We start from the raw sequence: 1,088,423 nt of genomic DNA, 5'->3' as shown, positions 1-1,088,423 counted from the left end.
CTTCAGAGACGCAAACACGGCGGTGCTGACTTGGTGGCAGCATCTCTTGAGAAGGCTGCTGGACTCTACTGGACTCCCCTGGCTGCAGCTTCCACGTGAACTCATCTCCTGCCCAAAACAGGAGGGAGCGCCCATACCAAGTCCAGTACGGGTCAGAATTACGAACGGTTGGCAATTAGTCACCTCTTAGAAAGATAACCTGCTCTGATAGCTTTTTTTTTTTTGCCCCCCCCCCCCCCCCCCCCCCCCCCCCGCGGAAATAATAAAAAGTTTCACTTTGTTTCATATTGCAATGTGCAAAATGAGGAAAAAAAAATCTTAAGGGAAGCCTTGTCATCTGAAGCATAACTTCTCCTTAGTACATATTTTATTCTAAAAGGCAATGGCAATAGAATAAATAGCATTCACAGACTTCTCAGACACATACAACCCTGTAAATCCCAGTGAAATTCTACAAACTGGTCTAGAATTTGCTTTAAAACTTAGCTTTTTACCCAAGAACTGCACCCCGTATTTGCTGATTTTTATTAATGCCAAACAGCAGATTTAATAATAGCTTTTGGTAACAAAGGCTATCTCGTGGTCAATACTGCCGTTCTAAAAGACGAAAGCATCACTTGCCTTTTAATCTAAGTCTTAGAAGGAAAAACAAGTCAGCGTTAACTCTGACTGCTACAAATTCACTCAAGAAAAATGCCAAAAGCCATCGTAATTTTTGGCCACCCAGCAGATTAAACTGGAAACATTACCTATTCTTAGCTCTGCATCAATATCTCAATTGTGTGATTAAAATAAGACAAAACACTTACTTTCAAGGGATTCAGTCTTCTTTATGGCAGACTATTGATTTAGAACTACACAGAAACAACACTAAAGTAGTAAATACATCTATATCCTTGGGAGCTGGCAGCAGGTATTTAAAAAGCAGTTTAAAAATAAATTTGCCTCAAATTCCTAACTTCTACCTAAACACACACATTACAAGGAAACCGTAGTGTGAGACAAGGCCCAGATAAAGTAAGAATCTCCCAACTACTACTCCAAAAGACAAATTCTGATTCTATCAAGTTGTCAAAAAACAGGTTGCAGGAAAACAACAAAATCCAGATGTGGATAAATATTGTGTGCATCTCTAAAAACCATTCTGCACAGCTAGCATACCTACATTCCAGACTGCCTCGCACAGAGGACCACTTCCCCAGAGGCTCTAATAGGCACTGCTGCTCCAATGTACTTGGAGGAATAAAGATTCAGAGCTTAACTAGCAGGAGAAACCAAGGACCGCTGTTGAGCCCCATCACTGATTTCTGTCACAATAGTAGTAATTAGTTTTCTTAAGTAGATATTAGCCTACTTTTACAGAAAAATGGCTGAAAGATGTGTATACTTATCAACTGACAAGAGAATATTTTAACTATGTGCTCTTGACCTAGAAATACGAACTATGTATACTTTCAGATTCTTCTCCATGATAAAAGTAGCACAATTAACTGAAAACAGCGTGACACTGTTTGAATTCATTTTATAGGAATGCTCAAGATCTGAGCTTTTGAATAATATAGATAATGTGCAATGAAACTCATTCTCTATTCATTAGAGAATAAGCATGATAAGAAATGAAAACAAATGACTGCTTACTCAAGAGCCTGAGTTTGTTCTTTTGCTGTTATTCCTTTCCCACTAATAAAGTTCAAAGTGGTGGTGTGGAACCAATTCAGCAGTAGTTTGTATTCAATAGTTGAAGCTTTTCAACATGAGAAAGCAGTAAATATCAGGGTACAATAGAGAAGACAAGTGCCAGTACTTTTCCAAATCATTTGTGGGAATTAATTTCTCACAGCAGATGAAATTCTAACCTCTTAAAAACCACATACACACATTCAGCATGTGATTTATGGGTAAAGACCTGTTAGTTTTTAAAATGCACTATCAGAAACCATAGCTAATAAACCATGTAGAACTACAGATGATTATTTTCTTCCCACAGTTTGCATACAAGATGATCTAGCATAATATGATGGAGCAGCATATCCAAACAAGCCTATGAAATTCAGGCACCTGGTTTTCCCTGAATGTTCCAAAGCATTTAGGAAGTAGAACAATTGACCTTCTTCAGCACTTCTAAAAAACCCTACTTCGATTTGTCAGGAATATAGATCATCGATAGAAGTGTACTGTCACACTTACTTTTACACCTTTTAACTAGGCTCAGAATGGGTAAGAAGTCCAATAGTTGTGACTAGATAACTTTTCAAGCCTCCAGGCAGCCATCGTCTTGTAATCCCCAAACACGGATGGCTATCCTGTTACCTGCCAAAAGGTTTAACACATTCTTACACTCGTGTTTAAACGCATACCTTAATCATGTGATTGCTTATACACATCTAGCCATGCAGACATCATCAGCCGTGGGATGATGAGCACCAAACCATACACAGCATACAAACCTAAGCATATTTTCCATCTTATTGTAGGACTGTAGACAGCCACGCCCCTGAATGGCATGCGCTTCTGAAGCTCCTTTGTAAAAGGCCAGATATGAGGAATGGTTATCAGGCACCACTACTAAGATGTTCTCTGAACACTAGTATGGTTTTAAAACAGGAGCTTCCAGTAATCCATGGATTAACAAAATACATTATCTAGATTAATCCAATTTGATTTACTCACTTGCTTTGGGCTCACTTTGTCAGAGAACTGCTTTAATTTTAGCTGTTCCCAAAATACTACAAAATACACCACAGCATCTTCTCAAAAGTAGAAAAAGCAGCAATCTTCACAGCCAGCCACATTTTAAAACCGCACAGTCCATTTGCAAATACAGACTATACCATTTTCTGCTTTTATTAAAATAAATGTTCTCTAAAAGGTGAGCTTTTAGTTATTTCTGAGCTGTTTAATGGCTCACTTGGTAAAGGAGATGGCCTCAAACACCCAGTTTTGGCATTTCAGTTTTCTAATGCATTGCTTCTTCCACCTTTGTTCTACTGGTCTAGAAATGTGGTATACTAGCCAGTCAGGCAAGATGCATGTGCTGACGGGCCAAAATAATCACCGTGTCCCAAATATAGCTGGCTATTGCCTCAGCTGCTGTACAAGCCAAACAGTTTTTTCTACGATTGAACGCTCTCTGAATCTGCTACAGGTTTGTGGAAGCACTCAATCATCCTCTGCTCAACTACCACACCTGTCCCCTTCTCCTTGCGCTTCATCTTCAGCCTAGAGAGCAGAAAAAATGTTGGGAAAAAGTAAGCATTGTTTTAATTTCACACATCAACATGGGAATAGAAGAAAATCCATAATACTCGTAACAGGTATACCACCTTAAATGAAGTCCAACATGTCCCCACCATCCAACAACATGATGCACAACTGTTTAAAGTTGGTCCATATATGACTGAATGCTTTTTAGAGAAATAGAATACAAGACACATCACATCAAAAAAATCTGAAAGCTTAGGAAAACAACATTACTTCTTTACAATGAGACTGTAAATCACTTTTGCCTGCACAGCTAACAACTGAAGTACGACCAACCAGCCTAAAGGTTTCTTGGAAGCACTCTCAAAATACCAAAAGGGCAGAAAAGCAAACAACAGCTATAGCAGCCCAGAATTGTTCCAGGCAAATCCACAGTGCTCATTAGATTCCACCTCTGCAAACATTATCTGTCTAGGACTCCAAGAAGCCAAGACTTAGCTCAGGACAGCTGTCAAAGACAAGTGAAAAAACATGCAACCTTTATGGCATTAGCTGACTACATGAAAAGACCTCTATTAACGTCACTTTGGGCTGCAGTTTCCTGCATAAACACCATAATATAATACAATGCACTGTTAATCCAGTCTACTCAGCCATATTCAGGTTATTTACTATATGCAAACACTTATTAATACATCGAAGCAACAGTAGAAGAAAATGGATGCTGTTTTTTGTTTTATGATGATATTAAAGAGACAGAGGAGCATCAATTAGATTAAAAAAATTTATTGAAAGTTGTCCAAAATCCAGCCAAGCACACATTTTATCCATTCCACTAGGACTTTGCATTCTGTATGGCATCAAAAAAATGCATCTCACCAACAAGTTGAAATGTCAAACAACTAAATTAGCAAAGTTAAGGCACTTGAGCACTGTGTTAATTTAGCAAAATTGCATAAGAAAAACATTCTACTCTGAACAATATAGTCCTTTTTGAGCTTAAATCTAAAGTGGCCAAATCCTATAACCCCTTGAGACAGGAGAGAGGCAGAAGCAGAAGACATTTTCCTCTGACTAGAAACCTCCAAGGCCACCATAGTCTACAAGAGGGAGTATTACTGATATAGGCCACAGATTTCCTGTAGTACAGATGCTGAATTACACAACAGTGGGGGCTGAGGCACAAGGTCTTCTATTCGAGAATCCTTAAGACAAAGCACCTTTGTGAGATGAGAGCGCAAAAAGCACATCCGTTCAACTGTAAGGCTAACAAATCTTTCCTGGAGTAACAATATTTATCCTGGAATTGGATAGCTCTGCCCAGTCCCACGTCCTCCCAAGTACATAAGGCTGAAACAAAACGTGGAGAAAACAGAGACCGTGAGAGCTTAAATAGTGACCAAAATCTGACACCAGGTGGTTTGAGCAGTAACTTTAAAGCCAGTTAGCAACCTGTAATTCACATGACAGATAATCAGTTAACTTTGAAATCAGCCTTTCAGTTTTGTTTTTTGGTTTTTTTTTTTTTGGGGGGGGGGGGGGGGGGGAAGCGTGGATTGCTATGTGAATATTTTTTCAGCTCTAAGCCAGTGCTTACAAGCTAATTCATGTAGTTTCACTATTTGGCAAAGAAAGTTTTTAATTAATAATTAAACAAGTTGCTCTATAACAAGTAGGGACTTCAAACAAATCAAGAACAGCAGAGTTTATCATATTTTCATAATTTAGTGGGGGGAAAACAAACAAATGCACCTAGTTGTTTGTTTTTTTTTTTCCAGTCCTGAATATCAACTATAAAACTCATTAGTAGAACACCCTGTGAAATGTTAATTTAAGTTTTTATGAGTCATTTCTACATGAAGAATTCTTCCTTCATCTGTGAAGCGATCTCTTGCGTCATACAGCAGTTCAGTGCTCTTCTCAACATTCAGATCCAGCTCTAGGACACGCACATACCATAACGGAATCTGAAGTATGCTCAGAGGGTCACACACAGACAGAAGGAAGAGATATGCAGGTACGTGAGGAGGTTTCATCAACCATGAAAAGGCGTTACAGAAAAGCTACCGTCACCTGTTACGTGTGAATAAGTAGTAAGTATTTGAGGGGAACAAAACCATGAAAAACAGATTATCCAACTGAATTTAAAGTACTGTTTCTGGTTAGTCTAAGGAAACATAGTAGTTCTAAACACAAAGTTCTGAACTTCGTTAGATTCAAAGTTGTTTCAGAAGATGTAAAGCTTATGAGAGAGATTGCATTCTTAATACTCTGTCCTTCAGAGCACATTGCTTGTTTTATTTAAGGCACTACACGTTGTCTTTGGTTCAGTGTTTAACTATCTCATTCAGTGTAAAGAGAGGTAGCATGAACCATACATATTGAGCTCTTCCGTTCCATCCCACTCAATTTCAGAGCCACCGCCTTTCTGATGTTACATTCTGGAATCCTTTAACTCATTAGGAAACTGCAAGGAAAAAAAGAATGCTTATTAATTCTATAAGAAACAAAGTTGTACAACATTCTATTTAGCTTTCACATATACCTAGAAAATCAGAACGAGAAACTGGGCCTGCTGCAGCTAAGATATAAATAGCTGTGGAGAAAACCACTTAAAAGCAAGCCTTCTAGTACGTCTAAAGCCAGAGCAACCACATTGTGCCTTCTACAAACTTAGAAGTAGTATGTAAGACCACAGCATAGAACAGAATAAAGGCCAATCAGTTATTCAACAAGGAAGAAACTCAGCTCTCTTCTGGTCTTACAGATGTCCTAGTGACTAACACATTTTATTAATGAGATATTCACAAACGCAAATGATCTGACTTCTGCCTAAGCAGTTACCCAGCCTGTGGATATAAAGAGATTGCAACAGTGGATTCATAGGATTCCTTAATACACATCATGGATGCTTTTGAGGAGTCAACAGAAGAACATCGAGAAGTACAAAAGGCTTTTTGAGCAGAATTTCAGTATTGACATGAAAATATTGGGCTGGCATCACACACTGCAACCGTATGCACTTTGCTAAGGGCTGTTAGACAAGAGCACGAGATGTTTCACAGTGAGTTAGAGCAGCTGCCCTTGAACCTCACAGTTATGATAACAGCCAATAATTTCAGGAATTATAAACTAACTTCAGACCTCTGGCTTCACCACGGCTACAGCCGAAACGTACACTCCCAGTCTCAGAAAGCAAGATCACTGAAGAAATACTGGAACTGAAAATAAATAGTGAGGAGAATGATTTTAATTTTAGCAACCGGCCTTCTGCCTGAACCTCACTGCTTGAATCTAATCCAGATGAGATTGCTCGTGGTGATTGGCGTTAATCTGTAATAAGTAGAAATCTTGTGAAAATACATCTTCCATGTCCTTGTGTTATTACAAACTCACATGAACCCACCGATGTTCTCTGCATATACCCGCAAGGTAACCTGTCATGACAACTTCTCCGAGAAACAGGACCATGTTTGCCTCTGGAAACTAGGATCAGCTTTCCAGACACATTAAACTCTTGGCAGAAGCTGAGATGGTTAGAAGCTGGCCCCTCAAATGTACTGATTCCTTCAAAAAAAACTAAACCCGGTAAAAACACCCAAGACACCTGCACCTATCAATAAATAAATAAACAAACCACTCAATGAAGAGTGCTAGACTCCTTACAGAAGCAGTTGTGGAATATAGGCAGCTTTAAATATCAGTATGAGAATAGAAATATTTTGTATGCATAATGGCATGAAAAGGAATGTACTGCAATCCTGGCTCTGGCCAGACTGAAAACAGTGTTATCCACCAAATGCTGTGTTTCTGGTCATTGTATCAGCCAATATTGCTACTCTTTGAGAAGCAAGGGAGCATTTTTTAAAGAGTATTTCCCACCAAACTAGATGGCAGGAAAAAAAAAGTGCTTTGCTTCTTTCTCCCTTCTGACTTACATTAACATTACCAGACAAGGAAATACCAGCCTACAGGAACAGATTCATTCATAAATCCAGGTAAAAACTTCTATTATTTTTTCTCAATCTTTATGCCAGTATTTTTATTTTCTCCATTCTCTACAAAGCAGACTGCAGTGATGTATAGCTGCACTGCAATGCACACGAGAACAACAACCAAAGCAGCAGCAAAGCTGTACCTGTACGGGTATCCGTGGTATTTTGATCTGAAGACGGAGAGCAGCCAACTGAAGAACAACACCACCAAGCCAATACCAGCTATACACATGACTGCAAGAGACGCAGAGTAAGATTATGGCAGTGATAGCTCTCTCCAAAAACACCATGGCAACTGGGGTTTTTAAAAGCTTTCTGCAATATTTACAAGTTTGGTTAGATGAAACCTTTATTATAATCCCTTAGAAGAAGTCAGAAGGCCAACAGTCCTGGCTCGTATCAGAAATAGAGTGGCCAGCAGGACTAGGGAAGCGATTTTCCCTCTGTACTGGGCTCTGGTGAGGCTGCACCTCAAATACTGTGTTCTGTTTGGAGTTCCTCACTACAAGAAGGACATCAAGGCGCTGGAGCATGTCCAAAGGACAAAGAAGCTGGTGAAGGGTTTAGAAAAAAAGTCTTATGAGGAGCAGCTGATGGAACTAGGGTTGTTTAGCTTGGAGAAGAGAAGGCTCAGGGAAGACCTTACTGTACTTTACAATTACCTAAAAGGAGGTTGCAGCGAGGTGGGGATTGGGCTCTTCTCTCAAGCACCAAGTGATAAAGACACAGGGAAATGGCTTCAATTTACACCGGGGAGGTTTATGTTGGATATTAGGAGGAACTTCTTTACTTAAAGGCTTGTAGGGCATTAGAATAGAATAGGGAAGAGGTCGAGTCACCATCCCTAGAGGTTTTCAAGAAACATGTAGATGTAGAACTTAGTATGATTTAGTGGTGGATTTGAATACTAGGCTAAAAGGCTGAACTAGATGATCTTAGAGGTCTTTTCCAACCTGAATGATTCTATGAAATATATCAACATTAATTTTCTTTCAAATTCCTACTGTAAGTCAATTTTATACCATCAGTTTAAGAGGAAAAAAAAAATCAGTCCCTTCTTCCCTCCCTTACTAACAAAATGGTGTGAGGCATCTTTACATCTTCCTTTCTCCCCAGACTGCTTTGAATTCTGCTGAGTAACTCCAAATGCTGGTGAAATAACCAAGGATTCACTTGTACTTAAAGGTGGAAAGTATATGCACACATGCATGCTATGGTACGCATTCCTGGAGTAAAGCAGAAGTGTTTCACTTCTCTCCCACCAGAAGTCCAAGTGTACCAATGAAATATGAGAAGAACTCAAACTACTGCTGCTGCTTCTGCTGCGAACAGCAGCAAAAGAAAAAAAAAGTTATTGAGCCTCAGATATACAACTCGTGTGGGACCTGCCTGCACTTTCGGATTACATACCCCTAATTAATAGCAGTGGAAAAGAAAAAAGATAGATCCACGTACTCCAAACTGGAAATAATTCCTGTTCTGACAACTGCAAGGTTGAAGGACCCCGAATAACATTATTTGCTGGAAACTAACAGGAAAATATAAAAAAAATCAAAAAAATCAGCTGATATTCACAATAAAAACCCCAAAGTGTAAAGGCATTTTTATTAAATATCATATCAAAAATCTTTATGGAATCTAACAACTCTTGATAGAAAGACAAGTATTAGTACTCACTTTTTCTTTTCCCCACATCCAGGTCAGAAGTAGCAGCTTCATGGAGGAGAACCATTCCTAAAGTAACACCACCATCTACAGACACTGTTTAAGGCTAAATCAACAAAACACACTAGCCTTAATACAACACACTCACTCCTCCTTTCTTATGTTAACTCCCACCCCATAGCTGGGAAATTAACACTCACTGGAAAAATTAATGGCTTTCTGGACAACAACAGGTCGGGGGGAAGAAGCAAGTTGAAAGTTACTCAATAATTGACAACATCTAAGAGAAAATAGACAAAGTTTCAAGTACAAACCAGAAGACACAGTGATACATCCTCTGCTATCTTTACTCAGCTAATAGAATAAATAAAATGCATGCAATATTTGATCTAATGTGGTGACTTTCAAGTAGAAATATTTCAGTCTTTTCTAATTCTTCAATTAAAGGAAACTTAAGTCCCCTTCTAAATGGAGTTTTCCAGTATTAATCATTAAAAAAAATCTTTGATAAAGAATACAGAGTTGAAAACTCCCCCCCGCACACACCAGTGTACTTAAACATCAATTGCTTACTTTATATTGATGAATTAAAAAGGAAAAACAACAAAAATGCATCTCTTGCTGAAATTTAGATATTAAGATCTAAGAGAAAACGAAGAAAGCAGCTGAAGTCACTCAGTTAAAGAACCTTGCTCTTGCAACAGAAGGAACTCGTTAACCACAGCAGAGCACTGAAGAGGACAGGTACTTTGAAAGAAGTTTTGAAATGAGACAGTTTAAGTGAGAAGCTGGTTGATGCGTCTGTAGTAAGTCTGCAGATATGTATGCTTGGGTACCATAAAATGTAGACAATTTGGGACACTGGAGCCGCAAGGCCAAAAAACAGGATTAAATAAAAGAGAGATAAAATAAGGCACAGGCTGATACAGGTGGCAAGACAAGGAAGAAGGGCTTGATTCAGAGATGACTCTAGGTACAGATGATTTCAGAGTACTACTGACACTCAAAAGAAACACTTTTATACAATTGAGAAATGAAAAAACTCAGCCAGCAAGATTCTGCTTGCCTCTCTTAATGGCTTAATACCAGCATGGAAAAATCCTGACTTGTTAGCATTAAAAAGAGCTAAAATTAAAAACAGAGAAGGTAAGCAAAGAAATTAAAGAAGAAACACCAGTAACAAAGGAAAGAATTCAACACCAAAGCAAGAATTAAGTGAGACTGAAGAGACAAGACATGTAGAAAAGAACAGGGACTGTCCTGAAGAACCTTACAATGCCACTAGGATCCACATTTTTAATGTTATCCAGTTCGGTCACTGAGCAAGGCAGAAGTTAGAGAGAAAGCAGTAAATGTTTTTCTGTTCAGCTTAAAGATCACTGTCATTAGAAAGGCATAGCTGTCAACACAGAAAGGCTCTACAAGCTTCTGCTCAGCATTAGGTGACAGATACGAGCCTTGACAAAATGCTCTCAATAAAAGAGGCAGCAGCATAAGCTAACAGAAAAATTGTCACCACCAACTTGCATCTCAGGAAGAAGGATACTAAACAGAAGAACAATGTGCGTTTCTGCAACAAATTGGGCTTGGCTGCTTCCATGGATATAGCTCTGTAAGAGACAAAGAGCAATTGAATTTTAGAAAGACTGGAGTCAACTTTGAAACAATTAACAACAGCTATTGAGCTGGGAACTGGGTTTTGCAGTGTCTCTTTCAGGAGACAGAAAAGAAGTTGTAGTGTGAATCTGTTGTATATCAATTTACGTTATTGGTTGTGCAGCAATTTATTTTGCAGCAGCATCAGAAATCCTTCTCCTACTGCATGTAAACAGCCCAAAGTACCGTACAGATTATAATAACAGAAGTGCAGCTACAACCTTCGTGATCCAGATTGCCTGTTTGACAGAGCAAAATACCACATTAATACACGCTGCCTTCCAAGTCTGAGCCATACCCTGACTTGGATCCTTATTCTACATATATCGCTTCTCAGTTCTGGGACTGTCTCTTCAACTTGCACATGAACCCTACTCACTTGGCTCCAGTGCCCAACATTTGAAATCTTTTTCATGGCATCACAGTAAAAGGAACACCACTACCAACATCCTTTAAGCTTTACTCTTCGGCCTTTGTATTAAGATCAAAAAGGGTTAGGAATAAGTTAAACAGAAGTTTAATACAAAACAAAAAGAAGAAATGCTTCCAAGAAAACATTTCAAAGATGAGAACTTCTACTCTAAGCTGGCTCAGACAGGTTTGTTTCTTCTTTGTTACAAGTCTACCAACTGACTTAACAGAAAGTTCAAAATTTGTGAAAGTTAAAGACTACTGTTGTTCAGTCCCTTACGGGAAGCTCTACTTCACTATGATTGCGATGTAATATCCAAGTAGAAAAACACATTTCATAAGCAGATTGACTTTTAGTGGAAGAATACAGAGGGCCTGACCCACCTAACCAGGCGTGAAAGGCCATCTCACTAAATTAATTCCTAGCAAACTGCACAAGAAGAGCCAATACACTGTGTGTACCTCAAGAGATGCAATGCTCTTGGCACATACAGACTACTCTTACAGTGCATCTCCTTCTGTATTATGTGCAGGGCAGTGTATCAAGACATGCTAAAACTGATTTTTCCCCAATAACAAGATTTTATGGGTCTAAGATCAGTAGACATTAGTTTACCTTGAGAATCTCAAAGCAAGGTGTTTTGTATGAAGTCGTTACACAGGTGTATGAGCTAGAGAAGACCATGAAATATATGAAATCGCCAAGTTCAACAATAGCACTGTTGAGCATGTAAGACCTAACAGACACCTTCATTTTGCATTTAGTAATTTAGAATGATTTTTCTTCAGCACTAGAGGTACTATACATATATACACATACATATATGTATATAAAATACATATATATATGTATTATGTTCAAGACAGGGGAGAGCAGTATCACAGGTAAATAAATGCTGCAAAGAAAACACGAAAACAAATAGGAATGGTAAGAGATGGCAGAGATCAACTCACTTAAAATAACCTACCTTCAGAAACTAAGAAAAAGCATTCTCATCATCCTGCTTCCAAAACCTACTACTTTTTTGTTAAATATATATACACCTTTATACTTCGGGGGAAGATAGAGAAAAACAGGAAAGATGAAATAAATGCTTACCTTAGGTTCTGAAGCGGGGGGAAACCCCTATCCCAAACATCTTGTTAGCAAACAGTTTTGGTGACTCTGTATGCTATCCTCTTTACCCTAGAGCATTATTTAAGGATCTTCTTAGCTTTCTGCAATCACTAGAATAATCAATGTCTCCACAAAAAGTCCCCAAACTCTCTGGGTATTAAAACAGCAAAAATATACTCCAAGGCAACACTTCCAAACCAGGCTGTCCTGTTTTCTGCAGAGTACCATCCATATGATGACTAATGCTTTACGGCATGGAAACCACTTCAAGCTGTTTCCAACATGAAGCGGAGCATATTGCTAGATAGTAAATTAATCATCATATTTCCAATCTGATTAAGAATTGCTTATTCTTAATCTGGCTCCCAAACTGCTTATTGCTGAACGCAGAAAGCAATATAGCTAAAAAAAACCCTAGACAGTGTTTGTCCTTACCCTTCAAACATCACAGAGCTAACAACATCAGTCTTATAGAATTAATCAATCACTGAACTAAAAATCGTAGCAATCACCTTCCTCTCAAGATGGAATTGGAGATAACCATTATCATACAGCAATGACACAACAGATTATTCGATTTTGGATTAAGATCGGTATTCTGTGATTGCTTAGTAGCAAAATAACTTGAGCTGCAAATTACCTACAAAACCCCTCTCTCGTGGGTATATTTTAAGAGGAGGCAGATCCTCTCTGAACCAAAACTGAAGCTAAGTTGCCTTGCTCACGGCAGGACAGGTTAGCCTCATTGACTTAGTAACAGTGCAGATTCTATTCTTGGCTTCTTTCTGACTTGCCTCTTTTAGTATCGAATTTTAATCAGTAGAAATATAATAAAAATGTAGAAAAGTAGATAAAAAGAGACTTACCACTTGTCCTGTATGGGGATTCTTATGAGCATAGGGTGGCCCTCTAATGTGGTTCCACATCTGGCCTGACGTCATTGCTAATACAAAACACTGAAAAGGAAAAAAGAAACAATAATCCATAAGGATTTTTTCCACCCGATTTCCTTTTCCTTTCATAGTAAGAAGTACTTAAGCTAAGCACCATCCTATCTTTCACTAGTAATAAAAGTAGGTAACCAAGCATCAACTGAGCTGAAAAGACAGAGATCAAATTATAGTATCAGACTACTAAAAAGAGAAGCTAAGTGCACCTCATTTTCTTCTAGCATGTTTAAGCTTCTTTAAATACAATAGCTTTGAAAGATTTGAATTGCTATGAAACTCATATGACAACAGGCAGACAAGAGCTAGAATTACTCACCAAAGCAGCAAATGCCCAGCCAGTTTTGTTGTACAGAAAATCCAGATTGCTTCCACGCAAATACACAAGGCCTCCAATGACAGCCAGCAGCAGTCCTAACATCAACGGTCCAGCGTAGTTTGGTGGCCTTATCACACGAATCTACACAAAGAAGATCCGTTATTTTACCTTAACAGCATTATATATTATATCCTTACTCCTAACACAAAAACACATTAGAGTGGAAAAAATATAAACACAAAGAACATCCCCACAACTTTGTGTATAATAATTCTGACTAAAGAAGTAGGTAAAGCTTCTTCTCCCTTTACTGGTTTATGCACCATCACCTTACCTACTACTTGAAAGACTGTTTTCCTTTAACAGGAGAAGAAAAAGGAGGAAGTAAGGAGATGAGTTTTACCATGTTATTAAACAGAGAATTACACAAAATATTGGAATATGGGGTAAGGAAGATTTAAGATGTAGCATCACAGAATCAGAGTGGTTGGAAGGGACCTTAAAGACCACCTAGTTCCAACATCCTTGCCACATGCAGTGACAACTTCCACTAGACCAAGCTGCCCAAAGCCCCACCCAACCTGGCCTCGCATGCTTACAGGGATAGATTATATAGACAAAAGCCAGTTGGAGTATCTAAGAGTAGGCTTATCAACAAAACACAATTACTTCATATTTTGGGTATTTTGTAGCCAGAACATGTAGTGAGTGCTGCAGAGCTGCTGGTGGGTAAAGTCTTAGTATACATGTATAACTACACACACTTACATTGACATCAGTCCTGTCAGCCACCCAACGAGCAAGCTGCTCAGCTGCAAAGCCGCGCACCTGAAGTTCATACGTGTCACCCCGTTTAGGCTTCCCTTTAGCAGGAAAATTAATGAAGGTTGGAGCAGAATTCATGTTTAGCTGTATTTAGAAAATTCACAGAAGACACAGCACCATGAAAGGTCTACTTCACAACACGCTTCCATTTCATCTGCATGGTGCAACAGTCACCAAGTCAATCAGAAAGAACAACTATTCAATTAACATATTTCACAATGACTTTAAAAAAGTATACAGCACACAGTAACTCGCACTTCCATACCTCATAAAAACAGAACAGACAAGAATTTGATCTAAGACAGTAATCAATAAGCTCCTGTAAATTCCCTCATATGTTCCATGCCGTTTCCTCTCTTAAGCATCAGAAACAACTTTTTTGATCTCTACCACTAGGTGTCCTGGATGCCTCTGGGGAAAACAAGACATTACTACTTTTTTTTTTTTTTTTTTAAATTGAGCATACTTTCTAAAGTGATCGACATTTCTTCATTAGTACTCAGATCTGTAGCTACCATTTCAAAAGATCCAATCCAGTTAGTAGGAGACAAGAGTAAAAAAACAGAAATAGTTTTTAAAATGAAGTTCCGTCATCTTTTCCTAATGAAGATACTTCCCCAACACTGTTTTGCCCATAGCATTTCAGTTTTTACTTTAATCTGTTTGTTCTATAAATACTACTATTTAGAGAGGAACCTACAAAATAAGAATACATACAATAATATGTGAAGGCCATAGCTTAGTGTTCCATCAAAAATTAATTCATTCTGGGAAAAAAAATCTAACAAGAATGTTAAAAAATTCCATGTCTCCTTTCTAAAACTTCCATTTAACAAAGTACCATCACCTAAATTAGGTGACTTTTAAATACTGAGGCAAGCATCTCCTTAAAAAAAAAGTTACAATTTGCAAAACTGTGATTAATTATTAATTCTATCATTCCATGCACATTTGCAATTGTTGTTCTAGATTTTTTTTTAATCTTGTTATATAGTCTTAGTAGAAGAGCAAAAGAAGTCTCCAATTCTGAAAGCCTAATCGACCACCCCCTAGTTATACAAAACTTTTATATCCAGTCCTAAGGAGTTCAGTGTTTTCTATCTTACTTCTTCCTGTATTTTGAGCAATTCTATTAAAAATGACACTGCAAGTTATTACAGGAGACAGATCCAGAGAAAAGTCAGACAAGCTAATACACTCCTTAAACCTATTCCACATTTGTCAGTGCTGTTAATACTACTACCAAAATGCTGCTGCTCTCTGCTCTTCAATTTTCTTCTGTATCAGTGGTAGCTTTTAACTTTTCAATTTAGTCACTGTGATACTATACAACTTAAGTCATTGTAATACATTTTGTATGGTTTGTATGGTTTTTGTATGGTTTTACCCTCCAACGCATGAGCTAAAAATAACATTAAGAGATAAAAAAAAAAAAGAACTTTACCATCTGAAACACATCTGAGCCTTCATCAAAATCAACCATAGCAAAAAAGATCTTATTGGTAAATGCACTGGAGTATCGCCAGGAGTTTGCCAGAATCTGGTATTCCTCATCAGCCTGCCTGTAAAAACACGCAAAGTGAGAGGCTCTATCATGTGTGAGCTCAAAACACAAACTACAGAACAGTTTTAAGACCTGTAGCCATCCACCCCCTTAACAGGAGCATCTCACCCACTCCTCCATGTTTATTTTCTCATGTTTAACAAAAGAAAAATTGAGGTCAGGTATTCGCCTAACAATCAAAGCATATGCACTTTTTTTTTAACGTAAATATAAAGTGCAAGTTTCGTTGTGTCCATAACAAGAAGCAGTGCTAACCATGGAAAACAGACACGCAATCCAGTAGATCACAATTTGCTAAACCTTGGAACACTGAAACAAACACAAGCACACCCACTTTTCTGTGTCAGAAGATAGCAAACTAATTAGTATGGTAAAAAAGTTATCTTCTGATATCTATTTGAACCTTATCACCCCCAGATTAATACATGAAGGCCTTAATATATTTAAGGATCCAGCATATTATCAGTGTAAACAAACATCAGTCAACATTAATTAACAGCAACTTTTAGCCTGCAAGGCCAGCAGTAATTCTGCAAACATTTCCTCAGCAGCTCACGCCAGGAAAGCTGCGTTTCCACCCTCTCTCCAGAAGCCTACCAACAAAAGTATTTTCTCTGCATAACGTCAGTTATTTCAAGAGGAGAATAAATAATTAAGGACTATGCTGTTTTCCCACATACATATCACACACATTCCCACCAACAACTTCAAAGATAACCCTCGTATAATGGGCGTTAGTATCTTCCTCCTGTGCACATGAAAGTTTCACCCTCTTGTTAAATTTAATGTCCTACAAAGCATATGATGACTTTCAAAACCAAGATTACGAATTAAGCCCATACTTGCACACGACACATTGTCTGTGAGGCTGAAGAGCGGTGAACATCACAATCACAGAGTAATTTCTGGGTGGTGCCTTCACAAAGCGTCGAAACTTGTCTCCGTTCATTCGAATTACAGATCTTTTACTAGCCCACTCCATCAGCTGGTTCACTTTTTCTGATAATACCATCTGAAAACAAAGCCAGAGAAATATTGCTGAGGTTTTGGTGTGTTTTATTTCCTCCAATCTCTTACAGCACAGACTTGAAGGTCTGTATTTTTACTGTAACAAACTGCTGCACACTATTCATTAAGAATAACGACAGCGTGATGGGATGCTTCATAAAGAGTCTCAAAGGCATTCACAGAGCCTCCTGACAATCACATTAATGATGCTCATTTACTTCAAGCACTAATGTGGCTGTCAGCTCAGAAGTACTTTCTCACAGTGCTAACGATAAGATTTATTTTAGCCACACAAAGCACCCCAAACCTAGTCTTGTTAGTATTTATTTGATATGAAGCATCACACTTGGGGGAGATTTCAAAACTCAAGAAGTGGAGCAAGTGCTAGTGCTGGAAGCACTACGAAAAGGAGCTCAACATTTAATTTTCAGGATAGATATAAGAAAAAAAAATGATTCTGTACATGCTTGCAAAACTCATGAGTGCACAATACGTTCTCCTTTAAAAAAAGAAAAAAGCAAAGAGTGTTATAATGTCATACAAGAAGCATAATTAACAGAAACTCAGCATTTACCACAAGCTACGTTTGTACTTCTTGTGAGCACTCTCAGGAACAAACATGTTTTGGTAAATAACCAACTACCCTTCACTGGCTTGAAACATATACATACATACAGGAAACCTTTAAACCCTGAGAAGGAAGCATGGAGAAATAAGTGGTATCTTCGCGACTACAACCAGAAACAGCTATCTAAAGCCCTCAGTAAACCCTGAACCCCTCAGGGCTCCCCTCAGGGCTCCCCTCAGGGCTCCCCTCAGGGCTCCCCTCAGGGCTCCCCTCAGGGCTCCCCTCAGGGCTCCCCTCAGGGCTCCCCTCAGGGCTCCCCCCCTCCCCCCGCCCCTCACCTCCTTCCGCTTCTGCCCCGCCGCGCGCGGCCCGCCGCAGGCCGCCAGCAGCAGCAGCGCCAGCACCCCCAGTGCCGCCATCGCTGCCCCTCGCTCCCACCGGCGGCTCGGCCCCGCCCGGCCGCTTCCTATTGGCTACAGCGCCTGCCCGTGCCTGGCTGCCGGGTTTCGATTCCCTGACGCCGCTGTCAGTAGGGCTGCTGTTGGCCAATGGGAAGGAAGCAAGCTGGAGGCGTGTGATTGGCGGGCGGGCGGGCGAGGAGCGCTGAGGGGAGGGAGGGCGTCGCGACATGGCGGCGGCGGTCCCTCCGGGGTATCGTCGTGTCTTGTCGTGAGGCTGCCGTCAGACCCCGCGTCTCCTGCGTTAAACACCACAAAGCGTCGCCCTGCTACAGCGTGCTCGGGCTGCGTGGTGTGGGGTTTGTGTTCCGCCCGTAACTGTCCACCTCTCCCTCAAAAACCCCACAAAAGAAACACAGAATAAAACCACGAGGAGCTGGTTAGTGTATGAAAAATGGGGGGTAAAATTATTAAGTCGCTTGGCAAAACGGTCGGTGGGGTCTCAAACGCCTCCGGTATTCACGCTCTGTGTGTGTGTGCTCGGGGGCGTCTGCGGAACAGAACGCCGCTCTGGCGCAGCGAGCCAAATCTTTTTTTTTTTTTTTTTTTTTTTTTTTTTTTTTGCGCTAAAAACCTTCTCCCTTAGCTTTTTAGGTCTTCTAGGGATTCAAATTTGTGGAGGTAGACCGAAAAAAAGTTAGAAAAAAGTTGTGTCAGAAGTGGGATTCGAACCCACGCCTCCATACGGAGACCAGAATACCCAGCGTCGCGGGAAGGCGGGGATGCCTTGAGTCTGGCGCCTTAGACCACTCGGCCATCCTGACACTGCGACAGCAGCTGCCGCGCCGAGCCACTTAGTCCTTTCGTCACGGCTGCGCCTGCTCACTACCAACTCTCTTTCCTCTGTCTTTTCTTGAAAAAGCGTTTCTGAATCCGTACAGCGGAGAAGAAGAACCTCTGCCGTGGCTACAGCGCTCTCAACGCTGCGGCTCCGTGACAGCCAGGACGAGCTTTTCCCCCGCCTCCCCATGCCACACGGGGAGAACTACATTACCCAGCGTGCTCCGCTCGGCGGCGTTGCGCAGCTGCGGCACTTCCGGCGCGGCCATTTTGTTTTTCAGGGCTCACCAAGGGTAGCGGCGTCCCGCCAGCCGCGCTCCCCGGCACCATGTTCCCCGTGGCCAGGGCCGCTCTGAGCCTCGCCGGTAAGCAGGGGGCGGCTCTCCGGGGTGTAGCAGCGCTTGGGGACGGCCGGTTCCTCAGGTGTCTCTGTTGTTTCCTGCTGTCCCTGTCAGGGGTGGTCCTGAGCTGTCCCCGGGCTTGCTCTTCCCTGAAGGAAGGTTCCTGAGGGCAGGTGAGGGGCTACAGGCAGCTGTCAGCCCTTTGTCCTCTGCTGCTTTTATTTTTTTCCTTTCTTCCTCTCTTTTCTACCTCGTGGGTGTTTACTAGAACTGACCTTGGGTTCCCTTTCTCGCTGTTTTTCCTCCTTAATAATAACTAAAGGCACATAAAGGTCTTGTAATCTGCGTAGTGAGGTAGCAAAGCCCTGTCAGTGCTAAATGCTTAAACTCAAGGGCTAAGTAACCTCTTCGGTAGGGAATCACTAGTGTTACACCCAGTCCCCTTAAATGTGGGCCTGGTTCATCAGTACGTATGATGTGCTCAGTCCAAACAAATGTGCTTAGGGGTGTTTCTCTATGTTTAAGATTCTTTTGTCAGTTTAAAAAAAAAAACAAACAAAAAACCTTGTGTGGGCTCACTTCTTTTAATCTGGTGGTTTGATGCTTAAGTTTGTCTTCTCCTAAATAGGAGTGCCTTTTATACTGTACACTTGTATCCACCCGTCCTGTCACATGGAGAGATTCTCTTGTATTTAATCCTCTATTATTTACATCACGCAAAGGCCCCCAGGTATTTCCACTTCCTTCTTCACCTCCCTTCAAAAATCTTAAAGAGAATGAGAAAGGTGTTACCATTTCTGACACTTCATTTGATGGTGGGATTCATCCTGAAAATGCTTATATGAAGTACATGTACTAAAAATATGAACATAAATCTCAAACATATATACTGAAAATAAACGTCTAAGTACTAAAATTATGCCCTTAAAGAAATAGTCAAAACTGTAGTTGAACTTCTGCACTGAAGGTCTAGAGAAAATGTAAACGAAAAAGCTAACTTAAAGGATTTACTACCAGAAGCAGACTTCAGGAATACTTTTCTACAGAGAAACTGGGAGAGCTGAAATGAAATGCAAGAGTTTCTGTACATCCCATACGTTGCAGTCATTGCAAAGCTCTAAAGATTATTTCCTTGTTTTTTTTTGCCTTTCTGTTGGTGGGAGACAGTGATTGTAAATGGTTTGTATGCATATTTTTGTTGACTCATGTATTTTTAATTTAATTTTCCTTAGCTCGCCGCGTTCAGCATACTGCAGTAAGGCAAGCTCATCACAAACATGAGCCAAACTTCCATGACAAGTATGGAAACCTGGTACTGCTTGGTGGAGCTGCAGTTTTTGCTACTGTCTGGGGTTATGTAAGTTTTTTTTTTCACCATTGGGTTGTGATGTAGCTGTAAACTTGCAAGCTATTTTCAGAAGGGCTTACTTGTTACAAATATCGTAAGTGATCATAATTTTGGAGGTTTTTTTTTTTTTAAGTGAGCAGTAATGTGACGTGAAAGTTTTACTATTTCATCTTTTGATTTTGAATTCTTACACAAATTTCAATATCAGGCTATTCAATGATTTTTCAAACATAGAAACAAGTGTTCGTTATGTTGGTTGTCTAAGCTATTCAGGCAGAATTTTTAGCAGAACTTGCAGGTTATGGTGAAAATACAGTATGGATTATGTGCAAGAAATCCATTTTAGTGATGTGTTTTGACATCCCGGATTATTGGTTATATAGCTAGATATTTTGAAATAGAAAACTGAACCATTTAAGTAATGCTCAATATAAATATATTCCACTTGCTTTACTGAAAGGTGAATGAGATGTTCTGATACAAGAAATCTAAACGGAAAACAACAGAAATAGGCCCGTATCGGAACGTTTCTTTGCTTTCAGAGCTAATAGTCTGGATTTTTGTCCTCCTGCAGGTGTTTACACAAGCTGGAGTCGAGTGGGGCTTGTCGCCTGTTGGCAGAATCACTCCAAAGGAATGGAGGGAGTGACAGCCCCTGCTCGTAACGAACCGGTCCGAGCTTTCACTGAAATCCTGGCGGCATTTGTTCCCCAAGCACCACCTGTACCGTGGCATTCCTGCTCTAATAAACATACCTAGAAACCTGTGTGGCTCTCCGGGCTTCCCTTTGCGTTCGGTGTCGCTTTCCCGGAGCGGCAGCCCCCGCCCAGCGGCCGTGAGGCGGCGCGGCGCGGCCGTTACCGCCCCTCCTCGCTCGCTGCGCGCAGCGCGCGCTCAGCACCACGACCCCCCCGCCCCGGCAGCAGGGCAGCCACGTGACAGCGGCGCCTCTCCCGTCGCGTGACGCGGGTGGGAGGGGCGGGGCGGGGCCCCGAGCGGGGACGGGCGGAGCGCGCCCGCGCGTCGGGAGGCGGCGGGGGAGAGGCGGCTCCGCCGTTCTCCGTGAGGACGCTGAGGCGGGCGGCGGCTGGCGGCTGGCCCCGAACCGTGAGTAACCGCGTCCTCGGAGCCCCCGCGGCCTTCAGGATTTCTTCCCCGCTCCCTTTTTTCTCTTTTTTTTTCCCCCTTCTAAGTGGAGGCGCGCAGCCGGGTGTTGTGCCTTGTCACGTCGGCGCTGTCGGTGCCCAGCGACGGTTTTTCCGCTGTTTTCCCCGTTTTTTGCCATTAAAAACGCGGTGTAAATAGCCCAGGGGAGGGCAGAGCGTCGCCTGTGGGCCTTTGGAGTGAAATACCGCTGAGGTAAAGGGAGCGCAGCTTACCCGCAGCCACTCTGCGTTGCCTTCTGGAAGTCCCACCTAAATCCTGTCAGTGCAAGGCTGTAATGTTTGAAAATATTTCCTACAGCTGCTAAAGTGTACCTGACTGCTTGCTGCGTTGTGTCTGTGGGTGTAAATAGACCAATAAATACCGTACAAGTTAGGCGTGTGCATGAAGATGTGCTCTAAGCACCACCACCATTCAGTTAGAAGTTCAGAAATAGGTTGTATTTACCTCTGGAGAAGAGACACGGACCTTTCTTCCTTCCCAGGTGGTGAGCAGGGAGCGTAAAAGCCAGCATAACGTGTCATTTACAGGTTTTATTCTTACTTTCGCTTGCACGGTGTGTTCCGCATTCTTCTGCCTTGCGTTTTGAGACAGGAATGAGGAGCCTCAGCTGACCTCGTACAATGAGGGGGGCAAAATTATATTTTCTTCCTAATGCTTGTTACAATTCTTCCAGGGGGATTCCTGTGTTCTCTGGAAATCTGCTCTGAAGAGTTAGTGCAAGGACAGGAAGAAGTGAAAGGATTTGCGAAGAGTTTGTCTCAAGTATTATAAAATTCTCGTTAGAACCTAATGGAATGTTTTTTAATTTATGCTCTGTTTGTCTTTTTTTCATCTGTCTTGTATAGAAAAAAAGTTCCTTAGGGCAATTTCCATAGTCTGCTGACACAGCAGGAGTTGCTAAAGTCTTAAGCAGCACAAATTGCAACCTGCTTAGAGCCTCACGTCGCTGTCTGTGCGGGATGTTTATTACAGGCGTGCAGTTTCCCCTCTGATAAAGCATCACGTATATGGCCATACTTTCAAAAGTGACTATTTGCCTGTGAAAGTAGCAGAACCCCATTCTTGTCTGTCAGACCAGACCACCTGTAACCAGTATTTTCATAAGCTCGGCAGGGTCATAAACCTTTGTCTCTTTATGCTGTCCTTTGTTCTTTTTTTTCATGTTTTTGGAGACCTTTAGGGATGGGTACCTGTCTTCTGCTAAATGTGATTAGGACTCTTTCTTTTTGCTGTCAAAAAGAAAGCTATAAAGTAGGACTTAGCCATTTGGAAATTTAGTACAGTCCTAAATTAAATTTGACAGATTCTGTTCCTGGCATTTGTTTGTCTTTACCTAGCTTTTGCTGACATCTTCCAGCAGCAGCTATAAATTCAAAATATGTATGGAAAACTTTGGTGAAAACTAAGGTTGTACACTTGGAGAAGCACACAGTATTTCTGTTACTTATCCGTACTGATCCGTACTTCACGTACATGACGTGAAGCATGCTTGTGGTGCATGGTGAGTGCAGTGTTAGACTGAGATGCCTGGGTTAGCTCAGATAATAGAAGCTCGTAAGCATTTTTGGGGGTATAAGATGAGTGTCTGGGGTTTTACCAGTGCGGTAGCTGTACCACTTACCTTTTTTTTGGTAGCATGATGTTGTGACCGTCAACTTTGACTTTACCTAGACTTACTATGCTTCGAGATGCTTTACTTACAAAGACTGCTGTCAGCACGTCCAAGCAAATGATTTGTTGATGTGAATCCAAGTTTCTCAGTTGCCCTGTGTCTAATCACTGTTTAATTTTCCTTTCCCTTGGAAGAAGTTGTTATTAAAAATAGAAATTGTTTCTGTTGCCTCTTTCACTTAATAAAAACACTAAATGACTTTCTTGAAGAAAGTGGAATGCTTGGATTTTAACACAGGCAACCCCAGCGTTAAGCCTCAAATTGTCCCTGCAAGCACTTAGGTCCATTTCCAAAGATCCTTTCGGTTTTAGCTATCCTTGTGCACCGCCTGTTCTGTCGCTGGGTGCTGCAGCTCCGGGGTAACGTACGGTACTTGGTTCTGTGCTACTGCAGAGCCCGATTATTTCTAGGGCTCTGCTGCTTCATTGATGGTGTTAATACACGTGCAAGGAAGTACTATTGGTTTGTGTACTGCAAAACACAGGTGAAAGAGTACTGAAAGGATTAAAACAGCTAAAAGGGGAGTTTCTAAAGGTGTTAAGCTGTAAATAGTGCACTAGAGAATACAGTAAGCTGACAGATGCTTTCACAAAGTGTGTTCAAAGCCAAGGCTGAGATGAACTTCAGATGGTATTCCAGAAGAGCAGTAGTTGAAGCCTTGTGTTTTCTTGTGTTCTGAATATGTAGCTGTTAGACTAAGTGTGTGCAGAGGGGTCTTTGTGCTGCTTGTCTGCACTGCCAAATCCCTAACCGGTGATCAAGATGCTCTACAGGTGGAGCAATGCCCTGGTCTAGAATACAGCTGTCACTTCTCTCTAAACCAGGGGTGATCTATGACTTAGCATCTCACCCCAAAAATGTGTCTGTAACTGTCACGACCGAAAGGGTTACCTGGCCTGTGGGTCTGCAGGGATCTCAGAAGCGGGCTTATAGGATTTTGTGATGTACAAAGGCACAGGTTTATTTTCTCAAGGTTTCTGCTTATTACAGATTAGCACCAATCAGCACTAGCAAATACAATGATCAGTAAGGTGAATATATGGACAGATAATAAGCAATTACAGATATTACCACGATGCAAATAGATGTGTAGTAGATATTAAGAATATAACACTAATTAATAGCAGCAGCAATTAGAGGTAGTAGAAAGGCAATTAGGGGTAGTAAAAGTTCAGCGATATAATACCTACAGATACAGATTGGCTTTGTAGGTTCAACTAGCTTACCAGTTCTGTGACAATGAATACACTTAGGGGTTACAAAATTAGCAACACTATACTGATGACAGATTATGTACATACGTTACAAGACTCCTTACAAGACTTACAAGACTCCTGGTACCAAGAGCATCAAACCAGTCCCAGAAGTGGGGGAAGGAGGGGGGGGATAAAACTGACCTCAAAAAGGAATAATTAAGAAAAATGATAACAGAAGAGATGGTCCACAAGGAGTGGGAGCAAACAAATACTGGATGGAGTCCCGCATGGAAGTTGATCTGTGCCACAGAGCTGGGATCAGCCAGGGGTCCCCAGTGAAGGTGCAAGTTGTACAGGACGTCCTCTAGGAGAGACAAGTCTGTGCAGTAAGGAGAGGTCCCAGGGAGAGAGAGGCTCTGTTTTGGGTAGAAAGCAAGTCATTTTTACATTGCAGGGACGTAGGAGGTCATAGGCCACCTCCTAGAGCAGCCAGTAGATGCTTCTAACTTTTTTGTTGGTTTTGCCCTCATCGATGGTTCCTTGGGGATGCCATCTGCCTTGCTGTCGGGTAGTTATGAGGATCTTCAATATCAGCATATAAGATAGATATAGTCACCTAGAAGGCTTTTTAGAAAGCTTTTGATTTGTTGGTTGTTTCACCTACGAGCTACCAGAACCATAATTGTCCCTTCTACGTTGAATTTCTTTTGAGTGAGTGTGTGTGTGTGTATGTATATATACATATATATATATATATACACACACACACTGTAGCAAGAGTAAGGAAATGGGAAGTTCTATGTTCACCGTACTGCTGTAGCTCACAAAGAGTGCTGCATGCTGTCACGAGATCGTTTGACTTCTGCATCCATTTTCTTGTTGACTTGGTAAATATTAACGCATTTGAGGAGAAGGAGGTTTATATTGTCAATATTTATGTTGCTTGTCTGCAGATAGCCATAACTTAATGGTGTAGCAAAGTTTTCAGGCTGTTTAGTTGTGAATTTATCTCGAGTTAATGTTGTCAGAAGGAGGGAATCGTGACAAAAATACTTCTTTTAAGTTTCAGCCAAAGTATTTCTACAGGAAACACTCAAAGGGGAGATAGAATATTAGAAATGAATATAACCAAGTGGAATATTAGCACAGGGAAGAATGTGTTAGCTTGTCAATTTAACTTGTTATTGTCCTGGGGATTTTTGTACTTGCAACAAAGCGAATCAAAATCCCTGTTTGTCTGATATGCCTTTTTTTCCCCCCAGTAGAGAGCTTACGCATATGTCTTATAGCTCCAGTAGTGTTTCTTAATGAAAAGCTGGAGAACAAAAAGAAGAGAGAGAGTTTGATCCAACAGATAAATTCTGTGACGGAAGTTTTGGATTCAGTCCTAGCACTTTGGGGTCTTGAGGGGGGAAAAATGATTTTCCTCTTAAGCCTTTAAGCCTTGTGCATGTTTGAGTCACGGTTCTCTCCAGGAGTGGGTTTTCTCTGCCATGTTTATGCAGTGCTTAATGCCATGAGGCCCTGATCATCGGTCCTGGGAGAGCAGACTTGAAAAAGCCCAACCAAACACGCAGAAAACTCTCCCTGGGGCAGTGAAGGGAATGAAGCTCGGTTGGTTTTGATTTATTATTTAAATTCAAACGCAAGCAGATTGTGTTTTATTTTAAAGGAAAGATTGTGTCTATACAAAACATGCATATGAAATTTTATTGACATAATAGGATTTTAACATGCTTTATGGGCCTAACATGCTTATTCAGGTCCTGAATTACCACAATCAAATTATTTTCTTTCACTTCCGTAAATACCATCCATCATATTTGAAGTCGTGTTTCAAAATTTATTTGGTTAGATTAGGCCAGGGAGGCAGAAGGACTCTTTATTTCCCTTTCCACGTGCTGTCTTTTCAATGGGAAAACATGAGGCTGTGTAAAAACTGGTGGAGCTGACTGTATGTAACATGTCACATCCGTGGCAGATGATGGACTGGGGTGTCTCAGTTCTCTGGTTGCTGTGCTCACAAAACACTCTGCAAGTCAAGTACTTCTGGACACTTTACCTGTACTTTAGCCTTTTGGGAAGATTCATTACTGCCTGGAATTACAATTACGCCCTTGTTTGCCCTGTGGACTGAACCTTCCTTGTGGAAGAGCTGAAGTGTCAGTGAGGGCCATGTGATGAAATGAAAGCACATCTTTTAGTTAGCTTTACAGTCTTCTTAAAAAATATCTTGTGCCTCAGAGTATGCAGATGAGCCTGAGAAAGGGCTGGTCACATGAAGCTCTTAAACCACACTGCTCTCCCGATTCCCAGCTCCCTTGTGTGCTGTGTGACCCTGCTGCATTTCTGTAGGTGTGTAAATAATTATGGATAAATATTCCTGTGTTGCTAAGAATCCAGCTCTGGTAAGTTAGGCAAGAATTGAGATCTGTACCACCTCCTTGGGTAGGGATATCCCATTAGTGCTTCTCGTAGCACGAGTTACTGCTTTCTGCTGACTATGACATGATGGGGTGCCTCTAATGCAGTAACTTGCTGTCGCTGTTTTACCTTCTGAGGCAGCAGAACCCGATTAGCACCATCAGTGCAAGCGTTAATACAATGCTTTGGACCCATTTTAGCATTAATCAAGGCCCTCGTTGCCTGAGAGCTCTCTGGGTGCTCTTGGCAGCAGGACCACCGTGTGTGGAGCGTGTCCCCTGCGCTCCACGCGTGTGTCCGGAGGCAGGGCTGCAGTGGGAAGCAGCTTTGGGATGCTCATCCCCAGCTGCCCTCGGTCTCCAGTTCCACGTGCAGCCCTTGTGCTTCCCGACTTCCCCGTGCTGTGGCTGGAAGGGTGGAGTGTTAGTGTTGTAGGATGCGTCCAGAGCAGGTACTTCAATTATAAAGCAGCTCACCGAGGTGTGCAGAGTCCTGTGACTGCGAGGTTTTCTTCGTGCTTGCCAAACCTTCCTGCCTGCTAGCTGCTCTTACCAGGTTGGACATGGTGCTTAGGGACATGGTCTAGTGGGTGATGGTGGTGGTAGGGGGATGGTTGGACCAGATGATCTTGGAGGGCTTTTTCAACCTTAATGATTCTCTGATTAATGTATGCTAATTCCTATTTTCTCGTGCTTTACTGTGTAGTTCTTGAGCAAAGCTCCTGTTGCCCAACAGGACACGAGGGGTCATACTGGAGTTCAGGTCCCTTACCTGGTCGTTTGAGAGTTTTAGGGGATGCATCAGGGGGAAAAAATCAAGTGCTCAGACTATCTTTTACAACGTTTACATAATTAATTTATTTTTTTGACCTAGTAATTATGGTTAAGTTTTCCCACATGGTGGCTGACAATTTTGCAATGTGTTGCTGGCACTTTGCATAGAATGCATTTAAAGAAAAAAACAAACAAACATATTTCACCTGTTGGAAAATTCGCTGTAATTCAGAGGGTTGTGCTGTCTTCTTTATAAAGCTTCAGCATTTAGTTTTTGAGGTTTTAAGCATCAGTGAGGTCAACCTGGTTCTATAATGAAACATTGCAGTATTCATGTATGGTTTTCTAGTGTCTTAGAGCAAAACCAGAAACTTTCAGACCTTCTATAGCAGGGAGCAGTCGTGAAATGCCACCAGGGAGAGAGCAAATTAATTTTATTAAATGCTGCTCATACTTAGGGTAATCTAGTTTCCCAGACAAGTCCGCAGGGTAATAAACCAGTTAAGCGCGTGTTCAACTTTGGCTGTTGGGTTAGTCATCAGAATTTGGTATTGCTTTCACTGCAGTCAAACACTAAGCAGCTGACTGATTATTTTCCTAGTCATAAACCTCCCATGCAATGGAAAAAATAATGCAAAATTTCAAAGATGGAAAAAAATCTTAATCTCTTCTTTGTCCTCCTTCCTTCTCTGTTACTTAATTTATGCATTGGACAAACAAACTCACTTGCAGCAGCCATTATTTCTGCAGATTAATTTCATTTAGATTTAGTCATTTTTCCGCGCTTGTTTTTACAAGATAGAATAAGCGTGATAATCTGCAGAGGAGCAGAAATTAGACTTTCCTGAATGAGATTTGGAAAAAGTTGGATTTACTCCCTAGGACCAATTCCAGCATTCCTTGTTCTCACTAGCACAGGGTGATAACGAAGAGATACAGACGTGGACAAACACAGCAGGCGTCTGTCACTGTGCTTTCCGTGCCCTCCTCGATCGTTCTGACGTTCCAAGGCCTGGTGTCTCCTCCTTGCTTGCTTCTCCCAGCAGTTGGGTCACACACCACTGAGTCACAGCTTGCTGCATGTGATTAAAGGATCTTGATTGTAATACAAAGTGAATTATGAATGTCTGAATAATTTTCTCTTTGAGGATACACGGGAGCAAGTAGCTAAGTGCCTCCTTCCTGTTCAGTTGTGCTCAGCATCAGATTTTGATCAGGTTTTGGTATCTACTAGAGTACATCATCTGTTAAATTCCTGCATATTGTTTTGATTTTTACCTTTGAAATTATTTGGAGGGGGAAAAAAAGTCCTAATTCTTTTTTGGCCAACAGAAATGAGAAGACTTGAGTAGAATTTCACAATGGAGGCAAGATCCATAGTCATCGGCGTGGAGGGAATGACGTGCCATTCCTGTGTTCAGGCCATTGAACAGCACCTCGGGAAGAGGAATGGTGTCCATAACGTTAAAGTAAGTGGCACTACCCACTTGTTTTAAAGTATTGTTCTTGTACGCGAAGCCATGGTAAAGTGTGTACCAAGGGGGGAAAGTATGTGGGAATACTATATCCTGTACATTTCATGGGGAAGTGATCTTTGAGGTGTTTTACTGTATTTCTAGTACAAGCAAGAGAAAAACAAGTGCTTACTGTACTTCAGTGGGAGCTGAGTTGTCACCTGTTACTCCTTAAGTCACTTTCTGCCTCAGTTTAATACTATGAATTTCTATGCTTGATTCAGTGTTACAAAGTAATGAGAAAAGTAAAATAAAAATAAAATAATAATAATCAGGGCAGGATTATCTTAAATAAGATGAAGCGAATGCCCTAGAATTTACACTCATTTTAAAAAACAAGTTGTATTTGCCCCTTAAATTCAATAAGTATCAGTATTTTGCTCTCAAACCTCCAGGCCTTTTCTTCTACGCTGACAGTATACACAAGTCACTTGCACAGGTTCAAAGGCCTGAGGTGTCCAATTCATGATGAGTTGGTTGGCCACCATGAAGAATGCTGCTGTTTTGTGGTAGTAATGGAATAAAGGTAGTAGTAGTCCAGGGCTATCCCCTTCAGGCATGAGAAGTTCCCTTCCTTTTGTGTTGTCCGTTTAAGGAATGAGAGAGCAGCAGAGCCATAGTCTTGAACTTTTGACAGAGCTACTTGTTTTGCCCTTAATTCAGACTTCCTTAATCTGAGTTGATTTTAACCTCCTTTTTTTTAATGCTTTCTTGATGCAGAGGAGATATCAATGTCATTAATCTTTTTTTCTATCATGAGCAAAATGGTGGATTTTAGAATATTCCAGGGTGAGCCAACTGGTCCTAAAAAATACATCAGTCTATGGCAGTTTTCATAATGAAAACAATTTATAATCTGGGAGATTCCTTTTAGTCTTATGACCTAATTTGTGTAAGAAGGAGTAGTCCTAACAATTATGGCTGCAGAAAATTGCCATGTTTAATTACTGGGTATATAGATTATGAAATCCTGCTGTATCATTCTGTAGTAGTTGATTTTTACTCTACAGAAAATAATATTTTCCTGGTCTCTTCAAAAGTTGTTTCCATTTTAGTAGACATGTCAGAGATGAAATCTGTGCTTCCCAGAATCAGCTACGCTATCTTATTTGGGGGGCATGTGATTGTTGCCCGGAGCTCACTTCAGAGGGCTCATTGTGGTTAACCATTCTGCACAAAGACAAAGGTACACCACTTAGTAGAGTTACCTTTGCATGAAGTAGGAGTTCGTGTATGCTCACAGAAACTTTGGTGAACGACAGCAGTACTGACACGTTGTTTTTCATCTTCAAGTTTAATGGAGCTTTAATAAGACACGGGGCTGTTCTCTGACACCAGACACTTGGATCACTGAACGGGCTCTTAGAAACAGGGATTCCACTGTAACGACTTCTGTCATATGGGAATGTCACACAAATCCCTAGGTATTGGCAAACACGAGGTGAAACAAAGATTAAAATTGGCTTGTAAAGTAATACCCTCAAATAACCTGGCTTCAGAAGTCTTCTTTCCTTCCTTCCCAAAATTACTCTAGCAAAAGATGTAATTTCTACAAAGTTGCATTTTTGTTTCAGCTGATTTCTGAAGATGCGCAGATATGACTTGAGACAGTAAGAGGAGAGACTCTTAATTTAACATGTAGAAGTACATCCCATCGTGCTTTTTACATAAGGAGTGAAACAGTTTTGTAAATATAAAACCCTCAATAGTTTCTTTTTATGTTCTAAGGTAAATAACATCCCAAAACTGAATAATATTTCTAAAACTACTATTGGCAAGAAAATACATTAGAAAATCTTAGTCTGAGTAAAATAGCACAATAATACATTTCAAGAGATTATATTAGTAATTATCCACGTTGCAACATCAGAACTTCAACTTAGGGTTTTGTTTAGTTATTATGAATTAGGTCAGCAGGAGAGATGAATGTTGGATGGCCAATACAGACAAACAGCTGCATTTAGGTTATTTTGCTGCCAACGGTAATGAAACCAGTAAATGTCCATGTTCCTAATTCTGCTGAGGCCCATAATTGGGACAAAAATGAAGAAAGGTGGTTCTTAAAGTCATTTAACTGGTGTAATTTAATCACAGCTCTGGTCTTTAGGTTGTAGCTTTGCCCAAAGTAAAGATAAAATTGAATGATAATGTGTAGGGCCTCTGGCAGGCATTGGCTTTTGCTTTTGGACACTGCAGTAATTGTGTTTGATGTATCATCAGTTGGGAGCAAATTAAATTGAGGATATTTGTACCGTCAAATGTGAAAGGTTAGTACTAAATCAGGAAGTCTGTGGGTCACGAAAACGTACAGAGAGGAAAAACAGTTTTCATTGATGTTTGTCATGTATCTAATTTCAAAACTGAATCTTGCTCTGTTCAGTCTGCTGCGCTTTATTCCTCATAGCAAGGTAATAGCCTGTGCCTAAGACGCCAAGAATTATTGGACTCCTTTCACTGCTACTTAAATATGTGGGATTTTTCAAAGAGTGTTTTCCATCCTTGCAGCCTAAGGGTGATTACTTCTAACTGCAAAATTGTACAAGTGATTAGATTTTTTTTCTGTGGGCTCTTTTGCTTTTGATTGAATTACACTGACTAACTAAATTCAAGAGAGTTTGGCTCTGGAAGGTTCTTTTTTTTTTTTTTTCCCCATAAAATGCATTGATGCTGTCTGGATATCATAAGTTAAAAAAAAAAAAAAAGACCAGAGAGACTCTTTGTAAAGGATTCTGAAACTTTTTTGGGGAAAAACAATTCTGCGTTGTGTCTAGCCATGTTGTTTCACAGATGAGATGAAGTTACTGTATGGTGGCCATTGGTATGGCCTTACTCTTCAAGGTAGGTAGTCATGGATAAAATGCTACAAACAATACTGGAAAAGTACTCCTAATGTCTGCAAATAAAAGCTATTCATAATCCCATGCAGGGTTTTACTTCCTATGTCTTAATATTGCAGTTTGCTAAATTGGTTGGTTCTTTTTTTTTTTTTTTCCTTTGCAAGGTATCTCTAGAGGATAAAAATGCCATCATTATTTATGACTCAAAGCTACAGACTCCAGCAACACTACAGGAAGCAATATGTGACATGGGGTTTGATGCTACATCAGCTGGTTCAGACCCACAACCTGTTTTACCTGACACTATTTTTCTTACTATTCCTGCTCAGTCAGCTCTAACATCTAAAGAGATTCGTAGTACACTACTGAAGAACAAAGGTATCCTGGATGTTAAAATGTCCTCTGACCAAAAATCTGCAGTGGTGACTTTCCTTTCTTCCATTATAAATGGCAAGCAGATTATCCAGATGGTCCCAGGAGTAGACTTAAATATTTCAGCACCAGAAGTGACTCCAGGAACATGTGAAGATTCCAGCTGGTCTCAAGCAAGTAGCGTTTTGTTGCGCCTGAAAGTGGAGGGGATGACCTGTCATTCCTGCACCAGCACTATTGAAGGGAAGGTTGGCAAATTGCAAGGAATTCAGCGGATTAAAGGTAAAAACTTACATATCTCCTCTCATGGCAATGTGGAGGTGCTTTGGATTTATATTAGTTTAATACAACAATTACTCTTTGTGGTACCTGATATGTATCTAAATGTTAATTTGGGCTAGCAGTAAAGAAGGAGGCGTAAACTGTGGTGAGGCTCTTGCTGTTACATGTGTGACAGCATTCAGTGATTGCTTTTTTTTTTTTTTTTTTGGTATTTTGGTAGGGAGGTTGGAGTAGTAGAGTTCCATAACTTCATTTTTCAGTTTTAGAAATCTCTAATACCAGGTCTCTCTTTGTATTGTAATTAATGTTAGTTTATATTTTCTTTTCAATTAAAAATTAATATTTTTATGTATGTGATTGTATCCAAAAGGTAAGATGCAATAGGCCCTGGATAAAAGGATGTATTTAGTAAGAAACAGTAATGTTGTTTGTGAAAGTCCTGGGAAAAGAGCAAAAATTGAGAAAAAAAGGTATTTGAGAACTGTTTTATTGTCTAGACAATAAATGGTTGCACTAAATTACACTGAGATTTTCCCAAGCCACTTAAACCTCTGTTACATTGCAGTTAAGTTTCTGAGCGTTTGAAGCGTTCTCGGAAGTCTTTGACAAGATCTGTTGCTCTTAGGGCAACATGCTTGTTATACTTAGGGCAGTAATGCACGCTTATTTTTGCTGTTTAATTTTCAGTGTCCTTGGACAATCAGGAAGCTGTTGTCGTGTATCAGCCTCATCTAATTACAGCAGAAGAGATAAAATGTCAAATTGAAGCTGTGGGCTTCACAGCATCTTTCAAAAAGCAGCCTAGGCCCCTCAAACTCAGTGCTATTGACCTGGAAAGGTTGAAGAATACTCAGACCAAAGGCTCTGAGACAACATCACTGAAAGAAAACTCCAAGAATGTGAACGATACGAAGACCGTTGTCTTCAAAATTGATGGCATGCACTGCAACTCGTGTGTCTTCAATATTCAGAGTACCATATCAGCACTCCCGTCAGTAACAAATATAGTTGTTTCATTAGAGAAGAAATCTGCCATTGTAAGCTATAACCCAAACTTAATTAGTGTAGAGGTACTGAGAAAAGCCGTAGAGGCAGTGTCTCCAGAGACGTTTAAAGTCAGTCTTCCTGACCAATATGAACATGCAGCGCTTCTTTCTGCGCTGGCATCTCCACTGAAGTCTCCTCACACAGCTTTGAAGGATGCTACCCAGCCACTTACTCAAGTTGTTGTGATAAATATTGAGGGAATGACTTGTAATTCTTGCGTGCAGTCTATTGAGGGAGTCATATCCCAAAAGGCAGGTGTAAAATCTATTAATGTCTCTCTGGCAAATAGTAATGGGACTATAGAATATGACCCTCTGCAAACAAGCCCAGAAGACTTGAGATCCTCAATAGAGGATATGGGATTTGATGCATCTTTATCAGGTAAAACGTTTAAGCTTAAAAAGATTATGCAATTCTGTTTGAGATTTGGTACCACCCAAGATGAGATTTATCAGTTTACACATTATACTTCCTGCATGTCAAGAGAAGCTTTATATTTTCACTGTCAATGAGATAGTTAAGTAAATCTGTAGCACTTCCTTTAAGACATTAGATTAATTAAAAAGTACTGAGATATATGGAAATATAAATACATCCTGTAAGTATTGATATTCAAATGGTGCTTCAATTTGCCACTGTTTAATGTTTATGGAATGAATGTAGAAAGTAAATGGAGCTTTGATAGCTGCTAAGAATGATAATTCGCTGCTAAAGAAACTTCGTGGCAGCAATCTACTAGAGATTTAACTTGTGTGAAGTAACTGAGAGGTTGTTTAACCAGACTCAGGCATGGCTGAGGAGTGACAAGAATCTGTAGAGTGTGGATATCACCGAGGAAGTTAAAATTATGCTTACCATGATGTCTGGTACACTGAAAGTAATTGTGCAATGGGAACAGATGGCTAGGTAGTGGTGTCCAGAATATTTACAGAGAACACAGATCAACATTAATGGGAAGAGGCTTCTCAAGGGAATGCGGAGGCTCCATTTCTTATTTGCTAAGATTAAATTTAATACAGCAGGTGAAATATTTTATGTCAATAACTGAAGCAGTGAAGTCAGGTGCTCATATTTAATCCCTTTTATACTGCTCCTGCCTAAACATAGCTTGTCCTGAATTGCTGGAAGAAGCAGCGATCTGTGGCTTGAGGTCCCTTCTCAAAGGTCAAAAACATTGACTTTGCTTGCAAAACATTCATTTGTTTTGTACCCCAGGTAAAGTCAACAAATTTGCATGTAAAACTAAGGTTGTAAGGCAGAGGCTTAGCTTCCGACCTGCCAAAGAGGACAGAGGATGTACAACAGGACAGATGAATATAATGAGGAAAAGGAAAAGAAAAATTGTAACAAAACAATCAGATAGAAAGTTTATCAGAGGCCTAACCATTGTTGCTTCAGTAAGCAAAAGAAAGCAGACTTATTCCTGTGCTCGAGAGCCTTAATAAGGCACGTACAATTACTGCTTCTTGGTCTGCAAATTTACAGCAACGTGTATTAATGCCAGGTCATAGCTCATTGCAGTGTCTATTCGTGGTGTCATGAATTTCAATCTCTTCCTCAGCAAAGACAGAACTCCCTGTGGGGATAACTCAACCCTCACCTGAAGAGCAGCTGGCATCTCACAGAACTGAGCCTACCTCCAAATTGTCACCAAACCATGCTGCTAAACAAGAGGCAAAGAGCGTATCCAAGTGCTATGTCCAAGTCACAGGAATGACATGTGCTTCATGTGTAGCCAACATTGAGAGGAATTTGAGAAGAGAAGATGGTAAGATATATATCAGTGTAACCTGTTAAATTTCTGAGCTTTTCTTTTAGAGAATCCATCTAGCTTATGTGTACTGTTTTTAATTAGTGGGTTGTTAAGAGAAGTACCGTTGCTGGTACTTCATGAGGGAGAACATAAGTTGACTTACAGTTGGTTTGTAGGATGAAAAGAGAATGTAATTCTTGCTGCTTTGTTGGCGTGCTGGCTGGAGACTGCCCTTGCAAAAGCAGGAGTTGAGGTTCTCTGAAGAGAATATATAGAGATCAAATATGGATCCTCATGAAACTAAACTAAATCTCTTCAACTGGAGTGATTTACCCAGGTCTGCAACTTAAAGGCAGAAGTGTACACATCTGTATCAGAAACAGAGCTATTGGAGAATGACAGTATTAGTATGGATTAAAGAGATGTAAGGTAACTTTAGCTCCGCAAGTCAGGACAATGATGTCTATATTTCTGTCAGAGTGATGATTTTATTTGCAGGAACAAATAGTTGCATAACTATAATGAAGGGTTATTATTATAGACTGTGTTTAATTATTATAATGAAGATGGACATATTCCAAGTTAACTTGGAATTTTATTTCTTCATTCTAAAAGCTTTTTGTACTTTCCTTTTAACTCAGTGTACAGTAGGATTGCATATTGTTAGATCTACCCTTTCTGAAACATGTTCACTCAAGTTCTTAAAGAAAGGGTTTTTAGAAATTCTAGAATTAGATCAAAATAATATGCCAGAGTCTATTTTAGAAGTGGTTTTTGAAGTCAAAATGGTCATCTTTTCATACAAAGTAAATTGAATGTTTGTAATGAGACAGATGGTAAACATGAATTGCATGTTTTTCTCCTGGAGTAATATATTAATTCTTCATGCTTGCACTCCCAAGCTTTTGTTACACTGCTTATACATCTTCCAAAAATGCTTGTTTTTGTTTTTATGTGCCTATAATGTGGTAGGTTTCTCAGTTTCATTGCACTGCTATTGTGCTGTCACATTGTCATTAAGTGTTTTTCTTAAACATGAACTGCTATTTGTACATTTTGTTTTCTAGGAATACATTCAATACTTGTTGCCCTAATGGCAGGAAAGGCAGAAGTGAGGTATAATCCTGCTGTCATACACCCTTCGGCTATTGCAGAGCTCATACGAGAACTGGGATTTGGAGCTACTGTGATGGAAAACTCTGGTGAAGGAGATGGAATTCTGGATCTTGTTGTAAGCTAGTAATTAAAAACAACCACCCCTGTCTTTATTTTATCTATTGTACTTGCTTTTGGGGGATTATTTTGCATATGGCAGGATTTTCTGTGATTTTTTCTTTATTTTTTTTGGAGCGGAGTCTAGCTTAGTGTTCCAGCTCTCAGCATGAAGAGACAGCAGAGGTTCATCAGAGCTTAAAACGTTGTGTTCTGCGCCATGCTTCCCCTGTAGGGCTTTCATCCTTCACAAGTGAGCTCCATCTCACTGCTTCAGACCCCAACCATAGGCAATAAATAGTTCGGGATGGTCATAACAACACTTTCTTTTCCCATTTCGTATGATACATTAACCTTTGGTTTCGATAACCATAGGGAACCTTTATTTTACAGGTGAGAGGAATGGCATCTGCTTCTTGTGTGCACAAAATAGAATCTACCCTCATGAAGACTAATGGTGTTTTATACTGCTCAGTAGCTCTTGCAACCAACAAAGCACACATCAAATACGATCCTGAGATTATAGGTCCTCGAGATGTGATACAAGTGATAAAGGTAAGTTTCATGAAGGCAACAAGTCTAATAAAATATGAAGTGTCCTTTGAAGCATTACATACCCCACAGCAGAAGGGAAGAAGGCTATTAAAGGAAAAAAAATTGTCTCATCCATCATTATCTTGCTCTCAGGTTTCTGCAGATAATGTGTGTGTTCTGGCTGAAAAGCAATGATCTGTAGTGACTTTGTCCAAGTGTTTAAAGAGAGACTGGGAAAGCTAGGCTATGGTAGAATTGAAGATAAGTCAATAGGTTGCCAAAAAGTAAAGCCCATCCTTGAGTACTGTAGCAAAGGAAAGATTACATAACTTTCTTGGTATTCTCCCTAAATTTTTATACTTCTGTGCTTCAGGATTAACCATTTTGGAAAGCCACATTTTAGAGTACCTTTTGAACGTTCTAGAAAAGTTGATTTCTACATCAGACTATTACTTTTTGGGTTAACTTGTGCAGAGAGAAAAGCAATTGTATCAGAAATGTTAACAAAACAAATCAATTGCAAGGCTGGCAAAATCAGTAATCGGTCCATAAATTTATAGGAGTGCAAGTTGTCTTTACAAATCAACTGTTCTCTTTTAATTTTTGTTCTTTTTTTTTTCCCTGTAGGATTTAGGTTTCACGACTACTTTAGTCAGAAAAGATAGATCTGCTAGTCACCTAGATCATAAACGTGAAATAAGGCAGTAAGTATTCCTGGACATATTTAGATTCTATATAAGCATCTTGTAAACGTCTTTGATTACTCTTTTTAATGTTTTGTCTTTTAATCAATAGTAAAATTTATGGATTTTTTTATTAGTTTGTGCAGACTTGCTAGCTAAAATGTTACTCAGCACTCGCCTGCAAAACAAATAATTTTTTTTTAAATTTGAGGTGGAGAAGGGCTTTTTTTGTGAGCCTGGCTTTCTGTATTCCTGTCATGGTGATGATGATTTACATGATGGTTAAGGACAGTCAACTCTCGGATGCTCGCGCACATCACAACATGAGTGATGAGGAAATGGAGGCCATTCACTCCTCTATGTTCCTGGAACGCCAGCTCCTGCCAGGATTGTCTGTTATGAATTTTCTGTCATTTTTACTCTGTGTCCCTGTACAGGTAAGTGAGAACGTGGCAGCTCTGAGTTTGGTGGGGTGAGACAATCAAAGTGGAAGACAACAAAGAAATTAAATTTGGCAAGTGACCGTAAATCTGCTGCTTCAAATTGTTTTTGAGGCTGTTAGATGCTAACACTGCCGCTAAAATATGCGGTGCTAGGTACTGTTTTGGGCAGGGCAGTCAATGTGTAGGTGCTGTGCAGTCAGAGCATCAGAGGCAGCTTGCCTAGCTCTAGCTGGTGGGCATGGTGAGATGACCTAAGAATACTGAGGTGAAGATACAGCTCTCACCTAATGCTAGGACTTCAGTAGGTGATGGAGAAAGCAAATGACAAAAAAAAAAAAAAAAAGGATGTCTTCCTCTCAGGGAAAAACTGCTGCTGTCTGTTGGAAGCGCACAGAATATAACTGGTACTGTTACTGTTACAGATGTTTGGAGGCTGGCACTTCTATATACAGGCATACAAAGCACTGAAGCACAAAACTGCAAACATGGATGTGCTCATTGTTCTGGCAACCTCCATTGCGTTCGTCTACTCATTTGTTATTCTTCTAGTTGCAATGGCTGAGAAAGCAAAAGTAAACCCCGTGACTTTCTTTGACACGCCTCCCATGCTGCTTGCGTTCATCTCGTTGGGCCGGTGGCTAGAGCACGTCGCAAAGGTAAGGAAAATAAAAATACTTGTGATGTGTTGGTCAAAATGAATGTAGCGGTGGAAATTTTATTTCAGACAGGTTGCACTAGTAAAATATAGTAAAATAGGTTTAGTAAACTAGGTATGTTCTTGACATCTTCACTGAATGGAAAGCATCATATTTGCAAACTATAAGACACTGAGTATCATTTCTGAATGTTTTATACTTTAAAAATCAGATGAAAAAGCTTTCCTAGATTCTTCTGACCTTATTTGTTATAAAATCATCTACAATAACTGAAGTAGTAAAAATATGAAATGATTTAATATAAATCTGTTTGCAGGAAGTATTTTCTTAACAAAGTACATCACAACATATCCGGTTGTCATTTACCCTGTGATTTTTTTCCAATACCATAGTCAGAAAAATAAGGAATTTCTTATTCTAGGGTAAAACATCAGAAGCACTGGCTAGACTAATTTCATTACAAGCTACTGAAGCAACTATTGTTACCTTGGGCCCTGATAACGTTCTCTTAAGGTATCTTACTTTGTCATTTGCTTTTTCTGATGTTCCTTTTCTGTTGTTAATATTAGTAATTCACATACAAATGTTATCAGTCTGTAGAACTATGAAGAAAATAACTTCAGATTTTGCTGGCAGATACGTAAGATGTAAATGTTAAAATTAAGAAAAATTAATCCTATTCCAATTTGTTTTATTGGAATCGTGCTAATTTTTGCTAAGATAAGGAATGTAGTGGATTTTCTCATCTGGGAAGTAAATAAAAATATGATAAGCTTAGTGCTCTATAAAATGGCCTTTGTATAAGTTAACAATGTTAACTGGTGGGATTATGCTTTGTGTATAGTGACAACTGCTTTTGCCTGGATAACTTCGGTTAACAGTCTCTTGTTTAAAAACTCTAGTGAAGAGCAAGTTGACGTTGAACTGGTTCAGCGAGGTGATATTGTCAAAGTGGTGCCAGGAGGCAAATTCCCAGTGGACGGTCGTGTTATTGAAGGACACTCAATGGTAGATGAATCTCTTATCACAGGTGAGCCTGCATTTTTTTTTTTCAAGTATGAACATGTTCTTCTTTGCTTTTAAATAAATCTGAAGAGAAGTTGAAACTGATGTTCTTTCATTTTTTTTACCTGTATGTTAGGAGTTGGTAGTTGTTAAAAACATCAGCAAAAAAGCTCCTCCAGCATCTGTTGTTGACTTTTCCTTAGGTGAAGCGATGCCTGTGACTAAAAAACCTGGCAATACAGTTATTGCAGGTTCTATTAATCAGAATGGATCACTGCTGATTTCAGCAACCCATGTCGGAGCTGATACAACTCTTTCACAGATTGTTAAACTCGTGGAGGAGGCGCAGACCTCAAAGGTAGAGTAGTATCAACTTAAGCATTTGAGTCTCGTCTTACTTAGGCATCAGTGTACCAAATAATTTGCAAAGTGGTTAAGATTGCAGCTGCAATTCAAATCTCAACATAATGAAGTTCTTTTGCTGAACAAGGACTTCGATATGGTCCACTGTTCCAAATCTCGTCATCTTATTGAGTAAAATGTAATTATAAAGTGTGGTATGCCAAATGTGCTGAAAACAGAAGGTGTGATTATATCTATGTCTGAAGGCATAGAAGAGAATAAGCGTGATGTTGCTGAAGCTAACACTCATTTCTTCTTCCTAGGCTCCTATTCAGCAATTTGCAGACAAACTTAGTGGCTACTTCGTGCCTTTTATTGTGGCTGTTTCTGTGGTTACCCTTTTTGCCTGGATTATAATTGGATTTGTGGATTTTGAAATAGTAGAAAAATACTTCATGGTAAGTAAATCTCGTTAAACACCTTCTGAAATATTTCAAAAGTAATTAGTCTGCAAATGTATTAGGTTGCAACAGCTCCATTTTTGGATTATCCTTGGAGGCAGTTCCTGGGGGGGAGAACAACCCATATGAAATGATTATATTTTTCAGCTATATATTACACTGCAGAACCATTCTTACATTTCTACTTAAAGAGAGTTTGTAGTAATTAATCAACTCCTGAAAGTTAGTTTTAAAAAGGAAGAACAGAAAAAAGCACAAATACTAACCCTTGAAATTTCCCAATTTCCATTCCTTTTCTGTTGGGAAAAGAAATGCTTTGTGTCACAAGTTTCAATTCTTATTCTATTTTTCTTAGTATATCTTTGTGTAAATTCACCTTTGAAATCAGTGAAATTCATATACCTTACAGATGCCAGAGGAGGATCAAAATCTTAATTTGTACTTTGTGGTTGCTTAGATCTCAGGTTTCTTGGTGGACTAGTATTTCTCGTTAGAATTTATGAGTTGCAGGAGAGCAATCTTCATATCTTTGCTATTGCATATGACATAGAGTGTAGTACCCTATATAAGGAAAAGTCCTATAATAAAACAAACCATGGGTATATGCAGTATAGAGCACAATTTATTCACTGGTCATTAATTTTGTCATTAATCATAGCTTTGGCATATTTTTCCTGTGCTTTACTTTTTAATTCTAATTCTTTAATTTGCATGTTTGCATTTCTTTTTTTTACATCAAAGGCAATGTGTAGTTGAATTCCTTGTTTTCCTTGTTTTATTTTGTCACTAAAATGAATTTCTGTCACTAGGGTTACAATAAGAGCATTTCTGCAGCAGAGGTGATAATCCGCTTTGCTTTCCAAGCCTCTATCACAGTCCTGTGTATCGCGTGCCCCTGTTCCCTGGGATTAGCCACCCCAACAGCTGTGATGGTTGGTACTGGTGTAGGAGCCCAGAATGGCATACTGATTAAAGGAGGAGAACCATTAGAGATGGCCCATAAGGTAAGAAATGTGGGTTAATTTTACAAGAACTCCAAGGGCGGGTATCAGGAGCATTTTGCTAATTCCTGTCTGAGCAGATCATTGCATGTTTGTGAGTGGCATATTAGTAAGCTGGGTTAAAAGTGGGGTACTCTGAGGAAAATATACATTAAAGCTTTGTTCATTGAATGAAATCTTCCTGTTTTACTGCAGGTAAAGGTGGTTGTATTTGACAAAACGGGTACGATTACTCATGGGACTCCCGAAGTGACGCGTGTGAAATACCTAGTAGAGAGTAACTGGATGCCACATAATAAAATGCTGGCCATCGTGGGAACTGCAGAGAGTAACAGCGAACATCCTCTTGGAGTAGCAATAACAAAGTACTGCAAAAAGGTAAATTGTGTAGGAAAAGACATTTGTATTACAGAAGAACTTCTGCGTTACTTAATGTGTCTGAATAGACTGGCATCATTTAGAAAGTAATCGATGTATTCAAATGGAAAGCTGGAAAATTTTGAGGCCACTTCAGTCTTCTTTTTGCTACCACTTTCTTTAGGAACTGGACTCAGAAACCCTTGGGACATGTACAGATTTTCAGGTAGTTCCAGGCTGTGGCATTAGCTGTAAAGTCACCAATATTGAAGCACTGCTCTACAGGAAAAATAAAATGGTTGAAGAAAACAATGTTAAAAACGTGACACTTGTGAAGCTTGAGGAGAATGTGGAGGAATCAATGCAGCCTGCTTTGATTATCGATGCTGATTTACCAAGTAAGCTAACTCCACTTTATAGAATAAAATGGATAGCAAGATGGACTTACGTTTTTGGTCTTAGTCAGGAGCCTTAAGAATGAGAGCATTTTTTTCAGCCCTGTAGAACTGGGCTTGCATCAAGGCACATATGAAATAGAGGCGGTAATTTATTTATTTCATGCTCACGCATCACCTGGAACATTTGGATAAAAACATTTATGTTGGTATAAATACAACTGGAAGTTGTTAAATGTGGAGCTGAAAAACCATATAGGAGTTTTCTCTTAGCTGTCTATTTTGCTTCATCCCAAGTCACTATTTGCTAGCCAAAATCACGTATGTTTACACATTTCACTGGTTTTCAATCAAGAGCAGTTCACTGTTAGATCTTTCAACTATATTAGGATGTTAAATTAAAGGCACTGATAAAGGGACTTTGTCTTTTATTGTCTCTTGATCTGTGATTCTTGGTCTACTGAAGTGGTAACTACCTATTACTGAAGAAATGTCAGTACTGTTCTTTTCATGAACACATGAAAAGATTGGCTTGGCAAAAAAGAAAATCTCTCTCAATATTGATTAGACTCCTTAATGATATTTCAGTGCATACCGAGAGAGCTGGATAGGATTAGCTGGAGGGAAACTTGCTAGTTATCTATATGATGACAAGACTTGTTCTTCCTTCAGCTACAGTGACGTCTCAAAAATATTCCGTTCTCATTGGGAACCGGGAATGGATGAACAGAAATGGACTTCTTGTTAAAAACGAAGTTGATAAAGCCATGATTGAGCATGAGAGGAAAGGTCGCACAGCAGTTCTTACAGCTATTGATGGTAAGTTCATTGCTGTCTCTTCATTCAGAGGTGACTTGTCACCACTTAAATAGAAACTGGTAAGTACCAATGCCTTAGCAGTTACACCTGAAGTAGACTGATGGGGTGGAGAGACATGAAGTACTAAAGCTTTGTTACACTGTCTTACAGGAGAAAATGTCACTTTCTTCTTCCCCCAAAAGAAATGAACAGTATTTATTACTAACTCCTGCTTTGTGTTTTTAGGAGTGCTTTGTGGCTTGATAGCTATTGCTGATACTGTGAAACCAGAAGCTGAGCTGGCAGTCTACACTTTGAAGAGTATGGGATTAGAAGTTGTTCTAATGACTGGTGACAACAGCAAGACAGCACGATCTATTGCCTCTCAGGTAAGCTGTTCTGCGTGTGTTTGGGTTTGAAGCTTGCCACAACACATTCACAGAAAGGATGTTGTCATGCTGATAATGCTTGTGGCTAGTATAGAACTGGTCTATGGTGAAAAATGCTAACATAAAGCTCAGAATAAGAGGGTAACTAAAGAAGCCTTTTTGAGTAGGTGCAGTGTCAACTTTGAAATCAGAGCTGTTTTCATATTAGGGTTTGGTCTTTAGACTCAAGAGCATAATGTGGGTTTTGGCTTTCATAATTGCATTATTAGAAGCAGAAACTTTGATAGCTAGTAGGAAAGCTACTCCTGTGTTCTCTCTCTCTCTACCCCTCCGCATAGGTTGGCATCTCCAAAGTGTTTGCAGAGGTTCTTCCCTCCCACAAAGTAGCCAAAGTGAAACAGCTACAAGATGAAGGAAAGCGGGTGGCCATGGTTGGAGATGGTATCAATGACTCCCCTGCACTTGCTATGGCTAATGTGGGAATTGCTATTGGCACGGGTACTGATGTAGCCATCGAGGCAGCTGATGTGGTTCTAATTAAGGTAAGAAAGAAGAATGTTTCTTGAAAATGAGATGATGTCTTGAGTGATTCAGACCATTGCTGAGGTGTAGTACCTTCATAAGCCAGTACAACTGGAGATTGTCTTTGTCTTGCTTGTTTAGTAGTGGTACGTGACCTGTAAAGGAAGCTTTTCCCATTTTCTTGCTCCTACAAATTCAGGGGTAATTCAAATTTGAGAGTTGGCAAAGGAGGAAAAAAATGGGGTGACCTTTGGTAAACGTAAATCATATTTAAGGAACATATCAGAATATCTGTAAGGTTACAGTCACTTCTTCGTGTGTATCAACAATACCTTGACAGGAACTGTGTTGTCTAGACCTGTGCCCTACGGATAGCGCTGTATACATTGTTTGGGTTATGGTGGCATCTGAAATAAGGCTGGTGCTCATTGTATGGGCTCTATGCAGATGAAATAGAGCAACTTACAGAATACTTATTACATGTAGTCTGTTGTGTCCGGTGTATGGTAGTTAGCTTTAAAAGGGGGGTATGTTGACATTATGTGTATGCTTTTTATCTCTGACTTCTCCTATAAACATTAATTTCCAGGATGACTTAATGGATGTGGTAGCAAGTATAGATTTGTCAAGGAAGACTGTCAAAAGGATCCGGATCAACTTTGTCTTTGCTCTAATTTATAATCTCATTGGAGTTCCCATAGCTGCTGGTACGTGAATGTTTTCCTGTGGTAATAAAACTGTGCTTAGCCAATAGCTTACATGGATTTACTATTGTATGGAAGAGTATCCATTTTCTTTATTTCTGATAGACGTTAAGAGCAGAGCTCTTATACCACTGCAACCTCTGCAGGCAATTTGTGCACTGTCATCTGCCACATTACAGCTGCTGTGGATATGCTCAGCACATCAAAATGACTGTAAGATAAACTGTTTATTAAATGAACTTGATCCCACAAACAAGCAGTTTACTGCAAGGCTGGCAAGACATGCCTACCTATGAATTTTCAGATTATATGTGACATGGTCAGCTGTATTCACATGTGGGTTCTGCGCGAGAGGGGACATAAATATTTGCATTGAATATTTGTTATTTAATACTAGACTAAAATCATTTAGTAACATAATAGAAATGGAACGAAATTAGAAAGTCCTCATGAAGTTTTGTGTTTTTACATAAGGCGTTGGATTCATATATGAAGAATGCTGTGTTCCTGCTCTAAACTCATTATTTTCTTTTTCTAGGTGTGTTCCTGCCCATTGGTCTGGTTTTGCAACCTTGGATGGGATCTGCAGCAATGGCTGCCTCCTCTGTCTCTGTTGTGCTTTCTTCTTTGCTGTTGAAGATGTGAGTATGAAAAACTTATTTGTTATTTGTAACTTGGATTTGAAGCTCAGGTCTTTTCCTTTAAGTGGCAGAAAATGAGTGTGAGGCTGTGACAGATTTTGAAACTTTTTGGAGAACAATTTGGGCAAGTCTGTGCTTGGCAGTGGTTGATTCTTGCTTGAGAAGAGGAGTCAGCCCATAATACTTCAGAAGGTAGTATTTAAAAATTAAGAGAAACGTAGAACTCAAAAGTGTGTTCAAAATTTCAAATTCCTTAGTGCCCTTTGTATATTTCTGAGAAATCTTGTCTGAACATGCTGACTGCTGAAAAGTGAGGCTTCTAAGACAACGCAGCTGTACACTCTGCACAAGCACTGAGGACCAGTGATAAACCAAGCTGCACTTGTCAATGAAGAATTTGTTTCCTTACTTCACAGTTAGGAGCAGTGTAGCACTGAGGTAGGAATGGTATCTTTTGCTGTCCAGTTAACACACTTGGTTTCAGAGGAAGCAGAGCAGAATACCTGGTAAATGTTAGCAGATACACTTTGCTGTTACATGTTTTGCAGATGCTCAGTACCACTAAAGCAGTTAAATGCTGGGTGATACTTGTCTGCTTTACCTATTCTTCTGCATCCTGGCCCAAAAGCACAGAATCAGCTTCTGGTTGTATGGTAGACTCACAAAGTCTGAGACTTCAGTCACTGTATAATGGATCATGTTATAAATGTCTCTGGCTTCCGCGTGATTATAGCACATAAAGGCTAGCTTCTTTCCATATTTTAGTGTACTTCATCCTGAGACACATTGTCCTCTTTTTTTTTTTTTTTTTTCCCCCTTCCTATAGGTACCAGAAACCAAGTTCTGAGAAACTCGAGTTCCGGGCCCGTGGCCAAATGAAGCACAAGAGCCCATCAGAAATCAGTGTCCATATCGGAATTGATGAGACCGGCACAAACTGTCGTAAACTGAGCTTAATGGATCGCATCATCAATTACAGTAGAGCCTCCATAAATTCTCTCTTTTCAGACAAGCGTTCAGTGAATAGCATAGTTCTTAATGAACCAGATAAGCATTCATTGTTGGTGGGAGATTTTGGAGAAGATGATGACACAACATTATGAAAGACTTACACACATGCCCTCAAAAGAAGGCAGAAGAAAGAAAATGGAAAAATAACCAAAACAACCTTAGCAACTGTCTACAAGTCTGTGCAAGCAATGATCACTTCTGGAGGTCGTTACAGATGCTTTTCTACCTTTATGGGGTTTGATCTATACAGGTGTTTCTTCCTTAATGTAGAAAATGAGTTTATTAGTGACCTCCCAGTATCCTTTTCTATTTTTTTTAGTTAGACTTAACAAAAAAAAAAAAGGAGTAGAAGCCGTTAATGCTTGTGAACAGAGCTGTGTTACCATTCCATGAAGTTTGCTTTTTTTGGTGGAATATCAAGATACAATTAAGGAGACTAAGGAACCAGAAATGCATTTCCCAGCCTTGTAACAGGCTTCTTTATGCATAGTCAAGTTTAGTACTGTGTTTAAAAAATTATAAACTCCCAGATCTGTGAAATACTCAAAGTTCTGTGTTTGCAGATAGATGTGCCTTAAAAACTTCAAGGACTGCTCTTGTATTTATAGCCTGCCTTGTGCCAGGAATGGTTCCTCTTGAATGCCAGTCTTCTTGTAAATGTCTGGGTCCAGCTTTTCACACTCCTAGCATCGTAACATCTCACTGTCCGTGATCTGGATTTCTGTTAGACAGATGACTGAGAGATCTGGGGTTTCAATCTTAACATTGTACCCATGTTTAACTCCTATACATCCCTTTTCCAGTACACTCCTCCTAAGATTGTGTGCTTGAAGGTTGAATGGGTTGATGCTTGCTCTTTCTCAACTTCTAAGCCAAAAACTCTGTCATCATCTGAGTATAGGAACGTGATGTGCTATTAGCTGAAATATTTAGCTTTTAAAAAAGCAGCGATGTAGTTAGTGCTTGCTTCCAGTATCAACTAGCACTCCCCAAATGAGCCAGAAGAGCTTGGTGTCACACAGACAACCCTTAAAATACTTACAATTCAATCTCTGCAGATATCTACCATCATCAAAGAGTTCATTATCTGTCAGATACTGCACTGACACCAGTTGCCTGTAGAGATAAGTGGGCCAGGAGTGGTCCCCAGCCCACTCTATAGATCCAAACCTCCTTAGTTTGGGATGTTCAGATTCAGGCTTTGTAAATTAAGACCAACTTCATTTGTTACAGAACTGAAATCTCAAAATGCAGGTTTTGATCATTAAATCTTGAATATTAAAAAATTCTCAATGAGAAATAGAGTTGGTGTTCATCACCCAGTAGCTAGCTACCTGTTTGTTACTTAATAAACCTTGTTCTTTAAATCCTGTGCTTAGACAGCGATCTAAAACAATTACCAGGTTCCATAATGTTGAACTAAATAATAAAATACAATTAATGGTGTAAAAATGTAATTCCCAATAGTGCTATTAGAGAAGAAATACCCAGTGCAGAATGACAGATCTCTGTAATAGTCTAGTTTTTTTAACTTGAAGTCTGTTATCAATGCATAGATCGTGCATGTAGGAAGTCATAAGTAGGGGGTTTTTACTATTTTTTTTAACTACCAGGAAAAGTACCAGTGTATGAAAGCAGCAAAGTTGTACTGTGGATTATGTTGTTAGTGAATCAGTATACTTCTTAAATTGCAGTGAGAACAACATAATTTGTAATTGTTGCTGCCACTGGTTTAAGAAACAAAGTATTTCTGTTGCAGAATTAGGTTCTTAGTATCTCTAAGTGAATGTTTTAATTTTAATTAGATTCTATGTATATATTGTGTTAAGAAGTGCTGAGATGCATTACTTGAAAGCCATTCCATGAGATGTTTTTCTCAGTTTTCAGCAAGAAAGCAGTTTCTCACAAAGCTGTTTCTTATGAAGTGCATAATTACCTGAAAACCAGCAGAATGCTGTCAAACAGCTTTTAGTGCTTCAAGACCATGTAAACTGTTCCCAAAGATTTTGGTTTTCTCGTTAATCCATGCTCACTCAGTGTTGTTCTTGGCAAGATTCTGCAGATGAAACAAAAGAAGTGATTTGCATTTTTTTTTTTTGTCTGGGTTTTGCTGATAATTGGTCATCTTAACCATACAGTGGAGACACAAGGCAGATCTAGACATGCTCTCAGCTGGGAGTTTCACTACTGCAGGAGCTGGTCCAGCCCCTGGCTATGGTACATGTGGAATATAAGTGACAGAAATCATGTTCTTATTGCAGGAAACAGAGTAGTAATATAAGGTTATATTCCTGCTTGATAGGTAAAGCAGCATGAAGAGTTTACTAAATTCTTTCCAAATTAATTTTTAGAGATAGTATGAGTGGAAACCAAATTGCTCTGGAGTTTCTGAAAGGCTTGTATGAAGTCATACCTACAGCAGCACTGGTCAGGACTTACTGGCCCAGGAAGTCCCTTTCAATCCAGTTTTTCTCTTTAGGAAAATCTGTCTGGAAATGTCTTTTGAACCTGAATTTAGTACACAGTACATTTGAGTGTTGTATAGGTGATTAAGGAATTCAGAGTCTAAGTTTTGAAAACAGGTTCTGTCCAGTCCTGCCCCTCTTCCCCCAAGCGTATAGTATTGACTTAAAGAATGTTTGTCATGTGATTAAAATATTTTATAAGGTGCTTTACAGTGAAGAACCAAAGTAATTTTCAGTTTGAATGTACAGTACAAGTAAAATCATGCGAAAGGTAAATGTTTTCCTAAATATAAATGTTTTAATATGTAAGTATCTTATTCCTGTTGGAGACTGTTTGGATTCGAGAATTGAAAATATCACTTGGAAGCATAGTTACAAATGAAATTATGTATTACTTGTCTATGTTATCGTTTTCTATAACTAGCTATTTATAAAACCTGTACTTTATTTAAAAAGGGAGAAACAGTACATATGCTCAAGGCTTTAAAAATTGCTCTTTGAATCTTGCCAATAAACTTTTAAAAGTGTAGACACTTGAAATTTTAAATGAAGAATGTGAAGCTGACAAAACACAATGAAAGCAAGTAAACAATTTTATTTATTACAAGTATTGTTTAAAACAGAAGTTCCATCCGAATGCTTTAAACTTAAGATTTTTAATTCATTTTTTTTGGTATGAAAAATGGAGAAATGAATGTTGTTATAGAATGTTAATTTAGTGCTGTTACATTTCTTTATACCTGGAAAAAAAAATGTAGTCTTGCACTTTCTATTAACTGTGCCTCTATCATCATAATGACAATTATAAACTATGTAATAAAAATGTAGCATCCAAAGACTTTTTAAATCATGTTCTATGATTTCTTCAAAATATTTTTTGTGCTGACTTTATAGATTCTACTGCTAGCTGTGCAGAATTTCTTCCCGTTCCTTACACCCTGTTCAATTTAAAAGGCAACACATGGCACCTCTGGGGCATGATGATGCTGGATTGCCCTTCAGCAGGTTGAAATGGGCATGTACAGGATCAGGATTTCAAAAGCAGCCTTTGCATGTTGCATGCATTTCATCTTCACCCAGTAAGAGCTCCCTCTGAAACTGGAAAGGTGAAACAATGTCTTTTTTTGCTTATTTGGCAAAAAGGTGAGGATCGGTGTTTCCTATGTATGTTTCCAGCTCTAGTAAACTGCATGACCTTGAGCAAAATGCCCAGCCTACATGAAAGAGTAGGGCTGTTGGCAAGTGGTATTAGTGAAAGTTGGGAAATTGTGGAATAATCCTCTCATAAAGAGTGTCGCCTTATTACAGAATCAGAGTGGTTGAGGTTGGAAGACTGCTGGAGGTCATGAAGTCCAAATCCATCCAAGCAGGCCAGCTACAGCAGATTCCCCAGTACTGTGTCCAGTCAGATGTTAGTATCTCCACCATCCCTCTGGGTAAATTGTTCCTGTGGTCAGTCACCCTCAGTGTTTTATTGTTTGTGTTTTTAAATATATATATTTTTTCTTATGTTTAGATGAAATTTCCTTTATTTCAGTTTGTACCTGTTACCTCTTGGCCTTTCATTGGGCCTTACTGAGAAGAGTCTGGCTAAAGCACAATCATTTATGCAGTCACTGCATGTCCCAAAGCAAAGTGTCACGCAAGCAGTGATGAGAAAAGTTCAGTGTGAGTACTCCCCTGTTCCTGTCATGGAGATGGCCAAGCTCCCATCCCAAAAAGGATCACTTGAATGGGCCTCACCTAGCACAAATCCCCTGCCACAGCATAGGTGCTATCCTGAGCAGTGAGGAGCAGCAAGCAAAGGAGAAGACACCCTTCTCAGCTCCTCGGCCCAACTGCCCTTTTTATCCTGACTGGTCCTCAGGCTGTGGTTGCTGACTGACATTTTTCTGGAAAGCTTTCTACCTTCAGCTTATGTCAGGATAGGAAAAAAAAAGTGCAAAGCCTGAAGAAGACTCGTATATTTATGAGCTTTCTCAAAGCATCTCTCCAGCATTGGAAGTAAACAGGTTGAACAACTAAAAAAACAGAAAACCTGCTCTGTCGAAAACACTGTGTTCCCTGTTTGCCAAGGCCTCTGCCTGCTCCCCCACCATGCCATCTTGAGCGTATCCCTTATGCCTGTCTGCAGGTAGATGGGCTGGAATGGTTTCTCCTGGAGTTTTGTGGTGCTGTTTTTATTGTATTACTGGCAGGGGAGTTCTTTTTTGGTTTTCTGGATCACTCAGGCCAGAGTCCCATAAAAATCACTCTTCATGGGACCCCAATTCATCTTTGCTTCGCATTGAGCTGGTCTCACATGGAGATGAGGAGTTTTGGTGGGCAGATCCTGCTGCATTGGGGAACAGAGTGGGAAGGGGCCGTAAAATGGTACTTCTAGCCTTGTTCTAAAGGAGCAAGGTGTGAGAGATCCCTTGTGCTGTACAGACAAGTCTAGTGACTACTAAATTTAGGCATAATGAGTCTTTGTCTCTGCTAGGTCTGCTGTCATGTAGAAAGCTAAGTTTGGATCCAAGTCTTTCCAAGACTGAAAATTTTGCTTTCAGTTAAGACACAACACTGTAATTTAGTCATCTTGGACTGGCTCTTGTTGGCCTAATATGCTCCGGCAGGTGTGGAAACCTCCAGGTTTTTAGCCCCTGTGGTTTTGAAAATACATGCTTGTTGCACAGAAATAATAACCAAAACATTTAGGTCTGTTTTATTTACATCTTCAGTTATTTTGGGTTAAGAGAGCATGTGAACTTTCTTGTTTCAATTTGAACAGCCTTTTTTAGCTATGACTGAATTTATTTATGCATTTTAAGAAAAGATTAACTAGGCCACTTTCTTTGGCACTTATGTCCAGCTACCGTTTTGCAGCAAATTGTTTAGTGGATCAAAAGCACCTCAGTCTGCAGCCTCAGGCTTCTGTCTCTGTGCACAAGATGGATACAATACCACATCACTCGTGTAGGAGAGTTTGACTAAAGCCACAACCAGTCTCCCAAGGTATAAAACACATCTCAACTGCATTTAGGGTAAGATCAAACATTTTTCTACCAGTTTTTGTCATTCAGGAGGTTTTATAGACAAAGCCAAAATGGAATAACATAAGCTGTATTGGTGAAATTGTGTCTTGAAGTCGGGAAAACCTTAATCTTTCCATTCCCACTGAAAAAATCTCATTCTCATGAGCTAGTCCAGCTTCACTACACTGGCCAACCTAGCTAGAGTATCACCATAAGAGGATCACATCAGTAAAAACAGCTTTTATACCTGCTGCAAAATTTGAACTCTTCTTACAGCCATATATCCACATTGCCCCATGTCTCTGTAAGTATTAAATATCTTAGACAACTAAGTTTTAAATTAGCTCATACAGCTGTTTACTACAGCAGCTTCTTACCTGCCTCACATCTGCAGGTGCTTGCTGCCACCGTGGGGAGCGAGTGGTAAGGAAAATCCTGATATTCAGTATTACTGCTTTATTGAAAAAAGTCAATTTACTTGGATCAAATATTGTTTTGTTTTACCCTGTATGAAATCAGTGGAACAAATATCAGCTTGTAGAGCTCTGATGGGAAAAAATATTGTAAATAACACTAGGAGTAATATTATTCTAAAGCTTTGTTGTTTGGCATTACAGAGATACGCAGAAATACTGTACTTCAGCAGCCTGCCATAGTCAGGTAGTCCATTGGTAAATTCTGGATCCTATGCAGCTGCTGCCTGAAACATCACATTTTCAGGTTTGATGGAGTCCATCTTATCAGGACACAGTTCCTGCATAGATTTTTGTATTAACCCCTGCCTAGGTACTTTCATTTCAATCTGGATAAATTTTCTTTAAATATGTTCTTCCCACCCCCCCTTTTTTTAATTAATGTTTTTAGAAAGCATCTCTATAGAACAGTCTGAGAAGCCCTAAAAGTCAGGCTTTGATTCAAAAACACATACGTTTCTCTCATCAAAAAGTGCTCACAACGGAAGCCTTTGGGTACACCTGAACTCCCTTGGGGAGCCTTTACACAACCCCACACCGAACAGGACTCTGCACCTTCTGTCTTTCCTCACTGAGAGGCAGAAAAAGCTTGTCATTGTTCCATGCAGGAACGCGGAAATCCTGGCGAAGTTATTGGTAGATCATTTCCCAGTGAGCTCTCACCCACCTTCCCCTAGAGGGCCCTGTTTCTTAAAAAGTCAGGAAACTGCATCTGCTTCATAAAAAGTATGGGTGCTCGGACCACTTCCTGGGCTTGTGCAAGAGCCTGGGAGGCTCATGCTGCTGCTGGTTTATTCTGTCTGCTTAACTGTTCACTGGGTTTGATTATGTTCGTTTACTGTGGTCAATGACAAGCCTGTTGGGAAGGATGTAACTGGGGATTTGTCTTTTTATTTAGTTGCTGACTGTTAAGTTAAACTAATTTGTTACACACACGCACACATTTTTTTTTTTTTGGTTTAGTTAGGCAGTAGTAATGGCCTAGAGCAAAAGATAACAGCTGGTTGAATTAAAATAGATAAATGTGTAGTTAAGATTGATGAGGGCGGTATGGCTGTTATTTAGACTGTACATAAAAATACATGCCCAGACTCCATCAGCATTGAGAATCCAAGAAAATCTGTTGTACGTCAGTTAAAGAGGTTTTAAAACTTAAAATAAATAAATAAATATTACACTGGTATTGGAGGTTAAAACCACAAAGTAAGCTACATGTTACTTGTGTAAAAGCCTTTTAGTATAAGTGATCTTACTTCACATCTCTTCTGTGATGCTTCATGTCTAAAATCTAGGCTGAAACCAAGCTTAATGTTTGAAAGCTGGTATTTGGAAAGGAAGGCTTTTCTTTTTTTCCTGTCTCCTTCCATCTTCCGTTTCAAGGACAGAGAGATAGAGAAAAACAAAAATACCATCATAACATTCTTTTAAAATACATATGCTTTTGTATATTGCACTACTGCAAGCAGGGGAAAAAAAAAAAAAAAACTTGTAGACTGTGCTGAAGCCTGTTTTTAAGTAGAAACTTAGAATGCAGACAGTAGTTATAAAAGCAGGAAGTTTTTGAAGACTGGATCATGTGATACAGATGAAAATGCAGATTATTGGTCTCCAAACCACAACCCTTTAGTTTATTTAATATAAATATGTAGGCCAGTGTACCAAAGCCCGTGATCTGTGATCTGTCTAAACTTGCCACAGTCTCATTCCTTTTTGCTAGGCAAAGCAGGCAGGATCATGCAGATGATGGCTGTGTCAGTCTAAAGTACAGCTTCTGTTTTGTATTTCTAGAAATTAGTTCCTTGGTGGTCACAGTCTAATACCAGATTTTTTTCTTCATTTATCAGTCCTCTGCCCTCCTGTCTTTGTTGTATTGGTTAATTTAAAAGTGCGGGTTTTGAACTGTTTGCATGGGCTTTTTTCTTTAAATATTTGCAGTATATTCTAGATATTTCACAACAGGTAGGAAGGACAGAAAGGTGACTCAAACATGGAAATGAGCTTCAAGTCTCGAACACGTGTCTGCAGTACTTTTCCTTTCTTTATTTTTTTTAATTATATTCTGTCACCCCCACATTCTCGTTTGACTTTCTTCTCCTACCTTCATAAAAAATGGAGAAAGAACAAGCAAACATAAAACCTGAGTACACCTTACAAACTAAGGCTGCCATTATGCCCCAAATAATAGATCCTTAAAGCTGTACTAAGCTTCAAATTTTTGATTATTAAAGACATAATACAGTACTAGCCTGTTATATGTATATATTTTCTGTGGAGTTAGTCCTATTGAGTGGCATGTTCCTGGTTATTTTTAAAAATAAACCCTTTGGGGCTTTGATTATGCCCGACCTCGTAGGACTGGAAGTATATGGGCAGTACTCCACAAATTCCTGTATCTCAGGTATTTTTACCATTTGATTATTTTTGAATTCATTCAAAATGACTTGTGTAGTCCTGAGCACCCTCTACTAACTGAGGATTAGCGCGTGTCCCCCTGTCCCCTTCTCCTCGATCAGCCCTCCTGTGTAAGTGCCCTGCTTCTTATGTTACTGTGGGTGCTCGGGTTACCGTGTGCCTGCCGTGCTCCGTGACATTTCTCCTCCAGCCTTTTTTACCTCGAGGAGATGGCACGCAAGCTCTTGAAAAGAAAGTCTTGTACTACTGAATGACTCCATTTACTGGGGAAAGCAACTCCAGGCTTTGAGAAGGCTGTGTTCAGGACCAGTTTAGGATTTGATGCTAATATCTTTTTATTCAGGCAGTGGGAGAAGGCCAACGGCATCCTGGCTTGTATCAGAAATAGTGATAGGATCAGCAACTAGCGATAGGACTAGAGGGAATGGCCTCAAGGTGTGCCAGGGGAGGTTCAGGTTGGAAATGAGGAGAAATTTCTGTCAGAAATTGTGGTTAGGTATAGGGACGGGTTGCCCAGGGAGGTGGTGGCATCACTGGCCCTGGGGGTGTTCGAGGAAAGGCTGGACGTGGTGCTTGGGGACATGGGTTAGTGGGTGACATTGGTGGTAGGGGATGGCTGGACCAGATGATCTCGGAGGTCTTTTCCAACCTTAATGATTCTGTGATTCCAGCTTTACTTTCAGCAAATATCAAGACCATCACCAGACCTATTTAATTTAAACCCTGACCATAGGATTTACAGCCACAGACAAAACACGCAGCCACATGCTGACAAACGGAGGCGACGTGCGTGCCTGCCCTTCTCCATCCTAAGGGGGGATTTTAGGATCTAGCTTTTTACAGCCCCACGGATGGCAGCGAGAGCTGTGAAGCTGAGGAGAGCGCGGGCAGACCGACCCCACAACCCAACGGCCCCGCGGCCCCACTGCGGCGGCCTGGGCTGCCCTCACGCGGCCCCGCCCCCGCCGGCTCCGTGCGGGACGTGACCAGGCCCGGCCGCAACCAGGCCTGACGGCGGGGCTGGGCGGCTCGGCTGACGGGCGGGCGGCTCGCCCAATGGGAGCGCGCGGCGGGCAGCGCGGCCCAATGGGCCGCGTGTAGGGGCGGGCCGAGCGTGAGGCCGGCGGGGCGGGCCGGGCAGCGCCTCAGAAGGCGGGTGGCAGCCGGAGGGTGCGGATCGCAGCGGAAGCAGCCATGTCTCTCTCCAACAAACTCACCCTTGATAAGGTGGACGTGAAGGGCAAGCGGGTTGTTATGAGGTGAGGAGCTGGGCGGTGGGGAGCGGCTCTCCCCAGGCCCTGCCCGTGGCTCTCAGCGCCGTCGGGGCCCCGTGAGGGGGCTGTGGGGAGGGGGCTGGGTGCCCCAGCAGCCTGTGCAGCCCGCTGGGTTGGGTTGTGGGCTCGTTTTTATGGGAGGGCGCTCCAAAAAAGGTCCTTCCAGAAGAATCTCTTCCCCAGCTCCCCTTCCCTTAGCGCAAAGCTGAAATGAGTGACGATAAGGTGAGAATACAGCTCTGCCCCACTGGGAATGGTTCTGCTTCTTGGGCCGGGAGCTGAGCTGTAGGCACCCCGTGCTTCCTAATGCAGAGCCCTGAAACAGGAGTTGACCGTACAACATCGGGGGCTGCGGAAAGCCTGGCGTGGGAAGGGCTGCTAGGTGCTGGCAGATAAGGGCACCCAGGTACACCGCCCTAAATTCCTGTAACCGTGGGTTTCTTTGTCCAAGGTCACCTTACTGCGACCCGTTTGTATCAGCCGCCCTGTGTGGTGAGGAGACGGACATAACAAAGCTGCAGCTTCTCTCCCACGTCTCTTTATTTGGCCTCTCTTGTCTTATTTTGATGTAGTTCCCTCAAAATTAGATGGCCAAAAATCAGCTCTCATAATGAGAAGCTAGCTTGGGATTTGCACGTGTTTCCTAAATCTGGTACCAAAAAAAGACCTTTATCTCTTTAACAACATACTTTTTTTTTTTTTTTTTACTCTCTGACTGGTCCGGGGTTTTTTAGCGAGCTTGTGGGCTCAGATAATGGGCATAGCCCGCCTGCAGTCCTGTGCCTGGCTGCAAAGGCTGAGTGAAGCAGCAGTTGGTGCTAATTTGTGAGTTTCCTGTCTGCATCTCGTTTCCTCCAAAAGTCGCCACGTGCTCTTAGTACTACTAAAATCGATACCCTTCTTTTTTCTCTTAATGTTCATTGTAATTTTGGTACGTTCATAATGTTGTCTTCCAGGCCTAATGCCAAAGGCAGAACCTGGGGAAGATGTTAGGACTGGGGAAGAGAAAGGGTTCAAGGAGAGCTCAGATTTCATTGGTCATAGCTGTGGTGGGGAGAAAGGGTGAACCTGGTCTTTCGTAGCTCTGATGGCTCTGTAAAGCAAACTGTTCTCTTATTGCCCCTGTTTCAGAAAAGCAGCATGATGATGGTGCTTTTCTGTCCCCTTTATGGAATTAGTCCGCTGTACCATGGGCTGCCAGTTCAATTTTTTCCGCTCAGCTACTCCTGCTTTGCTGGCAGCTTTTGTCATCCTTCCCATATGGTTCTAGTGCTGAGCAGGCTACAAGAAAACTCGAGCAACTTCCAGAATTTCAGCGTTCTGTATATAGATGTGGAGTGATGAAGGATAAACTTGAACAGAGCACTTCACTTTCCTCATTCTGATGCGCTGTTACAGTCAGTTAGACGTTCCCTTCCTCCCCGGAAGAAAAAGATCTTGCTCATAAGTGGTCACGCCGTGGCCACGCTTTCTCTGAGTGAGACAGGGAGGAGGAAAGCGGCTTGGTGAGTAATTTCTGCCCTTGGCTGTTACGAAACAGCCTCCTGCTGCAGCTGGTCACCACGTGGGCACAAGGTGTGCTAGAGAGAAACTGGTAGAACTCCTCCCTGCCATCCCTTCCTCTGGTGTGTGTAGGGAGGGAAGCGACCCCTGGATCTAGTCAGGTCTTCCCACAGGAGCGTGGTAGCTGCAGTACTCGGCTCTGGACAGATCAGATCTGCTGAGAGCAGAAACTCAGAGCTGTAAGCAATAATTGGGCTGCTTCTGTGAGCTTGCTTGCTGGCCATAGTAGTCCAGCTGGGTATTTCAGAAGCCTCTTTGAAGAGCACGATGTCGCCTTTCATTATTTGCTTCCTTTCCCTTGGAACCTGCTCGTCAGTGATCTGAGAGCATGGCTTTTAAAAATGAAAAAGCAAGCAGGAGCTTGTTCAATCTCAGTTTTATTTTCTGTTTCAGCATCATCACTACTGCGGCCATGAGAGTTGGGTTGGATTGATGGTGTAGCTTCACGAAGTCACACAACCTGATGCTTTTTCTCCATTTGTATTCATTACAAGCACAAATGGCTGATAAGATACTGATCTGGAAAGCACAAGGCAGCTAAAAATCTTACCCTAACCTTAACTGCAACATTGCTTTTCTAGGCAGCTCCCTTCCTGGCAGGTTACCTTGCTCTTTGTAAAAACAAGTTTTAAGTATTTAATTTTTTTTTTCTGCTTTTTTTTAGGGTTGACTTCAATGTTCCAATGAAGGATCACAAAATAACCAATAACCAAAGGTGAGCCTTTGATTTCTGGTTTCTGATTTGAAGCCTGGTTCTGTTAGCAGTACCTGCAGTGCTGCTGTGGTTAAGCTGTCACCGCCTAATCACTGAGTATTAGGTGTCTCAGAGAAGGTCTGACAGCTGTTATTTAAAACTCCTGCAGCTATTTGCAAACTGTAGTTACTACGAGACTTACTCTCACTGTAGCTGCTGCGGAAAGCACATAGAAAACATCACTGAACTGTACAGATCCTAAAACTTCATTCCTTAAACATGGTTGCAGCATTATGGCCATGTCACAACCACGTGTCTGTTCAGCTCTGTTTGCCATTTTTGATGGTAGTACCAGAAAACGTCCTGGCTCCTTACCCTGGGGTTGTGTTCACTTGTTGTCTAACGTTAGTGTACTTGAGCAGCACACAGAGACACACAGTTTAGGAGCAGCGATAGCAAATGTCCCGTTTAGCTTCTCCAGCATTTGTGGGCAGGTGCCAGTTCTGTTCACCACTGGTCAGCATCCCCGTCATTCCTTTTTTTGGCTCAGGATCACTAAATAAGGAAGCCTGGTTATGTTCAGATGTTTCCTGACGTTTCATAGCTACAAACAATCAGCAGAATTTGGATGACGAGATAAATTTTACTTCTCTCTCCTACATCTCGCAGAACATAACAGTAGAACATGTGAAAACGTGCCGGGACAGAGAACTTAGCTGATGCATGATGTGTGATGGCTGTGCTTCGGGGATTGTCACAGTCCTTAGGAAAGGAATAGGCTGGGTTAGCTCCGCAGGGAAAGATGTGCTCTGTAGGGTGTGATTAGGCTCCGAGATGTTTATCCTAGAGTAAGTTTTGGAGCCCGCTGTCCCTTTTAGGGGGTCCTGGTGACAGTGCCCTGCTGTCTTCGAGGGGGAGGCTGAGCTGTGTGAAACTGTTAACAGCAGTTAACCTGTTAACCGTTAACAGCGGTTAAACAATCATTGTGCCCAGCTCTTGTGCTTTCTCTTGCCCTTTTTGAGAGACAACTTCCAGGGCTCTTGTGTAAGTGCTCAGTAAGTCTGCTTCTACAGCAAACACTCCTTGAATCCTTCTTCACTTGCTTTTCCCTGCCACTACAGAATCAAGGCGGCCGTCCCTACCATCAAGCACTGCCTGGACCATGGAGCCAAGTCCGTGGTTTTGATGAGTCACCTGGGTCGCCCTGATGGTGTCCCCATGCCCGACAAGTTCTCCTTGGCCCCGGTCGCTGTGGAGCTTAAAGCGCTCATGGGCAGGTGAAGTAGAAGAGCAGCTCAGCACGCGTCAGGCCCACCCTGTGCGTGGCCCTGGATGCTTTCCTTTCAGAAAGGAAGAGTCGCTTGTAGGATGACGGGGCGTGTCTTCTGTTTGCAGAGAGGTCACTTTCCTGAAGGATTGTGTTGGTCCCGAGGTGGAGAAGGCCTGCGCTAATCCTGCAACTGGCTCCATCATCCTGCTGGAGAACCTCCGGTTCCACGTAGAAGAAGAAGGGAAGGGGAAGGATGCTTCAGGGAACAAGGTGAAACAGCAAGTCTAGTGTTGTGCGTGCCTAATGTGTTAAACTGATGCTTAAATGTTCTGCAATACAGAGATTGTCAAACCCATTAGAAGCCTGCCTGCTCCCAGAGCAGCCATCGAGAGCCAGGCTGCCTTGCACCTCTGACATTTTCTTGAAGGTCAGGGAGAACGCTTGCTCCAGACAGCTGCTTTTCTTAGCGATGGTGACCCGGTGACTTTACGCAGGCCTTGGCTCCTCGCAGATTTGGTGCGTGCAGGGGAATGCTGACATCGTGCGGTGCCCTTTAGGGGCTGACACAGGACTCCTGGCACTTAGGAAAATGGCCCAGAGAACTAGTGAGCCTCTGCAGCTCCAGATGGCAATGGGAAATTGAGCCAGTCTGGAATTACCACAACCTTGTGCCACTGAAAGCTGATGTGGTGGCTGGGGGAAGAGGGGGACAAGAATTAAATTGGCTTTGGGAAACTGATTTTATGCACTTGTATGTGCACAGAAGCGTGCAAAGCAGTTGGGCACGACAGGAGAGCTACAGCTGGCAGACCAGCTTTGCGTTTTAACAGGTGAAAGTCAGTGCTGTGGAAATAGTGACACAGTGCAAGACTGTGGGTTGCTAGCTGGTGCTTGAGAGTTGTCTTTCCAAGGCAAATCAGGTTGTAGGGGGTTCCTTCATTCAGAGCCTCTGCGTTCTGCTTACAGATGTTCAGGAATTTAATCGGAGCATTTCATCTCTTTGTGTAAAGTCAGGAAATTTAGCAAGTGAAGGAGCAGTTGACAGCATTATTTCAGAATCTGTATAGTCCCTTTGGCTAGGCTGTGTGAATAAAAGGGCCCCCAAAGCTGTGTTGAACCTGTCTGGCATGTCTTAGAGTGCCTTGCTGCCATTGTCCCCGAGTTGGAATTAGAGCTGTGTGCTAGCAGAGGCAGCAGGAGAAGAGCCCTCGCTCGGGGGGGGGGGGGGGTGAGCTGATAAAGCAGTAAGGCAGTCAGGGACTGCCTAACTGCCAGTCCAGGAGGTTCTTTAACAGCAAGTGGCAGTGAACTCGCTCTGAGCAGTCACTGTTAGAGAGCTCTGCTGTTTTTCTCAAGGTGGGAAGGAAAATTGAACTACTTGAGCCATCCCATGAGGACTTGGAGGGTGGAGAAGGTCTCTCAGCAGAAATGCCTCTGGTTTTGCCCACTGCCCACTCAACCCGTCTCCTGCTTTCCTTTGTTGGCTGTTACAGCTGTGGCCTGTCATAGCCTGCGGGCTATTTATAAGTTAATCCTCAGAGCAGACACTAAATGAATCCCTCAGGAGCTTAGATACCACGCTTTCTCTGGTCAGTAGGTGGGCACGAGTGAGTTTGTTTTCATCTTGGTAGCGCCTCGTCTCTGCACACCCTTCCTGTGTTACCTGGGATCGCCACGCAACTGGAGATCTGTTAGGAGACCAAGAGGTTGGTTGTGATGCAGCTCGTTCCTACCTTGTTGGTGTACGAAGATCCTGAAATGGGAACAGTCCTCAGGGATGTAGGAGCAGGCTCGGGGAGATGAAAGTGGAGTTTAAACCACTTAAACGTTTTTGTGGCTTCTGCTGGACTGGAAAAGAGCATATGAAATGCAGCGAGCCCCAGGATGAACAGATGAATTTCTCCAGCTGATTTTTCTTTGCTTTGGGGTTACGAGTCAATTGCTTGTTAATTGCTGAATTTGACTTCAATTTCAGTATCTACTCTGTGACTTGAATAGCACAAACTTGTCATTCTTTCCCTTTAGATCAAGGCTGATTCTGCTAAAGTGGATGCTTTCAGAGCCTCTCTTTCTAAACTGGGAGATGTTTATGTCAATGATGCTTTCGGAACTGCCCACCGAGCTCACAGGTACATATCCCTTTTCCATCCACAGGCAGAACTGCAGAATGATGCCTGAGGTTTGCCCCCAGTTAAAATTACACACAGAGCTTTGCCCCCGGTTAAAATTAACTTATTTTGGAGCTTATCCCATTATCGTTCTGCTGTGTTTGTTCCTGTGTGACATATTTAGTGAAGACAGTTCTCTATAGTGTATGCTATCTAAAGTTTTCCTCTGAGAACAGTCAACAGCTGAAACTCCTAAGACTTGAATGAACTTCTTAGGCTTTGAAGATAGAAAATTACTTGTATTAATTGTCCTGCGATTCCAGCAGACCTGTTTTCCTAAAGATAACTCCAGGTGGGTTATTCTCATGGAATGTGGTTAGATATGTGTTTGAAACTCTGCAGTGCTCATCTTGGAGCTTGATTTCCTAATCAGTGTTACTGGAGGAAGACACATCTGTGCCTCCTATTCTTTTGTCCCTCATCATTTTGGATTACTAATTAATGCTATAAATGTATCACATATCAAAATGACTGTGCAAAAGCAATGCTGGAAAGTCAACTTTACAGCTGGCTTATCAAACTAGGAGAAGAAAATCCCCGTGTTTGTTTTCATGCAGGTAGGAGCTGCTCTCCTTGCTGTAGCTGACTAAAGAATTGGCTTTAGAGTGCTGTGAGACACGTGGATGTTTGAACCTTCACTAATAGAACGTTTTTCCTTTCCTTGCTCTTATCTTCATTCTACAGTTCCATGGTAGGTGTCAATCTTCCTCAGAAGGCTGCAGGCTTCCTGATGAAGAAAGAACTGGATTATTTTGCTAAGGCCCTCGAGAGCCCAGAGAGACCCTTCTTAGCAATTCTGGGAGGGTAAGACTCAAGAGCGTACCAACTTTTTATTTCTCTTCAACACCTCTGTCAGGGTTGTTTTGGCTTGCTTCAAACAAGTGCTTTCCTTTGAGCTGTACCTGCAGTTCAGATTTGTAGATAATTCTTGAGATCTCTGTAAGATGCGGGTTACATGGGAGCTAGCTTACCCCGTGCAGCCCTGTGGTGGTACTGTCAGGGCCTGCTCATGCCTTGTGGCCTCTCGCATCCTCCTGAGACAGCCCACAGCAGCTCGCCGGACGGCTGACCCAGAACTGACACACGTGCTGGCCCTGAAATATTGTCAGTGACCTTTCCTCCATGGTTCAGAGTACAAGCATCCTGCAAGCTCAGCGCCGTGTAAGTTGACACGGTCTGTCATTATGCAACCGTGGCCTACTGTAGCTGCCCGGGCCTCTGTTCTTTAGCAGCAGCTGGTGCGCAAAGAGAATCGAAGGTGCAAAACCAAATGACTGCTTGTGTGTAGAAATAAATTATCATTGCTGCCAGTTTTTGTCACATGCACATTTTTATGGAAGTGTTTCAGTTCGTCAGGTGAATTAAAATACTTTGTAAAATACAGTAACACAGAGCTTGGACACCGTAACGTCCCCATGATGATAAAATTATGTGGCTTATTCCTGTTCTTTGCACCCAAAAACATGCTCTGCAAGAAGTAGTACTCAGTTCTCATTCTATACTTTTCCTGTGATCTTGGTTATAATGAGCAGTGCTTTCTTTTTATTAGTACCCTTCCAAGATTTAGAGCTGCAGGTGACCCACACTTGCAGGCTGTGTGTGGTTCAGCTGCAGGCTGGCTATTGCTTATACATAACAAAACTGGACCCAGAATCTGTACTGAGAACAACTGTACTAATGAGGTGGAAATAAAATGTGTTGGCAAAGAAAGACCACGTGCAGGAAAGTAATTTCAGTGTCAGGAGCAGGATGTGCACAAAAGAAAGAAACAAAAATCTAATTTACCTTGAGGCTGGTGGCTGGTTTGCACCAGAGCTCTCTGCAGTCACTGAGGCTGGAATTGTAGAGGCACCTGTTTATTCTGATGAGGTCTGAAAGCATTTCATTAATGAAATCTGTATCATTATCACTGTTTTAGAGATGAGGTAACTAAAGGAAGAAAAGGAAAGGGTCTTGTCTAATGTCATCAAGCAGGGCATAGCCATACAGGTATCAATGCAAGGCTCTTGAGTGTCAGCCTAGGTAATTTTCTAGGGTCTTTATGAAGCTTTCTTTAGGTAACAATGACATGGGGCATAAAGGGGGAGGGTAAAAGACTTGTCTATTTACTGTTGCTTCCTGCCATTCCCATATGAAGTAATTTTGGCATTGTTATTCCAAATGATGGAATGTTTGGGCTATGAGTGTGATGGGGTGCTGGGCCCGGACTGGTTACAGGAGCTGGGCACATGGCAGCTGGTACAGTGGATCTGGGGTCGGGCCACAGTTGTGAATGGTGGAGATCTGATCTCTGCTCTGCGTGGATGGACAGTCAGGGGAAACCAGCCTGTAAAGTGCCGAATTAATTTTATATTTAAATAGGAGAAAAACAGAGGGCTAATAATGCTCTTGTAAGTTGCTGTTTAATACTGACCTGCTGATTTGCCAAATTCCCTTTCTGCCCATTCCCCGTAACTTTTCTGTTGGACCATTCTCTCAGAAAAACCTTGAGGTATCAGAGAATTGCCCGTACTGACTAGCAGTTGGATAATTCTGCCTCAAACTCTTATCCAAGAAGTCCTTGGTGAGGCTTCCTGCTTAGTTCAAGATAGAATAAAGTCTGTCTGAGAATTTTGGGCAGTGACTGCACTGTTCATTCTCTTTCCTTCTCTCCTTCACCAGAGCGAAAGTTCAGGATAAGATCCAGCTAATCAATAACATGTTGGATAAGGTCAATGAGATGATCATCGGTGGTGGAATGGCATTCACCTTTCTTAAAGTGCTCAACAACATGCAGGTATGAAAAGAGCAATTCTGGGTCTGCTCCTAGGAAAAAAATATGGTCAGTATATATGGTGGGATCGGAAACTAGGCGTGTCAACTCTGCAAGAGCAGGGAGCGCTCAGAAGTTATTTGACAATCAGGTTGCAAAAATTGGATTGCAGTATGTGTCTTAGTGCTCTAAGAAAACTTCCCAGAATTGCTGAATGGTGTGGCTTCACTGCTGCTGTTCTTTTCTGTACCAACCAGTAGCTAAACAAATGCCTTTCTTTTTTTCCAAATAACTTCTGTAGATTGGCAACTCTTTGTTTGATGAAGAGGGATCAAAAATTGTCAAGGACCTGATGGCCAAGGCAGAGAAGAATGGTGTGAAGATTACTCTGCCTGTTGACTTCATCACTGCGGACAAATTCGATGAGCATGCACAGACTGGGGAAGCCACGGTGGCTTCGGGCATTCCTGCTGGCTGGATGGTATGTTTCAATGGACTAGAGAAAATAACGGGGAGCACTGGGGTGGGAAAGGCATGTCTTAAAGGAATAAAAAGAGTAATTGAGATCCTTTGCTAATGTTTCTGAAGGCAGCCTAGCTGCATGGAGTTCTCAGGCTTAATAAAAAGAAAGCCCTGTGGCTTGTCCTGATTTTTTAAGTGTAAAATAGCTTTTGTAGAGATTTGGATTAAAACAGCAAAAATCCTCTAAAACCTTCAGATCTGAATGCAGTAGGAGTCCCTTTTATTTGACTCGAATTTAATTAGTTGGCAAAAGCTTCTAACTAAGACTTTATGCTTCTGACATTGATTTTAAAATGACTTCTTCATACTAGGAATACAAATACCACTCCAGACTCCATCCTACAGCAGCAGCTGCTGGCAAGTTGCTTTGTTACTTAGCATTCGGTGCATACAGAGAAACTCTTGCTTCGTGTCTGGTCTGCTATATCTAAGTCAGTGGCAAGTTTGATGCTATGAAAAATGGCACCATCCAAGTCCTACAAGGCCTGTGGCTATAGGCTGCTTTCTTTGGACTTAGCAGGTGTTTGACAACGTGGGGTGAATAGCAGGGTTGTTAGCTTGGACCTTTAATGAAAGGGGGGGGGAGGAGCTTTTGAGGATCCCACCAAAAAGGCATTGGTGATTTAAGCTGTGGCTTGGCAGGAGGTATATCTCTGAATTCTCTTGCTTGTCTTAGGGCTTGGACTGTGGCCCTGAAAGCGTTAAGAAGTTTGTTGAAGTTGTGGGAAGGGCCAAGCAAATAGTGTGGAACGGTCCAGTGGGTGTCTTCGAGTGGGACAAGTTTTCCAAAGGAACCAAAGCTCTGATGGACAAAGTGGTGGAAGTCACTGGCAAGGGCTGCATCACCATTATTGGTAAGTAGTTGCACGTGTTCTTGCTTTTCTAAATGCAACAAGGAAGCTTCTGTCTACTAGCACCACATTAAAAATGTGGTCAAATTGTTTTTCTTCATAATGCTTTCAGTTTTCCTTCAGCATGCAGACGTGACTTTAAAAACTGCCGTATGTACTGAGGATCTGGGAACAGAACCAACCTGCAGCAAGGCTTTGTGCCTTAAGCTGAACAAAATCTTTATTTCTTCTGTCTCATTTCATTTTCTTGTGCTACAGGTGGTGGAGATACAGCTACTTGCTGTGCGAAGTGGAATACTGAGGATAAAGTTAGCCATGTCAGCACTGGAGGTGGTGCCAGCCTGGAACTGCTAGAGGGTAACTGTTCTTTTCTCTGGTTTGAGCAAATTGGGCAGTTCTGGGTGCTCTGCCTTGCTTTGATAGTCAGGAAAGCACAACAACAGGGTGAATGTCTTCTCTGTTTCACCAAGCGGAGTTGCAGGTAGCTTTTGAACAATAAGAGCAATGAGATCCTCATTGCTCTTTTTTTCTTCCTCCTAGAGGAAGAGGAAAGAAAATGGAGTATTCTTGCAAATAGCATAGACTGCCACTCCCAGGCAGCAAAAAAGCTGGAATAGAAAGTAAAACAGCCTTGACAGCGGGCTCTTTATTTATAGATGATTCCCTGAGACATGTTAACCAGGCTGTTTATAGTTCCAGTTTCGGTTAGGGAAATCTCATCAGAATAGTCTGGAATTTTGGTTTACAAGCTTCCTTTTGGGAGCATTGTTTAAAATCCCCTGGTTTTGGGGAGCCCTCTAGTGATCACTTAACAAATCTGCACAGGAATACTCGGAATCCAAAATGGTGAGAATTTACAGGATTCTTCTAATGAGTTGCATTGTACTCTAAATGAGTTTTTATTTCCTCTGGTAATTAGCTGTTTCCCAATATGTGTAAATTATCTAATGCTGTCAACTTCTCTGTAGAAGAGAAACTGCAATAAACTGCATTGCAGCTGTTGGTTTCCAGCAGTTATATGTGAGACAGAGCTTTTGTTTCTGTTGCCTAGGGAGTGATGGTAAAGGGAAAGAATGCAGATGGCTAGAATGAAACTGTGCAACTGATTTATTCGCAAGGACAAAGTTGTCTAAGTTTTGGCCCAAAATGTGTGTGTGTGTGTGTGATCTTTTAAATGTAACGGAAGTCTAGCTAATTAGAAAAGCCTCTGAAGATTATTTGAATAAGAAAAAATAGTTGGTTGTGAACAGTGTTAAAATTCAGTGCTGCCGCACAGCTTGTGCATTTGAAGGTAGGTTGGGGGGGAGCAGAAAGTTCTCCCTTCATTATTAAAGTAGGACAATAAGCTAAGAAGATGCTTTAGAAAGCATTGCACTTTAAAAAAAAAAAAAAAAGCGGGGCCCCCATGCCCAAAGAGGAGCGTATTCCTTACTCCCCTCTGTTGGAATGAGGTGTGCAAATATCTGGACCTGGGTGTTTCAGTCCCAGGAAAAGACTCAAGTCTTAAGCAGGCTCTGTTCCTTTTTCTGAATTCATTCTTAAAATTTCCACCACACGCTCCAAAATACTATTTACATGCCACTAGGGATTGAAGAAGGTATGCAGCAACTCCCTAGGTCCAATCAAAAAATCTGTTTGCCATCAAGCTTCATGGAAAAATATCTTAGGTGTTTGGATCTGACCCTAGCAGGAACTTGGATAGAAACTTGGCATTATTGTTAATTGAGCATTGACAACTGTGGGCCGTTAATCTGCTGCTGACACGAGTGCAGCTGTGCTCTGGATCCTCACCACAGCCCCAAAATGTATTTGCTGTGTGCAGCAGCTTAAATGTAACCCATATGCCTTCATAGCCACAGATGTCAACGGGAGTGCACGTAGAGCCATCTTTAACCTATAGTTTCTGTTTCTTATCTGTGTAAATGTTGCAGCTGTAAGCATAAAGCTAAGTACACTTGGAGGGTCCTTAACTTTACTGGAATTTTTTTTACCTAACAGGTAAAGTTCTTCCTGGCGTGGATGCCTTGAGCAACGTGTAGAGAACGGTGTATCACCCCAGTTCCTGGTCCCGTGCACAGCCCCTGAGATTCAACACTTCAGCGCTTCTGTATTTCATCTCTGCGATAGGCAGATCACAGAATGTAAACCGAAACTGGACAGGGTTGGAGGAGAAGACAGGAGAGAGATGATATGACTGCAGTTTACATGATGTGGATTTGTCCACTCTTATCCCACTTGAATTAATGTAGTGCGTTTAAACCGTTGTTGTGGATTTAGAGTGTATATATTTATATTTTGCCTTTTCAAAGAGATTAATCCCTAGTAGACATGTCTGTTTCTCAGAAAGGAGTGCACCGTGTAGCTTCTTCAATGTTCCTAGCAGGCATTTTCATCACTTGCCACAGTTCAGAAACAAGAGGGGACTCCAATTTTTTGGAGGCTGATTGTAATAGCTGCTGAATAAACATATTTAAAATGCCAACAACTTGTATGTGGTCCTTCTTTCACATTTTTGGAACAGGTTATGTTACAATACCTTTGTCCTAAGCATCAGGAGTCAGATCTTTTTTCTTTTTGTGCTAATTGCAGTATTTGTAAATATCCTTTTGTTTTTATCCATGGATTTGTAAGCATCCAGTCATCAACAAAGTGAACTTTGTTGGTAAGGAAGTTGTTGCAGATATACTGTTATGTCAAAACTTCCATACCATCAAGTAATAAGATGAATTTTTGAATGTGCAAGAATACTTTAAAAAAAAAAAAAGTGCGAATTTAAAAGCATGGTTTTCTCTAGAGAACTTGCTGTATAGTAGGTATCTAATGTATCTAATCTAAGTACTGGAACCTTTGAAGACACAGGTGAAAACTTGAAGATTCTTACCTCTCCTCTCCTTTATATGCAAAGAGAACTGCAGTGCTCCTTTCCCCGAAGATGTGATCCAAAAAAGCACTAGAACTAGCATAGCAAAGCACCCACTTTGGACAATCGGGTTTGTGTTTGGGGACTAAGCACACTGCAGACCCACGAGGACTGTTAGTGGAGGACCACCAGCGCGGTGCGCGCGGTGCAAATGTATGCAGTTGGAATTCCCATTTTGGCCATCGGGTTGGCTCCTATCCTTGCTGTAGGACCCAAATGCAAGCACAGGGTGGCTCTAAACCAAAACCAGGACTGTGCCAAACTTCAGATCGGTTTGAAATCAGCCAAAAGTGTGGTTTGGATTTAGTCATAGCTCCACTCAAGAACTGCAAGAGAACTCAGTGGTCCAGCTGAACTGCCTGTGCATCTTCTAGCTGGATCAGAGAACAGAAACTGCTGTAAAGCAGCGACTGACTGCTTTGTCAGGGTGCCATCTGGGGTGTTTTGCATGGTCCGAGTTGAATAAAACAGCTGGGATGAACCAGGGAGAGAGTCTTTGAGGTAAGCAGCAAGCCACAACACAAGAGTATGCTTTTCACTTAATTGGTACATATATACATACACAGTATTACCAAGACAAAATGAAGGTATGTGCTGGAAACAGACACGGCCTATCTGCCAAATTTTGCTGGGTCTCAGTGGGATGTGAATTAAAACCCAATAAAGTTAAAGTGCACATAAAGTTGCATATGAAACTTATACTTCATGCATTTTAAACCTAAAAGTGACTCTTGCAAAGAAACTAGAAATAATGCAAATGTCTGCAGCACTGTGGTTTTCTCCTCCTCCCTTCCTTTGTAACTCTCCCAAGCATTGTCTGATTACGCATGAATGATGCAGATTTTTGCTAGGATTGCTTTCTAGCTGTTACTCATGTTTTCCAGGCAGGGGTGCAGACCTCCGACAGCTGCAGTAACGAGGCAAAGAAAAGAGTGAGCTTGTCGGCCACAAAAAGACTATGGATTTTGGAAATCCAGTACTACAAAAACAAACATTCCACCATGTTTTATAACAGACCATTCTTGTCTGGCTCTGGCAAACAAGGCCTCATAACAGCACAGCCCATTTTAGTGTCACTCTTACACCCGTGTTGCTGGATTCCCATGGAGCAAAAACAAGACTTTCCCTCCATAGTTCCTTTCTTGGTGTTTACAGTGAAAGGTCGGTGTGTGGCCACTACCTCACTTTTTTTTTCCCTCCCTCCCCTTCATCACAAGCAACAAAACAAAGCTGTGTGTAATCAAATATAGCAAGGAGTCACAAGGCTCCATGAACACAGATGTCTGCACTTAAAAACATTTTTGCACCTGACTTTGGATGCTTGCTATTCCATCTTTAAAACGTTGGGGGTGGTGGTGGTGTTTTTGTGTGTTTATTTTAACTATTACAACTTTCAGGTCTGTGTGCTCACCCTGACAGATGCTTGGTTTTAAGGGTTTTAAAGTGAAGGGGATGAAGTGTAGACTGCAGGAGCTGTATACTTGATGACCAGCAGTTGATTATAGACAATTTCCAGTTATTTAAGCTTTACCTATTAAGTTTTTGTTTTAGTAACCGCTACTGAAGCGATAATTTTTTGAGGCATCTAGAGCACACTGTTCTTTCTAGATTATTTTTGTGTATGTTTGGAGATAATTCTAGACACACATCTTCAACAGTTCTGCCTTTGGGCGCCTTTTGTTGAGAGCGGTTTGGGGGCAATGATGCTAGTTAGAAATGTGGAAGAGAGGTTAAAAGATGAAGCAGTTGCAGAAAGCTTGCAATGTGCAGATAGCAGATTTAGCCCATTCAGCAATGGGCTGATAACCAAGTGAGATGAAGAAAGAAAAATACGAAGAACTTAGGTCCTCATAGCTGAGATCATTAAAAAAATGTTGATGCGAAAGACTAAATTTGCAGTCAGGAAATTAAAATAAGCTTCTCTTAGGCAGAAATATATGGGCTTTTTTAGGAGTGTCTCCCTGTATAAATTACAGTCTACTGTAAACGGCACGAGGTAGAGAAAGTGTTTCCGCATAGTAAAAAGCGTAATTGATGGCAGTTTTTCAAGTTACTCAGTACTGAAAATTGCAGTCACAGGTAGCACTGGTGACTCAAGGCCACAGGCAGAGCCATCAGCCCTGGTGTGCCAGAGGCAGGGCAAAATATCTTTAATAATTGCAGATCTGGCCAGCCAGGAGGCCAGCTGCGTGGCAAATGTACCTTTGTACATCAGAAACATCAAAACTTTGCGCTCCAGCGCTGCCTTTCCACAGAGGGGTCCTCGGGTGGGCAGCAGCCATTTTGTGAGGCAAGCCACCCCGTGGGGCGCATCCCGCTCCCTCGGCGGTAAAACCACCTCCGTCTTTTTATTTTATTTTTGGACACCGGGCTCTGCTGCGTATCTCACAGCCTGGAGAGTGTTTCTGAAAACGACTTAAACACTTTTAACCCCTCAGTTGCCTGCTGGCGAGGAGCTGCGGTGGGACCCAACAGAGCCTGACAGGGCGGCTCCGTCCCGCCCTTAGCCGCCTCCCCTCGGCCGGGCGAGGCGGAGCTGGCCGTGAGGAGGAGGAAGAGGAGGGCGGACTACGCCTCCCGGCAGTCTCCACAGCGCCCGGCCCAACGAAGGATGCCGGGTGCCGTAGTCGGGGCCGCCTGGTGAAAGTTAATAACCGAAGGCGCCTCCCCGAGCTCCGCGGCGCCTCTCGTTGCCATGCCGGCTTTGTCGCCTCGGCGGGGGCAGCGGCACGATGGATGAACGGGCGGCCGCCGGGGCAGGCGCCCGCCGGGTAAGAAGCGGGAGGGGAGGAGAAGGGGAGGCTCTGGCCGCCGCTGTGAGGCCGGCTCCGGGAGGGGAAGGCGGCTTCGTGGTGCCCCGGGTAGGGCCCTGCCAGCCGGGCTGCCGGGCTCGGAGGCAGGTGCAGCGGAGAGTGGGGGGACGCGGCCCCGGCCCTTTCCTTGGAGCCCCCCGACCGCTCGCCCAGCCTGAGGGAAACGCCGGCCTCGTACGCATACCCCAGCTGGCCCCCCTGGCTCCCCGCTGCCCTCCCAGAGAGGGAAAAGTCCTCTCGTGGGAGGGGAGAGGGCTGCGAGGGTTTGCTGTGGGTATCCGTTGCGGGGACCTGGCTGAGTCCGTGCAGAGGAGAGAGTGGAGCTGTCCTGACCCTTCCCAGGTCCATTTTCAAGTCCAGGGGATGTTCTGCTGCCCATAGTCCTGCAGAAGGGGTCCCTGGCCTGCCTGGTGCCTCCCGACCCTGCTCGCCCCCAGCACCTGCAGCAGCCCAAACCCCGAATCAAGTGGAGGTGACTCCAAGTCCTCCCGCTTCCATCTCTGAGAGGAGAAGGCGTCAGCATGTGGGTGATAATCTCACAAGTGCTGAAAAGCTCTGCTTTTGTGTCCTTGCCCTTTACAGAATGGGGTCCCACTTAGCCCCTTCGGGTCTGGGTTTAGCTGTCCCTGCTGCCGCTTCACAGTCTGCCCTCAGGTGCAAAGATTGTGCCTTTTGTTAGCAGACTGATTCAGGTAGGTCTATAAATAAATATCCACCATCAGACTTAACATATGGTTGAGGCAGAACCACAGTTCCATCTGTCTCAATACCAGGATATCTTTTTGATAAAGGTAAGGGCTGGAAGGCTGAATCTTTAGTCCCACAGGAACCTGGTGGGTGACCTTAAACATCCACTGCTTTTGCTTGGTGCTGTAAATAGCCCCAAATCAACTGAACCACCAGCATATGGTAGGATGCCCCAGCATTTCCATGGAACAGGCTCCTGGGGGGGTTGTTCTCACTTTTCACAATATTTGGGTGCAGGTTCCTTGCCTGGAATCCTCCATTGTGCAAAGCATCAAGAAGATCCCCATTCGATATTCAGGTTAAAAGTTTCTGCGTGTCACCTCTAATAAATGATCCTCAGTTCAGCCCTAATGCGATAGAAAATAACAAATTCCATTTTAATTCACTCCTCATCTTTATTCCACTTTTTAATAATAATTTTTCATTAAGCTGCTAATCCTGTCCTAGCACTTCTAATCAGTAAGGCTCAAGGTGCTTTACAAAAGAAGTAAGAATATAATTATTCCAATTATCCTCATTAAGGCCGATATTCTTAACTTTTCAGCAGCTTCTACAGATAATATAGGTCATAAATAATTAAGAGTATAATCTAATTAAAATAAATCCCCAGTCATAAACCAGAGTGCTGCACTGAAGTAGCCAGCCTTCAAAGGCATGGCCTTGTAACCTAACCTCCCTAATCAGAACAGTATCTCATTAACCTGTGACTCCTCACTCTCCTGACCTCACTGCCCCCGCAGCAGGTACTTCCAGGTGCCTGTGCAGGACCCCAGAGAGGGAGAGGGCCAGGGTGGTTGTGACAAAAGGCATTCTTGAGAGTGTTCTCCTATAGAAGCCCCTTATCTGGTCATTTGAATAAAGGTCTGGTGTTTGGAGGGTTATCAAAACCTACAGTCGGAACTGAGCAAAGGTAGGCACGGAACTAGTTCAGTTTTTTAGCAGAAGAGAACTAGTTATTGCAAATTAGAACTGTTGCTCAAACTGGATTCCAGAAGATACAAAGAAGGTTGTGTCCTGGGTCAAGTTCATATGTGACCTAAATAGAATTCTGACCCACAAAACTCATTGCACGCCAACTTCATCAAAGTCAACGCGAACTTTCATGTCTGGGAGTTCAGGCTCTAAACTGCTCCTACTGAAGTGGATCTCTGTTTTCTAACACCTGGCTGTCCCCACTGGAAGCTGACTATCTCAGGACTGCTGGTTGTCTACAGAATTCACCAGCAGGGCTACACGGGTGAAATCCTTGTTCTCATTCCAAGTACCTGCTGTCACATATTAGTTATTCTGTGGGAATGTTTGTGCTCTGATTTGTGGTTACGCAGTGTTTGGTGATGACCTAATTGCAGTATTCTCATTAGGCAGAGAAATTTGAGTTTGGCTTTATAGTTCACCTCAGTAAGTCAGTCATTGCTCTAGAATACGTCTACATCAGTACTGCCACTTTAGCCCAATGTTTTATGGGGGATCATAAGGCTGATGGATGCGTTTTGAAATGTGTGCATCTATAACAGCAACTCATACTACCATTGTAGCGTGTAACAGCAAGCATAGACCATCTTGTAGGTAGAAATGGCTGAATCTGATGAGCTTCAGCAGCTTTCTTACCACTGAGGAAACCACCTGTGTTAGTGTGGTGTTGAGTAATTTCCTTGAAAGTTGGCGATACAAGAAAAGAGCTATGAACAAAGCTGGAAAAGGCCAGCCTGCCTTTCTGAGCCTCTCGTGAAGAGGCTTAGTCTTGGCCATGGGGATGATGGTGTAATTTTCAGAGGCAACTCAAAGGGATGCTGACTGCATGTTGTATTAAAATGAGTCCCTGAGACCCATAGGGTCTGGTAGAGGCCTGATTTTGATCCATCTGTGCTGTAATTTCTTCATTTGTAAAACTCAAATGCATTGTGTTAAACTGTAATTGTCTGGTATGCTGGGGTATTTGAATAGCAAGGCATGACTGGAGCTCCAAGAAATGCTGGTGGTACTGGAAATGTGCTGCAAATGACTGGGGAACCCATGGAAGTGAGGCGGCAGGGAGTGCAGACACCTTGAGCTGCAGAAAGAGGGTGAGAACAGGAGAAAGGGCCAAAGAACTTAAAACAGAAAAGAAGAAAGTGTGTGTGGGGCAGATGGCGTACAGAGGAGCGTGGAAGAGCAGATCCGGAAGGACATGGGAACGAAAGTAAACCACCGGTGTTCAAAAGCAAATTGGTGTGGTGTAGACAAGGCTTTGCATCTGTGTATTGTAATGGTCTCAGGGAAATGTGGTGCCACTTCTGGGAGGGAGGAGGGAAGAGGATTCCTGGAAAAGTGCATATACACACAAAGAAGCCTTTGGTTTCTTCCCTTTAACATTTGTAGAGAGCTCACGTCTTTCCCTTACCCCCAGAGACATTCCCATTTCCTTTCATTTGCCGGTGTTTGGAAGACGGAAGGAGATCAGGCACTGTTGGGTTCCCTTATTAACTTAATCTGTGGGAAGCCTTACATAAATCACTGAATTTCCTAGTCTTGATAGGATGAGATATTTGTACAGTGAAGTCAAACAGAAGATCGAGGTTCCTGCACAGGGAGGCTTTGACGCTGTTCCAGTCCTGTGCCTGTGACTCTTACGCGTGTGTTTCTTTGAAGTCTGAAGCTTAGGAGTCTGCATTAATGATCAAGGGACCGAGCTGAATATGGAATTTGAATGGTACGAAGGTAAAGGTGTGGGCATGAATGTGGGAAGAGAATGTTTAAGAGTAGTTTGGCATCTATAGTTAATAATAATATTATAAAAAAAGAAGTCAGCATGTTAATTTCCTACGGTTACTCAAGTCCTCAAGGCTTTCGGCATCTTCATATTTCATGTAGATCAGTGATCTCCTGCTGGGTCCTGTCATGTCCGAAATTCTAACTTCCTTAACCAGTGGAAAACTAAAGGTTTGAAACCTTTTGCCGTTTTGTGCGATGGGAAACTCGCTCTGATCCCTTAGGCAGGAATTTCTGTTCCCCACACAGTGTTTTAGAGCCCTGTGCTTGGCACTTGGCTGTCGCTCTCCATCCCGCTCTGCCAAGTGTCAGTGATCCCTGAATGCTTACAGAGTTCCTTAGGACTCCCAGCAGATGCGAAGCACTTCTGAAGTTGAGATTTGTCAGGAACAGAATGCATTAGAACATTTATTTCTGACTTTGACTTATGACTAGGGTAAAACTTACCTATTTTTACCACTGTGTTTTTTCTCTTTAGGGTTCTAAGCTGTTTCTCTAATTCAGGAGCTCTTCTTCCTATTTTTTTTACTTCATAAAGTAAAATAGTTAAAGGAAAATGCGGCATGTCTTGCTAAATTTAATATACAACCATCTCCCGACTGAAACAGTGAGATAGACCCTTGGTTTCAAATTCTGACCCCCCAATTTTAACTTGACTTTTCCAGAACTCCACCCTAACTGCTGCTTTTACTTAATTGCAAATAATTCCCCTATAAGGATCACTTGAATTCGGCTTTCTTGGAGAGCCTGAGCACAGATTTCCGGGCTAGATTTTCGATTCTCATGTTACGTAGGGACCTTATCAGGCAGATTGCAAGGTGAGGTGGTATTGATGTCCTTCGGGACATGGAGCAGCTCCCTGGGGGACCTGCAGAGCAGGGCAGCTCGGAGCTTGGCAGCCACTCTCCAAAAATGGCTTTACTGTGACAGGACTGCATTATAAATCCTCATGTATTTTTTTTATGCACGAGATTTCTTTATGTGGATATTTCATACCATAAATGAATATTTATGGCGGTGCTCGAGGTCTTTGGATCAGGTATGTCATACAAAGCTCTGACCCAAAGCCTGCTGTCACCCAGCAGAAAACCCCATCTCTCACACTGCGCTCCCCTCTCGCCCCCAGGGATTTAAAAATACAAATTATTTTAAGCAGTTCAACATGTACTGAGCCTTAGTTTGTTAGCTAGAGCATAATGTCTTTCCAGAGCGATGTTCAAAATGAAAGAACAAAAAGCTACCTTGAAAAATAGCCATTGGGAAGCAGAGCAGCAAAAGCCAAGAAACTTGAGCCCTTTGCTAATGAATACTCTGTCCTTAACTCACATTGTCTCTTTTGTTTCCCACACTTTCATGAGCTGCACATGGATTCAATTTGCCAGTCTTTAACCCTTCTCGCCGATGCCTGATCTGTGTGTAGTTTGGAAACTGGGACAGCTGTCACTTAGGTACTCGGCTTTGGTTTTATTTTATTTCGCTGCTGATCTGTTTGTCCCTGCTCTGTCTGTGGTGTGGATGCAGTGAAATAATCCGCAGGGGTGTGGACGAGGCTCGGGTACACGCTGGACAGAAGGAGACGAGGCTTTGGCAGCCTCCTGGGAAAGGGTGTAACAGAGAGGGCTGCGAGCAGGTTGGCTTTGATGAAAGCATAGCAGCATTTCCACTGCGACTGCCGTCGGGGAAGATGTTGGTGCTGCACTCAGACTTTTTTACGAAGAGCTGTTTTTCTTGGCGTAGCTCTAAAATTGATGGAAAGTCAGAGTGGAGCCAAGGGATTTGGCATCACGGGAACTTCTCACACCAGCTTGCCTTTGTGCTGCAGCACAGCAGAAGTGCTTTCTGCAGAGCGAAGCATTAAACATCAGATGTTTATTTGCACCAGTGAAATTTATTCCAGCGAATGATGATTGCCTGTAGTAAATACACTTCTTAGCAATGACTGTATTGTTTCCAAAAACATAACTAGCTCTTAGTTGCTGTTTGCTAAATTGATAGGGTTCTAATTAATCACCCTTTTAAAACAAAAATGGCATTTCACATTAAGCATTTTCTTTTTTCCTCTAGATAACTCCTGAACAAAGATCACCAGCAGAGAGTGCTGGTGCTCTTCCAGAGTCTGCAGCAGATTCTGAAGTAGATTGTAAAATCAAATCAGACTTTGTTCTGTAATTCTATTTTTAGTTTTTCTTTTTTTTAAAATAAAATGTTAATCAGCTATCTGTTACATGATTATCTTGCTGTCTCTAATTATCAATCTTTGTAGCTCACTACAGGAGAAAGACAGCTTTTAGGAGAACAACTATGTACACAGAAAATCTCTAATTGCCACTTTTTCAAGCAATTATAACAGAATTTCAAATATCTTGTTCTAATGCATTTGCTCTTTTTTATGCATAACATCTCTCCTTTCATTCCTCCTCTTTAATTTCATGTTAATGAAATTAAGTAATCTGTTTACTATTCAGCACAGCTTCTCTCTAGTGGGAGAAGGTGGCCGTGCTCCTGCAGTTTGTAGAGCTCTAGCATCTGTGTGGTGCTCACTCTATCACCAAGATCATTTTTTGACCTGCCAAGGCAGTGGGAGATTGTTTTTGGTTGGGCCTCTCCCAGATCTCAGGCTGATTCTGACATCAGTACCAAAAAAGAGTTGCAAAAGCTTTACATCAAAAAGGAGCACTGGCCCTGTCCCCATGGTGTTTATCAGTGTGTTGGCACCGTTATTAGTCCTGGAGATAGGAAAGTGGTGAAGCTTTTTGGTGTTAAATCAGACATGTTTTTCCCCTCATAATATTTGTGGTCAGGTCAGGATTGTTAAATCTGTTTTTGCTGCAGAACCTGCTGTAATCTCACTCTCATGTGATTTCATACATTCTTTAGTCATCGAGAGCAAACAAAGGCCGTGTTGAAGTGTAGGGCCTCTGTGCCTTGCTCTTACACTTCACTCTGATCCAGACTTGTTGGGAGCTTAGGGAATCTCTTAGTTCATTTCAGAAATATCTGAAGTGAGATCTCCTTAGGAAAAAGAGGCATGAGATGCAAAGAGTGCAGAGAGATGAGGGAAATGGTCAACTTTCACACATTAGGGACCTTACTATACGGTAGACATCAGGCTTACAGCACTTCTGAGGGAGACAAGCATCTTGTAAGGAAATCTCTGTCCAAACTAACCCTGCTGGCCTTATTTTGCCCAAACTGCATTTAAGTCTACAGGACTGGGCTGTGAATTCATGTAGAGCAAAGCTGAAACATTTTGTTTGTTTTTTACAAAGTTGGCAGTTGTTTACCACTCTTCTAGTGACACCACCTGCTTTCAAAATGCTCCATAAAAAGGGGGCAAGGTTCACCAGTTAGAATAATTCTCTTTACAGGTGGTACCTGATCAATCAGCTCATGGGTGACACGTCTCTGCTGACCTCTGCATTGCATCTCTCTGCAGTAAGCTGTCCCTTTTCTCCCCCTTCCTGCGCAGGCCCTTTCTTCACCCAAGGAACCATGCTGAACTTGAGTTACACTCCGTTAGAGGTACCGGCAGGACTGACATAATTTTAAGAAATCTTCACACGCAGGAGCCATGGTATGGTGCAAAGCTCAGCAGAGACATGAGGTTGTCCATGCAAAAGCCTCTGTATCAGCTGCTTCCCTCCCATGAGTTATGTGGTCGTTACAGTTTCATTATATAGAATTGGTAGAATAATTAACTTATATAGAAGGACACAGTAAGTGCTTAGAGAAGGACAGAAGAATAGGTAGTAAGTAACTATTCCTGCTGCTCTTGTGTTTTGAAGAGTATTTTTCTAGCATTTTTTCAGATTTTTTTCTAGCATTTTTTCTATTTTTTTCTAGCAATTCTACGAACGTTGTTTTATGGTGGTAATTTCTAGTTTGGTTGGCATATGAATATTTGTCATTGCCATCTGTTGGTGAACGTTAACTGGTTTTACATATAATTCATGCCTCAGTCTCATCTCTGCCAGATTGATTTCTTTATTTCTTCCTCTTCAGAAGACATAGCTGGTCTCCAGCTGCACCCAGTGGCAGGACCTGAGGGAATTTTTCAGGGTTAGTTATAGCTCAGGCCTGACAGCAGCAACGTCAGATCCTCTGAACATGACTTAAAGCTGGCCATGCCTGCCCTGGTGGTGGTTAAATGGCAGCAAAAGCTGCGATGCTGCAGCAGAGCTGTATGTCCGAGGTCACTGCATGTGCAGGTCCAGTGGCCTCCAAAAACTCTCCACATCTAGACTGAACGCCCAGGCAAACCACTTCACCCTCCTCTTCCTTGGTGCCTTCTCCACGTGTTTCTTGTGATTATGTGGTTTTGGAGTCTTCTGATCTTACTTTAATCTGTATGCCCTGGCATATTTGTTCACTTTTTTCATATTGGTTCATTTACCTGCTTTTCTTCTTCCTTATCTGCCAAACTATTTGATTTCTGTGGCAGGAGAGAGAAAGAAATCTCCCTTGTCACAGTTAACCGTTCTTAGCTCCTGCTCACCTAATAAACCTCATCTCCTCTTCTGAGTCTTTTTTACTGTTGCTTGCATTGCTGTTTGTTTACTGTGAGGCCATTATTTCACTTAACAGTGTATTTACAGACTAGACAAAGAATTCCCAGCCTGGAGGGGTGTGGGGGGAGTCCTGTCTGGCCCCACGAGCTAAATGGCACTTCTGAGCCCTGTGAACGGCTTATTTTTTTACATGCCAGAAGAAAAGCGCTGTTAAACTGGCGCGGGATCAGAGATGCACAGAAATTAATTTCCCCCCCTCTCAGCCGCGCTGAATGGAAGCAGGAGCGAGCGGCGATTCCTCCCCGTACATGAGGGATAATATCAGCAGCTTCCTGAGCTCCAGCTGCTGAGGACAAAGGACGGCAGAGCTGCAGCGATTCCTGGAGGGAGGAACTTTAAGATGGAGGAATTTTAAAGAATGCCAAGGACAACCTCTTAAAAAAAAAAAATTGTAGGTGGAGCAATTCCAGGTCATCCGAATGCTTTGTAAGCTCAAGATTTATTTTCCTCCTTTGAAATAGTTGCCGTTGTGGCATTTATCTTTTGCGCTTTTTAACACACCGCCTGTGACCTTTGTATGATTGCATAAATTGGCCCGAGGACGCTGGAACAGTTATTAGGAACCCCTTTCTTATGTTGTTTCCTGAATTCCCACATTGTGGCGTGATGTGTGTATGGAAACTGCTCGCTTCCTCCCCTGGCAGCCGTTCAGACAGCCCTTGTGTGCTGGAGCTCCTGAGCGCTGGGCTGGGCGCGAGCTGGGTGCAGGGGGGAGAGTATTTGAAGGGAGAGAATTTGGTTTTTGTGCATCTTTGTTCTTTTCCAATTGTGATAAAGCTGTTATCTCAATTGTGTGGGTTAAACACGAGCAGCGCTAGTGTTCTGTAGAATAAACAGCAGCAGATGACTTGAGGTTAACATGCCTCGGGCACGGCTAGCTGCTTTTCAGTGTATGAATGAAGCAATATTTTCACTTTCCGTATGAGTCTACCTTCTCTCTTTACTCCCCACTCTATTTTCTTACAGCATGTGGGAGGGAGACGGGATGTGTGATTGAAGCTTACTTTCTAACTCTTTAATTCACTGTAGCTATATATTTCCCTTACAACTCCACCCCACAGCATCTAGGAAATATGTGCTTCATTAACTTGTTCTGTCGTCTTTTTTTTTTTTTGCATTTGCAAACTGTAAGGTTATGGGATGTTAATGAATTGTTTACATGTGCTTCTACATTTGTTCCACTGAGTAGTTCCAATGCATGAATATCAATTACAGGGGGAAAAAATAGATGTTTATATACGCTGCGTTTGGGATTTCTGAAGTTTGACTTCCTGAAATCTTTTCCAGATCCTTCTTTTAAATGGGAAGAGTTGCAAGTGTTGGAAAGGAGTCATTTCCTTAGAGCAGCTGAAGGGGTAGATGGCTGAATCAAATTCTCTCATCTCGCACGAAGAGCCCAAATGAACTCAAGTCAGTGGGCCAGGTCCTGCTGTGCAAGGATTTGATGTGTGGCCAGTTGTGGCACTTTTCATTCTTTCGGAAATAGATGTTGAACCTTCCCAAGCGTGTACTACTTAATGGGCTTAATATTTAGGTGGTCAGGCCATAGTACTGTACTCAGCCTGCTGGTGACTGCTTCTTGTTCACTCCTCTGTTCTTTCTCGAAGCCGCCCTTCGGTGCTCGTCCTGCAGCATGGACAGCAGTGGCCTCACCGGGAGGGCTCAGGCACATTGTATGAAAATGTGGCGGTGAATTGTGAGCAAGGCAGGGTACCGTGGTTTGTACACAAATTCTCCCCTGTTGAAGGACCAGTTTGTTACCTGGGGCCTTGTTTAGACTGGAGATTTGCCCTCGTTGCGGTGTGGGTCTCGGAGAAGTTAGAGTCACTTACCCCATCTCGAAAGCAGAGTGCTGCCCCTGCTAAGTGGAGGTTTGCAGCCTGCTGGTGTCCCGTTTGCTGCCGTTACCCCGTTTGTTGCATGTTCCGAAGCAGGGGGACTGGACCGAGGCTCTTTTATGAACACAGCATTTTGGGATCCTTTGTGGGGAGATGGGCACAGAGGACATGCGTGTTTTTTTTTTTGTTTGTTTTTTGTGGAGTTGTTACATGTTTAATGCCAAACTACTTTTAAAGTTGAAATTCTGTGGTAGCTGCGTGACCCCAGGCGCTGAATCCTTCATCAAAAACCCCTCTGAGTGCAGTTAGTGCCTTTTAGCAAGCGACAAAGTGCTAAAAAAAAAAAAAAAAAACAACCAGCAAAACCTTGGGGAGCACTTGGGGAGCGTGCTGAAGTCTCTTCTCTTCCCACAGCCCCCTGGACCCACGCGTGTCGGGGCAGCAGAGGTCCGAGCACCTCGGAAGGCGTCAGGCTGGCTGTTCTAGGAGCTCGGTTTTGAATTTTTATGAAATAGGAGCGGCGGGGAGGCAGCTCCGCGGCGCTGTGCCCACACGCCGGCAGGCAGCGCCCGCTCTCCCTGACAGGGCGGTGGGACCCGCTCCTCAGGGGCGCGTAATGGCGGGGCCGGGGGGTTGTGGGGTTGGGGCTGGGCTTGGGGTTGGGGTGGTTGGGGTTGGGGTTGTCGGGGTTGGGGTTGGGGCTGGCGCTGGGGTTGGAGCCGGGGGCGGGGGCGCTTCCTGCCCGCCCTGGCGGAGCCCCGGCCCGCGGGGCGCCTCAGAGGGAGGCGGAAGGAGGCGGAGGAGCGGAGCAGCGCGGCCCCGGCTCTCTGTGTGTCCGGCCGGCCGTCTGTGCGCGCCTCGCCGGCCCCGCGGCTCCTCCGTGCTCAGGTAACGGCGGGGAAGGAGGCGAGGAGCGGCCGGAGCGCGGCTGCCAGCCCCGGCCGCGATGCTGAGGGCTGCTGCCTGCTGCTGACAGCGCCAGGCTTCGCTGCCTGCCATTCCCCTTCCCCTTTCTTCCCCGTCTCGGATTTCCACCCAGCCGAAGGCGTATTTTTAATAAAAGTCGAGCCACTCATCCAGCCCGGAGCACGGCCCCCCGTCAGAGCGCGGCTTGGTTCTGCAGTTAAAAAAGTTTGTGCCCTCCCCTCCGGTCGTGTTGACACTGAGGATGAAGAAGGATTTGCAAGTGAAAGCGCCCTGAAACGCAACATCTTCTGGAGGGAGCGTTGCTGCTCGCTTCTCGGGTCGCCAGTTCCACCCTTTGCCCCTGCTGCATCCACCACGCTGCCCTTTACTCCCGGGGGTAAAAACCCAAACGGCAACACCAAAAAACCCGAGGAGAATAACTACCTTCGGCAGCGGGGAAGCTTTGTGTGACCGACCCAACGAGCTGCCCGTGTCCAGTTGCTGAAAAGAAAACCCTTTTGTCTCCAGCGGATCTGTAGGTAAGAGCCGTGCTCATGGCGCAAGGGACTCGGCGTTCGTTCCTGCAGCCCAGAGCTGGGAGGCACCCTGGCGTTTGGCCGTCCTTGCTCGCTCCTTCCTGCAAAGATTGCTCTCCACCTTGCAAAACTGACACAGGAAAAATACGCTCGCCCACCCGTTTCACCACCGGCAGTGAATATTAGCTAAAATTGATACTTGTGTGCTTATGTGTAATCAGAGTAAAATTCGGTGCAAGTCAGGGAAGTGGGTTTGTGTCGGGCTGTGTTTGAAAGCAGAAGTGTTTCTTGCGATGCTCTTTTCAGAAAATAATCGCAGGCATTGTGCTTGTAATCCACGTGTCAAGATTGTCTTTGCTCGTCATGCTTCACGGAGAAGTATGTATGTGTGTTTACGTATGCATGCGTGCACATAGGGCTTCCACGATCAGCTGAGATTCCTTGTTTCAGACTGGAGTTTGTTTTACATTAAGTGCTTTATTCCTTGTGTCACAAGGTGTAGAAGTGTTGAGCCCGTAATTAAGGTGTATACACATCTTAGCAGATTATCGAACGTGGCTGGTAACGTGCTTGGTGCTGTGCAGTGAATGTGAAGATATGTTTTCTTTGGGTTTTGTGTTTTTTAAGTAAGGCTGGGAATGCAGCAAGGACATGTGCACATAATAATTGGATGGAGGCCCAAGCTCTGTGCAGGGAAACACATTTTGTAGCTTACTCCTTTCTCTGGGGGCCAAGTGCTGGATGTGTTCTGGTTTATAAATGATAATACCGCTGTGAATTTCTGATTTTTTTTCCTTCTCCTCCAGCTCTGTGTTCATACCCACTTCCTCTAGGCCAAAATTTCATCACTACCAGGCTTTTGTGCAAGCGAAGGACCTGTGGAATTTCGTGTGGCTTGTAGCCGGACTCCTCCTTTGCAGGGAGGATTACATTGTTCCCTGTGGAAACACACAGCATCCATCCCCCAGCGGGAGGATCTGGCTGTTTGTGTAGTGGAACCAGCCTTGACATCACGCTCTTCCCCACTGCGTGGGTTTTTCCTGTGGATGATACAGGAAATGCTAAATACCGCTCTGTCGCACTCCCTGTTCCTCTTTTTTTTTCCCCCTCCTCTTCCTCTCCCCTTGGAGGGATTTCTGTGGGGAAGATGAAGCGGAAAAGACGTTCCGTTCCCCCTGCGGAGGGAGGGCAGAAAGTCAGCAGGTGCTCAGCTGAGGGACCCCCGGAGAGCTGTAATAGCCAGCAGGGCAGCTGTGAAGGTCCGAGCAGGATCTGGCAGAGGACATGATACAGGTATTGGCTGCTCTCTCACCACCTTTGGCTGCCTGTGACTGTCTCAGGTGACAAGGTCTCTCCACCAAATCAAGGGTGGGGATGCAAGAACCATCTTCTTGAGCTTGTGCTGCAGCTGTGGAGTGATGGCAACACTGCATTGGTTGTTCAGGACTGATCCAGAACTATGAACCCTATCGTCAAGACCATGACTCTGTTAACTCTTTGGGTCAGATTTTCTCCAGGGCTGCCTCACTGCCTTCTCTTCCTAGCAGTAGGGTCATGAGCTGACCCTGGAGAAATCTGTCCCCTGGGAGAAGTCTCAGTTGCAGGTTCATTTGGGGCACTTGGTCTTCCCTCTCTTTTTCTCCAGGACACTTGTTTGCAGCATAAACTCAGTCCTTAAAACATTCCTGGGAGCCATAAGCACAAGGCAGAATGATTTGTTTCCCCTTTATTGAGGAAAGGGGAGGATTTTCAGGAGGGAAAGGGGTGCCTGCTCTCCCCACGAGCTCTCTGTTTCTGATTCTGGAGATGCTCTGCAGGCAGCACTGCCTGCCCTGTTGAGCTGGGCAGTGCAGGTAGGCAGAATGGGCCATACGGGGGGACATGGGGTTGTAGGTCCCTCGGTGGTGCCGGCACCTCATAATTTTGGACTTGTTTGACCCGACACATATTTGAGTTTTGATGGCTGGGCAATATACTGATAGCAGGGCTCATTATTCTACCTGCTTACGGTGACGCATGGCATCGGCTTGTGCTGTAAACATTGCAGAATCAGTATTGCTCTTCTGTAAGGCAGGCTCGAGCGACTCTGGACTAATGTATGGTCCGCTTTGTATTGCAGAGTGCCGCAGCTGGGCCACAAGGTTTTCATATGCCTGCAATAAGAATGTATAAAAAATCCCTGCAGTCTGTAATACAGCTCAAAGGGCAGCTGATTTAGATGTGCTTGAGTGTTAAGGTCAGGAGATCACATTCCACAGGTTGCTAGATGAAAGTTCTTGAAGAGGGTATAGCATAAATATTTGATTCGTATAGAAGGGATTGGTGCAAATCCGTTTGTCCCTGCTCCAAAGATATTTTATAGGCAAAGCACAGGGCAAAAAAAAGAACCAAGAAAAACTTACAGCTGCTTTGTGCTAGAGGAAGTGGAATGGTAACACAGAGAATTGTTGTTGAATTCCACTAAAATTCCTCTTGGATACCCCATCTTCAATAACAGCTAAGAGAACTGATGTTTTTAAACGTAAAATGACTCATAATGCATGGGCTCTCAAAGTTGGGTTTAACATTGTATGCAAACATTGCCAGCTGGTGGGGATCTTTCTGGATAAATAAGAACTATATTTGTACAAGAAGGCTTGAAGGATATGTTTCAGATGCATCCTGATTAGCATAAGCCATTCACTTTGTAAAAGAATAGCGAGAATCTCAGAAGTGGAGATAATTTAATAGTCCCCTTGTTCTCTTTATCCTGTCCTTCATCGGCAAACTGACTGATCTTTTTATTTGGAAATAAGGTTTGATTGCTTAACTGCCACATTTTCCCAATTGTGATGGTGAAACTGAGCACTTGCAACCCCCAAGTTCTCAAAACACAAACCCTTCTCCCTCTTTTATCCCTTCCTTTCATCTCCAGTTGAGTATAATGTAGGGTTGTTTTTGTGTGTGGTTGGTTTTATTTTGGAAGGAACAACATGCACTATTTAACTCTGTACAGCATCCAGCACAATGGTGTCTTGGTCCATGGCTTGGACTCACTGTCACTGTAATGAATGACAAGCTGAAGTGAAATTTCAGCTCATTAAAGGCTTTCTGTTATTAACGTAGAGCAAAATCTGGCGTAAGCTGTAGGTTGTTGCCCTATCAGTGTATATACAGAGATGAGTCTTTAATTCCAGAATTATCAACAGTCCAAGTGTATGTTAATGTGAAATCCTTTTAGCTGTGAATGAATCTATCTGCTCGTACCTCTCCTGGGGCAGGACTCCAGTCTGCAGTTCCTGCTTCATTCATACTGACAGCTCCTAAAGAGCTGCAGAGCGGTAACCCAGCGGAAAGACAAAGCCCACGACAAGGAAGTCCCTACGTGGTAAGATTTCACATTAAACTAACTAAAGCCTGGCTCCAAACACCTGTACGTTATGAGACTCTATGCGCAGGGCAAAATAGGGTGTACGTTAGGCTCTGTGCTGAATTAGAAAACTGACCTTGTTCTTGGCAAATGCTTCTTGGCTTATTAGACGTTCCCACGTTGGGGTGAAGTGCAAACGCTTTCTGAATTCAGGAAGATGCCTGTCTTTCCCCCATCTAACTTTTGTTGCACAGTCCCATATTTCAAGGTATTTCCAGACACTTGCTTTTGAAGAAGTCTCCTGAAAGGTTTCCGAACTGCGACAGCCTTGTGGATTTTTTTTCCCCTCGCTATTGTGGACGATACAGTGGAGTGGAATGTCCTTGGTTGCCAATGTTTGCTGCTAGGTATCCCCCTTCCATGGAGACCAAATGTTTATAATAGGGTGAGAACAGCCATTTGTGGGGATTGGCAATAAGGCTGAAGGCTCTCTTTCTCCTCTTCTCTTCACTGAAACACGAGGGAGGACTTGGATCTCTCGGTCCTTCAGAGAAGTGTTACAAATGCCCATTGCCGGGGCTGTAAAGGTTCAGGAAGCACCCGAGGATTTGTCAAAATGATTTAGTCCGTTGTGTTGAATCTGGGCCACAGCCGAATTCTGTAAGCTCATTTTCTGCTTTCAGGAACCCTTTGCTCGTCTTGCTTTTTGATGTGTGGTTGTTTTCTAGATTTGACTTTTGTCTATCTCTTCTGCTCAATCTTCTCTCCGTACGTGCCCCATGTATCACATCGTAGGCTTTAAATCATTGTCTTTATGAACGAGCAGGCACACAGCTGCCTTCGGAGTCCAGGTTGGCTGCAGGAGCTTCTCAGTCGTTAAACCCTGTTGGACAGGAGAGCATATTCCCAAAAACTGGAAGGCAGTGCCAGCCACAGGAAGAGTTGCCGTACCGCCACCTCCACGCCGTGGCTGCGTCTTCAGCTTCTGCAAAAGTTTTTGGCTCATGCTTGGAAGAGATCTGACGCTGAAGTTGTGTCCATGTGAAAACATTGTACTGCATGGTAGGAGAGCTGAAAGTCAGCAAATATCCAGGTCTTGCACGTTGCTTGGCTCTTCTGAGTAGTCTTGAAATGTAATCTTCAAGGCAAAAGGAAATAAATCTCAACAGCTTTGGAGAATACTAGTGTGAAGGAGGCCCTAGGAGCAACGCATTTCTAAATATGCAGCATAATATTTGTCTGACTTGCCTATTACGCCTTCAGGTGAAAGGAGTTTTTCAGGATTGCTGTAATTTGTGTTTACCTAGACACTCAGACGTAATTTTCTAGCTAATGATATATTTGAAACTTATCTGTGTATAAATGGGCATTCGGGGCAAACCAGACACCTGATTTCAGTGGGAGATGGAATGAGGAATGAATGGGCGAGTGAATAGGAATAGGAGAATGAAAAGAAAGTCCTGAACAAAACAGAAAACTGAGACCAAAATAAAAAAGACCCATGGAAGTTCTCAAAGCAGTCCAATCTTGTCCTAGGAGAGCAGTGGTTACATGCGAGTGCTTAACTTAAGCAAAGGAAGGACGTGTGTTGGAGCCTCCTGCGAGGCTCAGGGGTCCTGGGTTGTGCTCGTGGATTTTAATGGTTGTCTGATGTGTTGTGCCTTATTGGGGGCAGCTCCTCTGTTGCTGGCCTAGCGCTGGAAAACCAGGGGCTCTCTTCTCTCCCCACGAGCTGAAGCCTTAGCTTAAATGAAGAAAAGCGCCCTGATCTAATAAAACTGGCCTTTGATACAAATAATAGCAAGGCCTTTAGTATAGCACTTAGAATATCTGGTTGTAGACCAAGATTTTGCTGAGCAATTCTATTATATGAATGCCTATGAATTAAGCCAATTTAAGTTTTAGTTTAATTTGTTAGCTTTTGTATCACAGGAACTGTTGTTTGCTTTAAAATGCTTTGTTTTTCTACACAACTTGTTTTTTTAATAGATTGCTTAACCTTTTAGGATTATTTATTGCAACCCCCAAGTAAAGTAATTCCACATTTCAATGACTTTGCTCTCTTCAGGGTTTGGTGAACATTTCTTCCTCTTTTAATTTGGGCAGTTCTGTGTCCAGCTGAAGCAAATTGTACAGCTCCATACTAGGACGAGCCCGTCCTGTCGTAGGGCTTGGGAAAAACAGGGTGGGAAAACATCTCCCTGGTTTGGCAATTTTTTTCTTAAAAAAAAAAAAAATGACACAAAACTAAAACCTCTTGCATATTTCTGGAGACACAGGACATGAAAACAATGCGAGATGGCTCACGGCGCTGTACAAGGATTTGGTAATCTGTAGTTTACCGAAATCATCACAGCCAGATGCTCACATTGGCTGCGCGTAATCTCTATTAGGTTTAAAAAACCCCACTCTTTTATTGCAGAATGACAAAGGTTTAAGAGACCAAGTGCAATCACATAGTCTGTTCCACCCTTCCCTTGGGTAGGATCAGGGGACTGTGGAGAGCAGGTGGAAAAACCCTCCCAAAGTGCCTGAAAATACCTGGCTTTTCCTGGTGGTGGCTGCGGATTGGGCATGGAGCACTCGGATCTTGTTTAAAAATAATAAAAAATGTTGGCATCCATGGGGAGGAGAATGTTCTCCAGGTGGTAAATCCAATCAGTGCGTTTCTGATTTGGAAAGCAGGAGACAAGAGAACATCTGATGTGGGAAGCCCCGGACCCCATCCCATCCCGCTCCGATGGCATTTTGGAGGGATGGTGCCTTGGAGAATTGCAGAAGGCTGAAGTGGCGACCCAAGGGTCACGAGACATCGCTTGTGGAAGGCAGCCAGCCCCGAGGCAGCACCCCAACTTCACCTTGTCTCAAGAGGTCAAGGTGCCAGGTTTTCCAGCCCCAATAAGGCCCTACGTCACATCCCCTGCCCGTGAAAACAGGAGAGCTCCGCGTGCGTCCTGCTGCTGCCATTGCCTGCAGCCTGGAGTGGCAGCAGGGACACCCTGAGTTGTTTTGGGGTGGCTTCTGCACCTTCAGCAAGGTTCATTTCAGCACATTTCTGCTTCCGTGGCGTAAGATCCTGGTGTGCCATTCGTTCCTAACCCTGCACCATCAAAACCCAAACGTGCAGATGCCCTTCAGCAGGGGAATATGACATAGCTCCAACTTCTTGTTTCCCCAGCTGCTAGGGATACCTCGCAGGAGTATCTTCTCCAGCTGCACAAGATATTTAGAAAACTCCCCTGCCTCCTGCTTGCAGAGGTTCTAGGATGCCTACATCCTCAGTCAAAGCCGTTTTGGCAGAATCTGTGCTTAAAATACTTGCTGCTTCAGTCATTATGGAAACTCCTCCTAGTCGTGATGAAGTTTATATTAGTAAGGACATAGTTTTGCTGGTATGGTTTACACAAGGCTTCCCGAGTAATATACCTAAAACCAATTATTTCCTGGTGTAGCTGCTTTAGAGTGGTTGCTGGAATAGTTGCAGTGAAAAAATTCAATTCCCTGAGTGACATAGTTGTGCCAGCAGAAACATAGATGGAGCTGTGCTGAAAGGAGCATCGTAATATCTTCCTCCCAGTGTGGGGCTGAGGCTTAGTTAATCATCTTACAAGTAATTACAGGTTTTTTACAAGGTGCACATGAAAAACCCAGGTGGTTATGATAAAGAACGACACCAAAGCCACTTGGAAAACATCCTTGCTTTCTAAAAATTTGGTGGTCTGGATCTCCTCTTGGGTTTTACTTAAAAAAGAAATAATGCAGATCCATCTTTTTAACCCGTGCTGCCCCGTTTGGATCACGAAATGGGCTCGGGTTGTCTGAGCCCTGCGGTAGGGTTTGTTCCTTTTCTTGGGCTGTGGCATCTCAGAAAGAGCATCGCCTGGTCTGCTGGGATGAGCAGCAGCTGATAAGTTAGCTGTGTTTTAGCTGGTTCCCTTTATAAAGGAAAGAAAAAAGAGCAGCCTTGTGGAAAAGGAGGGCCCATGCCCGACTGCTTGCCCAGCTTTGTGACTAGTCCCATTGAATTCTGTACGACTGCTCTGTGAAACGAGAAGAGCTCCTCCTTATGAAAAAAGGGCTTAAAATAGTTTAGATTGTGGTAATGCTGGAAAAAGCCAGAAAATTCCATGCTAGCGTTAGGCCGTGGTGATTTCTTCCCTACACCCTTCTCTGCCTGCAAGTTTTATTTGTATCAACTTCTTACGCACATTTTCAGGATGTCTGGGCTGGCGGCGTGCTACCTTAAGGTTGCACCAGACCCCTACAGCTGCTTGGGGAGTGTATCTCCGTTGTTTTCAGGACTTAAAGTCAAAATCCAAGCCCAAAAGCTTATTTTTAATGCAGATGCCGATTGTAATCTTCTTTTTTAATCTCCTCAGCAATTAAAAGAGCCCGATGCTATCAGTAGGGACAAATGATGCACTGTCAACGTTTTGCTCCCTTCTGATAATGCACATGAAACTGGTTTGCATGTTTGAAGATTACATTTTCCTCTCACATGGTTTTCATTATCTGAGAGCCCCGAGGAGAGGCCTGGATTAAATCAGTGGAGGAATGGCGAAACCACACAATGCAATGAAAATGGTGCTGAGGCATACTTGGGATAGTTGTGGGACAGGGGCTGCTGACGACAGAAGCAGGGCGCTGCCTGAGTGCTAGCAGCAGCAAGAAGCGGAGCTCTCTGAAAAGACAAAACAAAGCCTGATGCCGAATTCACATTGCGGCTTGGGCTTACAACAATTCCTAAATTCTGCAAGGATAATTACTGGAAAACTGTGAAGCTCGAAGCAGATGAATTTCGCTCGGTACGCGCTGGGAGGCAGACCTCCGAAATGAGACGTGGGGTGACTCAAAGCAGATCGAGCTCACGCGGGTTTATCGAGACGGTGTCTGAGAGGTGAGATCTCGGCCTTTGTTAGCGCAGAGCTCCTCTTGCTTGTGTTGGAACTGGAGCTCCGTGAAACGTGCAGAAATCGCAGCACAGGCCCCTACAGATGTGTGTGTGTGCCTGGTAGTGCTGCCTCACAGTTTGAGTAAGTGAATGGTGCGGTGTGTTCACTCAGAAGTGTTCCCGGGACAGACAGCTGGGTGAATGCACCCAGACCAGTTTTCCTGTTAGAGCAGTATGTTTGGAAAAATGTCCCTCAGAGTAACGCTTTGGAGTTCAGTTCTGAAATGTTGTGGAGGAGCTTGAAATTCCAAAGCTTTCTTCCCAAAATGCCTGAAGTCCTGAAGTGTTCCTATTTATACCAGCCTCTGTAGGGCTTCCTTCTTTTTCTTTTTTCTTTTTTTTAATGCACAATCTAAATTATGTTGGTTAAGATTATAGGTACCTCCGTGGGAAGAAATTGGCACTTAGCAGTGAGGGAGCAGTAATTTTGAGGTCTTCTGAGCTTTCCCTCTGAGATGTTATTTAGAGGGGTGGGTTCTTCCCGTGTTGCTGTCTTGACTTCTTGTTCGAAGCTGAGCAACTTGCTGCTTTTTCGTGAAACCTGCCAGGCTTTCTCGGGCTTCTCTGTGCCCCATTCCTGGTACTGGGAGCACTGGAGGACGGTCGGTGGCTCCTGGCACAGCTCTCTGCTTCTTGACCAAGGTGGGCTCGGAGTCGTCAGAGCCGCGATCGATCCGCGGGTGTTCTGCTGGCCTCTCACTCTAATTGCCAGGTGATCTAATCTCAGGGGTATGCGTATTATTTGCACCCCTCCGGGTGACATTGTTCTTGTTTTTAGTGAAAAGGAGGAAGTTTTTCTTGTTTGCCCGGTGACTCTGTCCCTCTGGTATGAAGATGAGTAATGCTGGCGCCGCTCCATGCACCTGCTCGGTGCCACCCTCCAAGATCACCTGAGCCAGTCAGCAGATCCAGGCAAGCAGGGACGGGATGCTTGAGTGGAAGCTGGGGAAGTGCTTATGGCTGGAGTCTGAAACCCACTTTGGTTGGGAGCAGGTGCCAGAGTGCTGTCAGGATGCCGGTACGCCTCGTGTGCCGCCTTGTGGCTTTGGGTGTTGGCACAATACCTTGGGAACCTTTATCCTCGAGGGCTGTCATAGCACGTACTTCTCCTTCCCTCCTCCTTGGGTAGGGCTGGAACAAAATGGAGAGCGTTCAGTGATAGCCTGCACTATGCATTAAAGAATTTTTGGACCGCACCCTCGTGAGTCCAGTGCTCGCAGCCACTTCAAAGCGAGCGTGTGTGCAGAACAGCTGTGTTTCCAGCGGTCTCACCGGCACTCACGTTGAGCCAATTGTGCAGGATCAGGCAGAGTGCACGCTGGGCTTTGCACAGGCCGTGTAGCAAAGGCATATTTCCATGAAGCTCCGGGTGACTCAGCATGTGAGCTGGGCACTGCGATTGCCCCGGGGGTTTCCCAGCCCGTCCTTGCTGTGCTATCTCTGTTCTGCGTTCCCCGGCTCTACTCCAGCGCGCAGGTATGTCTGAAGATAACTCCACACCTAAAAACCAACCTGAGACTTCATCCAGCTGATAATCATCCCATCACCTGTTGCCAACCAGGCTAAGTAGTAATACATGCGTGTGTTTTACAAAAAAACCCACAGAATTACTTAGCACGACCTTCAGGCCACTCAGAAACCCAGTGCCTGAAGAAGCTGTGTTTACCAAGCTTTGGCAATCTGTCACTGGATCGCTCTGCATAAGAATGGCCCAAAACTTGGTAGTAAAACTGAAAGTGCTTAACTGTACTCCAGCCCTTTGGAGGTGGTGAACCTGTTCCCATCCCACCTGATGTGTAAGCTAATTAGCTTCTTGACTAAGCACTCATCCTGGGCAAGTATGCACAGGCTGCCCTCACAGGGACTCTTGCATTCCTCCCGGTTTCACAAGCTAAAGAAAGATGCTTCTCTTCACTTGTGAAGTAGTTATTGCTCCACGCAGGTTAATTGAGCCCTGGCGTTATAGCCACTCATCAAGCAGTGGTGAGTAGCTCACTTGTCTAAGCTTGTTTATTTTTATAATGCTGCAAAATATTTGCATGCTGTACAGAAATGTGCTGCTTTGGTTCCTTGCAGCCTGGCGGTATTATCATTTTAAATTCTTCATTAATCTCTTTCCCTCATGAGGGACTGGCAAGGCTCCAGTGCATAATTGCATGATGTTTGAGACAGAAGCCTTGGTTACTGCAGTTTTACACAATGCCCTGTGAACACGGGCCTTGTCTTCCTTACGTAGCGCTGATGCTCCCGCCCCTTTACGTCCACCTGTGATCTCAGCATGGCTGCGTGCAGCACCTTGCAGTTCCTGGGTTAGTTCTGCCAGCTCTGGACTCAAGAACGTACAGGTACGATCTTACGAGAGACAATTTCAGGCTGGAGATTAGAATAAGGTGGTGAGATGATAGAGCTGTGATGCCTGGGAACAATCTGCTGAATCTGTTCAGCCTGGGAAATGTACCTCACGGTGCTTCCTTGGGGCAGAATTGTTCTGAAGCTGAATTTTCCACTCGGAAAGCAGGGGTTTTTGCTAAGCTTTGTGGTTACGAAGAATGCACTGTGCAGTGCAAAAGCCAAGACAGTTTCACAGAGTTTTTGGTAGTCTGAAATGAACTAAGTGTAGTTAACTATCCATCTTAATAGATTTAGGCTAAACCCCAAAAGATGTCTGTTTAAAATGTTTACAGAACCTGTTCCAATTTCCTTCCAGCTCTATCATAACAACTTTTCCAGTGCACCTCACTAATTTCAATCTTTGGCACGCTGGAAACTGAAATTGCTGGAAGAGCCTAATACAAACAGAATTTGGTGTCCAAATAAATAACACATGGGCTACAGTACCGATTGTACTGTTCATTTTTTTGTGTTTCATTACATAAAATAGTTTGACTAACTGGTTCTGCCATGAGTTTCCAGCTTGCCCAGAAAGCAGATTCCAGGAATGCTGCCACCCAAGTTAGTTGCACAAGATTTTCTTTGTTAATTAAAAAAAAAAAAAAAAAACCCAAAAAAACCCAGGCTTAATTCTAACAGATTTCCAGTTGGGACAAAAGTCATTTTTGGGTGGAAAGGCAGCATTGTACTGAATATTTAAAGAAACTGCATTCGTTGCACAGACTTATCTCCATGTTGTACCTCCATCCACCTCTTGTTCTGGATTTCCAAGCTGATTCCTAGTTTGCACCCACACTAAAATGAGTTTATTCAGCCCCAGCAGATCCTTTCAGTGTGCTCTCCCGTCTTTAGATCAGCAGCATGAGCTTGTAGGGCTGCGCAGTGAAGCTGGGTGTGTGAAATGGTTGCATGCAGCGTTGCCTCCTTGAACGTTTCAAGGAGTCAGGCGTGCACAGATTGAATTTGTCTGCGGAGAAAATCTTCGAGGCAGTGAGGCAGGATCTCAAGCTGGGTTGTATCTTTGTATTAAAAAAAAATAAACACACACACACCCCTTACATTTTTCCAGTCGAGACAAAAGAAATCTTTGGGTGGAAAAGCAGCACCATATTGCATAATAAAAGCCTTTTTATGCTCTAATAAAAAGGGTTGCTTAGGGCAACTTTGTTTAAAAAAGAAAAGAAAAAGCAGAGTCGATGATAGTGGTGTGAGGGGTACAAGGAATCCTCCTCTGCTGTTGTGCAACAGTGGGAAAAGAAGCTAGAAACTGCTCGAGTTATCTGCTATCTTAATGCCTGGTTTAAAGGTTCTTTGCTGCATATTTGCTGGCAGCTGTTTTCAATATATCCCGCTCGAGCTAAGTCACCAGTTAAGAATTTGACATTAGATGTTTTTTTCAACCACCATCTTGAAGTACCATACCACACAACACAGCCTTGTTCCCTGCTCAGATATTGTTCATGTGCCTTGAAATTGCTGTTGACACCTCCAGTATTTAACGTACAGATCTGAGATAATTTTTGTTGGGTGTGGATATGTGCCATAATGAGGCAGAGACAGGCATCCACGGCTGCGTTCCTTCGCTACATCTGCTCGTTTTGTTTTCTGCTACATTCCAGGAAAGTAAGTTAAATGATACATCCCAATGACTGTTTGTAATTTCACTATTTTTGTTCTTTTTACCCTTAAAACACAAGCGCACCATGTGCACACACAAGTACGTTCCCCTTCTTTTGCGTCGTTTGCCTTTTTATTTAGGACACCTTTAGCAGTAGATTTAACTTCTTGAATAACACACCGAGCTGCACGTTTTCCTTTGTTCTCCTCATTCTCCCCTCAATGGTTAAAGTTTCTTTAGTGCTTTATATTCTGAAAGGGAAAAGTAACGTAATTAAAGAATGTTTGGGGAATTGGAGCTGGGCTCTGCAGTATGTTTCTGGCATATACTTTGGCAGTGTCCTTTTCTTTCCCTCGCTTTCCCAGTCAGTAAAATAAAGCTAATGCTCATATACTGATCATTCTCACAGTCATTTCTGAGGCATGATTCGTGGAAGTTAATAAAGTACTTAACCACAGCACCTTTCGTCAAAGGATTTCTGCTGATACAATTTGCAATATACAGTACCACTGAAAAGGGAGCTGTAAGCACAGGGTATCATCATCTGTGCTGCAGCTTTCATTCTTAGCAAAAACAACCCCCAAAAAAAAATCAACAAAAAAAACCAACAATGGAGTTAAAGAATTAGAATTAGCGGGTTTTAATCACTGTTTCACTTGGAGGCACAGATGGGACAGAGCATTACTTGGCAACATTTAATCTTGGAGCAGAAATTGTCATGATTAAAGCAGCAGCTGGAGTAGATTGTTAGGGACAGGGGGGTTCATTCATCCTAAAGGGATCAGAATTGCTGGGCTCTGGGAGAAAACAAGAAGCTACAAAAGGAATATATGAAATATGGGCCAAGGTTTGTTATTTCTAGGGTCTCATCAGCCAATTAAAACGATGTTTTCAATGCTTTCCTCAGAATTATTTTGGAAGCGAGGAGAGTATCAAGTGATCTGGCCTGCTGAAGAGGATACTGAAGCCGTCTCTGAGTGGAGATTTTGGACTTGCAGGAGGAAGGCTGTGTCCCCCCATGTGCCAGAACTGCTCCTCCTTACCAAGGAAGTCAAAGTGAAGGACATAGGTACGTGCCACTTCACGTAGGGGTTCAGAAGAATCACATTCCAGGTCGTTTAGCAGGGCCTGAATTCCAGGTTTGGTGAGGCAGCCTGGAAAGAGGGGGATTTTGACTTTCTCTTCGTTAACATTTGCAGAAGGGTTTTGTCTGCCTGACACATCAAGGCCTTGTGTTATAGGGGTAGGCTCGTGGGGTAGGTTATCCTGATGGAGGAAACGGGGTGGTTGTGGAGACATGGAACAAAGCAGACCCTCCAGGTCTCCAGACGCCAGCAGTCCGTCCCTGGTTCTGCCACAGAACAAGCTTGTGTGAGCAAGCTGCCTCTTCCTAAGAGACAGAAAAATGGTGTCAGAATAAAGTGCTGGAATACCAGCATGAGTTTGTAAAGCATACTCTCTATTCTGTGCTGTTCTAGCTCTAAAGTAGCTCTGCTTTTACTTAAGTGTCTCAGAGGTGTCATTCACTTTGAATATTTTGGCTCATGCAAGGCCAACGGGTTATGAGTTTCCTCATCAAATTCCTGCCTCCACTGGGAGACGGAGTGAGGTATAATTGCTGTTGGTCACTGGTTGTTGAATCTTTTCATAAGATGTGCTTGGCACTGGCTCTTTGTATTTCTCTGGTTGGTACACGGTGTTTTTTCCTGTCACTTACAAGTCTTTGCCTTAGATCAGACAACTCTTTTTCCTCCTCTCACATTTGCATGCATTCAGATGATGACATATGTGTGAGGATTTGGTTGCCTTTGTGTAGTAGGAAGTCAGGCGTCCTCACTTGCACCAGTACGTGGTATTTTCTGCAGCGGGGAGACTAGGAACTAATCTCTTCCTGGGTATTTATTAACTCTAAAAATCTGCTGGCTAACCAGGTATTCATACTTGCTTTAAACGTTCTAAACTAAGATTTCTTTACTTCTGTGAACCGTATACTATCTCAGTGTAACTCTTTTTTTCCCTGTTCTTCCTTAAAGCTGACAAATTGCTGATTTCACCCTTTTATCCTTGTCTGCCTTTAAATATGGGAAACATATTTCACTGTTGGTAGCCCTAAGTGTAAAACAAATAGGGCTCAGGCATTTTTACCATCACGCTGTGAATTATAGGTCTCCTTTCTGCCTGAAAGCAGCCTTGCTGTCTGAGGTATTCATCATGTATCTCTACAGCTTGCAGTCGATTGATATTCCTATAAACTTGCAAGTCACCTTTCATCACCTTTTGAGGCTTTGGCCCCTAGCATGCAAGTCCTTCTTAGGTAGAAGGGCCTTAACGACCCCCATTGTTATGGGAACCTTTGGTAATCTAACCTGCCTTTTTTCTGTATTTCCAGCTATTGCTCTTGAACGTCTTCTGCTTGATCCACTCAGGCGCTAATAGCCGTGTCTCCTTTCCTTAGGTCAAGGGCAGCTTTTACATTCCACCCAAAAGGCACCACGGTTTGAGATGAGGAATTCAGAAGAGCAAGCAGCTACGACAGTTTTACAGCGCCTGCTGCAGGAGCAGCTCAGATACGGAAACCCAAATGACAACCGTAACCTCCTCGCCTTACACCAGCAAGCCACGGGAAATGCCCCCCCTTTCAACAGCACCGGGAACCCAGCGCCGCAGAACGAAGGGCTGAGCTCCCAGGACCACCAGCTCGTGACTCATGCTGCCCGTCAGGAGCCCCAGGGCCAGGAGATCCAGGTGGACAACAGCATCATGGAGAAGCAGCTCTCCCCGCGGCTCCAAAACAGCGAAGACCTCCCAACCTACGAGGAAGCCAAAGTCCAGTCGCAGTATTTCAGGGGCCAGCCGCACGCCAGCGTCGGGGCAGCGTTTTACGTAACGGGGGTAACCAACCAAAAGATGAGGACTGAAGGGCGGCCCACGGTTCAGCGGGTGAGCCCGGGGAAGGTCCACCAGGACGAAGGACTTAAGGACCTCAAGCAAGGCCACGTCCGCTCCTTGAGCGAGAGGCTGATGCAGCTGTCCTTGGCCACCAGCGGTGTCAAGGCGCACGCGCCAGTCACAAGCGCGCCTCTCTCCCCCCTCTCCCCGCTTTCCCCTCAGCAGTCGAGCGACCCTTACAAAAATTCTGGCTCCAATGAGTTCTACAAGAACTCGGTGCAGCCCCCTTCCCAGCCCAGCATGAAAGGGATGGAGCAGCGGGGTCCTCCTCCAGAGTATCCTTACAAAAACGTGTCCACCCCATCCATGAACTGCAAACCTCAGGACTCGGGGCATTTCTATAGCGATCATCGCGTGAGCCAGCAGGGAAGATCCGATGGGCCTATGATGAGGTATCAGCATCCCCCTGAGTATGGGTCAGTCAGGTAAGCACGATCCTAAAATGACAGCCCAGTAAGGAAAGAACCTATAAAACAGTCCACTGGCACTCCCGAGGCAGGTTATCTTTCAGCAAAAATCCCATCTCTATTGCATGAGACTACATATTGTGTTCAGCTGCAGACGGTGTCTGGAAGGACTGTGAGCTGTTTCATTAGCTTACCTAGAGAGGCCTGACATGTTTCGGAGAAGAAAAAAACACACACAAAACCAAAACGGAAAAAAGGCCAGTTCGATTTTCTGGCTCAAGGAAGTTTAGTGCAGCTCCAGAGCCTTGCAGAAGGTTTGTAAAGAAAAAAAAAAATAGAAGCCAAAGTTGCAGTGCAATTCATTTTAGGAACTTGCAGTTACTTATTGCAATACTTGTGCTTTAATTACATCTGCCAAGAAAAAAGATATTTTTTTTAGGTTTAAGCTGCACCTGAATGCCATGTGGGAAAGGAGAAAGTGAACGAAAGCAATAATGGTGAGGGAAATAAAAATAACCTGAGCTTCCTTTAGGGCTTTCCAGAGTTTTCAGTGGACCGAAGCATGGGAGCAGAGAGTGGTGTGTGCTTTGTGCCTCATCCCAGGCTTGCTGGCTTAGCTTTTGTTAATTTTCCTTGCATCATTTGAAATCCCAGCCTGTTCTGGTTTCCTCCAGATTAGAAGCTAGATTTGGCTAGAGCCAATGTCCACGTGGGTGAAGATAAAGTTTTATCCAGGTGGGCTGAAAATCTTGGCTCTACCTTCCTTATTTCCTTATCTCAGCCCTGTCCTAGCCCCGGGGGGGGGGGGGGGGTGGGGGGTGGGCTTTGGTGTGATGATTTTGGCCTGGCTTTGAAGCTGAAAGGGTAATACGGGGGAGCAACAGGAGGGCATTGCTGCATAAGTAAATGGTGAGGTCTCTGTGCGCTTGTGTTTGCGCATACTGCTCTGTGTTTTGAGGGGAGCGGGAGGAAGAAACCAGCCTGTAGTTGGGAACGGAGTCTGAGCTGTGGGGAATTCGAGTCTGCTCAGAGCCTTCTTAGTCCTATGGGGAGCTATTTTCAGAGTTTGTCCACCATTGTTTGTGATCTGAAATGACTTCAGCAGCATACAAGCCTGATGAAAAGGCCCTTTGATCTGGCTAAATAAATAATAAAGAGGCCAGGAAGAGGGGAAGTAAAGGGTTTGTGGGGGGGTGGCAATGATTGTCGAGGCTCGTTGCAAATCTTTTTGAAAATTCAAAGGCCTCAAATCTTCTGCATGCAGGAAAGGAAACAGATCCGTAATGGTGCTGCTGCATCAGAAATACTTGGGGCATTAAATATAGTGAGGCTGAGACACAGCCTGCTTGCTGTGTAAGGGAGAGGTATTTGAAAACATGCCAGCAGCCAGCTCCTCTAGACAGGGTGATTTTTGTCTGTATGGGATGGATCCTGGCTGCCTCGAAAGAAAAGCGGGGGGAGGAGGAGAAAGGTTCAGCTGGCAAGGTTTCCAGTAGGGGAAGCAACCGAAATTTGTCTTCAAAGCACTGGGAATCTAATGAGGTTACTTTTTAACCTAAATAGCTGCGCCGAGAAGAGGTTTCCTTTGCAAGCAAATGCTGAAGCAGTGGAACAATTGCAAGGCTAATCCATAAATTACAGAGCAGCGGAGCAAGGGAAAGCAGCGAGTCCTCTATTCCCCTTCCCTCTCCTACAGGCTTGGAGAGGAGCTGTCATTTGGACAAGAAACCTTCTGTGTTACTAAAGGTGCAGCTGGGTAATGGGGCAGGAGTTTAAAGCCATCCAGCTTCTAGGAGGGCATTTGCCCCGCACCGGGCCGTGCAAGCGAGCGTCTTTGCAGCCTCTCCGGGGTGATGAAGTATTTTCAGGCACTCCAAGCTGCCCTGCGCTGCAGCCCTGCGTTTATCGGGATTAATTTGGATTGGGAAACGTGTGTGCATTTTTCCAAGCGTGTGTCAAGGAAACAAAGCCCCTTCTTTCTGCTGGGGAAGCCCCACCCTTTTCTGCGGGTTTTTCCCCTCATTGTTCGGGGGAATTTGAGGGTGACCTAACTATGCGGTTAAATAAAAACTCGTTGAGCAAGATAAACATTGGGGAATTCACAGCATTCTCATGCTTCACCCTCCCCAGTCTGGGAAAGGAATGGGCCGTGTGGTAAGTCTAAACCAGTCGGCAAACATTTTGCCTCACCTGCTCCTGGGCGGTGTAAGTTTGGGAACACATACATGTTCCTAACCAGGTTGGTTTAATGTAAATACCAGGCACGCCGGAGGCGTCTGCGCTCTTGTTTGGAAATTTTACAGTTCAGAAGAGGGCTGGCTGCATGCGAAGCTCCAAAACCCCTGCTCTCTTCTTAAAATCTGCCCTGCAGCACCGGCGATTGAAGCAAACCTTCAGGTGGAAGAGAAAGAGCTGGGGAGAAGGGGCTGCCACGGCACAGAGAGAGCTGCCGGTGTCCGATCCCAGCACCATCCTCTGTTCAGAGCCTAAATCACCAAGCGCTTGCTGCAGGGATAAATCCCATTTTCGAGAGGGAGGCCTGCAGAATGTGTCCCGTAATTAGTAAATCGCCCCCGTGCCTCCGGGCTCCTGATGGCTGGGTTTGCTCGCGGAGCTGCCCTTACACCATATCCCCGTCTTAAAAGCTAACGTGACCCTTGGAGTTGCAGAGCCATAAATCCACGTTTGTGCTTGGCCCCGGTGCTGCGTTTCTGCGATGCGTGCCAGGGGCTGTAAGGGAAGCGGAGATTCTTGTGTGATAGTCTTCAGAATGAAGTGGCCCTTAAGTTGTGTTTTCAAGCTTAAACATTTCTAGGAATTATTGCAGGGTTGTGTTGTTTTTTTTTTTTTCTGTATTTGAGGTTTTTAAGTCTTTACGGTGCTGAGGCAAATTGAAAGATATTGAGTAATTTTGTCTTCCACGTATTTTAAGAGTCTGTCTGCGTTCTTGCCTGAAGTGGTTAGTTGGAAATAATTGTAATTAGTGCTGCAGGGTTACCTGAGGACTGATCCTCGCAGGGAGGAAAGCTCATATAACCATTCTATCAACAGTTCTGTTAGGTGACCCCAACATACCTTAAAATTTCAGAGCTTTAAAAACCTCATATAGTACAGTTGGGTTTCTCTACCTTTCTAAAACCTCTGGGTCCCAAATTGTGTTACCAGAGAAATAAACTCCACGATTCTCATGTTAATCTGAGGGATCTCAGAGCCAGCTCATGTGAGCCCACAAAATACATGTAGGTATTTTGGGAGACAAAACTGAAAGTAGTGGGGATGCTGAAAAGTTCTTTGAACATGCACGTGGAAGTTTGCATACAGGATCTTAAAAGGTTTAGATGGCACCGAGGTTACTAGGAAATACCTGTATATTATTTTTATTATATTTTTGTTATTTTACTTTCTATTACATTTATTTTCCAGCAAAACACGATCCCCAGTTGGATGATCTTGCGTCGCGGGGAATGCAAAAGCATTTGTGACGCTTGGGAAGCTGCAGCGCAGCAGAAGGAGAGGCTCCCAGCCTCGTGTTGTAGCCTGAACCCCCCAAACTGGTGTATTTTCAAGATGTGCGAGGCTTTGGATGTGCATGCCAAAATGCTGGGAATCTTGGAAATGGATCTTGGTTAGAAATACTCGGCCATGATTTCCTAGAGTGCTTCTTTACAATGAGGTTTAAAAAATGTTAATATCGGGCATCTGTTGCTTTCTTCGCCCATTTTTGCATTCTTTTCACTGGGGCTCGAGTCCTGGGGAAACGGCAAGGTTCTGCCCGTGGGTCTCTGATAATAACGGGATGCCTTGAGTCAAATAGCTCGAGTTGTTAATGTTGGCACCCAAATAGGCCTTGTGAGGCTTATAATATTAGCACACGGCTCATCAGTGGAGTTGGTTCTCCCTGAATCACTGCTTCAGGTTGTTTTCAGACTCGGAGGGGGTATTTTGCGAGTTCGGGATCGGGAAGGTTTGGGGTGATGTTTTTTTCAGCTAGGAGGCAGACTGGCAGCGTAACTATTTTGGTCTAACCTCTGCAGGTCATCGGAAATTAATTGTCACAGCAGACTTGTTCCTTAATTGATTACAACATCCAACAGAGGAGCATGACATCGTGTAAAGAAAAAGCTTGAGGAGCTGGGGGGGTTCTTAAGATGCAGAGTTTCAACTTTGCGTGTACCCTGGGTGAGCTGAGAAGGTTTATTTCAGGTAGTTTCCAGCCCCTAGGTGATGCTGAGCATGTGCTGTGGTGCTTTTGCCTTCACTGTGAGAAATGGCAAATAAAAGTAAGGAGCTAAGTGCAGTGATAAGTAGAGCTGACCTCCCAGGGAAGGAAGAACCAGGCTGCTAAGCTGAACGTTCCTGAGGAAATTAATTGCACGTCTCTCTTCTGCATGACCCTCGGGATCCCCACATTGCATACAGTCGTTCCTGTGGAAATACAGCTCCTGAAATGCTGCTGCTGACAGGGACCGTAGTAATTAGCTGTTTTTCCCCTGAGTGAGAAAGGCTAGATTTGTTTCCCCATTGAGGAACCCGAGCGTCAGCTGGGAGGTTTCCATGCACCTTCCCTGCTGGAAAGCAGGGAAGATGAGACATGGGATGCACAGCGCTGAAATAGTGAACCCCGCGCCGGCCTGGGAACCTACAGCCTCCTGCAGGCGCTGGCAGCCAGATGTGAGTAGTGCAGGCGTTTCCTCTTTGGATGGCTCTGAGGAGTTGATGCGTTCGTTCTGCACAGCACAGGAAGGACAATGCCGAGTGTTTGCACATCGGCCCAGGAGCCCTTTGTGTAACCCTTCGGCTCCCAGTTCAGCTCCACGCTCGCTGTTATCGATCTGACATGCTGCTAACCCTCCTGGTGTGGTGGCAGAGCTGTGCCGGGGGCTCTTTTGTACACCCAGCACCCCCAGATCACAGCAGAGCGATCCCGTAGGGTCCCTCCTGGGAATGCAGACGACCGTGGGGCTGTTGGAGGTTGAATGTCTTTGGAGGAGGAAGCAAAGCCTGCCTCCTGAGGTCATCCAAGTACGATAAATCCACGCAATCTTCTAAGAAAAGTCTGCTCCTTGGCTAGCACAGCGGAGTTTAAGCTGGGGATCTCCAGAGCTTGGGAAACGTGAGCCAGGGTAGCTTGGGGTTGGTTCTGTGAGTAGGTACAAGCGCGTTGCAGATGGCTCGATCCGGGTTCGATATCCTGCAGAGGTTATTGTTAGGAGCAGTGAACACATCCACATCACGGGGCTACGGGAAGTTCTGAGTCGGGAGGCTGCTCCTGACTCTTGGGCTGGCTTTCACGTCCTGTAACTCGCTCGTTTGACCAGGCTGCAGCCTGTCAGTTGATAGTTAGGAGAACTTGTACCAGTGGTGCTGGCGTAGTAACAGAGAGCTTAGCTGATTCCTTTAACTTTGTATCCTAATTGCAGAAGATTCATTGTTTTCTCCACGAGAGATTGCACGTTTCAGCGTGGAACAAAAGAACTCATTTCCAGCAGTCCTCAGTCGAGCTGTTTTATCCACAAAGTGTGAAAAAAAATGTAAAAAATAATTTTGGTCAGTGGTTATTGATGTAGTTTCTCTTGGTGTTTCTGTACAAAGTAGACTCATGAGGATGACCGTCATGTACTTAGTATTTATTTTCTGGTAACTCTTTGATTTTAAAACATTTTTTAAACAAATGTTAAAAAAATAAACATGAGTTTTTTGTGTAGGAATAGCTGTGGCTAGGAGCTACACGCATCATCTCCTGCCGTGTTGGTTGGTTGACACATCGCCTTCTGCATGACTTTGACAGAGCCTCTTCTCTTTGTTTTCCAGGCAGAACCCCGACGTGCAGCTGCAGCTACAACAGAGACCACCTCACCACCACAGTCCGACGTCGTCCTTGACGTCCTTGGGATCTTTGACCCTGCTCCAGTCTCCACCGCCATCCAGGCTGTCCCCTTCCCAGCACCAGCAGCCCCTGACTCCGAGCCAGGGAGATCCTGGCCTCCTGCCACGGACCCAGCAGCCCTTCTTGTCAAACCAAGTGCATCAGGGAGATCTGTACCGACTATGCCAGCCTTTTCTGGGCCCGCAGCAGCAAGGCGATTCCTATTCCGTAATGTCCAGGGCTCAGCAGATACCTTCCCCGTACCAACAGATGCAAGTAGATCCTTTTTCCATAGTTTCCAGGGCCCAGCAAATGGTGGAAATCCTGTCAGAAGAGAACAGGTCTCTACGACAGGAGCTAGATGGGTGTTACGAGAAGGTGGCCCGGTTGCAGAAGGTGGGTGTTCTCCAATTTCAGGCACTCTCCTGTGTCTGGTGTCATCCATAATTGAGTGATCTCATCTGCAGTTGTTACATTGCTTGCTTAAGGGTTTGATTTGTCTACTTTAGAGTCTTTTTTTATGCAGATTGATTAGTTGTATCCTGTCCCTTTGGGGGCAGCAGCTTAACTTCATCAGAAGATAGAATCAAATCCTTCGGTTTAATTCTAACAGCTAATTGACCATGCTTAAAAGAGCGTCCTCATCAGCTGTCTCAAAAAGGCTGGCTGTTTGGCTTGCTTGATTAAAGCCAGTGTTCCTGTTTCCAGGATAGCAGCAGGCTTCCTTTTCCCATCAGTCTGAAAGAGTTTAGAGACCGTGGGCAGGGCTCATCTGAATCAGCATGAGGACATGGTCACTCAAGTAGGCAACAGGGGGCATGGCTGCCAAACTGGCTGGCAGGACAGAGTGCAAGCAAGTACTGCTGCTATGGCTGCGTTAGAGACATTTGGACTGCAGGACTGAGACTAACAATTTTGTCACTGAAGTCACGTAAGAAGACCTCCCTTGATACCACACAACTTCCATGAAAACTTACTGTCCTCTTTTGGATCAAGCTGTTTGCCACCTTTGGCTTTATAAAAAGAGAAAAAAACGAACGAGTGATGATAAAGCCCTTCTCCCACACATTTAAAAAAATAAAAAAAAAATCCAGTGAGAGCCGTCAGTAATAGGCATGTGTGCAGATATTTTCACTACAGCCTCATAGAAATAACTTCTTGATGACCAGTGGCTTAAAGTTGTGCAGCAGGTCAGCCTTGCTTTGCCGTGCAGCTATGAAAAGGCTCATGCTGCTTGCAGTTCAGGACTTCGTGGGCCTTCCAGTGCTCTTTGCACTGAGCAGTCTCCTGGGACAGAAGAATGTGTGGCTGATTAAAACACTGGAGTTCAGATGACCAGTGTGGCTTCCCACGCTGATTTATTTCCTACGTTACCTCTTTCCAGGGACATATGTTCATTGTGTTGTATTTTTTTTGGAAGGTTCCTGGCCAGGAAATGCTTCAGAGAAATGTTTGACAGCTTCCTGATAATGAAAGAAGGATAAAAATGAACTCCCCTCTGTCCCTCAGTTGATCGTTTACCGATGGGGTTTGCCATTACGTGCATCCACGCTTCCGCAGCAGTGCAAAACCCTGCCTGGCAAGGAGAGTCAGAAGTGAATCTCCTCCTGCCTGGGTGATCAGCTGCTTGCCTAAGCTCAAACCAAGAAGCTTTGCACTGAAGGCTAGCAGGAAGGAGAAAAAATCTTTTACTACAAATGTTCCCCCCACTGAAGTAAATTGAATATTTAAAAATACAACCAAATTGTGGGAGTGCAAGCAAAGAACATCAGGAGGTTTTGTGAATTTTGGACCATAACAGTGACATAGCTACAGGGTTCAGCAGCAGTGCAGGGGCTGACACTTGCATTTTTTAGCATAGTTTTGTTCACCTTTCTTATTTAATTTTACTGACCCAACTCAGTATCACATTAGCTGCTTATCTCATTGTTTTTTGCCCAACTTGACCAAAGTAGTGCCCAGTTTAGTAAGGAACAGATGGCATTTGCCTCCTTCAGTTCACTCTCTCTGTGCTCTGATCGAATTGGAGAAATAGCGCTGGAGTCTAGAAGGAGAGCCCAGATCTTTGTTTCAGCAGTTCTCGTTCCTAATGTAAAAAGATCCCTCAGAAAATGAGATTCTGACATTTTATTTGATATATAGGTGGATTTTATCTCAACAAAGAAAACAAGAGAAAGTAATCTCCTTTCTGAGGCTAAGTGAAAAGAATTGTTAGTGATAAAATAGTAAGTGCTTGTTTTCACTTTCACCGCAGCTGGAAACAGAAATTCAACAAGTTTCAGAGGCATACAAAAACCTGGAGAAGTCATCCTCGAAGCGGGATGCCCTGGAAAAGGCCATGAGAAACAAGCTGGAAGGAGAAATTCGTCGGCTTCATGATTTCAACAGGGATCTGAGAGGTGAATGAAACAAAACTTCTTTTCTTCAATGTGATCTTTTTACTGCTGTGCTTACTCACCAGTCCAGCGTGGTGCTGCAGGAGTGTGTGTTGTGACAATTGGGATATATTCAGTGTATTCAGGTATATTCAGTAGTCTGGGATTTTAAGTGCTTGCTGGGAGCGTGGAAAAGCCATGTTTAGAAGCGTGCTGTTGTCTCTCATTCCCAGCCTGTTTCTCATTGAGGAGAAACATGTGATAAGCCAAATACCATAAACCAGATGCAAGCCTGGAATTTTCTTGTCTTATATCCTAGATGCAATTTGTACAATTTGTTCAGTTTATACAAATGGAGAGACCTTTTGCTGACTGCCTAATCCCACACCAGGCATGTTCACTTTATTTCCTGTCCAGTGACCCCTCTGCACTGACATACAAACTGCAGGCTGTCTGTTCTTCCTGAAGGTCTTGTCATTCCTTATCAGTGCAGGCATCTGGTTTTTTGGATCCCCCTTTCTCTTGCAGAGTGAGATGTTGTTAGTGTCTGCTTCTTGCTAGGAGGCTGCGGGAGTACGACGGCTGGCGAGGGAGAACGGTGTCGAATAGTATTTGACCTTAACGTGGGTCAAAGTTTAGGCATTAGTTTGAAAGGCAAAAACCATCTGCAATGCTGGATGTGTAAAAGTGTATAATCAGTCTTTTAAAATGTAAGTTTAATTTTTTATGAAAGCTGTCTGATTGTCCTGCGAGTCATATGCTTTCTCTGCCCTTAGTCTCGTACTGTGTTCCCAGAAGCTGTTTTGCATCCAAGAAGTAAGGCCGTGCAGTGCCCAGTGCTGTCGAGAAGGACAGCACACAAAGGCCTGCATTAAGTAATCTTATTCATAATAAAACACAGCAAAAACATTTCATTTTTATTTTTATAGACTGATATAAATTTCTAGTAGCCTGCAGCAGCAGAACATTTAAGCTATCCCTGGAATTGTATGTTTTTCCCTGAAGTCAGGTCATTAGACAAGAGTGATTTAATCTTCTAGCTATTAAGATTTAGTGGAGGATTATAAGGGAATCTTTTAATTGCATGGTGAGATTTATTTGGGTGGGAAAAATAAGTTTATGTGGAGAGGTTTCTGAAACCATTCTTAATAAAACTTGTGACACAAAGACTGAAATGTATCTGCTTCTTATACTGAAGTCTATGAGGAGTCTTAACGCTTACAAAAACAGAAAAAAATAAATTTATAAATTGTTGTAATTGTTTAAAGTAATTTCTTTGGAACTCCAATCTGTTCTGTCTCCTTGAGAATATTTTCTCAAGGACATAATTAGAAACGTTTCAAAAGTGAGTGACAGCTGCTGGTAGGCTTTTGACTTTGGGCTGTGTAGAAATAGGAGATCCATTCCCCTAGCTTGCATGTCCTGTGCAGATGCGAGTTTAATGCTTGAAAGTTTTTGATTCTTCAGCATTTCTTTTCTTGAACAATTCTGCAGAACGTATGGAGACAGCCAACAAGCAGCTTGCAGAGAAGGAATTTGAGGGTTCTGAAGACAATCGGAAAACCATCTCTCAACTCTTTGCACAAAGTGAGTTACGCAGTCATTATGGGTCAGGAGAAGCGCTCCGGTCATCCTGGATAGGGTAAAAATGAGCAGGGTGGCGTAGTTCAGATCTGTCAGTTTTCTACTGGGACAGAAATCAGGGCAGTGGCAGTCCAAAACTGGCAGTGGAGGAAGGAGGACACATTCAGTAATTCTTTTTGTATGCATGTATGGTCCATCTGACAGCGTTTACTAGGGATTTTGGAGCAAACAGAGCGTGTAGTTGCATTATAAAATTAGTGTTTGCTCCATAATGTGTAGGATAATTTGAGCAACTGTTTTGCTCCCTGAGAGCTTTGGAATTAAACCTTTCCAGGCTGGCAAGAGTCCTGGCATGAGTTAGGGCCGGTGGGACTGCAACACTGTAGGTCTTGCATCTCTTTCCTCTTTAATCTGCTGCTGCACTATCCAGCACAAATAAGGGGGATTAATCCTGCCTGCAGTATGCTGTTCTGTGTAAGGCCATGAATTTTGTCTGCAGCCGTGGATTTATCACAGGACAAACCAAAATGACAGATGTGAAATGCTGCTTTTCCTTTGTGCTAAAATGTCTTGAGGCTGACAGCAGCGAGCCAACTTTCCTCTCATCCCATAGCGTGCTCCGCCCTTCTGACAATGCTCGCTTTTCTCCAATTGTTATATAAAAAGGTAATGCAATAAAATTGCAAAAGAGAGATTTTTCTGTGATGTAACACGTACTGCTGCTGCTCTGACAAATGCTGGTATCCCTCTCTTGTGTTGCCTTCAGCTTATTCCTCGTGGCTTACACTGCAAGCAGATGGCTGCCAGGGGGTGAATTCAGCTCGCCTGGTGGCAGTGGGCAGTCTGTGAGTTTAGTCTGGCTTTTGAGTTCCGTAGGTCTGCCCAGGGAGGTGGGGAGGCCAAAGCTCAGAAGCTTTAGGTGCCATTCCTACTTTTGGATGAACGTGGAAACCTTAGAGCTGTGTTTTGGCAGTCCCAGCATTTCCAGGGGTGCTGCAGGTGCTTGTCGGTGCAGCGGTACTCGTTTGGGGGAAAGTCTGGAGCAGAACCTCCAAAAGCCTTGCTGCAAGCAGTGACATTAACAAACAGCCTGCTGGTGCTGATTGATACCTTCTGGCTTAATGCCACCCTGCATCAGCTCTGCCCATCTTCTCCTGCAATGCATTGTAACATGCTGACGCTGTCAGCAGCTCATTTCCTGGGTGGAGGAGAAATGCTGGGACAGGAGAGATGGGGAAAAGAACAGGCTGAGAGTGCCTCAAGCCTTTATCCCTGTGTCTTCTGTCAAAGGTTAGCTCGTGGCAGTAGGGGTTTGCCCTGCAGAGTTCAGAGGTGCTGTTGGTGGACGGGTTTCTTCTGCAACCTGTGTGTGGGCTGCACTGATTCCCTAGCAGAAGGGAATCTTTAGCTGCTCCACGTTGCTAAAGCTTTGCTCTTGGCTCTCTGCTGGCAGAAGAAAGGGAATAATTGTGGTCCTGTAAATATAGCTATGCACATGCTTGCACAAACGGGCCTGTGTACTCCATATGCAGTCTGTCCTAACACCCAGGATCTAGTTCCTGTTTTTCAAGCCTTCCACTCCTTGTCCTCATTCCTTTGTCGTGGGATATTAGTTTCTGGAATGCAGTTTCTCTGGTGTCATCAGTGCTGGGTGTAGATCACTTGAGGGAGTATTCTGTGGTTATGTATATGCAGTGAGTGTGTTAATGTTATCATTGTAGCTGGTTGGCTCGAGCTGGGAATGACAACATATGCAGAGGACACCAGCTCTGTGTTGTGGCTTTGCTTTACGCCCTTCTGTGATAATTTCTCCAGTCCCCAGTTACTTTATCCTGTTCACATTTTTTTTTTATTTTTTTTTTTACAAAGGCAGTTAACCTGTTCCTTGAACACAGAGCATAGCTGCTCCCACTAGGTCCGGCTCTTTCTGGAGAGCAGGAGGAAAGGACCAGAAGTTGTGCTTGGAGAGACTTTAAAGCACTGGGCATGAGCTCTGCACTGGGCAAAAAGCTTTCCTGAACTGCAGGTTTGCTTTGAGCAGTTGCAGAACAGATACAGGTGCCCAGGTCCTGGCCCAGAGGGTCGTTTTTAAGGGCAGCAGAGGAAGACCAAGGAACTTTATTGCTCCATCCTTTGGTGAAACTGCCAGCCAAGTGGGACAAATGGGTGTTACTTTGAGCAGGAGGGCAGCTGTCCCAGGCAGAACAGCCTTCCTGTTTGGAGGGTCAGCGTGAAGAAAAGGAGCACAAGTTTTTCAGGCACAAAAGCTTGCTACCTCCCTTCCCCAACCTGGGACATTAAAATCACCCAGTTTGTTTTCCAGTGCTGAAAGCTCAGAGGTGAAGAGGTGCCTACCTTTGCTAACCATCTGTATAATCAGAGCAAATTACCTAACTGTACTGAGTGATGCACCTTCTATTCCTCCTCGTTTAGCACTGTGGCATATTGTTACGTGAAGGTGCCGTGCTTGTTTTTCAGGGCTATAAATCCTTCTCTTCCTTGAAAGCCACATGCTTTTTTTCCCTATAGCTACAGATTTGCATTCTCTGTCTTGTGAGAAGTCCTAGCATGAGGTGCCCCATCTTTTCCCCACCTCTGGAGGGAAGGACTCCTAAAAGCTGGGTAAAGAAGGGTGCTGTCCGTTGCTAACTCTCACCTCATTTTGATAGACAAGGAAACGCAGCGGGAAAAGGAGAAACTGGAAATAGAACTGGCTGCTGCACGCTCCACCAACGAAGACCAGCGGAGACACATTGAGATCCGAGACCAGGCCTTGAACAACGCTCAGGCCAAGGTGGTGAAACTGGAGGAGGAGGTAAGGCAGCTGGGAGGGAGAAACTGGGGTAGCTTGCATTCCAGCGAAAGTGACTGTGGGAATAAGTTCGTCTTGTGCAAATTACAAGGAAATCTGCTTGCTTCAAAGCTGTTTATATCATCTTAGCTTTGTGTTGGTTAGCTAAGCCACTGAACAGCGCACAGATAAGCCACAAATCTGTATTTCCTTGCAAGTGCTTTCGTCTAGGCAGCCATGTTTCATTTTCTTTTTGTTTTAACTGATAAAAGTGGGCTGGGACTGAAATCCCAGCCCTAGCAATTTCCTGAACTTGGCAGAAATTCAGATCTGAATGGACTTTTTTACTAATAGCAAATGAATGCAGCTTGTCCCCTTGCCAGGTGTTCCACTCACACCAGGTTATCGTGGTACACAGTGCAGATCACTGCGTGTGCCCGGCCTTCATAATAAGCTGGGCATGACAATGACCTTGCTTGTTTTCTGTCCCTTTCCTCCCAGGAGAGGATAATGAATTTGAGCTGCTTAGCTGGGCAGCTTTCACAGCAGTTTCTTTTGTAGCCTTGTCCCTGCCATTCGCACATGGCTCTCACCTTGCTGCCCTTCTGCGTCATAGTGGCCGTCCTCTTTCCTCCCGCCTACTCCTTTCCTCTCCAGGGCTCCATTTCCCACTCCCAGACCCTGCTTCCTTTACTCCTACTCTTCCTCCATAGAGAGCCCCTGGAGGAAATCTCATGGCCAAGCAGACTTCCTCCAGGGCAGGTTTGTTCTCTCCTTCAGTTCTGCCATCTTCCTGCCTACTGGTGCTCATCATCCCCCTCAGCTGAGCACTGTGCCTACACCCACCTGCATCTTGCATTTTGGAGACATTCTTTAAACCTTCCCTTTGTCATAAACCCTCCCTTTGTCAGCTTCTACTCTTTCTGCTTAGGATCCCGGTGTGCCAGCAGAGGAGGGATGGTCAAATACAAAGTGAGCATCCTACTGTCTTATCTTGCCTGCCTTCTTTCTCTCCCAGGTACAGATGCAGCTGCCTTCTTAATTTTAGTCTGCTCTTTTCTGAGCTTTTACTTGCTTCAGTAGCTCCTCTGTGCTTTCTCCTGGAGCACCCTCATGGTCACTGCAAACACTGGTGACGCCATCTGAAGCATCCACTGGCCGTGGTTCATCACTGGGGAGCCAGCTTCCCTGCAATACAAATTATAACAATGAAGAAAGAAGAGCAGATTCAAAGGAACTTTCAAGTATCACTGTCCCCATTCAGCCCCGCACACAGCTGACAAGTCCATTGATTTCACGAGGACTGCAGCATTTCCTGGCAGGGCTGACTTGCACCTTGGCTGCTTTGGGGGACAGGGAGCATTAGGTATAGGGGAACTTTAACAGAACCACGATCAGATCTCCTGTTTGGCTCTCTCTCAAACTGTTCTGTCTTTTGATTCTGTAATGTATGGCAGCTCCTTGCCTCTCATTCAGATTTTTCAGTGCCTTAATGATTCTAGAAGTCTCACGTGTGACCAGCTTTAAGTACACAGGACATCCTGGTGGCTTCCCTGGGGTCATTCACATGCTTGGAGCTGGCTTTATAAAGATGCTGTGGTCAGCCGGGGCCAGCACGCACAGCACTTGGCTAGGACAAGCTTCTGTGCAAAGTTGAAGCCTTCAGAGGCAATAATAATTGTATGTTTTCTTTTCGAAAGACCTCTCATTTTACTAGAAGAATTGTTTTCAGTGCTGTTGCAAAGTATTTCTGCTTAGGTAGAACAGGAAAATGGGTAAGTAAATGTGGCCAGATTTGCATCACCCAAACACACCTATGCCGATAGAGAGTGAAATGCCCTGCTCTAGATTGCACGAAGGTTTCTGGTCATTTGCATCCAACCTTTGCTTGAATCCGAGGGCGTGCAGGAAGTGCCACCCTTCCTGTTGTAGATAAATATGGAAGCGTCTCAGTGAGGGAGCAGGAATTAACTCTGCTTTTTCCTAGAGGTGAGGGGGAACAAGGGAAAAAAAAAAAAGAAGGGGTGAAGAGTCACTTTTGCATGTTTCCCAAATCACTTTTTAATGAAATGCTTAGGATTATGAAGCATTTGTTGCCTCATTAGCATTAAGTTGTGGGAACTTCAGAAATCCCCAAGCTGTTTGGTAACTTTCCGAAAGACAGCCACACGAGCTGCTTGGTGCTCAGGGCACCGTTCAGAAGCGAGTCTAAATGTCAGCCTGAGTTTCTGACATTCAGTGACCAAGATATATGAACAATTTGTCAATTACTTCTTTTATTCCTGCCAGCCTCATCTGGGTTGCTAGTCCCTGTAATTGTCAGGAATTTCCAAACTAGTCCTGCAGAAGAGGGTGGAGTTTCTTATGTTAAGGTTTGGCAGCCTCTCTGGCTCAAGGCCTGAGGGGGGTGTGCATATTTCAGTTGTTGCATCCTGTAATGTGAGTTTTCAGCTTTTTTTTCCCCTTCCGTTTTGACTTCCTATTGAGCAGAGCTACCCTGCCTTGTATTCACCAGATCCTTTATAAAAAGAATATTTTATTTCTGTTTTAATGAGACCTGTAAGCCATATGTCACCATGGCTGGATTTACATGTTGCGTTGGAACTGGAACGTACACATTCTTTTTAAAATCCTTGGCCTGAATTGCCAGTTTGGGCAAAACCACCCATCTGTAAAATGTAGGTACTTGTCTCCTCCTCTGGAGCTTGGGGAGTTCTATACGTACTGGATTTTAGCATCCAAGTTAGAGGGAAGGAAGAGATAAAGGCATGCTAAATGTGATAGAGAAAGGAATGATCTTAGGTACCTTTGCTTTTGGAAGCAAAAGGAGGTATTCAGAATATTTCCCCTGCTCTGTCAGAAGTGGTGAAATGACTCCTCAGGTTTAGAACAAGCTGCCGTTAAAATTAGATAGTGTGGAGTTTATTTTTGCAAAGTGCTAAAAAGAGTGAGTGACAGTGGGTATTTAAAACAAACTTAAATATGCTCTTAAACAGGCTTGCAGAGTATGTGTATGTTCTACGTGTAATATTTAAACTTTACTATTTTTCTACTAGACATAAAGATACCCAGTAATTAACCCCTGTTTTTATGTCTCTATTTTCATCCTTCCCTTTAATAGATGTTGCACAGGAATGCTTAAGTCAACAGCTTATTAAAATAATTTCTAGTGAAGTATATTTATTTTTTTTTAAATCAAAACTTCAGATTATTTTCATTACATGCAATAATTTTGAGATAAATTGTGTATCTTTGAGGTAAAATGCACGTTGGCTTAAACCCACATATCCCAGAAATGGACAGTGACAATATTTGCAGCGGGAGTATCCAGAGTTCCTCACGTTGAAGCACGGATTGCCACGAGGGTCTCAGCTGCAGGCATCCGAGTGGCAGCGGCATGCAGCAGGTGTGCAGCTGGTAGATGGTTACAGCTGGCCTGGATCTGTGAGCTTAAAGCAGTCACAGTACCGCACTTTAACCATCATCTGCTAGCAAACACCTCGAGAGCAAGCAGGACAGATGGTTAAACTTCACTTTGCTCTGGGCCAAAGGCAGAACTGCAGGGGGACACGGCAAGGTCCGTCCTGACCAGCCGGGTAAGGGCTGCCCTCTGTGAGTCCTTACGAGGCTCGTGGTACTGCACCAGGGGGCTCCATGCCAAGTCGTTGGCCCAACCACAACTACTAGACAGAAAGGCTACAAGTGCTACTGCTTTTAAGCTCTTCGTAAACTGGATTTTTTAAAGTTTTAATGAACTTGGTCATTTCTGCTTGCTCTGGTTAATTTGTACCGTGTAAGACCACAGTTCAAGAAAAAAAAAAGTAGTAATTTTTTTTGGTCGTGGTTTAACTTGTACTCCTTTGCTTCACTGCTTTACAAAGCCACCGTTTTAACAAGTGCCTGAAGGAGACAGCTTTGAAAAATAGTGACTACCATTAAGCAGATATAATTATCTGCTCTGCCATCCTCGTGTGCACACCTTGCAATAGAAAGAAAAGCCTGACAGCCTGTCTGGTGGGTGTGAATTAGGGGCTGGGGGAAGGGAAGGAGTTTGGGTGAAATATCTCTTCTACAGGCGGCTTGTATTTAGGGGCTATAAGATCTTCCAGCCATCAGAGTTCAACACAAACCAGATACCAGAGCTAAGATATTATATTCATTTCCCACTCAGCTATTGTGGGGAGAAATTGTGCGCTATTTCTGATAACACTGGGGGTTCTGTCTGGGGGGAAATGTAGAAACATTCGTTTCCAAATGACTTCTATTGTACTTCACATACTGTATCCGAGATGATTTCAGAACAGAGCTCTGGCTTGTAGGGAAGAGACCCAAAGGAGAGTTTGTGCGCTTGAAGGCTTGTCTGTTTTTTTCCAATCACTTCTGGGTCTATAAAAAGATATTCCTAGTCTCCACCAGCTTTCCCTCTCGTGTGCTTGGGCTCTGAGCTACATAACTGCTCCTTTCAGGACAGAGCTGTTCGTGGATGGGCAGGGTAGGCAGGAGACAAAACTCCCCCTCTTACCTCTTTTAATGACCCGTGTTCTTGTAATGCTGCAGAACTGGCTTTTTATTGCTTTGTCTCTATCCTGTATTCTGCCTGTTAGTGTTTTTCCAGAGGTGGCTTCAAGAGTTTTAACTTATTTGAAGGCAAACAAACAGCGAGACGACATTATGACATTCCCATGCAGCAAGCACTGCTCCCTAGCAGGAGGATAGCGTTACCAAATTGCTTCAGCATGCGTTCTTGCTGAAGCCAGTCACGCCTTCTTAGGGCCTGGATTCAAACAAACTGAGGGTTCAAAAGCATCCTAGAGGAATACATCCCTGCTGCAAGAGGCAGAGGTGGTTTAAACGTGCTTGCTGTCCTCTTTCTTTACTACATTTCTGCCATAGCAGGCACATTCTTGTGGGGAAGCACATTTTCAGCTGCATATGAATGGATTCAGCTTTAGGAGAAGCCCAGAATGTAATGAAAACACCCTGAATATATTAAACAAAGGACTTTGAAGCCATCAGAAATAGTGGGTGGGAGACAGGCAGATGCTGACGAGTGTTACCAATTTGCTGAAATAGGAGCTGTCCAGGATGAAGAGGGTAATCGCTGGGTTTGTCAAAATGCCTGGAAGGGTTTCTGAATCATTGCTAGCTAGGCAGGAAGTCCTCTCTTCTTCCCCAGAAAAACTCTTTGCTGAGTAACCCATCTGGAAGCGATGAATCTCCACAAAAGAAGAGCCTTTCTTCCCCCTCACCTGCTATGCCAGGACCACGTTTCTCCTGCAGAAGTAGCTCTGGTCCTGAGGATATTAGAGCCTCTAGTCTCCATGCATCTAGCAGCTTTACATGGGAAGCTCCTCATCTCTGTTTGCCCCTGCTCCCTGCACTGTGTGCATGAAACCTCCGTGCCTTCTTCTCAGCCTTTCACCTGCAGGGACTGAGATCCCTGACAGAAGTTGCATGGTTTGTCAAAGATGTGCCTGAGAAACCTAAATCAAACGAAGTGACACGATTTGTTTGGTTTCTAGAATATTAATCCCTTTTCTGCTGGGCAGTTAGGGTAATAATGAACTGTCCCTATCCTGGCAGGAACGCTTTGTCCTTGGCCATTGTTTTTAGACCACACAAAGCTCTCCGTAGCAGAGGAACCTTCAGGTTACCTGCTGCCAGGCATTACGTTGTCTTAGGGAGTCTTACCAAAATCGTTTCACTGAAGAAAAGTTTCAGTTTTCTAGGGTTAGTGCGTGCATTTGTTTAATCATTTTGTTCTTGTCTGTTAAGGGTGGTTAATCGTTTTCCATTGCTGGAAGCCCTGCAGTTGGGGGATGTGGGTGTGCAGGCATCATCAGAATATAAATCTGTCTGGCTAACTTGGAAACAGCTCGCTCTTCGGGTCAGCTGGACTCTGAGCAGGGAAGCCTCCGAGTCCCAAGTGTATCTGCTTCGCTCAGCTGGCTCTCAACTGCAGAAAGCAATCCTGACACGGGAAAGAGGAAAGGAAGACTGAAATTCTTGTTCAGGAGGCCAGGGAATCTTTTTAGGGGTATTACCTGCAGCAATTCATGCTTTTGTGTGCTAGATTTCTACAGAGCCTGTCCTTGCCTTGCCTATTTTGCTCAGTTCTGTTGCAGAGTTTTTGTAAATATCATAGGGAATGTGAATGGGAGAATGACTGCTCTTGTTTTAAATGGTTTAATTAGAAAATCTTGCTGATGAAGCCTGACCTCTGACACCTGGCTAGGACGTTTTCTGATGCAGTCAGGGATGACCTGGAGAAGTTGTGTGTGTTTATTGAAGCTGTGCCATGTGCTGTAGGAAATGCAGAGGAGGAAGGTAGCCATGCTGAAGCGCTCTGCTCTGCTTCCAGACGTGCACCACGGCTAGCTGAGATCGTACGGTCTTACAGAGGTGTTATAATACAGATATTAATGTAAGTCGAAGTCTCTGTGTTTTCAGAGCACCCTTCAAGGCAAAATAGTTACATTACGTGAGCATGAGCTTAGTGAAATGCAGCACCATCAAAAGGAAAATTACTATCTTGTCAAATTTATGTAAACTCACAGACAGAAGGGCGTGACTGCATCCTTGTAAAGCTTCAGGAATGAGCTCTTATCTGGAGCACGTGTTCCCTGCAAGGCCTCTTGCAGAGGAAGGAGTTCCAGCATCCTTTGATGCCATCTCCCCTGTGGTAGATGTTGCTGCAGCCCTTGGCACGGAGCAGCCAGGTTTGGTTCTTTGCTGGGCGAGAGAGGGTGGGGAATCCATGGCAGCCACCCAAGAACAAGCCTCAGCATGCTGCCTTTTTTCCTTCCTCCCATCTCACTGAGGTCTGCAGCACACTGGCAACACTCAGGAAACTGCTTCCAATTCCTGTCTTAGGAAAACGTAATCATATTCTCAATTTATGGTAAAGAAGTCCCTCTGTGCTTGGGAGAATTATTTCTGGGCGTCTTTACATCTAGAGGTCAGAAAAAGTCAGAAATCTTACCTATATATGTAATAATAATAAAATCAGCCTTCACTAGTACCTCTCCTGCAGAGAATCCTGGTTCACAGAAGGTAAATTGTTCCTCACAAGTCCTCACTGTGGCAGAGCTGGCAATGAATGGCACTGCCAGAATAAGCAGTGGACTGAGTCAGTGCAGCAAGTACATAAAATAAAACAATTTCCTATGTAAAGGATAATTATGGCAAGATACCTTAGGAAAGCTGAGTTGTCTGGAGCACATACATGCCTTTAAAGCTCGCTGAACATCTGGGTACTGCAAAATTGAAGATGATTTGAAGGATTTCTGAATTAATTCTGTTTAAACCCTAAGTTTTTAAAAGTAGATATTTTTTACTGATGCAGGAAAATGAAGTGTATTTTGTGAAGAGAAAAAACAAAACTCCGTGTGAAAAGCCACTGAGCAAGCCATGCCTGTGCTTTAGGTCTGGTGCATGCGTTAGGCATGTGCAGGCAGTGCTGGGAAGTTGGGCAACAGCTCGTGTTGCAATGTTTCACCTGCAGGTTGGGCTGATGGGAGCGCTTTCAAAGTGAACATTTCAGCGGAATTTCTCTGTCCTAATTCTCTTTCGGCTGGGCACTTGGTATTCTTTGTGTGCAGGCCAAAAAGTTAATCCACACATACACATTCTCAGATTTATTAATTATGAAACTAGTAAAACATTGTTGTCGGTTGCCTTTTGGAAGAAGAGCTTTACCTGCCTTAGAAAACTTTTCAGAGATTTCAGTGCTTTGCAGTAGGTAATGAGAAACCAAAGGTCTGTCCTTCCTCCCTTAATTCTGCATACAGAAGAGGGGGAGAGATCTGATTTTCAGGAGGTTATTTTTCAGCTTGATGCACGATATTTCTCAGCCTATTAGGTTGTTTCTTGTTCACACGCAGGTAAGTAAGGTCCTGTGCAGAACCAAGGTACTGGGCACTCTCCGTGTCCAGGTTCTGCTGCTGACTTGTAGTTTATCATTTCTGGCTAGTTGGAGCTACTGTTAATCAAACTGTAAAACTGGTGTATTAAATGCACGTTTTGGAGTCTGACAAAGCTTAAATCAGTGCTATTGAGCACTATAACCCAGAATAAAAAGATCTATTAATTACAACATTTTTTTTCCTGCAGAGTAGCAGCTGAATATTAAGTTGTTTTAAAATGTTCTTGTCCCTCCCATTCCAAACAAGTTGGAAATCTTGAGCAATCAAAGCATTAAAATACCTTTCTGCTGTACATGCACTGGTGGGAAGGCCTTTGGCTGGATTACTCACTCGTTACTGTAACTTTTATTATAAAATACTTGTTTGGGGAAAATCCTCTAGGGCAGTGACATTCACGCTGTGAGGTTAGGTGCCTGCTGACTTTATGAAGAGAAGAAAGGGATGCCACGTCTGGGATTAATAGTGTTTGGAGACTTCTCTCTGGTGCTCACATTGCAGTCTCTGGGTTGCCTCAAGGAACAGGAATATGAAAAGGGAAAAGTTTGAAGCATCACGTGGCGAGACCTTTTGGGAAGGATGGCGTGGCATAAGGATGGCTCGTTTCATTCAGAGCCAAGTCCTGCAGGCCTGCTCTCCTGTCTCCCCCGTAACTACGAGCAGATTCCCAGGGAGCGCTGGAAGAATAGGACCACCAAACAGTGGTGTGGTACTTTCCCAGAATACTTTCCGCTTCCGAGAAGGACTTCCTGAGCCCAAACAGCGTCTTTTGTCTTCGATATCCCTCAATGGACTTCTCTTCCATGAAGCTCTAGAGCAGCTCTTTGAACTCTCATAAGGGAGCCTGTGTTTTGCGTTGTGGTGCTTCTCTAGGCTTTGGCTCTGACTTGGGAAAAGTTGCCTCCTTCCTGCTATTTTGTATTTCAGAGTTTACAACAATCACAGCTAAAAAAGCAGTGCCCCGGATTTGCTGTACGAGGCCAGCTAGTTGTGATTGTTACGGACAGTTACGTCTGAGTGTGCAGCATTCTGTATATTAGAATAGGGTTGTGCTTTATTCTGACATTTTTAATTTCATATTTTAGTTTGATTTTATTCTGCCTGAAGTGTGCTAAGGTGGTTACTGGGAGGAGAGCTCAGGCTGTGTCTAGTGTACACCTTGAGCCTGTTCATAATTTTGCAGTGGGACTGGAATGGGATCCTGCGAGCAGCTTTCAATATTGTACTGAAAAAAAACCTGTTCTTAGCTCGTGGGCTGGATCTAATCCTTGTCTTTGCTACAGTTACCTCAATAACAGGCACCAAGTCAGGTAAACGCCCTCTGGTACCAACTCAACTTAGCCAATCTCAGTCATTTGCAACAAATACTTGCCTCAGTTTCCCTGTCCCTACCATGCAGATGCTGAGGACGGCAAGAACAAACACACCTAGCAGGAAAGTGGGGATGGGGAAGAGCTGTAACCTCCAGAGTGTCTGGAGCCCAGGATGGAGTCTGAGGCACCCTGACAGCTCCAACTGAATGCTTTCCTCCTGGCTGCCGTTGCAGCCTTCTGCAATGCGTACGAAGCCAGAAGTTGACTCTCTTGTTCTCCTTACTTAACTTTAGTTATATTTTCCCTTTTGTTTCAGCTCAAAAAGAAGCAGGTCTACGTTGAGAAGGTGGAGAAGATGCAGCAGGCCCTGGTTCAGCTGCAGGCAGCGTGTGAGAAACGGGAGCAGCTGGAACACAGGCTGCGGACGCGGCTGGAGCGAGAGCTGGAATCTCTCCGGATGCAGCAGGTATCCTTTCTCCCTGCCTTGCCAGGCTTCTTATCGGATTGTGCGCTACACCATGCACGAAAGAAGGGCAGTGGTTTTTCTCCATCGTGCAAAGTGAGCACATTTTTCTTTTGTTAGCTATTTTCTTCCTGGCCATGTAAAATGAGCAAATTTTTCTTTTGGTAGTTATTATCACATTGGCCTCTCTGTTGGTTTTTACTTGATGTAATTATTCCATTCTAACCAGAAAACGTAGATAAGGTAGCAATAGGGGATCCATCCCGTGACAATATTCAGACATAGACATATAGCTACATGGTGTTCTATCTTTAAGTAACCTGGTTATATTTACTTTTGTATTATTTTAAAAATATTACAATAGAAATTTTATGTAAAATTCATTAACAGCTGGTCTGAAAGAGAGGCCCTTCAAAAAACTTTTGTATTGAGAAAAAAAAAAAGCTACCAAAACCATAAAACCAATTCCATAAAGGTAGCTGACGGAAACAAGCAGAAGTTTCACATAGAATATATTAGAATTGTAATTCGAGTCTTTTCCAGCGGAATGAATGAGTGAGAAGTAGATTGTGCGGGGTGTTATGGTGATGTGAGGTTTCAGGTGGTGTTACAGTGTGATGCATTTCAACATGCATCAAATACAGGCCTGCATCCTTTTTCCAGAAAAATTTACAAACCTGACAGTTTACCTGTTTGCTAAATCACATTTAGTTCCAGGTTATGTTTAGTCCTCGACTGCCACATCTGTGTAGGATCAGATACTTAAATATTAATTGTATTTTGTATTGGTTTGATAGGAGTTACAGTAATTTGATAAGCTTTCTTCTGTGTTACCATGCAAGATTATTTGCCCTGAACCCCACAGCTTTTAACTGTGAAGCTGATACAAAGCAAAAACATAATTTCTTGTCATGGTTTAAGAATTCTGAGCTGGACATGAAACACTTTGCCTGCCCAATTTCCTTCTTTTCTTTTAAAGTAACTTTTTTATTTTTAAGTCAAATATCATGCCAATCGCAGATGAGACTTCCATATAAAACTATGCAGTTTACACTTTGAAATTTTAGCACAGCAAATCTCCACTCTTTCTTGATTTGAGAGAAGAGGAGCAGTCTGTCTTCAAGTCTTCCTTTAGAACTAAAGTATTTTTAACTCCCAGCTACTTAATCCTCAAGTGTACACTGATCATAGTGATTTAGTAATCGAATACTAATATATCCTAATATATACTATATATCCTAGTATATTATATATCCTAAGATTTTGGATTTCTTTTTAAATCTGTGATAATTCTTGTGTTTTGTTGGAACAGTGTTGGAAATAAGTTTGGGTTACTTCAGGCAGTATGGATGAGCTGTAGGCATCAGAGCTGAGTAGCATGATCCAGCTCTCCGGCACTCACTTGGGGCTTTGCATGTGGATAAAAGTTTTAAGGAGTGTTTTCCATCGCAGATATTTGCCTGTTAGTACTCACCAACTGTGGAGTGGCATGAGGAAGCACTCTAGCATGAGTAAAGGTGTCTTTCTGAGGAGTGGTTCTTGGCATATTATGACTTTTGAGCTTCACCGTTTGGAAAATAGAAGCCTGGCTTTGCCAGGTTTGGACAGAGCGAGGCTGAAAATGTGCCTGCGGGCATTTCAGGTTAAGCTCTAAAGGAGACTGTGACCATCACCTGGTGTGCCCAGCACAGCACAGGCTGCTGTGTTTCCCTCTGGGGGGGCTCTTGCATCGAGCCAGTGCTGCTCCCGCCCAGCCTCTGTCTTTCAGACCAAAGCAAACAAACCAACCCTGAGTCTTACAGGTGCATCCTGCGACTTGTTTTTGTTTTGTTTTTGGGAATCAGCGTCAGGGTACATCTCAGGCTGCCAACGTATCGGAGTACAATGCCACGGCGCTTATGGAGCTCCTGCGCGAGAAGGAAGAAAGGATTCTTGCTTTGGAAGCCGACATGACCAAGTGGGAGCAGAAATACCTGGAGGAGAGTGTGATGAGACAGTTTGCTTTGGATGCAGCTGCGACTGTGGCTGCTCAGAGGTAAATGAGACTATTCATAGCACAGGGATTATTTTCTTTTTCCAGTTGAATGTTGAATTTCCCACCGAGGAATGTTGTCATACCACCCTCCCATGATACCTTTCCTTGTGGTCTGAACGGCTTCACAAACTTCTGCGTGCAAGTGGAGCTTGGCAGCTTTTTCCTGGGAGCTGTGCGATTGCCAACAATTAAAAACTTTTTTCCAGGGGAAGATTCCCCCAAAAGCAAGAACCATTTTCCAGACTAGAATTGTTCTGAGCCATTCCTCGAAGCTGTTGCTTCAAAAATAGATGTATGAGGAGGGTTGTTGTTGTTTTTTGTTGTTTGTTTTCTAAACAGGAGTCAGTCCTTGCTGAAGTCATGTGGGATGGGGTAAGCTTGGTGAATCACATCGCTCACCCTGAATGGCTTGCTTGTTCTCCAGAATGTTTTTGCAAATTACTTTGTGGTATTGTCCTCAACATGGTTACTAACCAGAAAAGTCTACTAGGAAATTCTGCTCAAAACCTTCTGCTGTGTGTAGAGAGTAGTGCTTGTGGGGGTGCAAAGGAAAAGGTGTCTGAAATTTGGTAACAAGGTCACATTCCAAGACAGCTCTCCAGGAGCACGTAATAAATACGGTTGCAAATAGGCCCAAGTGCTTCGGCTAGTTGGCAAGCAAGAGCTGTTATTGGAGTGCAATTCTTTAATGTCAGGTAGTGCTTACATGTAATTTCATTGATCACTGGTTTCTGCTTCTTGACAGCAGATTTTATGTTAGATTGTTTCAGGAACCAGATTCAAATAGGGATGTTATCGCAGCTGGCTTCCTAGCACATAAGATCATACTAGAATTACCGGGGGAAGTCACAGATCTGCTGTGTTAGCATTTAAAGGCTTATCTTATCTTGCTCCAAAAGCTGGCTGTTATTTTGGGGTATTGATGTTTCTTGTGCACTGTTCTCTGCCTCCCCAGAGATTCTCTAAAGGCTCTCGCTACTGCTTGTCCCGAGAGGCTGTGTTATATTTTCAGCACGTGCTGATAAACAGGAGTCTGGTCTATTGTTTGTCATGGAATGAGAGAGGATGTGTTAGGCCTGTTCGGGTTTGTTAAATGAACAAGAACGCTTTCCAGTCAGGAAAGAGCCAACCCCTGGTTTTCCATTTCCTTCTAGCACCCTCAAAAGAGGCTGTTCTATCAGCATCAGTGCTTCTGCAAGTTTCTATGCAGTTGGTACCTACAGTGTAGCCTTCTCAAAAACAGGCTGTGAGGGATTTCATTCATTTCAGTGGTAACCTCATCTGTGCTGTGCACAACTTTGCTTTCCTTTTTCTTTGGTAGTGGAAAACAGCACCCCTTAGGAAGCTGAGGTTGCAGGAAGGCTGCTTTACAGCACAGGCTGTACCTGGGTCAGTTTAGGTTTCTTTGACGATGAGCTTCTCGTGCCCGTCACGTTGGTGCTTTGCCATTCCTGATCTGAACTTTTGTAGGGTTAAATGCACATTTCCAGACAGTTCTTAGGCCTTGTTCTTGTTTGAGGGAACAAATTTCTTATCACAATGAATTGGAGCTATTGGTAACTAACTTTTTTTAAAAAAATATTACTGTATTAATGCATAGCTATGTCAGTAACGTGCTCTTAATGCTATAAGTCATGCAGTGACATAAAGCATTGCACAGTGACTTCGTTCTGACTACAGCAACAAGTAGGCTGAAATACTCATTATATTTTGGTTAATGGACTGAACAACCATCACAGTGTTAACATCAGGCACTGTGTGGAGTCAATCTAAAGCTGTTTTCAGTTCATTCCAAGTATTTTGGACCAAGCTGCTTAAATTGCTTTAAAATTTTCGTGACTATCTCCCTTCAGTACATACTTAGATACCCTGTTGTTGGAGGGAGAAGGGAAAAAACTGCATTTGAAGTGCAGTTATCATTCTTTCAGTTGAAACAGTGGATTCACAGTGAATCCATTAGATCACAGCCTGGCCTGGGATGGACAGAAGATTGACTATTGTTACAATTATTTGGATATGTTTATAATCCTTCCTTCATTAGGACTGGGAGATGGAATTTTGGAAGACACTGAGATAGCTTAAACTCAAAAAAGAAGTGACTGCTCTTGTTTGTTACTTTTGAGCAATCATTTTGTGCTGCTAGGAGGAAAGGAGCATATTCAGCTGGTCTTTCATCTGCTCTGCTGCTTGTTCCCAGGGACACGACGGTGATCAGCCACTCACCTAACCCGAGCTATGACACCTCATTGGAAGCTCGCATTCAGAAGGAGGAGGAAGAGATCCTGCTTGCCAACAGGAGGTGTCTGGACATGGAGGGAAGGTAAAATGTAGTTTTGATCCCATCCGTCTTTAGGATGGGGATTTTAAATGAATTATCTGGGTAGATGCCTCAGAACCAGAAATTCGTAGGTTTTCACCAGTGGCAACAACATAGGATGCCAGATGCTCATTTAGCCAAGGAAGTAACTGCACAGCAATCCAAAACCCATCTTAGATTTTTGTATCTAGCTTATTCCTCTTCTCTCGTCACGGCATCTTCATCAGAACTCAAGCCACCTGTTAACACTTTCACAGACCTGTTTTCCCCAACATTTTTGCAGTGCAAACTCCCCGGTCTATAAATACTTTTTTTTTTTTTTTCCTGTTGGTCTCATGTCCAGCCCATAACTCTCAGCCTTGCCTCAAAGCCTCTTCCATGCCTGATGAGAGCAGCTTCCAGCACCCAGAGGCGGGTGGGTATCTCAGGGGAGCTCTGTTCATGTATGTACAGGAAGTCTGAGGCATCATCTGCTGTGGTGGGGCTGTGAGCAGCCAGTGCTCGGGGTGATAAGCTCACCGGCGTCCTCTCTGTACCTCTCTGAATGCCATGGGGAGTTCAAGTCATAGCCATGGGGAGCTGAGGTCTCAGTCTGAGGACATAGGAGTTCAAAAATGTTGTTATTTGTTCTTCTCAACAAGGATCAAGACTCTGCATGCTCAGATCATTGAGAAGGACGCCATGATCAAAGTGCTGCAGCAGCGCTCCCGCAAGGAGCCCGGGAAGACCGACCAGCTCTCCTCAATGAGGCCTGCCAAGTCGCTCATGTCCATCTCAAACGCGGGCTCAGGCTTGCTGTCCCATTCATCCACGCTGAGCAGCACTCCCATCCTGGAGGAGAAGAGGGAGGACAAAAGCTGGAAAGGCAGTCTAGGTACTTTTTAAATAACTGTGGCACTTCAGATAGGCGAGTCACTGCTTAGAGGGGAGGCAGGAGCAACAGAAGGAAGAAAGTGTCTGACAGACAGATTGACTGGCCTAGCACGCAGTAAAACTGACTGCAAGCAAGGTGGAACATACTTGGCACAACTCTTGTTTGAATCACGTTTGGGGAAACGGTAACTTGTAGTGTTCAGGCTCTGTCATTAAAATATTTCAGCCTTAATTCTCACTCGGTTTGGTGCCTGACCTTAGGGATAGTTGGGATCTCGTTTTCAGAGTTCCAAAGCACGTGCTTTCAGGTGGGTTGTTACAGCTGTCTGAAGGTGTAAAGTCTCCTTCAGTAAGCAGCCAGCACAGATAGAAATCGGGATTGCTATCCTCTGGTGTTGTGCCTGCACCAACATGACTTCTGTCTGGAATGGCTCAGCACCATTGTTTAGAGAAAACGAGTCGTATCAAAGCAAATCTTAGATTATGTCTTTCTTCCTGGAAAGAAATTAGGCCCACAGGTCCTCCCTGCGAGACCAAATGGCCCTGACAGGTGAATGCAATCTCCTTCAGCTGATTTCAGGGTGTGCAGATTTACCCAGGCATAGCTGGGCAAGTGTTTAGAGTCAGGGAAGCCTGGTGTTAGGGCTGACTTATGTATCCTTGCATGCAGCAGCATGATGCTGCTTTTCTTCAGGTACTTCAGCACCCACTGGTGAAAGGCACTCTAGAAAGGTAAATTAGAGCTGGTTGCTGAAGCACAGAGTGCTTTCCAGACCCTAGAGAAACTGCTACAGAGAGGGGCAGAACTGATTCCAGTTGGTTTTCTGAGACTGTGAAATTTCCTTCCCTTTTTCCACAAAGGTGTTCTGCTGGGAACAGAATATCGCTCAGAATCCATCCCCTCCACACCCTCTCCTGTCCTTCCTTCCACCCCGTTGCTGTCAGCCCACTCGAAAACAGGCAGCAGAGACTGCAGCACCCAGACTGACCGGGGGAGCGATCAAAGCAAAGCTGCTCCTCCTGCTGCAGCTCCCACACCAGGACGACTCCCCAGTACCGGCCTGGCGTACAGTGCGGACAAAACAGGTGAGGAACCTCAGCTGCCCACCCGGAGGGGCCCTGCCACTCACTCAGCGTCAGCTCTGCTCCATGGGGCAGGCTCCTGAGCTTTATCTGTTCAGGAAAACTGGGTTTACTTTTGGTGAGGACAGATGGTTCTCAGAGACAGGCTTTTGGTCTGAGGAGTCTCGAAATTGAAAAAGAAAAAAGCTTTAGGAGTGGTAGGATAAGCATGGGCACACCGGGCAGGGAGGTATAGCAAGACTGCAGAACTGGAGCAGGTATATGCAAATCCTGGGACAGTCTCTGAGTCAATCTACTCTGAAATAAGTTGTGAGCAGCACGTGGGGTTGAAGCAGGTTACGAAAATGGGCTGTAGAAACTGGCCGTTGTGTTTTAGTGGGTATTCAAAGCAAAGTGGACTTCGGTAAGGAGGACGGAGAAGAAGGGAAGGTAGCTACCATGACAAAACTGTCTCATTCATGCCCTGTCCCAGCCGTGGGACCGACTTCAGCCTTGCCGTAAGTAGATCTGCCTGACAGTGGCTATCCCAGGGGCTGGATTTGCTTCCCATAGAGCTCCGAGCTGGCAGGAGCTGCTCATTTTCCAGCTCGCTCTGCCAAATCGATGCAGATTACACAACCTTGCCTCTTCTACTTACAGACACATTACAGTTATATTGTTCTTTATGGAAGAGTGAATTTGGCTGGTCTGCTGCGCATCTTGCCCATGCTATACTGTTTAATGGGTATTGAGGGAGACGGGAACAGGTTTTGTGGTGAAAGCCTACACTGACTGCATTGGTTTAAATGTAGTTGTGCCATTTTTGTAGGCCGTTGTCTATCAACAGGAGATACCGAGGGGGAATTTGAGAAGATATCTTCATTTGTCTGGCTACATACATGCAGAATTGCTTTTTTTTTTTTTTTTTTATACTATTTAATAATAAGTTGTTAACTGTTTTTTGGCCAATGACAGAAGGTGTCTTTTAAAATGTTAACCTCGTTTTTCTAATCCTGTGCTCATGGTTGTTGCCTGTGATTGAAGTTACAGCTTTGATTGTCTGTCTCTTGTTTTTCCTCATTGCATAGATGGGCCACTCTTCCACTCCAGCACCCTTGAAAGAAAAGCCCCTGTTCAGACCATGGGTCAGGACCTCCCAGATGGAGAGATGGTAGAATACCTCATCTGAAAGGCTGTGCCAGGATCTGAGCTGGGATACAATAGCAAGAATTTTTTTTAAAAGACATTTTTATTGGGAAAAAAATTGTAGTACCTGAGTAATAAAAGAAAACTCAGCTGTTTGCTCTTGTATATTATGTCTCAAAAGTATGAACAGGTTAATTTATAATTTGTTCTAAATTATAAAAAAAAAAAAAGTCCATAACGCTTGTTCTTTGAAAGTTTCCCCCTTTATTTTTTAATTACTGGATCTGGTAATGTCTGGATAAAAAAAACAAGAACTTAGGCGCACTACATCTTGTATTTCATTTCAGTATTTTGGAAGTCTTAAACAGAAGTACCTGCTCTCACAGCTCTTGGCTAATTGTCTACTTTTAACACAGTACGATGGGCATGAAGGCCTTATAATGATCAGAGCCAGGGACTTAGTTATCAGCACCACTTAATGGTTTCAGATCACAGGTGTTCAGAAGAAGCTGAGATGAGGTATGATCAAGGGAGATTTCTCTTTGCAGTCAGAGTAAGAACTCAAAATAGGTATTTCACAGTCATAGGCTGGAAAGATTTGCATTTTCAGTAGGGTATTTTTTTTTCCCAAGTCGTGTTATTTCTATTAAAAAAAAGGAAAAGACAAGACTCCGGTGATTAATGTCACATTTCATGTTTTCAGTTGCATCGAAAGATTTGCCATGCTTTTATACTTTTTCAATAATTTATACAGTGGATAGTAATTAATATATTGCATTCATGTTTTACGTAAATTAAAAAGGACATTTTCCAGGCTAGGTCCTGATCTGTTAGGTCAGATTTGTGCCATTGTAATTCCATTGGCTTTAGTGGAACTACTCCCACTTCATAGTAGTGCAAGTGGCGAGCGCTGTTGCTTTTCAGTGTTAGCAACTTCATCTGTGGAGAACTTTCTCTTTACAGGTTTCTCTATATTTCACATGCCTTCCTTTGTATGTCCTGCATTCTGGGAGATAGCAGATGCTTTTTTGTATAGCAAAACCTCAGAGGCAGAGGTTTAAAGGGGAGCTCTGTGTAAAGTTTCAGATGGCAAATTCTGTCCTTTCAAATTATTTTTTTCTTTATCTAACTGGAGAGAGCAGCTTAAATAACCCCCCTGAGGCATTATGGAAGGAAGTTACGCGTTCTAGATGTCAGGTTCTCTTTCAGATCCTTGGAAACTGCCACAAATGCAGCAATGCTTCAGTCGCAGGTGCTGTAAGGAGATACTAAGACCAATAGAAGTAAATGTTTGAGTATTTTTTGTTACTGTCTTTGCATTTTATTAAAACAGTTCAATATTAATTTCTGTTAAAAACTTTTTTTTTACTTGAATGTTTAAATGTTTAATTAGCTCGTAGTCATGTGTCAGGAACCTGGCTAGCCTCAGCTTTCTGTGCAACATTAGAGTAGCCAGATTTTAATTTCAGATCACTCCAGAAATTAGAAAAATTAGCCATTAATCATCCAACAGCTAGTGAATGTCCTCAATTCTTACTTGGTTGACACTGGTGATAAGGTGTCCTCTTGAAATGGCCTTACCGGATCAACAAATATAATGTGAAGTTTGCAATGGAGGGTTGGGAGATGGAAGGAGGTGCCTTCTCTCACCGCACGGGTGTCTTAGCAGTGCCTAAAGATCAGCTCCAAGTTGGATTCTGCTCGTCTTCTAGTGGTCATCGCTTAAAAAAACAAGGCAAGCAGTTCCCATCATACCTGGCAAATTTACTGCTTGTTAGTACTCTCCAGCCAATATTCCTGGACCCAGAGAAGTCCAAGATGGTAGAATGTGTATGTTGTAAGATCGGGACTGAGCCTAAATAGCCTGACCTTACTGCAAGATACGACCAAGTCTAAATAGCCTGACTTTGCCCAGTGACCTCTCTAACAGGCTGCACAACCTTCCTTCATCACACTGCATCAGACACTCCAGAGCTGCACTTTACGGCTTGGACAGTCTCTGCCATATGGGACAATGTTCTGGAGTACAGCAGACCTTTTCTAAGGGTATTCTAAGAATTTGATTTAGTTCTCCACCCTTTTCTAGACAAACTGTTCACAGCCTCTTTGTTCTCACCCCTTGCATTTATTTCTGTTGACTTAATTCCATCCTGTTACGTGAAGTTATGCCCACTCTGGGTGATTTTAAGTGGTTTCCCTTCCTCTTCCCCAGTTGCTGGAAATGCAGAAGAAGCTTTTCTCATTAGGTCACTATGTCCATTCTTCTGCCCTTTCAGCTTCATTTTCTGTATTGGATTTTGTGGTTTGGGCTTAGAGTGAACCATAAGGGAGATCAAACGCCACTGGGGTGTGTGAGAGAGAGGAGAGAGGTCTGAGTACTTTTCTGCTCTTCTAAAGTCAGAAAAAAAATGATATTCCATCTTTACAAGTGCTTCTCAGCAGTAGGAAAGAAGTTTTGCAGCTGTAGGGCTCTGGATAAACAGTTCCAACTCACTTGATTCACTTTAATTCTGAAGTGCCTAGGACATTTTTGATCTTTTACAGATAAAATCTGTTTCAGAAAACTGATTTTCCCCAGTTGGTATTGGCTGTTAGCTGGACTAGGTAAAAACAATTTGTTTATCCTCCTTGCAGCTCATTGTTTTCAAACTGAGCTCCACTGCAATCTATTTTTGTATACTTTGTAGAGAAAAGGACATAATAGTCTTATGTGAATGTAATGCAGATGATGCATAGCAGCTGCCTTCTCAAAAAGTGGCAGCCAGGTGGTCTCTGACAGAGCAAGCCGTCAGGATCGCGGTAGCCTTCCTGTTTCTGTGCCAGTAGAAGTGAATTTGGAAGCCAGTGATGCATTTTCACAGTCCTTAGGTCAAGTTCTTTGCCCTGTTTTACAGTTTTGATTTCTCCCAAAAGCAAAGCCCCTGAAATTTTTTGACAGGGAAGTTTGAGGTAATCTTCCTGTGCTGATAAACTAGGAACCGTGAGGAATGTAGTCTTCCCCTCGAGCTTCCTCAGAGCCATCCTGATGTGAATGTAAACGAGCTGCTTGCTTTGAGGAAGGTGCGTACTATAGTCTTCAGTCTCCCTGTACAGATTTTTATTTTGTTCTTAAACAAACTGCTTTAAGGAGACAAACTGCACACCTAGTTCCTTCTGTAGAGCTTATTACTAGTAGAACGTGATTTTTAACAGGTTGATTGCAATGACCTTCTTTGCAAACCAAAATTTTAGACTAAGAGTTTTTCTTAAACTCGGGTATTAGAAGCAGAATTGTAGCTTTTATTAAAAATAAAAAAAAAAAGCCACATATTCTTCTTTGTAGAGCAAAACAAGAAAATCAAGTGTAGTTACTTCTCTCTTTCCTTTCACTGCGTACAGATTGGCCAAATGCCCAAGCCCTTTCCGTGGGCAATTCCTTTGGGATCTGAAGGCTCAGGGCACTGCCTGAGATCTGGAGGTTTTTGTTCCTATCCGACCCGGTGTCGTCATTAACTGAACAGCTCCTGCCTGGCAGCTCCTGTGGGGTCTACAGCTGTAATTCTCTGGTCTGAGTACCCCTGGGGATCTGAGTTGCTCCTCAGAGTCTGCCAAGTGTGGCTAAGGTAAGCAAATGCAGTCAGGGAGCTTAAATTCTTTCCCTTTTGTAGCAACCACAAAATGTGAGGCACAAAGCTGGTATTAGCTTTGCTTCGTTTCTTTGGCTGCCTGAGAGAGGGGACTTGCAGGGCTTTTGGCCAGGACCATTTCCAAGGATGCCTCCTGCTCCACGAGCCCGCGCCAGCGAGCAGCGGTGTGTTAAGGTGTGTGACGGCCGCATCCCGTGAGCCAGCCATGATGCCGGCTGCAGGAGCTGCGCTTTTCCACCTGTAAAGTGACCACATAAACTTGGAGCAGCAAGGACAGCGACACCCCGGGGGTATTTGGGCTCCTCTGCCTTCCCCGGAGGCTGGCGGCTCTGCTCCGTGCCAGGGCCGGGGGCTGTGGGCAGGGGTTCTCTTTCCATGTATTTGTATAGGAACTTTTTTTTTTAAAAAAAAAAGCTAGCGTTTTCATGTCTAGAATGTAAAAAGACATTGTAAAATGTAATTGTACTGTATTTATGAAGAAAATACATTTCTTTTCAAAAAGATCTTATTCTAAGTTTGTTTTAGAGTCCGACTTCCAACAGCATCATCTCTTAGGCTTTCAGAAGCACTGAGACCCGTCCGTTTTGCACCATTGTGTCCGACACTGTTAGGGCCACGCTAAACTTGAGATCCAAGAAAAAGAAGCCCACCTGCCCTCCAAACTCAAGCAGAAGCCGTGTTACCCCAAATTCAGAGGTATTTGAACACTCGCTTTCACTCAGCGTGGTCTCTGCTCAGGCTCAGCAGTGGAGATGCTGAAATACCTGGAGACCAGCGTGGAGCAGGGCAGCTTCCACACCCTGCCCCTGGAGAGAGCCAGAAAGCGGCTGCCTGTTTGCTCTCTGAGCCAGCAGCACAGCTCCTGCTGCCTGCAGAGCAGGATTGGTTCCCGAGAGAGGTGTGGTCAGCACTCCTGCCTCCTTATTCAGGTCTCTTCCAGCTGCAGAGTCACAGCTTTGTGGGGCACGTGGCTTAAACCCAGTTTCCCTTTCAGCACGCTCGTGGTCCAAAGCGCCAGAAATGAGTGAGCTGCGTGCTGCTTCACTCTGCGATCCAAACCATCCAAGCACAGGTTGAAATACTAAAAGTTTGCCGTTTCACGACCTTAGAAAATGTATCAAGAGAATGACCTTCTCTATATAAATCTATATTAAAGTGAACCTTGTGGATTATTTTCTCCTCCTTATTTAAACTAAGTTTATTTTGTAATTTGTGAATTAGCTCTTTTGTAATTCAGCTGTTGAAACAGCCCTAAAGTCTTTGAAGGTTATGGCAGCTTTAATTCTAGGAAAGAAAACAAAAAGTAAGTGTAAATATGCACTAAGATACCTTGTAAATGTCTATTGTTATGTTTGTAGCTAGATATAAAAGTATTTTGTGTGTTTTTAAAGATCGAATCCTGTCTTTTCATTTTTTTTCCACCAATCTGCTGGTTTTGTGATAATTTTTCCAAGTATGAAAACCTTATTGAACATAAAACAAAAATAATCTTGATCTCGTCTAACCCTTGCTGCCGTTTGGCCTCCGTCTTTAAGCTTCCAACCCCCTGATCGGAGGTTTTGCAGGACAGAGGAGTAGTTCATCCCGGTCTCTTCCCTTACCCATTGCCGTTGGATTGTTCTCTGAGTGTCCTGCAGCTGCACGTGAGGCTGCAGCTTCCCTTTTGTAATGAGTAGACCAACAGCACCTGCTTGCTGCCGCTTCCAGCTGCGGGGATGTTGCTGGTCGTCTCTTCTCTGATGGCGGGACTCTTTGAGGCTGCCTCAAAGTCCAGCTGCACATGAGCAGCCTGAAGTCAGGTGAGTATTTCTACACCGCAGCCTTCAGCAGCCCAACGCACTTTCTGTTCATGTAATCTTGCTGTGTTTCGTTGCCTCCGGTTTATTTTTCTTCTCTCTTTGTGCTGTCAGAGGGAAGGAGCAGGGACTGTGCTCACTGGAACTGGTCAGACTTGCTGCAGTTTTCACTGCTGGCTTTTGGAATTGATCTTAACATAGTTATAACCTCCCCTGGTAGCCAGTGCTTTAATAAATACCAGCTTGACAAATTTGGAGGCTGCTGGTCAGTTTAGCACAGACATCCCCTACACTTTCAGGGCTTTTGATGTTGATTCTATAAATCTCTCTGGCATGCCAGAGCAGAAACAACAAGACTGGGGGAAAAAAAAAAAAAGAAGAGAAAAAACAGCTACAGAAGCTTGCTAATAGCTGTCTTAGTTAACAAACCACCTGCAGCCGATCTGCAGATGGGTGTGAGCAGAGTTGGGACATTGAGCAGCGCCCTGGTAGCATGCCGGGCCGCTCGGCACGGATCCGACCCAGGAGGCTGCAGCGAAATGCCTGCTGACAGCGAGCCGAGGTCTGACCCTGGCTCCACGCAGGGGTGGTTTGGGTTTTCATGTCCCCTTGGCTATTGGAAACACATTGGCCAGCCCACTTGGACATCACCACCATCTACCAGAGCTGTCTCAGATTTGGTAAAGACATCTCCCTCTGTATGCTAAGATTTGGGGCTTAAAAGGGAGAAAAAAGATTAAAAGGTCGGTTGGTTGGTTGGCAGAACCTTTAAAAGGAAAAAAAAGACATTGCTCCAACCCCTCACTCCTTACAACCCTGGTGCTGCGCTGCTAGTTGCAGTGTTTTATTCATCTCTTTGCCTCCAATTGCTTTAAAATGCCTGTGAAGAAAAGCAAAATGCGAGAATAACACAAGACCTCTGCAGAGGCAGCTCTTTGCCTTCCCATCCTGCTCCCCAGGAAAACCAAAATGCGAGCAAGTTGTGTTGTGGAGCACTGCTCTGAATTTTCCAGGAAGGAAAAGGAGATGGCAGCAGCGGCCTTGTGAAGGCTGCTTTAAGGTGCATTTGGATCCAGTGACATGTTTGTGATAATCTTCACTTCGTGTTTTGGAGGAAAACTTTAGAGGAAAATCTTCACTGATCGTTTGCCAGGAAGAGTACTAACCTTTTAAATATAAGGCCTTTATATATGCCTATGTATACATACACACACAGACCCACACAAATACAATATCTGAAAGCTGGTAAATTTGAGAGCCCTACTGTACTACCTGAACTTTTTTCTCCCCGGTCATTTTTTAAAGCACAAAAGTGGGCAGTTCTGCAACTTAGTTATTTTTTTCTACTCTCCTATTTTCTGTGGCTGCATTTTAGAACCAGAAAATAACGATAAGCCCTCTGGTCTGCAGCATTTCAGCTCTTAATTTTGTATCTTGGGGAGGTGCTTTGGTTGCTCTTTGTGCTGATGCCCAAGAGGCCAGGACAGGGATTTGGATGGTGCTGGAGAGGTGAGAGCAGGCCGAGCTGCTGCGGCTGCTCATGTGCTGAGCAGGGCCTGGGGCTTGTCTGCACTGAGGCGCAGCGCCCAGAGCAAAGGGGCTTCGTGGTGTGCAGCTTCTGTCCTCGTTAGGTTTCAGAGTTAACAGGGCGCCCCCAGGCTGCACTTTTGCTCTGCTTTCAACCTCACATGGCATCGCTGCGAGCACCCAGCATGGGCTGTAGGGGTGAAACGCTTCCATTTTACTCATTTTGAAAGGCATCGCATTCAGACCGTGAGAGCTAGCAATGATTTTTGTTAAATTACCGTTTTTGGAGGTTGGCAGGAAGGTGCTGCACATCGGGGTGCCTGGGGCTGTGAGACAGCCCTGTGAGCCGGTGTTCCACAGGGCAGAGAGGGCAGCAACCCCAAAGGGACCCAGCCCAAGTCACTGAGCTTTTTTGTTTCCTTTGTCAGAAAGTTTGGGGCTTTTGTGAACACCACGCACCGAGAGCTGTTCCCAGTTTGGGGAGAGGAACATTTTGCCCATCTCCCAGCTTTGCAAAAGCTCCGCGTGTGGCCCTGAGCAGCTCCCCGGCCGCATGTCTGCTCGCTGCTCTCCTGCTCGGCCCTCCCTGCCCTGAGCCCGGCTCCAGAAGCAAGAAGCAGCCGCTGATGTCCTCCTCCTGGAGCAAACACCCGCAGCCAGGCAGCCTCCAGCCTCCTCTGGGACTTCAAACTGCATCGGAGCTTTCCCTGCGGGAAGCGTTCCTCCCTTCAGCTCAGCAGGACACTGGAGCCTGTCAGAAGCATGGTTATGGCTTGCACTGGCTTTTTCTTTTTTTTTAAAAAAAAAAAAAAAAAAACACTGAATGGCTCCAGGAATGTCACTTCTTGGGGGAAAAAAGCTGTTCCCTGGGCCTGCCCTGCCCTGCTGCCAGCCCCATCCCCAAGGCAGCAACAGCTGAGGGGGCACCGGGGGCTTTGAGAGAACCAGAGAAAACAGAAGGATTGGGAATTGCTTAATTAGAAACAGTTTTCTCCTTTAATGTTCTGCAATTACTTTGAGGTCAGCAGAATTATTAGTATTATTAATCACCGAATTTCCCGAGAACTGAAGTTAATAGTACCATAATTGGGCCGTGCCGTACAGCAGTAATTGCTGCGTGCCAGCAGCCAGCTAATTAAGTCTTCCAGCCCTTCTCTCAAGGCAGATCTCTTATTTCTTCCAATTCTGCATCACGAATAACCCAGCCGTGGAGGGTTAAAATTTGGGGAGGGATCGGGGCAGCCACGACCTGAGGTCCACTTGTCCCCATGCCCAGGGTCTGTGGGGCATGAGGGGGGCCAGGGACTGAGATGCGGCCGCGCTCTGAGGACGATACAAGTGACAGGGAGGGAAGCAGCATGTGCTGTAATGGGGGATTGCAGTCCTTCGTGGAGCTCCTGGTGGACGTGATGATCCTTGGCAAGGTGGACGACCCCCAGCTTCAGCCCCTTGCTGGTGCACCGCAGGATCGCTCCGCGCTGAAGCAGCAGCCTGGTGCGCCGTGAGTAGAAGAAGAGATGAGCAGGGATAGAAGGAAATAGGTAGGTTTCCTGGTCCTGCTCCCTGAGCCTTGCTTCCAGGGAGCTCAGGGTTTGGATGAAGGGTGAGCCTGCCCAGCACCGGTCTCCTAGATCGCCTTCCTCCTCCTCCTCCTCCTCCGACCTGCTCTGCAGACCCCAACCACACCAAACCCTTGCACTGCCTCTAGAAATCATTCCAAGGTAATTGCTTGAGCGCCAGCTGCAAATTACCTGCAAGTGGAAGACCTCGGCGGAGGCTGCAGCCAAGCGAGCAGTCCCAATTGAAGACGTGCAGACCCGACAGCCAGCAGAGCTACGAGCAGGTGCTCGCGCTGCAGCTCGGTGCCTTCCAGCGCAGAAGCACGGCTCAGCCCAGCGCACTGCTGGGGATGCGCGGCTGCAGCCGATTTGCCTTTTTCTGCCTTTTTTTTTTTGTGTGCGTGTGAAGGAAGGAAGAAACAAAACCATATGTCTGGGGAGGCCGGGGACAGACTCCAGGAAGGTTTTATTCTTGGGTAATGTTAAACATTCCGCTGGCACTTTTTTCCCCGTACGTGTGCACGGTGTTGGCCTTTGTTTCAAGCAGGCCATCGTAGCCGTCCCCCGGTGCCCAGAGCAAATAAGCCCCAAACAAAGCATTTCAGCAGCTCTCAGAGCTCCACTCAGCCTCCTACTACTTTTTTTTTCTTTGCACAGTGGCCACTGGGGAAAGAAAGCAATGTTTATCTTTGAGGCACAGAGCAGGGCTGGAATCATCTGTATTTTTTTAATTATGGGTTTCCAGCCGGATCCCAAATGTCGCCGGAGAGCTGGAGTTCCTCTTGCCACCTTTCCTGTGGCCACTAGCACAGAGCTCGGAAGCCCTGGAGCTGCGGCATCCCCAGGGACACACCAGAGCAGGGGGCCCGTCCCCAGCACACTCTGCACAAAATGCCACCTGGTTCCCCTCCTGGTCGTCACAGAAGAGCCTCGTTTAGAAGGATAAAGCTCCAGCCTGGCACGAGGTGATGGAAAAAGTGGCAAAAAAAAACCACTGCGGGGCACCGAGCTTCGTCCACACCCACCCGGGGCACGGGTGCAGAGAAACCTCAGTGGTTTGAAAAAAAGCCTCTGCTTCCCTGCAGGTTTTTGGCAAGCAAGGTCTGTTCCAGAGAGGTTCTCCCAAAGCTCTGAATTAATTCTGCAGCACCATTTGGTTTTGCAAGGGCGTCTCCACCTGGAGCTCAGCAGAACTGCTCCCCACCCGGAGCTGGGAGCAGACAGGACCCGGCTGCTGACTTTCCTGAATATCGGTGCTTTACAGAATGAGTATTTCGTGCTTCATAAAGATGCTGAACAAGGGGCGCATCCCATTGGTCACCCAAACGACGCTCCTGGTGCCTGCTCGGTGCTGCAGGCTGGTTCTGGCGCAGTGATGGATGGCGCTCTCAGCGGCGGCGATAAACAGATCGATAGTGAAGCATGCCCGGGGGCCGGAGGTGCGACAAGTCAACTGTGGCCTCAAAGTCTTGCTGGGACCCTTATTAAATTCATTTGTAGTTCTGAAAACAATTGGAGCCTTGCTGGTAGCTGAGAAACACTGGGCTGAACAAGGTGCAAGAGGTGCCCAGGGGAGCATGCTGCTCGGGAGCAGCCGGTGCTCCTTGGGAAGAGCAGGAAGCAGGGAAGCCTCAAACACAATTAACTTCTGACCCTAATGAAGCACGCCATCTCAGCAAGCACACCAAGCCCGGAGAACAGGGGGCAGGACCGGATGGAGGAGGACGGATGCAGGCTTGCCCTGGTGTTGCCCGAGCACCCCCGAGGGTGGGTGCCACAGAGGCACCAGAGGATCACTGAGGACGAGTCCCCGCTCGCCAGCTCCGGCAGCCAGGTAACAACTTTTCTGTGAGTCCAGGGCCAGGTTTCTTAAGCAGAGGGCCAGGGCTTTTTCTGCACCCCAGCTCCATCCACTCTTCACCCCGCAGAAACCACTTGCAGGTGCAGGTTTGGGATTCCCTGATGTGCAAGAGCTGTTTGCCCCCAGGGCTTGAAGGCTATTCCGCACCGAGGACAAAGGAATGATAAACAGCGCAGTCGGCAGTAATTAATTACCTGCATTCACACTGTGCAGCCTGCTTATTGAGTTCCATGTGCCCTCAGCCTAAGCAGCCCTGGCTCCCTCGGGATCTGCCTGGTTTCCCACCTTCCCCTTGCCAAACCCGCACAGGGACCTGTCCCACCTGGCACCGGCAGTGCATCGTGCAGCTCGGGCTGTGGGATAGGAAAACAACCCACAGGTGAGCCCTGGGAGCAAGGCACTGACATGGCCGTGTCCCTTGCTGGTGCAGTGATGTCAGAGACACCAGATGTCTCGGTTACTGCCCAATTTAACAGCGCCTAAATGAGGTCACTTCCATAAAAGAGGCAATTATTTCCTGGGAGCCATTTGCTAACGTGATTAAGCCAGCTTTCCTGCCTGGTTTTAGCGACTGGCTGAGAGCAGCACTCTTGGAAAAAGCAAAGCAAGGAGGGAATGGTGCAGGGCCCACCATTGAAATGTGCCAATCCACCCAAGTCAGCAGCTTTTTGGCTTGACTGTACCAGGAATGGGTCGGTTTGTCTCCAGGAGCGCCAGCACAAGGAATTGGGAGCAGAGACGTGGAGCATCGCGGCATGCGGTACCTGCGAGCCCTTGCTCAGCTTGGCCAACTCACATTTGTCCGTGGCTGCAGGTGCTGCGGCTCTCTGATTTTTATTTCCCACCATATTTCACTCCAGAAGTGACAGAAAGGCCGTTCTGGAGTTACACCACGTGCCTTGTAATTTGTAAGCAGAAAAGATGGGACTTAATGACTTGTCAGATCTGGTGTGTTTGAGGCAGTGGAGCCTGGGGGAATTTCTTTGCTGCCTTTTTTATTTTTTTAGAAAATTGTCTTATTATAGATGTCACTCTGAGTATTTTCATTGCAGTAAATAAGTAAATGCCACCACAACGGGCTGTGCCCCAGGGGCCACCCCACCACCCCGCTCCCCCTTCCCAGCCTGGGGGTGATACGACCATGACCATGAGCAGATGCCACAGCCCTTCCCCTTCCAGCTCCAGCACAATCTTAATTAAAAAATAAACTGTGAGACACCATAAAAAATTAACACTTAAATATGCTCCTGGGGAAGACTTTGTGCAGGGCATCAGGCAAAACCCTGCCAGCTGTGGCCAGAGGAAAGGCATGGGACACGATTTGCCAAAATGTTGTGCTGCTTCCCTGCCAGGCTGCTGCTACATTATTTAAGCTCTTCTGAAAACTCAGCCCGCTGGGTGTCATGCAGGGAGCCCCCCGAGCTCTGCCTGCAGCCTCAGGCTCTGCTTTTACAGCACTTTTTTGCATTCAGCAGCATTTTGCTACTGCTGCTCTTGGGCAAAGGCAGACGTCCCCTCGCCCAGCACACCAGGGCTGATAAAACTCACCCAGCTCCCAAGTGTGCTGCTGCTCACGTGTGATGATTCCTGTTAATAACAGCTCTCACAGAAGCCAGATGCCAAGCCACAGGCTCTGGGCACCGCTCGGTGCTCGCCCTGCCGCCCGCAGGGATGTTCCCCGTGGCAAAGCCCAGCCCCACTAAGTGCCTCACTGCCGGCCCCGGTCCATGAGCAGAGCTGGCTGGAACCCCCTAATATTTCTGGAGAAGAGGGCTGGGCTCTCCCAAATGCCTCCAGGCTCTTTGGAAAGCATCATCTTAGTGCCATCGCAGAAGCAGGGAACGTTATCCCTAAATATTCCACTTCCGACCGGTGTTCTGGGTGTTTGGGTGTCAGAGAGCAGGGATGTGTGGGCTGGAGGATGTGTTGGTTGGAGGATGGAGGAGCAGCGGTGATGGCTGGTACCAAACCCATCACACCAATCCCAAAATGTTTTGTTGTTGTTGTTGTTTTCTGGGGAAAAGGCAGGCTTTTGTGTAAGAGTACCGCAGTCCGACACGACCGGGGCAGAGGTGGGGTGCCCGCAGCTTCTCCTGGGACCCTGCTGCTGCTGCATTGAGATTTCCTTCATCAGGCTCGTGGCGGAGGCTCAGCCTCCCCGTCCTCCTCCACGCCGGGTGCAGAGGGGTCAAACACGGCTCCTGCTCCCGGGTTGGCTTCGCGGCACCGCTCCCCCCGCCTTGCGCTGCCCCCCCGGCGCTGCGGTACGCGCAGCCTGTTACCGCGTTAATTATTGCACGTGGAAGGCTAAGACATAAATTACAGCCCGATGGGTTCTAATTGCATGTTCTTAACACACGGGCCTCGTTGCTAATTATCCCCATTCTCCCAAGCAGCTTAAAAAAAAAAATCAGAAGCCTTGAACTGTGGCTTCCAAGAGGCATGGCTGCCGAGGCAGGACCACAGGCGAGAATTAGGGAATAAAATCATTGACCCGCGGAACCACAGAGTCATCTGGGCTGGAAAAGACCTTCAAGACCATCAGTCCAACCATCAGCCTGACCTTCTGAGTCCCACCACTAACCATGCATGTCCCTCAGTGCCATGTCCACACGCCTCCTGAATACCTGCAGGGACGGGGACTCCACCACCTCCCTGGCACCCCGGCCCAATGCCTGACCACCCTTTCCATGAAGAAACTCCTCCTGACGTCTGCTCTCAGCCCCCCCAGTGCACCTTGAGGCCGTTGCCTCACGTCCTCCACTGGGGCACTCAGGGAGGGCAGCGCTCCCCCAGGGCTGAGCACTCAGCAGCATTTTCAACCAAACACACAGATTTCTCCCCAGGTTTTCACTCGTGACACGGACAACAGCTTCATCAAACTGAGCCTCACATCCGTCTGTAAAAACACCTGCAGGTGTTAATTGCACATGGCCACAGCTCCGCGCGGTCCTGCCGAAACCTCAGATGAACCTGGGACCGAGCAGGTAACCACAATCATCGCACGGCTTGCTGGAGGATTTGATGCTCTTGACAGTATTTTTAGGACAGAGTCCACAATTTGCCAAAAGCATCACTGAGCTGCTTGGATTTTCTGCACGTGGGGTGCAAGGATTTAATGTAAAAACGATTGTTTTTGTTACTAGTTGACTGGAGAAAACATTTCTGACGACACAGCTTTTGCTGAGCCTTGTCAGGGCATTTTTTCCCCCTTTTATCTGAATTTCTGCAGGGGAGCCGCCGTCCCCGAGGTCTGAGCACCAACTACTGTCCTTTGGACGCCAGGGGCCGGTGGTGAGCTTGCACCAGACTCGTTCCTGCTGCCAGAGCGATGCTAACGGTGTGCGCAGCCCATAGCAGCAGTGATGGATGGCCCCAAGTCCGCTGTTTAACTGCTGGAACTGCCCCAGAAGAGAGGTTAACTAATCCGCGTGTGATTTATACGCGCTGGAGGTACCTCGGCAAAACAAACGCAGGTTTTATGTGGCTTTTTTCCTCTCGAAAGGAACGTGAGATCCATTTCTCACAGGCTGGTAATTTAATCAAGCGACTTTGCCTTTTAGAAAGTGCCGAGGAGGGCAGTGCTGCTGGCAGGGTTGTTGCCACCGCGTGCTTTGATCCGTTGCTGCTCCGCGATGGCTGCCAATCCTTCCCTTTGCCCTCGGCTCCCAGCGTGTCTCAGCGAGTTGGTTTCATTCAGCTTAACACCTTCATAGCAGCTAGCAGGATGTTTGGAAGGACGTCTGCATCCCCACAACTTGTCCAGGACTTGCGATGGTCGGGCATCAGGCTGGGCTGCCCAGGGAGGTGGTGGAGCTCCCGTCCCTGGAGGTGTTCAAGAGGCGTGGGGACGTGGCACCAAGGGACACGGTTAGTGGTGGGACTCAGAAGGTCAGGCTGATGGCTGGGCTTGATGGTCTTGAAGGTCTTTTCCAGCCCAGGTGGTGCTTTGGTTCTATGCCACGGATTCTGCTCCATGGGCATCGCCTCATGTCCCTGGGAAAGGAAACACAAAGTGCTGCATCTGAGCAGCTGGGGCAGAGCTAAGACTCAAAATTACTGGGAAAATGAGAACACCACCCCCTCCCAGCCTGGGCCAACAGCCCCAAGCAACTCCAGCCCTTCCCTTTCTCGTCCAGGTGAAACCCAGGCTCCAAAATGCCTCTTTGAAAGAATTTTTGAGAGCGTGAACCTGGAATGAAAACTGCAGTGGGGCTTGGTTTTGTGCATACACAAACTAAAACAGCTTTTTTAGTGGGATTTCTTAACTCCAAATACCGATTTGTTTAGGAGAAGCCCAAACCGTGGTGTGGTTCTCAGAGACCATGGCGCCTCACCTGCGGTGTGGGCAGGGCTCCTCAGGAGCGAGCTTCGTTAAGCTGCCTAATTAATTTTCCTTGTTAACAACCTTTTCTCCGCAGCGCATGGCGGCTCATCAAGGCAGTGAAGGCACCTTCCTGCGGTGGCAGCACTGGCACTGCCCATGGCGCCTTGCAGCAGTTATAGACGTGGAGGCGATTTTCCCCGCGTTATCGCTCTGCCCTGCAATCTAGGGAAGGCGACATTTTCCACCGCACAACGTGGGTTCGGCTTTTGCTCCGACAATGTTTCCTTTGCCAATAGGTTTTTTCCCAGTGGCATATGGCAGGCAGCATTACATCTGCTCCGATTTCCAAGAGATACGCTACCCTTTGTTGAATTTTTACAAATGCTATCAGTCTAAATAATCCAGAAGGCTGCTATGGCAACAAAACGAGAACTTGCTTTCTCTCTCTCCCTTTTTTTTGTGTGTGTGTGTTTAACCCTGGAGCACAAGGGAGAGGGATGCTGGCTGGGCTTCCAGCAGCACTGCAGTGATGCTCTTCATGCCTCGCTGGGGCTTGGGCACGGGGCAGACCACAGGAGCAGCTTTGGCTAATTTGGGGAAGGGCTGAGCTTGTCTAGAAGAGTTCACCAAGCATGTCCAAAGCCTGGAAAGTCCCTTGGCCGGCTTTTCCTTTCCTGCTTCCCTGATGCTCTGACAAATTCTCTTAATTTCTGCTAGGAAAAGCAGCCAGAGCTCCAATTCCCAGCTAGGGCCCATTTTGAAGCAGTCCCAACCTGTCCATGGCACTGCCTTGAAACTCCCGGTGCCACGTCCCAAAAGCTCCTGAGAGTTTGCCCTTGCTTGTGGGCTCTGCAGCTTTTGAAATCCCAGCTGTGAGGGACAATCAGGGCACGTGGAACTGGCCAAGAGTCAGCTCCGGCACTGAGGCAGGTTTCTGTGTTAATTATTTACCACCAATGCTGTTAACTGCTATTTTTTTAATCTATTTTTTTTTCTTGTGAATGCAGGCAAATGAGCCTGGGACGACAAGTGAGGGATGACGCTTGTCTTTGCTGGGAGCTCCTGATGGGACCGATGCTGCTGTCTTTCATCCCTTACCCCGTTCTTGTTAGCGAAACTCCAGCAGATGCTACAACCAGGAGCGTGGAGGACCCATCTCACCACCCAGCCACTCTAAAGCAGGCTGTCCTGAAACAGCCCCGCAGAGGTTAATTTGGGTGATTGTAAAGATGTCTCTGCACAAGGCATGGGTTTCATTTAAAAGACTGAAAATACACCAAATATCCTCGATTTCCCAGGTTTCTGCATCAGTTTGGGCAACTGTCTCCCTTGCACCATCCCAGCCAACCATCTCTGAAATGTCCCCATGCAAGTGCATTTTGGGCAGCAGAAGATGGGCTACAAGCCCAAGATGCCTCTGCACATACGTATGTGTATGCACACACACACACAAGGCACAACTCCTCCCTCAGAGGCTGCCAGGCTCCCCTGCACTGACTCAGCCCCTTCAGCCCCAGGGCACCAACTGGCTGCTGCAGACGGATGTGGTCTGCTCGGAAGGGATGGCGATTAATCACTTTTTGCAATCAAAAAGCAGTTTTTCTTGAAGGGCATGGTGCAATCTAATCGCAGGTCTTCTCCGTTCAGAAAGGGGCATTTGATAGGAGGTGGCAGCACTGGGTTTGCAGTGACCTCCCCGTAGCTGTGTGCAGCATGTGAAGGAAAAAGAGCAAGTGCCCGATTCCTGGCCCAGCGAGCTCAGATCCAAACACCCCAGAAATCCAAGAGACGTGGGGCAGAGCCTCACTGATTTCCTGCATCCAAATCCTGCTGCCCTCCTCCAAATTTTCACCCGTTGCGAGATCTAAAAATATTACTATCCCACTGTGAATTTTTGCATCCAGTGTTTGAAAACCTGCTAATCATAGGTGAAAGCTGAGCTGATAACACACTTTTTAACTACAAGGATGCCTGCACCATTGGGGTTGTTTTGCTGAAATCAGTGACGGCTGCAAACTCAAACCAGAGATAATTAAAAACTAGTGGACAAGCTGGCTCATGGCTGGTGATGCTGAAGGACCATCACGGCGGTCAGCAGGTGGGCAGTCACGGGGAAGATGCCATTCTGTGCTAAAAACGGCATCCCAGTGGACGCCATCACTTTATGTTCGATTTTTACTCAAACTTATGGGAAGGGTCTGGCTGAGTCTGTTCCTAGACAGAAGGCGGCTCGACCTCTGTGAGCACTGGTGTGGTACAAGTGATAGCCCTGCGACTGCTATGCCTGCATGCATTGACTTCTCTGCGGAGTAAAGATCTGCTTGTAGATAAGATAGTGAAGTTTGTAAAGCAGATAACCCGCTACATTACTGCCTTACCATCCCTCCTGCCAGCCTGGAACGGGCCCAAATAAACAGCAATTGCTCAAGAAAATAACATGGAAATATGGCTCCAGCGTTGTAAAAGTGCTAATGCCTTTTACAAAGTTCAGAGTTATTTGGCAATTCCAAGTGACTTGGTGATGTGAGTTACTTGTGTTCCTTCAAATAACGATGCGTGGTCGTCTGCTTGAGCAGGTACAGTTTTGCTGATAACTTCTGCAGTTTGTGTGCAGGGAAGTGATGACCCAGATGGAATGCTCCTAATTCTGTGTCCAGTTTAACAGATTATTTCAGTCAATTCCCCTTCTGTTTCTAGCAGGCAACCAACATTTTTTTTGGTCTTGTGTTCTCCTAAAGCAATGTCTTGATTTGGGGCAAAGCAGCCCCAAAGGTGCTGTGGTGATCCCCCAGCAAAGTGAGCATCTCACATCTCTTAAAAGAGAAGAAATGAATCTTTAAAATAAATTCCAGAGCAGTGGTACCTTCCGGGTAAGATGAGGGAGCAATAGCCAGCGTCAGTTCTCAGCACGGAGAACAAAGCGGCGTTTTATTTTCGCTGCAGCTATGAGTAAGAACATTGATGCAATTACCTGCAACACAGGACGGAAAACAAGGAGGAGGCAGCAAGTGTAATGAGACCTCGGGCAAGGAAGAAAATCTGATTTTGAAGAATGAGGCTCCAGGGGATGCTGCGTTTTCTGGTAAAATGCTTGTCCAGAGCTGGGAGCGCAGCCTGAAGCTATTCAGCCCCGCCTGCTGGGGAACAGCAGGCAACAGAAGGCAAAGTCTCGTCTGGAGTTCACTGGGGAGGAAAAAGATGTGAGGAACAGAACGCAGGGGCACGGGGTGGGGTGCTGGGGTTTCATCCAGGGTTCCCCATCCCTGTGTTTGCGCCCGTGGGCTCCAGCTGGCACCCACGGGTGGCAGAAGGGGACAGCACGGAGAAGGCAGCATCCAGGAGGAGATGGCCCCAACGCCCTTGTCACTCAGCAGTTATTGACAAGACTAATTCCTTCCTAAGTGCTGTAATAAAGCGATTCCCAGAATAGTGCAGCTGTATGATTAGGGAGAAAGTAATAATTAGACCGTATTTGTTGGTGTTCGTATATACGCATGCGGATGTGCGTGCCATGTTAAGCGTTGTTGAGCAGGAAGGTGAAGCACCTGGAGGCCTCGCACACCATGGTCAGGCCCCGTGTGGAGTCGCTGTTCTCAGCACCGGGGGCTGGATCCGGTTCTGGATGAGGCCTCCTGCAACGCTGGCATCTCCAAGAGCTTTACCAACGTCCCCACACCTGTCCTTAGAAATGTCTCACCGTCAGGTGGGTATTTTGGGTGACCACAGCATGGGCCCATCGGGGGTTACCTGTTCCAAGACCCTAGTCTCATTTTCTATGATTTGTCAAGTAACCGCGGGGTTCAGGCCTCCATAATTCCTTGCTCCATCCCACATCCCTCCATCCCTAGAAAAACGTGAAACAAAAGCCTTGGGTGTTGTTGTTTTCTGACCCAGAATAAATGATAGCTCAGAATAAACGCTGTAATGCTTCATGACTTATTGTTCTTTAAAAAATCATTAAGTCAACAACTGTTAGTGCTGCCTCCTGGGAGCAAACTCGGGAATGCCATTAATATTAAAGTCCAGGACATCTGTCAGTGCAGGATATGTCTTTCCAGCTCCTTATATGCAGGTTGAAAATCATTTCTGCCACCAATACATATTTGAGTCACACTCGTAGAAGGGTGGAAAATTCTCCTGGTCTGTCAGTGTCAGATTCTCTGCTGGAGATCTGTGCCGATGTAAGGAATATTTAACTTTGAGGGAAAATTAAATTCCATTCACTGTGCCCTATAGGCAGCTATTTTTAAAGAAAGTAGGGTACCAATTTAGTGTCTCTCATGTGCCTAATAAAGCACAGTGAAAAATAAGAGGTGCTCCAGCCTGCTCAATGCCTGCAGAAAACGCAGTGTGAATTATTCAGGGGTGGTTGTCTCATCGCCGCTGTGCGCCGAGCGCCTCCATCAATCCTCAGTCCTTGGCGTGGGCTCTGAGCACCCCCAGCACTGCCCCCCGGGTGCCTAATTGGGATTTCGGGGATCACACTACCGGGTGGCCACTCTACTTCTCTCCCTGTGCCACCCAGCAAAGAAATTCCTGCTTGGATTTAGCCTTGGGAGCATGTTATCTAGGGCCTCAGGCTGCGCTCCAGCCCCACCGGCCTCCAGGAAGGAGGAAAGAAGTCTGAAAATCATTGCATTAATGTCAGGCTTCATATTTTTGGATGCAGAGGGAAAAAGTGCAGTGCTGCTGCTGTGGCAGGGATGGAACATCCGAGCTGGGCACTGCCTGCAAGGACATGTCCTCCAGCATCCCTTGATCCTGTCCCTGCACCGACCCCAACAATGCTGGTTGTTCAGAGGCTGAGAAGAAGTCCATAAATACTCTCCTCCTGATGAAATCTGCTTGATTGGCTTGACGAGGGAGTGTGGTGGTGTGCTCCATCTCCTCTCTGGGCATTTTTCAGGCTATGTACAGTTGTTGTAAAGCCAGGTTTTATGATCCTCCCTTGGTGAAATAATGAAATTACATCCCTGACATCCTATGTACCAGGCACTGTAATTCATAGGTGAAACAAGAGCTTGTGCTTGGGGCACAGAGCAGGATAGAAGGCAGATTTTATTTAGGATTTAGAGGTTTGGTTATTTTTTTTTTTTGCTGCCGCACTTTATTTTATCATGTAGCCTCTCACACTACATTCAACACTAATTCGTAGGGCATTATTTGAAATTTATAATATAAAGCCAGTGAACTGTGTAGAGGATGAATGTTTTATGTGTGTGTACAATTACTCTTCTGAATCTGTTTTATCTGCTTTCAAGTGCCTCTTTTTCCTATAGCCCAATGTTTTAAACCACATTTTTATTTGAGTGTTTAGAGTTTAAGTAGATCAAACTATTGTGAGTGATGCTTTGTGGGGATCTCTGGCATTTAAGAAGCTAAAGCAGTGTGTCTGAGCTGGCTTAGCTCTTTCTGCTCTAAACGCTGCACGTTGCCTGGCTGGGCTGCTGTGGGTTTGCCCCATCCTCAGCAATTATTTCCCAAACGAGCTGTGCATGGGACGCGCTCAGCACTTCTCTTGTGCTCCCTGCACCATCAGATGCCTCTACCCCTTGTATTTCACATCAGTGGCTTGCAAATAAGCTTCCTGGAATAGGGTTTGCTCTTGCTTTACATGTTATTAGTTTTTTCTGCTGTTTCACGGTGTCTGCCACAATATGCGTAAGCCCCTAATGCTCTGGGAATTGCCATATATTAATAACATATTCCGGATTTCCTGCATCTTCATCTGTACAGATTAGAGATGCTGCAGCTCAGCAGTGACAGAGTAATTTTAAAGATGAATAAAGAAAATATGTGGGAAATATTACGCGCGCAGGAGCTTCAAACAGAAATTATTCTTATGGTGTGTATTATTTTAGCTCCATGAAATAGATCAGTGCAGAAAACTGTAGCTTTCTAGTTGGTGGTATACACACAAATCTTGCTCCCAGACAGAGACACGAACGAGGCTGAGGAAGGACAATTGTGTTTCGGTAATCGTGCTAAGGAGGCATTGACCAGCTTGGCCAGATGGGGACAAATGTGACACTTGGTGACGGAGAGATGATGGTTGTTATGTGTGTTTTCAGATCCCCCAAACTTTGCCAGGCTTCTTCTGTTCTGGGGGAACACAAACACAAGCATCTTGTGAGCCAGAAAATCTTCTTAAAGACACGGTTTGGCAAAGGCTGTAAGCTTGTGAGATACTTCAGCCCTGCTCACTGCAGCACTTAAGCCACTTTGGAGACGTATTTAACTATAAGCTTGGCCATAAATCCCGGAGATGAGGAGATGGGATCCATGTTCATACAGCTAAGCAGGTGCTTATGTGCTTTGCTGAACAAGACACTCAGGAGCTGGAATAGATGTGCACCTTTGATGCTAAGAGCAGGATCAGGGCTTCCACCTGTATTGACTAATCTGACTTTAAAATGCGGCAAACCCACTCCTCCTGTAACACCTGGGAGTCCTCCTGTTGCCATCAGATTTTTCAGCTGTGGCAACAAACCCAAAAGGATGCCTGGGGTTTGTAGGCTGAATGTCTGCCTATTAAAAGCATGCCTGCAAGAAGAGCACGGTGGTGGTCTGTGCTGCTCAGGACAACACATGTCCATGGGATTTTGGGTTTTGAAGCAAGTTGTCTCTGGGGTGCAGCTGGGAGCCCCAGCCTTGGGGACATGCTGTGGCACTGTCCCCACCTGCAGGTACATGGGCTCGGAGCCCACCAGAGACGTACCCCAACCAGAGCTGCATCATCTGCACGACAATTCGAGGTAGATTAAGGTCTGCTATGTAAACAGGGGGTGTCTTTCTCTCCAAACAAATCATCTGAACTTCCGTGCTTGTGCCCATCCGTGATACAATGCTTTGAAGACAGGAAAATAAAAAAATGATAGATGCATGTGGTTGCAGAGGACAAATGTCAGACTGTGAAGTTTTGATAGGTACTGAAAGCCCATTTTGGTTTTCAGCCAGCTGTAACTTCATTTTGTGGCAGACAGAATATTAGAAGATGAGAAAGGAAAAAATAATCCAACCCCCTTTTCTGGAGCAGGTGGGGCAATTTCTCACATCACCTGGAAACTCCCAGGAATGGTTTGGGTTGTTTCACATGGTCACTTAGGTTTCCAATGCATGAGATGTAGAGAAGATGTGCTTCCTTTAGCAAACACGTGCAGCACAGTGGCCAAGTCCCATTAATCCTTATTTAATCTGCTAACTGTATTGTCAAATCATATTACACCACTGATAACTGTTAATGTCATACTTCACATTGGGCCCTTCCTCCACCTTGGCATTGCTGGAGCCACATTTATCACCATGCCAGCTGAGCTAAACAAAAGCTGGTGCTGAGGAGCCGCTGAAGGATGCTCCTCATTGAGGGACCCTGATGCTAAGGAGCAGAAGGAGGCAGCTAATGAAGAAGGCTCAGTAATTGAACTCCTAAATAGTCCTGAGGAGAAGGAGAGTCACAGATCCCATGGCCCTCATCCCCCCTGGCTGAAAAGCTCACCACGTTCTTCCAGCAGCATGGGTTGGGCTCCCTGCGTCTGGAGGCGTGCAATGCCCTTACACACCGTGCTGTCAGGTCCTTAACAAATATACCACCCCCAAGACAGACATACTGCCAGGTCTGCTACTCTGAATCCATAGTGCTTCGATCAAAATGCAGTGATACAGCATTTATCCTCCCCTTGTTTATTATTTCTGAGTTGTCTTTAAGCATATATCTCATTTAGGGCAAACCAAGTCACAGCTAGATTAGATTACAGCAAGGAAATCGGATTATTTTAAGTAGATAATATAAAACATGTCTATGGAAACTCCATGATAATTGCATTATCTTTGGTACATTGTGAGAGAATTATCTGTATTGTATTAGGTGGGGGAAGCATGCCAAAATGCTATTTAAAATGTGAGTGGGTTATGACAACGAGCCAGCCATTGGTCACAAGTAAATTAAAAGGCAGGAGATGTTTATGTCCATCATTTCTGGCCTTCAGCTTGCCCCTCCCGCCCCGGTGGCCATAGCAAGCAACCACATACTGACATCCAAAACACAGGGTGAAGCTCCTGAAGTTGTGTCTGCTGTCAGACAACCCTTGGACTCAGAGGGGAGGGGAAGGATCACCTCTCTCAGCCTGCTGGTGATACGTTGCCTCATGCAGCCAAAAACACTGTTAGCCTCCTTGGTGTCAAGGGCACATTGCTGACTCATGTTCAGCTTGGTGTCCACCAGGACTCCTCGGTCCTTTTCTGCAACTTTTCTCCTCTCCATGCTGTTTGGAAAACCTCTGGTATGGCTATAATGAGCACAGAAAGCAAGCGCCAGCAAAAGCCACTTGTAGCCAACACTTCTGTTTTCATGAAACATTAAAGTTTCCATCCTAATTTGCCCAATCTGGTCTGAATGACAGTGACAAAATCTGTAATGATTTTTTTCTCCTGCTGACAACTGGCTGGGAATAACACAGGCAGCAGTCAGCAGCACCATGGTGTGTTGGGAGCTGGAGCACAACCAAGCATCATCAGCGGGATGGGAGACAATTTATGTGACAGGCTACTAATGGACCTAAATATGACAACAACAATTGCTTTCTAACCTGCCCGAGAGTTTAGAAACTGAAGAATCTGCTTGGCCTCAGTCTGGGGGAGTCATGCTACCCTTGCCCCCCCCCCAGTCATCATCACTGAAGATTCAGAAGAAAATTTTAAAAATTACTGAATCACCAGCAATTTGGCTGAGACAGCTGGGAGTCAGGCTGTGGCACTGGCAGCCCAGCTCCCTCATCTGGTGCCATCTCTGCCAAGTCTCACCGTGCAGCCCTGGACAATTGACCTCCATTTTCTCCTGAAGGTGGATAAAAGCAATTTCTTCCTAAATAAAGCCTCATTTGAACAAAAAGTCATGTTATCATTACAGCAGGAGACTACACATTGCAGTAGTGGTGGGGAGTGAAGGTCGTACCTGGGTCTTGCAGGTAATGACGTCTTGCTCAAAAGGCACATTGTTTTTTCTCACTCACTCTTTCCTTCACTGTCATAATTGTCCAGTTCCTCAGAAAAGGAGCCTCAAATATTCAGCCTTTCTCTGCGTTTTGACGACCATCTGAAACAGTACATGCGGAGCGGTTAGAGGATGTTATGACAAGCTGGTGTCATCTAGGAATACTGGTAACAGTCACTTCTTGAATTCAAGCAGAGCAGAAGCTCCTGACTCACTTGGGACATCGCCTGCAGGCTGGTCACTTCACTGCTGAATTTTGTGTCCTCTCTGGATGCGTCTGCCTTCAGGTTACCATCGCACCAGGTGTCCCCGAGCCCAGTTGTCACTGTGGTATCCCAAACTGGAGCACTGGGTTGGTATTTATGGACTGCAACTGAGCTGGAGGGAGCTTCCCACTGATGCTACGGCATCACACCAGCCAGAAAAACCACAGGAGTAGAGGAAACTGCTGCCCACAGTGCCCCCCACCAGCAGCTCACGTGCCAGAGCCACTGCCAAATTTACAACACTGCTCATGTCTAGCCACTGCTTCAGCCGCAGATGACAGCTAAAACTCAGCACTAGTAACTTAAAAGCTCTTCTGCTGTTGGTAAATCTGGCCACCTGCTGGGAATGTACTTGGGACTATTTACTCTTAAAATTTTTTTTGGGTGTTGATTTCTGTTCCAGTGTGGCTCTGGAGAGCTTATGAAACACAGGGACTGAAGCCTGTGCAAAGAGCCTTCCCCTGCACCTGATGAGATGAAAAGAAATGCAGTTTTCTCTATTGTACTGGGTCTGGCTGGGATGTTAACTTTCCCTGCAGCAGCCCATACAGTGCTGTGTTCTGCACTTGTAGCTAGAACAGCACTGGTATCACACCAGTGTTGTGTCTGCTGCTGAGCAGTGCTGGCACAGCATCAGGACTCTCTCTAACCCTCCTAGGGGGTGGGCAAAAAAAGGGAGAAAGAAACATCACCAGGGCAGCTGACCTAAACCAACCAAAGGGATATTCCATACCATATGATGTCACACTCAGCCATAAAAGGTGGAGAAAGGAAGAAGGGGGGAGGGGTGGGCTCTCGTTGCAAAAACCTCTGTCCTCCCAAACACCAGCTATGTGCGTTGAGGCCCTGCTTCAAGGACGTGGTCAAGCATCGCTCATTTGTGGGAAGTAGAGAGTAATTTCTTTCCTCTGCACTTCCACATAGCCTTCACTTGTTTTGTTTTGTTTTCTTTTCTTTCCTCCTCCCTTTTCCCCTTTCCCTTTTTTTCCCTTTAGTTAAATTGTTTAATTAATAATAATCTTTCCCTAATAATTATTTTTTCCCTTTAATTAAATTATCCTTATCTCAACCCGTGAGTTGTTGTTTCCTTTACTTCTTCCCCTCCTCTTCTAAGGAGGGGGAGTGAGAGAGCGGTTGTGGTGTTCAGCTGCCTAGCATGGTAAAACCACCACATCTATCTAACACAATACTCACACCCTCCTTCTGTGATTCAAATGCTCCAGAGACCCCCAGCATTGGCAGGGCAATGGGACACCTCAATAGCCCAAAAAGCATGGTACTGGCAGGGCAGCACTGCTGAGTAAAGGGTGATCTTCAAGTCTTTAGTGTTCTTAATAAGGATGGGGATAGTGTTCACGAGCAGTTATTTTAACGCACTGTGGTGTAAATGATGGTGTAACTACCAGAAGCAATTGGTTTCTGCTTGTCTGATTCCTTGCTTTGGTCTCACCTAGAGCCAGGAGAAACTCAGTGGTAAATTTGTTCGTCATAAAGAATAGATCAGAGGACTGACATTGGTGGATCTCATTCAGTGCATATAATAACTCTGGCTTGGAGGAAGGGAGATGGGGAACTTCATTTTTTTTGAAGGAGGTCAAAACCTTCAAGATTTTCATTAACAAAATGACATTGTTTTACAGTCTCAAGTTGTGTCAGGGGAAGTTTAGATTGGACATGAGGAAGAAATTCATTATGGAGAGGCGGTCAAGCATTGGACTGGCCTGCCCAGGGAAGTGGTGGAGTCCCCATCTCTCGAAGTATTGCAGAGACGTGTGTACATGGTACTAAGGGACGTAGTTTAATGATGGGGCTCGGTAAGTCAGGTTGATGGTTGGACTTGATGATCTTGAAGGTCTTTTCCAAGCCAGATAATTCTTTGATTCTACAGAAAACTGTCCCTCTTATTTTTCATAAAGACCAAAGAAAGCTGTATCAGCTTACCTCTTTAACCCTGTGGAAATACCTCAGGTCATTCTGTTCTTCATCCTCCAAAGCTCTCTGCAGGTCTGAGCTCCGCAGCGATGTTTCCCTGCCTCACCCCCATTTTCACCATGGCCAAGAGCTGGGAGCCCCTGGGGGCCCCCCTCAGGGCCGGGACAATCTCAAAACATCAAAGCAGCTCAGCAAGCTGGCTCCTTGTCCCCACAAGGTGTCCGAGCTGCCATGCTTTGCTGGGAGATGGCTGGCAGGCACAATTAAACCGGGCTTCCCAGGAAGTCTTTGCCAGTGCTGCCCAGGCTGCTCCCAGGCCTCATGTATTAATTATTCCTCTTTCCATGCTCTTCAGAGGGCCTGTTACAAAAAGATGCAAAATTAAAAGCACATTTCCCTGATGAAATCCCTGTTTTAGTCCGATTTGTGGCAGTTGTTCTGTGGAGTTTTCCACTGAGGCCTAGGCCGGGTGGGGAAGGCCAGGCCGTGCCGGCAGCGGGGCCTGCTCTGAGGCACCTGTGGGGCCCTGCAGGGATATATGGAATGTTCCAGCACCTTCCAGAGGTGTACTTGGGCACATGGGGTGTTTGCTGGGTGCACAGGGGAAATCTGCTGTGGGGAAACAGTTTTGGAAATGTTTGTGCGAAGTTACACAATTTTTTTTTTTTTTTTGGCAAGCTTTTACAAACTGCCACCTATGAGTCTCAGGGAGCAGCAAATTCCTGGTTATGAGCCCATGAAAATTTCATCTGGTTTTGGTTGATGATGAAATACGAGATTTGATAATGATGACGTTGCGTGACAGGTGTTTGTGGAACTTTTCTGGTCTTTAATGTTAATCTGCATCTCTTGTCCGTGCTTTAATCAGCAGAGTTTGTTGCAATGCCCTCGCCTTCTAGGAGAAATGATGAGAGAAATAGCCCTAACTCAGCAAAGCATTTCTAAGAGATTTTAGCAGGATAGCCGGCTGCAAATTAGCTTTTTTTTTTTTTTTTTTTTTTTTTGGTGTGAAAAGCTTGTTGTTTTGAAGATAAACTTCCAAAGAAAATTTTCCATTTGAAAACCTGCATGGAAGAATGTCTCCATTTTCTAGTTTGTTATAAATAACACAGTGCTATGGATCTAAGATAGTCATCAAATGCCTTAATATCTGTATATCAAATATCTAGTTTCAAATGTAGAAATTACTCTTTCAAAACTTTGGTTTTCAATAGGAACATGTCATTCCTGGTAAATGAGAATAAAGTCCATTATTTTCCTTTAGCTGTACATGTGGTGTAAAACATTAAAAGCATTTTTAAAATGTTATCGATTTCTCCATAAATGTGAAAATTCCAATAAATGGCACTTTCAGAATATACGATGTGTCATTACAGCCTTTTCCGGGTAGTGACCCTATTAAAGATATCTGCTGCCAGAATGCACATCAAGCACCATCAAGCCAATATTCCCCCCTACAAATACTCTGCAGGCCAGGGATACACATTTGCTGAGCCAGAAAGCCCCTGGCCTTGTTAACAAAGTGACAGGAACACCACAGCATTATCTGCTGGTGCAAGCGCTGGTCTGCAGCACCCAGGAGCTCTAACACTAACACCTTCTAGTAACCATGCCCCAGGGCTGCCCCTGTTCCCTTAGACAGGCCTGTCCATCTGAAGCCTCCAGCTCGTTAGAAATTGCCACATGGCTGCATGAAGCTGTGTGGCAGACGTCTTCTAGTTGTCCGCCCCAGCTCTTCTGTTATCCTCAGGATGTTCTGGTGAGGATTAATGCACAGCAGGAGCAGCTGGAAAGCCTCGGATGAAGCAGATTGTAGTAACTGGATTGCTTTTGTAAGTGATAGCAAAAGTGCTATTTAGTCCCTCATGAAGACATTTTGCCCACACTGGCCAAGTGCAAGGGTTGCTTTTGTTCCAGATTTTTGGGGCTTTCAGAGGACACCACTGCAGATGTGTCCTGTCCTCTTGCCTTCTGTCTGGAGATCCTTGGACGCAAAACAGTGGAGCCATCTCTTTTCTCCACCTTCTTCCCCCTGAACTGTTTTCCTGCAATTCCTTGGGCTGCAGCTGGGCTCGTCCCCATGGAGCAGGTGGTCTGGGAGAGTACAGATAAAGGATGTGCTTTCTATTCAGTTCTTGGGCAAGGATGATAGCTCTGTGCATTTCAAAGGTTGTCTACCAAGACGTTGGCCTGTTATATGAGTTTAATTAATTTGAAAAGTGGGCTTTTGCTTTTCTGTGTTATTATTCTCTTAAAACCATTCTGCCTTTTCCCAGTTAAATATATTTCAAGAGCTGCAGCTATTTTCTTGGAGCAAAAAACCTGTTCCCTTCCCTGTTTCTGTTCTTGTTCTCTGTACAACATTGAGACTGTAAGAACATCACAAAGATACAGCTCTGTGACAGTGTTTTCTCTCTACATGCTAATAGACCTAAGCATACGTACATATATATATACACACACTAGTATGTATATATATACACATACATGCAGTGCTCTGACATTGGAGATGGGTGGTTTTTTACCACAGACACCCCAGAGACCTTCTGGAGCTCTCAGAGGGATGCTTCCCAATTCCTGTACAAGGAAGCCAGCAGTCTCCAAGCAGAGGGAAGGAAGAAGCCAGAAACAGCTAGTGACATCATTTTTCTCCACCACAGCCTCCTTTTTTTTTGTTACTGCAAACTGTGCACAAGAGGTTGGATTCCCACCAGAGAAGCTGGCCACTGCCACGTCCTGAGCCAGGTCTCAAAACACTGTAAGCCTCATCCCTCTTCTTCCAACAGCCTCGTGAGTGTGCATCCTCTCTTGATTGCTCAAAATAATGCACACATATGGTCTTCCTGGTATCATTTACATTTTACCTTCATCAACATCATCCAGAATTTAAAATGAATGAAATCAGAAATCAATCCTTTCTTTTCACCAGTAAACCAACTTTTTCCTTCACTTTACACCTCCACAGTCCACTGTCCTGATACTTATAATCCCACAGAGTACTCTCAGCTGCAGCCTGTATTACCTGCGCCATACAAATGAGAGCTGAGGTGCAGCAGTAGATTCCTAACGGCACAAACACTGTTTCTGTGGGTACACCAGGGATGGCAAAGACTGCCAAGATGCAAAACCGTGTGTTTTGCTCTAAATATGGGCTAGAGACACATTGTTCTCTAGTCTCGTAGTAGGGAAGAGCAACAATTACAGGATGAATGTGTGTATATATATAAATATATATATGCACATATATTTACAAATATTCACACAGAGCAATGAAGAATTTTTTTATCATGCAGGACGTTTGACATGAAATTGCAGATGAGGGATCCTGCACTTAGGAGATGTGTGTAATAGCAACACCCGCTGCGCTGCCCAGTGTCTTGGGAATGTGCCAGGCCTGGAGAAATCCAGAGAGTACTGCTCAGAGATAGGATGTCAGTTTGCAATTTTTCCTGTTTCTTTCTGCTACGAGTTTACTACATAGGAAATCATCCTCCAAACCATAGCAAAAATCACTGATCTGACTGTCAAAATGTCTTCATTGCCATCGTAACATGGGAAACCAGGAATGGCACTAATATGATAATAACTCATTTACATCCCTGTTAACGAGGTGAGGGACTGATGACTCCTGTATCACTGGGAATTTCTTTCTCCTCTCCTCCTCTCCCCACTCCTGCCCCATGCCTAGCTCTGGGACGTTGCTCACCCACCTCCCCAGGGGCTAAGGCAAAATATTTCTTATTCTTCTATAGCACCTGCTGGTAAATGCAAAGTGGCAGTAATATATTGTAGAGCTTATAATAAATCAGTGAGAGTTTTTGGATCATGAGGCAGTTCTGAAGCTCACTGTCAGTTTACACAGGCATAGGAGAAAGAAATTAAGATTTTTTTTAACTGATTGTTGCTATTAAGAGACTGAAAAAAAGAGAAACAGGGGGTGTCCAGAATTCCAGCAGCTAATGCGGAGTCAAACACGTGATGAACCATCATACTGTTATATGTCAAAGTGAACTTACTTTCAAAAAGAGGTGAAACTTCTCTTAAAAGCTAAAAAATATATGGGTGGCATTCATCTTCAGTGCACTCCTGTGAAAAGATTGGGCTCTGTGTGTCTGCTTGTCTTTTGACTTCACATCCACACATGAAACATTTCCTCAAACTGATCTCTGAGAATTGTTAGCAATGCATATCCATTATGGATTATTTTCCAACGTGTTTTAAAGTCAATGGGCAGAATATTTTCCTCGAGGGTTGAAAGCCTTTAACATGCCACTGAAAGAAGAGCTGCACCTTGGAAAAAGAGAACTTGACCTGTGGGCATGAGACAGCACTTCTTTGCCAGCAGCATCCGAACTTCAGGCTTGTTTTCTCCTTCTCCACCCCTGAGCTGCAGAGAAACCTTCTGCCTGGTCTGAGACTAGGAAAATTCCAGGCTGGGGAATTATTCACCAGTGTGTTCCTGGCTCATTTTAAGTGGCTCTGCAGCAGGGCCGACACAGGGAGGGTAAACGCTCTTGGCAGGGGTCGGCAGGACCCTGCAGCTTGCCCAGGCTTATCCCAGGACAGGAACCACTTGGTTTCAGCAGACGTTTGCTGAGGCACCGAGGACTGCAAGAAGCATTGCAAGCAGACACTGAGCTCCTCCCTGGCTGAAGCAGCCTCAGCAGGGCAGAGCTGCAGCTGCTTCCCCATTGCTGCCCTGGACCCTGTAACAGGAGCACTGCAATTAGCAAACAACAGAATGAATTCATTCTTGATTCAGCCTTTAATTTCAATGTCCTCCAAGGGGAAACTTTCTGAGATTTAAGACTTGAAAGCAGAGCACAATGCAAGAAAACGAAAACATGTTCAGGATAACTAACAACACAGACGACTTCCTCCCGCAGAAATTATATTATATACAGGAGCTTATTTCATCTTTTGCTCTGAGGGAACGTATTATAAATTCTGTTTACTAGAGCAGCCTGACACAAAGTGCTCGCCTCTCCTGACATGGAGGAGCCTGGCGGGTTCCCGCGTGCTGCTCGCAGCCCTCGCTGTGCCCGCTCACCCCCTGCTTTACCGCTGGAAGCGCCACGAGAGTGAGACATGCCGAAGGAAAAGCAAAGCTGGAAGCTCAAATGGATTGGTTAATTATTGTTAATAACTAATTTATTGGCATGAGGAAAACATGCCTTTCCAGGGCTCCCTGGATAGTAACATCTAAGAGGTGGGAAACACGCCGGAGAATTGCGTGTAGTGGTTGAGTGAGAAAAATCGTCTCTAAATGGTAACCTTGATTTGGGCCAGGAGAGGTCTTTGCAGCTACTTTCAGGCTTTGAGAAACAGAGCAGGCTTTTGCTTTTGCTAGCTGTTCAAGCATGGTGGATTGACAGCACTGGAGCAATTTCTGTGTCACAACAAGTTCAGTGCTTGAGGATTAAGGCGAATCACCTCCCATGGACCTCTGCACTGTGACCCTCAAGGGTGCTGAAAATGCTCCTCGAGCAGCAGCTGTGTCCTGGACCACTGCAGAGATCCGGAGGCCATCAAGTGCTTTTGGTGCTCCGGGAGAGAGGAGCTTGGATCTGCACAAGATGGTTAAAGCTGTCTTCTGCTTCTTCCCCAGAACTAGCTTCAGAAAACAACAAAAACAGAAGGGGAAAAAAAATGGAAGGAAAAAACTCACCAACAACCAGTCTAATTACTTTGTCTGCCGTGGGCAAATTGGCTGAAGCTGTGGTTGTCTGGGATGTGGTGAGAGCCCTGCACGTGTTCCCCCTGTTGGGCAGGAAAACAACCCAAAATTTCCCAAAGGGTCCTGGAGGGCCTATTCCCACCCAGCCTTCAGGGAGCATCGCCACGCTGTCCTCTGCTTGGGCACAACGCTGAGCCTCTCCCCTGGCACGGAGGAGTCTGGGAAGTGTTTAAAGCCCTGGCTGCCTCTAATTGTATTTTCAGCTTAAATTGGTTTTGTACCACATGAGGTATGAGAGTCTGTGCTGGTAGGGAAGGCTGGTGCTACTCCGCAGGAAGAGTCTCATCGCCGTACATCCCTCATGCTCATCTTTCAGTCTGGTGACTGCAGAGTCAGACCCCACAGAGAATACATCTTCAGAGAAAACGGCTGCAGCTGCAGCTTTATGAAAGCTTTCTGCACGGATTGAGGCAAACAGAGGGAAATAAGTCACAGGGAGAAGGGAGATGGGGAGGTGGGCTATCCCCGAGGCTCACCAGCAGCAGGATTTCGACTGCTCCCTGCACAGCTGGGTTTTTTTGTTTGTTTGTTTTTTGTTTTGTATAATATTATTTTTACTTGGGTTGGTGGAACTGGTTGTGCTGTACACACGAGATGTGTTTGCTGGGGCTGTGTGTCCAGCTGGCGCGTGTCGCTGCGGGTCCTACGGCAGAGCTGTGTGCTCACTGGTGCAGGGACACTTCTCCATCTCACCTGAGACTGCAGAAAAGAGAGCCCAGCTACTGTGTGCATACAGGCATAGTGTGTTCTAAATACATGCTATAAGCAACACACATCTGATCCATTAAAAATGCCAGGACAGGCACAACGTGGTGCCTTGCAAAGGTCCAGCTTGCTAAGGGCTCATCCCACCTCTGCCATCCCAAAGCCCTTCAGCTGCAGGCGGGCACTGTGAAACAGGAATAATGACTTTTAGCCCCAATATATGAGGCTGTAAGGGTTTGGTTCTCATGGCACAGATGCCTGAGGTTTCTGAAGGTGCTGTGCTGTTTGTTTTCTCCAAGCTTGGTGCCCCGGGGTGTGCTCAGCTGGGTTTGCTCCTCGGGGAGCTCTCCGGCAGACACACAGGGTTGCTCCATCTCCCGGGTTATCGGAGCGGCTGTGTCAATACTGGTCAAACTATACTAAACTGTCTCCTTGTTTCCATAGTGACATTTCTGCCTATATGAGTAATTTTGGGCTCTTCCTTGTCACACTCGAAAACACGGAGCAAAAAGGAGAAAAAAACAGGCAACGTTACTAGCATGCATCATGAGGATGGCCCAGCTGGGACCGACAGCTCCATCCGTAGGGGACCACACCGTGCAGACACCTTCCCGGGGCAGTGCAGCCACACAGATTTCTGCTCCCTGCTTTCTGGTGTATAAATACCCCAAGGAAACAATGCTCTTCTGCTTTTCACGCCAGCAGGATAATGGGATCTGCCCAAAGGACTGGCAGTGTCCTATGTTGAGAGCATTGATACTGAAAATGTGACTCCCAGGTCCTTTGATGGGAAGACCTTCCAGTACCACACAGCTTTTTGGAGAAAACCAAGCCGCTCACCAACTACAGCTCTTCTGAGCTCTGATTTCTCTGCTTTTGGGGTTAAGTCCTTACTACTAAGCTTATCCACGAGTTTACTGCTACTGGTGGTTCAGCCTCCAGCTCTGCTCCATGCAGTGCTTTATATCTATGGTGTGGTCAACGCTTTGCTCCTCTGCTCTTCCCAGCTCAGTGAGATCTGTAGCTATACCCTACACCCTTGCTTTATCCTTGAGTAAGTGAAAAACCAACACCTTGTGGTTAGATGTGGGCTGCCAAATCCATGTCCTCTAATTGCAAAAGAGACTGCAGCGTACGGAGTGAAAGATCAGGGTCTGGTGAGCAACATGATAAATTTGGCCATGTGTGCTCTGTTTGTTCAGTAGAGTACAGTTGTCAAATAATATGCTTCTAGGCTGTGTGGAGCAAATTAATTTTGTATCCTTTAATAAAAAAAAAAAACTTATATTTTTCAAAACAATACCCTCTTTTCCTTCCCTGAGGGCCCTGCAGAGCATAAAGCAATGCACAGAAAGGAAAGAAATAGATGGAGAAAATAAACATAGTGACAACATGACAAATCTTTATAATCTGGTAGAATTTTTTTTTTTTTTTTTGCTGCATGAATCTGAGCCTGGAGTTCTGTTATCTGCTGTGGTAAATAAGGATGAATTAATGTGGAAAAAAAAGTGTATTTATAGCATAAATATACTGCTGAGTAATATACTGGGTTTTGCTGCTTGGGAACACAGAGACCAAGTCTTATCCCACAGAAACACTTCTGTAACCCTTCCAGCTGCATCCTGCTGGCACGTCCTAAGTCCATGAACAACCAGGGCCATAGGATTTCCTATGGGGGAGTCAACCAATGAACTAGGAATGGATAGCAAGTAGATGGTCAGTTCAAAAAAAAAAAAAAAAAAAAAAAAAAGGTTGTTGTGTGCTTTTTTTTATTTTTCCCAGAGAATATCTGAATTGGCAGTGGAACACCTTGCCCAAGGATGCTGTGGGTGCTAGAAGAGTTCAAAAGGAAGCAGCAGAAAATAAAGAAAGAAAAAATCATAGTGGTAGCTGAAAGAGAAAGCATCTCTCTCACCTGAAAACCTTGGCCCCAGAACTTCAGTGTTTAACACAGGACAAGCCCAGCTTTTACCAAGCCCATCTTTCCCCAGAGTTTTTCATGTGAGCTGTACTGTAGGTGTTTTTTTTATTTATTCTCTGTGATGAAGCTTTCCTAAGTCTCAGCCAGGTACAATTTTATTGTTAATAGTCTTGCTGCCTCAGCAGTCTCATCTGGATGAAAAAGAAGATGGAACACATCTCTCCTTTTCTCTTATTTCGTCCTGGAGTGTCAGGAGGGAATGGAAATGAGCTGAATTGCCTTTCTACCTATTCCAAACAAATTGCTGTTTTCTCAGGTAAGCGTGGTTGAAACGAGCTCTTGTTCAGGCTCCCAAGGAACTGCTTAACAGGTAGAGCAAGGGGAAGTGAGCAAAAATGATTACAAACTGTCATTTTCAAATTGCTGGCTTTGTATATTGCCAGTGCATAAAAGGGGCTGGCAAATCTCCCTCTAACCCCAATGGGAGCAGAATCATCGCTGGGTTACACTGCTGTCTGTGTCATTACTCATCCCAACCACTCATCTCATGGCTAAGTAAAGAGAAGGCACGTCTACACGGGGGAATCACGGCAACATTTTGGCTTCACTGTTTCCGCAGACCTTAAATCTGATCCACGTTAGGGGATGCGCTTTGGTAAATACCCGGTTGTCTGCAAGTGAGGTGACTCCAGCGGGACTTTCCATGTGCTGAGGATCAGGCACGCACCTCAAGGTCTGCACTTTTCTCGTTCTGAAGCAAACACATGCACGGCAATGAAACACGTGCTGCTAACAAAGCTTTGAATTAGTGATCAGCATCTTCAGCTATCTCTGCACACTACCTGAAAGGAATATATTTGGCAGCAGAATTTGTAAACCTAGATCTCAAGTGCTGCACAAATATGCGAGGTACTCCAAGGCTTTTTAACACCTCATCCGTTGCCACCAAGGAGCACTTAATAAAAAGCAGCGCGAATGATTCTTGCAGAAGCACGGGCGCTGATGACAAATGCTTGGAGGTGCCTCCCTGGGCCCTTGCCAAAGGTTGGAAGGGTGCTGGCTGAGACACCTCGGATCAGGTCTGCCACCCGCCAGCATCACGGGGGGAAGGACTGCAACTCACTGCAAACACGTTTATGCTCAAAATTACGGATTTAATTACAGATTAAAGCCTATCCACGATGTCTGCAAAGAATAACAGATAAATTCTGTCTATGCTCCGCTTTATTTTTTTTCAGATGGATGTTTCTTTTTATACTAAGCATATGGCGCACTAGATTTCAAGTCCCATTGATAAAGACTGTAATCTCCGTAGTCTCTTTATTATATTTTTCCCGTTTCTGCTGAGTTGGAAAAAGGCATTGCATGCCATCTGTCAGCCTGATCACAGTGCAATTTGCAGAAGTTTCAGACCAGCACAGCGTCGGCAGCAGCTCGCAGTTCTCCTCCAGACTTGGGTTCTCGTGGAAGCAATATAGCCCCATTAAACACTTACTTCACAAACAAAAACTCATTTGTGCAGCATGCTAATGACAATAATGCAAATGAATCTGTCATGTTCGTAGCTACTATCCCTAACCGCTGTATTCATGAATATATGGTAATTAAGCTATTACTGCTAATGTAACTGTGTCAGCACTACTAAATTAAGGGCTGTACTGTAAATAAAAATGGGGTCATAAAAAGAAAAGAAGGCAGTAAAAGATAATGGGTAGAAATGCTAAGGGGAAGTAGGACAGGCTTTGCACAAGCAAAGGAATTTATTTTAAAGGCTCCTACTAAAGGATCTATTTTGATGTCATGGCTTGAAATTGCAACTACAAGCTGATACATGAAACAAGCGGTTCCTTTTGTCCTCAGTGCCGTACTAAATCCTATGACATTGGCAGGTTTGTGATAAAACTGTCATAAGAAATCATCAATTTATTACCCCTCCATTGTGGCTCCATCTCTGAGCTCGTTAATAAGTGTGCAAGGTATGGAAAGATGGCATAACAGACCCCTTCCATAAAAGCTCACAAAAGAAGTATGAGAGGTTCCTATTCCCAAGGAGTAATTTGTAGTCTGAAGTATGCAAAATTGGGATTTTTTTTCTTATTTGGTAAATTCCCTCTCACTGTATACTTTCTGCTCTCTTGTACTGTCCCCAGCGCAGCTAGTTTTAGCAGCAGAACAAAATTACTCCCACTTGAAGAGCCCTATTTCCATTAAACAAGAGATGAAAGATTGGATATTTGTAGCACATGCAATTTTGTTACACAAATGAAAATCTCGAGAAGCACCAATGAAATCAATATTTTGCTTAGGCTCAGCCTGCATGTAAATGAAATTAGAGTCTGGCTGCAGGTGACCAAGCCCTGGGGTACTTGTGGGCCCTGGGCCACCACTGTCTTGCTTCAGCTCAAAAGGCTGAAGGTTTGAAGATTTGGAAGGAAAATGTCCTGAATTAAAACACATGTCCTTGCTGGGACAGGGAGAGGGGAAGGATAGGGAGGGTTCAGTTTGGGTGAGAAACACGCAGACCAAGAGATAGGAAGAGGCATAGATATTCATGAACCGTGTACTTCATGTTCTGTATTTGCAGCTTTTCCTGATTTTGTGATTTAACAGAATACAAAGCACAATGATCAAAACTGCAAGACGCTGCCCTTAAGACAGACAAAGGCAGGCAAAGAAAACCACTGTCCGTAAGTGGTCTGAGATCACAGCAGATAGGTAGCCCTGAAGATGGCACACAGTGAGATTTATCTGTTAAGTGAGAGTTTCCTCTACTGTATCAGGTAGACGCTATCTGTATTTTTCTGGGGGGTATAATCCCTTGTGCTTCAGCACAGAAGCCGATTGCAAGCAGAGACTGGAAGATGCCTCTTCTCCAGGCTGTTTATTCCGTTTGCATCCACAATGTGGCTTCCTGCCTTTTTCTCTAACTCAGCTCGAGCAGAGCGCTGACAAGGAGAGGGCACTGGATTCGGTGTCCCCAGTATACAATTCCTAATTAAACACGGACAGGGATATGCTGCATCAATTTGCTGGTAGGCTCCCCGGAGATTGATTTATATAGGGACAGGCACAGTACACAGCTATGCGGTTCAGCAGCATTTTGAGGTATTGTCTGGGAAGATGCGAGCTGGCTGAACCCTTAAATCCACATCAGCTGGCAGCCACCACCCGTAGCTGATCCCCTTCACAAACTCTCTGCTGTGACATGCCGAGCGTCTGAACCGGAGCCAAGCGTGGATTTTGCAAATGGGCCCTCTATTTCTAAAGCGATGCACATAAAGTGTCCAGTGCCGAATGGGTCACCTTCCAGCTTCATATCTCACCCCAAATCCTGGCTCCTTTCTCACCTCTGGGGTCCCCCCGGGGCTCTCCCTGAGGCTGTGGACAGGGAGCTGCAGGTCGAGCTGCCGGCAAACCCTCCCGCTGCCCTCTCAATCAGGCATTTGACAGTGCTCTCTTTTGCCCAGCTGGCATGGGATGAAAAAAATGACTTTGCCAATTAGTTTCCAATTCTATCTAGAGATTCAGTGTCTTTCTTGAAATGCAGGGTTGCTCGGGGCAGCTGGAGAAAGGAAGCTTGTGAGCCAAGGACAAAACGTAATGATAACAATGCGAGGCAGTGTGGGAATGTAAAATAGTTCCAGTCACTTAATCCAAAGTAAACCGTGACTGACTTAGGAGTAATCATTTATTTTTAAAACTTTCTTTCTAAAAAATTAAGAATGACATACTAAGGAAAGGAACAGGTTCAAAGGCAGATATCCAGACCAGAGCAAGAGAGCATACAGGCAGATTTTCATCCTAAAGGCTAATATCAGAGCGGTGCAAAATCTGCCAGGGGGTGCAGGGAAGCTGTGCCAGAGCCGGCATGCCCCGCAGAGCTGTGTGTGCATGGCGAGGGGCAGGGGAGCTCAGCAAACACCTTGCACCCTATGCTTGTGGCAAGAACAAACACACACACAAGGAGCAAATTAAGCTAATGAGCAGCGATCTGTGAAACGGCGGTGTGTCTGTGGCTCATGGTCATCTGGCTCCTGCTGGCTCCTGCAGCAAGCAGCACTTGTGCAGCTATGCAAGGGGATGGGTATAATGGAATCAAAGCTGGCATGGCTTGTGCTGAAGGGTTGGAGAAAAAGTTAAAGCAGAAACGACTTCTTTTAAAGGCTGGCTTTCTAAGGGGTAATTTTGGTCATTTCACCCGCTGTACAGCTCAGTGTCAGCATTGCCAGCAAATAACTGCTCTGAGGGGAGCAGCCAAACAGTGTGGTGTGTCTGTGTGCAAGCAGCAAACCAAAATGCATATTCTTATGTTTAAAAAATGTGAAGTATATAAAAATGTATTAGGAAAAGGGAAGAAAGAGCCATGAGTTTTACAAGTGCTTTCAGATGAAGTGCCCTTGGGCAAACACATCCACTGCAGGATGGAAGCAATATTGCAACAACAGGATGTAAACTTGTGTTTCCGTGCAGATTGGTGGGGGCAGCAGGTGTACATCCTGGGGTATGATCTTCCCCTGACGTGAATCGCTGCTCTGCTGATAAAATGAACCAAGCTGTCCCTGCCATGCACCAGCCTGGAGTTCTTGCTCCGCGTGCATTCACTGGAATGAAAAAGGTGGACTCCAAAATAATAAAAATAATACAGGTAATCCAGAGAAAAACTAAAAGTGCTGGAGTGGAGGCAGAGAAATCTCCTGCTCACATCTGTATCACCAGCTGTAGCCCTCAGCATCATGCCAATCTGTATTTCATCACTTCTTGTGAACACAAGTAAAATGGCAGCCCCGCAGGGATTACCCAGTGCCCAGTTAACAGCAAAAAGATTTTGAAGTGCAGAAAGTTAAAAAGGTTTCCAGTTTCCTAGTTTGATTTCCATGTTCTGATGACCTGAAGTCATCTAAGGCAGTGATATTAAAAAAAAAAAAAAAGGGAAAAAAAATCCATGGCATTTTCTTAAGGGACAAATTATTTTTAGCCGTGGAGATTTAAAGCTCTCTCCAGGTTCCTGAACTTTGAGAACTTTTCTTCACTAAGAAGCTTGACAGCTAAGCAGGTTCTCTCTTTTCCCAACCTTTCAACTGATCTAATTAAAATATGCAAAATCTCCCTTTCTGCATGATGAAGGAATATGCTTTTTTTTTTTTTTTTTTTCCAGCGAGATAAAAGGCAATTTCTAGAGACTCTATTTTTAAGAATAACTACTTCCCTCTTTGTTTTGAGTGCTCAGCCACTTGTCCCATTTCAATTTATGGGAGAAAAATGGGAAATAAACAAGCTCACCCACTTTCCTTGTTTTTGGCCTTGAGATTACTGGCACCAGACAGCTTTTGAGAGACAGAAAATTGGTTGTAAATGAGTGACCAGGCCTGACTCTGGCTGACACCAGTACCACTGCACGCTGCCAGAGGAGAATGCTGGAGTTGGGCATACGTTGACACCTGGCTCTGTGTGCTTTAACTTGGTTCAGGTCCCTCCAGAGGAATGACTTCCCAAGCAGAATATAGTTACAGCTTTTTATTTAATTTTGGGTTAGTATCACTTTTCAAAAACCACACTGCTTTTTAGTCACCCACATTTATTTATGATACACAGTCCAAATATTGCTGGAGAAAGCTCTCTTGATGAACAGACTACCCGAAAGGCACGAAAAAGCCAACAAACCTCCCCAACATCTGGGACACTGGGATTCTGGGGATTGTATTGCACTACTGTTTCAAGTGAAGCTGCCCTCCGCCCAGCAGGGCACCAGCTGCAGCCTTGTCCTGCTTGCCAGTGACCTCAGTTGCCAGTGTCTGGAGCATGCAGAGCTCCACCAGCTTCTCCTATCGTCTCCCAGGCAGCATCGCACCCTTTCTACCATGCACAGATCAACCCTTCCTTTCTCCAGGCACTGCTTGCCTTGTAGTGGGCCCTGACTGGGCAGGACCCAGGGCCAGGGGCTGCTGTGAAATGCAGGCCAAAAAAATCCTAAGGATCATATACAAAGGGGAATTAATTAAACAAATCAGAAGGTATGGCTAGAAGAGCCCTTACTGCCACTATACAGTGGCCGGAGGCTTTTGCTTCATAATTACAACTATATTTTTTCCTTTCACACTAAGCTATCCTCTGTCCATAATCTTGGAACCTAATCTTGGCGGCTAGAGGGCCTCTCTCCTTGGGCTCAGGGCCATTCCCTGGCAGTGAATTCAGTTCATCCCGCTAGAAGAGACACACCGATGTTATTTACAAAGCCAGTGCACCCACTCAATTATCACATACACACATATACGGTACAGCGAAACCCGTTCAGCAACGCATCGCACGTCCGAGGCCTGGGATTTAAAACCAAGCTCTTAAACACGGGTTGACTGAATCCAAGCAGGAAGAAAATCGTTTTGTGTTCTTGGACTGACAGAAAATGTAGGCTGAAGTTTTGAATAAATGATTTGCTCTGAATCATTTACTCAGCACTACTCGGTACCTCAGAGGACAAGAATGGTTCCTAAACATTTTCTGTGATAAAATATTGAATTGACGCTAATACTGCTTTGCAGGGGAAGCAGTGTGAGGCCGATGCCCTCGGTAACATGGCCTGCATGCCCTTGGCATGGCTGCTGGCAAGCTCAGGAGCCCAGTGCTGCCTGGTGGCATGGCTGTGTCCTCAGTGCCGGTGCTGCACCTCAACTCACAGGTGGGTGCCTCTGACAAAGTGGTCCCTCTGCACAGGCTGCTGCTGGCAAAGTGCTTTCCTGTGAAAAAGCATTGAGTCAGAGTGTTAGTGTGCATTATTTATCTTTTAATAATGCCGTGGCAAAGTTTAGAGGAGTATGGCAATAACTGTGATCACTGAAAGGCACAGGATGTGGGCTTGACAGGCCTATAAGGCCAGTTAAAAACTCCTCTTGAGCGTCAAGCCTTGGTTTCAAGCATGAGGTAAAAAAGGCTCCTCATAACCATGACTGTGATTACAGAGGAAAAACAAGCAAAAGCCAGGATCTTGTGCCTGTGACAGAACTGTGGTGGATTCGTGTCAGAGATCAGTGGAATAATATCAACATGCTCCTGTATGCATGCCGCCAGGACAACATGAGGAAAGCGTTTCTGGACATGGAAATGGTGAAAACTGGATTTCACTGGACTCAGTCTGTCAGTCAGTGAGCAGTAAGATTTTCCCCATTGTCTGGTAGAATTAGACACTTGTATATCACAATATCTGGGAAACAAGTAGGAGGTATGTACCCCCAGCCCTGGGATGGCTGGCAAGTTCAAGTTGAGAGCTGGTGATAACTGGGTGTCATGCTGGTGAGGGGCATGCTGGAACACAAGTCCTGTGAGGAGCGGCTGAGGGAACTGGGGTTGGAGAAGAGGAGGCTCAATGGAGACCTTATTGCTCTCTACAACTACCTGAAAGGAAGCTGTTGGGAAGCTGGGGGTTGGCCTCTTTTCACAGTGATAGGGCTAGAGGGAATGGCCTCAAGTTGCACCAGGGGAGGTTTAGGTGGGAAATGAGGAGACATTTCTCCTCAGAAAGAGCAGCCAAGCATTGGAATGGGTTGCCCAGGGAAGTGGTGGCGTCACTGTCCCTGGGGGTGTTCAAGGAAAGGTTGGACGTGGTGCTTAGGGACATGGTTTAGTGGGTGACATTGGTGGTAGGGGCACGGTTGGACCAGATGATCTTGGAGGGCTTTTCCAGCCTTAATAATTCTATAATATGATGGTGCACCGCAGTGTGACAGAACATTTGGCAACCCCCCCCTCCCCTCATGGCAGGGGCGTGGAACTAGGTGATCCTTGAGGTCCCTTCCAACCCAAGCCACCGTATATGTTTTGGCTGGATGAGGCCGGGCCGGACGACCACGTTTATCTGTGCCAGGGGTGATCGGTCCTGATTCTGGAGGGACAAGGACGGTTGCTGGGCCGGGTCGGGTCTCCAGCCTCCACCATCTCCCTGCGAGGGGCGCCTGAGGAGCCGGCCGCGAGGGGATGGCGGCGGGCGGGTGTGCCCGCGTGTGCGTGTGTGAGGGGCGGGTGTCTCGGCGTGCGAGGGGCGGCGTGTGCCCGCCGGCGAGTGCGAGGGGCGCTGCGTGTGCCCGCGCTCGCTCCTGCTCCCGCTCCGGCCCGCCGAGGGGCGGCGGGGAGCACCGCGGGCACCCGGGGCTTTCATTTCGGGGAGGAGGGTCGGAGCCCTGCCCGGCGCCTCCCTCCTCCCCGCCGCCGGGGCGATGCCGCGCCCTCCGTGCCCTGCCTGCCGGCGGCCCCGCGGCTCCGCGCCGCGGCCAGCGGCGTAGCGAGCCCGGCTGGGCAGGGGGGCGGCCATGGGGGCTGCCGCCCCCGCGGCTCTCGGCTTCGAGCGGATTACGAACGAGCGGCTCGGGGCGGCCCAAGGGCGTCCCGGCATGTAGAGCCTGACGGAGCGGCGCGGAGGTGAGCGGCACCCCGGGGTGCGGGAGGAGGAGGTGAGGGTGGGTGGCTGGGTGGGTGGCCGGCTGCCCCCTCCGGGGGCTGCTCCGCCCGAACTTGCAGCCACGGAGCCACCTGTCCGGGTACCCCCCCTGGGATTTTGGCCGCCCTGCAGCAGCCGGCACGGCAGGGACCCTGCGAGTTTATTGATTAATTAAATTAATGCATTAATTGGGGTGTCCTCCGTCTTAATTGTGAGACATCGGGCTGACCTGCCGGCCTGAAACCTCGGGGGTCGTGAGGTGTCTTGTCCCCTGCTGCCGTGCTGCCATAAAATATGTACCTCGTTTGCTACCCCCTCAGTCCCCAGCCCGTCAGGTGTCTGGTATAGTTGATATTAAATTCCCTATCCTTAAAGAAAAAAACAGTGCTGATTTTCAGACTCCTCCTAAGTTCATTTGTTTACTACGGAGCTGTGACTTCAGTGGTCTCTTTGGTATAAAAACATTCTGCTGGTGCGATATTTTTGGTGGCTCTGACAACGGGTTTGTTAGTCATGGTTATGAATATGGTAATACGCCAGGCTGCCATTAAACTCCACGTCCTTTAAGTAACATGGTTGAACGGGCACGGACGAAGCCTCGCGTTTCCTAGCCGGCAACTTCCAGCAGATCTCCCCCTCGCAACTTTCCTGTGGTACAGTAAAAATGCTTTGCCCGGCAGCTGGCTGGGCAGAGGCGAACCCTAAGTTTGGTGTGAGGTGCACCTCCTCGCAAGCAGGCTTATGCAACGCGGCGCCCGGTGCAGAGAGGTGAAGGGAAGGTTTGGGGAAGGAGGGTGGTCAGGTGGTGACAGTGCCTGCCTGTGCCTGTAAACCCGAGGAGCGTTGTTTTCTTGTTCTGTGGGCATCCTGGCTGATCCTGGGCAAGTCTCCGAAGCTTCTTGGTGTTGCTTGCTTTCTCCGTAAAATAACGGCCTGTCCTCTGCTGCTGCTTCTCAGGGCTGCGAAGCTGCTCGGAAGCCCATGGAAACACTTTTCAGCCAGGAGGTACTGTGTAAATGCAAATTACTACAGCATTACTATTTCAAAAATGCTTTTCAGAAGTTAGAGCAGGATCCTTAGGCAGTTTATTGAACCTATGTGGCCAAATACATTTTCAGACAGCTCCAAAGCAGACTAAAGTATTAATCCCCTGTAAAGAAATCTAGTATCCTATCTAGTAGGAGTTGCGGGCAGAGGGAGCTGCCGCTGGGGGAGAAGACTGTAGGCACTGGAAATCTTTCTCAAGAAAAAAAATTAAAAATATCACCCTTGGGTGTCACCAGAGGCGTCACTCTTTGTTTGGGCCGTGAATATTTGCCCCCCGGTTTCTCTGCGTGTAACTTGGTGGTCATTATCAGCTGAAGAAATGCTTCAGTTTTAGACTGCTGAAGCTGCAAGTGGTGGCTGAAGACATGAAAGAGCTCACCCTGACCACGACATCAGCTGGCCCAGCGTGAGCCTCTGGTCTCCGTGGTGGGGCTTTGCTCTTGCATTTGGCTGTACTTTTATCCTGAGAGATTGCAATGATCTCTACGCTGTCAGCTAAGGGCAAGTCTTCCGAGGCAAGAACTGTGTCTCAGGTTCTACTAGGGCACATTTCTAGCATTTAAACAAAACAAAAGAAAAAAAGGACAGGTACTGGCTTTTTTTTTTTTTTTTAAGCTGTGAAAAGAAACTAGATGGAAAAGGACTTGAGTTTAAAGCTGACCTCTGATCAGTTTTAATTTGTCTTGCAAGCATATAGAACATTAACAGGATTTCTTGTTACTGGGATTTTGAGAGAATTCCGTATCATTTGAGGTGCATTGCTTTCGCATGCTGAAATCTCATTGTTTTTGTAACATGTTTTTTAAAAGGCATTCTTATTTTTCTTAGTCACCTTCAGCTTTTGTAGGGTCCCTGAGTAGCTTCTAATCAGAATTGCGCTTGAGGTAATGCAAAATTCTTTGACTAGTTTGCTTTTTGCAAAGATTTATTTTCAGGCAACCTTAAAAAAATCTTAGAATGTTGATTCTGAGGTCTTTTCATGTTGTGGTTTTAATAGACAAGGCACTGTCAGCTGAGTTATGAGTCTTCCTAATAATACGATTAGTCTGTTTTTTTTGAGGGATGTCGTTCTTGAAAACATACCTCAGAGGAAAAAAAAATCGCAAAAGCTATGTGCAAATAATTTTTTCCTACAACAGATGGAAGAGCTTGATAATCACCACTTAAGGGTGGCTAAAATTAGTTTGAAACAGAAAAGATTATTCCTAAAAGTACAGTAGTATAATTTGTACGAAATGAGCCAAATTCTACTAATTGTTCCACTGGTGTAAATATAGAGTAATATCTTTGCCTGGAGTTTCTCCTTTTTTATAAAGTAACGTAGAATACAGGGGATTGTAATCTGTTGACTTTTTAAGTGTTTGTCACAAAGGTGAGTTCTTCCTGAAGCCTGGTGGCAGAACGTGACCCAGGATTTAGCCCCCTGTTCTCGTATTTGGACAGTGTAATGTTCTCTTATAGAGCCTCCAATTCAAAATTTGCTGTAATACGATTGTGGGGAGAGGGTTGCTGAATGACTCAGATGAATGTAGCTCGGAGTAAACAAACATGTAAATCATTTCTGGCTAGAGAGAGAGAGAAAGGGAAACATGGAAGAGCAGAGAAAAGCCAGCCTCAAGGATGAGACATTTATCGAGACGCGCTCAGCAAGGACCACCAAGTTCAGCAGGATTCAGCTGTCAAAAATTCAGGACTGGATGTGCAGCAGTCTTTTTATTTATTTTTTTTGACCTTCAGTAATGAGAGGAACCTGTAGGAAGTGAGTGCAACTGTTAGAGCCACGCAGAGGTTTCCAGCTGTTTGGTTGGGCTGATAAGTCTGGCACAAAGCTGAGCAATGGGCACGCTTACATGGCCCTCACGAGAGCAGGGTGCCATGAACGTTGCCTCTCAGAGGGGGAGGATGCCACCACACAGATTGGCAGACTCCACAACATCCAGTTTGGGAAAAACACAAGCAAACGAGTGGTTCCTGGAAGTTTCTGAACCCCAAAGGCTGGGTAATAATGTTGTGGGTAACCACAGAAGGATCCAGACGCAGCTTGTGGTTCAGATTAAGAAGTACCAGCTTTAAATCAACTTTAGGTTTCTTTGTAACTAGGTGAGTCCCCAGAACAAAATCGGAGCACGGCAAAGGCTATTCTCATTTGTCTTCCCTGCCGAGGGAGATGACCCGCAGGCACAAATCAATTCGACAGAGCATCTTGCCAGCCAGGTCCTCTTCTGAACGCCCAGGGGAGAGCGATACCGCAGGTAGGAGTTGTGGGCAGAGGGAGCTGCCACTGGGGGAGAAGACCGTAGGCACTGGAAAGCTGGGGTAGGATTTTTATCCCTCTCAGCTGCCTGAGCTGTTACGCTTCAGTGTGTTTTCAGGGTAAGTCAGGTTAATGCTCGTGGGGAAGCGTGAAATGTACTGGCATCCAGGGGTGAAATGAGGAGAACTGGGGCTGGTCCCCTTTTGCGTGAGGATCAGTGCTCCAGAGCTCTGCCTCCTGCTTTGGGCACTTCTGCCATCATCTCACAGAGAGGATGCTGTGTTGCCATGTGCGGTTGTTCCAGGTAAAACCTGTGCTCTTCCCGAGGTACAGGCCTGCCTCGGAGAGCAGTGAGGAGTCTTCAGGGTGAAGCGTGGCTGGAGGAATGGCATCTCTTGCAGTGTTTTCTGAAAGATGATGGCTGTGAAGGGGAGGAGCTGGAGGGACAAGGTGTATTTCTGTGTCTGCGTAGCAGACCTCAGTCCTCCTTTCTCCATCTTCTTGTTTTCTTTAGAGTACATCTGGTTTTACACGGCGCTGGTCACAGTGGCCACAATGGGAAACTTGGCTTTAGGCAGCAGGACCGAGTGACAAGGCTCCCAGATCAAATTTTTGCTGGTAGGAATTATGGGTGTTTCTGTTAGATCGTTGGACGTGTATTATTATTTATTCTCGGCGCAGTCTCTGGATTCAAGCCAGGAAGCTATTTTGTCCTGATTCCCTTCTCCCTCCACTCAGTCTCTCCCTCTCTTCATGCGCAGTGAACGTGTTCCAGTCAGAACTGAAGCCATTTCCTGGCCCCTTTCATGTGTCCTGCAGCCCGTTTGCATCCGTAGCGAGAAAGCTGACCCACTGTTTGGGAAACACTGACTTCAGCACCCGAACAGGATGGGTTATGTTTCCCATCATGCCCACTAATTAAATTGTAGCGCGCATTACCACAGGATGCTGCGGAGAGCGAAAGCGTAAGCAGGTTGAAAAAGATGAGACAAGTTCACAAGGAGCAGGGGGTGGACGGAGGAGGCACGGTGGGCTGGGGGCAACCTCTGGCTGCCTGCACTGCGACTCATCGGAGGCACGGAGGGAAGAGCTACGGAGGATGCAGCGGGCACAAACTGCTTTCCACCACCAGAGAGAGCATCCAGGGATGAAAGGACCACGGGGCTGATGTGTGTCCCTGCTCTCCTGGCACTGACACGCGCAGCTCGCTAAAACACAGCAATGCACTTTCTTCTCAATAAAGCAGGGAGGAAGCAGAGCTGAGGAAATAGTGTTTATTGGGCATTTTGGTACCAGAAGGATGGCCGGAGTGGAGATTTCAGCTTGCTCTCACAGGTATTAATGGATTAACGTAGGAAGCTGCTAGAATTTCATTGTGAAGCCTTACTGGCACAGTACAAAGCCACTTGGGGCTCAGGGCTCTGTTTGGGACGAGAGGATGAAATAATTCTATTTTCTCATTCAGTCTTTGTGTCCTGCTCAGTCTGCTTTGTTCTGTGCTGTGAAATGGAGGTGCCGATCTCTTCCTTAGCCTGGAGCTGCAGTTAATGGAAGTATCTGTAATGTATCACAGTATCACAGATTTCTAGGTTGGAAGAGACCTCAAGATCATCGAGTCCAACCTCCGACCTAACACTAAGTACTCCACTAAACCATATCGCTAAGCTCTACATCTAAACGTCTTTTAAAGACCTCCAGGGATGGTGACTCCACCACCTCCCTGGGCAGCCCGTTCCAATGCTTAATAACCCTTTCGGTAAAGAAGTACTTCCTAACATCCAACCTAAAACTCCCCTGTCGCAACTTTCGCCCATTCCCCCTCGTCCTGTCACCAGGCACGTAGGAGAACAGACCAACCCCCACCTCTCTACAGCCTCCTTTAAGGTAACTGTAGAGAGCGATAAGGTTGCCCCTGAGCCTCCTCTTCTCCAGGCTGAACAAGCCCAGCTCCCTCAGCCGCTCCTCGTAAGACTTGTTCTCCAGACCCCTCACCAGCTTGGTCGCCCTTTTCTGGACTCGCTCGAGCACGTCCATGTCCTTCCTGTAGTGAGGGGCGAATGTGTACTGGAGTACTTGAAAGTTTCCAGGTGTGGAGACCTCCACGTTTGTAAAATTTCCCTAATGCCCTAAAATCATTATTCGTATTGGGAACGAGAGGAATAAAGATTCCCAGGACATCAGCTCCTCCTCGCGGACCCTTCATGCCGTTCCCCTAGGAGATCAGGTCAGCTGCAGGGATGTGGGCACTGCACAAATGGGGCTGTGAGGCAGGTCCCCATGGCACAGGCTGCTTCAATGAGAAGCATCTGCTGCATCAGAGGGATCTTTTAACAGGAGAGGAACGATTTCATTGGTGAGGAAAGTAGGGCCTGATCTGGGGAGGAGGACGAGGGCAGGAGAGCACAGAGAATCTGTGAACACAAGGTGCGAAGTCCCTGCAGTGTATTTAAGGCTGTGGTGAAAATCCTTTACCCAGATCTTTCTTTCCTGTGTGAGACCATCAGGGAATCCTCGTTTGGGAAAAGTAGATGGAGACTCTGGAGAATCCTAAAAATCTTCCCAAGTCTGCTTCTCCTGCAATACCCTTTTTCTTCAGCAAGAAGGCAAAGACTCACCTCCCTTTTGGGAAAGTCCCGAGGGCCAAACTGGGAGCTCGCTGTGCCCAGCTGCTCTGCAAGAGAGAACAGGGCTGCCCCATTCCCCAGCGGGTTCCTCGGTGGGGAGAGCAGCTCCTGTGAGGCCCCAGCCCACTGCCAGCTCCTGCTCTCAGCCAGATGCACAACGGGAGATGGACACAATGTGGCCATGTCGCTGTCCTGACAGGCACCGAGTCCCTGCTCTGCGCTGGAGATACTGGGGTACAGCACGGGCCCGGAGCAGAGGATTGCTGGATGGCTGGGAAAAGGGCTTCAGGCTGCTCCGCCTCGAGGTCTGAAACAAGTGTTTGCCTTCAAGTGCACATCTTTGTTGAAAGGCAGAGTGGAATTCCAGCCTGGAGCTGTGTGTTTATAGTGTTAGGGCAAATGTTCTGACACTCGTCTGTGGGTTTCTGTCGATCCTGAAGGCAAGTTTGAGATGATGACTCTCCAGCTCTCCTTATTTCTCCACCGTGGGCAGGGACCGATGCCAGTGTGCGTGCTACTAAGGTCACCTGAAGGCTCGATGGCAGGAGCGAGGTGTTGTGGTTTTACATGCCCAAAATGGCTTCGCTTCCACAGCATCTCCTGCAGTTTTCCCTGCACCCTGTCGGTAACCTAATCAAACAGGCTGAGCAGCTGGTGAGTGGGCGCCTTGCCTGTCAGAGACATGGGTATGAATATCAGCAGTCAACAAGCCATCACAGCAGCTATTGGCACAAAATGGAAGGAGGGAGGGTGGGCACCCCTCCTAAAAATAAACCCGTTGCTGTCCACAGAAGCCACATGAACCCCTGGGCATCTCAGTTTTGGAAGAGAGAGAAGTCGAAGAGTGGCTTGGCTGAAAGTCATGTAGGTAGGGTGCTACAAGGGAGGAGAGGAAGCCGTGTTTTAGAAAGTCTTCCAGCTCTCCTTGCAAGGCTTTGTGCCCGATCTCCGGCCAAAAATAGTTCATCTGCACTGACCAGAGCTCCATGGAGTGGGTCAGGTAGTAGGTGTACTGTATCTTTTTGGGTTGTCTTCTGATGCTGCCAGAGGTTTGCATGTGCTTGCGAATGGAACAAAATGGGGGGTTTCTTCCTTCAAAAACCTTACAGATTCCAAAAATCTCACTCCTGTTCAGCCTGCAAACGTAACAGACATCAAGCCCGGAAAGTATGTAATTATCTGCATAGTACTGAACGTCTAGAGAAGCCAAGACCCTGGTATTTAAATCCCTCATCAGAGAGCTGGGGAAAGAAAAGGAGAGGCTGGGATTCAGGCCACCGAGACAAGGGTGGGCCTGGCCTGAAGTCTGCTAGGTCGTATATGACAGAAAGATGGGATTTGTCAGAGCCATTAACTCTGTTTGGTCCCCGCTCAGACAATGTTTTATTTCAGATGTCCTCTGAACGGCTCGTTTTCGTTCTTTTTTAAGATAGCTGATGGCACCAGAGTTCAGCGTGAAGTATTTGGGATGTAAAGCAGCAGTAGGGCTGCTGTGACCTTCCCGTCCACGCTCGGATTCATCTTTTTCTCTTACAAAAATCACCTGGAAACAAAGCTCCCTCCCCTGTGACACTGACCTGTGCAGAGCGGGCCAGTTTGGGGCTGTTCTCTTTGCTTTTTCGGGATCAGAGCATTTCTTTTTGTCCTTGCTTTTGCATTCAGAGCTTCCCCTCCGTGACCAGAGGCGCGTACACGGAGCAGGGACATCTGCCTTCACCAGCGTGGCCGGCAGCCGGGGAAGGTGACCTCTTCAGAGCATCTTCTGTCCCTCCCAGACGGGGGGTGCCACAGCACGAGGGTCCAGGCTGGTCCCTGGCTCTGCCCTCAGGGGATATGGAGCTGCAGGTGGCTGGGTAAAAGCTTGGCTTTGCACTGTGACAGGCAGGCACGGAGGGATCCGAGTTGTTCCTCCAGACATTGTCACAGCCGTGCGATTCCTGCAGTCCTGCGACATTGCCCCTTTCGTGGCAGTGCTCCTTTAGAGTCCTTCGTCTGGTTATTCTGCTCGGCTGAAGTCCTTTAGCCCTCAAAGCTGCAGGGCTGTGATGCTGTCAGAGGATCCTGAGCCTGATGGTTCCTACATTTGAACCAGGATAAGACCACAGACACCTCTCAGATCTCCGCTGCCATCAGGTGGTTCGTGGCAAGTACATTATTAGATGGATTTTGTGGTTGTCTTTTATGGATAGTTCAGAATCTGATCCCGTCTCCACAAATGGGACCTGTGTTCCTGGCCCCCACTCACATTTTTACCAGCAGTGGCTTGCAGACTGGTCTCTTGCTTTCTGTGGGTGCCTGAAGGAAAAATTTGGGCAGCCCCAGGATGTGGCTGTTCTTGATCCAGCCGCAGATCACAACAGCCACATCGTGGGGCTCAAACACCCGGCAGTAGTGCTGCAAAGGGGGTGTGGCGTTCCTCCCTTTTTGGGTGGAAGCCGGGTGTGAGTGCGTGCACGCCGAGGTGTACGGTGTGCTGGTACAGAGCCATGCGGGCTGGGCTGTAGCATGCTCCTGTGCTTAAACGTTGAAGAGTTACGAAGGGAATGCAGAGTTCAATGGAAATGAAATTAGGCTTTTAGTTTGCGTTCGTTCCTTTAAAACCTAAAGTGTGTTAAATTACGTTAACACTGTGCCCGTATCGCAGTTGCTGTTTAAATCTAAGTCTGCTTTATGGGTTGAGCCTCTCGGCATGGGGTTAGGGGAGATCAGCAGCAGTGTCACCACAGCCACAGAAACTGAAGCTCAGCAGCATCCATGGTCATGCAAGATCCAGAAGCAGAAGCTGCATCTTGTTGGTTTCTTGATGCTGCGCCACACAAAGCTGTCACTGAGCTCGGTTTATTAATTCAGAAGCAAAAGCACAGTTTGCTACCACTAGTGTGGTTACACGAGGGAGAAACCAACACGCTGCATAGATTTTGTAATGGATGGATTCCCGTTTTAATCATCTTTTATAGCCCCAACATATACAGCACGCCTTTGAGTGCTGAGCGGGGACTCAAGTCGTAAAGAATGCCAACTTCAGACGGGAAGCGCAAAGCTCAGCCCACTTCCCACAAAGACCCTTGGCGGCCGTGCAGTTGTATGTGCCTGTGTCATGGTGATATGAACAGCTTAAACTCAATATTCAACGTGTGGCCGGAGCTAAAATGGGACTGGCAGCCGGGAAGGTAGGAACACGCAGTAGGATGTTAACAAGATGGTTACAAAGCCCTCTTAGATGGAGAATTCGAGCAAGAGATTTTGGAGAAGAAGCTCTCCACCTCTATCTTGCTGGCTGGTGTGGAATGGATCAAGCTGGGGGCCAAGCTTTTTTCTCCATTACATAGATGTTGGTCTTATTGCTGCTAAGGTCAGCCCAAAGCAGGGGTAAATGGCTCTGAATTCTAATCTGTAAGTATGGAAAGCGAAAATAATATCAGCAGGTCTTCTCTTCAGTGGAAGTAAAGCCTTTTATAGGAAAGATCATTTATAAATATCATGGGAAACTGATGATATTCAAAAGTACTGGTTTGTTTCCAAATTAACCAACACATAAGTAGACCTACTCTTTTCTCATTTAAATTCATTCATTTTTTTATCTTGGTTTGGATCCAGAGGCCTCATCTACTGTTCTTCATCCAACACTCCTGCTGAATCCATATGGATCAATTATCATTAGCAAGAGCATCAGGTGAGGCCTAAGCAGAACCTCTTGTGCCTGAAAAATGAACCCTGGAAACAGCCTCCGCAGGCTGCAGAGTGCTTCCTGCCTGCACAGGCTGCCTCTGTGCACCTGGGATGCTGGAGGCACTGGCGGGGGTTTGAAAACCAAAAGATTTTGAATTTGACCATCTCCGTTCTCACAAATGTCTGGAGAAAGACTGCACTTTGCATGAGTCTGTGGGAAGTGGTGAGTTCTACAAAGAAAGGGACTGTTCTGGTGGGAACCCCGTCATCTATTCATGTTACACCAGCCCAGTGTGTATTTGTAGCACTGCTCGCAGTGCCTTTCATGTCTGGGCAGCTGCTCAAACCTTATGAGACAGAACAGCGTAGACTTAGCCTGTAGGAGATGCTAGAACTTGATGCCATTAGGTTGCTTACAGAATCCTGTTTGTATTTATTACAGCCCAGGGATATACAGCATGGCCTGAACAGCCTTCTTCACCCTCCTGGGTAGGGTCAGTGTTGGCAGAGCACCCTCCAATGCTTCCTGTCACCAACACGCCCTATTTCTGGACACACGTATGTAACGTGCCAGGAGACTGTGCTGCAGACTTGTGCCTTTTGTGGTCCTAAAGCTGCACACATCCAAGCCCAGCAGAGCACCGGTGACATATGCATAGAGACGTACTCCTCAGCTGGCGCTTGTTCTCTTCTCCTTTTCTCTTGCTTTTTTTTTCGGGGGTTGCTGAGCCCAGAAGTGAGAGTGACAATAGACTGACTCAAAACGTAGCAGGCTTTGGGGCTGGGAGCTGGAGAAGTTATATAACAGCATGTGACAGACGACGCCGGTGGTACATGAAACAAGAAGCAAAGTGTGGAGATACTTTGATGTGCTACCAAAGCTTCGCAGCACCTTCCCTGCTGAGTTAGAGCAGAGCTTTAATTTGGTGAGTCTAGTCAATGGCATCGGCCCAGTGTAACGGAGCAGGAAGGAGTCCAGAACAGTGGCTTTTCTTCTCGGTTTTACTTGTGCAATTAGGAATTATGTCACTGAAATCAGCAAGGCAAGTGAATCTGCCTAAGCAGAATGAGATCCAGAGTGCGTAAGAGGCATTTGAAACAATTTAGCCCTGCGTTGGCTGAAGTAATGTGAAGAAAGAGCATAGTAAATGAATAACTAACACCAGAAAGGGGAAAAGAAAGGGAAGTTAAAAGACGGGAGAGCTCTAAGTGTTTCACTGCTCTAGGATGATATATATTTGTATACACAGACTGTTAATTAGGAGAAGGTTACTTGAAATCTCAAAGCCAGCTATCAGCTTCTCACTTTCTCGCAGTACTTTGTTATAGCCCAATATCAAAAAGGCATTCTGTTAAACCACATTTATTCAGCCAGTCACGCAGGAGCTACAATGCGATGCTGCTTCCAGAACTCGGGTCTTTTTGTTCAACTTAATGAAAAGTAATAACGGAGGAGATACCATTTCTATGGTATTAATAATCTATATTCATCTGCTGTACCTTAATACTGGTTTGTTGTCTTTGTACTGATGCTAGCAGACTGCCAGCAGGCCGTGAGGTTTTGTCCCGCATTTTGTGTGTGATTTTTCCCAAGGGGAGTATTTTTGCCGGGACGTTTTCGGTTGCAGTGCTGCAGTTGCTTATATTGCTTACTTAGACTTTACCGTGCACCCTAAGGATTTGCAGTCCTATGCTAATGTAATACATAAAGTAGAGTCACCTTGACTTCACATTTGTCAGCTTATGCAAGTGCTAACCTTTTACTGCACTGCAACAGAAATGTCATTGCCGTTCAGCCTCGAGATGACAAACAAACAGCTTCCTTGTCAGTAATGGATTTAGGAGGCTGCCTGGCTCGCTGCTGGTGCAGTGGGTTTGGGAGCATAGCTCGTGTCAAATACTACACAAACCGGAGTGTGTGATCTTGGCTTTTTCCCTAGGGGGAGATGGTGTTTGTTTGTTGGAGTGCTTTCACCTTTTTCAAGCTTTAAGGAGGGTGTATTTGCAGTATGCTGAACGTTTCGTGCCAGCTTTCAACTCACTGCCTGTGCGTGGCGTTACCTGGTGCAGCGTTGGAGCTTGTTTTGGGGCAGCTTGAACTGTAGCATCCCCGGCAGGGAGGCAGCATCCCTAGGGCTGTCGTCGCCCTGCCTTTTCTTTTAGAGAAAGTTGAAGTCCAGAGCGCAAGTGGAGAAACATACGGATAGCAATTAACTTTTTCAACGTGAAATGTCAGCCAAGCAGCGTTTTTGGAAGCGGTACAGCCAGCGATAGGCACTCGGTAGCCTGGGCTGTCCTGCTAAGGGTCTATGAGGAGACTCAGCAGCTTAGCCTGCCTGAGATGCAGGGGAATTACCAGAGGAATCCAGCTTCTTCCACCCAGACCACACGCTGCTGTCGCTCCTCCTGATGGCAGTGCAAGGTATCTGGGTAAAATCAGCAGGGATTGGGGCTGGGGTGAATGTTAGCAGGGCACTTGGGGCAGGTTTGATGGCTTCAGAGGGCGTTGCACTAGCAACTCAAAGCACAGGTAAAGGGAAACTGGGCAATAATCCTCACAGAAAACAACAACAACAAAAAAAACACACGACGTCAAGGCCCAGATATGCCTTTAGTAAAATATTTGATTTTGCCCAGGAAAATAAGTCATTCGTGACTGAGTGAGGGTGGACTGTTCTGTGACACCTCAGGGATGAAAGAAAATCCAGCGGACTAGAAGGAAGAAGGGTTAGAAAATCATCTGCAACTTGGAATCCCTCCAAATTGCAGGCTCCATTAAAAAACAAACAAACAAAAAAAAATGGAGTCTCAAGGCCTGGTCTTGGGGAAAGGTACAGGAGTGTACGGGCAGGAGGCAAGTAGGGATTGTGGGGGCAAAGGGAGCGAAGCACGGCTTTGTGCTGGGGACAGCAACAAGCGGTGCTTTGAATTATTTTATTTTTGGAGCACAAGCAGGGCAGAGGGAGGAGCTGCAGTCACCGTGATGGTCGAGTAGAGCCCAGGGCTCACAACCCCTTCCTTTGTCCTTCCTGTGGAAATATAGGGGCAACCAGAAGGGAAGAAACAGTCTGTGTATGCAGGTAGCTCATTTCTAAGAACCCCAGAAGGGCTTGTTTTCATAGGAGGGGACACTTACTGAGCCGACGTGGAGTGCGTGAACCCCAGAAGAATCTGAGCATGTCTTTCAGGAGACAGGAGAATCCCTGGGTGGACGGGATCAAGCAGATGTTTAAGAGATGCACCAGTTCTCCCTCCAGCTGAAACATCCCCCTCGCGAGGAAAGAAGCTCACCAAGAAGCGTTATTGCCCTCAGAGCTGTACAGGGACCGTTTTCTGTGCTTGAAAGGCCATTTGGCTCAGTTTCTGCAGGCATCTGTTCTGTCTGGAGACACTGGCTGCGGTTCTCAGAGGTGCTTGCTTGCTGGTGGTAAGGTCTACGCTACGGTATTCTCAGCAGAATTCATTCTGAGCGTGGAAAATAAGCCTGGAAGGAAGGAGCCAGACCTGCTGGGCCAAAGGTACACAAACAAGAAAGCAAATAGCAAGTAACTGGCCTCAAGCACTTTAGACAAAATTGGGAAGAACTCCTCACTGACAGCAAAATCCAGCTAAAAAAAGAACGCGAGAGCTCCTCAGAGTGCTGGAGGGCATAGGAAAATCAGCGCTCAGTCTGGCTTCCCACCCGAGAGCTGTGCTTTGCAAACGTATTTGGTGGGCAGGGGTGAAAATCTCAGGAACAGGGACTGAAGAAGCTGAGGAAGGATGCCCAGGCTAGACATACCGTAACGTTAAACAAAACGATTCTGGCCCATCGTGGCGTCTCAGGACACAGGGCTTAGGAAACGTGTAACCTTGGTATGTTGCAAGGAATTTGGCATTGGTTTATCGACGTAAAAATTTCATACTTTTATTTATTTTTGCGTGCTTGCGCTGGCTGAAACTAGCTCCTAAACACAAAATTGTCCCTTTATTATAGTTACAAAAGTGGACCTGAATAATGAAAAGGTATTGAGAAAATTGTGGACCTGAATACTTTTGGTGAAGCCGTATTAAGTTCTGTGTGTAACGAAGCCAAGAGGGATGCACAGTCATTCTAAAGAGTAGATTAAGATTGAGATTTTTGTCATTGTCATCGAGCAAAATACCAATCAGACAGTCCATCTAGGAACAATTCAGAATTTGAGGAAAGTCTGAATTTTCCCAGAATGGTGCATGTAACATATCATGTCTTGCATAGATACACCTTTTTTCGGTCATTTTTGCTCTACTGTTACAAAAATTTGATTGTGGGTGATAAAATTTAATGGATGGTGTTCAAGAATGCTAACAGCCAGTAGATGAACAAAAAAAAAGTGCAAAATAGGATTGTTACTAACCATAAAGCTTGAAATTAGAGAACTGTATGTGGTCATTATGCCCATGCCCATTGAAAATGCAAGTGAAAAAATCCCCAGGTCTTCATTTAATATCTTTGCCGGTTGTTTGTTAGACAAGCTGGGTTTAGCCTTTTGGATCTGTTTTTTAATCAGACGCTTTATCTGCTTTATGTGTCTGGAAAGAACAGTGCTGACAGTATCTTGAAAATGAGAGCAGTGCAGTGAGAAAGTTACTGAAGGTGGGAGGAAGGGGAAAAATTGAATTTTAGAAACAAAATGCATTCCTGTTACAGCAAGCGAGACCAGGGCCTCGTAGTGTCCTTGTTTGTAGCCCCCAGTGACGCCATTTGCTCTAAAACCAAATGAGAGAAGCAGACAGAAGCGCAGATCTGAAAAATTATTTGCCCAAAGGTGCCAGCAAGGCAGTGGAAAAATCCCCAGCTTCCCATGTCACCGGGATGTGGCTGTCTGATAGATCAAATTCTGCAGCTAAAACTCCCTGCTAGAATCCTGATTTTGTTTCAGCCCTGAGAAGCTGTCACCTCAAGGATTTTACCCGTCCCTTTTGTTGCCGCACTCGATAGAGTAGGCTTTGTGACAGACAGACCTGATTGTGGTGGAAACTGCCAGACCCTTCGCATAACTGACAGGAGAAGTAAAAGTCGGAGCAGAGCCGGGGACTAATCTCATTTCCCCCACGTTAATTCTGCTTGTTTTGCCTTAGACCTGATGATCAGTGAGAAACTCGGCTGGCGTGGTTGTGCTGATGCTGCAGATCCCAGAGGTCGTCCCCAGCCCTCCTGACAGCTTTGAAGGTTTGCAGAAAGCCAGGGCGCAGGTAGCAAGGCAGTGGGGATCTTAGCCTGATGCTCACTCTCCAGTGAGTGTCAGAAGAGCGGCTCCTCTGGAAATAGCTCTCCGAGGTGAGGATTACATTTTGAATGCTGGTTTCACAGCAGGAGGTAGTTCGGTGTCCTGGACTGGGGTCAGGCTGAGCAAGCAGAAGGTGGAAGCGCCTCACCAGTCTCTGTTCATAAAACTAACACATTACATGAAATGGCATCTGAGTGACATCTGACAGCTGCAGCGTGTGCATCTCCAGCAGTTTGCAGTTATTTGCATTCTCTGGGTGTGGGTTTTCTCTGTTTCAGTGAGCACCTTGGGCCTGGTGCCCTTTCTGTATGGTTCACGTATGCCCAAGGCTCAGTCTTGCAGCCTCATCTCGGTGGGGCAAAATACGTGAGGGTGTCTTCAAACACCACCCTAGCACAGAAATAGAAAGGGCAAATAATGAAAAGCTGGGGCTTTCCATCCTGTCTCTTGTATAAGGAGAGAAATTGCAATCAGCATTGATACCTTGACGGCTGTGCCCCAGAATTAACTTCTCGCTGAATTCAGTGGGGCCTCTCTGAGCCCTTTGTTCCTCTCCCAGGCGCTCTGCTAACTCATGTAGCTGTCTAAGCATGAGACACCCGCATTTTCTGGGTGTCTTCACAAGCATCATAGATGGAAACTTTCAGATAAGAAATCAAGAAAGGAAAAAAGCAAGAGGAAGCCAAAAGAAAGTGAGGACTCGAGAGAACAGTGCCTGTCAGAAGGGACTAGCAGAGCATCGTCACCATATATCTGCTGCTCCAGTGCCTTGTTCTAGTGAAAACATCAGCAGGGAAAACAGCTGTGCTACCCTGGAGCCTTCCTCTGCTCTGCAGTCTTCCTCATGCGTTTCAGCTGTCAGTCAGTGGTTAAGGTGAGCCTGAACTGAGGTTCTTCGCTGGCCCCAGGCTTGCTGTTGAAAGTCGGTAGCATCTCCTGGCCTTTCTTTGCTTAGAAAATGGGGGTGATGATAATTTATGTTTTGCAGGGAGCCCCAGCCAGAACTGCGAGTAAGCGAGGATTTGCAGGATGAGGGCCCTTACACTGAGGGCTGTAAAGAAAAAGGGAAAAAAATTTGAAAACAGTGCTGGCTGCTAATATAGGTACTGTTTGCATTTCTGTCTGTAGCTGAAGTTATGGCTGTGCTTAAATAAAGTTGCCTAGGGTGTAACACGCTTTTCCAGGTGATTTTCAGCTCTGAGTGGCAGTAAGAGAGGTGTCTTGAGGTAGAGAAGCTTCAGCAGGCCTTGGCTCTAAGTGGGCATGTATGGAAATGCCTATCTCCTCTGCCAGAAGTGGTGTTAAATTGGGGTTGTTTTATCTGCTCCAGTCAAAGGGATCCTCTCAGGCTACGTGTGAACAAGGGTGTATGGGATCTAGCCGGCATGATTTGATGGACTTACAAAGCAGTTCTCATGGAGAGCACCCAGTAATTGCTTCTGCGCTCTGTTGACTGAATGATAACACCCTGTTAGGTTTATAAATAGCAGAGCAGGCAATCCCTAAAGTGTGGGGGTGTGAGCCAGCGTGCAGAACACCACCGCTGCCCTGACCTGCCTGGTGCCACAGCAGAGCACAAAGACGTCCCTTGCTGCCCAGGCCGTGCTGTTTGCCTCCAGCTAGGAAAGGGCTTACAGAAAAGGTGGTGCCAGGGCCTGCAGAGGAGGTCTGGCTTGCCCAAATCAAGCAGCCTGTGGGCTCCAAAGCCCCAGGTCTCCCCTCTCTGCCCCACACCTCAGATCTAATGGTAACGAGATTTTTAAACCTGGAATTTGGGACACTTTCTGTCTGGTTTCTGCATCAATGAAGTTCACTCAGTGACTCACACTCTTTACTTCACACCCTACAGGCTAGAAACTTTTTTTTTCTTCTTTCTTTTTTTTTAAAGACGACGACATTCTCTTGTAATTATTGAACTCCCAAAGCTCAGGGCTGAAAATAAACCCCAGAAAATGTGGCTAGACTCCCAAGGAAGTGACAAGCATGGCATGACTGTAATCTAGTGTAGTCTAGTCGTGTAGACTGCGAACAGTTAGGAAGATCACACAACCCTGGGGAAACCTGCTCTCTTAGGGTGGAATAACTCCTTGATACGCTGGTAGGAGTGATACTGTTTACGTGGCCTTCTCGAGGCCTGCTTGGCCCTGACTGCATGCTCTGGTTTATCCTCAATCTCAATCTTACTGCCAAAACACTTCCTTTCAGAGTCAGTTTACAGAAAGTGCATTGCTGCTCCATTGGCAGAGATCAGTATCTTGAAAGCCATCTGTACTGTAAGAAACAATACTATCTTGTCAGGGAGATGGTGAGAACGATAGCCTACGTGTTGTATGTCTGTGATTTAGCAGCTCTGTGTAGACATCCAGGAAAGGCAGGCACATGAAGAGCACAGTAAAAGGTGCATCAGGAATGCACATACAGGAAGATAAACCAAGAAGCCACGAACAAAGGTATTCTGCAACCAGATGTCGCTTGGGTAAATTAAGCAATTAGTCACCTTTCTTCTTTGCAGGTTCAGTGCTCGCTGTTCCTTTCATGTACAATAAATCACAATTTTGATGTATGTCTACCATGACTCTGACCTACATTTTATGTGGAAGCCAGGAAAACATAAAACAGTTCTGCAAAGCAGTGTTCAGAGAAAGTAGAGGAGCAGTGCATCGAAATCATAGGTGCATGGGGAGGAGAGACCACAGCTACTGCCTCGTAGGGCCCATGCAGTGTTTATTCTCCAGAAGTAGAACTCTCTTTGCCAGTATGACCTGGCGGAGTGATCTGAGAGGTAGGTGCCCAAAGGACGGGAAGGGGACAGAGGACTGTGGTACCCCGGTAACTCCCAGCAGGTTCCGGACGCCAGTTACAAGCACTAGCTGGAAGAGAGTGGAAGCAAGGAGCCTTTACAGAGCCTTGGAGGGGAGAGGAGATCAATATCGAGAGAGGAAAAGAAAACTGGTAGAGGCAGTTGTGGTAATTACCACTTCAGGGATGATTTTCATTAACCTCCAAGATCTTCCTCTCAGCAGAGATCAGACAGAAAAGGGGGAAGTAAAGCCGTGTCAGATGGGATGCAGGAGGGAGGGGGAAGAAGAAAGAGGACAGGACATCCTCTCGAGAGCCTGGGAGAAAAAAAGTAACACCCTGGACCAGTCTGTAAATCCAACAGTGAAGACAGACCCAGGGGCAAGGTATTTGTTCACTGTTTTCTTTTTTAAGTTTGCAAAACATTAATATTTTAAATACTTTATTCTTCATTTGCATAATTAAGAATACACAAGCCTAAACTCACTGAAAACAGAATTAACAAATTAGCAGGTGCAGGGATTTGGAAGCAAGAGGTTTGGGAAAACAGAGCTTGCAAATGTCGGCATTAAGTAGAGCAGTGAAATCGTGCCAAGCCTTATTTATGGATTTGTGCATTTCCTTTGCATAGCCCCACTCCTGCAGCCAGAGGAATACAGCTCAATTTAAACATGAACCCCCTGCAGTTATACTGTAGCTGAGCCTAAAACTGAGAGCATACAAAATAAATCTCTTCTGAAGAAAAACTGACGAGCCTCACCTCAGATGTCTTTTGAAAGCCGAGATATCTTGGATGAACACTTAACTGAAAAGGGAAGCAAACTGCAAAATGAAATCCAAGAGAAATGGGAGAAAATTTTAGAATAGTATCTCGAAGAAAGAAAATACAAAAGAAGCAGCAGCAGCCTTAAGTTACACTGCAGACGAGAACCTGGAGAGGAAGCAAAAGACATCCTATGCCCGTATGAGAAGTTCCCCTTAGGAAGACCAGAGGCTGATTTCCAAGCTAATGCCCTACAGATTTTGCAGCATGTGACACAGCCGCCCTGTGGAATATTTAAAATATGGTATTTCTCCAGCAAGGTGAGAAGTTTCCAGTTTTTATCATCGCCTCTTGTGCAGCCTTTCAGGGAGACAGAACTGTCCCCAGGAGGGCATGAGCCACGGGAGTGAGAAGTCCCTGCCATCGGGCTTCTGAGTGACTGGACAGAGACTGGAAAAGGCTGCGGGAAGCCTTCCAACAGCAAGATCATGGGTCAGGAATCATCTGCACCTCAGGCTAGTGCCCAAGGAAGGGAGACTGCAGTATTCCTGTTAAGCAGAGCCTCTGCTTGTAAGGTGAGGAGCAGGTGTGGGCAGAGGGCAACAACAGGGCATGGGGAGAGCATTTCACATCCCTCTAAAGGGGATCAGTGACTCAGCTCTCCTGGAGGCATTCAGACTCCAGGTTGCTCTGACATTGTGCTGTGTCTTGGTAGATGCTGAAGGATCTGTTGCACATCTAAAGCTACACATGTGTACGCGTGTGTATGTGTATTTCTGGGCAGTTCTGGCCAATTGTGTCTTGTTTTCATGGATGATGCAAGTCCCTTGATTTCATTTTTCTGCAGATTTCTCATCCGTATAATGAAAGGATGAGTTCTTTCTGTCCTTCGGAAAGTACTTTCAGATCTGTGCCTGAAAAGCCATGTAAGAACTGTGTGTTGTTCTTATTGGTAGCCAAAGGGCACAGAGTAAGTATGCAAAGATTAAGAAATAACGTGGTTACTCCTGCAAATCTCTGACCCAAATCTCTGACTTTATAAGAATGGTCTGGCGGTTGAATAGGCAAGTTTTATGCTGGAGATGTTATTCAGGAACTTTATTAGGGCATTAATAGAAGCAAATCTCCGTGTCCTATGCATTTCTTTACTTAGAAGCAGTATAGCAGCGTTACTCCTCTTCCGTGCTGGTTTACATCTGTGCAGCATTTATTTGTGTCTTTTAAATTCTCATGCTTGATTCTCTTGAGAACAACATTTCTCCATTTTCCTTTTCTTGGAACTGGGCAACACTGATGTGAGAAAGGAGCGCCTGATGCTTCTGTGGAAGCCTCTTCCTTCCGAGAAGCTCCGGTCTGCATTGAACAACAAAATTAGGAACAAAACTAAACCAGAACCAGAGCCAGTTACCACTGCCCAGTGAGGCAGGAGACTGTCAGCAGAGGGGGCTGCAGGGGACGGCTGCTGTATGCAGTGGGTGCTGGCTGAATTTTTACACGGGTGCCAATGCAAACGCTTCCAGCAGGGCTTCTTCAGAAATGGTAGCTGATAACTGCTAATAAATCCACCCATTACTGAGACGAGAAACAGAGCCTACCCAGCTGTCACTGTTAGTTGTTTATAGCTTGCTGCAACTGCCCTTTCCTTGTCCCGACAACTGTGCCATAATCTTGTATTTTCCTTCAGCGAGTGGGTGGTTTACTTGCACTTCCAGCTAGGCTGAGGCAGGTCTAACAGTCCATGCTGCCATCAGCTCTCCTAGAGACGATGCTTAGAGATTATCTTGTTGATTGAAGAAATGATTACAGTGCTCATTGAGCAAGAGTGTGAACGGGGAGGGGGGGGGGGGGGGGAGTCTCTTCCTCAATAGCTGCAGCAGCTAGAGATTACAAGCAGCAGGCGCAGAAACGGTGGACACAGAGCACGGAGATGATAATGATGCCATGCCACATTAGTGCTGCATTAGCAGATAAGACAACAGGACGGCTTGCTTGACAGTATTTCTCAGTTCACTTGACATCTCTTTTCTGTTTTTAAATGGTGGAAAATGGCCGATCTCAAAAGAGTAGGGGAGAGAGCAGTGACGTCAGGCAAAATAAGCTTTGCATTTTGTCTGCATTTGCAAAGATACACACTATGAATATATTCCAGGGCATTTGTTTTGTAGTGCCTCACAGTACACGTGTATGTATTCGCACCTGTGTCGTGGCTGTGTGGAAAGATGTGGGAGAACTACAAATTGTAAGTACTTCATTGCAATCGTAGCTGAAAGCACGTACAGGAGCCATTCCATCCCCAGGATGTCATTTTAGTAGCCCAGACTGATTTTTGTTTAGGAAACACTGAAATACTGCAGGGATGGGTCAGCACTCTCCCACTTCCTCTGCCTCACAGATAGGAGCTTTGCAGCTGGGCTTCACACAAGGGCTGTTCCGTCATCCTTTCCATTACACTGTGCTGGAAGCTGTGGCTTGCTTTCAGGACAGATGTAACCAAGTCTGGGCTACCAAGACCCTGCAAAGATCGTGCTGGCGGAGCTGGAGGTGGGTAGGATGCTGCTTGTCCTGAGCCTGGGGATGACTGCTGCTCCTTGTTCTACATAACTGCTTAGGCTATGTGCTGACCAACCGGGCAAGGAGTAGATGTCCTGTTTATTATTGTCCTGAGACCACTGAAAGTGGCTTGCTCCCATGCTGTGATGGATCCTGGTCAAGCCAACATACCTAGGGCTTGTCCAGGTTAATGTGAAATGCTGCAACAGCTGGGTGCAACTAGACTGAAACAGGCATGAATGCGGGCACTAATGTAGCTACTGGAGGCTGTAACACAAACTGGGGGCTTCCCAATAGCATTTCTCTGGTGACTTTCACCCTTAAATAACACCAGTATCTCCTGCTCAGGCGAGAGGCCTTGAGAGTCCTGCGCAAACAGAGGAGTAGGAACAGAAATACGCTGAGCTGAGCCAGGCAAGTGCAAAGCATTTTCCTCCATGGCAAAGCAGAGAGAAGTGTTTTTCCCAGGCACTGTTAAAACTCAGGGCGTTACTCATTTGGATGAATTAAGCAGCCTGCCCACAAAATGTAGGGAGTGTGTATGTTCTGAATCGCTGTTACTCCATGTAGTTTAAAATGCAGTTAAAATACACTGAAATACACATTTAAGAAGCTTCCCGTTGAGGAAATACAAGCTTTTTTTAAGTCACCAAGGTACAAAACTTAAGTCTCTGAGCGATGCTGCTTTGAAATAGGGTTGTGCTGAAGAGAACATCCAGCTCAGCGGGCAGCGTGGAGAACAGAGAACCTTTGGGGCCAGAGGAAGAAGAGCAGCTCTTCTGGGTTGCTGCATGTGATCATCGCTAGCAGTGAATCAGTGGTGGCCTGCTGCCACACCCCAGAAAAAAGCTTTATTTTCTTGTCCCCAGCATTATGAAGTACTGAAGCAGTAGGCTCAGCAGAGGAACCCAGCAAGAACAGCAATATGTGCAATTGCCTTGAAGAGAAAGGCAATGAGAATCAGAATCTTCGGCTTTCCAAATGTGAGGGTTTGTCATGAACTTCTCTGTGGTCAGGTGAATTCAGATGTGAAAAAGGGCTATCACGCTGGCAAACCTGTCGGTTTTGTTTCCAGCCACAGCAGTTAGACAGAACAAATGCAGAAGTCTTTTCCTACACATTTTCCATATGTACTTCTGCAGACGTGTATAGTAATGGCACTCTTCCTTCTCTCAAAAATTAAATCTTCCTTCTCCACCCTGTTACAGGGTTTAGGACTTAGGGTTTAAGCGCGTGTGGTAGAGTGTCTTGGTTTGTTATTTTCCTTTGAAATACATATATAGAGCTGTGCTTCTCTGCTTGAGAAGGCAAAGTCAAACCAAGTGCTTTGCACATGGAAGATTTAGCAATGCTCCTTACTTTCTGGGCTAGTTTGTCTTGAAGGGTTGTGCTGGCTCTCAGAAAGGCTGTGTACGGCAGGGAGAGCTTTTCATCCGGTAGAGAATTCAGCCGTGCCAAGATTCCCATCCTCCAGCAGGAGGTAGCCTTGTAGATGTCCTGGATTGACCTGATTTAGCACCCTATTGCCAGAAGATTGAGAATTGAGTTTGATTCCTAAGTTTTAGTTAAGACCACTGACTGCTTAAAGAAGAGCAGGTGCTTTCATGAGCCCAACGGTATCTCCAAGCATACTACGTGCACGGTATCTTTTGTGCTGATATTTTTATGCATACACACATATATATATATATATACACGTATCTACACATACCCATATGCGGTTGGTCGTGACTCATTGATTGGTTATGCAGCGGAAGAGAATTATACCAAGAGGTTGGCCTTTCCAAATCAAACATATATATCTTCGATAATTGTCACCCTCCCCAGGAAGATCAGAATCGCAGCTGGGACTTGAGTCAAATTACGACATTTTGAGTTACTGGCAAAGAATTTTCTTTTGGCTTCTGTAAGTCTATAATCTGAAGTTTGAGGTTGTCTTCTTCTACAAACGCTTCTCAGATTAGAAGGTTACATGCAGTACCTCAGTGACTGAATTTATTCTTAACTACGCCTTAAGTGATGATGAGCGAAAAATGTTCTACGAAGGATTTTTCTACTCATCTTCTAAGGACATAGCCACCAATGTGAATCATGAACAACTGCAGCCTTGCATTTTTATCACTTACTCTATTAGTGCTCTCCCTTTCACTCAGCTTGGGCAGTGAAACTAGATTACTCATCTTGAATTTTATTAGCTGTCAGTTTCTCATTTTCATGTTGTACTGCAATGCTGCAAGATTTGGAAAGCACTTATTCCAGGAGAATGATATATCTTATGTAACTTATGAGCTGAATATAAACTTTCTGAGATCATAGAGCTTTTGCTGAAGGAAACTTACGCTACTGTATTCACCAGAAGGTCACTGCATTTTTATAATTTTCAAAATCTTCTGAAGTTGTACATTTATGTGTTCAGCAGTGGCTCTTTTTGCATTTAGCAGCATCAGGAAAAATTCCTTGCTTCTGACCGGAGAGGTGTTGATGTGATACAGAGATGTCATGAGAGGCAGCGAGATTTAGACCTGCAATCTGGTCCCCACTGAACTCCATGGAAAAAGCTAATTTTCTGGGAGAAGAGGGTATCTTTGCAGAAGAAAAGGAATTGCAGAATGTTATAAAGTAAGTTTTATTTCCTCAGACTGTGGGAGGTATAAGCTCAGTCAGGCATTGTTAGTAAATAAGATCTAGAGCACTTAAAAGAAGGATTCAATCACAAATTCAATTGGTCCATTAACTAAATGTAATATTATTTACCTAAGTGGCCCTCCTGGACTATTTCATAACTCAGGTTTATAACCTTTTTTAAAAAAGATCAATATTACTGAGTGCACAGTCCCCTGAGCATGATGGAAGAGTCAGGCCATTTTAGCAGCTATGGTCCATGATTTCCAGAGCTGAAGGTCCAGATGAGAAATACAAAATGAGGAAAATACTCTCCTAGAAATAGTAAAAAGAAGAAATAGCCTCGGAGAGAAGGATGGAGAGAAGCAGCGAGGTCTGAGATGTGTTGCACGAGATCAGCTCTTTTATTGGGCTCATGCAGCTAGAACATAGAGGCAGGCTTTCCAGCGCACAAAAACCCTTCTGCAAATCTGAGAGAGAAGCTGTAGTGACATTTAAAGCCACACACACAGGTTTGCCAACATGTGTCAGAGCGAATCTCCAGTGGGAGGGAACAACCAACCGCTCTATTTGCAACTTGGCAGATGGGGTGTTTTGTTGTCTGCTCTAATGTGTGATGTGAGCTGGCTGCTCACACTGAGCCCCATCAAGTGGGAAAGGTAGCTCTCTTCTATCGATCCCGCGTTCATGATCCACTGTTTGATTTGCTCATATCAGCTGGGAGCGACGAGCTCCTGCATCTAAATTCAGTGCCCTGACAAATCGCTGCTGGGGGCTCAGCAATCAGGAGCGGTGGCACTTTTCCACTTCTTTAATCAGCATCATGAAAAGTCAAATGATAAAAGCAAATAAAAGCCAGGAAGGACCTATTTTATGGCTACACTGCCATTAACTGGTGGGGCACTGGCTCCCACCATTTCAGTTCTTCTCCTCCTGTTTCATACAGGTCATCCCCATCGCTGCGAGACTGGGAGGCATGTGGGTGTGTTTTGTGTCAAGTGGGGAAGAAAGGAGGGCTCCTGACAAGTCCTAAAAAAAAATCATACTGAAACCTCATGAAATTTTCAGTGGCAAAAGGCAATGCTGCTGAGAGACCTTTGCCTGTCTGTCCTCATTAAGCACGTCTCTCTAACTAATGGCTACTGTTCGGTGCTGCTCCCCAGCCTTTCTTTCCCCCTGCTTCTCACACAGTGCTCAGGCTGCTCTTCCCTGTGCTGCCACACATCACTCCGAACCGTATGCAATTTTCATGATGTGCTCTCCTACAAGAAGTATCAGAGAGGAAAAGCAATTTTTGTTCTTTCCAGTGCCTTCCCCCTTGGTGCCGATGCGATCTCTGGTTCACCTGGGCATGACACATCCATTTGATGAATTAAATTGATCGGTTGGTGTTGAGTTGTGATCTGGGGCAGGAGGCATGCGGGGACGTGGAGGACAGCGCAGTGTTGACAGAAGGTTTTGTATAGATGGTGACATGTGAAGCTGCTTTTAGTTTTCAGCAAAAGCCACTGTTTTCAGCCCTTGACTGCAGTGAAACGGTTCCCTTGTGATCATAACATGACCATTCTGAGGGTGCGGTCCAAAAGCAGGTGGCAGGCAATCCCTCAAGCTCCAGTGCTGCAGCCCTGATGCCATTTCTCTCTTCCAAGAGAGAAACGTGTCCCCGTTGATACAGGGTATAGCTGCGTCTGACCTGAGTCTTTGACAATGCAGAGCAATTTTTGCAGGGACAGGAAACCCATTTTGTGTTATTAGACAAAAACGGCTGGAAACCTTCCTTCTCCAAACCAGACGGGGTGTTTTGCCAGGTATGGCAACTTTTCAAGTGGCTAAAGCTCTCATTTCTCTGCCAGGCAACATACAAGTGGTGTCAGACTGAAACGGCTTCAAGATTTGGACTAATAGTTCAGGGGGAAGAGAGACCCAACTGCAGAGAGATGATAGTCTAAACTGGGTGATAAGACATCTGCTTATCTTGTATAGCTTGCTTTGTGGTGTTCTTGGTTTTCTGCACCTGTTTGTGCTGCACATAGCACCACTGCAATAGCCAGTCTGTGGATATTCTCTGCTGCATCTGTAGTCATGCGTAAACTAGAAAAAAAACAGACCTTTCCTTGCCCCAAATATTAACTCAGGTAGCAGAAAATGCCTCTCTGTAAAGAGAAGTCATGGAACGTGTGTGCTTTCAGGCTTTCTTGCATGGATTCCATAATTTTAATGTGACTATGTTTCTATTTTTGCTACCTTACCAGTATGTCGTAGTTTCTTTTCTCTAGGCACCTCAGAATTGCAACCCCCTTTTCTTACCTGGACTTCATCAACATTTCTGTCATTTCTCAGCCGTTAAGCAGGTGACAGTACCACTCTGGAACAAACAAGCAGTGCAGAATGTACTAGTGTTGGCTGTTTTTCCCCTGAGTGATGCTGCTTCCAGGAGACCCATGGTATGGGGAAGTGGCTGCTAGAGAGCAGCAATCCTTGGGGTCATTTGTTCCATGTCAGAGCATATGCACGTGTTTGGCTGATGTTCTTTTCTCTGGTTTTGGAAGAGAAAGACATCAAGTTTGGAAGGTGAGCCTGTAATTTTGCTGGATCTCACCCGGGTGGCTGCTCAGCAGCTAAACATTTTGCTGAAGTTGTCCATATAATCCAGGCAGAAATATATGAGTTTTGACACTCGTGTGATATCGTTTCCAAACCTGGTCGACAGCCTGTGTTCGTTGGGCTATACAGATGATTGCATGAGAAGAATTCAGGGCAAATCATTCATCAGAGCCTTTCCTGTTTGGCTTTATTGCAGCTTCTTATGTGCCTGAAGTATTAAAGAAATGCTCCGTTGGACTGAGGTTGTACTGGGAGATGGGATCTCACTGAGAAGTTAAGATATCTGAAGGGTTTTTTTTCCCCTTTCTACAAAGCGGTTGGAAAGGAAAGGGATCCAATTCTGGCATGATGTTTCAGAAGGTGACATTTGTTATAACTCACTGCAAATGTTACTCACCATCTACAAAACATTCAATTAAACTCAAGAGCAGTGAAAAATACCCAGCTCCACTGCAGCAGCTGCACTTGGCGTCAGAATCCCTCGGGTTCCTTGGGAGCCAACAGATCCCTGCTGGAGACCTTCACGCCGTGGCTGCTGTCCCACCTGTCCCTGTTCCCTGGGAGCCAGGTTGTCACAAGAGATTTCCCTTCTTGGGGCTCATCCTCACTTTCCCAAAGATTGTTGTGACCAAGCAGGGAAGTGGCTTTCTGTGCTGGCAGTCCTCCTAGAACACTGATTTCCCTGATTAAATCACATTCTCGCAGAACACAAATCCCCCAGTCGATGATTAAACAAAGACCCCCATAAGCTGCTGGTTTGGAAGTCAAAAAATAGGAAAAGTTGTCCAATACGTTTACGATCATTTGTATGCAGATCGTAGGTCTGTTTGCCTCTGACGCCTTTGTGTGTGCCTTCAGATTACAGCACCGAGCTGTAATTCCTGAAACGCAACAAACAAAAACTTTTGTCCTGCTTGCAGGAAACCAGGACACCGAGAGCGCACATTTTTGGTATGCCAAACCCGTTGTTACAGATCTCTGGCACCCCAGGAAATTCTCAGATGTAACTTTGCTGTGTGCTACAGCCACCCACTATTTTGCAGTGTCAGCTGGGCTGGAGCTCAGATCCACCCACTCCCGCCGCACCAGGCCCGCTACGCTGGAGCTGAAGGCAAAATGCAAATGGACTGTGCTGAGCACGGCTGCCTTATGGCACGGTGCAGGGGGGTGCTGGAAGCAGAACCCGGAGCATCTCATTCCTGGTTCAGCACCTGCACCACAAGATCCTGCCTCTCATTACCTCTTTATCAAAACTCCTCGTTCCCCTGCGTAGCGGACTGAAATGGAACAAAACTCCAGCTAATTTTCTGCATAAGCCATTGAGTTTTGGGCAAGGAGATGGAAAGAGCCATCCAATTAGTTATTGCTGCTGGCATCCCCTGGTCCTGATTTGGTGTGGTTTATTGATGCCAAGCAGAGGTAGATAACCATAGCTCCCTTTTTCCTTTGGCGTGAAAACCTTTCCAGCCCGTATTTCCTATGAGTTCAGTCACCTGCTAGGCTCTTTGAGCTGTGTGAAGGAGCAGTAATTCCTTCAGTTTGCTACACTTGTTCCAGGGCAGGCTTTACTTCTCATTTTCCTAGATTATAAACAACATCACTGCCTCTGGAGAGCAAGGGTGGTGGCTTTCTTCGTCAGCCTGTCTGGGTCCTATTTATAAACAAGGAGAGTGAGAAATTATGTTAAAAACTTGGAAGCTTTAAAAATAAAACTGTGACCTAGTCAAAGAGTAAACATTAGAGAAAAATAAAAACCTATTTTAAGAGATGGAAATGGAGAGAAATCAGGAAAAGTAATTCAAAGAGATTTTTAACTGTAAATAGGAGGGTGTAAATCCTCTGATCACTGGCAGTTCAGGTGCTGAGGAACTGGCTCAATGGTGAAAAAGGAGGGAAGAAAAAAGACATTAAACAGGGAAAAAGAGAAAGGTGAGAAATCCACCTCATTGTACATGATAGATTATCCAGAAACAACCCGATCACGTTTCTTTCCAGACAAAAGAAACCAGTGTTTAAATTGGATTTAAAAGTATACCAAGTGCCTGTCATGTATACATCTTTTGAGCGGTAGTGGAATCTTAATTTTTTTAGGTAGTGGTTTAATGTTTGGTTGGTCAGGGAGTGTTGAGGTTGTACAGAGAATGAAAGATTTAAAAAAGGAATCAGAAGCTTTTACTGCAATGGATCTTTGGAAATTTGTCCCCAGGAGGAACAGATAGGGGTTGGTTGTCCATTTTATCACTTACATCTGCTTATTTTTCCCCAACAGGTTGCCTGGTCACTATGAACAATGGCCCAGCTATACTACAAAAAGGTAAACTATTCACCGTACAGAGATCGGATCCCACTGCAGATTGTGCGAGCAGAGGCAGAGCTCTCGGTGGAAGAGAAGGCCTACCTCAGCGCCGTGGAGAAGGGGGACTATGCCAGTGTGAAACATGCCTTACAAGAGGCGGAGATCTACTACAACATCAACATTAACTGTATGGATCCTCTCGGTCGCAGTGCCCTTTTAATAGCCATAGAGAACGAAAATCTGGAGATCATGGAGTTACTTCTGAGCCACAGCGTGTACGTGGGAGATGCTCTGCTGTACGCGATACGGAAAGAGGTGGTGGGAGCTGTGGAGCTGCTGCTGAATTACAGGAAGCCAAGTGGAGAAAAGCAGGTTAGTCAAGTGTTCCCGTTCAGCTTTTACCTTAATAAAATCCTGTGTTAGGAAAGTGGTGCTCCACAGAGGAGGGGCTATTCAAGAGTCATAAACCAGAGTCCTTAATGCAGAGCCATTGCTCTGAATGCCCACAGTGGACGCGGGCAGCTCTGCTTGGATGATAACTTTGCAGTTTGAGCAGACATGCTCAGCCTGACTTAACTCAGCATTCTCAGTTTCACTTGGTGTTCTTTTCAGTCTTACAGGGTTTGTGGACATACTGATTTATAGGTTGATTTACAGACACACGCTTTGTAAAGGAATTTGGGGCTGTCTGAAGTTATATTACAATATATAAATATGAACTATTGCCATGCTGTTGCACTGGTATTAATAAGTGGAATTGCTTTTCATAAGTAAATCCTGAAAACACCCAAGCTTATAAATTACTGTAAGCAAGGAAGCAATCTGCTAGCTTTCAGTACTTAGCCATTGTAGAGGCATCTTGGTCTCCATCTCTGGAGAGCCCTAGTTCAGAAATGCTGAGGCAGTACACAACATTACAGCACGAACTGAGGTGCTATATATCTGAGCGATGAACAGCTATGACCTGCAGGAAGGATCCTTAGCTGCAAAGCTATCAGTTACATAAGGATCTTCGTGAAAAACCACCAAATCTGAATCCTGTCATTTCAAGTGTCACATGTCACACTGTCCCTAGCTTTTTTTTTTCATCTACAAGCGATAGTGCTGGTAACTGGGACAGTTTGTATGCATTACTGACCACTGCCAATTTTCACAAGATCAGTGCTTAGAAAGGAACTTGCAAACCTGATGATCCTTATTTCTCAGGTTTTCTTTTGAAATCTGCTTGGACAGCCCTTTGTGTGTGAAAGAAGAAAAAGATTAATATCAGTCAACCAGAAAAGAAAACTTTTTCGATAGGTAGGGCCTTAGTATATAGTTTTTAAATAGTGATTTTATGTAGTCAAAGCAAATAATAAGGAAACACTCCGGGTCAATGATCAAGAATTCTCAGCTTAGTGCTCAGAAACAGCAACACTCTGCATACCACAGCAATGCTGTTCTAATGTGTGGTTTAAGTGCTAGAGAGATGGAAAATCTCTGCTATCAGACCGGAAAGTTGGGATGTCATTCGTAGTTTTAATGTGTCAAAACGTAAGTAGCAAAATAAGAGCCATAAGTGGAGAATGAGCCATTTTTTTTCCAAGAAAGTTGGACCATTCTATGCCCAACATAACTGAAAGTAGAATAGAAGAAAAGGATAGATCACATTACTGGAAGTTTTCTTAAGTAGCACGAGGAACTGCTAATAATTATTGCAGATTAATGACATATTTCTTCTAAAATACCTTGAAAAGCAAGTGATGGGGTTGATGTGTACTTCTGTAAGATCTCTTGATTACCAAAACTTGGCCACTCAAATTCAAAGCCCTGATGGCTTAACTGGTTAGAGGTCCATGAAATAAGAAGGATTTATTACAGCTGAAACTCAGCTCCGACATCTCTAGGCAGTGATACTTTTCATACTAGGCCTGTTTCGTTTTTCTTTCTCTCTGCTGGTGTGCAGCCATCTTTCTGTAGCTAGGCTTGTATCTGCTGCAAAGTTTACAACTTGAAGGGGAATGTGTGTGGGAGAAAAGATGCGGTGCCAGTTTCAGCTTTATTTACAAGGTTGTTACAAGACCAGATTTCATTGGTATGTTTTAATCTAGTGCTGGCTTGATGCAAGATCCTATGCAGAAATCGGGGATAACTTCCCTGGTTTGTGGTTCAGGCTCTTCTGCGAACTGCAGGAAGCGTTTGCCAGTAGAGGGCTGCAGGACTGGCCTTCCCCTTCTGTGGTTACACTGATTGCTCATGTGGCGACGGTAATTAACATTTATTTCATGTACAGTGATATTATGGTAAATGGAAAGACCTGCTTAGTTAAGCAAAGTCGAGACACACAGGTTAGCTTGTCAAATCACAAAGCTAATATAGGAGGGCTTTTTGAACACGAGTTCCTGAGTCTGATTCGAGAGCGGTATCGACATACGTTCAGTAATTATCTTCACTGGACCCTTTCTCAGAAGGTCCTTTGGGAATCCAGTACTTAATTAATTCACAAAAAGCACTTGCTTTGTCCTAATTAATTAAATATATGTTCAAAAAACCTACTGAAAATCTGCTGTTTTGGTTGTGTAGTTACCCAAGCTCACACCTCATGGAATGGTTTCTGTCTTGACGAGAAATTTGTAAGCTTACATCACTTTTGTATGTCAGGTTTAGCTTAATCTGTTCCTGAATTGTACACAAGGTCCAGTTTCCCTGAACAAATGTGTGGGAAGGCAGCTCCTTGACTCAGGCGTAGCAGCCTGTTTCCACTTCGGGGCTGTCTGTTTGTCTTTGCTGCACTCGAGGCAGAAGTGGAGGAGAAGCATCTTGTGATTGCTCTCTTAAATGCTTCGTGCACCACCTTCACCCGACAGAGTCTGGGGTCTGTGAAAGCCTGCTAGTTCCCATCTCCGGCCCTCTGCCCCCAAGAAGAGGTTGCTGGATGCTGTATCAAAGCCTTGCCAGGCATGAAGAGCTGTTCCTGTTTGTGTCAGTTCAGGTAATTGTTCTCTGCATCTCAAAAGCATCGCTCAGCAGCATCACACTCAGCACAAGCCGTTTTACAGGCACGGATTTTGCTCATTCGTACCCCCTTATCCCCATACTGCTGCCCCAACCAAAAACATCACAGGCTGCATGATGCCAGCCTTTTGTGGGGTTACAGCGACTGTATCTAGATAGCAAAAGAGGCACCCAAATGAGGAAGGGCAGGGGGTGGAAGACACCACGTTCCCATTCAGACGTGCCCTGCTCCCCAGCCACAGAGGCTGTGAAGGGTGATGTGTCCTGGGCGCTGCCTACCTGTTCCTTGAGAGCAGAGCTCTTCCCCGTGTGCTGACCTTTCCAGGGAGCAGAAAGCAAAATAAAAATCAAATAAGGAGTGATGTTTGTTGTGTGCCTCATGTAAGAGATCCAGGGTCTCATTCAGGATGGAAGGGCCAGGTGGAAATGGCTGAAAAGAGCAGGCAGCAGAGCTGCTCGCATCCTGTTATTAAGTGACCATGGGCAGTCATTATTCTGCAAACCTTTGCTAGGCTCCTGTTTAAGTGCCATTTACTGAGAATACCGTGCCAGTGGCAGGGGTAAGTCATAGCCAGTAACTATAACAACACAAATCTCCCGGACTGCGGCCGTGCGGATGGGGTGTCTCGGGGGGGAAGAGATGACTCTGTGCATGCGGAGCGTACAGGAGCCAGGAGCACAAACCAACCCTCTCTAAAGGCCACTACAAAGCGCACGATAAATGAGTGTCCTGAACAGTGATGCGTTCAGATAGACCTATTTCCTTTTAGGTTTACCTCCAAGCAAGGTTCATGGGCTATTTTAAGAACTTAACATTTCTCTTTGAACCCGTTCTGCCTGGTCCTGACAACTTCGGACTGTGCTGAGAGTCTCTCGATAGAGCTGGGGAGACTTCACCAGCTATAGCCAGAACTATTGCTACTACGGTAGCTCTGCGGCTAACGTAAGCAAGTTATTGCTGTTGTGAAAGATGCTGGCACCTCTGGAGATTTGGGGTTCAGTGAGAGAGCCATCAGAGTGCAAGCATCTTTCTTCTGCTACCTTGGGAAGACCATGCAGACATGCTGATGTGTGTCATTGGAGTTAACAGGAACTCGAAGCGACTTCAAGTTTGAGTTCAGCACTACCATAGGAGCAAGAGAATGCTTTTGAATGCCATTGAACAATTTCTCCTTCCCAGTAAAGTCTTCTGCCTCCACACCTGTTTGATCTTGAGATTTAGGTGGTTTCGGGTGTGTGTTTTGTTTGGTTGTTTTTTGTTGTTGCTGTATGTGTTTTCCCCCAGAAGTCATTTTAGAAATGTTTTTGCCACACAGACATCAATACAGTGGGTTACGTTTTCAGCCAGGCTGGAGTTTGCAGCTAACCTGCACTTGCAAACAAGAGGAAATACAAGTCTGAAAATCCACATTTTCCCACATAACCAAATCATTTTCAATTTATCATTAGTAGTGGTTGTATTTCCATAAATTTTGAATCCTGCTGAAATCAGTACAAATCTTCCCTGTGACTTCAGATGAGGTCTTAGGAACATCGAGGTATTTTTTAATAGCCTCTCGTGTGAGTTCTGCCAGGCAGCTCCAGCTCTCTGTTAAGCATGCATCACAGCTCGCAGCTTGCACACATCTCGCATTGTTTTTTGCCTTGTTACGGTGGATGTTGGCAATGCAACAGGCGCAGGCTGTGCTGGCTGCCGAGCCACTTGCATTCTTTAAGAAGCTGCAAGCAGCCAGCTGAATTACTACACGTTCATGGTATAGCCGTGAGCACCTTTACGGGTAGCTGTTTTCTTCACAACAATCAGAGCTGACATCAAATGTTTACATAAGGATGGTACTGGCATCTCTCTGGTATCTGCCAAAATTAGCAATTTGTTCATGGCAGATGGCTCCGAATTAATCTGGTTCACAGATGGGACTACAAATGCAATTCCTCAATAATGAGAATAAAAAGAAAAGGGATCTCAGTATTTATGACCATGATTCAATTTGTTTCGACGGTCTAAAGGCCTTATGAGTCAATGAGATCTCAACAGATACCTATCCATATGTCTTCCAAAAGAAGAATCTGAACAAGAAATAAAGCCCTGGAAGAATATGGTTGTGGAGTGGAAACTATGGAGAAAAAACGGCAAGCTTTTAAGTCTTAGCTGCTAATCCTCAGATACCTGCTGGTGGAAGGTTGCTACACTTGATAGTATTTGCAAACTTAACATTTGACCTCAAAAATCCTCTTTTAAATGAACTGATGAGTGAAAAATCTGTTGTCATGAGTGTAAATATCATAGATCAGCAGCCAAGAAACAATCGTTTGTGAACCAGAAATTATATGGTGCATTAAACCATTTTATCCTTGCCCAAATCCAGTAACTTTCTTGATGCAGCGTGATTTAACTGATTTTTCCTACTCACTTAGGGTTCTTCTTCCTCTATGCACAGTCCAGTGCAAAGCTGCATTCTTACTTCCAACAGCCCTTGATACTTTCTGGATGGACAGACTCATTGCTAGCATTGTCAGACCGATGCAGTCACTGGCAGGAGCAGGTCAGTTCTCAGGGATCTCATGGCATAAAAGTTGGATTCTACAGACAATCAAGAGTTCTAGAAATTGCTGGTATTCCTCATGTCCTGGCTGAGCAGTTACTATGGATCTGTGTCACTTGCAGAGGTGCCTGGGGTAGGACCAAAGGACCTGGGTTTTGTAGCTGCGAGAAATGTTACCCCATCTCCTTCAGTAAAAGGTTTGTTTCCTTGATATTTAGTAAGGTTAAAGGCAAAGGAGAGACTTGTGGACTTACCAGCTAAAATTGCTGAGCCTCATAGCACCAGCTCCCAACCCATGAGCTGAGGATGGATGCAGGGAGGGCATTCAGATACAGATAAATATGCCTTCCTTCTGCAGCGGTAACATATTTTGGGTGCTCACACTGCTTCTGGGACATCATGGACTAGGTGGATGCCAACAGCTATGAGATATTACAGAGGCATGAAGGACTGCAAAGGGATCAAAGCCCAGAGTGCCCTTCTGCAGCGCTAGCCGTAGTTTGCAAGCAGTATTTGTGTTCTTACATCAGTTTAAAAAGCAGTTCAGCTGATTACGGAGGGCTGAGACGTTGGGTTGCTGAAACCTGGGCACCCGTGTCACGGAAGTCTGTAGGTCTGACCTGGTCTTACAGTGCTCCACTGCAAGAACTCAGCAGCAGAGAGGCTAGCAGGCTGGTTGGTATGACTCCGTACAGATACCGTGCCCTTTGGTGTGACTCAAACCAGCTGTTTCCATGTTGATACAAGAGGTCCAAAGTGAAAAGGGGAGGCTGGACCTGGTTGGGTGCACTTGGAGCCAGAGCTGAAGCAGTAGAGAAAAACCAGCCACGGGTTCTCAATATGAAAATATTTGAAAGGCACAATAAGGAAGAAAGATTGTGTCTGAAAACAGCAAACTAGCTGTTACTGCTCCAAAGCCTAATGGCTCTGCCAGCATCTAGGCTTTTCATTATTTTTATTGATGCAGTAATAATTCACAGCTATAGTTAACGTGCCTTTGACATTGGCGGCTGCCTTCAGAATGAATTCCATCTAATTAAACAGCGAAATCAAAGATCACTTCAGTTAATGATTACATCTAACTGGGAGACTTTCCTCCCTCCCCACCGCCTTCCTCCCCAGGTGATCTTAAATCCACGAGAAGGTGCGAGGCAAAACCAGGAACTCGGCAACTTATCACGGAGCTAATGAGCAGCAGCGGGGCTGAGGCTCGCAGGCTGCAGTGCCGGCTTCCAGCCCCTGACGGTGGCAAATAAGTCACTGGCTCCTTCTCCAGGGCCAGCAGCAAGGCTGTTGTTACTTCCTAGGAGGGCTGGTGGGTCAGGGTAAGAACCACATCGCAGCATGCACAAACATGTCACGCTTGTGAGCTAGCATGTGGACAGGTAGGAAAGGCAGGGACATGCTGTTAGAGGAGATGCTTCCCGGGGAATTTTCTTTATTCGTATGTGGGAGTGATCTGAGCACTTGCCTGCGTCAGCTGCTAACAGCACGGCTCAGGAAAGCTGAAGTGCAGCGTGATGGAGTAGATACTGGAGGTCTGAGCTCCTGTGAGCAGCAGGAAGCATTCTGCACACCCAACAGGGCATGTTTGGGGCCAGCAGTGATAAGGGTCTCAGCTGCGTGGACTGCCTGTAGCAAACTAGTTGTAGGAAAAAAGTCCTGTTCGTGTTCCTACACAAGTAAGCTTTTGATCTCTATAGATCTGCCCATTAAGGTGTTAAATTCGATAAAACATATTTGCTCACCTACCCAGCATCCACGAATGGGCCTAGTTCACTCACAAGCCCCGATTACAGCATTAGCTGCTCCCTTAGATCAGCCCCACAACATCAGGTAACAGCATTTTTGCCTCTGGTTTGTGATTTCTGACACCCAGAAAGGGCACTTGACATGGCTGTCTAAACGGGAAGATGCTGGCAAGTCTGCCTGCTGAAATAGTTGCGATACATGGTCAAAGGGAAGCTTGTTTGTAGGGGGAAATTGAACTTACATTACAGGCTGCCATGAAATGAAGCTCTGGGATTTAGGAGGAGCCCCCTAGCTCTGATCAGGCTGTTGAATGTAGCTGTGTGCATTTGCAAATTAGAACAGCACCTTTATGGCTCGTTCATCCCCGTGATGGGGCAGTGATCAGAGTGCGATGGGCAGAGCCTTCTGGTGGCTCCAAGAGTGGGGAAAACCAAAAAGGCATCAGCTGAGCACAAGAGCACTCTCCCTGATCAGCCCTGCTTTGCTGGTGCTTAGTTTGTGGAAGAGGGAGGACTCACGTGCTCCACTTAAATACTCTTCAGGCAGATCGATGATGAGTTAGACCCAGTCTCTGCAGCGAGGGGTACATTTGCTGGGTGTTTTCAACTGCTTAGGGTTAGAAATAAAGGAACTCAGTGCCCCAGTGGTAATAGAGAAAGATACAACCACGGAGTTTATTCCTGTGCGAGACCATGCCACCTCTCTGGGTTGCCATTTCTTTGCTAGCACAAACTCTGGGGTCTTTTCAGAATCCATACAGTCTTAGAGAGCAGAAAAACAATGCCAAAAAGCAGAACCTAATAGTCAAAATGGGAAGAAACGCAGCCACCTGCTTTGTGAGCATTGAGATGTGTTTTGTGCAATGTCAGACAGCACTGGGCTGGCACCAGGTGCGCTCACTCACTGTGCTTTGTGATGTTGTCTTGTGATGAAAGCTGATTTTTTTTTTTTTTAAGGTATACGATCAAAAAGGAACATAGCCCCCTTCCCCAAGCAGAAAGCTTTCCCTTTCCAAGCCCTGTTAGCAACATATTACCTCACCTAAACCCAGTGAAACATCTCTCTCTGCACACAGTAATAAATTATTGGAAATAGGGACATTTGTGTACAAAGACGATGACATGGAAGGTTATAGACAATATGATTATTGGACTGTTTTAGTACATCTTGTCCTTGTTACCACTAAGTCAGAACAGAAAATACAGAGATCAGATAAAATTAAAAAGCTGGGTAACTCTTCCTTCCCAAAGTAAACCCTGGAAAATATTTGAAAAATAGCCATAATAAAGCAAAGATGACTTTGAAGGCACAGGCTGCAAATTTCCAGCTCACCGTGGACTGTCTTTATTTCAGCATGTTTGAGGTCAGGCAAGAACTTACCCATAAAATAAAATAAAATAATGTAAGGGGCAGGGACATTCCAAGGCCTTTAATGTAGTCAAGAAATTAGCAGGACTGGATTAAGTAACTCTTTAGCAAAACAAATTTCCAAATGTAAAATCAAAATTAAAAATCATCAGGGTTGTCTTTTTTTTTTTTAACCCCCAACAGCAGCTCTTGTCGCAGAGTAACCCTTTAAATGGTAACAAAGAAAAGTGAAAAATGCATAAACAGTTTTATGTTTTCAAATGGGGAAAAAACAGCTTCAGGCATACTATCTAGTCTGGCTGTCTGAACTTTGGGAGAGAACTCAATTTACCCACGTGAGCAATATTAGACTCACATCTGAGTTCGTATCAGAGGATCTCAGGAAAAAGATCTGGCAAGGAGCTGGGAACTTCTGAATTTTGAGAAGGTTTTAATAGAGCCATAGCAGTCTGTGATCCAGGTTCTGATTTCTGTTATGCCATATTTTCTCTAGCAGCTTCATTAAGGTCTGGATTTGTGATACTCCAGAACTTCTGTCCCTTTTTAATTGGACAAGTGTCTTTATTCAGCTAGCCCCAGGCTACCTGAGCATAGTAGAAAACCAAGATTAGTTTGATAGTTGGTCCTCTCAGAGATAATGTGACATAATATATAAACTGGAACTACAATCAACTTCTCAGCCATTCTTACACTGATGAGGAAGTGACAGCCAGAAGAGGGTGCAATTGCTCGTGGCACAACACTGGTCGTCCTCCTCTAAGCAAGATCAAGCGCTTTAGACACGAGCCAAGACTGGATTTGGTTCTTAGCTGGAGCAAGGCACAGGAATTCAGGGCCAAGCAGACCTCAAGACTGCACTTAAATACAAGAGGTTCAAGCACAAACTGTCCAACTCTTCAGCAGCATCCCTGTGGTCTGGAGAATAGAGTCCACACTGTGCACTCTTCATTTAGTCATCAGCCGCCTTATCTCATTTCCTCCACCCCATCAGGACGGGAGAGTGGCTCAGAGGAGAGAGTGCTCTGTCTGGGATGAGTTGCCATAGGCCATTTAAATGCATATTTGCAAAATCCTTTCCTTCTGAAGGCTTCTCTCTGCCTTCCTCTTTTTTAATCCGCAAATAAAAAGAGAAATAACGTAGCATCAGCCATAAGCGGGGACATCTTTTGACAGTCTCTGTGCTGCATTTCTCGAACACGTGGCTGAACACAGCGAGCTCGGATGCAGCTCTGCCACAGCCAAACACGGGGGTTTAGCTCTGATAACCAAACCCTTGCGTCTACCTCCATTTTCTAGCACGTGGATGAGAAGCCAAATTACAACTTGAAGTGTCTAGAGCTAACATGTCTGAATTAATGTACTTTGTTTACTGGTTGCAGAGAAGAAAGTTCAGTTACATAAGAATCAAATTAATTTATTTTTTGCATTATTTCAATAATAGTGCATTATATCTAGTGATTTTTTATTCAATGATACATATTTCGATGTTAATATGCATCATCGAGTAACCTTGGATCAGTGTTTGGCTTGCTACAAGGTGCCCAAAAGGTATCTATGTAAATTCTCGATTTTGCTTTATCAGTCTGAGGGGCAGAGACTTGACTTGGCTTTCCAGACATACCAGTCACTGAGCAGGCTTTAGAACCTGCTCCAGGAGGAGACTTTTCTTCAAGTGGATGTACTTTTTTTTGAAATTACCAGAAGAGTCCAGTAACAACAGAGCTTGTTCAAAATTATGTCTACAACCAAGCATGCTTTATGCTGGCATTAAGAACTTGTTCACAACCAATACAAAAGCCCTTAAAGTACATTACTTTGTTATCAGTTGGTGATGTTCATTATTCTTCATTAACTAAATGACATTTCATTCAATGAATTGCTCTTTAGTTAAAAAATAACCTCCTTTTTAATATAGATGCTGTCATCACTCTCAGAAATACAAGATGTCTCCCAAGGCATGCCTGATTAAGACATTCAGTTATTGAAATCAGCACCGCTGCATCACCTAAAATGAAAGCTTACATTTGTAGGAGCATGTAACATTTTCCCCAGAGTCCCGTACAATGAAAGAAATGCCCGTGGGGTCCTACCAGTGAAATCAGTTGTTGATGGGTTTAGGCAAGGAGCAGGATTCAGATGGCCACACCGGCCACACCATACATTTTTTTCAAGACCCTGTTGCTAGTAACACAGCTGATCCACAGTCTGGCTACCCTGACTCTGTCTCTCCTCCTCTCTTTGCGGAGCTGTATCTCCAAGCACCACAAGACTGTGATCCTGAATAAAATCAGTCCCTGCTAAAGCTCCTGCTGACCACGGAGCCTCACGCTGAATTGACAGGGTACAAAATCTTTTTTGTATGACAAAAATTGGCCGTGCCTGTTACAATGCTTTTGGATGGCACACGCACTTCCCCCATAGAGCTGCACATAGAAAAACAACCTAGAAATAGGAAATCCTTGCTCAGTAAATTAACCAAGCTTCCATTTCTGCTAGCATTTTATTTAAAGTCTTCCATGAAATTGCCTGAGTCTGTTTTTAATAGAACATTGTTTGGCAATTAGAAAATCTTCAATATATAGCTCAATCAAAAGGTTATACTAGCTGAAAATAATGACAGTATATTTACAGTTTGTCATGGTTATACATGCAGTTTATTATGCTAGTCCAGGTGAAGTGCTAGTTTAGGGAATGGAGATGGCCTGAAAATGTGGCGATTCCATCTGGAACAAGTGAAAGTGTTATTAGCTATTTTCAAGCAAAGCTGGTGGTGTTCCTGATGAACATTTTCAATGCATCTCCGAACAAGATGTGTATTTAAACAGCCTCTGGCCCGAGAAGCTTACCGTTAGAGGAACAAAAGCTGGGAGGAAGGGGTTTCATGCTTAGGCTTCGCTTTCTGAATACACTCTGTTCACTTCATGCCTGGAGCACCAAGGTTTTCTCTGGGGAGGTGGCAGCTGTGAGCACTAGGAACACCAAGGAGCCCTGAACATGACGGGTGACTGCCTGGTAGCCTTACCAGACCCTTATCAGGAGGACTGTCAATACTGAGGGGCACAAAGTATTAAGCAAAACAGAAAACCATCCCCAAATAGCAGACAGAGCCAGGCTCCTTCAAAGATAAGATTTTGAACCTGACCAGCAATTTCTCTCCTGCAGAATAGCCTTTTCACCTAGTTGTCTTTATTTATTTGCAGAGATGGATGGCAGATGCCGTATAAACATTGTAACTTGCTTGGAAGCCTTTCAGTGTTTAAACCTGGGTATTTACTTCTCTTCTACTCCTCATTCTCCCTGTTTACCATGCTTTGGTTCACATCACCCAGCAGTCTTGGGGACTCAAGCTGGATTGCTGTCCACCACCAACCCAGACTACATGCTCTGGGGACACTCAGAGTGGATCAACTCCAAGCCCAAACCCCCAGAAGACGTATAACATAGCCATCAGGTCTTCAGTGCTAGTTTTTTTTTTTCCCTTCACTTTGTATTTCTGCTCCTTTTACACCACACTAGTTACTAACATGAGCAAAGATTCCTGTTCTTCCTATCTGCAGATTCTTTCCAGCAGCATGTTGTTTACTAGAAAACTTCTGTTTTCCTGCTCAGAGGAGAGCTCAGCTGTACCAAATGGTGCTTTTATGTCAGCTATTCCTCCATTTTCTTCTCCAAGGAGCTAAGCTGGTTTCACACACACCCTCCATTTTAAATAAAGGTGATATTTCACTCACTGCAACATCATTCAGAGAAGCGGTGGTACACTGGTGAGTGGCCTCCATTTATGAGGCTTAATTCAAGAAAGATGGTACCAAGCATTCGATCACTCGCTGTTAGCGGTAGCATCAATATCTTAAGCGAACATTACCAGGATAAAATGCAAACAAGGCACACACCCCTGTGCAAGTGCTGGCAATAAGGTTCTGAAGGACTCAGCTTAACAGCTTGTGTCAGGTGATGAGGTTAATGGAAAAGAATTTGTTATTCAGGTCACTTAATGAGAATAACCTTGGGAGAGCTTAGCAGGGACCTTGGGGTAAAATAATTTATTCCTTTTCTGCTTCCATCACTGCAAGTTAACCCAAGACAGAGAAAAAGCTGATCTAAACATGAACTCAACCTGTCAGAGCTGTTGCGGAGAAACATCAGCAACACAAGGCGTGGTTGTAGTATCTGCTGCCCCTCCAGTGGTAACAGGCAGCATGTAGCCTTAAGAGCAAAGGCTTTGCATAGCCCCATCTTTAAAACAAGACAGCTTGGTCGGTAAGATGCAACTTATCAAAGCACCGCACAAGACAGGAACAAAAATAATCACTGCAAGCCATGTAATTTTGAGCCAGTGCCTACTCTTTGGATCAGCTGGGCACAGGGAAGAGGCACAGCAGCCATCCTTTGCACTGCTCCTATTTGTGTTCTGCTGATTTGTTTTGCTGCTCAGCTATAATCAGCAATAAGCTTCAGTTCCTGTGATTCGAGGCATTAGAGCGATCTGCTTCCAGACCCCAGAGAGCCCCTGTTTCTCTGCACTGCCATTGCCCTTCGTGTCCTTTTAATTAAAGCGCTGCAAGCTGCCCAGGAAAACACATCTTCCACAGAGCGGCTGCCTCATCTAACAAAGCAGAGCTCTTGGGGGGAGGGCTTGTGATAGGAACCAGAATAAGGGGTGAGAAATCACTTGACATACCCTCAGTCTAATTCCAGGCCTTAAGACAACTATTTTGTGAGCCCTACATCCAGACATAGAAAGCGTCAGGAGCAGGACAGCAGCAGACGAGACCAGCTCCATCCCCACCTGTAACATAGCCTTGTCTGCACAGGCCTGTTCCCTGTTGTGAGCAGCAAGGAAACTTCTGTGTAAAGCTGAAATTCCTTTCTACAGCTGTGGGTACAGTAACTTCCATGTAGGAAAACAACATTAAACTTGACAGTGAGGGATAGGGGGGAAGCGTTCTTCCTTGGAGGCAGGGACTCTGAATCCAGCAGCCAGCAACTGACTGAAAAAGGTGGGGAGGAAAGATAAATAGAGTTATACAAGCACCAGGGCTTAAAAAAGTGCTTCTAAGAGAGAAAGAAGAGAGGAATCTGCACCTTTCTCTTGACATTTAACAAACTACCTAACCCAGCTAAGCAAAGGAAAAGAAAGGAAGTCAAAGACCTTACAAAGAGAGCTGCTCTCAGCTGTTTGTTACCACAGATCTTAAAATACCTTCATCCAACCTTGCACAGAGACACCAAGCCCTGCATGACCCTCAGCAAATCCTCTCTGCCAGTCTCTGCTTTCCCCCAGCAGGTGTATTTATGGGCTCCCTCCTGACCCTGCAGGGACCAGCCCTGCTAGCAGAGGCTCTGTACACCTGTGTGGCAGTGGGCTGCTGGCGATTTCACTCCTCATTTCACAGATTTCACAGCTGGGTTGCAAAGGGGTTTATCAGCCCAGGAGTCTTCATCCCCTTGGTGCTACAGGGGCACTTAGCTCCTAGGGAAATGGGTTCGGTGCTTCGACCTTCGCTGTCTCACTGCCAGTCTTGCATCTAGCCTACCGAAGGATTTCTAGCTGGTTGCCTCGTACTAGTTTGTCATCGCTTTACTTTTGTTTCTTTGCAGACTGAGTAATGTTTCCTGTCATTAGAACTCTTTGACAGTCGTTTCTCTGAAACGCCTTTGACATTTGCGAGGGGAAGCAGGCCTACTGTTCACCAAAACCAGCAATCGCCCCCCGAACAGCAGGATGCCAGCTGCCAGGGCAGGAGCGGTGGGCACACTCTGTACAGTATGCCTGAGTAATGATTAACGCACAACAAAGAGAGCTGCCTGCGCTGCAAATGGAAGCACACTGCGTGCTTGGGATGTAAGAGCATTTCGGTCTAATTTTGCACTCTGCATATAGTAATAAGACACAACAGGGTGTGCATTAAGCTCATCTTTTGAGAAGTGCAACAGTAGCTGAATAATGCACACCCTGGAGTGTCTTATTTGTAGTGGACTATGGCTCATTAATTTTACATTTAAATTTTTTCAAATCCATTAAAATAAAAACAAATCTATTCCGAGGGCAGTTATGTAATGTATCCTTCCACTGAAAAGTAATTTCAAATAAAAACAGTAGGGAAAAGGTGAGGAAGAGCTTTGCTCAACTGTGTTCGGTTCGGTTTGTACAGGGCATTCTATGAGTAGGTCCTTGGCCTGCTAATGCACATATGTAATGGAAATAATGATAGTTATGGAAATCTATTCAGTGTACACTTTTTTTCTTTCTTTCTGTGTAATTACCTATGCCTTTTGTCTTCCTTTTTCTTACAAAAGTCCACTTTTCGGTATGTGAACCAGTAGCCATTTCAGAACAAGTTCATGTATAGAGCATTCAAATGGGATTGTAACTGATTTTCCACCAAACCGATCCTGCTCTGGAGGCAGAGTCATGAAAATGGTTTTGCCATAACAGAAGCATGTACATATACATGGACACAATAGGATTTAAGGGACATAGGGTGTTATTACTTTGTTTTGTTATGAGGTCACTTTGAAAGTCTGATGGAGAAACGTCTGCTTTCTGCTGTCCCACATGAAACATGACTGTGCTTTATCCCTTTCTATAGGTTCCAACCTTGATGATGGACACCCAGTTTTCAGAATTCACTCCAGATATCACCCCAATAATGCTGGCGGCTCACACCAACAACTATGAAATCATCAAACTGCTTGTCCAAAGACGGGTAACGATTCCACGCCCACACCAGATCAGATGCAACTGCGTGGAGTGTGTCTCCAGTTCGGAGGTGGACAGCCTGAGGCATTCCAGGTCAAGGCTGAACATCTACAAAGCCTTAGCCAGCCCTTCGCTGATTGCCTTATCGAGCGAGGACCCAATCCTGACGGCTTTCCGACTGGGCTGGGAGCTGAAGGAGCTCAGCAAAGTGGAAAATGAGTTCAAGGCTGAATATGAAGAGCTTTCCCAGCAGTGCAAGCGTTTTGCTAAGGACCTTTTGGACCAAGCGCGGAGTTCCCGAGAACTGGAGATCATTCTCAATCACAGAGATGATCAGAGTGAAGAGTTGGACCCCCAAAAATGTCATGATTTGGCAAAGCTAAAGGTAGCAATAAAGTATCACCAGAAAGAGGTAAGAGTCATCCGAATGCAAAGGTGTGTGAGGGGTATGGGTGGTGGATAAAATGACGCATTTCTCTAGTTTCCATGGGTTTGTTCAGGAGAGCTGAGTTGGACTGAGTGGAGAACCATGTGCACATGGGTTTGTCATGGCCCAGGAGGTTCAGCATGCCACAGTGACGGCGTGAGGCTGCTGACAATCAAGGGCAACAGGACCTGGACTGCGGCGGCGGGTTGTGGGTTCTATGGCATCGACATTTTCTGTTTCAAAGATATTCGAATCCCATTTCATTGTAACCCAGCCCCTTACAAAGAACAGCCTTCGGAGATTTCCAGGTTTGTTAGCTCTGAAAGCTTTTCCCACTAACTGCCTTTATACGTGAAACAAAGGCTAGAGGGTATCGTCTGGCTCATGGAGTTCTTGACTGCAGGAAATAATATAATATCATCCTAGTTTCCTCCAGCCACAAGACCCTCCCTGGCACCCATTCGGCACTAACTCATAAGAGCCACAGAAACTACAGCAGCACAACAGAGCAGAAGAGAACAAGGGCATGCTCAGCATCCCAGGTTTTCACATTACCAGCAATTTTCTTAAGTGAAAATGCTTGTGTGATGCTAGGAAGTGGATCCCAGTCATGCAAATACTTCACAACTGAAGCACCTCCAGTTGATTCTTCCTTCTTCATTTATCCATGTTTTAGGGACTCAGAAGCAATTCCCAGAACTTCAAACTTCTGCCCACATTACCAGAAAGGAAAGACATAATTCAGGTGAAGGGCACAGAGCCTTTCAAAAGCCCTGCAGATCCAGAGATTTATAAGTTGATTCAATAAAGGCCATGAACCCAGGGAGAATGCTGACAACAATTTCATTAGTTGGCTCTGGATTTGCCTTCTCTTTCCAAACCTGGACAGAGTTTCGTAGATGATATATTGCTGTTGGCCAGTGATGTTCTCAGGTTATCTGAAAGAGGAATTTACTTTGCTTGGTTGAGGGACTTAATTTCAATGTATATTACATTTTTCTATATCCAGAGGGTGACAGGAATGGTGGAAAAGCTCACCACATTATTCTTTTCACTGTCTTCCTTACTTTGTTTTATGCATTGACCCAGATGTGGACAGCCTGATAAGATAACATTCCACCTCCCATAAAGGCTGCTCTTGTCACCTGAGCTAAAACAGTCAAGAAGGGAAAGATGCAGATTTGCCTTTCTTCCCTTTGCTCTGTTTTGCCTCCTGAACACCAACCTCTTGCTGCAACAAGCTGGAGCTGAAGCCTCAAGCTTTCTGGGATTTAGCACGTGGTCAACTTAGTGTTCTTGCTGTGCTGCTCCAGTGAAGAATCAGCAAGGCTCACTGGCCTCCATGTCAATTTTGTTTCTTAACTCTAGCTGACAGTGCTGTGTAACACCATAGATTCATTAGGGGCATGAACAAGTAGTGAAGAATTAATCTACAGAAGTGTAATACAGTTTCACAGTTCAGATGTTCCTTGAATCTGAAAAGGTCCGGAAACTCTGCTTCATTTTTCTGCAGTCCTGATAGCTGCAGACACTGCCCCTGCACGCACCCTTCTGCAGCCAGGGCACCCCCAGCGCTGCTGCCTGGCGATCACTGCAGAGCTCGGTGTCTTGTCGCTGCTCAGGCTCACTCGTGACACCCGAGCACCAATCTGTGACTTCCCCTTGTCTTGCGTTCGTATTAGGAGACCCTAAGTCTGAAGAGGCTTCCTACATTTGAAATGCAGTGCCGAACAGTCCCGAAGCTCTTTTATTTTCAAATAACAAATTTTTAATCTTTGCTTGCTTGCTTGACAGCTTTCATATCTTTTTTGGGGGGGAGGGAGGGCATATTTTCCTGAAGTCCAAACATATGGGCAAGTTCCATGTTTTGTGGCATATTAATGACAGTTCCAGCACAGAAATGATAGTGAATTAGCACAAGCTCCATGTTGCCAGCTAATGTCAGCGCTGTTTCAAGGTGGAATACTGGTGGGCAGGGACAGAACGAATGAGTTGGGGAAGCCAGCACTACTGAACCAGATCGTCCTACCTGGTTATTCACACACGATGCAGCTGGTGGCATGGTGTTTGCATGTAGCAGTAGTTCTTTAATCCTGATAATTAGTCCAATACAAAACACCAAGCAAGATACAAATGTCATTGCCAGCTTCTGAAAAAAATGAGTAGGAGCATTTGGTGGGAGACACTGAAAAATGCCTTTTAATCATGATTGAAAAGTATCAGACTGAAAAAAAAATTGTGGGGGACAAGAAGGAAAATAGAAACAAGTTCAGTTTCATGAAAGACAGTTCTGCAGAGAGGAGCAGCAAACTTTTTAAAAGTAGATCATCTTGTTCCACTGAAGCATTTTATGTCGTAGCTTTGACAAACTTACAAGTCAGATCTCCAGTAGCATAAGATGAAAATACAGAGTGGATGTTAGCTTTTTCCTGGGGCTGTAAATTATTACTGCAGTTGGTAATTCTTTATATTCAGAGTAAGGAATGTGTGATCTCACATAGATTTTAGACTAATTGCTAGAGAAAATTTCCTTCAGCTTCTTTTTGAGTGAAGTAGACCTCAAAAATTCCCCCCAAATATTAATTGATTTTATTTCAGCTTAATCAGGCAGTTATGTTCAACTTCTAGATTCTTTCTAAAGAAGTTGTTTAGAGGGAGTTGGTAAAAAGATCATTGCTTTTGGACAGAGGTTCTTTGCTGTGTGTTTTTGGTAGGGAACAGATCTTAGAGTTGCTCTTGCTTTGTACCAACACAAGGAGGCTGGAAATTCAGAGTAGTCTTTTACGAGACATGTTTTTCAGTGTTTTTTCTCGAAGGCATTTCGTATGAACTCACTGTGCTTTTTTTTTATTTTCCATTGCACTCTGCTACTGAAGAGTAGGTGCTGGTTTTGCTCTAGATGCAGAAAAATAACAGCATTCAAGTTCCTAGTGCAGGTTGATGATTTCTGGCAGTGAACATACAGGACTGGAAAAAATCCTGATGGGAAAACCTGGACAGCAATGGACAGTTTGTGCTCCAAAGAGCCCTGGAGGAAAGGGCTCTGAACCCTTGGAGAAAAGGTTTTCAAAGCTAGTTAGGCTGCTAAATATGCAGGTAAGCAGGCAATAAGATTTTAAACAGAGTATAATTTGGTTAAGTGCCTAAATCCTGTTGGAGATCAGACACTTATCTTGCTGACGCATTTTGAAACTCCACTGCTAAATTATCGGCATGTTTTGGCAGTTTCTCCTAACTACTGGAGAAAAATCTGGTCTTGTATGTTAATTTTAGCAAACAATTAGCAATCTGCCCCACCATGAACACAACTCCCTGTTCCCTGGACTGAATCCAGTAAACATCGTCGGGGTATATGCAACTCCACCTTTAGATCTGGCCTGAGCCCCTCAGTCTTTGCAGTGAGCAGCCTGAAGGAGGGCTGATGAGTGAGTGGAACCACATCAGCTCCTTCGGCCTTACCTTCTGAGAGATCCTGGCATCATCACAACGGGTCCATCTCAGCCTGTATCCCCAGGTAAATCCCTCTGCCCTGTAAGCACGGCCCAGGGCAGGCTGTGAAGACCTGAATCACTCATCATCCAGGCTGCAGGTGCATGTATGCCTCGTGGCACAGGTACGGGTTTCATCTTCAGAAGGGTAGACAATTCTCCCAGTTTTTTTCGACAAAAAAAGGTACAAACTTGGATTCCCCCAAATGTTACATGTGCTAAGTGTTTTATAAACTGACAAAGATGTTGCTTACAAGGAAGGAAACCCTTTTCCTTTGGGAGAGGACCAAAAATTGGGAAAAAAAAATCCTGTTTTTCATGTTTGTTTTCAATAAGCCCCTAGATCCTAGAAGGTAAATTACTGTTCACACAGAAGGAAAAAAAATCAGTTATACAGGAAAGATTAAAGTGTGCCTTAATGTAGCTTTGTATACGTTGCATATACACAATATATATTAACATACAACACTGCATATATTTGATATTAGTACATTGTACATGCTGTGCAATGTTCCCAGGCTCCCTCTCCACCTCATCTCAAGTGTGGAATGGTTGTGTCGTCAGGGTCAGATTACAGAGGAGCCCTGATAGTTTCTTTGGAAGATAGGAAAGATTTAATATTTGTGATTGCTGTTTGCATGGCAGTCACAAAATATTAGGAAAAAAAAATGAGGGCATCTGTAGTACATCGTGAAACATGATGAGCTAGATCCAGCACTGACACATCAGTCTTCTCTGGGTCCACTTTCAGAAGAAATAATCTTTGTAGGATCGTGGGAGTTCATGTGCTTAGAGACAAGTAGGCTTTCCCATAAATGCTCTGTAGTATATGGCATTTATCTTCATATTACTGCTTTCCATATTCTTTTATTCATGACTAATTTGGAAGAAGAAAGGTGCTGAAGACTTATCACAAAAAGGCTTCAGTCTTCACTGTGCTGTTTCTGGCACCAAGTTAGCTCTGCATTTGTTAATTTGTTTGTATTTCTAAGAAAAGATGGGGAGAAGTCATCTCTTAGGATCTCAACAGGCACTTACACACGGTTGTATGTACAGTGTACCGTCACTGTATTAAAGAATAAGAACATAGGCTGAATTTAGATATAATTTCTGCATCCTTTAATGTTTTTACATTGCCAAAATAATGTAAAGCAACTGTATTGTAGCAGCTAATCTGGTCTAAAAGAGCAGGTGACTCCTTGCAGAGTAATTTGAAGTTCTGCAAAGCAGATACAACATTCTGCTAAGCTGCAGTACCCATAGTACCAATATACACTCAGCCCGTTCCAGCTGTCCTGCTCTCCATCACAGGTCATTCACGTCTTCAAAATGAAGTAGAACATCACAGTAGTGGGTTTTTAATACTTTGTATTTTTCCTGTGCTGGTAGTTGCAGATGGCTTTGCAGGTTCAATTGAGATGTCTGGAAGAAACACACACAATGCAAAGCACTCAGAAAAGATGTATTTTATCTAAGACTGTTTTGCTTAGCACTTTCACTGAGTTAGATCAAAGGGCGGCATGAAATTCCCTTTCAGAACCTGTAACCTTAGTCTCTCTTACTCACTGTACTCTAAATCAATGACAGGGAAGGAGAGAAATGGAATTGTTTGTTTTTCTAATTCAGAAATGGTGCTCTTTGCTGTTTGCTCTTCAGGATGCAGCTTCAAAAGTTCCAGTTCATTTTTCCAAGTCATTTACATAGACAAGTACCTCCTGAGATACAGTACCGGAGTGAATGAATAATCATTCCTGCCATGCCACATATTTTTCAGCTGTGTCTTGACTCCGTCAACTGCGTGGCTGCGGTTAGAAGCACAGCATCCTTCCCCGGGGAGCGTGCATAAACTTGGTGAATTTCTAAGGGCCCTTCAGTTAGCGTATAACAAGAGCTTTTAAAAATATCAGAAGTGCATGAAAAATGAAGTGCGAGGTCTGTGAAAATCAGAGCTCATCTACTGCACCTTGTTTACCTGTTTTGAAAGCCACTCAGGTATTTTGATGGATAGTCGCAGATCCTTCTTTGCTTGCAGCCAGGGCTAAGTTGTTCTCCCCTGGTTTTGTCTGTTTTCTTGCCACACTGCCTGGAGGCATAATGATACAAGGCTGAGTATTTGTATTGTGCTCCTTAAAGGCACAATAAAAAGCTAGCTCTTCAGTGCACTTGCACAGCTCAGATTAATAAACAGGGTTGTGCTTTCAGGTTTCTAGAAGGAAATCATTCCGTGTCATGAAAAGATCTTTATTAGGACTAGATGGGGGGAGGCAGAGCTGCTGCCTGTGGGAGCTTTTTTCTTTTCTCATGACTTGGCACATCCATATCCCCCAGGGTATTAGGTAGTGGAGATGGTGTGGTTACACCACTTCCCGGTCCATCCTGCACCGCAAACCTGGACATAAGGTGAGGGATTTCTAACCCAGTGCCCGACTGTCACCATTCATTTTCCATCGGCATTTGTTTGGTATCGTACGCAGCAAAGTTGCCATCTGATGTGTGAACAGCGGCCTGTGCTAAAGGAAGCTGTTCTGTCTCAGACTCAGTCCCAGCAGGCAGACGACTGCATTGCAAAATCTTCCGTGCATGTGGCACCAATGGAGCTGTTATCAGCAGTGTCAGGACTTTGGGGTGACAGGTGGGGACACTTGTCCACATTTGCACTCCTAACACAGGTTTTTTTTCCTGCTGATTGCTGCCGGGGCAGTGGGGTGAGTGGTACGTACCCCTCCTGTAAGGGTTGTGCCGTTGCCAGATTTATTCATTCAGTTCTGGAAATGAGCGTGGAAATCTAACCCCTACAGCTGCATTGTGTTACAGAAATTAAGAGAAGTGGCATCTTAGTGTAATGTCTCCCCAGACTGGAAAGAAGAAGAAGAAATATTCAGAGGACTGATGGTTCATCAGTTTGACAAAGTGGACTTGAATGTTTATTTGAGGAAACAGTATTATTTGGTATATTATTCATGTAATACCAAAATGTTCTAACTTGATGAAGGTTAGGCACATATTGCAGCTGTCGCAGAACAGAACTGCAGAAGACTCTCTTTTGACGGCAAAATCATCTCTGACTAATCTTGCCATGCACAGATTTGAAAAAAACAACATAAGACTGTTATGTCAGTCAGGGACAAGGACTCTGCTTGAATTAGGGTAACATGTATCAGGCAGTAAATGCCTGGATCATTCGTTAAGTCATTTTTGGTGCTGGTGCTTCTAACTTAAATGGTCTCTTGGACAAAGACAGGAAATATGTTGAAAGCTAAAGGGATTGTAACAGTTTTAAGAGTGATTTAGTGAGTTTGTCAGTTCCCTTTACTTCATCTATCCCATCAGTCTTGTTGCTAGTAGGAGAGGAGGGAAGCCAAAAGCGGGACATGATTGATTGGCTTTCCACAGACAACAGAAACTGGAAAGGAGAAGTGACACCTTGGATATTGTGTGAGCAGCGTTCAGTCTTATCTTGTTTGAAGGTCTAGAGTATCTTTCAGAATCAACTGTACATCAGTCTAGAAGAGTATATCGTATTATTTCATACTTCGCTTTGAATGATACCCCAAAATAATGAACTCTGGGAAGAATATTGCTGTGTACTCTCCCTTTTGGATATAGAAATTATCATTATTAATTATCTGATTTCTGTGAATTTCAGCTTCATTTTTGTCTCTTAGTGAAGAGTGTTACAAAACTCCATAGACAAAGGAACTGAGATTCCACTCCCCTTCCGCCTCTCGCGCATACTTCAGATCCATCATCATCCAGACGAGCCATGTAGATGCCTCATGATTGAAAACATGGTTACGTCGCACTTCTTCACTCCGAGACAAGTGAGACGGATAGATGGGTTATTTATCATCCCCCCCTAGCTGAGATCTTGTGCAGAATGGCATTTAAAAGCTGGGACTACAGTTTTTGTGTCCTTATTCTTTCTTTCCAACCCCTGGCCAGTTGAGCAAACATCCTGCAGCGAGGAATATGTCCTCCTCACCCTACAACAGTGATATTACTCAGAGGTAGCCGTCAGAGGTTCCCAGGGATGTGAGAAGTGTTTGCAGCATGCTGGTCTGTTCTTTTGTGGATATTGGAGAAAATTTACTCAAGAGAAGGTAAGGTAGAAGGAAAAAGGGAACCAAAATTAAATAGTTTCAAAATAGACATTTCTCAGGCATAGAAAGGAAACAAATGAGAAATGTTTTAGAAGTTTTTATTAACACTAATAGGATAAAGTAGGTATGTATTTAAAGATACTTGTGAATGACTTTTAAAATTCTCATGTTTTCTTTACTTGTCACTTATTTAATGTAAATGTTAAAAATTCACTCGGGAGAATAAACCCAGCCTTTTAAAAGTCAGTACCTGCTCCACTTCCTCTGAAGCCTGAGAGAGCTCCCGGTACTCACTTGCAAGACCTGTAACTCTTGAAGTGCTGTCTGCAAGAGGACTTAGGAAAGATTGCAAGGTTTGTCTCTAAGCGGTTTTTAGCCTGAGTGGTTTTTCGGTGCTTCTGTGCAATGTGTCTGATAGCCTCTGCTCGGCTCTTGGAAATCGCTTAGTGCCGTGTGGATTAACTGACCCTCATCGCTTGGGCTCAGCACCTCCTTGTGCTGCACCTTTGGGAACTGAATCTGTGCCTAGGTAATCTTTGTAACAGAACTGGAATATTTTCTGGAATTGGTTCTGCAGGAATTTATTTATCAACTCTGTTCTGCTCTCTGCTAAAATGCATGCTCTAAATTTTTGCTTCTCCTGCTGCAAGGCTCCTTTCTTTTACCTGGCCTCTCGCTCAGGCTCTGACCCAGCAGAGCTGGGCTGTGGGCTGTTGGCTAGCAGGGTGGCCTCCACGAGCACTGTTCAGCAGCTTGCCTTTATTCAGGGCAGGATTTATGCCCATGTTTACATCCCGCTGGCATGGGCTATAAATAAAAATCTATAGCTAAACACACATTTAAACACTCTGAATAGAGGTGGAGGTAATCTCAAGCTTAAATACTTTGTTAATTGCTTCTTCCATGAGTAGGCACTCAGGATTTACAAGCTTCTACCTTTGTCCTAGAACATGCGGGACATCTTTTATTTAAATATTTAAACCAATCCAGCATAAATTCATGAAAACTGTGATCTTGATGGAACTGTGGCAGGATTTTAGCAGTTATTCGATCTTGCTTTTTGTCAGCATTCACATCACTAGTGACTTTCCAGTTGCTATAACTTAAACTGAGTTCGTGTCTGCTACCGTCAAGAAATGTGTTAGGGATAGGAGACCTATAGTTGAGATTAATGTGTCATCACCACTTAAAATATTTTAAGAACAGATTAGACAAAATTCTGTGTAATTTAAGGCCATATGTTCATCTGTGGAGGATCTGGAGTTTGTTTTATCCACCAGCAGAGGATCTGAGCAATTTGTGTAGCACCAGGTTTCCCTGAAGGACTCTTCCAGCTGAGCTAGTGATCTTAATGGCAGGAATAACTGCCATTTGGATGTGCATCAGTGCTTCGCTGTGAGGAGTAATATACATGTGAGTAGCAGCTGTTTTCGGTAGGATATTCATCCTGTACTTCCCTGAAGAAAAAAAAAAAAGAATAAAAAAAAAGAAAATAGATTATCTCTTGGAAATGCCTGATGAAGAATGTTGAGCTGTAGTCTCTTCTCTCTGAGTTACCCAGCCTCTCCTCCAACTTCTTTGTTTCATTTCTTCCCTTCTCTCCCTGTTGCAGAAAGTACTTAATTAACAGGATGAACAGCCATTAGGTGTTTACCCTCTGCAGTTCATGCTTCAGCAGCAGAATGTAAATAACTTTGCAGTCATTAACAAGGTTGAACTTAAAAAAGAAATGTGCTACAAAAGAGGATTTTCTTATTCATCTCACTGTTTGCAACACTGCAAACTTGAGGAGGCTGCTATTTCTTATGTAGAATATCTGATCTCATAGGGCTTACTGGCTCTCTGCAGCAGACATCAAATTAGGCCTCAGATAGTTACTTTCTTCTGTTTCTGGGCTAATTTAGAGATGTAGCTCTTTGAGTATTGCCCACTGGAATTTCCTTTAAGAGCATTCAAACTGATAAAACAATCTCATTTCCTTTCTTGTCTTTGGTTACAAAACGGAGGCAGAATGGTTCTTCTGTCGCGCTAGAAGTGCCTTGTGCTCCTTGGTTCTGAGCAGGCACATCTGGAGGATTTGGGAGTGCAGGAAAAAGGCTATTTTAAAAGTGTGTGGGTTTTGTACACCAGTTCATGTTTCTGAAGTCCAAGTTAGGGTAAGGAGCTTCTGCGTCTTCACAGAAGGAAAGAAATTCTAATCAACTGATGCTGGAAGTTCGAGTTTGGAAGGCTGAGCTCCCACAGCCCACCTGCAGAGCTGTATCGATGTGCGTGGGGTGAGAGGGGCACAGAGCTGCTGCTCCCCGCCCTGCCTGGCCACACCACACTCACCAGCACTGGGTGCTTGGGTGTCCTCAGAGACATCTCCCTTCAACCTGGGGACTGCCAGGGAGAGAGTGCAGGGAGTAACCCGGCAGGATGCACAGTGAGTGGAGAATGGCAATGGCATCTATCCTTCTCATGGCAGGATTGGATTCACAGGAAACCTTCGTTCCTTGCAGCAGTAGCTGAAGTACATACTTACGCTACTGCATCAGACACTGCAGCTACCTGACTGTCACACAGACTGCAAAACGGAGCTCAGTTTGCCTGGAAATCTGAAATAAAGCCAGAATAGCTTTAATTGTAAAGGGCAGCAACAAATAATCATACCCCCAAACGCAGTAACCTTACAGCTATTCAATTGCTATGTTTTGGATAATTGCTATGGAATATAGTCGTTATATAATATTATAATATAGTGTAATGTAATATAATGCTTATAATAAGTAATATATAGCATATAAAATAATAATAACCCGAAATGCAGTAACACTGCAGAAAGTGCTGCATTCAGCTACCAGGTTTCGGATAGCTGCTGTGGGATATGGAGCTGTTGGTGAGGTCTAACCTGTCAAAATGAGTGCCAGACAGGGAAAGCAAACTTAATTTCATGGCTCCCATGCCACATTTGGCTCTCAGTGGTAATCTCCCTGGGAGCTGCTGTAGCTGACTAACAGAAGAAGGCAGTCCGGCTTACTAACACAGGGCTCTGTAGTTATAAATTAGTGCTTATTCATCTATGAAGAGCATTCACTATCACTGTCTGCAGCAAGGGTACAGAAAAGAACTCCAACAAACTCCAAACAGAAGAGCCTGTTGGCAGCCGTCACGATAATCAGAATAAACGTAGAGAGATACTGTGCTCAGCCCCTGTGATGTCTATCAGGGAGCTATTTCAGTTGCTCCCTGAGGCATTCACATCTCAGCCCATCTGTGTCTGATCCTAAATTACTTATGACTGTGAGAGATAAGGGATTTCCCCATAGATAAGGGGAGGGGGGGTGGAATATAATTTTTGTGTTTGATATTTATATTAATGGCACAGCATGCAGAAAGCATTTAATTCCCAAGAAATAGAATCTAGGTGACATAAAAACATCAGTAAAGATTAGATATTAAGAAAAAGACACTCCATCCAGCAGCTGCTGTCTTCCCTTAAAAACATTCCCCTTGGTAGGGGATCAGGTGACAATGAGTATGATGAGCATCGAGAATGAAATTCTCTAATAGCACAAACCAGCTGCAAGCCAAATGTTACACAAACACCCTGGCAAGACTGAAAGAAGAAAGAGAAAACATAAAAGACTTGGTGTAGCAGCAGTTTCTGCCCTCAAAGTGTTTCCCAGCCGTGTCTGAAGCTGCAGATCTCACTTCTTGGAAAGGTGAAGACACTTATCCCCGTTTTCAGAGGCCAAATGAAGCGTCTTGCCTGATGCTGGCACAATGGTGCTGACCTCAGAAGAAAGTACGCTGAGTTGCATCTTACTAGTCATGAAGTGAATCTCACCTTCAGCTAGGGACAGGTTCTGCTCACAGATAATGCAGAAGGAGCTTGCTCTTCAGATTTCCTCCCAAAGAAACGCATCAGTGGCTTCGTCTACAGGAAGTCACCAGCCCAGGCAACGTTATGCCACAGGCATTGTAGCACAGAATGTTTATTTCATGCATTAGTTGAATTGCATATAAATGCCACCTTTTAGAAGCCTTTCTTTTCGTTAACACAGCTGTCAGAGCGTTGTCCATCATGTCTCTGGGATGATGACACCTGTAACAGACATGGGAGGCTCCTACAATGCAGCAGTATCGATACGGTGCCCGTTCCATACTGGAGAAGCACGCCGCAAGTCATATGCTCATCTTCCCAAACACAGCGCCCGCTACAGTACATCTGCCACTGATTCTGGGCCACCTACAAAACTGGGACAATATGCAGTTTTTGAAATGATCAAGCTCTCGGCTTCTCACGGTGCAGAAACTTTAACTGGTACCAAATCCTGTCGCATACAGTATGTTCATGTGAAATGATAAAAGGCTGTGATATACACACGCGCTATTTCTAACTGCAGCAAATGGAAAGGCTTTGAAAAAAAGATGAAAAAATGTCTTTGGGACCCTACCTACATGGAAATGGAGCTTGTGCTCAGGAAAGGCCTTTGCATAACCGATGTCGGAAAAGTCAATTTGCTTTTCCAGCTCTCAGTTTTGCCTATTCACAAAGTAGAAGATTGTTTCCTTAACTTTATAAAGAAATTGCAAATTACGGATGAAAAGTTCCACAACACTGTTACAGTTTTGGGTTACTTCACACCTCAAAAGGGCTAAAGCTGAGCTTTTTCCTGGTTTGGTATTTCATGTATAATGATTTAGCCCTAGATGATCTTTAATGAGTTGAGCATTTGATGGTTTAGTCAGCGAGTTCTGGTGACAACGCCTAGAAACAAAGATGAGACTGCCATTCACAGCAATACCTAGGGAAGTAGCTGTTAGCCATATTCTCTCAAGTTAACGTGAAATTACTGACAATTGGTTCTGTAGTCAGCACACCAAAAGCTTCTTTGACTTTTTCATTATAATTCAGATTTCCGGTGTTTATGCACACCAGAAAAACTGCATTTCAGCCAGCCGTAGTCTTTGCACCACGTAAGATCTAAGCCGTAGTAGCTACTAATTTTAAATCTGTGATTAATGAGTTGGGCTAAGATGAGTTAGCAGAAACGTGCATTAGTTATGTGCATTGGTATTTTCTTTTTAAGAAAAGCAGCATTTGACGGTTTGTGACATTAGGGAGGTTTTCCTGTGTGTGTGGTGTGCTTAAAATTTCCCTCAGGCCATTTTTAGTGAGGTTGGGATGGACTTGATTGGAAAATTTAATGGCTTTTTCCGTTTCTGTTCCCTTTTGCTAAGCTGATCTTTAAAGCTGGCCTTTCATGATGTGTGAATTTCTCTCCATTTGAAGAACGAGCATCAGAGACGGCATGGAAAGCAGATTTTATAAATGAGCTATTAGGCAGAGAGGAGGCACTTCTGAGATGCTCGCAAGTTGCACAGCAACCAGAGGAACATATAGTCATTTGATTTCTCAAATGACTCTGACTTTGACTCAAGGGAAAAACAGATTTGTTCTCCCCTTAAAGCTTTCTATCGTATGTGATAAAAAAAAAAAGTGTTTATACATTTTCCCCCTCAAAAAAAAAGTTATACCTCATCTCTGAGAAATAGCAGTGTCTATTACCATGTAAATTACTGCAGAACATGTCCGGTCACAGCTCCTCTTTGTGATCTTAAATGAAAAAATCCAGCAGCATAACCCTCCCTATCTTCTAGCTTTTAAACATAACACGTTGACCCTTCTGAAACAACAGATTAAAAACCAATGAACCAAGCAAAAATCAATGCTTGGTGGTTTTTTCAGTTTCTGGAGAATCGTTTCTTTCATCTCTGTCCCCAGATTTGGGATTTTACAATACCATTTTCTGGTAGTTATGGGCAACAGGTCTTTGCTTTTTCTGGAGATCATTGCCATATCAACTGTTGTCCAGTTCCTGCTGTGTGTGCTTGTGAAGTTAGTTCCAAATCAAAGGTGCTTCTGATTTTCTTTTCTGATACCCTCTGGACTGCTGTGTCACTCATATGTCAGATGCAGCAGTCGTGTTTACTGCAGTAATAACACGTAAACATCCAGCTTCATAACTGCCTGCTGCGCCTCTTGGAGATTTTAGTTTCAGTACTAATTTTGGTCAGTCCATGTCTTTGAATTGCCCAGTCCAAAACCGGTCTGATTCTGATATAACCAACCAGTTACAAAATAGAAAATACATTCACAAAACTCAAAAAGAACTGCAGAAATGACTTTGCTTAACTTCTGTGACATGTTACTTTGCTTTCTACAACACCGTTCACACCAAAAATCCATATTCAGAAGAAACTAGGTAAGATGTAAGAGCTGGAGAGAAAGGAGATTGTTATTTGATTTTTTTCCCTCTTGCTGTACGTTGTTCCTGGTCTTCTGGCACTGTGGGAGCTCTGCAGGGTGTTTCCAAATACCACTTGCCATCAGAATGGGGGCTTGCGATGCCACCGCTGCCTCGTGCTGTGGGATCAGGGACTGAGGAGACCCCAGCATCGCCTCCTCCCACTGCCTTCGCTTGTCTGCTACTGCTAGCTCATTGCTCCCTTTTATTTTGCGTTGGTTTGGCTGTTTTGAACGTGGCAGGATCGTGCTCTGCTTGTGTAGAGCACTCTGAGAATTGCACGTGAAAAGTCCTTGTGTACACTAAATAACTTTGGGCAGTTCTGGCAGGGCTTGGGTGTTTAAAAGATACAGGCGTGTGCTGAAACTTGCATTAAGAAATCGTCTCTTTCACACCAGATGTGATCTCCTGGTGGCAAACTCTAGGTACAAACGTTTTAGATGTGACGAGGAGAGCCTTGTAAGTAAGTGTCTCATAAATGCACACGAGGTGGCTGATGTGTTCTTAGCCCTGGCTGCATCTGCACTGGGTGGACTAGTGTCTGCACAGGAGTTTCTGCTGGGGCTGAAGGTGCAGAAGGAAACCCTTGCATTCAGAAGCCAGTCCCTTTGCCGCCACCATGGCATCTTTCTTCCAAGAGCTGTTTTAAGTTATAGTGGGAAAAGAGTGCTTTGCCTGATAAAATCAAGCTTCCCTGACGGGGATAGAAGAGAGCACTACACGAAGATAGCACGTTAGCATGCCATCCCTCCCAGAGCTCCCTGTTAAATAGAGATGAGCCAGGTGTAATGAACAGCAGTGTCGTCTTAGTTGAGGTTCACTTTGGAACTCGCAGAGCCCAGTGACAAACCTGAGTTCAGCAGATCAGGAGGGGTAACTTCACAGGCTGCTGGAGGCTGGCAGGGACCTCTGTGCCCATCTGCTCCAGCCCCTGCTCCAGCAGGGCCACCCCGAGCAGGGTGCCCAGGACCACGTCCAGACCCGTCTGAAGATCTCCAAGGAGGAGACTCCACAGCCTCTCTGGGCAGCCTCTGCCAGCGCTCAACTTCCTTACGATGGGTTAGAAATCAAATACACAAACACAGTTGTCTTGATCTTGCAGACATCTCTAATTAGCTCTGGGTCTGAAAAGTTCTGAAAATCATGGGGCTGCCCAGGTATAATCAAGAACATGAAGTCTTCTGGCACAGGCCAGAAATATCTTGGCTTGAGTTTCTGATTCCAAAGGCTGTTAGGTATTAAAATTGTCAGAAGTAGTTGCAACCTGAGCATTTGTGGTATGGAGTCCCTGAGATGCAATAAATCGCTATCACAAAGCTGGTTCTCACAGAGTGAAAGTCAACTTTCAAGCATCTTTTTTTTTTTTGCCAGTGTGATCAAAGGTTTCTTTTTGCCTCTGCTTAATCTCTTACCTTCTACAAGCACTCTCTTAGTAACGAGGCACGTTTACAAACGTGCTGTCCTGCTCCCCAGCAGATGTCACCTGGCTGAACTTTACATTACTGCAGGCTGTCTCATGCCCAGCCCGGCCCACACGCACATATGCGGGCATCCTTACACAAATCATGTGTAGCACCCCACACGCTTCTGGAGACGTCCTCTCTCCCTCTCTCTGACACACGCACACACACAAACACAGAGCTTTACATCTTTTCCCTCCTGCCTTGTCTTGTAGTTACTTCTTAAGATGCTGACAGTGATTCGTTTGACACAGTTGAAACCTGAAATGTGCTGAAAAAGCAGGGGAAGAGAAAAAGCTAATAGGAATTTTAGTTGTAGCACCTTTGCACGAGGCTTTATGTGTGGTGGGTGACTGATAGGATGTTTCAAATGGAAAAGACCTCATAGAAGAAATCTTAAATCCTGTGAAGAAAAACAGAGGGAAGTCTCCCTCCTTTTTTCTGTCTGTCCCTAAAATATGTTCTCCTGCCCCATACAAGCCCCAGGTTGTACATGTGGATCTGTGTGGGCCCTGACACATATCACAAGGGGCAGCACGCATGAAGTACCAGCCTGTAATAATCTTTCTCTTCTCTTCCTCAGTTTGTTGCTCAGCCAAACTGCCAGCAGCTACTAGCAACGCTTTGGTACGACGGTTTTCCAGGATGGAGGCGGAAACACTGGGCAGTAAAACTCTTGACCTGTGTCACCATCGGACTGCTGTTCCCTGTGCTATCTGTGGCATACCTGATTGCACCGAAGAGCAGGCTGGGACTGTTCATTAAAAAGCCATTTATCAAGTTTATCTGCCACACCGGCTCGTACCTAACCTTTCTCTTCATGCTCCTGCTGGCATCGCAGCACATCGTCAGGACCGACCTTCACATGCAGGGCCCGCCTCCCACCATTGTGGAGTGGCTGATCCTGCCCTGGGTTCTAGGTAAATGAGAAACCCCAAAAAATCCTGAGCCACAGTCTCCTGACTCGCGCCCATGGCAACTGTGTGGAGACTCATTCCTGAGCTCAGCATCAGCAGCGTGTAAAGAGATTTGGCAGCCAACTTCAGTCACTGCAGGAAACAGCTGGGCTCCTTCTGGAACAACAGATCCTGTTGGCCTAGGGCTGTTCTGCTGTTCGTGGTGCCATCTGACATGCCTTTATAGATGACCCTGAGTAAACCTCAGCAGGCAGAGCTCCCTCCCTGCTTCCCACATGCACTGTGCAAGGAGCGGGTATAGGAATTAGCTTCTGGGTCATGCTAGTGACAAATAATGTCACTTGAATGCCGGCTTCCTTCTGCTGGTACGTGGCAGGAGGCAGAGCTGAGGACTTGCCTCTGCTTTTGCCTTCTCGCTGATCTGCACCAGGACTCAGCATGCAGGTACCTGGGCTCCCAAACAGCCTGCAGGAAAGCAGAAAAGGGAAGATAAATCTCATGCTGCTTTATGCCCATGTGCTGATAAACACTGACCAAATCAATATTGATTTGCCCTAATATAAGCAGAAGAAGAAGGGGCTGTCTATTATGAGCAGGTTAAAGCTGAGGCTGTTATTCTGGTCTGGCTTGGGCAAGCATAACTGAAGAACAGGGGTGTCCGGGTCCCCCAAGGGTAGGAGGTACAGGTGAGGTGGTGAGGTGGGATGGGAGGAAGTGGATAGAGCCACTGAAGAAGAAGGGACACCTCTCTCAGCAAACCTCAATCTCCAGAGCTCTCCCTGGGGCTCCTCGCTGCTCCTCATGGGTCCACCTCTGCATCCCCGTGCCTGCTGGCTCCTCTCCTGGGGTAACACCAGGACCCGGCTCCTCCTTTCTGTGGTGGCTCAGGATCAGGCTGGTTCTGTGCCAAGCACGCCTAGCTGCTCTCTGTGCCAAAACTAAAATTGCTGATGGAAAATGCAGAAAGAAAATTAGAGTTGCAAACGTGCTTACAAATCACTTTCCATCCCGACCCAGGGCATTTTGCTCTTTGTGTAGCTCCATCACAACTTCCAAATGGTAACTCAAGCCTCGTTACCTTCCTAGCCTGGCTTATGGCACTGAGGTGTACGTGTTGGTAGAAACTTAAGCTGAGAAGGTTAAATGTCTTTTCTGATCTTAGGTGATCTCTGCACTTTATCCTTCACTTCACAGTTTAAATTGAAGGAAATGGTGGGCACTTCAGCAAAATTGATGTGCAGATGAAAGGATAATCCATAGAAAAAGAACTTTCAAAATAGCCTGTCACCGTTCTCTCTTCTTATTTTTTAGTTCCTTTGTTTCAGATACATAGGGATGTTTGGGGATTGTTGATTAAATGGGAGAAATTAGAGCAGTTTCACGAGATTAAAGGTTATTATTTATGAAATATCTTCCACTATAAAAGGAGAGAGAGAACAGGCACACACAGCATTGCTGTAACTATAGTAACCAGCAATGATAACTCACTATAAATACAGCATATGAGTTCTTCAACAGGCTCCACTCCATTGATTTATTTTGTGTTTTTGTGTGCATGCAAAGATTTGGCAGCTGTTAGAAAATTACCTTATTGGCCTTGACATTATGCTTGCCTGACCATTGACTTGCTGGCTGGCAGCTGAAGAGCTAAGATTGATACCTGGATGTTTGCAGCAGTTCATTTCAACATTATCTGCTCTTCAGGTTGAACTTTCAGGTCCTAAAATTGAGCTGCAAGTGGCATTTCAGTGACCACTGTGGTATCCTGTGGTTGGGTATGGGCAGCCATTTGGGTAACTGTAGCAGTAATATACTTTGAGGTATATATTTTTTTTCTTTTCACACATATTTCGGGTCTTCAATGCGAGGATATTGTAAACTGGCTAGTTCAAAATACCAGGGGCTCTGAGGACATGCTGAGAAGCATGGTGATGTAGGAGCCTAGCTGCCATTTGCTTTTTAATTGGACTTAGGCTCTCAAAAGTACTTAAACAGGTCTTAAGTAAAGGACATACGAGTTGCTTAAAATGAAAATTTTATGCCAGATAATGAACTACAGAAGCTCACCCTTACCCCTCTAGCAGCAGGGAGGAATAGTGAAGGTTAGCAAGTGCCAGATTATTATTCAAATTATTACCAGAAGGCATTTCAGAGTTGAGATGATGGGCTCTGGCCATATCCTTGAGAACAAATTTTCACCTCGCAAAACCCACAGCCATATTTGACATTAGGTGAGTCATTGCTGAGAGATGTGATGCCAGGCTGCAGTGCCCTTTTCCATGCTGAGTCGTACCTTTTTTTTTTTTTTTCACAAATACTCCCAATGGGCTTTCAGTGCAGCAAGATGTATAAATGCAGTAACTGAGCATAGAGAATGAATTCACTTCTTCCTTCTCTGGTGTGATATTTCCAGGTCAGGGAGGAAATATACTGGTATGCAGAAGCTGGTACCAGTGTCGCATGTTCTGCAGAGAAAGAAAAAAATCAGTACTGTCCAACTGAGCAATGAATTACTGTGGGAGCAGACAATCTATGGGAAAAACATAACAAATACAGTTACTTAAATAGTTTATTCATATAAAACAAATTTCGTCTGAGCCAATCCACTCATACTGGTTACAATTAACATATGTTTCAGGCAGCCTCCTTGTCTTTGTATCTGGAGCCCTGCATAGGAAGCCTAGGTCTTTCTCAGATCTCTCTAGACTGCATTCCTAATGGAGTTGTAAAATGCCTCGTAATCAGCATGATTTTACTTGTACAAGACAGGAGGGATGAGGCATTTTTTCCAAACTGTTAATTTATAATTGTCTTTTCACATCACATATGCACAGTAGTTTAACGGCAAATAATACCTTCTCGTGACAGTGAACTCTCTTTCTTTCTGCAGGTTTTATCTGGGGAGAAATCAAGGAAATGTGGGATGGTGGATTCAATGAGTACGTACATGACTGGTGGAATCTGATGGACTTTGCGATGAACTCCCTCTACCTTGCAACTATCTCCCTTAAAATTGTTGCCTATGTCAAGGTACAGTAACCTGGGCAAGAGAATTTGTAACTTGTTTCTGAGAACTGCAGTATATGGGATAGAAGCTATCAGACACAAAATTACAGATCAAAGAGAAAAGCTACTTTTCAAGCAATCCAGTTTTGAAAATTCACCTGGAAAGTTTATTAACTTGTGTGGAGAATGATCTTCCTTCCCATCTCTACTCTTTGGTTAATACTGACATAGATTGTGTGGGCATTGCATAGAAGTTTCCAGACTTCTGTGCATTTTGTAGCTACTCAGTTGCCAAAGATATGTTTTGTTTTCCGTGTTGACATCTTTCAACAATGCTAAACTTCACAAAAGCATGATTTTTAAATAAAACAGTAAGGAACAATAAGAATAGGGTTATCTGAAAACATCTCGCGCCAAGATTTATAATATGTAGTCTGTGAGCCCCAACAGATCTGTAGATTACTTATCAGGAGTCTGTGAAAAGCCTACCAAGAAAAGCACACCTGCCGGTAGGGGGCTTCCATCTGATGTAAAGGAGTCAACTTCTCTTCTTGAATATATTGGTTTAAACTGTAGGCAAGGAGATGACAAAGGGGCACGCTGGAGCTTTAGAACTATGGATTCCTCACTGTCATGTTACATTTGTGGTGAGAGTGCACATCAGAGCTCATCCTCAAAAGCACCTTCCACATCTATAAATTTCTGATGCTCCAAGTTAGCATATGCACAGGTTTTGAAGCCAGAGGATCGCCTGAAGCGCTTTCTCTCTGTCTCTGTTTTTCAAAGACACAGACAACACACAAAGGGCCTCCTGCAAAGCTCCTTATGCAGTGGCTGTCTTTGACTTCAGTTGGAGCTGCGTGCTTGGATGGCATCCATCTCCTGAGCCTGATTCTTTTCTTGATGTGAATCAGCTATAAATTCACTGCAGTTAGTGGAATTACACAGGTGTAAATCAAGTAACTATAGTCTGCTCCTTAGCCTTATGCACTTCGTAGTTCTGCTGTGCTACTGTGTAGGTCTTGCCCAGGCAGAAGGGAACTACTTCTTGTAGCCCACTCCTAGAAACCAGGATAAGCACATCCCCAAAAGCAACCCTGTGTAGTCCCCCACCCCGAAGCTTGTATGCAGGCAGAGGGGAAAAGAGTTGAAAATTTCACAGAGCTCATTGACTCCAAGATGGGAATGCTCTTACATAAACCCTTCTGCAAGCAGTCCTGCTACGGAGCCTTTTTAAAATCCAGAAGGCTGCATAGTGGTGAGTTGGGTTTTCAAAGGAAAAAGCTTCAAGACAGTTGCTATTCCCTGAACAGGCAGCTCTGTGACAGCATCAAAGCAGAAACAGATTACGTCTTTTTTCTCCTAACATTCAGAACCAGTGAGGAAATTAGAGACTTGAAAGGTTGGTCTTTAAACTGTGAGCAATACAGAAAATACTGGAAATTGTAACATTCATGAACAAATCCTAAAATGTTAACAATCTCTTTCTTTCTCTCTCTCACACACAAATTACTAAAAGAGCCATGCATCCACAGATTTACATGGTCACACACTGAGATTTAAGCTCACAGCCAAACTACACATAAAAAGGAAGTACAGCTTTGTTTATATACTTTGCAAGAACTACAGAAACACACAGGCTAACTACAGAGACCTATATGCCAGCACAAAAAAGAATGCTTACAGGAATGTATCCATTTGAGTACAGATCAAACCCATTTGGATTAAACCTGGCTAATCTGAGGTCTGGTCCTGCCAAGGACCAATGTCAGACCATTCCAAGAAGTGCAGAAAATCTTACATAGCAGTAGCTCTGAAACAGCATGCCCCCTGAAGTTCCCTTCTGACCTACGTTGCTTAAAGGTTGCAGTACACTCTGAAACATGAGGATTTAAAACATAATGGTTTCAAAATCTTTTGCAACATGACTTAGAAAGGTTTTTGTTATTTATAGAACAGCCCAGGGCTGGAAAAGGCTGGTATACATGCCAGTATACTATAGTCTAATGTTTCTTGGAACTTCAAAAGATTACATGGACGTTTAGCTTTCTGCCAAATATCAGAAAAATAAATTGCATACCGACACTAATGTTTTCCATCCTTGTTTTTAACTGGAGACTTTTTATCCCCCGATTTGACTGGTTCCAAGACCTGGCCTCAATATTATCTAGTAACAATGAAATCTTCAGCCTAATTATAGGGCAAAAATGCTTTCTTAATCAGTTTTCATTTGCTGCATTGAATTATGTAATGAGGAAGGGTAAATGTGACTGTCTGTTGTAACTTACTTGTACTACTCTGTATACATTTCTGCTCTTTTTCATCTTCCAATGCCTAACCTGAACAACTCCAGTCTTTTCAGCTTCATTAGATACTGCTGAAATCTCCGATTTCTCTGTTACCTGTGGTGCTGAGCTGTTCAAAAGTGACTACGGTTTTCCAAGCAAGGATATACCATCACTTTATAAAGGGCCAAAATATGACCCTAACAAGTTGCTTTAAAAATAGATGTGAGATGAAGAAGAGCTTTTCACATTCCTTCACGTGCTCCTACCCTGGCAGAGAGCCCCAGGGCTGCTGCGTCCAGCCAGCATGCAGAAGAGAATCGCGAACAAATGTGCAAATCTGCTCCCTAGGCGGGGAGGCTTGCTGTTCACAACCACCCACCCCTACTGTTGGTTATCGGCAAAAAGTTCTAAACGTCTGCTTGTTTGTAAACATTTTAAGACCCGTCTTCAAGTCAAGTTAACAAAGTCAGGCCTGATGTTCATGGAATAGGCAACGGTTCGGAAATGTCAGAAGCAATCAGAGGTCGCATTGAAATGCCTTTGTATTGTGTCTCAGCTCCTTCATACGGAGGAATAGTTGGAAACATCTACTTGCTTTAGCTGCGTCCTTGAAAAAAAGTGAATTAATTTATTGGACCGTCAGATTTATATGTAAAGTCCCTACAAACTCATCTGCCAATGTGATATTGATACCATTTCCTTTTGAAACATACAAAAAAAGATATTAAAGAGTCCTAAACACTCTTAGCGATACTATTAGCAATATAATTCTAAGTGCATATTTTGCCTTTTTATACATGTTAAATGAGCAGAAACAAATGCTAAAAGGATAAATTATTCCTTGATGTTAAAATGTCTTTGACTCCATTCTGCTGTGGCAGTGTAGCTAAGCCAGAGAAGTTACATTTGTATAACCAGCTCTTTCATGGTACCTATTTGCATCTGGCTGTACCTGGCTCAGATAATGCTTCTGCTTTTACAGTTACATTACAAACCAAGTTAATTTTATAATTGAGGTGCTCAAATGTATCCATTATTTTGGCTGTAATTAGGACTTCTGCTTTAGGTACTTTCCGAAAATTGCCATGACAAATTAACTAATAAGGAAATTAATACGAAGACAGCATTTTGGTTCTGGGCTGTTGGCACCTTTTTGAGATTACATTGGAGGGAAAGCATCCACTTCTGGTGTTCCATCGTTCATTGCTTTCCTTATTCCCTTCTTTCATTCTCATTCTTCCTGGAATTAGCAGTGTTTTGAAGGTGCAGTAATATTTAGGGGGAAAAAGAGAAAAAAGATAATTGGAAATGACCTGAACCTGCTATGGGGCAGTCCAAACCCTTTTAAGTGTTTAAAGAGAAGAAGATCACATGTGAACCCAAGGACCTGCATTACCCACAGTGAATTCGAAATTCAGAAGGCCTGTTATCTAAATTTAGGCTAAGTACAGTCCATATACCAGAAACCCCTAGAAAAAAGCTGGTCCCACTAAGCTATTCATATTGGGGGGGTCTAAATCTGTAGGAAGTTCATAAGAAGGCTTCATTAAACCTAAATCTCTGCCCTGATCAACTCAGCTTTGGTCCTGATTCCTGAATTCAGTGACTCCTGAACTGACACTTGGGAGTTGAAAAGCACTTCTTGTGTCACCAGTACCTGGTTAGTATTTATTTACAGGTAAAGCATTAGTATTAGCAGGTGTGAGTGTTCGAGTTGTCTGAAAATCATGACAACATAATTCACTTTTATACCCTTGTTATTTCTTTCAGTATAATGGTTCTCGTCCAAGGGAGGAATGGGAAATGTGGCACCCGACTCTCATCGCAGAAGCCCTCTTTGCAATATCCAACATTTTAAGTTCCTTGCGTCTCATATCCCTGTTTACAGCAAATTCACACCTGGGACCCTTGCAGATTTCTCTGGGACGCATGCTGCTAGACATCCTTAAATTCCTTTTTATCTACTGTCTGGTGCTTCTGGCTTTCGCCAATGGACTGAACCAGCTTTATTTTTATTATGAGACCAGTGCCTCGGAGGAACCCAACAACTGCAAGGGGATCCGATGTGAGAAACAGAACAATGCCTTCTCCACGTAAGATGTTCTTTCCTTTATGATTTTAAGGGTGACTTACACTGTCTCCTCTCTTACCTGCCCTTGCGTGTTGTCTATCATTGTGCCGAAAGTGTCTTTATTTATTCATTTGCAAATATCAGGTGAGCTGCTCAACTGTGCAGGAAAAGTGTGAGTTAACTGGGGCAGAGAATTCTGCTGAGCTTTGCTGTCACAGAAGGGCTTTTAGGTCTGGAAGTGAGAGACGATCATTTTAGTTCTGGACCAAAAAGCTTTTCTATGTGATCCTGCAACTGAAATTTTATGATGGCTACGTACAATTTCAGGATATTTGAGAAAGCAGGTATCATGTTGTAGTATTTGTTTTGTCTTATTCTGGAGGAAAGGGGGAAAAGCTAAACAAAATGTAGAAAACAAGGGATAAACATATGAAAAAAAACGTATTAACAAATAACATGACAGAGCAACAACAGTCTCACCTAGGCCATTTTTATACACACGAGGTTACAGGCTTCTCTGATTCTCTTGCAGTGGGGTGAGACTAAAATCACATCAAAATCCATTTTGCTGGAAATGCTGGTACTGAGAGGTTGGCATGGAAATTGCTGTGCTGACAGCTGGCAGGGCTGAAAGACAAAGCACATGCTGAAAAATAACATGAATTGTCTTTCTGATCTATTTGTTTTAATTACTAATAGTGGAAATAATTATAATAATCAGCCCCCATCCGATTGTTCTTGCTGGTTGCACGGTACTTAAAACACAAAGGGAAGAGAAATAAATAAAGCACCGTCTAGAAAAGGGCCTACGCCCTGCAAGCAAGCAAAACAAAACTGTTGTCCACCACGTCAGGCAAAATTAAATACAACTTAGCGTAATGCCCAATAATTCTCCACCCTTCTTCAGCTGAAGGCTGGAGGTTAAAAAAGGATTCGTGTCATTTTTGCACTGTTATCAAAAGCAAATGATGGCTGACACCACATTGGAAGAGGGAAGACTCCAACATTGTCTCTGTCATTGGCCCTCCTTACAAGAAGGGGGAGATTTTCCTGGGATAAAGTCCAGCCTTACAAGAGCCTCATAACCAGAGAGTCCTGGTAGACCATATGTGCTGCCGTTTCCACTGCAGAGCAGGAACACCATAGGCTTGATTAATTTTCTCATTAAACCCATATATATCTGGAGGAAGTGAATGGAACTGCACTGTGCTAATGAAAAACAGAATTAAAGACTCCAGTCTTTTTTCTGTTTTAATTGTTTGGAATGCCCCAGAAATGTGTTGTGCTGCCCTTGCGAAGGAATTAAATAACAAATGCTATTCCTTGATCTGCATCCATATTGACGGAGCAGCCAGAGGGAGAAATGTTTGGCAAGCACAATGTTTGTTAAGTGGCAACTTCTAGCTCGGGAAGGGTCAAAACCACAAAGTTCAGGACTGGAGTGTGCCTTTCCCTAGAGCTACACTGAACAGATGTATTCCAGTTCTGCGTTCTGGTTCGAACCTGTCTCCACTGCCAACCAGTTGTTTTACAGACTTCACTGTTGGCAGATTAGTGGAGCAAGCAAAAACAAGATTTGACTAAAGAAAAAGATGAGCAGGAAGAAAAAAAACCCAAGAACAATAACAAAAACAACAACAAAAAGATTCTCAAGTAAGTAAGAAGGTACAACATCTTGAGAACTAGAAAGGATACAGAACCACTTAACAGAAAGTGTGTGGATCAGCTTAAATGCAAACCACAATTTCTCCCACCCTAACATGCAGTTTGAGCCCCCCTGCCAAGGAGAATGTAGCACAGGAAGGAAACTGAGGGGGCTCAGCCTTTATGACAGAGGTTTGTTTAAAACAAAATCGCAGTGGGAGGGGATCCATTAGGACTGAGGTCTCCTGGCAGGGGACAGAATGCTCTGCAGTTACTTTTTTGTTTGAGCCTTGCTTAAGAAATTTATTTAACATGTTCTTAAAAGTTTAAATAGTTGTTATTAACACCCCCAGTACAAGCTGACATTTGGCCCTTGAGCAGACGCACAGCATGGGTGAATGGCTAAGAACGAGCAACCTGCAAAACAGAAAATTACATTGTTGGGCTGGGGAGAGCAAGCATGACTAGAGTGAATTCAAATCAGAGCTGGTGTTACCTCAACTTTGCTCGTAGTTCATCCCTAATGGAAGAATAAATATGAAAAGCTTTCAATCAGTCCCCTTTGATTCCTACCAGCATTTCTAGGCAGACACACAATAAGATCTAATTTTGTAAGGGAAGGAAAAGCAGGACACTGTTCGCGTTTGTGCAGCTTGTTTAAAATGTGACGACTATTTACTGGTGCATTATTTCCTATTACTCCCAAAGGAAGGGTTTCATATTTTTTTGGTGAGGAAATTTTCTGCATCGCAAACACAGATCACGGAAAAGTAATATTCCTTTGTGACAGCAATGAGGTGAAGACATGAATAATTTAAGTTTTTATGGTGTGGCTTAAGCATCCCTGAGAAAGCAGCGTGTCTCCTGCCTAGGCAGGCAGTTTGAAAGTATGTTTAGCACTGTGCTTCTGGCAACTGCAGAAGAGAGAAGAGAGAGAGGAAGAGGAGGAAGGGGAGGACGAAACCACTTGCACCTTGCTGTCTGCAGAGAGCTCACTGGAGAGTTGGGCTGGCAGCTGGGCTGAGCCCCACCTGAACAGTGAAAAAAGATTGTAGTTCTTGCCTGTCATTAAACAAGGAAGAAAGACTTAAGTCTTACTTCTGTGCAAAGCTGCAGAAACCATTTGCTGTATTTCTCAGCTGTGACTACATGCCCACATGTTAATATATTGGCCTTAATCTGGGCACAGTTACACTCCTGGCTGTAAAACTGGGAGTTCAAGGCAATGCACTAAGCACTTCTGAGACTGATTTCAGTTTCATGTAAGCATGACAAGGACCTCCATTTCTCCTGAGGCTACACCCTAATCAGTACTTTCACCATTAATAGTTAAAATAAGTTAAAAGATAGCAAGCACTCCGCTATTTTTAATAGCAAAATGCTTAGCATTCTTTGCTTAATCCTTATTTTACCATTACCTCACTTATTTAATAACCCTAACAGCCTGACTTCTGGGAGAAAGGATGTTTGCTTTAGAGCCTTCGTAATTTTGGCCAGTGAAAAACGATGTCCACAAAGCACAAAGAAACTAAATCCCCATATAAAGCATGGGGCTATGTGAGGAACAGATGCCTGGAGAAGCCAGGAGAACAGATTCCTGGTATGTTAAGTAAGGTATCCGAATTTATTTTTATTGATTTTTCTAGTAAGAGCATTTGAAAATATCTACTGACCCCAGGCCAAAATGGAAACTCTTAAACAGGCATATAAATGTCATTTTTTGATGATATAAATGCCATATTTTGGAAAGCCAAAACAAAGAAGCCCAAATAGAGCAATTATTTAGATTGCTGATTATGTATTTGACGTGATTGCAAAAGGTCACTTGTCTCTGGCTGAAGCAAACGGAGACCTGGGATGATCTCATCAGCTGTAAAGCACAGGGGGGTCAGGTCTAGTTCATCTCTGGATGGAAGACTTCAAAAGAAGAAAACCTCTCAAGCTGAATTAATGCGATGACTCCCTTTCATCTGAGTCATTACTGATCAATTGTTGCAGCATGATACTGAGGGCACTGCTCTGCGGTGGGTGGGAGCTGCTGCACAAACAAGAGCAGCATTTTCAGCCACGTGCAGTGCTGTCAGGCAGGGTGCTAGCAAGCTGGCCTGGCTCACTTGCAGTCCGAGTAATTGCAAGCTGTTAGCCTACATCAGTGCAGAAGGTTCAAGAGGCTGTGATTTCTTGCATCTCCTCCCTCGTGATGCCTTGTTGTGGCACGCAATTTGGTCGTGCTGTACTTGAGCATGGGCTCCGTGAGCATTTAGTTTGCAGACATGTTAATGATGCAGGCACTGGTTAAACAGGAGAGGTTATATCTCTATGTAACAGCAGTGTCACTCCATGCCAGTTTTAATTAGAGTGAATATACCGGGGTTCTTTTTGCATGTGTGAACATTGGGAAAGGGATTTGTCATTTTTTTTCACAGCAGTTAGGCTCATTGCATCTCACAAGGATGTGATTCTCAGCCAGGTAGTGGATGTTGTTGATGTGATGCAACTCTTCCAACGGGTCACTGTAGCTGGAGTGCAGACTGCCTCCCGGGGAGAGTAAAAGGCTGTGCTGAGCAGTTGCTCCGTGGCATCCCAAGCTCCCGATGTTGATCCATTCCCACCTGAGTGCTCCCAGTGCTGGAGTGCTTCCAGTGCCACCAACAGAGCTCTCACATGGGGTGACACCCAACCTCAGCACATCCAGAGCTCCTAAAGGCATTGATTTCCATCTCCCAGAGCCAAGTAAAAATCTGTGTTTGTTTTTCCTTCAGACTTTTCGAGACTCTCCAGTCACTCTTCTGGTCTGTGTTCGGTCTGCTGAATCTCTATGTCACCAACGTGAAAGCCAGACATGAGTTCACAGAATTCGTTGGAGCCACTATGTTTGGAACCTACAACGTCATTTCTCTCGTCGTGCTGCTGAACATGCTCATAGCCATGATGAACAACTCCTACCAGCTCATTGCTGTAAGTTATCTTATTCTCTATCTTTTCGCGTTCGTTTTTCCCCGCCGTGCCTCATCTGTTTGCCTTGTAGCAAGTGTGTGTCTTCTGGGACACTGGAGACTGCTGCCCCCACTCTTTGACAGCAGATAGTTGGGATTTCTACTCACTAGCTTGAATCATGCTTGTGGAGGAGGTTTTGCTCTGTTGTAATGTTTCGTATCTGGAAAAAGCTTATTACCTCTGAATTGCCCTTGTCTTCTCCTGTAGACTAACCTTACTTATCACTTTGTCATTAGCAGCTGATTTGCTATGTAGCAGAGAGGGCATATAAAGGGAAGCCTTTCTGCTGCATTTTAGTCCATTTGTTTTTAACTTGCTTTTTTTTTTATTTGTATATTTTTCCCCCCTCTCCTATTACTGCTTTCTCATTTGAAACTGTGTGTATGGGGCACCCAATCTGCAATTTCTTATTCCATACTCTTCCCACTGAAATTAGATCATTTCCATCTGGAACTGCAACTAGTCTCTTGGCAGCTGACTCCCTAAACCTGTAATCTGAGATTCCTGGGTAGCCTCAGCGCAGGATGAATCTGAGCTGAGGCAGCTCCAGGCTGCCAGTTGGCTGTAGAGCCAGTTTCAAACTTAACTTTATCTTCATACAAATGTTCAAAACTGGTCTCTCTACTGTAATCTCATTCCATGCGCCTAAAAGCCAATCTGTACATTTATAATTACATTTTGTCAACAGATTGAAAACTAAAGCAGCATGGCTGTGCATTTTAAGGGTCTTTAGGTAAACTACTCAGAAACAGTAAGGAACAAAGCTCAATTCTGTGTGCAGAGCACTTAAGGTAAACCAGTGGGCACTTTCTAAAGAAGAGCTGATAAAAAGTGACATCAACTATGAACAGAAACAGGAGTTACAAAGTCATTTGTGTCCTCAGTTGGTCACTCAGAAGTACAGGCAGAGCAGAGACTTTCCTTTGCATTGTATGACTGCTGGATTTACTCTAGACTAAGGTGGAGGAGACATCCATCTTTTTCTCAAAACAGAGAAAAAGAACCTGCACCAGCTCTGCTACTGCTTCTATTCCCAACTTCCTGGGGAAACCTATGGGTGAACTCCTTTGCTGACTGAAGCACACAGAGAAGACCATTGAGTTGTCTGCTTGAACGGTTTCCACAGCTGCTGTTGATTACCTGCTGATTCAAGCGGCTCCTAAATTCAGTTATCTAGTCAAACTGAGCAGAAACCCAGCCAAATCGGTGATACTTTAGAACATCTGATCTTTATCACGTTAAAAAGTATGAGAAAAACTGGACCATTGACCTTCCAAAGGAGCAGGAAAGCAGCTTATCACAAAGGCAACGCTCCTTTATCAGTCTGTTTCAATGCTTTAAGTGCTTTCTCTTTGTTCACTGCTACTCCTCACATTCCAGGGAGACTGGAATGAGGGGCAGAAAACAAAGATGTTCTCTTCAGACATTTTCTCCCAGTCCCCTTGCTTTATTGTCATCAAACAGGCTTGTCACTGACACAATGCCCAAACTTAAGACTAGCTGAAGAATGGAAGTATTTGTTATTCACTGGGATATAAACCACTCATCCTTCTTTTCTCAGAATAATTTGAGTGTTGCAATGACACATTAGAAACAATCCCACATCTTAGAGAGACCCATCATAACAATTAACTGAAGTGACTGGTCCAGAGCATGGAAGTCTGTTTTTTTGGAAGTTTTTGTATACACAGCATTTGGGAATAGTGAATTCCTTCATCAGAAAGTACTGCTTATGAGAGACCTGGAGGTAAAGGGCTGGAATCACCAGGCATAGCCTAGGCATAACAAGCAACTCGGCGTGCAGCGTGAGGCCCCTGCTCAGAGTAACAACAATGAAAATGCTCTGGGATACTTCTTTGTCACTTAAGCTGTCATACTGCAATTGCTACTGAGAGCAGTGACATTTCTCGGGAAGACAAGAGACAGTCACTTCCAGCCTCGGCTGGGGCACTGCATGCTGCTTTGTTTTTTGAAGCTAACATTTCTGCGTGCTCATAACATTCTCCCAGGGACAGGTTTTCTTCATGTGTCTTCTAAGGGCAAACATCAATTAATTTCTTCCCTGAAGAAAACAGCTCATTAATAAATGTTGAGCTTTACAACTGTGGGTCATTTTTTAACCTCCTGCAATCAGCTCTCCCCTTTCTGAATCACAGTAGACAGGTTGCTAAACAGGGCATTTCCTCCTCCTGATGTTTATATTACATTGAATACACATTGAATGACAGCATCCCACCAGGGAGGGAGGAGGAGAAAGGGCAAGATACCCTTGGAGTGGGGTCTTCTTCCCAAATACAGCAGTAGAAAATCTTTTGCCCTGTGCAGGACCACAGAGAAATAAAATGAGCTAAACATCAGGAATGACAGCACACCATTGCTTGTTGATTTCCCAGCAGCTGAGTGGTAAGAACATCTCAATTAATTCAACTTGCTAATGAGCCAGTGGCACTGCTGCAATGCAAGCATTCTTTCTTCCCTCCTTTCTTCCATCTCTCACTTCATAGCTGTTCTATCGCTGACACAAAGCCTTCAGGCTTGCTGTTCTCTGTTGTCTCATATACACACAAATTTCTGCTGTGAAGTCAGAGGAAGGAGAAGGCAAAGCTGTTCCTGCCCTTGGTCATGTCTCCCTGGTATGGGATTTGGGCTCGGTAGTTCGTTAAGTACCACAGGCACGTGGTATGAAACCACTGCATATCTGTGGAAGGCAAAGCAAGGCAAGCAAAGAGTAAAACATGCACAGAGCTTTGAGGGATTCCTGACTCACAGAAGAATTTTTCTGAAATAATTTTGTTGTGTGGTTTTTGTTTAGTTGGTATTTTTTGTCACTAAGCTATTTCAGACTTCAATACACATATTTTATAGGGGTACCCTGAAGCCATTTTGATACTGATTTTTTTCATGCCATACCGTTGTCAGTAGCGGATTATGGGAGCCACTATGTTTTACTGAAAATGCAAACAAAATCCTAAGGCACAATGAAATGTCCACGCATTGTGGGCTGTTTCAATTTGGGAAGATCAGAATGTTCTATACAAGCAGCACAGAATGCAATTGGATGTTATGCACTGCTGGGTCTCTCATCTAAATACCTTCCCAGACGTGACAGAAATACCATCCCCTGATGAATGCAAGAGGAATGTGTCCTGATGACAAGAGGAAGGACAATGGGACTTATCTGAGAGTGGCCAGGTGGCTCCATCACTCATAAGTAGCATAAAGTAACAGAGTGGGTAATGAGCACATTTTATGTGATAGGCTGTTTCTTATAGGGCTGCCACTTGGCTGTGTCTGAAGTTATACAATCCTCCTGCCAGTCTTTTTTTTTTTTTTTTTAAATGTGCTGTTTTTTCAAAACACTGTGACAGTGGGTATTGTGACACCCAAGCACGCATGTCTTCTAGAGCCTGAAGGTGCAGGTGCATTTTTGGAGTTCTGTGATGCAAGTGCATTTTGCAGGAAACTACCAATCGATATGTATTTTCTGAAAGCATGTTCCTCACGCACACATCCACCAGAGTCTGGAAAGCCACACAGGAATTTACTCACTGGGACCGTACAAACAGTTTTGACTGTGCAGCTGCAGGAGCAAGGGGAAGCAAGATCAATGGAAGAACAGGAACTAAGACTCCTTCAGGAGGGAAACCGTAGGGCTGTGATTTGGATTCCAGGTGGGTTAGAGCGACAAGTGACACACAACAGCAGTGCAGCACCAGGCATCCCACTGACATTAGGGAAAGCCGTAAGCCCTTGCAGTTTCCAGAAGTTTTAGAGAAGAACAAAGATGCTTAATGCCTCAGGAATAGCACTACACCAAAGCAGGTCTGGGAAAAATGGCCCTTAACTACTGCTACCATGCAGGAAAGTGAAGGTGTTACTTCTGCATGCTTAATTTTTTCTAGTGCGTCTCTGAAGGTAGTGTGTGACCAAACTGAGAGCTACCAGTGTTGATATTGGAGAAATGAGGACTTTGGACACCAAACGAGGAGTACAGGTTTAAATGATAGAATGAAACAGAGTGAATTAGCACATGTTGTGGAGAAGAAGAATGAAAAAGATAAGTATGGTGTATAGCAAAACAAAAGCTGTATAGTAAACAGAAACAGTTGGTATGTACAGCTAAAAATAAGCGATCAGTTTTAGGAAATTGATTTTCAGTGTAGGGGTGCTGTACATGGAATTTTCTTCATTTTTTTTCAGAGTAGAGAGCTTAAAAATGAAAACACAGAAGAGTATAAAAAAAATCCAGTTCCCTGTGCCATTGTTTCCAGCATGACTTTGGATTTTCCCCAGGAAGGAGTATCGAACTTCTCTTGATCTACAATGAGAAATAAATTCCTCTGGTTCTCTACACCAGCTGAAGTCCTTCACCACCGTGGCAGTAACTGGTAGCCAGTTTACTTCATGACAGCTGCAGAAATTCCCTTCCTCACAGTGATCTGTGATCCTTCGAGCTGTCCAAAACTATTGCACCTCCTCTGCTGACGTGAACTGCACAATTACTACTTGGTGTTTCTGCTAAGGAAGAATTTTACAAATCACAAAATTTAATTCAAGATGCAGAGCTGGACAGTCCCTGCACATGGCAAGGTTTGGGATGGTGGATTGTCCCCCTGTAGAGGTGAGGCCAGCTCCAAAGCCCAGACTAATATCCAAGCTCTGCTAAAGCATCAGGAAGTGTTAGTCTCACAAGAGCCATTCAAGAACCATTAATTCGAATTTCTTAAGAGAAATTGAGATGTGTTTGGTTTTGAACTCTGTCATACAGCAGGAAATGAAATTATGTGCTTGTTGTCAATATGAGCTGGGATTAATAATTCATCTTGAAGCTTTTTACAGAGTAACAAAGCAACTAGGCTCTAGAAAGGGAGTTAAATGACTCTCCTTTGGTTTGCCAGCTGAATGAAGTATCGGCATTTGTTCCCCAGTTTTATGGTCCTCAGGTGCGCCAGCTGGCTGCTGCACACATGCTGCTGTCACTGCTCACCTACAGACCCCATGTCCTGGGTGCAGGCAGTATGCTCAAGCCCTTCCTTCAATCTGGTGTAACTGTAGTCATCCAAATCTCAGTTACCGCGCCCTCAAAATTCACCCATCTCATCAGTAACAATTAATTAAATCACAAATCCTATTGAACTGCTTCAGTGCCTTCTGCGACCTCTGGACAGGCAGATTTCCATTGCTCTCCAGTTCCCTCTTTGGGAGCTCATATGGCTTTTGAGGAGTGGGATTGATGCCCAAGGCTGGGTGCTCTCTGGAACTGATGACGGGGTGCGGAGGACTCCCAGTAGATTTCTGTTTGAAAAGAAGGGAAATAGATCTCAGCGATGATGTGCTGCAATACCGCCATACAGTGAGAGACCAGTGTTTGGAATTAGCCCCGGAGCCTTGCTGTCGACTGGCAGGCAGCTTAATTGCTTTTTGTTAGCAAGCTAAAGTATTCATTTGAAGGTGTAGAACTGTTTGTCTTTTTGCTGGCTTTGGCCTAATTACATATAACCCATGGACTTGAATCAAGTTGTTAATATTCATCTGGTGTTTGCAGAGCCTCTAAATGGGAGCACTCTCTATGCTCTGACTTCATATTCTGCATCTTTCTTCTGTTGTTAGAGCAGACAAAGCTAATTTGCCATCCTAGGGCCCGATCCTTGCAAGCCCTTGCTCATGTAAGTGTTGTTAGCAGGATCAAAAAGATAAAGCTTTCTGGTGCTTTTAATCTTTTTTTTTTTTTAAAAAATATATTTATCTGACCCCGTGTGCCGCCAGGGCCAAATCACCTGGGCGTTATTCAGAGGAGTGGAAACATGACATTTAAGTAAAGACCAAGATCTTCAAGTTTTGGGGTGACCCCAGGGTAATTTACGATATTATAGGGAATTTGCTGGCCCTGGCGTGGCTGGGTTTTGTTTCCCCTGATGTACTTACCACGCCAGTGCCCCACATGACAGGTCAATAACGCTCTGCCCATTACATCGAAGCAGCGCAGCGAGGTTCGCTCCTGCTACATGACAGAAGCCGAAGTATCCAGATGGACCCACACAGGTTGCAGCTCCCTGCATTAGCCCATCTTTTATTTAGACCTGACAAGCTCAATTAGCATTATCTCGTGCTTCTGCACCAAGGGGACTTCTGTTAAGACGGCAGAGGAAAAGGGAAGAAGTGGAAGATAAAGGAAAAATGTTTTTGAGGAAAAAGCAGTCAAAAAAGAAAAGGGATTTGTCTGTGGAGAACTGTCACCTGATGGTAAGCAATGGGAACAGCTATATTAAGACTCCCCTGAAATATGACTTTTTAGATTCTAGTCACAGAATCACAGAATCATCTAGGTTGGAAGAGACCTCCAAGATCACCGAGTCCAACCTCTGACCTAACACTAACAAGTCCTCCAATAAACCATATCACTAAGCTCTACATCTAAATGTCTTTTAAAGACCTCCAGGGATCGTGACTCAACCACTTCCCTGGGCAGCCCATTCCAATGCCTAACAACCCTTTCAGTAAAGAAGTTCTTCCTAATATCCAACCTAAACCTCCCCTGCCGCAACTTTAGCCCGTTCCCCCTCATCCTGTCACCAGGCACGTGGGAGAATAGGCCAACCCCCACCTCGCTACAGCCTCCTTTGAGGTACCTGGAGAGTGTGATAAGGTCGCCCCTGAGCCTCTTCTCCAGGCTAAACAACCCCAGCTCCTTCAGCCGCTCCTCGTAAGACTTGTTCTCCAGACCCCTCACCAGCTTCATTGCCCTTCTCTGGACTCGCTCGAGCACCTCCATGTCCTTCTTGCAGCGAGGGGCCCAAAACTGAACACAGTACTCGAGGTGTGGCCTCACCAGAGCTGACTACAGGGGGACAATCACCTCCCTAGCCCTGCTGGCCACACTGCTTCTTATGCAAGCCAGGATGCTGTTGGCCTTCTTGGCCACCTGAGCACACTGCTGGCTCATATTCAGCTATCAACCAGTACTCCCAGGTCCTTCTCGGCCAGGCAGCTTTCCAACCACTCATCTCCCAGCCTGTAGCTCTGCTTGGGGTTGTTGCGCCCCAGGTGCAGGACCCGGCCTTGGCCTTGTTGAACTTCATACAGTTGGCCTCAGCCCATCGGTCCAGCCTAACCAGATCCTCCTGCAGAGCCTTCCTGCCCTCGAGCAGATCGACACACGCACCTAACTTGGTGTCATCTGCAAACTTACTGAGGGTGCACTCGATCCCCTCATCCAGATCATCGATAAAGATATTGAAGAGGACTGGCCCCAGTACTGAGCCCTGGGGGACTCCACTAGTGACCGGCCTCCAACTGGATTTGGCTCCATTCACCACAACTCTTTGGGCCCGGCTATCCAGCCAGTTTTTAACCCAATGAAGCGTGATGTTAGTGCTTCATGGATTTCCTCTTCAGCACACTGCAATATAGCAAGTAAGTTCACGCTAATTATATAGGTGAAACAGGATACATACAACTCCATCCAATTAAACAGAAAGATTTTTAAGAACCTGGGTGCTGTGCTGCAGGACCTCAGTTGCAGTTCTGTACTTACGGAGTCACAGTGTTGTCTGGTGCAGTTCCCCACAGCTCCTCAGCTGCACACCCAGCTCCAGAATCTGGGGGAGAAATAGGGACTTCATCTCTTAAATCAGTGCTCTGTGCATGGCTCGAGATTCAGTTACGGGACTTGAGCGATCTCATACCTTCATAATGGTTTCCTTTCTTTTGCCTCAAGGATATGTTTAAACAACCAGAATATTTAGCTACAATTTTTCATTTTTGAGCAATTTTTCAAGTTTTGGCAGCTCAGCTCGTGCGCTGCATTTAAGTGACTGTGCAAGCAGGCTGCTGTCTGGAGGCGTCAGACACCGGCTTCTCCCACCGGTGCTGTGACCTTTACAGACTCAAGAACAGACACAGTCCATCTCCACTCCTCTGCTGAGGGTGGGCAGTTCACAACCAATGATAAAAGCAAAAAATACCTGAACAGCTGTGCGTGGTTTCACTGATTAACTATAAAAGTTTGGGAATTATTATTTTATTCTTCATGTTACTTAAGGAAGGATTATGAAGGCTATATATATATATTTATATAAAGAGGTTGTAAAGTCTAACAAGATACTGAGCCTTGATCCCTGAGGCCTGATTCAGGGCAATTCCTGCAGAACATGAAAACAGCTCCCAAAGTCAGACCAGTGATGAATTTACTGTTGTTGCTGCCTTTCTGGCCAGCTGGATGTGGCCAGATATCCTGGTACACATTTGTATAGCATAGAAGCCAGTAGCAAAGAACATAAAATGTACTTTGTGAATATTCATAATCAGAGCTCAGATCTGAAAGTTACAAGTGGCCTTATCTAAATAATACGTTAAATAAACTGCTAGAGCTGTAAATACCTTTGGGAATAACTGACATCGCGTTTCCCGGTTGAAATCACACCCTCTTAATGGCGCAGGCTGGATCCTGAGATCTGAAACTCACAGGTGGACCCTAACTGGGATTTTGCTTCTTGGGACTACTTTCTCTTAAAAAGAAAAAAAAAAAGGAAAAGAAACAAAAAAACTAATGAAGACAGCTACAGAGAATTATGTGATTCTCCTTGATATCTGGCTCTCACCAGTCTAGCAATAAAATTCAAGACATTTCTTCATCCTTGGAAGACTCTAATCCCAGGTTGCTTTGCTATGCAGAAAAAATAAGCTGTGATATTTTGGAAATAGCAGGAGTAGAGATCAGGCTTTCTAATTTGCCACAGTACTAAAAGTCACCAGTGCTCAAACACTTGGGGTTAGACATCCTTTTTCAGCCCCCCATTTCTCCATGGGCATGTGCGAATTACTTGATTGTGACCTGGCTGGAGGTCGTTAACATTATCAGCACAGATATCCGCCTTATCTCTCTGACTGCCAACTTGAAAAGAGGCTCTTATCAGCTGGAGATAAGGGAGAGAGAATGGATGGCAGGAAGAACAAAGCCTTGGTGATATCTCTCTCATTGTTTCTTCTTGCTGAGTTTTTTTTAGAGCACTATTTGTCTACACGACCTTCATACAGCTCTGATTTATTTGACTGTTAAAATAAAAGCTGAACTTTGCTGGAATATGACTGAAGAACAAAAAGGAGTCAATTCAAATAATTTAACTATACTAAAACCAGCACAATGCACAGCTCTCTGCGTTTCCTCAGATATAATATTCCCTGGCCTTCTCATTAGCCATCGCTGTTTCCATCCAATGTGCTGGTGGGAGATGAAAGGTAATTGATACATATAACCTACATACGTGGTGGAATGGCGTGCACTGCAAGCTGTAATAACAATGTTAATTATGAGTATCTTCTGCACCCAGCCGATATAAAGAGCCGAGCTGCTAAGGCATGCATTTTCCAGGTACAAGCAAACTGATTCCCTGGAGCTGGGCAAACCAGCCACACTGCGGCATGGAGGGACGTCAGAGGAAGTCGTGGTCAGCGCATCAGCAACGTTGCTGGGCCTTTTCTAACAGCTCCAGAGCGTTTCTGGGGCAATTCCCAAGCACAGAGGGAAAGTTCCCAAGAGGACTTCCCATAAACATCTGTAACTGGGAGCCATGAAACTTTGCAGAGTGACAGTTACCTTGCTGGGAAGTAACATGTGCCTGGGGAAAGCAAGTAGCTAATACTACGAGGCAGTAAGATTTATATGCTAAATCCTTGACAGAAGATTTAATAGCCCCTAAAGCAGGAGATGTGAAGATAGATAGCTTACATTCGATGTTCCTTAACAGCAATTTAAAACATTAGGACTACCATTTCTGTGAACCTGGGGCTTCCAGGCTTCCTCCTGAGATGGAGCTGCCACGATGCGCTGCAGCCGCAGCATGCGCTGTCCTGCTTCTGCCTGACCTTGACAGCTGGACCCAGGAGGCTGGGGGACGTTATTTTGGATCTGATGCCACTTTTTTGTAAGATCTGGCCAGAGCAACTGGTGTGCTTGGACACAGATGGCATTTTGCTGCCCTTCAGTGCACGGCTGCCCTACCCGCTTCTGGTGAGTGCTGCCCGTTAGCTTTGTGCTGTGCTCACTAAGGCGTCTTGAGCTTGGGCACTGCAAAACTAAATCTTTCCCCAGTTTCTCTTGTTAGCATCTTGTTCTATGGACTGTACCATGACTGGGCTCCTCATCTAGCTTGCAAATTTTAAAGGCTTGCAGTCCCATTGATGGCTTGTCTGGTATGTCAAAATTTATTTATTTTTTCCTCCCGTGTGCTGTGTTTGATTTCCCCACCCAAGGGCCTCGCTGCCTCCTGCATTTTACCAGATAAGGCTTGTTCTTTTCTGAAACCAAGCCTTTACCTGTATCCTGGCCCAAGAGTTCATTTTTCTTGTACCCCAGAGTCCGTATTTATGTGCATTTCTTCGAGACGTGCACACGTTTCATGAACATGCTTTTCCTTTCCTGTGCTGGCAACAGGATGTGCGCAGCAGACCCAGCTCCCACGCATACCGAGCACCCTGTGCTTTCCTGCTTGCTGTGGTTTGCTCAACAGCTCCCTGGCCACGCAGCTCCCCACCCCAGAGGTCTTTCACGCCTTAGGTGCTGGGCTCTGTCAGCCACAGACCCGTTCCCCCATTGCAAATGTCCTGTGGCTGCTCAGGACCCTGCTGTTCTGCCTGGTGCACTGTGATTTCGCACTAGAGAGTAGTTTCATCTCTTCTTTGGCTGTCTCATTCCCTGTTCTAATTGCTTTTTCTAATGCTAGATAGTCCTCCTTTAGCAATTTTTCTTGTATTATTTTTGAGATTGATCCCATTAAGTTCTTATCCTTCAGCATGTCATCCCCAGCTTTGAAAGCAAAGTCATTTGTTGTCAGCTGCAGCTGAATTACCTGTGCATTAATTGCCTTTGTAGGTCCCAGATTTCGCTCACAGATGATTTTTTTTCTCTGTATGAAATATTCTTATTTGAAAAATATTCAGCGCCATTTACCTCAAATAGCCTGCTTGGGTTTTTGCTGCTTGCTTCTCTGAGCTTGCCATTAAGCCCCCAAGCTCTGCCGATGTTATTACCAGCTTGCACAACACGTATTACAAAATTAACAGTCTTGAAACTGCAGAAAAGTTGTCTGTGTTGGGTTCTGCAAAGATTAACGTTCTCCTGGCTCTCTTTCTGCACTGCTTTCTGTTCAAGACACACAAGGGCATATTTTTTTTGTGCTAGCCTGCTTGAAAGCCATTACTGATATATTTCCTGTGCTGTTACCTGCTCTGGGTTTAGCCTGCAAAGAGCAATAAAGAGGCACACGAGATAGAAATATACTAAACATAGTTTAATGACTTTCTCCTGCACTTAGCAGCTCAGCTAATTATACGGCAAAAAAGCACCTCTGACGTTCCCGTGCCTCTCAGGGAATGGCCCCCCCCCTTACCCAACTTGTGCTGCAAACAAGGTGTGTCCACGAGAACCTCTTAAAGGTGGATGATGTGCCTCCTCCTTCCTCCCTGGAGGGAAGTCCAACAGCTTGGGCACTTCTTAACCTGTGGGGCTGCTGCTGGCACCTCCTGGGACAGCAGCAAAGAGCAGTCCTTGCAGAAATCACGCTGGCTACTGCCAGTGCTCCCTGCACACCAGGAGCTGCCTGCGCCTCCTTCCGAGGCACTCAGCCACGGCCAGACAGCCTGCTCCCCAGGGCATTGTCACAGCCCTCTATATCTGCATCTGACAGGCAGCAGCCTGATTTCCAGCTTAGCCCACTGACTGTTGTATAATAAAATACAAGAAAGGCACACGCAGCCCTTTTTGTGCCAGCTCGAAAGATGCTAGACATCTTTATACATTATTCTGCACAAAGGGGCGCAGGGAGGATTTGTATCCTAGGGACACACTTCTTTCCTCTCGTTCAAGGGAAGAAGCTCTCATGCACCTCCTTGTAGCATAAAGGAGCTGAAGTAGCTGATTATCCTGTGATTGTCTTATTGTGGGTAAGTTTGGAGGTATCAGAGCGCCTGGCTGCTGAGCTTCGTCATCAGCTCTGTGCTGTTTTCGCTGAGGGTTTGCAACATGGCTCTGCACCAGCCTGCAGCAGCAGGGAGCTGCCGTAAGCCCTCGGAGCCCATCAGCCCTGAGCTAACGTATGCTCAGGACCCTCAGCCTCATCCCTGTGCTTTCAGGGATGCCAATTCAAGAGGCACAAGATCGGTCTCCTGTGCCCTGATGTGCCCCAGGCTTGTGCTCCAGCTCCTGGGGGCTACGGTAAAAGTAACAGCTTTTTCCTCCGCCAGCTTTTCAGCCGCCAGGGAGCTGAGATACTAAATCCACGAACAGGTTGCAAGGAACCTAGATGCAGAGGTAGTCACCTAATACAGAGAGATGAAAGTCTTCCATTGATGGGGCTGTGCTGGCTGGGCCAGGACCAGCTGAGAAGCTGGATGTTTTTTTGGCAAAGCGTGATCTAAACCATATGGCCCAGCAAGGAGATGGTGATGGAAGTCTTTATAAAAAGCATTTTACAAAATGTAAACAACAGATTTTTCTGCACAGAGATAAAGATGGAGATTAATGCTTGAATTATCCTGGATAATTAGTGTAGCAGGTAATTATTTAAAATCTGGCACATCTGTGAATACATCACTTTGACTGAATTAGAAAATCCTCAGTACTGCTACAGTAAGATGGCTCCAGCAGTCCCACAGGGAAATCTTTATGGGAGATTAATTCTCGCTTCAAATGGCAGAGATTTGCAAGAGGATTAGGTGGCCAGTATGACACATTCGCATTGTGACAGTAAGTGATCCAGGTTTTTTGTTCTCACAGAAAAGCCGAGTGGTGCTCTCTTTGAGTTCACATGTTCTTTGAGCTTGAGGGCTCGGCCCTCAGAAGTAGTGTTTTATAGCTGAAAAGATGAGCAGTGCTTGAAGGAAAGTGGTGACAAGAACAAGGGCAAGAGCAACAACAGCTTGAAGAGAGGACAGCGAAATCCAAACTTGGATTTAAAGTCCTAAAGCAGCAAGGTCACGCTTGCAGAGCTAGTGGATATGGTTTTCAGCTTACTATAAACGATACAAAAAAATTGGCACCTAACATTATATGAGACAGCGCAGGTCTGGGAGGACTGGGTGAGGAGCTGTGAGGACAGCATCTCCTGTGACCCATCTCAGCAGCTGCTGCAGGAGCTCCACGTTTGACCATCACTGCACAGCTTCGCTCGTGGTGGCCAGGCCCAGGCTGAGCAAGGGAACAGCCAGCTTGGGTTGGGTTTTTGCTGTATTCAGGAGCTCATGGTGAGCGTTCACTCCCATGCAGTCTTCAACAACTTAGACACAAAGCAGGCTGAGGCTCGGGCAGCTCTCAGAAACGTGAGTCCTGCTTTGTGGCCTGCTGGGGAGATGCACCAAAAAGCTGGAGCACATCTGGTAGGCTACCAGGCCACACTCACAGCCAACGCAGCGTCTGGATGTACCAGCAAATGCTTCAGGTTTGAATGATTGGGTATCAAACGATTGCTGAAGCATGGTACTCCCTGTACTCAGCCCAAGTGAGTTCAGAAAGCTGTTTTGTGTGCAGATCTCACTGCTTACAGCACTAAAGAGAGCTCTAACCAAGAAAATGGTGGTTTCCTGGCACACAAAAACATCCTCAGTAAAATTGAAATTGCTCCTTGCTGCATGATTCCAACACAGAACTGGTGCCAGGAGTTCTGATCAGGTTTGCTCAGGTTCTCAAAACATCAAGGAGAATAATTGAGACAGGCTGAGTTTGTAAACCCTGGGGAATTCACAGCAGCAGAAGAGAGAGGAAAAAAAAAAGGAGATACTTTGGGCAGTGTACAGGGGGTCTGTCTTTTAAAAAAGGTTATATTGCACTCCTGGACTAAGACTGCACAAGAACAAGTACCAGTGAAGCTGAAGCTGGCCTCCACCAGCCTCACCTGCAGGTGTATTTACATCAACAGGGCTTTGTTCAGACCAACCACAAAACTTCCTCAGTGAGAAACTACCACCAGGTTTCATGGTGCTGCCCTACGTCTGCAATCAGCCCCTATTCAAGCCCATATAGTACCATTAAATACCTTATTTTAAAGTAAAATAGCAAAACGTACTCTCTACAGGAAGTTTATTATCCTTTTTCCTTCATTTCCCCCAAGCTAATTTGCAATCCCTGAGCTAGAGATTTGCCTTATCCTTCCCTACAAACAACATCCAACATCTACTGCTAAGTCACCTCCTCCCCCAAGACAAAAAAAAAAAAAATACATTTCTATCCAAAATAACAGTCTTGCACTCTCCCTCAGCTACTGTTTTACCTTAAAACTCAGTGTTTCCAGGTGTCTGCAGTTCCTGCACACCCTGAGAAAGCCTTGCAGCAGGGCTGAGTAACTCAGCACCACCCTCACACTGCCACACTTAACGTGGATATTCCCCTGCAGCTGCTTGATCCAGCCACTGCTGGATTTTCCCCTTGGGCTAGTAGTGAGCATGTCCATGGGGAGCTGCAGCTCAAGCCCTGGTATTTTGGTGCGATTCAGACCACCAGGATGTGCTCCCGGGCCACCGAGGCAGTTGTGTTAAACTGAGAGCTGCACGTAATTTGAAAATGCCATTAAAATGGAGCTGAGCTGCACTTCTCTGTCAAAATGTGAGCATATTTTAACCATGTCAGAGCACTGGAGCATAGCCAGAATACCAGTGTAATAATTTTTTGGGCATGACGTTCAGCCGTATTTTATTAAACTTCCTGTCCTACACTTCACTGCGTGGGTCTGAGGGCTGCTGCCTGCAGCCCAGCATCCCTTGTCCAGGAGGGCTGCTCCTTCCAGCCTGGTTTAAATCTACTCAGAAACTTAAAATCATCACCATGTTTTTGGTTAGATCTCATGTCAGATACCGCAGACAAAAACACTAAACAGCTAAAACACCATAACTATCAGCACTAAATTCCACGAAGGTAAGAGCACACATCCTTACCACTTAAATTCAGGGTGCTATTGCAGACTGCATTCAGCGCTGCTTGAAGGACTCAGTTAGGGGCATTTTTTTTTAAACTTCAAAACCAGCACAAAGCAGCATGACATCCATTCTGAATATGGCTTTCATATTCATATGGACTTCATATGCAGCAAGAGCTGCATCAGCTCTCTGAATCCAGGCTGTAGGTTGATCTCTTTGCCCTGACGCTGAAGGGAGCATGCAGTTTGTTAACAGACAGCATGGCATGTTGGCTCCACAGACTAGACTGCAAATACCTCGATTTGGGGAGCTCCATTTTGCAGTCTGTAAGATCAGTGTCTTGCACAAGCTCAGTATTTCTTGGTGATGCTATGGACATGCTGCACATCTGCGTAGCTGTGAAGTGATGCTAATAACTTTCCACCTTTACTTTGTTAGGATGAAGAACACTAGAGCGAGCATGGTGTTGCAGTGATAATATAAATAAAATAAATAACATCAAAATGTCTTCATTTTGTGTAATGATAACGCAGAGGCGAGATTTAAAATATAGCACCCAGTAAAATTTATCACTTGTTTATAAACAAGAGCTGAATGAATAGATGCTATAAAACAAATCAACAAAGACCACGAGAGATTTTTTTCAGGGACGAGTGTGAGAATTCATTGGATTTTGACATGAAAAACAAGGGTCTGTGATAATATAAAAGCAGTAGCAAAAAAGAAAAAAAAAAGTTTTCCTGCTTCTTTTACGGGTGAACTAATGTGCACGACCTCTAAATGATGAAGCATGTGAAATTTCTTTTTGCTATCATTACATTTCTCAGAGGTTGGTATTTTTATTCTCAGCTACATTTCACACTGATTTTTTAAGTACACCCCCAGTGCGGGAGATGGAAGAATTGACACTGCTTTGCCTGCAGCCAGAGAAATGCTTTCTTGCTCGCGTCACCTCCTTAGTCGCTGACATTTGCTTCAGTAAAGCGTGCCTAAAGCTGTTGATATTCTCTCTCCTCCTCTCACAGGACCATGCAGACATAGAGTGGAAGTTTGCACGGACAAAGCTCTGGATGAGTTACTTTGATGAAGGTGCCACTCTGCCCCCTCCTTTTAACATCATCCCAAGTCCCAAGTCTTTCTGGTACCTTTGCAAGTGGATTCACAATCAGCTGTGCCCAGGCAATGACTCTGACAATGAACAGAAGAGGCATGAAAACCTCAAAACATTCACAGTAAGGAGCTGCATGGTTTTAAACTTATTTTTTTGGGGGTGCTTTTGCATGTTCAAGGTCACAAGGGATGGTACTGTGCTGGTGCAGTAGAACGTTGCTGCTGGATTGGGACTCGCCAAGAGCCATCAGGACTCTAAAGACAGGATTACATGTTGGGTAACGTCCCTCTGCCTTTCTCTTTGCAGGAAAGGCATGCTGACAACCTCATTCAGAATCAACATTACCAGGTAAACGCTCCTGCAGATCAAGTTTTTACTTACAGTTTCTTCTTCCTGCTTATTTTCTACTATCTCACTTCTTGCTTTCTTATAGAATACATATACAAGTGTAGGAGCTCCAAGAGGATCTTGCTTGTCATGGATTAAAACATTTCCTCGATAGAGGTGGGGTGTTTTAGTAAATCACTCCTAGCCTTTCACCTGCTCTGAAAACAGCAACTTTGCCAGGTATCTCTCCGGTTGCCGAAGTCAAGGCAACATCACCATTGACTTCAGAGGGATCAGACTGCCATATCGTCCTGATTAAAACTGTTTTTGCAGCATTTTTACATACTCTCAAATTGCTTCTCTACTGCTTTTTTTCTGCAAGACATCACTAATCCTAACTCAAACAGCAGTTGAGATTTCCTTCAGTTTTGGACAGCTCAGGAAGGAGGAATTGTTCCTTTGTTGAATTTTGCTGTTTCTGTTCATTCTCAGCTTGCTTGTCATCAAGTGTTCATTAAATTCAACCTACAAAAGGATGAAGCGGTATTAAAAACACCAGCTTCAGTATTTGAATTCAATGTGATTATGCCAGCGTGCTGGAAGGACAAAAAAATATCTCCTGAATGTTAGGTGGTACGTCAGACAATACTGTCAAAAGCCATAAATAATTTGTCTTACGTAGGACATCTTCTGTTTTCTGAAGAGTCTTTGTACGTGGAGTTGACACTTAACATACTTAGTCACTTTTGATAACAGACATTTGGTACCTTCTGACTTTACAGCACAGCTCACAGGTACCGAGAGTGGGATCTCTTAAAGCACCTCCCAGTAAAACCTTGGTGAGGAGCACAGGTTAAAGCTTTGGGTTATTCAGACTTCTTGTCTCCATTTATGGGGGAAAATGCAGGGAAGGTTTGGGGTAGTCTTTTCTGTATACAGAGGTCAACCTCTGTGTGTCAGATAACAGGTAACAGTCCAAGCCTGCTTATGCAAAGCCAGCAAGGAGGTACACCAATGCAGAGCAAAATGGATCTCATCTAAGTTGTAACAAACAGCCCAGGTAATGCTGGGGAACAGTCACCAAAGGCGTGACTGTACTTCCAGCGCTGTCCACAGATGCTGCAGCAGCTCTGCAAGGAGTTTTTAACCTCCCATTATAGAACACCCAGGCAGCTGGCAGATGTGGGCTAACGTGAACGTGCATTGCCCTGGCTGTTTGTTCTTCAGGTTATTTGTTGGTAACACACCATCATGGACTTTCCAATATTTAAAGAAAAAAATCTTAAAGTGACAAGCTTAGCCCATCAAGATACACAGCGTATACAGGTGAGACTGGTAATCTTGAAGGGCTTTCAGCATCTGAGATTAAAAAATGCATGAAGAGGTTTAAACGGCTTGAAGACATTTAAGATAATCTAAATTTTTTTTCTGGACAACTTTTACGTATGCAAAGCAAGTACAACAAATCAGCTCACTATACTTAATAGCTGAGCTTTCAAGACGAAACGTAAATAAGCCTCTGCAAAGGTTTGTTCTATTTGAAAGAAAGTTCTGTTTCTAACAGTGTTTTTTTTTTTTTTTTTTTTTTTTTTTAAAAGAGAGCAGAGTCAGGAGAGCCATCAGTAAGAACTCAGTAAAGTACAGCAAGAACACAATTTGGTCTGAGCCAGCAGCTGAATCACTTCTGTTGTTTTATATTTCAGGAAGTGATCAGAAATCTTGTGAAAAGATATGTTGCAGCAATGATCAGAACTTCCAAAACCAATGAAGGTTTAACTGAAGAAAATTTCAAGGTAACTTCCTACTCTTTTAACAATCGTGTTACACTAATTCCAGTAGCCACTTGCAGAGTTCCCGCTAACTTAGGAATATATTTTGTGACCAACAGTGGAAATATGACTGTTACTGGAGCTGGGAAGGTATGTGATGTGCATGCAGTCTTCTTTTGAGCAAAGAACATTCCTTATACGGGTGTCTTCTCATAATGTCTCAACATGTCTTAATGCATAATATTTTACGTAGACAATGGCTTCGAAAAACGGTAAGAATGAAGTATCTGCTTTGAGTCAGCATTACATTCCTAATCCTAAGCCGAGTCTAGGTTAATGGATACAGAGAATGTTTAAATTTGGCCCTATCAACTGAAAGATTCCTGCAACATTTCTAAATTCCAACAGTTTCACTTCTATAAATGTCTTATTTAGGCTTCCCCCAACCCCAAGCAGGAAGAAGAGGGGATAAGGGGGTGGTCACAAAGGCTGGTCTCACAGCCCTTGAAGACGAAGATCTTGTAAGCTCTCCGACTCTCAGGCTTACCAATAAATTTTTTCATGTCACCAAATCATAAAGATTTACGTAGCATTCTTGTAAGTGTGATTTGGTGTCAGCCATTTGCATAACTCTTAACATTTCTCCCAAGAGAACATGATCGTTCTTTCATGTCACAGGTAATGCTGCTGAGTGGCATCATTTTCCCTCTTGCCCTAGGAATTAAAACAGGACATCTCAAGTTTTCGCTACGAAGTCCTTGATCTCCTGGGAAACAGGAAGCCCCAGAGGAGAAGTTACTCTACCAGCAGCACAGAGGTGTCCCAAAAGGATGAAACAAACGAGGATAGTGCTGGGGAAAAATCCAAAGCCAAGAGCGTGTCTTTCAATGTAGCCAACAAAAAGAAGGACTTCAATGTATCTGCTCTAATTAAAACCATGTCTGGGATTGATATGGTGGAAGAGAAGCCAAAAAGCAATGGGATCAGTAAGCGCTCCTTCATCCGAAATGGAAATAGAGTTCAGAGGCTTTCCAGCTCCAAGAAGGAGTCCTTTAAGAGACTGGGCCTGCTGTTCTCCAAAATGAATGGGCACGTCCCTGAAGCAAATTCAGAGCCCATGTACACTATTTCAGATGGAATTATTCAGCCACACTACATGTGGAAAGACATTAAATATTCTCAGATTGATAAAGAGAGAGAAGAGAATTGTTCCAAAAGTGAAATTAACCTCAATGAGGTAGACTACAGTGGGAACACAAGACTTACAGGACAGAGCAAGGAGTGCCCTGTGGTTTGTACCAGCTCCCTTCACTGTGCTTCCAGTATTTGTTCCTCTAACTCCAAACTTTTAGACTCATCAGAGGATGTGTTTGATTCATGGGGAGAGGCTTGTGACTTGTTTATAAACCAGTGGAAAGACGGGCAGGAGGATCATGTAACAACTCGGCTATAAGTAAGGCTACCTTAACACCTGCTAGAAAACTTAGCTAATTATTTGTAATTGTTTGCTCTCACCTGATTCAGCATTATGAATTCCTTTCTGTCCACAGGAGAGAAAAAATGTAAAACTACTTATGTTAACCTATTTTATAGCCATCTGCACCTTTTTTAATTTACTTTTTTACACTCACAAATACTGAAGGTTTCACTATTTATAAGGTCACTGTAAACTATGGGGCTCCTTCGGATGCAGGCTTAGTCTTTAAATCCCACATAATTCAGACACGCTGGTGGCGGAGTAGAGGATTTCTCCAGTGCACTCATCATCATCCCAGCACCGCTGGGTTATCATCGCTGCTATCCAACGCCATCAGTTCCGCATCCTGCTCATACCCCTCGGCATCACAACCAGCTGGTGAGCAGTGGCTTAGCATGAGGCTGAGAATCATATTTGCAATCTTTTTAGAAAGTGTTTCAGGTTATAACTGGCTTTTTGTTTTCTTTAAGCAATACCACCTCTGATTCTTTCACGCTGTGTGTTTTTTTCAGGTCATTATATCCATATTGTAAATTGTTACTGAATAAGAGACACCTTTGATCATCCAGGTAGAACATGTGATGATTTGCTTATTTACTTAATTGCTATTAAGAAATTCCCCTCCTAGGGAGCAGAATGACCTCCCACTTCGGCTGGCAGTGGAAGCCAGCACCTGGCCTTGCTACCAACTTCTACATAGATGAATGGACACAAAGCCAGCTGTGGCTGCTTGAAAGAGAAACTTCAGAGTGGTTCTCCTATCACTAACAGGGTGCACCAAAACCCAGCCCTAAGCCTTCCCCTTACACCCACCCCCCTGAGCATTTGGGTTTTGAAATCCCTGGTTTTATTTCCACTGCTGCATTCCTTTTTCGCTGCCTCTCTGGTCAATGTCACGCTGTTAGGTAGAAAACCATCCTCCTGGCGTACAGCAGTCACTTCCCTGGGTCTGTGAGCTGCATTTCTGAAAAGCAAGCTCAGCAGTAGCAGCTCAGACTGCAGCTGGCACCCTGGAAAGTTGCTGCAGTTCCTTTTCTAAGGTGCACCAAAAAGCAGTGCAGCAGTAGATGCTACCCTTCTGTATCTTTTTATGTTTTTTTCACCCCTACAACATTCATGCTAGGCCCTGTCCAGATATTACCCATGTCCCTGCATTTTTGTCCTAAGGAGCATGAGACGGGAGAAGACAATAAGAGCAAAACGGTTGACACTGCTTTTTAACAACATGATACCTGAACTTTCTTCAGTGTTGTTGCTAAGAAATGCAGATGACTGGCACCTGATGCTGCTTCAGAGCTGTTAGCAGTCAGCTTTCTTGGAAGAAAGAAGTCCTGAGCTCAGAGATGGCCCTGCCTTACCCCAAAGCTTCCTTACGAGTCCGTGCAGCCAGGCTAAAGGCTCTGTTCCCAGGACAGGTCACACGAGCTGGAGCATAGCCCAGGGGCAGGTGCCAAAAGATCACCTCTTGTGCGCAGTACACTGGGAACTGCATTTGAAAAAAGCATTTATGAAGGCTGGAAAATCTACACCAACACCCCTGGCTCATGAGAAGCTCTGAACGCAGAGCTCGAGATGGAGGCTATGGCCAGCCACAGTGTCAAGAAAAAAGAGCAACTAGAAGCAGAGACTCAAATGTGTTTCTGTTCTCCTTGCTCATGAACGACGCCAGCCTTGTTACCAGCATGCAGTACAAAGCCCAAAATATTTAAGCCCCTAGACATGCTAGTTAAGACAGAGTGAAAAGCATTCTTGTATCAACAGATTTCAGGCTTTGATACTAATTGCAGGGTTAGAGCAGCCTTTGAAAATTGCATCTCCTCTTCCTGTAAGTAAGGCTGAGCAAACTGACTTTGGCACTACACAGAGAGACTTGCAGAATCGTAGGGTCAGAAGCAATTTGCTGATCTTTCAAGAAGAAATCCAGCAACCCTCTCTTTTACGATGCAAATCCATCCATATGTGAGAGCTGCAGTTAGAACCAACTGAAGGCAATTCTCAAAGCAGCCCACAATAAAAGCCTGCAGTTTAATAAACCAGCCTCTGTACATTTCTGGGAACACAAACATTAGCAAGAGCTGCTACAGGGGGATGAAGGGAAGGGTTTGAATCATTTTATGCCTCACCTAAGCACGTTGCAGTTCAGGACTCTGCTTGACACGGGGCAGCACATCTTTGTTACCTTCTAGCACATAGGAGTGAAAACAACTCCAGTATGGTTATGCAGATTACATCAGCTGGGTTTAAAGCAGGCATAGAAGCAGGGTTCATATCCTTGGACAGTGGAAGTACTTTTAATTTTTCCATGAGAGCAAGCACGCTGCTACTGGCTATGACTAAATTGTGCCATTCAACTGCAGCCCTATGGTAACGGGTACAAATCTCAAAATGAAATGCAATTAACTCTGCAGCAGTGCCCCCCAAAAATGTAAAAATTACACTGGGCAATGCAAATCCCTTCTGTACGAACTGCGTGAGTCATGTTCCCCTGCCGTGCCCAGAAAGGGCAGGGGTAGGAACTGCCACATTGTAATGGCACAATGAACCAAGCAGTCTGCAATAATTCCTTGATAATGTTATGTTGAACGCGAGAGGTACATCATGGGGCTGCTTGGCTGGGGCTCCTGCAGGATTTGTTTCATGATTCAGATGCTTCCTAGCTCCCAGCTATGAGCCAGCCTCAGCTGACTTTTGGATTTAATGCAAATATTTGTGTTAGTAAGTGATTTATGCATGTGTCCAGGAGTTTCCAAAACTGTCAGACTGATCCCCAAAAAGCCAAGTCTGTTTGACTGCACCTATGCACCCCCTTTGGTAGCAACAGACTTTACAGCAACTAGTCAATTATTATTGTTGTTATTACTACTCTTAAACAGGAGATTCAGGTGAAGGAAATTGAAATATTTTGTGAAAATACATTTGATAAGCTTCAAGGATAGTCATACACATGCTAGGAATTTGGGATCATACCAGGCTTGATCACTTGTCCTATCTTTAGGTTTCCCGCTCTTGAAGTAGGTTTATTTCTCACCTCCCATCCCTGGTGTCGTTTTCACCTGTTTTTTTAAAGCATCACACCTAAAAACCATCACCAATAGAAAGTTAAGACCAACATCCAGGTACAGAGCACCACACAGAGCTAGGTGTTTGTACTGAGGTCAGGGATCAAAAAAGTTCTTTCAGAAGTAAGGAATCAAGCGACATCTCTCTGCAGATTATTTGGGTAATTGTATATTAATCACGTACTAGTGTATATGTAAATACTCAGCTATTTGTATAGTGGTCCCTACAGAAGCAGCATGCGCAGTGGTTAGAGCGCAGGATCAGAAAAGAAGACTTCTGAGGTCTGTTCCCAGCTCTCCCACTGCCTCACCTGTGACCTTGGGCAAGTCACTTATCCTCTCTAATGCCTCAGTTTCCCCATCTGTAAAATAGGGACAATAATACTTACCTACCTCGCGGGGGGGTTAGTTCATTATTTATAAGCACTTTCAGATCTTCAATTTAAAGGCGCTATATACAGTCAGTAGTTAATACTCGTAGCAGTGGTATGTACTTTTGTTTTCTTATGACTAATTCAGGTTAGGATTTAGCTATGTACGTTACGATAGTTTTCCATGTAGAAAACTAGCATGATTTCCCACGAGGGGAATTTTGGGGACTTCTGCAGTAGACAGAGAGCAGGAGCAGCATACTTTGTAAGCCTAAACTCTGACATCCTCGCTTGTGTGATTTGTGTCGCACCTCACCTTACTGCATTTGTGTTTCATCCTTTTTCTAACGGCACGTGTAAATTTTTAACAGAAACAGTCACTGTAAGTATTATTTAAATAAATACGTTCATATATAAATGTAAAACCTTACCTTTTGAGTAGGCTAAGATTGGTTAACCCAGCAAACTTCTAAGCACGGGGAGGTTCCACAGCCAGCCCAGCACTAACGCACACGCACACAAAAGGATACCAGAGTTGGGCTATAGGAAAATTTCATTCTTTCTTCAGTGTTTGCGTCTCATCCCATCGCTGGCAATGGCAGCAAGTCACGCAGGTGACGAGGTGTCACAGGAAGGCGTGTGGCACGCAGGGTGAGGGAGGCCATGGCTGGGGTGCAACCAGCGCCTGCCCACTTCGCCCTGTGGCACGGGATAAGGCAGCTCCCAGACACTCACCCGGGCAACCAAGAAGCCTCCCTGGGCAGCCAGGAGGCTCTTGTGCCTCTGTGAGGGCTTCACCCTCATTTCTCCTTGGGTATGGTTGCTTTTTCTTTAGTGCTTGCTTAGATAAGAGTCTTTCCTTTGAGTTAAAGGAGCTCTAAGACTTGCATGGTGAGGGCATGACCTGCATTTTGAGCTCTCTTCCAGGAACAGGAGCAGTTGCAGGGTACCTCCAGCAGACATTTGGAGAAGTACAAGTACTGTAAGCAGAGACCTGACTTACTCCTGGGCTATCCTGCAGAGTCAGAAAGCTACAGGAGCACCAGCTGCTCTGTGCCAGTAACTGCAGGTCCCACTTCCATTGGGACTTCTCAGCCTTGCTTTGAAGTTTCCATTTTCCTTTCCCAAAGGCCAAAATCTCACACACTTAAGTCTACCAGGAAGAGGTTCAATTTTGGTTTAGTTTTCGGCTGACTTCTCCCTTAACCAGTCTGTCTGCTGCGTGCTAACACAGAGATGTCCACGAGAAAGCTGCGTGCAGCCTCAGAGGCCCCTTTCCAAAGGAACAGCATCGCCCTCCCACCTGTGGTACAACTCCACAAAAACCAGAACGGAGAAGGAAAAAAAAGCAAAGCCACCGAAATCACGAAGGCTGCCTAGAATTAAGGAAAGCTGTCACCCTACTAAAAGCTCTCTGGGGCTGTCTTTGGGGTGGGTGCACCCCAAGGGCCCCTTCCTCTCCCAGCAGCACAGGTGGCTGCAGCCAGCAGCAGCAGCAACTTCCATTCACACAAAGACAAAATTAATTGGAATCGGTGAGACTGCAGTGAATAACAAATCAACTTGCTGGAGTAGCATCTGAAATAAACTGTTACCAAAATAATCTGCAGTTTTCAGCGAATGTGTAATTTGAAGCCCAACAAGTATAAAATCAATCCCTCACTGGATTTTTTGGGGGTGCGGTGGGGCAGTCTGGGCTGGCCACCTAAATGTATTTTCAAACCCTTTGTAATTCAACTGAATTGAGTTTTCACAGTACCACTTTCCCTGTTTCAGACCATTACACTTGTACAAACAAGTCATTTATACAATTTTCACATAATTCCCTCCACCCAAACTAACTACTGCTCTAGAGTAAGTTGATGATAAAGAATGATGCTTAAAATGAAGAACATGCTTTATCTAAAAAAAAAAGTACATGTAAAAGGCAAAAGCATTTGATCCTTAACTTCCAAATGTTTGATAGTGTGCTATGTTTCAGGGAAACACTTTTGCTTGCTCTGCTTTTTTAAGGTGTGCAAAAAAAAAAAAAAAGCCAACACTAACTCCCAACCTAGCTCAAACCACCCGCAATTTTGAAAGCCAAGTTGATCGTGCAGTTCTTTCTTCATACACAGACCCTACTCAGTCGATGGCTCACCAACTATGGAAAACAGCACCGCCCATTCCTGCTGGCCAGCATGTCCTCCTTCAGCATGGTTTCTTTTGTTTCTTTCGGGGATTTCCTTCCCCTCCCATTTACAGCATTTCCATCAGCAGTAACTCCTAAGCCAGAAGAAACGATGTGCTTAGACCGAGAGGTGATCAATCCAGGAGCTGGCCTTTCGGCACACGAGCTTAACAGAACACTGTGATACCTTTAGCCAACAGAATGAAATGCCTTTTGACTATAAATAGTTGTTTTTGAGCAAGGGGGGCACTTTTTGGTGTAGCTATTTTTTGGGGTGTTGTACAGTTTTATTTAAAAACTACTGAATGTGTTTATAAGGTGGGTCTGGGAACTAGAGGGCTAGGGATCTTTGAGAAGCAAAAGGATGGTAGCAGATGCTTAACTACTCTATTTTCTATATGGCAAGCCCTAGAGAATTGGGCTTACACTGCAAACAGGCTTTTTTTAGCAATCCAGTTTTAATATTAAAGTAAATCTTCATAGAAAAGCTATCACAGAAACAGCTTCACACCGGATCATATTCTAAAACGCCATTTCATGGGATAAAAAAAAAGTGAGGCTTTTTTTCTCTTATTTTCCGTCAAAAACTTAATGGCCTTTTCCAGGCAACAGAGCTTTCAGATGTTTGGAGAATTTTGCTTATGTAAAGACAGAGTGGGGACCTCAGCATTTGCCCATTGAGCAGTAGTAGCCACCCCTAGAGGAAGGGGAGGACGAAAAGGGGGAAGAGCAAAAAGCAAAAACAAACGCTTAGTTTTATGTACTTTTCTACTTGCATCTTTTCTGTCTGTAGTGCAGATTCCACGTCATTCCCTCACATAACATGTAAAAATGAAATGTATATAAATAAATAAAAATATTTATTTTATGTGTATTTTTAGCTTAACTGTAAACTGAAAAAAATAAAGCATTTAATTTTTTTCCCAAAAATGTAAGCCTATTGAAATTCAAGGTGTTTCTACCTTTTCAGATGTAACATTTCCAGCTGCCTATTGATAATAAACATTTATGAACAGTAAAGCACGTGACATCTTATAATTTTTACCACGTTCCGCACAGCATCCTCAAGGGCTTTCAGTGGTCATAGGAGCACTTAAGGGCTCCAATTCTATACAAATTTATATCAGTGTTTACATGAAAAAGATGTGGTGTAGTCCTACTTACCTGCAACGAAGTTGGCTAGCCACATGCGAGCAAGTGTTTGTGGGCAAGAGTTGAGCAGCACCGGCCTGTGCAAAATAAAAATAAAAAAATAGTAATTTGAAAATCCCTTTCATTATATCCTCTCTGTAACAGGAATAGCAAACCCACTTTAAGTGCTGGTAAATAAAATGCACCACATGAACGCAATTACTCCTGTGCAAAGGAGTCCAAGTATGCGTAATTTCATTTTAATTCGCTCCCCAAAGATATCCTTCGACCAGCAGAACTATATCATCCACATTGGACTATACAGCAAAATAGCTAATAGCGTGAGATAGTCATTAAGCAACAACACATAACTACATTAACATAATTTGCTCGTGTTAAGCTGTCCTCCAAATCTCATTAAAGTAACTGTAGGCATACAGTTAAATTTCAGGTTTCCAGCAGCTACCAGAAGCTCTCAGTCAAGTCCCCAGGAAAGCAAGAGCTTTCCCAAGTTATACAACACTCAAAGGATGTCAGAAGGCTTTTTTTAGAAGATAAAAAAAATGGGAAAAGGATATTTCAAAGTTAGATTCACATTCACCCCTCTTATCAGAAAGCCTGGTAGTTCAAAGTTAAGGCACCCGGAATCCCCAGTTGTGTTTTCTACTCCAGAAATTGGGACCAAACTGAACCTGAAAATGACCTCCATGTGTACAGCCGTCAGTGCAGAGGCAAAAATCCTGGATTTGATCAGGGAGATAGGGAGGCAGATGCAGGAGTTTTGCAGAATATCCTCTCCCCCCTTACTTGCACTTCCTGAAAAAGTAATACAAACCACACACTCACATAATCACTGCAAATATTAAACATTTTTGCTTTCAACTTTGGCAAATATAAATAAACGATGTAAAGAGTCAGAAACCAGTCTGAGATTCGGATGAAAAATGGAAATTGGCAGGGTGGGGAACAGGAAAGATATATGAAGGAGAGGGTAGGTGGATTTAGAGGGTCCACTACTTTTGTTGTTATAGGATGTGTCACTTCTTGAAGGACTGTTTTCTGTAACATAATGCTGTCAGGCAGCTGTCACAGCCACGAGGGAAGGCAATTACCATCAGGTAAACCTCAGCACCCCAAAGCTGGTGGCAGAACTTGTACCTCCTCCAGTGAAGGCAAGGTTTAGCAACAGAAATAAGCATATTGCCATAAATGATCCCAACATGTGAAAACATCCCATCAGGACCCAGGTGCGTGCTGCCGTTACTGCAGATCACCACGCTTGCAGTGACGACTGAAATGCAAAAAGCGCCTGCCCATAGCCTGTAGCTAACACTGGAATATTTTGTACTTGCCTCAGCGCAGCTGACTGCAAAGCGGTAAGCAGCAGTGACTTGAAGATCTGTAGGAGCTTCTAGATACTGGCCTGCCCTGCAAAATATAAACTCTGATCTCATTTCAAAGCCATAAGGTTCTAGTTCAGGAGTTTTACCTTCCTCCCTTGTGATAAAAGAGGTTACTTAGAAGTATTTTACGTTTGAATATTTCCCATCCGTAATGCTGTGTGATTTTATAAATGAGTAGGATATCCAGCACCACTCCAGAGAGAACGGGAGACTAAAGCCAAACAACTGAGCCAGAAAAGCACCACACTGTGGGTCTTTGCTTGGTCCTACCAACCACAGAGCAGTAGCCAGCAACATCCCTGCAGGCTAATGCTGCTGGCAGGCAGAATCAGCGTGATTTGCCTCTACAGCACTTATAATAATTAACCTTCAGTAACAGATGGATTTCACAATTCAAAAGACTTCAGAAAGACTCACGCCCCTAGTACGCAGCAGAGATGTGAGGAATGTCAATGTGCACGGGCTGAGCCAGGACCAGCACTGCCCCTCCTAAGTGCAGGAAGGTGTGCAGCAGCTCAGAAGAGGGTGAAATACTTACAGACAAAAGCCCACACCCCAAAACACAGAACTGTGGTTGATCACTGCTGGTTTCATCCCGTACTCTCAAAAGAGGCTTGGCTCGGAGGCTGCTGGTGTCTAGATGATCAGAAGTGCCCACCTCTGACAGGAGCACTGCTCGGTGGTGCTACCTGCTCACGGACCTCTCCTGTACAGCCTTCAGGTGATAATGTACGTGGAGCCTCTGCCTTTTACATAGGAAAACGTTGTGTGGAAAAGGAGGCGGCAAGCACGACTAGCACAGACTGAGCAGCGTGAGTCTTCTGTTCTCCCTTTTGAAGGCTGAAAACCTATCCACAAAAAAATATCTAAAAAACAACAGATTTCAGGATCAAGTCTGTTTGCTTTAAAATTATGCAACATACTTAAAGAAGCTGAACAAAGAGGACAAAAAAAAATTCAATCTGAAGGAAAATTGTTGTTCCCTGCAGTAATCAACGCTCACATTTTTCTGTGCTTCTACTCAAAGGTAAAATATGCTTACGGCTGGGAGCAACACCCTACTCCCCCTGTTCAGGGCAATTCTGCCGAGCGTGAAGCACAGAGCACTGGTCTGGTACCAAATTGTAACTGAGCCAAAGATGACAAGTTTTGATAACCACAAGGCTGATGTTGGGCTCCCCACAAAAAAATAAATCCAGAGCCCACACCTTGGTGTCCGTGGCAGACATCCCTCCCTTCCCCCTAAACCATCACCCCCAACAAGAGAAACCTTCAACCCCTCCTGAAGTTCTGTGTGTTTTTAACATGAGTTATCGTACAGCCTCTGAAAAGGGAACTGGTTTGTAGCAGTTAGCCACTGGAACACTAAACCACAAGACCAGCAATATTATTAGTGCAAGGACGATGTAGCCAGGTCCAGCTATCTCTGGATCACAAAATGGTTGAAGCATGAAGGTGGCTAACTGTGTTTTAGGTAGAGCACTGGCTTTTTTTTTTTTTTTTTTTTTTTTTTTTACTGTGAACAGCCCTGACAAAAACACATGCATCAAGTCACAACTGAGGTGCCTTTGTGTGTACATATATAATATCCATAAGCAAGTTAACTGTACATACATTAATGAAAATTGTGCTTAACTGATACAAATACATATGTCAAAGTGGTTAACATGGCCACAAGAGCCAGTGCTAACACTGAAAAATCCACCTGCTAGAAAGATAAGCAAAAAGATAAAAATCTTGACTCCCTACCACAATTATTGATCTGTGTTTCTAACAGCAGAAAAAAAAGTTGACTCTTGTAGACAAAAAATTGCCAGGAGATAAACATCAATTCTTAGTTATGATAATCATTTGCATAAAAAAGCAAGGCTGTCTCCCTGACAGTGTAAGAAAGGAGGAATTATTATTCACAGCCGAAGCCTGAAAATGGGGAGATTCACTTCAGTGAGTAATAGCAACTGCTTGGGATATGACAGATGGCACTCGTGACTGAGGTGGAAAGGCACTCAATGACTCCATGATGGAGATTGTACTTCTTAAATCTGTTCCATTTCTGAGTGCCTAAGTCAGTCACATGGTTCACAGATTCCTTTCAGAGGCTAGCCTAGTGAATTCTTTTTCAGAGAGGAAAAAACCCTGTGGTATCTTCTCCCCAGTCTAAGAGAGGCCTGTGCAAGTCCCATGCTCTTTGAAAGAGACAAATACTAAAGGCCAAAATCCTAATGGTCTCCCATTACTTTGTAGAACCGTATTTTGTGTGTGTTTTTTAAAACTTGTACAGCAGCTCGTAATCAAGTTAGCTCATCAGGGATCGTTTTTATCATGCTTTGACTTTTCATCTGACTCCTCCATCTTGAAAAACCTTATTAAACTACCAAGTTAAATGCACAGCAATTAGATTTGAAGAGACAAACCAGAAGCCAAGCTTACAACCCCCAGACAAGAGGATTATATCACCACCTTTATTAAAGGAGAAGGAAAAAAAAGCCTTAAGAGTTTTAAGGAAATAAGATCAACACCAGAAGTGCCAGATGAATTTTAAAATAAAGGTGTAAGGAGTCACTTTTTCCTGCTGTTTTTGCTCCTGTGTTTACTTAAAAGACAGCCTAATGTAAAGGCACGCCTCCCACCCCATTCTGCAGTTGGTTCTCTTTATCCCTACTCAGCTATATAAAAAAAGTCACTACAAAGTACAGAACACAGTTTATTTCAGCTTTATCAAGTAGCAATTTTGCCACTTTGCAAAATTACAACTTAATTTCTTTACCTAGCCTACATGGGGGACGTCAGGCTTGTTTGAATTATGATGGCCCAGATCTTTACAAGACCTGGCAGACATTACTTTCAAAAGCATGGTATTTGAGCTTGAATTCAGCATTTCAGTCAAGTTAAGATTTGGTAAATAGAGGTCTTTACTAGTTTTTAGGGCCCTCAGCACCAAGGTGCTCTAAACCTGCAGTTGTGCCCTTGTTTGTTACCCCAGGACAGGGCTATGCCACCATGGTGCCCAGGCTAAAGGCAGGGCCACCACCTGACAATTTTGCACATCCGCTGCAAGTTTCTATCAGGGACAGAGCCTGTGCAGTCATTGGAAAGAATTAAGTTTGTAGGCAGAGAATATTCAACATTTTAATCCTAAACTCAACAAAAACACAGCTAGAGCTGCACTCTCTCATGTTAAAAGCTACTGCTTTCTCATAGGAGGTTGGAGCAACCTTACCCCACACAATTACATTTCTTCAGTTGTTGGATCACTAATCATTAGGAACATAACCTGCCAGTGATAAATGACCACTCGCTTCCTTGTGTTAGATGCTTTTATTTTGTGCTGTCAGTGCAAATTGAACACCAAGACTACCACCATTTGTGCAACAGCTTTCACAAAACAAAGCTCACAAATACATACCAACGTACAGCAGAACAGATCACAACAGTACTCTTACACTTTCAAGAGACATGAAGCCTACGTAGAATGAAATCAGAGGAGATACAGCTATTACAAATACATGACCACTAATTGCAAAGGTGAAATCTGAGAACACCAACTTGTTTCTAACAATTGTCCTAACAACTCCGCACCCAGTTTTTAGCTGTGGTTGTAATGGCAGTCATGCTTAAATAAGAACCATGTGTTTAAGTGTTCCAGTGTAACCCCTCAGAGGTATATGGTGCCGTTTTCCTTTAGTGATAGCTTGTTTTTATACATTTTGTGTAGTCAAATACATGCTTTGTGTTCCCCTACACTATAGTGTATGTATACTCTTTTCCTATGCTTTCCTCTATGAACTACCAAAACACCATCCTGTCAAGCTTATCATTAGCATAAGCCTGGAAAGAAACATGAAACTTGAATGCAGCTTAAATCAATCAACCCAGCCCACTGAGAGAGGATAACACTTATGAAACAACATTAATATGTAATTGACAAAAAAGAAACGAGAAACCAAGTGCAAGAAGTGAGCTTACACCTCCCAGATTTACATTCCTTGAGGCACGTAGTGTGGTGCAGGGTTAGGTGAGGCAATATAGCTGACTTGGTGTAGCGGTCCAGAACTTACAGCATTGGGAATTCGTGGGGAATTTCCATACGGTGGATTTACTGGATGCCAGGAACTAAGGTAGTGATAGGCAGGTACTACAGAGATGCAAGAGTCATACCCTGGGAGAGATGGCTGGCTGTAGGGATCTGACACCACTGGGTAGTATACTGTGCCGTGGGATGGGGGTGGAGGCTCTGCATTTTGAAAGTTACCTAAAAAAGAACAAAACACTTGTCATATACTCTTACTATATTTGTGACCTTTTTATATAGACTTTCATCACAATGAACATAGCATTATTTTGGTGGCCAGAAGGGAAAAATCTATTTAGGTGATAACAACTTTATACCCCTATATTTTCTTCCCAAAGGCAGGGTGAAAGTCACCTTAGGACCTAAGTTGGTGAGTTATCCTCAAGTTAGACTCGTCACTAAAACCCATTAGAGAATTACTTAACAGCATTCTGCAGAAGTAAAAACTTAAAGAGAAACTTGGGTAAAGGGCTAATGTGTTATTTGGCTATTTAATCCTTGAGATGATGCTATTCTATGCAGGAGAACTACCCCAGCTAACAGGCTGAAGCATTATCAGAGCATTAAGCCTGTCTGCATCCAAGCAACAGATTTGTCACGATGTGCTCTTTCCAACATTGACCATTTGCCACATTCCACAGACTTTCACGAGCCAGGCATCTGACCTTCTTGACGTCTTTTTCCTTATTTAATACAAACCTTTTATTTACTGCCAAGTCTATCTACCAGCTTTTTACAAAGCTGCTGTAGGAAGCTAAGTTTTGCTGTAATTTTTCCACACAGTAGTTGACACAGCTAGCAATGAGGCCTATTCAGAAGATAACAGCTCAGCTTGCAGAGCCTAAAACTACGGGCTGCAATATCTCTTTTAAAAATACTTGTGAAAGTAGCAATGCTCGACGCTTGCCAAAACTTAATTGTCTCCTTTATTTTAAGAACAGGCATTGTTTTGATACCATGACTATTTGCTTATCAATGAGCGAAAGAAATGCCTTCAACGCAATTTCAGAGTAAGTTCTTCCAAGTTAAAATTAGCATGCTGAATACAAACCTAAAAAGGATTACTTTTCTTTTTTACAGCTTTAAAAAGCCTTTGGCATTGGTGGCTACACCAGTAAGTCTAACAACTTTAAGCAGTAACAAAGATGGCAGAGGAACTTGTGGTAACCCATTACAATGCTTACTTTACATCTTCCCAACCTCATCCTTCCTATAATGGTGCAAGCAAGCAGCTGCACTCTGAAAATCATTCCCTTACTTTTCACAGTCTCTGTATGTGGTCTTATCCTCAAATACTAACCATTTGCAGGTGCTTCCAAGGGAACCTGATGCACTTCAGCTCGCCCAGCATCAGCATAGAGCTGAGGTACTGACTGATCTAGGACGTGAGCAGGCTCAGCATATGCTGGATAAGCTTCCACTGGTGACGCTGGTGGTACTGGCTGTACGTACACCATGGAATGCCAATAGCTCTGGTGGTAATACTTTTTGGGGAAAAAACAAAACAGAGTCATGCATATAACCACACTCCCCATCCTTCTTCCCAATCACTGCTGGTTTCAGATCTAAAAGTAGGAAGAAGTGCATTTTTCTCTACTGTCACTAAGATAGTTATACACAAAGGAGGAAAAAAAGACAGACTGCCAGGAGAGTTGCTGGAATAGCTGCAACTACCTCAGTTCTACACTGCAGTTCTAATTCTTAAGGAATTTTGAGTCTTTGTAATAAACTTGGTCATATTCAAGATTTTTTCCCCCCCTACTTCTTTAGTTGAAAAAGCTAATGTACTACTTTTACTCCCCAGAGTTCCAGCACTGACACTGCCCACAGCTGCTGGTGCAGGGGCAATGGCTGCAGGCAACTGCAGAGCAATGGTTCCCAGAACACAAAAAATGGTCTGAACACAGCTGTGCATGTCCTAGAGGATTCAAAGCACACATCTCTAAATGGTCTTTGATCTCATCTAAGCAGTTTTTTTTTTTTTAAGAATGGCTCAGGTTCCTTCCCTTTATCTTAAAAGAAAGAATATTTATCCACCATCCTCCACAAAAATCCAAGTAAACAACTGGATGTACTAATATGCTTTACAGTTTGAGTTAGAGCTTCACTTCCTGAGCTACACTTTAATCTCCTCCAAGCAAGCCCATATGTATTAATAGTCAACTACACATTTAGCACACTTGGAAGTCTTAAATACATCAGTACATCTGTCAAGAAAAGCAGCAGTTTTTACAGGCAATTTACTGTACTCGTTTTAAAAGCACTTACTTGCAGTCCCAGATTAAAATAATACTGCAAGACCTTTGTATCTGAAATTAAAGGACATGACATTAAAGAGCAAGTTAGTATAAACTGATGAGGAAAATAAGTTTACATATTAGAACATTTAGAATCACTTAAATGATTAAGTAACTACTTTAGCATTATTTTTTTTAATGTTTTGAGGGTGATGAATATGTCTTGAATATGAAGAGATGCTATAGTTACAATGACCCTTTAAGTTAATCCAGTTAGGTATTTGTACAATAGTTGTGCTTGACTAATGTCAAATCAAACTTCAACATTACAGAATCACAGAATCATTTAGGTCGGAAGAGACCTCCAAGAGCGCCTAGTCCAACCTCTGACCCAACACTAACAAGTCATTACATTGCTTTAAGTCCGGTCTTGATTCCTCAAGTGATATTTGTCAGATCTGTTGTAAGTCTCCATTGTCTAAGCACCCACCTAGAAACTTTTTCATCATCAAATAAGAATTTGATTATGAGGTCCTGAACTAAGGTGTCTGCTAAGAGCACTCCCTCTTTTCCTCACTATAGAAATAGGGAAGTGTCTGGAAGCAGAGACAAGGCAGGAGCCACCTTCTCATATGCCAGTGGTCACTGACCCCCAATGTACACACACTGTATACACAGTCTGTATACACATTGTGAACACCCGTGTACACGTGAGACTAGGGCCCAACTCCATTGAGACCCCAGCTTCACACTGCTTCTGCCCAGAGAGATGTCAATAGGGACAACATATACAGCAACCCTAAAACCTTCAGAACTAGGTTTTGAGGTCCCCCAAACTGTTATAAACATGTCAGAATACAGGGGGGGATAAGGACTGTTCCTTCCTTCTCCTTCCTCACTAGGGTTAAAGGGAATTCAGTTCCTGCCTTCTTGCAGCTAGTCTTTTACTTCTGTCTTCCATGTACTGGATCATTTGACTCAGGGCAAACACATGAATCACTAAGGAGCAATCCCAGAAGCACAGAGGAAGTTTAAAACCACTTGCCAATAATAACAAGGTTTATAAAGTCCAACTGCCCAAAACAGTGGGGCTGTTTAAAACCTTTTAAGTTCAAGCATGTTTTAATCCTATGACAGTTCCAGAACTGTGCATGAACTGATTTCTCAGTCATAAAACTGAGATTTGTTTTAAAGGCTCAAAAAGGTAAGTCACCTATTCCACAGCAACAGGTTTGCATGCAAGTACAAACAGACACACATCATTTAGTGCTGCTGGGACCTCAAAAAAAAAAATCAAACCAGTAAAGCAGAGAAAACAACTCAACATGAACAAATCACTACAGGCTTCAACTTGGGGAAGCATGGCAGCTCTAGAGGTGTTGCTGTCTTCTTACCACCTATCCACTCCTCCCTAGACCATGACCTTGGCTCCACATAGCTTTCCTGTCCATCCAGCTACTACATGTGCTTCCTTTCACAGCCCTGCTCTTCTATAGTACTGTCAGTTTGCTGTAGACAGGAATAGCATCAGAAATGCAAGCCCCAATCCTGAAATGAACAAGGATTTATTCCTCTGTTGCCAATTCTCAACTGTTTTACTGTTCAGCATATTTGATCAGGGCAACAATCCACTTAGATGTGAAGAAGGAACTGTATGCATTTCCTAAGTTAGCTAAGAGCTCTAAGCTTACTCCTGAAAAGGCTGGTGCTTTGGTTGTGACATTGCCCAGTCAAATACTGAAAATAACCTGAAGACTTACCTAAATGCCAACTTTTTAGTATCTAACTGAAACTGCACCTACATTGAAAGAAGGCTTTTTTAAACCTGATTTTGTTCTTCAGCTGTTTATGCAAAACAAGTGTAAGAACTGAGTGAAACATCTGCTTCATAGCAGCGATAACAGTACAAAGGAGGAGCCGGGAGACCGAAGTGAAACTGATACAGGAAATACTGATGTCTGTGGTATGCTAGAACAGAAGCCGGTACAGTAGGAGATCAGTCTGTTTATATTCTTCTTTTAGATGCCTAGAAATCCAGTTACTCTTTAGTAAAAGAAAAAATAACTTATTAAGCAACAGCTAAGCCAGAAGAAGTTAACCACCCTGACAAGAAAATATGAAGACCACATTTACTACTGATAAAAATCTCATAAGGCATCGAGACAGAGTTCACTGCACTGAGTGACTCTCAGATCAATCCTGAATGCCGCTGCAGGAAAGGAATGGTCTCTGGAACACAGCAGTAGCAAGCAGTCTATCAGCAGCTGCTTCAAATGGAAGGGAGCAGATGAGGCTGACACCTAAGGTCATTGTATTAATAAATAAGTTTCACAAGCCCTAAACTCTATAAAAAAGATTCAAGAGTCTCTGAGAATTGGAACAAATGCAGAAGTACCAATTAATACTACGGCACAAGGCCTGTCTTACTCTCCAGTCCAGAACTTCAGCCTGTTAACAACTCAGACTCCCAAACACCAGTCATGCAGGTAGTTTTTTTTTTTTTAAAGGAAACTGCACAGAACTTTAAGTCAAGTATATCCAAATACCTTACCACACACTACTCCAAAGCTTCTGTGTAGTGACACTGATGATAGTCTCAATGTAGACAGCAATAATACATGGAATTACATGTACCATTTGTGTCATTAACTACCAAATTTAAACTTCTAAAAAAAATTTGGAGTTTATCCCCAGAAGGACATGGCCAGTACTACGAGGAGTGACTCACTTGAAGAACTGCGGGCAGGGCCTGAAGAGGTTATTAATCCACACCCACTCCAGATTTTTTCAGTACACTTCACACCCAGTTATCCTGAGTGCTGAAAGCCTCAGTTAAGGGCATTTAATGAAAGCTGAAGATGATTAACTCTGACAGGTACTCAGGATCACCTACAGTGATACTACTGCAGTAGGAAAGTAGAAAATTCAAGATCAAAACCAGGAATCAAGAGCACCTGCAATAGAGTAAAGATATCGCTAATGTGTTTGGCACTACCTATTAGAGCAGCAGACCTTTGAGAAGCCATGCCATGATGTTTTTGCATCCTGCTTTTTCTCTCCAGATCAACTTCTGGCAAAAAATAAATAAATCTCAAAATTCACAGCATTCTGGCCCAAAGTTGCTTTGAAATCTACCAGATGCAGCTACCTGAACTGTAGATATCAATAGCAACTCTTATTATCTGAAATAGGCCCTCTAGGATTAGTACTTTGATGCAAGCTCCACACAGGGACAATGAAGCTACTTTAGATGGAAATATATTGAATCAAGCATGAAAACAATCTGCATTACTGAAGTACTTTATGCTACATCTTTAAATAACAGATTTTGGATTAAGAGCCACAAGCTTTACATTCTAATGCACTACAACTCAGAGCTACCATACATCTGAAATGCAGTCACAGTTACGAGGCTGTGGCATGTTTTTTTTCCCCCCTCCCTCCCAGGGTGGCTGTGGGGAGAAATTCATGTTAGATACTTAGAGTGAAAGCATACCAATCCAAACAATGCAAAAAAGTGGCTGGATTTTACACACCCTACATTTATGCAGCCAGTTTTTACTCACTCAACCCTGAATAAAAGGCTACTCTCCACACCAGCAGAGAAAATTCTTGAGTCAGGAGCTTCAGCAAAAGGTAAGGCTTTGATAAAAGTCACATTTGTTCTACCTGTAGGTGGCTATCAAGCAAGCCAACCACCATGCACTGACTTTCAACATATCTACTCCATGAAGGGGTGAGAATACCTAAAGACCAGGTGTATTTCAGACAGCAGGCAGAGATGAACCCACTGCAAGAACAAATGTATAAGCAGACATCCAGTTTTCCTGCCTACTGCTCTCCAGATCAAGCTACAGCTTACCTCTAGCTTGGCCTCACTACTCCCCAAACCAGCCTCCCCCAAGCTGTCTGCCAGAGAAGGCAGCAACACCTGAAGCTGTTTACTTGATGCAGTGTCCATATAGGTAGCCAGAAGTAAACACCAACACCTACCCAGAGCATTTGCACTACACATTAGGACAAGAGAAATGCTGCTATCAGGACAAGCAGGCTGAGTAACTGCTTTTACAACCTTTTTAAGGTCTCTAATCCTCAGAGTAAGTTGAGCCATTGGCAATGCACAGAGAAGAGCGGATGTTCTACAACTGCACAAATTACACATAAACAAGCAATCCTTCATCAGTGAAGACAGACACTATCACAATAGTTTTATCTTCCTTTTGAGATGTGTGCCTCTATCACGTCACTGCACACTAGGCAGGAACGCTTTGAGGCCCAAGAGAAAAGCAAGATACACAGCATAGTAATAAGCAGGACTCTTATTCCTGTAGCTGAGAAGTACTCAGCTCATGGTAGGGACAGCAGACAGCTTGATCTTTGGCTTACTTAATGAAACAAAGCTCTGCAAGTTACAGACCCTATTTGTGTCTCAAGAGACACAAGCATTATAGAATAAGGGGATATATTAATGACCCCAAAATCAAGTATGTATATGCCTGTCGCACTGTTAGCCAAGCCTTGCAACTTTGCACTGTATACAGGTATTCTTAAATTGGAGCAAGTTGATTAAAGTCTACCACTTCAGAAGTGAAGCCCAAGCTCAGCTGACAAGGCTGAAAGCCAATTTTGAGCTGTTATGCTAGTAGTTATTGTACTGGTCTTCCCGTGCTTGGTGCTTGACAGACAAAAAGCTACCTTAAAAGATGCTGTTATGACAGCACACAAGAAATATGTGCACTCAATGAACAGAAACCTATACACTCCATCATCTATTTCTAATACTATAGAATGACATCTCAAAGCCATACAGGACAACAGCTCAATATCCACCGAACTGTGTAACACCAGAACTTTATAAGCGCATAACTGGTTTAAAAAAAAAATAAATCAAAAATGATTATTCCACCCAGAGGTGGTAGGATACAGATACAAGCACACTCTCCACTGATACTTGTTTCTTTAGGATGCTGTCTAAAGCTACAGTAAGTCACATGTTTGAGTCTGACACGTACTTGTTATTCAGAACTATGAATTTTTACTGTAAGCATCCAAACCATTGCAGCTCAAATGGAATAAGAAGTAAAGAGCCACTTCTTCTCACTACAGGTATTCTGTTAAGTTTCCAAGGAGAAGACAAGTCAGAACTATGCCAGTAGTAAAAACACAATACCTTCATTACCTCGAGGCAGATCACTGCCACTGGGATCACAAGAGTAAGGCGGAGGAACGGCACCAGCTTCTCCCACCTCACTGACTGGAGGAAGAGGAGCTGAGTAAATTGGGAATGGCACTGATGAAACTGCTACTATTAGAAGGAAACAAAAGTAAAGTCAGATTTACAATAGCATCTTCCTCAACTGAGAAAGATATGAAGTTACACAATTAGGTGTATACTTCCTATCATCTCAGTACCCATAAGTAAGCTTTAATGTTAAGTTCTCTTTAGTAATCACTTCCCCCTGACTTCAAAAGTCCAGAAGTTTTAAAACCAGATGGGAAAGGTTCCAATTCCACATCTTAATTGTGTATCTATTTACATGCTTCATATTCCAGTTAAGAACAAATGCCTCTTTCAATCAGTTGTTCATACTAGAGGGTAGGTCAGGCTTTCCTTATATAATTGTCTGTCCTAGAACAACAGGGAAAAGACTCCTCACTTAAATCACCAGTTTTTTGTTGACAAAACCACACAAAAATAAGGGAAGGCTTAAAACATACCAGGCGAAAGTTTTTAGACAAATTTATCTTGAACACATATTAGGGGGCCCACATTTGTAGAACAGCAGCTTCTTTTTAATTGCATCACCAGTTAACTTACAGAGAACAGTGCTGACTGATCTCTCAACTAGAGTACAAAATAACCCAAACAAGTAAAAAGAAACAGGTAAAGGGGACAGCATTAAGGAGAACTGAATGACAATGGGGTTTTACAATGGGGTTTTGTGGGGATTTATTTTTTTTTTTTGGATGCTAAATGAAGTGAAGAGTTACAGAAGACATGAGAAATATTCTTTGTAAGGAGGGAAAGTCATTTTCTTAAGGCAGACATTTCACAATAACAAAGGAAAGACAATTCCAGGTGGTTAGCGTGTGGCAAGTCACAAATTTGATCTTGCCATAGAAGTAGCAAGTAGCTAGGGACAGGAGCTAAGTAAGGACCACAAAAATGAATTTGATTCACTTTTGCAGCCCTTGAGCTATCACAGCCAGCAACTCTTCTGGAAGAGGTAGTAAAACCTAGGACTTACACCAGTCTCTCAAGACAAAGAAAACTGTAAAAACACAAGGAAGCAGCCATGAACTTCCGTCTTTTAAAAAGGAACCCAGTAGTAAAAAACTTTACATTGATGGCTAAAGGCAGGCAACGGTGGGGGGGAACAACTCCAAAGCAGAGACTTCCAATTCCCATGCAAATTCAGCAGCAACTGTTCCCTTCAAAGCATAGGAACATGAAAGTCAGCAGTGGAGTTACAACTACTGATAAGTCATTTAAGCCAAAGCAAGTGGTATTTTCATAAACCTCTCGATATCTGTTTTGGATACGTAGAACTAGGAAAAAATGGGAGGTAAGAACGCAACTGAAAGGTTAGACATCCAAGTTCACAGCCTTAGCATGCACACTACCTGGTGTCCCTACTGAAGGGGGAGACACTAGGACTGGCTGAACCCCTGCTTGTGGGGGAACAGCTGTTGTGATGCTGGCTTGAGTGGAGGCAGCAGAATTTGAGAATACTGTAGCTGGAGCAACATTAACACCTGTGGAGTTTGAGATCACTGCAGAGTTCACCATCACCTGCAAAAGAATCAGTGTTCATTACACTACCTCTATAGTTGGCTTGGACAAGAGCTACAGAAATATCACAGTTTAAAAGTTCACGCTTTACAACTAGAACTTCCAAAGTGCACTTCTGTGAAGGCAAATAGTTATCCAAGTTCTCTAAAACTTGACTTGAAAAATATTGACCTAAAAATACCCATTCAAATTGCAGACACCTGCCAATGCATCTTTCCACCCTTCCATTATGCGCTATAGGGAATTATGTTCTTTGCAACAAGACTAAGAGGGGAAGAACAAAACCCCCCACAGTGGCTAAGCACAGTGGTCATCTATCTGCAGGGCTGCCACAACAGAATACTAGATACTACCTTCTGGGGATAGCTGTAGGAAGCCACTCCATCTTGAGACGACACAGAGACTGTCCCTTCTTCCTGAAGGGGTTCCAAAGCAGAGCATGGTCCATTTAAAAGGCATAGAAGTGAAAGCTACACACCAGAGCCCTAAAAATTCTTATCATGAACTACACACAAACACGCTGAAGTTTTTCATAACTCATGTAAAACCAATTTTATTCTGATGTGCACAGGTCTTTCACACCACTGCAGGCCAACAGGTGACTTGAGAAAGGAAGAGAGCTAGCCCCTGACTAATTTCAGATTTTAAAAAAAAAATCAAAGTCAATTGTATCAAAAGTGAGATCTCTCCATTTACACATCAGAGGGATAAGGCTAACTAGTTTAGAACTTGAAGGGTAGCATAATAAAAGTAAATGCTACTTGGAGCAGAAAGGGGAAAAAAGTAAACAGTCCCTGAAATAGAGGCTTTGCAGAGGGAGAAGGTGGAAAGTCTTAATGTATCTAGCACAATTCAGATGTGCTTGCAGACTCTGATAAAATCCTCACCAGTGTAGGGGGCAAATAAGTGAAGTGATCTACCTTCTCTTCCAAAGAAAATATTCTGACCTCCTACATTAAGCTTTCTTCCAAAGACAGTTTCCATGAAGAACACTACGCGCTTCAAGGATTCCCAATCTGGGCAGGCAGCAACTAAACCTTACCAAGTTTGCTGTAGGCTCTGCTGAACTAAATACTGCTGCAGTTTCACAGTCTGGATCTGGAAGGCACAGGCATGATTAATTGAAGCTGTAACATTAGATCTCATTGTTCAGGAATGTCTAAAAAAGGTTGTAATAAGTGCATTACAGTCACCAAATATATCAGTTAAAGACAGAAGTTTTACTTACCTGTGGGTGCATAGAGAAAATCATGAAACTTCCCTAGAAGGGAGAGAATAGAAAGCTTTGATTTAGGAAAAAATAAATGCTTAAAGCCAGAGTTACCAACATTTTACTTCAGTGCGTTCGTTAACTGAGCTGCTTTCATTATCACCTTGTTTTCTGCAGACACCACTCCCTCCCTCCCTCATTTTGTTATCCATCAATATCAAGTTTTGCTATTTCCAAACACTATGCAGCAGCTTGGCTTGCTACAGACCTATGCCATCAAAAGGGTGATGTCCTAGCAAGCTTGAATAGAACAGCGACACATTTTTATCAGACAATGAATAAAGACAATCACGCATGCATGTTCAAAGCTCATAATTAACAGATCTTTAGGAGGCCTAAGGAACCCAGTCTGATAATCAAAAGCACACCACAGATTATCTGAACCAGTCTTTTCCCTCTTCCCAAGAATTCTTTAAGAACTAACCATTTTCACTTGTTTCTTCTACATCTTCCTCTGACGAATTCAGGGTTTGCTTGCTGGCTGGAACAGAGTTTGGGCCTCTCCTTGCTACCCAAAACCCTGCAGGACTGTGGACAATGGGAGTAGGGCTACCCTGGCTCTAAAAAGAGAAGTCAGAAGTGTGCATTTACAAATAGTTTAAGCCTTGACATGTTCCACACACACCCACAAAAAAAAAACCAGCAGAAACAGAAACAGGCTGGCAGACCAAAGCTTACTACAATCACATCTTACTAGAGTTACAGTCCCTGTGTACCCTGCATGTAGCAAAACAGTTGTGTGACATTTCACTTTTTGTTCTGCCTAGCATACTTTGGGTAATTTATCTTTGAAGACCTACAGCTGTCCTATACAATACGGTCAAGTTGCTCTCACCTAGAGTTTAGCCAGCTTTGCATCAGGTTCAAACAACACTGAAAAGAAGGGAACAGACACCAGCCAGCAGCCAGGACCCCCAGCCTCCAGCACATACTCCTGCATTCCTCATCCTAGGCATGCCCACCAACAAATCAGTTCACCAGATACCACACAGCTGGAAGTTGCCCCATGGTCTCTACACTAGCCAGACTGATGCACACATGCCTGACTTCCAGGCAGCAGTGCCAGTCAGGTTTCCCCCAAGACTCTTGTAAAGCTTTATATGCCACTTGTTTTTGCATGGAAGTCAGTCCTTAGCTGGACATGTTAAAATCTAGAGTTCTCTGAAGCAGGAACACAGGATTATGAGAAGCATGAGTAAAAGGAGGTGATTCACTCTTGTGATGGCTAAGGTAACACTCAAAACTCTCCTCGGAAGACATGATGACTCTGAGATCGACAGAGTGCTCAGAGAGGCTTGCAAGATCTCCAAAGGTGAAGTACAGGTGGTAAGTCAGAAGGTTCTCCCACCAGCCTCTAGCACGATGGCCAAGTCCAAGTTTTCTGCAAGATGCATTTTTCCCCAGGACATATTAAATTCCTTTGGTAAAGGAGACAAGGAAGAGAGAGAAAATACTTTGGCATTGACAGTAACAGAGTTGCTGAAAGAACATGAAAACTATTCACTGGCTGCTGCAAGAATATAGTATAGCAATAGGGAGGAAAAGCAAGCTAGTAAGCTACATTGATTTCAGGGGCTGGGGCAGGAGCAGTATTGCAAGATAATCTGTCCTAACTCCTTGACATACTTGGAGGAAAATAAATCAGAGCAAAGACCACAGATCTTGTAAAGGCAGATGAATAGAAAAGGCCCCTGAAACAATCATGAGTAAGTTCTCATTTAGTTAAAAATAAAAAGTCTTCAAATTTGTGAAGTTCACTGCTTCAACATAAAGTTTCAAACTTTTTTTCAGAAAAACTGTCTTCTTGTTCAGATAGCTAAAATAAACTGATTTTTGTAGTGCACCCAGCTTTGTACTAAGCTTAGATAACATAGCTAAAAATAAGAAAATTGTTAAAAGTTCAAGACTATATTGTGCTACTTTTATCTACAGCCTAATAACATAATAACAAACGCTGTTTTAAAAGAGGCTAGATTTGGATTTTTCTATTTCTGTAGAAAGTTTCACTAACATGTTAGCCCAAAACATCACAACTATAAATTCATAGGATCAATCCAGGCCATCACTATACAGTTTTTGAATCTAGTTACACAAATCCTAAATTACGGTGTGGCAAACTGAAGCACTTACTCCCACAGTATTTACAGCTAGACAGACATCCAGAATAGGAAGGCATTTTTCCCCAAACCTTGTTTTCAAACTGCAGTAGAAGGAAGAAATATGACCCTACCTTTATCAAAGTGTGCTAAAAGAGAAAACGCTGCTGGGGGAAGAAGGGGTGTAAGTGAAGAAGAATGGGAAAGTCTAGAAAAATTCGTGTTTTAACCAGGTTTTTACAGGATCTAGATCCATTTCAGCCTTCCCTACCCCAAACGTGTTTACTGCTAAAGCTTATTCCAAGAAAAATAATTAAGTAAACACTGTGAAATTAGGTGAAGAAATACTGTGCATTTGTTTGGCCTTTTTTTTTTTTTTGCTTTGAGCTTTAACATACACATTGTTCATAACTTACTGGTAAGGCAGAAAAAGCACTTTCATCCCCTTCTTCAATTTCATAGAAAGTTATCGTTTCTTCTGATCCTTGAGGCTCCTCTCCATTCTCCGGTACAAACCCATACTGACATTCTTTATTCACACACTGCATCTGACGGCGGCTACGGCTGTATGAACTTTAAAAGTGAGAAAGGTGGTTAAGAACCACCACTACTGGAGCTTCACCTTGGTTTCACTGCTCAATTTTAACTCTCTTTTTGGAAAGGCACAGTAATCCCAGTGTTCACCATTGTGCCATTAACAACCAACTCAGCCCTCCATGGCCCTCTCCCACCACCCTCCCCAACTCTTGTAGAGCAATTTTTTGTAAAGAGATTTATATTCACTTACCGCGACCTGCAGGAGAAATTGTCATAGCTCTGATAGCATCTCTTTCCTGGACTGGGGTAGAATGCTATTTGAGGGCCAACCATGTTGTGCCTGTTTATAAATCGGGCAGATCCCCTAAGTTTAAAGGGTAAAAGGTGCAATTACCAGGAAGTGCCTCTCAGATGGAACTCATTTGTAGTTTTACCTATTAAATAGCACAAGCTCTCTCCTAACTAATCCACAGCAAGAACAAACAGAACAAGTAGTGACCTCAGACGGGTTTCCAGTGCTTCATACCTTGGCATCCCAAATCCACGGTTATGTCTCTGAGGAGGATTCTGAGGATTATAGAGGTCATAAGGTGCCAAGTTTCCACCACCCTGCGAGCAGTGAACTGGAGGAGAGCGCTCTGAAGGAACACCATGCTGTAGCCGAGGTGGAAGAATGGGCTGACCCCTGCTATAAGCCACAGTCATAAAGACTTCCTTTCCACGAACTTTCTTGAGCAATCTCTTCCGTGTTTTCATATCCATTTCTGCAGTTTCAGTTGAGGACAGAAAAGACAGGCTTACATCTTAAACAAGGCAACTTACATCTTAAATAAGGCATGCTTTCTAGTTCATAGACCTCTACGCATGGTTCTCAAATGCCAGATTTTTTTCTTGGCAATTTTGACCAATATTAATCCCATTGTATATTTTCAATAGACTTGCTATTTTACAAAGCAAAAAAACTTATCCTTCTGTCTGATGGATCACTTTACACAAAACCCCTGTTACAACTAGATTTTGTATCACAGGCTCACTTAAGTCACTTTCAATATCCAGAAACTGCTACTGCTAAAATTGGTCAACCCCTACCCCACCTCTTTCCAAAGAGAAAGAATGCCCATGGAGAACTTATACAAACCTATTCCTGAGAAGTATCCACCTATTTTCTGATAGCTTCCTCCCTTTCGGCTGGGAACCACATTCCAAGCAAGGACAGGTGCCACTTGTGTCACTGGCTTTAAGTTTGCCAAAGGAACAGTATGCCTGCGTGAAAAACATTCACGTTAGCAGTACTGCAAGGAAAAAAAAACACAAGAACTTTAAGTTCAGGGAGCATGTCAGAATAATAAAAGTTTTGTTCTCCAGAACAAAGCACGAATTACTGTTACTTGTCTATTTTGCATATCAAAAAATGTTAGCTAAGATTCAATCTCAACACTTAATTCACAGGTCAACTCTTTCCTCCCTACATTTGTATGCCTTCAGAGGTACACCTGAAAGCATATGACAAGACAGAATTTCTGCAATATGTAGATAAACAGAATCGTAGATCTGGAGAAGGGTGAATGCTTTGAATAACAGAGTGGAGAAACTGATGGGATTCATTAGAAGTGCCAATTGGTTTTGGGGGTACAAAAAAATTCTAGAAAAACTGGAAGCAGAGGGTAATTTGCTACCCATGAGTTACACCCAACCTGTAAAGATCACTTTCACATTCTAGAGAAGAGTAAGACTTCACAAAAAGCATCACAGAAACAATTTTGGCCATTCAAAACACATAAAAGGTTCCCTACAATATTCCAGTTGAAAAGTCATCACCACCAAGGAAGTAAATCTCTCTCTGGTAGCCACACTTGGTATTTAAAAGCATCATTTCTCCTTTCTTCTTGAATTATCTTAACAACCCTATTTTAAGCATCTGTGAATCCACATTCAACTAAAAAGAGTTCAGACATGAAGTTGTCACCATATTGCTTACTTTTCTGCCAACTCCTCAATGAATACAGTCACCGTGTTGCCATCCTGCCCAACTTCCTGGATATGAGCATTGTAATACTTACCTCCGGGCTCCAGACGCACCTGGAGAGAGAACAAGGGAAGCTTGAAAAAAGGCTAAAGAGCATCAAGGTGCTAAATACTGTCTACAAACCACTAACAGCAAAGGCTGCTCCTAGCTGATAGTATGTGGAGAGCAATGTACTAACTGAAGGGATGAAGGACGGAAAAGAAACAGTCCTGCAAGTAACTTTTAAACTCTCATGACTCTTGTAAATCAGATTTTGAGTTAAGATAGATTTCTGCCTTCTAACTTGTTATACACTGTGCCAAGCAGGTAAGTAACAAGGAAGACTTGTATAATAACTTAGGCAGAACTGAAAATAAAAAGCTCTAGTCAGCTAGAAGAAAAAGTCACTGAATGAGTCACCAGCACTTTTCTTTAAATATCACGTTGAGGTAAGTCTTCGCTACGTACAACATGGAAACAAAGAAAGTTGGCCTTGCTTTCATCATCTCCTGGCTGCTCTTCGCTTTCTCTCCCCTCTCGTGTACATAGAAAATAACTTAAAAAAATCTTTTATGTTACTCTTGAGAGATGGAAGACCAGCCAGACTTGCTGGTGACCCCCAGTGAAAAAATCTAGACAACTACCTCAGATGTACACCCTCTACATTTTGAGCTCTCAGTCTGGAACACCCAGACTCATAGAAAATTATATCACTGGTTTGCAGTGAGTTTCCAAGTAGCTTTTCTTTCATACCTTATGTCTAAATGAAGATTTTAGGCAGAAATGTAATTAAAAAAGAAAGTCAGATTAATAGCTACAAGGAAGAGAATGAGAAAAGCCTTGGAAAATTCTATGAAGTGACTTCATAGCTTACCATACTCCACTTGAAGCAGTTTTAATAATTTATCATAACTGAATCTCCTTTGAGTACTAACCTGACACTTGTCTCCTAAATAGTACTGTCTCCCAGCAAACACCATGTAGTCAGTTTTTTGAAGCTCTAAAAATAAATGAATAAATAAATAAAAAGGAAAAAGCCTATAAAATACTGTTCTTTCTTCATGTATTCTATAAGTACTTCACAATGGCACCCAACTACTAGGTATAGGCCAATTGAGTTAATACTTCCTATGCATATCTAAACATTCCCCTTAGTAACACTAAAGTAACTGTAGATATTCTGAGACCACAACCAGACTAAGTCACAGGAAATTAATAATATCCAGCTGATGCATACATAACTGGCACTACTACTTCAATACTACAGTGTCCTTTGTGATAGTACCAAGTTAATCCTGCATTTAATACCAATCCTAGTATTAAGAATGCTGCACTTGTCTTGCTGGAGTACTGGTGACACTTGGCATAAATGAGGTATTATTAACACTCCTGAAGTCTCCTTTCCTACTAGATTTCAATAGGTTTTTCCACATTCCTTTCTCAGATTCTCTGCACCTCAGTGTTCACCACACATAGTTAATATACTACGTTTCAATAATTTTAATGACCCTCATTATTGCTTATGCAATTGTAAAATGCTGGAGGTCTTCCACATGCAAATCACTTCAGGTCAGACATCCATCAAACATGACTTCAAAACTTATCTTTCTTGATAACTTCTTTATGTATCAGCCACAGTGTACTGCCAAAAAGCAGCAACCTATCCCAAAGTCACAAAGACCATGAAGTCTCTCCTGGATGCTCATGCCCAGGAAAGCTGGGAACCAAAAAAAAAAAAAAAAAAACAAAAAGCCACTCATCTCATTTAACATATCTCACTGCTAAATTTGAGATTTTTGTGACTATAGAACTCTGAAGCCAGAATAGAGTTTAAAAAACCGTAAGTCCTCACATACACACTGTTTAAAAACAATGACCATCCAAACTGAACTTTGGATGACTCCCAACGGTGATAATACAGAGTTCTGTTCCATATTCTGCTCAGTTCCTTTATTTCCTATTTTATAGCTAGTAAGTATCACGTGTCATATTTTTAGCAACCTTACACAGTGTCAGAAGCAGTGTATTCAATGGTTCAAAATGAAGCCAAGAAACTGGTGAGAAGATGCATTACCTAGATATATCTACTGGCTTAACCAGTATCCTGCATATTTCATCTGTGCTGAAACAGGTGGCATACATCTCAGATCCATCAATTTAAACACTGAGCCTATTACAGAAAGGTTTAGTTTTTTGTTTGTTTTAAAGGTACCTTTTCTGCTGTCCAGCCAAACATCAAACTCCACATTTCGATAGATCTCAGGGTCCAGCGCCTTTAGCACTTTATAGGGGAAAGGCATCTTTGAGGAATTTTCTGAAGGCTAGAAAGAGTCGAAATGGACAAGCATTAACAAGCACATTTAAAGCACTCAGCATAGTCTCTATCCTACAAGCATCAGTGGACCATTTTAAGCTGTATACATATAATTTCCCCAAGTTTTTCACATCTACTGTATTTGCCTTGAGAATAACGCCCAAGACTATCAACAAACATTTAAGCATTAGAGATTGTTACTCTTGAAGAGATTGTTACTCTTGAGCCTGGTTTTGATCTCTTTGTAGTTTGTCTGCTCAGCTTCTGAACTAAACATTCAGCATGCTCTTCACTCAAAAAGAATTGAAGGAAACTAGGTAGACAAATGAAGTCATGGCTTCCAAGCTGGTGGGAGTTTCACTTGTTATATCTGAAACCAGGCCTCTGGAGAGTTTTTAAAACCTGTTCCAGAAAAACTATTTATACTGTATTCACAATGAAAGTGAAATGATTTAAACCACTTCTGGGACAAGCAAACTGCAGACCAGGAAATGCCTGCTAAGCTCCATCTTTGGAGGGAAAAAAGATCAGCTGAAATAGTACAAGAGAATCTCAGGAAGGTGTAAAACTTATCCAGTTTAAGAAAAAACTCAATGGCAAAAGCAAAAGATGGACGGAAGGAAGAAAAAACATTTTCCAAAGTCACCTTTTAAAAGTAGAACTTAAGGTTTACCCCTAACAAAGGGGTAACATCCTACAACAAAACGAGGAAAAAAATCCCCCTTTTCCCCTCCCCCCAGGGAATTCTTCCCTAATTGCCAAACCTTTGATTCTTCAGTGCCTTGTCTGAACTTATCTTCCACTGGATTGTCAGCATAGTTGCCTTCCCAGTCGCCACCTCTAAGCAATTTAAAATAAGATTACAAAAGATGCAAAACATCATTTCTAACAAGGATTAACTAACTGTTCACACAACCCAAAAAAAGCACCATGGTGCCATCAAGTGGTAGATTTTGCCCAAAAACAAAGTCTTCAGTGGAGTATAGGAACAAGACTTTTCCTAGTTTCAAGAACGTGACCTTCACCTGTTCAACACCTACCCCCTAACAGTGGCTACTGCTTGAATTTTGGAAGGGTTGAAGATGATCCCACTGAATGCAACTGAACTCTTGCTCTGTTGAGTACCACAACACCCTGTTGCATGTGCTATAAAACCAATGCCATCTGCATGCATTCACTAATGGTCACTGCCACCCTTTAAGACGTTCTGGTGACTTCATCAACAAAGGATACCAGGGTTTCAGTAGGTATATTATTTCCCTCAACCCAGTCATCCAATAGACTTGAATAATGCCACCATTTGATTGTCTACACAGGGATATAATTCCATCTAAAAAAGGGAAAAAAAAAGTTTGCTCTCTCAATACTATTTTTCAAGCCTTTATAGCTCTGTAGAGGCAATAGTGTAAGTTTCTCACCAAGAGAGTACTCTGATGATATACAGAACTACTTTATTTACAAATAAGCCATAATTTTAGAGTCACGTGCAACTGTAGCACTGCCAGCAGCAAGGGATATTCAATTTCAGGACACTTTCAAGCTCCAAGGAAAGCATACTGTTTCTTCTACCACATTACACCTCAGCTTTGTGTTGGCATGAGATAGGAAAAAACTTGAGTACCCTGTGCACATACAAAGAAACTTGGGGAAGTGAGAGACTTAACTCACTGCTATTTGCAATTTTTGCACATTTCCCTTTGACCACATACCCTCCCCAAATACTACCTCTTTTCTGATGGATTTCTGGGTACTTTTTCATGAAGACAATCAAAGTTTACATCCTCGCTTCCTACAGAGCCACTGTTTCTGTTCTTCTTGGATCCGCTCCGAAACATCTCGATTGCAGACCTTAATTCTTCCTCATCCATGGCAAACACATCTTTGTACAGAATCTCATATAATACAGCTGAACAAATTAACACAAAGCTCAAAAATAAAGATAACACCAAAAGCACAACAGCTGCAGCGTTCAATGTAAGCACATCCTCAGATATCATCTACTGTTAACAAGGCACTACTTAAATTAAATTCAATTAAGGAGAAGATCATAAAATAATTCAAGTGGGAAGAGACCTCTGGAGGTCATTTGGTCCAATATCCCTCTTAACAGATAGTATACATTAAAGGAGCTTCCCCATCTCTCTCCTCCCCACCCCTGGAAACCAGAATAAACACTGCCTATAAGTGTATGAAAATAATTCTCTTTCATAAGGAGAAAAAAAAATAATCAAGTTTACCCTGGCAAATAGCAGCATTTGCCTGGAATTGTTTTGTATACACAGAGTCATAATGGCCATTGCCGGAACAGCACAGTAATATCTGGGAAAATAATTAAAAAAACTCTTTAAGAATATAGTGACATAAAGCCTAACTATTTATTTGATATTCTAGCTCGAGAGCATTAATCTTTTATTCTAAAGGCAACGCAAACCCACCAAGAAAACTGTAAGTATTCTAAACAGAAAAATGAAAGAGCTGCAGATTTGCTTAAAAGTGAAGCCTACACAAAATCAGTAAATAAGTTCATCTGTTATATAAACAAAACCCATTGTTTTGTTTATCATGTTGAATTAAACATGAAAGAGTTGGTTTCAGAGTTAAGCTCAAAACAGTCAATTGCTCAAGAGGTAGTATTACCATTTAAAGTTCCCATAAATTAAATAACCATTTGGAACTACCATTAAATTTGTATTAAAATACAAGCAATTAAATGCAGAATCCCTGAAGTACAATGACCAAGTACCAAAGGCACACTTCCATACCTGAGGGACTAGAAGTGCATCTACTACTCTAGCCCCCAGTAAAGCTTTGATCCTGTTAAACACTATTATGCTGCCTTTTAAATAGGTGCATGCTTTCCACAACAGATGTGTTGATACACACAGTAGATGTGCACCATCAAACCTTATCTCAACATGTGACTATAGCCACCTGTAACAGGCAGACCTCCTTAGGCAGCTGTGAGCACAGGGCCAGCAAGGGTGCCTCCCAGTGACCCATTTTGAAAATACTGCTTGATTTTTAAAGGTTATGAATTTTGAAATTAGATTAAGCTATGCTGGAAACTACAAGAAAAAAAATCTCCCTCCCTGGAATAATTGAGTAGATAAGCTGTTCCATTAGCTCCCACTCTCAATGGGCTCAATTTGAGCACCAGAAAAATGGAACAATTTGTCAGATTAATCCATTTCTGTTAACATCTCCTATTGAGGAAGAAAAACTGCACACCTCAACTTCCAGAGAAAAGGCAACGTGGATAGGGGAGAACACTTTCTCCTCACCAGTATGCTAAATCTATCTTGTTCTGCTCTTCAGCAACTCAATCCAGATATCTCATTCTACCAAGTCATATCAGTCTAATTTCCACTGTGAAGTGTTCTTACTCAGCAAAGTTTGAGAAACACTAAAGAACGTTCTGGAATTCACCTCCTCCATTCCAAGTTAAACTCATTTCCAACAATAAGCTGGAATAATAAAAAGATTGGCAAGGGAACAGCACACAACCCATCCCCGGTAGCAAACCTACTGTAACTTGATTAACTGTCATACAAATACTGTGCTGTCTCCATGAGCTGAAGTCAGCTCTGTGGGGGGCGTTGTTCTGGTATGCCAGAACTCTTTGCTGGAGTTAGAGCACAATTCCAGTGACAAACTTCCACAACTACATGGGTCTGGAGGTATCTGGGAGTCAGGGGTAGGGGTAGGAAATTGCCTCGCTTCTCCTCACCTTGTCTTCAAAGCCATTGTCTGTAGCATAAGTGGGTGGCTTTCCAGGGTACCGGTACAGAATAAAGTCTCGACTGGGTAAGCAGAGGAAAAAGAAGACTTGAAAGAGCACACTTTTAGAACCTTGTTATGAAAAAGGCTGAAGGGAGCTGTCTGGAGAATCGACTGTAGGTTTACAGAGGAAAAACTCAAACAGAAAACCTTCCCTGATAAATGAATGCCATCATAAAGCAATAGCTGTGGGGGGAAGTAATACTCATCTTGAGGAAAAGCATCTGGGAAAGGCAGTTACATATAATCACTGATTAAGACATGTATCATATTAGGTCAAGTTCTTGTGCCAGTGGCAGGGTGCCCAGCCAGCAAGACAATTAAGTCCAGGTGATTCAGTCACACTTCAGCATTACAGGCTCAGCATAGGAAACTGGTAATGCTTGCAGAAGTTCTGTTTGCTCTTTTAGTACTGGAACAGAACCAGTTTGCAAAAGGGTTCTTCTTTTTAATCAGCAGATACTTGTTCAGTACTTGCTCCTCACTACCAGAGCCTTCAAGAACATCTACATGAGTTTTAAGAAGCTACCACAGTGTTTCCACCACACACAGCTCCTACTTCTTTAATATGCTCTCCATTCTTCAGCCATTAGAAGGAAACACTTGACTAAGTTTAATATTAGCGAAAAGAAACCAAATAAACATCCCTGGAAACTGACCTGCCTCTTAATCCATACTATTAAAACAGGAATTGTGATAGCACCCATTTACACACTAGTTTAAGTAACTTCAGCAGGATGGCATTCTTACCATATTTCACAAAATGAGTTTCAGCAACAAACATATAAAAGGTTCTGGAGAAAGAGGCCAGAACCCAAATACTTTTAAGACTGAAACAAAATGAAACCTAAGAAAAAGACACTTACTTGTAGATCACTGATAAAGCACTTATTTCCAGCTGGCCAGCACTTTCCTATGCAAAATTAGGAAATTACATGAGGGGTAGCAGGGACATTTTCAACACTAGGAACTCTACACTAGCCCTCCATAATATTATAACAACAAACTGACAACTAACAGACAATGACTTTATTGAGAGTAGAGACATAAGGATCTGGAGGGAAAAAAATAAAGATGTCTGCAATATAATATGGCCACAATAACCAAGCTGACAGCTAGAGATGGAACTAGCTCTGGCAGGTACTCAAGGACATCACTTGATTGTTTTTATTTATTTTTCAATAGCCATTGTTTCAGAGCCTGCAGCAAGTCACCACATTTACTAGTTAAAAAGTCTAGAAAAATAAGACTTTTAACCTCAGGCTTGAAAACTAGCATTCAAAGGAAAAAAAAAGGAGCTGCAAAGCCCAATAAATATTTGAGGTACAGTTCATGTTTTCCATGGTTTTTTTTTTTCCTTCTAAAAAAAGAAATGACAACTACAAATAAGGCCTGCAAGAAAGGCCTCATCTTTACTGCGCAACCTGCATAGATAGCTCCTTCAAGAAGTTGAAGCCATCACCCAATTACTTCCCTGTTTTAGCTACCTCAAATTTTAATACCTCCACAAGTAGTAATAGATGACTCTTACCTTTGGATCTCCCAGACGTTCAAGGTATTTCTCAAATGACCCTTCCACATACTTTCAAAAGCAAAACAGATACAAAAAACTTAGCTAAATGAAAACAATCATATTTAAACCTAAACTGGCCTGCCAACTCCAATCACTTTGGGGTTCTAAAGGCTGTGGTCTGACCAAGGGCAGACCTCAGCTACTGCCATGGGGTATGCGGGGTGATTTGGGGTACCAGTGTGCAAATACCAAGTGTTTTGGGATCCCTTAGGAATATGAGTCTGAATAATACTCAGCAACTTACTTCCCTCATAGACTAGCTTAAGTACTTAACTGATTACAGGGAAAGAGAAACAAAACAAGCACACAACCCAGGAAAACATATCTCAGCTGCTGTACTTCAAGTCCAAACGGCCTTTCAACATCAGAAATGTGGAATCCCAAGCCAAAAAGACCTCTTATTCTAAGCAACTGCCTCAGATGCAGGCACATGCCTCCCATTAGCTCAAGGGTGGCTAGCTGCAAGTAAGCCAGGTGCAAGACATACAGAGTGGTGTAAAACTCAGTCAATATAGAAGCATTAAGATTCATAAAGTCTCATAAAATCCAAAGCTACTCTACTGGGCCGTTTTCAAGTTGTGTTTCAAAGGGTCACTGGAACGCTTGACTCCTCTTCCAGCAGAGTTGTTTCAAAGCACTAGTGGGGGTTTTGAGCAACAAGTTTCTCTGCTGGTGACACCCTGGGATCTGCTTAGAGAATTCCTATCCATGACTACAAATAGCAAAAGCACCGCAGCACTAATAGAAAAATCAAGAGAGAACGTGACTATACTTAAAAAAAAGTCCCACTGTTGCAAACAGGAACTGAACCCTGCCTAACACCAGAAAAATCCCTGGCTTTTATCAGCTAAACTGGAGCCCTCACATAGCACCTCTGATACTCCCTAGGTCACCTGCAGGGAACCAAAGCAATACAACTAGGATTTTGTGCCATGATTAAACACCCTCAGGAGCACTCTACCTTGTTTTAGCGTTCCTTTCTTTCTCGAAAGTCCTAAAGGTTTCTCACATAACTCTAAACTGGCTGTGCCACAGAGAATACGCTGCACAGCTGACTGGTATCCTACTGACTGCTTAATGGGAAATCTGGGAATTAGCAAGTGGACTGATTTCAGGGCTTTCCGAGATACCAGGTCTAATAAAACGCGTCAGGACTGTGGCTCAGGGAGGGCAGACAGCCACCGCCATTTCACACATCCAGCGGGCTGATATGGAGAACCCCCTTCCCCGGTATTTACTAAATGCCCATCCAAAAAATACCCAGCAAACCCACCATTTACTTACAGATTCAAAGTTACGCTGGTTTTGCCTCATAAACGAGACACAAGCTTTCCTAACTTCCATATGATGGATTTGACATGAAAAAAGCTGAAAAAAAAAAAAATAACATTACGGGTAAGAACGAAGGGGAAAGTTGGCAGGGTTGAATTCCCGGTGGGCTTTGTTACTCGGAGCCTCAAAGGCTACCTCCGGGAGGAGGCTGGGAGCTACTCCAGGGCTCGGGGATGAAAGGTGCAGCCTCGTGGGGTAGAGACCGAGCCCCAGAGGGTCCCCAGGGGCTCCCTGCCGGCCATACCTGCTCCGAGATGGCTCTGAAGAGGCAGGAGGCGTCCTTGGCCGTCAGCTTGCGGTACAGCCCCAGGCTACCCAGGTACTCGTCCATGGTCACCTCGCTGAGGGACTTCTGCCCGAAGTACTTCTTCCAGCCCTTCTGCATCGTCCCCGGGAGGCGGCGGAGGCAGTGGGGGGAGGCCGGGGCTCGTACCGGGGGGAACGGGTGGAGGCGCTAATGAGGGGGGGGGGAGGGTGGCGGAGCTAATGAGGGGGGGTGCGCTAATGAGGGGCTGCGCCCAGGTGCTCTCGCGCCTGGTAGGGGCCGCTGCGCTCCCCCCAAGCGAAATGTTCTCGAAATGCTCCAAATATTTGGCTTGTTTAATGGGGGGGGGGGGCTCCTTGGTCTCCCTGGGGGACAGGGGGGCGCGCTAAGTTGCTGCCTGCGCCATGTGCCCGTCCGGCGGAGTGTGTGCACCGGGGGAAATCGGCCAGGGCTTATCCCGAGCCTCCTGCCCCGTTCCTGCCTCCTGCCTGGGCTGGAAATGAGGTGCTGGTGGTGAAGTTGAAATAACTGCACTAAAACTGGTGTGAAGGAACCGAAAATCTCAACTGCTAATGAAATAGGTGGGGAGAACTTCGGGGATCGGTAAAAAAAAATACTCGCAGATATGTGCGCCACAATTTATTCCAATTATTTTATATATATTCCAATTATTTTTATATATTCCAATTATTTTATATATTTACTTATTCCAAATACATATTTATTTTATTTATTCCAATTATTTCATAATTATTTATTAGTAGCCCTTGTGCCTGATCCAATTAGGAGAATTGTGCATCGGGCTCCAGAAGCACCCATGAGTTTATTTTGCTTGTTTTAAGCAACAAAAAATACCAGATAATGTACTCACAGAATGGGCAATTGGCATCGACCACACCTGCATAAACATTTTTAAGTGTAAATCCTCTTTGTTTTTAAAAATATTTACCCAACTACATTGGTAGTACACTTCTGTACTTGAAATGCAGAACTCCATTCAGTGTAGGTCAAGAAAGGTGTTTCACGTTACAGGAGTCCAGTGGAAGTAATAATGGGATAAAATTGTGTAAATGGATTGTTTTCAACCCCACCCCTCTCCTATAGGCCACATTTTACTTTAAGAGTGGGTTAATTGCCCCAAACCAGGCAAGTCACTTAGCAGCTTGGCAGCAGGTTTTCAGCTTGGCTTCTCCCACTCAGACTCACTGTCTTCCCCTTTCCTTTAAGAGGGGCTTAAATCTCTCACTTTTTAAATTCTCTTTTTGAACTACATGAGGCGAGAGCTGAAGACATCTGCTTATTTGCAGAACGCAGCAGGGACGTTAACGAGAACAACTTATTTCCACTAGTGCTAGGCAAATATAGTCAAGAAACCATTACATGTGTGCCGTCTGTTAAGAAGTTATTTAGCTTGTCCTCCTCACTGGAACTGCCAACTCGGAAGATTTTGTGAGGTAAATTTCTGTCTGCCACAGGAATTAGACGGTTCACTGGCTTAGAACAGAGCAAACCTCTGTACTAGCATGAAAGACTGACCTAGACATTTTACCTACTCCATTTGCCTGCCTGAGTGGTCAGATTTTGGTTTAGGAAGTGCTTAAAAGGAAAAAGTTTTTTTCATATTTTTTCATTTTCTCCAATACAAGGGAATGCAAAATGGTTTGCAAGATGCAAACTTGTATTCTTTTAGTCTCCGTAAATGCTTTTTATGAGTCATGCCAACAGGAACACCTTACGCTAGAAACTATTGAGAAGTCTCATTTCTTAGTAAACTCGGCTCATGTGGATGCAATGTCAGCACGTCTGTTTGTCTACACTCCACTCGCTAAATTCTGAACTCTGGTAAAGTTGGGTAGGATGCCCAACGTTGGATTCTGACTGAGCAGTCAACTGGACAGTTGCTTATCTAAATGAAAAAGAAACACAGAGCCCTGGTTTTCTTTCCACAGATATAAACCAACTAATTCCTGACCAGCAGAGATCCCCAGTTTCTCCTCCCTTCCCTCAACTGTTCTGTAAGCTGTGTCCATGCTCATAGTACACAGGCTGCTGAAGTTCTATTTCACTGTTGGGAGTGCATCTGTGCCCATTCTTTTTCACTTCTCAGAAGACAATTTTCTTAATTTTATAGGAATATCCTTTCTCTTCTCAATCTAGTACAATTACCTCTAGTTTTCCACTTCAGTCTGTATTAGTCCAAAAGACAAATGTTACTTAATAAGTAATTGCGATCTGTATTCTCAGAAACATGTAGGTCAGTACTACAGTAGCAAAACTGGTCAGAGCTACTAACTGCAGTCAGTCCATGGGAGCAGACTTGGGTCTGAGGCCATCCAACGTTATGAGGGAGAGGTCTTGCTTTAACACTGTGCACTTAAGTTAAAAATAGCTAACAATAGTGTAAGGGTTTCTGGAATGTACATGTTCCAAAATATCATTAAAGCATATATATATATATACACGAAATGAAGAAGAAATTGCATTTATGAATTAGTATTGTATGCTTTTAGTGAGCTTATTCACAGAAATACATTATTTGCATTTGGGTAAAAGAAAATAGTTTCTGAACCAGTCACAGAACACATACAAAATCAGTTACAAATATCATTTATTTAATAAAAACATCATGTTTTTGATAAAAATACCCTTCAATCCTTCAAAATAAACATTTGCATTGATTGCTTTCACATATTTGTTGCACATTCAAAGTAACCCAAGGAAACTGGAAAAAGATCAAACCTGACCAGTCATAAATGGGTAGCACTGTCTTTTTCTATATGTATGCATCAACTTTTGTCCACAGTTATAGCCATTACTGAATTAAACTGGAAGCACTGGTAGAACTACAGCTGTGTAAAGAATCACTCAAAGGAAAAATTTACAAACACTACTTCTGCAGCAAAATCTTAAAACTGTGAATTACCCTTTCAATGTGAACAATGAAAACAATGGTTCTTCCTTTTGCAAGTTTGTTGCAAAGAATGATTCCTTTCTTACACCAGGGTTTGATCTAGCTTTAGCCTTAACTGTAGTAAAAAACAGTGGGACTGAATGCTAGGTATGCTGTCCAGTGTTCAGCACTTGAATTGTCAGCATTTACCTTCACAGAGCTCCAGCTGAACTAAACATTACATCACATTCTGCATTTATGGTATCTCCTTAGGTCAGGTATTTCCTTGTTTCTTCTGCAGCATCTCTTTCTTGCCTTATTAGCAACTCTTCTAGAATGGACGCGTTTATATTAGCAAATGAAGAAAGTAATCCAGAAGTCCACATTTGCTGCTTCTTCTAACACGCTTTCAGTTATTTCAAGCAAAAGGTTTAACAACACCTCCTCCTTCCATCACGCTAGCTGCTTTCTCTGTAGGACCTTGTTTGTCACAGGTCGTGCCGTTCATGACTCATTTCAATAAAGCTGAAACTAAAGTCAACTTGGAGTTCATACTTACCCCGCTTGTTTGCATTGTGCTCTTTTATGCATAAAGCTAGATTACTTTGAACTGGAACTAAACAGGAAACCATCTGTTGATATTAACAGGCATTTTCTTTGAGTAAATATAAAGAGTTTGTCCCAGTTGGTGGAATCTTTAAGCATGGAAGATCTCACTAGGAGAGCAGAAAGGTTTTATTCTGGTATTTTTATTCCTCAGAGTTGTTTATTCAAACCCAACAACTTTATCCAAAAACAAAGCAAACTTTTCTGGTTGTCCAGGAGGAAAAGGTTTCAAAGTTGACAAATCCATTGACTGTAATGTTTCCACAAGAGTGCTGTAAAAACAGACCAAAACAAAATACAAAAATTATTAATCCCAAAGGAGATTTTTTCTTCACACAATTTTCTTTCTATTCATGCATACTTTAAGACTGACACAAAAATAAGGACATATTCTGAAATGAGAAAGAGGCCCCACAATCCAACGGGCTCCAACCTTTACTCTCTTCTAGGCAGCACTGCTGAGAAAAGAAAGAATTTCAACCTATATCACAGCTTTTACAGGCCAGCTCAAGCTCTAACATTTTAGTCTTTTGTAGCTGTAGTGCTGGGAGGCTGAACAAGGCCTGAGAATCTTCACCATAAACCATATCAGAAAATTCACCCTATCTGAACACATGGCGTAGTTCTCCGCTCAGCACATAGCCAGAAATAACAGCTAAATTGATCTGTTAGCTTTCTATTATCACACTGCAAGTAAGGCTCAAATGCCAGGTACTGTTCAACAAAAAATAAAATCCCTTACTGTTGCTGAAGTTGTCAAAAGCACTAAGATAAGTTTAAGAAACTTGCCCAATATAAATGTATGTCAGGCCTATTCTTTTCAGAAGGCTCTCCTGAAACATGCAAAATCCTATTTGCATGGCAAAGGAACAACATACAGGCTAAATAGTGTGAGTTGCATTTCCTCTGCCTTCAGTTAATCTTCAGGTCATCTGTTATTTAGAGAGCACAATGAATCATAAGTAACCATAAAAAAAGAGAAAACAGCAAGATATAGTCAAAACAAGGATAGCAAATGAAACTAATAGGAGCCAGGATAAATAAAAACAAAAGGAGCTGTATTTTTTTTTCCTGAAGTGACAGACAGTAGGTCTGTGAAACTCCATGTCAAAGGATGTAATGGATTCAGAAAGTTGGGTTAAAAGGATAACCCAAGTAAGTACTTGGAATACAGATGCATTTAGAGTTACTAACCATACAGCATCTTAGCATCTACAGCATTTTAGGGATATAGTTTAGTGGTAGGCTTTACAGTTCTATGTTAATGTTGGACTTGATGAGCTTAGAGGACTTTTCCAACCTGAATGATTTTATGATTCAGGTCCTCCCCAAATCAAAGTACTTAACAGTGTTAGAGGGAATGTAATATAAGGAAGTACCACGTTCTTGACCTGCATGTGATTAATGCAGACAGGATATTAAAACTACATGGTCTCCTCATCCTTATCAGCAATGACACTTATGTTTTTGTTTTCCCCCCTAAAGACCCCAGATATTTACATTTTTCTTATGTCAGTGCATCTATGCAGTCAGCTTTCAGACAAGGAAAGTCTACATGGTGAACAATGAAATGGAGCACTAAGTCCGTAGGGAGCAAGTTACTTCATATGGCTTATGGTTTTGAACTGATGGCCTAGTTTGTAGTATTTCTAAACTTTTAAAAGTAATTAAACAACAGATAAGAAAAGGCAGAGAAAACAAGTTATTAAGTTCTTCTAGGGTGGACCTGACACTTCCAAATTCAACCACTTCTATTTGGTTTAAACTGCTCTTTGTCCAATCTGAAAACATGTGCTCTCAAAACAAATTAAAAAGACTCAACAAAATTCTCAAAAAATTTGAGAAGTTTGGTAGATAAGCCACCAAACATTAACCTGTCCACTATGGAAAATCTACCCTGAAGATAAATGGAAGAGCAGCTCTCCAAGATCTCTGCCCAGTCCTCATTGCCCAGTGAAGAAACTTAGCGTGGTACTTAGTGTATGTGATTTTGTTACAGAAAAGGATGCAAGTTTTCATGTTACAGTCTCAATACTGTAATAACAGTGTTATGGTGTTGAGCACTGCTTGTTCAGTCTGGACAGCTGCAATGGCTCCATACCTGCAGTTACAGTAGAGGACGTGTCCATCTCTGTGAAGCTGCTTTGCCAGCTCAAGCTGATGGTTGTCCATCAGCTTTTCATTTATTACCACCAGGAGTGGTTTTCCTTCTTCTAGAGTCTCCAAACAGCTACCTGCACCTACAGGAGAAGCAGAAAACACTACGAGCATTCTCACCGATGAAATATTATCCTACCCGCTCCTAAAACACAAGACACTCCTGAACGTGAACGTTTTACCCGCACAGCTCTAGCTGGGGACCTTAACATCCCACACCAGCTCAGACCAGCACCTCAGGGAGACAGGCACACATCACTCACACACCGCCTTCCTCCCCCGAGAGAACAAGCCCGGCAGACCGAGGGCTTGCAGGTCTACCTGCGTGGCTTATGACCAGGTCGGCCCTCCGCAGGTCCTCGGCCAGCGACTCCTTGAAGCGGAACACGTCCAGCGCGAAGGCCGGGGCGCGCCGCGGGGCCGGCTCCAGCGCTCCCCGCCCGATCTGCAGCACCAGCTGCTCGCAGCCGCGGCTCCGCAGCGCCTGCAGGGGGACGGCCGGGAGGCCTCAGGTCGCACACCAGGGCCCCCAGTGGCTCCCAGTTGCTCCCAGTCGGGCACGGGGATGCCGCCCCCTCCCCACCCAGTCAGTACTGGCGGGCGGGCCCGCAGTGCGCGCGCCGCGCTGAGGCGCTGCAGGCCGGCCGTGAGGGGACAGGCCCTTGCCGCCCACCCGGGCTTTCCCCCGCCTCACCCGCACGGCCGGCGGGGAGGAGACGGCTGCGATCAGCTCGTCGAAGCTGGTGGTGCCCACGGTGACGAAGACGGACTTCATGGCCACCCGCGGGGGACCTCAGCGGGACCTTAGCGGCGGGCAGGAGGCCGCCAGAGAGCGCTGCAGAGCCTGCCGCGGCGCTCCTAAAATGGCCGCCGGCCTGAGGGGCGGCTCCGCGCCGCTCGGCCCGCCCGCGCCCCATTCGCTTCCAGAGGAGTGAAGGGCACGGGTAGGTGCGACTTACAAAGGAGAAAAAAAATCTAAGTTTTTAAAAAGGATTCAGTTCTGTAAGTTTTTTTTCCCTCCATGTGTTGTTTTAGCGATAGCGGGGCCGAGACACTGTAACTGACTGGTTCATTCACTGTCACATCCTGACTGGTGTTGGGTGTGCTCACAAGCTGCCGTTCCCGTGCCACAACCACAGCTACCTTTTCTTTAAAGGCTGTAACTGATGTGAACTAGGATTACCGAGGTTTATCCAGCTTTCCCACAACACTGCCTTGTTTCAAGGACAGCTGCCTTTGTACTTTGCTACTGTCCCTTTTCTCTTGCTACTGTTTCAGTCAGTTTCCTTCCCAGATTTCCCTCTGTGGTAAGAAGGAAAGTGTCTCTTACAATGGAAAACAAATCACCAGAAGGAGCTAGATTTAAAGAGCCATTTAGTTCATAAAAAGGTGTGATTATACACACACACATACATATATGTATTTGAGAAAATACCAAAATGGCCTTTTCTTAAATGGCTTTTCCTCACAAAAACTAATTAACCCAGGAAGCTTGGTTAATGCAGCTGTACAGCTTCTGGAATTTGAACTGTACCTGCTATTGACGGTTTGTGCTTTCTTAGCTCCCTTAGTAAGTTTGCTACTGCTTTGGAAGAAAAGAAGTTTGATAGTTTGATTCTCAAAGTTGCCTGCTAAGAAAGCATTTCTAGAACAACCACACTAACGCAAATATTGCTGCACAGTGGCTGGTGTAAGTGAGGTCTGGAACCTGACAGCACACACTGCAGTGACAGGCTGCCTTCCCAGCTGGAGAGCTGAGGCACCATGGGGAGTCCTGGGTGTCAGACACTGGTGAAAAAAACAGCGTGAAGTCCCAGGAAAGAAAACACAACAAAATGCTCTCAGGGGAACCATTTCTGAGCTTGCTATTAATGAAGAAAACATGAGGTATTTAGGACAGACAGACGAACAGACACAAGGAAAACAGGAAACTACAGACTCAGAAGCAAACAAACAAAAACAACAAAGTTTCTATCACTAGTTTTCACTGACATTTTACCTGTCTGAGGTGAGCAGTTCAGTAGGTTTTTGCTGAACTGGTCACCTCAGCCTGTTAAGCAGGGTCATATCATATAGTCATATCACAGATCAAATGCATGGCATGCAAGCCTACCTTCAAATGACTGAAGGCAGGAACAAATTGCACACATCTCAGTGAGTGAGCTTGGGTAATTTTTGCCATGTGGAGACCCTTCCACTGATACCACAGTGACTGGGCAAGATGGGAAACAAGGAAAAAGAAGCACATGTGGTTTGAATGCTGCAATTTATGTTCTGCTTTAATAGAGCAGACCTTTAATAATTTTGGCTATGTGCACTGCCCCCCAAAAATCACAGACAAATCTGTCAGGGGAGCTGAAAATGTATATTATGTCCTGATTGCAACTCAGGGAAAAAAATAGAAGCAAGATTGAAATCAGGGCTAGGAGCTGTATACTCCTGGTTTCTTTTTCTCACTTTGCCACTTACCAATAGTAACACCTTTGGGAGGTGATCTTTTCTGTTTATCCACCTGCAAGGCAGTGTTTAGCAATTTATCTCCTCTAAAGAATCCTGTGAAGGTGATTATATTAATGTGTAGAGAATTAAGTCATTTAAAAATCTTCACTCACATTTGAAGCCATTGAATTTTTTTTCCCTCCTACCCTCCTTTACTTGACCTTTTGAAAGGTCATCATTGAATACAGGTAGGTTTTCCCTACTCCATATTGCCTTTTCTCTAAGCACACATCTTTCTATTTCAGGCTGGTCTTATTACTATCTTAAGAAGACTGATGAAAAACACTCCCTTGAACAAATGCATGTCAGCTCCCTATGGGACATAATCCCAGGAGCTAGGGAATCAGGCAGGAGCTGAGATGAAAGCCTCTTCTGAAAACAATGCTGTTCATTGCTAAACTGCATTAAGTCAGTTGTGAAGATGAAGTCACCGGTAGATTTATTACTTCAGGTACATTTTCCCTTTGTGATGAACATCCTGTTGGGGAGGGGGAAGGGGGAGAAATAGTGTTTTAGATTCAATAACACCACCATTAAATCTGTTAAAATAGTCTTTTCCACTGAAGGCTAGGATAATCCCTCAGCAGTTACACAAAACTGAACTGACAGTTTTCTCAAGTGTAACACATTGTGTAATTCTACAGAAAGAAGCTACTCGAGTTAAACATCTAAATCTATTTATTCCCTGAATTAAGCTTAATAGATGAGGTCACAGTTGTATACACTGCTGAGTGTTCCAAGAAAGATGCAGAAAGATCTAGCTATCCTGAGGATACTTCTGATTGCCATGTTAATGGATCATTCACAATGCTCATTAGCCCCCTGTTGCTTTCATTTAGCATAATGAGCCACACTAAAATTTATTTATTTTTTGATTAAAGCAAATGGTGCTGACAGTAGACACGGGGGGGGGGGGGGGGGGGGGCGGGGGGCGGGGGGCGGGGAATGGGTTCTTTATCTTGAGAAACATGTTGTTAAGCAAAACAATAATCAGCCCAGAGTGCACAGGGCCTTGGTGGCACCAATCGGCCTCACCCTGCTCTTACTGCTCTCCCCCAGGCAAAGAAAGTCCAGCACCAGGTGTGGTCTGTGTGATTCAAGCCAGGCAACGACCTCACCAACAGGACACAGCCCAACAGCTCCAGAAAAAGGCAGGTAGAGCAGTGATGGGAACAGGTCCTATCAACAGTCTAGTGACCATCAGGAAAGAACAAGATAACAAGACACTTATAAGGTCAAGCCAGGAAACCCAAACTGTGATTCAGGAGCAAAACTACCTCCACCTCCCTGTTTTTACTTAAAGCTTCAGCTTAAAGGAAGCCCCTTGCACACGCACATACACACACTGCCCCCCAGCAGAGGGCAGGTGATAGAAGCCCCAGGTGATGCAGGTCAGGGCAAGTAAGACCTAATTAGTGCAACTAGGGTCCTGGCAACTGCTGAATAAGTCAGACTTGGGGTGAAAGTAAGAATGGTAAACTAGCAGGTGGTTCAGAGATGAGTGTCAACACATCTGTAAACCTTTCTGATAAAAGGTTTAGGATATTTGAGTTATTATTTTTAATAAGGTTAGAATTTAAATATATTGGAGTGTTTTCCTGTCTATATATATATATATTTTTTTTTTTAATATTAGGCTAGGTTACTGTAGTTCAGCATATTACCTCTTGTTTGTAATTAAGGCTATGTAGCTCACCAGGTGCATGCTCTTGCCCTGCCCAAATGAAAAATAAGCCTCATCATGGTGAGGTAAGTCAACGCATTCATTCTGCAGTTGTAACAGGTTTAGAGTTATTGTCACTGTTCCTCACCTGTGATCTCACTTTCAGCCATCCACTAGTAACTTAAAGTTCCTTTAAAGCAAGGCCCTTTCAAGAAAATATTGTATGCTATAAGCAGCAAATTGTTCATGCTTTTACTATTTGCACCTTCAAACTCCAACAGTAGAAAATGCATATTTAGTAAATTGAAAACATTTTGAGTAGTATTAGTCTTTCTAATCCTCAAGTGAGAGAGAAACTGGAATGCAGACTGCACAGTACTGTGAGTTACATTCCTATATCTAGGTTTGCTCTACTTATTAATGTTTGGATACAGAAAACTTACTTTTCTAGCTAATGGTGGTATATTCTAAATTCTGCTCAATTATTCCTGACAGTGCTTTAGGGTATATTCACAAATTAAATGAAACTATGGACATTTTAGGAGAATAACCTGTTAGGTAAGAATAAACCCGTGCATCTCAAGAAACTGAAAAAATAAAACCAAACCAAAACAAATCACTCATCGTTTCTTAATCCTAAGAAATTCAGAATAATTTCTGTCCTCAAAGCGCTGCTCTTCACCTTCCAAATGTAGAAGACCTGATTGCATAAGAGCACAGTGCTTCAAGGACAGCTGACCATACTCAGCAGTTTGCAGAAACAGGCCTAATGTCACCAGCCTGTCAAATAGCATCTGTCTTCCAGTTTTCTCAGTCAAAAATGTCCAAGAGTGAGTGCCTGTAAGGACAGGGAGTCCTTATGCTGAATCACTTTTGAATTACCTTGTAGAAGATGTTATATGCAGTTTTGTTCAAGATAAGGGTTAAAACCGCTACTTTTAAAATGCAGCATGTTTAGGATAATGGTGCATCAGGTTTTGCATTTGCTTCTTTTGCTTTTTGTTGCACAAGTGCTGAATTTCACTTTTATGGGACTTTGTTTTGCTCATTTGCTTTCTAGAATGAAGATAATTCAGAAATTGCTGAAAGGATTTCTGAAGTATAGAGTACGTCTGTGTGATTCCAGCCTGGTATTTTCAATGTGTCCCTGAAAAGTTAGTGTCTTCTGCAGTTTGTACTCCCAGCATCATGCTGTCTAGGGACTAGAAGGAAAAATACTATTCCCAGATAACATTGCAGTGACTTTGCTTTGGAGCTTTCAGTTGAGCGATGGAGGATACATTCCTCTTGCACGTTGAATTAGGCTTGTTAGGGTAGTCTTAAACTAAAAAGGAAAAGGAAAGATATCCATTATGGGATTCAACCCCATCCTCATTTGTACCTGCTGAACATGCGTAGGGCATATGTAGAAGTGCTTATTTTCTGGTCCATGAGAACCACAGATCATTCACACAATGAGGTATTTGGAGATGATCCCTGCAGTTCTAAGGCAGTTAAAGATCATGTAATCCAGAGTGGGTGTTATGCTTTGTTCCTGGCTATTCATTCCCACCCTGCCTTCGTGCTTTTACAGGTACTCATACAACTACACAGTCATCCAGCTCAGAGAGTTGGTCTGACAGAAAAGTCATTTGTTTGCAGTTACATCAGTTGTCTGAGTTGCACAAACACCAGTACAAACACAAGAAAAAAGGCATGATTGTGTCACCTTGGACTTAGATAGGTACAATTCCCCAATATTTAAGCTGTTGTCCACCTCTTCCTTGCCATTAGTAGTAGCTGGGATTGCATTCTGCAAGCCACATGGTTCAGGCAGTGAGTGACCATTGCCTTTGGGACAGAGCTTGTGTGAACCAGTCCCCAGGTTGGGCTGGAGAGTCTCTGTGGAGCTAGTTGTTTCTCTCCAGGATATGTGTGTGTACTGAGGGGGTGCAGGGTCTTTATTCAAGAAATATGGGCTCAAACTGACATAATGTAGTCAAAGACCCACGAGACAAGTTATGAGAAGGCTAAAATGGAAAATAAGTTCCTCTGAGAGCTTGCACCCATCTGTGCTTTATATGGCATAATTTATGTTCTGGTATTGTCTTCCCATGACGACATCTGGGCAAAAAAATGAAGATGGCCTGAGTGCAAGCTGGTTTTTGTTAAGCGAGAAATTATGTATGCTTTCTTTGAAATGTTTCTCAGTTTCTTTTGATGGCTCAGTTTTGAGCACTGTCTCTTTGTGTTCAACTCAACTTGCCACAGTTTGCCCTGAAAGCTCCATAATTATATTATTCAGGAGTAAGAAAATGCATGAAAATAGTCAATTCACTTCTTGGTTTTTGGAAACTGCATACTGCCCTCAGTTTGCTCTTGAAGGCTAAAGACTAGTCACAACTGCCGCAATTAAATTTTGCCAACTCCCAAAATGCATGGGCTGAAGACACTGTATTAAATAATGAAGAAATCATTTGAAAAAAAAAAATACACCAACAGAAAAGTAAATAAACCTGTAAGTCTGAAAAGTCTGATTTTCTTTGAGGGGAAAAAATACCAATGATTGGCTAATTAAAACCACAAACCTGCCTTTCCTTTCCTTTGTATTTTGTGCACATGTTGGTTCTCCTTTTGGCAGCACTGCAGTGGATCACATGAGGCACAAGAGAGCAATTGGATTTCTCCCCACTAAATTTACATGTTCAGTTGGTAGTACATTATGTTTCATTCCTTTTTACATATTTATGAATTTGCAAAATGAGTAAAGATGGCTTTACTCCTGTTTCTAGTTGGCTTTATATGCATTTGAACTGAAAAAATGTCCACTTCCTTTTCCTCTCTCATTTAGATATAGTGCTGTCCCTGTGAGGAATGGTATTTCTGTTACTGAGGGAACCATCAAAATTAGATGGAGAATATTTTAGGGAATGATTCCTTCATATTAATGTGATTCAGAGATGCTTGGTCTGGGAAAATGACAGAGGAACATTTGTCAGGCAAGTTTAAATGGTATACTTTGAAATATTTCATCACAACATTTCTACATCATTTGAATTGTCTCTTTGTGGATTTCTTATTTCACAGTGGGGTTTGTCAGCCTATGTATACACAAAGGCTTAAACTGACTGGCAACAGTAAAGGGGATGTTAGATCACCTCTTCCTCAGGGCTGACTAGCAGAAGGCAGGCACTGGAGTGGCACAGAAGAGCTGTGTCCACTTGCCAAATATCTCACATTTGAGGTGGGATGCTATGGCTTAGCTAGAATGTTATATCAGTCCATGATCTGACTACTCTTGCAGATTTTTTCTGAATTTTGCACTATTTGATAGCATACTTTAAAAGCCCAGGTTCTGGATTTTTGAATGATTTTTAAGGCCTTATGCTTCTGGAGAGGAGACTGAAAAAATGACTCAGCTAAATCTTAAGGTCCTGAAGACTAGCACATATATAATATTTGTTATATATCTATAACTATGTATCCTCTTATTACTCCCATTCTACTTTGTTTTTAAAAATGTCATGATTCTTTGAGACCTGAATTTTGGAAGCTCAGGGCTTACTAATTCATGAAAGTAAAGTGCTGCTGGCCTCTGCCCTGCACATGAAGCAGGAGGTTACCTTTGTACTTGGATATAGCACAGACTCTGTTTCAATCCTTGTTATATGAAGTGTGGCTCAGCTGATTTGTACCAGCTGTGGAGCTGGATCTTTACTGACACTTGATGCCTCTGCTAGGTTTCTGTCAAGGATAAAATACTTGCATTATAGAAACAGAAAGTGGACTTCATATCAAATAAAATTTCTCAAAGCTGGTAATTTCCAATGAGCGCTGGGGACATTTGGGAATTTGTAAAGGAAATAATTTGAAGAATGGTTCCAACACAGGCTGGTGTGCAGACATAGGAGGGAGCCTGAGGTCTGTTGCAAGGAGCATTATCCTGGCTGTGAAGGCTCGATATGGTGATGTCTCTTGGCAACCGGTCTCTTCAGCTTCGCAGGGAACCTCCACTAGTGACAGCCTGGCACTACTCCTTGCTGTCTGTGGAAAACACACCCTGCTATTTCTGCCCCCTAGCTACCAGCAAACACCTCCATAGCAATCCACTGTGTGAATGCTTTGCTATTTCATGTTCCTGGATAATCCCTCTGACAACCAAATCTATTAAAATTAATTTTCATCCAGGCAAATCAGACTCAAATCAATTGAGCTTTGTTCTCTGAAGGCAGATTGCTCTGGTGCACATGCAATCAAATCCTGAGGTGGCCTTGCATGTATTTTTACAAGTACCGAGATATACTTTGTGTTTCAATTATTCTTTTTGATGCACAGTTTTGAAGGGAATTTAAATGTTATGCTCAAGTAAACAGTTTCAGATCTTTGGGAAGGATCTCCAAGTGAATGGAGTTCCTCCCTTTTCCCAGCCAGTCCCAACTGTATAGGTACATAAAAATGTCTGTCCTCACCATGCAGCATAAAAATAGGAAAGGAGGTGGCCTGTGAACCCAGTTTAAATTTCACCTCCCTTGTGCTTATTGTTTTCAAATAGCTGGCTCTCAGCAGCAGTACTTTCTGTAGGCATTTTGAATTGCGCTTCAGAATTCTTCAGGGATGCCTGATTCACTCTACTGAATAAGTAAAAGGAAGGATGGAGACTAGCTGAATATACCGTACAACGACTAAAAAGCTATTTGAATTCTGCCTAAAATGAAAATAGAAAAGCACGGTTGTAGGGCAAACATGACCAGCAGCGTTCATGCCACTAGAGGGCTGCCTGCATACGCTGCATCAAGGAAATAAAAAGGCATCAAGCACGCAGGCTCATTTTCGCTTAGTCTTTCCAGCGCATTGTATGAGCACCTTTGCATTGCAATGACTGTTTTTATCTCCTCAAACTGGCTATAAAAAACAAAGTGAAATACTGAAAGCATATGACATGCGCTTCCCAGCCCAGCCACAGAGGTAGCCAACACAGCTCTGCATAAGGCCTCAAGGATCAGATTATGCCTTGTGCACCGAGTCTGCCTATTTTCAGCAAATATTTTTCAAAGGAACTGTACCCTCTGCATCATTCCCAAGCCTTTGCAACAGACGCAGGGGTGCTAGCAGCAGCAACAGTCATGATTCATTAACCTGTCATTTTTGTACTAATAAGATAATAGCTTATTATTTACAGGCTGTCTAGTTGCCATGAGACATTTGGTATCAAAGTGGCCACTAGATATTTGCCAAAACCATTGAGTTCAACTTGGAGATTCTTAAAAAGCTCAGTCTGGGCCACCATTTTTTTGTTTGCATGTTTATATAGCAGTGAATCATACTGAGAAGAATCAATACCAGAAACATCTTTCTTTGCACGCATTTCCTGTTTATGGCCTTCTTTTTACCACCAGAAATGCTACAAATATTTTATGCAGAGGCAAATCAGAAGGTTAATATTTTACAGTAAATTTCACAAAGATATGAAGATAAAAAATTTTGGTTTTTATTTTTTAATGTCCTAAGGACATCATGTATGCAGAGAGAGGCATAACAGGGATGTCTATTAATGTTTTCAACTGGCAAACTGCTTTGAGTTTGTGTGCCTATGTGATTTACAAATATATATTCTTCCTTAGATACCAACATATGGTGAAAGCTTCCTTCAGGATTTCTTGCATCATAATTCCAGGATAACATTCATCTGTTAAGAATAAATAATCTTGCTAGAACTCACTCAGAAATACTGGACCAGATTCATCCCAGGTGTAATTTAACTGACTTAGATCTAAAACAGAGCTCAGTGTTACATTTGGGAGAGTCATTATTGCTGCATGCACTAATGTCAAAACAAGGCTGTTTTGCATTATCTTGTCCCTGGAGAAAACATTACTGGACTCAGGATAGTCCTGTTTGCTTCACCCGTTAGCATACTTACGCATGGCCACCTGTACTTCCATTTACATGTAAAATTGCCTTTTCCCTTTTCCTGATAAAACTAAGAGATGTTCAAATACAAAATGTGACTGTTCATTTACATAAGGCTTTGTGTACCAATGTTTCCTGTTAGTGGCACACTACAAAGCGCTGTTCTTGTCACTGTGCCATATTAAAACAGTGATTCATCGTTAAAAAAATCGCTCCAAATGAAAGGCCTTGGTTTTGGTTTGTCTGATATTTAAGTATATCACAGATTGGGTTGACAGCTGAGAGTAGGCTAAGGTCTTTAATCAATCCAAAAGTGAGGTACAACACGCTTGGCAGAAGTACATATCGGTCAACTTTTCTCTGCCTTGCTTGGAAGATATAACTATGAGGTTAAGAAAATTCTTCATGCTTCACATCACGGCCCATTTCTAATCCTTTTGGTAATGGCTCTGAGCTTTGGAGATATAGGCAATTGGCCATCAGAAATTGGACTGAGGGTGCTTGCAGGCAGCTGGGCAACCATTATATAGAACTGCATCAGGTTGCTGTGTGACTGTGTTGAACTTGAGCCAATGCCTTTGCCATGAAGCAAATAAAGTTCCTTTTCTGTCCCTTATCAAATGGATATAATTGCCTGACAGCACCCACAGTTGATAGAATTACACTTCTGGCATAACTAGTAAAATAAGTTAATTTTTCTGAATGTAAGGAGCTTTGATGTTGAAGAAATGATTCATATCTATGATCAAAAGGAAACATTTTCTGAAGCAGTGTCCCATTTGCCTCCACGGCCTTAGATTTCTGTCATGATGGGCAAAATTGCTCGGTTTGGGTTCTCAGAACCTGGAATTTTATTTTTTACTTTTGAGGCAGTGACTTGGTGAGGATTCAAGTGAAATCTTCGTTGAGTCTGAGACTAGTATTACACAAGGTACTTCTGGGATATATTGCAAGTCCCTTAATGTTTTCTGTTTATGAACAGCCTACCCCAAGGTACTAATTAGCTAGTGGAATTGCATATACACAGAATACTATTTTGTTCTTCCATAAAAATAAATTCATGATTGAGGCAAATTTAACTGCTTGGCTAAATTGTGAGCATCCTGAATTTCTGAAAACAGCAAAGTAATGACAAATATTTCTGAGATTAGTATTTTTCATCTAAAAATCTAGTTATACATATTTGGTTATTTTTAATAACACTAGTCCCCATTAATGATTTGTTAGATGGAATAAAACAATCTGAATATTGTTATTTGTTTTCTACAAAGTCTGGCCTCAGCAACATCTGACTTTGGTGGTTAGTACCTTTGTTCTATAGTTGTAATCAACTATTTTCTTTGCCTATGTACTGTGTAGGCTGGAACACCTTATTTTGTGCATCTTACTTTGACATACAGATATGATTTGTGCCAGGTGAAGTGTTTCTTTTCTTACTTGAGCTCAAGGATGCCTGAACAAGGAACAGGGGGCAAAGCATGTCTGGCTGAAATCTGTTGCTTCTGAACTTAAGCAATACAAATGCAACTTGTTTTAAATTTTCTTTGGGGCATTCTATTTTTTCTTCAGATGATGAGAACATCAGACTTCTCGGACAGATCAAGTCTTGAGGATACTTGTGGGTACTAAGTAATAATGACATATCAGTTTTAAATTAAACACCGTGCTTCAGAAGTGGCTGCAATAGGAGGAACCAGCACGATCTCCCTGGGTTTATATAACAAAAATGAACACCAATTACAGTGTAGTTTTTCCACTGGGACTTAGCCCATCATTTTGTCTAATTATAGCTTGAATCCCACAATGGAGAAAGCCCTTCTTCTGTAAAGAACTAATTCCCTTTAGATATGCTAAAAATCTTAAGGAACTCTAATTATAATACATTTCTCAATAGATAGAGAGAGCCAGAGAGAGTCTGTGCCAGCCACTTACCACAGGGAAAAAAGAAAAAAACAAAACAAAACAGAAAAAAGATAAAGGACTACCCCGGGAAACAAGGTGGGAATATGAAGTAGTTTGTATATACTCCTCTCCTCCTTTATCTATGCTCTTAAGAAATATAATGACTTCTCTATACCTAAAAGAATTACTGTCAACTGAAAGTTGATAGATTTAGTGACATATACTCAAGCAATAATGTTGAACTAGAGACTTGGGAAGCAAATGGCCAAAACCAAGTTTTACTGTAATCCTAAGAAATGTTGGGACACTCCAAACTAGCTTGGGTACAGAGACTGCCCAATCAGCTTTGTGTTTTAACTTCTGTCACCAGACATGTTATATCACGCAATGGGTTGCCTGAGATAGAAAAGGGAAAAACCTCTGATTTCCTCACTCCCACTCCTATTTTTCAGACCAAGTTTCAGTACAGATTTGGATGGGTTTCTCTAAACCTGAGATAGTTCATTAAACTGCATTAAGCTCAAAGGAAGGTTACTCTAAAGACTGCTGAACAGCAGAAAGTCATCATAAAGAAGAGCTGCAAAGCTTCTTCAGCACAACAGAAGATGGTTAGAGATGAGAATGACAAAGAATAGGCTATAGTCACTCAGGGATGAGATAACCACACGTATGCATGTCACAAGGCATCAGTTTATTTTCCTGATGTTCTGTTCTGAGTTTTTAAATCTGCAACATTTAATAAAGACGCAGTGTTCAACATTGAAAATGCCTAAAATATGCCTTCCCCAGCTGTCTGGTGAAATTGAGTCCAAACTCTTATTTTCGTTCAACAGAAGGGTCTCACGTCCTTACTAACACTGAATGAAAGATCTTCCAGACTCACTTATGAGAAAGAACAAACAGACTTCCCAGGAGGAGGAGGACTGCATGTTGTGTTTATTTACAGGTTGGTCTACTAAAAAAAAAGAGAAAGATGATTACTGTTGAAAGATGATACCTGGGGAAGTGAAAACCCTGTATAGCTGGAACTAATCACCTGAGAGACAGACAACAGCTCTCACTGCTTCCTGGCCTTGGAGACATTTGTTTGCCATGTTTGTCTTTCCTTGAGGGAAACAATTGAGATGATTTATACATGCACAAAGGCAAAATCTCCAGAAAGCAAAGTTTAGCAACTCAGAGGTCTTCCCGTCTCAATAACCCCAAAGTCAGAGCATGCAATAACAGTCCAGGGAAAGCTGGTTGGCTTCTCATTTTACCTTTAAATTACATTCAAAGAGCACAAAACTTTATTTAGATAACTTTTCGCTGACAATTTCCTGTGTTCTTTCTTAAGTGGTTGACACAGTGATATCCAAAGATAAATGGAAGGAAAAGCACATGGAGCAATCACAGACAAACCATGGACAGCTGAGTTGCATTTGCTGTACCTGGCCTAAATGCAAGGAACTGCTTGTTGAAAGAGAATTTTTCAAAGCAGGTTGTACTTATAAAAATAATCTCATAGTCAGTCTGCATTCCAAAGTCTTTGGCTGGCAGTGTAACATAGACTCTTTCGTTTGGTTTGGCTATTGCTGTTTTCTCAGAGTCTATTGCCTACTGTGAGAGAGGTCACATTGCTCTAACAAATAAGAAATTACTACCCTCTGCAATCACACCATCCATTCCCAGCTGGTATGATTCTGTTTTATCCCCATAGAGGAGACGTATGAAGGTTTGTGCAGTTACTTGTGGTGACTGATATGTCAAGATTAGCTAAAATCTAAGCTACCACAGGCAGTGTACCAGAAAGATCATCTGTGCCAGTAAGAGAGTAATTGATTCCGCAGTTGTCTTTGTTTCTGAGAGTGCCACTGTGTGGCTCTTCTGCCTGTTCTTGAATTCAGAGCTGAATCATGAGTAAAACATACAGTGGGAGAAAGCTAAAGCCACACATCTGTGAACACATCTACCCATAACAGACCTTCCTTTGCTTTGCATGTCTATTTCAAGGATTGCTGTTTGTGTTACGGATACTTGTGTGTCTGCATAAAATGGACACTCTGAGCTAAAGTTTTAATTGTAAGTATTTAGTGTGTATCTTACTCTGTTGGCTGCTCGTGAGGTGTGAGCCATTTCCGTGATCTTGAGTTTCCTCAGCAGAAGAAAAAAAGAGGCAATGATGCTGAACTAATCAGTATTCATAAAATGGAGAGGCTTATTCAAGCCTTTAATTGACAGGAGTGACACCAACTGTAACGGTGTTGTCTACAAGCATTATGCCTGAACTGTGACTTGCTCATGGATAAGGAAGGCAGCTTTTTAGAGAAGGGCCTTCAAGAGGACATCTGGTCCAACCCACTACCTCAAAGCCAAATCAGCTCTTCCTAATCTCTTTGTTATTTCTATTGTCCAGCATGGGCACTGAAAACACTGAATTTCCACTAAAGTGGTATTCATTTGGAGGTATTTTAACAATTCTAAACCAGGCAAAGTATACACTCTGTCAGGATATCTTTCCCAAATTGCTTTGCTGCGAGTTATTATTCAGCCTGATGCCAGCTGAGCTTGTCATGAGTGCTGTGTGGTACCTCCTGCTAATGGAGATGCTAATCCTTACTGAGCAGTTTGAGTGTGGAGGTTAGTAGAGCAGTGGGGCAATGGTGTATCTGGTAGTGAATTGATGCATAGTTACAAACAAAAGTCAAACAAAGGAAAAGAAGCCTCAGTATTCTGATCACAGTGGCTCCTTCCAGAGTAGCTTGCAGTTGCGCATATGGCAAATATTGCTGTGCTGTATTTATTTGTCAGCTGTCCCTTCAGTGTTGGTTATGTTGTACAATAAACAGCTTTGAAATTCGGGGTGTAACATGGCACAACCTTAGGCAAAATGAAGGGCATTTGGAATGCTTCTCTTTCCTTTCTCTGTTTTGCTGGATGCTTTCAGCAACAGCAAGTCACATTTCTTTCCCACTAGCTGCCAACATGAAGTAAGTGCAAACTGATACACTGTTATCACCTGGACTCCATATGCTGACAAAGTCAGCACCAAAATGGTTGTTCTGAGATTTTCCAAGCTGTGGAAGCATGAAAAAAAATTGTGAACAACAGCAAACCCACATCAGTTTGATTCTGTTGTGACAAGCTGTAAGATTTGTCAGTGAGCAGACTGGCTCAGATGCGAGCTTCCTGGGCCATTACCTGCTAGTCATGGCACGGCTATTTGGACAGGTTCCTGGTAACCTAAAGATTACGGAGTAACATTATAAAAAGTGCTGCACATTAACTGCAGTGAGCATGAATTAGGTTGAATTAGGGTTGAATTAGTTGAATTAGTTTGAATTAAGGCAAAAGGAGTAAAGTGGAGATCTTTCTTGTAAATTTTGCTTCAGCATTTGGCACCGAGGTCTGTGTTTTTCAAACTAGTATTACAGGTTCACATAGTCTAGAAAAGTCATTCCACTGCTACCATAGTACTGGAAACACCTACCCATGAGTTCTGAGACAAAGACAGGATTCTGATATGTGTATGATGTGTAAGGGACACGGGACAAATAGTGGGAAGGTGGTGCAAAATGTCAAAAAGCCTGTGATACATTCAAATCCAGCTCGTGGCTTTACGTTTTCCTGTAAGTAGAGCCCCACCTCCACACTCACTTGTCTACACAGTTCAAAGTCCCATTTGCTTCTGAATGTTCCCTGCCTTTTAAAGAAGAACTTGTCCATCTAAAGTCAGCTCATAGAGGTGCCTAGGGTACATAGGAATATCCCAGATAGGTGCTAGCTACGTGATCCTTCTGTAATGCTGGTAGGTACGTGTGTTCTTCATAAAACCGTGAGTAAACATTATCCAGTAGCTATTGAGGTGCAAGTGTTTCAGGACTAGAAGAGGAAAGAGCTTCAGGACAACAGCCAAGATTAAATAAGAGAAATTTCTTGCTAGCAGAGAACAGATTTTAAGTAACAAAGAATGTTGCTGAGGTCTCATTTGACTTGCAGGTGCCTCTATGTTGTATCTTAATCGATTGCTGTTAAATGGGACTCTGTGAGTAGGACTTTAATCTTGAAGACAGGATTAATGTAGAGAGAGTCAGTTTTGGAAGTCTGTGGCTATTAGCTTGATCAAATTATACTTTGAAAATGGGTTAATAAATCTAGAGGAGAAGGAAGGGAGGGAAAGGTCTTCTGAATTATTCATAATTTGTTTCTCTGTTGACAAGTTTACATAGAAATGAAATTCAGGTGGGAGAATAGAGAGTGTAATTTATTAATTACATATGAATTGGACAGACCTCTCCCTGTTACATCAAGATCTGCTTTCACAACTTAGCATTGCATATGTCTGGACAACTTACTTCTGCTATCTGATAAATCCAAGCTATCAAAATTCAAAATCAGTATAGGATTGTTTTTCACACATAACATCAACTGTCCCCCATTCTCTGTTATCAAGGGACTGAGGGGAAATTTGCATATAGAGAATTTTAGAGATCAAGCATGCAAGGAACCAATTTATCAGTAGTTTTTTTTTTTTTTTTTTTTTTCCAGGCTTTGTTCTTATATCTATGCTCACAGAATGAACTTCAGTAATTTTTCTGGTGTAGGCAAGACATACAAGTAAGTTTTCAACATGGCTGACAGTTAAATGGATGTGTAACTTCACATCAATTTTGGGTTTCAATACTTTTTTATCTTATTTCAAGTAAAAGCAAAAAAATGTCCTTTGGGGGGCCCAAAGGTCATAACTCTGCTGAATTATGCTGTTAGTAAAATTATATCCTTCTCTGCAGCCCTGTGAGGATATGATAATATATGTTTATGTTTATATATTCTGACAGAAAATGAATATATTCTAAATACCATCCCTGTCTGCTCAATATTCAAGGATTTGTTAATGCAGGATAGTCATGAACATGGATAGAAGTCATGTGGATGGGATTACCTGAGCATAAATCCTGCGGAATATATATGGTCTGGGGAGTTACACCGTAGTCAAAAAGTGTGGGAGGAGTCTTGATACCTCCTGGACGAAATGCCCTGGGAGATTTGGGAGCGGTGGTGGTTTTCTGGTGCTTGTAGGTTTACTCTGACCTCACAGTCCCACCCCCAAGGAACAGGAATGCATATTTGCTGCTCCTTCAGAACAACAAGTGGCTGTCTTCCCCCACAGGTGCAGGATGGAGGAGGTGATGAATTTACTAAATAGTCATATTTGTTTCCTATGTCTAAATTGTAGCAAAGATGGGAGCAAACTGTCTTTGTTCAAGTAATACGTACAAACACTGATGGGGGTCTTCTTACAGAGATGCCCCCTGAGGCCAACAATTAATTTGAAATCCATGGCACCACCTGAGCCAATTTCTGCACATAAGCTTGTCACTCAGATCCACACATTGAGTGCATTCTGGAAGTAGTACAGAGCGGTCAATGACTCACCATTGATTGTAGTACAACTCCTTATTTTTGTAAAAAAAAAAAAAAAAATTACTGTCTCTAGCAGATGGGTAAGTGGGAAGGAAACAAATCGGTGGAGGGAAATGGTATAGATGTCACATCTACAGACCCAGAAAAATCCATGCAGAAGTTACAGTTACCATTCTTTGTAGCCAAAGAAAGCCAAAGCCCCCTAAAGCCCACTCAGCAAACACAGAGCAAAACACCCCAAGTCTTTTCTCAGAGGCATCATGTCTTCAACTTTATGAATGAGAATGAAAAGGGGGGAAAGGCACACTTCTGTTTTTAAATGGGAAATGTAGGCTTTAAAATTTGCTAGCATTGTGCAGACGATGCACTCTGGGACTGTAGGTGTATCAAGTTGGACTGTTACTTTGTTTGAAATGGAGCTTTATGAAGGAAAACTTGCAATTTTTGTCTTAGAAGATAGGACTGCCTCCTTTAGTAGTATTGTATAGAAATACAGTTTGCCTAATATATGATGTGGTACAGTGTAATGATAGATAAAAATGATTGCTATTTTATTTACAATACATTTATTGAATGAGTTTTAAACAGTTACAGGTGTCTTCTGAATTAACAGAAGGCAAAAACCCAGTCCTGACACCTACTTTTAGGGCCTTTTCAGCTGAGACCAGAGCAATCAGAATGTGGATCCCAGCTCAGTTTCTGATAGTATCATTTTCCATTAGTGGGCCTGATATTTTTTGTTAATATTTGAATCTGTCCTGCAGCTTCTTGGAAATAAAGCTTTTCTACAGATAGTTGTGCTGAAAGGTTAATGTGTTTTAGATGCTGATTTGATATGATAGTTCATTTATGATTCAAGTAAGCTATAGCTTTCTAATTGTGCATCAAGAAAATTGAGAGGTTGTACAAGGCAAGCCAGATGTTGAGCCTGAGCTAGTCTGCACCCTGATGGCTGAATGCATGATACGTACCAGGCCATATGATCTGCATATGTTTTTATTACACTTAAATGTCATTGACTAACTTAGTAGCCATCTGTCTTAGCTGGATTAATATTCAAATCATCATCACACAGAATTTGGGCTCTTGTACAGTGCTGAGAGTAGCGTGAAGCCACCAGCACGGTTGTGAAGCCACAAGCGTTCTGTATTTCCCTTGCACAGTCAACATGCTATTTTACAGATTAAACCTTATGTGGGGGTTAATGGTGCTATTCAATATGAGGACGCAGTTTTAAAATATCTTCATACTAAACACATCATTGTGAAAAAAACTAGTCCTCCTCCCCATGGACCAACTATATGCAGTACGGACGTTACTTGCCGTTCTGTTCTCCCCACAGAACCAGCTAAAGAAGCCATGTTTCTAGTCCAAACAGCTTACCCAGACACAGACTTTTAAAGGTAAGCAAAGATCCAGGTGTACACAAAGCATCTGAAAAACCAGTTTTTGTTACTATCACAAGTCCATGGAGTCAGTGTCATCTCTAATTTTAGCACTGTTTTTTTTTTTTTTTTGTGGGGAGTGTACATTTCCCAGGCTTTTGGAGAGAAGGGAATTGGCAAAACAGTATATAGAAATGTGGAAAGTACCAGAGGTATAGCAGAAACAATCTAATTTGAAGTTTTTCTGTAAGAGGTAGCGGCTCTACCAGAAGAGATATGCCATATTTGATTCCATCTTTCCTATCCACAGAAATAAAGTCTATCTCTGTACATCTTTCATGGATGAGATGGATGAGAGCATTGGGTCAGACTGTTGTTTCATAAATTTAAGTAATCATTTTTTTTCCTCTTCCTCTCACAGAAGAACTGATATGTGTTTTGAGAGAGAAAACCCAACATGAATATGAGAGGAAATGTTATTCTGAATTTGTGTCTGTTAGGAGAACAATGCCCGTTTGATTCACAAACTTTACACTGCATTTTAATTACTGAGTGATACTGGGAAGGCTGAAAGATATGAATGTGTCTGTAGTCAGCTCAGTGAATATAAAGGAGAGCAAGAAAAGAGAGGTAGAGTGTCTTTTAATATTTTTTCTCTCCTGCTGCTCATTTCCTGCTGATGCTTTCTTTTTATTTTATACCTTTGGTAAAGTTTACTTTTATTTTCTTCCTTCTTTCAAAAGCGACATCTCTTTCTGATATCTGGAATGCAACTGCTCAATGTATGGTGTTTAATGTCAGAAACCAATAGCTCCAGCAGGTGATGAACCATTCGTATACTTCTGAAACTCCATTGTGCAAATCTGCCATTCAAGTGGAAAAAAAAAAAAGCAGTTAAGCAGTTTAAGATTTTCCTTCCTGAATGGGAGAAATGTCTGAGAATTTCTGAACCACTGATCATTTCTTTATGTGCTCTTCATTTGAATAGGCTTTTTGCAGTTACATCACTTAACTTTGTTGAGTCATCTCTTTTCACAGCCAAGGAATTTAAGGGCAGAGAGATAGGTCAGCAAATACAGGGTCCAGCACACATTCTGGTATGAATCTCTCTGTTTTCTATTTGTATTTTTATTTGTTGCTGTCATTCTTGTGACTTTTACCATTTTCTCCAAGGACTTTTAGAAGGATATGAGTCTGTTGACAGCAGTAGGTTTCCATAATGTAAATTTTATTGAGGGTGTTGCACACATGTTGCCTGTAGTGTCAACAGCCAGTGTGTCCCAGCCAGTCAGTGTCTGAGTTGCATGACATTCACCAGCTGCTCTGTGCTGCTGTTGATGGTTGTGCAATAAGTTGTAGGGCTCAACAGGCACACGGAGATTCTTCCCACCACAATTTTGCTGAACAAAATATGTTTCACAAACACAGAGCCTTCTTTGCATTGGGGTCTCTAAGTTGTAGGAATCCTGCTGCGCATTTCCACATCTGTGAACTGCTGAGCATTCTCAGTGCTCTCTGGAGATGTGGTGATTGGAGAAACAACATGCTTTAGGCGCAAAAGCATGGTGAAAAGCAAAATGAGAAGGATAGCCAGAAGTGTTAAGAACAATCCCACGTAAATGTACAGGCTGGAATATTTATCTGCTGTTGTGTCTACTTCTGTAGCCAGAGTTGGAAAGTGGACACGGCCAGTCAGGTTTGCACGGAATTTGAAATAAATCTCAGTCATCGCTCTCTGTCAGCTTTGGTCCATTTTCCCTATTTATTGTCAAATTTCATGTCTTACCTCACCAGACTAAAAGCAGGTCAAGAGAGGAGACTTAGAACAGATGGCAGGATGTCTTCTTAGAATTCAGCAAGGAATGCGCCATTGTGTTGGTCTCACGACTCTGTTTCACAGAGTTAAGCAGACTGCATGAGACAGGGCTTTTTAAATCATTTTTCAAGTTGCTCGTACAATGATAACAAGCACAAAACTTGTGTTTTACACTGCCACCAAGCTTCTCTTTTGTCCTGAAAATGCTCAGGTCCTTCTTTCAGTAGGTCATCTCCAGAGTGAGCTTTCTGCAGCTTCTCCCACAGCAGGTGGTTTATCCCTGTATGAGCCAAGGAAGGTTGCAATCTTTTCTCTCCTAATCCACTTTAGGTTGCTGACACTTGCTTAAAATACATAGTTTTGAGCTTCTCATTAGGAATAGTCAACAAGTTGTCTTTCTAGAAGGAAAAAGGAGAGAGAGAGAGAGAGAAATGAAACTATGTACCAAAATAGCCTAGCCTATATGTGGTATCTTTGGGTAAGAAATGAGTTTAATCCCATGTTATGCTCCTGTGAGCTGCCCAGAAGCACTCAGCCTTTAATTTTAGAGAAAGACCATGCAAATTTAAATATTAAAGTCTCCTCTGGTAACACTTACTTCTTACTTATGGGTAAAAAGGAGGCCCCACAGTCTATGGAATTAGATGTCACAGAAGAAGAGAAGACATGAATCCATCCAGGGTCTTCCACCATGTGTTCCTTACTACTTAACAGGACCCCCTGTTTCTGTTCCAGGGTGCACTCAGCAGGCAGCCAGAGCCCCCCATGGCTCACTGAGGCATCTCTGCCCCAGGATACAACACTTCAGTCACCCCCTGGCAGCAGAACATAACAGAAATCTTATTTTGTCAGCACTGTGTTTTCTTCCAGCTGGAAAGAGAAAACCTAAATGCTGAAATTTCACTGTAAACAAAAAGCATCATGTTCTGCTTTGATAAGACCAGAATTCCATTCTTAAATGAAGCAAAAATGATAGCACTAAAACAAAGTGATGCAGTCATTTGTAATGCTCACTATGTACACACCTACATGAGATATAAATAGAATAATATTAATGTGGTAACATATTGTGGCAGTCAGATTAAAATGAAACATTAGGTCAAAATGACAAAAGCTCAGATGCTTTTATTTCACCCAAAAGACATATTGCTGCAAACCATTTTTACTTTGATGGGCCCTCAGTTTCTAAAATATAGATGTTTTATTGACAAAGCTTGGTTCAGTTCTTCCCATGCACCAATGTCTTGCTGTTCTTCAGGTGGTTGAAATCTGGAGGCCTGAGTCATCAGGGAGCTGATTTTCAGGCTTTCATTACAAGCAAGACAGACTGACTTTGGTTCACGTGATAGGGAAACATCTGTTGTGTTGAGTTTTGGAGGAGGGATGCTGGGAATTGTCTACTCTGTTTTTACCTCCCAACTTACCTTCTTCAGTATCAAAACATTTGAGAGGACAACAATCCTATTTAGGGAATATCGGGCCAATTTAGGGAATACCGCTTGGTAATAGGCTTGCTAGGCTGGGCCAAATTGCTGATGGAAAACATTGCCTGGGGATTTGACTTCTGCATGGGTAGTGGATTTTGTGCTGTACTTTCTGTAGGAGGGTGTGAGCAAGCACAGCAGAAGAGGGGTGCTTAGTATTTTTCTGGGGCCTGACCCAACACTTTTGGAACCTTAAAAAGTGGGGAATGGAAAAGAAGAATCTGTGGTTTAGGCAGGGCTCTGGGGTGTTTGTGCAAGTCAGAGTGAGTAGTCATCTCGACTAAAAGGGCATATTGCTTGCAGTAGCATCATTTCTCTTTGACTGTCACAAATATTCTAAACCTTCACAGACCCACAAGCAACAATAATACATAAGTAATATGCTTTCTTCTTGCTCTTAACTTAGACAGAAGAGCTGGGAATCTTGAAGAATCTTTAGCATGTCTTCTACCAAAGTCAATGCTTGTATACTTCCAGCCTATCAACCTGGGCCATGACGTCTAAACTATTTGACCAGGATCGATCAGGTGCTGTCTCCAGCAGACATCAATCATGCAGGACTGGAATGAGAAAGGGGAGCAATGGAAATGAGAGGTTGATTTTCAAGAAGCATTCAGGCACCATCAATGTGATTTGCACTTCCAGTAGCCCCTAGCTATGTTTGGAAAATCTCCCCTTAAACTCTCTTGGGCAAATAACAGTCAGGTTGTCAGGGTGCCTATATTCAGCAACACCTGTTTTTGCTAGAAAAACTGAAGTAAACCATTTGCATTGCATGTTTGCAGCAAGTGCTGCAAACCAAGCCAAAGTATGTTTTTATGTACAGATCATAAACTTCTCCAGAAAATAAGGTTTACAGTATACACAGAGAAATCCTTACAAACAAGTACAGTACTGTTAAAAAAACAAACAAACAAACAAACAAACATTTTTTTTTTTGTGGAGGGGAGGTTACTAGTAAGAAATTGCCAGCCCATCCAAGTCTCGAGTATGCACAGAAAGGTTTGTTTCAAAATGCTCAGCTTGATGCTGAACAACATGGAAGGTTTTTAGGTTTGAAAGCTTCAGTCAGGATGTACTGGGGTTTAGTTTGGGGTTTCCCTCCTGTACACACTTCAAACATCTCCTGGTGATTTCTCCAAACAACTGTTTTCAGGATAAAGGGCAAACAAATTAATAACCTAGCCACAGCTCTATCAGACTGAGCCAAATAAGAACATCCTCAGATTTCAGTGATTCCTTACTGCAGGTGACTTTGGGTGCTTTAAAATAAAATACTTCAGGTATATTAGATGTATTCAGTTTACAATTGAATATTCCTAGTCTTTCAAGATGTTTATTTTCTTAGATTTGCAACCCCAAACATGAAGTAACCAGTCACCTGTGACTCAGAAACATTATCGTGTAAGCCTTTCTGTGATAATACTAAGTTATAAACAAGAAAGGTGTCCACAAAAATGTTGTAATTAGTTAGTAATACAGCTATTAAGAACTTGGTGGCCATTTTAATATCTTTAGCTGATCAGAGGAGACATGTGCAACGCGTTCCTAATGTAAAAAATAGAAGGCGGAGGCAGTTGGTCGTGCAAGTGAATTCACAGCTGGGATGAAGAGAGAGGTAGCATGAAGTGTACTTTGGGGGTGAATGGAAGCATGAGGGCTCTGACCTTTGTGCCTGTGTGGATGCCTCCCCTTCCATGTGTCTAGAGGTCCCAGAGGGTATGTCTGTGCTGAACCCAGAGAATGGGCTTGTGAACAGAAGGTGCAGCTTGGGCCCCCACAGCCCTCTGCCTCTTGGTGACACAGGTGGGTGCTGTATTACACTGCCCTGCAGTGTGCCAGTGACAGAGCAAGTGGTAAGTGTGCTTGAGCATTCAGAGATACAGGCTTGTAGAGGTTTTGTAGTCTCTTTGTCTGGTCTCAAGATCTCCGGCAGTGAGCAAAATGAAAAGTAAGGGATCCATGTCTGCAAAACTCTTGCAACCTTGTTACATAGTCTGGGGCATTGACTCCAGCAGCAGGTTTAGTGCTGAGGCAGAAGTGGGGGGACATGAAGGTGAAGGTCAAGCACTTTGGCTCTCAATTACAGAGCAATACATCTTAACTCTGTGATTTTCCCACTTTGCATATCTAAATGGAGATTGTTCCCTCACGAGGACTATTCTTGTGTTATACAGAATGTGGAAATTAGAGGGTATGAAGGTTGCTGGCCATATTAAAGCTGTGTTCTTACAGTATGATTTCTCTATTGATAATGAAATGCAGCCAGTCTGGAATCTGACATATGCATGAGTTAAAGTACAGAGCAAAGTCCTTGCCCATCTCATCTGCCATCTCACTGAGAGCAAAAGCCAGAGCTCGTTTCACTCCTTAAGGAGCAGAGAGCCTAATGGCTTTACTTCATAACATTAGACTGCAGAATGCTAAGGACATTAATCATAAGTTCAATAATTAACTACAAACCAAGACCTTGAATTAACAAAGCTCTACTGGGCTCTTATTAATAAAGGGCGCAGATTAATAGTAGAAAGTATGAGCAATGGGGAGTTGGCACAGCTTTCATTTTTTGTAGTCTCAACTGTAGAATTGTCAGGAGCAATTAACTATTCAGGCTATTGAAAGCTGTGAAATTAACTACATCATTTCCAGAAATAATTCAGTAGCTCCAGGCAACCCCAAAGATTTTTGCTTTTCAGTCTACCAATTATCTCAGCGAGTGTATCTTTTTGGATATTAGTAGATTCAAATTCGCACACTCCCCATTAAGGAATATAAGCTTGAAGACCATAGAGACCAATGGCATGTGAACATAAGTGGGTACACAAAGACTCTGAAAAACCTGTGTATAAAGCAGGTTGGCATTATAACTTTGTATGACTCAGAATACTGGAGGCAAAACCTCCCTGGGTACCCCGAGAAGCCCCCTAGTCCGTGGCCAGAGGTAATAAGTAAAGGTTTATTATAGAGCAGAGCAGCATAACTAGAGCCCAAATTCCCTGTGATCCAAGTTGTTGATCAAGGCTTAGTCATTCTTCTCTGGCTGGACAATACATCCATTTCTAAGAAATGCCAAGCACCACTGGTGCTCAGTAATGCTCAGCAGATACAGACCGATTCCAAGCAACACTTATTTAGCAGTTTGTACTCATTTTTAAGCAGGGATTAAAAAACAACAACGCAACAAGAACACACAACGTATTTCATTTAATAAAAAGACAGTAATGAAAATAGAAGCCCCAAACAAAAAAAAAATATAAGTTTTTGCTAGTGTGTGTCTCACTGAGACAGCAAATTTGTGAGCCAAAACTTCAGGTCATTGAATTACCATCCTCCCTCTGCAGCTACCAGGGTTTGGGGAACATCAGGAGCTCTCAAGATCTGGCCTGTTCTTAGGAAGCCTGCACGGCCCCTCTGCACCTTTTGGGTCACAGAGGAGCAGAGAGAAAGGAAGATTTTCCCCAGAACTGTGCAGACAGCACAAATCGATTTTGCAACTGCAGTAAATGTCTTGTCTCGCCTACTCCCTTCCTTTTACTCCTGTATTCAGTTTGTGTCACTTGCTAGCAAGGCATCTTTGAAAGTACAAGCAACTTTTCCGAGTTCTCTTTTGCATTTCCACCCAATACTAAAACTACTACAAAGAAGAAAGTGGGACAGAATAGCACGATTACTCCAAGGCTGTTAGTTTAAACTGCTCTATGCTGACAAGTGCAGAAAGGTTTATTTCTGAACACAGACACTACCAGGTGTGTTATGTCTAGGTGACCTTTAAATTAAAAATAGCGTTGAAGAAATGCAAACAAAGCATTAAAGTATCAATTCTGTTCATGGCTTGCATTTTCTCCAGGGAGGATCTGAGGGAGAGGAAAGAGAGGGGTGTCTCTTCTTTCAGTGGCGGGCGGTGTTTTTTGTTCTCATGCTGAAGTGCAAGGTAGTATGTCAGGGTCTCAGCTGTGAGAGTGCATAGGAAGAGAACAGAATAAAGCATAGTTACCTTTCAGAGCAGGCAGGGGTGTTGGGACTAGGCACTAGAGCAGCTGTTTCAGACCATGAGCTTGCTGGTGATTTATCTAGGAACATCTCCTCCCAAGTAGTGGGATTTGTGCAGGAAAGGTTTGTTGTCTTACTGCTGGAGTCAGGATATTGTCTTTTTAGCAACAGGCATGCCAAATGCACTTTCTTCTCTGCTCCTGAATTCACATGGTTTGCTGGCAGGGATGGCTCTTACTCCAGGTCTTGAGATGGCAACTGACTGACCCAACAGCACCAGTGCTGATGCCCTTCCTTCACAGGCAGTAGGAGAAGGGGCAAGGAGACTTCTCTTTGCGTGCTTCACTGCTTGGATGGAAACAGCGTGCAGCAGCCAGTCCCCTCCCTCAGCAGCGGTAGGCAACAGTCAGAGCAGCGAGGATCGGATCGGTAGAGCTCCGGCGCTGCTGCATCTCGGCAGCAGGCGAGGAGGGAAGGGAGGGAGGCTGCGAGCTCAGCTTGCAGCAAAGTTTGTGCAAGGTTCTCCTTAACCCTTTCATGCTTGCAAGTGGTAAACAAGGCTGAGCTGTCTGCTAATTGCAGAGTAAGACATGAGCCAGGAGGAAAGGGTATTGGTTTCTCTCTCTGATTTTCTGGAAGTTGCAGAGGCTTTTGTTTTGTGCCTCTCGGAAGAGGTTAGCTGGGGAGGGTTCCCAGCTGGACTCCTGTCTGGAACCGTGGACAGGTGTTACTTCTTACCTGAACCATCAGGATAGTCCCCAAGCATTGCTCTTTGGCGTTGGTGCCTTTGGTGTATTTTTGCCCTTGTGTTTAGTGTCTGGGGAGGGCTCTGCAGCTGGTTTAGTTGCAGAGTTGCAGTTGCAGTTTCAAACTCCCTTGAGGAGTGTGTGAGTAAACATAATCCCCGCTTTGCTGTGTTGTGGATAAAAATGGTTTTCAGCAACTTATGAATGCATGAAGCACAATCTACATACAAGGCCCCATAGAAATGAGGCAGGAGTAGTCAAGGTTGGTGTGAGAGCCCAAACTATTCTGATCCCTCTCCTTACCAAACCTTTTGGCCTGCATTTCTTAGCCCCCTGCACAAGTAAGGATGTTTTGTGTCTCTGTCCCAGTTCCTACACAAATTAATCTCTATCAATGAAAATTATAATTTGTCATGTGCACATTCCAGGAGGGTGGCAGGGGAACAAGATTTCCTTTGCTTTATTTGCTTTATGCGTGGTGGCTCAGTGTGCGGGGGACAGATGTCAGTTTGGGCTGCGTTGCAGCAGGCTGCTGGGTTTCACCAGCTGGAGGTGACCAGCACGCAGACAGGGTAGCCATGGTTTGCAGCTGCAAAGCACCGAGCTGCCTGCAGCTGCAGACAGCCGGGTTTCACGCAGCCTGAGCAGCCACGCTCCATGTCCCTTGTGCCCCAGCAGGTGGGGTTGCTGGGGGCACTCACAGGGTGAACCTGACCCACAGGCCCATGCTGGTTTGTGGTAGTGTCTAGTGCCCGGAGGTTGTTTTTCACAGCGTGTGCTTGGGGCACTGGCAGCAAGGTTCCCTTCTGGTAAACGGGTCCCACACGGCTTTAGGAAAGGGAATTTCATTCTCTCAGAATAGCTCTCCCTCTCTGCTTCCCTATGACCACACTCTGAGGAAGGGGGTCAAAGGGTAATGAAACACAGAGCTGCTCAACTCTTTCATCCTCCTGGGATGGAGGGGTGTCTTATAAACCCATCTTTCTATGGGCTTCAGTCTCCGGAGCTGACAAGCACAGTGTATTATTGCAGTGTTGCACTATTTAGATAAATAACAGATAGTCTCTATAAAAACCCTGATTCCTCCACACTTCTGCACCGGGTGGAACCTTCTGAAAACCAGGACTTTATACAGCAGCTTTGATTGCTGATTTATTTCACAATTCCTTTGTTGTAATATCATGTGCATTGCCCTATCTTGCAGCCTGTGTCATGATTCCCTGCTAGGTACATAGGAATGAAAATACAATGATAAATCAGAAGGAATACTGTGTGTATTTTTCACTGGAATCTGTGCAATTACTCCTTTACAAACAACCTACCTGACAGCACCTCCAAACCCTGGACATGGGTCCTTTTATTTAAGAAGAAATAAGTGAGAGCTCTATTTAACCAGGAATTATGTTGCTGGATGATTTATGAGACCCAGAAGAGGCAGGCACGTGTTGAAATCCTGCAACCCAGCTTTCTATACAATGCTAATGAGCAGTCCTGAAATGAAAGCCTCTCCCTCCCTGTCCATGCAACACAGCTTCTCTGCTCAGCTCTTTTTCCCTTTGTTGATTTTGCAGTAAATTATCTCTCTCTTTTGTGGGACCAAGCTGCTGTTTGCTGGATGGGCACACTTAGATTTCTTCTTTCCTTTGTAGCAGGGTATAATAAAGACAGATGAATTTTAGATAATGCCACAATTTATACCAGCTGAAGCTGATGAATGCTTGACTGACTGATTGCTGAATTCCTGAATTGTTGAGAAGCGTGTAAGGCTTTCTCCCTATGTAAATTTTTGGGCCAGTCAATGACAAATTTGTGTGACATAAATGAAGGTGTACAAATTGCCTTGGAAATACCCAGAGATATGAACCCAGTGAACATAATTTTTCAAGCAGCCATTAAGAATTCAGGGGTGAAGAGTAGCGAGCTCATTAGGCTCCTTCCTTTGAATTATTTGACCTGTGCACCAAGCTTTGCATCTGCTCATTTTACACATCTTTCTCGTAATAGTCCCACAGCAATCTTCGAGTGAAATTTGGTTTTAACAAGGAACAAGTAAGATATCTGAATGATTGTTAGTGGCTATAATCTGTATGTTTCTTTAGGGATTCTTCTGTTATCCAAATTCATGAATCCTGTGAACAAACTAAAGTATACTTTGGGTCTTTAAACATGTATTTCAGTGCAGCTGCAGTGAATGGGGAGAGCTGGACTCTCCTCTCCCCCACATTGCTTTTGCAGCAGACACATCCCAGAGTGGTTTATTCATGTCCTCAGCTGCAAAGATCTTCCATCATTCGTGTCTGTGTGGGGGAGGGCCACGGCCAACCACAGGGCTCTTTTGCTGATGAAAATGATGTTTTTTGAACCCTGGAAAGAGCCATGATTTGGTAGGTGCCTGTGCACATGTCAAAGATGACAGAGAAAACAGAAACTGTGGTCTGAGTTTGTAGTATTAAGGGCAGAAAGTGTGTTAAATTAGAGCAGACTGAACTCAGAGCTGAGTCCGAAATGCATTGTGTGATTGGACATGCTTTCCACCTCTTGTTTAGAGGTCACAGTTAATACCAGCTCACCAGTTATCTATTTATTACCATCCTTACCTTTTCTCCTGTTAAAACAACTTCTCTCCTCTGCCTACATGATTAATCCCTGCCTGGATGCGAGTTTGGCTGACAGAGCTGTTGTGCTGGCCCGAGGCAGCTTGGCTTGTTGTGAGTTTCTTTAGCCTTCAGAGGGGTTTGGGGAAGTTCACCCACTTCGCCCTGTGGAGGACTGCTAGAAATCTGTACCAGGTGGCTTAGAAATCAACTCAGCACCGTCAGCTTCTAGTAGCATTCAATACATTTGGCAGTAATAATCATACTTAGCACTTCTGTATTTTCAAGACACTTCCCACTTAGTCAGTCCCTCGGTGAGGTGCAGTCAGACGGCATTGAAGAGGACTGCCAAACATCCCATTTTCTAGTAACTTTTTCTGCAGTGCAGCTACTCACAGGATACCTCCTCGAACAGGTGCCCAGGCCCTCTCCAACCTCAGAAGCCACAAAGTCCAATTCCCCAGGTGCCCAGCTGGTATTAGACCTTCCACATGGAAAAAGACCTGTTCTTTACCCTTCCTGCCTTCCTCATCCCCTGCCCCAGCCATCTAGAGGTGCTAGGAGGAGGCCCCTTGCTGCCATGAGGAGAGCTAGGTAACTGGAACTGCCTGTGGTGGTTGCTCAGGGAGTTGTTCCTCCAAAGACTGGGATGGTTCCTGGTTTCCAGCTAGAACCGTACAAATGCTAGGAAAAAGAGGGTAAGAGATACTTACCCTCTTGGAGGAGATACTGAAACAAGAGACAGCACTTGGTGCTGTTTGTCTTGGCAGAGTGGAATCTGCTGTTTTTGTTTGAATGTGTTTTGTTTTTATAGCCACAGCAGACGATCTATACCACAAACAGGCATGTGGAAAACATAAAAAAAAATAAAATCATGTTTCAGTAGGTTTTGGAACTGCAGTCTAGTGGATGTTTGGACTTTTAGATATTTATTGCTCATTCAGATTTGCATGAAATAGGTCTAGCTGCCATCAGCTTTAAAGGAGAAAACCTATAGTCCATTGGATGGCAACCTTAAAAGCAAAGGAAGTTTCCCGGAGCTTGTTTCTTGCTTAGGCCACTAAGGGTCCCAAGCAAATATACTGACTTGTGTCTGCATCATTTCTATTTCAGGGAAAGGGAAAAATCGTTACTACCACTCCCCCACAAACAATCTGTCAATACAAAGTGCTACGCAAATGCACGCGGTCACGAGCCCACTGCTTCAGCAGGGCTGGCTGCCTTTCCCCCTCTGCATTCCCACGCAATATTGTTTTGTCCAGTACAGCGTGCCTCAAAATGCTCCTGTGTTTGGACTGAAAGAGTTGTGTTGTTTTGAAAGGCTTTGGGCTATTTTGACAATTTGGCTTTGTTTTGAACTTCCTTCTTCAAAAATTCTGCAATGCTTTCGTTTATTTAGAAAAACTCATTCTCCCACAGACAACTGAAGAAATTCAGCCTAGTCTGATGTTACTGCTAATTTTTAGGAACATTTCTGATTTGTCTTACTGTTGTCAGTGAACAGCTGTATTGTCCTGCAGAGAATTCTGTCTGAAGCAGTCCTAAACTTTATTTTCATGAGTGAGCTTGTGAAGAAGGTCGTTGCAGATCCCCCAAATGGTTAAACACCACTCACAGAAGAGACTTGCAGTGCTCTAGTTAAGTTGCTGAGATCCAGCTCAGGTAGGGCCAGATGGCAGAGTGCGGGGTCATATAGAGACCCCTAGCAGGGAGGTTTATCTAAAAAGCAGGTTCCACCTGGATTCAGGCTTAAAGTACAAGGCAGCCACCCTCCACCAAGGTCCCACACACATCCTTGTGGACCTTGACAAAAATCAGCTGAGAAATGAGTTAGGGATAGAACTTAAAAGAGAGCCTGCTCTCCAGCCCATGGTCTAGATATTATGATTATTTCCTCATAAGTAGAACAGCTCTTGCAGCAATGCCTATTTTTAGGGAGTTCAGCACAATTCCAAGACCCAGAAGCTTCAGGTAAGTCTGGAGAAGCTTTCAGACGTGCTGATCATCTGTTTTTGGCTGGCCAGTTGCTAAGAGACAACCTGGGAGGTGCTCACATGGTGGTGAGCCACTCCGTTTTAGTCACTTAAAGCAGACACTTGTTTTAGCACTAAGAATCAAACTTGTCTTACAGCCCATCTGCACTGCTTACCGGATGATCTTAGCATGACTGATGACAATGCATAGTAATTGCTAATAACTGGGCCTTATTTTATCAACAAGATAACAAGGAGACTAGGTTGTTTCTCTGCATGATGGACAAATAACCCATGTGGACAGATCAGCTTTTGCTGAGAACAGAATTTTGTTCTTTCCTGCATAGCAGGGCTGTTTCCTCAGGGGACACTCAGCATGGACCTCAGTATCAAAACCAACACCTGAACTGTGTGCACGCATGAAATGTGCATGTTTTGTACTTTGGTGCTCTGTCTGGTTCTCCTGAAACTCGGGATATTCTTGATGGAGCCTGAAAATCTACTTGTTCATTTTTTATTCCCACGTTTCTCCACAGTCTGGCTCCATGCTCTGGCTGTGGACAACTTAGCATTGCCTTCAGTGCCACTTAACAAGGGTCTACGGGCAAGTGGGTGAGTCACACAAGATACTGGACATGCTGTCGCCACAAAGCCCATCTCAGCCCACACAGAGCTGGCCCTCTCTGTGCAGAGAACCCTTTGACTCCTGTGGGCTTCACAAAGATTTCTGCCTGCAGGAATAGCTTGCAGCATTGAGGCTTAGATGGGATTCCCTGAAAGACGCTTCACAGCACAGATGATGCTGAGGAGAGTCTTAGACACAGTCACACATGTTAAAACGTGTGCCTTTCCTCCTTTTACAGCTTAAGGTACCACCTGAACTTGCCAGGCAGCACCGTGATTACAAAGCTGATCAGTAAAAAGCTTTTTCTTCAGGGCTCATCCTGAGCAGAACTTTTCTAAAGCTGGAGGTCGTTGTTATGCAGGGTGGTATTTTGGTCTGGGCCCAGAGCTAACACTCAGGTATTCACTAACTCACTCTTGGCAGGGACCCATGAGGCATTACTTTCATAATCTTTAAAGCATGAACAGATACTACCTGAATTCTAACCAAGTCCTCCCAGGCAGACCATAAAGCTGAATGTACAGTGGGTAGAGTATTGGGAGTGCTAGCTGCAAAACAGTTAAACCCTTCTCTGAAGTCTTGGATGTCACATTATTTGCATGATTCACAGTTAACAGATGGGCTTTTGCCTATATTCAGGGGGACCATTCTTCAATTGCAATCATTAAATAATAATTATGACAGTTTATACTGAAAGGAAAACAATTTTGTGATGACCCCATTACATCATTTTTTATTTCTTTCGTTTGTTTGTTTTAGTTCCAGTCTTAAAGAAGAAAATCCCTTTTCTCAGTTCTCATTTGCAAAATATGCAACTAAGAGGACTTTGCCCACCCACACGCTTCAACATTTCAGATATCAGTATTTCCATCCAGGGCTGGATGAACTCTTTCTAAACCCATCTGGAGGAAACATAGTTGAAATCTTTGCAGCAAGAGAGTGAAAAGCAGTAGTAGATGCAAACACTGCCATCTCTGCTCTGCCACCATTTTTCACTGCAGTTTTGAATAAACTGTTCAAATAATCTGTTCTATACAGGAAAGCACAGCACAGAAATCCTCACCCACTGCCAAGAGTTAGCAGAGTTATCAAGCTAAAAAAATTCTTCAAATGATAGAAAAGTCCTTGCTGCTTGGCATTGGATTAAAAGGCATTGGATTAAAACTTCCAAGAGTTCAGATTATCTCACATACATCTGCTTCAGAGCTTCTGACACCTTCATCTGGAGACACTCAATCTGGCCTTGCTCAAGCACGGTACTTGATGAACTGTACCATGGGTCTGAAAAAGTGTGTGGTATCTGTGCTGCTCCTCCACATTGTCTCTGCGTGCCTGCCTGTGGCTACCCGTACAACACAGAAAAGTTCACCTTACAACTAAGATGTTCCTGATGGCCTCTGTCTGCCTGAGGATTCTGCTGCAGAGGGATATGATGTGTATCCTGGGACAAATTTCAACATCGCAGATCTGTCTGGGAATAAGGCCTCAATTACATGCAGATTTAACCTGCAGGTGGGCATGGGAGTCCCCTTGGTGCTTATCATGGAAAACAGTCAAGGTCATCAGAGTGGGAACTTTACTCCTTTACTGTATTTTACTCCTTTGTTTCATAAAACAGCCATTCAGGTATTTCTTTTTAATCCACTTCCCAGGAGTGACCCTTCCCAATAGCAGAATCCCTTCTCTTGCCTCAAGTCTCTAAGTTGTGCTCCTGCCTCTGCCTCAAAGCACCTGTACCCTAACATCTGCTGTTTATGGCCAAAGAGCCTCAGAGCTCTTGTGCTGTGGCATAGTCCCCATGCATTGCTCTGCCCCTGTGCAACCATATCCCAATTTATGCTACTACACTGACGGAGCAGGAAAAGAGTTATGTCACAAACAATTTTGAAATCTGTGATTCATTGGATGAAAAGACAATACACTATTGTTTGTCAGCTTAGGTACAACAGTAGGAACCTAACATTACCAGTGAATTCAGCTTAGAGATGGATCTCGAGCCCTAGTTCCAAAGTTAAAACTCTTAGAGTACTGAAGAGGAGCAGAGAAGGCAGCATAAAGACAAACAAAGAACAACTGCACAGTGTGACTGTGTATGTTCCCACTGTTTCACTGGAGGCCTCTTCATACGACAGCATGTACTACTTTCCAACAACACTGGAGACAGGATGTCAGCCGAGACAGACTCTCAGTCTGAGCTGTGACGGCTGTTGCTATATATTTATGGTACAGCCAGGGGTGTTTCCATTTAATGCCTGTCTGATAGCAGTCACAAGTTCCCTCTTCCCCAGCCTCTGGGTCAGTAACAGAACAAGCTCACCAGCCAGTTCCACTTAATTACTGTTCGTTTTTGGTGAAACAAAGAATAAATGTTGCTGTGTGACTGTGTGCTTAACTAATGTGCCTGATTATTAATAGCCAGTTTTGGTTCCCCTCCCAGCCTGTGTGCCACAAAATACATTTCCCTTCTGTCTCCAGGATCAAGCTGTCTGGGAAGTCACTGTTCCGTGAGGAGACTGGACAAAGACCTTATTGAACTTCCCTTCCATTTGAACAGAAGACTGATCTCCCTCTTTATTTTTAGCATGTTATCAACAAAAGTTGCTTTATTGCTTCACTGTTCATAGATGAGGACATAGTTTTGATACAGACAAACAGCTCTACCCAGAAAAATTCACCACATTGTTCTCCCACATGGCACACATGAAGTGCACTGCTTGGTTGTCTGGTTCTTCTCCTCTCAGGCCTCAAATGCCCACCACTCCACACAACCTCTCAGTTCCTGCTGAAAGCAGGAGGTTTTATCCATGCCCCAAATCCACATTCCCAGCCTCTCCCAGCTTCTTAAAACCCAGGCTTCTCTAGTGCCCAGGCATCAATTCCAAACACATTTGCAGATCTTGTACTGCACTCAGGTGATGCTCTTGAAGAGGCATCTTGTCCTGGGCAGCTGTAGGAAGCCTCCTTGCTGGGCATCAGTGGCCGAAGAAGATGTGCATTGCACAGGGGAGAAGACTGAAAAGAGAGACCTTATGGATGCCATGTTACTGCTGAAAACTAGCCTTTTCTCTGGCGGGTCCCTCTTATTATTTCAATAGCTATTCCATGTATTTACTTTAAAGGACTTGAAAATTCATACATCCATTCTCCATACATCCGCGTGACTGCCACTGGAGACACAAAGGCATTAAACCCTTTCCCTGACAACAGCTGTAGGAAATACTAAGTTGTGTCAATGCTTCATTTCTACTTCTTGAAGAGAGAGCCTTTTGCTACCTTACCCGCTAATGCCAACAGAATCCTTGTTTCCACTTCCTAGGATTTTAGGCTTGTGCAATAGGTAGAAGGCACAGTATCTGCTTCTCCATACAATTTATTATTAATATTTCTTCCTGCTTCAACTCTTCTAATGACTAGTTCAAAACAATTAAGGAAAAGAGTAAATGTAGGAATAATTCAACAAGCTGCTGGTCTCAGGCTGTAACAGGAGCATGTACAGTGTGTATGATGTGCTGGGACTCTAGCAGGGGTCAGTCCTGCAAAGATTATCCTGGGAATAAATGTGTGCACTTAAATGAAATTACAGTGTAAGAGATTAGACCTCTGAGGTCCACTGCTTTAAAATGAGGAAATCTCAACTTCCATGATCTTGGAGCAGACCCAAAATCAACAGCTATAAGATTTTTTTACGCCACTCTGTAGACATCTCTTTATGTGGACCCCGCCAGACTGCAGTGAGTGCTCTGCCTAGCCTAGGGCAAGTGACTGAGTTAATCAGCTGGGTAACTGAAGAGGTCATTCACATATTGGTCAGATTCAAAGCCTCTGTATTGATGACCAAAGCTTGTGATAGCAATGCTTTGCTGGGCTGCACCACAGTCACTCCTTGGTGGAGCCTCGGTTTCCTCAGCTGGGCACTTTTCCACCATCTCTGTGCTTGGCTCCCAGAACTGGGCTTCTTGAAGGAGCTGTTTGTGAATGTGATGCTGCTGACTTCATCATTGACACTGCAGCTAGCTCCATACCTGGCCTGCGCACTGAGAGTGCAGTCCTGAGTACCAAAGGGAACTTTGCTGCACTTTAACATCACCACCAGGGGCTGTAGCTACCCTTCTTCAGCATCCCCTGCACAGCTAGGCTGACGTTAGTATAAGGACTGGTTCTTTGACCATTAGCCTAGCCACCAATGCTTGATGTACTCCTGGTTCCATGACTGTTTGCAAAAGCTGAGTTGCAGAGTTCTGGACGCTAACAGACAGCTTGCAGCACCTAAAGGTGCCGTTTCCTTGGGGTTGCATTAGCCTGCCAAACATCATTAGGTGGCAGACCTGCAGGAATTCACCATATCAGTGTTGGATGTTAGCACTGCCAAAGCACTGAGCCTGCAGCCAGGTGTGGGCTGTTGTAGCCCACTGGCAAGTTCTTGTCACTCAGCACCGAGCAGAGTTTGGCCTGTTAGCCATGCCTCACAGGCTTTGTAGCTTACAATATAGCAGCTCGTGCTTGTGACACTGGAGAAGCCTTGTTCAAAACCCGCTGGCAGTCAAGATAAACACTTTTACAAAGATGGAAGGGGGCTGGTCTACAGTTTGGTTAGTTCCTCAAGTCTGAACTATCCCTTCTTACTTTAGCACCATTTGTGTCTGCAATCCGCAGCCCCCACTCCTGCCCCGCTTATATTTCTTTCTTTTTCCTTATATCACTGTACAGAAAGCTGTGCATTGTCCATCCTTCTTCTTTCCAAACCATCATTCCCCACCCCCAGCCCACCTCAGGCTCACACAAAGTTCACAGGAGCAGAGCCAATTCACCGCAATATTCATATTTCAGCGAGTGGGTCATATTGGACAGCGCTGCAGTGGAAATGCAGCAGTGGGCAGCTGTTTTCCATTTATTCACATGTAACCTTCACAGCACTGTCAGCAGAATATTAAACAAGGTTTTAGCATCTGCTTTTTTGGTTGGTTGGGTATCAGCCAACTGCTCCTGAATTCCAAGATTGACTAAGTGTCTGCATATCTCATTAGCAGGGTTAGCAAATGTTTATCACTCAGTGCCGCAGCAAAACCTCAGCCACCCTTAGCTCCTCTGCAAAACATTATTGTTGGTTGCAAGTATCTGATTCTTGTGGCTTCTTTTACCGAGGCCCAGCATGAGCTCTCCTCTGTTTCCTAGGGACTGTAGGAAAGCTCCAGGCCATACCAGACTGAAAAGAGATGGCCACTCTTACCAAAATGAATGTACCTTTTCTTGGTCAAAAAACAAACCAACCAACCAAACAAGAAGCTTTAGCCTGCCCCTCAGCTGTTTTAAATCACAGTACAGAATTAACTGGGGACAGTGCAGAAAATTACTGTCTGATTCACTCTTGCTGGCCCCAAGTGACATCCAGGAATTCATATCTGTGTTCCAGGTATAACCCCAAGGACATTCTGGAAAGTCACCATCTGTGGTGGTGGGCTGCAGCTCCTTGAAGCTTCCTTGCACCAGTCAATTCACACCCAGCTTTCTCACCCACTCTATGTTCAGGTAAGCAGTGGATACTCCAAGCATTCAACTGTCATTAAGGAAAAGCAGGTGGAAAAAACATGCCAGAAGGGACAGATGCAATCCTACAAGTCCCCAAATTAGATTTACACCTACTCTCTGCACCTGGTTGTGTGTCCACCCAGCACTGAGTTGGGTGAACATATTCCCATCTTTCTTTACTGCTCTTTGTCACAGAAAAGCAGGGTCTCAGACCTAATTGTAAGGTCCACAAGTGAATTACTCCTGTCAAAGGAGTTAATAAAACTTGGCACATCTGGCTCTACATTCACACATTCCAGTATTCAGCAGTCAGGACTGCCACTTCTGGAGACGCATCCTATTTTTTCTGGTAGTGGGACACAGGTCTTTCTCAACTCTACTGACATTTAATGATTCTCTTTGTTGCCCTGCTTGTTACTGTCAGGGCACATCGGATTCACTGCCATCTGAGGTAAGACTTGTTTTATGAGTCTGACAAGAAATGTTGAAGTGTCTGAGGTACTTTGGATAATTCATCTGAGAAAGATAGTGAGCTCCTTGCACAGGAAACATGCTAACCTGTCTGAAAGAACTACAGAGAAGCAACTGAAGAGAGTGTACATGAACAGAAAAATTCCAGTGCCATTCATTCAAGCAGCAACAACAGCATTTCACTTACCCCAGCCTGATCTTTCTCAGGTCTCCATGCACTGAAATACCTCCCAACATTCCTGATGACTTGAGCACCATTTTTATTTTCCCATGTTGAAGCTTCTTTGCCTCCTGCTGCAGTCTTCAACTCACTGGGGTAAAATGGGGTAAACTGGGGTTATATTTAAGTAGTATGCCAATTATTGCTAACTTAAAGCTAATGATGGGAGAGGTGGTTTACTTTGTTTGAATGGTACGTGAATCTGAACTGAGCTGGGTTCCTGATTAAGATTTGGATACCAGGCCTGGAGCTAGTGCCATGAGCAAGTAAGAACAATGGTAACGAACTCAGACAATAAGCACTGAAGGTGCGTGGGAACTGTAACCATGTCTTACTAGGTTTCTATGCAGCATATCAAATACAATGCTGAAAAGCTCTAGTTATGGGTGAAATAATGTGACTGTCCCCAAAAGCACTGTAGATGTGGTCAGTGCATATCAAAGGGCTGACTGATGATTCATGATCCATTTGCCTTCAACGTCAGGAAGGAGGCTGGGATGTGGAAGTAATATCCTAAGAGAACAGATAATGTTGGGTTACCCATTATTTCCATCTTTTTTCTACTTAGCATTGCTTTTTTCTTTTTTTTTCTTTTTTTTTTTTTTCCCAGAAATCCATGCCATACTGCCAATTTTCATGCAGTTACGCTTAAAAGGCTTGAATGTATTTTTTTGATCCCACTGTTTTAGGATTCTGTATTGCTACTAGGCTGGTGCAGAGCAGCTTGTCTACAGTAGTCTTCTGTGCTCTTCATCTTCCCATGATGCTTTAAACTGGAAGTTTGGACACTTTCTAGGTAATCCTACAAATGTCCACTAATAGCATAACACTTTTTCCTAGAAATGATTCGTACCGGGTGGTATGTTGAAGATCAGGCATGTTTTTGGTTACAGCTCTGAGCTTTGTCCTAGATTTCTCTTCTAGGTCCATCCCAGGATTTAGTTTTCTGTGCCTCAGTTCACCACTTAAACTGGCTTAATTCTGTGCTCTCCCATCTTTCTGTCTGATGTGCTTTTAAAACACATGATGGTGGCTGACTGTCTCTCTTCTGGTGACAAAAATGGCCTTCCGTGCTCTGTTGTCTCTTGAGTTCTTTGATTTACACATTGATTTCTACATGGCTATAGATATGTCACATTAAGGAAAAGCTGGTGCTTGGCAACACAAATGATCGCAACACATCACCTTCCCTTAATGATCTTGGCCAGACATCCACAGGTAAGGGGTGTAACTGCCAAACTGACATTTCCCTCAGGAAATGCTCTGTCCCTCCTCTGGTTCCCCCCTCCCCTTCATTTGGAAAATCTTTGATAATTAAATCACTGCAAAGGCAAGTGATCTGTTGTTATAATCCATTCGATAATTCAGCCTAAACCCCAGGTTTCTCTTTGCACAAATGGAATTTGCTCTGTTCACAAAAGATTGACTCCCAAGCTACCTGCTTACTCACACAACCCCTTTCTTAATTAGATGGCTGAAACTAGCAAAGCATGGCCTTCTTCCCAGCACAGATGACCTTAGGGAAACAAAAAGGCTTTTCATTAAAGAGGTCCTGGAGACTCTGCCATAAAGAAGAGAGATATATTCATTTCTGGAAGAAGATACAAAGATACAATTGCTGCTTGGTCACTTACTGTAGGCAGCATCTCCTGTTCTCAGGCAGCAGAGAGAGATGATGGGTTCAGCTGTCACACTGGGGACCCCTTATTCTGGCTTCTTACTTTTTTTTTTTTTTTCCATTATTCAGCTATGTTTCTCTTTACTTTAGTAGGTTTTGCTTGAAAGAACTGGATAAAGTTTTAAGAAGTGTTGTCTTGGACATGAAGAACAGCAAGACTTGGTCTGGAAAGCACAATCTTTTTCCTCTGTAGCTGAATGAGCTGCTCTGTAAGTGCCAGCAGACACTTTTTGCACTGCATAGTCCAACTACTCAAATGTGATGCAGCACCTGCAGGCAAGTTGCCACTTGAAAAATGAACCATGGCCATGATGATTTCTATTGCTGATGTCTTCAGATTAAGCTTGGATATTTTTCCATTAGAAATCATAGTGGTGCACTGGCTATTAGCTCCACATCCATATTGAAATGTTACACTAAGGATCCAGCTAAGGACTTGAGGATCTAACCATTCTTTTTGGCTTTCATAAACTACCAATCTATCTGAAAATAAATTTCACATATCCAGGGTATCAGGTCTGTGTTACCAGAGGACTGTACCTGGACTGAAGCAGGCTTTGAATTGCCTGGTGGGGAAGCAGTGTAGCTCCAAACCACCCTCAACCACTGTAACAGTGCCTGGTGCTCAGCCATGCCATGGAAGTTGTGCCAGTTGGAGAGCTGAAAGCAGGAGCAGAAGAAGAAGGAAATCATATGTAACAGGTTCAGAGAGAAAAGCTGCCATACCCTTTGTTTACTGCAACAGACATTTCTTTACCAGCCTTCATGCCTTGGGGACAACTAGAAAAATCTCTGTTCAATTGCCCCTGTGACCTGTAAAATGGACTATAACAACTTTCTGAAGATTTCACTTCTGCATCTGTAAGGGCTGGAGATCAAACTGCTGCATTTAGTTAACACTCCCTGCAAACCAGCTTGTTCTGAGCCACCCATTGCCTCTGAACTCAAAGCACATTTGGATTCCTAATAGAAACAGCTGTGAGTTTTCACTGAAAGTTTCCCTTTGCTGTATCCAGAAGATTCCCTGTTTCTTAGATGACACGATGGGGATTCCTTAGCAAGCCTTTTGAATGCCAGGGCTCTTTTTTCCTTGCCACCCATTTCTTGTTCAGAGCAGCTGTTGAGGTACAGAGGGTAGAACCATATTCTGTTTCCATTTATGTGTGAAATCCCTGCAGTGATAAAAGGTTGGTTCATCTCTCACCAAGTACAGGATCTGGCTGATATTTAAACTCACAGCAATAACAATTTCATTACCTTTGAGATTTCTGTCACTGAAAAAGAATGGATTGACATGCTAGAAGCCAAAAATATCACCCACATCTTCACTGCATATCCCATCACATTCTTTTATTTGGTGTCAATACTCATTTGCAAACAGCAGTAAGCATCAATAGGCAGTAATAAACAGGAATATCCAGTGACAACCACTTTGTATAGTAGATGCTAGCTGGAAGTTTCTAAATAACATCTAGGATTCATTGTTTCTGGATATTGTCAAGTATCCCAGGGCTCCAAAACATTTAGGAAGTTATTTAGACAATAAATACTACACAAGAAGTATTTATAAATTTATAATAGAGTAGAAGGAGCCCCAAAACTTTACAGCATGGAGCAACCACTAACCATCTGGAGTTGGCAAACAACCCAGGGGTAGGTTAGTGCCCAAGTGTTACTACTGAGGTTTTACAACAGCTTCAGAAAGCATCTGTCTTGCTGTGTCTAGGGGACACAGAACTGGATGAACCCTGACCTGACCTAGCTTTCTAGTTGTGGCCAGCCAAATCAGTGTTACCTGCTGGCCTTCTGATTGTCTGGTGATATAACTTTTCCTCCATAGAATCATCCCAAGCTAGCACATTTTCATTTTGGGGAAAAGGGCAAAAGTCTTTGTCATGTTTCATCTAAAAGACAGCTTGCCTCTTCCTTACAGAGAAAGCTTTGTTCTCATCTGCTTCCAGAGAAAGCATCCCAGCCCTACAGCACAGCAATATTGCATTAGCTTTCTGCAGGCATGACTCTCACATGCAGTTTCATAAACAGTAATTTTCTTTAGGGAGCCTGAGGGAAAGAGAAGGGAAAAATAGGGGAGAGTAGTGGGAAGACACTCACTAGACAACTTGACTTTTCAGGAAGATAGAGCCATAGGCTGATTTATATCCTTTTGCCAAGGAAAGGCAAATGTAGTTGTCCTGACTTCTATATTTATTAGACTCGAAATGCCATTCCTTGCAGCACAAAGATCTCAGCTTTTAAGAGCCCACAATAGCAGGAAAGTAAACCAGCATTCTTGCGTAGCAAGCTGTTGTAAAATTTAAACAGTATTCAAGTATTACAATTTATCTACCCTAGCCTAATGCTGGTAAACAGCAAGGAAATCAACCCACCCCATTTCCATTAAGTACTCTGAACAGCTCCACCTGGCCTCTGCTCTGAACCAATCCTTGCCAGCAAGCCTCTATTTAGCAGGTATGTAAAGCTTTACCAGGGGCTGTTACTTGTTATGTTCTACAGGTCAATTTTTGCTCTATTAGCATCAGGAGTCACTAAGAATTTGGACTTTAGATCCTATTTCTGTATATAATAAATAGCATTCTTTTAGCCTATGTTCCTGAAAAAAGTGTGTGTTGTCAGACAGTGGCTGTTCTTGTGCTGATGAGCTAGTCACAATACAGAGTTCAAATGTGAAAATATATTTTGGGCTGTGAAAAAGACCTAGCTTCACCTGTGTGCTTTTCGTACTGCAGCATCAGAATACCAGGTAAGGAAAACCTCTGTGATGGCTTGAGCCACTTTGGCTGAAGACAACAAGCAGAGTCTTCAGGAGGGCTGTATGCCAAATATTATGACTCTGGGCTCAATCAGTGAGAGAAACAAACTCTGCATGCAAATATGGCAGAAAATTATGCTGTGATGGCCCTGCTGTGCTTCTGGTGCTTGGGTCAGGGCATTTACAGTGTTCTGGAGTTTCCCAACTCAGTATAGGGGGATAAATACTTTCCAGAATGGTTCTTCAGCTTCTATACTTTCTTTCTTTTTTTTTTCTTATCCTCCTCTCTGGTAAGGTCACCTCTTTATTTATCTTATGCTAGCAAACAGACTGGAAATCAGCTTGTTTCCAGCATCTGCTCCTCTTAGGCATCACTTACAGCTTCTTTAAGAGTACTTCTCTCTTCCTTATTTTTTCTTATATGTCCTTTCCTTTCCTCTCCCTTCATTCTCTCCTATACTTGTGCTGATTGCTCTAACTCACCCCTGCTCTCTACCTCTTCCAAAGCATCACAGCTCTTCTGGCAGTGGGCCATCTAGCACTCCAGATGGCTGGCATTTGCTGCTTCTGCCACAGGCTGGGGTAACGAGCTAGCTATTTCAGTAACAAATCCAATGCAATTTGCTTCAGGGAATAGCTATACCAGAATGAGTTATTGCCCGCTTCATTTCTGAAGGATGTGTTCCCTGCTAGCAAAGACCCGTTTCATTAAGGTCCCTCTGAATCTACTCCATAACTCCCTGGCTGAGGTGTGGAGCAGCCTGGTTTCTCATGAAGGTATAGTAGTGCCTCTCCTCCGCTTTGGGACTGCTCACCCTTAGCATTATACCGCCCCTTGGCTGTTTTTTTTTCCAGCTGGTGTGTAGAACAGAAAGGAATCAAAAGCTCTTTTGCCAGCCTGCGCCATGATGCAGCCTATTCCAACTTGTGAATTCGTGTTGTGTGCTAGGTTTCAGTGCTCTAGAAATCTCTTATTTTCTTAGAATCAGGGTGTTAGGTCTTGTATATGACTAACTCTCCTCATGAATCCCATTTTGTAACTTCTGAACATTTTGCAAACAGCAGACACTTCGCAGTAGTTGAGCCAAACCAATGAATATTCTGGCTGAAACTGGATTGGGTATGCGCAGGGTAAAATTTTACCTTGAAACTAGTTCTGATCCCTGGGAAAGTGAGTGGCAGCACATGGAATGGGCAGGGCATGGTGATGGGGCTGTGTGTGGTGGGGGAAAGGGGTGTCTATAACATTATGCCTCTTCTTGGGTGTCTGTACTCTGATGGGTTCTAGATGAACTGGAGAGGAGAGTTTTGGTGGGGAGCAGCAAAGTTGAAACTGATGGTCAATTGCTTCCTAACAAATGCAGTCTGGTTTAGAGCTATCTACCTCCTTTTGGGGCAAAGGTGTACAAATGTATTTACTAAACATGAGTGTGAGAAGCAAAGGAGAGACTCTGAAACAGTTTCTCTGTGAGGGATGTGAGAGACCATGAAGAAACATAAGGAAAAAGCTGGGAGCTGCCTGCTCTGCTAGGAACAGTAACTTGAAGTTGGTATGGGAAGCCCAGGAGACGAAGATGAAGACTGTACTTGCAGCAGCTGTTTGAGACGTGTGTTTGTCCTGGGGCCTGTCAAGTACCTTATCACTCTAGCATAAACACAAATATACCACCTTCCACAAGACAGCTAGCGAGTTATCATCCATCCCTGTCACAGCGTGGGCTCACTCCTCTCTTAGAGACCCACATGACCTAACACAACCCCCTGCTCTGTAACAAATCTAATGTGCACAATGACACATCCACAGCCTGCTAAATCCTGCAGTGGATTAGGAATGTATTTATAGAAGCTGAAATGAATATTAACAAGCTGTCCTCTGAAATCTAATTGTGTCTCCTAAAATTGCTAGGTTTTTGGCCAACATAAATTAACATAAAACTACTGCTAACATCTCCTCTGGATGAGGGGGTGGAAAGCAGCCCTCCAACACAGTGACTCCAGATCCTAATTAAAAGCAGTAGTTCAATGAATGGGACCTCCTGTCTCCTCCCCTACTAATTAGCAGGATATTGCTGTAATCTCCTCCCTTGCTAGACAGCTTACTCATCTCCCCCTTAATGACTCCAAAATGGTTGCTTTTTCAGTAGTACTTCCCTGCTGAGTTCTGCTTGGGAGTTACCATTCTATATGGGAAAAAAATCATGTTTTTCAGTTCTTAAAACCTTCTCCAAACCAAAACAAAAACCTCAAGTTCCTGAAGCACGTGTCTGGGTTTAGGGTTTAATTGCTGGGAAGACTGATCGGTTTTCGCAGTCGCAGATCTAAACTCTCCCTTTGTAAATGCAAAAGCACAGGCTCTAGAAAAGGCTGGGCTCCCGTATGAGGGGAATAATATTCTGCTTGTGCTCTGTTTGTGGGGGCCAGGCTGGCAAGGCGTGGTCGGCAGGCAGCATCTTTCTCCTGGCTGTCAGCATCCAGCTCAGCTGCTGCCAGATACATGGATGCAGAGTGGGTTGTGGCTTGCCTGAATTTGTGTTCTGGCTCTGGTCCTTGAGGTTCTGATGTGTACCTGGACACCCTGTTCCTGTGTCTATGGGCTGGAATAAAGTGTTGCTCCTACTAAAGAAGCTTTCACTTTAGCTTTGCAAGGACCATCAGACCCATTAACCCCTAGCCTTTAAACATCTAGGAAGAATCTGAACACCTAAAACACTATTCAAAATGTTTTCTGCACATAAACCCTAAAATACCTCGTGCCATGAATTGTCAGAGGGAGGGAAATGTCTGAACAGTAATTTACAGCATAAAGTAGAGGTTCTCCTAGAGCTGGATAAAAGGAAACCTCGGGCATGGGGATATGTAGAAAATGGTCTGTGTGTGGCTGTATAATCTGCCTGAAATGCCAGTGTGTGTGAATTTAAGCGTGCACTTCAGAAGGCTCTGCTTAAAGGAAACTGCCCTTCTGCAAAGGTTTTGGAAGTAAAAAGGGAGACTGACCCTGAGCCATACCAATCAGTAGCCACCTGCGTGTGTGAGCTTCCCATGCCTTAGCACTGAGGGGCTACCACAAATTTTAGGGAATGAATTAGACTATCAGAATGGGTTGTTAGTAATACTGCAGAGGCATTTCTACCGCAGAGTGGCTGAAGTAAAGTCCAAACAGCTGGATATCCTCCAGAGCCTCTGATCTCCTTCCAAGATTCAATTGCAATGACAAAACTTCTCAGGTCCTCTTGCTGCCTTGCCAAGGCAGGAAGGCAGCTGCCTTGGGCTGCCCACGCTGCTGGCCAGCATGGCTCCACCAGGCACTGCAAACCTCTTAGTGGGTTGCCATCTGCTGGCACTGCCTCTAACTGCTTCCTACTGGGGGGAGCAAAGAGAAGGGCATCTACAAAGGGGGGTGTGGGTCAAGCAAGCCTGAAATGTAACTGCCTGATAACTTATTTTCTCTAAGTGTAAGCTCCTCAACCAATTGCCTGTGCTGGTTTAGCAGGCCTTGCACTAAGGAGAAGAAAGCTTTGTTGTCCCGTTGGGGACCGTTCCTAGGATCTGTTCCGATTTGAAATGATTTACCATCACCACCCAACAGGCTACATGAAACAAAACAATAATTTAGCTTCTGCAAAGCCTTCATTTCATCTGACATGAATCAAATAAGTCACATCACAATTAATGTTTTAATGTAATACTAAGCTAAAACTCTGCCTCTGGAGCTTGTTTCCTCACAGAATAGCTCAAAGCATAAACTGGTACAGTTTAAGCAAGGGGCATTCTGATTTTGAAGATCCTGTAATGGGAAAAAAAAAAGTTCCTTTTCCAGTTTAGGGATAAATCACTTAATCCTGCTGTGCAAACTGGAAAAGGTGTGTGTAAATCTGGCTGCATCATTGTCAAGAAGCAGCAGTCTGGGCCTGACCAACCACTGAGGATGATTTGAGAACTCAAACTCAGGCTCAGGTGGGCTTCCTGAGGCTGAGTTTGCAGGTGATGTTGTTAGGTTCTTGCAAATGTATAGTCTGTGCTGAAACTTGTACGAAAAATAGCCAGCTTATAGGAATTGGATTGCTACGAGGAAGTTAAAACAAGTCTATCAGATTAGTTCCTTGAATTAAATCATCGTAATTAAGTACTAGCTGTATTGTTCAGGTTTACCTGAATTTCTGGTCACAGGTGATCGCTTCTAGCAGGAAGTAATGTGATGCTGTGCAGACACTGCATGTTATGATGATGAATACTCATTATATGGCCATCAGTTCTGTATCTGGGTAAGGAACAGACCTCTGTGGATGCTACCGCTCACTGAGTTGAGGGGAAGTGACCATATTTTAGAGCTTGCAGTGTCCTTGCATAATTCCAAGGCAGAAAGCCAAGATCTTTCCTGTTCTAGCATCTTGCTTCTCCGCAAAGCGGGTAGGAGGGTGTGAAATGCAAAGTGTGTAAGGAGAGGTCATTCATTTCTTTTTTGCCACAGCAATTCATCTAAACAACCAGACCAGCTGTTATGCCTGCAAGTCCCTCCCGGCATTTCATGGCCCACAGCTACTGCACTGCTGCTGGAGCATGGTGACTGCTTATCAACCCCCGTTTCCTTCCCTTTCTTGCTAGGGACCAAACAGCACGTTTGGGAGCGGCAGTCACTCCTAACTGATTAACGCTTGAATAGGGATCAGTTTTTTCACTCCTGATGCTCAGTATTGCCACAGGGTGGCATCATTGTTGTCTTACAGACACCTATGGCCTAAGGAAGTGGCCCAAAGCAAGAATGGTTTGCACTGAGGTCCTGATGATGATTGCTGCCAGCAGATGAGCTCTTATGGGTCTCCGCAGGTCTCTGCTGCTTTGCGAGGCGCAGTGGAGGTACCTTTTGTGCACTGAACTTACACAGTCACTCTCATCTGTGGCGCACAGATATTTCCTGTCACATCTGCCAGCCTCACGGGGAACCAAAGTGCGCTGGTGCTACTTGCATTGTGAGAGTGATGTGTGCGTGATGTGGGTAATCCACTCTGTTGTGATTAGCACTGCCCACAGTAAAAGTAGCCCTCTCTCAAGGTCCCTCTTTCATACCTCTATAGAAGAAGCAAGGAAGGAGGCCTAAAATGGATATCCCAAAGTGGAATGTGGGAAGTACATAAAGTAGAGAACAAGAAATTTTCTCTAGCGTGACCAGCCCAGAGGTGACTGGGTTTGTATAGGCTTAAAAGTAAGGCAAGCCCTACTTTAATGACTGGCTGTCAGGGTTATGTCTGCAGAAGTAGCCCACAACCTGGAGATTTGGGCCAGTGACATGTAATAACTTTATCTTAACTTGGGGGGGAGTTCATAATGAACAGAACATGCATAATCTGAAGATGAAATGCCATCAGAATCAACAGTGGAGTTTCTGGTGTCAGCTTCAGGAGAACTTCTGCCTGAAGCCATCTCTCACTTGTCAGCACAACTCTGGCATGCATGCAGGGAGCAGATGAGCTGCTGAAGTTCAGATCAGAGTTTCAGTGCTTTTAAGTACAGCTATTTGGAAGGCAGTGTCTTGAAGTGTTTCCATACCTTAACCTTTGTTTCAGAGATAAAACCTACATGTAGCTCTTAGTAGGTTCTCAGGAGGTATCTAAAATCCCTGGATGCATTGATAGCTGCTAGAGGCAGGACTTTGCCTATCACATTTTTCTGAAACCTGCTTCCTTCACATGCTTAGAGTACTCAAGGATGCCTTGTACCACAAACAGACGGTGCTGCTGGCTCCTGCATGCAACGCCCAGCTTTCCAAAGCCTTGTAGTAATCTAGGAAATCGGGTTCAGTTTAGCATGGTGTCTGCAGAGTTGGATCTGGTTGTTGGAGAAAGCTGACTGGAGATGTCAGCTGTAGTGTATTTTTTTCAGCTATAGCGTATTTTTTTCATTCTGGCTGACTGTAATGAGTCTGTGTCCTTCTAGAGTGAGGGACTACATCTATGCAAACAAGAATGTGTTCATTGGTATTTTAACAACAATCTTTGTGTGCTCATGTATTCTAATTTGTATGGGGTTTTGAGCAGATAACATCTCAGATTAAAATAAATTTGTTAATTTCTGTATCTACCTTTAAATTTCAGTGTAGATTCAAAGCAATGATTATCAGTTTCTTAGATAAATGTATGCCTGAAGAAAAATAGCAAAATAGCTAAGCAGTATATGCAGCCATAAAAAAATCATTTGCTACTGTTCTCTGTGATTTTTTAGGGCAAAACAGGTTGGAACCATCCCCTGAAAGCAATCAGACACCAGCACAAAAAGCACTTTCCCACTCTGCTCTCTCCGTTCTTGGAGAGTGTAAAAACCTTTGAGCTGCCTCTATCTCAGCTGTTATACTAGTAGAGGTGAGCAAGCTGAATGACAATTATTTCTACTATGTAGCTGACAGCTCAGCATCTCTGCACAGCAGCTGAGCTCAGCCAGAATCAGCGCTCTAAATACTGATTGCTCATCTTCCAGCAGACAGGTTTCCTCAGAGCCTTCTACTTTCCCTGGGAGTTTGTCTCCCATGTGCTGCTGCTGGAGATCAGGTGTGTTGGCACAATCATGGGCTGAAGGTGAGCCCTCTACTAATAAGGGCTGTGTGCTCCAAAGACAGTGTGGGCATCAACTGAGAGTACTTATGGGCAATGTGTTAGGGTACGTGGATGTGAGAAATGCTTAGGACTATGGAAAAGGAGGATCTGTATAGGATAGGGACTTCTTCACGCACTGGAATGAGTTGTGATTCAAAACCAAGAGCATTGAGCTCGCCTTCCTACTCCTCTTGTAAACTTCGTAGGCCTGTAGTCTGCCAATCATACAGGATGATCATGATTTTCTTGCAACTCCAAAGTTCAAAATGAGCCTCAGAGGTTGAGAACTCCAGGTTGGTGTAATTTGTCCTCTTATTACTTATAGTCTTTGTCCTGTGCTGTGCTGAATATCTTCTCAGAGTTCAAAAGCTCCTAATGACTACTGAGGCCACAGAAGGCATTCTTCATCATCTGTTTAAAATTTTAGTCTTGTAGGTCAATTATCTAGAAACTTCTAGTCTTGGTCATGAGTCTACTGTTATGATGCAGCCCATGGACAACCTCTGTGAAAGGAGACATCTGGATTTCTTGTGGTCCCATCTGTCATGACCTTAGCTAGAACCTGCAAGCCATATATCATACTTAGTTTGGTCAGCAAAAATGTACTGTCAACCTCTGTGAGGCTCTGCATCTCCCCCAGGGTAGAGGCAATGTATGTGGCAGATGTTTCCATGGCTTTCTGCAAGCTTTGCAAATTGCTGTTAAGGAAAAACAGTGCCACTGGATTGCCACCAAAATTTGGCTTGTGGAACCCCCTGGATGTGGCAGGATTTGTATGGGATAACATGGGGTACTGTGGTGGGGGTGTTGCTTTTTCTGCTATCAGGAAATTTGTTTTCAGCTGCAGAAGAAAAACATTGATTTAGATGGTTTGCTTGTAATAGAGAGGGGATGAGCCAGATGAAACCCAGTGCAAAAGGTTTTCTTTGAATGACGGTCGTGTGTTTTAGTGCTTTTTCATATCTGGATGTATAGGGAATGTCTTCAGTGAGTCATTGAATTACTCATTATGAGCTGCATTGTTTCCAGATACTTACAAAGGGTTTATTAGCCCAGGGAATGGCCTTTTCACTTGCAGCATGCGTACTGTTGATCCCACAGAGCATGCATGGCCCATTTCTCCCAAATTTCAGCAGAAGTTTATCTGAAGCCAAAGTAATCTGCTGAAATTGAGGGGTGTTTGCCAAGGGTAGAGGGCTGCAGCATGGAAACATTGACTCAGCACAGCTGGTGGGATCTGGAGGCTGGCTCCAGAGCAGTGACAAGTCCCATCTGAGGGGTGCTGGTGCTGGGAGGTGCAGGTGAGGAGCCCCACACGGTCTGGCTGCTGGAGGTGGCCGTAGAGCTCAGCCAAACAGTTGGAAGCTTCAGCTTGCACCCTCTCCTCCTTCCCCAGGCAGAAAGCTTTGTCCCTGCTGCTCCCTGGGATTTTTAAAGATTCAGGCTATCTGTGACTTGAGTCTGAACCGCCTCTGCAGAGGTTACAAGGCTCAGAGTGGTGAAGCCATGCTGTGGAGGTATTCCTCCACCCTTCTCTCCCCAGCAGCAAGCTGACTTTGGCTTACTAGCATTGGTATTTAAAAGACTTTCAGATGTGTGTGGTCCCTGTAAAAATAAATCTCCAAAGGAAACAAATGTTATGTGGTGAAAGTCTGCCAAGTCCCCCTTGCTTATTAGCTCGCAGTATCATGTAGGAGGGACTTAACTCTATAGGTTAATACAGGATAGCTCTTCAAGGAACTGTCAGCTCCTCTGAAAATTCAGGCTTAAAGCCTGTTGCTCTATAGGGTCAAAAGTGAGCCGCTGGCCTTATGGGCCTTAGTCTTTGACTGCTCTGACACATTTAGCAGAGCCCTGAAATGATCACGTGTGATTTCAGGGGGCTTTGGCATATAAGATCTCATCAAACAAGGCTTTGAAAGGAGTGATCAAGGATGACATTTTGAAAGCAGTCCAAAAGCACAGAGGTTCAAATAAGAAAAGTAATTAAACATGTGCATCTAAATAGACTGACTGGAGTACGATGATCCAAGACTTCCTTCAAAAGCAATGATTGCTTGATTTAATTTTTTCCAGAATTCTCATCTGTGGTGCAGCCAGACTTCAGCTGCTTATCACCCAAACTTACATCCTGATGGGTAAAATGTGCTGTGCTATCAAGATAGAATTATTTTATAGAGCTCAGGATGGTATATAGCAAAGCAACAGGGTGGTGGTGTTGACATAGAAAGAACTTAAGAATGACTTGTGATGATAGAAACTGGATTTTCTACTTATATGTACAGAAGTTAGCAGAGAAGTAGTCACAAAATCCCTTTTACCTGCAGTCTGCTTCTCTCCAAAGTACCGCAGTTGCCCAGCAATGTCAACAAACACGTCTTCTTCCAGATTTAGTTACACAGGCAGAAGTTTAAATGCTAGCTTCCTGGAGGAAAGATGATTCACCTGATTTAAAGCAGATATTTTAATATGAAAAGCTAAATTTATCTTTCCCTTTTATCTAGATGAAGTTATTGATGGGAAGATATTTTCCAATTCTCAATATCTCATGCTGCCTAATATGGTTCAGATTAGTGTCTCAGAGGATATTCTCTTCTGAAGTATGTTTTGACCAGCATTAAACTCCTTGGGGGCTCTGAAGAATCTCATCTGCCTGACCAATAAAACCAGTCAGAAGTAGGCCCTTACACTCACCAAGAAAGGGGTTATTTCTATGCCACGTTGTGTAGCCCAGGAGCAAATACCGGGTTTCTTGCCAGAGTAGTTCTGCTTAAATCTGAATGCTTTTAAAAGCAAGTGCCCATGCTTCAAAAAGCTTCTGGCAGTGTCCTAAGCAAGCATGTCCATATCCACACACTTCATCTTCTTACCAGTGGGCATGGTCTCAAATGTGGAAAGAAGTCAAAAGCCACCTGTTAGTGCTGTCTGAGACCACGTGCTGTCCTCAGCATGCCCCAAACAAGTCATACTTGGGAGATAAGTTGTACGATTCCACCGACTTCATGAATTTTGTCATCCTGCCACGTTGCCCCTGACTAGTATCCAGATGCCTCAGACACGATCCCAAACAGTTTGCCTCTTCTGTGTCTAAGTTATGCGCACCACTGAAGACTAAGTTTGTTTTTCTCTGTTCTTGCTCTTACTGCACTTAGCACATGCATAATAATTTGTACCTTTGCATTTAAAAAATATGAATACATGTATAGTTACAACAGTACTATAGGTAAGAATTGATAATCCTGGACTGATTAAGCACATGGTGATGCATGTCCAGATATTTTCGAATTTGGGAATGGGAAGGAGAATCCTTGAACTCTTGCATCTGCATGTAGAGACCTACTGACATGCCCTGAGAAGCACAGTTCCTGCTCTCTCCTGTGGTCCCCTCAAGTGCTAGTTGCTGAGGAAGGAGAGCAGATCTGTGGCTTCCTCTTTAGTGATCCCACCAAGCACAAAGGGGAGCAGCCGACAGCTTTTGCAGAGGGTGCAGAGGAACCTTATATGAATAAAAGGATGGTTTCAGGAAGTAAGGAAACTTTACAAATGTCATGTGTGAAAGTTGCTGGGGAAACAAAGAGGAGCTTTTAGTGGATTTGTCAGCATTCCTGGACTGTCATATACAAGGCAGACAAAGCTGGAATAAATACTAAATTTTTCTGTATAAATGAGTAATGCGCCAGAATGACAAAATCTTATGTTTTCACTCAAAACAGACACAGCATTGTTAGGAAAGATTTCCTTCTACAGATGGGTAGACCCTCCCATTTCCAAGGCTTATTCTTTTCTAACATAAAGAGGGGACCAGCACCAGCAGGGTCAGGAGTGGGGCTTGCAGTGTTGCTCTTCCCCTGGCAGAATGGAAATCTTTGTCCAGAAAGCAGGTGAAAGATTTTGCTGTCTCAGGGAAGGAGCCTCTTGCGATTTTGCGACAGCTGAATCCTTCTGCAGTGGAATCTTCTCTTCGTTTGGGATTTGAGCCAGGCTGAATCTGTTGGGTTAAGCTTGTGGCGATTGACTCCATCCCCAACCCCTTTGGGTACTTGAATGAATTCAGAGCCCTGGCTTTGGCTTATGTCCAATGTTAACGGAGAAAAATTATTCAGGGCCACTGCATGCAGAACCACCAAGTGAATTGTCTCTTCCTGCTTGCCAGTGTAAACCATGAATGCTGTGTAAAACCCATACAGCAGCAAGACTGGGCCCAGTGCCACTGGTCAACTGTTTTCTTAGTTGCTTTCCTAACACACTGGCGTCCTGTGCCAGCATCGTAACACATCGTAGGCTTGTAGCCATGACCTCCCTGTACTGGTAATCCTATAAAATTGGTGCATCAGTCTAATTAAGCTCTTTTTTTCAGTGGGGCCAGATGCTTTCTTGGTGAAGCTAGAGCTAAGGAGAATGTTTTTCCCTTCAGAACACAGGCTCCAAACTTGCCCCTTTAAACTCTTTGTTTACCTGTCTATTAACATATCCAGAGCTGGAAAGAACACACCCTGTTTTTTTTCCCCCCTCAGATACAGAGAAGACTACAAGCAGCTGAATGATGATAGAGTAAAACCCACCGAGGCAAAGTTACCATGAAGGGATCGAACAAGGCACTAGGACCTAGGAGGCGTCTCATCCACCCTGGCAGGAATTTCTTGCTTGGAGCTCAGACAACAAAGGCAGAGTGAGCCTGGTTTTCTTTCTCTCAGCATCTCCACCCTGTGCGCTGAAAACCGGTGAGTAGAGCTCTTTCGAGTGACTTGCATGCAGAAAAGTAACAGATGTCAGATGGAAGGAGGAATCTTTCTCTTAGTATCTTGCAGCATCTGCAAAGCATTTTTAAAACAAAACCCCTGCATCCTCTGATTCATTCCCAAAGTTGCTTGGATGTTTCATTGTTCAGCACATGACACAAGCCTGAATCTACCCCAGCTAGCATCGTGGGGAAAACGTTCTGAACTTGGGGTTTCTCTATGGATTGCCTGCATTGTCATCTGCTTTACCGCAGGCTGGGGACAATGATTTTTCACGTACAGGTCACGGTGACATTGTAAAATGCAGGCAAGCAGCTCAGTTTTGGCAAATGTGAGGGGCGGGGAAGAGATAGCAACAGCTTTTCCTACATTTATACCTGGCTGCCGAGTGCGGGCTGTGAATCCAATTCCTGCCCCGTGTTAACATGCAAGCAACATACATGAGTTGCATGTTCCTGGCTGTGCCAAGGGAGTGGAAATCTTTCTGTTGCAGGGCTGGGGGATTCCTCCTCCTTTTGTGTTGGGGTTTGGTGCGGGAGGAAGGTTGTTCTTGGGTATAAACTAAGGGCTATGCAGAAATTCCTGATTAATGACTGTCAGCTCAAGTCCCTGCTTTTCTCTGCTCTTCCCCTGCGCTAGGAGCCCCCTGTGCTCAGAACAATGAAAGGTGAGCTGGCAGGGGCGGCGTGTCCCTTGGGCAGGGGCACTTCCAGCAATTAAATCACTTAAGGCTGGAAGGGGGTTGGAAATAGCCCCTTTATTTTCTCCTCCTCATTAAACGGGAGCAGAAATGCAATTCAGAAGCGGCTCAGGCTGCTGAAAAGAGCTCATAGAAGCCTCGTTTCAATGACAGATTTTTTCTTTCCAGTCATTTCTTCTTAGAGATGTAGGCTGGTCCTGGGAATTGATTGATGGGCTAGGAGGGGGCTGCGGATAGGGGGAAGGGTGGGCTGGATCTCATTGCTAACCCTTATTGAACAGGCTGTCACAAAGAAACTGCTTATTCCCCTGTGACCATTCTTTCATAAATGCCAGTTTATTCTAACGTTAAATATTCAGATGCTCTGGTTCCTTCCGTGATTCGACAGATTGAAGGGCTGACTCACTGGGATCTCCTTGTTTTCTGTTGCCAAAGGAAACCTCACAGGGCTCAGAGGTTTAATTCATTGCCAACCGGTGTTTGGATGAGTTTTTTGGGGCCGAGCTGCAACTGTCATGTGTCCCTTTTGGCCCCGAGTCCCCTTTTACTGCACTTCGAAAACTCCCAGGTGCAGGAGCAGACTGCTCTCTAGAAATGTGTTCCCTGCCCCCAGTAGTTGGATCCCTTTCAAAACGCCAGGACCACTCCTACCCTCAGCCCCTAGAATCGATACAAATCTGGGTCAGGGGAGGGGACGCTTCCCAAATACATCTGTCCTGCTCCAGACACAGCGCTTGCATTAGTGTTGTTTTTCTCTGGCTTGTGGCTCTGCTTGGCTCTAACCTGTCCCCTTCACACTCTTTCTCTCCCCATCTTCCTGCTCAGCTTCAGATCTTTAGGGTTCACCAAACTATGGAACTTGATTTTGGACACTTTGACGAAAGAGACAAGGCGTCCAGAAACATGCGAGGCTCACGTATGAACGGGCTGCCCAGCCCCACTCACAGTGCTCACTGTAGCTTCTACAGAACCAGGACCTTACAGGCGCTGAGCAATGAGAAGAAAGCCAAGAAGGTGCGTTTCTATCGCAACGGGGACCGCTACTTCAAGGGGATTGTATACGCTGTGTCCTCTGACCGCTTCCGAAGTTTTGATGCTCTCCTGGCTGACCTGACCCGCTCCCTGTCCGACAACATCAACCTGCCTCAGGGAGTCCGCTACATTTACACCATTGATGGGGCGCGGAAGATCGGGAGCATGGATGAGCTGGAGGAAGGTAATTAGCATCGCTGCCTGGTGCAGTGAGGAGGCGGGGTGAGGAGGGGGCTGCACCACTCAGTCTGCTGCTAAGGTCACGTTTCCTAGGGGCTCGGGGATGCTTCTGCCCCTCTGGGCTGAACCTGCCCAATCTCCTTTTACCCCTGGAGAGGTGCCAGCCCCTGGGGAACACCTGGCAAGCTTAATCTGGAGCAGATGTGGAGCTGGAGGGGCGTGTCTGTCTCTTGGCGAGACATGGCTGTATCCAGCGCTCAGGGGCCGTCTGAGGGTGTCCCTGTGGCTGTCCAGGCTGCGAGGGGGGGTCCCACTGGGGTGGATAGGTGTGAATGGAGAAAGGGGAGGTGCTGGGGGTGTCCTCTGCTGGGCTTGGAGGTACTGGGGGTGTCATGCAGCGTGTGTGTAATGGTGGGTGGGCTCATGCAGTGTGCGTGATGGGGGTGGCAGGGATTTATGAAGTCTGGGGGGTGCATCGGGGGGCTCATGCACAAGGTGTGTGGGAGGGCGTGGGCTGGGCTGTGCAGGGGTGTTGGGAGTGGAGTAGAGTGTTGGGGTTCATGCAGGGTGCCCATGGTGGGGGCGTGGAAGGGGTGTGTGAGTGGTTCACGCCGCATTTGGGAGTGTGGAGGGGTGTGTCGGGCGCTTGCGCAGTGTGTTGGGGGGTTAATGAACAAAGCGTGTGCACAGAGATGGATTTTAGGGGGTTGCACTTGGCAAAATTTGGGGATTTACACATTTGTGTGGAAGAATGTGCAAGGAGGGTTAACTGCGGAGGAGGCACTGGGATTCCTTGGGGGGGGGTTCATGCTCGGGGTGCACTGCAGTGGCTGTGTGTGAAAGGGAGAGTGCCGGGGGCTCCTGTGTGGAGCTGTGTATGGAGGGGAGGTACAAGTGTTCAGATGGGGGGAGTGTAGGTGGGTGTATCTGGGGAGTGCTTCTGCAGGGACTGTGCGGTAGGGGCTGCTGTGGGGTGGGCTGCTGTGGTAGGTTTGTGGGGAACTGTGGAAAGGCATCTAATGCATGGAAGATGTGAGTGTGCAGGGGATGCTCAGGGCAGGTTTGAGCGTTTCCTGCTTCTAGAGGGGCTGGCAGTGTTGCCTGTTCCCCTGGGCATCACTTAAGCTGTGGGATGAAGGATGAGACAAAAATCCATCCTTCTGTCTGGGATGAGTTTGCTCCCACGGAGCTCAGTGCCCCCTGTGTCTGTGTGTGGGGAGCTCCCTCTGCAGCAGGTGGGTGCTGCCAGGAGGATGCCCAGGATGAAATTGCTGCGTGGCCGTGCTCTGCCGGCGGCACAGCCTGAGCAGGGTGCGTGGAGGACACCCACAGCGACTGCTTTTCTCTGCCTGGAACGGTTCAAATACTCCATCCTTTGTCTGGATGTACCCTGTTGCAAGAAAAGAGGTGCTTTTCCCTGGTCTGTTTCCTTCCAAGCAGATCACCTGGCTGATTTGGCTACTTTAGAAAAACCACAGGGCTTTTGCTGTTAATAAGACAATGGCTGTGAGCCTGTGTGAGCCATGGAACTGCAGGGGCAGCCTCAGCAGCGAGTCATTGTGTGACCTTGACTTGAGCCTCTTTCCCTAGGTCTCTCTATCTGCAAGTGGGATACTCATTTCCCCAAGATACTTTGTGGGGAAAAGCACACAATGGAATGATACCAGTTTTCGTAGAAGATTTTTACTGGGAACAAGTTGGTGCCTTTCAGAGAGCTGACGCAGTCCTAGTGGAGTTATTCTCAGCTGAGTTACCATACAGCTGTCAAATGGAGGTGTGGCCTCCCTTAATTCTAGAGATTCTGTTCTTTGTTTCTGTGCTCCCTTTAGTATGGCTACAGCCTTTCTCTAATGACAGCTCTCAGTCCTGCTTGTCCTAGGTTTTGTGTATGTCTTCAGGAGTAACTCTGTAGGAGAAAATGCAGTTCTCTTACACCCTTCCTGCTTTCTGTCATAAGTTAACGGGCCTTTCATTATTATGCCTGGTTTTCACTTTTTTCTTTCTGCAGATAAGTACTTAATTCTTGAAAAAAAAAAATATATATATTTTTACTGGTTGGGGTACAGGCAGGATGTGCTGACATTTGGGTTCTGCCAAAGCAGTAGCTGGAAGCAGCACTGAAGACGTGTCACCAAAACCAGAATGGGATTGTGTTGTGGTATCCCCAGCAGAGCATCAGCAAGGAAAATACAATGAGCAGAATGAAAACAAAAGAATCCAGTGTCTCAAAATGCAACAGCAGATCTGTATGCTGTTATTGACTGTTTAATGATAACATTCCCGTACTGCTGGAATGCCCCATGCATCTTGTAGAAAAGCAATCTTGAAGAGACGTTGCTTTTGATTATTAATACTGTGGTTGCAGCCAACCTTGTGGTAAGCTATGCTATTAGCTTGGGTGTTCGCATAACTGTGTGCTAGGTACACATGGGAACAGAACGTCAGAGTATTTACACTGTGGCATACAAGCACAGGATGGGTACTAACAGTATGTTTCCCATATAAATTAGCTTTCTAGTTGGGGACTGAGAGCATCTAAAGCAGTTTAAGTTGTGATTTTAAGTTGTGACTATTCTTGTAATTTCCAATAAACAAGTAGAACCTAGGAAAAAAAGTCATGAAAGAGGGGTTAATCTCCGTTTGATCTGCAATCGCTTGTAAATTACTAATATTCTTTCATATCACACTTCGTACTTGATTACTTCAGCATGATTAAAAATGTGTATATGGTGTAGCCTGAGTGCACTTCTTTCTGTAGGGTAGAGGGGTGATATTGCATAATGTCAGTAACCTTGAGACAGCATGTATTTCAGGTGAACAAAAACACTCGGTGTGCTACTAATTAAATGGTCCTTGGAAGTAACCCTTTTGGTCTCCAGAGCCAGACTTTGTAGGCTTTCCTCACCTGGCATTAGGGGCCTTTCTCCTGAAGTTCTGGATAAATGTTTTACTTCCTAATCTGTCAGAAATGGAACGAGTGAAATCTCTTCTATTCTTCTGATCACATCTCTCCTACCCATCAGTTGGGATGTGCCTCCTGGTCCTTTCCAGTACTGAACCCTAAAACCTTCTCATTTTGGAGGCCCACCAGGACTCTGCCAACTACAGAGTGCTTTCTGCTGCCTGCTGAGCTCTCACCTGTCACTGCTGCTTGTTCCATGCTGCCTCCTGTGCCAGAGTTGTCTATGTCCATGTCTCCCAGTGACCTTCTTTCAAAATCCACCATTGTTTTCTCTCTCCCTTTCACTTATAATGGCAGTCTTCCATCACTGCAGTCATTATCTTAATCTTGACCCCCCAGTTTTCATCATCGGTTTTAACGTATCTGTAAATAGTGCCCAAGTACATGCTGCCATTTTCTAGGACTGCATTCCTCCTTAATCTACATGTTGCTTTAATGCAATACAGCATCCTATTACTTCCCTCTTACAGCTGATCCTGACTTATTGGTCAGTTGCTGACAGCATCCTCTACTGGCACGCTCTCTTTGCTAAGTCAGGAGTGAGTGTTGGGCCCAAGTGCTGCTATCTAGCATGGTTGTTCTGGTCAATAAGTGAATCTTGGAAAAGAGCACCAGCTGAACTTCATATTATAAGGGGTTCTGGTGACTGAGGCTTTAGGACATACATGAAGTTGCCTTTATAGATTACTGCTGAGCTACCATTGTAACAGTTAATTCTGCATCTGGTGCTGTGAGAACTTGAATATGAAAGATGATAAAAAGGAAAGCAGCCATCTTTTCCAGCCTTGTTCACGTTGATATTAGGGCAGCTTACATTGTCATTCAAGTTTCTACTAAAATCCTCGTGCCTTTGACGGGGTGACTTGTTCCTTGGTTCATTTTGAGCACCCACGTGCTTATAGACCCATTGCAATGAGATGGCAAATCCTCCCTGCCTCAGCTCTGACTGCTCTTTTCCTTTGAAAGGAGGGCTGGATAAAGGTGGAAGCAGATGCTACACACTGACTTCAGCAGCAAGACGTCTTCAGAAACTCCATGCTCGGCTATGTGTTCCGAACTCGGGTTGCAACTTCTTGTCTCCGTTGTCCCACAGATGAGCTCTCTGTGGGACAAAAGATTATTTTTAGTCCGCTCCATAATTCTGCTGCTTTCTTGTGTGGCCCCACTAGCTTTTTCTTGACATAATGCAAAGGACGGTGAGCTGTGACTCGAGCCGAAGCCCAAGCCCAGGGCAGACGCCTGGCTGTTGAAGGCAGCACAGCCCTGAGTTAAATTCACCCCTGGTGGAGGCTGTGATACTTCAGTGAAGCAGGGAACTGACACTTCCCCCAGAAGCTGGATTCCCCACCTTGCCCAGGTTAATGTTTGTCACTGCTTAGAGGCACTGACCAAACCGGGCATCCTACTGTGCAAGGCACCATACAAATGTGTACGAAGAGAGCTTCCAGCCCAGGGAAGTTACAGTCTGAACATGTCAAGGTGGAAGAAGTTGTTATTACTGCTGAGGAACTGAGATGCAGAAGGGCAGCCTGACTTGTTTGTCCTAGTTCTGTAAGAGAAAAAGATGGAAGTCAGAGCTCTGAGCTTTCTTGTTCAAGTGCCTTCATTTGTTTCCTGAGTCTTTTTCAGGGTCTGGTCAGAGGTCTGGAGGTACTTGCATGGTTCAGATATTTTATTAAAAGTGGACTTTGGACCTATTTCTAGAGGATGATTTCATGTGAAGAAAAGGTCCTTTGCAGGATCAGAAATAAGTGTGAAGTAAGCATTTACTGAATCCAAATATAGTATAGGCATGGTGAGTAAAGGCAAAAATGCAGACTGTAGATGGAAATTAATACTTGAGAGACAACAAGTAGTTGAAGCTGTAGAGATTTTCCCTTCTGAGCTCCCGGTGTGCTCAGGCCATTAGGCAGGGCAGAGCCCCCCTTGTGTTGTGGTTGGAGTGCCCACATAGTGGATTCATGCCCTTCTCCTATGCTGGGCTGCTCTAGTCTGAAATGAGTTTTTGCCTCAGTTTAAACATTACAAAAAGCTGAATGGATTTTTTGTTTTGCTCAGTGGGGTTTAAGTGCAAACGTTCTTGGGTTGTGTGAGATATTCCAGGAAGTGTTTCCAAGCTTTTGTATCCTGTCATGCCCCAGGGAGTCTTTTCCAAAATCTTGTCCAGGAGCGTTTAAAGTAATCACAGGAGAGGATCCACCCTGGAGCTGTACAGTGCCTGGTGTGCGCTGGGAGTGCGGGGTTTGTAGGAAGCATATTGAAGTCCCCACCCAATGTGTGTGTGTTGCAGTTTGTATGGAAAGCTGAAGCTCGTGTAATCCAATATTGAAGCCTTGGTAACTTGTGGGATTGTTTTCTATGGCTGTTTTCCTAAGAGCTTGGCTAATTACATCCCTTATAACAAAACACCTTCTTGTGGTTCTATTTCCTTGCTCATCCTGTCCATCACACTAGGAGTGGTATGGTCCCTGCAGGTAACCTGACATGAAAAATTCCTTTTGGGCATCACGTGGCTGTGAAGGCAATTTGGTAATCATACATTTCTTTTTTTTTTTTTGTTTTTTTCAAGAGAACAAAAGGTGCTTCTCTCATGGGAGAGCTCCCCGTGGAACAGCCAGAGGAAGGAAGCTCTTCCATGGTTCATTTTACCATGGTGGAGTAGGTCTTGAAGCAGAGGAAGATCATTTTTAATCCATAAAGTAGCAAGAAGTTCATGCATTTGATTTTAAAGGCCTGCTTTAACACAATATATAGTGAACTCTGCAAGGCATGCAGTCCATTAAATTCCTACTGGAATAATGGTAAATCCCATGAAACACGAAAGCTGGGCACAGTAGCAAAGTCTAAACTTTGAGACAGTAGAGCTAACAACCAAAATAGTTGACTGCAGCCCACAGAGACAGTTTTTGGAATAACTGTTAGCAGTTGCACTTTCAAAATGGCCTCAGTCCAGCTTTTCCCATTTTTCTCCACTTCTGCATGTAGTTCATTACACTTGAAAACTTGCTGGTGCATGCAAAACTTGCTGGTGCATGCTGAGAAAGGATAACTTTTTTGAAAGCGCAGCCTGTCTTATTTAGTATTGTCAAAAAGAGCTGCTGTAAGAGGGTTGAAGGCTTAGCACTCATCTTGAGCTTAGAATCTCACTAAGAAACCTTCTCTAAGGCAAACTTTATCTATGCTGAGATCATCCCTTCTGTAGGAGCTGAATAATCGCCTTGTGCTTCTATCAAGTTGGTAGCACAGTAACATGTAATGCACTTGTAGCCAGAACAGTTGTGTGATACGAGCCAAGGCTTCAAATAGCAAATGTGCTGATTATGACCTAAGGTCAAAGCTCTGCTTGCCATCCATCTATTGCTTAGGGCAGGACAGAAGGAACAAATAAATGCCTTGGCTGGTTTGGTGGCACAACAGAAACAGTGACACCTCTGGAGTACGCTGCTGTGATGCCAAGTGCACATTGTCCTGCAGGGCTTTGGCTTCGCAGAAAGGGCATCTTGCACTGACCCGGCACTGCACGAGAAAGCTGCTGTCCTTATCACCACTGGTGTCATGCTTGCAGTGCAGTATTCAGCAGCAGTTTGGGTGTTGTCAGGGATGCTTCTTGCTTTTACTGAAGCCTCCTAGCTCTCATACGAGTCTCTCTCTTTGGGGCTGCTGCTCAGGGTTCTGTTGGAAGCAGTGAAATGGCTGTTCATCATACCTTCTCATGGCTTCTAGCTGTGTTTCTGCACATGTACACAGCTGCTTGCTGTCTAAAGACGTGCTCCTGAAAATATTTGTGCACAGATTTTTATATTCAGGGCTGGCGAGCAATGTACTTCTTGGAGCCATTTATTTTGCTCGTCTGAATCTCCTATCTGCTTCTTCCCCTTTCTTTGTTATGCTGTGCACTTCTACAGCCATGCTGTGCTTATCAGGTACACTTCTGATGGAGCTGTACACCTTGAGTTCTCACCATAGGCTTAGCACAGATGGGTATAGCAAAGAAACCGCTCCTCTCTGATCGAAATATCCCCCATGAGATTTCTCTCCTTAGAGATCCTCTGGCCACAACACGTATTCAAAGCTGGAAAGTTCTTGTGACTTCAGACCATTTTTATTTGATCCTGCTACTACCTTCTGGTAAAATTTGTGTAAAACTCAGCTGTAGGAAGTAAAATAGCAAATGTTCCAGGTTGGCAAATGGTAAAAGGGATATGTCTTACTGAGGGACTTCAGTTATGTGGTTATTATTTGAGAGCCATAAACTGGGTTTGGAAAGACATAAATTGTAGTTATCTTTAAATGAAATTAATGCTTCAGGTTACATCTGTAGGTCAGGGGAAGAAGGAAATGCCTCTTCCCTGGAGCGATACTGCTATAACGAAATGATGCTGAGAAGAACTGCTATTCTGAAGGGTAGAGCCACATCACTCCAAGCAAATTTCGGGCCAGTTTTAGAATTCAATAAAATATCCGCTAAGGGTTGGTTACATGAAACAAAGTGAAAAAGAGCTGATTGGATTTTCCACTTGTGACTGTGAGTGTAATCTGAAAGTGTGTATACAACTACCTAATACTGCATTTGTGGAAACAAAGTCTAGGAGAGGAGTATTGCCTTATGCCATTATTGCCTTCAGTGTGTGCTGTTCTAAATACACTGGACAGCTAGCTCTACTAAACAGACCAATAATCTCTTTCGCTTAATATAAAATGTCAAACTTATTCATAGAAAATATACTTTAAGACCTCATGGTTTTATAGAACGCAGCACAAATACATACATTTTTTGTTGTTGTATCCCAAAGTATGTAAACAGCTTATAGTCAAGCCTGGCAGCCCTTCAGTAGCAGGTTTTGCTACTTCTACTTTTCAGGTAGGGAAGCAGAGGCACAGGTCAGGAGCTTCCACAGGGATGCCTGGGGCAGAGGTAAGAGTAGTACTCAAGTCACTTATTCCTAGTATTGCATTTAAACACAGGAATCCCTTTTCTCAAAGCATCATGTTACTGTTCCGTTGAGCATGCTTCCAAAAGCGCCTCTGCCTGGGAGTTATTGGCTCAGGGAGGCTCAGGTTCTTAGAGTTAATTCCCCAATTTGAGCATCCCAAACTCTTTGCTGTGCTTCACACTTGATTATGAAACTAGAGAAGCACGGGCCCCCTCTGCACCAGATGTCGCTTGGCTGAAGCAGATAGATAAACCACAGCTTATCACTTATTAATGAGAAAGATTTATCAAATTGAGTGCTTTTGAAAAAACAATCTATTTCCAGTGAGAATTCCTTACAATGTATGGAACACTTTGGGGTATCTGTGCTTCTGTTGCGTCCAATTTGAGAAATGTGAGACACTAAGGAGCTTCAGCTATGGGAACTTCATAGTTTGAGTTTTTTTTCTGACAGCAGGCATGCCCCAAATATAGATTGGTATTCTTTGGTCAGGCCACCAGAGCCTCCTGATGGGGTTATGTTAGTGTGGGGTACACGAGTTGAAAAAATGCCCAACTAATAGTGTTCATCATGAAGCCAGCTTTCTGCATTCTGTATTTCTGTTGTATTTCTGTTCTTCCTTCAGAAGGGAAAACAATACCTCCTTCTTGGTGATATATGATTTCGGTCACTACACGGCTGCAGAGACAGAAGAGCTGCTGCTGGTGGTGTAATCACTGTGAGCACTCACCACTTTCTGGCAAACAGGATATGAAGTCAGGGGAAAAAAAAAAACGCAAAACTAGCAACCATTCTGCATTGTTTCAATGGCTGCTAGTGAAATCAAACAGAGTAGTAGGAAGGACATAAGTACTATGTATCCCTTTGTTTTAAGCCTATTAAAAGGTTTCTATGGCATTATATCTGTTAGTGGTCTTTCCATGTAGTCTTTGAAGGGATCATAGGAGTATGTCCATCAAAAATGCAATTTAGTCAGCTGAAGAATAACTACATGAACACTGTGTACCACGTATGTGTTACATGCCTGGACCATAATTTTTTTGTGGAAATTGCTGGGCTCTTTGGAAATACATACTTATACCTTGGCTGATTAGACGTCAGATCCTGTCCTAGAAGATCCCCTAGTAGAAAGCAAGGTTCAGGTGCTGGGCAGACTTTTCAAAGTTATCCAGGCCACAGAGTTTGCAGTAGGTAACTGATAAGGAAATGCAGCTAGTCTGTATTTGCAGAAGGATTTTTTTTTTGTTATTCAAAATAGTTAAATCTATATTTTGATTTAAAAGCTATCACATTGGCTATCACATTGTTTAAAGAACTTCGTTCTGTAAGATCAGTCCAATAAAGTACCAAAAGAAACTCCCTAAGATCCTACACGTACCCATGTTATGCCTTCAGTTCCTATTAAAATTTTATCTAATGGTGAGACAAAGGACAAAAGCTTCTTCCTCTAGCAATGAGTGTTGTTTTTTTTTAGTGCATCCTCAAATGCTCAGCAGCCTGAGTCATTTCAGACTAGACAGCTACATTCTCTTAGGGAGACTGTTTTTACAGTCTCATTCTAGTAATAAGTCCTCTAGGATCCATCAGGTTTGCAGGCCCCAAAGAAGATCCTACAAATCCTTCTTTAAGGTGATCTTAAAACCTTAGGTAGATAGGACCCTATAAATTACAGACAAAGCTTGAAACTAATTTTGGATGGGATATATATATATTTATATATATTTTGTGAATTACTAATATGACTGTGCAACATTTAACCCTTCTCTACTATGTCTAAATTTGGACTGAGTGTATTTTTGGTTGGTACCAGCCATTTTAAAGCAAGCAGTGGTATTTGGTGTAGTATTCTATCTCAGCTGCCAGTAGGTCTGACTTCTAATAGACCACTGACACTACAGCGAAGCATATTTGTTCTGCCTGCTAGCTTTATCAAAGCTGCTTTTGGTAGATATTATTCAGTACTGGATTTTCATCATTCTTCAGCCTTGACAAAAGAGGTACCTTGTGGATGGATGTTGATACCCTCTTGGCAAGGGGTGACAGACTGTAGTAGTAGCTAGGTCTGTAAAGATGGAGAGGGAGCTGGCAGATTTACAAAATAATGTAGGCGATTAAATGAATTAGGTGGTTAGGAGCTTTTAGACAGCTTAGTTGCATCTTCAGGTACCTAATATCTTTACAATTCTCAATCTTGTTTAACGCCTGGTTCACATGACTGAGTGATGGTGTGTATTTGCCGATGCAAGTTGTGTGACTTGCTTACTTTCAGGAAATGCTAGATTATGTTTCAAATAAGCATAAACATTATAAAATTGACCTTTAATAACAAGCTGACATGGAAGTTCTAATGAAAAGAATGAGTAATGTTTTGCATGGTTGATGGGAGAAAGATGTGTAGTTTCTGTTTCTCAGGAGTCTAATGGTAAGAACTGTAGAATTAGACCAGTGTTTGTTTCTTTCAAAAGGTGAAAGTTATGTCTGCTCATCCGACAACTTCTTCAAGAAGGTGGAATACACCAAGAATGTCAATCCTAACTGGTCCGTCAACGTGAAGACATCCGCCAACCAGAAAGCACCTCAGTCTCTGGCCAGCAGCAACAGCGCCCAGGCAAAGGAGAACAAAGATTTTGTGCGGCCCAAGCTGGTAACCATCATCCGTAGCGGGGTGAAGCCCCGGAAAGCAGTCCGTGTTCTCTTGAACAAGAAGACTGCCCACTCGTTTGAGCAAGTTCTCACTGATATCACTGAAGCTATCAAGCTGGAGACAGGAGTGGTCAAAAAGCTGTATACTTTGGATGGGAAACAGGTAGGAGATTTTACAGATGTTGCCTTTTTATTTTCCTCTTATCTTGACACTTTGCTGACTAAGAGCAATTTTTGAAGCCTAAAATTAACCTGAGATGATCACTGCCATCTGTTCTCTTAAAATTCAGACTTCCCATGCCAGTGGTTAAGTTGCTAAATTTTCACTGATATTAATATCAAGTAAAGAATGCAGCCAACCGTCTGAGTGAAACAGATGCTTCGTCCTGCACGCCAGTGTGCAGTGCGTGTCTTCCGGACTAGCTAAATAAATAACATGGGGAGTTCGGCTCACAGCCACCAGTTGATTTAGCTCTGAAGTAATTGCAAGAGCTCTCAAGCTTTGGATTCACTAAGTGAATGTGTTGCTTGACTTGCTTTGGCCTTGCTAAGATAAAGCAGTTGATCCACGCATGCTCTTTTGGCTAGCTCAGTAATTAGCAGGAAAAGTATGGAACTGTGTTGCATTTTCTTGACTAAATGTATAAAGAGATAACATGGGGATTACAAAGGGATTTAGGTCAAAAATATTTAGTGGGTCATCATAATGTGCTTCATGTCTACATTTTCCTGGAACTGAATGACACATCTGTCTCTTATTAGCAGCTATACAGCAGTAAGACATTTCGTATTACCGTATCTATGAGAACACTTAAAGGAATGTGGAGGATAACTCTGAGGACTGAGAAGAGCTAGATTCTTCTTCAAGGAAAATTCTGAGCTTAATTTAATAGTTCTGTGTCTTCTGTAACTGAGGGATAATCTTATTTTTGCATCTGTTTTTCTTGCTCTACCTCTTGTGTTGGGGTAGGACACTGGCTATTCTAGGGTTTGCTACTGTTGCTTTAAATTAACTCTTGCTCCTATCTTTGGAAAAAAATATTCAAATACCTTGCCAACGCTAGGCAGTGTGTTCAAACACGTAGCCTTTACAAATGAAAACGTTCGTCCTTCCAGCACCAAACGTTTGTTCATGAGGTGTCCTAGTCCAGGCGCAGTGTTTGGGAGCTTGAATGTAGCATGTCACTCTAGCCTGTCAGATATTCAGCACTTTTTTTTCATAAGTTGTATAGCTTATACAGGGGTGGGTGACTGTCCTGCTAAGCTGACCGTAAGTATGGCAGTGCGTTGTAAGTAAGCAGTGATACAGGGAGCGATGTACTGGGAACCCTGAAAGTGGCTGGGGGAAGAGGGAGGGGAGGGACAAGCGATCCTTCCTCATTGAGGAAAATGATATGTGGGCACAAGACCATGCATCTTGAATCACAGCAGCTTAAAAAAGAGCTTAATGGATGGATCTGACCTGAAAGCAGTTGCCTCCTCCTGCTGACAGAGTACTGTTGCACTGACAGTTGTGGATCAAGATCTTAATCTGAACCACTAAATGGCTTCAGTTGTTTGAAATAGCCAACATTTTGGAGGTGAGGTGCTGCTTTGGACAGAGCATGGAAATAGGAATGCCTCATGAATTTGTCAAACCATTCTGTTCTCCTCCTTTAAACTATTTGCAGGAGTAAGAATAGTTTTCCTCTCCAGCACTGTGAGTAAGACTGAATCAGATAATAAGTTGGACTGCACCTATGGCCTGTTGGCTGGACCAGCCTGTGGAATTGTGCTAATCCCTAAGCAGAAATTTGGGAAATGCTGCTTGCTCTTAAGTTGCAGATTGCCTAGAGAAATGCTGCTGCAGGGCAGAAAGTGATCCAGTGCTTGAGTCGCTGCCTTGCACGGGGACATGGCTGAGCATGGGGCTCAAAGATAATTTAAAGGTAATTTAGCAATTCCTACTGCAAACTGTTGTCCATAGCAGCCACAGATGTATGACTCTCCTTGAATCCCAAAATAGAAGGCAACCTTGCTTTCCTCATAGCAAACTCTGATACCCATATGGGAACTGGTGCCTTGGTACTCTGTTCTCTGGGGCAATGTGAGAACTTCACAATTGCTTTTTGTTGCAGGAATCTGATTTCAGTGAGTGAAGACACCCCATTCAGCTTGTTTTACTGGCTTTAAAATTCACCATTGTATGACGTGATATTTCATTGTGTTAGAGAGCTACCACCAGCAGTTTCACTGCATGCAAATGTGCGTTTAGTATTGCGGTTAATGAGAGGAATGAGATTTTGTGATTTGACAGTAATGGAATGTTTGATATTTGTGGCATCAATTATTATTGGAGATCCCTGAGGATCAAATCTATTTACCAGTGCTTTGTTCTTATTGGAAGGTTTCCTTCAATGTTTGTATTTTAATATAAGTTCATTTGAAACCTCCCCTCCCCATGTGTGTTCTCAGTGCTGCAAGCTAAAGCCAGAAGCTTCTGCTGTGAGCGCAGTGTTTGCTGTTAAGGTTTCCATGACATACTGCTCCATAAAGTCTGACCTTCTGATGTGATACTAAAGGTTTTTGCATGTCTGAATCTGACATTAGAAAAACAGTCTTGAATGCCTAATTCTGACAAACAGTACTTTATTTTCAGGAGAAAATATTCATACAGAACTGCAAGCCGCTCGCAGCTGAAATACTGACAAGAATCCTGACAGTCTGTCTCTTTGAGTGTCATCAGAGGCATGTTACTCCCTCTGTTGTGAAATGATAAAATTTACGAAAGGAATGTACAAAGGAAAATCATCCTTCCCCACTCCATGAACTGTAACTTAATGAGGGGAGATGATTATTTATAGACATTTCCATGGTGCTCATCAGTAGAGTAATCAAGATGCTTTAGAAGTACAGACAGTAGTGGCAATGATGGAGTGGTGTGTAAATAATTACACTTCTCTGCACTGCAGACCTGCATTTGGAAATGAGAAAGCAGTTAATTGAGAGCCGGATGGGGTACATTTGAATAAATATAGCACTTAAAACAGCAGTGGGATTAGGTCGTTTTAAGAAGTTTTGCTTCTTGTATCTTGGATCGTTGCCTTTTTGAATATTATTGTCCTTTTGAAATTGCTAAATTCGCATCTTGTGTTTAAGTAGCTTATTTAACTTGGTCTTGTGTGTATCTCTAATGCCTTGTGCCTAGTCTTGTCTGTACTCGAGCTCCTTCTCTTCTTGGAATATATTACCACCTCTTGACAAAAGCCCCGGAACTCAAAAGGGGCTTCAAACTGTTGGTCAAAGAAGAGTCATGACAGAATCACAATAGACGCTTACCTTTTGAACTTTTTTTATATGGCCGTATAGGATATGGTATATGCCAAAGAATTTGATGCTTTAAACAAAAACTTATACAGGGGATATCAGTGTCCCAAATAAGTCTGGATTCTTGGGAGCACCGGCTATTTTATAAACACACGATGTCAGTTTCTTCCTCTTGTAGCTGAACTGAATTAGAAAACAGAATTTGAGTTTGTGGATGAAGTTGTATTCAAATATTTTGAATACAATAGTCTCAACTAGAGCTTGCAAATGCTGTATAGATTTACTGTCCCGTTTGTGCTTGAGCTTCTCGCTGTGGTGTACAATAAATAGGTGTTTGTATGGAAGAGGGGAGGCTATTTCATGACTGACAGCCCATCTTCTTTCTGCGTCTTGCTTTGCAGGTGGTGTTTGTCAGCATTCATTCCTGCTTTAAGAAATGAACTGTGAAAGTTAATGTCTTCTGTACATACTGAACTTCTCTTCTCCTGCCCAGTCTTGCATTCCAAAGTCTGAGACATTCAGCAAGTATACAAAGAGATGTAGGAACAAAAATCAGTTTTTTTTTTTTTAAATGTGGTTGGCTGAGTGGTGATAGGTTAGAGGGACCGGGTTCGGTTCTACTTTACATTAAGATACTTTTCAGTGGTATGGAATTCCTTCTGGTTTTTCTCTAGCTGATATATTGCCATGTCTTAATTAACGAAATACTCCTTTCCATCAATTAGCATCACCAAATAAGCAGAATAGGGTGCTGCTCAGGTGGGAGAGAGCTTGTAGGCTCTAGTTCCCTATAGTTACAGAGGTTCTGGTTAACAAGCAGGGCAACTGAATGTCTTCTTAGTCATAACTTACAATGACCTCTTCTAGACTTCAAATCTTCATGCACAGGGAGAAGTTAGACATGTGCTATTTATTGGTTTTTATCTAGCCCAGACAAAGTGCTTCTGTTCCATCCAAGTGTTAGCTGTCTCACTAGATGAAGTTATTTACGTTTTTATATGTCAGGGTACTTGTGACTGTGCTCCCGAAAGAATTTCTAGTCTTAATGAAATGCTCCCCTCTAGCAATCTTCGCTTTGATAAGGATTCCATGTGGCAGGTGATGAGTGGAGTTCATCTTTCTGTTTGCAAAGCAGATGCAAATGCATAGGAGGCCAGCCCACCTCTCCTGTCCAGAGGAGAAGTTGCCATTTCATTTTAAATTACTTGCATTGCAGGAAGGGCAGCAGCAGCAGAGGGAGAAGCAGGATTACTAAGCTCACAATAAGTTAAAGGTTGATACTTCCAGATAACAGCAAACAAAGTAGTTGGTAAAGCAGCTTCTGGTGCTGCACTACTAGTAAAAAGCTACTCTGGATGTATCTATGCAAGTTGCACTTGAGAAACTAGATAAACTTTGGAGTTGCTGCATTGATTTTAAGCTGGTATTTGGAAAAAAAATCAGTAAAAATCTCCTTGCTCAAGTGCCAATGCTGGCAATGGACCCTGTTGCCAGGTTAGTGTAGCTCTATTGATTATATTAACTTTTGTTAATGTGATACAGGATGAGATTTGTACCAAAAATACAAATTTTTCCAACTGCTGTCACTTGTAGTTGATGCTCAGGAAGGTGAATAACTCCATGACAGACCTAGTAACATCTGCATTGCTGAAGGATCAGGTAAAAAAAAACAAAACAAAACAAAAAAACCCCACCAACCTTCCCTCTAGAGAGAACCCTGCAGATAGTTAACTTACGCCCTGAGGCATGAGGTTCAGGGCTTTAAAGCAAACAAATGGGTTTGCTTTGTTTGACACATCCTGCGGTAGGATGTGGAACACCTCATCCGTCTGAGACTTCAAAACTGCCCATGTGGATACTGAAAAACTGCATTGAAGCAACCCCAGAACAAAGTTTCATGCACTGCTGCAAAGCTGGGGAAGATCTAACCCCAAAACAAATGGGAGGGAAGAATAGGAGATGGGTGCACATGTATTTTGTATTCTGCCTCCTGCAAAAGGCTCTACAACAGCTGGTACTAATGGGGAGAGGTGAGTCCTGTCTTCCTTCCCTGCTGCATAAAGCCGTAACAATGAAACTGTATCTGCTTTACATCTTTTTCTTAGTCTTTTGTTAGCGCTTGTTGTTAACTGCTGAGATTTGGCAGGCCTTTCACAAGCCTCCCATCCTGATATCAGGACAGGTGTGGCTCAGCACTAGCAGAGGAATAGCCCAGGCGCAGGATCTTTGACCATAGCCACCTCCTGCGCCAGATCATTTCAAATGAAGATCAAGTCCCTGCTTCATTCCTCCTTGTTGCATTTGCAGACTGCCCTGACTCAAGCTGTTTGTGTGAGATGATTCCTCACTAGCAACTGTCATGGCAAGAAGGGTAAGTAATAATGCATGGGCTGAAGAACTTCTGAACCCAAACCACTTACACAGCCAGACAAGGCAGCCTGGTTCTTTATCTTTAGGGAGCTCTTAGTCTGAGCTGGAAATTCAGCATCGCCTGATTCATGCAATGACTAGACACTAACACAGACAAAACCAATTAGTCCTCAGGTATCCCTTCAGGATTCGATTATACACTACAGTGAATAAGCCAGGCTTCCATGAATGTGTATCTAAGTACTTATGATAAAATATTCAGAAGATTTTCTGAGATATTATTCAGAAACCTTATACTTCTTAATTTTTGTTTATATAGGTCTTTAGGCCACAGAATCTGGGATAAAAGGGCCTGGCTGGGACACTGATGTCTGCCCCAGAGTGGCCCCATCAGGCACTATTGCTGAAACCATGCTAGCCAAACTAGCTAGCTAGTGCCTTCGGTACGGTGCCAACTACAGACAGGTGGCAAATGCCCTAACCCTGTAGTACTGATGCCATGGTAACTGCTGCCAATGAGAGAATGGTGCCCTCCACCTCTAGTGAACCTGAAGAGTTACTGATTTAAACACAGGTTTATTGAATAGCTACAATTAAATAGCTGGTCAATTGGTTTGCATTGTAGTCTGTTTAAAAACAAATCAACAAAGAATGTCCTGCTTCAGGGATTTAGCAGATCACAATGTCATAAGGATTTTGGCAAATTCCTGCTCATGTATATGGCTTTGGATCAGTCCTTGCCAGAGGTGGCTCTGGGAGTAAATAATGCTTTGCCTCAGACCTGCTGCCCATGACTGGAGCTTTCTGAGGGAGCTATTTTTGGAGTAGACAGATAAACTGTTAAATAAAGTCTTTCGTTCCCCACTGAGGACAGGCTGTTTGAAGTGTTGGGGTCTATGGACGGACTTTGTTCGGTTTTCCTGTCCTACTTTTTTTTTTTTTTAATCTGGCTCTGTTGTGTGCAGTTTGACGGTGACACTCTCAAAAAAGGTGACACTTCTTTTTTGAGAGGCTGCCCTGTGTGCAGTCTCTGCGTGCTAATTCCCGTATTTATTAAAGCAGAAGCAGCCTGATCTCAGCAACTCAAGTCTTGACATTGTCTGCTCTCATGTGAGCACTGGGGCTGATGTGATTGCCATTGCTGTCGTCTCCAAAAAAAAATCTCCCCAAGCCATGTGCAGAAAACAGGGAGACAGCAAAGGAGCTCGTCATCTTTAAAACTTTGGCAGATATTTTTCCATTGCTTTCCCTCATCCTCCTGTTTTGGAAGAAGGTGTCGTGCTCCTGCTTGCCATCCAACAGGCCTCTGGCACTATTGGCGTTTTTTCGTTCTGTAAACACCGGCTAAAGCTGTGATGACTCTCTTGTCCACTTAAGGCAGTGAGAATCCAAGTCCAGAAGCAGGTTTCAGTGCTGCTTGCTAAAAATTGTGGGTTTTCTAGAAATGCAAGCCTTGCTAGTAGACATGTATTGACCGAGATTCACATGAACACCTGCTACTTACATCACAGATGGCAGGCTGTCAAAATTATTGGAGGATGCAGTCAGATCTGACCTGGTGACCTAGAAGTACATGGCCCCTATTACTGAATCCTGGTGCTATTCACACCCCGAAAGAGATGTACGTTAAAAATTCAGTCCTAACCAGCATCTTTATTTTGGCAGTTCTTTCTGTCATAGAGTGACACGTTCTCTTTTCACTCTGAATCCCAGGAGAGAAGAGGATTATCCACCGTAGTGCTGGAGGGTTTATCTAGGAATAAATGGGCTGAAAATGAGCAAGGGAAAATTAGGCTGAATATCAGGAGCTGAGACAGGCCAAGAAAGATTTCTATTTTTTTTTTCATTGGTAATTTGTATCATTATGTGAAGCAGAAGATTCTGGTTCCTTTTTGGTCCTCAAGTAGAAATCCCATCAGTGTGAATGGGATACCTCAGAGGGAACAGGTATGCTGAATGTATTCTGAGCAAACATCTACCTCAATGCTTGGAATCCAGTAGATGTCTCATTTTGATCACAAGGTATAAACGAATGCATGTAGTCTTTCCCCTGTGTATTGGGGGAATGTCCTGTTTATTCTGGTGGGCCTGAGGCCTTAGTTCTTATGCTCTGAGTGGCATCGTGTATGGTACGTTTGCTCATGTCTCCCTACTTGCTCTAGTGCCCCAAAACAACAAATACTCCCCTGACCTTACCCAGCACGAGAGACCTCAAGAATGTGGTTGTGGTTGGTGCTGCATTCCACACCTCGTTGCAAGTTCCACCTCTTCTTGACTGTCTGAATCCACTTGTTCCCTTCCCAGCTCTTCTTCGCCTTTGATCAAAAGGCTGTTTTCACTCTATAGTAGGTAAGCTATGACAGCTCATCTTCTTTTAGGAAGAGCTTGCACTAGCTCTGGGTAAGGCATGCAGCCAAACTGCAGGGGCTGGTAAGAAATAGTGTGATAGTGCTATCATCCAGCACAAAAGTATTTCCTTTCTTGTCTCTGAAACTACACACAAAACTGAACTAGTGGTTTTTATTGTGTATGTAGTATGTGCATCTTGACGGAGTCTAGGTGTTAGGAAATGAATCCATGGTGCAAAGGGCCCAGACTAAGCAGAAGAGGTTGTCTAAGGCCTCATGTGTTTGTACATACTGCAAGCGTCGTTCAAAGGTCTCTGTTTGGAGCAAGTGATAGCATTGCTCGTGCGCAGAGGATAACAGCTTCCAGCCACCCTTGGGTCTGCCAGGGGTGACGAAAAATATTGGCACAGAAATGTAATAAAAGCATGTCTAAAGGAGGTTAGGAGGAAAAAAGTTGGATCCAGTCCATCCAGATTTTCAGAATTGGCTAAGGTAGGCCTGCATATGTGGAGAAGTGCAAAGACAAGCCATGAAAGCTAAGGGCTATTCCAGCTTGTGTTCAGGGCTTCTCAAGCTGCATCGAATTGATTAGCATACAGAGCTGGAATAGCAGGCCTGCTCCTGGAAATTTGCTTAGCTCTGAATTCAGACTGAATAGGGAAAAATGAGCAAGGCTAATAACCATAGCATTCACCGCTCTGAGCCAGGAGACACACCCTCTCCCCTGTGAACATAGGCTTTTCTGAATTAATAGACATATTTCTTGTTTTCTGGTTAACAGGGTGTGTATGAGTGTATGCATGTGTATCTATCTGTATAAATAAATTTTAGTGTTACAGAACACAACTCTGCAGCTCAGCTTGCTGTCCAAGTAATCTAAGTTCTCCTCTTAAAGAAACCCAGGGACTGTTGTGCTCTGAAAGTGAGAACCTTGAGTCACGTTAGTTATTGTTTCTTCCTCCCTTACTCAAATAAACAAAAGGCATTTTAATGGAGTTTTTAATTGTACTGTGAAAGCATATTTCATTACTTGTACATTATGCTTTGAGATAAATGCAAATCTCATTGTTATTAACCACTTTAAATTTATCCAGGTGTCCTAAAATAAATAGGAAACATGTATGTGTTGGTTCATGATGCTTTTCTATCACTTTCTATCTTGAAAAATCCTACACATTTTCAGTACATTTTTCAACTAGTGAGTGTAAGATGTAACCTGTTTTTCACTAATTTTTCTCTTCTTTCCCCAGTGGAGGACCTAGTTATGAACAAAAACTAGACATGGGGAGGATGAGATAATGTGCACCATTCATTAGAAGGATTTTTCTTCAGGGGATTTTGCTTCAGTCAGAATTGGTGTGGGGGGTCAATCCTTCCCGTCCCCAGGTCTGGGCTGTTAGCTGAAGAACAATGAACACAGCGAGCTTTATTGGCTCCGCAGGAATAATTATGCAGCCAGTGGGCCTGCAGGGCAGCAGGGGAGAGCAGGACTCTGAGCTCCCTCCCTGTGCTCCCCTGGCCTCGCCATCTGCTTTGTGCTGCCTGTCTGGGGCTTGGTCCCCTGCGGCTGCCAGGGTCCCCAGCTCTGGTTCTGCTGCTGCCTCGCTGCGGACACTGCTCCCTGGTCGTGAGGGATCAGTTCAAGCCACCACGTGAAAAACCCAGCCGGGCTAACTGATACTGGGAGAGCAGCTGTCTTTTATTTGGGTTCTCTGAACAGGAAAGAGTAATTGGTTTAGGAAAGTATCTTGTGGCATGTGTGTGTTGCTGTGAAAGAAGCATTGCTTCAAGCTATTGCTACCCTTGTGCTCCAGACGTAACCACTCAGGCCCTTCCCCAGTCCCTCGTGCTCATGATGTTGCTGACGGGTGACTGATGGGTGTACCCATTCTCCTCTGTAGGGCTGGTGCTGAAAGTTCACTAGGAAACTCACTTTCTGTACTAGATAAATCAACTGGAATGAAAGTTAAAATGAATCATGAAATACGCAACATAATGCAGTATGAATAAATGTAAATTTGCAAGAAAAGCTTTCACTTTGTTAATCTATTAATACAGAATAATGGGATAGTGTCATGGGGGGGAGAGAGTCGGTGGATATGTGGACTTCAAAAACTCATGAGGAAAAGCACCGTCGAGAACTTAAGGAATGTAAAGTACTGATGTGAAGGGAAAATACTATCACAGGTTGGAGACGTGTTTAGGAGAAACTAGGGCAAAAATACTTTTTTTTTTTTTTTTGTCAGTAAAATTAAGTATCAAGATACCAGTGTTTTTTGTCTTGAGTGATCTGGATCTGGATGTTGTTGGTGAAGAAGACAAAAGAATTACTGCAATAAAGCAAATTTGGAGAAAAGTGGGAGACTTACCAAGATGAACAGGCAGTATAATGGAAGATCGTAAGTGCAAAATAATGCACAGTTCTAGTAATTACTCTTATACTTGGCTTTTAAATTAAATATAATTATTCAGCGGAGAGGATTGGCCTTGATGAAACAGGCTAGTACCAATGTCTTAGCACAGATTCAGAACAAAATAACATGCTAGAACACACAGTATGCATTCAAATTTTAGAAAGGAACATTCTTTTAAATGCCCTTCCACTTTACCTCTCCACATTTGCAAGTGACCCTCAGAAGACGGAAGCAAATAAGGAGTTCCTCCAGTGATTGCTGCCCTGCAGCCCTCTGCAGCTCTCCCATCTTCACTACGAGGTGTGGGATAGCATATAAAGGTGTTTGGAAGCTCCTTTGTTAATGCGTTATGCTTGGACTGGGATTTGGGTGAAACATGAAGTAAGTTACAAGTGGTCAGAGTGTGTATCATGGAGTGCTCAGTGCTAAATCACCTGGGCTTACATGGCTCTTCATGGCTTCTACGTTGTGGTATGTACCTATGAATATGAAACTGGGAGTCTGCCTGTGCCTGGGGTATCAGAATGACATGGCACCCAATAAGGTAACTTCCTTTGGAGGTCCAAGGTGTCTGCTTATGTACAGAGGCTGAGAGAAGCTGTAGCTCTACTGATGGGGAGTATCATCTATACTATAATACTGTAGACAGAGGTGACATCGCCCCACTGTGTGATGAAACATTTGAAATGGTTTTACCAAAACTGTGTCATCCTGCTCTTTACATTTGGGGCACAGAAATGGAGTGCTTGTTAAAATCTTGCTCTTAATGAGTGCTTGTCCATTCTTCAGTCAAGTGTGTCATATAGACATTATCTCAGGATTTGTAGCATCTGTCAACCACTCCTTTGATATGCCTAATTTTCACACTTTGTCTTTATATCTCCAAAATAGTATCATTGGAGTGGAGAGAAATTATGCCCTTCATCCTGCTTTCCATACAGCCTGGTATTTACAGGAGTCTGTGAAGTATTTTAATAACGGAAGCAGAAGCAAAAAATGCAGTGCAGCTATTTCAACATTTCAATAATTTTAAAGCTATTTGGGGACATATGTATCAGGCTAAGAAGCAAAAATCTGTTTGAAAACTTAAACCTGAGTATCCTTCCATCGTGGAGCTCAGCTCCCCAGAAAGGCAGTAAGAGGACTAAACTTCTCTTCCTCAAATGTGCACATATCAGGAACCTTATCAACTGCTGGCAGACTGCAGGATTACATGTAAATTAAGTGTATCAAAGAGTTGAGCTAGATAGCCAACGTTAGGAGCTATGAATGTTATTCCTGCCTACTTGAAAGCCCTTCATTATGGATTAGAAACAAGAACTTACATCGCTTAATACCGTCTAAAAATTGAGGCATATTTTTGCTTCTAGTGAATTTTAATATTTGAGAGAAAATGGGATGGGGATTTTCCTTCATTTTAGACAACCCTAGTCAGAGGGTTGCAAAACGTTCATGTGTCACACTCAAAATGAAAGCCATAAGGCTGCCTGAATTTTGTGTAAGAGTCTTGATAGAGGCTGTTGGTGAGTGTTATTTTTAGTTCTCTAAAGCAACAGAGATATTTGCATTCTTGGCATTTCTCGCAGTTTTAAAATGGAACAGTTTCTGAAACGTCCACTTTTCCTTGAATTTTTATCCACCTCATGAGCTTCTTCATAAAGTTTTTGCACCACTGTTGGCAGCAGGTAGTGATTTAGTGCCAAACAGTGCAGAATTGCTCCATTTTACACTGTTTCTTCAAAATGCTTTCTCTTCCAGAAAGCAGACTCTGGAAACAATCCCATCTGATCCTGATACTCATTGTTTGGGTTGTTTCCAGCTGTATGTGTGAAGTGTTCAGCTTAGTGTAAAATAGGCAGTAAACAAGGAAAAATAAAGTTAAGCCCAAAAGTGGATACACTGAGCTCTAATGTACAGATCTCCTAATATTTAATACTGGTGAAAACCAACCTGTATGTGTGGTTTTTTTCTAAGCATAACTCACCAAAGACTTACTTTCAAAAGCAGGAGGTAGATGATGCTACAGGAAATATTTTATATGATGGAAGAGAGGCAGTGTGCTTCAGGTACTCAAGCAGTAGAAGTGGGTCTCAGGGCTCCTGGCAACGCTCCCGCATTGCTCCTGTTTCAGCTGCAGCGTGTGATCCAGGTTTAGGCAATTAATGTGGCATTTTCAGGTAGGTGTGATTTGCCTCATTTAAACTCATGGGGAGGCTGAAGTGAGGTTGTTAATTTGTGTTTAATGTTCAAATTTAAAAAAAATTTTCATGTCCTAGATGTTTTTTGGTTTAAAAAAAAAAAAAAAGGCTCGTAAGACCTAAATGATACTACAGATTGCTTGGGGGATGATATAGGCCAGGTATCTCAACCTCCTTTTTTTTTCTTTTTTAATCAAGGACTGCCCAGATTCTGTAAGAATATCCACTACCTACTTCTAGCAGTTTTCTAAGAGCTAACATTTCTACAGCAATCAGTAAAGCATTGTCGACAATTTGAGTGTTCATTTATCAACCCATTTTTTTCTCCCATTTTATTAATTCCCTGCTTGCGTGCATGGAGATTTGCCTGTTTGCTTTGCTTTCCTTGCCATATTGTTCCAGTTATCAGACAATCTTTTTTCACTTCCACTTGCCTTATATGCAGGTTTGACTTACAACTGGGACAATAGTGCCGTTTTGGCAGAGGTACTGTAGACCACCTTGTGCTGGTTTTTGGAGCACCAGCTAAGACTGATGAAGAATACTAAGTCTCAATAGCATCATAACAGACTCGATCTCTCATCTTTTCATTGTGTCCTGATATCGGGTATGGGATACCTGAGTTCAGTACTCCAAGGGTCTGGCTTCTAACACAAAACAAGTGTCCGGGTTCTGCCCCCTCAGCGGGTGAGTCCCATTGACGGTGATCTCCTTTTTTTATCTGGTGCTGTATTTAGGCCAGGAGACAAAGCAGAGATTGATTCAGTCCCAACCTTTATCCCCTTCACATGTGCTTCCTTTCCATAAGTCATGCTCTCACTTCTTTTTTGTCGTCTGGCAGCTGCAAGGGCTGGTTGCTTGGTGACGCTCTCAGCAGCACAAAGAGCTCTCAGCTGGGAGGCCAGGTCTGCTGGCCACAAACAGCTGGGATAATTTTATTTGTCTTTCTCTTGTTCCTGTTAATCGCAGGGAGCTGAATCAAAGTCAACTTGTAATAGAAATGGGAGAACCATCAAATGCTATTTATGGCTTCTTTAACATCCACCTTTTCTCCCTGAGTCAGAGAAGTGGCAGTGTGTGCCAGAAATGGCCTGTTATTGCACAAATGGAGGAGTAAAACTGAAAGGCATGATTTCCAGTTCTGCTTCAAATGGGATTTTACCAGACCCCATACAAAAGCAAGATGTCAGACTGGGTTTTGGATTTATGAATCGTTGTTCCTTAATTTGATGTGTGACTGGCTGTTCATTCTTTATAATAATCGTATGCTGTGTGGGTCACATCTATGAAATAGCTGCTAATGACTTTCTTCTACCTCAGAAGGATACACCACTCAGACTTCATGCAAGGGAAAAACAATGAATAACTTCCAGAGTTGAGAGCGTTGTGATTTAATGATCTGGGCAAAGGCCTTGGTTTTATGAACTCTGGTTTCTTATTACTGCTCCTATGTAGGCTATGGCATCCTGAGTTAATAAGAAAAATGATTGTCTCTAAAGAGATTTTGAGGGGGTTGATTTCCACTTAGGCCCAAACTTGGTGTACCTGGCTGCAAGCAGGTACAGAGGGAGAGGTGACAGGGGACATGAGTGCTGCTCGGCTTGCACTTCGGGTCTCGGTTGGGTCTCGGCCGAGCATGCCAGCTTAGATGCATCAAAGCTCTTAAGCATGTGAAGAGCTTCCTGCAGGCTGGCTTGTGCAGAGGTGCTCTCAGGGTTTGAGAAGCTGTGTTCACCACTTCAAGGGGAAAGGCAAGGAAACTGGCCATGGCTGAAGCTGGTCTCTGCTGACTTCTGCTGTTATAGTTAAAAGTGACCACTGAACGTATTCCTAAATTACTGAATCTGTAAGCTCTGCTTTTGCAGGACTTTTTTCTTATTTCAGGTATAAATCATAATAAGATGATTCCAATCAGGTGTTAATTTTATGCTTTTGGGTAATTTAATTATGCAAATTGCTATACAATAGCTAAACAAGTAAACACACTGAATATTTACGTTTGGCTGATGAAACATACTGAAGTGGATAAACAAGAATATAATATATTACATATGCTAAAGGATCTGCTGTTAAACTCACAAGAGCAGAAAGCACTATACAGCCTCCTTTAAGGTAACTGTAGAGAGCGATAAGGTCGCCCCTGAGCCTCCTCTTCTCCAGGCTGAACAAGCCCAGCACCCTCAGCCGCTCCTCATCAGACTTGTTCTCCAGACCCCTCACCAGCTTGGTCGCCCTTCTCTGGACTCGCTCGAGCACGTCCATGTCCTTCCTGTAGCGAGGGGCCCAGAACTGAACACAGTACTCGAGGTGCGGCCTCACCAGAGCCGAGTACAGGGGGACAATCACTTCCCTAGACCTGCTGGCCACACTGCTTCTTATGCAGGCCAGGATGCTGTTGGCCTTCTTGGCCACCTGGGCACACCACTGGCTCATATTCAGCCGACTATCAACCAATACTCCCAGGTCCTTCTCGGCCAGGCAGCTTTCCAGCCACTCATCTCCCAGCCTGTAGCTCTGCTTGGGGTTGTTGCGCCCCAGGTGCAGGACCCGGCACTTGGCCTTGTTGAACTTCATACAGTTGACCTCAGCCCATCGCTCCAGCCTATCCAGATCCTCCTGCAGAGCCTTCCTGCCCTCGAGCAGATCGACACACGCACTTAGCTTGGTGTCATCTGCAAACTTACTGAGGGTGCACTGGACGCCCTCATCCAGATCATCGATAAAGATATTAAAGAGGACCGGCCCCAGTACCGAGCCCTGGGGGACACCACTAGTGACCGGCCTCCAACCAGATTTGACTCCATTCACCACAACTCTCTGGGCCCGGCTATCCAGCCAGTTTCTAACCCAGCGAAGCGTACGCCAGTCCAAGCCCCGAGCAGCCAGTTTCTTGAGGAGAATGTTGTGGGGAACGGTGTCAAAAGCCTTACTGAGGTCAAGGTAAACCACATCCACAGCCTTTCCCTCATCCACCAAGCGCGTCACTTGGTCATAGAAGGAGATCAGGTTCGTCAAGCAGGACCTGCCTTTCATAAACCCATGCTGACTGGGCCTGATCGCCTGCTTGCCCTGCAAGTGCCGCGTGATGACCCTCAAGATAATCTGCTCCATGAGCTTTCCTGGCACTGAGGTCAAACTGACAGGCCTATAGTTCCCCGGGGCTGCCCTGCAGCCCTTCTTATAGATGGGCGTCACATTGGCTAGCCGCCAGTCAACTGGGACCTCCCCCGATAGCCAGGACTGCCGATAAATGATGGAAAGCGGCTCGGCCAGCTCCTCCGCCAGTCCTTTCAGTACCCTCGGGTGCATCCCATCCGGCCCCATCGACTTGCGCACATCCAAGCTTCGTAGCAGGTCGCCAACCATTTCCTCATGGATAGCGAAGGCCACGTCCTGCTCCCCATCCCCTTCCACCAGCTCAAGGCACTGGGTATCCAGAGAACAACCGGTATTGCTGCTAAAGACTGAGGCAAAGGCGGCATTAAGCACCTCAGCCTTTTCCTCATCCTTAGTAACTAGGTTTCCCCTTGCATCCAGTAAAGGATGGAGATTCTCCTTAGTCCTCCGTTTCGCGTTGATATATTTGTAAAAGGATTTTTTGTTGTCTTTAACGGCAGTAGCCAGGTTGAGCTCCAGATGAGCTTTGGCCTTTCTAATTTTCTCCCTGCACAGCCTCGCTACATCCTTGTAGTCCTCCTCAGTGGCCCGCCCTTTTTTCCAAAGATTATAAACCCTCTTTTTTCTGCTAAGCACAAGCCGCAGCTCTCTGTTGAGCCAGGCCGGTCTTCTTCCACGCCGGCTCGTCTTTGGACACGTGGGGACGGACCGCTCCTGTGCCATCACGATTTCCTTCTTGAGGAGCGCCCAGCCTTCCTGGACTCCTCTGCCCTTCAGAACCGCCTCCCAAGGGACTCGGCCAACCAGCGTCCTGAGCAGCTCAAAGTCAGCCCTCCGGAAGTCCAATAGAGCAGTTTTACTGGTCCCCTTCCTGGCCTCGCCAAGAATAGAGAACTCTACCATTTCGTGGTCACTCTGCCCAAGACAGTTTCCGACCACCACATCTCCCACCAGTCCTTCCCTGTTTGTGAAGAGAAGGTCTAGCGGGGCACCACCCCTGGTAGGTTCGCTGACCAGCTGCGTCAGGAAGCTATCTCCCACGCTCTCCAGAAACCTCCTAGACTGCTTTCTCTGTGCCGTGTTGTGCTTCCAGGATATGTCCGGGAAGTTGAAGTCCCCCACGAGGACAAGCGCCGACGATTTTGCAACTTCTGTCAGTTGCCTATAAAACTCCTCATCCGTCTCCTCATCCTGGTTCGGCGGCCTATAACAGACCCCGACCAGGAAGTTAGCCTTGCCGGCCTTCCCGCGGATCCTAACCCACAGGGATTCAACCTTATCATTCCCAGCCTGGAGTTCCACAACATCAACATCAAAAGATTCTCTAATGTAGAGAGCCACGCCACCACCCCCTCTGTGCTGCCTGTCCCTCCTGAAGAGCCGATAGCCAGGCATTGCAGCACTCCAGTCGTGGGAGCGGTCCCACCACGTCTCCGTGATGGCAACCAAGTCGTAGCCTGCCTGCTGCACGATGGCTTCCAGCTCCTCCTGTTTGTTACCCATGCTGCGTGCATTAGTGTAGATGCACTTCAGCTGGGCCATCGCCTTCTTCCCCGGCCTAGCCATTGTTTCCCCCGGCACAGCTCCAACAAGCCTTGTTTGAGCCCCGTCCCCCTTCTTACCAAGTTTAAAGCGCTCTCTATGAGTCCCGCCAGCTCCTGGCCTAGGATCCGTTTTCCCCTTGGAGATAGGGACCCGTCTGGGGCCATCAGGCCGGGTGCCGAGTAAAGCTCCCCATGGTGAAAAAACCCAAAATTTTTGTGCTGGCACCAGCCTCTGAGCCACCTATTAACCACGCGAGCTTTCCATGTCCTCTCCGTGCCTCTCCCTTCCCCCGTAGGGATGGACGAAAACACCACCTGCACTCCCGCTCCCTCCACCAATCGTCCCAGCCCCCTATAGTCCTGTTTGATAGCCTTGAGGCTTCTCTTTTCAACATCGTCACTGCCAGCCTGGACTATCAAAAGCGGGTAATAGTCAGAGGTTCATGCTTTTTCTTCCCTGATGAAAAGCCCTGAGGTTCAAAGAAATAAAACTATCTTCTGAGAGTATGGGCTGCTCTGTTGCTAGGGCTAAGTGAAGGAAGATTGAGGAATGGGAACCGAAGTGGCAATGCACCTGCTTACCACTGCTAAATTTAGCATGCAGAATTGTCGAGGGAAAAGACTAAGTTTGTGGTGCAGTCTTCTGATCCGATCGTGGAAAGGAGGGCTCTGAATTTCAGTTCTTCATCTCCGTGAGTTGTAATAGTAGGTGTTACAGCAGACACTCTGGGTTGCTTTGGTCCATTTTTTTTCTTAGGTCTACATGCCTGCACAGCTTTACCTTTCATGGTCTTACTACATAAACCATTCAGTGAAGAGCAACTCAGATGGTATTTTTTTTTGTTAAAAAAGCATGTGTTTGGGCTATAGTCTCTCTCTCTCTTTTTTTTTTTTTTTCCTTCCCATTTGAAATTACCTCATCTCTTTAATCCAGGTACTTGTGCCATAGTTTTCATCCCTGAGCTGCTGCTTCACAGATTTTTTTTTTTAATGTGTAGTAATTCCTTGTCTTTCATCAGTTCCAAATCTAACAGTTTTTCTTGTCTCCTACCTTCTCATTTCCTACTACAGATGTAAATGTATGGAGACATCAGGACAATCCTATAGCTCATTCTTTAGTGTTTAGAGTGATCACTGGAGGGATCAGGGATTTTGCCTCCCCACGCAGCACCATGCAAAAAGACAGAAGTGTATTATTTGTGAAGGAGCAGCTTTCCCCCTCCTCTGAAACATCAGCAATTAGCCCCCGCAGAGGCTGTGCATCAGCCTGTGTACACCAATGAACTGATCCTCTGTGTCAAATCCTTATGTAAATGCAGCAGCCTAATCCTCTTGCCCTAATAGGAATTTCACACCTTAATCCCCACTATGAACAGGGGCAAAGGCATTCCTACTAGGCAGTTTGATGCATCCTATTTTGAGAAAAATCACTGTATATGGGTTTGTGGGAATAGGGGAAGTGTAGTCCCCCGTTTGTGTGGAAGACTGAAGCATGTCATTCTAATAGAAGCGAGGGGATTATGTTCCTAAATTGTCAGTGGATTTCAGGGGATTTGCTACACCAAATGACACCATTAGCCTCCCAAGCCCTTCATTTTGCCCCTGGCCCTGACTGACTCTTCTTGGTTTAGCTGGAAATGCTCCCTGGGTGATAGAGTTGACTCTACAGGAGTGGGAGGAAAAGAATTCTCTCCTGACCCCTGCAGCCATCCAGGTTATGCCTCGCAGCTTGGCACTGCTCGTTGTGTGCTGGGCTTGCACTGCTCGAGTTGAAAGAAGTGTCAATCAGTGCATGCGGTGTCATTCTGAATAAACCCCTGGTTTATGTTGTTATGTAACCTCAGAGAAGTCAGAAGTCTGAATTGTAGCAGTAGCACACAGGGAGCCTAGGCAGTGCCTTGAACTCAGCTTTGTCTAGCTAGATGAGTATTAATCTCTCAGGTATGGATACTTCTTTCTTAACCAGCTGCAGGGCCTCATCCAAAGCTCGCTGAAGTTTCCAGAAGAATTTCACAGGCCCTGAAGACCACTTCAGCATGATGGTCCAATGTATTCAGGGCATTCTGTGACAGATGGGGTGACCAGCCCTGTTCCTGAATTGCCACCTCGGAAAAGAAGGGTGCAACAGCATTCTTCATGCCACAGCTGAGAAGTAATTGCTTTACACAGAGAGCATCAGACTCACACAGACCACGTTTGTACCTCTTATGCTCCTGGTTACAAAGATAATGATGGGTGCAAATCAGGCAACTGGATGTGCTGTTATTCGGCATCGGTCCCCCAGCCTCTTTGCTAGATGCCTCTGCTGCACCTACAGACAGGGTGGGTCTTGATCAGCTGTGGATCAACCACTAACACGGAACACAATGTGTGCACAGCTTTACAAGCAACTGTGGTTTGCTGGCCATTTGGAAGAAATGTGTGTACATGCATCCTGGTATTTCCACTGCCAAAGTTTTTCCAAACCAGCCTTTTGTTTTAGTTTATTTCTCGCTGCAGAAGCTTTTCATTCCTTGTCCCATTCTCTTGTTGCAGTTCCAGTCTCTCTTGGCTGCTCTTTGTTTGCCCTGCTGTTACTAGACACTGCAGTTTGGACTTGCCTCTCACTGGTGCACGAACGAAGCTCTTCAACAGTCAGGCCTTTATATCTGTTCTTTGCAGAGTTCATTCTACTAGTGCCACCCTTTGAGCATTTGCATCCAAAATGCCAGTGCACTGAGTCAAATCTACCACTGCACAAGAGAGCCTGAATGAACTAAGCTTTGATTTTTCCCAGGCCAGCTGGCTGTGGAAAGTTTTGTTCTTTGCAACTCTAAAAACTTGTGTTGTTTTAAATCAAATTTGACTGTAGCTCACTTAAGCATTTGTGGCTTTTCCTTAGGAATGATATCACTGTCCCAGCTAGATCCTGTGGAGCAAGGACTGGAAAATCCACTTTATGACAAACTATAATTTAAGAGTCAGCAATGTCTCATATAGCAAGAAATGCAGTTTTGGAGGTAACTGTTAGCCAGTTATTTAAATGCTTCTGTCATTTAGAATAAACCCATCTGTAACAACAAAGGTCATAGTATCCTCAAGAGCTAAATTTTTTTCTCTCTCATCCCTGCATGTAGCTAAAGTGACCTGTGTGCATTCAGCCCCATGGAAGGGCCATTCCTTAATGCAGGTGTCCCTGTCCTGGCTGGGTTCACTCTGTGACACTGAGGAACCCCTGAGAAATCTAGAGGAAGCTGTGACAGTTATTAAGTGTCTGTGTGGATCTCCTGCAAATGCAGACTTTTCTGGGCTTTTCTAATGTTTTTGGTAATTGCATATCATTTTTGCAGCCTGACTAAAGCAATTTTGATACTTCCTGTTTTGACGCCCTGTGCCAGCATTTTTTTGTACTAAAGAGTACCAAAGGTGCCTAAACTGATTGTGTTTGTCTTTACCACATATCTCAGCCAAAGAGCTTAAAAGAATTTATTATGAAAGTTATAAGGAAGGACAAAGTATCTCATTGCAAGTCAAGCCAGAAATGACAAAATCCAGAAATTTCTTCCAGCCTCACTGAATCATATCTTGAACGGTGCTTCAGTACCTACGTCCAGCCTGCATCTTAAACTAGTACAAGGAAGAACTGAAAAGGGAGGAGAAATGTTCACTCTCTCCAGGCCTTTCCAGTTCTAATTCCTCACAGAGCACTTCACTGATATTGTCCTGTGTTGCTTTGTGCTATTTATCTCAGCTATTTCTACTTGTTCTCACATAAAAATAGTATCTCTTGTTGATTGCGAAAAAGTATATGACTACAGTGCCCTCCCAACATTGTACCAGATTTAAAATGGTAGCTGCAAGATAGAAACCATCCTATAGAGCCTGTAAGCTTAGGGAGAAGAGAGCCTGTGAAGACTGGGAGCATCCCTGTTGCTGCAGGTGTGACAGCCACACCGTTCACAAGCTCAGGGTTTAAACTCAGCCACAGGCTAGGCTTTTTTAACAAACTCACTTAACAAATGGCTAGTTTGTACAGCCAGGCTAAGGCTTCCTACCTTGCCTGTAAAATGAAGAGTTACACCAGCTGCAAGTACAAGGGGCTGGTGAACCAGGTTCCCAGCGCGTGCCCATTAACTTCGCTCAACACAAGGCACTCCCAGGCACCATCGTCACAGGGGGGTCAGCTGCGGCGTGTGCATTGCCAGCAGCTCCCAAGGGCATCACTCCTGAGGCAGATGCCATGCTGCTGGGATCCCAGGGGCAGCAGAGGTTCAAATAGCCACTGCCACACCATTTTGTAGGGCCCGGAGTGCACCTCTTCTTAAGGTGCCTGCCAGATGGTACAGAGGGGTCTTTGCCTTTCCCTTTCTGCTCTGTCTCATCTGCAGAGCTGCTAACTGCAGATATGGGAGGGGGCTCGATTTCCCTGGTCCTTGCACATCAGTGAAGTTGATGTCAGGTCACACTGGGCTCTGACTGGTGTCCTTTGGGCATCACGCCTCAATATTTGAACACCTCCCTGACACAGTTAGCTATTTGTGTGCTGCTATCGGGTCTAGTCTCAATGTGAGACACGGGAGGCTCTATCCTCAGCTACCTCTATTTGCAAAGGCAAGGTGTAATACTCTAGGTTTTTATCCCCTCCACTCCTTTTAGCTGGATATTTGGGAGGAAGATGCTGAATTCTCAGTGGAGAGCTGTAAAAGAATTACTTGTGGCTAGCACCCGTGTAATTCTCCCTGAGCTGGCACAGTGGTAGAGATGCTATTTCAGACACCACTTGAAGTAAACATATTCCCAAAGCACAATGTGTGTGGGTCTTGAACTTGCAGAAATCCATTAATGGGGCTGGCATGGGAGTTGCCTGGCTGTCACATGCTGGGTTGTGTTTGCAAGAATCCTGTTGGAAAAATAGATCCTTCTTGACAATAGAGCATCCTCAAAGCACCATTTTAAGATGTTGTAAATGGGAAGGTCTGAGGTGCTATTTGCAGAGCAAGAACTGATATAAGCCTGGAAAGCTCTATTAAAAGCAGCGCAGATTTATTGATTTATACTAGCTGATAATCTGTTCCTAAAGCTGCTTTTTAAACCAAAGTAATGTATTTATTATTGCTTGTCCTCATCCTTCCTCACACTGTTATTTCTGTCACTTGCTTAAGTGCTGACAATTTAAAAAGGCATTAGGAAGGGGAGTGTTTGGTGGATTTTGAACATGATACCATTAAAAGGAACATTGTTCTACCAGTCTCCGCAATTACCCGATTTCCTCTTCAGGGCAAATCTGTCATTTTATCCACATAGGCACCAGATTACCACCTTGTGAAACGGTATTACTATTTTCTCCAAGACCAATTACAGCCAGCATCCGAGGCTGCCCCGGGCAGCAGGTTAGGTGTTTGTCTACCTCATTTCTGCAGAGGAAAAATAAATATGCAGAGGGAAAATCTTTCCTGACTATTCTGACCTGAAGAGGTCAGAATAGTTTTTAAGTAACTGCATCCTTGTAGCACACTTTTCCCAGCAGAATGCAGCTCCATGCAGCCAGCCTGCCTAGCGCCGACCATTCAGCATCTCTGCTGATACGTTACTCACACATCCTCCTCAGCAGCCTGCCAGAAGCAGCAGCAATGATGTAACTGAGCTCCGAGCAAATCCTTTGTTTAAGCAGTTGCTTCTGCTCAGTGGAAAAGCTGAGCCGCTTGGGCTGTGGCAAACAAGCTGTGTTTAACAGGAAAGAAAGGGCCTCCAAGAAATAACTTATCCTGTTTGCTGTAGAAGAAAAATTTTCCTCAGAGGTGCTTTCCTAATTATATTGCTTTTGTTCTGTTTGCACGTCTGGGATGGACTGTTAGCCATCCACGATCCTGCTGTTGAAAGCTTTCCTTAGCTCAGGATACAGCCCCTTTTCCTCTGCTCCATCAGCAGGAGGGTAAGAGAATTAGCTTTAAAGATTTGATTTTGGCTCAGTAATTTACAGGGCATTTACAGAGATGTAGTACGCAGAGCAGAGCAGGGAGGCAATGCTGAGGTGTCCATACCTCATCAGGGAATCTGGTATGCAGAACTGGACTTTATCAGTCCAACCGTCTGTCCATTTACATGGCAGAAGACAAAATAGATTTCTGAAGATGAAGAAATTCCAGATTTCCTCTATTCCTATGGAGGAAATTTATGAATCTTTACTTACTTAGGAGACATCTGCTCCATGCTGTTCTCCACTTGTCTGCTGGGCAGAGGCCATTAACAAGCACGTACCTCTAACACAGTAACAGGCGATAAGGATACTGAACCTGCTCAGAGGGGGATGAGGTAGGAATCTGATTCATGTGCTAAAAGGAAAATGGTTGACTAGAAGAGAAGAAGAAATGGTTGAGAAGAAGAGCGTCATGTCTTGAACTTCCAAACATGAGTATGGTTGTACCAAAACGCTTGATATGCTTACTTCAGAGTATCAGGTGCTACAAACTGAGGGCGTGGCCCCAACTGGATAATTTGTAAACATGACACATCTGTGATTTAGCATAAAGACTTTTATTTTCTACCTTCCTTTGTGGTTTGCACTTGCTTTGTATTGGTGTAAGTCACTGAATGAAGCTTGCGGCTAGTGTGATCTAAGGAGAGGTCTGGTGTGGGTTTGTTCTCCAGAGCTACAGAATCAGAAGTGAAAACAGGGCTCTTTTGCTATGGCGGCATCACTCAGGAGGCGGCCTTGGTTCACACAGGCTCTTGTCAAGGTGCTTCACCAGCTTGTACTCGTACAGCTGCCTGAGAGGTGGTGAGCAGCAGCTTCCACATGCAGCTGTGGAAGCTGGAAAGGAAGGACATGTGTTTGCACACCCCAATGGGCAGAGAAGTCAGTCTCACAGAAATAAAACACACATCAATCGGGTGAGCAAAGGGGGGCCCGAGGGGTATGTTGCTTCTTTCTTGCAAATGTAAATGCTTATGAGGCTTCTTGTATAATAGGTAGCTATGCACAAAAGCACAGCTGCTGCGGGTAAAGGGGTTTTAGAGAGCTACCATTAAAGGCCAGATCCCCTGCGGGCAGTACAAGTGTCCTAACCTGAAAAGTTTATCTTATTCTCTTGCATAGGTGTATCAGCAAGGTTCAAAAGTTTTAATTGTTTGGTTATAAGAGAGATCCAATCCTATTGTTATTTCAGCCTTACTGAATAGGTCACCAGCATTTGCTCGCTAGAGTTTGGTGTGAAGGGACTTAGAGTGCCCTGCCCTTGCTCTGCTGGGGTTTTCCTCATGAGGAGTAAGGAAAGTAAGCAGTACCTTTTTTCTTGGCACCTGTATCTGTGCTGCTCCAAGAATTATCACAGGGGGAATCATAAAATATACTGGATCTTGAAAGCTTTAACAAAAATATCACTAGGAGGTAAATGTCTGATGCCATATTTACCTAGTCCAGTGCATTTGGCCAGGTTTTCCCCCCTTTTTCTCCAGCTTTTATATAAATTGGTAGACTGAGGAGTAAGCTGAAACGGGATTTGGCCCTTGAACATCAGTAATCAAATTTAGCTATGTAAGACAATCAGTATTTGCCTTGTGTTGTTATAATGACTCCTCTTGCTTTCTATCCATCTTTTTTTTTTTTCACCTGGGGTAAGAAAGGATATGGATATTGAAGTATGCAAGTTACCAGTACATGAGAATTGGCCTTTTTTTGGTATTTGCACAGAGGAAAGAAAAGGTGTGTAGGGGGGTTGTAAGTGATATGCTGACTTAATGCAAATTAGTCTCGTTTATTTGCCTGAAGTAATGGAATAAAAATAAAGCAGTGGAATAGGAGCCAAGTCATTTTCTTGTAGACTGCAGGAGGGAAGTTTAGTGCATCTGGAAGGCAGCAGTGAAGAGGGAGAGTCTTTGTAATCGAACTGGCATATGGCAAAAGAAGTGCTGTGGCAAATCTGTGTCAAAATAAGGGTGTTGTCAAATTGGGCTCAAATTCAGTAATCACAGGTGCCAAGTGGATGAATTTAAGTTAAAAGTTAAGAATCGTTGTGATTACTGTGGTTACTCTGTATTCCTTGTTCAGATTGTCCCAGCAGGCGGAATAAAAGATTAAAAATTTTAATGTAAGGATGGTGACAGAGACTCTGTCTGACAGAGAGACTCCTGGTGACAAGAATCTGGAGTGGAAAGTTCACAAAATGTTGATGAAATGGAAAAGTACTTGCAGTTCAGTTCAGTATAGGACACTCGAGTTCTGCAGTCCTCAAGAAATGGATGATAATTAGCATCAATGGATTTATGCCTCAACAAAATAGGATTACTTTGGATAAACATACCTTTTGATTTGGGGGAAAAACAAGAGTACCTTCCAGAACAAGTAATTAGTCACGCATAACAGTATTTTAGGCACCTCATGGTTGGTTAGGTTATTCAAGGGAAAGCAAATTAAAAATCCAGGAAAAGCAAGTACATTTGGAGAATAGCATCAGAGATACTGGTGTTGGACATGGCAGGGAAAGCTGCATCCTCAGGAAGGACATTATCAATGCAGCTCAGATACATTACAAAATAAGGCTGTGTTATTGTCCTCATTTTGCAGATAGAAAATGCTCACGTGGATCCTCAGGTTGGCCAAGTGCCCTTCCCTCCCTGATCTCTCCTTGCCTCACACCCTCAGTCTGGCTTGTCGAGGTCACGCAGCAGGTATGACAGCTAGGAGGTGACTTCAGCATCCTCCCCTATCCACATCACTGATTCTTTCCCTCATCTTTCTCTCTTCCTCTGCTAATGTAGTGTTTTTCCCTACAGTACATGGAAGGCTTATTTCTACTTTTTCTTGCCAATTAAACTATACTCCCAGCTGCATTGTGCACAGCTCTTAGAGTATGTGCACTCCCTGCCTTTTCAAAATTGCCATTCCCGGACAAAGCATCTAGGCAAACTTCATTATCATGTAAGGACTTTGGGGAGAGGTCAATTAATCCTGATTCATCCCTGGAGAGCTGTGAGGTAGAAGCCTGTCTGAAGGTGTGAATAGCTGAAATAACTTGATTTTTTCACAGCCATGAAATGAACAAAGAGTTCCTTGTGGAAAAGAGGCATGTGTGGAAAATAATACAAGATGAAAGAAGAGGAGAGCTAATGCACTGGTGACCTGAGGCTGGGGTTACTACTTGCCCAAGTGTGGTGTGGCAGGAGAGCATTTTTTCTACGTCATCCATCTGTCACAAGTAACATAACGACTTGAAAGACCAGGAGAAAGAGAATGAGATGGCTGAAATGGAGTCAGCAATACTTTTTCATCATCCTTTGCAAATATCACAGCTTACTATTTATTCTATTTATTATACAAGAAGAGTGGAAGATGTTTTTCACGCTTTTTTTTTTTTTTTTTTTTTTTTGATATGATTAATGGCCTTGCCTGATAGTGGGGGTATTTGGAGGCAGGGAATACCCTGGCCTTCCTGGCAGTAGGAACAGTTGGATGTCTGCACTCCACCTGCCCCAGCTGGTGCTCTGAGGCACTGTTTGTTCACCCGTAAGGGGTGGGGACAGGGTATCTGCTCAGTGTTTTTATCCTTGCGTTTTCATGGTAGATCTCTGGAACATGATTTGTGTCTGTCTTCATTAGAGGTGTGTGGATAAGGATGTGCAGTGGATGGTGGGGAACAAGGTGCATTACTTTACCTTCAGTGAGATACTGAAATGCCTAATTTTAGCGAAATTCAGTCAGTTTAGGATCAGGGCTCTGCGAGCCAAAGAGCAAACTAGCTGGAGCCCATCCAGACAAGATGCTGGTCAGTAGCAGGATTGTGGAAGGGGTCTCGAGCCTGCTCTCAGTGCACACTTATCACCGTGGGATGGGCTTTGTGCCTTGCTTTGCCCAGGTGGTTCAGTGTCTGTGATACACAGTCCCAGGAGGCTCCCGTGGCCATCTGCTTCTGGAGAACTGGGTCTCAATACACTAATCCATCCTTCTGTAACCTGTGAATTTGGGCTTTGTTGTCTGGTGTTCTGCTTCGGGAACATCAGGAGTTTAAAAAAAAATAAAAAGAAGAAAGTGCAAGACTGTTGCTTGCTTCTGTGAGCAGCAGCATCATTGCACATGTTTTTTCCTTCTGCCTTCTCACCTTTGGAGTGCAAATTCAAGGTATTGGCTTGGATTTGCAAAACTGCAGATAGTTCCTAAGAAATCTCCTTTTACCTTGGGTGCTGGGGCACCAGGGAGGATCAACCAGGTGCCCTGAATGCTTCTTGGATCTAATACCTCAGTGATAACCATACACTGAGGGCCCTGACATTTAGAAGCTGCCTTGCCCAGTGGCCCAGTAATGCCTGAATAACTTCATGTTGAAGAAATGTCGATAGCTTTGTTCTCTCTCCTGTGTTTCCCTGGGCAGGGCTGGGTGACTGCAAAGATGGTAGCTCTTCCCCTTAGGTGGAAGCAGAGAGGAGTGTGCATTACATGTGGTTTTTAATTAGTTTGCGCAAGTCTGCTCTGAGGTGTGTAGGGAAGAGGATGCATTTTGTACAGCTAAAAATAAATACATCTGAAATGTGTATGTTAGATTTCTCTAAGGGAAAATAAGCTACAAGTTCATGACTTAAATTTGAGTGAAATGGGATAAATTGAATTTGATTAAAAAAACATAACCTCAAGTATACGGTTTTTAGTTATTTTGATACTTTCATGGAGCTTTTTTTCCCCTCAAATGCTTTAAATCTTAACATGAGTCTTTAAAACCATTGGTGATTTTTCTAGGCAGCGAAGCACGTCCTGACAGGAACCATTTGAGAGCACAGCAAATTTCTCAGCTGCTTTCACCTCTGGTCCTTGAAGATCTGATGGTAAAACTACCTTGTAGACAGTTTCTCTGTAATATTCTAAAATATTACATTTTCTTTCCAGATGTGAAATGATCTTTGTGCACATAAATAGGTGTACAAACACACATACACATGTACAGCCTTGCAGATATGCACTTGTGTGGACTTTCAGAGAGCCCTTTTAGCTTTAGCTTGGACTGTGGAACTGGACAGCTGAAACATCTGACTCCTCTATATATTTTTTGTGCAACTCTCAAAATTTAGGAGACTTCTTGGGTGTGTTAAATAATGTCTTGAAAATAATGTACTTCAAGGTTCACAGTTTTCTTTGCCTGGTGTCATTGTGTGGTTCACTGCTAGCGATAACATGGCCTGTCCCATTTCAGAAGTAGCAGCTCAGAAAAAGGCTGATGGCAAGCTTGGTTTATCTTGTATACATTTTTTCCCTACTATTTTACTGAATAATAATCTATATTTCTATGAATAAAACTTCCTGCAATCAGGAGGACTGTGGCTGCAAGCAGAAGTCGCATGGCCTGGCTTACATGGGTAGAGTGCAGGGCTTGGCCCTAGATGTTGCCTTTAAGAAAGATGAATGATGTAAGGCTGTAGGAATGGCTGGAGTGAAGTTGGGCAGACATGGGATGGAGTTACTCATGTTACGTGTAGAATATGTGAGCTGAGAAACCCCTGAAGAGAGAGCTGTTCAGCTCACTGCAAGCAGCACACAGAAAAAGGAGGAGTCTGGAAGGATCAGTCCCTCCTAGGGACAGGAGGAAATCGCACAAATCACAAACATGCATACATGCGATCATGGGCTATTAGGCACCATTGCAAAAGCAAAATGTTGGAGGAATTGGTACAAAAAGTGCAATAAAATATGTATTAACACAATGAAATATGTATTGGAATGAATGCTAAGTGGGATAAGCGTGGCTCTCGGCTGAAACAAATCTGGCAGGCTATAACTTTGGCTTATGGAGAAACCCCATTGCATGTTAGCCCGGTGCAGATGTTGGAGAGCTTCCACACTGTCTCACTGCACAAAGCACTCCTTCTATATGTTGAGACCATGCTTCAAAGGGGAATTTAGCACCCTTTGATTTCCCCTTCAAAAGGCAGTGAGCTGTCATGGCCTCCTGGGGAAGGACAAAGTGCTCACGCAGGCTTTAAGCCATAAGGGAGGTCGGCCTGGAAAGGAAGTGTTTTGGATGCATGCACACTGCGACGGTCTTGTCCATGGTGGCCTTTTCAGAAAGTAGAAGAGATTAAATGTTTTGTGTCACTCAGTCTCATTCCCACACGTTGAGAGAAGGCTATAGGAAGACCGCAGCATGCCCCAGAAGGAGCTGTTCTGCTTTTAAAAGTCCTGGGCCCAGTTCTACCCTGACTTACATCATCTTCAGTTTCACCAAAGACATTGAAGTTGCACAAGACATAACTGAGGCAATAGTTTTGGATCCTGCAAAACGCTGTGCGATTCTGGAAGTGCAATGAAACTCCAGTGCTAAGGCTCCTTATCACCAGCTCTTCAACTTGGTATGTTAGCATTTGCAAAGGTCTCTGGCACAAAGGGCCGTAGGCTCTGAATACGTCCCTACCAAACAGGATCCCTGTGGGAGTGAAACTCCAGGGCTCCTGTGGTCATGTTTCTCAGGAGCTGTTTACAGTTCAGGCCATAATCCTATTGTAACTATTACTATTCAGTCATATTCCTGCAGAGCATCAGGGAAGGTTCTCCAGACAGATTAGTCGCTAATGAATTTGTAATCTGGCTTTGATCACTCATTCCTTTTGAATGCTGGTAGGTGGAGTTTACATGCCAAGATTTTCTGAATAATGAAGATGCTGCCTCTTAGGATCCTTTAGAATTAATGTTTCAAATTTGGATCTAATATGTATGCTGGGCTCCTAGAGCTGTTTTTCTCTTAACTTACAGCTGAGAAGACACTTTGGCAAACTGTACAGATCTGCAGGCTTCCACATGCACCTACTGATATAAAAAGCAAGATTCCCTCTGCTTTTGGGGAAAATTGAAGCAAACAGGCAGAAGTACTTGCAAGGCAGACAGGCTGTTGTTATCTGAGGAGTTTGAGCAAATGGCTCTTGAAAGTGACTGACAAAGGTTCAATCTCTAATCCTTCTCCATGTAGGTTTACAGCACTGAAACCTTTTGCAATGACAGCAGCATCTGACGTTGAATGCCCAGCAAATAATTACAGTCACCTTTGACACAGCAAAGTATAAATCTCATTTCTGCTGAGGCATAAACATCAGAATACTGTCTGTACTATAGCTAAAGGCTGTGTAAATTGTAATTAAAAGCATTTCATATAAATTAATCTTCATTAGGAACATAATTATGTCCACACACAAATTGCTTCAGTGTAGTTGTCACAGTTGTAAATAACTAGTCGTATTAACCATCTTTTCTTCAGGGATAAACTAAGTTTATAAACTGTTTAGAACAAAACATCCTTGTCTCCACGTGCTGTAGAGAGGCGCCAGCTTACACATTCCCCATGGCTCCAAGTAAGTCCTCATGAAGAGCTGAAGGGATATTGTCCTGGCAGTTCAGTAATTCATGACAATTCGGTTGTAGAGAACCATACTCAAAGGTTCTCCACACAAAATGGATCAGACCTGAATTCCCAAGGGACAAAAGTGTTTTAGTCTGCACTGGCACCTGTTTCAGCTTTGTCCCTGTTTTATAGCATGAGAACATATGGGAAAAAGTCTATGTCTTTTACAGTTGTCACTTTCTAATCAGGGTACAAATGAGATTTGTGCATGGATTTTGCTGTCCTGATGCCCACAGGGAAACTGCCCATTGCAGAAGCCTGGAGCTATATCCTGTCGTCAACAATTCTCTGGTGGAGACGGGCTGATGTCTTCCACTGGTCAAGTGGCATCAACCAATAAATTACTGTAATTTTTTCCTTCAGATCTCTTGATTGCTCTGGGGGTTTAGGGTCTGATCCAATGCATGTTGAAGTCAGTGGGGAATTTTCCCACTGACCTCTGCGTGGTCAGAATTATACCTGCTGTAGAGGAGTGAAGAATGTGATGCACGTTGGATTCTGCTGAGAGCAATCTGACCTGAATCTAAAGAGACTGAGAGTAGCTGCTGCAAGACTGAGCTTAGAAAAGGAATGATTTAGTCTTCTTCACTACCTTGGGAAGCAATGCCATGAATGCATGTAAGAAATGAAATAGCGCTTGGGAGATGTGTAAAAAATAGTCTTAAGTGGACATGAATGCTTGAAATGGATGTCCTGACAATATAGCTTAAAAGTAGAAGCTTCTAACTGTTGTGAATGCTCTTCCCAGATAATCTGTGCTATTACTGCTAATTGGCATAAATCTTACTCATAATACCCGTAGCAGAGATTTGCACTGAATCCATTGCTAATCCTGTAAATTTAGGAGTTTGATAAAGTTTGTTGCTCGGGGCATTGCTAATTTTATTGTCATGCTTCCATTTGCTATCATTCATTAACCCTCAAATGGCAAGTTGGTCTGCATACACAAACGAGAAAGCAATAGTCATCTTCTTAGCAGCTATAATCTTGAGCAGAAAATGACAATAAAATGAATACATATACAGTCTAAATAGAATGCCTCTTCATGTGTGTCGGTATGCTACCTGCTGAAAAAGGGCCAGGTCCTCATCAGCATGTGCAAAATTAAATCCAGTACAAGGAAATTCTATATTGGATGACATTATTTTTCATATGGCTTACTACTATACCCGAGGCATTGCTCCTGGCATCTCGTTGTCTTATTCATTTAAAAGTATATATATCATATTGTTTAAACTGTGCACAGTTGTTAGTACAGCTACCAAACACTGCTAGCATGATATTTGGGACTCAGACCTGGCCATCTGACTCATTGGGTAAGTTCTAAGACCAAGTTCTGGCACTACAGTGGATGAGACATCCATCAGCAGTATTAGAGGAGATGCAAAAGACTGAATAAGCATCACTAGGGTCTCTAAACATGTGTCTAAGGCAGAATCAGTGTATCACTGGGGCAAGGAGGAAAGGCTTGCGATATTGATGCCTTATTTTTAATTTGATATATGTAAGGAAGGCACCTTAAAGAGGTTTAAAGAGACGATGACTTGGTCCGTATTTACCATTTGCATCCTGAAGAGAGGAAAAAAAAAACAACAAACTGTTCAGGGAAAGACTGGAATCTTAATCTGCCAACCATTGGCCTAAACTTTACACCTAAGTGCCATGATAACTCTGAAATCCACCTTTTCATATGAGTCAATGTCATTCTGTGATACAGCACTTAGTTACATGATCACTTGGTAATCTTTAAATAATTGCATACTGACACAGTCTGGGTCTGCTGCCAAAAGAGAAGTTTGGATGCAAAATAGCTTCTCCCTAAACTGATAGTAACCGGAAGAGTTGAGTGTGCACAGTGCTACCAGGAAGCTCTGCGTTAGGGAGCTGCCCGCTGCTCTTCCAGGGACCTGCGGCTCCTGAGCAGCGTGGTCCTACACCTGGCAGGGGCTCCATGCAGAACAGGTCGTGTGTGCCAGATGGTGATTTCTACGGCCAAATCCCAATCAGATAAAAATGTGACTTAATGCCACATGTGAGAGGGACAGCAGTTACAGAACCACATCAGATTACTAGGGAAAATGATTGAGTAGAACTTCTTACATACAGGTCAGCTTGGATAAGCAAATTTAGTACATCCCTAGTTATTGCAAAAAAGTGCAAATTAGTAGCTGAGAAAAATATACTATTTGTTATTTAAGGCCAATCTTCAAAGCTTTTTTTTTTTTTTTCCTTTTTTTTTCCTCCAAGAAAGATCCTTGGAACAAAAACAATACAATGGTGTGCATTATGTATCCTCTTGAGAAAAGAAACAAAATATTTAGACTGGACTACAAACAGAAAACCATTTTTTAAAATTACTTCAGCATGTTTAAATTCAAGACAGCAGAGCAAAAGAAAAATGCTTGTTAAATCACTCCAGTGTGCACATATCATAGTAGATTTGATGTTCTAAGAATTGACTGCACCAGCATGTTAATTGTCAGGATATGATAGATTTTTTTAAAGGATATTCTTGTGTTGCCTTATTTGGTCACAGATGCTTTACTGCTTCTCGGTACAGGGGGAAAATAAGGGAAAGGAAGAGGGCAGTTGGATTAGCACAGTGACATCTTGGTGAACTAGCACCACATTCCCTATGGAAATGTATCTTCTGGGCTGAACAGTATTTCTTCAGAGACAAAAAAATAGCTAACATATTGTAGGAGGGCTCAAAGAACTGGTCTTGTTACAATTACCTCTCTGCTTATTCCTGCTCTCACATGCTTCAGAGATGCTGTGTATCTGTAGTTCATTTTAAAACCAACTGGAATCACAGACGTTCAGTATTTCTTAAAAAAGCCCAGCCTGTGCTGTCTGGACTGGGTGCTTATTAGAGTGATGGAGCAAATTGAAAGCACACCGCTCTGGGTATACGGATCTCCTCAGGAGAGGCTGATGTTACTGGATTACCTGTCAAAAATGATCAGAGATGAAAGGGGAAGAGAGCAAAGGGAAGCTATAAAGCATTTGAGGGGGAAAAAAGAATAAAAAAAAACCAAAGTTCTAGAAGTGCTATCAGTATATTTAATCAGGGAATAAAGTCAGAGTGATGCTTTGTATAATTCTCCTGACTTCAGTAGATTTGTACCAAGGGGCTTGTATAGCAGTACAGGTTTGGCCCTTTTGTTTACATTTCTTTTCATAACTGTATTTTCAGTCTTTTTGCAGTATCTACATCTGAGTTTATGTGTGAGCAGCATATCCACCAGGAACAGACAGGAAGCCTTGCTTCTTTCTTGGCATCCATAAGAAAGTTACAAGCAAAACTAAACAAAAAAAATACACATTTTAACGGATATTAAGCTATCCTCAACCCTACAAAAATATTATTTATTGTCTCTTGGTTTTAAGTGTTGTTGCAAAGTTACCAATCCCCATGGTCACAATGAGGATTCAGAATTGGTGCTTTTACCCAGAGTTGTTGGGTGCATAAATGAGATCAGCAGCTGTCTCGAAACCTGTAAGGAACAACAATTTCTTTCTTTTCTGGGGAGGTGAGCATCAGCAGACCAGGTAGGGGGAAATATCTGCAGTGCTTGGCCCTGGGAGGACGAGGGCTGCTGCAGCGTGCTCTCTGTGCTTGTGACTGTCTCACAGCAGCGCCACGGTGCTCTTGAGGATGAACAGCCCCGTACAGTCCTTGTTAGTGTCAGTGGCAGCTGGGAAAAGCCCTGCATGGGCAGATGCTGGGCTCATGTTCTTCACACCAGCAGAAAGGATCCATTTGTCATGGAAATGACATAGTCAGTCTGGAGGGTTGAGGGATGAGGAAGAGATGGAGGTTGAATGATGTGTGGAGAGCTGATGAGCTCATGCAGCAAAGGAGAAGAGAGAGGAAAAAGTCCAGATGTGTTCTTTCTGTGGTTCAAATAAGAGAAGCAGTACCCAATTATCCCAGATAGCGCACAAAGGGAATGTAAATGCGTATAACCATCTGCAGCTGATGTGTGAGCTCGTGGAGTCACCCTGGCACCTGTAGAAGTGGAACTTGCTATTTCTTACAGACTGGGAAGGAAACAGGTAGAGTTCTGCTTCCAAGTCTCTGGCTGTCTCCTGTTTCTTTTATCTTGCATCTCTTGGGGGGATCTTCCAGCAATTAGTTTCTAATTGCTTCAGCAGCTTACAACTCATTTTATGAGAAATACCAAGCAAATGTAATGGCTCTTGCATATTTCAGAGAAGCAGAAATTAATTGCATCATAATTTTTAAAAGTCCTTCCTGCTCCCCCTTCCTCCATCACATAATACTTTACATTTTGAAAAGAAAGGTTAAAAAAAATATATATATATATAAGGTGTTTTGTCATCTACTGTTTTGTCACTGCTGAATGACAAAGATTCAGCCTGATGTGCAATACCTTTATTAAAATGATGTAATTTGAACAATACTGCCAAAATTAGTGTGGATCCATTGATACCTCTCCCAGGTGCCGTTAAGTTGGGGCAAGAAGGCTTTAACCTTCAGCCTTTAGGAATCCCCTTGGTAAATCAATGGCATCCTGGGATCATCTCCAAATGAAATTTGCCTGCTACACAGCAGCAAGGAGACGTGAGAGGATTATAAAACAGGACTATTTTTCACTGCAGAAATGCTTGAACTCACTCCAGACAATTATGCAGCCTGCCATTTTACACATCATCTATTTCAGTATTCCTGCATCAATTATTCCATTAACATTACTGCATACTAGGCTAGAACTTGTCATTGGTCTGTAGAAATGGAAGGGACGGGACATATTTCAAATTAAAAATAAAATAAAGAAAGCATTTTCATTTGAGAAGCTTTGAGACATTCATTTCAGCAGCATTGCTATATATTCTCTACAAAGTATTTTTATCTCACAGCCTGCTTAACATTGTTAATTTCTACCCTAATTTGGTTTAGTTCAGAACATAATGCTGAATTTTCCATTACTCTCTTAGCTGTCAGCTGAATTGAAAAGACCTGGTTAATTAGAAAAAAATAAGAGCTTTATCCAAAGATTAACAGAAATTAAGGTGAAAACAAAATTATGCCGATAGGGAGGACATATGCATTTGCTGTGATTTCAGGAAATCTCCCAAAACACAAAGAACATGTTCAGAATTATAATTAAGGAAGTTATTTTATCGCCCTGAAAGAACAGCTTGATGGCAATTATTACTTTCCTTTAGATTTAATGTAGCATCTGTTAAAATTTAATTTTTAAAGGATACCATTTTTAATTCCCATTAATCTCCAAAATTAAGAGTGCAATAAAGATCCTTGCAAACATTGAAGTTTGACTAGTCAAAATGCCTTTTAGAGTCTTTTCAGGATATTTTAGCTATTGAGCAAAAGCTTCGATGCTTATGAGTGGGGTGAAATCCAAAGGCAGTGTTAATTGGATACAGAACCAGTTGCATCTTCTGATCTTCTTCAGGAATTAGGTTGACTTGGATCTGTAGGCTGCAAATAAAGTTACAGCTGGAGGACAGGACAATTTGGTCATTGTCAGGTTTGGAGACGTGTATTAGGAAGAAAGACTTGAAGGTCCAATACTTCATACTTGTGTCTTGTTTTCATTAATGTTGTCTGCAGTGAAAATGTTAGCCTTTTGGCATCTCTTTTGGTGAGAAAGTAGTTTGGATTTTGTGGAAGTTGAACAAAGTGGAGGGGATCCTGTACAAAATATGAGCTCAGTGGCACATCTAAGAATTAATGAACAGAAAAGGATTTTTTTCAGATATTATGAAAATAGCAGATGTGTTTTGAAAGCCTGTGTAGTTGGAGACCCAAATAGCAGAAGTTGCAAGCAACTCAGTGCAGGCTGAGATACAGGTACGTGATAAGTTGAGTTGGCAGAGTAGTCTTGTCTGGTCAGAAAAGATTGTTAATTGCAACTAAGTTAAAGCACATCTTCTCCAGGAAAAATCGTGCTAATTTGTTGCCATAATCCTAATCAACATATACTTTTCCACCACAAATGCCAGGGAAGACAAGGTTATCTGTAGTGAATTGTGCTAGTGTGCTGCTGCTGCTGTGCTAGGGAAGACACAGACAGTTCAAAACCTGCTGCCTTCAGTGTCAGTGCTGATGCCTGACTTGAACTGAAGTGTCCTCCAGCTCTCCTGATGCGCTAATAATAATGGCAAGTCTGACACTGACTTTTCCCTAGTGCTTATTTTGGAAAGAAGTTACTGAAGTCAGCAGGACACACGGTGATGTCGAATAGTTGCAGTTCTCAAGGAGAGGCTTCCTCAGCTGGTAAAACACATCAACTTGTTGCATGGAAACCAGATCTGTTCATATTAAATACAATTTCCTTTGTCACTCAGAGTGATTATCAAAGACAGAAATTCCTCTCTTATGTCATCTTACACCACATCACAGAGAGGCTGTTGGAACAAATCCTGCTATTTTGGACACCTGTGTAATCCTCTTCATTTTGCCATAACTTAATTCTGCCTGAAGGCACCGTGCAGGGATGCTGCCCTCTGCTTCCATGGCTACACCCTAGGCGATAGTTAGGTAGAATGGGGTTGCAAGACCAAGGGATGTATCCCCAGAAAAGGGAAATACATAAATGAATCAGTTCTGTACCCCTGTGAAAGTTCATCTGTAGCCACTATCGCTGCGGTGCTGGGCTGCAGTCCATACCTGTACCCAGGTGGGTGAAAACCCACAAAGAAATTTCTCTTGTAGCTGGCCAGCGTACCATACTTTGAAACATTTGGGCTGATAGTTAAGTTCTTGATGCATCTAACCATGACATAATTAACTGGCAGAGGTATTTTTACATTGTACTGGCTGGTAAGGGAAAGGAGACGGAGCAAGGAACATTTATATGACAATAAGGGATGGAAAAGACTCTTCTAGGGCACCCTTCAAGTGGGTAAGGAAAGCAGAGATGTCATCTTAGTCTTTTAAGCAGGCTACACATACTGCATGTGGGGATGGGAGCAGCTCTCTCAGAGAAAATAGAGTTTTACTCCCTCCTTCCCCAGCATCTTCCACACCTGAAAGTCAGCAGGCAGAGGGGTGGCTGTGAGGACGCTGCTGCTCACCTCCTCACGCACCGGGTAGGTGCTGCAGTCTGGTGTATGGAAATAAGGCTTTTGGGGATGCAGGGATCAGTTGTGAGAGTAAGGAAGTAAGGCTTGGCTGTTGGTCTCCTCCAGCCCCTCAGAGCCTGCTTACAAGTGGTAAATGCTTAGTGTAGCTTTTCATTCCTCTGGGCCTGCTGTTTGGCTAATGGTAATGTTATTTCTGTGCTCTCTGAAGATGGTGGGGTTGCTTGTGGGCACGCATACTCAATTCTGGTACATGGGTTTTTTGTTGTTGGGTTTTGTATTTTATTTTATTTTTTATTTTATTTTATTTTATTTTATTTTTAGCCAGGGTGAGGATCTGTTTACTAGTGCCTCTCCATCACAATCAGTGCCATTGTGACAGTTAAAGAAAAACTTGCACAAAGCTGAACAGCTGCCTTTCTCTTTTATGAAGATATGCACAATAGGATCAGTAACAGCTATTGGTTTTTAAGAGCTTGTTTCTGGCAATCCCATTAACTGGAAATTTCAGCCCATTGGTTTTTCAGCCTGACCTTGAGTAGGTTGACAGACTCTCTGTGCCCCTTCTTTCAAGGCTGCTATTTCGAGCAGTGTTGCTTGACTTTGGCCATATAGTCATGCTACTTCCAAAGTCCCTGATCCTTTATGGTTTTCTGACTGGAAAAAGGGTAATTTTTTAATATATAGATGTTGATTGCTGTGCTGCTCATGCCCCCGAACTGCACAGCACATTTGTCCTCAGTGTTAATACCCTCTTGAATGCAAGAGCAAGCCTTTCTCCTAGGTAAAAAGAACCAACAGCCTGAATATCTGTTTCATAGTCGCCTCCATATGTATGGGGAAAGGCGATAACAAACTAACTTTTCTTCCAGGGATTAATTGGATTTCACATGGTTTGGAAGCACCACTCATTCACCAGATATATTAAAGTCAGCTTTAACATTCCTACAGGGTAGCTTGGCTACTGTCCTTCCCTCCCCTGCATCCTATCCTATCCTATCCTATCCTATCCTATCCTATCCTATCCTATCCTATCCTATCCTATCCTATCCTATCCTATCCTATCCTATCCTATCCTATCCTATCCTATCCTATCCTATCCTATCCTATCCTATCCTACCCTACCCTACCCTACCCTACCCTACCCTACCCTATCCTACCCTATCCTATCAAACTATTCCATCTCCAGTACTTAAACAAATATGCACCTTGTGCTGCAGCCCTTTTGAGAGCAACATTTCTTCTTGCATCAAGTCTTACAAGCTGCCATGTATGTACATGCATGAATATTTCTTCTTCCACTCGAATAAGTATCACAAAATCAGTCAAAAAATGCATGTTGGTTAGAAGCTGGTTTAGGTGTAATATAGCAAAATACTCCATGTGGACATAAAGCACTCATAATCAACTTACTCTACTATGCAGCCTAATTAAGGGGATCTGCATTTTTCATCAATAAAAAGATGTTAAGTTGGAGAAATGAAGGAAAGGGGTGTAAGAATTCCCTCATGCATCAAAGAAAACATTTGATCATGATGATTTGCCCAGAATTTTCTCTCCTGAAGGTGAAAAAGGAGGAAAAAAAAATCTATACAGAAGAGTTCATAGTTTGATTGAAACAAATACAGGTTTAAATGTGAGCCCTGGGTCTCCATGAATACAGAAGAAACCTGAGGTCTCTGACCAATGTTTAAAAAATGGAAATCTCACTGCAGCCCTTTATAGTGCAGACAAATTATGCACGCTGAAACCTAGATGATAGAGGTGATTTTTCCTTCCCCTCGTGATGTGCACTACATCGTGAAGGGCCAGCATGACCTTGGTCTCGACAGCTTTCCACATGGATGTTTGGCACAGGAGGGATGGAAGAGCAGATGACAAAGACCCCTTGCCTTACTGCTGGGCAGCTCAGAGAGGGTCCCCAGAGACTGTGTAATATTGCACACACATCCTTGGCATTGGCTGGGTATGCTGGTGTGCTCTCGATCCACTTGTGGATGCCAATATCCGTGCTTTTTCTGCTCATCTTTCTATTGCTTATCCATTTTAAGCAGTTTTTTTTTCCTAAAAGCAGATAAGTAATTTTCTTTCTGTGAATGCAAATGTGGAATCTATTGAGTGGGTGTGTGCATACTTTAAAGAAGTAATTGAATCCAAACATCCCTTCTTTTTAAATGCAGGAAACCAGAATCTAATAAAATGTAAATCAATTCGGTGTCTGCTTTGGGCTTTCAGTCTTCAGACTGTTACCAAAAAAACTGTATTAAGTGCTGTGCATTCCAATATTAACATCTTTCTTTTCCATTATATCTGCTCAACCCCTTAAGTCATCAGAAATCTTATTCTTTCTGGCCGTGTGGTGAAGAGCTTGTCGGAGAAAAGAAAGCAGTTCATTTAAAGTCTACTCACTGTGTCCATTAGTTCCTGATATTCACTCTGAAACATGACCTTGCTGAGCCTTCTTGTGGACAAGTCTGGATGTGTTTGGTTTCTGCACCACGCTTTATTGATTGCAAGCACACCGCTGATTAATTGTAAAACATGGCTGCCTTTGTGACTTAGGACTTCGGTTTTTTGGACCTGAAATAAACATACCACCGCCAATTTGACTTGGAGTACAGGTCTCGGAGTATAAATAAGTCCATCAGATCTCCAGTTTGGGTTAAAACAGAGTTTAGACAGAATTTAGATATGTTCTCAGCTCAGTTAACTCTCAGTGCCAGTTTAGCTGCTAGTCCAACATCCTCAGCTCCATCTAGCACTTGAGTGTTGAAAGAGAAAAGCCATTAGCAAGCATCTAAAATACATTGCCTTCAGCTAACAGGTGGTCAGGTGTGTTCAGTTTTATAGCATTTACCATAGCACCTCAGAAAAGAAAAGTATGTCTTCACTCCATTCTGCTCTTGATAGACTTTTAGTGCATGGCATGCAGATTGTCTTCTGTGGTCTTTCTGGTATTAAAGGTAACTCTTTCTGAAGGCAATTTTTACCCCATTCTGAACTCTGGAGGCTTCTAAGCTGAAAAAATCATGATGATTCAAAGAAAGCAAATAGACATCTCTTCTCTTTGAGCATAACTATTAGATCTAGAGAAAATTAAGGAACAGTTTTAGCTTGCCTATGTACTGGTGTCACTTTCTGTTTTGATATCTAAATCCTTAAACAGAAGGGTTATTACAGAGAGAAGAGTTAACTGAGCTTTTATGACCAAGGGAGAGGATCAGAGGTAGAAGTCTTGCCCTGGCCCTCACTTACCCTAAGACTTATGCAGAATCAAGTAGTTAAAGATAAAAATCCTTGAGACAGAAGATGTTCAGCTCCCAGGTCAGACCTGTGGTGGTGTTATTCCAAATCTCCTTTCCAGATCTCTGCTGGCCATTTAAGCAGAGGTCTTTGCTCTTTATGCGACGTAAGGAAGAGATGGAAAATCTGGGAGCAGGATTATGGACATAAATCACTGTTGTGAATAATCACTGGCTACAGTGTCTGACCATTTATCATCCAGCCTCACCTGGCTCTGTCGGCTAAAAATAGGAACCTCTGATAATATAAAGACATTTCTCAGAAAGGTGAAAAAGACAGTTAAGTTAACCCTCCTGGTGATGTACTCCTCTTCAGACACATGCCCTGTGTTATTCTTGGCAAATGCCAATGGCCAATCCAGGCTACCGGAAGCCTGCTGCTAAAGAGCCAGCCACAGAAGCTGCAGAGTTCGATCCAGCAGTGAAAGCGACCAAAATGTGGCTGGAGCCTGTTACTGCTGTGACAATCTTCATACTGGTGGTAGGAGTGACAGTGTGGGCAACCCATTAGCCATGCAGACACAGCAAACTCGGTCATTCTGCAGATTAAGAATGGGAACAAAAGGTCCTTGTTAATCATAACACCCTTTTAAAGCACAAGGGGTTTTGCACTGGTAGATGACTCAGACTAAGGTTTTAAGTCTTCAGGCTATTGTTTCCTAATTGTTTTTAGTTATTTCATTTGTTTCTGAATTATAATTTTGAAATACTTCTGCTGCCTCCTGGAGGATGGTAGAAATAGCTGGTTATTCACAGCTGTGCACATATACCCTGCATATTTACTGCTCCTTTTCCAGGTGAACTCTGAATACCTACAGCATCAAAGACATTGAAGCAAACCGTGAGCTCACATCCAGGGAGATGTTTGAGGCAAGCTCCATTTTGTCAAAATCCTGAGAAATAGTTAGTTCTACAGCTACTGTGGTAAAAGGAACTAGAAGGCTCAGCATCCCTCATAAGGCCGTATCTCCGTATCTTTCCTTTCTGCAATTAAAATTGCTGCAGCAGACAGTAATGGAGTGTCACTGCAGAAATTCCCCCCTGGAAATCCTAGCTACATTGTCTGCTCAGGGAAGGTTTTACTAATAAACGCAGAGAAGGATTTCATTTATCGAGGAAAGAAACTACACTTGGTGAAAACGTAAGGAATTGCAAGTAGTCTTGTGCTCCCTTAAATCTATTAATCTCTGCCAAATTCTATTTCTTCCCTTATATATACTATAAAGTTTAAAAAAAATCAAAACTTGACACAAAGAAAAAATTTACCATCAAATGTATTAGAAAGAATTACTTTCTAAGAAATAAATTTGTGCCTCATCTACTGGAGTGTGAAGATTTAACTTTCTTTATTGGCATCGCTTAAGCTGCAGGAAATGGAGAGAAAACATTTCATGCAATATGATCCGTTTTATGTCAATATTATCTTTTTAATCCTGAATTTCAAATTAAAATTCCTCCTTTAAACAAAGACATGGACATTTATCTTGGAAACCAATGCTTTCTATTCTATCTACTGTAATTATATACACAAGTTTAATTCTCCATTGTAAATAATAATAATAAAGTTTATAGATTTTTTAAAAATGCAAAACCAAAACCCTACTAATTTCATGGTTTCCAGTGTCGTTGCTAATTGTGCACGATAACAGCCACCAACAAAATCCCCATTTCCAGGTAGCGGCACAGGTCTTTGCACTAGCAGGCTGCTACCTGCTTCTGTCCTGTTTTGATGAATTCACAGCTAAGAGCAAGATAAAGCATATAAAAACAATGATTTTCAGGTTGTCCACTGGGGTAAATTTTTCCAGGGTTTTCATGGTGTTCCAGGCTAATTATTGGATATAATTAGAACAGTTGATTAGGGTAAGCTAAAGCAGAACATGTGCTTTTAAAATGGTCCTGACAGCCTGGGGAGAGACTTGTAGTATTCATTTTTATACTATTTTTTTTTCCTGATAAAACATGAGAAAAAAGACTTTTGAAGAATAGAAATCAGAAGATTTTTAAGGTTATTCTGGAGTCACTAAAAATCCCTGAGCCGGGTAATGCAAGGCAGAGATTCAGCACAAGAAGTGGTCCGTGCTGGCTAATGAAGTTTCCAACTGGTTGTCCCAGCAGAGCAGCTCGCAGTCCCTTTTCCCAGCTTCATGTCCCTCAGGGATGTGTATCGAGGGCTTTCTCCCGATGTTTTTTCTTTTTCTATGCACGCTGAGGCAAGCTGGCTCTGTTGCAGTAAGATCCAGCACTTAAGTTGCATATTTTCATGAAGAAAGTTTATTCTAGCAACTTTGTGTAGACAGTGATGTGTATGGAGCATGCTGCAGGGACATACAGTAATGATCAGGGATTTAAGTTTGCTAATCAAAAGGTAAATAGGAAATACCACACACGGTGAACAGAAGCAATGTGGCTATCTTAGAACCGCATGAAGTGACGTTATTTTCTGAATTTTGCAGTGTTTCCCATTGTTTGATGAGAAAAGTGTTAGTTTTTGACTGTCTTTTCTACCATATTATGGTGAGTTCTTAATAGTGAAAATTATGTCAGAAAACGAAAGGGAACAAATGAAACAAATACAGAAGTTACTGTTTCCTGAATATTAGGAGCACAACAAATAAGTTATCTAATTTATTTACTAGCCTCCAGTACTCAACCAGCCAGCTGCTCATAAATATAACATGGACATAATAACCTCCTGTCTGAAGGGACAAGAATGAAGCAAAGTGAAGTCTGCTTGACACGTAATCGGGTCTCTGTCTTTGTGCATGCTGGTAGCTTTCCATCGCATTGGGACCCTTGATCTGAAGGTTTCCTTGGTGGCCGGATTTCCTTTTTGCTTGTGGTGGTCATGGGGAGCTCAAGGACAAAACACACACTTTGGCTTGTGACCTGGAGTCGGTGAAAGCGCCTCTGGATTCTTTCTGATTTTGTCTAAAAGGCTGTGAACTTGCTGAACCTTTCTGTTGTGATCTAGCTTTGCGTGAAGTTTAAGTGCACAGCGGTTTCCATACTGAAGGGTGAGCCAAGCAACCCACGAGTCTTTTCCATGGCAGAGGTATAGCACTTAGCAGGCAGATGGGAACTCGTGTATTGAGCCAAACCCAATTATTTGCAAATGAATCAGTGCCATACACCCTCGGGGAAGACTGTAATAACAAATGCTGGTTTGAAATGTCATCTTTTCTGTGGGAAAATTCTCAATAGGTAATATGTTAACTATTTTCAGCCTAATTTTAAGCAAATAGAAATTGGTATTCACCAAAGTCTGTAAAGAAAATTCTATCTTTAATCAATGCCATGGCAGATTTCATCTCGCTCCATTCTGAAAGTCACGCCGATGAGAAAAGGAGGTTTTTCCCTAATGTTTGGCATTGTAAACAGAGCTGGCACTCTTAGGCAGTGCTTTAATTATACATTATATTAATCAGTGTGAAATACTGAGCCTTTTAGGATAGCCAAAAGTCTTCTTTATATTTTATTTATTAGAGCTTGAAATTAACTTTTCACAGTCCGGCTCAAACAGATCAGTAGATATGAAAATTCGCCCTGTCTGCAGTATGTTTCTCCAGTGCTCACTCCAGTCCCTTGCAATGCATCTTATCCTCTGTAAAGGCCCCAGTGGGCAGACATCCCAAAGCACTGGGCTTCATCTGTCAGGCTGATATCTCCGTTATAAATGTTGGTGCCAATCTTGAAGACACTTGGAATAGCCTTGTGAAAAAGCTTAACTATGTGTTTTTAAACTTCACCCCTTGGCAGTAGGTGTGTGCCCATGTTGTTGGGCTCACCAAGGTGTGCAGATGTGCTGTTGGTGGGCTGCACCAGGCTGGCCGATGCTGGAGATGCCCCAGGTTGGTGTGCTTGTGGATGAGCATTTTTTCAACCTCTTGACACAGTACTTAATGAGGACCTCAGGCTGAAGCTCTAGCTTGTCAACTGGGTAGAGGTACTTAGGTGTCTCTCCAGCCTGCAGAGGCAGTTTAAGGGCTGAACACACTCGCCTCTTGAACATTAAGGTTTTGTGGTTGGACTTTCCAACATTTTCTCAGTAGTGTTTTTCCCCTCTTGAAAATAAGTGTTACTTTGCACTTCATGAGTTTTCAAAGCAGTCTGTGAAGATGGAAGAGCACCTGTCAGCTTGCCAGGAGCCTGATTAAATTTCTGCAAGATGCCGATGACAAGTCTGGGTGTTAAAGGTTCTCTCCAAAGAGCAATGTTTTTGTACTAGCCCTTGCACGGAGATGACTTGAATTAACTTTCAGTACTGGAGATTACACAATTGCATTAACATCAGTTAATGTGTCATTACCACTGGCTCCAGTAGAATTACCATTAGCATAGTTATCTTGCTGCTGTTGTGTAATTGCATCCATTATTTCACTGGCAATTGTGCAAATTACCATGACTGTAACCGTTTAAATATCTGAATTGCTCATTCACAGAGCAGCACCTAGAAAAATGGATGTTGAACGGCCACCAGCAGTACTGTCCTGGCTGATTCAAACAGGGCACAGCTGTGCTCCCAGCTTTTAAGGCCAACCCGCACACAAGTGGTAGAGGGATGTGGGAGAGGAGGGGAAGACAGGTGTTATTAAGGTCTCCTGACTAGCTCCGTAACTACCTGCAGGTTCAAACTACCTGCTTGAAGCACTAATGGTGTTGAAGTGGAGACATCTTCTGTAGTGTGCCCAACCACTCTTTCTCTTCTTGGCAGTCCTTGAGTTTTGGGTTCTGTTGGTATTAAGAGACTCATCAGCATAGGCAGTGGTGTCACAGCCTTGCCTACCAACCCTGCGAGGGATCACCCCCGCTTCTTATTGTAGAAGTAGCTCAGGAATGCCTGTACCATTCATTAGGATGATTAACGTAGCCTGTCAGCTCCCGAAAGGATTGGAAATGCCATACTTCATTGGATTTTGCAGGGTATTTGGGATTCTTTTCCTTCTTCTTCTACTTTTTTTTTTTTTTTTAATTACACTGTTCTGCTTGACTTGCCCAGAGAAGCTGTGCTGTGCACCAAGCAGGAGCGCATTAGCATGGGATGGGGAAACAGTGGAAAGGCAGCACCCTCCTGTTTAAATTAAAGCTGAGCCACATCAGAATGTTGCCAATTAAAAATAAAATGAATGACTTTGCTCTCTCTGTAGGTGACCTGTCTCCACGATTTCTTTGGGGATGATGATGTGTTTATCGCCTGTGGTCCAGAAAAATTCCGCTATGCACAGGATGACTTTTCTCTGGATGAAAGCGGTAACATTAAACACACACTACTCTCCAGTCTGTTTTTATTTGATTGCCATTCAGTTGCTTGTAACAGATAATAATGCTGCATGCTTTTGTTCTGTTCTTTAAGGCCGAGTACATGGTATTCAACATCCTTTTGTGATACTAGTACAGTCGGTGGATATTTTAATTAGGCAAACACTGACTGAGATAGTCCATGTCAAAGTAGGTGGACTGCTACACCGTGCCATTACTTTGATATTTATTGCAAAATCTGGTCTTGTATATCCTTTAAACTTTATCCAGTTGCAATCAGATGAAAATATTTTTCTTGAGAACTAAACAGTAGAAGAATAGTCTCTACTTTTCTATTTGAAACACATACACACTGTTTGTCAATCCTGTCCTTGTGAATATTAAAAATGAGAACAAGCACAGTTAAAAAGAAAAATCACTCCCTTTACTTCTTTCTTCTGCTGATTCAAAAAGCAGAGCAGTAATTCCCTTGTTAGATGGGACTGGGACGGCACCATTATTTGTCCCTGTCATGATTGTAACCACAAATCTGTAATAATGTGAGTCTCTGTGATCAATTAAACCATTAAATTTTTGATGTCACAGAATATACAGAGCTTGCTTCTAGGAGTTTCCACTTACTCTACCTGGCAACTGTATACACCAACAGCACAGGCTGTCTGCTGGTGCCAGTGAGTGCAGCAAGTCAATGAATGCAGCTTTGACTATTTACACTAGAAGAAAATGTGGTCTCCAAACATTCAGACTTATTTCTGAAAGCTTGTAGGTATCCTGTGTAGGGAACAGGAGTTACATGCTATCTTGTATGCTACAAACTGGCTCAGCATCGAAGACCAAAGAGAACTCTTGCTGTATACCAGGAGGTAAAGCAGCCTCTAATCTTCAAACATCACATTTTTATGACTTCTCAGCAAGACTGATTTTATTTAACACTGGTACTTCTCACCTGTGTACTCCAGATGAACCCATTTGGTGGTCTTGGGTATTTCAGTGTTTCCAAGGTTCAGCTGAAACTTTGCAGACAGAGAACTGTGTCAGGCTGGAGGAGTGATCTGTAACGTGAGCTTCATATTTTATTTTAACGCTCTGCACTTGAGTCAGCTCCATGGGGAGTCCCACACTGTAAAACAGATTGCATGCAATCCTAGCAGAACAACTTGATGGGAAGCCCAGCTCTCTGCCTACACTCCTGGTTTCTGCTAATTTTTCCAGCTTGGATTTCTCTAATAAAAATAAGCCAAGCTTGCTGTTGGGCTGGCGCTGAACAACTGCAGCTCTCCGTTTTATTTTCAGGGGGCTGGGGGTGCCCTGCACCTCTCAAGAAACAGATGAGAAGCCATTAGCCAGCAGTGTTTTCCCATTATCCACTCATCATCCTTCCTTGTTATGAGTCAGATGCTGCAAGGAGAAGCTGAGGTCTTGCAGATGAATGTCACTTATTAAAATTTCCTCTGTCACGGGTACTTTTTCTTGCCTGTTTGGATGACATGCACTTGGATTGCTGGCTCTTATGTTCACTCTGGCAGGACATCAGGAAACAAAACGAGAAATACCGTAAGAACAGATTATGTCATCTTTTTCCTCCTGACTGCCCACCACAGCTTCTGCCCTATAATCCCTTTTGCTGAGCACCTTCCAGATGTTGTTGCTCTGTCTCATTCATACCCGCTGGTTTCAGTATCAGCACACTGAAATCTCACCCCCGTGATGTTAAGAGGCCTGTTTATACTGATGTCAGCACAATCAGATCCCCACATTTACTACCTTGTTTCAAGATGTACAAATGCTAAGTAATTGCCTTTGGTGTACTGGCACTTGCCAACGGCTGAGCTGGAGAAATCCCTCCGTCAGCATTTCTGTGCTGGAAAATGCAAAGCTGAATTTCTTTGCAAGGAATTACTTCTTTGGAGAGAAAATAAATTTGGATTATCTCTTGAAAGGAGGCAACATAAAGTATTTTCCCTTTTCAGGTTTATATTTACGGAGTAACTCAGGTGACTAAAAACTGATGTTTCACACCCTTTTAAACTCCCTTGATTTCTGAGAACCTGTATCTGACTTACAGATATGACGCAGGGGCACCAGGAGACTCACTCTACCCCAGTGAGGCACCTCATATAGCGTTTGGTGTCTTGGTGTGGGCAAACAAATTGCTCTCTGAGATCCAAACGTTGCATTGTTTTTGTTACGCAGCTCTGTGTAAGAGCCGTAACAAATATTACTTCTCCAGTGCCCAAAGATGATTTTTTCCCATGTTTTGGCCTGGCTGACTAATACCAGGAACAGTAATTTGCACACTCTCCTGAGTGGCTATCTCACAGTGCCTCATCAAACATGATTATTTAGTACCAAGGAGAAATAGTCAACTTCTCCCACCATCATTACTCCTATACATGCTTAAAAAATTGGAGTATATCTGTTCTGAGGCCCTACAAGCCTTTCTGTGGCATCATCTTTAAGAAGTCAGGTACTTTAGGGAAAGAAAAAAACAACACACACACACACAACTATTTCTAACCTAACTTACAGTTTGCAAAATCTATTTAGTAGGAGAGAGAATAAACTTACTGTAGGTTTAATTATCACCATGCAATATCTCTGGAGCACAGGGAATCATCTCCTCACATTCTTGTACTGCATGACCCAACAGCAAACTCTCCCACAAACCATCTGGAAGAAAAAGAGGCTGGCTTTTGACTGTCTGAAAATGAGGAAGGCCTGGGGAAAAAATTAGGGCAATTACATTTTCATAGACATTCTGATATATAAATAAATAGCACATATGTTTAGGTCAGACAACTTGTTTTTGGTTGACCAATTACTGATCCACCTTGTACTGCATTTGTTCATTCCCATTAGGGAATGCAGTCCAGGGGATTCTCAGTCCAGCCCATGCATGCTGAGCTGAACTTCCCAATGAAAACCTGAATGTATGTGGAACATCTAATTCACACCTATAAAAAAAACACACTGTTCTTCACAGACTGGTGAGGACAAACTGTTGTAGGAGATTAGGTGAGACCAGTTAGCGTTTGATAAAAAAGGGAATTCCCTTTTTATTACCACCATCCTAACTGAGTAAAGTTAGCTTCAAGGATGGCAAAGTTCTTTTTCTATGTACTCTGTATGTAAATAAATCTTGGTTTTGAAGATCTGACATGCCTGAATTCCTGGGACGCACGTGAGTTTGTCAGCATTTAGTTCCCTTCTGCAAGACACTGTCGATTGTGTTTACATTTCCCCCTCTTCCTAGCTTACTTATTTTTTTAAGAAAACACAGTCTCATCTGCTTTTATCTTTAAGCACATAAATCTAATAGATTTGTTTATGTAAACCTTTCAGAAAGGGATGACTGGCCAGGACAGAGGACATGTTCTGTAAAACCATTTTGTCATCTTTGCTTTCTGCATCTGCAAAGTTGCAGCTTGTTGAAACACAGAAAGAGGTTGGTTCAGGCTGGGTGAAAGCCTCCTGGGGCAGGTGTCCCAGGCACAACTTAGAGGTCTTTAAGTCATGCCATGAGCTATTTGCTGGCTTTCTACACCTGCGGAAATGGCACTCATCATTTCTACCACTAGGTCTTCACGGGAGGGTTATAGGAGATTAACTTTTTTTTGGCCTGATGCTTCCCTTACTAGGTGCTGACTGTTTTCACTGTGCTCATTTGTTGGTGGGCACCAAGGCAAGGGGAAGGGCAGAAAATCCTCGATAGCATACAGGTAGAACGATGGGCCCTGCCAGGGAGAACAGCCTGATCTAGATGTACAGTCTCAGCAACTCCTCTAGAGGAGCAAAGCTGTTCCTTTGCTCTCCCCCTAAAATGTCACCTTTCTGCCCTGAAGAAAATGTGGAAATGCCAGTTTTTCCCTTGATGTTGAGGTTTTCTACAGGTCTTTGGAGACAAAAAGCACTAAGGCACCCCTGGGTGTTTCACACCTACTGTCCATAGACAGCGAGATTAGGTAGGGACATGACCACGGTTGCTGTTTGTTTCCTCAGAGTGCCGGGTGATGAAAGGGAGCCCGGCGACTGCCACGGGCAGTAAGTCATCTCCCACCCCTCAGAAGAGCTCAGCAAAGAGTCCAGCTCCTATGCGCCGCAGCAAGTCTCCAGCTGATTCAGGTAACCATCAAGATGGTGAGTGATTGTTTTCTGGTGTCTGAATATTAACTCTGCTCAAGAAGAAAACATGCAGTGTGTGTCTTTGGATACGCTGACCATTGGTGTTTGCATTTGAGACTTTGGCATAAGAAGCTGGTGCTAGCTTACAGGGTCACTAAATAAATATTGGAGAGGAATTCCCTGTCAGTTAAGTGTAATCATGGCTTTGGGATGACACCAGCCACAGTCTCACAGCCTCTTGCTCTAAAAATCTTTAAAAGCAAGCGTTTCCTATTTGCAGGTAGGAAATCAAGGCCCACAATGTTCCTGTATGTTTGCTTTAGGTACAGACTGATTTGGAATAACCTCTTGTGCAATGCAAATGGTAATTATTGTACAAGTCAGAAGTGTCCCCTTTTAAACACTATTTAAAGAAGACCAGTGACCTACCAGCTAGAGAACTGGTGGTGGGTTTATTGACGTGATAGAGACATTCATTCAGTAGAACAGAGAAGCAAAATGACAATCCTGATTTGCTGCAGCAGCTTTCACCGTTTGAAATGCCTCCCTCCCTCTTCAGTAGCAACTGGATTGGCAGTGTAGCACACGTGGAGAGCTGCAGAGACTATAAATTAGAGGCCTGGCTGAATATCACACCTCTTGTAATTGGTAGTTTTTACAGTCATACAATGGAGAGATTGGGTCTCTAGGTTTATCATCTGTCCTGCTACTTTTTCCAAAAGACAGCCAGACGTGGCCTTTCATTAAAATGGCCAAATCACCAATTAAGCATTTCAGGATTCCAGGAAAGCTTCACAGATTGAATTCAAGTGACCCACAGTATTAACACAGGTGATATAAAGCAGAAACTGCTTTTCACTTTCATGGTGTCACATTGTATTTTCTATGGGAACACCACTCAACAATTGACCATCAGTAGATATTGGATTACTAGATTTAAAATTCTCCTAACGGTATTCAAAAGGCTTTTCCCCATGAAGCAGTTAATTTGTTTAGGGTCTCTGGATGTTCTTTAGCTACTTAAAAAGACAATGTGAAATTGGTTGGCACATGCCAAGACTCTGGTTTAAATAATTACTTCTTTATAAGTTGATTCTGCATTCAGAGTTTTCCTTCAACATTCCAGTACGCACTGTTCTTAAACTTGGGCTTGCTGTAATCTAAAAAGCTTATACAATACCAAATGCATGGTGGAGTTGCGTAGGTGTATTGAAAATGGGATTGAAAATCTGCTGTTGATTAAAAACAAAACCAAACAATCTCCTATTCAGTGATCTAGGAGTCAGGCCATGCATGAGTTCTGAGACATCATTTGAACTCCATAAGCATCAGGTGCTAATTGCCACCAGAACTAGACTTTGTTGCATGAGCATGTAGTCTAATATGAAATGGCAACTATTGTGTTCTTGATTTTAACTGATTGAATGACTCACGAGAACAAAACGGTGAGTCATCTGATGAAGTCTGATGAACACAGTTAGTTGAGCCTTTCAGAGGGAGATTAAAATAACCAGATATGTCAAACAATAGCCAGCTCCTGGAGTTAAGGCTTGTAATGAAGGACAAATCAAGTTTCTTTAATCCATGTAGACAAAGGTCTTTCGTACTTTCCTGTGATGTCCGTACAGGAGAAGTAGCAGCCTGGCCTGTTTAATGAGAATAGAAAATGACCAAACTCTTAGTGCTGGAAAGTTAATCAAAGATGGTTGTTTTCTCAATACAGAGAGAAAAAAAGAATATCACCATCTTGTCTCCTTGTCCCTTGAATTTCTAATAAAGAAAGTGTGTCTACACATTACCTGAGAGTCAATATTTACATAAACAATCAACAGGCTTGTCTGGATTTTGAAGTTATCACCTTGAGAAAGGCAGGGAATGCTGAATGAAGCCTGATTAATAAAAGATGATCTGACCCATTTTTTTTTCAGAATTCTCACCTATTTCTTCCGTGAAAACAGTTTTGTTTTAAAAGCCGTTTTGTTTCAAGTACGTTAAGTATTTTTTCAGTATGCTTGATCTCCTACCTAGTTGTACCTTTTGTCTTTGCTGCCTTTCACTCTGTTGTGGTTGTCATTTCAGATCTTGGAGTTTCTTTGATTCTATGTTATTAGATTCTATTCTTTTCAGTTCCTTTCCATGTAGTATTTTTTATCCTTTTTTCCACCTTTGAGAAATCTCTTGATTTTAATTCAGGTTCTGAGGTGAGTCTCCTAACTGCTTGTGTGAAAGAATTCTGAACCTTTCTTATTACAAACACACTACACTTACAGGATGTTACTTTCTTTCATTTCTCACTCTGTTTTCCCATGAAAACAGCTGGGAAAATGGTGCATAATTCATCAGCAGCAAAAAAGAGAATACAGTGAATTTACATCTGGACAGTGGTCAGTAGCATTTGCCAGTGCACGTGCGGTGCCCACACAGGCAGCTAAGGCTTAGGGCAGATTGTGCATGCACAGCTGTGCCTCACTCCTTGGCAACAGCTCTTATGCCAGTAGATAGCGGACAAAAGTACTACATTGCTGTTACAGCGCAGGGGGAACAGAAAAAACTGCTTCAGCACAGCCTGGTAGTGTTGCTAATTTTGGGGATGTAACATTGACAGCATGACAACATTTCATACGTTTCCCCCACCACTCGCTGTTTCTCACTCCACTTCTAATCTTTGTGTGTCAGCGTAAATAAAACACTTCTCCTTTAAAGCTGTGGAAATGCTTTGTGCCCGAATAGCAGCAGCTATCCTCCACACAGGCTGGGGTATTTGGGGACTTGCGTTTTATTCCAGTCTCCTCCACTGACTCACTCCATGGCTTTGGGTACATCATTTGAGCTGATCAATCCTTCTTTACCAATGGATTGTCCAAGAGAGTAATACCAATGTGTATTCAAAGCTGTGTAACGTACACATGGAATCATGCAAAAAAAAAAAAGAGCTTTCAGACTCTTTATTTGGGGATATTTCTGGAAAAAAAAAAAGAAAAAAGAAAAAAGAGTGTATTCTGAAAAAAAAAATCAGTGTATTCTGAAAGCATTTGTAAAATAATATTGCTAAAACAAAAGCTACCAGCTCTCAGATTTCCAGAGACAAGAGACATCTCCATCAGCAGAGTGATGTCAATATATACTCCAGACTTCCAACAGAAGCAAGCCACACAGCACACAGTAGCCAGGACACTGTCAACCCTCCAGCTGGTCAAAGACTGCTTCACTGACCTGCACGCTAACATGTTCATTTCAGTCATTCAATCATGCTGCAGGATTATGCAGGTGAATTAATACAACTGTGTGGCCTTACGCTGTGAAAGCCATCGTCACAGACTGTGTAGATTCCCATGTAAGCTGATTTGTCAGCCTGGAAGTGTAGGGATCTGCCTTCTGTGCCAGTTGATCTACATTCATTGCTAGCCTTTGCTCCTTTTGGTTTTGGCTACGGATTTAGTGATCTACATCTCAATGAGAAACATAGGACCTGGTATAACTAGCTTTCTGTGAGAGACACAGAGGGTACTGCTGGCTGGAGTTCAGTTTCCCCTGATGGCACTGAAAACTTTGTTCCTGACTGTGGTCTCTGGAGCCACCTGAGTCAGAATAATAGAAGAATACAGAAGGAAATATGTGTAAAAGTTTGTAAATCCAGCACTGAAAAGGAAGAAGTTTCTAAGCCATTTAATTGGTCTTATCGCCAGCTAGATGTGAATTGTAACATTTTCTTTGGTTGTCTTGTTACAGCCATCCTGGTAATGAGCCACCCAAGTATGTAAGTGGTCAGATCCCATTCCAAGATAACAAGGATTAACATGGAGCAACAGAAGACACAAACAAAACATTTTGTTAAAAAACATCAGGACAAAAGCCTATGCACAGAAGTGCAGCTGCGCAGAGAATACCAGCTCCAGCTGCAGTGATTCGAATTCACCAGTCAAGTTGCTACCTTCTGCCGGAGGCAATTTGCCTCCTGCCTAGACATGTCATGGCCTTATGTGAAAAGCTCAATTCCCCCTAGGCAGCCAGAGCCCTTCAGCTTCAACGATATTCGAAAAATGAAGTAGCTAATCCACAGAAACATGTTAAACACTGTTTTCTTGGCATGGTACTTTTATCTCTTCATTTACCATACAGTCATTGAAATGAATGAATGAAGATGGGATGAATGAATGAAGAATGAAGAAGTGTCTTGCTACAACCAGATGGTAACAGACCACAATCCTTATTTTCCCAAGGGGAATCCTTTCTTCCTTATCTCGTTAACCCCCCAACCCATATATAAACCTTCTTAGCGATGCCAGTGTATTTCTGTTTTGATCCAGCTATTTCTTCAGGCACCACAATGATCGCTCCATTATGGTACAGGCAGAACATGCTAAGAAACATGTAGGCAAACTAGAAAAAATCCAGAAGAAAATCCCTAAGGTTCAAAAATGACTCTTGGAGGAAAAGTTGAGGGAAATGGACTGATTCAGGTCAGAAAAAAGGACGATTGGGTAGGCACAATTTAGTACTCTCTGAGTGCATTTGAAGTATTAAAAAGAGGATAAGGATCAATTTTCTTGTGTGCTCATAAGGGACAGGACAGGACATTGGTTTAATTTTTAATAAGGGGCATATAGATTATGCATTGGAATACTTTCCCATCATATGGATCTTATTCACTGGAACAGGTCTCCTAGGGTGTTTGTGAGTCCCTGTCAGACTTGGTGCTTTAAAAAAATAATTTAGACAGATCTCTATTGAAGGTGACCCAAATACACCTGCTTGCAATTCAGTGCACAGAATTAGAATTACAAAGCTTTTGTGGTCCTTTCCAGCCTCTATGTTTCTTTCCATGAAGTCAGCTTTGCTAAATGACATAGCGTAGGGCAATAAAAATCAGACTAAGCTATACCTGCAGAAAAACATCCAGTTCCTACTCCTGGCATGACAGAAAAAGACTGGTCATGAGGAGATATGGCTCTGTGTTCCTGCTTCTGTGTCCTGCCACAGCAACTCACAGATGGGTTTATGTGCTGGCGTAACTGAGAAAACCCAATGGTAATTCAAAGATATGGTGGATATGAGGCAGCCATCTGGTATTGTCTAGGGGGATGGACAAAGGTGTCATATAGGTTCCATGAAGTTCAAATGGGTAAGGTCAGCATGAAGTTTGGGAAAATTAGGACTAAGGATTTCTTTACCAGACTGCTCCAATAAAAAGTCAAATCAAATGAAAGACAGAGCTAAATCTCAGGTGAAGAACATGGGGTGAAAATGATGATATCATTTGCCCTTACTTCTTTGTTATAAAAATCTGAATGTATCTTAGAGTAGCTCACATAATAAACGAGTTTAATTGTATGTGCATATGCACATAGGAAAAGTATGCACAGTAGGAAAGTTTTAAATCCAGCATGATCTTAGTCCCTCAGTCCAGAGCCACAGGTACCTGAGCTGAAATTTGAAGATGTCTTTTCTCCAGTTTTGCCTTGATTTGGCTCAGGGACCCTATGAGCAGGGCTCTGAGGCACTGCTACAGGACTTTAATGTCTTACTCCTCTAATGGGAGGGTTTGGATAGAGGGACAAAAGCATATTCACAGAGCAGCAGCAATTAGCAAAACAGATACAGAATGTCAGTCTGTCGTGACGGCAGATCTAGCTCCCTGGGGTCATTATCTATGAACGTGTTAAAAAGGCAGCAGATGTCTTTTGGATTGCACAGAAGATAGAGCAGCTTGTTATAGCACTTGCACTTACTTATGTTCTGCTAGCTGACAATCCGCAGTACGCATCCAGTGGACAGATCACCCTCACAAAATGCAGTGAGAGAGGGGTACCAACAGTGCAGAGCTGAGTGCTTGGAAGCTGGGAGGTGCCTGAGTGAAGGATGCCTGTGCAATCTGAATTCTTCCACTCCTGAATAAATGCTACAATGGAGTCAACATGTTTTCTGCAGGCTCTTCTGATCTGGAGGGCAGGATGGCTCGTACTTGGTAAATGAGCTGCTATTTCTACATTTTCTTTATGCTCTCCTTGTTCTGGCTGTTGCCTTTCTTATTTTCTTGGTGTCTCTTCAAACCCTGACCTGGACTATCCAAATATTTCACATTTTTTTTTTCTCTCCTGTGGTGTAGGAGCATGTCCTCCCCACACTAGGAAGTCATCCACAGAACTGTGGAAATCCTGATGGAGCAAGCAGTGTTAGCTTTATTTTCCTAAGCGGGAGAGATATAGGTATCTCCACAGATTTTTAGCACTTACTGTAATCTTTTGGCCCTGCTTTTTCCTGTTCTGTTCATCGATAGAAATGTGAACTCTAAAGACGGACCTCACTAACCTCATTTAGAGGTCTTAGTGCTTTGTCATTGCTGGAAATCCAGATCTAGAGCCTGAGTCAGCCAAGCAAACCTGAGCAGCACTCAAGGAACGATTGCATATGAGAAGTTTGGCTAAAATATCTGGGGAGAGGCAGGCAGAGAGTTCAGTTTACCTGGATCTCTCATAGCCACCTCAAACATGACGTGATGCTATATTCACCATACTCCCTCTCTTTTGCTGGACAAACCTTATTTATCTCCTAAGTACAAATTGTCTTGTGCACTGAAGGAGGCACAGATCCTTTGAAAAAAGGTAACACATGTTCATGCAATTAAAGGATGTGTCGTATGCACAGAGGAGCTTTAAAGCAAATTGAGGTTGCAAAGCAAATACAATGACATAAATAACATACAATATGCAAACAATAAACTGACAGAAAAAAAGCAAAAAAGAACGAAAGAACGAAAGAACGAAAGAGAAAGAAAGAAAGAAAAAAGAATTCAAATGAAAGATGGTTATAAATAGTGGTTTCCCATAGCCAAGCTTATGTGGGATTCTCAGCTACCGTAAGTCATCAGCAGATTTCAGTGGAGCAACAGCGTTATACGCTACCTGGGATCTGCTCTTTGCCTCTTGTTGTTTCGTTGCATTTGAGTTCCAAAGAAGTGTATGCAAGTTTGATTATGAACACTATTCTTCATTAGCAGACAGAGAAAATTAAACTGGGCTTCTTAATTGTTGCTCCTGCTGCAAAACTCTGTGTGAGCGTCTGTAATGATACACATCTGTCTTGTTGGATTTCTGATTTGGATGTCACATCTGTTTTTCATTGGTGCTCATAAAATATTAATATCCCTACTGTAGCACTTAAAAGTCTCACTGTATTAGGGAATTTCTGTCCTTCCCTGCAGCAATTACATCCTTTTGCTGCATACTGACTGTTAGCCATTATCTCGGTCTTTCTGTTTGTGGAAGGAATATTTGGGTTCTTTGTACAGTTAGGTGGCATTCTTCATCTTAGGAAGGATTATTTCCTGCCTCAGGATCAGTGATAACTGGAAATAAAGAAAGAGGCATTTTAGAAAATAGAGATGGATTCCAGCTAATAAAGATTATATTAGTACATTTTTTTTAATAAAAAAACTAAGGTCACTTGTTTTTTTCCTGAATTGCCTTCATTACATGGCAAATAGTGAACTCTATGTTTTTCCTCACCAATCTTAAGGGCAGCTCACTCCATAGAACTGCAGCAAAGTGAAAAGTGGCCTGTCGCAGAGCAGGGAGCAGTGTGTAACAGTTGCTGGATTTCCCTAACTAATTTTTCTTCCAATCAATAAAGAATGGCCTGAGTTGGAACAGGGAGGTAAAGAGGCACTTTATGCCCCAATTATCTATAAATCATTACTTTTACCATGTTTTAGTCAATATTTGTTTTCTTGTTAAGGTGCATTTATAATGGAAAAAAAACCTTTCTATGATGAATAGCCTCTTCCCAATAGTGCCTTCTACATCAAAGGTACCTCACTAAGAATCGGTTAAATCTGAGCTGCTTTAACAAGTTCCTCCTTTGTCCTGTGGCTTACAGCACATGTTTGTTTACACATACGTTCAAATTTAAGTGATACTACAAAACTTAACTGCCTCCCTCTTTCTCCCAAGAAGGTAACAGAAACGAGGCATTAACGCAAGGGTTATGCTGCTACCCCAGAGAATAATGAGGTAGATTCTGAAGACCTAAAACCCAACCAAAAATTAATTCAAAAAACGAATTATAGATTTTAGTCTTTCATGAATATTTTTGCAACTAGAAAAACTTGAATGAAGCCAAAAGTTATAGCAGGAAGTCTATGGCTGTACTGAAAAAAAAAAAAAGTTCCAATATGGAATTGCTCATCAGTGGATAAGGAAGAAGGAACATAACTGCTCACATGACATGTAAGAAATATCTGTTTGGTCCTGGCTCCAGTGATTTATTTTTATTTAAATACTGAGTGGTTTGTACAAGGTAGTGCCCTTCTTAGGAAGGGCTGAGCAGGCTGCGCCCCTTCAGCCAGGTGTGAAGCCTGGGGCTGAGCCCTGGAGTGGGACATCCTGCCGTCCAGAGGCCAAGCCAGGCTCTGCCATTGAGCATTAGAGGTGTTTAATTGAGCTTATGCTTAACTGTCCCCATACAGCAGCCCCCCCCCAGGTAATGCACTCGAGGTTAATCATACCCCTGCGTGGTTGGGACCAGACTCTGCAACAAAGCACTGATGTAAAGGCCAGACACATTTTAGCCCCACTGGCTGCAGTGTGTGTGTAGACCTGAGGAAGGGAATGTGTTCACGTGTTTACATGAGAATTAAATTCAGCATGGCCCAGCACCACCAGGGGCAGGACTGCAGCACTGAGAGGCAGCTCACTGGTCTCACAGCCCAGGCAGGCTTCCCCAGCCTAGCACAGATGCAGAGCAGAGATTCCAAATTCTCACATCCACTTTCCATGGCAGTGGAGATGAAAAAAAGCTGCAAGGTGGGTTCAGGTACATATCTTGCTGCTCTGCTTTTCATAGTTACACCTTTATCAGTTACTCCTGATTTTGCTCTTAAAAATACAGTTGCATACATTGTTGTTACTGTATGATACTTATGCATTCTTTAGGTCTCCTCCAGACACTCAAATACTTGCTTAATTGCAAGTATCTAATTTGCATATTCAGCTATTACAATTGAAAGTGTAAGTGCCATACGCTGAAGTCCTCTATCTTCCTGTGCATGTGCCTTTGTAGCTAGAGTAATGATGCACAGAGGTAGCAGGCACTTAGAGAGCAGGACAGTAATCCTGGGTCATGATAAGCTTGTCTTTCTTTGTGAAACATCAACACAAGTAAAAATACTTTCTTTAAAGGGGTAGGAACGTGTATAGTTAACTGGAGGGTAGGCAACATTACTGCCATTTAAGGAAATGACAATCAAAATATTTGGGGTTTAGTTTTGTGGCTTGTGCTGAATATATTAACATCTGGAGTAGGTTTTGGAAATGTCACTTTCTGTACATTTGACTGGGATGTGTAGTTTAATGCTGATAAGGCCTCCAGCTTGCTGCTGATTGGATTGCAGAAAGAAAAGACTGGGGAAGGTAATATACTTTGATGTAGACAGCATGAGTTGTAATTTCCTTCCCCCAAGAAATGCTGCTTGTGCTGATGGAGCTGTATGTTTATAACCCCTGGTAACAGGAGCAGGGTGAGGCTCTGTGTCCCTGGAGTTGGTACACAGCATATGAATGACCAAGTTCGCTTGGAGTAAGTATGTCTTTATGAAATACGTAGGGTGACACTTGGAAATTATCGAAGACATTAGCTTTCTTCAAAGGACATCAATGGTAGGAAGAAAATAATTTATCCTGATTCCATTTTGTTTGCCTTCATTTTTGTGCACAATATGCTATTTCCTTAGGTTCCTTTTTAGTCCGATAAATACATAATGACTCTTGACAGAGACCTGGGCTCCTTCATTTTGAGTACAAGCTGGGTCTGTGAAAGCCTCACAGAAGCACCCTTCCTAAAGCTCTTTAGTTTAAATGGACCTGGTTTTTAATGACAAGAAACACGGAGAGTAACTATGTTTTCTTCAAAACAAAGTGAATAAACAGAGCAACCAGAAAGGCCAGATTCTGATCTCTGAGAGGACAAGAGGGACATACCACCCCATGCTTATCCCAGGGCTTTGGAAGGTTTCTTTGGGTCATTTAGTCCCAGCCACAGCTAACGACATCCAGGACATTCCAGGCAGCTGTTTATCTAATTTGCAATATGTATATTTGATTCTTAACGTTTCTTGTGTTGGATCCAGGATATCTGCAGCCTCTGGTCTCCACTCATGCCTTTAAGTACCATGTGGTTTCAATTGTGTTAAACTGTTGGAGAGCACAGAATTGATGTATGTCTTGGATCAATTTGGTGAATATTTGTATTGTAAAATATTGCTCCTTTGTATTTCACTGTCTTTTACAGCTGAGTATCCTGAATAGTTGAAAGCCTTAGGTCAGTTGAATACCCGTGCTGTTCATATATGTATTTTTTTTTCTTCTGCCTAACACAAATAAACAATAGCATTTCTGTATTGACTGTTTGGATATCTTCCAGCTCCCCAAAGGACAGAAATGATCTTTCTTTTGCTTGTGAGATTACTAGCTTCTGTCTTATTTTCTGACAGCAAATGGGACCTCAAGCAGTCAGCTGTCTACACCCAAATCCAAGCAGTCCCCAATCTCCACACCTACCAGCCCAGGGAGCCTCCGTAAGCACAAGGTATTACGTTTCTTATACCTTACTAAATCAGTTTCTTCCTTGGTCTACTCAGATGTGAAAGGCATTTAAGTAAAGTCCATATTCTCTTGAAGCACAACTCCTTAAGTTGAAATAGTGGAGAATTTGGCCCATTACCTAAAAGGATTGTTACTTTGTTCTATAGCAAGAAGATGAACAATAAGTCATTGACCTATTCCTTCCATTGGAGTTATTAATGTGTGCTGGAGATCATCCATATGGATCAGAAAAGATAACCCTGAGCTTGTATCAGCATTTAGAAAAGTTCACAAGTTATTGATAGGCATGATCTTTATATAAGTGTACCTCTCTTGAAAAGCCTTAAGTGTTGGCAAATCTGGTCCAATAAGCAGCAGAAGAAATGCAAATGCAACTGAAGCTCTAAGAAATCACTAAACAGTTCTCCAGAATTGTTAAAAATGATTTAAGGCTATGCTCTGTTCTACAGGAAATAAGTGATTTTTTACTGCCCATGGAGTAATTGTGTTCTGATACAGTTAACTGTTTTTCCTGGTAACATCCGGGGTGTCTGACATGTAGCATGGCATCCTAATGAGATCAGTAAATTTGTGGTGGCTCATAGATTATTCATTTATTGATTTACCTAAAGTTTATAGAAGTAGTCACAGCTTTTCATGGTGCTGTTATTCGGTATTGTTCTGCACTGAGTCCAGTCTGTCATTTTCATGGGCTTTCTCATTTCTGTAGTAGCCACAGTGTTGCTTTTCTCCTCTTTGAACAGTCTTTGCTTGATATAAAAATTGGAATTTGGATGTAAACTTAAGTACGAGTGAAGGTCAGTGGAATTTCTGCTTTAGTAATCAGAATGTAGCTCAGCCTGAGCGTGATTTTAAAAGCATTGCCTTGAAATTCTGGAAGAGTAATTAAAAAATTCTGGTGGTGGTGAGGTTTTGTAGTCAGCTAGCCACATGCCATCCCCTGTGAGCTAGATTGCACAAGCTGAGCTGATTTTGTTTGAGGATTATGGTTTATCTCAAAGCGAGGAGTGGTAGCAGAAGCTGGACTGCAGTTGTTACAATGGTGGCACAAAGCACAGAGAAGTCAATGTGAAGAACCCCCAGAAGTCCAGTGGGCTTTGGATTACACCTCTAGCATGAGGACTTTGGACATGTGACTGAATGGTATTGGGGGAGCCTGGGGGTGGACTTTTGGCTTCTCAAAAATCAGATCCTTAAAATATTCCCAACATATGGAGAGGCTGTAGTCACTCATCCTTCCTTTAACAAAGGCATAGCTTAATCCAGATGAAATCAGTGTTTTCCCCAGGACTTCACTCTGGTCTCAGCTGCTTAGCTTAAAGTCTAAGGACATGCACCAATTTTAACACAGTACTTTTAAATTTATTATTAATTTATAATCAAGAACAGAATCAAGCCCATGGTCTGCACTCAGCAGTTGCTTGTGTGTATTTCAATGAAAGTAGTGCTGTAAACTGCATCCCTTGCTTCAGCAACCAAGGACCTAAAATACTTTCTGAACACTATGTCATTCAGGGCTTTGGAGATTAGGATTGGCTTTCTAGTAAAGATGAGTAAAGCTCACCTGTAACGTTTTATGTACGTTTTCAGCCGGCTGACTTCGGATCTTTCCAGTGAAGGCCATAGGACATTTATAATAGATGGTGACTGCTGAGGGCAAAGCCAATCCATCTATGAGCTAAATTAAGCCAATCAGAAAACACGAATGTAGCATTTTAGGTTCCCAGAATATTCACGCATCATTGTTTTCCTCCCAGGAGCAATTTTCCACTTATGATGAAATCACTTTTCTCTTTTTGCCCTAAAGCTCAAATGGTAAATGCTTAGAATGAGTTCACCACGAAGTCATATTTTACCTTGTCTTATATCAAGATGGCTGTGAATTCCCTTTCTGTGTATTTGTGCTTTGGTTCATTTTGCTCAGTTATTCCAGGGGGAGGGTGTGTGTGTGTGTGTGGGGGGGTGTCAAGGTTCAAAAAAGTCCAAAGAGAGCTTTAGTCCTTAGGAAGGTGGTATACCTAGTTCCACGCACAACTTCAAAGAAGTGGAATAAGATGGATACCCAGAAAGAGACCTTGAAAAAGTTTTATATTCAGTGTTTGATCCAATGAATATACTTGGGATTATGTTCTAATCCCTTCTGAACAATCAGAAATGGTGTAAAATAAAGAATACATCACAGAAGGTGATATTCCTAGAAATTTGTCCTAAGGGTAGCTGTCAAATAAAGGTAAGAATTGTTATTGTGGACTTAAGTTCAGACAGACCTGTTTAAGGAAAGATTCTGCTCTTTCACGCATGTACTGCAATGGACACATTGATCCAGAAGCGATAAAAAAATTCTTCTCAAACTTTTCATTAAACAGTCATCTTTCTTTTGGTACCAAGGTGCACCTGCTCCACTGTGCAAGTAACCTGTCTTGATTTTTGCCTTGAACTAACTGGATAACTATCCAGTAACCAATGCATGAGAATTCCACCCTGTCCCTTTGAGCTGCACAGAACTGGACCACTTGACTGTCTCCTTGTGCATGACCAAAAGTGGAAACTGATTGTGTGAGTTAACATTTTTTTCTTTCTTCCTACAGGACTTGTATCTGCCTCTGTCTTTGGATGACTCTGATTCCCTTGGAGATTCCATGTAAAGCGACACGAAGTTAATTGTCCATATTGTGAGCTATGTTTAAGATACAGTAGAGTACTTCTGCCAAAATAAGCAGATAGGTGACTGGTGCTTTCAAATCAGACAAAGGACACACAGTTATATGTCGTTTTTTTTCTGTGATTTATCCTCTGTGCCACAAACCAACACTTGCCAGTCTATAGAGATAGAGGGATACCATTCTTCTAATAGGGATGCAAAATGGATATTGCCAGCAATTTTGGGCCAGTATGCCAACGATCCTGTGCATTTCCCATTTTCTTCTATTATTTCTTCTTCTGCTGCAAATATGTAATTTTCCTAATGATAGTCAAGCAGCTCCCCCTGGTATGGTGCAAATCAATCTCTTGCTGACCAATCTGTAAGCTCAAGTAAAGCACATTCTATTCTTTACCTGTCCAAACTGCCAACATTTGCTTGCTCACCTGCTCCTCATTTGCAGCTCTGATTTTAGCACCTGCATACTAACTAGTACTGTTTTTGTTGTTACGGGGCAGGAAGGGAAATGACTTATTAGTTTCATGCTTAATATGCCAGCAGAAGCTTGGACGAGATTAGGAATGATTGTATGAGATGCTAAGTAAGGTTAGTGCAATAGCGATTCTTCAGATATTAAAATACTGGGATTTGTTAAATTATTAATCAAAAAAATAAAAATAAAAGCAGAGTTTCTGGAGTCGAACAGCTTTCACATATGGTCCAAAGACACTATTAGCTGGTAACAAATTTTCATAATTACCCTATGGTATCTCTCTATCTCTGTTTATAACAGTAATGCCTTGTGAACAGCCAACACTGAAAACACTGTGAAAATTTGTTTTCAGGTCTGACATCCTATAGGTCGCTTTTTATAGCAAAAAAATCAATACACTTTTTATAAAGGAAAACCTTGTATCTGTGTTTTGGGAGTAAGGATTCAAGCTCCTTCTTTTTTATAAAAGCTGGTGATTTTGTTTTGTTTAAAAAAACACATTCAGAAAAATGTACAAAAAAAACCAACCAACAACTGCAGAACAGTAATAACAACAAATCAGTTTAGAAAACTTGTCATCACTGCCAAAACAGACACTTGTAGGGGAAAAAACGTTAATTCAAAATATTGAATGTTTTGATAGTTTTTGTAATGTTTAAGACTACGTATTTGGTTTTTTACACTTCAGTATTCATAACTATGGCCAGATTCTCTACTTATATAACAAATAGAACTTTGTGGTGTTCAAAAACACGTATTTTAAGAAACTCTTCTATCTGACAAAAGCAAACTTATTGTATTTAGAGAAACCTTTCGCTTTTATTAATCAGTAATGACTCCTACAGAATGCAAAGTTCATCTATTCATGCAGGGCTGGTGGTTTTTACTACGCCGAAGCTTTGTCATAGGCTAGCTGGCATTGCCTCTCTCTCATGGAATAAGCTTTCGATAAAACTGATTATTACAGAACTTTACTTAAATGAAATCCGTGCAATCAAATCTTTCTTTGTTGCTCTATTTGCCTTTGTTTCAATGTATACACCTACTCCTTATTCTCTTGCAATCCCTTGTGATTAGAATGAATTATAATGTTGTGATGTTTGATGCTATATGAATGCTGGGTTGTTCCCAAAGCCACTCCACATTTTGTTTGCTTGCACTGCTGGTATGAAACAATCTGTGCAGGCTGTGTCTTTATATGTGATGATACATATAAGGCAACTTAAAAAAGATGCATCTGAGAGAGGACAGAATCGTGAATTACCATGGGGTAAGAGTTATGCACCAAATTTGCACCCTGTAGTTTTAGTGCATGATCATTTACACACAGAGTTTTGCACAAGAAATCATTGGTGCCCACAAATAACTTCATTTAATTGACTAATTTGCTGACTATGCGACTGCTAAATGAACATTTCACCTGTTGTATATAGCATCCTGGTTTCAGTTCAAAAGGCTAGAGGCTCATGTTGAAGCTCTGGAGTGTGTGGGGGAAAGGATGGTATTGTGGACCAAGCATAGGTGCAGTAGTCAGGATGCCTTCATTCGAGCTTTGGCACTCCTAGATTTAGTGTCTGGACAGGGGCAGGTCTCTCAGTAACCCTGTGCCTCAATAGGTCTATCTGTCCCTACGGGGATAATACTGCTCTACCTCACTGGGGGTTGTGAGTCCAAATGTTGGTTAACATTTATCAAGTGCTTTCAGATCCTCTAACAGAAGGTGCTCAACTGTTCTGGGTGCAGATTTGGTTATGGGTGCTAATTTTTGGCTGTTTAATCTGCTAGGTGCTACTGTAGACACCAGTCTTGAGAAAATATGGCTTTTAAAGTATCAGGATATCAAAGGCCAAGGTTATGCCAACAATATTATTCATTAGAGCTTTTGTCTTAACAAAAGCTTTAGTGAGACACATAATTTAACATGCTTTTACCCTCACCTCTGTTCTGCTGATGGAAATCTGAGTCTCTCCCCAGGCTCTGCCCTTCCAGGGACCCTGACTAGTAGTCATGACTGCCTGTTAAGAGATGATGGATTTGAACTCCAGTCGGAGGTGTCACTTAGTGACACAGGCTGTTCCCTTCACAGCCAGGGACAGCATGTCCTGCCACCTTCCTGTGAGTCCTTGCTAACCCAGGAGACCAGCCATGAAATTAGATTTAGGTTCTCTTACTATTCAGTATAGGACACTCACCACAGATCCACCAGGAAAACCTAAATCTTTGATATCCATAAGCAGACTGAAGTGCTAGAGCTGATGGTGGTATGAAAAGAGTCCAAAATGTGCTTTCATCCAAAATCCATGAGTTCAGTTTGTATAAGATAAAGCAGGATGCCAAAGGGCAAATGAACCTTTGGATGGAAAGATGGTTGTTGAGAGGTGGTTCCTTTTCTTCCTGCCACAAGTAGCGTTTGGTTATTTAAAGATGCTCTTCCTTGTAGAGCATGCTAAAGAATGTTAGGCCTTCCTGAGCTGTACCTAGTGACATATCTAAAACCTGATCCTGTGAGTGCTGCCTTGGGAGTGGAGTTTTGTTTGCAGAAGTATCATCCTGGGGCGGGTCTGAGCCCAATAATTCCTTCAGGGGACTAGCAAGGGAACTTGAAAAGGCCTAAAAGAAGAAGAAAAAAATAATCTTCAGTGGGAAAAATAGCCATTCAAACCAGCAAAAGCCACAAAGAAAACAGGGTATGAGGTCAAACTCCCAAGTTTTAAAAAGCAATTTTCTAGGTAGAAATGCCTGGGCAGTAGAAGTCAGTGAGCATTTCAGCTGTAACATAGAGTTAAGTCTGTATTAATGCCAATATTGCATGAGTTCTTGTACAGAAATGCATGTGGAATGTAGAGTACATTCACCACTAGGTATCTTTGGCTTTGTAGGATCCCTAAGATAGATTTGAATACAGAGGGAAACAATGCACAGGCATCATACCTTAGTCATTTAAATATAGGTACAGCCCTGATTCAGGAAAGAAGTTAAAGACATGCTTAAATTTTAGTACATGCTTTACTCCTGTTGATTTTTCACGAGATGTAAGCTTGGGTTTGGTCAGAAGGCTTTCCCGAACTGGAATGAATTAGTAATTAGTTTCAATATACTCTAATAATTCCAGACCTTATGAGAGATCCTGGAGCACGTGATAGTAATTCCACTGTATACTCCAGAGTTTACTTCTTATATTTTTTTCTACTTTTACAAGCACATAAAACACCACAGGATATGAGGATTTGCCATATTAATTCTGCTATAAAAACCCTGTCTAATTTCCCTCATGAGGCTGCCTTTAGTGTTTTCAGAGATTAATTGAATCACTAAGAGTATATTGTTTTAAAACAATACAGTATTTAAAAACAAACTGGAGAGACTCTTAAAGTGGTACAGAGCTTTGTTTCTTTGAAATTTGTGTTTATTTATTCAATATCCAGTATATTCTAACAGATTTGCATACAAAACAGTAAAAATACCTATTTCAGACACATAATCATTAAGAGGGAATTAAAGCAATCCTCCAAGTGCTGAGAGACTGATGTATTTCATATTCATACCTTCAGTGATGGTCTTGACTGTAGAACATGAGGGCAATGCAGCAAAATTCTTGAGCGTTAGGATTTTTGTCACTTGTAAAACATTTATATTCTGAAATTTCTGAGTTGAAGTCCCCCCGAGTTAATTCAGTTCTACCAGCTAGATAGCCAACCCAGTCTAGTCCTTGAAGTAATTTTGAAAGAGTTTGGTAATGGAATTCTACCTTGGTCTGCTCTGCAGAGGGAGATGGAAATAGCTTTTGCTTACCATTGTCTGTGTTTCCTGTATCTGCACACTATTTACAGTCTTGTCAGAATGTGGAAACACTTAACTCTGTTATTTTCATAGGCAACAGAAAAATAATTCTACCTAGAAAAGAACTTCCACATCTCCCTTTCTCATTTAGCTAACACAAATATGCATGCGAAGAATCACACACAGTCTAGATGTTATTTCTCTCATTTCCTTGAACAGTGCTTTTGAAAGGAATACAGGGAGTTAGGACCAAAAATTGTGCTTACAGCAAAACAGCGTTACACCCAGGCATTTCTAATAGGAAATACTGGTACAAAAGTGTAGTTTCCTGTTATTGAAATGGATACTGATGACATTTTATAGGATGCCTTGTGTTTGCTTTTTCATGTCTTTGAGCTCAGTGCTGGTCTTATTGCAAGTCAAATAAAACCTGGTGAAATTGCTCTGTAACACCATGCTGAGTCCCTAAAGAGACATTGTTCCAGCGACAGCCATCCCTGGAAGTTGCACCCTCTCTACAGGGGCATGGTATGGACCTTACAGTATGAGCCTTCTTTACTGTAGTAAAAGCATGGGTGTATTTTGCCATTGACCTCAGTGGCACCCCACATCCATTCAGGGCAATTGGAGTGTTGTCTTTGACTATAGTAGAAGCAGAATTGTTTTTAGAGAAAGGAAGAAAAGATAGTCAAGTAAATAAGGTATAAAGTTAGTCCAGAAAGTGTCTCCTCAAGCTAAGACAATCCACAACCAGAGAAAAACTATATAGAGGTGCGTTTACCACGCACAAGGTGCTGATCATGACCAAGATAGAACAAAACAGTTTCTTTTCTTTAGTGGTAGTTTCAGCTTGAAGTTATTTTTCTGGTTGCTGATGGAAGAAAGTCAAAATAGTATTTGGGACTGGTGATGTTGTTTGTAGAAACAAATGAACGGCACAGGATGAAGATCTTTTTCTGTTTATATAGACAGTGTGATGTCAGTCCAGGCAACAGAATTAGTGCTTTATACAAGATACCTAGAACAGGTCCAGCTGAAAGACCACCTTGGTGTACTGAGACCAAGGAGGTTAATTCTTTAAGTGCCTTCCAACATGCTTTGGGCATCAGAAGCGGTACTATACGTGTGCCCAGCAAGGCCTAGGTAAAATGGCCTTGTCAAAAGTGGACAGGACAGACTGTTTGACTCCTGAGCCTCTTGAGATGATTAGCCCATCTTGCATTTATGTAACTAGCTCTTGAAAGTGACTGTCTCCAGGATCATGGATTTCTTCTGGCTGATGCCTCTGTCCCATCCATATGAATCTGAGCAGGCCTCTCCATGCTGTCTCAGGAAATGTTAAAACTGAGTCCTGTGTCTCTCTACATCGATGGGGCTGAGCTAGGTTCTGCTGCAGAAAGTCATCAATACTGTTATTCAGGTATTCTTCACCAGCCCTCTTTGCGAAAGACTGAGGACAGCGTGCCCATAGACCCCTGTGGATTTTGTTGTTTTGTTTTTTCCCTCTGGAAAAAACAAAAAGAGTAATTTGATGTTTTCAGGTATGGGCTAAGCTGACAAAAAAAGAAAAAAAAAAAAAAGTGTTAACAGGGAGATGCTCAGAGACTGTAAGTGGATGGATAGAAAGGCTTTTTTTCAGCAATGTCATTGCACAGCTGTTCTGACAGAATCCTAGTTGCAGGGTGGGGTATGGGTTCTACTTCTGCAGGTGAAGATGCAGAATGTTGGGGTCACAGACCACTATCCATCTGTCAGGACATTCTGTTTAGAGAAGGTTAAAAACACTGACACCAATTTTCATCCACTAGATGAACTCCGGAGCAAATGAGAATCAAACCTAGTGACTGCAGCACAGGGATTTCAGAGCCATTGGTCTTTGGCATAACCGTGGGCAGATAGTTCTCCTTGTGCCATGGTGTCCCAGTGGATAAAGAGCTAACCACAGTCCTTAACCTCTGTCTGTAAGGTGCTGTGAGATCAGCTGATACAAAGAGCTACAGAAGAGCTAGCACTTAAGAGTGAAGTCTGAAAATTGTATTAAAGTACATTATGGGGCATTGTCTTTCACAAGTGTCTAGGTCTCTCGAAGCTGTGGTGTAAAAAATGCTTAATTATTTTACTAATGTTGAAAGACAGATGCACGTTTCTAGTTCCCCCCAAACCCATGGAGGAGCCAGCAATGCTCCTGAGAGCAAGGCTACATCCAACAACCAAATTCCCTCATCTGGAGCTGCCACCTCTGGCCTGAATACAGTCCCCTGATGCTCCTTTTTTTTGTTGCATGTACATGTACATACCAAGGGGCAATGCATGTTACCATCCGAAATGAGGGCCGTGTCTTTGTAAACGATGAACAAGTCTAATGATTTCAGGGCCTTCTACCAAGAAAACAGTGGGCCTGTTCTTGAATGCTTTCTTATTTAGAAAGTGTTCGTGGCCAGATGGCCCTTTTTTCATGGGAAAGAGGTGCCTTTCAGTCTTCATTGCTTGATGCACTTAGTTCAACTAAGCAATTCTGGCTCTTGCTCTGTAACTCACTGAACTGTAACTCACGGCTCTGAAGCCAGTTTACAGCTTGCCTAGGTCTGACAGTTTGCCACTCTGACAATGGAAGCAGGAGGATTCCCAAAGGGAATTAACAAATCTTTGCAGCAATTAGAGTCTGTCAGCTGAAAAAGGAAAGCTGGCACCATTCGAGAAAGATGCCATGATGGCCAGTGTCACGGTAAACAAAGAAAAAAGACTTGTTTCCAAGAGGAGTGGTAGGGGGCATTTGTTAGGAGATATTTACTGAGTGATGAAATGAGCTTTAACTTCACAGAAAATCAAATGGAAGGGAGAGCATGAGGCAGAGCACTGGAAACATCAACGCCATTGATGAATGGGAATAAAAAAAGATGACAGCCAAGAAACTTAAGGGAGAAACAAAAAGGGAGGCTGAGGCGAGCTGAGGATCTACAGCTTGAGCCTGGATGGAAAAGCAGCAGGGGTTCCTGGCTGCATGTTGAGGGAGTTATTGCCCCTGCAGGTATCTAAGCCAGGATGCAGGCTATCTGCCACAACACTGTGTGTCCCACTCCCAGTGCAGAAATAAGGTCACACTTGGCTGCAGGCAGGAGATCTTGGTTTGAAGTTCCTCCCCGTCCCTGTTTTTCCCCCCTGCTGGCTTGTGGATGTCTGTGTCATCCCTAAAAAGGTGAAGGGGAAAATCCAGCCCTTTGATGAATGATAGCACCAGCTGGTGGTTTGGTTTTATTTTTATTCCTCCTTATTAGATCAGAAATAGATATTAATCAGCATGCCCTAGCTCAGAGGAGGACGGGCCTGGCACATTAGGGAATTGTAAGACATGTATGAGAGAATAATGAGGGCATATCTGAATCTCCCAGCCCTTCCCATGGAGCCCAGCAAATTCTGGAAGAAGTGGCAACCCTCTTGCCATCAGGGTGATAAGCCAAGACAGGCTCATGGAGTAGGTTAACGTGAATTGCTGTGTAGGCAGAAGGTCTGATGATGATCTTGTCCATGAAATCCCTAACCACAGATGTGAGAGCTGTTGCATTCAATAAATCAATAGGAAGGCTGTGCTGAACAAGCAGATTTGTGTTTAACACTGGTTTTCTCATGAGATCTTTCTTCTAAATTCAGCGGAGTTACAGTGCTTGTGAATTTAATCCTAAAAGGCAAAACAGATGATTTATTTGAACGCATTTCTTGCTGTTTACTCTCAGACTTTTTATTCTTTATTTTTTTCATAATGATTGCAGCTCTTTGCTTCTGTAGATTCTCTGACATTCTCTATACACAAGTGAAACCCAATACACCTAATTCTCTGTTGCTTAAAACTGGCAGAAGCTCCTCTGTAATTAAGGGATCTGAACCCATTTGGTCCAAGGTTGGTCTCCTATTTCAAAGATTGATTACTGTCAATAATTCTCGTGTGATTGATTAGTTAAGTGCAGATTCAGTTTCCTGGCTGCAGACTTTGCAGAGAAAATCACGTTGACCCCAGCTAGAAGATGATCTCTTGTATGAGTCTCTAATAAGAAGTTATATATGGGAGAGATTTTGTATAGTTTTAATGTTAAAGCTGACATACTTTCATTTGGTGAAATACCATAAAACTTTTAAGACTGGAAATTAAACAAGGGAAGTAACAAATTATGGTTTCCTCTGCGTTTTCTAGTCCTAAAGAGCATTGTCTTTATCTTGCTTTCTCTTGCTTCAGTCTACTAATAGACATGCCCCAAGCCCAGCAGATTTATGGAACTAGAAATAGCATTTCTATTTCTTCCAGTATTTTTCCACCCTAATCCTAACTAGTGCCAAGCAGAGTAGAGATTTATGGTTGGCTTGGTTTTTAGAGAAAAGTATCACCAAATGTCTCTGAACATAAAAAGGAAGGTTCAGTTCCTTTTAAGTGACTTATCTAAACTCAAGGCTGCTTTTGATTTTATCCAGGCTGGTTCTTCCATCTCTATTTGCAACTAACACATGCCCCAGTTATATATATACAATCAAGATTAACTTGAGTTGCATTTGAACAGTGGGGATTGCTGCAGAACAAAATGATTCCCCTGGCATGTGCAGTCAGGCTGAAACATGTTGGTGGCTCTTGGTCAGGGTGGACCCAAACCAAATCCTGGTTCCAAACCCCAATTTTCTGAGAAACGCACGTGCAGAGTCAAATTTAGGAAATGTCTGTAAATGAGCCAAATGGATCCCCAGCTGGGGTCCAGGCCCAGTTCTAGAACTGAAGATTTTTAGCCCTGTTAGAACTGAAGAATTTGGAGAATCCCTGTGAAACCTTTCTGTGTTTTCATTTTTGCTTTGGGAAATTCCAGCATGGCTGCTTTTCTCCATCTGCTTCCAACCATTGCACAGCAGGTATGGATGGGTCTTTAATTCACTTCCCTTTGCTGGTGGCAGTTGAAACATGGTGATACTCTGTCTCCCTGTCATGCTGACCACACAGTCACTGATAGGTTGTAGAACAACACACGGCTTTTTTTTTCCATTTTTTTTCCTCTTTACAATGGAAGAGCTTTTTCCAGATTTAGTGTAATGTCTAACAATGTGTCTCCTTAAAAAGAATGTCTAGGGAACTAATTGCACTGTTAATTGGTATTTATAGATAAGGTGAAGCAGAAGTATTGAATGTAAGAACAAGAAAGCCTGTGAGTTATAATTACATGCCGAATTCTGACATAAAATGTTGTTAGTTTGTTTCTTATTTAAATGATGTGTGATCCAAGCAGCTTTCCCACCGTGGCAGTACTAGTACAGCTGTGATCATTGATTTAGAAGACACCCAGGGTCTTTTAGAAAGAGGAAACCTGTCTAGCCAGATCTGTTCTCTGAACTGATGGCAAATTCCCCTCCTTGATAATCTGTATTTCATGACACTGTCTAAGCTAGAAGCACAGGAAAGGAGTATCAGCTTGCTGACTTTGCTGTTACTAGCCTTTGCCTATTTTCTTAATCACAAATATAATCACAAGCTAGGGTAAGTGGGTCTCATCACATAAGCCCGAGTTCTTCACGCCACTCTTCTCCGAAGAGCATGACCTGCCTTCACTCACAGCCCTGTGCTCTGCAGCTCCGGGGGAGCCGCCAGCCTGCCCAGAAGTTGTGTTGAGGGAGGGAGATATGCAGCTGAACTGGAACCTGATCGTGGATTACTGTTTTAGGTCATTCATTGAGTTTGTATGATTTCATCATTAATAACAAAGCTGCAATATAATATAACTGAGAGACCACAATGTATTTTCTATTGTCATTCAGTGGGTGGGGGTTGGAGGGGCAGCTGGGTTTAAAGTTTAGCTGGTATACTTTAAACTCCGTGTACATAACCTTGGAGGACACATGGGTGGTATGGGTTGAGTTGTTATTTTGTTGGATTGGTAAATTTCCTTTGGGTTTTGTTTAAATAGTAAGGTATTTAATTAATGACATTGTACAAAGAGCTATTAATTTAAATGATGCTTTTGTTCTCCTAAAACAGATCTATCTACACTTTCTTTTTGGCAAGCCTGCAGCAGTGCTATACATAGCATTATGTTGACTTTTGTACTTTGGGGGAGTGTGTGGAAGGGGAGGGGAAATGCTTTTCTCTTCAGACAAGTAGTGTTGCCCATAGTTAACTTTCTGCTTGGATATATACCTTGATTTCCCTTTACTCTGACGTTTTATGTGAAATTGACTCAAAGGGACAGAACAAGCAGAGGTTATGCCAAAAGATCTCAACTGTATCATCTTGTAATATATTGCAGCTTTATGCCAATGATTCCTTGCTTACCTGTACACAGTCCATGCATGTTTTGAACTAATTTTGCATTCTCCATTTGTGGTGAGTTACTTAGCATTTTAACCACCTTTTGTGCCATTCAACTTGTACAGAAAACATTTTTATTGACGTTTTAAAGGGAGGGGGAAGAAAAGAAAAAACCCTTCTGCTCCCTAGTTGTAGGTAGAACTCGATTACTTAGCAAACAGATGTAGATGAGTGGTTGTAGTGTTAGAAATGTTAGCTTGCTCGTGAACAAGCTTTTGAGAGTAAATGCATGGTCCTGTACCTCTCTTCTCTTAATTAGCTTTTCCTTTCCTCCTGGAAAGATTCTCTCCCCCTCTCTCTCTATTATTGTCTTTGTCTCTCTCGTGGTTGTAAAGTACAGATTTGGGCATAAATAAAATTGTATACAATGAGGTTTGAAAAGCAGTTCTCAACAGGTTCTCTTGGGGAACTTATTTCTCACAGCACCCTGCCTTGGCACTTTGATTAGACTCTAACTTTCAAGGTAAAACAGATGGAGAGCAGTCACCTGTTGCCTCTGCTTTAACTGGGGAACAAGTTAAATCCTTGAAAGTTTGCGTCACTGGTAAATGATGAGATCTTGCTGATCCATTGCAGCTGAGGCACGTGGCACGTGGTGTATTGGCCGTGGCTTTTGCTCCTGGTTGTTTTATATGGGACTAGTCCCACGGCCCCTGATTTGCGGAGTTTGCACACACTTTTTGATTTTCCTGGTTACACAGCAGAAGGGGGTGGGGGAAGATATATAAGAATTATGTTGTTATGGGTTCTGCAGGCAGCTCCTTCTTCTACACTCCCAAGCCCTGGGTTGAGTATGCAGGGCTTGTTATTTAATAGCTGTGGTTCTGTTGGCAACAGAGGACAGAAAACAGTCAAAGGCTTGGTAAATACGCGGTCACTCACAATGATGTAAGAAATGGACTTAAAAAATCCCTCACAAAACCCTGCCACAAAACCACAAAATCTACCTAGATCCACACATCTATTCCCCATGCCTCTTCTCCTTTAGCAGAATTTCCTTTTGTTAGAAGATTTGACTTTCTAGAGAAAAAAATCCATTTTTGTGAGGTGTTGTGAACTGTTTTTACTACTTGTAATAACCATCCCAGGTCTGAGTATTCTTGTAATGCAATGCCATGCAGCAGAGAACCTGTCCACTTTATAGCTTTGCTCTCAATATTTGTTACTCATTGTTTTCTCATCTAAATGTACATTTGCAAGATGTGTGTAATGTCATTTTCAAAAAATAAAATTTGGTTTCAATATTTAGGCCGATAAAACCTTTCTGATGCTTTTATTTGTCAAGTGTGTGTTGATTGTGGCTTATGAATTACAGCAGTACTTGTTCATTTTGATATGTCAACTTCCCTAAATCTGTCAGCAGATTTTCCCTAAATCTGTGCAGCACTTCAGTTAAAAAACATGGGTTCAAACCAGCAAGATAGGGCCCTTAATCTGACCTCTTCCACAGTATCAAGGTCTCAACAGCAAGGCCTGTTCAGCCTCACATTAGCTTTGGGAGGTTTGGTGAGATTTGAGAGAGAGTTGTGTTTGTCCACACAGGCCTGAAAAAGGTCCAAGTTCTTTCACATCTACGCTGTCAGAACCACAGTGAAGACAATAACATTCTTCCTTGTTAGCCTGAAAAATGATAATAAGGCTCAGGCCTCCTCATTTAATTATATAGTACAAGCCACTTTGCTGTTTGTTTCTGCTTTGCATCTGCAGAATTAGAAGTGAGTGTGCTGAGTCAGCTCTCACCATCCCTGCTGTAGATCAGGCTGCCATGAAAGAGCTCAAGTTCTTCCAAAGTTTCATGCTTAGCTGGAGACCTTTATACTTTTTTTTTTTTTCCCTGTGGTCATTGCATTTCAGCCCAAAGAGGGCTGTGATCTTTGCCCTCTAGATCCAGAGGAGACCCTATGCCAACTGGCAAAACAGCATCAGGGCAACCAATACATCACCCCACTTGGCCAGTTACTGGCACCCATTTGTCATTATCGTGCCATGCTTGGACAGGCCAGAAGCAGCATATACAGTACACTACTGTTTGCAATGAAAGACCACATTAAAAAAATTGCAGTTCCCAGAATAAAACCAGTAGAAAAAAAAAAAGCACCCTGAGAGCAGCCTTTTTTTGAGTGTGCATAAACTGAAACTGAAGCAAATGTTAACAGAAAGGCAGAAAAAGTACTTGAGAAAATAAATGTTCTGCTTGTGTCTTTATGCACCCCAAGAGCAAACAAAACACACTGGTGTCTTTTCTTGTGGCTACATGTTAGATGAGGTCAATAAAAAACATAAGAGTTAGTGCTCCTGCCTATAGAATATGTTCTGAAAATGGCAGGTTTAAAACCCTCGTATAGCTGTATGCATCTATTGCAGCTATTCCAGGGTTCTAGATAGTATTAAGCAGAAGTCTAGATGGGCATAGTGTTGTATCAACAACCAGCAGTGTAAACCAGTGGAAACGCTGCTGCTGTCTTAGTATAAATCCCACTGACACGTATGGAATTACTCCAGGTTTACAGACATGTAAACAAGAGCAAAATTAAGTCTCCAGTGTCCAGCCTTCCTGCTACAACAGCCCAGATCTATACAGAAATGTTTGTCAGGTATCCATGAATATAATGTTTCACCAGAGCAGCAAACCAGTGTTTGCTTCCAAAAGCTCTAGGTCGAAGCACGTTGGCCCCATGTGGTGTCAGTTTTTAGGACAGAAATAGATGCTTTGGCCTGGTTGGAAGACCTTTGGCTGGTCTCTTGACCTAATCTCCATTACTCGATGCTCAGCCATCGCTTGCTATACAATATGGTTCTAATCAAAGAAAACACATTTTTTGCCTGTCAGACTTGCCAGCTGCACATGATCCAAGTTTTCTGTGGTCGCTGGCCTTAAATTCCAGCCCAAAATATGGCAGCCAGACTAAGGGGAATAGAACATTTAACATCAGCTTAGCTCTATGAAATGCTGAACACAGCTGTAGCATCAGCTCTATGGCTTTGGGGTTACGTGGTGATGTTTAATCTTCTCTCTTCTGTAAATAAAACACCTTTAAGAGTCAACAGATCTAGATCTTTTACACGGTTTCTCTGGCAGCTTGAGCTCTGTCCTTTGTCTTCCACAGCAGCCATCTGCTCTGCTGCCCCAGCCTTCCTCTCAAGTGCACCTAAACTTCAAAAGTACAGTTTTTTTGTGCAAGTTTCACCTTTACCGTAATGCAGATCCTGCACACCTACAAACAGATGGAAAAAAGAGTCCACTGGAAAAGGTGCCTTTTTTTTTTTTTTTTCCTCTAAAGGCACCAGATCTGTAATATTTAATCTTACAGCCCCAAAAATAAATAAGAGAAGTCCAATGATTTGAAATTTGTAGGCTTTCAGCCCTGTATTTGCAATATTGCTAACATAATACTCTATGTAAGTAAGACTCACTTAATAAGTAAGTCTCTGTGTGGCATGTTGAATTACAGTTGGTCTCCTTGTGTTAAGTCTTAGAAGATTATCAGCTGTTTATGTGTAAGGGAGCAGGAGTGATGTTTTATGCAGTATGCTTTCAATTACCATATACACATCTTTGACACTGAAAATAACAATAATCATTCATTATTAATTTGTCTTTTTTTATTCACAAGCAGGTCTACTGAATTTCAAAATTCCCATCAAAGTTTTACATAAATCTGGTCTCCCTGAGATCCCAGGAACATTCCACTTCCCAGCGACTGTGACTCTGCTCCTCCCAAACCTGCATGTAGCATGTGTTAAATGATGCAAACATTTTGGTTCAGTTTACGGTGCTCATTGGGATTATACTGTAGAATAATAAGGCACCAAGTACCTCAAATTCCATTGATTCGCCTGGGGGTAAAAAGCATGAAAGATTTTGCAAGATGTGTTTTACCTTTGGATGGAGCAAGCAGCAATAGGGAACAGCTCCAGTGACATGCTCACAGCCTGAATACAGCAGGACAATTGGAGCCTGCAAAGCCCCCAGGGTAGCACCTCTCACTGTAGGCAACACGGTGCTGGCCTGGTGGGGACATCCCCTCCCACAGGCCTCCCTCATCCCCACCCCTGCCCAAACTCCAGTTTCTAGGCCACCAGCTACAGCTGGGTTCTGCTGGAGTGGTTTGTCATTGTGAAGAAGCACCTTCTCCCAGGGACATTCTCCTGTTATGTTCGAGTCCAGCTGGGACACTGATGTGGTGCAAAGCAGCGGTATACACAAGAGACAGTAAAGGATGCTAAATAAGTCAAAATAAATCACTTGTGCTGGAAGCCCGTTTATTTTAAGCATAGGTCTTCCCAGTCAGTGTGCCCAAATGAGTGTTGGCAGTTGAACAGCTGTTTGGAAAAGATTTGAGTTGTTTTCTTCTGACAACCGTGTTCCAGCCACAATGCGTATGTCATCTTCTAATTCAAGTGTTCAGAGTGTGCTTTTAGCACCCAAATACAGTCATGGGAAGTGCCATTAAGGTGGTTAAACTTCTGTTCTTCTGGCCACCGTGACAGAGTGACAGCCAGGAACGCAACTGGAGCTGAGGAGGAAAAGGTTATTTCCGAAGGTCCCTGGCAACATGTCCATTCAGTGCCACAAGCTGCCACTCACGCAGCACTGAGGTTTCACAGCAGTTTCACTGCTTCTAACGCTGTGTGGAGACTGACAGTCAATCAGAGAAGGACTTTAGATCACTGGAAGTGATGCTCAGCATCTGTGTTCAGATCTTGGTCTTCTTGAGCCCAGAGCAACAAACTGTGAGTTTGGTCTCTTTTCACTGTATGTCATAAAATTTTGTGATTTTGAAAGTTTCTCTCAGAGGTTGTAACTGCAGGCTGGCTGCTTGCTGATCTTCAGGCAACACATCAGTCATCAGTCAGTGCCTGTCAACCTTCAAAACCAGAGATGTCCAAATGATATGAGCATTCGGTCCTCCTGGGAGCTGCAAAAACATGTTAGTGGTCTGAACGCCCCAGCGGCAGCACTTTAATTATATCAGTGCTTTATCAGTCCCATTCAGCTGACCTGCATCTTTAGTTATCTTAAAAGCTTAAGAAAATATGGATGTAGGAGACGATTAAGAGCCTGTGTACATCAGACAGTGGGATACAGTGCAGAGAGCTGAGCTGCACAGCCCTGCAGCTCTAGCTTGGGTCCCGAAGGCAGCATGGGTACATTGCATGGCTGGCTGCTGCAGCACCGCACTGATGTGGCCACGGCGCTCTTGGCACACAAGGATCACTGTAACACTGCTGAACCTTTTGGCAGGGAGCACCAGAGCAATCAAAAGACCTTCTTCCCACAGGCAGTATGATTTCAGGTTTTCAGTTGCTGGTGGAACAGGGGAACACAGTTGCCCTCCCTTGGGGACAGGAGGGGGAGAAAGATGCCCTTCTCTGACATATACGGCCCCAATTCTGCTGCAAAACAAGGCAGCAAAGCCAATCTGAGCTTGTATTAACACAGTACAGCAGCCTGACTGTAATAAGTAGAAAAATTCTCAGTGAAGATGGGAATACAGAAACTGTTCACAGCCAAATCTGTAATCAGTCTGTAAGTTATGATTCTTGCAATACTGCTTAGAAAGCTGACCCAACAGGATGCGCTAATAGGGTCTTGATTAATAGCTTACCAGCCTGGTCTTTGGAGAACACTGCATTTGTGCACCCAGCAAAGAAAATCTTTGGAAGACGCTGTTCTGTCACAAATTGTTCATGCTTTAATTAAGAAGTCCTCATCAGGGAAGAAGATAACTATGTGATATGTGAAGGGAGTAACGCAGCGGATCTGTAATGAAATCAACTCTCAAATGAGGTCGCCCACCCATGTACTACTGTGCACATACAGCAGGAAGATGAGCCAAATGCGGTGAGATGAGGCCAAGCTTTTGTAGCTCTGCAAATGAATAGGTTGTCCTTTGGGTGGGAAGGGGAACTGAAAGAGGAGGCAGTGCAGTTACATGCTGGAGAACTTGACAATGAGGCCCAGTGTGTCCTCCTGTGCCCTTGTCATAGCTCCTTTTAAAGGACACTTTTCTTATGCTAGCATCTCATACTAAGCACTCCAGGATAGGCTCCCAGGCACACATGGACAAGCACAGCATCCCCCTCATTGCTTATTCCATTAAAGTATACACTAAAGAACACCCTTCTGTCCCCTTGACACAGATTCAGATAGAGAAAAAAACAAGCCTGCCCTTAATATCTTTGATCTTGAAATCTTAATGACTCAAGACACTCTGCTGCTGGTCAGAAAATTAGATCACTTGTGATAAAAAATGCCATGTCACAGAACAAGGAAAAGAGTAATTAGAGCACCAGGCTGCAACTCAAGAGAACTGGTTTCAACTCCTGACACAGCCACAGGTTTCTGTGTGACTTGGGGAGTCAGCCATAGCCAGAAGCAACACTTTGGGCAGATGCCCAAAGCGGGCTTAGAATTTCTTTGGACTTCAGCTGCTGGTGGGAAGGATAACCACTGTCTGAGACTCTATAATGAGTTTTACACGTGAAACTAAAGGAGCTGCTGAGAGTTATAAGTACCGGAGATCACGAGCACTATCAGCTGAGGAGCTGGGATCTGAAGCTGCATGAAGACACGCTTATTTATTTCCAATGGAAAACTTGGACCTATTTCCAACCTACTTCACTTTAACATAACACCTTGGTAAATAATTTGCATATCATAGTGGCTGACGTGATGCAGGAGGTTGAAACCTATATAAATTTGTCCAGCAAACCTAAGAGATCTGCCAAACACAGGAGCCCGGGATCCTTTCAACCCCAGGTTTAACAGTTATGAGAAAGGAAAGATTAGGCACTGTGTTTTACCTCTGTTAAATAAAATAAAGGTATTATATGGTCAAGTCTTCAAGGTAAAACACTCATGGGCTCCAAAGCAGATGTAAATTGCTATGAGCACTGCTAGCTCAAGTGTCCTAACTGGGAAAACTGCAATGCACTGCCCTGGGCCTCTTGTGATCCCCACACACAACGTCCGGGAGTGCAGAGCTGCGCCACGTGCTCAGGGGAGGCTCAGGGAATGTTTCTGCAGCATCATCCTACAGTGAGTGATGGAAGAAATGTGACCGAAGCCCCTTCCAGCTCCTCCTCATGTTAAATGAGTTTATGATTTAAGCTCATTTTAGAAGGGCTTTGTTCCTAGAGGTCTCAGGTGCTCAGAGAAAGGAAAACAGTTCAGTCCGAGAGCTTTTCTCATGACCCTGAATCAGTAACGGCTTTATCCAAATCCCACTGAGAAACAAGAGTGCTACAGGCAATGTTTTAAATATTTAATGTTTACACAACACTCAGAATACAAATGGCAATTCAAAGAGAAGGAAACTCCTGTCTTCTCTAAGCTCCTCAGGGACATTTTTCTTCATGTGTTTTTCAGCATGATTGACATCTGCCTACACAAACCTAGCTGTGTATCGTGTTTCTTATGTTCCTCTTCAAACATCTGTCTCACGGCCTTTCCTGCGAGCTGCAGGATGCTCACTGCCGGCGTGCGAGCACCACACACACACAGAGAAAACACCTTCCTCACCACCCAGGGGAAAAACCTGCCTGAACAGCAGGGCCACAAGAAGGCAAAAGGGCTTCCCCAAAGCCACAGGTGGCCGTGGCAGAACTTCCAGCCTGAGGCTTCTTCGCCATTCCCCTGCCATGTTCTGCTCCCAACACAGCTGCTGAGGGCCTGGCCTAAGGCGACTCAACGGCCACACGAGGGGGGCCCTGGCGGCAAGCAGCGCACCCAGCCCTTCACAAGGCAGGCGACAGCCGCCGCCTGCAGCGCCCCGGGGCCGCACCGACGGGTTCCCGACATTCGGTCCCAGCACCCCCGAGCACTGCGGGCTCCGCTCGGCTCCCCGCGGCCGCCACCACGAAGATGGCGGCGGGGAGCACCGGAGGCGGGAAGCAGCCGCCTCTCCTGCCGGGGAACCGCCGCGACCGGTGGGCGAGGCCGCCACCTAGCGGGCAGAAGCGGCCCCGGCCCCGCTCTGCGCTTCGTGCCGAGGCCAGGAGGCTCCCCCCAGGCCGCGGAGCTCTGCCCGAGCCCCAGCTGTGGAGCCCCCCTCGGCAGAACAGCCGCCATGGCGGGCGCTGGGGTCGGGCTCGTGGCGGAGCTCCTCACGCGGCCCATGTACTGGGCACAGACTGGGAGGAAGCAAGGTGATGCAGCCGCAAGCGGTGTGCCTGGTTGATTCACAGCTGCTCAGGGTTTCCAGATGGGAAAGGTTTCCCCAGCACCGAGCAGGAGGGAGCTGAAGGGGAGCTCCCTCAGCTCCCCCTGCACAGCCCGGTTTCCAGTCAGGGTGCTCAGTGTGTGCCCTCACGCCATGGTGGCGGTGCCACAGAGATGGCTCCTGCACGACATTTCTCGCTCGGTGAGGTGTGTGCCATGGGTTGCAGCTGACTTCAGGGTCTCAAAGAGGTTAGTGGTGGGCTGGGGATGTGGCCATGGCTGAAAAGTTGATTTCCTCACAGTGCCCAGCAGCAGTTTTGTTGTTTGGGCCTCTGACGGGCTCACAGGTAAATCAGGATTGTGTCCATTTGGTGAAGCCCTTGCACCTTTCCCTCAGGCTCTACCTATTCTGGAGCCATGTTCCTCTGCTCTTCTTCATGAACCTGCCCCAAAAAATAGCTGCAAATGCCCACCTCAGATCTAGATCCCCCAGGGAATTCGGGGGATGACAATGTTGACTTGTTTTATCCCTACTTCTGTTAAAATCATCAGCGTTTCTGAATCAAACCTTATGTTTTTAAAGGTTTAGAAATTCTGTAGTTTATGCAGTTGGAGGATAAATTCTGCCCTGTACACCTGCACTGAGGCCCCTCAGTGGGCAAAGGGCTTCTCTGAAAGCTGTACGAGGGGAAGGCACAGCCCCTTCCCTGCCCCCCTTCATAGGGCCTGTCTTCCCTTTACCCAGCGCTGTGCAGCGAACCGTCAGTCTGGGGCTGACCCCTTACCCCTGCTATCATTTATGCTGTGGAAGAAAGTGTGAAGGGACCTATTATCAAAACGCCACGATGCAAGGGATGAGTGATCCAGATTCAAAGTGCTGGTGTTGAGCGGAATCAGCCCTCAATTGGATATGCAACTTTGTGAGCTTTTTTGTGTGTATTGGTTAGTTTTCAAATTCTGCCTCTTGGGTTTCTCTCTGTACAAAACTGCCTAAATTAGAGAGAGTAGAATAAACATGTAGGATTTAAGTAGAATCTCTGCTGGAAACCACCTAATGTTTTATTAACAAATTGCCCCATGCAGTTAAGTGAATAATAGATGAACATAGCTCTGGTGGGACAAGAGAACCTTGCAGTGGAGTGTGTTTGCAAGGTGACAGGCAGGCTGCAGGCATCTGTGATAAATATTCATGAGTGAGGCAAAGCCACTTTGACACCTTGCAGTAGTAGTAGCCCTTCTGACAGGCATTAGGACAGCTATTAGTGCACAGCAATCTGGAACTGGAGTGAACTGTGAAACCAAGAAGGCCTTTGGCATGAAGACAACCTTGCTATCACCTCCTTCTTTGTGAATAGAGTGTGAAGAGAGTCCCTAAGAGTAACTAACTCTCCTGGATCAGGGTTGGGTGGGGAAGAGAGAATCGAGCTTGGTTCTAGGTAGCAGTCCCTTGTTGTTATCGGCAGCTGTGTCACAAACTGCCCAGATGGAGCAGAGATCTCTGTCCTCCTGCAGCTGTGAGGGGCTCTGGGTCAGGCACAGCTGCCCAGCAAAGCACTGATCCGGCCAGGTGCTGCAGGGGGTGAGGAATGATTACTGTGGCTGGACTGCAGACCCATGGGGGGCTGGAGTTGCTTGTGGCTGCGGGGTAATGCAGACAGCAAGGTGTGGTAGGGGAGGGCAGGCATTTATGGAAGCATGACTGGATTTTGAGCATGTGCTGAATGTAGGAATGTGTGAGAACCACTGCCTCGTGATGGAGCAAGTTATCTTCCTTGCTTGTGCTGTGGTGTGTCTTTACACAGCCCAGTTCTGGGCCTGCTGAGGGTGCAGGAGTGAGTCAGGTTTGGCAAGCAGCAAGTCTAGAGCAGGGAGAGTGCAGGCACTGCTTTGCAGGCTGTGCAAACCAAGAGACAAGGAAACTGGGGATGCCTAGAGAGGCAGTGCGGTTACTGATGTGAGCCAGCCCAGAGGAGTGTGTGGTGATGGTGCTCAGGATATCTCTGACCAGGAGGCTAAAGGCTGCCGGCAACAACAGCCAAGGATTCCAGGGACTGTGCTGACAGACCAGCTTGAGAGACCTCTTTCCAGACTGTGGCAGTGTATGTGAGCATGTCTCTGTGAGTGCTGTGCACAGACCCATTGAATTACAGGTTTTCTCTGCAGTGAGAGTAGAGCTGTCTGCTTGCCCTTGGTTGCCTGCCTGTGTGGCTCATCTTGCTTCCTTTCTAAAGCAATTTTTGTTTCTAATGAGACTTCCAGGAGAAGCTCCTCCTCAGCCCAGACAAATTACATATAATTCTTGGATTATGGCACCAGATTTAATACACAGAAAAGTTCTCATCATTTTGTTCCACAGTGGATCAAAGGCAGCTACTGTGAGAACATGTCTATATAAGCTGTGAAAATTATCAGCTCACAAAAAAGGAGAATTTCGTTGTACTCAAGTGTGATTTTTCATGTTCTTCCCTCAACTGTACAAATGAATCACAGCATGCGTGGTATATATAGGAGGACGTCAGTTTTTTATTATGATTTAAACTCTAGTCTGCTTGCTCAATCACAAATTGAAAACACATGGCTTTATTATGTAGAGCTTTTTTTTTGCGCATTAAATGCTAGAACTGTAGCGGCAGCTTCCAGGGACTTTCTGTCCAAATTTCAGCATGCCTTCAAAAGGAAGTTGGGTAAGTGTTTTATAAGAAAGCAAACAGTCCTGCAGCGAACCTTACAGAACAGAGATTTATGATACTACTTAACACTTTGTCTTCAGAGTGTTTTCTGGATGTAACTCTTCCCCTGAGATCCAAACTCCTTTAGGCAAATAGAAGTTTTTTTAGTAGCAGGGATTGAGAGAAGGAGTAGACCTATTCAAAAACTTAGATTGGCTATGCTAAACTTGGAAGGATTAAATGGAGGAAGCAAATTGGGGAGAATATTTACAACTGATATGAAATTTTGCAATGAATTTTTAAATGGCACTTGTTTAAGAATTGGCCTACATTTACAAAAATATAAATAAAAGCTCCATAAAGGTAAAAGTAAAGATGTTACAGTCATAAATGAGAAAACTTTCATGTCAAGTTAATCTAAATGAACCCCCAATTAAATCAGGGATAAGTGGAGTATGCAGAGAAGTTTGTTTCACCAAAACCGCTTTTTAATGGGAATTTATTTTTGACCTTTCTTTTTTATTCTGCCACAGCACAGGAAAATGTATTATTTTTCCCAAGTTCTAAACATTAACTGATGTATTTTCCTTTATTAGCAGACTACAAGGAACAAGATTGGACAAGTGCTTGAGTGATCATGGGCAGGTTTGTGACGTCTCAGACATCAGAGAGCTGCTTTGCACGGCACAGGAGCAGCTCAGCCTCCCGGATGGCTCAGGACCTCTGGAGTCCATTCTGTGGCTCTCTCAGACCAGACTTTTTCCCCATTCAGGTTGCTTTCCCCTCTGCAAGGGAAATGGGAGTAGCAAAATCAGGTGCATTCTAGACTCTGAACAGTCAAGCCAGGAGGAAGTGCTCGGCAGTGTGCAAGAGTCACTCCTGAAGCTGCTCCGGGCTTGCCACAGTGTTGAGTTGAGGGCACAGAGCCACCTGTTGGGTTTTGCTGCATCCCTTGATCTGCAAACCCCCATCCAACTGCAAGTCCCTCAGAAGTCCTGTGTGATTCTTCCCCATGGTCTGGACGGGCCGTTATCAGAAGGGATGCACTGAGGCAAAGGCATTGACACTGGCTTTATGCAAGTGGAATACAGCATGCAGCCTAATAAGGAATATCATTTTTTTCACGATGCGCATTAATCTGCCCTGTTTTCCATACAAAAAATGCCTGCAGCTCTTGCCAAGCGGCCTTGTCCCGTCTCCTCCTTTAAAAATTCATTCCCAGCTACAGCTACAGCCACAACTGCAGCTAACAGTTTACCGGGAATAAACAAGGCTCTGCATTTTGGGTCAGCTCAGATGGTTTTCCAGTGTCCCTCATGACTCATCTCTGGAAGGGTCATCCTGAAATACACCCCCTCTACTGATGTGATCTTGGTACAGCCCAAAGAGTTTCAGGTTAAGAAGCTGAGGGGATCTTTTTTTGCAGGAGTGATTTTGGAGTTTGTTGTTGCCTCAGAGCAGGGACCGACCTCAGCCAGGTAAGTGCCAGAGGTATCGTGTACACTTGTAGTTACTTGATGTGCACCAGGATGAGCACTTTTTTACTAGTAATTAGCACGTCAGCGAGCACAGTGAGAAAATGCTTTCGTCTACTGCAGTAATGTATATTTCTTTCAGAACGTGGCATCTTGATTGTGTGCTAACACTGAGCCAAGCACTCATTGTGATTTATTGCAAAACCGTGGTTGCTCTCATTTCTTCTGGGATAGCCAGTCTAATGCTAACACAAGTCTTTTCTCTACAGGCATTATTAGCAGTTATACCAAATAAAGGGGCCAGACTGATAAAGCGTGCTTTAATTTCACTGCTCGTATAATTCCATTTTCCATACTGTTTCTGATCTTCTGAAATAATGTCAGTGCTCACTGCAGATTCTTTCACTGTGAAATTCAAGTGGGTATTTTAGTCATTTTATTTTATTTTTGTGAAGGAGAGACTTTTATATAATGTCTAAAATAGTAGATAAATGAACACATAAAATAATGGAGTAGTCTGATAGGGAGTTACCCATTAATTTGCAATCATAGACCTCTTCTGAACCAACTTTTATGAGAAGGCAGAATGGAGAGAAATTGGAATGCTAAAGAAAGTTGTTTCCTGTGGTTTCAGCACAAAGGCATGGCTGGAGCAAATCAGCTGACATTGTTGTGAGCGTTTTCTTTACAGCTTGTTATAGATCTCTTGACTTGTATTAATATAACAATCAGCATCTATCATATTATTTTGAATTCAGAACTGCAATTGTACCTCTCTGTAGTTAGCTGCAAAACTAACTGGTTTTAGGGCTATAGTGGATGCCACTGAAGGGTGTCTGTTTTAAAAATATGCAGGCACCTGTGCAGTTTGGAAAATCCTGCCTGCCTGGATATTCTTAAAAACGAGGCCCATAGCCACTTTGCATTGTCACTTGAAAATCAGTAAAAAGAGATGTGTTTTATTAGCTTAGCTGAAGAATCCAGACAAAGATCAGATCCCACGCTGTGTACACAGGCCCAACCAGGTCTCCTCTCACGAGGGAAACAAAGTGACACCAAGATTAAGCACGTGGCAATTTCTGTCCTGAAACAGAAATAATCACCCTGAGCGTTTGCTTCGGGGTCCTGTTAAAAAGTAGCACGCATTGACAGTGTTAGTGCAGAGTTGTTTAGAAAAGCCTTTCTCGTTGTTGATCTGTAAAGCTCTGCGTTCATTCTCTGACTGTCACCCTGCTGCTCTAAGAGTCAGAGTCCCATAGAGCCCAGATGTGTGGAGTGTTTTGAATTTCTGAATGCTGGCTGAGCTCTAACAAGGGGCTAGAACATCTGCATCAGGACGTAGGCAAAACGCCTGTGCCTCGAGGCTGAGATGTGGTCAAAAAACCTTAACTCATGCTTAGCAGGACAGAGCTGCTTGGTGCCTTGAGGATTTCTAGTTGTGGCTGCCAATCAAGGCCCCTGGAGTAGGGGCAAGTGTGCAAGAGACCTGCCAGGAATTTGCTTGTTACCTGTGAACAGGTCTGGGAGTCACACAAAACACAGTGGCAAAAAACTCCTGTGTTTTTCTAGTTTGGTTGGAGGCAGCTGGGCAGTTACACCCCTTCTGCTTGTGCCAGATGGAGTCCTTCCCTCACGGGCATAACCACCTGTAAGTGCAGCTTCCCTTAGCAGTTCTTTGCTCCACCTGTGCAGCCCCAGCACCTTCAGTTCACGCCCTCAGACCCTGGAGCAGCTGTGCTTCTTGCTGTGGGAGGAGTGACTGCAGCTTGCAATCAGCACGCTCCAGAGGAGCACCGAGAGTTTGTGTTGCCTGAGCTGTGACTCCAGCACTGCGTTCCTGAAGGGTAAGAGAGGGGTTTGTGTTTTGTCTGACCATGAGGTGACTGTAAGAGCGATGGGAGAGAGGACAGGATGATGTTTCAGCAGTGCATTTGTAATTCCTCATTTATTCCTCCTGCAGCTGAGAGATTACTACCAGCCTGTGGCTCAGCACTTCGCATGAATTACTGCTGCCGTGTGCCAGCACTCGGTGACTTAGAGCTGAGTTCTGTCCCCTCGCCACCACCACACAGGCATGCTAGCCATTGGACAGGCAGCTCCATGCAGAGCTCATGTTTAAGAAGGAGAGGGGAGTTGGTGTGTGGATTGCAAACAGTGAAAATAAATGGCAGGATTCCTGGTAGAGCTCCTGTTCAGCTCCTGGGCTCGTTGGAAAGGCAGGCTTGGTCTTGAACCTTCACTTATGCTCCTGAACCGTCCTGCTGGGCGTAGGCTTTGCAGTACGAGCTGCATCGTGGCTCCCAGCTGAAGTGCTATATGAAGTCTCCCTGTCCTGCTGAGTCCTGGTAGAAAAGCCTAGTTGAGCATTATCGAGTTGCAGTAGAAGAGAAGGAACACATGTTGTGATTCATTTCACTGTAGCAAAGCTTTGGTTTGTAGCCAGGTGATTCTGGTGCTCCTTGATGCCATCTGTGAAAGCAAACAAGTTGTTGCCAGCCCCGTTCCTGATGTCTGGTTAGTCTCCCCATGAATTTCTGCTTAGAAGTGATAGGGTATGCATGGATGTTCTCAGCTGAAAATATGTGATGTTTTCTCTCTTGATTTTAATACTAAGTATGGCAAAACCGTGGAGCAGAACAATGTTGGCACCTTTTTGTGTACAAGAGAAGAAAAATGCTTGTGTCTCGTTCCCACAGTGAATTCTTGAGCTGAGCTGGACAGAGAAACTTTTATACATCTATTAAAGTACTGAGTTACAGAGACCATAAAATAGTCAAATTAACCTTATTTTTTTGAAAAATCCAAAAGCTGAATGAGAGAAGGGGGCAGATGACACACCATCCTGCTATCCCAAAGCACCCGACAAAACTTGGTGTTTCATCCAAGCAGGCAGAGCGTTATGTGAAACAACCGAGAAGCCCCTGGACCATGGTTGTTAATACCAGACCTAGGAGCTGTTAAATGTCCTGTGCAGCAAATTTGACGTGAATTGAACGTTCTTTTACTTCTGCAATTGCATATCAACACAGTACAGATATAACATTGATTGTAAGCTTTTATATAGGCTTATGCAGAAGAACAGAGGATACCCAATCTACAAGGCTGAAGACTGCCAGTGCAGTTTGTGTGTTGGAGTGCTTAAACAGTACAAATGAGCAGATTTCTCCAGTAGCTGTTTGATGTTATGGGCAGTGATGCTTCTGATGCATCAGTAGGAAAGCGATGGCCAAGATCATGAAACCGCAGTGTACATGAAGTAGAAGTTTTGCAACTGCTTTAAATTCCCCTGCACTCTTACTACAAATTTGCAAAGTCACTGTTTTGCAAAGTGACTGTTTTGTGCAGAATGAGAAGGAAATAACCTTTTCCAGCTGGAGTCCTGGAAGCACTTTCAGCTTTATAGAAAACCAGTTCAAAGTAATTTAAAACTTTTGGCTGCAGGGCTGCTTTTTTTGAGACAGTCCCTGGTTTGATTGCTCTGAAGTGACCTATGAGTTTGGAGGAGGAGATCTTTGCAGGAACACTAAACAACTGTGTTTGGAAACAGTTAAGCCCTTGAGTGCCTGTGTTGCTGTCTCAGCCCAAACAGTGGCTCCGAGGCTGTGTGACAAATTGGGATGGAAAGAAGAGAGTTTGGAGCTGGGAGTTTTTGCACAGCATCAGGGCAGGTTTACAACTCCGATCTCAAGCGGGGAACCCACAAACCAGCTATTGGTTGTTACTGGTAATGGTAATACCACTGCTTGCAGGAACCAAAAGCAAGCTCACTACCAGCAAAGGGATACAAATCCTAAAATTATGACTGTACCCCAGCATGCAGTGTATGGTGTGTGTATCCGTGTGGTCACCCCAGCCAGGGGCTCCTGCAGCACCAGGGATGTGACCCCGAGGCTGGGGCGTGCCTGAGCTCGAGCACTTCCATCTCAGGGGCTGCTTGCTGGAAGGAGCAGCGTCTTCTGCCGCTGTGGAGTTAAACGTCAGCTAGAAACTTACTTTGCCCTTTTAGCCCTCGTGCTGTGATTCCTTTGAATCCTGCAATCCGAGCGAAGAAGTGGGTGCGTGATGATGTGGAGTGCCGAGCCCCTTCCTAGACAAGGAGCTCCATGTAGAGCAGAGGGCTTTCTGCAGCTGCTTGGCACCACTTGCCCTTGGAACCGAAAGCAGAGCTTTTTGTGAAGGCGAAGCCAGCCCCGTGCCGGCCCTGCGCCCCTCCTGCAGGGATGGGAGTGAGAGGGATGCTTTCGCCTGCCGGCGAGCCGCCGAGGGGTGCACTTGGCTTAACAGCTGCAGCGGCTTCTCTGCCACTTCGTACCCTGCTTGATTTTTAGTTACACGGGGTAACAGAAGTGGGCTTAGAGGAGGTGACTTTTTCTGTTAGCTTTTGTGTGCTTATTGCGTGAACGTAAGGGCAGCCAGGGTGTAATTTTCGCTCGCCTGCCCGGACAGTTAGTCAGCCGGGTTTGTTGTGGATCTCCTGCGTAGCAGCTAGGGAAGAGAGCGCTTGGGACGGGAAAACGTGAGTGTAAAGAAACCCTGTTTGGTAGGGCTCTCCAGGCCGAGAACAATGCTTGGAGCTCGTCCTCATATCTTGTGAAGAACTGCATTTCCAGTGAATGTCCCTTTAATTTAGGGCTGCTAAGAATGCCAGGAGCTGGTACTTGTGACTATGTCAAACGTGATTTAGCCATAGTTTGCTCGCTCCAGTAGGGGAAGCACCTCTGAGTGTCAGCTGGGAGTAAAAATGCAGTGTTGGGGTGAGGAGGGGACGCCGGGTGGAGGGAGCCTTTTTGAAACGGGGACCTGCAGAGACGTGGCTTCGCTGTTGTGCTGAAGGCCTTTTTTCTGAGCAGAGTAGGAATTGCACTGGAAAAGAGAGGGGTAGAGAAAGACGTCAAAGCTCAGTGGTTGAAAGCTGAGAGTTTGGGGACCTCCCGTACTGCTGCTGGGACTGAGGGGCTTGTCGTGGCTCCAGAGGGACTTTGGGATCAGCTGTGGGGAGGTGCTGGGGGCTCAGCTCAGAGACTGAAAAGGATAAAAGAGCAAACCTGGTATTTGTGTGGGCAGGGAAAGAAACAATCACCAAAAACCTAAGAATGTCTGACCTGTAGAGCTGTTTCTTTTTTCTTTCTTTTTCTTTGGCTGTCTCTTTTCCGTCCCCTAGAGCAGTCCCTTTCTCTTGACAGAGCTGTAGAGGGTCTTCAAAACGTGGTGCAGTATTTTAGGACCATGCTTCTCAGCCCTCGTTATTCTGCACACAGCTCTGTGTCACAGGGCAGCGTAGGGAGCCCTGGAAAGAGCGGCTGCCAAGCCCTGCCTCGTGTTTTCCTCAAGCACAGCTGCACATTGTGAACGTCAGCAGAACTGAAGGTAAAGCTTTGGAAGAGAAGAGCAGGGGGAGGCTATTGCTGTGACCTTGAGACTGGAGGAGGGAGCATTGCTGGGTAGTTTGGGAGCTTTGATGTTAACTGAGGGTCAGCGCCTGGGGCTTGCTTCGAAGCTGGACCTCGGAGCAGGAGCCAGGTGCTTGCTGCTTGTCTCAGTCAGCGTGGGCTGTGTCCTGCTGGGTGGGAAACCCCAAGGAGAGGAAGGGCTCGGCTGTGGCCCTCCCTCGTCCTCAGTGCTCTGACCACTAGGCTGTTGTAGAAACTGCCTTCACCTCCTGCACTGTGCACTTCCCAAGAACAGGGGGGAAAAAAAAAAAAAGACTTCTATCATGTTTTGGAAGGTTATTTTGGGGTTCCTGCTGCAGTGGGTTTCTGCTAGCTCAGCAGGTAGGGGTGGGATTTCCGTGCAGCTCCAGTGCTCCAGGTTTCATGGATGGGTGGAAAGCAGTTACCAGTCAGGCTGAGCCCCTTCTTTAAGCTCAGTCATTTGCTCAGGATGGCACAGGGAGCCCTGAGGGGGGCAGCTTGGCAGCCTCCTCCTCCCACGGTAGCGTTCCCTTGCCAAGTGCTGTCCGTGGAGCCCAGGGTGAGCAGGCAGCAGCTTGATTTCATGTGCTGAATTTGGGACCGCAGTCTGTGCACTGTTGCAGGACTGGGTGTGGGGGGTGATAATCCTGGAAGGACTGTGTTCCAGTGCAGCAGATAGAGGGGAGAAAGGGTGGGGAATGAGGTCAGTAACAGCCCATCTCGCTGAATTAGGCAATGACGGCTGAAAACCTTATCACCCCTGGGCCATTTTAAAAACAAGTGTATCTCACAGATAGGCCGGGCTTAGAATCTTAGTTAGCTCGTGGAGGATTTTTAATAAGCAAGAATGCCAGTTATCAGGAGATAATCTATATCCTACCCAAATTAGCTGGACTAATTTTTGCTTTTGTCCCTGAACTATCTGTGTGTAATTCACAAGTTGACTTTGAAGAACTGGTTGGAGAGGGGAAGCAAGTCTCTTTTGTTTCTTCTTGGGAGGCCTTCTGCTACGCAAGATGCCTTGTGATGCTTTGGGGGGTTAATTAACAAGAAACTTTAAGAATAAGGAAATCATTACAAGTGGGATAGTGTCAGTGAGCTGTTTTGGTTTTGAATAGTTCCTTTGCATACAGTTTTATTTTACTGAAGCTGTATAACAGTTTCTAAGGGACTATATGGTGCAGTTCCAAACGGGGAAGCCTTGTCCAGACTGAAGATACAAGAAGTTGTTCCATCTATTGCAGCAGTATTAGAATTCGACTCAAAGTCATCACAATCTTGATGTATGCAAGCTTTATTTCTGAAAGTCCTAACAGAGGATGGAGATTTTACCGGACTGGCATTTGAAGATTTGTTTCATCAAAATATCACGCACAGACTGGTTCTTTGTCCTGTCGCTTTGCTGTGTAAGGTTCTGCTGGTAGAATTCAGGTGGTACTTACAGGTAGATTACTTTGTTTGTGGTTGGGAGGCTTTGGAATGGGTGCAAGAATGGCAATGAGGTGGAAGAGCACTCCTGAATTCTCTCCTTCCCATGAGTGAAGGCACTAGAGCAGCATTTCTCATCCTTGAAGGGCTGTCTAATTAATTCTGGGGTAGGGGAAGGAGTGAGTGGAGGGAGGGCAGATTTTACAACCATCCCTACATTATTTTGGCCACAGCAACTTTCAATCACAATAAATTTGACATTTCCAAACGTTTCTCATTCTCTGCATTTCCCCTGCTGTACTCACATGCCTGCTGGGAAAGGCTTGTGCCTAGCTTGGTTCAGTTTTCTGCAAACTTGTGGAATCTCATCCAATTTGGATCGCAAGTGGCTCGTGGAGCACAGGCTGGGATCCCTGCAGCAGGACGCAGCAAGTAGGCTGCTAGGGCAATGTAATACCATGCTCCATTGCTTGCATGTTGTTTAGTCCTTATGATCTGCCAGGAGAATAACGTGCATTTGTCTTTATTGATGTAGGTATCTGAAGGAAGGGGAATACATCTCTAATCCGGAGCAGGAAGGAAGGGAGTACAAAAGTAAGTTCAGATATTCTCTTCGCTCTCTTCAAATAGCACCTCAGAAAAATAGAAGCATCCCTCATGTTCCCCAGACTTCACACCGTTCAAAATGATTTCTGTGGTTGATTTTTGATTTGTAGAATGATCTTAAGCAACTTATTTGAGCTCTGTGGCTGAGACTGTAAACTTACAGGGCTAGATAGTTAGGATTCTTGAAACCAAGGCTTGAAAGCAAATTGTTCTTTCTTTCTTTCCTTGTGGTTATTTTTTAAAATTATTATTATTATGGACACTACTTGCAAATATTTGCAGCTTCTGGGAATTCAGTTCCCTGAAATGTAACATAAAGATCAAAGACAATAATTCCAGCCAAAGTATTGCCACTTAAATTAAGATGGATAACTGCAGAAATCTGTTTTCAGTTTTCTGTAGGCATAAGAGTTGGAGTAGATAATTAAAGCTTTAGAGGCTAGTAGGAGAATGTAGCAAGGAAGATGCTCCTGCTCTTCACACATAATACAAACTGAGGAGCAAGACCCACTCTTACCTTTACAATCCATTAGACAAAGCAAAATGCTCATTGTTCCTCATCTGGATTCTTTAATGCCTTTTCTGATGAGTTCTCTTCAGCCAGAAGTGTCATCTTTTTTTTTTAAATATATATATATGATATTTACAGGTTTTGTTTCTTTTTTTCTTGTTTTTAGTCTACTACTTAGCATAATCTAATTTATAATCTGTTTTAAAATCAGAAATCAAGAACTAATTTTGTTTAGAACAAGTTATATGCTCTATTGTCAAAGACTGAGGAGTGCATTGCTATGCTTTATGCTATGGACTTCAAAGAGACTCCGTGATTTACACAAGCCGATATTCATCTTATCTAGACAGAAAGAGATGTCTTCGTCAGTTCAGCTCTTCAGAGACCAGACGTACCACGAGCTGAAAGGGCAGTGTATTCAGCAGAGACAGCTCTTCGAAGACCCCGAGTTTCCAGCCTCAGATGAGTCCCTTTTCTACCAGAGAGCTCCACCAAAGAAAGTTGAATGGAAGCGCCCAAAGGTAAAGGGCACTCCCCTTGTGAAGAGATGCTGTTTGTGCTGTATCACTCCCACTGCCTTCTCTGTGCTAAACCAGTTATCTTAGTCTATTCTCCCTCTCTTTTTCCTTTCATTTCTTGTCAGTGTGTAATTCAGACATCAACCTCTCTGTCCCATTGCTGTCCAAAACAAAAGTCATGCCTTACTGTATAAGGTGAGAAGGAAGCATTCTGTACAGCCTGACTGTGTTTTTTTTACTGTTGGTGGCTCTCTAATAACAAGCAGCAATGGGCGGTGACTCCAGCTTCAGTGGCTTTTAATTCAGCCCTCTGTTTAATTAAGAATACCTATCAGTAATAGATCAGTCAATACAGAAATATATTCTGAAAGAATATTCTTCGTTTTTTGGGTCAGCCTATTTACCTCTGTAGTTTGCTGTGTTGACAGAAGTGTTTCAGAAATACATTCATCTCTTAATTGAAGTTTCTCTTTATTACCTGTCCCTCTGAGGGCCTGGTGTGCAGGCACGGTAATGGCAATACAAAATCTGAACTTTAGCTGCTAAACTTAGTGCCCCCACCATGTTGTCATTGTTTTTTTCTCCTTCTTAAGGAAGATATAACCCTTGCAAAAAACATTATAGAAAATGAGATGTTATGAACCGAATACCTCCTCCTGCCTGGGATGCTAGAAGCAAATCAGTCATGCAACTCAATCATAATAGCTTTCCACATGTTTTCAGAGTAACTTGTATCTTATTAAAATGTATGGGGGAAGGAATCCTCACAGTAGCAAGGGGGAGTTGCTCCAATTCCAGGTAGCTGAATTAGTTGTTTAGATGTATGAATAAATTATTTGTAATTTTTCTTGGAGGAGAGAGTAGGAAAAAGAAGATCTACAGTCTGCCCAGCAAGGGAGGCTAGCTAATGCAACAAACAGCCAGGAACAACCAGTGGAGAGGTCTTACACTAAAAGAAACTTGGATATTTCCAACTGCCACCAACAGAATGAGTTGTGAGCCCTTGTTATCAGCATATACCCACTTTCTGTTCAGAGCAAATGGTTTCATTTTTGTTCCACAGAGAACTAACTTGTGTTTCCAGAATCTGTTGTCTTGCTTTCTATATAGTGTCAAAAATAAGAGGACACCGTGTGTGTGTGGTTTGTTCCCAGGTTACCTTTGTATTAACTATACTGGAACCATAAAGCCCAACTACGTACAGGTCTTGAGAGGTTTGGGTGAGTCTTGCAGTATGAGGCAGGACACTCCTGAGCTACTCCCAGGGAATACTCAATTACACGGATGTGTAGCTGACGCAGAGAAGTGAAGGCATGTTCCCAAGACGTGCGTACGTAAACTTTTTCTGTACTGAACTCAACACCCTATTCCTCTGAGTTTCACAGAGGTTCTAGTGAAAACTCATCAGCAAGTCTTATCTGGAGTGAATGCAGAGTTTTCCTTTACTGACTGATAACATCTCTGATCTCTGCATGGTTGTGTTGAACTCACTGCGAATTTTGCCCTTGACTTTTATAAAACCTGGATTACACCCCAGTGATTTCATACTCAGAGTGAACAGCTCTTGTCTGCACACAGCCTATAATGCTTGTATCTGTTTGCCACTTCACCTAGCATCTTAACGGGAATCAAGTATCCTGTCACTCTCTTCTGACTGTGGTTAATGTACTGCACGTTTCAAGCTGTTAATATTACTTGTATTTGGGGTCTGGTAATTGGCTTGCTCTGAGGTTTCATGCTTCACAGAGCTTGTTTTTATAAAGCAGTTCAGAGCCATGAGCAAATAATTTTGAGGAACATAAAATCATTGTCAACTTTGACCATGTGGCTTTCCATCAAAGTGCGACCTGTTCTCATACTCTGACAAGTGTAATGAAGAGGACACTGGAAGCCTGTAGTGAGATGCACACAGTGTTTTTACCCTGAAGTAGCATGATTTTGTCCTTAACTTTACACATGTCCACTGTTGGGATTAGGATTAATCTTCTGGAATCACGAACTTGTGTGGCTTTTCTAGAAGAGCTGATCTGACAACGTGATCTACTCCATACACAGCTGGTACTGTTCCTTGTCCTGTGTGACAGGGGTTGGCAGGGGAGGCTGACCAAGGCTGGGCTACATTTGCTGGGATAGCATTAGGTTGTTTGTTCCCCCCCCCCCCGCTGATGTTAATTTCTCACAGCAGCTTCAATAGTGAAGTTTTAGTGAACAGAACAAAAGTTTTACTGGTAAGTGGCGAAACCCTGTTTTCTGTCCTCCCTCCATCTACAGAGGCGGTGGATAGCCTGCCCAGATGCTGGTACTTATGTACCGGTAGGAACAAGCAGTTTTTTACTTCAGAAAGCTTTCCGTGAAGCTGTCTGAGCAGCTGGAGGGTGCAGCTTTGCGCACACAGAGCTGTGGGCTTCCTCTGCAGCTGCTTTCACTGATGCTAGTGTCCCACCAAGTACGTTTGGGGTCTGGGAATCTGCGTCTCTTCTGAGGTAAAAGCTGTTATTCTAGTTTCAGCTCAGAAATATGCTCACACTTTGTTCCACCCCTGCCTGGTTGGTGTTGGCCAGGCAGACCACATGCATAGAAGGGCTCTCTGTACACTCAGAGGTTTTATTCTGCCCGAGTGAAGAAAGGAGTGTTAGAGAGGGAGAGAAAAGAGGAGGAAGGGCAAAGGGTTTCTTCCCCTTTGTTTTTGTCTTTGGATTTGCACCTGAAACGTTAAGTCTGTCCTGTTTGCTCATTCCAGTCACTTGCAGCAATAGGTCATTAACTGTCTGACGTTAATTAGTTGTTTTGTACACGTCTCCTTGGGAAAGCGAACAAAGCCAGGGCAGCGTTACTTCTGTGGCACCCCTGTATTAAGAACCTGGAGAACACAAAAGGCACCGTGTAATTACTGTGCAGTCTCCCTAGCACGGTGTGACTTTCCAAGGAGAATTTTCGTTATGGAAAGCTCATCCAAGAAACGAGAGCGATGCATGCTGCTTGTGCAGTGCTGGCCCTCGGTTTCCTGGCTGGGGACAGCTGTCGTCTGCCAGGGGGTAGGAGGAACCGCCTGCCCCCCGCCATCTCTGCTGGCCCTGGGACATCGGCGGCCCCCTGTGCTGGTTAACCCCTTACTGAGGGCAAACACTGCCTCTGTGTGGTGCTCCTGCTCAGCACTGGCTTTAGCAGCAAGCAGCTCTGGTGAAAATACCGGGGAATTGCAGTCGCTCTGCTTCACGTATTTTGTCTGTCTTATTTTTAACAAGGTTTGTCTCAATTTTGTCACTGACACAATTGACTTTGCAATGGTATTAAATCCCAAGGACGTTTTGTGTTAAGCTATTAGTGGTGATCCTCCAGCCAGGGCTGAAAGAGCCGATAAGCTTGTTTCAGAGATAAGTGACGTGTTAGTTAGGCATTCAGAAGGCAAAATAATAGTCTCGTCTGACAGAATGAGAATATTATTGTATGCTTTCCTGGATTCTATGCCTGACCCTCTGGTTTATAAGCCCTGATTATGCTTTCCTTTGCGTCTTTTCCTTATGAAAGAGCTATGATCGTACATTCGTGTTCTGGAAAGACAGAGCTAGTTCTCCTTCAGTAAGACAGCACAGAAAGATGCTGAGATTACTGCTGAGCTGCTTCCCGAGAAAACCCTCTCATGTCCCAGGCCACAGAAGAGGTTGCTGTTGCGTTTCATTAAACCCCAATAACCCACTGGTGCCGAATCTGACTGGAAGTGGGGAACTGCATGCTCACGGCCCACTGCCTGCCCCATGCTCCTAGAAAGACTGCATGGCATGGGCCCAGTTCTCCATCTTTCTCACCAGTTTTCCAATACTTGACACAGCAGAGGGAATAAATAGAACAGGTACATCCCAAGTTTGCAGAGCAGGAAGTGTGGGAGGGGCAGGTTAGTGACCTGTCCCGGGCAGCACAGGCGGGTGAGGTGCTGGAGAGCTCAGCAGCTCTGACTTCCATGCCCACATGTGTTTCTCGGAGGGGGGCACTGGCTTTTGTTTGCTTCTAAGTGGTGGAAAATGACCAGTTGTCTAAGGAGCTAAAATATCTTGTGTTTGCGAGTGCTGGAAACCTCCCCCACCTCTGTGCCTGCCTTAGAAGACTTGGCCCACCTTTGGAAGGGAGGGGAGGCTTAGGACATGCCTGCCTGGGTGTTTTGGCTGGGTTAGCTTTACACGTTTTGCACTAACTTTCCTTGTCCCACGTATGTTCCCAGGACAGGATTTGGGGTCACAGTAAGCAGTCCTCCTGAAGGTTTACTAGTATCCCAGTCCTCATACATTTTGCAGAATGAGTGTCATGAAGGGCTCAGGTGGTGGTGCTCAGCACTAGGCTGTCAGGTGTAAGCGCGCCTGGGCTCAATGCCCCTTGGAGGGGGGCATGGCTTGCATGGCTTGCTCATTTGCTTCCTGTCTCCTCTGTAAGCTGCATTGCTTCAGTCTAAATCTGTTTTCCAGTTTGTCCACGAACAAGAGCAGAGACATCTGCTTGTTTTTGGCACTGCCTGTCAGCCTTCAGTAATTTATTTTTGGCACTGCCTGTCAGCCTTCAGTAATTTATTCAGGAGAGGCACTGGAAAGGGAAGGACGGTGGCATGCTGCGTCTGTGTTCGGGTGGCTGTCCCGCAGTGCACTGCAAGCACAGAGCAAAGCCACAGCTCCTCGTTGTTGCTTGTGGGGTATCTGCCAGGATGGTGCTTGGGGTAGCCCAGAGCTGGAGGGAGAGCGGCGATTGAAGGGGGATGCCATAAACTGCCGTGACAGAGCGGTGTGAACTCAGAGCAGCTCCGTGTGGCTACACTGCTGCCTTCTATGTGGCAAACAAATCAGATTGTAACAACCCCTGCGAACAGTGACACTTCATTGCTTTGTCGGATTTCCTCCCCACGCCCACAGCTCTCTTGATGTAAGGATCACTTTTGTAGCTCTGAATGCCTTTCCTTCTCCCTTCAGCCTCTTCTTTCTGGTTAAGAACATGGGGCAGGGCCAGCGCACTTGCCTGATGAGAGCAGAGGTTCCTCCCGCTTCTCCTCCTCATCCTCCCTCTTCGTAGGGTCTGATGACTGTTCTGTGAAAACGACTTGTTCTGCAAAGCCTGCTGATACATCTGGAAACAGCAGAAGCCTTTTTGTTTTCTGTTTCCCTGCCTACACCCGGAGTCGTCCATGTTTCTGTACTGCTGGTGGTTATCGACTCTCAAAGTGCAGTCGAACACAAATTGTGAAGCTTTGTGTGCTGTGCCATTTGCATTTATACCTGAAGCACGGGCGTGTATGGAACATGCCTGTATCTGGGAGGTGAGGAAATGTCTTTCAAAATGTGGTTGTAAGCCTCTGCTGACATTTGAGGGAGCTCAGGAATCCTTTGCTGTGCCTTGAACATATGAACATTACTGGGAATACAAAGGTGGTTTCAGATCGTAGGTCATTGTGTGAGCCACGCACCAATGTCTTGCTGCTTGCTTATTTGTACGTCTGCAGGACGTGTCTGTAGAAGAAAAGGACTGTGAGAGACTTGGCCTTGCATTAACATGAAATAAAGCTTCTTTGTCCTTTTGCTTCTCTTGCATCCATAGGTCATAACACTGTGGCTGTTGTCCTTCACAGACAAACCAAGCCTGGCGTACCAGCTGTCACCTTCTGTGGGTGACTTTCAGACATGGCACTGCTGCTGGCGCTGTGCAGGGCTCCAGGAGGATTACAGGGCTTCCTGGATTACAGTATTTAACATTTTAACAGGCATTTTTGTATGCTGTAATTAGCTGTGATTACACATGCAATTATATGCAATGACAAGGAGGCTATCTGCCATTATTACCAGTAGTTTTATTTGCCATTAAAAGCAGATTTAGCTTGTGGTCTTGACCTCCAGATAGGAATTTCTTGTTCCTAGCTTTTCAAATGATTGGCAGATGTTTGTTTGATAAGCATACTTGTGTGCGTATATAAAGGGAAGGGTTGGAGTGCGTCTTAATTTTTATAGCAGAGTGTAAGCCTTGTATGCCGAAGGATTTCCTAGAAGAGCTCTAAAAGGTCATAGGCAAAGTGGGCTCCAACCAAAGTTTAAGCCATTCATCTAAAAGAAATAGAAAAGAAATTGAGAGCTAAATTCTGGGAAGATGCCTGCCCTGGAAGGTAACTGGAGAGGTTGATGAGAAAGTTGGTATGCACACTAATTGTGCTTTTTCTGTTGAAATTGTGGAGATGGAGAGGACGGCATGGTGCTCTCGGAATGATGCAGCCTCCTGCTAGTACGAAGGACGTGGGCAGGGGGACAAGAGGTAGACAGGAAATCATCGGAAGAAAATTATTTTTAGATGGTGCTAAATGATTTTTTCCCTCATCAGCTATGCACACAACAAGGCACGTGCTCCGTAACCACCTGCAGATGACGCCCAGCATTGCCAAACACTCGACTTGATAAGGTGCCGCAGTGTCCCTGGCGCCTGGCCGTGTCCGTCTGTCGTTCTGTGCAGGTGTCGGTCTGCAGAGCAGTGGCTGCAAGGACAGGCCGGCTGCTCCTGGGGAGGAAGGTGTTAAATCTGCCCCAGCTGCAGGAGCTCAGGCATTGGCACAGCTCCCGGAGATGCGTGTGGCAGCACAGAACCACGAAACCACGCTCTGCTCACACGCTCTGCTCACGCGTCGCCCAGGCAACTGCACAGTCAGGTGGCAGGGATTGGCAGCGCCGGCCCCCAAACAGTGCTGTGCGCGCAATTAAATCCAATTGTCTTCAGATTGTTGGGTTTCATTCAGAGCTGGGGAAGGGGTGGGATGACGGGTGGATGTTACTGATACTAACAACGAACTGCCACGCATCCGAGATCACGGTGTAGGCAGGACTCCACCGTGCTGTGTATGTAATGCTAACATTTGTGCTGGCACTTGGCTTCCAAGCCTTGTTGGAGGGGAGACTAACAAATCTACCCCAAGAGCTCTAGGTATTTAGTGAGGGGGGGGATTTAGGGGAGTTAGCAGTCCTCCACACACCTCAGCTGTCCCTGTCCTCACACCCTGGCAACCTGCAGGCAGGAACAGTAAGGTTTTCAAAGGGCCCGTGGAACTGGACTCCTAGGAGAGGGCGTCAAAAAGTGGAGGGCAAGATCTTTCAAATCCAGGTCAAACCAAACTTTATCCGTACAGTACAGCTGCAATTTAGGATCAGTTGGATCCAGAACCTGCTTTGATTTGGTGAAATCAGTCGGTGTGGGTCATTTTCACCAGCAGTGGGAAATGTCCTGTGGTGTCCGAATGAGGTGGATGCCACTTGGTGCCCTGGAGTGCTGGGATAGTTGGGGGTCAGCAGTGATGTGAGAGAGGTCCACGTGAACCACCTGAGATTCAAGATGATATGAAGCACTTAACAGCATCCTGGCATGGCTCCAGTATATCAGGATTAATGTTTCCATGCTTTAAAAGCCGAGCAACGTTTAATCAAGGGAAAGAACACTTAACCACGCATTGCTTAAAGTGGTTCATGAAACTGCTTTTATTCATGGTGAGCACCAAGGTCCTGGGCTTGACTCTAGCTGCACTTCTGAAATGTTTTTCAAGCCAACTGAATGTTCACAAGTCTGGGCAGGGAAGGCCTCTGTGAGGTAGTGAGGGTGATGACCTTGAAAAATAGGCTCTAGAAGTGATCAGACATTGGCAGCTTCAAGTTTACTGTCATGGTTAGAGAGCATAGAGAAGAACAATCAAGGAATTGATCTCAATATAATATTATGTTATTATTTCAGTGTATTATTTGAAGAACTTATTTAGAAAAAATACCTCAAGGATTGTATAGCTGTAGAACAACATAGACTGATTCAAGCATGTGAAGAAAAAGTGAGTTATTACTTTATAATTTGCTTTCCTTTCCTATTCCTATACTAACCTAAATATATGCATTATGTACTGGTGTACAGAGAGCAAAGAAGTAACTGGAATCCACTGAAACCTGAGTTCATATTCTTGCAACCAGGGACATAAGTTCTTATGTAGAACGCTATAACAGAAAAGCATTGTCATTGTTACTGCTACCATAATATCATCCTGTAATCACTTAAAAATTAACAGTAGTCCTGGCTGCTTCAAATAACTGGTCATTTTAAGGAGCAAGCACTTGTCAGAAAAAATGGTGGATTGGTGTGTTTTTGTTGGTTTTGGGAGGGTGGGGATATATTCAGTGTTGCAACTTTCTCCCAGATACACTAAGTAAAATGAAATATTTCTTGAAATTTTCATTGGAGGCAAGGAAACATTTTCCAGCTATAGCAGGACTTTCCCTGCTGGTCTCCTAAGGTACTTAGAACGGCATGTTCTGACAGCGTCCGGCCAAGTAATTCCCTGAGAACAGTGTGGACTTTATGTTCCTTTTCTCCCATTATTATTTTCTCCTAAGGCTTTGATTTTTTTTTCATTGAACGTGTTCTGAAAAGAAAATGACTACTTCCTTTTCAAGGGAGCATGCCTTCACGAGTTCTGGCCTTCCCTGTTTGCTCCGTCTTCTCTCTTCCTCCTCGTATGAGACATCTTTGCTCAAATTATTTGTAGAAATAAAAGAAGCAAGCAGTCCAGGTGAATTAACCATTAGCTGTTGTGTGCAGTGTCATAGCTGAGTAACTAGACTTTCTGAGAAGAGTCATGCTGGGCTTTTTCAGCCTTTTTCTTCTAGACTCTGTGCTTCAGGACCTACTTTTAGGACTTTATCAGCATAATTGCCTTGTGCAGTAAATAGATCTGATGTGGTGAGGGTACCAAAGTGTGTTTGTGTGCGTGTGCATGTTTGTTTCTAGCTCTTCTAATGGTGATTTGATTTGAATTTGGAGGAAGGGCGTGTCTCCCTTAAGAGAACAGAAATAAAAGACCAAATGACTGTCTTTTTTGACCGATGAGTGCTCAGACTGGATGCCAGTGCATTGTTTTGGTGGGTCATGGAATATGCTGTTGCTTCTGTATCTGGGATGTGCCTTGTCCTGTTGCCTCAGAAATCAGGCAGATGACAGCCAAAGCGAGTTAAGAACAGGAAGAAGGACCAGAAGTAGAGTGATACCCTTTAGCACCCTGGCAGATGAAGGTGGTGAGCTACATGAAGCTGATTTGTACCATCAGTTGTCCTTACCCTGCCTGAAAATGGCAAAGGTAGGGTTGTCTTGGGCATGTGCTTGTGTGTTTCATATCTGGGAAGAAGGCTTCTGTTTGTTTTCTTCTGGCTCGAAAAAGAACAAACAAAAAAGAGAGGTTTTGATTCCTTCTGGAGGCTGAGGAAGGAATCTGATAAGACTCTGAGATCAGTTTGGGGTAGAAATGTCTTTACTAGATTTTCAGTGTTCTGTCTTCCAAATTGGATGATCTCAGTCTTGTTTAGCTTGGGTTCGACCAAGATGCCCTTCTTTGGGGCAGTTTAGGTTTGTAATTTTGCATATAATGAACTATTTTACAGTTTGTATCCTCGAAGGATACTTGACAACAGGGGCTGGGTAGCTCATATCGGAGCTCCTATGGGGAAGGGCTCCCTCAGCAACTTGAAAATTGTTTCAGGGATTAAGAACTGCTGAATAAACAATCCAATTGCATGGAGATCGAGGTTCAAATTCCAAAGCTCCTGCAGGTATTCATCAGTCTCTCACAACAACTCCTCATATAAAAGGTTTATAATCTGCCAGGCATCTGGTTTTGGATGCAGACATTCTTAGTGCCCAGCTAGGTCTTCTGTGATGTCACTCAGAATTTATAAGGTGCAAAACTGTTGCTACTCTAGCAGCCTGGGGAGGATGACAGCCAGGCCTAGAGCCACAAGAAGGTATTTTTTGTTTTGGAGACAGTGTTACTCCTATATCCTGTCTGAGTAGGTACTGCCAGGCTTGCTGAAAGAGCAACAACACTCTGACTTCTTACTTTCCTTCTTTGGTGTTTTTAAAATGGGGTTGAGGATCTGGGCAAGTTCACAGTCATACCAATTAGATAATTTGCAAAGCTTTTTTGTTCTTTTCTTTACTCTGTCACCCTTCATGTTTTCATGTTTGGCTACAGAACAGTGCAAACAACGACAGAAAACAGGATTTCTGTTTACCAAGGCAGGTTCAGGCCTCTGTGAGTCTCTCCACATCTCATTCTGTGAGTAGATTTATGAAGAATTCACACTTGGAGCTGTGACAAGATATTTACAAACCCAGCTGATAAACTTTCACTTCAAAACAGCATTTAAGAGGACATATCACACATAAGCCATGTAAACCGTGGCTAACAGCCCACAGCATCTGAAAGCATCCTGGGGAAATGGGGACGCTCCAAAGGAACCACTGAAGAGCCTACAATTTAGTCTTGTAATAATGTTTAAAGTTAATATTATTAATAGTCTGTTCTTGTTAGCTAATCTCTCAGGGAGTCAACTGTCTAGAGACAACACCAGCCCAGTTCATCATACAAATGTCAAGCATTTCATGGGTGCCAGAGTCACCAAGTTTTGTGTCTGGTCCGAATAACTTAACTGCTAGTGCTTCGTGCTCTCAGGTCCCCACCCCGAGCAGGCAGACATGGGTGTACGAGGATGGATATTTGACAGGGACTTGGGAAGCCAAATGGCGCTATAGGAGGAAGGATGAAGCTGTGCCCCGGAGCTGCGTTACCACACCGGGGCAAAGCTGTGGCATTTTGAAGGCAGACAGAGACCCAGAATCTGTCCTGTAGATACTGACAGATGTTAGCTAGCTTTTTCAGGGGGATTTAAAAATAGATGCATTACTGAGGTGAGTCAGCATTCGCATCTGCTAAGGATGGTGGGGAAAATAGTTGTATTCCTGATGGACGGTATAGCCATCTGCTTTTCTAGATGATGGGTCCAAAAAGCACAGAAGGTTATTGGACATCACAGTGCTCAAATGCAAAGGGCTGTTGCAGATGTGTTGTTAAATGCTTTCTTTCACAACTCTTTTGTTCCTGTAGCAAGGAAGTGAGCAGAGCTGTGTGTGGTGCCCTGAGGACTCCTCTCACATAACCAAACAAACAAGTAGGGATCTCTTAACTCCCTTAATCCATTCCAGCAGTTATTGCTGGCAGTGGCCAGGGTTCAAGTCTTGGAGGGGCACGTATGGCTGTGTGACCCTTGTTCAAGTCCTGTTTTCCTAGAACAGAATCTGCTGTTCAAGTCAAGGCTAAAATTCGTTCCGCATGCTGCTATGAGGGGAGGTGAACTGGGAAGTTCAGTGCGTCATGGCTCAGCCATACTCTGAATAAGAAACCTTGAAAATTTTGTGGTATTTCATCCAGCTGGGATCCATTTCTGTGTTTGAGAAAGTTCATCAGAAACAGGAACGGGAGCTCTGCTCCATCCTAGGCTCTCACGCTTCTCTTAGCCATTCTGCACCAGACTGATGGTGCCTGACCCTGGCAGCATGCTGAGCCCTAAAGAGGCCTTGGTAGAGTTCCCAGGAACACTAACGTGAAAACGCTCCGTATAGGAGAACCTAGTTCTCCAGAACTGGGTTGGGGGAGAGGAGCTCTCCTTTTTTTTGGGATGGGTGTTTAATTTGAGAAGCACTATGGGAACTGAAGCAGATACAATTTTATTCTCCTGAAGATGCTATTTCAGGAAACATCCTTTTCCAAAGAACAGGAGTTTAGGAACTTGGTTTGATTGATTCTCATTCTCATCAGCGATACAAGGTGGTGCAGCAGAACAAGGTATAGCTTGCCAAGCATGTTTCTGGGGGTGAAACCGTGTCTCCCTTCAAAGCCTGGGGATTTTTGCTGTGGACCAGGCTGTCTTCTTGCCTGTCCCCCGATGGGCTGAGTGTGAGAGGCATTGTGAAAACGTTGTCTGGCATGGTTCCATCTTGTTTTCTGACTGGATAAACCATTCCTCACATAATATTTTGTCCTTAATGTTTTCATCTGGGGAAGTGGTGACATGGTTTTTTTGGGAATTGCTGATGTTCCCAGAATGGAGCTGTTGCTCAGCCTCATTTTATTATTTCTGTAATTTTATTTTTATTTTCCCTGGAAAATCTTGTTAAGACGGAGCTTACCCAGAAGAAGAGATGAGCAAGGAATTGTAAAGCCTTCAGCTGTCAGCAAATACCCCATGTCTGACCTCTGATGACTGGGCGCACCCTGCGTGACGTGAACTTGGTGGCTCAATCCTGTGTCACTGCAGAAAATTGTGTGTTCCTTGTTGTGCCCTTCTGTGTTGGTGATGTCTGACAAGAAGCACAAAACATGGTGGCACCTTGCCAGCATTCCTGCCCTTGCTGTGTAGCTCTGTGTTCGGTAGATGTCCAAATACACAGCTCCATCTTTCTTCCCTCTTGTCTTGCAGGTACTGGGCCAGTGTGAGGCACGAGTTCCCTTTTTTTTTTTTTTTGTGGCAATATCCTTAGATATATTCACCCTTCAATGAGCGTTGCATTTATTTACATATGATGGAGAGGCACTGTTCTGGAAGTGGCATCTTTCTCAACAGTATTATTCACCCAAGTCTTCCAGGGATATAATTATGAGCAAACATTTGTAAATGACATGCATGCCTGCCAAGCAGACGGCTCTCCAGATGCCAGTGTTTTGTTATCTTCTCTCCTGGCAGTTTTTCCAGTTTGTATTCCCCTCCTTCAGACTGTATGGAGGCTTTCTTACGTTGTTGCTGTTTTTTCCTCTAAAGAAAAAAAATGCTGAATGACCTCAACGTCACCTCTACAACATAAACACTACGATTCTGAGGTTCAGAATGTTTCTTTAAAGTTTAAAGTGTCAAGTTTCGTTTAGTTGATTCAATTGTCATAAAACGAAAAGTGGCCCCTCAGAAAGCCAGCCTCTGTTTGTCCCGAGGCAAAGTGATGACGGAAAGAATGACATGGTAAAATTTATTTTGAGCCTGTAAAACAAAAAGCCTCGGATCAAATCCTCGGATGGTGCAAGTCTTCTTACAGTAATTGTTAGTTCATTGATTTGGGCTTCCTAATGAATTAACTGTCTGGCTTCTCTGAAGGAAAAATTATAGCCCAAACATGGCAGTTGCAAAGGAAATTAAGGTACAGTTCTGTCAACACTTCTCTTCATGAGTGGACAGTATTCACATCTGAGGTAGAGCGTCTTTAAGAATGAATTTGGAAGAATGCTTTGTATGTCAGGAGTTTTATGCTTTTCTCATTTCATTTCCAAATTTACCAGGGTTTTTGGATGAGTAAGGTCCTGGAATCTGAGTTTTTTTTAAGCTATTATATTTGAGATTTGCAAAATCAGATTGAATTTTATGCTCTTACCCTGTGATTTAAATGTATGTTTCCTTCGGGATTAATTCTATTTAAAAAATAAATAAAGCTGTGTGGTTTTCTGTCTAAAAGGAAGCTTTGAAAAATCCTTCACAGCTGAAAGAACTGCCTATGTATACATAATACATGTACATACATACATACATGTCCTGTAAGATGGGAAGGCAGACCCTACTTATCTTCACTCCTCAAATGCAGAATACCTTCAGCCTCTTCAGAGGCTGACAAAATCCTCCAAGACTCACTCCCAAACTTCCATGTCTATCTTTTCATCAAAGATAATGAAGCGTACAGCTTTAAGCAGCTGCTTATCTAGTTGGCTGCAATGCTTTGGGTGGAAAACTGGCCCTGGAAAAGAGCAGAGCTGGCCTAATTAACTGAATGACTGGGGATGTCTAATAGGCTATCTAAAGCACACGAAGGTCTTCTCGTTGCCTGGAGCCAGCATCTTCTACCCTGATACAATGAGTAAATAATTAAGGTTTTTTTTGCTTTTTATTTATTTTTTCTTCCCCTATAACTGCCAAACCTTTAGTCTTGTGATGGTAAGCAAAGAATTCGATCTCATTTAGCAATGATCCGGCTGTGGGCTGACTTTTGGTCTTTCAGTTTAGAGTTTTATTGTTGTTTCAGCTTTACTACAGGTACAAGCACTTGTGGGGCTGATGAAGAACCTGAATGCAGGTTTGCTCTCCCTATAGCTCTGTAGATAATTGAATCTTCTGCAGAGACTTTGTGCAGAGCTGATCTTGCTGTAGTTTTTGTGCATGATCACTGTTGTCACTTTTCTTCTTCCTTCAGATAAAGGTCATTTAAGACTTAGACATGCAATTTTCTTCCCTAACTGGAGCTGTGAATCCAGTACCTCTTCCTCTGGCCTCTCCTTGCTCCTTTCTCATTCCCTGACTCTGCTCTCCACAAAGGAAAGTTACCATTAGAGATAATTGTCTAAAAACTGTTTTCACACTCAGACACATGATCTAACAGGTAAAACCACCAATATCTGAACTGTAAGAAGAATATTTCAAATTTAATCCAAACATGTCAAATTTAATCCAGCCATGGCATTTCTCATCCTTGTTTTTAAGGGGCTTTCTCTGTTCCTAGAGGCATTGTGAATCCCTCATGAACAAAAATGAAGCAGTATCCATTGATGGATAGAGGTGGATTGAGGGGACTTGTACGTCTGCTGGCATAAAGCAATATCACTCCAATGGCTTAGCTAAAGCGATGCTGATTTACAGCTGAGAATCTGGTCTGCTTCTCTGCATCTGAACAGAGTAAAAACTATGGACCCTAAGGGGGATGCTGTGCTTGGAAGAGATAGATAGGGACACCATACTAAGTTACTTCTGCAGACGTTCCAAAAACTGCAAAAATTTTAAAATAAGAATCCCCTCTAGTGAAAATAATGGCTTTACCACAAGTACTCAAATTGTAAGGCAAGGAATAAACAATATTGGCGAAATTCACCATTATTAAAACCAGGCCTTTTTTTTTGCCTTGCCTTTTGAGAGCTGATATGTTTCTGTAGGTTTTCTACTTAAGTTACTTTGACTTTTGGACCATGATTGAATAAAATAACTGATGTGATTGATAGTGTGAGGGTAGAGTTAAAAGGTGACTCATAATTTTCTCTTGGAAGTGGTCTATGGGCTGAGCACTAGCAGAGAGATTACTGGAGACACAAATGTGCCAGAATGATTTCAGCGTCCCTGATGGGGTTCAGAGTTTCAGCTGGCTGAGATGGTTTTCCTGGCACGTCATAAGGAAATTAAACCTGGCAAGAGATGAGCAATGCTGGGACATTCTCCAGCATTTAGAGGTGGAGCTCTGCAATCTGAAGTCTGGATGGGTTTGATGTCTAGTCTAGTTCATGTCTGAGTTATCACCACCTCTCAAAGCTCTCTTCTTGGGTGACAAGCAGGCTGTTTCTCACAATGGAAGACCTTGGGAGGTTTCTGTCTTCTCAGATGATTAGAGCGGCTTGAAGTTCTGACACTTCCTAAATGTTCATGGAGGATCTACTTTTTTAATGGAATTTTTACGGTGCCTTGAACACATTTGAATAGCAATTGGAAGTCTGGATACCTTCTAGTTCACCCAGAATGTAACTTAAATCCGTAACTGCAAATCAAATAGCTTGTGCTGTCTAGAAAACCATTCCTTGGAGTGACTACTATGAGTATTCCTAGGGCTAGTTGCAGTCATTGCTTTAAGATAAGCGGGAGCTGACTTCGTATTGGAATTGCCACCATTTCTCTTGCAGTGTTTTACCTAAACTGGTAAATCAGGGGGGTAATTTCTCAGTGATGGCCGACTCTGTCCGTGTTGGCCGTCACTGACCTTTGTTCAATTCCTGCTAACCTGCTCGGTTACTAAATAGTTCCACAGAGCCTGCTTTTTCTTATTTACGTGTGTGATCCTCTTCTTGAAGATAGGAAATCCCATGCAATCCTAAATGAACAAAAGTCCATTGTGATATGCACCCTGATCTTTATACTGACCTTATTTAAACTGATGAAGATGCAGGTCTGTTAGCAGTGAATTTTGTGACTAAAAAAAATTCCAGAATTCCAGGTCTCCTGTTTGCCATGTTGGCTTTCTCTGTTTTCTGACAGCTGAATAACATTCTTTGTATTAGTTTGACATTAAATAGGTGTAATATTAGTGTTCAGAAAGGAATTTGTCTGAAAGTAGTAAATTCAAATCAGTGTATCTGTATCACATTGGGAAAACAAAAAATAAGCTTGATAAATGCCATCAAAGTGCTACATGAAGAAACACTGTGATAAATAAGAAAAAAAAAATTCTCATTACATCTTTCCAAGCAAGAGGTCTCTTAAGCATCTAGACGATTTAAACAGAGATTAACCTGATTGCACTTCAAGTGGGATACAATCCCAACCAAGTAAGCATTCCAAAAGACCCTGGCAAGCTGACTTCTCCCAGTGAGCCAGAGGCCTGCAGTGATATGTGTCGGACTGAAGCTGCTCTAGCCTTTGTTTTGTATTGAAACAGAAGGAAATCTAGGGCTATGAAATACCTTGGCAGCGATAACGAGGTTGGAGTCATTTGCGTTTGACATCAAAGTAAGTAGAGCCCTCCCACAGTGAATGAGGAAGGAAGAAGGTGTGTCTCCAGCTGTTACACTGAGCAGCCAAGTGGTTGTTGTCTTATTTAAGGGATGCTCTGTGACCTGCAAGACAGACAAGTGTTGATGAACAGTGAGCAGTCAGCAATAGTATACCTCAGGGTCTTTGTTCCTTTTTTTTTCCCACAGAGAAAGTACAATTAGAGTTCTCTTGTCACCAAGTGGGTATCTGTCTGTTCCCCTCTTTCACCGGCAATGCTTTACGGTTGACCAGTTGCAACCCAGTTTGGTAAATGGGTATATGTCTTGGTGAAACTAACCATGCCAAGAAGCGGAATGGGAGCAGGATACCCTGGAGAAAGTCTTATCCTTTATTAGCTGTCAGAGTGCCCACAGGAGAGGAAGATACCAGAAAGCAAGCTTTATAAACAGGTCTGTGAGATATGGAAGTGGTTTTCTTATTGAGTCCTTCTGAAACACATTGAGTTGATAACACAAGGTGGGGAAGAAAAAGGAAATGTGAGAACATAATGAAGGAGGCTGAATGAGAAAGGAAGGTACCTGGCTGAAGAGTGACTTTAAGTGAATTCATGGACATAATGGCAATGCAGGCCAGCATTTGGCCTCATCAGCTGCGGAAGTGGCAAATTAGTCTCACACTTACTCGTAAGAAGTTTACCCGTTAGCACTGAATATCGTTCTTCAAATTTCCAAAACATTCTGAAGTTTTGACAGAATTAGAAAGAAAGGGACTTATCCAAAATTTATTAATTTCAGCCGTCTATCAGCAGCCTATCTTAGGCAAAATAGGAGCTAACCTACACAGAGGGAAAAGCGTGTGCTTGATTGGCTGGTAGGTAAGTCACCTCTGACCTTGCTTGTGTGTTTTACTTTAGAAATCACTGTTAATGAGTTTTTTCAGTTTCATCACTCAAGACTGAGAGACTTATGTGCTGCTGTTTATTTTCAAGATGCATAAATAAAATCCTTTCCGGTAATTTCTGGAAACTAAGAGAGATTGTATACGTTATTCAATTTGTCTGAGTCATAAAAGTTGGTAGTATCCAGAAGTAAAATGAATGCTGCTGTGTCATTTTTGATGCAGCAATTTTGTAGCTCAGAATTTCCTTTTACGGAAGGACTGAGATTCTTTACAGTGTGAAGGTGGTTGGTTGTACAGATTGTCAGACAAACAGGCATCGCACATCTGGGGTTCCCTCTCTCCACTGGTCTGTTTGTTTTGTTCCTTAGCAACTTTTTCTGTGTTACTCCCCTTGGCTGCAAATCAGTAGCACTGGAGACCCTTCTTAACCACTCTGATGGGTGCTGGTGTTTATCCTTGCCTAGGAAAACTTTGCTACTGTGGTATTTGCTTGCACCTGGACAGCACCAGATGCTGGTGTCACTCTCCTGGCTGCAGCTCGCGCCTCGTCTGGGCAATGGATGAAAGGAGCAAGCTATACCAGAAGGGTCAAGCAATAGCCTGGTGGGAAGGCTTTTTTTCTTGTAGACAAGTGATCTGATAAAGTTCTGGTGGCCTGGCAGCACTAACAGTGGCTCTCTGCAAGGAATCAGGCATATCTCTGTATTACTAAAAGACGAATACTCTGTTTTACATGATCTTGGACTGATCTTTGCCATAAAGGATGTCCAGGCTATAATTTAAGAGTCTGATCCATGTCCTGAGAGACACCATTGGCTCTGACTTACATAGGCCCAGAAAAGTGGAGTTTTGCTAACTAGTACAAAATTGCTATTTTTTTAAATGTTAATTTCAAAATCTAAAATTTAATATATTAAAGATAATCTTTTGTTTTAGAAGGCTTTTGTCTTCTGATCAGGATTTCATATACAAGTTTAAAGTTCTTCTTTTTATGTCACAAAGCAAGCATAGCCCAGAATGTGTATCTAGGAGGTTACAAAGGCTACTCCATGCACTGTTATCCCAGACATTACAATTTTTTCCTTAAAACAAAATGGAGGAGAACACCTCAAGGTGTTGTCTGGAAAAGATGAGGGGTTAGGAACATCGAGACTGGGAGAAGAGGATAAAGGATTTTTATCTTCAAGAAAGTGTCTGAGATAAGCGTCACAATTAGTAGATACTGGCATCTAGGCTGGAACCAAACCCTGCTGGAAAAAGGATGGGGAAGAAGAGGACCTTGTTACTAAAGAGATTTATGCTTTTTAATGTGGCTTAGACTTAAGCTTTTTAGCCTTTAGGGCTTGTGTATTGCCATTGGATGAGGAAGAAATATCTGCCTTGAAGTAGAACAAACCACCTCTGTCTTCATCTGAATATTCACTTCAGACAGTGTTTCTTAGAGGGCCTGACTTTGTTTTTGCTACATAATGCCTATTCACCAAGTAATGACATAAAAATGGGTGATTTTGCATAAACCTACCTAATACTGTTTTATCAACAGAATATTCCCTGTCTTATAAAAGGCAGTGATCAAGAGTTCAGTCTGCATCTGTTACCAGCCCCTTGAGACACAGCGTGAGCTCAGGCTGGACAAGCCCAGAGAGGTCCTGGCCACTGAGCCAAAATGGTGCTTATTATCAGGCAAAAAACAAAAATTGTGTACAAATTTTTCCAACCTCCTTTTCTCATTGTTTTTAGTTCCCTCTTAGGAAATTAGTTCACGAACTTGATTGAAAAACATGTTTTGAGGAAGCACTAAGAACCCATAGCTAAACTGTGGGTGGCCTGTTAGTCTGCTAAACCACGACTGGACTTATAGCCCAGGTCTGACCTCAGCCACGTTACTTTTGCCTGGAAGGGATGTCGGGCAGTTATTCTAAACTGACTGTCTCCAAACATGCCCTTCCCTCTCTCACTTGCATTTAATGCAGAGGTACTTCCTGGCTTTGGTAGGTTGCCCTTTGCAGAAATAGAGTTAGGCTGGCTTATACCACCTGATTGTCAAAACTACTGTACATTAAGTTTTTCTTGAAAATGCCCTCTTCTGCTTTCTGTTTCAGTGGAAAAAGAAGGCCAATTGGTCTGAGATCCCTGGACTGCTGGAGGCCAATTTGGTAGCAGTTACAACGTGCTGAACAGCACTCCCAAACAGACTGCTAATGGCACACAGGCAGACTGACTGCACAGCTAATGTGCGGTGAGGCTGACTTGTCTGAGGCCCTTCCCCATATGCTGTGTATCCCCGTGCTGTCATACACAGTAGTCACTGATACTGATTTAAACTCATTTATGATCGATCTTATTAAATACTAAGGAATAGGCTCGTAATGCCCTTATTCATGCAGGAGGGGCAGCTCATCCTAGAAAGCTCCTTTGATGACTGTGTTCATAACAGTAAGTGTTGAACATCCTCCAGCCTCAAGTAATATCTACTACCTTACGGTAACACCTGTTTTTCATGTAGCATCACTATCTCAAATCATGGTAGAGAAAGCATTTTACAAGAAAACATTGGCTCAGTGCCCATAAAATGGTGTCTTTTCCGATGCAAAACAATGACGTTTTCCAAGAAATCAAAATATATGAAGTTTTAGTCAATTAATGCAATGCTTTAATTACGTTATTTTCCCCAAATTATGTCAAACTTGTGGTAGCTTCAGAATGGCAGAGGCTAAAGGCCCATAGAAAATGGAGCTGTGGATGATCCTCAGTTAATACTTAAAAAGATCCTCAGTTAATACTTAAAAAAAATAATCAAATAACGTATAAAATCACCATATTCTGGCTTTTGAGCTGTACTACTTCTGTTGCATTTCCTATAACTAGCTGGGCCTGCTTTTTCACGTGTATTAATTACTGTGCCTATTTGAAGAGATCCTCATCAAAGACACGAAGGACAACGTTTTCTGTAGCAAGTGTTTAAAAGGTATGGTCTGTTCTGAACTATTTACCTTGTTTTATATGGTCAATAGAGGGAGAAGTCTCTCTCCAGTCTTGTCACACTATGAGGGGTGGTAAGGTAAGGACTGTAAGCTGTATTTGAAATAACTTGTGTTTCGGCTAGAGTGGAACCTGGCTGAGAGGACATGACTGTTTCCTGAGGTGAATCCGGTCCTAAGAATGGCATCTCTGCTGTTTGTGAGGAAAATACAGGTTGTATTGAATTTAGAGAAGGAAATAGGTTTTAAGGGAAAACAGCACGGAAGAAGGCCATTGTCTTATAAGTTCAGTGAGGAAAATGTGCTATCCTCAAGGCAGCCTTTCTCTAAAAGCAAAGATTTGTGAACGTGCTGCAGCTCTGTAGCACGTTGACATCAAGCATCACAAACTAAGGCAGAACAGTAGGACAGACCGTAACACACTTCTGAGAGAATGCTGGAAGACCAGACAGTCCTCGAGTTATTTCTGCGATGAAGTGGCAGAGCGCTCTCAGGCCTTCGGTAAACACGTTGTTTGTTACTGAGGTTCAGGAGAAGGTCAGCCCATGGCAATCCATTTGCACCCTTTCCAGCAACTGTCAGCATTCTGGATGAGAGCGGCTCTAGCGCTCCAAGGGTCAGGTGAAATCTGGTGGCAGCCAAAATACACACCGCGTTGCCCAACATTTGTGGTTTTTTTCTTCACAAGGATTGATTCAGATCCTCCCCAAATACACGTGTCCTGTAGACATGGCAAGGCTGAAACCCATGGCCTTTATTGAGCATTAGTCAGAACTAGCCCCAGACGGAAAATGGAAAAAAAGAATGCTATAAAAATGTTTGTAATGCATTTGGTTTTGTAACAGGATTTATTGGAGAGGGAGGATTGGGAAGAAGCATTTCCCAATCCCCAAATAACTGCGTTCTCTTTTACACAAGGCTGGAGCAAACTGGTGTACTCTTCCCCTTGCCTATGTACGGGAGGGTTTCTGTTTTAAGCAGTGCTTGGCATTATCCTGTTCTTAGGGACTGGTGTTGCTGGAGAATGGTCACAAAGTTTACAGAGTAATTACGTAGCCTGAGTTCAGAAGGTACAGACAGAAACCTGAGGGCTAAATCCACCTTTTGTAGATTTCCATGGGTTAACAGGACAGATGATAACGGCTGCCTTGTGATCTCAGTTAAGGGATGTTTCAATCAGGGTCGTAACTGACCCCAGTTCCCTTTTGATGGAAGTTTCTCTGAGAGCTGTCCTCTGCGAGGTTGGAGCTGTACCACAGCTCATGGCTGTGACTTAGGAGTTCTCCTTTTCCGTTCCCAAGGCAGAGTTTTCTCAGACATAATGAGGTTGCAAAAGGCTTTCTGCATACGTTGAAGTATGTGGCACAGTTGGATTTGGTTATTTTTCTTTTTTGGGCTAGCTGCAATTGCCTTGGCAAATAGCCTGATCTAGAGAGGGCTTCTATAAACATGCCAGCACAGCCGGGAGTTATTAGACAATCTCTTCTACCTCTTAAGCTAAACAACCTCAGAATAAGTGCAGTCTTTGCTACCCTCCTTTAGGTGGGGTTGGTTCATAGTTAGCTGTAGCCAGAGTTGAATTTTTTGCCTCCATATTCAGAAAGAATTACTGTTTGCACTGCTTTTCCCTTGCTTCCCTACGCCAACTTCACTCTCTACAGGAATTGGCTTAGCATGATCCGAGGACAGGAGAAAAGAAGAAAATGGAAAGGATTCTCATCTCTGACATAATTCAAACTGCTTTGAAAAAATGAAGGGAATAGTGTACCAGGCTCAGGTAGATCAGTCTGATAGAATCAAGGAAAGTTCCTGTCTCCATAGATCTTATGTTCAAGCAAAATTGGATTATTTTAATTTTTATTATTTTTATGATGTTAGGACTGAGTTTTTTTAAAGGGCACTGAAGAAAGTAAGCTCTAAATGCGACTGAATCCCTTGAAAATCTTAGCTGCAAACATCACTATTACTTTTTTCTACTTTCCTTTCACCGAATCTCTGTTTTCCTGAGGCAGCTGACAGACCCCAATCCACTAAAAATAATCTTTCCCTTTTCTCAGATGTCAAAGATTTCTCATAATGTTTTACAGTGCAGGTTCAGTTAACATCTGTGAAAACACAGCAAGTTAATTAACTCTTTGAATGTCCTTCTCCCTGTTTATAACCAATAAGGCATTTTTGTTAGTTCATGGACCTATGCTAAGGGTGACTTTTTCCTTTAGCTAAATTCCTCTAAGATTCAAAGTAGCCACAGCAACTTGAATTTAATGCATGTAGTTAATCAGTTTTCTCCTGTACTTTCCTGCTGTGCTTCTGGTCTCAAATAAAATCCATCCCTTAATTATTATAATTATTTTTTTTTGAGGGAGTCACAACAGACAGCAACATAAAAAACATTTCCTGGCTCCAGTGAAGTGATGTCTGTTGTCTCCCATGGTTGACATTGTTTTCTGAAATTTCCTAAGGAAGATATATTGCAGGGGAAAAAAAAAAAGAAACTTTGCCATCTTTCATATACGACAGTCCAAACATGTTTATATTTCATTAAAATTCCAGACCTCAATTTATCATTCCCAAGCTGATGACTAAGCCTGTAAGTCTAATGGTATACGTTGTATTATTAAAGGGTTTTGTGTGAGATACACTTAATATTGTACCAGCTTGATTTCCTTATAGTGTAGGGTGGGACAGATCTTGTGGCTAAGAAAGAAGGAGTAGATCTGATGTAGTTTGACTTTTGTAGGCCTTTGGCAATCTCTCTCCAAAGTATGAGATATCAGAGTAATTCAAACTTCTGTGATGTGGTTGTATAGCTGATGAAATAAATCACTTGGAGCACTCTCAAACGGGCATTCCATCAGTGGAGTCCAACACAGATTTCACTTAGGCTGGTACTACTCAGTATTTTCATTACTGTTTGGATGAGGGAACAGAAAGCCAGATACTGTGATGCTATAGGACACAAGTTGGGATGGGGTCACAAGCCTGTCAATGGGGTTTAGAACTTACCTGGATGTCTTGGTAAAGCAGTGTGGAAAAAATAGGATGGAGTTTCTCATCCCTTCATGAACACAAATATAGTGCTTTGGTGGTAAGCAACTTAATGGCTAAGATAGGGAGAAAGAATTACTGGGCAGCAAGTTCCTAGAATAGGATCAGAGGATGGATCACGGTCTGAGTAACGAGTCAAATATGTGAAACTGCAGTGAAAATGACAGAAAAATGGCACCTCGTCTTCAGTAAGCAAGAGCCTTGAGCTCTGCTCAGCTCTGCGAGGCCTTGTTTGGAGTATTATTTCTGGGCTTGGCTGCCACGTTTCACCAGTGATGCAGACTGTGTAATGCTAGATGTCAGATATTTTGAGCTCACATGTTGCAACAAGGATTGGAAGTGACACGAGTGGACTTATGGTGTGCAGATGAAAGTCTGATGTGAAAATAAGAGCATCAGGGTTTTCAGCAGGACCTCAAGCCCCTGTGGCCTCTTACCTCCCTTTTTAGCCTCTGTACCTCCTAACTGTAGTTCTCCAGATGGTGTTTATTTCAGTATGCACATGCATAAGAGGAGAACTGGGGAGAGCTCTGTGTCTTGGGTGGTGGAATGCTCCCTGTGTGCATAAATAATGCAGCAGCTGCATTTATTAGTGTGGTTGTGTCGTAAGTAGCATGGCTATTAAATGTTAATAATGTACAGTAGGATCCAGTAAGCTCCTCTAAACCTCTCCTTGGAAGTGTGAAGATGTTTGTCTGTTTTACAGCACAGATAACGTGGGCTGACCCTGAGTAAAGGGATTGGGGTGAAGCTGCTATGTGTGTAAGGGAAGTACTTCCAGTGCAGCTCAGAACCCAAGTGCTTAGGTTGCAAGGTAGAGCAGGCAGCAGTCTCCTGAAAATGCCTGGGACACGTGGTCATCTCCTTTCTGTCTCTTTTCCTTATAACTCCTCTCTTGTTAGCTGGGTTGTTCCTCAACTATCCTAAGTTATCACCACTGGGACCATTACTGGAAAAGTGATATTTTTTTTTGACACGCTTGGAATGAACAAAAGTGCTTAAAGATCCTCACAAGGACATTACTATAATATATTAGCATATTTCCAACTGCGTTGGGGGAATTGTGGCTTAGATGGCTAATTACATCTCAAAAGTACTCCTCAGAATGTGTGATGTTGTCTTGATGTTGTCTAGGTGGTGAAAGCATAGAGCTGACAGTGGCTGTAACCTGCACCTGGGTATTCCTGGGCATCTCACCTGGGCTGCACAGTGATATTGTCACAGAAGCTGTTCTAATGTCTGTAATTAATGCCGAGAGAAACAGAAGTAAATGTCATTTCTTTCGCTGTTCATCTCAGAAGTCAGAGTCTCCCAGGCAGTTTCATAACAGTGGATTTATCAAGCAGGATCCTGAAGCATGCAGGGACCGCGGTGGAACTGGTGAGGTGCTGTCTCTGCACTCTGCTGTTCCGTGTTTACTCTGGACCCCAGTGGTCAGCAAACGCTAATCTCATCCATATGTCTGGCATTCAGCAAATGCTGCTCTCTGTTTTTTATCTGAGGATTGTGTGAGATATGAGACACACTTCAATTAAAAAAAAAAAAGTGTTTAATGTGGTTGTTTTTGGCAAAGAACACCAAATAAGATAAGATATTTGTAATGCGTGGTAGGGCTTGCTTTCTTTCAAAGCCAATGAAAGTTTTGGCTTCCTATAGTGACAGAAAAGTTTGAACAATTTTAATCCTGGAGGATCAATTTATCCCTTGTTCATTATGCAAGTAAAATAACATTTTGAAAGGAAAAACAAACTAGAAATTATTACTACCAGACATACGTGGAAATGGGGTATGCAACTTGAGTCTACCAAAGCGGGGTTTGGAATTTTTGCTCCCAAGTATCCAAAATGGGATCCAAGTAAAGGCTGAGTGGTACTGATGTCAACTGATAGCAACCTCTGCAACAGGCAGCTGCATTGGTTTGTGTTAGCTGAAGTGCTGGTCTGAAGTTCCTGTTACTGTTCCGTGTCAGAGCACCCAGACAGGTGAATGAATCCATCTTTTCTGTAGAAGAATATATTGTACGTGGTCAGGTTTCCTCTTGCTGACCATTTTGTTACTCAAAATTTTTGTTAAGGTTAGTTAATAAGCTTTGAAGTTTTCTCTAACTGATGCCACATGTAAGAACTACTGACAGAACAATGTCACGTAATGATCAGTCATTTGTTGGCCAACAGGCATTTAAAATTCCTACCAGTTGCTATTTCATGAGAAAAGTCTCATGCCAAATATTGTATTCTTAAAGAAAGCAGCAGCAGATCCCTGCGTTACATATGCACACATGCATTATGTGCTGACATACAGTGAGCCACCCTAGGCTGCCATCTGCTAAACCAGCCCAGGAAAACAGGCTTTCAGCTCAGAACTGAGGTTCTTTTTTCCTCTGAAAATAAGTTCAGCTGGCACTGGTTTCTAACAGTACCATCAAAGGGAAGACTGAGAGGTTTTGAGGTGCCTGTGGTGTTTAGCCAGGCTTGGGCTGAAATTTTGTATTTTGGGATCATCATCTAGAATTATCAAAAGACTGTGAGAATCCACGAGGTGAGTAGCACAGCTCCTCATTCTGCTGCTAACGAACTGGAAAGTCTGCGGTAAATTTGGAGACTCCTGCCATGTTGACGTGAGGTAGAGTTAGTTATTCTGCATTTCCAATGCCTGGATATGAGGTCATTTCCTTCCAACAGTGGTGAAACCTAGGGTTATTCTTATACTGTGAAACAGCAGAATTTCTTACCAATGTCTGCTCTCCCGTCCTCTTAACCAGTCAGCAAAGCAATGATTCAGATGAAGCATCATGAGCAATCCCAGTGTTGAAAGCAGTGAGCTGCATCTCAACGATGGGATTTTCAGATTGCCTCTTTCCCAAAGTATCGCTTGGCCCTCTCTGAGACTACGAGGCCGCGTATGTGGCAGTTCAGAAAAACCTTTCTACCAAGGGTAACAAACACAGTATTGCTGTAAAATGTATCCCTGCGGCTTCCCTGTGTGTGATGATAGTTAGAGGTGCTCCTTTTAGTGCCTTGACCTGCAGCCTATCATTGTACCCCTTGGGAAAGACACAGCAAGGGGGCAAGCTGGGGAGGAGCAGGGAGATGCCACAGCTATGCTTTGGTGAGAATCTGCTTGTAAATAGGATGGAGACAGGAAAGCAATGGGAGAGGAGGAGCCAGATCAAAGAGAGGAACAAGCCCCACAGACTGGGAGGCATGTTTCAGACATGCGCATGTTTTCTGCCTTCTTCAGTGCTGAGTGGCCGTGGTCATTGCAGCAACTCACACTGTTTGTGGAGGAGGGTTTCCAGTCTGGCAGCCAAGGGAGTGGCAATGGCAGAAGAGCTTAGAGTTCTGGCCTCAGTAGCATCATTTCCTACTAATTTTCTACTTTTCTTGATTTTTTTTTTCCCCCCGTCAAAGTCTTTCCCTGTAATGTTTCCTTCTTTTCCTTTCACTTACTTTCAGCTCCACATCAACTGCCCTAATGTCAAATAAGTCTTCCAAATACTGAAGTCCTCAAAGATCACTTGCAGCTGAGAGCAGAACCAGGAACTCTGGCAAAAAATGGCTGAATTCTGATGATCAGAAAAGGCAACACAGTCTACATATAAGAATTTTAATAATTCTGTGTATCCTGACTTGTAAATATATTCAGTGCCAGAGCACTTTTGAATTTCCTGGTATAGAATCTCTGTGTTTTGACTGGGAGAACAGCAAATGTGAATGTGATGTGGAACGTGTGGGGAGGGATAGCTGGTAGAGGCATGCTGTGATCTTTTGCAGTAACCTCTGATTTGCTTTGCTAGGATCTCTGTGAAGACCCCCACCTGTTTGTGAATGGAATCAGCTCCCATGACTTGCACCAAGGCAGCTTGGGGAACTGCTGGTTTGTGGCTGCATGCTCCTGCTTGGCTCTGAGGAAGCCCCTCTGGCAACAGGTAGGTGATCAATGTGCTTGGTGCATGAAATAAGGCCAGTAAACCCTGGATGTTTCCCTCACTATCAGCCAATAATTTTCCATCTAGGGATAATGCACCTCTGACGATTGGTGAATTTTGGTGGATTCCAATCTTCCCTTTCTTTAGAAGTTCATTTTTCCTGTTACGAGACCTCCTCACCACACAGTTTCATTGGGCACCAAGGAACACATACAGCAAAGCCAGAGGGTGCAATGGTCATTCTCTGCAGATCGATTCAAATATTGCTTTCCTAAAAGTGTATTTGAAACAGGGCTATGTTGAACTTTGCACCAAATCCACCATTTTTTTCACTGCTTCATCTACTTAAGGTCCACTGCTTTTGAAGCTGAATACCACACAGTGCATGCTCAAGGACACTGCCCTCTGAATAAAACTTAACATAGTGCATTTAATGACCTTTCCCTTTTGCATATTTTCTCAGGTGATTCCAGACTTTGAAGAACAAGAATGGGACTCTAAAAAGCCAGAGAAATACGCTGGGATTTTCCGTTTCCGTTTCTGGTGCCTTGGCAAATGGACAGAGGTGGTTGTTGATGATCTGCTGCCAACAATAGATGGGAAGTTGATCTACTGCCATTCCAATGTGAAAAATGAATTCTGGAGCGCATTATTGGAGAAAGCTTATGCAAAGTATGATTTAATTTATTATTTATTGCCCTTTTAGACCTCAGTGCAGTCCCTTCTATCCGTCTGCTTGTTTCATCTCTCAACCCTATCATACTTCCCAAGGGTTTTAGGTTTGCTTCTAGTAGAGAACCTTAAAAAATGAAAACTCTTTTTTTTTTTTTTATCTGCATGGAAGAGTGCAACACACTGTACTTAGCAGCCCAAAGCCTTAAGGATCTTTCCACTCCTTTCCTAGCAGGTGCTTATCTGCAATCTGCAGTTTTGCTTTTTTTTTTTTTTTTTTTTTTCCACAAATACATTACCTACATTCAAACCAAATTAGAGTACTTCTAACAGCCACTTGGTGAATAAGAATGTTCTGTGTTACCTCTAGGCTGGCTGGATCTTATGAAGCCCTGGATGGAGGCAGTGCTGCAGATGCAATTGTGGATTTCACTGGAGCAGTGGCAGAATCTATTGACTTGGTACAGGGCAAATACAGTGAGATTATATCCGAGCAGATGAAGCTGTTTGAAGACTTGCTGAAAGTGCATAAAAGAGGCGGGTTGATCAGCTGTTTCATCACGGTACATATGGAGAGCTGGATATTAAAAGTTTATTTCAATGAACTTTCTTATCTGGAAAAAAACAGTATTAGTAGCATAAGTATATTGAATGTTTATCTGTATGCTTTGGAAAAGCTTTGTGTGGAGAAAACTAGCAAGTTGACAGTGTTCTTAGCCAAGTGCAACTCCAGAGCCACCAAATACAATCATAAAACCACAAAGCCACTTGTGCTTTCGGCCACACTACTGTGGATCTGGAATGCCATTCTTTCTGAATGGTCACAGTTGTGTATTGACCCGAGGTTAATCCACCTAGAATGCCCTAATTTACAGGCCAGATGGCAGCATTCAGTTTCTTTATTTCCTAAGGAAATTCATTTACAGAAAACATTTCTCCTGGCACTAAGCTGCTGGGACTTGCTGACTCTGCTTGTGACGATGCAGTCAGTGGAACACCAGAGCAGGGCTGAAAGGCTGAGCTAGCTTGGCCACTTAAGCACTCTGTTTCACGGATGGGGGATTTAAAGCAAAGATCTTGTTGCTGTCATGCTTAACTATTTCCTACCTTGCAATCTGTAGCGTTATTGCTAAATCCATATTAAATTGATGGACCCCCGGTGTAGGTTCATTCAGAAAATCTCGTGAGTATTACATTCATTGTGCAGTTATCTACAACAACAGGAAATCAGCCGTGTTTGGAGGTGCCTGAGAACATCATCTGTCTAGCTAGGCCTGGCCATGCACTGCCTTGTGCCAGTACCATGGTACCAAAGAGGAACACCTGGTACTTTGTGGGAGATTAACTTGAAACAGAGAACTCTGCTGGGATAGAAGAGGAGTCCTGAACTGTTCCTCCCAGCAGAACAGGCAACAGCTCAGAAACAAATTCTTCTAGGTCTTTGGTGTTTGTACCTTTGTCAAGAGGTCTGAATTTGTATTTAAAAATAATTCATTCCATCTGGTTTGCTTGGACCAGGCCATACTTACTGGTGTGATGGTTATTAATAGTGTTTATGGGATGACAGGTTGCTCACAAATGCTGAGGCAACTCAGTTTCCTAACACAGATCTGGTGAGGGATAGACAAAATAGTTGTAATTTAAAAAGCAATTAATTAGGCAGTTGTAATGCCTTCAGTTCTTCCTGGCATTGTATTTCTGCCTGTCAAATTAAACATAGTTATTTCTAAACTTGATTACATAGGGACTGTTCCTATTGGTTTGGCTTGACTCATGTGCATTTATCACTTTTTGATAGAAGCATTATACTCTCCATCTAGCAAGCTTCATTGTGTGTATTTAATACTCAGGTGGCTTCATTGCTGACTTACAAACATGTCATCATTTTCCTTGGATTTCAGAATAGCCCTGAGCTTCACCATTTGGAAATTTGAACAGACGGCGGATATTTAAATTTCTCATTAAAATAAATATATAAATGGTTTCAGAATGAGGTGGGAAAGGCAACCCAGCAGTATAGGAAAAGCCTGGGGATAATAAAGGCAGCAGGAGAGGTTACAGACTCCTGTGCTCTTTTAGTTGTGAAAAATGTAAGTGAAAGTGTTACATTGGAGAAAGCCCAAACCTGTTGGAAATGTCAGCCAGTCTTGATGTAACACATGAGCTGATTCTTTTGGAGTCGTTGTCAGTGAAAGGCAGAGAGGTCTGGGCGAGAGTCTCACTTGCAAGGACATGTCTTTTCTGATTTGATAGAAATTTCTCTTTTGACTTTTTTTTTTTTTCTGATTTCTTATCTTTGGGAACGAAACAGTTTTGTATCAGTGCAATGCCTCCCTGAGGAGAAGGACCCTGTCTGTTTAGACCAGAGAAATTTTGAAATGGATAAAAATATTGGGGATAGTACTACGTGCTGTTCATAATTCTAATAAGTCCTTCTCTCTCCACCAGAGCAAAGGCTTGCTTGGTCATTGAACTCTTAATTAGATTATTACAAGTTATACATGGGGATCTGCACTGAGTTGAATCTGCTGTTCTTGCTGTCCAAGAGATATATGTCTTAAGGCATGTGGGTTATGGCCCCATACAGGCAAGAGAGATTCTGCAAAGCTGCCCGTGCTGGCTTCAGGTAGGATGTGATGAATCCAGAGGCATGGCCATTTGGATTGTTTCTGCCTTGGAAGCAGCATTATAGCACTGGCACAGCTTTAATTTTTCCACTGTCCTGCCTGGTATGTGTTGCTCAGAAACACTGCTGCACTAGCTTTGTAAAGGGCCCGTCATTCAGGGCAGCTCCAGCATCTGTATCTGATGCTGCTTTTCTGGTTTTAGAGGTACTTAGAAGATTTTGATCTGGATGTGTTAAATAAAATTCCTAGGAAAGCCTGCAGATCTGCCTGTTGCCGTATGAGAGAGGCCTGAAAGATCAGGAGTGATGTGAAGGAAACATCTGATAAATGGCTAGAAAGCTTTCTTGCTTGTGCCTCGTGTTTTTATCCCTGCAGATAGTGCAGTGATTTCCTGGGTATCAAATCTACCCCAACACAGAAACGGGCACTGGACTCACTGGTAAGTCCTTAGGCCCTACATAGCGTCCAGCTGAGGACACAGGCAGTGCTACATCTGAGCATAGTCATCAGTATCCAGAGGGCCATTCTGTAAAGATGACAACACTTCAGAAGGGCTGATAAAGGTTGTCTATCAGCCAGTCTTTAGCTCTCTGAGGCCAGGAGGAGACGATGTCCATAGCAGGCAGCGTTCTAGGCTCTGGCCTTGTCTCCTGGGACTTGCCTGGCAGTACCACAGCTAGGACAAGACTAGCAAGCCACTAGTTTGAGCCCCAGAGCTGTTGGTTCCCTGCATAATCAAAGCACTTGGCAAGAGAATGCATAGTTGTGTGAAAAAAAAGAAATCTTCCCTATCCTGCCCCTTGAGTGTGTAGATGGCAGATGCCCTCAGTGACATGAGTTCTCTTTTTTTTTTTTTATTATTGTCATTTTCGGTGCTACAGGCTTCCTCTGGCAGTGCCAATGAGGTGGAGACAGCAATGGGTCTCATCATTGGTCATGCCTACTCAGTGACTGCAATTCGAAAGCTGCACCTTGGAGAAAGGCTCACATTCTCTTTTAAGGCAGAAAAGCTCTTCATGATCAGGCTGAGGAATCCCTGGGGAAACAGAGAGTGGAATGGTGCCTGGAGTGACAAGTAAGTGCTGCAAATCCAGTGTCAACGGAACAAAATTGTGTTTAGGGCCACCAGAAGTTAAATGCATGATTAAACGCTGAGACGCAACATCAGCCTGCAGTACTCAGAGATGTCTGAAATGTTGTGCTGCCTCTTCCCAAGCATAGCATTCTGTGAGCAGATGAATGCATCTGGGAGCAGCCAAAGAGATTATGACTTTCTGGACCTTAGTATACATCATTCTTCTGGCCCACTGTATGATGAGTAGAAAAATAGCCTACAATTAAGGTGATGAGTCAAGAATATGAGGTTTGTTCCCAGCTTCACCAGTGGGTTTGTCTGTGACTCAGTTTCTCATCTGTTTTTGGTAGCTACTGGGGAGGGTATGAGTCTTTCATTCTTAGCTAATTGAAGTGACTGGTGAAAAATGCTGTAAAATTGCCATATTTATAACTTCTTGAATTATTTTATGTTGATTTTTAATGTGGGCCATGAGCTTAGCAGGCAGCCCTACAGAGTTGGAAATGATTGCTGAAGGGGTTGTATTCCATTGCTGACAATTAACTCATGAAAAACATTTAATTAGGATGTTAGAGTTCAACGGTGTGCTTACCAGCCGCTTTTAGTATTTAATAATGCAATGCTCTTAACAGCATATTAAGTTCCTATCTTCCATACTGCAGCTAGCAAAAATCTATTACTTTCAAAAAGGATTTTGATTCAGATGAAATACTGAGCTGATAAAATGCAAAGAAGAGTTGGTGTGTCTTGTTTAACTTAAGCCCAAGCTCTTGTCTTGCACAGATGCCACTCATTCCAGTGGAAGCACTGAAGACTCTGATGCTGGACCATGATTTTTGGCCTAACAAAATAAAATTGAGAATTTCTAAATTGTTATAGAAAATGTCTGTTATGGCAGGCAACTTCACTTGCCTCCTGCCAAACACCTTCACCTTTATCTTCCAAGTACTTGTAGAAAGGGAATGAGGTCTTGTGGCTCCATTTTTCGTTCCTGTAACACGTAAGACAAAGAGCTCGTGTTGTATTCTATCATGTTGTCTGATCTAAGCATCAGAACACTTACATTTAGGATCCTCTGCTCCCTGCAGTTTGGGGACAGAGGCATGTCCCTCTGGGGAGCAATGCAGAGCATGTAAATACATGCTAATACAGGCAATGAAGTGTCTGTGTGCTGTGCTGTTACTCTGGAAACTGGACACTAGGCATGTACTGCCCCAATTTCTTCTCAAAGGTTCTCTGGGGAAATCTAGGAAGCCCTCATGCCTCTTTTTCTTAAAGAGATTGAAAGACAAAGATGATAATCTGGTTTAAGTGAAGCATTCAGTAAGCTCCTGAGGAGGGAATCCAGGTTTCTTTGAAAGGCCTTTAGGAAGTGGAATCAATCTCATATGACCTTCCAAACCAGCTGTTTAATGGTCCTAAGGGAGAGTGTGACAAAAGAAATCAATAAAGTTCTGCTCTAGTTTTGCCAATTGCCATTCACCTCCTTTTTTAAAGTAGCTTTCAAATCAATTAATGTTTTTAAACTCCTTATGTAAGCCACACACCTTTTTTTTTCCTGAATATCATCGTATCATCTAGCCTTTTAATATTCCAACGTTACCTTTATAAAAAGAGGCCATGAGAGAATTCTACTTGTGATTATTCTTTCAGATGAGAGTATTTACTTTCATTCACTACATCTTTGTTGTTGTTGTTTGTTTCGGTTTTGCCTTCTAGCTCTGAAGAATGGAAGAAAGTCAGCAATGCAGAACGTAAGAGCTTGGGACTCACTGTTGAGAATGATGGGGAGTTCTGGTGAGTGGGAGTCATGTGGAGAATTTGCAGATAATGGCTACAATGAGAAATTGTCATTACCTCTGTGATTTATCAGCTTCAAAAACAACTTTTCCAAATGGATAATGCATTATCCAGTCCTGGCACGAGGTCTGTTTCTTTTAAGCTCTCAAATGATGACAGAGAAGAACAGGAAAAAAACGGATTAAAAACTAGGTGAATAAAATGAGTTGTTCTCAGTAAATGTGAGTTTTGAACACCTTCAAAATCTGTTATATATATTTATGACAGTCACTCATAATCCAAAACAACACGTGCTGATTTACAGACAGAACGCCAAATATTGAACACGTTATCAATTCTGTTTACTGACTGCTGTGTAGGATTTCTAGGGCAACCATGACTGAGGTATCTGTAAATACAATTGCAGCAAGTGAATTTTGGTGTTTGTCATTGTTTTCCAGCGTATGGAAAAGGTGTGTTCATTTTCTACAGAAATTCTAGAACTCTGTTTCCACCCTGCTTGGATCCAACAAGGCATTCCAGCAACATCTACAGCAGAACTGCTAGTCAGGCGCGGTGTGGAAAGTCTTCAGTTTCCTTGGCTTTGTCAGAACCAGCAACCAGAAGCCACCTGTAGGGTTTGGTCCTGGGCCATTAATAAGCCAGGAAACTATAGTAGTCCACAGATACCAAGCTGTTCTCTTTTACAAAGAGGGAGCAAATGTTTTTTTTTACTTGTAGCCTGGTCTGTTACCATGGCAGGCACAGGCTATAGCATTGAGATGGTGCTAAATAAAAACTACGTCCAGAGTACTCACATTTGAGTCATGTTCAGAGACACGTGTAACAAGAAGGACCATAATAATGTTCTTGAGGAGTGGATTGTGCTTTGGTTGCAGGTGATCTCTTCTGCTATTGCAAGATGTAAGCTATCAAATCCAGACTGCTAGATACAACCTTTCCTTTAGGCTCAGGTCCTGCAACTGAACAAATCCAGAGCTGACCAAACACCCTGAGGTGACAGTTTTTTTAATTCAGTTCTAAAGTAGTGTGATTGTGGCTTCACAAATATTTCCACGTGGAGAAGTTTCTAGTGAATCAATTTGCCCACTGGAAAGTCGAGCAATGCCTACTTTTAAATTACCATAGGATTTCATGTGTTATTTTGGCTCTTTGGGTGAATAGCATTGATTATTAAAAAAAAAAAAAACAAAAAAACACACAAAACAAAACATGATTTTCTTGGTGTTCTGTGGAATAGGATGACGTTTGAGGACTGGTGTAAGAATTTCACTGATGTGGACATCTGCCGAATTGTGAACACTTCCTACTTCAGTATCCACAAGACCTGGGAGAAGAAAATGATGCACGGGGCTTGGGCAAAGAATTCAGAGCCCCTGCTAAATCGCTGCGGTGGATGCTTTGATAACAAGACCTTCCTTCAGAATCCCCAGGTGGGAGTCTCTATTTTGTACAGTATTGAAGTATATGCATTTTAACTAGGGTTTTTGAATGATCCACCCCATTCAGGAGTCAGCAATGGCTACTTAACAGAAACCTCATTGCAAGTGTCTGTTCTCTGGGAGTATGCTGGCTCCCTGTGTGTTTCAGTGAGTTCTGCGAAACCTTTCAGAAGTTTAGGTATTTGTTTAGGACTGATGAGTCAGGCATGCCAGAATTAATGAAGTCCTGCCTGGACTTCTTTGTTTCCCAGTTCTAGACAGACAGCAGGGTCTATTTTTCTACTGACAGAACTCCATCCCCTTAACGTCCTTAAACATCTCGATGATTTTGTCTACTATAGCTAGTTAGTATCCCTTTGGATTCATCTAAGTTTCTCAAAATACCAAGTTTCTTCCCCAAGCTCACCCTCTTACCAATATTACAAAAAAAAAAAACCCTTTCTTTGTCTCATCCTACCCGTAACTTTTAAGCTATTCAGGTTCTCTCTTCATCCATTCTAATGTAATTTCTCACTTTCCTTCTCCTCTCAGTGGGGGTATATTTTCAACTCAGTGCGTGGAAATTCAGACATAAAACCCTGGCTACTGTCAGTGAGATCTGGCGCCTACTGCTTTAGTTATTATTTTGAAAATTGACCTTTCTGTTCTATCGTAACTCACTACATATCTTAGATTCATTAAAGATGTTCTTTTGTCTGCTTCTCTGCACTTATGGGAAGTTTCTGTCAGCACCCCTGAATTTTCATAGCAGGATATTGGAGAACTGCAGCCTTTGCTGTTTGGACTGGGAGCAATCTCAGACTCCAAACTCATCCTGTCATTTTTGTGTAGATGGAGAAGCAGTTATTTACTCCTCTGTCTTATGTCAGTGCCTCCTTTCCAGAAGGTGATTTTGTTCAGATATTCCCATGTATGATTCTGGATGTATTTCAGGTGCTTGTCTGGGTCTCATTTGTAAGTGTTTAGCTGCCACAGAGAACAAAATATACATGTTATGGCTGAGTACGGTGCCTGATGCAATGGAAATTTTTATTCCAGTTGTCTTCAGGCTGGTTGATTAAAAGGCTCTTAATAGCAGTGCTGGAACACACTTGTGTTACCTTGGGGCCATTATAAATAACTATGGCACATGTAAGGCACCCTAAGGTTAGGCTTAGTGTTACAGTTAGGGTTATGTTTAGGGTTGTTTGGAAAGAGAGAAGGCTCAGAGTCCTGTTGTGTGTGGGGTTGCGTAAAGGCTCCCCAAGGGAGTTCAGGTGTACCCAAAGGCTTCCGTTGGGAGCACTTTTTGATGGTCTCACATCTATCTGTTCTCCCTCTCCCTGACTGACATTGAAGCCTCCTTGAAGTTCATCTGTACCGAGAGAAACTGTGACACTTCCATTCCTATTAAAATAAGGGAATTTAAGCCAAGTATAAATGTATTCCTACAGCCACCTGTTGATTTTCAGGTTGCTACCCCTTAGGACAGCTGAAATGTCATCAGATGAAAGATAATCACAGTTGCACACCTCTCATCTGACCAAGAGAGCTCTCTTGCACTATCACATCTCCATTTCCACACCTCCATTTGCTCTGGGACATCCTGGGCTGTCTGACAAGATAACACTGCATACAGTTCAACAAGGGACAAGAATAAAAATGTACTGTATGTTGCTGCATGTTTTTATCTGAATTTTTAGATTCGTGCTGCAGAGGCTCTTTACGGCCCCTAGGACTTCCTCTTACAGGGTCCTGTGCTTTCTCTGCCTCAGTGTTAATAGAGCACACAAATAAGTGTACAAGCATTGAGTTTGCACCATGTAACAGCCAGCTCACAATAGCAGGCAGTAGGCGCATAAGAGGCTGATCTGGACTGTACATCCTAGGAACAATTAATGAAGCTCAGAGGCTTGGGAAGGTATTGATTTTCTTTCCAAAATGGCTGTGCTTCAGCCAATGCTAGCAGAGGACAATGCTTCCTCTGTGTGTGTGTGAAACTGCCTGAGATGATGAGGGTTAGTGGTGAGAAATGGGAAGGATGGTGCCTTATTCTGCAGAGCTCTAACCACAGAGGGATGTGAAGTCATTACAGGGGATCATTCCACAACAGTAACCAAGGCAATCTCAGTACCTATCTCAGAGCAGAGCTCAAAGAGGATTTCAGCAGCTCTTGGAGGAGCAGGCAGTTGAACCACTGATGAGGTTTCTCTCCATGCTAGTCAGAGAATTTCTTAAAATTCTCTTAAAAAATCTTAAAGCTTAAAAAATCAGGGTGTGCAGTGTACGTAGTACCCAGGTGTGCACCACTGCAGTTTTATGCTTTTATTTATTTGCTTCACATTCAAAAGCATTTAAGAATGGAAATTTAGTTAGATTGAAGAGCATCTGCCTATACTTGGCATAAATACCACCCTCTTCCCTTCCACTGCTTCTAACAACTTCAATTTGCCCCCCTGTATGCAAGAAAGAAGTAAAATCCAAATGAGTCTCTAAGAGTGAGTGAATTTGCATGTTTAATTCTTAGATAGAGTAGATTCAGGGAAAAAAATTACTAGTATTTGGAAGACTCCTTCGTTTGCAGGTCACTCATAAAGACGATATTTGAAAGTCACTGGCCCTGGTTAGATATTCAAGTTGAAAGAAGAATCCAGAATGATCAAAGACCCTATCTGGAGTCTGTCGATTTAATTTTTTATCTAACTTCTGATTTATGTATATCTAAATAAAAGATAGTCTTTTGCTTTCACAGCAGCTGTTCTCTTCTGCTGCCTCAACAGTTATTTTGTAATATTGTCTCATGCTGTCCTGTTAGGCGATTTACCTGTTTTTTTTCTTTGTTGTTTTTTATTTATTTATTATTATTATTATTATAGTATTAATTTTCAGCTGCAAATTGCTGAAAATATCTGTTATGCAGAACTTTCCTCGCACCCACAAATGTATTTTCAGTGGCTTCCTTTGTACGTATATATTTCCTTGGTGATGACTTTATTTTTAGTCTCCTAAGGAATTAACAGCTTACCCTCTTCTCTCTGGTACTAGTACATCTTTGATGTTAAGAAGACGGAGGACAAAGTGTTGGTCTCATTACAACAGGAGGATCGGCGCAGGTACAAGAAAGAAGGGAAAGGAGAAAACATCATAATTGGCTTTGAAATATTCAAGGTAGGCAGCCTCTGCAGTACTGGTTCAGAGTTTGCTCAGCAATCTGGCTTCATTCTGGCAAATGAGGTATTTGGCAGATAGAGACATGATTATCACGGAAGGGTCTGGCTCTCCTCTCCACATGGGCTTTGCATGTATACTGCGTTGTCACCAGAGCTGACATTAGACAGACTATCTGAACTATATTAAATTTAGTTTAATTCAAACTGTATTTGAACTAAAGGAACATAAATCATTGTTCCCTATTGCAAAAGAATTTTAAGTGCTTTTCCTTATTCCAAGCTTTGAGGAGACAGACTGTATTTTCATAAAAAAGAATATTAACTCTTGATACACGGGGGTTTTATTCCTCCTCTCGCTGGAGGCTCCTGCCTGAATTTCATCAGAAAATACAGCCAAGTGAATGAGTTTTAAAAGTCTGCAGTTTTTCTTTTCTGACTCAGAAAGGCCAAAAGAATCAAGAGTGATTTCAGAAGCTGGAGTGGTGAGTAGGAAATGAGCATATGTGAAAGGGAGCCAAAGGGATCCCAAACACTAATTTAATTGCACTCACAGGGCAAATTGTGTAAAATGAAAACACAAGAACCAAAAGAAGCGGGAAAGCAAGAGAAACTGCCATGTGTCTGCTTTTTCATTGTGGAGTGGGATTATTTTGTAACCTCTTTAACTAGTGGGGTTGCACTGAGACTGTGGCCCTATGTCAGAAAACAGTCATTTTTAAAGTCAGTCGGAGCTGTTGATATCTGTACCACACTCATAAGTTTGACAATCACCTGTTAAGCAGATAATATTGATAAGTGTTGATACAGAAAGTAGAATAATCTACCTATGCCTTTGTCACGTCTAGCCTTCTATCTAATTACTAGGAAGGCTTGGAAAAGAAATTGCATCTTTGGAAAAATGTCAGTACTCTATCTTTTACTTCTGTTCAATAATTTGAAATTTCAGAAAAGTTCTAAACCATCAGACTCATTAGCATGGCTAAGGGTCTTCATAAGACCATGGCCTAAATAATCAGAAGACAAAATACCGCAAAAGAATATAGGGTGGCCATTGCTCATAGGAGAATATGTTCATGTTTTAACTGTGCTGTGGCAAACATTAGTTGCCTGAAGAGGGTGTTAATAGAGGGTGAAAATATGGCTGTGTGCATCAGTTCAGATGCTCTAGATTAAGAGCCTGCTTGTAGGGCAGGAATGCTCTGTCTCACATGTGGAGTACTACATGCTAGAGAAAGTAGGCAGAATCTCATCCTCCTCTAAGATGGCAGTGTAGCTTAGCAGATGGAGTCTTTGGAGTGTGTGTGCATCTCTGCAAATATTCAAAACTCTGCAGTAGCATTATGTCTCTGCTAGTGGGTGTATGTCTTTGCCTGTCCCAAACTCTCACCTCCACTTAGGTATATACATGTATACACCAATACGGTGAAATGCAGAAAAGCACTGCTTGGGAGCCTGTGTGGGCTAGCAGTTGGAGCACTCGGTTGCCCATCAGGACCATGTCCATGTGACAGCTTCAGTGGTAAAACGATTTGCCTTTATGGTACATTGTCTTTTCTGCCCATAAAAGGCTGTGTTCTATGCAAGGAAAATCCTGCCTGCTGTCTCTTGATAATCCCTCCTTCAATCAATCCCTTTACTGCTCTGTGGCTGTAGGTAGAGGATAACAGAAGCTATCGACTACACAAGCTGACCGTGCAGGAGAGAGTGGCCACATCTCCATATATCAACACACGCACCGTGTTCTTGAAAAGGATCCTTAAGCAAGGCCGCTACGTCCTTATCCCAACTACATATCTTCCTGGCATCACTACCAAGTTTATCCTGAGACTCTTCACAGATGTGCCATCAAAACTCAGGTACTTTGCACTCACAGCTGTGTGAGATCTTCCTTCGCCTATATTGGCTGCACCTCCTCGGAAATGGCTGCCTGGTTGCCCTCAAATGTCCTTGACTCACTAGCAGGTATCACTGCGCAACTCCAGAAGTAGGCCTTTGAGATGGTCAGGGTCACCTCCAAGAATCTCCAGATGGCTCACTGGGATTTGTGTGTGCTCAGGACATTTTTGCTTAGAGACCCAAGGACAACTGAGTCTGGGACTTTTGACCTTTTAGTTGGGTTTCTGTAGTTGCCTCAAGTTCTAGATCAGAACCCTGAGCACTGGTTGTTGCTGGTACAGTTGATACTATTTGTCTTTAACCAATCTCATTTGAAACTAGGGGTTATTTGTGAAGGTAGAACTACTGCTTGCTGAAATCAGGCCCACTGAACATCTGTCTTGCTTTGATATTTTTTTCCCATGTTTCAGAATTCTTTTTTCCTGCTACTTTTGTGTAGCTGTTATGCAAGGAATGCTATATATTTGGTTTACTTTGATTTTATTTTTGTAAGTGTTATTTCTGTATAACAAACGTGAACAAATCTCAGGTTCTGAAAAGGCCAAAATTATGCAACCATTGATAGTTTGCTTGACATTCATTGCTTCAATTGCTTTGCTTTGATTTTTCAGAGAGCTGACAGCAGATAAACCTAAAATGACATGTTGGAGTCTTCTTTGTGGCTATCCACGGAGAATCACCCAAATCAAAATTCACTCTGCAGAAGGTTTACAGAAGCAAGATAGATCAGGTGGTAAGTGTAAAGCGAGTCTAGAAGAGTGGAAAGGGCTTCTTCAGTCCTCCAAAGCTGACCTAAGTCAATATGTAAGCACTTAGAAGTTATCCAAACAAACTGAAAGTTTGTGGGAATTTTTTGCAACTCATTGTAAGATCTTCTCAAAAGGAGAGCTCAGATTAATAAGATGATGTAAAACAGCAAGAGTCATGTGTCATCTATGCTAGTCAAGAGCAATAATAGTAGCGAGACTCTTGTGAGAAGCTTTTTGTAGGGGTTGGTAAGAAATTGGCCTTTCAGGGACATTTGTTTTCTAAGTTTAAAACATGCAGGGAGACAGCTGAATAGCACAGACTCTTATGGTGTATTTCATGGCCTTCAGAGCACTTTGCTCTTCATTACCGTAGGCATAATAGCACTTCAGGGAAGAAATTATGGTATTCAAATAACCCTTTCCAGTTAGGTAAACTAAGAGAGGGAGAGGTTAAATGACATGTGCTGGACTGTCTTTCTACATGTCAAAGGAAATATCCTGAAATAAGAACACTAAAATGTCTTTATGGCGCTTGATGTTGACAGCTAATTTGGAAACTTGTCCAGTTGTTATTTGCTTCCTCATTTTCTACTCCCACTCTCTGTATGTCATCCTTCACTTTCCATGACCGGTGGAATAGAAAAAGTCAGACACATCCAGCAGTAAGTGATTGATAGGAGGGAAAGCAAAGGGGCAAAGATACTACAGTAAACTTGGAATAGGAAACTGAAGAGTTTGCTGGAACACTGGCTGTGTTTGCTCCAGGTAACTATTCATCTCTCTTTACTTTAAGATGCGGAACTCAGTTTCGTTAACTCCTTGTGGTAGAGAAGTCATTAAACTTAGACCTGTAGTACAGTTCATCTTCAGTCTCGTGAAGCAGCTGTAAAATTTCTCCTACCAGATGGCTACGATTTGGTTGCAGTTTCATTTTCCTAGTTGTTCTTTGCACCAACCAAACAGTGAGTGAATCCACTTTTCACTGTGCAAGACCCTTTATGTTAACTCTGTTTGTCTCTTCAGGGGACAGGAATGTTAGAGGGAAGAGATGTAGGAATTGCTTCAGTTCATTTTTCTTGTTACTTCTCTTGAAAAACATGAGATACAAACACCTCAAGTAAATAAGCCCTGTAATTCCATATTCTCAGAAAGTCAGGATGGGTGGATGAGACTGAAGGGGCTATCCGTGAAGGAAATAGCAGAGCACTGCTTTGAAAAGAGGCAGTGTGTTCTTGTTCTTGCCCTGAGAAGGACATTTTCATTTTTAAGGATTTTTTTTCTCTGTTTAAAATTCCTTGAACATTTTTCTCTAACATTCCCTGCAATCAAGCAATAAAAGCCAATTCTCCTCCCTTAGCATTTCACAATCCTTAGCACAATTACAATCTTGACAAGATCATTCAAAACAATTGCCTACAGCTGCCAAAGAGCAAGCTTCGTCCCGGAGAACATTGTTGGATCGGGTGCATTGTGACACAGAGCTCAGGAATATACAAATGAAACTTAAAAACAATGTGTAAGAGATACTCTAAAGTACAGCACACACCCAAATACCTTTAGGACCCAGTGCTACCACACATGTTCAGGTTGAGCAGAAGCATCTTCAGCACCCAGCTGGACTTATAATTACCCTGACAAAACTGAACAGGTATCCTGTTGTGGGAAGAACTGTACATAGGAAATGGACTCACGGATGTTCTCTTTAAATATAAGCAAAATTCGAACACAAAACCTAAATGTATCTTATTGTTTGTCTTTGAGTAAATCTTCACCAACAAAGTTAAAATATTTTGCTTTTGTGTCAATGGAAAGCTTTTAGTAAAAGCTTTTTTATTTCTTTTCAGTCTGTGGTACCAAATCTCATGTGTTCATAAGGCACTGAAGGAAAGCTGAGATGATTCACTCCAGCAGCTTCCCTGTTGTCTTGAGTTCTTCTGAATGTTTCTTATCAGCATTGTTTTTTCTATAAGTATCTCCGTCTCACAGGGTACATTCATAGATTGTTTTACAGAATGGCACTTCTTACGGCAGCTTTAGACAAATGGAGTTGGTAGAGTGCATAAATAAGAAAATCGTGAAGCCAAATGTGCACATTTGTGCTACACAATAAAAGCAAGCTGTGCAGTGACAAGGCCAACACCCATAGCTGGCACTCTGCCTTCTAAAGGCGCCTTGCTGGGAAGCTTGGCAAAGTTCCTGATTGATACTAGTGTCCATTTTTTGGTAATGTGAAAAGCTGGATATGGCACATTTCTCATCTTTGGTGTTTTTTGTTGTTGTTGTTTGTTTGTTTGTATTTTAGATTAAAAAGATTGTATATAGAAATTCACCGAAGCACACTTTATGGCTGGGTTGTAAATACACACTAGGAAGTGATGTGTTAATGTGTGACGTTAAATATTGCATATTCTGAGATTGTTTCCTAATACTGCCACAAAAGAATTCAACTCATTGTCATCTCTCATCTCCTTGGCTTCTCTCTCTCTGATTTTTCTGAATCCATGTCTGGACGCTTTCCCATGCTTATCTCAAGGAGAAATAGCAGCCAGGTATTCAAAAAAGACTTATTTGCATTGGGATCTCAAATCAGCTATCTCACAAGTGAGTTTAGACCTCAGTCACGTGGGTAGTTACCAAATTGCAGCTTTACCTGCCACCAGGAGCATTTCCTGATGTGAACCTGACTTAAAAATCAGCAGCAGCCTCCTGTCTAATCGGTACTGTGAGATGAGGGAAAAGGCCACATGGCAACTCCCATTGGGAGCGACAAGGAGAGGTTTCCCTTCAGGTTAGGCACAGTCAATGTTTATTCAAGTAGAAAATGGGTACATTAAGTGGTAGTCTTTGCTGCGAAGAGGGCCTCACACACAGGTTACTCATTTTCTGGCTGCAAAGGTTGATAGCAACTTGTTTCCATGTGAGCTGCTGTGTCAGATTATCCCCTCTGTGCTTTTCACAAGGGTTTCTTGATTTCTCGATCTACTGATCTGCAGCATCTCAGCTCTCAAGCTGCTGCTTTTCTTCTGCTCAGTCTGTCATCAGTCAGCTGTATTCCCCCTTGTCCAGCTCCCTGCTTGATTTGTGTGAAGCATCGCTATCGTCCCTTAGCACAAAGAGAAGACAGAACTTGATGATAATGAAGGAAGTTATGTTTCTTTGTAGAGCCTGTGAGAGCTGAGACATCTCATTACATTTCTGTGACAAACTGTCCTGAAAACACCAGGATATCTCTATACTCTGACACCGGTGTATGTGGCTGTGTAAAGTAAGAGGAACCCGAACACCTTTTGTTGGTGTATCTTGGATAGAGGGATCTTAGACTTAAATGAACTGTTCATCACATAAGCCCGTCGCTGTCTGAGAGTTGCACACAACTTTCTGAGCAACTCCAGGAGGAGAATGAAGATTGCATAGCAAGTACACACCCAGCCTGGCTCATGAACTGGTTGTCATCAGAACCCTGCTCCCTGCCAGAGGAAGGCTGTTTAATCTCTATTTTAAATGTTTATTTGAAAGCTCTTCCTTGCTGCTGTCTGTGATCCATTGTGCCGTCTGGAAAAAGTAATGGATGGCTTGCTGTTGACAAGAGTAACAGATGAATCTAGCTGTCTAGAATCAGTGCATATTGACTGCTTCTCTTGAAGTACCTCTCTGAGTTAGCTTGTGCTGAAGTTGATCCAGCTATCTGCGAGCCAAGTATGGTGGCAGGTTTGCAAGAAGATGGGGAAGTGCTGTGCACTTCTCTCTCACATTCCCAAGTCTGTTTTAAAAATTGCTCTTGCTACTGTCTGTCACACTCTTTTCCTAACAGTTTATCTTCCAGAACAAATGGTCTTTTGCATTAAGTCTTTCCACTGGAATTCCATGCTGAATTCACACGTGTAATTGCATTTCGCTATTTCTTTTCTAAACTAGGTGTTGTGATCCCTGGTACATAACATTCCTGATAAAGGGAGTATCTGGTGCCTTTAGTGGCAGTTGCCCTGGGAACAGTCTGAGAAATAGAAGGAAGGAGAGGGCAAAAAGCAGCTGGTAAATATTCAGCAAAAGCACAAGAAAGGAAAGGGAGAGAAAATGGAGGAGGGAGGGAGGGAATTTGCTGATACCGGAGGAAATATTCTTATTTATTATCAGTACTGCAGGAGAAGCTAAAAGGCATCACCTGAAAAAGGACTCAGCTGCAGAAGGCAGAACAACCTGTTGCAATTTTCAAGGCAGCCCTCATGTCTTAGCACTGTCTGCTGTGTTTGGCCCACGTCTTTTTCTAGTGACTGGGTTTGTCGTCGTGCTTGGTATACCCGTAGGAGCAGTCTGTCTGGAGAAGAGCAGGAACGTCTATGAGAACTTTTTCTCAAGAAAGCCTCTTGTGTTTTGTACAGTGCTGAATGATGTGGATGTTAGATCTTTAGTCCAAATCTTCCCCTTCCCTCCCTGCCAAAAAATATGTTAGCCTTAGATAACTGTGCATAGATTTCTTTAAGTCTTAGAAATGTTAGGACAGCTGTCATTACTGCTCATGTGTTTCTGGTCTTCACAGATTTCAGCTTTTTCTTGTGCTGTTCTTCCCTACAACTTCCCAATACAGCATCGTGGCCGTAGGAGAAAGATGGAACAGCTGTTTATGCAGGTGCTGTTCATGCACCTTGTGTGCTCACGGCGTAGCTTGAATCACGTGTAACTGAAAACTGAACCGAGTCCTCCTTTCTCTGCCAGAACATTTGCCAGAGTAGCAGCTCCAGTTGTTTCCCTGCTCAGCTTATGGTGAATGCTAGGATATTGCTTTTCCACATTAGTAGCCCTTTCTGCGCTGTCACCATCCTGTAAATAAACCAGGCATGGAGCTGCAAAGAACTGAACCAACTGTGGCTGAGAACACCTCTTGTTCCATCCCACATGTGCAGCTCTCCCATTTCTCACTTCTTCTGGGCTTGAAGCCAGTCCTCCTAATACAACTGGCCATTCAGCAATGCGATCGTGAGGCCGTGCTGTGCAGGTACCATTCGTGTCCCTCTTCTACCTCCCTCTTTTTTTTGAGCTTGTTCTGAGAATTTAAACGTTTCTTTTAAACATTATCTTTCCATTTCCTTTATAAGTCCCTTCATTAATAGTTTCTCGGTCCAGCAAATTCACCTGTTAACTCTTAAAGCCCACCACTTTCCCCACCACTTCTTATCCTCTGTGTCTCTTGATTACTGTTAATCAGATGTTGCTTTGCTCTTAGCCTGTGGCTGTCTCATGCAGGACCCCATTTTATTCAGATCTATTTTCCAAATCTCTTTGCAAAGGGTGGAGCTCTTCCATCACTGATTACACAGCGTGGTGCTGCCTCGTGCCCCAGAGCTAAATCCACACGTTCAGTGACACAGAAAGTAATTGCCTATCAGAAAAGCCAATGCATCGCTACCTGCTGTAGGAAGTGTGATATGTTGTCAGGGTAACAGGCCTCCACGTGTCTGGCCAGGTGTAATCACAGCGCAACATATGGAAAAATCTTCTTCTTTCTCATCAGCGGAAGGAGCTCCTTCTGTTTTGGATGTAGCTGTTATGTGGTTTGCTTGTGTGAGATGTTAGTATCTGTTCCTGTAAACGAGTGATGCATTTGAGGAAAATCATACAGGGAATGAATTGTTTAAAAATGAAAGCTGCCTTAAAATCATGCTGCCGTATGGCTGTCATTCCAGTGGTGGCATTTTCAAGTAGATGGGGAATAAAACGTGTGTAAGAAACGATCATGAGCCTGACTTGCACTTACGCACACTCAGTTACTTTATTTAAAATCCGTATCACAAAAGTAGAAAGGGGTGGGAAAAATAGACATGCTGTTGTTAACACTAGGAATAGATAGAAATACTTGTGTTGAAATACAAAAAAAAAAATATGTAGTGCCTGTGTTTAATTAAAGTTAATTAGAAAGTGGAGTGGTCTGTTCCATTCCAGGGTAAAGGCAGGTTTTTTTCCAGATCAGTTCTTGCTCCCATTGGAATGGAAAGAAAACATCATTTATAACAAACTGGAAATGTTCAATGTAAAAACAACAAAGCATTTCTAGAATGTTGACTTTTCTCAGTGGGTTACATATGATTAAAGTGTAATTTAAAATATTAACTGGGACCTATGATAGATACAAATATATTATGGTAATTTAAACTTTAAAATAACATAGACCCAAATGACAGAACCAAAGAAATTTTATCAGGTTCATGGGAATTAAATGAGAAACTGTGGAGGACTTGCTTTGACAGTTTCCTACAGAAAATACTGTTGCAACCAGTGCACTCCTATGGGTTTTGACAATATTTTATTTTTTTGGAAGAGCAACTGCTTCATGAAAATTACCTCCTAACATTAATGCTCATATCAGAGTGCAGTAGACAGCATTTTCAAGCTAGGCACTGAGATGTGTATTCAGTGATCTAAAAGCAGCTCTGTGCAGTTCCTGTCCTTGTCCTCCTTAGGAATTGTGGATGACAAAAAGTTTTGACCTTCTGTTTTGACCCAGGAGCCCGAACTAGAAATCAGATTACATACGTGCAGATGCATTTTGGCTTTTATGTCTTGAGCAGTGTCAGGGAGTTTCACTTGGAAGACTTTGTTAGATGAGCCAGGAGGATGTGCAGCAAGGGGATGTGGGAAGATCGCAATCCCAACCAAGGAGTGAGCTGGTTTCTTGGCAAACGGTGCTCAGCTTCCAGCTCTGAGCATCCAGTTGTTACTGACATAAATGAGGTATTTCACCTCTGCCAGTTAGGAAACCAGCCGTGTGGATGTGATGTGCTCTGCTGTCCTGTTCCCATGCTTACTAGCAGTGATGCCAGCCACAGGAGGACGTTGCTCCTGCTGGGTTTCTGGGGTTCTCAGCTGCCATTCTGTGTCCTAATGGCCATGCTGCTGTGTTCTAGGAGCAGATCCCTATGTGCTCATCAAGTGTGAGAACCAAAAAGTGCGCTCCCCTGTACAGCACGATACTACCAGTGCCGTCTTCAACACACAAGTGATTTTCTACAGGAAGAACATCGACAGTCCCATCATTGTCCAGGTGAGATAAACCACATGGGGTGGGCTACCAGAGACAGGCAGGGGAGCACAACACTGTCACTGGTCTGAATGGCGTGATGTGTGTAGATTCTTCCTTCACGTGATGGTTAACCAGGATAAAAGTGTGAGAACCACTGCCCCCCTTACTGTCCTGATGCTGTTTAGCTGCTCAACTGATTCTCTAGCCCCAGTCTTTTCCATAGAACAGCGACTGATGACACTTAAGGAGCACTCGGGCAGAGTGGACCTAGCTCTAACACAGAGGAAAAGCACGGTAGACACTGCAGAGGTGAGCACAAGCAGGCAGAGTGGCACAGACAGGCAGACTGTATAGGTTTTTTGCTGCTGATGAGTTCAAACCAGTAATTTTTATTCCTCTTCTAGGCAGGCTGTGACCTAGAAAGCAATAAGCTGCATTTAGCTCCTTATTTGCATAGCATATGTAAATGAGCATGCAAATCCAGAATTTCCCACATGCTTACTAGACAATTAGCTAAATTTAGATTTACACCCCCTCCTCACTCTCTTCCAAGGGGTTAATGAGAGTGACCTTCCTCCAGCACAACCCTTTTGAGTAAAGTGTGAAAGAGAAGCAGTGCTTCAGCTGGGGTTATTTCTGTCCCCTTGTCTCTAGGTCTGGAACAGCAACATCTTGTGTGACCAGTTCCTTGGACAGGCGCTGCTCGCAGCTTCACCCAGTGACCCCAGAGAAGAGCAGACTCTGCAGCTCCGAGGGAGAGGCAGCCAAGAAGCCGACGAGGTGCCAGGTCACATCACCGTCAAGGTTTTTTCCAGCGATGACCTCGTAGAGCTATGAATACCAACGCCCTGCAGAACCAGACAGAGCTGTCACCTCACAGCAGGGAGGGGGGCTTGTCTGTGCTTTCTGTGTGAATGACTTGGAAGCAAAGGTCGCACATAATCACAGTCGCTTTGAAAAGAAATAGCCCTCTAAAACTCTCCATTATCACAGGTAATGGGGAGAGAGGCTTTTAAAGGGAGAAAAATATATTTATGCATATAGATATATATGTTCATGATACAGCAAACACAATAAAAGAGGGGCCAAACTAACTGTCAGCAGATGAGCTCTTTAAGACATGAGCTCACGACCATCTTTCCCAGCAGCATCCTTCAGGAGCTCGTGACACGTAAGCTGGAAGCACACGTGACAGTTCCCACAGGTTCCCAGCACGTCACTCTCTGCTCTCAGCAGAGGGACTGGAGGCAGGATGGCTGCATCTCCGTGGCCATGTGCCAGCAGGTTGGTGTGCTTTGAACACAAGGTTGACTCGCATGGCTCAGTCCTTGTTCACTGCCAGACTCCTCCTGGGAGGGGGATTTTTTTTGAGCTTTGATTGGAAATTTTTCCCCTTTATAGAGAGAGATTTTTTTTTTGATAAATTTCCCTGTTATTGTTACAGATCAGATATTTCTGTTTCTTGGCTAAAATGTTGTTACTCAAGAAGTTCTGGCATTAGGTCTTAAGACCAGGCATGCCACGGCAACGTTAAAATAGAGGGGCATGTCTCGCAGTGACATGTTTGCCTGCATAGAGGCTCTCTTAATATTCCTCTATTCTCTATCCCAAGCTGGCAACTCATGAATTGATATATTTAATCAAGAGAAGGGCATTTCACAATTCAGCTGTGGCTTTGCCCAGAGGACGAATTCAGTAATGGGAGCCCCCTTGCTAAGGAAGCTGTGTTTAATCCACACAATGCTAAAATGGAATAACACTCCTTTTGCCTCATTAGATGTGACGAGTAGCACCAGATACAAAGAGGGCAAAATTAGCTCATGACAAGGATGGGTGTGTCAAACAAAGATGCAATGCTGTGGCAGGTATTAGTTTTTCTCTCTTGAAATTTTGCATAGGTTTATTGCTGATAGAGCTGGCATCTTTGATAAAGCTTAACTTGCATATGATGGAGGACAGGTATTGTTCAGATTTTCTTCAAAGCATGGTTCAGGTACAAACTTCCTTTTAACTTTTGCATATAGCCTGGCAGTAGGGTTTCTTCAGGGCAGCTGTTTCTGTGCTGTCAGGCTGTGCAGTGATTGTGGCAGTATAAAGAGGCTCACTGTGTCAGACCTCTCAGAAATGGATTTTATATGGTTGCAAATTTTGGTCTTGAAAGTGAAGCTGACTATTCTGCCTTTTGTACAGCCAGGGAACTTGGATTTCTCTGTACCTCATAACCACTTCAGTCATTTTGTGCCATTTTTATAAATTATAAAATGCCGCCCAGTAGAGTTAATGTTTTCACAAAAGGTTTTGAAGTCTCCTCAGGGCTCCAAAAGGATCATTGCTGTGGGAGGAAAATGATTTGTCTGACATGTTTGGGCTGGAATGTAAGGCTATGAATGATATAATACCACCATCAGCTTAGTTGCATGTACCAAGTACCTAATTCCAGCTCTCTTTTTAAATAGCTTGGGCTCAAGCCATTTTGCACTCAGAGCATTTGTCAGCTGGGAACTACACGTGGTTGGCAGCCCCGCAGGCAAGTGTAATTCTCTGTAAACTCCTGGCTTTAGAGTTGCTTACTCTCAGATACGATTGTAAAGTGCATTTCTTTAAAAAAAAGCATGAAGTTTCTCACACAGACCAGGCCTCGAGCAAGACACACAGGGAGCTGCAACTCAGTCTGGCTGTCCTACCGCCGCATTACGACCTGTTTACCTCACGTTTCCTCACACACTATTTTATTCCGTGGTAACTCTTCCTCTGGGCGGCGTGGTGTGAGGGGTGACTGCAGCCCATCAGATACACCTTGCACCAGGACAGCAGAGCTGTTGCGGGCCTCACCTTGCTGTGGTGTTCAGAAGGGTTCAAGCCCCGTGCAGTGAATCGTAGGGCAGCAGGGTGAGCAGGAGAGCACGCTAAGGCAGAGCAGAATTGATCATGCTGTATAATCCCCTTTCAGACAGACGTTTTTCTAGGGAGAGTTGCTTATGAGATGGGTGCAGTAAGGAGGCTTGACAAGCTGATTGATTTGGGTCAGTGTTCAGCCTGAAGAAGGTTCCTGTCAAAGCCAGTACCCAGCATGGCCAGGCTGCTTACCCCTCTGTGAAACGACTCAGCCAGCCCACAGTCAGCCAAAGGCTTATGCCTCCCTGCTGCAGTAGGGAGTCTCTGAGAGAGACTGCTTGCCTGAGCTCATCGAGGGCACAAAGCCATCTCACCTCCTAGCTCGAGGGGGATCGCTTGGCTGTTTGCTGCAAGCCCCATAGCTCTGGTCTCTGGCTCCCAGCACCACCACCCTGTCCCAGCATCTGTGTGAGAGCTGTCCCCAGCATCAGTGAGACAGAGCCTGACCAGCAATTCTTTGTTGTGTATGGCTGACTGACAAGGCAGGAAGTCAGGGTGCACTGAGTAGAGGTGGATATTTTTAGACCTTGATAATTATGTCAGCTCAAGACATCCCTGTAGCACAGGGGCAGAGGACCTTACACCACCACTGCTGCTCAGGCTGGAAAAAGAGCTCTGTTAACTTGGCTTTGCCTGAAGGTAGCCCAGTCCCAGACTTGCAGCTGTGGATCGCCTGAGCAATGCTGAGACCAAGATTTTCTGTACTTCTACATTTATTAATGTTTGGAAGTAGTTGGAGCAGGCAGGATTTGCCCATCAGCAGGAGCTGATCCAGTTTGGGCACTGGCATTGTTGATTTCCAGAGGCATCTACTGCTCCCTTTCCCCCAGCATGTGGGAGATGGCAGCAATCCCGAGAGAGGCCAGGCCAGGAGCAGGTTGAAAGGGGAGCTGCTGCTGGGCAGGGGCCAGCACCCGCTGCTCTAGGGGCTCCTTCTCCAGCTCTAGGGGCTCCTTCTCCTGTAAATGGTAGGTAAGCGAGGTATGTTTGAGATAAGAGAATTGCTTTTTCAGACAGATACGGGAATATAAGATCAAACGTTACCAGAGCTGGGTAGTATTTTTCAGTGGGAAAATTGTTTGCTTTTGTGGTGGCTGCATTTTATACACTTGGGCCACCTTCAGCAGAGGGTTTTGCCCCCCTGCCTCCCCTTCAGTTAAAACAGAGAGAAATAGTCTGAAAATGTTTCATTTCAACCTTTATTTTTCAATATGAAGAGATTTAAATAAAAGGTTAAAAAAACAAAAATGTGTCAATTTCTGGAATGAAACATTTACTTTCAGAGAAAAGAATCCCTCCCCCCCCCCCCCCGCCGTTTATAGCTTGCTAGGGAAGAGAAATGCGCACCTCTCCCCTGCCTGCCCCAGGCACACCCCTCTGGCCCCTCTGCCGCTTCCCCCTCGCCCTTCGCCTCACAGCTGCGGCTCGTCGGGCCGGGCCGACCGCCTCGGAGGGGACCGAGGTGACCGCCGTGGGGCCCCGCAGCAGCCGTGCTGGGGCTGGAAGAGTCGCCCCCGACGCGGCCCTTCGCCGTTTGCCTCGGGTCCTCGCCGGACCGACCCCTGGCTGCGGGATCGAGCGGTAAGGGCCGCCTGCTCTCCTGCGACGCCCGAGGGAAGCGACGGGCCCTGCGGCCGCTCCAGGTCAGTCCTGGAGGCCTCTCCCGCTCCACGGCGGGGCCCGGCGGGTCGAGGAGCCCCCGGAGCAGCCCCGGCAGCGGGGGCCGTGGGTCGGCCTCGGGCTGGCCGCTGGAGCCCGCCCCGCCACCGGCCGCAGGGGGGCGCCCGCGCCTCGCGACTCGGCCGCCGCCATTACGCGACGGCCCCGCAGGCGGCGCTGCGGCCGCCATCTTGCGGCGCCGGAGGGCTCGCGGGGGCGTCGCGGGCGGCTCCCCTTGAGGCGGGGAGGCGGCGGCAGGTACGGGCGGGCGGCCCCTGCGGGGCTGCCGGTGTCAGGGGGGCTGTGCGGGAACAGGGAGGCTGAGAACGAAACGTTCCCCGCACGTCCATACAGTTTTTAAGCGTATATTTATGTACACACAGGTGGGTGAGGGAGGGAGGGAGAGAGAGGGAGAGAGACCCCCCCCTCCGTCTGCAACTGTGCCACACTCTAGCCACTGGCATGCATATTTTTTAGATACAATGCACAGACCCTTATTTATATATCCAGCCCTATGAATATTACACTTTTGTATGTGTTTGTATTAGCTATTATACAATCAACATCTAGAGACTTCTGTAAGGGTCGCTCTGTGCATACATGTGCATACATATACATCCATAATATAGCAATAGCAAGACTTTTACACAGCTATTTAAGGGTCTCTATATGTATGTGTATATGTGTATTTTATATATATGTGTGTGTGTACGTATATATATACACACATTTATATACACAGGTATACATACACATATACCCTATACATATATATAGATGGCTGGAGAGCCAGAGACCCTTCTGTAACTAAATAGCACGTTCCCCTTCTCTCCAGCTATTGTGTTATATAATATACATTTGTATTTATGTATATAGATACACACACACAAACATTACACTGAAGATGTAAAACATACATATAAATGTATACTATATGGATAGCAAGTTACATAGTTATTTAAGGCTCTGTGTATCTATTAAGGTAGATAGTGTTATGTGGTTATATAAAGAGCTGTGTGTGTGTATATATATTTATAGTGTATGTATTTATATATGCACATCTGTATTTAAAAAAAAGGATGGCTTGTGAGAGTATTAGTTATGGAACACTCTTGCTGTTTTTCTGCCCCCCCATATATAAAACGCTCTGTATGCCTGCATACACAGACACATATATATAAAATATACATTAGCACTCTATATAGCTGACTAGAGAGAGAAATATTCTGTATGTGTGCATGTGTATATACATACGTACGCATTCATACACACAAATATACACACTATATCCTATAGAAGCACATGGAGTGTGTTACATAATTATAGAAGGGTGTCTGCCCCCCCCGTGTGTGTGTAGGTGTAAGCAGAGAGGCACTCTTGTGTGTATACAGGTACACACATATATAAATAAACAATATATGATCTTTAGTTTATAGTATATTTTATACTCTTTAAATACGTACGTATATAGACAGTGTCATATATTTATAGAAGGGTCTCTGTGTATACAAAATGTATAAGATAGGTACTATATTACATACAGATGGTTAGACAGAGGGAACATTTTATGGAGTGTATGTGCATACACATATATATGGCTGGCGTTACACAAGAGTAGAGATGTGTGCACATGCATAAAATATATAAACTATAATCTATTTTCTACAAATATTGCGAGAGAGGGAGAGAGCGCTACAAAAAGAGTTAACCTCATTATATAAGGGTCCAGGGCGTGTGTGTGCACACACATATGAAGTCTATATTATCTACCAGGATAGTGAATGCTACAGTGTTACATGATTATAGAACGGTCTCTATCTGTCTTTCTCATATGTATGTCTATGACAATACACGGGGGAGGGGGGAGGAGACACTGTGTCCGTTCCCCCCCCCCCCCCCCCCCCCCCCCCCCCCCCTTTTTTGTGTCTGGCCATACACACACACCCATCTTAATCTGGCTTGACGTGTGTATATACATATGAGATTACTCTATATGATACATGTATGTATATAATTCTGTAACATATTCTAATTATCTATAAATGTTATATAATATCTTGTATACATATAGCGATGAACATTTTATATCTGTGTATATACACAAGTGCAAATGCTTTTTTAAAACTCCTTTTAGCAAACTATATGCATTTATTTTCTATCTATAATATATACAGTTATGTAGTTATATGTCAGTGTATATATAAAATACATATGTGCTATATATATCGATGGGGACAGTATAACATATATAATGGTTTCTATATGTGTAAGTATATTATATATAAATTACACTGTATTTTTTTTTTATATATACATGGAGCATTTATATAAGTATATAGCACATGTATCATATATTTTAGTATGTATGTAGGTGCACATCATAGGGGTATATATAAGCCCTATATATATATATATGTATATGGGGTGTGTGTGTATGGAGACTCTTACATAAGGGCTCTCTCGCGCTCTCTCTGTGTGTGTGTTTATTTTATATATATGTTACAGCGTATGTAGATAGCTAGCGCACACTGTGGTTCTGTATAGAGATGTAAAGAGCTAATGAGCGTTATATACGTACATAAGGTGTGCTCTGTCTTGGTGTAATGCTAGAATAAGCGTATATATTTAATGTGTGTATATTGTCTATGTGGCGGGCCAGAGAGAGAGTTACATATGGGTATTGCACTCACTCTGTGAGAACCTTTTATAACTATATGTTTTATAGTATGTATATGTATGTGTAGCGCTGTAAGTGCATAAAGAGAGCATCCCCCTTCTGTGGGTCTGTCACTCTCCCACTAGTTACTTCTATTGTATATACACACACACTATAGAGACCCTTATATAACGATATAAAACGCTCTTGCCATTTACAGATATAGTACATAATATTAAATATGTACATGTGCACATTTTTATACATATGTATAAAATACATGTATACTACATAGTATAGCTTAACTGGAGAGACAACTGATTTGTCATGCTCTCTATGCAGATGTATTATAGCACGTGAGAGCTAGTGAGTGATGTGTTATATAGCTAGCTAAGGCTTTCCTTTTTTTTTTTTAATATATCTACAGTCTGCATGTGTATATACATGTAAAATACATGTAAATTGCTAGAGACACCCCCCCCCCCCAAATAAGGGTCTGTGGGAGAGGTCTACATACTTCTTTTGTACACACACAAAGCTAGCTCTGTTTGTGTTAGAAAGTTTTATAAGGGGCTCATGGCTGTGTGCACACATGCAGGCACTGGCATGCATGCTCACAGCCGTGTGGTGTTACGAGACCAACATGCAGCCCTTCGCTAGCCGTGCTGCATGTACTGTTGGGAGGGTTTCCTGTGTGCCTGACTGGTGAGCTGCCTGCATTTAGTGAATGCCACCGCTGCTGCGCTTGTCCCCCATTTGCCCAGGTGACCCACAGCAGCATCAGGGGAGCCGCTTGATGTGCAGCGTGGGAACAGGAGGTGCTGGAGCTGCTGGACTGTGGCTGAGTGAGGCAGGCAGCCAGCACAACGCCGTGTGAGAGTGAGAGCCACAGTGGGGCTGGAGAAGGCCTTTGAGGTGGGCCTGGAGGTAGGTGCAGCCTTGGCAGAGCTGGGACACGTCCTCTCAGGACTGGTGGCAACGAGTAGCAAGCGTCAACATCCTGGTGTGTGTCGAGCACAAAGTGGGACTTAGCACAGAGGCCAGGCTGAGGTCTGATGGAGAAGGCCAGCTAACATGCCCCTACAGTGCACGGCTGGGGCCTCTGCTTCTCCACCTTCCTCCACCATTAGCAAATACCAGTGAACCCTTCTAAGACAGAGCAGCTACTGGATGCCAGACAGCCGTGCAGCAGTACAAGGGACTCCCAGTACACACAGGAGGGGAGCTGAGGTTGCTCATACACCTTTAAATCTGGCATTGCTTTAATGTGAGTTTTAAGGTGAGTTTGTCACTGCTTTCTCTGAGCAGCCGTACAACAGCTGAAGTGAATGGTGTTCAGTACGCAGTTTTAAAGATTTATGAGATGCTGTTAGAGGCAGGCAAGGTGGCTAACGTGTAACTCTCCATATTCATGAGGAAGGGGTGTTATTTTTATTTTTTTTTGTAAACATGGGGCAACAGACAAAACACATTGAAAAGTCACAACACTCAGTGGCTTTTTCCAAATGAGAGCAATAAAAAGACTGTCTGCTGTCGTGGACACAAGAAGCTCCAGCAGCAGAGGGTAAATACAGCCTTGTAGAAGGTAAGTCCTGTTCCATAACATCATACTCTGGTGGCACAGGTGAAAGCTAAAAGCACAAACAGCCAAAGAGATGAAGTCTTTCTGACTGCAGATGATTGAGGCTGTTGTATCTTCAGCCAGCCCTAAGCCTGTTTTGTTAGGAAAAGTTGCAGTCACAGTCCACTGGTATTTATAACTTTTATTTGCAATACTTTAGGTCCAAGTTTCAAACTGCAATATTTTTACACTCAAGACACAGTCATGCACAATCCATATTTCATTTTTCTATTGCTTCAACCACAATTTAAAATAACTTAATATTGGAAACAAAACCCAAAATCTTAAAAAAAAAAAAAAAAAAAAAGATGCTGAGGTCAGTAAGATGGATCCATGCCATCAGCACATTTACAAAGTAAATAACTTAGTTCTTTTTTTAAAAAGATCATAATTACCTCTTAATCCAAAGTTACAGAAGATTTTTCACTACACATTTGTTTTTTTATCTTTTATCTTTTTCTTTTTTTTCTGTTTTTCTTTTCTTTTTTTTTCTTTTTCTTTTTTTAAACAGATAACATGTCCTAAAAAAGGAATGTACAGCAAAATGAGATACATTTCTGTTAAACAATGAAAATGTAGGCTCCTTCCTCTGTTTACTTTTGTCTGGATACCCTGAAGAAAAAAAAAATCTAGCAGACACCAGCGTAGATGTAAACTGGTTGCTTCAGACTAAACTGGAGTTTAGAGTAGGTTACATCCTGATCCAGTCAAGAGTTGCAGAATTCTTTTGCAGATCTTCCTAAAATGTATATCTGTGTATGCACAGCATCTGCAGTGCAGACCAGCACCAGTGCACGAGAGTAGCTCCCAGAGTGAATTCAGGCTGTACCCAAGAAGGGGTTGTTCTCTTCACTGGAGGCTACACAGTGTTTGCTACTGGTTCCCACCTAGAGCAGCTCCCCTTCCACTTGTTCACCTGCCACAGCAGATAGCAGCAGCTTATGAGTGTTGCACCTGAAGAGCTGAGAGGCTTTTTTTTTTTTTTTCCTTGTTGCTGTTCTACAGACCGGTTTAGCAGCATTATTTAACACTAATATAAATAGTGTGACAAAAAGCAATTGCCTCTGTGCAGCTTCTCCTCAAAGGTCAAAAGTCGCAGCTGACATGGATGTAAGAGAATTGCATGCTTCAAATTTGCTACATTGACCCACTTCTGACATGAATAGCTTTGCATGATGGCGAAAAAGAACAATGAGCAGCTCCTTTCTACCCACCTGCTCACTCGGCCATGGGACACCAATGGCCCCCCCGTACTGAGGGCTTTATCAGCACTTAGTTATTAAGCAACAGGTTCTGCTGTCATGGAAGCCAGCAACCAAATTGTCACCAACTTCAGGGGGAGTAGAAGCAGTGCCTGTATCTGATCTCTAAGTCTATGGCTGGGCTGGACACATGAAATACAGAATATTCAGCAGCAAAAGGACCTGACTTTAAAAACAACCACCTGCTGCTATTTTTCTCATGTTTGAAATAGTGGTATGCCAGCCTGTGGCATCTGGGAGCCCTCAATGCAAGCATGTACTTGAGCTGGCTTGCCCCAGGCTCTTGGAGGTTATGCACAAAGTGCAGGGTAACACTGCATCCCTACCAAGCTTATAGAGTTAAAATGCTGCTGGAAACAGGCAGTTCAAAGGGCAGGAACATGAGGATTTCCAGCACTCTCTCTGAGCCAGTAACACAATCTTGGTTAGCAGTCACTGAGCACAGGAAGAACAGATGGCACAGAAAGGGGAACAACATTCAGTCAAGCATAGAGACTAGAAAGAGCAAGACCTGTGAAAGACCTTTTCAGTTTCTCGCCTTAGGAAAACTTAGCTGTTTCAAGCCCCCTGAAAGGAGCCAAGGCCAGAGGAGAGGTGACACACAGATACTCATGTTCTTAGGTCATATGCTACCTCCCTCAGAGAACTGTGATTTGAATGCATGTGCATGTGGCTCTTCTGACCTGCATTCACAACAGCTCCCAACTCAGACCACTGCATCCAGCTGTGGTCCTTGGGGCTTTGAGTCCCTCTGGCACATCAGCTGTGCAAGGCAAAGATTTGGGAGCCTCACGGAAACCAAGCACAATCCCCAGGCAGCTGTGAATGCAGTGCCACTCAATTACAGCGCGAGACACCACGCACACTCATGCTGAAACATATGGGCGATCTGCTGGAACCTGACCCAACGCAATGCTACTGTACTCAGAGGTTATTAAAACAATTAGCACTTTTCCATATTATCAGCTCTAACGAGTTAGATTGCTCCCTAGTTTCCTCACTCAGAGTCAGATGCTAGCAGAACATGGAAGAATAGTTAAGCAGTGAGAACAAAGTTTGCAGGCTCCCACCTTCATGGCAGACCAAAAGGAACCCACAAAGAGCACGTAAGCATCCCTCATTCTCTTTCCTGTATCATTTTTTTTCTTTTGAGATGACTTGTCACCAAAGATGCATGCAACCATTTGTAGGCTCAGGAAAGTGGACGTTTATATACATGACACATACCCAGGATTATGGCAGTCAGCTCTAAATCACATGTATAAGCAAGATGCTGCAAGTTTCAGCCAGAAAAAGAAATCACCCTGTCAGCTCAAGGACAGACACAAGCGAAGAAAAGTTTTAAAGACCCATGAATTGCCGACTGCACCCGAGGAAACCATGGATGGTCGTTCTTTGCATGTTTCCTGAAAACTGGGGGCTAAAATTAGAGGTATTTACCCACTCAGTTGAAAAACAAAAGCTGAATGTTTATATTTACGAATCTTCATCAGCTTCCCCCATCTTTAAGTTCCTGCGCATGTAGGAACAGTCCACCACGAAGGCCTGCTATCTTGATAATGCTTAGCAAGGCTAAGCTGGCGTTAGCATGCGTGCCCTGGATGTCAAGCAAAGAACAACTGGCTCCTGTCTTTAACGGTAGGTGCTAGCAGAGCTCTCTCTCCGTCTCTTAATCCAGTTAGAGCAAATCATTAAGCAAAGAAACGCATACATGTACAAGCTCAGTGTGAGGGATACTCTGTGGCCAAGCCAGTGAGTATATACTGGAACCACAGATCATAGGATATGGTGACATTTCCTACACTTAGAGGACAGAGATAAGTACTTACTTTCCTTCTTGTGGTGACTGGAATGTGCTTCATTTTTGGTGGCAGGACATGGGGGCGGAGGCTGACTGAAAGACCTGCTGAGGCACAGCCACTGGCCTCAAAGAAGTCCAACACAAACAGCTAAAAAGAATACTTCATTTGTTCGTAGTGTGAGTTGGCCAAACAGTACCCAAAGATGGCAAAGAGACGCATATTTACAGAAGTGCTGGACACAAGAAGTAGGAACACAACCCTGTTTGTGAACAAACCCCGAGAGCACTGTGAGATCCACCCCCCTGTGCAGGCTCCCAGGAGTGTGTGCAGGAGCTGTATGGAATTCTGTATGATTATTGTTTTTGGTTTTCTTTTTTTTCCCCTTTTTTTGTTAAATAAATAATATTTTCTGTGCTTCTCAAGCTTCCCTGACTTTACTGCTGTCATGCTTCTGTCTCAGAACTCACTAAAACCACAGCAAGCTAACAGGTCATTTTCACACACTGTAGGGATGGGAATCATAGTCAAACTCTGAATGTTTTTTTTTTTTTGTTTGTTTTCATTTTCTTTAACCATTTAATGAAGTTAAAAATAAACACAAATAACCAGTCTTTTAAAATCTTGGAATGAAAGTGTTTGAAACGTATTTAACATTTACCTATGCATTTAACAACAGAAACAGCCTATTTCTAATACTTTCAAAAATATACGTAAACTAATTGCTTAATCTGAAGATAGCAGTCCAAAAAAACCCGAGATAATTCCAGAGATTTTATAATATTAGCCTCTTCTCTTTCTGGAAGGTCAACACTATTGTCAATCCTAACTTACTTCTTGCACCTGTAAATAATGTACAAGACCTACCCATCTCAGGACAGATTTTTTTTTTTTTTTAAATATTAATATGCCACATTTCCTATCAGAGTTGGGAAATGATAAAAACAGCTGCCACCCTTCAGTATCTAGTGACTCAGATTTTAGTGCCCGAGACTGTCTCAAGCACAAAGCCTGGTGCCTCCAGATGCTGGAGGTGAGCTTCCCTGTACGTAAAACATTCTCAGCTGGGCAATTACAGTCCATGCAGAAAAAAACCACTGGCAGAGGTAATTTCTGTTGAACCCTTTCTACCTCACAGAATTTTTTTTAGCAGAAAAATCTCTGGATTTGCTGATGCAAAGAAAAAATATAGAATTTAATAAAATAAAAACTAAGGCCTCTTATTAAAGCAGTTGTATTTAAAGAGCCAGTGCCAACAGTATTCTGTATTCTGGAGCATACAATGATCAGAAAAATAATACTAATATCCAGTTTCCTATTTTGTTATCCTTGTGAAGTTTTTCTGGAAAGTAGAGATGCTGAGAAACTTACTGTTAAAGAAAATAAATAGAAAAAAAAAATCAGGTAGTGTAGGCTGTCAATGTAACTATCTCGTATGTCCAGCAAACGTGTACCATAAAAAAGTGCTTTCCTTTCAAAGGACGGCTGTCAGTTCCTTTGTGGGTAGGATAAACTAAAAGCGTTACTGGAAAGAGAAACTGTCACTTGTTTCTTCACTTCTGACATGGAATACAAACATGTTTCATTCAGATTAATGCTTTACAAATGGAGGGCAGCCCTTCTCAAGTCCCAGTCGCTCTTTTTTTCTCAAGGAAGCTTATCTCCCAGGTAGATAGCTTGAGCTGACAGAGAAAAATGCGGCCTCACAAAAGCAGTAGCATCTTTTCATATTTGGGTATCTGAAAATCAAACCTGTTGTACTCCCCAGGACACCAGAAGCTAATTTGTACCTAGCTGTGGTAACTTAACGAGCATCACCTCTCCCTGTTGCCTCAGCAAAGACACTGGGATGGACAGAGCGAGTGAGGGTGGGTTAGTCGGCAGTATTAATGACATTTGCAACACAAAGACTGTGACTAAATAAGAAGCCAAAACCAAACAAGCTAATAGCCTAATTCAAGAGTAGCCCAAACATCCTTCATTCGTACCGGCAAAACAGGAAGGTTTTTTGTACCTTAAAGTCTGCTTAGCCCCTTGCAGGACCAGGCCTAACAAGCTGTTTTACTCATTTTTTCGCTCATTAGGTAAGTGTTGATTTAAATGCTGTTTTGGAGGTCTTTGATTAGTTGTACCAATAAAGTACAGCAACAAATATCCCACACAAGTGCTTTTTCTGAGTGAAGCCGCACTCCATCTTTCTTTCAGAAAAGAATAAATAAAACACAAACGGCATACTACAACTATTCTGCTCCCTTACAAATCAGCTGACTAGTCGAGCACAAGCCTCAGTCACATCCAGGATTCACTCTCCCTCAGCAACTCAGAACTGCATTCAGCAGTGCCTGCTGTATGCCGGAGAGCAGAAAGCAGGCGGGTTTTATGGCTCTAAATGTTTCTGCAATCTACTCTGCATTTCGTACCTTTGCTCTTGCTCAGTGCAAGGCTTCAGGTTTAAATGCACTTTCTTCCCAAGTTGTCTGGGGCACTGGCTCAGGCAGAACCGAACCCTGGAAGCTGTCACTCATTTGCATCAGTGTCACAGTTCCCGTGACAGCACTCGTGCACCTAAAGGACACTCACCTGCACGGAGCCTGCAGAGCAGTCTGGCTGCCTTCCCCTCTGCCAAGAGGGGCACGGATGCTACTGACCTTTCCCAGGAGCTACAAGAAGACAGGGGAGCAGGCGTCCTCACAAGTGACAGCAACGCCCAGCTCGGTTTTTCCCTCCTTTGCTCCCACACAAACCCAGGAGGGCTAATCCCACCGGTCTGCGCGTTGGGAAGCATGGCTGCAGTTACCCTTAGGAGCAGCCCACTGCCAGTTTGGCTCCGACACTGGGGGTGATCATTCTGGTCCCAGGAAAAGGGGAACACCCAGCGCCAGGCTGCTGCTGCTCGCTGCTACGAGCACCTCCTTCCAGCCCGGGGCTGCAGACGCTGCTCCGTGCTCTGCAAAGGGATCCGCTGGGGCTCGGCACTGAGCAAGGCTGGACCTGCTCTCACTTCACATCTCTCTTACAGCTTTGCATCACACAAGCCCTTTCTGAGCATACTGATCTTTCTGCTTTCTTGTTTTAGTAAGACTCTCACCCATATTACAACTAGTTATACAAATCAAACTGCCAAGAACAGAAACACTATATATTCACAGTTGAAAGCCTGTATCTCAACAGGATATTTTGTCTGCTCCACTCCTGATTCGGTTTTGGTTGGAAATGCAATTTCACTTTCTTCCTCATCTAGAAGTATTATGATTGGGCAAATACCAGCGAGTGGACTGTATTCAAAAAGCAGTGCAGTCTGGAGTTATGAATGAAGAAGACCCTTCTCCAATTCCAAACCATATAAAAAAAAATAACATAAAAGGGACTCTGCATCTTTAAGAAAAAATTGACAATTTAAAAGTGAATGTACAGCTTATTCACAGGGAGAGAAGGAAGGGAATCTTCCAACTGCATTTGCTTTACCTTGGAAATGGCTGAAGCAGCAAAGCATTTTCTGTCATTACCTCTCTGTCTTAAGCCCTGTTTCATTTTAAAAATAAATTAAGGAGCCAGAAAGCAGGAAGAAGACACGTGATAAGTTTTTACTCATTGAGGGACTGGAGAACAGTTGTTCTCCCCTCCTACCACCATGACTGCGACTGTTGGTCTGTCCATCCATCCATCCATCCTGCAGCAGAAGCGTTGAGGTTTTATAGAGTTTTTTTTCTCAGTCCTGCTCTGGAGGGAGCTGGCATGGGAGAAAGCCAGCCTGAAGCACTAGCGGCTGCTGTTCTTAATCGCTTCCTTTGCTGCAATGATCAGAGGAGTCAGGCTGGAAAGAGGCTTGGCTAATTTTAAAAATGGATGCTGCCCAAAGGAAAGAAAGAAACCAACCATTACTTTCCAGACTCAGTTACAGACTCAAAACATTATTCCTCTGGCTACCAGGAGTACACAGAAATAGGACTGAAGGTACCATCTGCATCTTCATGTCCAGTATCCTTGCTATCATGGGCAAACATGGCACATCATCTTATTAATCCATTTATCAAAGTGTCTTCAGCTTGCTGGGATTTTTGCCCTGCCAGCCCTCTGGGAATGCTTCTTGCTGCTCCAGAGCCTTGATTCTTTTAGGAAACTTCAAATATTTAGGTTCCTGTTTTCTAAAGACACAAGCTATTTTAGTTGTCAAATAAAGACTAGAGGCTTAAGCTATTCCCAAGGGAACTCCAATACCTCTAGAAATGGTTGTCCCAAATGGTATTTAGGCCACTGAGGTCCAGGCTTTTAGGCTTTTTTTTTTTTTTTTTCATGCTTTAAGATTGGAGCAAGGAGACAAGGGACAGAGCACTGATGGACCTGGCTCTGGGCTGCAGTGGGAGCTGTTTCCTCCATCCCCTACCCCTCCTTGTGCTGACTGGCACTTTCACAGCAGGGACAGCCGAGGAGCACATGCTACAAAACTCTATCTACCACAGTTTACACCCACCACAAAACCTGGCAGTAAACCAGTAGCAGCTCTCATTACTCAACTATGCCAGGCAGCAAATGGTGCTGTGACAAGTCTCATTCAGCCATTCCTACTTCAGTGGCAGAAACCTTCAACAGGGGCAGGACAGATAAACTGGGGCATTCCCTCTGCTGACCCCTCTGATGCTCACAGGGAGCACCCCAAAGCCCCTTCCCTTCCCACAGCCAAATCTTTGACCATTCAGCTGTGGCTGATTTCCTTGGGTTCCTGTATGCAAAAGTTAGCAACACCATTTCTGCCTCTGAAGCTGAGGCCACTCCAGTTATTTTGTTACTGCGTAGAACTGAATATAGATCAAAATACTATTTTTTGCGTAAGAAGCATCAAGTCTGGAGACTATTATGGGGGGATTAGTCTGATGCCTTCACATTTAGCTGATGAGAACATCGCTATATACTGCAGCCATTTCACTTGCAGCCATTTCCCATTTTACCTGCAGAAGCTCCTTGGCAGACCCTCGCCTGTCCACATCCATCTCCAGGCAGCAGTTCAGAAAGTCGCGAAACACGGCAGAGAGTCGCTCAGGGTTCTGCAGCTCCGGTGTCCCATTTGTAGCTATCAGATACAGCGCCTGGAAGAAAGGGAAACACGAGACTCCACCTGTTTCTTTCAGCTCCTTAGCTGCTCACACAGACCCTGTTTTTAAGGTCCTATCTCCACCGGCAGTTTCCTCCCTGGCAGAGGATTAGAGACAATTTTGCTATCCCAACAAAAACAGAAACCCTGATGCAGACACAGCTATTCCAACACCAGTATGATTTTGCCTTGACAGCTGATTTCATTGGCTGACTTAGTTAGTATGAACTACACCAGCAGAAGCATATTTTGGTTCTGTAAGTATTGACACTAGCTTTACAAGCTATTTTAAGAGTGAACTGGGTCTAACTATATTATTTCAAAGGATTATTACATAAAACACATTTCTGCTGTGCTCACTAAAGCACAGCTTCCATAAAACCAAAGTAGCCACATTTTTAGTTCTGTTCTTGATAAATATGGTAACTGGATGAAAAAAGGAACAGAAATATTTGGAACGTATTTTCAACACAGCGTAAGTTGCATGAACAGTTATATTAAGAAGAAAATGCATAACTGGGCAGACAAGAGCCACTTGCAATTACATCTCAAAACAATCTCAACGCCATTGAACCGCCAATGTAACAATGCCAAGAGCAATTCCATCCCTATGGTAACCTTATGCTAATTTTGATACTCAAGTAAATGGACTAATGATGTCCCACCCCAGAAATTGCCAAATTGCCAGGGAAGAAATGGGAGGTTTTGGCAGATGGGTTATTGAAAGCTCATGCTTGGTGACACGGAGAAATTGGCTTCAGTTAAGAAATAAGTATGTTCACCAAGCCCTTCAGCAAAAATGGATGAGAAGCAGAACAGCCTATATTCATTTAAACTATAATCCTCATGTTTCAGGCAAGCATCCCATTGAAAAGAATGGAGATGGGATTTTAGAAAAGCTTTTTTTTTTTTTTTTTTTAGTAAAGAGAACTTTAAATTTCTTACACTTGTTTCACATTTCATCATCACACATAGAAGAGGTAGAAACAACTCAGAAAACAGTGTTTAACCTGAGAACTGGGAGTGTTTGTGGTAAGGTTTGAGTCCTCTGTGAATTCTCTTCCATGTGTATAAATGCCTGTCTGCATGCGCAGTCACTGTGCACTGGCCCCTCCAAACACTTGAAAATCCCAGGCCTTCTCCTCAGTAGCATCTAGTATAAGATAGGCTTAATTTTCTCAGGCAAATTAAAGGACACTTCACAGCTAACAGTATTCATGCAGCTCAGCAAGTCTTCCTGGTACTCTTTTTCCAATCTTCAGGCCAAGGAATTATAATTAATTTTGCAAAACATACGGTAAACATAATGGAATACAGTTCGCTTTTAACATGCTCAGAAGATAGAGATGAGTTAATTCTTTTGTTGGAAGATATTACTTAGAAACGTAAAGTATTCTGAACTACTCAGACTTGGACATGTAGAATATGTCCAAAAATGTACAGCAATAATAAGAACAGGCCTAGGCCTCTCATAAACAGGTCTGCCATGCTAACAACAGCTCCGCACCACTGGCATTCAAACAGACCATGACCAAATTGACTTTGTTCTCCTCTTATGTACTGAGGAAAAAATTCCAGTCCTAGAAAAGCAAATGAACCATCCTAGAGTAAAAACGATAAAAGTAAGTTTCTTTACTTTCCCCACAACAGAAGTATCACAAAATCAGTCCTATCCTGCTTGTCTGCAGCTGACCTCAGCCACATGGCACAGTGGTGAGCTGGAGTGCCTGTCCTCGCTGTGTTTAGCTGTGGTACCCAAGGGATTTAATTCTCCAACAGTAAAGGAATACAGCACTGATGTCAAACTTGAAATTTTTATTCCAGCTACATTCAGCTGACTGTGAAACAGGAGTGTCAGGATGAACGAAGCTCTTCTGTTTGCTCATTTCTTCACAATATATGAGTCATGAGAAAGTCATCTTTAGCTATTATTTTACCTTTTTAAATATTTCTAGTATTGTATATTTTAATTATTTCTACAAGAACAGAAAAGGTCTATGGGAATCTGCAGCACCTTCTAATTATGTACCTTTTGGTTTCCTGTGATGCAACCAGTAAAGAAAAATAAGTACAGTCAAAGGAAATGAATGTTTGCAGTAGCTGCAAAGGAGCAGTAAGCTCATAGATCTGTTAGCTTACCAAAAAATAAGAAAAGACTCAGCATACAATTTTAGCTGCAGTCTCTGAAAATAGTACCTCAAAGTTATCAGAAATACACTGCAGGAACAATATACAGATGACTTGGAAGCCTGAAACTGTAGAAGATCCATAGCATTTGGAACACACACTGCAGCTTTTAGGAAAAGTTAAGTACTGCAGTTAATAAATGAGAAAGCAAACAGAAATGCATTTTTTTTTCTTTTTCTTTTTTTAATTAAAGCTGGGAAGGCCCAATCTGCATTTTGAAGGATATTTACTGCATTGTCCCTCAGGGCCTAGGAATACTCCTGATGGCAGGAAATCACAGTGAGAGAAAAGAAATACCATCACAGGAATATCCAGGACTGTCATGGCTGGAAAATGGTTCCTGCCTGTGAGTTCTGCAAAGGCTGGAAGGGACTTGAGCAATGTTTGCTCTATGTCTGGAAAACAACAAATGTGACTACACTAAAACTGCTATTAAATCTATGATTAATGATCCTTTAGTGCCCTTATAATTTATTGATGAATTTAAATTAGTGCCAGTAACTGAAGCACCTGCATGCCTTACGTTATTAAAACAATCATTCATAAAAATAAAAGAGCAGCCTTTTGCTTCCAGGCTTTGCAGAATTCCCTGAATGTGGTCACAATGAGATTATTAAATGCAACAACTACTTTGTGTCATCCGCTAAAAACTTAGCTCTAAAAACAGGTCTTGCCTATAACCTCTCCTGCTTGGATGCAACCTCTGGAGTCTCTGACTCCACATACAACAGCAGGTCAGATCCTGTCCTGTTTGGGATGGATTTACCTTAATAGAACTAGCTGGTAACTGGGGAACTGCACTCACTCCATCAATAGCTGTTCACCAGTCCTTGCTCAGGGGCAACAACCTCTGCAAAGAAGCCAGGAAAGCTGATGCAGGTGGTACCAACTTTAGATGCCCTATTTTAATCTGCCGGTTTTACTCAGATACCTGAAGATCCCTTGGACCTGTAAGTGTCCACATTGATCTGAACTCCAGCAGGAGATCGGAGGTGTATGGAGAAAAACAGCATCTCCAATTTAGTCTGGGCAATACCAAGAATAACTGAATGTGAATGTGGTCGGAAATCCAGTTACCTTTTTAACAGCTGACCTGACGCATCCTGAGGAGCCCTAATTAACATCTAAGTTTAAGGAAGCAAGGAGTTTTCAGCATCCAAACCAGTAACGCTAATTATGTTTTTGCTGCCTTATACAAGGCGAGTATGTTTTTTTTTGCAAGGGTACCCCCCTGGAAGCATGTGCAATGTAGGGCCTTCTCTTTGCAGGAGACTGAAGAACTGGTGATGTGCAAAAGCCATTCTAGGTAAAATTGGTCTGCAGTGACAGGCCTGCTGCCTACCAGCTATGGTGCACTCTGCTTGTTTGACATCAGTCTAAACCCAAACCCATTTCTTACACCCTTTCACATGGTGGCACAGCACATACACGAGTGCACTGGAGCCCAAAACCCCAGGGCACCTGCCAAACCAAAACAGGTCTTCCATAAAGACACAGAAAACCTCTTCCATAAAAAGTAGAAGACAAAAGATTGTATATTTGTCATGTTCCTTTCTTAAATAGCATGGCCAGGTTGTGCTGTTTGTTCAGTCTGCAGCACGCAGCCTGGGCTGCCAGAGGAATTACAGCCTCACCACTATGAGAAAAGCTAAAGGTCATGCTGTGTTTTAGTTCTAGCCGTAACAAAAATTACGTATGCAAGTACATAGGTACAAAATTAAGTTCCTCACGGATTCCTGCCTCCCATCAGGAATTAACTGTGTAGCATTTAACTGTTTCAGCTATCAGCCATGAGTTTTTTCCTTGGTGTACCTTCCTCCTCTGTTGCACACTTGAATAAGAATTGGCTGTTTCATTTTAAGAGTTTGGACAAATGAAAACTTCAAAACAACAATGCATTAGTTTACTGCAAGTATCTGTGCATTTTAGAAATTAATAATTTAGAAATCAATAATTATGGCATTACTCTAACCAATGACACTTCCTGAAAGGATCAGGTAACTGATCTACACTGATCTGAGTTTGAAAATACTTCTGCCTGCAGGTATAGTTGAAGCTTGTTTCAGAAAAATTCATCAGCTGGAGAAACTTGCCACTGAAAAATCCCTGGCATCAGAGGTACAGCTAAAACAGATTTCAAACAACGCCCAAGAAATTTTAAGAATCACTGAAGACAAAAATGACAAACTTCTGAACTGGCTCCACCTTACTTGTCTTTTGAGGTTCTCCCATTTACATACCCGAAGCCAGAGTCTGTGCTGATACACTCCAGTGACATTTTTAGAAGCAGCCTTTGCTGGAATTAGTCCAAGCTGACGTGACTGGGATTTTATGTCTAAACATAGGACAGCTTAAAAAGACAGTGGTGTCTGATTCTATTGGCACCTTACCCTGAGAGGATTTTCATTAAGGTAAGGTGGTTCTCCTTCCACCATTTCTATTGCCATGATCCCGAGCGACCAGATGTCAACTTTGGGACCGTATGCTTTTCGTGTCACCACTTCTGGTGCCATCCAGTAAGGAGTCCCGACCATTGTGCTCCTTTTACTCTGTTCAGGGGTGATCTGAGCACAGAAGCCAAAATCAGCTGAGGAGAAAAAAAAAAAAAAGTATTGTTAAAGCCATTTAAAATTCTGAAACCAAGTTAAAATCCCTGGTTTATACCTAAGAACGTGATGTTGTTGAATCTAGCTAGAAAAGCGGCAGTGTCTGTTTGCTCTGCAGTGACTATTGTGCACCTGGGGCTTTAGACCGTAACTCTGGTCTCTTGAAGGGGCATACACAAGTAAAAGGCAGTATTTTTTCTTGCATCTTTCTTCTTTCTGTACTTCTCTGTGTGTTGGAATAAGCAATGGAAAAGTCCTTAGCTTTAAGCAGCGGTCGGTACACCATCATAGGCACCCCTTTTGGGTAACTGGCAGGCAGTCAGAAGCAGCCTCACACCCCATCCTGGGAAAGCTGTGCCTGACCGAGAATACCTACTCAATTTGACAGATCCATCCATTCCGAGAAGAATATTGTCGCTTTTGATGTCTCTGTGAATCACTTGGTTTGAATGAAGGAAATCCAGTGCTTGCAGGCACTGATAGATAAAAAAAAAAAAGGAACATAAGGGTAAAAATTAATGACCCGATTTCATCACACAAGAAGAGAAATAGTTCTAAAAGATTTAATTTCTAGATGAGTTGAAAGTAATGGCAGAACATTCTGTTTTCAAGAGGTATAGCTTGCTGCTTCAACACTACTAGAATAACAACTTTCTAAATGAAGGCACGTGAGCTTTTGAAAAAGAAATGTCAATTATTGTTACAGACTATCCCCTGAAAGCACAGACTGAATGACTGCTGTTAAAATGAATGTGCCATCTCCATCCATATGACAAACTATTATTTGCCAAAAGACAAAGTCACTTTCTTCAGTATGAAGTGGATCCCTTTTAGGTGGAAGTTTGCATGACAAAGATTTTATTGTTAGGTTCTACAGCAGATTTGGAAATAACATGCTAGTCACTTTTCAGAAGTAAACATCACTTTGGGTGGAATGCTACCCTTTTAAGCTGAGGACCGTGATAAATGAGTCTCTATTCTTCTTTGCTATTATTTTAAAATTCTGCCACCAACGTGTTTGCTTTTACAGGCAAGGAATGCAGTATGGACATGCTCCAGGCAAATGTTTAAAGAGGCAAAGTTGAGAACAGTAAAACACAAAAAAAGGGAGAATACACTTACTATACTCTGTTATTGTACTGTTAGTGTAGTGATTCTGGCAGGCAGTTCATTTAAGATGCTCTTTCTTCTCCCACATTAAAAAAGCAACGCAGGAGCAAAGATCTGGACATGAAACCACTCATATTCTTTGCACCTGCTTCAAAGTACCATTCTGTCCAAGTAATCAGAAGTGCACACAGGATCCCTTACCTCCCTACATACAGCTGCTATCTGTCCTTCATCCATACACGTCTCTGTAACAACATCAGTTAAAGAGCCTCCAGCCAAGTATTCCATAACCACCCAGAGTTCGTCGCCTACTAGGTAGCTGAAACAAGAAACCAATGGCGTTGATAAATGTGTGTTGCTAAATTGTCTTATGAAAATTAAAACAGTCGGTTTTGTTTCCTGTTCATTTTTAAATGAAGACAGAATGAAATGAATGGACATTCCTTCTAGGCTATAAAGTACGTGGAAACTGTGCAGTCCGAATGAGAAATGCACCTAAGTGAAAAATCAGATGTCTTAGATGGCAAGCAAGTGAAAAATGCGATTCAGTAAAGGCAAAGATGAACGTTGAACCGGAACATATCAGATCATCTGGTTCATCATCTTAAGGTATACATAAGTATCTTGATTAACTCCAGGAACGAGATGACAACTTTCATAGTTGTCTGTGGCAGTGGGAGAGTGTGTGCCACGGATAGGAATTGGTCAACAGCTTGGAAAACCTTATACAAATGCATTCAGAAACAGGGAAAACAGTTTAAAACCTGACAAATTATGTGTGTATGGAAACAAGAACCTACTCTTTCTGGAATCCACAGCAATGGAAAATGGTTGGAACAGCCAAAGAGAAATAATTTACAGAGTGATATATCTGCATTTATGATAATATGTAGAAAACATGACCAACTTAAAAACAGTGAGGAGGTGGAGCTACAGGCAGTTGTTTTAGTAAGATGTGGTTGATCGAGGTCTTTGAAAAGACTCCCTGAACTCCATACTCCATCTAAACATCAGGAAGCACCTCTTTACCCTGTGGATGACTGGCACAGGTTGCCCGGAGAGGCTGTGGAGTCTCCCCCTTGGAGAACTTCAAAAGCTTCTGAGCACCCTGCTCAGGGTGGCCCTGCTAGAGCAGGGGATGGACCAGATGGGCCCAGAGGTCCCTGCCTACTGCAACCGTTCTGTGATGCTCTGATACGCCAGAAAAGATTAATGCACATAAAGACCAGTCTCCTCCCGTATATTTTTATGCATATATACACATAAATATATAAATATACGTAAATATACATGAATAAAAAAACAGTTGTTTTCTGTCAGTAACCAAAGGCTTTTCTTAATCTTTGAGTTTCAATATGTAACTGAACATTCATGTGACAACACCAGAAGTACTTACCTGTCTAAATAGTTAACAATATTGGGATTCTTATTTTCCCTCATGACCAGGATTTCATTAATAATTAGTTCCTTTTTGGGCTGCTGTTGGAGATTCATTTGCTTTATGGCCACCTAAAACGACAGTGAAAACAATGCATTAACTTGAATAGTCTGTTGCACAAGATCAGAGCGAACACAGTGTTTTTGGAACGATCTATCAGAGCTGTGCCAAACTGTCTTGTTATTAGACATTAGAGCTCGGTAACTTACATTACAACACCCTATTTCTCTGTTTGCTTGCGTGCTAGTTACACATAGTCATATATATCTTGCCTTATAAAATCTGTAAAAACGGTCTTTAAATGATCAACCAAAAATCTCTAATAGCACTCTCTGGACCTACATTCTTTTAAGATAGCCTTATTTTATTACCACCATTATTATTTATGCATGTTTTGCAAGCAGCAAGTGATTCTGTTACTGTGAAAATATATAAAAACAGCTGGTAATTCTTATCTTTTAACACAGTTTAGATTTGCAATAATCTGGCTTTAAAGAAAAGAATCCATTCTGTGGTATTTTATGGACACACTCAGGGTTATGAGCAGGGCTCAGGGCTTTTAGATTCTTAGTTATAAAGTGTCCTCCTGTATAGAGCATCACTGGAGGCGGGTGGAATCACTGGAATCTCACACTACCAGTAAGATGTATCTGCTGACAAGCAAAAATGATATATCAGAAATCTCAAACTGTAGCCCTAAAGAGCAAAGGGCCTAAGACACCAACATCTGCTCTATACCGTCGTACCTACCCTGCCTCTGCCTCAACCTGAAAAAGGAAACGATTGGTAAGATGCCACTTTAAATCAGCCACTACTGGGATTGTCAGAATTAAGAGTGCTTTTCTTCAAGATTTGTTTCTCAACCCCTTGGCTCCCACTTCCCTGCAAACAGTTCTTGCCAGGGTGAGCCTGACATTGCCTTTTAGCATCGTGAGCTGTCACCAACACCAGAGCTAAACACGAGCGTAGCTTTTAGGAGAAATCTTTGCCCTGGATACAAGTCTTCCCATTTTAGTGAGTGCCAACCAGCTTCAGAACGACTGAAACACAGAACTGCATCCTGAACATGATCTCTCCTTAATTAGTTCTTGTATTATCCTTTGAAGATGAGAAACATGATGGAAAAAATGCTTAACAGTATTGCTGTCTGAATTGGTGATTAAGATAAATTGGGACTGAGTGATGGCAGTGACCGTCAGCTGGTTACATTCATATATTTGGCAATTCAGACCGAGCGCGTCCTTCTTTGAAGGATGGCACTTCTCCTCCTTCTGTTACTTCTGGTAGTTCTTAGTAAGGACGAGGGCTGTCCAAAAGCAAGTAATGTAACAAAGCTATTTATTCCTCACAGCAATAGGGGAGTTATAAAATAGGGTTACAGATCTTTAGGTTTTACAACTTGGGCCAGGCCCCCAGACAGTTTTTATGCTGGAAACACATGGAGTTAAATTACACTCAGACCAATATTCTCTGTAATAGCACAACTTCATCCACACTTTGGAGCAGGGATAAGAATTTCTAAAGCAATACATTTACACTAGCAATAAAAATACTTTTTTTTTTTTAATCAGGCTTGCTGGCATTTCTTTATAGATTTCTCTCTATTAAAATGCCCATTCAGGGATGACAGCCATAACATGGTACCAGGATGGACCAACAATACTGTGAAGAGCAAAGTCGTGTTCAGAAGACGGAGTATGAGAAAACACATCTCGTACAACTGGCCCTAAAAGCTAAAGGGTGAAGCATCAGTCTAAGCACAGAGAGCACCGAGGTTCTTACTGATTTCAGAGGGACCAGGATCCCCCTGCCCAGGAATTCAGAGGCACCTTTTCAGGCATAAATCAACACCTCAGCTGCTGGAAAATGGATGGCCCAGTAAGTGTTTAGTTACAGAGGCACAGAATCACATTGGCCTTAAAGAACTTTCACCAGGGAGCTGAAGATAGCAGGCGATGGATGCATTTTGCAGGCTGACACCAGTCCACGCTCAGGAGGAACAGCCTCTGCACTACCCATCTGCTGGCAAGCTGAAAACCCCATTCACAATTCCTGCCAGAGGGGAAAGCACTGAATACCTGCAAAGTCAGCTGGGACTGCCGGCACTTACCTCTTGTCCTGTGGCGATATCTATTGCTGTATAAACAGTTCCTGATGCCCTAGAAACAAAACATCAGCCAACAAATTAAAAGCGTTTTAGTGCCGTCGAGTAAAAACAAGCCCAGATAGGCTATCTCTGCTGCCTGTAGTGTTTGCAAACTGCCTGCGTTCATTCATGGCAGCATGGCACAGCCACCTGCCAGCCCTCTGCCGCGCAGGGAATCCAAGATAACCAGCTCATGTCCAACGTGAAAAGAAAGGGCTGGTGTGAATCTCAAATGTACACCCTACACTATTTTAGTTCAAAACTTATGGAGGGAGTTGTTTCTACGTATTTCCCCCCCCCAGAAAACCCCGGAAAATATTCTCCGGTTTTGCATTGTTGGTTCTGAGAATGACTCAGAACAGAAGAACCCAAGACAGCTTCTTTTTGTCAAGAGCCATTCAGCAGACACAGGTGTTAGCGTAGGGCTACCAAAATAAGAGTGAGGGGTTTTGCCTGCCATCCGCCTCTCTTTAAAAGCCATTCTTCCCCTGCAAGGCTGTGAAGGGCCAGAAGGGCCATGATCAGAGGAAATCCCTTTGGGTTTAAAAGCAACTGTGGGCTTATAAACCCTACTGGGGCTTCCTTCTGTTCTAAGCCACAGGCTGACACCGCCATCGTTTATGAAGCCTGTGTTTGCATGGACAGTGAGCCATGGGAGAGCCAGTGTGGGGATTCTGAGACGTGGGAACGTGTACCTGGCAAGCGCCCCATGGATTGAAAATACAAAATCCTTTTGCTCATTTTTGCATGATCACCCAGTTTGTTTCTGTTTACCTGCAGGCTGAAATATTTCTGAGAAATTTTACTTCAACAGGCATCAGAGATTGCATACCAGTGTTGAGAACAATGTTATAATTGGGCATGCTATGTATTCTTTTAATATAAATGCAAATGTGCTTGCCTATGACTAATTGTTGAGATTAATCCAATTTGTTTTCATAAAAAGCCAACACAATTTATTCAGATTTGCTAACACTGTGCTACACCTCCTGAGTAAAGTCCTGTCAGGGTTTATTTTAAAACAGCCATTTAAATGAGGACGCATTTTGCTATGCCTCAGGCCATCTGTGAAGAGTTTAGATAAAGGTGAGTAATTTAAGTAAAGCTGTGAATTAATTGCAAGGGCTCTGTGATTCTGCATTAGGGACTTTTACTTCTAAGCAGCTATAATCTCTGATCTGTATCTAACTTTCAAACTCTTCTGTAACATCTTCGTTTTAATGCAGTTAGGCAAGTACCAGGACCAACAATTAGATCTGTGTCACTATGATGCAGTGCAACACAAGTTTAAAAAAAACAAGAAAGAAAAAATAGAAGCCCTGAACCCATGCTGCTCATGGCTCCATACTGCTTTGTCTTTTTTAGCAAGAGCTCAGCACAGCTTGAGCAGCCTCTTTGCCAAGCCCTAGTTAACAAAGTTTCCTCCAGAGTCAGCAGCGTTTTCAGTCCTAAACCAGAGACAAATTACAAACCACAGACTCAGCTCTGAAGCTGGCCATTGCTTCCGCACAGGCCTGCTACCTACTGTTCATTACAAAGTGGCTGTGAAAGCATTACGCTGTTTATTAACTTACCAACTGTATGGAGCCACAAGGTGCTACTGTCTGGTTGATTCACTCCTCCTTACGTAAAAAGTTGCTACCTGCTCTTCGCTGAGCAGCCACGTCTCTTGCCTTCCACTCATTAGCTGCACTGAAAATACTCCTCATGTCTCCCCAGTGTTATACTGGGAGCCTAAGCACCTCCTTTACATACTGCAGGATGAAATAATCTGAAGTGCATTATTGAGCACGCTCCCCGTTTTAGTATTTGAGAAGAATTACTCTAATTTACATGATAAAAGCTACAGCAAGTCTTAAACAAATAGCTTTGCATGTAGTTGGAGTCCAAAAAACAGGTGTCAAAACAGTCTCACATTCAGCTGTTCACTGCAATAGCAATGCAGATCTGCAAGACATCCAATGCAGGGTCTAGCTATAACCATATTTTTTTCCTTAGTATGTTTCCTCAGCTCTCTAAATCAACCTGCAGCATTACAGCCATTGAGGTGATTACAGCAACCCACCTGCTCCTCTGTAAGAAGGGCACACAATCTTCTGGCTGGAGGACATCTACTTAGGTACCCTTTTAGGGCAGGTATTAGCCACTTGTTTTCCACCAGTTGTTGCGGTACCTTTGTACAACCTCACTCCCAGCAGTGTCAAAATAAAAGAGTGAGGATGATGGTCATTTTCTGACAGTGACAGCAACAATCTGTTCACACACATTTAATCTGAATCTCACGCCTTCAGCTGACACTTATCTGTTGAGAGACTGGCAGAGCTCTGAGTGTCCACTGACATACAAGTGACAGTAAGAACCAAAGCTGCAGGTAGAAAGCAAGCTGGAATCTGAGAAAGGGTTGTCTACAACGAATGGAGAAGAAACACCTTCCCACCAGTGTCTTATCAAGTAAGATATATCTACTATAAAGCCTGCTAGAGAAAGAGCGTGAGTGTGTCTGTTTTTCTTCAGTATTAATCAGTTCTCGGTCAGCAACATGCTACCCTGGGTTCAAACCTCACAGACAGTTAAGGCAGAAAACCATCTCCTGATGTCAGTAAACAGCTTTCTGCCATACGCAAGCAGCAGCACAACCCTGCTCTTACACAAATGGCATTAGCCCTCCCAGAATTACAACATAGCCAAGGAAACTTGGAATGAGTAGGCAGTCTGTCTATTTAAAATGCACGTCCGATACCTCATTTTGATGTAATTTCTCTTGTTCTTGTCTCCTCACATAGGAATTATTTCAGATCATTCCTATTTAGAATAAGTGAAGTAGGGTTTCAAAAGGGAATAGCCTGGTAGGTTATTTTCAGTAAATAAAACCTGCAGGATCCCAGAGTGGTCTGCCAGCAGGCAGGTGATACATTTCCTCATTAAGTGCTTTGCACATCTACACTGTCTTTATTACCGATTTATTCATTTATTTTGTTTTGCATGTGTTTAAGTTTCTAAACTGTTTTTTTTATTCCTGATCACTGAAATATTTTTAGCACAATGTTTGAAAGAAATGCTATTGAGAGCTTTTATTTATATGACAACTATCATTTGGCAAGTTGCTCTTTGAGACAGAATTTTTTCTTCTTCTTTCTTTAGTGTGGCTATATTATTTTGAGACACATAAAAATGATTTCTTCTAAGAAAACAAATGCTGCACACTGGAGGGACAGCAGATTGTCCAGGGTCTGTTCCTTGCTGCAGATAAGACATTGCCAGCAGCAAGGTGTCTTTAATGATTCCTTCTGGCCACAGCTAAAATACTGATGAGAAGTGAGAGACAGGAGAATCTAAATGCAGCGTCTGAGTGTGTCTGGAACTTGCCCAGACTCACACTTGATATTTTACCAGCAAAAACACCCAGCCCTTGTTTTTGTATAGATAACTATGATTGGACTTACCCTTGGCCAATTTTTTCAAATCGGGTATATTTCTTCTTAGGGTCTCCCACACTCACTATGCTCCCTGAAAGAAACAAAATTAAAGACGCTCACTTCAAAATGGAGATACCACCTTATGAGAGATCAGACATGCTGTATGGGGTTGTGAGTTGCACGTAGTCAGGTGGGTAATAATAATGATCAACAACAATACAGGCAGCTCTATAGCACAGCTGGACTCTATAAAGACTTTTTTTTTTTAAACAGTCCTTTGGAGGTTACCTGTGTCTCTGGACCTTGACAGGGAACTGGCAACGTGTAAATATATTGATAGGACACGGATATCAGAAACGAACAAATGTCCATGCAAGTGCTTGTCTGTTGTCTACAAACATTAATGAGAGCTGGAATAACAGAGCCTTTTTTTTTCTTCATTCAGAATAAATACTATGTATGATTCTACACAAGTTTTAATACTTTCAAAGATGAAATGCACCTTGGGTTCTAGAATCAATTTTTATGAATAGATGCCATTTCAGAACAGGAAGACCATAGCAAAGGGTTTACAAGAAGGGATCTTCTCAATCTTTCAGTAGTTTGCCAAAATAATGTTTTCATCCTTTTAAAGAAGAACATCTCATGTTATAATAAATAATTACGGTTGTTTAAAAAGTATGACCCTCACAACTGATTACCTCACAATTATTTACAAAGGAGACTGTGCTTGTGCCATTTTAAGAATTGTCTTGCTTGCCTTCACCCTGACCTGGACCAGTAACAAGCATTTGACTCTCAGCAGGGAGATCCTCACAGTTAAGAACCGTGATGCAAAACAACAGCAGCATTCCTCTGAAACCAGCATAGCTAGCAACAAAGACAGCTGCACAAGGAGATGCTGGTAATTCCATGAGTGCAGGTGATGTGATGCACAAAGCAGGCCAGATGGGGTGCTGCCACCTCCTGGCAGCTCCTGGCTGCAGCAGAGGGAAGGCAGGGCCAGCCCGTTTGGCCCAGGCATGGGACATCCAGGTCCCAAGCAATTTTGGAGCACGCGCCATTGAAAGCCAGAATTAGAGCACGCACAGCTTGATGGTTTCTTGCCCACTCAGAGATGTAGGCAGTCTGAATGGGAAGGAAAGAAAGCAGCAATCAGTATACTAAGTTTATATCGAGTGAAAGAGCCAAAATCTGCTAAATTCAAACAAATCCAAAGGAGTTATTCAAAAACAACACTGTTTTTTCTGGTCCAGCAGTTGCCTACATAAAACACAAACAACAGTGTCTAAGTTGATGGTTAAATGGCAATCCAAATGACTTTGAAAAATTTAAGTGTGAATGTACATCACTGAAATGCTTGGAGGAGATTAGCTTAGGAGGAAAGATTGCCCACATTTTGCAAAATACTTTGACTGATCTGACAATATTCCTGCATCACCAATACAAATACGTACTTATTCACCTCCGTGTCCAAAGCAAAATGAGGTGGCATGCCATTCACTGTAAGCAGTGAAGTAGCAAACACTTCTCCCGCTCTCCAGGCCGGTTCTCCAGGGCAGAGGGCTTTAAAAGCTGGATGCCCAGCCAGGGATCCTGCCTGCCAGCACGGCAAGGAGACAGGGCATCGACACCATCTGCTACACTCCTTGCTTAAACAATTTTCCTGGTCCTGGCAAGATCACTAAAAGGAGCTGCAGGGGAAGAGGTTTCCTTTGTGCCGTAGTACTCACTCCCCTCTCCCGGCACTCCAGGAATGCCAGCCAGTGCCCGCTGCTGATGGCACTGCAAGCACTCGCTGGCTGAAGATGCTGACATAGTCCCAAGTAGCCTGAAGTGATCCTGCCCTGCTGTCGCAGCCTGCGAGAGATACTGCAATTGTCTTGCCTGGAGTCAAAGCCAAGGACATAGCACTTAGATGACCCTGGTTAACTTTTGTATTTTCCTCTGGTCGGAATGCCAAACGCTGCCCAGCTCCATGCAAAGCAGAGGACACACCGTTTTCAGCTACACTTCAAAATCCATAGCTAAAATTGGACACCCTGAAGACGGCTGTTGCCGAACTCCTGCAGTGGGATCCTGGAGCAGAACAAGGACAGCTTCCCAGCCAAAGTGAGAACTCGCTGAAACATGCAACTTGAGATGAAGCTTTTATTCTGCTTCACTAGAATGGGTCTTTGCTGTAAAACAACTCTTCAGCCAAGAGGATTATGACCAGAGGACTCTGGAACTCACTTTTTAATGGAGTGAAAGAAGGGACATAACCAAGAAAAAGCATTCCCTCCTGCTCGTCCAGGAGGAAGCTCGCACTGCTGAACTTGACCACCCCCCACCAGACCGGGATCCCCATGAATCTCTGCAGTACCAAACCAAGCACTGCCGTAACCTTGTGCTGGGCTGGGTAACAGGAAAAATACTGCGTTGGTGTTGTCCAGCTTGGTGCTGTTCTCAGCTAGTAAATGGAAATGCATATCTACCAGGACAGACACCAGAAGTTCACAGATGTTCATGTTAGAAAGGACTACAGAAAAAGAGAGACTGGAGAACAAATACTTCGAATAAAATTTTTCCCAATTTGCTACTGACTCAGATTTTATAGTCCTTCCTAATATCTTGAGGAGGTGCTTTTGCAAGTTACTTGTTTATGTCTGGTATCCTGTAATTAAGCCACTGCTTTTCAAATATTATAGCACTGAAATCAACAAACGGGCTGGTGTGCAGCTCCAGCTCAGAGGAGCACTCCCTATTCTGGACCAGAGATAAACATACCAGCTATTTTGGTGTTTTTAAGCACTTTCCTTTACTAAATCCTAAATTAAGTGGATAAGAAAGCAGAATTGGGCCACTTCTGTTTCATAATTACAGTGGAACATATTCATGATTTCATTACAGACAGAGTTTTGTTTGATCTTATCTCAGTATTACAGGCTTTACTCCCTAGTAAAACGTGTAATGAATGTGCCTCTAAAAAAACTCAAGTTATTTCAAGCAGAGAAGAGTTATGAAAGCAATTTAAGATAAAAGAGGGCAAGGGACATCATCTAAGAGTAGAATAAAACCAACTGCAGAGTAAGTAGGCAAGGTGGAGAAGTCATATGAGTTTGAAAACAAACAAACAAACAAAAATCACCCAAACCCACATGCTTAAATCTAATTAGCCCATGACTACAACAGAAGAGCATCACCCCCATTTTTAGATGGCTTCATGGAAGTACAGAAAGATTTTCATTGTCCACATCACAATTTGCCAAGGCAGATCTTCAGACCTTGCACTGAGTATCAAATTCTTAAGAAAGTAAAAACATGAAAGCATGAAACATTTCAGAGGTGTAACCCTCAATAACTCAATGGCTCAGTCCTGATCTAGGTTACACGAGCTTCAATAAATGATATGCATACTTAATGTTCAAGTATGCAGGGTACCTGCAGATCTCATGGTAGATGGCCTGCCTCAAACATTTAGCCTCAGATGAAGGAGTTATAATTTCTCCCTTTATAACCTGACATACCTGCAGATAAACTTCCTGCTCTGGAATAAACACATTATTTCATTATCTCCTCAGCTAAAGCCAGGGAACTTATCCCTTCAGTACCCCCTAATGGCACTGAGATGCAGTTCTATACGGTCCTGTCAACCTGCCAAGGGTGCAGAAAACGACACAAGCAGCAAAGAAATGCTTCAGCTTCTGCAGTCACAGCCACCATCAGTGGCAGGGACGTAATGACAAAGGTTGGTTCAGCACAAGAACGAGCCACTGACAAACCACCGTGAAGAAGCCATGTACAGACTGTGCTCTTTCCAAGTGGTTACCTCCATTAAAGGCACAATATTATTGGCTTTGAGATCAAACACAAGGAGGCGTAGATCAATTAACTCATTGTCCTAACAGTTAACAGGAGACAGAGTGAACTGGGGTACCTTATCAACTCAAGGGTTTGTTATCTGACAACACAGCACTGAAAGCTAGAACGTGCAAGAAGCTGATTATTGTGCTGTAAAACCATAAAGGGCTTAATGTGCTTGCCTAGTGTACAATCCATGCAGGGCTTTGGGGCTAACAGTCAGGATTCTGATGGCATTAACTGGTTGGGAGTCAGGTATGTCAAGGTGTCATTTATCTGAGGAATATGCAGTGAATGTGCTGGAGGCTAGCTCCTGAGAAACGCTTGCAGTGCAGTTTTATCTGATCAGGTCACATAGCTGTGTCTCGCTGATGCCTCTTTATAAATATAAAGCTAAGAAATAAAATAAGGATTGCTATAAAAGTATTTTTTTTAATTTATTTTGAGGCACACTGAAAACCTGTTCTCTATCCATGGTCTCAACTCATGTCCTTTCAAAGGAGTCCTCTGTCAAAACAGAGAATTCTTATAAAAACAAGCTCTGATATATTAGTGGTAGTGGTAAGAACACTAGAATATCCTTGGAGGTGTCCCCCTTGATGCTGAAGGAATGGGCTTAGTTCCGTAGCTGTCTACAGGTTAAAAGAGAAAGATTCCTGTATTTTGGCTCCGATGACTGGTGAGAAGTCAGGAAGGGAGGTGGTGGAGTCACCATCCCTGGAGGTCTTTAAAAGACGTTTAGATGTAGAGCTTAGGGATATGGTTTAGTGGAGTACTTAGTGTTAGGTCGGAGGTTGGACTCGATGATCTTGAGGTCTCTTCCAACCTAGAGAAATCTGTGAATCTGTGAATCTGTGAATCTAAAGAGAATTTAGAAAGCCAAACATTCAGCTAAATTTGGGCATCAGCACACTGGAGTTCATGAGGTCATTCACTAGGCCACAGACTTCTGCTCAAGCAGAAATAATCTCTTATTTTGCCTTTAGCACAGGCAGAACCTCAGGCAAATCCAAGCCAGTCACAGCTGGCCTCAGAGGCAGAAGGAATATCCAGAGTGCTCCTTCACTTCCTCTAAGCACAGTAACAGTTTGTGTGAGGAGTTGTAATTGACCCTTTATCACTAAACTAAGGTTGATCATTTGGTATATAAAATCTTGAGACACACATACAATACACTGCTTTATCAGACAAGAAATACAGAATACGTACTCAGTTTCTCTAGGATCTCCTCGTCTGTCATCTTGGACTTTTTTCGCTGCCGGTCTGTGTTTCTGTACAAAGTATTCGTGTTCGAGTTTTCAGGCTGGGGAGTTGTGGCTTCTTTAGCCGGTGCTGGTGCAGCGACAGGTTCAATTACAGAGCGAGTGTAGATCTGTGACAGTAAATTACTGTGTGTCAAAAAGGTGGATTGCAGAGTTGCCCCGAGACTGTGACACAAACACTTAGGAAGATGCTGTCTGCCACACCCAGGACTCTTAAAATGTTCCTTTTCACTTTCCACTTCTCAAATAAGGATAAATGAAGACTAGTTTTACACAAGTTCACGGCCAGTTTCGTTTTCTATTTTATTTTCTGAAAGATGACTGAAACAATGAATTTACTGTGCTGCCAGAATAGAGAAATGGCTATGTCCAGGGCCTTGTTCCTTGTTGCTCATCTGTTTATACGGGTAACAAAATGACTCGCAGTTGGAACTTTGCTAACAGTTCCAAAGATGGCACCAATATAGTGCTGAAGGCAACAGTTTTGCAACAGAAATAATGAGCATTAGGACACTAGTTTTACCCGTTAAGATAGGTATCTGAATAGAAGCAGCGAGCATTTCCCTTTTCTGGTCATAACTGCTGAACTGACTTCTTGTCAGTGTTTCAAGCTTTAAGTAGCGGCCACTAGGACCTGCATTATAGTCTTTCAGACTTCCACTTTCTCTTCATATTGCACAGCTGTGTAGGATTCTCACCAAACTTCAGCCATGTACAAGTTAATAGTGTAGTCTAAGTTATTCATTTAGGTCCTCATATAGTGAAGAGGGATGGGTACCTCCAGGGGGTAGTTTCTCCTGAATGTCCTACACAGGTGTGCAATGGATCTGGTGACTGCTCCTTCCACTTGATGACACAGCAAGCCCACAGATACTTTGGACAAAGTTGTTCACTTTTATCCTAGCAGCATTAAAAGAAACAATGCTAGCTCTTAGCTGATGCTAAGATAAAATTCATTGTTCCAATCAGCAGCACAGGAAACTCTTAACTAAATAAATAATTAAGTTCCATCAGATTTTCCTGGTGTCAGTAGCTTGGGTGAAGCAATACCCCATGACAGGGCTCCAGCCCTCAGACCCTTCACCAGCGTGCCCCAAGTGCTGTCTGATCAGAAACATTCATTACACCACAAGCAGTGCTGACTAAAGCTGGGACCTACTGATTTTGTATGTTCAGGCCGTGGTGCAATAACAGGCGGAGGTTCATTGTCATCTTCCTCTTCCTCATCTTCTTCATCCTCTTCTTCAGAAACAGAAGGCGCTAACGGGGGTTCTGATGCTGTTTTTGTGCTCTGTGGACAGACAGTAGCATGACTGACAATCACCATGTTGGCACTTGGGAGGTTTGATAATTACATACAACTCTGCTTAGCTATCAGAAAGCAATCTATACGTGCCTATAGTAAGTCCTAGACACCTCTCTTACACACCCTACAATTTAAAGGTTACAAATTACAATGTTTTGTTAATTCATCTTGGTGTTTTTCATTTTTGCTTTTTAGTTTTTACAATAATCTATTACATATGCTACTGAACTGTGTCATGTGTACATTACTGGAGTAATGAATTAAACAAAAACAACTGAATAATTCCCATGTTTTGTCAAAGTCTGATTTCACCTAAGTAATGCTTGAATCTATCACTAGAAATCACATCTAGTTGCTAGTTCATTGCTTTGGCATTGTGTTTGCAGAAATGGTACCAGTTAATTAAGTTAACAGGTGTCTGCTGGCTAGGTTAATTAGCACACTTCAAAGTGCAACGTCTCCTGCATTTGTCTTGCAGGGAATTTTGCTTTGTAGAGAAAGGCTGTTTGTTGCTTTATTATTTTACCCCGGGGGTAGTCACATTACATGTTTCCACAGTGCTGAATTTCCCTGTTCAGCTCCTTTTCACTACCGTCTTCCTCTTTATCTAATCATAAAGCAACACACTGATCTCTCCACTATTTCTCTCTTAACTGCGACAGTGACCCAGAGTGAATGCAGCCTCTCAGCGGCACGGTGCATCCTGCTGACCTCTTGGTGGCTGCCAGGCAGACGTCCCAACTGCTTACCCAGGCTCCCATTACAGCAGCGGAGAAAAAAGCTACTGCCAGGGCGCAGTCGACCTTCAGGCAGAAGTACAAACACAGGGCAGGCGAGGCAAGTCTGGCTGATCAGTTTAGACACAGATAAATGTCTATGTGTAAACAGAAGCTTAGAGTGCAGATATTTAAAGTTAAGTGAGTTGAAACCCACTTATCTTTAAAACGGTATCAATTTAGTATAGTGCAAATAGCAGTAACGGAAAGCCCACAGGAAACGGGGGGAACTAATTCATCTTCGCACCGGTGCTGTACTGCACAGCTGCATTCGGTCACCTGGATGTGAACACTCTGGCATATATGCCAGGAATACACACGTGAGAATCCTATTTTCTGTGAGTTGCAGTTCTATCACCCAGCTTTCTAAGGTGAATGGCTATTAATGTGACCAAAAGTAGGGGGGATGATACAGGAGATATCCTCAACACTAGTTTAAGGGGCAATGCTATCAAGGGTGCCCTAATGGGAAGGTGTACATTACTCTGTCATGTATTAAATCAGTGTATAGCTTTCTATATACATCACTAGCATTTTGCTTACATGGGGAGAGAAGATATTAAGGCAAAAATAACGAAGGGAATAATCACATTTCTGCTCTGTTAAATTCTTATAACTTTTTTTTTCCCACTGGGCTCCACGTTTGGTCTAACAGCACTAAATTGCGTAGCTAGAACTTAAAGTCATATTATTTAATGCTAGACTCCCATTAAGGAGTGAAATGAAATTTAAAAAAACTCCAATGACTGCTCACTCTTGTCAGAGTTGTTTTCTTTATAACATTCAACCAGCATCCTATGAGCAGGTAACTTTCAAAAACTGACATCTTGACGTCTCACTGCTGGCTATGTTTACTAGAACAAAATAGCACAACATCTGCCAGTGTGTCCATACCCACTGGAAAAGCTGTCTGGAAGGTTTTACTATGCTCCCATGAAACCCAAACTTCCTTTTAAAAGTTTCATGTTTTATGAAAGATAATGAAAGTGGTATCAAATGAAAATTTATTGAAAAAGAAGTGTGAATATTCAAAGATGATTTTCATTTCATTATACACAGTCTCTGCTGTGTAATCACAAACCGAAAACGATGTTGCTTAACACTTGAAAATAAAGGCTAAATCCCTACTCAATCATTTGCTATTTAATGCACTAACATTAACACTAATAAATCTGGTCAATATTAATGTGAATGTCATGAGAACATCTTTGGGATTGCTGCAGCAAGTCAGTATTAATTAGAGTGAATCATTACTTAAAACTTTCTTTCTATGGTTCCAGTGAGTTACATATCAATTATAGCCTTATTTATATTCAGCTACATATCCAGCTGTACTAAGGATAAATCATAAAATTTAATAGAAATGGTTTCCAAGTTGTTAAAACTATATGAAAATGGGCTAATTAGACAGTACTGCATATTGTTGTGAATTATATATTCCACCACGGCTAACAACAGTATGCAATCTTCTGTCTGCAAAAGCAGACTGTATAAAATCTGTAGAGAAGTTCTTAAAGGGAACTAGAAAATAGCCAGTAATCCTTTTGGTGCTGCTGCAAAGACACTTAACGTACTTCCTTTCAGCCCATCAGGCTGGCACTCTATCATGAAAGTCAAAGCTCACAGTTTGCTCCACAATCACATGCTTTGAAAGCAAAAGGTTACTTTCACACTCACCGAAGGATGGGCTTCTATGTATCCATGGGCGCTTTTATCTGCAATGTGCACGGGAAAATTAACACCGTTATAAAACAAGATCTGTTGTGGGGAATCCCACAGAACAAGTAAATCCAAACTGAAATCATTTTTCTTTCACAACGTCCCTCCAGTAACAAGAGTTATTTTACACAGAAAGCAAGAAGCAGGACAATATACTAGGGTATTGTTTTTCTACAAATACAAATTTTTCTTCAACATCCAATGCTTCCACTGCCCAAAAGAGCTAAAGCAGTTATTGTTTTTTGTTTTTAAAATAAATTGCATGCATTGATTCTCTCTAGCTTGCTGCACGTGTCCCCATAAAAGCTTCAGAATCCCCCTTAGCTAGGTGGGTTCTGTTCTGACACAGCCCAGTAACAGCTAATTAAGATGCTAGATCCTTCTTTTAATGCTGGACAGGAAGACATCCATCCTTCTAACTTTCAGTAGTACTGAGCTCAGGAGCATACACTAACTGTTTAGAATTTTGCATTTCATCACAGAAGTACTTGCTATTTTAGCAGACATTAAATGATGCTTTCCCTTAAAAAAGAAGACAAACGTTAATACTTTCTGGAAATAACTGCACGGTTTTTAGAAGATCCTCTGAGAAGCTGCCCCAGCCTGCATTTTGGGAGTTGTATTGGTTGAACCAGCAAACTGAGGAAATTACAGACTCCAGCACCACAGACTATTACGTGTAGGAACTGAACCACTGCAGGCTAAGTTACAAATGCTTTCCACACCCTGTTGGACACAGACACCCCCTCATCAGCTGAAGCTGTTGACACAAGCTTTACCAAAACAAACGCATCTTACTGGTATTTCTGTTTTAAATGCATCTCAGTTATTAAGAAATAGCAGAAGAACACATCAATACAAAAGTCAGATGTGCTGCATCTAGAAACACCACTGGTTTCTTGCTAGATCTGTCACGAGCTGGGGCTTGATTAGTGAAATGAGAAAAAAACATGGGCCAAAGGAAAAAAAAAAAAAAAGGCAAACTACAGCACAGACTTGCTTTCTCATTTTTGCAACTCTAGACTACAATTTTGCAGACTGTACACAACCATGAGAAAAATGACACCACCATCACGTTTTCAGGCTTTGGCATGGTAATGCCTAAATCATGAGGATCTTCCTGGAATGCCACAGAGATGGCTCTGGACATTACTGCTTCGGGACTAGCACAGCTACTTTGGGACTTCTCTACAGCTCATACAGAAAATCCTTGAAAATTCTTCTCTTCATAAAATACCACAAAAATTCCTCGTAGTCCATAATCTATTGCTCCTAGGATCCAACAGTAATTCATAAGATGAACTAAACGGGTGTGCCCTGTACCCCTGAACACTACAAAGTAACAAGAATGCAAAGACATAAAATAGAAGTAAACATGATCTCTGGCTGCTGATGCTTCTGAATAAAAATGACAGTGACTGCCTAGCACCTTATTTAGTTCCGAAAACAAGACAAAGAAAAGTTAGAGTTTCAATGACATTCGTGGACAAAAGGGGAAATTAACTCATTTCAGGAGTATCCCACTAAGAGTAATTTTCTAAGGTTGCTTCTTGACCACTGAGCATTCTTGAGCTTCAGTTTGATCCACTTAGGTGCCTGACATCCCTTTTTTTGCAGTGAGATGGTAACTTACCTCCTGACGTAAAGCTCATATATTTCTGGTTGTTAACTGTTTCTTTGGAATCATAAAATTTGAGGACGTCTAGAACTGCTTGTGGGTTCTTCTTCTGCTCTAGTTTTGTTATGTTGGAGGTCTGTAGTAGCCTGGCCCACTGCTCTGGAATGCCCTGTAGATGCCAAGTGGAAAGAATGTTAACTTAGAGTATTTAACAGCTGCAGCTGTACAGATCTTTACCAAGATCCCATGCTACCTGTAAGATTACTTTCAGAAATTTTGATTGATACCTTACATTAAAATGAGAAGCTTAAACAGTAGATGCAATCATTCTCTTCTCTAACAAAATACAGAGATAAAACCAGGATCCAACTTTAAAAAGAAAAGAAAGTTATGATCGTGACAGGAAAAAAAGTGCATGAAACTCATCTTTAAATCAATTCTGCTCTTCCATGGAATAATGATTTAAGGCTTAGCTCGTTTTCCTGGTGATTCGGTGCAGACATGACAAGACTATTCTATATTTGTGGACAACACAGTGTATTTTAGGAGCTTTACACTGGATTTTTAATGCTTAATAATGCAAACATGTTGGTGAAATGATCACTGCTGTCTGATTAAAAGGTAAACCCCACCCTGATAGGACAATTTTCAGCATTATCAGGGAACACAGAGGGGTTAAGCATCTGCGTTTAAATTGTCAAAATTGTAACACTGAGTTGTACCACAGCTACTGCTGTTAAGGATGTCTCTTTTCTGAGCTCCTGCAGCTCTGTATGTTCTCGACTGTAAAACTGCAGAAATTCAGGACTCAGAAAACAGGCTGAGAGTGCCAATGCCTTGTATGAATTCTCAAACATCTAACGAGGAAGGGTGGCATTTGAGAATTGATCCAATCACTGAAAGCCACAACTCCGCATTGGAATTGTATTAACAAACATTGCTTTAAATATCCAGTATAATTTCCTAAATTTGAGAACCTATAATTTTCCCCATTTACTGCACAGCCAACATCTACCAGCGAATTTGTAGGGCTTACTGAATGAAAAACTACACCTGAAGTGCATTTACGCTTACCCTTGGTGCCACCCCAACCTAGATACACATTTTAACATGGCTTCTTCCTAAGAAGTTCTCTGCAAAACAATGTGTGACATGGGCCTCCAGAGTTTGGGATTAATGAAAAAAAAGTGGGATAAGCCAAGCAACAAATCTACTGCACACACATCAACCTGCTGCTGCAGTGCTATGACATCTCAAAGAAGCACTTTGATGCAAGCTTCTTTTGGGCCTGTGACGCACCTCTGGGAGCTTCCCTGTGCACATCTGTGAGCCATAGAGATCTGGCTGTAATGGACGTAAATAAAGAAAGAAAAGAAAGTTAAAACAGAATGTGGGACAACTTAGAAGGTGGTAGGAGGTGAAACCAATGGGCCAAAATGGGGAAAGTCCCATCTAAAATGGGAGCTCTGAGGTAGGTACTAAATAGGTGGCGGACAGGCTACAGGAAGGCAGGCTTAGGAAAACAGAAAACTCATGACCGTTCCAAAGTTTGGAAGCATCATTCCCCCTCCTCGCTTTTTTTAAGCCAGTTTTTCTCTCCCTTCTAAAAATGCATTACTGAGGATTAACGGCAAGTGACTAGAAAAATTACTCATGGTTTCTTTTTCTTTTTAATTAAAAAATAAAGATAAAAGAGAAATATCTGGGCTTTTACTGTTTGTCTAGTTTTTAAAGCCAGGTCAGCAATTTTGAATGGCTCTACACGAGATTTTCCAGTGGTTCCCCAGCCCCACAATCACAATTGGCCACTGCATGAGTCAACAAAGTGCAATGGAGAAAGTGGCTGGTGAAACTCAGATTTCGCACTGGGAGGTTGTGTGTGGTCATAATCCAAATAATCTACATGTGCCAGACTGAAAATTGGGGCAATTCAGAAGGCTTTATTGAATTAATAATGTGCAACTTCTTCGGAGTTTTAGCCACACCTTTCTCCCACTTGCAAATCCTGTAATCTTGAAGCTTTAAAAGTTTGGTTTGGAACCGTGTCTTATTCTAGACTGGGGATCAGGAAACTGTTCCAAAAATGCATGCCTCACAAGATGCACTCAAAGCCCTGCAAACCACACTTCTTCCTCCATTCAGAAAATGCAACTGTTTCTTCAAAATCAATCAATATAAAGCTCTGGAAGCATGCTCCCACCCAACAGTTTTGAGCCAATTTTATTTTGGGCTTTAAATCCTAATTCTTAGCAAGTGGGGTTGCTCCAAGCATAGTGAAATGGAGATATAAAATACGATCATGAGCAACAACGCAGCTTGGTACTCAAGGCTGAAAGCCAAAACTCAGGAGCCCATGCAGGTGTCCCCAACTTTGCTTTGAGATGCAACTAAGGGCAATCAGGTGATGCAGCCAGGGGGTGACTGTTAGGTGTTAAAACATGGTTCGATGCATCGCACATAACCAGTAGAGCAAACACCAATGGCATGACAACTGGAATAATTTGAAACTTAACAACAAACAAAAACATACGAAGAAACCATATTTGTACATGTATTGCACATTCCCATGGCACTTCCAAACTTTTGAAAGAGACAGACAGTGTTGTCACTAGACAGTGGGAATATTTGTACGTGGTATGGCTACTGGCAGCCCCTACAGCAGGACTGCCCGGCTGATACACCAGTTGGACCCAGGCTGGGACAAATCAAACATGTCAGATGCGACGTGAAATGCAATGCTTGCATCTGGAGACTCACTGGGGGCTGACAGGTAGTTCTTAACAGCGCGATTCCCTTGCTGACTGACATTTTGCTCCACTAAGGACGGCAGAGTTAAGCCTTGTGCTGGCAAGCTGCATGGGAGGAGTGAGGAGTCACCTTTCTCTTTGGTTTGTTTTAAATCAGTTGGAGCCTTCACAATGTGCAGCACTGCACTTGCACAATTTAGGAACAAGAATTGCTGTAGAAATGTTGTGAGAAGCAGCAGCCGTCTCATGTCTGCTATTTTCAAAGGGGAAAAAAAGATATTAAAAAGAAGTAGTGCTACAGCAGTAACAGTGAATATATTTAGCCAGGTTTTGTCCTGTGAAGGGCTAGGACCCGTGCTGGTGGCATCTCACACGAAAATCAACAAACGCCAAAGCTACAGACTGTTTTGATGCAGTGGATAATAGCAATAATATTCACACTGATTCAAACCGTCATCTCTGAAGTAGATAGAGAACTTAGAACTCAAGTGCGTTAGCCTCTGCTTCCCTCCTTTTTGCTGCAGCTGGCAGGGAAGCACAACTAACTGGGATCCTCGCCACCAGCCAGCCAGCCTAGGAGAGAACAGGTAATGAGTGACCCATCACGTTTGCGTAGAGCCAGAAGGAAAGTCTGAAGCACAAGGCAGAAATACAGGCAGTAGGTTGAAAGGAAGAATAAATAGAGGAAAGGAAGAATAGCTCAACATTCAGTGGGGAGAGCAGTGAAACAAGGAAGGAAGGAAGAAATAAGAAACTCCAACACAAAAATGGAGAAAACAAAAGCATAACATATAACGTGGTAAGAAGATAAGAGAATGGTGCTGAAGAGAAACCCGAGCAATAAAGTGGCTACAGAGAGAGGCAGAGAGGAAAAAGAGAAAAAACAGGGTAGTAGGGAAAACAGTATTTTAAAATTTTATGCTAAGTTTCTGAATGCAAATGACCACATCTGGGTACTTTAAATGAGTATTTAATCAAGCACTAGGGTTCAGCACAAAAATAATTTTTGAAAGATTTTATATCTTTTTTTAAACTAAAGCTAATTAACTAGTCTACATACTTTAAATGTAGCCGTGTTTCCTAATTACTAAGAATTTTTCAGTTTCACTACTTCTTTGAAGACACGCTATCATTATGTGTGTCCTTTTCCTTTTACTGTTGCTAGTACTATTACTGCTGCTGTTGAAGTGTACAGAAAGTTTCCAGCCTCCTGAAATGTTTTTGAGAAGCAAAAATAGCAACAGAAGTAAAAAAGTGATGAAGAACCCACATTTAGGGCTCAAATTTCAGAAATCAACCAGACTTTGTCCACGCAAGTGATTTGTCCCATCCTGTTTGGTGTATGCAGCACACACTACAGTCTGACATACGGTGAGAACACAGTCTGACCACTTAGCTCACAGGGTACTACTGATGGTACGGAGAGTTGCTAATGTTTCCTCTCACCTCCGCAGTTCAACCAAGTGTAAGCTTACTGCCATCTCAGCTTCACTGAGTAATGGTTTCAGCACCTAGCCAGCAGTCTGAGAGAAAACGCTTTGAAGTCCCCTGCAGACTTCAAGGAGCTTCTATCAGACTCATTTTTCCCAATGCTTCATATACTTTGTAATATAAGTAAAAAAAGCTGATCACCTAGCCTAACAGGCATAGTTTGAAGATTATTGAATTAAAATGAATGGACTTCAACAGTGCTGCTGCTTTCTGAGCATCCCCAAGAGCTGTCTGCAGAGCAGCTGGACTTTGCACTTTGGGGCCGATTGTCTACAGCAAGACAGACGCTATGCGCATATGTGGGGTTTTTCAGTGCTTTCCCAAAGACTGAATAACCAGCCTGTGGGACTGGTAAAACCATACACCTACGTTTTTCTTAAGTTTTCATTTTCCACAGACACTCTGCTGATAATCCTTGGAGAAGAAAAAAAAGCAGCCTGAATCAGAAGTAAAACACTCCAAACCCTAAGCCCAAAAAATAAAGGTCTCTTTCTTCACAGCCTGGCTGTTGTCATCTGAAGTTTCTGGCAACAGGCAGCTATTTTACCATCAAGAAAGCAGAAATTTTAGTAAACATGCAACACAGCAGTTACTTACTGTGAATTCTCCAGTGACGGCATCAAACCCCACGTGAATCGTGTGTTCAAAGTCTGAAGGAAGAGAGATCTCCGGACGTTCTTTCTCTTTCTTCTTATTGGCTAGGGGCAAAATGTTAACATGCACTTATTTTCTGTACAGCTTTTCATTCAAAAATTATCACAATCATGTGCGCTCAAAATAGGGTTTTAAAACTGGGTAACAGTTCGAAGGTTACTTGACAATTAATACAACACCAGCCTGAACGTCAGCCCCTGCTTTGAGAAGGTCTAGAAGGTGATATTTGATTTTGGTTTTCTTCCAATCAGTGTCACAGCTGCCAAAGCAAGGGAATTTAAGTTCATGAGGTAGTCTCCTTATGCCACCTCTACCCAGTATGACTTCTACTGTCAGTTCTTTTCTCCATCAAGTTTTCATATCTAGCCACTAAATTCCTGTTTGACTTTGCTCTCTGGGCTCCTGCAGAAGTATCCAGGACGTGCACGTGTGAGCCTGTCTGCATGCGTCTTCTCCACCATGCTCTGAACCTGTCAAAGTCAGCCAACTCAGAGAGGAGCGGTTTTAAAGATAACCAGGTTCCTAAAAGTCCTGTGAAAACAGGCAGAATGTTTGGCAAACTCCCAAACACACAGATGAAGGTAGCATAAACCTGCGTTCAGATACCCATTCTGCTGACAAGTACTTGAATTATTTGGCTTCCCTGGAGCACCCACACGCTCCAGGAGCGACCACCACGTGGTTGAACAATCCCGTGCAGAGCATCTGTAGGATCCTCTTTAGTGCCAGGGGCGTATCTGTAACAGCTGAGTGGGAAGCTGCTGTTCTACCAAACACATTTGTCATCTCAGTGACAAAATCACATCCTAATGACGGGAATGGAGCAAATATTACAGTGTCCACTTGTAGTATGGGAAAGTTAGAAATGCAAACTCAGGAAATAAGACACATGTGAAACTCTGATGATGCATGCAAAAAAAAAAATAAAAAAATGACATCATCTTATGTCTTTAAATTGAGCACCCCGCACCTCAGGATCCTGCCTTTCCTCTACCACCCTTCCTATTCATCTAACGTATCCCTATTTTAGGTATCCTCATTATGGTCCTGAGCAGCTTGTTCTGTAGGTCTGATGTAATACGACTTTATGCTAACAACTGAGCGACCCAGAGCTATACAAGATGTTTATACTGTGCTTGTCTTGATGAGACCCTCTATCAGGATCTCTAAATGCCACTGCGTTACCATTTATTAACAATAACAGGAAAATGACGATGTGTGCCACAGTTACACATCAGTAGGAGGGAAAGGAGCAATTGCTCAGTTCCCATCTTTATATTCGATATTCCCTCCATGTAGTGCCAGTGACAGCCCTGCTCTGCACATTAAAAAGAGCTGGAGGAAGACAATGCTGCTAGCTCAATCACAAGCTTCCCCTTCTACACTGCTATCAGCCAGGATAGAGCTTTGCAAAATCTATCTTCTGTCACATCAGCCTTCGCTGCTCATGGACTCGTAATTAGCCTGCGTTTTAGTATTACATTTGCCCACTTCTTGAGTTCCCCCAGGTGCCTCCCCCAAGGGCTGAGCTCCCAATGCACCAGCACCCCTCGCGTCCTGGGTCTGCCTTTGCTCACAGACAGCAAGGCTCCCCACAGCAAACCACTCCAAGTTGTGTTTTATTTTATAAAGGAAAGCTTCTCCTGCCTCATTTTTCTTCTTCTACCTTGCAGCCTCGTTTAGCTGGAAGATGGTCTGCTCCTCCTAACTAAAATCCAGAGTACTTGGGATGTTTCTAATTCTTTCCCTGCACTGTTGCATTCATCCTCATTAAATAATTAACTGCCACCTTTCAGCTGTACTGCAACCCCCTACACAATGCTCATTGATGAATTATTTTCATTTGGCACTCAATAAAGATAGCAGCAATATATCACATATGAACGCAAAGGCTTTTTGCCTTCTTTTATCTCTAAGGTGGTGTTGCTTTAATTTTCAGGATAAATGTTGCCAGTTAGAAGATGTCATCTTTGTTCAGCATGCCTAACTTTTTGCTGTAGATAACACTCACTGGCTTCTCCTTACCTCACCATTTGCAAGCAAATGCAGTGAAAATTAGATTTAAAGGGTCAACAAATTCAGTTTAAAGCAACAGTCAAATCTGTGTGTGAAACAAGGTATTAGAGAAAACGTTCCATCAACAGCAGCACTCGTCCTTTCCAGGCCTCTCCTGCAGGGACAAGCATCCCAGCTCATTCCTCACCATTTGGCTCCTCTGTTTCACAGGGCTCTGCCTACCAGGTGCACACAGAACGCCTATGGACCAATGCAGATGCGGTGTAAACTATATACAGAATTAAATATCTCTTCGCAGCACCCTCATCCCCCCCCCCCCCCCCCCCCACTCCAGCAGCCTTATCCTTTTATTTCTCCTCCACTAATATGAAACACTTGGAGCTTCATTCCTTTCCTCTGTTCTTTTCCTGGACAGGAGGCATCCAGATGACTTCAGGTCAGACTCCACTTCCATCCAGCACCTTCACTGGGAGCGACGTTACTCACCCAGTGATCTTTACACAGATGTACCTCTGGAGGTGAAAGGAGGATCCGAGCCATGGTGGGCCTGCCCCCCTCTTATTGCCTTAGGTTCAGTGTTCTGCAGGGCCTCAGTTCACACGCTATATTAATTTATCGCACAGCAAGTGCAGGGGGGTTAGAAGAGCAAGGCTGGATGCAAACAGCTGGAAGAGCACAAGCCATTTCTTTCTGTTCTCAGGTCTCCTGAGGCAACAGCACTTTGCTGAAAGGAAACACTGCGGTCCCATCACCATCGCTACCTCCGAAGAAAATGGCCCATGTCACAGCTTTGGCATGGGATATGGGGAATGGGTTCGATTCCTTGCTCCACACACAGACTGCCAGGGTGACACCGGGAACATATTTCAGTATTCCTGCCCCAGGAAACGGGGTACCTTCCCCAGCGATGGGGCGAGAGGAGCTGTACCAAGAGGTGGGAGATCAGGTGTGACTTCAGTGGCTTGCTTTGACTGTAGAAGCACAGACTGGCCCTGCGCAGTCATCAGTGGCTTACCAAAGCAAGGTTTTATACGCAGAAGTGCTCAAACCCTAACTGAAAACCAAGGTATTACACTCCGGTAGCATAGCGCTGCCAAACAGTGCGGGTCCCTGCGTGCAGCAGTGCCAGCACAAACCCCTGCCTGTGAGGGAGCACAGCACCACCTCCATCCTCGCATCCCTGCTGTCTGGGGAGCAAACGAAAGGCAACACAGCTCCTGCAGGTTTGGGCACGAACACCCTGCCACGGTGTTTTCATGTTCGGTGTGCTAACACCAGCAGCGGACTATCACTATAAATCTGCGAGGCTGCAAAGTGTTGCACCCAGCGCGAGTAGCCATATTCATCACCTTCCATGTGTATAAGCAGGACTCTCAAAAACACGTCTCTGAGTCTGCAAAGCGTGCATTCTCCAGCTGATGCCCTGACCCACACAAGCCAAGCATGAGATGAAACCACCTCAAGGGGCTTGACCAGCCAGGTTAAATTTCCTCCATTTATTACTTCACCCAACAAAATTAAGCTATAACTCCTAGCTTACTTTCCCTCCCAGCTACATTTAAATCCATGACACTTGCGTGCTTCCTAAGACTGCTCTGTCTGATAGTTATTTATGTCTATTTTTAATGTCACTGCCCATTTCCAGGAGGGGATGTTTCTGGATCTCCCTGCTTCCGCACGCATTTTGCACTGCACCTCCTGCTTTAGAGCCATGCCCTCGGAGAGGCACAAACCACCCTGCCAGCGGCCAGGGGAAGAAGTGACCCGAGCCATTCTGGGAATCAAACAAGCAGGGACAGATTTTAATTCTAGCCTTTAAAAAGCATCAATTGAAAATTCATTTTGTTCCCAGAAGGAAACATTTGGGGAAGTGCTCTGCAGGGTGAACCTGACAGATCTGCCTGAGGCATGGTCCAGCAGGTCACCGACAGCCGAGGTCTGCGAGGACACCTGGATTTCACCTAGCCCCACGGCCTGCTCAAAGCTGGCCACCTGGAGCAGCTGCCCAGGACTGTGCCAAGCTGAACACCCCCAAGGATGGAGATTTCACAGCCTCTCTGGGCAACTTGTTTCAGTGTTCAACCATAACCACAGTTTAAAAAAAAATAAAAAATTGTTATACTTAAATTGCAAATTTCAACCTAAAATTTCCTGTATTTCAATTTGTTCACACTGCCTCCTATACTGCAATGGGCACAAAAGACGAAGTCTCCGTGTCTTTTTCCTCAGAAGCACTTTCCATCTGGATGACCCCAGTGCGTACTGGTGCACGGGGCTGTTCCTCCCCAGGTGCAGCCCTCTGCATCTCCCTTCCTTGACTTTCACAAGGTTCCTGTCCATCCATTTCTCCAGGCTGTTGAGGTTTCTCTGCCACACCATCTGCTGTGTCAATCACTCCTCCCAGTTTTCTATTACCTGCACACCTGCTGAGAAAGCTGCAGTCTGTCCTATCGCCCCACTCATTACTGAAGATGTTAGACACTGCTCGTCCCAGCGTTCAGCTCCTGGGCTACTCTGCTAATGACTGGCCTCCAGCCGGATTTCATGGCACTGATCCTAACGCTTTGCGACCAGATTTCAACTAGTTTTCAGTTCACCTCACTGTCCACTCATCTACATTGTGCTTCAGCAGTTTTTCTCCGACGATGTACCAAGGGAGGCTGTGTTAACACCTCACTAGAGAAAATACCCACTGCTCTCCCTTCACCACCAAGCCTGTCATGTCAAGGTAGAAGGCTGTCAGGACGGTTAATCATGACTTCCCCTTTGTAAATCCATGCTGACTACTACTGGTCACATTCTTGTCCTTTATTGGTTTGGAAATGGTTTCCGGGAAGATTTGCTCCAGTAACTTTCCAGGCACCAAAGTGAGGCTGACTGGTGTGTGGTTCCCTGGATCCTCCTTCTCGAGGACAGAAGGGCCAGTCACTTTTTTTCCAGTTGTCAGGCAACTCATCCAATCGCCATGACCTTTCAAAAATAATTGAGTGCCTTGCAATGCCATCAGTCAGTTCCCTCAGCACTCATGGGTGCTGCCCATCAGGTCCCATGACATTAAAAAAGAGGATTAAGTTTCCTTGATTCTGCAAATACGTTAACTCAAGACTTACCCCATTCTGCCAACGCATTTTAAAGAATGCAACTCAAATGCTGTTTAAAAGATTCTCTCTGTGACCACACGCAGCAGGTTTTAAAACAAGCCATTCTGCATCCACTATCACTGCAGAAGCAACAAGCACGAAAAGCCTTGCTCCTGCTCATGGAATGCAAGTGTATTAAAAAAAAAAAAAGTGTCAGGCATATTGCCTTCTCACTTCTGCAAATGTGTTTTGCAAAGCACGCAACTTCATCTCTGCTTTTACTGCAAACCCAAAGCGAAACCCAAAGAAAAGGATTCCCCAACTTAACTGTAGAGGTATTTTTAAAAGGCAAGTCGCACAACGTGTGTGCATGTTTTACTGGCTTCCCAAAGACAAGAAGTAACTGACTGAACACCTCCTCCTCTTTTGAAACATGTTACTAGAGTAATTGGAACAGAAGGCTTTGGAAGGACTTTTAATTACCATGTTCAGCAACTGAAACAGAAAGAAAACAGAGGCAGAAAGTAAACACAGCAACCGACAGAAAGCAAGACAAAGATGGAGCCACCCGTTCGCACTGCTGATACTTTACTTTTATCCCCTCCTCCTGGGAAGATGGAGCGAAGCCTGGCTTTCTTGTTCTTCTCCTCAGGGGCCATGGGGAGCGGTTTTGAACTGTGGTTTAGTGCTGAAGAATCGCGATTGTTGCTGTTCATTCTCAACGGTGGGGCTGGAGGTTTCTCTTCAATATCCAGACTATCGGACATCTTCAGCAGCCCTCAGAGCCTCCTGCAAAAGCAGAACAGAAAGCATGCCTGTCAAGGGAGGATGCCAAGACCGGTGTCCTGGGGTGGAGAGGAAAGAAAAAAGCCTTCTGCTGGAATAAGGAAGCCTGTCTGTTAGAGGTTTGCTCTGAATAAGGTTACTGTTGTTTGCTATAAATACGTGCAGTGACTAATTCCTAAAAATCATTGTACCACTTCAAAAATAAAGTTTTTTTTGTCTTTCATAGTCTTTTTTAAAAAAATATTTACAACTTTTTTCTTCATGCAGTTGTTTACAAACCAAACCTTCCTCTAGAACCAGACCTCCAAAGCCAAATTCACATGACTTATTAAAACTATCTTGTACCCTAGTGGACCATTTATATAATGTAAGAAAGAGGGTGGATGTTGGGCTGGTATAGATAGCAAGCATTAAGATCTGTTCCCTCCCCACTTTGTGTTTGCAGAGGGTTTACTCCTGAGAGGGTGGGGTTTCAAAAGGAACCATCTTGCCAAAGGAAATTTATTCAGAAGTACCGATTAAAAATATTTTTGCACATAAAAATGAGCAAAGCATTTGCTTTAAAATCAGTCAAAACCTAAGCAGGAAAACGATCGCATCCTGAAAACATTCAAGTCTTCCTCTTTCTGTTCTGGTTCGCACATGGGTACTGTAGGGTTGTTTGTGGCAGAGCTTTGAAAACAGGACCATAAAGTCCTGAGCACGGTACATCAAAAGGAAGGGACATGTACAGCCTTCTGTTGACCCCCTAAGAACAGGGTTACTGATCTAAGGAAAAAAACACCCAGAAATTGTTATACAAGATTTGCAAGTTGGGGAAACACAAGGCAGGTACTGCTTTTGAAATTACTGATCTTTCTAGTGTATCTTAAATATTAAAATTCAAGCCTGGATTAACCAGCTGGTTTAACAAACAAGCAGTGCTTGGTAAAATGAACTCCGACTGTTTTAAGACCTGAAAATAGAGTATGATTTCAAACAGATCAGATGTGATGTGGGCTCTAGTGCATATTTTTAAAGGTTACAATTCTGCAAGCACCTTGCCTTCCAACCCCTCCAAAATGAATGTAGCTCCATTTATGGAAGGCACATGCAGGCCACTGTGCTTGTCGGATGGATCCTCCCGTGTGCTGATTCACAGACAACACACGTTAGTGCAGTCAGCAGCTCCTCTCTTAAATTTGAGATGAGGCAACTCATGTTTTTAGCTGCAGAAGTCATAGCTTTCTTCAGGAGTATCAGCCAAAGACAGTGACTGTCACTTACACAACAAGGTCCTGCATCTCGATGGGTAACAGCACTGCTGCACTCACTTCAGTCAGGTAAAGCTGCCTCTTTTGTTTTTTTAATTATTTTTATTTTTTTTTTCCAAGACTGAGGTTAAAGCTTTCTAGAATAGCATTTACTTCGATACAGCTGGAATTTTGCCAGGATTTCCGGCTGATATATTAATAGGGGATAATCAAACCCACGTTGCCTTACTTGAGAATTCCTTCCGTATAAAAACTAAATGACCAACTGAAAAATGTAGAGAGGTTTACTCTAGCCTGGTTTTCATGATGACGTGGACATTTTAGTCTTTGTTACCATTTTCAAATCACTACACATAAAACAATCATTTTTTATTTTTTTTTTAATTACTGTATTTATGTTTTTAATTCCATCTAGACAAGATCCCATAACAACAGATCTGGGATTCAAAGCATCCACCTAATGATAAGAACAATACAGGAAACATACTCATCACATCTCCGTCTTGCACTAGTCCCTGGGTCTACAAAGCTGGGCTTCTGAATGTCTTGATCCCCAAGGGATCCCAGGATCCGTCCCCAAGGTCGCACAACTGACAACCCCAGCAAAAGCTGGTCCAGCCCTCTCCCCAGCACACACAGCGCAAAGCGGGGATCCTGGAGATCTCGATTCACCAACACATACCTAAAGACATCACTGACGCCTGTCTGCTCACCTCCCTTGGGAGAGCAGTTTATATGAGCACTCTTCCCAGCTGACTTCATCAACTGGTTTGTGTTATATCAGTGATCTGAGTTAACTGGGCAGACTTTGCCTTCAGAAAGTTCGGGAGACCTCAAACAATTGCTTCACTAGCAGATCAACAATGTGTTCAGCAGCCAAAAGGGACGTCTACCGCTGGTCTCAAGGCCACTGTGGACTGCTAGACCTTACCTCCAGTTGAGTTTTCACCTCCACGAGAGCTAAGGCTGAAACTCAGGCACCCACCGACCAGGTGGTGGTCCCCAGAGCCTCGCCTTTGTGCCTGGAAGCGTGGAAGAGATCACGCACCCTTAGCTAACCAAGTTGTGTGCTGGAGGCAGCTGTCAGACAGAAAGATGCTTTTGTCGCTTGGAACACACCATTTGGGAAACCACAGAAGCGATGGGCACAGAAAATTCTGGTCCACTGGCATGTGTCCGGTCCCCACAAGAGGGCTCTGCCGACACAGCCCAGCCACCCAGATAGAGACCTACTGGGAGACTGGCTGTGATGGCAGAGGAATAGGGCTCAGCTGCCTATGGAAGCACGTATGTAGGCAACAACGTGCTTTGTACCGTCAGGGAGTAGCAAGAGTTATGCCCAGGCGAGGGTTTCTGCTGATCTGGTTTTCAAGTACAGACTAGCCTACTTACCTGGAGAACTAAACGCTTTTGTATATTTAGGTCAAACAGTTAACATTAATAATCTTTGTGATTCTGTCCTGAAATGCAAGAGGGTTTCCAGTAATGAGGAAAAAAGAGCCAGCATTGAAAAGGACTGAAAGGTAGCAGGGAGGACTGCCCAGCAGAGCCATGGTGCTCCAGAAAGCCCTTTGCAAGCAAGGCTCTGCATCCGCAGCATCTTCCAGCTTGCACCATCAACGTGCTCTGAGCAGGCAGACATCCTGCAGCCACGCTACTGGGATGCTTTTCTTTTCTCTCTCAACACCAAGCAATCCTCACAGACTTTTATTTGCTCTTTAACCCACCTACAAATACTTCTCTGGTGCCAAAGACAGCCTTCGCTCCCCAAAATCATCAGCGTGAGGGCGACCACAGAAGCAGCAAGGCACGTCTTCAGCTTGTTATCAAAAGCAAGACGTTTATTCTGTGAAGTCTATTATATGGCACAAAGCTTCAGCTGCCCTCAGAATGGGACAACTGTATCTGTCACTGTATCTGTTTGTAAACAATGCCAGTCTGCTGAAATAGGTCCTCCCATGGGATTTCGTTCCACAAAGAATACCATTAACGGTTTCTGGCCCAATTTGCCTATGATGTAATTATTTCCAAGATCTTGAAAGGAACACTATATTTTGTTCAGAGCTGTTTCAGGCTCAGTTTCAAGAACTGTACAAAGCTCTTTTATTCACTTCTAAACCAGAAGAAAAAAGAGGGGGGGAAGATAGCCTGAAAGGTTTAATGGTTCATATTAACTTCCTAAAGCTGGTCTAAAGGAAAACTAAAGCAAACCACAAAGCAATACACACTGAGAGACTTAAAATTTATGGTTTTCCTGATCAGAGCCCATCTGCTCTTCCATTCATTCTAATTTTGAGAATTTCCATATACCACTGCATCATGGCAAAATAAGATTCACTATCATATTTAATTTGAGTGTTTTGTACTGATTTGCTCCAACTTAGAGAAAACCTCCAAAGAATGGAGGGCCAAGAAGCACATAAGCAGCACATAATCCACTGAAGACCTTCTCCTAAGAAGCTATTGAAAGCAAGCGTCTAGGCAAGACAAAGAAAGAAAGAGAAAAGAAAACTCAACCTCCCACCTGTATCAGAATTGCAAATTCTAGGAGAATAATGCTGAATTTGTAGAGTAAGGTACTCCACGCCCGAAAGATTGCAAAATCCACAGGACTGACTGAAGGGAAAGGAGCACTTCCAGGGTTTCTGAGCTAATATTCCACAACTCTTGCAAATCCAGGGAGCCATCACGGTGTTGGTTTTCACTCGTGTCACATTTTTTAGAATCCTCCTGCAGCCCTGAGGGCTAGGGAGGAAATTTAAAATAAAAACAGAACTGAGACTGCAGAACAATTCTGTGGAGGAGGTGAGGGCCTGGCAAAACCTCCCCACAGACCTGTGAAACACCGCACCCTGCTTCTGAGCGCTGTGACAGCACACCTACCAGAGCACTTTGCCATCCCGCGCCAGAGCTGCAGCAGCCACCCAGGTTGTCCTCAGGGACAGCTTTTGGAAGGGCCCAGCTCATGCTTGCCAAGAGGATGGAGCGCACAATCATCAGGATTTTCTCACCTCGTTCCTCCAAGACCCCATCAGAGCAGCCAAGGTGGTGCTGGTAACCCTTTTAAAACAAACTGGTAAGACAGTAACGTGCAACAAAGGCGGATGCCCAACACCTATGTCCAGAGAAAGCTCCTTACAACAGCCAAAGACTTTAAGGGAGTATTTAAGGAAGCAGACTATTCTACTGAAAACACAGCAACAAAAACATATTCAAGTACATTAGCTAGGGCTTCATGGCCAAGTGGAAAAACTGAAATTAAATTCTCAACCAGGTCGGTGACTTCAATGCAACTATTACAGGGTCAGGGAACAAATTCAGTGTCCCTTTCATTCCACCCCACCTCTTCCTACCATCAGTTTTGTAAGGGTAAAGACAAACACGGACTTTAAATACAGGGCATTCAGCTTCTCCATGACTCAATTCCCCCTCTGCAAAAACCTGCCTTAGAATATTTTTTGCATCCAGTTCTTGCCAAGCTAGGGAAAGGAGAGGAAGATACTTAATGCACCCAAATGTCTTCAGAACACCACACATGCAAAAAATTGGTTCAATTCAGTTCAAGTTCAGAGCAAAATCTCGTGCTGGGCCTTTATCCCAGTCAGCTCTTCACCCGCGTGTATCTGGGGAATACTGTTTGCAGATAGGTCTTGAATAGCTTTCTTAGGTTAGTCACGTTATTTCCAAGTCTGCAGCGTTCAGACATGACTGGTTCCAATTAAAACTCACAAAGAGCATCCTGTTTGCAGAGACACTGGGGTTCATTTTCAAAGCCTCAGAGATACTATTGCAGCTTGTGATGCAGCAAAACTGTTTCTAAGATCCCTCGACTGGAAGGAGCCATGCCAATATTCAGGCAGTAGCTTTGCAAATGTAACTTGAAGACGCAATGCTCTTTTTTTCCCCAGAGCTCTTTGTTTATAAATATACTTCCTGCAAAAAGCTATTTTATTACTTAGCTGTATGGGCCAAAGTCTGCTCCCAGCAATAGGCATCCGTTTCCCAGAAATCAATGGTGGTGTAACCGAGAAGGATTCTTTCTAGGTATTGAGTACCGAGATACTCTGTTAAATATTAGCTGAAGGTATTTACACAGTACTTTCCAGCGCAGTTGCTGGAGGCCTGTATCTGTTTTTCTCCATCCACGTGTTCATTTGCAGCCCTTTTAAAGCTCATTTGGAAGCGCAGCTGGTGAGCTGCACAGAACAGATGCAGTCAAGAGTTTCACTGCTGCCATGTGAGAGGCTTGCTGCCTTCTCCACAAAACGTGGGTATGGTAAAGTATTTCCCTGATGTGTTTCTGACAAGGGCCACCATGTTCAGCATCTGCCCAAGGCAGGGCCGCTGTCCGGGGCCTACCACGCGCATGTGCCATGGGACAGCAGCTCCTCGCCTCTGTTTACTGCCCTAAAAAACGGCAGCATTCACACAAACTATGGGGGGAATTACAGCCCTAGAAACTCTAAAAGATATGCCTCACTTCCATACTGCCTTTCACAGGACTGTCTCAAAGCACAATACAAACATTTGCCAACTAGGCCTCCGCGCTCCCCTCACAGGCAGGTAAACAAGCTCTGGGCTGAGCAAATCATTCAAACACTGTAATTTCTTTGATTAATGTACTCTCTGTTTCTGTTTGCAAACACCCTGTAAGCAGCTTATGATTTCCTCCAGTATATTCAGAAGTTATTCTCTGAAACTTGCGACAAGTGACTTCTGGCCTCTGTTCTAGCCTCTGAACAGGCCTTCATAAGCTGCATGCAGGCGGTATTTTGAATTCGGGTTGTATCCAGTCAAAACTACCCTGGTCACAGGGACTTGTAACTGTTTCTCTTCTGAGATGGGATAAACACAAGGCTGAGAATCAAGTTTCTGTTATGAATTGCAGCATTAAGAGTTTTACTAAGTGACTCACTAATACTGGTTTAAAAGTCCCTCTTGACAGTTCATTTGCAGGAATAATGTCAAATAAATGAACAAAAGGATGTGAATGCAGTAACAGTCAGTTTAATGGTCTTACTTTACTACACATTTCTTCAGATTTAAATTATTCAGTCCTTTGTCTGGACCCCAAGAGTCCCCCATTTAAGCTGCTAAATGCCAGGAGCAGACTGAAGCAGTGGAGTCTGTCAAAACTGATCAAAGTAACCTGCAAACACTTCGCTTTCTGCTTAATTCTCATTTCACAGAATTTTTCAATAGACAGCCTTCCAGGATCTCATCTCTCCAAACCCTTAGCCCACCTAACTGTACTTCTTTCAACAATTCTGTTGGCCCTTTCTTCACAAACTGCCAACGCAACAAGATGCAGCACTTAGCAAAATGCACCTTGCTTGTCTCACGATGTCCCTTCACCCGATCCGCTCTAGGCACCGCTTCCCTCGTGGCAGAAGCTTGCTGCTGCTCTGCAGACTCCTAGCACCCAGTCCCACTAAAAAAGCCGCACGCAAAAAGCAAAGTATGGGCTTTTTTCCATCATGAAAGCCAGGGATGTTCAAAGTTTGGCATAAGTTTACGGGCTGTGCTTATGCAGCACTTGAGTGTACGAGGTAACACCAACAAGGCTACCGAGGCTTCGATGTAGCAGCAAAAAAACAGGGAGAGCAAACTCTGCAGCCTGCCAGGATGGGGCTGAGGCCCGACCTTTTTGCTTTGTGGGTGTTTTAATCATGTCAAAACAAAAGAGATCCGCTTAACCCACGCTCACACTGGGGTCCTGGCCACTCACTAAACCGCGTGAGCTTTGGGATGGTCCCATGACCTGGGAGGGGAAGGAGTGAAGGCACAGAAGCCGCCTTCCACACTGAAACCGGATCTGGGCATTCGCTAATTAAGCCTCACAGCAGCCCAGGGAGTGAGGCAGTACACTCCAGCGGGTGAAGTGAGTGCAGCAGGGCACAAGACGATGGACGGAGAAATGGCTGCAGGGCCACCTACAGCACACACCCACTGTATACGGCTTTTAAAATGGTAAGAAACGCACTCTGAGGTAAATCTCAGGATCAGAGAAGTAACTTAGCTTCCCGTGACAAAGGGAAGGGCTGCGGGTGGTGCACGCCAGCAGACCGGGGCTCTGGGACTCCTCTGCCACCCAGCGAGAGCCAGCGGGGAGCTCCCAGCCTGCGGGCTGCCTCTTTTAAAAATATTGGTAAACCTTTCCCTGAGGCTGATGAGAAGCAAGGAAGAAAACCAGAAAAGGCATTCAGATGTGAGGAAAACCCAAAATTCTTACCACTCCGCCCCTTTTGCTTTCTATTTACACAGCTGAAGGGCTCTGCAAAGCAGAAGAGGATGTCCCCGTGCCAGTCGTGCCTATCAAATATCCCCCGTTCCACCAGCTCGCACCCCTCGTCCTTGCCTACACATGAAAGCTTCTGTGCAAAAATGAAGTGCAGATTTAAATCGCTGTAAATACACTGAAGTAATTGTCTGTATGGACTTCATTATTCTTACTTCAGAGCTCGTGTCTCAGATTCACTTCTGCTTGCTGAGAGGAGTCAAAATTAAACCAAGAAAGGCTACTTACTGGGGATGGCTATGTCACACCAGCAGTGAAAACCCCATCACTTGGACTAAAATAGCCACGACAATGATTTGAGTTTGCAACTTCAAGTCTGTCCTGAAGCACTGCCCAGGACTACAGCTACAAGAAGCCAGCCCCTCCGTAAGCCATGCAGGGAGAAATGCTCACAAGCAGTCCGCTTGCCGTGACTTCGGCATGTTAGCGTGGCAACGATCCTGCCCAGGCCCCTTCCTTCTTGCATCCCCAAAGTGCTTCCAACTCACGCTTTCTTACTGACATCTGGGAAAGATGGGAGGCTTTGGAGCAGCATCTCTGCAGTGGCTTAACCAAAGGACTGTGACGACGCTGGGGAAAGGCAAAGGCTCACACCAATCCTCAGAACCCAGAGCCGGGCTTCCGCCCCGCACCAAGTCAGAGCACCCTGGCATGTGAAACATTCATCAACCCTCCCTCGTCCTCTCTGGTGAAGGCGTGATAAAAGTAAGGCACCAGACTGGCATGCATGCTTCACCTATAACTGAAAATATCCCAGGAGAAGCCATGCTGTGGTGTTGCATTAGTGCAAATGTCTCTTACTTTCCACATCATGCGTGTCTTCTCCTCCGCAAAACTCCCTTACAGCAACATACCTGGAACCACGTAAGGAGACGTGAGCACTCCATACTGCTAGGAAGTCCCTGCCTGCCTCTTTACACAGCTTCAAGACATGCAGGTTGAATTGCCAGTTCTTCCACCGGCCTTGGACAGCTTGCAAGCATCTTTCCCATACTCCTCTCCCTTTTATCCTCTCTTCCTCATTTCTTGTGCCTCTCTAGTGTGCACGCACTTGGGGCTTGTGTCCAACTCACAGGCACAGCACCACGTAGCACCTGTGGGGAAGGCTGACAGCACCACGAGCCACCAGCAAGAGGCCTTGAATTGGGCCACTCTCCAGCACAGCTTTGAACCCCAGCTACACTTGGGCTAAAAGAAAAGTCATCGATCTGGGCAGAGAACACAACAGTAACCGTGTTTTGGCAAGTTTAAGCTTGCTCCCACCACTGTTCTCTCTCTCGCCATTAAAACTATAGCCATGGAAGCCTCTCCTTGCTTGGACTTCCATAATAAGAGTTCAATGTATATATAAGTCCCTGACTTTGTACTTTATGGGCACCCTAAATTCCTACTGAACTCCAGCCAGTGCATTAAGACTGCCTTTAATAAGCCAGTTGGCATCTTGCCTGTGATGGCTTGCATTTTCTTTATGTGGAAAAAAAAAAAAAAAAAAAGCATCAAACAAGGTTTGGAAGAAGAAAGAGAGGGGGAAAAAGGAGAAAAAAGGACCAATTTCCCTGTTCCTCATATTCTCTGCAGGGCTGGTGCTTTCTCTGCCCTTCCACAGTTTACTCTCTGCTTGCCATACTCACAAAAGATGTGCCATGACAAACACGAGCAGGACAGATGTGGTGCTGAAGCACTGCCCGTGCCCCACTAAACACGCACAAACCAAAGCAGCAGCCACTGCGTGACTGTGGGAAAGCTGAGGAAGCAGGAATATAATACCAGTAAGTGTAGGTGAGAGCCATTTGCCCTTTTCCAGCACCTGCCAGTCACCTTTCAGCTCATTTTGCCTCTGCAATCCCTGGTTTGTGAGCTGAGGAACTCGTCGTAGTAAACAACGCTATTTAAACCCATGTGATAGAGGAGGAGGATGAAGCAGACATCTAAAAGACTTACCCAAGGCCAGCCCAGGACTGCCAGCCAGAGCGGGGAGGTGAACCCCACTCCAAGAAGGAACAATACAGGACAGGGAGTGCATCGCCAGCTCTGCTCCTGTGGCTGAAGACAAAGACCCCCAAATCAGGGGAGCATGGGACAAACTTCCAGGTGTCCGAATGCCAGAAGCGGAGACTGACACCGCCACCACGAGACCTGCCACACCAGCCTGTCTCAAGACTGCACTGTGTCATGTTTGGAAGGACACAGCTCCTGCCTGCAGGTAAGGAGTGACCGAAGCCCAGCTGTCACACGCCTTTCGCCCAGGAGGTGGATGCGCTCCAGATTCTGCATCGTCTCTTTAGGGCACTAGGGCAGGAAGGCATTCACATCCCCGTTCGCTTCCCCAGGGACAACGTTTTGCCTTTTATTCTTCGCCAGGCCTTTTATTTACAGCTGACTAGCTTCATATATATAATATTCGCCTGCTACGTTAGTGATCTTATCGCGCATAATGGCGTAACTACCTCGGGGGTATTGTGGGTCTGTGGCAGGCGGAGGGGGAACGGAGCGGCTGCTGTGTGTGCTTGGTTCCACGTGCCTGCGAGACCCCAGCCTCAGAGCACAAGGATGGGAAGACCACGAGAGGAAACTCACAAATGCTGTTCTTAAATAGGTCAGGGGAGAAATGAAACTGACACGCACAAAGCAAAACAAGATCCACACGCTGAATCTGCTGTTTTCTCGGCTACCCTGACGGACCAGTATTTTTATCTTGTTATAACAGGGGTTCAGCGATTAGCATGTCATTGCTCCAAACACAAAGAAAATCCTCTGCCCCAGAGTAGTGCTCTGTTTCCACTTCTTGTCTGACTTCGCATCACAACAGGAAGGCAGATCTCTGTCCTCTGACCACCTACATGAAAATAAAGGGGTTCAGGAACCACTCACAGTTCCTCTGCGCTTGTACGGAGCCTCTTGCCTACAGCCAGCACCCCATGGCCAAGAACACAGGGCCTGGCATAGGATAAAACGACCTCCCCAGAAGGTGGTGGGATCCAGCAGTAAGGGCATCCCAGCCTCAGTCACTGGATGGGAGAGTGCCTGAGCCAGCAGGGACCATTTTAGTTCTGGAAACGTGTCCGTGCTATAAATCGTAGCTGGAGCAGCCAGTAGGTATTTCACACGTCTGTGTTTCATTCTTGTTTCCTGCAACTTTCCAGCAGCACAAACTACGCAGCCGCTCTGTACAGCCCAAGAAGCCTTCTCTGAAGAACCTGGGAGCGCCCTTACAAGTCGCTGATGCAAAAGGACACGGGAATCTTCTGATAGGAGCAGACAAGCGCCAAGCTACGTCTGTTCACAACACAGCGGCGTACCGCTGTCTCTCAGGCTCTCTGCGCAGAGGATGCAGAACCACCAGTACCTGCTCCTTTGGAAGGGAAGCACCTCCACTGCTCAGTATGTGTTTCTTGAGCAGCTGGAAGTCCTCACGCAAATCCCTGCAAAAGTACAAACTCCCAGAGCAGCAGCTGACACTGATGCAATCCTCCGTCGGGTCAAAGAAAGCGGCAAAAATAAGAAACCATCAAAAAGTACAGAAACAAGTAAACAAACAGATAAAAGCGAGGGAAGAGGAAAGAGGACAACAGGACCCAAAATAGATTCCATCCTTAGACACCCCCTACTTTCCATTTACAATTTCAGGCCTTAGAAGTAAATTTAAGTAAACTAACGCAGGATTTTTTTAGGTATGAAATGAATATAGAATAAATGTATAGTTTATAGCTGCTCGGAGGGCCACTGCCAGCTCACGGGGTTCCTGGTACCAGGCTACAAGATGCACACATCCACAGCCCCCGTCCACCCCAGGTGCCATCCCAACAGACACGCGGCAGCCGCCACTAATGTACATGGGAGATGGTGTCTGTGTCTCCAGATCTACCCGACTTTAAAGAACCTAATAAAGAGTCAATATAGTTTCAGAAATATGACAGCTCCTCACGTTGTTGGCTGGCACATACTACATGCAACACAACAACCTGGATAGCAAGTGAGGAAGAGAAAGAGAGTAAGTCCACAAAACATCACCTAGGTACAGAGAAAATAGGAAGCGCAGAGGCAAGGGGGGGCATCAAACCTCTGGAAATTCCGGGCTGATGAGGCAAAAAGGTAAACAGAAGCACAAATGAAGCCTGTACACTGATCTGTTCTTGAGGAGGAAAAGAAAAGGAAAATGGAGGTGAAAGTGGCAGAAAACTATGAGAAATGAGCAAGACGCTGTTGCCAGGGACAGTGTCTAAAAAAAAAAACCCACCAACAAACCCAAGAAGAGCTGATACGTTGTTTGATATCAGACAAAATGAACCTGTCTGAAGGCACTATTGTCCGGGCAAAATCACGAAGCAGAGAAAAGAGTAAATGCTTTGGTTACAGAGCCGTGCACCACAGGGTCCAGGTGTGACCCCAGAGGTACTCGTGGTCCCCCAGAGAAACACACACCAGCCCCAGACACCCAGGTCTTACCGGGGGGGCTGTGAGGCTCCAGCTCCAGGGAAATGCCTCCAAACATCACGGCCCCCGAAGCAGCCGCTCAGCATGGAGGAGAGCGACGGCATTTGGAGGGAGCGAGAGCGTGGTTAGAGGAACCCAGGGAGCATGGAGACAGAACGCCTGATGATGCAGCTTCCCCAGGAAGTAAATAACGAGGTGAGTGCGGTGACTGAGGATGCTCCTGTGCAAAGCAGGATCTCTGCAGCACGGCCTCGGCAGACAAACAGGCTGGCAATAGCCAGGCGCTGCAGGAGGAGCTGCCAGCCGTCCTACAGCCGTGTTCACCGCTGTGCCATCACATCAAAGGGCAATTTGATTCCAGATGGATTGCAGAGCCAGCTGCGGTGCTAAGAGACAATCTTAGAGTAGAGAAATGCCACCAAATGTTGGAAATGCAGAATAAAAATTGCTCTGAGGTCAGTGGGCAAACAGAAGCTGTTGATTAAAAAAAAAAAAACGAAAACAAAAAACCAACAACTCATGAAACCCAAGGTGTTATCACTTTATGCTGACAGGAGCTGACATACAGAGCCATGCACTGCTTGGCAGCAGGGCCATGCAAATACGAAGCCATGAACGTACTTGACGACGAAGTATTATCACTGACATCAAAATTTATACCCCTGTGAGGCCATAGAAGACAAAGGGCTTTGATTAAGAAACTGGAACAGCCAAAAGGAGACCACAGAACACACTAAAAGTAAAACCACACTAACTCACAGGTCGCAAAGGCTAGCTGTGATCTACGAATCGCCATCGACTGAGCCTGTCCCTAGTGAGGTTACATCCTGGCCCTGCGTCCACCCTGAGGCTGGTTAAAGAAATCTGTAGAGCAAAAGAGCCGGTGAGGCCCTACAGCCTCCATGCCACCTGCCTGAGGCATGGGAACACCTGAGGCAGGGCTAAGGGACCCAGAACAGCCATCCGAGGGTCCTCGGCAGCACAGGGTCACCCCGTGGGTCCCACCCCGCAGGAAGGGCTGCCCATCAGCCCGCTGTACCAGCAGCATTTTGTCACCTCCTCCCCGACCTGCAGCCTTCGGCAGATGCCTGCTTTTCCCTGAGGTAACCAAGTCCTATAGGGCAGCCAAGAGCCACACCAAGACGCGACCCTAAGAGCAGCAGCTATGGGGAGCAGGGACCCAGCCCAGTTACCAGCTGGTGCCTACCAGGTCACAAAGGACACTTATCTGCTCAGACGGAAAAGGAGCCACCAGCAACGCTCCCTGCAATGGTACATTTCCATCCCCACCTTGCCAGCCACCAGCGCTGTCTGGGTCACACGCCAGGAGAAAGGACGAGGAAAATAACCCTGCCGAGAGCACCCGAGGGATGACTGCCCGTGTTTGTCAGAGAGCATCAGCATACGGCACTTCTGCTTGGTCACTGCTGGCAGCATGCAAGGCCTTGACAGAAGGCAACGTGCATGTCTCGGTGGAAGAGAAGACAGCAGGCTAACCCACCAAATTGCTACCTAGCCCTAATGGGAGGCTCCAGGCGATTTCAGAGTGCCTCAGGCAGCAATGCAACTCCACGCTGAGCCAGAGAGTAAGAAGAAACCACTGCCTTCCCTTTGCAAGGCTCTGTGTCACGATAGCCCAGCGATGTCCTCAGAGCTTATGCTGATAGCATGCACCTCTGCCAGCCCTTCTCATCAGTGTGCCACGGCCCCAGGTCACACAAGTTGCAGCAACAAACAAGATTTGCTCACATCCCGATCTGTGCTGGCCCAGCTCAGCAGGTCAGAGACCTGCCTCACCCCAGGGCAGCACACAGACCTGGGCTAGGAGAAACAACATGGAAAACTAGCCAAAGATGTACTGTAGCGAGTGTTCAGGGTAGTTTCACCCCGCTTTGTGCTGGATTTCAGAGGGAAGCCTAAGAGCAGCCTCTACGGAAAAGCCATCCCATTTGCTTAGTCTCCACACCTGGAAGAAAGCATCCTCCCACTTCTAAGAGTTGAAGGTTCTTCTGCAAAATTAATCATTCCTTGCATCTCAAACAGCTCTTGTTTGCCATCAGAAACAAAATAAGGCAATAAAACCTTGGTGTACCAGAAAAGAGCAAATATTTACCTTGCATTAAGCAAAATTCTCCCAAGGTACAGGCACAACTGTAAACAAGAGGCAATGCTAGGAAGAAAAGAGATGGTAGAAGCTGTTTGCAACTACACACCTCAAAGCCAGAAGGGATATGAAACTGGATCTCCTCTCTTCAGGAGTAAAGAAAATTGTCACAAAGAACCACAAATTATTTATTAAAGGGAGTGTGATACCATGGGAAAACAAAACAAAACCTAAAATAATCTAGATGCAGACACTTCTATCAGGAGAAACCAGATATCAGCACAGGGAAGACAGCTCTTTCCTCTATTATCGTTTAATTCAATTCTGCTTATCAGCATCAGCGTTACGGCTAAAAGTGCAAGGACCTCAACACATTCAGAGCCTTATTCAATCCCCAGCGAAGTCACGGAATAGACTCCAGCAATGCAGCATAGGTTTCTCCGGGCCCTTCCAGCCCGAGGAGCTGAACACTCCTTTAACAACTAACTGAATTCCACTTCCTTGCCTTTGTGAGCAAAAGGTCCTGGCTGCCCACCCCCTCTGACTCAGTCCCGCTCATGCAAAGGACCAAATCGTCCTCCCGCTCCTGCTGAAGCCAAGCTCCAAGGCTCAGCACGCTGAGAGCAGGCTGCCTGCCACGCCGGGGCCAAACGCCAAGGTGCCAGCTAGTAAGTGCATGAGCCCTGCGCACAAGGGAAGCGTGAAGGCGAAGCCCGGGCCCGCAGCGGGCAGCCGGGGGTACCTTCAGCGCGTGCCACGCACACCAAGTCCTGCCGCACCAGTGGGGCACGCTTCCGGAGCGATCGGTGCGTCCTTGTTAGACAAATCGCACGTTGGTCTGCAGAGCCAGGACCAGGATCCTGAGCTTTCAGCTGCTGAAAGCCGAGTCTCAGCCTCTTGGCCTAGAGGAGAAAAGGGACAGAAGGCTGCAGAGCGCGCCACGCAGCCTGTCCTCTGCGACCAGACACTGCTCGGCTGCAGCAAGGGAAGCTGAGCAGAGCTCACCTGAGCTGGCCAGAACGCAGGCACCACTCTGCAAGGAGCTTGTAAATTAGGAAATCAATGCACAGATTAAATTACTAGTCCAAATTGTCCTAATAAATTTATGGACATAATACCAAGATAAACAAACGCATGCCACCACCTATCCCTGACGTCCAGCCCAGGAGCCCAGCTCCTCTTGCTGCCTAGCACTCACCACCAGCAGCTGTGAGCTCTCCAGCCCAGGAACACAACCCGAGCTCCCAGGCTCTGTCCCCTGTACACGCAATACCTCGTATTTCAAATCTATAGTCTGGATTCAATCCACAGAGCATCTCCTGCACTCCGGAGAAGAGCAATCACTGCCAGCTGAAGACAGTGACAGCAAGATCTTTTGGCCTGGTGTTTCTACACTCGTTAGCTACCCACCAACCACAGCAGCCCAGGCCAGATAAAGACCTACGGAAAATGAGCGTTATCATCCCTCTTTCCCTGAACAATCAAGTCGGCTTGCAGCACTACGTCCTACCTGCCAGATGTTTGTGCTGTCCTTATAAAGGTGCGCACTCTCTGCTGTGTTTACCTCGGTATTTCGGTGTTCAAGCACCCTGCCCCTCTCTGCAGAGGCAGGTCTACCTGTACACAGCACTTAGTGAACCTGCCTTTGCTACAGGCACTGACCACATCCCTCTGTCTTTGCAGCCTCCCCTTCAGCTAAATCGATAATTTCAAAAAACTGATTCGTCCTGCTGTTGGTGTCCCCATCGTTTCTGTTCTTCTCCAGGGGAGCTGAGGGTCTTTAGAAACATGCGTTTCAGCATCCACATGGGATCCAAAACGAAAAGGGCTCTCCCTACCCTGTCTTCCTGTGGAGAAGTGCCAGAAACCTGATGTTCTCTGCTCTGTAACCGACTTACCACGGGAACTCTGGCCAGTTGCATAATTATGACGTGCCTCAATTCCCTCCCTGCTCAGTGGCTGCAATTACGCTGTAACGAATCCCCGGCCTCCTGGGACCCGTGCTGTACTCAGGGCTCTGCCTCCCTGCAGACACATGGCAATCCAGGGGACACAGGCCACGCTCCTGGGACAGCCCAGGTCTCTGACTGGACCTGGCCATGAATTTTTCAGCGAGTTACATGTCAGCAGCTTGCATGAGAATCTTTTCATGGGAACGTGCCACTGTTCAGGAAGGCTTCATCAGAAGGTGCCGCCTCCGGATGAAATGGAGGAATTGGCATTTCCCGTCCCTTAGGTAGCAGCTGGCCATCTCCCAGGGACCCCGAGCAGGTTATTAATTAGCTAATGGCTGGGGAGGGCTTGGAAGAGGTAGAAGATGAGCTGTGGCCGTTATTTCCTACTATTATTGTGGCTCTCTGACAAACGTGCCCCAAGCAATTTGGATCTGCCCTTCTCGTGAATCTGTGACGCCGGACTGAACACCAACCAGTGCTTCCAAGCACAGCATGCGAGCTGTAGCAAGTGAGCAACCATCCTGGCCTAGGAGCTTCTCAGATGGCTCTGGGGAGGGAGGGCACAAGGCCCCATGCTCTCAATGTGCACACAGCCGCATGACACTCTGCAAAAGCCCTTCTGCCAAATGCAGAAATGGGGGGCTTCTTCCCCCCCAAGAGCTGGCAGGAGGGAAGATGTGCCTGTTCTACACCTCCTGCATCTGGTCACTTGGCCCCATGTGCCACTGAAGGGATTCAGGCTAGCTGTGACAAAGGCTGGGCACACGTTCGTGCAGCTTGGCCCTAGGCACAGTAGCTCCCACCAGCGAGGAGGAGACCACCAGGACTGGGATCTACTCACCCGCCTTCCTTCCTGCCTTCTCATCCAGACTGAGGCCGCTGAAGACACTGGCCAGACTCTCCTTAGGAAACATTTTATTATGATTTAAGCTTTGATGCCAACACATTTAAAGCAGGCCCAACTCTTCCAGCAGTCAGCGGTACTTAATTTGACAACCCAGCTGCACAAAATGGACTGAAGCAAAGTCTGGAATTTGCTCGAGCGCCCTGACACCCAGTCGTCCACACCACTGGAGCAGGTGATTTACAACTGCATCAGTTAAGCCACCGCCACTTTTCTGACAAGCCCAGAACTTCCTCCTCCCAGGCTGACAGGATGAATTGCCTTCATTTCATTGCAAGTCAAAGGACCAAAGTCTATTCTGCAGCCAAAGCTGCGCCTGCAGTTCTTAAAGACAAACCCAAGCTGGCTCCTCCGGGCAGCTGGCACGGGATGCGGCCCCCTCCCTGGCTCCCTCTCCTCCTGCTGCAGTGACAGCTCCGTCCCCAGAAGAGACAACCGCAGTTGTTCTGGTGCCCCAGAATCTCCGCACCTCGACTCTTCACCTACCAATGCCCGGGGAAAAAATCCCCTTTGGAAACTTGTTGGCAACAGCTGCCCAAAATCCAATTTGTGCGCGTGTGAGCATTGTGTGTGTGCACAGCGGAAATGACTGTGTATTATCCGGCTCTCTCACTAATACCCCTTCTACCAAATTCTGTGGATATAGTGTAACGGGGTATTAAAATGACTTGGCTGGATTATCAGAGTGGGCGGTGTGCAACACCTCCCTTTCTAGGTGTGCAATCGCCTGCAATTTCAGATAATGCACCAGGCTTTGCAGAATACACGCGTGTGCTGCAGAACATCAAGGGACAGAGAGGCAATAAATTCTCCTCTCCATCCTTCCTTCTAAGAGATAAATGACTTGGCAAGTTGAGTGATAAAGAACCAATATAATATGTCATTAAGCTGCAACTAATACTGGTGGAGAACAGAGAAGGGCCTGCTGATTAGAAATACTATCGAGCAGGAATGCTATCAAGGAAAATCTAAGATGTGGCATTAAAGCATGCATTGAAAACAGAATTTGTGCTTCTTAGAGAAATCCCCAGCTCTATTTCAAGTCACTCTCTCTTCATGTTTTACTTGGCACTTGCACTTTTCACCATAAAAATTCCTTTCTCTGTCAAGGATTTCATGTAATAAACAACCACCACCTGACAATGGAACAGAGAGCCTCTGAGTTCTCTTTGGCAAAGCAAAACTGTTCCCAAGCTTCCTTCAGAAAGAAATGCCCACCTGACCTGAGAACACTACCAAACCTCACCACACAGCCTGCTCGCTCTTCATGCGAGGCCTCCAGCTGAAGCCACACCATTCCTGCATTTACTCCCCTGATACCCTTCAGACAAATTCCCGGTGCTCAACATCTTATCCCTAAACTTCTTGCCGACCATGGCCATAACTTGATTCATTTGCTTTCAAAGAATATGATGGGATTCAGTAACACAGCAGAGAAATTACTGCCTGCTTCAGGAGCATACAGAAGGCAGTGCTCAGCTCCGAGAACCCAGCTCAGGTCGCACATGCCTTGACATCCAAACTCACCTACCCAACATGAGTTACTCAGACTTATCCAGCAAACATTCCTGCACATTACCTTCTGAGCCTGGTCAAAGCTAAGATCTTCAATACCAAGAACCCACCTCCATGAGTGAGACAGGTGCAGGAGCTTCTGCAGCCCATTTGAGTCCTGGCCTCTCCCCAGAGATGCTCACAGCGGGGGTTAAATGGTGGTTCTGGTATTTGCAATGGAAAAATCCAGTTGTTGAAGGACCTGGGTCTGCAATCCCTGAAGTAGGAAACAGGATTCATATCATACAGCACTCATCTCTGACAACTTGTGAGCTGGAGAGAGAAGTTTCTCTGCCCCTTCACCTTTTACTAGTTCCACTGGTTTCTACAGAAGAAAAGTATGAGGAAGACAAGCAGCAGCCCAGTTCTAACCTCTCCTGTCTTCTGCTCCCACGCAGTACCTACGTGTGTCAGTACGCGACTGGCCAACCAGGCAGACGCCGTGCCAGCTTTCTGGGCTTGTGCTGTTCCCAGATCAGCAAAATCTCTCCCCCCTTGACAGCTGGGGCCTTTATCAGAAGAAGAGTTTTCAGTGTTACTGATGGATCTCAGCCATGCTTACCCAGGTAGATCGTTCACTCTTTTAGGATTTATATCAGCACTAACGTGACTTTGGCTGCCACAAACTGTAAAAGAGTGCCTCGATCCAATTCAGATTCAGGGCATTACATTAAAGTGCAACATAGGATCCTAGTAGATTGTATAAACGGAGATGAATCACTTACACTTCCTAAGCCTTTGCAGAAGGTTTGGTTTGCCCTCCAAGAACCAAGCTTCCATTCTTCTAAAAGCCGCTCGGATGGCAGAACTGGGCATTCTCCTCCTTGCCTACAAGGAAACATCTCCAGGGCAGGAGCCCTTTCCTGGATGACCGGCCAACGCCTGCAGCCACCTGCAAAATGCCTACCTCAGGAGCTCTGCATGGAAAGGAAAGGTTGTGAGAGGGAGAACAACTTGAAAGGGAGCCAAAGAAAGGACGAATGCGTGCTGAGAAACATCAGAAAGCTCGAGACCACGTTCCTATTGCGAATGCTATTTAGAAGGTGTCACATCGAGATGGGAATTGATGCAGGTATTAAACACAGCTATTTTATAAACCTCAGTTCCGTAAATTAAACGAAAACTTGGGGCCAGACCACATAACTGGAGGCAGGATTTGGCCAAAGGCCATTCTTTTTCATAAGGACTGCCCTCTGAGATGGCAGCTGTGTCACGAAACCCCCAATGAGATAGCTAATGCAGACTAAGAGAGCAGCAGTGACAGGTTATTTTTTGCTGGAAGTAATCTCATCACCAAGCTCTGACACGGGTTTGAAAATCCATTCAGATCCCAGAAGCCTGACTGCAAAACAATTCAACCCGTGGGAAGAAACACATCCCCTGCATGTAGACCTCACCTGGGATGCTGTACGGAGTTTGCTTTGTTTTGTTGTGCTGAAGGGGTGCAGGGGGAGATGCCAAGTTTCAAGCACTGCCCAAACCGAAGCAAGGGCATCATTTGTTGCTGACTACTTTGCAGTTAAACGGCTTTAATCAGGCGAGTCCCTCGAGTTGAGGGCTATCGACTTCCTGGAGCGACAGCACAAGAGCCCAACGTGACCATGATTCAGGCTCTCCTTTCGCCTGAGCGTTGAGGCACGGACGTTAAGGCAGAAATGCAGCTCAGCAGGCTGCAGGATGCTGGGTACCAGAAACTCCACTCACTGCGGTCTCAGGCAAAGCACGGGAAGGGAGAGCTCAGAGGGACAGCCTCTAAGATGTGGTTCCAGCACCCACAGCTGGCCTAAATTTCACTCCCCACCAGGAAACAGCTCCTTTCTCACAGCTGGCTGCTGCTAGCGAGTGCTGCCACCCGCCCCAGAGCAGCAAAGGGGCATGCAATATTAATAGCATCCATGAGAAAATGATGAGCCCACATCAAAGCACTGGAAGTTGTTTTTATGACGTTTGGTTTTAAATCTAAGTGCAAAGGGAAAGGTACTACACTCGGCTGTGCATGTTTAGAAGACTTCTTTTAAGCTGTGATTCTGCAGTTTGCAAACACAGGCAGGTCCAGGACAACCCTTTAAGGGCAGGGGAAGGCTGCTTTCAGCTGGAACTCAGCAAATCACAAGTCGCACTAAGAAATCAAAATCAATGCTGCTCTGAAATGTAGCCTACTAGGAACATCCAAGCTATCATAACTGATGGTTGGGAATTTGTGCTGGGACTGGGTTTTATCTACAACACGGTCAGCCCTTGCAATCCGGGCCCAACAATTCTGCCAGAATTAAGCAGAAGCAAACCAGTAAGGCAAAGGAAGCAGTACGAGCTCATTTGCTGGGATCCTTCTAATAACAGGCAGTGACAGAAGAACGCAATGAATTAATCTCATTTGGAAATTTCCCCTCCTCCATTAAAACGTTCAGACACTGGACAAAACTCTACAGAGCCTGGTTCACCAACAGAGGCGGCACAGCTGAAATGTGGGCAAAGATGGTGTCAGCGATGCACTCTGTGGGAAGACTCCTGGATTTTGGGGCACAATAAGCTGGGGATGATTGCAAGGCACAAAATGTTACCAGGAGGATACGGTGGCTGTTACTGGTGTCTCTAGTGCCTGGAACAGGGACTGCTTGGACACTGCTGAGTCTCCACAGACGGGCACAGCCCCATCTAAGCTCCTCTGCTCGCACTACAAACTGGACACACGTTTGTTTTGATGGCCGTAAAGGCATGTGAGTGCAGAACCGTACCCACAGAAACATGCCCTGCATGGTGTCTGGCATAGTCTTGTCCTGCTGACAGCTAAGGGAGCCCACTTCCAGCTTTAGGACATGTGCTCTACCACAGCAATGCTCCGAACCGCTAAAAGGTACTGCATTACAGCAACCAACCATCAAGTCTTCATGATTCCAGATGCATTACTTTGATAGCTCCATCGCTGTAGCATCCACCCACAGTGAGGGCCTGACATCTTTTCAAGCCGTTTGCGGAGACCCTATAACCTGATCACTCAACTTACTTGTTCGTCCTTATCTTCAAGAGATCTCGGAGCTGCACAGCAACCGAGGGGCTATTTCCTTGGAGCAGGTGAAAGATGTTATCAGCCACTAGGACGTCTGCTCTGCCTTCTCTGCTCAGGCAACCGGTTTGCTTTTGAACCAAGCCCTGCCTATCCTCTACCTGTTAGTTGGGAAAGCAGACGGGATCAGAGCCAGTCCCATCTTACGCACGCGCAGCCTGCCCAACTTGGCTGGTGCTCAGGGCAGACAGTTTGAAATTACATCACTGGCACCTCGATGCGGTTGAGATGGCACCACCTCAGGTTACACGGGAGCACAGGACTGGGAGAGACCCTCCAGGCCGCCGAGCACAGCCCCTGCCACCCAGGCAGCCGCACTACCTCATCCTAAATGAAGTGAAAATAGTTGTGAACCAGACCTCCTCGGGCACACCTCAGGCTGGCCATGAATGCTATATTGTGGTGTAAATTGACCCCAGAAAAAGCACATGGACACATCCAAGACAAATTAGAAACTGCGGGAAGCAGGGAGGCAACTCAGTCCGACGGGTCAGGCAGCAGGAGGGCCGGGTCCTGCTGCCAGCTCCCTGCTGCCCTGTCCCAGCCCCAGCAGCACGGCTCCACCTCGCAGGTCCCTCTGGGCTGAGACCAGGATAATGACACGGTCCTTCCTTTGCAGATGGCTTTTAGCTCGACAGACAAAAGGAAGGATGCAAGAACTTACTATTTTTATCCACTCAATCTCCTCGACAGGTTTTTAAAGCCTGTTTAAAAGCCCTCCTTTGCAATTCAGCCCGCGGATAATTTGCTACCTGCATCTCTGTAAAGTTTAACCTGTCAGAGCCTGGCAAAGGTGTAATTTCATCCCCAGGCTCTTCTGACTTGAGACTCGGGAGCTTCGCTTTGTGGATAAAGTATCAAAGCAACAGCTCTGCAAGACAACAGCCCTTCGCATCTCACAACCCATGCATTATTCTCTCTAAACATAGTTTAACAGGCCAGAATCGGAACTTGTGCTCTCCCCTCGTTTCTCCTCCCCCCATGCACACTTGAAGAGAGAACAAACACAGATAAGAGTAGGAGACGGAGACAGAGACACAGACAGAGAGGATGGTTTATCCCACAGGCAGAGGATTACTGCATCATGATGCAATGACCTTGTTCAGGAAAGAAAAAGGTTACTTACATGTAGAAATACCAGCTCCGTTCCAGAACAGGGTCAAACAATGTCCATTTAAAGCTATGCTGAAGAAAACATAAAACACTTGGCCAGTGAACTGGAGAGAGAAAGCAAACTTCAGCCCAGCTGGTCTGGATATAACCTCTCTCCAGCTACACACAGAGCACTGACCCAAACAAGCAGGAGTGCTGTTGTGCAGGTAAGCACGCATGGGAAGGAGATGCCATTCTGCTTTCTGTGTGTTTCCATCTTTAAACATCCAGGAGTCCCCTCTGCTCCCTACAAAGGTGCAGGCAAAACTAGACTGTTTTGTGTTTCATTTCTGGTGCAAAATGCTGTGGAGACAACCCAATAGTTTGCCCCCAGGAAGACTTCACATTTGCACTCTCTGGGAATGTTTTCTTCCCCCATACGCCAACTGGGGGGAGGAAGGCCACATGCTGCCCACACGAGGTAATCCCATGGAAGAATACCTCGAGGCCAGGCTCATTTTTTCTCTGTTTAGACAGCATTTAGCTCAGCAAAGCCCTGGCCATGAATAAAACTCCAAGGCTGACTAGTCACATGTATGACTACAGGATCCCCAAAGTAACTTGTTTATAATGTATTTTCAAATGCTACATGAAAATAATACCTGTGGTATTTACAAAATATTGTGAAGAACACAAACATTTCACTGCTGGGCATTTATCCCTCACTGTTGTTATCCTGCTAAGGTGAAGCGTATGTTATTAAAGTCAATATTTACCAACAGATACTAGAGTCGTGTAAGTAATACAGTCCTTCCATGTAAAACTATGCTTCCAACAGGAAATAAAAGGCATTTGGCAAGTCTTAGACTGCCAAGGACAACTGCTACATGTCCTGTTTCCAGGACAAGAAAGCCCTCCAGTTACCCCAGATCCTTCCAGCGGTGAATGCTGAGCTTGTCTGGTAAGTTTTCCGAGCCCACTGGAAATCCTACAGCAGACACAGAAAGCTCTGAGTCTGAATTGGCACCAGATGCTTTACAAAACAAGTGAATTTCATTTTGCTACAGAAGTAGGAGAAGGCCAAAATGCTTTATTTGTCAGGACAGGAACAGTCACTCCTCTAAGAACATGAATGTTCTGCTGAAGTTATTACAAAACGAGACTCTTCCACGGAAATCCTGTGCTGAGCGCCAGCTTAGAGTGCCCTCTATGCCTGTACGCAACAAGAAATGTATTTTCTACAGCTGATAACAGCAATGACAGCCTTAAGACTCGAGCACGACCACAATCTGCAGCAAATTCCAGCCTTTCAGGAAGAAGCCTACAATGGCTCCCCAGTAGCTCAAAGGCTCCGTACAAAGGCCAACTCAGTATCAAGCAGCTACTGCAGTGTTTCCCCTCCATCAACCTAGGAAAAGTGTATTAGCCATACATCAAAACTGCATTGCAGCTAAAGCTGCCAATTACTTATGGCAAAACGGGAGGCTGATTCATTTGACTGTATGTGGGCCTTGGCTGGAGTTTTCCCAAAATGCTACAAGAGAAGAGACAAACCTCAGTGAGCCTCCCCCTCATTCCCACCCCTGCCTCCCCCCCAAATCACAGCCACTGTGCTCGCACAAATCGACATTTCCTGGAGGCTTCTTTCTCCAAACTACTCCTTTTCTAAATACAGACAAAACGCGCAGCGACTCAAAACACATTTGCATATGAGATGTATGCATACAGGGACACCTCTCCCAGACACGTACAAGGGAAAGGCAATGCAAAGTGTCTAAAAAGCCTTTAAATCCCCAGTCCCGAGAGAGCCCCTATGTCTTCCATCATAGATCACGCTGCGCTACACGGCCGGCTGCGTGATGTGCCGCGGCCACCTTACAGCACAGCTCGGCAACCAGCCGGCCGTGATGGCGGAGCGGGAGATGCCTTTGACTAAAGAATCACAGACCACCAAATTTCTGCTGCACACAAGCACGAACACCTCCCGATTCCAGTTCCTTGTGTTTAACACCGGACACGTGACAAGGAGCAATTCTGCATGCCGCAGGCCTCTCCTTCAGGCACGCGTTTCAGCCGGGCCTTGCAGCCTCGGGGCGGTGGGCTCCGCTCTCGCTAGCGCTGCGAGATGGAAATGTCACGGCTCTGCTTTGGAAAAGGACAGAAGTTCCACTCCACCCTAAGTCGTCTGCGTGCGGCGGTGTGGACCCACAGTTATTTAAGCACCCACAGGCCTATGCCTGCAAGCTCCCCGTCGCACCAATACACTGTTCCCCTCAGTTAGGTCAGGACACAAAACCCGAGTCACTTTTGCTTCTCACTGGTATCTTTTTTTGCTCTGCCAGCTCCCTGCTGACAGCTGTGGCCATCTGACTTCACCCTTGGTGTTCCAGCCACCTTGGGGAGCCACGGACCACCAGCGGCAAGGCCTGTACTCAGCAGCGTGCCTGAGGCAGCCCTGTGAGCAGCCAGCCCCTGCCGAGCACTCCAGTGTTTTTCCCCCAGACCTGAATTCTAGCCATTCACTGGAAACCTTTAAAACATCTTTCATGGAAAACATGCTTTGGGATCCTCACTCTGCAAGTGCAGAGAAACGCCTGAGGCACGCACCCGCTGCTCGCTGCCCTCTTGCACCACCATTTGGAGCACAGCGAGCGCGCTGGGAGGGAGCGTGGCCAGCTCTGACCACCCCTTCTGCAGCGAAGGAACCAGCACTTGGGGCATGGGCAGCTCCACAGATCCCCCTGTAAGGTCTCCCCAACCCTGCAGGGCAGATCTGAACATAAGTGCAAGGAGTCTTCTGCCTGATGAACCCACCAACCGAAGCCACGAGTCTAATGAGAGCTCATATGCCAAAGGCTACTAGAATATGCAAGGTCATCGTTTTCCCCTCTCCTTGCCCCAAATTAAGTCTTATGGTGTGTTGACTTTGGGATTATGTTCGCTAGATACTTCTGCACAGGATACACACGTGGCTGTAACTCAATAACTAAGTTCTGCCCTGGTTCACAGGCAATTACGTTCAGGAGAAGCGCTCCAACAGCCTCACACAGAGAGAACGCCCTGCCATTCTGATGGAAAACAATGCAAACAGCATGAAACAACAAAAACACCCGAGGAACACGTAACTAACCTCTTGCATAACTGTGGGACTAAAGAGAGAAATACCACACCAAGACTTAGAACTGGAAACCACCTCATACCCCAGTTCCTACCACCTCATACCCCAATTCCTACCGCTTTCCCTCACTACGGGAAGAAGCCCGGCATTGACACCGGCCATCCGCATTGCTCCACACACCAGAGGAGAGGACAGGACATGCCCCGAGGAGCAAGCTGCTCAAGAGCTGTTGCCAGCATTATGGATCATGGTTGTAGGAAGGAAACGATCCCTCATGAGATGCTTTGGAGACATTTGTCATTAGTGTCACTACAGAGGAAGACCCTGCATTCCTGTAGTGCAGTAAGAAGAAGGGAGACTGATAGAGCACGGAAGAGCACAGAGAGAAGGTGTGGGGCGGGATGTGGGGCAGAAATGAAAGGAGACTGTTCCCTCAGATTGCTGCTCCAGAGACTTTCAAATTTTACCCCACCTCATTTTTTCACACACGCTACAAAATGCAAGCCAGGTGCTTTCTCAGCAATAAACTAAACAGGAAGCAAATTCTGGCTGCTGTAGTCTTTTTTTCTTGCTAGAAATCTCACCTCTTCCCAACTTGAGTTCCCAGAGCTTCTGCAACAAAAAAGGGAGAGCAACAGCACAGCGTGGCTAACAGAGACCATATCAGGAGGAAATAAATAACCAGGATGCCAACCTGAGCTGGCTAGGCTGACTAAAAAGATCAAATGAGGGTGTAAGCAGCTCTTTTCTGGAGCAGGCAGGCATCGTTTCAGTTGTTGAAATATTCATGCCCCAACAGGAGCTGTGGTATCAATGTCTGTCCCTGATACAAACAAACCTGAGCTCAAAGCATGACAATCTGTGTTGAGCAGAGTGGAATCACAATTAAAGGCACTTTCCAAGCCTCCATTTCTGCAAACACACATTTGACAGCTTTTCTGGTGACACTACAAGTGCATCCCAAATCCAAGTCCATAATCTCTTGCCTGTGATGGTAGGAGACATTAAAACCAACGTCAGCAAGCATCCAGGATTTCAGCAGTGCGACTTCCATTCTTCCCTCCCAGGTTTACTGCACACCAGCAGCCTCATGTGGCATCTGGGGAGGGGCTGGGCGCACCTGATAAACACAAGCTGGCATCTGGGCACTGCAGGATGAATCAAAATTCTCTGCAGGGAAGCGCTGGAAAATTTCTCATCTAGAGGATTTTCTCCCTCACAAGACGAAATGGAGGAGGAGGAGACAGAACAAGGAAAACACGAGGCCTTTCACACCCCTCGAGAGAAGTACTTTCCAGCGCCCTTCCCAACTAAAGCACAGGCACCGATTTATGCCTGCCAGCAGAGGACAGGGAGCGGGGCACGCAGCTGCTGTCCCTGCACCAGCACTGCCTGCCGAGCGCTCCCAGGTGACGTGACGGGAAGAGAAGGCGTTTCAGTACCCCCCATCACGTGCAGCCAGCCATGCGTGCACGCTGCAAAGCAACGGTGAGCCCGCTGAGGTGCCAGAGTGTTTTCAGCACCTTGGATTAGAAAGAAAATGAGAATGCCCGTGCTGGAGCCTGTGCGGTACTTCGGTGTTGAAATGGCGGGTGGATTCGGGCTCATAGGGTATCCAAGGCTGGACAGAAGTGACACTGCGATACGTTGTCTCATAGGAGAGCAAAACGCACGTGCAGCAAGCTGGATCAATGCACACCGATCACCAGCACATGCACATGGTATCCCTTTCTGAAGTCGATGGCTTTGCTTCCATGTCTCTGAGAAAGCACATTTTTGCTCTCAGGATTACAAAGAAGCACTTAAACTTCCCCCAAAGTGTCCCAAACACAGTGGGGAAGATATAACGGGATCCAAATTGCCTTCATTTGCTTCTAATGGCGAGGAAAACGCACACAAGACCGGGGCAGAGGAGGCGTATCCAACCTTAACTTTGCCATTTCCCCTCATCCCAAACGTTATGCAGGGCTACAGGGGAGCGTCCTGCATCAGCTCTGCTGTGCGGAAAACTCCAGGGCAGAGCAGCACTTCGCTCTGGACCAGGCAAGAATCAGTTGTATCTGTCATACGTCACTAGGTAAACAACTGACGATAAAAAATATCAGGAAATAAGTTAATTGAACATATAACGATGCTATTTGACCCTTGCATTCCTGAGGCACAGTCGTCGCCACAGGTCATCAGAGCAAAGCAAACCCGCTGGTGGCACCTCCTCCCTGCCCAGGGTCTCCTGGGGCCGGGAGCTCCACTAGCTGGGGACGTGAGAGCTCACCACCAAGACCACGGTTGGTGCGACTGACCACAGGGATGCCGTGCAGCCCACCCATGGCATGGGGAGTCCACCTGGCACGTCCCACGCTGCCTGTGGAGGGCAGGGTCACCTTGCCGCCCGTTCCCCGCCGCAGGACAGCCCCCAGGCCACCTCACGCCAGGGGTTCTGCCAGAGCAAACTTCCACCTGCCCAATGTGCCATGCCAGCTGGGAAGTCCCTTTGCTGCCCCCAGCAGAGCACACCCTGTGTTTGCTGTCAGCTGCACACGAGCCACAGACGCTGATGTTCACCCTGTCACTGATTGCACCTGGAAAAGATCTCCAAAACTCAAAGCACTGAGACAAAGCACTAACGAGCCACAGACACTTCCTTATGTTGCTCGTATTTTTTCCAATATACAATTAGCCCCAGAAGCAGGAGACACACCAATGACAGTGGGTCTGAGACAAGTATCTCCACCTGCCCAGGCCTGAGGATGCCCGCTGTGTAGCACAACAAGGAGCAGAAATTAACGCTCAAACCAGGTAGGCACAGACCGAAAGCCTTGTTAACACCCCAAAGTCACAGGGAGCCCACTCAAAGCAGGACTGGAAAGCAAATCTGGCAACATGTCCCCCATAGGCAGCTCTGTGCAGCCATGGCTGAAACAAAGGAGCTGAAGGCAGATCTGAGAGGCCTCCAGCTTCCAGGCTGTGTTTGACCCCAGCTCACCATCAGCTCCAGGAATACTTGGATCCAGAGTCACCGTTAAACCACTGAAGGAAAAAGAGGAAGCTTCTAGGCAGAGGAAACAGGACCTGCAATGGGACATCACCACAAAGCAGGTAGGCCAGGAACCAGCTGGGGTGGGCAGTATGCTGCAGGGCTGAACTGCTCTCACCTGTGCCTCGCTAAGAAATACAGGGGGGTAAAGGAAGAAGGCTTTGTACTAAGTTTTTTCTAGACTGTACAAGATAAAGTCTTCCACTACAGCCAACAGCGAAACGCTCACCGGCCTCAGTGGGACCAGGATTTCACCCAGCCTCATGGGGCTTGCTGGTGTCGAGGGCACAAAGGCCCTGCCAGCCGCACTACGAGGCCCGTGCTAAGGCCCCGAGGGGAGCGAGGCCGGAGCACGGTGCCCAGGACAGGCAGAGCAGCTCGCCCTGGGTGCTGCCTCCCACAGCACTGCTGCCACAGCTGCGGCCTGAGCTGTTGCTGCGAGCGGTGGCCTACGAGCTGGGAAACTTAATCCTGTAACAGGAGCTCAGGGCTCGCAGGAGCTCCTGAGACTTACTTTTAGTTATCCGGAGCCACTTGGGGAAGAAACGCCATGCGCACGGGTCGGAGCACAGAGCCCCAGCCGTGCGGCCAGCACCCCAACACCCACCGCGCCTCCGCCACCTCCTCTGCCCGGCGCCGTGCCCGGGGAAGGCCGCGAGCATCCCTCTCCTTTGCCTGGCCTCGTGGCAGCACAGCCGGGCTCGAGGCAGGCTCCGTGCACAGACCAGGTCCCGGCAACCTTCGCTCCCCAGCCTCCACCAGCCGCGCCCCCGGCCTGAAGCCACGACCGCCCCCAGTTCCCGCCTGACTTGGCTTCGCGCTCGTGCCGCCGGGCACCCGCTGCCCGAACACCTTCGAGGCTCCTCCGCGGCCACGCCAGGCTGGGGCCGAGGTGCTCGGAGGCCTCCGCTCCCCGCTCCCGTCCTCCGCCCCACGGCGGCCTCCAAGGGGCTGCCTCCGGCCCCCTCCCCGGCACCCCACGGCCCCAGGAGAAGGTGGGTGGGTGGGCACGGGGGGGGGAGGAGGAGGAGGAGGAGGAGGAGGAGATCCGGCCTCGTCCTCCCCTCGGGCCTCAGCCTCTCCGCGGGGCAGGCCGGCAGCAGCAGGGCAGGGGCTGCAGCCTCCCCGGCCCCAGCCCAGCCGGGGGGGACAGCACGGGGGGGGCAACCGGGAGGCCTCCAGCGGAGGCAGCTGGGGGCCGCGATCGCTCCCAGCCTCCTCCCAGGGCCAGGGCAGCGGGAGGACGGGTGATGATGATGATGATGATAATAATAAAGGGGGAAAAATTTAAAAAAAAGGCAATTATTTCCAGCGCAGCCCCCCCCAGCACAGGTGTCACCGGGCCGGCCCTCCCCGCGGGGCGCCGCCGTTACCTGCCGCCGCCGCCGCCGTCATGCTGCTGCTGGCGCTGCCGGCACTGCCCCCGCTGCTGCCGCCCGGCCCGGCCCGGCCCGGCCCCCCCGCCGCCGCCCCCTCCCCTCCCGCCGCAGCCCATCTGCCGCGCGCCCGGCCCGGCCCCGCGCGCCGCCGCCGCCCGGCGCCCGCCAATCGCCGCCCCCCCGGCCCCTGGCGTCACCCGCCGCCCGCCGCGCCCATTGGCTGCCCCCGCGCGGCTGCGGCGGGCCCGCGGCGGCGCGGGGGGCGCGAGCTTGTGGTTCGGGGCGGCGGCGGCGGCGGGGAGCGGCGCGGGGGGGCGCGGCCGGAGGCGCCCCAAGGGGCTCGGCCCTGCAGAGGGGCTCCGCGGGGCGGCTCCCTCGGGGGGCGCCGTCCCGTGCCCCCGCTGCGCCCGGGCCGGGGTTAGGGCGCTCCGGGGAGCCAGGGGAACCTCGCTGCAGGGCTGAGCGCGGGGAGCTTCCTGGCAGTCGCGGGTGGTTCTGGACTCCGCGCCCCCGGAGGCCACGAAGCCCCCGAGCCCGCCGAGCACGAGGGAAGGCCAGAAGGGGAAGTGCCCACCCCGCAGGGCTCCCGTGCCCCTGGGGCGTGGGGCTGACCCCGGCGGAGGCCATGAGCACAGCCGTGCCGGAGCTGCGGGGCCGCGTGGAGCCCGACCAGGCACAGCCGGGGTGCCGGTGGTGTCCCCACGGGGTGCAGGAGAGCCTCTGACCCCACCTGGCTGTGCCCCTGCTCCCCAGGGAGCCCAGGGCCAACTCCTGCCTGTGGCCGTAGCCCCAGGACAAGATGGGGTCAGGCGGCCACTGCAGAACCCCGAGAGACAACTGCTAGCCCTGAGCCGTCTTCCCCTGGACTTTGTTCCTTCTCGCCAAGATGCTTGAGGACGTCGGAAGCCAAAAGCCGCGTAACCCCACCTTTCAGCTCTAATCAAACAGACCCTCCCCAAGTGACTCGCAGTGCCTCAAGCTCCCAGGGCTCTTCCCTGCCCAAAAGGGCTGTGCCAGACTGAAAGTCTCCAGCAGAGAGGCCAAGCACCAGCATTTTCGGGAACTGAACAAACACTTAGCTAGGGCAGCCTGGAAATAAGAAAAAAGGAAAGTCTTCCTTGAGGAATTAAGGGAAGCTCTGCAGCCCGACACCTGCAGGGTGCCTTGCAGGACGTAACCCCGACAGTGTGTTGTTCCAGGGGTGGCTCGGGTACCCTAGCGAAGGCATGAGGACATTGAACAAACGGTGCCAGTGGGTGCATCCTCCATCCACTACAGAACCAGTTCTGGGGCATCTATCACACCTCCCTGGCAGACACCCCATGAGCGAGCAACACACCTGACTGCTAACTGGGTGGCAGCATGGGTCCCATTAAACTCCCGTACATAGCAGCAGCCCCCCAGAGCTCATCCTGCAGATAAAACCGACTCCGACACCCAACTCCCAGCCGCTGGAAGCAGCTCCCGGCTCCGCAGCTCAGCACGCTGCGGGCTCCAGCTGAGGCACGTGCGCTCCCACCCGCCCTGCAGCGGGGCTGAGCATCCCGCAGCGGGGCTTGGAGCACCGCGGCAGGGCCGGCTCGGCTTCACCGGGGCTGATCGGGGGCAGGAGGGCCGCTGGAAGCTAACAATTCAATTTGGGGGCCTGCTGGGCCCATGATGTCATGGTTTCCCAGCGCCCGCCGATTGGCTGCGGGTGAGCATCTGCTGGGAGCCAGGGCTGGTTCCTCGCCTGAGGTTCAGACCTCTCCCAGCGGCTCTGAATGCGCCTGGTTGTCGTGACAACCTGGATGGTGGCAGCTCCTGATAACCACGTAATGAGGTTGTCACAAAAAGGAGCCCCTCCACCGGAGAGCCACAGGGATCATTAACGCTTCCGAGGGAGCGCATGAGCAGGAGAGGTAAGGGGACCATCTGGCAACGCCGGAGCGCGTCAACAGCCTCCCTTGGCAAGGAGCTCCGTGAGACGGGAACCACCTACCGGCACGTAGCAATGGGGACCAGCCCGGCCGCCTGCCAGCAGCCAGGGGTCCCCAGCTGCTCAGCCGTGGGACCTGGTGCCTGGGAGAGCCAGGCAGAGATGGAGCAGTGGCACCGTATCGAGCCCCCGAGCGGTGAAGGTGCCCAGGGTGGTGACGCAGCCTGGGGCAGGTGGCACGGGATCTAGCCACGCACCATCTCCTTGCCCCAGGGAACTTTTTGTCCTCATTAAATATCCTTCACCTTGCGCTGCTTATGGTTTTCACCCCATTCTCAACAAACTCACAGGGCATCTACTACCGGCTGCAGTAGCGGTGCACTGGGGTTGCCTGAAATCTTTGCCGATCGTGGCCACAGCGTGGGGTAACTCAGTTGTCAGACTGCAGACCCAGAGACCAACCCCCCAGAGGCAAATGCCCACCCTCACTTTGAGGAATCACTTATGAAAAAGGCTTTCCTGTAAAAGGATGAAGAGGAGATGGAAAATACCTCTGTAGGTAACTATTAATCGTACAGCAGTTATCTGGAGATAACTATTAATCTTACAGCAAACAATTGACAGAATGTTTCCTTTATGTCATCTTCGTCTGTTTTAAAAATATGCACTGTAAACATTTGCTAGTCAGTGTAAGAGTTTATTAATAAAGCCTTCATATTAAGAGCAGCTGTGCTTTTAGTTTATATTTTTACCTCAAATCGTATTTTTCCTGCTCAAAATTAATGCTTCAGCTGTGGATTTCACTGAGATGTAATAAGAATATTAATATATGCCAATTAGATACCAATCTAATATCTAATCTAATACCAATCTAATACTAAAGACTGCATTTAATAGATACGTTTCATAATGCCACTGCTATACCTCATTAAAACGTTGTTGCATTTCCACAACTGTTATAAACCATCTAGTGGGATCTAATCCACCTCCAGGAACCAGTAAAACTGCATGTACTGCTCTCCTTCTGTGGGGACGTGTGTGATAAAATTCAAAGCTACGACAGAGGTAGAGCTGATTGCAGGCAACAAAAACCTCTCGGGATAATGTTAGGTGCCAGGCTCACAAATCGTGCTTCTCGGAAAGGGATGGGAATGACTACAAGGAGATCCCCATCCTGGGTCAGGGTTTTGCAACAGGGAAACAATAAGCGCCGATACTGCTCACGGCTGTACTCCGAAACACTGCCTGAGCTGTAATTAGCGACGCTTCCCGACGAGAGGCCGTACAGCCCAGCAGCACTGCTCCTCCAGTTTGGGCAGAGGGGAAACTGAGGCAGAGAGCACTGCAGCGGTGCCTGTGTACTAACCGAGCAGCGCTGCCTCCCACAGATCCCTGCTGTCACTCCCAGGTGTTGTGTTGTTTATGTTTTATTTTTTTTTTTGGAAACTGCAATTTAAATCGCCCTCCAACAGGCGCAGCAGGACTAACAGCCCTACCTGAATGCGGCTTGTAACAGGACACGCTGCAGCTCCCTGCAGAACCAGGGGCAGGATTCAGAGGGTTCCAGGAACACCTGTGAAGACCAGTCCTGCCTGGTTTGCATTCAAACACCCGCCGTCCTCCTTCACAGGGAACATCACAACATTTCTCGTAACGCAAGCAGAGATGACCCGCCTGCTTGCTAGATTTTACCCACCACAGGCGTTTGATTGTTTGCTCTCAGCCTGACAGAGCCAGGACCAACCCTACCTACCTCTCCTGCCCCTGCTGGGAGACACAAGACCAGGCAGGCTCAGGAGGTGATGTTACAGGCCATGTTTGGGCTTAGCCACACCATGGCAGTGTCTGGATGCGGGGTTTTAGTTTACACTCACCTCAGCCGATCCCTGCAATGGTTCACAGCAGTGTTGGGCAGGGTAAGGGCGAAGCAGCACTGCCTCCGCAGCCTCCTGAGGCCACCTGAGCTCAGCTCCATGCCGATGCCAGCTCCTGCCCGCTGAGAGGGTGCGGGGCAGGGAGGGCTGCCGAGCTCCTGCCTCCGGGCAGGTGTTTGGAAGGGTAAGTACCTGGTACCCGACAGCTTGGTTTTTAAGAGATGACGAGTATGAAGCCCACCAGAGGCCGATACATGATCTGTGAGTGACCACGGCATCACAGCATCCCAGACCAACCCACACAAAGGTGACTTCCTAAAGGAAGGTGTGAAACATTTCTGAGAACGGGGATTTTGGCCTTGCTCCTCAGGGTATCACGGCCTTGGCACGGAGACCCCACAAAGCTTTGGGCACACAACAAGGGCCTGGTCCAAAGGCCAGCAACATCAACAAAACCCCTAATGATTAAGGATACTGTAAATCCCCATCTCCCTACATTTTCCCAAGAATTTCAGTCAGGCAGAAAAAGAAGTTGCCCACCTCCAGATATGCAGCAGCCCGCGGAGCCCTGTCCTTCCCAGTGACCGCAGCGCCGCAGCCCATGGCACGGCACCTGCCTGGGGGTTCCCAGCGGGACACGCACCAGCGCCACTGGCTCTGGGTCAGCCTCATCGTGCAAAATCCCACAGAGAAAATGATCTCGGTGAGATCAGCAGAACCACTTCAAAACAGAAAAGCTTCCCAAGTCCCCCATGAGACCCCAGAGGCTCTTTAAGATGAGGACACCGCCACGTGGTGGTGACAGCCACCAATGCTACAGCCACCCAGAGCACCAGCTGTGGGGCCTCACATCTGGGGAGCATCCCCGTGAGCCCCAAAGCTCTGGTTCTTTCCCACTCAATGCAGTTGTGCTTCTGGAACAGAAGGGGCTTACGCAGGGATTCAGGCCTCTTTTTTTCCACACTTCATCACCAGAAAATTTCACGCGGGGATGATTTGGGACTAAGGATACAGGAGACCGGAGCACTGTTGGCTGTGCAAGAGAAGCAGTATCGAGCAGCTGCCGATCCCTCACCTCCTGCTGCCTTCAGGGTATTCTGGAAAGAGCAGAAAAGGCTGGTCGCAACGAACTCCAGGAGGTCTCGCTGAAGCCAGCATTTCCCTGGAGCCCCGAGCCCAGGCTCCATGCTGCGGGTGCAGGGATGGAGCCACCCCATGAGGGGGGCAGCAGTGTGCTACGGGACAAGCTGGAGGTACACACTGGCATCCAGGAACAGAAAACCTGAAGAGCAAAGGCTCCCCATCTTATTTTCAGTACCTTGAGCTACCACTCTTCCTTCAGCATCCCAGCTACTAAAAGTCTACAATGAAGGCATCACCCAAGGGTGTGACAACAGCAAAGCTCCGGGGGGGCTCCACAAGCCTGAATTCATGCAAACGTAATCCAAGCAAAAAATTGTATATGCAAACAATTCTTGCAGCTCAGGCATCATCCCATGGTAATCCAGCCACAGTCTCCAAGCCTATGCTGACTTACCTCTGGCTGGCCTGTAGCCAGATTGATTTGCACCCTGAAGGTATCCCAGACCCTCAGCTACAGTGCTGCAACGTCTCCACATGGGGGTCTGAATGATTTCTTCAAAGCAGATGGGACCGCTGAGGCTGCTTTCATTTTGCTGGTTCCTTCTCCTGTCCCTGGAAATCAGGATCTAGTTTCTCTTCTGTGTGGTTTCTCCTGCTCATTCAGCTCTCTCTCGAAGATCCACTTTTCCCACAACTGTTGTGAATCTGAGAACTAATCTCATACGAGATCAGTTCCTGCTGCAGAATAAGATTAATCTTCTTAGGAGTGCAATACAGAGTTATTGCTGGTGATGTGGTTACAGTGGTTCCATATATAGATTATTCTGCACTTATCAATCTTCCTTAGCTCCAAATAAGACATCCCTATTTGCCTAGACCTCCAGTAGAAGAGCATAGACAGGCCTGATTCTGGGCGACGCCCATATGTTTCACCCATGTTTTCCTCTCATACCGTCAGTGGAGTTATTGATGATTAACACTGAGGAAAATCAGGGCCAAGGCCAACAACTCTATTTCTCTTTTGATTTTTTGTCCCATAACTGCACCACAGAATGAGAACAGGAATGGCACGTATCTAATAATCTCAGGGAGCTATGATTTCACAGCTGTGGCGAGTCCACTGATGTCAGTGGAGCTCCACCATGGGTGGATTTTGAACAAAGTCGCTATGGATGGTGAGCACAGGGCGCTGTGTGACAGCCTCTGAGTACTGGAGATGCCAGATTACCGACGCGGTGCAGTGCAAAAGGTACTGCAGATAACATCAGTCCAGAAGGGCTAGAGATGAGCAAGGTCTTTATGTGGTTCCCACTCCACAAACAAAGACTTGATTGCCTGGAGAACTTCCCATGACAGCCAAATTTTACAGCCATGCCTGCTCAGGACAGCATCCTTCCAGCAGCTGGAAGACTGGAAACTAGGGTTGTCTGTGGTCGTAAAGCACTTCCATAGCAGGACGTTAGGCTGAAGCCTCAAAATGAGATCAAGCATGCTGGAGAATGTGTCTTGACTTAGGAAATACCTTTCCCAAGCCTTCTGGGTTTGTGACCTGCAATGTTAACATGTGAGAACCTCTCCAGTTGCTGACCAGGCCAAGTATTTGCCATTGAGCTAAAGAACCAATGGCTCCAGGCTATAGCAGACAGACATCAACTCAACTATCTAAGGAGCATCTCTTATCTTTGGTGTACCTAATGCCAGCTAGAGCAGCAGGACTGACACTGCCTGGGTGATACAAACAATTTGTCAGGAACCAGAAAAAGGACTTCGAGCTTTATGAGACTCACCACATCATGATAGTAAATGCAAAACATGCCAGACACAAACTGACGTTTACAGAGAGGAATTACTAGAGCCTAAATCAGCCTTGCCTCTAACACGCCCTCAGTGTGGTTACTTTTTTTTTTTTTTTTAGAGGAGAGGACCCTTTCATCCTTCTCATCGCTGTCTGTCAGCCCTTCCAGCACCCTCCTTGCCTTTCTCCCCTGCAACACTGCACAGCCTGTGGCTCACCACGGACACAGCCAGTAAGGTGTGAGCGCTTAGAGATCTGTTCACACTAAGAGGTACTGTGCTACAATTTGTCCCCAAACCTACAGTTGTGCTTGGCCACAAGGAGAACTCCATAACCCAAAGGCTGGCAGCTCAGCCAAGCACGTGTGCAGGTACAGACACCATGGAGAAGTTTATTCCATAGATTTATCTTTCAAGGCACTGAACAAGTTAGGGTCTGCTTTGACATAGCATAGCAGGACCAAGCATTGGTTTGAAGACGGAAGGCCACCAGCCCAGAGGAAATTTCTTATGATAAGTTCAAAGTGGAGCATGAGTTTTCTAGCAAAATAAAGTAGGGCTTTTCTCCTAGAAGTAATGCCTTTCCAACTACAAAACATCCCAGGGTTGACAAGTCTTATCTCAAGAGTGGAAGAGTTGTGAACCCCCAGATTAATGAAAGGTATGTTCAGCGAAAGGTGTGTTCATGAGACCCTAGAGCCAAGATAAAGCACAGGGAGGGGGGTGAGACCTGCCTTGGATTTAAGAACCTTCAGGGATCATCTTCATTAAAAGTCTCAAGCACATGTAATTTTAGCTTGAACCTAGAGGATGAGAGAACATGAAAGTTAGGGCAAATTTAGCAGTTTTGTTCCCCATCCAGTTCAGACTGAAACCAAATATAAAAAGCAATGATATTTCAAGAATCGTGAACAAGACCTTTTGACCAGCATCACTCAAGTTCACAGAGCCCGGCAGCGCAGGAAGCCCACGCTTCAGCCCCCATCTCTGGCTGGGGAAGTCGGATGTTCAGAGAACACAGCCAGGCTTATTAATCTGGTGCTTAAAGATGTCACCTAAGCAGAAGCTGGGATCAGGAAGAAATCCCCAGCTGACATTAAAATGTTAAACTCAATGGAATGAATCCAATTATTATTTTTATTGGAATTGCTAATAGGCAGGATGGCACTGGAGGGTCAGACTTCCAAGATAAGCATGGGACATCAGTGCCACTGGAGACAGGGACCGGGTGAGGCTTTCGACCCGTGCTGCGCCGCTGCTGTGCTGGCTCAGGGTCCCCTTTTGCCCCCCGCATGCTGACACCCAGGCGGTCGAGATGCTCCAAGAGGGTCAGGGAATGCCAGGAGGGTGACAGAGGCTGGGTGCTCTCACAGAGCTCACAGGCTACAAACCTGCACGGGCTCCCCGGCCTCACACCCTCCGTGAGGTATTTCTGCCTCCTGGTACACAAGAAGCCCCAAGGGATCTGTGGTCTGTGGCAACCCCAGCACAAATGGAGAAGCCATCTTCCATGAGCAAGTGAATTTCTCTCTGAAGAAGTCTCGCAGCAGGCATCCATCCCTTCAGGCTGTGTGCGCCCGCAGCCCCTGTACCAAGACTGCCTTCCCGGTCATGGAAGTACCTGTGCAGTTAGCTGAGAAACTTCCCTGCCAGGCTCTGCACGGATATGTCATAAGCCTTCCTCCCCAAAAACCCTTCACTGCATGAGAGGAAAATGACTAGGGTGTGTTGACAGCCTTCAACTAACTGAACATCACTTTGTGAAGAGTTACAGGGACCCAGCCCAGCCAAGAACAATCACCCCTAAAATAGAAATTAAAATTAAATGCCTTCACTGTGTTTTTTTCATGAACCAAAAAGCAGCACGCTTCACTGGAGCACCCACTCTGCCTCTGTGCCACCTTCCCTGACAATCTCGCCTAACTGAACAATCCTGGGGGCCCGTCAGGATGGGGTCACCACACTCAGGATCCATCTCCCTGCTCTCGGTGGCAGGTGAGCAGATCCAGGCTCCATACCAACAAGCTTTACAATGAAAGGTACTGCCCCATATAGCAAGGCTGCTGGCACCGAGGAACAGAGCCAGAGGCCAGTACCGGGTTTGGCAGCACCCCACCTGCTCTCCTGATGCCATGTCCACTCGGGACTCCAGCTGACAGCAGGCAGACGAATGCAATAGGTGATTCCGTGACATCACTCCTGTTTACATCGGTGTAAGTAAGGCTCCTGCCCTCCCTGCTCCCCTGCTAACCGCGTTGCTTACTGTGCACCTGCCAGTCGGAATGCCAATCCAATCTGCCTCTGGCTTACTGCGGGACCCAGGCTCTCATGCTTCATCGCATCCTTGCAGTCAAAACAAGATGTTTGTTCAAATGTATTTTTAATCTTGTTGCTACCCTGGCTTCTTCCCATTAGCTGTCTTGCACAGCCATCGGTTCACACCAGGGAAACGGGCCAATTACCCTGCACAGCCCCAGGGAGAGCTCCTGCTCAGGGAGGCGATGGGTGCTTGCACCACCAGGAATAGCCGCTGTCCTGTGGCGAGGGCAGGAAATGCCTGAAGCTCACAAAGTCTCAGCAAAGCAGGCAAGAAAATGCCAGATACATCCCTCCTCATCAGAGGAGGGAAGCACCATCCCTCTGGCAAGCGCTGCCTTGGCCACACAGCCGAGGGCTGTGCACACCCTGCAGGTGGCAGATAAGGAGCCACTGCTGGAGGGGGAGCTCCTAGGGCAGAGCTTGAGGCTGGCGTGGTGCTGGGGAGCTCCAGGGCACTCTCACTCCTTACAGGAGGGCGTGAGGCAGCTCACAGCTGGTAGGTGGAGACCTTGGAGACCTATGCTTCCAAGCAGGACCAGCTTACCCACCATCACCATTTCAGCTCACGTTAACTTGGACTGAAGGTCCTGAGGGAGGACCTTAATCAAGCCCAGCCACCCTAACCTGGGAGGTCAAGCTACAGCCGAGGCCACCAGCAGGCAGCCTCCTGCCCCTGCGCCAGGCAGGCACACCAAGCCCGGGCTGCAGCCTGCGGCACAGAAGGTGGTAGGTCATGGGTGGCATGGCTTCAAACTAAGCTAAAAAACTCTCTGCTTTTCTGCACAGACAGCATCTGAGACCTAGTCTCTGCTCCTCTGAACTTGTCACCATACGACACATGGGCTCTACCCCCCAAAAAGAACCAATCTGCCAGCTCTGGCATCTGCAGCAAAGGAAGAAGGAAGAGGAGGCTGACCTCCCCCCTTTGGAGGTCTGGTCCCTTCAGCACCTGCTTCCTCTAAGCCCTGCACCTGCAAAATGCATTTTCACACCTAATCCCCCACGCAGCCTCTGTGCTGTCCCACTTGGTGTTACACGGCAGCCGTGCTCCTTCTGAACAACGCATGGTCCAGGACAGATGGACAGCACACACGGTGAATTACAGCTGTGAACAAAGTGTCTGGACAACTGCTGTGGCAAAAGGGACTGGCATCGCCTCCCGCTACTGCTGCCAGTTATCTCCTGGTTGCACAACGAATCCCTTATCACCTGCTCTCACCAGAGCCGGGCAGGAACTTTGCAGCCTTTGCTTTTGCCTCACCAATCATTCCTGGGCTGACAAGCCCCACAGACTGGGAACAGATTGCTCTCCTGGCTCAGAAATAGAGCCCATACCTTGCCTTCACTGCTGCAGACGTGCCCTCAGATGGCCCGTGATGCCATTTTTGTCTCCTAGTGGAAGCTGAATGTCACTGCTCTCCCTGTCGGGAACGACTGCTGGCAGAATGAGGCCCAGCCCCAGCTGCTCACAGCGCCACACGGCAGCCGCCCGGCTCTGCATGAGGACAGGAGGCTCGCTGGGAGGCCTCGGGCTCGCCCTGGCTCCTGAATCCAGGAGCAAAAGCACCTTGGGGTTTAGAGCTTTTGAGCTCTTTTGGTTGGGGTTCAGAAAGGCAAGCCCCAAAGCAAGAGCCCTCGTGTAACATAGGAATTTTCCTCCCTCTATTGCCTCCAAAGCCGTGAAACCGAGATCTACCCCGGTGGGCTGCAGCCCTGCAGGGGGCACAACTCCGGGTGACATCTGCACCTGGCCTCTCTCCACCGCGCCTCCCCTGGGGATGCTGGCCCACAGGCAGCGGGCAGCTCCTAGCAGCTCCACCCTGTGAGCTGCCCAAGCTTTGCACAAATAAGGCAAGGAGAAAGAAAACCCAATCCATCTTATCAACGTGCAGGAAACGGCGAGGCACCACCAGTCCAGCAGACTAGTTAGCCCTGCAGAGTAACCTGCTGCACTTTGGACTCTACTCCCCATGCCAACTGCTCCACTTGGTCATTTTACCAAGCAAAAATCATTTCGTCTCATTAAAATGCACCTCCCTTCTGTGTCCTTGTAGGACGAGGCCCAGAAAGCTGCTCTGAAAGGAAACAGGGAACAAGAATGGCTGTGCAATCGGCTGCATCACCAGTCTTCTTCTGAACCAGACAGCAATTACTGTTCCCTACGCCTCCTGGGCTCGCTGACCTGAAGGCTGGCTGCTTGCTGCACCTCTGGCTACCTGCTGGGAGCCAAGGGCACAAATTCAGTATGCGAGTGCACTTTTTGCTACACATGCCCAAACGAAGTGATGGAGGCCCTGCAAAACCCCGAGACAACGCTGTGTATTCAGGAGTGCCATCTGCTGGCACCTTCTCCTTAATTAACCTTTACAAAGCCACCTGGGGGGGCACGGAGCTCTCCAGCCACTGCGCATGCAGGCACCGCTGGCTCCTGCTAAAGGCTAACAGGGAAAGGAGAGCTCAGATTTTCCATGATGCTTCTGTTACCTGGATAGGCGGAGGTAAATGCATAAATACATATATATTATCTCCAACATATACATTGGTTTCTTCCTCAAAAGTCCATCTGAGCCCCTGAAACCTCACTTTCTAAGGTCTGCAGCTGCAAAGAAAGTTTCAGGACTCAGATGCCCAGATACCTTGCAGACGGTGCTGACAGCCAGAAGGAATGGCTCTGCCATGAGTGATCTCACACCTATCACCACAGTTGCATGATAGCCATCGGGAGGACAGACATCAGTATTTATAATTTATCCAGTTTTCCTGGGAGAGAGAAGCAAAGGGATCCCAGATGTGCACAGTTTGCACCACAGACTATTTCCTCAAATGAGCAGAAGTCAAAAAGCATTTGCAGGACACATTGCTTATTCTGCTCCCCCCAAATGGCAAGTTGACTAGCAGAGCCCATGGGCCTAACGAGCTCAGCCCACTGAAGGAGAGCCCTGTAGCACCTGTCCTCGTCAGGGCAATAATTACACTTGTGGGGGCTTTGTGAAAGAAGCCTGGCAAAATTAGAGAAGCTAGCAACAGTGGGAACATGCCAATCTAACTGACAAGGCTGACAGACGAAGGCTGCTGAGAGATGAGAAGCACAGGACTGGAGCACAGAGGATGAAACACATCCAAAAGTGCACCAAAAACATGCTCAGATGGAGAAAGTCTCCTTGACACAGGCTCTGGAAAGAGCAGAGACACTTTATTGCTGAGCCACATGGGCTTAGGATTTGTGTTCTCTTTCCACGACTGTCCTTGACAGGGCGCCAAACTCATCCTTCTGCGCTTGCAATTAACAGCCTGTAGGGCAAGCTCTTCTTATTTTCTTGTACAGACACAGACATTAACCTTCCTTGAGATCACAGCACCCAGCGCACCTCTGCTTTCCCTTCTGTCCTCTCCCCATTCGGTAACCTCCTCCTGTTTGTTTTCTCACCTTAAGCAACCTTTTATTTGGAGCCAGAAACCGATATTCATCCTGCAGAGAGCCACCTCAAAGCAGGAGGCCTAGATCCTAAACTCTCCCAGGTAGGCATCTGCACACTCCTGATGATAAAAGTGACCAAACGTCATTACCAGGCTGCAGTGGTGTTGGGGTGCTCGCTCTTGAAGAAGGGCAAGGTCCAACTGCACAGAGTTAGCAAAGAGATAACACAAGAGAATTCAAAGCCCAGATAATTCATATTGCAGAGAACGCTCAGGAAACCTCAGTGCCTGTAGTTTGGTAATGGGAAGGTTAAGATGCATCTCAAACACCGTATGTACCTGTGCAGCAAAAGAAACTGAAATAAGTGGGCGTTTGAGTCTTTTTCATTATTATTTATTTTAAACAAAAGCATAGTGAGCAACAGAACAAAGGCTGGCTAGAAGAAATACACCACTACTGCAATAACTTCCTAAAGGAAGCGCTGGGTTTTCTCTGGGTAAAAGCCTATGGTCTGACACGAGAGGTCAGACTGCTGGGTTAGAACTGACCCATCCTTTTGGGAACAGGGCTGTGATGGGGGAGCTGGAGGCTGAGAAGTGGCAGCCAAAGAACCAGCAGGACACAGCAGTACCAGTTTCCCATTGCCTGGGATCGTAGCACCACTTAGTGAGCGCTTCAGGAGGCAGAATATTAATGTTGCCTACCCAAGGTTTCTCCAACAGCAATAAAAAATAAGAAGATATACAGTGTGACTCATATAGACTGCATGCAGTAAACAAATTGTGAAAATAAACCATTGCAATATGCAGTTCGGGAACTCCTGTGCCATATGCGTTATTACTTATTAATTGTATTCCGACAGCAATACACTTCTGCAGCACCCTGTAGCCTAAAGCCCCTTGCTTCCTAAGTGTTAATTAGGGCTCCCAGTAAAGGCTGAGAAGCAAGGGAAGCATTTTTATTTCTTTCCAACAAACTAAAGCCCTACAAACAAAACCCAAAGGGACTTGCACAAGGTCACAAGCGAATCAATGGCACTGCTAGAGACAGAGCTCAGAATTCCTGGCTTCCACGTTCCTTCCAGAGAGAGGAAGGTTGGTAACAAATCCCCAAAGAAATGGGAATGAGCAAGAAAATCACAGTGTGCAGCCTGGCTGTATTCACAGGTGTGTTAATTAAATTGTGGTCTAATTAAAATACAGCCTTTGCATTCCGCTTTTCCTCCTTGATGATGTGGGCAATAGGTGTAGGCTGCCCATCAGTTTAAACCATAAGCTAGGAGATGGCTTCCACCTACAAAGAGAGGGGAACAGCCCCACGATGGGGCACAAAACCCAGTGGTTTCAGTATGGCACAAAATGCTCACAGAAAGTACCCCTGGACACGGCTGCCTGCAACAGCAGAGGGAGGGAAAGGAAGACCCAAGACTCTTCCCAGTGCTCCTTTTCACAATAAACCTGTTTTGGGAAGCACCCGGCACTTGCCATTTCAGATTAAATGACCTGGTACCTAGGTGGCTGGCACCTCGAGAAAGCAGCTGCTGCAGCCTTCAAAATTATACTGGACACGAGTAAAACCAACGTGCTGCAATGGCTGGAGTCCAATTCTGCTTCTGATGAAAGCTGCAAAAACAAGCAGCAACCACACACTCTCTTCTGCATCACAGCGAAGCTGGGGAAAGGAAAGCATTACTTGTGTTATGGGGGGGGGGGAATGGAAGGGAAACAAACTAGTGCAGGCTGTGAAAACAAAATGTTAAAGAGTTGGTTCCACACCCAGAACCTACCAGCTGGGAAAACTGCCACAATAAAACAGGTTTTTGTCTACAGATTGCTTTTAGAGGGTGATGGTCTGGTCAGGGAAAAAGCTGAGTTTAACTTGCTTAATCTTCAGCAAACGTTAAGTGTTTGATTGAGAACTCACCCCCAAAACCCACTGCTGTCACTCTACCTAGGCAGAGCTTCCAGGAGCAGGCAATAGGACGTCATCTCTGCAAAAGGAAGGTTTCCAGTTACCGAAGGAAGAGTCCAACCCAGGTTCTTCCTGAAAGCTGCAGTCCACAAGAGGATGAACAGCTACAGAATGAAATACCAAAGTCTCCCACAGCACAATCAGTTCCTGAGTGACCGGAGGAGAAATGCTAAAACTGACCCAAAGCAGAGCACACAGAGGGCCTGAGCCGCAGAGCCAGAGTGCCCAGGAGGTGCCCACAGCAGCATCACCCAGGCTACATGCCCAAGGTAATCCCTGCCAAGACAGACACCCTCCAGACACAGACAATGCTGAAATACCTGGTGTTTGGCAGATGAAAAGGGGAAAAACATCTGTAAACTCTGAAGGTAAAAGACATCACTCTCTCCCTTAACAACTCGGATGTATTTTTCCCTGCCTTGCCTGCCAAACATTTCAAACCAACGTCACATTTCCTACCAAAGTATGATGCTCACACAAGGAAAGTCGACTTAGCGGGGGCCTGAGAGATTGCGTATTGCTTTGAAAATGAAGTTTCCAAAGGCATTTGAGATAACGGAAAAGGGATCAAAAGCAGCAAGGAACGAACAGAGAAACATGGTTTATACGTTCACCAGAGCTCTAAGATTTGAAATCACGTGAAAATCCCATCTTTCCTAGACTGAGTAGGAAACAGCCCAGGAGCTGGACCAAAGGCTCCAAGGCAATTCATTCTCAATGTGACAACGCAGTCCGCAGCCAGAGCATCACATGCAGTCATGCTGCACGTTACGAAATAAAGATCACAGAGCAAGAGGGAATGGGTCCAGTGAGGCACGTGTGAGGCTGCAACTGCACTGCTCCCTCTGTCTCACCTCGCTGACAGCAGGGAGCCAGCTCAAGCTGCGGCTGGCTGCACCTACACACAGCAGCAACCCAGAGTGCCAAGCTACCCCTTTGCCCTGCCTGCCAGACGGGGCTCCAGGCACCTCCTGAGCCTCCCCTCACCTTCAGTGGACAGGCAGCACTGCAGGTGTGCTCCAGCACGAGGGCCAAATGAGCCCTGACTGCAGAAAGGTCTGGCGGAAACGAAGTTCACATCCTTGGGGACTGTTATCAGCTTCCAGTCTGATTTCTCTTTGTTTTACTATCACCAATCATGAGAATTGATACTCGCCCCTGGCACACTTGAAGGGAAAGCCCAGCCGAAGATAGACCTGGGGACTTATTCCTGAAAATACAAGTGCCTGATGCCTACCTAACTCACAAAGAAACATTGCAAAGAGATCAGAGACAAAGGTGGCTTGTAACTGGGACAATGCTATACAGGCATATCAGTAGTTCATGTTACACAGCAGGAAAAAAATGATTTAGAGCCCCACCCTGCCCACGGGACAGAGAACGCCAGCACCGTGTGACACCCAGCCGTTGCACAGCGTCTTTACAACACCCAGCCAATGGCCCTACGAAGTTGCCTGCTTGTGATTCATAACTGTATTATCTTCCACAGTCATTTTGGTCCTGATCTCAGAAGGGTGCTGATCACCTCTTCTTCCCAAACGTCACCTCCCCGGTTCCCCACAGCCATGAGCTGCTCATGTATTCCCATGCCTTGAGAAGTTTGGATGAGGACAAAGAAAAATAAAACCGTGCTGGATGCTTATTAGGTCATCAAAAATACAGGGTAGCACTGTAGCATGGATGCAGGGCTTTCTGCCACCATGCAAGCATTTTAGGAGGATTCCTAGTTTTCTTCTCTCTTCCTGATGCTTCCTTACAAACAAACCTGCCCCTCTCCTGGCTCCTCCCATGATAAAAGTCTTGCTGCAGCTGCAGGGGAAGGCAAGCCATTTCGCTTGCGTGGCTGCCTCTGCATTTCCAGCTTATTTGTATGAGACACTGCCACCCAGCAGGATTTGCATACGTACCAAAATGCGAGACCTGCACAAAACGAAGCAGGAAAAGCATTCGTCTCTCCCCTCGGAGAAGGTTAATGACATGGCTACTTTGCAAATGTTTACTATGAAGTGTTTCCTAAGTCTCTAAGCTATAGAATTTGTACATAAAAGGAGGTTCGCCCTCTTCCCCTTGTCCCACAATCCTATTTGCTTCAGATTAACACGAGTGACCTCCACTTCACTTGAGCTTCATTCATCTCCCACGGAGCACAGCCTGCTTTTGCTGAATTATTTCCCTGCCATCGTGAAACGCTATTCAGCTGCATCGGAGGGGACAAGGCTGCAGACGCAGGTGTTCGCTTTGTTCCATTAACCATTTGACATCCAGATGAGACTCCGATTTAAACCTTACTCAAATTAGGAGCATTGCAGAAAACCACAGTTTAAGTCCAAGATACCTGGACATGACACACCAGAGCACAAACACACAGTACGGAGAACAGGGGTGAACCCCATGCTGGTGATTGCATGCAGTCACAGATCGGGGACAGCACAGCCCTGGCACAAAGCCCTGCATCCCAACACCCTCCCTCTCTGTCCCCAACTGTACTCCTCTCTGTCCCCAGCTGTGTAGGTCACCCCCCAGTCACTGTCTTAGGAGTGCATCAGAGGTCTGGGATGGGTGCTCTTTGAAACCAGATAATTTAAGTTGACGTGTCAACTTAATTAAGCCAGGTTGAAGAAAAGGCTGAAGAAAAACCCTTCAGGACCTTCCTGTCCCTTCTCTTCTCCCTTTCCCCTCCTCTCCCTCAGCTTTACAAATGGCTTACATGTCACTCACCTCTCCGCCCGTCACTGGGGAACAGCTCCTCCCTGAACACTGTTTCCAGTTGCAGACCGAACAGGCAGGGAGGATCTGCCCTCATTTCCCCAGTCCTCCCGGGGTAACAGCCCAGACCGAAGTCCTTCCACAAGTCACATCTCCTGTGTCAGACACAAACCCAAATTATTCTGGCACGTAAACACAGATCCATGCTGCAAGAATGGCCATCGGGCAATTAACAGAATGAGCATTAAATCTGTCTCACTCCTTTGTTCTGCAGGCAGGCTGGAAGATTGACTGAACCCTTTTACTTGGAAAACAAATATTAGGCCTGATCTTCAGCTGGCAGAAGGCCACGCAGGGCCATCAATTTCTCTGTTACGCTGACAAAAATTTTGTCCTGTGTTTTCCAGCTGCAGCAAAGCACTTACTTTCTCCTCACCTTTAAACGGCGCAGCAACTTCACCCACCGTTTCCGCAGATCACAGCCAGGTTTTCCCAGATTTTTCCCAGCAGCATTGTTCTGGTTTTCCTGCCAGCTTGCTACCCCTTCCAGGCTGGCCCTTCTGCCTCCTCACCCCGTTCTCCCGTGCTCACATGGGCTCTGAGCAGTAAGGAAGAAGCCAGGTGCCATGCAGCACCCAGGCAGTCCCAATGCATCTTCCACCCTTTGGCTCCCAAGGGAATCACATCCCGGTCCTTGCCCTGCACAGAGAAGGAAATGCCTCTGCAGTCAGTGCACAGTTGTTGGGTTTTGTTTTAAACCAAAGCCACGGAGGTAATGAACTCACACGTTGCTCCCGAGCCAGGCAAAGCTGTTTTAAACAGCCCAGAAACTGGGAGAACCGAGCAGACCACGGTGGGTGCTGTGTGGGCCCCTCTTGGCCACGCTCACTGACCTAAGAAGCCAGATGCTGCCAGGACAACCAGGGTAAGGGAGATTCCTCCATGAGGAGACCAGCGTGGCTGGCTTTTTTTTTTTAGCTTAAGCAGAGGCTGAGAGGGGTCATTGCTGCAATCCAGAAATAACTCCAAGGCAAACACCAAGGAAGACAACAGCCAGTCAAGATCAGGGACTAGAAATAAACACAGAAGAATAAAAAGACCATAAGTAAACTTGGAGCGGAAATTTTCATGTTCCTATTACTAGAAGGATGAGGCAGAAACTACTTTCTGATAGAAATAATGGGGAAAAGTGACCATTAACCACCTCAGAGTTTACCAAGAAGACCCTGGGATGCAGCACCCGCAGCCCCCAGCTTCCTCCTGTGCTGGTGTTCAGCTCAAACCCAACGAGGAGGGGGGAGAAAATGTCAGCATTCGCCACTGCTGTCAGAAACATCTCCTTAAAACTAGGCCACAAACGCAGCAGGCTCTGCGAGGAGGGATGCCCAGAGGAGAAAAGTGGCAGCTCCGAGAATCCAGGCTCCCTGATCAGTTGTGCTGTGCCTCGCCACCCCACGCAGACACCTGCCCCACTGCTCTCCTGGAGGAATTGCCATGTGGGAGCTTCCCACAGCATCTCTGCAGCGAGGCATCAGGAAGCCATCGGTAAAAGCACACCTAAAGAACTCCCTTGATGTGAAACAAACGGTTAAGAGGAAAGGAGCTCAAGCTTTCTGGACTCCTATGTGGTCTCTGCAAGTACAACTTGCAGGAATCAGAGAGCAGGAGGAAAGCTTCCATCCCTACTTGCAACTTTTCAAAGGAAGGGTACTTGTTTTTATCTCCCCAACAAACACTCACCATCAATATTTGCAATTAATTGCCCCAGGAATGCAGAAAGCAGGCAAACACATCAAAGAAAGCAGTGTCGACTTCTTAAAATCCCAGTTAACATTTTACAAGATACAGCGCAGCAAAAGAGAAAGTCAGCTGGCTTGAAACAGGCAAAGCTATTTTTAAGGGTTTCCTTTCTAAGCTGATAGAGTTCTAGCACTGCATGTATTTTATTTTATTTTTTAAAGAAGAGAACACAGTACCCTTACTCAACACCTTCACTAAGGATTCAGTGTCCGGGTTTGACGTGGCAGGATTACGGGCTGCTTTCTGCAGATGTTCTCACTAAGGAAATGGCGATTCCCTACTCCTCTAACTGCCTGGCAGTGCCACTGAATGATGATTTATCGCGTCCAAAACATTAAGGAGTTCATTCCTGTCTCCACGCATGGAGCTTGTGATGACATCTTTAATGTGCCTCATGAGGTAAAAATTTAAAAGGAAAATGAAAGGAGAGTGGGAAAATCAAGTAAATGGGTAAATAATACGGGGGGAGAGAGCCAACAGCAGAAGAAAACAAATATCTCCTTACTGCTTATCAAAGCACTTAAAAACTAATAGAAGCCTTTCTGTCAGACGTACAGTGAGAGAAATATCAACAAGATTAGGTTTGTGCTCCCTTCAAGTGGCATTTTTGTCTTGCACATCTCCTTGTCTTTCCTTTCACTCTGCCTGGGACAGTTTTGGAAGGCTCTACCAGATCCTCTGCTCTTTGTTGTGTGTGCCAAGAAGAGACCAAGGCTTATTATAGTTATTATTTATAAAGACCAAGATCCTACAGTTACATTTTACAGTCCGAGTGCTCTTTCCAACAGCTTTATCCATCTGAAATTCCCAAGAGCAGGGAAGCACAGCCTGTGGGGTTTGAGGATGTTCTGTATTTTGTTTTTTTGAGCTCAGCTTCATTGCTATGTTAAAAGTGCACTGGCTGAGCCCATCTACAAGAACAGTTATCAGCCCTCCGCAGGCTTGCAGAAGGTCAGGGCAGGCAGGAGCTAGAAGAAGAGTGAAAACCAAAATTCAAGAAAGATTGTGTATTGGCTCTTCAGTTAGAGTGCCTTGGGTACTTCAGCACTTATTTAAGGTTAGGCATGTGAACACTCCCACTGAAGTCACAGGAGCTATTTGCGGGCTCCGGGGTTGGACACGCATTAAGCACCCTCCTGACTTGTGACTTGAGCTGATAAGGTCTCCAAAGCAGAGCCTGTTGTTCAATACCGCCTTGTCCAGCCCTTTACACGATGACCCCATCTGCTCTGGGACCTAAGACCTGCTGTATAAACAAAGTGATAATTTCATTTAAATGACATCACTTGAGATCAGATTAGCCTTAACTTTGACTTTTTCATAAAAAACTAGAAAACATCACTGGACACGTATTACCTCTCCTGATGTCAGTAGGAATTTTGCTACCATATCACGAAAACCAGGATTTCATTCCAACTTTTAATGCTGAGTCTCAGTAAGTAAAAGTAGGGCTGTCCCAGATTTCCCTGCAGTTGCTAAGCAGAAGAGGGTTATCACATTGGCTCTACAGACAAAAGCAGACTTGTAAACAGTGCAACTGGCAGAGGTGATAACTGGCAGAAAAGGAAAGGATGAGTATTTCTCTGCAAGACTGGATGTTCCTAGCAAATGATAAAATTGGCAGCAGTGTTCACTGACAGCTACAACCCATTGTTCCGAGGCAACTTTCTCTTAATCGCAACATTCTCCCTCTTCAGCCTCTATTTCTCTAAAGGTTTTCCAGATTTTTTTTTTTATGTAGCCTTTATTAGCCAAGCCTGCTGTCTGGCTTGGCTAATAAAGGCAAATATTTGGTGATTCTTTTGGGCACAAACACTCCTCTTCTGTTGGAGGGAGTGAAGAAGTTCATCTGTACTCACAGACACCGAGCGGGCTGTACAGCTATCCCGACTGCCGTATATCATGGGACCAGACCGCAGGCAGGGCAGAAGTGGGTTGGTAAGTCACGGGAATTCAGGCAACCTGTCCAGAGAGGAGTCTCAGGAGAACGTTCAACGTGGATAGTTTCCTCAGCCCTCCTGCAGCTCTGTTTATGATCGATTAATCTAGACATAAGAAATAGTAATAGCTTAATTGATCTAAGCATGCAGGAGGTCATTTTTAGAGCATCATTACATGCATTATAAAGTTTTAAAACTCATGTCACCATAATTATAATAAAGGTTTCATCTCACATTACCTAGCACTGAGAAGAGCGTAGTGGGGGGTACTTGGGTTTAATTGCTAATCTAATTCAAATTCTACTTGGTTCCAGCAGCCAAAGCCATCTTCCTTTTTAAAAGCATACCAGTGCCCACCTGCAGCTATGAATGCAGCTGATGCATTTAAGTATGCCTGCTGCACAGAAGAATCTCCTGCACCTCAGATGTCCTCACGGAAAACCAGGAATTACACATCTCTAATGTACAACTTGCTGATTCTTACAGCCCAGCACTGATATAAAGTAAAAAGATCACAAAAGTGGAGAGCTCACAGCTTTGCAGGGCAAAGGCACAGCTGTGTTTCGTACCTCACAGAACTCCTGTGCAGCATGTATCTGAGAGCAAATTTGGGGGGTGGGGTGAGGAGAGGATGCTCAAATCCCTTCACACTTGCCTAGCTCAGTTACAAAGTTATTAGCTGCATTGTGAGAGTTACAAGGCAAAATACCACGTCCTGAATAATTCAGGAAGTCAGACTGAAGGACTCCTGCAAAGCCTTCTCGCTTTAAATTCTGCATCTCCCCCCTTCCCCACACTGATCTCCTGTGACTCAACTAAACATAAAGCAGCAGACAATAAAAGAACCAGCCATTACTGCAGACGGCTGCATAAAGCCCAGCTCCCTCCCTTCGCCCCCATCCAGCCATGAGAGATGACTCTGCATCCACCCTTGTCTTCCTTCTGCTGCCTTGTGAATGAGCAAGGGGAACCAGCAAGGGGAGCCCAAGGTAATCGGCTCCCCAAACCCCAAGGCACAGAGCATTCCCAGGCTCCAAGAGAAGAAATCCCTGGTAGGGTTGTGCCTTCCTCTACCTGGCAAGGCTTCATACAGCTCTGAAAACTTGCAAGGTGCCCAGGATCCCAGTGACGGGGTGAAGTCAGGAAGCCTAACTGGGGTTTATAAATCCCAGTTCAACACATGTGCAGCACAATTTATGAACACAGCACATTAACGGCTGGGCCCGGCATCACTAAATCAGTCCCTCCTGTTACCAGTATGAAGTAAAGATGGATAAATCAGAGCACTTCGTTTAGGGTGATCTTCATTGCAGATAAATCAATGGGGTGATTTGTTAACATGCTGTAGGATCTTCTAATCTCCTTCTGTCTTGCCATCAATCAAAACTTTTGGAAATGACATCATTAAATCCCAGACTTGAGGGGCAGGGCCGTAACGCAAGGCTCGGGGCAAAACCAAGCAGGCTCATGGTGCAGGGTGGTGGCTTGGTAACAAGGATGCTGGGTTCAGGTCCCTGCAGTGCCACAGACTCCTTACATAATGTGGAGGCCAAACTTCACCCAAATCTGCTCTCCTACCTTGTTCCACACCTCCTCAGTTCTGTGGTCCCACACGTGAGAGATCAGAACATCACCCTGAGGGAAAACATCTTCAGAAGAGCACAGCATGTTACATACACTGGCAAGGCAGTCAATGGATCCTGGGCACCTCAGAGAGGATCCCAAGAAGCAGCTGGGATCTCCCTCCAGGTGCCGGAGTGATCACACATCATGGGGACAGGTATATGTGGAAGAACCTGGACTCGGGCATTTCTATGAGGAACTACGGCTAGGCTGTGCAATATGAGCATCATTTTCACCATGAGGAAGGTAATCTGCAGAAGATAGATTGGAGAGCTGGGTGATCACCAACCACATGAAGTTCAACAAAAGCAAGTGCCGATTCCTGCACCTGGGATGGGGCAACCCTGGCTATACGTACAGACTGGGCGATGAGACGCTGGAGAGCAGCTCCGCAGAGAGGGATCTGGGGGCTGTGGTTGACAGCAAGCTGAACATGAGCCAGCAGTGTGCCCTGGCAGCCAGGAAGGCCAACTGTATCCTGGGGTGCATCAAGCACGGCATCGCAAGTCAGTCGAGGGAGGTGATTGTCCCACTCTGCTCTGCGCTGGTGCGGCCTCACCTCGAGTACTGTGTGCAGTTCTGGGCACCACAGTACAAGAAGGACATTAAACTGTTGGAGAGTGTCCAGAGGAGGGCGACGAAGATGGTGAAGGGCCTAGAGGGGAAGACATATGAGGAGCGGCTGAGGTCACTGGGCCTGTTCAGCCTGGAGAAGAGGAGGCTGAGGGGGGACCTCCTCATGGCAGTCTACAACTTCCTCGCGAGGGGCAGAGGAGGGGCAGGGGACCTATTCTCCATGAACACCAGTGATAGGACCACAGGACCCGTGGGAATGGTGTGAAGCTGAGGCGGGGGAAGTTTAGGCTGGACATCAGGAAGAGGTTCTTCACTGAGAGGGTGGTTGCACACTGGAACAGGCTCCCCAGTGAAGTAGTCACTGCACCAAGCCTGTCTGAATTTAAGAAGCAATTGGACTGTGCACTTAGTCACATGGTCTAAACTTTTGGGTAGACCTGTGCGGTGCCAAGAGTTGGACTAGATGATCCTTATGGGTCCCTTCCAACTCGGGATGTTCTGTGATTCTACGAAAAACAAACTGCCTGCCCCCAGGACAGAGTTTCCTGACAGAGCTCTGTAACCAGCCTGCTTTATCACCTTCGTAACAGCAGAAACAATCCTGAAGAGATGGTAGGAGTAGAGCTGCTAGTAAGGGAACCCAAGAACCATTCACCTTCTGATGTAGTGCTGTGATCTTGGGGGCTGCACAGAGCCAGCAGGCAAGTACACGCCACAGCGACTTCTCCAACACCTTTACTGGGCCATTTCCATAGCTCCAAAACAGGGACAGCTCTCCTCCTGTGTCTCAGGATGGATGAGCTCTGGTCCTGGCTCCAGCCTGGTCCATCAGTTCCTCTTGTTGTTCTCAGTACCGGTTTCCTCAGTTGTGAAGGAGAAATGAGGAAAGCGGCCTCATTTATAAAGCCCTTGGAGATGTGCTGATGACAAGTGCTCTACGAGTGATTTGTTCTTCAGGCATGACTTCTGTTCTCAGCGGTTGCTCACAGGCTTTCAGCACATCCAGATAGATTAAGATGCAGAACTAAAGCACCTACACTGTGTCTCTGTACTACATCTCCCAGACTTCATAAAGTTCCCATTTCCTCTTCCAAGAAACCAGCAAGGGTAGCACAAAAACAGCCAGGTTACAGGAGCTGGGCTAGCTGCTCCAGGAGCTGCTAGCTCCTCCAGTGCAGAAGCATCCCAAGCTGGTCAGCATCCAAAACACAGGAGCTAGGTGCATCTGTTTCCATTTACCAGAAGTCCTTTTCTCAACTGTTTAGCCTCAGTGGCTACTGCTTCCCACATGCAAAAGCACCACCCTCTTTGACTAACCTTCTGCTTCAGCTTTCCCGTTGTAGCGTGGCACTGAGCAAGCAATCCTGGAGCAGCATCCAGTTCAGCAGAGCCCACGTCAATTAGCACTGGACACAAATCACTGTCTGACCTTGGCATCCATTTAATTCAGCAGCAATACTCATTTGACTTAATCTCAAGGAGCCACTTTCTGAAATGCTGTTACACCGATGCAGACAGATCTAACAGCTTCTATCCAAAGAAACCTGGCCAGTGCTATTCAGGAGGCCACTCACAAAGTCCTCTCTGTACCAGATGGACAAGTGACACCAGAAAATTAGGACTGACTCAAAAGTAGCTTTTTTAGCATGCTTTTTTGTTTGATTTGGTTTATGCCCCATTCCCCCAGAGGAGTGTTCACCCCCTGAACTGGAAAAAGGAGCTTTACCTTCAATTTTCTCCCCTCGCTGGTCCATCTGTGCCAGCACAGACAGCACTGCCCTGACAAGCCGGTGCTTCCGAGAGCACAGCTCATTTTGATGAGGTGTGTGTGTACAGGAAAAACACGAGGCCTTGCTAGACTTGCTCTCCTCCCCACCAAGAACAGCCAAAGGGCAGGGCATGCTTCTCATGCCCCAGCGGTCCAGATCCCTACCCAGGCTAATGTTATCCATAACACATCCTACAGCTGTATTTAAGCAAAAGAATTAAAGAATAAAAGCCTTGGCCTCTATAGTTTGGAACATCCCCTTTAGTCCCATTATTTTTCCAACAACTTGGCAATTTAGCTGGATTTTACCACTCTGAGAACGATGTCATGCTCCAGAGATGTTTGCTGAGGGTAAAGCAGAGTGCCATGTTTTTAAGTATTATCTCATCTGTTAAGTCCGCAGCATACTTAAAAGCACAAGTTATCAGCACATAAAAAAGATGAACGCTTCCGAGTTGTGGTGAGCCACACACCTCACACTAACAGCACAAGTCTCCTGCCCAGCCCCGGCATGCTCAGGGTTCTGGACACGGGGCACATTGAAACCCCAGTGGGAGTCCCGCCGCCTGCTTTGTGTAGGCTCTCCCACGCTGGTGGCTTGAGATTACCCTTAAAATATTTACACACATGCTTCACACACCAGGCTAGACACCGCTGAAGCAAGGCTGTGGGCATGCATAATGCACCTTTTTCCCCTGTGATATTGTTACGAAGTGGGAGGTGAGATTATTCACATATTAGGCCTTCAGTCTCCAGAGAACTGTCTGTGGTTTCTATATTTATACTTCCAGGGTTGTCACTGAAAACGCTGTAAGAGATTATTTAAATCTTGAAAACTGATACAAGATAAAAAAAATAAATACAGCTAATCATCTGTGGTGTTTCCACCTTATCCTCAAGCTGGGGCAAATGAGCAGAGGCTCAGATTTTTGCTCTCCTTTTTCTTAACCCCAAAAGCTGGAGTAATGCAGCAGGAGGCCATCACCCAAATGGCAATCATAAAATTGATCAGGCTATCACACAGCTGTCATCAACAAGCGGGAAGCAGATTGATGAGCATTCATTATCGACTGGCCAAGTAGCCTGGCCAACAACAGCTCTCCTGGGACACTGCCAGCAGCAGGACTGGCGCCCCTTCCAAAGGGGACGGGACCTTCCTCGTGCCACCGGTCAGCACAGCTCCAGGGTTTTGCTCTACACCATGTGGGGAAGACAAACCAGGTGTTAGGTACAGCAACAAAGAAGTGGCGAGAAAATGAAGGGGTTCACGTGGCCACTGGAAGTCAGACAATGGGATCAATGTGGCTCCTGACTCCCTGCTGGCTGCCAGCAGCTTCAGGCCAGGGGCAGGTAGGAAGCAGGGAAAGGACAACGAGCAGCTTGTGTCTGACGGGAGAAGACAAAGGGCACTGGAGAAGAGAAAACACAGCCGTCAGTCTGGAGGAGCAACCTTTGGCAGAAGTAAAGTGAGATTTGACAGCGTGCTCAGAGAGGGGTGATGCATGGAGCTGAGACAGAAGATGGAGAGGACCTGGATGAAAGTTTATTTATACCTGTTTTTTAAAAAAACTAAAAAGCAACAGCATCCTCTCTCCATATGCTCTCGATCCACTTGACAAAAACATCAAACTAAACAAAACACACTTGAAGATGACCCAAGCAAAGATCATAATTCGGCCTAAGCCGACATCAATGATCCAGGTAACTGCAGAGCCCTGCAATCACTGAGACAAAACACCATTAGCAAAGAAAATTAAAGCCATTCGCTCTGAGGTCAATAGGATCAGAATGTGTAAAGAAATTGAGCTCTGATACTTCATTTGAATCCCCTGTATTTTCCTAAACAAATAAATAATCATGCCATTGTGTTTTTTTTTTTTATAACAGGGACAAAGACCATCCCTAATGCCCTTTTATCAGTGCAGTCCTCCCTCCTGACAGCTTCCTTACCAGCAGCACGTTCTTCTAAACTGAATGAAAGTAGGGATAAAAATATCGCTACCAAAAAAGAGACAAAAAATAATCCCAACTCTTGCAATTGTTTGCACTGCCAGCATCCCCCTGACAGTCTGTCACAAGGAATCACTTTCCAAAGAGAAGCTGTGCTGGGATGCTGATGGATCGCAGTGTTGTGAAGTCCCGTTTGGGACCAATTTGAAAATAACATTTCACCAAGCTACAAGAACTGCCCCGGGATAACCTTTAGCCCAAATTATCACTTGTGGTCCCAAGGGCTTTTACGCACATGGATAATCACTTCCCCCTCTCACCACCCTTCTGCTTCTAGCTTCGCATTTCCACTGAGAAATGAATAAACTCAACCCCCACAGGTCATTTTATTTATTAGTGGGCCAAATTCTCTCAGTTCCTTCCCTGCTTCTCCCATAGCTAGCAGACAGCGTTCAGAGGCCCTTGTGCTTGTGTTATCAGCATACGCCTAAATTTCATTCAATTATGAGTGGAAACCAACACGACAAACTCCACCTGATCATCTGCCACTTATCTGCCCCAGTTCCATCCATGAGGACCTTTTCTCATTTTCCTTCAAGATTCCCAATTGCCTCCTGGGCTGATTTGTTTCTCTTAGACAAGTTAAAATCCAAAAGCTGTAATTCGTCTTTTTAGTCATGCCAAAGATTTTTGGATGCAGGTAGAGATACTGTATCTCAATACTTCATTTATTTCTTAAGTGGTTGAACATTTGCTCTTTATAGTGTTGAATTAGCAGAGTAAATGGTTAATTTTCAGCATCACGAAGGATATTAGTCTTGCTGAGGGATTTTAATAGAGAAAGATGCATGCAAAAAAAAATTCACTGTGCATTGCACAAAATATAAATAACTAAAATGAACCTATATAACTATATTGCATTTTAATGGGATTTTATAATTATATTGCATATTAATGGGACTTGGACAATTAACTCCCTTTAGCTCTTTGCAAATCTGTGCCTTAGGCAATAACCTTGTGCCAACGTCCAGCCCAAACCAACGTGTAAAACAAACTCCAGGATGACTTACATCTCCGCTGAAGTAGTCACCTCTGCAGCAAAAGCCAGCCACTGCTCACCCGTTACGGTGGCTAGGGCACAAAGCCAGAGCGTTCTGCTTAGCTGTACGCCACCAGGGGATCCCACCACATGAGATGTGATGCCAAGAGCCCAGGATGAGCAGCCCCAGCCCATCCTTTTTCTTCTGCTACACGGTGCAGCAAGGTTGACTGTGAGGGAAGAGCATCAGCCACTGACACCACATCTTAAGTCAATGTGGAGGGGGTTGCTGCCTTGGGAATCTCCCCAAGGAGCACTAACCTATGCCAACCTGTGTCTTCTTCAAGAGCTGGTGAGGCAGGACAAGTTCAGAGACAAACTTATGGGTCAGGAAACCTAAACTCTCCCTGGGAACTACATTTCTAAATAGAAACCATCCTTTTAGTGCAGTGCTATTTTTAAGGGCTGCGAGTTCATGCTGCTCGTTCCCTATTTAGTTTAGCCTTTCTCTAATATTCATTATCTCACTCTTGACTTCTTGCTGTCTGCAGATCCGTTGTCACCTCTCATTTAGGAGTGACTCATTCTTAAAAGGATTTAGTCAGCTGTGAACAGCCAAACTAAGTGCTGTGCATGGCATACCCAGGGAAAGAGAAACTCTAGAAATGTCTGGACAGATCTATTTAGATAAGCCACGCTGCAGAGAGCATGCAGGCAGTCCAAATAACCCACCTTGACTCGTCAGGGATTTTACTCCCAGAATTTAGGGTCAGATTATTGCTGCTGCCATGTAGCAGTTAGATGGGGTAAAGGAGCAGGAGTCCGCTCCTCTGCTCCACTGTCGCCCCTCCAGAGCAGCAGCCATTTATCTGCCTTTCCCCTCAGCACACCAGAGAAAGTAGGGCAACTGACCATCTGTCAAGCAGTAGCGTCCAAGAGCAGAAGTTTGATCCACCACCCTATTTCTCCACATGCCATTTTATGGCACGCAGGACCTCCTCTGAGGACCTCACCATCTTTTGCCCCTTATTGGAGCCGTTGGGGCTCGTTCCTGGCTGGGCACGGCTGTCTTCTAGCGGGACTCATCTGAAAACACGGCTCTGTTAGGTCTCATCTTCTCACTTTGTGGCCTTCTCCTGAGGTGACCTGGCTGGTGAACGGCTCACAGGTCCATCCAGGAAGGTGGATGGCCTCTGCCACAGGTTCTGTGCTTCTTCTCTTGAGAAAGGAAAAGAAAGCCTGACAAATGAGAATTTACTTCAAGGTTTAAGAGCATGGCTGAGGGTCGCAGTAGTGTCCAAAATGATGCACTAGCAAAATTCACCTGGCTTCCTTTTGAAGTGAGTCTAACAAACAGGGAAAACCCTGCCCGGCTGAATAAACTACACGTTAGCGAGGCGTATGCACGCTCCCCTGACAAGGCTGCCTCCAAGACACAGTGACATGCAGCACAGCCACAGGATGACAAGTCGCCACGACATTACCTCATTGTGGCACGACACGTGTCTCTGTTTTGTCTGCTCCCACATTTTGGCTCTTCTGCCATCAGGATGAAAGCACTGCAGCTCCTTCCTCACCCACAGCCCGTAAGCCCACCTGGACACGCACCCAAGTCAGCTCCGTGGTCACGGCACAGTTTTGCAGCCACAGACACCTCGAGGGCAGATCTCCCGGGGCTGCCATGCCAGTCCCTGGGACTGAACCACCAAGCCTGCCTTTTAGATTTCAATCTGCAAGACAGAGCATTCCCACAAAAAGCAACTGAAGAGGGATAAAGGATGGGAAGGAACAGAAGATTCATCATATTCTTCGACCTCTCGAACCAGAAAAGGACAGAAGTAAGAACTGGTTTTGATCAAGGCCCCATTCTAGCTTCAGGCTGAACACTTCAGGGGTTGCAAAGGCAGGCAGATAAATGGTTCTAATTTGGCATATCCTGCTTACAGATGCACCACTCAGTAAATCATCCCGAACCAAAGCAGACACCAGCATAACTGGTATCACAAGAGCAATGCTGAACCCAGACCCTGGTTTCAGTACCTACGCCAGACCAAAACACTGCATGCAGATGTCCACCCCAAGGGGAAAGCTTCATGTGCCCTCCTCTTGCTTGCATCTCCTGGCATAAGATATTCCTAGGAGGGAAAAAATAATAAAATAAAAGCCTGTGTAAACTAAAAAGCTAGGATGTTCGCTGAAATCAGATTGTGAGAGTATTGTAAAGAGTTGTATCTGCAAAGATGAGCATTTCCCCGCAGAACGGGTTCCAGGAGCTGTTTGCATCCAATTTCCAAGGCGAAACAAACTGTTGCTAGGCCGGAGCAATTTGCTTAGCCAATCTCTTTGGATGCTGCTTCCGCAGCCTTCATTATGAGAAGCTGGCACCACGAGCTCCCTTCCCTGAAATCTGTAGGGTCAGACATGAAATAGCCCCTCAAGGATCTACACCGCACGTGACAGCAACCGTTAGCCAAACTACCCAGCGGCACAACCGGGCAGCCAACCTGGTCATGGAACTGAACCTGCTCTAAAAAAACCAAGTGGGTTTTGTTGAATGCAATACAGTTCACATCTGAAGTCCTTATGGATTTGTCACAAGGTATAGCTCCTCCACCATATTTCCAAAACAAAACTGAGGCAAATCCCTTGTCCTACAGAAATAGGAAAAACAAACTAGGAGAACAGAGAACTCGCTTCTGAAATAAGAGTTCCCCAAGAGTTGTTCAGCTTGCTCCAGCCACTGCAGCAAATCTTGTGGATAAGAGCTGGGACAGAACCTAGATCAACCTATTTCTTCTCCTCCTGACTTGGGGTCAATTTATTTTCCCCAACATAAGCAAACCAAATTAAAAAGCGCCGGGCAGGTAGCTCAACAGATCTCACCTAACAAAGCAAGCCCTTGCAGGAGGCGTGCTTCCAGACCACGGAAGGGCGCTTGTCTCACCACAGGATCAAGAAACCAAAATCTGCTGCAAAGCCGAGCATTCAGATCATCTCTTTGGCATCAAACAACCCGGTTGCATCTTGAACCCTGCCCACATCTTGCCCCAGTGGGCAAACAACCCTGAGCAGCAGGGACTTTTCTGCTAATAGAAACACATCTCCCAACTCTTACACCCCTCCACCCAGTAATGATTCAGAAAGAGTTTGAAAAATATTCCTTGTGATTACCAATCCAGTCAAATTAGATTCACATTGTTTCTCCTTTAGCTCAACTATGCCTGCAATCCTGGCTTTAGCTCTGGTTAACCGCAGTTTGGCAGTCAGGTCCAGGATCCTGAGGAAATGCAAACATCACCGCCCCAGCCCGGGCACTCGGCTTCCCCCGGCGCGTGGCACCAGCCCACCTTCCAGCTGTGCCCCCAAAGCACCCTGAGGGCAAAAAGCACACCAGGGAGACAGGAGAGAGATGGGAGTGGAAGCAAAAATTTCTGTCAATTTCACAGCATCTTCTCTTTTCTACTCCTAAATGCAAAAATAGGAGTAAGAAGGTGGCCTTCCTTCCTCTTTATTGCCCCCCTCCTTTCTTATTTTCTGCCTTTTCTAAACCTCTCCAACTTTGACAAAGTTATGGAGTGACAAAATTTCATTATTTTATTTTTCTCCTTCATCCTGGTTTGGAAATTTTATAGAAACGTGTTCGCTTTTTTCCTCCCTCCTCCCCAAGACCTGAGGGAGGGCAATGTAAAAGAGCAAACCCCACGCTTTACTCATGCGACTGCATCGGGAGCTTTAAAATGGAGCAGGGATAGAAGGAAGTATTCAGGAAAACCCCAAATAAAAGAAGAAAACCACAAAAAGATTTATTTCTGAAATAAAACCTGAGTTTTAATTCCTCCCCGCCTCTCTATCAAAGCCTAGGAAAGTATTCTCTTCCATTTCTGTATAATTTCCTACCAAAACCCTTTGGTGGGGTTTGATCAAAAATAACTTGAGCTGCTCCTTACAAGCCCAGCCGTTTGGCAGGAGGGCACCGCGAGGGGTGCCTGGTGTGCAGCTCCTCTCCCGACAGCAGATCCAGTTTTTCTCTACCTTGTGAAAACCAGGAGAGTAACTGCAAAACTTCTCTGTAGATGCAAACCCAGTCAGCTTGATCACCCACATCAAGCGAAAATATTGCAAATGCATTGGTCACCCCCCAAGTCCCTGAATTACAGCCACTAACAGTAAGCTCTGGACTGCTATGCATACTAGGCAACCAAGTCAAGATTTTGCCATTTGGGAAGGCAAAAAGCAGCCTCAGCTTTTAGATCAAAAAGTCTCCATCTCCACAGGAAGAGATTTCCTTACAGCCGTACTCACCTTCCTAACAGGAGACTGCAGGTGCCCCAACAGTTCATCCTTAGCTGGGAAATCCCCTTTCACCAGGGCTCTGAAGGCACGTGCTGCTTGTTTTCAAATAAACATTTAGCAGGCAGGGGAATTTGCGAGCACAGAATCAGAAAACTGTGTCTAAAAACCTGAACCCTTCAGCAAGAAGCATGCGATCCCCAGGAGGTCAGGTTCAGGGCCTGCCTCTTGATCAGCAGGGAAGCAGCAGCAGGACAAACCCATACCTGCTGAAGAGATGGGTTCCTCAGCCTTCCTCGGGATGGGACACACCGTGATTCGCATCATACGAGACACGCTGGCTCCCCACCTGCAGGGCCTGGCCCCTTTGTCCAAGGGGATCTGAGCACAGGCCCCATAGGGGAAACCTCCCTCCAGCACACAAAGAAGGAACAAAATCAAGACCTTTTTCCCATGAAGCATCCAACAGGGACAAATGGGAACAGCAAACAAAAAGCAAGCTTCCAATGAGCATTTGTTTGTAACGTAGCAGGCCCAAAGCAATCCTCATCGCTCCCTGTTCATGCACCTCATCTCATCCCGTCCCTCCGCTCCCAAAGGGGAGTGATGGGTGAAGACCCCTCTGCTTTCCCTGCCCCTTCTGTGGGCAATCGCCTTCAGGAAGGCAGCAGAGGGGCAAGCAGAAAGGAACATGTTTTAATTTGCCCCAGCACCAGCTGCCAGCCTCTCCAGGAGCCTCACACCCCACCCTGGGTGACCCAAAGCACCAGGTGCCCCAGCCAGAGCCCCTTTGGCTCCGTCCCCAAGGAGTCTTGGGCTGAAGGTCCGATCCAAGTGATTTTGCCACAGGCAGATTCAGATCCTGGCCCAAAATACTGTGTTGGCACAGCTGGCATCGAGGCGCTGGAAGGGCATGGGCTGCCTCGGCCCAGAGGGGTCGGGTCTGGGAGCTTCCCATCCCAGCTCTAACCAGAGCAGGTCTGCAGGAGGAAAACAAGGCCCTGGACAAAGGGAAATGGAAATCAAATGGGAAGAAAACATAGGAAGATGAGAAGGGAGCCACAACACACAACTGACATTTTAGTGTCTCCGCTCCAGTTTGCCATCTTCAAAAGTCCAAAATATGGCAAAGCATTTACAGGACCACTCCAGAACTACCAAGAGCAGTAGGAATCAGCTCCCTGGGTTTGCTGGGACCAGGCCCCCAAGGCAGAGCCTGTATGGCCCTAAGGCCACGGGCACATTTTTTGTCAGATCTTGGAGCAGCTGAGTCTCCTGAACAGCACAGATTGCCCCTCTGGAGGGCTGGCAGCAGACCTGGCCACCAGGAGCCATGTCACAAGGTTCTCCCAGGAACAGCAGATCCCAGGTGGGTGCCCAGGAGCACAGACCACTCTTCTGGTAATAAAAAAGTACATTTCTGACAGAGACATCCCTGGCATTTCCCTGAAGTCCCTGCATGGCTCAGAGCAGTTACCTTTCACAGTAATGTCTATTTAATTTGTTCAAGAACACTTTGTGGTGCTGTTAAAGTATCTGTTCAGGAAACATGTTATTACACAGCTTGGAAACTTAGTTAAACAACTCATAGAATTTCTTCTGATGAGCTAATGCTGCACGGAGGAAGACTTCAGTACAACTTCTAAGCAGCTCTGGGGTAGACGGACAACCCCTTCCTGCCCCCTTACTCTACCTGCTTGGGTTTTTTTGGTCACACAGAAGGATTCAGCAGAAGGGGAGATCCTTGAGAGAGAGTAGATGCTACAGCCTAAAGCCTCGCAAAGGACTGCCCTCCTCGCTGTCTTTGCTCCAGAGCTGCCAAAGCTGCTGGCGCTGGTAAGATTTCACCACTTCTTCAAATCCCATTGTGTGGTTTGCCTCCGAGACTCCTCTTGACAATTCCAGTCCAGTCCATTTGCTGCACTTTCCTGAGGCACTGAATGCCAATTGCCATTTTCCCCTAATTTACATTCTTCCTAACACCATTCATACACACAAAGGGGTAATCTGAGTCATGGTTGAATCCACTCCCAATTATATTGCTGAAATGAGCAAAAAAAAAAGGGGGGGGGATCAATGCTTTGCTTCCATGCAACAAATGACCTCACGCATCAGTTTGCTAATTTATCATTGTTCATTTGAAAAATAAGCTTTATTGAAATACCTTTGGTTTCCCTGGAAATGCAGGGTTTGCCTTGCCTCTCTTCTCCTATGCAATAAGACAGGAAAGACAGCAAATCTACCCAAAGTGATCTGACAGCTCTGAGTGCTGCTAATAATACTTCAGTACGAGCACGTTCCTGATCCTATCACCAAAAGAAGCAACTGATAAAGGACACCAAGAGGCAATATCCCCTGCGGAGATTGGAAGTATCAGGTAAATTCCTTCATTGTGTCCTCAAGTGCCTTGGTTATCAGCAAGGCTAGAGCAGCGTTACCTTGTCAGGGAAGGACTCAGACCAGTAGGGCCAAAAGAGCAGGGAATCAGAGCTCTGCTTGGTAATTCAGCAGAAGCCTGCTTAGTTACATGGCATTAGTCACACAGAGGTCACCCTCTCGCTCCTGGAGCTGGAGGAGGGCACATCTTTCGGATCTCCCACTGGGAGCCTCCTCTTTCCCTCGCAGCACAGACATGACCACCAAGCTGTATTTTATAGCCACGTACCTGATGAGAGGTGGGCCACGGGAAAGTTTACAAGTCCTAAAGGCCACATCTTCATTCTGCAACCACGCCAGAATCCTCCCTCAGCTTTAAACGCCACTGTGGTTCCGCTTACAACACGCGGCATTGGTTCGGCACGCACCCTGTCTGCAGAGAGCCGGAGCAGCCTGTGTCCATCCTCTGGTCCAGCGCAGAGACCAGCCTCAGTCTCGTGGCATCCCTCCCATGCAGCGAGCGGCCCTCCAGCTGCCCTCCTCCTCTCCCCCTGCGGGAGGCTGGCGGAGGCAGGAGATCTTCCCTGATCTTTCCTTAACAAGACCCCTGTCACAAAGCCGCACTCCAAGGGCTGGGGGGAGCGCTGTAATTAAAGGAGCAAATACGCCCTGGTTTTGAATATGCAAGGGACTTGGTGACACAGCCGGGATTGCAAACCAGCTGGTTTATTGTGGGGCAGACAGCTGCTGGATTTGTCAGGCTTCGCTGCCTGCTCAGCCCAGCACCCTGCTACAAATAGACCGAGAGAGAGACTTCCACCACATATGAGACTCCAACTTCCCCTCCATCAAGCAGGCACATAAGCCATCCATTAAATGGGGTCAGTGTTAATTAACCCACTTTAAACCCCTTTATACAGTAAAAAGACTACTTTTCCCTTTCCGTGGACACACAGCTTCATCTACCAGCGTACCATTACGCTGTACAAAACCGAGCTCTGATCTGCAGGGAGGGGATTGGGTGCATCTCCACACTCAGAACATCCCCAGCAGAGAAAGGCCTCCTCTAACAGGACCCGTGGGTGGAAATATCAGCTTGTGTCACTGAACAGCAAAACTAGAATTGTGGGAAGAAAGGAGCTCATTGAGAGTACTCTGTTAGGAAGACGCACTATTCACAGAGGGACTTCTGGTTTGGGTGTATATTTACTGAAAAACAAGCAGATGGAATATATCTCATGCACCCCTGTTAATGGCTCTTTCTCTGCTGCTATTCACACCCAACTTCCTACCATCTTCACTCAAAAGCCAGATCATCTTCTCTCCCCATCAAAAGATCCGCAAAGCCCAGAGAATCTGCTGGAAAACACACTTATTTTATAGGCTCTTTTAAATACAAAAGGTATCTCGAAGTAAAGACTGAACGTGTGATTTATCAATTTGTTGCCAATAACTCAAACGCAGGTTCAAATGCTTCATGCGAGACCTACCTGTAACAACAAAAAAACAACCAGCCAAATATATAAAGCCCCAACATTTTACATCAGGCAATTTCTGCCATTTTATTTGTGTTATAAAATTGTAGGTTATTTTAAAACCAAAAAACATTTAAAGCTTTGACTACTCCTAGTATTTCTGGTGATTTGCTAGCTTTGAACCTAAACTTTCAAAAACAAACCTGCCTTCACTGCAGAAGGACCAAGAAGTGCATTTACTAGGAAACTTACCCTAAGTTTGAAGCCTAGCAGAGGTGCAGCACTGCAGTTCTGACCTTGAGATAACTAAATCTGCTGGGATACAGCCAGGTTCAATTACCTTAGGGTAAAAGCTGGAATATCACTAATCCCCACACTTGAAAAATCAGGAGTCAGGCCTCAAAATACATACATACAAAGACCAATCTCAGGACTGGGGACAGGGAAAGGTTCCTCCTCTAACACACAGCTGGCTCAGATTTCCACTTATTCTTCCATGAACAGGGAACACCAGAAATTATTTCCTTAAGGGATGCTGAGAGTCTGCCCTGAATTCAAGAGCCAAGGCTATAAGGAAAACCTCAGAACACCCAAGTGTCTAATAAAATAACACTGTAAGAGAGGCTTTGTCTCCATGAGGACTTTCCACTGACATCCTCACCCTCCCTCCCCCTTTTTTCAAATGAAGCAAAAATCCCCAGATCACTCAGTTTAAGATATTCCTTAGAGAAAGAGCTTTTCTGGTTTACCTTTGCTATCATGTGTTTTTCCCTCTACTTCCCCCTCCCTTTAACCTAATTTGTTCTTCAGATGTAAATCTCAGCTATGTGGATTTCCTAACTAGTTCATAATACTTCTTACATCAGTATTTTACATTATAAAAGACCAACAAGACTGTATGAAGAAGCCTCTGCTGTTATTTTTTGTTACTGCCTCAGAGAAGACAACACTGCTAATGTAGTCCACATTTACCAGGACGCGCTGCAGGTATAGCAAAGCTCTGTGCGCTATGGTATCTGCATTTCTTTTTTTTCACCCCCCCAACTATGTATGTCTGGCTACTGGACCCCAGGCGTGATTTTAATGGGTGATTTTTATAGGTGTGACAGCTGGAGTAAAGCACTTAGCACTTGTGAAAAATCAGGTCTCATCTCCAAAGTCAACCTGGGCATTCAAAAACCATTAGTCAGATCCTAAAAAATAATGAGATTGGCTTAGAAAACAAGATCTTTTTAGAAATTATATGCTTTATTCACCTTATAGTGTTTCTGCCTCTTGTGGCTATGTGCTGCTGTGGCTATGCTCAAGTCTTCCCTTTTTCCCTTCCCAGTAAGGAGAACTAGAAATGTCCTCCAAACGAAAACAGTGAATCCTCCCCTGAAGCACCTGACTCCTGAAACCGGGATTTCAGGAAAAAAAAACCACAGTTTCATTAGATTTGTGCTAATAGAAGCGAGTAAGGGTGCATATCCCCACCAGAAGCAGGTTTTGTTGTATAGGTCCCTTCCAGGTGACAGAGGTATGGATGTGTTCCCTCCTCATGGATGCTGCTGGACAGATTTCATGCTAGCTGGTCTCTCCCAGTAGTCAGAATGGGGATATGTACATTCAAAAAAATCAGATTTTTGCTTGGACTTTCAGATTTATACTGAATATAATTCAGAGGAAAACTCTTACAGTGTTGGAATCGTTGCACCCATTTCACACAGCCTCAGATGCTGCAGGAGACTTCCTTCCCGCTGGCTGTATGAAAGATATCAAGGCCCTACTAACCCCATTGACGTCTCCCCACATTCGCATAGGATAAGCAAGTAACCTGAAGTCCGGCTTTTTGGGAGGCCTTCACCCAAGCATTTCAAAGCTCTGGGGGAGGCTCAAGACAAGACTGAGCTTTGTATCTTACTCCTTTTGAGGGTGGGAGATGGGGGGAGCAAAATACTCCATGTACCTCTCCCATTAGAGCAGCATGTCTAAACCAGCCTCATCCCCCAGCACCCCCCCACACAGCACAGCAAACTGTCAGCAATCTTTCCAAGCCCTAAGCTGGCAGAAGCCTACCGGACACCAGGCAGGCTTCTAAGCAGCATGCGATAGATGATCTCCCAAGAAGGTCACACTGCCACCTCCTCCCTTACCAACTCAACAGCAACACCTCCCTTTAAAGGGAAAGCCACATCCTTGCACTTTGCCGGCAGCCCCTCAGCATCTGTGAGGCACTACTCAGCAGTAGCCTGACCAAACGCAGAGATCTGGCGCTGCGAAATCACCCTGGAACACAAGAAACGTCAGACGCTCAAGTTAGCTCCTGAAAGCTTTCAGGAGCTGTCACAGGTTTTTCCCAGTTCTTCCAAACTCTACGTCCACCTCCTCTGCCAAGCAGTTTTCTTCGAGGCAGAGCACCATTGCCATAAGGGCACGGTGAGCCGCAGGTCAGGGAGCAGAACTTCGCAGCTCTTGATTCCCATCTTCCACTGCTTCCAGAAGCAGTTTTGGCTGGAGACAGTGTAACTAAGGACTAATGTTCCTACAGAAGTTACCAGGAGCTAACCTTCCTACCATTTCCACCTGTGACACCATCAGGACGTTGAGCTGTCAGGTCAATCAGATGGACTTATACTGACGTGCACAGTGGGATGTATGGACACCGAGAAAGAAAAATGAACGCAGGAGCAAAGACTTTCACAGTCTGTCCTGCTTAAGGTAATTTGAGAGGCTTATCTTTATACAACACGGTTTTGGAAGTGATATGGATACTTACTGCGTTTTTCTCCCTGCAAACTCTCCATGCTGCTCTAGTAAGAGGCCATGGTAAAACAAACTACACATGCATAGCTTTTCAAAGAAGGCACCAATGCCCTAAAGTAAATAAGCTTTTAAACCCCTGTGCATTGAAGCACTTGCTGGGCCTTAGGCACAGGGAAAACAAGACAAACTACAGCTGTGAAATATGAAATAAGACAGGAATGAAAAAACATTCCTTTCTCCTGAGGAAGCATATGCAGAGCTGCAAGCATTTTGATCTACTCGTTTAAATTAGGCCTCACAAATCAGCTGCCACACTCACAAAGCTGAAAAACTGCTCTTGCTGAGTGCATGCAGCAGGGGCCTGTAGGTGGAAGGTGTCCCAGCAACACCTGGCAGTGAACAGACCCAGCGGGAGGAGAGAGCAGTCCTGCCCTGCCCACCTCTTCTGCTGTCATGGCTGTGCTCAGCTTCCTTCCCCCGCCCCAACCCTGTCTTCTGCTAGAGCTTTTTCTGCTTCGAGATGTAGCACAACTGTGCAAGGAAGGATGCAAAGCACACCACGAGATGTTTTGTAAGGTTTCATCTTTAAATCTGCAGGTACAAAGTCAGCATTCACAGGAGTTCAGGGAAGAGAGCATCTGGTGACTAGGAGCATGCACTGCAGCTTGTCTCCCAGCCAGCAGCCACCCCAGCATCCCACTCCCATTAAGACCAGTTCTGCTCAGCCTTCTCCTGGTTGCACATGACAGAGGGTGAGGTTCCCCCTTGCTCTCAACATGCCTTGCTCCTGGAGCCTACCCACCACACCTCACTGTAGGGAAAGCCTAATTCCTGCTGCCTGGTCCCTGGCTAACAGTGAGCTTGAATCCCCAGCTGGGCTGTTGCACTGAGCAGTAGCAAATGTCACCCCGTGTAGGGGGAAGGACAGAAGGGCTGTTTTCCAAAGCACTGGTGTAACACCAGGATCTCGGCATCTTCAAATACCTGCCCAGGATCCGAGTACCTGGCTCAGTTTAGATCACGTCAGAGACATGAAGATAATCAAGACGAAAGCAGAGCCCCTGACAGCATCCAGCATCTCTGGGAGGCCATCCTTGTCCTCTGGCCTTCTCAACTGTCCTTCCCGTAACACTAATATCCAGTAGCTGCTGACAAGGGAACGAATGAAATAAGCTGTGGCAGTAAGTGAAGCCACCTCAGCTTGAAGGAAACAGCATCAGGCACTGCAAAAGCAAACAACTGCACGACACCTAACTGAAGCTGTCACTCTAAAGACTTAGCACAGAAGAACCAAGACTTATCCATGGTAGTCCTGCCATCTCTGAATATCTTCAGAATTTCTTTTTAGCTTCTTCGGACACAAACTTCCACTTACTGGTGTTTGCGTACATGCGTAAGCGTGGCTTGCTCCAAGAGGGAGACTGCCAGGCTGTGATAAAAGGCTTGCCAGGTTGTCTGGCACCCCTGCCATCGCTCCGAGAGCTTCCGTGTCCTTCACAGAAACACTATTTCATAACTTTCCATAGCACCTCAACAGATATCCCTATGCCTCACGTAAGCACCAGCATGCTAACAGCACTATTTTTCCTATCCAGTCTACAAGGAAAAATATAAGGAACAAGAGTGATGTGTGCAGCCACCAGCTCTGAATTTGTCAATACCTGGTTCTGGCCACTTGGGACTTGCCTCGCTCGTCAGGTCCCAGTTGTTGCTGTCAGTGGTCTTCCGAAGGAGCAGCACATCTTATTTCAAGGGAAGGAAACATATTGCACTGGGTTGACTGAACACTTTTGAAATACCTGGCAAGAGAAGACGTTAGGAATACCAGGACTTAGCTTGAATGTTTTCCTGCTTCACACCATGAGCACTATTATCACCTACGTGTACAGGCAGCAGCAAGGTGCAGGCAGAGCAGATTTTTTGGTCAAGCCCTGCAAAAGACATGCATGCCAGGTGAGAACAGGCATTTCCCTAAGCTCTCTCTGCCGTACACTGATAGAAGCACCCCTGCAGATACTCTTCAGTCCCAGCTGTGTGAGCTAGAGGTAGTGCCTCCAAGGCTCAATGATCCTCAGGGGTCCCCTTCCAGCCCAGGCTATTCTCCAGTTCTGTCAATCCAAGATCTGGTAAGACAACAACAATTTTACTTCAGGACACTTTGAGGTTTCAGTGCCTTCTACAGGGAGACAAAAACCTATTTCAGCCTTTTAACACAGCGGAACCATTCTGAAGCATCATCCACATTTAAACATTTTTCCAATCAGTACGTGCAAACCTGGCCATTCTCGTACCGAGCTGAGATGTGACGGGTTCACGTATTAGTCCCTGATGTGAGGTGAAGCAGCCCTGACAGATGAGTGACCTTCAACCTGTAATAACTGGTTCAGTGCCTGCATTTTCTCTGCAGATGCCTCTGTACGACCACATTCACAAGCAGGTGCACCCACACACTGAACTACTCCAGCTCCACTGCTGGCAGCAGCGCAGACGAGCGGCAATCCCTACAAGCAGGCTGAAAACACAGCCCCAGCCGGGAAGTGCCCTGCTTTACAAGAAGCTGAGCCTTCTCGGTCACTGAGAAACTGAAGAGTAATGTAAGCTTGTACCGAGATTTGAATATAGAAGACAAGTTCAACTCCTCAGTTTAGAAGAGCCAAAGAAAATCTTGTCTGCTTCCCCCTCCTTAGTTTGTCTTCCCCCGACTTATACTAGCACTCCACTGACAGGGCTGCTTGAACGAGGACTCTTTTCCACATGTAAGTAACCCCAACAAGTAAGGAAGAGGGATCAAAGGGCGAATATTACCTACAGTCATCTCTAAAACAATCTTTCATATCCTGCTGTTCAGCTTAGACCTCCAGATACAAGTATTTTCTCCTCTATGCATGTCTCAGGGACTTCCTTCTGATTTGTACAGTAAGGAGACCAAAGCACAACCAGCTATTTTTTAGATATATTTTTTAAGTATAGATTCATCCAAAACTTTAATGAGTGCATACATATTTTTCTCTTTGCTAAAGTGTACATGTAATGTTAGCTCCAACTCTGCTGGATGTTACCTGACGTTGGCACAGCCTGCCTGAACACTGGGCCCAGAGAGGAGAAGCCTCTCTCCTCTTTGCCTTCACTGAAGGAGAAGAGGGCCAGCTCCGTACCTCCAACGCTCCAAGAACAAGCAGAGGGCAGTACTGAATGTCTGCACTAGCTCTGCTGTACTCTGAAGTATTTGAGACAGGGATGGGAATGGCACAGCATTGTGCAACAAGCCCCTTCCACAGTGTAATTACCTCTCATTTTCCCTGGCCCTGGAGTCCTCAGCTCCTTCACTCGGCACTGAAAGAAAAAACTGAAAGCTCTGGAGGCAAGGGAGGGGATAAAGACAGGTATTGGAAGTTGTTCTCCCTGTTGGCTGTACGTTGCTTATTTAGGCAGGAACAGGAGATGGTTGGTTTGTTGGTCATTTTTTCCCTCAGAGATCACCATAAATAAATTCCGCACACAGATCACATCGAAATGTAGAGGTCAGGAGCCTCAGGCTCACAAACCCCAAATCACGCTCCCACCGGGTCACCCAACAGCCTCCGGCAATCCGCTTCTTTCCCATTCTGCCACAAAACACTCTTTCAGCTGGACCCCACAAAAAGCTTGTCAACAACACCTGTCACGCTGCTGTGCCACTGCCCTGCTGTCTCCTCACACTCCTGTAGCACCTTCCCTCCCCTCTCACTCCCCCCGTGATCGGTCTGGGGCTGGGCTGAGCACAGCCCTGGTGCCTTCAAGCCCGGGGACCCCAGCACGGGGCCAACCTCACCTCACTTTACCACCTGTGAACTGGGAGCCAGGAGGAGACTTTCAGCTGGAGGCTGGCCATCAGCTGAGGACCTGTCCCACACCACTGACAAGGGTGAAGCAGGCTCACACAGCTTCCCGTGCTCTGCCTCTTCCGTGGCCGCATGCCCAAGGCAGCAGGTCAGGTGGATCTAGCTCACTGGCTGCCCATCAAACCATCCTGGCTGCTCTCTCACAGGTACTTATAATGAGCAATCTACGTACTCAGGTGCTTGAACAGAAGGAATTGCTCTCTAATTAGAGCCACAGACACCAGGAGAACTATACAGCTAATAAGCACAAACAGAATCATCATTAGAAGAGACTTTATTAAGATGCAACTGAGACTGCAGACATTTGTGCTGCCAATAAGCTTAGGTAAAACTGATGCTTTGTATCCTTTAAACCTCAACTGGTTTAATTAGACTAGTTGAGGATATTTGGTACCCCATCCCCTTGGCTTTTCTAAAAATGATCACATCGTATGTCCTATTTATTAATTGTGATTTATATCAGGATATTCCTCTATTTCTCTAGGGGGTATTTACGGAAGTTAAAATGCAGAGCCAGCCAATAAATCCATCCCGCGTGTAACAAAATGACCTTCCTAGGAAGCAAAACCCATCTCCCTGAAAAGCCAGAGAGGCCTTTGTTGGGTTTGCTGAAGCTAACTGCAGCTTGAAAGATGGCATCTTTGTCTAAGAGGTTGGAAAAATTGGTAGCTATCACGTTTGAGTGTATTATTAAAAGTGACAATTATCTCTGTATGCTTACAATTGCAACTTCTGATTTCATAGACTCTAACAAATGCACCGCGGCTGTTCTGGATGGCCTAGCATTAATAAAGCAAAGCAATTTTGAATGCCCAAGGCCGGGACTTCAGGGACAGCAGATGGTGCCCAGGATACCCATTCTCACATTAGCATGAGAATAGCATGGAGTGGGTCACAGATTGCCTTTAAGCAAGCTTTCAGTTGTCCACACAATCTCTGCTTCTTACCAAATGAGACAACAGCATTGTTTTGGTTTTTAATGTAGGTAATCAGTGCCTCGTTATATAAAATGCATTTCACAAGCAAGTCACGCAATAAAGAAATGCACCTTCTTTGTAACAAGTCGCGCTCTGTAAGCACCTGATTCAAACTTCGGACGCTACAAAAGGAAGCGAGCAGTACTTGATCCAATGCATGAAAACGCTTCTGGACAAATGACTTAGAGTTCATGAAATTAGATTTTTTTTTTTTTCCTTAAATTGCCTCTAATTTTATGTGCAATCAACTGCAGCTGTAATTGCTTGCAAGCACAAATGGCAGCATTTGGAGATCCAAGGTGACTAAAATTGAGGATGAGAACACACTCCAAATACAAATTTGGAAGCTGTGCCTTAGATTCTTTAAAAAACACGTGAATTCCGTGTGCTTACCTGGATTAAAAAAAAAACACACACACAAAAAAAAAAGAAAACCTGAGACTCTCCTGATCACACAAGAGGCTTCACACCAGTCCTAATTTGTGCTTCAGAGTTAAGTAAAAAGCAGAAAAGGCCTGGACTCTCCAGACAGAAGTTCAAACCGATACTTAGGATATCATACGCACCCTCTCGTGAGATATTTTGCCTTTCTAGTAAACATAGTTAGGTTCCACTTTGAACAACATGCACCACAGAATGTGTGCTTAGTATCTCACTATTAATAATGAAGAAAGCGTTGTGTGTTTAGATGTCTTCTTGGCTGAGTTCATTCAGATTTCTGAATGAATTAATTAATAATTAATTTCTGATTTCTGAAGATACGATTTTGCAGTCCTTTGCAGTTCGCACTTGGTGCCCCTTGGACAGGGATGCTACACGAGTTTCCTTTCCTGGCTGGTTATTAACCATCAAGAGAATGTTTGAACTCCACTCATCACACACATCAGTCAAATCTAATCCAGGAAAACCTACAAGAAGAAGTCAGTTTATCAAAAAAAAGGAAGTGCATTAATTGAGAGATTGCCTACTACCTCACAAGCGCTCTGCAAGAAAAGGCACAGAAGGGCAGAGCTCGCTTCTTCTTTCTCTGTCCAAGAAATGAGAAGAAAAAAAGGGGAAGGGTGCTATTTCCACTCAAAAAAACAAGGGATTAGGAAGAGGAGCTGAACCAATCCACACTGAAGCCATGTGCCCACATACCTCTTCCTTATCACAGAATCACAGAACGGCTCGGGTTGGAAGGGACCTTAAAGCCCATCAGGTTCCACCCCTGCCACGGGAGGGACACCCCTCACTAGATCAGGTTGCCCAGGGCCTCGTCCATCCTGGCCTTGAGCACCTCCAGGGCTGGGGCCCCCACAGCTGCACTCACCACTGCACTGACTCTGAAAAACTGCAGCCTTGGCTTCATTTGCTTGGGTCACCCTTGAGAACCCCTCAGTGGGAAGTTCAGAAGTGAAGACTGGTATAAAAAATATGTTGGGCTTCAAAGAGATGGTTGACTTAATTCCTAGTTAAAAGAGCAAAAATCTAGGACCACAGTGCTGCGGAGTCACTAGAATGGATGCCAGCAGGCTCAACAAGCCCTTCGTTTCCCAGGCTGTTCTCTGAAACAAGCCTGTCCCTGACAAGGAGCTAGCAAAGACAAGTCACTCCACACCACAGGCACACCCCGGATTCCAGACATGGGTGATGGTGAGGCAGCTGAGAATTATGGATTTACACACAACACAAACTGGCAGCAGGAACAGACGAAAATCCTTTGTTGATGTTGCTGTTCTTGTTTCTCATGTAACACAGTTTTCATTCCCTAAAGCCAATGCACTAATTGCCAACTGAAAATAAGTCATCTCATCATCTTACTTGAATAAATACCAATAGCTCTTGAGCGTGACTGGAAAATTCAAGAAGCCCTATCTGGGCAGTGAAAACACATAACTATTTCTGTATCTTGCTCAGCAGAATACTCGCTAAATGAACTGCTTGAAAATGATGAGTTCTCTAGTAACATTTTGGGGTTGGGGAAAGCATCTGCATAAACTGGAGGTTGCTTTGGGTCATGAGATCACTGGACTCCACTGAATTCTGAGTGTCCTTCCTTGGATGAGGACTGACAAAAGCTGGGGACTTCGTGGCTGACAGATGAAATATGAAAAAACACTGGGGAGAGGGACTGAAAACTGGCTCCCTATGTAATCTCAAGCAAATCTGCATAGGGCTTACTTTTCAGGATTGTTGAGCTTCAAGGATTTCAGTTTTCACTCAAATTCCTTCTAGTTGGATATTTATGGAGATGACAGTTCTAAAAAACAGTATCAAATGAGAGCTTGCAACCCTGCCAGTGGAACATAACCTGCTGAAAAGAAGTCAATATTCAGCATTGCTTAATGGAGAGAAAATGTGAATGTAGCAGCATTTCTTGACACTACCTTTAGGGAAAGAGCTTCCCACTGCTGCAGGTGTCTCCCCACGAGCGGTTCCCAAAGGCGAGCAGACGCAGGGGTGGTAACACCCGGAGGGACAGCGTCAACCCCTCCTGGCACTGCTAAGACCTCACATTCACTGCAGAGTGAGACTGAGAGAAAGGAAGAAGACAAGCCCAAATATTCCAGTAAAACACTGTATTTAAAGATATTATGCTGCATTTGTTCTGTATATTTATAGCCGCAGAGCTGGGATGATGTCCATAGAAGAATTATTTTTATATGATCTCTAATATCTCATTTACTCCTCTCAGATTCTGCTAAGTAGCCAAGCTGGGGTGGTCTAAAGAAGAAAAAAAATAATATTCTGTAGCTAAAGCACTGCAGGCAAGTGTTGAATGTTCTGTAAAAACATAAACAGTTTCTTGCCTGCAAATCTCCTCTCCCTCAGATTTCTCATCTTTCACCCCTCAGTTCCCAAGATACTAGAATTTCCTCCACTCTGTGGTTACCTGGACTTTTCTCATGGAAACAAGCACCAAACAGATTATGAAGAAAACAAACAATAGGCAAAAATCCCCTAAAAACAGCCCTTCGGCTTATTCCTCCCTATTCTTCCTGTGCAGGCTCAGAGCCAAAGATCTTCCAGTGACGGCTGAGGAGATCAGTGGTAAATGTAGTTAGCTGTTAACAGAGGAAAAATCTTACACAGCTTTTGATAAGAATTAAAGGTAAAAATTAAAAAAGGGCATAAACAAGTGACTTCTTAATTTTTCCCCTTCATTAGTCAATAATACAAACAATGACCTGAAAATTAAGATGGGCAGTTTCTCTGACCCCATGGGAAAACCCTAGAATACAAGGCTTCTGTCCCGTGGCTGCCGTGACTTGTGGGTGGGATGGCGGAAAGGAAACCCCACGCCATGACAAAACCTCAAGTCATCTGTCACGGGCATGTGCTCTGCCCTTGCCTGGAAGCGCCTGGCCGAAAATGAAAGAGGAGGATATTCCGCCTCGGTCCCGGCTGTGAGGAAGGGCTTCCAGTGACGTGGCAGCTACAGATCTGCCAGGCCCAAATGGGCTGCACTTACGGAGCTTTTATGTCATTTGCCTCTGGCCGTCTTTGCGAAGAGCGAGGATGAGTTCGCATCGTTTTCACAAAGAGCTCAAAGAGATAAATAAAAACAAGTTTCTAGCTGGAAGAGGCAAAGAGCAGCGAGGTTAATTGAGCAATCCAGCCTCTCACAGCGAGGCCACGGGAGAGGCAGGGACAGAATCCACAGCAGCTGGTTACAGTCCCGTGATCTCAGCACGAAGGGTATCTTCCAGTGATCTCCCGGAGAAGTTTGCCTTGGCCAGGGGCATTCAATGAGGGACCAAACTCTTCTGTGTGCCCCTGCAACAGGAGCAGCACGGATGTGTGCAGAAGGTTGTTTCAGTGACAGCCTTTTTGGGGCTGCTTCTAGAGCTCCTCTATCTTACCGCCTTGTTTGGTTTTAGGCTCTTCCTGACTTTTAGTTTAAGCTGAAGGATCTGATTCATTGTTTCTCAGCAATAAACTGGTTTCCTTAAGAAGACTAATCAAAGTTTGATGAGGCCCTTGTGCAATGGAAAGACTGATGAGATATATTAAAGGGTAGGTGTGGGGCAAAAGTGAAGATAAGAGCAAAAACTCCCACCGAGTTCAATGGAATTATGATTGTTGTTTTTATGCATATTTTTTCCCAGGGCTCTAGCTCGTATTTTAGTGTATTTGTGTAACTACCTCAGTATCCTGGCAGACATTCATGGTAACCTCTCCTATGCTTTATTTAACTTCTCTGTGTTTGCCAATAACACCACGAAACATTTTTCTGGCTGCAGCATGCCCTCATATCCGTGCTCCACCAGGCTACGAAACCATAGCTTCCACTAAGAAATGGGCAGATTGAAGTAAATAAGACATTTTCTTTGTACACCACAGATAACTAAAACCTAGAACTCATCAGCCAGGCAGTCATCCAGACCAAGAACCTAACAAGATCAAGGAAAAGGGTTAGAAATGCATACAAATACAGCCACCAAAGGAGCCTAGAGAGCTGTTGCCCAGGACATCCCCATGCTCACTGTCCTGCACCAGTGCTGCTCAGCTCAATTTAACCCCACAGAAGGGTGCCGTGCCCAGCCTCAGCTCTGCCAGCCCAGCCCTTCATCGTACGTGCATCCACACGTGGGACGAAAGCGATGGTTTTGGTGGCAAGAGCTGGGAGAAGGGCAGGGAAGAGTGGCAGGCAAGCAGGAGTCACCATGTGAGTGAGAACAGAAAGTTCTCCGTGATACTTGCTTTCTTACTCTTGAAATTCTTCAGCAGTGGAGATGCTGCAGCCCCCCAAGGCAGCCTATTCTAGGATTCAATGTCAGTGCTGCTGGGAAGCTTTCTTCAATTTCTAATGGTAAACTTTTGACAAACATATTAAATGTCATGCTGGTCTCTGAAGGCAAAAATGAGCCGTAACGTGAGGAAGTGGACTGACCCACACGTTCCTGCAGCAGGGTTTTTGTGCTGTCCCCTGGGCCACCCAGGACCGGTGCTATCAGGCTCAACAGGCCAGTAGGTGACCTTCAGACCTGCTCTAATAGGGCAGTTCTTAGCCTTCCACTAAAATAAAGCAGTTCGCACCAATTGCCAGACAGCAGGTCAGCTTTTCCAGCTGATCCTCTGCCTTATTATGTAAGATTTACTGTTTGATTATTGCCCTCTGCTATCCTCTGCATGAATTAGCCATTATGGACTAGAACAGAAATTATTACTGAAAATTCAATCAGTGCTAACTGGTTTTTAATACATCATCACATGCAGGTCAAAGTGCGTTAACCTGCTTGGGCTATTGGAAGGGATTTCATTGACAAACTCTGCGCAACCCCACAACATCACAGACAAGGAGCAGTGGCCAGAAGGTGAGAGGCATGGGGAAAACTGAGTCTGGACATCTCCATTTCAGGTTTCACAAATGCTACATTTAGGAGGAGACATTATGCATTGCTTCACCTACAAAGGAGGTTTTATATCCTACATGGCTTCATCTCTGTTCTGCTTTGGCTGACACAAGTCCCAGAGCTGTGGGTCATGAGGCGCTGGTGACGTGAGGGCAGAGCAGGTGATCCACACCATTCACTTCCTGCAGAAACACGTCACCTCTGTCGTGCTTGGTGCTCCTGGTCACAAGCCAGCCTGCAAGAAACGCCGCCAGCGGACAGTACCCGAGGTTTGAAGTCTGTGAGCAGTGCTTGGGGCACTTTTGGGCAGAGTGGTATCAGGGAAGGAACTGTCTTATGGCATACAAATACTAAGGGATGGACCCACTCCAAAAATGAATTCTTTACAGCAAAACCTGCCAACAAATGGATTTCAAGCACTTGAAACTGCAAGAGCCTCACAAAAAAAAAAAAAAAAAAAAAAAAAAAAAAACATGTGGAAGGAGATACATTAAATCAGCGGTTATTCCAGTCCTGTCACACAGTCCATAGTCTGTCCCATACTGACGGATCTGAAGGCAGAGCTTAGGAAGCTCTGTGACACCACCAGACAGGTTCGTCACAAGGCTAGAGCTGTGCCCATCCCAACTTCCCATCAGAGCAAACCACACTGGGACCTTACTGCACCACATACACTCTTGTACTGCAAATGCTGCCTCCAAAACCCAGTCTCAACAAGCAGAGGAAAAAAAAAAAACGTTAGAATACATAAATCTGTAAGGCTGCCTGCAACCAGCAGCTGCTATAAAAAGATCCCTTTCACATCTCTTCTAGCCTCACTCTATCAATCTATATATACCTGTATCTAACAGGAAGGTATTAGAAAAGTGGGACTCTTGGGAAAGGTGCACAGGCAAAGGTAATAGCCAACAGACATGCTGAAACATGGGAAATTCTGATTAAATATTGGATTTTTCATGAGGATGGTCAAAAATGGGATCAAAGAGGCTATGGGATCTCCATTCTTGGAAATATTCTTAAATCAGATGAACAAAGTCCTGAGTAACCTGCTACAAATTGGCCCTGCTTGGAGCAGGAGGCTGGACTGGCTGACCTCCAGAGGTCCCTTCCATCCTAAAGTACCCTACAATTTTTCCTGGGTATATTTGGGGCCACACCAAAGGACCTTAGTAAACATTAATACACATTTATAAGACTCAAGCGGACCCTGTGCACTGACAAAGAATGGAAGCAGAATGCTGGTGCTCAGCCAGGATAAACGATAGCGCTCCCCACAAAATACCCACAAAGGTCAGCACTTGCACCCAAGAGCTTTTTGATCAGAAACCTTCCCCGGGGCACTCTGCGAACGCTTCGGGCCCCGTGGCCCCAGCACGCTCAGGGAGGTGCCGCACACACGCCCTGCTCTGCTCCGTGTCCGGGCTGCGTGGCTGGGGACAGCTGGGTCCTTGAATCCCCATCACAGTGACATCTTCTGGAGCAGGATGCACTGGAAGAAAGATTACTGGGGAGAACAACTGGAAGCAAAAATCCTATAGGTTCTCAAAATGCAGTTCATTCTGCCTGAAGGGCTGAGGGCAATTTTTAGGGCACTTTCCTGATCTTAGAGAGCACTGTGAGAGACTGCAGTATTTACATATACTAGAATAGCTACGATCTGATGATTTAAAGTGATACCTATTGATGCCTAAAGGTATTTTCAGGCCCCTACTTTCTTTGCTGAGTGTCTGTTTTCATGGGGTTGTTTTGCCAACTGCTGACAATCTGTTGAGAAATATCAGGGAACGTGAAATCTGGAGGTGTATCAGTGTGTGAGCGTCCACCCCAAAACCTCCGTGAAAATAACCCTCAGGAATGGCAATCAGCCAGCGATGCGGTTTGAAGCCAGCTAAGATACAAATAAATATTCATGTCAGTGGAGGATTTGGGATTTAATGCCGTTCTGCTAATGCAGATAAATATTCCGATTCCCTTGGCTTCTGTAGATTAAGCCCAGTTTAAAAGAAAAATCTATACACTGCCATACAAATAGCACCGCTGCTGCTGGGGGCTTGGGGGAGCTGGGACAGGGTTGTGATCCTAACTGCTAGAGAGCCAGATGAAACCCCTGTGATACCAGCGTCCCCAGCGGGAGGCAGATTCGGTCACGCTTCCCGACATACTCCGGACCGCTGGAGTACCTCCGCAAGACCCAGTTTACAGTGGAGCTGCAGGTAGTGAGCTAGAGCTAACCGTGCTGCCACTGCTGTCAGCCAGGTGAGAGCAGCAGTCCCACATCACCACCTACCTGGCTTCAAGCTGGCGTTCCTCTCCACCGACCGAGAAGCAATAGTCGTGCCTTGCCTCCACCACAAATTCTAGGGGCATCACGAGCTGAAGGGACCTCAGAAGTTATGCAAAGGGAAGCCGAGTGAAAGAAACCGATTCCTCTTTCTCTGCAGATTCACCAGCAAAAGGATAACTGTACCCTATGGGCTCACAAAATCTGCGACCAAGCACACCGTCAGAGCACACAGCAGCCAGGCGCTAGCCGAGGCTCTCCCCGTGGGACCACAAGCAGGTAAGTCACTGTGCTCGCCCCCGTAACAAGTCAGCAGCCTGATTCACGTGCTCCAGAACAGGAGCTTTGAAACTGTTCGCAACACACCTTCAGGCTTTATGGAAGGAAATGAGCAAGACAACAGATGGACTAATTGTTTTGTTTTTCTTTCTTGTTTTTTTTTTTTTTTTAAAGCTCTCAGCCTGCTTTACCTCCCTGCTTCTTATTTCTTCTGTCCCGTTGTCAGAACAGAGCATGCTGTGCCGTATTTTCATTTCTGTACGTTTACGCAGAATCGACAGCTTGCACTTTCTCTTCCCTCTTGTGGCTGGTTCTAAAAAGGCCCTTACAAAAGGAAGGCGAGTGGCCCCGAAACTGCCCCAGCTCTGACACCTGGGGCTGGCCGGACAGGGCCGAAGAGAAGGGCACGGGAAGAGGTCGTGCAGCCCCATGGCCGTGACAGCCCAGGGTCTTTTCCACAAACTTGTAGTGCACTTAGCAAATCCCTTCCCTTACACATTAAATCTAAGGAATATTGAATTGAGCAGGCTTCTGGCAAGACTTCCAAAGTAGAAGGCTCAGCTACCAGGATATAGGTTGGAGGCATCAAAGTACTCTGGAATTCAAGGTGCTCAGTGCTCTTAGACATCAAACGAATTTTAGAAGGCAAATGAAGACAAATATAAACAGAACCAGCACACTTAGGATTCCCAGTTAAGAAGCTAAAACTTATAGGAATGGCCACACCTGTTCAGCTCGTCGGCCTCTCTATGCTTTAAAACATATACTGGAGATCACAGCTGTCAATGCATTTACTCCTTTGGTTAAAGAAATAGTTATCCTAAACTGAGCTTTTGAATAATCCTGACAATTCTCACTCAAATGAGAATCCCTTAAAGACATTCAGACCACAAGTTTCGTCTTTGTGAAGAAAACTATTTACAAGTGAGAGTACAATAGTTAGTGCAGGTACTTCTTAAAAAATGGGGGAAAGGAGGGCACGTGCTCCAGCAGCCAGTAAGCCATCCCTCCTGTGAGCTCTGAAAGTTAGTGACTTTGCTGTAACAAAGTTTTTCCATGGTCTCAGTGCTCCTCTCTCTGCTGGACAGCGTGCCCAGCAGCTGGCAGGAGAGAAAGCCCAAATGCTGCACCGAAGTGGCAGCAACAAGGGCAAAGAGGAGCTCTGCACCTATCCTAGGGGGCCTGATTTAACTTTCTAGCAGAAATGTGCAGTGCCTATCTCAGTTTTGGATATTCTGCTCACCCTTACTGATCTCTTAACTGCTCAGCCAGCTTGGGGTGTTCCCTCAGGCTAGGGCATGGTTATCAGACCCAACCCAGAAGGCTGGACGTGCAGATGGACTATGTCAGGGCAACACGGGGAGCTTCAGGTTGTGACTGGCTTTGAAGGAAGCCCCATCCCACTTATTCTCCTCCCGTGAGTCTGGAGGTGGCTCACGCTAAGACAGGCAAGACCATCCGGGCGAGCCTTCAGATTGAAGGCAAGCCAAAAGCTGGAAAACGCTTGATCTGTGGAAGGCAACTCGTCTGCAAGCCTCGGCCGGGGAAGTCGCTGCAGGCACCTCTGGCAGGGGGCGAGGAGCTCGGCCCAGCGTGCAGGCAGCCGGCTCGCCCCCAGGAGCCTGCAGCCCCCTCGGCCCTGCTCCCTGCTGCGCCCCGCTCCCCGCACCTGCCGGGCACACCCGCGGGGACATTTTCCAGGCCGACGACGCTCCCTGGAGCATCACGCCGAGCACCACGGCAAGGGAGGCTCGGGCGGTTTGAAGGCAGGGTCTGGCAGTTCGCTGGGAAGCCTGGGGAGCAGCTTGGGGGCTCTGCCCCATCCCTCCCAGCCTGCAGCCCCGTGCCGGTGCCCTGCCTGGCCTTTGTGGCTGCAGGGCGCAGGGGGTAATAAAGCAAAGGACAGACCTTCTCGCCGGCCTCTTCCACGCTGGGGAGGCCGCGCTCGTCCTCCCGGCTGCGGCTGCCGGCGGGATGCTGGCGGCCGGCTCGCAGCGCCTCAGCGGCTCCGCATCGCGCTGCTCACCCACGGCCCCTTTTAGTTTCTCTCCCCCTCCTCCCTCGGCTCAGGGGGGGACAGAAAGGGGCTGGGGAGGGGGAGACCTTTCTATTCGTATTATTCTAATATATTCTGGGGGCTTGTGGTTCCTGCAAGCAGGCGGAAGTGAAACCCGTCCTCGCCCCCCTCCTCCTTCCGCGATGCTCCGGGGCTGGACGCGGCCCGGCGGCGGCTTGGGGATGCCTGGATGCGGCCGCCCCGGGCTGCCCCCGCCCCTGCATCCTGTGGATGTGGAACCGGGGAATTGGGGCTCCGCCACGGGCTGCCCCCACCTCCCCAAGGCCCTAACCCCGCAGCTCCCCGTGGAGCTGGGAGCAGAGAGGCACCAAAAACGCGCCCAGCTGACTGAGGGCAGTGGTAACTTCCCAGTTCGGAGCCTCTCCTCGGGTCGAAGCAGACTTGCAGGACGTTTCATCAAGACAAGCTGAGCAGATTCCAGCTTGCAGGGATGCCACGAGTAGTGAGGATCTGGTGGCCTCAGCCTAAAAGTGTCTCCACAGCCCCGGCAGGCTTAGTGAGACCCATGCCGCTGTGTTTGACGCCACCCAGATCAGAAAATGAAGGCTAGCCTGGGCAGCCCTGTGCATGCAGCAACTGAACCCCCTGGTCCTTGTTTAGGGCCGTAGGGGTGCGTGGGTAGTTGGCACAGGTGCTTCTGGACTGCACAGCAGGAGTAACTCCCAACAGACGATGCAGACTTACACACGAGATGATCGGGGCTCCCTTCTCTGAGGTCTCTGGTGTCTCTGCAGCGGCCACCTGCTGACAGCACAGTGCTGGAACTCATCCCCTGTAAAATTCTGGCCTTCCCCCTTCTTCCACATTGGGAAAGTGAAGCACTCAGTGATGCTGACACCTACTTTGCCAGCTGGCACGTTGAGGACCTGCTCTTCTGGACTTTATAGCTTCACCACTGTGCCCAGCTTTGTGCGACACGTTTCCTTCACATCCCACCAACAGCGGGCTGCATCTGTCCCCCAGCCCCAGGGGGTCTGCAGCCTCCCCACCGCGTCTGGATGCCCAAACAGCCGTCAGCAGAAATGCCCTCTTGCAGGTGGGACTGGCCAAAAGATTGCACCTCATCCTAAGGAGCGCAGCCTGGACACGCTGATGCATCCATTTGTGTCTTGCAGCTTAATTACTGCAACTCCCTATGCTTTGAAATAAAGCACAGCTGCTGTAAAACACAGCAGATGTCTGCTTAGCAATGGAGATCAGCCTGGTGCTTTGCTCACCCTGCTTTCATACTAAGTACGGGCTTGGTTTTCTGTTCGGATATTCAAAGCCTTTCATAATCTTCTTCCATAGCTGGCTCCCGCTGGAACATGGCAGCCCCTGACAAAGGGGGTAAGACAAGACGGAGTTTAATCTTTCCCAGGCAGTATTCCTGAACTAGTTTTGCCTCACGGAGATAGAAATAACCCAGATCCCATGGCATTCAGAAGTAAAGGCAAAACTTCCCTCCTCAGCTTCATTTCTTCACACAGAAACATGCAGAGAATGCCAGTACACAGTCCAACAAATCCAAGCCCTATAAACTAATCAAGCTATTCCTCTTACAGGCTAGATCGAAAGCAAGACAGAGAACTAAACAGCTTTTTTCTATTTTAAAATACTTGGGAGGCACACAAGTCCCACAGAGATGGGAGCCATCTAAATATATATAAAGACATAGCTAGATAAATGAATCCATCTGTTGTAATCTAGCAGTTTCATAAAACCAATGAAAAAAATCGACAGTTTCATGAAACCACTAGAGTGCTATTGATACTTTCAAGTGTTTAAAATTCTTCTCAAATGTGTACGAATGTAGGAAATCAACCATCCCCTACAGGATTCCTGAAATGAATGGAAAAGGAACAAGACCGTGCATGAAGCTGGTGCAAACAAATACACGGCGTAATTAAAGCAAATTGCCATTAACAATCTAACACAGACTATTACAAATCCCTCCTCACTCCCCAAAATACGTTTCTGACTTCCATGATGTGGCAGCACACACACGCACCGCCACTCTTCTTCTGTCCCTGGGATCCCAAAGCACCTCGCAGATGGTGCTTGAGCCGCGCCGTCCCACACCTCCACGCTTCTTCTCCGCGGGGAAACCGAGGGGCGAAGCGATTTGCTTGTCGACTGACAGAAGTATTAAAATGGCCGGAAAGATGTAGGTGTGCTGTCTGCACATATGCCATGCTCTCACTACCAGATAGCACTACCAGGATGTCTGCTTGCAATTAGAGAATGTTGTTCTTTTACAGACTGCGCTGAGCAATCCACTGACAGCTTTACAGGCAGAGAAGGGCAAAGAAATAGGGTTTTGCTTCAACCCAACGAGCGATGCCTTTTCTCAGCTCTGTGCCTGAAGAGCTGCGTGGCAGCTAGCTATGGAGCAGTGCTCATTAAGACTCCACAAATTCACACCAGCTTCCGTTTGTTTCAGGTGTTCCTGTTTTGGTGCAGCCAGGTGACAGGTATGGAAAGCCATCGAGCTGTACGAGGCCAGTGGAAAACCCTTGCAAGTGTTTCCCAGGAAATGTGCCCGCAGGTTCTGCTTCTACACCCCTCACTCCTTTCCCCTCGCCTCCTCAGTACGTTCACGCTCCCCATCTCAGCCATTTGTGGTCCAGTCCTGCTCTGAATGCAACCAGAGGGCAAGAGCCTGAGGGACGGGCAGTGAAGGAGATTTGACAGGCTACATCCTGAAACGCTTCCTCGATGAAAGCACAGAGATACCCCCAGGCCTCAGGGAGCTACCCAAATACACACGTCCAACACCAGTGTTCATTAAAAAGGCACCAGCTGTCCCACTCCCTGTGTGGAGTTACTCTCATCCGCAGGGAGAAGTGAAACTATACAGCAGCCAGTCCTCAGGTCCATAACACAGCCCAGACTAGGTGTTACTGCACGTGCGGAGCACTGCAGACCGAGTCCAGGGCTACCTTGTGGCTCCAGGCACCACGTGCGATGCAACAACAGATGGAGTTGCAATGGTAGATCACTTCTGGAGGTAGTGTCTCGGTTACCATTTTAAGTACTCTTCTATTTCCTATTTTTTTTTTTCTTCCAGAAGTTGGTAAGTGATGTCTCACTTTTATTATCAGTATTTTATTAGTAAAATAATGTCAGTATGGATAAAAATTACAGATTTCCCCCCCATAAATGTTGCAATATGCAAAAACAATCTGCTGTTAATAAAACAGAGACAAATTCCCAAAGGAAATGAATGCTCTTAAAAACCACAAACTCGAAGTAAAAAGCCACTCTGCTATATTTGAGGCAATTACAAAAGAAAAATGAAGAAGACTGTTTCTCCTCAAAACTTGGCAATTTTTATATCACGCTACTGATATTCTTAATGAAAAATGGTGCTTTTATTCACTGCCACTTCTTTTACTTTGGCCAGTGCTGTAGCCAAACATCTGCTTGTTAAGTTAGCGGAGTAAATTGATGGCTAGCAACGCATGAGTTTCCATAGGAGATCTCCACAGACATTTCCAAAGAAAGTCCTGCTCTAAAGCTTTGTAAGGATGCACCAAGGCAGGGAGGAGACTACGAAGAAAGAGAAAGGTCCAGACAAAGTGTCCGTGTAAATGTTCAGACAGGTTGAACTCTTCTCCTGAGAAGCCTCCATGGAGGATTTGGGATGGGTTTTCAGCTGAAGGCCTCCCAGAGCTCTTAGTGCAAGATTTACACTGACCACAAACAAACCCACTGTGACTGCAGAAAGCTGTGAGCACAGAAGTGAGGCCGAAAGTAACGGTGAGATGGCAGACAGCATGCTGCTGAAAGGTTCTGCTCCGTTCTCTTCTCTCCTCTGAGAGTGGCAGAGGAAAATTAATCATGATTATTACAGTTACACCTTCTGAGCCTCTTCTGCTAATATAACGTGTGCTGGCCCTTCTTTACAGCAGAAAAATTCTTAGGAGGCAACACATCTACACCAAATATGTCCCATTACACTGAATACTGTATATCCAGGAGTTAAGACATAAATCCCCCAGGGGCCTGCTGTCTAAGCAGATACAATCCAGACAATCAGTAGCAAGTCTTCCAGGCTTACACTATCTCTACAGGATGTGCCGGGATAATTCAGAAGTGTCAGACTTCAGGACCTTCCAGGAGCAGGTACAGAAAGGGTATCATTGCGTAGCCAGACCCGAGCAGCATTCCCACCAAACTCCCTTCCCTTCCTATTTGAAGGCAATCAATTGTCACACACCAGGGCTGAGACAGAAAATACAACCATCGGCAGAAAATACTGTATTGGCAGAATAATGATTTCAGGAAGATCTACAAGAAGCCACACAAATCCATGTGAAAATAGTCTGAGCATCCTCTAACACAGGGCAGTTAGATCCATTAGGATAAGGAGCAGAAAACAACTCCTCATTTTTTAAGTGAGAAAGAGTTTCTTGCAGGCAAACTATGCAGCCCTGAAGCCTGAATCCTCAGACTATCCACAGCCCAGGGCAGCGCAGAGAAAAAGAAGCAAGCTTCTCCAAAGCGGTGCCTGAGACCCAAAAGGGCCACCGGCCAAAGGCAGCGAGGAAGCTTGGCTCCCAAGACGTTAGGAAGAATGGAGCATTTTGTCTGCTCTCTGCTCGTGCGTACCTGCAGGAACGCACCCCAGCCAGTTTTCAGCTCCAATGGGAACTGAAGGTTAATTATTTTCTGCCAGTACCGGGGGACAGACTGTGAGTGTAACAGCACCGACATGTAAGCATGGAATGCAGCGGGGTACAAAAGATGTCAGCATCAAGTTCGGTACCTTTTGGCATGTTTTGAAAATAAACCACCTCTGACTGCTGCTGGCTTTGCTTTTCAAACTCCTTTGGTTGGTGTTCAACAACAGGGCATACCTCCGGGCCTTGCACACTCTGTGCTGCTATTAATTGCTAGCAAAAAAGACATCCATCACAATGCACACAATGCGAATAAATAATTGTGCAACCATTTCCAGCAGTACTTCCTTCCTACCACTAGGGGACAGTGTTTCCTACTTTTAGACTAATAAGAACAGCATATCTGCAAGTTCAGTTCTAATTAGTAATGGTTAATGCCTCCTTTTATTGCCTGAAGAGTTTCTTTTTCCATGTTGTTTGTTTAATAAGTTACTTTTTCAGGACAGTGAATTACAGCTCTGCCTGTTATACTTTTACAACCACCAGCAGGCTACACAAATAAATACAACAAGTGTATCAGTCAAGGTAATTCCTCCTATGAAGTTTTAAGCCTAAGAGGATAGCTCGTGTAAGATAATTGGTTTACAGTCTGGTTTTAATCAAAAGGCATAAACGGCTTTGTAAAACACATCCCTTTGTTGCTATTTTTTTCCCATTTTTTTTTCATCATTTGTATCTGTGACAATTCAACAAACTGTCCTCATCTGTACAGGTAATTCACACAGCGGTAACCCGGCACGCTGATGCTCCTTGGTAGATACTGATTCTGTCTCCATTTATACCAGGGACACTTCTGTCATCAAACTCACTCAGAGTGAAGATTATGTCCGCTCTTTTCAGAGACAAATCTTTGCTATTGATCCTGTTTCTTCAGGGATAACTTGTGTTCTGGAAAATAATTTAATCAACCTGATAGACTCCACTAAGTAACCTTCTCTGAATTTGTGTTTCTGAAAATACCCACCCTCACCAGAAGGCAACGCTAACTAACCCTAACTAACAGGCTGTGGCTTACTTACAGAAAGTGAAGGTTTTATAGGAGGGTAGAGCAGAGATGCCTGGTTTTCCTTACTTTCACACTCATGCAACTGAGAAATGTCCCTGAAGTAGTTGTGACAGTGACAACTGGCTAGAAGATCTGTAGCTGTACAATCAAGCTGGCTTTGTAGCTGCACAACCAAAACACAGCCTCCTTGGGGTCTCTTCAGTGAGAGAAAGCACAAGGCACATTATATCCAGATAATTATGAGCAACTTTAAATAAATAAATAAATAAAAGCCACCAGTCCCATGAACAGAAGGATGTCCAGATTCAGTATTTCACTGAATAGTACATCTAACCTTATCTACACAGACAGTCCAGCACAATTAGCCCCCGCTGGTGCTAGCAAGAGACATTGGTAAAGCCAAGTTCCAGATATTTTTACTACCTACCATCTAACCCTGCCCTGTAATTAACTGCAGAGCCCCACAGATTTCTGCCTGATTAGCTGTTTCAACTAATGAGTGGCTCCAGACTCAGCCAACACCAAGTGTGAATTACCTGCCACTCACCGGCTGCTCTTTGTGACCGCACGCAGCACACCACAGGTGCAGAGCCATGCTGGAGAAAGAACACAAAGAGGAAAAGGGGCCTGCAGACAGACCACGCATGGCTCCCCTCACTTCAGTCACACACACCGAATGTTTTGGATGGTTACACACATGGGAGCAAAACCGGGTAGTTCCTGTATGGCCATTACCTGAGATATAAAATGTTTGACTTTTTAATTAAGATCTACAATATCGATGTCACAAAATGAGTCTGAAATTACAAGAGCAGGATCTGATCTGATTGTAAAAAGCTCAGCTATTCAATTGAAGGCCAACGCACGGTCATAACCAGAGAAAAGTTAAGGTCAGGAGTCCAAGTTCAGGACTGGAGAAAATAAGAAGCTGAAGGAAACATTATATCCTCCAATAATCCTTGCAGGAGATATGATTTCAGCATGAAAGGATGCAGTCCCGCTTTAAAGTTTCCAAGCAAAAATCATTCTACTATAACTCCACTCCGAGATAAAAGCAGACATGTGAGCTAGTAATACTGGCCTCTTTGCCTGGTGTTTTTATTGGTGCTGCCCTCCATATTAAAGAAAACAAACACTCTGCTTTTAATATTAAAGATAACTCCAACAGGTCTCCTTTAGAGAACCTTCCTGCTAATCCATGCCTTGTAACAGAGTTACCCCTGTGTACATTTGGAAGGTGGCCTGTAGAAGGAAAAGCAAACAGAGGATTGGCTCTTTTAAAACTTTTCCCCAGTTTGGGGAGGGGGTAGTGTTGTTTTTTTGTTGTTGTGTGTTTTTTAATATCTGCTCCTGCTCCCTTCTCTTTTAAGGGCTCGTGGTAGAAGAATAATAACACTGTGACCTCACGTGTGTGATCTCACCATTTTGTACCTGAGGGAGATCTGTATCCTCCTGGGACCTGAAATACCTGAAGGAATGCCTAAGTACAAGAAAGAGCATATTTACTGAGCAGAAATATCACTCTGTTGGTAGTACACCACGCCGAACTCAGGAGACAGGAGCTACTGTAACTCTCCTCTCAGCCCGATGGTAACTGCCCCCAAAGCATTTCCTCTTACTGTGTCTCAGTTTCTCCATTTCTAAAAAAAGATAACATGAAATGTCCACGAGTTTTCCAGTTCCTGGAGATAAGACAGTGTGGTGTAAGAGCAGTTATCAGTGCCAGCCACAAATCCACTGGACGAGCTAGGGGCTGATGCCCCTGTTACCAGATGGGGCACGCACGTTTTGGCAGTGCCTTCAACCTCTTCATAATGCAGCTGGATCCAAATGGGAAGCATTTTTAAGGGTGCTGCACCAGCAAACAATCATTTTGCTTTCACTCTACTGCCAGACAATAATTTTCTTACCCTTAAATCACGCAACCAGATACTTGTAATTATTCCTTTAGCCAGTTCTGTTGGCTTGTCAAAGCAGTGGCACTGAAGAACCAAAAAGCAATCGATTGCTGGCATTAATGAGTTTGAGTAAAGTGGGGTGAAAAATTTCCTACTTGTTTACCCTAGCCACAAAGTTGGAGTGCAAAACCTCTTGTGACAAAAAGGAACAATATTTGTGTTTCTGAATGCACAGAAGAGGGCAGAGCTCTGTGGTGACACGATCAGCAGGTAATTCTCCCTCTACAAACCAAGACGAGCACACTGACAAACCATGTTTGCTATCGGCACAATTCGGCTAATGGTTTAAGTTACTGAATGTCGTTGAATAATAACAGAGAAACAAGAGAACCTGGAGAACTGGTGCCAGGGTCAACAAAAAGCAAGGTGCATGTGCTGAACCAGAAGCTGGAAACACTCCTCTCGCTGCTGTATGTTCTGCTCGTAGCAATGGAAATCACCATTTGTATCAGTTCCCACTGATATATTTGGATGAGCTGGAGTGCAAGACAAGCTGCTGCTGACCTAACCGTTCCTGTAACCAGAACAGGTCACACATAACTTGGCACCATCAGTAACATCAGGCTTCCAGTTTCGCACAATGGAGCCCTCATATTCAGCCTGAGGACAGTTTTACACTGTGTATCTGCCCATCTTGACAGAAATGTGGGGGGAAGACAAAATCAAAAAAGGAAAACATTGAGGAAACCACCTGCTCTTTGGTTTAGAGTACCACAGCTGCTGCCCCAAACCATTTCCTCCTACAGAAGGGAGACATTGGCCTTGGGAATTAGCCAGACATCAAAACCTTCCCAGGGAATTCCTCCTCCTGAGAGGCACCCACAGATCAGAAGAGGAAAGGCTGTCTAAACACACCGAGCCTCCTCTGCTCGGTTATTTTCTTGGTTATTGCTGGGTTATTTTCTTTGTCCCTAGGGGAGCTCTAGCCAGGGGAAACTCCAGCTTTAGCAGAGGGTGGCTTGGTTTCCTCCCTGTTTTTACAGCATGAGCAAGATACAAAGGCACCCTTTCAACAGCATCAACTCTTCAAAGTCAAGTTCTCTGCACTACTGAAGCATTTTCAACTTCACTTCTGCAGTTTGATTTGGCTCCTGTCTTTCTAGCACACCTGGCACACCAGTACCCCAATGCAAAATGTACTGAAGGCAAATAGTAAAAGACATTGCCTGACTCTCAATCCTGTGCTCATTCCAAGGGAATGCTGACATCCCATACAAAATACTGCCTACGTTCAGCGGGTCAGAGATGCACCAGCAGTGCTCACTAGAGACCCAGACTGGGCTTCCCAGTGCCCAGAGGGACAGGGAGCCAAAGGAGTAAAGGTTTCACCTCCTGCGAGCTGGGCCCCAGACAGCTGGATGCTGAACTGTCCACTGCAGTTCAGATGCCATGCCTGAAGGTACTTATAGGGAAATTGTGTGTATCAGCATTAAAGACATCAGAATTGGATTATACTTGGACACATGCTGGCAAAGTATTTGCAGTAGATTTAGAAGAGCTGGGAATTGGCCACAATCACATAATTTTCCTAAAGTTGGATAAAATTTAACAGCAGTAAATTAGGAAACTTTGCCAACTTCAAAGCACTACCCCAAACTTGGGCCAAAACGATGCATTGGCACTTAAATGCTCTGGAAGGATTTTTTCCTCCTGCCAAATGCTGTTGATCAGATAAGAAGAGCTGGGCTGTGGACCACAAGAATAGGGATGCTGTTGCTGGAGGAGGCTGGGCTCTGGAAAAGAGCCTTTGTGGCAAAAACTAAGGAAGGTGCAATCAAAAACTGAAATACTTGCAGAGTTCTGTGGAAGGGGCAAAGAAGCAGGGCTGCTGCAAGGCTCAGCTGCAGAGGCTCTGGGCAGTGGATGCTGCTCAGGACCTACTTCTGAGCTCTCCTTACCACCACGCTGTATTCCTCGCTGACAAATCTGCAGAGGAGAATGTGAAACTGAACTGTTATGTACATAAAAAATGTTCCTTACAGAGAGGTATCTGGAGCACGATGGGAGGGGAGAAGGAGGAGAGAGAAAAAACAAACAGCTTTAAAGGGAAGACACAAGCTGATGGCGCCTGTATCTTTTGTCGGATCTCAGCCCTAATGCCCGTTGAGCTAAGCAGTGAAATTCACATTTTACCTCCCAGACCTCAGTGAGCCTGCTTGTGCACGACAGCACTCCCCCCAAACAATGACACGTTGCCCTGTCTGGCCCGCTGGAAGGAGGGGAGTGACCCCACAAACCCACAGGCTTGCAGGCAACCAGCGCAGAGCAGGAGCGCTGCCCTGCAAGAACCCTTCCCTCTGCTTTGGGATGATTCAACGCGATTCTTAAAAGCTTCTCCCCATCTCCTGGAAGCAAAGGGGGGGGAGGATCTGTCTGATTGTATCTGTGACCCTGGCAACTCTTCACATGCAGAGACAGCTGAGTCACTAATATTTAGAAAAATAACATAATTGACTGTATTCAGTCCTGCGGAGGACCCCTGCTGGGTATTCACAGTTGAACATTAGCAACTCGGTCATTTCTGGCAGCCTTTGTGAAGGGTTGCCAGGGCTGTAGATTCAATTAGATGACCTCCGACAAACCGATTTCCACTGCAAATATCTTTTAAAAAATACATTAAATCCCCAATAAATACAGTGAAATTGGAGGAGACAGCCCTTCCTACCTCACTGAATGGCCCCTGTCACCCTACAGCCCCAGCTAGATGCCTTGCCTGGCTGTCATGCATGCACAGGCTCTATTATCACCAGTGCCTAATGTGATTTAGCCCTGTCTGTGGATTGCACTCTTTGAATCTGAGAATGTGACACTGTTGCAGTTGGATGCAGATTAGGATATAAAATGATGTTGAAAAGCTAAAAATGTTTGCATGCATCTTTCTTTTCTTTTTCATTGGGTAGGAGTAACTATTTTTTTACCACTGCTTTTTTATCCTCTGACAGCTTTTTTCCATTACTAGTCCCTGAATTATTTTGATGTAGGAAGCATTAAGATGAATTGCTAGATCCGATGTTTTGTATTATCCGTTATAATACACTGCAGCAGAGCATTGCATCGAGCTGGGATATTTACTTTCTTGCCATAAAATCTATACTAAAAGTGATTAACGTACGACTGAGGCAACTAGAAATGGGATTTTAAAATTCTGCTTTATGCATAGGGTTTTATGATAAGCCCTACAGTAAAACACCTTATGTGGACACTATTTGTTAACACTATCATAATGAAATCAGCTAACACCTTAATTACACCTTGTAACTGCTTCTTACAGCATGTAAGACATTTCTAATTCAGCTTTTAAATACCTCAGTTGTAAAAGCTCTTGTCTGTCCCCTCAGAGTGCCGGATTTCATTTCAGCCAGCATATTGTGCCCTAGTAAATTGGTTCTTAGCTGCTCAACTTCTTTGTTTGGTTGGTTTTTGTATCCTAAATAATTCTACCAAGCCCTCACTTTTCTTGCACACATCAATGCTAGAGGAAAAATAAAGAAGCAGAGCAGTGCTGGATTCTCCGCACGTCCCTCCGGAGAGAAGCTTAACAAAACAATGTTTTAAAATAATACATCCTATTGTGTGGGTTAGAATAAGATAGGAATTTAACATCAAAAAATTATAACTGGATAAGAGCTATTATGAAATGATTATCTAGAGAGCCAGGAAATAACATTTTCTCAAATGGCATTGTAATTATTCTTTGTACGCGGCGTAAAAAAAATGTACTGAGGGTAGTTAGAGAGAGGAAACTTTCTTTACGTATAGTGTAAATTGGGATATGGAACAGAGACACTGCATGGAGTTTAGTCCTGATTTTTTTTTTCTTGAATGTTCCCTGCTGAGCAGTGCCACAATTAATCAAGCTTTCTAGGTTTTAGTTAATTGCTGGACCCCAATAAATTGGTTTGTACTGGCATCAGTCCAGGTCTGATAATTTCACAGCCTTGGAAACTGCTGCATGTTCACACAAGAACCTTGCAAGCAGGGAGCTGGGATAAAAAGAATAAAAGAAACTCTTGTTCTGTGAGGTTCTATTAATACTTTAAAAGCCAGCCCACTAGCAACAGTGTCTTCACTGTTTGTTTATTTTCTCCATGTGTTTTATACTGATTTTTTTAATGATTAAAGGAAATCCCCCCTTTCCTTATTTTAAACTCCTTCTGTAGATAATTGTTCTCAAAGAGACATTTCCAATTTCAGCTGTATCCTCTTGGAAATTTCCACTCTACCCATCCTTTGCTGAACACTCATTGTGGCTTTTTGTGAAAGCTCAGCTATTTTTTCCCTCTTTCTGCAAGTCTGTTCATGTGAAAGAATCACCATCCTCCAGTGAAGACAGGTTCAAGACCAGCTTTATGCCCTGGACAAGAGAGACAAGGGCTCCCACAGCTCCCACTGGCCTAAATCCCTGCTGGTGAGTACCCCTTGTGGTCAGACAGCTGCTACAAGAGGACAGCATGGCTCTTCCGAAGCAGGCAGTCAGAAGCAAGCAGACTGGTGTTGCAGTTTAGTGCAAGTCCGATGCATTAGGGGCTGTTACAAGCAAACACACAATCTGCTGTTATCGGCGTGGGAGACAGGTTCACAGCTATTAGTTCATTTTACAGCTGGGCTCAGTTACAGGAAGGACATTGCATCCTCAAGTCTCACTGGTAGCAATGGGATTTGCGAGCGCTGAGCCCCTGGCAGGCTCTGGCTCCATGCTGGCACACATTTGACTTTGTTCTCCCCAGAGAAGGCTCATTTGGCAAAATCAGTTTTACTGATGGGTTTCAAAAGCAATCCCATACCAGCAAGTTTCAGAGGAAAAGAATTACATAATACCCGAGGTGTTCGGTAACCTCCTTGTTATTGTCTTTGGCTCACCAAGGCAAGATTAGCGGCACTAATCATGGTTGTACAAAAGTGTATTTGAATTGCAAAGGGAGCCTCATTCAGTCTGCCTCGACTCCCTCTGTCACGCCTTGGAAAACTGGACCGAAGAGGGCTTTTCTGGTGGATCTCAGCTGTAGAGCAACACATCAGCAAGTGAAGTTTTATCGTGGTATGATCAATCTGTAAGATTCGTAACTGCTTCTCTCCTACAGACCTCATAGATCCTCAGCAAGCACAAATCACTGGGATTCTTTTAAACGCCTGCACATTTGTACCAAGTGGGATTCTAGTCAATAATTCCAATGGCATCTGTTGTTTTATGTGAGCTATACCTCTTCTGGCTCTTTTCAAGACTGAGGTACTGAAAAAACAATCAAGGTGAAGCTCCTCCCAGAACTCTGGAACGATCACTTCCAAGGATTGTTTTATGCTTCTTTTCACGTACTGAAACAGTCACCGAGACACTATTGAATGCCATACAGCATTACACTTTGGGAGAAGCAGAAACGGTATGTTGTGCAGGCTTCATCCCCAAAATGCTGTCCATACAAGAGTTATAGATGGGCGTTTGGAATGAAGAGTTGGACTTGATGTCCAAATCAAGCACAAAAGAACACCCCTTTTAGTTTGCTGAAATATGTGGGATCAGCTAGGGATTTAGAGCTCTGTTTTCAACTGCTTTATCAGTGCTATGCCTTCAACACCCATTACAAGATTAAATAATGCAAAAGAAATCCATTACTGTTCTTAATACTAGAAAGTGAGAAAAAGCCGAGTCTGACACGACTAATAATTTTCTTAAATAAAAAAAAACAAATAAACAAGCAAGTAAATTAGATGGATAAGCACACAAAAGAGATGAATAAGAAATCAGTGGTTTCTGTCAAGAGGTTACAAAGCACCCCTGACAGTAAGATGTATCTGGTCAAGAATTTCCCATCTTGAATTGGGAAATCTCAAGACAGGACAGACACGAAGACATTCTGGGAATGTCACGAAGATCAGCACTTTCACAATTTCATTGTAGTTCATGTCGATTCCTTGGGCTCATTTGAAAGTTTGAGTAATAATTGCTTCTACATATCTTGGTGATGACACTGAAATTTTTCATTACTATTTCACTCCCAGTAAACCACTGAGTACTGATGCTTTGACGCACTGTGGTGAAGGATATTTTATATGCAGCTCACGAACATACAAAAAAACATGGATTGCTACCAATTGTCTTGCTGATTTTCTTTGAAAGGTAAAGGTATAAGAGAATTACAGGATTATTGTCACAGCTCTGCACACTGCTGTGGTTATAGAAATAGAAATATAAAAATATCTAGATTGGATTGGATTGGATTGGATTGGATTAGATTAGATTAGAAACAGCTGCAGGTGAACACTTTGAGATCAACGCAAAATTCAGGTGAGCCTCCTCACCTCTGAGCGCACGTCTGTTGGTTCTTTACCTGTACAGTGCTGCTCTCAACACCCCACCTAGCAAAGCATCATCTGCTCTAGGACAGGATGAAAAACTGGTGGTTCTCTTCTCCTGCATTTTCATATTGGTTACTGGCAACTGTTGTGACTCTCTGTTCACCTCTGTATCTGGAAGTGAGATTTAGAAATGTGTATTTTATTTGCATTTTTTGACAGAACATTGAAAGACTTCCACCTACTCTTCAGTCTCAGAGGAACACGTCAGCATCAAGGTAAGGAGGAACTGGACTGCAATTTGATGTCTTACGTAATGTTGCTGTTGTTTTTTAGCAAACTGCATTCAAGGATCTCAGATTTACTAACTCCATCTGTCTCTGCTAAATAAGTAAATTAATTTCTAGTGTTAGAGGACTGAAACCCCACCACAGATGAAGTCAGTGCAACAGAATGAACAGGAGGGTGGAGAATGCTCATGACCATCCTATGCCATAATCACAAAATCATGCACATCTGAAGTCCTTTTTGTTTAACAGCGTATGTGGAGACTGCTTGATGAACATCCAGACTGTATTCCCAGTATGATAGTTGCAGGGCTGATCCAAACCACAAAAAGTAATTTAGAGATTATTATAAAATCCTGGGAATAATATTTAGCATTTTAAGATACATTTTCCAAAGGGCTCAAAAGAATTTATAGGAATGTAAAAACTAAGATATTCATTAGTTTAAGAACTTCTTTTCACACATATTCAGAATTGAAAAATTGACCATAGATGATTATTTTTTTCTTGAAAGGAAAGAAAAAAAAAGACAGGGAGGTAAATGGAAGTTGTATCACGTCTACTGTCTCTCAAAACTCCATATCTAATCCAGTTAAGAGAGCACCATTTTGCATGGTGCATAAATATGTTAGCATTGGCATGAATCTTTTATCTTGCTTTTTTCCCTCACAAGAACTGAGAACTAATAGTAGGATACCCGTGTACTGTTAAGTCACTGCAAGGCACAGCACGAGGAGATGGACTTCTACTGTCAGGGTCACACTTCATTAGCTGTTCAAGTTCTATTACCTCTAATGAGAATTACATGGCTAAATTTCTGTGCTCTTAAAAACTTAGGGCATCCTTGAATCCCTAATGCCCACTGCTGGGAGCAATTCTTTCCTCTCCAGTCACCAGGACACTAAGCACATTTAAACAGTGAGCTCTGCCCGACAGCGTGAAGGGTAACAACTATGTATTTGATGCTCCTCTGGAGCTCTCTGTGTCCTACGTGTGCAGCAGCCCTCACCTTCAGAAACTTCAGTCACAGCCCACTGCTGAGCAAGAGCACAGGGCAAGGTGTTTCCTCAGTCGTGGCAGCGTTGTGCTCTGCAGGGAATAAGACAGGCTCCCTAAGTCAGGGCTGCATTGGCTGCAACACCCGGCAAAGCATAGTGGGCTGCGGCAAGACACAAAGGGTACCGAATTTAATCGTACTTACTCCTCAGTGATACTTTGACGGAGCTGAGAAACGAGGAAGGGCTCAGGCATGGGTGCAGCTTTACCCACATCCAATGGCATCAGCAAGCTCAGCAAGCTCAGCAAGGGTTACTCACCAAGAGGCCACCTGCGATCATTTCATTCCCGCACAACACCCAGCGTGTGTCACATTGCCCTCTGCACCGACAACCGTGGAGATGTATGGCAAGAAACGGAGGCAGGCTCTGTACCTGCCTGAACCAGGTCATCACTCAACCGCCTGCAGGGACGCCCCAGGCATGCTGCCCAGCTCCCTGAGGAGCAGGACCAGGACTAGCGGTGAGCCTGGGCCACACGGCCAGGGCCAGGTTTCCACCGTCTTGCCCATCCGCAGAGTCCCCAGTCCCAGGGAAAGGCTCTTTCAGCCAATTCTCTCCAATCTAGGTCTGCTAAAGAGTGGGAAAAGGTCTCCCTTTTGTGTAGTTTGATGTTCAGCAAAGGTCTTACACCTGAATTAGTATCTTCAGAAGCTGCCAGGTACCATCACCTCTGAACCAGCCTCGCAGAATGCACTGTAAAGTGCTGGCATCTGCAGTGACCTTCACAAGGCACTCTCCAGGCCAAATAAGCAATTTCTCTTCAAAGAACCTCTCTGAAAAAGAGTTCGGGTCACAGACTATAGAAAATATTTAATTTCTCATTACTATTACGCTGACTATGCATAAAGAGTACTACAACGACTACTGTTGTCCTTATCCATGCACACTGGACTTTGTACCACCACAGAGGAGGCCATGCAGGGGATGAATATGGTCTAGGGAAGTCTGAGAGGGGTTGACAGCTGTGGCAGGTAAGTGGTTCTGGAGGATGCCCAGGCAGCAAAACTGAGCTCTGACAAGCACCAGGCTGTGCCTACCAAAGTCACATAGATGCCATAAAACTCTGGAGCCTCTGTACAAGGACCCGTGGATTCCTACCCACAAAGATCTGCAATCTCTTTTCCTTACTAGACAGAATTGCAAACTGTGTATTTGGTCTTAAGTAGTTGTTGAGGACAACAGATATTCCCCAGGAAGCTTAATGCCTTTTGAAATGTGCACCATATGAACACTCACTTTGCCCACTGCCAGCCATAAAGAGAACACAGCTTCGAAACAGCAACATCAGCAACAGAACAACAACCCAGCACAGAGACCCCAGCCCTCACCCGCAGTAGTAACACGGGATTTCAGAAAATCAAAACATCTTACCTGAATTTCGAGAGCCCACGCAATGCCCCTTTTCTATAAAGCAATGTGATTTTAATGATGTTACTGAGGGCATTTTAGTGTCTTGTTAACTCCTCTGAAATCTGATGTCTATCAATTTAGCTCTCTCTAACTAATGCTGGAGGGAATGGATTCTTTTTTGATTTGGATGGAGATCTACCAGGTGTGGAGCCACCAGCAAAACTTCAGCCTCCTGTGAGGAGTGGGACAAAAGAGCAGGGCTTCACCTGTAAATGCTGCGCTAGATCCAAGAAACAGCTCTGACGATGCAATCTAGTTTTGATCCAGAGCTGTCAAGGGGTGTTCCGAGCCTACCACATCTTGCCGGACCATCCCAGAAACAAACTCCTTTCCGTTCACGAGAGCTTTATCGCATTTGACTTCGCTGTCCTTCGGTGTTACACCCTTCACTTTGCCGCTTCTTGGTGGGGTGTGAACCCAGTTTCTGAGACATGATCAGTCTTAAAGTGGTCCTGGGGCGGTGCTGGGGCAGGATTTACCCTGGCGAAGATTTGCTATTACCCCACACCCAGCGGGTCCCTGGCAGGCAAGGGCAGCTCCTAGGCAAGTCCCTGCACCCAGAGTCAGTGCCAGCAGGAGGACTCGGGCTGGCTCTGGCTCTTTGCGGAGTGTGACAGGACTGGCGCAGTCGCAGATCCCAGTGCATACGTTATCTGCAGGCAATGTATCTCTCCAGCTGAGCCCACACAGCCCAACCCAGTGCAGAAGCTAAGTAACAGCGTTGCTGCAGCCCCACCACTCCGAAGGGTGGGTGCGTACACTTCTCTCCATGAGCGTGCATATACCTTGGCAGGGCCAGAGCTTGCACAGCCCAGACTCTGCCTTCAAGTGCAAACTACAAGAATATTTCTGATTCACAATAACCACTTTTTTTTTTTTCCATTTGCCCATTCCTATGTCGCCAGTGGCTCCTCCAAAACTATCAGCCTGTGGCAGCAGCCACCATGTTCAGCAGTAAGAGCTTTAGGTGCTCATTTATTTCTTAGGAGCGCAGATCCCTGCCTGTGCATCTCAAGGCAAAGAGTGGCATGGTGACACAGAAGTAAGCAGGGAGCAGTGTTATCAAAGTGCTTAACTCCAGAATGCAGCTTCTTTTTATTTCCCTTTTTAACATTAGGAGTTATAATATTGCTTTCTGCTAACACACAGCTGTGATTACTCGTGAAGTCACACCAGAAAGCCCTTAGAAAGCCATCTCCTCTCCTCGTGCCAGTACAAGGTTTCGCCACGTGCTGTACTTTCGCTATTTCATTAAAATGGAAGAAATGACAAGTTCTGCTCAGTTTTCAACCTTCTGACCGTACCTACCATGCCTGGGAGGTGTATGACCTCCCAGCAGTGCTCCCCAAACACTCTGCTCCCAAACTAGGGGAAACAGGTTGTCATTTGTTTCTCCGCATGGTGTCTTTTCATCCCTCACCCTTTTGCTCAGTCCATTTGTCAAGGGTTCACCGCTCTCTTCCTGTTAGTTACAAGGGCTAAAACGAGAGGGAACGGGAACGTTTGACCGAGCACACAATGTAACGAGTCAGGGGGTTAATTCAGCCCCGCCAGACCCTCCGGGTGACCCCGAAACCTCCCGAGGGAATACCCGAGAAGGGGGGGCTCGTCTCTGTGCTGCACCCAACCAGCCGGGGGGGCTCGCAGGTGGCGGCCGCGAACCCCCGGCCCCCTGGGCGCCCCCCGGCTCCCCCCAGGGAGGAGCAAACTCCACCCCGGGCCGCGGCCCCGAGGCCGGGCGGCGGCAGAGGAGGGGGCCGGGGCGGGAGGCGGATCGCCGGGCCGCTGCCTCCCAGCGCCGCTCCTCCCGCTGCTCCCAGTGCCGCCGGGGCTCGCGGGCTCTGCGGCTTCAGCGGGCTGCCGGGGCACGGCCGAGCATCCTCGGGCCGCCGGGAGCGGCAGGAGGCGGCAGGTGGCTCGGGGCTCGGCGCGGTGCTCCCCCGTCTCCTCGTCCCAGTCTCCTGGGGGTCGGGGACCGGCTGCGGGACCCCCCCGTCCCCGTCCCATCCCTTTCCCCGGCAGCCCCGAAAGGGCGGGCGGAGATGCCGGCAACGTGAGCGGGGAGCGGAGCCCCCCGGCCCCAGCCCGGCCCCAGGTGGGTGAGTTTTTTGCTTTGCTTTGCTTTGCTTCTCTTCCCTCGCCGAGCCCCGGAGCCTCGGAGCCGGGGGCCCGGGGAGCCGGGGCTGCCCCGCTGGCGGCCCCATACCCGCCGCGGGTGCGCCCCCAAACGCGGCCGGGTTCCCCCAGCCCCGGGACTCGGGCAGCGAGGTGCCCCCAGCCGGCTCCTCGCAGGGCGAGGCGTGAGAAAGAAGAGCCAGGAGCCTCGGGTCAGTGAGGAAATTCGTCCAAGAGGGTCGCTCGCGGTGCCTGCGCTGCGTGGAAAGCATGCCGATGGTTAACAGGTTAATCCCAAGTGGGGCTGTGCAGAGCCGGGGGTAGTTTTTAGGACGTTGCCCTTTGGGGATGTAAAGGGAGTGTGCTAATAGGGAAAAGTATGCGCTTGTATTTGGAGTAACAACAATACCGAAATTAAAGAGAATTAAGGAAGACATCAAAAGTCCCCGTCCCGTTGCTGCTGTTAACTCCTCCATTTCACTGCTGGGAAGCACTCCTGAGTGTACGCAACCCCAATTTCCAAACATTCCTCCTTTGGAAGATGTGACGTGTAAAATGGATGGGTTTCTAAGCTCAATCTATTCGAGCTAGCCGACAGGTAAAGCGCTGCACAAAGGATTTTTGTGCTCCGTTTATAAATATTGTTTGCTTAAGCAACCCCCAAGAAGGCCAAAGTATTTAAACATTTGTATTTCTGCAAGTCCCAGTGATGTGCTACTGTTGTTCTCAACGATGTCCTGAGACTAAACTGCAAGGTTTTCATTTTAAACAAGTTTTTAGAAGTTTGTTTGGCTTGAAAATCTCCTGTGTGATTTGAGCATGTTGAAAGGAAAAAGTGACTTAAACCTTTCTTCTGAAATTGGAATATTATTTTCAGCTTCCAAAATAAATGGAAAGTTATATTTTGTTAGTGCCATAGGGACTGTGCTTTGAAAACAGCATTATGTTTTTGAATGTTTTCAGATGCAGTCCGCATTATTTTGAATGAGCCCACTGAACGTAGAGCTCGCTGAAGATAGACATGTTAGTCAGGGCAGATGTCCATTTCGTTGTGTTTGGGGAATATGTTGAGAACCCCCAGACAGTAAAGGTAATAAAAACACTCTGATAAAGGATCCCCTACTCTTTGTTAGGGTATCCTAGAGCACAATAGTTTTAATAGGAAGATTTTTTTAAGTGGCTGTTAACTTACAGTGCCTTCTCCATTCTTCATACAACAGTTAATTTCTCTAAGCTCTCCACCACTTAATCTCGAATACACATATCTGAATTATTCTTTCTGCTTTGCCTATCTGTCAGCTGAAACACATTCATGTACAGTTCTAGTATTTACATGAAATCTGAAGAGGTCAAATTAGTTTACGAAGCTGATTGTTTATTTTTCCAGTAGTGAATCTTTTTTTCGAACTTTTATAAAAGTGTGACTCCACTTCAAGACTCTTAAAATCAAAACCAAATCTTTTCTACATTGTAAATTGTGGACAAATGTACGCTGCAAAGGTAATGCTTTTGCAGTGAACCTCTGATAAGCAGTAAAGCATCTTCAGATTTCCTAATTTAGAATCTTACATTAGCTATCATGAATAAGTTTTACCTTACTTATATTTCTCCCTGTTTTATTCCTTATAAAATAATTCATCTCTTAAAAGCCAGAAAAAGATAAAGAGAATGGTGCTTGCAGCAAATATGATCCCATCTCAGCACCTCTCAGAGAATACATTAGGCTTTGCTCCATGTGCAAGACTTTGACACTGAAGATCTACAAGGAGGAAGGTGGCACGTTTTTTCCCCTATTGTACTTTCCGATTTCAAGGCAACGAACGGGTTAATGCTAGAAAAATTAATTATACCCAATCCCAGAACAATAGTAGTTGGGAGATGGGAGGAGGGGTGAGCTGAATAGTGGTGGGAGCCTATTAGATTCAGTGAGGAGAACTCCCCTCGCCCGGAGCCTGGCCAGCATTTCACCCAAAGCAGGGATTTCCACAGTGCAGGGCCAATATACTGGGTATACACAAGGGTAATTTTACAATGAGATAAACATGTTATGAATGACACCTGTATTTCTTAAGTTACACCCAAGAGAGCTGTTCTACAAGAAAATCTCCCAACCTATTTTTCTTGTGAAAGAGAACTCTAAGAATTTAGATTGCTTACATGCCAGATTTCTCCACTTCGGAATCAAACAGGACTTTATTAGGTGTCCACATTTCAGCTTTCATAAATGAGAATGTGGTCCCTTTTCCAAAAATGGGATGATTTGAGGCCAAAGGTGTTTCCATGAAATGAAGATCTATGATATCAACAGATTTTTTTGCTTCCGGCAATTTAGGATTTCTGGGTACTGGATGAAGGCATGTCAGAGAATTTAAGTTATCTTGCAGGATTCTAGTTTAATTCATTTCATGTTTTCTTCCCGACAGCTCAACATTCTCTACCTTGGAGGCTCTTTCTCTCCCTTTTGTTGATAAAGATGAGAAAAAAGTGGAGATTGGAGGATTTTCATTTTATCTTTTTTGGTGTGGTCTGTCTCCTTTTCGTAGATGGAGGTAAACTAGAACAAGTAAAACGTAAGTAGACTTCTAAACAAAGCCTTCACATTCACCCAAACCTGACATTTTCCTGCTATTTGACAAATGTGGATCAGAAAAGATTTTCAAACAAGAATGTCCTAAACCACAGGACTGCATTCAAAACCTTCTCCCATTCTTCCTCCTTCTAATCCCACGTTTAGTGGAATCAGGTCACACCCATGTTTGGGGCACATTTTCCTAAAGCTGTACAGGTTTCACTGCTTCATAAAGAACATAACACATCAGTTGGAGAATCTGTTTTATTTCAAATACCCTGAATCAAGAGAGTGCTTAATTCTATTTTAGTGACCTCTGTAAACATCTGACAGATTATCTGGATTTTGTCCCATGTGTAAGACCATTGTGCTGAGGTTTTCAGCTAGTGTAAAGCTCGTCCAAGACTGTTCCGTTCTGTTCCAAAAACAACCTCATATGAACTGGATTAGATACATCCTCTGAGAAAATTAAGAGTCTAAGCACTGTCAAAAACTTGATGAGAAGCATTGAAAAGAATACAAACAAAACAAAAGGGAACGCTTCTACAAAGCCTGTAGGAGTTACTGCCTGCTACAGCCGTGCCGCTCGCTATCTGGAATGCTCTCCCCACCTGCGCAGGCTGCGTTTTGGCCTTTTTCTTACAAACCACATTGCTTGCCCTTAAGAAATAGTTAACATTTTCAGCCTCAATGTTAGCAGCTTGTGCTTCTACAGACAGAGGGAAAGAGGAGAGGAAAAGAAGAAAGGAGAGGAGAGATTTCAATCCCTACCTCTTGCTACTTTCTCGTAGCCCCGTAAATGTTAAGAATGCCCTTGCCGAGATTATCTCTTGGAAGACAGGTATTTTGTTTGATACCCTGAAGCACCAGCTATACAGAGAGTAATGAATCAAATGGAATTCAGACACCATAAAGGTAATGACGAGGATTCGTCTCATGGCAACACAGAGAACCACATCCTTTTACTGAGGAGATTTGAGTTTTCTCTATGAAACTGGAATGTGACAGGGAGAGATGGGGCAGTGATGTCTGTAGGTAGATGGACATCTGCAAAACTGTAGCAAAAACCTGCAAGATTACAAGTATTTAATGAACGGAAAGATCTTAATTTGAAGTTGATGCAAGTGTAAGTCAGCACAAATTGCTCTGAAAATACTAGGACAAGCTTCTTTTTTATCAGGTTCTTACAACATGGAGATACTCAACGTGCAGTGTAAATGCAATGCATGGACCTTCCTTCTGTAGTGCCCTTGTTCAAAATCTCTGCTGTACAAGTTGAGATTTTCCTGAGTGCAGCCAGTTGCTTTGGTTTTGTAATGAAAAGGTTTAGTATATAAACCTGTCTGAGCAATCAAGCACTTTCATTTTGTTACCTAAATGGGATCTGAGCCTATGCTTTTGAAGCTCAAAGAATAAACACACCCTATATGAAAGGCATTTTGTCAGCTATTTTCAAAGTATGGGATGGGATCATTCATTCATAACTCTTTCAATTCTTCACTGTTTTACAGATTCGGATACATACTGTGTGTTTCAAGACAAGAAGTACCGTGTAGGAGAAAGATGGCATCCTTACCTAGAACCATATGGACTTGTTTACTGCGTTAATTGTCTCTGCTCAGAGGTAGGACTATCGAGTTATTTTTCCTATGACTTCCATTTGCTCAACTGGCCAGAACCCTCTGCATTGTATCTACAATTTGACAAAGCCCAAACCAGTTTTCACTGGTGGGTCCTGATCATGCTGCAGGAAATAGAGGCAATGAAGGGAAAATGTCCTTGTGAACGGAAAACATTAACAAAGAAGGCCAACAGTGGCAAAAATGCTTGCACAGGGTAGCCAAAAAAGCTCCTTAACTAGCCAGAAGCCTGGTCAGTGCTGAGCATTACACCTTGAATAATTAGACCCCACTACTTAAATACAATCCTCGCACTTCTGTCAATATGGAGGATTATGTTGAACCCAAATTTCATTGTGTTCTGATGTACATACACTGCCCACATCTTCAGAAAGGCATTTCCATAGTCAAAGCACCTGCTGCCTTAAAGTGTTTAAAAAACAGTGGATAATAACAATAAATGGATAATAACATTTGTAAGACTCTAGGAAGGAACAATGAGATGATGAAAAATAAGGAGTGGGCACAGAGGGCAGAGAGAATTGGCCAGGCTAGGAAAGGACAGACCCTGGGCTACCATCAGTTGATGCTTGATACCAAGACACAGCAGTCATAGACTCTCTAAGTATGTTGTGTAGTGCTGGGAGGACAGGAGAATGAGAGCAGAATATGTCCCTTGGAGTACTTTATAATGACTAACACATGAGACACTCCAGATGCTGAGTTTTATCTGGTGTATTTAATGTAGAATACATTTTTCTTGGCTATTTCCTCCCCCTGAAAGTGTAAAATACTGAGCCCCTGTGCAGCGTTTGCTCTGGGGGATCTGCTACTACAGCTCTGTGCAGAGATGCACAAACAGTAGTCCTGCAAGCTTGGCTGCATCCCCATCTGTGCATCTGTAAGAGCAAGCATTGTGCTACAAAGAAAAAAGTCCCGGTTTAAAATAAAAAGAAGTTGCTGCTCACTTTTGCTGATCTATATGCAAAGTTGTAAACTCCCTCAGAGTCAGTATGTGGTAAAACTCATTAAATTGGCAGAAGGCTGTGTCTTGGGTGGGGATGAAGTTCACTGGAAACCCTGGAGATCTGGATACAAGTCATTGCTTAATGATTTTTAGGAAGATGTGACAGTGGAGGGATGGGAAAGTGCAGCAACCTTCTCCTTCACACTTCAGAGGAAAGCAAAAACAATCCTAGGGGTCTACATAACCAGTGTGACCAAAATTTCTTTTGTGGCCTCAAACGTCATGATCCATATGATCTCCACACAAAACAAGTGACACCAGCCAGGCAACAGAGAGAGATTTCTGCTGAATCTCCCGACAGCAGTCTGCCCATCCATCCCCCTGACACACACACACTTGAATGTTTAAGAAAAAGTTAAGAGACATTTACCAGCTAAACAGAGGCCAGATTATTCAGCCTGAGATTAAAAAAAAAAAAAAAAAAGCATTCCTGGTTTTGTGTATATAGTATTGTATTTTTACGAGTTATAATTTACATACTTAAACCAGAATAAACGTAAACAGAATTCAGTGTTCTTGCCCCATTCCTCCTTTCCTGCACACATGCCACCAACCACCCCCCTTCCCTGGCCGGAGTCAGATCTGCAGACTTCAGGGGGCTAAACTGAACGCTCTCCCCAGGCAGCACCATACCGCAGCTCAGAAAGAGAGCTGCCTTGTTACCTGTTGTGTCGGACACAGGAACGCTTTCCACGGCCCTGACTCACAGAGCTTATGTCCCACGTTAGTCAGGAGGGCTTGGACTCCCAAACATCTCTGCGAATCTAGGTGTAAGATCAGTTAAATAGGTTTGCAGAATTTTTATCACAGCTGATCAAGCACCAAAAGTACATGTTCACCTAGGAGGTTCTGCAGGACTAGTAAATAAAAAGGGAGAGAGGCCACAGGACAGGCCAAGTAAGCGACACGGGGCCAGCCTTTCTTCGGCAGCTGTGCTTCACGGGCTCTCTGACCCTGGTCTGCTGGGCAAGGAGCCGTGCAGGCCAACAACAGTCCTCATCCTGCAAAAGCCTGCAGCCTAGAACTTTCTCCCCCTTTATAAAATCAGTATATTTAATCTCAATCATCACTAGAAACAGATGGCTATCATTTTAGTGTCTCTTTCTGGAGAAGACGCATAAATGTTTGTGGGTAGTAATGGCCTTACAGTATGATTCCAGCCTGCGGTCTACAGGTATTGAGGAGTCAGGGGATTGTTTTGAAGGCGACGGCTAGAAAAACGTACGCAACTGAAATCTAAGGAAGTCGGCACCTCTGCTGGAAACATTTCAGTGCTCCAGAAGGCATATGAAAATACAGTGGGTTTATTCCCGACACCACCTGAACCGACATAGTCACAGCACAGTCACAGCATAGTATCAGTGCTCATGCTGAAAGATCTTTCTTGCTATAAACATGAGCTACTCAGAGCTAAATTAGGAGAATGAATTATAGATGGGAAATGGGAATCTGAAATGGATAGTCTTTTCTGGTTACAGACACTGGAGAAGGAAAATTCCCTGTGTTTTAATTATAAATCAAACTTAGATGTGGTCAAATAGAATATTATGTTAATGACATGAGTAATGAACACTATTCCCAAGACTTGCTCATATTTCTTAGAAAAATGGCTACTTACCAACTGGTGTTCTTTGTCTACTGGGGAACCCATAAAATGAAAACAAAAGACTCTCCACAGTTTTCAGGAAAAATTACAGACACTATTGTCTCTTGCGGTCTTGAACTAACCCTCAGTAGGGGGTATCTCAGAGACCTACCATTCATTATCTGTGTCTTAGTTTTGGAAATGCAATTCCCAAGCACAATCTGCTCAAAAGAAAAAACAAATGAAGATTGTTGCAATCCATTTTTAGGCAATTACTCTAATTTTAAGGTTTGCATGGGTTTCTGTTACAATCTGACCTCCAGCTTAAATTCAGAGGCAGTGAAAGTAGTCTGGGCGTACGCTGGTGTGACAGGAACCAGAATGTTGTAAAATGGCATTTGTTTTTAAAATATCCAAACATAGAATAGATAACACAGACACTTGTAAGGTAGCCCATTTCATTAAAGTATCATATTATTTTCCGCCTGCAGAATGGAAATGTACTGTGCAGCAGAATAAGATGCCCGAGCCTACACTGTTCTTCCCCTGTGCATGTACCACAGCTGTGCTGCCCACGATGCCCAGGTAATTTATATTAATGACATTAATTTATATTAATGGCATTTTCCTTTCTGAAACAGCTATTTGATATGCTGAGTAACAGCAAAATGAAATGTTTGTGCTGGAAAACTTCTGTGAAGTAGACATCCTTCTATATCCATTTAGGTCATGAGAAGCTTGTCCTACAGTAATTTAGAATATTTTCTGTGGTGATTGCTATTTAGGAAATCAAAAGTATAGATTTGGGAAGGAATCAGGTACATCACCAAGCCCAGTCCCCTACCGTCCAGGCAGAAGGTAGCAGAAGTTTCACGGCTGGGGTCCATGGGCTATCTGCTCCCCATTCCTTCCCTTATCTCTAAACTCCATCACAATAAAACCCTATACCACAAATTTCCTAGGTTTATGCTTTTGGCCCTTTTCATAAGAGCAGGCTAAAATACATGGCTATTCGCAATGGCTCTCTGTTAATGAGCAATTACAAATTGCTGTGGCAAATATGCATTTGTATAGTATCACTGTACAACCAGTCTGGTAAATTTTGCCTTCTACATCTCATATCCAGGCATAGCTTCATTAGTAGGGACTGTTGTAAATCATAGAAGCAGTGCTGTGGAAGTTTATGACTATATAAATCCAATTGGATACTGTATAGTAAATTCCTCCAGACTGTACATTTATTATATGCTCATTATTAAGAGCCACTGTATGAAAGAGACTAGGCAGGATCTTTCATGAGGCTGTTACAGCATTCCCGACATGGCCTAATGGCTGGTAGATTTGACTGCAGCTTTTCCCTAAATGTCTGTCTTAGTGGCACCCCTCATTTCTTATAAAAGAGTATTCATGCAGCATCACAGAAAGGGGTTTTATTTGACTTTCTCCAGAGAGAGTTTCATTGTCTGAGGAAAACAGCTGTTCCCTGACCAAAACCTGGGAGCAGGGGGCAGTTTGCAGTGGTGGACATGAGCACATGAGTCAGTTTGCTGTTCAGCAGGGACTGGAGTGTGCGGGTCACACTTACTGGAGAGTAAATGGCACCCACTGGTAAATTTTCAGTAGGATTCATCTGTCCTGACAATTATACACATCTGTCTATCAGCTGCCTACATCAATATCTGATCTAAGTATCTAGAATCCTTTTTTAATCAGTGGGGAGGAGGAGCATGTGCATAGCTCATCTGATGCCATGACAGAGATCTGAAGCATTTGAGTTGTATCCTGGAACTGCCTGTGTATTTCTGTGGGCTATAGCCAGAATTACAACACTGCTTTGGACACGGACAGCTACACTGTCACCGTATACAATTGAGGGAGGTGAGCTCCATCCTTCCTGTGGTATATTCCTGCCTTTGTCCCAGGGTACCAAGAGTACACGTACTGTACGATAATAATAGCTGTCAGTCCACAAGGCTGGTTTTAACACACACTGTAGCAGCACAGAATCATTAAGGTCGGAAAAGACCTCCAAGGTATCTGGTCCAACCATCCCCCTACCACCACTATCACCCACTAAACCATGTCCCTAAGGACATGTGTCTTTAAATACCAATCATCATTCAAGAGGTGCAGCAGCTTCCCAAACACGATTCATTCCTGCTCATCAGTGCAGGACTGTTGCCTCCAAGACATTTCCCAGTGTTCTGTCTTTTTTATAGTTATACCCCAAGCAGTGTGTCTTCCCACATACCTCTGGATAGTCAAAGAAAGCAACCTGATCCCACTTACAGAGGAAACAGTTGGACATACACCGTAATTACAGTCACAATGCCTTAATGGCTTTCTGATCACAAGGCCAGTCTCCAAACAGTTCTCAGAACAGTTCTTTCCACAGTAGCCTTCTATTGCAATGATGTACCCCAGCAATGAGTCTGAAACCTCAAGTCTGTTTCTCCTGTCATTAGTGGTTTTATCATTGGCTGCTAAGTCTCAGGAGCAGTCTGCAGGTCCCCAAAAGATTTGAATTAACTTAGGTTGCAGCTAGACTTCACCTTCTCATCTAGCTCTGACTTACTGGGATACTGGTTGCACTTGGACTTGTTATGGTCAGTTTGACTGTGACTTTGGCATGCTGTTAGCCACCTCTTGCTCAGGATGTTATATTCTCACTTTCAGTTGAGATAACTATTGGACATTCTTCGGGTATTTTCACTCTTCTTGTGTTCTGGGATGAGATTCATCCCATGCAACTTTAGATCTAGTATTTTGGCATCTAATTGATGGTAGAGTTTTAGATATGATGGTCTAATACACAGGGAGGAAAGACTGTAAGGGAGTATCTTTTATTTGACCAACTAGTACTGTTAGATAAAATAGTAAGATGCTAGGAACATGAACATCACTTCAGTTTTCAGATCAAAAGAGACTGGTGTGCCCAAAAGCTCATCTGTTTTTCCAACTAATCTAAACTCCATTTGGCAAGGGAATCATCTAGATACCCTTTACAGCTGTTGGAAACACACCGTCCCCAGAGGGTGATTCATCCTGTTATCCAGAATGAAAAGAATTTTTCCCTGGAGATGCCTGTCTCTCTCCACTGATTACTGAGGGAGTACAGGCAACTAGCGTACGCTAGATGCTTACTTTTTGACAGCTAAAGTTAAATCAGAGAAATTCCACTCTTGGTATGTAATTAGCAACTGGGGGCAGGACCAGTTGTTGTTTTTTTATGTGTCTCTGTACAGTATTTAATATAGAAACATAAATGCTTCTGGATTGACTGTTTCTGCTTCAAAGGCTCTTTGGCAGCAAACTGTGCTTGTTTTTTTTTCTGTTCGTGGGGATGTAAACATGATACCAGTCAAGATTTTAAAACATTCTTCATTAACCTAGGAAGAGTAAGGAGCTCTGTAAACTCTCCAATCCTTATCAAATTAAATTTTTGCCATTTGAAGATACAGTCACCAGCTAGATTTTCATATTGTGTGTTTAAACCAATAAATTCAGAAAATTATCAGAATAAGCCTTTCCTGAATTGTGATCCCTTATCTTCTCTCCACTCCTAGAATCTAAGTATAGTCTACATGTTATGTATATGATGGGCTGTTGAGCTGCTAACTGGTAGAAGCTCATTAAAAACAGGATTGCCACTAAGCTTCATTTTTTCCCCTAATTAAATCTGTAATCCACATAGATCTGCACCAACGTTAGGCAAAAGAGGACCAGGGATCTCTTGTGATTTCAGGGGTTATTTGCATTCTGCTTTCTGCAGTGAGTATGCGTATCATAGTCGGATGCTCTGTCGTCAGTGGTAAATGTTCATGGCTGATCTGAATAGGAATTTCAAGCATTCCTGTAAGTCTTATGCCAGCTTTCCATTTCTGTGTGTCCAGCAAACAATGTATTGTGTGCAGCATCCCATGCTGTGGAGGAATTTCATTTCTCTGGTTCCTCCAATTATTTTTTGATGGAAGGTGTCTGAGCTCTGGCCCTTTAGCCATTCATTTGAACTGCTCTCATAAATACTCATTAAATTCTGTCACTTATGTTTCCCCTCCCATTTTCAAGCTATATTTCAGAAGAGTAGTGCTAGTCACAGTGACTTTGGGCTCTTCCTCCTGGCCTTTCTGCAGGCCTTGTAAAGCGTAACTTCCCAAATAACTGCCTCCTTATTTAACGAAGCAGAGGTAATGGCAGGAGTCAGCAACTTTCGTTGGAAACTGAACTTCATAACCACCTAAGTGGAGGAGCTGTTGAAGGGATTCCTTTGAGAAAAGTTGGCACTGCTCTCCCTTTGGAATTAATGTCTCTCGCATCCATAGTGACACTGGACTTGCTGACACAAAGAGATGCAGTGTTTGTATCCTGTCTCCCTGGCACCAGCTACCAAGAATCTTAAGTAGTTGTCAGACATATGTTATGAAGCATCTTCTACTTTTCACCAGTGGTTCATTCTATCAGCTTCTACCATGGAGTCATTGCTAGCTTTTTCACATCTTTTCAAAACTTATCCTTTCTAGCACTGGCAAAATCTAGACCCTGTGTCTTCTACCGGACCAGATATTCCACCCTTTTGCAGCTCTGACAAGTATTTTGTTTTACTATCTGAATTAGATTTTTATCATCGCACACGTGGAATCAAAAAAAAACTAGCTTCATGTTCCTTGGGACCCTTTTTACACAGATTAGTGAGACCCAAAAGGACATCACATGCTCTGGTACTCCTTCTAGCAACCTCCAGTCAGATTGCTGAACTGGGCTAAAGAGTTATCGGCTCAGCTGGATCTATAATCATACATCTGATCACAGCAGCAGAGCTTGAATTCTTTCCTTCCACCTCAGGATGCTCCAAGCATCATCAGAGGAGAGGTGCTTTGCGGAGAGAATTTGCCACCGTTCTTAGGGCACGATCAGCTCTAGAGTAGACGAGACCTGCTACCTTCTTTCGTGAAAATAAACTTCACGTACAAGCTCTCAACATTTAGTTGCAGCTGTCTTCTATGGCACTCCTGTGTACTACCACGGACTACTTCCTTTACAAATGGAACATTTATTCTAAGTTGTTTCATTTGTACATGGAATAATTCCGACTCATAGCATTTAGCGTCTAGTTTTAGGTCAGAAGTTTTTGAGTACACTCTGAAGTATGTAAATGGAGGATGCTGACATCAGAAGTAAAAATGCACACTGCAGGATTGAGAAAGGGTTTCCATTTGCTGGTTCGATTTCTCAGCAGATAAGGCTGCATACTGAGGTATGAATCAGCCCATCTGGCTCCAGTATTTTTAAGCTTGCTGCCCCGACTAAACACACTGGCTTCCAGGAACGTTCATGATTAGTAACACATTTGTGCTTAAGCTCCCTTGGTACTATGATTTTTCTGTATCAAATTCAAAGCGCTTTTCTGATGTACTTCTTGTTGTTCTTTAGATACTGAAATAACAAAATGCCAGGTGGTACCTATATGAACAGTTGGACTAAATACATAGACGGACCAAATCAGGTGTCTCACAATAGTGATCTGACAACATCATCTAAAATATATGAGGCTATGATTGCATGGTAGGCTGCAGCATGACTTAGTAATACCCGTACCTTTGAACTAGCTGCTTCAGACCCTGGAAGCAACCTAGGTAGGACAGTGCAGAACTCACTGCAGTGCAACGCTCACTCGAGAAGCAGGAAAAATCAGCCTGCAAGGAGCTCAGCGCTACCTTCACTCGGTTCCTTCCAGCAGCTGAGCCAGTCCAGGTAACACACTGCATTCTGTAGTGCTGATGGTTGTACAGACTCAGTCTTGCACCATGCTGAGTACATACAACACCTCTTGACCTGATATAGATCATATATGTAAACAGAGAACCATGTGGGTAGTACAATGCATCTTGCCCTGAATTACAACCAAAATCTTCAACCTGGGCAGCTGGAATGCTCTGGTGGAATGGTTTTCCTCTGCAGGATGCACATACAACAAAACATTTGGAGAATACATTCTGATTTCTATCTAGCTCACACACCGGGGCTCACAGGCTCCCAATTCCAGTTTTCCCACTCCTCTGTTCAGAAAAAAACAATCTATTTCATGAATGTTTGGGGAGGGGGGAGGAAGGCACAGAGCCTTCACATAGCTCAACTATTATATCACGTCAGCCATTAGGATTGGAGGAGTTCCAACATCTGACCAAAGTGTCACCTACAAAGTCCAATCTGCCAGTGATGGAGTAGTGCACCACAGGTACAGCTGAAAGTCCCTAGAAGTGTCTCCATACAAAACACAGTGCTAAAAAAGTGAGGAAAAAGAAAATTCAGTATGTAGAAAGAGATTTGTGTAGAATTACTGTTGGAATACAAGAGTGGGGAAACATAAGGAATAACTGACATTATTGAATCAACTGCAATACCTGAAAGTCCTGCCGGTTTTATTCTTTACTCATACAACATTGTCCACAGGTAGGAAGCAGCTGAATTCTCTGACAGATAACAAAAAAGTTAGACTCCTGAAAATCTTGAATATTTGAAACCATTATCCACGCTTGTCTGAACTGTTTATCCACAGAATAATATCTATATATTCTGTAACTGATGTCTGGTATGTGATGAATTCATAACCACCTTAGCAGTGAGACCTACTAGGATTGTTTTTGCTAGCACCAAGGAATAGATAACTGGCACTTCAGGAACAGTCAGTTGACAGAAATATGATTTGGGCACTACAAGCACACCTCAGATTTTAGAGCTGGCCATGTTCTCAGCATCCTGTCTACTTCTAAGCATCATGTCACGTGTCTGACACGAGCTTCAGTTCATGGGAGAAACACTACAAACTCAGCTCCCCTTCAGTGTTCACCTCTGCCATCCCTTGTTACTTTGCCTCAGTATCCAAATCTCTTAAGATCTTTAATCCACACTTTTACACTGCCTGCAGGCCCTGTATCTCCACCATTGCCTTCACTGCCACCTCTTTTGCGGATAATGAAAAAGAAATCAGAAATAACCTGTGACCCAACCGCTCCGCAGCCACACTACAGAAGGCTGCAGAATCTGTATGCCAACATACACAGCAGCTGATAGCAATAACTGGAGAAATCCGTACTATTACCTATCGATAAGAGCAATTCTCAAGTTTCTCCAGCCTGCATTTGGTTCCTGTGGAGGTACTGGGGTATTGAAGAGCCATGCTCGTGGATGGTTCCTTCACATACACAAACAAGTTGGATGTTCACATCTGGAATGTGAAGGACTCACAGAATGCTGCACAGTGCCAGAGATTAGTGAGATGATCTGGTTTTTGCATAGTCCCAACAGTGAGTAACTGCCAGATAGTTCACATAAACTGCTTATTTGATTTGGAAATATAATGATATAGGCATTCTTGGGAGACGCCTAATTTCTTCCTATTGACCTGGGCTCACGTAACGTAGTTTGGTTTGTAATTTGCCTTTGTTATTAGCTTCATACGGAATGCTTGCTCTAACAGCCAGATTGAGGTTAGCACTTGTTCCCATTCTGTTTCTTTGAACATTAAAAATTCAAACAATCTATCTGTAAATCAGCATCCAAAATGCACTGAAAAAAATATATATCAGTACACACGGATGACGGGACTAGAACTTCCATTCTTTGGACTGACACGATAGCATAGGGAAGGCTGCTCAAAAGTTTTCCAAGACAACTTCCAAGAGCTTCAAAGATACTTCAGAAAGGATTCTAAGTGCAGCAAAGCTTAATTCCATTTGTTTCCTTGGCTGGGAAAGGGACAGATAGATTCAGATAAGTTCAACCTTAGACCAGGAATTAAAATGGAGCAACTTAGAAAGTGTTTTATGACTCCTTCAGAGTTTTCCTGGGCAATTTTTTTATGCCACTATAAAAGAAAACACAGGAAATTGAGCTGCAGAAAATATATTAAAATAAGGTGAAGAGCTTGACTTTAGCCCTAGAAAGCTCAAAAACAACCAACAGCCTTCTGGGGGTTTCAACTCAAACTGCATCTTTGCCTTGAATCTGTATGAAAGTTCATGGTGTCTAGATAAAGCGCTACTAGTTCCTTCAAGCAATGAGTTTCATACACTTTCTCCCATCTGATCATATTAAAGACTAGCTGTTGTGATTAACTCTGAATTACCTTGGAGTTTTTAGAGCTTAACACAGTCCTTGAAGTTATTTTAATGTAAAGCATTTTGTGGCATAATATCTCTGTCACCTGCACCTCCGAGAGGCACATGTGGATTTTGTTTAGAACTTGTGTTTGCAGTTTTTGGATAGTGAACAACTTTTCAATCCGAATTTATTGTCAGCCTCAGCCACCACTTTAAAAACATCATCGTTGCACTGTTTTTGTTGTTTTTTAGAGGGACCTTCACACATCATCTATGTTTCTTTAAATCATAGATTTATAAGAAGTTCCACTGTAACGCATGAGCGAGGGACCAGGCTAAATGCAGATGGACTGTGGGCTGATCCACAGCTCGCTGCAGTCAATCAACACTTTTCTATTAGATTTGATAGTTTTTGGACTAAGCCTTCTATGAAAACAGATGCAGTTATTGACTGCGATACAGTCCCCTCTCTAGCAATGCTAAGGAGAATGCTAGAAATATGAGACAGAAGATGAAAGAGGAAACTGCCTTTACACTGCACCACACGGAGTAGGTGTTTGGGCCAGGTTCCAAATCTATTTAGTTCAATGCACTTCAGATCAGACCTTGAGGTGACGCAAGAGTGGAAACAAAAGTAGAGGGAAGAAATTAAGCAAAGGAATTTTTGATAGGAAAGAAATCAATTTGCTCTCTTCTGCTGTGCTGTAATCCCCTAAGAACCTCTGGCCAGAAAAGATATTTTGTATAGCTAGGTGACAGATGATAGCCCTGCAGATTTTCTCTCCCTGAGGTTCCTGAATTCTCACGAGATGATGGGTCAGGATTCAGTTCTGGTGACAAAATAGCTTTACAGTGTTTGTGTTCTTTACCTTTCTTGACATGATAGTGGTAAAAACATTTTCTGTTTCAGCAGCTGGTGGTTTTGACCTTGCAACAGCCACTTGGCAGTAGCAGTATGTCCCACCGTACACTGATGGCACTCGGGGCTCAGGTTAGTTGTCCAGGCCTGAAGCTGCACGAGCAGGTCAGGAAGATGTAGTGCTGACAGGTTTCATGCTTTTCTGAGGCAGATATATGCAAGAGGCCTCTACAGATGCTGAGGGAAGTTTGGCAAATTTCTGGGGGGAAAAAAGAGCATGCATTATCCCAGGTCACCATGACACTTGTGTTCTACAGCGTCCCATGCTGTCCATAATCACGGAATCACAGAATCATCTAGGTTGGAAGAGACCTCCAAGATCACCGAGTCCCACTTCTGACCTAACGCTAACAAGTCCTCCAATAAACCATATCACTAAGCTCTACATCTAAACGTCTTTAAAAGACCTGCAGGGATGGTGACTCAACCACCTCCCTGGGCAGCCCATTCCAATGCCTAACAACCCTTTCGGTAAAGAAGTTCTTCCTAATATCCAACCTAAACCTCCCCTGGTGCAACTTTAGCCCGTTCCCCCTCATCCTGTCACCAGGGACGTAGGAGAATAGACCAACCCCCACCTCTTTACAGCCTCCTTTAAGGTAACTGTAGAGAGCGATAAGGTCGCCCCTGAGCCTCCTCTTCTCCAGGCTGAACAACCCCAGCTCCCTCAGCCGCTCCTCGTAAGACTTGTTCTCCAGACCCCTCACCAGCTTCGTTGCCCTTCTCTGGACTCTCTCGAGCACCTCCATGTCCTTCTTGTAGCGAGGGGCCCAAAACTGAACACAGTACTCGAGGTGCGGCCTCACCAGAGCTGACTACAGGGGGACAATCACTTCCCTAGACCTGCTGGCCACACTGCTTCTTATGCAAGCCAGGATGCTGTTGGCCTTCTTGGCCACCTGGGCACACTGCTGGCTCATATTCAGCCGGCTATCAACCAGTACTCCCAGGTCCTTCTCTGCCAGGCAGCTTTCCAACCACTCATCTCCCAGCCTGTAGCTCTGCTTGGGGTTGTTGTGCCCCAGGTGCAGGACCCAGCACTTGGCCTTGTTGAACAGAGATTCCTGTCTTCTCTGCTTTCTTTTTCCACTCTGCCTTTGGCTCTCTCTCACCTAGAAGCCACAGTACATGCATGCTAAGGTGGCCAGGATATGACCAGGGAATGTCTCTTGCACTAAAGGCCTTTTTGGGGAAATGAACCACACTGGCAGAACAAGGACATCCACATTTCCAGCTGTATCTTTCTTTGCACAGGCCTTCCTGGTACAAATGGCTCAGATGATAAACATTAAGTGGATCTCTGGGTACAAAGCAAACCTACTGTACCTTAGTTTCACTGGGACTACAGGAAAATAGACAAGTACTCTGTGCTATATAAAAGTACTGCTATTTGTGAATGAAATGCACTGCATAAACACAGAGAAATTTATGTGATCTTTTCCCTATATAAACATGAGGATCTTTTTGAAGAGAATATTTTAAAAAATACAGGTTGGTTTGAACACACAGCATCAGGGTTAGTCCAATCAACAGAGTTGTTCCAGGTTTATTCAACATAACTGTGATTAAAATCTGCCTGTCATTCTCCTAGCAAGCTCTATAATCTCTTTCTTCAGGATGCCTCCCTCACCTCTTCAAGTCTTAGGCTCTGTTCTGAATTTGTAAGGATCAGATTATCAACGCATATTCATTCCTCCGTTCCAAATATGAGTCTCATACTGAATAGCTGTGTCTTATATATACTAACCATATTCCATTGGCTTGTGTGTAGTAGAGGGAAGGGTCTAGCACAGAGGATTTCTGCCTGGAGGCAGGTTTCTTTATCTTCTACTTGGAATGTCACTAGCACTTAGCATCCTTCCAAGCCTGGCAAGAGCTTTGGCTGAACCCCTTGAAACAGACACCAAGGCAGCAGGAGTCGAAGTACTCATTACCACTTTTTCAGAGCTCTGATTCCTCAGGTGACAGGATGCTGGTTCAGATACTGTGAATCAGAGCAGCTGCACGGTTGCTGACAGCTATACACGCCTATCCAGCTGTCAGGAAGGCTGTTCAGCAATGGGAAGAGGCACGCATCATTTTAAAGCTGGAGAGAGGAGCTTAGCACAGGTCCCCTCGCAAAGCGAACTTCCAAGTGATTGGATTTTCTCACTTTGTGTTTCTCTTCCGTACATCAGGATGTTAGAGGATTCAAACATGCAGCCATGTATGTGTCCTTGGTGCCATGGAAAGAGAAACCATGTCAGTCGGTGCACAGCAAGCATGCCCAACTACAAAGAGGGTCAAAACCCACTGCCATCCAGTCTGATACTGATATAACACTCACTGTTGCTTCCCCATGTACGAATGCCACAGGGTGTTACTGGTACACCATCCAGAATGAGCTGTACCATCTCATCTTTCAGAACCTTCCTCTTAGCTCAGTTTCTCCTGCACGAGGTGAAACCACTACCTGCCAAAGGGAAATGTTTTGAACCAAAGCACAGCTCATGTGCTTTGAATTAGTTTTCAATATTGCTGCCCCTAAACTGAAATTAAAATGTTACACCTTGTTTGCTTAGAGTCCCCGTCTCCAGAGTTATTCACTGAAGAGAATTCATCGGAGAGGTCACTCCTTGGCTTCACTGGGACCCATTTGAAAGAAACGGGCTAATCTAGGCTGTGGTGGAAAAGGTGCTGTTCACCATGTGCAGTGTGGCACCTTAGGCATATTAGTACCATTCAAGTTTTAACACTGCACCAGAAACTCCAAAAAAAGATACAAGAACTGTTTTTGCTGCTGCCAGTCCCAGCTCTGCTGTCAGATAAAAGCTGGAAGTCGGAGGGGGGGGGGGGGGCACACCTCCTACTCTGCGGGTGTCTGGCCCATGACAGAGCTATAGTCACGAGGGACAGTACTCAGGCGAGCTAATTTGGGGAAGTATATAACCAGAGGGTGAAATCCATCCTGAGACAGATGCACAGCCCCTGTGGGTGACAGCCCATGTTAAAAACACATTTCAGTGGTATAGGAAAACACTACATTTTTTATACTGTGCTAGGCCTCTGGCAATTGTAACACACATTCTGGGAGTAGTGGAAGAGAGCTGGAGAGGTAACAAGGTGCATAACATAAAGAATACTTCCAACGGCTTATCGCAACTCTGTCCTCCTTGCATTGATGCTTGCACCTCCTAGCACGAATTGCAGTTGGTGCTAATTGGCTTTTTATTCCATATCGCTGCCTGGATTTTTTTCAGCATACTTTATAAGTTGCAACTTCACCTGCAGGACTTGATCCAGAAATGCACTTTTCCACACGTGAATAATTTATCCCATTACTGTTATTCCAAGCTACTTCAGTGAGTATTTTGGGGCCTCCTAGGATTTGTCCTTCACAGTGGCACCTGGAGACCACTGTGTTAGCCCTTAACATCGCTATAAAAACCACCAATAAAAAGACTCAATAAACAAGAATCATCCTTATATCTCTCTTCCTACTGACATTTGTGTAAGTTACCCTAGAGAATGATTTTGCTTGTAGGGAAAAGACCTGGACTCCATGGAGGTGGAGAATTAACAATAAATTTTTATCAAAGAGGCCTAGGGGTAGGTGCAACTCCTGTGCAAGCAAGCAGTGTTACAAAAACAGATCTGAGGTCATCTAAGTGCCGTCCACTGTGTTGGACAATGTGTCCAACCTAAGCTGATTCAAATTTCATGTATTTTTTAATAAGCAAAACAGGGAGAAGTGCTCTCTCACTCTAGTCCCGCTCCCCTTTGGCATTAGAAATGCTCGTGCCCGGCACACTTCCAAGAATTGTTTCATTTTGACTAAGGACCTTCATAATTGTTCTTTGAGAGTTGCTTCTGATTAGTTATCCTGCAATTATTACGCCAATTTTAAATGTCAAGGCAAGTAATACGGCCTCACATGCTGTTATGTTGCAATTTGGGGTGACTGGTTTCTGTACAGAAGCACCACGTGAAGTGACCAGTTAGCTGGTGTCCAAAGACAATTTCCTGCACCAAGATGCATCCTAGAGAGCTGTGAAATAACCATTTTTCAACTAAACTGACTCTTCCAGTTGTGTTCACTGGGAATACAAGTGATTATGCAGGAGAGATGTCAATGCAGACAGTTGCTCCTGAATTATAACAGGATAAAACTGCTTGACTAGTGAATAGGGTTCCAGAAAAAGTCCACATTCTCTTGGTCTGTACATACTTATGCTCGATGCTGATTCAGAAAGCATGTTTTATAAAATCCACTCTGGATTGAAATTCATAATCTATCATCTGTCTAGTTATAACGGAGCAGAGAGACTATCTGCAGAACAGTTCCCAGTATGGTAAGTTTCTTAAGGCTTTAAACCTCATGATTAATTTCAGATTGTTTAGCACTTGGTTGTTTTTATAAGAGTGGTTAATAAAACAGACAAACTGCAAAAACCAAGCCAGGCTGAGCGCCTAGCATTTCTGCTTGATGTTAAAAGCCCATCTTTTTCAGTAAATGACACTAGGTGACTCTGAATGTTGCAGTTTAAAAATAGTTTCTAAGTCAGCAAGCCAAGAGCCTGTAGGATTTTTTAAAAATGATCCTTGCCAGATGTTCTGATACTAAAATAAGCAATAGTGAGAGTGTTAAGGAAAGTACTAACAAGAATAGCCAGAATATTGTACAAGAAAGAATCTCACAGAGATGCAATAAAAACCCACAGACCCTTCCTGGGGTGCTGTGCAGGGTCCTACCATGCAGAAGCCTTAATTTTGCCTACACACCTTCCTTGCCTAATTTGTACATCCTCCACTCTGGGAACACACTCAGTTACCACTCTGATCTGTTACTGTTTGCAGATCAGTAAAACTCAGCACAATGACTTGAAGAAAGCAAAGATTCTTGGTCTCATTGTCCACAATGGCAAAGGTCATCCAAAAAGCAACTGGCTTTCCTGTCTTGAAGGTCCAGCTTCATAGCAGAAATAGTTTAGTGATTATCATGCCATGACTTTGCGGTGGTTTTGCCAGTTTGTTAGCTGGTTTGTTTCCCAGCACGTGTACCTGTATGTACAGAAGGATCCAAGTTGCACACTTCACTGACTGTAGTAAGGCCTGGATCCTGAAACCCGTCCTCAAGGAAGTGACCCTACAGGAACGTTGCCCAAAAGGCCAGTTTGCCCATAGCCAGTTGGTGCTTTTCACTGTCTACACAGAAATACTTTCAGCGAAGTTGCCACTGATTCAAATAGCAGGAACTGCCAGTGGAATTTGTCTAAGCTATTCAAGGGATTAGTTGCAGATAACTGATGCTCTTCTGCTTCATATCCAAGTAAGGGTAAAGCATCTCAGGAACAAGCTTTTATAACAATCCAGGAAGAAAAACAGTTGCAAACAGAAGAAGCTAAAAGATGTTGTTTCCAAAACTGACTGTGATCCACGTGACACCATTCTGTCACTCCCAGGAGACTGGAGGCTCTGGGAGCCACGAAGCCCCCAGAGTTCTTGGCCAGGGTCTGTGCACGTCGTACGGCTGCCCTCAAGCCTTGTTTCCCGGAAACCCCAAGTCATGGGCAGACACTGTGAACCCATGCAGGTTTCCACGAAAAATCTGTGATGAGTAGATTCCACAGAGCCAGGAGATTTCTGTAAAACACTTGTGGTTTATCAAATTCATATCTAACTGTTGTGTCAGAGACTGTCAGAAAAGCATTAATGCTGCACTTCACACTAGGTTAGCATCCCTTCATGGCAAACTTCTTGCCATACTGTTTCTTCACACTCCTGTCAAATGGACACTAGGTTAGAGAACAAGTGAACTATAGCAACATGCAGTTCTAGTTCTGAGTGAACTTCTGTATCAGGCTGTACCATAGATCTGAACTGATAGAAAACTGCGGTTTTGTAGATCAACAGTTCCTCCCAGTACAGGCTGCCATCTCCCCAAACATAACCTTAAAAAGCAGAGTTACAGCAAGCACGTAGGCTGGATCCTGAGGAAAATCTTTCTGTTAGCTTCACTGAGGCCAGGATTTACTCTGTGTCTATGGCACACCAGTGAAAAACAGCCTAGGTAGACAACACAAGCTGGAGAGAGCCCCACATTTGGAAAAGAGGAATGCTGGGATATAAGAACTCAAGCATAGTCACCGCAACCTCCAATTGCTTTTTTAAAAAACTTGAATTTTTGAAGCTAATCAATTTTTGATGCAGTTAGTTGTATTCTGTTGTCTGCTTGCAAAACCTGAAACCTTCACCCAGATCCAGCCTTTAAAGATACTTACAGGGTAAATTCAAACCGACAGCAAGTTACGTGCTAAGCCTCGGTTGCACATCATAGCTCCCTGCCATTGCCTAATGGTAAAATTGTGATATGTCAGCACTATCCGTGTTACTAACTCATGGTCTCATCTCGATCCCATTAAAATCCTTGTCAGATGTAAGCAGGGCCTGTCAATTTCTGTATTGAAGTCGGATCCCTTAGCAAATAAATAGCAACCACGGGACAAAGATGCTTCCTTTTCCATTGATGCTGTAACACCTTTACCCTATACGTTTTATATTGCTTCCAGTGACATGCTATGAATGCCAGAAAGAAAAGCTCAGATCAAACCCAGTTAATTAGAAGGATTCACACAGATGGTTTGCCTGGTACTTTACAGAGGTGGCTAATTAAAGCAATGTTAGTCAGCACTATTAAAATGCCAGATAAAGCTTTAGGAACAATGCTGATTAGAAAACGAGGTTTACAAATAGGGCTTTGAGCAATGCAGGACGTTTGCAGTTAATTAATCCAGTTCTAACATATCTTAACTGAGGCACAGAGCAATACGTGCTGGTATCAACATTAATGTCAAGATTTTTCCAAGTTCAAACGTGGCAGTCATTAAAGCAATATGAAGTGACTGTAATTTCACATTCTATAGGAGAATATGAGGGAGTTTGAGCTCCTCTAATTAGCCATGATTTAAAGAGCACTGGAAAAGAAACCAAGGCAAGTCCTAGTTGTAGAAAGTCACTCACATGCTGCCTCCTCTCTCCAGCAGTTAGATGTAGGTATGCAATAGAAACAAAGCTTCCTTGCAGTTTCTGACGGATGCTGCATTTGGAGGGGATCAGCTGCACTCTTCAATGTGCTGTCTCCAATATGACTGTCTGTATTTTTTCACAGTAAGGGTCATGTGATCTTGATCTGAAAACTTCTTCCAAACTTGTTTCATGCAACCAAATAGCCCCATTCACTGAATGTGCTAGCAGATAATCCCATACACAGGTTTGTGCAGCATCAGGCACCTAAAATATGGTCTTATTCCCTGTAACTGAAACTGACTTTTCTTATAATTATTACATCAAAATAGCAACAAAATTGCATCCCATATTCCACAGACAGGCAGACGTACATGTGTTTTGGACTGTCTATTATGACTCAGTTGTTATAGGCCTAAGTTCTATGATCAACCTTGAAAGAAATACAGATGAACAAAGCTACTTACTGCAACCACCTACTACTGTTGGCCAAGCAATGCTATCGGTAGATCCATTTAAAAGAAAAGCTTTTCTTTACGAGCATCTGCATCACAGTTGAGAAAGGCACAGTCCCTTGATGTCTTATTCTTGTTACTGGAAGATCTTCCTGGAACAAATAGTTTCATTCCCAGCTAAAGTGAATAATTGCACTGTGTCCCCCTGGCCCCCTGCTGATCTCAGACGGCCAGCCTGCCTCATTTTCAGGTACATTTCTAAGGGTCCCTGTTTCCTACTCCTTCTATGTCATACATGCAAGGGTCTCAGAGAGAGAATTACAGTTATTATGGAGTCCATCTATATTCTCTGTAGACCCTAATATTAAGCAAACAATGCAGCAGCAAGCCTTGAGCTGCTAGCCCACGCTGGTCCGGAGTAAGCCATCCTATTGCCACCTGTCTTCTTCCTCCTTGAATAATGTAGTGGTCTAAAGCACCTTCTTCCTAATCTGGTTAGGAGATTTCTTATGATCATTTAATCTGACAGTGTTGGAAGGCAAGGCAGAAGTCAGAATCAGAGTGAGCACTGGCTATATAAGAAAATTGTTTTTTTCCCTCTGCTGCTCACCTTCCTTTCTAGTTAGAAAGGCAGCAAAGGTTGTCTCACTCAGCCTTGTGTTTCTGCAGTCACATGCCAGGGCTGATCTGCTGCTACCCTGTAATCCTATAGGAACCCTACAATAGTTCAACAGTCTCATGGATATGAAGGTAAATTTAATTATATAAATAAAAGTTTCCCCATTCCCCTTCCCTTATTTGAAAGCTATAATTTAAAGGCATTTGGAGATTTCCTAGAGATCTGAGCAACGTGGCATATACAAGGTAAAACCGCAGTAAAATTTGCTCTCTTCATCCAATATGCTGAAGAGTCACAATGAGTCATTCAAGCCTGAGCCTTTGCAAGCAACAGACCACAAGCCAAACACTGTCTTCGGACAGGCATCCTACCTGGGCACCGCAATGCCCTGCAGAGGCTGCATGAAAAGGCCCTCATATCCAGACAAGAACCATCTGCATTCTCCTTTCATTTCTCCTTTCATTTTCTTTCCAGTTCTACTGCTCTTCCAGTTGCCTGAGGTGCAGGGGCATAACTAAGGGTTTGGTAATCCCTTTTTCTGCTTTCCGGGAGGTCACCCTTGGAAAGGTCAAGAACTGATGGTGACATAACTCGGGGGAGGTGGCACAGTGCTGAAAAGTGCCTCTTTATTTGTGCTTTCTGATATTTGGGCCTGATGCGACAGTAGCTGAACTTGTCACTTGAATCTTTTGCTGATGACTTTCCAAGGATGTGCCTCAGTTGGAACATACAAGCTGCTATTCCAGAATGTGCATTACTAGCAAACCACATAGAAAGTGCAGAGTGCACTTCAAAGGAGGAAGTGCAAATACCACGTCTGTCTCCTGAAAAGAAATGAAATACCAAGCATGGGACCCTAAATGGCCGCTAAAAGGCTAATTCCTGCCATTCTCTGGCAGAAGGTTCTTTGCTGACCCACTAGATTTTCAAATACTGTAGTATTTGAAACATACCATATGTGTATGTTCCACAGTCAGATTTGATATTTACAGTTCAAAAGATCATTAAGATTTGATGAAGCCAACATAACAAAATATATGCTTTTATGGAAAACTCTAAATGTCACTGTTTAATGCCAGTGCATATCACCAGAAAACTGCTCTTTCACTTGAGCTACCAGCTGAGAACAACCATGTTCTGTGGTGTCATAGTTTCATAAAAAAAATCTCCCTGGGTTTATCTGATTGATAATGAAGGGGCCTACAGCAAAATCTGAATTTTTGGGTCAGGTTTCTTTCACATGAAAGCCCAAACCCACTGCATGAAATTTCAACTGCATTCCTAAAAATCTGCAGTGATTCTGGCTCCAGAGAACAAACACTCCACTGTTACTCCCTTAGAGCTCTTGTTCAAAATGCCTCTTCCCATGCTGAGATACTAAACTCACGTAAACATAAATGCATTAGTGCCAGATTTGCTGCCCAATAGGTATTAAGTGACTTAGACTTCACAGGTAAAGTATAATCCCTTTGCACAGTTTGTGTTCAAGAGTTAAACAGTCTAGGGAATATTCTACCATAAGACGTGGATAACTTTAAGTCTAAGAAGAAAGTTTGAGTGATGTGGTGCAGAACTCCATATGATCTTGAGCTGAAACAGGAGGTTTCAGGGTTGAACTGGCACTGCCAGCTTGTACACTTCATTGTATAAACTCAGTTGTGCAAACAAAACACACTGATTTGCACATCTGACATTGTAACACATATAAGAGAAACATCAGCATTTGGGTGCCTTTCGAAGTCTGCCTTTGAAAAGTTTTGCCCATTCTGAATACAACAACAGCAACAAGGTGCAAGGGCCGCTGGGAACAAACATGCATGTAGTGCCATTATTCTCGGGCTTGTCTGCTCTTGACAGAGTTCCATCATCGGTGTCACTCCTCTCGTAGGCCAGAAGGGCTGTGCGTGTGCATGGCATGGAAGCAGCATTATGCACGTCCCTTGGTACTCTCTGCTAACCTGCAACTAAGATTTCTGTCTGCTACAACACTACAAATCAGTAATAAAATAATGCCAGTCCTAAGAACGGGGGAAACCATCCTAGAAAGGTGCTAATGCCTTCTATATTAAAGCATGAAAAAGCCATGCAAATGTAACAAACAGGCATATAACTGCACCTACCCATCCTAACAGCAAGTGCTATAGCAGACAGGGCAAGAGAAAAAGCAGCAGCATGAGGGATGGCCATCAGTGCTGGCATTGATGATCAAATCAAAATCCAAACATTAACTGGGACAGTCAGCTCGAAGTGTGAATTACAAAAGTTCAGCAAAATAGTAGCATGAGAACATCACAAATATTTTGCAGCATGACAAAGCTTGTCCTTAATAAAGAGAACTGGGGGAGAAAGGAAGCTTTTCCATCCCTGTATTTGTGATATTGCTTGTTGTCGAGAACATTTGCATGAAGTGTTCCTTTCCCATTGCTTCCAGAGGACTCCCTTTTCTCAGTAAGCAGCAAAATAACTGGGAAATCCTGTGAATACAATGGCACCACCTACCATCACGGAGAAATGTTTGTGGCAGAGGGGCTTTTCCAAAACAGGCAAGCAAACCAGTGTGCCCAGTGCAGCTGCTCAGTAAGTACCGTAATTTGTCAGAGCCTTGCTCTGTCTATGCTTCATTTTGCCTTTCTAGCAGACGCGACACTGAAATGTATGCAACATATAGCACACAGCAGAGGCTGGGAATTGAGAGTTTATGCTGAAACAAAAGCACTCTGAGCCAGTCTGTGGCACATGGGGAATGCCAGGCTACCTCTTACTCAAACACAGTGGACAAAGCTTACCCTGTCAAGCGTCCGCTGTAAGTAAGCTTACAGTAGGCAGGCAGCAGGTAAAATATTGCTACTTGGCATATAAAAATATTTCACCTCAAACTGACTGGAAAATAGAGCACTAAGTCAGGGACTGAACCTGGATTCGTTTGGACTGAGCTGCTAAGAGCCTCACAACTGGGACTGGGCAGTTCTGTAGCCTGACCCTGGGCCACAGAGCTGTTCTAGGTGTTAACCAAGTCAGATCCAGCATATTTGAGCAGTCCCTGTCTGAAGTACAACATCCCTCTCAATCCAACCAGCTCTTTAGTATCATGACCTTCTCTGATCAAATTATCATCGTATTCAACATTAATTACAAATTGAACAGGCGTCAACTACTGAACAAACTTTGTGACTGCAGGTTTGAGTCACTGCTCAGTTCTTCCTCCACCTCAGGGGTAAGACACAACAAAAGGAGAGCAGTAGGAAGAATTTATACCAGGTGGCTTTAGTTGCAAGGTCAGATAGATTTTAAGCCTACAATCACTGCAGTTCTTTCCCTCCCCACACTTGCTTCTTTTCCCCATTTTTTAAAAGAAAGGAACCTTCCTCTACGTGACAATAAATTTATGAAATGCTATTCAGACTCTTCATTGGTCTCATATTCTGCTTTTGGCTACTACAGTGGCATTTATGTAAACACCCATACTAGATTTAAATATGTCCATAAAAATGTATATATGTACCATATGAATTGATGCCTCCTTCTAAATGCTCCTTGTTTTACCGGCAGGAAGGAAATGTGTACTGTGGGCTGAAGACTTGTCCCAAATTAACTTGCTCTTTCCCAGTTTCTGTTCCGGAATCCTGCTGTCCAGTCTGCAGAGGTAAGTGTTAGTCCACCCACAGAAGGACACGAGTCGGAAAGCACTCCTTCCCTTGTCAGAGCCCTGTCTGTGCACCAGCACTGTTGTTCAGGACATCGCAAGTTTCCCATTTACTCACAACCCAAGGCATGTTGGGAAACGAAACCTCACATTCCGGCAGGGTAGCATTGCTAGCTTTGTTTTCCTAAACTGAAACAGGGAGAGAATGCACTGATGATAAAGCTGCATGCTCATAATGAGGTAAATCAAGGCTTCAAATGATGAATTGAAATAGCTGCCATTACTTTGGGTAGAAAAGCTTTGAAATAAAAGTTGAGCTTCTACCTGACAAGTTACCAGACCTGCTCAAGTTATAAAAGACACAAGAATTTCAATTCAGAGGGTAAGACCAATTACTCCAGTTTAAATTAGATGTCGATCTATATTCAGCTAACATCGGTATTTTACTAGCAATTGCATTTTGGAACATGCACACAGAGAACTTGATTATGAGGAAGCATACTGCCAGCCTTCCCAGCCTTCCCAAATGTCTAAACCTAAACGTCTGTCTAAAAGCCTACCTAAATATCTGTAAATGTTTTTTATCTCACTATTGGCATTTGAATCAGCACTTTTAGGGTATCTAAGCACCTCTGGCCAGCTCTCAGAGATGCAGGTAGGCACCTAATGGTGCCTGAAGTTTTCAGAAGGGCCACTCTATTGTTAGCAGCGATGCCAGGCTGCTTTGAAAACCTCTCCTGCTTGCATCTCTGTCCTTCTGAAATTCTGTTTGTTTGTACTCGGGACTATTGCATGGTGAAAATAAGGAGCGTTGCATTGTCAGTTGTATAGTTTTGCCTGTGGTTGTTGAGAAACACAGGCTAACATAGTCCCATAGTCCACACAGTCTGAAGCACAGACACTACAGTAGGCCTTGAAGGAGCAAGTTCTCAAACAGAAGCTGTGTAGTCATGTCAGTGCGGCAAGCTGTCTAAGCTAGTTAACCTACAAAGTTGCAGTGGTAATTAGCTTAAGTGTGGCACCATGCAGGAACTGACATAATCTCCCGGCAGGGCGATGCTGTGAGCTGCATAAATACATCCTCTCAGTCAGAGCAAGGGTGAGGATTTCTGTGCAGTACTACTTTCCCTGAAAATTATTGCTCATTCTCTGCTGCTTTGCTGCGTTACTGTGAGGCACCTTTACAAATCCTGAAACATTTTGCTGGATAAACTGCTTATGAAGCTTTCTGACCTCAAGCAGGCAAGGTCATGGTCCTAATTTCCCAGGGTGAAATCTAGTGATATATTGGTTTACATTTATTACATTGACAGTTCAATTAAAGCAAATCCTTGCTATTCATATGATTCTTCATGTCTGTTCCCCGATAATTATTGGATCTGGATTTGAAACCAACCTCTTCCAGCTACAAAAATCAAACTGCCTTTCAAAATACAAAGTATAAGACCTAGGTATGCTCCTGCCTTATGCTGCAGAATCTGTCACTGCAGCCCGAGAGTCACTAGTAAGGCAAAAGCTCTTTAGAATTTCCATATAAGAGGTGAGATTAAATTGGATTATGCAGTAAAGGAGATTCAGCGTCTCCATTTATGCAGAGTTTTTTGTGTATTCCACTGTCTATAATTCTTATTAAAATGTTAAAATTGTCATTTCTCTCATAATTAACCTTGTCCTTTGCAATATGGGCTAAACTGTTTTATCTCTCCCCTGTGACTCTTAAAAATGCAAACCTAAACATAACATTTGCATCAAGATCTCTGCACAGCTCATGAGGAGGAAACCAAATCAATTTCTGTTCCCTGCCTGGCCAAAAATACTAACATAGTATATTCAAATTTGCTGATTTTCCTGTTCATTGCTCTACTATTGACTAAAGAAGGCTTCAAGCACTGTGGTTCAGATGCTGATTTATGTCAGGATTCAACTTCCTCTTAAGTTAAAGTTCTCAAAATGCATCGAGGATAACATGATAACACGTAGTATGCCAGAAGGTAGTGGATCCATGGTGGATCTGGCCGAGTGAAATCCAGCTAAGCCCAGAACTGGAGACACACCTGCATCAGCACTGTGGCTCTCCCAAGGCGGTATCACACACTTCTCCTGCTGCAGCAGCTGTCCTGAGGCAAGGACCCAAGCCTGTGCCTGTGCCTGGCCCTGCTGTGGGCCATCCGTGTAAAGCAGCAGGCTCATGTGGTGGTGGTACTGCACTGTGCTCCAGTCTAATTGCTTGGCACATCCAGAGCTAGGCTTGGAGCCACTAGCAAAACAATTTTATCTGGACCTATATCTGAATTCCAAGGCTGGGATAAATTCCAAGGTCAGCTCCACACTAAATGATTTCTCCTGTTCTTGTACAAGTTTTCCAAGAATCAGATATCAGTTCAAGTTCCACGGCTCGTCCTACCAAGGAACACCTCTAACTATGTCTTTAACAACTTCTTAAAGCCACATTCTCTCCCTAGCCTGAACTGATGTTTCCCTGCTGCAAATTTCACTGTGGCTCACGCTCAGTTATGTATGTATTTATGAAGCTTGTCCTTACCCAGAAAACAGCTGGATGCTACTCCTGAATAGAAACTGAGACTTTCTTCTTCTTTCCAACTTTCCTTTCCATGAATCACGTTTGGCTGTGAGGAGCCAGAGCCTGGCTGCACGAGCCCCTCACACTGATTCGCAAAAGCATTTGTTACTTCTGCCTTACATGTACAAATTGCAAGTGCTCTAGCAAAACCCTTTCTGTTCTAAAAGACAAGTCAGAACACCCTTGCTTTGTTACGAGTGTCATTGGTGTTATGAGCCTTATTTTGTATTACTTTTATTGGCCTAATTCAAAAATAACAGTGCTGAACATCTCACACTCTGCCATAACTTACTGCAGTGTTATTCACTGGCTTCCATGTGAATTAACAAATTTTATTAAGTGAAGCATAAATAAGAAGAAAAAAAAAAAACAACCAAAAAGACATAGGGGTAGAAAATTTGCAGGACAAAGTATGGCGTACATTTTCCTGATATATATAATACAATGTTAAAATGTTAATTAATGACTACACTTCAGAGGGGACTACAAAAATGTAATTCAGGCTTCAATTCTCAGGTAAGTTACTATCAACTGAGCAACAGTAGCTGTGCTTATGCACACAGCAGATGGAAGGTCACACGATTTAGCCTTTCTGAGAGCTAAGCTATGTCTCCTTGTCTTGAGTATCCACACGGGTGGGTACTGGAAATCATGCAGCCCATAGCATCTTGCTAAGCCACATAAATCTGGTCGTAAATCTTCATCCTGAGCTTGCTAGATATTTGGGAAGTCATCTTCCTTTTGCTCTCTACAGAATCTAGTGACAAGAAGGTCAGACTACAGACTGACACTTCTACACACTAATGCAACCTCCACCTTAAATGTAGCTGTAAAGCTGGGTGAGACTTTTCTGCTAGGTACATCCCTGAGCATTGCACAATTACTCCCCTAACTGATACTACTCTGCTTCATGTCCAGGAGATGGGGAGTTATCCTGGGAACATGCCGATGGAGACATCTTCCGGCAGCCAGCCAACAGGGAAGCTGTAAGTGTGACCTACAATTTAAAGACACGTTTTCCTGCTGTACATGCCAATGTATCAAGGAAAAATGAGAAAAGGATATTAGCAGGTCTGGCAATGTATAGGAATATCTACTGCAGCAAACTCCTTAATTTAAAACTCAACCTGAATGCATGACTAACTCTGAATTACGAACTCCCATGAGCTCCTGGGGGCTCTGGATTTGGTCTTCATTGTATATGCTCTACAAGAATAAAATTCCAAAGTGTTTTGTTTGCTATGCAAGCAACACTTTAAAATCATAATTACAAATTCTTAATTTCCCAGTTGACATACATACGTATGTATATTTACGTTAGGGGCTTCACTGCCTCTGGGATTAAGAGTAACCACTAACAACTTACTCCTCAAGAGAGGCTTTTTATAACAGCATTTGGAGAGAACATTAAGAGCATTTAAGCATTAGGCACACTACCCAAATACATGAACCAACAGGTCTTTGGATTAGTGAGGAGAATCATGCCTCATAAAATAACTGCTGTAACACACACTATTCCTTCATGCCCATGGTATTTTGGAAAATAATTCTCTGAAAACAACCACTGTTTTTGCTCTAGAAAACGTACTGCACAGACTACTTCCCTCTGCAAATCCAATGAGATTTCCCTGCCTGCGAGACAGATTCCAGCAAGGTTCAGCTCAGTCTGTGTGAAGTCGGCCAGCCTTGGCCCTGCAGGAGAGTTCAGAGCAGCTGCAAGCAAACAAGGAGCTGGATGGTCATTGTGCACGTGTGCTCTGAAGACTAGACAGGCTTACCTATGCTTACCTAATCTTGAAGCAGACAAAAGTAACGAATATGTCTATCCCTGAACTCCATCTCTAATAAACAGAGTGAAATAAGCTCTTCTGCAATGTGATTCATCTCCTCATGATGTAGAGATCCACAACAGGTCAGATGAATCATGTTCTAAAAGTGCTTCCCTGTCCACTAACTAGATCAGGGACTTCAGATGACCAACTTAGATACAGACACCTAGACTGAATGTAGAGCGTGGTGAGATGAGTTCCAGTTGTATATGTGTAGGTGACTTCATTGCCATGTTAACTAGCTGCAAAACCTGTATGGCCTTTATTTGTACGGTGCCACTCAGTATTTTGAGGCCTGTTTGATGGTGGTAGTGGCAACAACCACTGCCTGCATTAAGCTTCTGGTATGGCTTCTTTCACCACACTCATTGGCGCAAGACATTTACTTTCCTGCCCCTTTGTGTCTCCCAACAGAGACACTCGTACCACCGCTCCCACTACGACCTGTCGCCCAGCTCCGCCAGGCAGGTGGTCAATGTTCCACGATTTCCCAGTGCCAGGAGTAACCGCGGCGTCCTGCCAGATCCCCAGCAAGCATCCGGAACAATTGTACAAATTGTCATCAACAACAAGCACAAGCACGGACGAGGTAAAGATGAGTACTTCTTATGGTATTACCCTAGGTCAGGCACCTACCTACAGCTCAAAAAGAATCCTCCAAATATACAGCATAATCTTGGAAATTCGCACTGGTATCAAGAGACTCAGTGCAAATCAGAAAGGCAAAAGCAACAAACTATTAAGGATACAGAATCAGCTCTTGACTGAGGTCAGTTGTGCCTGCACATACTACAGTGCATTTCACTCTGCACAGGCACCACACTGTTGTGCTGCTCTCTGAATCACTTTGTGGGATCGTGCTACATAGCTCTGAGAACGCGTGCTGCTGTGACCAGCCAAGCGAGCACTTAGAGCCAGAAAGGACACTATGATGCCCTTAAATTTGCTAGGTGGTTCACACAGTGACTTGTCCAGTAGGGAATAGACAGTGGTTATTTTCCTTACACTCTCCTATCTTGTAATTTTACTAGCTGTAAAAAGCACGTGTTTTAACTATCCCACAAATCTCAGACCATAAACCTTTGCCATAGTATCACGGAATTTTCTGCCTCCAAGGCTTAGCAAATTATTCTCAAGAAAGAAAATATCATGACTCCCCCCACCGTTAGGTAGTTGTCTGAGATGCAGGGGGCACTTCTCCCCCGTGTCTAACAGCAGAGGCAAAGTAAGCAATTAGCCTAGACTGGATGCCTGAGCTGTAACCAGGCAAAGTCAACCAGAGTAATGAGTAACTTAGTGCCTTCTGATAATATGAGACATACCACATTATGGGGACAGCAGGACTGCCCATCTGCCAGACTTTGTACAAACATGACGGATTCCTGCTGCATTACAGAACAGACAAAAATAGAGGGAAAATACCAATTCTCCCGTTTGTGGGACAGCAGGTGCTGTACAGTACAAAGGGTAGGATGCTCATTTCCTACGGAGGGCGTACCTCAGTCACTAGAGGTCTGCAGGGACAGGCCTAAGAAGCCATAAAAGAAATAGCTGGAAAAGTACATGTTCAGAAAAGCAGCTATCCACAAATACCAGTCAGTAGGTACTCAGAAACTACCCACAAAGAGTTAAAAGCCCTTGTATTAAGGCCAACTAATCTTTTAAGGTATTAACTAACAGAAGGAATGTTGGCCATAGGATCTTTATTATCCACCTGAACAACCATGAAAAAACATTCAGATCATGCCAGTGTTTTATGCTGAATCTAGGAGCAGGAATCTCCACACAGTGCAATATCTTTGACATGTAATTCACACATGAAGACATCATCAAAGAGATTTCTAACTGATTTGCTTCAGCAAATAAAAAGCATACAGACGAGTAGCATATTTCTGGATGCAGTAGAATAACTGCCACAACTTCAGACATTCGCTGCCTAGAGAGTGTCTGAGTGACCCCCACGATGGAAACCAGAATGCTGACCATGTATTTTCTTTTGTTCTTATGCAATTAACAAGTATTTTATTAATTAATGCTTGAGACACATTTCAACAAGCTAAAAAATAAACACATAGCAATTATCCTGAAATGAAAATAATGTACAATAGCATGGGTACAGGTTTATAATTCTGAACATGAAAAGTACTAAAACCAGGGCACCTGGGAACTAGAAGTTATGTGCCGTATTTGGGCTTCTACTGGAGGCTTCATCTGCTACCTCAGAGTACTCATTTAACTGTTCTGTGCTAAATAAATTCTTGAAACAGAGAGAATGTATATACACTCTATCAAATAGTATCTCTTCCCCTGTCAGGAAATATTATGTCCATAAAGGATCTGGAGAACTCTTGCTGGGGAAGCAATCTGTATACGCATAGATATAACTAATAATACAGTATTTAGCATGTAAGGAGCCTGCTGAGTACTTACCAGTTTTATTTCATTTATAGTTTTTTCTCTCATGGTCTCAGTATACAGACAATACATTATTTGCTTTTATGTGAGAATAAAAACTGTTTTCCACCTCTAAAATAAAACCATGTCTTAAGAAAGAGTTAAAAAGTAGCAAATTATAAACCAAATGATAGCATAACCCCATGAAAGACAATACATTACAAAGAACACTCACCATAAATCTCAGTAACTCAGTAAAGTATAAGCCAGTTGGTCACATCTGTTACCAGTTAGATGTAAATTTCAGATTACAGATAAAAATTAAATTGCTTTTGAAAGTTACAGGCAAAAGAGGAACATATTTTACAAATAAAAGCATTAATAAAAATGATGGCATATTAGAAGAATTGGAAATATTTACAACATAGCCCAGCTTCACTTTAGTTGCTTTTAGAAATCTGGCAGTGCCCTTTCTTTCACCTTGTTAGGATTAGTTTGCATTTTTCTTTGTGTTTATAAAATATTTAAAAAGAAAGAAGTAAGGTTTATAGGACAAATGCAGACATGGTGTAAAGTGATATAATTCCCATTAACTGCAGGGTGACCCAAACTGGCTTCCACCAGGTATGGATTTTTCCACTCTCCTTCTGCAAGCTGTACTTCTCTGTCTCCCAGAGGCACTGATGAAAAAATATTCTGAGATGCTTAGATGCTATTAGAATGAAATTTCAGTCCCATGTGCATCCTTTCAAGTTAATGTTTCCTTGTGATTCCCAAACTCAAATGTCCTTATATACCTATAGACATACACATCTCCACAAAGGACTTCAAACTTCATTTTGCAACATTCCCTTGCTCTTGCTCTGTTTTCCATAGCAGGAAGTCCCACATGGAAGTGAAATAAGGTCCAGGTGGCGCTAATCCACCTTGTTGATATCATGGCTCTCCCTGCAAAAGCCATATTCAGCTAATGCTAAGAGAAGTTGTGCAGATGACTCAGTAGCAAATGTCATGATTTTGCCAGCTGCAGATTCAATTCTAGAAGCCAGAGCCAATTTAGCAGGCTGTGTCCTGTGTGTGGACTAAGAGCAGGAGGGGGAAGAATGAATTAGTTTTTTAAGCTGCTTAATGATGCACAAGTGAAATGCGTGCAGTGGAGAGGAGCTAGTCAAATACTTGACTCAGCCACCTTCAATGTCCTCCTCAAAATAGTGATGGATACTGGCATCAGCAGACTTGGAACCAAGGCAAATCTGCTCAGAAATGAGTGATCACAGGCTCAGACCCATTTGAAGTGGCAAAACTCTGACTGAAGTTAACAAGCAGTGAAGTAAGCCAGAGACACTAACAAATGATAGAGGGAGACACTGCTTTAAACAAACGTGCATGAATTAAATGAACGTTTGTGGAGGAGTAGCCAGTGAACATACCTTTTCCAGTTGTACTTCTTCCTTTTCTCTTCTTTTGTAGTTTGTGTTTCAAATGGCAAAACATACTCCCATGGTGAATCTTGGCACCCTAATCTCCGGGCCTTTGGAATCGTGGAGTGTGTGTTGTGCACCTGCAACATCACCAAACAAGAATGTAAGAAAATTCATTGTCCAGAACAATATCCCTGCAAATACCCTCAGAAAGTAGAAGGAAAATGCTGTAAAGTCTGTCCAGGTAAAACAAAGAGTTGATTACAGACCACCTTTTTTCTGTGCACGTTAGGGGGCTTGGCTCAAGCCTTCTGGTCACAAGATCTGATGAAAACTGCAATAGCAGTACCCACTGTTCTAATCTGTGTGCAGATATCACAGTGGGACAGGCAGAGCTGCCTGGCCAGCCCTCCCTTTAGCTGCTGTTCCTCAAATGGGGGGGGCTTGCTGCGTGGGGCACATACATTCTGATCAGTCACTGCCTTTTTCTCTACTGTTAGTATGACTTCCTGACACTCATTTCCAAAGAGAAAATTACAGAAGCGTACACAGACAGTTCATTACTGTCAAAAGACTCTCCCATCCTTCCCCCACTGCAGTATTCTCAGAACATTCGAACCATTTTCTAGCTTGTGAAATGTGCATGGACCTAATATCATTTCTCCTTTTCAAAATGTACCAGAAGGATTCAAAACTTCTGACTACAAAATGATTGGTGTCAATTATATAATTTAATCCTTAAAATAAATACTAATGTATCATAAATTTAGCATTAAGTTTCTGTGCTGCACTAATGATTAAACTTACGTTGACATGCCTACAACTAGTGAAAAATCTGTTAACAGGATGAATCTGCTGGTGGTCTGCCAAATGATCAGGCGTGTTGCATATGACAAAAAGAGTAAAGGAGCGTCCAATTCCCTTCTGTGCCTTTGAACTTCTTTTCTAATCTGTATGGCCCATTTCTGTGCTTAGTTGGTGATGCATTGGGTGGAAGTGCTCTAAGGAAATGAGTTGTTCAGTTGCATATGGAAATCCTTCATAGAACACACACTGCACTTTTTCTCTTGCTAGCCCTGGTAGCTGGGAAAAAGCTCAATGCAGTGGCAGTAGGTTGGAAGGAGATGTGTATTTGGGCTGTTTTGGGTACTTGTGGATCTGAGATCCACAGCTTTTAACTCATCTGAGATGAGAACAGTCAGCAAAACTGGCTAAGAGGCTTCAATGGAAAATGTAAGAGCAAATTGAAAGTTACCATCTTTTGGAGATTCTGTGCACCAATTGTTAAGAAAGCTGAATGTCTTCTGATCTGTCCTCTGAGTTGCATCGTCTCTCTCGCATTCTTGTCCAACTTCCAATTGCCATGAGAATAATGACAATTTCCACTTATATGCCCTATGACTTTCCCAGGTGGTCATGAGATAATGTGTGCTGTGTCTAGCCAGCCTTGCACTGATCTGCTGGCTGGCCACATCCCTGTGTGCTGACCAGCCAGCTGGCTGCTGCTGAGCAAAATGTATAGGTTCTCCTTGCCCTTTTCCTCAACAAAACAATAATTTGGGTCTCTTCATTCTCTCTAACCACTGATTTTCACTGTTATTTCATTCTCTCTGAGACTCCTACTGTTATTGAAAAATGGACAACAAGTTCGAAGATCATGAGGAGTCTCACAGACCTGTACAGCATATTTTGTTACAAAACTGGATTATAAATACAAATACTGTCTTGCCACCACAGACAGGCAATCAGAACCTAGCAGAACAGAACATTATTAAATGTCTAGGGCTTAGCTGGAGATGGATTTGAAAGACCATACAAGTGAACATATGAGCTGGACCCAGTAATCCTTGTGGGTCTCTTCCAACTTGGGATATTCTATGGTTCTATGAAAATTCTAATTTTAAACTAAACCTGCTTGGCTGTTGGTGCCAAGTAAGTTCTGGAAGACTTGATTACAGCTGTAGAATGTGTTTTGGGCTTTTTTTAAACAGAAGAAGTGCCAAGTCAAAGCTTTGACAACAAAGATTACTTCTGTGGGAAAGAGACATTTCCCGTCTATGAATCCGTTTTCACAGAGGAAGGAGAAACCATCAGAAAAATTGCAGTAGAGACTGAAAAGCCACCCCAAATAGAAATACATGTGTGGACAATTAGAAAAGGTGAGTTGAGTGGGTTCTTTCTTTAAAAAGTGTATCATCTTCCATTAAAATCCCAGAGCGATATACAATCCAAGCATCTTGTGACTGCTGTTTCACAGATTCACAGATTCACAGATTTTTCTAGGTTGGAAGAGACCTCAAGATCATCGATTGGTCGCCCTTCTCTGGACTCGCTCGAGCACGTGTTCTTCTAGCTATTTAAGATATCACTACTAGCTATTTAAGATATCACTACTATGGCCATGTCAAACACACGTTTTGCTGAACAAACACCATTAATAACACCCGAAACTCTACTTCTACATACTCCTGGACACAAAACCAAATCAGCTGTCAGTAATACCCCTGGTAATTTATTGCAGAGGAGTGGACAGTAGGGTTTGAAGCAAGTGTTTGGAGGTTCTTATTTGGATGGACCCAAAAGCTTGTCACGGAAATCACTGTCTGCCCTATCAGCTTTACCAATATGTACCTACGTCCATGATGCTCTAGAATATTGGCAAGAAATGTATTAAGGATGGAAGCAGTATCTTTTAATAGATCAACTTATAAAGTTAGAAGAAAATTGAAAAGTTTTCAGAAGCCAATGCATTTCTGCATATCCTGAACAGCTAGCGTAGTTAAATTATTACCTTCAGCTCCCTCAAAATCCTGTCTACTTTATCCAATTTAAGCAAAAACCCCATGATCCTCATAGGAAACCCTCATGTAGTGCAGCCCTTACCATGGAGATGATACATCTCCAGAATGCACTTTAAAGCACAAAGCCAAACCCCAGCTGTGAGCAGAAAGGAAGTCCCAGGGGGGCTGATGGTTAATAATTACTCTGTGTGTTCAGGAAGCCACAAAGCCCTGTGATGAGTTGACAGTGATGTTGTCTGCTAACTCATGACAGGCAAAATGGAATCTGACAACAAAATGATACTGTTTTTATCCAAGACACTGGGATTTTGGCTTCTGTTGCAATCTTACATTTACTCACACTAAGGAAGGTTTCAGCTATGTTGGAAAAGAATCAGCTAATTCTCACACCCCTCAGAAACTCTCTGTAATCATAAATCCACAGAAGATAAACACTGGGGTAGCAAACAGAGTCAAAACGAATAGGCTGAAAATCCGCATTATCGGTAAGGATTATTTCACAATGTGGCTCGACACAGCAGTCATTCTACATAAAGGCCGGGCAGCAACCCAGGCTTAGAACAACAGGCGCATTTCCAGTAACACGCACTTCTCATTTCTTTGCTGAAGGGATTCTGCGCCACTTCTACATTGAGAAAGTGTCCAAGAGGGAATTTGAAGAACTTCCCTACTTCAAGCAGATAACAAGGACAACCCCTAGTAAGTAAAATTCTGACCTTGTCAGATTTCTGTTGTCCATATAATTACAGCCTTGAGAAACATGCCATTTTACTCAACACAGTCAAGCAGATGTACTCATTTTCCTCCAATACATGGCATCAATATGTTTAAAATTAAATAATCAAAATACGGCAATTTAAAATACAAATGCATGTAACAAAAACTCATGTCCAGGCTGTGCTAGTCTCCTATCATTCTGAGAAAATACAAGATTGTCTGTTTTCTGCTCGTACTGCTATAAGCCTGAAATATGGCTGATGTCAGTAAAACAGCACAACTGGACTTCATTTAAGACAATATACATATATACATATATATACACATAAATATATACACATATATATTTATGTTATATATGAAAGAAGCCTTTCCTATGTTCTTAGTTATATATTTACTATTAAAATCTGTCTTTTGAAAAGATATGCAATTTATTTATCACTCTTGATTCAATTTCTTTTTTGTATTTCACACAGCTTTGGATATGACACTTAATGTGACAGTTTAATTGAGGTATAGACAATTATAGTTCCCAGTTCTTTTGCACTAAAAGTTGACATTTTTTCTGAGGTCCAATTAGGAAGGAAGTATTTTATCCAGGAATACTTGGTTCTTGGTAACACAGTCTTAGTTAGAAGTAGGCACCTTTTCATCTAGAAGGTTTCCTAATTTTTTCCTTTCAACCTTCTCTACACTTGTTGTTATCTGTACTATCATATTCTAGTTACCAAGACAACAGGCATTTCTATTAAAATTATCAAAACCGTACAGAAATACTAATATCCAACAAATACAGTTTGTATTATACACAAATAGGCAGAGTTCATATTGCATGAAAAACTTTGACATGTTTCCTGACTTTTAAATACTTGGGTTTACTATCAGATTTCAATTCTCAAATCACTCTGTCATAAAGCAGAGGATCTGTTTTCATAACTGGATGAAATAAACAGGGTCAATTTATAGTACTAGTTGGTTAAAGAAAGGGATAATATTCAGGTCCTTGTTTATTATTTGTAACAAAGTTACTTTGCATGGAATATGTTACATGATTGTAAGATACTTCGAATATTTTCCGTGGGAGGATTGGACATCCTCTCTGACCACTGTGAATCAGTTTGTCTGGAGAGTGCTTGTAAGTGACTCCAAAGTTCCCTATGCCCTTTCTAAGTCAGTATCTTTCTCCTTTGTATTTTTGTTTTCAGGCCAGTGGAAAATATTTAGCGAGGGAGAAGCTCAGATCAGCCAAATGTGTGAAAGCAGAGTGTGCAGGACTGAGCTCGAGGATTTGGTAAAGGTTTTGTACCTTGAGAAGTCTGAAAAGGGTCACTGTTAAGGGAGACAGCACTGGAGGGAGAAACACAAGAAAACTTATGAAAACTTGGATCTGCAGCTGGACTGCAGGCTTATTTTGCTTAAGTCAACAGTTGCCCTAAAAAACAAAACTATAATGCAGTAATTATTCACATCATGCACAGCAAATTTGCTGCTTTATGTGTAGTGGTCTGTGTCAACCAATTCAAATATCTCCTCCAAAAGACTAGGAGGCTCTGTATTACTGGTGGAAGAAGGAGAAAGAGAGACTGTACTTTCCCAGAGTTGCATTTCTTTACAAGTTAAAAAAAAGAAAACAGAACATTTTTATTATTATTATTTGGCAAGTTATTCAAACTAATGAAAAGAAGGACACCTAATAAATGTGCAGGAGCTATGGAGAGCATTATTTCCTGTGCTGAGTTTATACTATTTCTGGTGTTGAAATGACTCACGGATCTTTTTTAGTTGTGGAAGAAAAATACAAGTGATAAAATACTTGTGTTGGAGACATATAAAACAGATTTAAACTAACAAACTCCTAAGCATCCTGCCTTTGGGATGATGTCTTGTAGTTGAGCAAACTGAGTCCATAAACTGAACAGCAGGTGTTAGTGACAATCACTATATTTTTGTAGCAACTTGAGCAAACGTTCGCTTTTAAGTGGTTTTCACTGTGTCCACCACCCACTTCTCTCAAAAATGTAAGTATTAGCTCCCTATCACTGCCCTAATAAGTTCATTCTTCTGGGCCCTATTAATGCACAGTCTTGGCTGATAAACTGCCTTCTGAAGTGATGTGAAAGAAGGTGGTGAAGTACTTGCAGCACTTTCAAAACTCCTGGAGGGTTAAACCTCCCAATTAATAACTCCTCAGAGTTGCAACAGTGCTTAATTTATTTGTTCTGATTTGTTACAAAACTAATCTGCATTTTTCTGATGGTGGCCTCTCAGTTCTCAGGCTTCAAGGACAGACCTCTCCCGTGACAAATACCAAACAGCTACAGCAAGCCTCTAGAACAGAGCAGATCTGTGAAAACTGTTATATTGGTGAAAAAGAAATTTGAGATACTCTGTTAAATTTAGTGTAGCATGTCTACAGTGTGTTTAAGAAAGGTGACTCCCATCTCCAGAAAGAAAAGAAGTATAAGGTCATTACTTTAAAAACTGTTTTCTCTGAACGCGAGTCACCAAAATGCTGCACTGCCTCATGGCTGCAGTGTTGGATTAATTCCCACAAAGCAAGTGACTCTGCCTGCTTTTGTCCCCTTTTTCTACTCCACAAGAAGGAAGGAATACTGCTGTTCATACACACACTAGGAAACAAAGCTTTATGGAAATGGTTTGAGCCAGGGGCTGTGTCTTCATAGGGATTGAAGTCAACAGTGACAGCAAGGATTTTGAGGTTTGTCATCCTGCCAGTGACAGCACTGCAGGGTTGTACCCGTTTCTAAAGGGATGGAGGTGTGAGAGAGCTGAGTGCTGAGTGCCAGAAGCCAAAGCCTGTTTCAGGCAAAACTTCGCCACCCTGAGGGGGTGCTGGCAGCCTCCCTCTCAGCACAGGCCTCTCAGGCAGGCTGCTTCATGGTGCCCAGCCTGCCTCTGCCGTGGGCAGCATCAGTAGGAGTGCAGCGCAGGGCTTCTCAGCAAAGAGGAGCAAGTGAGAGGGACAGACAGAAAGTGACAGAAAAGCTGAAGGGAACTAGGAAAATAATGTATAGGGTGATCCAGGACATTGTGGCTCTCCAGTCCTTAGCAATCTTGCCTCTATATAACCACCGCATTGTCCCTAGGCCTGGTCAGAGCACAGATAACACATAGGAACATTTCCCTCCCTGCCAAGCACTCAACTCAGCCCACTGGGTAACAGGAAAACATGCTAAAAAGGGAGCATTCAGGTAGATTTGCAGTAATAAAACACTCTTGCCTGCTATCAGTAACAGACAAACCTCCTTGGGCCGCAGTGTGGATACCTGCTCCAGTGCAGGCTCCCCTTAGCCCTCAGGGAGCTCCGGGCCTGGAGCCTGCCCTGCCCTGCCCTTGGGGCCGTTCCTCACACTTTCCCCCTCACTGCTGGCAGTATTTTGCCCTCTCTGAAATCCACTTTCCCCGAGGTGTTCCCAGGGTCACTGCTGGGCCCAGCTGGGCCCCGTGGTGGGGCTGCTGGAACCAGCCGGCCCTGACTGTGACAGGCCTGGGGCAGCCCTGGCCTCTCCTCACAGCGCCCTGCAGGCTGCTGGGCATGGACACCAACATCACTGAAAACATGCTGTAACCGGCACCTGGCCATCAGAAGGCCCATATCACTGTTCATAACAAGAGAGCTAAGTGAATCATCCCACCAAGCTTCTGTAGGATCCCAGTCTCTGCCTCCATAAATGCTGTGCTGGCGTTTGGGAGGGGTGTAGAGTGTCCTAACCAAGGCCCCGAGACCTCATGCAACATAATTAACTGTAGAAGCAGCAGCTTGGCATCAGCAACACCCACAGCATGCAGCATCTATTGGGTTGGAATGTGCTGTAGAAGTGCTAAATTTCACTAGAAATCTTCTAACAAGTCATGAATTAACCAAATCGTTCCTTTGGTGAAGACACTGTAAGGAAGACTTTCTGAGGAACTGTCACGATCAGGTGGGAAGACCGGCAGTTGTCTTCTCACCTCACAGGCATAGTCTGCTTGTAGCAGTAGCTGGTGAACAAAGACTAAGTGGAAAGTGTACAGTATTGCGTTTTTTTAAGAAGAAGAAGGCGGCAACCAGCTTTTTGTATTTCTGACAGGACCAGTAGAGTCCAGATTGTGTATTTATTTTATAATAAACATGTTTAAAGAAAAGCAAAAAAAATCATAAGTATCATTTAGTAAAATGCAGTGTTGCATTTTTACAGTTCTGGTCACTTAAGATAATAAAATACAGTGTCATCATGCTTTCAATTCTCTTCATGGGATGTATGTCTGTTACGGTACTTATTTATGTACTTGTATCACTTTGACCTGGTTTTATAAATTAATAAACTCTAAAGTTGTTAATAAAGCAAGACATTTTGTGCCTGATGTTGCTGGGTCACTACGCTTGTTTCAGTGCTCCTGCCTGCAGCCCTGCCGCTGTCACCTCACAGCAGGCTGGAGCCTCACACGCTCGCAGGCCTGGGTGAAGTGCATGGCTGCATGACATGGGATCAGACATCGAGTTACAAAAAACTTGGATTCAAAACTTTGACTGCCAGACAGGGTGCAAAGGAAGGCTTCAGCACTTACTCAGGTCCTTAATGCTTCAAGCATGAGCTTAAACCTCAAGGACCAGGTGTACCAGCAGTGCACCTAAGACCCCAGGTTATCAAAAACCTAAGAGAAATTTGGAGGTTAAGAGAGGTTGTGACTTACAGTCCCTTACAAGCCAGGCCTGAGAAGCTCTGGGGAGCGCACTCATGGGAGGCCCACTGAGCTCAGCAGGGTTGCGTGGTCCTCCACAGACAAGTTAGCTACAATTAATTCACGGCTGCAATATGCTGCAGTGTTTAATCCATAGGAGTGGTAATTTTGCTCCTATTTAAATCTGTTTCAGACCAAGACAGTAAAAGCTTACTGTTTCAACTAACTCAGCATCAACAGGATCAACACTGAGCCCTAACTGTTCAGTATGTCTGAAAACCAGACAAAGCTTGCAGCAGGACATCTGTGTCCCCAGCACTTCACTAATTCATTCATCCAGGTCTTCTCTCAGGAGTGCCTTCTGCTGACTTTTGCAAATCAACCTACACCAGCACTCATCCCAGCTAAGCTGAAAATCAAGAGAAATAGCACAACCTGGGTAATGCAAAGAGACAAATTAGAAGGATCAGCCCAATGCTCAAACTATCAGTTCGTTTAAATCGGTTAATCACAGGAGACATGACTGTTTGCTTTCAGGACTTGTCTGTAAAGCAACAACAGCATGCTGGGGAGAGAACATAGAACCTTCAACATAGAAATTTTCTGCTCAGAGATATGTTTGACCTTTGGGAAATACCATATTTAGTTTAGCTTTCACCTACCCTGCATGATTAATTTTGAAAATCAAAGCATTGACAACCATATACGCATTCCAACTAAAGAATTCATCAAGCAATGACAACTGAGAGAACAGTCCAGGGCATATTGCTTTCTGTGCAATATATATTCTGAAGCTCAAAATAATTGGGGAAATGTTGATCGAATCGATCTGTGCTAAATACTAAAAAGAGATGGTCTTAAGGAACATAAGAAAGAAGTGTAAAACATGAACTCACACATGGCTAGTAGTTTAACTAAAATGGAGATAGCAGCCTTGGGAAAGGCGATTGTTCAAAGTGGTTCCACAGTAAATCCCTGTGAATCTGTAAGTACATAAAATCTGAAATTCAAGATGCCTCTGAAAATTCCTCATGAAATTGATTTCTGTTATTTCATCGCAACCTGCAAATTCATCTTAGCCACCTTTTTACTTTAACAAGGCATCTGTTGCATGAATCCTTTCCCTGAGAACACGTTCTAGGCATGCATACCCGCTCTGCTCCAAGCTCCTCTTGTACCAGCTCCCTTTACCAGGGCTGTCTGAGAGGTGTGAGCTGCGGACTGAGAATCACTACCAGTCAGGGTTGCACAGCTGCATTCCTACTGAATGTATTCTCTTGATTTCATAACATCCAAGTGATTTTTAGCACTGCACTGAACCATCATATGTCTCACTTCACTCCTATTTGCCTGTCATGTACCGCAGATCATTCTGACTCCACAGGACTCCACAGAGCAATGAGGAGTGGCAGGGTACCAAGAGGAGAGCCCTAGTCGGTGCTGTGCTCTTCTGAAATTACTTTTAAAGATACCTACACAAGCACAAGAGAAAGAATGTGACAGCCTAACACTCACATCTTCACACACTCTCCGTTAGGAAAAAAGGTCAAACCATTTCACAATTCAGATGATGAATACTTCCAAAATAATTGATAGCACATGAAGTATTTGCGTAATATTGGTGTGCTCTGGTGCCTATTGTGTTATCCATCTAAGATAAAAGCCAAGATTTTAGAGATTTATTGTGGGAGGGGTGAAAATTGACAAAGTTAATCCTTATTTCCATTTATTGCTTTTGTTTGGGGTTTGAGAAATGTCTTCATCTTCTCCACTGAGGTTTTGGACCATTTTACTTCTTGGGTAAAGTATGTCTGCAACCACAGGAGTATATGAACATGAACCCACAACCCTGCCCTTCTCACATAACACCAACCCAACTGTGAGCAGGAATGTGAAGCATTCAAAGCAAAAACAAGTAATTGAGTTTAACACGAGAAAGCAGATTTTCATGTAGACACACCGGATGCCAGGTCAGTAAGTCCAAAAAAGGCAAGAAGCCTGATTTCACTACAACTCTAAGGAAAAACTCACACTCTGTCCTCAGCTGACCTCAGCTCAAGAGACAGAGATACATTACCCTAAGCTGTGAGTGCTGCTAACTGCTTCACAAACAGCACCAATAATTAGCTAATCTCTCCACCAAGATCAATTTGATCTCCTATAGAATTATTTCTCCTGTTTCTTTCTCCTCCTGTTTGTTTCAGAATCACAACACCAAGAAATCAGGTGTGTTCAGGCCAACATAAATTAAAACTGAGTTCTATTGCCACTGAAGTAAATAGTAAAATTCCCAATCCCTATAAGAAAGAGTCCCTGAAGAACTCACACTGACACACTATAATGGCATCAACCACATTTTAGTGTGCTGTAGTGTTTCATATGTACCGAAGGCACATTTTATACTTTTCACCAACAGATTCGCAGCCGCAGTGGTCCTTAGCCAGCACTGTACCCTAATCTGTTCTTCCCCAGCTCCCTTCTCCCCTCTGCCAACAGCTAGGATGGGCAATCAATCAACTTTATTTGCGGCCTCTGTTTAGGGGCATAAATAGGAGTCAAGTGATGCTTAAGGTTTATGTACGGGGGTATCTTTTTGCTCTGCATCTCTAAAAGGGAAGATTCAGACTTTCCTGTTAAAACCTCTAGCTTGAAATTGATATGGTATTTATTTTCATTTCCTCTATTAAAATGTTGTGCAGCATGACCAAGCTGCACAATGTTAAAGATGCAGTTCAAGTACAAACTTTTTGTAGTGTTCTCAGGATGGAATGGGAAATGATGTAGCAGCATCAAACAAGAGAAGTGAGACTTGGGGACTTTTTTTTTTTCACTAGTGAAATTATCTGGAAGTATTTATAGTTGTGGTTACATAAATATCTCATAAACTAATAGACAGTAGTCATCAATTAATCAGTTGTCACAAAGTTCTTCCTAGAAAAAGGAAGATTTGATTGATTATAAATATACTTATTTAAACAAAAAAATACATATATTATGTACAGGTTCAAGTGAAAATATATTCCAGAAAGCTGTATTTTTGTATCTGAGATCACATTTTCAATTCTGTGCTATTAGAAAATATTTCCTTTCTGTGAATGCCATATTATCTATTCAGATAAGCTAAGTCTCACAAAATCTTTGGTTTTTTTAGATCTAGCCAGAAAGTGGCATCCTTTAATAAATGGCCAAATGACAGCATTAAAAAACATTGGGGAATGTTTACAGTCAGGACAGATTATCCACTAAATTTAACTTTGCCTTCATATTAATACAAAACAGTTGTAAAATCATGCAACCAAATCCAAACAGTAGCCTTTCTCACTCACTTCACACCATGTAAATGACTATAACCAAGTATAAATTTAAATTAAAAAAAAAAAAGTTATTTTGAGCATCAGTAAATGTGCTAAATTTCTGGAAATAAAAACCCTGCTGCTATTTTGTTTGAAAGACTTAGTTTATAAATTATGGATTGTTTTAACAAGTGAGAGGAAAAAATGCAGATTACTTATGAATTCAAAGGAAATACAGCCTAGAGCCTCTTTTATTTTGCAGTCATAACTAACTGAAAGATTCAACTGACAACACAGGCCAAAGCCTTGCTTTTTATCCAGAGATTTACAAACTTAAAACAGCTTCTCCCACTCTGTGTTTTCTTCTCAGCCCAAAGTCAGACACTTTTTAGAGCCCTTTGCACTGATGAGTCCCGGCTGAAGAGACTGGGCTCTTCCCATGACATCAGTTTGCAACAAGCTCCCAATTTCTTTCTCGTCAGTACGTGCTGGGAATTATTTACTCCATCTGAATGATGCCCATGATGAGATCACTCTTATTAAGAGAAAGCTATTATAACTACTGTGCTCATGTTGATCATAGCTCATATTAATACATGGAGTACCTAACAAAACGTAGCCACTAATAATTCATTTTTCAAGCAGGGAGTTAAGCGAGCCCTAGAGAAACTGAGGAGCAGAGAAACTCCTGACAGCTACGTAACTGCTCTTGACTAATCATTGTTCAAAACTGGAGCTCTGCTGTCTGGCCTCTCCACCAAGCAGTGTGTTTCTTAAGAGATGCTCTATCTTTTTGCTAATGATTACAATGTTGAAAGGTGCATTTGCTAGAACAGTACTTCTAGAATGAAGCTCCAGCAAAACTGGTCTGATGGAAGATTCTTAAAGCCAGGAATCCAGTAACAGGCAAATGGGGTTTGCCAGATCTCTGATTGCACAGCTCAAATGTACCAGAACCTCATTACCTGCTACTGTTCCCCTAAAATATATCCCCCATAAATCCACATCAAAGTCATGATAAACTCTGGAGGTTTTTGTGAAACTTGTTAGAAAAGATAGCTCAAGTAGGATTTCAAAGTAAGTTATCAGGTCACATTCTGCAGAAATCAGTCTATTAGCACAGTAGGGGAACATCTGACCAGACAGAGGAATAAACACTCCTATGTGGACAGAAGGCACAATTAAAAATAAAAAATAAAAATAAAATAAAAAGGAAAAATGTGACATTGTCTGTTTTGAATGTAAGGAGAGGGATGTTTCTCATCTTCACAGCTTCTTCTTAAATTGCAGTTTTCAGGGCCATTGCAAATCATTCATTGCCAGTCCTGCTGAACAACCTGTGAAATCGTGATACGTTTCCAAGCAGAGGTTCCCAGGGGGCTGCTTAGCCCAGAGGATTACTAAAGAGAATACGGAGTAGTCGCCACTCAGTTCTACTTCGGGGCAATGGGATAAACACAGCATTTAAGGTCTAGTCTAGCTTTTATTTCCATCACAAATAACATATCCAAGGACCTTGTTTGTAAATAAAAATATCTCTGGTCTAATACACGTCAGGCAGTCAAATTAAATCCCAGGATCTCTTCTGGGGTTGCCTCCACAGGCAGCATATCTTAAAGCCACTGCTTTACTGTCAGTAATATGTTACTTAACACATATTAACAACAACAACAAAATTAGTCAAAACCAATATAGACTTCTCCCTTGTATAAAAATGACACGATTTCTATCAAGTGTCTCCTCCCTACCAACTTTCTTCCAGTCCTAGACCAGTAAAACAAGACTTTGTGAACCAAAACAAAAAACAAACAAAAAAAAAAACACAGGAGAACCAAGCACTGGAGATGCCAAAAATCAGGGAGGCAATGAGAAAATTGGATATAATCCCTGCAGAATGAACTTTTAAGTACAGTAAAATGGATAGATGCGCTTTTCTCCACATCTTGAATTTCACCCTATAGACTAAATACTTTGGTCATAGCTCTTTCCTCCATTATAAGATGTCATTAACTCCTCACTGGAAGCACACCCTCCACTATCTGTCTTGTATTAAACTCATTTTTCAAAAATAACAACAAATAAACTAAGGTGAGAAGAAGTTTAATGCAGTGATGGAACTCTTTTACGAAGTGAATAGGTGCTCCCTGTGCCAATACAATCTGTTTAATCACAGTCTAACATTTTAATTATGTATATAGCTAAGGGGACTTGCTTGCATTGGCTTAATTATTCTGCATGATAATATGAACAAAGGGCCTCTGTTAAAGTAATCAACAAAAATTTTAGCTGGCTGAGTTTCCTCAAATGTTCCAAGACCAATGAAAGATCTGATCATTAAGAATTTACTGCCTCTGAGAGCTACTTTAAACCTGTTCCCTTCATATCACAGCTGGCCCTTTGAGTAGCCTCGAATTCTTTCTATCTGAAAGCCTTAGTAAGGCGGAACAAAAGAACGTCTCGTTTGGAGTGAGCTGTCTGTGTCATCTGTGTGATGTTCACTAGCAGGAGATGTCTATGTTAATGAGGCCAGAAACAGCGCTGCCACTTTCTAACTTTTGTCCAGTTCACAGGACTCCTGATGCAGGGTGCAGTGGATGTGTTAGAATTGTAAATGAGCCCCAGCAATTGCAAATTTCATAAGGATCCCACAATAACAATTAAGCAATGGTCTCTGCTGTTGTGAGCCTCTCCTGCCAGCTAATTGACCACGACGGGAGCTATGCAGAGAAGCATGCTGAAGGCGAGGACACACAACAGAAGTGAAGGTTCATTATCTTGCAATGAAAGGGAAGCTAGCACCAATGGGAACGGGGGATTAAAGGACTGAAGCTTTTAAAGCTTGCAATTTTTGGAGGCATTTATCATTAATTTCTCCTCTGCCCAACAGAAGCCAAGGGTTTTGAAATACAGTCCATTTTACTGGGCCCTGGGAATCAGATCGGTGGAGGCGATGTACACGCTCCAAACCTACCCAAGTACACAGTAGAAGAACTTTCAGGAATGTCAGAGAGTTGTGCAGACTGAGTTTCTTTACTAAAAAGCTAAACTTTCTGACTCTGTAAAAACTTTCCATGTAAAATTTGGAAGCTAGTGAAGAAAACTGACAGCCAGCGTATTACAGCTGGGGAGTATCTCTGTGACACCCTGCGAGAGCCGGAGCCTGAGCACTCTGTGGTCCCACTTCTGCTGTACTCAACGGCTCCCATGGCCCAGCAGGCACGACACGCTCTCACTGCGACGAAGCACCGCAGGGGGACCTGTCCATGGCTCAAGAGACAGCTCACCTGCCCACTGAGGAGAATGGGGCAGGGAAGGACAGCTATGTCAACGTTCTGTGCTATTCCCCTAGTCCCATACAATCTTTACTCCTGGAGCTGCCCTCTTGTTTTGCACTCAGCCTTCTGCTCCTCGCTCTGCCCAGATATCTCAGCCTTGGTCCATTCACCCCAATCCTCTTCCCTGCTCACCAACCTTAGCATTTCCCTTATGTTTGGCAACCCGCCTCGCCTTCTAGTTCCTCTGCCACTCAGACAGCAAAGCACATTGCTTTTCAAACATCTTATTCATGCAGTTGATCATATCAATGAAAGGCAGATGATCATTTTTAATAAACTTGTGCCAAAAAGAGAGCATAGCTGAAGGTGCAGCAGGACCATGTTGAAGCACTAGTCCCATTAGCCCTTTCTGCTACTTGGGAAACTGCCTCTAGGTGACAGCTAAATTGTTAACACGTTACACCATTAAACAATAATAAATATGTATTTTTCCATTCACACTCATTAACAGAGTCAAAGCCATGCTAGAGTTGACTATTCCCAGGATCTCATATCCCTCATTTACATTCTAGTCCAGTCCCTGAAGCTTCTTCCTTACCTCATCTGCATTTTTCCTCATTATTTTCTTTTGCTACAAATTCAACTAGCTCTGGCAAACAACTCAAAAGCACTAAAGGCTACTGGAGAACAGTGCGGGTCTTCTGCCATCTTATTGGCAAGGGCTGCTACAAAGTAAGCCTGAAGAACAAGACAAAGCAAACCAGTGACTGAAGCTCCCACAAAGCACCCACAGTTTCAGAGAGCTGGATGTTTGTCAGGGGTTATTCTGCTTTCCTCAGAGCAAGGACAGAGACATGGAGAGCTTCACTCCTGCCAGGAGGTGGTAAGAAGGGAGGAAGCAAAGGGGGAGGAAAAAGAGAACTTTCACACTTGAGCAGATGGCAAACATGCGGAAAGGATCTAGAATGGAAAAGAAAGGGTGGAGAAACTCCTGCGCAAGTGGCTCTTGCCTTGTCCCTTGCTGAACAGCTCTGGTCAACTGGCTTTGCAAATTCTTGAGCAGCCTCGTGTGCAGCGCTTTACCATTGGTCTGCGTGCAAGCCTTGCTGCTGTGGTCTTGGCTCCTGTTTGTGGCATACTTCTTCTGTAGGGTGAACCTTATTTCCAGACATCTCTCCTCCACCACAGCCAGTAGAGTGGACTACGAAACATTCACAGCCGCACGCCTGGGCACAGCATTAGAACGACTGCCATAATTCGCTCACAAACATCAGCCTGCACGGCACAGCAGTGGCACAACCCCTGTGGGAAGGGGGCAGGGGGCAGATATCCACCAGTCCAAGCTTTCAGCTCTCACAGCTCAAGTTTCCTTGCCATCAAGCAGACGATCCCCAGTACACGTTGAAACAAATGCACAAGACATCTCAACCTTCACTGTGGCCTCACTCCAAAAAATGCAAATCCCAGAATTTATCTGGATTATCGGATTTCTTTTATTTTTGGTCTGAAAATATCTACAAAGCTCTTTAAACATCAGAACCTCACCAGAAACCAAATGGAGAAATGTTGTTTCATACTGCAAATTCCAAAAACCGTGGCTAACTTTGAAGCTTTCTGACTGAAATTATTTTTATGCAACTCACATTCATTTATTAATCTTGCCATCCGAAAATATAGCTCTGTCTTAGATCCTTTCCAGTCTCCGTTTGGAACCATTTACAGAATTAGTAACCTTTGATTTGTGGGAGAAACAATTTCAGTTCTCCGTAGCACGGGTTTGCCTCAGTACACAGCAGAAGTCAGCAAGAGGTTCCTGGGGAGAACAGGTCTGGATGTGATGTAACCGTGCTACTCGGTTAGGATCAAAAAGTTACCACCAGGAATCAGCTATACCCCAAGATCTTAACTAATCCTTGCTGTTCTCCTTCTTTGATCTACTGAATAGCAGCAAATTCAAAACTGATTAAAAAATCTCTTCTGCCAGCACGGAGTCTTTGAAAATACTACCGCGAGAGACCACTGATGTCCAGAATGTTAAATATAGATTAGAAACTGATGTGAATGAGACAATCAATAACTAAAACCCTAATTATCTCACGTTTATAATGGGAAAGCAAGAAAGAGAGAAATCAGAAGTGATTCCTGGCAGTGCTCACTGTTAGCATTCTGGCACCGTTTTCCATACACACAGATCTACCAAAATAGAAACGACCATTAAAACAGTTTTTTAAAAAAAGAGACTCACTTTCACTAATGATAATAACACTTCTCCCCACCCTGAAAAAATATCCCTTTATTTGTCAAGTCAGGAAAAGAGGTCATGACAGTTTTCATAAAATTTGGAAACTTTTCAGCCAGCTCTAACACCAATGACAAATGACAGCTGAGAGACTTGCAGCCATGCATAAGGAGGGAGAGGGAGCTCTGCACTCGGAGGCATTCTTGCTTTCCTGTATTTCATTTCTGTATTATTTCTATTTTACGAGTTTAGAAAAGAATTTACACACACGGATGTCCAGGCCTGAAGTTATGCCTGTTTTCAGGCAGCTTATGCCTCTGTCTCTCCTGTCTGCCTGTCCAGTTCTTTATTATTAATTCCAGTCTGAGTTAGTTTGTGAAAAAGCTCCAGCTATAGTCTCTGATGAGGGAAAAAAATGTATTTGTATGTGAAAAATACGACATTCATCTTCCTTTTCCCCACTTGGTTTCCTTTTCCAATCATCCCTATTTATTTTACATGAAGAAAAACCAAAGAATGGGTGTGAAAGCACAAAAGGGGAAGAAGCAGGTCAGGCTGGCTCCAGTCTCCTACTGGAATTGCTTCTCAGCTCTTTCCTGCTCAAACAAGCATCTTACAATTAAAGTTGCAGCTCACAGAATTACCATCACTTATTTGCCAGATTTTCTTAAGTCTCTGCTAGATTTTTTTTTTTTTTGGCAGCATCCAACTTAGAGAAGTGTGAATTTTCAAGAAGTTTTATATCATAAAGACAAAAGACTGTAAAGCTGAGAGCCAAAAATTACTCATCCTTTGATCAGGGTGGTTTACTAAGTGTTAGACAGAGTCAATAAAGGTTTTCTTCCAAAAAAAATGTGAATCTTTTTTTAGACTAGAAACCCAACAAAGAAAATTATATTAAGGTCAAAATATCTTGCCCTGGTTTTGGTTCTTGACATGTGTATACCAAAATAGTCAAGTTTGCTGCAGTTCCCTCAGTCCTAGGGATGTTATCTCCGAGTACCCCGGACACATCTATCCTGCACAAACGTATACATAAATGGGTATCAGATGCATCACAGGCATTCTCAGCAGCACTTTGTGTTCCCAGCAAAGAATTGGAGTGGGTCACTCGGGTCAGTGCTTGTGGCTGGCTGTGTGCCATTGGACAAGGTGAGCTCAGGGTGACTTGAGCCACTCCTTCATACGGTGGGAGCTGCTGGTGGGAAGCTGGGCACCACTGACCTGCAGAAGCTCATCATTAAGGAAGCCAACCACATACAGCTGATTCGGGCACATTTCCTAGTGCAAAATCTAGCCTTTTCTGAGGCAATGTGTTGTGAAACAGAAGACAGGCGTTGCCTGCCATGTAGGTACTCCAAGCAGCATCCTCTCTAGCAGAACGGGTACCCAGGGCTGTACGATGCCTCCAGGGCAGCTACACGCTGCCTAGTTCTTCATGGGCTGTTGGAGTAGGTGCTCCCCATAGCAGTGAGATTCTACCATCTCTGCTCTCCTAATGGGTAGAAGACGTTCATCAAGGGTGGTTAGACCCCAGTGTTAACAAAGCACAAGAGAATAGCAAACCAGGAACACATTTACAGGGTTTGGGGCCCGCATTTCCAAACGGGGGTCTGAGCTTGTGCAGATTCAGTCACCTGGCAGAAACCTCAGAGCACCAATTCTCTAAAAATGAATCTTTCCCTAGTATCTCAATTAGACACCCGGGGAATAAATAAATTTCAGCACTAATATTCAACTTCCTATTTTCACTAGTAGCAGCTTTTGCAGGGATAATTTAATTCTTCTGTTTCATCTAGCATTGAGGCTTGTAAACTCCTTTGAGGATCCCTACCAGGAATTCATCAACATGAAGGATATGTACTGGGAAGATCATAATCAAGTCAATCAAGGGGAGAAATTCAAAAGCTTTGCCACTAAAGGAATCAAACATAAAAGCCTCCCTGGGGGGAAGAGGTTTATGTACCATGCCTGGCCTATGTTAAGAAAATTAAAACTCGTTTCACAACATAAAAGAGCCAAAGTGTCAAGTCACTAAAACCAGTTTCCAGTACAGATGCCCTTTTCCGGACTCGTTTATGAGGGAAATACAGATTTATAATACATTTTAAAAAACACAACTGACAAAAACATAACTAAGGGATATATACATGGAAGACAGCACAGAACATAAATTAAACAACGACAATTTAACCATAATTTAGCAGTCGTCCATGTTGCTGTAACTAAGGATACTTCTGTTTACATACACGGCAAACTTCTTGCTTTTTTCAAAGGAAATGTTTGCAGAACAGATACCTAAGGAAGCTGACCTAACATAAAGAGTTGAGGTTTGATCTTATTATTTCCCAGAGTCTATTCAGATGGAAGGATGAAAGTGAATCCAGACTATTGCCAGGGTATGCGTGTCAGGGAATAGAAAATGTACTTGAGTTTACTGCTTTGTTGTTCTGCTGGAATAGGCAACTCTCCCCTTCCTTCCACATCCCCTGGTTCAGTAATTTTGTTTTGAAAGCCAGCATTTGTAAGATGAAATACATTTTAAATAAATCATTCAGAGCAGGATGGAAGGAAATCAGTTTTCTGAAGAATTTATCACAAATGTAACATCCAGAACAGGATAAAAATGAATTGTTACAGGGTACATGTCAAACACCAAGGTATTATTTTTCTTGCATGCCAAAATGATGATCTACTAGCTCCTTCCCAAAACTGTCTTTCCTTTTTGAAACTGGCATATAAAGAGGATACAATCGTAATGAATTACAAAATTTAGCTGAATGGAGAAACAGTGCTCTTTACACTTGAGGAAGTAAGATGATCTCTAACTTTACGCTAGCAGTGTTCAGGGAAACGCAACTACATAACTGGGTAAACATTTTGTTGCCTCCAAGAAGAGCCATAAAGAATCCGGTGGAGATTTTGCAAAGCTGCCTCAGGGGATGGATGTCTAATCCCCATTAAAATTAACAGAGATTGACTCCTCAAACCCAGTCAATGGCTTTGAAGAATCAACTCTGTGGGGGTAATATGTAGTATCAAAGGGTAGGGATGAGTTGTGTGGTTAACTGTATCACATGGGACTTAGTTGTTTGTTTGCTTGTTTCTTTGAATAAAAAGAAAACGGAGGGGGAGGAAGACAACAGCAACAGAGAATTATGACAATAATAATAATAAGGATTGAACTAAATACCCAGACAGATTTTTTCCAGGGGACTCTGAGGAAGGTTTTACAATGGTAACTGGAATTCCCTGATAGACGTCAACACTCAGATCTTTCTGGCATGATGATACAATTTAGCAAGTCATTATTGGCTGGATCAAAGTTATTTATTTCTAAGTTTGCCAATTTTCTCATTTTGTTTTCTTAAGGTTAAAGAGAGGCTTTTAGATATTCAGTAAGAAAGAGTAAATGAATTAAAATGTCATCGATGTAAGTTGCCAAATAACAGACCTCTTAAGGCTGAAATTTCTGGGGAACATTAATAATGCTGAATATGTTGAAACAAATTCCACTTGCTAGACTTAACAAGCATTTTTAGTCAAAGGCTTGCCCTTTCCTTAAATTATTACAAATGTTAATGAACTGCTATCCTTATTAAGTATTGGTATTATCCAACAAAACTTAGACGCAGCAAATCGATAAAAATCAATAAAAGGAAATTATTTAATGCCAAACAAGAATCTCTAGAACTCACAGACACAGGAGATAGTTGAGGAAGAGCTTAACTGACTTCACTGAAATATTAAACAATTATACAACTAAAAATACCCATTATTCCTTAAGACTGGTTCAACAGTACATCTGTAGGAATTTGTTATCATTTCTTTAGGTGGGATTCCCAGGAATACATCCAGCATGGGCAAGACTTCCACTTCCTCAGTCTTACCTAAGAGAAACAACTTTTCCCATATCTGCCTGTAACAGAGGTGCTTTTAGCCTCCTGACGACGACGGCCCTCGGTCCCCCTGTGCAGGTGGGGGAACGGAGGCTCCGGGAGCTATGGGACGATCCGCCCAAGGCCAGTGGCAGAGTCAAGAAGCAGCCCGTGCTCCCCACGTGCCAGCAGGGGCCCGCTCCACAGCCCCCAGCAGGCACGTGTGCATCCAAACCACCGCCCTGTGCCCTGCTGCCCAGGCACAGCCATCCGAAGAAAGGTGCTTCAGTAGTGCAGGCACTCCCTCAGCCCCGCTGCCTTGCCTTACCCTTCTAAAACCACGTGCTCTTCTGCCTTTTACAGGAAAAAGCCTCTTCCCTAGAAAAGGCCCATACAATGAAAGGCAAACGGGACTGTTTTGGGAATCAGTGAGATTGGTTAGGCACCAAGAATTTTCCCTTTACCCTCTTTCAGCATTTGGAGGTGTTGCTTGTTGCAGCGCAGAACAACACGGGCAAGTTGAAGTGAGAGCTCTGTCGGTTTTAAGTTTCCCTTTCATTTACACAGCCCCTGCCTGCTCAGGCAGCCCACACGTAGAAGCATTTCCCTCAGCCTTTCTCCTGACCTCTGGCTTTAGGCTTTTATTTGTACAAAGCAAACTGAGAGTGAGTCTGTACTTAGGTGCCAAATTGGGGCAGAAGTCGCCACAAAAACATGAATAATGCTCGACATTACCAGAAGTAAATTAAGTCCAACTAAACAAGCCGTGCAAACAGGGTAAACTCACACTGTAAGGTGGACTTTCACACAGAAGGCAGCTATAAACTGAGTGTGGCCTGGAAATCAATCAGCCCCCTGCCTCTGCCTAATGAGACCCTTTTCTTTATTGCATTTTTATAGACTTATAAACCCGACATAGGATGGATTATATGGGCCGCCTGTCTGCCCTGTCCATCTGTCGCTGTGCTGCTGGTGCTCATGCCAGTGGGCTGGGACAGTCAGTAGCAGGGGATGGAGCTTGGGGGAGTATAGAGCTGATTCAGAGACTTTTAAAAAATTAACAGAACACCACCATGTATATGACCTCCTCCTCACCAAAACACCGAATTCCAGCACCGCTGCTTTGTAAAAGGGCCTGTAAAGTCAAAGTGAGTCAATAGGAAAACTTGTCCACAAATGCAGCACAAAACTTGAACGGCCTTTGTGTCGGTACTCATGTGAATGTCAGTCCTAATTTATGTTAAAAAGCCAGGCAATTTCTCAGAAATCTAAATGGAACATAATTAGTTAAAAAAACAAGTTATGTCTATTTGGGTAGGATTATTTCAAAGTTCTAGGATAATGACTTCACTTAACATGCATTAAACAAAAGACATTTTTGGAGCTATTCCCGTACAATCAAAGCTTTCCTGTTCACGTAACTCATTTTTGTGATTCTTTATTTTGTCAGTGTTGCTGTAAACAATGTGCTGCCCATGGCAGGGCGGGGAGACAAGAGATTGTTTAAGGAAAAATAGTCATCCCTCCACAGAATTTGGTAGTTACATTTACCAGCTGCATAAGCATTCTGATAAACTGCCAAAAAGGGTCACCATAAAGCAACACTCCTTTAAAGTTTTAATCCCAATTAAAGAAAATTATCTGGACTCTCTCCAGAAACATTTGGGGGGGGGGGGAGAAAGGGGCAAAAGCTTCCGCAGAAGATCAAATGTTGTTGATTATAAATTCATTACCAGCATAGCTGCTAACTTCAGTAAATTAACAAGGAACTTTTATTACATCCAATCAAGCTCTTGTTAAAGATAACAAGTTCTTTTCATTCCTTGTATTTGTATAACAGTCACTTTTCTGGAACTCATCAAAGCTTGTTGTGAATCCATGCCAAAGTACCACTCTCTCTTTTAACAGCTTTAAAAAAATAATGAAACCTTATGATCACAGTGAAAAAGCACTGATTATGTTAAAATATTCTGAGATAAAAGATTTGGAATTATAGAGAAAGCTGCTGTAGCATCAGCTAAGAGAGTGATATTCCACAGCAGAAATATCCTAAACTGATGAGTTTTTCACGCCTGTTTTTTATTGCTTTGTTTGTACAGAATAAGCTTAGCTAAACATCCTCTTTATGAAATCTGATAATGTAACAAAGATCCATTATGGTTTCACTTTGGAGCAGGCTTTCACTCAAATATTAATTGCTAAAAGCTATTTTACATAATCTGTTTAACCATATGATTATGTTAGGAGTCTTTCTTTATCAAATAATCACAAGTGGGAGGGAAGAATGCTTTGCTTTGAAGCTCCTCACTAATAATACATTTTATAGCAAGTTACATATTTTCTGAAATATACATCAAAAGCATGTATCTTGGGATAGGTTACTGAACTGAGATCACTTTCTTACATGCCATGATCCAAACGCATATTTTTCATCCGTTTCATTTGTCTGCTGTCCAAGTTTAGTAGCAATGAAAGAAACCTTTCTAGAAAACATGGAAGAAAGTTCCAATACCCACTGAAGTCAACGTCTAGACTTGATTAGTCTAATATGTGATATTTTGGTAGAAAACTTTATATTATCCCTACAAAAAAATATGATAAAAGCATACACAAATGATGAGATTCATCTCTTTAAAAAAAGCAATGCAGAACAGTTTTTCTCAGGCCCACCTAAAAGGAAATAAGAAACCTAATGCAGAATATATTCCTTTTAGGCCTTTAGGTCAAATAAAATAATACCTTTCTATATACAGTAAGAATCTTCCATTTTATATATATACGTTTTGTGGGTTTTTTTTTGGCATAATCAGTAGCTTATTGCTTATTTCTGAGATTCTTTGAAGCATTTTGTTCTAACAAGCTATTTAAGTCGGAGTTTTTACTCAAAGTGCACTCACTTCTTTTGTTTATTTCTTTTCTGTGTCTGTTGGCCAGAATGAAATGCTCATGCACAGAGAGCTGAACATGAGGATGGCCATTTCTTCTCCTCCCAGTAGGATACAAGTTGTATCTGGGCAGCCTTCCATTGTCTGTTGTCCCGGCATAGAAGTGTTTGAAAATCCTCTGCAGAGGCACAGTCCAAAAGTCAAGAGGTGAAGCTGAGAGAGCAGCCACCTGCAGCCTTTTTATATCTGCATAATATCAAGTATGTTCAACTTAAAATGTTCTTGGACAGCTCTAGCATCCTGTAATTATCGTGTAATGCATCCCTCCTCCCTGAAGCAGTCTAAGGTTCATTGGCTCCGGTTAGATAAAAACGGTCATTGTTAATAAGACTAACATTATGTAACATGCTGATAGGAGGCCTACGGAGCAGCACTGTGCTTCGGAGCATAGGCACTGATGTGGCTCAGGAGACCCACGGCTGAAAAGGAAAGACAAAGGAGCTAGAAAGAAGTTGCCTGTAAAAGATGAGGGACTGATGATGGAAAAGGAATCATAGAAGACAAGTGGATTGCGTTCAACAAAAGTTCCTCTGAAAGGACCACAAATTCGACCAGTGTACCAGAAATCGGCACAAATTAGCTATGACTCTTCTTTAATTTATGTTTAAATAAATCTTCTATCACCTAAGTTTGAGGTTACGTGGTCTACAACACCAAAAACGTCACTGTCAGCTTTCCTTTTAAAAGCGAAGACTTGCTATAGCAGCAGTAAAGGCTGATGGGCATGCTCCTTCAATTGAAGCCTGTTGCATTTGTTAAAACAAGCAAAATGTCAGAGAAGTAATACTGCCACAGTTTGCACGTAAATAGTACATTGAAGGTTTTTCTCGCAGCAACAGGCAGAAGGAACCACTAGCAAAAACTATGCAACTCCCCAAACTAAATACAATATGAAGATTTGCTTTTTGTTTTAAATACTTAAAATGTAACAGACAATGAACAGAAAATATGAATTAATTAGTTATGTGATGAGATAGGTAACAACACCCATACATATACTTCCACCTCTGAACCACAGATTTTTGGCTGACACAAGATACATAAGCATTCTAAACCTCGTACAAGTCAGAAGCAACAATCTCTCCTACTGGTATTTATCATGTTCAAATTTTGACTGAATTTTGAACTTCTAAATCTGAAAAATGACCTTATTAGTTATGGGAAAAAGTTTCACTCTGGTACTTACAGCAATTCCACATTATTAAATGTAAGCTAAAGCCCCCATGTTGTTTTTCTTCTCCTTTATTGTTTGCTTTGTTTTTATACTTGCCTTTCATCCCATTAAATTCATTGGTCAAATTAGTCACTCTTATCTGTTTTAAGAATCATTTCATAATTAACCAAATGGAAAAAAAAAAATCAGGTTGTTTCCAATTCCCTAAAACTCAAATCTTATCCACCCACTCCAACATCTGCAGATGGTAAGCACAGTGTGTCTCCTCATTAATATCAATAAAGCTAGCTGTTAATATCTACATACAATAATCTTTTGATCTATACTGAAACTATTTGTATGGCCTAGTTCTGTGCTCTTTGCTGAGGCCAAACTAACTTTCAAATCAAAGAGAGCTTTGCTCAGTTGAAGCCTACATGGAAAGAGCTCTTCTATTGCTCTTGGCAGTAAGCACACTGGAGGAATCCCAGTAAGAAGCAGCATTGTGTTATGGGGATATATGCCTTTGTATTCAGCTGCTGCAATAGGTGTCCCAGCTCTCTGAGTCAGCCCTGTTTCAGTAAAGCAACTACTGGTAGCAATAGATGAAGAGGTTTTTGGTGGAGCCAACAAAAATACATTTTGGTAGGAACTGGTTAAGTTCTCTTAGAGTTTGAGTCTCTCCTGCCATTTCAGAAGGGACGTAATAAAGCAGCTGTAGAGTGTGAGCGATACTAAGGACTGTCGGTCTCAAGCATTTAAAAAATAAATCAACTTCTCCTTCCCTAAAGAATGAGCCAAATCAAAATACAACCCTTTCTAATCAACCTTGAGCTTTTTTTATCAGGTTTTAAGTCTTTGAGGTTTGTGTTTCTGAGGTTTTCTTAAAACAAGGGGCTCAAGAACAGATTTTGAAAATTCAGATGCTTGCAGAATCAAACTACTCTAGCAACTGAAGCTTTAAGAAAAAATACAAAAAAAAATAATAAAATTATTAGCATTAACCATTATAATTCTGTATGTTCTAGATTCTACAGATTTAGAGTTACCTTCCATGCCAGTTGAAGGGCAAAGGAAGGAACAAAAATGGTAAGAAAGAAAATCTGTTTTCTGAAAATGGAAGATCTTTTTGTAACATTTATCACTCAGTTGTGTGCATTTCATACATCCGAAGGTTTCATTTTGTACTTACAAAGCCCTGACTACAAGGCCACACACATTAATTCTGCTTTGCATGAGTTATTTTTCTGATAAATAGGCATAGGAAGGTGATTGCTGTTGGTTTAGCTGCCTTAGAGACCTAGCTCCCCCCAGGAATGTTCTTTTGAGGAATGTTGCTAAAACCACTCCAGACAAAAGAGATACAAGAAAATTTGGTTTTCTATGACAAAAGAGTGGTGAATGCATTCATACAGTGAAGGCTGAGCACACTGTATTTCATAAGTTGACAGCTATTCCCAGAACATGCAATGAAAATGCAGCTGTTCACTAGGAAAAAAATAACTTTTCTTGCATAAGTAAGGTGTGCCATGATGAAATGAAAGTGTGGTTTTGGGACAAAACCCAGTCTGTGACTAAATACTGGACAAGAGATTTCCTGTACAATTTGATAATCTGCAACCAAGAGGCAAGACTTGAAGCAAAAACAACAATAAGCTTTTGAAAATGGATAACAGAATTTGGAGAAAGTCATCAAAATGACTTTCAATAGTCAAAAAAATCAACACCAGCAACTCTTAGATTGAATTTAGTTCATTAAAGCATCAGAAATTTCTACGAACTTTTCTTCAAAAACAAATACCAACCCCAAAAGATAATGCAGTGTCAAGAGCAACCATTTATTCAATGTTAAGAATTTCAAAAGGAAGAGTTCAGGGGCAGATTCTACCTTTTAGGCAGACTCTTATTGCTGCAGCAGGTCACAAGTCTCCAAAGCCCCTAGTTATACTTGCTCCTAGTTTAAACTCATTTTTAGTTATCGCAATATGAGAATATGCAAATCCAGAGTGTCTATACTGTGTGGGTGCTGAGCTGGTTGTTAAGTAAAATGTAAGAAAATGAAACTGCTTGCTGCTATACTTTTTAGTAATCTTCTTATTCATTCACTTACTTATTCCTCCAAGGTAGCATTTGGACCCGGGAGAGAGGCAGCTCTGTGTTTTCAGACTGACATTAGCAAACTCTCAATGGCTGCAGTCCAGCGGAAATTTCCCAAAACCTGCTGGTCATGCAGGATTCCCCATCCATGGGACATAAATTGTTGCTCTAAGGCCTGTGGATTTCTCCACAAGCAAGCCCTTTCCAGTCTGGGATCCTTCACTGAGGTGGCAGATGTGTGTTTGGGGATCTTCCTCAAAATTTGTTTTTGCTCTGTAACTGAAATATGCATCTCTAAAAAATTCTGGATTGGAGTTGCATTCTACTTAGAGGAAAGGAAGATTGTTTTCCCTTTTTCAGTTTCACAAGGAACAACAGCTGGAAGTGTACTTACTGAACAGACTAAGACTCACAAATAAAATTACAAGAGGTATGTTCTAGTTACCACAGTAAAATGGGACATAACTTGGCCATTAGGAGAAAAGGCCTGCTTGTTCATTTAAAGTAGAGAAAGGCCTTATCCAAAGATTTTACCAAAGGAATTAAAGCAATGTGATCCCTCAAGTGTGGTTTTAATTGCACAGCCACCAATGGAATAAAGGTGATTCTTACCTCTGGGGGATAATCTCCCTTTATTCCAGTGACTGTGTCTAAGGTGTGACTAAGCATTACTCTGTAATTTTAACAAAAAATAACTCAGACCAGTCTATCCATACCTCTAATACATTATGTGCATTCCTGCTTTCAGTTCATTCCCTGCCAAGCGTCAATACCTAGAACAACCACTTACATTTTTATTATATATAAAACATGCTTATTCAGACATTATCTCCTCAGAACCTAGCTTGCCAGGATATCTGAAGTGTATAAATACAGGTTTTTTTTCCTAAGATAGAGGCAACATTATGAGTTATTAAAGCGAATAGAAAAAAACTACATTTGATTATTAGTTTTTTCATTATTATACTCTAATGTGCATTGTATTTACCACCAGACCCAGGGAGTATATAAGAAAATGTGTGCTCTTCATTTCAGAAGGCATGCTTATCTAATTCAATTCCAACTAAAAACAGATAACAGAAAATGTCAATTGAAGAAATAAATAAAAAATATTGGCTAATGTGAGGAAAGCAGACTATTTATGAGAACTGATCAGCCACCTGTTTTTATCCACAAGAGGAATTTCTCAGTGCCTCCGTTTTTGCCTCCACTGTCATGAGTTTTCCTGCCCAAGCCTGGCAGGTAGTTGAAAGGCTGGTTATCTTCTCTCTTCCATTGATTTCTAACTGAAATTTCTAACTGAAATCCACCCTGCTTGTGATATTTAATATTCCTACAGCAATTGGTGAAAAAGCAGGATTTTACAGGACTAAAAATGCAAGTGACAGTTAAAAAGCACATGAGGATCCTCTTCTGAATCACTGTCCAGAAGAGCCTACTTTTCTCCCTCAACTATATTACTTCTATCAATCTCTTCTTAGAGAGAATAGCCTAGAAACCCTGTCCCTAAGGAAACTTTTAGTGAGTTAATTCCTCTTTTTTACAAATTCTAACCCAGGAAACAGACATATGTCATCTCCTAGACAGTAACTCTACTCTTACATGCATTTGAAGAATCAGAAGAATCTGCTCTTGAAGAAATATAGTGGATTCTAGGCACAATCAAACATACACTTAGACACGGAGGCACACAAAGGTACACGTAAGGCATATACCTGAGGTGAAACCAAATACAAAATATCCTCTAGTAAAGGTGTCTTGCTGCTAACAAAACAGGAACATAATGCCCGTCCAAAATGACTAACCTGCCTGCCAGTGCCTGTAGTCCTTTGACTCTGCTACACCTCAGGACATTGGTACATGGCTGCAAACCTTGGCCAATGGCTCTCAGGGACCTATGGCCAAAGAATAATTTATAGGACTGTACTTATCTTACATGCTGCAAGATCTGTAACATACCCTGCACTTGCAGTCTGAAAGTATATGGGAAGCATCAACTCTGAAGCTCTGAAGCATGCTGCAGACCAGCTTCACGGCTTATTTCTTTCATCAAATCTTGACAAAAGAGTGCCCAGGTTCCCTTCTGAGCTTCTTATGCCATGGCATAAGCAAGAGGGATTACAATAACACAAATCAAAAGCTTTTCCATTTAACACATTTAAAAAACCGTCATCTGAAAATCCACAAAGCATGCCTACATCCCCCAGGACCACTACTATTTTGAATCCGGGACCAATGTGGTAAGTTTCTGAAGGGAGGGTGTCAAGAGGATGGAGCCAGACTCTTCTCAGTGGTGCCCAGCAACAGGACAAGGATGCCTGGATGCCATCCTGGGTAACATGCTCTAGGGGACCCTGCTTGAGCAGGGCGTTGGATTAGAGGATCTCCAGAGGTCCCTTCCAACCTCAACCAGTCTGTGATTCTGAGGTAAGACTTTTTAATTTTATTAAAAAGAATCCCTCTAGGTTCCCCTTAAAGCTGCCATGTAGCCATTGCCAACAGGGCTAATGTTCTAGAATGTGCAACATCTAAAACAATGTTCTTAAATTCATGTTTAGAGAGACAAGAACGTTTCATATCCTCTCTTACATTCTGTGGTTATCACTGCTCACAGATTACAGTCAGACCCACTTGTAGGCACCAAACCAAAAATGTACTGAATTCAGAAATTGCCAGCCACCTGCACCATACATTGACTTCAGTTTGTTTTGCAGGCACTCGTTTCAAACAGAAGCTTCCAAAAGATGTCTCCATATGGGCTTCAGTACCAACTGCTGTCATCGGAAAGCCTTCACTTTGGAGTGCTCTTTAAAAGATGAATGTAGAAGAGGCATGGTCCTTCCTCCTTTGAAGTGAATGGATTCTTTGAGGAAATGGGAGTATTAACTGTGATACAGCTACCCTTTTTTTTTTTTTCAAATTCTTTCACAAAGAGATCACTGCTTTTGGGACCCACAGGCCCACATATTATTCACAGACCACACACTGGGAGGAGATGCATTGACCTCAGGTCTGTTACATCATAATTAGCATTACTCCACCCAGGATCTGAATCGTTCGTTTGGATGAAGTTTCAGAAGTTATCAAGAGCAGCCTGCATAATAAGCCATAAACTTGGCCTGATGCAGTTTTGAAAGTCTAAACAGTGCTCAAAGAGTCAAAGAGAGGCCAAATTTTCCTTGTTAGTTGTTGGGTTTTGGTGTTTGTTGGTTGGGTTTTTTTTGTTTGTTTTGTTTTTTAAATTTATATTACAGATTCCCTATTTTATTGCTCAGTCCCAAGGAAATGAGACAAAATATGTATCTATATTCATTTATCTCATCTGTCATTTAGAGGAACCATACAAAAATGCCTTCTGGAGACATGGCCTCCTCAATTCTGTACACTGGACGTGAGGCTCTGCCTCACATAAGCAAGAGTACAGTCTCTGTTGCCAGACTCGCAGGGCTCTCCCACTTGTTTTGTACAGCTGAAGCAACATAAAGCAAGTGAGAAAGGACGCAGTGGATCCCTTGAGTGGATGGTTGACAGAGTAAGCCCTTTTACACAACAAATGACTGTCCTCCCCAGGAGAGACTTGTCAGAGGTTGCAATCACCTATATGGATTGAGAGCAGACATAATAATGTAAAAACTCTTTGATCAGTAGAAAGGACTGCAGCCCAGTCTTCAGTGTGTGCTATACTAGACTAAAAGCCAAAGTCCTATTAAGATTGAGGGAACAGAAAAAGACCTGTCTTCCTTGTTCTTCCCTCTTTGGTTGGACTAAGCATAAACCCAACAAGCCTGAGAACTGTGCTTTTGGTTTTTCATTTCTCAAGCTACTTGCACACACAGCCTTTCATGTGTCCACAGGACAAAGGGCAGAAGTAACGGAGAGGGTTAACGGCTTCACTACCGTAGACTGGTGTTAAAGCCAGGGCAGATGTGGGCTTTAATTAGAAAGCAGCTGCGCGTACATAAACCACAGCAATCTTAATCTAGAGAGTGACGGTGTGAATACAGAGCTCTTGCAAAAGCAGATACCTTTAATCTGCATTTGTCCGTGTTTTTAGGGAGAAAGAGCTTCAGCAAAATTTTATCCAAGAGTGCACAGGAGAAGGGAGGGAAACGTATATCTATGTCTAAAAATTAGAGAAGGGCACTAAGAATGTAAACAGAAAAGAATAAAAATAACCACACAAAGATCAAGTTACTCAGCACCAAAACAGAACGGCAAAGTTTTCCATTACCTTTCACAGAATTGAGCTTTCTCACTCTGAGCAAGGCTCCAGCTGTTATTTTGGCTGTCCCTTGGGCATTGATTATGCTCTACACCCCGTGAACCCCCACACAATTGGCATTTATTTCTAGAATATCCCAGACCTGTAGGAACTCAGGTACCCAATTTGCTAGAAATACCACCGAGGAGGAAATCCCGAACATCAAACTCACTCAGCTAATTTTTATCATGGTCCATTGGGTAGAATTTGGAGGTTCCCTTACCAGGAAGCAAACAAGTGCAGAGGAAGCAGTGCTGCCAGACACAGCAAGCACTACGCACTCCCTGCACGTCTGCAGCAAAACCCTGCAGCTGCTCCCTGACAGCACCATAAAATGGAGGTTACTTACACAGGCCCAGAAAGTCCATTAATTCTGAAGCCCACGTACTCGTTCATCCTATGTATGTGCCTGAATACTCCTGAGAGAACCATTTTTTGGCACTTCTCTCTATCCACAGAGGAGTGTTCATGCCCTACACCATCACATGGCCTGCATATGCAGTGTAAAGGGGTGCAATGCACTTTGTGTTGTCAGCTCCTCTCAGCTTTAATCTTCAATGGGATGTGAAGGTAGACAAGAGGGTGGGTGAGCTGGGAATGCATGTATATTGGCAACATATCTCAGATATCTCTGTTGTGATGATTGCCCACATGTAGTCTTACACTTAGGATGCCACCATCCATTAACAATCCACATCCCACCAATGTAGACCACTGGGATGAGGAATCTCCAGCCCTCAAAATGAAAGCGAGGGACAGAAAGAAGGACTATCCTGTCAAGGACTGCAGCAGCCCCAGAAGCTTCTCTAATGGCACATTGCTCCAGCATTAACAGAGAACCATGTGGTGGCTCTGCAAATTACAAGGCTGGAGCCATGCCTCAAGAACCAGAAGGTGAGAGCAGGTAGCTCTCCCTACACTCCTGTAACAGCTCTGACATACCTCATGTCCTCATGTCTTTTTTTTTTTTTTAATCAGAAATTTCCAGAACCACTGAGTTTCCTGTAGTGACTTCTGTGGAAATTGTTATATAAAAATCTAGCTGCTAATAAATATGCATTTGAATAGCTAAAGCTAGGCCACCATTCTCAAAAATTAATTACTTCTTGATATTTTGGTTTACATATGACAGCCGGAGATGGTGCAAGGCTGAGCAGCGAACTGTAGAGGGTTTGCAACATAAAGCCAATATTAATGGTATAAGCCAAAGACAAGGTTGGTAATCTTTCATGTGGAGACTGTGCAGACTGAATATTAAAGGAAAATTAAAATATATAAATAACTGTAGAAAAAATGAGGGATTTTCTTTGCTGCAAACAGTTGTAGAGGAGGAAGCAGAAGAAAAGAGGCATTCAAAGAAAGAAAAAGGGGCAGATGGAAAACAGGAGACAAAACATAACATTGACAGACTGATAGGCTGAAATAATTCAGGATGACAACATTTTGAAATTCATGACAAACACTTGGGGCTACTAGATTGAGTATTTTGTCCCGTGTCTTCATAACTGACTCCAGGCAAACTGCCAGAGCTATGGGGTTTAACCCCAAAAGGCTGTAAGGTATTGTCCCAGGATAGGACAACAAATGGTTCCATACTCTGACATCCTCCTCTAGTAACTGTTTCAAAAAACCAAAAAACACTTACAAAGATTCTTTACAATGACTGAAGTGATACTTTGGCAAAGGAGGACAGTGAGAGACTCCCCCACAAAATGGTTAAGTTGTGGATCTATCGTGTTATCAGTCTTCAAGCCAAATTCTATACACAATTATAAATCTGAGGGGTATGGGGATTTCATGGATTTGGAATTTCTGATGTTTATTGTTACTGAGGTTAACATCGAGCAGAAATCAGCCTTCAGGCCTTCCTTTGTCAAAGATGGATAAATCTGGAAACACCGATCACCTACACGGCCCTTAGCTGGACCACTGCTTCATGAAGGTTATGATTCACCTTCTGGTTGATTTGTGAGTAAGTACCAAATTTCCTTCCTTCCCCAAACAACCCAGTAATGGCTCCTGGCATTTGTGTGCACAGAAAACCAACTAGCAAAGTATTTAATAAACTGTAGCTTCTTCAATTCAACCTGACAGCAGGAAATAGCCACTTTGTGCATCAGTGCTTCAGGGACCAGTTGGCAGCCTCTGACACATCTACCGGCAGACCTTAGAAGTAGTGCAGGAATCACTGGCATAGAGTAATTAATTTGTCAGCTAACTGCAATGCCTCCAAAAGAAATCCTTCCAACCCAATCTTCAGCTATAAAATAATGTGCTGTGGCCATTCCTTAACATCCATACTATGCTGCAGCTACTTTTTCATGCATCTTCTTTTGCATAAAGCACACCGAAGTGGGGAGTGATAGGAAGGTCAGATTTGTTTTGGAAAAGTCCAAAAGCTTTTCTGCAGCACAGTTATTAGTTGGACTGTGAGAAGGCCCAGTGGCAATGATATATAGATAAACATCTGCATTCCTTACATACCACAATCATTTTTGCTTCAAGTAGGTCTTCACACTTCCAATGCGGAGCGGACTGTGGATGTGTCAACTAGACACCCGCATTCTCTCTCCCTGTTTGGTGTCAGGTATCCATCTGATAATTTGCTTTTGCATTATGAAGAGCCATGACTGACCTGGTGATCCTCTCTTTAGATTTGGCAAAGCTCTCTTGCACGCTGAGCAAACACTTAGTTCACTCACAATACTATATTAGCTGATTCTGTAGTCAAAAAGTATTCTACTACCTTGGAGCTGCATTGCAAAGATCTCCAACTATTTTATGCACTGTCTACTTAAAAAATAAATAAAGATTGAATTACATTCCTCAGCCCAGGATCCACTTGCACTATACGAATGTAAGTATTTAATTTGGCTTTCCCTGTTTATGTTAGCTTGTTTTAGTTGCTCTGTGTCTTACTCAACCACAAGAATGCAGCATAATTGGACTTATTCAGTACTGTGTCTTTGGCTGCTTTTTGCTCCCCAGAATAAAAAAAAAAAAATTAAAAAGGTTTTCAAAAGAAGGTCTAAAAGTGTTTTTTGTTCTTTAGTTGTGAAACTAAAAACTAGACAAACAACCAGAAGAAATTTCATACTGAGAGCCTGCAAATAAAGGCAGAGAGTTAAAAAATGAACTGATCGTAGCATTGGTGAAAGGAAGCAGATTGCCAGCCTGGAGAGACTGAAGTTTGCTGCTTACCCTGCAGAATCAGGTTGGAGATTAAAACAGTGCTGTACCCCCTCCAGAACTGTTTTGCCAGCCTGAGTTAGTTTATGGCAGGTACAGGGGAGAAGGAAGAAACCACGTAACAAACAGTGATGGGGTGACCTTCCCTGGGAAGGTTTATTCTACCCTGCAAGAACTGGAAGGTACCAAGTAATGACAAAAATTAGGGAGGATCTTATGTCTCAGGTGTTCTCTGACAGCTTTCTCCTTCCTGCATCCAGAAGCAAGAAGCAGGCACTGGGGTGAATGGGAGCGACCGAGGCTGAGGGGCAGTCTTTGGCTCTGCAGGAGGGAATTGCTACCTGAGCACCAGGCTTTGAAGAAAAGAGGGGGAATCCTGCGGTCCACCATGCAACAGACGGATTAGAGAAATGACCTTGACCTCAGAGATCTTGAAGGGCATCGGTAGAGCTTAAAGGTAGCAGGGACAGGATCTGGGACAAAATGAGAGAAACTGTGACAAATGTTAATTTCGGTGTCTTCCCTTAGATTCACAGCAGTTTAAAGGCACATAAAGCTCTTCTAAAAAGACTTTGAGGATTCCCCAATAGTACAGAGTTTGTCTAGCAAGATAAACTCTGCATAACTGATCATTCACATCCAGTTCCATGTCAAGAATGCCAACAGCTTTTCCGTGCAAAGTGCATGGACAGGGTCGGGGCTGGAATGTGAAGTCCAGCCCTCCCCAGACACAGGGAGCATGCTGAGAGCTGAGGAAGCTTAGGGCAGCCCTGTAGATGTTTTGCCTGTTTCTGTGAAATGTGTTAAGTGAACAACAACCAAAATAAATCTCCACAGGAGGCAGAAAGCAGCAGTACACAAAGCAAGTATAGTTAAATACTCAGAAGTAGCTCTCAGTTTGGAGATTGTTTTAGTTTTCTGATGCCTGATAAAGATGTCCTACCCAGAATCCCCAAATCAGTTGCCATATTTAAAATACTGATTTTCTTCTGCTTCATAATTTACTGAAACTGCAGGAATTTCAGATCTTTACATTTTATAATTCCTTATAATTGGAAATTGGGCTGTACAAGTATTTGAAATGTAAATTTAAGTATTGTTCTAGAGCTTGTTTGTTTATGAACACTGTGAACACAACTGATTTGATACTCATTTTTAATACATGTAAAGCACACGTTGAACTAACAAAATAAGAAATCACCAGAGAGGAACAACATAAAGCAGAGGCACACCCTTCTGAGGCAGAATGCAAAGCAACACCCATCAGTAAAAACTAAACGCTTTGTCACAAATTTTATATCCTAAATATTTCGTAGATGCCATCTACTGGGGAAGTGGGAAAACTAATTAATTGCATACTATTCTCACATACTAAATAAAATAAATTGGGAAACTATTCCTAAAAACTTGTAATTTCTTTATTTATTATGTTAGCTGTTGCATGAAGAAAAGCAAACAAGGTAACCATCTCTTAATCATTTATGATTAGCCAAATAGATATAGGGGAAATGCAGATATGTGAATGTTAAGACCACTGAGACAGCAAACAATGTAGGAATAGCTTTGTTAATTACATCCTCATCACAAAACTGGGAAACTGCTGATATCCTTGAGAAGTACCCCATTTAAACTCAGATACTGGATGCTCCCACACCCAAGGATGTCATGCACTCATTGTTTATACAATGCTGCCCTCTAGTAACTGAAAACCTGTGCACAGGATCCATGAAGGTTTCCCCAGAACACAGATCTTTTCCTTTCAAAAAGTGTTTGTTGTTTTACGCATCTGTGCTTGAAACCACGTTTTAAAGATCTTACTTGGTGAAGTTTCTACACTAGTGGTGTTTCTCCTGGGTACAGAGAAAGTGCAGAACTGGCTACTTGCACCAGTACAAATTAAACTGCATCGTGTTTGGAGAGAGCCACTGCTTTGTAAAGATACATATACCTGACTAATCCTTGCCCCATTACAACACCTTAATACATCACTGAATCTGGCTCCAGCCCTCTGCTTACTTGGCTCTCCATGCTTCTCAAGACCAAGGTAGTGCCTGGACATTTTTTCTAGCACTCCATGTACAGGGCACACTGCAGTTCAAGGCTGGCACTACAAAACCCAACCACAGCAGCCCACAGGCATGGGGTCTGACACATCCGAAGACATTCTGCCGGTCCCACATGTTCCCCTTCTGACTTGGGGTCACTCTGCTGCTAACTCAATCCACTTGAGAATTGAGATGCCAATAAAATAAATATTCATTGAAATTAAAAATTAAATCAGTAAGTTTAAGGGCTGTTCTAAAACAGATATTTATAATTTGTTTTTTCTTTGACCTGGTAAAACACATTAAAATTCCCCAGCTCTGTGTTAATACTCAGGCCTTGGCTATCAAAGCATTTAAGCATAAGCTTATCTGCACCGTGCAGTGCTGTGAACAATACCACTGAAGTCAGCATGAGTTACAGATATACTCAGAGACTTTTCTGAATGCCTGGCCTAAACAGAAGTTAAGATTCTGATCTCTAATTGAGTTGAAAGCCACTGAAAAAGGTTGTCATTTAGAAAATCTTGTTCTAATTATAACAAAGCCAAACTGGCTCCAGACCTAAATTGGAGAGAGACATAATTAAATATTTTGATTAAATGGCCTCCATGATTACAAAAAAAGTAAACAAATACAAGTTTTCTGTTGTTTGTTTGTTTGTTAAAAAAAAAAAAAAAGCCATCTCAGGGAAAGCACTGGAAATGCTGCCAAAAAAATGAAGGTGGGCTGGCAGCCACTTGGCTAAGGGAGGCTCTTCAGCTCCCTATAAGACCAAATTATTCTTTGAAATAATGCAGAATTGGAAAGCCAGAGCAAAGTAAAGGTTAGGCATCTGTAGAAACATACTCCAAAAGGCAAGGAAAGTTATATTTTACAGAGTATACTCCCTGAGGACCTAGCAAAAGATCACTGCTGTCTTCCGAATTGAGCAGAATTGAAAAAGCATTGGGAGGGAGACATCAGGAAGATGTCTGACTCTCCACTCCCCTCCCTCCCCTTACCCCACGCCGAATCAGACTTCCACTGGCCATAGCATCCAGAGCCCAGGCAATTCAAGACGTCCATGCTGACCCCTACATCCTTCTCCCCCTTTCTTTTCACCAGGGCACATGGGGAGAGGGTAAAGAGAAAAAAGAAACTAGAAAATCTCTAGAAAATCTCTAGAAAAACTAGAAAATCTCAACTGCAGATTTGATGAAGCTTTTGTACTGCCCAAACAGCACATTTGATGATTAAATACCAAGTATGAAAAAAACATAGAAGTGGAGAAGGCATGCTAATTTCATTTTACAGTGAACTGCAACATCACATCTGCTGAGAACTTTATATTAAACTCAGAGCATTTCCACTAACCTTTTCCCCATAATTTTAAACCTTGGAAGGGGTTTAAAAGCAACACTACTGAAAAGCACGGTGCTGTAGTGGAAAAATGTGTTACATGGAACAGATCCTCCACCTCTGTTTGTCCATGAAAATATTCTTTTCCATTAACCATAACACAGGAATCCTGCACCACTGTCTTTGAGGCTGATTATGAGGAACTGCTTTTAAATACTACTTTTGGGCCTTTTTGAACCGGTGGGACATTCTTAAAATACCGTCAAATTATTTTCCTTCTTTAAAACTAATAACAACACTTTAAAATATGTTCAGCTTCTTGTCCACATCCAGTTTGTTGACAGGTCGTAATTAGATCCACCAGGGATTCATACTGAATAATTTCTCAGTGTCTTATCACCAAGAACTGTCAAACAGCAGAGTTAAACCTTGGGTATCATTCTACAGGCCTCAGGCAGAATACTTACTGTAGTCATAAGAATTTTTCTTGAGAAAAGACCAAGGGATTAAACTGTTGAAGAAAAAGAATAATTTTACGAAAACCTGCCGGCCAGTTTACACATCAGATAAGCTGGTGTTGGAAGCAGCAGACTATTGGGAGAGGAATGTAAGACCTAGCGTACTCAGCCAGACTGATTCAACCACTGCAAAATCTTGTCTCTGGAAATCAAAACTTTGCACGCACAGGGAGAAACAGAGCCCTAGGACTGGAGCAAGGCCATAGGCCCTCTCATATGGAAATTACACTTTATCAGAATTACACTTTATCAAAAGAATGGTTAAATATACTCCTAATATAGCACTAAATATAGCCCTACTGCAATGCAACCTTATCTCCAGGTACATGTTTCTGTGCTTTCCTGAGTCGAGGTATTAAAGAACACAGGCTTTCCTACAGCTGTTCCTACCTAGACCAAGAAATACAAAATTTCAAGGCTACGTGTAGCCACAGAAGATGCCTGACTTCTTCACTTACAGGAAGAACACCACGAGCTGATCAAAATGCCACTGCTGTGGAGAGCTCAGACACATAGCAATGAGCTCTGAGAGACAGAAAAGGTAGCAACGAGTCTCTGAGGTGAAAGAAAATTTTGGAATGATGGTACACAACGTGAAACCTCACTGGCATTGAATTTTTTGTTCTTTTTCAGGGTTTTTTAACTGTTCTTGGACACTTTCAAATTCTCCCAGTTTCAACACGTACCAGAAGCAAGCCATGCACTGAAGGAAAGCACAGGCTTGGACTCCAGTCTAGGGCCTGACCTATTCTTCCCGTACAGCTCTTCACAAGACATTTAACTTCTCTACTCCATTTCTTCTTCATTATAAAATTGCTACCCTAACTCAAAGGGCTGCTGCGGTACTACTTTGTTATGCACACTTTCCCGGTGTATTTGGATAGTCTGACTGCAGGCAGTAGAGATATAACAAGTATGTTTAAACAAGAGAAACCTCTTAAGCCATCCTAGAACAGAATCACCACACTGGAGGTGGAAAATGATGGTGAGAGAAGGGAACGGCAATAAAGCAACTGCAATGGCAACATTTCCCCCCAGTTAACGTATCAGACAGAATGACGCTTCTGGGCTTCCAGCTGCAACTGACTTCTAACAGAAACTTTCAAGTCAAATCAAGTCCAACAGAAAGCCCAAACTCCTTTCACGTAAGTCCATGCATTTAGAAACTGAGCTAATCCCAACTACGAGATAATGTTTCTCGTTTTCACCACTGTAAATCCCAGCTTAGAAAAGGATATGCTAATTATCTAACTCTACTGATCTGATAGGACTAAGTTCAGAAAGGCTGGGTAAAAGTGCTAGAGCTATTCTGAATCACAGTCGTACTGTGCAGCAGAATTAGGATCATTTTGCTCACTATTTTCCCTAACATTCACAATAAAATTTTTGGGAATGGAGTTGTTAGAACCCCGGAATTAGCTGCTCTGGAGTGTTCTGATAAAAACTACTGTATATAAAAAACTGAACAAATATTGAATGCTTCACAGCATGGCAATAACCGTGATTTTAGTGGTTGTTAGTATCAATTTCTTACTATACTCTCACTTTGCTGAGGCAAATCTGCAATGCTCAGGCCAAGCAGATGCAGAATGTATCAAATTAGTACCTTAGGGCAATGAATGCAATAAGATGTTTCATTATAAACTCGGGGAAGCAAACTATATCCTTGACATACTCCGCTCCCAGACATTGCTGAGGCAATTGATTCCTTTATGTCTCATGTGAGGATCACCAGAGAAAATCTCTGGAGCTAGTCATTAATCACTCAAAGCATAGCACAGAGTCAGAATTTTTGAACTGATGCCAAAAGCAGTTGTGGAGATTTGCAGTGATGACTGATGAGCAACTAAGTGCCTGGAGGGAGGGAAGGGTTTTGGCTTTCCTGTGGTTTGGGTTTTTTAATTTTCTTTTTCACTGATTGTGACAGAATCCTTATAGGGATCTCGCAAAATCTGTCAGTTGGCCCTCTGAAGAAAAAATAAATTTTACAGAGAGCTTAAATAATGTCGGGACCTTTCCTGTAGTTATACAGGATTAGACTTACCCACCCCAAAAGTAGGTTTCCAACAAATCAAGGTAACCAAGACACAGGACAAGAGAATGGGCCTGGAACGCACCAGGGTGGGATTAGATGCAACAAGAATGCACTTGGCAAGGGAGATGGGATTAAAAGTGAGTTTTAAACACAGAGGAAATGTCCCAGACAGTAGGGTAGAAAGGCAGAAAGTGGAGAGAAGAAATAAGAGGAACGTGAAGAGCTTCTGGTAGGTAACAGAAAGTGTCTGCATCCAATTAGCTTTAGCTAGAATGGCAGAAATACGACGTAGCAAACCCTCGTGGTTCAGTTGTAACGTACAGGAAGGGGCCTTTTTTTCAGGCTTCTGTCATAATGGAGGTATTTGGCACCTTTCTGCACACTGCCCAGATAAACAGCGCTAGCTATGGATCACTGTACCAAAACAAAGAAAAAGACAATTGCAGCAATCATATCCATTAACCTCAGGTTGCCCTATGCTATCAAACCCAGGCCCTTACTGTTGAAATGATTCAGCTAGAAATATCCTTCAAGGCACTGATATGTATTCTTATGATATGCCCTGGGACACTACTGCTGCCATCGAGGACTTACCAGAAGGAAAAAAAATATCTTTATGAATAATAATGCGCACTGGAATCACTGGAATTCCAACCAGAAGTTCATTTAGCACATAATACTAAGCAATAGATTATCTCAAGATTCAATGGATCTTAGGTTTAGGTTTTTAGATTGTCATTTTCTAAACTAATGTGTCTGAATTGCCACTTCATATCAAACAAAGCACTGTGAAAGGCATTACAGAAGGAGAGGTTGATTCTATACCTTAAATGAAATGAGAAAAATCTTTTAAATACCCCAAGGAGCTATCAATTGCTTTGATTCAATACATCTGGTTTAACCCTGCATTGATAAACTTTGTTAAAAATATTTTGTTGTTGACTTGGTGATAACATGGTAAAAGCCATGAAAATTGGTGTGAATGCTGGTAATTTTTTCAATTCTAAGTTAGAAAAAAAAAAAAAAAGAATTTCAGAAAAAAACTCAAGGTTTATTCACTTTCTCTCTTTTTTATAACATGGAACTTTCCATGTTATTTTGTAAGAAAAAGAAACACATCACATGTTGGGCAGTTAAATCTACCTTGTCATTGAAGAAGTGGGATTATGCCCTTAACTGTTTCAAACAATAACTTATGGTTGTGCTCTGAACACTACTTTATCTGATTTACCAAAGGATTGATGTAAACTACACGTATTCAGCACAACCACTCAGATTTCAAAAGGTTCTGGTGAACAGAAGATAGCTTACCCTTGTAGCTACTACACTGAGCGTTTCATTTCCAGCATTTCATGACAGCATAATACATTATTTTATTCTCAAGGCCATTAATTATTTCACCATTAACAGACACTTTCAGCAGATCTTCTCCAAGTTTATGACTTTAATAAGGACCACATCCAGCACCCTGAATCAAATTTTTTCCTATTGATTTCAATGGAAGCAGGATTTGGTCAATGTTCCCTCGTGTAATTAAAACAAGGATTTTCTCCACCCTATTAGCTAAGATATTTTTTTAACTTAATGATTAGCTTGCTTTGACTTTTAAAAGCCCTTGTGTAAGTTTTGTTCTTTTTTAACTCCAACTAAGTTCATCCTTACAGTTCTCATGCTGTACTGTAAGATACTGTACCCTTCCCACCGATTCTATGAGGACTGCCATGTGAGGCCTGTTTATTTCAAGTCATGGTTAGTTTTGGGTAATACAAAATGTCTTTTTTGTACCAACTCTAGCACTGTCATTAAAAGATAATAATCTGTCAATCCACTGGGAATTTTCCTACTTCAGTGAGTTACATGTGCACCACTTTGAAGTTCATGCTCCAAAGAGTTCCCTGAACACCAGACTGGCTAATAGGAAAACCAGCTGGTGACATCCTGCCCCAGTGAAGTGTGTAAAACATTTGCTTGCATTTCACAGTTTGTTTTGCTCGACAAGTTTCTCTAGTGGAGTTCTCATTTACAGCCACACTGGTCTGGTCAGCCAATTGCAGTGGTAGGAACGGGACTTTGTTTCTCCAGATCAGCCACCACCTTCAGGCAAGAACATTCATATATCACTGGATGCAGAAATCCAAATCCTGATGTGCTCACAGACACACTGGCAGCTGGTTTACTGCTCACACTTGCCTATACGACAGGCTCACAGCAGCAGCCTTGGTGGGACAGCACTGGTTCCAGTTACTTCTTTCCAGGGAAGGGAAAAATGAAAGACAGCTCTTAGGTTACAGAGCGCTCAAGTCGTGTGATATTAAGGAAACAACTGAACTGGAGAAAAGAAGATGAGCATCCAACCATTTAGCTCTCACGAGTGTATTAGATATTTTAGAGGTATAATGATATAAAGCATCCCATTGAGCAGAAAGAGATCTACTTGATCCATACATCTATTTGATAGGCACCATAAGCACCCACGTTTCACTCTAAAAATGATGAATGTATGCTACCGTCTTTGCTTCCATGCCAAACCACCCATCTGTTCTCTGCTCAGAAATCTGTCATACTTCTTTTCTTTTCACTTTTGCCCTATGTTATATTTAAGTTAAAAAATATAAAAACAAGCATTATCTCATATGTATAATTTATATTCTAAGCTCTCAGCACTAATGAAATTCAACAGAGAGAATGGCTCAGCATACTAAGTTTCCCATTGTTCGAGACAAAGCACGGCTTTATTGTGTTGCATTAGCAACCTCTTTATAAAAAGGAAGGACAAAGAGTGTTTGAATTAATGACCTCATTTGTAGAAAATAAAATCTCCTTTTTTAATGCATAGCTCATCTACTAACACACAGATACTAGCCTCTAATGGTAGCCTTATGCTGAAGTATCACTAGCAGCGTACCACATGTGATGAATTACCCACTAGCTGCCATTATTATTGACTTTAGGTTTTATTAACTTACTAAAAAGGTGACTATACATTCTTTTGTATTATCACTTGCTGCTTCAAAGACAGGAACAGGTTTGCATTAGGGCTTTTTAGGAGATTCATAATCAGACTTCTTGAGCTTACCATTACATTTATGAGATAAAATACACCAATATGAAGTATGTGTGAGTAATTACTGCTATTTGGCTGGGAGTGGATGCTATACCATGAAAGTCATAATTATTTAGGCCATAATTTCTAATACTCTACATTTAGTTTTGGTCAGCGGAAGCACTTCAGAGACTGGCTGTTGGCATATAAATACAACGATGACCAGTCTACTTCGGGCAGTGTCTGCTCTTCTAGCTTCTGTAACACTTCAGATCAGAACAGTCAGAACTGCAGATACACCAAAAGATCTGATAAATGCATGTTTTTCTCCAAAGCACCTGCAAAAGAGAAGGTCACAGCCAGGCATTCTCTGCCCTTGTAAATGTGCAACTTAACTACCTCTGTATTTTCATAGGACAAATGCCTAACTCCTTAGCCCCAGAGAACTTCATTGTAGTGTGAAACGACAGCAACTAGCATATATTAAATATATTCCCATGCACACAGCATTTGCAAGATAAAATGCTGAGATATTCTTAAAGAAGTATAGCTTAATGGCTTGTCCTTTAACGTGGACAGTCCTACCAGAATGATCACACATCTCTGCGGCTGAAGCACATTATACATGTTGTTCTCCTTATGATGCCATTATTGTTTGGCATGACTTGACAATTTGATGGCAAAACAAAAGCACACTGAAGTAAGGGCAATATCCAGCCTTTTTTCTCAGATGCATAATTGTTTTCCAAAGCAGCAGCTTCTCATAACCCAGTCCCATGTGGCTGAACCTAACCCAGATATAGCACTGAAAGCTCTTTCCCTTTTCAGTGACAGTACAAAGAGAACCGGGGACTAGCTCCTAGCCCATGCTCTGGCAGCTTCAACACTGACCTAAATAGGTTACTGAGGATTACTTTTGGCACTATTTGGGAAACTTAACTGGCTTCAAGCCAATGTACCCAGCTTTGTGCCAACTGCTTCTTGTTCTCTTCTAAATCAGGGAAGTAACATTAAAAAGTGCCAGGGAGCAAGCTGAGGGTTGGGGTTGAAGGATGCTACACTCTAGCGATCTGTGTAAGCACAGGGAATCCATAGGGGCCACCTCTATAGACCAGAACAACCTGGAGCAGTCCTTAGGCTCCTGTCATTTGTTCTGGGCACAGCACAGAGACACCAGTGTCTCCTCCGAGGCTGTGACAAACACTTTGGCAATTCTTGAAATTTTGTCCTTAAGTCACTGCTTGCAGAAAAATTCTCAAAGTGTTACAGCATCCTTTCTTCTGCAAAACGTTACCTGAAATCTTTTTCACTCTGTGGGACTACAAATGGCTTAAAGGAGGAATTTAGCATACATCCCATACAAGTCAGAGGTTTTCAGAAATTAGAACTGTGCAATTTCCGAGACCTCTGCAAAACATCAGCTTGCCTGACTGCTTTGAAATTTATGAAGTGTGGCACTGCTACAAAATAGTCTCACTACATCACACATGTTGCAGTTGAAAAGAACTTTTTTGGTCGTTTTTCCTCTCCAGTCTCCTGTTGCAGAACTTTCTTCTATGCTGAACTCCGAAGGGTTAACTGGCATTGAGTGGAGGAGGGGGAAATCAGAGGTCAGCTCATGTTCTGATACCAGTGAACTCACAAGTTACTCCTTAAGCATGTGGTTTCATCGTAGGTTCTTCCTGCCAGCAATTTCTCACTTTAATCATACACCCACAGCAACCCAGATCTTTAAATTCAGCAATTCTTTCTCAGGTTTCAGCAAGTCATTGGCAGCCTGAGCTATTTTTGGGATATTTTCTCTACTGCAGATGCAGCTTAGGAAAACGCAGGGAGCATGCTAAAGACCTGCAGCTATTTGCCTTGTACAATTTGCTCATTTCTCTTTATTTCTCTGTTTTCCTGCACTGATCACTTAAAGGACAATCTCTCTTGCAAACAAAATCCCCGGAGCCTGATTAGAGGGACTGAAGGCTCCCAGACACGGATTGCCTGCCAGCCACAGCACGGTAAGGACATGGACACTTTTGGCTAGCCTTGCATTGCAGTTTTTTAAGCTTTGCTGAACGTTTATTTGTGTCCATCGCTTCCAAATCAACACTGCTGGCATGGCAGGCAGTCTCCAGCTCCTGGTCTCCATTTTCATTCCCTAAAATCCTCAGCACTTGTAAGTAACACATTTATACTCACCGTCTCTTTGTGTGTTCTAGAAATCAGTGACTGACACTAATTTTGATCAGTGCCAGGGGTTGTTTGTTTTACTTACATTTTAGCATCTTTTAGAGATCTGTAATTTTTAATCCTGACTGAAACTGTGGGTATTTCTATTGCCTGATCTTCCCTATTTTAGGTATATTGTTAGTCTCATTATTTAGCTCAGCAAATAATTCAAATCAGGGACTTGTTTTATGTACTGCCGATGGAAACATTATAAAAAGACCTGCTATTGTTGGTTTACAATTATATACATATCTTCTCTTGTGCACAGGCTCTGCTATAATACCTTAAAGCTGCCACATAGCAGTGTGCTAACATTACAAAGACAAATATGCTGTAAAACCAATGCAGCAGACTGAGTTGTACTAAAAATGAATCGGTTTTATCATGCAGTTCTTCCTACACAGGCTCACAGAAATGCATGAAGTACGCTCTGCAAGAATGGTGAGATTCCCGTTTTACAGGACATACTGTTTTATAGAAGTACTTCTAAGAATATTTTACTTATACATACTACTGCAGGAAGATTAACACAGTTCTTTTCTAATGAACGTACAAACCAAATTTTGGGAATTTGTGGTAACAGAAACTGGAGAAGGGATTCTTCTGGTCCCTTCCTGTACTTGAGGCTTCTCAGAGAAACTGAATTGTTTTATCCTTTCAGGATTACTGGTATGATGATTGCAAAAAGAAAAACCTCCTGAGGGTTTAATGTACAGCATCCAAATCTTTGACTACAACTTGGTGTCTGTTGTTCTGCTGAGAGGTTTTAGAAAGCCTGACTTTGCACTTGAGGTAAGGAGGCCTTCAGATAGAGGAAGCAATCAGAAGCTATCTGTATCTGCTGCCAGGACAGGCAAGAACACACTGGACAAATGTAGCCCCATTCTTGCCTATGAAAATGCTTTGGTATTACAGTCTGCAGAAGAAGCAAAAGTTAGCACATCCTCCCAAACAATATTTTAGGAGTTAATTCAATCTTTACCTTTCTCCAAGGGAGAATTTTTTGTTCATTTTCCAGCCTGCAAATGTTATTTGACTGATTTAGAAAACTGATTGGAGGGATGTGGGAAACATGCACAAGTGGACTGAGGGCACTATGTTCAGCAACAAAGACCTTCAGACACTGGATTCTTCTTTAAGGCTTAATTTTCAGCATTGGAAAAGTTACCATGTCGATATGCAAAGAATTAAACAAACAAACAAATGAAAGATAGCAAAGCCATGCAGAATATAATGACTTAGAACACAGAGCACTAAAAGCCAAAAGCGAAAACTCCAGCTGGTATCGGTATGTTTTGGATCAGGCTCTGGAAGTGGTATTTTTGCTTCCAAAAGCCTCTCGTCAGTTTTGATAGACAGTTTTCTCTGATACTACGTTCTCTCTGAGCATCAGACTGATCTCTGAGCCCGACTCTCTCCTCCCACTGGCGGATCTCAGTCTCAGTGCCACTGAAGTCACTGATACTAAATCAGTCTGATGAGACAGACGAATCAATCCCTTAGTCCTCAGTTCCATTTTGTACTTGATCCCAAACGTTAGCACTCAGCTTGCTGGCAAACTTGAGACTTGATGCATTTCACAGAGACCACAGGCAGAAAACGGTGATTATAGCTGGATGTGCTTTTGCTAAAGGTTAGCAAAGCATTTGATTGTTTACTGTTAAGAGAGGAACTGCTATGTCATTAGACGGGATGCAGGGCATGCATGTAAATCTAGATCCCATATTTCTCTTCCAAAAAAAGTTACTCTAAGCACAAATAGAAGTCTACTGACAGGATAAGTCTGTGCAGAATTTAATGTTTTTCAGCAACATAAAACTCATTATAGTGATGCACCTCCACAGATAACAATTCAAGTGCTGCTTGTTTGGGATCACTTTAGAAAACGTCATACTAAATTATGCTGTTGGAAAAAATATTAGAAACACAATGAATGTTGGAAAGGAAGGAATATAAATAATGAAAAAGTAGATGCCATCTAGGATACATAAACTTCTTATTTTTGAAACAAACTGTTGCATACAGGAGCTCTCTGGAAGTTGAAAACCCCAGCTTCGTTAGATAAGGAATAGAGGTTAATGGGATCAGCAACTCTCCAGATGTTCAAAACTGAGCCCACACTCATGCTGTGCTGCTACGTTCATTTTGGCTCCCCACAGACTCCTGCACAGCCCTTCCACACAAAATCTTCAGACTAGGACCAGGAATAGCAGCCACCTCAGCTAGGAGCAGAGGCCACTGCTGTTGCTGGTGTGTGACAGGGGTACCACTTTTGGTATGCAGGCCTTGTCCCTGAAAAGACAGACGTGGCTCCTCTTGTAGAGGGAGCAGTGGAGCAGAAGAGAGGCTGACTGGAAGAAATGATAGAAATCACCTCCTGATCAGGTGGAGGTGCTGTCGAAACTCTGCAGGTAGCACCCATTGCCCACACAGCTCCTAGCCCAGGTAACAGCATGTACATCTCCGTGTCCACATTCTCCTGGCTGAGGCTCTGCCTCATGCTCTTAGAAAAAAGAGCACTGAATGGCTTGCACTCCCTCCTGGGGCTTGTGAAATCTGGAAAAGCTAGGAGAAGACAGCAGCTCTCTGTGCTGGTTTTTTTTTTGGTGCATATACATTAAATCAGCCACACACAAGATACTAAAGATTAACTGACTCTGTAAATGTACTAATTTATAATTCAGCAGCAGCAATGATGCCAGGCACTCCATAACTCAGATTTGATGGTCTTTGCCTAGAGAAAAGTATATACAAAGGGCTAACGGATATCAATAAGGGCAGTGGCTAAAGTGGAACACATGCTGATTTACAGTAGAACTTGTTCTAGAGGCTGAACATGAGTCAAAAGCATAATTATTCCTTCACTTGAACAATCACAGAATCAGGTCCCTCCAATTTTAATGACATCCTCAGACATACACTACAGTTACTATAAATCAGTTATTGTGCATGAGAACAGTCATGGTAATTAGTGAGTTATATTCTCTTCACCTGACTTTTTTTAACTTCATTGTTTCCAATTTTAGCTGAAAATTCAGGGGAAAAAATTAATCCTGCACTACTCATAAATAGACTCCAAGTACCTTTAACTCTCAGTGGCTCCAGTGACATGCAGTAACTTTCTACACTGCAACAACCTGATGAGACGGCTGAGCCCTTCGGGAAAATAGAAGGAACAGTCTTACTCTTCCTGGCTGTTACTTTGCACCTGACTGATTCTACTAAATCTGGTTGAGGGACTGGTTTCAAAGAGCAAAAAGTGAATAGTACAAGAATATATTTACAGTGTGCCACTAAAGATAAAGACGCCAGAGGCAGGATTGCACTGACGCCACCCTATAAGTATGACTGAGTCCCTATTTGGGATACTATAAAGTTCTTGTCACCCACATTCCAGAAAGATGAAAACCTCTCATAACAATGAGCTGGGACTATTAGTGCTTTTGGTAAAGATACCAGCAGGGAAATGAATTATTTAAGATGTATAACAATGTTGGCCCAAGAACAAACAGACATAAATCAACCATTACGACTAGAATTAGGACAATACACTGCAGCAGTGAGATGAGAGCAAGAATCCTATCTATCTTTTTTAAGATGGAGCATGACCAATTACCAAGAGCACTGTATGTTTTTGCAAGTTGCTACAACGCTACAATCACTCCAGGACTGTTTCCTATGGTTACTGCGATACCCTTGATTCATGTCAATATAAAGGAGATTAAGAATCAATGCCTGGATGCAATGCCTGGACAAACGGGCAGGTGCTACAATTTATTTTAATAGATGTTGCTCCTTTTGACATCACATGTATTTCCATACAAAGACTAAGGTAACACTGGTGTGGTAACATCAACCTCTTTAAGACACACAAACGGAACTAGCACTTTGAGTTAGAGAGGGATGAATGGAGCTAACTTAGTTCATGTTGATATTCTGAAGAATGCAAGAAATCTGTTAAGAGACTGCACAGATCAGGGTATACTGAATGCATTTTATGCGTAAACAAATACTGAAAATTAATTTCACGTTGAGATTTTTCCTCTTTTGCTCAAAAGCCGACCAGCTAGCCCACCAGCCTGTCCTCACTGTGGAGGGAGGGGAAGACTGAGAGCATGAGACCCGTACTTCCCCAAACCAAAATTAAATTGCATGCCACATGGATGAGAGAGAGAAACTGTAGTATAGATCTGGACTGATAATACTGGTTGGTGCCAAAGCAACAGACCTTAAGCAACAGGGCTTAAATTTTTGGCCAAACCAGGTCAGAGCATCATAGCTCAGTTGCTGTGTAAATACTACGGCTGCCATACAGACTGCAGTAGTTAGACTTGGGCACTTCAGAAGTCTTTATGCAGACTGCAGTATCAATAAAGAGAAGGCTCTAAGCAGCCTTCAACACGAATCAGCATTTCTCTTGCAGTTAACCTTCAAGTTAACCTTCAGAAATGGATGTCTGTTCTTTACAAACTAACTTTTGAAAGGTATCCTTGCACAATTTATAACTGAAATTCTACCCCTAAAACTGGAATCAGTCACTGCAAATTCCACAATATTCAAGTACTTATATTATCTTGAGACTGCATGGCGGTGAGCTCCCACAGCAGCAATAGGGAGTACAATATATCAAAGAGATCCATTTAAAAATTGCATGTCCAAGGCTACATAAAACAAGGCTACAAGAAACAGTTCATCTGCAGTCACTGGGCAATTTTACACAGAATTTTGCACAGAAAATAAATAAATCCACTGGATGAGAAGACTAGATCTCTGGCATTAAAAATACTTAAATTGTTGCCATGAAATAAAAAAACATTGTTGAAATAGGTAAGCTGAATACTTTTAAATGTTACCTGTATAAAGACTTAGTTGAATCTTAAAACTTAAAAATAATATTGCTTAAAACTAGTTAGGAAAACAAACAGTTGTCATTACAGCTTCATGAATTCAGTGATAATGCTTTGCAGACTGCAGGATAGTCACCATCTCTGATACAGTCTTCTGTATTTCTAAACACTGGCTCCAGTTAAACACAGCTGTGAAAGACTCCTTAACTTCCCCATCACATCTGTTAACCTTTCTTTAGTCAGCTCTGGTGGACATTTCTTTAACTTTGCTGATTCTTGATTGACTTTGGTTTTAGTACATATGATGATCAGGCCAGCAATCCTAAGGAGAACTATTAGCAAAGGCATCTAAAAATGTGCTCATTCTTGAAAATTCAAGCCTAAACCAGTAAGGCAAGTCACCAGCAGATACAAATGACATACTGCAGATCCTAACTCCAACCTCTCCTGGTTAGGTAACACCATTTCCTCTACCACCACCTGTTAGAGACCACAGCCACTAACTTTATCTAAAGCTAGATACAGTATACAAACTCAAAGAATACAATATTTGAATGCACCAACCATCTACTAAATGTAAATATCACTCTTAACAAGGATAAAAATGCAGGTAAAATTCTGTTCTCACAAACACTGTCTCACATTTACCCTGAACAGGTTATGATGTGACCTTATGTTGATGCCAGACACAGTATTCACCTTTCAGTCCTCAAAAGCCAAAGGCATAAAAAGGTTCAAATGAAACATTTTTCTGTTTGCAAAGGAAAAACAACAGGCCTCAGCTGGAAAAGAGGAAAGAGATTATTACCGTTAAGTATGATAAGGCCTTCAGATATGACAGTGATCTAGTCATATATATATATCTCTCTCTAGTAATTCGACCACTTTAGCGTTAGATGGAAACAAGCAATATTTCAGCCCTGCAGAGCATGCTGATAGCACACAAGCTTCAAATTTAGTCCTTTCACATAGTTTGTCTGTGCTGGTATTATTAATAGGCACACTAAAATGGGAACTTCACCCTGGCTCAGCTTTGACTCACTGAATGGCCTTGGGCATCACATAACCTCTGTCTCCAGTTCTCTATCTACATAATGTGTTTGTCTATCTAGTGACTTTACAGAATCACGGGGAAAACAAATGAGCCACTTCACAGAATTTTTAGATTGCAGTACACTGGCCTCCTGTATAATCTCCATGCATTTTTATAAAGCCTTCCCTGAATTTTAACATAAACTTAGCTTTTTCATCAAGGCAACCAAACTGTTTAAACAGAAGGAGGAACTATTTTAAACTTCCAAATTAAGTCTCCTAAGATTAGTAACTTGTAGTAAGAAAATGGAACCAGAGCTGCACAAAGCTTGGAGTCTCACAGTCCCAAATATCTTTATTTGGTGATGCTTATAAAGAACATCTTCACTGTCCAGGGGAAAGGGAAGACAGAAGGAATCTTCGTTTCCCACCTTGAGATGAAATAACAGATAACATGGACAGTATAATCTGCACTGTTCCTGGGCATACCAGATGGAAGAATCTGTCAAACACTCTCAGTTATGAAACTGGCAGTGACAAGAGCTATATTATTTTGGAATCTGAACTGGCTCTGAGTGCAGGACAATCAGATTCACTTGACTGCACCAGAGGACATAAATCCTCAGTGTAGCTGAGATGATTTGCCTAAACGTAATTGAGTTAGTTATAAACTTAGTTACATATTTTCCCGTTTTCCACTAAAACTATTCAATTTCTTTAGTCTTCTGTACATTGTGACTTTCTGCTCTGAGTTTGGCCCTCTCTGTCTTAGAAAAAGACCCCTTCCCCACAAGGAATGCCCTCAGGGGACTTTTAAGACACTGACATACAGTACTCAAATGTTCATTAATTTTTAATGTGAGCTTGAAGTAGATGCAAAAATAAATTATAGAGTCATCTGATACCAATTTAAAATGGAAAGATGGACACAGCAAGCACAAAAATTGCCAACAGTTGTGTAGTTCAACAGTGACGCCAGGAGATAATCTCCACGCTGCAGCTTTACAAAGCCCAGGCATTGGGCTAACCCCTGCTGCCTCCATGGGTACTGAGGACTGAACCTCGTCAAGGCGGTATTCTTTGGATGCTCACTCATCCACCATTTTCTTATTTTTTTCTTATGACTTGGTTTCCTCTTTAATTGCATTAGGGTCTAGATCCAAAAGGAACGAACAGCAAAGTAAAAGGATATTTGTAACCATGGGATACCTGAGACGTATGTTGAACAGCTATTATAGGACATATATGCTATTATAGGACAATAGTTCAAATGAGGATGCAAAAAAGCAAGGTCTATATATTCCCAGTATATACTGGCACTATTCCTGTTGACTTCAACGGGATATTTACTTGTTCACACCGGTTCTAATTTTGGGTTAGCGTCTTTCTAATAATTACACCAATGCACCATAAAGAGTTACACCAGCCTAAAAACTACTCACTCTTAAATCTAAAGCAAGCATCTCTCAGGAGCTGAGGGAAAGGCATATTTTCATATAAGTATTTGCATTTAGACAGAACTTTTAGATATACTGTTATTGAAGCAACTTACCCATATAAACAGGAAACGTTCTTAAAAAAATCAAAATATAAAAGCCTCAGAGGCAGAGGAGCTAGAGACAGTTCATCTACATGACTATTTTATAACCAGATAACCGGAAAGCAACTTGAAAGTTACTTAATGGCTGAGCAAAATAAAGTCTAACATAAAATTTGATGGCAGTGGCTCCAAATGTCAGATGGAAATGGGTACAAATCCTTCGCAAAAAGAGACTGAAAGAGAACGGGAAATACAGGTACATAGAGCACCCCCTGCCGACAGGGGCACCGTAGAGTGCTTCATGTTAAGCAGCGGAAAGGAGTTCCTGAAATAGAGAGTAATGAGGAAGGAACAGGCAGAGCCTTAGATACATGTAATCTACTTGGTTTGTATAAGCAACAATAACGAATTCAAACATGGAAATTGGAATGAAATGTTTCTTCTTTCTGTTTTGCGGAAAATGAGATTTTGTTTCCATTGTGATGCAATCAAAAGCATGTTTCAAAACAGCAAAATTTCCTGAGGAAGGGAAATTTTGAGTTGTGCTCTGCAAAATAGCCTTGTTAGTGTGAATTGCAATAAAAAACAAAAAGATACTCCACCCTACTGCGAGACAAACTGCAACAGCAACACGGCTGGAGGATCAGTAGTAGCCCACAGCTAAGCCAAAAGTGTTGCAACAGCAAGTTCTTGATCCTGGAGGAAACACTTTGCCATAGGTAGGGCTATCTAACTGCTGTGATGAGAAAGCACATATTTGGATACTTTACTGCATTATCTGAGGGCTTTTGCCACAGGGCAGCTCTATGAGGGGAAAAATGAAGACAGAACTGAAGCAGCCAAGTGGTCCATTATGTCTTCTCAGAAGACAAAACAGTGAATCATTTACGATTAGTGTGATAAGCAAAACCTCTAGTTTAGGAGCTTAGCTATAAATACATTTTTTGATGTGGTTATTGATTTACCATTTAATGATGGTTGGTTAAAAGATGAGGTTGCCCAAGATCTGCATCCATTACCATTAAAGGACAAGCGCTTAGGACTTGTGGATAATTGCTGTTTATTGACTTTGACATATTGCATACGTATTGTGGACATAATTCACTGGCTCGGTTAGGTCAGGGTGTATTGTTCAAAACTGTACAAATGTCAGACAAGCGAAATCCCGAAAAAATATAAAGAAATAGAAGTTATATAAAAGCACAGGACTGGAAGAGTACTTTGTGAACTGCTAGATTACTTTTAATAATGATCAACAAAATTTTCAACCGCTATAACTATTGCTTCACATGGAAAAGAAAACGACTTGACTGGACTCCATCGCCTAAATGGCACTGCAAGTTTCTGCCACTAGAGTGTGTCAAGGCATGTGTGAAGACTAAACCTCTTCATACTCCGTATCATTGAATTCAAACTACTACCATAACACTGGACAAAGTTAAGCAGTATGAATGTACTATTTTTATCATTTCCTGCTTGACTGCTAGAACTTGTCCTAAAGGTTATACTGTTGGGAAAAGGTCTCGTCCCATTACTCTGCTTGTGCTGGACACAGGGATTTTGATATGAATGCTGAATAACACAGGCATCCAAAAACAGCCCAGCCAATTTTAAGTTTCTTTGCATTATGCCTATGTTTTCAGTTCAATGCCAATGAAATATCCCTTCCAGAATAAGGCTCTTACTTTGGAGCCATATAATAAACAACCCTGTTATTTTGTATTGAAAAGTTAGTACAACCAGCCAATATACCTAAATCTGGTACTCTGTTCCTCTTGATGCTAGACATGTACAGTTGAACAACTGCATGGAAAATTTGCAACAGACAAAAAGAAAAAACAACAACAACAAAAAACACATACCTATGCACAAACTGAAAATCTGATGTTTTGCTGAGAATGTAGATGCTCTTCTGTATTTAAGTAAAGCAGTTTGAAGAGAATCTATAAAAGCCCCCCTCTTTTATAGTAGAAAAAAAAATCAGAACAGTTAAAATTAGAAATGCGTAGGCATAAAGCATTGCCAGGATCAAACAGAATATGTTGAAATGTACACATTTGGAAGTGCTAAAAATCAGGTTCTGCCTCCATACTTTGCAGAATGAAGGCTTGGCCCCTACTCCATCTGCAAAACTGCACCAACAGCATTCCCTTCTCTCTTTTTGCTCATTTTTATCTCTTCAGATTGCAAACTTTTATTAGCTGTGTTGATCACACAGGCTAGATCTCAGTAATAGTTTCTCAATATCCATAGTGCCTCCCTCTCGGTGAAGATTTTAGCTACTAGATCAACGCTATAAACGTATTCTTTAAAACACATCAAACAACAACAGCAAAAGCCCATTGTAAGAGTAGACAGGAATCCATGGGACAACATGCAGATTTAGAGTCACATGCGTCTTCAAGTGGTTTTTCTGACTGGAGACATGCAGCAGCAGTTTCATTCCTTATCTACTTCCCTTAGGAAAGGTCTGCTGAGCCTTTCCTTTCCTGGAAACTATCTGCTTTCTGAGCTTCCAAAGGCCCAGAGCGTTGTGGTGACAATGATGACTGAGCAAAACTCTTCCTAAAATCTGAAAGGATAATTCCAAGTCAGCCATGCAGGGTCAATATTAAAAAAAAAAAAAAAAAAAAAAAAGGTAGATGGTAGATGAACCCCTGATCTGAACTTTTAGACTTTGAATTGCCCAGATCAGCCTGAGAAAAAGGGGGAGTCTGACTGGGCATGTGGAGTTCTCATCCAGTGACTACCTGAAAATGATGTTATATGCTGTATTTATTGGAAATGAGCTGGGGCTGACTAGAGAAGAAGGAAGATGAAAGAGAAGAACAAGAACACGAAGTATAAGGGAAAGCTCTGTGACTTGATAAGGTTGCATTTACTCTGTGTGTGCTGAGCTGTGCAGCCTGATGATTTCACAAGCCCTTGCACACCACAGCTTCATCCCAAAGAACAGGAGTCGAGCCCAGGCAGGGTATGCCACAAGGCTCATGCTCTAACACACGGTCACACGCTCTTCTGGTGAGCAGAAGAGAGGAGCTCTGTCCTTACACCCTAACAGAGGTGTAAACAAACGACTTTTCACAAGTCACCTGAATATTATCAGAATAGTGTCTCCTTAGAACAATAAGTATTTTTTTAATTTATACTAATTTTGAAGTGGAAAATGGGAATTCAAAGATGAAAAGTTTCTTTTTACATACGTTAAAATTTTTTCTCTAAAAACTTTTTTAAAAAATCTTTTTTTTTTCTATTATTTCACTTGAATTTATTTTTTTAGTTCAACCCAATCTCAAAAATGGTCCCAGTGCTTTCAAAACTCTGTGATTCTAGGAATTTAAAAACCATTGGAAATTTTTGTCCAGTTCTATTCCTAAATTCAAGCAACATTTTGGCCCTATAATCATGGGAAAGAAAATATTCAAGAGGCTTTCTAACCTTTCTGCCTCCTGCCACCGTGTTCTAGTTGATGTTGCTTGTGTCCCTTCTCAGTGGCATCTCTGCCTTGCTGTGATGGGGCCCCTCATTAACCATTTTCTAGGACTGGAGTGTGAAGGCCAGAAAGGGAACTTGCTGCTTTTAAATGAGCGGAGAGCAGCCAGGAGAAGGTATTTAAATTATGTTCTGAGGCAGAACAAAGTTGATTTATGTCAGGGATTATTTTTATCTCTCCAGTCAAGTAGAAGCTATGCAGTGAGGTCTGCATGGGTGCAGACATGCAGCACTGTTTCATACCAGACAGACTCCAATGCCATTTGAAAATAAAGCAAACTGGGCAGCAGGAGGACCCCTGCCCTGCTGCAGACCTTCGTGCAGCTCTCCGCAGGGAGGTTTGCCAGGCCAGCCCCAGGAGGTGGCTCGGAGCTCTGGCTGGGCAAGATCTGCCCAGCTTGCACCGCCCAGGCAGCACCGGGCAGCCAAGCACTGCTTGCAAATTGCCAGTGGAGAATTTCCATGGAGGAAGTAGACTGTCAGATCAGGCTCCTGGATCTACCACATCACACCTGGCCTGGCACAACAGAAAAATGGAAAAATGGGGTGGTCCCCCTGCCACGTTCTTCATTCTCATACTAATGCTAAACACATCTGAGATCAGAATAGCTCAGCTGTGAATGCTTGGGATCTTTCCCCTGCTTTTGAGGCTGGTTCAGACACGGGAAAGAATGCATTCATCCAAAGCCCACCACCGTCAGCAGGAACCTTCCCATTGATTTAAAAAGTCTGCACCAAATCCTAACAGAGTACCTCTGCAGAATAACAAAAGGGGGAAATAAAAACAAACAAAAACAAATAAACAAAACAGTGAAACTACCGCTGGAAGAGGAAAACCTATTTCCTCAAGATTTTTTTCTTTGAAAAAAGGCAGTGTACTTACAAAGTGCTTAATATATAAAGGCATGAACTCCATTGCCTGAAAGGACATGACCTAATATTTTGCATTCAATTGTCAGGGGTAGAGGAGAAAAATCAGTAAAAAATTGCTAGAATAAAAAAAAAAATAGAGGACGTTTCCAAGCAGTATACTGAAATAAATAAATTACTTGGATTTTAAAATTCTCTTGCAGTGTTTGAAATACAAACATCGCAATACATTTTCAGTGCTTGAAAGCCAGAACAAGTTCCCAATAAAATAACACAGAGCTACATTTTCCTGTACCACCAGCATACAGGCAGTGATGTGCAAGCTCATAAATAAGAAATTTAAATGCATTTGTATGTTAATAAATGTAATGAGATATATGAAAATTAATCATCTGGTGAATACAGTTCATAAATTACAGAGAGTAAGGAACTAATTGGATTCTCCTCATCTTGTCTGTTGCCTATGAGCCACATATTGAAGGTTCCCTAGAACTGAAAAAGATAATACAGCTGGAAAAGGAAGGATTTCTATCCAGACGCCATCAAGTAGTTTGAACTTTATGATGAGGAGCTTTTTACGTTTTCTCTTTTCAAATTTCGCATGTAAAAATACCACTTATTTTAAAAGACCTCCATCCTTTTGAACAAATACCATTCTGAATCAGTGAGATACGTTACAAAAAAAGTTAATTGTCAAAAGAGTAGGTAAAAAGAGCAGCTCTTACAGCAACTATATACTTGAATGTCTTGGAGATTTCAGAGAGCACGTCATCACAAGAGCTAAGATGGGATTTTACATATAATCAACTGTAGAAATGCAGCAGATATATATATTTTCCTAATGAACCTATCTCTGAGTTCTTGGCGTCTTGAATCAGAGCAGCAAAGAGCACTAGGACACAAGATGGGGTAAAGCAAAAATAAAAAATGAAAAAGGTAACATTTCTATTTGTGCTTCCTTTCAGATACATGCTATATACATATTACACTCACAAGATTTGTTCCTTTCTTGGCATGAATTTTTATGGCAACATTACTTGTAAGTAAAACAGAAAGATTATAACATATATTATAGGTTTAACAAACATAAATAATATTCTGCCTACTAAAATTCAAAGATTTCTTTGAGTCCTATATTGTATTTGCTTATCTTTTTCCCCATTATGAGAGGAATCACATATCATTCCTAGGAGATAATGAGATCTAATAAGAGCAGATGAAATTTGCACAGCAGTTTGGAAGAAACAGAACTATTTTTTAATCTCCACTTTACATAAACAAAGCTGATAATAGCAAACCTTCTGGAGAATGAATTATTATCAATTAGCCATAATGTGGGTAGTGTATGCTATAGGAACATTTCAGTGGTAGACAAATGCAATTTGAGAGAGGTTTGTTCTCTAGCAGTAAAATAACAGGCTGAGGTCACTTTAAACAAACATTTAAAATGCAGTGTATTATTACTATTTCAATCACTGCCAATTGCCTTTACTTACTCTAATTACTGTTTCATTAGATTTAGAACAAACATGTTTTGCTATATGCTGCAGGACAACATAGCACAAATCAAGGTGATTCAGATTGAGACTTGTCTTATTGTAAGCACATTCTGAAGCCAAGTCTCTAATCCTAATATAAATAATCCAAATACCGCCACAATTGTACCTGTTTCCTTCAAAAAATAAAGTGAATCTTCTATGAATATTCCAAGTAATAATTTCTTTCTACCACTACTACTTTCCTAATTTTCCAGAAGGTGTCTTTGTGAACACAGTTGTCAGATTTTATTAGAAGTAACTAATTTAGAACTGTCTACAAGCTTCATGGAATGGATTCCCTTTTTCACAGAAGGGAGATGCAATAGGCCACCCTGATTTACCCAAATACTGACAATCATAAATACACCGAAATATTAAATGATGTATAAACAAGTAACTACCTTTCCAAAAGATGTTAAATGTTTTAAAATGGAAACTTTGAAAGTTTCATCACAAATGAATTCATAATGCACTGGTTTTGAACAAAACCAAAACCCAACAAACCTCCAAACTTCTTCTCTTTCAAGGAAAAGAAATGTGTATGTAGGATAGTTAGCATGAATAGCTATTGTTATCTCCTTTGTCTTGGAAACTGTGCATGTATGAATACGACAGTTCACATACCCCTTCCTTCATACACAGAAGATAGAACAGGTTTCCTGCATTGTCCTCAGGAGGCCTTTAAGACTTGAAACTCTGCATTAAGGCAATAACTGTAATCAAACCACATGCTTCAGTCAGTAATTCACAGGACTCAGGAAACAGTTTCCCTGATGCACAATTTCTTTTTATCTATTGGGTTTAATTATGGGCATTTTTCTTTTTCATCTGAAGCATCTGCTTGGCCCAAGCTGTCTGTACCAGATAAAGTCAGAAGTTCAAACGAATACTGACAATAGACCTTTAAAATTAAAAGCAATGTAATTCAGCAATGTATAAATCATACTCCTCCACTGGCAGCTTTGCAACTGTTAAAGCACAGCTGGCGATTCTTGTTCCAATACAGAAATAAATCATTCAATCTTCATTTAATGGTTTCTCAAATAATTCCACAAACTTTGTGTAGCCCAAACAGCTTTTCTGATATTTTTCCCTAGTAGTGAAAGCTATACAAATAGTACTGAAAAAAAAGTACTACTATGTTAGAGAATTCAGTTTTGGCTAATATATTTGTAGTCCTTGTGCCCCCTTTCATGACTCCACAGCAGGGCCCTAAGACCACAATCCTCTGACCCTTGACTCTGTGCACCCTTCCTACCCTGCAATTTTTGTGTTTACAGCCCTTTTTCTTAAGCACACAGCCTAGGTTGGTCACAGAGATCACTCACCTCATGATGGACTGCAGCTTCAGGCCACTGCATACCTCTGAGTGAAGTACAAATAGATCACATTTGATATGGCTGCTTTACTTCATGATGTAGGTATGACCACACAGTTCATGGTAACATAGCTGTGTTAGGGCTTGGGCTGCTGCTAGGGAGACGGGAACGTGGGAAAACATGGTAACATGGGTAATGTGACTTTAGTATCTATATGTGCGCAAGGTCTTTCACACATTTCCTTACCTCTGTACTGGGATGAGTCTTTCCTTACCTCTGTACTGGGATGACATGAGTCACGTACAGCATTACTTCCCTATTCCTTGCAAAAAAACGAGTTTTTTGACCTTTGGGGTCAAAATTCATACAAAAAACCCAAATCTTCTTTACTCCACCTACAAAAAGACTATCAAGATGACATGTACGATTTGGCAGGCAAGAATCCTGCATCTCTTTAGTGTCCATGGCTCTTAAAACACCCTTCATTTAAACTATTTCTGATCCCTTTTCTGTTTATGCCCTTGGTAGAGGTAGTTCAAAGAAAGCACTTGCCTTATCCCCTTCTTTTCGGCAAGTTCTCTGTGTTGTCCTCTGAACTCTTGTTCTCAGCATCTCTTACTTCCCTCTCTGCCTGGCAGACAAGGTAAACTTTAGGGACCCTTGTGCTCTTAGAGTCACCACAGGGCAAGGGTTACAATTCGTACAAGAGCTGTCTCTTCCCAGGCTGTCAGCAATATGCTAATATGGCGGCCTGGCAAGTATTTGAGAACATCACTTCTAGCAAAATAACTGTCCTGAGTAGTATTTGTCATATACACAGCTGCCTATCCCACAAAAAAAAAAAAAAAAAAAAAAAAAAGAAAAGAAAAAAGAGCCCTGCAAAATTCAAGTCTAATAAATTTTCAAACAAGATGCCCATAGGAACTTAGGACATGAGTACATGTCAGTAGCCATGTGCACTGAAATCCTCTTCATACGCATACCCAGCATAATGCTTTCATGCACCATATATCTAATCCGTAGCCTCTGCTTCGGAAGTAAGAACCCACTATAAATTTCAGAATTAATTCAAACATTAAACAGAATATAGGTCTTCATTACTTTGGTTAACGAGCAGTTAAAGAATGTGGCAAATGACCAAATCATCAGCCTGCCATTCAGTTTCAGCTATATGCTGTGCTACCATTTCATTTCAGGTTTTTCAAAGCCCTGCAGCTGAACTACAGCCGGGTATTTAATGCAGAATTATATCTTTTGGGGGAATGTGTTATTTTTAAATGCTTAATAATTATGAATTCATTTGCCATTCTTTTTATAAGCAGGAGATCATAATGAACTCATCTGTTATTCATGTGAATGTCAAATGCGTTCCCACAGGAGTTTTATTCTAATTCACTATTAGTTAGTGGACTCATAAAATAAAACGCTATCCATTTTCCACTCTGAATATCTAACACTTGGTAATTGTTCATCAAAGGGCAAATGCAATATTTTTCTTTGATAACTTTCAGTTCTGATTTAACCAGGTAAAAAAATGGGTTTAAAGTAAACGTACCTTTAGAAGCAGTTAAAAGTACATTTGGTACACTGTGAATCTGTCATTTTAGATGCAGCGCGTGAGATCACGAGCTAGTATTTAAAAATGTAGATGTATTGTACTATAAGCATACACTCTTGAACTATAGGCATTTAACATAAAAAGACAAGCTACATAATAAATCACACTCTACCCCAATATATAATGCCTAATGATAGCTCAATGAAAGGCACACTTTCAGTATTCATGAGATGATCACAATTTTCATGCATCTGTTCTATTGTAGTTAAAAGGTGTAAAAGTGGAATAGTGTAAAGGTGGAATACTTACAGGTCACTGTGGGATTTGAATGTGATGACACTGGGCAGTGGGACTTTGACCTGTGAAAACAAACACAAACTTAGCAATAGAAAAACAGAGAGAAATCAGACTTTGATTATTTTTCAGAGTTAAATAGGTGTTTTTTTAAAGATTTTTTTTTCTAAGCCCCTAATTTAAAGTGAATGTTAGCTGTACAGATCTAGCCCATGAAGTAATACCCCTGAAATATTTCAGCAACTGTTCCTTAGATCACTTCCTACGCTAGACTTCCCCTCATTTTATTGCAGTATGTCACAATGACTCTTCCAATACTGAAATGCGATATAGAAATGTTAACCAAAATGAGTAAACTATTAGAAAGATGTATTTCAAACAGGATAGCAACAGCTATAGAAGCCCAGTTTTAACTGGAACACTAGACAAGTATATTTCAATGTTGACATTAAAATCAAAATTCACAGGCAGATGAGTGCTTTTTTTTCAGTTGAAGTAACATAAGGATAGGTTTGTAGTGTTAATGACTGTCTCAATCACTTCTTCTGCATGGAAATGGTCATTTCCTCAAATCAAATGCTCAGTGCTTATATAAAAATGTTACCTCTGTGCAATCTCTGGCAGTCAGTAGGTGATTAGAATTTGAAGCATAAAGAAACTACTGAGAACAGGCATGCAAACCAAGTTTGGTGTGTTTGTACGTGGGTATCCATATAGATACCGTTTTCCTTGAGTCCAGAGTATAGCTCAAGAGACCTGGGAACAGACAGGTCAACAGAACATCAATTTACAGCAAGAACCTACAGGTTTAAAAGGCCTGGTGTGGAACTCATTGTTCTGTAACAATAAAATTCTATTGACTTCATTGGACTAATTTGATTTGTACATATCTGAAAGGAGAACTGACATTTGCAATAGAAAGTACATCAGAAAACGTTACGATGGAGAACATGAATGCTACAGAAAGGAAGCAACAAAATTATGAATAAGGCTGCAGTTCTGTGAGAGACTGGGTGCTACCAATTCTCGGATTAAACTTTATTCAGAAGCTTGAGGCTTACTAGTCTCCTCCAAAGCCTTAAGGAAGTAATGAAGAATTAATAGCTGGATGCAGTGCATGTGAGTTGTTTGGCTTTTGCTACTGCACCAAAAAAAAAAAAATCTGCAGGACTGAATACTTGAAAGCAGACAGGGGTGAGGGTGAGAGGTGACTCCCGAGGCACCAGAAGAATCAGCTTTATGGGGCTGCACTGACCAATTGCCAATGATGAAAGTGATGACTGCAACGAGAAAGGTTTTGCCAGAGCCTCACTGGCTTTTTGCCACAAGAGTTAACATCTGCTGCTAATTAGTGTTCTATATGGATATCTAGGCTCTTTTAAGACGATGAATTTAGCGCTTTCTAGCAGTTAGAGGTTTATAGCACCAAAGTACCATCGCCTTTATGACAAACACTGGCATTTGTCAGTTTGAACCGTACTGGGAACATTTTTTTCTTTGCACAGAAAAAGATAAATGCACCAGAATGACAAAAAATGGTGATTTTATAAAACCAGTCACAGAAAGGAGGACTGACGTGACATTCAAGTTGACATGTACAGATCGGAAGCACTGGAAGGCAGGAGGTTAAGTAATTTAGGCATTGAATATAAAGGATGGTAATACATCTAGAGAAATAGGAAAAAATGACATTCAATAAATAGTACGTTACAATAATACTGTAGAAGGAAACACTTATGACTGACGTGCATATTTTTCTAAAATGCAATAGTCTACTGCAGCTAATGAACATTCTCTTAAAACAATAGCTAAAAGATTTTGTGAGGCATGACTAGAATTGTCTGATATAAAGTGACTAGTGAAGCCCCATCTGGGACAGTGGAAGCAGTTCTTGACCATCTTAAGATCAAAAAGTTCCTTTATTGAAGTGAGAATAGTAAAGGGCAAGCAGAAAGATTCACTGACTTTTGGTATTTACAAAGATTAAAGAAAAAAGTTCTTTAGTCTTTGGAGAACAGCATATCTCACTTCTCCGAAAGGAACAGAGAGCTGGCAGCTTCAATGCTATCTCAGCAGTCTAGAATACCAGAGCAAGGGAGCATGAACCTAAGTTAAGAACTGGCCATTAGAGGAATGTAGGTGAAATTCCTTCACACCAGAAGCTAGATAATACATGCAAAAAGATAGCAAAAGCAGCTGTCAGAGTAAATTAAAACACTTCACAAGAAAATTAAGTAACATCTGAAAAGGAAGCTCAAGTAGTCTTAAATCAAAAGGGAGACCAAATTTAATGCTTGTTAGCTTCCTTACACGGGAGCAATTTCTGTCATCTGAATCAACTAACACTGTTAACAAATAATTAACGTTGCTAACATTCCCCTCTTTTCTGAAATTTCTGCTCCTTGCATTAACTAAACTTTTATGTAAGTTTCATTTCAGTGTTTTTAGATGAGATGTGAAATCAACTACCGACCACCTGGGGTGGTTAGAGGTCTAGTACAACTCTTAGAAATGAATGGAAATGTAACTGTGGTGTTCTGATCAGATATAATTCTCAGCAATTACATTCTATCCTCCTAAACTATTCATTTGGAAATGAATGATAACTTGCTTTCCTTATACACCTCAACTGTTGTGTCTGATTAGATTGTGGTGAGGTTTCAATAGGGGTGGCTGTATGACTGCATTGGATAAACAGATACCTACGGATTGTTCTAAATTTACTAATTTTAAACTTTTAAAACAAGCACTTTGCACTCTTCATAAAAGCGAAATGCTGTTAATACATATGCTTGCTCTACAGCAGTGGAAAACATTTTGTGAAGGAGACTAACTACAAACAGCCATGTCAAAAAATATGTCCTAAGGCTTATTATTAATGTATCAGCTAGCATAAATCACTGAAGCTCCACTGACCTCAACGGAACCATGGTGAATTTCCAGTGAGAATACAGCTATGTAAGCTACATATTCTTTTATCACTGTACAATGGAAAAATACATTCAAAGAGGATAGGACATTGCATTGACGTAGTATTTGAGGAAGAACGCAGCTTCACAAAATTAAGTGAAAAGAATTCCATGGAAAAGCTACTACCAGTCTCACCTTATTGCAAGTGCTTTGATATTTAGGTTTTTAATTAAATAACTTTCTTGACTCCATTGACACTTTTAACATTTAACGTTTCTGTCTCTAGTTAGAGGACTGTCCAATCCTAGATATATAGAGAAATCACACTTGGAAATTTTTTTGCAAGTCCATGCCCAGTTTTGTAGTGTAAGCTCCATGCACAGATGGTTTAACAGGACCAAACCCTAAATTTGCGTAAGAGTGCAAAATGCTTGTAAAACAATGTTAATTTTAAAATAACAGACTAGATTCACAGGGTGGTGATATTGTAACATAGCTCAAAATATGAAACAGGGCCAGGATTCCAGTAACACAACATGTGAAGACCTTTTGTCTGCTGGCTGGTATCACATCCTGAAATGAATTTCTGTACAAGATTTTTTAGGAGAGACTTCAATAGGGGCTTAATATATGGAACAATAGCAGGATATGGCCTCTAACTGGTAAGAACAATTACTGTTCTCAGGCATGTGCAAGTTAACTTTATTGGATTTTGTGCACACTTTCTGGCCTAGATTCAGAGCTGCATCTAATTTCTCATGGGCACAGCTGAGACAGTGAGCCTACTGAAGAACAGCGACTATTCTGTCTGAGCAGAATATACCGAGGAAAACTCATATGAGCCTCAAGAGTGTGATAGACCAGTTTGGGAATAATGTGAGAAAGCCAACCAGGCAAAACCACTTTCTTCCTAGCTACACTCATAATGCCTCGGAGGCTGCAGTGCAAGGGGAGAGTTGTCTAGACGGTCTCCACAATGGGTGGGAACTCCCCAGACCAAAGGAATTCTCAGAATGTAAATCTTCCAGTTTTATGGCAGACCCATCCAAAAAAAGATCATTATGATGGGAAGCTACAAAGATAGAATTTAACCTCTGAATTTTGGGGAATGTAAGTACAGACTCTTCTCTAGAATAATATCCTCCACAATAAAACTAACAACTTCACAGAGATTCTGACTATGTACGTCGCGCACTTTTTGGGAGTTAATTTTTACAGAATAAACTGTGATATAATGTTTCCCTTAGTTCTAAGAAAGTGGAAAATGATATATTTGGAAAAGAGGGCTTTCTTTCCATTTCCCTTTCTTTCATTCCCTAGCTCTGAGTTTTCTACAATCTTAAGTATAAACTACTTTTCTTCACTTTCAAGGCTGTTCTTCTACCTTTTGTCATTCATACCTTTTCTCCACTGGCCTTCATCACCTATTATTTAAAACTCAAACACCTCTGTAATTTCCGACAGTTTCCCCATAAATACGTGCAATGTCACATTAGGCTGCATTTTCTCATTTTTCCACAGTACTGTTTAAGCTGCTCAAGGCTATTAATTCTCAGTTTTGTACAGTCCCCCCAAAACAGACCCACACAGATTTTTGGGCAGCCCTCTGATACAGCGGACTGGAGAACTGATTTGGCTGAAAAATAATCAAGGGAAAAGAATAATTGTTTTTCAGTTTCATCTTCTGCCTCACATCTGCCCAAACAGCTACACGAACACAGCAGAATGGGTGGGACAGGAAAAAGAACAATCAGCTGAGGTAAAGCTGCTTAAACCAACATTACTACTACTGCAGAAATGCACACAGAACCACAGCCTAAACGTGCTATTTTAAGCACTCTTTTAAATCTCTCACCTGTCACGGTGCCTATTAAAAGAATGGATACTAATAAGGCAAGGATTATATCACTCCTGCTTACGGTGCAGCCCAGTTTTGGTTCATTGTTTCCTTGTTCTCATTGTGCTTGGCTGGTAATTAGATTGTAAGATACTCACAACACAGATTGTCTTTTGGCCTGCTTGAGAGCTACCTGACTCCCACTACAGTCAGTGCAAATTTTACCTTGGATTCAAAAGGATCATGCCCAGTAAGACACCATTTCCCCCAGATACCAGCCAATCCGTTTGCATTTTTGTTTGTTTGTTTGTTTAAGAAGGGCAATCCTTCAGAGCAGGTTTGGATCGCTACGAAACACCTTTCTGCAAGTAGTATTGTTTTTCTTATCACCGTGTCCATAACAGCACTTGACAGGAATCATGGGTTGTGATTTTTAATTGAAAACTAATTTAAATCTCTCACTTGTAACAAGAGACAATTTTAGAATCACTGGGACTTTAGAACATAAAGTAAGCAAGAGTGCTACACAGCTGGAGTCTGAAAGAAGAGCTACATCACACTGAAATTAAACTGATTTAATTGCACTACCATACTAGACTCCACTCAGACTGTTAGGATTTTTTTTATGCTGAATTCACTTAGTGCATTTGACTGCATACAAGGCACAGCACAGTCATCAACCAACAGGAGAAAATCTGCTAAAGTTGGCAAAATATAGAAACACTATATAAATGAAGGAACTGAACACATTCAGTGTTCCTTATAATAAGAAATGTAAAGGAACTCAAGCTTTACCTGAAGCCAAGGGACCAATGAAACAGATGTCACAGTTAACCAAAGCCATCTCATTCAAAGAATAAACTCTTATTCAAATATAAATGGAAATTTTCCAGAGTTACAAAAATTTTTTGTTAATCTGCAGTTCTTTCCACTTTAAGATAATGACAAAAATATCAGACAATACTGTTGTGTCTTCCTGATTCCACTAAGCAGCAGTTACCACAGCTGTGTTCATATATTTGCTATTGTCTCAACAAAAGAGAAATTTGGTACATATTACATTGTACTGAGGAAAAAATAGCACAACTACCGGTAAGTTTGCAGGCAAATACAGAGAAGCGCATCTGCAGAAGTGGAGGAAGGAAGGTGTTTTTAATGAACAAGTACCGTATTTAATTTAGCCCTTCATTCAGGGAGCACTGCAATATGATATTTAATCAAGATCACTGTGCACTATCAGTACTGCCAATACTGCATGAGGATATCAGTCCTAGCTCTGAGACTTACCCTGAACCTCACAATTGCCAGTCTCAGTGGAGTGACCGATTTGTATTTCTATCCATACCATCAGCTTTTCATTTTTTATATATTTTTTGTGCATGTTAGTGCTAAAGGCTACAGAGCACTGAAAAACTTAGGAAAAGCTGGAATTCAATACCTGAAGAAACTCTTTTCTCAAAAGCAACAGAAGGTGTCACTGCTAACTGATTTTGAACAAATGAATCCCTCAAGTGGAAGAAACGTGAAAGTTGTTTCAGAGAGGGGAACTGGGTTCCATTCTCAAGTATTGGCCTGCTCCAAACACAAACATTAAAATTTAGCATACAAAAGATTGCTTTACACCATCAAATTCTTCTCCTTTCTGTTTGCTATTATTCCCTGCAGCTGTTTCACCTCAGGCTATGGTTCAAACCGAGAGAAGTTTCGGCCAGTATTTGGACAGAAGCCCTTGAAGGGCTTTTTAACCAAGTAGTATTAGAGCTCCAGTAACCATTGATTTCCTCTTCAAATCCATAATAACTAAATATCCAGACAGTGTTAAGACCATGAGGATGCTGAAGAAACCCTCCCAACCCGAATCTCTGTAGTTTGCGCCTGCAAAAACTTTCTGCAGATTGCATTTGCAACTAGATAATGACTTTGTGTCTCTCTAAACTTGCAATATTAAGAGATCGTTTTAACCGTACGAGGCAGCCCTCGCTCCCTTGCCTACCTTGATATATAGTGCTGCTATTCTATGGTAAACAGCTGTTATATCCCATGCCAGAGATGGCTCCATGACACCGATGGTGTTCTTTTCAAAAATGTATATATAGGTTGTTATGTACTTTGTGGCCACTGTGATGTCTCTCAATAAATTCAGACATATCTGTATGTGAGGCTAATATAAAATCCCCCCCCAGCAGCCTGGCTAGCTTAATTGCAGATGCCTCAAGCACTGCAGGAACTCACATCCTTTCCCCTCGGGCCTTCCCCTCCCTCGAGGCTCGCCATGAGGAAGCCTGAGCCGGAGGCTCTGGGGGCCATGGTGGTCTCGCAGGGTCACGGCCGCTTGCCCTGTGGCTGCAGGCCTCCGTGCTAAGCCGCTGCTTATGGGGTGCGAAGTAATCGCCCAAGCTGCAATGCAAAAATATGTTATGTATCTATATAAAATCTAAAATTTTAGTCATCAGATGGTTGTACATTTAATAGGTGCATCCCAGCACTCTCCGCAGGGCTCCCTGCCTGCCCACTCCAACACGCCCCCTCCCTTCTGTTCCCCAGCCGAAGGCACCTCAGGTCACTTGAATTATTTAGCAGGGCGTTTTGAACCAGCTCGGGGGCTTTGCGGGTGTATTTTCATTTCATTTTGCCAGCATGCGGGGCGGAGTCGCTCCACTTCCCTGACAGAAGGAGGGGGGGAAGGCGGCTCGGCCCGAGGAGGGGAGGGGGGAAGGCGGCCGGCCGGCACGCTCTAACGCCGCTCTCTCTGTCTCTGTCTCTCTCCCTCCTCCTCCTCCTCCTCCTCCTCCTCCCCGTCCACCCTCCCCGCTGCAGGCGGAGCGGGCCCGGCAGGAGGCGGAGCGGGCCGCCGCACGTCCCCCGGCCGCTCGGCCGGCCCCCCCGCCATGGGTCGGAAGCGCTGCGTGGGGGGAGACGGCTCCAAGATGGCGGCGGGCTGCTGCGGGGTGAAGAAGCAGAAACTCTCCAGCTCCCCTCCGTCGGGCTCCGCCGGCCCGGGGGGCGGCGGCGGCGGCTCCCACTGCGGCGGGGCGGCGGCGGCGGCGGGCGGCGAGCCGGGGGCGCTGCCCCCGCCGGGGGGTCCCCGACTCAACGGCCTCGGGGGGCTGGCGGGGGGCGCCGCCGGCTGCGCCCTGGCCCCGCCGCTGCCGCCCAGCTGCGGCGGGGGCGCCGCCGGCCTCTCCCCGCCGGCCCCCGCCGCCTCGCTGCTCTCCTCCCCCGGCGCCGGCTCCGGCGGGCCCGGCTGCAGGAAGATGGTGGTGTCGGCCGAGATGTGCTGCTTCTGCTTCGACGTGCTCTACTGTCACCTGTACGGCTACCAGCCCCCGCGGAGCCCCCGCTTCACCAACGACCCCTAGTGAGTATCGCCCGCCGCCGGCACCCGGCCCCTCGGCACCCCGGGGCTCCCCCCGGCCCCCGCCTGGCCTCGCCTGGCCCCGCTCGGCCTGCGGGCGCCCCCGCTGGGCTCTGTCCGGGCCCCCGCCGGTGCCCCGGGGGCTGCCCCGGGCAGCCGTCCCCCTGCCCGGCTCCTGTGCCGTGCCCTGCCCGCCCCGGCGGCGCCCGGCTCCCCGCTGGGCTCCGCTTCGCGGGGAGGAGCCGGCGGGGGAGCGGGGACGAGGCTCCCGGCTCTGCGAGGGGTCTGCTGGTGAATTGTTGCCGTCGGGTGCGGGGTTGTTTGGGGTCAGCCTGCGCGGAGCCCTTGTGTTGTGGTGAGCCCTGAATCTGAGCCTGTGTTCGATGTGTCCAAGCCCTGGGCCGTCTCCCACGCCGCGTTTCCGAAGTTTTGCATCGATCGTGATGAACACCTGTTACTGCCATCCTCCTTTGCCTCCCAAGTATGTGAGAGCTGCCACCGAGGGCCTGCTTTGTCCTGGTCCCTGGCTGCTCTCATCTGGGGTTCGTGCAGAACCCCACACCCTCCTGCCTCTGTAGGGCCCCCAGCAGCACCTGCCGGTGCCGGGGGACGGACGGACAGACAGACAGAAGGGCTGCCACAGGTGCAGCTCAGACACTTCAGGGAGAAACTTCTGTCTGGCAGGAAGTTGCTTCCTCCCGGCTGGGATGAGTTACCACGCTCCGAGGCTGTGTGAACGCGAAGCTAACCTTAGGGGTGGTTAGAAATCACTTCCACCGTTTTGCTGTGCTTTAAAACAGGATGGAGCTCATGGGGCGAGCTCCGGCTGAGGCTCGGGTGAGTTGATCCACAACTCGCTCGGGTGACTTGATCCAGCCACCGTTTCATCTTTGGTACAGCGTGGCTCTCAGGGTCTCGACAGAACCCGTTCTTTACTGGTACTTAGTGGAAACGTTTTTTGTGTCCTCTGCCCACACGCACCCATGCCTGGTGCAAATGGTTATCATGTGGTCCATGTTTCATTAATGAGATGTAGTGTATACTTCCTGGTGTTTAAAATACTGTCATGTGTTAATGATCTTGTTTGGAGTCCTTGCTGTTCTACCATCCAGGATCTATACGTCTCTTGCATACTGTCAGCTGCTGTCATGACAACCCGGCTCAGAGGATTCCTATTTAACCTGCCACCCCAGCAAGTCCTCCCGATATTCTCTTCGTACCTCCTGTGTGATTACACCAGAGTACCAGTAATGAAAGGAGGGCAGGGAGACTCCACTGTGAGTTTTTTTACCCAGGTCTTTTATAAGTCCATGGCCGTCTTGCAGATACCAATTTTTTAGGTACTGCTGCGCTAAGTAGCCATTTTGCTCTGCGCTGTCCTGTATCTGTTCTCCATCCCAGACCACTGTTGGTTACACCATCACCTTTGTGCCAGTTCACTCCTTCCTAGTGCAAGAGTTGAATTCTGTCCGTGTCTCTCTGTGACAACATTACCTTGCTGCTATGATGTGCTTTTTTAACCACGGTGTTTTGCTGAAGATTCTCCTGTTACTGTCCCTGTTTTACTAATGGAGGAAACTGAGGCAGAGGTGAAGAGTTAACCACAGAAATGCTTTCCAGCAAGCACTTGGATTCCTCTCTGTAGCCAACAGATCACTTCACCTTTCTTCTCCCCCTTCTTACTTTAAAAAGGACGTACTAACAAATTAAGTAAAATTTGTATTTTTCTAAAATTCATGTGTGTGCATATGCATTCTTGAGATTTCATTTCCTGACCTGGTTAAAAAGTTGCTGTGTCAATGGACTTCTGAAAATGGCACTGCCGTTAGAATTACTGATACCGTTTGTGCATATTCCCATGCTCACGCCAGCATGCACAGTTTTACTGTGTATTGGACTGGAAGAATGATCTAATTACCATTTTATTTTTTTCCCTGGTTGGTTTTTACAGAGATTGGTTCCCTCTGGATCATTGTGTGGCTTCACAAACACTTGTGCCCGCACAAGTGTGAGGTGGGAATAAGCAGACAGATGGCAGAACTGCTGCTTTCAGCAGCCTTGTGAGCTGATTATGTTTGTGCAGTTGGGGAAGCAACTTTGAAAAAGTTGTTCAGTATTACATGTAAAATTCTAGGTCAGTGAATAATTTGCTCCTGCCAAATGTTCAGAGGCAGCGTGACTTCCAGCAGTCAAAAGATTTGCACGCAGTCTTATCAATGGCCGGGTAGCTCACAAAGGTATGATGTTGTCTTTGAAGCTGAGCGTCTTCCTGTATGGCAAAAAAACTGAATGGGAACTGGTATTTTTCAGTGAATGTATGTCGCAGCTTTCTGCCAGGAATCCTTCTGGAAATTTTGTCTTCAGACCACAATAACTGGTCTAAGAGTAGTAGCCTACAATAAAAGTCAGCAATTGAACCCTAGAAATACTTTTTTGAGTTCTGTTAATTACAGGGAGGATTAAAGACCTGTGAGCAGGTATCCTCACACAAGCGTGACTCATTTCTTGCAGGTCTTTGAACAATGAAACTGGGCAAGATCAAAGAAAAGCAGGTGACTGAATCGCTTGGGCTGGGGGTTCTGATGTGTTGTCTTCTGAACAAAAACTGCTTGCAGTGCCTCCGGATTCTTGTAACTTTTGGCTGCTGAGCTGAGGACCACAGCACGGCTTGAAGGGAAGGGATTTTGGAGCAGTTAGTAGGAATGAGACAAAATGCCAGTTTTTGAAAGGGTGCAGATTTTGGACTTTAGCACAGCCCAGACACGGATTAAATAACTGTCATTTTCCTATCTCTGAGTGTAATTCCTAAAGCACAGGTTATGGGATGCTGGTGGAAGGTATTGCTAGGGAGCTGTTGGGCTGGAGGCAGTAAGTCATGGGGTCAAAAGAAGAGAGTGGGAAGATGCTCAATCTGTCCAGTGGTGCCTTTGTGAAAATAGACTTGGCAAATCCTTCTTCTTCTCTTGCAGTCTTCCATTGATCTCTCACCATTTTCCTCTATTGTAATTGAACAGCTTTCTTCTACCTATAATGTCACCTCACTTTGAGCTGCCCTCTAAAACATTCCCTCCCTCCTTCTCAGGATATGCTCTGCAAGGCATGTCCTTGCCTCTTGCTTCTACCAGTGCAGTGGCTCTCAAACTACAGGAGTGGGTGGCAGGTAAAAATGGTCCTGGAGGTATGGAAGCTGATACAGAGTTTGAAAACTGTTGCCCCAGACAAAAATTTTCGCTTACACAAAATGTCATTCAGTCATTGTTTCTTCTTGAAACTCAGCTTGATGTGTAAAGTTATGGAACACTGCAGTTATTTAAAGGTGTTTTTTTGCTGTAGAGGTTTAGAAGAGTCAATCAAAATACATTGTGAGGGGATGCAGAAACTGTCAAAAACACTTTACCCCGTGCATTTAGGGAGAAGGAAAACTGGATAGTCTTTTTTTCTCGTGTTTCTTATCTTTCTAACAAATAACTCTCATCTCTTTATTTCTTTTCTGGTTTGGTTTTGTGTAACGCACCCCATTCCTCCGTGATCAGTGCAAACGATACCACAGCCTGCCTTCCATTGTGGAAAAGGGCAGCACACCAGTGGGGAAGGACTCAAGGTTTGTGCTGCTCACTACAGTTCTTCTAGTAGGAAGGTGCTTGAGTGGAAACCTAAACCTAAGTGTGTACAAGGTTGGTGTGACAGGATGGGAAGGGTAAGTGTACAAAGAGGAGTTTAGCTGAAGCTGTGCAGTGGGGAATGAGGTTCCTATTTCCCTTAAAGATTCTGAAATATCTGCTTACTGCATAGATTTCCTTTAACGCACAGAAATCACCCTGCTGAGTTCCTGGTTCAGCACAGTGTTTGCCTCATCTTCAGGGCTCTTCAGCTTGCCTATTTCCCATTAATGCCAGCTTCTTTCTAGGGAAGATGTTGCGTGACAGTCCACCAGGTTAACTATTGTGCCAGCTGTTTGTGTCTTGCAGTCCTTCCTGAAAGTCTCCTGGGAACAGCCTGCTAGTTAACGGGATTATTTTGGTGCTGAGCACCCTTACTTGGCGCAATTTGTTCTGCCCATGTTGGCTGGTGCATGATAACCAAGAGCAAGGTTTTGCACCCAGAATGGCCAGTGCTGCCAGTGCCTTGCCTTCCTGTGTGGCTGAGGGGCTCTTGGGAAGGATGTTTACCACACATGCCTTGGTGATGGCTTGCTCATATCCTCCTCATCTCGCAGGGAGGACTGTGACAGAGGCAGTAAGTGGTGCGTGCCTGCAAGGCTGCCAGCCCCGTGCACGTGCCGAGGCTCCAGCCACCAGCAGAAGCATTGCTGGCAACCATGTTCTTTGCCACCTGAGTAATCTGCCTGGCTTCATCTTCTGGGATCAAAGGCCTCTGCTTTAAAACAAATCCTAGGCAATATCCAGTCTTGGTCCAAAGAGGTGGCTGGGAAATGGACCAGTTCTTTTCTTCCTTGGTGCTGTGCAGTACTCTGCAGCAACCCTTCCACTTGGCTGCAGGGCTGGGGTACAGATACACTGCGGTGTCAATGTGCTTGGCCTTTGTATTTCCATGTGTTTTCAGGTCTAGGATCTGTCAGTTTACATCTTCTAGAAGGGTATGGGGTAGTGCTACTACATCACCTTCATTCTGTGTTAGTGAAGTGTGGAGATAGTTAAATTCAGTGCAGTTTTAAGACGTGGAGCTAGCTTGTCTCGTGCCCACCAGTTTTCACACTTCCAAAGAAAGTTGTGATTCTGCTCAGAGTAAGTGTAAATTGACCCTGTAAGAAAGAAATGGTTCCAGGGTTTGTTACCGGCTATCCGATGTCTTGCCTTTGTGGGTGTCTTAATATTGTGTTAACACTAGTGTCGGTGATTTGTTAGTAATTTACATTGAAATAGTTTAAAATCTTCCTGTGCAGTTCCAAAGCTGAATCTTCCAAAATGCTAAATTACTGTCTGATGCTTTCTTCTAAGGCACTGAGGAAGGATAAAGCTTCTCTGCAGATGTGTGCATATGCTTACACATATGTAAATAATTATTTTTTTCTTAATTTCTGGTTTCTTGAATGGAGTCTCACTTTTAGTGAGTTTTAGTCTTTACAACTTAAAGCTCCAACTTTAAATTTAACAATGTGCTGGACTCCTTGCTCATGTCGGTATGTTTCTTTACAACCATTTTCGTAAAACTCCCTGGAACTTACCAAATTTCAGTTATAGATTTCAGAGTATGGTCTTTAAATAAATAAAAAAATCTTCCTCTGCAGTCCCTACTCAGAGTTCAGCTGTACCTATTGACATTAGCATCCTTGATGTCCGAAGTCTGAAATTTTGTTGTTACTCTACAGTACTTGAGTGGCAGTGGAAACTTACTTGTGTGGCAGTCTCAGTGCAATAATTTGTATTTGTTGTCACACTCGGTAACATTACACAACAGCTATAATGTTTGCTTGGTCACAGCTAAAGATCAACACCAGTCATAAAACGAAACCCGTAGCGTTGAAGAACGCAGACAGGGAAGTGCTGTTTGGTGTCTGCGTGTCTGTCTGACTTCGTTCTGTTTTTTATGTATGTGTCACGGTTTCGTACAAGCTTCAGCATCTTCTGACTTAACACTCAACGGCAAAGACAGTGTTAAAGACTGGAGTATGAAGGAGTGAGTGGTTCATTCAAAGTGGCATCCTGTGGTGGAAGTTTTTAAAGTACTGTGCAGCAGCAAATGTATTTTGGCTGGCATGAGCGGTGCTCAGCAGGGAATTCCCAGCGTATTTTAAAGCAGGACTGGTGGCCGCAGTTTGGTACAGCAGAGGAGGAAAACAGAGCTGTACGGCTTCAGGAAACTTGCCTTAACCAGTAAGCTCCTCTTCTGATCTGATTGGTGAACAGAGCAAATACTGTTCTGATAAACTCCAAATTAAGTTAAATGTAATTTGAGGGCCTTTTCCTTCATAAACTCATTTTAGTGAACTGTTCGTATATTTCTATTAGTACAAGAGATCACTTCACAGATGGCCTGAAGAAAGGGCCCTGGTTTTCCTTCTTCAGATAAACACAACCACCGCAGAGTTATAAGAAGGGCTCCGATTCACTGTAATACTAGTTTGGCAGAAATTGTTTGTTCCCCTACCCCTTGTAGGGAGAGGAGAAGTCAGCAGCCACGTCTCCCTGTGCCATCAATCTGGTCGTTCATTTTTATTGTCTCTTTTGTTTTAGTTGCAATCAAATCTTTAGTCACCTTCCCTTTTACTCTATCTTTTATTGAAGATATAAAGATTCCTGGGCATTTTGCGAATGCAGTTCTTGACATGGTCTTTGATGTTATATATTCCTATTTAACCTGTCTGCCTATGAGAAATGTATTGGGTCCCAATTTGACTGACTTCATGTGTACATCTCTAGCATCTTTTGCTATAAATTATTGAGTATTTCATAACTTAAGAATGCAAATAATTATTTTTGAGTTACTGAATGACTGTAGAGCTTTGCCTTTGTCAGTTTGCTTAGGGTACAGACCTAGGCTGTGACCAGGTAATGAATGAAGTATATTTGCTTTACCTAGCCCGTATTTTTGGATCTCTTGAGACATGATTAAAGGAGCAAGCTCAATAGCTATTTTACATTAAGCACTTGTTTACAGGTAACTGCAGATTTTCTGTACCATCAAATTATTGTCTTCAGAAGTAAAGTGCTTGTATGCTAACACAGAAGTTGTTTGAGCCGTATACTGGCGGTTGCTGTGGTAAGAGCTTCTATGGAAGGCAGGAAAGGTGCAAATTATTTAAAGCTAATAGTAGACTTCCCAGAGTTTGGCCAACACAGAAACTGTTGCTAGGCTGGAGGCCAAAACAAGTCCAGTCAGGCCCTGACCCTCATTAGCAAAGCATTATGAGAATGCTTGACCTTTTTTTATGATGTTTATGCTCCTATGGAGCAGGGTATTATATTAGTACTGAATTTAGCATTGCAAAGTTTGCATCTAAATAACGAGCTGGGGCAGCTCTGCTGCAGTTAATTCATGAGTTCTCAAGAGCAAGTCCTTAGAAACAAAGCGTGTTGGGGAGTGCAGTATCTATAAAATGGAGTGCAGCTGTTGAAGTTAGCCATAGTGCTGTCTTCGGAGAGCATACAGCTAATCAGTTGAACTTGGATTGATAAACTATGTAGATATCCTTACTGTTAGTGCTGTGCTTTAGGCTGGCTGCCCAAAAGCTATGGTGTCTTTCAGCCCAGCGCTGTGAACAAAAGTAGGTATCTTTGCAGAGCTACTTGTGTGACCTTCTTAAAAACCATTCATTTTCATAACTGGGACCTTGGCAAATGGGATTAGTGTGAAGAGCTTCGCTTGTTCAGTAGGACACCGTCCTCCTCCTCCTTTGGCTGTAGGTGTTTATCCTGTAGGGTATTTGCTGCAGTTGTCATGTCTTTGTGCCTGCGCTCCCCCTTCTTGTATTCCAGGCTGTGTGTACACTTCTCTGCCGTATGGGATATGGCTTCATTCTTGTGATCTGACTGGCCTTTGGTAACTTCCTGGAAGACATGGCTTGTTGGATGTGGATGCTCCTTTGCCATGCTGAGTACTTGCAGCCGAAGTGATTGAAGTGCTGATTTCTTGAGAATGGCATCTCACAGAATGTGGGACAGCTCTGCTGTCTTGTGGCAAGGCCGCTAGGACAGCAGCAGTATAGAAGCGTGTATGTCTTCCCAGGACACTTGTACCTTTCTGTGCTGTAGGGAGCTAGTTCTCGTGTTTCTTGGTGCTTTTAAAAAATCATTGTATGCCCTTTTTCCCATTAGCTTAAATTCTGGGGCATTGTTGGCAAGGTCCTGCTTAGGACCATGGTGTTTGTAGTCACAGGAGTCATTACCATACTCTTGCTGTTTATCCCTTGCCTCTCTGCCAGCAAAGATATCTCCTCTGCAGGCTCCTCTGGCACGTGATGGGTTCTAGATCTGAAACACCACCTGCTTTTCTTGATAGTACTTGGTGACCATGTTTGAAACAGAAGAGGAAAGAGGATCCTTGTCATAAACCTCTTCTAATCAGCATCAGAATTACTTCTGCTTCAACCTTTCCGTAGAATTGCATCACTTTCCTTGCTTTCCGCTTGGCATTCTGCACAGAGATAAGGGTTGTGCGGATGAAGCTGTAGAGTTTGTGAGTTTTAGGTGTGTTAGGAAAGGTGAGAAAGCATTTGTTGCTCCACTGGTAGGCAACTCTTTAGGCCAGCAAAGTAAATCTGGCTGCTTCCAGCCCCTTTGCCAGGTGACTACAGGAATGGAAGGATTGGGTGCCCCACCGTTTCCCATACCCAGTAAGTGAGCAGAAGGAGAAGTTCAGCTGCCAGTGAGTGACAAGTTGCAAGGCAGCTCTTCTGTATAGATAAAGGTGCTAAAACATTGACTTTTGGGGAAGATTATGTTAGGCAGAAGTTCCTTGTAAGCTTTAGAAGGAAAAAAAATATTTACTAGTCCTCGGAACTTAAATTTGGCTGCAACATTAAGCAGCCAATGGATGCCAGTCAGAAGAACATTGCACCAGCCATTTGCAAGCAGACTTTCTGTGGTGAGAGCATTGCAGGCTGGGGAGGTGGTTGAAAAAAGCACAGGAAGGGTGTGGTTGTAGTGAGGGAAAAAGCCCTCTCCATAGGCAGCTGTGGTGCCAGAAGAAGGTGTGTGGTTGTACGTGATGCATCCCCTAGGCAAGGGCAGAACAAGACTTCAGCGAGCTACTGGCCCAGATGAAAAACTGCAAGCCAAGCGATAGAAGGGAAGTTTTTCAGTACAGCATTGTGCAAGCAATTTTCCGAACTCTGCAGAACACAATGGAAATGTAATATTAAAAATAATCACTATTAAATGCTGAGCAAATGTGGAGTTATAGCGATTAGCTCTCCTCTTCGTTAAGAAGTAGGAGTCTGATTCTGGCTCTGGTTCAGTTCAACTGGAACTGAGAAGTAAGCAGACACAGAAAAGATAGGTGGCAAAAATTTCATGTGGGATGTTCACCACCATAATGTCTGAGTTCTTGTAAAGTATTGGGAGAGGAGTTGAAAGAAAGTAAGGATCAGTGCTGTTCATTTGGAAGAAACCCTGGATAAAAGCAAGTATTAAAAATAAAGGGTTGCAAAGAAGAAATAGAATATAAATTACCTTTCTCTTATTTCAAAGAAAAAAGATTCAAGTGAGACAAATATTCCCATGTATGCTTACCATTGTGGTTCTTAACCTCAAGGATAAATTATTGCAGCTTGCCATGTTTGGACTATATTTTAATATAGAAATCAGAGCCCGTACAAAAAGTTGTTCCCAGTAGTGCCTCTTTTGGGGAGAATATGAAATCTGTTATTTGCTGCCAGTGGCTTTCTTTTTTTTCATTTTGGAGGATTTCAAGGCGTTAAGTTTTTCACATACGTAATATAAATAGCTTGGAATAACCTACTTGAAGACTGCCTACTACCATATACCATTCTGCTAATTTAAGTGGGTTTTCTTCTTTTTTGAATGTGTCAGAAATGCTCAGCAGCAGCTGACTCCTATTTGTCATAAGCTGAAAGTAGTAGTGTAGTTACACTAGACAGAATTGATGAACATATAAGGTGGTGAACAGTCTGCTGCTACGTGTTTTATGGTCGGAAATTAGAAATTTCTGTCCCTGCTAAATAAATGGGCTATTCCGAAATGCTTCCTTAGTATGATTTCTTTAAATTTTTGCAGCCTGTTTGAGACTGCTGTAACGCATAACTTAAATTATGGAAGCTATAGACTTGGTTATTTCTGAAGCTTTCATTGAAATTTTGTGAAATTTTGTCTCAGTTGGGAAGAAGATAAAGTGGTGGTTTTTTTTGTTTTTTTCCCCCAAGGAAAGTTGCTAAGCCATTCAAAAATGCATAGCCAAGGTTTTATTGTATTCTTAAATGTTTATCATCCATTTAGAAATCCATACACTAAAAATGGAGATGCCTGATAATTGCTCATCCTCAGCGTGGTAGTCATCTAAATCTAATGATTACAGAAATCCGAAGTTTAGGCAACATAAACATCATGTACTTCTTTAGTTGTCCTTTATGTGGAACGTTTAATGGAAATTGCTCTGGAGGAGAAAACTAGAGCAGTCCATAGTGGTCTCTGAAATCTTGGCACTGAAGTTTAGGTCTTTGGAGATGTCTAGGAAGAAGCCATTGCAGAGAGATCAGGAATCTTCAGATGGTTCGAGAGATAAAGCCTCTATTTGATAGAAGTAATTGGGTTAGTCTAAAAAGAAAGAGGTAGTATTACTTGTCAAATGGCCAATCCATGTTGTTCCCTAAGTGTTAGAGTGTTTTGCAGGTTCTGCCCAACTTCTGTGTGCAAGTTATTAGGGGAGGCAAGAGTGACTTGAAGCATAAAGCGCTGCAGTGAGGTTTGGATAAGTTTGTTTTGTTCCTGACAAGGTCATTATGGTGGACAAACCTGGATGAGACCCTCAGTCTCTCTACCATATGATCTTACCAATAAAAGTAAGGTACCTCAATCTGCTTTTCTTTGTTAAGTTAGTAGCAAGGACCATAGAAATTAATTATTATTGTTGGAATTGTTCTTTCCCTGAAAAGCATGCCAGAAAACTCTCCAGACTCAGCTCATGGTATTTTTGCCTAAATTGGCAACTTGGAAAACTTGGAGGCATATGCTTTTTTTTTTTTTTTGTACTGTTATCCATTATATCTGAAATGAATCATAGTTGTATTTGTTAGCTTGAATACCTCAAAGGCTATTGTTGCTTCTCAGCTAAATGACAGAATTTTCAATGAATTTTTTTTTCCAGGATAGTTCTCTCCATTTGGGTCTTCTTAGTCACAGTATCCTCCTTTGTATTTTTAGGCTACTGTTCAGCGAATCCTTTCTCCGAGAACATCTTAGACAGTTTTAAGTCTGCCAGCAAATTTGAAGACAAGACCTTCCAAAAATTGCATTACATAATTGCTTTTGCTCTAGACATCCTATTTGTCCACAAAATAATGGTTTTCATGGGACTAGGACATCTTAGCACTGAGGGAAGGACAGGTTTGCCCATTCACTGCCCTGTTAGAGCCAGTAAACTGCAGTTCTGTAGTGAAATAAGATCCATTGGTTTACTGAATATTGAAGAATGGAGATGAGCAGACAGAGGAGGTAACGTGGTTGAGGAAGCTATAAGTAGTGTCCATATTATGCTACTTCTCCAAATGTTTTTCTAACCTTCAGTAATTTGCAGTTTGGGATATCTTGAGCCACAAGTAATGTCTGTTTCCCCTGCTAAGCAATGGGTATAATGAAGTTTTAATGAAGCAAAGTCGTAAAGCAGATCAGAGTTCTACACAGGAATGCTTGAAAGACTTGAGACTTCTAGAAATGAGATGAAATCAGTATTGTATAGGGCAGCTTCATGTACTTCAGGTGTAATTAAAAAAAAACCAACAACAAAAAAACTGACTGTGTAAGCTACAATTTTGTTTCTCTCCTTAGTGATTTCCAGGTGTTACCAGTTGACTGCCAGTTGTCTCTTAGTCATTATTAAGTTATGCGTATATAAAGGACAAGTGGCTATTTTGAAGAGAAATTATCAGTAAAACCAGAAAGGTATTAAGTACATCTGTACTAGAGAGTGGTTGAGATCTTAATTGAAAACCTTTATGGTTCCGCTGCCCTTGAGAGAGAGAGAGACGTTTACTGGTTGCAGAGCAGGGCAGCCCGGGTGCCAGGAGGAAACATGAGATCAGCTTGCAAAGGAAGAGGAAAAGAGCTAGGTGGCTTTAGAGGATCAGAGCAATGGCTGAGAGGCACAAAACTTGATTGACTGGGGGTGGGGGGGGGGGGGGGGGGTATCTGTACTATTGTGTGTGCATGTGTATTTGTGTCTATATAGTAAGAGGAAGACAAAGGGACACAAATTACCTGCTCGGATTAGATGCCAGTACTGACAGAAGAACAAAAGGATATAAAATGACTGAATAAATTTACATTTAGGGTGTAAGGTTTCTACTTGCTGAAACAGTATGGCTTTGTAGTTACCTTTTAATAGGATTACTAGGGGCAAGAAATCCACGTAATTTTAGAAATATCTTGATCACTTTATGATAAATATCTGATGCGTTGCCTTTGGTAGTGAGATCAATAGTTTAAAAGGTCTTTCATCCTCTCTGTTGGGTTGGATTTGGTTTTTAGGTATCCATGTGGGTTTTTCTTTCTCTTCTTGTGATCCCCCTGTGGAAGGGGACTGACGGAGGGCAATAATCCTGGTCCCCTAGCAGCTTCTGCTTTTGTAATATGTTCTAAATTGAGAAATCTTCTGGCAATGTTTTTTTCTTTCTTGAAAACATTGGTTTTGCCATTGAAGGTCTATTGTGGCAACAAGCATCGCCTTCATATCATATTAGCGTCACTTTATTTCTGGGTCAAAATTTCCTTTTATTATTTTTATATTGACATTAGCAGAAGTTAATAAATCACTCACTCACTCTTGTACAGACATACTCAAGAGGTTTGCTGACCATAGTTATTTATGATCACTGACATTTCTGACCTAGCTTCTAAGTCAGTTTTGTTCTGTTTAAGTAAAGAGTGTTCTAAGAGAATAATGATGATAGATCAAGTTCAATATCTTATCTTTGAGGACTCTTAGGTGACCTCGTTATGAGTGGCTTCTAATAGAAGGTGAAAAAAATGTTATTTTTGAGAACATCATCTGTTTCAGTGTGAGTTTGTAGATGGTTGGAGTTGGCTCTCTGACCTGTTTAGGTCTAGCAGGATTACTAACTTAGCAAGTAAATCTTGTTTTCTAGCAAGCTGTTTAGCTTTGGCACAGAAGCATTTATTGTCCTTTCCACTGTGCTTTTGGCTTGAGTGAGATTTATATCTTTGTAGAGGTAGAGACAAATACAGACAAATGGTGGTCAATAACGGCTCCGTGGTGGTAATGAATTTGGAGAATGTTACGTGTGTAAATAATTTTTCACTGAATTCGAACTGAACCATAATTCAGTAATGGGTTATGTTGAATGTGGATATTGCTCTTCTGAACAGAGTGTCTCTGCTGTTAATAAGAAGGATCCCCAAAAGAAAGCCAAAAAAAAAAAAAAAGAAAAAGAAAATGACAATTCAAATGGTAAACAAAGTATTTGTTAAGCAGACTTCTTTTTTTAAATAGTAGTACTGGAGACTTTACTACTTGACTTGAGCTAGCTAACAAAATGGATTTTGATTTGCACAGCAGTTCGTGACAAAAAAAAAAAAGAGCAGTTTAGGAGAGGTTCTCAGAAAGAGATTAATGAGGAGATGAAGTTACAGGCTCACCCTGACTTGTCTGGGAAAGCTGGGGCTTCCAGGTTTACTTGGAGATGTCAGAAGACTTCAAATTGATAGGTTTTAAACTTGCGGTATGTGAACCTCTCCAAAGCTGTTTTTTTGTTGTTGTTTGTTTGTTTTGTTTGTTTGTTTTTGTTTTATCTTGCCTTTTAACGAAAGCTGGTAGGTGATGGTTGCTTCCACAGCTGATAATGTTTTGCTGTTTACCCATGTTTTTAAATGGTTGTTCGGTTTTCCTTCATGCCAGCATCCCAGGTTTCCTCCATCAGCTGAAAGATGGCCACTGTTGCTTGTGTTTTGGGCTTGGATGCAGTTGGGGGACTGGTAACATGTAAGGAGCTAAGATTGGAAATGATGGTCAAGGGAAGAGCTTGGCCTTGCACCATGTGATAAACTGCTGACAGAGTAGTGATTTTTGTTCCTGAAACATATCTGCTGTTAGAGAGGTGGAATATGCCACCTCTCTGTGGCATATGATGTGGGGCAGAGCTCAGTGCTATTGATGGAGTGGATGTTGTACTGGTAGCTGTAGCTGAGCCACTAGAGTATGTAAGCCCCTGCTTTGGTTTCCAGTAGGACTGCCTGATCGCAGAAAAAAAATATTTGCTGCCAGGTTTGGTGAGTAACAATTGCATTCTGGAGTCTGGTCTCAGAGTGGGACAGCAGAATTCTTCCACTTTGGAAGAGGGAAAATAGGAGGCCTGGAACCTTGAGGCAATGTGCTGAGAAGTCCAAGAAAGAACAACTTAGACCTCTCTTTTCAAGGAATTTATAGCTGTTCTTTCATAATCCTTTAAAAGCCATCTACTGTTATAAGTGTTTTGATTTTTTGAAAATAAATAGGTCGTAGAGGTGGTTGAATCTTTCATCTTCTGGTATAAAGGTTCATCATCAGTGCTTTGGCCTTTGGAAAATTCATTGACTAACCAGTGCACAGATTTAATGACAACAAAATAATATTGCCCTTTAGGTCAGTGGTTTAATTCACAGCTGTTTTTTTCCAGTTGATTCCCAGCATAATGATTGAGTTATGGTTGTGTGGCATCCCCTCATGGAAAGGGAGTTGTAGGGGTCCCTTTGGTAGTATACCAAATAGCTATCTTTAACAAAACTAGCAATTTTATGCTATATATTTTTCTGACAGTATTGTAACATACAGTATTTTCAGAGAACTCCAGTACTACTTTTGAAAGGCTATATGTATTTTGCTGGTGCACAATGTAGTAATGGTTTTGTGATTGCTTCAGAAACATTGTGTAATTTGCAAAGTTAATGTGGATATGTAGTTAGTTTTTTTGCTTTCATAAAGTGGGATCTAGTGGAGAAAAACAAAACATGAACCTGCAGGTTTTAATGCAGCAAAACGAAAATGCATCCTGGTTATTTTCCACTGTTTCCATGCTGATGGGATGCTTTTTGAAATTCAGTTTTGACATTTGAAGGGATTTTACTGAAGATGTTCCGTACGTAGTTACGAAATAGTGATTGTATCTCATGTACTTGAGGGGATATTTCATTATAGAAGTACTTGAGCTTTCTTGTGGAAATACTGGGGTTTCTTTCTTTGAGGTCTTCCAGAATTATCGTTTGCTTTAGTGTTGTTGAATAGCTTTCTTATGCAGTGTGCTGTATCCAGCGAGTCACTTGAATAACATGATAGAATTGGGCTGTAGTTTCATAATCTTTTTAAGCCAGTGTATGATGGGGTTGCTGCTGAAAGAAGGGATCAGACTTCCCTTATGTACCAAATCTATTGCAAGCACAATTAATGGTGCGCCTGGTTTGCTGGATCAGGTAACTAATAGGAGTTAAACTCAACTTTTGGATAAGACTGCACATCCTTGGCAAACAAAAGATGTTCATGTGTACAACGCCCTCACTTCTTCTACTTTCATTGATCACTGCGTGCTTGCTGTGCTGTTTCTGCTTGATAAGTCAGCAATAGGTACTGCTGCCTTTTGTTAGGCTGTTTTTTTTTTGATGAGTTGTAAGACTTTTTGCTGAGCCTTTTAGCATGGTAAATGCCAGAGCGGGCTTAAGGGATTGGGTCTTCCCATGTAGGGGATAGGACCCTTGCAGCCAGTCATTATATTGATTTTAGGCTGCCAAGAACTGCAGCTTAAGTTGCTTTAACCTGGCTTTGTTTTCTGCTCTGAGAACACAACTACTGTTCTCCTGGTTGAGATGAGTAGCTTGCTATTGTCTACGGCAGCATTAAGGTATCAGTGGAGAGGAATATTTGTGATTCTCATTTTTTTTTGTTTATGTTGTTTTTTTGGACTCACCTCTGATTTTTCCAGCTTTGGGCAACATCAGCAGGTAGATTGGTGCCTGTGAGTACATCCAGATGCTATGGAGGAAGAAGCAATCACATATGACAAACTTTCTCATGTCTATCTGCAGTTGGTGGCGTTGCCAGTTTTTTGCCCTACATCTGACTCCCTAGTCATCAGAACAAAGCTTGCAAGCTCAGATATAAGGCTAAACAAGGTTATGCTTTTTTTTTTTTCCTGGGTTCATCTGAGTCCACCACGGTGCTCTTAAGCACGTGGTTGCAAACAGTGGAATATATAGCAAACCTGTGTGTTGTCATTTTAAAATGGTGACGTTTGCCAGGAGCCTGCATTGTGTAGCAGGGGAATGTGCTGCCTGTCTCAGAGAGTCTTGAGCCCCTTTTGGGTGGCTGGAGACTACGTTTTACAAGTTTTTAACAGGTAGTCCTGACTGACCCCTTCCATAAAACTTGAGTGTTCAACTCAGGTATCCAGTGGATCCCCTAGATGAATGCAGGAATTCAGAGTGATACGTAAGCTCGTATCAGCTGGGAGGAAGAGCTGTGGCCTTGCTAGGATTCTCACTTACAGAAGCTGTGCATACTCTTTCCCAATGGACTGTGTATGTCTGTGCATAGTGATCTGATCCTTTATCACTTACCAGGAATAGAAATCACATTTGCTTTTCTCCAGTGCTGGTCTCTTGTGGGCAGTGGCATTACGATGGCAACCCATGGCCTAGCAGTTCTTCAGTTTCAGGTCTGGAACTTTTCTGTAAGCATCTGGTCCAGGTGAGCGAGCGATGTCTAACTGGTCTGGTCAGCATAATGCCTCCTCTGTATTTAGTTCAAACTGACTTAGCTCTTGTGATCTATATGGTACAAAAATGCGTGTAGAAGTCTCCCCAACTGCTTCACCAGTAAAGACCAGTACCGAGTGTTCAGTGAGCTCCTCTGCATCATCCCTGTATCCATTTTGCACCTTTTTTCTCCACAAGAGCCCACTGTTTTTTCTAGCTGGTTTTCTGCTTTTGAGATAGTTAACTAACTTTGCAAGGTGCTAACCAAACATTTTTCATTCTTTTTCCTGCTTACTTTTGACCTGCTATGTGTTTTATGATCTCTTCCGTTCTCATTAGGCAAGCTTTCTGTTTTTAAAAGCATTCTGTCTCTCTAAGATGCTCTCCTTAACTTCCCTATGGAGCCACACAGGGTGTGGGATTTTCTTGCTGGGGTTGAAGTATTTTGACTGCTTTGTTTTCTCTTCTAACTGTGGTGAATGTTTTACCTGCTCTTTTAATACAGTGGTGAATGTTTTACTTGAACTTTTAATACAGTATGTTGTGTGCTTTGGATTTTCTTGGGGGATGCTTTTTTGTCTTTAACAGCCTCCAAGCTGTTGCAGTCTTTTTGCTTTTTGGATTGCTCCTTTTCAGGTTTTTCTTTGTTTTGTGGGGGAGTGGGTTGGGAGGATTACTAATTACTTTTTTTTTACACTATTCCCTTTCTTGAAATTGAATATCCATGTGCCAAATTTTTTTTTTGCCTACTGTATTCTACTACAGTATTGAAATATGATTGTATTGTAGGTACAGTTACAGAGCAGCTTTTCTATCAGTGTCCTTTACTTAGGTCCTGTGTACCACTCAAAACCGAACCATTACTTAATACTAATAAAATAAAACCTCTAGTTTTCAAAACCTCTAGTTTTCATTCAGATGAGGCACAGAGCCCTCTTTATACCAGGAGATGTCAATTGCCCACCATTATTACGAGTCCTAAATTTGCAACTATCTGGTCTCTGTGAACTGGTAGCGCAGTTGATCGGACGTCTTTATTATTTGATTATGGACTTGTACTACAAGAATGTCATTGTTTTTCTCTTCTCCTGTAATGCTTTATGCCATTAAACACGTATGTGTTTCACATACAGTGCCATTCCTCACCTGCATGTTCTCTCCTTCCTGTTGAAATTGCTGAGTGCCTGGTAGCTTCTCAATGTTGTACCGTATCGATTTGTCCTCCCTCCACCCAGCCTTGGAGATGGCTGTTACATTGAGGGTGTCAGGTGAGGCCAAGGATTTGGTCTTCCTTTGTGTTACTTGGGAAACACCTAGCAGTGGAGTGGAAGTGTTCATGAGTTCCCAAACTCTTATTAGCATGTCAGTCAGGGTGACTCTGTATGAGTAATGTACATGCTTAACAAGTTCTTCCTGTTCCCATCGTGCCTAAATCCTTGCTCTTTGTATCACTGACGTCCTATTTTGGCTTCTTTCTCAGGCCTTGCATGTGGTCTGACAGCATTTCAAAAAATACCACAATGAAAATCCTATTTATTGGTCTTCTGCCTGACCTGAGCTTTCTCTCCAAAGCATCTATAATACGCTTCCTTACACAGTGGACCCCATGCACTACTGTTTCCTTTGCTGAATCACTAAGTAGTCAGTGCAGATGCCCTGTGAGGTTTCTACCTTTGCATCTGACAGGCAGCGTGCCAGCTGATGGCCAGATGCCACAGGCACAGCTAGCTGTGTGTCTCGTCGAGTCATCCAATACCCCAACCTACTTCTTCTTAGTCTTTAAGCCTGTCTGCTGCAAGGACGATCCCTGGTTCAACAGGACACAGCAATATCAGCTGGAGGGTAGACTGCTTCTAAGAGATTAGCTCTGAGCCAACCTCTGACCACATGAGATGGCAAAATCCATGATGAGGCATGAAAAACAAGTAGGCGACGCTGAAAGCACTTTTTTTCAGTGGCATTGCTAGTTACAGACTGTAAAGTGCAGTGAGGTTCATATGAATTGTGTCTTTTTTACTGTTTAGGTTTGTTCTCTTGTCATAAAAGCATAACCCTAAACTTGTCAGTCTTGAGATACAAAAAGTGCATTTTTTGAATGAAATTTGCTGTATTGTGGACAGCGTCTCTGTATCTGTGTGAACTTGTAAAAGAACAGATGGCCCCAGTGAGGATCTGTTCATCCCTGTCTCCCAGGGTTGGCCAGTGACAGGTACTTCTGGGAGGTATAAGACCAGGGGAAACCTGTAAAAATGTTGCTGTATCCAGCTCGAGGGTTACCTATACTAGAGCTAGTGTCTTTGTGTTTGTTTGTAGTCTAATTGTATTGCCAGTGATACCGCATAGTAACCAGTGTGATAGTTGCTCAGAAAATGGTGTGTCTGTTACCTGTCTTGATATCTGAGAGTAACTAAGGCTATGTGCTAAAAAATGAGATCTGTTAGATACGTTGGCTCTGTGTATTCCTGCATCTTTCTGTCACTAACTGTAGTTTATCCCTCTTCCACAGGGACCAGTGACTGGTCATCTGGCCTGTCACTAGCACGCTTCTCTACTGCCTAAATGCTAAGTGCTTTTTCTCTTGAGGGGTTTAACTGGTTGGAGTGGTTATACTACATTATGAGCAGTTTTGTTATGTCTTGTACCTTGCTGCTTTGCCTAATCTGCTAAAGCAGCCATGTGTCTGAAAGTTCCTCTGCTTTTTCTAGCGATATCATCTGGTTTAATAAAAGTATATTTAAAAAAAAATCTTCTGTTTCTTTAAGTTGTACTGCATGTTTCTTCTTGTGGGGTGCAGATGTCAGCAGTCATCACCCTCGCTCGTTTTCTCTGCTTTAGCCTCTTCTTCCTTGTGCTGATGTCCCTGCGTGTGCTTCTGCACAATGAAACAGAGCAGAGAAATGAACTTGGTCTAAGTTAATATGCCAAAAAGAAGATAGATACATTTTTAACCAGATCAGTTCCCCAGTCACAAATATTTGTTCCAGAACAAGAAAGAAGGCTATGTGTCTGGGGACGGAAACATTGAGTGAGGCTGCTCTTTCTTAGGCAGCGGCTCTGATCTTCACTGTTACTCAACCATCTATGCAGTCATTTCTGATTTTAGGGGTGGAAAGACATTGCGAGATCATCTCGTTCATCTCAGGGCTATCTCTGTATCATACACCTGTGCTGAGCAACAGATGTCTGTCTTGCTGGTATTAAAACCATCCAATCTCCTGAGCAGCCATTACTTTCAACCCAGTGAGAACTCTGGTTTTGAATTATCTTTGTTGTTAGCAAGTCTTTTCTGTGAGGAAAATATGAATGCCTTCAGACTCTAGCAGTATATGTAGTCTGCTTTTGAACCACTCTCTTGTTGGTTAAATTACCTGGTGAAGCTCAGTACAAACAGTGCATTGATTTGATAGTAATTCTTGTGACCCAGATTAATTTGTTCCAGCTGTAGAGTTAGTGAAGTCTGAATTAGAGAGCATATTCAAAATCTGCTGAGGCTTGTTTTTAGCTTGCCTTATCATGAGCTTCCTAAAACTGGTACCAAAATAACCTAATGTTTACTATATCTTCCAAATTATACATTTTAAAAATGTTCAAGTGTGCTCTATTTTAGCTTTTTATTGTGTGGTTCCCAGTGTTTGAAGTCTCTTGCAAGCTACTATTGCACAGTGGACCTCTAGATAAAAATAAATTTTCTCATTTCTTTTAACATGAACAACGATCAATGACTTTTAAATGAATAGTTTTGAATGTTTGGCAGAATCGCAATTTGTCCTTCCAGCTGACACCTTAGCATATCCATTTTGTAACATACTAGTGCTATAAAAAAATCCTGTGGGGTTCCAGTTTTTTCTTAGGTTTCTTTAAATATTTCTCGTTCCTTTGAACTGAGTTCCGCTTAAGCAGAAGAGTTCTGTGCATTAGCTTCTCTTTTCACAGGCGTGGCATATGGTCAGCTATTGGCATAATTTTTTTGTTCAGCTCTTTCTGCTTGTGTCTCTAGGTGTTCGTATGCGTCAGTGTGCATCGTGTATCTGGCAAATAATGGGAAGCATTTGAAAGGTCCAAATGGATACCGTTATGAATGTATGTCTAGTGCTTTTGTGTGTATGAAATGTGTGAATTATTAACAAAGTTCTTTTCTGTAACAAGTTGCATATGTTTCTGCCTGCTTCTGCTTGTTCAAGTAATATTTTGAAAGAACAGTGTGTCTCACGGTTAGCTGAAGTACACTAAAACACAAGTTATGAATCATCTCTAGTAGGAGAATCCCAGTTGTATCTCTAATACAATTTTGTGTAAGGGTTTAGTAATTACAGTTCCTGGTTTTCATCTGATGTCATGACTAACTGCTTCGGGAATATTACAGTAGAATTAAAAATAGAAAAAACAGCATCCCAGTCGCTAATGGTCACTGGCAGTTTGGACAAAACTGTCAAGTAATCAGAAGGAAAAAATCAGTATCTTTGTGGGCAATCAGAACAGACTTTATTTTAAGGTAGTACATGCAGACTCTAAAGGTGGGAGCTCTGTTTTAAGCTGCTGTCTGAAATCTGTACAAAACTACTCTTTGGCACTTGATTTGTAATTAATATGCAGTGACTACCTGTGAGCATGCTGGAAATGGTCTCTGGATTCACCTGCTCCCTTGTAAGACTGGAAATGACGAAGTGGAGCTAAACTTTCAGACTTTTAATGCCCAAAGAACGCTGCTTCTCTAACTTTTAAAACAGATCTAAAGTTTGAATCATACTGCTAATGACAGAAGGGGAAATGTACGCCAGCACCTCACAGCTAATGTTCGTTGCGTTATTTCTAGTGACGTGGAAAGAAAGACAGAAAGAATCTAGGAGCTGCAAGTATTCTTATCCAATGCATTTAGCATCGTCTTTACAGGGAAGTAGTCCTGGGGGACTTAAGCAACTTTCCAAAACATTTTGAATATGATGTTCTTAAGGCATTGGATTTGGGATATATTTGACTTAATGGAATTTTAGGAAAGGATTTTGCTGAATCTTTTGAAAGGTGTCATTGGGGAAAAATAACTGACAATTTGAAGGAAAGTGCTTTCAGTGCAAATATTTGATCTCAATTCCAGTTTATAAGTAGAATAATCATAAACTCTACGTGAGATCTCTTGTGGTACTGTAATTGTTTTGATTTTGACTTGCAAAACTGCCAATTATGTGTTTTAGGATGGCTGCTGCATTCTTTAAAGAGTTTCACTCTAGCATTAATATCTCTACTTCAGGATACTTGTTCCTCCTCGATAGTAAACCGCATAGTATCACTGGGAGGAGGTTAATTTGAACACTTGTTAATTTGTTAACTTATCTGTCAGTCTGAGAGTTTTGAGGTGCAAAGTAATTTTTAGATATGGGAGCAGCATATCGTTTTAAGTTGCTCGGTTTCTTTGAAAACTGGGTGGGGAGGTGACTGAGGCCTATCCACTTGGAAACACCTAAAATATAGCCAACGTTGTTTTGATGCAAACTGTGTATTGAATCAAATGCAGCATTTTGCTGGTTTGCCTCTCTGCTTCTACAAATTGTTTTCTGGGTATGAGAAAGGTAGGAATAGCCAAGGAGAAAATACCAGCTTTGCTTTAATAGTTTTTGTGAATTGAAGTGTAAGAAACCTGTAGTTGCAGTGTATAATACAAAGTTAGAGTTCATTAAGGGAAGTATAATGTATGACTAATAATACAAAGCAAAGGAAGCAAAATTATACTTCTTGGGAATATTTAAATGTGCCCCATAGAAAGCCGTAATCAGGTGAGTGCAGACTCTGAAGTAATAACTTTTTAATAATTTGTAAGGACACTGAATTGATTTATTAACTTCATAGTTATAAAGTCTGATTTTCTGTTCTGGTTCATAATTGTGCAATTGGGGGAAAAAACTTGCTTAAGTAGGTCAGAGCATAAATGTGAACAGTTTTATAATGTTAACATACATATTGTTATATAATTGTATTAAATGTTACAAATTAAGGTGTCTTAATAACCTATAATACATTGACACTTATTGGTGTCTGTAGACTCTAGAGCAAAAGTTTATCTGAAAGTGCACCCCTTGCTGTGGGTGTGTTGAGTAAGCGTGTGCATGCTCTTGAAAGGCTAAGCAGCACTTTGATAAGAGGAGCTAAATTTTCATATTGGCGTTCTAAAACTCAAAATCCACCTTTTTGTAATGGCAACAACTTAAACTGAGTTTTTGGGACCACACTGAGTGCTCCAAATGTTTTAATCAAAATGAGTGTTCCAGGATCTCTGAGAGCAAACAGGGAGCCATTTAGAGGGAAGGGCCTCAACCCAGAGACTTGTAATGGGCACGTGGCATACAATACCTCCAGTGTTACTTTATTTCCTCTTCCTACTCTTCAAAAACTGGTCACCAGGGGAGATAGGCTTAAGTATGAAAAAGATGGCGGGAGGCAGGAAGGACCAAAAAGCCAAAGGAGATAGGAGAAGGGGGGGGGGGGGGGAACAAATGCGCAAAAGATGCTCTGAGTATGGAAATGTAGAAACCAGCCCAATGGGCAGAATGACTTTTAAAGCCTAATGAGTTTGGAGTCTGATGGAGAGAGAAGTAAACACTTGAACTATCAGTTCCCAAATAAGCTATTGGTTTCTAAACTTGCATATACCAATGTTATTTGGCATTGAGAATACGTGAGTGCAACTGCTTCCTGTAAGGAGCTACATAAAAATGAGCTGCTGTGGCTTCTGTGTTAGTGCCACTCTTCTCATCACCTTTTCCTTGAGCAGTGCCAACAGTGGACGTTGCTGCTGGATTTCTCTAGTGTTCATTGAATAAATTCTGGTTTGGGTCACTTATTTCTATTATTCCTATACCTTCTCCCATCTCGAACTGTATGAGGCTGGTGCTGGTCTGAGGGGCGCCATGTGGTTACGGCCCTGTTAAGAAACATCATACAGTGAGCAATTGCTGTTGTAGTGTTTCATAAGAGCCAGAATCGACTAGGCCAAGTGCTAAGCTATCCTATCCGCTCTCATGCGTGGTGCTGTGCCGCTCAGATAAGCACACTTGTCTGGAAGCAGCTCAGGGATGCGTCCCCTGAAGCTGCAGTGCTCCCTCTGGACCTGTTTGGGGGGGCTTGTAGGCACCTTGCATGGAAGGGGTGTGTAAAGCAGTGCCCCTTTGGGGAGAGAAGGGGGCAAAATTCATTGTCTAGTGACTTATGTTGTTAAAATGGAGATAACTTTTCTGTTTGTTTCTGAGGTTCCATGTGTTCAGCCTGCTGGTCTGGGCTTGGATAGGATTAGCAGAAGTTCACAAGACAGAAGGCTAACACTACTAGTCAGAGGTAAATATGGAGGAGCAGGGATTGTGGTGTGGGCGATCACAGAAAGTAGTGTGATAACACCCTGCTGAGGAGCCTTGGCATCACAGTCGCTGTGTTTTAAAGAGGATGTAAACCCTTGTCCCATTCTGGTAGTTCCTTTTCATTGCCGTAACTTCTGTTATTTAGGGCTCACTGACTTGTTCTGCTCAGCATTCAGAGGAAGATAAAAGATTCTTTCACCGCTATTCGTTCTCCTCCACAGTCTTCCAGAGGAATTAGGAATTTTCAGTTTTATTTCTCCCTGACTTTTTTCTCCTGATGTCTACTCTGAAGTCCTGTTCTCCTCCCTTTTTTTGTGTGTGGTTGACGGCTTCGTGCCACTGTTCTTCATCATTGCAAAGACTATTTGAAATTGGAAATGACTAATGGTTTCCCTGTTTCATGCATGATTCTGACAAGAAATAGTAAACACGAGGGCTGTGTTAACACTGTTGCTAAGATCGGCAGCCAAGGTGCTGGAATAACCTTGTGATGTTGCATTGGCTAATACTTGGGTCATATTTGGAAAGCTGTCTACACAGCTGTATGGGCTAGAACTGTTTCTAAGGTTTGATTTTTAAAAACAGAGCAGAAAAACCACTGTGCTGTATTGGGAGCTCAGGCCCTGAACTGTATGCTTTCTAAGGGCAAGGAAGTTTCTCTTGCCTATGCTTTTTGTCCTAACTGCATAAGATCTGTGTTGGATCCTAAGTTAAATTTCATCCTAATGTTTTGGAAATACAAATGGCTTTAGTGGCTGAAGGACAGCCTTAAGGGATTGATGTTCTGGAGATACCCAGTTCTAGGTGACTTAATTTAACTTGATGACTTAGCAACTATCCAGATGTATAAACTTGACGTTTGCTAATGGAGTTGTAAAACTGCTTGATGGATCTGGGAGTTGGTGGTGATAGAAAGCTGCAGCTGGAACATTGTTGAAGCAGTGGAATTTGAAGCAGTATGAGCTGATTAACCGGTATATCCTTCTGGTTAGCGTGTGCGTGCTTGGCTGTATGTTTGTGCAAACACCATGACAAATCAGTCCCTCGTACAAACTCAATTTATGTGCAGCCCGGTTTGTCATTATGGAAATTTGGGGAAGAAACATTCCGTTTAGAAGAAAATTCACATCTTACCCTAAAAACAGATGTATAGACTTGAAGATGCATCAGTAACCCCTAGGCAACACTGCAAACAATCGGATGGGTGACCTGCATGGAAGGTGCCATTCCCAGGAATTTCCAGGAGCCCTGTGGCCCGGAGCTGCTGCAGCATAAGTGAGTAGTTTTTGGCACCCTTACAATGCTGAAGAGCATCTCTGTTTTGAATACAATGGTTTTTAAATTTGTTTCCTGAAAATGCAGTTATATGGTGCTGCAAATAATTATTTATAATAATCAAATAAATAAAATTATAATAATTATTATTAAATGATAAATTACTAAAAATAGTAATTATTTCAAATACACTTTTGGGCTCTAGGACAGAGGTGCATAAACCTGGCTTTCTTCTGAGCCGTTCTCTGTCTGCATAGGACCTAACTTTTGCTGCTGGTTTTGTTTCTCTGTGGAACTGCAAATCTTCAAATCTTTTTTTAGCAGTACTAAATAAGCCTGCATAATCAACTTGTGTGATTTCTTAGTAGTTCTGGATTTTGTTACATATAAATATTTATTTTAGCAAAGTGAACAGAGAACTTAAAAACATGTCATAGAAACTCAATTCATTTCATGAAGTTGGTGGATTGTCTTATGAGAGCTGGAGGGAAAAGGTGCAAAAGTAGTAGTGTCTGATGGAGAGTTGTCCATTTGGACATACCTAAATGTTCTCCATGCCTCCCCACCCCATAAGTTGTTACTTGTACCTTTTTCTTTTCTGGAGTGCTGCCCATATTGCCTCAATTTGTATAGTGGTAGCATACAAAAACAACAGCACTGTTCGTTCAGCTGAATGAACAAACATATCACCTGATTGTATATGTGAATTTCTATCAATCTTTTTCTATTTTTAATTTAAGTTGGTGAAATCATTTCAGTTTTAATAAATTGAATGCAACTTTAATTATGGTCTTGTAGGTTCACTTTAGAAAATGACCTGTCATTAAGCGCTCATCTTTATTTTTAACCCTGATTATGCTGTTGTTTAAACTAGATTTTCTTAAAATAGTAGGTGCTTGCTGACCCTCCTTAAGATTAGCTGCTTAGATAAGCGGAACTTGCTAACAAATTCACACCTAGCAGTTCAAGTTTTGATTGCAAGGCTGATCTCTCTGGGGCATGTAATGATTTCAGGAAAACCACCAAATCTGTGAAATCCATTATATGGGTAAAGAAATCTCCAAATGATTTTCTGAAGCACAGTAGTGTAAAGAGTTGCTCATTTGAGCATTCAGTGCTGACAATGACTGAAAGAATATGCTGTGCTCTCAGAAGTACTTTAACTTTTTCAGTAATTCGATAGGTTTTTAAAGTAGAAATTTGCATCTATCATCTGAAGCTGGTATGTTGTGATGTTTGTCTTTGGATCATTGTGTTATGGCAATAATGAACCTTCTTCATTGACTGAGTATGTTGAGGGACTAATGCAGCATAGTCTGCTTTTAAGAATCTCAGTGCATTTCCCCAGGAGGAAGAAGCATGTTAGCACAGACTAAATTACCTCCTGTTAGGGGAAATGTTTTTTCAGACGTGTCCCAGTCTTTCGGAATTTTGCTAGAGGAGATGATTATTCTGGTAAAGTGTGTGTGTGTGTCTATAACTGGGCACAGGCAGAATAATGGATTTCAGACACTTTACTCAGCAGCTAATTCTTTTTCCTATTGTGTAAAAGTAGTCAAGCAAGTAGTGTTTTGTTGTTTTTTTATCTCATGTCAAAATATGTGTTAAGTAGCACTGTAGTGGAAAAACTAGCTTTTAGTTTGCATCTAGGCTAACTGGGCCGAAGGAGAAACTATACAAGTCTTTAAGGTGAGTTAATTCTAGGGAAAAAAAGGGGCAAAAATTACCCTTTGAGGGGCTTTTATATTGGTGTTCAGAATAGGAAAGATGTCCATGGACTTCTTCAATTTTTCACGTTAGAGCCTACTTTGAGTTTGTAGTTCAAAGTGGTGAGGAAACTGGCTCCTATTCTTGATTCAGAAAGAGCTTAGCTCTGAAGGAAGCCTTGAATAGTACCTTGAACCTCGCTGAAGCTACTCAGTTGTATTGTTTTAAGCAATAAAATGGTTTCTGATCTTTAGAATATGGATAGTGTTACTCATATCTCTATTCATTTCTGTAATACCACTACATAGAAATAAATGGACAGAAGCTTTCAAGATGAAAGTGATTTTTCTTGTATGCTTTGGTTTTGATCCTGGAGGTTTGTAAGGACAGTCATCTGTCCCACAATTTAAAAGAGAGTTTCATGTGTGAATTGTCCCTTTGTTATTTTAGGTTGCATCATACAGAATCAAAAAATGAGCCTGCAGTAAACATTAGGAGGACATTTGGTCTAGTCTCTTTTTACAGGGCAGAATCAAATATACTTACAGTATTCCTGACAGTGGTCTGTTTGTGAAGGCCTTTAAGATACACTGATGGTGGCACTTGCACATCTTTCTAGGCAGTCAATCCCAGAAATCGTGTTAGAAATCTTAGCATTAAGATTTTTAAAGTTAATACCTACCTTGAATTTTTCCTGCCATAATTGAATCCTTTCACTTCTGGAACTATCCAACAAGGATATAGGGAACAGATTGTCTTCATTGCCTTTGCAAAAAGCCTTTTTTGTATTTGATAGCTCTTAGATGTCTACTTAGACTCTTCTTCCTTAGCCTAAACCCCAGTCTTTTCCATCTCTTCCTAGCTCACAGCTAGCAGATCTCTGGTGGCTCTTCTGGATGCTTCTCTTAGTCAACGCCTTTTTTGGAGTGTTATTCCAAAACCTCGTCCTTTCTGATGCTTGGGCCTTATCAGTGCCTTGCTGCTTTTGTTTGTGTTGGTGCAGCCTCACCTTAAAACTATTAGAGAGCCTCCAAAGGAGGGCTACAAAGATGGTGAAGGGTCTGGAGGGGAAGACGTGTGAGGAGCAGCTGAGGTCCCTTGGATTGTTCAGCCCTGAGCAGAGCAGGCTGAGGGGAGGCCTCATGGCGGCCTGCAGCTCCCTCACGAGGGGAGCGGAGGGGCAGGCGCTGAGCTCTGCTCTCTGGGGACAGCGACAGGACCCGAGGGAACGGCATGGAGCTGGGACAGGGGAGGGTCAGGCTGGGGGTTAGGGAAAGGTTCTGCACCCAGAGGTGGTCGGGCACTGGGACAGGCTCCCCAGGGACGTGGTCACAGCACCAAGCTGCCAGAGCTCAAGGAGCGTTTGGACAATGCTCCAGACACAGGGTCTGGTTTCTGTGTGGAGCCAGGGGTTGGACTCGATGATCCTTGTGGATCCCTTCCAACCCAGGATATTCTGTGATTCCGTGATTTCCCATTTGACCTCCTATGCAGGCCCAATGTTCAATGTTAGAAGTGCTCTAAGTTCACTTGTTACTATGTTGTCTATTCCTATTTTTAATTGTATTATTCCCATCTGAGTGTAAAACTTCACTTGTTAAATCATGTTCTGTAGCGTCCCCTTCTTTCTCGTGCCATACAGGTCTTCAGTCTGACAAGATCTTAATTTTTGCAGCGTGTTTCCTTGTGGTGCAAGTTTATTAAGTGCATTCTTTCCAATCACTCAGACACTTGATGAAAACATTGACTAAGACAAGACACGAGCAATACCAAATGCAGGATATGTTTCTGTAGAGCACAGCTTGGTAAAGAGCTCTGGTTTGATGGTGAACTCCACTGGTGCATGGTTTTGACCCTGTTTTGTAGATGAGTCATCTGGACCATGTTTAGCTATCTTACTTAAAAGACAGTGTCAAAAAGCCGTACTAAAATCAAAATACGTTTTAATTCTCCCTTTAAGGCAAGGCCTGTTAGAGAAGGCAAGTTTGTTTTGGCATGAAATGGATAACAGCCAAACTTGACAAGTGTATTCAAGTGTATTTTTTTGTTTTGTAGGAATTTTTCTTTCAGTATTTTTCTAGGAATCAGAGCTCATTATGCTGAAATAAACAAAAGCATCCTAAAATTCACCCAGCCAAAAAAGAAGTATCACTTTTTTGTCTTCTCTAGGTTTTAATTTTTCTCTCTTGCTGTGTCCTGGCATCTCATCCCTTGATTACACATTCTCGAAGACAACTATTTTAGTTCTGGGATTGCTTGCTTCAGTTACTTTAAAGTTAAAGCTTAGCTATATTTAGCTGGTCCGAGGTATTTAAAAACAATCTAATTTGCTTGAAAGGTGTCTTTTCCTATTCTAGCCAACTTTTTTTTTTTTCCTGGCTGGTATTAGCTGTATTGGTCCAACAATTATAGGTGATGTGGGTTGTGGTGGTTTTGTTTGTTTGTTCTTTGCCATTCTCCCTTCTTCCCCTTTGAAGGCTCCTGAACTCTTGTCTTTTCATGGTCACTCGCACTTCAGATTTTTTTTCTGAGTGGGTAAGAGATAGTGAGGAAATTATTAAAATGAAATCTAGGTCTTCTCAATTTGTTTTCCACGCTCTCTGAGTTTAAAAACAAACAACAAAAGAACAGGAGGGAAAGGAGCCACCAGCATGCTGCAAGAGCTTCCTTGACTTTCTTGTGTCTTACCAGATTTCTTCCAGCATAGATCTGGTAAGCCAAAATGTCCTTGGAGCACACTGTGTACTTTTATGATTCTCTTCCAGAAAGGTGCCCACCAGGTTTTTGTTGTCTTTGTCTAGCTCCATAATATCATCCATCAAGTTTTTCCCTTTCATCACAAACCAGATACTTCCCACATATCTACCCTCCCTGTGCCTTGAAGCGTATGTGCAGATGCCCTTGATAAAGCTATCAGTGTGCATGCACCCACCTCCTTCATTATTAAGCTATATTCTCTTATATTGAGTAATGTTAATTAGTTCATTGAATTGTGGTATGTGGAAATGCCAAAGCCTGGAGAATAACAAAGCTTAGATTGCATCGGTGAGTAGGGAGACTGCTTTGTGTGATTCGGAATAAGGCATTGGTTGTGCAAGGGGTCTCAACTGACTGTTCTGATGATAGACTTTGTCTTTTTGTGCTAGTTTGAAACATTATTACATGACTGTTCAGCATTCTCGTCAGTTTTAGTGTGATTCTGAATAAGACAGAAAAAGTTTTAACTTAAAAAAAAAAATCAAATGTCTAGATTTCAGGAATTGTTCACTTTTTCACTTTTGTGAAACAGAAAGGAAACCACTGCCTTTGCAACTTCGCTTGTTTATAGAGTACTTCCTGGGAGTGCTGTGCTTGGAGCTGATTAGAAGCACTCTGGTCCCACAAAGGGATCACTATTCTGAATTTTTAAGCGTCTGGTCCTACAGCCTTGGATGTCAAGTAATACTAGACCTGTAAAGACTTTATTCCCTTCCTTGTTACAAAAGTTGATAGGTTAAATGGCTATTATTAAAATGTCTGTCTAAATACCATGAGCTCTAAGCTCATGAAGTTAAATTCTTTTCACTTCCAAGTCCTATGAGTTTTCTATTACTTGAGAATCTTCAAGTGGAATAAAAAAATATAAGTCCTCACTCAACTTTCATAAAGGTAGAGAAATATTTTTGATTTGTTACCTTTCCTTTCCCCCCTTTTTCCTTCCTTCCCCCCCCTTCTTTTTCTGCCTATCCATAACAAAGAGGAGAACTTTTCATACTGCTTCTAATGGTACAAGAAAAGACCCACGTATTCATGCTTTTTGCTTCTTCCACCTTCCAAATTAAAGAATCCCTTCCCTTTTCTGTTAAAACTACTGGTAAATAAAAGTCAGCTTGTATCCAGTGCTGCTTTATATTAAGATAATGTATTTTTAACAGTGCTAACTACACAGTGCCAGCATGCTGACTCTGACTGTGATTAGCTGATTACTAAAATAGCTTGCACACTTTTACTTTCAGTTGAAGTATTTTCAGTAACATATCATAGCAAGTAGGTCACTAATTTTTTTAGGGGATTTTTATTGTGAAACATTAACGAGAAATATGCTTGGGGCATTGGGTAAGCATGGTATATAAGAGAATACTTAGATGCTTTCTTTTGATATTTATATAGGTTTAAACCTTGTAACCTTCATGTATGGTTCATCAGTTCTCTACAAGTTGTAACAGATCAATGCTCAACTGAAGTACGGGGCTGTCCCAGTTTCTTCATTAACGAAAAAGGTGTAAAAGTAGCTGAAGCGACGCATGGGGCAGGACTCTGGGTGACCCATGCTCTTGTGCTTCAGCCACACGTTTTTTGGCTAGCCTCTCAGGTCAGTGGTTAGGATAAGTAGGATATTGGATACATGCATATGTTTTAGTCCATCAAGGAGATGACATCTCTTTCTTATTACAATTGTGTATGGCCCTTCTGATGACTGCAATTTTATATTTAAAAAAAAAAAAAAAGGCAGTATTACTTTAAGCTTTTATGGTGTTGCAACTGTCTCTTTAATTCAGTTTCCAAACTGAAAGTAGGGGAAAAACAATATACCATCAGCTGGTATAGCAGCCCACAGCAAATAATTGAAACAGTTGTCTGCTTTGCAAGATCTATTTAGATTAGAGCTGGGCAAGACTTTTCAATAAATAGTAAATTAGGCAATGGCTGGATGGAAAGTTTTATCATCTCCAGGTCACTTGTGAATTTGCTGACACCAGTAAGCAGCTTTAGATGGAAATATTTTTTCAGTGTCTAAACCCCAAACACAAAATAAAGAGCCTTATGAAAGAGGAACAATTAGGACATCTACAGAATTTTCTTAGAGACTAGGTTTGGTCTCTTCCGCCAGTTTTCAGGTACTGGCTGTTCAGGGTGCTTTGCCTGACTTCTGTTGCTAGCTCTGGCAGAAGGGTATGTCAGAGGTAGCTGGCACTGTGGTGAGAAGCTGGGTAACCCATCAGACAAGGACGTTTCCAAGTCTCTTGGTTCAAGAGGGCTCACTCCCAAGCCCAGAGCTGTTTTGCTTTTTAATAAGATGCTTCGCCCTGAATTGAGTAAGAGGATGACATGAAGCTGATTGTTAGAGCCCTCGCAGGCAAGTGCAGCATCTGTTTTAATGAATGTTTCAAAAAAAACACAACCAAAAAATTCGTATGAGGGAGGGAGGGATCCTGAGCCAGAAAGGCGAGAGCGTTCCACCCCGATGTACTCTAGCATTCATGTGGGATATGTGGGCTCCAACTTCTTTAGGCAAAAAGACGACCCAGATCTCCAGCATGTGATGCATATCCTACGTGGTTGGATGAAAGGGACTCCTGAGTATCACGTCTGCCTCCTCTTCTGCTTTTACTGAAGTTTTTCACTTCTGTTGTTTTTCTTTCAAGTGCCTGGAGGTGCAGATTTTCATTTCGGGTCTAACAAGATGTTGCTCATTTAAAAAAAAAAAAAAAAAAAGAAAAAAAGAAAAAAAAATAAGAGGAAAATAAGTGTTTTTTTCAAGTTGAAAAGTTACATATTTACTCAGCTGTTCTTGATGTTGATATCTGGAGTTTGGCACTGTACTGCAAACCTGGGATCTGAGGATGTTAAATGGCAAGTTTATTTGTGGATTTTTACTGGCTTTAAAACACAAGAAGAGCAGTGAAGGCTTGAAGAAAAGAAGCAAACAGCTGAAACCAAGGATGCCAATAAAAAACAGAAGAACGCTACTAAAAAGAAAGACATTCTTTGCATAGTTTGTCTGTTTCTATGAGCAGGTTTTCTGTCGTCTTTGTTTAGTGTAAGAACAGAAATGCTTTGTAAGGTTGTGAATGACAGACTTGGATGTATATTAGGCTGTGAGACTAGATCCTAAAATGTAGCAGTCAGTGTTTCTAGTTCAGAGATGGAAGCACTAATGTGGGTAAAAGACCCTCCCTCCTCTGTAATACAGTTCTGGACAGTGATCTTCAACATGGTGAATTGAAACTGGAAAAAGGTGTAGAGAGCTGTGATGGTCAGAATGGGAAGAACCCGCTTAAGGGGAAACTGAATGAACGTGACCTGTTTAGCTCAGCACAGTGAAGGCTGATATGTTCTTTCTGTAAATACTTCAGGGAATAATAACCAGGAAGGGAATTGAACTCCTTAAGCTAAAGGACAAGGCTAGTACAAGAATAGCTAGGTACGAGCTGACAGGGAATATGTTTTGGCAGGAAATTGGAGTATTTTCAGAGGTCTTGAACTTCAATGATGTTTCAAGGCAAATTTCTAATTTTTCATTTTGGGTTTTTTGTCCCATTATTTCTAGAGCTTTTTAAGATAAAGAATATAGATCATTTATGAACAAAATTATGTAATGTAATTATTCCTTGTGATAGCAGGAGCCCTGAAGGTCTCTTTTGGCCTTATTTCTTGAATTTTAAGAGTTAGAATCCTCTTGGGTCACTGACTTCTCTGAACCTTTGGCCCATATTATGCTTTGAAGATGTCTGTGAAGGTAATTAAGAAAAGTAGTTCTGTTCAGTAGGCTTAAATCTTACATGCAGACATGCTGACACCTTTAGTAGCTCCTGGGGAACAGGGAGGCATGACTGGGGGAAGCAGCAACTGAAATATTGGAAAAATATCTCAAGTCAGATTTTTGTGTTGTTTAGCATGTGTAGCTAGCTACCAGTGATGGTTTGTTTAGCCAATGGATAGAGGTTTAAATTTAGTATGATTTGTATGTTCATGTTACTAGTAGTAGTACAAATATACAGCTATATAACCTTTACTTTTTCTTTTTGTATTCGTTGACAGGAACCTTCAAAGCACATGCAAATGTTTCAACAATCTATTTGACATTCATTTGGCGGTCTCAGCACATTTTCTGATATTTTGTCCTTTCAAAGTAGCAGTAATGAGGCCATCCTAGAAGGAATTCCATTTTGACAAGAAAGTAAATGCATGTATGTTTCTCTGAATTATAGCACTCTGCTAAGTATGTTACAAGTAATAAATCTCATAATCCAAAGATAAAGGTCAAGAGAATAATCCTGAGGTCCGATTTGAATCCTACTGAGGCTTGCTTCTCTGAAGTGGGAAAAAGGCTTGTTCAGTACCATAGCAATCTACTAATTTTGTTGGTACCATTTAGGTGAACTGGGATACATTTCTTGAGTTAGTCAAGTGCTGCTTGATGATCTGAGTGGAGAAGTCATAGTGTTACATTCTGTGTTACACTAAATGGGAGGTAGGAGTCCCTCTGGGCTTTATGCTCTTTTTTTTTTGTTGTTGTTGTTTTGTTTGGTTGGTTTTTTAATCAGAGAATCATAGAGCATTCCAAGGTGGAAGGGGCCCACAAGGGTCATCAAGTCCTGTGTTTTTTTGTTTCATTCTCAAAAAAAATAAAAAACCCACAAGAAATAAAAGTAAATCCAAAAGAAAGATATGCCTTAAGCTTCCTCTTCCCTTCATTGTCCTTGAAAGAAGGGAACTTGCCCAGTTTAATCAAATAAAGGAGGAAGCTGCTCTACCAGCAGGCAGTAATGTGTTTGGGAAAGTTGTGAAAGGACCGGATGCTGCTGCACTGGTGCTGTAGAGATTGAGAGGCATGTGTGTGTGTTCTCCCTGCCATGTGATGAAGACCTTGTGCCACACCAGAGAAAGCGAATGGGATGGAAGGAGAAAAGGGAATATGCGCTATGGAATGAAGTGGGAGTCCAACAACACACACATCCATATGTGTATGCCTCTAGTACAGTTACATCTGTCTGGGTCTCGCTGTCCAGTGATTGACGCAGTTGTGCAGTGACTGAGCTTCTCAGATATTAAAGCTCTTAACCTTGGTATAATGTAAGAAACTTAGCATGGCTGGAAAAGGAGGTTCTCTGTTTCACAAACTACAGAGAAACTTTTTTTTTGTTTTTTTTTACTGGTCATTGAAAAGGAGTCAGACAAGACATAATTACCGAAGGCTGATTTACAGTTCAGTGTTGTTAATCTTGCTCGTTACTTGCCACTGATAGTAGTAACAGATAAAGATTATTTTTCTTTTTTTTTGGATGTAGTCAACTTGTCTTTTTTCAATCTATCTGCGCGTCTGGATCTGCTCCCCTCCTTAACGGCACACATGGTAATTACATTTGCTTTGTAATCTCCTCTTCTCAGATGCTAGCCTGAGATAGATTAACTCATGTTAGATGTCTTGCTCTTCATAGCAATGACTATGGACTGTATAGTAAGGACACTATGGAGAGAAAAAAGCTATAAAGAGAAACAAGGCATATTCAGCATGGTGGCTTGTACATGCACAAAATGCTGGTGAGCAGTGCCTAATCAGGTAGGTTTGGAGGGAGTCAAGCATCCTTAAGTGTCTGAGATGGCTGCAGGTGTTATAAATGTCAGTAGTGCACCTTGCTTCTGTCAGCCTTTGTGCAGCATGGCTCTGGCCTTCATACCATGAGTGATGCATGTTTATGCCTGAATAGCCTTCTCACAAAAACTAAAACCAGATTTAAGGGGAAGGGGCTGAAGGCACGTGTTTGTTTGTTCTGCAGAAACATGGTCCTACTTGTGATCAAGAGTACTGTGTCAAAAAATAAGAAGTCATTTCAGTATTCTTAAGCCTACTAGTAAGAGAAAGTGCAGGTGTGTTTGTGTAATTCACTTTGATTTGTCTACTTTTTGGAAAACATATATATAGAGAGATTTTGTGTACATGTATGTTCATATGCTTCTCTATACACACCTGTTTATCTCAGGATTACAAATTTTAGAGCTGAGAGAGTCCTCCTTATCCAGGAGCTGTGTGCAATTCCTTGAGAAATTCATGTTTGTGTAGCTTTCTGATGTATGTGTATTGATACAATGCTACAGAAATATAATGAAAACTTTGGTCCCAGAAGGTTGACTGATTCCTTTTTCACTTAGTTTCTGGATTAATACAAAGCTGTTTGTTAACAGAAATATTTCTTTGCAATGGTCACACTTATATTATGGTGATGTATACAGCTTACTAGGGGTTTTGCTCCACTCCAGTTTGTTTATGAGATTCTTAAATGCTGACTGTAGGTGATGTGGGATTCATGGAAAGAATATTCTTTGTTCAGGTAGTCCTTTAAGTTTGGAGAGTGTTCCTAAACTTGCGTGTCTTCCAAGGATTTCTGGTAGTTTCTTGTCTGCAGTGTTAAAGACAAAAGTGTGTTCAGGTGGAGGGCTGGTTAATGTGTCACAGGTATTCTTCTCTTCTGTTAAAGGTTCTTTATTTATAGATGTCTAAGGAGAGGCTTTTCCCATTCTCAAGAGAAGGCTAACTGGTAACAGTGCAAGACGTTGAGTGTATTGTGTGTGCTACCAAGCAGAATTTCGTTCTGGCTATTAAGTATTCTACTAGTCTTACTTCCTGCTACTTTATGTGAGCAACGTCTCTATAGCAGGCAAAAGAATGGCAAAATACATTTCTAAATGCTGTGCCCCCCTCAGATACAGTTACTTTAGACATTTGGCTTCCCCTTGCTCAAAAAGGAAGAGCACAGTTGCTGAAATTCCACACTGACTGTCAATATTGCTTATGTGATCATGTCTTTTTTTTTTTTCCTCTCTTCCCTAAAACAGCCCACTGTTTGTAACGTGGAAGATTGGTCGAGATAAACGATTGCGTGGATGCATAGGTACTTTTTCCGCCATGAACCTGCATTCAGGACTCAGGGAGTACACACTTACTAGGTAAGATTTTGTTTCCTGCAGCCTTGACTTAAGTACTTAAATACTCTACTGGGGAGTTGATAGGTGTGTTTTGGTTTGCTTTTTTTGGCTGTGTCACTGTACTGATCAATGAAAACTTCTATCTCCCTTTGCTAAACATCATTGTCTGGTTATTTGACTACTGATGCCATGGGATTATGGTTTCATTTAAACCATAACTTGATCCTTTGTATTATTTTTACTGGTTTAGAAAACTACTCTCCAGTAGCTTATTGTAACTGACTGTTGTAGTATTTTTTTCCCAGTGCTCAGACAAATTTTAAGCTTAATAGTTAATGTGAGGGCAGAAGACCAGAAAGTCAGATTTTGGGATTATCCTATTCACGCTTCTAAAACAGCAGGTATTCTCACCTCTTCTCCATCAGGTGCTTCCAATCAGCTGCAGTTAATTTAATGCTACAAATTTCCATTACATGTTACTCTTCAGATACATCCGAGCCCCTGAGTGGGAAGCTTCTGGATGAGGGAGGTAAGTGATGATAATCCTTCACTCCCCGGCAGCATAATCCTTCATTTTTTTTTGATCTACACCTAAATTCATTCACCTTAATATTGTTCCATTTTCTTTGCATAGAGTGAAAACTAATCAGTTTACCACTAGAGCTAGTAGCAAGCTTTCTACTTTAAGTTTATTTTCTAAAGAATCAATGGAATTTTGTCCACTCAGTTATAATAGACTGTTTATGGTGCTTTAAAATAGAAACTATAATCAGGCATGTAAATACCTCTAAAATTATCATCACTTAAAATAGTTGGTGCCTCCAGATCACTTTAGATTGGAGGCTTTCCTCCATTATGGGATCTTCCTCTTTGCTGTTAAAGCATCGTGTCAATCCCAGTATTAAGTAATATTAATATGAGGAATGTTCTTTCTTACACGTCTCACTAGTTTGTTACAAGCTGTTCATTTTTTGCTTCTGTCTACTCAACTTGAAGGAATCAACTGCTGGAGTTCCGTATAAACTTCTCAGACCTAGTTACTTTTATTCTGTTGGCTTTATTATGTGCTGTGGAATGTTTGCTTGTGTCCTTTAAAACCTCAGCAATCAAAATGGTCAGTGAGAAGCTTAAACTCAAAGCAACTCCTCTGTTGAAGGTTAAATGTCTTATAATCTTAAACATTAGTGAGCCAGACTGGAGGGGGGCTCCTCCAGCCCCCTGCAATAGAATGCTTTTCATTCTTCACAGTGCCCAATCCAGAACAGTGAGCTTGTACAGAAAATTTCCCTCAAAGACTAGGAAGGAGGTGATAGCCAAAAAATAGTTTTACAAAATGATAAAATATAAGAATGAGGAAATGGAAATGTATCAGATATCTCTTACCAGAATGGAATTCTCACACTTGAAGCTGAAAAGTAGCTGTTTGAAATCCTTGCAATTGTATGATGTATGCAAACAGCAGTATTGCTAATAGATTATCCATTGTCACAAATCAAATACTGCTGTACTCTTGCATAATTTTAATAAATGCTTAAAAGATTCCCATTGCATCATTTTAATTCTAAAATCTGAAGTCATAATATATGTGAAGTGATGCAAAAGTAAAGGGGACTCAAATATTTTCAGTGCAGTATTTAAGTAATGGCCACATTCTTTGAAGGTTATACCAAGCTATCCAGAGGATAATTCAGTAATATTCAAGAGAAGAGAAATGAAACTACATACAAACATATTTTTCTAAAATTGTTGCAAGTAAAATGTTATGCTATTTTGTGGCATATAGGATTTTATTACCTTTTATATGGAGCCTTTTTCACATGGATTGCACCAAAAATATTTCCTCGTTTTTAAAAACAAACAAAAAGACGACAACAACAAAACAAGTAAAAACGAAAGAACTCAGAAATTACTGCTGAAGTGTAAAGTTCCTATTTGAATTTACTAAAAAAACTGTTCTTTAATCTCAGTCATTATTTAAAAAAAATAGATAGGGATACCTGGAGCAGTTTCCTTCATGGCATTAGTAATTCCAGCTACAGGGCTTCCAGCAGAGAGCGTTTGAGGAATAGAAGCAGCTTTGAAACGCCTGTGGACTTCTGGAGTTTGGAGCTTCACAAGCCTTGCCTGGAGGTATCAGAAACCAGGGCACTGTAACTTGATCCAACAGTATGTGGGCAGTAGGCTCTTGCAGAAGATAGGGCAGTTCCTGAAAGTAAACAAAAACTTCTTCAGGGGTGGCAAAATTAATCAGTAAAGTAGGTAGTATGAATGGGCTCTCCATTTCAGAAAGTGGAACTTGACCAAAATTTTCAGTCGAGGATACAGGCAGATATTCTTCTGACTTTATTTTACTTTAACACTGAAAGGCGCTTTTCTTCAGTTACTCTGAAGATACAGCATTGCTGAAAAGAACCAAGTTGTCTGTCTAGTTCGTTCTTACCTTTTTCAGCACCCTCCATGGAATTGTGGCGAGTTCACATCAGGCAAGTTCACATCATTACCAATATACTGAATAGTGCTTAGAATCTCAATAAATCAGAATTTCCTTGATCCTAGTAGTGATCTCTAATTGTATATTGCGTACAGTGTGTAGTGTATGCACCTCTACCTGTGTATAGCAGTATAACTTCTTTCAAATAACAATGATTGTTTGTCTGTGGTTAACAATTTCCTTCTTGGGACAAGGACAAATGCACATTTATAAAACCTTTTTTTGGTCTGTATACAGAAGCGGTGAAGAATTGTGACCTAGTATGTTTCTTTTCCCCATTTTGAGCTCTGTAGGTTGTTATGCTGGTATGCTAGTACATTCTAAACAGGAAATTTATGTAGAATGATTCATCATTAATTGGATGCATCTGCCTAAGTTGTGAGGAGGGATGAGAATACCCATAGTTAAAATGCTAGTGCTGTATTCCTAATAAAATCTTAGAATTCAGTTTTCTCTGCAGTTATATCAGTGACACAGGAAGGAAGTGTCTTATTAAAATCCTTTGCAGAACGTTATGAAAATATAGATTCAGAGTTAGTGACTTCAACATAATTTTACTAAGAGGTTAGTTGAATAAAATATATCCTTTTTCAAAATGTTTCATTGTATTGCATATTTAAATTAGGATGTAAGAAGTTTATAATGGGTAAAATAGTTCTTTAGACTGAATGTGTGAATATCCCATCTGAATGCATAAAAGTAAACCAATCCAGATTATGAAAAATACCTTGTGTTTTCCAGCTCCTTCAAGAAAATACACTGAACTTGGAAGCAGGTTACCACAGATTTTCATAACAGGTTGATAAACTACTTTCTTGTGTGTTCTGTTCAGCAGTAATACTTTAAATTTTGGCACTGAAGTTTTAAACTCCTGCTCTTTTACACCTGAGATACTGAATGAAATGGTTTCATTTATTTTATATATTTTAGTTATTTTTTCCAGACATTTCATATAATTGGAAGTCATACTTCACACTTAGATCTAACAAGTGTAGTTGTATCAATTAAGTTTTAACAATTTTTATCATGTCAAGGCTAGAATATGTATATATTTTTTTTCCTTCCCCATATAAATATATATATATGTATACATTTTCCTCCCTATGTATATATATATATGGGGAAAAAAATAGTAGAGAAGAGCCAAATAAAGAGAGACTGATTATATGGATTATATGACACACAAATCTCATGTCAGCAGAAAGCAATGAAATGAAACTACAGGGCTGCAAGCCTTAAGTGGATTAGCATAATGGCTGAAAACCAGATTTAAATTTTCAAGTAACATGTAAGTCACCATTCTTAACTAGCATAGACCTGTCTCTACTGACTGTATGATGTAATCAGTCTTTTTGTTGTGTGTTCCACCTGAGAATTACGGCTACCTTCAGACATTCAGCCTCGCTTCCATAGATGTGGTTGGTCAAGAAATGCAAACAAAGAGGGAAGCTTGGGATGAGAAGTTTAAGAATGAAGGCAATGAAACCTGCAGCCCAACTTTCTCTTAATTGAATTTGGGTGTAGAGTCTACATGACTACTGGTGACCAGTTCACTACTAGTGACTTCTATTGCCCAGTATTTATCAACGATTTCAGGAGTCAGTCCTTGCTGCTGCTATATCGCCTGCCTTCTCTCCATGAAAAACTCTGTCCCCTTCTGCCTGTCCCACACAGGAAAGCTAAATACCCAACTACAAGACTACAGTATGGCAAGCGTGTTTAAGGAGTAAAATAAAAACCAAAATTGAATGACCAATCACATTAAAATAGATGTTGGCCTTATTTAGTTAAGATTAGAGGCAAGTATTTGTACAGACAGGGCATCTCCCCTCTCTGTTGAGCCTAGCTTAATTTCTGTTTAATTCCTGTTTGTTTTTACTAATCATAGCCTCATCTGACCTTCCCTCTATCTTCCCGCACGACCCAGCACTAACTTCACAAAGCCCTGACTATTGGGCAATGCTGCTACGGATGAGGATAGTCATTGCTGCCGGCCCAGGGCAAAGCTTAGTCGTGTTGCTGACTGTAATTTTTGAACGTGGGGAGTGGGCGGTGTGCGGGGGCATTATATATGTTTGACTTCTGTGAACAGGGAAGGTCACAACAGAAATGTCAGTCTGAACTAATTCTTGCCAATAGCATTTCACGTAACGTTTCAGAGTGCATTGTTGCTTCAGTGTTGCCCATTGATAATACTTCGCAGGTTGTGGTATTGATTTATAGCAGACAGCTTCTGAAAGTCAACTTTTTTTTATACAATTACTGCTCTGTGTCTGGTGTCAGCCAATGCAAAATGCCTGATAATTGCGAGGCGAAGCTTACGCTGTCACTTTCAGAGTTAAATTCTGCAGAGCGATGTCAAGTCTTCTCAGCCTGAACTCGCCAGTGTTGTGCTATTCTTGTACGTTCAACATTAAAGCCAGGAAGCATAATGGTGCTTCTGTTGCTTCCTTTTCGTTTATGTTTCTATGAAAAGCAGGTGTGCAACAGGGAAGCTGGCTGGCAGATGGAATTTCTAGCATCTGTTGGTTGCCTCTGAGTTTTCAAGGTCATCTTAATGAGGCAGAGGGCACAGGCTGTGCTGCTGCTATAGGATGACCAGCAACAGATGGAGAATCTCAAGGTGAGAAAATATTCTTAGGGAGAGGTGCGGTAACATAGCTCTGTGTCTAGTTGAGTGGATGGACAGCCAGTGCCTCCCATTAAGCATATGAGGAGCCAGTGGCAATATACATTTGGAATTTGTAACTCCTAAATCCCACTTACCCCGCATGACCCCATTTAGTTAAGTTTTTAGTGGGGTTGCAACCTATGAAATCCACTCAGCTTTAATAAACCTGGTATACATGCTGTCAAATCCATTTGAACCAGTGAGGATACAGGCAGCTGAGGCTTCTTGGGTAGTTGCAGCACGTCTTTCACTCATGCCATCATATCCCTCACTGAGTGGCAGTCTTAGCAAGTCTGCACTGAGGAGTGATTTCAGAGCATCTGATGTTCCTGGGGAGGTAATGAAGTGAGGTACCGAGCTGATACTTAAACCTCAGGTGTATGGCCCTAATGGAAGTTCAAGGATACTAAAGGAGTTGTAGGACTGTTTCTCTGCTAATCTATACTGTGAAGCCCACTGAAAGTTTGGTAATTGAGGATGTTGCCGTGATATGGACAAAAGCTGTGTCTGAAAGAGATTTAGAAATTTGTAGGCACTATGACCATGTACTATGATTTCTCTGAAGGGAGGAAGGACTAGCTGGTTCAGAGGAGGTGGGGCTGTACCTGAGGAAACAAGAGGCCATATCAAGGAAATACATGAACTTAAACTAGTTTTTACTAGATTAATTCCAAAAACATCTTCCATCATAACTCAGAGATAAAGTGCAAGGGCTAAAGATAGGGCATCTTAAGGTATTTTGTTATGTGGCCACAGGATTTGTCAGCTGAGTCAATTGCCAAAATACGAAATAGTTGAGATGGTTGTGTTTTACTAGGTGCTTTTACTCATCACTAAATTTGAGGTCTGCTGGCCTGTATTGTGCCTTTTTTTTACCTTTGCGTGTAAATGATTTGCAAAGGTAGCTGTGATTTTTCCCCTTTCCTTACAGGCTTAAATGAGTTCTATTTTTAAGTCCTCAGTGGTTGTCACACTTGAGCCACATGCTGTTTCTTCCATCTTTCCCCTCACATACACAAAACAAAGTGCAGGAAATGAAAGAGAAATTCTATCACAAATGAGTACATTCCAATTAAAATCAGTAATGGGGGGAAGAAGTACTTAAGGTGATCTTTGTCAAGTATAGTTAGACATCGTTTTTGTAAGAAAATGGATTCCTTAAGTTTCCAAAATTGGAGTCTAAAGGCAATTTAATCAGGTTGTTCTAGTGCATGTGTGAGGTAGGATGTATACAGAGATACAATCTCTTTTATTGGACTGATGCGGTTGCATAAAACTAGATAAGCTTTTAGCTTACAAGCCTTTCCATAAGCAAGCTGTTAAGAGATCCTTTTTAGTAATTAAACCTCTTTTCTTTTCTTTTTCTTTTTAGTGAGGCAAGTTAATACTTTATTCTGCAGAAACTTCGTCAGGTTTTGATTGTTATTTTATGTTTTCTTTTGGCTCGCCCTTAAATTTACCTTTGTGTTCCCTTCTGATTATCTTTTGAAATTATAACTTAGCATTCGAGATGTTAATATAAGAGCATAGGTGGTCCAGAGGTGGTCTGAACATTCGTAGTGTTAGTAAAGATAAGGTGCATGGTGTTAACATTCTTTTTTTTATAATCTTTATGAAAATTGCAGCTGACTTAATAGAATTGTCTTAAACTCCTAAGTCAGAACTGGGTCGAAGTATATTAAGGAAGTTCAGCAGTAAACTTTCCTTTACAAACTGTTATTTATATATATATATATGTGTGTGTGTGTGTGTATATAAAATAAATGGTGGGGTTATACATATATATGGTGGGGTTGACCTCCAGAGGTATTTATTAATAGCCTTAACCCCCCTTATTATTATCCAAAATGCTTAGTTAAATGCATAGTTTAAGTATGATCGCTGCTTCTAGTGAGATATGAAATGAAAATATGATGTATTGGCACCTTAATTTTTAAATGATGTCTGACTACCTTAATGAAATTCAGGCAATATTATTGTAACAATGCTATACAGACTCATGTTTTGCCTGCTGCATTATCTGTATAGAGATTAGGTTTTACTGAAACGTGGAGCTGTTCATATTTCTAAATCTCATCTTAGACCATAAAAAGTTGTTGCTGAACTATTGTAGACATGAATTTTGCAAATAACACCACTTTAATTTGGGTAAATCCTCAGATCTGTCATAGTGGAATATAATTGTTTAAGAGTAAAATGGATTATGATGTAAACTCACAATAGCAGAAACGCCAAGTGAAGTACACAAATTTGAATTTATTGAGCCATGCTTAGTTATTCTACGTGAGTCAATTCAGTAAGTCGGTCTGTAAATGATTTTGTGCATACAGTGCCTGGTCTTTATTTCAGGGAACTGTTGCTTACCAGAACTGTCTCCTGCCTTTTTTTCAAAAGGACAAAGCTAAATACCATACTGGCTCTAGAAACTGGGGGAAAAAACCTTTTGCTTTAATGATGGGTTAAATGTTTCTCCTTATTTCATTAAGAAATGAAAATGAAATAATGTTGTTGTGGAGGGAGAAGGAGCGTGCCTTAGTAAGTATGCTTCTTGCACATTATGTGTGTGGGGAAATAGTAATTTTGCCTTTTTTTTTTCTTTATTAAAAACATATTGGTTTTGTAATTGTTAGCTTATTATTTCTGAGAAAACCTTGCTAGACCTGTGGACCTAATGGTAGATGATGGTCTGTTTCCTTAGCAACACTTCCTGAAAGAAAGCAAAGGAAAGCACTACAAAAAGGAGGACGGTCCTTAGGTTGTTGTTGTTTTTAGGAAAGGAGGAGTGCATAAAGATGCCCTACCAAAGCTTTTAAATACATGGAGGGTTATCAAAATACTGGTAATGATTTTGCTGGGAAAACTAAATTAAAGAATATGAATTGTTAGGTATGTATGTGGGGGGAAGAATGCATTACTCCGTTTGGTAGGATAAACTTATTCTGAGAATTGACTTGTTTATGAAAGGTAATGAAGGATTTTGGAGAAATGGAATTCTAGAATTCAAAGTGATCACAGAATAGCTGTATCTGTCTAAAGTGGCTCAGGGAAGCTTGGAGGTTTTCTGCTGAGGTTGTCGTAAGTGCTAGGTCTCAGCCTTAGGATGTAGTGTAAGTAAGGAAACTCTGAAGTAAAATACTTATTTCATTGTCATATTTTTAAAAAATGCAGTTAAAGAGAACATGCATTAAAACCCAGGAATTTCAAAAATGTGCTTCTTGTAAAATGCATGCTTTGAAAAAGCCACGAATAAGCAAGTTGACTTGCATTAGTTGAGGTAATTTGTAGTACTGGGCATAAATCAGATATTCCTGAAATTTGACTGAATGTGAATGAGTAACTGGGGACAATCCAGCAATTACTCAGACTTTCCAGATGGGTTTCCAGGAGGAGCCATGTCATTTGTGACTCTGGGCTTTCCCACGATGCTCTTGTCATGTACTTCCCACACAGTCTCCTCCTTTTATGTAAAGAAAATGGTACACACCCTGTGAGTTCAAAGACAGAGGTCCAGGTGAGTTGAAACACTAGTTGGGTTGAATGTCAGATTTGTATTTGACTTTGAGTATTACTTGACATAAGTAATCGGGAAGGAGGGTGGAGTTGGGGAAACTGGCCACCCTGGTTTTACTAGTAAAGCTTAAAACTTCATTGCCAGAATTCTTCTTTTTTTCCATTACTTGTATGAATTGTTGTTGTTACTCCATGGTTTTTGGACAACTCTTTCATTTTGTTGTATGATATTCTTAGAGAGAAGGTTGTTCAAATCATTTCCTAAAAAAATCTTTTAGAATGGAAATTGTTTTCAGTTGAGAGTTTTAATCACTTCTTAAACGCTACAAAGGCATACCAGGTTAAGGGCCAGTGCTGGGGAGTACCAGACACAATTGTGTGTTGACACAGAAGAGAGGCATAGATACAGAACGCATCTCCCAGCAGTTGTGTTTTAAAAAAAAGATTTGGAAACTTGTAGCTAGGATAGAGTAGAAGTTGGCACAGAAGTTACCTGCTTCTGGGCAAGCTCCTCTCACTGGCTGTTCTCAGCTCCACGGGAGATGCTCATTTTTAATACTGAGTAAGGGATATTTCCCACCACTTCATTACTAAGGAAGAAAAAAAAAGCTTCCCACTGCACATACTGGCCAGTGCTAATATGTGCTAAACACGAGCAGTACCTTAACACAGTTTGGCTCTCACTTCCAAAGGCATTGGAAACTGAGGTGCAGCTGTGGTATATTAGCTACCTGGCACAGCAGGAATAAAGGATGTGTTTGGCTCAAAAGCTACTTTATGTGAAATCTCCTGTTTTAATAGACACTATCAGGGATTAAACGAGGTCAAAGGAAAAAGAAATGTTTCTTACACTTAGAAGCTGTGAAAATCTTTAAACTCTGTAGCTTTGTGTGGGAGGGACTGTGGGAAAGGAGTCTCAATTAAAGTTTTCAGTCTGTCAGCACCTCCTCCATTTAGGTGTTTTCTGATGCTTGCTTTTGAGCCTGTATTAAAGAAGCAGCAGCACGAACTGGGTGTGGGGGACTGGGTTCCAAAAGCCCTCATTATTTCTGTGTACTTCAACACAAAAGTCGTGAAGCTTTTAAAATCTGATTGATACTTATTTTCATAGTCCAGAGTAAATGAGAATTAAAATGCTATTGTAAAGTACAGTGGGATTTTATGGTGTTTTTAGATAGTGCCAACAGATGCTTGTTTCTAAAAATCATTCCAATTGCCACCAGGAACAGAGAAGCTATGCCTTGTGTCCTTTACAGAGCTGTACAGTTGAGGTAATAGAAAAGCTCTTGGAAGAAGAAATGGCGTATCTGCTTCTGGTTTGACTTAAGCAGCCACATAAAATGCTGAAGAAATTCTGAAGACACCCAAGTCTAAACACACCTCTGATTCTGAGGTTCTCCATAAGTCTCATAGGCCTCAGCACGCTTCATTATTTCTGCTTTTATCATCTACATATTTCTGGGGATGATAACCTTGAATTTAAAAATGGCTGTAGTGCTACTATTCATTTGATGCTTTAAAATAGGATGGAACCAATTTTTTTTTTTCTAACGTAATTTTAAAATACAGTATTAGGGACAAAAGGAGCCCAGGTTAGTTTTTTTTTTTCCTGAACTGTTGATGCAGTTTTCAAATCATGCCGTTTTCAAATGTACTTTGTAAAAGTATATGGATTGATGTATGTACAGTCCATAAAAGTGTGTATTAGTGCTATCCTTTATTTTAGAAACAGAAATTAAATGTCGACTTCTTGGCTGTGTAAGTAACAATGTATTGACATAGTTTCTAATTCATCTAATGCTGTGAGAATATGGAAATAAACAGTTCCTTGGAAACATTTTTGGAATAGACATCTCCATATAATTTTAACATCACAAATTTCTACTTTTATGTTAATTTTCAAAACTTCTAATTAAAACTTTTCTAAATCTAATTCTGTGTGTTTTAATAAGCACACTCAGAATCACTTTTTGACCATAGTGGATAGCAGTTTTTTGACCATCAGTGCCAATTTGCAGGCTACAAAATCTGTTAGCTTGCATGCTTACATTAAGGTTTGTTGTTCTGATGCAATGGTGTAATGTTTTTTCTCACTGCATATTACTTGTAACAAAGGGCCAGCAGACATGCCCGCAGTCTGTCAGGCTGGACAAGTACACACATAAATGACTCCCACAAGAACTTAGGGAACTTGTACAGATGTTAAGGAGTGCTCTGATGAGCCTGAGTACAGCTCTTGGGAAATTCCCCATCTGTCATAAGCTGCAGGCCCAGCGTCACTGAAAAAGGCCTTTGTGATGATGGCAATTACTTGGGTGTTGTGTAAATCAGCATCTCAAATAAGGTTTATTAAACTTATAGCAGCAAGGAAGTGTGACTTTGTTAATGATGTTACACCTTCTTACTTTTTATCGAGTTCTCAGTTGGTTAAATTTTATTTGGTTTCCTTTGACAGGGAAAGGAAGAAAAGCTCTTGGTTTTCTGAACACTACAACTTTTTGATACTTCCAGCTTAAGTAATTCTAACGACTTTTATTTCTGCAATACCACAAACTGCAATAGATCTCATGCTATCTGTAGCATATGATTCATTTGCCAGTTTAGACACCAGCCTAACTACTAGTAACAATTTTGGTGTTTCATTCTTAAACAAAAGCCAGGTTAAAAATACATTCACACTGGTACATTGAAGTGACTTGTCTCAGTTTAGAAGATGACTTCTTTTTTCCTGTATGAAAAGTGGCTGAAGTGGGAATGATTTAGAATAAAAAGTATATCTAGCACTTGATCAGAACGTCAGTAATTCTTTTTCCTCAAATATTGGCTTATATTTCGTTCAACCGAAGTGCCAAAAAACTGGAAGCCAAAAATGTTTAAAGCCAAAATGTATTGACTCAGTTGTATGAAGGTTGAAAGAGACTTGAGTATCTGTGTTTTAAAATTAAAAATAAAAAAAAGAGAGGGAGGTAGCTATTCTTATGAAAGACAATTAAAAGCTTTTTCTGTTATCTCTCGGCTAGTTATTTCCAGATGTTATTGGTAATGCCCCACAGATAGCACGTGGGTTCTGCTGTGAAGAAAAAATGCTTATATTTATGAGCACACAGAAGGGAAAAGGGGAAATATAATTTTAAAATAACTGAAAGGTCACTGCAACCTCAGTCCTCCAACGGGGGGGTATCGCTGCTTTTCACCAGAATCATTTTTATGTGTTCTGTCAAAGAATTGTTGCTGGTTTTGTTTCTGTTCCCAGAAGCTTCTACACAATTTGCAAGCTGGTTAGATGGCCCTTTCTCATCCATGCTGAGGATGCATTCTGCAGTTTGCTCACTTAGCTACAGAGAGGCTTTTTTTCCTTTGACCTAGACTGCTAATCCCTCATTGCAAAGAGCAGCAGCTGTGCTTTGTCTGCGGAGGTCTCTGCACTGCATGCAGCCTTGTTTGTTAGAGCAACCCCTTCTTTGTGTTCTGTTTTTTCAGATACTGAAAGGGTGATTTTCTCTTTTCTCACTCAACAAACTGTCTTCAGGTTTGTGGAAGTCTACAATACATAAGTATTTTCACAAATGTAGGTTTACAAGAACTGCTATGTAGAGTTTCACAAAACTGAGTAGAGTAAGTTTTGCTGATGTGCAAGAGGTAAGCCATTTGTGAGCTGCTTTTTAGAAAGGGGATGAAACCTATTTTCATTCAAATAATAAATATACTTTAATATTATATTTAATATTAAATATACTTTAATATTATAAAAATACTTCAGGTACATTGAAGCGTAGCTGTAATAGATATAATTAAATATAAACCATTTTTGTGTTTCTTGTATCTTTATTCAACATTGAATAATCAGATGTCAGTTGCTCTTGGGATAATTTGATCAGTTAAACTTCTCTAACTATATATGTATAATATAAGCGATTTAAGACATTACAGTATTTTAAAGCTAAGTTAACACAAGAACTGAACAGATAAAATTCTTTGCTGTTTTAGGCTTCTAATGCAGTGAATAGGCAGAACTCCCATTACCTTCAAAGGGAGAAGAATTTGACTTGTAGTTTCTTCTAAGAGGATAGTATATGAAATATTTAATTAGTAAGCATAAATTTCACATTTCATTTAATTTCATAGTCAACCATATTCATGTTTATACTTAGATGTTTGTAATGATCCTTTATTCTGTAGTTGAGAAGAATTTTCGAATATATGTAATGTTAAATGGATTCCTTGACTACTTATGTTGCAGTTTTTGAGGCTGCAGACAGATGTAGCCTAGCATAACCTGAACTTTTTGCCTGTTCTTCATTTCAGAACTTCCTTTTCATTTTGTTCCAGCTTTTATTATTTGCTACTCAAAATTTGGTTTAGAGTGGAAGACACATACGGAGTGACAGCTGGCAGACTTGGAACTGAATGTAATGTTTAGCTGAGCTTGCAAAGGTTTTGTTGCTTTGAGTGTCTTGACCTTGGATATAGTGATTTGTGAATGCCATATCCAGTCACCTCTATAAGCCGAATATGTTGGAGGTGGCACTGAATTTACCACCTGAAGTAGACAGAACTATGGCAGAAAGCTAGAGGGAATACAGGGATGAAACAGTGAACTTCTGTCTTGAGAGACAGAAGTCACAGAGTTGCTAAAAAGAGAAAAAAGAAGTTTACTTGTGTGTGGAAGAGGAGGAAGGGACGGAAACATGAAGACAGCAAAGCCTCCAAATGTATAGAATGGGTTTATATATCTAATGCACGGTTTTGGATTGGTGATTTATGGAGGTATTGAGCAATCATAACTTAACCTGTTAATGAAATTCTTGTATAAAATAAAAGCCTACAAGTACACAAAGAAATGAATTTTGAGAGTCCTTGGTTATTGTCTTTAATAACAAATTAAGATTTGTCCTAATGCAACAATTATCATGCCTGCATTCTAGTGTGGCTTCAAGATAGCAGGAGGAAGTGTCTAGAAGCCAAAATGCTTTCTTCTGTGCCTATGCGTTCCCATGAAATAAGGAGTGGCTATTTCTTTCCCAAAGGTCTTACTACATATCATATGCCACAGGGGATCCATCTTGTGCCTTTTTTATACTATATTTACAAAAACACTGAGAATTAGTAAGATGCCATGAGCTCAGACACCAACCTTTATACTGACAGCACTCAGATTTGCATCTCTTTGTAGCTGCTGTATATATTCACAGAATGTCTAAGAGACTGCACTTAGGTTACAACACACAAAAAACAACAAACTACCACCACGCACACAAAAAAAGTTTAAACATGATCCAAGTAAAGTAGAGATATTGATGAAATGCACATCTTGGGAAACAAGCCAGGATGTTACTCAGTTCCCTGTATTATGAGTAGTCATATTCCTGTCTCTAAGGCAGCGTGCACCCTGAGCTATCAGACTACATTCATCAGTATCTTCATATGTTATTTCATTGTCTTAATCTCTTTTTCTGTTGTAGTGCAACAGCTCAAGTGAATGTGATTTTTTTTCCTTTCTAATTCAGCTACTATGTATCCTAACATGCCTTTTGCTTTCCTTGTTCTTAAGCTGGTCGTATGTAATTTGTCCATAACTATGGATTCTTGACCATAGAACAAGTTTCTGTATTTGTGATAAACAGTATGAAAACAGAGATTAATTGAATTCCATCTGCAGCATTAACCAAACTGGTTGGTTGAAGGATATTGACAACTAAAAAAAATGTAGCTACTCAGTATTTTTATACAAAAGTGCAGTTTATAGTATTTCCAGTGACAAAATTGAGAATACTTGGTACTGTGCTGTTCCAGGCTTTCAACAGTATAACGAAAACAAACCTATTTTTAGAGGTCTCAGGAAATTGAACATGTAAATGTTCAAATTATATTCATATATTTATGCATCGTTGCATTGCTGAGAAGTTTTGTAACATTTTTACATATCTGCTTGGGATGAGGCTTTTTAAAATGCATAAAGAACTGAAAATATTTTTATTAACTTGTACTTTTTAAAATGATGACTTGAACACTTCTCTAGAGGTGAGTAGTATTTTGCGATTGATTAAGTGGGGGTTGAATTCAGCAACAAAGTGGCCTTAAATATGTTGTCTTGAATCCAGTACCTGTTTTGGGGTAAAGTGGTGATCTTAGGTCAGTATTGAGAGAACTATTGGAGCTGTAAAGAATTCCAGGGACTTGTCATGGGCTTAAGGATTTGAGTGGTTAATGTTACTCGAGCTTAACAGTCCTAAATCTAATTGAGCAGTTCGTTTTTGTCAATTATCTAAACTTTGCCATCTGCTGGAGAGCCCCTTTAGTGACATTAAAATTTAGTCCAGTTGGAGCTCGGAGTTTTGACTCGTCTTTTATGATGTGTTCAACAAAAACAAACCTACACACCAAACCCTGGTCAGTTTAGTTATGCAATTTGTTAATAAGCATCTGAAATGAGGGTGGTAGGCTTTCTGTGTTATGTCGTGTGATTATTTTAAGTGCTGTGGATTTGCTTTTCCTATGTCAAAACAGGACATTTCCATGGCAATTGACACCTTTCAGTTTCTTGAATGTTTGCATGAGGATGACACACAAACTGTCATGGCTTTGAATTCTATTGTCCTCGTTTATCCCAGCATGATGAGAGGTGCTGGGAGGGGTGAGGGAGAACGTAGGAAAAGGCAGAAAAGAAGCTGCCACTTAAAAAGAGACTACGCATACAGCTGCTTTACCTCATGTCCAACTACAGTCAGAAAATGCTGTTCAAAGTCCTTGCTGAGCCATTGGGAGTACAGGCAAGTGTTAGCGTGGATTTCCTAGCTCACGCTGTTCAGTTCTAGAAGCATGGAGTGCACGGAGCATAGCAGTTCTGCCTTTTTTTGCTAGGCCTGGGTAAATGCACAGTAATTGCACACTTTGTTGTAATTTGCTACAAACCGTACTTCCGTGTCTTACTGACCTACTAGGTGAAGAGCTTGAGTTTAGCATATCTGTTACCCTATTACTGAAGCTCTGCCTACATCTTTAAGTTAGGTTAATTTTAAGTAAGAAAAAAAATGATTTTCTGTGTAATAGGACGTTTTTACAGTAATTCGAAATGATTCCCCCATTTCCAGCGGGATTAAAACAGAATGAGAAAAATGCAGTCTTTAACTTGTTTGTTCTTTCTTCACATCCAAGGAGAAAAATAATTCCTTTATAACCACGAAAGCAGTATAGGGTAAGATTTTTGGCTTCAAGAAACAGTAAGGCTGTTGGAGCCATAGAAACTTGACTCTTACTAATGTAATCAGGACACTGCAATATTACTTTGTAAGTTTTCTATTTCCAACTGCGTTATGTTTGCTGATGTGAGCAGATCGTAGGAGTTATGAATTCTGTGATCATATTTTTCCACTTTAAGGCCATAACAGTGCATACACAAAATTCTCCTGAACTTTAAGGATCTCTTCATACAAGTGTTCATTGTTTCATTGGAAAGTTACAGCAGTAAAAGATTAATTCAAGTCGTCATGTCCATGTAGTGTAACATTATTTTGACATAAGGATGAACAGGGTTTACATGGAAGAATCCAGATCATGAAGGAATATTTATCTGAGTAGTTCTCAGCAGTAGAAAAAACATGTTTATTATTCTTTTTTCTTCTAAAAAGCTCTTTTTAAATTTATGTGAGCCTCAGCTTTTACAGCTTCCATGGTTAGGAGTTTTCTTTTTGTATGGGAAATTTTGTAATGGTAAAAAGCAAGGAGTTCAATCATTTGCACCTGGCATTTGTGTAAGATTGTCAGACTCAGCTGAAGAACCAGCAGTAATTAAACCTCCAGGATTTTCAGACACAGGGCATTACGCAGATGCACACCAGCTGCGTGTCTTAACAGATAATCCCGTTGAATGCAGACTTCTTGAGAAGCAACTTTGAGGTATCCCAGACCATGTTAGTTGTTCCATTTGTGCTATGGAGTTGACCTGTGCATGTACTGTGAGTCAAGATAGCCAGAACAGGAAATGAGATTAAAATAATTAAAATAAGGATTTGCCTCTTTTGTTGATTTAAATGTCGGTAGGAAGTGAACTACAGCACTTGTTTGGGGGAAAACCAACAAGGTAGCAGAACATTTTCAGCAGCTCCAGTGTGGTTTGCTTTTCACTTGTATGTGGATGGCACAACGCGCCAGAGGGCTGTGCTGCCATCCAGAGGGACCGCAACAGGCTGGAGAAATGGGCTGACAGGAGCCTCATGACGGTTAAGAAGTATGGAGTCCTGCCCCAGGGGAGAAACAACCCCAGCACAAGGATGTGCTGGGGCCTCCCAGCTAGAAAACAGCCTGACAGAAAAGGACCTGAGTGTCTTGATGGACACGAAGTCGAACAAAAGCCAGCAGTGTGTCCTTGCTGCAAAGAAGGCTCTTGGTGTTCATGGCTGCATTAGGCAAAATATCACTGGCAGGCTAAGGGAGGGGATTCTTCCCCCTGCTCAGCACTGGTGAGGCCACATCTGCAGAACTGGGTCCAGTTCTGGGCCCTCCAGTACAAAGAGACATGGACATACTGGATAGAGCCCAGCGCAAGATGCTGAAGGGCCTGGAGCACCTCTGCTGGGAGGAGAGGCTGAGAGAGGTGGGACTGCTCGGCCTGGAGAGGAGGAGGCTCGGGGAGGACCTCACCAATGTCTGAACACCTGAAGGGAGGGTGCAAAGGGGATGAAGCCAGGCTCTGCTCAGTGGTGCCAGGGCAAGAGGCGATGGGCACAAGCTGGAACATGGCAGGTTCTGTCTGAACATCAGGAAGGATTTCTGTGCTGTGCTGGTGCTGGAGTGCTGGCAGAGGCTGCCCAGAGAGGCTGTGGAGTCTCTTCCTTGGAGATCTTCAGAAGGGTCTGGACATGGCACTGGACACCCTGCTCGGGGTGGCCCTGCTGGAGCAGGGGCTGGACCAGATGGGCACAGAGGTCCCTGCCACCCATTCAGTGATTCTGTGATGTGACTGAAACCATTAAATCATTTCCCCCTAGTGACTGCAGTCAATAAAGATTTTTTTTTATTTCCATGACCCTGTGCCCACATGCTGTGATGCCTGCTGTCATTACGGAACTGATTTTGCACAAAATAAGTTATTGATGAGTTTGTATAGCATGAGGAACAGGTGATAAAATACTTATCTTCATAGACGATGATACAGAAACAGTTAATTGTGATATATCCTAATTGCCTCTGTTCAGGTTTCAGGAATACTCCAAACAAAATACCTGAATTATTATTTTTATTCCTTGTGTATTTGAAATACATTTAAATTAGTATTTGTATAAATATACCTTTTAGGAGTTCCAAGTGCAATGCTACAATGTTGACAAAAATCTGATCTGCAGCCAAAATATATATTGTTTTTAACACAGCTTTTAACTTTTCCTTTATTACATTTTCTTTTTTTCAGTGTTCTCTTGGAGGAGGCCCATTAAGTGGGGATTGTTAAGGTTTTGCTGGGTTCTGTCATCACCACCAATAGTCGCTTCTCTTTTGTTCCATACCATGAGCCGTTTTGACGTGACATGCACAGCTCTAATTTTAACACATACCACAGCTGGGCACCTCTGTCATAAAACCCAGGAATGACAGCGTCCCGTGTGGGAAGCCATAAATTACCGCTGCTTTGTTCTGCAGGCAGCCGCAGTACTGATGCAGAACCTTGTCCTTTGTTTCTTTTAGCATGTGTCAGGGTTAGATTTAGATGAATGACTTACCAACCAAGAAGTTCAGGTGCCTTGAAATTTTAGATAAAGTTTTTAAATGCTTTGGCGTCTGAATGCAAAAAAAAAAAAAAAAAAAAACCACCTTGGAAACCTACTTGTGCTTATCCTTGTCACTGTTACACGACTGGGAGAGCAGCTTCGAAAAGTACTGAAGTGAGCAAATAATGGTTTCTCTCTTTTTGGTAGATGGTTCTTCTTTTGCCCAGGGGTTCTTTTCTTCCTTGTCACTCAGCAATTTGAAACTACTAATAAAAACTCTGTATATTGGTTTGTCCTTCAGGATATTCTGAACAAACTGAAGTTTTCTCAAAGGAAAATGCTTGAAATAGAACACCAGAAAGTTTTTCCATATCTGGGTCTGCTCTTCACAGTTGTTATGAAAATTTTCAGTGTATTGTATTTATGTCTCTAATAGCGCTGATACACCATCTGCAAGAAATCTGACAATATTCAATCCTGTATACTTTAAAGGAAAAAAACAAACCTACACAACAACAAAAAGAAACCAAGGAAAGCTGAGTGCCTCTTGGTAAATTCGACCTACCCAGATGTGTGTGTTGTATTAGTGTTGTCTGGTGACTGCTGCAGCCTTGCTGATAAATTGCCTATTAACAACACTGGTAACAATTTCCACACACACCAGAGAGTTGAGAAATTCTAGGGACAAAAATTAATAAAATAAGACAGCTTATTTGAGGCATGTCTGGCGGACCTAATCTAGAAGCTTAATTGTGTTATCCAGTCAGTGAATGGAGGTTGCCTTTTCTAATGAACTCTTCTAAACACTTAATTTAGGTGCATACTCTGAGTTGTCTCTTAGAGGAATGTTATTCTTTTCAAATTTAAAATAACCATCTAAAATAGAGTATCAGAATATTCTGCCATCCCCTGAAACCAGATGACTGGATCCAAATGCTGGAAGCGTGAAGCCAGTGGGGGGAGGTGAGACCGAGACTGGGGGAGAGATTTCCTGGCACACCTTAGTTTGCAGGAGTTAGAAAAATTGCCTGAAGAGCCAAAATGCCAGATCTATATTTTATTTGTCCTACCTGAAACACTGCTGCACTGTGCTAATTAGTTAGGCCAAAAAATTAAAACTTCAGAGAATTATTTCTGTCCAAAATGTCAACAAGTGTATTTCCTTTTTATTTTTATTCTTTTTTACCCCATGACTGCCACTTAGCAACATAATGTGCAGGAAGTATAAATGTTGTTCTTTCTCTTTCTGTCTCCTAAGTGTAAGGGAGGGTTCAGGAAAAAAACACGTCATTCACAGTTGTTCTATTTCCTGGAAATTTTGTGGTCTGAACAAAAAATAAATAAAAATAAAAAATGACAATATAAATAAGTTATTTTCCCCTCCATTCAAGTGATTTGACAATGCATGTAAATCACTGCTTGAAATCTCCATTTAAGTTGGCAAATCTCTGCTGGTGATGTAGAAAGGCTAGAGGGCTGTCACGTAAGGTCTGTTAGGCTGTCTGATTGCTTACACGGAAAGCTAAGAGAATTTCATTTACCACAATTCCTCTTTCTGAAGAGGAGCATACTCTGCCCTGTTTTTCTAACTTAAAAATTAATTGCAGATTGTGACTTGGAAGCTGCTAGTTTTCTGTCAAACTGAGTTATGATAGCTGATTTTCACCAGGAAAATGTCGGTGACCTCCCTAAGTGCTCTGTAATTTCTTCCTATTGAAGTTATATGAAAGCTGAAAAAGTAAAAATCTCAACTAACTTCAATGAGCCTGCAATGGAACAAACTTTTTTTTTTTTCTCTTTGAAATCCTGTCATTAATTGTCTCTTATCGCTGTTACCTCACTGCTATTACCTAAAATTCAGTGAGTTTGCCACTCATTAATTTCAGGATGTTTTGAATTAACTGAAGAACAATATGTAGGCCCTTTGGGCTCAGTTTATTGACATAGGCCCATTTCTTTGTAAAACGTATTTTCTAAGGTACATCTCTTTCTCTTGATGAAAGAATCGAGAATATCAGGGTTATACTTACTGAGCTGAATGAAAAGGGTTTTCAAGTTTCAGTCCTTTGCCTACCATGTAAAAGTAGTGCTAATATTTATCAGGAGAGGGCAATAGTTTGTAAAGTCAGATCTTTAACCTATTTTTTCATCACTGTGCTGATGGTATTTAGAGAACTGTTGTTTACTTTAGATGACAAAAAGATATGGTTTGGTTTATCTGTGCTCTGTATAGGAAACTGGTTAATTAAAAAAAAAATGGTCTGCAGTAGAGTGAACTGAAAAAAAATGGAAAAAATATTTTTAATTAGATTAGTTTGCTTAATTTTATCCATTCTCTTTTGATTGATGTTCAGGGATCTATATTTCTTTGCTGTAGACTGAGCAGATTGTGAAAGAAGCTGTCACAAAGATTTGTAGGAGTCAGGGATCTTGGATGCTATTCTTGATTCTGTCACTGACTCACTGTGTAAGCCTCCTAAATTGCGTGAGTCACTTAATGTCTCTGCCTCATTTACACTTCCTTTAAAAGTAGAGTATTACTTATATTACACCCAGCGCTTGAATGTTTCCTTTGCATCTTCTCCTACTATGTGATGTTAAAGCCCTGAAAGTAATTTCCAGTAACATACACAACCGGACCCAGTTTTGCCTAACTTCCATCCAGTTTGGGTCTGCAGATGTGATTGCCCACTAAAAGGTTTAGTGAGGAATTTAATTATTGCTTTCGTTAAATAATAACAAAATAGTGAGAATTCATCCAATTCCTTCCTTTGTTCACACAAATTCTTCTCTACTTTTTGCGATGCATACACGCTGGTAAACTTTTTAAAGATCTTTTAAAATCATTTGTATTTCTCATTTCCCCCATTTCTGCCCTACTGTTTATTACCCAGCTGCCACATCATGTTTAAGAGCCATAGGTTCTTAAAGACTGAAGGTGACTACTTTTATTTCTTCTAACATTTCTGTGGCATACAGAAAATACAAAAGGACAGCACAGTGATGTATTGCGTTTTGGTTCACCTGCTCATGCTGTTATTCAGAACCATGAAAGAGTATTTTACTAAAACAAGGTGTAGTCCTAAGGAATATAAGTCTTAATTATAATTTTCACTGAATTTCATGCTAGTCATGAAATTTCATGTTAGTCATAACTCAAAATAGTTGAAACAATTTCCTTTTCTTTAAATCTTTTCAGTGTCTTTAAACACTGAAATACTTTAAAGTTTGCAAGCTTTCCTACTTTCCTGTACTCCCAAATGCAAAGGGGAGTGGAACATGAACTTACCGAAGAACATGTTTCTGGAGAGCTTATGGACAGATGAACTTCATTTGAGCAGGAGCTGGGATTTGTATAGCATAGCTCAGCCCAAAAAAAAAAAAAAAACACAACCTGATTGTTGAGTAATACTTTGTTTTTTCTCGACTGGCAATTACTTGGTCTGTCTTAGTAGGATGCACAAAACTTCATAAATAAAGTATATTTAACTAGAAGTGCGGTGCATGTGTGTGCATGCATTTTGTGTCTAAAAATAGTTTTCTTTGAACAGGATTCAATTTTGACTTTGCCTGCTTTGCTTTTAACATGAAGCAGAACCCCATGTGGAAAAACTAATGTCCTTTTATTGGCCAGCTAGAATTCCTCTTGCTTGGCACTGCTTCTTTTCAACTCTTCACTACCAAGTACTTCCATTTAGTCAGAAGCAATATATGTAAATTAGCTCTGGGCATTAAGAAATACAGAACAGATGACGTAGAAAATGTTTTTCAAAATAGTATTTTTTTTCTTTAAAGATGTTTTGAACTTTGCTTAATTTTTCCAAATTATTTTACTGGTTATTTCCACCTACTCTTCCTTTATTTTAACAGAAAAAAATGTGGAATTTGTTTTCAAAACCTGTTATCTAATATACCAGTCTTTGCTCCAATACAATCGTTTTGTCTTTCTAACAGAAGAATTAACAGAACATGGCACTGAATAAGATGGTAAAATCATGTTCTAATAGTGTAAAAGTAATGCTTCCATCAAAGAAACACAACAAAGTTTCTTCAGTCGAGAATACCTACACGCAAGTATATCATGGCTTTTCTTTCTGAACAGCTCAGATCAGAAATGAGTTTTTTAAGGAAAGCGAGCATATGTTATCTTGTCTGTGTTTTATGCTTGCTTTAAATTGGTCACCAAGAAGCACGCTAACAGTAAAAATGAGGTAAAAGTCTGAATTTACATATGTACATCTTTGTAGAGTTTATGATATGTGACAAACTGTTGTCTCTAGAAACTGAAATTCTTTCTCCACAGAACAGGAACAGCAAAAGTAAAAGCTCGTGCAAGCTTTCTTGTGCTCGGTAAGTGTTGAGACCTGCTGACGTTTCTGACCGTCTGTTAACCATTGTACAAAAGCTAAGCTCTGAATGTAGACAGCTGCCCATGAGGTAGTCTACTGGACACCCTCCACTTGTTTTGCTGAAATCATCAGAGTAGTCAGTAGATGGTGACTTATTAAATACCCACAGAGATGAAGTTTAGGCTTACTGAATAATTGCAGCCCAGGGATTATGGATGAATTCTGAAGGGATGCATTTCTAATGACATACATGTTTCCTGCTAATCAAGCAATAAAAAAATGCAGAAATGAAGGTTTATCTCTGAATAGATGATAGTAAGCTGGCCAGCTCTTGGTTTTTCAAAAGGTATCTGAAACTTAGAGTTTCAACCAAGGTGGCAATAGAAGGATGAGTGATAGGAAACCTGATAGTCTGTAACACACAGCACTCAATAGGTAAATGTTTCCTGATTTTAAAGAAGTATGTGATGCACCTAGATGAAACTCATTAGGACAGGATTGCTAAGTTTTAGGCTAGTTCTCCTAAATTTGACGCCTGAGAGAGTTGCTGGACTGTTCTAGTTTCATACTTCGCATAAGCATACAGAATCTTTTCTGTGTAGCTAAACAGTACAAATCAGCGCTTTTAGGATATTCTATTGTTTGTTTGTCAACACTAATTTCTTCAGGTAAATTTTTGTTTTGCTAACATTAACAATGGAGACAAAGCTGTTTAAAAAGATGAAAACAAATTGAAACGTGGGACCTGGAGATGGGGAAAGGAAGAACATAGTATTCAGTATTGACTAGTTAGAGTTGCATCAGAGACTTCTATTCAAATCTCTGATCAGTTTGTTCTGCCAGATTGCTTGCTTATCTTCAGCAGCAGCAGTGCTAATACAGGATATGTGCAAAGATGTCTGTAGTGATGGAGGTATGAAGGAACAATTTTTCAGCAAGCTGTACAGATAAAGATAAAAAAGCGCCTAGCAGTTCTGAAGAAACAGTTTCAGGTGTGGTTGAAATGGCACTAGCGTTTGATAAAACAGTACTGTAGTTACCATCAGGTGGTTACATGAAAACAAGTATTTGAGCTAGTTTCATATTACTGAATAACAGAATTAGCCAGTTAATTTTACTAATTGTGTATGCAATATGCACTGTGTTGCTCTGCTTTCACTAAAATTGAACTATTTTGTTTGCTGTGTATGCCTGAGGCTTTTTTTTTTTGCCTTTGTGTGCCTTTCTGTTTCCACTGTGTTCACATGAAGGCTTCATATCTCAGCTTTTTATCAATATTCGTCATGATTCACTCATCTTGTTTTAAAGTATTACCACCGCATTTGAGATGTGGCTTACATGTGTGATGTATGATGTTTGTTTCCGTACAACTTAAAGTATGTTAAATTGAGAATGGTTTCTCATTTGGTAATGCCGGTGCAGGAGATCTTCAGTAAGTGGGAATTTGCCTGGACTTCTACTGCTGATGTTATGGGGGATCAGGCTTACACCCATAGTAAACAACCTTTGCCTCAAAAGTTTAAATTCACAAGTACATTCTGGTAGCTTTAGGAAGGGGAAGTGAAAGTTAGATAAACTAGTATCAAGCTGTGCCAAAAAAAATAAAAATCTGAAGGTTATAAATACTTACAGTATGGGAAATGTTTTGCATGGTAAGATTGTTACATAAATCTTGAAGACAGTATTAAATAAGTATTGGCAATATCCATGCATACTGTTGTTTTATAATATAACTCAGTTTGTAGTTTGTTAATGAAATAATGTTTGTCTTTTCTTGTGCTTTTCAGTAGTTATTCAAACAGACTGGTTGTATGATAGAGGTAGAATATACATCAGGGAAATTAGAAATTTGCATGTAAGCAAACTTGCAGCAGCAACAGATTCTTTGGATAGCATATTTCTTAATCAAAATATCAAATTAAAAGAGGATTTGGGTTTCTGAGCATAGTTCTTAGTTTTATTAAAAGGTGTAAAATTTCAAGAGCGTGCTTGCATGCACTTACTAAACAAACCCATGAAGAAGTGCAGATATCCCATCTCTGGCTCAAAATCCCTAAGTTTTAAACAGCTGGATTCCTGGAGAGTCTTCTAGGGAAGTACCACCTGGATATTTATTATGTTATTGTATTTATTCTTTTGCCATCTGCTGCTGGTTACTACTTAATACAAGGCAAAATGGACTTCTGGTTTGAGCTGACCCTGTGTTCCAGAGTATACTCCCTTTACTCTTATATATGTTGTGCCTATTTGGAGGGATATGAAGGCTGAATTAGCTGCTCAAATTTTCCTCTCTCTCTCCTGCTGTAGCTATTTAAGTTGATCTGTGATGATGCTCTGAAATACCAGGTAATGGAGAAAGGTAACTGTCTGGTTTCCAGCAGTTACAAACCCAGCTTTGCAAATCCCATCAACAGAATCTTGGAGAGTATCTTGATACATCTTCGGTGAAAGTAATTACTTAAATATCACAGGCATTATACTTTAAATTTCATTAGTGTTCTCAGTTGTTCACATGTCTGTGTAGCTCTGTCCTACATAAATAAGTTTAAAAAATTATCTTGGCTAGTTAATTCTCGTCTCAACATCTTTTTTCCTTGTGTATGGCAACTTTGACTTGGGTTGCCTAGAATTACTTCTAAGTACTGGTAGAATAGACTCACCATCTGTTTCCTAATTACATAACAAATTTACCTTCATAATGAAAATCTATATTTCTTATCTATTTTATAACATAAAAATACTAAAGCTTGGAGAAGAGCCTCTAGTAATTCCAATACTATGTTCTTTATTTGTAGCATGTCGGGAAAAAAAAGACTGCGTTTCCCCCCCCCCCCGGAAAAGGAAAGGTTCTGTTTTAATTCATCAGTGTATGGGATTAATTCGTGATGGGATTTCTATTTCTGGTCATACATATGATGATTTCTCCTAGGTTGTTTACTCTTTTTCTTTTTTTTTTTTTTTTTTTTGCTTATGCACTATTATTTCATATGCCTTAATAAAGCTATACTATTCCTTATGTGAGATGGTGGTATCTGATGCAGAGGCTTCAGACATATTCTAAATGCCATCGTCATGGCTGTAATGGTATCATCTAATGGCAACTACAGGCTGTATGCCAAGTAAAATAAGAATGATCTAATTGTTACATGACACAATAAGACATATGAAGAACTTGGTTGTACTTTAACAAGTCTCTTAATGTTAAGCTCTTCTTACTTAGTAAAAAGCTCAATTAACAGGTCTGTTTCTGTTGGAGATGATCATGCTTATGTTCATGTATGTCATATTTAAAATTGTAAGAGAAGAAAAAATGATGGGATACCATACCTTAACCTTCCCTTTTCCAATTGAACCGGTTCTTAACCAAACTTATATGAGTAGGTTCATACAGATGTTCTTACTGGTGGTGCTGCTTTCTGTCTGTCAACTGCTTTGTTTTTCAAGGGGGCACTGGAATATACACAGATAGTTCTTCTTGGTATGGAATTCTATCCACTAGATGTATGTTCGTCTATAGAACCGTGCCTTAGTCTGAGGATTAGCTTAGCTGTTTGCAAGATTCCATGTTACTAATCATTACCTCTGCTTTGCAGAACACCTTCAAGTTCTGTAGGTTTACAAGTCTGTAGAACTCCTGGATGTTTTCACCTTTTTATAAACAATATTCTTCTTTTCGGAGAATATTCTGCTTGCTTGGATATCTTTCACTGAATAATTAAATTCTACAGTTTGATTACTGTATTTACTACATTTGATTTTTGCAGGCTATAGAATTTCCCCCTCTGTATTGTATGGTTTAATCTTTTTTTGAAAGGGATTTACTAAATTGCAGTTAGAAGAGCTGTTGTTTTTTTTTTAACTTTCTCCAAAACTTTCTGGTGCTTCATTAGTAAGTCATTGTCTCAGAAGCAAAATCAGCTCAGGAAGGTACGACCCTCAGAATACCACCTAACTGACCAGCCAAGAAATCTAAAAGAAATGTCTAAGGAACAAGTTGGGAATAGTGGTCAGTGTGTTACACCGGTAACTGGGTTATCAAACTGGTCATCACTTCATCAGTTGTCTTTTTTTTGTTTGTTGGGTTTTTTTGTCCTTTATGCTTTTCAGTTGATTCATTAGATCCTTGATCTCTTTTTTTTAAAAAAAAAAAAAAAAAAAAGTTTGAAATTCTGTTTTGTCTTCAACAGTGCCCTTAAAGATAGTCGTTTCCCCCCAATGACGAGGGATGAGCTGCCACGGCTTTTCTGCTCAGTGTCTCTACTCACTAATTTTGAAGATGTATGTGACTACATGGACTGGGAGGTAAGGATTTCAGATGTCTTTTAAGAAAATTACTTTGATATTATGAGCATCTATAGCAGAAGTCACGCCATTTAAATTATTTGTATATATTTAATTAGTCACTGTTTAGCACGCTATATGGATTGTTTTCTGTAGATATTTAAGAGACTATTTTGCTATAACTACCATAACCTTAAAGGTCTGAGCTGTGAAAGTGGAGTAAAGTTGATTTCTTGCCCATTTAAGCACTAAAAATAAGAGTGCCCTGTGCGGTTGTAGTTATGTCTTAAGATTCCATCATGCAAGGTATTGTCTGGAGTGATGGGGTCCTGAGACTTCTTTTGCAGCATAGCTAACTACAGTAATGAAACATGGCAGATTATTCTATTGATTCTGGAAACAGGCTGTTCTAGTATGAAAGTTGATAGTCTGATATATGCCTCTGGAAATGGACACGGCAAAAATTGCAATCCCAAAACAAGCAGCCTTACTTAGCTTGTAGGAGCAAGCCATTTATCTTTTCCAAAACATTCTTCACTTTCAGAGCAAGTGGCCTGCACAGAGTCCACAGAGCCCTTAAACAGTGAGGCCAAGTAAATGATTGCTCTTATTTTCCTTTGCTACTTCTGCATGGAGCAGAATCTGTTTTACTTGCTTGATTCTAGGAAACCTGCATGCGTTCTCTTGGAACAGCAGCATAGAAGTCACAGATTAAGAAGCAAATACTGCTTTCAGAGTTATTTCTGGGAAGGTGTACTGGAAGAAGTGTTATTCTGTTACTCTTACGTTCTTTCCCAAATTATTTGGTATTGGATGCATGCGAGAAAGTAAGTTACTCGACTTAAGATGAACTTCTTATCTCAGCGAGGATGACTGTTGCTTTGCATTTCTAGTCTATATTTGAATGGATAGAAAAATTTTTGTCATATATGCTGGTAGACATGTTACAATGCCAGACATACCTCAAGAGTACTTCCCTGTAATAAGGACTTAACCCTACTAAACATTCAGGAATTCTTAATAGAAAAAGAGGTTTTCTATCGCACACACACATAACAAATATATATTGAAGGGAAATTTCATTCCTTGCTAAAATGGTAAGAGGCTCTACTGTATCAGAATGGTGGTCTCTGGCTGTAACCTCAGCAGTATGAATTAATTTTAGAGTAGTTAAAAATCTAATAAAAATGCATTAGCTGTTCAACTTGTAATGACAAAGGCTTCTTACCTTCTGATATGTAATTCTTCATGAAATGAGTGTAAGTCTGCTTTGGTGTTTATCACCATTTTTCCTATAAGCAGAATTATTAATTTTTTATGTAATGTCAGACAAATAAGTCTTAGCTGAAACTGTGCATTGTAAACAATAAGAGACTTTTTTCAGGGAACTCATTTGTCTTGCTTCTGAGCCCTTTAAGTACCTTTAGTCTTTAAATACTGTTTTCAAGCATTTAAAACTGTAGTGACTTTTAATACTAAATCTTTTCTGCTTTACTAGGTTGACTTCTAGTAGTAACCATAGTGATGTTTTTGATTTTATTTCATTTCTAATAACTTATTAAAAAACAGACTGTGAATATACTCAGAAAATATCTCATTAAAAGTGTGAAGTACAAGATAGTATTTAGCTATTTCTATGGGGTAGTCTACCATTAATATTAGATGATATTTTGTTGCCTCAATAATAATCTCATAAGATGACCAATTTTTTCATTTTTAAAGAGAAACAGAAACCAATGTCTGAGTACAAAAAGTGATTGTTTCATACATAGTTATTGGTGATCCCCAAACTTTCCATGCAAAACGGGTGGGGGTGTAAATATGAGAAAGATAACATTTTTAATTGTTAGTCTTTAAAACAATGATTCATCCCTGCACATGCCTCTGTCAGTGAGATAGCTTATGTCATCTATGTTTCTTTTAAGGGAGCTGCAGTTATGCAACGTTAAATAGTAAAAAGATATTTCAGGATGTCTAAAATATGACCTATAGAGGGCTTCTGCATCTTCTGTTTAGTATAATGCTAATTTCCAGATCATCCTAAGAATCAGCCTGGTTAGAAGATCTTAAATCTGTAGGTATGCTACGGATTGATGATCTTGTGGGAGCTAATTCAGCAATTTGCTGATGGAGGTCACAATATTTCAAAATTGCAGATTCAGACAACTCACTGGTTTGGCAGCTTAGAGACAGGATCGTTTGACCCAGGAGTGTCTCCTGTATCCTGAAGCAGAGTGATAGATCTTTTCTCCGATCAATGAATTATATTCCCAAACTGAACAAATGAGTATTACAGTTGTAAGAAGCAACGAGAGATCCTTTTGCAGCAGAAACTTCAGCCAAATAAACAGGAGATGTAAGTTGACTGCTATTAGCTCCATATGACTTTTCAAATTGCTGCCATTTTCACCTTTTATAAAGGTTTGTACCTTCTCCTAGTTATTTTTGAAGGACCACTTCAATGCAGTGGTTCATGAAGACGCTTCCTAAAATACGATTCAGGATTCTTACTTGCATGTGACTGTATATGAACTGCACTCTGTGTTAGCAGTTGAACAGATGTGGGGCTTGGAAATGAATGCTGGGAGTGGATGAACTGTTTCCTTATTTCTGCTGGACAGAACTCATGAAATATTGCTGCGGTCCAGTAGCTGCTGGGGTGGAGTTTCACAGCCTTTCTCAGCCCTACTTGAGGGCATGGCTAGAAGATAAATTGCAATAATATTGTATATATTGTATATATTCTATGCATGCTTGTTTTCTAGAAATATAGAAAAGCACAGTGCCTCTATTCATCTTCTCTCTTTCATCTTATAGCAAGTGAACACTTCCTAAGAATATTTTCTGTTCATTTCATTAAGAATCTGTGGGGTTTTCTTGCTACAAGGTAAACTCTGTCTTGCTAATTCAGACCCTCCTCCAGTTTTCCTACTAAAATGTCATAAAACATTAAGACGTATGTCATTACAATAAGAATCTTTTTGGAAAACGTTATTTTAATTCCAGCAGGGTAATAAATAACCAGAATTTATCAGCTGCTGTTCCTTAAAATACCTTGAAAGACATCTTTGTCCTGAAGTTGCTGTTCTTCAGTAAAGTAAAATCTACAGAATTGTGTGTGCTTGCTGTGTTGATACAAAAGGCCTTTAGTCTGTATATGCTGGTTTAAATATTAGTTTAAATAGTTTTAGGTGGCTTTTCATTGTTGACAAAGTTAGTGTATTTAAGAGTTGTGGGACTTCTTCCTGTTAGTGCTTCCTCTTCCTTGAAGTGCAGCAGCACCAGCAACTTTTGGAGCTTATATTTGTTAGAACAGAGAAGAAAGAGTCTTGATCTCAATGTTTTATTTTCTTTGGACAATATTCAGTGATTCCATGTATGTAAAGGATACATTAAAAAAAAAAAAGAATACATGTCATGAATTGGAGAGCATTTCTCCTTAATAGCCTTTTGCCTCCATTATTAAATCAGAATGTAATATTTAAGCCCTAATAAAGATGAGAAATAAACCAGCATATTTGGTACAGATAGAAGGCTAAAAAGCTGAAGAATTCCACTAATAAAAAGTAGGGTCAACTTCTAGTAAGTAGAAATAGTCGCTTAATCTGAAATGTTATGTTTCCAGACGCATTCATTTAGAGCAAGTTCCAGTAAGTAAATGGGAAAGATATTACATTATATGGTATCATAAGGAATACTCTGTAAGCTATAGGCTAATTTATTTGTCTGAAAATGTTTCTAGCTTGCCACTGTTCAAGGATTGAGCTGATAAACCGCAAGTCAGTAAAAAGCCACACATCAAAACAGCCTGGTTTGGTTCATCGGTTACATGAATGCTCGTACTGGTAAAACCGAGAGGCAAGGCAAGCAGAGTTTGTTGCACGTTACCTGGCATGCAGGCAGAAAGGACTGCACATCAAGCCACGTTTCTAGTCTCAAGTGAAGAACAGCAAATATTGAGTGAACTTAAGAAACAGAAAGACACTTGCTTCCACCACCAAGGGTGTATTGCACTACTCCAGCTCGGGCATTCAATGTGGATACTTCATAATAGGTTCTTTGTTACCTGCTTTTAATGTATTTCTGAAAAAATGTTTACAATTCATCTTAAACTAACTGGTGTTAATGTATGTAAATCTATAGATTTCAGTGCAGTAGATAAAACTGAACAGAGCAATAATTTGATAATTTACTTCACAGTGGACTAGACAGTTAAATTTCAGCAACACTTGATGTTTTAGATGCTTATCCCAGTTCCTCACTGGCAGTCTAACAAGAATAACGTTATTTCTTCCTCTCAGTATGGAATCAGAACGAGAGGAGCGGGTTTGTAAACTGTATTTGGAACTCAGTCAGAACCAGGCAGTTGAACAGAAGAGCTACCTGAACATCGGTTTTGGGGTAGATTCTGGAACAATTTTTTGTTAAACCAACTGAAATAGATATGGATAGGTACACAGATATGGATATAGATAGATATTATGGGCAATAATCTAGCAAGTGACAGAAGCCTTCAGCAAAAAATAAATATTGTGTGCATCTCTTTTGTCCCATCTTTAGATGGGTAAATGAATATGAATATGTGTAAAATACACAACGAAGTCTGAAGTTCTGTTGCGGTCACTTCTAGTTTCATATAATCCTTAGATTTAGGGAGAGGTCTGTGTTTTTGAATTAATGTAGTCTCTGGACTTAGTGTTAAGTAGTCTCTGTCTACTTGTACACGAGGCCAAAAAGTTTATATCCAAAAGTATTGGATGCATATTGTACAGTATTTCATGCTATAAAAAACCCTATAGAAATATTTCTGTTGGAGGAGACTGGCTGCTGCATTTTTAAGTCTATCCTCGTCTGACTTTGGTTTCCCAATAGCAAAGTAGTCTAAATAGATTCCTATTCATTTTTCACCAAAAATGTATATTCTTTTACAATTGTATGGTCTTTTTGCAGCTCAGAAGGATAGCTGTATGTAGTGATACATAGAGATATAACTTAAGATAGAACTTAAACGCCATCTGCTGAAGAAGATAGTTTGACTTGTTTTTCTGGATGGCACAGATGTTATTTCAGGAAAATTTGCCAGTAGTAAATCAGAAATCTTAGTTTGTGAAGAAAGCCACAGGCTTTGTTTAAGTTCTGAGCTGAGCCTGGTAGGCAAATTACAGTCCAGTTAATGTCTTCCAAACATGTAACTACCACTTACCTCCCATCTTAGGAGGGAATATTTGGGGAAATTTCACAGAAGTTTTCATCAGTGCTGGTCTCTTGAGGAAGTCAAATCGCTGTAGTTGAGCCCATGCCTATCTTAGTGTGGATCATTCTTAGTATGCTCGTGTGTGGTTTCCGTTTTTTTAACTTAGGCCTGTTTTTGTTTAACTGGAGCTAAACAATGGAAAGCCGTTTATACTGGACTAAAAGTACTGCTTAATTAGCTGTGCAGTTGGAATTCATGCTTCACAGAACGCTGTGAAATTTTCCCAACCAGAGAAATTGTGGGCACAATTGTGTTGCCTTATTCATTTTGCTTTTTTCCTCCATGGATATGGGCCTAAAAATCTATTAAATTGGTTAATGGGAAACATCTAGTATAATGCAATTACCTACTGCTTGAATGTAGCATCATACTTAACACATCATTAGTGATTCTGGTTAATATCTCATGAATACTACAGGATCACTGTTATGCAAAAAATGTATAGAATTTGGAATCTAATACTATGCAGGGTTTGAAGGCGTGCAAAAACAAGCCATTTGGGTTTAGGGCTTACGCAATTGAATGTATACGGTTATGAAATCAGCCAAATGCATAGGTAGTTAATGTGATGTTGCTGTTATAAGACTAGCATTCATTTTTCCAAGTAAATCCAATTTTCCATCAGTTACAGTAGTAGTTGTTTCACTGCCACATAATCGACTTTATCAACAAAGTTTATACAGAAAACTTGGTGATTTGTGCTTCAATTGATAGTTCCCATTTAAGAACAATCAGATCCTCCTTTTTCCCCATGTATAGTAATAAAAACAATTACTTTGTGTTGATGGAAGGGGTTATGAGCCACCATGAACCACCACCATGAGCCACCACCAATTTGATAGCCTTACTGATGAATCTTTCTTACACATCTTCTTTTACTCAGGGGAGGAAGTAAAATCGCTAATGTATTGTTCTGATAGTTCACAAATCAAAATGTCAGCATTCTCCTAGGATGTTGCCTTAAAAAAGACTGAGTGACATTTCTAAGAAATGCCTAGTAGAAGCAGATCGGAAATTTGTATAAGCTTAATAGCCTGAAAATGATCCCATGTAAAGGCCACATGAAATAACTTCTAGAAGTTGTAAGTAGACACTGTTCTTGTGTTTTGGTTTTGTTTTTTGTTTGGGGGGTGGGGAGGGAGTACTTTTGTTTAAGGTTTAAAAGTAAGTAACATATATTAGCTAACCTTTTTAACTACATGTCATACCTTTGTAACTGCTGTTGGATCCTTCCCATCTGCTGCTTATTGTCTGCTTTTGAAAGTTAGCTACACCAATCCACACAGTAACAACCTTACACAATAGAACAACCCAATCTTTATCTAATCACACTTTGTAGTTTACAGACAGAGATGAAATTTCAGAAGGTCTTGAACTTTAGAGGACTGACCTGATACTTTCCAGGAAGCCGGAGGCAAGCTATGTTTTAGGGCAATCTCAAATAATGTTCCTTTAATTTCATATCTACTTTTTTCTGTTCTAATAAAAAGCCTTTTAAAATTGATATGAGCAAATGTACAAAGGAACATTGTTAGAATGAGATATTTAGGTCTTAAGTTCTGATCTTCATTTGGAGCGTCCTTAGAGCTGCAAAAACTTACTCTGTTCTTATCCTAGGGATAAACTAGGTAGATTTCAGCTTTAACACTGTTGCTTTTTACTTTCAGATTCTTTGGGTTTATAATCACATCATCTGACCATATAGAGTATATATCTTTCTAGTGGTTATATATGCACATTATGAATGTTAGGTAATGAAATATGTTGAAATTTGCAGTGAATTAAATATGTTAGTCTCTAATTAATTTTTCCTACTTGAGGAATACTGGGTTCACACAGAAAACTTACTGAGGCCTGGCCAGGAGAGAGACTTTTCCCATCATTGTCCCATGTTTATACAATATATAAAGATTACAAAGTTTAAAAAATTAAGTCTCAATAAAAGCAAATATGTTAATTAAACAAGTGGTTATTAAGAGCTTTGGAAATATTCCTTAGTTGTTTTTTTTTTTCATTGTCATGCATTTACGGTAAAGTAGGTTGTCACTGGAAAAACTATTACAGCATTTTTTACTAATTTATTGTTGAAAAACAAGCACCATGCCAAATAACATGTGATACTCTTTTAAACATAAACTCTCCATTTCCTCATGCAAAGTTGGGAACTTTGGATTCAATTAGAAACAACATCTTAGTTATGTGGGCATGAAAATTAAAATACCAGTTTACTAGTGTTTTGAGTTTACATGCAGAACTCCAAAGCAACATATTTGTTATTGTACCTTGAAAACTGGGGTTCTTAATGCACTGGAAAAAGTACCTAGCCTTTTTTTTTTTTTTTTTTTGACAGCTCATATATAAAATACTTTTAACACCTTGAGATTAGGTATTTTGGTTCCTACACTGGCATTTTGTCATATTAGAGTACTTAGTAGCATGGAAATGGGAGTTTGAAGCTGAATGCTCTGGAATACCTCCTTTTCCTCTCCAAAGTTAAGCAGAAACTTTGAGAGCTTCAGGTTCAAGTTGGTAGTGACAAATATTTCACTGTTCAGTTGTTACTTCAAACAAAATGAAGGCTCTTAATTGAAGCACCGCTAGACTTGCCAGCTGTCTGATTGCCCGCAGATTATATCTTGCGGTCTCAAGTGTCTCGAGCCAGGTGTTTTTATAAGCGACAACATTGCCAACAGTGTCAGAGGGAGACAGTAAACCCAGTTACAGAACTGCCTTACTTAGCATCTCAGCTGGCTTACCTTCAGACCAGAAATGAAGCTCCATGGTGGAGCTGAGGAGCATATTTTTGCTGCTACTGACTTACAAGGCTGTCAGCCGAACACACCTTTCAGAGATTAGATTTTGCTTCAGTACCATCTTTTGAAATTCTCTGCAAAATGCTATTAACCATTGAAAGGTTCACATTTTGACCTTTATCATGTTAGAAATCTCTTGTATTTTTTTTTAATGTACTAATAAAACTGCCAATTTCTTGCAGGTGGGTGTACATGGCATTAGAATAGAATTCATCAATGAAAAAGGATCAAAACGCACCGCCACCTACTTACCGGAGGTTGCAAAGGAGCAAGGTCATTGTTGCACTTTATTTCATATGATCTGGTGAAGAATTTAAACATACATATAAATCTAAAATGCAATATTTGACCTTGCACTGATGTCAGATGATGGAGCAATATTTAATTGTAAGAAAAGACTCTTATATAAAATGCCAATTACATGTCTGTATCAATCCCCTTATAGGGATTCAGTAAACTGTAGCTGTTTTTTAAGCAAGTCATAACCACGGTGAAGCTATAGGAAAACAAAATATGGAGAGGAACCACAGTGCTGTCAACGAACTTTACAGTTGTCAAAAGTTACAAATTTTCATATAATTGTTATGCTACAATATTAGACATGCACAAACTCTGTTAAGTTACAGGATGTCTGGTCAATGATCTTAACAGCTGATTTTTTCCCAGAGGTGAAGTTTTTTTCAGTTAGGTACTTTCTTGTAGTATTTAATTCGTTTTATAAACAGCGACTTCTGGTATTTTGGATGGATGGATGGATGGGAATTACTTTCATACTGAAAGTCCAAAATAATGTGTCCCTTTTAATAGAGGGATGGACTAAAGTTTGTGAATTAATATATATGTATATATACTGTACATTTTGTTGAATAGCAGTCTGTTGGTCTAAGCAACTAACTCTGACTACCACTAACATTATTCTCTTTCAGGCTTGACAGTGTGTCTCAGTGTTTAAATTCTGCATTGCCACTTTTTTTGTTTTTCCTTTTTATATTTGATTTGGTGAGCAAAGGAATAGGATGAATTCTTAATTAACAATCATCATTAATAGATAACTCTGTTTCCAAATGATCACTTAAAAGTTCAGATGCTTTCCAAGGCAATTGTTCTCCTTTTGTAATCTAAGATTGGCCAGTTCAAGAAGTGTTTTTTTGTTTTTTTTTTTTAAGACCTTTGGTGATCACCTACACAAGTTTGTTTTGTTTTAAATTCAGGAATTAGGAGGAGGTGTTTACATTTCTAAGTACTTATAGTAGGCCATGAACTTCCCTTTTTTGTTGTTGTTTTAAATATTCAGTGTGACTAATCTTTTGGAAATAACACGTCTTAACAGCTGTCTTGGAAATATTAAGCTTTTAAAAATCAATATATAGGAGTTTTGAATAACATGAAGGCTTTTTGAGAACAATAATGAATCTGGATTTTTATTCCATCATTGTTTTTTAATTAACCAGCCACCTATATAATAGTTCTGAAATTACAAATATCACTAAGCTTTACAGTGACATTTGTGGAGAAGAATAATGTCTTTCCACTTGTTCAGCTAATAAATCTTTTGAGTTTTATAGAAATTTAGTTTTTCCATACCATCGTAGCCATTTATGATGTATAAACTGATTGTGATTAATGATCATGCCTGAATGTTTCAGAAAAGTATAATTTTGTCTGTTAACCCAAGTCTAGGACACAGTGGGTCTGCTTTTAAAATATTTCAACGATGAGATAAAAACGCGTTGTTTGTAAAGCAAGCCTTATGCCTAAAGAAATCCTATGCAGTACATTTCCTTCAACTGTTTTCTTAGGCAGGGAAGAATTTTCTATGTTTTGTATGCAACTTCAGCAGAGCACTTGTATTATCAATAACACTACATACTGTGCAGTATTTTTTGCATCATCTATTCTTACTGCTGTAATTCTCACTAATTTTTACTGCTGTAAAATTCAACAGGATGGGACCACATTCAAACGATAGATTCCTTATTGAGGAAAGGAGGCTACAAAGCTCCAATTACTAATGAATTCAGGAAAACCATAAAGCTAACCAGGTATGCATCATGGAATACGACAGATAAGTCCTGTTTTGGTACTGCTGTGATGTGTTCGTTCCTGATATGTGGTTGTTTCAGATGTTAATAGTAAGCTTTCCCTTATTTATTAACAATTTCTTTTCACAATAGCAGCACGGAATCTAGAGATATTTGTGCCTTGCATTAAATGTAACAGGGATTACTGGCATTAAGCAAGAAAGAAAAGACAGTTGTTAAATAGTATGTTACATATTTATCAGGGCATCTGCGTATTTTGATTCTTAACTCTAAAAAGTCTTTGCAGTGTATTAGCTCTATGTTTTTACAGTTTGTTCGTTAGCTGTAATGGATCTCAAGGGGCTTTTATTAACGAGGATTACTTGCCATTGTCAGTCAATTTGTATTGGAGCACTTGGAACACTCAGTCTGTCGCTGTGAAGGTGTGGAGACCCTGTTCAATTCTTAAAGCAAGCACTGGCTCCTGTGGAGTATAGGCTTCTTCCTTATCTCAGCAGGCTAGGTGTCCAAGCTAGCTAGCTGATAATGGCGGTCAGTGTACTAGTTTGACTGCATCAGGGTATCGTCAGGAGTAAAGCTATGAATCTAATACTTTATTTCATACTCTGTCACTCCTACACATTAGTGTACTTGTTGTAATGCTCATTTAATAAAATGTGTTCAGAAGGGCTTGGTAGCAGGTCCAAACCAAAATACTTCAGAATTAGTAGTAGATATTCTGCCCATAAAATTGCAGTTACGTGGTGGAAGAGTAAATGTTGATAGAAGGCCTCTAAAACGTCATATTTTTATAACTGTGCAGTATAAAATGACTACTGAGCTCTAGCTATTTATTCCATGCTTGGAGAACAAAGATCTTTATAAATCTCTTGTTATAAGGAGGTATTGACTGTTAACCCTTTATGTTCCTTTTTTTCTTTGGGGATAATGAACATACTATTAATACAGATAATAAATTTGCTAGTTGGAATCCTTTGTCCAAAATTGTTATCCTTTCTACCTTTTATCAATTTTTAGGGATTCATAGGGTTACAGGATTAGTTTTTTTAATGTTGTATATATTACCTTTGTTTCTGTGTACGTATTTCTCTGGGAATTCTTTCCTTCTTAGTGCAACTAGACGTGAGCTAGACTTGGCTTCCTGGGCAATAATTAAAACACAATCCTTTCATTTCAGACATTTGAAAATACTTGGAATCTCATGATCATTTATGTGCTTGTAGAGGACAAAGAGCTGAGATTTGTGTTTTTTTCAGCTCTCGCATTTGTCATCTCTATCTACAAGGCTTGCTATTACTTAGCTGCAGTGAATGTTTAGCCCAGATAGAAGGCAGAGCATTTCTTAGAAAAATAACGTTTTTTTTATTAGAGGAATCCCTCCTTCATTCAGTGGTCTTTTGGATGAAGAAGAAAGACTTTGTGTCCCATTGATTATTCAGAATTCTGCTTTCTTGGAGGAACCTGATTACTGTGGAATTGCTGTTACTAAGGCAAACAAGCTATTCTGAGAGTTAAATTAGGGAGGAAGGACTTACAGAATACAGCTAAATTTCCAAATGCAGAACCCCAATTTCCTTTTCATTTATTTTACCAGTACACCTCATTATCTTTTCTAAAAGAATACGTGGTGATAACTGAGGGCAAGAGTAATTGCTAGAATTCTGAAATGAGACTTTCTGTACACCTCAATAAATGAGGAATATATTCTTCCAAGACACCAAACTTCTATATAGCCTGTATTTTCTTCCAGCTCTATGATTTTGTTGGAAGCAGTGGTATATGAGAACAAAACACAGTATGCAGTTTAGTGTATTTAGGTTCACAGCATCCAAAACGGTAGCAAAATCACTGGCCTTATGAGTGGAATAAACAAATTTTAACGTTCAGAGTAAATTTCTTTTTTTTTGTTTAACTCTAATTCTACAAAGGCTGCCTTTGGCTTATTTTAACCCACTTAGAAACAACTTCATTAATTGCCAAGTTTATGGTTTAGTTTCATAGTGGCAGAAGATTTCATTCACAGATGAGCTTACTCATTGGGGGCAGTGAGTGCTGTGTGCCATTCACATGAATTCAGGAGGTGCTGCAGCTAATCTCTTAGCCAGGACCAGTGACCACTTGTTAAATCAGTACATCATTAACCAACACTGTTTTATCACGTAAATATGGGCTATTTGGTGCTCTGAAATGTGCACTGAAGCAAAAAGCTGCAAGTGTAAGGTGTTTTGCTCTGGCAAAGGGGCAACAGAAACGAATGTGTTTGCTGCCTCGGTTGCTGCAGTTGATAACTCAACAGTAGTTTAAATTTTTGTGTTGGGTTGTGAGTGCAAGTGGTTGAGGCATGTGTTGTGCTTTTTCAGACCTAAAAGGGGAAAGAACAACCAGAGCAACTCCAGAAGAGAAATGTCATAAACAGGGGAGGTGGCAATATTTTAGACCACTGTAGCTGGATTCACCAACTCTCATCTGTAAGATCTCTTATGCAAGGTCTTTCTAAGTGAAATTTGTGGCAATGTGCAATAGTGTTATTTTTATGTAGATTTCACAGTTTTACAGATAAGTATAAATGTGGCAAGATGTTCCTTGTCAAACAATACTGATGCAAATGTATCTGAAGTATTTTTTGTCAGGGCCTGGATTCTGCTTTCCGCTATATATAGTCTAAAAAGGATATAACTGCATTTAATGTAGCTGGGATTATTTTAAGAGCAGAATTTGGTAGACGATTGATACTGATTTTTTTAAAAACAGCCCCAAAATCTGTAACGCTTGTTTACAGTGTTTATCTCCTAGGCTTTCTGTAGAGAGTTGGCTGATGATACGGGACACTCCCAGTAAATCCTCACAAGTTTAAATTCCCTCTATCATGAATAAAGTAGTAGGCAACATTTTTTAATAGTTCTATATGTTTGAAATATTTTTCATAAGCGCTTACTTGTCATAAGATTCAAGAATAACCCTGAAAACCACAGTAGTTCTCTCCATGCCCTTGTGCAACTGAAGTTAGTATTATTCCTAAGATCAGACTACAGAGCTGTTCTCATCATTAAACGTACAATTAGTGCCATATTTTTAGTGCTACTCCTAGCTTCCCGGTAAAAGTTCTTGCATTTGCCTCTTTGCTCTTTTCTAGGTACCGTAGTGAGAAGATGACAATGAGCTACACAGAGTACCTTGCCCATCGTCAGCATCATCACTTCCAAAATGGCATTGGGCACCCCCTTCCACCATACAACCATTATTCCTGACACTGAGCCGCATGACCAGTCACTGGACCTCTCTGCAGACCTCTTCCCAGGAGACCCTGCCCCTTCTTGGTCTAGCTATCTCTATTACTGTACCATTTTATGATGATAGTTTCCGTTGCCATTTTGAGGCTTCTCCTTGGTGCGTTAAGCTCATCATGGCAACGGGAGGAAAAACTGCGTTATTACAAAGATCCCATACTTTTTTATTATTGAGTCACTGCAGATTTTTTTGCAGCATATATAGCCCTTGGGTTTTTTATGAAATTTTAAATTTCTACTTCATTAACATTGAATTATATCAATCAAGGCTTTCTGTGACTGTGGATGGAAGGAAGAGTTTAAGGATTACAGTTAGGGATTCTTTGCTCAGAAAAAAGGCATTCATGGCTTTTTCATTAATAGCTCTGACAGGGAATGAAACATATCAGATTCAGGTGTTATATTAGACAATGAATTGCATTTTTATAACCTTCTTAATAATATTCTGTGTACAGTATCTCACCCCGGCGGTAAAGATTTCATGTAGCTATCTATATACGTGACCTTCAGATCCAGCACATACAGCCAGAATTTGAAGGCTGATATCCAAAATGCTTTTTTGGATGTTATGAAGCAATGAAATGTACAATAAGAAGTGAAGTTCATATAGCAGCATTTTCAGAATCAAGTGGTCTAACTGATAGGACATGACATAATCCAGTAGGATACTAGATACATTTATCTCCTATTCTGCGCTGGAAACTGAGGGCAGTCCAGCCCTGCCAAGCCTGGTCATAGTAATGCATTTGTGATGAGATGATGCCTTTCTGATGATCTCAAATTAGGAGTCACATTTGTTTTTAAAAGCAGATTGGTGAGTAGCAGATGTCATATTAGGAAGAAAATTGATTTAGATTTTAGTGCCTTTGACTATGACATTACTATATACTTGCATATACAATTCATAGAAAAAATATAGCAAATGCGCCAGACATTGTAGCAAACTATATTGAGTTCTCCGCTGCTCTGGCGTTGGGGTTTCTGGGATTATTTTGTTTTAAAGTGAGGTATTTTTCTTTTTCTTTTCTTTAGCTTATTCTAGAAAAGAAAAATCCCTGGTTTGTTCTTGCTTGTGCTTTTGAACTTGCTGAGTTTTATCAAGTCATGAATAGTTAGGTAAAGTTAACTTGTTTAAAAAAAAAAAAAGTGTTTTGAAAGAGCACAGGACAAGTATGCCATAATTTTTACATGTTCTCGTCTATTACAGGAATAGTACTTGAGAGCTCTAAGTACTGTGTAATAATTCTGATACTTCTCCACGAGGTAAAGAAAGAAAACTGATTAGAACTTTTAACAACCGTAAAAATAGGATTATTAAGAGGTACGTGTGGTATAGTTGCAAGCCCAGTATATGCTAGGAGCTACCTCCTTGCTTATGTGCCTGCAGAACTCCCACTAATACCTGTTGTAGGTCAGCGCATGTTTTAGGGGACAACACATCCCCTCTATTATAGAAAAGACCTTCCTGATATGGGTGAGTAAACTACGGTAAGCAGAAATTCCAATTATTTTGAATAATGAATGTTTGTAAAATATATATATAATTCAAATAGATGAATTAAGATTGAGTTAATTTAAAAAAAAAAAAAAGTCTGACCAATTACAAATGTTTCAAAAAACAGATATGGATAAATTATGCTCATCCCTTATGTAAGGTTAGCTCTGCCACTTAATTTATATGGAGGTTCTCATAGAAAGTCTTTTGTATTCCTTCATCCACAGCATCTGATGTCCAAATATTTACATTTTCAGTTGTGATGCCTTAATTTATAAGCAGAAGGCCTGAAATTTCAGGAGCCAAGAGGTGCCAGGCAGACGCTGCAGAAATTAATAGATGTTTATACAGAAGCTATTTTGGATGATACTGTTGTCTTGTTTCTACTTGGGGAGCAGTTTTAAATGGATTTGTCTTCAAGTGGAAATTGTGAACAAGTGGCTACCTGATAAAGTTTTTTGTTTTGTTTTGTTTTTTCCTTGCCCTTATAGGGAAACTGAGCACAAACTGAATCATTCTGCTGCAAAAAAAAAAAAAAAAGTCATCCAACCCCATCTTTATCTGTCATCTCGTTACAGCATGCTCATGCTTCTGTATGAGCTCATTGTTAGAAGTTTTTTAAAAAGATCTATTATATATAAAAATATATATGTATTGAAAGGTGCTAATCAACCTCAAGCAGGTCACGTGACTGGTCATGCGGATCTAAAATCATATCAGATTTTTTAAAAAATCTTCGATATATGCAGATGTTATACAGAATTTCTTACCAGTGTAATAATGATATACTGATGAATAAACAATCCTGCAGGTTTTTAAGGACAAGGTCAGCAATACTTCCCACCATGGCTTGGGGGGGAAAAGGATAGTTTTGTCTCCTTTTTGTATACAGCATAATGCACAATGCATTTTTGTCTATATCTTAGTAGCTGTTGCTTAAAAATATAGTTAAAAGGGTGTTATACAAACTGTAAAGGTGTGCTTTTGAAATGAGTTAATGCCAGACCCTTCTGGACCAGAGTTTTGTATCACTAATTAAAAAAACTGTTACAAAGTCTGTGGTCAATCAGATTGTATGGTATTTTGTAGAAGAGATTGGAATAATCAGTTTATCTACAGTGTTTCTAGGGCACCTACCTCCTCAGCATGCAAGTGCTGAAAATGCTATGGATTGTTTCTGTGTAATTGTGGGTTTATTTGTACAAAATGTGCAGTTCACTGTGACATGCACTGGGACAGAACAGGTCTGTTTGCTTAAAGCTAATCAACAATTGCTTTCACAAGTGTCATTCCCTCATAGTTATGTTTATTACCCTTTTAGATATATTGCTGGATTTAGATACAGATCTTTTTTTTATTGTTATTTTATTTGGGGTACTTTATAAAAGTTAAGGTACAACCAAGCAGTTAATTTCACTGTTTTTAAGTTGGAATGCTAATTTTTGATAAGCACTAATCCATTTGCCTTATTCCATTAAAAATATTTTATTTTTTAATTCTTTTGCTTAATGTTCCTAAAAACCCTCTTCTATAAACTAAAAAGTTAAAAAAAAAAAAAAAACAACAAACAAAAAACTGGACTTGACATGAAACTATTGCTTAGTCGTGCCTCAAGTGGCCTTCCTTCTGTCTAGACTGCTGTAGCACTGACTTTTCACCATCTCAACCCCAAATGTTGGTCACAGCAGGAGGAGGGCACATGAGAGTTCTGACCTCAGATACACTATGAAATCAAGACAGTCAAATCCATTTTTGCACACCCTGGCGTTTGTATATGGACCTCTTTACTTGTCTTCAAATGTGCGGGTTTTTAAAATTGTTGTCTGGAGTAGGTTACATCTCTTGTGTGTGTTAGATCGAACCAAAGAAGCCTCCAGCCATGCCCAAATGCTGCTCCTAAAGCCTGCCTTCCAGTCCTTACAAAATCCCTGCAGGATTAAATGTGTTAACTTTTTTATTTTTGTACAGTTTCTAACTGATTTTTGCTAGTGATGTTAATTGAATTAAGTTTATTTGGGGAGTCTGAGTATCTCCTCCATTTAAATAAACTGGTGACCTTCCTTTTATGTTTAAAAAAAAAAAAAAAAGAAAAAAGAAAAAAAAAAAGAAAAAAGGAAACCCAAAGTGTGCCTCTCAGATTTAAAGGGTTTCTGGTTACATTTATTCTTAAGACCAGCAATGATTCTTTATATACAAAGATATGTTTTCCTCGTTTTTTATTACTGTTAAATAAAAAATAAAAAACTAAAAACCTCTTTCTTTGCTCTGGACCCAGTAATTGCGCTGGTACATAAACGCACTGAAAAAACAAACTTTTGTTTGAAACTTTTGTAACAACTTATGACTGTTTTTGTATATCAAAGTTGATTCTTTTCAAAATATTTGGATCTAGTTTCTAAGTTATTTTAGCGTTTTATATGTTACAAAAAAAAATTTAACTGTTCACCAGCATCTTGAGTTATCTAATGCAGTGGTGACACACAATGGGCTTAGGGCTACCTGGAGTAGCTTACAAAGCCTCTCTCTTTTCCTTCCTTTCTTAGTAACTTGATTGATTACAATTATATCAGATTACCTGAACCCCCTTCCGTTATAACTAGATCCTCCTTCCTTCCACATTTAATTGCTATTAGTGTGAAGAAACTGTTGAAATGGGCATTTTAATATAAGTATGGCTTAAAAAGATAAAATGAGGAAAAAGCAAAAAAAATTATATATATAGAAGGTTATCTGTGGGTCTGTGAGATATGGCTGTGGAAAGATATTGTAGTAGTTTTAACACTATTGTTATTACCTTTTAAATCATTTACCCAATAAAATAAGGAAAAAGAATCACCATTTCTTTTTATGTTTCTCTGCTTAATTGTGCGACTTTGTCACTTTGTTTTTCTTTTTTTATTTACGCATTCGCAGTTAGTGTTAATTTTAAAGGCTAATGCCGTGTTAGGAATATTTTCCTGTGATTAATTCTGGCTTTTCGTTTTGCCTGCTGTAGGAACTGGTTGGGCAGGTGCAGCTTGCAGTCATAATTCAGAAGTGAGTTACTGAGCACTCCAAATTATATCTGCGTTTCAGGTCCAGTTTTGCACTTTTTACATCAAATTTTAAATACGGAATTTCGTCCAGTAAATACGGAATTGTTATTCTCTGAGAGGTGGAATTGGTTTCAAATTCTTTAAACAAAACTTGGTTGCAAAACCAGTTACACTGGTGTAACCAATACATTGCCTGCACTAGTAAAGGAACATGAGTCAACGGATTAATGCAGCAAAATGTGTATTAAAGAGTATCTTGCTCTCACCTGAAATAATTTCAGTATTTTCTTCACATTACTCTTACAGGTGTGATTTGAAAGAATATCTAGGCTAGCTTTGTCATAAGGGATTTCTTTATCTTGCATGACATAAGTAGTTAATGTATAGACTGCCACGTTTTACGGAAAAAAAATATAGTGCAGGGTTTGCACTGATTTTTGCAGGGGTCCTGTGAAATATGAAAGATCAAGTAAGAAGTCCTGTTCCATTCCCCACAAAGTAGGGCTACTTTTAAAACTTTGGTTTGGTTGGTTGGTTTGGTTTTGTTGGGTTTTCATTTGTTTGTTTGTTTTTTTTATATATATATATATATAGGTTATTTTGGTTGGTTGTTTTTAACTTAAGCTGATCCAGTGAAAACAGCATGCCTGAACCCTTGGTTCACCAACAGTCTTAACCGTCAGCACCAGTTTTCGGTGCCCCTGGAGTACCTCTGACATGGTAGCAGAGCTTTCTGGGGTGTGTGTCAGTGGCTGAGGAAAGCTTGGCAGATGTCGACGTTGGTGTAGATACCCATAATATCAAGGGGATGTTTTATTTACTAAGGGAAAGGAGTGTGTTCCTGTGAAGCAACAGACTAACACTCCAGCTGATGGCAAAACGCAGGATGACCAGATGACAGGCATGTAAAAATGACATGGAAAACTGTTCCCTGAGCCAAGTGCCTAGTGTACTGAGACACATTTTACTGAGTTTGAGTTAAAGGGAGTATGTTTTCCTCTGCAGGACAACTCCTGAGACAAAGCAAGAAATTTCTAGTGTTGCCCTGGAATTCAGATCTGAATTTGGAAATCTTTTTGTTTGCCTTTGGCTTATTCAATTGTAATAGGTTACCCAAAAAAAAGTCATCTTTAGCTGTTGTTGACTGATGCTTAAAGATTTTATTTTTAGAAGATAAAAATTAACTCTAACAGGAAAAAGCTTGCGTAAATAGTGGTTTTAGTATTTTACAGACTTTGTATCATTAAATTGACCTGAAACTCACAGTTCATTGAGATGTCCAGCTAGTTAACTTTCCTACCAAAAGTTTCCTTCAGCCAGCTATGTAGCTAACACAGTACAAAAAACAAATTAGCAAAATAGTGCTGAGTATTAGGGATGTTTCAGAAGTGGTGATTTGCTTATTCTTACGTATATGTTGATATTAAACAATGAAAAGCTGACTTACAATTAGAGTTGTTGAGTGCTGTAGAGGATAATTAGCAGTGCCTGAAAAGGAAATTGCTTAGTTAGTTCATTTCAGGTTTTCATAATGTACTTTACACTAAATTTCTACTTAAGCTGCTTTAAAGACTTATGTGTAAGGACTTACCAGTCTTTCAAGAGAATTTAAGCTGGGGAATTGGTTCTGTTCTCCAACTAGGTGAAAACTTAAAACATCTAAAATACATATATAGTAAACTCAAGCATATCCAGTATTCTCTTTCTTTCAGGAAATTTACATAATGATGTAACTGGTTGTCTGAGACTCTACTGGGTCACAATATTTATTGCATGGTACTTAAAAGTCCTTTTTATTATGGCCAGAAACATTTCAGGAGTGCATTAATGATGGAACAACTTTTCCATTGCTTATGGTGTGAGACTGGCTAGAATGCTACTGTAATTAATGTACTTAAAATTTTGAGCTGAAAACTTTTGTACTTGTTCTATATTCCTCTCCTGAAGTGACTTAGAACAGAACAGGAAATTAAAAAAGACTCTACCACAGTTGTGGAAAGAAAATTGAAAGAAAAGTAGAAGACATCATAATACTGTTTCCAGAGCTTTTTTCTTTTCTTTCTTTTTTTTTTTAAACCTATGGGACATGGACAGAGAACGTATGAATAGCAACTAAAGGATTTATGTCCTGCAGTGAGGTCTACCAGTAAACTCAGGCTTGGCTTGTGTTGATTGCTAGACTAACAGGCACAGGTCATACTCAGATGTTTAAAAGAAACCCTGGTAATCATTGTTCTCACTTAAAGGAACTGCTACCTGCAAGGTAAGCTACCTCAAGCAGTACAGACTGCTTAAAACAGGAGAGTCTGTATTCTTATCTGATTTGATGCATCTCTCTATGACTAACTGCTAATATTACAAACAGAAGTGGAACATCAACTTCAGTTTTCTTACTTAGTTTCAGAAAATAATGAGCAAGACAGACTCAGTGCCTAGCATGATTACAATGATGACAAAACTGTACAGTACCGTTAAAATGCATTTATTTGTTTTAATTCAAAGGTTTAACAACTATTTGCCCAGTGAGCTGGACTTAGGGTACAACAACACAAAAGATCAGACCAAAATACAAAAACAAGTTCACAAATTACCCCTTATTTGTAAATGTTACCTCATTACCAAGTTTTAGCACATTAAAAAGTTTACAAAATTTATAACACTCTTACAAATTATTCAGAACTAACAGCATATGTGGAAGTTGAACCTCTCCACATCCATCCTTGCCCTTGCCATTCCATTCTGTGCCTGGGTAACAGCACACTTGAACTAGAGGGTTCGGTAAGAGGAACTGCAAGTTTCCAAAGACTGCTTTGTGCATCAGTCCAGTACCTGAGCAATTCCAGCTCCCTGGCGCAGTTTGGTTGGCAAGAGTGGTGTGGGTACGCTTACCGTTCTGCCTGCTGCATCCTCTGCAGCATTGAGATAATGACTCAGTAAATGCAGGAATAATTTAAAAAAAAAAAAGTACAAAATTGACCCTGCAGAAAAATAACATCATTTTAAAAACAGCTTGGCTTTACTAAATTACTAAAAGCTGCAATATAGATATACAACAATAGCATCTTGAGTATGAGGTCACAAAAATGAACAGATTTGTTATGTATCTTGTCACTGTAAAAATGAAAACATTAACATTGACCTGTCTGCCTGTAGAAGCCTTCCAGCTATTAACAGAAGGGCTGACATATGCCCACCTTTTTTTTTTTTCTTTTTTCCTTTTTAGAGCTTTTAATTCCTAAGAATCCACCGCTAATGAACCAACTTCAGGTGACAAGTGATAGGATGCAAAAAGGAAAGGGTCTCATGTTGCACCAGAGGAGGTTTAGATTGGACATGAGAAAGAATTTCTTCACGAAGAGGGTGGTCGAGCATTGGACTGGGCTGCCCAGGAATGTGGTGGAGTCCCCATCCCTGGAGGTATTCAGGAGACGTGTAGACATGGCGCTAAGGGACATGGTTTAGTGGTAGGACTCCGTAAGTCAAGCTGATGGTTGGACTTGACAATCTTCAAGGTCTCTTGCAGCCCAAATCATTCTATGACTTGCAACAGCAAGAAAAATAACACAATCTATGGTCGCCATTAGGTATAAATGCATAGGAAACACATGCCTGTAGTTTAGACACAAGAATTAGGATCTAAGAGTAAAATACAGTACTTGAACAGTTGCAAGTAGCCATTTCTGAAAGGAAAATACAGGTACGCTTTACAAATTATTATCAAATATACAGAAATATCAAAACCCTGATTCTGGTCAGAGACAGAGGGATAGATCTACCATGAGGTACTGTATAAAATAAAGGTATGCAAATGAACTGACGTTTTATGTCTCCCAGCTTCAGCAATGTAGCTATGCTTTAAGCACAAGGGCTTGAAAAATGCTGCTTGTAATTAAAGCCCACAAGAAGCTGAACCAAACCCCAAGTATGGGTGTTGTGGTCACAGACAGGGGTTTTAATTAATTTTTAAGTATGATCAAGAGCTGGTAGTTTTCACCCTTCAAAAAGAAACAAGATGCAAATTCTTCTTTGGTGCTTAAAGAGAAGGAAGTTAAACAAAATAGATATAGCTCAAATACTGCCTACAGTGTCTGAAGCCTTAAAAAAAAAAAAGATGCTGCATATGTCCTGGACAGCTAAAGCCTTGGCACAATCATTGACACAGTAATCTCAGTATTCACAGGCTATCACCTGAAGTTATGGTGGATGCAGAATTTGTAGTTGCTCGTTTTTGTGCTTTGAAGTGCTGCATAAACAATCTAATCCATAAACAATTTTGCTGTAGTTACTAGTGCTTCATTGATGTCTATACCTGGAAGTAAGTTTGACTATCCTTTCTGCCAGTGAGTGACAGTCTATTCTCATTGCTCCTCGTTTCTTTTGTTTGGAGTGTCTATGTACTAAAAATTGGAATAGAAGGCTCTGTTCAGACAGCTGAACACATAACTTAGATGAAATCTAGATGGAAGCACTACACAAGATTTTTTTCTGGTATTGTACATGACTCGCTCATGGACAGCAAATCAAGCCATTTCAGGGTGAGTTTTTATAACCAAGCTTAAGCACTTCTAAAATACAGGCCCCTACTGAAAGGAACAGTCTGTTGGGCTATATGGCCAGCCTCTGGCTGTGCACCATATGTGCCCCTAATATCTTCGTAACTGTGAGCACTGAGATAAAAGATTCAGGAACATCTGACTAGGGAGGGCCAGGACTACCCTTTCGATCACACATTGCACTGCTCCAGTGTAAAACCTCATAGTTTTACTCTTTAATTTCCAGCATAAAAGCAAGCAAAGAAATCACCGGTACAGCATAACTGCCCACAAAATAAACCGCTAAGGGAAAAGAAAATCTGCCAGGGAAGAAAACAGATATTCCTACATGGAGGTTAAGTATTCTGCTTTCCTGTTCAAACTAATATCCTACATACTGAACAAGCTCTGTAAGATGCATCTTCCAAACAGCTACCCGAGACAGCTGGGGAGTAACGGATATGAAGTTCATTCCTTTTCTGCCCTGTTCTTCCCCATACATGAAGCTCACGTCTCAGCTGTGCTGACATAGCTTGCTGGGGAACCATCCCATAAACCAAACTGAAATACCACATTTAAAAATAACCTTCAGGAAGGGGCAGGGGGAACAATAACTTGGCCAACTTCATCAACAGAAGACATCAAGCAAAGAAGTCAACACAGCTTACCGTCACAAAGAGGTTCTGACTGCTGCCCTCCCTCATGATCCCAGTGGCACCACTCTTCTGACACTCAGAACAGCCTTACTGAGTGTAGTAGTTTTGCTCTCTACTTCTTTGCTGAATTACCACATTCAATTAGCCATTTTAGCAAAAACAACAGTTCAGATACCAAAACCTGCACAGGTGAGGTGTGGAAAGGGAATACGAGTTTTCCTTTGGCTGTGATGAACTGTTCTGTTAGCTGTTGTGACGTTGTGCCCAGAATGGCTAGTGTGGCTCAAAACAACTGGACCAGTGTAACAGAGAAGACTGGGAGTCCCAGCACAAGACAGAAACCAAATTGTCCTAGGGAATTTCCCATAGTGGTGGCTGTATTTGTAGTCACCATTCCTGCTCTTCAATTTTAAGTCAGTCAGAAGGGCTTTGCATTCCAAGAAAAGAGCCTGCACTGAGACACCTGAGCTTACATAAATGCTTCTGTAGTCTTAATTGACCAGAGGCAGTCACTGGTGAGAAAGAGGAGCTGTTTTATACCTGGTTAGAATGAATGCCCTGAAGCATATGACTGCAGAAGATAGGAAATGCTGGCTTTTTTTTTTTTGGGGGGGGGGGGGGGGGGGAGGCGGGAAGGCATTACACTCATGTAACTTTTTTTTTTCCTAGTAGCTTGAATATTATATTCTGAAGAAAAAAATAAACAGGAAAGATTCTTCAAAAATAGTGATTCAAATTAGGTAAATTATAACGCTAGTGTTTGCAAAATTTGGCAAAATCATCCTACTGTTATACCAAACATTCTTTCTAAAGCAGACTAGATCCAACCCAAGGCATTTTGCCAAATTAGTAATAAACAAACCAAGATACAGTTGACAGTAACTGTGGGGAGGGCAGAAACACTACATTTAGCTGTTCATAGGAGATGAAGTATATTAATAGAGAGCATGCTTTAACATCCAGCAGTGCCCATCTTAGCATCTCCCAGCAACATCCTGTATTTCATCAACTGCAGATGCAATACTGACTCTCTTGAAGTACTTCAGCAGCTAATTAAGTGGTCTTCCACAGATGGGTTCAAGCCTTCAGTACCAATGCATTTTTTCTTTAGGCCCCACTCCACAACTACTTAGGCAACATATGCCCAGCTTTACTGAGGCAGTAGTGGGATACTCAGCGAAGTTCAGTACCTACTTAGACATTTGCAGGATCAACAATTGCCAGTGAACTCTCTGAGCTGGTACTTCTTAGTATCAGGTGCTTAGTCTTCTCAACCTACACACTGAGTAAGAGCACAAGGAGTAGTGTAGTCTATAACTGGGACTAGCTATCCATGCTTGACAGATAGTTTAGATTGCTCTCGTGTTCTCAAGTTGTGATAGTACAGGGTATTTAGTTTATAGGCACAGAAGAAAGCCAGAAGCAAGTTCGTAAATTCAAATGTAGAACAAAGTACTTCTAATTGAGATCTACTTTTTTTTTTTAAAAATAAAACCATGTGGGGTGAAAAATATTTGGAGAAGCCATTTGTTCCCTCTCCACTGAAAACTTATCTTACAAGAAAAAAAAAAAAGTCAACCACTTATCATTCTTACTTTTCTTCTTGAGGTATAAATGACTGTACCTTCACATCAGAGTATGTATTCGGGTGATCCATCCAGAGGAGGTACAATGGTTTTGTTTTTAATCTTACAAGTCACAGCTACAACAACGCAATGCAAATAATCTATAAATGGCAAAAAACTTTTGTACAACAAAATCCCTGCAGCCCTGAAATGCTGCACATGCTGCACAACAATAGGCTTGCAATTAGCTATCTGGAGGAACACAGCAAAGCCCTCCCAGCTTCCTGCCCAACAGTTTTTCCCCTTAGCCAGTTTACTATTTATAATTCTGTCTACCTACATCCTGTTCTACTCCAAAACACAGGTTGACAAGAAAATTTAGTCATACTAGTAAACTGGAACACAGCTTTTTCAGTCCTGTGCTAACTTGACATTCCTTTTTGTACCTATATTTTAAAAAGTGTACAGAACATATTAGAGTCATAGAGAAAGAAAATAGTTTCATTTTGTTTCTTCATTAATCACTCTATTAAGAATCAGGGTAGAGCACAGAGGAGGAATGTTTCAAGATACTGCAAGTAAAAAAAAATAAAACTCTGTTTACATTGGACTCTGTATTCCCACTCTCTCTCCAGTCTAAATTAAGTGCCAAAAAACATTTTGTTTAAAGGCAGGTCAGAACAGTGGATGAAATATCTATTGTAGCTTATGTGTAACATGGGCTTTTGAAATTATTTCAATGTGTTCTTCCACTTATTCAAAAAGCATCTCCAAAGCATCAAGATCTGATGGGACCTCAGCAGACAGATACTTACCCTCAGCAGCTTAAGAAACAAAGTAGTCGGCTAAAAAAAACCATGATTTTTGAAAGAGTTATTGTTCCCCAATATTTTCAACCAGCTTAATGAAAATACAGTAGAACCTCACTGTTTTGCACCTATGACTGGGAGATCACGTGTACATCATTCCACTGTGACCATTTTGCAACATTTAAGTGCTAAGAGTTAAGCCAGGATAATGCACTTCAAGCTGTGTTCTGTTCACATCATTGGAGAGTTGTAATTCAGCTTTCCTTCCTATTCTGTGATTATAACTGTACTAATGTTTAGTGGAAAAGTCGTCAAAATGAGGTAGCACTGCCACTCTCTTTGCTGGAATGTGGACAGATCCTGGCCTAATTTTAAAGGGTGGATTAGCAAGATGATTCTACTGTAATCTACACAAAATATATAAAACACGAACCTTTTCCAGAATAAGGCCACTAATTTTGCCATTGGCAAGAGGCAGTGAGAAACAGCAGTTAAAAGAAGAACCCTCAATTGATAACAGAGGTGTTTTTGAGGCAATAAACTGTGGGGAGAAATATAAACGCACTGTCTTCTCATCCCTCCTCTTTGTTTTCCAGTATGAATATAGGTGTCTCTGCTTCCTGTATGTACTACTCCATGGGGAGAAATTTCAGTCTATTTTCTTAGCTGGGAGTCTAAGCAAGTCCACGCTACATTTAAAGATGGGGACAGCACTGTAAAACAGTAGGATTACAAGCTTCCCATGAGTCATAGTCATGACTGTCTGATGTCCAGATGCCCAGATTCGATACCAGCGCCCATAAAAAGGATCTGAGATGGCTGGGCATAACATGTTGTTCAAATTCACTTCTGTAACCTAGGGAAAGGGACAACAGATTTATAAATTAACAATATTTTGTGTTGCATTGATTCAGACACTGAAAATGGTAATTTACCGTAATGATCAAAATTGCTTAGATGACAATCCTTTGTTCAACACAAGCAGTGCAGCTTTCATAAGGAAAGCAGATCTGAATTCAGCTTTGCATTTAATAGATGGATTTGTGCAGGTACATAGTTGATTTATGAGAGGCTTTGCCAACACTTGTGAGATACGAGATACAAGTGTCCATTAGAACATGCAATTAAAAATCCTTACACAAGTCTTACCCGTGCCTATCTATCTGGACACTTGGAAAAACTAGTCAGTGTTTCTACTCTCAATGTACTTGCAAGCTATCCATTTATTAACCCATGTTTACTTACCAAACCCAGAATCTGCAAGATGCTAAAATGATATACAAACATAAACCCAGTAGATAAAAGAGCCCACCAGAAATTGGAGAGTGGTTCTGGAGTGTAGATACCTTGAAAAGAAAGGAATACATTAGTATTCAGTTAGTATTCAGCTGAATTGCTGTGTCCATCAAACACTCATGAATAATCCTCTCTTTTCTTCTCTGTGGATGCTAGGGCATCTGGCTTTAGCTGATAACTTACTGAATAACATTATAATAATTAATATTTGAGAGCCTTATTTCTTACCTGGAGCATCCTGATCCTTTTTTTCCCTCCTTCTGGTACAGCATTAAAACATACATTGTATTACCTCATTAAAGCCTGCCAATTTTGCCTTCTACCACAGAAATAACATACTCTAAAATACAGTAATGATATACAAGGAAGTTTTCAAAAATCACCTTATTCATACTTAAACACCTGTTTCTTATGGGGGCTATGACTTAAGCATGCCCAGAACTAACGCAGGTAGCAGCAGTTAATGTGCAGTGCTGTATTACAGCACAGACAAACTGCCGTTTCCTATTTTATAGTTGTTCAACAACTATTAAAAAATAACTTGTGCCAATAATGTGTAGGAACAGAAAAGCTGCATAAAGTAGTCAAGCCATTAATGACAGACTGCTTTTAAGTGAAAACTGCTGTGCAGATATTTTCAGATCTACCCTACAAACACTTTTATAACCAGGTATCACAGATACTGTAAAATACTTTTCCCCATCAAATGAAGTAGCAAATACCACATTTTTCCTGGGCTCATGCTTCTCTCTACTCCTAAAATGAGATTTTGTCAATTTAGTGATAAAACAACAACATCTCACATGATCTAAAATGGACCAAAGAAGTCAGATCTAATGAAAGTATCCTTAGATACCAGACAATTTTTGGAATTAAATAGTCCAACATTGCATGTTGATAACAAAAACAGTGTACAGAGTTGTCAGGCACTTATTAGCTGACACGAAAACTTCAGTTTAAGACTGGGAAAATACTATTTTCTGTAAGACTTTAATAACCTAGGGATGCAAAAGAAAGATATGCATACTGTCATACCACTCAACTGCTACAAAAAGTTGTGTTTCAGACAATTAGAACAATACACCATTTTTATCTGCCTTTGCACACTCTGACCCATTAGATGTTATTAAACATTAGAACGTATATCCAGTACTCAAAGGATGGCTTACAGCACAGGGTGCAATATTCATATTAGCCTTTGCTAGCTTGCACATTCAGTAATTACCAGGAAAATTTAACAGATTTCAGCTGTACAACACTACTGGGAACTCAAATTTAACTACACATACGTAGCTAGCTATGACAGTATTCACCAGACTAAAGCTGGTACGAATGTGCCTATGTATACTATTTTACATAGATAAAGGCAAATAACTGCTGTTATCTGCTTTACCACACCACCGTATAGGGGTGCATGCTGTCTCAGTTTTATAATCCCTTGAGGATTGCTTTCTCAATCCCCGCTGTGCTTTTAAAATTCTTCTCTGCAGTTTTCTTCTACAGTTTATACACATGGTGCCAATCTAGATTGATTTTGCAGCAGCTACCTGTAGCAATACAATTTAAGTAGAATTTTCTCGAAGTTAGAATATTCTTACCAAAATTACCTATACTTCATGTTCTAAAACCGTATGTGTATTCATTGTCCACTCGATGTAACATAGCTTCTCTGTTGCTAGTCGACAGAGTGAGGAGTTGATAGTATGCTTGACTGACAGCAGCACATATGACCCCATATATCACTCACTGTGACTTCAACGAGCAGTAGTATCAGTGTAATTACCCAAAATACAGCTGCACGCTGTGTTTTAGTAAGCAAACTGTTACTAGGTGCTACCAAGACAAACAGGAGCAGGGAAGCTACTTTGAAAGCATAAGGCAGCTTATAAGATTTCTTATCAAGTGGGTGAGTGAAGGTCAGAGGCAGTGTCTGAACTATAAGCAAAATCCCAAGGTACAAGACTACATGAATAACCTTAAGTGGAGTCCTCCTGCAGTTAAAGGCAGAAAACTCACACCAGTCTACTTCTTAGAGCACGCTTGCTACGTATGTCAGAAGTGCTGGTATCCTATTTAGAAACCAGTACAGGAGGCTTCACTTAAATAGCAAAGAAATTCATTTTACTCCCCTGCCTGAAAACACCAGTAGGATGGCAGGTACGTGATACTACCTTGCAAATAGTTTTTCATTGTAGACAGCAAGAGAAGAAGCAATTAGCCTTGGTGTTGCAGTTTAGGAGACCATAGCTCTATTTTTGGCTGTGCCACCAATTTTGAGTGACCTGCTCAAGCTATAAAGAAGCTCTTCATACTACCTTCCCAGCTGCAGGATAAAGAAAACATACTTTGACTTGCAAAGCTTTTTGTGTTGCTTATGCAGACTTATGGGCGTGTTTGGCCTAGATGCAAAACACAAAAAATTTAAATAAGGCATAGAAGAAGAATAGTTCAGTTGGAAGCAGCCTACATAGATCATCAAGTCCAACTGCCTGATCACTTCAGGACTAAACAAAAGTTAAAGCATATTTACTGAGGGCATCATCCAGGTGCCTCTTGAACATGGACAGACATGGGGCATCTAAAACAGCTCCCAGAAACTGGCAGAGTGGTGCTATATCATATTCAGTTTCACATGAACTTGACTAGTTGGCAGCTGCTTATGTTATATCAGAAGTGTCTGTAAAGCCTGAGAACAGATCCTAAAGACGTAAACACTCAGAAAAACTATAATAGACCTTGATATTGGGAACGATTTGGGAGACCTACAGTGCAGGCAGTGTATAAACACTGAAATAGACAAGTGAACCTAACTATGAAACAGGATTGGTGGGAGAATACAGTCATTGAAAGACCCAAGTATTAGTCTTCTAAGTAAAATTGCACGTGATGACAAAATGGATCAGTGGCATAGTTTGGCTTTGAAACCCAGCTTCTTGTGTCCAGCTCCAATCTAGTGAGGGAATCACGTTTCAGAAGTCACTTAGGAGAGATATTCAGGTTCCTACAGCTGCCAGTTTCACACTGCTACATCCTCTCTTTGTTCCAAGACTTACAAGAAGAAAAACACTGTGACATCTCACCCACTACAGACCCTCAATCTTGCTATATAAGAGAAAATTTCCTCCTTGCTAGACTTCGCAATCCTGAGAACAATAGTGTGATTTTCAGCAGAATCTTTATCTGGACATCAAGGGACAAAAAGGAAACAATGACCTCCACAGAAAAGCATTTCAGAGAGCTTTGGATTCCCAAGTGTATTTGGGGGAACTAATTTTAAATTCATACCTGGGATATTTTCTGTACATTTGTCACTGAGTAAATAATCACTATAGATTTTAGTACTGTACCATCCTGCTATTCAACACATGCCTGCTTAACAGAGCAGCGTGATCTATTTTCTGTAGTACACAGTCTGCTAACAAAAACATACAAACAGGAAAATTAAGGTCCAGCTGAGTGGTTGTGTGAATGGCCTGTGTTGTCTTTGGCAAAAACTATTTGCTGCTTACACGAGAAATCAATTTCAATATGTGGCAGTGAGTTTCACTATCTCTTTATCCACAAAGGATCACAGGCAGTTCTTACATGTTAAGCACTTTCAAAAATTTAATCCAGCTGCCAGTCTTGCACTAATCTCATTCTCAGAAACGCTCATGCCCCAGACAGTTGAGACTGTTCCAAATCAGGGTCATCCAAGTAGGCTGTATGTTTGTTCTTGTGTTGAAATAGCATGGCAGTGGATCTTTCAGTTTAGATTAAACTTCATTATTTCAGTAGCACTGATAGGAAGGACTTCATATAGGTTGAGGGCCTTGGGATTCTTCATCTGCTTCTGCAGCAAGCAGTTGTGTGACCTTGAACAAGCTACGCAGTTAATTTTGCCATTTATAAAATGGAAGTGTGGCTTGAATAATCTAAAGATCAACACAGACACTCAATTTATTTTATACTGGTTTCCATCTTTCCCTGCAAAGTCCTGTGTTAGTTCCAGTGTTATTAATGTCTAGTGTCTTAGGAATTACTGACATTTATTTAAAGTTATCAAATAATAGGATCTTAAAAATTTGAACGCAATTTACTAGAAAGGAAAACAGAATGCAGTACAAAGTTATTCCTCTTTGAATTGGAGAATTAGAACCTAAATACAGTATATATTTTTTTAAATTTGATAGAGTTTAAAAATAATCCCTCTTTCCTAATTAATGTCTTGCTTTATTTGCCACTATATTTGATAGAGATTTTTCAGTTTTCCAGCCCCGAACATTCTCCTTTAGTAGTCTCCCAACTACAGCTACACATACTTGATCCAAACTCAGAGCAACTGTTGCAATTCCTTCATTTTTCAAGCTTGTAAAAAGGTGACAGCAAACTTAATTCCATTTTATTTCCCTTAATCAAGGGGTTAATTTCAATAGTGTATTTTGACCTATTGAGCTAGCCTAGAGACCAAACTTCCTTTCCAGGGGGAGAACAGAAAAACTGTTCTCAAGAGGATGAGCTAGTTATCACCTGAAATCTGCTATTTCCTCTACAGTTGTTCTGAATTTATGGGCAGATTTCAAAATACAACCTTATGCCAGGAGATTGTTATTTCCCAACTGTCAGCTACTCTTGTCAAAATCACCTTGGACAGGGAATCTTGTATTACCTGCTCCTGTCAGGAGCGACTTTTGATACTCCATAAAGAAGGCTCTTCCTTTTTCTTCACATAGTTAGTCATTCTTCCACGTACTGGTAAAAAAAACTTGCTCAACTTCTCAGTCTCTTGCATGCAGAGGGAAGTCTTTAACAGACCTTGGGCCCAGTCAGAACGCCACACAAACATCCTTATTTAGTTCAAGTGTTTCACAATAGGAACTGCCCAGTGCATGAAGCTCAGTGGGTCATGTGACAGAGACATCGTCTCCTCCTCTTCCTCTCCGGCTCTCTTAAATCTTCAGACAAGATCAGCCTGAAACGCTCAAGCTGCAGAAGAGCCTGCAGCCGGAGCAGCAGCACAGCACACAGCTCCAGCTGCCAAGCAGTGCCACAGCTGCCCTGCTGCTCCAAGTGCCAGCTCCCAGCACTGCTGGGCAGTGGACCAGTCGCTTACATCTAACACGTGGGATCTGGGAGGCAGAGAAAAGCTGGAATAGCAACATGGAAGCTGTCAGCAGGAGAGCAGGAACATAATCAGATGACAGTGAATCTTACACAGTGCACAAGAGTCAACAGCTCTCTAAGTAGTTAAGAGTTTCAGTGGAAGAAATGAAACCCTTATTATAAAGTATTTCACTGAGAGGGAGATAAACGAGGTTTGTAACTATCTAACTATATTCAAATATATGGTCAATTCTTCCTTGATTGCTAAGGTATATAATTCCCAGCAGCCAAAGAAAAAGCAAAAGTTTAATTCCCCAATTGCTTGAATTCTACTTCCCTAGTTTACAGCTACAGGAAAAATGATCCTTCCATCTGTACTTGCTATCTGTGTTCTACATCTCATAACTGAGACCAGCTTCTCGTTAGGTAAAAACCACTGCCCTGCCCTTAAGGAAGCTGGCTAGCCAGAGCAGCTTCTGTCTGTCTTCCGAAGGGTGATGGTGGCGTGCTTTGTTGCAGGGGGAGGTTCGTCAACTTCTATGGACAGTGCTAGAGAGATTAATCTGTTCTGATGCCACCTTTGAAGACAATTAGATCAAAAAAGAAAAAGGCTTCGTGACCTGAGCCAGAGAGATGGTTTCTTTACTGCTCATGACAATACAAAACTTGCCTTATAAGCTGAATATTCTCACTCTGCTCCCAGCAAACAACTTACCTACTTAAGTATTGAGGATCAGTATGTCTGTCCCTCTGTGCACAGCTCTCAAAAGGAGATGGGGCCAGCCTACATGACTGTCCAGAGTTTGCTCCAAAAGGTGGTGGTGGTTTTTTTTCCCTTGCCTAAAATACAACCAAATTAATTTACTCTCTCCACAGAGTGGATGACCTGCGTTTGAACTGTGAATTTTGAGAATTTGCCCGGCCGTTTTAACGGAGTGGATGCTAGTGACCATCTCCCCCTGCAGGCTGAAGTGTCAAATCATGTTATAATTAAGTGACACCAACATAAAGGCCTCTAATTAACCACACTAGATCTTCAGATTCATACATCAGATTGCTCCTTAAAGTGACAAAACCCTAAAAATACCCAATACCAACATCCTTGCCTACTTCATTAAGTTACTGTAAAGTCTACTAAATAACACTGGGGATCTCAAAACAGATGATGGATGATCTCAACTCTGCTGTTAGGAAGTCCGTATAAATCAACCCTTATTCCAAACCACTGTGGAGTGACCAGTGCTCACAGCCCCAAGGAAATAACAGTTCCACTTTGATTAAACTTCAAAACTATTTGAAGCTCTGAAATCAGGTGCACATCTAAGAACATGACCAAACTAGCAGAACCTGACCAAACTAGCTTACAGACCAAGACGGTCAAAAACTGTGTAACCTCTGAGGTTGATGGAGCACAAAGTAGGTTTTTTTCATCATGTTAAGAGCTGGCAAAACCAAGTCCTCCAAAAAGCACTGAAGGTCTCTAATACTTGATCTTAGAAGGTCACGTTAATGCACTGTTGAAATAGCTTTGACAGTTTGAGACATTACACTTCCTCAGCTGCCATCTCCCTAAGCCTTCTGCCAGCTATCTGTACTCCAGTAGCAAAAAATAGACTCACCCGAGCACACTCATATGCTTTAGAAGATGAGCTTAGTTGTAACTGTAGATGAAAGTGGTTTGAGGAGTCTTCAATGAAGGGGTTGGTTCCCTGGTCTCAAGTCATGCTGCTGTGGTTCCTGTCTTCTTCCCTCCACCCTGATAATTCCTTTCTTGCACCTCCCTTTTGCCAGTCCCAGCACTCATCTGATCCTGCTATAACCCAATTCAGGAGCTACAAAAGCATGCACGCCTTTTTCCACAGGGAAATGAGAATCTCACCTCCTGATGACTAGAGGAAACAGTGAGTATATCCACAACTCTACATCCACCCTATTGCTCTGGTTCAACCTATTCAGCTATTTTCAGGAATGCTGTGTCCTGCCAGAGGCACAGAACAATATTTGGCAGGGTTCACACATGTTACAAGGTAAGATTCATCCAGCAAGAAAGCTGAGAATTGCAGGTCTGTTTCATGCATGAACTGCCTTGAGTTTGGCTTCTCTGTTGAACTGCTATATCTGAACTACCTCTGTTTTGCATGAGTGCCTCTTATTGCAGGTCAGAGAGATATGAGCTATATCATTTATTCTGTCTCAACTGGCATGCGTGTGTATGCATACATGTGTGCACTTGGAAAGGAATTATGTTAGAAGGGGAAGTAATGAAATTTGTATTCAACCAGTACAGAGGGCAGGGAGAAGGAAGAAGAGAGAAAGACGTGTTAATCCCCAAAGGGGAATACACCTCGAGCACGGAGCTCTCCGTGAGCTCACTGTGCAGCACTGATGAGAGATGTTCAGAGCTCAGACTTCAATTTGATCCTGCCGTTAGTGAAGCCCCCACATCGACAGGGGCAGGGCAGGAAGGTGATGCTGCCAGTGCAACATGACCTGTTTTCACTGCTGTAACGAACAACAAGGAGAGAGAGAAAATAAAGGATTACAGCCCTCACTTTCTGTCACCCAGTTTCCTGTCCAGAAGAAAACACTTTAACAGTTAACTGAGCCTGGGTGCATGACTGTAAGATGCTCAATTAGCATGCCAACAAACTGGACACATCATTCTGTATAGACTGAGCCTCACATCATCTCTGCTCCAGGTGTTCTGCACAACCCTCCTTAGTGGAATGTTAATGCTGGGATAGAGGTCATTTTAGGGCAATCAATAATATCAGTAGGTTCCCAAAAAAACTGGAGAGGGATAGTTTTTCACATGCAATCTATTCCCGTCGTTTTTCCATTTTCACTACCCTTCAGTTACTTCTCCCAATTATAATCTATAGATTCGCCAACAGAAATTTCTATTTAAATAAACCAGCATAATGATATGTCAGTAATAAAGCAATCTGCACAGGACACAGTTAGGATAAAGGGTATGATCTACTCAAAGCACTTTGAAACAAAAGGTGCTAGTGAAATGACAAAATGCTAACAAATGTTTTTAGGCTGAGCAATCGTTGCATCAAAAATCATACGTTTTATCTCCTGTGACACTAGCTGTAATTAGTACAAAATTGCATGGGTATTTTACTAAAGAGTTATCACAGTCAGACAGGTGACCAAGATCCAAATGAGAAATTGAAGTTATTAGTTACACAGTCCAAGGCAATCTCAGCTGAAATATTTAGCCAAAGTTCTCTTAGAAATTTCACTGCTACCATGTCAACATTAGATGGCAGCAAATACCTATATATTAATAAAGGGCAAAAATTTAGGAAACTACACGAGGGTGAGAACTGTACAACACACAGCCCTTCAAACTGCAGACACAATCCTCTCAGTCCCCAAACAACAGGCACTGAAAAAAGAGAGAACCTTTAATTCAAAAAATAGAAATAAAAATGGGAGACCACAAGTGACATACAAGGCCAAACTTTAAAGCAGAACAAGTATACATCTTAAAATGACATGTTCTATGATATCTTGTATGTTTTGATGTCTTCAAGGACATCACAAGAAGTGGTTTGGTGACATCACAGGAGCCTGGCACATCGTTGCCTACTGGGTGCTACATGGCTGGTCATACTTCTTTCCCCCTCCCTGCTCCACAATGATTACAAGTTTGTGTAATTTCTACATCTACACTGCACTTAGTCTTAAATTCTGGCAAACTATGCTACCAAATACAGATTAAAATGAAATGTGGCTGGCATATTTCACTAGTAAAAGAGAGAAATTGAGTGAACTTTTGAATGATGCTACTTCGCTTTTTGCTCTGCATTGTTTTTATTTAGTTTCACTCAGCAGTGAAGAAAAAACAGAAATTACAAACCTGTAGTGCAGTAAGCGCAAAGAGCTGCACGTGACTGCTGGTATAAAATACAGCAGATTGACTACAGTGGAAGAGGCTGACTAAGCTCATTCGGAGCATTTGTTAAATTGTATTCCATTGCTTGACATCACATCCCTGCATTGTCATTAGAGGCTACTGAACATCTGGACCATAAATTATACTCTTTTATTTCCCATATGAAACAATGTAGGTGTGCTAGAAAATGCAGCTGGAGGCCTATCAACGCTAGAGGGGGACAGAGCAGCACACCAGAGGAAGACATCCTGCATTACCTTCTAAAAGGCCGGAGTAAGCACTGGTCACTGAAATGGTGTGGGATTCCCAGACTTGCTGAACTATTATAGTATAAATTAATGCAAGGTAGTAATCCTGTTAGAAGAGAGCTCAAGCAACCCAGCTCATTTCACTTATATATTTCATTAGCACTTCAGAATTTCAAGAATTTATCTGACTAGGTGACTAGTATTTACCCAGGGATCTAATGACAAAAAAAGATTTCTTCGAGCTCATTTGAAGTTAGAATACTTCTCAAGGGACATCAAGAAGGCAATAGTCTTAAAAAATACACCACACAAACAACTTACAGCATTACAAGATGGCAGAGACTACTCAAGAAGACTACACCTTAGGCCAACACATTCTAGATACTCCTTTGGGCAAAAGACCATCTTTTTATTCCCTTGTTTCAATGCCTGGCGCAAGTCTTTGTTATTTGTTATCCAAGATGCAACACCAACACACCACCAGAAACCATTAAGTAACATCATAGAGAAAAATGACAAAACAGAGAGTAAGAATAGGATCTGTGGTAACCATTGAGCACAGTTTGCTCATTGTGTGGGACCAATTCAATATGCGAAGGATAAATTGCCAACCTACCTCCTTTCCGCAGCAGATAGATGGGCACAACATAGAGCATCACATGCTGGATGTAATAAATTTCCATTTCAAATGGAAGCTGAGGAATAAGGAAAATATTTGTAAATGTTTTTCATCAGTAACAACCAGAACCATTTTCCTTATGCCCCATGACAATGCGTTCAGTTCAGTTACATCCCCTACGTATAAGAACAAAGCAATGACAGCTGTTAATGGCTAGTGCTTTGAAAGCACAGCTAACTGTACCCAGTCCATCCCCCTTGCCACAAACACAATGCAGCACTTCAAGTAGAGAATTCTCAAAATTAGCCAGCAGCACAACAAAGGAGGCATAGCACATCTTTTCCCTTTCCTCATTACTCTAAGTTTCCAGTAATGGTGCAAAACCCCAAAGTAATTAAAACAAAGACTATACACACACCATATGACAATAGCCTAATTATAAAGAAACGTTAACTGCTAGCCTGTGAGTCACAGAAGTTTACAAGGAGGTCTTTTTCTTACAACCATTTTAAAATACATAAAAGTAATTGCTGAGGGCACCTGTACGAAAATCAAAAGAACTGCTTTACAGCAATCTGCATGCATTTGTGAAACAGGCAAGCCTCTGTTAAGACCAATAACATGCAACAGATTATATCGGTCAGTCTTCAAGCTGCAGAAGTATGCACATAAACAAGTTAGCAGTTAGCGGTAAATCCAGTATTCCTCACCTGCTGACAACTTTGGGGAAATTAAAATTAGTCATCTGAGGGTTTAGTTGAATTCATGTTGCCTTTTACAGGAGGTCAGACTATGCTGAAGTAATATCGTGCTGAAAATAACTTGAAGCACAGCTCCGAGTTTAATCTGAACCTCTTAATCCCAGCGCAACTAATTCTAGCTCTTGAACAGTTAGAAAAAGTGATGCAATGTATTTGAAAGTCAATCCTATCTGTAAATGTCTTTGTGTATATATCAATTTGTTAAACTGGAGCAACACATTTAAAACTGACGAACAGTAGGCAAGATCCAACTCAAAATTCAGAATTCAACTTCCCGTTGCAGCTCCCTTACAAAGCTGAAAAGACATGCCTCTCTATTGTATTTCCCGTGGAAAACAGGACAACACTACAGCCTGCGTCTGAAGTCTCACAGGAGTACCAGAAAGCCATTACCTTTGGTTCAAATACAGTACCATTCTGCAGGCTGAAGTGAAACAAGATGCAAATACTACTATTATGGCATGTGTCCAAATTTAAAAAAAAAAATCATAATCAATTTTAAAAAATCAGGAGCCTTCCCTTTCTATTATTGTTCCAAGACACTCAAGTCATAACATTGAAACAGAAACATTACAATAACTTCTACATCAACAGAAGATAGGCTGAAGCAGTTTGGTTTTTTTTTCCTAAAGAGTCAGTCAATAAATAGTAGGTAAACAATATAATGAGCTCTTAAATTCTACAAAAGTTCTTAGATTTTATTTTGAACATAAAAGATATTAAAACCAACAGCTGGGTTCTGCTAGTCTTGCCATCCCCAAGCTGAACACTATCACTGTCCTGTTTGCAAACTCCAAGATGTTCAGCCAACTCCTGGGAGGCTAAGCTAAAAAATCTTCAGTACAATCTGTTGGGTTATTTTCTCCCAAGTATCAAAATATAAAACCGTGTGAGATGACGGTATGCAAAAGCAAGAATTTCACAGGAGTTGTGCGGTTTCCTGTATCTGAACCTGTTCTTCTGTCGCCTGTTGAAAGACACCAAGTGCAAAGCAAGGGGCTCAAAAATATTCGAGAATAAGTTAAATGAAGTTTGCCTAACTGAAGGAAAAATCGGTACCCCTCCCAGGTGGAGCACACACACTTCAGGAACAATAGCTCCCGATATAAACAGCACAGCACGAGGCACTTGCTCCTGCCAAGGAGCAGTCTCTATTCAGTATCTGTGCTCTGCGCTCGCCGAGCTGTGAGGGTCAGTTACACAAACATGACGCTCAGGACACTTCTGAGAACAGAGTAATGGTTGTTTTGCTGCAGTAGCATTGACAGTATTTTTGTTTGCATGAACAAAACATCATTTTTTCCACTATGAAAGATTGTTTGTTCCGAAACCCGGCTAATTCGGCAAGTGCGTTTCCTCATATCGAACCAAAACACCGAGTTTCTGTACAGCCAAGCACTCGAGCTGTATAGGCAGGCTACAACAAACAGAAAAAGAGCAAACACAAAAGATGAACTATGAAGTTATACACAGCAACTGACTCGCCTACCTCTAAGGTCTCATCTATAAATTGTTTTATCCACAAAACACTCACAGATAGCAGATAGGCACTTTGCATCCATACAAAGACATTGCAGGCAAAGACAGGGTAGAAGGGCAGACCAATGGGTAGGCTGCCAAGTGATCCAGGATTTAAAGACCCTCTTTGTGAAAACAAGCGAACACTTCTGCAGATGATCAAGACTGAGAAATCCAAAAATCTATGCCACACATATTCCCAGAACACAAAGTACATTGAAATACTGACTTGGTCCATCCAGTCTTCGTCTGCAGGCACCTGTGAAGGCCACAAACTCAGACTCCAACAGTCTCTGAAGTGGACCCTCTCCAAAGGTCCCAGCACATTTGACCTCTCCTGTCAGGTGCCACCAGGGAAACCTTGCAGCCTCTCTAAAGTAATAAGTAAGTAATAAGGTAGTAAGTACCTCCCTTGTAACAAACCAATGATGCTGATGGTAATATAGATATATTTTAATCCATATCTGTCCCCCCAGAGGACATATTTATATTAATTGTCAATTTATTTGCTGGGTTTTTTTGCACTGAACTCCTCTGTCCCAGCTGCCAGCACTACTCTTCCTGCATTTCCCTTCCTCAGATTTTTAAAATAAGTAAGGGTACAAGACAAAAGGACAAATTATCTGCTTCTTCAACCAGCTTATATCCTAGGTTCCCTAGTAGTCTAAATGAATGAGGAGTACAAGCTACCCTGTTACCCACCATGATAAGCAAGTTTTTCTCCTTTAGATTCTTACTTGTGGAAAAGCAGAGCTGCTCATTGTCCATTCATAGGTTTGACACTGGTATCACATCATAGACATTTCAAAATACACTAAAGCAATAATGACACACCATTCCTCTAACAAGTGCACAAGATCAAAACATACTAACAAAGCACTCTGAAAATAAATATACAGACTCTTCATTTTTTACATTTTATAAAGAAGTTTCTGTTAGAAAATAAATGGTGTTTTGTTCTTCCAGAAAGAGTACTGGCCTGGTATGATGCAGACTGGGAAACGCCGCATTCCCTGGACATGTGCTAAAAGGCTCTCTGGCAAGTACCATGCACAGTGAGCAGGCAGCAAGCCTCCATCCCAGGCACGGGTAAGTTAGGTACAGTGCTACTGGTCCTAGCAGCCACTCACATTGCCAGCGAGACTGGGGAAAGGAGAAACCATCTGATGGAGGATTAGAGCACACCTTATTCTTGTACTTCTGAGCAAAAAAAATGTGAGTACATACTTTATATCCTCATTTAAACCAACTACTGCCCTAAGGAAACAACGAGCTCTTTCCATTGACTGCACTAAGCTTAAAAAAAAAAAAAAGTCAGATATTCAGATGAGAGCTGCCCTCCAGAAAGTGTGGCACAAGACTCATTTAAACTAGCTTAAACCCACTTCGGCACAGCAGCTGGTTTTCAGTGGACTGAGAGGTTGCTACTTTGCTCTGTTTCCTGAAAGTGGTACTCCTCCCTCTGTTAATTATTGATACCTTAGCTTTATATGTGCAACAATAGCTCAAGCACCATATTGTGCAAGAGCTCTCTCTCCAACACCCTCTACATCCTCTACTGCAGAGCACAGCACAAAAAGAAGGAATTCAGCTCCCAGGTTGCCATCTTTCCTACAGCATATCTAGCACCAAGTCTAGTCAGTTTGTACCTGTCCCCTTCTTAGACATCAGCAGTAATTCAGATTTGTAACTTACAATCAGTAACTGGTTTCCTAAACATGATCAGTAATCCAAAAAATAAACCATAAACATAGGTTTTGCATTTCACCAGCAAAGCAGACCACAGCATAGATTAACTAACAGAGAATAGGAATGTATATAAAGCTGTACAATACAGAAACGATGGTGCAAACAGCTACTAGGCCTACGTAACAGATGCTGGTTACTTCTGTTGGTTAGAAAATGCTGGGTACTTCAGCACATTTAGGATTGTGATAGCAAATGACTTACTTGGCAGCAAAGAAATAGCTGCCAGAGAAGTTTAGGAGAATGGTCTGAAGACAGACTTGAAGACGTAAAATAAACAAACAAAAGAACACACCACCAACAAAAACAAACAAGTAGCTTTTGGAAAAGAGACCATTTACAGTCTTTCCAGGATTCTTTTCTCCAGCATACATCCAAGATGGTAAGTGGCCAAGAAGTTGAGCAGTGCTCAGATCACTGTTACACTGCTCAGGCCGTTTTACAGCTCAGGCACTACCAGCCTACCTGGCATAGATCAGAAAAGGATTTCCAAACACTTGAATACTGGGAAAGAGTATAAAGAGGAAAAAAATAAATTATGTTGATGTTGAAATAAAAGGAGTACCGGGGCTGTAGAAAAGTATAATGCATCTGTGTGGCATCTGAGTGAAAGTCTAAAGCAGCTTCCCCAGATTTTATTGCAATAATTCTTTTCATTGTATTTTAGGGGCAGGTTGTTTCATTCCAGCTTTCTGCCGTACACCTGCTTGTCTGCAATTGATAGGAATACATATTCCCAAGAAAACCTGTTTCAAGTAGGTATCTCAGTCAGTATCTACCCTCTAGGCTGTTCTACACCATCCAGTCAGTACAGGGAATTATAATACAGTTCCCTTTAAGTAGCATGAATTCAAGTTTTATCTAGTTCTTATTTTCAATTAATCCTGTAAGGGCAAGGGACACATACTAAGGGAAAGAATCAGAATCCACACCTGCTACCATAGCGTTTGTATGCATGAGCACAGTCCTAAGAGCTACAGAAGAGCATCTGTTGTGCTGCTGGTCCATAATAGAGTGAAGATGCAGTGGAACACAGGCCTAGAAATAACTTCTTGCTGCAAGGATGGAGGGAACCAGAAACATAACAAAACAAGAAATGTGACTGCATTTTTGCTAGTCTACAAATGCCAGAAAATCCAGGTAGGACAAGCCCCCAGGTTTCTAACTCATGACACACCCAAAATCTGGCAAGCTGTCAGAATTTGCTTTCTTGGCCTGTCACTACAGAGGGTGAAGCTTAGTGAGAAAATCATGAGAACATGTTGCACATGGTGCACCACTGATCTCAACTGTATGCATTTGTAATTTCATCAGTGCTTTGCGTATTTGACTAGCGCTGTATTTGATGAAAAAGAAAAAGGCACCCCTACCTTCTGGTCACTCGGTTTGATCACACAAACCAGCTTACATTAATGACACATTGGATGCAGTCAGGCATTTGTGGAGTTAAATGGCTTCTAAAAGAGATGGACCAGATGCAGGTAGTAATTAATACCAGTTTCAAGAACAGCTTTCTTCCAGTTACTCTAGAGGTAATATTTGGATTACTTACTACTACCAGCAGAAGGCGGATTTACATTACCAAATACAAGTGTGATTGTAGGCTGTACTGACCCACACCATTTTGATGCACATACTATAGGTAACTGCTGAAAGATGTAGAAACATTGGCCTTTGGACCTCCTGGCAACCAAGGCACAATCTCTCAATAGCCTTCAATGTGCAACTGTTCTGTTACCTTGCCTTGTGCAGGTTAGATTAAGCCAGCTTAGACTTGGTATCATGTGCTACCATAACCTATTCCATTTTATTGTGCAGACAAAGGCATTTCAGGCAAACTGTTTAGCGCGGTGAATTATTTATTACCTTGACATGCAACAGAAATGCAGTAGGCAAAGATCAGAGGTGCTACACAGCGGGTACTGTAAGTGCTGCTTAGAGCATGATTCTGTTCCTAAAACAGATTTAGAATGCGTACCTCTCAAGCCAAATAGTTCTAATAATAGTATACAGCAGCTTCTGGAAACATTAAAACTGCACCATCTCAGCTGTGTGAGCAGAGACAGCAAGTTCAACACCTCTGGGACACGTCCTAATTTTTTACTTTATCTATATTAACATTTTCAGGACATCAGCTTGAATGGGAGAAAAAAAAAAGAGAAAGAAGAAAAAGAAAAAAAACACATAGTCTAAAACCATCAGCAAGAGTTACTTGGGAACCTAACAATCTGATTACCTTTGCATCTTCTCTGCTTACTTGAAAGTCTTAAAAGATTACCCTATTTACCATGTGAATTATTAATGCTGACCAAGAATGATTTGCATCATACGAGTGGAAGGAAATTATTAGAGAAAAATTAAATACCCTTAATTTCTAAAAGGGTAATAAGAACTCACAAATACTGACTGTAGGAAAAAAATAAAACTTTTGTCTTTATCCAAGGACTATTCCATTACACAAAATTTAAATCCATCGGCACATCATAAACAATAGCTGGAATATTTACTGCCAAATAAATATAAGTGGATGCATCTGTTGCTTAAGATGGTTAATTCTTGGTACCTCAACATCGTGCCAAAGAAGGAAAATATTTTCCTGGAAAAAAACAGACAAGAAAATAGACTGACCTGATCTTTCAGACTACACTTTTTGGAAACACTATCCCAGGTGCACGCTGCAGCCAAACAAGATTTTTAATGAGCATAGTGTCACTGAAAGGTTACGTCTACAGAAGGTAGAAACTTCCTACTGTAGTTTTAATGCATACCTCAATTCTCCAATTCCACTGTCAACAGACAGATATTTAGGGATAGTTTTGAAATGACTGAGGCTTTAGCAGTTTTAATGGATACATTGCAGACTGACAATGCCAAATTATGCTAGAAGGTTGTGAAAGTTTCTTTTTCAGGGTAATGAAGCCTTGAATCATAAACGCAAAAAGAATGCTTATAATACATTAAATAATGTAAATGAGAGCAGAAGTATTAATTAAAAAGGTGATGCTGACCCCTAAAAGTGACCCTGTGGTCACAAAATGTTGGAATAAGTATTCTGGAAATGACCTGGAACTGGTTAACATTTAGAACCACAACCAAGTACAGTTCATCCTTCGTGCAACATTGCAAGCACCGAGCCTTTTAGAAACCTAAATACATAAAGTAAGATCTTTTCTGTGGGAATATCCTACTCCTATGACCACAAGAGTAGTCATCCCTCCACTCATCCTGAATACTATGCACGTTCAACACATTTTTGATGATTGTTAAGTGTACGTGACAGCAGAAAGCATCTCTGTACTATATGATGCTCAGATCCCACATATGAAACAAGGGATTTCTGTGAAAATCTCTTTCGGGTAATTTTTTTAAGTCGTGTTTTGAAGTTTTGGAGCCTTTGCTTTTGTTCTAAAATGTCAGGACTGTTTTATAAAATATCTGAAATTTACATTCATCCAAAGATTCTTAATTAATGCATTTAAATGCATATAATAACAGACAGTTTCATACAGATGACCTCATATAGGAAGAGCCAAACACCAATAAAATTGGGGGTAAAAAGAAAATATAAAACTAGGAAATCAATAATAACTGCAATAACCTTTCTTAGCAAAGAGACTGCACAAAGGAACACAGAAGACTAGTTATGACCAAAGTTCAAATTACCAGTGATCTTCCCCAAACACTTATGGCCACATCCAATTTAAGCTGTGGACTGTGATTATTTTCTTTAAAATTACACAGTACGCTGCATTTAAACCCAGAGTACTACAATTTTTCATCATTGTAAAGCTTATCTCCACAATTATTTCAAGACTTCATCCACACATATAAAGGCTTCATTCTTAAAGATATTTAAGTACTTAAAATGCAGCTAAAATCTAATTGAATTTTCAGATGCAAGGCTGGCATTTAAGACTAGATATCAAAACCCTGCCACAACTTCTCAGTATATGAATGCGTATGCTTACCATACAACTTTTAACATCTGTTCAGTAGTTCATTATCTTGCATAGCAGATGAATACCAAAGACTGATGGATTCCAGCTGACTTACTGTGATGTTTTGTAGCATAAATAGACCTATAGTTCAAGTTCCTAAAATTACATATAATTCCATCCCCCCTCTCTGCCAAAGTGGTGCCCTGCCAGTTCTGAAAATAGCAAATCGATTAGCTGAGTATCTTAAACACATGGCAGACTATTCATCTTATGATCACCTATAACTTCATGCTTCTGGTGCGTATAAATCCTGACATTCACTCGTTCCTGAACAGCCATCACCTGGTGAGGTAATGATTGTCTTCCATTCTGTATCTTCTGCCTCTTGTCCCTTGCACCTTATTGATACATACAAAGAAAACTACATCTAATACTTTTTTCTGCACCTCACTGCTTTCATCTCCACAGGGCTACCCTATTTGCTAGTGTGTGCAAGTTTACTGCAGAACTTGCTGAGTTAGCATGCTAACTTTTGTTAAAAAAGGCTGCAACTCAACAGCAAACATCTGCTGTCTGTAGGATAACTGATAGGCAATCCACTTGCAGAGAGCAAGTCAGGAGAACGTCAGCTGAAGACAGTGAAAACTACCTACAACGACACAATTTCTAGCAGTATATCAAATAACATAAGGATAAAACGCGTTTTACACGACGAAAGGTAACAGCAAGGCATTTTGGTACTTAGGGCAATACATAAGCTTGGTATATAAGCTCACAGAGCGATCAGAGGCAACAGTCTCCTGCTTTTCAGTTCCCACTGACGGCAGAACTCCCCTGCCCATCTGCCCCTAGACAGCATCTCCTTCCCCACTTCTAGAGGAGTAGTTGGGTCAGGTGCCCAAATTTTCACACTCTTAATTTGGGCCAGACACTGTACGTTACAACTATTTACAACTAAGAATACAAAGCTCTTGTATGAAATGTACACATTAAATTACATGTCTTAAAACATCATAAAAGTAAAATAAAAAAAGATGAGGCATAAGGAGATGACCACTCTTGACCAAGTTAAAAGTTTTTCATTTAGATACTTCAAACCAGAACATGGAGCATAGATGGAATTACTGCAATTTTATTTATTTATTTTAACTCCTAAAGTTGTAAGAGAGATTTCCTGCTTTCCGGACAATGTCAAGGTAAATAACAATTGACAGTCACAGAGCAGATTGTGTGTCTACCATGAGAGAATTTGGACCAAAGCAGCCACGCTACAAAACATCACCCAAATTACCTTGTGCCAGAAGAAACGCTGAAAAGAGACCAGCCTAGCAAGCAGCTGTTAAGCCAAAAATATCCTAAGCTGTATTTATTCCAAGAATACTTGCTCTTGGACGTTATCCTTTGGCTCCTTTATCCCTAATTAAGGACACAATTTTTTAAGTGGTCCATATTTTTCCTGTTTAATCTCCCTAATATAAATGGGATCTATTATAATAGCAGATAAAATATATGCAAATGATTACATATTTCAACATTTAAACCTTAAAAGGTTACCAAGAAAAATAATTTTGCAATGCTAAAGTTTGTAATTAAAACTAGATAGTTTGAAATACAAAATGAGAACTGTTCTCCCAATTATCAGGGAGAAAAAAAGTATTTTACTCATTTTATGCCCCTTCAGCAGTAATTAATTTTACTAACACACATTGAGAAGCTGCACATAAAGCAGCTGTACACGCTGGGAAAGAGAGAAAGAGAGATGGAAAATAATATATGTAGTTACCAGATTAGGAAGGACAGCATAAAACTTGAATAAACTCTAGGGTTATTGTACTACTGAATTAACTGAAATCTGAAGAATGTGATCCAGCTTTCTGTGTGCGTGTCTTATGCTGTGTGGAAGATCATTTCTAATACGTCAAAACCTACAGATGAATTATCCTTTCTCTAGTATCTAAACTGTATCTCAGGGCAAAGTTTTCTCATCTTAATGGAAGAAGAAGTAAATTATATACAAGCCTACAATAAAACTGTCAGTTTTTAAGTCTCCTAGCTACAAGGGTGGCCAATCAGCACAGCTCATCATCCGTAAAATTCAATGCAGAAGCAGATTTCTATACCTAATCCTATTAAGACTGTCAAGATTTGCAAATGGACAACCACTAATGAGCTTTGTAATGTAGTCTGAAGTCCCTAACAATTTTGTTAATATCTTTAACTCACATGCTATACAGACACACACACACACATATATATATATGAATAATTTATCCAGACACCGCAAATATGTAAGCAGATAAATGTACAGGAACTGTCTTCAAACAGTAAGTCACAGGTATTTTAGCTGACAAAAATGCACATGTTGCGTGTATGTATATATACACATGTGCAAGCATAACAGCTCTTAAAAAAATCCTTAGAAATATACTAAGTGTGAGCCATATGAAATAACTTCTCTTACCGTTAAGTCTTGATAGGTTTAAGAATCTTACTAGGGATACTGGCAGATGTGAAAACTTGGATGGGGAAAAAAAAAAAAAACTGCTGTGTTTAATCTTGGAGGAGAGGTGGTGACAGACAGCAACAATATTTGGAATTTTCCATGGCCTCCTCTGGACTCACTCCAACAGGTCCATGTCTTTCTTATGCTGGGGGCCCCAAGAGCTGAACGCAGTACTCCAGGTGGGGTCTCACAAGAGTGGAGTAGAAGAGGAGAATTAGCTTTACCTGCTAGCTACACTTCTGATGCAGCTCAGGGTATGAACAGCTTTCTGGTCTGCAAGCACGCATTGCTAGGTCATATTCAGTTTTTCAACCACCAAGTACTTCTCTGCAGAACTCTGCAGTACTTCTCCATCAGCTCACCAACCAGCCTGGATTTGTGCTTGGGATTGCCCTGGCCCAGGTGCAGGACCTTGAACTTGGCCTTGCTGAACTTCACAAGGTTCACACAAGCCCACCTCTCAGGCCTGCCCGGGTGCCTCTGGGTGGCACCCTTTCTCCCCAGTGTGTCAACCGCAACACACAGCTTGATGTCATCGGCAAACTTCCTGCGGGTGCACTCAATCCCACTGTCCATGTCACCAACAAAGATGTTAAACAGTGCTGGTTCCAACACCAACCGCTGAGGAACACCACTCATCACTGGTCTCCACCTGGATATTGAGCTGTTAACCTCAACTCTTAGTGCAGCCATCCAGCCAATTCCTTACCCACCGAGCACTCCATCCATCAAATCCACATCTCTCCAATGCAGAGACAAGGATGTCATGCGGGACAGTGTCAAATGCTTTGCAGGAGTCCAGGTCTATGGCATCAGTTGCTCTTCCACCAGCACTGTAACCCCATCACAAAAGGCCAGCAAATTGGCCAGGCACAGCTTGCCCTTAGCGAAGCCCTGTTGGCTGTCACCAATCACCTCTCTGTTTTCCATGTGCCTTACAAGAGCTTCTACGAGGATCTATTCCATGATCTTGCCGGGCACAGAGGTCAGACTGACTGGCCTGTAGTTCCCCAGGTCTTCCCTTTTCCCTTTTTTAAAATGGGGGTTATGTTTCCCCTTTTCCAGTCACTGGGAGCTTCACCAGATTACCATGACTTCAAGTATGATGGATAGCAGCTTAGCAACTTCATCCGCCAGTTCCCTCAGGACCCTTTGATGCACCTCATCAGGTCCCATAGCCTTGTGCACATGCCACTTGCTATCCTATGAAGTCTATATCAAAGCCTTTAAGTTTCCCCTCTGTTTAAAGGCCAGAATGGAGTTGACAAAATACTTTTTGCTATGCCTAGAATATAGCAGTGTTGTCTTTCCACATTGATTTATAAACACAATCACAAAAAAAATCCAGAATTTATATTTTCGTATCATCATAGTGACCTGTACCAGGAATCTACAGCCTGGTAAAACGAACTATAGAAGGTGAAATGAACCAAAGATCAAATAACTTTACAAATAAAATCTTTTAAAAATAAATTAGAAAGGAGGAGAAAGGTACAATACACTCACCAGGCGTGTATTAACAACAGGAAACAGTAATGCCAAGAGGGCCCCATTCAGCATATGCATCTGCAACCTTATAAAAGAGATGTGATATTATTTTCACAGGAAATGAAATATTTTCACATATTTTGTGTAGGATCTCTTCAATAAGAAGCAGCCAGAGATTCGAGAAAATTCCACTGAATTTGAATAAAACCACTGTTAAATGCAATAACAAGGACAAAACTTCTATTTAAACACACATTTAAATAAAATAGAACTAAACTATTATAGAACTAAACTAAATAGAACTGCTTTCTGTAATGAGCTTTAGCTTCCTAGAAGGCCTGGACTGCCCATTTCTGTTAATCTTGTTCATGATACAGGCTGCTAAAGGCAGTCTAAGCAAAGAATAGGGCAGGAAAGTAGTATTATACTACTATATTTTGTATAGCTTTCAGTCACCTCTCCCTGAACCACAGTTGCATCAAAAGAACACAAAAATTGCATATGTACTGTTTTTTTCACCTATTTAAAGTAAGCTAACTAAAAGAATAAACTCTCCACAGCCGCTGCCTGCCATAAACTCTATAAAGAATTTCAAAGTTTTTTGTAATTTAAAGGGGAAAAAAAAGGTAGTGCAAACCCAAAACAGTTTTTCAAACTTCATTTATATGTCAGGGTGTAAGAAAACAAAGAGGTTCATTCTGAAAAGCAACAGGTATTGTGGCCTGTGCTCTGCAACTAGTCTTTTGCAAATGAATAGTAAATCCAGGATTTCCTGGACACCAGACATATTTTGCATGCTCTCTGAGATGAAGAGATACTAACACAGTATCTCTGTCTTTAGCCTACTCTCAGCCCAAAGAAGGAAGAGCAGAAAAAAGTTGCAGCCAGACAGTACCACTCCTGAAGCAATTCATGAGGCATGTCCCCAGATCATTTTTCTAGTCATTGCCTAGACTAAGACAAGAAATGGCAGACTGAAACCATGAGCGGCACAAAAGAACCAAGGGTATGTGGCTCAGCACTCACTGTTTAAGCTATGACCCTTTTCAAGGTGTCACTTTTCAAACCAACCAACATCTCTTTCCTACTGAATACATACCTTAATATTTTAATGACTTATGCCATGATTAATTTCTAAAATACATTATGCACGTAGACAGAAATACAGTAAGGAAGAGGCATTACCTGAAGAGAATCATTGCAACCCGACATGGAGGGCAGGCAAGAAGAAAAATCTGAAATATTAGAAACATTTCAATTAATGGAATGACCTCTTTTAGACTACATTTTCTATATCTTTATGTCCTAGTTCTGGACGTCACAAATCATTTCTAACCAGAAGAACCATTCTACAGCAGAGCTGGAAGAGACTAAATATCATGAACAAATTAAAAGTTTATACATGTTTATGTAAATTCACATTGCCTACATGTAAAAGCGTTATGTGATACAAGCAGCATGTAGGGTTCAGCTTCTGCCAGTACCTAAGAAACAACATCAAATTCTAGCCTTTTTCATTAAAAAAAAGTTTTTCCAAGACCTCCCACAACGCAGATATTACCAATCATATTACTACAACAGCTCCTACAGCTGTCAGTCATCGCAAGGTCCTCACTGTGCTGAGGACTGAGCATTTACACACTGCCAGTACTCCCCTTTGCTTCAGCAGTGCAGGACCCAGCTCTTGAAGACTGGATGCGAGACGGTTCTCTAAAAGCCTCTTAGCACTTCCCAAAATAAGGCTACCACAGTGTCTGTTCTGTGGATAAGCTCAGTAGTCATCTGTAAATATGTCCATTGCCTTACTCAATTGAGTATACTCAGAATACTGCAAAAATGTCACCAATTATGAGCTAGCCATTTCCCAAGACCAAAAATAATGATACAACTGGAGCAGCTTGCGTTTGTTTTTCTTTACAGAAAAGTAAAGACCCATAAAGCCCTTGCACATATGACCCATCCAGCTTCCGGGAAAAGCATCTAACATTTATTAATTATATTTCATTATTCTGTCGTTGCATATTTTTGCAACCAACTCTGTTTACTAACTAAAGTACTTTGAATTATGGACTATAAGGATTGGGATGGACATACTAACCTAAAATATTTCACTACCATGGAAGAGTAAATGAGTCACAGTTACTTATTTTCAAGTCACCTCTACTGCAAGAAACACAGTTTCGAGGACTAACGAGGGCAAAAGAAACATTTACTATTTTTAAGCATGTCAGTTCCTTGGTTATGGGGGAATCTTACAGAAAATATGTTTAAGGGCAACAGAGAAAACTACAATGTTTATGTTAAAACTTTACAATAATGGAAGAGATCTTCAAATGTTTCAGTTTTAGCAGATTAATATCAAGCACTTTCTCTCTAAATAAGTAAATAAATTTCCATGATAAATAAACCTCATGACCTGTTAAAAGGGATGCTTGACAAGAGACACTTGTATTTGATTTTCAAAGAACTATGTCGCTGAGTAGATTTAAACATCTTAAAAAAGTGTTTCTGCAAGTTCAGCCCACAGAGTAATCAGTGCCCTGAAAACATCAAGTTCACAGCAGACAAGATCACGAGCTCTACCCCAAGTGTTCGTGTGCTTATCCCATAATCACATTACATTTCACTGCCATGCCGGAAATAAAATCCTTTGCCTTGCAGGAGGAAACAGCTATGTTTTATAAACCAAACAGTGTCATGTTAAATTAGTGGTGAAGCCGTGAAGAGTTCCCAGCCCCTGTTTTCCTGCCAGCACTCGCAAGGTTTCACGCACGCAGGCTAGCACAGAGGCAGGCTAGCACAGAGGCTAGCCCCCCTCCCCTGGCATGCTGCAGAGCTCCCGGGTAAACAAGGCAGCGAGTGCGTTAAAGCACACCGCGGGAGGCAGAGTAACCAAACGTCCAGTGTGGAGGAAACACAAAGAAACAAATTCAGCGTCCTTCCTCACTGGCAGATGTGTTACCTTTCTCGTTTTCATGTGTCACGTTACAAAAGTAAAGAAGGACAAAAGAATGAACTAGAAACCCAAAATGTACACAAGGAAATATTTCGGGAGGGAAAAACAAGCCATAAGGTACCCCTTGTGTTACATATCGAGTTCTGGGCACAGTTCTGATCCTTCCCTTTCTCTTTGACCTCTCTCTCACAACAGTGACCAAAAGGTACAGACCAGCTTTCAGTGGATCATTTTAACACATGAAGACCCTTCAATCTGTTTAAAAAAAAAAAAAAAAAACACATAGGCACACACACACATAGGCAGTGAGTAGGAGAAAGGGTGCAGAATCATGAGTGTCCTTGAGAAAAGTTCAGATGAGAAATCCTAGGTGGGGACAATGTTGTGAAACAGGACATGAGTCTTTTTCACCAGCACATGACCAGAAGACTACCCAGTTTTTTCCTCAGGCAATACACAGTGAAGAAACTCGTAACACTGGTAAGTCCATAAACAGAGGTTCACTTCGACCTTAAGGAGCCAGGTGAAAGCAAAAGTCAGTACTCATAAAGGCTCTGCAAGACCATAAATAACATTGTCCAACCCAATGGGAAATATTTCGAGCATGAAGTACTGCACGGCCAGCACTCTTCTACATAAGCCCAAACACAAAGGTCACACCACAACACATGCTGGATGAGCAGGGCTGTTATAATTTAGAGACTGGGATATACAGGGTTTGTCTGCTTAACTATTGCTTTACTGAGTCAAGACCAGAAAGAAACAACTCCTGGTTGCTCACAGCTAACCTAGGGCTGGGTTGCAAATCAGTCTCTTCCACTTTCCCCCCTTTGAACCATGCCCTAAGAAAGAAGACTGAGTTCTAAATGCCTACAGGGCCAGGACAGACTGGAAAGCAGAAGGAAGAAGATGGCATTTTTCTCCCTGTAGCAATAATTTTTTAAAACGTTCTAAAGGAAACACGTATGTGATCTTGTCATTTGGTATTTCATGTAGCTCCCACGAAATACCTTGAGCGCCATAAACTTCAGAGATCACTGGTGTCTTAAATCTGATGGAATCAGGCATTAGTGTTACTGTAGCAGGTATGTAAAAGCACTAGTTTGGAGGCAGTAAGACTGTAACTTTGCATGAGTTTATTCTGAAAACTTCTTTAACTACAAACAGGATCATGTGAAAGACCACAGACCTGAACAATGTCTTGTTTCCATCTTTTGATCCAGAAAGATGTGACCTAGAGAAAAATGTTTCTGCATTTGGTTATAGATAAACTGTTCCAGAAGAACAGAGCAAAGTCTCTCAGGCCTCACTCCACTGCTAAGCGAGGTCAATAAAATGCTTCTTGCCATACCACGCCAACCCTCGCTGTCCGTGCAAAACAGAGAGGTAAGAGGCAGCCTTTACTGCTCCCTTGGTACTGTGTGAGAGGGGACGTTCTGTAAGGCTTCAACACTAGCTGGAAATCTTCATTTGCCACCCAACCCAAAAGGCTTATTTCAGAGTATCCCTTCCCTACCTTCCTATTTCCCGGCAGGATGAACAAGATAACAAGCAGTTATCACCAAGTATTACACCCGCCCTCCACAAATCCCTCTTAGGTGCCCTTCTTTTGTAACCACTGAAGGAAAGACTCTCAAGGGAAATGTTACTGTTGAAAAGGAACTTTGTAGTTGGGGGAAAAAAAAAAAAAAAGGTAGTTTTCTACAAATTCATTGTTAGAATTTGCAATGAAACCTACTCTTTGATATTGCAATAGTGTCTGTAGGTAAACATTAAACTTACATGCATGGAAAAAAGGCTAAATATTGAGCAAAACAAGCTGATATTTTTACAGCAAGTTACATTTTTGTTTTATTATTATTGATTAATCTTTTTTCCTAGTACTAAAATATGACAGCAAAAGGTACCCAAGTGTCACAAATGTGAAAAAAATCCAGTACTGAAACAAACACCCCAAAATTTGCAACAGACAAACTTTATCAAACCACAAAACAAACAAACAACACAGTAATGTGACCTCCCCTTAATACAATTCAATTTCCTCATGTCCATGCACTATGGCAACCTCTAATAGTGTTTTCCCTTCTTGCATTTTGAGTGCTGCAATTATCAGATCCATTCTGAGAAATTAGATGTTTCCCTTAGTTGATTTTGAGTTCATACAGAAAGATAGTTATTCAACCAACCTCTTTTACAGTTTGTACATCTATACTACAGCAATGGTCAAGTTCATCCTTATAAAAAATTGGAGAAAGGTAAAGAACACAAACTGTCAAGAATATCTGGTTTCCTATTATTCATTCAACAGTATTGTTTGAAAATGACAAGAAAGGAGAGGTTGTTGTTGTATGGGTTTTTCTTTCTTTAACTCCAGCAATGCCTCTTGAGTATATTATGGACGATTTTTTTTTTTTTTTTGGGTGGGGGAGGCCACGAGGTGAGTGGTTTCTCTTAAATCTGCTTTATTACAACCACAATATACTCAGACAATGTGAAACTCAAACATACAAGTGTTCCCAATATATCTATTATATCTTATTGCTAATATATCCTATCTATTAGTAGCTAAAATCTACTGGATTAAAATGCTTGCTAGTATTTTGCCCAGCCAGTCATTATAAGCCATGGCATATCTAAAATACAGATCCTAAAAACCAGCTGATTAAGTGCCTAAAATGAAAGGCAACAGTACATGCTGGACTCATGTCTAGAGCTCTCAGTTACTGGCAAGGATGTATATATTTACATTATGTTACAGGTTCCAAAAGCTTTGAGAGCATCACCATAAAATCATTTCTAATGTCAGCTGCAAATTTGCTCATCTGTCTATTTGTCTAATATTTCCCAGTTTCCTCGACATTGAAGCACGCTATGTTCCACCACTACTTTTTACTAACCAGCATTTCAGAAATCAAGACTAGTAAAAAGATCTGTTCTCAAAAGGGATGTTTGAAAATGGGCACAACTGAAAGGTACAACAATAATACTGTATCTGAATCAAAGGAAAATACTTCATTAAATATCTAGACCTGAATACTCTTCTATTCATTAAATGTTATTGTTTCACTCCATGTGCATTTTAAATAGGGAGACCTCACTGATTTCCCCCACCCTCATTACTTGGCTGGATCTCCAGTTCTCTCTCGGATTCTAAACATCCCAAATCTCCACAAAATACTGCACCTAAGAACTCCCTCAGAAGTACATCAATGATGTTATTTTTGAGGTGGCACACTGAGGCAGAGAGCACAGTCAGAACTTGTCATGAAAAGCTTCTCTTCTACCAGCCTTAGTCCTACTGAGAGACAGGAACATGCATAACACAAAGATCACCTTGTTTGATCAAAAATAAACTAAAAAGACAAAAGACAACAATTCAAAAGGTAGCAGTGGAAGAAAAGAACAAGCTACACAGCTGGTAACTGATTATAGGACATGCAGGAGCTGCACAAAGCTGCACCAGGGAGGTTCAGACTGAATGTTAGGAAAAATTTCTTGGTCAACCACTGGACCAGGTTTCCTAGAGAGGTGTTTGATTCCCCAGGCCTGACAGCGTTCAAGAGGCAGTTGGACAATGCCCTCAATAACGTGCTTTAATTTCGGTCAGCACTGAAGCAGTCAGGCAGTTGGACTTGATCTTTATAGATCCCTTCCAACTGAACTATTCTATTCCCTTCTAATTCTAACCATTCCAGATGATGCATCACACTCAGTATCATCTGCAACAGACAGGAGTGCTTACAGATGTCCAGGGTCTCTTTTTTTCTGGCAGAAGATAGCTGAGCATCCTCCAAGTAAAACCCCTGCATCTCACATATGCAGCACAGATTTCATTTACCTTGAGTAACTGCAGCTTGTCCATCTCTGAGCCACCAGCTCAACTTAGCACCTAGCTGCTGCAGTAGCAGACTGGGAATGTATCTTTCTCTGCAAACGCTCCAGTCAGGAGCGCTCAGGCCATAAACTGATCATTTTAGTATATTACTTCAAAATTAAAACTTCAAGAGGTTAGATATTAATTTCTAATTCTATAGAGCAACGTGAAAAATCCATGGAAACTGGATTGATCCAAGTTCTGAAATAAACTTAGAGAAAAAAAAAAAGAGAGACAGACAAGCTTTGGTCATTCTGCACTGAAATAAAACCATTTTCACCCCTTCTGAGGTGTTTCAGAATACCCTGCATAGCAGAAGAAATTAAAAGATATGTTTAAAAGGTTAATATACTTTTTAAAGCTAAGATTAAGCGTTTTTCACTGTGAAAAAAATCCATTCCCCTCCCTAAGGTTAAAACATGAGGCAAGGAGCATTCAAGCAGCTGGATAAATTAAAAGATGTACAAGACTTTGCTAAGCAACTTGAAAATTCATTTTTGAAGTAAGTTCAGAACAATCACCCTATCACTTATCAGAAACTAACGCTTGGTAACAACTCCAGCACACAGCTTTGATTCAGCATGTACATTTATTTTAAACATTGGCCGTTTGTGCACAAACTATTAATTAAGGACAAAACAGCCATATAATTTAAAAGCCATGTGTTTGCCTTCTAAAAAGTAACTTTAAAAAAAAAATCCTAACTGTGGATTGACATGTTATTATTTTAGACTGACAAATCTTAAAAGAGAATGGAGATCAAAAGATGTCACATTCTTATTGCTAAATAGCAGCAACTTTAATTTATGTAATATTTTAGTATACAAAGAGCAGCTCTCCTACTGCAGCTGTCAGACAGGTTCAGGGAGTAGTTAATTTGTCCTGTAGAAATTTTAATTTGGCATCAAGAATACTCATGATTCAAAGCAACACTATTTGCAGAGCATTAAGTAAATACTACAGTGGAAGTAGCTCCTGTGGTCTATAAAACAGACTCTGAGAACAGAAGAAGCTGCCAGTCCCTCCTTCCAGCCTCCCAGCTCTACCCAGGGATAACAGAAGTGTAGCAAACCAAACAATCTCTATCCTCTACTCTACAATCTAATGTCTTCTATAATAACACATGTTCATTTGGACGTCCTAGGTTAGTCTCCCCTTCCACAGGCTTAGCTTATTTACTAGCTGAACCTCTACCCACCTTCACTTTTACAGGCTTAGGTGAAAGATTTCTAGACTTCTCATATTTTAGGATTAATGATTAACATAGGACTATGCTTTCTGTGTGTGCAGCAGCATTAGTTATGGCATCTTATGAACTAGGATTTCAGAGAGAAGGTGTCACTGAGCTTAATTCCCTTCCCTTTTCTCTAATCAACATCTGTACCATCCCTTCACTAGCAGTGGGCTGCTTCCTTCCCCATTCCCAGCTTAATGCAGTCAGCAAAACCTACCAATCAAAAACTAATTTAAGGGGAAAAAGAAAAAAAAGACTGGTTTAAAAAAAAAAAAAAGCAGCGATTTCTTAAGAAAGCTTAACCTGTACTGAATTTAGATTAACTTGTATTTATCCTTGTCACTGACACTGTGAAAGCTTGCAGGTGTTCCCAGTAACATTTTCATATACATTCATTTTTGTTATTTTTCCCAAGCATGACATTTCATATCAGTTTCTTACATTAAAAACCCTTTTGGAAAATGCCTGCCCTACTGTGCTTCAAGTCCCCAGTGCCAGAAGGCCATCCTGCAAAAAATCCTGCTTATGTACAATTACATGCTGGTGGTTATTACAGCGCTTTCAGATTGGGCATGTTATAAGAGCAAATTGACTAATATTTCCTTCCCCCCCCGGACCTATGCCATAGCAACTCCGAATGGAGACATTAAGGAAATAATCTTAAAAGATCAGAGAAGCTGAGGAGAGGAAGGGAAAAAAAGAAAAAAAAAGCTGAACTAAGAAAATTGTAGAATTAGACACCTTAATCCATTCAGGCATTAAAACTCAAGTCTTCCATTAACTGATCACATGAACAGCATCTCCTCCTTCACCTTTACTCTCCACCTCTCTCAAATAATGAAGATGTTCTCAATCTTTCTGTTCCTCTCTTCAAAAGAGAGTACCATCCCTCTATAGCACAAGAGTAGTTGAAAAGTACATTATTCATGGTTAGCCGTGAAAAAAATCAAATGTTGTCATGAACACACACACAACATCCCACAAGCGAAATTTCTAGCACACAACATGAATGATATACTGAATGTTTCTGGCTTTGCTTTTTCAAAGTGCTGGCTGAAGTGATTGCATCTTTGGCTTCAACAGATGTTTCGGCCAAGATACACAAAAATAGGCAAAGACTTGTGCAGAGCCTTATTGGTTATTAAGTAATAGTTATTTTTGAGCTCAGCAGTTGCTTTATTGAAGATTCTGCATGTATCTTACATTTGCATTGTTTTATTGGTTTAACTATTAATAAAAAGAAGTCTAGTAAAGATATTTGAAGTTATTAAATTTTATTTGGAATTGTTTCCTTCTTAAAACAGGGTTACATCTTCATAATCTGTATAGATACATGTGTTCTGTCTATTACATCTTAAACCTGCTGCACAACTTCAACTGAATTTGATAGATTAGGAGATTTATTTTTTGATAACTAGCTTCCCATCATTTTTGTGCAAACAGATGTCCAAGGCAGGGCGCAGACATCGTGTAAGTGCCTCTCAAAACACATTAGAGAATATATATTTATATGCTCTTTTAAAAATATATTTTTTTTTTAAAAAAAAAGAGGGGAATGGCTTCACACAGGAAAAAGGTTTCCATTCAAGACTGCAGTCAACCACAAAAGTAGATCTGCAGAAACCAGGTTAACATAAAAATAAACTAAATTTTTTGTTTAAAGTTATTTTAATAGGATTTGAGATTATAAACTTAAATTTCAATAAACTTAATAAGTAATATATGTCAAGTATGTCAAGATATTTGTGGTAATAAAGCGTTTCTTACACAGACAACCTTCTTTTTTAAGCACAAATCAGAAGATGACTGTGTAAGATGAATATATCTTTTACCTGGAGATCAACTATCTCAGACCATAACAAATACATTTAATAATGCTACAAAAAATATATATAGTCAACAATATTCAGAGTTACCACAGATATAAGGGATCAGTCCAGACTGAAATAAGCTGTGGTATGAAGCAAAAATTAGACAAAAACTTCAACTTGATACACAACATATTTTACACTGCATAGTTGCTACTATGCCATATGGAAAAGGTTTTATTTCTCTAGAATCACTCTCTAAATCTTTTAACTCTTTTTTAATGGTGATAGCAATCATACTTTAAAACACACCATTCATACCTGCCTTCGCTGTCTGGCTACAAAGCTGAGTTTCAACTGCTCCCTGTTCTTTTACAGGACTAAACATAGTTGTAAGACTTTGTTCAACCGAAGAAATTCAGTACAAAGCACTGAAGAACAAAAATGTTTTTCTCCCAGTATTCTGAGCTCACACTGCAGAACCCTATATGTGAATAAATATAAGCCATTTGCAGTCCCATCAATACCTTCTAGTCAAAAATCCATAATTTGTTTTTCATATTGGTTCAGAGAAACCATTACCAACTTTATGTCTCCAATAAATCATTTTTCACATTTAATTTTCTGGACTTCAGAGGCATGCTCTAGACCTCCCGTTGCATAAACAGGTTTTACTAGTGAGGAAGACAATCAGGAGTGCTTTCACTTTATAGATGTCAGAGGCCTTCAAGTTTGAGGTTTGATTAGAAGTTAAATTTCAGTAAGTTTCTATTCCTCCACGTGGCAATTACCCAAGGATCCCGTTACATTTAACTAACCAGGTATTTGGAGATTATTTTTGATTGTGTACAATTTGTGGACTGTACTAAGTGCATATTCTAGAGTGAGATGCAATCTTTAAGAAGATCGAGGTAGTAAATACCTAATAGCTTCATTATTCCAAAACATCATTTTCTCCAAAGAAATAACTCACACAACCCATAAAAAGCTACAGCGTATGACATCATATTCCTGATAATGTAGGTTGGCGTTTCACCAACTACTAAATATAAAAATAGGAACAATTAAATTTGCTTGACACTATTGACTTGGCCATCTGAATACATGTAAACTCCTGAACACATGTAAACCCTTCGCACATCTATCTTAAGCCCTGAGGAAGTGTCATGAGAAACATGAGCCCCATTACACATCCAGCAGGTTTCAAATGCATGGCACGGAGCTTCCTGCCAGTGAACACTGACACAGTTCAACTTGCTGTACACTGATGCACAATCACTGCAGGGAAGCCTACCATCTGCTACTAGAACCGTGAACACCGACAATGGTGCAAGGAAGACAAGAAAGCAGTGGGGTTTTTTTGGAATGGAAATCAGAAGATGGAAGTCTTCCCAGTCCCTGGGATGCATACGATGTCCTATGTGGTTATTCCCTGCTATGTGATTTATTCTATGACTCCACTCAAGTTCCTATAGGCATCAGGCAGCTGTTCCTGAAGCATCACTTTAAGCTGTTAACAAACACAGAATGGTGTTAAACTACCAAATAGGTAAAAATCCACCCTAAAATATATTACAACTGATGGTGATATATTACAGCACTGGGCAGTACACTGAAACAACTACTGATAGCTCCACCCTCCTAAATAAATAGCTAAATGTCATTTCTCTCCACAACATGTTGCTCAAATTAAATAAGTTACATGCTGATTAATATTTGCACTAAATCTGTGATGATCTCATCAAAACCACCCAACATCCACTTACCTAATTATTCATCTAATGGCAATTATAAAAAGCTTAACTTTTCTCTTAGTCCAAATATTTACACTGAGGATTATTATTTATCTACTTTCCAATCACACAATCCCTACTTTTTAGAGAATCAAATTACTTCTTGTTAATTTCCCACTTTCTGTACTCTTTTCTCCTATGATGATACAGGATAAAGGGAAAATTACCGAAGCATGCATTCTATCCTCAAACACAGCAGGTACTTCCAAATCCTACCTGGCTCAAAACAAAAGCTCAGCCTAGAGCTTTAAGCTGCAGTCCCTGGACTAGAGCACTCACCGGTACCATGCGATACCGTGATCTGGACCACCTTGACTAAAGTAAGCACGTGCACATTTTCAGCTCAAGACAGAGCATGTGCTGGCCAAATCTCGTCCCAGTTAAAGTGGCTGAACTGTAATCTCTTCAAAGACAGCAAATCACAATTCACAGCCTTAAAACATTTGCTCTTTATTTTATACTTACAAAATCACAAATAATATAGTCACTTTTAATTAAGAATTCTTGCCTTATACTAATATTTTTCAATTCTCTTACTATACACTTGGATTTGCTAAAAATAAGCAAAGAGGGTGAAATAATCTGTGTATATACAGTGTTAAAATTATCACAGAAAAGCTTTTCTTCAGCTCAATAAATTATGACATCAATTAAAAGCCCCTAAAAAAATACCTTCGCTGTTCTACATCCTGCCCAGGAAAAGTAATCCAAGAAACAGTGAACAAAACTACTAAAAAATGTATCTTCTCTTTAGAACACTGCTACCCTTTAAAAATTGAATAACTCATTAAACTTTTACTTGCAGGCTGTTGCTTATGTTATCCAATACCAGTTTTGACATTACTTAGTGTCATTTCTATAAAAATACCCTGAATTTCTGTAAGCAAAGGTTCTTCATGCTCACCCCAAATAACAAGATATGAATGCCCCTTTAATTTCAATTCAAGGTTTTGAAGAGACAGAATACAGAAAACATACACAATCCAGCTGGATTCTTCCAAATATCACAAAGCATTTAGGAGCAGTGCATGCAAATTAAATCAACATTCACACTTGAAAAATTACATCTGACCACATAACCAGATTTTTTCCAAGAGGGAATACTGGAGAGAGAAGGACAGGGAGAGAATTACTTGTACGTTGTACATTCCCAAATGATGCAGAATTCAGTCAAGCTATGTTTATTATGTAAGCTCTGAAAACAGCCCATTGTTTCAAAAAACACAGAAGCCTCTCTTGCAGAGAACAGCAAAGATCCAGGTCTCTAAGAAGCTAAAACTGGAAATAATAAACACAGGATTTAGTATTTACTGAATTACAGAAGCACTTAGCACTGATTTTAGTTACGCAAACATCAGATCAAGATCATCAGGTGAAACTGGGCTCCCCTTTATGTTAGGCTCTTCCTCTCCTTGCCTGCTTCTTCCCCATCACTACCCCTTTAGTTTGCTGCTCTTTCCAGCAACAAAGGCCTGCTTTCTACAAAAAACAGTCTTTACTCCACACAAGTGTCTGCTCTTAACTGCCCTGAGTGCAACAACTCAGTGTAGGACTGGAAGACAATTATACAATTTACCAGCTGTAGTGGGTTTACGTGGCAAGGTTTTGGTAGTAGGGGGCCATAGGGATGGCTTCTGTGAGAAGGATCTAGAAGCTGCCCCACGTTTGGTAAGGGCCCCACTGCTGACCAGAGCTGAGCCAGTAAGCGATGTTGTTTTGCGCCTCTGTGAGAGCATATTTAAGACAGGGAAAAAAAAAAAAAAAAAAACGCTGCGCCACACACACAGCAACTGGCAGAGTGAGAGGAGTGAGGAACAGCCTTGCAGGCACCAAGGTCAGTGAAGAAGGAGGGGGAGAGGTGCTCCAGGCGCCGGAGCAGAATTCCCTGCGGCCTGTGGTGAGGACCATGGTGAAGCAGGCTGTCCCCCTGCAGCCCATGGAGTACCACGGTGGAGCAGGCAGGGTTCCACGCTGCAGCCTGTGGAGGAGACCACGGTGGAGCAGGTGAACCTGCACTGACGGAGGCTGTGGCCTGCGGAAGACCCCTGCCGGAGCAGATTCCAGGCCGGACCTGTAGCCCGTGGAGAGGAGCCCACGCAGGAGCAGGTGACCTGGCAGGAGCTGCTGCCCGTGGGGGATCCAGGTTGGAGCAGTTTGCTCCTGAGGGATGGACCCCGTGGTACGGACCCATATCTGGAGCAGTTCTTGAAGAGCTGCTGCCTGTGGGCAGCCCACGCCAGATCAGTTCAGCAAGGACTGCATCCCGTGGGAGGGACCCCACAGCACAGGGGATGAGAGTGACCGAGAAGGAGCGGCAGCGAAGAAGCGCTACAGACTGACCATAACCCCCATTCCCCCGCACCGCTCGGGGGGAGGAGGTGAAAGAGGGTGGATGGGGGGGGAAGTGCTTTTGGTTTCTTTCCTTTGTTTCTCACTTCTCTAGCTTGTTAGTAATAGGTAATAAATCTTACTATCCCCCTATGCTGAGTCTGTTTTGCCCGTCACAATAATTACTGTGCGATCTCCCTGTCCTTATCTCAACCCTTGAGCCCTTTTCATCGTATTTTCTCTCCGTTCCTCTTTGAGGAGGGGGAGTGAGAGCACGGTTATGGTGGAGCTCGGCCGCCCACCCAAGTAAAACCACCACACCAGCTGAGGATCTACCTCTAAGAAATTATTCTGTAGGATGAAAACCTGCAAACAATCTTACAGAAAGCACTTACTGAAGCAATGCCAACCTAAAACTCATTCTATAGATTGGCATTTAATCACCATACTGGAATAAGGCACTGGTGTATTTAAATCAAGGAAGGTGACAATTTACAACATATTAGAAGGACTAGCTGTACCTATAATTTTAGGATAAACAATAACAATAGTAATCATACATTCACTGAGGTTGGAAGGGACCTCTTGAGATCACTTTGCCCTTCCACTGTTATACACAAACTCTGATTTAGATTGCTGTGCAGTTTTTCCTACATTTTATTTTCCAAATTTCTCTTTCACAATACAGACTAATTTTATCTCTGGGTCGTGGTTTATATTTGTCTACATTTAACCTTAGCTGCCTGTATCACCAGCCTGATGTCCTATGGGATATCAAGAGACACCTGTATTTATGCATTTCAGTCAAGTTGCACTGATTGTGAGCAACAGCTTGGAAAAAAAAAAAGCGTGCCATATTACCAGCAGGGGTACAAGAACACATCATGAAGAACGCGAAGTTTTTGATGAAAATTCTAACTGCCCCTTCACTGAACCTGAAATGAAGAACTGCTGCATGAACACGAGTGTTTGGATTGAAAAGCTAAAAAAATTACACTTCTAAATACTATGGAACAGATAAACAAACTGGTTTCAGAATAATTGTTTTTGACATTTGTCCTGGTTTCAGCTAGGATGGAGTTAATTTCCTTCCTAGTAGCTGGTTTAGTGCTGTGTTTGGGATTTAGGATGCAAATAATGCTGATAAGGCACTGATGTTTTAGTTGTTACAGAGCAGTGCTTACACTAACTCAAGGGCTTTTCAGCTCCTCATGCCACCCTGCCAGCGAAGGGCTGGGGGTGCACCAGGCGCTCGGAGGGGGCATGGCCAGAACAGCCGGCCCAGGCTGGCCACTGGGATGTCCCACAGCACGGGGTGTCGTGCTGAGCAAGTAATGAACAAGCAACAGTCTCCTGTACAAAACATTTTAAAAGACCCATAATGTAATTTGCTATTGGATCAATCCCCCTCTTACACTGCAGAAAGATTTCCTTCACATCTTCAGTTTCAACAGAGTACTTATGGGTCCTAAAATACTAAAAATGATTAATGTCTTGAAAATATAACACTTGGTCTGCTAAACACATGCTGAATTTTTTCCTGCTGTGCAAGGGAAAATAAGTTAGCAACACTTTAGTGGACTTAAAAGAAAAAAGAAAAGAAAGAAAGATACCCCTTAGGCCAAGTTTACAGCAGTATCATTGGTCCAGTCATATATACTCACTTCTAAAATGAGAGTGTTTTCTGTGCTTACAGAGGTATTCAAATAATTTTCAGTAAGACTGTTGTTTATACAAAGAACTTAGTATCACCTCCTTCGTAGGCTTCCCCCTTGTTGCACTAACTAATATTGTACTGCAGAAAAACACCCACAACCCCATGGCATACCTGTCAAAGAAGCCACAGAATTTTCCGTTTCGCCTTTGGTTGAATATATATATATTTATTTATTTCTCAATGATGGTATACTTCACTGGTGAAGAAACAATATTGCCCTTCCTCCTCCAAAAGCTAAGCAAGAAACCAAAACCAAGGCTGGAAGTGAACAGCAGTGTTTCTAAGATTATTCAACTACGTGGCAGGACAGCAACAATTTCTCTGAACCTATTAACCACAAGAACCGCTTAGGCAGTTAAATATGTTCACTCAACGAACACTTCATCCTCGCGATGACACATCTAAACTAGATCTTCCTGCTTATGAGAAAGATCTGATTTGAACACAGGTTGGTGTGATAGGCAGAAACGAGACATCTGATCAAAACAGACTCAGAGTAGCCATTACAGTGTGAAGTTCTGTCTGCTCAAATGCATCAACGGTATAATTCCCATTTTATTTTGTGATTTCATTTCAGGCTTAGGTCTTTCAAAAGCAGGACTTATGCTTTTATGCAGATAAAGTCTGAAGGACAATTTCCAGTTCCAAATATTTTTGGCTCAGAGCCCAGGGCCTTTGTTGCTCTGAGGTGAAATAGCCTCACGTGAAGAAAAGGAAAACAGGAACTGAATGAGAGAAGAGACCTTTACAAACAGCTACTGTTGACTTCCCTTTGAAGGGATCTCAAATGTTAGGACGTGCTTCACCTCTTCACCTCCTATCTTGTTCATCCTAATGTTTCAGCCCTGCAGCAGGATAACGTACAAGCTACTGTAAGAACAGAAGTGAAGGATAAGTTACATTTTCATGTATTTCGCCTTGCCAATCAGGTGCCATCAGCAAGCTCAGGCCAGATGAACTCTTTCAAGATTCCACCAACTATACATTATTTTTCTGCCGACGGAGGTCTTCAACTATCTTTGCATCTAACCTGTTTTCTCTGCTGAAAGTTGTTGGTTTTGCTATGATTTTCATTCTCTACTTTAAGCCCAGGACTATTTGTAACACAACTGAGAATGAAGAGGCATGACTTCTGAATTTCACTGACATACCCATCTTCTCAATTGCACAAAATACTGTAACACCTTTTCTAATGAGCAATTACCACAGGATTATAGAAAAGGCTCCACAAGTGGTCTGAAAGAAATAAAGAATAATTGTCTACGCCTGACTATAGACATTGGGTCTCTGTCTTCCTGGGGGAGACCATTAATAAACAAGCTAAACAACAGTACCTTGCAGATTTGTCTGGGCACTAGTATTTGCTGGATAGTTATAACAAGTGCCATATTACTATCACAACACAACATTATAATACCACATCAAGGCAACTAAGCATTCAAGTCATAGAAGTAACCTATCCTCACCTTCTTCCCAGAGGATTAATAGGAAAAATGTCCAGTAAATAGTGTTACAGAGCAATGAAATGCAGCCATATTGGTTTATTTTGTAATTATTTCTACAGCTCTTCTACCTCCTGCTTTCCCCCTCCTTACCAATATTGACTAATCGATTGCACAGCAATTGTTACCACTTTATGGAAAGCATTTCTACTGGTGTAAAATACTGACCTAACATTGCATCACAGCTTAGGAATTTACATAACCTCCTAATTAAGTTCTGGAACAGTAACTTAATTGTTGTAGATGTCCTGAAAAGTGCTGTAAAAGCCTCTTTTTTCCCCTCTTGAAACAACACCTATCTCCCTCAGACCTCTGGTACTAGCAGTTAGCCTTCTGCAAAGGGAGACTAAGAATGCTATTGGTCTGATTTTCATTTGTTATTGCTGTTAGACAAACATTTATCATGGCAGCTTTTGTGAAAGATTTTTGACAATCTCCTATGAGTTGTTGAGCTTAAATTTTGTAAGTTGTCCAGTGTTGATGGTAGTGTGTTAGCAAAATTAAACAAAATGATTATTTTTGACATCCCACACTCCTTAACCTCACTGAGCTAAGTACACACACAGAACTACTGACAAATACAGTTTGTAAGATTTAGATATCACAGCTCAGTAACTGTTTATGAATGTTTCCATTATTTTCACAGCTACACAAACTTTATATTATCACGCATCACCAACTATGCCACAAGTTGTTAAAATACATGGTTTATCCACAGATATTAAGCCAGCTCAGTTCATTCACCCATACATAAGGTGTTGGTTCCTTACTACGCAGCTTTTAAAATAAGAAAGGCAAACCAAAATTACCAGCACAAAATAAAAAGCACTTTGCTTCTTTAACAACTTCACAAAATACATTCACACCCCTGCATGTCACTTGCTTGAAGAAGCTGTTTGTGAATTACATGGGCCCTTTTGCAATAATCTTGTTTTTACTACATTTGGTGCTAGTTTTCCCACTGCAGTTAGTGGAAAAAGCTTTTTCTATTCTTGAAACAAGGGCGAGGTGAAGATGAGAAAGCCTTTTCAACCACAGAAGTAGGCATTAGTACTAGCTACAATTTCACCTTTTTGTTTGACTTTGTTTTTTCCACAGATTTTAGTTCAGCCAATTAAATGCAAAGTTCTAAAGCGTTTACACCAATTATTGTCATTTGTACCTTTGCTCCACACTTTTGGTCCACAAACTGACTGGAAAAAACTCTGCTTTGTGAGTACAAAACCGAAGCAGACTTCCTGGTGACCGTGCACAAGCCTTACCTGCATCACGGTGACCACATGGCAGGGATTCAGCAGGTAAATGACGGTCCTGGTGGCAAACTTGAAGCCCACCTCCAGCCCGAAGATGAGACAGAGGGCCACCAGCAGCAGATTCTTGCCCAAGCTCTCCTGTTTCGCCTGGGGCTGCTGCAGCAGCTGAGCCTCCAGCTCCTTGCAGTGCAGCTGCCTGAGCTTCCACAGGGACAGCAGGATCTCCGCGACACCCATGCTGAGGAAGACGAGGCTCTCCAGAAAGCGCTGCTGCCCTGAGAGGAAGGCCGCGCACTCCGGCCCTCCGTTGCCAGCAAAGCTGGGGTCCACGCCCCCGTACATCCAGTCCAGGAGGTTGTGCAGGCTGTACCGGGACATGGTGGGCCGGCGCCCGCTCTCCTCCCCGTCACTGCCCGGGTGCAGGTAGGAGCAAGTCGGAATCAAAGCCGAAATGCTGTCGGGCTGACGGAACATGAAACGCGAGGACGTCCCGCCTTCCTTTTCAAGCCTTTCCTTTCTCCGCCGGCAGCCTGCAAAGGGAGGTGGCACTCACAGGAGGCGGCGAAATCCGGGGGGGCCGCGGGCCCCCGGCTCTCCTCAGGCCGCCGCCCGGTGCCCGCCGCCCCCCCGCCCGCTCGCCTCACGCGCCGCAGCCCCAACGGCCGCCACCCGCGGCCCTTCCCGCCCAGCGGCGCCCGGCGCCCTGAGGGGGCGGCCCGGTGCCTCAGAGCCCGGTACCTCAGAGCCCGGCGCTTCAGAGCCCGGCGGCGGCTCCGTTACCCAGCTCGGCCCGCAAGAGGCGGGCCCAGCTCCCCTGTTCCGCGGGGCCGGGAAGGAGGAAGCGCTCCTCTCAGCGGCGGCGGGGCATGCCTGCCTGCCGCCGCCCTCCGCAGCGCCGCAGCATCCCCTCCCTCCCCGCCCCACACACACACAACGTGCCCGAGGCGCCCCGAAAAATGGACGAGCCGCACGGGTGGCTCCTCTGCTCCTCCTCCTCAGCCCGCTCGGCCCCGCCGCCAGCCCTCGCTGCTGCTGTGTTTTGTGGGCCGGGGGGCTGTGGAAGGACCGCTTGCCGAGGCTGTTCTGAGGGCTGCTACGCTGCTCCGCCACCCCACCACACGTTTTGAAGCAGTTCCAAATAAATACGTGCTTGTGGACTCCTGAATTTCTGCACTAGCTGCGATTTGTCTGGCGTGTAGGCAAATGTTCCACGTTCTTGCCAAAATTTCATTATTGGAACATGGTGATGTGAAAGTGAAATTCGCAAGTGAAGGAAGTGGTGTTTGAGAGCAGGAAAACCCATTAGCGCTGCTCTGTTAGAGATGCATTTTCTCCATTCCCTATCTCAGTAATCCTGGTTTCCTGCTGCTCCCCACACGACTACCTCCCCCAGACCCCTCCTTGTGCCTCCAGGACCCCTTGTTATGCCTCCAAGACCCCTCATTCTGCCTCCAAGACCCCTCCTAATGCCTCCCAGTGCCAACCAGCACCAGAGGCCCCAGAAGCCCAAAGGAATGCCCCAACAATGCCCTGCAGCCCACGGTGCCTTCCTGTTTGCAGGCACTCTCTAGCTTTTCCATCAGCGCATACGCTGAGGGCAAGAGCATCTTCTGTCCCTGTGTGTTTTGAGAGCTGCTGGCAGCTCAAGACTACCACACCAGCTCAGACCAGTTTGAAACTAAAAGCTTGCCTATGGACCTGTCACCACCAGCCCATCAAAACAGATTTATGCTGTGCTCGTGTTCTCATATTTTTTCGCTTAGTCACCTATCTAAGTCTCTTGCACGCGCCCAGTTATGAGGAAAAGGACTGGTAGTGTGACTCCATAAGATTCATTTCCTGGTGAACAGAATCTAATAACACCTGACAATGTATTGCTATTCTAATTACAGGCCTTCTTCACTTTACAAAAAAGGAGTTCAGGAAATGAGAAATCCCAGAAACAGACCACAAGCACTGCAAGGTGACAGACAGAATGAAACTCAGAGGCAAGTTACAAAGCTGTCTGCAATTGTAGCAGCAGTGGTTGTCCTATGGCACAGGGCTGGGGAGACGGACCTGTGCCAGGTTGCTCATGAGCAGACAATCCAACTGGTAGACTCCAGGAGAGAAAATACTCTGTGCTTACCTTTACAAGCAGTATTCCTGTATTTTACAAACAGGGGAAGAAAAAAATGCCAAACTAGTGATGTTAGTGCTGAGCTGCTTCTGTGGGTATCCTACAATTGTTGAACAGAAACTGTAATAAAGGTTGCGATATATTTTGGGGAAAGAACATAAGTATGTATCTAATACATAATACTTTCTCTATGTGTTTATATTATGTGTACTCTATTAAAGACATAAAATAATGAAAGAAAGCAAATTATAATCATAGTAAATAAGAACTAGATGAAACATATGCAAGTGTTCTGGACTGATCCATTCAGTTATTGATTTCCCAGTTCATTTACCATAATTTAGATGAGGTCAGTAGTATCACTGTGTTAAAATCCTAGAAAAAGCTCTTACAGAATAGCTTAGATCTTAATCTTAGCTTTGAGTTAATGAGGAACCTATTAGAACAAGAAAGTGAAACTGCAAGGGACTAGTATAGCCTCTTTCAAAATTGAATAGGTGAAAATTTAACAGCAGGGCCAAAATAACAGGTTTTACAACAAGCATAAGGCTAATTTTTTATAAAATCTTTGCAAGATGAGTTTGTCCCTGTATGGATTACTTCTACCTGAATATGCTGAAACATTAGTTTTGTTTTCAGTTAATATATGTAGTCAGCAAGGCACTTGCAAAATATTACCTGGAGAACTGTATTAAAAGGTCTATACAAAACTGGCAGGATAGCAAGCAATGGTTCATTGTTGAAAGGAAAGACACATTGGTGGGTTCCCAGCATGTGTCCTCAGTCAGGTTCTGCTTGGTATTTTTATTAACAATGCAGGTAAAGGAATAGAGAACATACTCATCAATTTTGCAGGTGACTCAAAGCTGAGGGGAAGAGAAATCAATTTCAAAATATTCTTGATAACTCAGAAACATTTTTTTAAAACAACAACAAAGAAATCCAGTAAGAATGAGATGCATCATAGTTCAGTAATAATATTCATATAAGCCAGCTGCTGTGAACCACTGCCTTTCCCTTCCCCATGCTACTCATTTTCCCTCTCATTCTCTTATGCTAGCATAATCTCTTCTGGGGTGATGTGGTTGACTGTATGAGGAAACTGGTTAACATTACAACTCTAATCCAGAAACAGCTGGAACCTGGAGCACCTCCCTTCTCCATTTTATCCTACTTTGGGTTATGGTGATGGGTGAGGTGACCTGTTTTCCTGTGATTATCCACTTACTAAAAAGGAGCACAGTTCATAGAATCATAGAATATCCTGAGTTGGAAGGGACCCTTAAGGATCATCAAGTCCAACTCTTGATACCGCACAGGTCTACCCAAAAGTTCAGACCATGTGACTAAGTGCACAGTCCAATCTCTTCTTGGTGTAAAAAGGATATCTTGGTATGACTGATACTTTTTAGCAACAGCACATGAATTGTTAATTCATGGTTGGATTGTGATCCACTACAAATCCAAGAGATTTGGGTTCTCAGTTCCTGATCTGCTGGGTGGCTTACACATAGCTCTCTGTGTTCTCTTCATTCTCTCTGTTTTGGTTTCAGCTTCTTTCAAAAGCACTCCAAATTCTGTAAGAATTGAGTAGTATTGACAAAGCACTGAGCCGTTGCTCTTTTCTGTTTGTTAACCATTTCTTCTCTTCCTTTCACTAAGTAATTTATGCTCTCTCTAAGATCCATTGTAAACATATATATCTCATGTGTCAATAGAAATGGTTCTCTAAAAGCAATAAATTCCTGTGACTAAACTGTTTGCACAAGAGCCTGAGGCTTGTTCTTGTATCTAATGTTTGATTTGTTTTTCTGTCCATGACTTCTTAAAATTATCAAAACGGTGAAATCTAATGTCAATCCATGAAGGAATGCCAGGGCCTCGGGTATACCCAGGGTATACTCCTTAACCACCTGGAGTAGCCTTGTGTAGGGACTCTGCACACACATCATCTGCCCAGGAGTTTCGTTTTAGCTCTGGCCTGGTCCCAGGCACTTTATTCCTGTTTCATGAAAGAAACCTGAAGAATAAATCAATTATGTCTTGTTAAAGTTCATATAATAAGTCTGTGGTAGTCGGGACTGCACCAAAAAACTTCTGATTTACCCTCTTCCATTTACTCTTTTCTTCTCCCACATTCATTAGGCATTTCTTGGCCAGCCATGAGTAATGCAGTCTTGCAAGGCTGACTGTACACAGGAGAGAAAGCTTTGCTTTGTTCCCTCAGCTTGTAAATTAGCATTAATGTTGTTTTATGTGCTTGATCTGGATAGTAAGAAGTGTGTCATGTGAATTCCTGCTCTTACAGACACAGGTACCTAAGATAGGAAGTAAAGAGGCCATGCGAGTGGAAGGGAAAAACAGGAATGGGGACAAGTTTTGCAGAGTTGCGAGGTGCCAGTTAAAGTACTGCAGTTTATTTACATGGATTTTGAATAAAAGAATGTGAACCTTATGTACAGGACCTTTGATCTGATGATCTTTGGAGATGCAAGTGGAGTCTGAGTCTGTTACAGACAAATTTATCCTTCTCATACGCTTATCATGGAAGGTGGGTTGAGATTCCTTGTTAGCCCGTCATTTCTTGTCTGAAGAACAGTACTTGGCACAGTACTGCAGTCTGAAGTATGCCTTGAGTGCTCAGAATGAGACTGGGAATAGCCACAGTGCAGCGGTTGCAGACTTGGGGCATGAATATATTCAAGTCATGTCCACAGAAAGCAACCACATTTCTGCTGCTTAGACTTGCAAACCAGAAGGCTTGTTTCCATACAAAATGGAAACCAGAGTCTCTTGGCTCTCCAGAATGGGTTTTCTAACATTTTCCTTTTCCTTCTCCTTCTCCTGTTCCTTGTTTCTCCTTACTAAAAGTCTAGTTTCATAGAGACACTACCATTCGTTATTCTGAATTCCTTCTGTTTATTCAGTTGCTCACATATATTTTTTATGAATTTAAAGAGAGGCTTGTTGTAGTGTAATTGCTGATTTCCTCTCAAGGAATGTTCTTGTGAGAAAGATGAAAGGCTGTAGCACTTACCATATCTCTCCCTGTCAGCTAATTTAGCTAGAACATATGCTAGACAATACTGAAAAACAGTAAATGTCAACCTGAAACATTCAAAATAGAAGCTTGAAAAGCATACCACATCTTCCATAAAAAGCTGCAGTATTAATAGGCACAAAAACAGTTGGATGTGAAAGCAGGCATAAATCAAGAAATAATATTAATGTGTGTGATTTACTCTGAGACAATGAAAATCACGGTTAACGGTTCTGCCTCTTAATTACTCTAATTGAAGTTAACAGGTCAAGCTCTACTGTCCGTAACTGTAGTAGAGGTTGAGGATGCATCTGAGAAATGGTGATCCATTTCTTTGTAGGCTTGTACATGAAATGAATAAAGGAATTCTCTGAAGATATTTGAAGCTTAGAGAAATAATATTGTTTGTTAAGATACATATGAACAAAAAATTAATTTGTTATAAAACATATCAAACGTGTTCTTAAGAAAGTTAACATTCCCATCCAGTTATTAGTATTCTTCTTAAGCCTGAACTATCTTCAGAACTAACAGAAAGAACAAGACTGATATTTCCACACATCACTAACTAACCATTATGCCTTAAACTATGCCTTGAAGTGCTCAATGACATTCACCCCTTTCTGTGTTTGTGCCCCGTACTGTAAAGCTATTTTTCAGTTTTCAAGGCACTTGCTTTATTTCACGTCTTGTCCCAGCACCATAGTATTGCTAAGTATAGTAAAAGGCATTTCACAAAGAACAACACAAACTATTTTTCTTGGAAGCTCAGCCTTAACAGCACTTTTCTCACTGCTGCCTTCCAAGTCAAAATATTATAATATTAGCTTAATGCACACGTATACATGTTTATAACCACAACAATTCAATAAACTTCCTAATAAAGTTTAGCTAGTCTTTCAACAAAGCATATCCAAATGGAAGGTGATCTCTGAAATATCTATAGGTAGCCTACAAGATATTTCTCATGCTGATGTCTCATGGAAAAAAAAAAAAAAAAAGAGAAAAAAAAAGGTGAAGTCAGAAAACCAAATCAGTGATGAATTTGATGAGCATATTAGTGTTACAAGAATTATTAGTCTGGTTCGTGCTGAATTAAAAAAATCAAAAGATAAAGCTGTAGTTCCATTCAGAATGTAGATCAGTTCTTAAAATAAGAATTATTTGCCCAAAATTAGTCCCAGAATTATAAATCACCTACCAAGAGAGCCTGAATAGCACAAGTCCAGTTTCAAGCACTGACAATATTTGTCAATTAAACAAATTCCTCCCACGCAACAGAGACCTTCCAGACCACTAGACTCCTGAGGAAAACTTCAGTAACCAGAGTGACCTTATATCACATCCTGAAATCAGTAAAAAGAATTCCAATCTAAAGTACATTGTAATTGTTTTCTGCTGATGGGACCACACTAGTTATTAACAGAAGAAACAAAAAAACTACTGTTGTCATGAGGCATGGGGTTAAAGTTGATCTGTAAGCACATCAGGATTTGAATTTTTTCCATCTTTTTAAAGGTAGAAATAAACACCCTGAATGGGTCTAAGGAGCTTAGGCAGTACATACGGCAAAAAGCTAAATAATGTATAATCAAAGTACTAGGTCAAAACTTGTTTTGGATTGTTTGTTTGCATGAAAAAAGAGAGTATTTCCAAAGTCGTGCAGTCAAGTAACTAGCATTTTTCTAGCATGACTAGGAAAGAGTCTATTTTAAATGAAAACATTATTAAATGAAAATAGATGATGATTATTTGTATTAATTTTGTCATTTCTGTAATAATTCAAATTGCCAAGCATGAGAAGCTGTGGGTGTTGAGTAATAAATCCATGATCAAAATGAACCATAACGTATGCATGAGGGGATGACAACGTGATGGTTAATGTCTCTTTGGCCAGTCAGAGACTAGCAGAAAATAAGAATTTTTAGAATTTCAAAGTATTGTGGGAGGGCGGTTTGAAAGTAACTGTGATGCCAAAGAAGAGAACTTTAGATAGTACTTGTGAAGCAGAGTTGAAGTTCCATCAGTTTGCAACCCCTGACTTTCATCTGCAGATAAAAGAACTTGATACTTCTTCTACCTGCAGCTCAAGTGTGAGTTCAGTCTTATAAACTGAATCGAACTTCTGATTACAAGACACTCTGTCACTGCTTATAAATCTCAGCCTGAGAGATTCTGAATGTTTGTGTCTTCCCTTAACTTTGTTTCTATTTATTTTGTTTCTATTATTAACATCATAGGAACATTTGGCATTCAAAATTAGGGAACCATTATTTTCAACATAATGTAAAACAAAGGTAATTCCAGTTTTAGAAAAAAGACAAAAGGTAGGAAGGAAAAGTATTACGTGATGTTATCTCTGGTTAGTTAAGTTGTATGAAATTTGTATGATTTCATTCTAACATGGGATATTACATGATCAGTCTCATAATGTCATAGTATTGTGTTATCACTATGTATTTTTATGTCTTGTGGTTTTAGGGAAGAAGGTGTTCAAAGCTGAGTATCTCAGCTTTTTACAGCGATATATCAGGAACTCAGCACACATTTCCGTAAAGGTTTCTGACCCAAACATGGGTTCTGCTAGAACCCATAGGTCCTCCTATATTTTATTAGCATGCATAGATATCAGTCAAACATTTTAACATTTATATTGAACAGAATCCATAAAAATAGATTCTGTAAAATACCAAAAGGCTCTTCTCATACCCTGTTGAAAACAATGGCCCTCAGACATCACACAACGAATCCTGGCTTTTCTGCATAATGTGCCATAGTCCTCATTTGTAGGCTTGTAGAAAGCTTTCAGCTTTGCCAATGTTTTTCAGAGTTGATTCACTGAAGATACAGGTGTATATATCTATATTTATTATATTAGAGAATTTCATCTCATTAGAGTTTGTATTAATAAGTTACTGAAGGGCGAAATGGTTATACGGTATATATATTCTGTGCAAGTTTTCTATATTTCTGTGTAAGTTTATGCATTTCATAAAGTCACAGGAACTTCATATATGACAGATCACACTTAAGTTCTTTGCTATTGATAGGCTTATTCAACCGTTTTGGTAAAACACCGTATGGAATAATGAGCCCTCTAGTGGTTGTTCATCATCTTAAATTCCCATTATAATGCTCTGTATTAACTAACACAATTAAAACAAAAAAAAACAAACAAATAAGAAAGCCTTTCTTTTTCAGTAGCAGCACAATTGTTGTGGTTTTAACTCTTGAGAATATTATTATCACTTTTCTACACAAAGGAAATTAAATAGTAAGAATTGGACTGGTTCGGTTCTAAAGCTTGAAATGAGTACCAGTAGAAAGGGATTCAGGATTACACCTGCATGATACACGATACTCTTCTGTAAGGGAATTTGACTTTAAATACCAAGAATACGTCTGATTCTGCAAAAGGCAGCAATCAAAAAAAAAAAAAATCCACTGATGAAGGGGCATTTGGTCACTGGGGACTTGGAGGGGCCTAGATATATCAAGCATTTTTTACTTCATATATTGATAGAACAAATGCTAGAGAAGATTTTCAAAGTTTGTGGAAAGGAAGAAAGGGAAGAAAAGTATTGTGTGCTTTCCTGTTGGAGGAAAAACCTAGAAATAGGTTTAGCAGTTCTCTGATGAGATGGGGTGGAAAGGAGCCATCTAAGTTGCAGCAGTCACTGGACTGAAATTAGTGATAAATAACCTGACTTACGTTTTCTTGAAATGTGTAAGGATTGCATTTCTGAGAAAGAGCTGACATATAAACAAAAGATTATTTATTTTTTTATTTTTGTCTTAAGCCGATGTAATGCAAAATGTTTATAGGAAATAAGAAAAATATATCTTGTGCAGATTTAATATCTCTGCTTATATTCCCACCTCAGCATTCAGACGGATCCTCTAGTCAGTAGCTCCTTTATTCTTACTACGTCAAAGGATGCGTGCTAACAGTTTTAAGATGCAACAGGAGAAGTGAAAGGGTTTTTCTTTTTCAGGCCAGTTGTGCTGTGACTTCTAGATAGCTCAGCCCCTTTTAGTTTCATTAGTCTGTTTTACAGGTCTTAGAAATATTTACCACTGAGCTCTCTAAATTTATTAAGGCTCCGAGTTCATGTGTCCCTGTGCATTTTAACAGCATGACAGAGGGTCTGCATTATGCTTCAGAGCTATCTGCTTTTTGTTTTCTTCCTTGGTTGATTGCTGGGAAGAGTTTTTCCACATTCTCAGCCTTGACACAATCTTTTCCTGCCAGGACAGGGGCTCAAGGCTGCAGTACTCACTACAGGCATCTTACCCAGTACCTTGTATTGGACTCAGCAACTGATTTTTCCATTTAGAAATTCTGACTGATGGTGGTAAGAGGCACCCAAACTATTTTCTTAAAACAAAGCATTCTTTAACAGGAAGAAAGGGACTAGCAGAAACTGCACTGTGGTTGCATAGCTCCAAAGGAGTGGGCAGACCTCTGGAAGCATGTAATTGAAAACCAATAAAGGGGAAAAGAAGTAACCAAAATATTTATATCACAGCTTGAAAACATTCTTACAATTAATGTTTTCAGATCCATTTGATGATGTTTATAAATTCCAAAGAGTACAAATGTCAGCAAGATAAGCAAAAACTCTAGATGTTGAGTCATACAAACAGAATAAGGTACAGTTTTCACATTAAAAGATTCTTTTAAACCTTCATCCTAATACTAGTGCATGCTCTCTCCTATTTGGGCAATGCCACTCTGAGGCATTTGAAAACTAAGTAAATGAAACAAGATACATTTAACATATATTTGGAATGTGTATAACTTTACCTGTGGAGGTATTTTCACTGGTATCTTGTGAATACAGAATACTCTCTGCTACTACTTGGCAGGGAGGTGAAATTATATGGAAGCAAGTACAGCATAATTGATGCCTGTGTAATTGGTACTATTAAAGTCATTGCCTGTATTCTGATAACTATTTCGTAATACATCAGAAACCTGGCAGAGATGAACAATTCATTTGAATGGTGCAAGGTCAAGTTCAAAGCATTCTGCTGAAATAATTCTAACAACAGAGTAACATCTTACCAAAGCACTGATTTCTGTGCTGAGATCCCAATGCTACCCAGAATTCTTTAATTTCTTTTGGTTGGATGGTTTTGATATCTGGCAGGTCTGCTCCTGCTCCCATTAAAATATGAAGCTAAAAATTGTGCTGTCTTAATCAGTCACAGTGATAAGGGATAAAGATCAACACGTTTCAGTCTGAACTTTGCTAGATAACAGCTGTCACTATGTGGGATTTCTAAGGACTTGTTATTTTAATCTGTTCAAGTCATGTATCAGAAACCAAAAGTAGAAATTACTCGGTCCCTGTTTCTCATGTTCTTATTTTTCTTTAATTGATAATATTTTTAGTTTTATTTTATCAAAAGAACAAGAAAATAAAAGTTCCCACTATTCTCATGAGCTTGTGTGAAGTCAGAGCATGTTAATAGGAGGTGATGCAGCAGAGTGTATAGAAGCTTGCGTTCACATCATGAAATAGAGTATTTGTGACAGGCTGTCCTCTTGAACCTTTTTACTGTACCCCAAAGTCAGAAATCCAAGGAAGACATCTAGTTCAAGAAAGAAAATTACAGGGATAACACAGGTGGCTACCAATAGTCATATGGATTAACATGTCAGTTCTCATTTATTTAACTGCCGTAATCTGACTGTTTTCCTTTTTTTTTTTCCCAATAGTTCAATTTCTTTTTTCAAAAGAAAGTTCCAAAATATGTCATAAGAACTATAATTTTTAAAATAACAGTAATACAAAATATTTTATGGACCTCACTTTTGGGGTCATAAGCAGTTAGTTTCTTCCTGCATTTCTTAAATGTGTTCTTTTCTACTTCCAAGACAAGTTGTTTCATGTAATAACTGTTAAAAGTGAATGTATGTGTGTTGTAGTTTTAAACATATTAATAGTATTTAATAAATTACACAATTTATATATTTTACTTTGTTATTAAGTATGTTTTATATTTTATATTACTAAGTCTTTTAGAGTGAACTCCCAAAGAACAACAGAAATGCTAATGAACCTGTAAGGATAGCAGGTGTTGGTAAAAGCGAGTTGTTAACTGGGCGAGTCAGCGTGAAGGCATCCAGCTATCAGCTACTGAGGGAGATGGGGAATTACCTTTTACTCATTAAATTTTCTCAGTGTTAAATCTTACTTGTCTGTCAGTAAAAGTCTGGCTTAACTTAGTCTAAGGAGATTCTAGAGTTAATATATATATTCATATACAAATATGTAGTCCTGTTTGAGGTTCTGAAACCTTCATTGGAAGATGTTTCTAAAAACAGACTCCATGCTATACAGTGCTATACTTATATTATCTCTGGAGGTAAGTGGGGAACTAGTTTAAGAAGGGAGTAGTATATGCCCTGTACTTCATGGTACTGCATCTGTAAGTGCTGTGTGTTGTTTAGCATAGGGCTTGTTAAGAACGGTGCTTGAGGTTTACTTTCTAAACTTTCTTATTATGTGCAGACTTGCAGAAATGCTCATTATTCTGCAAAAGAGGTCTAGACGAGAATTCACCTTGAGCTAGGAAACTCACTTTGTGAGATCTAGGAGATCTATGTTTGTAGAGAGCACCGGACAACCAGTGACCAAACTGCCCTAGGTATTCATCTGCATACTTTCTAAAACACTGTTTAAATGTCACCAGTAGTTGGTATTTTGAGGCTATTTATTGTGTAGAGATTGAATTACACCGGGTTGTAAGCATGCAGATAGCACACACATAAGGTAATGTCACAGAATAGATGTGTGCAACCTTCTCAGCTGAGGCACCTATCTGTTTGATTTTATATGAAAACACGGTAAGTACACAGCACTAAACACACCTGGGCACATTTTTCTAAGGCTTTGTCCATTCTTGTGCATGGCTAACTCCTCTCTATAGAGGTTTTTTTAAATGATATAAATTGTGCTATACATTAGCATCTGCATTCTGCAATATTGTCTTTTGTTGACAAATTACTTGTATTTTTTATTGGGAATAAAAAATAGAATTGCACAGCAGGTGGCAGCACAGGTCCTGCTTGACTTCAGCCTAGCTTGCCCCTCTGAGAAAACTCAGTCACCAGTCTCGTGTTGGTTACAGCTATTAAACAAATCACCTTCGAAGCAGATGATTTTTAGCAAAGAAATAGAAATGACCTGTGTCCCTGCTATACTACAATGAGTGCTTTCTGAGAAGCTCACTGGAGACACAAGCAGCATAACTCCCTGGAAAGTTGGGGTAGAGCTTGCTGCAAGGGTACGTTTTATCTATGCAGTAAAAGCAGAGTACTGCTACGCAGACCCCTGGATATGTCTGTCTACATGTTAGCAGAAGGAGAAGGTTTTCACAACGTATTTAGAAATATGTAAATGTGCTCTACTGTTTTCTCTTCGGACTTTTGTTCCCCAGCTAGTTGGCCCTTGCTTGCCATCTTTGGAAAGGGGTAATGATGAAGCAAAATGCTGATAATCATACCAGCTTCAATTCCATGGAATTTGTTACTATATTTGCTCTGGGGTTTGGAATCCAAACACATGCTCCTTGGTACACATACAAGAAAACAAATTTCAAGGAAACAAAGCTCACCTAGCTTCTTGACATTGTCCAGCAGCTTGCACAGGGTGCAAGGTGAAGGTAGCTTGCAGCAGGATCCTGCCAGCAACCACAGAGTTGCTCATATACGCAGTTCCTAGAGAGATGATGTTGCTTTTTCACTTTTTAGTTTTTTGGATGTTGAATGGCCTGAATAATCTGAAATATTCTGGCTAAGCTGTAAGGAGGGGAGTGCAGTAGTCTAAACCTTGTAGAACCCAGGATTTTAAAATCAGATTCTGAAATTTAATTCCCATGTGCATCTCTCACTCCTCTTTTCTCTGATCCTTCAATAGGGTGTGTGCTGGGGAGAGCGCAGGGGGCATAGTTCAGATCATATTTGCGAATGAGGTGGTCTGCTTTGAAATATCTTGGACTGGAATTCTCAAACAGTCCACTCATCAGCTCTAACAATTGTACCCATTCTGTCTCCAGGTATGCCTAAAAAATGTAATGATGACATTGAAGATTACATATGGTTTTTCCTTTTTCAATTTCCTTACCTAGCCTGTGGGGAAAAGAAGCAGGAATCCTTCTGGGAATACTTTGATCATCAGTTAAAACTTGATGGCATTTGTTTTTGGGTATTCAGGGCAGACATTTTAATCTTGCTTTGCTAAGACCATTTATTTACTTAGTTATGCATTTGCCTGAATCACACATTTCAGTATCTGGCTAAAGTATCACCTAACACTCAGAAGACTTATGAGATTATTAGGCTTGCTTAGTATTACTATAGACCTCCTGTGGTACTGAATATGGTTTGCTTCTTATAAACTTCTTAATCCAGTATTAAGAGGAATTGTCATTAAGTTATAATAATTAGCCTAAAGTAAAATCTTGAGTGGTTGGTTTAAAACTGTTTAGGCCTCCTATTTACCTCAAATTCTCTACCATTTTTTTCTGAACGTTCTTGCAAACACTTTCTATATCATTTTTATGTTAACAGCACAAGTTGCACTCTGATAGCACACAGTGAATAAAACAAAGTATGGATAAATTAAAATTCTGCTTGGATACTTACTTCCAACTCTCTTGATGGAACAAAAAGGCCAGCTGAATATTTTTAAGCAGTTTTAACTTTTGTTTCGATGTTTCACTGTTCAAATTCTCAGGAGAAACTAAAAAGAAACTGAAACAGCCAAACAGAATATGTAGTCTGACACAGAAACTTAGTCTACCAAGCAGACAGAACTATGTTTGTAACTCCTGAGTTCACAAATCATTAGTTTATAAATTCGTGTGTAAATTAATCATAGTGATTATTTGTAATAATAGAAGAGCATAAATCCATTATTGTTAAGTCACACTTTTGAGGAGTAAAGGCATAAGGATAAATTTTAAATACGCTAATATTGGCATATACCCAGAATAATTCATGTAACTTTCGTAAAAGTACTTAATCCTCCCATCAAAGTAAATAAGCATAAAATCTACATCTCAGTTCCCTACATGGCAAGGTGATGCTGCTTGATTCAGCAATCATCATTGGAACAATTGAAATGAACAGACAAAATGAATGAGATATATTAATAAGTATATAGCTATTTTAATAACTGCTTTATCATCTTCTTTTCAAAGTATGCCAATACCTATCAAGCTGTCATGTTTAACTTCAAAGAGAGACTAAATCCTAACAATGCCTACCTGATAAATACATTTAAAATCTGATGAGGTAACATCATCTGAAGCGATTCATTAGTTAATGTGTATATACATGACAGGTCTCATGTAGCAAAAAGTAAGAAAAAAACATTGACAGAGTAGTAAGTATGTATATAATATTCTCTCTTTATAATACATTACTATAAGTAATATCTTATACAGAGCTGCCAGATAGTTTTCATTTGATGATGTTTTATGTGAATATATTGTTTATGACCCTTTGTTAGTAAGTTATAACCCACTTGCTAAAATTCATATGGCTAAAGGTATGCAATTATATATAATACAATTCCTAAGAGTTTTGTGAAAATCAATTATCCCTAAGAATTCTCTTCTTTTTTATATCCCTAGCAGGGGGAAAGGCAGCAAGAAGAGGTGAATCCTTATCAAGCAAGGATTCCATGGAAGAAAAAGAGCTACGGATTCAAATCTACTTCAAAGACAAACAAAAAAAAAAAGGTAAGCTTTGTTAGACCTGTTGTTCAGAGGACTGACTGTTTATTCCGCATAGCAGTATTTCAGTCTATAGACTTTCTCTGCTGTGGTCAGCCATTTCTGAGAAAGGAAGTGACCATCAGCATAACATCGAATAAGGATGTAGCTTTGAATTTTCTGCCCTTCAACAGCATTGTGTCAAATGCTCAAGCTGAACTTTCAGACTTCCTGTATGTGGTATAAAAGTCAGAGATGTTGCAGTATTTCTGCATTCTCTGTACTTCATTGGCTAATGCTAAGAAGCATTTCAATTTAAAATGGTACGTGGAAATACGAAGTGTTATAGACACAACTGTTAAGACATAGGTAAATGCTTGACTGCCACCAATACTACCTGAGGATAGATTGAATGGAAATATTCAGAGAAGAGTAAAACTCAGCAGCACAGTGTGTACTAGTAGCATTCAAACTGGAACTGGAATGGCATATAACTACAATTGAATCAAGTGAAATCAAAACGCAAAATCAGAGCTCTAATTAATTGAAAATTGGATAGCTATTGCAGTCCTGTAGTGTCCAGTCATGTCAGAAATGTCCCTCCACTTCCAGTCATCAAAAATATTTCAAATTTACCCTTCAAAGTATTAGAATTAAAATAAGATGAGAGGATTTTGGCAATCTAATTAATCTCATTGTATTTGTTGGTTTGTTTTGACATCATACTCAGCCTGATGATATTTGAGTACTCCTCTTCCCAAGTCAAGGAAGTCAAACATGAAGGCAAAATTCCAAAGGAATACAGATTGTTTCACATTACAAGAAGATAAAGTTGTGCAGTTTGCAAAGTCTATCAAACGTACATAGATACTACTTAAAAACTATATCTGTCTTACAGATAGTCCAGGTATTGTCTTCTAAAACCTTTCCCATTAACATCCCTGAAAGTAGTCTCTAGTGAATTGACATTCACCTCTACTCACTGATAGGAGTCCCGGTGCGAGTTCTGTCAGAGTGTGGACGTGCTGCAGAGTATGGCTGGAGGCTCGGTTTCCAGTGGTGCTTTCATGGGATGGGAACCTACAACAACTCTTCTGTTCCTTTATTCATATTTGAAGGTTTCTAATCTACAAAGATATCGCTAGACTTCCTTTTTGCCTTCCCTTTTACCCATGATCTCCAGCTAATGCTTGCTTTTTCTGGAGTTAATTTACAAAAGAAAGAAGAAAAAGCAGATGCTGCAATTGTGTCAGTATAAGCAAGTTGTTTCTTCTGTCACTGGGCAATATGAGATCTTTTGTCCTGCACAGGATGAGACCTGGTCTGGAGGTGGCTGCTGAACCCTGGTCTTTCCTGGTTAATTGCCTTGATAAGCTGTCTGCTTACAGTGTTTTAACACTTCTGCAACATTTAAAATCAACATTGCAACTGTTTGTGCCCTAACTGGGAAGCTAGTGGGATGGCTGGTGGGATGGCTGCCTCCTCATCGCAGGCAGCCAGACTGACAGGTGTGCTTTATGAAGCCTGGACACAAAACACATGCCCTGTGGCAGTACTGGAAGCTGGCAGTTAAGCGCAATAGGAGCAGATTGCAGGCTGGATTCACGGAGAAAAAGTTGGAGTAAATGACTTTATAATGGAGAACATTCAGGTATAAAACTATTTTTGATAGACAGCAGAGATAAAAAGGGGAAATGATGTTCTGTTATGTGCTTTGTGAGTCTCCAAATTATAGAATTGACCTTGTAATAAGAGAAATTTCCTCTGTGAGAAGGAATGAACATACTGCACATGACAGGTGTAGCGACTATTCTGGGATTTCAGAGCTTACCATAACATACATAAACCAGGTGTGAAAAAATGTATTAGAAGTGTATCACACAGATTTACACAACCCTCTAAATCCTGAGAACAAGTGTACCACATACTCTGCCTGAGCTCTTCAGAGCCTGCTGAACAAGCCATGCACCAGAACTAGTGGATGCTTAAACTCTGAAGAGCGAAAAGTGCTGCCACTGCCATGCCCTTGCCCTAACCTGCTGGTTTAGGCTGGTGTTGGTGCTCCTGACTTTTCTCCTGTAAATGCTGATTGATCATGCTTAAAGAAAAAATCGCAATAGTGCTGTTTGTGGCCTTGATCGGGAGGTAAGCAAGGCAAAGTTTGTGAAGCTCTTCTCTTGTTAGGCCCAGTGATAAAGTTGGAAGAAGTAATGAAAATAATGCTTTAACACTTGGTAAGAGATGGAATTGCTCAGGCTGTTTGTCTAGGGAATATAATGTACCTTTTGTTACCCTGGCTATTTTGGCACTACCTTTTAATTTCCTCAAACTGCTACAAGTCTTTTATCTGAAGATGCTTCTATTGTATATTAATGAAGTTATCTAGGAAACGTGGGCTAAAGCTGAAACTCCCCCAGCATCATCCTTCTCAACTAGCATTGTCCAGTAAGAAAATAGGTCTGTAAGTGATCCTATTCGTCTGAACAAAAAAGAAACCGTTACCATGGTACTTGTCAGCTGGGTGTAATTCTGATACAGGAGCTGCCCTTTGGAGCCAGGTTCCATTACAGATAACGTGGTGGTGTCTACTTTCAGGCAGTTCTGAATTCTGACCGTAAGACCAGCAAAAGCAGAGAACAGCTCAGAATGCAGCCATTCCCAACCCCAGCTCCAGTTTCTGCAAATATTCACAGCTAGGTTTTATTCACAAGCATTTGCTTGTTCTGTTACTACAAAAAGAATAACAATTATTTCTGCAAATAATTTGTATTTATAGTGTTGTGTGAATAAATTAAATAATGGATTCCAGGAATCAAATTGTAACAGTACTACTGACAAAAATGTAAGCATCGTCATTATTGTATAAATTAAGCATATTCCATTAATACTCTCATATATTGTTTTTGTAGACCCAAGGAACAATATGCACAACCTGGTAGTAGCTACTGGTTTGACAAACTGTTGTGTAAGTAGAATTCTCTTCTGTTTTAACAGCAAAAGGGAAGATAACATCCCAAATGCATGACTTTAAAACAGTCACAATTTTGTTAACTTTACCACTGCACTAAGGGTAAGGGATGGTGGATTAAAGTTCATTAAAAGTGCTTTATCTTTACAGATCTGAATGCTGAACCATATTCTTGATCTCATGGGAAGTACTTTTGAAGGTAAGAATTCAATTATCTTTTCAAAAGACACTGTGTTAAGGTTTACTTGGTTTACTTTTCTTCTTTGTATGTCACTTGTGGTTTTTTCACTGATAGATATTTTGTGTTTCACAAATGTTTATGAATGGAAACAGATCGACTTAGAAGCTTCTACGCAAAGGAAATGTTGACTATTTGACTGAAAAGTTCTACTAAGAATATAGGAACTTATTAGTCTAGCCTCTTTCTCCATGTAAGTGAGATCCTGTAGAGACATATGTGGATGGGAAGAGGTAAAAGTGTATGTGGGGCATGTTTTGTGAGTGTCTTCTAAAGGGTTTGCAAAAGGTGACCAAGAAAAAATAAAAAAACATATTTATTACATTGTAATAGTGTAATATGTGCAATTGCTAAGGGGGTACCACCACGGCGAACTGTCTGGGGTCCATAAACAATATTTTAAAAGTCTCTTCTCCAAGAATTTGTGTACTTTTCTCAGTGGTCCACATGGCTATGGCAATGATTCTTTTGGACTGATGTATGGTCATGTATGATGTATATACCCCCAACAATGTAGGGGTCAATAAACCTGCAAGGAAGGAGGATGTGCTAGAAAAGGCAAGATGTGGCTGAACATTTTGTTACAAAGACAGAATGAAAAGATTGCGATTTACGTTCCAGCAAAATCCTGACATTTTGACAAGCTAGGTAAATGAGATTCTTTTACATACTTCATTTTGTAAACTATGACAGAAAGGATGGAAGATGCAAGGCTGCCTTGCAAAGGCTCCCTCACAAGTTTAGGAACAAGCTGAAGCGGAGCTGCTGGAGCATGTCAGGGCAGACTGACAACTTGTAATTTAGGCAGGATCTGTAGAATAGTTTAAGATTGCAAGGCTACCCAGTTGCTTTAAAGCATATATAATACTAATGCCCTTGGGCTGTGAGTTTTGTGTTGTGACTCCATAATTTTACCCTCTGGGCACAACAATCTCTGAAACAGAAAAGGAAGGATGTCTGTGGAAAGCAGGATCAGTTTGTACTGATTCTTATAAGGATATATAATTACATAAACAGATGTTTCGAGTGTTATTTATAGTTTGATTAAAAAAATCACATAAGGGAGTTCGCAACAACAAGAAAAGTGTAAGACTTGCAGAAATAGATTGCAAATTTATCAATAGTTTCCAGAAATTTCTCTTAGATATGATGAATAAATAGTTCACAGTCTGCCAGTGCTAAAGACTATAAGTAGATTTATGCTGTGTTTTTTTTTTAATTATTATTATTTACAAAATTAAACACTGATAAACAAAGAAAAATACAATTTAATCTGTGTGTAATTTTTAAACTGTTACATAGGAAGCCAGTTGTTCTAAATTAAGTATTTCTTCATGCACCAAAACATGTTTTGGACAAAAGATTATATCTGACCTTCACGAATATCTGCTGATGTGTATTTCCCCCCCTCAGCCCCCCCCCCAAAAAAAAAAAAAAAAAAAAAAGAATGACTAAAAATATATAAGCAATAAGTTGAGTCATTCTTATCTTACAACATTACTTCTCACATTACAAATTCTGGGGAATATGTGCACATGCAACTGTTCCTGTAAGAACATTTTGTATGGGGGCACAACAGAGGATTTTGTTTGTACTTGCCTATTACATATTCCTCTGAAATGTATGTGAAGTGGCAGCCAGCCCGCAGACATATGTGATTAGAACTTGTGTTACATTTTTTTTAATTGCATCACACTTTTATAAAAACTGAGCTCAGATGACAAGTTGGAACACAGTTAAGGCGAACGGGTAGTTCTTTTTTTACTGTCTAGGTTCTAAATAATTAAAAGAAATAGGATATGGAAAAGGGTATGGATTGAGAGGTTGGCCTTGTTTCTGTCAAGACAAACTTCTGCCATGGCATATGTAAACAGAAAACCTGTTGAGGTCAAGGTCCTCATTGAATTTTAGTCTTCGCTCTAACAAACACCCAAAACAGTTTCATACTGAATTAGGGCACCACAGTGTTTAAAATATTATGATTCCCTTAAAGGAAATTGTAAGACTTGGGTGTTTCTAATGAAAAGAGTGTGGAATAGACTGAAATAAGGCAATATTTTAGCCATATTTTTAGCCATAATCTGTCCTAATCTAATGGGCTCTTTATAGTAAGGCTGGCCTGTTGTAGCTATTACTAACTATGGTTGTGCTCTTTAGACTGAAATGTTTTCTGATTTTTTCACAAGATCCATTTTTAGAGACTTCTATTTACTTTCTTTTGACCATCTCTAGGAAGTACTGAACATATTTCATTATGTGGGAACTATTCAAAGTCCTTGCAATGACTGTTCAAAGTTCTCTCTGAAGTCCATAAAATCATTTTTAGTATTTTGTTTTGTACAGTGATCTGATGATTGTACAGTTGTGTATGTTCTACTAATAAGCATGTAAATTTTTGCACCAACATTATGAAATCCAGAGTGCCAGATCTCTCCTCAGATTTATTTTGGTATAGAACCGAAATACCCCTGTCAGTACTGTTTTCCTGTCTTAAAATGAATATTCTTCACGTCAGGAAGAATATACAATTCCATGAACATATAGTATCATGTTTGGGGTTTAGTACTCTGAAGCTGTGCTTCTGATGGGGCTTTTCAGTTTTGTCATAAACTGTACATCAAGACAATGTTGAAACTGCATTCTCCTTTGACTTTATGTAGTGTGCAAGCCTACTGATCTCAGCAGTACAGTAGATGAAGCGCTGATTTGATCCATGATCATTAAACAACTAGGTGCCCGCTTGGATAGAAAAATCAATACTCAAGCCCAAAAGTGTGACAATGCATGCTACCATAGGTATGGTATCTTGAAGCATACTGGACAGTACATATTGATAGGTCACGACTAATGAACAGTATATTGCAGTCTCTGAAGTGCTGCAGATACTTGGGTCTTGTGAAGCACAGCAGATATCTTGGTAATACTACAACAGATTGCCTCTCCTGCTGCCTAAAAGGCAGAAAATTACTGCCAGCCACTACCCTGGAAAAGAAAGTAGTTCTAAACTCCGCATCGATCTGAGCAAGTAATGAAAGCGACATTTTTACAGAATACAAATGTTATGTCTGCAAGTGGGTACACGTTTCTGTTTCATGCATGGAATATGGCTTAAAAACAAAGATGCAATTATGTAATGTAATTATATGTTCAATGCTTGCAAGTCTACATAATGACCCAAGAATGAGAAGCCAGATTTGTACAGCTCAGGGTAAAAAAATGATTAAAGTTTTTTAGTTCGGGAGACTAAAAAAGAGCTATCAAACTTTGTCTTGACTTCCCCTCTCCTCCTTCCCCAAAAAGCATGCAGTGTGGTGGCTATAGATACTAGATGTAATAAAGAATTATTCCCTCTTTTATATTCAAATTGGTTACTTTACGGCTACTGTTATAAACAGATTTGCAGATAATTTTCCATTCTGGTTTCATGTATAATATAATAGTAAGAAGGGAATTGAACTAGCTTGAACAAAAAGTGTCAAAGAATGAAGCGATTCGTAGCTTCAGAAGTAGGCCTCTTTAAACACTACCCTTTATTTAAAAAGCCATCTTTCAGTTCTCCCCTGCTTGAAATTTCTCCTTGAAATGTACTACTTTGGAGGATCAACAATCCTTTTTATCACCAAATTTGTATGACTGACTGCTATGTTATTTGTGTTGTGTTCTCTTTTAAAACCTGAGTCAGTTTAAAAAGATTTAGAGAGAACAACAAATGTATGTTATTCCTGATGAAAGGAGATAATGTGGAGGTCTAGCATGCTTCATCCTTTTTTTTTTTTTTTTTTTTTTTTTTTTTTACTATGTGCCTAAGTTAATTGAGAAGTAGCAGAAACACAATTAAAAAGAAAAAAGAACACATTAAGCCTTTACCAGCCTAAGGCAAAACTGAGACAGCTTTCTTTGGAGAGTGTTTGCTAAAAAAAAAAAGGCAAAGGAAGCTTATGTGCAAAGTTAGTTTTCTGCTGTTTTGATTCTAACTGTACACTGTGTAAAACCGGAATTGCATCACAGAAGTACTTGATTTCACCAGCCACCTAACATAAATAAACAACCCACGAGTCTTCAAATATTGATTTACTACTTAGATTAAAAGAGTTAAAATTATGCAATTCCCTTGCTGAAGCCAGGAATGAGGTGAGAAACTATTGACTATTTCAGAGGTTTCATCTCATCATAGGTGAAAAACAGAGATCTTTTAGATTGGCCTTAGTCTCTACTCAACATACCTTTCTCTTGCTTCTTTTTGACCTCTGTGATAAAGATGAAAATTAGGGGTGGTACAGGACAATTCCACCATCTGGGAAGTTCTGTTATACTGATAACACTCCACTGAATTCATCGTTGTTTTTTAGTTACTGGAAAGATACAAAGCAGTTGCGATGGGAGACAAAGAGATCCCTTTCATTCAGATTTGTTTTTAAAAACCGTGTGACATACTGTTGCATTAAGGCAGTTACTATTTTTCTTCATGGACTCCTGAAATATTTGCAGAGGAGTTTCAGCCCTTTTGTAATAAATGTAAACCTCCTGACAACAGGTTTGCTTTTCTTAGCTACCTTTTTGGAAGCCTTAGGACATATTCTACTTACCCTCAGTGTATTGGTAGTTGACCCTAACTGTTTATTTATAGAGAGCAAATAAATCTATTTCTGATTTGTTTTCAAAAGACGATATAGGCAAGTTTTCAAAGAATGCATTTAAATGTAACTATTTCTTATGACAAATAGAAGACCAACAGCTACATCAGCTACATCGTGATGGCACAGGAGCGGTCCGTCCCCACGTGCCCAAAGATGAGCCGGCGTGGAAGAAGACCGGCCTGGCTCAACAGAGAGTTGCGGCTGGAGCTTAGCAGAAAAAAGAGGGTTTATAATCTTTGGAAAAAAGGGCGGGCCACTGAGGAGGACTACAAGGATGTAGCGAGGCTGTGCAGGGAGAAAATTAGAAAGGCCAAAGCTCATCTGGAGCTCAATCTGGCTACTGCCGTTAAAGACAACAAAAAATCCTTTTACAAATACATCAACGCGAAACGGAGGACTAGGGAGAATCTCCATCCTTTACTGGATGCGAGGGGAAACCTAGTTACTAAGGATGAGGAAAAGGCTGAGGTGCTTAATGCCGCCTTTGCCTCAGTCTTTAGCGGCAATACCGGTTGTTCTCCGGACACCCAGTGCCCTGAGCTGGTGGAAGGGGATGGGGAGCAGGATGTGGCCTTCGCTATCCATGAGGAAATGGTTGGCGACCTGCTACGGAGCTTGGATGTGCACAAGTCGATGGGGCCTGATGGGATCCACCCGAGGGTACTGCGAGAACTGGCGGAGGAGCTGGCCGAGCCGCTTTCCATCATTTATCGGCAGTCCTGGCTATCGGGGGAGGTCCCGGTTGACTGGCGGCTAGCCAATGTGACGCCCATCTATAAGAAGGGCCGGAGGGCAGACCCGGGGAACTACAGGCCTGTCAGTTTGACCTCAGTACCAGGGAAGCTCATGGAGCAGATTATCTTGAGGGTCATCACGCGGCACTTGCAGGGCAAGCAGGCGATCAGGCCCAGTCAGCATGGGTTTATGAAAGGCAGGTCCTGCTTGACGAACCTGATCTCCTTCTATGACCAAGTGACGCGCTTGGTGGATGAGGGAAGGCTGTGGATGTGGTTTACCTTGACCTCAGTAAGGCTTTTGACACCGTTCCCCACAACATTCTCCTCAAGAAACTGGCTGCTCGTGGCTTGGACTGGTGTACGCTTCGCTGGGTTAGAAACTGGCTGGATGGCCGGGCCCAGAGAGTTGTGGTGAATGGAGTCAAATCTGGTTGGAGGCCGGTCACTAGTGGTGTCCCCCAGGGCTCGGTACTGGGGCCGGTCCTCTTTAATATCTTTATCGATGATCTGGATGAGGGCGTCCAGTGCACCCTCAGTAAGTTTGCAGATGACACCAAGCTAAGTACGTGTGTCGATCTGCTCGAGGGCAGGAAGGCTCTGCAGGAGGATCTGGATAGGCTGGAGCGATGGGCTGAGGTCAACTGCATGAAGTTCAACAAGGCCAAGTGCCGGGTCCTGCACCTGGGCTGCAACAACCCCAAGCAGAGCTACAGGCTGGGAGATGAGTGGCTGGAAAGCTGCCTGGCCGAGAAGGACCTGGGAGTATTGGTGGATAGTCGGCTGAATATGAGCCAGCAGTGTGCTCAGGTGGCCAAGAAGGCCAACGGCATCCTGGCCTGTATAAGAAGCAGTGTGGCCAGCAGGTCGAGGGAAGTGATTGTGCCCCTGTACTCGGCTCTGGTGAGGCCGCACCTCGAGTACTGTGTTCAGTTTTGGGCCCCTCGCTACAGGAAGGACATGGACGTGCTCGAGCGAGTCCAGAGAAGGGCGACCAAGCTGGTGAGGGGTCTGGAGAACAAGTCTTACGAGGAGCGGCTGAGGGAGCTGGGCTTGTTCAGCCTGGAGAAGAGGAGGCTCAGGGGCGACCTCATCGCTCTCTACAGTTACCTGAAAGGAGGCTGTAGAGAGGTGGGGGTTGGTCTATTCTCCCACGTGCCTAGTGACAGGACGAGGGGGAATGGGCTAAAGTTGCGACAGGGGAGTTTTAGGTTGGATGTTAGGAAGTACTTCTTTACCGAAAGGGTTATTAAGCATTGGAACAGGCTGCCCAGGGAGGTGGTGGAGTCACCATCCCTGGAGGTCTTTAAAAGACGTTTAGATGTAGAGCTTAGGGATATGGTTTAGTGGAGTACTTAGTGTTAGGTCGGAGGTTGGACTCGATGATCTTGAGGTCTCTTCCAACCTAGAGAAATCTGTGAATCTGTGAATCAGTAAATCCTCCATACTTCAGTCAGGCATTGGCATACCTGTAGCTACAGGAAAGGCTGCCCGGGGTGCTGTTTCTAGAACCTGCCTGGAACAAGGCGCATTTTGGCTCTTCACTTGTACACCTTGTCTTTGGCAAGCTTAATTTAGGACTCATTATCATAATTGTAACCTGACAGGTTATCTTTTTTCTGTATTGAACCAAATTTTTTCTGTAATTAACCATTTTGTTTCTTCTGATGTTGCTGAAATTATCAAACTGACTTAGAAGCTCATCCTTCTGAAACAAATAAATTCCAGAGTGCGTAGTTCTTGGTGGGCGCTTAGTATCATCTTATAAACTGGGCTCCTTTCAACTGCTTTTTTACTTGACTTAAGATACTATGACTTAAAGAGATGTCATATATTTATCATACATTAAAAAATCAATATTTTAACTGTGTGCAGAAGTTATAAATTGTGCCTATTACTTTTGTTTAATTAAAGTTTTCTCTCTCTCTTTTTTTTTTTTTAAGTAGGTCTTAATGAAAATAGGAAGAAGTGATTTAAAATTACAAAACGTAGTTCTGAGAGGTGAAAATGCAACCAGATGTACGCACTACTTCAGATGATGGCGTCTCTTGGCAATTTATTCATTTTACTAAACAGGAAACCATTGGTATTGAACATGATAGTAATAATTTTTAGTTTTTTAAATTATTTTTGCAGAAAAATGGTAAAGCCTAGACCATCTAAAATGTAGAGTTCCCACTTCTCCCATCTTGGAAAGAAAACAGAACTATGGAAGAGACGCCAGAAAGCAAAACAGATTATCAGAGATTCAGAGGGGCTCTGCAGAGGTAACGGGGTTGTGGGGCTGTGGATGTTTCAGCTGATCTGCCCTACAGCTGCTGGGGACGGTCACAATTTCTTGCCCCTGCCTGCAAGGGGGCAGGGTAGGTCCCATCTGGTTCGGCTCAGGAACCAGCTCACTGCAGGGCCAAGCAAGTATCTCTGTGAGTATGAAGGGCTTTTGTCTTATTCTTTTAGGGACAGCTGCTAGCCCAGCCCTAACAAATCTGTCAGGCCCTGCAGGCACAGGAAAAGGCTAGAGGAAAGGGAATGTGGAGAGCATACCTCCTGTTTAATGGGACAATTGGGGGGTAAAAAAAAAAATAAATGAGGAGGGAGTGTGAGGATCCGAGGCTCAGAAATGATTTAAGGGAAGGACATTTTGTTGAGCACACAAGACCATGCCACTGAACCTGAATGACCCACTGGCCTTCCTGTGGCACTCAGGACTGCCTTGTCCAGGGCCGAGGGGAGGTTGAAAAGGAGGTCCAATGACTTGGTGAGGTCTCCTTTTAGGAGGGTGTGAGGGAAGAGTTGCAGCCACCACACAACACACAGCACCTGAAACTGATGTGGGAGCAAGACTAAGCAGTGTGAGGTAGAGGGATGGGAGCCCCAGCTTAAATTTCTTCGAAAGTCCCGGGGCACTGCACCTGGAGAACACTAGACTTGTCAGCCTAGAAGAGAGATGAATGAGGTAGTAGTGCACGGAAGCTGTGGCACAGACCTACAGAACAAGGAGTGACATGGAGACAGTTATGAGAGAGCAGTAATTCATGGATAATTAGCACAGAAGTCAAGGGATATCAAATGGAAATACCAGACAGAAGGCTCAAAACATACAGGAGTGATTTTCACAGAGCATGAAAACTGTGGAATTACATCGGGTTGTAGATTATAGGGATTAAGAAAGCAATTGGATTTTTCTTCTACAAATTTGTCTATCAAGGGCAGGAATATGCTACTTTTAGCTAAAAATCACTGAGCTGCAGACTTCGTTTTCTTCCCCGAGGGTGCCAGCCCCTGCTGGAAGCAGCAGACTGTACCAGCCAGTCCTTGTTCTGACCCAGCGTGGCCGTTCTAGGGCTTTGGGTGGCTCCCACACGGAACATGCTTCCTTACCCACTGGCAGGATACTTCGTCACTAAGCTCTATTAACTTAAAATTTAAGACTACAGGAGGTAAAAAATACTTGGAACAAATTGCAAATATATTCTCTTATCCACTGACCATTTATGAGAAAGATTTGGAAAACAGGCTAATGTGTCTGTGTTTTAGTTGGCAAAAAAAAAAAAAAATCTCTACCAAGTTTGTTTGCCTAACCCTTCCTTAATAGGGAGAGGTTAGATCAAGAAATACCGAGTCTGCATAAAGCAGATGTGCCTTTGGGCATCTTGCACAATCCAGGCTCTTTCATTAGCAATGACCTGACAATAAGGAAAACAGTGAGGTTTGAAACAAATTACAACGAAGTGAGAGCAATAAGGGGCTGCCCTAAAATTCATATGGCCCAAGCAAAGCAAAAACCACACGGTAGTTCAATTCAGCCTCGATGCAAGGAAGTGATGCACTTTGTGCTTTTCTAGGAATTATTACGTGTAACGCCCACATTGCATATTCAGCTGTTGCCAGATTTTAGCCTCCTGCAAGGTGCTGTCTTTAATAGGAACAAATTCCTGATACCAAATATAGTTACTGCTTGTTTTTTAGTTTCGCTTTTTTCACATCCTGCCGAGCTCCATATGGGCTGGGGGAGGACTGTGCTGGACGTCTGCTCGGGATTGATGGGAGCATGGCGTGTTTTCTCTTCTTTTACATGTTGTTAAGATGTGGCTATGCGTCTTCTCGAAAGTTAGTTATTTTGTGCTCGCCCTGCTTGGAAGAAGCCTCAGACTGCAGCCCATGTATAACCATCTGGCCAGCTTTTGCATGAATCACAGGGATATTTGTGGCCTCTGGCTTTGCGAACCGCACTGTGAGCAAGCCGAGCTGCTCTCCTCAGCGCTGCGGCTGAAACCCTCTTCTTGCACCCAGTAAGTCCCCGTGGGGTCCCCCTGCTCTGCCCCCCGGCCTCGGGCTGCAGGGGGACACCTCGAGCCTGAGGGGACGGGCTGAGCAGACCCCGGCCCCACCGCCACCCCGGCCCCGCGCCGCCCCTTCCTCGGCGGCGTCGCGTCAGCAGAAGCGGCGGAGCGTTGGCGGCGGAGCGGGGGCTCGCTCCTCCTCCTCCCGCTTCCCCCCCGCCGTCCCTTCCCCTCCATCACCCCCCCCCCCGGCTCTCAGCCATTTTAGCAGCGGCCGAGCTGAGGCGGGCGGCGTGAGGTGAAGGCGAGGCGAGGCGAGGCGAGCTGAGGTGAGTGTGCGCGGCGCAACACAACTGCGGCGGCCCCGGGGCCGCTCCTCGCCCCGCGGGGCTGAGGCGAGCAGTGCCGCGGGGCTCCGGGAGCCGGCTCCGGGGCCGGTCCTGCACGGCGGGCGTGGGACCGCGGCCCTGGGCGGAGGCAGCCGGGGCTGAGACTTCTCCCGGAGCCCCCCGGCCGGTGCCGGGCTGGGGATGCGGCCCGCTGCCGGTGTGAGGCGGTCCCTGGCCCTGGCGCGGCCTGGCGGCGCCTGCACGACAGCCGGGTGCCCGGGAGGCGTTGGGTTCGGGTTCTTTTTGTTCGGTCAGGATGCTCAGGAAATGGAGATTGAGGTCACCGAGAAGCGTTTTGTAAATTGTGACTTGTTTCCGTAGAAAGTAAACCGACCGCTCTGCTCCCCCAGAGGCTGTGAAAGGGGGCTGTCAGGTTGGAGGTGGTATCTGTCGTTACTTCATTGTTATTTTCCTTTTGGACTGTTACAGCTTAAAAATACAGATACGATATGCTTTGCCGTTTAATATTAAAAGTAAATCTGCGTGCCTTGCCAATTCTGAGTGCAAAAAGATAGCAAATAATGCTACAAATAGCAATTAGAAACATACCATCTTTCTATTTTCGAGTTCTACATTTTGAGTCATTAGGATTTGTCATCTCTGAGTAACTGCAATGATGGGAACCGTGGATGTTTCTTCCTGCCATGTGGAAATCTTAAATTTTAGACAAGCAAATCCCCAAACCAATCCTTTCTCCCAAATAAGAGACATAACTCAGTGTTCCCTAGTTCCAGGAAAAAAATGTTTTTGTTCTGTTCTTCATGCTTGGATACAAAATTTGTATTTAACACAGTTCCATGGAAATCTTAAATATTTCCATGTAGAAGTTATTTTAGTAAATACTTATGTATTTTTAATTTCCTTCCCACTTCTTTGTATTTGCAAAATCCCCTGCATTGTTGTTTTAAACTATACAGTTATATAAAACTTAAAACAGGCATGACAAATTTCCTTCCCCTGCACTGCCCAAGAAAAGCCTGTGATAAGGTTTACATGATATGTTAATTACTGAGGGATTTGCATCTCATGCAAACTTTACTTACGCCTTATCTTTAACGCTATCTGTAACATACGCTGTGCTAGCAAGTGGCAGTGTCGCCTGTTGTCTGCTGGCTCAATAATCCAATGTTTATCAGCAGCTATAAATTTTCAGCACAATAAACTACCGGTGTTCTGTGGATGACACCTCCTTCTAACAAGGAGATTATGCTCCAGCCCGTTTATAAAGCTAGGAAGCAACTCTTGAACAAGTCACTAAGGCAAGGCGTTAGATACAGATATATTCCAAGAGATGGCAAGATACTCATCTAGTAAAACAAATGCACCCTATTATGCTGTTTTAAATGAAGTTAATTCCCAAGTGAAATATTTAAATGGTAGTCAGAGCCTGAGCCAAATAAACATGCATAATCTATTAAAGTTAATCATTAATAAAAAGGTAGTTAACGTGACAAGTGATTGAGTGCCTGTTCGTAAGAAAAATCTTTTTCATAAGAAATTTCTTATGCTAAAAAGAATTGGAGTTAATTATTAAGGGAAGTCTTCATTGTATAGGCCTGTGGTCACTGTGCCTCAGGACATTCATATTTTCAGGAGAGAGGAGGGAAGCTTCACAGAAGGAAGAAGGCAATTTTCTGAGAAACAAAACTTACAGTTTTGTTCTATTTGTTCATATGTTGGATTGTTATTTAGCTGGTACAGTCTCTTCCAAAGAACACCTGTTTTGTGGAAGGTACTTATCAAAAGCTGGCCACACTACCTTAATTTTCCTGTATTCCACAGCAGCTAGAGAGCGACTACTTTGTGTTCAGCTTTGTTTCAAAGCTGCCGTACCTCCTCATCCCCCTGTAACTGGGATCGCTCTGATACCTTTCCATCTGGGAGGTGCTCAGGGGAGTAGGCAAGCTGTACAGCAGGTCCAAAGGGGAAATTCAAGAGAGAGTATTTCTCCTTGGTAAGTGGAATAGGTGGCTAGGAATTATTAACAATTTGCTATTGTTTGTCCTTGTTTTTCAGTTGAGGGGGAAAAAGAAATTAGGATTGTCCATAATCCACAGGCACTAATGACTGCATGCTTCCTCAAAATCTTGAACTTTGTAGGCAGGCACATAAAAATGAAAACTGAACACAGCACTAATTACTTCTGTGGCCACACGCTCACGGAGTAGCTTGTGTCATGCTGAAAGTAAAACATATGCTTGAAGTGGTGTGACGGGTTTCTTCCTTCTGCTTCTGTAATGATACATGGTTCAGGTGAAGCCTGAAAGTGCCAGGGCCCTTCCCCACAGATTGCTGTTTGTGTTCTGAGCGGTTGGCTCGGAGAGTCTTGTCAGAGTCCTGGATCTGCTGGAACTGTGAGAAGTTTTCACAGATTTTATGTGAACCTGAGCTAAAAGCCCCATACAGAGCAAGGCTCACGTTTACAAAGAGGAAGACTGACTAGTTGCCAGAACTGCTGGGGAGGTGCGGTTTCAGTTTTCTTCATCACAATAGATACTTAGCGTGATCTGCATCGAGCCACTCAGCCGAGATCTCCAAAAATAATTGGAGAGAACTTAAATAAACTACAGTAGGTTTCCTTTCCCTACCCTGCTGCTCCTTAGAGCTATCAGCTTCTACCTCGTACTTCATATGAAGTATACTTGTAATCGAGACATGGCTTTCATCGTGTGCCAGCAGCACATAACATTATTTACCTGACCAAGTACATGATCCAGAGGTTAGGAATGAGAGGTGGGGGCGGCAGCTCCCCGCGCTGCTGTTGGCCTAGATAGGAAGCCCTTGGACTCTTCAGGCTACTGGGCTGCTTCTGACAGCGCTGCCGTAGCTCATAGTAGCTTTGGAGCCAAGACTAATCTCCGTGCCAGGTTGAACCTGATCTTCTGCAAAGGTTAGGTTTGATGAGCAGTGTGTGAGGCAGGCGTGTCGGTACAATTTGCCAGGGAGTTACTTTACCTTTTCAGATGACCCTAGTGATGGCAGAAAGCTTAGAAGGCATGTGGAGCCATTTGTCAATACGGAAATAAATTGCACAGGCATTCTTCAGAAATAGAGGAGCAGAAGTAAAGAAAGGTGATGGTGGGCATGGAGTTAAGGGGGGAGATATTTTCTGCTAGCCAGCATGTTGCCAGAATGTTGATTTATTTAATGAATTATTTTTCAAGTTTGTGTATGCGAGTTGCTTATTGGAAGTGAGGGTGGAGTTAATGCTATGGCATCAAAAGGTTAGCATGCATTGTATTAGGTTTGCTCTTAGGTTAATAGCTGTGTAATGTGGACATGGGAAATTGCTTCCCTCTTTGCTCCAGAGTTAAGCCTCAGACCTTCCATTGAAATCAAGAAGTACTTTTCAGCTCAGTAAAGCGTGTTGTAAGGAATCCTAGATATTGATAAAACAGTTTAAATTTTGCATGTTTTTGCTTTGTAGTACAGTTGATGTCAGATCATTGGATATTGTGCAGCTGGGAGATCACTAGGCTTCCAGGTGAGATAACTTCATCTCCAAGGTGGAGATAAAGTGATCCACCAATTATCACAGATTTAAAAGTCTCCAAGCTGGATCGTTTTAAATTCAAGGCTCTTAAATCTATTATACCTGAATACGACAGCTGTTCAGTGTGGAGGAAACCAGTGACCTAGGATTTCCTTTGCTGTATGTTGATGTGATTTTTGTTCCTTTGAGTACATTACTGTTGCATCAGCTGAGCATCTTTTTTTCTAAAAGCATACTTGTAACTTGCCTGTTAGGCAACAGATTTCTTTCTTTTTTAAATTCTTATTATAAATTCACTGGTCTATCAGAAACAGCTGTTAAGTGTTAAAAATCAGAGTATGTACATTTCCTCTACAGTGTGATGATGCCATACCTTGTCTAATTATTTTTGCTTGTTACTTTTGTTAGTGTGTGGGGAAAATGCTCTTATTTCCATGCACTGATCATCAGGAATGTTAATAGTATAGATGCATTATGGCTATTAAAATATTAATGTACATACCAATGGAAAAAAACCTAACTTTTCCTGAAAACCTTTGAAATTACAAACAAGTTGGCATGACAAGGACAAGCTTAAAATAGCACATTACATTCCAACACTTGCGCTCTTAAAACTTACTAATTAAAGACTTATATATTATTGTAGTAACTCTGAAGCGGTGTTCTGGTTTAGTACTACTTATTATAGAAAATAAGACTGCAAGTGAATAAGATGCTTCACAGAGATGCTTGTGTTCAGAAGATTTCTATAAAAATGTACGTTTATGATAAATGTACAATTTATTTTTAAAATAGCTGCTAATGACACATTTAGCGTACCTCATTGTGCTTTACTTCTAGTATAAGCATGGTCAACATGTTAAAAAATAAAAAATCTTAATGTCCAGCTAATGGTTATGTTTTGCAGAATGACTTATTAGATCTGTGCAGCAGATCTATTTACTTTTAAAGATATTTTATGATACCGTGCAACCCATTTTAAGGTGAAAACAGTATTAGTACAGTGCACTCTGTCCTTGTTCTACTTAGCTTGGTGCCTTACCTAACTGTGTAGCATTCTAAATTTAAGTAACACTTCTTAATAAATGTGACTTTCATTGTAGGAGACACACAACGGTAGATTTGTTCTGTAGGAAGTGGTGGTTATGGTTTCTTTGGAACCACTGCTCACAGTGAGCAAGACGTGCATCTGAATTGCATCTGAAGTGTGTTACTCCGTGTGTGTAATTATTCAGTTTCAACTGCACTTACTGCAGTTAGATGTCTAGTTTATAGAATTACTTGTTTGTGCATTTGCTGTGCAACTTTAGAAAAGTAATTTGAGTAGCAGCAGTTGTCTCTTTAACGAAGGTTCTTACCTGAATGCTGCTCTTCCACAGCAGTCCACAAGCGTGCCACGTGTCACAAGGCTCCTCGTGAGCAGTGCTGCCCAGTTGCACCCCGGTGTACAGTGTCGTGTCTCTGGGCTGTGAGCTGGGGTTATTGGGGACTGCGCATCTGCAGCTGCCGCCGCCTCTATGAAGCCTGTGGTACAGAATAAAGCTCCATTAGCAGCTGCAGTATACCTTTATGCTTGCTAATAACTAGCACTGTAATTATGATAGACGTTTAACCCTTATGCAGTTCTGCTTTTTAAGAAGAATTGAAGACCTTCCAGTCATCTTTGGAAAACTGGTGGGAAGTTGGCCACTTTACCTAGGTAAGCTGGAGACTCAGCAGTTCTCCAAGGAGACTCTGAAGTTCTTGAATTCATTCTCAGAAGATTGCTCAGAAAGTGACAGTGAGTATTGTTTGGGTGGGCAGCTTCATGAGAACAGATTTTCACCAGTGAAGTTCTCCTCATTTCTGCTAGCTGAGTTAAGCTGTCCATACCGAGCTTGGTGTGCGTGGCAGGTTACACCATTTCCCGTGCTGGCTGCACAGATCTGTCTGGCATAGCTTTAGGTATATCTCCTTGTTCTTGAGCATCCTAGTGCAGAATGAATGGAATGCCAGAATCTGAAACAGGCAGTCGAGTTCTTAAAACAAGACACTTCAATATAATAAGATTCTTCTGCACTACTTGTAATGCCAGGCATAGATAATCTAGGCATAGCAGCCAGTGTGACAAGGAGCCAGAGAAGCTACAGATCCCTTTAATCACTCCTTTAATACTGTTTTTCTATCAAGCAAATTATTTACTTTCTTAGCAGAAGGAATAGAACGTTCTGGGGAACAAGTGGTCTCTCAGCGATGTCCCCTGTGGCACTTCTTAATTTGCAGGCTTTAATCGGGCTTGTGTTGAGAACACTGCGAACAAGAGCTGACTGAAGAGAGAAACTTGACTTCAGGGTTTCTTGTTGAAGCCTTCCTCCATTAACCTTGAGGCTTTTTAATTTTGAAATGGAAAGCTATTAGTAGAGCAGTGGGGAGTGGAGGAAAGGTGTATTATCAGATGCTCTCTCAAAGAGATGGCCCTAGGTATGGCTTTTTCCTCTCACATTGATGCTAACAATCAACTTCTGAGGGAGTCTGGACGTCTTCCAGATTCTTGCAAGATGTTTCTTGATCGCCTTTCCTTATGAACCTTGTTAACACCCTGAGAAAACTAGCTTAAGTTTCTGTTGGCACTCAGGGAGACCTCCTACCAAACGTTTGGGGTGGTCAGAGGGGTGTCTATGTGAGCCCATGGTGACACGTGGGCACTGCCACTGATCGCTTAAGCTCTTCTGCATTCCTAGGAGAGTCAGCAAGCTGCAGGCAAACAGCTGTCTGGGGAGCTGGGTTAGGGTCTCCTGTTTGATTCTTGTGGGAGAAACTGACAGTCACCTTGATGCGGAAGTTGCCTAGTCTCAGACTGGACTAAAACTCCACGATGTAGCAAGGGCAGTTTCCAGCTGGGCCGAAAAGCATTCAGGCTAATAAAATGTTTGAACCTGATTTTTGAGATTGTTTCTGGGAGCTCTGCTGCAGTCTGCCAGGTCAGATGTCAGTTGCCTGCAGGAGCTCTTCAAGTAAGACACTTGGTGATGCTGAGCACTCCAAAAACCCTCATTTCCATATGGAAATTTTTCAAAGCTTAAACAATGCAACACAAAACAAATGCCAAGCATGCATGAGCTGCTGCTTAGCTCTTAATATACTTTCCCCTGTTCCCAAATAGTTGCATGCATAGCCATATCTCTGCCCATCAAACCCTTTGCAGCGGGGTGGTATCCCCTGTATACCTTCTACATTGTCAGAGAGTCATCCATAAAATAATTGAGTAACTGTCCTGCTTGGTAACTGACCCTTAACCCTTCCTAAGAGCATTGTTTGCACAGATTCAGCTCATGAAAGTAGACAAATATTAGCACAAAGATCTGAATAAATAATATTATTAAGTATGTAATATTGCAAAGAGAAATTTTTGTTCAGTGTTGGTAGTTGTTAGAAGCATTTTTTTTTTCTATTCCCCAGTTCAGTCTTTTGGAAAAGAATGTAGGAGGCACTGCAGAAAACAAATGGTTTCTGCAGAGCACATGTGTGCCCCAAGGCACTTCTGTGGCAGTCAGAAAATCTTTATGCATCACGTAAGAACAGCACTAACACCTGTGTTTGGCTTTCTTTAAGAGTCTGCTAGTGCAAGCAAGTTTTTCTTACCATCCCATATTAGTAGAAACGTTTTTACAGATAGAAACAGTGGCACATTGATATGTCCAACAGCTTCTCCAGCTTCTTGCTGTGGAGCCCAGAGGCCTCCTGGCTGTGGATGGCCGCATGGCTGGGCTCTGGTGCTGAGCCTGCAGGGGGGAGCCCTTCATCCAGTCGTGTGCCTGCTGTCAGAGTGCTATCAGGCCACAGCATCAAGAGGACACGCCTGTTGAATCCTGCCCCAAATTTTTTTCTATTAGCTACTCTGCTGGAGCAAACAAACTGTGCTTGGTTCAGCATAATGTGTACTGATGAGCTTGAAACTAAAACCAACGTCTCACTGGTCTTCTGAAGTGAAAGCTAAAGGTGTGCAAGTTTCTGACAACTGAGCAACTTGTAGCTCGTTTTACATCCAGCTTACCTGGGTCAATAGCAAGCCTCCTATAAGGCAGTATTTGCTAAAATACAGAATCTCCCAAAATAAAAGATCATTTGTTTCTGTAATGATTGCTTATCTGGCCACAAGTCTGATTCGATGTTTTAAGTAGGTTACTATTCTATAAATCACATTATGTGCATTTCTGTACACTAGGAGCCACCCGTACTAATTGAACCAGGAAATCTACTGAGAAAGGAGTACAGAGACGCACTGGCTTGCAGATAAGGAGCATTCATCCGCTAAGGCCTTGCACTGACAGTTTCTCGTGCTCAGTGAATACACAGAGGCCTCACTGTCTGGTTAGGCCACAGAAGCACTTACGCAGGTACTACAAAACAGTGTCTAACTTTGCACAAGGTTGCGGTTAACAGTTCTGTACCTGTGTATGGCAGGTGGTACAGAAATCCGCAGGGGTCTTTCCAAGCGTAACCAAGTGCATGCACTTGATGCAGTCCATCAGCATGCTGTTGAGCTCGTAGGGCTGAGCGAAGCCAGAGGTAAGGGTACAAGGAGGCGGTGCTGTGATAATTGCTGGTAAGAGGATGCAAGTGTCTTGCTGCAAAAAACAGTGAATTGATGTGGGCACTCGCATTTACTGAAACGTTTCACATCGCCCAAGCAATGTCAGGCACTTTGTTGTCTCCTCTACAGTAGTTACACGTGCAATATTTTGCTGAAAAGATCATCCTCACCTGAAGTACATGGCAGATAGAACACACAGTGAGTCATTTTCAACATGTTTCCTCTTGGAAGCGAGAGGAGCTGAGCAGCCCATAAAATGTCACTACTTTCAAATATGCTAGGTAGGTTTGAGGAGCTGGAAACTGTTCGTATCACTGCACACTGAAAGTTGGTTCAAGTGTTGGTTAACAGCAAATCCCCCCCAAATTTATGAATGAGGGCATTCTTTTCATAGCTTAAGCTTTCAACTCAGTAGTCACCTGCTCTCTGTTTCCTGCACCATATGACTGCTTTGGATTAGGAAAATTACTAACTTCTGACCTTCAATAAATAACAAATTATGCATATTTTGGAGTATACAAAATTAGTTTGTAATTAATTTCTAGTAAGACATATCCGTGGTTGTTGGTGGTTTTGTTTTGTTCTTTTTTTTTTTTTGGGGGGGGTGTTTTTTTGGGGGGAGGGTGAGGGTTGCTTTTAATATAAAGTAGGTTAGTTATCACCCTACAGCATCTGGTTGCTTTTTTCTAACACTGTACTACCATGAGCATGGTAAGCTTGCAAGAGCTGCAGCCAGCACTCCCTCTGGATCCTGGTGCAAGGTGATGGAACAGAATGGGACAGTAAAAAGTGGGTAGAGGCTGCTTTAGCTCCATTTTATGCTTGTTTAAGGTGCTTACAAAGCTATGGTGTAAAGGTGCAAGTAATCCTGTGTCAGCTGAGCTAAACTGACATTGCCACTTCCTCCCTTGCACTTACGCTTGTCTGACTGGATAGGGAGCTGCTTCGGGTACCTGGCTTGACTTGAAAGCTTCATGTAAGTGCCTTGCTGCAGAATGTGCAGCCCAAGGGAACAGTCTGTGTGATCACAGCAGTCCAGAGTTGGACTGAGTTGGCTGCCATGAACCCAAACCTAAAGACTCTGATAGGGAACCAGCAGGATTTTTGCACTGTTGTCACTTCTCCGTTTGAGTTTCCATTACGCTGAGGTCATGTTCTTGTGAATCCAAGAAAATAATTTGCCCTAGTTGCATATAACTCGAAATGTGTTTTAAGTACTATTTATGGCATTAAAATCTTCAATCCCCTTTATATTCTTAATGTGACAGTTTTTTCACAGTAAAAACATACATCTTCAAAGAAGAAGAATCACAATACTATATAGGTTAAGTGTAGTTTTACAACATTAGTTTCCATAGCTTTCAATGTTACATTAAGAAGAGTTGAGACAAAAATCTGCTGCTACTGGTAATGTCAAATAACAGCAAAGCAATGTAACGGGGGGGGAAGCAAGAGATCCTGGTTTGCGGTGCCTGTGGTCCTCTGCACCAGATGCAGAAGTAGGAAGTGAGGATGGAGTAGTTTGTCTGGCCCAGTAGCCCATTAATTTCTCATTTTGCACGTTACTTTACATGAAGGCAGCTGCACGTACAACTGATTCATACTGTGTATTTACACAGTATAGTTCAATACTGAATTTAAGATGCTTGTTTTTGTGCCTTTGTTAGCTTGATATGTGTTTAATTTTCATTATGAAAATATTCTCCCTTTATTTCGTAAGCATGCAAATGGTTTTGCATTTTTACAAGCTCTACCATGTTTAAATAATGTGGTCAAAACTACTTTCATTATGAAGGGTATCTCTATGGGGAAGAGAGGAAGGAAGAAGGGGAAACTAAGCTTGCTATTCATAATAAAACTCAGGGTCAAACTGGTGAAACTGGGATAGGAGCAAGGTTATGCCTTAGAAAACCATGAAGAGCATCCTGCTTGGATGAGTATACTACTTCTGGACATTGTGGGATTGTCAGTACTCAGTCTGTTTGTGGTTATACATTCCCCTTGCTGTTCTGGTTCATGTAAGAGAAGCTGCATAGGCATTTCAGTATTTCACTGAAGCTTGGTCTCTTGAGTATGTTTTTCTTACAAGCCTTTAAAGAACAATACCTTACCATCATGTAAAACTGGACTGAAAAAGAGAGCATGCTAGACAGTCTGGGAATTTTAGTCTAATGTAAATTAAGATAAAAACTTGTTCTAGCAGTGGGCTGGTCATGTTGATTGCTCATAGATGGTTTGATGAACAATAGTCACATATGCAGAAAGGTAAGTGATGCATGGAAACAAGTGTAAGGTTCCTTTCAGGTAAGGTTTCTTTCAGGTCACACCACCCAATAAAAAACGATCAGGTGGTGAGCAGTCTCACCATCTCTCCCCCCATCTGTCACTGTAAAAATGTAGCAGTTATTCAGGTATAACCTACATCCACTTAAACTACTGTTGTATGGAGATTAATCCTCATTTAACGTGGATCATAATTTCTGGAATATATGCATGATAATAAGATACTGATAATAGCTTGTGTGTATGCTAACACTACTCTATACCCAAAGTGTGAGATTTTAGGACCACCCCAACGGTTTTAACGCTTGCTTTCCTACCTCTCTGAATTAGGGTCTCTGTGCAGACATTGGATGCAGATGTAAAGGGGGGGAAGTGTTTCTGGTGGCTCTTTCTCTAAGGTAATTCTTCTGTGGGACTGTTCCTCAGACAGATAAAACAGTTTAATACATTCGTTACACATTATCTATTAGTTTATAAGTTTACCTTCCAGCTAAAAAGCTGAACATGAAAAATATTTCTGTAACTTGGATAGCATTCTGTAGATTTAACTTTAATAAGTTCATGAAAAGTAAACTTTGAATACCAGGCTACCAAAGCTTTAAAGTTGATGCTATTAAAAGCAGTGCAACATCATAATGCTGGTTTCAACCAAGAGTAAATTTTGGAAACTTTTTGTCAGGAAGAGTGATTGGCAGCATGTTACATGTTTGAAATATCTGAAGGCACTCGGAATTTAGGTGAAAATACAGCACTCCAGACTGTTAACGTAAGGAGTTTCTAGTGGTATCCCCTGATTTAACATGCAGGATCAGTCTGTTGATGTTTTTAACAGCAAGTAGTATTTTGCAATTGTGTAAATGATAGTGCCAACAACAGCTGACAAAGTTTGCATCACCAATCCAGAAAAATGTTGGATCAAATGGTCTGTTTAGATATGTTTATAACCTAAGAGATGCCTAGAATTTTCACTATTTACTATTTTTCTTTTTTAGATTTTTGTGAATTTATCAGCCTTCTCACCTAGAAACATTTGAGTTGCAGTTGCAATAAAGGTAAAGACTGACTTGTTTTTTGGGTACTAGTGAGCAATCAGATTGATGATAACTGGGGAATGGGCACTTAAATAATCCTTACCAAAATCCTGCGACAGTGAACTTTGTCCTAGCATCACTACTATGATCAGTCCAAGTAGTGATAGACTTGGAGTGAGGCCTCTGTTTCTAAGTTGATGGAAAGATTTTCTAACAAAATGAGCTTTTTGAGTATCACTGCATTTGCTAACAAATAAAATTCTGTTTTTTGTTGCTAACCATAATTTGCTATTGTGATTATTCTGTCCCTTTTACAGAGCAAAAACATTCCTAAAAGTAAGCTGAAGAAATGGTCAACAATGTCAGTTTATTCCTCTCCCTTCCTTCAAAAATCAAGTCTAAGACTGGTTTACTGTCTGGTTGATTTAGTGCTGTACAAATAGTTTATTGCTTTTGCAATTGCTACTGTGACTCGTGCTTTATTCTTATTAAAATGATCCAGTTCCCTAAATGTTAAGCCATGCCATCAAGTTTAGAGATTCAGCTGTGTGGTCTGTGCAAGCAGTCACTCAGATTTTTGTTGTCTGAGCTAGCAGGGTTTGAACAAGCCCTTTCAGGAAGTTCTGCAGATGCCTCGTGCTCCCAGGTGGTGCCGCGGGGTAGGACCTGTCAGCGGAGGCAGAACCGGGTGGTGACAGGGCTACACGCCGTGCTGGCAGAGCTGCCTTGCTCTGCTGTCTCTGCTTTGAGCTCTTACTTTGAGCCCATGAGAATGACCCAATCCTGTAAACACATCCTCTGCTGTTTTGCAGAAGTTCCTTGAATATTTTGGACTAAGAATATCAAAAGCTACCTGCCTCTGAAATTGTACGTGTTACACAAGCACGTTGGTGTCTGTGAATAAAAAGTGCCAACGCACTTTTATAAATGTGACCGGTATTTGTGTGGCACAGGTTTTTTTTTAGCCAAAAAACAAAACAAAAACCCCACATTGTTTCAGAGGTCTTTTTTTCCTCTTTTTTTTTCTTCTTTTTTTAACCTTTCTTTCTCTAAGAATTGTGCTAGTCTCTGTATTAATCTCCTGTCTTGGTGTGAACAGTTGTTTGGAGTCCTTCTGCATTTTTTGCCCCATGATGGTGGCATTACAGTGCTCAGAAGATTGAGCAAAATAATACTCAAAGCTGTTAAATCTAAAAACTTTAATCTCCACATTACTGTGTAAGAGAAAATGTCCTGAAATGTTTGTTCATCTTTCTTCCTCTTTGAAGTGTAGCTAAACTCAAAGAACTGTTACAATACAGTAAGTCAGTAAGACTGTCTTCTCTGGTAGAAAATGCCATGACCAGTGTTATTTCCCTTGCTGCTGGGTAAAACCCCAACTTCCCTGACTAAACTGGTACATACTGCATGAATTAATACGCTGCATTTATTATCCGTGTACAGCTCATCTTTGGAGTATACCCTGAGATTGTCCAAATAAAAATTAATGCCTGAATTGCCAAATAATGTTATTAAAATAGCTGTACCCTAAACATCTCCATGTATCACTAAGCACAACATGGAAGTAGCAAAAAGCAAGTTCACTAACAAAACATTTAAAGTGAGTAAAAAGTTGCAGTTTAAAGCCCTGCCTTAGGTGAACCTTTACCTGTGAATTCCAGCTGTGTACCTAGAGATGACAGGTATCTAGATAAGGATCTAGGTATGTTTGACTGGAAGGTGATAGGACAGGTTCACTGTGTACCAAGCAATGGATTATGCTCCAACTTAGCTAAAATTAAGACCAGAGGGAAATTCACTTCCTTAAACAGACAAAACACATCATCGCTGTTTCCCTGGAAATTACTGTGATTATGCAGAAGATTAAAATATGCTTGCTTCCAATGCTTTTAACTTTCATTGACTCTCAAACCACTTTCCTCCGCAGCTTAACTAGTTACATGGTGAAAATAAAAAAGCAGAGATGGCTCATGCTTGAAATCTCGGGGGCATCCATTTCAAATGTCCGTGGGTGGGGACTCTTTTCTTAAACTTGTGTTTTTAAGTGCACACTCAGGCATCTGTATATCAGAAAATCTGCGTGGAAAACATTTCTCAAAATTGCGAATTAAAAAATGCCTCATTCTTTTTGCTTAGTCACAGCAAAAGGAGGAATTTGTGTTAGGATTGTGAACTCCAAAGAGAAAAGTGAAAGTGTATTGCCTAACTCTGGTGCTCCTCTTGTTGACAGTCCCCACAGAATTTTCAAAACCCCATACAGACTTCAGAAAATTCCTTCCCCAACCCGCAGCACACTTTTTTTGTAGGCAGAAGCCTGCTGATGTAGTATACGAGCAGGAACATTTACTTCCCTTCTTTTCATCCCCCCTTTTTTCTTTCTTTTTTTTGGTTATGTATGTAATTCATTTTACTACCTGAATTATGACCCGTGTCAGGGAAGAAAGCAAGCTAATGCCACAGATAAAAGACAATGCAGTCTTTGATAAGAAGGTTAAATATAAAGTTGGTGGCAGTATTTCTTGTTGAAATGAAAACTGAAGAGACCCTATGTTTTTCTGAACTAATACAGAACAGTACGTGGAACTTCAGTCTGGCTTAATTTGCCCAACAGTCGCTCCTGGTAAGATATTTAAGAAGAAGAATATAATCTGTCAGGGTAACTACAGTAAAAGGGAGAAGCTGTTGGAGCACATTACTGTGTTCAGATTTCAGAGGAGTGCAGGAAGTTAATTGCACTGGAATCCTTCAATGGAGCATTAAGACGGGATTATGATGGTATCTGCCATTACGCTGCATGCTTGGCTGGCAGACTGGGCTTCTGTTCATGCACTTTAGCATTTTAATGTTTGAGTTGCTCCATTCACAAAAAGGTTATTACAGAGCAATGCTGATACATTTCAGGAAATTTATTAATATAGGAAGTAGTTTTTAACATCCGGCTCTCCTCTGTTCATGTTACTAAGCTAAACAGACGTATCAGCTGAATCCTATTTTAAAAAGAATGATTCTGTGTTTGCTGTCTCTTAATTTTTGTTCTTACGTAGTAATGGAGTCATGCTACTACTTTATTTTGTGTTGGTAAATGCTGTTTTACTTTTTAAGTATTTCTAATGCATCATCACAAAAGTATGTACAGTTTCTTCTGGGTCATGCTGTGCAGATGTTTGGTAAGATACCAAACATGAGGTCAGCAAGTAAGTGTTTGCATTTAACCTGTGTAGCTATGACAGTATCAATGATTATTTTTTTTGGCTTGTTGAGTAAAATGTCATTAACATTTGTTGTCCAGGCCTAATACCATGACTTGGTCGGTCTTAACTTGAATGCAAACGCTTGTGCATTCATTGAAACAGTTGTACCCAACAAGGATAAACATAAATGCATCATCTCTGGATAAATATTAAAACATTTTTTATCCAGGAAGATTATTTGCTGTATTCCTTCATTTTTACTTGCAAAACACAAAGCACCTGTTGTCCTAATTGCCTTATGTTGTGGAAGGATGTTGTTGAAATAATTACTATAAGCACAGGATAATGTCTTGAGGGGACATGAGCACCCTATGTCCATGGATATCTTCCTAATACTGATGATAAATCAAAAATGGATAAAAATGAATGTTTAATAGACCCAGGAAAGCAGCTGGCAACTAGAAGCAAAACAGTAGTTAGAAATTGCAAATGTAACTTACGTATCTGCAGTAACCCCCCCCCAACACATTCATTCCATCTGACTTTGAAGATTGTAAAGCACCATACGTTACTTATTTACTTCTAATGTTTCCTGAAAATGCAGGGAAAACTGAGTTCTTAACTTTTCCATATTAAAAAAAAATGGCTTTGATTAAATTCTCACTTTGTTGGGAGTGTTCTGATTCGGAAAGCAAAGCAAAAACTATTCATTGACTGCTGAGTGAGGTGAACTCACGGCAGAGTTTAAGAAGTTACCAGGAAGAAGTAAGTCGTGTGAGTGTTGCTAGTCCCTTCCAATGCAAAGCAAACCAGCTTGACGTGAAATAGCACAGAACATCATGCCAGTATTTAGATGCCTGTGTTCCATACAGGAAAAAAAACAGTGGGAATGTTATCAAGTTCAGTGTGGAGTCTCACTTGTGCTTTTGCATTGTTTTACTTCTCCCTTTTCTAGCTGAAGTGTCTTTCTTTGGCCTGCAGCCAGTATCTTCAATCACATTTTCAAGTCAGAATCACCCTTAAAAAGGTTCTAAACATACACTGGTTATCAAAATTAGGTTTAACCGCTTCCTTGTAGTTACATATTCTGCTAGAGACTGCACAAACAGCCCGTGATACGGACCCATTTTTTTGTAATGCATAACTCCAGTTTGAATATAAATTGTTTTAGGAGATTCGTGGAGACCTGGGGTATAGAATTTCTCAAGGATGGTGCATTTTTTGCCTTAAGACTCAGGCAAGAAAACTTATGGAAGATGCAGAAAATAGGGCTTCTGTATTTGTAGGTCTCGAACTTATTTGATCTTCTAGACCACATAATCCAACAATTTTAGGAGTCCTCTACTTCTGTATTTTTGCAAAGCAGCTTGCTATTGAGACAGAAGCAGAAAATGAAAAGATGATGATAACTTAAATCTCACTAGTTGGATCATCAGCGCCATTGAAGTCGCAAGTTCTCCATTGCAAAATGTTTTTTTAAACACAGACTCGTAACTAGGCAGTCTATACGTTAATAATCTTCTTCCCTGGTGTAATAACAATTCTTAATCAACTGTGTAGGTAGTTTTTGGTGAACTTGCATGGCCACAGTCCTCTGAAATTTGTCCTTGGTCATACTGCTTGCCTTTTCATGTGCTTATTATTAAAAGTTGGGTGAAACACTACAAACGCCTAGCTTTGCTGCTGAATCACAGAAGAGTAACGCTTGCCATAATGCCTGATGAGTCTCAGTTGTATGTTGAGATGTTTAAATCAGGCTGAAATACGTCTTTATTTCTGTATGTTTTCCTTCTTAATTTTTGTACCCTGTAGACAGTGTATTTTGTAGCTGTTGGAGGAGTCTTGAGGCAAAATCAGTATTTTTCAGTTGAGTGTTTTCTGGTTTTCCATCCTCTTCTGAAGTACTGCGTATTCAAGCCAGCAAAAACGACTGTGTTCATTTCCTTTAACAAAAATGCCAGTGAGACAAAAGGTTGCCTTTCACTTCCTTTACCACAAACCCAGCGTTTTAACAGCTGAGCTTGCTGTTAGTTAAATTGAGTGCTAGCATACACAGACTGTAGTATAAATTGGATTGGCTTGTGACCTTGTCCGCCCAAGGTTTGTGATCAGGTTACAGCACAGGCTGAGCGCAGGCTGGTAAGGGAGGAAGTGTTGGAGTGAATGAGCCGAAGGTACTCACCGTGTGCGTTCTGCACAGTTTAATGAGGAAAAGTAACAAGAGGTGGGCCTGGAGGAAATACTTTCCTGGGTCAGTGGGTTCTCAGGGGACAGTTCTCACCTGTGGATTCCTGCCTTGGCCTTCTATGTTTTTTGCCTTTGGGGCACACAATCAGGCCTTATCTTTTCCCTAAATATTTGCTTGCCCTTATGCTACCATTAGAAGAGACAGTTTCACATCAGCCTGCTAGATAATTAGGAAATACAGGGTAAGAATGGCTGGTCTGCTTTCTGTTACAGTTGTGCTGGAAGTTGCAGCAACAGATTTATGATATTTGACACTTACAAACTGATTTATTTTCACTTTTCTAATTGACATTAACTGCATATATGTTCTGAGGCAGTAAAACAGCAATGATTCATTTTTTTCTTGAAAACAAAAATGTGATTTTCATTTAGCAGCTAAGTAAAATCATTGCATTAACATTTTATCACTCAGCAGTAAGAGAAGCAAGACTTCCTAATACTACTTGTGGTTTAGCTATTTCATATAGAATCTATATTTAAGAAGGTTCTCCAGACTTCTGTCAGATCTGCTATATCTGACTTCCCCCTCTCCCTCTTTGTTCAGACATAGGTACTACTATTTACACTATAGACATAACAAGAGCTCTTGAAAACTCTCAAGATTTGGAGCCACTACTGCATTTACAGAGCACAGAAGTATTTCTGAAACTTGCAGGCATTACTGTGGAGCTTTTCATTGCCCCTTGACGTACAAAATTGTGTAAGAGGAAGATGTTTAGAAATCTGCCTGTGAGAAAGGAACAAAAATTGAACCTTGTGTACTTTTTTTTCTACCATGAGTAACTTGCATTGATATTGGCAGAGTTTGTTTTTATAAAAAAAATGATATGATCTAAACACTCAATCATCTCCTTTAGTTTTTATTCTTTCAGTCTTTCTAACCCCAAAAGAGTTGTAATTAGTCACAACATTCTTCTCTTCTGTAGAAATATTTTTATTCTTCTGTGTGACAGGTATAAACTTGGAAAATCAAAATTTGTAAAGAGCCTGGTAGTATGCGCTTTTTTTTTTATTGTGTTTAAGCTTGCTGCTTCTTTTTGACAACACAGTATTTCTCGGGCTTTCTGTACTTTCCTTTTTAAATACTAAGCTCTGAGTTCCAGTACAGGAACAAATTCAAGACTAGTAGATATTGATTAAAATCCTTTCCAAAACCAGACTTTAATTAATACCCAATGTATTTATTTTTCCACTTATAAATTATGAATGTGTATTGTGCTTTCCAAAACGCTTCAATCTGCCTAAATGCTAGAGAAATGTGAACCGTTGTTACTTATTCATACTGGATTGTTTTGGAAGATTTCAGTACTTCCTGAAAGGAGTCAACCTTAAATAATTATGTTAAAGCCAGAATTGTGTCTCCATTTGAAGTTGCAAAGAGCTCAGTCATAGGAGAACCAGGATTTCCTCCAGTGTTGCTTTTAAATTAAACAAGCTTCTTACGTTGCAGATTTCTTTTTTTTTAATCTAAAATGCTCTCCTTTTCCTGTCTAATGTTATCACTCTTACTAGAAGACTTTTTCTTAACATAATGAAAATACATTTAAGAAGTTGCAATGAATGTTTCAAATGGATCAGAAGTTTGTTTTCATCTAATAATGAGATGATATAGTAATCTGGGTCCCTGTCAAGCTTCTTAATGCGAGAGGAAGAACAGTAAACACTGTCATTCATATACTTTCAATACTAAGCCTTTACAGCGTTTCAGGTTTGGCTAATTAAAGCCTTTCCTCATGAAGATAATAATTGCTGCCTTATTAAAATTAAACTGCATAGGATAAGATTTCTAGCCACAGACACTTTAGGTTTTGAGTTACACTCAGAAATGGTAGTTGTATGTGCAAAAGCTGGATATGTTGTTTCTGTGCTGTTTGAATACTTGAATGGAGAGAAGACAAAGGCATTTCCTCTATGAATAGTCACCTCCAGGGGTATAAACCCCTCTCCTTGTTCCCTACACACACTTGTGCTCTTACTTAGTCCTATAAGCTCGTATGACTACTTAAAAGCTATTTTTTGTTTATATGTGTGTATATATATAAATAGCATAGTTGTTACTTGTTACTTTTATTTTCAGTTAAATTAATGAAAAGTTATGAAAAGAACCTGTCTTCTGATTACAAACTTTGTTCCACGGCCCTGACTCCCAGACAAGAGTAAAGGGTTGCATGTTATCTGTCGGAAGCTTTTAATTGAAAATATCGAAGTCACGTTACACCCAAAGAACATCTCTTCCATCTGTGGCATAAAATACAGTACTGGTGCTTGTATGAGCATTCACATCGGTTACTTGTTCTCTGTAGCAAACGTGAACTATAGAATTTTTGTAACCCCCCAGCATGTACTACTACGAAGGGAAAGATTACCTCATGAATGAGGTTGCAGAAATGTACGCTGTAACATACCACTGCAAATGACAAATGAACTTCAGTCTGCAGAATTGCCGTTTCAAAATTGATAGAAGAAGCCTACTCACTTGAGGAAAATGTTTTGGAAATGCTGAAAACACAGCTATCTAGAAGAGAAACTACGTCTGGTTTTGATTTGTTTTGTTATCTTAGGCTTTCTTAGTCATGCCTGACGCACGCTTATTGCTGGGAACATGCGTCTCCTACATCAGGAACTGGAAGCTCTGCTGTTTCCAAAATAGATAGATAAGCTTCCAAATATTCTACTTAAATTGCACAATTAAAGGAAATAATAAATTTTGTAAGTCAGTATAGAATATTACATATTCTAAATATTCTCATATTACATAATAGCTGCGTATGGGTACAGTGACATTTTTTAATGTGACTACACTTTCATTTGGGAGCAAAGTTTACGGAGAACTATTACTTCGGTGGCAGCATGCATTTGGCTTGCCTCACAGCTGTCCTTGATTGTGCATTGATATGAACATTACATCTCTCATTGTCCCTTTCTCTCAAGGACTAATTAAACTTAAAGACAGTGGAGGCATAAAGTATAATTTGAATAGCTAAGTTTGGCTTCTAACCAAATGGAATTGTTGTCTAGGTACATCTGCAAGTTCATTATGTCAGCCTGTTATGCATTATATTTAGAGTATGATAAATATTTATTGGGCATGAGTGTAGGACAGTGTAACGTCATAGGCTAGTCGTCTTCAGGAGCGTTAGGGGAGAGATTCTAAGAACAGCAGTGGAAATAATGCTTTCCTGCATAACATCCTTTCTGCAGGGCAAAAAATACCCAATCTCTAATACCTTTTTTTTTCTGTTTTAATAGAGATCTAATTGACACTGAATAAAACCCGGCCATCACTGTCAGATAGCTTGTAAGTATACATATGTGTGAAAATGTGTGTATGTGCGTGTATGTGTCTTTTTCTGTGAGTATGTTCAAAGGAAAAGGTCAAGTGTTTCTTCTTGGGTCTTAGCAAGTTTTTCCAGCGATTTCTGTTAAGAATTCCAGCTTATTTATGTCAAAATAGAAGCACTTTAAATTGCCACAAATGTGTACAGATTAGCTAAGCTCCCTGTTTATAAACACTTTTTAAAGTATTTCAAATTAATCTGAAATTTCAAGATGAATGAAATGCAACCTTTAACGTTTGCTTATGTGAACTTTAACATAACTGGCTGCAAGTGTACAAAGTGTGTTTGTACGTGCACTTCACTCAAATGCTAAAGGCAATTTCAACAGGGTACCAGTTTTAGGACAAAACAAACCTCGCCCATTAAGACCCTTTAATCATAATTTTATTATTTCAGGCAGTATTTAGAACATTCTGATGAGGTTTCTGTGTTAGTTTTAGCACTATGGCTGGCTTTTGTTTTAAATACAAGCACAACTGCTTCCTTTGGATCACTGAATTAACTGGAATGAAAATACCACACAAGATTTGTAATGTAAACCGGTGACCTTCATTTTAGAGAACTGGAGCTTGGGAAAGTAAAATGATATGCCTTCTGCTGAGGTTTGACTGTTTGATGACTAGTTGATGATGAAGAGGTTAACTAAGGCAGACTAAGCATGTAAGCTTTGAAAAGAATGTAGAATTTTCTTTTTTTTTTTTTAAGAAAGTATGCAGAACACCCTTTTTTTCTGAACAAGTCTGAGCTTAGTTTCATACTTTACACTATCATTCAGTAGCAACTTGAGATTACAAGTTTTATTAAAAATATAACAACAAGGTGATGATGTTCCTTTTAAGTATCTGAAGATCTCTTAATCTCGTATTACGTTAAATGGTGATGATATTGGCTACAGCACAACTGCAGATAATGGAATTCTTATTAAGAACTCCAACAACCTATTAATACATTTCTGTTGTGCTGTTAATAGCAGCTGTCTTGTTTAACCTGAAATGTTAATTGTAGCCTCCCTCACCTGAGGTGGCAAGTACATTAATAAAGGTACATTTTGAGGTGTGCCTACGTTCTTTTAATTCCTGATGGAGCCCTGAAAATTTCCCTGTTCTCATCCATTCCGTTTACCAGATTTTGTCTGTGAAAGACTGGGCTTTGCTATAAGCTAGTCAGTATTTACTTCCCTGTGTCTGAGCTCCTTCTCTTTTGCTAGTGCACCTTTGCCTGTTATTTTTCCTGTCGTGTGCATTGTTCGTGTGTTTGCATGCTGTGTTTGCATGCCATCCAGATGAAGATAAGCACCTATGTCTTTTATGTGCCAGTAGAGACTAGTTACAGGCAAGCGGACTAGCCGCAACTGTGGTTCGTTATGATGGTTTTGTTTTTCTCCCATTTCAGTCTTTATTCAGGCCCAGTTCTCCTTAATGAAGACAGATTTCTGACATGCAGACAAAATCTTGCTAAATTGTGCTTTATTTTAAATTGGATTGCTTTTTCCATACCTGGAGTTCAGAAATGCACATATTGAAACAGTTGCTGGATTTTTTGGTTTCTTCTTTTAGGAGGGGGAAGAGATGCCAGGGGAGGGGAGAATCTATGTAATTGATCCCTTTCCAAGAATCTGACAATCATAGTCAAAAATTAGTAAATCAAAAATACAGTTGTTGTGGCAAAGTTAATAAAGCAATTTTGGAATATTCTGTAGCTTACATGTAGGTTTTTGAAGACTCTGTATCCAGATATATTTTAGTCTAAATATATGTTGATACAACATTCTGAAAGGCAGTAAGCAAACCTACTGTGTCACTCCATTGTAATACAAATATTTAGGGGGAAAACAACTGTTGACCTTTCCCGTAATTATGCAATTGTAGCATTACACAAGTAGCTTTAACACAATATTATGATGTGAGAGGACAGACTTTATCTCCACAGCCCTGAATTATTCCAACAGAGATACTGGGGAAAAGTCTTTGAAAAGTAAATATTTGTGGATGCAACAAACAAGTATGGAAAAGATTCATCCTCTTTAATCTTCCGAGCAGTACACTGCTGTATCATGCAGTCTGTTAAATCAGTTAATTCAGTCTCCTTGGTCTTGATGCATTTGAGGTGAAATCTTAAAGGATTAAAACTATGGACTGACTATAATATTACTAATTTAATTCTTTTTTTTTTTTTCTCCTGCTCTCTGCTTGGCTCTGGTCTTCACCCACAGGTGTCCACTGTTGGCTCTCAAAGGTTACTAAAATTTTAGCAGCTGCCTTGAAACAGAGCTACCTAAGCTTCACTTTACTGTTGCTTCTTCCTACGCCATACTGCACTGCTGCTTTTGCTCTTGCCTGCTTCAGAACACAATAAGAGATTTTCTTTTTTAAATACCTGCAATGAAACTTAGGCTAGAAGTATGCACCATTCTTTTGCTGCCTGTGTACTTGTTAATATCTGTGTACAGTATGCTTGTATTTATTCCATGGTATTTTCTTACCAACGCAAAGAAGAAAAAGGCTATGGCAAAGCGTTTAAAAGCTAAACCCATCTCGGACAAACCTGGAAGCCCCTACCGTTCTGTCACTCACCTTGACTCACTAGCAAACATAAACATTCCTGGAGCAGACACGTTGGACAAGCTGTTTGACCATGCTTTAGCAAAGTTTGGGAAAAAGGACTGTCTCGGGACCAGAGAAATACTGAGTGAAGAAAATGAAATGCAACCAAATGGAAAAGTGTTCAAAAAGGTAAAGCTTACAATTTTGTACTTAATTCTGATTCGGTTTTGAGCTGCTTTGCATCTTGCTTCACCAGCAGAGGCCTCATTAGTGGTCTTCCTTAGTCTTCTCTTTATGATATAAAATATCCAGTAGTTAAAGAATAACACGCTACTTGATGCACTATTTGTTCTGCTTCAAGCAAAATGAAAGCACTTGCGGTGTTAGGCACCAACTTAGGTAGGCAGGTAGTGCTGTACCAACAGCTTCTTGTAATCACAGGTGTGTTTTCTTTTGTTCCCTGCCCCAGTTAATCTTAGGAAATTACAGGTGGCTATCCTATGAAGAAGTAAATCAGAAAGTGAATCGCTTGGGGAGTGGACTGACTGCCCTGGGACTAACCCCAAAGAGTACTGTTGTCATATTCTGCGAGACCCGAGCAGAATGGATGGTTGCAGCTCTAGCCTGCTTCAAGTATAACTTTCCTCGTGAGTGCTGAACTTGTTTGCTTTGAGTATATTTTAGAACCATTCTGCAGCACAGCTTTGGCTGTTAAGAATTTCGAATGTTCCAATCCTGTCACTGATGGTATGAGAATTTAATAAACTTACTCTGCATGAATTTCCTTGCTCATACTTATGAGACTATTCTTTTTGATTCTATTGTAGCAACATTTTAGGTATTAGAATAACGGAAAGGTACAGATACTACTCAGGTTTTATAAAATATTCTGAAGACTCGGTGGTTGCATTTCCCCCCAGACTGTGGAATGTTTATAGCATTTCCTGTCTGTAATCTGACTTCTGCATCTGACACATGAAATGGCTATTGGAAGAGAGAAGAATAGTAATCAAAATTATATGCTAGTCTGAGGGTTTTTTTGTAACTTTTAAGTTGTTCAAGTTCATTACCATTATGTACATGCTTTTTTTTTTTTTTTTTACTTATTTAAGCAGTCAAATATTTAACCTAACCTGAGGCATACAAACTTCTTGGTGAAGTAGCAAAGGTTCCTACAGAGTAATGTAACTCTTTTTGTCCTTTCTATATGATCCCTACTTCACAGGAACATTAACCTCCTTTAATGTTTTTTGGAGGTTAAATTTGAGACAGTAGCACAATATTAAAGGAAAGTACTTTTCTCAGTAGAAAAGGTGAACTCCTCAGTGCCTGTGAGGCACTTAATGTCATTTCTGTGACCGATTGGGGTTAAAAATAATCTAGCACCACGAAAACCATTCTGATTCCTTAACCTGATTTTCTGCCCTGCCCCCATCAATAATTTCATGGAAACAAGTGAAGTAGCTGACACAGTGGCTGCATAAGCTGGCACTGCAGCTGAAAGAGCTGCTTGTAGGAGTGCACAGCTCTAACCAGTGGTGGTGACGCTGAACACCGCAGGACACCTCTCCCCCTGCGGTCTGGTTGCAGAGAGTTCAGAGGAAGAACACGTTCTTAGTTGCTTACAGTGCAACTGCATTTTTGTTGAGTTTTGGTTGGTCTCTGTTCCACAGAACTGTCCTCCTCATTCCGGAGATCACTTGTAGCATAACCTCCTGACGTGGGAAAATTAAAAACTGTTTGGTTTCCTAATTGGAAAATTCCCTATTGAGTTAATTTCCCCCTACCTCTCAGCCCCCTGCCCCCAGTAATGCACTGCAGTGAGCTATAAGGCATGAGCTTTTGTGTTTTGTATTATTTTAACTTTTCTTTTGTTCTCTCTCCCTTCAATGTAACAGTTGTTACGTTGTATGCCACCCTGGGTGAAGAGGCAGTAACCTATGGTCTCAATGAATGCGGAGCATCGTATCTGATCACTAGTGCAGAACTTCTTGAGAGCAAACTTAAGGTAATTTGGCACCAGCTTTACCTGCTTACGAGCAATCCTACAGTCACTTTACAGCGCAGTCAATGCTAACAGTTTCCTTTGTGTCCTGTAGGCTGCATTGCCACAAGTCTCCTGTCTTAAACATATAATTTATGTGGACAATAAAACCATCAATAAATCTGAATACCCTGAAAATGTGGAGATTCATAGTATGCAGACAGTGGAAGAGCTGGGAGCCAAACCAGAAAACTGTAAGTGAAGCACTTCAGAGAACTGATCGAGTAATGTTAACAGTGAAATCAGATGTAGTCTAAGAGGGCTGGGTAGCAGTAAAAACAAACATGCAGATCTCTAACAGGAAGGAAGTGGTAGATCACCAGTTCATCCTCTGGCTTCCTTTAAATAAGTGGATAATTTGTTTGATCCCTATTTAGTGTCCTGTACCTTTTGTTCAGGTTTCAGGTATTTCAGGATAAAGCTTACTTTCTAAAATACAGCCAGAATAACTAACTCTAAGACTCTGCCTTTGTTTTAGGAAGTGAAGTAGAATATGGTGCAGTGTTCCATTTTCTGCTCCTCCTACCTTTTATTCATCTTATTTTTCACTATTTGTCCTCAGAGGAGAAAGCACTCGTGGGTTTTTTGCTTATTGGCTTGGACATGTCTTTTTTCTGAACCTATCTGTGCCTAGAAAGCACCTTGAGCTAGAGAAACAACCATTACATAACCCTTGCTATGCTGGGCAGCCAGGAGCAACCCTAACATTGTCGTTAAGGAAGGAAAAAATCCAACCTCATCTCTTTTCCTTAACTCTGTGCTCTGCACTTAGCCAGATTTTCTATCTCCTGAAAAAGAGGAGATAAACTGGCAAAGGAGTTTTTTTGCAGAGAACTACACATTCATTACAACTGCTTATCTTTGATCAGCTTGAAGTCCTGATGCAGACCAACAGTTACTGTTTCGTTGTGTTGTAGTTGTTTTGAAAAACCCCTCTGCTTCCCTTGTAGACACTTCTGTTGCCTCTCTAGCTCTGAAAGCCATGAAAGCCTGATGAAATGACTTTCATCCTCAGAATAAGTGCCAAGGGATTAAAACAAAAATCAAAAGTCAACTGTTTTAAGTTTAAGCTGCTTGTTAGTGGAAAAGCAGAAAAGTAGTCTTCTCAGCTCCGTAACCCTGGCTTTGGAAGAGTGACTGACAGAAAAGCTGACTCACGGCTTTTTGTTTGTTTTCAATCTGTTGTTTCTCGCCAGTATTTCTCCCCTTCACTGCCTTTGACAGATTTACTGGATCTTCAGCAGGCTTTTTCTATGAAAATTCCAGACAGCTATAAAACGTAATGGTAAAAGTACCACCCAGATTGTGTAGATGCCCCAATACTGGTTACTCCTTTGGAAATCTGCCTTCCCTCACATCTTCTTAAAAGGAGACCACAACTCTCTTCATCACTCACTTCTGCAACCACGACTGACAACTTAGCAGCACATCGTACTTGCCTTTCCTGAAGTATCTATTTCACACTGGTTGACTACCGAAATTTTCCCATTGGTTAATTACAGAAATAAAAATTTATAAAGTATTAATGGAGTTTTTCTCTTGCATTTTGCAGCAAGCGTTCTGCCAAGCAGACCTGTTCCTACAGACTTGGCTTTAGTAATGTACACCAGTGGCTCTACAGGGAGACCTAAAGGAGTGATGATGCAGCACAAAAACTTGATAGCTGGAATGACAGGACAGTGCGAGAGAATACCTGGGCTGGGGTAAGAAACACTTGGTTGTCGTGTGTGTGCAGAGGTAAAACAGAACCTCCAAAAGTGCCTACGTTTATAGAAAGCCTGTTGCTGGCACCAGGTGTTAGCAAGCTCCTTGATTTCATTGTGAGCCCACTAATCTTTAATTTATATGAAGTAGGTCTTGTGTTTGTGAACCTACTCTGATCTTCTGTATCTTGTCCCACATGCTTTTTCTACTCTCCCTTTTTGTTTTCCTCTCACCCTTAGCTACAGGTATGTGATGGATTTTGCACTCTTTTATGCATTAAAAGACATCATCAGATAAAGAAATTCCTCATTTAGTCAACTTTTTTTGCTAGATGTTTTCAGGCAGCTAGAATCACTTCAGGAAGTATGCCAAAGCCTGCCACTTCCATTTATTTAGAGAGACCACTGCTGGATGGATAAGACACATACTGCAGAATCTGCTCAAGTATACTCCACTGAAACGGGGACAGAAATAATAAATTGCTTTGATTATAGTATAGCCAATTGCAAACACCCTCATTAATATTTTGAAGAAATTCTTCATGAATGTGGATGTCTTTGTTACTGCATTCACAAAGAATTTAATAGCCAAAATAACCTATGTTAAACTCCTTTCCTGGTAAGATATAAAAACACTTCTGACCTAATGCTGAAAGCTTCTGTAAAGTAACAGCTCTAAGGTTCTTCCTGAGAAATCTCTATTTCCTGAAATAAGCCTCTGTAAGTCAGTTATCAGCTCTTCACTAACTTATTTTAGAAGGAGATGCTATGATGATGTAAGGATTTGTAAATCACTGGTGATTCTTTTAAAATACTGATTTCATTCTTGATTTGGTACTGGGGATGAAACCTCCCACAAGGAGAAATGGCAATGGAGCAGCACTAAGGAAACTTTGAGTTTCCTAGAAAACAAGGCAGACCCTGTAATTCATACTGATTTCACTAAGGTAGGATTTTACCAATTTAGTTGATAAACTGGTTTAAAATCACACCTTTCTTGCATACAGAAGAAAAAGCCTCACTTGTGATCCGAGTTTAAAAAAACAACAAAAAACAACAAAACAAACCTAAATACAGCATAAAACAATTATGCAGTATTTTCAGTCCACTGTGCATCACTGTTAATTAGATAATCCTTTCCTTTACTAGACCCAAGGATACTTACATTGGTTATTTGCCCCTGGCCCATGTATTGGAATTGACAGCAGAAATTTCTTGCATCACTTACGGCTGCAGGATTGGATATTCCTCTCCACTTACACTATCGGATCAGGTGAGGAGGGGAAAAGGCAAAAGCAAACTTAAGCTTTCACAGTCTACATTCTTCTTGATTAGCTATTCTCTTCCAGTAAAGAAATGTTGATGTATATGGTACACTTCTGAAATATTTTTTTTTTCAGAAAATGATGCAAATTAACATTCCTGGTAGAACTAGAGCTGCAGGTCACGCCATATAAACGTTTATTTAAACTTTTGCTTTTATGATACTTACGAAATCTAAAAGCCTAATAAATGTGTATAGCATTATCTATTGGAATATCAGGATATGAACAGCTATTAATATACTAACTGAACATAAGACTGCTTAAAGTTATTTTAAGTTTTCAGTCTATTAGTTCTTTACCCCATTATCATAACTCTTCTATTTAGCTTTTTGCCTTATTCCATTTACCAATGAAGATAAATAAGAGCAAATTAAGCTAGAAAAGAAAGCTTCTGCACATTTTGCTGGTATAGAGACTGCACTGGACAAAAATCAACCAACCAAAAAAAATCAACACAAACCAACAACAAAAGCACACCACACCACAAAACACTCCTGGAGTTAAATGGAGGAGAGTGCAAGAACTAGAGGGAGGAAACAGAATAAAAAGTTATACAAGGTGGACTTGCTTTACCCAGTTGGACTTGTAAAACATCTGATATTTTGGTTGAAATTGCTGTTAATCAGTACTTTTTCCAATCATGATGGAAAACAATATACATTTTAAGCAGGAAACGTTATATGGAGTGAAAGGGGAAGAGATTTAAACAAATTATGTTAGCATGTCTCCCTCCCTTTTTGTCTTTCTTTGAAGAGCTGCCTGGTTTTCACCTTCATAAATTAACGTTTTCTCCTTATTACAGTCAAGTAAAATTAAGAAAGGAAGCAAAGGAGACTGTACTGTACTTAAGCCTACACTGATGGCAGCTGTGCCTGTAAGTATGCAGATGCATGTATGTTTAGCAAAAATGGTGCCTTCTGCCTTGTTCATGCTAGCATGCCTATCTACTGAGGTTTTTTTTCTTTTTTGTGTGTGTAAGAAACTCTTATTAACAGGCAAGGAAGTAGAATATAGAAATCCCAGTTGGCATTGCCTGAGTTGGAGAACTGATGCTGCAAACAAGCACAAGAATATACCTATGTTTAGGCCAAGACCCTTTTTGATCCAAAACTGTAAATGTTTTTTAGTAGTTTCAAGTGATGTTTTACTGGGCTTATTGAAGCAACAACAGGCCATAGAAGGTCTTTAGCATTCCCAGTCTGAAAGTTCCTTTTGCACAGGGAGAGAGCAGCATGGATTTGTCTAAGACTGACACTTGAAACAGACCAGTTTTTGGCAGAGATACAGAACTTAGCAAGTTAAGCTCTGCTGTTGCAGCTGTCAGGGTGCTTGCTTTTAGCTGCTTTGCCTGCAAGCAAAAAGTCTCGTGCTGTTCTCAGTGTAAGCAGGCCCCTGTTTAGTCTCCTCGTATAAGAAAAAAATGGTCCAGAGACTGCAACTGCTGTTTCTGCAGCTTATGTTAGCCTTTAGGTGACCAGGCTTCTCTATTCCCTAAGGTCTTGGTGCTATCAAAAAAAAAACCAAAAACCCACCCCGCAAATATTTGCTTCTTTCTGCTGCAAAAAGCTTCCATGTGTGCCCTGAAGTCACATTTCCCTCTTTTATGGTTATATCACAGCTGTAGCTCAGAAAACCAGTAGCATCCGCTTCTGCCACACTGGCAGGTGGGGTTGGGGGAGGAGGATTTGGTCTTAGTTAGGAACGTGGAGTTTTGATTGATCATGGATTTGGTTGTTCCGCAGACTCTTTTGTGAATAGCCAAAAGTTTTAAAATCAATTACTAACCTGCTTTTTAAAAAAATATTAATAATATACATAGGCTACATCTTTTTCTTAGTAATTCACTGAGTGAAAATTAATCACTTAGAGCCTCAACTTTTTGTAAAATAGCCATTTCAATTTATTTCTTAGGGAAAACTGAACTGTTAGACCGCTAGTAAAAAGTGTAAATTTAAAATATGAACATAACCCCTTTTTGGAAAGAAAATAAAAAAAGTGTATGGGCCAGAAAAAAAAAAACAAAAAAACAATTTCATGTGAATTAACTGCAGAACTGTGAAGCGCTAACAGTGATAATAGTGAACCCTGCCTAAATGTCTTGATTCCAGAGACTTACTATCATAAAAAAATGACAGAGTGGAAAATAAAATTGAAACTGATGACCCATTTTCAGTTGGCAGCATATAGGATCTAGACTCCAACAATCTATAGCAGAGAGGAAAGTCCTAGTAGGAACACAACTAACCTTGCCTGAGAAATATTTTGATTCCTAGCTGTATTGTCTCGTTTTTATCATCAAAATATGATAACATCACTAGTAATTAGAATGCATAAGGAATGAAAAAGAAAATTATAACAGAATCCAGAGGCACAAATATTCCTAAGTATTTAATTGGGTCAGAATGTTGCAATAGCTGTTAATTCTTCATTCTGGCCTTTATGATGCTGCATACCTTGTCATGCCATTGCAGTCTTTCCAAGAAGTTACCATGAATTCTGCTTTAAGATGAATCTGGCTTTTGGAAATTCTCTTGGAAAAGGAAGTGATGAAATGAAATTTCTTACTTCATTCCCTTGTGCTTGCCAGTTGCCACGAATAAAGCACAGCTTCAGGACTTCTAAGCATGATTCATCTTCCATGGCATATACAAAGCTTTAGCAGAGAGATTTAGCTAAACTTGAAGTCAAGGTTTTGTAAATCAGTTTGTCACGCTTTGGGTACAGATTAAGGTGTTCTTGATAAAACTTGCTGTTTCATTGTTTACATTATTACACTGTAACATTACCCAAGATTTGTTGCTGGGGTTGATAGAGAAGACATCTTTAGAACAAGGGGTGGGAAGTATTTTAAATGAAATCTGAGGTTTAGAAAGCAGTTTGCAGAAAAAGTAACTATGAATTACTGCAGTATGTCTGAAGATCCACAGTGGCTACTCACTCGCCCTTAACTTGTATGTATACCTAATTCAAGGCAAGTTTGCTAAAATAAGCTATATACTACAGCATGAGGGTTCTTCCTCTTAAGTGATACTGTTGTGAGGAGATCTAAGCAAGTGGAGAAAAGTGAGGTCACTGCTTTTTGTACTGTGTTTTCAACACTTCATTCCACCCATTTCAAACAGCTCCAAGCCACAGTGGTCTGTAAATTGACTGACTGATCACACATTAAAAGCATTAGAGTTTAGCACTGCTTCAGCAATGATGCAGGTATTTTCATTCTTGCTGTATTACCTGTTTAAAATGAAGAGTAATAGTTGTTTTTATTATTATTCGTAGCATGAAATTTGCAAATAGTAGTCTATGTGGTAATCTTCCTTGCTCTTTTGAACACTGTAGGAAATAATGGACCGAATTTATAAAAATGTCATGAGTAAAGTTCAAGAGATGAACTACATTCAGAGAACTCTGTTCAAGATAGGGTATGACTACAAATTAGAACAAATCAAAAGGGGATATGATGCACCTCTGTGTAACATGTAAGTATCAATCATGGTCAAGCTGCACTTTTTTCATTGTGACTTGTTAACGGTCTAAAAGAATAATCATCTGAACTATCTGACATAAGACAATTCTATTGCAACATGCAAATATGATCTAATAACTAAACTGAAATAATCCAGGTTCTTACAGGAAACAGAGGAGACATTTACTGGCAATCACAGAATATCCTGGGTTGGAAGGGACCCATGGGGATCATCAAGTCCAACCCTTGGCTCCACACAGGAATCAGACCCTATCATAGCCCTCCTTTAGATGCTGTCTTATTAGACAGCTTTATGTCCTTCTGATGTTGCATTGCCCAAACGTGCACACAGTGCTGGAGGTGAGGCTGCACCACACGATCCCTGCCCTCGCCCAGCTAGCCAGGCCGTGCTTGAGGCACCCCAGGTAGGGGTGGCCCTCCTGGCTGCCAGGGCATGCTGAGGCCTCGCCTTCACCTTGCATTCAGAATGCCCGGGTCCCTTTCTGCAGGGCTGCTCTCCAGCCTCAGAAGGACTAATCTTCAGAACAGGTGACTAGGTAAATGTTCACTGGATTTCCTTTTTTTTTTTATTGATAGAATCTGATGTCTATTTAGGTAGCGTATAGGAATTCTGCCATCTTCAAATGTTACACAGGAGGTAAGGTTTTTGATTATCCCTGCTGTCCACTAAAGTCCGTGAATGATTAAGTTATTTTTAAGGTGTTTCAGGTAGGAAGAAAGATTGTTTCTTATTTCTTTTATAAAAGTGATCTGAGTGAACGATCCTTAAATACTTTTTCCCTTCTTTCAAGGCTGTTGTTTAAGAAAGTCAAGGCCCTACTAGGAGGGAATGTCCGCATGATGCTTTCTGGAGGAGCACCACTTTCGCCTCAAACACAAAGATTCATGAACATCTGTTTTTGCTGCCCTGTTGGTCAGGGCTATGGATTAACAGAAACATGTGGAGCAGGAACAATTACAGAAGGTAGTTAAAAAATTCTGGGAATACATTTTTTATATATATATATATATTTTTTTTTTTAAATAAATATTTTCTGTTTTTTTTAAGGTAAAGTCAGAATAGCTGTAGCTCTTATCTCAAGTTACTTTACTGCAGTTAAGCTGTCTTCCTGTCTATGGTTTGAGTTTATATTTCAACATGAAAAAAATCTTTGTGTTCTTCCTTGTTCTTTCCCTAAGTTGCTGATTATAGCACTGGCAGAGTTGGAGCTCCTCTTATTTGCTGTGAAATAAGATTAAGAGACTGGCAAGAAGGTGAGCATTAAGTGTTTTAACTTCAGAGCAACTAATTCTGTTAAACTAATATATATACTAATATAACTATTCCTGTTATAAGCTGTTTTCCTTGCCTATCTGCTTGGCTAGGTATCGCATATGAAGTAACTGCTCTTAACCTTTGATAGTAGCTGTTATTTTGTGTGCATGCTTTAACCTGAAGTTTCAAAACATTTTGTTGGCAGTAGAATACATGACCTGAAAATAATAGTGTGCGGATTTCTGTTTTGTTTTCAGGGGGCTATACTAACAGAGACAAGCCTAATCCTAGAGGAGAAATAATAATTGGTGGACCTAATGTCTCAATGGGCTATTTTAAAAATGAAGAGAAGACAACAGAAGATTTCTCCATTGATGAGAACGGTCAGAGGTGGTTTTGTACTGGAGATATAGGAGAATTTCATCCAGATGGGTGTCTGCAGATCATAGGTTGGCCTCACTTTTTGCTATCTTAATCTACTGCAAGATCTTGACTGAACATAATTGTAAGCATGTTATTAATCCTGTTGGCTTTGACAGGCCTTATGTTACTCAAGGTTACCTGCTTGCAAAATCACAGTATAAAACACATTCCCCAAAGTCTCCACAATTATAAGAAAATTTTGGAAGTGGTGTTGTTTCATATAATGTTAGTACTATTTAAATTCAGCACACAAGCTTTGAGGAGTAAATGTAAGATTAATATTTTGGTATTCATTGCAAAGCTTTAAAATTACAATCTCCGTAACTTCCATACATGTTTTGTGACAAGAAGTGTAGTGCTACATAAACTTCTTTACAGAAGCCTTTATAAAGTTTCCAGAATACGTTTATGGCATTAGCCTTTTTATAATTTGAGTAAAATGCTTTAACTCCTTGTAATTCACCTTTACATGGCATGGCACAGAATACCTATATACTGGCTTTGAAAATGAGTGTGGAAGTGCAGAAGTTTAAATGGAGTAAGCTTTTTTTTTTTTCCTTCTTTCCCTTCAACTCCTAGATCGTAAAAAAGACTTGGTAAAGCTACAAGCAGGAGAATATGTGTCTCTGGGCAAAGTAGAGGCAGCACTGAAGAACTGTCCGTTGATTGACAATATCTGTGCTTATGCCAAAAGGTAAGACTAGTTTTACTGTTTAGAGGTTTAAGGTAATTTAGGGTAAACATGAAATGCAAGCTCTGACCCTTTGATATACTTTTCTATTGATATACTACAGTTTTCCATGTTTTCCACTGAATAAAGTGTGAGCTATAAAGAGCATCTCTGAAGTAGCACAGGCTCCCAGATTCCCCCAAACTGGGCTCTTCTTTTGGCATTTCTCCTGTTGTAATTCATTCCAGCTTCATCCCATCTCCTCCCCAAACAGGTGTAGTTTAGCATGTACTTTAGCCTTCTGTCAGAATAACAGAGAAAAGATAATTGGACATTTTGCACCTGATCTAAAGCTCTCTGAGTTTTGGAAATAGCCTGGGTGTCTCCTTCCACCTGCTTATACATACTACATGAAGGGAAACTGCAGAGAACTACTTAAGCACCAGATGCAGTTGGGAAGCTAAATTATGCTATAATTTCACAAGCGCACATTAAGTATGATACTGATCAAACTTAACCACTTAACTTAGAACCTGACCTTTGATGGTCAGAAGTTGTGAAAACCTAACATAAAAGAAAAACTCTGTATGGGGGAATAAGTGCATTTCAAAAAGCACTGTGGATCTGTGTATATAACATCAAGTAAGTGCTTTACTCCTTGAAATGGAAGCTTTCAACTGTTTTAATCTTTTTTTCCTTCCTTCTCTTGCTATTCTGTGGTAGTGACCAGTCTTACGTGATCAGTTTTGTGGTTCCCAATCAGAAGAAGCTGACTGCATTAGCTGAGCAGAAAGGTATAAATGGAACCTGGGTAGATATTTGTAACAATCCTGCAATGGAAGCTGAAATACTGCGAGAAATTAAAGAAGTGGCAGACAAAAGTAAGTAAAGTGACATAAAGTTAGCCAATCTTACGGTGCTTGTCCAGCAGAAGTTTTCAGTTATCCTCACTAACTTCTCTTCCTTCTGCCTTTTGATTCTGCCTTTACCAAAACTTAGAGGAGTTTTATCACAGGCAACCACCACATCAAATTCATCCCTGTTATGCCAGGAATTTACTACTTTTTTTTTCCCCTCAAGAAAATAGAGACTTTTAAAAACTAATTTCTAAATTATCCTGTCTATAGACAGGTTGCTTGTTTAATGCGGTTAAAGTAAGAATCTAAGGGGCTGTCAGTTTGGAAGGAAAGTTACAAGATGCTTGCTGGTAAGAAAGTTAGTTAACGAGATATCTCGAATATTTTTTCTGTGCAACTGTGTGTCCTACAGTTTTGAACCACCATGACCCTTATGTTTGTATTGGCTTAAAGCCTACTATTCCTTGCTACAGTGCTGAATGATCAAAAGCCTCATCAATTTGTAGATCTATGACTTGAGTTTAAACATTTTAATGTTATTCCATCATGAACTAAGTAATTATTCTCCACATAGATTTGTTATTCAAAGTCTCTGCTTATACCTTCTTTTTACTTTCTAGAGAGTCATCTACTATTTAGATACAGCTGTATTTTTTTCCAAAAGCACTTCAGAGACTATCCTGATTTTTAGCAGAACATAATGCACCTTCATCATGAGCAGGCATGTAACTAAGTAGGATGAAACAGTACGTTCCGATACCTGTTTGAAGTTCGAGACAGAGCTCCAGGGAACAGACATCCCAACTGCCCTGTATTTGCTGCCACCTAGAGGCTGTGCTGCCACAAGTTGTCCTAGAAATTCAGCTACAAGACTGAATGGGTCCTCTTACAGGCCTACATGCAGAACCTGATAGCAAAGCCCATCAAGCAGTGTACATGCAGCAGCTCCCTACCCTGTTCCTGATGCCGGGGAGGCACTGAAGCAGCTACCCACCTCCTCCCTTACTCACCCCTCTTCAACCTAGTGCCTGGGCAAGAGATAGGAGCAGCTTTGGTTGTAATGAGGCTGTGCGTGCACCAAGCGACTAGTTGAAGGGAGAGTAAGTGACTAATGTAACAAAAATACAGAGAAGCCCCTTCATTTTGAACCCTAAACAATCTCTTAAGAAATAAAAGTATGGGAAAGAATTGCTCAAGCATAGAAGGTATAGAAGTAAATATGACGTACATCTAACTAATCTGAGTTTATACAGTTATTACTGTGTTCCTATGATAGTGATCTAACTCAGCATATCCTCTTGTGACAGTAGTCAAATCTTCAGGCTACAAACTCCTTTGTTGCAAGCTTTAGATTTTTACACTCTCAGATCCAATACAAGTTAAATACAGTATGTTATTAGAATATTTGCACACTAATCAGCACTGAGCTTTGGTACACAAGTTTGCTTGTGTACCTTCTTTAAGGTTACTCCATCAAGTAGGACACCATATTACACAAGTTTTAGAGCGCTTGCCTTAAGTTTTTAGGTAGAGTGAATGTTTCATTTGACAACGTTATGCTTTTGTTTCTTGTTGTCCCTGCAGTGAAATTAGAAAGGTTTGAAATACCCATCAAAGTGCGGTTAAGCCCTGAACCATGGACCCCAGAGACTGGGTTAGTAACAGACGCTTTCAAGTTGAAACGGAAAGAACTGAAGAACCATTACCTCAATGACATTGAAAGAATGTATGGAGGCAAATAAACAAGCTCTGTTGACTAGACAGTTGTGCAGAAGGTTCCTTCTCATGCCTTGATTTTGGATGTCTTTGTATAGAGTAGATATCACATGAATTCAGAAAATACACCAAATGGATGAATGTTTCTTATAATCTCTAATGAGAGCAAAGATCTTAGACTCCAAATTCATAATTACTAGCAGAAAACCTTAATGTGCTTTAGTTTCATGTCATCATTTCCAGTTTTGAGACAGACATAATTATGTGAAGCAGTATGGACAAATAATGTTATTCTTATTGTTTCTCTAGCATATTCAGACTGCTTGCAATTTCTCCCTAATTGACTGTGAAGTCTGATGTACATTTCAAAGAGAAACATTAATATAATTTTGACGATTCTATCATAGTAAGATACTTAGTGGGGACAAAATGTGTATTTAAAGCTTAACTGTCTCCACTTAAAATAAAAATAAGAAAACAACATGAGTCAAGAACTAGCTAGAGATCACTAGTAATGTGCTGCTTGCGAATGGATGGATTCTTCTGCACCTCAGTTATCTTCAGTATTTACAGTGCCTAAAAGAAAATATGAAGTATACTTATTGAAATAAAGGTGAACTGAAAAGCTTTCTAAAAACAAATTATTTGAAAGTTTCACTCAAGAGCATTGAATCAACTATTTCAAATTTCAGCTCACCAAATACATCTTTTACGTGCCACCACGTTTTAATTCAAGCAGAGCTTTCACACTAGGACATACAGTATTTAAAAACAAAAAACAAAGACTTGCCTTGCTGCAGGAGGTTCTGATGAGAAAACATCAGCTGAATGCAGAATGCAAAACTTGCATCCTGACTGGCAAACGGTGAAATTGATGCGCAGTTGTCTCTAAGCAGATTTGAAACTCAAAGTTGATTTATTTTTTTTTGAGGGGGCCTGATCCTCTAGACCTTCACGTACATGTGAGTAATGGTACAAGTTACCTCTGTGTACTTTAAAGGATCAGAATATAAATATCTGTGTTACAGAAAGTTATTTCTGTTCACCTTTTACAATATGGTAACCAAAACAAGACAACCAGAAAACAACAGTAGTTTCTCCACGTAGTTTTATTTTACTTATGGGAAAGTATGTTGTGGCTGGGGAGATCTTTGTTTTAAGGGACTTGTTAACAGGGACAAATCACTCTACATAGAGATTCATTATAAAAATGTTCTTTTATTAACTGGAAATTGTAGATGTGCTGAAGTGAGATGTTATAACTTAATAATAGTTTATAATTGTGTGCAGCATCCTGTACTGTGTCTCTTTTGACTTGCTAGTACGTGAGCTCCTGCATCCCTGCTAGCTCTTTACACTTGAACCGTAAATGCTGTAAAAAGTGGAGGCTCTTGATACTGTTCTACTTTGCACTTTTCTTAATCATTTTATATATGTTGCATACATTTTGTACAGGTGTGGCTCAACTGCTATATATGACAAATTAATTTTAAAGTATTTATAGATTTCTTCTATTCATAATGTGTTGTGTATATGATGGTTAAAAAGGAAAATTATTTGTTATTGTCACTGTACAGAAAGTAAAAGATTTTGTACGATGCTACTCTTTAACATACTAGCTTGCAATTTCAGGGCAAGTTTTTATTTTCTCGCATGTATGTGTATTTTTTTTCTCCAGCTCAAACAGCTTTTGGCTAAAATACATCATGGCTATACACTAGTCAACCAAACTGTCCCTTTTCCTTGGGACCAATTTGAAACTTCCCCATGCTTAACTTCTCTGGCCAGTCCAGAACACTGCCAGTCCATCTTCCAAGAACCCTGAGGGAGAAAGGGAAACAGCAGATCTAATACATAAACCTGGCTGCACCTAGTTGTGCATGGAATTAGAACAGTCACCAAAAGGAACCAAAAAATAGCTTTTCTAATATTCCTAATTGTATTAAGAATATTAGAATACATAGCATATATATAAAGACACATACATCGGTTTATGACAACAGAATTACTTTCTGTATCATTAGCACCTTTTCAAGTGACTCAATCCTGGACCTATGTCACCAACTTTTCCATGGTTAAAATCAGTCGCTGTTATGTAATGGTCAGACAGCCTGTTAGCATCACAGAAGTTAAATGCGTGTAAGAAAGTTACTTGCACTTGGACCTGTCAGCAAGTTGTATGATTTTCTTTTAAACCATGAATGTATTTATATGAAATGTATTTTATCTAGGCTCTGGGTACCCTCTGTGTCTTGGTTGACTGAGAATTGCTATTTTCAGTATATATATATATATATACACACACACGACAGTTCAAAAATGGAATACAGTTGAAATGGTTAAAGAAGCTGTGTTCTGGAAGATCTTTATTTGTTGCATATTGTTTCCAGTTACTGTTCAGCACCTCTCATTCTCTCTGCAGCTGAGCAAACCTTCACAAAATGAACATACTACAAAGGCTGAAAACAAGTGTAGGGCAGGCTTAGTTTATCTTTTAAGAAACTGAATGCAGATATGCTGCAAAAGTATTCAATATACATCAGCTTTTCAAGCATTTTTGGAGAAGGGGAAAAAAAAGGAGGGGTAACAACAGGCTTACTTCAAATGTAATATAGAGTTTACTTGCAAATATAATACTTGCACTGTGGTAAGAACATCATCCTTATTTTTAATTAATTCTAAATCCTTTTGTGACAGAACTTGTAGAGAAGTAAGGAACAGTATGTGTGAGAATGTCTCTCTCATTAGAAGGAATTAGGATGCAGATGAAGTGACAGTATATGGCTTTAAAACCATTACCTGACAGTTACAAATGATACCCAGTGTTTAACTGAAAGGACAGGCGTGTGGGACTGAAGACTGAGAAAGTAGTCCATTTGTTAAACCTGAAGGTTCCAGAGAGATGAAAACAACTGTGAGCTCTCCAAAAAGCAGACTCAGAGTGTAAAGTCATCTTCACAAGATTGAGAAACAAGTTCAAAAAGAAAGGAAGGGACCAGTTCAGGCACAGATGGTATTTAGTCTCTCTGCTTCAAAAAACATAGGGTATCTAAAGACAGACAGAGTATAGCAACAGTCACAGGGGGGCTTGAAAGCTTCATCTACAAAGAAAGGCTGAAGAAGCTGAGTTTAGCTGGCCTGAACAGGAGTGGCCCGTAACAAGTTCCGATCAACCTTCAGCTACATACAGCTTTGTTGCCCTAACAAAGGCACAAAAGAGCTGTCTCCAGTGGAGAAGGTTTTTAAAATAAAAAAAAAAAGTCTACACTAAGGGATATTTTGAGAAAAACACCACAACTTTTAAACAAATCCTTTATTCAAGGAGGAACTGGTTGCTCAAGGTCACTGTCACTGAAAGTCCCTAGAGCATCAGAATGAACGAAGGTTACATGAGCACCTTTCAAGGACAGCTTTGACACTGATCCCCGGGTAGGGGCTGGAGGAAGTGATTCACTTCCTCTAGTTAATGCAACGCTAACATCTGCACATAACAGGAGGCTGTCCTAAATGGCTTGCAAGGGAAAAAAGTATAAACAGAGAAAGGAACAAGTTAGTCCCCTAAGCGTAGGTTACGTGGGGTTTCACAAATCCAGTGTAATTTGGTGCCCATTACAACACCAGAGAGCTTTGAGCGTAACAAGAAGCAGAGAACCCCCCAGGTAAGCCAGCACGAGGAACTGCAGCACCCGTCCAGCGCTTCAGGGCTGCATACAGAGTAGGACAAGTTGAGAACGGGGGTCATTAGTCAGTCCCCAGTCAGAACAAAACCAGAACAGCCACCCTCCCACCTCCCAGACTGTTAGCTTTGAGTAACTACAATGCAAAAAGTAAATTCTGGTTATTCCAAAATTCCCTGAGCTTGCCTACTGGCTAAGCACCATTTACATATGAGTAAATCAGTTTCCCTTTTGGAGGGTAATATTTAAGCATTAGAAGGTCAAAAAAAAAATATCTGGTGCTTCTTTTGCATGAAGTACCACAAAGATGATTTACAAAATGCAATCAACAAAACTTGCAGTTGCTGCTTACAGGAATGCTGAAGAGCGGACTCACCAGGTGTTTGACAGTAGTGTGAAGTTACCTGGAATAATAAATCTCATTTCCCGTTAATTCACTGCTGTAGCAAAGTGGGACATTGATAGGTTTGTTTTTAACAGGAGGGGATTGCATGAGCCATAGAGGAGCAGCACTGACCATACTAAAAACTACACTTGTTGTTGGGCTGTCATTGTCACCTCATTTGACTTGGGTGAGTTCTGACAGAGGTGGGGTGCTGTATTTCTCTGCACTATTGCTTTGCTACTGGGAGCTGTACACCTAGAATCATGCTACTACTTTACTGGGGAAGAGAGATCTAGAAGAAAATCAGACCAGTTTTGTTGGATATTGACCAAAAAGTGTTTTAACAAAGCATGCAGCTGATTACCACAGGTAATTTGTCCAAAACTGTGTTTAGTTTGAAGTGTGCAGTCTTGACATTAGGCCAGTGCTAACTAAATTAAACAAAGACAGCTCCGGGGCACACTGGTCCTCAGCCCTCACCTATACATTTAAAGAAGGGAAGAAACAACAACAAACCACCCCAACAACAAAACAACACAAAACAAAAACTGTAGATTTTTTTTTCCACCTGTTCTCCCATTTTGAAACACCACCACCACCAGGTTTCTGTTGAGATTATTTAAGAATAAAACAAGCCCAGCTACGTTTTGGGTGAGTCCACATACTGTTCCAGCACTTCGCAACAGAGTCCCAGCCCCAGGAGGTGTTGCTGAGGTTTTTGTTTGTTTTAAACAACGTGGTATTTAACCTAAACCTTTCCTGTTGGATATGGATCAGTTTATTACTTACGGTGCTCCCCCAGGGAGTGAACACAAAGAATAGGATCACTGTTCTCTACAGCTGCCTGCCCTACTTTACTTTTTGTCTTTCAAGTCTAAGCAAACCCAACCTCTCCTGATGAGCCTGCCTTTACAAACTTTAACCAGGGTCATTAAAGCAGGGCCACTCTGTCCCTGTTTGAAATACAATACCCACCCCATCTGCCCTAGGCAGCTTAGGGGAATTACCTCCCAAAGCCTGTCTGTAACGTTGCTGCATTCCAAAACACATTTCCCTCACATGCAGCAGCTGAGATCTGCCTTGTGCTCAGTTTGTGACTCCCTGTAACATACTGCTTTTTTGCAATAATGCTGCATAGCTGCCACTAACGTGGCTGCACATCAGCTTTTCTGAAGCATCACCCAGAGGAAGGAGATAAAGTCCCAGAAATGAAAACCATTTTGCATTCTGATTTCTTTCTTCAGAAGTTTGTGGCCCTTTTTCTCACATTGGTGTCATCTAAAGACCAGTACAAGCATTCTTCCTGTGCCAGGCTCTTTTCCTGGGACAGGGAACTTTATCTGGTACCATCAGGGAGGTTACACGTGGCAAACTACAGTTTGCCCCTTCCTATAGTATGTTTTCGTCAGCATGAAAGATTTTCTTGCCTTTTTTCCCCCACTTCCTTCCAGTGGGACATTGACATCTTGGCCACTGACAACAGTCTTACCACATTACTCATCTCACTAGTTTGGATTAAAGGACAACCCTATCCTAACATGTATTTAGCAACTTAAGTATTAGGGGAATTCCATATGACCTGTGTGAGGGCAGGCTTAGTCCTAAGTACTTCTGGACCAGATTTCCGTCCTGCTGCTACTGTGGAGAATTACACCACCGCAGAGGGCAGCAAAGGATGGAAGGTGTACCTACTGCAAGGCTCACAGCTGGGCCAGGAGCGGGCTTGGCAAGTGTGACAGAAGCATTACACTGGCAGCTGGCAGCAAGCAGAGGGAAAACAGCACCCCAGTGCTGGGGGAGCAGCAGCAGTGCCATCTCCAGCCACCTACCTCACCATCTGCTTCACATCCACAACCCCTCCTGAAACCAGCACTGGCAGTCACAGCTCAACATCCAGATCCATGTGGGAAGCTGAGCTGGCTTTTAGAGTCCTTTTTTTGCCTTATTTTAAAAACCTGCATCTCTGCTTTGAACGCTTACAGTAACACAATAACAATATTGTTCTGAAGGGCAGAAACGTGCAGGTGGTGACAGGGACTTCTTAAGGAGCTCTGCAAACAAACGCTACGCAGCCCAAGCTTCACTTCTAACAAGTCAGTCTGACTCAGTTTTAACCTACATACAGCCCACTAACAGTTACTGGCAAGTAGGGTCCTTACTTTGAAAGGTGCCAAGAAAATTGTTCAAGGCAACAAAAAACAGTCTACTTTTGTTACAATACGCTTCCAGAAGGCCTTCCTTAGACAATGAAATAGCAAGATGCCTACAACACATCTGAACCAAAAACCTTGTTCAGAAGAGACATGACACACCACAATTACCCTTAAACCAGAGGATTTCTCAGTTATATTTTGCTAATGCAGAAACAAGAAACAATCAACCCTTAGAAAAAAAAAAGGATAGAGAATATATCATGGTAGAAACATCCCCATTCTACTAGTACTTATTCCTGGTGCAAGTTAAAAAGAGAGGCTTTAAGGAAAACATGCTGCTATTCTTTCAAAACCCACCCAGCAGACTGTAGTCTTGTCTGATGCTGTTTACACAGAAAAGCACAAGTCAATAGCAACCTGACTTGCATTTTTCCCATGAAAGCAGCAAGAGAAAACCAGTACAGGGCAATCGGTCGGCCCTAGCTACCTCCTGGAGAGGAGCAAAGGAACTGCTCAACACAATGACCACAAATCCCGGAGAGACTGTGAATCTGTAACAGATGCAACTGCCACAGCCACCCACAAGCACAATGACAACTGAATTCAGAAAGTCACAGGATAAACAAGTGGGGAGCAGGGAACATTTGAGGGCCTGAGAGCACAGGCTTTCAAAATACCCGCAACTGCAGGCACAGAGCTTTTGGGAGAAAAGAAAATGAAGAAAACTTGCCTGTCTGCTGCAGCCTCAGCCCTCCACCACAAACATACTGGACACAGCCCAGAAACCACCAATACTCAGTCCTCCCCAAGCCTTTTTGCTCAAGCAACAGACTCTCTACAGTAAGTTACTAACTACTTTAATTACTCCAATTAATTCTGCTTAATTAATTAGTGTGTGACCACTGCAGCTGCTGCTCAGGCTCCTATGCCCTCATCATCTTTCCTTGCAACTCTGGTCCTTGCCTTTGTCCTCAACATCAGACTTGCTCTGTGACCCTGCCCAGGGCCTCCTGCCTTGCTGTGCGGCGGTTTTGCCCGCCGTTTTGTCTGCGCTGTGCTCGGTGGCAGCTCTGCCAGGCTGCAGGCACACAGCTGCCCAAGGGCATTGCTAACAAGAGCCCCACAAACTGGACTGATGAGTGGCCGAAGATCAAATTGCTAAAACCAGCTCCTCTCTGGCTTTATGTCAGTGGGTCTGCATTTTCCCAAGTAGTTACGAAAAATCATGAAAGATCTTGCCACTGTACTTCAGCGAACTGCAAGCTAAGATCCCCCTGTTCTTCACTGCTCTGAGCAGAACAGATTTTTCTTAGTTCCATCACCATTCCCTACTAAGGGGAGCCCAGCTGGTGCTCAGCAGGGCTCAGTGCTCTCACCTGCGCAGGACCTGCTCCCGGGGGCACAAGCATGAAGATTGCTCAGCTGCTTTCTACACGGCTGCCCCCCTTTTTTTTCTTCTCCAGGCTGCACCTTTCAAACAGAATTAGATGATTTTATCCTTTCTGGCATACAAACGCGCGTCTGAACGAAGTTAGGCACCGTAAGGAAGCAGACCTAAAGGCTCTCCGCTCCCGATTGGAGCAAAGACTGGAGCGATCCCAAAGGGCTGGCACGGCCCCGAGCCTCCTGGCACAAAGGCTGCGGCCAGCAGCTGCCGAGCGGAGGGGCTCAGCCGCGGGGCCCCCCCGTTCCCCACCCGGCCATGAACTGCAGCGAGGCGCGGCGGCTGCAGGCGCTGCTGGGGTCACTGCTGCGGGAGCTGCGCCGCGGCACCAACGGGAGCGCGGTGGCCGGCGAGGGGCCGGGGGGAGATGCCTCGCTGTACATCCTGCTCATTATGGTCTTCTACGGCTGCCTGGCCGGGGCGCTCATCCTGGCCTACACCCGCTCGCGGAAGCTGGAGTCCAAGCACGACCCCTACCACCTGTACATCGAGCGCGACTGGGGCCGCGGTGGCCCCGGGCAGCCGGCCGAGGAGGGCGGCCCCGCCGAGGAGCAGCGGCTGATGTGAGCGCCCGGAGCCCGGGGGAGGAAGAGGAGGAAGAAGAGCCCAGCCTCGGGACCGCTTCTGCCGCGGTGCCGACCCGGGGCCCCTTCCCTCGCGCGGGGCTCCCCCAGCTCTTCGGGGGGACCACCGCGCTCCTCCACTGACCGCCTGCGGTACCGCGTGCCCGGAGCCCTCCCGTTTATCGTCTGCAGAGCTTCAAGGTTTAAAGGTCTTCCTCCTCTTCCACCGCTTGTGCTCCCCCCGAAGGCAGCGCTTCGGCAACGAAAGGCAGCTCCGTGATCACAGCGTCATCCCCTCCATCACCCCCCAGCCCGGGTCGTTACGGCAGGTACAAGGCTTTGCAAGGGTCAAGACGCGTTCTGCTAAAGCAAGATGGGTTTGGGCTCGATGTGGAGGCATTTATTAAAACAAAACCAGCTCAGAGGTGAAGTTGTGCCCATGAGGAAAGCATCAGTACCTCCTGTAGGTGCTGTGACTTTGCCGACACACAGTAAGTGCTAAAGCCACCAGTAACTTCTCTCCACCAACCCAGAAATGTAATTCCAAATATATCTTTGTACAAGTTAAAACTTCGAATTAGAACAAACAGCATTTGCACTTCACAAAGAAGTGAGGCAGATAATGGTTATTTTCAATATTATTTGAATGTTCTAGCTGTGTTAATAGCCTATCATTTCTTGTAGTTGTTGTCGTCCCCCCCCCCCCCCCCCAAAGCTTAATGAACAATCCCAAGGAACAAGTACCTCCACCCAGCCCAGTTACTTCAGCGTTATGATTTTATCCAAGGTAATATGTCATTAGATATCTAAAGTGTATCTTGCGAATCCTAAACACTTTAAAAAGCATGAGGCGGGGGGAAAATTCAAGCTCCATGAACAACTTCAGTGTGAGTACAGGCAATAGTACTACATGCCAGCACTGTAACAGTGGATGGCACGTGAAACCTTCAGCTCGGCAAAGAAAATACAGTAGTTAGCGTGTGTGAAAAAATAATTTAAGAAAAAACAACAAATTGCCAATATTCTTAAAAGCCCCAACTAAACTGTTAGACAACAGTAACAGGTCTAGTCAGCCACCTCCATCTACAAGGATTAAGAGCGTACCTCTGGCAAATGAAACTGCCAGTTTTGATGTGGACTTTGCGAAGAGCCCTAAGCAAAAAGTGTATGTATTTTAAGTTACAGAAGCTGTCTAAAGAACTTCCACACAGGGCTAACTGCAACATGGTGCCCGTCGTGTTAGAAGACTTTCTGTGAGGAATTCCTTCAATACAATGAAAACTAAGCTGACTACAGCCACGGTTTCCCCCTATGAGGAGGATGGGCTAATTACACATATCCTTTTATATAACTCTGTCCCAGTGATTAGTTCTCTTTTTCTGCCCGAACACTGTCCATCAGCAGGACTCTGGCCTCTAAGAGGCATTAAACTATTTGGAAACTACAGCACTAATTGCTGCTGCTGAATTCAGCTAGGTAAGGCAAGAACAGGGCAAGGACTGTTACAGTTCTCCGAGTACGAGAGGTCTGTACGCATTAAAGCTTCAGTGCACTGGACACTAAAATGTGTGCTTGACACGTTTCATGTAGTATCAGCCAGTTACTGCTTTCCACTGCTCCATCCTACAGACAGCTCAGAAAGAGCTGTCCTCCCAACCCCTCCCAGTCAGCATCCAACAAATACCACTAACTACGTTCTCCATAACCCACATGCTTCTCCTCTCCTCCCCATATACAAAGTGCGTGCAATATGCTGTATTTAGATCCTGCCTAAAAAAAAAAAGGGCTGCCCTGGAAAAAGGTTTCATTACACATTTCACAAATAGGGAAGGCACAAAACCTCCTGCCAAGTAACTAACAAAACATCTACTTCTAATTATCTGCTGTTCTATCTGTACCTTTCAATACCTGCAAGAACCATAAGGTCTCTGTGAACTGTAGCAATCTGTAATTTACATCAGCCCATCTATTCTGCCTTATAGTTACAGTTCAACCAGATGTTTAAATAAGATAACACCATCATGCATCAACTGCAGCTTATGCTGGAACAAGATATATACCACATACAGATATGCTTAAATACATCTACAAATACTTAAATATACAAATGCATTTGCCTGTATACATGTGTTTATTCAGTTCACACATGATATTCATGGTGACTCTGGCAGATATTTTTTCAGAAGCCTACTGGCTTCGAGAAAGTGTGGAGGACAAATGTAAGCGACGGTGTTCCCAGATGTCGGGCAGAAAGATTTCATCTATTCTGCCTTCTTGCTTGTATTAGGCCAGAAACCTCAGAATGATCTACATCATGTTCTAAAGATAGTGCCAATTAATTTTTTACTTCCTTTTATATCTCATTGTACTTTGTGGGTATGATAAGTCTGCGACAAAATGAAAACTATTTTTATTTCCTATACCCATCTCACATCTGACCAATCCCCTTGGAATAATAACCAGATATGTCACCAGTGGACCACTATACAAACTGTAATTCCATTTGTGTTACCATCAAGATGATGTGGAACCTGCAACTCCAAAGACAAAATATTTTCAGTGTTTTTCAAAAATATTTTCAGTGTATTTCAAAATATCTTCTTTTAGAGTTTATCTTTTGCCCACAAATGTATAGAACCATTTTGTGTTACAGGCCGCATACTGTCCTAAATCCTATTATATTACAAATGAAAGAGGAAAGCACACAGTGGGATTGTTATAGAGGAGCATTAGGAGTCTTATTGGACTCTTATGGGAAAACAGAACCATACACTTGAATGAAAACCTCAGTTTCTTGACATCTCCCCAATGAAAGCAGTCTTCATGGAGTTCAGCTGGGAACAAACACCCTATCAAACCAGGTCAGACTGCCTTGGCAAGCAGCACTGCCCCAGGACTGGGAGAAACAGAACAAAAACTAGCCTTTCAGAGTAGCGAGACTTCAGTCCATTAGAAATTCTGGCTTCCTAAATCAATTCAGTGACACTGAAGAACTCACAATGCACTTACAGATCATTCCATCCAGATGAGTCTAAAGATGTATAAAGGGTGCACTGAGTTCCTCAGTAAAGCATGCTTTAAGCACTCAGAACCCAGGAACACACTCTAATTTGACACAAGGGTAAATAGCAGAGCAGGTAACACAAGTTCACATCAAGAGTTCACTCCTACTCTGTTGGTACAAACGGACACACCAAAATATTTGAACACCCAAGAGAAATTCACATTGTGGCATACAGTGACCTTGATGAATATTAATCCCACCACCAACATTCACATATTTTTGGTTTAATAAAATTAATACATTGTACACTTGTTAGAAACCTTAAAAAACAGGGAAGCTCCAAACCCACTGGGAACGAACTGAATTAGCTTTGAAGAATATAAAAAATAGCTACTGAAATGTAACACGCTTTTTGAATCGGTACCGTATTTCTAAGGTACCTGTATTACTGATGTAAGGTGAAATGCCAATTTAGTCTCCACAACCCATTCAATCACTGGACACAAAAGATAAGGAAATGGATTAATTCATCTTATTAAACCCAGTCTTCTAAAGGAATAGCTCAGCTATCAATACCTTTTTCAGTTAGTGTCAGAAAATAAAAGCTTGTTTAGAAAGACTTAACTATTCTTTTCTTCAGCCCTGGGGAGATATTGCAAGAGCAATTTCTAGATTCACTTTTATCATACAAGCAAAAATATCTTGTGTTTTAGCTCTGTGATTTGTGTTTCCCAGCACTCCTAAGCCTTTATACTTTATCAGCTGTCAGAGCCTTTTTCAGGGTAATTACGAAAAAGTGACTGCTTGTGAAGCCTCACTAAAATCTACACCTTCAAACACAGCAAGAACATTACAATATAGGTAGCATTACTTGCTTCTAGACCACAGTTCTAGGTCAATGCCCGTTTCCACATAGACACGGCCCTCACATTACCATTCTCTTTTCATTACTAGCAGTGGTTGGATGGCAGTCTAAATGTCAGTACAGTTTATAGGACGGAAACATCACATTGAGACTGTTACTTTAGCCAGTTCAACACCTTTTACTGCTTCACAGTGCTCTTGGTGAGGCATTTGCTATAGAATTACCCGTTATTCCGAATATTTTTTTTACTGCAGCACTGACAAGGAGCTGACAGCCTGTTCTGCAGTGTCCCAGCACCATGCTGCAACAATCAGAACTGATATCTACAACACAAGCAGTAAAGATAAGAAGCCACAAATTATTTCCTGAAGTTTTAATATCATAAGAACAAACTATGAAAATGTCTTTAAAAAAAAAAGCAAGACTTTTTTTTTTAAAGAATCTTACAAGAGGTCTTGAAAAACTTCAAAAACTTACAAAATATAATGAAGTGCTAATAAAGCAGCATTTCTTTTATAATGTGCTTTTTCCCAGTCAGGATAACGAAGTGTAGGCATATCAAAGTGTCATTTGTATCAGGAGAATAAATCACTTTTCTCCATTCCATGCAACAGCAGAGTGTTTTAAGTCAATTTAACTGTAGTATGTTAGAAGAACAAAGCAATCTAAGAACAGCGACTTCCAAAGACAATACAGGGAAAATACACAAACCAGATCTATCAAGTCTTCAGCAGCCACAATTTAGTATGTGGAAGTGCTAAGCTCCTCATCTGGCTTTGTTTCACTGTCTGGTTGTACATTAGCAACTCAGGAATCAGACAAAAAAAAAGATGGTATTTCCTGGTTGCAGCTTACAGCATTAACAAGTTCACATAATAGACGCCTAGTGTAAATTTAAGGTATTACAGCACAGTCAACAAGAGGAAACACTAAACCAGCATGGACTGATTTGGTACTGAATGGAACAAAAACCTTTTGTACATTCTCTCCAGCTAATTTCACCACAGAAGTGATAACAAGCAGTACAGAGCTGCACCATCCCTAACTTACCCAGCTAGTTTGAAAGAGATTTTGTGCTTGTGCTATTAGTTTCTCAGTGTTAAAGTTACTGACTTCATCTGATATCTACATTATCACTTAGTATGTTCCAAAAAACCGTCTTGTGAAGCAGCTTTCTCAGCATTAAAAAGCAACAGTTAATCGTGGCAGTGCTGAAGCACTCTAAGTGATCCTCATTCAAAGATAATAAACAGCCAGCACATGAACAGTACTTTTCCCTAGACTCAAACAATTAAGCTCTAACAACTTTATCTTCAAAAATCCCCATATGCACACCAACTCCAATTCCAGCTACACATTTTACTCAGGTAGTTGTGTTGTTTTTCGTTTTGCTTTTTAAAATATTAATTGCAGAAGTCAAATTTTAAAACGGCATATATTTAAATAGCATGGAAATAATTGGTAAGACTAACATTTGGTTGAAATACTGTCTCAGATATTCAAAAATCTCCCACTCTGCACACAGACACAAAAAAAGCTTCAGAACTGCTATACAAATAAAATTTGGATCAAAATATCCAGTAGGTATTTACTCCCAGGACAAGCTTATCAGGTACAGGTGTAAGTGTAGTTTCTGGTGTCTGTTTTCAAAGCTCAAGCAAATGCTACAGGTGCACCCATCGCTACATTCCAAGAGTCAAAACCTGTTTTGTGTAGGTAAGCAGATCCGTAACACTACTTATGTAAACAATAGCAAATTAAAGAAAAGCACACCACACCAGTGTCACAGTTCAACGATGCTATATAAGAAACAGGCAGATTTTGGGTTTTCCTTTCAAACTCATAGAAGAAATACAAATATATGAACCTCACATATTCTGTTAAGAACAAACAGTAATTAAATAGAGCAATCCTTTCTTCACTACATACAGAAATAGCAATGTATTTACACTATTTACAATTTTCAAAGATTTTGGACTTCTTACATTGTTTTGCAGGAATTAATATTCTTCAGGTTGAAAAAATAGTTACAGTAGCTTGAGGAACCAGTCAAAATATAAACAGCTTCTGAAGTAAGTCAGGTTACTAATTCCAGCTTACTGATGTAAAGACTAGAGTGCCTTAAAAGGAAACAAAACCACTCATTTCACCTAAATATCCCACTATTCATGGGACAGTATTTTTAGACAAATTGATATTGCTCATTTTCACAGTTTTCCGATTTAAGTAATGAAACCAAGTGAGCTGCAGTCTTAACTGCTTTGTGTATTCAGGCTGCTGCTGTCATTGCAGCAGTATTAATATCAGTTACAATTTCCCCTTGTATTTTCGTTTACAAGCAAGCATATTCTCACATATAACTAAATTTTGACTTTTTGCTCAGATTAAAATAGAAATATACCAGTTTGAAACAAAATCTGTTTATATTCAGGTTCACTTTGCAAGTTCCCAAGTTAGATGGGGAGTCTTCTATCCTGCACTTGAGAAAACTATTCTTAAGCAGTCAAAGGTTCCTGTAAATTTAAAGCAAGGGAAAAAAAAACATAGTAATTAAAGGTAACTGTAAAAAAAAAAAAAACACATGAAAACTATAGTAAAAATCTGTAGGTGAGGAAGATGGTACTTGTGTTCAGATCTGTTCTAAGTTGACAATAATCAATGAGCCTGTTCCGAATTAACAGTACTGTAGATAAAAATTGTAGGCTTCACAGTAATACAAACTTTTAGTGCCTTTTTTTTTTTTTAATTACAGTACTTCCTGAAAAGATAATAGTGATTCAAAACTTGCAGACTGAAGATGGGAAAACTTGTCCATCCTTCATAGCGGCAGAAATAACAGTTAGGGCAGACAGAAATTATGTTATTTGCCTACTTCTTACACTGTAAGACTTCAAAGAAAAGTAATGTCTGAAGTCCTTCACATGCATTTGACAAGAGTTGCTGGCATAGGAGTTCTGAGTTATTCAGCATTCCCTATATACAGATCAATGTAAATTAACTATATCCAAATTACTGAGATGCTCAAGTCAAAAGGAAACCTGAAAAGATTTAGTCCTTCGATACCACTGTTAGCTTCTCAATGGACTATTTGACAGATTACACACTCACGAGCCATATTTTATACTTTCACAGAACAGAATTCATCGTCAATTCATCCAAGCCTCTTACAACCAAGAGTAGGTAGCTTTGAGAATTCTACATACGTCACAGGCATCTTCTTCCAAAGAGGTAAGATGCTACTGTAAAAACAGATCTTTTCAAGTTGAAGCAGTTACATGTTTGGTCAGAACTATACATTACAAGTATTTTGCTTCCAAATAGTAGAGTTTCTGAATTACATACAAAAAGTCTGTAAGTGGCAGCAAAGCTGCATGTAAGGCATTTTAGGAATGATTCCAACGCAGCTCATTGCCTTCAGCATTTCCTTAGGTTCAACTAACACGAGCAACCTCTTACATCTTCAGACTGTTTACTACTAAAGCCATGCCCATTGGGATCAACCCTGAGACATCTGTAGACCTTCCCTAATGACAGACGCAACACGAAGTGAGCGTTTCCACGCTTGCAGAATGGCTGTCCGTACAGCTGGCTTCATTGTGTCGCATGAGAGAGGTCAATCCCGCAGCCAATCCTCACTAACTGGCCCAGTCCTGGAAGCGGAAACAGTCACTGGCGATCTTCCACACCGTGTTGGTAGGCGTGGCTTGCGCCGTCAGCAAGAAGTTCTGATTGAAGTAGCGCTGCTTGTTTCCATCAAATTTTACTGTCCCACATGTCACCACGAGAACTGTCGTCTGGCTTTGAGTAGCTTGCTCTTCACAAGGAGAAAAAGTATAGAGAACAACCCAAAGACTAACAGGTAAAAGAAGTAGGAAACGTGGAAGTTTTATTCATTTCTGGTTGTACTAGGTATAGGCTAACAGTTAGTTACACATCCATGAAAAATACAGTTTTGTTGCATCATTTCTATGTAGACAGTAGCGTATTCGCTCACCAACAGTGCTTTTTAATAGGTTTTGTATTTTCATCTCATGTTGTTCATTTTAGAGCACTAAAAACAGCCCCCGGGTTTTTGCTTAGAATAAGCTCTCAGGATTTGATATACGTATTTAGCAAGTTGCATACATTCCCCTCTCCCTCACCCCACCAGACCTCGTATCCTTTTCATGGCAGAGCAAAGCAAGCATGCTTGGCAACAGGCTTTTGTCTTATACTCCGCAAATATCCATTGGAAGTCATTTATTAACTTCTCAATTACGTAAGCATTTCTTTGGCAGTTGCTAATTAGAAATCAACGTAACTTAACATCAGTTCAAGACAGAAAGAATTCAGAGTACATACAGGTTAATGATTTGTTCCACGTTATACTGCACGTCAGCATCAGAGGCTACAGCAGAGGTCTCTTGGCTCTCAGACATTGTCAAGGACAACATAACCTAGTAAGCCAGACTTTTTACAACCCACGAAAATACATCACATCTGAACATGATCTTAACAAAAAATATCCCTGAAGTGTTTTCCCAGGCATGAGATGTAGTGTGGAGTTGCTGCACCTCTTGATTTGTGCTTTATTTATGCACAGCTTGACCTTTTAACCCTCAGTATTTTCTCTAAGCTAGGCCCAAGAGAAATACTGAGCACTATTATAGCTGTAGTTCACTTTCAGTGGTTACAAAATACCTAACTAAATAAATAAATTGTAATGGAAGCTTACCATGAACAGGCTGGCAGTCCAACACATTAACCTGGAATTCGCTAGACGGCAACATTTCAAAAAATTCATTCAGTGCTTCTTGCCCGGACACTGCATTACCGTTCCAAACTAAGGTTGCTTTGTCCAAATAAAGCCTAGTCAAAACCTGAGGAGTTATGAACAGACATATTTGGAAAAAAAGCGTAAGCACAACACTCTCCACAAAGAGGTTGAGAGAACAGTGTTTTGCATTACAGATTTCTTCTGTTACTTAAACAAATAAGATGCCCTCCTCAATTAGCTCCTTTTAACAATTAGTGCTCCCGATCAAGAATTAAAATAAAAACACGTTTTGCTTTACAACTTGCATAGTGACTCGTGTCCAAATTTCAGTATTGATGAGATTCCTTTAACAAAGCTAGAAATACAACTGAACTACTTGATAACAAAAGGAAAGGGCTACTTTTGCAGAATAATTAATTGCTGATTTTGTGTGTGTACATACATATCACACAGGTAGTCAGGAAAGTATAATCTCAGGTTAAAAAAAAAAAAGGAGGAAAAAAACAGTAATGGTGGAAACCTACAAGAGGACAATTACCTGTAGCAGCAGCAGCGCAGCACCTCCCCAGTATTTCATAACCTGTGGGGTGACTTCCCTACCTCCCCTGCAAGCTGTTGCTACATCTGCAACTATCCTGCTTATGCACAGTGTGACTCAGTAGTGACACGCAAGTGTTATTTTCACAAAATCTACAGCTTTTGAAATTACAATTATAATACAGTAACAAGTCCAAAGAGCAGTCAGTTCCCACAGGTTTTTGTGCACAAATATCCATTACATGATACAACATGAGTGTGGTCCATGAAGACTTCTGGAGTCAGACAGAGCTGTTTTCACTTTATCTTTCAGCACTCCTAAAGATTCCCAGAAACAGAAGGGAGAACTGCTAGTAACACAAGCTTAGCAAAAAAGGAAGCTAAATCCTAGCCTCAGAGGTCACGTGGTAAACCCTAAATGTAGCTGGACATGAACTGAAATATACTGAAGAACACTATGGCACTTCCTAATCAGGCCCCCCTCACAGCAATGCTGCACAGTAACACAAAAAAATCTCCTACAGGGCAGTCCAAGAGGCCAAGTTGAGATCTCTGCTTTAATACAACACTAACATCAACTTCCAAGTACTTTCAATTAATGCTAGTTAGAAAAGCAAGCAAAAACACCACAGGAAGTTCAAACTATTGTCAAAATATCTACATACCCTCCTCCTTTTATCCATTGTCTCATAATAAATGTTGACAAATTCTTCTGCAGCTCTACAAGCCTGATCCACATAAGTTTTGAAATCCTGGAGAGAAAAAAAACATACAAAACTACTGAAGTTAGGCAGTTTTATGCAAACTAGTCATCCACACAACTTCTCCAGATAGTTGTCAACCAAAGTCACTATCCTTTCCAACCTCACTGAAAGATGATGTTAAATAATGATGAAATTAATTCCAAACTCCTCTTCTATGTGCTGGATGTAGCAGCTTTTAGTAAGGTGCCAGTTTTAAGAATCATTTATGAATGCTGATTTATTTATTGTATTTAAATTGGAAATGCTTACATTGGAAAATGGGCTATGGCTAGCTGAACTCGTGTGAACACGCAAGTATTCAGTAAAAATAGCTTTTGTTGCGATGGCTGGTCTGAAGAAAAGTTAAGGAACAAAATTTATCCACTTATTTCTGAAAATTAGCAAGAATCCCATCACACTACCGCCACAGGCTCATTTTTAATCCAATTGTATATATATGTAAAATGTAGTAACAGTTATAACTGGATATATAGGAAGGAGAAAGAAGGCCTGTGACCATGCTGACCATATTCCAGTATGAATTGCTCCAGTGTTATATCCACAGGTAAGAACCACCACACACTTCTCACATATCTCTATTTCATTCATCCAAAGGTTATCAGCCTTTGGTGTCACACCACTGCACTGGGATCTCATCCAGTTATTCATTCAGTTTGGTTACCTGTTTGGCCCTTGATCTCTTACAGACTGTGAACAGTGATGTCTGAACTTCCTGTCCATAGATCTATAAACTTTCAGTTGGTTTTGCTATGATAATTTTGTTTAAAATATTATCATTCTTCTATTTCAGCATTGTATTCTTGGTATCTGCAACTCAATCACTAGTTCCCAATTTAACTATTTACATCTTCTTGGCAGTCTTTAATGAATATATACCAGAACTACCACAAATTCCTACAGCATTACCCCATGAAACACTTCTGCTCAGAGAAATTCCCATACCGTAAAATATTTAAGCGACCTATCAAATGATTCCTGCTTACTCCACAAAAAGAAATATTCCATATTCCTGTTTACTATTTTTTAATATCCCACTGTAAGAACACGAGCCTGTTCTTCACCTGTCTAGCTCGTCCAACAGTTTCTGAACCCACAGGCCAATTCCCAACGTGACAAAGTACTCCTAAAGACACTGCACTCCAGCAAGTGCCAACAGGAACTCTTTGGAACCACGAGACAAACAGTATTCAGCTGCCCACAAGAGGAACGGTGGTCAGAGCTCGGCCTGTTGGTTATGTGGCATTAGGGGTCGGCCAGCACCCCTCTGCACACACGCACTTTGCAGCCAGCGGCCATTTCGCGCATGTTGCCATTCAGACCCCACATAGATAGAAGGGATGTGAGGGGGACCGCCAGAAAATCTGTAAAGCACTGTTAGAGAACCTGCAATCTAAGGCACCTAGGAAACACGCTGACGTTCTTTTTAAGCGCAGCGCTGAGCAGCCGCTCGGAAACCCGCACGGGCCACCTGGCTGAGAACAGCCACCCGAGGGAGCCAGCCGAGGCCGGCCCTCACCTCGCTCAGGGCGCCAACTGAACGCCTCTGCGGACGGACACTCCGCGGCGTCTCCGGGCTCCAGCCCGCCGCCCCGCAGCCCCCAGGCTCTCCCACTCCCATTCTAGTTCCCTTTTAAAGACCGCGGCGACGAGCAGCCGCCCCCTCCCGCGCCCCAGGCCCTTCGCCCTGAGGCCCTCAGCCCTCCCCCGCCCCAGCACCGCGGCCCGGCCGGGCACAGAGGCCGCACAGAGGCCGCCAAACCTCCGGCCGAGCCCCCCAGCGCCGGCGGGGCCCAGCCGTGCCCCCGCCGGCGCCCCCGCGCCGTGCCCCGCTCTCACCAGGGCGGCGGCCATGAGGCGGCGGAGCGGAGCGGGCCCTGCGAGGCGCGCGAGCGGCGGGCGGGCGGGGCCGGACGTGCGCCGCTCCAGGGACCCGCCGCTTCCGCCCGCGCGGGAACCCGGGGGCCGCGGGTTCGAGGCCCGGCCCCGCTGCGAGGCTGAGAAAGGCGCCGGGCGAGCGCCGCGGAGCTCGGCGCCTGCCCCGGCGGTGGGCTTGGGGCACTCGTGTGTGCCCACGGGTTTATTCCTGGGGGTTTACCCAGGCTGCGGGCTTTGTGTAGGGCTCGGGAGCCCTGAAGGGTGCGCCACTTCTCTCTACGGAGGCCTAAGGGCACGCTGCTCGGCTTCCCGGCAATTCCTAGCATCCCGTTCGCTTTTCTGACTCCTGCTGAACGCGGAGCACGACCCCAGGATTTTCTCCAGAGCCCTAATGGTCACCTCCGAGCCCCCGGTTTTATACGTGAGGCTGGCACCAGGAAACGTGACTGCACTGCTTTACGCCCACCCGCAGGAACTGACCTCCGGGGAAGGATCTCCCTGCCCAGAGCCATTTGGAGCACACCGTGTATTTATAGTAGGCCAGGGGTGCCAACACTGAGCTGACCTCAATGCTGTTTGTAAAGGTTTTTGGAGAAAATACTAGTCATGTGTGAAGGTGGCTGAGTAGAAATCCTCAGCGAGTCCAAGCACCTTGGCTTCCACTGCACTTTTCTCAAAATAAAGGTCTAACCAGAGCTGCACTTTGCACCATTATTCTTCCTCAGCTCTTTCTCAGGCCCAAGTGAAGCTATTAGTCATAATTTCATTCATTCGTGTGTTCTCCCCTATAGCTACAAGCACTATCCTCAGCATAGCATCCCTAGTTAACAAGGTAATGCGAGAGAAGACACTAAGCCAAAATACTGCGCAGCTGCTCCCCCAGCAGTGCCCTCAGCCATGGGTGCACACAAAGAGAGCAGCCCACTCACTGCAGATCTGCTTTACCTCTGAATCTGCCTTCAGCACGTTTAAGCCTCAGAAACACAAAGGCATCCAGAGCGCAGCAGTGGAAAAGAAACAAGAACTTGCACCTGCAGTTCTGCTTTTCAGTACTAGCAAAACCAAACACTTTAAGCTAATAGTTAATCTGTAGATTTGAGTTGTTTCATTCTCTAAGAAACCAACCCTCTCTGTATTTTTTCATCTATTTGTTGTCATGTTCTGCTCTCCGTGTTCTTCCTTAAAAACACTCTACAGTGAGAAGAAAATGCTACAGGCACAGAACATCTAACGTATTACTGCTCGATGCCACAGTGCCGATACACTATCTGTGTTCTCGATATAGCCACAGGTACAAAGCACCCAGCTCCACGGGACTCCACAGTATTGCCTTTCTGTTCCGCACAGTTTGACTCTACACACGATGCAGTGTAACTGTGGGATGCTAACGCAAGGTATCTCCTGCTCTGTCCTCCAACACGAGAGCACTCCCAGCCAGTTCCCTGGTGCCAGCTCTGCAGGCACCTGTTACACCTGTTCAAGGGCACAGCAGAGCACATTTGCTACAGCAGCTGTTTTAAAGAAGAGTTCAAGGGCAAAGCAATTCAAAGTTGCTTGCTTTAAAACCTGAAGGTGATAAACAGAGGTATGTATACATTAGCATCAGGGAATTTTATACTTGCTCTTTGTGATTCCTCACTTGTAAACTTAAAATTCACAACTTCTTAACTAAGTGTAAGAGACTCTGTTTCCTTCACACAGATTCCACTTAACAGCTGCTATTTTCTTCTTAGATCTGCAGGGAGTGGTTTCACATGAACTTTTCCTGTGTCAGTGCCAACTTAAGCAGTCCCTTTGTTTTACTGGCATACCTGTTTACGGTATGGCTCAGGACACTTGGCCATTATTTCTCCTGTGTGATTTTTCAGGCAGATCCGTTCACCACTCGAGTTCAGTGTGTGACTCCAAGACACAGAGGGCGGAAGAAGAACAGCAACAGCAAACGTTGAAAGAGAAGCATGGGATGGATCTACTTCAGGCAATCTAAGCCTCAGTCGCGGTCAAGATTTTCTCTAACTGTCACTGGAACAGCTGCAAACAAGTCAAGAAACACTTTGTACAAAAAATTTGTATAGGAAGTGTTTTTTGGTTTTCTTTTTTCATAAGTCTATGTTTGTACTATATATGTATATTAGTTTGTTTAAGATGCTAGTTTAAAAACATCTATTCTTCATGAGTTTAGGACCAAATTACACTCTTTTTGCCCAGTTACATTCGAGTGGCATGGAGATTATATGTATATAATGCCATCTGACCACCAAAAAAGAGTTGTTTTTTACAAATGGGTTTATTAAACGTGTTTTTCTCTGGATTATTATGTGCCTTTGTTGTTACCTGCTCTTTGTCCTCAAGTACTTAAACCTGATTGTTCTGAGAAGTGCCTGCAATTATTTCAAATATTCGGACAGGTTATGTAACAACATGCATATATACTGCTGTATCATGCCAAACTCCCAAAATAAGATAATTCGATGTATTCTGTTTGGCAAAACACTGAGACATAAACACCCCTATTAAAATCACAAGGAAGCAAAGTCATTCAGAATGCAGTATGTTTTTGACAGAACTATACAGCATGCAATAGAACGGAAGTTTCTGCATAACTTTCCTGAAAATTCCTGTTTCAGAGACTGTACCAACAGTGAAACAGACCTAAGTCCTACAGAGATCACAAAGAGAGACTGTATCTCAAATGGCTTACAGTCACGGCTAACGCAGCAAGCAGCTCCACCAAACATGTGGCTGACAGGTAAAAAGAGGATGTAAAGCTGATGCAAGCATGCTTTTGCAAAGACCGGTCATGTATACAGCAGAACCCACTCCTATGTAGCAACTATGCTATGAAGGTTGGACCCTGTCATTGGTAGTAATAAAAACAAACAAACTTCCCTAACAACATTTCTAGTATGAAATGAAGTGCCAAGCAGACACTGTGTCAGTTGCATTTTGACAGCATAGTCAGCAACACCTGACTAGTTCCTATGAGCAGTTAAAGTAGCTTATGAGAGCAGGAACTGAATGGCAGCCTCAGTATTTTAAATCAAGCCAAGGTTACAAGCAAAACCATTTTAGTTGCTTGAGTTTGATATCTTACAATGACTGGCCCTTGGGCAAGAAAAGAGAAACCAACCCAGCAGTGTTATGGTGTTGATAAAGCGCATGTTGGTAATCAGCCAATTAGTTGACTCCCTTATTTAGGACAGTCTGGTGGAGATGGTATTATTCACATTGGTCTGTTTGAAAACAGTCTACAGAGGAGCATAGGAGAATGGCATTTCTTCCTTCTGCTTCTAAAATAACAGTTGTCTGTTTATTGTGAAGACTGAAAAGCAGTTCAAGTACAGAATAGCCTGGAGCACAACAGGACTTAAATGGCACTATTGTGGCCCTCCATTATAATTAATTTGGTGATCCTTTTCATGCTTCTTGTAACATTAATGTTAGTGTTGTGAAGCAGCACTGACCTTGTCCTGGGAGAATTAGTCTGGACCTCAGATGGCCTCTCTGCAGTGCCTGGCAGCAATGTGAAATAATTCCTCAATATTTTTATGCAGAAAAAGAAAGTGAGTTTGGGTTCTTCAGCATCTTCCAGAGTTGTGAAAATATTCAGGAGGTCTTACATGCTATGCTACAAGTAGATAATGATAATGATGTGCTCTATATGTTAATTTGTGAATGCAATTTCATTTACTGGCAAATAACCAGGTGGAAATCGCACACGTTATTTACTTACTTGTTAGCAAGTTGCACTTACTTTCACAGATAGCTTGGCCAAACATACCTTATATTGTGTTTGGAAGACTGGATGTAAAAATGGGTCAATGTATAAGCACTTTGTCCTTGATTTCCTACATATTTTAGATCTCTTCATGCTTCTGCTATGTGTATCTTTTTTTTTTTTCCATGTGGGAGTGACTTTTCCCCAGCCTGCTGTGCCGGCCGGGAGCCGGCAGGGGGGAGAATGCACCAAGATCCAGCGCTCCCATAGCAGGGACTGAGCCAGGCACTTGCAAAAAAGAAACTTGCTGGTTTGCTGGAGCAAGTTGAGTCGTAAGGCCGTCCAGTTAAATTTGCATAATGCAGTATACAATAGGGAAAGACCTGAAGAGACTCAAGAGACCTGCAATTACTTACTAAAGATTATGTGCAGCTGACTGTGAAGAAATCGTATACTGAAGGTGATAAACACTGGGAATGGAAAGATGCATCTGTGATCGGACTGCTGGGGAGAGGACTGAGAGTTTGGGTCAGGGCATGTGAGGCTGTGCCCTTTAGTAGACTGAATCACATCCAGGAGTGTCAGCTGTATACTAATTTGTCATTGCTGTGTAGGAGTTGTATCACTAAGAAACAACATATCCTGCTGAATTAACAACTGCTCAATGATGATTGCTTAATACAAAAGTTCAAACATCTTCCCATTTTAAATCTCAAGTCTGTCATTGTGTCACTACATCACCATGCTACCTATTTACCTCAAATTAATAAAAGTACTTCATAATACCTCTCTCATATAAAGAAGACCTATCATCAATTTCCAAACAAAAAAAGCAATGCATTGAAATTATACATGACTTGTTCAAGGTCACAAAGGGAGACAACTGCAGAACTGAAAACTGCAATCTTTTACACTCACCATGTAAACATCTTCACTCCATTCTGAGATATTGGTGTAAAATTAAAAAGAATCAATCCCATCTGTTATCTTCATTCTGTATTTCATGTTTATTTTCTTCACATTAGACACGATTTAGACAATATGTCTAAAAAGTACAGTGTCATGTTCCTTTTCTATGGATTAGATGTGTATGTAATGACTACTGTAAATGCTAGTGGAGCGAAGGAATTGTATTTGTGTTATTACAGAGACTGTGAACAACCTGGATAAAACAATAGAAACGTGACAAATACCTGTAAAAGCTTTACCTCTTTGTTTACTCATATGCATCTGTGAAACCTGGAAGAGTAACAGGCTTGGCACAAGCCTCCCTGCTGGCAGGCTGTGCAAAGTTCTCTATTTTTCAAACACATTAAATTAGGAATCTGAGAAAAAGATTTTTTAAACTCTCATTTATCAATGGCTGCTCCATCAAACGAAGTAATGTGTAAAGAATAAAATCAGAAATAGTAAAAACCAGGGTAGCTAGTGAGTTCATAAACCTTTCTGCCAGTTCAAGATTTGTGTCTACAGATTATATTTTTTTCATTCAACTACTTTACACAGTGCAATCATTATATTTTGTTCTGGCAACAGTTCATCAGAAGAATATGTCTCAAGCAGGATTCACTGCAGATTTTCTAGTGCAAGTTAGGGAGGTAGATAATTTAAAGCTTCTGTATGCCTGTTGCCTGCCTGCCTTAGCACCAGTCACAACTCAGTGAAGTAATGTGTCAAATGGAAGATGTGCTAAAAACATGGGTGCAGAATTCATTCTCAGCTACTTCGAAGGATGACACAGAATTCTGAATATCCCTTTAGAGTAATGACTTCTTGTTGGGACCATCTAAATGGGGAAAACCAGAAATTTTTTCCTTAATGTGAAGCAGTATGCAAGACCTAGTTCAAAATATTTCTGTGAAAGAGGTAACTCGGTAGCTCACAATAGTGGCCAAAATATATTTAGGTCTAAGCTTCCTGCAAAAACAGAGACTAAAAAACAGAAATCCACCACCACAGTATTGAAAAAGTAAGAGCAGCAGGAAGAAATGTAAAATGTTTGCAGGTGGTATGGAAACTCCTTAAAGACATATTAGAAATCCAAGATACCCAGAATAAATTCATGCCACTTAATGAAGTACTTCTAAAAAGATCATTAAGGTCGAGAACACTTAATAACAAGCTAACATAGAGAATTAGAAGTACAAAGACATCCTCCAAAAACAGAAGTTGTTTCCAAATGGAGAAAGTAGGGGGGAAAAACATAAAGTTTGGCTGGTAAGATTTAAAAAGGAAGTCAGGCAAATCAAAGTAGTTCTCAGAAACATTTTACTAGGGCACTATGAATGAAATCCTTTTTCAAACATATCAAAAGGAACAAGCCCTGCCAGAAAATCTGCAAGGCCAACAAGTGAACAGTACACACCAAAAGAAGACAAGGCTGTAGTAGAAAGCTAAACAAACTCTTCATATCTTCAGGAGTTTACAAAGTCTCTTATATTAGAGCCTTTCTTAAAAGGGAATGAAATGAAGGATCTGTCATAAAGTGAAATGTCAGTACAAAAGGTTTTAGAACAAATCCATAAAACAAATAGTAACTAATCACAAGTTGTATGCCAAGTTATGTGCTCCTAAAGGACATGCTAACCATGGCATGTAATCTCTAATTTACAACAGGTTCTGTCCTCCAGGAATGGAAAGTGCCAAATTTGAGGCCAATTTTCTAAAAAAGCTCCAAGATGTATCTGGGGAACAATGAAGCAGTAAGTCTGATGTTTGCCCTTTGCAAATTGGTAGAAACTATAATAACGAACAGAACTGGTAGATACTTTGATAAATGTGACATATTAGGGCAGACTCAACGCAGCTTTTTATGGAGAAGTTTCAGAAATCTATTAGTTCTTCAAAAGAGTCGAGAATCATATGGGGGTAAAGAGCCTTGCTAATGAACAATTCCTTCTTCCACTAAGTGATTTCCTTAAACTTTGAGATTTTGCTAACTCATGGTTGTAGATTTATCATACTTTGAAGTAGCTGAATAGCTTTTATATGAAATATTTTATTTAAATGTACAACTCCAAGTACCAATCCAAATTATGTCAGTGGAATAATAAGACTCTCTGCTTACCATCTCTCACTTCTTTATCCAACACAGACATTAGATATAGTTGTAGTATTTTTATGGCATTTTTGCTGGTTATGCAAAATTAGAGTTCCAGAACACTCACCTAAGCCTGACTCCCTGAAGATATATTTTCTTAACTTAGAAAGCATCATTTGCAAAGAAAACAAAAGAGTCCATCTGAAACATATCAAAGATTTTCTGCAGGACTCCTCCTTTAGGCACTTTTCCTTGAGCAAGCCTTTAATTTGGGTTTTTAAGTCTTACAGTAGTATGAGCAGAAGTGATTTCCACTTTGTGTTGAATAAATCATAGCCATTCTGTATATTGTCCAAATATATTCCCTAAATATGCATTTGAATGTAGATCAAGTAACAACCAAGTCTAACTCATAGTTTCTCTTCAAAAGCCCAGCTATTCCTACCAGTTTCTCAGCCTTTATCTCCAGCACCTCAAGCCAACTTGCCCATGCTCCCCAGGCTTTTCTATTCTGGAAAGAATGTACAAGGTACAAATGCCAGAATGACTCAGCAGCAATGACACTGAACTCGCATGCAGAGTTCAAGCAATTTACATCAAGATGACTCACCAAAATACCTTTACATCTGAAGATGGTTCCTAGAATATGCTCCACTACACCCACTTACCATATGGAAGGGAATTTTTGAGTTAGTTTAGATCTTACAGACCAAAGCAGAGGCAAAAAGTGTAACTGTTGAAATAGCTGGGATCAGCAATTACAACTGTGAGATGCACTAGATATATGGGGTGGTTTTCAGTCTGTAATCAGTAATACTAACCTTTAAAATTATTTTTTGTTGGAAAGCTTCCCAAAAAGCTGATACTAAGTGCAATGAATTGAAACTGTAATCACAAATAAATGGCAAATAGGATGACATGCATATCAATGTATATTGATAATACCTGTATGGAGATAGAAAATAGCTTTTAGGGGTGACTGCTTTATAAATTTGGTCAGATTTACTCAAAATATCATAACTAAAGATAAGTAAAAATGCATTAAGATTTCAAAAATGTATTCAGCGATCTGTGTTATACCAGTTGTTGTTTTTTTCATCAGTTGGTACTCTGTTAATTAAAATTAATAAATAGCAAAGCTCTGGATGATTTCAGAATCGCTGAAAAAATGTATAATTTTTATTGTAAATTATTTTGATACTGGGTGAATAATGATCAGAGGATGAATGCAGAATTCAGTCTCCAACAAGAAAAAGAATTCTCATTTTTCCCATAATATTCTCACATGACAAATATGCACACTTGTATTATCATCTATATAAAAATGAAGCCAGACTACATAATGCTAGGCTACTTTTCAAACTAACCTTGTACTGTGTCAAAGAAAACTGTGAGTTTTCTGTAATGACTTCTTTAACAGGCTAAAATGAGGTCAATAGGTCCTAATTACCCTTGGTAAAATGAACAGTCCTTAGTTTTGCCAATACTCCCAGATTAATGTGTTTGCAATTTTCATGGGTTTATAATTTATTCGCCCTTAAGATTACATAATTAACACTGAGAAAGTTTGAAATAGCATATCCTCTATTAAAAAAGCCTACAAGCTACTATGTTTTTTAATTTCTTGACTTCAAGAATATATCCAGCATTACTTAAATCATAAACTCGCTTGAACTCTGCAGGTTCAAAATCTCACTGCAACATTGTACACAACACTGAAGGGCAAATTCAGGAGGAAGCAGAAGGCAATGTTCTTGTAAATTACAATAGCTACTCTACTGAAATAAAAAAAACAACCAGAGACTGAAGAAATGATCCATGGCTATGTCAGTGATTAAAATTAAACTGGTAGGTTCACTCTCATTATTAGGTTTATCAGCCAGCACTGATTGAATGCCACACACAGCATCCTTGTTAACAATGTCCAATTACAGTTCAGAGATTTAGCAGGTACAGTGATGTTTACCAGAAGGATTCCCTCAAGGTCAATGATTCATACAGCGCTTCAGCCCTCAAGTTGGTAAAGCAGCATGTTTAAAGGCTATATGCTACTCTGTATGACCTTGAATCTTTCTGTATAGTGAATGGTTCTTGTGAAACGTGGTTCTCTAAACTTTTGTGAAGGTTATCAAAATGCATAGGTAATGTTAGCCACATGTAGAGAAGTTCAAGGAACTATCTCCTAAAATAAGAGAAGCAACTGACGTTAGTCAAATCCAGACAGGTTCTGATGAATGTGATGCCTATGAAGTTGGACCATGACTCAGTGTTCAAGGGTTTTGCCTGAGCAAGGGCTGAACGAGATCTCAATTCAATCCACTGATTTCAATGGGAACCGGGTGTAGGTCTTGTGTTCAGCACATTCACTCTTTGATTTATATGCTGGATAAGATAGACTTGCTAAAATACTGCTAAAGCTGGATTTTGGATTTATTAAAACACAGTGGACTTACGAAGGTCTGGTTTGTTCAGTTCATTCTCAGCAAAAAAAAGGCGTATTACTCTGGATAGACCCAGGCAGAACCTGTGTTTGTTACAATCCCATGGGGACTGTGGACTATGCACTGCTCCACCTCAAATTCCTGTCATACCAGAACTGATGGAATGCAATGACTCTTATCCTGATAAACACCCCTCTTATTTTTTAAAGAAAAACAGGTCTTGTTATATATTGGACTGTTCCACAGACCCACTGGGATATAGTGAGATCAAGGTACAAATACCTATTCTAATTTAATCCATGTCAAAGCACTCCCAAGTGGGATAAATTTTCAGAACAGGTCAGTTCAAAGTGTCACCACAGTTGCTAGTTAAAGAAATTTTAAAATCCAATCAATTTCCTTAGGTAATGAAATGGTATATGAGCTCTTATGAAGACATGGCAATGCGTAAGTAAAACCTGGGTAAACATACTTGTATTAAAATGGACTCCGCGATGGCTCAATGTAGCAAGCTGATAACTGAAGTGTGTATATGTACACAGAGGCATATTTATATACTAGAGGGAAGGCGCCTATAGCCTTACCTTTTAGGCTTGCCAGGCAGTTCTCTTTGCACTTGTCCTTTTATCTCAAAATTCTGATCAGGGCTTCAGCAGTATATTGTGCCACTTTGCAGTCTAGCATCAGCTCAGTTGTGCCCTGTATACACAAAACAACATTGCAAATAGCTGTTATCAAGATATCTGAATCACACAAAGTGTTGCAACATACACATCAGCTGACAAGACCATTTTACAAGCATCACTTGCAGCACATGACCATAGTTTACTTTAACTTGTGTGCAGCTGAACCAGCACAATCCATAATTGTTTCTCATCAGGGGCTGCAAGCGATAAGTTATTTTTCTTATCTCTATCTAGCATTCCTCAATTTTTACTAAAGCCTAGGAAGAAGAGAGGCACTCTTGCATCCAGTTCTCCCTTTAAATAAATTGCCTGTACATAGCCAGATTGTGTTTTGAAGAAAAATTCTGTATATAAAATACTGGGAATCATCTCCAGTTTTGGAGAACTGGTAAAATGAGCCCAATTCTAGACCTCACCCTAGAATATTTTTAACAGGCTCAGAGACAGAACAAGAACAATTTCAAATGGCAGTAGCATTCTTGTTCCCCAAACTTATGAAAAACTGGAAGGAAAAATCTGAGCTACAAACAACTTCTAAACCTGCTCTAAATTGCACTACAAGTCCATCAGTATCCGAGAAAAAAGGTGATGTGAGATGGCTGGCCATCTCTCTCCCCTCCTTCTGTCCAGGGTGGAATGTCAGATATTTATCCCTTTCATGTGTGTTTATAAATCCTAAAAAGCATGAGTACATATCTTCTTATCCCAAATGAATGAGTTTACTCATAAGTCACAGTACCCCCAATTTGGTCATTGTTGCTGCACTGTTGGAAACTTTGGTTTTATAGTTATTATTCTTAAGAAACTCTACTGCTGGTAAACAAGGAAGTTTAAGAAATTCATCCAAAAAGATTAATCTTCTTCAAACAGAAATCAATCAATCAATCAAACAAAAACCACGTGTATTAGTTTTATACTCTATATATGAATTTTTAAATCCAAACTAGAGGGATTTTTATGAGCCAATATAATTTTTGGAGGCAACGGGAAGGCTTTTGACATTAGAATGAACCGAAGGAAAGAGCTAATGCAAACATTAGATTTAGGTTATCTTAATAGATGCGCAGAGACTTTTTCATATGTGCTTTGCATAACACTGTAATGTTTTTATGGCTTTAACTACATTTATCTCTGCTTTTAATTTACTTTCCTTTTGAGGCTCACAGGAGTGCTATGGTAGATAAAGGCTATACAAATAAAAATAATTAGCATAATCAGAATTGTTTCTGATAAACACTTCCATGTTGTTTGTAGAGGGGGAAAATATTGTACGTTGCTAGAAAGAACTAAAGATCAAAGCATATAATCCAAAAGCAAATAAATACACATTACATGTTACATCTTTCATCATGTTTTACTGCTAGTATCTGATCTACCACTGGAAATGGTCTAAAATGCAAAGACTGTGCAATTTGGATCTAGAGCTTTTGTTCAAGCCAGCTCTACAAACCTTTCAAACGATCCCCTTCTTCTTGGTAATTCTGTTGTGTTTCTTCGAAAGGCTGAGAAGTAAACTACACAAGTGTTTTGTGTTTGTTTCACTCCTTGATTTGTTCCTGGCAAAGTTAGCCTGTTTTAAGTAGTTCCTACAGGTACAAATAGCATGCATAATAGGAGCCGGAAAATGTTCCTTTTCCACTGGTAATTTCAATAAAATCAGCATTTCTAAAAATTAGAATCAAAAACAAGAAACCAGCAAGATTTTGTTTGTAAACAAATTTTCATCTCTTCTGGGTCAAAACCAATTTTTTGGTTTTAAAAGTTTTTTTTTTTAAAGTTTTATGGACAATTTCTGAATCAGCTATAGATGAAGCATTAACCACTCTACATTATAGATTTAATAAAACTATGGAGCAAAGTTCACCCAGATGAGAAAGGCCTGAAGGGCCAGAATTATGATTTATATTTTGTCTGAAATAGTTCAGGTCAGCCTGTAGCATATTTGGAGCTAAATTTACATTTGGCTCACACTTAAATGCTGGGCATCAGTAGGTAGGCCACAACAATTCACTGGTTAATGGGATGACCTAACAACAATCAAATGCTAAGTAACATTTCTCCAGGCCAAATGTACCTGTGCCCATTTAAGGAATCATTTTGAAGTAAAGAATCATTTACTTCCAGCTGGATGTAAACAGTTTTGTCAGTTACTTTTTTTTTATTTCTTAAATGGAAGAGTTGAGAGAATCCTTTATGATTATGAAAGGAGTACATGCCTTCAGATTTTTATGAAAATGTTTTACTTTTATTCCCTGAATAGTGTAAAATATTTAGGACTGTCTGAGCATCTGAGCTATGGTTCCATGGTCAGTTGACCTGGCACAACAGCTCTGCAGTGATCAAAAATGCATACCTTCCTCTCTGCATTTCCCTGCTGTCTGGGTTACCTGCTCCCTCTGTTCTTACTATCAAGTTCATCTTACACAGAGCTAATTTAATTAACTAAAACTGTGAAAGACTCCACCTTTTCTTACTGTCCATATACTTGGCAAACTAAAATAGATCACAGAGTTGTCTCACAAGTGACAGAGTTGGCAAATAACAGTAAGTGGCTGGAGTATATGGCTAGGATGAGAAGGGGAGGGAGGGAAGGTGGGTGAGAAGAGCACCAACGTGCTGTTACATCATCTCATGCCACTTTGTGAAATGATACCTTGTGGCTGAATTTGACATACATGCAACCCACAGCCAAAAAAGTATGGTCCCATTTTTTCCCCTTGCTATCTCAGTTGTGCATTCCCATCACTTCCTTTGTGCCCACATTTATGCAGATATTTGCTAAGACTGATCACAGAAGTGATCTGACTGCAAATCATTCCGTTGAGTAGATTCTCGGGTCATTTCCTCATCTATATTGGCACAAGAAAGGTGATGGAAGCATACACTTAGGGTAGGATTGCCCCTTCTGGTAGTAGCAGGCACTTAGGTCAGCTTACAGCAGCTGTGGAAGCACATCCAGCAAGTCCAAAGTGAATAAATAAATAAAACTGAATGTGGATGTTTACAAACAAGCTGGGAAAACTGAACATCAAGCAGGCAGTAGAAATGGTGGCAGTATTGCAGTGGTTTTTTTTAAGCATACATTTAGTTTGTGCAGTGGAAGCTCTTCTAGTAAACAGGTGAGGGTATTTTCAATACCTACACATGTACGAAATCTATTTTGACAGTGTATCTCAATGCCTGGAAGCCAAATTCTGTCTAGATTTATACCTGAGAAACCATATCCTTTTAATAGGAGAGCATCTACATAATGAAAGCATGCTCATTAGCGTACTGTAGGCCATGATGCTTGTCGGTAGATCTTCTGCCAAGGCAAACCCCTCTGTTATTACGCAATAACCCACACTGAGAACACGTATAACCTCACTGAAGTCTAGGGTGGTCTCTCCTAAATGCTGAACACAGTGATCTGATAACTTCAACCTGACATCAGACTAAAGAGGAATTATTTAGTTAAGCCATTGAAGTTGGAATGTGGTAGATTTCATTACTGTGAGGAAAAAATGAAGCCCACTGTTTTCACTTTAGGAATGTGGATAGCAAGGATTACTTATGTAAGGTGCCTCATCTACATAATCGAGTTTATATAAAAATCTTTCATCCTTTAGCTTCATGTACTTCAGTGCCCTCCAACATGGGCAGAGTGTAACTTTAACATAGATTAATTAAGTTCTTACTGCAAGTATAAACAACTGAATTGTTTTAGGAATATAAAATGGAATCTGTTTTATCCATCTTCATTACATGGATTATAACACATTGGATTGGAAAACAGTCAAATTGCATTGGCAAAGCCAGTACATCTATTTTTATCTATTGAGTTACTTGTTAAAATACACAGGAAAAAATGTATTGGACTTTGCAACTCGCTTCTCTTATCCTAATAGCTTGCTAACTTGCATTCTATAAGCTTCATCTATATATCTTTCCTTTATAGCTCAATAATCAGTGGAGCACATTAATTCTATACAAGGGCTTCACCTTTTTTTTTTTAATTCCTAGTAGTCTATTTCTAGTAGTCTATTTCTGTGGTCCTTTGCATAGGCAGAGTAAAGTAGAGCCAAAGCTCAAAGAGAAACGAACTGCATGAATGCCTGAAGCCACCTAACGAACTGCAATAGAGTAATCACAACCACAAGAAAGAACCCAAGTGACATACAACCCAAGATAAGCATTACCACCCTAAATCATTGACTCATATGCCTCTTGCTTCACAAATATTTCCTGTATCGGAAGAAAGGTAGTTGGAAAGCAACCTGATGTCACTGGAACATTTAGACAAGAGATATAAAAACACAGACCACAGAAAGGAGAAACAGAAATCGCTTGTCACCTCTTCTTCTGACCATATTTTCTATGCTTAGATAATATTGATTGTTCCTGACAGCTATACAGATCAGCAGATGGTGGGAGACAGTTATTATTCTGCAGAAATGGTCCATTATTTTACAGTTCATAATCAACATTTTACAGTGTACTTTCTAGAAGGGGGTTGTTTCAAAGAAAGCTTTTTCACATTATTCTCTCTTCCAGGATGCTTTACAAATAAAAGCAAAACTGCTAGGAATATTCAGTGGGAGTAACTGATAAAATGCTTCCTCTTTTTCCCTTAGATGTTTGAGAAGGTGAAGTGTTAGAAATATTTTCTTTCATTTTAATGAGGCAACAAATGTTATTTGATAAACAAGCTTACCGTCTACTCAGTGTTGACTGAAACCCAGACTAGGTTTTGAATTTGTACTAAAACCTGGAACCAAAAGAAACTATTTCAACCTGAGTGCCACATGCATGTGCAAAGCAAGACACCACTGTTAACGCAGGTTTTTTTTGCATGACAGTGCAGTATTCTATTCTAACAGTAAACTCCAAGGACAGAGCTACCGAGAGTTCCATAAAACACCTGTAGTCCAGTAGTCAACTGCTAAAACAATGGCAAAACTCCCAGTAACTCTAATGGAAGCCAGATATGGCATAAATATCAAACGAGGGAATAAATAAAGTTTCTTCCAAATGTAACTTTAATCACTACCTCAGTTAGAGAACCTCACTGCTCAAGCCACAGTTTTAGCAGATATTTTGGCAAAAGGTCAAGCAATTCCATCAGGTCTTTGAAGACAAATATTAGACAGAGACAGTGTCTGAAATAATTTCCCCAAGCACCATTCAATTAACCTACTTGGCTAAAAGGTGATGCAAAAATCAATATTTTGTAATAGAAGCTTGTGTTTCAGATGAAACTAGTCAATAGGCATCAGAACAATCTGAAATTAAAGACCAATATAGACAAAGTTAAAATATCAGGCTGTTTCAGTACCAAATGTGTTGTAACTTAAAATAGGTCTATTATTTCATACAGGATATTCCCCCAGTTACTATTTCAATACGTCACTTCTTTTATTAAATTAACTATGACTTTTCTAAAACAAAAATAAAAATAATTACTGTCATTTTGGGAGAACTCACAAAACAGGTGCGAGATCCCCCTGTTGGTCCTTCAACAGCTGTTAACTGGAACTGTGCATTTGGTTTCCTCTGAGTATATCAGTTTGAATAGACCTGAATATTTGGAATTTTTCTGTTTGTTTTTCACAAGCAGCTTCTCTTCCCCTATTCCTTGTAGCCATGTACATACATAATCAGATGGAAACAACACGGGACCCAGCCAAGAGCCCAAAGGATAAATTTTAGCATCAGAGGGTGTGTTATTTTGTACCTACAACTGACTCAAGGAGACATTAAGCATGTCAGTAAAACAAAAATAAATAAGCATGGCTGACTGAACAGTAAGAAGTTTCTTATTCACAAGCCTATTAACAGAAGGGGTTGTCAGTAATGACAAGGAACCATACAAAATAAGCCGATTCTAATCTGTGTTTTCCGTTACACTGTAAATATATCCTCCAATAAAATTTACTGGAGTAGGACACAGGATGTGCAGAAGCTCTTCCAGTGAATTGTTCTGGTTCCACAAAATCACTGGCACACTTTTGGTGGGTTGCCTGGTTCCCTTTAGTTGCAATAACAGCTTGCTTTCCAGCAGTGAAGTGCACTAATAACTTATTTTCTACACTTACTGGGTAGAAGATAAACATTTTTCCAAATGGATAACCCCATGATGGTAAATAAGGGTTTCTCTGCATGTAAGCTCTCCGCTTTGGTAGGGCATTGGGAAGGCAATGCACATTCTACTTCTCCTTTGAAGTCATCAGTGTGGATGTGGGATAGTCACGGAAATACTGGACCTCTCAGATGTCAGCGTTACACCAATGTTTCTGCTCCTCTGTGCTCCCCAGTGAGAAAATGGTGAACCTGACATCTCTGTGAGTGAAGACTTGCAAGGAGGATCCCATCTACTCTTCTTTTTCCCAAATACTGTGCATGCCTCCCCACCCCTCACCAATAGTTTTATGGAATATCTGTTTAAACAGGGATGTTTGTTCCCCAAAATAAGAAGGACTTAAGGGCAAGTCCAGGCACAGCTTCCTTTTTACCTCTACTCTTTCACAGGTTCTGTTTATTTATGGAGACCCATAGCTAGGTCAATGTATAACCTCCAATACAATGACCTAATCTATTTTTCTGTTGACAAGCTATAATATTTGGAACGGATCTCTTACCACAAAAAGCATATGAATCTTCCTGCAACATTTTTACTGTGTTTACCAAGTACTCCGTAGTATGGATTCGCATTCCCTCTAAAGTTATTGATAACTAACTCTGCATTGCTGCAGTGAAAGCACCGACTCACCAAAGACCACTAAATCTGATTATTAACTCCCATGATTGGTCTAGCCTGTTAGTGAGGAACACACTCAAAACGTAAAGTAGGAAGCATGGGGGACACTTAGTTGTGAGCCATTTGTAAGAACCTTTCTGATTTTATCACCAAACAGCCAAGAAAGATAAAAAAAAATCATAAGACATTTGATACATTTTTTGCACTTGTTCAGAATGTATAACAAAGGGAGGAAAGGGATTATCATCTTTAAACATACTGTTCCTCCAGGTCACCATTCTCTTGAGATGAGGTTCAAGGACATGAGGATTCTCTTCAGAAGAAAGGAAGACTAGACTTAGTCAGAAGCATCAAGGATTTCTTAGATGACCTCTGAATTTATATTTCAGGATTACTTTGCAGGGATACTGAGAGTTATTTGCTCCTTTCAGGCACTAAAACAGATCAGGTTGATTCAGGATATTGGTAAGAGGCTGCAGAACCCCACACTTATAAACTTCCAGTCAAATCCATCCAACTTATTGAGGGACCTAAGTGGCATTTATTATTGATCCTAATTCAGTTCTCAGAGAGTACACAATTTCATCAATAATGGTGCAGCCACTGTTCCAGCTGGCACCATTCCTCAGTCAGGAAAATGAGGATACAAGATTAGTGATCTGTAGGTAAAAAAGCTCTCTCTGCTCCTGAACAACTTAAGAAATCTAAAAGGCAAAGTACAGGAAAAGTGAACATCTCCTGTAATCATGTTTTAAAAAATCAAGGCGAATATGTTCATAGATCAAAAATAGGCAGTGTCCCTAAGTTCTTCTCTATTAGTAATCACTGTAAAACCTCTCCCTCTTATTTAAATTTCAACACATTAATGCACCATTGTGTAATAAATGGTTTCTTAAGGACTGAGAGGAGAGCATCCAAGAAGCTGGTGGAAGTGCCATCAAAACAGCCAAGAATAAACCAACATGCCAATGCTCTGTTGATTTATTCCAGAGCAGTGCACCTGGACCCACCAGCTGTCATACATATTCCATCTGGAGCAACAGCTGTTTGCTCAATAGTTGTCATATTGTCTGACACAAACAATTGCTTGTTAAATTTGTCATCAGTGAAAAATGGAAAATGTTATATTTTGTTCCTGTCCTTACGTTTTGACTAGTTTTTCTGTGCAGGACTTCTGAATGGGAGTTTGTGCAGCTGAGCATTTGTAAGTGTAGTCAAAATTACAGATCCTGCAGCTCCTCCAAAAAGGTCAAGTTCAAGGTGGTTCACTGTGAGCTAAGGACACCTAAGTTAGGAGCGGTGGAAAGCAGTAGTGAACAGATCAAATTGCAGAGCATAGAAGATGGAAGGATTGGTCAGATTCTCAGGCGAAGAACATGAAACTGACAAAGACATTTTATACAAGCTATGGGGGTGAAGGGAGACAGAAATTCCGGATCGTGGAAAGTATGGAAGATGTTACAACAGCCAGGGCTGGGGAGTGACCTAAGAGAGTTATAGCTGTGGGGAAAGAACAAATATGTTTATTAGAAATGTTATTAGAGAATGTTTTGCATGAAGCAGTAGAATTTGAATACTAGATGAATGAAGCAGCAAGTTATTACAGGGTTGAGCAACAGGGAGGACTGTGGTGTTATTGCCTGCAAAGAAGATATTCCACAGGAAATGAAGCACCACTGTGATAGGCGAGTGCTTAGAAATGGAGAGGAAGATCTGAAAAACTTCAGAGCATGGACAAACTTTCAAGATGAAGGGCTGATGAAATCACCATACAAATGTGTGTAACAAGAAAATGTGGAAATTAAAGACAGTAATGTAATATCTCTGAAGAACAGAGAACAGAGTGGTACCTATCAAAATAGATGTTTTATGAACTGTAAGAGATAAGCACCAGGAACGAAGGTAATGAAAAAAGTAGATTGAGATGCAACCTGAAAAAATTGCATTTAAAACACATTCCAATGGGAAATAACAGAATCAGTAAAGCACATAATGGATGGGAAATCTAGTTAGCAGAGAGAGTACCTGCCAGACAATTATCCACCTAATTACTTCTGTGTATCTATTGTTTGTGGCACAGGAGAATTTGGAATGAGTGAAAATACTCAGCGTGCTACCTTACACTGCTCACAACAAACAGAAAATCAACAGCCACCCAAACTCTCTCCAATAAACCTTTCTACTAACAGTATGCACTACCAGAAGCACGTGTGCTTGATGAAACTCCAGGGCAGGCAGTTTGGCTACACAAGCAGAACCGCCCTGAAACTGAAAATGACCTGCTTTCCTCTGAGCTGCATGCATCCACGGCTTGCTAATGCCTCACAGCACGCCAGATTTGCTTACGTTTTTTGGAGTAGGATAAGAATTAAAGAATAACATACAGACATCTTTTTAAAGGACCCTTTTGGATGAACAGTGTGGATTTATCATTATAGATCATCCAAAATGATATTTCTCCAAAAATGGGATCTGATAAAACATCACTAAGCTCAAGAATTTTTAAAGGGGAATCCGTGGTGTAAAGGAACAAGGTCAAAAATAAGGGAAACAGCAGATAGTGATGTCTCCATTCTTGAAGTAGGATAAGACTTTTAATGAACTGAGGCTGACTGATGCCAGTCATTAAATTCACTAAATATAGATAGACAAGACAGACAGAAAGACAAAAAGAAAATCCAGTTACATTTTATTGCCAGCAGTGTTCCACTTCTCCCCGACAGGTGGCATTTAACCAACACCCCAAGCAGCCCGTTCTACACCAGGCACTGTGGAGCTGACAGCACTGTGTATTTCCACACTCCAGCAATGAATTATAAGGGCAGACATGGGCTAAACATTCTTGGATTACCAAGCAGTATATGGTTTGTGACTGAGGTCAAACATCAGGGTAACATTTAGTCATCACATGTCAGAGTAAAGTTTAAAGGACAAGATTTGGTGCAATATATTTACTTTCCACCAATGGAGGAACTTTGGTTTCAAAGAGCAAGGAGGGAAAATGCAGAAGACATATTTGTACATGTTCAGTACCAGAGCCATATGTCCATATTTAGTTGTGGATACAAGTGCAGCTTTCCCTTGTCTGGCCATTCCTTTTCAATGTACTGATCACACCGAAACACTACTGAAACAAGATCCTGTGTAGTAGGCGTCAGAATTTCTTGCCCCAGAACTACCAAAATTTAAAGCACCTTTACTGAACTTAGATGGGGACCTGAGAGCTTTCATATTTTGCAGAGTTTGTAAAGCCTTTGAAACTGCACCAGGATACTGATAAGAGTTTAAAAAGCTTAGAGAGACAAAACTTTAAAGTTGTTCTTAAAAACTGCATTTACCACTGGCAACCACCACCTTAGCCAAGTACTCGGGCTTCTCAGCACCAACTGCATACCTCTGCAGTATCAGTAATAGTAACTAACGGCAATAATTAATTTTGTTCCAAGCACAGCACTCTGTAACTGGGTAAGCAAGAGAACCAGAGAGGAAAGAGGAATATTCATGTAAAGGTCTGACAACATTTTAAAAGATCTTTTTCTTTTGGAATTCAGCAGATTGTACGAAATGTTAGATGTTTGCAAGAATATTATGGGGGAATGCTCTTGAATATCAAAATGTTTTCTCAAACTACCTAAAACAACTTACATACATCTTACACAGAACTACATTTTTTTGTATATTAGGCCTCTGTCCAACATCCAAGCCATGAAAACAAAACAAAATAACACTACTGGAAATTTGGAAATCACATTGTAATAAAGGATCTTCACCCAGGGACAGTACCTCTGAGTATCTCCCAGAATACAATTAAAGCAATAGGACAGGAAATTGTGAAATACTTTATATTCACAAATAAAAGACCTTGTGGCACTTAAGTACAGAATTGGAATGAATGCTTCCAAGTTCTTACTAAATTTCAAGCAGAAAGACAAGTAGGCAAAATGACAGTGATAGTATGCATCTTACATTCAACTGTGGAAAAAGAACAAATGACACATACATTCACAATGATAACTAAAAGTGGGTTGTGGAGCATGCAATAGATTAATAAGGAGAGGGAAATTGGGAAGTATTTAAACTAGATTCCCCAGACATTGAAGGCTGCTGAGAACTAAAGAAGTTTTGTCAATGGTCTTTGAAGTCTTCCATACACATTGAGCACATACTTCTATCCTTCCTGTCACAGAGGGTTCTGCAAAAAGAACATCTCCTCGCACCTAAACTTAAGTGACAATGCTAGTCCTTTGCCAGAATGAATCACACAGCCATTGCACACTGTGAGCAGCACTCACCAGTGCCCTGGTGCGTTCAGCAATGTTCTATATTCAACTAGCACTACTAGCATTAGTGTCAGCTGCTTTCTGGTTGGTCTCATTTGAGAAAGGAGACAGGAATGTGCACTAGGGACATGTTCTAATTTTTATTTTTAGACAGATCTTTACAACCTTGAACAGCTATCAAGAAAAAGAACCCAATGTTGTAAACAAACTGAACTAGAAACTCTACGGTAATTGCGTTACTCCGACAGTAGAGGCAGCAGATTGCAAGTCTCTGTGAAGTAAAATGCTTGGTGCTTCCCCAGTTCCATTCCTGTGCTGTCAGAGTACATCTCCTGTAGCCACCCCCCTGCCTGTGGGTACCATCTGCCTCATACTGTGACAAATCTCAGTGTCACAGTGGTTGCTTTACCAGTCTCTTTGACTTTTGAGACCTCACATAGATCCGATATATTGCAGCATCCCAAAGCAACCAATGAGAAATTCTAACTTCCCTTATATCCCAGTATAGACTTGAACTATAATGGTGACACACTAGTTTACATGCAGGATGGACTAGAGGATGAGATCCTAGAAAAAGCAATGTTTTGTCCATCCTCTCAGGTTATTTTAAACTGTTTTCTTATGGCATCACACTGGGTTACAGCACTTGGATGCTTGTATAAAATGGCAATAAGCTTAAAAAAGCCTGACATGGACTACGTTAGCCCCCAGATAAATTTCTGTGAATTTTGCCAATATAGACTCAAAGTCAACTGAGTTACTCTCAAGTACCAGTGTGGGTGCTTTATAAGCCAGTAGAGTAATTGAAAGTAAAATGGTTAAGGATTTTAGGCTCAGAGTGGGTGCACTTGGTATCTACTCATCGGAGAATGGAAGTTTATAGACAAAATGTATATTATTAACACAAACAACACTTCTGTCTTCCTGCATAATGCTTTTGGATGTGGACGTAACAGTCCAGCTCTGAACAGGTACTGCAAGAGCACTAAATTCTCCTGACTGCCCCCCTCCCTCCACCCATTTTATTACGAAGGAATAGTCCTATAAAAACAGGTGGATTACTTGTGGTCATGAGATGATGATACTTCAAATAATTTTAGTGAAATTTTCAACCCATTCCACAAGTCGCTTAGGAGTCTGGATGCTACCTTTTAAATGTGTCTGAGACTAAAGTAATGGACATGAGGGTAGGCTATTTTGGAAAAATTCTAGCTGAGAACAAAAGTTGTGAAATAACATAACCTCTTGATTAATAATAGGTTTGCCATGTTTTGAACCTAGGGCTGTATCTGCTGATTGTATCCTCAGGGTGGCATGACCCCTCTGCAATGTGTGATTTCTGTTACTGCAGGGGCTCTGGGATGTCACAGGTTTACTCACCACAATACAACACACAACTCTGCCAAATACAGAGACACATGTCTCTTGTTAGCACTAGTGGACATCCAGTCCCTCAAAACTCACATAATAAGGCTGCTTCCTAACAGATGAGAGGGTGTGTGTGCCTTGAAAGCAGCAATGTATAACATGAGAAAATTTAAATTTGCATCCTTACATAAAATATGCCTTTACATTTTTAAGTCCAAACATGGAAGCTTGCACAGACAAAACAATTTGGACTCAGGAAGAGAGAAAACATTCTGTGCCGTTATATTGCTATAAATCCTGAAATCAAAGTAATTACTCACTGAGCTGGGAATCTGGCTTCTGGAGTAGTCTATTTTTACTTATTCCCTCATGACGATTAAAGTTAGTAGCCTCTGCACAAGATAAGTTTCATGATGTACTTGGAAGATGGTAACACTGATGATAAGGACCAACCTGCTTTCTCTGCCTCCACCAGTGATTTGCAATGGAGCTTGCCTGTCTCTGATCTCACAATTGTTTCTACTTACCTCATGGTATTTCAGTTCTTGAAGCACTTTTGGAAAGGAAAAGTGATTCCTTTCCAATGAAAGTGATATAAGAAAACAGATACAACCTTTTTTTCACACTGCTCCAAGAGGGAATCCCCCAGCAGTTACCAGCATATCATGTATAAAAGCTTCTCTGCTTTGCAGGCTGCTCAGCAGCATAGTGTAACAACTGAAATGTAAGCTGCTTCTGCCTGTTGCTCCTTACTTGTCTTGATAGTGTGTCTGTCAGAACTGGGTTTTATTCTCTTTGTAGATTCTTTTCACTTCCTTTCCTAGCTTTGGTGCTCTTTTTGTGTTTTCACCTTCTCAGCCTGCCTTCTCATGGAAATGTCTTTACATCTTCCTCTTTTCAGGACATCCCCATCCCCTGCCTTTCATTCACATATACTTCTAATTTCATTTAAGTTTCTGCCTTCTTTTTGACATATCTTTGCTTGTGTCCCAGCCACCGTTGCCCAAAGGTACCTTCTAGGAGCCAAACGATTTGGTTACACTGAAGACAGCCAAGGGCTCCTTAGCGATACGGACTGTCAGCAGTAGGTGGGTGAGTGCCGGCTGCTGTTGGGTTTGATCAGAACATGTAGCAATGCCAGGTTAGAAATGAAATTGGCTGTTCTGAAGATTTACCGTATCAAATATGTTCACATGATGATAAAATGGTAAAATCTTAAGAAGGAAGAAAACCACAAAACGCTTGCTCTCTGCAGCTGGCAGAGATTGTGCTGGAGCTCTTCATCTGACTGGAAGTGAGGACAACCACTTGGTAAGGTGACGCTGTGGTGCTTCCCTTGCCTGACCACACTCCTGGCTTCACTGATGACTGCAATATGAGAATTAGGGAAGGTAAAAAGATCATGCATGCCTGGGTACCTGGATGGCTGGTTGCGTGTTAAGAGTTACGTTGTCCACTGCTGGAATACATGTTGGAATACGCGGAAAGCAAGAAATGAAGTAGGAACAGGGGGAGCATCAGCAACAAGCAACATGATCTTGGTGGTGTCGGCAAAATGAAGATCCTACCACTCCACCCCCTGTCAGGAGTTGCTGGAATGGAGTCCCACTGCTGAAATCACTGGTGTGAGACAAAGTTTTTGTTATCGAGGCCCAGACTGTAAAGAGAGCAATGGTTTTCTGGCTGCCTTTAAAATGAGGTAGATAGTAAACTACTGCCTACAGACACGGTTGCTCTAAGTCAGACAGCACCTAAAACCAAATAACCTTCCACACTATCCCTCAGCAGAAATGCGAGGAAATCTCTAACAACAGCACAGTAATTCAAGTAATATGAAAACCACAGACATAGATTTTACTGAGGAAAAATCACTGGAAGGAGTACATGACATTGTCATACTGCAGGGCAGAACACTAGAAGGGAGGATATCTTATTGCAAGGAGAAATGGTGAGGTAATGGTAACATTATTTTATAAACTGCATACACATCAATGACAGCTTTAAGCTCAATGTACTGGAATGTCTTGAAATAACAGAAAAAGAATTCATCTGACCAGATAACAGGCACAGAACATTGTTAATGACAATGCCAGCAATAAAACCAAGAGGAATTTTGCAGGCTTACATTGACCTGGGTTGCAGACCAACATTCCTCGTGTGTGTGTCAAACCGTTATTTATTTTTTCCTCCCCCAAAAGGTTAGTATAGGAAAATATAACAACATCAGATGAACCTATCATGTGCTATGGTAGCAATGAAGGCTCATGAAAATCAGACCCAGACCGTGCTGCACATTCTGTGAGAAAGTAAGTCAGGAGTTACTGAGTGTACTTATAAAAAAGTGCAATATAAATGAAAATGGTATCAGTGTCTTCAGAACTCTGTTATTGTGCTAGCAAAGCATTCAGTTGTTGTGTTTCCCAGTGGCAACATCCAGAAAATTGGTGTGACTCGGGAAAACAGAGGTGTGGCTAGAGCCATGAAATGATGTTGACCATCACATGGTTTGTTATTTTGCCCTTTAATAAACTTTTTTTTTTTTCTGCATGGTAAGTGAATTCACATAATCCAGAGAAGCCCTGCTAAAAATATAACTACCAGTTAGCAGTTCTGTAAACCAGTACTGTTAGGGGTCGTGAAAGGTCGTGGTAGGGGTCAGTCCTGACAAAGCCCAGAAGCATTACTAAATGACCAGCACCACGAGCAGGGTTGTTACTGAAGTTACCTAAATTCATTAACAGATGTCCTGCTACTAATAACGTTGCCACTGATTTCTGCTGGAGCCTGCTGGGTTTAGAGGCATCCCGTGATCTCCACTGTCTGTTTTCTGACCCCAGCACTGCTCCAGCTGTTACAAAACTTTACATTCATTCAGTATGTATTTTATTCTCCTTTTATGTGTTGCATTGAGCTACGCATCAGTCTTTGCTCAGCTTTTGGCTTACAGACCTTTCACAGCAATTGCTCCTTTCTCTCTTTAGTCAACCCTCCCAGAGCTCTCCCACCAGCCTCCAGCTGCCTTCAGCTGTGCTCAGGAGGCAGTACTACATCGCTGTTTATCACATTACTGTGTGTCTCACTATAGCTTACTACAATCAAACTGGTTCTTTTTTTTTTTTTTTTTTTTTTTGGGGGGGGGGGAGACCGTACATGGGTTTGATTTTGCAAAATACTAAGAACTTTCAATTCCCTTTGGCTTCTGTGGAAGATAAAGATATCAGCACTCTGTGGAACACACCCATTAAGTTTACACAGGCTTTGCACCTGCAAAACCCTCAGTGAGTTTAATTTGTTATCCTGTCAGATGTGTTCTTTAGATATACACTTTGCATACACTTTGATAGCAAATATTTCAATGGAACCATTTTAAAAGACTTCTTCTTTATTATTTTTTTTTCCTTTTTGGCTTTTCTGTTTTTTCTTTCTTTTAGACTTCTGAGTTTCTGTAATTTCCCCAAATACATCTACTACACTTTATTGAAATGCTTTCTGTAATGCCATCTTTGCTCCACCTCTCCCGAATAATATCTCAAATTTCTTCTCATTCACAAACATAAATGCTTTTGCATACCAAAATGCTGTTCAAGCAGTGCTTTCATTCAAATGGAGGGAAAGCTACTCTTCTGCTATCAAGCATTTAGAACTTCAAAAACCAACAGACACATCAGGCTGATGTCTCATACGGCCCCAGCCTAAGGGTAAAATAAAATGTGAGGATGTTTGGAAAAAAATCGTATTGCTGCTTTTTAGATTTAGGGGCCTGAAAACTGAATCCTGTTTTCATCATTACAGGCTATTTTTGATATTTTCCTTGACCACAACTGACTCAAAAATAGCTTCACTGATGGATTTCCTTTTCCGTTGAATCTATGTATCAATTAAGGAAGTTGTAATTCTAAATTAATAAGCACGGAGGCCAAAGAGGAACCAGTGCTGCTCATTGTTTAGGGAAATAATTTGGCATTTAATGAGTTCTTTATAGTGGCTGAATAGGAAAGTAACAAACAATTCATGTTGGGAGGGCCCCGACACTTCCTTTTAGCAAGCCCAGTAGTTGTGTATTTTTATAATACAATCTTGCATATTTGCTAAATCATATGTGTTCATGTAACCCTGCCTTTTGTTAAACGAACAAATTAAATCCGTATGTAAAACTGAACAATTAGAAAACAACTGACATGTTATATATGAAATGCTGACCTGGTACTGTCTGTCATTCAGAGTGCTCTCATGAGCAATAGTTTAAGGATAAAGGGAAATGCGAGAGGAAATCTGAAAGAGGGACTACATCAAAAACTGAAACTAATAGGGATTCTGTCATTCATCGGCATGAATCCAATCAGGAATTACTGAGACTGGAGGAACAATTATATGCTTAGTGGAGAGTCTTCTGTGTTTTTTATTACTATTGATGTTTCTATTCTCTCTGGTTTGGAAAAATAGCCACTGAAGCAAAGTCCAGACCTGAAAATTTAGCCTTCTATTGATTTATAGTCTAGAAAAATAAGAGATAAAAAAGCAGAAACAGAGAAACACATAAAGGTTGAAATGTAAGTGTTAAATCCAACACATTCTAGAGATAGTAAAGTATTTTCTCAAATGTTTCAATGAATAAATTAATTCTACAATTAAGAATTATCTTAACCTTCTTAATTTGGTTAAAGTAAACTGATTCTAAAATCATTCCCATCTGCTGTGTAATCTTCTTTCTAGCAGAAGAAGAATCCCAAAGAATAGCACTCAACATTCTTCAGAACGGTTGTTAAATCAAGGCTTGAAGGATGCCCTGAGAATTACAAGGTATTAGGTGTTGTGTCTAGGTATTGTGTTTCCAAACTTTTACTTAATTACTGACATGTGCAGACAAATAAACAACATTTTTCCTTCTCATGTTTTTATAGATCCAATGTACCAATAAATCCAACTAAATGTTCCACTGACTAAACTTATACAGGTATCATCTAGAGAAAAAAACAACCAACCAAACAAACAAACAAAATGCATTTGTTTTTTATAATCTCTTTTTTTCTTATTGCTAATCTATTGGCTAACAGGCAAGAAGGCATTGACTGACACAGCAGAAACAGCACAAAGGGTGCATCACTCCCTGTCTGAGAGGTGTGAGCTCAGGAGCCATGTATGAAAGCAGACAACACAGACTTGAACACAAGCTCTGCCTTTCTGCCAAAGGGGACTGGAAGTGATCTGAAGTGCAAAAAGAGACAGAAACCACTGACTTCAGTGGAATGTGAGGCATGCTTTCCCCTTTGTTTTCCAGCATGTTTGACTATTACAAGAAAACATTGTCTCTAGCTTTGAATCTTTCCAACCATAACATCAGCTGAAGCTAAAAGGTGCTGAGCACTTTCTGAGAAGGTGCAGAGCTCCACTAATTCCCATTAAGGCTCTGTAACAAGAAAGGGGCAGCCTTCTGACACTGAAGCACGTTTGCAGCTTTCAAACTGTAATGTTTCTGTGTCATAAAGCTGCCCTGCTGGTACTAAATCTAATCACTACCACGTGCCCCATCTCTCATGTAAGCATGTTTTGGAGAATACTTTCTACAATAGCTCATCTGTGGATTCAACCACAAATGAAATGTCTTGCTTATGCTGCATTCCCTTTCCTGCCTGCCTGCGCAGAATAAAGAGAAAAGTTTCTTCAGTTATCAGGCAGCCTGCCTCTTTCTCTTCTTCAGTATGAACATATTCAGCATGCCTCCAAGATTATTGTGCTTCTAAATTCCCTGTACACACATATATATGTGTACACATGCAAATGTAAATATATCATGATAGTTTCCTGTTGCCATGCAAATTGGAAACAAATATGGAATATTTCTGACTTTAAAAACCTTTCTGGAGCATTCTAACGCTAAAAACATATTGGTTCTAACATACACATACCCGAATTCAACAGAACTGCAAGAATTGCTAAGTAAATCCTGTAAGAAAAATAATTCTTTCCAGCAAGACCTTAAACCTTGTAAAAATATGAAAATATATTTTTTTTCAAATTAAAAATTATCTAGCCATCTTCTTACTTATACACTCCTACTACCGACCCAGTCGCCTAGCCATTCATCAACATCTCTGGGGACGTTTTCTATCCACAGTTAGAGCTTATTACCTCTCTCCCTAGGAAAAATGTATTGGAGAAAAGGATTTTTGGTCTCCATTTGTGTTAGAAGTTTGCAGCTTCTCTTTTTATTTATTCTCTCATTTTTATTTCATGGATTCCTGGGAAAAATAGACTTTTCTGACTCTTTGATATTGGCCTCTTCACATAATTTCCCGTGCTGAAATTTCTTGCCCTGTAAATTCTGTGTGTAGCAAGGTTCCCTAATTCCTGGTTGTTTGGGAGAACAAAAGACTGAATGGTTCCTTGTGAATTTGCAGTGGTGTTACCGCTAGACTGTTAGCCCAGCTCTCAGTAGCTAAAATGAGTCAGAGTTTGATACAAACTGCTGTTTCATTTTCTTAATTGAAATTTGAACAGGCTTCTGGTATGCTTGTTCTCCAGTATACTATGAAAAAAAGCTGCATACTAGTTTGTTTTTAATTCTTAGAAAGCTCACTCGTCTTTCGAGGTTACTCTGCTGTTGTTTACACTGTGTCACTCCTGAATGGTGGAGGAGGACCCTCAGACTTGACACAGGAAATCATTAAAATTCCTGGTATTCCTGAAGCAGACTTATGCACAGTCCCTTCTCTTCACTGCCCTTGCACAAAGTTGTAAAATGCTAGCTGCAACACTGAACAAACTGTTGGCATCAGATGGACTATTCTACCTGATTAACCAAAAGTGCATTTTTGAAGTCAATCATATAGCATACGTGAATTAATAAGACACAAATGGAATACATTTGTCATTTGCTCAACAATATTTTGCTGTTCTTAAAAGCTTTCAATCTGAAGAACTCAAAATATTTCATTAGCATTAATGAGCTAATCTTCATAACCCCCTTGTGAGTTATTGTCCCATTTTATAGTTGAGGAAATAAATGCAAAGAGATGAAATGGCTCATTTAGAGTCACAACAGAAATAGTAATATTTGTATATCATTTGTATATACAGAGGCTGCAGCTGAAACTTAGGCCCCGGGGGTTGCACAGGCATACTCAGTCAGCTTTCAACCCCACAGAACTTACACCCTAAATGAAGACTAACAAGAGGTTATAGTGGAAATGGATGCACAGTGGGGCAAAGTGACTTTCCTATAGTCAGACAGAAATCCAGATCTCTGATGCCACACTGAGATAAACACAGCATAAATGTCAAACCTGTTCACTAAATAAAGTCCAGACATGTAATTCCATGCCAGAGGAAAAAACCTACTCTTTTCTTACTCCATCAACCTTTTCTCCTTATTCTTCCTTTTTTATACGGTATTAACATCATATTTTATAACAAATATTTTCTGGTACCTAGATAGTCTTGGCTGGGAAACAAAACTTCAGCTTTCTCAGAGAAGAGAGGCACATTCTCCTGTGTAACAGACATATAGTCAGCCAAAGAACATGACCCTCCCTTTACCTCTTGAAGCTGTAAATAGTTTATAACATATGTTCTATCACTGTTTTGGCAGCCCTATTCCAGTAATAATTGTAGGGAAGCAATAAATTGGGATACACCTATTATAAAACATTTTACGTGCAAGTCCATAAGAATATATATTAAATGTTTGCATTTTTCCCATTCCTTCTATCTTATTCAGCAAAATATAAAGCCTGCATAGGCTCTGTCAAATAAAGCCAACAAAGCAAGTAGGTTTTATAAACAACAGTGATCTAAAGTCTAACAGTGATTCCTTCAGTGATCCTGAAGTCTAACAGGAAATTATCAGCATTATTAACATGCTATTTTTATTTTTTTCCCCCAGTTCAATTCACTTCAGGAATTATATCAAAGGTAATACTGCCTAATAACGAGTTTTGGGGTATGTCACTGGGCATACTTGATTACCAAGAATCAAAGTCCCAGTGAAAATCATATTTCACAATGCACCAACCACTTTGGAGTAACCTTCTGGCAACACACTGAGACCCTACCCATTCATGGGAGAGCAGGAACTATCTGCCACATCCCTTCTTCTCTTTTCCCAGCTAGACAAAGAGTGCAGAGATGCAGACAGTGAGTCAATCCCTGTTTCTGCTCCTGCCTACGACACTAGTGAGACTCTGTAAGCTCAAGTAGAATGTGAAATACATGCAATTTTTCTCAAAATTGCAGTCTTTAGAAGAAACTAAAGACTGTTCTCTCTCTCATAGGTTACTTGGGATGCTCTTAAGAAGGGCTCAGAATGAAGTCTTTTGTTAGCCGATTATACCTTGTATATATTGATTATTTAATACCACAATATTTGGATGTCTCTCTGTAAGGATTAAAATTAATATTTGCTTACTGTGATATTAAAAATAAAGCAAAGGTGCCCTCCTCTTTCACCTAGAGAAAAAGAAATGCTATTTTTTCTGTAAGAAAAGCGTTTTTATAAAAGGACTAATCCTTGTTAAATTGGGCCTAAGGCAATTAGCCTATTTTTTACTGTCAGATTTAACTGTAATTTGACCTACTTGAAAACTAAATCCTGTGCTACACCTGTCTGAATTCCCTTTCTGTATTGAGACTGAAAAACATCACATCTGGAATAGGCAGTGCACAGAGGAATTAAAGTCAAGTGTGGGGCTGCTATGCTTTTGGATAAGTATTTTGGAGGCTAAGCACTTCCAGGAGATAAAGAGAGATTCTGTCAATTTCAGTAAGCATAGAATGGGTCTCTTCTAACCTCTCCCCGAGTAACTGTCAAGTGAATTACTCCAGATATACACCAGTATTAGCTACAAGTGAAACAACTGATCTGTTTTAAGGAATGATACAGAACCTAAAGAAAACACAGGGAGAAAATGTATTTTAAAAGCTTCCAAACCATAGATTTCTAAGAGATTCAGGTAACTGCACTAACATATGAGTCTTGCTATCTACTATTTATTTATCACTCTATTATGACAAGGAAGCGTATTTGGAGCACTACTAGATGCTCCTGTGAAACAGTGTGAACAGAAATTCTATGTTATATAGTCCATCCCTTTTTTTCTGCCAAGGGTAAATCATATCATCAGAAATTCTGTGTTTTGTTTTGGTTTAAAACCAAGAGTTTTGAAATATTCTTCCATTTTAAACACATATTTCATTCAGCATTTAAGCTATTGGTGTTTAATATCCATTCCAAAAGAATAATTATGGCATATATAAATATATATACATGTGTGCATTTGTGCACATGTATATGACAAAATGTTACACCTATACATAATTCAGAGCTCTTTTCTACACTACATCTAGTATGTATTTAAGCTTGCATGGAGGCTGCCTAGATGTCTTCCCTTTCTATTTTAGAATCCTGCCCTTTACAGACAACCAGAAGTGGGCCAAAAGTGGAAGGCAGTCTGAGTATTTGTGAAAAAGTTATAAATACATATAACAGCTTGTTAGAGCAGAAGAAATCACTTGACTGGACCAAGGTCTGCAGCATTTGTCATTCTGCTCAAGGTTGTTTTGACTACACTGGAGACTGCATGGGATGATTGAATATTTTGGTTTCTGCCTCTTTTGCCTGAAAAATGACCAGCAACCAGGACTGTCATGTTTTCACAAATGGAAAACAATTACTCAGCTGATTCTGTAAGAACTTACGAGTTTTCTTCTTGTTTTTCTGGATGATCAGCAATGTACTTTCACCTCTGCTGTGTACAAAGCATCTCTCCCATTGTAACAGGTAAGAGCAGAATGGAACAGAGAGATTTTAAGATTTGACTTAGCTCACATATTACTGGCCTACAGACTAACAGAACTGTACAAAGAGATCCTATGGCCCCATAAATTCTGCAGGTTGTAAAAGGCCATGGATATGTCAACTGATTCATTTCTGTGGTACTGATTTTGCTGCAGTAACATGCTGTACTTTAAAGGTCAGTGAGAACAGGGCTCTGATAAATCGGGCTCGACAACCACAGAGCGAGTCCATGATAACAAAACAAGAAGCTTTAAAACAAGTAAATAATAAAGCATGTAGAATGGCCAGAATTCTGTATTGTTCTGATTAGAACAGAAACACTGTAAGTAGGAAAGAAGGCTTTTTCTTTTGTCTGGGGCATTTATCAGGTTCCCATCACAGTATTAAGATCCATGACATTAGGATTGTTCCTTCACTTCTTGTTTATTGATTTGAACAGTAGTTGTTGCAGCAGCTGTTCCAAGAGGAAAGGAATCTCATACAGTTCTCTTTCGTATATACTTAGTACTTGATACATGTACACAATCTGCTCATTTCTTCAGAGAAAAACATTTAAATTCCTAAGAAGAAAGTATGCTTCAAAATTCCTGCCCAGAATGGTAACTGCAGTTGTCACCTATTACAAAACTGAAAATGATGAGATCAAATACTCTGAAATAAAAATTAGAATACCAATACCAATTTTCTGGAATACCAAAGCAATGATTGGTAGATGACCAAATTTGCAAGTGAGAGAGCGTGGCAACAATAGGTGTCTGGCTTTCAGTGAAAGCCAATAAACAACAGTTCTACTCTCAGGATACACTAAATGGAGTATACTGTTGTCAATTATTGCCTTCTGTGTATTTTAAGCATGCACAGACTCACACTTAATTTATAGAATCTAGCTTTAGCTGCATACTCAATTTGCTTATTTGTCTCAGCAGTCGATAAGGAACATACTGCATCCACAAGGGCTTGCTCAAACTTTCCAGTTTCTTATCTAAGTTCAAACATAAGAGTTACATTAAAAAATGCAACCCTTATATTCAAAGTCCAGTCTTCGCAGAGCATTCAGTTTTCTTTTAGGTTAATTATAATTTTATAATATATACATATTTTAACACCACTATATATATTTTTAATACCACTATTGTAAAATAAACTAGATATTGGACACCTGTAATTATCATTAATTCAGCAGGAAGATACAGGTATTCAGCATTAACCAGGATTTGCACCTAAAGAATAATGTCTTTCAAAGACAAACAACCCATGCTGTAACCCTTACTACACATATCATCGAAATGTAATGGAGTTCTGTTTTTGACTGAATATATATTTTACTTCAAGCCTTACTGAAATTAACTTACTGTACCTTGAATTATTGCAGACTATAGATCTAAACAAACAATGTCAATAGTGCTAAACCTGACAAATTAGGTTGGGATTATGTATGTTTTTGATTGTTGTCACAAATCACATGTCACAGAAATCACTATGTGATAGATTATTTTGCTAGAAGCAAGAACAGGTAAAACATGAGGCACTGGATATGTCTGTTTTGTAAAATAAGGTACACTGCAGAGATTCAAGAGCTCCTGATAACTTGAACCAGTATTTTCATGTGGCATGACACACTGCCAGTGGAGATATTAACTTAGGTACAGAAAAAAAGATAATATATATATATATGTTTATGATTTGCTTTGAATATGAATAATCAGAGTTTCCAGTAAAAAAATAAGACCAGGATAAAAAATACTCCTTGTGTAATGCTGACTAAGAATTAGACTCTGTGGCATGAGTGGAGATAAAACCATTTTTCGGAATGGCTGCTGCAGTTTTTTTCCATAAAGAACAGTTTAGATAGAAGGTACGTGACCAAGTAGACAGGCCAGAAAAGATGTTAACTGATTCCCTGTAGGGAAGCTTGTCAAAAACTGTAAATAGCTCTGCTTTGATATCACAGATAAACCACTTCATACAGACTGGAACGCTTGGTTATTTGTACATGTCATTTTCATTGATGTGATATGAAAATTCCCAAGGCAACTTATAAATTGTACCTAAGACTTCCTTTTCCTCATTTAAAGCTGAATGATTTCCTTGTATGGTTTTATCAATGGGCCAGAAAAGCTGATAAGATTGCTTCCTTCCTCTGTTAGATATGTTTGGACTTCTGCCATGCCATTTTGAAAAGTAATACATTTGCTTTCCTGTCCAGCGCAGAAGCAACAAGTGGGAGGTGACTAGCTTCATTCATAAAATGTAGCTAGGAGATTGACACGAGCAGTAGAAAATCAAACTAACAGACAGGCTTGCATCTGAGCTATTCAGCTTCTTGGCCACGGTGCCTCCAACAACCTACTGCTATAAAGATGGTTGCAAGGGTACTATGAAGCAAACTGCCCTCCTAAGGGGACAGTCTGTGAACTAGTGTGAACTCCCCTCACAAGGAAGGTAGTGAGAGTCTTAAACTCTCCTCCTGCCTTTCCCTTATGATTCCTCTCTTCCCTCCTCATCACACACTTTTGATATGGGGCTCTATTCTTATCAGTTCTTTGCACACCAGAATGAAGTAGGTGTGAGGGAGATGAAACCATGACCTCATTTAATCCTGCACTGCACCTCTCCTCTGAAGGGGAGTAACTAGGGCTGCAGCCAAAAGTGATTCTGCACTTCTGTGACATTATGGGGAAGACCTTTCCCTTCCTACTTCATCACTTCAGCCCCACAGCAGACAGAACAATTTTGGATATAACAGGATCTTCACTAATTACCATTCAGGCTCATGCATCCCCCCTGTTGGACTTCAGCCCAACATGTGAGTGAGTGCAGCAGATAGAGGGAGCTTGATATGACTCCTGTGTACAGATGTCGAGGTGTTATTTGAAGTTATCTACTTCCTAAACACACGTACAAAAGCAGCAGCTGTTTTTACAAGATACATAATATCACATCCTCCTGGGCCTAAAAGAAAGAATCAGACCTGAACTGCTATATAGTGCTTTAACTGTTAAGAGCCCCCATTAATTGATAAAGTTCCCATCACTTTTTGTGTGTGTGTGTCAGTTTGAACCATATTTAATTTGACTGACAGCCTTCTGGAAGGAAATCCCGGGGGACTACAGACCAGTCAGTCTCACCTCTGTGCCCAGCAAGATCATGGAGCAGCTCCTCCTGGACACTCTGCTAAGGCACGTGGAAAACAGAGAGGTGATTGGTGACAGCCACCAGGGCTTCACTAAGGGCAAGTTGTGCCTGGCCATTTTGGTGGCCTTCTGTAATGGGGTTACAGTGCTGGTGGGTAAGGGAGGAGCAACTGACATCATCCACCAGGACTTGTGCAAAGCATTTGACACTATCCTGCATGACATCCTCGTCTCTAAACTAGAAAGATGTGGATTTGATGTATGGATCACTCAGTGGGTAAGGAATTGGCTGGATGGCTCCACTCAAAACAGTTGTGGTCAATGGCTCAATGCCCAGGTGGAGATCAGTAACAAGTTGAGCTCCTCAGGGGTCAGTATTGGGACCAGTGCTGTTTAAGATCTTTGTCAGTGACCTATTATTGCACTATAGTTCATCAGTATGGAATGTACAGGTGACACACTGGGGCTTTTATGCTACCTATCTCAGCTTCGGTTGCAGCAGGCTTAGTGAAGCCATTAGTTTGGTTCTGGCTACCCACACTGAGACAGATGCACCCAAGTTGGCAGCTGCTTCCTGCAGCCTACCATGCACTAACCTCAGGATGAAAAAAAACAACAGGTTCTTCCATCTGCAACGTTCCTGTCCAGCCCCTCCTACATTCCTGTTGGCACATTGCCCACTTTCTCCTCTAAGTTCTCTTAAATTTTTGTACTCTCACCCTCCAGCCACCTTGTTTTCACTGTTTTCCAGTCCTCTGTTCCTCTTTTCCTCTACCCAGATATTTCACTTCTCTTTATGTCCACCTCCACCCAATCTCTAAATACTTTTCTGAGCTACATTTGGATAAAAGCACAGTGTATTCAGAGCACTTCCGATGCTTTCCTTCTGAGGCTGTACCAGAATTATAACTACTATTATATCTTTTGTGGTTACTCACCATCCCTGCTCCAAGAAACACTGAGATATTGTAAAGCTGTGGGCATATCTTTGATTGCCATAGAACACCTGCAAAATGCTTACTGCTCAGAAAACTATTGTGGGAAGGGTGGAAGCCTCCCCATGCCTATGTCATATTGCACACACACAAAAAAAATAAAAATCATGCAGTGGCTGTTTCTAAGGGGCAGTATCTGCATGAACTATAAAAAGTAAGCAAAGCTATTTTTCAACAAAAAACATGACCACAATGTAGACACATATGTGTATGTGTTTATATATATGTACTTGTATACATACATACACATAAGTACTTATATAAAAATACTTCTAAATGGTTACATTATTTGTTCCTTCAATTTCTTGAATTCTATAAAAGCCTAAACAAATCCCATGCTCCCAAGCTTCAAGAAAGTACAGTGACATCCATTCAACTGCTGAGAGTGGCAGCTGCAAGAATATGGAACAAATTAAATGCCTAAATTATGATATGGTTAAGTTGAATATGGCTTAGAAAAACTGCACTTCTAGTGAAAACCAACCTCTTGAGGAAATTTAAGAGGTGAAGTCATAATGTGGGCTACTTACTGCCAGAAGAAAACAATGTCATCCCACGCTGAAATGCTGATTGACCTGGCAATAGTCTGAATATTTGGGGTATTAGAAGTATTATTCTTCAGAAGATTTTAGTTTTCAGATTCATTAAAAACTGAGTTTTAACTCTAAAATCTTAATTTTTTATCTTTACCACAGTAAAAAACAATGCAAACAGGGTGAGAGAAGCAACAGACCAAGAAACCTTGAAAAGTAATTGGTTTGAATTTTCCATGACACAAAAAATGTGGTCTAGTGGTCTGGGAACTGTAGTAAGAGCCAGGAATTTCATATTTCCAATCCTGTCTGGATTTCCCAGTGGCATTAAGAAAGCTATTGACCTATACGCCATAGTATTTCAGAGGGGAGAAAGTTCAGTAAGAAGCAATGGCAATAATCTAATAAATACTTTGGTAGAAAGGAAGAGATCTGTAACTTTAAATTGGGACAGAGAGATTTTCCCAAATTGGAAAGAACACCAAGAGAACATAAAATAAAATTTTTGCATAGTTTGTGGCCAGAAACAAAACTCCGTCTTTAACAGAAGGTGGACCTTTGCAGAAAAGGCCTCTAAAATGTAGTATGGATTGAAAACCCACAGATTCTAGAGAAGCAGAAAATGGTTCTGTAGGAATACTACATGTCTAAAAAATCTATAGACATCCGGAGAATCAGAGCATTTCTTTGGAAATTTTAGAATTTTATAGAAGTTTAGAATTTTATAGAACAAATATCAATTTCTGTCAATACTGATAATGATAATTATTATGATCTGATATTTATTGACAGCTTGCCATTTCCTATTAGAATGGGAAAGCCATCCTTTAAAGAAAGAATCAGACTTCTATGCCTGAGGCTATATGTTTCTTGTTTAGACTTTACAGTAAAATGTTACCTAGGAAGTTGTTTGCCCTTGCTTTCATACTTGGCAGCAGAAATATAAGATAACAAGCAGCAAGTACACAGACTATAGATGAATGAACCTCAGTGTATGTTTGAAACTGACTCTTGACCTGAGACAATTAGACTTTTTTTTTTTGGTTTTGCTGCTCTGTACTGTGAAGTTGTCACTTCATGGTATGTTACGTTTTGACAACAATTCTAAAAGTATGCACAACCCCAAAAGCCAGCACTTCTGAGAAAGATTACGTAGCATTCCCTGCTTTCTCCAACTCCATGTTGCATCTGCTTACCTACCAGCGAACATGTGTTTTTTTGAAAGACACTGATGTTAGTTAGGCATCAGAGACAGGCTTCATATGAGATGTAGATGTATGAACATAGTGAAAGAAAAAATGCAGATTGCAGCTGGGCAAATACAAATTTATATGCTCTCAAAAATACAGATTTAGAAAGTCAACTTTATACCACTCCTTAATGCATATATTCGGCCATGTCCATTAAATCAAATCCTTGAGATTGATTCTGCTTTCATAAAGTTAACCAGTATTTTAAGGTGGTACTGTATGGGAATGGGAGAAGATTCCTGACAAAAGTTATGAAACTAAAGAAGCTTAGTTGCTGAAAAGCAATTTCTTTAGATTGTTTGAACTGAGGGTTGTCTTTTCTCAAAATACATCCGCACCCCTCCTGTTATTATTTTTATATACCTTTTGACATGCCTTATCTCAAAAAGTGCCTTGAATTGTGAATGGGTTCCTAAATGTCTTTGTGTTGTTTGCCTCTCTTTGCTAAAGACTTCCTGATAATTGTATTATTTTCCAAAAACTTAACTTTGTATCCTTGGCCCATAAACTTAACTTCGTATCCTTGGCCCATTCTCCTAATTTCTGGAGGCCCTGCTTAGAGCTGAAAGCTACGGAAGACACACAGGGCTCAAAATGAACTGGGTATGTTGCCTTTCAGCCACATGTTGGCTAGCAATGTATGGCATTCCCAGTCTCAGAAGCATACATGGAAAAGTTTGAAAATGGAACAAATGTACATATCAGAAACTCCTTATTTAATATTTCCTTCTGTAAGCAGCTTTAAAAAGTGTGGAAACTGTGATTTTCTTTTACTTAAATAACTGAATAATTATGCAAGATAATTTGCAAATTTTGTGCACAATAACTCTTGGTCTGCTGTTCAAATAATTCTTTAAGCATTTGCCAATCCAAATATGTATTTTGAATGGTGTTCCCAGAAACGTAGGCCAGCAGACATGTTTTTGTTCCTTTGTTGACAAATCACAGATAGGTAATTATAGCACGTAAGTATGGAAAATTGATTTTATAAATGTTGTTTCTTTTCAAAGTACTAATCCAATTCCAATCAGTCCTTTGCATTCACTCACCTGCATCCTCCTCAAACATTTCTGTCCTTTCAGTATATCCTTTAAAAGTGTGCAAAAAAAAAGTCCTTTAAATTAACACAGTCACCCTCCGTCTTTAAAAGAACCTCTCCTCTTCTCTGTAACAATGCAAACATTTTTAAACAATGATGGATAGAGAGATGTTAGACTAAAATGTTTGTTCGGGTTTATGACTTATTGACCTGCTCTTATTCTGTATCTACCCTGACTGTGAACAGCAGTTTTCTGAAGTTTCTTTAAATGTCTTACACTAGTTTTCACTTCCAAGTGTTAATCAGACAGTATTATTGTTTTAACATTATTTGAATTGTGATAGTGTCTAGAAACTTCAGTTATACATACTGCTGTAATAGATAACAGTCACTCATAATTTAAGACAAAACTATTCATTTGCCCTGCTAAATGATGACAGTCCTTTTCCTTGCATTTCCAGTAGGCTCTGTACATCAGTTCCTAAATGTTCCAACTGATTTTATTTCCAGCGCTTCCTCTGGGAGATTATTTCACAATCTAATGGGTCCCTCTCTCACAAAGCTCTTCCTGCTATTCAGTCTACATTTTCTATTTCCTTTTTAAAGCGTAATATTTCCCTTTGTGTTGCCCAATACACCTCTTGGAATGGAATCCCTGTTAAGAAGCAGCATGGTAGGGTTTCGATGATTGGGTTCTTTCATATTTGGGATAACTTTATAGGAAGTAATATACTTCTCCTAATTTTATCATTGTATATTTTGAATTAAAAGTTAAACAATAAGTAAACCAGCCCTTTGGGACGCTCATCAACAGAAGAATACTAGCCTGTATCTACAGAGAGCACAACTTTTTCATCCCAGGCTTAATCTGTAATATTTCCTTTATATCCTATCATATTTGTCACTGGGCCTCTTTTGCTGTCATCGTTCTTACATCATATTTTGTTGCCTGCTCTAATATGCATATTCTATGATATTCTCACAGTTAAAAGCATTCAACATATAATATCTTTCTTCCGTTTACTTCAGTCAACAGTAAGTGAATTTATTTTTCTTTTACAGCTTGGAGAAGACGGTGATAACTTGCACCTAATCCTTGAAGAGTCTTTACAGATATAGTTTGACTTGAGATTTAAAGGACTAAATTTATCCCTGAAGTAAACCTGCTGACAATTAACATTCCATACGAAACAAACACTCAACCCTCCAGCCTTTAAATGAAGATGTGCTGGGTCTGAATACTTTAATATATTTAGCAAGACTACAATGCTAGTGATCTCACTTTTAAAGAACTTGTTTTCTAACTGATAGTTTGAAACCACAGCACATGGAATCATCAGCACCAGAGCTCTAGAGGTGGACTATTCTATGTCTGTGTGTGTCTATCGGTCACTGCTTTCTTCAGGCAGAAAAAATCCTGCTCATGATTAGAGTGAAAGCAAAGCGGCTGCCAAACATCTGTGAGAAATTGAACACTATTCATTTATAATCTGAAACCTGAGTGGACAGCCAGTCGCTGGCCTCTTCTGTCTAGACTGATGTTGCTCCCTGCCCCCACCTCCGTGCAAAAGGGTCAGCCAGGAACCTGCAGGCCAGAAAGAAAGTGGTCCGACTTTTCATTCAAGTCGTCAGAGTTCACTTGCACACTCTTTTCTCCCACCTCCATCAAAAGATCAGCGACAGGAAAGCATGATTTTAAAGTTGACAGCTATGAAAATAAAATGCCTGGCAGAGGTTCTAAGGAAAGGCATGCCCTGGTTTTAATTTGTATTACGTAGAGGGCCTCTAAAAGTGAAAAAGCATGTGGTATGCTCGAGGCCCCTTGCAGCTAAAGGACTGAAATGAGAATAAGTTCATTTATGCCCTTACTTTATTTCCAGGCCTTTTCACATGAAGGTGCTTTTTGAATTGCTCAAGAGCTTCACCCTTAACTCCTTCTCCAGGTTTTTACCTCTCACAAAAAGCTGTCATCTGGAGAACTCAAACCACTGGGAAGAGTTTGTTAAGTTCCCAAATTACGCTTACATTGAAAAAAGATAGGTATTATATTCTTTCATTTGACAGACTGGTAAAGTGATTTATGGAAATATATTTTTAGAAAAAAAATGGTGAGGGAAATGTCTAAATTTGCATGCCACCATTTTGAAGTAAGGAAGTTTGAAGCTGATTTTTGAAGGGTTGATCATTCATATATTCAACCGAGTTTAATTACTAATTTACAATGTAAACAAGTTTAGCTATGAAGTTGTATAAGGAGACACATTATAAGGAGACTGCTACCTCCATCGTATCACAGTGTGGATTAAATTAATTAAACATCCTTATATTGGCAAGCTAGAAATTTGGATTCAGTTAATGAACATCAACATGAAGCAAGCATAGCACAATTCCTAAGTCAAGATCTCCAAAGAGGTGATCCCCAGTGAAGCTGGAGTAATGCCATGACAGATCACAGTATCAATGGCAGGAAGCTGGATAAACATGATGTCGATGTCGACTTACGTATTTAATCCATTTTGAAAATGTTTGTGAATAAGAGCTGTTCTGTACTTCAGTCTCTGTCTTCTTCATCTGTGAGGGGGGAGCATATTGGCTTGTTATTTAAACAAAGCTTTTAGTATTTATTCATTCATTACAGTTTTCTACACAGCAGATCAGATATGAAAATTTGTATAACAGCTGTGATTAACAAGACAAAATGCCTCTTTTTAGTTCCCATGGCATTTTCTTTATAGACAAGTGAATTTCTTTTCTTTAAAAAATGTTAATTATAGCTGTGAATACTACTGTATTTTTATCCATTTTAATAGTTTAAATGTTCTGATTCATGGGAAGTGTTTTTTGCTTTCAATGACACAATATCCAATAGGTTTATGTTAAAGCCCTCATTGTATTCCTCCTGTTTCAGTTTTTGCTCTTGGGTATAAAAACAGAAATGGTCACACAACTGCAAGCATGGAGAAAGATCAGAGAGACAGCTAAAGATAAAGGAAGTACGCATAACTGCAATGAAGACTGCCGATAAGCACATCACAGTGGTTGTAGCAATCACACAGTGACCGCTCTCTTCAAGTTTGAGTTGAAACTTGGTATTTGACAAACAGATCAAAGACACAGAACTTGCAAATACATTATAGCTTAATATTAGGAAAACCATTTTTTAATTATCATAGGGTCTAGAAGACCTGCAATTGGAATCCAAATTTTTGTAGACACTATGCAGTTAATATACTAGATGATATATTTGATGAATATACATGCCCAAGAAAACACAATCTAAAAAGGATAGAATGAAAGTCTGGAGGAAAGGTGGTATATTTTTTTCCATTGTACAGGTTGGAAATTAAAACACTAAGTGATTTCAAGCTTAACCCAAAACATAATGATTTCTATGGGCTTTGGCTAGACTCTTGGATTATATCAACATTGTTTCCAAATGTCACCTCAGCAGCTGCCAGACTGTACACAGCACAATGCAAGAGGTTTTGGCAAGATGCTGCAGGCTGCTCTGTGGAATAAGTGATACAGGCAGCAGACACTGCTGGTCATGAAAGCCTGCAAGGACATATTGGAAGGACTCCGCACAAGTGGGTGTTTCTGGAGACTCCCCGCAGTTTGCCTACAGTCTGTCTTTACAACTTCATAAAGGCAATCCCAATTTAAAACTAAGGTCATCAGGGAATTTGGCCTTACAGATACTATCATGGGCATATTTATCCATATAGATGCATCCTAAATGATTACTCAATGTCACAAAAGCACCTGAATCTGAATCTAAGCTTCCCATAATTCAGAAATAACCTGCTCCTCTAGTCTGAGTCCTTAAGAAATGAAACGGTTTAGTTCCTGCAAACACATGCAACTTTGGATGCTTCTCTAGGTCTCTGGAGTCTGCAAAAGTAGGGCAAGAAATCTCATAAAAATGTGTGTGACTTCAAGGAAAGTTCCATGCAGGGTGTGGCTGTAGAATTAGACCTCACGAAGTGCTCCTTTTGCTCAAACTTCATTTTCCAAAAACTGCTCTGTTGGTCTGACCCTGTGCACGTGGTCCTGGGTACGTATGTTTGAGCCATACATTCTCTCAATACCCCAAAGAGGAGTGTATTACACTTTATGGAGGACTGAGAGAAAAAAACATAGATGGTCCTATTCTCATTCCAATGATTTAAGAAGACTATAATTAATGAACTAAATTCATGACATATACAAATGAAACTAAAAAAAATCAATGTTGTCTGCACATTTCATCCTTCAAAAACTTTTTGTCAGTGTCAGCTCACACTTTTTGCAAAGACAATGGGTTCATGATTGCTAGAATTAGTTCTGTACTTTATGGCTTGATTTTAAAAACTATTTTAAAAATGAAAATGAATTCTGATATGTATTATAGTTTACTTTCTTTAGTCCCTATTGCACTTCATGATGCATTCTCAGAAACTTTAAATTTAATTTTTTAAATTAATAGCACATTTTCCATTTTGTTTACAAATACAAAACTACAGTGTTGTTATAAGGTTTCTGATGAGGGTGGAACTCCTCAAAGTATATTTTCAAATATAATTATTCGCTTATAGAAAGAATAGCATATCTAAGGCGTCACTTGCTTCCAGTAATGGTCTCCTGAATCTACCAGGATGCCAGGCAACCCCTTTCACCTTGTGAACACAAAACATCCCAGATTTCTGTAGGGTCAGAATTTAAGCTACCAGTGTAGGAGCTGTAAGCATGTGACTTTGCTGATGTCTTCTCCATGTATGCATTGCACCACAGTGCTTGAATTATCTAAAGCTGTTTTTCTTTCATCAGGGATGTCGTAATATTGCTGTCTGACCTGTGCAGACACTAGGATCTGTCAACACAGATGGAAGGAGTACCTTTGTGGTTATGCAAAAATGAAGTGAATGGATCTGTTTACTTGTTTGCTCACTAGGGATCAGACCTAGTAGGATGGCTGACATGAACAGGACTACATGACTGAGCCCAGTATCATTTCATTCAAAAAAGTCCCAATACATAGAAAGCAGTTGCAAAAGATGTGTTTACTGCTTTCAAACTTCAGCGTGGTACATTAGGCAATATTTTAAAACTGTAAAATAAATTAAACCTTACAATCTCAGACGAATACAATGTCTTTGCTTGAGATTTTAACAAGTAACATTTAGCCACAGGTCCCGAAAAATCAAAGATCAACCTGCTCACAACGTGCCTTATTGATTTCTCTTCTGTGCTGCACGTTTTGCAGACCTTAAGCAGCCTGTTAAGATCTGCACAATAGGTCAAAAAGAAGACAGTGTTACATTTTGACTATTTCAATCTATATGCTTGTTTTCTTATTGCACTTGGTGTTCCTGAATTTAAATAACAAAATTCGTAAACTTGCAGCTTTTGACAGCTGCATTTGCTGTACTGATTTTTTTTTTAAAAAAAACACCTATTACCATCTTCCTTCTCTACTATTTTTGAAGGTACTGACATTGCAAATTACCTGCCTTTATAAATTCATGTGCACATATAATAAATATTTAGGACTCAGATCAGGATACAGCAATTATGATAATCTTTACAAGGATTATTGTAATATTTTCTCTTTCAGTGACAATATTCCTCATCAACAGGACATGTTCATCCCCATAAGATACCTCTAGGAGAGAATGTACCAATCCATATAATAATGTAATGGCATATTTAAGCTTTGCTTAAAGCTTGCCAGCTTCTTCCCATCATTTTTACTGCCTCGGTTAAGAAAGTATTATAGAAGTGAACAATGTAAAGGTATTTCTGAATGGAAAAGTGTAGCTCATGACCTAGTATTTGCCACTAATGTGAACAAACAGTCCAATATGATGCTTAGTTTAGTCAGTGAAAAAAGTCATGTGGATTTCCTTAATCCTTAAGGCAGACATTCAACAAAAAATTGCAAATATTGTTTCAAACAGTTCTGCAGCCATCCAATTCTTCCTTAAAATGGTGTATCAGCCTGCCCCTCGTTCTGTTCAGATTAAGCCTTTCTTCTTTTCCGTCTGGGCCCTGAAGGTTATATTACGCATAAATGTGTATAGACTACATTTATTTGCATATTACACAAATACTCATTCTATTTTCTCTTAAAGTCTATTCCACGTATTTAGCACTTTTATTTTACATTGACTTTTAACACAGTTTTTTCAGTTCCAGACTTTTTACCCACCTCACTCCTTGTATCCAGCTCACGTCCCACCTTACCCAATTTATTCTAGTGTATTTACTCATTTATTTTACATGCAGACATCACACAAACGTATACTCAACTCTTTGCCCCTGCCACAGCTGTCATCTTTCTTTTCCATGTCTCTAGCTCACTGGCCCTGGTTTTGCAGCAGCAGAGACTACAGAGTATGATGGAGGTGCCTCAGTGGGTTTTATAAGTCACCAGCTCTTACCAGTAGGGAGAAGGGAAAGCAGAGTAAGCTCCACCTTCCTGCCAGTGGAGCCTGCCAAGCTCTGTGCAGCTCAGACTCCTGGTGCAATGCTATAGGGAGGGTTTACCCGTTTGCACGCTGCCCCAGTTTTCTGTGGTTCCCATGCAGCAGGAAAACACTGGGTCCAAGAGTCTCACTACCTACCCTCTGATAAAAGTCTTTGTGTTTCCCTTCTGCATATACAGTCCATTTTTTTCCACAAAGTATACTCAGGGATTTGAGGACTGAAAATAAAAGTAATCCCATGAGAATAGATGTTCAGAAATCTGGACAAAGATCAGATAACTCTTTTCTACCTGACAATTTGTTTTATATTATCTGTCTGTAGTAAGCACTTTTTTTTTTTTATTGGTGAGCGGAAGTATCTTCCTTTCCTGCTAGTACTCAAGTTAAGACCTCCTGATGTAAATCCCAGTCCGTTCTCAAGTTTGTTTGTGTTAATCAGGAGTTCTTGGAACAATACAAATGCATTTGTATTTTAACACATGTTCTGTCTTTTGAACTACCAAAGACTAATTTAAGCAAGGATTCACTCAAAGAAAAAAGACTAAATATTGTTAGCACTATATCTACCCTGCTGACACTGAGGTCAACATAAATATCTTGTCAACTTAAAAGATTCAACAGAATCAACCTTTCTATTTCCAGAGAGAACTGGTAAAAAAATAAAAATAAAAATAAAAATAAAAACTATTTCTCTTTCGCAAAACTGTTCACTTACAGTTTCCATCAGAAATAAAGATTCTGCAATCAATACTTTAATAAATTTCTTAAGTGTGAAAATGAACAGAATTAATATAACTTCACTTTTTTACTGAAGCTCACAAGCAGCAGCAAAACTATTTTAAACAAGCAATATAACGGTAGCTAGACATGACTTTATGACCTACAAAAAGAATCCTGCTTAAATCATCATTTTTGCTCTCTAACCTCACTCCTGTGTAGTACTAATCATATTGTTCTGGAAGCTAACTGAAAACATTTTTTGAAAACTGTTTAAAACTCAAACTCTGAAATGGAATTTCAAAAACTGAAAATCTAACTTCTATATTTATTAAGCCGTTCTATAACTGATTGGTTCATATGCTAAAATTTCCAGCAGAGAAGAGCCATATCTTTTTTTCAAAACATTCCTGCATCCTACAAGGGTAATGTGATACTCAAAACTAAATCTGGTTTTAATTTTTGTAATTCCTCATTATTTTTACAATAGCTAAAACTTCCCGATCTATAACTTTACATGGAATGTGGGGACTGAAATACAGGACTGGATTCAAATTCTGTGTCTGGTGTCAATTATACATATCAGAGAAATTAATTTGTCAGTTGTTTTGAAAATATTAGCTAGCAACAGATTTACCAAAAAATAAGACAGTGCTATTGATTCTACCAGAAATCTGGAAGCTACTTCCCTTTTCTATTGACTAAGCTATTTTATTCTTTCCAACTGGCTGATTAGGTGGATTTGTTCTCATACTCTTATTAAAGTATGAGATGATATTAAGACTTCTGCCTTCATAAAATAGGCTAAAGAAACAGGATACCGAAATAAAATTAAAAGTTAAATTAGTACCTTTTACACTTTTAATATTTATCACAAACATAATACGATTTCTGAACAATTGAGCAGTTTAAGAAACTATTCTTCAGAAGTGACAGCCCTTAATTCTCAGCGTACAAAATCTGTGCTGAACGTGGTACAGTACTAGAGCAGGGCCAAATTTTGAACTCTGTAGTGGCCACCTCCAAGCAGGGAATGAGACAACATGTAAGCAGAAAGGAGGAGAAAAAAGGGAAGAGCCTTGCAGCAGACGTGCAATGTACCCTGGAGGGTACACTGGCCATAACAACTCAGCTAATCAACAGTCTAACCTACCTCCTGCTAAGCCGACATTGTGTTTCAGTTGATAATGCAACTTCTCAGAGCCACTGTGTTTCGGAACAAGTTGTACTTGGCAGATTGCCATGGTGCTGAGTGATCCTTCTCCTGCGGGATTCCAGAGCTTCCACAAACACAACAGGTCACTTTCCACTAATGTGACATAAAAGAAAGAGATTGAAAATGTCAGTGTTGACATTGGCTGCCTGCTGAAATCAGTGTGCAGAATCCAGCGCTATTTACAATGCAGATACATTAAAGGGAAATCACGTAACTCCTCGTCCCCCACCTGACTTCACCTCTCCCCCACACAGCCACGCTACCACACTGAACAGCTGGCTGGAGTCTGAAAAGAATGCCCACAAATTAATGAATTTGAATTATTTTTTAATGAGCACACGTCTAGCTTTAGGATGATAATGGTTGAACACAAAGTGCTATACTGCCCTGAATCCAGGGATAACCTCACTCTGCCTGTGGTACTGGAAAGAACACATAAATATCTAAGCAACAAGCATTATGAGCATTCCTCAGCTTTTAAAATCAACAGGTGAAAACAGTTTTTGTAACATTTTGTACATTTGAAGGATCTCTTTCTTTTTTTTTTTTTGTGTGTGTGTGTCCCTTTAAAATATTCAAGAAATGGAAAGCAAGGTGTTCTGCCTGTAAATTAGTGCTCCATGGAGTGTCTTTAAATTCTTGTACAGTAGGAAATGCCTTAATCTTAACCATTTGATTTATTAATGCAGTTGAAGATACTTGAGCAAATGTTGGAGAAATGTCTTTTCTTCTTTGCAGATCAGATTAATTTCAATGTAGCTTTCAGACCACATAATCAAAAACAGTAAGTGAAGAAGTCTGGATGTTAAGTACGGATGAGTAGAGTGGCGTACCTGCAAATCCTGTGTCCTTTTTAATGTTACAAAATGTGCTCAAAAACTATAAAACGGAAGATGAAAATTGTTAAAATGCTTTGGAAAGCAACCCATCAGTATTACTATTGATAAGTTACATAATATGCTTCAGAAAAGGGTATGTCAAAACGCACAGGGGACTTATTCATTTAGCTCTAGCAGGCTTACAGCTGTCTAGATTTCCCTCCCAAAGATCTGCTGTGTTTATATCAAGAAGAGTGGATTCTTAGAAAAAAATCAGGAGAATGCAATCAATTTACACTATTGCATATAGAACCCACAGCATCCAGGAAAAAAATAAAGAATTAAATCCGTATGGTTTGCTTCCTAAACAGGCTTTTGAAATAGCTAAAGCCTCAGTACACCATTCAGTACAGAACACCACTATATGAATGGCAATGGTATTTCAATCATGCACCATCTTATATATCCTATTATTTTTACATTAACAAGTAAATCAACTGTGAAAAGATGCTGGAAACATGGGAGAGAAAATGTAAATTGATTAGCCAGCTAGTTTTTTTTGGATTCTTTAGAATTTTCATTTATGTCATGCTTCTGTAGTCTAGTTGTATGGCATCAGCGAAAGCTGGCTTGCCAGTGACTGCTTATACTGTTTGTTTATTTGTACCCACTTGTGTTAGTACTGGAGCTGGCTGCCTACCAATTTCCCTGTCTCCATGGATTATCTCCTCTATTTTGATGCATATTCTGAAGCCCTATAGCAACTGGATATTACAATAAAACAAGAGGGTTTTACTTATTTGTTTTTGAACCCTTGCAGTAAATTTAGGAATTTAGTCAAAATTTCTTCTGTCGAGGACGTGGGATTCCCAATCAATTCACATTAAATGCTATCATTTTTATTTTGGAAACAGTAACAGAAACATGTATTAGCTATTTTTAATGCAATGTTAGTCTTAATCTGTTTCAGTGACCTAACACACCGATTCAATCCGCAACTAAAAATTACATTCATGCTTAAGTATGTTCCTAAATCAGTCACGGTAAGGCTAAGATTTGGTTCTCAGTTGCTTTTCTATTGCTGTTTTTGAATCCCCTTTTATGTTGGCCTGACCTCACGGGTTTCAAAACCATGAAACATTAGAAACAAGGAAAAAAGTAGTATTAACTAGAGTTCCCACAGGCTCTCTCTTCACAAGGAGCCACGTGGAGAAGACAAGGGGTACAAGTTGCACTGGTAGAGGTTTCATCTTGATGTAAGAATGACTTTTTTAAAGAGAAAACAATGAATCACTGCAAACCCCTTCCCCCCCGAGGACACTGTAGAATTCCCATCACTGGAGGTTTACAAGATGCAACTGGACAGGGTGTTAGATAACCTCAGCTAGGCTCCTTTTTCCCAGGAAAAGTTGGACCTGATAATCTGTTGGAAGTCCATTCCAATTTGGGCTGTTCTATGATTCTATATGCATTTATTATACTTTAATTACTATTACTGCAACAGCTCGATGCAGTTTTCCCCCGTGGATGTAAGGATGGAAAGTCTGAGAAACACTTCTTTGCCAACCTGCAGTCTAATTCCCCCCTCCATGGTCAAGAACCTGAAATCCCAGAAAGGCCTCATCTTTCACAAATACGTGAAACCTCCTCAAAAACCTGAATAAATAATCAGGTGGCAAGCCTGCAGTGAGCTACACGCTATTACAGCTACAAACCCTGCTGGTACACCTGATCACTGATTCTTCCTCTGTCCTTTAGCTACTTATTTATCCGAGTGAGGATCTTCCCTCTTAATCTCTGACAGTTTGACTTCCGTGAGAGCCTTAGGTAGGTACAAATTTTTATTGGCCTTTGGAAATAAAAGAAGACTGCAGCACTTGTTTTTTTTCCTCATTCACCTGGTCAATGTCTCCTTTAAAGATTGCAATAGATTTGTGCCAAAGTTGGGTTGACTTACACTGAATAGGTAATATTAAGTCCTGTGTGCACTTACTCCACTCCTTGAGTTTCATTTCTGAAAACTTGCCTTGTACAGGTTTCAATCTCACAGGATTATTATCCTTAGAGAGGGAAACATGATGTATACTTTGTTTTGCATATCACAAACAGAGATTTCCAAGACAGACTTTCATTTGGCTGCAACCATTGCACATCAGTTAGCAGCTGGGTTCTTGCGTAAGTCGCCACTGTGCACTTGAATATTAGGTGGCTGAATAAAATTCAGCCAAAAATCCTTATAAAAGCTTTAAATGAACATTCCTAATTTAATTATTCTATTTTCTCCCTCTTTTATTTTCCTATTTTGCTCAGTTACAAAGCATGTAGTTTAATAAAATCAGAACACTGTCAAATGGGCAGGGCATCTCTGACCTGCAGACTGAAACACAGCATGGAAATACTCAAACCTGTTTTAAAGGGTTAGTTCAGCTGCCAAAAGCAATCTAGCTGGGGTGTCAGGGAATTTGGTGTTAAGCAATTTACTCTACCAAACAGAACCCTACCCTTGTTCAGGATGACTCAAGTCACCCATTGTAACAATACCTCAGGAATGCTGGGCAGTTTACAATGAAACTATCACGCTTTTGGATCTAGTAACAACATATTAATACATAATTAAGGTTTTCTAAAACCAAAAGCTTGCCCACAGTACAACGCAGGGCACTGCAGAAATACCTGCCACTACCTATGCCATACGTGAACCGGAGGTTATAGGGATTGTTTACACAGCACAACGTTGGGCAAAGCTGTGTAGCTACCTTGCAGGGGCTGTTGACCTAGTAAGTCTGAGCAGAGCGCTCTGCTAACGTAGCTGCACTGCTTTCAGGACCTGAGCTCCCTCTGCACTGCACAGCACCAGGTGAACATCCCTGAGACCCTCTGTTTACTCATGGATCAGGCAAAGCAAGCCTAACAGCCACCTTAACTTCTCAAATTACCTACAATAACCTAAGGCCCTTCAGAGGAAATCTATCTGTTGCTGAGAAGATGGACTGAGGCTTTAAATCCACTCAGTATTACGCTTCTCTGCTGAAATTACCAACTGCATTGTAAAGAAGAGCCATGCTGTGCTGTGTACCGAGGGGCAGCCTAATGTTACAGCTATTTATTTAGCTTGTGCCAAAAAGGATGATGTCCCTGCCCATCAGCTCCTGCCTCCACACTCCTAATCTCTCTCATGTCGTCGGATAGGATGTCAAATTTCTAGTCTCTCTCCAAATTCCTGCTCTAGATATTAAACCACTTGCTTACGTCTTACATTTCCAGTGCTTACAAAGTAAGAAAGTCTTGCTCAATCTCTGCTGCTACACCAGCTGAGAATCTGGCCATCAGATCTGTGTAAGCCAAGCCTAGCCTTGATTGACAAACATTTTTTTTTTTTAACCAGGTATCACAGTCACCTCCCTTGGGAAAAAATGCCATTTTCTAATGATGTCCTCTCTTTGCCCTCTGTTCCCGATTCCTTTCCTATAACACCTCTTTCCGTGGCTAATATCATGCCATGATTATATGTAGGGAATTGCATTGGGAAAAGTCCACAGTATAAACAGGAGGAAGAAAGCGCATATTCACCAAAACAGTATTTAAAAATAAGTCCTTATTTATCTATCTGATAGCTAATATCAGATTTAGTTATCTTGGCTTCTTAGTTTTTAGAGTGATCTTGTACCTTTTTTTTTTTTTTTTTTTGTTAGCAACAATTTATTATTTGTAGAGGAAGGATTTCCTTGCTTGGCAGAGTCATCAGTAATAATTCAAAGTAAAAATTACTCCAAGTTGGGAGAGGTAACTGAAAGGAGCACTACACCTCATCAAAAGTCTGCAAGATGAACATAAAAGAATGTAGTACACCATGAACTGCGATTATAAACCTCAGGTCCTAGTTGTGCCCAAATGTACATACAGAACTGAGTACAAGGTATGCTGCTCCCATAAACCAAATTTCTAGATTGAATGTGAAAGGAATCACAGACCCACTATCTCATCTAGCCTTTGGAGTGCACTGCATCTTTGTCTTGTACCAACAAGTGATGAGGCATTGAGGAATTTGATTGTTGTTTTAACTGCGGTAGGACACTAACAGACAAACAAAAGGTTTTCAGTGCTTTTGTTCCACAAAGCCAAGCCCGCACTTCTAAGAGGGTCTTGTTTTTTATTCAGTCCCTCGAGCTGAACTCACAGAATTTGTTATCCTCAATTCAGTAGCATAGCTTTACTGATAAAAACCAAAAGGCATTTCTGTCAGTTAAGAATCCAAATCAGATTTGTACTTAAATTTTCATCAGCTTTTGTTTGTGTATTCTACTCAACAACAACAAATGCCACACAGGTTTCTCCTGAGAGAAATGGAAAAGATCTTCTGTTGGGTCTTGCAGTCTGGTTTTGTTAACAAATAAAAACAGAGTGTATTCCTCTAAGGATGCATTGATATGAATCATTCTATTTAAGAAAAGATGTATTAGAAGGGAATGAATCATTGTTTGTTCTATGCAGTATTCCAGCACAATGTAGATACAAGTATTATTCATCCAGATGTGTAGTTACTTCACTAAAACACTGTTCTTAAGTATTCTGGCTATGGACATATTTTCCTTCTGAAATTTTTAACTACCTTACTCTGTGCAAAGATATTCCATTCTATATGCCCTGATAAAAATGAAATCACTGCAAGCAAAGCAGTCTATCTAGTGTTATCAGCTGCATGTATCTTTTTCTGCTAGTAGACTATCCACACAGACTGAAAGCACTTAAACACATTTGATCTTGGAAACTAAACATTACCAACCCCAGTCAGCATTTAGATGGGAGATTATAATATACAGAAGCAGAGCTGATGCAGAACAAAGAATTGTGACAGACTATTAACTAAATAATAGACTAAGATTGACTATTTAGTCCTACTGTTGCTGCTAAACTGACATGGAAGCAGAAGAAAACAAGAATGATGAATTCCATGCTTTAGAATCATAATCAATTCACAATAAATGTTATTTTCCATTTCTAGAAAAGATGTGCAAGAAAATAAGTCATCAGGATCATTTCTTTCTTCCTTTGTGACTTCAATTCATGTTAGGTAAATCTATAAACTATTTTCATTTTCAGAGCTGAAAACATAATATTAACAGTTTAGTTACAATCAAAGATATATTTTCAGCAAAGAAAAAGGGAAGAATTATTTCAAGAAACATACATAACCTTTTCTTAACCTAAAACTGCTATTTAAACTTAATGACAAAAATTAATCTATTAAAACACACTTAGAAACATCTGCAACTGAATTTAGCTTAAATTTAGCTTTAGTTTCATGGTAAACACTGCCTCTCTAACATGATAAATGATACCTGTAAAGTTAGTAAGCAATATGAAAAAGGAAATACCATTACATGCCAATAGGATGAAAGACTGATAATAGTACATTAATGTAATTACATCCTCTTTCTGCAAAAATAAAAGTCCAGTTTTCCCCTTACAGTAGATATGGATTTTGTATTTTATCAATTATAAACAACTCAATATATAAAAATTATCATGCCAATTATTAAATACAAGAGAAACACAGCCTTCAAAATATCAGTCTTTCCTATCAATTGACAAGAAATTACTTTTTCAGTTCAGTATTAGGCAAATAGTGCTTTGATTCAGTTGACAGACCGAAAAGCAATTGGCATTAAACTGCATTTCAGGATTTTGGAGGTGATGATTTTAACAGCATGTCCAAGCTGAGCAGAGTACACCTTATGAAATTAACTTAGTTCACAAAGGTAAGTGCCCTGTTCTCCGTACATCCACAGCAGACGAGATAGGATCTCCCTAGCAGAAAGCATGCAGTCCCTCTCAAAATCAGGTTTGTCCCTATTTGCATAGTACCTAAAAGGAAATTAGAAACTACAACTCTTTATTTGTTTAACTTAGCTATTCATATTGACTTGAGTTTAATTTATAGCTCATAGTTTATATTGATTTTATATTGAGTTTATATTGATTCTAGTTGATCTTCATTTAACTATCTATATTTATTGTCTGCAGTAGATTAGAAATCCATTCAGTTGCAGACTTGTCTGAATAAAAACAGTTGAAGTAAGCTTCCAATGGCATTTGTGCATATTCTTGACATATGCCCACAACTTAGAACTTTTTTCCTATCTTTTAAAAAGTTATTTATGCATAGAAGTCTACACATCACTACCACTAGACTGTGTACTATGGGTCACTTTGACTTGGACAGTGGAAACATTTAAAATATTATTAGATTTCATTGACTGAAATGGACTTTGAAGTAAGGGTTGTATCCCTAGGTATTTCCGTGCATACATAGGTGTAGAGATACAGAGAAACGTTTGCCACCATACACAATAATGTAGTCACTGACAGAGGCATACATCAGCTGCCAAAGATGTGTTTTGCAGTTGAACTTTCATTTGAATACCAATATAGAACATGTTGTACTTAATCTCGCAAGAGAAGGCTGTTTCTGCAACAGTTTTGACTCATTCTGAACTACTTATTTTGCTTAGGGATAAAGGTAGCCATTTCATTTAGCTTTATCTCAAAACATTGCTGCAGGCAAAAATTTAAACAATGTTGCTGAAAGCATGCATAAAGTAATTTAAAGGGTCTTACTTCCTAACTTGAGCATGCAGAGGATGACTAATGAAAATGTCAACTTATACAGCTAATTGCTAAGGGAAGTCGAGGGAAGTCTCCCGAGAATGGAGGACAAAGTAGTTGTGCAGCATGCCAGGAGTTTGAAGCACAACTCTGAGAATTTAAGATAAAGATTATTAGCATAATACTGGTAGGCAAATACTAGATTTTTATCTGAGAATGATTATGGGAAAGACTTCCGGCACAGTCTAGTACTAGAATGTGTCACCTATGTAGACAGAGTATAAAATTAACCACAATTTCAATGTATAAGGTTTACTTTCACAAAGCTTTTAGTGACTGTTTCCTCTATTACTCACACTCCTTTAATTCATATAAAATTGTTACGAAATATGGGTTTTAAGAGTTTTTCCCCCAAGCCCTCATCTGGTTTACCATGTTGACAAAGGAGAAAGAGGAATACTCTTCACCCACTTTGAAGTAACAGTAGCTTATTCAACTGCCCTTACCAGCTGAGGCCACCCCAACTCACAGCAGTGAATGCAGCAAGCAGGATGAACCCCACCAGAGCTCTGCAAACAGCACCAGTTGCCAGCACACGGGGAGCACCTGGGCAGCAGGGCTCTGTGCTGGCACAGCAAGGCATCTGCCGCTGAGCCTGTACAAATGCTGAAACACTCCCTGTTTCAATAATGTCGTATTTCCACTGTATCTGAGGACCTTTATCTTGCAAATGACTGAGCAGGATTTGCCCCTGAAAAAGTGAAGATTAACCAAAATATATAGATAAACAGAAATTTGCCTTTTGCTCTAATCCACCATGACCATGCACATTCTAGGTCCGTGCTGTAGCAACAGCCAGCCCAAGTTGCACACACTCGTGAGCAGTTTGAGTGGGGCTCCACATCAAACCCGCATCACCAGGCTGACAGCACATCTGTAGGTGTTGCAAGTACTCTTGCTAAAGGGGTGTCCAGAATGTTCTGGGAGCAAGCTGCAAACTTAGTCATCTCTGTCCAATTGTGAAGCAGCATAACCCATCACAGCTGTTATCTCCCTTCTCTGGAACATGTTTCTTACGGCTTTATCTATATGTTACACAGTTGGCAAAGGCAGGCCGAATGAGCTGCATTGGTGTAAACGTCCACTTTTAAGGTAATACATTTCCTTACAAAGAAACTCCTTTCTTCTCTTTTCTTCCATCTTGTTTTCCTTCCTCTTTTCAAGAAATCATGCTCCTAGATTTAATTGTTCTTGTAAATTCTGAATTATTTTACACAGAAAAAGCAGTGAACTTCTGGAGCACACTACTGTTGTTCCGTGACTACAGCTGGCTGCAGCCCGGCCCAATACATTGACTCATGAACTCAGTGCCCCTCTGTCATTCTTCTAAAACCTTGTTCTTGTGTGTGAGTCAAAAGCTAAGGATTTTCTTAAACAATAAATTTCTGAAGTCTCATTCTTGGGTGTCAGCTAATCTGTGAACTCCTTGCAAATATTTAGAAAACAAGCCAGAACAGTTGTGTTGACTCACCAGTGCACTCTACCACCTCTCGGTCAGGTAATGTACACAAGAAGAGTCTCTCTCATCGAAGGCACTGCCAAAGGGCCAAATTCTTGCCCTTTCTGGCAATCCAGAAGAATAGCTCTACTAGGTATTTTACAATTTACAGAAATGTATTAAATCTTTGGCACTTTCGCTTCTGCTTGTATAGGCTTGCTCTAGCACCCTGTATTTCCTTCAAATGAAATCCTAAACACATGGGGAATACAGAAAAATTAAGACTACGTATCAAAAATTCTCTCTTCCTTTTCTAAATTCTACATATGACTCCTCTTAAAAATGCCATTTTCACTGATTTTATCTTCATATTTTTCATGCATTCCTTCTTACTTATGCACAAACGTTTCAATTTGTAGAGACATATCGCAACCAATTGTTTTAGCATTCTATAGATTTAACAGCAAGCCTGAAAATTTATCAACAGGTATGGAAATAAAGCACACCAATTTTTGCATGAGAATTTACACAAGCACACTCAGGCTGCATACACCTATGGGTGCAAAAAACTTTTAAAAGATGCTTGTGAAAAATCCAGTCCTTATCAGAGGTTCAGGAGGGCAGGCTTTCCCTGCTGTACTTTGAATCAGAAAGCTACAGTCTTCGTCACCTGTTCTTCAGTTACGAGCAAATTTATTTCTGAGCTTTAGCTAAGCAACTTTAGATACCACCAGCTCTCAATTCTTTGGTATCCCAACTAGTTGCAGTTTGTCAAACAGTATTACCAGAAATATTTCTGAATAACTAATAAATCATTGCACAACTGTGATTTGAGAAAAAGCATGGGGAACTGTATGTGCACAAAAACACCAAAGTTCAGACATAAAGCAGATGATATACTGAAAGAAACATCAAATTTTAAGATGTATATATTGCAATTGAGTCTATGTATGAATTGTAAAACCTTTCCTGTCTTAAGCGGTCTAACCTTCTATGAAGCTGCTCTAATTACTATGCAGCTAAGAACAGAATTATGTCTCAGAGAAAGGGGAATGAAGTACACTCGTATTCTCTAACACACTGTAAGCATTTTTTTTTTCAGTAAAAGCTCAACTTTGCCCCCATTTTTGCTCTTAAAATTATTACCAAGTTCTCTTTCCATAGTCTGCAGAAGGCAAATTAACAAACACACACAAATACATGGCTCCACCCCAACCTCACATTCAGGGTGCACCCACTCCCAAAACAGCAGCGCTTGTGTCACTCAGTGTTGGTTCATTCAGCAGCAGCTCTGGTACAATTATTTTTATAATGGGTTAAAGACATAGGAAGAAGAGTATTTTATTAACTTTCTGAATAGTAAAAATATGTATTTTAATTTATAACTGGATAAATAATCATGCATATTTAGCAAAGAAACATAATACTTGTTTATAAGAAGTTCGAGAACAGATAATCACGTATTTTAGCTTTGCCCGTGCACATGTAAGCAGCCTTTAGCAATCTCCTTCGTTATCTGTACTTATTCACCACTGCAACACATAATTATTTTAAAAAATACTATGATGACATGATGTTTTTGCAGAATATTCTGGTATTCATTTTAAAACTAATCTCTGTCAGCTGTTCCACAAAGTAGAAGAAATAAGATTTTCTACAAAAAGAGCCCACCCAGTCAAAGTAACATTTCTTCCACTATACAGTAACTTCCTTCACTCTAAAAGATTGGAAACAGATCAAAAACTCTCAAAAAATACGACTTCTTTTTCCACATAAGTAAGCAGAGGCAAAGACTGTTAAGGTGATTTAAGTATGAATTAAATCCAATAACCCATTCTAAACCTCGTATTACACTATCTTTCCAGAAATCACCTCAGAGAGTCAGGAAATTATGCCTGACAGCGGATATATTTGTCATACTATTCCCAAAAGATTTTATGAAATACTAGTATTGTTCTGTTTTTTAAATCTCCAGATTTATGATAAATGATAATTTAACTTCACTAACAAAATGTAAATCTTCTTGGCACATACATACTAATCTGCAGACAATTCAAGTACACACGTTACAGTTTCTTTTGGCCCTTCTATTAATAAGAGTAACACTGGTTTATTAACCCATAGTCAATTTACAGAGACGGCTTTGCCAGGTAACAGACATTCTGAACCTTGTGTAAATAAAAGGTGAAATTTCTCAGACGTGAGTGCTTTTTAGAGCAAGAAAGACCAGGATGGCAAAATGTCTCTTGGATGCAATAATAAGGCATTTGCTCTAGCAGAGACTGAAAACGTGCCTTCATTATCCATTAACAACTTCAAAGGAGCAAAACTGTCACAACTCCACAAATGGTTAATTATACACTGTTACATTAACAGGAAATACAGCAGATAATATAGCAAACGCTGTGTAGAGGCTGCAAATAGTATTATCTCTAAAGGTATATTAACGCGCTCTTCTTTCAGGAATCTGAGTTGATTCCTGTAAAGGGAATGATAATTCAAGACAGAACAGTGATTCAACAGTGGAAGATACCATTCTGAACCTGGAAGGAACAGGAGTTTTCTAGATGAATCTAAAGGATTTCTGACTTGACCAACAGGAGCAAAATAAACAGAAACAGATGAATTTGTTATTTAAAATAATAATGTAATTATTATTTTCTGAAGTTTCAGAAATTTCCTTTCCTTTTTAACTTCAGCAATCTCAGCGTTACTTGAAGACATTTATGTTCTAAACTTCGTCGTTGCCTTTTTTTGTTTGAAAGATTAGGTTGATAGCTAGATCAATGACAGCTAACTATCAACAGAAATTAAATCCCCTGGCTTTCAAAGAGACTTTGAAAGAAAAATAAAACTCAAATGAAATCTAATGAAAACAGACTGGACTACAATGTGGTTCTGGAACTTCACAGAGTTGAATCTTACATCATATTCTAATTCTCAGACTTGGAGCAAGTTTTATTTCAGAAAAACTGCAATTTCAAAACTGAGTAACTGACTATACTCACCACGAAGAGGTCTATCTTTTTTGTATTATTTTACTATCCACATCTACTAGCAAATTTCAAACATTTTTTGGTTTGACTCTCTTGGTTTTCAAATATCACTAAATTTTCGTAAGCTCTGCCATTAATATATTTTGTCCTTTTTATCTTCCTTTCTCATTTTTCTACTACTCCTAATACTCAGTTAATTTAAAGTATTATTTATAGAGATATATAAAATTTATATATATATATATATTTGTTTTGTGCAGACAATACAATCATAGAATGGTTTGGGTTGGAAGGGACCTTAATACCCATCTAATTCCAACCCCCCTGCCATGGGCAGGGACACCTCCCAGCAGCCCAGGCTGCCCAAAGCCCCATCCAGCCTGGCCTTGGACACTGCCAGGAAAGGGGCAGCCACAGCTGCTCTGGGCAGCCTGTTCAGTGCCTCACCACCCTCACAGTAACATAAATAAACATGTACTTTTTATTTATTTATTTTCCTTTCATTATTTTTCTCTTAATTTTTATTTTTCATGCACAAAATATGGGAGGAACAAAGAAATAAGAAAGAGAAACTGTAATGAAGATCATGTCTTCCTACTGACTTATGCTGAAGACAAAAAAGCTCTTGAGCAATTAATAACTAAAGTATATTTATGTTATTTTAATACTATAAACATTGACAAAGTTTGCACACTTTCCATTGTCATAATTAGGATCCTGATGACAGTATCCTGATCATCAGGATCCTTGTAAACTCAAGACAAAATGCTTTCCTAAATGTAATGCCACAAGCTGTAGATCCCAATTTAAGCCTAACCACCGAGTGAATTTGGCATCCAATTCCAACAGTAGAATGTTTCCTTAACACCGTAGCAGGCATGACTTCAGTACTGACTCAGCTATAATGATGAAACCTATTAAACCACTGACATCCTTTCTTGTAATACGACAAATTTTTCTCACACATCTCCCATTCAAGTACAGACGAGGCCCAACTCTGTTTAGTTTCTGAGATATTACATGATCCTACCTCAAGCACAAAAGCAGCCAAACTAACATGCTTATTGGCTTTCTTAATGTTAAAGTGATTAACATGTTACCTCTTGCTGATTTTGTGACTCAAATAAAACGACATTCAACATTGCTCATTTCTAGAGTTTTGTTAGATTTTCTCTTTTCTCTATTACTGTATTTGTAATCTACATTAAATGAGATACTGAGGTACCACTTCTATAAAAATCTTTTTTGTTATATATATTTTAATTACAGCAATGTAGTAGTAAATGTGGAATAAACAAAATTATTACCTCAAGCCTTATAATATATTCTGTACTACTGCTGATTATCTAATGACTAAATCTATCAATTTAGATACTCATAATTTATTGTTATAAATGCTATATTAAGTGTCTTTTCCATTCTGGAATATTTCTTCCCTAGCAAAGATGCCCTGCACATGGATACTGGGCATTGCTAACATATGTGTTGGCAGACGGGAACTCACACTGCGTGCAGGTTATGCTGAGGGAAACCAACTCTGGACATAAAAACTGCCCAGGCTAACTAGCCTTGTGGAATAGTTGGACTTCTCAGTCTGGGCACGCAATCATGGTAACACACCTGCACGGCTTTTGGACACCCCATCGGGTTCATTAGCTCTGTGCACATCAATGCACTTGTACAGTTTCTCAGTCACAGCAAGATCATAGCTGGCTATCTCTGACTACAGGCATAAAATCCCACGTCTGTCTGCACAGATATGCCCAGACCCATGCTAGTAAAGATTTCAAAATGGTTATAATATTTTTTTATGATCTTGAAATAAATATACAGGGCCAAATACTTCTCATAGTTATAGAAAAGTAGTCCGGAGTAACTATTACATTTCCATATTTATTTGCAGATCGTTAACTTCAGGTTTGCTTCATGAAATTTACACTAATTCCACCAAAAGCACGGTCTGCATCTGTAACTTGGAGGTGACAGAAGCAACCAGTCGTCTGTTTCAGAAGAAATTCCAGCTCAACTTGTATTAATACTTACCCTTTAGATACCAGCATAAAGACAGAGGAACTTATAGTTTTAACAGAGAGATACTTGCTGAATAAAGTAGTATTAGTGTTACTGAAGGTTAGTTTAGCTATCTATTTTATTTTTGAGAATGTGAAGAACTAAGTAAAGGTGGCTAAAGTACATCAAAAATAGGCAAATCACTAAATATCTCCCTTACCTTTCCCTCCCACATCCTAATACCATCAGTTCTAGTTTTACTTTTTCAGTCGCAATCTTGCCTCTGGACAACTGATTGCTCCTCCTCTTTATATGTTTCTAAATGGACAAGGAAAATTTTGCCTTCATTTCATTCTTTCCTTCCTCATTTTTCCCTTAACTTCTAAGATTACACTTTGATTGTCTTCTAGGGATTTTAAACAGAAACAATCTGTTTGTTTTGAAACCAAGTGCTCTGTTTAAATCTGTTTATTTCTGTACTAAGTCTAGTCGCTTCGAGTTGTCCTGATGACTCAGAGCAAAGTTGCAAAGCCTCAGCTCTACAAAGAGATTAGTCACTTTGTTTTTTGCACTGAGCTGCTCTGAGTCAGCTTCAAATTGGTGAGTATAGAGTACCTGGGTACAGCTTCAGATGGTGCAGGTAACCTCAGTGCAAATTTCTGAAAGAAAAACAATCTTTGTATATCTGAACAAATAACTGCCTAGGTCTCACTTCTCTGATATCCTCAAATAAGAACTGGCTTTTAGAATGAGAGAATTGATAACAAACAGTATGAATGTCGATTTACATGTTTTCTCTTAGACAAGGAGAAACTTTAGTGTTAGCACTCTGAGTTTAATACACTAAGTATAGTAAACAATTGTTTGAGCTGTGCTCTTAAATCGTTAACTCGTTCAAGGATTATAAATTTAGACACTAAAAGATTTAATTATTTTTGTAGTTTCAATTGTTGGAGATATGTCTATTTTTTACACTGTGGTATAAGAAGGTTTTAGCAAAACGGAGATCGAGGTTCACACAAATAATTCAGCTGCTTTACTTGATTGCACACAGCGATCTAGTGTATCTTGCTTCTAAACAAGTGACTCACTTGTATAGACCTGTTTTTCATTTATTGTCTGGGCTGCGTTTTTTCTTTTCCTCAATGTACATATATATGTATTGTATATTTAAGACTGTGAATATATATGAATGTAATCCATATTGTTGATTTTATAATGACTGGGGTTGACAAGGTACGCTATTTAGTCTGTACACTGTATCATCTAGCTAGAATTCATAGCATCTGTGTGTTATGTCAAAACTCAGAGGTGTATTTGCAACATGGAGTGCGAAGTGTATTACTATTGTATATGTTTACATCTACACATGTAAACACCGTTTTCTATTTTCAATAGAAAGTACAGTAGTCCAAATGGTGTGTCTAGACAACAGTATAATCCTGATGCTTTCTAGGGGAAAAAACATAAGAGACATCTTTGAAGAAAAGATCAGATTTCTCTGAATTACACAGCTGTATTAATGCTATTATGTGGATCAACAAAGAAGCATATAACATGAAAGCTAAAAGTACTGAACTCTAGGGTAGGAAGGAGAAGGATGATGACCCAATCCACTTATAAGTTATAGCAAATGAGTGTTGCTTTTTCTAAGGCCATTTTGAGTTATTACCACCAGTGTGAGGCCTGAATTTGCTCCCCTTTCCTAACAGTATGTTAGATATCTTTTCACAAGGGCCCTCCTTATTCTTCATCAGACCATGAAGGCTTTAGCATATTAAAGAACGTGCAAGTGCTTATGTCTTGATTCAGCTTAAAATATTAGTCTCTAAGTTATTTTCCTGAGGAGTATTATGGCCATTTATTTTTATTTCATTTGTTTTCTAAAGAAAGCATTAAGGATAACACCCCTCAAATGCCTAGTTGCTACAAATATGACTTCTTCTGCATCCTTCCCTGTCACCTGTTCATATTCTGACTTATTTATCAATAGACACTTAAATATATAAATAAGAATAAACATCTGTTGCACTTGTTCATTCTTTAAACTTATTTGTGTCATTAACACGTGTATCCTTGATTTTGTTCTATGTCTTCGCATCTAAATCACAAATAATAATATAAATGTTTTCATATATCACCGCTATCACAGTTTAACAATGACATCTTGAGTCATGAATTCTATAAACCTATTTGGGACATATTTATTTGTAAGACTGTATGAAATAGTTTCATTACATCATACAACACTTTTACGCTGAAGGGACTGGCATACAGCGCCAGGTTCACTCTGTAAGATTCAGAAATAATTGAAACTTGGAAAATGAACACTTCAGAATATGATTTAAGAAGCAATAGAAGAATGTTGGGTAAGATTTTGAAGTCTTCTGAACACCATTCCTTTACAAACTGCCTGGAGATGAGAAATACAGTGCTGTGAAATGGAATGATACAAATGCTCTCCTCTCCTGTACGCTTTATCAACAGAAGTTCTAGGATAGGAATTTTGGAGAGTTACTTTATTTCAAAATATATCAAATGCTGTTGTAAAAAAAAAGAGGTAAGCCTTTGCTAATCTAGAATGAAATATATAAGATGATTTAGAGACTCATTGGCCCTGCATTAAATGTCATTATGTTGCATATTGTATAAATATACACAGAAATAACACTAAACTGCCAACAAGATTAAGTAACAGAATATCCCATTACTGAAAGAACAGTAGGAAGGGAAGCTTTGAAAGGCATCAGGTGATTGATTTTGCACTGATACAATGTACTTACACACACTTTATCCTCTCCCCCTACTCTCTCTCATTTATTTTTAATAAAAATAAATCAAGCTGTGAGTATACAGAAAAATCACCCTATTCTTCAAAATGCATCAGCACCAGGAAGTGCTGAGTTAATGTGTACTGATGTATTAAAAACAAGCATAATACAAATCATATTGCAGAGGTCACAGTTACCTGAAAAAGAATTATAGAAAACACCTCTTTTTAGAATTTCATAAAACTATGAATAATACCATGAGAGTCAAGCAGGCTGGCAGTTGTTTGCTGGCCACAAGGTATGCCAACCAAAGACAGTCAAGATGAGGCTTATTAGTTTTATCATACTGGTGTGTCTTTCAGAGTGACTGTTAGGTTCTTAAAAACAGAGGCACATCACAATTGTGATAATTGTGATAATAAAAATTTATTATTCGATCTATTCTTCATTTTTCACAGTGATGTAAAGTAGAACTTGACAAGCATAAAAGATTAGTAATAACAACAGAATGGCCCTGACAAAAGAATTTCAGGAGCAGATATTCAGTGACAATCTCCTGCTGTTACAGTTCATTGCAACATTATTTTTTTTTCAGGCTTTATCGTCATCTCTTTTTTTTTTTGTAATGATTTTCAGGTTTTGTGAAAATGACTTGTGAATCTGCAAAAGCTCTTTCTGAAGAATAAGGGCGGTTATAAGGATCATGCAGGATGGAATTCCAAGTTACATATGCAAAAAATGGATTGCACCTACTTACCCCAGCAGTCCTACAGGCGAAACTTGACAAATTGATATTTCCTCATGCACTGCGGGGTGCTTAATTTGCCCCTTGAATATACAGTTCTGGTAAAATTTTCTTAACATTTCATTATAAATGTAAAAGTATAGGTGTCTAATATAGAAATGAGTAATTTCAAGATATGCTATCCTACTTAGATTTTCCTCCTTCATTAATGGGGTAAGAAAATAAATACTACTCAGTGGCAGGCTTCACATATAATTACTGTTGCTAGCAAATTAAAATTCTAAATGCTTGATTCTAAGTAGGTTACCAGAATCATTAACCTCTTTAACCATTAAGAACAATGGACCTTTGCATTGCTAGGTGATCTAATACTAACAAATGAATACTTTAACTTCAATTATTTACAGGTAAATCACTGTTCATCTACAAAATCTGCTGACTAAATCTGTTAAAAGTCATTGCAGAGTTTAATTAGCTGATCAGATTTATTTGGTTATTCTATTCTATTACTAAATTCTTAAATTCAACACACAGGAAATATTTATTTTTGTTGGTTTACATGTGAGTACAACTCCTTTTTTGTAAATTAATACCAACACCTCAGCTTTGTTTAATCGTATTTTCCTTGCTGATTATTAGTCTTGCCAGATGTGCCTGAGATCAGACTCATTCAGTACTTTGATGCTACATAGGTGTTGCTGATAGACTCCCTCAATGCCACAGATTTGCTTTCTATTTGTTTGGGATGCCAAGTGAGTGCCCAAGGAGCAAGAACTAGTTTCAGACCTGGCAAGAGAGTACAGTGTCCCACCAACAAATGAGCAGCAACACAACTACCTAATACACCAGGCACCGGATTGCTAGCAAAGTTCTTTACGAAGTTGTAAGGCCTGTGCCACCACGCCACGTCTCCTGAAAGCCCTACTGTGGGCACTGCCTTAACAAGCAAGCCTCGAAGAGACATTGTTTTCTTCCATAAGCAAGTACAGAAGCTGAGGGAAACTGGGTCGGAAGTAAACATACCCATCACTTTCCTCCCGTGTCAGCAAACAGAGCTGGCTGGCCATGGGAGAGGGAATATGCTTCGTCTGGCAGAGGGCCGACAGCATACTCCCCACTTGTGCAATGCTACAGCTCAGGGGAAATATGATTCAGAGGGCTGTCTCTGAGTCATAATTTCTTTTTGAGCTCCTTCTGAAGTGGTAAAGCTGTTTTGTCCCATACTTGGAACTACACGCAAGGCTTCCATCTTATCCTAAATTCTGAAATGTGTCAAGGAGATCAAAAGCACTAACTTTGCAAGGGGCACTAACACATGATTTTCTACTCACTATTACTTCACTTTGCAGTAATTTAGCAAGACTAGTATATTCTATATTAGCAAAAAAAGCACGACCGCCTACTGCTACTGAAACAGCAAAAAAGCATATTTAGTGTTTCCTAAAATGTCCTGCTGCACAGCTGAGATAATTACATAGCATATATATATATATATCTATCATATATATGGAAAGCTGAGACTTATTACCTAAAGTTTACAGAGATCTTATATCAAGTAGTCATCAAATAAGCACTAGTAAGAATTGTGAATACGCAACTTCACTTTGAATTACCATTTTAGCAGCTTTACTATTTTACCTTTTAAAGCTACAGGGAGGGAATTCATTTGCTAAAAATTAACAAGTAATTTCTATAGAAACAAAACTAATTCTTATGGATTAAAATAGGACAGTAACTTATGGTATTAATAGCAATTAACTTTTAAAGCCTATGTTAGAGAGAAGATCATAATCAATCTAGTTTATATTGTAAAAGGTTATACTTGTAAATATGTTTCTTTATGGCAAGTAGAGAGATTGAAAACATCCTTCTTTAACAGCACCACAATGTGTCTTTGTTCTACTAAAGGAGTCCCCTAAACAGGGAAAGCATTGCTAAGCTTTCTAAATCACTCATGCTAAGCATTACAAATAATTGCCTTTGTAATCAAGGACTACAAACAGATCTCAACTATTACTCAGTTGCAGGACATGACACAAAAACAGCCTAAATGAAGGAATAATTCCCAACAACCTATTTGAAACAACATTGGAAGCATCCTGGAATACCAAATTAACACAAAATTGTACAGAGTTACTGCTAATATACATTGCAGAAGACAGCGCTAATGATCAGAAGGCACTAAGTCTGGTGCCTGGGGGTTTTCATCCTGTTCCCACTTCAGGGGATGTTCATGTTGGCTAAACTGAAAACAAGACCGGGCCCTTCTGATCAAACATCCAGTGTTTTATGAACACTTGGAATTTTTCTATCAGTTCTGTTACACTGAAAAATGCCTCCTGCAGCTGTACTGCACTGCTATGAAGTAGTTTTTCTCTTGGCACAATGTAAGCTTATTTGAAGCTCTCAAGTACTGAGACATCTCCACATTTACAAATTCAAGCAGTACTTTAACCAAGAAGTTCCACAACCAGGCAAAGCTGTCTTGCCTGTCTTCACCTATATTCTTCTTCTTCTTTTTTTTTTTTTAATTATTTCTTTATATTCTTGCAATTTAAATATTAACAAAAACTTCTATATTTTTAGATGACCTCATCGAAACATTTTTGAAAAACATTTCTTGAGGTACCCAACATATATGACAGTTCAGGGATCACTAAAAATAATCTGTTCCCCAAACTGAATGTTACTCTGACAAGGGTCATTGCAGAGCAAGGTTTCAGCTTTTCCATAACAAGGCTTTTTTTCAGTGGATTATAGAGAAGACACCAAAAATTTGATTTGCCTTGTTTACTCCATGTTACTCCTGTTGAGGCTACCTGCTAGTCTGAAACTAGCTAGCTTGTTATCAAGCAGTGCAGTACAACACAAAAAGATACTGCACTGAGGTCACAAAGTTCATGCTGTGTGCACTTCCACAGTTTTACTTTATACCAACTTTAATTTGGTCCTACAGATGGACTCGCTAGCAGCTGGAGAGCATTAAGGCCATGCCTACATTAACAAGAACTCCAGACAAGCAGGGTAGATCTGGAGAGCCAAGTCAGTGCTGAAGACTTGATGTCCACTCTATGTGCATTTGGCAGTTTACCTGACAGCAGTTCTAGGCTGGCTCAATGAACAGCTAAGCTGTTAGCATGCAATGCATTAGCCACGCCACTCTACCACAGCTTTTGGTCTAATTTCATCTGAAAGGAATTCAGTTTGTGCACTCTGAGACTGTTCCACAGTGCAAATCAAAGCAAGGTGATTAGGGACAAATGAGAAATTAAAGTTTGCTTCTAATAGAACGATGTAGATACACCACAGTTGTACTCCTGGACCGGATCTTTTGGTTAAATTCATCAGAAAGGAATTCAGCTCACATGCACCAAGACTGTCCTCTTCCAAAGTCAACTCCTAGTCTTAAAATGCTGATGCACATAACACTTTTGCAACCCTGACAGACAGGAGCTCTGTTCTTTACGTCACCCTATGTTTTCCTGCAGAGCTCTACACGATTAGTTTACTTCTTCAGGCATGGAGGGCGTTGCATTTTAGAAAAGCAACACTTATGGAGTAGAGAGACTTACTAACACCCTGTTCAAGAGAACAGAGAGACAATAAAACATGCCTTTGCCATTGCACGCGCGCTACTTGTAGTCAGGTAAGAGTGTGCCAGAGAATCACATGCAAAACCACCATCATCCTCTCCTGCGAGCGTGTAAAAATAGCTTCACACAGTGAGGAGCAAAGGCACTTTCACTCAGACTTTTCTATGCTCTGCCTACTGCAGTTAGCATGCATTACTTATAGTCTGAAGCAGACTAAACATCGCTCTAAGCTAACGCTTATTCTGCAATGGAAATTGGCCACACGTGTTAAAAAATACTGACAATAGTGAAGTTAAAACATTCCTTTCTGACAGCAGGTCTGGTATCTTTAGAAGCCAATTATGCTGCCTCTAGATGAGAAAAGGAGGCATTTCTGAGCTGTTGGTCAAAGACACCATGCAGGAAAAATACCAGCCCCACTTTTCCAACAGGACGTTCAGACCCAGCTGAAGAACACAAACAGGTAGGAGTACCAGCTTCTGCATGGAAAAGGATTTCACGTGCCAGGATTCCCTCTCTAAAATATTTTCCCTTAGGTTAGATGATCTTTTCTCTTCTGATAAATACTTTTCTTAAGTTCAGGTGGTCACTTGTTGCTCCATTACGAAACACGACTGTTCTAACAAAATTCCCAGGAATTATTTTCAGGAATTATTTTGATGACCAAAAATTCTACATCTTAATGCGCAGAATAGATCTAAGTTTTTTTCTCTTGTATCAGGAAGAAAGGACAATTTCTGTCAATTAGAAAATAAAAGAGAAGTGTAGAAGCTAAATGAAAGCGACTTAACACAAAAATTGCATAAGAAATGGCCATTTTATTAAGTGTGGCTGTTGTTAAGACAAGCACACAAACACTCATTTCCTCAGATATTGCTGAAGGTTAAAAACAGGTTAAAAACGATCTGACTCACTGGCCTGCAAGTATTGACTTTGCAGGACTGAAGTCCTCATCAGAAAAAGTAAATGTATCAAACACAAACATGTTTGCAAACTTCTGTTTTTTTACCCTTACTGCTAAAGTGACTTACATCAGGAAAGAAATAAAGAAATTATTTGCAACTTCACATCTTCACGTGTCAAAAAATGAAACTGAAGCAAATAGATCCATATATTTTTTTTAACTTGAAGCATTTTTACAAAGGTTGTTACAAGAGTTACAAAGGTTTTTATCATCCAGCACAATACTGACATTTCTCATTTATAAACTGTCTAGAGGCCATGTTTTTAAACTTTCACTAATCATTTTTTAAAATCAAAACTAAAGACATGCTGTCTAATCAATATGTAACATCTTTTCAGTAAATCTAATATACTAGCAAAGAAACTGAAAGGAAAGGGTCATTTGTACTCACTCTGGGGAATAAATGCTTTTCCTTTATCAAAACAGTCTTGACTGCTCATTAGCTTAAAAACTGGCACTAATTACACCACTTTCTATTTCTAGTTATATAAATGGATGTCTTAAATTTCTGTTCCAACCTGCTATTCTCCACAGACAGTCTGTGAGTTCAGTGAGTAAACTCTGGTTGCTTAAGTATTCTCCACATCTTACTGACCTGGACATACAGCCAAGAATTGTATATCACATAAGAAATCTGTGTCTTTCACTACAGCAGTTGCATAACATTCCACATAATCTCAAAGCTATCATCGCTATATAACCAAAACATCAAGTAGCAACTACCCATAAATAGCAAAACAAATAGGCAGAATAATCTTACTATTCATTCCTGATCCAGTGAGAAAACGTTTTGCAACTTTGAGCATATGCCTTTGAAAAACAGCATTCTGTGGTTCTTTTCACTGCATGGTGACACTATCCCCAGTTATACAAAACAGTAAAGAAACCAAGCGTCTGAGCATTTTCTGTAGACAATTATGTGATAGGATTAGATAGATGGTGAAAGGAGTAGAATGGAACAAGTAAACAACCGGATCTTCATTATCAGAGAGGTGCTGAGCGCCCACAGCTCCCTCTAAATTAGATTGGGCAACTCTTTAATATGTCTGCCTTTAATCTTTGTGCCTAAAAATCTTAAATTCAAATTTATACATTTTCATAAACAAGCATCATAACAAATGCTGTGAGGTTCAGGTATCTTATTTACACGCAGCAAGGAAGAGCTGGATGAGAGAAATAGGAGGTCATGTAGCCTACGATCGGTAAATGCACATTTAGGGGACGCGACACAATGGATTCTATGCATTTGTAAAGATAAAGGAAGCCCTCAGGTTGGCTTTACAATTATTTTCATATAGCCCTTGATACCACAACACCTGAAGTTCGCAGTCATTAACAGATTTTATCTCCAAAATCGCTCTTTTAAGAAAAAGGGAGGAATTACCATTTCCATTTAATGACTGAAGAATTAAAGACCAAGGTAGATGGAGAGATTTACCCAAGGATGTGGGGCACACTTACAAGAAACCTAAGAAAGCTTTGAATTCCTTAAACAGAAAGTGTTTTTGTCCTCTAGATCTTAAGTAATGTCATAATCATTTCATTTTCTCATTCCACTGACAGACATACAATGAATGGGAAAGTTTTCCTGTTTGCAGAATAACCTAGCTATGATTGATTAATTTAAAACCATTATTCCTTTTGCTTTTCTGAGCTTATGTTGCCTATCACAGTATGCCCATACTGAGAACAGAACTGCTAAGAAGTTAGTGGAGTAGGCTACACAGGAGACGTAATGAGAAAATAAAACTTCTACAGGAAAAGTCTGAGACAGAAATACTTACTTGCAACAAAAGCTATAATAATTTATTTTGTGAACTTAGTTAAAAAAAAATGTTGGGAATGTACACAAATCCACAATTAGTGAAATAGTGTAACACAAATCTGAACGCTTAGCATTCACTCAACATCCTTTGTTACAAAGAACTGATAAATACATCTGCACTATTTTTACTCTAAATTACCAGAGAGGTCAATGAGACTTCCTTTCCTTTTTATATGTCACATGCAAGACTGAGCCAGGTTTGTGTTTTACTACTCAAAAAAAAAATAATTCTTTTTTGTTGTTTATCAGACTCTTACCTGAGCAGAACAAGAGCAGGTGCAACTGAAGATGGGCATAACATAGGCTGGTGATAACTAGAAGTAATGAGCAATAAATCTTGCAACATTGTGTGAAAAACCATTTACCTTTCTGCATCATAACTGAATTAATAACACTGCTCTTTGGGGAACTGTAGGTGACACCTACAAGAACCCATTATTTGTCTCTCAGTGTTTCTGCAGCAGATGACATATGGCCCTCCATTTGGCTCAACAGTAAAACTACCAACCTCTTAATTACTTCACATTGCAGACGTTTTAGCAAATTGCGGAAACTACAGTGAAATGGTTCCAAACTTCTGGTCTTTTACAGTGCCTGCTTCAGGCAGGCACTTGGAAGGGTAGAAACAGCAAATAAATGAAACACAAAGCAAACATACCTCCAGCTTTAGGAACTACAGGTTCTTCTAGTCTGGTGAAAGATCAAGAGACACGAAGAGGGGATCTTAATTTCCCTTTACAATTGCTGCAAGACAATGCAACCACAGTTAAGGAAGCATTTGATACTAAGGCTAGGCTGCTGTCTTTAAGTAAAACTGAAGAATATAAAACTGACTTCATATAACAGTAGGGCACTGGCTTTACGGAGTAAACTACAACTATGTGCTAGACCAGGAGCCAGAGGTACAATGAGATGGAAGCCTACAAAAATTGTGTGGAAGTTACGACAATTTGTGGCATAAAAGGTACAAAGTTAGATCATATCCCATTTCTAGAAAACTACTTCAGTAATGCAAGCATATCATCTACTAACAGGTATTCTCTTATTTTCTGAACTGCAAAAATAAAAAATAATTGCTACAGAAAATCAGTAATTTGATCCAATAACTGCATCAAGGACTCTAAACATTTATTTGAAAAGTAAGTAAACAAATTTGTTATTCTTCCTAATAATGGAAGTTGGGAAAGCATATGCAAATTAAAGATTAGTTTGCGGTTTGGGGAAGTATTTCTTAATAGTCACATAGAAAAATTTGAGTAACTTAAATTTTGAGGAGGGCTAAGCACTCCTTTTAACCCAGAGAAATCCCATAAGAAAAATCTGTTTCTATCAGCTCTGTTTTTCGCAGCTACTTGTCGGTCTGATCACACGTGATTCCCTCCTGGCCCCAAATTCTACATGACTGAGCTACGCATATATCTCTTTCTCAAATCCCCAGCAAAAACCCTGTAAGTGCAATGCAGGAGCAAAAGACTTAAAAAGACCAGAAAACACTGATGTATTTCTTTTTACATCCAAAGGCAGCTTATTCATAGTTACTGTCAAGCAAGCCCAGAGGTTGATGACTAAAAAAAACCAACAAAGAACCACCATAAACAAAATAGAAAACCAAAGCCCCTTCTTTTAAATCGTTTCCTTTCTTCCACCCACACATATCCTTAAGCAACCAGCTGGAATAAGCATGAAATGAACACAGTTCACCTTGCTTTATAGTTTTGAGGGTTTAATTTATTTAAAACTTTAATACCAATTTGAATTTTCATGTAGAAGTACAGAAAGAAATCCAAACAATATATGGAAACACCCAAGCAATCTCAAATCCACTCAACTGAGGTACTAAGAATAAAAAAATATTCTAATTTAGTCTAGTCTAATCCTACCAGAGGCTATCAATAATATAAAGGAATATAAATGTACATTTATTATGTGATACCACCACATGACAGAATCAATGTTATTCGGATGTTGAGATGTATGTTTTCATGCTAACCTGTTTGATTTAAAAAACAAACAAACAAAAAACAACAAAAAATTTATCTCCTTTTGTTAGTGTCTATAATACTTGCTTTGTGAATAATTACATTTTTGAAGCTACAGCTCATTCACTGTATTGCCATAACACTTAGGAGCTAGAATCACGGACAAGAACACATTGTATTAGGTGCTGTAAGAATACACAACAAAAATGATTGCTGTTTAAACATGATAAGCAGGCAGTGAACCGAAAGAGAACAGAGAAGTACAAAGAAATGATGAGACATTAGCTATCAATATAGCATGTACAAGATTTGACATGCCAGTTTCCAAACCGAGCTACTGGAGACTCCAAAAAATATCTTTTCCCACATCTAAGAGGCAGAATGAAAGAAAACACTGAGCTACTTATCCAAAAATTTAACAAGTGGGTGGTGGAAGCTGGTGTCAAGAATTGGTTAGAGTTGTCATCTCAATAATGAATCATAGGTGAAGTAGACAAAGAACAGTCTTGAAAGCTAATCAAGTACGTCATGCTTGAGTGACAGAAAAGGGAGAGCTAGTAAAGAGACAAATGGTCGAAAGTAATGGCTAGGGAAATGATCTCTGCAGTTGGACTATGGGATATTTCTACACTTACATGACTGATATACACAGCCCCCTAACTCCAATTAAATCCAACTTTGGTGCGGGGACTTTTATTAAGGTGAAGACCATGGGGGTTGCATCGATGGGCAACTCCGACGTCTGCTGAGTGACTGAGCTGCCATACCGCACAGTAGGGCGGAACAACTTTCTGCTCATGGCTGCAGGAGTTCGCAGGTAACGTCACAGAAGTGCTGTGCTCCCGTGCCCACTGACTGCCTCTTTGGACACTGGCAGCGGAAAGAACAGATTCAGAGACGATGAAAGCACCACGGAGGTAGACGAAGGGCTAGAAGCGGTTCTGCTCCCTCACATTAGACTTAAAAGGTAGCACAGCTTTCGAGTTACATCTGTGCCTCTGGCAACCTCCAGCCCTGCGTTTTGAGGGCACGACACTATCTAGAACAAAAAAACACTTAATCTAGAAGAAAATTTTACGGCACACAAGTGTCCACCCCAAAATAAAAGGACTTTTGCTCTTCACTCGTCATACAACAGCAGCGCGGCCGCCTCGGCGCCGCCAGACAGAGCCCGTGCTAGCCAGACAGAGCCCCAACGGCCGAATTTCGGGTGCAAACCCCCGCATTTTAGGACCAGAGGGCGGCTGGGGGAGCTCCCTGGACCCGCCGACCGCCTGAGGGGAGCGAGGCCGTGCGCAAAACGCCAACGGCTCCCGCTCGCCCCAACGGCCGCCTGCGCCCTGACGCCTTGTTTACGTCCTCGGAGCCCCCTGCCGCCCGCTCGGCCCGCCTACTCCCCGCCCTCCGGCCAATCAGCGCCAGCCGCCGGGAGGGGGCGGGAGCGTTTTAAAAAGGAGCCGGGGAAGGGGGACGGCGACGTCAGCCGCTCGCTCTCGCCGCGCGGCGCTGATTGGGCGGAGGGTCTGCCAATCTTATCCGACCTCCCCGCCCCTCGCACCGCCTTGCGTGTTACTCGCGCCGCCGACTCCACGCAGCGCCTCGCCCCCGCCCTCCCGGCGCTGTGTGTGTGAGGCGCGGATTGGCTACCGCCCCGCCACTCAGCACCCCTTCACCCAATCAGCGCCGGCTTCTCCAGCACAAGAAACACCCCCTCGGGCCTTCAGCCTCCCCCTCCCCTCCTCAAATCCCTCCCCCTCTCTCTGATTGGTCCGCCGGCGTCAGACCTCCGCTCCCTATTGGCCGCCCACCGCGCCACTCTGAGCGGGGGAGCTCCCCCCTCCCTCCGGCGGCGGGGGGAGGGTCACGTGATGTTTTCGCCGTGCCGCCGCCGCGGCTGCCCGGGGGAGCGCGAGGAGCCGGGCGCGGCGGGGGGACGGGGCCGGAGCCACGGACCTCGGCGGCCGGACCGACGGAGCCAACGGCCGCGCCGACGGCCCCAGCGGCCGCCCGCCTCCCCTGGCGTCCCCTCCCCTCTATGCGCCACCCGCCGCCGGGGGGCTCCTCTCCCGGTGAGGCCGGCTTGCCGCCGCCCGGCCCCGTTGCGCCGCCCGGCCGGCAGCTAAAATGGCGAGCGGCGTGAACGGCGCCGCCGGTGCCGAGGGGGAGCCGGCCGAGGGCGGCCGCTGCCCGTCGCCACAGCCCCACCACCTGCTGCTGCTGCTCCGCCGCTCGCCCAGCGCCTCCCTCTGCGGGCCCCCCGAGGCTGCCGGCGGCAGCGGGGCCGCCCGGGGCGGGCAGCCCCCCGGGAGCGCGGCCCGCGGGGGGGAGGACGTGAGGAAGTGCGGCTACCTGAGGAAGCAGAAGCACGGGCACAAGCGGTACTTCGTGCTGCGGGCCGAGAGCCGCCTGGCCCCGGCGCGGCTGGAGTACTACGACAGCGAGAAGAAGTTCAAGAGCAGCCTGCGGGCCGCCGGCGGGGCGGCGGGGCTGTGCTGCCCCCCGCCCAAAAGGGTCATCCCCCTCTACCAGTGCTTCACCGTCAGCCGGCGGGCGGACGCCAAGCACAAGCACATCATCGCCTTGTACACCAAGGACGAGTATTTCGCCATGCTGGCGGAGAACGAGGCTGAGCAGGAGGCCTGGTACCAGGCGATCAGCGAGCTGATGAGCCAGAGCAAGAGGGGGTTTCTGGAGCAGGAGGAGCAGGCGGATCAGCAGGTGGATGAGGATGACGAGCACTACGGGGCAGCCCTGAGGCCCGGCACCGTCTTCAAGGAGGTGTGGCAGGTCAACGTGAAACCCAAAGGACTGGGCCAAACAAAAAACCTGACTGGGGTGTACAGGTTGTGCCTCTCCAGCAAGGCCATCCACCTCGTCAAGCTGAACTCGGAGGTGCCCTCCGTCCACTTGCAGCTGATGAACATCCGCCGATGCGGGCACTCGGAGAACTTCTTTTTCATTGAAGTGGGCAGGTCTGCTTCCATCGGGCCTGGAGAGCTCTGGATGCAAGTGGATGATTCGGTGGTTGCCCAGAACATGCACGAGACTTTTTTGGAGACCATGAAAGCGTTAAAGGCCTTTGCGGAGTTCCGGCCCCGAAGCAAAAGCCAGTCTTCTGGTGGCGGTGGCGGCACCAACCCCATCTCCTTCATCACCACTAGGAGGCACCTGGGCAACCTGCCCCCCAGCCAGACAGGCTTGCAGAGAAGATCTAGAACTGAGAGCGTTGTCGGAGGCACTCCTCCGACCACCAAAAGCAGCAACTCCTATCGCTTCAGAACATCCAGCGAAGGAGAAGGCACCATGGCCAGGCCTTTTAGGTCAGTGACGGGGAGCCTCATCCACCTGAATACTGCAAGGATGAACTTGGGCCGGCAAGAAGGGAGCGGAAGGTACGTTAGAGCTGCGTTCAGCTCGTCATATCACACCCGGTCTGCATCACTGCCCGTGTCTCATTTTCCTTCCACTACCAGTCCCATCAGTGTTTCTTCCAGTAGTGGCCATGGCTCTGCTTCAGACATGTTGACCAGGCCTTCTAGCTCCTCTGTCTGTGGTTCCCCAAGCGATGGGGGGTTTATCTCTTCTGATGAGTACGGCTCCAGCCCTGGAGATTTCAGGTACTTTCGGGTCAGGAGTAATACACCAGATTCCCTGGGAAACACGCCACCTATCAGAGAGGAGAATTGTCTGAGTGAGTACATGTCCATGAGTAAGCAGCAAGCAGACGATAGCTCGAGAGATGATTATATGGAGGCTGAAAAGTGTTTCAGGAAAAGAACTTACTCTCTAACTAAACCAACTTCTGTAGGAGTGCAGCAGAAAATGACACAAACGACGGCTTCGTTAGATGAAGACTCTGTGGGAAATCACGGGCGATTGCTGTACTCTGAAACACCAAAACTGAAAGGTAACCATGAATTGGAATACAATGACAGTAATCTTGACTCTGTATGCAACCAAAGCAGGAGTAAAGCTAGAGACGATGGGTACATGCCAATGATGCCAGGAGTTGCATCTTCTCTGTCAAGTAGCAGTGATTATCTGCCAATGACTCCTAAAAGTATGTCTGTTCCGAAACAGATAAACAATTCATGGTCACCATCTCAGGTTGACTCCAGAGGATATATGATGATGTTTCCAAAGGCGAGCTCTTCACCTGTACGAAGTCCTTTAACTGGATTTATTTCTAAAGGAAGTAATGAGAAGATTGTAAACAATGAGTATATGGATATGTCTCCCGGTAATTCAGCTCCAAAGCACCCTGGTGATTCAAATTACATTCATAACAATTCTGTTTCCAAAGGTTTCAGTTCGTATTTTTCTTTGCCCCGAAGTTTTAAGGCGTTATCAGGACAAAATGGTGACCACAGCGAATATGTTCCAATGTCTTCACCTGGAAAACTCCTGTATGGTGGACCAGAAAACGTAAAAAGCATCAACAGCGAAGCCCTGTCTAACGGCATCTCGAAGTCGCCAGTGGTGAAAGGTTCAGATGAAGGACTTGTGCAGAACAGGGCTACGAGGCCAACGAGGCTCCCGCTCGGTACAAGGGGAAGTAATACTATCCCGAGAATGTATGATCGTACTGTTCCACCTGAGCCAGCAAGTCCTGGTGAATACATAAATATCGATTTTAATGAAAAGGCAAGTAATACACCGTATTCCTTATCTGCAGAGGGATCACCGTCATCTCTGGGCTCGAGTAGTGACCACAGACAGTCCCCGCTCTCTGATTATATGAGCGTTGACTTGGATGTACAGTCGCCAAAAGTAGCGAAAGAACTTTCCAACTCTTTAACAGATATTTCAATTTATGCAAGTTCCAGTATTCCTAGAAACCAACCAAATCCTGACTATGCTAGGCTCTCCTTTGGTACCGCGTGTGTTAGCGCTGCAAGTAACAGGACTGACGATTACACGGAGATGGCATTCAACATGGCAGCGACACCACCACGGCCGTTTGCCTCTGAATCTGACGACGGAGTAAAGATTGATAGTCCTTCTTCCATAGTTAACAGACTGTGCATTGTCGATCGATACGCTGGTAGCAGTAGCTTCTCTGTTCCTAGTGCCGATCCTCCCATGGGACCGAAGGTGATCCGAGCCGATCCCCAAGGCAGGAGGAGACACAGTTCTGAAACATTCTCTTCTGCTGGGACTGTGACGACTTCCTCCTCTTTCTTTACTGATAGTAGCAAAAGACACAGCTCTGCCTCATTTGACAATGTTTGGTTAAAACCAGATGAAAACATTTCTGATGGTCAGGAAAGCAAAATGTCCAGGGATACCTCAACTGGATTTCAGAATGGCTTAAACTACATAGCTCTGAATTTACGCGATGATCCTATAAGCTGTGAGGCAAGTACTGCAACGCCAACTTGCCATCTCCAAAATGGTACTTCGAGTTTGGACAGTGGAGCTTACGTAAGCATAGATTTCACCAGGTCCGATGGTCTGAAGTGTAACGCTGCGCGAAAAGGTTTGTAACTTTAAAAGCACTTTCCTTTCATGCTTTCTTAACTATAGGACTTAGATTGTTTACTTAATACTGAAATATGGTCTTCAAAATAGGGTAAATGTTTCTATAATCTTCTGTATTGTAGTACAAGTGGTAGTAGTGCAGTCACCTAAACATTGAATGAACACAAAAAAAGGACGTGGTCCTTGGCCTAAAGGGTGATGGAACTCTCCTGGGAGGTGTTATCAAACTGTCATCTGCCCAGACTTTTTGTGAAAGAATTTTCATAGTATAAACACTAATCATATTTTGTATTGTGAATTCTTGTCCTGAGGTTATGATAGCTTTTTTTCTTTCACCACCTCCTTTTCCTCTTCTTTCCTTCTGATAACTTTCCTTCTTATAACTAGATGACTCCTCAGCTGGTTTGAGATTGAAATTTTGTAATTGGTGTTGTGGATAGGGAGCTGAGAACTGCTAAACGGAGTTCAGAAATCAGAAGTTGGGGATTAGATCTGTTTATGTCAATAAATGTGGGTGAAATGCGTACTTCAGGGCTTTCTATGTGCAAACCTGCCTGCATTTAATTGAATCTTAGGTAAACAACTCACATTTCTTTTTCCCTTGAAGGTTTGTTACGCTGCTTTTGAGTTCTGGTCCCCTAAGTATCCTTGTAACCTCAGGAGAAGCCATCTGCTGATGGCTGGGAGGGTGGTGAGGGGCTCTTGCAGCCTGTACCCTCGAGTTCGCTGCCTTTTTGCAGTGTCCGGGGGCTTAGCCAAGCTGTAATGCTTCTGCTGTGCAGTGATCTGCCTTATGAGGAGTGCCTGTCGTAGAGGAAGAGCAGGCTCAGAGGGGTGTATTTTATGTCTGAAGCTTTGGAGAGCAGGCTGCTAGCTTTCAGAGCTTGACCAAGCTTAAGGTAAAGTAGTTAGAGGTATGCCTAAAAAGTTAGGGTGTTGGGGATGGGCAGGAAGAATAGGGACGCTCCTATTCATGGCTTAAGCTTTTTGCTCTCATAGTGAGAGCAAAAGATAATTAGCTGTTGGGGGTGTTGTGTATGTCCCCTGCCTAACCAGCAGTGTTTATGCAAGTGCTGGCTGCATTGCACTGTAACGTTTTCTTTGGAAGCATAATCCATATTTTGGTATTAGTGGCCCACTCAGCTCCTTACAGTAATTCACCTACCCAGCCAGAAAACTCTGTTTGTTGGAAATGTTTTCCTCTCTGCAAATGTGTGTGTAGTCAATAATTGATGACTACTAAGAGGAAATATTTAATCGTTGTTGGACGTTGATATTTGTCTACTTCTCTGTCAATAGAGAAAGCAGTAAAGGGGCAAGCTGTTCCTGCCTTTTATATTTTTAATTACAGTTCTAAACACTGAAATGATAGCTTTTTTTTTTTTCCTAGTCTCACTTTAAAACTGTCTAAAGGCAGAAGGTAGTGTAGGAGCTTAAAATTGTGTAGCCTTTAATAGGGGAAGGTGTAAGCCTGACTCAGCTAGCATGCCATTCAAAGTCTGGCAGCAGTGCTTGGGGCTGCTCAGAAATGTGTGGTTTGCCTCAGTGGTTTTTTTTCCCTGCTTTGTTTTGTTGGTTGGAATCAAATTTAGAAGACGTTGAAAGTTGCCAGTCCAAGAAGTGCTTTCTTCCAAAGTTAGTCTTTCAGCACTTCAAAGATTTGTCCGCTAAGTCCAAGGCACACTGATTGCCATGGTGGATTTCTTTTTTAGAAGAAGCACCCCCAAAGACAGCAGAATTCTTACTTGACCTTATTCCCCTCATATGACTGTTAAACTTGTAAAATTTCTTAAAAGTGGGGGAACACCAAACAGGTGATTTCCTTTTGGCTGTATTGTAAATACTGTGTTTAAAAACATTTTTCCAGAGACTGTTCAGGAATTGTAGTTACGTTAAATGATTTGCTTACTGCAGCTACAGCAAAATATCCACAGGCCTGTGCTTGGGGCTTTTTCCTTGTCTATTACAAGGTCCGGAGGGGAAGGAGACTTGCTGCTGGTGTGTTTTGCTGTCAGTCTGTTTTCTGGGAATGACATGCATTAAAATGAAGTGAGAGAAGCTGCGTATAAAAACATGGACGCTGGCAGGAAATAAAGCATGAGAATAGTAAGAGCTTAGGTTGGTGGCTTCCCTCTAGTCCTAAAAAGAAGAAACAAAACTACTTCAAAACAAGGTCTATCAGTTTTTAACAAAGACAGCATCCAGTATTCATGGTGCATAGGAGGAGGGCAGATGGGGTGTGGACACTGTTCATTTCTAGGTGCCTCACAGAGGGGCGGATAGATTTAGGAGTAGTCCAGGCTAAAAGCAGCTTGCCAAATGTAAATACAGTGGTGTAAATTGGTGGTGTGTATCTTTTTCTTTAGCAATGACTTGAAGTTACTGATCATAAAAATACTGGTTTTCGTTCTCACATTAAATCAGGTTTCTGTGCTATAGCAAGCATAATTGTAGAAGTGTACTCCTTAAACAGCTTATCAGTTTCTAATGCAGTGAAGCTTTTATTCAATACTTAAGAGAATGTGTAATCCAGAAAAAAAACTTTCAAATTCCATCTTGAATAGTGGAAATAAATTTCCATTCTTAAACCTCTTATGTCCTGAAGAGGTGCAGTGTGTTCCTATGTGTAATTAATATTTTTAATACTTTTGCAGACTTTTAGCAGAAGTGCTGTCTTTATTCCTACATCCCAGCTCTTTTAATCTTAGCCTGGAAAATCGTCTGTGTGGTCAAATACGTTCTTAAGGAAAATATTTAGCAGATGCATTTACCCTTTACTTCCTAGGAAGGAGCTATCCCGTATTTTTTAAATTCTGTTGGGTAAAGAACTTTAATCTCTTCTCCCTAAACTGCACTTACACTCAAAGGAGAACACTTCCCAACATCTGATCATTCGCTTTTCTGCTTTGTTTTTGTTTGCTTAAATGGTATATTGTGTGCAGTGACTCAACTGCATTCTCCTAACTGCTGAGTGAAATGGAGAGAGATTTCCAATGCATCATTGCCCCTCATTGTAATTCCCAAACTACTTCTGGTTCAGGTTCACTGATGTGAATCTAACTTTTTTTTCCCTTCTCCATTCATGAAATGGCTGGAGGAGAAGGAGAGCACTGACTTAACATGATAAGTAAATAGATCTGGCTGGCTGTTAACTTTTATTTAGGGTTTAGGCAAAATTGAGGTCAGGTTTTACGATGAAAAAGACGCTAAAGGGAAAATAAGGTTGTGATCCTTAATGCCTGAAGTTTAAGGAGGTCATTAGCAAAACAGTTTCATCATGAAATTGTTACACAATATTGAAGCAAGCGGTTTGCAGTTTTGATTACATGAATCTGAGTCATGAAATCTTGTGCTAGGAGTACAGAACACAAAAGCTACTTCAGACAGGGCTTAGCTAATGTACACCTTGTTATTGGACCTCGTAGAAACTGCGGATGATAATGAGAACAGGGTGGTAATAAACTGCATAATGGGTCATGTATAATAAAATTTTCTACAGACATAATTAGAAATACTAAACCTACAAAGATATCCTGGACTACAAAAAACAAAACAGACTGTTCAGAGTAAATGTAATGTTCAGCTTCATAGCTACCTGCCTGTTTTACACCCACTCTTTAATCTTATCTCTACCTGATTTTCTAGTGGCATGTTAAGATACTATTTCAGAAGTTTGCTAAAGTGCAGGATTAGAATTTAAATGTTCCTCACCTTTTTAATCTACTCCTGTGTTAGACTTGTGTGAGATGTTGTGTGTTCTCCAGGGAGCTGAGAGGCAGGAAAACAAGTACAGCTGTAGAGCAAAACTTTGAGCCTAAGTTGTCCAGATCCTTTATGGGAGCTGGTGTGTTTGAAATGCAGAATCTTGAATATGGTAAACAATATGCACTTTGAGAAATTCAGCAGCTGGAGGTTTTAGCTCTTACTAATATAGTAAATTACAGTTTGCAGGATACCAGACAAATAACTGCCCCTTTCGGATTTCAGACCAGTGGTTTTTGAAAGTTTGCTTCAAACTGAGGCTCATTTGTATCGGAGGAATACTTAGGGCAGGGACCCATTTAAAAATAACTTGAAGAACCCTTCTGAAATAATCTGAACGCAGCCATGTAGCCTGAATCTTGTAAGTGACGGAGGGATAATAATTCTTGAAAGGAAAAGAAAAAATCTTGCTGTAACAGATGCCACTTTAACAGTCTTGAGTGACTTACTGCTATGCTTAAAAATACCCAGGGTAACTTTTTCAAGTAGGATACGAGCTACTGAAGGCAGAACAGATTTTTGTCTTGTGGTGTGGGAGTGAGTTAATTATGACATATTTGACCAAGAATCAGCTAGGTTTTACTGGTGCTTGGGTGAGAAAATCTGAGTTGAGAATGTTCCCCTGCTGCTGAGAGAGAGTACTGGTAGTGAGTGTTGAAATGCTTTTGGAAAATCAGCTCTCCAGATTTTACATCCATAGTTGCAGCTAATGGTCACGTGTCTTTTTTTTTGAAAGTCTAAAAATTTCTGCGTGTAGCTGTCTCGTAGGTTAAAGCACCGCTGCAAGACACTGGGATTTCCAGGAGAAACCAGTACTGGTTCAAATGGCTTTTTTTTTCCCCTTCAGTCTTTCAGTGAAATCTTGAATGTGTCATTGCCTTTTCAGTTTTGTTTCCACAACTTCATGCTGTCCCCTCCCGTAATGTCCCAGGGCCCCTTGCTAGCAGTAGGTACAGCTCGGTGGGGTTTAGGCTCTGCGTATGTTCTTTTTTATTAAAGGATATTTAATAAGTTTTCTTCGTTTTGATTGCTGGGAAGGGAGGGTTTATGCCTTGAGGTTTTGGATGGTGCTGGGAGATCGTAGTGCTGTGTTGTGACTTGGTGTGTGCTGTGTGTGGGCACGGGGTGCTCCCAAACACCTGCTGAATGCTGTCCTGTGTGTAGTGCTAAGAAATTTGCTGTTTTTTTCTGATCCAAATCCTACAATTTTAAGTACTATTGTGATCACATGTGCCAGTCTTCAATCCAAAGGAAAGTGGAGTGATAAAACTGAAAGGCAGGAGGTGAGAGAGGAAAGCTTTCTGGAGCCCAGGGGTGTATTATTATTGCTGTTTTGTCCTAAAAATATAGTACTGTCTTATGAGTCATCCTCAAATGGTCAGTAACAACCTGGTTGGAGGTGAGTCCTATTGTCCACCCTGCAAGTTGCTCTTTGGCTTTTTTTGATGTTTAGCTTTTGCACGTTAGCAACAATCTGATGATGATGGTACACTGTTGTCTTACTGGCTAAAGCAGGGCCTTACAGGTTGAAGCAATTAATAGGGGAAAAGGAAAAAGTATGTTCTAGCTTTAATCAAGCCCTGCATCTCTGTAAAGGTCACTGAGCTTCGAGGTGGTAACAGGTTAGCTGAGAACCTTGATCAGTGGGGATTTGTGACATTCTTGAGGGCAGGGGGAAGACAAAAGTAAATTAGCCTGACTCATCAAAGGCATCGCAGAGGTGTTGCTCGACATCACAGGAATATCTTATCTAAAAGATCTTGAACATACAAGTGTTTGGATTTGTGGAGATTTTGCTTTGGGTGGAACATTAATTACCCCAGGAGCAGCAGTGTAATAGACTGCTGGGAAGAGTTTTCTGCCCCGGTTAAATCATGAACTGTATCTTGAGGGACAAAAGTTGATTAATTCCAAAGATTGTTTTCCTAGTAATTTTGCTATGTAGCTGGCTGCTAACAATCCAGCTTGCTTGCGCATGAGTATGCGTGTGCTGTGTGCCAGTCATTTGTGAGTTAAGTGTGAGGGCTAATCTTAATCTTCTGAGAAGAAAGGGCTTTTGAAAGAGATGGTTTATACTGAAATTAATATGGTTAAGATTTAGCTATAATTCCAAGGTGATGATACAATTTGATGTGACTCAGGAACATTCAGAACTTTTTAATTACTGCTGAAAGGTGAATGCTGCTTGTGTTCACTGTATCGTGTGCGTGTGATTATCATGAACTTAAAAATATCAAACTGGTAAACTTTGCTTCTAAATTTATTGAGGCACTAATGAATGATATCCTCCTTTCACAGGGAGTAGTGCGGTTCTGTTCCCGTGCTCGTGCTGAGCCAACACGCTTTATTGTTTATAGCTCTTGCTCAACAGCTGAATTTGCAGTATAACTTTCTTGGACACCGGATAGCCTGAGCCTGAAATGCTTTTGGGAACTGATGTTCCTTTACACACAGATACCTTGGGATACCCGGAGTTTGTAGAGCTCTTAATGACGTTATGCTTCGTTAAATAAGAACCTGCCGTATGCTAGAGCAAGAAGAGCTACCAACGTGCGCCGTGTGAGAACCCTATTTAATCCATTGACAAGTATTAGGATTTTTGTGGCACCTTGTTGTTGATTGAGCTAATGTGGCCCCAGTAAGGCAGTAAACAGTACAGAAAGGCTTCTGCTTAGGTCTGGGCACCTGTGGTTTCGTTGTGTGAGTAACCAGAGCGTATGGGGGCGGGTGGGCTGAAGGCATTCCTTCGCACAAGCTGGATGCTGGTAAAACACCCATCAGCACTGATGCAGGAACTGGCTTGAAGTACTGCAGCTCATCTTCAGCTTGTTTATAAGTAGTCTAAACAAATAAGGGTTAGGGGGCCAGAAAGATACTTTGCTCCATACTTACGGATTTGTTTTAGGTCGGTTAGAAAAAAATTGCAAGCTGTTTGGGTTTTCAACAGCAGGATTCACTGTTGAGTTTGGGCTTCCAGAGTATTTTTGTGTGAGAGACTTGAGGAGGTATTTGCCATCCGTATTTTACTCTGGTGTTTTTCTGGGTGGTGGTGGCATTTTTTTTGTTTGTTTTTAGAAACAGATGTTTTTAAGTTGCAGATTGTGGTGAGCAGGGTAGCAGTCAGAAATGCGTTTAAAAACTGAATAGGTTGGCTCTTGAGGTGGTTGGGGCTCTAGTAGGACAGAGGATCTGCTGATGAAAGCTTGTAGCTCCAGACGTGCCCCATACTCGTGCTTGTTGCAGAACCTGAGCGGGGAGGCAGGGCTGAGATCCCGCGCACTGCGCCACGGGTGTACACGTGGTAGTCCCTGTCCTCAAGAGCTTACAGTTCAGAAGATGAAACTGAAGAGATGGATGAAACTTAATGTGCTGGGGTGGAGGTGAGATAAAGATCAAGGCTGCTGCCATTGGCAGTGGAGATAAGAGTGAGCCTCGCAGAGATAAAAGGCTGCCTGCGAACGGTTGCGAGAGGAGGCTGGTAGAGGCGCTTGGAAGGGTACGCGCATGGCAGGGAGCGATGGAAGGTAGAGAGCTATAAATACAGCGGTTGTAATGGTTTAAGTGACTTGAAGAGGATGAGGTAAATGTCAGAACACTGGCCAGGATATTAATCTCGGTGAGAGGAATGTGGGCCAACACGAATCTCCGAGTCAGGAGCGTGTCCCGGTGTTTACTTCTCCCTTTCAGATGTGGAATGCATGTTGTTGTTTTCTTCTTGTCAGTTCGGTTTCCTGCAGCTGTGGGACTGACAGACATGGGACTGACAGACGTGGTGCCAGCAGGGATGCGGGAAGGTGCAGTGAAGCATGGGGTCACCCTAGGTAGTGTTGCTGCACGGTTGATGCGATGTGGACCTGCACCCCGTGTTGAGACTTGGCTCCAAAAGCGGCTGGGGTCATGAAGCTGCTCTGGCATTACTGTTGCCTTTTTTCACAAGCTTTCTGAGCGGCATCTCTGGGATCCAGATGGTCTTGTGGTGTTGGGGAGGAGGTGTAGTGGGGATTTGGGATTGGGAGGCAGTAGCGTGGCTTGCAGGGATATATGCACCTTCAGGATTTGTGTTGCAGAGCCCCTTGAAAGGAGGAGGTCTGGGTCAGCAGCTGATCGCCACTGTGGTGCTTTCAGCTGCTTGAGAACTGCCTGTGGAAGCCAGAGCGTAACACAACAGCTGTGGCAGGAGGAAATGACTTGAGTTTTGTGTTGGTAGATCAGGTTGAACAGACACTGGTGGTTGCGGGTGGGTCTGGTAGTGGTAGCAGCGAGGCCTGATTCACATGTCACTGCTGCGGGTGTAAGTGACTGAAGTACTAATGCTGGCAAGTTCCACGTGGTAAACACTAAGCAGGAGTTGCTTGCTTGGTTAAAACTCGTCTGTGTGTAGGCACTGTTTAATTCTGACCTTGGAGAGCCCCTGAGCTGCTCCTGGAAGCTGAAGGCCCTATCCTTGGTTGTTGTGCATGTGCTGGGAGTGAGAAGTTTACTTCGTGCACAGTCTTCTTTCTCCACAGCATAAACCAGGGTTTGGGGTATTGAACGCATCCTCAGTGATGTGATGATTTCAAAATGGAAGAAAGCATTGTGTGCCACTGCTCCGTGTGGGAGCACGTAGTGCCTGATAGCAAGATTTCTGTGCAGGCACCCGTGGGCTAAAAGTATGGCTGAGGATGGTGTCTTTACGTGGTGTGTGGCCACGTAGCAAGCTTCTGCCTCTGATGGTCATTTACGATAATAGAGGAGAAAGAAGAGAAAGTGCTGAGTGCTTTCAAGTGTCAGTGACTAAAGGGGTTGGGAAGAGCTAAGGATGAACTGGCAGATGCGATGCGTTCCATAGAAAAGTATCACAGAAGGTGAGTTGGAAGGCGGGGAGCTGGTTATTTAGTCACGGGTGACAGTCCTTTATCTCTCAGGTGTGTTCATCAGAATAGTTTTGCTCGCTCAAACCAAAGACCTGTGCCTGCAAGCAGACGCCACCCCGCAGAGGAAGAACAGGGCAGGCTGACAGAACACCTCCCCACAAGCATACTTCCAGCCTCTGATTCTTCAGCTTGGGGGATTTCCTGAGCCTGATGCAGTTTGTCTGTTTTATAATCCTTTATGGATCTTTAATCCAAGTACTTTTCCAACCTCTTTGATCCTGTGTAACGCCTTGTAGTGACAGCAGCCTTTGGTCAGAGGCAGTGCATGCTGCACACAGACGTCTTAGTGTCTATTTTGGACCCAGCTTTGTTTGACAGCCCCTTGTTTGTGTATTGGAAGAGATAATGAACCCTATCTTTTCTCTCCATGACACTTAGGATGTCATATCCTCCTGTGCCATACCCTTAGCCTGCATGCTGTCAGAGGCTTCCTGCAGTTCCTTCACGCAGCAGGGACGTACAGTATATCTGTATTTTTTAATTTCCTGATACATCCCAGTACCTCTGTGCAGGCTCTTACTTGGCAGTTCCTCACAGGGAAGCTGTTGCACACCTTTCATGAGTTTTTCTGCACTACTCTTGACTCTTCTAGTTATTCCAGCTCCTTTCTGAATGAGGGAATTGGAACCGCACGTGCTGCTCAGTGCCCGTATTTGACGTGGTTGTTTGCTTTTCCTATTTGTTTCCCAACAGTTCTTAACATCTGCCTTGCAGAAGGAGCACGGGCAGGAAATGTATTCCTCTCTGTTGACATTTACAGACTCCTAACCTTTGTCACGAGAGCAGAGTGAACTGTAGCAGGTCGTGTTGCCGTAAGCTGCACAAACAAGGGTTTTTGGGGCTAAAATTTAGCTACGTTTTGTGCAATTTAGGAGGTCAGTCAAAGTACCTTGACACACGTGCTGTTAAAGTGTTTTTGAGAAAGCAGGACTTTTTCATTCTTCTGCAACATGAAAATCTGAAATTGAGAACTTGTGTGTCTTTAAGTGGAGAGGAGTTAATTCTTAGCATCGTCTTACTACGTTGAAACAGAAATTTAGTTTTCAGAAAAACGAAAAAACAACTTATCAAGCTGTTGAGAGCAATTTGAGTTGGTGTTCAGGCCCTGCCAAAACTGCATGCAAGTTTCCTAATTCTAGGAATAGGATTGGTAAAGGAGATGAAGCTAGGGACTGTGCATAATGCCTTCCTAGAAACTCCACTACTGTTTATTAAAACAGAAAAAGAAGCCGCTGTTGCAAAAGATAAGGCGTTTCTGCGAAATAAATAAAAATGATCTTAAAGCATGGGAGAGGTTTTTTTAGCTCGTGAAGTTGCTGAGCAGTAAGGATACTGGAACCATGTTTTGAGTGAATTATTGTACATGCAGTATTTGTAGGAGTAACTTTGTCTTGTAAATTTTAGAAATACATCTTAAGGAGGAAGAGGAACGTAATTTACTCGTATGTGTTGTTACCAGTCAGTTCAAATAGTTTATGTAATGACAAGTGGATCATGTAATAGTTGCTTTTTGTTTTTTAAAACAAGTTTTTGCTTTTTTTTTTTGCCTGTGGAAAGGTCAGTCAAATCATAGGTACAAAATATATTCATTAGTTTAAGTCGAACATGATTGCTTTGTTGTTGAATGAAGAAAGTATGCAAAATATGTGCTTAATGGTAAGCATGTAGTTTAACATACTTCCCAAATAAGGATGTTTTTCTGTGTCAGGGCCTTGATTGGGTTACCTACGTAGAGTAACTGCGTACACAGTGGCTCCAGTAAATGTCGGGCTTTCTGCTACGTGTTTGTAGAGTCGGTGTCCGAGCGTGCAAATTAAGCAGAAATTCCTTTCACAAATAACACCTCTTTGCCTCTAGCAAGGTCTAAAGCTATGCCATTAAAATCAGTCTCAAATAAGAAAATGGTATAGGATAGTAACTGTGTATTTGGTAAGATCTGGGGGAAAAAAAAAAATAATTCTTACTGATTTGTGAAGAATGTGTTTGAGCAAATTGCCTCCCCCTGCCAGGCCTGCGTGCTCTGAGGAAGGCTTGAAATGCAATCCATCACAGTCCTGCCCTGTCCTGGTAGCACAAACAACGTGCTGGGGTTTGGTGGGCTACTGAACAACAGCAGTATGGTGTGGCCACGTGTGCAGGAAGAGCCGGGGCTGTTCTGATGCTTTTGATCTGTGCGAGTCCAGTTAACTCTGGTTTCCCCCCAACCTGAAGTTCAGGAAATGGAGAACTTCAGTGGTGCTCTCCAGAAGGCATTAAATTGCCTTAGTCTTTGACATGGAGATTTTAAGTATTTAATTATCTTAAATTAATATCTTCTGTAAGCAAAGCTTTTATCCTTTTAGGAATCAGTTGCAAAATTATGTCAGTAAAAGCCTTTCCTGTAAAAACACACTATTTAGGATGGATTTCTTTGAGAGAAATAGGAGATGTCTGCTCTGTTCTTAAAACCTCTTGGTTTGTTTTAAAGTGGCCTGACTTGTACGACCTTAATAATTCAGATGCAGGAAATGAAGTGTAAATTGGATATACTCTCGTCTGATACATTTTCAAATGGAACACGCGGGGTTTGCAGGCTAAATAATTAAGATTGATCTAAACCTTTGCCCCTAATTTTTATAAAACTATAGATTTTTTTCATAGAAAACTTGCAGAGCTCTTTCTCTGTGCCTTTCTTAATTTTAAGCTAAATGCTTTTCTGAGCAACAGCCTGCTGCCATCCCAATTTACATATTTGCCCTCTTAGTTTCTTTTCTGTCCTTTGGATCCTTTTCTTCTGATTATTTACTCCCTGGGAAGATGACAGCTGTGTGTAGTTTTATAATCCGATCTCATCTTAAACCGGTGAATTTAAATAGACTTGTGTAACGAGGAGAATGTTGGCTTAGTTATCTAAACTCTGCTTATATATTTTGAGAGGTGATCTGTGAAAATTTTTGGATGCTTTCTGCATTCGTTTTCCATACTAAATGCTCGTAGGAAGTTGAATTTTAATTCTTGAAATTCTGAGTCAATTTTGAATAAAGGATGGAGCTTTTGTATAGAAACTCTTCATAAAGCTGAAGTTTGAATAAACAGAAGAGTCTGGTGTATGGGGCTACAAAAACTACTTCAAATACTATATTTCTAAGCAGTATTTAAAAATACAGGGTTTTGTTTTGAGTTCATTTTTTTCCTTACTTGTTGCCATGATCAGTTATCAGATCTTTTTTTCCCCTCAAGGTACACTGAGTAGATTTTCCTGGAAAAGCTTATGAAAGTCCAGGAACAGGGACGTGTTTACACTGATGATTCTGCAAGTGCAAGTTTTCTTCAGAGTTGTCATGTCTGAGCTGGGCGCTGAGTTTTATTTGGTGGCATACATGTTTCGGGCTGGCTGGGCTACTCAGTGAGCATTATTCCTCTTTTCCTAGCTAGTTCACATCTAGGGTTTACTTTCCTTTTAGAAGAGTTGCTTCATTTACCGTTCAGTGTTGAGTCAAATACATTCATACGATATCTGTAATGAAATGCTAATAATCTGTTTCTTACTGTTGATCAGCAAGTCTCATGTTTGTACTACAAACATAGCAAATTGTCGGCTGATGAATCGTATATTAGGGAGGCTGAAATAAGATATATGACTTTCCAGAAGCTGTGCTGTTTTCCTCAAGCACTTCATGGCCTCCGTTAGTTTACCTTCATTGACTGGTAGAAGAAAATCAGGTGTCGGGGAGAAGGATCCCTGGGGAGTGCCCAAGCACTCCTGTAGCCTTGCTAAATAAACCCATGTCTTTTCCTAAGCATTTTCTAGTGAGGAACCACAGAGGTGGCTCTGGCTATCAGCAGCACAACAGACATCAGCCTTGTTCTCATTAACACAAAACCCATTTTACAGCTCTTTGATTAACTTCTCTTGTGTACGTGCACGTGCGGTGCTCTGCGCAGCTCGAGGTGCCTTCATATGAACAAAGCCAGCGCTTGGTGGTCCCATCGGCGATGGTAGCATGAGGGGATCGCTGCAGATCGTCCTGGGAGGATGCCGCCAGGGGAACAGCATCAGCTGGAGTTCGTACAGCTTCATGGGTTGGAAGTGGATGTTGGCTTTGTGGCTGCGACTGCAGAAATAGCCCCTGGCTCTGCAGGGCTGGCCCCTTGGCCTCGGGTTCCAGGGAGGGATGTGTTGGCGCCCTGGGGTGGCGGTGGGTGACTGGTGGCCCTCTCTGGCGCTGGGGAGGAATGGCTCCAGACGTGCTGCAGGGACTTGGTGGAGGGAACCTTGCAAGACCTCAGTCGCTGCCCCGCCTTGGATTTCAGGTGGGATTTTTTGGTGTGGTCAGGTCTCAGGAGTTCTTTTGCTACCTATACATATATCAATTTCAATCTATATCTGCAAATAAATGCTTGATGCTTTTATCCACCCCCCCTCCAAAAGGGGGGATGAGTCAGGCATCAGCCAGCTGTTCTGCTCCAACTGCAATACTGAAATTTCAGCTTGTAAAAAGAAGTGGTACCAAGCCACAGCTCCAGGTCTAAAACACTCCAGGCTTTATAAAGCTATTGTCAGCTTGTAGGTAATGTTTATGTGAGACTCCCTTCTGTTTGTTCGCAGGTGCCACAATTTTGTTTTAGCTTAAAAATGAAGAGGAACCATGAAAAGTGTGGTTTATAATCACAGGGAGAAGGGGAACAAATTAATGAGACCTTGTTTAACACACAGCATAGAGTTCAGAGAAGTTCTGAAGCCACTTTACGGTGGTGTAAGACTGCACCTGAGCCAGGTAATCCAGGGAATTCAGAAGCTGTTACAAAGCTTATCTGAGGATACTTTGTTCTGGTTTCCTATAAATTAATCTGTGTCACTTGGGGCTGTGATGAGAGTTACCTCCGAATTAGTTATTGTGCTGCCTTCTGGTTTTTGCCAGGTTTGTTCAAAGAACCAAAGTTAGGAGTTAAGCAGGTTTTCTTGCTCTTAAGCTTCCCCCCGGCCCTGGCAAGCATCTTAAATGTAATTTGGCATGAGTTTATAAAAGTTTCCAAAAAGTTTTAGGTATAAACAGTGAGTTCTGCCATATGGGATTGTCCTGTTCAAACAACTGGTCCCTTGCTGTTCAGAATGTTTTGGGGATATGCGTGGAGAGATTAGAATAACTTGTCAAACAGCTTTCAGGTGTGCCTTGTGTGTTAGGCGTGGAGGAAAAATGCACTGACGAAAGCAGAGACGGTTTTTGAAGTTCCTTTCATGTAAGCTCATAGGTGCAAAGCAAGGAAGGGGTGGGGGGGATGTTGGTAGATATTAATTTTTACTGAAGGTAAGTTTAATGTAGAAGCTTCAACTGTTTTAATGGTTCCCTTGCATGCGTTGTTGAGGTGTGATTCATTGCAAGCTGTGGTGCATGTTTTCATCCTTTGGTCCTACAACAACAAAATATTTTTCTAAAGAGGAAAACTATTTCAAAAATAATAGCTTCACTTGGCTTTTGTAAAAACAAAGCCATCACTAACCACATCACACTTTGTGTGTAACAAGCAATAGCTTTTTGTAGTGATCTTATGATGTCTGAAATAATAGAAATGGAGATTTTTGGGTTGAGGGTGTATTTTTTTTGGCTGTATTTTCCTTGAATTATGAAAAGCAAGTTGCTTTATTTTGGAAATTGCTCTGCATTTGAAAAAACGAAGCTCAGCAACTCAAACCTTGGGGTGGGTGGTGCTGGGACAGAGCAGGGGGGCTCCCCCTGAAGTTGTGGTACCTCTGTGCCTCTGCAGTGCTTCCAGCCCTGGTGCCTTTCACGCCGTGCGGGGTCAGTCCCAGCAGTCGGTGCCTGAGCTGAGGGTGCCACAGCTACCCTGGCAGGGGCAACCCAGCCGAGCTTTTTGTTGTGTTTTCTTTCTTTTGAAGAGGTGGTGTTTTTAGCTGGACTGAAATCAGAACTTCTTTAACTTAGGGTGGAGTTTGTGTGTTTAACAAGTGCATACTTTATGTGATTGGATATGTAAGTAAACATACAGGTTTGCATTATAATACATAACACTTGCCTGTTCTTTAGTTGGTCACATTTTCATCAGCATATTCCTGGGGCAGAGGTAGTTGAGTGCTAAGCTTTCTTTAAAACAAGACTGAGCTCTGATTTCCTTGTGACCCCCCCCCAGGAAAGCACAGCCTGGATTAAGCTTAGAACCCCCTCTTTTGTTCCTGCAGGCCACGCTGCCCTCTCTGCGGGTAGCAGTGAAGCCTTCCCGTAGTGCAGTTCTTCTCACTGGCAGGGAGCTCTCCCTGAGTGTGGTTTGGGGAGGAGAAATTACGCTGTGCTTCTGTATTGGGTGCTTCCTGAAGACTTACTCTCTTATGCTAGCTGTTGTTTTTGCTCTGATAGCAAATTTGCCATTCCCTTCTCCCCTGTAATGCCAGGAGACAGATCCCTGCAGACATGTGCACCAGACCTTGAAGGGGAGGTAGAAAGATGTGAGTGAAGTGACCCACACCACTGCCTGGCAGAGGACAGTGCCTCAGTCTTGCCCAAGAGGACAGAAGCAGAAGGGTTTGCAAATGCTGCCTCTGCACTTCCAGGAGGGAGGAATTGTAATCTGGTACAGCAGTCGGAAGAGTAGAGATGTTGGTTGACACAGTAGCTGCAGACCATGTGCTTCGTGAGCATAAATGCAAAGTGGAAAAGACAGTGCTGGATACCTAAGTGGTCCAGGAGGAGGATGTACAGCTGAAGGAAGTGCTGTGCTTAGATAAGCAAAGAGTAAAATGAATAAAAATGATGGAAGAGGACAGTCTGTCAGGACTGGGAGTCTGTAACGCAGTGATTTGGCAGATAGTACCACTCCAGACTGAAAATTAGTGTTCCTAATTGCTCTGTTGGGAGTGGAGAGGGTCTGTAATGAGCTGAAATGTGACTTCCTGTATGTTCCTCAAGTTGTGTTCATACCACTTCAGAAAGTGTTTACCTTCCCCTTCATCGTTTTTTTTCCCATCTCAGGAGCCCATTGAGTCACTCTCACCTTGGCATATGCATGTTTAATTGCAGAGCTGGCGTTCTGCTTCGAGGTCATCCTCCCTCCTGCTTGCATTTCTGCCTTGTCACCCACCCGTATCTTCCTGTAACACAAGGTGATGATTTCCTCCCCATCTTACTGAGCGCTCTTGTATTTTATCTTTTCCAGTCAGTTTGAAGCCACTGGGTTTTGCTGACAGCAGTAAAGATGTCTCTGTACTATTGCTGTGTGCTTTTGTGTGGCAGATTGCCTTTTAGCGAGGAAAACTGCCCTCTGAGGTGTTTCTTATTATAACTAAATTAAGTTTTTTCCTGAAAAGTTGAGGACAGGGCATGCAGCTGTCGTGACTTGCCACTCCTTGTTTGGAGCTGGAGTTGCAGTGAATGTTTATGTTGCAGTTCTGTACCTGTTGTGAATGGGAGTGCTTGCCGCAGCCTTAATTATATCTGGGTGAACAGAGCTGCTCTGCATTCATGCTGTGTTGCGTGCTTAGTAATAGCCTCTGCTATGCGCGTAGCCCAGTGTGTTGAGAGCGTCGAGCTGTCAAATGAAATATTGATAGTGAAATCGGCGATGGCAAACTGCAAGCTTTGATCCTTCCCGTAGCGCGTGGGTTAGCAGCATGGCGCTGGCTGCAGTCCGAGGTCCTGTCCGGTGTCCACGTGTCAGCTCAGTGCTGTGCAGTGGTCCCCGGGCACCTGCTTCAGCCCTCAAGTTTCTTCCCCACCGTGCAGGGTGTCTGAGCGTGGCATCATCTGGTAGTGCCTCCTCCCCGGCGAGAAAACCCTGTTCTGTATTCAGCAGCTGTCACTTCTGCAATGGATGAGCTCCATGTATTCTCCTCACTAGAAAACATTTTTTTCCAATATAACTTGCACTTAAAATGTCACTGACTTTTTTTTTCCCCTTTCTAGACTGACTGCATTGCCATGGAAACCATTGTTGGAAGAGAAGACTTTTCTGCTGGTAACTCCAGAAACTGTGTGGTGCTTTTGGAAGCAAAGCTCAGCTCCAGCCGGCTACTTTCATTTCCACCAGCACGGACATGGACACACATCCTTTTAATTAGTTTTTCATAGACATCAGCTCTCTACAGTTGAATTAATTTGAATTGAGATTTTTCATAGCTGTGCTTTGGTGATGGAATTTGGTCTTTCCTGTCATATCTATTTGGGAGGCAGCATGAATGCTAATAGGAGATTCCTGTATGCCCCCTTCTTCCTCCTGCCTCTCCCATTAATTAGTTTTTATTTATATTCTGAGAAGTCAAAGCTGGTTTCCGATTGTCTGTTTAACATGGGTTTTGCTTCTCTGGTACATTAACAAGTGATTAGCTTAAAACATGTGTTGTTTAGAAATATTTTGGCAGTTCAGGCTATTTTTTTTCAGGTGGCTGGGCGGAAGGAGGGATGGAGAGGTGCACATGAGCTTGAGGGGAGAACCCGTGGGACTGAACTGGTCTGAAAAGGAGAGACCTCTTCTGCCTTTTTTTTTTTTTAATGTTTTGCTTTCATGGTACAAGAGGTATTTCTTGATCATAGGCTAGAGTATTTTAAATCAAGCGTCTGTCAGAGCTTAAACTGATTTTTTTTTTTTGCTCAGAATTTTGGTATGTACAAAGTAGGATTAATGGGCTGGTTGTCTTGTTGATTGTTTTTGTTCTTACCCTCAAGATACTTGTTTATAAATATGAATTGTGTAAAATGAGGTTTTTGTTCATGCATTCAAATGGAGAAGTGCAGAGTCATATCCAGTGTTTGTGACTTCTGCATTATATTTGTCAGCTGTAGCTTTTTAAAGAGAAACCACCCTAATTGATCTTACTTTCAACCAAAGTCCCATTTTAATTTGGGACTATTTTTGTTCTTTCTTCGTGGCATAATGGGAAGAAGTAAAATACTGGCTCATCAGTTGTCCTTATCCTGGTTAAAAAAGCGCGAACAGTGACGATTTGACATTTTTAAAATAAATTGCAGAAAAATCAGGGCTTAAGTGCTTTACTCTTGTACTGATTTTTTTTTTTTGTTGAAATGAGTTTAGGCTTTTTAACACTGCTACAAACTTAAAGAGCGTGACACTAGTTGTTGGTACATGCAATGTATAATAAAAGGCACTGACGATTGATAAAGGATTTAGAAGTGGTACACAAATCCTCATGCTGTACTGCACCACACAGCTGGTAATCCTCTACATTGTATATTGTACAACTGATTTGTTGGGCTGCCTCACCTCTAACATACAACCTTGAAAATACTAGTACAGTTTTGATTGTTCGGTGATGTGTACCCAAATCTATTTTGAGTAGTATTAAAATGTACATGTCACTAAAAACATGAAGACTTTTTTTTTGACACATGGTACCAATCAGTTTACACAGTGTCTAGTGACAGGAAAAGCTGTTGCTAGAGGATTTAAAAGCACAGACCTGTTTTTGATTCTGGAAGAGAAGTTCAAGTTGGTACAGTTCCTTGTTGCTGCTAAACATACACTAATTAAAAATATGACCACTTTTCTAGACCACGATACTGTCTCGCCATATAGCTTTCGTTTGGTCTCGTAAATTAATAATGCAATATGTAGACAGCTTTTTATAAAGCTTTACATCTTTTTTAGGAAATCAAAATTTGGATGAAGGTAGTTCTAAACCTTTAACGTGAAAGGAAAAGGTTGTTTTGAAGAAAATAATGATCTTACACACTTATTTCATATTAGATCCCTGAGGCTGCCATTGTACAATATACAGCACTGATTTAATAAATGCTGAATAAATAATTAAATGGGTAACCTCAAGTAGAGTGGTACAAATACTAACAGGTACGGCATAATAAATATGCAATCTTTTTGAATCTCTTAGTTTACAGCAACTAATTTATTCAGTATTGTGCTGGAAGAACATTTTCAGAATATGTAAAACATATCACTATATATACTTCCTTCCAGCTACCCGTTTATGCTGCTGTATAGTACAAAAATACCAATGATGGAACAATGTTTGTCCTGTAAATTTAATTTGATATTGGACAGTTATTGTCTGTACAAACTAAAACATATATGGTTGAAACTGTTCATTATATTTGCTATTTCTGCTTCACAGATCTGTTTTAAAGTTGAGCTGATTGATCTGGCTTTGTCTTCCATTGTAAATATTGTTATGTTGTTTTCTTTGTAAAACACATCGCGTTTGCGGTTTTGGGAGACTGGCTTGAAGCTCTGTATAGTGTTTATATTTATCTGACTTGGCTTTCCATAGAGCTACTTGCAGTAAATACGTGTTCATGTAGCTCTGTGTCTGGGTTTTATTTTTAAACAAACTTTTGTTTTATTCTGTCAAAAATGCATTTCCTGCTGCTGCTTTCTTTTTAGAGTGGTTTTGTCACCCTGCTTCCCTGAAGATTTGGAGAAGCTTTTAGCATATTTCAGGGGAGTGATTCTCAACCTTTCCAATTTTCTCTGCCACTTAGCGTAGAAGGTTACAGGCAGCAAAACACCCAGAAGTTTTCTTTGTCATAGATCTGTAGTGCTGGTAAGCAACTGAGTTGTTGACTGGGGGGTGGTGGAAATCAGTGCATGATAATTTCTGCTTTAAATGCAGAATATTATGTCAATTTTGGGTCCGTAGCTTTGTCTATGACTGGGTATGGAAGTTTTATTATCAGCATGTAGTAGTCTTGGGAGGAATTTTTAGCAGCAGAGTATCACATAGGTGGCTGCCTTTAGAGTTTACGGTAAAAGGAGACAAGTATGGCTTGCTGTTTTAAGTTTCGTAGCAGTGCTTTGGTTTGAGATGTGCTAAATATGGTCCCACTATGTAAAAACAAAACATATATAGATCTCGTAATTTCAGGTAGCGTACCCACTTGTACAAACAACTGAGTTTAAGCTGAAAAATATCTATAAAGTGTAATGCCTTTTCAGATTCTTCCTGATGTGAACGATATGTCAATTCGCTATAGAAAGAGTTTTTATCCATAGATGTGAGCGTATTTTATTTTCAGAAATGTGGGCAATTACTTCGAAATGCCTTGGATTATATTTTTTTCTTTAAAAATACCTAATTTCCTCCTTATTCTGTTATTCAGAATACTGCATTAAAACAACTCGGTAAAAGTCAAGTTTGCTGTAAGAATAGGGTTTTCTCCAACTAAACCAGCCCCCTTACTTAGGGCCTCATTTTATAGCATGTAGCCTGTATTGGGAAGAGAAGGAAAACAGTACTTCTCATACATGGCAGAAGCAGCCCTACCACCAGTAAACAAACAGTGAAAATTATCCAAACACTGTCAAGATTGTTGCAACAGTCTCACAATAACTGCTTTAAGAGACCTTTGACTGAAAGCCTCAGCAGACCTGAAATCAGCTAACTGCTCGAGTTTTTTTTTTTTTTTTTTTCTTGGCGGGGGGGTAGGGAGGGAAGGGGAAGGCTGAGGAGGGGAACACAGTTTTGCACTAATTTTTCAAACTCCTTTGGGCGAATCATTGACAGAATTCACAATTTCTGAAGCATGATGAAAGCCCTCAATTAAAACCAGAAGGCAGTACGACTTCCTATCTGAGTTTGAAGGCAGTGACTAAAATAGACATTCAAAGTCTTTGTTTTGAAATACATTGACCAATTCCAATGGACCTTGCATCTCCTCGAGCAATATGGTACTGGAAATAAGTATCTGGCAGTGAGAAATTACAGGAGAAGAAGGACCAATTCAGAGTTACCAGGTAATATGACTTATATTCTACTTTTCCCATCCCTGCATCCTCTTTTGACTCTAGCAGTAGTGTTCCTTCAAACATAAATTATTTTCTCCTCTAATTTTTCCATGAAGGGTCACAAAGGAACATCTCAGAGGAGGAGAGCAGGAGCCCTGAGCTTGCTGCATGTATCTGGGAGGTAGGAACTCTTTTTTCCTCCCTTTTTTAAGAAGAACACCCCAAACTCGGGCAGTTGTTTTGTTTCTTTGGTTTTCGTTCTGAGATACGGAGTTAATTTATCTTTAATTAAATTATTTTAATTGCCTTTGAAAGAAGAGTTGCAAGCTATAGAGACTGACTCTCAGGAAATTCTAGCTCAGTGGGCGCAGAAACGATTCATTGGCACTGTAGCAGCAGCTGCTGGGCTGTGCTCCATCCTTGAGCTATAGTGAGCACCTCTAGTACAGCCAGCAGTTTGTCTGCTTTAATAACCAGTTAATCTTGACCTTGTTGCCAGCTGGGGCTGTTCTTAGGCAGTGGTCACCAGTCTGCAGCACATGGGTTGAGTTAATAATTTTTCCTTCAAAAGCAAAGAATTCCAGATACTTATCCTATGTATTAAAAT

At 42.6% G+C, this 1,088,423-nt stretch overlaps 18 protein-coding genes, 3 long non-coding RNA genes and 1 other non-coding gene across 93 annotated transcripts; 13 read left to right on the top strand and 9 right to left on the bottom strand.

Moving 5' to 3' along the window:
* Positions 1 to 4,737: 4,737 nt before the first annotated feature.
* Positions 4,738 to 17,772, bottom strand: MAGT1 (magnesium transporter 1). 3 transcript variants are annotated; one of them, XM_048070671.2, is made up of 10 exons: positions 17,615 to 17,772; positions 16,543 to 16,712; positions 15,581 to 15,698; positions 14,080 to 14,220; positions 13,312 to 13,452; positions 12,912 to 13,001; positions 10,408 to 10,471; positions 8,874 to 8,948; positions 7,340 to 7,430; positions 4,738 to 5,668 (listed from the first exon to the last, which is right to left on the bottom strand). In XM_048070671.2, exons 1-10 carry the CDS (start codon positions 17,693 to 17,695, stop codon positions 5,653 to 5,655), a joined length of 987 nt encoding a protein of 328 aa, XP_047926628.1. In that variant the 5' UTR covers positions 17,696 to 17,772; the 3' UTR covers positions 4,738 to 5,652. The 3 variants fall into 3 exon arrangements, with proteins under 3 accessions (XP_047926628.1, XP_066860894.1, XP_047926629.1); XM_067004793.1 differs by lacking the exon at positions 17,615 to 17,772 and adding an exon at positions 17,283 to 17,302; XM_048070672.2 differs by lacking the exons at positions 4,738 to 5,668; positions 7,340 to 7,430; positions 8,874 to 8,948; positions 10,408 to 10,471 and adding an exon at positions 11,787 to 12,114.
* Positions 17,773 to 18,385: 613 nt separating this feature from the next.
* On the bottom strand, positions 18,386 to 18,498 carry TRNAL-CAA (transfer RNA leucine (anticodon CAA)). The gene is made up of 2 exons: positions 18,461 to 18,498; positions 18,386 to 18,431 (listed from the first exon to the last, which is right to left on the bottom strand). It is a non-coding gene; the product is annotated as a tRNA-Leu (tRNA).
* Positions 18,499 to 18,675: 177 nt separating this feature from the next.
* COX7B (cytochrome c oxidase subunit 7B) lies at positions 18,676 to 20,969 on the top strand. The gene is made up of 3 exons (XM_013185158.3): positions 18,676 to 18,879; positions 20,088 to 20,212; positions 20,778 to 20,969. The coding sequence occupies exons 1-3, from the start codon at positions 18,843 to 18,845 to the stop codon at positions 20,850 to 20,852; spliced, it is 237 nt and encodes a 78-aa protein (XP_013040612.1). The 5' UTR covers positions 18,676 to 18,842; the 3' UTR covers positions 20,853 to 20,969.
* Positions 20,970 to 21,188: 219 nt separating this feature from the next.
* ATP7A (ATPase copper transporting alpha) lies at positions 21,189 to 49,706 on the top strand. Of its 2 annotated transcripts, none has more exons than XM_048070670.2 (23): positions 21,189 to 21,310; positions 28,768 to 28,904; positions 31,951 to 32,440; positions 33,128 to 33,868; positions 35,049 to 35,255; positions 36,308 to 36,471; positions 36,846 to 37,007; positions 37,614 to 37,690; positions 37,881 to 38,106; positions 38,535 to 38,768; positions 39,190 to 39,281; positions 39,671 to 39,798; positions 39,977 to 40,131; positions 40,439 to 40,573; positions 41,386 to 41,580; positions 41,773 to 41,955; positions 42,119 to 42,332; positions 43,002 to 43,148; positions 43,374 to 43,516; positions 43,855 to 44,058; positions 44,628 to 44,745; positions 45,281 to 45,383; positions 46,210 to 49,706. In XM_048070670.2, exons 2-23 carry the CDS (start codon positions 28,797 to 28,799, stop codon positions 46,484 to 46,486), a joined length of 4,503 nt encoding a protein of 1,500 aa, XP_047926627.2. In that variant the 5' UTR covers positions 21,189 to 21,310; positions 28,768 to 28,796; the 3' UTR covers positions 46,487 to 49,706. The 2 variants fall into 2 exon arrangements, with proteins under 2 accessions (XP_047926627.2, XP_013040610.3); XM_013185156.3 differs by lacking the exon at positions 21,189 to 21,310 and adding an exon at positions 21,370 to 21,562.
* A 6,154-nt stretch (positions 49,707 to 55,860) lies between these two features.
* Positions 55,861 to 68,337, top strand: PGK1 (phosphoglycerate kinase 1). Its single transcript, XM_048070649.2, has 11 exons — positions 55,861 to 56,017; positions 58,260 to 58,310; positions 59,411 to 59,566; positions 59,685 to 59,829; positions 61,585 to 61,688; positions 62,412 to 62,531; positions 64,389 to 64,503; positions 64,781 to 64,960; positions 65,678 to 65,855; positions 66,111 to 66,209; positions 67,851 to 68,337. The coding sequence occupies exons 1-11, from the start codon at positions 55,953 to 55,955 to the stop codon at positions 67,889 to 67,891; spliced, it is 1,254 nt and encodes a 417-aa protein (XP_047926606.1). The 5' UTR covers positions 55,861 to 55,952; the 3' UTR covers positions 67,892 to 68,337.
* A 3,004-nt stretch (positions 68,338 to 71,341) lies between these two features.
* AMOT (angiomotin) lies at positions 71,342 to 132,474 on the top strand. 5 transcript variants are annotated; one of them, XM_048070648.2, is made up of 13 exons: positions 71,342 to 71,543; positions 96,145 to 96,306; positions 97,693 to 98,611; positions 104,405 to 104,855; positions 106,714 to 106,858; positions 108,329 to 108,421; positions 111,088 to 111,233; positions 120,761 to 120,910; positions 122,752 to 122,942; positions 125,140 to 125,262; positions 125,901 to 126,133; positions 126,994 to 127,218; positions 128,283 to 132,474. In XM_048070648.2, exons 3-13 carry the CDS (start codon positions 97,740 to 97,742, stop codon positions 128,381 to 128,383), a joined length of 2,730 nt encoding a protein of 909 aa, XP_047926605.1. In that variant the 5' UTR covers positions 71,342 to 71,543; positions 96,145 to 96,306; positions 97,693 to 97,739; the 3' UTR covers positions 128,384 to 132,474. The 5 variants fall into 5 exon arrangements, with proteins under 5 accessions (XP_047926605.1, XP_013040586.1, XP_066860893.1 ...); XM_013185132.3 differs by lacking the exon at positions 71,342 to 71,543 and adding an exon at positions 82,202 to 82,931; XM_067004792.1 differs by lacking the exon at positions 71,342 to 71,543 and adding an exon at positions 90,729 to 91,174.
* Positions 132,475 to 142,291: 9,817 nt separating this feature from the next.
* Positions 142,292 to 157,244, bottom strand: LOC125183566 (uncharacterized). Its single transcript, XR_007165796.2, has 3 exons — positions 154,233 to 157,244; positions 151,987 to 152,127; positions 142,292 to 142,705 (listed from the first exon to the last, which is right to left on the bottom strand). It is a non-coding gene; the product is annotated as an uncharacterized lncRNA (long non-coding RNA).
* Positions 157,245 to 170,656: 13,412 nt separating this feature from the next.
* Positions 170,657 to 269,693, top strand: TRPC5 (transient receptor potential cation channel subfamily C member 5). Of its 3 annotated transcripts, none has more exons than XM_048070614.2 (11): positions 170,657 to 170,992; positions 199,462 to 199,860; positions 214,739 to 215,260; positions 231,200 to 231,536; positions 234,424 to 234,563; positions 238,598 to 238,920; positions 243,305 to 243,500; positions 259,469 to 259,675; positions 259,861 to 259,902; positions 261,585 to 261,674; positions 262,369 to 269,693. In XM_048070614.2, the coding sequence occupies exons 2-11, from the start codon at positions 199,483 to 199,485 to the stop codon at positions 263,101 to 263,103; spliced, it is 2,970 nt and encodes a 989-aa protein (XP_047926571.1). In that variant the 5' UTR covers positions 170,657 to 170,992; positions 199,462 to 199,482; the 3' UTR covers positions 263,104 to 269,693. The 3 variants fall into 3 exon arrangements, with proteins under 3 accessions (XP_047926571.1, XP_066861064.1, XP_047926574.1); XM_067004963.1 differs by lacking the exon at positions 170,657 to 170,992 and adding an exon at positions 194,407 to 194,585; XM_048070617.2 differs by lacking the exons at positions 170,657 to 170,992; positions 199,462 to 199,860 and adding an exon at positions 205,086 to 205,222.
* On the bottom strand, positions 248,149 to 252,640 carry LOC136791852 (uncharacterized). Its single transcript, XR_010834734.1, has 3 exons — positions 251,919 to 252,640; positions 251,074 to 251,137; positions 248,149 to 248,834 (listed from the first exon to the last, which is right to left on the bottom strand). It is a non-coding gene; the product is annotated as an uncharacterized lncRNA (long non-coding RNA).
* A 4,871-nt stretch (positions 269,694 to 274,564) lies between the features above and the next one.
* Positions 274,565 to 306,044, bottom strand: ALG13 (ALG13 UDP-N-acetylglucosaminyltransferase subunit). The gene is made up of 28 exons (XM_067005191.1): positions 305,880 to 306,044; positions 305,507 to 305,669; positions 305,130 to 305,268; positions 303,192 to 303,300; positions 299,512 to 299,721; positions 299,220 to 299,303; positions 297,894 to 297,944; positions 297,229 to 297,275; positions 296,313 to 296,385; positions 294,823 to 294,904; positions 294,311 to 294,491; positions 293,350 to 293,425; positions 292,484 to 292,592; positions 291,207 to 291,271; positions 290,245 to 290,345; positions 289,405 to 289,529; positions 288,793 to 289,030; positions 288,517 to 288,630; positions 288,146 to 288,302; positions 286,058 to 286,193; positions 285,592 to 285,624; positions 285,406 to 285,461; positions 284,717 to 284,779; positions 284,195 to 284,363; positions 282,750 to 282,875; positions 277,602 to 277,642; positions 276,634 to 276,817; positions 274,565 to 275,513 (listed from the first exon to the last, which is right to left on the bottom strand). The coding sequence occupies exons 1-28, from the start codon at positions 305,958 to 305,960 to the stop codon at positions 275,239 to 275,241; spliced, it is 3,288 nt and encodes a 1,095-aa protein (XP_066861292.1). The 5' UTR covers positions 305,961 to 306,044; the 3' UTR covers positions 274,565 to 275,238.
* An 11,100-nt stretch (positions 306,045 to 317,144) lies between these two features.
* Positions 317,145 to 442,878, top strand: DCX (doublecortin). Of its 19 annotated transcripts, XM_048070634.2 has the most exons (12): positions 317,145 to 317,234; positions 317,972 to 318,084; positions 321,666 to 321,734; positions 323,884 to 323,944; positions 342,565 to 342,680; positions 358,918 to 359,124; positions 360,668 to 361,058; positions 371,416 to 371,756; positions 417,763 to 417,865; positions 421,874 to 422,011; positions 432,483 to 432,580; positions 435,183 to 442,878. In XM_048070634.2, exons 7-12 carry the CDS (start codon positions 360,695 to 360,697, stop codon positions 435,237 to 435,239), a joined length of 1,101 nt encoding a protein of 366 aa, XP_047926591.1. In that variant the 5' UTR covers positions 317,145 to 317,234; positions 317,972 to 318,084; positions 321,666 to 321,734; positions 323,884 to 323,944; positions 342,565 to 342,680; positions 358,918 to 359,124; positions 360,668 to 360,694; the 3' UTR covers positions 435,240 to 442,878. The 19 variants fall into 19 exon arrangements, with proteins under 19 accessions (XP_047926591.1, XP_066861462.1, XP_047926592.1 ...); XM_067005361.1 differs by lacking the exon at positions 323,884 to 323,944; XM_048070635.2 differs by lacking the exon at positions 342,565 to 342,680.
* SERTM2 (serine rich and transmembrane domain containing 2) lies at positions 323,069 to 331,768 on the bottom strand. Its single transcript, XM_048070646.2, has 2 exons — positions 331,221 to 331,768; positions 323,069 to 326,140 (listed from the first exon to the last, which is right to left on the bottom strand). Exon 2 carries the CDS (start codon positions 325,653 to 325,655, stop codon positions 325,377 to 325,379), a length of 279 nt encoding a protein of 92 aa, XP_047926603.1. The 5' UTR covers positions 325,656 to 326,140; positions 331,221 to 331,768; the 3' UTR covers positions 323,069 to 325,376.
* Positions 442,879 to 457,360: 14,482 nt separating the features above from the next.
* CAPN6 (calpain 6) lies at positions 457,361 to 527,739 on the top strand. Of its 7 annotated transcripts, XM_013185174.3 has the most exons (17): positions 457,362 to 458,153; positions 459,843 to 459,994; positions 465,525 to 465,583; positions 466,453 to 466,627; positions 493,675 to 493,806; positions 494,270 to 494,478; positions 494,849 to 495,041; positions 497,987 to 498,180; positions 499,900 to 499,977; positions 501,221 to 501,413; positions 504,447 to 504,569; positions 506,225 to 506,427; positions 507,079 to 507,200; positions 514,116 to 514,252; positions 514,886 to 518,769; positions 522,206 to 522,368; positions 526,199 to 527,739. In XM_013185174.3, exons 4-15 carry the CDS (start codon positions 466,463 to 466,465, stop codon positions 515,066 to 515,068), a joined length of 1,932 nt encoding a protein of 643 aa, XP_013040628.1. In that variant the 5' UTR covers positions 457,362 to 458,153; positions 459,843 to 459,994; positions 465,525 to 465,583; positions 466,453 to 466,462; the 3' UTR covers positions 515,069 to 518,769; positions 522,206 to 522,368; positions 526,199 to 527,739. The 7 variants fall into 7 exon arrangements, with proteins under 7 accessions (XP_066861081.1, XP_013040628.1, XP_047926575.1 ...); XM_048070618.2 differs by lacking the exon at positions 459,843 to 459,994 and having other exon boundaries at positions 514,886 to 518,707; XM_067004978.1 differs by lacking the exon at positions 459,843 to 459,994.
* Positions 522,850 to 703,792, bottom strand: PAK3 (p21 (RAC1) activated kinase 3). 6 transcript variants are annotated; one of them, XM_048070625.2, is made up of 15 exons: positions 703,662 to 703,792; positions 565,220 to 565,416; positions 559,475 to 559,575; positions 554,655 to 554,808; positions 552,980 to 553,017; positions 550,380 to 550,511; positions 549,168 to 549,330; positions 544,143 to 544,206; positions 540,664 to 540,712; positions 538,512 to 538,624; positions 537,317 to 537,434; positions 536,382 to 536,481; positions 535,790 to 535,986; positions 531,070 to 531,207; positions 522,850 to 529,972 (listed from the first exon to the last, which is right to left on the bottom strand). In XM_048070625.2, exons 2-15 carry the CDS (start codon positions 565,392 to 565,394, stop codon positions 529,883 to 529,885), a joined length of 1,632 nt encoding a protein of 543 aa, XP_047926582.1. In that variant the 5' UTR covers positions 565,395 to 565,416; positions 703,662 to 703,792; the 3' UTR covers positions 522,850 to 529,882. The 6 variants fall into 6 exon arrangements, with proteins under 6 accessions (XP_047926582.1, XP_013040542.1, XP_047926584.1 ...); XM_013185088.3 differs by lacking the exon at positions 703,662 to 703,792 and adding an exon at positions 648,933 to 649,162; XM_048070627.2 differs by lacking the exon at positions 703,662 to 703,792 and adding an exon at positions 616,345 to 616,367.
* Positions 667,536 to 727,496, top strand: CHRDL1 (chordin like 1). Of its 5 annotated transcripts, none has more exons than XM_067004984.1 (12): positions 667,536 to 667,870; positions 670,314 to 670,460; positions 671,971 to 672,083; positions 675,182 to 675,275; positions 694,216 to 694,361; positions 695,334 to 695,427; positions 698,927 to 698,994; positions 700,252 to 700,426; positions 703,702 to 703,896; positions 705,647 to 705,811; positions 707,063 to 707,152; positions 708,376 to 711,535. In XM_067004984.1, exons 2-12 carry the CDS (start codon positions 670,364 to 670,366, stop codon positions 708,504 to 708,506), a joined length of 1,368 nt encoding a protein of 455 aa, XP_066861085.1. In that variant the 5' UTR covers positions 667,536 to 667,870; positions 670,314 to 670,363; the 3' UTR covers positions 708,507 to 711,535. The 5 variants fall into 5 exon arrangements, with proteins under 5 accessions (XP_066861085.1, XP_047926589.2, XP_047926588.2 ...); XM_048070631.2 differs by lacking the exon at positions 708,376 to 711,535 and adding an exon at positions 727,473 to 727,496 and having other exon boundaries at positions 667,537 to 667,870; positions 705,644 to 705,811; XM_048070628.2 differs by having other exon boundaries at positions 667,537 to 667,870; positions 705,644 to 705,811.
* A 21,267-nt stretch (positions 727,497 to 748,763) lies between these two features.
* AMMECR1 (AMMECR nuclear protein 1) lies at positions 748,764 to 853,307 on the top strand. 12 transcript variants are annotated; one of them, XR_010834748.1, is made up of 9 exons: positions 748,764 to 749,171; positions 773,437 to 773,977; positions 810,270 to 810,380; positions 810,785 to 810,888; positions 837,269 to 837,383; positions 838,028 to 838,189; positions 839,519 to 839,718; positions 845,612 to 845,702; positions 847,375 to 847,395. XR_010834748.1 is itself a non-coding variant. In XM_048070633.2 (7 exons), the coding sequence occupies exons 1-7, from the start codon at positions 749,000 to 749,002 to the stop codon at positions 850,717 to 850,719; spliced, it is 1,242 nt and encodes a 413-aa protein (XP_047926590.2). In that variant the 5' UTR covers positions 748,870 to 748,999; the 3' UTR covers positions 850,720 to 853,307. The 12 variants fall into 12 exon arrangements, 2 of the variants coding, with proteins under 2 accessions (XP_047926590.2, XP_066861086.1); XR_010834749.1 differs by lacking the exon at positions 838,028 to 838,189 and having other exon boundaries at positions 847,375 to 847,394; XR_010834746.1 differs by lacking the exons at positions 810,785 to 810,888; positions 847,375 to 847,395 and having other exon boundaries at positions 748,836 to 749,171.
* On the bottom strand, positions 812,358 to 905,542 carry TMEM164 (transmembrane protein 164). 7 transcript variants are annotated; one of them, XR_007165791.2, is made up of 9 exons: positions 905,160 to 905,341; positions 904,431 to 904,951; positions 887,142 to 887,191; positions 885,975 to 886,041; positions 874,000 to 874,078; positions 864,096 to 864,196; positions 856,736 to 856,776; positions 845,682 to 845,730; positions 812,358 to 812,565 (listed from the first exon to the last, which is right to left on the bottom strand). XR_007165791.2 is itself a non-coding variant. In XM_048070643.2 (8 exons), exons 2-7 carry the CDS (start codon positions 904,893 to 904,895, stop codon positions 856,738 to 856,740), a joined length of 801 nt encoding a protein of 266 aa, XP_047926600.1. In that variant the 5' UTR covers positions 904,896 to 904,951; positions 905,160 to 905,341; the 3' UTR covers positions 812,358 to 812,565; positions 856,736 to 856,737. The 7 variants fall into 7 exon arrangements, 6 of the variants coding, with proteins under 6 accessions (XP_047926600.1, XP_047926597.1, XP_047926594.1 ...); XM_048070643.2 differs by lacking the exon at positions 845,682 to 845,730; XM_048070640.2 differs by lacking the exons at positions 845,682 to 845,730; positions 864,096 to 864,196 and having other exon boundaries at positions 905,160 to 905,346.
* A 9,214-nt stretch (positions 905,543 to 914,756) lies between these two features.
* LOC106038535 (uncharacterized) lies at positions 914,757 to 923,815 on the top strand. Its single transcript, XR_001208671.3, has 4 exons — positions 914,757 to 915,955; positions 919,229 to 919,336; positions 922,219 to 922,274; positions 922,428 to 923,815. It is a non-coding gene; the product is annotated as an uncharacterized lncRNA (long non-coding RNA).
* An 8,117-nt stretch (positions 923,816 to 931,932) lies between these two features.
* ACSL4 (acyl-CoA synthetase long chain family member 4) lies at positions 931,933 to 971,081 on the top strand. Of its 12 annotated transcripts, none has more exons than XM_048070776.2 (17): positions 931,933 to 932,178; positions 943,900 to 943,959; positions 952,626 to 952,674; positions 954,927 to 955,446; positions 955,727 to 955,904; positions 957,156 to 957,265; positions 957,357 to 957,495; positions 958,854 to 959,004; positions 960,154 to 960,277; positions 961,132 to 961,203; positions 963,666 to 963,805; positions 964,605 to 964,777; positions 964,993 to 965,067; positions 965,326 to 965,517; positions 966,071 to 966,185; positions 966,885 to 967,042; positions 968,603 to 971,081. In XM_048070776.2, exons 4-17 carry the CDS (start codon positions 955,096 to 955,098, stop codon positions 968,758 to 968,760), a joined length of 2,136 nt encoding a protein of 711 aa, XP_047926733.1. In that variant the 5' UTR covers positions 931,933 to 932,178; positions 943,900 to 943,959; positions 952,626 to 952,674; positions 954,927 to 955,095; the 3' UTR covers positions 968,761 to 971,081. The 12 variants fall into 12 exon arrangements, with proteins under 12 accessions (XP_047926733.1, XP_047926742.1, XP_047926738.1 ...); XM_048070785.2 differs by having other exon boundaries at positions 931,938 to 932,178; positions 955,210 to 955,446; XM_048070781.2 differs by having other exon boundaries at positions 931,940 to 932,178; positions 955,207 to 955,446.
* A 147-nt stretch (positions 971,082 to 971,228) lies between these two features.
* On the top strand, positions 971,229 to 978,656 carry KCNE5 (potassium voltage-gated channel subfamily E regulatory subunit 5). Its single transcript, XM_067004898.1, has 2 exons — positions 971,229 to 977,285; positions 978,136 to 978,656. Exon 1 carries the CDS (start codon positions 976,652 to 976,654, stop codon positions 976,958 to 976,960), a length of 309 nt encoding a protein of 102 aa, XP_066860999.1. The 5' UTR covers positions 971,229 to 976,651; the 3' UTR covers positions 976,961 to 977,285; positions 978,136 to 978,656.
* Positions 978,657 to 982,608: 3,952 nt separating this feature from the next.
* On the bottom strand, positions 982,609 to 990,700 carry NXT2 (nuclear transport factor 2 like export factor 2). Of its 2 annotated transcripts, none has more exons than XM_013185215.3 (4): positions 990,569 to 990,700; positions 986,784 to 986,870; positions 985,540 to 985,684; positions 982,609 to 984,639 (listed from the first exon to the last, which is right to left on the bottom strand). In XM_013185215.3, exons 1-4 carry the CDS (start codon positions 990,599 to 990,601, stop codon positions 984,461 to 984,463), a joined length of 444 nt encoding a protein of 147 aa, XP_013040669.1. In that variant the 5' UTR covers positions 990,602 to 990,700; the 3' UTR covers positions 982,609 to 984,460. The 2 variants fall into 2 exon arrangements, with proteins under 2 accessions (XP_013040669.1, XP_066860998.1); XM_067004897.1 differs by lacking the exon at positions 990,569 to 990,700 and adding an exon at positions 988,719 to 988,854.
* Positions 990,701 to 1,063,839: 73,139 nt separating this feature from the next.
* IRS4 (insulin receptor substrate 4) lies at positions 1,063,840 to 1,086,392 on the top strand. The gene is made up of 2 exons (XM_013185080.3): positions 1,063,840 to 1,067,451; positions 1,084,027 to 1,086,392. Exons 1-2 carry the CDS (start codon positions 1,064,097 to 1,064,099, stop codon positions 1,084,029 to 1,084,031), a joined length of 3,360 nt encoding a protein of 1,119 aa, XP_013040534.2. The 5' UTR covers positions 1,063,840 to 1,064,096; the 3' UTR covers positions 1,084,032 to 1,086,392.
* The last annotated feature ends 2,031 nt before the right edge of the window (positions 1,086,393 to 1,088,423 follow it).

This window comes from Anser cygnoides, chromosome 13 (genome assembly GCF_040182565.1).
Source record: "Anser cygnoides isolate HZ-2024a breed goose chromosome 13, Taihu_goose_T2T_genome, whole genome shotgun sequence".
In the NCBI taxonomy this organism is placed as follows: domain Eukaryota; kingdom Metazoa; phylum Chordata; class Aves; order Anseriformes; family Anatidae; genus Anser; species Anser cygnoides.
Note: the sequence above shows the minus strand (reverse complement) of the source record. Positions and strands in the feature narration are given on the sequence as shown.

Bases quoted from the DNA above. Each gene is read 5' to 3' on its own strand.
- MAGT1 (XM_048070671.2), bottom strand. From the start codon at position 17,695: ATGGCGGCACTGGGGGTGCTGGCGCTGCTGCTGCTGGCGGCCTGCGGC. The intron at 13,453-14,079 runs GTAAGTGTGTGT...TTCTTTGTGTAG, and splicing joins CTGACAGGACTGATGTCAAT to ATTCGTGTGATAAGGCCACC. The intron at 7,431-8,873 runs GTGAGTACTAAT...CGTCTCTTGCAG, and splicing joins GGATGTGGGGAAAAGAAAAA to TCATGTGTATAGCTGGTATT.
- COX7B (XM_013185158.3), top strand. From the start codon at position 18,843: ATGTTCCCCGTGGCCAGGGCCGCTCTGAGCCTCGCCG. The intron at 18,880-20,087 runs GTAAGCAGGGGG...AATTTTCCTTAG, and splicing joins GGCCGCTCTGAGCCTCGCCG to CTCGCCGCGTTCAGCATACT. The intron at 20,213-20,777 runs GTAAGTTTTTTT...GTCCTCCTGCAG, and splicing joins TTGCTACTGTCTGGGGTTAT to GTGTTTACACAAGCTGGAGT.
- ATP7A (XM_048070670.2), top strand. From the start codon at position 28,797: ATGGAGGCAAGATCCATAGTCATCGGCGTGGAGGGAATGACGTGCCAT. The intron at 33,869-35,048 runs GTAAAACGTTTA...TCTCTTCCTCAG, and splicing joins ATTTGATGCATCTTTATCAG to CAAAGACAGAACTCCCTGTG. The intron at 41,581-41,772 runs GTAAGAAATGTG...GTTTTACTGCAG, and splicing joins CATTAGAGATGGCCCATAAG to GTAAAGGTGGTTGTATTTGA.
- PGK1 (XM_048070649.2), top strand. From the start codon at position 55,953: ATGTCTCTCTCCAACAAACTCACCCTTGATAAGGTGGACGTGAAGGGC. The intron at 58,311-59,410 runs GTGAGCCTTTGA...CTGCCACTACAG, and splicing joins AAAATAACCAATAACCAAAG to AATCAAGGCGGCCGTCCCTA. The intron at 64,504-64,780 runs GTATGAAAAGAG...TAACTTCTGTAG, and splicing joins AAGTGCTCAACAACATGCAG to ATTGGCAACTCTTTGTTTGA.
- AMOT (XM_013185131.3), top strand. From the start codon at position 96,132: ATGCTTTCCTCAGAATTATTTTGGAAGCGAGGAGAGTATCAAGTGATC. The intron at 98,612-104,404 runs GTAAGCACGATC...TTTGTTTTCCAG, and splicing joins CCTGAGTATGGGTCAGTCAG to GCAGAACCCCGACGTGCAGC. The intron at 106,859-108,328 runs GTGAATGAAACA...ACAATTCTGCAG, and splicing joins TTTCAACAGGGATCTGAGAG to AACGTATGGAGACAGCCAAC.
- TRPC5 (XM_048070614.2), top strand. From the start codon at position 199,483: ATGGCCCAGCTATACTACAAAAAGGTAAACTATTCACCGTACAGAGAT. The intron at 199,861-214,738 runs GTTAGTCAAGTG...CCCTTTCTATAG, and splicing joins AGCCAAGTGGAGAAAAGCAG to GTTCCAACCTTGATGATGGA. The intron at 261,675-262,368 runs GTAACTTCCTAC...CTCTTGCCCTAG, and splicing joins TAACTGAAGAAAATTTCAAG to GAATTAAAACAGGACATCTC.
- ALG13 (XM_067005191.1), bottom strand. From the start codon at position 305,960: ATGAAGTCCGTCTTCGTCACCGTGGGCACCACCAGCTTCGACGAGCTG. The intron at 293,426-294,310 runs GTAGTATTTGGG...TAAATTGCTTAG, and splicing joins AGAAATCCATCAGAAAAGAG to AGGTGGCGACTGGGAAGGCA. The intron at 284,780-285,405 runs GTAAGGTTTAGT...GAACCCCTTCAG, and splicing joins CAGAGCCTACAGCAAACTTG to GAAGAAGGGACAGTCTCTGT.
- SERTM2 (XM_048070646.2), bottom strand. From the start codon at position 325,655: ATGACTGAGATTTATTTCAAATTCCGTGCAAACCTGACTGGCCGTGTC.
- DCX (XM_067005353.1), top strand. From the start codon at position 360,437: ATGTGTTCCCTGCCCCCAGTAGTTGGATCCCTTTCAAAACGCCAGGAC. The intron at 371,757-417,762 runs GTAGGAGATTTT...CTCTCTCTGTAG, and splicing joins ATACTTTGGATGGGAAACAG to GTGACCTGTCTCCACGATTT. The intron at 422,012-432,482 runs GTGAGTGATTGT...ATTTTCTGACAG, and splicing joins TTCAGGTAACCATCAAGATG to CAAATGGGACCTCAAGCAGT.
- CAPN6 (XM_048070618.2), top strand. From the start codon at position 466,463: ATGTCTTCGTCAGTTCAGCTCTTCAGAGACCAGACGTACCACGAGCTG. The intron at 495,042-497,986 runs GTACATATGGAG...TCGGTGCTACAG, and splicing joins TGATCAGCTGTTTCATCACG to GCTTCCTCTGGCAGTGCCAA. The intron at 507,201-514,115 runs GTAAGTGTAAAG...GCTGTGTTCTAG, and splicing joins GAAGCAAGATAGATCAGGTG to GAGCAGATCCCTATGTGCTC.
- PAK3 (XM_048070625.2), bottom strand. From the start codon at position 565,394: ATGTCCGATAGTCTGGATATTGAAGAGAAACCTCCAGCCCCACCGTTG. The intron at 535,987-536,381 runs GTAGGTATTCTC...TTTTCTCCTCAG, and splicing joins GGATGGATCTGTCAAATTGA to CTGATTTTGGCTTCTGTGCT. The intron at 529,973-531,069 runs GTAAAATGGGAA...TCCTTTGGGCAG, and splicing joins CTGCCAAGGAGCTTCTGCAG to CATCCATTTTTAAAATTAGC.
- CHRDL1 (XM_048070628.2), top strand. From the start codon at position 670,364: ATGAGAAAAAAGTGGAGATTGGAGGATTTTCATTTTATCTTTTTTGGT. The intron at 670,461-671,970 runs GTAAGTAGACTT...ACTGTTTTACAG, and splicing joins TAAACTAGAACAAGTAAAAC to ATTCGGATACATACTGTGTG. The intron at 694,362-695,333 runs GTAAGTACCGTA...TTTTACCGGCAG, and splicing joins GTGCCCAGTGCAGCTGCTCA to GAAGGAAATGTGTACTGTGG.
- AMMECR1 (XM_048070633.2), top strand. From the start codon at position 749,000: ATGCTAAAGACCTGCAGCTATTTGCCTTGTACAATTTGCTCATTTCTC. The intron at 773,978-810,269 runs GTGAGTATCGCC...TCCCTAAAACAG, and splicing joins CGCTTCACCAACGACCCCTA to CCCACTGTTTGTAACGTGGA. The intron at 847,472-850,604 runs GTATGCATCATG...GCTCTTTTCTAG, and splicing joins AAAACCATAAAGCTAACCAG to GTACCGTAGTGAGAAGATGA.
- TMEM164 (XM_048070637.2), bottom strand. From the start codon at position 904,895: ATGTTCCGTCAGCCCGACAGCATTTCGGCTTTGATTCCGACTTGCTCC. The intron at 887,192-904,430 runs GTAAGGCTTGTG...CTAATATTTCAG, and splicing joins ATGTGGTCACCGTGATGCAG to ATTTTTCTTCTTGCCTGCCC. The intron at 864,197-873,999 runs GTAGGTTGGCAA...TTTCTTTTCAAG, and splicing joins CTATCTGCTGCGGAAAGGAG to GTATCTACACTCCAGAACCA.
- ACSL4 (XM_048070776.2), top strand. From the start codon at position 955,096: ATGAAACTTAGGCTAGAAGTATGCACCATTCTTTTGCTGCCTGTGTAC. The intron at 955,447-955,726 runs GTAAAGCTTACA...TCCCTGCCCCAG, and splicing joins ATGGAAAAGTGTTCAAAAAG to TTAATCTTAGGAAATTACAG. The intron at 965,518-966,070 runs GTTGGCCTCACT...TTCAACTCCTAG, and splicing joins TGGGTGTCTGCAGATCATAG to ATCGTAAAAAAGACTTGGTA.
- KCNE5 (XM_067004898.1), top strand. From the start codon at position 976,652: ATGAACTGCAGCGAGGCGCGGCGGCTGCAGGCGCTGCTGGGGTCACTG.
- NXT2 (XM_013185215.3), bottom strand. From the start codon at position 990,601: ATGGCCAAGTGTCCTGAGCCATACCGTAAACAG. The intron at 986,871-990,568 runs GTATGCCAGTAA...TTTTCTCTCCAG, and splicing joins CTGAGCCATACCGTAAACAG to GATTTCAAAACTTATGTGGA. The intron at 984,640-985,539 runs GTAAGCTTCCAT...CTCCTTGTGAAG, and splicing joins GGACTGCCAGCCTGTTCATG to AGCAAGCTACTCAAAGCCAG.
- IRS4 (XM_013185080.3), top strand. From the start codon at position 1,064,097: ATGGCGAGCGGCGTGAACGGCGCCGCCGGTGCCGAGGGGGAGCCGGCC.